Genomic DNA, 1,153,433 nt, shown 5'->3' on the forward strand with positions numbered 1-1,153,433 from the left:
TTCTATCTGATTTGGGGAGGCAAGGTCAGATTTAGATTCCGTTTTCAGTTTCTTATTCCTGAGTACCTGCTGCTTCTTTGTACCCACTCAGAATTGATTATTGGTGGGTTGAGGGAACATTGCAGGGGGAAATTCTAACTCGGGTTTTATCTTTCCTAAATCAAAAAGTGCTCCTATTCTGCTGTGCTGTGTATATGCTCCACGAAAAAGTCAAACCCAGTGCATTGCTTACATTCTCATTGTAAATATCACCCCATTGGCGATTGCTGCCCCATGTTAAAAAGTGTGTGATTTCTTTAGAATTTTAATTAAATAAATAAATATTGCATTTGACCAACCAGCCTGGTTCATGGTCCATTGTGACCCAGGGTATTTGAAAAGGGGGTGTGATGTGTGGTGTATCATCCCAATATTGAATCCGCATAACGAAGGTCGAAAGCACTTCAGTTAGCCGTAAAATACTAGGATGAGACTAAGCTGTGCGTGTCGCCTGATTGAAATCCTTAACAACATTCTTCATCATACCATGTATTTTCTTTAAGGGCATTCTTTTAACTTAACGTGGGGTGTGGGTTATGTGTGGCAACAAGGTTTTCAATAAGACTGCCAAGCTCCTCACTAATCACTACATATTTTCCCCAGATTATCTATGTTAGAATTATACATTATAGGTTTCAGATCCTGTTCAATCACCCTGACCCACTTCACTGTCTTGCAGAGGTCTGTCAGCGCTGCTTTTCTTCCCGGTTCATGCATCTGGGGTGAAGGGGGCGGGGGGCAGGAGTAGATTGCAGATTTTCCTCTTCAGCCCTGTCTCCAAAGGCCAGGATAGAACTCCTTTGTTGGCTGAGACACATGGATGCCTACGAATGGAGAGCGATTTTTTTTGTCTATCTCCGGATGTCATTCTGGAATCAGATGACAGCAGGGGAGGCTGGGGGCCAGCTTAGGACAGGTGTCCATTCGGGGAAAAGCGGTCAGATCAGGAGAAATCTCTACATATCAACTGTCTGGAACTTTTAGCAGGTTCCTTTGCGGTTAAGACTCTTCTGAAGAATCAGGGGAATTGCTGTGTTCTCCTTAGGCAGGACAATATTTTGGCAGTTTGTTACATCAACCATCTGGGAGATACTTGTTGCAAGGCCCTGGTGGACCTGGCGAGGGATTGTTGGCATTATTGACTGGACAGAACCATTCTGTTAAAGGAGAAATACCTTCTGGGGTCCAGCAATGAAGTAGACTGGAATTCCCGGCACGTTCAGGACAGGAGCACACTGGTTATAAGACAGGAGCATTTTTACCAGGTTCTTCTCTCTCTGGGGTCCGGTTCGGATATATCTCTTTGCTTCCAGACTCAATTGCCAGACGCCCTGCTTTTACAGTTGGAGGCCGGATCCCAGCACGTTGGCAACCGACATGTTCCTTCAGAATTGGTCCGACATGTCTTATGCCTTTCCCGCCTTTGCTGTGATAGCGAGGGACCTAGCACAAGTTTGCAGGCAAGGTGCAATGCTGATAATAGTAATGCCCTCTTGGCCCTCTCAGGTGTGGTTCCCAGCCTTTTTAGAGTTAGCAGATGATGTTCCACGACATCTTCCTCTTCACCCTCTCATCATAATGGGCCCAGAGAGTCGACCTCACAATCTGGTCCACAGGGGGCATCTCTCTCTTATGGTCTGGAAGATTTCAGCTCTTCCTGGTGCTTCCGAGGGCTTTCGCAAGACGCTTTGTGTATCATCAAGGACTCATGGGTAGCCTCCACCAAGTCTGGTTACTCAGCAGCATGGGGCCGGTGGGTGAGCTGGTTCATGGCTTAAGACATCTATCCTGTTTATGCGCCTCCTGTAGGAGGTGGTCTATTTCTTAGTCGAGTTATGTAAAGAAGGTAAAGCATACAGAATGATTAATGGATTCAGATCAGTCATCTCTGCTGGGCATTTGTTAGTGAAAGACAAACCTGTTGGGAGACACTTTTTGGTGTGTAAAGCTCTCAAGTCCATTTGCATCAAGGTTCCGCGTAAGGCTAGGTATTCATTCTTGTCAGACATTAATTTAGCACTGAATGTGTTTCAGTCTTGGCCTGGTAATAGCAAACCAACCTTGCAGCAACTCTTCTCCAAGTTAGCCATGTAGTTGTGCCTCATTTCTATTAAAAGGCTTTCGGACATCAGAGCATTGGATGTGGATAATAAAATGTATCCTCCTCAATGGGTAACTTTATTTGTCTCTAGGAGAACAAAATGTAGGATTTCTTCAGTTTCTTACCCTTCCTTTCAGGAGGCTCACAAACTGTGTGTGGTGCAATTCTTACAATGTTTTGAACAAAGGACTGTGGGGCTTAGCGCTCCAGGATACTCTCAGCTGCTCATTTCTTACCGAAAGCCCCATAAACCAGTTTTCCCGGCCACTCTAGCCAAGTGGGTAAAGTGGGTAATGAGGGAGGCGGGTATCGCTGTCTCTTATTTTGGGGCCCATTCCGTAAGGGGTGCCATGGCTTCTAAGGCTGTTTTCCTAGGGGGAAGTCTGGAAAAAATATCAAAAGCAGCTGTTTGGTCTAAACCGGATTATTCAGTCTTTCTAGATTTTTATTTTGACATAAACTTCCTTCTAACAGTTGCCAGTGCTCGTTTAACTAGCACCAGTAGGTGCCCCTTTTCAGTACAGGCAGAACTGCACTGCAACACCCTACCAACCCCTGACCACAGGCAAGAAGCAAACCATCAACAATTTAGGAAACCCCTAAACACCCTAATGTTTCCCCACATCAATCTTGTATTATCCATTAAGGGATCTTTTTAACATGTTGCATTAATGAAGGGCCAGTGTGACCTCTGGGGTGTAAATTGCACTTTGTAAATAAGATTATTTCATTACATGTGTTTGTATTACACAGTTAACAAAAGTCAAATTTTAATACCATTATAAAACAGCATTCCTATTATGATCAACAAAGTAAGTACAAATGTAAAACCCAACGAGTAACATCCAACCTATAAAATGACATCACAAGTTAAAAATGCTTTGGTCACATTTGATATGCGTCCAGAATTTCATCAGATGATAAATACAAGTGTCATTATTTCCATTCTTAAAAAGATTTAAAACAGTATCAATATTGACAATATTGGCTGGTAAGATACCTCTGCAGGTTAAGCGCTCGCTGCTGCGATCTGACTCTAGGTCGCAGGTTCGAATCCCGGCAAGGCCAACTCAGCCTTTCATCCTTCCAAGGTCGATAAACGAGTACCAATTTCGGTTGGTTGATATTGTTTGTAAATATGTGCTCTGTAAAGCGCTTTGGATTAAGGCGCTATATAAATAACACATCATTATCATTATTCAGTCTCAAACCAGCTGTTTCCAGGCCCCTTGATCTTAAATGAATCAAGGCAGGGCATGCTACCAGGATATTTTAGGCTTTCCATTGTTTGCTCACCAAAAAGTCTGCAGAAACTCTCTCCCTTCGGAATCCCATTTCGGGCACCTGTCACTTCCAGAGTGGTGTCAAATAAAATGCAATCTGAACTAAGATGGATATTAAAATCGAGACTGCAGCTTGGGTTCCAAGAAGCAACTGGGAAAGCTAAACTAGACACTATAAGGCCCACCGAAAAGGCATGCTGGGAGAAGGTGGCGGGGAAGAGTACAACTTGTCATTTGAGCTCCCGTACCTTGTTTCGCATTGGATTTTTGAAAACATTAACCATTAATCAAACTTGACACACTTTTGCCAAGGAATGCCAGTGACACAGACACAAACGAAAAAGTCGAATAGACACACAGACACAACACAGACAGATGTGGTTCTCAAATATGGATGCATCGGTTCCATTCATGCGCGACCTTCAGTAAGGTCGCGAAGGTCGGATTGCACGCCAGTCTGAATATGCAAACAAGACGTTCTCTCTCTAGTTTTTTTTCTCTCCTTGTCACTCTTGCACTCTCCCTCTCTCTTTCTTCTTATCTGACTTTCTTTAAATTTTCGCTTATTTTACTACGTATAATTTAAGCACAGAAGACAAATGAAATGATTCTGTCCCGTTCGCCCTTCTTCCACTGCAAGTTGTGTGTACTGGAGGCGGCACTGCAATGCAATATTAGCCGGGCATATCTTCTTTGCAAACGGTGCATGCATTAAAACGCAGACTTCAAATCGAAAGTGGTAAACAAACCAATCCTTTTGCTATCTCCCCTGTTCATACAAACGTACATTGTTTCACCTGAGCATGGGCTGCTTGAATCTCAATTCATCCTGAAAGATCACGTTGCCTGCCAATCATAGGCAGAAAGAGAGGGGGTGGGCAACGAGGAGGGTATTGTGTCCTACCCCGGGTGTGCGCTAGGCGTTTCATCCGCAGGAGGAAGTAATTAGTCAGAAAACAGGCACAGAGCGCTGGAGGACGCGCACACCGGGAGCGTTGCTCGCAAGCGCTCAGCGTTGCCTGCCCAGGGTCACAGCTGGGGCGCCCACCTGCCGGACGGCGCCATGGACGCGGTAAGAGCGAAACAAAATGTCATGTTTGCGTTTCATGCCTGCCTACTTGTGTCAGTGTTGTTTAAATTGTCAGCTGCACGCATTCACCAGGCAATCTCAGTTAGGGGAGGTGTGTCCTTTTGCAGCTGAAGCCGGAAAAAATGTATGCTTTAATGACAAATATATATTTGTTAAGCCCACATGCTGGTTGCAGGACATTTAAAGGAGCCACCGCTATTTGAACTTTAACAAGTGACACAATAATGTATACGAAGTCGACAAGAGTGCCGTACGCTGAAATTGCCGCGCCCCCGCCCAACACTTGCACAACAGGTTTTCTGCTCCGTAATATTCGTTGGAGTGACTTCCTAAAGCCCAGCACTAATTACCCAGTTCCACATTTTCTTTACTGTGGTTTAAGAGTTGTCATTACTGAAGGCAAAGGGAAGACTCGTGGCGTACCTTTTGGCTGTCTACAGCCTGACTGATCACTTTACTCTCTGCCTGATATACTTTTATTGCATAATATATAATGTTGGATGAGGGGCTGGGAATATCATGTTTGTCTCGTCCTTGATGGCGCACTTACCTTTTAAAGGTGGAGATTATTTTGGTTGAAAAGCGGCACGTGCCAATGTTCACGCCTCCCCCGTGGGGGGGGGGGGGGGCACTTTGAGATAGTTCGACCTATTCATTTTGTATGCAACCTGAAGTTTAATTTTTGCCCGCTATAAGCCTACACATCCCATCATGCAAAGCGAAGAGATAGGACGTGCAACAGGTTTAACGAATGACCCAGACCACTTGGCAGCTTGTAACTGATGTATTGCCTAATACTCACCAGCTGGCCTTTGGTTGGAGTCCTCTCCTGGCAATTAATCCTTCTGCAATGTTGTCCATTTGCCAGTAGGGGCATGAATGGTCTGTTTATTGTTTACCCATGGTTTTAACATTTGCACCATACCCTGATTGCCTGTAAGTTATCTTCAATGTTCCAAGCCTTGCACTCCCGTGTCTCATTGCTGCTTCCGAGCCGAGGGATGCACTTGTTGGGGGTCTCAGGATGCCCCCATGCGTGCCCGTGAGCCCCTCCACCCACAGACCTCACGCAGGACACGTCCGTGTGTTTCGGGCTCCCCGGTCGCTCTGTCGCGGCCGGGCACGCCCCGTTTATTTAAGCCGCACGCGGCGACGTGCAACGTCACGCCGCCGCGTGCGCATACCCTCACGGGGCAACGCCACACTCCTCCTTTTTCCGGGAGGAACAACAATAGCACACCCTTCTAGATATTGCACTGCACACAAAACAACAATTGAAAACTCAGAACCCATGCCCCTTTAATGTCAGCCACCCGAGTCCCCTCACTCCGGAACACAATCAATCGGTCCCAGCACATAGTCCCCGAGGTAGGCAGGTTTCCCTCGCCCAGCCCTCTGGGGGTACCTCCCGCCTACCTCCACCGCAGGACTTCCTTTGGTTCCAGTCCCTCGATCTGGCGACCCCGAGAGTTCCCCCGGGGGGTGTCTTCACCCGGGAGGTCCGTCTCATCCGGGTCCGGCGGGAGTTCGGCTCGAGAGTCACCCAGCTTCTTAAAGAAACTCACATTCCGAGTGACGGCCGATTTCCCATCCGAGGCCGTCACCATTGAACCCTTTACTGCAACCACATCCAGTGGCTCCGGTTCATACGGGAGCGAGAGCTTGCCATGAGGATGCCGGTTCCGGATCAGTACTTCGTCACCCGGTTCCAGCCGCTGTGGACGGAGATCCCGTCGGATATTTTCTTGGAGTGTCCTTATCTGTCGCTCCGCATCCACCCGTTGATCGTCTATCACGCCGGGCTCCTTTTCTCGTACCTCCGGCAGGAGGCATCGGGGGCATCGTCGGAATAAGACTTCCGCCGGGGCAACCCCCGTCGAGGCGTGTGGGGTGGTGCGGTATACCCTCAGGAATTGGTATAGTGCCCGCTGGAGGGGCTGGCCCTGCCCTTGGGCTATTCGGAATGTTTTATTCAGTGTTCTCATCAGCCGCTCTGCGTCCCCGTTCGCACGGGGCCACAGCGGGGATACCTTCCTGTGTGTCACTCCGCAGCTCTCCAGGAACTCCGAGAACCGTGCGCTCTGGAATGGGGACCCATTGTCCGAGCATAGGGTTATGGGAAACCCATGGGTGGCAAAGATCTTCTCCACTGCTCCTACCACGTGCTCAAACGCCACTGACTCGACGAACTCTACCTCGGGGTATCGGGAGTATTCATCCACAATGGCCAGGAAGTGGGTGCCCACAGCTGTGGATCCAAAGTCCGCATGTACGATCTCCCACGGCCGGGTCCCTTGTGGCATTACCTCGATCTCAGGTTCCCGCTGGACCGGGGAGGCCGCCTGGCACCACACGCAGGCCGCCACGAAGTCGTCCACCTTCCTTTCTAGCTCTGGAAACCACACCTTCAGCCTCAGTCTCGCCTTCGTCTTGGCGGCTCCTTGGTGTCCCTGGTGTGCCAGATTGATGACCTCATTGACTTTGGAGCCCGGCACCACCAGGCGATTGCCCCGCAGCAGAAGGCCTGACTCCGAGAAGGACAGCTCGTCCTTCACTTTCCAGAGTTGCTCGAGTGTCACTTTGGCCTCTTGAGTGCGCCCCGCCACCAGCTCCAGCACGGATTTCCAGGATCCCGATCGCATTGAACTTCTCAATATGCGGAAGCACTCGTCGTTGGCCGCGGCAGCCTCCAGTTCGGGTAGCGGCATTGCGTTGGGAGTGGCACCCTCTACCACCATTCTGATGTGGTCGTCGGCTTCCTCGGCGCAGGAGTCTCGCACTGATCCTCCACCACCTTCCGGGTGTCGGGACAGGTAGTCAGCCGCATTGTTGGCACCCGGCCGGTAGATCAGGGTGACGCCATATTCCAAGAGGGCAAGCATCCACCTCTCGATTCTGGCCGGCGGCTTCGATGATGATCCGGCCATTATCGGGAGCAGCGGCTTATGGTCCGTCACCACCGTTACAGGTCTTCCCAGCACATACAGTCGAAAGTGCCGACAGCCCCACAGGACGGCCAGGGCTTCGCGTTCTATCTGGGAGTATCTCTGTTCGGTTTCGGAGAGGGCTTTGCTGGCGTAGGCCACAGGTCTGATCCCTCCATCTCGGCCCACTTGAGTGAGCACAGCTCCCAGACCGAACTGGCTCGCGTCCACCACAATTTCAGACTCAAGGGCCGGGTCAAAGAAGGCCACGGTATCATCTGCTGTCAGGGCGCCCTTGAGGTCGTCGAACGCCGACTGCTCCAACGGGCCCCACTGCCAGGCTGTATCCTTCTTTGTCAGGGCCCTGAGTGGCTCCGACCTCGAGGCCAGGTTCCGGATGAAGCGCCCGCAGTATGTCACCATACCCAGGAAGCTTCGCACGTCCGATGCCGACTCAGGCGGTCGCGCCGTCTTGATGTCAGGGACCTTCTTCGGGTCCGGCGATACACCGCCCTCCTTGAATATGAACCCAAAGAACTCAATGGTCGGGCGGAGGAATTCGCACTTGTCCTTGTGGAGGGTGAGCCCCAGCGACTGCAGCCTCTCGAGGGTCTTGGCAAGACGTTTCAGATGGTCCAGCTCAGTCTTGGCGAAGACCAGAATATCGTCACTAATGTTGAGGACGCCCTCCAGATCTGCGAGGGCGCCTCGAATTATGTTTTGAAACACTTCGGCTGCTGATGATACTCCGAAGCTCAGCCGCTTGTATCGATAGAGCCCCCTGTGAGTAGTGAAGGTCGTGATGTAGCGGGACTCTGGGTGGAGGACAACTTGATGGTATCCGGCTCGTAGGTCCAATTTGGAGAAGAACCTGGCCCCCTGCACTTCTGCAATTATGTCATCGATGGTCGGGGTCAAGTGCCGTTCTCTCCTGATGGCCTTGTTGGGCAACCTCATGTCCACACAGATCCGGACAGAGTCCGGCTGTTTCGGTTTCCTCGCCACTACGATGGGGGACACCCATGGTGTCGGGCCCTCCACCTTCTCGATTATGTCCAGGTTCACCAGGTTGTCTAGTTCCTTGTCAACCTGGTCCCTAAGATGAAAAGGGATCCTCGTATGTTTCAGAGCCACCGGCTGCACCGACTCATCAATGTGGAGCCTCACCGGGTCACCATTCATTCTCCCAATCCCCTTAAAGATGGCAGCATACTTGTCCAGCAGGTCGTTTATGTCCTCTAGGTAGACTGAGTATGCGAAACTCACGATGCCAAGAGCCTCCGCTGCCGCACCACTCAACAGGGTGTTGCTGCTCACTGGAGTCACATAGAAGCGGGCCTTGATCATGGACCCGTCATGCTCCACCTTTGCAACGAACGCACCGTCCAGTGGCAAGGGGTCCTGCCCCCCAAATGTAAAAATGCGGGCTCTCGGCGTCGCCAGACTCGGTGGTGGTTTGAGCGCGGCATAATGTCCTCTCGCCATTACATTGACTGATGCCCCAGTGTCGACCAGCACCGGGACAGGCGAGCAGTTCACCTCCACGACGCATCTCGGCTGTCTCCTGCTCCTCCCTTTTAGGACTTCCACGCTGGAGATGAAGAAAATGTTTTCCTCGTCCTCCTCCTCAGCTTCCTCCGCCGGCGCATCCTCTTCCGCCTGCGCCACCTGAGCTACATTGGGCGGGCGATTCTGGCGAGGAGTCCACAGTCGAGGTTGCCCTCTCGGAATCAGTACAGGTAGGGTCGCCCTACACACCCTCGAGAAATGGTCAGGTAACCCGCAGCGTCCACAGATCTTCCCCATTGCCATGCACTCAGATGAGTGGGGGAGGTCATAGCCGCATTTTTGGCATGACTCCACGGGTTTTCCTGCTCTGTCTCTGGGAGCTCCACCGGGGCTTCGCACCCCTCTGCCGCCCCGCCAGATGGTACACACCTCTTCCGGCCGCGCGGCGCGGGATCCGGCTTCCATTTTGTTGGCACGGGCCTCGGCCACCTCATGACACCGCCCCAGCTCCAGAATGCGGGGTAGGGTAAGGCCGGGCTCTCTCAGGACCTGCCGCCTCAGTTTGCCCGATGAACAAGCCTGGATTAGCATGGTCCGCATCATGTCCTCCGCATCCCCCCACGCACACCCTTGGGAGAGGCGGCGCAGGCGACCATAGAACGTGTTGAGAGTCTCATCCTCCTTTTGCCTGGCCGACAGCATGACGAATCTCTCGTAATCCACGTTGGCAAGGGGACTGAAGTGTGCGAGGAGAGCGGCTTTGGCTTGCTCATAGGAGTTGTCCACCGGAGTCAGTGATTCAAATATCTCTTGGACGGCGACTCCGGCTGAATATAACATAGTAGCCACCATACTATCATTGTCCGTCACCTGGGCGGCCCGGAAGTACATGTCCAGGCGTCCGATCCATCTTCTCCACCGGGGGCCCAGGCTGGATGGGGGACCCGCAGTGTCAAATTCTGGAATGGGCTGCAGGGCCGCTTGCGCCCTGGCCTGGGCCATGGCCAGAGGGGGTTGTTGAGCGGCACCTACCGCGGGGGGATTCTGCCGAAATAGATCTGCCAAGCCTTCGTCCTGTGAATCCTCCGAGGTCGTGGCGGCCGCACCCTCCAGGGCGCCGATATCACTCATAGGCCCAAGCACACAGGCACCCTCGTTCCAGTCCTGAGGGCCGCAACTTGGACCTCTCCCCACACTGCCACCACCCTCGTGATGATGAAGGGGTTAAAGAAGCTTTCTCGAGCCAGAGGTTCCAAAAATTGAGCTTGAAAATTGGAGTGGGCTGAGAAGGCCCAGCCACCTCAGTCCGTCTCCCAGCTACTACACGACGTCAGAGACCCAAAATTGGCCAAAACATCAAAACCCAGGCATGGGCCTGCAGGTTAGGCTGCCCGCAGTCAGCATATCCAAAAATTTGGCTCGGATCACCTTCCGACTCCAAACCGGAGCTCCTGGAAGTTCCGCAACCACGTGTGCAAAATGGCCGCCAGCCGCGTGTATGGTCCGCGGCCACGGCGTAAGACGAAACATCCGCGGATGTTCCGACGTATGGAAAAATTATCCCGGATGACTCTCACCGCCGGGCCCGGGCATCCAGAACACTCGTCGCCACTGTTGGGGGTCTCAGGATGCCCCCATGCGTGCCCGTGAGCCCCTCCACCCACAGACCTCACGCAGGACACGTCCGTGTGTTTCGGACTCCCCGGTCGCTCTGTCGCGGCCGGGCACGCCCCGTTTATTTAAGCCGCACGCGGCGACGTGCAACGTCACGCCGCCGCGTGCGCATACCCTCACGGGGCAACGCCACAGCACTTAACTCGTAAATAAGGAGTGGCATGAGCAAAAGTGGACGTGGAGCCGCCGCTGACCTATCAGAACTTGATGTGAGCCGATGATTGCATGTCACCGTGTCAGTACTTTGTCCATTGCTGTTAAGAGCCGCAGGCCAATGTTCAATTCTAGACTACAGTTCCCAGAATGCATGTTTTTGAATGTAATGAAAGCCAGTACCTGGAAAGTGGTATTTCCGGGACATCAGTTTACCGAAGACCTAATGGAGGTCTCGGGTAGTTCACCAATGTGTATGTTATTTCAGTTCGTACCATTGTCAAAGTGTGTCTTTATGCACAGATGTCTTGAGGCCGTTCAGTGCAGTGTCAGGCAGCTTTGAAACATGGCAAAGTACTGGTGAGTATTAGGGACGGGGCAAGATGCCCCAGTATATTTACATTTCTAACCTCGATTTGTGAATACAGCCTCTGTTCATGTACCTTAAAGAAATACTTTTCTGTCAGGGTAATAAAGTAGCAATTCTTGGAAAAATGAATAATGAAAAACGGCGCTTACTTATAAAGTCATGAGTTACGTATGGTAAACGGATATAAGCGATATAGAAAGCAGCACTTTTTTTAAACAGGATTGGCCAAGCCAATGTTGTGAATAGACATTGGGAGGTCTAGTTTGGGCTGTCGTGATTATTCCCAGTTCGGACAGCAGTGCCAGCCTCCATGTTATCAGTTTAAGAGAAAAAAAAGCAAGGCACCCTTATAGATTCCCTAATTTCCAGTTAGCACAACATGGCAACATCGAATGCCCTCCGCTTTCCGGAGGAGAGTCGCATGCATGGTGATAGTGAGCACGGCTGTGCTAGTTGCCTTATTTCCTTATGTAGTTTCCTTCCCTTATGTACTTGCCTATGTGGTCAACACTGAGATTGTTAGGCAGTGCATACACCCCAGCCCCTCCTCCATCAGTTATTAGTGCAGTGCTACGACTGGTGTGCATATTTGCAGTCCCTTACACACACATGAGTATTACCGCGTTGCACATGCTCTCCATTGCAACACCCAGTCGGAGAATCCTCTAATTTCCTGATATTCCATCTTCCTCTCAACACAGTATTCAAAACGCCATCTTGCACCGCCATACAAGGTACTATGCACCCCATTGTGGGATGTTTTACCCATGCATCCAAGCCCTACCTCAAAAAACTGTACAGTACTGGCATTGAAAACATCTTGATGGCCAGAGCTTCCCAGAAAATGCCCAGGGAAGTGCATGAAGAATAGGCTGCCACCCATTTTGCCGATGTTATGGGCACAGAAGGGCACTGCCTAAAACCACCATTGGACTACCCACACAGTAGCCTGAAACCATTGGGAATGGCAATGCTGATTGCCAAAAGCAACCTAGAATTGTGGGGAATTTATTTTCTTAAATCCCAAAAATGGGTGCATTACCAGTACTCACCACTATCAGAAAGCCGGCGTTTTAAAACAACACCAGACTTTTTTCTCTTTTTGTGTAAAACTGAATAAATGAACCCAAAGCAGGCCAAAGAAAGACTTACTGAGAGGTGGATCCAATGTAAAGTTATATTCTGAAGTGACTTGAAGGTTTATAACAAGACTGGCTGAGCTGTGGATTTCAGCAATTTAAGTAAATTTGGACTGAAAGACACTAAAAACCTAAATGTTTAAAAGAAATGAGTGATCTACTTTTGAGTGTCACATAGGTTGCAATTGTTTAAATGTCATAGTTTTAAACTTAGAATCAGAATTCTAGCTGCATATGTAAAAATGGTTAGTTTTATTTGAATGCAGAAAACTGGGTAACTTAAAGTGACATTAGCTGGGGCCTGGCTTAAGGAACTGAATTCTGCCCACCAGCTACCCCCGACAGGAGATGAGACTTGCACTACAGCCGTGTTCCCAGGCCTAGCTGCCTTTTGCTGCTCCCACCAAAAGGGATCTGACACTTCTCTGATTGAATTACCTGGGCTCTGCAGGAAATTGAACAAAGCCCTGTCCTGACTCGGGCAAATGTTTTATTGGTGGGAGTCGTAAATGTGGCTTCCTCCTGGAAGGAAAGGGGAGGAGCACTGCATGTGAGAGCAAGCTGGCTTGGCAGAAACTGGGAGGGGGAGAAACTGGAGACAGAGGCTGAGCTTGAAGAAAGTGGAAAGACTGGTTTCTATACCATGTGACCTGGAAACCACACCCCTGTAGCCAGAATATGGTTTTAGAAAAAGATGAATAACTCATAGTACGGACTTGTCATAATTATTTAAATGATACCATAATTCTTGCGATTTTTCTGCCCACATTTTAAGAGGTTTTTAGAACCGGTGGCATGATCTGGGGGCAAACTAGCAGTTAAGAGGGTATTACTTAAAATGTATGCATGTTAAAAGTCTGATACTTCATCAATTAATGCCTGCATGCCTTGCACACATTTGGGTAAATTTGAGTAAGAATCTGATATTGGTAACCTGACCAAAAAGTGAAATATGTTGCCATTTCTCAATGCAAGCTCTCAGGAAGAGCAGATTTGGACAGGGTATACCTCCTGTGATATGTGATGGGTGCATGTAATTTTAAACAAATGTGTACCTGTGCAAATATGTCTTTTGGATCAAATATAGATTGTGTGTAATTTGACAGGGGTGGGTTCTCTGTACCATAAACAGACCTCATCATGATGACACTTCATTTCATTCCCCCAATCAAGGGGAAGAGGAGGAAGTGGCCAATGACAAGTGGAGAGGGGTAGGGCCTAGGAAGCTAGCCTTTCCACCCATTTTCAAAACACATAAAAGCAGACAGTCAGGACAGATAGAGACATTCAATTCCATTTGCTGCGGAGCATGCTGCCGGACCATACCACATCCAGAGATCCAGACTTCAAATCCATCAATCTCCAGAGAAAGCTGTGCAGAAAGATCCAGAAGCAGTGCTGTACCCAGAGAGAGCAGAGCTGACCCAGACCACTGTTAGCAGAACCAGAGAGCTGACCCAGATCACTGTGAAGTGCCGAGACCAGACCAGAGTCCAGTCTAAAACCTGACCAGATCCGTGGCGAGGCCCATTCTATTTCTAAATATATTGTGAGTACCTAGCAGAACTGTGCAGAACCAATCTCTTAGTTAAAATAATATAATTCAATCTATTTTAATCTAAGTAGAACTGCCTCCTAACTGTCACCTGTCATTTTGTAAAGCTGTCACCTGTCATTTCTAGTTGCTAGCTGTCAATTGTCACTTTGAACTTTAAAATTTCAAATCTGAAAAACGACCTTTACCATATCGCTCATATCTCCGTGACCGTTTGTCTTAGAGACTTGCAGTAACGTTCCTCTGAAAGCTGGGAATCTTGGCTTTTCAAAGAACCTAGAACCGCATTCCTATTCCATACACTATTGCCGCAATCGCGACACGCACTCGTGAATTTTGCCGCGATTTGCAAATTTCTCCACGTGTGAAAACAGCAGTTTCCTTGCTTTCCTTGCTAAAAATTCGTTTGCCTCTTAAGAACCATCCCTGAATCATTGCTAGAGTGAGCCTGGACTAATATTAACTAGATACCACTCACCCTGAACCTCTAGAGGGATATAAAAGCATTTTAGCATATTTTTCACTTCATTGCCAGCACATATAAAAGCATTTTGGGCCTGTGTTTCAAACTTCTGTAGTCTAAGCTTGCTGGGGTGAACTGAATTACATTTGATTGCATTTCTGAGAACTGTGTGCTTTCCTTCCATTTCCTTGCATTGCATAAAGGGGGGGAGGGGATTGCCAGAGAAAAGTGATTACATTGTTTTGTTGAAGTCATATTGAGTATTTCTATACTGCATTTCATTCATTCAACCTTGCATTTCCTTGAACCCTATAAAGCATTCTCTACCACGTTATTCTTCTGTCCCTATTTACCAGTGTTGCTATCTTATCCATCCTATAACCACTCATCATTGATTATAAAGAAGTGTGCTAGTGCCGGACTATCCATTATTGATTACTGCTCAGATTAAGTGTGATATTCAATTATTAATTTATTATAAAGTGTGATATATATATCTATTGTTTAAATTATCAAATAAACCTTTTAACTTGCAAAACAGAACTACTTCTTGGCTCAGTGGGGTCAGGGGGATTCCAAGAGAGGGGTGTTATATAGGGGTAGTCATCCAGAACGCATGAACTGGACATAAAGATATATCAATAAGGGTTTCCATTCAGTATCCCAGACTAGGCATTGACTTAGCTGTAGTGTTGAATTGAATCCTCTTACACCATCAATATAAAGGATGCACGAAGAGACCCAGAGCTGGAAATGGAAAGGTTTCACTCTGGGATCCCCCTCCTCCAATGAGGTTTCAAGAGAGGGGCAGGGGGGGACAGGGACGAGGGACTGCGTGTCAGGCCAGGTCACACAACACAGTATCTCTTCATGGAACCCATGCCTGGCGATTTGCATACATGTAAAGGGCATTTTGGGAACATAAGAATGGCCACAATTTTACATTTGAAACATGTCTGTAGTAGCGAGTCAGTAAGAAACACGTGTGAGGAAGTAATTTAAGTTGGATTCTGCCATTTTATTTTTTATATAAAATGTTTGGTCTTAGTAAAAACAAAGATCAGAGAACCAGTACAATAACGATATAATAGCACACCATCAAAATAAATGAAACGTCAACTAATCCCCCCTCCATCATAGACCTTAAATACGCAAGATAGACTTGAAGAAGAAAGAGGAAATAAAGGAAAACGAAAGGGGAGCAAAAGAAAAGACACAAATAAACTTTGCTAGTTAATATGAATAAAAATGGTAACTTATGTTATCTTCCCGGTTCCTACCGCATTCTTCCATACTACAAATTACTGTAGTTTACTTTCCAGAAAACCCTTCCATATATTATGAAACATTTTGCTGCTGCATAACAACTTTCTCAATATTGCGTGCATAGTACATTTCCTGAAAACACATATACTTAGTTGGAAAGATTGTGATCTCCAATTTGGTAGAATTATCCTTTTTGCGATCATCAAAGCCCTTTATATCCACGTCACCTGATGGTATGATAACACTTCCAGATCAGTGTGCTCACCTAAAATCAGTGTTCAAAAGTCATATTCTTTGTCCACACCTAGTACCTTATTCATCACACTCGTTACATCGTTCCAATATGTTTTGACCTTGTGACAATACCATAACATATGCTCAAGTGTTCCTGTTGACCGACCACAACTCCAGCAGGCATCTGATCCTTGCTTGCACATGCGCTTTGGTGTCCAGAAGACCCTGTTCAGCAACTTAACTTTCTCTGATATTGATGGACATCCGTGGGATATTTCTATAGATTGTCTCCCACCTTTCTACTCTCATTTATTCCTGAAGACGGCCTGACCATGACTTGTTTTGTATTCCATTCCGAGCCACTGCTAAAGAGATTATACATTGCCAAGGCCATATGCTCCTGACTTCCCAAATGGAAGATTGTTTCCAAGAGGTCTGACTTTACTAGTTATTCCACTGGCACTGATGTTCTAAGAGATGTGCAACCTTCAAGACTGCATTTGGTCTCCAGGTCACAAAAGGAGAGACAAGACCTGTCCAGAAATAGGTCACCAACTGTCCTTACTCCCTCCAAGTACATTTGGCCAAAACTAAGTTTTATTCTTTAGCTTGATAGAGGGATTCAGCCATAAGGATGCTGAGCCTATCAAGCATGGATCTTGGTTTGGTGAGCACGCTTTTCCTTCCCAACTTAACAAAAAAGTCTATACATTGCACATATATATCAATTTGGACAGCTTCCCAACAGGATTTGAGGCTTTGCCTCATTAACTGTCAACACTACTCCCTCTACGGCGAAGTTTGATATTTTTTTCCTGAACCAACTTTGATCTTATTGCTTTCTTCCCTCCGCTTTCTTCTTGTCAGTCTCCTTTTAGCATTCTGCAATAATGCACTTTTGTCAATTATATTTCTGTCCATGGTTTTGCTTCCTTTCCCACCTGTTTTTTCTAACTGCCTCTGTACTGGTCCTGGCAGACCCTGACATATGTGGTACAATAAGCAGTCCCTGACATATGTGGTGAAATTGTTTTATCCCATGGTTCGTGCATTTCCGAGCTCCATCTATCCTGAATAAAAGCAGTGGGGTCTTCATTATCTAATTGTTCTGTCATTATTGACCCCAATATCCGATGTATCTCTATATTGTATTCTAGGTGCTCCCACTATGTCTGCTCTACAGTTATTGAATGGCAATCCATCATGCACTGTGTATGGGGCAGTTGTTTTTGGGCACGATGCTTTCTTCTAAATGTCATCAGATCTCTCCCCTAAGATAGATCCTCACTTATAGCTATCGTTATTCCTGATGTCCTTTTCTCTAATTCCATAATACATTTTCCTGCACCGGAATTCAAACTCGGCAGTGTGCATTTTAAATGATCTCTATCCATCTAGGGCCATGGTATATATTGTGGTTGACCCCCTCGTAGTGGGAACTGTGAAAACCTTGATCCTTTGTCATACATACCCACACTTATCTTCCAGGCAGCATTATCATTGCTTGCTTGCTTGTTTACTCTCTGGCATTGCCCTTAGCCTGCTCACATAGGGCGGGGACGCATCCCCTGTACTGTACAATCATACTTGTGGTTCAGCATATGGTATTGGTTCCAGTGTTTTTAGGTCTTCTAGATCTAACCATTATACCCCTTTGTCTATGGTTGATTCTCTTGAAAATCCATATGCACCTTCTTCTCGCGTCTTCTTATTTTGTTTCCTTTCCTTGACAGACCTTATTATGCCCCATCTCGTATGACTATTGTTGTCTCCCGCGTCCTCAAGATCTAACCCACTTATTGATATAGTTCTATGATCGTCTGGTCTGAAGTCATCCAAGCTTCCTCCTGTTCCTCTAAAGGAGACTCCTTGAACACCCTCTTGAGTTCTATACCCTTCCTTATCCCTCATGTGTCTTTATAGTCTCCCCATTCTTGTTCCTATGGTATCTGTATCTTCTCTCCATGTCGGCATATCTAATGGTCCACTCCGCCCTCCTCGGGACGATTGTTACCCTTTCTCCTTATCTGTTCGACTCTTAGCATTTCTATGGGTATCATGCTTCTACAGCATAAATATTCAATATCATCTTTAAATCCCCTTCGTCTATACATTTCTTCCTCCCTTTTCCTTATTTTCCTTAATTCCTCTTCCTCTCGCCTTCGTTGTAACCTATGTGCTTTCAATCTTTTGAGCTTGTATTTCTTCTCGTTTCTCTTCTAGCATCTCCTTCTCCCTTTTTGCCTCTTATTTTCTACGTCCTCCCCTTTGCTTGCATTCCTTGTCCCTTTCTTGTTTGTATAGCCCCTCGTCTTCCTTCTCTTTTGCTTTATTATCTTGCTCTTCCCTTTCCTCTTCTCTGATTCCACCAATACCTTTTATCATCTAGCTTAAGCAATACTAGTCCTACCATCCATTCATTCTGTACTATTGCCGTACCTTCCCAGCAATATCCGTTATTCTTCATTGTTTCTCTGCCTCTTCCTTTATCTGTTCTGTCCTTTTTCTCATCACGCTGTTTACTTTCATTGTGTGTCTGTATATATTTGTGTTCTCTACTTTTACTCTCTTCCTCTGTCTCTTCACTAGTATAGGCAGGGGTTTTGTATTGTGGTTTAACAAACCTTGCTGCTGCCCTTCTCTTTATTTTCTATGTCTTGTTTCTCGGGTGGAAAAAAAGGAGCTGAAGGATTGTATTTCTAAATCATTATCAATCAGTTTGTGCATGCGTACTAGCATCCGATACAAATGCCCCAGCACCTTCTGGTGAATGAATCTCAAATTCAAATCTCACACAATCCTAGTCTCTTTTCAAGTGGCGACTGCAGCAAACTATAACCTTCAGAGTATCGCATTTATCTTTCTCTTTCCCGTCTCTCCAAGTGGTATTTACGTCTCAATGCCTCATAGCTTAATTTAACCTCATTCTTCAAAACTTCACCAATCCTCATTACCCCCTTCAAAATCCTGCTCCTCCAATTCAGAGATCTATTATCAATCTGCAATGCCAGATTATGCCACAATGAAGCCTCATAATTAAACCACCAATCTTGCTCATTATCCTCAAACCAAGCAACCAGCGCCAGCTAAGTAGCATCAATGGAGGGCAATGTATTATATCTAGAAACCTCCTTATTTATAGAATATACAATATCTAAGAAAAAGGGTTTTACAACCTCCCACTTCAATTCCATCCAACTCAGTACGCTACTCCCCTCTTGAACAAAATAAGCTACCTCTTCAACATGAACCCCTAATGGTAATTTTCCAAGTCAGGATAGCCAAATCCACCCTAACACCATGCATCAACACAAATATAGGAACCGTGGGCCTCTTTAAACTACCCCAGAAGAACCACTGAAAGACCATGTTTAATATAAAGTACTTCAGGGAAAAACATACCTTTTTATTACATGTATCTTTGACCACATACATAACTTCGACCACTCTTATCTACTCGCATCTTTCAACATCACGTCAATCAGTCTATCTACATTGTAATCCCTAATCTTGCTCAAGTTGCGTAAAATATAGACACCTAAATATTTCACCTGCTGGTCCGATCGATGATTTACAATCCAACGAGTCAAAACAATCCCATATACATTATGGGAGATGGAGGGAACACTTAAATATTTTCCCAATTTATCTTGTGACAAGATGGTCATCCAGCTTCCTCAAAAACTCTCCTCGACAACACACTACCCTCCCTTGTTTTGGATAAAAGCACAACTACATCATTAGTATACGACAAAACCATATGCTCTTGGCTTCCTACACTTGAATCACGGCTATCCACTTCCTGACAAATGCGTGCTGTAAGCGGTTCTAATTCTAAGTTAGATAAAAGTGGGCAACCCTGCCTGGTACCTCTCATCATGAAGGAAAATCCCAATTCAACCAGAGACTAACCTTTGCTCTTAGATGAAGACAACCTATTGCTCCCAAAAAGAACCTCTCCCCATCTCCCTCATTGTGAGCTCCAAAAAAACAGTTCACCCTGTCAAAAGTTTTTTCCTAGTTCAAAGAAATCACTGCTGCACCGGCAGCAGCCTCTCCACGTAATCCCAAAACATCAATAAGAAGGCTCACATTATCATAATCAAATATTTGCTGCATAAACCCATATTGTGTCCCATGAATAACCTCGCCAATACACACCAAGTTTGTTCATCAAAATCATCGGAAAAAGCTTCAAATCAACATTAAGTAAAGAAATCGGACAATAATGAACACACCGGTTTCAGGATAAGAGGAATGAGTGCCTCTCTCATTCACAGGCATAATTCCCTGCCTTTCAGATTTATTTTTTAAAGTTCACATTTAAAGGTGGTCGGCTGATTCTGTAAAACCATAAAAAAATTCCCCCGCTAAACCATCCAAGCCCCGGAGATCTACCAGCCTGAAGTTGGGGGATAGCACTTATGACTTCCAATTCCGTAATTTTGGCCTCCGAGCCCATTTTACTTTCAGGGGCCAATTTTGGTAAATCAGTCATATTTAAAAGGTTATCCAAGTCCTTCTCAGATGCTCTTGATGCAGCGCCTCATAAAAGGAGGTTTAGGTCTACTTGATCTAAAATATTTGACCTTTTCCAATTTGACTATTTTTTTTTTATTTTTATTTTTTGGTCCCTTTTTTGTCAAAGTGCAGGGGGAGACTCCCTGGTCTCCCTGACCCAAAATTCCCCACCCCTTAACCTATTAATTTACACCTTTCTATATATTTATTTAATTTAATTTGACTGAAAACACAATGAAAACAAAAAAGGCCAAATGTGTTTCGATCAATTATGCTAATACCATATAAGGAGTATAAAACACTTGCAGATATCAGCATTCTTCTTCATCCCCTCCTATTATTCACCACTCCTTTAGTAATGATTCTCTCTGCCATATCTTTTACGTTTATGTGCTAACAGTGTGACACAGTTATCACCCACTCCCAGTACCATTGCTTCTGAAAGAAGAGATCTTTCTCCATCTGAACGTTCACCACAGCGTGCAGAGAATCCAAAACATTTGGGGCCTCATTACGAGTTTGCCGGTAAAACCGTGTTCATTACCGGCATGCCGGAATGAGCGGGTCCGTGCACGTATGAACCCGCCAATAGCGGGTGACTACGAGTGTGCGAACACGCGCGTTCCCCCATGCCGGTAGTGGCAATACCGCCATGCCGGTAAAGGGCCTCCAAGCCCCCTATACCGGCATCGCGGGGCCCGCCCATTGCGCTACCGCCTCACACTAACCCGTAAATACCGGCACGGTAATACCGGCGTGGTATTACCGTGTTCACAAAAAATGGACACGGAAATTACGTCATCGCACAGGAACGGGAAATGGGCCGGCGGCCATCTTTAAAAACACAATCCATTGCAATCCTCCACAACCAACACTCCCCCCGTGTCGTCGTGTGTCAGGAGAGCATCACCATGTCCAAGACCAGCAGGAAATCCACCCAGAGGAAGAGGAAGCAGTGGTTCTCGGACGCTGAGCTCACCATGCAGAGCATGCGGATGTAATACGCTGCACAGACCTCAAGCATGCGGCCCAAACCCGCAAAAAAGAGGACTGGCTCGAGTTAGCGCAGAGGGTGACAGCAGTGGGGTGCGCCCCAAGGAGTGTGCGCGACTGCTGGAAGCGGTGGGACGACCTCCGCCTCCGTGTCCGGAGGACCCTGTCTGAAAATCGGAGAGCCGGACGGGCGACAGGCGGTGGGCCACACTCCCCAGTCCAATTGATGCCGTGGGAGGAGACGGCAAGTCGCTTCATCAACACCGAAAGCATTGAGGGGATCGGAGATCAGGAGGTCGGGGCGGCAATCCCCACAGAGGAAGGTGAGTGTACCATCACAACCACGTATCACGACACATGATGTGGCCCAATTGATGGGGAAGTTAGAGTGGGCAAGGCGATGCATCAACATACCCATAGATCAATCATCGTCACTTCCCGCACCACATGGACGCAGAGTGACGACCCCAATCCCAACAGAGGTGCCACATGACCCAACCATGCCCATGCACCCACCACACAGAGACCAAACTAATGCTACACCACCAGCCATGCATTGATCCCCCACATACCCCCTCAGTACACCCAAAGCAACAAACCAGAAATGAAATGATGGCTGAATGCATGGACACATCCCACCACAATACATCACAGCCGCCAATTTACCACATCACCGATGACCCGCATCTCTTCTATCCCCCAGGCACTGACGATGAAGGTAGACCAGTGGACAGGGGTGCGAGCACATCCAGTGCACAAAAGGGGTCCAGGGACACCCCAACACAACTGTCCAAGGAGAAGTCATCTGCCAAAGCCAGCATGCTACGCAAGGCACCACCCTGCAGGGAACACCTGCACCCACTGACCAACAACCAAAAACCACAACAGTGGTAGCCCTTCCACAAGCCACCAAGTACGTTGTGTCCACAGAGGTGGAAGAGGAATCAGACATGATGCCTGGCACACCCACCCCAAGCCCAATTGCCAGCCCCCAACCTCTAGCAGAGTCTGAGTGCCTCGACAATCCATGCCTGCATGATTCAGACCTCAGTGAATCAAACACTGCGCTGTTCGAGGACAGTGCCCCGGAGGATGGCTCCGCGCAGCCGCCTACCACCACCCTGCAAGGCACGACTCTGCCCTCCTCCACTCTGCCCTCCTCCACTCTGCCCTCCTCCACCCTGCCAGCAACCTGCAGACCTGTGGACGTCACATCATTCGAGACCCGCCTGACAAGGGTCGAGGCCCGGCAGGAGTCCATGCTCCAGATCATGCAGCAGCAGGTAGAAGCAAGCAGAGAGGCCATGAGTGCCATCGTGAGGGCAATAGCAGCCAATACTGCAGCAGTGGAGGCATCTACGCGTGCCTTCCAGGAGTGCATGGGGACACTCACGGAGGCCATCCATGCAGGTAACGCTCCAATGCAGCGGCCACACCTTGACACAGGCAGTCCATTGAGAATTGACACTTCCGCCACAACTACCCCTGCCACCTCGGCCCAATCCAGTCCGGTGCGTCACATGAGGAGGAGCGCACGACGGCCGGCCATGGCACCACCCAACACCAAGATGCAAAAGAAATGAATGCACGGACAATGACATTGTGGCAGGACACATTGTGGAAAGGAGCACTGTCCGATGCACACATGGGGACACTTAGAATCTGTGTGGAGGGAGAGGGATTTCACTGGGGTGTTTGGAGGGTTTGTGGGGTGGGAGGGGGAGTTCACTGGGGTGTTTGGAGGGGAATGTTAATATTATCACGTGGATGTGAATAATACACCCGTTGTTTGCAAGCAATTCAATGGCTGGACATTCTTAATTTTGTGCATGCACATTCAATGTGTGATAGTGTACGGTTGTGAACTGCTAAGTATACAAGTGTGCATGCCCACACGCAGCCAGTGTGTCACTGGAACATTCCTTTCATGGTCCGTGCATTTCAGATGTACACGTGGATTAGTGCTTGGCGTACAGCATGGCCATCCTGTGCATCATGTACTGGCAGGGGGGCTCCTTCGCCTCCGTCTCTATCCCCTTCATGGTCACCCGGCCCATGCATGTCTATGTCAGTTGGCAGTGGTACATTCCTCCGGACGCACATGTTGTGCAGCATGACACAGGCCATGGTGATATTTGCCACCCCCTCAGGCCTATATAGGAGTGCACCACCAGAACTGCATTGGCATCGTAACCGCGCTTTCACAGGCCAAAGGTATGCTCAGGCAGAACACGGGTACGAGTGTGCACACGATTGTACTCCTATCCATGCCAGTTCAGCGGTTACGCATTGGGGTAAGTAGCCACGGCCTGAAGGTATATCCTCCATCACCTGCAGGCAGATTGGAATAGGTGTGTGTCACTCTGACTTGCCAACTTTCAGGGCACTAAGTCATGGCGGCAGCTATTTGCTGCGGGCATGCACATGTCCCTGTACGTATACGCAATAGTCACATAGATGCTATGGATACTGTAATGAGGTGTGGGACACTGGATGTGGTTTGATAGATGATGCAGGGTGTAAACATGCATGCTGAGGCAGATGTGCTGTGTTAGTGCGGCAATGTTTGGCCTCCAATTCATGATGTGTATTCTATGCATGCACACAATTATGCATGCTCACACTGGCCACATTGCCAGGGTTACCATCCTGTTCAGTCCTGCATTGCTTGACATTGCCATGGTGGCCTGGTTGTGGCTCTTACTTGTCATCCATATGCATAGTTTGGCATTTGTGGCCCAGTGATGTGTCGGGTTCGGTTTGGCTAGTTCAGGTCTGGAGTGTTTGGCTCGGCATGCACTCTCCACTCACTGGCTACTGCCACCCAGGTGCACTATTCCCCCCCTTGCCACCCAGGTGCAGTAGCCTCCCCTTCTGCATCTGCACTGATCAGGTCCCCACAGCACAGCCATGGGACAGTTGTGCAACTCACCAGACTGCCAGGCACGTGGTCCAGCATGCGTGAGAGTAGTGGTTGTGAAATGCCATGTAGCTGGTCCACTGTGTGTTGGTAGGTGCCTGGGGCCAGGAAGTGTTGCACAGTAACCACCTTTATTGGTGGGGGGATGGCAGTGCGTATCTCGATGTGGCTGGCAATGTCATTCTGTGTTATGTCCACTATGGTGGTGATGGTGTCACGGTCCAACCGGTCCAGGGTGTGCGTCTGCTCAGGGGTTGGTTTACATGGGCTGGGTCTGGTGCAAGGGATTGGTGGCTGCCTACGTGGCACTGGTGGCTGTGCTGGTGGTGATTGCTGGCCATGTCTCGCCCTCCTTCTCCTCCTGCGTCTCCTCTGTGCTGCCTGTTGTTGCTGCTGTGGTTGTATCACTATGGGCGGGTCCTCCGGCAACATGTTTGATGGTGCTAGTGGTGGCATTTTGGTGTGGGAAGGGGTGTGGTGTTTCATTGTGTGCCTTTTGTGATGGCCAACTCTGCATTGGCTACGCCGGGGGGGGTTGCGGTGTGTGGGTGTGCTCAGTTCATACTGGCACAGCCTCCTTTGACTCCACCTGTGGGGATTGTGTGCACCTGTGGCAGCTGCCTTGTATCTTGGTTGCTGTTTGCGGGTGGTCCGCGATGCCTGTTTTTCCGGCATCATGCAGCCCGTTATTGCCGTGTTCGCGATGCCGATGTTTGCGTGGGTTGTGATTGCCCCCTATTACCGGCATGCCGGTATTTACTACCTGAGGAGGGAGGACTACCGGCATCATTTTTCCCTTACCGGCATAACTCGTAATGAGGCCCTTGGTCTTTCCAACTACCTTTCATTGCATGTTTCTGTTGGGAGTCCCACCAGATCACTTTCTAAACTCCCAATCTCTACCAATCCAACTTTTCTCATATTATGGGTATGACTGATTAGTTTGCTGCTCATTGTGGCTTTAAAACTGTCTCAGACAACCAACAGGTCAGCTGAACTGCGATTCTTGATGAATGCAGAAAGAGCAATGACCAAATCCTGGTCTTTCAAAATACTAGTCTTCATTCTCCAAGAAACACTTGTGTACAGGCGCATTATAAATGCCAGATCATATTGTATCTATCAAAGCCTCTCTTCCCGGCATCCAAATATATTTCCATACTTACCAATGCATGGTCAGAAATCCCTCTTTCCCCAATCTCTGCATTCACAACTTTCTCTACAAGTCTGTCAGACTAAAAACAGATCTTTCCTTGCGAACAAAACATAAACCGGGTAATAAAAAGAATAAGCTTTCTCTGTAGGATTTAATACTCTCCATGTATCAGACAAAACGAAATCCTCTATAACAACAATTCATGTCCCTGCTCACTTTGACATTAGTGTACCTACACATTGCCGAATGATCTAACGTACAATCTGGAACACAATTAAAACGTCCCCCTATAATGACCCTCTCATCCACAAGATTTTGAAGTAAAGGTCACAGACAGTAAAACATTAGCCACATGGAGTACATGGTCTGTATACTGTACCAATAGTGACTAGAACACCAGTCTACAAAACATCAGCCAGCACTATCCTACCCTCCCAATCCCTGTACACATTCTCAACAATTGCATTCACAATGTTGTGAATAAGGATAGATGCATCTCTACTTTTAATTGCATAATTGTTCATAAGATCTTGTGAATATCTCCCAGTCTTCATGCAGATCTGAACCTCATCGATCAGATGAGTTTCCTGAACAAATAACACATCAGCCCTGGCCCTCCAAATCCTAGCCAATACCTTCTTCCTCTGCCAATATAGACCCTTTACATTCCAAGAGACAAAAGAAACAGTTTCACCCACTACCTATGTCTTCAATGTTGCTATCAGACAGCCTATTGGGTATGTGAGAAACTCATGGTGGCAACAAGTAAGACGGACACAAGTGATCAGAGTTCAAGGGTGTTTATTGAACAATGTATGCTGATTGGAAACATGCCTAATCTAAACCTAAATCTATGATGGGAGCAAGCGTCATCCATCATATCAAAAATAAGGCAGTCCTAGTGGCGCCATGTAAAACTAAAAAGGGCCTATACAAACTATTGCCAAACCTCACAACTAATACAAAAATGGTTTGGGATAGTTCTCAAGAAAAGAAACGAGTGTTCTCAAATAATGTCAGGAGGCGGTAGCATGGGTCTTACTTATCCACGTTTTGGACACTCAATAAGATGGGAGCTTGGAGCACAACACATCTCAGGCTTCTCCAGCACAAGACGACCGCTCTAATGGCAGCTCTCAGGACCGTCGATGGCCAAGTCTCATTTTCCCTGAAAATCTCATGCTCTCAAGTACTCGAATAACAAAACAAATAAACAGTCTATTTTCCATGGGCTTTGGGTGACTACTTTCACACAGGGATTCCCCTCTTCTGGGTGCAAATCCCTACAAAGTTCTTTAATGAAATCAATACCACAGATTGCTATGTTCTCTCACTTTGGAGGGCCTCTCAGGTACCAAGTACAGTCCACACAAAAGAGTTCCTTCAACAAAACAATAAAGTTCTGTTTGCAATGTTCGCTGGGAGATGAGCTCCCATATGGTTCCCCCTCTTCTGGGTGTTGACCCATCTCAGTTTAACACAGTTTTCTAACAGTTCTTTGCTTAATGAACTTTGGATGATATCTTCACCCCTGGATCTCACTTGGTCGGGCTCGGATCCCTCTTGGATTCACATTCACTTTACTTTCAAGTGTTACGGGATTCACGTCCTTGCTTTCTCTCAATGCGGGATTCTTTTCCCTTGCTTTCTCTCAATGCGGGATTCACTTCCCTTGCTTTCACATAGTTTTACGATCAGTCTTTCGATTGTACAGGGATTTTAATAGACCTCCTGTATGACCACTTTGATCTCTTTTAGTGACTCTCCTACGGCCTTCTGGTACTCGTAGATTTGCTCTGATTGTGATTGAGCATTCTCTCTTGAATTAGCACCCCCGTGGTGAAGATTTTCCCTCTGCAGCTGGTCTCCCCTTAACACTTCTTACAGTTCTTTATACAGTTCATTAACGTGGTTCAAACCTGCCACTTTGCATTTCTCATTCAACACAGTCCGGTTCTTAAAGATTCTCCGCTCGACTCACTGGCTGTGATGATCCGTTTGGCTTCTGGAGTCAAGGCCGGTACCACAGGCGCGGGTGCTTCCCTCGGTCCTGCTTATCGGCATAAACTTGCCCTGTGTACATGACATCTGCTACGAGACACTTGTGCTATTGTTCTCAGTCTTGGGCTCTCTTCCACGAAGGTTCTGCATGCCTGGTATGAAAAGGGCAAGGTCACTTCTCTCCTCGCCACCCTCTCGATTCCTGCCGCCGTACTCCTGTTGAACTGCAGAGCCTGCATAGCTCTGCCTTCGTGCTGTCTGCTGTGCTCACCTTGCTCATACTGAGCTCTCTTGCTCCCCTTTTATCCCTGTGCGGAAAAGCATGGGCCATCAGGTGTGTGTGATTCAGGGTAATTGCCTGACTTTGCCTGACGGTAGGGTTGGGACATGTTGGGTGAACAGTTTCATTACAATTCTGTTGTAAACCAGTTTCCATGTCTAAAAGGGGAGGGGTTTGAGTAGAGTGCCCTACAGGATAGGAGAATGATTGGGATTGTGAACAGAACATAAAAAAATGGTAGGAATTGGAATAGAATGATTGTGGTATTCAGATGGGGAACTGGGAAGCAGGTATTCTGAGCAAGGTGGTTTTTAATCCTGATGGGGTTCGTGATCATAGGGTATATATTGGATGTGAATGGGTTGTTGGTTTTACCCACGGATAAGGGAGATTCAATGGGTGGAAAAGAAGAGTGGGAATATCTTATAAAAGCCTCAGGGACTTCGTTCCCCACACCATGCTCCCCGTGAAGGTACTACGTCTCACCTGGGGTATTCCTCCGAGCATAACCCCGGGTTCCCCTACCCAGGTGATCCTCCCCCACTGGCCACTCCCAGGAATTGGATCCAACAGCGATTGCCATGTCCTGGTCACCTGAATAAGGGATTCTCAAGGTCTTACTGGGTGAATACCCTCAGGTTTCTCACAGGTAATGCATCTATCCTAGAAAATAAATCTAAGTCAGTACGCCTTTCAATAAGTAAACCCACTCTCACACATAGGAAGCCTTGAGTCACCACACACATACTCCACACAAACAAATGAAGACAACAAAACATGACATAAACAAACAAAGATATGGATACTACTGCCCGCCAAAGAACAGGCAGGTTATTTATTTAAATTCTTTTATTTTATTTATTTAAGCATTTAGCATATACAAATACACACGTTTTGCTTGTTCTATGTGTCCTTTCTCCATTCTCCATAAGACAAGCATAGGGTTCTACTTCTTGTTCGATTTCTTTACTGTTGTAACGCTCACCTGATTCCCGTAGAGGCGCCGGTCTTGACTGGGCGTATACCGTATCTTCAAAGGTGATGTGTAACACACGGCTGGCTCTTTGGGCTGGACCTCTGTGCATTGTATGTCTGACTCGAAGGGTAAGATGTCTGCAGATAGAAAATATGGGATTAAGGAACTGGGTTATTGAATGTCTCTCTCTTCTTCCCTTTCTCTTCTCCTGTAGAACCCCAAAGGTTAACGCTCTCACCTTAGGTAAGTGAACGCCGTGCTCTCCATCTGCCTCGAGGCAGGGTGCTGTAACCAGTTTCTTCACTGGATAAGGGGAGCAGGCCTCTTGACTTCAGAGGACTGCTGTCCGTCGTTTACTGCACGAACGGTAAGTTCGAGTAATTCTAATGTCTTTAAAGTCTTTAGTAATGATGTTTCTTGTTTTGCAGGGTTCCGGCGATGGCAGATGACGGGCTGAAGTGAGTTGAAGATGGAGCCCGTGTGATGAATAGAAGCGCCTGGAAGCACATAAGTAAGCGCTTGTTGCCTGCTTCAAGATGCGCTCTAACTGTCTTTTTATTTTGCAGGTACAAGTTCGGAGCGGCTGCAGGGTGCCGGAATACCCACTGGGTTAGATGTGGAAAGGAGTAATGGCACGTGAGTATTAAAGTTCCCCAATGTCTTTAAACGCACCTTGTTTTGTCTTTCAGATGGGGGATGCAGCGCCGAAGGCCTCCGGAGCGTGCAAAGAGTTGGTAAGCTTTTGTCTTTCAGATGCCGGAATGCAGTGTGAAGACCTCCGGAGCGCACGAAGAGTAGGTAAGCCTTTGTCTTTCAGATGCCGGAATGCAGCGCGAGGCGTTGGTGACAGCCGATGGACCAGGTAAGTGAAGAGCTGTCACTGAAGACCGTAATGCTAACCTGTTCTTTCTTGTCTTTATAGGTGTTGCTGAAGACTGGATTCAGGATGGTAAGCCTTTTTCCTTAGGCCCAGGATCAGATGCAGAAGACACGATGAGCGTTCTGCTGCAGAGGATGCAGAATAACGCAAAGCAAGATTCATCCATCGGGTGTGGTTTAAATAGCCTCCTGTTTAAATAGCCTCGGGTGTGGTTTAAATGTCTCCTTCCACAGCCACGCCTAGGTAAGAAAAGAGTTCCTGCTTTCCAGAAGAGTTCCAGTGTTCTGAATCTAGGGAGTGGCTCCTGCCCCACCCAACAGGAAAAGTAGTTCCAAACAGAAGAGGATCAGAGGCTCAACTGGCAGGCAAGTAAGCAGCATGGTCTGCAGCAGGTAAGTCCACCCAAGCATTATGAGCCTGGCGCTTCCAGTGCTGGGACTGGGCATATTTATGACCCTGGTGCCACTGGCGCCAGGACTGGGTCCAAAAGGTCCCAATTGGGACTGGTTGGAACCTGGGTTATGGATCTGCTTCCAAGGGAGTTGGGAAAACCCTGACCTTTTGGAAGCAGAGATTATGACAACTGTTTAGTCTTTGGTGTGTCCTGTACATGAAATTGCTTGTCTACGGGTGGATGTCATGTCCGTTTTTCCATCATCAGTCGCTGCCGTGAGTTTTTCAGCATCATTTCTAGAAAGATTCCCAAAGCCCTTATTGTTCTTTGGTTAGGATCTTCATATAAGGCTTTCCACCATAGATCAGAATCAAGACCACAAGATGCAGATAGGAATTTCCTCAAAATGTTTGCTCTTTCTGCTGATTTTCCACAAAACATTAGTAGATGTTGTAATGATTCTTCTTGTTGATGGCACAGTCGACAGACATTGTCCTTTGTCAAGCCGTATTTCTTCAAATTTTGCTTTGTTCTCAAGATGTTTAATTTAAAGCGCATTATCAGATCTTTGTTTAGGATTGGCACTTTCTTCAGGAATTTGGGCAAGGTACTGGGATTATTAGTTAATGTTTTTGTTAATGTATGCGCGTGTGAAGCTACACGCATGGCTTCTGATTTCGACCAGTCTTATCGACATAAACAGCGTTGTGGATGAATTCGTAAAGTCTCTAGACTTGAACCCATTTGGATTAGTAGATTGCTACATTTTTTTCTCTAAGCTGTTAACGTCCAGGAAGGTAGCTTTTCATTGCCTTCTCTTAAGATCTCATATTGCGGTGGGCAGTCAATGAGTTCTATTTTTCTGAACGTGGCTAATGTTTTCCGGATGATTTGCACGTGTAAAGAATGTAATCCAAATTTGTGACGTATGACACCTATTGGTACACTGTTCGACAATGTTAAGATTCTTCTCCAAAATCTTCCCTCAAGTTTGCCCCATGTTTTCCATGGGATTCCTAGGCCAGTGTCACCTGCGCATGTAATTGCAGGTACAATTTTCAAGTTGTAGAAGTCCACAAGCGCTTTGATGGAGAACATTCCGTATCGTTTTTTTCAGGATTAGGGCTTGTGCTGTTACTTGATACATCTTTAAGGGATTGTCTCCCCAGTCATTGTTGATGATGGATCCTAGGTATTTTGTGCTTTTGATTATGGAAATTGGTTGTCGAGACACCATTTGAATGTTTTTCTTACTTTTGTTCGAGATTCTTTGATTATAAGAATTTCTGATTTTGCCGCATTTATTTTTTGTTTGTTTTCATTTACCAGTTTTTGTAGTGCGTCTAGCTTGTGTTGTAAGCCAATAGGAGTGGTATCCAGTAAAATGAGGTCATCAGCATAGAGTAGATGGCCTATTGGAATTCCTCCTAAGCATGGCAAGCATGATCTCTGTGGTTCGTCTGTCCTTGATCTCTGGGATGAAAAAGTTCTACAAAATCGAAGCCAGGGGACACCCTTGTTTTAGGCCCCTTGTGGTGTGAATGGCCCTGCTCAATGTCCAGCTTGGTCTAGGCGCACCTGCAGTGTCGTGTCAGTGTGTAGACTAATGATGGCTGCCAAGAGACCTCGTGGACAGCGAGTTTTTCCCATAGCATTTGTCTATCCACTCTGTCAAAAGCCATTGCCATGTCAATACATACTAGGAATAATGTTTTATTTTCCTTTATGGGCTGTATTTTCAGCAGGTTTAGAATGAGCAGGTTTAGCCCAAAATCTACTTTTTCGATGAAACCTGCTTGTCTGGGATCATAGTTTTTGCTAGATGTTATCTATTCCTTCAATCTTTTCAGCAGGATGCCTGCGTATAATTTACCCAGAATGTCCAGCAATGATATTGGGCGATAGTTTTCTGGTAGGGTTCGATCTCCTCTCTTGAACATGGGTATCACCACTGCTCACTTCCATGAAGTTGGAATTTGTTTGTTGAAGTTTATTCTTTTGAAACAAGTGTTGCATAGTTCCGGCGCTTGATTTAATAAGCAGTTTGTTAGTCCATCAGGTCCCGGGGCCCGGTATGTGCTACTTTTTTAAATCGATGCCAGGATTTCATCTTTGTTGAAGTCTATGACCAAGGATTTGTCTTGATCTTTTTGCGTCCACGGAAATTTACTATCGATATTTGGGTTGTAGATGTTTTCGAATTGAGCAGACCATTTGGATTCATGAATTGGATTCAGTTGACTCAAACCTTGTGCCTTTTGTTCTTTGTTAGTCCAGAAAAAGTTTGCGTTTTTGTTTTCCAATGCCCTTAGCATTAGTTCAGAATCCTTTTGGTATAAGGTCGCTCTGTGTGTTTTTACCCATTTAGGATAGGTTGGCTTGAGCTTTTTTTTTTCCAGTTTGCTTTTAGTGGTTCTTGATATGTTTTCCGTTCTTAATGTTCTAATGTCTTTTGCTAGCTGTTTGTTTCTTGTGCGCAATTTAGAGTCAAATTGATGTAATCTTATGACCCTAGATTTATTTGTCTGAGACTTGTTTCTCGAAAAAATGTTAGACAAGTTTCGTATTCCACGTTGATGTTCTCCTCTTCTTGTCATTTTTTAATTTCCATGATTAAATGTGGCACGTTCTTTTTTGTTAATCTCAATTGAATTAGACCTTTGTTTTCATTGATCTTGTGTGGCCACACATTCAATTAGTTTTTGGCTAGAATATTCAGCACAGACTAGGATTAAGGATTTGTGATCACTTTTGGTTGTTTGCAGGATCTTCAGCGATATGATTTTTGCATAAATTGGTTCATCCACAAAAAAGTAATCCAGTGTTGCTTTGGCATTGAAGGATGTCCAAGTGATGGCTCCTTGGCGATGGCCGTCTACATTGCCGTTTGTCATGTGTAGATTTCTTGTTTCCATTTTTTGTAACCATATCTTATAGTTACAAGAAATATTCTGTGTCCTGGAATTTCTTTGGCTGTTTTGTTGTGACAAACCTTTGGTACTCAACATTTTGTGACAATCTATGCTCAAGTCACCACAAATAGAGATTGTTGGGTTGTCGTATTCTGCTCTTAGGTCGTCTATGAAGTTGGTGACAGTGGTTACAAAGTTTGCTCTGGCTTTTGCTTTGGTGTTCCAATATAAGGTGATTATTATTTGTGTGGTGTTTATCTCTGGCAAATCGTACTGTAAGACTGTTATTTGTACGAGGGGTGATGGGTGTATAGTTTTCACCAGGTTTTTGTGTTGTGTTTTTGATAATGATGAGAAGCCCTGCTGATGGTATCTTTGCTGCTCCTTTGACTGCTTTGTTCAAGCAGCAGGGCTAACCATCAAGGATAGGGTTTTCCTGCAGCCAGCATTCTTCAATGCAGATAACATCAGCTGTCACAAGGTAAATATTTACGAACAAATGTTTAAAGCCTCTGGAGTTCCATGATGCTATCCAGAATGCTTTTTGAGTTGTCTGGTATTCGGTCTAATCTTGATTTGCCAATGATGAGGTGTTTGCGAGCCAATTCCAGGACTTTTGCTTCTCGGGTCTCCTTTCCAGGCAGGATGAGCCTTCTTCGCCTGACTGCATCTGAATTGCCTTTTATCATGATCTTAAGTGCGTGCAGGCCCCGCAGTACAGTTGGAGAGAATCTGATTGGTCTGTTATCGGGTTCTTCTTCTATGTTCTTTTGTGCTGCGGGCTCTTCATGCATCGGTCTGTTTTCTTCTGATTGAGCCTTGTGCTTGGTTTCACCAGCCGAGGAAGGAATCTGTTTTTAAATCAATGTCCAAGACACGCAGCTCATCTATAGCTGTTAGGAGCAGGTTTGAGGTGGATTTGGTTGTCAGATGTAAATGGATGTGGTCCATTTCTGCTTCATTTGGGAAGGACACCATTTTTATGTCTTTCAGTTCCACAACACGAAGTTGCGGAATATTGTGCAACAGTCTCATTACTGGTTCATGATGCCCATCTTTGGCCCCTTTATAACCTGTTCTAAGGACAATTTGTAGCTATTGGGTACTTCCTTTTGTGTAGCTTGCGCTGTGTAATTAGGTTTTTTATTTGTGCACGGAAGCAGTGTGGTTGTTGGTACCAAGTTCCGCGTCACTACCTGTTTTGGTTGAAATAGACATTGTTGCTTGGAGTGATCGATCAAAGAATCGAGCACCTTGTGTTGCATGTTTGTGATTTTGTTTTTCGCATCTATCGATTCCCGTTTTTGCTGAAGGGTGGTGAAGCCGCGAGTCTCCCTTTCTGGGCTTGCCGCTACATTAACTTGTTCTTCACTCTTGTCACCTTCTATGTCTGTGAAGCTTTCGACGTCCTATACTGATATTGTGGACGTCCTTTCATGCTCATTGTCTGAAAGATCCTCGTCCCAATGCTCTAGATCTATGACTTTTCGTATGAATTGCCTCTGGTTTTGTGGTTGCTTTGAAGATAAATCTTTGTTTATGTTGTTTGGTGCTTGTTTCAGTTGTTGTTGATTTGATACAGCCACCTGCATCGGTTAAGTTTCGGATAAAGTTTCTTGTACCCGTATTTGTTATTTTTACCTTTGATAGATTTTTGGATTTTTTTTTAGTTGCCCTTCTGCGTTTTTTTTCCTGGCTCCTGTTCTTTTCCGGGCATTCCATTTTGTGCTTCCTGATCAAGTGCTTCCTGATCAAAAATAGAGAAGACATCTTTGTTTTGAAGTCGGTGCTTTGTCCTCTTCTTTATTTATTGACAATGCTCTGACTTCTTTGTCAGGTATTGTCTTTGGCATTGTTTGTCTTGTTTTCAGTGGTTGATTTTGTTGTGTTGAAGTCGCAAGTGGCAATAAGATCATTGTGGCAACCTCTTGTAGATCTTTGATGGCGGGGACATTGTCTCCAGCTGGAATTTCTCTGTCCAGATTATTTACCATAGGGTTTGAATCTTTGTTTGGGCATACATCCAATGTGCGGGTAGTGCATCTAGGTGTTTGAGTTTTCAGCAAGATTACAGTGTCACTGAAGCAACTTAAGAATGATCGCTTGTCATCTCGTGCCTCTTCAATCAGGGTGATAAGAGTCTTGACAATGACATTTTTCGATTCTTTTTCTCTGGCTCTTCTTTCTTTTGCTCTTTCTATGCAAGTCTCAATAAATGCTAGTTTTGTTTGCATTAAGGCTAGTAGTGTAGTTTGATCTCTGTAATTCTCATGCATCGTTTCGTATAACTTGAGGTAGGGAGACAGTGTTATAGTCATCATTGAACAGATTGAGGCTTGTAGATTGGGATTTTGCTCGTTCTGCATCTGGATGATGACCACCATGGAGGTTGTTTGTGTGCGTTTGCCCTCTGTGTAATTTGTGTGATCTGGGAGTGGGTGCGCCTTCTTGTTGGTTTTTTCGGTCGAAGACGTCTTGAGAGGTTTCCAGGTCACTAATTGTAGAGTCATTACTGCATGCCAAATCCTGGTGCCTATCGATCTTTGAGCAATGTAACACTGGGTTTGTTTGACTTAGTTTGGAAAATGCTTTATTTTGAGGATACTCCAGTTCGGCGGGCTGCTTGTCGGTCGATCTTGTTGATTTAGGTTTTTTTCCGGGAGCCATGTTCATTGTAGATTTGCTTAAATCTACTTCGGTTATCACTCGTTTGGTTATTCTTTAATGTGGGGTTGAGGTGATAATTGGCTTGTTACTTTTGGTTAGATAAGCCTCAGGTTCCATGTTTAAGTTTTGTGGCTGTGTATCTCTGCCCTCCAATCTTTGGATGTCCTTGGCGTGCGGTTTTATTTCGCTAAATTGTTGGGGACTTGTGAGATCATGTATATTCCTCCGAAGATTTATCCTGTTCATGACTTCTGCCTTCAGACCTATTTGGCGGGGGACCATGTCTAGATGTGTGGTTTCGTCATGTCGACCAGAGGCTATTAGAAACTCATAATCCAGAATTTCTTGCCAGGCACTATCACTTTCTTGTGTGTTTTTATTTGTAACTTATTTTAGTTAATGTGCTTATTTGATTAGTTGTGGCCTCTTTGACTTTGAAATGCCATCTTATAGATTTTGACTCAGAATTGCAGAGTGAATTTGCTCAGCTTTTTTAAATTTGGGCCGTATGTTTTTCTTTGCATCTCTGCTGGTTTGTTTGACTCTGGGGCCTGAACTGCAACTGGAGTGCTTAACTTCATTTTTTCACTGTTTGAATGGGAAGCCACTTGTTTTTGTTTTAGTTGGTCCTGCTTCTCTGGGGTTTTTGTATTTAAAATGGGTCAACTTGTTTTTGGTTTGGGCTTCTGCAAACTTTATGGAATTTTTAAACAGGATGGTGATTTCACTGGGCTGTACTCTTTCTGTTAATTTGCTTTGTGCATCAACGTACATGGGTGAGTCCCAGCTATTTTCGTTTGTGTCCTGGTATGGTAGTTTGGTTTTCATGTTTGACCTAGGAGCTGTAAAGACTCCTTCCATGAGAGGGGCACAATGAAAATCATGCTCCCTGAGATCCGTATCCTCTTATCGTGTCTCTCTCCACTCTCTCTCACCCTCGCCCTGTCGCGGCGACCTCGCGCAAAGCCCGACCTGCACTGGAACACTGCACACATGCGCGAGTTCCTCGGCGAGCGAGCATTCTGCTGCAATGAGGGTGCCTGAGGCTTGCGGTTGCTCTAAGGGAGCTCCGGAGCCTTCGCAGCCATCAGGTACGTCGTTGTTTGTATCGGGAGGGAGCGAGGGAGACAGGGAAAAGGGAGGCTTGGGGGCAAGTTCACATTATGAAGGGAAAAGTTCAGGTTTGACTTACCTTGTGTCTTATCCTGGTCCAGAGAGATTTCATCTCGAGAATCTGGAACCTTTTTAGTTTTGTCTGTTGACGCAGAGCAAGTATCGACGTTGTCTATATTTGGGGTCGGCACGACCGGCTGCCCATTTGGCACGATATTTGAAGACCAGTTTGCCAGGTCAGAAGGAGAGTCAATTCAAGGCTGATTAAGCCGTCAAGCTCGGCAAATTCGGATTCCTCTGGGTCCATACTTAGTGTTTCATATGACTTTGAGTTCTTGGTGTCAAGTGTCTGACACGCTAAGATATCCCTTCAGCGAACACTCTGCCAACACTCTGTGCATGCTCCGCGTGGGAGTATGGGTTTTATGGGAAAAAGGTAGCAATGGAGAAGGTACTCGGCAGCAACGTAGTGGGAACAGCCGTGCCACACTCCTTGCTGGTCTTCCACACTCTGCCAACACTCTGCGCACGCTCCGCGTGGAAGTGTGGGTTTTATGGGAAAAAGGTAGCAATGGAGAAGGTACTCGACAGAAACATAGTGGGAACAGCCTCTCCACACTCCTCACTGGTCTGCAACACTCTGCCAACACTCTGCAGGTTATACGTTTTAAAACTAACATCAGAAAACTCAATCCTATACATGCCCTCCAGAGCTCTTACCCTTTGTTTTGAGCAACAATAAACAATTCTCCCACCCAACCCCTCCTTCAGTAGAACTACCCTTCCAAATGGAGAAAATCATCCCACCTTAACCAGACTAAATTTAGTCCAAAACCCAAACCACTAACTAAGCAGGCTGGAAGAAAGTCAGTTCTATAACATATATGGCAAAAACATACCATGAACAACCCAAGGTAAACGGAACTCGTCCGTCCATCAATAAAATATACATCACCCTAACCCGCCCATCAATCCCACCTATAAGCCCCCTCAAAAACCCAAAAGATTGTATCGTGCATACAGAGTCATCGCACATCTATAACTAGCTAATGTAAGCGCAACTTAACAACCATTGTAGAACTGGTGGCTTCAGGGATGGCAGATTGAAGGTCTGTGCTCTGTGCCTCCTGAACCTCCCTCTCAAACTATGGCGGACTCTGCCACCTTGGAAGTTTCCCAGCTGAATGAAAGGCAGAAAGGAGAATATAGGGATGATACTGGAACAGAGGGAAGAAAAGCTGTTGCAATTGCTGACGCGGGGGACTGCAGACATTGCTGACATTGAGGCGAAATGCTTTGCTTCAGACAAAAAGGTCCAAGAGCTGTCTGTCTAATAAGGTTGATTCAGTTCCATCTTACATTAATTTAATGAAGGAGAAAGAACAAATGATGTCTAATCAGGTCCGAGACTTGAAAATTCAGAATGAGAAACAAGCTTCTAAATTATCTGAACAAGAAAATGTTTCATGAAGGAATAAGATCTTCATTGCTGGGATCCCTGAAAATGCAGAGCGTGGCAACTCAGTGGAGTTTTTCTTGGAAGAATCTGTCAGAAATGCTGCATCTGGGCTCCAAAAAGAAATGGAGCATACAGACCGTTGAGCCCTAAACCTGCATTGGGTCAGAGACCAAGACATTTTGTAGTTGGGTTTCTTCACTCCCCGGTTAAGGAAAGCTTGTGAATTGGGAGATATTGCTAAGGTGTTGTATTTTGCTGATTTAAGCAAGGATATTCTGGACACAAGACGGGCTTTTAACTTGGCAAAATGTAAGGCCAGTTGTAAATATTTAAAATGCCACATGTTATTATACCCTTTAGTATTCAGGGTGATACTCGATGGGCATGTCTACTCGTTGACAGACGGAGGAGCTGAAACTTTTCAGATTTGGATAGTGAACCGATGTGTAGGCACTTGGTTTGTAGCAGTTTGAGGGCTTAGTGGGAAGTTTAGTCCCTACTCATTCTTGTACCTCCTGAGAATCCAATTTCTCAAACTCTCCTTTTCTTTTCTTACATGCTTCCAGTTATTGCCACAGTGGTTCTTTCCTTCCTAGATTACTGTGCGGCCTTGGTAATGAATGAGCCTTCCTCTCTATTGTCCTGCTCCAATGCAATATGTTTTACTCTGCTGTTCATCTCGTTTGTATTTCTTCCCACACTTCTATCTCTTCATTTGCTCAAGCTATCTGCTGACTTTCTTTTGACTGGCATCTGCTCTTCTATTTCTTATGCAATGTTTTCAAATATATGCTTTTCCTGGCTCCTCCTTGACTTTCTCTATATTCCTGATTGTGCTTTTTGCTCTAATTCAAGTTGCTTTTTATCATTTCCTAAGTCTCACTGTGCGCCATCCCGTTCTCGCCGCTTTTCACTGCTAGCGCCCAAACACTGGTATTGTCTCTCAATTACGCCTTCACCCGCTCTTCCTGTATTTGATGCCTAGCTTACAACGTATCTTCGTTAGCCAAGGATTATAATTTTTTTTTTTCACCGAAATTCTATTGATAGTAACTTTTGACTCACTGGATGGATTTGGCTGAAAGATTCCATAATGTTAATGTTAAAGGATATTTGTACCGCACACAATCACCAACTGAGTGGTCGCCTGGCGCTCTAATGGAAAATGTGTGTAAAATTTGTCAAACGGTTAAACGGTAACTAAAAAAACAAAAATATGCTGTTCTCAGCCTACTAACGTTCATTTTCTCAAAGAGAAAAACCCGTGCTTACTTTGAACATCTGTAGCGACAGAATGGCTGCATGGATTTGAACCGAAGTACGAAATGTGCTGGGAGCAAAGCAGCACAGATATTACTTTTTTAGTTTAAAAAACACCTCCCCTCTCCCCGGTCCAACAAAACCCAGGGTGCGTTGCTGCACGAAGTGCACGCACTTGATTGAGGCTCGCATTCGAATGTAATAATAAAATTTAAAAAAACGCCACAATTGACAGTTTACAATGAAGTTCTGTTGCTTTCAGTACACTCCTGCTTTGTTTACAAAACACACGGCCAAGAAATATCTGAACATAGTGACATTTCCCGCGTGCCAACGAAACCAATCCGAAGCACCAGCTGCTAAACGTTCCTTGTTTAGGTGACTTGTTTTACGGTCACCGCTGGGTGACTTGAAAGACCTGTTTTGACTGTCAGATTCTTATCTTGCATTAATGCTAATTGTTTAATTGGAAATAATGTAGCAGTTTCTCTAAAACGTGACCATATTACAGCGCTACCTCGAGGAAAATTAAAGAAACCACCTCTCTTGTAGTTCTGCTTAATAACACAGACTTTGGCCACAGTTCACCATCTGCCTTTTGCTATATAACAGGTTGAGCATTTTGTATGATTTTCACACTATTTGCTACTTTTGAATTCGAAAATGAGCTGCCTAAGAATGTAGGTTACATTTGTAGTCGTGGTACTTCAATATACACCATCAACTGTGGCATTGTGCTAATGCATACTCTTTAAGTCTCCTTTCAATTGAGCGCTTGAATGCACGAATTACTTTTCCTTTGAGCATGTTTCTTGTATAGCTCAATGCCCAAATGGGCTAGAAGATGCATTGTTTTTCAAAGCCCCAAAACTGAGAAGCAATGTCTTGTAACGTAGTCCAGGTTTTTACTCTTTCGTTGTGTGTTTGAGGAAGATGTTGAGGAGCAGGCAAACACACATATATGCTCCAGGGGAAGGGAGTGCAGCAAATCGGGTGGCTGTAGGAGCAGGCGAAAATACAGTGTACACTGCCTGCTCTTTCCAGCCACCAGAGGACCTCGCCCCGGGTGGCACCATCTTGATTGTGGGTAAACAGGGAGCCTCCCACGAGATCCCCCCCCATATAATGACATTGGCATCCTTTCCCTATGCCCTATGGAGGGTGTAGATGGAATATTTTAATTCATTAGAGGTTCTTCATTTGTCCAATTTCCCCTTTATTCTCCTTGCTGTTGTGTAGGAATCTGTAAACCTCATAGCCTAACTGGCGAAGGGTACCACTTTTACATGTTCAGTTTTAACTTTATTAGTTACAGACAGGGGCATAGGAGACCCATAAAATCTGGGGGGGACAGGGGACACCTTGATACCTTTTTCTTTTTTTTATTTATTTATTGTGTTTTAATCAAAGAACTCGACTTTTCCCAAAATTAAAATAGCAGTACATATTAAATCACATATATCACTGTATAAAACAAGAGAAAAGAAGAAAAGAAAACAGAAGAAAATTAAGAAAAAGAAAAGCAGTTCAGAGTACAAAATCCTTCAATTTGGCCTCTCACTTCAAAAGGCTCAGTTCACATAAAAATGCTACCACTTCCCAGGTCAAAAGGCTTTCTTGGCCTGAGCATAGCTTGTCCCAAAAAGATTGGGTGTCCAACCACCATTCCTGGCTTGTTCTGTGTTCTGGTCTTTCCTACACCCCTTCTCCCCTGCACACACTGGTCACCCTGTGCTGCAAACCATCCCTATCTTTCATCTGTAGTCCGTTTTTGTTCCCATCTCTCCCTTCCCTTATTCCTCTTATTTGTCCTATGCACCCTTTCTACCCTTTTTGCAGTCCCACTGTCTGACGGAACTGGGGAGAGCACGCTAAATCGTTGGTCAGTTGGTCACACAGTTAAGACTGGCTTTGCATGTCTTCTCTTTCTTACTCCAAGAGATTTCCAGCCTGACTTGGGCATAGCTTTCAGTGGTATGGTAGCCTCATGGTGCAGTTAGATTGTTAGGCTACTGGCGATGTCTTCTTGATGGGGAGGGCCTTAATTATGATATAGAACATTGTGTAGAGAAAGTGAGTTGGGAGTGAAAGCCTGTGAAAAACGACCAGTGTGGTGGCAGTGTGAGTGTGATTGTATTGAGAAGAGTGTGTGATTACGCAAGCTGCCACATAAAGTCCTTTTTAAAGGGGGTAGAGATGATGAGAGCCTTGCGGTCAGGATCTCCTGTGGGTCTTGCGCAGAGGTAGCACAAACTCCTAACACCCGGTAAGGTCTTGGCACCTGCACTTTAATTATGAACACGGAACCGTCCACAACCCGCCCAGGAAAGAGGGTTAGGGTTCACTGGATTGCTATTGCTGAAAGAAATGAGGCATAAGAACGCGACGCAGGATAGGAAAGCACCAATATGAAGCGTCAGCAGAATAAGAGTCATCCAAATGGGCTCTGCAAGGAATACCCCTGATTAGGCCTTTTGTGATTCAATGCACCTGCATAGTGGGCTAGAAGCTGAGAAGGGCTGCACTGTTCCAAAAGTAATTGACTTAATGGAAATGTATGAACAACAGAAATGAGATTAAAGTTCACCTGAGTCACCAAGTGACTCACCAAACAGAAGTTGGTGTAGAAGGGTAATACTGACCCTTAGCTGACCACAGAGAGTGAGATAATACCCCACTCATAAGAGAGAAGGCACGGGTGGTTGCTGCTCATACTGGCTAGGTCACGGTCACTGTCTCACCTGTTAGTATTAGCACTGTAGTACTACTAATTGTTGCTGGACATAATGATAATGATGTGGTATTTATATAGCGCCTTAATCCAAAGCGCTTTACAGAGCACATATTTACATACAATATCACCCAACCGAAATTGGTACTCATTTATCGACCTCGGAAGGATGAAAGGCTGAGTTGGCCTTGCCTGGATTCGAACCTGCGACCTGCAGATCACGCTCAGATCGCAGCAGCGGGCGCTTAACCCGCTGAGCTAACTTACCGGCATAAGTGTAACACTCAAACTGCACAGCATTTCCTTTATTTATCACATTGGGCACGTTATCCATGTATATAAGTGGAAATTCCAGGCTGAATGCACCGCTTTATTGATAACTTTTGAGTTACTTAAAAGGTGTCCCAAAAAGAATAACTGTAGTACCATGACATTTGTTGGGACACAAATGTGTGGTTCAAGAATATTTTTTGAAATATATTTGATGTATTAGACACATTGCATGAAGGTAAGTAACTTAAAAGTTATCAACAACGTGGTGCATTCAACCAGAAATTTCTATTTAAGTCCTTAACTTTATGTGATCACTACGCATTTTTTACTGTGCATCACCAAAATGCAATATATATATATATATATATATATATATATATATATATATATATATATATATATACAGTGAAATAGGACTGTGGAAATTCGGCATTTTGGGATGCGCAGTGATGGTGTGATACCCGATATGACACACAGTGTGAGTGCAATGTTATGGTTTAACGTGTGTGCAGCCTATTTTTGTGACCCCAGCTTAAAATGACAATATTTGCTAGTATTTAATTTTGAGTGTGTGGGGGTTAATACTTGTTGGGTGTACATTATTAGGTTGACATTGTTGGATTGGGAAGAAAGATGTTCTTCCCTGGCAGCGGTGTAGGGGGAGGAGGGTTGTGGTGGTGGTGTTGTGAAGAAGCTTGTATGCCCATGTCTCCATGGATAGATGTAACAGTGGTGGCTGAGCATCTGAGGGCAAAGACACTGCCCCCTTGTAAAGAGATATACATTTGGATTCAAACTCACAACGTTCCTAGCAAGAAGTGCAGTAATGCTACAACCAGGGACATGCAGCTAGCAAGATGCAGATGATTGCCAGGCAGTGCAATGCTTGCGGGGTCGTGGAGGGGCAAGTCCTGCACAAAAACATGTTTGTTTTTCTGAACAGTGCCTAAAGGGCAAGACAAAGTTAACATAGGTTTGTTCTTTGAAGGCCGGCAGGGTATAAGAGGTCTGGAATGGCTGCCCCTCAAGTTTTGGGCCTGTGTACCACCTCATATTTGGCAACCTTACGGGCTACTGCTTTTTAAGCAGTCCTACTGCCTACAGATTTTGGTGACAGATCCTACTGCTTTTTACAGTGGGAGGCCATTTATGTGACTCTAAGACAATTAATCTGTCTGTGCGGTGGGTGGATAAGTGATACATTTGAGTGATGGGCTCAGATCAATCCACTGACCTGACAGCTACATGACTCTGCCCTGCACTCTTGCAGGGACAGACCTTCTGTTAACCACCAGTGAAGGCAAGTTGCAGAGCATAGCACCATCACACAGCATCTGCTTATCAGACGGAGGAGGGTATCAGTCTCCATGTTGTTCAGTGTTCCACCTCCACTGCAGTAATAAATATGTACTACCCGGGCTGATGCTACAGAGGAGTGGCAAATGTTGCCTACCAGCTCTGAGTGATTACCTTCTGTGAAGGTGGGTAATTAAATTTAGTGTTAACTGACCATTCACAATTATACATTGTAAACATTTCAACATCTCTCCATGTTGTGCTGTTTGATGGGTTGTGCATTTTAGAATGCTCCAGTGGTGCCAACAATGTATGGTTTGCAATTTCCTGTGATGTCATTGTTATGCTAAGTATTATTTTTGAAACTTGAAAAATCCTACATCTTAGGCTTTTTGGTCACAGAATGTTGGCAAGTATGCCACCTGCTCACGGGGGGCCTGCAAGAATGCATGGGGTGGGCCGACACTGAGGAAGCACTAGCGGCTCCTTCAACTTCAACGCGCAGCTCGTGTTAACTGTATAAATATTATATTAATACTGTTAGCACGCGCAGGGTGTTAAATATGACGGTCGCCCGTTCCTTCCCTCTAATTAAATCCTCCTCCCCAACACCTGATGCTGCCCCAGCCTGCAATGCACCTCCCAGGGTGTCAGACAGGACATGGGTTGTGGAGGGGGGGCACTTCATAGCTGTGCACAATCTTTTGCTTAGACCCACAGCGTGTGAACGAGCAGCGCAGGTTCGTGTGGTGAGAAACCGTGCTGCACACACCCCCCGTCAACCCCCGCTCGGCGCCATCAGCAGTTTATGCAGCTTTAAAGGTGCCAGATAGGAAAGCCGGGGAAGTGTTACAATTTATTGTGTGCAAATTAATTAACAAGTGGGACGAATTAAGGGGCTTGCCGGCTTTTCCTGAATTCTAAACATTGACTAAACAGGCAGAGTTGCATCGCTGTGGCACCCCTGCACGAAAACACACCTGCCTGGGGCCTCTTTGACTTACCTTACTTAGTAGGCTGAGTAAGTGTGAGAGGTCGAGTAGGCGGAGTCGCACTTCTCTCACCTTGGCAGTAGTCGGGAGCATGCGTCACTGTCTGGCTAGTGGCTTCTGAAGCGGAGGCTGCGCACTCGCAGGGTCACGTGCAGTATGCCAGTCTGGGCAAGTGATGCACCATATGCGCAGGCGGCAAGCACAGGGGCGGCGGAGGGGGGACACACATGAGCGAGCTGCGCAGCAGGCAGCAGAAGAATCTGGTTTGTTTACCATTACCAATACCCGGGCTGCGGCGCTGCTGCTGACTGTCTGAACTCAGTAGCGTAACGCAAAATGTGGGGGCCCCTCTGTGAGCCATGCTGAGGGGGGGGGGTCTCCATCGCGACAATAAATCACGGGTTGTGCCACACTCTGGGCCGCCCTAGATTATCACGTTTGCACAATACGCACAAACGTGCTGCTGAAGGGGTATGCCACACACTGTCCTAGGAGAACTATATAAATGTGTTTTAATGCAATATACAGCACACTTTCTGAGAGAAATTGGCTAAAAAGTCAGTGTTTGCAATTGGTTTGTAGGGTAACGCCAAGCCAATACATGGAAGTCACCCGCAGTGCACAGGAACATAAATTCTTTGCTATTAAAAATTCCATGCCACATTGAAAACATGTCCCACTGGCTGCACAATGTAGACCAGCGAAGACACATAATAACATAACAGTAAAGCATGCCAGGCCACATTTAGACAAACCTAGACTGGTTGCACCAAAATGCCAGTCGAAGCAATAACACTCATCAAGAAGATGGCACACATTCAAGCCCGGGTCTCTGTGGCCTCTAACAACACAGCCTAACTATTTAAAATCTGCAAGGAACTGGTCAATCTAGTTGTGGTCTCTCCCCCTCCTGTTCCCTCTCAGGCCCTCTGTATGGCTCTGGCCTCTCAGGCCCTCTGTATGGCTCTGGCCTCTCATGTCTCTGCTAAAACTCAGGACATGCTGACCTCTATGTCCTCTTCCTCTCTCTGCCCCCCTTTGGCCATCTCTACCTCTCCTCCACCTTTCTCCTCTTTCTCTCTGACAACACCTGACAAGGTTTCTAGACCAGTCCGATCTATAAAATTGTCGTCTAAAAAGGTGCTCCCCTGCTCCTCTAGAACCATCAATGACCATATTGACACTCTCGCCGCAGCCATGACCGATTTCTGAAATCACTCTTTCGCCACTGGAACATTCTCCTCTCCCGTTAAGCACTCCCTTTGCACCCACTCCTCCAGAAGCCGTCTGCCAATTCTACCTGCCCGGCAAACTGTTGCCCAATCTTCTTCACCCCTTTCCTGGGTAAACTCTTGGAAAAGCAGGCCATCTCCCAGCTTACTCTCCACACTGATCAGTTGGTTGTCTCCATGACCATTAGTCTGGCTTTAGAGCTGCCGGAGGCACGGAAACTGCTCTGCTAAACACCCATTAAGATCTTCTATCTAAGCTTGATTACAGCATTCCTTCTGTCCTAATCCCCCTGGATCTTTTCTCTACTTTCGACAGTCAACCACGCCATCCTGATCAATGAACTACGTGAGAACCTGGGAATCACGGATCAGGCCCTGGAGTGGCCGACCTCCTTCCTCATGGACTGCCTCTCCAGGTCCAACTTGGTCCCTTTCTATCTGCCACCTCTCTACCTGCGGCGGTCCACAGGGCTCTAGTCTCTCACCCGGGTTTTTCAACCTCTACTTTGCCCCTTGGCCCATCTGATCTCTACCTTCTCCCCTAACTTTCAGTGTTATGCGGTTGACACTCTGCTATCCTTTAGGCTCCTCTCCTCTCTCGCTCATTCCTGACTGTCTATCCGCGATTCAGGATTGGTGTGCCTCCAACGATCTCAGCCTTAATGCCAGTTAGACGGAGAATATTCTCATTGGGACTCCTGCCCCTGCTTTCCCTCTCTCACTCTGGCCGCCCACCTTGGGCCCTCTTCCTTCACCTTTCTTCAAAGCAAAACACCTCTCTTTCTCTCCTCACATCTTCTACGTCGGACGTCGCCAAGAAGTCCCACTACCAGCGGCTCCTCCTGAAAGGGACTCTTCCCTTTCTCACTTAACCCCAGAATTTCACTGTCTCCAGAGCCCTGTTTCGCTCTAAGCTGGATTACTGCAACAACCTCTTTCTCAATCTGCCTTCTTCTACTCTCCGCCCTCTGCAACTAATCCAGAACAAGACTGAGAGACGTATCCTTGGCCTCAAGCTGAGGGATTGTATGTCTACAGCCCTGAAATCTCTCCACTGGCTCACGGTGGCTTCAAGGATCAAGTTTAAGACCCTCTGCATTGTCCACAAGGCTTTCTGGGGCCGGGACCCACACTACATCCAACGCTCTCTTCCAAAATACCTTCCTTTTCAAGCCCTTCCACCAGATACCTCCAACTCTCTAAGGGTTAGACGCTTCTCCAGGTTGAGGGTAGGGGGTAGATCTCTCTCCTTTGCAGGTTCCCTCTGGAATGGCCTCCCTGTCCCTCTCAAACTTGCGCAGACCACCTGAAGTTCCAGAAGCAGCTCAACACTTTCCTCTTCTCCTCTGCTTTCTCTCTCCCTCCCCTGCTGATCTACCTGGCCTAGCTGTCGGCTGTACCGACTGTTTGCTTGGCTACCCTCGGAGTCTCACCTAGTCCATGCTCTTTCTTGATCAGTCACCCTTGCGCTGCCTCCAGGCCTACCACGCTCAACGGGCTGTAACTGTAACCCTAAAGTCCCTTGTTCTCCTTGGACTCCCCAGAGCCGCGCTGCCCTGGCTGCATACCCTCGGAGCATTACTGCCCCGTTTTCCCCTCCCCTCTTCCTTGCTCTCCCCCTCCCATTTCTCATTCTCGCACTTGCACGATCTGAATGACACAAGGCCTAGTAAGATTGTTTGTCTTGTTCTCCCTCTATCTTCCCTCCAGTGTCTTGTCGTGCCTAGAAACACTGGTGTACAGGCCTGTTATAAATGACTTATATCATATCATTTTATCATAGATGTCCAGAAAAATATACAATGCCACAGTAATAAACGGCTAGACTGGAAGCACCAAAATGCCAGTCTAGCCAGGTAATTACACTTAGCAGGTCTGCTTTATCAGAAATGCGCAGTTAAAAAAAAGTTATACCAAACTGAGAAGTGACAAGACTGGCTGCACCAAAATGCCTCTCTAGGCACTAATAGCGCATATCATGCCTGCTTAGCCTGGACATGGACAACCATTATGATTTATCGTACAATCCTGACCCCCCACACATTCCCTCTCTCTCCCACCTACTATTCCCATCCTCCAAAATCAGCTCATTGACCCAGAATTAGCTGGAAAGAGCTTACGTATGAGGCTCCTTGCCTCATAGGTAAGTATTGGGATGAGGAAGAGTGGGACTAGGAGTAATGAAGATTACCGGTAGATAAATCAGGCATTACCTCCATGTACCTCTACCTCATCCCAGTACTTGTGTATGAAGCAGAGTGCCTCATACCAAAGTACTGCCTCATACACAAGTACAGGGATGAGGAAGAATAGGGCTAGGGGTAATGACAATTACCAATAAGTAATCAGGGCATGAAACACAAGTAGTGGCGTAACACCATTGAGTTAAGTGGGCTTCAGCACCCCCCGCCCGCTTGAAATTTTGGGCTATGCTCACTCAACCTAGCTGACCTTCAGAGCAGTTGCCGGACAGAACAGGACACCGATGTTAAACAGCACCTGGGTTTCGCTGTTAACAAGGGCCCAGCAATTACTAACGTAAAGCATTTCACTGTTAGTACCTGCATTCAAATGGCACATTTTTTAGGCAATTGAAATCGTGATGTGGGTTTAGTACTTGCATGAGTGACGGGTAGGGAGGGGACCGGAGACTGCTCAATCTCACAGCAGTCCATAAATGGGCGCTTTCAGACTTAAAGGAGAGAGTTAACTGCGTGTAACATTGAAGCTGCACTAGAATAGTCCCATTAAAATGCGTAAAGAAGTTAGATGCCCCCACACAAATAGGTTTGCGCCTCCCCCATCACCCATCAAGTTAGCGCTTCTCCCAACATTTGAAGGATTAGCCCCCCCCGAAATGTAGGTTTTGTTGCACCCCTGAACACAAGCGCACACAGCCTTCACCATATACACACACACCCACACCCAGCCATCCATACATGTAAGTGTACACCCTTTCAACATACAGTCACACCCAAGCAGCCACCCGTACATTTAAGTGTGCACCCTTTCACCATAGAGGCACATCCACCCAGGCACCCACTAATATATTTAAGTGTGCACCCTTTCACCATACACCCACACAGGCAGCCACCTAAACATTTGTGTGCACCCTTTCACTGTACATGCATACCCAGCCACCCATACATTTGTGTGCACCCTTTCACCATACACTCACATAGGCTAGGCAGCCACCTACACGTTTATGTACACCCTTTCATAATACACTCGGACATGCAAACGTTATGGGGTTGAGGGGAGCCCTATTACTTCAATTAATTAGTGTGGTCGTCAGTGATGTGATTCGCAATGTCATCTGTGTTCTCATACAACATGTTTTTGATATCATTGTGGTCAAAATCTGCGCAACAGGGATGCAAAGTTAAGGTGGCTTTGGGTGAATTTGAGGGGTTTTGTTGCATTAAGTTCTCACATTATTGTCCCTGCAACTGAAGTTTGTTCCTTGAATTTCTATGGTTTTGTTATTCCCTAGATTTTATTAGAACAATTCCAGAATACTAGCATGGCTTCGGCCATTGGCCGTGCCCGCTATCCATTTTAAAATGCTACCAGACCACTAGCTATGGCCTTCAGATTGCATGCTTTGAGAACTCGCAATGTTTTTAGGCAGTGCGCTATGAGCCTAAATTAGTTGTCATGGACCACATACTTTGGTTAAACGGCGTGCTCCAAGCAGTACACCCCATTCTGCTGCAGCGCCCGATTCAGCGCACCCTTTTCGCCATTCCGGTGCGGTTATTTTGGTACGAGGGATGTTTGGACAAAGCTGACATTGCAGCCATGTCTAAACACCCTCATGCTAAATAAGATCACAGGACTGCACTGCAACAAACCTCGCCACCTCCCAGTTGTGTTGCTTTTCTTTTAATTAAATTAAATTATTAAAAAACAAAAAAAAAAATCATACAGCCCTGAATCCTGGTCTCCGAGAGTTCAAGGCCCAGCATTTAACCACTATGCCACAATGGCTTGCTACTTCACAGTGCATAGATTTCATACTTAGCCTATAATTTAATACGTTCAATGATAAAAGGCTAGGTATAGAACTTGTGAGAATCCTAACTAATAACATCATTGTAGCATAATGTTTAAGTGCTGCATCTCGAACTCCTGCAGGACAGGGTTCTCCAATGGCAGTGTTCAGCATTCTTTCAATTTCACTTTTTCTGTTTCATAATGTTGCCCAGAGACGGTGTAGTCCTCTTTTTGAATGTGTGTGCAGTGTAAGGTGGGAATGTGTGGTGTGAGGGTGTGCATGCAATGTGTGTGTGTTTGATGTGAGCGTGTGTGTGTGTACATGGTGTGAAGGTGTGTGTGTGAGGGATTGTATGTGCAGTGTGCATTTGCTCTGTGATGGCGAGTGTTGGTGTGTGCACACATGTGTGCACCCGTGTGTATGTGAACTTCGTGACCTGCTGAGTGTGAGTTGTCGTGTGTGTGTGTGTCCATGTAATTCGGAAGATGACCATTCACTTGATTTTTGTGTGTGCATTTTGTGACTTGTAGTTTTGTTTTATCCATCAAGTGTCCTGTACTATAAGTCCCAAAATGCAAAATTATAAGGAAATCTGAATGATCATCCAATGCAAATTGAGACCTCTCACACCAAAACATGCTTGTGCTGAGAGGTCACTGCACCGCACTGGCTGCGTCAAACAAGTTGCACCCAAATGGAGCCTGCAGTGACACGGTTGCACCATAATGGTGTGCGCCTTACTGGCTGCATCGAAATGCCCTGTCCCGTGCTCCAAGCCACCTGTTTTCTGGCCAGTCTCTTGGTGAATGTTGTGATATATCGCACAACCGCAATTAACCACATTTAAGCAGTACGGAAACGCAAAAAAGACTGGCTGCAAGAATAACATATGCCCAGGTACTTTCTGCACCCGCAAAAATCAAAAGCTGGCCCCATGAATATACGCACATTACTTCTCAGCTTCAAAGTGAGTATGCGTCTGGCCCCCTCAGGACATGTTGCTCTAAGTGGTCTTGTACCTTTGCCTCAATTGTAAGGCACCATGGCCTGGGGGGGCTGGCCTTTTCCAGACTTTAAAGCTAAGCAGGTTTGGTCCTGGTTGCTGCATGGATGGGAGACCCGGGTCACCAGTGATTTTTCACCCTCGATATCACTATAGCTGTGAACAAATCTATTTGTTTATTAGGTATAAAAGATTGTAGGCTTTGAGAACTTCCAATGTTTTTAGTTAATGCCCTGTGTGATAACATTATTTGCCGAGGATCACACACTTTGGTTAAGCAGCGTGCTACAAGCCCCTTGTTTTATGGCCGGTCTCTTGGTGACTGTGTTATACATCGCACAACCCCAACTAACAACATTTAAGCAGCACATAAAAGGGAAACAAATTACCAGCTGCAAAAATAACATATGCCCAGGTACTTTTGCCCCCATAGAGAAAATCAGAAGCTTGCACCCATGAATATATGCACAGTAAGTGAACATATAGCTTAAAGTGAAATATACAAATGTAGTTCAATAGTCCTACTCCTTAGACAAAAGTGTGCAAGACAAAATAGCATTGGACGTAATGAACACCAGAAAAATAACCTGAGAGAAGAAATGTTCCAATAAATATGCTGGCAAAGTATAACAGATGCTCACCTTTTAAACCCAGCTATCTGTCATGAAATATTCCCTGGAAAAAGAAATCACAATACGAAACAAGTGCTTTTGGTCTTGTGAGTAAGTCTCTGCACTGGGAACATGACAACCTGAGTAAAATCCTGGTCGCCAAATAATTGAGCAAGCTTGCCAACCTAAAAATAAAAAAAAGGGTTGCGTCTGCCCTTTGAAAAAAAGTTACGCTGTCCACCCATATGTGTCCTTTACTGGTGCCATGAAAAGCAGCCACAATCAGGGTAAATTAACTGCACCAGTGTCCAGGATTGCAAACTCTCTTGCCACATTGTGTGCAAATACTCATGACTTACATTCCCTCTCATCATTTCCCCTCCCCTCACTCATATCTAGCTTTAAAAAATGCTCTGCTTTATAAAGCTGACTTGAAAAGTACACATACAATAGTGTTACTCAAATATTTAAATCCTTATAGAACTATGGTAGGCAAAAAGTGCACAGTTGTGGCGGCATTCCCTCCATTTTGACTGTGAGACTACAACTACCAGAATGCAATTTAGCAAAAGACAACAAATGGTCTCTTAGTGCAAAGCTTTCAAGGTATGACAGTTGCACGGTGTAAAAAAAAATAATAATGCAGATGTCGTGTGCTGCCAGATATTTAAAACTAAGAAAACATATGGCATTCGGGACTGTGGGATGTCTCCCATCCATGCATTAACCGGGACTGACCCTGCTTAGTTTCAAAATAAGGAAGAATCCAACCCCCTCAGGCAATTTTTGTCTAAGTTGTCTTGTAAGGTGGGCTCGGTTATTAGGCAACATGGACTTAGGGGGCTGACTCATTCCTCGCTGAGAAGCTAAGCAGTGTTCAGCTCCGTTACTGCTGGGATGGAAAACCCAATGTTGCTGTAATAATATCTATTTTTCTTTTTATTATTGTCTGGTAGACTACAACTGGCAGAAACAATTCAGCAAAAGGAGTGCAAAAACTTCAAGGACTGAGAGTAGCACAGTTTAAAAAATAAAATAATTCAGATGGCCATTCGGTTGCTCATCCTTGCAGTAACTGGGACTGACCCCGCTTAGCTTCAAATCAAGTAAAGTGCTCTGCCATTTCTGTAAGTGGTCTTGTAACTTTGGCTCGTTTATCAGGCAACATGGGCTGAGGAGGCTGGCCTCTTCCTCACTTTGAAGCTTAGCAGGCTCGGTCCTGGTTACTGCATGGATGGGAGACCTGGATGGCAATCGTGTCACTGGCCATGGCCAGTGATTTTGCACTCCCAACATCACTGTAGCTGTAAAAATCTTTCAAAAAAGGAACAGAAAACTAACCATGGTTACTGAATTACACATACCCTCGGCAATCAGTAGTTTGGTATAGCCTTGAATATCCACAAAATGACAAAAAATCTTTCCAGACCCTCCCAAGCGTGCCAGGTCCCCCCACTCTCCAGATGGCTTCCTCGCCTCCCCTGCCCTCTCCCCCCAAAAGACACGTTGTTTCTGTGACAGTTTGCTTTGAGATGTCAACTTTTCTAGGTTATAACCGAGGCTACAGAAAAAGTTGTGTTGCAAACTCAGTCCCTAGACACCGTCCAACTCCCAAATTGTACTTTGTGCACTCTAGCCACCCCACACCCCACATATAGCCTGATGGCATTTGCTTGTTTTTTGACCTGCAAATAGCTAATTTTCCCATATCCTCTCGGCTATAGCCGTGGCTATCACTCGCATCGAGAGAAAAACAAGATGGTGGTCTTTTAATTTCCCAAAACCTCCAGTTTTGGGTAAATCCCTGAGCTATCTCTATTTCTGGGAAGGGGGCAACCCCTTCTCTGTCAAATATAAAATAAATGACTGCATTGAATAACCCCAAATGATGCATGGCGTGCGAGTCAATGCTTCTTCCCAAGTTTGTTCAGACCTGGCCCAAATCTGTTCAACGGTTTGGGCTGTGAGCTTTGGCAACAATTGCCCTTGTTTGTCTGTCGGAAAATGAATGGGAAATAGGTTGCACTTTTGGGCAAATGATTTTTAATAACTTTTGCATTTTTTAACAATATCTTTCCAACACTTTGCAGTCTTGGAGGGGGGTAGGCTCGCAGATTTTTAATCACTTTCGAAATTTCATCCAAAATGATTACTTGAATCAAAAGTTATTTAATGATAGAATATCGTGGGGTTCCTATGGGCGTCTGACTTACCTTAACTATAGTGCGGCTATCGCCGCCCTACAATATCTAATCTAATTATCTAATCTTTTTCATCTATCTTACCTATCACATCAGCCCTACATTATTATTATTAAAAAAACTGCATTGACCAAAATAATACTGCTACGAACTTTTAATGAGTGGGCGGATTTGACAGGGTTGGGACATTCATTACACAGTTTAGAAGAGATTAGACAAAGAAAAAAGTGGTTAACCCCTTTACCATTAATTAAATTAAACATGCACACCGCGAAAACCGCTGGACGAATTTGCACAAAATGGGAAAGCAGGGGAGCGCAAAACATTGAAGATATTGATTTAAATCCATCCAGTACCTTCTCAAATATGTCAAGGGCAGGAGGGTTCGTGGGAATCGGATGAGGAAAAAAACGAAAAAAATATGCATGAGGGAAAAAGGGGTTTTAGTTCAGGGTAGGGGTGCAGAGGAGGAAAATAACAGAAAATTGGTATATAACCACTCTAGGAAGGGCTGGAGAGATTATTTTGAGTTAGATCAATTCAGTCAAATAGCAGGAATCTCTCGGGAATATCTTAAACTCTCTTAAAAAAATAAACTAACAACTCGCAAGTGGGGGTTATGGAGGAGAGGGGCTGGAGGGAATTGGAAAGTGGCAGGGAGGTGCAGAGACCTAAAAGGTAGGAGGGGTGCAGATTGGCAGTTAGGTTGGGGGATGACTTTCATTTTCAGTCATGTTCGCCTTGCCCTGATTTATTTTATTTTATTTATTTGCATTTATAAAGCGCGCAGAACTGCCCTGGGGCATCGTGGCGCTGTTACAGCAGACTTAGTCATGAACACAAGCATAGGAATGTGTTTACAGATGTAAACCGAGTTACAGAGTACATTTCACATTGGTAATAAACATTGAGCTTAAAGGTTATGCTATGCTGTGGTTACAATGCAAGCATGAGAGTGCATGTGGTAGACTTTAGCGGAATAGGAGGGTTTTGAGGTTTTTACGGAAGGTATGGTATGATTTTTCGTTCCTTAGTGAGGTAGGTAAGGAGTTCCAGTTTTTAGGTGCGAGGTGTTGGAAGCTGGTTCCTCCCGCCCTGGATCTTTGAAACGTGGGGACATCAATCATGTTGGTGCGGTGAGCTCTGGTGGGTCTGATGGAGGCTTTCGGTGTGATTCTTTCTGCGAGATAGGGTGGGGCATCCAGGGATAGGCATCTATGTGTGATGGTCATGGCTTTGAAGAGTATGCGTTCCTTCACGGGTAGCCAGTGAGCATCTTTCCTTGCTTGCGAGATGTGTTCTCTTTTTGGAATGGACAGTGCTGCCCGGAGCGCATTGTTTTGCGTGATTTGGAGTTTTTTTAGGTTGTGGGCGGAGGTGCCTAGGAACAGGGCATTACAGTAGTCTAGTTTTGTCCCTATAGTGGCTCTGGCGATGGACAGGCAGTTTTTAGCGGAGAGAAAAGGCTTGACAGCATTTATCATCTTGGTGGTAAGTGCCGAGGAAGAGGCTATGGCGTTGACCTGGCGAGACATAGATAGTGAGGCATCTAGGTGAACGCCTAAGGTTTTAACAGTCTTGGAGACTGTGATGGTGGAGTTGTCGATGTTGAAGGATTTGTATTGGGGGGGGAGTTTGTTGAGAATTTCATTGGTCCCTACTATGAGGATTTCGGTTTTGTCCCCGTTTAGGCAGAGGCCGTTGGCCGCCATCCAGGTTTGGATGGCTGTGTAGATTTTGGTTAATGCTGTCGCATCTTCTTCGTAGGTACCAGTTAGAGGGAGTAGTACCTGCGTATCGTCTGCGTAGTTGGTGTACGCTATGTTACGACAGTCGAGGTCATTGAAGAGAGGAAGGGTGAATATATTGTAGAGAGTGGGGGCGGTGCAGGAGCCTTGTGGGACGCCGCAGTGGATGGTGGTAGGGGTTGCCGAGGCAGTGTCTGAGAAGACTTTCATGCGTCTGCCATTTAGGAAAGAGGCCACCCATGCAATGGCTTCCGGGGAGAAGTGTGCTTCATTTTTTAGGTGCATGCCTAGGATATCGTGGTTGACAAGGTCAAAGGCGGCAGATAGATCCAGTAGGAGAAGGAGTGCAGGTTTGCCTTTATCCATAGTGTCTGCAAGCTGTATTTTCAGATCAAGTAGGGCTGACTCTGTTCCGTGACCTGGTCGGAAGCCTGACTGTCTTTTTCCTAGGATATGGTTGGTTTCGAGATAATCCTGGATTTGTGTGTAGGCCATTTTATCCAGAATCTTGAGCAGGAAAGGCACAGTGGTGATGGGCCTGTAGTTGGTAGCTACTTCAGGGTCGAGGGTGGTTTTTTTTAGAAGCGGGCGCACCCAGGCTTCTTTTAGACTGTCAGGGACAGTATTGGCTTTGAAAGAGGCATTAATGAATGATTTAAGGAAAGGTGCGAGTGTTTCAGTGCAGTCTTTGATCAGGCTGGCGGGGCAGGGATCTCCTTTACAATTGGATGGTTTGATCTTGTTCATTATCTCAATAACTTCGTGTTCTGTGACTTCCCTGAATTTGAACGGGGTAGTGGGGGCTTTGGTGGATGTGGTTCCCGAGCTAGGGGTGGGCATGTGGCTCGTGGTGGTGGGAGATTTGAGGTGCAGTGATAGGTTTTTGTGGTGCTCGTTAATTTTTGTTTGTAGGAGTTCAATTTTATTTAACAAGGCAGATTGTATGGAGTTGCACCAGATTTGGTCTTTAACAATGTCTTGTGATTTGGTGGCCGGTGTGGTGAGTTCGTTGAAAATGGCGAAGAGTTCTTTGGATTCGGAGCTTGCATTAGCAATTCTGTCATTATAAGAGACTGATTTAGCTGTGATTATGGCTTTTTTGTATTGGGCAGTGATTTTTTTGTAGGAGGATAGGGTGGCTGGGGAAGGCGATTTCTGCCAGGAGTTTAGTGCTTTTCTTTTCTGTGAGCGGAGTTCTTTGAGTTCAGTGGAGAACCAGGTATTTGAGTGTTTGATGGTTTTGGCTTTTTTGGTCTGCAAGGGGGCAATGGCGTCAATGGCGGTGCTTATGGTGCTCTTGTAGATATCTGCTAATTCTGACGGGTCAGATGACTTGAGGTCTGTGGAGAGGATGTGAAGGTGGGGTGTAATTTTATCTTTCGTGAGATTTTTTACACATCTTGCCAGTGCTGGGGGGATGGGGTTAGGTTTGTTTGTGTTAGATACGGCGGGAATAAAGAAGTGAATGAGGTGGTGATCTGACCAAGGAGTCGGGGTGATGGAGCTAATGTCGACGTGACAATTGTGGTCAGCTATCCAGTCCAGGATACGTCCTTTGTTGTGTGTGGGTGAGGTTATTTTTTGGTCGAAGCCTAGTTCTTTTAAGGCTAGTGCAAGAGATTTAGCTGGCTTGTCCTTTTTGTCGTTATACCCCAGGTTAAGGTCACCTAGAAGGATGCTTTTGGAGGTGAGTTTTAGGTTTTCTGTTAGGCGGTGTACAAGGTTCTCATGGAACTCAGTTAGTGGGCCGGGCGGGCGGTAGACTAGGTTGAAGGTGATGGTGGAGTTAGGGGAGAGGGCAATTTTTATAGCTAGAGAGTCTATGGTGTCACCTAGATTGGAGGTGATTTGTCTGGCCTCGAGGTGATCTTTCAGGATGAATGCTACCCCACCACCTACTGAGGAGAGGCGGTCTTGCCGGATAATGGCGTACCCCTGTGGGATAGTAAGGTTGAGGGCTGGCCCTGCAGCGCTGTGCAGCCAAGTCTCGGTGATGGCTAAGATGTCAAGGTCCAAGCTAATTAGGAGTTCGTGAATTTCAATGGCATGGGCAGGGATGGATCTGGCGTTTATGAGGGCACACTGTAGGTTGTGTGTGTGTTGGGCCGAGGTAGGGGTGGTGTTGAGTGGTGTCGCCGGGATGGGGTGCGGCATGGTGGGTTTAGGTAAGGGTGTTTTGACTGTAAGGGATGGCGTGTTAGGCGTGTTGAGAGTGGTGGGAGGTGCTTGGTGGGTGAGTCTAGGGTATCTAGAACGGAGACCTAGGAGTTGGTTCCTGGTGTGGATGGGTCTAGTGTAGGAAGTTATGCTGGGTGGAGGGTGACGTGCTGTGGGGATACTTTCAGTGAAGAATGATGGTAGGAAGTAGGTAGGAGGAATGTTGGAGGGGAATGCCAGTGGGGCAGCTGGTGAGCTAGTGGATTGTTGAGGCATGGCGAGGGTATCGTTCAACATGGCACAACTAGAATCAGAATGCTATGTGGGCAGCAAAATCAGGGCACAGTATGCGACCATAAGGCACAACACAATAGTGAGGTCACTATGCGACCATAGGGCACAAAATAGGACCATAAGGCACAACACAGTAGTGAGGTCACTATGCGACCATAGGGCACAACACAGTAGTGTGGTCTAGATACGACCATAAGGCACAACACAGTAGTGTGGTCACTATGCGACCGTAAGGCACAACACAGTAGTGTGGTCTAAATACGACCATAAGGCACAACACAGTAGTGAGGTCACTATGCGACCATAGGGCACAACACAGTAGTGTGGTCTAGATACGACCATAAGGCACAACACAGTAGTGTGGTCTAGATACGACCATAAGGCACAACACAGTAGTGTGGTCACTATGCGACCGTAAGGCACAACACAGTAGTGTGGTCTAAATACGACCATAAGGCACAACACAGTAGTGTGGTCTAGATACGACCATAAGGCACAACACAATAGTGTGGTCTAAATACGACCATAAGGCACAACACAGTAGTGTGGTCACTATGCGACCGTAAGGCACAACACAGTAGTGTGGTCTAAATACGACCATAAGGCACAACACAGTAGTGTGGTCTAGATACGACCATAAGGCACAACACAATAGTGTGGTCTAAATACGACCATAAGGCACAACACAGTAGTGTGGTCACTATGCGACCGTAAGGCACAACACAGTAGTGTGGTCTAGATACGACCGTAAGGCACAACACAGTATATGACCAGAGGGTGTGTGACTGGTAGTAGTGACCTTAGACCATCTGGGTAGAGGTGGCTAAAAGTACATGCGTGCAGTAATGTCCCGGTACTTGCAGGTACTTACAGTACGTTCTCCTTATGCGAGAGGGTTCTGGTGGAGGGTGGGGTGTAGGTTGAGCCGAGTTGATGGCCACTCCGCGCTGCCATGCGCGTAACAGGCGCAGAACAGGCCTTTGTATGGCCTTAGGATTGGCCGCCGGCGATTCCGCCTGCCGGCGGTTCTTTCAGATCAAATCGAGGTTCAGCCTCGATATCGTGCCGCGATGCGCCCGGCATGGGCGAGTCAGGCACTTCTTCCGGACAGGGTCAGGCAGGCCCTGCACAGTGGCACGCTCCGTGCCTGGGTCCTGCTGTGGATCCTCTGCTGGGCTGTAGGGCTGGGGGGGCTCCTGCCCTCACCCCTCTGGGTGTATGGGAGAAATGGGGGAACCTGGGCGCAGAACAGGCCTTTGTATGGCCTTAGGATTGGCCGCCGGCGATTCCGCCTGCCGGCGGTTCTTTCAGATCAAATCGAGGTTCAGCCTCGATATCGTGCCGCGATGCGCCCGGCATGGGCGAGTCAGGCACTTCTTCCGGACAGGGTCAGGCAGGCCCTGCACAGTGGCACGCTCCGTGCCTGGGTCCTGCTGTGGATCCTCTGCTGGGCTGTAGGGCTGGGGGGGCTCCTGCCCTCACCCCTCTGGGTGTATGGGAGAAATGGGGGAACCTGGGCGCAGAACAGGCCTTTGTATGGCCTTAGGATTGGCCGCCGGCGATTCCGCCTGCCGGCGGTTCTTTCAGATCAAATCGAGGTTCAGCCTCGATATCGTGCCGCGATGCGCCCGGCATGGGCGAGTCAGGCACTTCTTCCGGACAGGGTCAGGCAGGCCCTGCACAGTGGCACGCTCCGTGCCTGGGTCCTGCTGTGGATCCTCTGCTGGGCTGTAGGGCTGGGGGGGCTCCTGCCCTCACCCCTCTGGGTGTATGGGAGAAATGGGGGAACCTGGGCGCAGAACAGGCCTTTGTATGGCCTTAGGATTGGCCGCCGGCGATTCCGCCTGCCGGCGGTTCTTTCAGATCAAATCGAGGTTCAGCCTCGATATCGTGCCGCGATGCGCCCGGCATGGGCGAGTCAGGCACTTCTTCCGGACAGGGTCAGGCAGGCCCTGCACAGTGGCACGCTCCGTGCCTGGGTCCTGCTGTGGATCCTCTGCTGGGCTGTAGGGCTGGGGGGGCTCCTGCCCTCACCCCTCTGGGTGTATGGGAGAAAAGAAAAAAAAAATAAAAAAAAAAAAAAAAAAAAAAAAAAAATTGATGATTGGCTAAGGCTACTTTACCCTGGCAACAATTACTGTAGCAATCTAAGACAGCACCATAGGGATTGCACTTACATTTCTGTGAAGAATGCTCCGGTAAGGGTATCGTGGTGGAGGGTAAATGTGAGGGCATTGGTCAATGGTCGAAGGCAATGGCCAGTTGCTCATGGTCATTTAGATCGATTATCAGCCCATAGACAGAGGGTTTTGGTATTTAGTGAGGAAGGATGTGGGCCATGTCTGAAGTCCAGGGGCAGTGAGCCACAGTCATGTTGCCCAATTACTACAACATGGACAGTGGCCGCAGTCCAGGTCATGGCTGGAGAGATGTGGTTATTTACTGTTGAGGGAGATATCAGCCACAGTCTTTTATCCTAATGTTTGCAGCATGGCCAGTGGGATCTGGGTCTTTACTGGGGTGGGGCATACTGGCTATGGGCATAGACCTAGCCCCCTGGCTGCTGCCTAAGGTCATGGCCAGTGGGCACTGGAGAACATGTAGCATAAGAAAGCACTTACAATTCGTTGGAAACCGTTAGTTAAAGCAGAGTTTAGAAGATCCAATACATAGTGGTAAAATCATGAATGTGGGAGATTGTGGGCAACAACGAAAATCCTATTCTTCACTCCCCATTACTCAAACCATGAGCCCATACATGAAGTCACAGCACGGATCTATAGTGAGATCAAAAACAACATCATGGGTAACATGCACAAGGTGACTCTGTTAGATTGTAGTCAATATCCACATCGAACAAATGACATTTTTTCTGTTGCAATGAAATTTTATTCTCTTAAATGAAGTTCTTATACTGAAATATATATATATATATATATATGGAGAGTTTAAACATCCGATAATATTGAACTGCTGGTGAAAAACCAACGTTAAAGGAGGAAAACGCTGCCACAACGAAGGCTGGTGGACGCCCACTGCAGGAAGCAGAATAAATCCCTGGTGCTGGCACCCTTGCAGCGATTGGCCCACAGTGGAGACAAGGGCGCAGTCCTACTGTTAGCCTGTTGGGCTGGCGGATGGAAGATGGAGCAAATATATTCATGAATGACAAACGCTGCTGCTTCCCGGTAATAAAGGTGATCACTAATCGTTAGTACCATCAGACGGGGGGGATAGTCTGACTAAGGCGGCTCCTTAAGCTGCCGGGCATTCCCTGCCCAGCTAGTAAGGAAGAAATTAAAAACACATTTCCAATCTATAATTTAATACAATACTTATTTCCCTTGTTATTTAGCCAACGAGGAAAGGGAAAACGGACAAGGGGTTGCAAGGTAGGCCTCTCCCCCTTCTGGTGACATTTGAAAATAATACATTTTCCTGGAAGTTAATGTATTTTATTTATATTGTTTAAGAAGTTTTTTATATGTGACACATGGTATTCCGCAAATGATAATTTATTACAGGATTAATACTTTGGGTTTAAGACTTGCCACATACGTTTTAAATTTGGAAAACGTTTAGCTAACTGGTATGACTGAGAATTTTAGGTATTTCGTACTTTATTAGCATATGAATGGTATGGCTTTTTAATAATTTATGATTACATGCATTGCAATTTTACTGCACATTAATAGTGAAACTGGAAATCTTAGCATAAGCACTTTATAGAGGAACCTATTGTTGAAAGTTTACCAAACACCTTGCACCTTATAGTGGCACTGAGACACCAGGCATAAGCACATTAATAGGTCTTGATGGTGGACTGTTTGTACTATATTTTATATTTTACAGAGATTTTTATATTGGGCATAACTCTTGTATATTGGTTTTAATTGCTGGTTGTCAGCTCTGTGCCTTAATCCAAATAGAGGGACTGGATAACCCTGCATTAGTACCCTACATCGTTAGAGCTTGGCCGCATTGTGGTAGTACTTTAACTAGGCGCGCGGGGGTGGGGGGAGCTCCCACACACTATAATATTAAATAGTCGCCTCATTTCTAGGAAATATGGCCTCAAAATTGAGGTCATATAATTCGAAAAAACAGAAGGATAAGAGGGGTCCAACACAGAGGAACGCCACTCACGAAATGAGCCAAGCCCAGAAGGGAAGTAAAATAACTGATTAAAAAAATATTGGCTTGAATAGGTCTAAAATGGAACAACCTAAAATCTCTAGTTTTCTCCGGAAACGGGATAAAAATAAAGCACATCAAGATGAAATCACCATCCTGCCACGGGTTAATAGCTCAATGATTGACAGTAATTCATTACTGAATTTATGTCAAGATTTCAGGCGTCAATCATTGGTCTTACCGGTGACTTTGAATACCTCACAAAGCGAACAAGATAAAGTTGATATGCCCAATATGAATAATGTAATCGGTATAGATCTCTCAGCAACACCAGACTTGGAGAAATTTGCCCAAACGGAGACGGGAAGAGAGAGGCAGGATAGTTTATGGGAAGACCCTTAAAGTGAAGCAGATAATTCCATTAACTGTGTGGGTAAATTAGATGCCCTCAGCTCTATGGTGGACATACTTTTAGGCATCTGCACCAAGCCATTGATCGAGCAAGAAGGGCTTAAGAACCTGGTGATAGAGGTAGTAGAAAATACAAAAAGAATGGGCACAAATGTAGAAGAAACTGGGAAATATAAACAGTGCAGGATGGGTAGCCGTACCCCTTATATCCCTGTTGAAGACTCGGGAGGGTGAGGGGGATGGAGTGAATTATGCCACATAGCTGAAGAAGAAAGGGGGAGGGGGTTGCTATAGGGATAGAGATTTTTGAGATTACTAACACAGAAATGGAGAGGAATGAAAATATAGAGCAGAGAAAAAGCATCTTGGAAGAACAGCATAACTACGATGGCACAAAAAAACTGACCCGGCGGAAAATAAATAATAAGAAAGGAAACAGAAATAGGGGCGTGGGGTCTAAAGTAAAGAAGGTTAAGATAATTAAAAGGAAAAATTGTGCCCTGGCAGAGACATCCTCAAATGATATTGAATGTGTGAATATAGAAGATCGATTCTAGCTGAATAAAAAGCAAAAAGATATGAAGAAGGACACTATTAATCCCATTAATAAAGAGAAAGTTATAACCAAGTGGCTAATAGGGAATCCTCCTAAGTTTACAGGAGAAATCAGACCCGATCTCGTAGAAGGTGTCGAATTAAGTGACAAAGCACTAGACGAAGAACAAGGCGTGGAATGTGAAAACATGAAGGAAAAGGAAGTTCCCCAAAGAATTGAGGAACCAGAGGTGAGAATTCTAGATATCCTGATTAATAAAGTAGTAGATAGAATGAACCCCATAGAAAGAGAAATATACATAAGAGAAATGGAAAGGCTGGCAATGTACACTAATAGACCTACATGGGACATACATCTGGGAGGGGTAGAGAAAGTAAGGGGAGGCGGGAATTGTAGCCTGGGAAAGAGTATTAAAATAGTTGAAAAAATACACAGGATAATAGTCTTTTCTTAAACAGGAAATGGGTGTTAGAGAGACTACTGCTGAACCCCTCATTGCAGAACATAAAAACGACTGATAATCGAAAGAGTAAGACTGCCAGAAGTGGGTAGCTGGGAAAATTGGGTAATAGTGCAATTCAGGACAGCAGTGATTGTAGATTTTATAAGGGAACATGCCAAGACTATTTTGGGTTAAGGAGTATGACATGGTGCTATGCAACAATATAGAAAATTCAGATCTAAACGTAAGTAGCCCACAAGCTCAAAAAATGCCCTTAAAACAAGGATACAAGAGAGATGACAATTTTGAGAAATGGGTCCCAGGTAGCGATTATCTAGAAGGACACAGAAATGAGAAGGAAGGGGGAAAAGTAGAGGTTCTATCTTGGAATAGTCGATGATTCCACTCCATTTTATATAAAGGGGGAATTGAAATGCTTGAAAAATGCGATCTATTTGCATTACAGGAAACGTGGATAAGTGGCAACCTATTAGTAGATGGCTACAGTATATTGAACAAATGTGCTATGCAGGGGGGAAAAGGGAGACCAGTGGGGGGCTCTGCATAGGAGCAAAAATCCATATTGCACTAAGAGAATATAATAATTGGGTTAGCTCAAATTTTGTAATGAGTGCCATCATAGGAAATCCGGGCCTTCCAGAAGAATTACTGTTAATAAATGTTTATTCATGACCAGGAGGGTCAAACATATTAGCAATAACTGAAATGATTGTTAACACAATGGAAGGTTGGATGCAAGATGGCCCTAATGATTGTAGGTGATCTCAATGCCCACTGTTATCTAGCTAAAGTAGAAATGGAAAAAGGGGAATTAATGGAGAGGGAGTTGGATTTTATGACATCATTGGGGAATAGAATTGGGGGGAAAACAACATAGGACCCCCAAACAGGTTGATGATGGAATTGCCTGGGTAAAATACTTTCAAAATAATGGCATGGAATACTTGGAGCCAGATGAGAAAAGAAAAAGAGAAACTACTTGGTTTAACGGCAGGGTAAGCTACCGTTTAGACAATATGTTTGTGAGTTAGAGGGCTTTTAAAATATGTATCCTGCTTTGAACCGATAGATACTCTGCTGAGCGATCATAAATTATTGAAATGCAAACTAACTAGTAGGCCATATCTTAGCTGGCAGGAGGGAATGACCCGGAATATGCAAAGCTCCCTAGAAGGAAATAGGTTAATGTGGACGGAACGGAATTTAGAAAATTTGATATGTTCAATCGTATGCCCCTTGATGGTCAGGAGATTGCTCTAAATGGTCTAAATGTGATAAGTAACTTGCTGGGCATGATACAGAAAAATAATAGAAATTGGAAAGTGGCACAAAAGGTGGGGAACATACATAACAATGTATTTGATAGCCAGATTAACAACCGGAAAATGGAACTGATGGCTAAGATAAGGAGAGTTAAGAAGATAGTTTACGTGGAGGAAAGTGGGAATACGCAGGAAATATCATCACTTAAGACCAAATATAAAAACTGGTTAAAAGCATATAAACAGAACATCAATAATGCAAATTGGCATATTATATTTGTACTTTGTAGGACTCCTGACTCAAGGAAATGTTGGTATTTGTGCCAGCAATACCTCCTAGAAGAGAGAGGGACCGATACATATGGTGTTGGTCAAGAAATGTGGATAGAATATATTTCTCGACTTTGCTTCACTAAAAATAGTAGCACAATCACTGAAGGCCAGAATTGGAAGAGAAACAGGCCCACTTTTCCATATGAACAACAAGATATTATACAAGTAATTAAGAAAATTAAATCCTCCCGAGCACATGGCCCAGATGGGATTGTAAATATAGTTATTAAACGCAACCCTGACAATTGGGCCTGGTTATTGTTCCACCAATTCTCGTCCATCTGGAAAAGTTGTAAAATTCCGGATAGCTGGCAAAAAGCCATTTTTGTCCCGATACACAAAAAAGGGGACAGAATGTCCCCGGATAACTATTGAATTTTGGCCATGTTAGAGAGTAGCTGTAAAATCTTTTGCTCACTGCTATTAAGAACTATTAACAATTGGAGCAAGGAGAATCAGCTGCTGTCTATGCAACAAACAGGTTTTAGCCAAGGTAATCGTACCCTGGATAATCTGGTACACTAAACTATATTATATTGGATACTTTGGACAAGAAAGGAACTAACCTATATGTGTGTTTTATAGACTACACCAAGGCTTTTGATAGTGTAGATAGGAAAAAATGGTGGGATAAATTAGCCAAGTGGCAAATATGTCCGGTTTCCTAAAAGAAATGTATAGGGAAACTACAGAGTTCATTTGCCTGGATAAAGGAGCTAAATATGGGACTAAAACAGGGTTGTGTTACCTCTCCCGTGCTTTACAATCACTATGTTGCCGACATGTGGGAAAGATTTATGAATCTAAATAATTTCCCTCCAAAAATAGGAGAAAAATTATTAGTTGACTAATGTATGCAGATGACAACTTTTCATTAGACAAGACACCGGTGGGTCTGCAACGAATGTTAAATGTGATGCAACAATATTCAAAAGAAAATGATCTAAGTATTAATGTTGGAAAAACTAAGATTATGGTGTTTGCGGGAAGGTAAAGCAGGCTATCAAAACCCCCATATGTATGGAAAATTGATTTAAAAAAAAAAAAAAAAAACAGTTGGTTGATATTACCCATGATTAGGAATGGCAATTATAAATAAACCCCTATGTGATTTCTATTTTGATATCGTAAAGTTGAGCATCTTCAAAAAATGTAATTTGTTCTGAAGTTACATGAGTAAGAAATGGGGATATTAATTTTTTTTTTTTTTATACATTTTTTTTGTTGGTTTAATTAAACCTTTAAAAAACAGAACAACAAGAAAAAACACAAAATAAACACACAACTTCCCCATCGTTATAAGACCCTTTCATCATGTTTTTTCGGCATCTAATCGTCATTTTACTGATAATTGGAGCAGTGTTATGTTTTTGGGGAGCAGGTGTAGCAGTCTCACTCAGTTGCTGGTCTCTGAATTATTTTCTCTGCATCTAAATGTTCTTTTAGGACTCTAAGGAACACCACCAACGCAATTATCACTGGTCTGTTTGACCCATCAAACAAAGCTTTCCACCACTCTTCTACAGACAAAGTTTGGTGATTGCTGATAATTGGGTCAAAAATTGTTTTTCTGTGTTGAAGGAACACGGGGCAGAACATCATCAAATGTTTCAAAGTTTCCTTGTTGGCACCACAGAACCGACATGTTAAATTCAGATCAGCAAATTGCGACCAGGTGCTTAGGCTTTCCTTAGTGCCATTGCGTTGAGCCGAAAGTGCATGTAAAGAGCTCTTGTGTGTTGATCAGGAAAGCAAGTTAGATAAGCTTGAAGCTGACCATAAGCTCTTGCTTCCCCGGGGACCTCTTTTATCAATTTCGATTTCCGCCTTGGATCGCAGGTATTAATCCAGTCTGCTCTCCACAATTTTTTCTTGGCTAACTCTGGATTGTCAATCAGAGTTTGTAGAGTAATATTGTACTGTCCTAAGACATCAAGACAAAGTGCATTCCATTTGGAAAGAATTGTATACGTTTTTTCCAGATCTGGTTTGTTCAATATTTGGATCTGAGGCACTGGAACCTTTAGCATCGTTTTTCTGAATAGGCTCAACAGATTCCACGATACTCTGGCTTGTATTGAGATGTACCCCAATTCAAATCGTATGCAGACCGTTGGTGTTCGCTTAGGCAAGTGTGGCACTCTTGTCCAGGAAATATTTTCGAGAGAGTTCCACAATGAATCTGAACACCCAAGAGCATTTTCTCCGCCGTAAATAAGGGCCGGGATAGCTTTTTGTTGGAAGAAAGTGATGGTTGGCTTTAATGAAAATTTCCCGTATCTTTTGTTTATCAAAACCGCTTGGCATTTGCTCTTGACACCTCAACCCATGGTGCATCATTCCTGCTCGCATTAATCTTCATACCCAGGTAGGTGGTGTTTTTTACAATCTTGACTGGTTCTTTAGCAAGATACCATTTTAAAATGTTTTCTGTTTCTACTATTGCCTGTCAGTTTTTCCAAGATTAGGATTTTGCATTTTAGTTTGTTTATGTTGAGCCCATTAGCTGTTACATAAGTTTCAAGAATCATGAGCTTCCGCAGGAGACCTATAGGTGTAAGGTCTATTAGAATGAGGTAATCCGCATATACAAGATAGTCAATATGAGAGCCGTGAATTCTAGTGGGAAACGAGTTAGCACCGTTAAAGATGTCATTGATGTCCGATATGAACAAATTAAAAATTATCACTGCCAAGGGGCAGCCTTGTTTGACACCTTTGTAAGTGTTGATTGGTGAGGATAGCGTGCCTTTCCTGTCCAGTCTGATCTTGATAGTAGTGTTGGAATGTAACTCACAAATGGCAGCTAATAGACTAGGATGACAGTTCACGCATTCAGTTTTTTCCACATCAGCTCTCTATTTATGCTATCAAAGGCATATGAAAGATCTATTAAGGCTAAATAGACCTTGGTGTTAGATCTGTGAGCTTCAATTTTCAGCAGGTTGAGGAGTAACAGGTTCACTCCATACCCCACCCCCTTTACGAATCCTGCTTGTCTTGGGTCCACATGGTTCGTTTCCTTGGACCATTTTAATAGTTTTTGTTGGAGGAGGGTAGCATAGATTTTCCCCAGCACGCCAAGCAATGCTATCGGTCTGTACTTTTTGGGATTTCTTCTGTCTCCTTTTTTGAAGATGGGAACAATCACAGCACTCTTCCACGATTTTGGAGTGGCACAGTACTTGATTATTCCATCAAACAGAGTAACACAAAGGTCTGCCCGTTGGTCCGGGTGACGCTTGATGGTATGATTCGTTAGACCATCCGGTCCCGGAGCTCGGGAGGCATTCACACTTTTAATTACTTGAAGGATGTTTTCTCTTTCAAACACTAGATCCCAGTGAGTCAGGGTTGGAGCTTTCCATGCCTCAGTTTCTTCATCTTTGAAAAAAAGGTTGGTATAAATACCGCGCCCATTCTGCTTCCGAAACTGAATTCGACTGTAAGGCGTTTTGTGGGGCTAATTTGTTATTTATCCGGCTCCAAAAATGTTTGTTAGCCATTTTCGACAACATCAGTTCAGAGTAGTTTTTTTTTTTTTTAGCATAATAGCCTTATGCGACTTGAGCCAGTTCTTGTATGTTTGTCTAATTACTCTTTTAAATTCATAGGTATTGACATAGGGTGTGATCACGCCGCAGTGATCTTTTCCGTTGCAATATTTCCAGGTCAAATTTATGCTTTGGAGCAAAATCAACATGCCTTAAAGTGTTTTTGCGTTCCTTAAATTGTGTCAGCAGGTGTTCATATTCCAAGGACCACGATTTCGACGGAAATTCTGATGTAATATGGGTTACATCTTTATCTTGTAGATGTAAGCGTAGATGTAAGCGAAGCCTACACGCACCGATTCTCACCGCATGTGGCCAAGATGCTTGTTCCACGTCGGGTGTAGTAGTTGAATTTTAGCTTCACCATATTGTGGTTAATATGAGTAATTTTAGTGACTTCGAGGTGAGTAGTCCTTGTGTGAATGTTTTCTGACACAAATATATAGTCCAGGATAGAGCTTTGGCCAGGTCTACTCCAAGTGGGTTGAGCTGGGATGTCACCAGCTGTTTTACTGTTTAGCATTGTTAGCCCACGCAGGTCCATTTCAAGGCACCATTGATTTATTATCTGCACTTGTTGGATGTTGTTTTTCATTTTTGCCACTGGATTGATCCTTCTGTGTAATGCAGTCGATGTTCAAATCACTGCATATAATTAGATCTGTAGGATTTTCTTTTTCAATTAAGTTATCAATCACAGCTGAAACCTGGTCAATAAAGGCCACCTGTCCAGTTGCTGAGTGATCCAATATAGATTGATGATAAAAAGCCAGGGTGCTTGAGGCTTTTCTGTTTGGGATGAGCTAACGGCGGATACTTGGATGAATGGTAATATATTCACTGATCTCTCGATCCTGAAGCCAGATGCTTTCTTAGTCACCAGCAGGAGGCCGGCCATAGGTCTTCCCTTTGCTTGCTTAATGGTTGGGGTCATCGCTATCTCAAATCCTTCAATAATCAGGGTTTCGGTTAACCAAGTTTCCTGTAAGTAGAGTATGTCAGGGTCTTCTGCCCAGGCAGTCGAAAATAGATGCAAGAAGCCCCTTATGTTCCAGGATCCCATTGTGCATCATCTGGGGCCCACATGGGCCTGGCATTACTTTACCTGTTTCATGCTTAATGCCCCTGCAACCCAGGACCAATCGTTAGCCTTGGTTTCAAAGTTGGTGACTAACTCGTCTGATTCTGAGGTTGCTCTTTCTGCCCCTTGAATTGTTATCCTTATGAGTTCCTTCATCTGTAAGTTCGCTGATGGGTCAGAGTTTATAGAGTTTGAACTCAATGCGGCCGACGGGATCAACGCAGCGACTCAGTCTTTTGTCGCAGGAAGTTTTAGTCTTTCGGTTTCACAATCAGGCACACTGATTGTGGCATTTCGTGAGGGTCTAGACGGAGAGCAATCAGCCACTTTAGAGATATCAAACCCCAGTGACATCAGCACCGGGCCAGCTTCAAGCAATGTATCCACAATAGCTTTGAATTGGACGTGCAGTATCATGGCATAATTTTTACTTTCATAAAAAAAATCTACCAATTTCAAATCCTCGGATTCAATAGCTCTGAGGGTAGGAACAAGATGACATAACCACAAAACGTTGTGGCGATTTAAGATTAACTCTTCTGAGGACTCAATGCATTCCAATAACACTTGATGGAAGGATTGTGTTTTTTGGATGGACGAATAAACCTTTTTGCCATTAGATGTTTGGGGATGAATTCTCCTGGTTTCAGGCACATTGACTTTGTTATTTAAGGTGGCACGTGTAATTTCAGCCAATTTGGGTGTGTCATTTTGAGCATTACATAACGAACGCCCAGTCACTTGTGACATTTTGTTAGTGAAAGCTCTAGGTTGTTTGTCTTTTACACGTGTGGATTCACCTTTTAAAAGGGACTAAGCGGCCAACTTCTTTCTTTTCTCATCAAGTGTCATGAAGGTTGTAGATGGTTGAGGACATTCTTCTTGCAATACAGATGGTTGTTGGATCACTTGGCACACTCTTGTCACTTTATTAGGCGGAAGCAAACTTTTTCTTTCTCTCAGATCAACCTTATGAGTCATGACCGGGACCGATGACTCACTTTTTCCGTCTTGTTGTGGTCAATGGTTGTGACAGTTGAGGGGGGCGTACAACTATATTATGGGAAGGTAAACCTTTATCCTCGCTTATGCCCTCTCGATTCGATGTATCGTGTATGTCATTACCGACAACCTGCGGGAGTACTACAGACTCCATTGAATCAGCAATGTCATCATCTTCATATGTTGACATATTTAACAGGTCCGCAGAGACATCACTGGTACACGAGATGACAACCGTTCATTGTTCACTGAATTTACATCTTTCGAGGTCTCTTTTGTTTCACCTCTTTTTTATTTACAACAGTTTTATTTAGTGTCACGCTGACTATTTTAATGTTACGTAGAAATTTCCATGAGTCAATTCCTCGTTTCATTTTCTTTAGAGGTTTATTTTTAGATTTTTTTTTTAGACTTGCACCCCTCAATTGAGACTGTGTTGATTGAGGACCTTGAGTGTCTGCAGGTTTTTTAAATATGTCAAACAGTCCAGGTGATTTGTCATTAGCATCAATCTTTACGGGTGAGTTAGATGCATTCAGTCTGAGGATTTAGGCGTGTATTGGATGTTGACGCCATTTGAGGGTCTTGCAAGGCCAAGTTCCCTGCTGCCTGACTCTCTTTTAGGATTGCAGTAAACGGGGAGGGCGGCAGGTTATCATCCGGGTGTAGAATATGGGCTTTTGATGACACAGGAGCTCTCACTTCTTTCTCCGCAACTGCGATCACAGAGGCGTCTTCCGATTGTTTCGACGCAACTGGCAGTAACTTACTTTGGGTAAGGGTTACCTCATCTACAATCAAGGACTCAGGCCTGACAGTATCTCTTTTGGGCACATCTTTCAAAGAGGACGTCCCTGGCTTCTACAGATCTATAATCGGCATGGCAGATGACATGGTTCTCTTGGCAGGATTGGCTTGATCAGTAAGTGGAGGAGATTGGCATCCAGCACATCCGAGTTTCGCACATGATAGGTTCACCACTTTTTTTTTTTCTTTTTTTTTGGAAGAGGTTCAGTGCTTCTTTCTCTACCTCAGCTAACAATTTTTTGTCTAGGTTGGCATTTTTGGTGTACTCGGCCAATATGTCCAAAACCCAGTCAGTCTTCTTATGCATCCCACGCAGTGCCTCCTTATGGGCACTATGTGCATTTTTAAAAGCCAGGAATTTGCTGTTCATGGATGAGACTAGGCTTGAGAGATCTTTAAGATGTTCGTACATTTTTGTAAATGGCACCATTGATATCGCCATTGAAGACATTATGGTTGCTTGTGACGCTTTCATATATTGGGCATTTCTGGTTACATCATCATTCAATGCCTCATGTAGAGGGCGTCGCCTCTGATGGTATAACGGCCGTCTGATTTTTGGAAACAGCCGTTCCATTATAGAGGAATCGGAGGATGATAGCTCTGATGACGAGGCTGCAGTCGCATTTCTGCCTCACGTCATTCCCTCACTTGCAGGGTTTGCTTGAATTTTTGGCGTTGGATTCGCCATTTTACTTTTCTTTCTCTGTGAGCATCTGATATTAGGGGAAACGCTCAAATCAACTCTCCTGCGTTTGAGGAAAATCGTTGCGTCAGCGACTTTAGGTTGATGTAACTTTTCCACTTTAGGGTTTATGTTAGCAGGATGTTCAGTGAAAGACTCTAGCACAGCAGCAGCAGTTTTATTTGGGTCAGTGTGAGTTCTTTCTTTATTTAGCCGCGTGAGATCAAACAAAACTTTATTCACAACATCCAGTGAATTTCTTCTATTTCCGTGACAATGGGACACTTTGGGGTCTATTGTTCTTAATAGAGGCTCAATGTAAGAGCAGCTTGTTGATTCAGTCACCTTTGTTTCCAAGTACGAGGGGCAAAACATATTGTCCACATCCTCAATAACGTGGACGCATTCCAAGCTGGTCATTGGAGAGGATGCAAGATTTTTGAAGGTGCTGAAAAAACGAGTATGGGGGGGACCCCATATTCTTGCAACTGCTTCCACTTAGACAAACGTTTGGACCACTCGGCATGAGCGTGAGACCTCTTTCCTCCACCCCGTCCACGAGGTCGGGTGACACTCAAACCGTCACTGTTAGCTTTTGTGGGAATACATACATTCATTCAGCGAGTGCAACACTAACTCGGGCAAAGGAACAACATCGCGGGTAGAGAGTACAAACGAGGTGGGGCGACTCACTGAATCGACAACTGCAGATCCTAACGGCGGAACCGCACACCCATTCGCACGAGTGCTTCCATCGGTTGCGTGTGGGAGCGTCTTGTTTGCAGTGTCAAAAATTATCGGCGCGGGTCACTTCCCGCAAGTTATTATCTATCGCTGTACTCATAGAAACATTGTTCCCCCCATGTGACAAACACACCGTACCATCACTTACTTGAGGCAGATGCAGTAGCAGGCGGTTGGGCGATGGTGAAAGACGCTCTGAATGAATTTCCTGGAACCTGGAAGATGCAGCTTCCAGCTTTTGTTGAGCGTGCGTTTTTGAAAACGACACCGGTTTCGTGGTGTCGCGCATGGCTCAGCTGATCCGTACCGAAAGCAATCCAGGTGAAGGAACGGGCCAGGAGCAGCAGAGCGTAGAAGGTACACAGGGGAGGCAAGGGGGGGAAGGAGGGCGGGGATCCAAAAAGAGTGAGTCTGAGGAGGAGAGCACACCAGTCCAGGACTAAACAGACTTCCTCGGACTCCTCAGACTCTGCCAGACTCTGCACCCACTCTGCGGGGGAAGCAGTTCTTGTAGCAAAACACGCCCAGCAGAATAAACAGAGAGAGTTAGTAGCAGAGCAGCAAGGAGAACAGACTCCACTCCTTTCACTCCTCAGACTCTGCCAGACTCCGCTGCCGGGGATACTCTGTGGAAGGTCTTCTAGAAATCTATAAAACCTGTATTATACAAGGCGCTTTATACATTGGAATCGGTGGGGGAAAGAAGTATGCAGAATCTTGGAAAGATAGAAGGGATAATGTGGAAAACAGCATTATGCTTGCCTACATCAACGACAATTGAAGAGAACAGATGCGGATTGGGCATTACCTCGCTGGAAACATTAAGGAATATAAATTGTTGTAAACTGTATGTTACATGGTGGTACAGAACAACAAAGAGGTAACCGGAGAAGATAAAACTAAGAAAGAAAAGGGGAACACATTCATTCAAGGTCTTAAATCCACTACCCATAGGTTCCTCAGCGCTGTTAATGTGAAACTGCCCGTAGTGGCTAACGATATCTGGCCGATGTATAAAGAGCTTAAAAAGAAAGCCCTCATTTGGGATGCTAGCGAAACTACTTTAAGTAAAAAGCAAAGGTATAAGATGTATTCAATACAGGGGTTAAAACCCTCTCTTCCTCAAAAGGATTTAATAAAGTTTAGAAATAGAGTTTGCAAGATTCATAATCATGCTACGGTTTAATATACTACCCTGCCACGAATATGTTGATGCATGGTTAGATATACCGAAAGAGGAAAGATTTTGATTGTGTAGGCATTGTCGTATAGAGGCAGAAACCTTGAGACATTTGTTGACAGAATGCCAAGAGTTACAAGAGTGCTATTATAAAGGCTATAAGGACCTGGCATGCAATATAAATATGATTGGAACGGACCAATTTTGGTCATATATATACATGGCAGACCCATTGGTATACATGGGGGCAGCATTTTATATTTGGAAAAGAGTTGTGGTTAAAATGCCTGAAGTGCTACAAGGGCCGCAATTCGGATAGATGATGACGATGATTTTATGTGATAATTTTACCAAAGAGATAATGTAAATGATTTGTAATTTGTTTTAATAGAAAGGAAATTGTAGGTAATGTGATTTGATAATTAATGTATACATGAATAACAATAGTGATGAATTAATGTAATTGTTTTAAAAAGATTTTGTCTCTGTGAATAAGGTTTTAACTAACCAATTTGCACTTTAATTAAATGTTAAAAAATAATAATATCACAAACATTGGAATAAGACTAACCATGATGAGTGGTCAAGGTCTGCATACAAACTATTTCCATAGTTGCTTAAAAAAAGCTGTATTTATCTTTATCTGGGAACTTCGTTCCAGCCTCATGTAGAGCTCTCAATTTTCCTCTGGTCTGGTCATCCAGTCTGTTTTTATTTTTCCATTTGGATTCAGTACCTTGCAATGTTTCCAAATTTCAAATGAGGGGCGACAAGTCTCAGACATCAACACAAAAACAGGACAGGTGGTCTCCTCGTGCATGCCTACTAGAAACATGAGAACTCTGCTCATTAAAATGTATTGATAATTGGTATCTAGCGTGTAGTAGATAATATCTGCCTTACATCATTAGTACAAATGATAGATAATTTTCGAGTACAATAGATTTGCAACCTGAGAGATCGCAGTATCGGTGGTAGGCTCTCAAAGAGTTAATTTTCCTGCATGGTAGGTCACCCAGCGCGTTTGTTCTTATCGGAGCAATGAGCGACTCGGCTGCTTCCCTGAGTTCACATGATGATGAAGCAGGGTTGGCCTTTGCTCTGTCAGCACCCGGGGCGAAATAAATTTGGCGCCCCTCCTGGAACCTTTTCCTGTCCCAAAAAAACACTTCATGGCGGCATTACAAATCGTGTTTTTACCTCCCTGTGCTGCAAGTTACAGAACACAAAGGCAACCCACTGCATAATGTGCACAAGAAGCCGTTCCTAAAACGGGAACAACAATGCAAAACTATTTCCTTTTAGCAGCGAGTTTGGTGAGAGAACACTTATGTAATGATCCAGAACTTCTGTTGTGCAGAGTATTTTCCAATTTTTGAGGATAGAAGCTCTCGGGGGAAAACGCACCAAATTGGAATAACTGGGCCTTGGAGTTCCTGTAAGAGTAGTGTTGTATATGTTACTTACGTTTTTACAGACGTTTCCTTTCATTATCCCAACTGCAAGTAGTAATTTCTCCCAGTATTTCCTATTTGAAATGCACACATGTCGAAGACCAACTGCTTTGAAATGGGAATTTTCTGTTCTGGCCTTTGTTCATATGTCCTAACTGAGTTTGCTAACCAGTCGACCCAGCACTGCCTCCGGCCCTACCGCGCACTTAGGGACTGTAACCCTACAGTTCCCTGTCTCCTTGCACTTGGAGAGATGTGCTTCCCTGGCTACACTTTTTCAGAGCAATGCTGCCCTGATTGCACTTCTCCTCTCCCTGGCACTTCCCTTTTTTCCATCCTTCCTGCACTTTGCGTTACCCACTTGCAAGATCAGAATGGCACAATGCCTAGTAAAATCGATTGTTTTGTCCTCTCTCTTTATTCCCTCCCTTGTTTTGCAGCGCCTAGAAGCACTTGTGTACAGGCGCGTTGTAATGGACTTATCATATACCATGCCTGCTATGCTTCCATGCAGGCTCACACTGGCCTTTAGGGTCATGCCCGAAGTGCAGGCCGAAAACCCTTGTGTGGACCAGCTTTTTCTGGTCAAAGTGGATGAGGTTTTTGGGCAAAAGGAGCCTATTTGATTAGTTACTTCACTCAGCAGCTGGTAGTTTTGACGAATGTCGCTGCAGAACTATTCTTTTAAATGCACAATTTGCAGCACATTTAACAAAAAGACTGCTCCTTGCTTACAACTCAAACAGCCTGTCACAAAAGGAGCAAATTGCTTTTTATGACGATAGCCCATTTATTTAGTGATGCCTATGCCAATTCATGTCCTGGTTGAAATGCCTGGGGTTGGAAGCCCGTGGCTGCAATGTTCGAGGGTAAAAAGACAAAGTTATTTTCCCGAAAACTTTCAGTCTTTTCTCCCCTGAACATTGCAGCCACAGACTTCCACACCCAACCCCCCCTTACTTAACCTGTGGCGGCACACTTTGCTGTGTGCCGCCGACGCGATGTGTCCCTGCAATGCCTGTTCTCTTTCACTTCTGCGATCGGGGACCAGTGCCGCAGGGTTCTTTCCTTTTTTTTTTGTTTTAACTTTGTACGGGATCGGCTGCGGGGTCACCCCCGCAACCATTTTCACTGTATAGTGAACAAGGGTGCAGGGGAGACCCCTGAATCCCTTACAACCCAATGGGGGATTTAGTCAAACTTTTCAGTCGTTTGGACTTTTTGAGCAGCCGTAATACGGCCAAATCTCCCATTCATGCTTTTTTTTTACAGGCTTATTGGAAGTTTCCTTTCAAACACCTGGTATAGTCATTTGTAAGATACATTGTCAGATGTCTAGGTTATGCTAGGTGCAGGCAGAAATTTGCAGTAATCCCACTTTATGGTACTTATTTTCGTCTTATAGTGAACACACATAAGGTGTAGCCCAAAATGTCGAGTGCAGACATCCGATATTTATTTTATTTACATAGCACCCAGACAGTAAGGTGAGGATAGGAAGATGAGACAACATTAGGTTGCAAGAAGCTGTTCATTAGGTTCTTGCTACATTAAGATCAATTCCATGTTGATTGTGGACTGAGATGCATGCAGGTTCTTGATAAGTTCATATTGTTTTTGGAGCCCCCTCTATTGGGTTGAATTTGTCGATAGATGATGTATGGTTGGTTGACATGTCCGTGTTTGCCTTGTTCTGGAGTTAGTTTAATAGCCAGGATTTTAGTTAAGTGAGTTTGTCTTCACTGAAGCCGTTGGGGCAGAGACTTGCAGAGAATAGTTGCCAGGCAGGAGCGGGCAGAGCCTCCATGTCTTTTATTTTTTATTTTTACGGTAGACGTCATTACTGAGGTATGCTAACTGGATGTGTTTTGTGGATGGTAGCCTGTGAATATCCTTTTAATGTATTCCGGGCCACTTCCATATACGGTCCTAAGGGTGATGCAAAATGGTTTGAAGGGAGTCTTTGGTTTGATCAGAAGCCAGTTGAGTGGTTGTAGGGCTGGAGTGAGGTTTTGAGAGCATTCTGGCTGCTGTTATGAGATCTGTGTAAAATACAATAAAGAGTAAGATAACACGTCTTGTTTTACTTACATCCAACCCCCTTTACACAGGAACTCTATAAGGTTTTCCGGCATCACTAGTCCTGAAAAAATGGACCGTCTGCTATGATTGATTAAAAAATGTGTATAACAAATTTTTATTCAAATAATTCGAACTGAATTTAAACATAAAACACTACCCTCACCTAACACAGTGTACTAAACACTAAAAAACAGTTACTAAAACATGAAATACAAAGTTCACTTATTTGCATGACACAAAAGATATCACATAACATAACACAAAAAAATCTCAATGTGTCTCTAAAACAACAACCATCCCAACATGTTTCTGTTCTTCACTGCCCAGTACGGGCGAACATTCTTCAGGGGAAATTTTTTTAAAAAAAGCATCCACTAATCTCTTCAACACCGTGCTGAAAGGGTAGATTCAAACTTCTATACAGGCAAAGGGAGGAAAGAACCTCCGAGCCTGTAAGAGTAAAAGGAAAAACTAATGAGTTCCAAAAAGAGGGAAAGGAAGTACTACAAAATGTAGAAAAAGAACATGGCATAGAGGTTATGCCACACTCACACGGGTCCCAACAGGGCACCCACAAATTTACCTTTAAATGGTGAAACTTCAAAGCGCGTCACAGGATGACAAATTCGCTGGTTTCTCGCCAAATGAGAGACCACTACTTCACAAAAGCGTCATAGTCCGCTAAAGTATCGCCACACCTAAATGAGACAGAACCAATACACAGAGACCACATGCTCTGTTATATCCAGAAAGGGGCTTCAAAATGCAATTACACATGAAAACAGGGCTCCAAATATCATAAAATAAATTACCTTCACAGATGTAGGGATCAAGACTGTAACAAGCAAAGCAGCAATCAACGTGTTTGCAAAGGAGAAATCCACACAGTCAAGCCGTAAAGTATCAATCTGGAAAACAATGGATGCATGGCAATGAACACCATATGTCTGGCATCACCCTTCAACATGTACCGATGGGAGTGCTTTTATTTCACCCTCGTGATTAAGACTAAGTGCCCGTACAATATATAGAATGCAGAAAAAACTTCCATGCTGTCCATCCTACACAACGTGGGAAACCCATGGCAAAAGATAACCAAACTACCCCACGCGTACAGGAAGGGAATGTACCGGCAGTGGGAAAATTATCACACACAGACCCACAATGCTAATGACTCACCTGTACACTCAGAGGGATTAAATCACTCTAATGGCAGCTTCCAAACGCACACAGCCAACACTGAATTCAGTGAAACCAAAAACTGCTGCACACTAACAGTACGTCTATGGTCGTGCGGCAACACAAAGAAAGGACTACACTACTCAGTGTAGGAAGGAAAGTCCATCAAAAGGAAGGGCCATGTTGGAACGGACCCGGCAACATAGAAAAAGGACTACACTACTCAGTGTTGGAAAAAAAAGTCCATCAAAGGGAAGGGCCATATTGGAACGGACCTGAAGCCTACTGGTGTAGAACAGATTAGTGGACACCACGAGCACTAAACAGGTGTTTTTTAAAACAATGATATGCTGGCACCAACACAATATGGTATATGCATCTCACACTGTCAAAAATCATACTTGGCTGACCAAATGCCAATCAATGCTTTCGTTGAGACCTAGCACATTACTCTGTAATTTAAAAATAATTTTTTGCTCTACATTCAATAATTTTCGATCCGTTTCAATTTTGGTATGTCCATGGTATGTCCATGCACCTTTTTCAAAATCAGCCATGTGAAATCATTAAAACCATGTTTCTTTTCAATAAAGTGTTTGACAAGGGGAGCAGTAATCACCTGGTTTTTGAGTCAGCTGCGATGTTCCACCATTCGAACTTTACATTGCCTATTCGTTTTTCCCACATAATGTAGGCCACACGGGCAAGTGATTAAATATACAACATTGGCTGTGTTACATCGCAGCTGTCTCAAAAGCCAGGTGATTACTGCTCCCCTTGTCAAACACTTTATTGAAAAGAAACATGGTTTTAATGATTTCACATGGCTGATTTTGAAAAAGGTGCATGGACATACCAAAATTGAAACGGATCGAAAATTATTGAATGTAGAGCAAAAAATTATTTTTAAATTACAGAGTAATGTGCTAGGTCTCAACGAAAGCATTGATTGGCATTTGGTCAGCCAAGTATGATTTTTGACATTGTGAGATGCATATACCATATTGTGTTGGTGCCAGCATATCATTGTTTTAAAAAACACCTGTTTAGTGCTCGTGGTGTCCACTAATCTGTTCTACACCAGTAGGCTTCAGGTCCGTTCCAATATGGCCCTTCCCTTTGATGGACTTTTTTTTCCAACACTGAGTAGTGTAGTCCTTTTTCTATGTTGCCGGGTCCGTTCCAACATTGCCCTTCCTTTTGATGGACTTTCCTTCCTACACGGAGTAGTGTAGTCCTTTCTTTGTGTTGCCGCACGACCATAGACGTACTGTTAGTGTGCAGCAGTTTTTGGTTTCACTGAATTCAGTGTTGGCTGTGTGCGTTTGGAAGCTGCCATTAGAGTGATTTAATCCCTCTGAGTGTACAGGTGAGTCATTAGCATTGTGGGTCTGTGTGTGATAATTTTCCCACTGCCGGTACATTCCCTTCCTGTACGCGTGGGGTAGTTTGGTTATCTTTTGCCATGGGTTTCCCACGTTGTGTAGGATGGACAGCATGGAAGTTTTTTCTGCATTCTATATATTGTACGGGCACTTAGTCTTAATCACGAGGGTGAAATAAAAGCACTCCCATCGGTACATGTTGAAGGGTGATGCCAGACATATGGTGTTCATTGCCATGCATCCATTGTTTTCCAGATTGATACTTTACGGCTTGACTGTGTGGATTTCTCCTTTGCAAACACGTTGATTGCTGCTTTGCTTGTTACAGTCTTGATCCCTACATCTGTGAAGGTAATTTATTTTATGATATTTGGAGCCCTGTTTTCATGTGTAATTGCATTTTGAAGCCCCTTTCTGGATATAACAGAGCATGTGGTCTCTGTGTATTGGTTCTGTCTCATTTAGGTGTGGCGATACTTTAGCGGACTATGACGCTTTTGTGAAGTAGTGGTCTCTCATTTGGCGAGAAACCAGCGAATTTGTCATCCTGTGACGCGCTTTGAAGTTTCACCATTTAAAGGTAAATTTGTGGGTGCCCTGTTGGGACCCGTGTGAGTGTGGCATAACCTCTATGCCATGTTCTTTTTCTACATTTTGTAGTACTTCCTTTCCCTCTTTTTGGAACTCATTAGTTTTTCCTTTTACTCTTACAGGCTCGGAGGTTCTTTCCTTCCTTTGCCTGTATAGAAGTTTGAATCTACCCTTTCAGCACGGTGTTGAAGAGATTAGTGGATGCTTTTTTTAAAAAAAATTTCCCCTGAAGAATGTTCGCCCGAACTGGGCAGTGAAGAACAGAAACATGTTGGGATGGTTGTTGTTTTAGAGACACATTGAGATTTTTTTGTGTTATGTTATGTGATATCTTTTGTGTCATGCAAATAAGTGAACTTTGTATTTCATGTTTTAGTAACTGTTTTTTAGTGTTTAGTACACTGTGTTAGGTGAGGGTAGTGTTTTATGTTTAAATTCAGTTCGAATTATTTGAATAAAAATTTGTTATACACATTTTTTAATCAATCATAGCAGACGGTCCATTTTTTCAGGACTAGTGATGCCGGAAAACCTTATAGAGTTCCTGTGTAAAGGGGGTTGGATGTAAGTAAAACAAGACGTGTTATCTTACTCTTTATTGTATTATACATATTGATATCCCTGTCAGTAGAGTAGGATGTTATTATAGGGACTGTTTATACCTATTTGAACATACTACATGAGATCTGTGTAATCCTTCAAATAGATACACAGGGAACCTTTCAGTAGAGCCCGAAAATGTGAGAATAAGTGTGATGCCTGTCATGATTCTCTGTGGGATTGTTTCGTAGTGCATGATCCATTGGATAGTTTTGGGAATGGAAGAAACCCCTTTTTTTATGAACGCCTTATGCTGTGGTTCTAGTATAAGATAGCCGTCATGATTCCATGATTTTAGACAGGTGTGAGCAGTGGGTGGGTGCCTATCACCTTTGGCCAAGGGATAAATAGGTGTCATGTTGCTGACCATAAGCTCTCTTTTGGTATTTGAATGCTTCTTCAATGTGCTAGCATTATAAGAAATCGAATGTCAAGCCATGTGTTTTTTTTTCCTGTTTGTTGTTGTTTTCTCGCTTGCTCCTGTTTCAAAGCGGATGATTCTTTTATATTATAAATAGTTTACATTGCATGTGTTTTATGTATTCCCAATTGCCTATTCCCGGGGTCTTTCTTGACCTTGCTCTCGCCACATAAATGACAAGCTATCGATAACAAAGATAGTGTTAGCTCATCTCTATAAAAGCTTCTTTAAATCGCATACGTTCTTGTGGAGGCCAACTTCTCCAAAGTGGAGTGCATCACACATTATCCTTTTTGCAACCTATGGTGCAATGCCATTCAATGTTCCATGTTCTTCCTGACTTCTCTTCTCTGGCCTCTGCAAATAAGCTGGCGGGTCAATCCTTGACGCTTCATAAACTGGCGGCCTTTTACATCACCTGGAACCCATAATTATTTCACTTCCGTATATTCTTTTCGACTTCATTGACTACCTTGCAGAAGTATGAATGGTGTCAGAAATAGGGCCTCGTGTTGGTATTTTGAAAATCCTCGTATCCCAATGAAGATCTGAAACTTAGCGTGAAATGTTTGTTGGTGGTCCACAGTTTTGTCTTTTTGTTTAGGTTTACCAGTTGCATTTTGCAAATTCAGATTTACTTTTCCATGGCTTTGTATAGTCCATCTAATGTGTTATCTTTCGGTAATGTGCCCATTACTCTTGTGGATGACTTGTATGTACTATTTTTAGTTTATTAAAACTAGATTTAGTTAAATATTTGTATACATTTAGTTAAATGCATTTCCTTGATGGAGCATATGATTTCTGTGCATTGTGCACTTGTGGATGATCAGTGCTCCTGACTTTTTATTTTAAATTTTTATAACTGTAATCTTCCACAATGCACCAATCATTAGGGCATGTTAGGGACTATTCTTCGTGTGCATTATTTTCTGTATGGTCTATTGTGATCTAAACGTTTGCTAGTTACCAAATTACCATACATATTTTCCTGATGATGATGTATTGTTAGTTATTAAACTGTGTGTAAGTTGGTAGATTTCCAGGACTCTGACACAATTCCAGAAAATGACAGTGCGTTTTCCTTTTTCTTCTAGCAGGAAATGCCAGACTTCAGGTCATGCCGGGCAATGTTTCAGCAAATGTCGAAGACCTCAAATGCACCACCCCAAAATTCCACTTATCTGGCAAATTTAAAAGGGCATCGTTTTTCTGTGGCTGCAGAGCTTGGTCAGCAGTGTTTAAGAAACGAAAAGGCAATGCCAAATGCAAATTCCTTCATAGGCAAACCTGTATTAATACAAAAGCCCTTTGCACTACCCCGTGTTCAGGTCAATAGTGTGGTGCCAGAGAAGAAAATTGAAGAAGCAAACCTCAACCCTGTGCATCAGTCAATAACGAAAGATCTTCCGCTGGTGGATTCAGAGCCACAACACTGGAGGAATGCAATGGCGGAGCATCAAGAAAAGGAAAGTTGCAATCTAGAGAATGGTAATGACTTCAGGCGAACACTGCTTATTTGGGAGAAAGCTTCAAATGACACTATAAAAAGGAAAACCGATCCCCAGCCTCCGTGTGTTGGTGACTCTCCTACAGCGATTGAGAAGAATCCGAAATCAGACACCCCTGTATATCCCAATGGTATGCCTTTTATTGTATTCACCAATGCATTGTCAAAGTGGAGAAGAAAAGGTTAATACATGTTAAGTGTAAAGGTCTAAAAGATACTTCATCACCATCAATACATACATTCTTTTATTAATGGAAAATGGGCTACTGGCATTCAGTGTTCAATACTAATTTACTAATCTGACTGACAAGTGAGTGATGGATGCTGACATGCTGTACAGGATGCAAGACAAAGCCCAGTGAGCTGAATGCATGAATGAAGCAGACCTGTTTTTTGTAAGCAGATACATTTGCCTAGGGTTTTTATGCTTTTTTGGAGAGAATCGCCTCCTCCCTTTACATTTAGATTAATGCCCCTTTTAATGTGCACCTTGACCGTGGGATGGTGATTAAGTGAAAACATGATCACTGATTTGGGACTGGGTTGTATTATAAGTCTGAGAAGGTATTATCCTGCCTTAAATATAATCAATAGTAGCTGCAAAATAGGCCAGCAGTGACCAACCATATATATATATATATATATATATTGGACAGTAGCAAACAACAAAATAGTGACCATGTGGACAGGTTGGTAAATGTCGACTAAGTGGCAGTTAAAGATTGAGTGGGGGAATGGATGTTAGTTGGGGGGGGGGGCAACGTTGGAAAAGAGCTAATTAGCAGGGGTGTGAAGGATGTTCTGCATGCAACCTGTCTTCGCCTGGTTGCATGCAGAACCCACTACTGATAATAAAGGGAGGTCTTGACGCACGTTCTCCCATGTCAGACAGGGACCCATCTATAGCTACAATGTGCTGCTGGGTACAAGGTTAGAAGCCTGTAAAGTGATTGGGGATCCATATGAACCTGGGGCTCAGTTATGGAACCCGTTATTTTTCATGAACAAACCTTTATTGTCGCAACAACTCTGTGATGCCATTTGATCCCTCTTTTCAATGTATCTCTCAAAATACACGCTTTAGGTACATTTTATTGTATGTTACAGGGCCAAGAAAAAGGCCTGGTCAGGGGAGGGAGGGAGCACGAATCCCGACACCTCAGCAATGTCTGCTAATAGACTCCCTCCTAGCCCTTCTTCACCTTCATTTCTAGCAGTGGGGATGACAGTGCTGCAATGACACACTGAGGGACGCAGGAAAGCCAGGCTGTGCTAGATGTCCCTGCAAAAGAGTAGCTCACAGAGCTTCAAAACTGAGAGATGGGGAGGTGGATTTAGCAGCGGAAGGACCGCGATCACGCAACACAGTGAAGTGCCTGTGCTCCGGGAACCACCAATAAGCCACCAAGGACTTATATTAATGAAAGGTCTCCATGGAGGCCATCCATGGAGGCCATGGTAGTAACTGCAGTAGCCCACCAGGTAGATGGAGGTGCGGGGGAGTGGTACGGGGGCTTGGCCTGCAAAAAGGCAGCAGGACTACATGAAGGGGCATGGCTCACAAATCCTTTTAATACTTCTCCTGTCCCACCCCTTCACTCAAGTAAGCTATTGGATAAGGTACGCCGAAAATCCTTGGAGGCTGTGGGGGTATTTAAGTCTGTGAGTGGTTTGGTGTGAGTTAGGTGGGTCAGGACAGGAGGTGGAGGAGGATGTCTGACCAGAAGAGGAGAGTGTAACAGGAGTGTTGAACATATTGGTGAGGGGGGTGTCTGTGGAATGTTTGGGTATGAGAGTAAGGAGTGTGTGAAATATTGGAGGAGACAGTATTAATAGTTGGAACTGGTGGTATTAGCAGGAAGTGGTAGTTGGTAGTTGTGGACGATGGGGAGGGGTTGCGACATTATTGGAAGTGATGATAGTGGGAAAGAGAGTTAGTGAAAGTAGCAAGTAGTAGAAGTAGGAACAGCAGAGAGGTAGTTGCCATAGCATGGAAGTAGTGGTAACAGTAGAGTGGGAGTAGAAGGTATAGTAGTAGGTAGGAAGAAGGAATGAGGTAGTAGCAGAGGTATTGGTAGTAGTGGTGGTTGGAGATTGAGGAATACGGTGGGTTTTGAACTTTAAGTGTTGAGCTAGGAAGGCAGAATTTGAGATCAGAGGGGCAGTTGTACCATGGGAGGAGAACAACTTGGGGCCTAGAGTAGGGAAGCGTCCAGTGAGACTGTGTGTGCAAGAACAGGTGAAACTGGGCAAACATAAGCACCATCCCATAATGCCCATAGAGTACCAAGCAGCATAGATTATGGACAGCTAGAAGATCCCTAGGAATACAGGTAGCCATCGTTTTAGGGAAAGCATAATTCATCCCAGTCAGAAAACCACAGGTACATCAATCAATAGTACCAACACCCGTTAAGGACGACTTGGTTATGTAGGGAAGGCACGGTATCACAAGTATGACACTGTCACAATGGATACAATTTGTAATACCTCTATTGAAAATGTTGGGGTTGAAGAAACTCCTATTTTGCCCTATTGATAAGATGGAAGTAGTCTCGACCATCAAACGATAAACAAAACAGTACTAGTGGAGTCTGTCAAACCAAAATGGCCTATGCTAACAAAACCTAATGCTTGCCCTATCTCTTGTACAAAAATGTTAAAAAATGGAAATGTATTCAAAGGAAAAATCAGTGTTCAAAAGAATAAAAGTAATTGAACTAGCTCTCCTCCTCATGTTAAACCTCACAGAGTAAGGCTGTCCCTGTAGGCAGGATGACACACTCTGGCTCGGCCTCTAACACTCTAAACCATTCCTAACCGTGGATTCAGACCTGCCTGGCCTTCCACCTTAAAGTCTCTTTCTTGACTTTCAAAATTGTATTCCACCGTAATGTTCACAACTGTACCCCTCGGCTGGGCTCAGACCTTACAGCACACAGTTCATGTAGGTCACCCTCTGTTGGGCTTAGACCTCTCACGGCACAATTAAACACAAACTTGCCGGGGAGTTCCCTTCCCCAAGCTTATTGTGCTTTGGATCACCCTCAATCAGGCTTGGACCCCTTTTGGATGTCAGACTTTAGAATGTGTGTGGCTCTCTTTACAGACAGCTGCAGGACCACTTTGATTCAAAGTTCACATTTACTCTTGTTTAATTTACTTTTCCTGTTTGTTCGCTTTAAAACTTTAAACAAATGTTCCTTTCACAGAGACTTTCAAATGGGCTACTTCCTTTTGCTGGACCACTTGTTACTTCATATCGCGGATCTCACAGCTGCCTTTTACTTCACAGTATTTTCACAGGTTTGCCTTTCTTCATGTCTCATCCACACGCGTGCGGAATTCACTTGTGATGTAATGTTTCTACTTCATTTGGTTTAACACACCAGTCTCTCAGGTTGCTTGCCTACTCACCGATTGGGTGTGCTTCTTTCTTGTTTTGCTATTTCCAATTCACGAGTCAAGGTTAGTACCTCAAGGTTAGTACCACAGGTGTGGCCTAACCTCCCCAACTCTGCTGTTAGCCAGGAGGGTTGCTGGCGTCCTTCAAATGCAATGCAATCTTATCTTGTGGGATCTGGCCTTCTCCAGGTGTCTCTTGCGGTTTATCGGAAGCAATACCCTCCAATAGGGAACCCTTCAGGCTTTCAGCCAGCTGCTCTCGTCCCATGGTCTGTTGCTGTGCTCCACTAGGTGTGCCTTTGTCCCAGAAATTCTGCTCGAACTTGTGTTCCACCTTGCTCAGATTGTGTTTTTTTAGGTGTGCCGTTTATTCATGTGAGGAGAGCGAACTGGTATCTGGTGTATGCACTTAGTGTAAAGTGCCTGACTTTGCCTGACCCAATTAACGGGACATGTCCAGTATGATGTGAGAGAGTTTGTCTGGTTACTCTCAGTACCCTCTTCCTCGACCCAGTGTTTGTGTAAAAAGGGGGGGTTGGGACATACTTCAGAAAATCCTACAAAATATGATGGGTAGATGAATACCCATAGATGAATGTCCTGGCCTCCTGGATGACTAGCGGGTGAGACACCCTTTGTTTTGTCACAGTTAGGAAGGAGAGTAACAGCCAGGTTAGGTGAGAAAGGGTGGCCCTAGCACCAATTTCTCAAGAACCCAATCAGGCCTGAGAACTACCTAAGAACCCTAGGCCCAAAGTGTTAAAGTCCCAAATAAACACTCTTGGAAATAACCACGCTGACTAGCATAGTGAACTACCAGAGTCCGCGTGGTTATTTGTGCGGGCCACCCCTTCACGTGCACCAACTGAAAATATCATGCTGAGATAGAACAAAGGATTAGCTTTTGCAGGCCCATTTTAGTTTCAGATCAGACAAAGTATCATAAATACATGGCCCTCGAAACCACAAGCAAGTTGCATTGGATCATTGGAGCACATCAGTAGTGAGGTTTGCAGCAGTTTTCCCATTGTCTGAGCAGGACTTGTCGGGGTAATTTCCCAGAGGTTGGCAGGGCTGTCCGCAGACCTCCACGGTTAGGGAGGCCCCAACTCCTCCTGCATCCCAAAGGAGTATGAGATACACACAAGAGCAAAAAGAGTTACTGCTGTTTATTGCACAAAACAGACAGGGACAAGTTCTCGGATCACAGGAAGCCAGGAAACGTCTCAACCGTGGTGGGCTTGCAGGCCCTTTTTCTAGCTGTATGACATGGCTACGTGAATCAAACTAGCCTAGCCCCAAAACCTAACGCTATCTCGGGTTGGCTCCCCGTGGTAGGGTCAGTATCGGCCCACATATAAGAAAATGTTATTGGTAGAGAAAGGGTCAGTTGGTACGCTTGGGTCGTCCCTAATAGTTGCTAGATGAAAGTTGTTACAAGGGGAAAATTAGTGATTGGCTAAACTATAGTAGCGTCAGTGGTTAGCCCCTCATATTCTGATTGGTTCACCCGTGAGCCCCCATGCCTGGGACCATCATGCTTCCCAGCTCGTGGTGTACCTGGTGCTGCCAACAATATATGACTATGTGTTAGTAGCGCACAATGGACAGGTCTGACTATGGGCTATTGGGTCTCCCTTTCCCATCGCTGTCGATGTCCAAGTTGTCACTTCATTGTTGCAGTCTGTGTCCCAGACGCAAGACCCCGAAGCTTCTCTGGTCTTTGGGGCTTGGCATCGTATCAGGTCGGCATGGTCACGTGTGGTGAGACCGTGGCTGGAGCAGAATTACAAGTATTTGATTTGTATTTCGGCTATGAGGAGCATTTAGCAGTGGAAGGTGTAACCTTGGCCCAGGGAGCACAGCGTGTAGATTGTAACTTTGTGGCCTTGGCAGCAGGCTCTCGTCAGGGTTTGTTCTGCATGATCAGCGTCTTGCAGCCTCGTCTGAGATGCTCCGGCCTGGGGACGCTGGTTTGCGGCCTACCTTGGCCTAGCTCATGTGTGGCGGTGTACAGTCCATAATACGGGGGTCGGGGGTCGACAAGGGTTTTTATGCATTAGTCCATATATATGGCTACATCTTCATGGCTATAGTAGCGATGAAGCGTCTGCAAGCATGTACACAAGCTCTTCTGGCGTCTTGCGTTTCTGCGGTGCTGTAGTTGGCCTATGTGAAAAATAACAACAATGCATATGTGAGTGGTCCTCTACGTCATAGTACTGAGTATGTTCTTCGTGTGGGTTGGTGTGTGTGTGTGATCCATGTGCTTGGTGGCACGTGTGTTCTTGTCCGCTGGCTATGTCGTCATGGCATCTCCAACGATGGTGATGGTGATGATGATGGTGGATGATGTCGAATCTGGTTGGTCCATATGTTCGGTGTCAGCTCCACCAGGTCCCAGCCAAAGGTTGGGATGACGCGCAGCCTGGCTGGATGTGCGGGGCGTAGCCAAGGTGGATCTTGACATCCGGGGCGGCAGTAGGCTGGTCCAACTACTCACACGGCGGGTGCTTAGGGCGTGACATCATAAGCCATGGTCTGGACGAGAATCGGGGTAAGGGATCGTCCCATTTTCTCTCTTCAGTCCCCCCTCTGGTCGACTTGTCAACCACAAAACTATCCACTCTTATCTCCTCGTACTCGCCATACCTTTGTTATTCCTACCAAGTGTTCGTACCGGTCCACATGGTCTTCAAATGACCAGTATATATACACACAACCACCACCGGGCTTGCAGTAAACCCATTTTCCAACATACATTTTTGGGTTCCTTGGATTCTCAACTTTAATGGATGGTAGGTACAAATATGGCTCTACTATCTGCTGGTGTAATCGTTCACGTTCCTTGATGATGACGTCTGTTTGTTTATCGTCTTCAGCTGGCATGAGGACGTGCATGGTGATCATCTCCTCAGCAGTACACTTTGATCTTGCCTTCCATAGTTTGATTCCCATCAGAAAAGCCATTCCCAAATCATGCATTCTGCCACAACCTTGAGGCCATCTGAGAGCCAAGATGGCATCCAGGACCAGATGTATGAGAACCAACTACCGTCCTTCTCCACTCCGTTTGCTTCTTCTTCTATCTTGGCATGCATCTTGGCCAGCTGTGATACCGCTTCAGATAATGTACTGTTGTCCTCGTCGTTTGCAGGGTGGAACGCGCAGCATGAACTTCCAATCTTTGGGCAAACACCTCCTTCCATAGCTGTCAAGAGGTCCAGCACGTTCACGTTTTGTAGGGACACCATTCTGATTGCTCTTAAATCTTCCTTTATCGCGTTGAATCCGGTAACTGTAGTATTAATCGTCATCATTTACTCCCATCTTGTTATCAGTAGCCATTTTGCATTTGCATATCCCTGTACACCTGGATGTATGATGGAGGAAAAGAACATTGCTGCTCTGCTAAATAGTCTGTGTGCTGGTGGAATGTCACTCAGTGCTGTTTCTGACTTTCCCCACAGGTAATTTCCTGTCAGTGGTTCACCCTGTCTTTTTACTCTGGATAAACGTGCAGTGTTGCTCTGTGTCTTGCTTTCTATCACCTTCAGGGATCTCTTCTTCCCTTTGTCCATCTTAGAGAAGTTGTCCATGTTGATGTGCTTTTACGTTACTACTAGTGATGGCACGTTGATGTGTACTATAATGCACACTCCATTCCACAACGGTGGCAAGCTGTTGTATGCCTTGGCTCCACAGGCCCAATAGTGGTCCATCAATACTGCTGTTCATGCACGCCCCTCAGGAAGCTTGATTGTTCTTTTGCATCCTTCATTTGTTCCAACATCAATTTCTCCATCATACTGTTAACATAGTGTGGGTGCTGTAAAGGGAATTATTGTTATGGGTTCTTCTTCTTTATCTAACCATGTTACCAATGCTGCACTCTTTGTCCATTCCTTGTAGCATTTGTTGTTTTCTTCTTGCACTGTTACTACTGATGATTGTGTCAACGTCAAGGGTTTACTTCCCACAACTCCATCCACCCATCCGTTCTTCGTGTATACTTTGCCATATATTAATATTAGTGGCCTTTCCCAGCACCCTGGTTCAACCCCCAATCTCTTGCGCTCCACTGGCATGGCAGGTATCTCAGTGTAACCTCTTTTGTTTCTCCTTTGTCGGGTCCATATGTTATGTACTGAAGTCCTTCTGTCAGCTGCCAGGAATTGTCAAACATTGGTAGTGTTTTAATGAAGTTGTATTCATAGGGGTATGTCGACCTTGATTTCCATCTTAGTGTTGCTCTCGTCCCCCGAAATCATCCTCGTGTTTGAAATAACGCTAAATATAATAGGCATTCTGCAGTTGGTGCAGGTACTTCAGTTGCCACAAATGTTCTTGAGGCGCTCATGGCGTATGGGATCAACGAGCACATAGCAGTTGTCCTTTGTCGTGTCCTTACCAATATTAGACATGTGCTTGTGCCACATGTTGTTGGAGACGTGTGCTGATTCAGTGAGATGTGTCCACCCCATGTATATCAATAGACACTACGTTTATCCCTCTTTGTTTGACTCTCTGCTCGGGTACCACCTGACACCGTGCTCCTTGCAGCCATAGTAGGGGAAATGTTAGTAGTGGGAGATGCCGCCACATAAAAAGCATAGTAGGCCTGCCAGACAGCGGCAGTAATCAGACCAGTGGTGAAAAATATCCCTATCCTCTTTATTACAGTTGCTATTACCACTGGCATTTTTATTTTTACCTTTGCTGCGGTCCTGCAGCTACTTTAGATGATATGGGTGCCCGCCTGAAAATCTCTCAAAATGTGCGTTATTACTGTTAGTACTTTTTATTCAAGCCCTGCGTTTCAAGTGGTCATTCAATGCCCAGGCGAAAAGCTCTTTCCACGCTTTCCTTACCGTCCTATCTCTTAAGGCCGGTAGTGCTGTGTGGAGGTGTGGAAACGATCATACAATTAGCAGGAGAAATGCGTTATAATAGATGCCTATCCTCTGTGGTCTTAAATATTTTGGCCTTTTGATAATATATACAAATTGGTGTGACAGAGATTCTGGTATTTCGTCTATGGGCAGCATTTGCCCCTGGGCAATCGTCTATATTCTTTGTTATCCACTAACATATACAATAACAATGCATGTGCGAGACAAAAGAGAAGAGAGCATGCACGTGTTTACACAGTGTGGTGTATATTGCAGATTCCTTTTACAATGTTCTTCATTAACTGGTGGCTGGGGAGTGTTAATTTTAGCTAAGCTTATTTATTTTGTCTGGGATCTCGTGATCATGGGGTGGCCTATGGGTGGTTGATTGTGTGTTTTGGGGTATTTGGCTATTGCACGGTGTCGTTGTTGTCATTGCTGAAGCATTGGCCCCTTCTCTGAGGTGAGGGCAGGTCTGTGCTTTGTAGGGCTTGATGTCGTGAATGTGTGTCCACACGTCTTTATCCTGCAACTTAACCACTCTAGGGGCTACCTTTTCTACTGTATGGAGCCCTGTGAATCTAGGGGCGTTCCACTTCCTGTGATAGTTCTTTAGGAGAACTTCATCTCCTCCTTTCACTGTCCACTGTGTAGTCTGTTCCTCGTTGGTCGCTTCTCCCTGTTTTTTGTTCTTCGACCGTCCTGTGTCCGTTGGATCAGTTGAGAGATAAAAGCGGCACTAGTAACCAAGGAAGTGACCTACTAGTTTATTTCAACACCAAAAACAATACTCGCAGTGTCACAATCGGTCATTTCCCTTGATGGTGGTGTGAGTGGGAGGTGCATCTGACATCTGGTCACCACCTCATGGGGTGTGAGGTGGTGGTCCGACCCTGGTCTGTTCCTCAACTCAAACGAGGCCAAGTGGAGGCAGTACAGCCAACTCGTTTTGGTTGCTTGCTGGATCTTTGCTATCTCTTCTTTTAGGAGACCGTTGAGGCGTTCACAGAACTTATGTTTAATTCCCAGAAGGGCAGTTACGTGCTGAAACAATTAATTGGCAAAATGAGGGCCATTGTCTGACCTCAGCACTTTGCATACTCCCCACCTCGGGAACACCTCCCTTACCAAAAATTGTCCGTTCTGAATGCATCTGCATGAGAGCATGGACTTGCCTCGATCCACCTTGAGAATGGGCACACTACTACAATCCTGTATCTGTAACCTTGACATAAGTTGATCATGTCAACGTAGTCAATGTGTAGGTGCAGGAAGGGTCCTTCAGGCCAGGGTATTGTACCTTTGATAACTTGCAGCTTGTGACCGGCTGTGTATTGTTGACATGTGAGGCAGTTGCTAATGAAATTTGTAACGTGCAAGTTTAGTTGGGGGCAGAACCATGATCTTGCTGCAATTACTTCTTTCCCTGTATGCGTGGGATGGTGTAGTTTGGTCAGAGCTGTTTGTAGTAGGGTAAGGGGCATCACAACCTTCCCTGTATTGCTCTGGCTCCATAGTGCATCTGTGGGGGACATGGTGCATCCTCTTTTGACCCACAGTTCTTTTGCTGCCATGGGTGCTGTTGCTTGCAGCTCCATAAACTGTGTCTCTGGGATGTGTGTGTACCCATCCTTCATTCATTAACATCTATCTTGCCCCCCCTTTATCCTTTTGTCTTTCTGGGAGGGTCCATGTGTCGCCAAAATATGCAGCATATTTTGCCTGTGCATCCGCTGTTTCGTTACCTCTTGATATGGGATTGTCACCATTAGTGTGTGCCTGGCATTTTACGAGTGCTACTTCTTCTGGGTAATTAAAAACCTTTATTAGTTCACCCAGTATTAGAGAATGTTGTACATGAGTACCATGTGATCTTCTGAATCCTCTAATTTGCCATTTTATTAATACTGAGTGTACTGTTGACATAACGTATGCACTGTCACAGTATATTGTTACTCGTTTCCCATTGCTCTCTTCGAAGGCCACAATAAGAGCTACTAGTTCTGCTGCTTGTGCTGAATAGTGCTGGGGTAATTTGACACATTTTACTGGAATGTAAGTCTAGTCTTCCCTCAATCGCACTACTGCTGCTCCTGTCCTTATCCTCATTCCATCACCTTCATCAAATGTTGATGACCCATCGATGTACATGATCTCTCCCACCCCCCCTCCTCGAGGGCATTTTCTTCCACTTTTCTGGTACCTGAGTAAATTTCAATCGCATGTGTACAGTCATGTGCATACTCTCCGTTTTCCACTTCCTCCGCTATAAACCGTGCTGGATTGACATTACTAAACCTTGCTGTTTTCATCTCGGGTCTGGATAGTATTATGTCGTACCCTGTTGCTCTTTAAGTGGTCAGTGGTGATTTTGGCTTGTTTAATATTGCAAAGAGTGCGTGTTCCACGTACAGTGTAGTGGCACACCCCATGGTGACTGATAAGGATTTCTCTACTGCAAAAGCTGCTGCAGCTAGGCTTTGTTCACATGGGACATGTCCCATCATTTCAGGATCCAAATGGCCACTGTAAAAAGGCCACAGGTTTGTGCCCCATGCTTGTTTTTCGTGTCAGTACTGCTTTCATTACTGCACTGTCACAATGTGAGAAGATGTAAAATTCCTCTTCGTAGTTGGGGTTAGCTAGTACTGGTGCAGTTGAAATGGTGTGTTTTAGTTCAGTGAATGCATCTGTCATTTCTCTTTTCCATCCCAACTTCCTTGTCCCCCTCTGTGCTTCTCTGAGAGCTTCTAGCAATGGTCCTATGTATGAGCTCTAATCGAAGACCCATGCTCTGCAGTAGTTGCATAGGCCAAGAAATTGCTGCAATTCTCTTACTGTCTGCGGTTGTGGTGCGTTCTTTATTGCTTGTGCCCTCTGTGATGCAATGCTCCTCCCTTTTTGGGAAATGATCTTCCCAATGTAAAGTACTTGTTCTTGACAATACTGCAGTTTCCCTTTGTCCACTTTGTATCATTTCTCAGCAAGCACTGTGAGCATCTTTACAGACTCCCTCCTGCACTTCTCCTCTGTGGTCCTACAGATAATGATATCATCTACATACTGTAGTACCATGCTTTCCATCTCTGTTTCCTAGGTCCATTTGTATCACCATGTTAAAGATGGATGGTGACTCTCAGTACCCCTGGGGTAGTCTAGTGTGTCTCCACTTTGTGTTGCGGTATGTGAAGCTTGTTAAATCTTGTGAATCAGGGTGTAGTGGTATTGAGAAAAATGCATTTTTGAGGTTGATCACAGTGAATCGTGACACCACTGCTGGTATTCCGCACAGTATGGTGGCTGGGTTAGCTGCTATCGGGTACTCTGCCTCCACAATATGATTAAGAGGCCTCAAATCTTGTATGAAATGGCAAGACCCTCCCTTTGACTTGCGCACAGGATACACCGCAGTATTGCACGGTGACTCTGATGGTACCAATATTCTTCTATCTATCAGGGCAGTTATTGTCTCGTAGATCTCCTCAGCTTCTTTAGATAGTGGGTACTGTTTCACCCTGGGCAGCATTGCACCTTTCTTTACCTTTATTTGTACTCTTCCAATGCCTTTTATCCAACCCATCTTCATAGGGACTAGTAGTCCATAGTGAGGCAGGTACAGCTGCTAAGTCTTCCTCGTAGAATGGTACTTGAGTAGTGGTGGGTGCTTCTAGTGCCATTGCCATGTTCTGTGCTATTCCTTATGTGTCACTCTCAACCAAATGTCGACGCTCATCTGGAACACCATCTCCTGCTCCATCTGAGAACAGCTCCTCATCTGACACCTGCGTCAGCCTGCATCCTTCTGCCAGTGCTATTACTGTTCTCCATGTTTCCCTCCCCCATCCTGGGTGTGAACTGCAATGCAATCTGCCGTCGCCACAATACTCCCGATGTTAACTAATATTATTGCCCCTTCCTCCTCACTGGTGGGCATTTCTGGCCTGAAAAGGTATGCTGCTGGTCTCCTCCATACCTTTCCCTCAATTCCTGGTAGCCATGCTATTGCCATGTCTGTCTCATATTGGAAAAGATCTCCGTCCACTGGTTCTGCCCTTGCCACTGTTTTACCACAGTAAGCCTGGAGTATGTGTCGTGCGGTGAGCATGTGTATGCCTGGTGTGGAGCACACTATTCCCTTGTCAGTGAAGGATATAGTCATGTTCAGTCTGCTCATAATGTCTCTCCCAAGTATATGAATACAACAATGGTAGAGATAGATTGTGATCTCCAACAGATAAGGAGATGTTATCAGTAAAAGGAAACCGCCCTCGAGCCCCAGAGAGCGTGTGCATGGCCTCGCCTGAGAAGTTGAACTTCCCTTCCCTAAAACGGGACCTAGAGGCCCCTGTGTCAACTAAGAAATAAAATGTTTTGTCACCTATCGCCACCTTTATGCGTGGTTCCTCTGCAGGTTTAGGTGTTAATGGGATTGGACACAACAAGGACGTCTATGGGCTGTCCTATTGGGGGTATAATGATTGTCCGTTCCCTGTGTATGGGTTGTGACCCAATATCGTCACCTTTCCCAATTGCGTCTGCTGTATTGGTGTGTCTGTGGGTGTTTGTTTACTGTCCTGTATTTGTGTGAGCTGTTGTCTGGACATGTTGTTGTGCCATTGCCATTTGCTGTTGTGCTTGTTGCTGTGCTGGTTGGTACTGCACTTGTGGTGCATGGGGCATCATGTATGTTTGCTGTTGCAGCTTAGGTAGCACTTGTTGTGCTTGTGTTTCTGTCACCTGTTGTGGCTGTTGTTGTTGATAGTATTGTTGTCCCCTATTGTAACCCTGTTGCCCTTGCTCTCCCCATCCTGCTTGTGCCAGCCTTGCTCTGCATGTGCGTGATACGTGTCCTAGTAGCCCACATGTCAAACAAGTTGGTGGCTCTCGTGCTTGCCATGGGTATCCTCCAGTGCTGTCTAAGTATCCCTGATGTCCATATTGGTGGTACCCTCTGAACCCTCCCCCTTGCTGTGGTGCTGCTGGTCCAAATCACTTCCCTCTTGCTTGCCCACCCCTCCCTCTGTAGTTGTTTGTATAGCCATTTCCCACTTGCGCATACCCACCCACCATCGGGGGAGCATATGTTTTGGGTCGTGTATGGAGGAGGTGGTGGCATTTGCTGCGTTATTATTTGTGCTTGCTGTGGTGGTGCTGCTTGTTGTTGTTGTATTGTGTCTGGTGTTAGGGTAACCTGGCGGGGCTTGTTATTAGCGCACCTTCCATGGCATATTTTGATAGTTTCCTTTGGACCAAGTTTGCCTCCTCTGCCTTTCGGTCATCCTCTTTCTGTTTCATCTTTTCTTGCCATAGCCTACAATGATGGACTATTGTCAGCTGTATTGCTGGCCATCCTTTTGCTTCCATTCCTACCAGTTTCTTCAACTGCCTTTGTACTGGTTCTGAGAGTCCCTGCATCAGTATGTGGTAAAATATTGCTAGTGTTTTGTCCCACGGTTCCCACGTTTCCAGGCGCCACTTCTCCTGATTTTCCTGGATGTAATCAACAGGATCTTCATTCTCACGCATTTTGCGTGACGTTATTGCTCCTATGTCTGAAGTGTCTGGATACTGCACCCTCAGTGCCTGCCACAGTGTGTGTCTACAATTTGCAAATGATGCCCCATCATGTGACCTGTCACTGATTGTCACCCCTGGGAATCCCACCCTCTTTCAAATGTCATCTGCTGCGTCACCCAGTATGGAAATTAACAACCCCTTGACATCGCCCACTCCTAGCTTTTGTCCTGCAGTTTGCTTTTCCATTTCATATATCCATTTCCCCGCCCCTCTGCTCAAGGATGGTAATCTACATTTAATATTTTCTTTGTCTGCATGGTTCCAAGGAACATATTGTGGCCTTGCCCCCCCCCCTCTCTAGTAATGGCATTTGTGTGTATTCTCTTATCTCCCCTGGCGTGCGTCTGTGTGGTAATGTGTGTGTGCACTCGCTCTCCTCTTCCATGTCAGAAGATTCTTCAAGAAAGTCAGTAAGGTGTTGTGTGAATTGAGTATCTTTGATGCCCTTATGTCATTTTTGCTGGCCCACCTGATCCTTGTTGTGTGGTGTTGCTGGTCCTTCCATTCTGCATCCTGGGAGGTCTCTAAGCCTATTAACATAGGGTGTGGGTTGTGCTGGTGGTGTCAGTGGTTGTTGTGTTCCTTTTCTTTGTTGTCTATTGTCCTCCCTTCCTGTCCTTCCTTCCTTCTTGTTTCTTACACTCCCAGGATGACCCGCAGTCTGTGCGTGTTATGTATAATTTACTCGGCCCCTCCCAACTACCATCACTCCGTCCCCCGCATGATCCCTCTTCCTCCTCACTGCAAAACCCGTCTGAGAATATCAGTTTTGTGTTTAGGCTTTTTCCCCCCACTGTTACTGTTTCTAAGTCTATGTCTGTGTACTCACCTGTCTTCTCCGCATCTACCTGGATGTGTTTAATCGTTACCTCCTTAGTATCACACGCATGTGTCGTAGCCCCATGTGCCTGGCTAGTTCCTCTTAGCCCTGTATTACTTTGTTTGTTACCTTCATCCTCTAACTCCGTTCTTGCCCTGCAAAGTTTGCTCATTATTGCGTCACTTAACTTTTCTAATACCTTTGTGTCTCTAGCCTTGTCGTTCCATATCCCATCCTCCTTTGCCAATATACTCTCTCTTAGTCTCCCTTCCTCGTATTTCTGTGCGCTTTCTGCTATAATCTTCATCTTCCATAGCGTCATCTCCCTGACGTTCTCTTCTCGTTCGTCTTCTTTCCTCCTGATCTCCCGCTGCTCCATGCGTGCTACTCTTTCTGCAATCCCCCTTATGTGGTCCTCCTCCCGTTTCCTTCTTTCTTCCTGTTGCTGATTCAGTCCTGTCCGATCCTCTTTACCTTCCTTCCTCTTCACCTTTCTCTCCCGTTCTTCCTGCTCGAGCTGTCCAATCAACACGCTCCACGCTTCCCTCAGCTCTGCTAATTTCGCCTCGAGCACTGCCTCTTCTTCCTGTGTCATTCTTCCCCCGCCCCTTCCCTTGTACTTACCTCGCACCCTCTGTGTGTATGTGTTGTCTCTTCCTTACCCACACTCTTTACCGCTTCTTCCTCTTCTCCTGTTAACAAACCTCGACGTTTCAGTAACACCTGCGCTGCTCTCCATTCGTCTGGTCCTATACTTGCCAAGTCTGTGTCTTTTTTATGCTGCCAGAGCTTAACTGTGCCGATTTTGTATCTGCTGCACTCCCCGTACCCACCCTCTTTTGGTAGTTGTCTGCTGGCGCTTATCGCGGTGGGCTGTATGTAGGGTTCAAGTATCCTTCAGCGACTGTTAACTGTGATCGTGTCGCTTCTCTCAATTCTCTTATTGGATAAAGCCCTTATGTTTCTTTCTTTCCCGCTTTAGTAATGGGTATGTCTCCCTCACGTTCCTTGTTTATCTCTGCAACTGGGTATGACCCCTCTGCCTCTTCCACACTCTCTTCAGCGCTGGGGGGAGCTTGGGGTGGGCTGCTCCTGGCCTCCTCGCTCACTTTCTCCTCCTTTACTCCCTGCATGTTGAACATTCTTGGTACAAATCCTTGAAACATCTTCCAAAGAACGGAAACCTCTATGTGGCTCACTAACTTTTTCCCCTTATATATGTTATGTAAATATGCTAACAATGAATGTTGGGTGGACATGTCAAAGCTGCCGTTGAGGGGCAATGGTATCCTAATTCTGTTATCTGTCCCTTGCGTCCATTCACGTACTTTACTATTCTATCTCTGTGCAGTGTTAGTGTTGCGCAGATATGCTGGAGTGGTGCGGTTAATGTGCTGGCTCTGTATCCCCCCTTGCCCCATAATGCCTAAACATTTTGAAATGTTCACTTTTTCAATATCACCGTTACCTGGACCCGTATGTTGAGGACTTTCTGCGGCAAGGAAAAGCAAAGTTTTTATTACAGTACTTTCGTGCTGGGCGTCACTGCCCTCTTTGTCTTTACAACACTGTCACCTTCCTTTATACTCCTTCTTTCGTAGCTAGGGCCCCCTTTCGCCCATGGCGCACGAAGTCCCCTGCAGCTTTGTGCCCACCATGGCTTTCTTTTGAGCCACCCCGCCTTTCCTGCACGGCCGCTACTTGGCGCACCTGCAACATACTTCTAACTCCTCCTCCTTCACCTCTAACTTCACCGCCTGCGTAGTATATGCCCTTCTCTTCCCCCTCCCACTGGTCGCACCACCTCTGAGTGCGACTCCTTTGATCGATGACATGCTTGCGTTCTCCGTGCCCAGCCACCTCTCTCCCTTCACCCCTCCTTTACCGCGTGTCTCTGCCCCGATCACGCTTGAAAGACTGTGGTGTCCTATGCAGCTCTATGGGTGATGTCACCAACTACTACAATGGGTTACCGGTACGTACAAATATTAACGGAAAAGGAAATAAGCGCTGTTTTCGCCGATGTTATTCCCCACAATCCCCACAGCTGTCTTCCCACCACGCCTGGAGTGGAGTACTCATTATTCACCTTGTTATTAAAATTGGACTGCGCACACTGCGTCGCCTCGCGTGTGATACGCTCCTTCAGTAGGGGATCTTAACCAGCCAGCTATCTTCCGCACTGAGAAACAATCTAGCTACCTCATTGGGGAATACGTCATCTATTCACTGAGCTAAAACACTAGGGATCCTCATCTACTCATTGATCTACAACGCCAACTCGTAGGAATGCCACACCCCCCTCATATAGGTGTCCGCGATCTAGACCAATCACTGCAATTCACCAGTCACACATGGGTGCTTGAAGCCCCACCCAGCCTGCTCTGTAACACTAATGGGGGCGGCCCTCGTGCTGATCCCCGCTACACCTTACACATCAACCACTGCTCAGTGACAAAAATCTTTTCTTAACACACTGTGTGGGATGTACTGACCCACTAGCTCTGCCCTGCGACATCACTGTGTGCTGGTGGCACCAGAACCAGCAAAATGGCAGTAAAAAGCCCTATGCGCGCTAAACCTATGAAAATTAGCATAGTGAAACCAGAAAGATGGCTGCCAATCTACATTGCCTGTGTCAGTGGTGGAACAGGAGACCACACTGCTGAAATGTGTAATTGGGCTGCCCACAGAGTGCAAATGTAAACTTCATGAAAGGCAGTGCTTTATTGCAAGGAGACCCAAAGGTGCTCTGAAATCCTTTTTTTCCTTGGTTGCTGAAATTACAAAATAATGGTTCAAAGCATCAGAACATATCCAACATCCTTGCTGGGTGTTACCCATCACTTCAATTAAAGAATCCACATAAGCACACAATGTCCGGAAAAGCAGAATCCATCAGAAGAATATCCACATTGAAAGGAGTGCTTGTCTGTAAAAATTTGTCAGAATATGGGTGCAGTACCACCGGCCACCTGTATGAAAGCTGTCATTTAATTGCATTGGAAGCTTAAACTTGTGCAGTTAAAATCAAATGTTGCAGTTAAGTGATTTTCCATCCAAAGCAGTATAGGTTGGAACTATTTAATCTCTATGTTTTAAAAACTGGGATGAGAGTTCCGTTTGCCTGTTTTGAAAATGCAAGTTTATTTTTATCACAGAAAAATTTAAACAAAGTGGATTTTTAAAGTCAGCCTGATGCCAGCCAAAGAACTTTAAAGCAAATTCCACAGTTGCCCAAACAAAAGGCATCTCTCCTGCTTCTCATCAAAGCCCAGGAACTCCCATCCAGGTGTTACTGAAGAGGGGAGGGGATTTTGCTCTGCTGCTCCTAGGAGAGATAAAGGACTCCCTTTGCTGAAAAGAATATGCAGATGCACGTGTCAACAGAAACCCCTGCTAGAGGAAAGAGGGGGGGATTGCTCTTGACCCACCAAAACTTTGGGGGCGGGACAGACAGTGTTGTATATTCTTAAAGCACAGAAAACTATACTTTTGAAAAGGACTGACACAGAACTGTGCGAAATTGTACAAATTGTAAATGTACAGTATTGTTAATGTGAAATGTTTGGTCACGTTTTAAAAGTACCCTGAACTCTGTGCTATGTTCAGGGACATGACTACAGAATTTGTGGTTTTGCAGCAATTGTGGTGATGCCAGAAACATGAAACTTCACATGATTATGCCCAGATATCATGTGCACATATGTGTAAAAGTGGGGATAAATCCGACCTTGGGTACCAGACCAAAAGTGCAAAAAATTGCCAAAATCAAACCCAAGCTCACACCGTGATGGGTCTTGGATGAGTACTTGCTTCACCAAATCTGTGATATCAATATGCCATTAATAGCAAGGGTGTAAAATTGTAAATATGTCTTGTATGAAAAATAGATTTCCTGTGCAGAAACAAAGGGGAGGTTTTTCCCTGGACCATAAAACACAGCGTCATGATGACACCCTGTTTTCTTCTCAAATCAGGAGAGAGGTGTCATGATGCCTACCCCTGGGGACCCAGACCAAGTCCAGCAACCCCGGAAGCAGGCATCAAGTTACCCCAAGCAAGCCCAACAATCCCTGCTAGGGGCTATTTGGGTGCAATCCTGGCACCTATGGCGCCGAGCTCATATGGAGAGTCAGTCCTGGCACCATAGGCGCCAGGCTCATAGATTAAAACTTACCTGATGCAGACCATGCTGCAAGAGCTCCAAGCCAAAAGAGGCTTGGAAGGGACTATTTTACCTAGGGACAATTTTTTACTCGGGTGGAGCTGGGGAGGAATACTTACCTGGGACTACTTTGGAGGCTATTTAAACCACGCCCAAAGAGCAGCACACGCTTCGCGTTATTCTGCATTCAGCAGCGTAACGCTCACCGTGCCTGCAAGTCTGCATCCAGTCTTCTGCCACGCCCGCCTCGAGTTTGGAGCTCCTAGAAAAAGGGAGAAAGAAGGAGAAAAGGTTAGAACAAGAGCAATACCTTTGATCCTTACCTAAATTCCCGATTCATCGCGCCTTCGAGCTGGAAGAAAGAAGTTATTTTATGCGCGTCGCCTCGCCTGCTGCAGCGCCGCGCTGAACTCACCGGCCTTCACAGCATTTTCACATTTTACCGCATCCTCCTGCATGTTCCCGCCGCAATCTGGCACCTAAGGAGAAGACCAGAACAGCAAGGTGAGCCAAGGGAATACACAGAGGAATATCCCCCATAGACTTACCTTATTTTACCACTGGGGGTACTATTCTTCTTCACGGGTCGGCGCAGCTTCCACTGCATCCTAGCCGAACTCCGGCCCATAAGGGGAAACAAAAGGGCAGCAAGGTGAAACAAGGGACTAACAAGGGGAACCCTCCTCACCACAAAAGACTTAACTGATTTTACCGCCTGAGGCATTATTCCCCGCGACTTCATACTTTCTCTCAGTGCCCGAATAAGGGAGAAAGCAACAGGTTACATATGGACATTACTTTATCGAACTGTGTTGGATAATACAAATCCTTACCAGAACATTACCGGTTGCCACGAGGAACTCTTCAGTAAGGTCAAGCTGCAACCTGCAAGGAATCGGACAAGAGTGAAAGTCAGGCATTTGAACTCTTAGGAACTACATACTTACGGCGTCTTGCCGGGAATATTGGAGTCCATATTGTCCTGGAACTCACCAATTCCTTCGAGCCAGTGAAGCAACTGGTTATCTACGCGCCCCTGCGCTCAATGCAGGATGGAGAGCTCATCTTTTCAAATCATCAGGTGAGACTATAAGAGGGGACATCCAAGGTGATCAGTGGGGAGAACAACGGGGTGGGGGGGATTTACGCTCAACTCCACGGGTGGTTAATTCCCTTTCTCCACTTGCAGAAGAATATTCCTACGGGCCAAGCAAACGAAGCTAGGTGGGCCAGTCCAGTCTGTCATCTCGGCCCTACGCGTCACTTTGGTGGAGATCGCAGCAGTCCAGTCCAGATCAACGCCTCTGTGGGAGCCAGGTGAGCATAACGAGAGGAAAGACCCTAACCAGTAGAATACCTAGGGGGTGTGCCTAGTATCATTCAGCATACCCACCTCTTTAGGAAACACATAAATAGAGATAGCTTAGGACCTAGAGAAGCACACACATTCACCCACCATCCGATTGCTGGCAGAGCACTTTGCAAGAGAAATCCATATTCCAGACTCCAGACCTTTGAAAGCAGAAAAGCCCACTTCCAAAGCTGAACCATTCTCAGCTTGGCCTTTTAACAATCCAGAAACCAGATTTTACCCAGACCTCTAAGGGGAACCAGAAAGAACAGCTGGTCTGTGCTGCTTTCTTGATCAAAATTATTGCCAGTATCCAAAGATCCAACCCAGTAGAGCTGTGCTGTGACCAGATAGCTGCGAACCAGAACCTGTGAGATCCAGTCCAATTCCGCTGTGCAGTGTCCAGAGTACCTTGCTGATTGCAGAACCAGAGCGCCTTGAGTCCAGTCCGGTGTGCTAGCATAATTCCAGTCCAGAAAGATCCCTGACCAGATCTCTGATGGGTCCATTCCAAACATTGGTAGTGAGTATCCATAGCATAGGAGTGTCCCTAGCATATGTATTATCCATAAGTCATCTTATCCAAACCTATTCCCTTATTTCCCGGACTGCATTGTGAAAATCTTTTGTCTTACCTGAACTCTTTCTCTTACCCTATAGTCCTTTTGTAATAGTAGTGTTAAAATCATCTTTGCGCTAATATATTTTCTCAAGAAAGGCGAGCATCTTGGCAGGCTAAATCAACCAGTGATATCCTGGGCTGGTGGCTGCGCTGTTGTGTAGTTTGCAGCTTCATAGTATACCCCTAGTGTAAAGAAATCTTGTTTGTCATTTTAAAAAGCGCATCTTTCTTTTGCAAATTTCGTCACCGTGTATGCTAGAAACGCAATTTAAGTGTCTACTTGAAGCTAACATCCTCAGCTTTCCACTAAACCCAAAACCGCATCCCAAAAGTTTGACGCAAATTTTTCGTTTGGCTCAAATCTCACGTGTGAAATAGCTGTTCATTGCATCCAACCTCAAAATTAAGTTTTCAAACTGCTAGTTACTCAATAATCATTGGTAGTGTCTGGCTGATACCATACAAAGCGTCTCCCACTAGTATTGAAACAATTTTAGTGAATTAAATCCATTTTCAGTGTTTTTACCATTCCATTCAAAGCCAACTTTAAAACCATTTTTTACAAGTTTGCAATCATCCCTGTTTTTCTCTGTGTTTGCTGGGGGGAAATTGGGATTGATACTCCTTTTGTTAAATTCTGTATTCCTGAAACCTGTTTTCTCCCCTTCCATCTCTTTATATTGCATATTGGGGAGATTGAGTAGTGTGGAGGGGGAAAGAGTATTCACATTGCATTTTGATTTAACCCACACCAAAAGTATTATTCTATGCTGCATTATTTTTCCTATCATTACTCCGTGTGATTAAAGAGATTTATTGTGACATCACCCAATTGGTGATCATTGTATAACCATTCAAGTAGTGTGAAATACCCAAAATAAATACTTTGCAAAACAGTCTGCTTCCTGGTTCAGTGTGACCGGGGGTGGGGGGTTCAAAGAGAGGGGCATGATATAAAGGTACATCATTAAGAAATAAAAGAACTTATAGACATAAATAAATAATTAAGGGTTTCAATTGTGCATCCCATGCTAGGCATTGACTTAGGTGAAGTGCCGGGTTGAAATCACTTACAAAATTGGGGGCTTGTGTGCTGAGATTTCTGAATTAGATATACCACTGGTGACAGTCTAATACAGTGTGCTAACTGACGGGGTATATAAAACCTGTTGGGCTACCACGCTACACTGTGAAAAGTACCCCTCAATAGGAACGCTTTAAGGAACTTAGTCTGTTTTGCAAAAATAAAATAAACTCCTGTAAGGCAGAAAGGAAATTAATATTTCTGGAATGGCGACCTTGGTAGAAATCAATATGGCTAAAGAACACCTACTGGACAAACTCTTTGTCAGGGGTGAATGGACAGACAGGATCAGAATGTGTGGTTGCAGGGAATTAAAGAGCCGACCACTGCAACAGGATTAGACAATGGCAAGATCAGGGTCCATTACATGTGGCCCTGAGTGAACTGTATATGGCCCCCAAGGTAAAGAAAGAGCAAAGCAGGATTACCAAAATAGCGGCATATCTGTACCTCCATATTGGAGCAATACAGGACAAATATGCCGAGGGCCAAGATCTGGCAGACAAGCAACTACAAGCATTAGAAAAGGCCCAAACTGATCTGGACTCTGTAGAGCAAAGGCTGCAGAAGAGCCAAGAGACAGAAAATGAAATTAGGCAGTACCTAACCAAAATAAAAAGACATGGGTATCCTGCAGCAGGAGAAGGTGGAACAGGATACCAAAATGCTGGCCTTGCAGAAGGAGTACCAAGAAAGTTTGGAGACTCTACTGCAGAGCCAGAAAAAGCTGGAACAGCAAATACATTCTAACAGGGCATGCACAGAGCAGGTAGTCACCCTGACAAACCACCTACACCAATAAAAAGAAGAGAATAATAAACTAATTCTCAAAGACCTGGACACCCAGGCAGAATTTGATGAAGTGTGCCAGAAAGCTGGTACGCTCCAAAGACAGAGGGGCAACCTGGCTGCACAGAGACATACTCTTGCTCAGGAAAGGGACACCTTAGGCTAGGAAGTCTGTTATTTAAAAGAGAGATAGAAGAAAATCACCTGGCCCTTCAGGGACTGGGTGACCTCCAAAAAGATCATGAAAAATTGTTAGAGCACACCTGGAGGGTGGAAGATGCTCTAGCAAGGAAGGAGCAGGCCAGTATGGACAGGACTCGGGACGTAACCCTCCTGCAGCGAAAACTGGCCCAGTACTCCAAAATGACACAGGAAGCACAGAGAGACAATGAGGCTCTCTGTGAGAAAAATGACAGATTCCACAGACGGGTAGCTATGCAAGAGCAGTTAATAGAAACTAGCAAGGCCTTGATAAAGGAACAGAAAGCTCAGGTTCTTGCATGGCAACAGGGAGCAGGGGCTGAGAGAGCTGAGGTTCGCTGGGAAAGGGAAACACCTGAGCATAACCTCAGGAACCCTAGTACCAGAGGCCTTCATCTCTTCCAATCCCTGAACTCTGCCACCCCCAGGTCCACTGGCGCACATGAGCCAAGTGCCACGGTGATGGCAGACTTCAATCCAATGAGGAATATGGGGCTCGCAGATCATCACCTCCCAGGAATGGATGGGTGGGCATCTGGGTATGGGTACCCAAGTACGGTAAAATTTAGTGGGAGCTCCATGAGTGTAGGCCCACTAAGGGCATCCTGAAAACCTCTGCCCAGCTAGGACAGTGGGGGGGGTACTCATCAAATCCTGGGAGTAAGGAGGAATCGGAAGACTCCTCTGAGCGCCCCAGGACACAGGAAACTAGGCCACCACATTCTGCCAGCCATTACCAGGCTCGCAGAATCCAGGAGAGCCTAGAAGATCAGACGGGCACCTCTGGTAGCAGTTCCTCTGATTCAGCGAAGGAGTGGACCAGGGTCACCCAAACCAAAAAAGAAAGCAAGGTCAGAAGGGTCTTGCTCAAGGATCCCCTAAAGCAAATCAAAGCAATAAGGAGCGTCATCACGCCCTATCATAAGAAAGCAAAGTATTCAGTTTGGGAGCACCTAGAGCTCATTCAACAGATGATGGAAACTTTCCATTTGAAGGACAGCCAGAGCTGTATTCAATATGTGAAATGGACCACCTCTCCATAGTACTCCAGCTTCTTTGCGGGGTTGGAGGACCAGAATCATTCTAGATGGTCCACCTATAGGGCGGCCATCTTGAAACATTTTTCTTTGCACAGGAATCCTCAGGAGGCTCGCAAGACAGCCTACACCTTGCAATGTGGGGTAGATCAGCCCCACAAGAATTTGTTCAAGAATTAAAGCATGTCTTTGCACAGACCACCAGAAGGGTGCGCACTGACAGCAAAGAGTTTGTGAATACTTTCTTCCACGCTCTACCCAAGTACATCATGACCCAGCTAGTGAGAGACTTTCACCAGAAAAGATCACTAGACCGGGTCATCGAACAAGCCACCCGCATTTGAGGTACAAAGGCCAGTGGAAAACAAAAAAAAAGCCCCAAAACAACCAACACCCTTGCTGCTGCTAAGGTGGCAGAGGTGAAGGTTGGCCCCATTTTAGATTTAGAGATGGGGGCCTAAAAACTTGCCTGCACAGAATCAGAACAATCCTAAGCCCAGAAGGCCCTCGGGCCAATCACAAACGGGGATCCAGGGAGGCAATCCCACAAATGGGACCCCTAATGCCCCTGACTACATTAGCCCCCGTTACAAGGGGAACAGACCCATCCTGGGTTATGTGTGGACTCCTCCAGCCCAAGGGGGTAGGGGGGTCCAACCAAACCGCAACTAACCCAGGGAACTTCCCTCCTCACTTCCCCCAGGAGGGCAGTAATCCCCCAAATACTTGACAGAATTTCTTCCCAAGGTACCCGCAAAACTTTCAATCCAAAACTATCCATCCTTCTCTCCCCACTTTACTAAGCCCAGACAACACAATCTGGGAGAGGGGAGGCCAAGGGTGGAGCGGTACCCACATTTTCCAAACCCAGGATATTTTGGGAGAAGGGATAGCTACCCTTCCTGGGATCAGCCCAGGGGAGAAATGATAACCCCGTATCAGCCTGAGCGGGTGTCGCAACTAGAGTGCCAGGTCCAAAACATGGCACAGGATCTGGGTCGCATGCTGAGGGCTCAACAGAACCCTCAGATGAGCATGGCGGGGCAGAATGCCTCTAACCCAGGACCTGGTTGAAGTGGGAGAATGGTATAACACCCTCCCCCCAATCTCATCCAGACCATGACCTAGGGGATCACGGCCCAGCCACCCCCCACGAGAGGAGTTCATCTACTTACCAGACGACAAAGTACCCTGTTTCAAAAACCTACACATACGAGGAATATGCACACCAGCGTGCCATACTCAAACCGACGCCTGCAACATGGATCAGCTCGACTAGAACAGCCATGAGTATTCACATCGTTCGAGATGCCATGATGTCATAGCCAACAGACAAGAACACACATGCCACCATGCACACTGGTCACTCACACACCAACCCACATGAAGAACATACTCCGTGTTATGACGTAGCGGAATGTCACACCCACGGACAAGCATAGTTGTTATTTTTCACATAGGACTTCTACAGCACCGCAGAAACGCAAGACGCCTGAAGAGCTAGTGTATATGCTTGCTGATGCTTCCTCGCTACCTATCCCTATGAAGACGCTACCATGTATATCTAATTTTGCCTATGATGCTTCGTCACCCTGCGATTCCCATAATATGGATTATGTACTGCCATCTGCGAAGTAGGCCCAAGTAGGCCCCAAGCAAGAGTCCCCTGACCAGAGCCTCGCAAACGAAAACCCTCTCAGAACAAAATACAAGAGGTGACCATGCAGAACGAGCCCCAGCGTGAGCCCACGGTCAAGGCCACGATGTTGCAATGGGGGAACTCCGCCCAAAGAAAAATGGGTCCCAAAGGATCCAAATCCAGACTGGGTAGATGTGGGGACTGAGTTAGCACAGCCCATCATCCGACCCCAGAATCCTCAGCATGAAAATCCCCTGGTTCAAACCCATCCGGGTGACTGCCTCCAAAAAGGGGGGGGGGCAGCCCAGAACCAGGGGAACCGAAAACTTCTCCCATATCGAGCTGTCACCTTTTCTTTTCAGATTCCCAAGACTCCAAACAGAATTCTGCCCAAATCGCCTCTCTCTGTGTCCAAAGCCAAGAAACTAACCCACCAGTTGTCCAAAAAATGTACATTATCTGTGCCCCCTTGAGGAGAAGGAGGGAAGATTCTATGCCCCCGGTCCAGATACAGGGGCAGTGTACAATTTTGGCGTTGTAGACACTGGATCCCAAGCTACCCTTCTGTCAAAAAGGGCCTTTGATAAACTGAATTCGGGAAGGGGGGAGAAATACCAAATTTCTCTCACCCGTCTTCCTGGACAACTTGAGAACTTCGACGGGAAGGAAATTCCCTTCGAGGGGACTGCGGATTTGGATATTAAAATTGGGCAACACAAGATGAAGCACCCGGTCATAGTTGTAACTCCAGAGGGCACCACTTGTTTACTAGGGAATGGCATCCTGCGAAGGTTGTCTCCCCTAATAGATTGTGTAAACAAGGTCCTCTGGACCCAGACTAGCCGACCAATAAAATTAAAACAGAGTGTCAACCATGTTAGTTTAAACGGCACATGCCACATGGTTGAACAAAAATCTGACCAAGTAGAATTTCACTTCCAGAACAATCCGATCCCAGATGTGACCGTAATAGCAGTAGGACAACAAACTGGTGATGGGGGGTGGGGGGGCGGTCCTCTCTATTTCTGAAAATCAACCTTCCTTCCAGCCTAAGGTGGCATTCCACACTGGAAGGAAACACACTGACATTCTTTACAAATTCACAATCTGAAAATCCCACTCCTATAGTCCAGAAAGATGAGAAATCAGCTCAAAGCCTGGCTGATATTCAGAAAATTGGAGGGAAGTTGTTCATCCCTATTCAGTTAAATGAAGGGAAGGACTCTGTTCTCGCTCGAGTGTGTGTGAACAATGGTAAGATCTTCATCCGCGAAGCCATGTTCTGCAAACTCACAAAAGATCCAGCCATTCCCACATTTAAACTGGTAGATAAATGGGAAATGGACCTGGAAACGTCCAATTCCAAACATCTCCTGCCAAGCAGGTGTCTGCTCAATTTCCATAGGCAACAAGAGCATAGTCCATAATTGTTGGGTTTTGCGAGACGTCACTGCCGCCTTTTACTTAGGCAGTGACATTCTAAATCACTTTGCCATTAGTTTGGACCTAATGAACTTCAAAGCTTGGTCCCGATTAGCGGATAAACCCATGGGCTTTGATGACCCAGAGAAACCATTTAGGTCCGCTCAACTGCTGATGCAGTTGAAATTCAGATTGGAGAGGAAGTCACCATCCCAGAAAGGACCTGACCATTCTCACTGGAAGTGAAAGAGAGGACAGAAAATGAAAAACCCTGACGCCTATATTAATTTTAATGCTCATTTCCAACAGCAAGGGTTGGGGGTAAACCCAACACCACTAGTCAATTTAGAACATGATACCATTCCAATAGAGATGGATAACAGCGAACTAAAGAGTATCACTCTAGCCGCAGGCACCATTATTGGAAAGGCGGTTGAGGACGATTCAACAATTGTGAGAAGGCACTCCTGGCAACGGTGTGGGCATTGAAGAATCACCGCCCGTTTATCCAGGAGGAACACATCATAGTGGAGACTCTACACCAGCCTCTGCAATATCTCCAAAGTGACAGAATCTGGGCCGGAAATGTGAGTAATTTCCGAATTACTTCCTGGATTCTGTCAATGCAAGGCTTTCCTGTGGAGGTCAGATATGGCCAAAACAAGAAGAGTCCCCTCGCGGAAGGTCTGGCTGACTTGCATGATTGTGCCAGAGAAAACTGTCTCGAGGACGAAAGTCTTAAAATCAAGGACAACATGGAGGCCTACTTTAATTCCCCACAGAAAGTCTTGGAAGAAGGCCAGTGTGAGGGAATGCCCACTGTCTATGTGTATGGATGCTCCTACCATGTTGACAACAACGGGGGAAAAGAATGTGTGGCGGCATAGGGAATACATGGGTGAACGTCGCCCAGAACCCTCTGATGGGTACAAGATTGGTCCCAGAAGTAGTCAAGTGGCAGAGTTGATGGCTGTGCATCAATCCATCCTCACTGCTGTCCAACACCAACTCCACGAACTGGTCATAATCACAGATTTGGATTATGCACGGAACGGATTCGTGGAGAACCTGGTTAACTGGAAAACCAGAGGCATGTTGTGTGTTAATAACAAACCATTGAACATGGAAAATGTATCAAAAATATTGATGATCTGGTCACCTCGAATGGGATGACAATCTACTTGAAAAAGATCAAGCGTCATTTGAAAGTAGAGGGACCAGACAAAACTGGAAATAACCTAGCTGATCAGCTGGCCAAAACCTGAGCCATCCAAGGGGATCTACTTGGGATGGAGCCCCTGCCAGGTCACTGCTATCACTAGGTCCCAGACAAATGCTCACAATGAACTCTCAACTGTACAATGGAGTAAGGAGACCCCAGATACTAATTTGTTTACGGCTCAAAAAGGGGATCCAATAATTGGTACATTTTATCGACAAATTGAGGACCCTGAGAACTTTCCCCTGACGGATAATGATTACATAGGGAAAGAGGACCTCAGAGTGTTGATGAAATGTCCAAAAATGTTCCGAATCCAAGACAGTTTGTTGGTGAGGAGATCCCTAGCTGGCCATGATCAGTGGGTGGTCCTACCTCATTCCGAAGCCTGATGCTAAGTCACGCCCATGATGTGGCCACAGCCAGTCATACGGGGTTTCATACAACACTTGAAATCTTAAGAAAGGTTGCATACTGGCCACACATGGGGCAGGACCTCGACCAATACTTGAAGGGGTGTCTTGTGTGTGCACAATTTCAGCCAACATCCCTCACACACTATGCGCCTCTCCAAAAGAGGGGGATAAGACTGCCCTGATCAGATTTACAAGTCGATTTTATTGGGCCCGTGATTCGCTCCTCTAGGGGGAACAAGTACATGTTGACCGTGACATGCTTGTTTACTAAGTGGGTGGAATGTCTCCCGGCCCCAAATTGCAAAGCAGAAACAGCAGTTGCCCTGACGATCAACCACATCTTCTCGCGTTTTGGACTACTCCAAAGGATTGAGTCAGACCGAGGTAGCCACTTCACTAGCAAAGTGATGACAAAGATGTGGGAGATACTTGGGGTCAAAAGGAAATTACACATTGCTTACCGGCAAGCCTCTAGTGGTGCAGTAGAGAGATACAAGAAGACAATTGTGTGAGCATATTAAAAAAGTTTGTGGCAGATTCTGGGCCAAGTTGGGATATTCGATTACCTCTTGTCCTGATGGCCATCAGATCTGCAACAAAAATGTCACTGTTTGAGCTGATGACTGGACGCAGGATGGTGTTTCCCCAGCATCTGCTCTACAGAACCCAAGAGCAGACATTGATCAATGCCTCCACAACTCATGAGTATGTTGAAAATCTGAGAAAACACCTTCAACATGCTTTTGCCTATGCTCCGCGAAATCTAGAAAGATCTGCAGACAGCATGAAGACCCACTATGACCTAAAGACTACTAGAAAAGAATACCATGTAGGAGACCGGGTCTACTTATACAATTTCCAAAGGAATCAGGCCAAACAGCGCACATTTTTGCCTAGCTGGCGGGGCCCCTTTGAAATTGTAGACAAAATATCACCAGTCGCCTACAAAATCCATATCCCCAAAGGCAGTTTGGCAGAGGGGGAAAATAAGTGGGTCCATATCAACCAACTGAAGTGTTGCCATCCTAGGCACACTCTGCAGCAACTAGAGGATTATTCTGGAACCCCACTGGGGGCACTCGAACTCCCTAGAATTCCAACTATAAAAAACTATTCCATCTGTATAATCAATAACTTGCAAATAGAAAAATTGTTCTTATGTCAAAATTTATGTATCTGCCCCACTACATAAATAGTGGTGAGGAAATGTTTACAAATATGCTTTTGCTTTGTCATCCTAGAATTGTAAACCATGGAGACTAAAACCAAGGAGGACCATCCAGGGACCGGAAGGAAAGATCCAAGGAGCCCGGGGTATCTCTCCATACTCTCATCAGGAATCGGCGAGGAGAACCGGTCGATCCACCACTGATGGGAGAAGCAGAGGAATTTTGCCATTTGGACCAGAAAGAAGAAACTGATCATCCCAATCTTGTGCCTTCTCCTTGATGGGTGGTCAAAAGACGCATCACGAGGGGGGCTTGTGGGATGTACTGACCCACTAGCTCTGCCCTGCGACATCACTGTGTGCTGGTGGCACCAGAACCAGCAAAATAGCTGCAAAAAGCCCTATGCGCGCTAAACCTACGAAAATTGCGTAGTGAAACCAGAAAGATGGCTGTCAATCTACATTGCCTGTGTCAGTGGTGGAACAGGAGACCACACTGCTGAAACCTGTAATTGGGCTGCCCACAGAGTCAAATGGAAACTTCATGAAAGGCAGTGCTTTATTGCAGGGAAACCTAAATGTGCTCAGAAATCCTTTTTTTCCTTGGTTGCTGAAATTACAAAATAATGGTTCAAAGCATCAGAAAATATCTAACATCCTTGCTGGGTGTAACCCTGACTTGAATTAAAGAATCCACATAAGCACACAATGACAGGAAAGCAGAATCCATCAGAAGAATATTCACATTGAAAGGTGTGCTTGTATGTAAAAATCTGTCAGAATATGTGCGCAGTACCACCGGCCGCCTGTATGAAACCTGTCATTTAATTGCATTGGAAGCTTAAACTTGTGCAGTTAAAATCAAATGGTTGGAGTTAAGTGATTTGCCATTCAAATCAATATAGGTTGCAACTATTTAATCTCTATGTTTTAAAGACTGGGATGAGAGTTTCGTTTGCCTGTTTTGAAAATGTAAGTTTATTTTCATCACAGAAAAATTTAAACAAAGTGGATTTTTAAAATCAGCCTGATGCCAGCCAAAGAACTTCAAAGCAAATTCCACAGTTGCCCAAAAAAAAGGCATCTCTCCTGCTTCTCATCAAAGCCCAGGAACTCCCATCTAGGTGTTAATGAAGAGGGGAGGGAATTTTGCTCTGCTGCTTACTGGGAGAGACAAAGGACTCCCTTGGCTGCAAAGAATATGCAGATGCAAGTGTCAACAGAAACCCCTGCTAGAGGAAAGAGGCAGGGATTGCTCTTGACCCACCAAAACTTTGGGGGTGGGACAGACAGTGTTGTATATTCTGAAAGCACATAAAAGTATATTTTTGAAGAGGACTGACACAGAACTGTGCGAAATTGTAAAAATTGTAAATTTACAGTATTGTTACTGTGACATTTTTGGTCATGTTTTAAAAGTACTCTGAACTCTGTGCTATGTTCAGAGACATGACTACAGAATTTGTGGTTTTGTAGCAATTGTGGTGATGCCAGAAACATGAAACTTCACATGATTGTGCTCAGATATCATGCGCACATGTGTGTAAAAGTGGGGATAAATCCGACCTTGGGAACCAGACCAAAAGTGCAAAAAAATGCCAAATCTAGACCCAAGCTCTCACCGTAATGGGGCTTGGATGAATACTTGCTCCACCAAATCTGTGATCTCAATATGCCATTACAAGCAAGTGTGTAAAATTGTAAATATGTCTTGTATGAAAAATAGATTTCCTGTGCAGAAACAAAGGGGAGGTTTTTCCCTAGACCATAAAACACAGCGTCATGATGACACCCTGTTTTCTTCTCAAATCAGGGGAGAGGAAAGACCCTAACCAATGGAATACCTAGGTGTGAGCCTAGTATCATTCAGCCTACACACCCCTTTAGGAAACACATAAATAGAGATAGCTTAGGACCTAAAGAAATGCACACATTCACCCACCATCCGATTGCTGGCGGAGCACTTTGCAAGAGAAATCCATATTCCAGACTCCAGACTCTAGAACTTTGAAAGCAGAAAGGGTCACTTTCAAAGCTGAACCATTCACAGCTTGGCCTTTTAAAAATCCAGAAACCAGATTTTACCCCAGACCTCTAAGGGGAACCAAAAAGAACAGCCTGGCTGTGCTGTGCTGCTTCTTTCTTGCTCAAATGATTGCCAGTATCCAAACATCCAGCCCAGTAGAGCTGTGCTGTGACCAGATAGCTGCGAACCAGAACCCGTGAGATCCAGTCCAATCCCGCTGTGCAGTGTCCAGAGTGCCTTGCTGATTGCAGAACCAGAGCGCCTTGAGTCCAGTCCAGTGTGCTAGCAGAATTCCAGTCCAGAAAGATCCCTGACTAGATCTCTGACGGGTCCATTCCAAACGTTGGTATGAGTATATCCATAGCATAGGAGTGTCCCTAGCATATGTATTATCCATAAGTCATCCTATCCAAACCCATTCTCTTATTTCCCGGACTGCATTGTGAAAATCTTTTCTTACCTGAACTCTTTCTCTTACCCTATAGTCCTTTTTAATAGTAGTGCTAAAATCATCTTTGCGCTAATATATTTTCTAAAGAAAGGTAAGTGTCTCGGCAGGCCAAATCAACCAGTGATATCCTGGGCTGGTGGCTGCGATGTTGTGTAGTTTGTGGCTTCATATTCTACCCTAGTATAAAGAAATCTTGTTTGTCATTTTAAAAAGCACATCTTTCTTTTGCAAATTTTGACTCTTTCTGATAAAAATGACCTCCATAAAAACCTTCATAACTTCGTCACCGTGTATGCTAGACACGGAATTCAAGTGTCTACTTGAAGCTAACATCCCCAGCTTTCCAATAAACCCAACTTCGCATCCTACCTCCTTATATTTATTCCGCAAATGTGCTTACTGCGTGTGGAAAAGTTTGCAGCAAATTTTTCATTTGGCTCAAATCTATCACGTGTGAAATAGCTGTTCATTGCATTCGACCTGAAAATTAAGTTTTCAAACTGCTAGTTACGCAATAATCATTGCTAGTGTCTGTGTGATACCATACAAAGCGGCTCCCACTAGTATTGAAACAATTTTAGTGAGTTAAATCAATTTTCAGTATTTTTACCATTCTATTCAAAGCCAACTTTAAAACCATTTTTGACAAGTTTGCACTCATCCCTGTTTTTTCTCTGTGTTTGCTGGGGGGGAAATTGGGACTGATACTCCTTTGTTGAATTCTGTATTCCTGAAACCTGTTTTCTCCCCTTCCATCTCTTTATATTGCATATTGGGGGGACTGAGTAGTGTGCAGGGGGAAAGAGTAATTGCATTGCAGTTTGATTGAACCCACACCAAAAGTTTTATTCTATGCTACATCATTTTTCCTATCATTACTCTGTGTGATTAAGAGATTTATGTGACATCACCCCATTGGTGATCATTGTATAACCATTCAAGTAGTGCGATATATATATTGTGAAATATTTTTAACTTTGCAAAACAGCCGGCTTCCTGGTTCAGTGTGACCGGGGGGATTCAAAGAGAGGGGTGTGATATAAGGGTACATCATTCATAAATAAAAGAACTTATAGACATAAATGAATAATTAAGGGTTTCAATTGTGCATCCCATGCAAGGCATTGACTTAGGTGAAGTGCCGGGTTGGAATCACTTACAACTGTGAAAGCCACCCTCCATCCTAGTTACAATGCCACCCGCACAACATTACACTGCTGGTTGTGTGTGCCATACTCACATCGGGCTCTCGGCTGCTGGTGCCGCTCGACTGCAGGCATCCCTCCCAATCAGGTCGCCGCCTCTCCTCGTCTGGACCACGTCTGGACATTCACCAACTGACGGGCGGGATACTTCTGAAGTCGGTTCCCAACGGCCAATCTCCAGATTGCGCTGTCCGGTCATCTCTCAGTTCCGCGATGGTCCTGCTGTCCTCCAAAGGGGTCAACGGCAGAGTGGGCCGCGTTGCCAGGCAAGTGGCCTCGCTCTGGTCTATCTCACTATCTCAGCAGTGCCTCCAACTTGTCGGTGTAATTTCCTGGGGTCGGCAGGGCCGTCAGTGTACCTGCGGGGTTGGGGAGGCCCCAACTCCTCCTGCGTCCCAAAGGAGTATGAGACACACACAAGAGCAAAAAGTTACTGCTGTTTATTGCAAAAAAACAGACAGGGACAAGTTCTCGGATCACAGGAACCCAGGAAACCTCACAACCGTGGTGGGCTCGCAGGCCCTTTTTCCAGCTGTATGGCGCGGCTACTTTTGTCACCTGGGAAAACTAGCCCCAAAACCTAACGCTATCTCGGGTTGGCTCCCCGAGTGGTAGGGTCAGTATAGGCCCATATATAAGAAAATGTTATTGGTAGGGAAAGGGTCAGGTGTTATGCTTGGGTTATCCCTAATAGTTGCTACATGAAAGTTGTTACAAGGGGAAAATTAGTGATTGGCTAAACTACGTAGCGTCAGTGGTTAACCCCTCGTATTCAGATTGGTTCACCCGCGAGCCCCCAAGCCTGGGACCATCGCCGTTCCCAGCTCGCGGTGTACCTGGTGCTGGCAACAATGTAGGACTGTGTCAGTAGCGGACAATGGATAGGTATGACTATGGGCTATTGGGTGTAATTTTTCCATCGCTGTCGGTGTCCAAGTTGTCACTTCATTGTTGCAGTCTGTGTCCCAGACGTGAGACCCCAGAGCTTCTCTGGTCCTTGGGGCTTGGTATCGTATCAGGTCGGCCTAGTCACGTGTGGTGAGACCGTGGCTGGAGCAGAATTACAAGTATTTCATTTGTATTTCGGCTCAGAGGAGCATTTAGCAGTAGCAGGTGTAACCTTGGTGCGGGAGTGCGGCGTGTAGATTGTAACTTTGTTGCCTTGGCAGCGGGCTCTCGTCAGGGTTCGTTCTGCATGATCAGCATCTTGCAGCCTCGCCTGAGCTGCTCTGGCCTGAGGACTCTGGTTTGCGGCCTACCTTGGCCTAGCTCATGCGTGGCGGTACACAGTCCATAATACGGGGATCGCATGGGCGACATGGGGTCTTATGCATTAGTCCATAAATAGGGCTACCTCTTCATAGCTTTAGTAGCGAGGAAGCGTCTGCAAGCATGTACACAAGCTCTTCTGGCGTCTTGCGTTTCTGCAGTGCTGCAGTTGGCGTATGTGAAAAATAACAATGATGCATATGTGCGTGTGAGTGATCCTCTACGTCCTAGTACTGAGTATGTTCTTCGTGTGGGTTGGTGTGTGTGTGATCCATGTGCTTGGTGGAACATGTGTTCTTGTCTGCTGGCTATGTCGTCATGGCATCTCTAACGATGGTGATGTTGGTGGATGATGTCTAATCGAGTTGGTCCATATGGTCGGTGTCGGCTCCACCTGAGGTCCCAGCCCGAGGTTGGAATGACGCGCAGCCTGCGTGGGGGTGTGGGGCGTGGCCAAGGTGGACCTTGATGTCCGGGGCGGCAGTAGGCTGGTCGAACTCCTCACGCGACGGGTGCCTAGGTCGTGACGTCATAGGCCTTGGTCTGGACGAGAATCGGGGGAAGGGATCGTCCCATTTTCCCACTTCAGACTTCTGGGTACCAACAAGCACCATCCGAAAACCTATGTAACTAAACCTGTACCAAGCCATCCAGCAGCGACCAGAACATGCCCAGTTCTTTGGGAAACTAAGGTACAGCTAACTTGCATTAGGAATCCTACCTCTAGTCCTAGGGAGTGTAAATATGAAATAAAATCCCTAATGTCCCTGCCAAAGACTGCACAATCTCCAGTAATCCTCAAACTGCAAACTCTTTGAAAAATACATAAACCAACAGTTACTTGAAGGATGTTGTAGGAGTCTGCATGGAGATGAGATTCTGTTAAGGTTCAAGAAGTGAGAGGATCATAACCAAATCATTTCTGCTATCTGAGACATGCTTAGAAGCAACACAGACTCGGACGCTCCCCCATCACAATAAGCATCTCAGTTGCCTTTAACACAATCAACCACAAACCGCTGATAAATGAGCATAAACCGGGGGTAGAGAATACAACATTAAGCAGGATGACCTCACTTCTTTCAAACAGAAAAAAAACACTTGCCTCCATTCAAATGAATCCCATGGGACATTGCATGTGGCATGCCACAGAAGCCCATCATCTATATTTCCTCCCTAAAATCCCAATTGCTACTTAGAAGAAGACCTAATCAAGAAGCAAAGTATTAACTGCTGCAACTAAATATGTGCCAAAAAAATTGTGTATGAAATCATACCAGCTAAACCAAACCACAAAAGGATGTGGCCATAAGTTTAATTCTGATGGACTCAAGATGACAAAGACCAGGCTATATCACCACCTTCACACAACCAAAAATAATATGCCCAAAATAAACCCTATCACTTGGCTGGAAGATGTTATTGTATGTTCTCTTCCTCAAATCCTATCACTGGACAGTACTTTTTCCACCAAAGATATTTCTAGATTGTTATACTTAACCTACCTTTCCTGCAAAGAACATTTATAAAACACACATGATTATCCAAATAGAAGTATGCCCGCAGCCTCTACATGGTGTAAGGAAGGCATGGTATCAAACAGTAAGACAGACACAAGTGATCACAGTTCAATGGTGTTTATTGAACTTTCAAATGGTTGGTAAAATGCCTAATCCTAAATCTGAATATGAGAGCAAGTTACGACCATCAAATAATAATAACCAGTCCTAGTAGACACTTGTGAAAATAAAAGTGCCTATATTAATAAACCTATTGCCAATCCTTAATTCCAAATAGTGATATGTCACAATATTTGAGCTGTTGGCTCCCATTCCCCATGATTTCTGCATGGGACAAGGCGACACACTCGAGCTTAGTGCACACTCTGGCTTTTCTGGCATGAGGATGCAGTTCAAAACCTCAGCATCAGGGCCTTCTGTGTCAAAGTCTCCATGCCATTCAAAGTCTCTGATGTCAGAGGGCCTGATGCAACAAACAAACAGTAAAGTTACTTTCTTCTTAGGATTTCATTTGGGCAATTTCTTGGGTGATTTACTATTCACTCCGGGTCCCCTTCTGCTGGGCTCCGACCCACTTAACGCAATGTTCTTAATTGATCTCTTGCGTGTCGGACAATTTTTTTTCTCATTTTCCAATCTTTACATTTCTATTTCAAAATCAAAGACTTTCGATTGTTGGCAGGATTTTGCTTGACCCACAAAATCTTTCTCTTTACAATTCTTTACTTTCACTTCCGCCACCTTCGGCTGGATACCTTAACAGAGACATTCCATGGAGCATGCATGCAGTGTCGGGCCACTCTGTTAACAATATCATATCCTTTCAAAGTTCAAACATTCATCAGCTGTTCAACTTTACATCTTTGATCACACACGTTTTAACAATGTTCGTTCCAGTGCTTGGTGTACAATGTTGCTGCTTGCAACCTTGGCTTCAACACAGACCGGTTTTGTATCAGTCTTCCAAACTCACCGGCTGTTTTGATTTCTCTATCACTACTTTGTTCCTGGAGCCAATGATGGTACCACGACAGCTGCTGCTTCTCCCCAACTCAATTAGTCATGTATTAGGAGTGCGGGTACCTCCTACATACAATGCAGGATTCTTCCGACTTATCTCCAGGTCTCAAGTTGTCCAATCTTCGGGTCTCTTGATCATAACAGTTTATTTCCAGAAATGTAAAGGGAATGTCCCTCCTTGCAAGCCCCTCGTAGTTCGCCGTCTTTCGCCCCTCATTCAGCTGTTGTCTCGAAACTGCTGTTTCCTCGTGTGCTTTGCCTTGCTCAGAGTGTGCTTTTGTGCTATGCCTTTTATCCATGTGGGGAAGCTCAATAGCAGTCAGATGTGTCGGTCAATAATTGCTTGACCTCGCCTGACCAATGTCTTGGGAATCGTCAAGCATACTCGGGTGTTGGTTTTTTTTCTCCCAGAGCGGGCTGTCTGTGTGAATGTATTTGTGTAGGGAAAGTGGGGTGGGGGGCATAGAGTTCCTACGTATCCTAACTGGTAGGATGGGGTAAAGGTGTTACAGGGAAGGGGACACCACGTATTGCTATCCGGTGTCCCATTCCCACTCCCTGAACACCCCCAACCCAGGTGATCCTCCCGCACTGGTCCACCCCCAGGAACTGGATCCAAAAGTGATGGCCGTGTCCTGGCAACCTGGATGACAGATACCTGGGGACTAGTGTATGCAACACCTTCTGGTTTCTCACAATGGACTTCTAAGACTTCCACGTCCACCATCTCCAGAAAGAAACACATGATGCATCAAAACTTCTACTCAGACTAAATAAATGAGAATAAAGCCCATCAGCCCTTCACATTCAGCCCTGGCTATTTTTCCATTGTGATCAGACTGTACAAGGTGTAGGGAGAAGTGTAGTATTACTTTCCTGTGAACCAGATTTATTTTGGGGGGGGTCATGGTAAGATATTGGATGGTGAAATCTGAGCCGCACACACTGCACCATGTATAATCTTTATGCCACTGTGAACAGCAGTTTCACTTTACCTGCTGTGTGACAAATGTTTTAGCCCACAGATTTTCATCCCTCCCCATTCACAATGCTCGTTGTAAATGATGGGAGTTGTGAAAGATATTTATATTCTGTACTCTTAGTGGTGAGGGAGTGTTGGGTCTCTTATGCCTTGTGATCATTTTTTCCACAGGTTTACTCATGTACCTCTGATGTCATGTGATTTGATATTTAACTCTTTCAATTTTGCATTTATCAACCAAACTGCCTGCGCCCTTGTATATTGAAGAGCTCGCCATCAACACATGTTCCCTTAGAGCGTTTCAGCCCTCACCCAACCCGAGCAAAATCCATAGGCTTTATTTTGGATTCTTCCAAAACCATATTGTGAAAAGGGCTCAACTGGCTCAACTAGATCTCTCTACTCTTTAGGATCACACACCTGTAGAGGCTGTAGATCTGTTGGCTTCACCAATAAATCGTTGATGGAAACAAATTGATTGGACACGAATTATATGGACTAATCTAGATTGCACGCTATTGAAAAATGTGCTGAGTCACAGCTCAGATTTGCAACAGATCTGTATAGCTCATAACACCGCCTCTTTATAATCAAGATTTCAGCTATCTTTTGTGCACACCCCCACGCATATATTGCACTGTGATAATTATTTGTATTTTTTACCTGGTAAATTCTTGCTAACAATGTTTTGGTCTGTACAGTGCTCCTTTTACCCTGGCAAGGTTTGCACTATTAAACATATATTCTTGGGAGACCGCTAGTGGGCACTGGCCAAGATTGCCATTTAAACGCTAACTTTGCATCGCCCTGCCTAACATTGAGTGCAGTTCTGAAAGGCACCCCTGGAATGACGTGTCCGAAATGGTGGACCAGACCCCCGTGGAGTGCGGCTGCTCCAGGGACCAGAGAACTTTGGTGCACCACGGACCCCCGAAATCCTAAAGTGACATGCATTCAAACAGGATCCAAGTAGTTATAGAGCAGTGGCTTAAGAACCAGGACCCTGGATTGCGCTCTGCGAGAGGCAGATGGTGGGAATACTGGCAGTGAATCGGTGTCACTTGCTTAGCCGGCACCATCTGAGGCACAAGCATTGAGAAATGGCCCAAGTTGATCGTGCAGTGGAGGGCGCAGCAGCGCCATCAAATTGATGGTTCCCTGGACCAGGGCCGTGAATAGTAGCTGCCGGAGACAGAGCCCTGCGATGATGTTAAGAGTCCTGTAGAGACAGGCACTCTCAAGCGGCTCGCTTAGGATCCTTACATGCAAGTCCTTACTTGGTGGTAGAGGGATGACATCGGAATAGCCCGACACGCTGAGGTGGGAGCCATGCTACAGGCTGCAGGGCTGGGTTTTATGGGTGTAAGCCCAGTGCAAATATCTGGATGTACCCACGAGGCCAAAGGCTGGAGGTAAAGACCACAGCCCTCTGGTGTTTGTGAATCCTAAGCTGGTGACAAGGTGTGGCTGCTGAAGAAGGGGCATTGGATGATGATTGTAGGAGGCTGGTGGACACATGATTTTGGACTGGGTCCAAAATACCTTCAGCTATCCCTCCGCAAATACCTCCCCTCACCAGCTCTTTGCTCCTCTACCTCCAACTCACTCAGGGTCAGTCGTTTTTCTAAGAAACGAGCTGAGGGTAGATCTGTCTTCGGCTGGGGCCTCCCTCTGGAACAGCCTCCCTGCCACTCTAAAACTTGAGGAGAACCATCTCCGGTTCCGGAAGCACCTCAAGACCATCCTCTTTTCTTCTGCCTTCGCTCCCCCTCTCCCCTGCTGATCTGTTCTCTCTTGGCACCGTGCACCTGGCCACCCTCTGTCTTTTGGGCCCAGGTACCTGCTCATCCTGTCACACTCCTGCAGTGCCTCCGGGCCAGCCTTTGCACTGGGGTCTGTATCTGTACCCATACAGCCCCCCATTTTTCTTCCTGCACTTAACGGACCTACCTGTCTGCTGCCTTAAACCTAGCACTTGCAAATTGCTGGCTGCATTAGCACTATTTGTTGCCTTTATTATTTAATTATAGGTATTTATCTCTTTCTCCTCTGCTTCGCACCTTCCACCTCTCCCCCCTTCCATGCACTTTTCCTCTCCCCCCTCTTCCATGCACTTGCGCGTTCTCAATGTCACTGGGCCTAGTAAGATTGCTGTTTTGTTCTCCCCTGTTCCCCTCCCTTGTCGCGCTCTGAAACACTTGTGTATGAGCGCGATAGAAATAAAATATCAATCAATAGATTTACTGGAGGCAAGGGACGCATAGAGGGCCGGACAGGGAACCAGGCTTTACAGCATTAAAAATGTGAGAGCAGTAGGGCACTGGGCACAACCGCTGAACACCCCCTCCAGCTCCCCCCCTATGCAAGTGGAGTTAAATGCACACAATTAGGTAGTAAAGAAATGAAGGCACTAAGGTGGGGGGGAATAATTGGCAGGAATGGACAATAACTAGCTCCGTGTAGAGTTGCTGGAAATAATGAAAGACTGCAAGTCCTGGAATTGAAGGAGGCTGAGGTACAGATGAAAATGAACGCCCCCTGTGAGTAACCCGCCAGGTGGATATTCCATTCCATTAAAAAGTAGTCTGGATGTCTAGGAGATGGGACAGAGTAGCCTTAAGCCTTGCATATTTGCCACACCTTTTGCCTTAAAAGATGGTATCATGATATTGTAAGGCAAAGATTTCAAAATGTCGTCAATATGTCACTTAATAGCACAGCAACACTATGGGACCCAAGCCGTTTTGATGCAGCAGACACAATCTCTATGATGGCAATTGCGCAATAGCAGAAATGGCCCAAAACGGATGTGTTTCAGTACTTCCATCTGTTACACCACAATAAAGGTGATCTATTGGGCATGTCTTCCTAGAGTCAACCACTACCTCACCTGAGCACCAGCCATCTACAAACACCAGAACAGGACCAGCTGCCAACCCTGGTAGCAAGCCTACATCAGCACCTCCATACCACTGCAGCTGCCATGGCACAGATGACTGGTGGCTCTTCTTAGGGTGATGGTAGCCAGGCCTTAACTGCCCCCACCCCTGAAGCAGCCTCACAGCATCCTTTCACGTCATCAGCAATGTTATGGGGTTCCCAAGTTCTGCAGGACACCCTTGCAGGTGGATACAAAGACACAAGTATGTCCGTGTGTTAGAGGTAAGTCCCCTATATTGTTAAGTATATCTCTTTACAGGCAGTTGTGCCATTGGCAATCCCGGCACCACCACCCAGGCTAATGCTCGCTCTTCTGCTCTCAATCTCTTATTGACACAGGTGGAACACTGTTGCTCAAGTCACCACCAACATTTCACCTATGACCGATTGATTACCTCATGCTGCAGTCTGGTGCTCACTACAATGACCTATCAAGTTGCATTAATTTCCCCTGTTAGGGAAAAGCTCATGTCCTTCTTCACACATGGACTCATTCAGCGGCTTTTCAGACTCCAAATCCGGGTAGTGTGATTGCAAGTGCCTCTGTTGATATTATTCAATGGGCAATAAAGGTGAGGCAACCACTGTGGTCAGTGGCCCCCCTGCTTAATCCTGTCAAATGGTGTCCAGGAAAGTTCTGGAGGGACTGTCTTTGGGTTGTCAATACTGTGAGATATTGTTTGTCTTCAGTGTGGTGTGATTCTATGCCTGGGCACCAGCATCTTTAGAAGTTCCATGTAAACTATGAATGCCATTGGAGAAAGAATGCCAGAAAGAACAGAAAGTGGGAGGGAGCTGTGCAAGTCTATTTGTTTGCTACCCATCTATATTTATAAACGTGAAAATGTGTGGGTTTGTAGCTGCGTTTGTGGCTTAGAAAAGCGTTTTTCCTTATACATTTCCACACCGTTTCACAAACATGCACCAAATTTTGCATAGTTACCCATTGGGACCCTCCAGACATTGCTGGCTGCATGACAATTGGACACACCATCCCTTTCCCTGGATTTCAGCAGAACTCTAAATTTGTTTGTGGTTTGGTGAAGTGTTGTTCCATATACAATTCCACACCGTTTCACCAATCTGCACCAAACTTTGCATAGTTACCTGTTAGGACCCTGCGGATATTAGTGGCTATGTAACATTTGAATACCTCACCCCTCTCCCCGGAATTCAGCACCTTCACACATGAGACGGTCTCCTGAAATCAGTGAAACATCAATGTGGTCATAGAAGGACCGGTCTCGACACAAGGAACAATACTTGAGGTCCCTGTGGGGCCTCGAAAAACCACGTATCAAGCCCTTAGGATGCACATTTTCCAAGATTTGCACCCCAATTAACTGCACCATTCCAGGGTGAAGGGACAGGTGGGGAGAGACCACTGAAGGTCCAAGTATGCAGCAGCACGCCAACTCTTGCCTTCCCCCAACGCCTGCTCTGGGGTATGTCAGCCAGCCACATGCCCCCATTCTCACTGCAGTTTACTTCAGGGTGCAAAGTACATCAAGAAAAAAGCAAATCGGAACAGCAACCTACAGGATAATTGATTTTCAACAATTGATGAGTGTTTTCATGTCAGTCTACAGAACCCGTTGAGGGACGTTCTGCTTGTTTAAAATGAAACATACCAAACGGACCAGTTAAGTATCAAGTCAGAGAAAAGTGTTGTGAGCAATTTGTTTGCCAGTATGAACGGCTATTTTAATCTAGGAGGGTAAATGAGCAGAAGCAGCAAGTGTCGCATACTTTGAAGCTCTGCCCATGTTGATGTGGCAGCATGGACTGAGTCAAATTGACCAGACAAGAAGCTGCCCTAGCCCTCAATGTCACCCAGTAAACATGTATTAGCATCTGCTGTTTTTTCGTTTTTTGGGTATTTTGGGATTTGACCAGGTTCAGGCTGGCAGGATAAAAGCAGAGAGAGGGAGGATTTGAGAGGAACGATGCTCGTAGGTGAGGATAACCCAATATCTAGCTCGCAGGTAGGAGATGGTCCAATGGAAAGAGTTGGCAAGGGTTTTCCATGGGTGACATGGGAGTGTGGTTTTGGGGGGGAGTCAACGCTGGTGGATCTATTGTTGGTTTGGTTAAGATATTGAATTTCTTTCGATGGCTGGAGGTTTAAGGGGATGGGGCAGAGTTTGGCTTTGTTGGATTCGTTTTTTCTTTTCATTTTGTAGACATATAGTTTTTGATGTGCAGCTGGATTTGAGGGATAACTGGTTTTCCAGGGTGGTGTTGGAGTTCCAAGAATTTTCTCATTTCTTGTGGTGTTGTAAAGGTCGTAGGTACGGATACACCAAGATAATTTTATATCCCATGTATTTAATAAGCAGCTGACGATAAAGTTGATGCTTTCAGGCTGTTCAGAAATACTGAGAGTAATGGAAACACGAAAGTTTTAGTGCCTTTTTTGTGTGTCCCATCTGTAATTGTACATCCATTTCGAGGAACGTGTGCAGAGAAGACTTTTCGCATGCCATCACATCATGGCAAGATTTTACTTTTTATTAGTTGTTTACAATTATTTTTGTCATGCGGTTTCATGCAAGGTATTTTCTGAAGTATGCTTCTACCATGGTTACATGTTGACAGCCGGTAACACATTGTGTAAGACATCAGTTGAGCTAAAAATGTGTAACTACAAAATGGCTTTCCAGAAGAAGTTCACATGTAATATGTTTGTCATTTTATAGAAAACGAAGGCATATTTGAAGCCAAACAGAAGGTTTTCCCATGCATTAAGCCGCTTCCGCCCATTGATCTCCTGGGCGCTCCGCCAAAGAAACCCAAGAGACCGCCATTGGTGGATCTGAGCTCCTTTCTCGCATCTTCCGCTCTGGTGGACGAGGAACCATGTGGGAGAGGTAGGTGTAGAGGTACACATTGTACACTTTTCTATCCCGTTTCAATGAGCCATTCCCGTTCCTTTCTTTGAATAGAAAGGGTATTCTTCAGTAGAACAAAGGCTGAAATTCAAAAGAGTACACTATAGTTTAATTGTTTCTCACTTTCGTGTTTATATCGGATGTGTGGGATCACTTTATAGATGACTCTGAACTGTAATCTCGGGTTTTGCAGAATATTTCCAAATAGTCATCTCTTATGAATTAATTGGTTGCAATGTTTTCTCGTGAATCGATGCTATTTGTTGAAGACATCAAGAAAAGGCAAATTGTACGGGTTAAGTAAAATCAGAGCTTTTATGGCTGTTCAACCCTTTCCCCCTAAAAACATGCTGTTTCAAAAGTAACCACTTGTCCAATCACTTTTCAAAAGGCACTTGGGTTATCTACATTCAAGATGCGTTTGGGTCTGTGTGGAGAATTAAGTTGTAATGATACAGAATTCAAATGCTTCTGCTACTAACCACTATATTTCCTTTTTTTATACTTCTACATTGCATTTTAAAAGGTTTTTTGTTGAATTGCTGATATGTTCTCTCTTCGTTTTTTCCATGCCTTTCTAGAAGGCGTTTTAACTCTTTCCGCTTTAAGATTTCCTGCATCAACTTGTTGAGGGGCTCTGGTATCAATCAGCTGCCGCATGATGCAGAAAGAAGCGTTTGTTATAGTGTTGGTCATTGCCTAGAAGTTAGTCCAACTGTCAAAAATGCCAACATTACTGTTAGGGAGAATTCTCCAGAATGGCTTATTTCCCTTATGGCTAATTTCCCTTAACTACTGAGTCCCTCAGCAGCTTTGCTGGATTTCTAGGAATACTTTTTTTCACCTGGTAAGAGTGTGAGCCTTTTGTCGCACTCTTACATGTGTTTTGCTGTGTGTGGTTAACATGTGTTGTGTTCATAAACTGTGGAGCTTCACCTACTCCAGAGGCATCATCCTTTTACTGTGCGTTACACAGCACCCTCAGTGCAGTGACACAGAGTTGTCTTTTTCAGACTTCCCACTTTAAACTCCATATTCTGGGACTGACTACGGTCTCTCAGAACATGTAAAGTTGCTATTGACTTTATTAGTATTTTTAAATCTGCAGACCCAGTACAAACTACCTTACATAGAGTACTGGAAAGGGTTAATAGTTATCCCTTTTTGTCTGTCTCTCATGGAACATTATTTCGTTCCCCTTTCTGTACACTTTGGTTGGTGGCAGTGGTATCTACCATATTTTTCCTACTGCGGTCTATGTAAATAGCATTGGTACTGTTTTAGGCTATCTTAGTAGCTTCAAACTTAAATCCGCTGGACCCCATTTACTTTTATTTGGTTCTGGGTGGGTTTATTCACCAATTCTTTTTGTAAAGATCTTTCTCGTGTTTTACTCTGTGTGCCAAACCAGGTTTGGTTCCTTTGTTTACAGTCCTTTGGCGGGCATCTGCACAGAAGCCATCCTTGGGCACCTGAGAGTCTGGGGGGACAGAATGTGAGGGAGGGGTTTTAGGCCCCCTGCACAGGGTTCCCTTGGAAACCCAAGTCACACTCTCGTTTGATTGGCTAGGTGACTGTCCTGCCAGGACACCCACCCTGCTGTGTGAGTGACAGCAGGCTGTGTGAATGGGGGAAAACTGCACAAAATGCTGGTCTCTGGGACTAGGAAGGCAGAGTCGCCACTGGATCGAGAGAACCGAAGAGAAGCTGAAAGAAGAGGACCACGACTGAACCTCCCGGTGAAGCCCTGCTGCGGGTCAGAATCTACAAACTTCGACGACAGAGAAGATCTGCAAGGAATCTTCTTCCCTTGAGCTGGTGGGACCAACCAGTTCACTAAACACCAAGCAAGGCCTCCCTCCCCTAGTCGAATTTGCTGTGCATCGCTGCAGTGAACCGGATAGCCAGGAGGCTCGGACCCTGTTTGGGTTTTAAGGAGCACACCTTTTATTCATTGCTTTGCTCTGCTACTGGTTTCTTCCCTGGGCAGTGCAGGACCCTCCAGTCTTTCTACCTTGTGTCTGTCCGACAGTCGTTTCAGGAACCGTGAGCCTGCAGGACCTGCCAGGTACTTCGGTCTCAGCTACAGCTTTCTTTTCCATTTAAGGTACTGTTCTAACCCGGTTGTTCGTTACGTCTGACCGCGGTGAAATTGTTTGAAATCTTTCACCAATCGAGGGCTTGTGCTTTTCTACTCTTTAAATAACTTTACTTCTGACCAACTTCGTTTTGAACACTTGGCAAAGACTTAGCCGCAAACTACTCTGAACTGTGTGAGCCTCTGCAAAGACTCTGTACCATTTACATTGGCCCAGGCCTATTGATTTGAATTTCATGGTAGCATGCCTTTTCTAGATTGCCCTGCCTACTTACTCATTGGTGCTGCTTAATTTTGTATAACCTTGTCTTTCCCTCCCTTTTAAATTGCTAGAGGGCCATTTTGCTCACACTTCATTCTGAGCTTAACTTGTCCAGAATTCATCGGGTGTTTTGTAATATATTGAGTGTGATTTTTTCTGCTGCTTTACTTGGTGAATTGTTTTACAACTGATGTGTAAAGAAATGATATTCTTTTACTCCGAAACCATGAGTCAGTGTTTGTTTGAACCATAGTAATTGCTGTCCTTTTTGTAACTGTTAATACTGCTCACTTTACTCTTGAGATAAGTCTGCTGCTCAGTCATCGCTACCACTTTACTGTGTAGTACAGGCTTGTACCAAAGGTGAATTTGTACTTACACTTGTAGTCTTAATTGTGTGTGGTGTTCCCAAATGGTACTGCATATGATTCTGCCTAACAATTACCCATTCCATTTGGGAGACTCGAGTCCTTTTCTTTCTACTTTGCATTCTGCACGTCAAGACAAGGATTAGCTCAAATGTCTTTCAAATGAAATTGATATTGCTGGCATGTATGAACTCAGTTCAGGAGGAAATGTTTTGTTTGTTGCTGATGAGTACATTCGTTTTCTAGGTTTATGCTGCTTTACAAGATGTTTGAAACATATAATGAGCGGCACAATCCAAAACAGCCCTTCTCTGATGTAGTGTGAACCTTTCACTGGCTCCTGGTTAGACCCCTCTCTGCTTTCTGTCCTGTGTCAGAAACCTGAGGGTGTTCTCACTTGTAGACCCCGGGGATCCTTTGTTCATGAGGCATGGGGAGGGCCATCGCACTTGTACCCTGTCCCTGCGGGCAGACGAGCGATTGAGGATCACCTGGGCAGGGGATCTTTGTGGACTGGGGAAGGAACACCCTTGGGCGAGCCATGGTATCGCCCCCTCCCCTTTCGGACACACCGCTACCGACATCCCATTAGCTTTTTTGGGATACAGCCACCAAGTCCTCTCCTTCCCTGGAAATGTCCCGTAAATAAACTGAAGCAAAAACAAAACCGTCCCTCAATCTCAATACAGACCTAATTCAGAGGGGACACTACATCCCCCATAATGTTGCATACCCATCTAACTACCCTAGGTTTCCCCTGTAGTACACCATCGTACACGGGCAACCTACAATCCAACGCACTGCCTCTTTAAGACTAAGCTTCCTTCAGAGGAACGATAGGCCTTTTACAAAGATAAGTTAATTAAAGGTCATGCAATCTTACCGCTAATTCCACACCTGCAGTCTGTTGACCTGATGCAGGTGTATAAAGGGAGGAGGCTCAAACTCCGAGGAGGTGGTGATCAAGGCACAGCACAGGTACAGGGAGGCTGCATGGCTGAGACCAGCAGGGTATCCCTGAGTGCTGACACTCTGACAGTGAGGAAAAGGCGAGACACAGAGGGGAGCCGTGGTGCATAGAGGAGGACCAAGACCCCAGTGAAGCCCAGGACTGACTGGTGGAGATGCTGGCGTGTTGTGGAGCAGGATATCCCTGCTACGTCTGCAAGGCAGGGAAAGGTGGAGGTAAAGTTTGGAGGCCTCCGACCTCCCCCCCCCACCCTCATTTGTAAACTGCATTCATATTCCCGTAATGAGGCAGCCACCAGGGAGTCTTTCAGGGACAGGAGGAGGCCCTTACCCTTCTGGGAAGCCGCTCTGAGATCTGTAGAGCAGAACGGACATCTCTCGACTCTGTCCGGTAAGCAGGAAATCTGGAAAGCCAGCTGGAGTGTAACCGCGAGGGAGAGAAGCATTATTAAATGAGACTTTGTATCTGTCAAGTGGCACGGCTCAAGCTAATGGAGTGTTGAACTGTCTGAGAATCCAAGATATATAAATTAACAACGAAAGACTAAGAGCGATAGCTGAAGTGGTCACGTGCCAAGGGAAATATTGGCACGATTTCGAAAGTCTTCAAGTGTCTCTTTGTATTGTTTAAAAGTAACCCCATCTGGCACCAAGAAATACAGAATCAATGTGGTTGAACACAAATGAAGAAACAAAGTAAATATATATTTGCCAAGCACAGTGAAAAGTAACTGTGAAAGTGTAAGCGGCTGAAGTTCTGTGAACCCAATGAAAAGCATCATGGAATTTGCAGTCCATTAAATCACTCGAGGAGAAAAGACAGTGAGGGACTTGGCGTGCAACAGATTGTGTAAGGTTGAAGAAAAGTAGCAAGCAAACAATTGCTTGTCTGACTGCAGGCGCTTGTAAAATTGAGGACCTGTGGAATACAGGAACCAAGGTGCACTTTGTTTATTGAGAAGGAAGGCAATTTTGAAACTATTACATTCTTACGACTTGTGCAAGAAGAATTGTTGTTGAAATTGTGAGACGAGGCTGTGGTCTTTGAAATGAAACCCCATAGAGAAAGAAGAGGAACTCGATCCGACTGAGCGAAGTCTGGTTATAAAAAAAAGGGGTGACCCAGACTTGCGTAGGAAGAACCCATGGGGCCTCATTGAACTGTTAACCGTGAACTATGAACTGAGAAACGTAAGAGAAACATTCAACAGCCAAAGTGTGGCCTGCTCAAAGAATTGTCACTCACATGTCCTTGTCAGAGACCCGAAAACCCTGTGCGTAAAACGTGGGGAAGGGAAATATCTTGGAGAGTACAAGAAGCCTTTCTGACATATGATTTAGCATCACTAATTTTCCTTTTACACATCCTTTTACACTGTGTATACTTGTGTGCAAGGTTAGATTGTGTTAGAATAGGCCATTACAATTTAGTTTGGACTGACTAGGACTGTTTTCTTTGTTTTTGATGTTTGAGATTACTTCCAATTTAGCTATAGGGCCAGACAAATGATTTTCCAACCCCCTGAAACTATGAATAAAGGTGTTGAAACGTATACACTTGTGTTGCTGTCTTACTCATGGTACCATGTCTGTCTTACATATGGTGTCAGGAGTAGGATGCAGCTCAACTGATAAAAGTTGGGACTCCCGGCAGTTTACAGACCAGTATCCCTTAAGACACAATACCTTACAAAAGGATCAGGATGGAAGCCAAGCAAGTGCAGCCTTGTTAAGGGTAGTTCCAACTCCCTCTACCTTGAAGTAAGACCATCTACTCCGACCCCTTTTTCCATCTATAAAATGGGAATTACCTTTCATCCTCTAACTCTTCAAGCAATTCGTCCTGAAAGGAAAGTGGTGGAGGGTAACATATATCATCTTCAATGTCCCCAACAATATTTCTTACCAGGGCGAGATAAGAACTTAATCTCTCTGGATTTATAGATATACTTTCCTGCCGACTCAGCTATCTATGTAGTGTCCCCCAGGAAAAAGGAATAAAAAATTCTACCCCTCCTTTCCCGTGGGGATTATCTGAGACTTGGTCTGCTTAATTTCTCTTTCACTCCTATAGGGTTAAACAGGAGCGAGATCATGGGAAACCATGTGCTTTAAGTATGTGGGAACCCCTTTCTAAGAGTACCATTGACCACATAGATATCCTTGATTAGTCCCAGCTTGACCATCCACTCATATCTTTCAAAGACCCAGAGCCCTTATGGCCGGAGTTGGAAATCCATATAAAAACCTGTGATCCTGAGCCTAAATAACAGCAACCCTTTTCGTTACAAATGTCGCTCAGGACCTCACCAAAAAGGGAAGTTGAATATGTGGGTGGTGAACCCATCCCAAACATTGGAGAGGTTAACAAGGAGGAGAGTGTGGAAAACCCAGAAGAGGAGAGACCATGGGAATCCATTGAGGACAACACCATCCCGAAAAGCCACCTGAACAATAGAAGAGGATCTGTCTGTAATATCTGCAGCTTCCTTGGACGAATCAGAATCCTCCCAAATAGAGCAGTGTTATTTCTTTGGAGAATGGGACCATAACATAGAATTCTGTCCCAGAAATTGGAAGAAAGAACAAATGGAGGAAGAGGTGGAATCTCTGTTTGACTATACCATATCAGAACCATCATCTCCCACTAATAGAGGACTAAAATCCTTAAGGGAAGGGTAAACAACCTCTGTTCATTCCCTAGTGAAGCAAAACAAAAAACAACCACGACTTCTCTGAGAATGTTCTTATACCCATTCTCAGACAGCAACATCGTCTTTGCCAATCCAAGAGAAGCAAACTCTTCCAGCTGTAGACCCTCAGTGTTACTCTTGTAGACAAATTGGCCACCCCACCAGGTATTGCCCTTTGAATAAAATACAGGGAGAACCCGGTAATCATGAATCCTTTCAAAGGTTAAACCCAGAGAAACCTTTAGCTAATGCTTGGGCGAAAGCCAGGGTTTTATGGGAAGGGTATGTGAGAAACCTGTGGGTGTTCTCACTTGTAGATCCCGGGGCTACTTTGTTCAGGTGGCCAAGGGAGGGCTATCCCAACCTGTGCTTGGATCCAAACCCTGGGGGTGGACGAGTGAGGGAAAATCTGGGCAGGGGATTCTTGGGGAAGGAACTCACTCGGAGGAGAAATGGCATCCCCCTTTTCCCACACACTCCTACCCGACATCCTCTCAACTTTTTGGGGATACTGTCACTGAAGTCATCATCACCCAGCACTTTCCTGTAGAGAAACGAAAGGGGAAACATCATGGGAAAACAAAACCGTCCCTCAATCTCAATGCAAACATAATTCAGAGGGGGCACTAAATCTCCCATAATGCTCCTTTCCCATCTAACTACCCTAGGTTTCCTCTGCAGCAAACCATCATACACGGAGAACCTACAATCCAGCCTGTTTACCTGATGCAGGTGTATAAAGGGAGGAGGCTGGTGAGCAAGGCACAGCACAGTTACAGCGAGGCTGCATGGCAGAGACCAGCAGGAGATCCCCAAGTGCTGACACTGTGAGGAAAAAGCGAGACACAGAGGGGAGGCATGGTGCACAGAGCAGGACTGACTGGTGGAGCTGCTGGTGTGGTGTGGAGCACGAGCTCCCTGCTAATCCTGCAAGGGAGGGAAAGGAGGAGGTAAAGTTTGGAGGCCTCTGACCACCCCACACCCCCAAGTTTCAAAGTGTGCTTGTTTTTCCGTAACAAGGAAGCTACCAGGGAGTCTCTCAGGGACAGGATGTGGCCCTTACCCTGCTGGGAAGCTGCACCGAGACCCATAGAACAGAACAGACATCTCTCGACTCTGGCTGGTAAGTGGGAAAGCTGGAAAGCTAGCTGGAGTGTAACCACGAGGGAGAGAATCATTGTTAAATGAGACTTTGTGTCTATGTCAAGTGGAACGGCACAAGGGAACTCAGTGTTGAACTGTCTGAGAATCCAAGATATATAATGAACAACGAAAGACTAAGAGTGATAGTTGAAGTGGTCACATGCCAGGGGAAATATTTGCGCGGTTTTGAAGTCTTCGAGAGTATCTTGGTATTGTATAAAAGTAACCGCATATGGCAACAAGAAATACAGAATACATTTGGTTGAACTCAATGAAGAAAGAAAAGTAAATATATATTTGCCGAGCACAGTAAGTAACTGTGAAAGTGAATTAAGCTCGGGAACTCAATGAAAAGCATCATGGAACTGGCAGTCCAATAAATCACCCAAAAAGAAAAGACAGTATGAGACCTGTCATGCAACAGATTGTGTAAAGTAGAATGTGAACAATCGCGCATCTGACTGCAGGTGCTTGTAAAATTGAGGACCTGAGGAATACAGGAACCAAGATGCACTTTGTTTATTGCGAAGGAAGGCAATTGTGAAACTAGTACATTCTTACGACTAGAGAAAGAAGAATTGTTTTTGAAACTGTGAGAAGAGACTGTAGAAATGGAACCCCACATATATGAGGAGGAACTTGAGTCCGACTGAGGGACTGAGAGAAGTCTGGTTATAAAGAAAAGGAGTGACCCAGAATCTGGTTTTTAGAACCCAAGTGGCCACATTGAACTGTCAACTATAAACTGGCTGTTGAATGTGTCTCTTACGTTTCTCACAGTTCGTGGTTCTCAGTTCACAAAGTGTGGCTTGCTCAAAGAATTGTCACTCACTAGTTCTTGTCAGAGACCATAAAATTCTGTGTGTAAAACGTGGGTAAGTGAAATATCTTAAGCATCACTAATTTTCCTTTTACACCTCCCTTTACACTTTTTGCATACTAAGAGTGCAAGGTTAGGTTTTGTTGGCATAGACCATTTATTATTTCACTCAGATTGACTAGGACTGTTTTCTTTTTATTTGATGGTCGAGATTACTCCCATTTTAGCTATAGGGCCAGACAGGAGTTTTTTTCCAACCCCCTGAAACTACTAGTAAAGGTGATGAAAGGTATACTTGCGTTTTTGTCTGACTCTTTGTACCAGGTCTCTGACTCTGGTTGATGTCCTCCCCTTTTTCTGTACAACTTCTTTTGCTCTATCTTCTTCACCCTTTTGGTGCTCTGAGGACCATGGTGCTTTTACAAATATTAAAAAATGATATAATAATTGGGCCATTTTGTAACTAAATCAGTACTTTCATGAAAACCATGTTGGAATGCAATATGTTATTGTTTACTTGTGTACAACACTGGAAATGTACTGGGGAACCCTCTCCTCCTTGCAGGGGTGGGGGCTGTGGGGTCTAGATGGTGGGTGGGCGTTTGTGGCTCCAGACCAGGTCACGCAACACTATATCTCTTCATATAACCAATACTTACAATTTGCATAAAAATAAAGAGCAAGCATAAGCATGCCCAAACCTGCATTACAGTGATTCCGAGCAAATGATGGAAGTTGGATTGATCACAATACTCACCCTAACCAAAATTTGCAGGAAATATATAAAAGTTTGGACAGCTGCAACAAGTATGTGAGGGTTTGCCTGTTTCTGTATTCAGTCTCCCGTGCAGTCTTCTGAAAGCAGTCTGCTTGTTGAAATTAGGGTTGCTCTGCTCCTCCATGCAAGAACTCTGCTTCAGATCATATTTTGCTGGGATTGTCCTGCGCTAGCCCCTGGGCCTGGGTACAGATCTTCTCTAAAGCTGAGTTATCGCACGCACAAGAAACTCGCTCTTCAATGAGCAGACCGATTTCAGAAGACTCTGCAGCGTTGAAAGCGGACCTCTTTTAGACTAGTTCTGAAAGCAGTCTGCTTGTTGAAGTGTGGGTTGCTCGTCCATGTAACAACTCGATTGTTGAACATATCTGGGATTGTCCTTTGCTAGCCCCTCAGTCTGGGGAGATGTGAGCGGTCCAGCAAGACAAGCTGCTCTGTATTGTTCCTGCCCATCTCCTGTTGTGCTTGTATTGTATTGTACTTGGCTTTTATATAGCGCCGTTTACCATTATGATGGTCTCAATGCGGATGTGGTGGGGACACCCTTGGGATGGAAGTCCAGAATGTTTGAGGTCTCGGAGTAAGATTACAATGCTTGTGTGTATTTGGCCAAATGAGGCTTAGCAAGGCTGCCAAGGCTCCGGTAGATGCAGGCTATGGCTACCTTACCCAACTTGGCTAGATGCAAGATATGGCTGACTAACAAATGGAACAAAAGCAAGATGAGGCTACCCTACTCGATTAGGCTAGATACAAAACATGGCTTCCTTACACAATTGGGCTAAATGCAACATATGGCTGACAAACACAGATGGGCTAAATGCAAGATGAGTCTTCCTTACGCAATTAGGCTAAATTTGAGATAAAGCTGACTAACATAAATGGTCTTTCTTAGTAGGTAGTAAGAGTGGTGTGGTTTTATTGGAGTACAGTAATGGCTGTACTCCCTATGCAGACCACACTTACCTTATCAGTCACTGTTGGTTGACAGTGGCAGGCTTCCCAGGCCAACACTGGCAAACACGGAGTGGAGCTACTTTGCCAGGAGCTTCTCTTTGCCCTGTGGCCCTTACCCGCCCGGGCAGAGGCTGACCTTTGTGGTAATCTTAAATAGTCCTTAAGTCCCAATCAACGGTCTTGCAGGCAGGGATGTGGGAGGGGAGGGCAGGAAGGGAAATCGGGAAGCATGCTGGGAAGGGGGTGAACAGGGCAGATCGCTGCGGGAGCACCACAATTAAACTAAATGTAAAAGCCTAAGGCTGGATGGGGACGTGGGCAGCTGATGCAACCTCACCCCACACCCAGTGTGGCAAAAGTGGCAAGGGGCCATGTGCGTGTCACTTATGTGATAAGGTTTCTATTTAATGTGATTTTATCTTGTGCGATGACTTGGAGCTATGTCATGTAAAGATCTATTGAATTTAATGTTATAAACACAACCCCTTGTAGGGACTGTTTATTAAAATTAATTTAATCTGTGATGTCATCAATGACATTTGTGATGCCATCTTACATGTCCTAGGTGTTTGTCTTAGCAGTGCACGGTGGTGGCGCAAATTATGGATGCTTAGCTTATCATAACTGGAGAATTTATGGGGGTTTTCGGTTTTACTTGCAACCATAACTTCCCTTTAAAAGGTTTTCATTGAAAATATATATATATATGTTTGCTTCAGGTACAGACGGGCACAGAAAACATGTAAGCTTTAATGCTGTGATGTTTTTCAAATGCTTCATTTAATCTGGGAAGTGGAGACATTCCACGAAAGTCCGCAAATATGCAAAATAAAGGACTGGTATACACACACAAACTTGATAGACTCTTGTGTTTATTTGGTTCCATCTTAAATCCGCTTGGTATACTCTTCTGCCAGGACTTTCCTGATCTGTGTACTATGCACCCTTGCAGACTTATATGTCCTGTTCTGAATTCCACTTGTGTACTATCCTGCCAGGGTTTCTCCTATAGGTGTAATATACCTGGTATAATCTTCTGCCAGGACTTCCCTTCTATGCACTGCACACTCTTGTAGACTTGACAGTTTCTTCTGTATATTCCATTATGCTGCTTTAAGAACATTTCACTTGCTTGTTCTTTCTTATTTGCTTTATTTGCATTTATTTGGGTTTTGCATGCTTGCCGATACGCTCTGGGGTCCCAGCTTCCCTTGGGTGGACCCACCAGCTTGGCTGGCGTAAGGCGGGTATCCTGCTGCAAGCTAGTGGCGGCCTTCCGGCATTCTGCTTTCTCTCGCCACTTCTACTTCCCAGCTTCATGTCCTCTCGTGGCTCCTGTGTCTCTGTTCTGTCTCTCTCCAGGCTTCAGTTAGCTGGAGGCTGCCTTGTTAGTACCAGCGAATGCCCAGAAGCTCTCCATCTGCTTCTGGCATTCTCACCGCATACATTCACCTGCAGTTTGCTTTTTTTGGTAGAAAGCCACTTCACTCCATGGGCACCACTACAGCCCCAGGTCAGCACAGAGAGGTAGCATTCTCCAGACATCGTACACATCAGCTGTTGTACCAGTTTACATTTCCCAGCTTCAGGTAGGTGTCCGTAACAATGCACAGCCTGCTCTCCTGGCCTCCATTGATCGTTACTCGGCTCATCTTCCTCGTTACAGTATTTTCAATCTTGGGGAGAAAAAAGCCTTTGTGATTACTTGGATGTGAAATTTGGTACGGTGTTCTTAGCAATCTTGAAGAGCAAGTCAATCCTTGATGTCTTGTGTGCAGAATCCGGTAAGATATTTTCAGTGCCTTTCTTGGGTCGGTGAGGGGAGGGATGAACATGTGACATTAGGGCATGGGAAATGGCAGGAGTATCCTCAAAACAAGAAAGGAGGATACAATGTCTCATTGGTTGTCTGGAAGGCATCAGGAAGTAGACCCAGACAACAGAGTAAAGTTTGGGCTACAAAACCTTTAATAATGGTACTTCTGTACACATTTGTAGCTTATTAACATAGCTTTTATTACAAGTTACAGGAAGCTATTATGTGGGGAACCAAAGGGTCCCATCACCCAGGCTCAACTGACTGTCATGGAATTGACACATATACAAACATTCCACAAGCTGTCATAGTGTTCCATGCCAGCTAACAGATATGCATCAAGTACATTACAACACATCTCCTCCCTTTCCGATGATCAACCAAATATGAGATTTCCAACACACTCCTGTGCATCAAGTACATTACAACAAAACCTTTATTAAAATCATGTTGAGGTGGGGAATAAGGCCTACGTTACCCTATTCTAAGGTGACATTTTCCTACCCAAGGATGGTCTGTGTCAGGAAGTCCAAAGTAAATATCTGTCTGTGTACAAAACCTATACTTGCCTGACATCTTTTCTTTCAAATTGTGTAGGGATGTCAGTGTTCAAACAAAAGTTCAGAGCTTCTTCCAACTCTTGTTCGGAAAGGGCTCTCTTTTCCCTAGGATACCAGATAGGTTAATATCAATCAAAAGGGGTTCCATTCCCCAAGCTTTCAAGTCTCTCACTGTTTTCGCAATAACACAATTCCTTGAGATTCTTCCCAGCTTTCAGGGACTTGGCTTTTTCATCAAAATCATAAAGTACAACTCTTAATGTTCACAATGCACAGGCTTTTCTGTATCTTCAACCATAAGCTTAGAAATGTTTGAATTGGCTTCTTTTAAGTGGGATGCATTCGGGTCTAGGCACAGTTTTCAGACCACACAGTCCCCAAATTACAGGTCAGTCAACCGAGACACCTGATTGACTTCTCTGCCACAGTTGCACCACCACTGCTTCCGCTCAACAGTGGTATCAGACTTATATGCTGGTAGTCTTCACCATTACTTGTTGAAGTATCACAACCTTTTCATAGTTTGCCACAACTTGTACAATTCCTCTTTTCCTTATGGCTTTAGCCAATGCTTGCTTTTCCTTAACTTGAACACTTCACAGTTCATCATTCATTAGGAATGCTTGCTTTCTTCAGTTTATCTGATTCACAGTTCCTTTGTACGAGGGAACGTTTCCCTCTGCTTTCCATGCATGTGGCATTCACTTAGTACAGTATCACTTTCCTTTTATTCGGTATTCAAAATGCTTTTCATTCATGTTCAAAACATTATAATGGCAAATTCCCAGTTCACTCTCCTGTTGGGAATTTGCACCCTTGTTTGTGGCTTTCTCCTTCACTTCCAACTTTAATGCTTTTCTGGCCCTCCAGCAGCCCTTTGGTATTCTTAAATCGCTCTTTTCTCAAGGTTCATCAACCTTCACAACATTGTATGCATACAGCATCTGTGTTTTACCTTTCCGAAGTGGCAATTGCCTCTGCCTCCGCTCCCTCATTTGCGAGTGTTCCGACCTTCCTTCAGCACATGGCTCACACCACAACATCCCAGAGTCACTCACCCTCACTTGGCTCACCGGGTACGCTGTTTTCATGTGCCTTTTGCCACGCTGGTCGGTTCCTCGTGGCTGCTGCTCCCAGCTCGGCAGGCCCCTCTTCTAAGTCTCTGACACATCGGGCTGTTGGAGAGTGAGTCCTCTCGAATCCTGGAGGTTAGCAGCCTGACCCTGCCACCGGAGACCTTAGGACAATGCCAGCCACAGTCTGTTCCGCTGCAAAAACTCTGTAGCTTCACAGTGCCTCTGACACACGATCTCCCTTCTTCTTGAACCATCCTCTGTCTGCAAGCATTCCACATGAGTTACCACTCTCTCTCCCATTGTCTCCATTAGCCTCACCTGAGAGGCCCTCCTATACCACCCCTTTGGTCTTAGGTGCAGGTTATTCATGTTTATTAGATAACAGTCTTGGTACTCGGCATCCCTCTTCCTCGCCCCAGTATCAGAGTGGTGTTTCTGTGTGTTCACTCAGGAACAGACATTAATTCTTTTTTAGTTTGGTCTGTTCCTTGTCTCCGTGCTATAACAGTGTATATTGGGAGATAGTTTTCTAACACAATAGGGAAGGGATTGTAAATACTGCATAAAAGCCTGCGGGACATCTGATTCCTGATGAAAGGGAAATGGGGGGATACAATGTATCACTCAAGGGTGCCTCAACCCCACTCACCAAGTCGTCTCCTCCCAGGTGATCCACCCTCGTATATCCACCCACAGGGTCAGTATCCAAAAGCGATGGCCTTTCCCAGGTCACCTGGGGGGAGAATACTTTGGGGAAAGAAGTGAGGACGCCCTCAGATTCCTCACATATCACCTCCCCCCTCATGTGATCCTCACTTATATAACCGCCCCTAGGGTCAGGATCAGGTAGGGGCTGCCTTTCCCTGCCCACATTGGGAGAGGTCACCACCGGGAGAGAAGTGATGACACCATCGGATTCATCACAACATTCACAGTCCAGTATGTAGCAACCAGCAGTGACTGGTGCCAATGAGAGCAGAAGGTGTGGTTATCCTGACGCCGTTCTCGAACTAGCATGGTTCGAGAGCATGTCAGGAGTTAAGAGTTTACCATGACGGGGAGCGCACCTACCTGGGGGCTCTCTTAATAAATAGAAATATACTTCAATATAAAGGTCTCTTTATTTGGGCACATGCCAAAACAGATGCCCTTAGTCTGCTGGGATTTAAGGAAAAGTAAATAATGACACTGGCGTTAGTGTAGAGGGGTGACATTGTGGTGGGGTAGCAAAAAAAGTTCTTCTCTTACTTTTCTACAACAGAAAATCCACTGATCATTCCCCTTCATTTGATAATATTCCTTGCCCCCATTATTTGTATTTTCTGTATATTCAGATGTGTGAAATCTCATTGTGAACTCACAAAGGTGATACACTTCGTCAGTCTTATCTTTGCAGTTTCGTGTCATGGTAAGGCCTTATCTGAAAATGTAATAAGTTGTACTGACTTGCTAGTGTACACTTCAATATAAAAGATTATATTCAATTTCACATTAAACATATGCAATAGAATTAGACACTTGTTTAACAAATGTTCCCTAATTACATTACGTAAAACACTTTAGAAATGGGTTTTGTTTTTTTATTGTTACAGATGCCGCAGATCATTGCCCTTCTACAGAAATGTAAGTATTACAAAACATTTGCATAATCTTTAACCTATTACAATACTGTTCTTTGCTCTACTGGACAATGAAGCGTAAACCTGCTGGGTCTTTTGCTTGGTGTGCACACATGCTTATTGTAATGCAAAGAGCTAGAATTATAGTACTTTAATATTGATGTACACTAGTGTCCAGGCTCAAATGTCAGCCCTTCATTGGTGGTCTTCTGTTGGGATTTGATGTGGCTGGTGGATACTTGTCAGAGTTCTTAAGTTTTTTTTAGGCTAAGAGTTAAATGCTTAATGAGTCAATTAGGTGTGCCCAAACATCTATCAGAGAGGCGAGTGTTATCGGACAGTCGCCATCCAAGAGAAGTGTCTTAATGGAGGATTGTTATTTTTGAAAGATCTAAAAACGTGGAGTGAATTCTTCTTCCCAAATCTAAACGCATGGGCCTCAGGAGATGGAAACAGAAGATTCAAGTCTCTGTGAATTTCACCTTTTATGTTTAATGGTTTGTGATTACGGAGTGTGAGGTATGGACCTTAACCCGATAAGAAGATAGGTAGATATTCAGTGTTTTAACATGTCCTTACTTCCTATGTGTTAATGATACTTTCGTTAAAATACCTTTACCTTTGTGCAACCTTTATCCCATTAATTGTATTTGGCTGTTCGAGTGAAGCCAGAACCAAGTGATCATTGATTGGAAACCATGGAAGAGAAACTGGCCAAGTTTGATAATCCATGTTCAGAGGAAGGTGGCTGGTGTTTGCCTGTTCTGCGCACTAGAGTGGTGACTTCTAAGCAATTCGGGATTGGCTGGCAGTGGCCGCGGCAGCTAGTAAATGGGTCTTCACCCTTTGGCTCAAGACATTTTGGACTAGAAGTACCATCAGCCATAGTAAGCAGTTCATAACTGTTGCAATTTTCTGAAGCTGCATAAAAGAAAGCCAGTTGGTAGAGAAATAAAATATGAATGGACGAGCAAGACTGAGGTCACAATGATTTTGCTCAGGATTTAATGCACTGAGAGTTGTTGGCTCTCTTTTGACCTGTGAGTTTACCACTTCTTTGTACTCTACATACACACACCCTTTAAAGTACCCATTTGCTGATGCCGCCCGGAGCAGAGCTTTTTTATTCTTATACTGTCTGAGTTTCTGCTTTGTCTATTTTATTCAAGTTTTTGGATTACATTCATATGCTGCTCAGACTATTTTTAGTTTTGGCTCATACTGATGGCATTAGCACCTGTAATTGGAAAAAATGAATGGTGTTTGTCAAGGCAAATATATATGGCAGGTGCATCATCAATAGAGCACATTTGTTGTGTAACTTCTTTTTACATTCATGCACTTTAGATTAATAATACCTGACCAAAAACAGCACTTGGATGGTAGTGGGTTAATTGCAGCCATCAGGCTGCTCATCCTTTAATATGCATGTCATCAACAAAGGTGCTCAAAGTCACACTTGGTTAAAAGTGATGCAGAAACTATCACACAGACCTCAAATGACTTAGTGTGGCTCCATCAGTTACATTACATGTGTCTGCTATTTCATAGTAATCTGTTTACAATGTTATTCAAGTGTATTGATGTGTAGGGTTAAAAGTCCAGGTCACCCGTTTTAATTAAAAATATTGTGTGTGTCAGAATAAATGCATGTTAGGGATTTTAGACCTGTAAATGACAAGCAATTGAAAAGGCAATGTGATATAGGTTGTCGAGTGCTAATGATGGAAGGTGATTTTTATTTTTGGATTTAGAAAATGTAATTGCTCTAATACGCATAGATTGAAGACAGCACTTTATCTTACACAGAAGCACTTAACTTTTTATATTGAATCTGAGGGGATTTTGGCTTCACTGGTGGCTATTCAAAATGCACATGCGCTGACATTTGCTTGTTCTGCTAGTTGGCATTTACATTTTACTAAAATAATGATATCATTAACAAATATGAGCTGCAAACCTGTTTGGAAGTTGCAAAGCGCTCTCCGGACAACTTTTAAGGAGTGTATGGAGTTCTCCTTCTCCTCCTTCTCCTCCTCCTCCCCCCCCCACTGAAGTAGAATGGGAGCGTTAAGAGTTTGAAGCCTACAAAAAGGTGAACCTTTGTCCAATTGGATGAGCCCTGTGGTGTGTTGACCTCTTGAGGGGTAAGAGATGATGGGCCCAGAGGATGCCTGACGAAATCTGATTCCCAGCGGGCAGATAAAGCACAGAGCAGTGTGACCTAACTGACTGGGGAGATTACCGGGAGGCTATGAGGTCAAAGACCACCAGAATCATTTCTCTGTCAAGTCCATAGAATGTGGGAAACTAGGAATGGAACCATTGGATGGGATGGAATTGATTACAAATCTGAAATGCTCATTGCTTCCTCACTAGACCCAAACACAAATTACATCTGATTCAATGCTGAATAAATAGTGTTTTCCTGCACGTTGCATGCTGTGTCTTATAAACTATAACCAATTGGTAGCGATTAGAATGTTGTAGCATGTTTTTATCCTGCTTTCTGTGCATATTCAAAGCCAAATGAAGATTCATCTAAAGACCAGCATTTCTGTGCAAGGCACGCTGTCCCTTACAACCAAAGACAAGTACATCGACGCCTGTGTGTTTTCACAGCAACAGTCACTAACTGGGGACTGTGGGTCAGTGGCCAACATTACAGAGAATGTATAAATCAAGACATGTGAAAGCCTATCCATTTAAAAAGTGATAATAGATGAAAGACAGGTTACCTAAACAACTTCCGTTGACATAAGGAATATTGCAATTTTAAATGAACATAGAGATTTTGCCAATGACATTGTGTTGAATTGAGAGGGCCCTAAATTAGATGCACCCATATTATCCACAGTAATTGGGGGCATAGTGTTTGTCCTTTCTGATAATCATAATCTTCGGTCATTACAGAGCACAGATAAATCAATATTCTGTATGTTCTACTTTTGATAGTACTTCTTCCCTTAACTCAAGCCAGAATATTTTGATGTAACCTACTATTGCTTGTATTTAATTTGCATGCATATGTTAGAAACCAAAAACACCACATTGCACATGGGAACACATAGATAATGAGAAATATCTAGCAAATCTGCAAATCATTTTAAGGTGTGACATTTCTCTGATACTATTATTGTTGGTGATATTGGAGAAAACAAAGAATTGTCAAGAATGCTGTTTAATCTATACAGTGATTGACAGGAGTCTGGCCAAGAGACTACAGGGCAAAAGCTATATCTCACAGTATGAACTGTAGATTAGGGTAGATTCATGTTGGATATTTTGTGTAGATTTGGGGTCTGGTGGTATTTTCTTACCGCCAAAAAAATGATGACTACTCCTTGCATTTAGATTGGCTTTGCCCTTATTTCCTTTGTGACCATACCTTATTACATTATATGGGATAATTTAGTAGTATACACTATTGTTGTTAATTTAGTGGTGAACATGATTTTTCTGTTTTATTTATGGCCCCAACATACACAACTTTCCTTATTCTTATAATGTTCTTGTGATCTATAGAGAGCCTTGGACCTATATACAGAGACACCACAATTTCACACATAGAGTATTATCAATAACCTGTGGTGTCATCACTGACTTTTGTACATCAGTGAACCATGCTTCCATAGGCCTCATTACTGGTTCATGGACCCCCAGTAATCTATATTTTGTATTATATTCCACACAAACACCATGCACTGGGTGAACACACGCATACAACTATTTATCACTGCTAAGTCTATCTATTCCATCCGCATGGGAAACATGACACATGTATTACCAAAAAAAAAAAATCTTCCCCATTTCATAAGGTATTATTTTAAATGCACCAAGAAATGGCCAAAACAAAAACACTCTACACGATCTGCATATATATCATTTGTATTATAAAAGTTCAATTTCAAAGAAGACATCTTACCATTTGTACATTTGTATTACCGCATTGTCTGTAACAAAAAGAAGAGAAAAAAATACAGTGACAGAACAACACACATTGCAACATTACAACATGGCAATTAAACACAGGGGATTCCCTTTTGCTACTCTGCCTGCCTGATATTTTTAGGTCATTCGTACAACAGCACACAGTAACCTCAATTCACTTTGAATATTTACCAATTATCTGTAGTTCTCTACCCCACGCGACCTCCCTTTGCTCGCCTCCGAAGAATGGGCCCAGGGTTGTCTTTGTAATCTTGAAGACTTGAAATGCACAGCGAGAACAAGGAATTCTCAAGCTGGCGCTAAGTGAGACTGGGCATGCCTGTCTCAGAGGCCAGTCTCAGATCCTCTGTCTCGGCAGCTCAGCAAAAGTGATCTGAACTTTTTTGTCAGACATTCCCCAGCAGAACTCTGCTGTTTACGCAGCATATCTGCAGATATACTTCCCTCCAATCATATTAGCAGAAAGTGTATTCGGTTGACACCCCTGTGTCACAAACAATGGGAGCTTCATACTATAATAACTGTTTCTGTTTGATTTCCTGCTGCCTTCCTGTCCTTCGCATTCATCACAGCCAGAGAAAATCGGAGAGAAAATACACGTTTAAAAGCGAATTTCAAAACATGCACTTCCACCTCATTTTCACATAGAGATTACATTATAATGTTAATGAGTTAGCACTAGTGATGAGTATTTGTTAATTAAGTCAGTCAATTAGATAGATAAATAATGTAGCCCCCTGTGTATGAGGCATTTCAAGGAAGATAAAAGAAAAATGTAAAAAAAAGGTTTATGCACATTTACTCTCTATAATGGGATTTTTGGCTGCAATATGAATTCCATACCTTGCATGCCTCCAGCCATAAATTCATCTGCTCTGTTGGCAACATAAATTGACTATGTGTGTGTGCCACATTATTGCTGGCAATAGAATGCTAGCACATTCAGTGAAGCGCTATACTTCAAAGCGCTATACTTCAAAGCACTATACTTCAAAGCACTATAAATTATACTACATTCCTAAGGCCAAGGTAGCATATAACAGAAACGGGGTACATACTAAAGTGATCTGAGTTGAGACAGGTATTCACAGGAACTGCAGGAGCTGGCTGTAAGTAGAGACGGAGAGAAAGCAAACACGAGCAACTATACTGGGCAACACAGATTGATCACAATAAAGGTTGTACTGGAATATGGTAAGGGGTCTCCATGGATTGTTGGTGGAAAAGTAGAGCATATTTATGCTGAAACCAACTGAAGTAGAGTGGGATCAGTACAAGCAGATTACAGATGCATCAGCATCATGAGTTAGGTGTGCCACGGTACTTAGAGTAAGGGTAAAACTGGAGACAATTTACTGAGGCAGGCAAGACTCCAATGGACTAGGTGAAGGTAACAGAAGTCTTTCCCTTATCTGATCTGAATACGACCAACCCAAGGGTCACACTGTACATGGATACAGACTAGAGGCACAACAGTGGATCAAGATGTAATACAGGCGGACAGTAGTATTGAAAGAAGTAGCCCAGTACAGGACAGGAGCGAGTAACAAAGTACAAGGCAGAGGCTGGAATATCAGAATACTCCACGCAAAGGGGCTCAGGAAACCGATTACTTAAGAACAGGTACTAGAGCTATGGACTGAAGTCTGGAATTATTGCAGGCAAAGAACAAACAGGAAACCTCAAGAGACTGGGATTGCAGAGAGAAAGCAAGAAACGCTAGGCAGAAGCCTGGCAAGTCTGTGAAGCAGAAATGCTTACAGAAAACAAGGTTTTTACAGAAAGGCAGAAACGATATCTGCAAAAGAACGGAATGTCTTTAACAGCAAAACAGGACAAGGTTTCAGAAGTCAAAAACTGGAAATCGGGGAAGAAATTCAAAAACAGGCAGACGTTGAAAAGCCCAAATAGGATATTCAGAAAAGGTTCAAAAGCACAGACTTGCTTCTGTTCAAAGTGAGCTTATAAAGGCCTTCAAAGTCAACAGCCCAACAGGGTGGAGCTGATTGCAGTCTCGAACAGCTGTGTTCGATTAAGCCAGCCCCTGTTTTAGTAGCCTGCAGAAGTGGGTTGTAATCAGTCTCTTTAGCTCTCAGCAGCCTAGCCTGCAGCGGCTTGGAGCAGGTGAATTCAATCAGGGCCACTACAGCTCTTTGTAGCTTGCTGCAAACAAATGTGCTCAGTATATGCCTCCTCCAGCCCTCTGCCTCTTGGACAGCATACATGTACCAGAATGCATCTGCTGGTTTAACCCCAAACCCGGAATGGAGCATAAAATTAGATTGGCCCAAAACTGCAACAGTAAAACAAGTAAATTAATGCAGAAGCATGTTTTAACAGTGTAATGAGGTCATAAACCGAGTCTCTGAATGCATGCAGGTAGGTAGAGTCCTGACAGTGATCAATATTGTTCATGAGTATTCATGAGTAGCGGAAATGTAACATCTATTATCTGATAAGTGACATGTAGATGTAGATGTATTTAATTGTGTATGAGTGTGTGTCTTCAAAGTTAGTGAGAATTTGCAGTAATGTTGATTTTCTTCTGTATACAAGCTGCTTATGCTTGCAAAAACATACTGTTTTGACTTCCCCAGAATAAAGTTATTGGACCAAATTTGACTTTCCTTGAAACAGAGTAGAATATAATATCAACTATGCCTGCTTCTTGTCCCAGAATTTCGGGGTGGAATTCTATAGTTGGGCGTGTTTAGTCTGAGGGTGTACCTTAACGAACAGTAAACTTACATCCACAATAATACTCATGGGTTTGCATTGGAATTGACTCCATCTTACACTTTCTGAGCATTCTTGCAGGAAAGAAGCAATCCACTATAAAGCTGTGCCCTTTTTACCCATGTAGTGCTTCATTCTTGATAGTTTAATGGCATGATCTACTGTGTTAATGGCAGCTGTAAGGTTCTACAATGCAGAATCTAGATTGCTTGACGTGGAATGAGGCATTCTATGGCAAGACAGGAGGCTCCTATTATGCATCACAATCTTTACTCTGAAACCACAACAGCAAAGAAAAAACTTTTACAAACACAAAAACGTTTGAAAACGGACCTAGATAGAGTTCAGTGTTAATGCAAGGGGGACTCCCCAATCCATCATGGAGGACAGGCCATGCCCTGCAGGAGACCAATGAGCAGGGACCCTCCTTTATATAAGTCACTTACTCCAATCCCAGCTCCTCTTTCTTTGCTGCTGACACCCCAGCTAAGTCACTCCTTTTAGTTGTGTCTTGCATGTTAGTCAGTGGTAGGCTTTAATAGTACATTAAGGCCTTAAATTGTATACATTGTATAAATATAAATGTAAAATATATGTTGGGTTACCTTTATTATATAAGGGACGTTTTACTGCTTTGGTGACGGTTTCTGGGAGGCCGCATGAGGCCGTTGCTTTTATTATTGTGTAGTTTTTGCTAGAATGTTAGAGCTTGCGCTTGTGAACCTCTGGGTATTAACAGCGTTCTAGGTAACCATTCATGTCATTAGGAATGATTTAAAACCCATTGTGCGCTGGTCTAACGGAAGATTCTTTTTCAGAGCAGCGCGCGCGAGCCTCTTTGCTTAAGTGGATTATTCATTCCTTTGGCTGACTCGCAGAGTGCATTTCGTTCAGTCAGAACAAAGTTGTCCTGTCAGAAGGCAGTAATTGGCCTTTTCAGGTTTTGTCATAAAGTGCCCACTGGGCGTCGTGGACAAGGGTTCTTCACAGGTTGTGTGTCTGTTCCTTCCTTTTAGGCAAATTGTTCTGTTAGGGAAAGTAATTGAGCTATTTGGTCTATCAGTCCTGCACGCGTGATGGCCCCTCTGCAGCATGTGCAGCTGACAGTGATTACAGCATGCCAGTGCAGGTTGATTTATTTCAGGGCACCTTTGGCCTCACACCCGCCCTCCAACTGTGCCATTTGCCAGGCATGGCTGCTTAGCCCCTCTCTGTAATTGCGGGATTGTGTCTCCTAGGAAGGGGGGGGAGGCTGGGGACGTTTTATCACCACCAGTCTAATTGAAGCTTCTGCTTCAGTCCTGGCGCACGTGGGGTGGAACGTGTTGGATTATTGGTCCCGGTGTGTGGTTATGTTTTAGTGAACCATTTTGGGACAGAGTTGTAGTCAAATTTGTACTCAGTATATGTTTATAGTCTAAAGATATGGACATGTGTCCAGGAGAGCGTTAGTTCAAATCCCTACAATGTTTCCACTGTTTCTTTCCAGTGTCCGTGGTGTTTATATACACTTGTGTTGAAATGTAGCAAAAGCTTCTGCTTCCATCCAGAAGCAGGATAGCTCATTGATAGAGCTGCGTGTTTTCCATGCAGCGGGAACTGGGTTTGTTTCCTGCCTTGGTCCTGTACATATATATATATATATATATTTTAATTGTTATTTATCTAATGACATTTTACAACCTGTATTTCGCCGACCCGCCCGCTCAAGAGCCTGATGCGCTGCCACACTGCAGGTTTATTTAGCGCTGTATATGGCATTGATGATTGCCTTCACTGTAGTGTGCCATAACCTGGTCGGTTGCAGGCTTTGCCTGTGTTCTGGTGCGAGGTTGCCCCTTGCATACTGCTGGTAACCACTCCCTGTTAGGGTGAGCAGTTTGAGGTGCACTTGCACAGTGTTTCCTCTCAAACAATATTTTAAGCTATTTGTGCAGCACATCATTAGCGTTTCCTGTTTGCAGTAGCCCGGATGGCTCAGCAAGCATCAGCTTTTATAGAAAGGCCCAGGATTTGGGCCCCATTAGGGCGTAACCCCACTTCCTAGGCAAGGATTACTTTGTAATTTTTATAAGTGTTTGGAAGGTCGTTCACAGACATTAGGGGGGCCCTACCTTCCTTTATAGCCATCACTTAGGTGCTATCCTTAGACTTTGAGTAATCCTGTCGGCCCCAAACATTAGTTAGTTACAGGACAACTCGGTCCTTTGGCTTCCTTTGGCAGTTCAGTCCTCTTTTTTCTTATACAATTAATTGGAGATATATAATCTACTCTGTGAAGAGGGAAATAACCCCTGATATCCCTATTGACGTGCAGGAGCTGCACAGCTTGAGGTGCAGAGGGGTTTGCCTGCTCGGCAACACCAATGCCACTCCTTTAAGGGTGGTGTGATTTCTCTTGCTATTGTCTCAATATTGTATTAATACAATCTTGTATTTTGGCAAGGACAAGGTTTGCTTAAAGGTAACTGTTCTGTCTTGTTAGCAAGACAATATTGAGCTCTCAGGTTTTGACCCTGTTGCAGTGTTAGGAAACACTTGCTGGTATCAGAAGGAAAGGTTACCAAGCACTAACATTCTGGAGCACGCCTCCATGTTTTTCCTCCCAAGGCTTTGTCTGCTCCCGCTAATACATCTAGCGGGGTATACAATTTCTCCTCTGCTCGAGGAATACAAGCCCAGTTTAGCACTCAAGGGGGAGTTGTTTCTCGTATTTTATTTTCGTTCTTTTTACCCTTTGGCACAGCGTGTAGAGTGCCTAATTTGACATCTGTGCAAAGCCTGCTGACGCAGGTTTTGAATCTTGGAAGGGTCAAGATAAATGTTTCATCCTTCCCAGGTCGATAAATGAACACCACACTCTGTGGATAGTAATGTTTAGCATCGCTCAGATGCCTGAGGGTTTGGAGCACTATATAAGTGCTATTTTATTATGTGTTTGTGCTTCTATTTTCCTTTTCCCTGATCTCTGCAGAGGCCAGACAGCCTTGCATGCATATAGAGGGCCAAGCCTCAATGTTTATGGGACAGTGGTCCCAGTATTCCTTTGCAGCCTTTCCATTACTGGGCATGATAATTATCCCAAGGCCATTGCTGCCCACCCCGTGTGTTTTTCCTTTAAACAGGAGTTCTTGCTCTTCACCGCTGCATAGCTTGCACTGGCCATTTGCCTCCCATATATATTTGTTTTTCCTCTTCACCATTTTTCCTGGTATTTCACTGTTAAGTGGACCCGCTACGCGTTCACTTCAGTCATAAGGAGTCCGGATGCTATACTTGTCTCCTTGTTTTGGTTACGTTTCGGGTTCCAGTCCAGATGAGTTAGTGTGATCCCTTCTACGGTGTTGGGAGGGGGTTTTAAGTGCGAGAATATAAAATGTAAGAGGATCAACTTCTGTTTTTCCTTTTCCGTCGATAGGTGAAGGGGCTGTATTCCTCCTATAGGAAGGAACAATATCCCTCAGTGGGATAGATGGGTATGGGAGTGGTGCTCATCCAAGTTATTACGACCTCTCTATCACAGGGTGTTCAGCGACTCAGCATTAGACATCCCTGTAGGTATCTGTCAGTATGATTGCTCAAAGGCTGAAGGTCACTTAGTTGGTGACTGGGTTCACCTTGCCGTCTGCATTGCAGATAGGATTTTGGTTCCCTCTAGAGATTATTCTGCAATAAAGTGCCAGCACGGAGTGATGGGGTGTTTAGATAGACCAGATTTACTAAGACAAAGGTTAGTCCTCCTTCGTAAAGCAGTTTCATATATAAACTGTTTTGTGATCAGTTTTTTCCTTGCACCCTAGTGTCTTTCTCAAGTCTATGGATTTTAGTGGGTCCTCCTTCGTTTGGTTTATGTTCCCCTGGGGGGATTTACAACCATGGGGGAGGGGGTAGGTCCTAGCACCTGGCGCTTCTAGCAGGGAGCTCAGACATCGATATGATGCGAACGATTGGATGTAAGATGAGTCTCTCTTTGCCAAGTTTGTCTCTTAAGCAGGTTTATGTAAGTATCTCCCTATGGCCATGATAGTGGAGTCCTTTTCAAGGGTTCAGGAGGTCTGGGGGTCTTTGGCCGATTTAACTCTTCCTGTTGTTCAAGGATTTTTCGGGAATATCCTTTTGTCATCAGTGTCCCCTGGTTAGACTCTTCTTAGTCAGGAGGTTATTTAGCAGCTATCTGCTGGGTTTCAGGTGTGGCCCTCTCTTCCATCTCGCTTCTGCCTCCAGAAGATATACTTTTCTTGGTTTGGGAAAGTTTACTGGTATACAGGGACAATTGTGTAGGTAAGGACAGGACTTGGGGTAGAACTTTCTGGGTGCACAAAGCCTTCAAGTATATTGCATGTTAGCTTCACTTAGGCTAGGTTGTCCTATCAAATGTTATTAAAATTATCCTTTTGACTCGCTGTGGCTTTCTATGGAAATTGGCCCTTCCACCTCCATTCCCGAGGCTAGTCATGTGATATGTCCTGTTTTTAATATAGTGCTTTTTTTCATCAACGCATGGGATGGAATCTACAAAGCTTTCACCCTCTAGGGGGTACTTTCTTTATCTCCAGGAGAACTAAGTGTTTCACTTCTTACGTTTATTATCTAGGTTACCATAAAATGGTATGACTTTTAAGTGTTTTAAATGTTTCATGTTGGCAACAGAGGAGCTTATTACTCCTATGCTTTCCTACCTATTTCTATAGAAAGACTTTTGCATAGTGTCCTCCCCTCTCCACCCCCTCTTTTTTAACCAGTTGGTTTTGGTGGCCTGTGAGGAACGCTGGAATTGGCACATCTCCCTAGTTCTTTGCAGTTAAGGCTTCTATGCCTTTCAGGACAGTTATTGGGGCAGCTTAGCTTGTGGGAGTACTTTTTGCAATCAGTGGATTGGTCAAAATAGAAACATTTAAAACACTTCTTCTCCTATTATTATGGTATTGTCACTATGGTATTGATCATGTTGTAATTAATGTGATGCAAGGGCTTCGAAATTGCATAATAGGAGCCTCCTGTCTTGCCATAGAATGACAAATCCCCCTCACTAGCGTGAGAAGGGGGTTTAGATTCTATTAAAGACAAGGAGGCGAGTATTATCCCTTGCCCCCAAACACACTTGATATGATATCATAGGACATTTATAGCGTGCTTATACACAAGTGTTTCAAGAAGGAACATTCTTTGGTTTGTTGTTCTTCCTATCCACCCACCCTTCTTTGTTTGTTGTTCTTGCAGCTTCGGGCTCAGAGGTTATGTTCAGGAACGTTGGTCACAGTTACAAGATGTGAATACTTTTGGCTTTGGGCAGAGGGGTTCTGTTCAGGATCGTGGGTCCGTGTTACAAGATGTAGAGAGTGCGTGATACAGGAGCTTCGCTGGATTTTGTCTTCTTAATTTCTCATCTGGTCTGTGCGGTGGACGTCTGGTTCAAGACAGCTTCAGAAAGAGGAGTTGGGATTGGAGTAAGGGACTTATATAGAGGAGGGTCCCTGCTCATTGGTCTCCTGCAGGGCATGACCTGTCCTCCATGATGGATTGGGGAGTCCCCCTTGCATTAACATTGAACTCTATTTAGTTCTGTTTTCAAACTTTTCTGTGTTTGTAAAGGTTTTCTCTTTGCTGCGGTTGTTTCAGAGTAAAGATTGTGATGTATAATACTCACCTCCTTGTCTTTAATAGAGTCTAAACCCCCTTCTCACGCTAGTGATGGTGATTAGTCATTGTATTACACTATTTGTTTAGCTGTTCTGTAGGTGCCTTTTGTATTAGTTTAGCCTCCAGCTGGAGGATGTGCCGATCAGACAGGAGCTGCCTGGATTAGACGTCTGTGTCTTGTTTCTTTAGGAGATGCAAGATGATGGCCGAAGTGAGGTGCATTGCTAGATTCTCTGTAGTTAGGGAAGTGCGATGTACAGCCAGATATGGGGAGGCTAGAAGGCCACGAGAGATTGTCAAATGTTGGAGCATGGCGGCTCATCGTGGCTTTTTGAAGGTCTTATTTTATTGTTGAATGTCACCTTATTATATCAGTAAAGTGTGGAAGCTGCATTTAAGATCTATTTATGGTTGCCCGGCTTCTGCGTTCAGTTAGCTATATGTTTACAGTTTTCTGTCACTTACAGGTGTGCTCTGAAAAAAAAGATACTGTCATATTGTTCACCTTAGATTCAATTGGGAATAACATGATGCATGTTCGCAGCTGCTTCCTTTCTTTGTCAGATTTCCTTTACTGGTTGAAACCTGAGAATACAGATTCTTTTGTCAGTGATGTATAACGATTTCTAATCCTTCTAATTTCTGCGTGTCTCGGTGGCCAAATTTCAGTCTAACCATCTATTCTTTGGCTCAGATGCCATTTTGCGGATGATGGTTAGTCGAGGGGATAGGATGGGAGGCACGCTTGTGGATATTGATCTTCTAGTGACGTTGTTGTAGGCTGCTTTCATAACTTGTGCCTCTTGTGTGGCATTACATTCTGTAGAGTGTCTAGAACACAAACCTGTGACAGTAGCCTGCCCTATTAAGCTCCAGTCTGATGTAATTTAACAATGTGGTCATTGTATGCATGCATTACAACATTAATGGGAATGTTAATTATCGTTAATAAAAATGACTGGGGCTGTGGTCAGCTGATTGGGTGTTGTAAAACCCAGTGCAGAGGGCTGGGTCACTGAAAATGAAAGCCATGCGATTATCTTTTCTCGTGGGAGCAAGTTGTTTGATTCCTGCCTGTTCTATTGTGTACTTGCTGGTGCAATCCTTATGTAGTCTAGCATTTCTCATCAGACACTTGTCCATTTGCCTATTTCCTGTGAAATATCTTTTCCTCCTCACGTTGATCCGGTATTTTATTCGCCCTTTCAGTGAGAGTCGACCCATTAATATGCAAATGCTCAACAAACGAATAATTCACTTCACTCACAGCTTGTTGTGTGGATAGCTTAGATGCAGGCCAACAGGAAATCAGACCCCTGGGTAATTGGATACCAATCCCACAGCTTCCTCCCGCAGGCTGAAAATGCCACTGAAATGTAACCGAATATTCCACCATTGTTCACCAAATACACATTTCCCTTTTACATTCCATGAGATGCAAAACGGTCTGTTCCTTCCTTGTGTTCCCTCATAATCCACATGTTAACTATGTATAAATGGTGCCCGTCACTCGCACTCTGTAGGTAATAATGTCTATAGGGCAGCTCCACTCTACATCCTATTGCAAAGGTACTCTAAATCAGCAGCTGTCTCGCACTCATTTTAAATGCTATTGACATGAAAGGTTCAAATCTATATTGGATGCGCTGTGGATCTGCGACTGAAGATGACAGCATGATTTGTAAGGCCAGTGGTTTGGATAAAACATTCTTGCAAGTGGTGTCCAACCCCCATGCAAACGAGAAATAGCACCGGCTAATAACTAGGAGAGTCTTAGCGATGTGCTGTGTTTGGTGACACGAGAGTGTCTTGAACAAACAGCAGCACTCCGAAAATCTAGAGGACATGTGGGCCAGGGGGCACAAGGATATACCACCCAGAGACGCAGCTATTGCATGGGCTGGTGAGCAATGTAAGTGGACCCTGTCATTATGCTGAGTCACTCTCCTAGAAGGCGCGGGGGCTATGGTGAAGACGCAAGGCTATGGTGAAGACGCAGGGCTATGGTGAATCAAAATGGTAATAGAGACTGGTTAAAGAGAATAGCATTTCTGCTCCAATGCACTGCTGCACGGAAGTCGCAGGGGCCGGCCTACAGTACCTAATTTCAGATTCAGATATGCAAGTTGGATTGGCCGACCATTCTCAGTCCAGGCTGCGAAGCTCTGGAAATCTATACCAGCTTCCCTCTGCCTTAGTTTGTACTATCTTGAGGTTGGTTGGTTTAAAGACCTTTTTGTTCCTGCACTAATACCTATTACATCCTTTTAATTTCTTTGGGACCTGGTGAGGTATTTGACTGCCTGTCTAATGCTTTGATGCCCACTTTAAGAAGATAATTTGCACTCTGGCAGTCGTTCTACCATGGTGTACAATGCTGGAGGCACACCTTACATGGATTATGCATTGGCCTACGACACAGCGGTTCTGCATTGATGAGCTGTTCCTACTGTCCGGAGGATGGAGGGAGTAGGCTGCTTAGTGTGGGAGCCCTAAGCAGGAGCAACGGACATTGGTACACTGCTCTGATCCCAGCCCAGCTTGACTGCTGGAGATATTAATTTGCCATATTGAACACCACAAGGAAACACAGGGTACCTGAAGCAGGAGTTACTCCAGCAATCCTTAAGGCCCATCCTCTCCCTCAGTGGGCAGAAAAGGTGACATTTAAAGCCGTTTTGGTGTGCCCCCCATTTTTTCATCTCTTCCTCATGGCCCATCGAACCTAGAAAATTGAGGCTTAAGATGGAGCCCCTTGGTGAATGCTCATGCGGAGTCTCAGAAATGCATAATATCTGCTGAGATGATAGCTGGCTGGGTAGCATAAGTAGACAGGAATCTGGACTGAAGTTGCTCTTCCACTGGGATATAAGGTGGCTGTAACACATCAGTGATCTAAGAGCCAGCACCAGGACAAAAAGCATCCTTTATACAAAGGGCATTTCTGAGTTTACAGTGACAGCCCATACCTCACCCGGGTATTATATGGGAAGAAGCAATAAGCAAAAATGGAACATTAACTGACAGACCAGGTATGAGAAAAGAGGGGTTCAGACCCTTCCAGGCAGCAATGAAGGCTCTACAATCAGTGGCCGCAGATGTTGCAATTATTGAGCATGAGTGTAAGGGAGGTCTTGGTGGGCATATTTGGTAGACTAAACAAAGTGGAGACAAGGTTTTGACCATCAAGGAGAACATTAATGCTCCTGTGGATGGCCTGCCTAAACTGGTACAGAATATATGGAACCATAAATGATCCGCTAGATGAGTATGAATTGGAAGCAATTGGCGATGCACATGCAGCCTTCAGTTTCATCTTGAACGTAAAATGGAAGTAGACACCAAATCCTCAGGCCGATGCCTGCTGAGGGGAAGGCACCCATACAGATGGTTGGGTGCCTCTGCTGTATGGTGTGGGAAAAGGTCCTCCATTTGTCAGTAGGAAAGATGCATATTTTGTAGGAAAAACATGAATTGTGATTTTGTCAACCCTTCACTCCAGTAGCTATGGATATAAGGAAGAGATTTCAAGAGATGTAGCAGAGTGCATATGGGTTTGACATAGTTTTATCATGGTTTGGATCAACATTTTAAAAAGTTTCAGGTCGAGATCACCTGACAGTTCACAACAAAATCTGCAAGATAACGACAGTCGGGAAGGTGGGGCAGGAGGGAATCCTCCTGTTGTTAAGAACATGCATTTGGAACCAGCGCGTAGGTCACACTTTCCTCACTGTGGTCTTAGAATCCCTTGGCCAGGTGAGACAAGAACCAACCTTGTTTAGATAAGATAGGAATGGGAGGCTTAGATGACTGTCGGGTATTTGTTTCTCTGTTGTTCGTTCAGTCCATTTCACTATGAGGATTCTTCCCCTGTGCCCATATACCTCCGGGACATGTGTTGCGTGCTTATGAATAAAAATAAAAAATGTATCAGAACTTTGACTCCACACTTAATAGCAACTTTATGTACCTTTCGACCACGCTTTTTATGTGCAGTGGCCATGAATTTCATCAGAGGGGTCCTCCGCGTGTTAGCTGTTTGTTGACCAAATGAATCCCCCGAGTGCGGTAATAATGATTAATTTTCCCTGAGATCTTTGACCTCCTTTTCATAAACAGTCATTTTCTGTAAGTTATTCCCTTGAACATTATTGGTGCTAGCAACCTGGTCAAGAGGACAGCAATCTTGCCATTCCACAGGTGTAGCCCTTTTTCAGGAATTGCACCTGTCTGAGAATCATCATGTTAAAATGGGAAATGCAAGGAAGTTCCAAATATTTTATAGTTCACCTACAGCTAAAAAGGAAGACCTTTTGATATTTTATGAAAGTATTCCTTGACAATGATACACACCAACAGTGATTCCCAAGGAGGATGGGTGATGATAATCTGCACTTTTGGTACACAGGAAATAACACTAGCCTCAGCATACGATCCTAATCGAGCCAAAATGATATTTCCTTTTGTCATCTTTCAAGAGCATAAGGGGCATTAGAGGTCATGTGGGGGTGGGGGGCCGTGAGGGACTAGAACAATGTGATTGACCAGACTCTGGAAAGGTAAAGTACTGTCTCACCCAAGGATCCAGTGTTCAGTCTTGCCATCAAGGACCTCTTAAATTAACATTACATTGTCGATGTATGGAGTCTGCTGAACCCTACCTCGAGAAATTATACTTTGTTGCTTATCTGGGGACCAACAATTCTTAAAAATTGACTTCATCTTGATAAATAAATTACTTTCTTGGAGTGTAATTTCCAGTAAGAGACTTATGGCTGGTATTTCCTTCCATGCTCTCGTGGGTTTGACCTGTGCATTTGTGGACAAATTGGAAGCGGCATCTGATTAGAAATATCACACATCGGGGGCGTGGCTTGCGCGCAAAGCAAATGGCCGCCTGAAGGGAGAGCTCCGGCTCGGCCAGAAAATCCTTTGAATAAATATCCTTCCTGAACCGTTCTACACACGAAGAAGTTGAAGTTTCCAGTGGCGAGAGATCTCCTGCAGACACCCTCCAAAAATTGGACAAAATCGCAGCTGTTCGGCCGAGAAATCCTGAATCGAAAGAAGCACCGGCTGGGAAGAGGCGGCGTCGCCGGCCGACGGCTCCGCGGCAGAACCACTAGAGGCCGCAGGAGGGACAGGCCGCAGTGGGGGAGGGGCACGGCGGAGAGGGAAGAGAGGCGTGGAACCTCCTGGAAGAACCAACGACGGCCCGGTTTTGCTGATCGGTGCTCAAGGGAGGAGGGGGGCACGACTGGGGGCACGCCGTTGGAGTGCTGGTGAGCACAGCGGCACGAGACCCGGACCTTCTGCCTAGCGGCCTCTTCCGGAGTCGTGAGGAGCGCGGCCGATAATACCGCCGTTCCGGCGACGTAAGTGAGTACGGGCCCCCATCGCCTCCCTCATCCTCTACAGGCACATTACGTGGCTCAAAATACACGGAAGTAGCCACGCGTCGCAGAAAACAACTCGTAGTGCAACTGGCCTCCAGGGGAGGACATAACCCACTTTAGGGTCGCTCACCATCCTATATGGGCCGCACTGAAAGGAAGGGGGCAGGAGGCAAAAAGGTGGGCCCAATGGACTCCTTCGCTAATTCTCAAGCATGCGGGGTGTCTGGTGGGTCGCAGCACCGCCCGGACAGGCAGGAAGAGGACCCCTTGGAACGCCTGGCGACGATGGTCCAGAACGGGTTCATGGCCGTCAATGTCAAGCTGGATGACATAGTGGCAACGATCGGATCCTTGAAGGCCAGAGTAGAGAAGGAGAGTGCGCGAATAACGGATACAGAAAACAGAATCAGTGCAAGCGAAGATACGATATCCCAACATGGCCGAGATATAGCCCTACTCCAATCTGAACTGCGGAGAACCCAGAGTAAGTGCGACGATTTGGAATCCAGATCCCGCAGGAACAACATACGAATCGTCGGAGTAGCGGAGACCTTCGGCAAAGGGGACATGGAGCGGCAGGTGGAACACCTTTTGAAAACTATCCTTGGTTCTGACTCTCTCTCGGAACATTTTCTGGTCGAAAGGGCCCACCGCATCCTGGCGCCACCGCCGAAGCCCGGAGCACCACCGCGTACCATTATAGCACGCATCCTCAACTATCGAGATAGAGACGCAATCCTCCGGCTCTCCAGGGAGAAAGGCACGTTGCACTTCGAGCATGACAGGATCCACATTTACCCTGACTTCTCCGCTGGAGTGCAGGCTCAACGCAGATCCTATGAGCCGGTAAAAAGACAACTCCGGATGCGGAATGTGCCCTATGCCCTGATTTTTCCCGCGAAGATCAGAATTCAACATGGAGGTAGGGCCCATTTCTTCGAAAACCCCAAAGAAGCCAAGGCATACGTGGAGGCCTCTATCCCTCTCCCTCCCAGGGACAGAACACACGATAAAAACGCCGGAAACCAGCCAGGGGCAGAGGGACTGGATGCGGCAGACTGAAAGGCCTGCACTGTCGTACTATGCCGCCGGGAAACATGTCTCAACACAAAGAATGGCCTGGACATAAACTTAAGGTAGGACCGGGCCGTGAGCCCCCGACAGGGTGGTCGGACAGCGACGGCAGCTACCCTCAGGAAAGTTCCAAGGTTATTTCAGGGGTATGCCCATCGGGGAAGTCCCGAATGTTATTGGGCAACATCGTCAAGTTGGGGTGGATGATGTGGGGAGGGATCCAACAGGGTGGGATAAAACCATTTATGTTGGGATATACGGGACTCATGTAAGGAGCTTGGGGAGTTGGGGGAGCTCAGTTGGGAGGGTGTTTCAAGTTAAAAGTGGTGGACACAACGCTACACAGGACATCCGTTCTGGGACGATCGGAATGAATATGATGAGTCTAACACACAGAGATGGCATGTAACGGAGTAAAAGATAAGAGATTGAAGTTGAGGCTACTTACTTGGAACGTTAGGGGCCTGAACAATCTAGCTAAATCAAGAAAGTTGGGAGCCTATATTACTAGACACTGCCCACAAGTGATCATGCTGCAAGAAACTCATGCACTTCGCAAAGTTAACACGGCCTTCTTGAAGAACTGGGGTCATAACCGATACTATACGGAATACTCCACACAGGCGAGAGGGGTCCTAACCCTCATACATCCCTCGGTTGGGTTTCGATGTGGGAAAAGTAAAGTGGACATGTTGGGTCGTTTTGTCATAGTATGGGGGAGTATAGCGGGAAGGGAGGTGGTGCTGGTGAACACGTATGGGCCAAATCTGGACGATCCCGACTTCTATGTAACTGTGGCACTTGAAATAGGATGCACGGGTAATGAACACATTTTGTGGGGGGGAGACTTCAACACCATCCTTGACACCACGCTGGATCGCTCCAGCACAAAACGCCGGACACCCTCCAGAGCGGCAGAGATGCTGTCGCAGATCTTGTCACAAATGGCACTGGTTGACTCCTGGAGAACACTGCATCCATGTAGGAGACAATACACATTTTATTCGTCGGTACATGATTCAGAGTCCAGGATAGATTATTGGCTGGTTTCTCTAAGCCTCATACACCAGTTAGACAGCTGCGAAATACTTCCCCGTACTTTTTCAGACCACTCCCCTGTTATGATGACAATCACGCTAGAAAACATAACACCCCCCGCCAGAAGATGGAGGATGCCACCAAATATCCTCAGCGACCCAGAGGTAGTGGAGTCTTTACATATAGAGGTGGGGCATTTCCTCGACACCAACAGGGGTTCAGTGAATAGCTGCCACACTCTATGGGAGGCCTTTAAGGCTTGGGTGAGAGGTATACTGCTTTCTAAGTCCTCGGGTATGTTGAAGGCGGTTCGGATAGAGCTCGAGGAAGTGGAGAAACGCCTGACGAACCTGGAGGCTAGATACACTAAAAAACACGATAGAGAAACCCTTTCGGACATCAATCGTAACCTGCTAGAATTCAACAAACTGGCTAACAGAGAATTATTGTACATGTCAACCCCCAGCAGAGCACGCAGATATGGTGAGGGCAACAGAGCGGGACGCACTCTAGCCAACTTGTTGAAAGCTGAGAGGCAACACACACCGATTTCCAGCATACTGTTGGAGGACGGTTCAGTAGTCACCAGTGAGGAGGGGATAAATAGGGAATTCACCCGGTTCTACTCTAATCTATATTCTAATCACGACTCGAAAACGCCCGAGGAGGTGGAGGCATACCTCCGTGGCATCACCTTCCCGTCGCTACCCTCCGAATACAAGCTGGCAATGGACCAACCCTTGACCACTGAGGAAATCGCCGATGCGATAAAATCTTTGGCCAACGGGAAGGCGCCGGGCTCGGACGGGCTTGGTGCAGAATTCTACAAGGAGCTTAGTGAGGAACTAACCCCGGTGTTGCCGTCGGTGTGGGAGGAGGCTGTGGAGGTGGGTACTCTCCCGCCATCAATGAGAGAAGCCATAATCACAGTATTGCTGAAACCCAGGCGACCATCCAGTGAGATGTCCTCTTACCGCCCCCTTTCTTTACTTAATTGTGATGCAAAAATTTTTGCTAAAATCCTGGCCACTAGACTTCTCCCACACATGCCCACGTTGATACACCCTGATCAGTGCGGCTTCATCCCTACCAGATCGACGGCCCTCAACCTTAGGAGGCTGTTCGGTATAATGGCCCAGATAAAACCGGAGGCCCAGGCAGTGGCAGTCTCACTAGACGCTGAAAAGGCGTTTGACACGGTGTCATGGCTTTACCTGTTCAAGGTGCTAAATAAATTTGGTATAGGTCCCTACTTTCTAAGATGTGTTGGGCTGTTATACTCGGACCCGGGCGCCAGAGTGCTAACCAACCGCGTGCTGTCTGACTGGTTTAAGCTGGGCAGGGGCACGCGACAGGGATGTCCATTTTCCCCTATATTGTTCGCCCTCACGATGGAACCGGTTGCAGCAGCAATCAGGGAGCATCAGGGGCAGAGGGGCATAAAAATGGCAGGTCTGACTCAATCCATATCCTTATATGCAGACGACACACTGTTATATATTAGAGAACCAGATGTACATTTAGGCCCTGCGATAGAGACAATACATGAGTTTGCCGAGTACTCGGGCTACAGAACCAACAGGTCTAAATCCGAGATATTCCCCTTAACCCCCGCCACGAGATGCCCAACCAACACATATGGTTTGCAATGGTCCCCCGCCAAGCTGAGATATCTGGGAATAGTGGTGTCCACTGGAGCAGCCTCTCTTTATGCTGACAACCATGATCAGCTATTAGACAACATATCTACTAAACTTAAGTTGTGGACACGGCTCCCCATTTCTCTCGTTGGTCGAGTGGCCATACTAAAAATGGTAATACTCCCGAAATTGCTATACATATTCACCAACATTCCGCTGTGGCCGGGGGCACAGTTTTTTGCAACCCTCCGATCACTGGCGGTGGAATTTGTCTGGGGAGGGAACACGGCCAGGATGAAATGGGAAAAGATGGTGGAACCTTATGACAAGGGGGGAATAGCTGCCCCGGATTTCGAATTATATTACCTTGTAGCACAGGCCCAATTTATCAAATACTGGTACGACGACCTGGACACCTCCCCACATGTTGTTATCGAAAAGCACGCCGCTCTCCCTACCAATATAAGGTCCATAATCTTTAATAAGAAACATAAGGATGACTGCCCATTCCACCCGGTTAGCGTTACAGTACACGCGTGGTCTAGACTCTTCGGCAGGCTTGGAATAGTAGCCCCTTACTGCCCGGAAGCACCCTTCTGGAACTTTCCCGGTATAGCACCGTCCTACGATCCGGGTATCCGCACAAACTGGGACCCAGATGGTGAGTTTAAACTCCGGGACATATACCCTAATGGCAAGTTCATAACTTTAGAGGAATTTAAAGTAGGGATGGGAAGAGATCCGCTGAAAATATTGCAATACCATCGCATGCGACTATCTTTTAAAGCTAGATGGCCTCTGTTCCCGGAGGAACCACCCACCCATCCATGCCTGGATGTGTTGACTGCCCAAGGGGGAGTTAGTGTCTCGGGGCTATATGCAGTTATGCAGGCAAACACACCCACAACAAACAGGATCAGACTGACATGGGAATCTGACCTGGGGATCACGATCCCGAACGAGAAATGGGAGAAATATTGTGCTCTGACAAAAGGAGTCTCCATCAACGCGGGTCTCCGCCAAATCCAATTTAAGGTGTTAAATAAGTTACATTATACCCCTCAGAAGGTAGCGAAATTTATACGAGATGGATCGAGCAGGTGCCTGAAATGTGGAGACGAACAGGCCGACTCATTCCACATGTATTGGAGGTGCCCACTCATATACAAGTTCTGGGGTGAAGTGGCATCCATCCTAGAAGATATTACACAGATTCCAGCGGACCTAGCTCCTCAGAAATATATATTTGGTGACATTGGTAAGATCTCAGTAGTGGCCCGGCGATTATTCAACGTTGCGTGCGCAGTGGCCAAAAAATGTATATTGCAACAATGGAAAAGCACGAACGCCCCGAGTGCAAACCACTTCCTTAAAGAGCTGGCCTATGTCAACGAATGTGAAGAACATTACATAATGTCCTTGCCAGGTACATGCAAACCCAAGGACATATGGGGCCCATTCAGGGTATACTTGTGTGAATTGGGGTCGGCTGGAAACAGCCCCGGGGGAACTGTTACTGTGCCATGTGTGTAAAATCGTTCCACTGTAACCAAGTTCCGATATTGGAGAAACGTAATGTGAAATGCTATGGTATGTTATGTTGTGTAGTAAGTGTACCACCACGATTGTTAAATAAAGTTTAAAAAAAAAAAAAGAAATATCACACATCTACATTTAAAAATCAGACTGACCCAAGTACATTTATAAACCAATAAGGTGTATAGGAGTACTTTGATTTGATTTGAATGGGGGAGTTTAGGTGGTTCCTAGTAGAGTGTGGGGTGCACTCTGCATTAGAGGAATGCAGCTGTTTGCAAACAAACAAATGGGAGAGCACACTTGTTTGATTGGTTCACTAAGAAGGGGGCTTGTTGCTCCTGAATTCCTAGGTAATGTTGATAGAAGTATATACTGTTATGTGAACATGAAAACGAAGAATAGAGAACCATAAAACAGTCAGTGTTTAAGATAAAAAAGAGGGATGCAGGACCCTTCTTGGGTTCTTTTGTAATGTAGATGTAATTGATTGTTCACATCACATCGTATACTTAATTTCTCTTGGGTTTAGGAAAAAATTAGGTTAATGGTAATTTCCCTAAGTATACATACAGAATAAATTCACAATAGGTCAGTTACATAGCCAAGGAAAGGTATTTTGCCTCAGTTACAACTAAGAACAGCAACGTTTTGACCTACATGCGTTTCACATATGTCCAACCATATTTGTTATCTCCATGTGTGAGCTTTGCTTCTTGGGGGTCAGTACATGCATTACATTGTTGTCTCCAGGAGATCCTGTTGGGAAGGTTTACATATGTTGTGTATGAAAATCCTTCACAACTTCAACCTCTCACTGGAAGAACAACCATTAAAATGAGAGGCATGATAGGCACATGCTCTTTCATGGTTTGTTTTCCATGTTCAAGATGGGACTGCATCACTTGCAAAGCAGTCACAGAAAGCACCACTCTACTCCACCACAAGAACCCACATAATATAATAACTAGGCTGGGAACAAAAGTCTGCAAGAGGGGAACAGGAAACTGGCCTTTTCCAGCTATGCACCCCATCTCTGGAACAAATTACCAATGCAGATAAGACTGGCACCCTCACTTAAGAATGGACCTGTAGACCAAACTAGTCTAAGGACATCCCACCAATCACTGAACACTAGATCCAACACCTTCTCCTCCTCTGGATTTTCCTCCTCTGGTGTCCTGCAACCCCCTATGCCCAGTACAGCTCCTCTGCTACCTGAAAAAATCCAGCTAAAATTCCAGGGACTGTCCCTTCTCCCAAGGCAGATTCACTCACTTTAGTACTAGAGTAGAGCTCAGTAAGTGTAACGCCACCTAGGGGACAGGGCAGACTGGATCCCCCCGAGTGGACAAGGAGTCCCGGGAAAGGGAGTTTATTCATCCTACCTCATATGCAAAGTCCCACTTGTTTGTTGACTATATGGGCATTACAGAGGATAATGATGTGTATGACCCTTTGGAAAAGGCTGATAAGGTTTGTGACCTTTTAAGGATACCATCATTACGTGAATCGCAGAAACAAACAATTGTCCAATCTCATCGTAGTTTGAAATATAAAGTGCCAGTAATACCGGCACTCAGCGAGAAGAAAAATGAGAAGGAAATCCTGCGTTGTGAACAGCAAAAGGGGAGTCCCTCCCAGAATGTGGAGACAGGAAGCAGCCACACGCTGCTGAGAGGCACAGTAGAGACGCTCAGGAGTCAGTGGAATGCTGCACTCTCCAATGTTGTGCTGAGCCAGTGAGACTCGACAGCAACCGAAGAAGAGGGATGACTGCATCAAGAAACAGAATCAAAACATTGCTGCCAAGATGACCTCTTGTCCGTCTGACCATTCAACTTACCCCTGTACCATACCTGTAACCACTGATTGTGTCTCCTATGTGCAGTGCTCTGCTGCTTCCCAGCTAGGTTTGAGTTTTGAATCCCACACTTACATACTTTCAGATACTGAGAAAACCTTATAAAGACCTTGGGCAAAGATCAATGCCTAGCAAAGGGCCATGGATGCTGTAAATCCAATAATGGCATTATAGGACTGACCACTCTGCCCCTACCCAAATACCTGTTATTTCGCTGTCTGCAAGTTGCCCTTTATCTTCTAGCACCTGCCCACCACCCTTCGGGCCAGGGGACGGTGTGCTCTTTTTCGTGGGATACTTTGAGGAATCCATGATCTACCTTTATTATTTTTTACATTTGCAGAGCGAATAAGCATGAGGGTATCTGGGTGCTGTTATGAGAACAGTTGCACGCACAGGGTTGGAGATGTAGATGGGTTCGGTGGTTAGGCAAAGAGCCAGGTGTTTAAGGCCTTTTGGAATGGCCAGTATGCTGCTTTGGCACTTGGGGCTGGAGGGAAGGCGTTCCATTGGTTAGCAGCCACAAATGGGAAGCTGGATCCTCCTCTCTAGCCCTTTTGACCTTTGGTACGGCAAGGCGATGCACATGGATTGTTCTTACCGGTCTGTTGGAATGGCAATAGAGTTGTGCTCTCTTTTGCGAATTTTGAGTGCTGAGCGAAGGGCATTGTTCTGGATTACTTGCATTTTGTGGATGTTCTGTTTGGTGGTTCCGGCGAAGAGGGTGTTGCAAAAATGACGTCTTGCCCGATGATTTCCCAGGCAATGGTTAGGCAGCTTGTAGGTGTGAGGAATTGTCTAGCCGCATTGATGAGTTTGCCTGTGTAGGTGGCTGCTCCTCAATTCATTTTGACCAAAAATCTTGGGTGTGGGTAGTAAATAATTTCAAAGTTGTTGGGAATTGCGAGAAGGACGATGTAAAGGCAAGAGTACTACACGGCTGAACAGAGGCAGGGGTAGAGCAAGAAGAAATCCAATCCTGTGCATTTGTTAATATTCTCCAGAAAGACGGCACCTGGGACTCTCTATTTAAACTCTCTTTAGAATGTAATAGTTTCATTTGCATATGTGCTTTGGATGTAAGCTCAAGGTCGCAGAATTTAATCTGGAAAAAACAATTATGCAGTTGATCATTCTGAACTGTGTAATATGCGTATATTTAAAGTAAATGAGATTTTATTACAGATATGAAGGAGTCACTCCAGATCTGTTGGGGCTTTCTTGTTTTGTTTTGCTGCTCGCCTTATTTCCCCCTTGTAAGCAGTCTTCCAGCCTCTTTCCTTTTGCAATTGGACAGCAGATGTAAGTGCATCTAGATTAGAGGAAGAAAAAAGACCCTTCCTGTTTGGTCCTGTTTGGGCCATGGGCCAGTTACTGTGCTCCTCTCACTGCAACCCATTCCCATCATCTCCAGGTATGAGACATGCCCAAAGCCACCTCGGACAACTACCGTGATAACATTGAGTATGTACTGTACACCACTGCAACACATGCCCACTATTCATGCCTGGCCTGTTATCATAGTTAATGCCCACTCAGTGATCACACATTCCACCTACATTGTAGAGCACATATCCAAAAAATAACGTGAATCCCTTTTCATTACCAAAGCTGTTTTACACCCTCATCCACCTACATGTTTGCCATTCTATTACCCCATGGTTTCAGTATCGAACTTGCTCAACACATAGGAAATCTGGAGTTGGGGTGGCAGTCATCGATACGATCGGCTGTTCATTCCAATACCTACACACAAATCCATCAAATACCTCTCATGCAGGTTCCCCCATCTCAAGCATTGTCTCTAGTACATTACACCTTATTTACAAGCCACCTCAGGGGAATATTGACTTAGATGACCTTTCCAAACGCCTCTCCTCTGCATCAATCTTCTATTCTAATAACATCCTCCTCGGAGACTTCCATGTCCCAGCCCTGGGGCGCCACAAGACAAATACGTATGTGAATCTCTGTTCTTCCTTATCAACGTCATTAACCTGAAATGGACCATACTCTCATCTACATATGACAAAGACCACACTCTTGACCTAGACATCATCTGCCCCACTCGTGCTCAAACCCTTTTCCCACAGCCCAACTGGCAACACCACATTCCATCTTCTAATATCATACACACAGCTGCCCCACAGAAGCCAGGCTAAACACCAAGTGATTGAGAACCACTCCTTAAAGAATGTCCTGCTAAACACACTATGGGCAAACCGCTCAAAGTTCCAGACTACAAGGAATGCCTCAGTCCTGAGTATTACTCTTTCCTCATATCTCTGTGCAGTTGACAGACACATGATCCCAGAAACCAAGTCGGATTCCTATACCTCCACCATTGAGGTAGCCTCTAACTGGAAAAAAAGCTTTATTTGAAGCAATTGAACTCTGTGCCAAGCCCACCCTTGTTCCCGAGGTGGAGTCTTCACAAGAGAAATGCAACAGAATCGATACTTTCATCATTGAAAACATGTATGAGATCAGAGCCCTTCCACCCCCTGACCCGCAAGGAAACAAAATCAACCAACATTCTCTTAAGGATCTCTGACACACTTGCTTCCCTTAAACCAACCATTTACACAGATTACTTCCTCCAGGCCTCCATTTTAAAACCACTCACCAGCCCAGTTCACTCCTCAGTATTGTGATTGGCTCCCTGAGAGAATGTGCATTCACAGACATGTTGATGAAAGGTCTCATATGGACCCCCCCCCCCCCTTTTCTGGGAAAAAAATAAATAATAATAAAAAAAAAATCGTCCAAGCCAACTACAGACGTTTAATGAGCCTCATATTTATCAAGGAACGTATCATGAAAGTATTTGACTTATTCACTAGCCACAATTGACCATCTTGGCCTGCTCACTTATTACCAGTTTTGCTCCTGGCCAGATTCAGCACTGAAACTGCAACCACCCAGTGGTGGGCAATGTGCTGTGAATCAGTGATTTATGGGGCTCATGCCCACTAGCCATGTTAGATCTCTTGGCTGCCTTCAACACTGTTGACAAACTAAAACTGCCTCCATCGTGGCAGGGTGAGCGTCTCCAAAACCATCCTAAAATGGTTTGCATTCTACCGATCCAGTGGACACCAGGCCATACAAATGGGCTCATTCAGATCCCATCATATGTGGGGTCCCCCAGATTTCAATCTTCTCCCTAATCATATTCAATGTATACATGGAACCCGTAGCCGTCGATCAGTACGCTGATGACATTCAATTTCCTTAAGGTTCGTGGCCATCAGGATATCTCTCACTTTGTAAAATGCCATCCTACCATCCAAACTTCTACCTCAGTGTGAAACCCACCAAGACTAAATTAGTCCTCACCCCCCTCTGATCTCCCAAACAACAACTTGTGCAACAATGGCTGGAAAAAATGCACCTGGAAGGATTTGCTCTACAGCTGCCAAACTCTTCCAAATCCATGGGCTTCGTTGTTTACAGTAGCCATTCCTTCCAAAAGCATGTAGTAAAAAAGGAGCAAACTGCATTAATACCTATCTACATGCTCCTAAAATCAAACCCTTCATCTCTCTGCATGACCTCTGCACAGTGGTCCAGGTAATTGTGATCTGGCACATAGGGTAAATTCCCACTTTGCCCCCTCATGGCATGGCAGCTTACCATACCACAGCCCTCCTCGTTACCGGCCGCTGAAAATTCAAAATCTCTTGCACTGCACAAGCTTCACTAGCTCCGCCTCCTCACCAAGATTATATTCAAAACTGCATGCATCACCTACAAAGCAGTCTCACATAGAACACGATCATGTCCGATTGCTCCATTCCACAACTATGGAGGCACCAGTGCCTCAAGTGGCAAATCTATCAAAAGGTTGGAGTCACAACTAGCACCTAAATAGAACACTCACAAGCACTCCTTCACCTGCTACGCACAGAGCTTCTGAACTCAGTCAGGACAGAGACACAATGCACCATCCTCCAGTTCCGCAAAACACTAAAAATATGGCTCTTTCAGCAATACCTGCCAGATAAATGGCAACCTCCCATTGTTAAGCATACTGCTGTTCTTATCTAGGTTTGCGCTATAAGCAATTAAAAAAATGATGATACAAATTGGGTCACACCAGGTACATCTGGCTCTGCGTAACATCCTTTGGAAGTTAGCAAAATTGACATTTATAATAGAAAAGAAGTTGCAAATGAGAACATTGTTTAGCATTTAGGCCAGCACAACCTCTTTGCTATTAGAATGACCTTTCCCAGGGTTGATATATGATGTGGCATTTATAACGCACCTGTACACAAGTGTTTCTAGGCGCTGGTTATTTTTCATGCCAGGTGACATTAATTTTGCTTTGTATTTAAAAGAAGCTGCCACCTGCAAGTCATTAGTCATACAAACTGACAACGTGTCTCTCTTAAATATTCAGTGGCCAAGAAAGGCCCTGTGTGCCCCTTTTCAGATAACTTTTGTAAAATATAATCTTCATCTTGAAAGTGAATTTGACCTATTTTAATTTTTGAATACTCCTGAAATGTCAATAAAAGTTTTTAGATTTACGTTTATGGGGGCCTTCAATACTACTGGGGAGTGAAGGGAAAGTCCAGTAGCTATTCACACTCTTATGGCTTTCGGTACTACTGGAATGAGTAGGTGAAGTCCCGTAGTTACTCTCACTCTCCTTATTAATTCACCAACTAGGGTATAGCAACTTGTTACAGCCGCCCTTCTCCCCAGATCTCCCACTTTTCCTGTTAGCTTCCTGGGTTAAGGATTTTGTCACTGGGCCCTTGATGCCTCACTTCTTCTTAGGAGGATGACTTCTGTACTTCTACTCAGTTTGATTTCCAGTACAACTTGACATACTTCCTGTACTGTGGTTTCAGCTTCAAGTGTATTTCCCTCTCGCCTCTCCTCTAGGTTACCATATGTCAGGTAAACATCCTCCTTTGGTTTACTTCTCTTTCCGGTATTGCTCAGAATACCGGTAGGCAGATGGAATTGGCACAGAAAGGTGTTTCCTCTCTCACCATCCTCTGGCCGCCAACTCTTTCAAGCAAGTCCCTCCCACTCCAGAGCCTCTTCATGGGCTTTATGAATTACAATTGTTCTTTTATAATGTGCTTAATATCTGAGATCAGTTTCTAAGTGTGAGACTGGGATTTGAACCTGCCTTGCTACGCATTGTCTTGCTTCCAAGACAAACTTCTTGCCCCTGAGCTAACCTTCCGTCCCTTTCCCTTTCTCGACACAGGCGTGCCTCAGACACCTGTTCCTCTGTACTGCTGGATGTGGGGAGGTTAACGTCTGTCTCCCTCTGACCTGTTTGAAACTCCCAGGTCTCTCTCCATCTTGGCTTCGCTCCCCCCACTTTTATGAGGCCACACTGAGACTACCTCAAGTTCCCACAATGGTCCTTCATATGTGTTTGTGTTAGGCTCATCCTAACTCCAATGGGTTTCCTCGTCTGTCATGCAGTTTTTCACTATTTCTTACTCTTAGGTGTTTGCTTGTCTCAGTACCAAATAGACATTTATCTTCAGCCAAGGTTGTGCCGTACTGAATGTCGGAGGATTCTGATGTTATAGGTCTTTCTTTATCAGTCTATTGAATGAAATGAAATGGGAGTTCCTTCTCAGAGCGAGAGTCCTTATCCCCAAGGGGGGAGTGTCTCTTTGTGAGTTCCCGCTTTCTGCCACCCTAGGGTGAATGTTGCATAGTGGGCTCACCACCCGACTCTTCCAAGAAATGACACCTCCTTGGAGAGAAGTAACCAAATCCCACATTTCAACACAATAGTCGAGTTTTTTTTTTTTTTTTTAATGGCTAGGATCATTAAAATAGCAGGACTATGATCACCCTGAATGCTTCTCATGGTTGTAATTGACTGATTTACCCACTATCCCCAAAGTCCACTTAGGAAATGTTTAGCCATAACCAATTTTACAGCCCTATCAAAATGTTCTTTCTGTGCTACCAGATATAGTGTGGCGAATAATGAAAAGCAAAACATGCCGGCTAAGTCTATGCCTTTATTATTCATGTGGTCATAGAAGACCTGTCTTTTTGGTAATCCACATGTCCCATTTTGTGTCTGTCAAGTCTTTCAACTTAATGCCCTCCATATTTCTATCTAACACTATAATTATTATTGGGTTTTCTTATTAGCTTGATGCATTGCAATGTATCCAGACCTATTAAGGTGTCTCCAAATCTAATACTCCTTTATATCTGAAATACACTCCTACCAGTCATCAATCTTTAAGTGATCATTTTAGTAGCAATGCAAATGAATTTACCTGGTATACTGAATGGTACACACGTCATATTGACCCCCTCTCTGTGAGGACCGTCTAGATCAAGTTTCACTTGGGTGTTTTAAAAGTGCTCTCCTTTACAGCCCATTGCCATGTCTGTGCTAGCCACAAATATTTATATTGTAGGAGCACTGAGGTGAATGTTGCCCACGTTCATCTGCCCGCCTTAAAAACAAGCAAGTGGAACGTGGCTTTACATATGCAGAGGGCCCACAGCTTTTAATCTTCACTTAAGGCCCTTGGTACATATGCAGATTAACCATCCAATATGTCCTCTTTGCTGGAGCAAATGTTTGGGTAGAGTATGGCAAATTAAAAACCAAGAATGTTAGCAGTAGTATCTTCTTGGGTTTGTCGTTGAATCAGTTCATATGTTTTGTTATTTAATTGTCATTTTGATAATCGTTGTATTCAATGTTTTGATTTAATATTGTGGGTTTCTGTGTTGTCATAGCAAGGTATCTTAAAACAGCAATTCTCTGATATTTAATTGATCCATAAATCATGCAGCATATGTTTGATTAATGTCAGGATGTTTTAAATTAGAAATACTTCCTGTTTTAATGAAAGGGCAAAGTCCCTACTGGGCTTGCTGAGGTTACATTTACATAAGAAAGTTCTGTATGATGATATGAAGAAGCTTTTCAATGGATCAGCATGTTAATATGCGAATATTTACTTTATTTCTGTATTTATTCTAATTGTTATTGATGGTCTTCCCAAAGGAAATGAATGCACGTCTGCAAGTTAGTTTAATGTTGTCCACACCAGGTAATGGATCATATTTAACCCTTCCGTATTTCAACGATAAAATCTAGTATTGAATTTTTGATTACTATTTGCAGTGTTTTTTTTGTTTATAGGATTTATTATAGAATTAAGCAAGTGCCCAGATGCCTTTTGGGCTTGGCACGCTATACAAGCAACAGTATACATAACAGAAAATAGAGCAACAATCTCAATGACATTGTAGAAATCAACAATCCCAATAACATTGTAGAACAGCAATAATTAACAAAGAAGGTAAGTCCATTGAGATTGGTATCCATGGGAAAGAAAAGAGGGAAAAAAACTAATTTCATGAAGTGAAGCAGTAAATGTAACACACATTGGAATTGAATTACATATATACTGTTACTAATAAAATAAATATAACTGGATTAAGGTTTCACACATTTAAATAGTTAACAAAAGGTTTCATTTCTTATGTTTAAGGAGAAGCAAGGGTGAATTGGCATTACATTTCTCAATTCTATGAATATCACATATATTATTCCACCATCCTTTGATAGAAATGTTTGTAAAATCCTTCCAATTTGATGTGATTAAGCAAATAGCAAGAAGTATGAATAGGTCAAAAATGATCAAGAATGGGTCAATTTTCCCATCATTCATTGCTAAACTTCCCAATAAAATATTAGTTAAACTCAACGGAATGAATATTCTAAATACGTTTAACGAACTTCCAAACATGGTTCCAAAAGATTTTTACAAGCGTACATTAAACGGGTGACTAAAGGATCCAGTAGCCGATTTACAGGACCAACAAAGGTAATTAGATTACTTAGATATAAAGAGTTTTGTGGGCATAGTAAAAGCTCTATGGGTGAAGAAAAATTGTTAGGTTTGCAGTGACAGATACATACTTAATTTTAGTCCAAATGTTAGACCACACTTCATCATGATATGATATGGTATTTGTAACGCGCCTATACACAAGTGTTTCACACAATACCACAATCTTCTTCCCATTGTAATTCAGAGGTCCACTTATTGTCAGGAGTTCTTTCTCCTCTAAAGATTGTATAGAGGCAGGAGGCTTTAACAGTTTGCAGAGTTTCCATTAGATGTCTGGTGGGAACAGCAGCCAATACACCTGCTTCTAGCATCAATACAAGCATTAATTAGACTGGAATATTGATTGAGAGGGCAGTTAGGAAATGAGAATTTGATTCTAAATTCATCTACTGAGAATGTGCCACCTATTTGATCAGTAAATTTAAGACCTCTACTAAGCCATGTTTTCCTTAGAATGGGTCTATTATTTATTGTTATATTTTGGTTGCACCAAATAAGAGAACACTTTTGGGGGAGTATTAGTTTGGCGAAATAAAAAAAACCTTTAAATATGAACCAGGGAGACATATTGTTTTAGAAAACTCCAATTTGGAACCATTGAAGGGGTATACAACATCTCTAATACCAAAGGGAGAAATAAGCAAGTTTTCAACCACCTGCAATGCAGGGGGATTTATTGTCTGATCCGGGAGAAAGTAATCTGTGGCTAATTTAAGAACAAAAGCTTTGTGGTAATTCCTAATGTTTGGGAATCCAACCCATCCTATGTTGCATGTGTGTTTAATCGTATTGCTGGCAATCCCTTTCCTTTTGTTAGGACCCCAAAGGAAATTAATGAGTATCCTGTTAATAGCTTTATAAAAAGAGACTGGAAGCGGAATATGGAGCATTTTAAGTAGTATTAAATGGCAGGTGAGCGCATCATCTTGATGACCTACATTGCGTATAAAGGGGACCAGGTTGTAATTGATGCATTCAATTTTGATTGCATCTTTTGTAAATGTATCTTGACTGTTTGGTTAACTGAGGGGGCAATTGAAATACCATAATAGGTAATGGAAATAGGATTCCCACTAAAACCAAATTGAGTGAAATCATCTTTTAAACAGTAGATATTAAGTGGGAGCATTTCTGACTTCTCTTTTTTCAATTTATATCCTGAGAAGTACAAGAATGTCAATTGTGTCCAACAAATGAGGAAGGGATGTATTTGGGTTTTCAAGGAAAATGTGTATATCAGCATAACCTGCCAGCTTGACACAGCTAATTCCTGTAATATCTTTATTCTTGCAAATTAATTCTAAAAGGGGTTCGAGTGCAAGGACAAAAAGCATAGGTGAGAGTGGGAAAGACTTGTCTTGTTCCTCTATGAAGGGAAAGATGAGGGGAGAATTGGCCATTTTAAAAGATGAATGTTTTAGGTTCAGACCAATTGAATATAGTTTTCTCCAATTCCATGCCATTTTAGAGCCCAAAAAAGGAAGTGCCATTCCACTTGGTCAAATGCTTTTTCATCATCAAGTGCAATTTCCATATAAGAGTTTGTTGGATGAGGTTTTTTATTAATACAGTGGATGAGGTTCATAAGAAGTCTAGTGCTGGCTGAGATGTGTGTTGCTTTAACCCCTTAAGTGCCAAGAGCGAGGTATTTCGTCCTTGGGATTACCTCCCTGTTGCCAAGGACGAGATACCTTGTCCTTTCAGGCACTCTGTTTTGTGGGATCCCTGCAAAGCAGGGATCGCACAAAACTGTAATCCAACCCCTGGGTTATGTGAGGGGAGGTCCCTCCTCACTGCCCGGGGGCTGGATTACCTTCAGTTTCACTGTGGCTGCCGCGGTGAAAATAGAAGGCGAGTGTCCACCTTGCTCTGCCTCGATCTCCGGCTGTATTTCAAGCCGGAAATCTAGGCTGGTGTCGTCGTTGGAAAGGGGAGATTCTCCCCTTTCCAACAACACCTTGTGGGACAGCATTGCAGGTCACGGATTGGGCGCAGAGCCCTCCATCCGTGGTCAGCAATACACTTGACCACCAGGGATTTGATTTCAAAGCGGGGGGTGGAGGGGATGCTTACTAGGTAAGCGCCCCCTCCCGAGGCCCCAAAGCATGGGGCCACAGATTTGGAGACCCCTGGGGGCAGATGGGTGATCATCTGCCCCCAGGGGAGGGGAAAAAATAAAAAAATAAAATGCACGCATCAAATGGGGTGGGGTATGGGGGTGGGGGATGACTAGCCAACACAGATTATTTTGGGAAAGGAAAGGTTGGTGGCTCTCTCCCTCCCACCTCAAGTGGAAAGGGTGGTACCCCTTGTAGCCCTCTCTGGGGGCACATTTCTGCCCCCAGGGAGGGGTACATGAGGTGCCCCTCATCCAATTGGGTGGGTGAGGGCCACCAGGAAAGTATGGGCAACCCCCGCCCCCCAGGATGGGGCCTGCAGTTTAGGGCTCCCCTGGGGTAGATGGGTAGCCATCTGCCCCCATCTGCTCCTAGAGAATGGGGCCAAGGGAAAAAAAGGAAAACTGCATGGATGGTTTTGGTGGGAGTGCCCCCCCCCAATAGACCACCAGGGAATTGTTTTTATGGAAAGCGGGTGTTCCTTCCCACCCCACCCAAAATGGACTGGGGGCCATGTTATGCAGCCCTCCTTGGGGCAGTTATCTGCTCCTAGGAAGGGGCATTTGACCCCAGGGAGGCCTGCATGAGATGCCCCCCTCTTATGCACCCCAGGGAGGGCTGATTGAGATGGCCCCCCTTCCATTTGGTGTGGGAGAGGGCCACCCCCCTTTACATTGGGAAATTCCCCAGAGGTTTAGGGTGCCCCTCAGCCCCCCCTAAAGTGTAGTGTGCCATTTTCAATGTTTGTCTTTGTTTACCAAACTTCACTTGGCGCAGATGGGCACATTAGTGTGCCAATCTGTCCCCAGGGGGCCCAAACCTTACTGCCCCACCCACTGCTGGGGGTCCTGTCCCATGTTTTCTGGTGGCCCTCTCCCCCCCACCCCAAATGGAGGGGGGGCACATCACGTAGCTGTTCGTAGGAGCCCCAGGGAGGCCTGCATGAGGTGCCCCCTCCATCCGTTTGGGGCAGGGAGGTGAGAGGGCCACTACAAAATGTCAGACAGGCCCCCCAATGGGTGGGGCAGTAGGTTTTGGGCACCCTGGGGGCAGATTGGCACACTAATGTGCCCATCTGCGCCAAGTGAAGTTTGGTAAACAAAGACAAACATTGAACTCCTGTTCTGTTATGTCAACGGCCCTGTCCATACCAATGTTATCCATTCTGATGGCCTGTGAACATTTGTTTCTCTTTGTCTCGATTATGTGTTTTATTTACCATCGAAGTGGTAAATACTTGATGATTTTGCCATTGCTGTTAATCTACTTTTATTTTGTCTCTGGTTATTCCCATTGTTTTAAACATTGACAATGTTTCCACAGGTCTCCCAATGTTGTGATGCCCAGGTGGTTGAGTGAATGCTTTATCCAAGACTAGATCTTATCAAATGATCAATATGTGTCAACTAAAGCGAGTTCTCAATTTTGCTGCACGGTTTTGTGAAGACCGGATTTGAAACTCAGTCTGACTCTTTTAAAATTCAAGGTCTTTTCTGTGCGCACTGAGGGCACAGTGTAGGCATTGTAATTATTTGGCAGCTGATCAATCCTTTAATGCTGTTTCCACATTCTTTATTCCCTGGCCCTAAGCCCTGGAGATGATGGCGCTCCAGATTTCACAAGTGCTCAGCACAAGTATGACATGACACCTACCCAACGGATTTGAAAGGTTAGTTAAGGAGAAGGCAGCTGGCACCCATTAACGATGGCCAATGATCACGACAATCCCCATTCTTGTCCCATGCTCTTTAATGGATTATAAGTGTGGTAGTAAAATAATATCCCAATGATCTGTTGTGCAATGTGAATTTGGCCTGGGGTTTAATCTATAATTGGAGGAAATGAAACATTAATTTAGATTTATTCAAGATTGTGATATTGGCACTGTGTATCCTTATTGTTTTTTTAATTTGTGTTTATCTTTCTGATCTTGGGGTCAATTTGGAAATAGTGTGGCATATGTTTCGCTGCGATATGATTACATTTTTAGTTTATCCTCCTAGATATTTCCTTACCACCACTTGAGGTGGCCATAATAAGGAAGACATGGTGGCTGAAGTAAAAGGTGGCGATTGCAGTTTTCCTAACCCGACCTTTGAAACATTAATGTGGATGTTCGCTTGTTGGTGTCTTCATTGAGGAGGGAATTCATGCTGTGGTGGTTCTAAGTTAAAAGAGGTGCAGTGCTAACACGTGGCAAGCTTCTACAGCGTTCCTCTTGTAGGCAGGGCAGAGAAAGTAAGGCAGGGATGGAGACGGCCAAAGAGAGCTTCAGATAAGCAGCCACTGATCTACCTTTACGTCCAAGATTGACCGAAGCCAAATTATCTGTGTGCAGTTGGGGAGTGTGGCCACTATCCAAGTTTCACCCATTGTTGCCACATTGTCCCTTGAATGAGCACTGGTAACTACTGGGTTAAGTTGGCACTAAGAAACTAGGTACAATTGAAATGCTCTGCATGTTTCGTCTAGGAAAATGTTGGCTCAGAAGTTATTAGCTTGCACATGTTCAAGGCTCAATCTCATTACCTCATCCATGTGCACTTTACCAAGTTACTGCTGATACATGTGCAGTGTACCATTCTCTACTGCACATATTTCTGCATAATTTACACATGTGTGGAGGGTGAATCTCAATCATTCATGTGTAGTTTCCAGTATCCTAGCAATGAGTTCATGTATATGCAATATTCTAGATGCATACGTGACCAACACTTGCTAAATATTTTAAATGTACCTCAAGCACACTCACTAATCCATGATTCCCCACCCCACCTCCTGAAGGTAGACCACAGTATCCCCGAAAGACATTGAGCAAGAACAAAATTCCTGATTTCCCACACCTGACACTGGCTCATCAATTTACGTTTTACTCAAATGTGTCCATCCAATTGGGCAGCCAGGTGAAGATCTATTAGGCAAAGAGCTCAACCTATTAGTTTGTTTTCCTGGATTTCTCTCTCTCTGCTTGCACCTGCCCATGATGGCTGCCATTCTATGTGCTCAACTGTTAAATTACACAACAGTAAAACATTGCAACCTAGTATAACCTCCATGTTTACCACTATATTTTGCTTTTTGAGTCACGTGCCTCCATTTTGATCTGTCATTTCATCTTGACCTGTGTACCTGCACTACAACAGGAGTAATTGTAATATTTACCCACATTCTTGTTTCTGGGGTGCATCATGCATGTGCACAAACTCCTACTCACTGTCCTCTCCCTACCTTTCTCATAGGGATTCCACAATCCTGACCCTTGTACTTCATTTTCATTTCCCCCTTTTTATCCTATCCTGGTACTGGCCAGCAACAACAACAGCAGCAACAACTCTGGCCAAGTCTCTCTGTCCAACTTAACTTTCCTCTTCTTATCTTACACTCACTGTCTCTCCCAGTCTCCACCTCCTTCCCTACTACGCGCAATCTTGGGTTTTATAATTCCCAATATATTTGGAATATGACCGACTTTCTTATTGATCATTTCAATTCGCACAACCCAGAACTTGCCCTCATGGCCATAATTGAAACATTAATCTAGCCCTATGACACAGCCATGCTTGCTCCCTTCCACACACACTACCACCTTTTCTTCCTGGCTGAACCAGTATGGAACAACGGTTGTTCGAAGGATACACCAGGTTTACCATTTTGGTTTTTATGGATATTTCCCTTCTTCAAAAGGTACAGTGTGCTAAAGTGTGGCTGCAGACTCTCGAGTGGGCACCTTCTAAAGAACAGGTCATTTAGCTGTGTTCGTTCTCGCAGAGGGGCACCAATGGACTCGATTTGATCATTTATACCAAATCCCTTTTTGATCGTCGAGATGCCCTTGACACATCCTACACGAATTATGCTGATTACACCCAAATCCTACTACCCTCTCCGGTTCCTATCACCTTGACGCCACAACCATCAACTCAGTTTATGACACTGTCCAATACTGGATAGGAACCCATCAGTTATGCCTCAAAGAGGACAAAACAGACTTCTCATTATAGGCCCGCACTCCACCCTCCACAGCATTGACCCAGCTTACAAAGCTCTTGGCATTGAAGGCAACTGGATCCAAACATCTTCTGCAGCCAAAACCCTCGGCATCTACACAGACGCCACCCTTGACCTCTCTCGCTATTTCTTCCTCCACTGCCTACACCACAAAACTATTGAACGCCAGCAAGCCATTCCTCACCACAACCAACCGACTCACAATAACCAGAGCCCTCACCTGAACCAAACTGGATTACTGTAATGCTCTCTTTGTAGGAACCTCTGAATGCAACTTGGGCAAGCTGCAAACGATCCAAAGCAATGCCCTCCGAGCAACCCTAGGTTTGTCCAAACACGACCACGTCACAAAGTCCAGGAAAGACGGCCACTGGCTCCCGATCCGTGAAAGGATTAAATTCAAGACCCTCTCCATCGTACACGGTCCAGCATGAACACTGCCCCGGCCTACCCAATACAACTGGTGGAGAAATACACCCCCCCTCGCTGTCTAAGATCCATTAACAGCCATCTCCTCAGAGTGCCCACCTTCACCAGAAAGACCGCAGGTGGATGGAGCTTTCCTGTCATGGCCGCCAAGCTCCGGAACAATCTCTCCATCACTCTGAGAAAGGAACCCTCCTACTGGACCTTCAGAAAAAAACAAAGCGTGGCTTTGCTCCTAAAAGATCCCCAAGACTCAAACCAAGACTTTTAAGACACTGTGACACCCCTCATTACCCATCGTGTTTTCTAGTTTGTTTCTTGCATTTGCTGTATTCTGTCTTTTTCTTTTGTCTCGCAATGTAACTAGCATCTATATACCCATGGGTTCAGTGCACTGCAACAAATACAAAAATAAACAAATACATCCATTAATAGAAAATCACAGAAGGGAGTAGTTCTTCTGGACCAAGATGATCCAGTATCTCTTTAGTATAGTTGCAACTCTAGGGGATAGAGGTAGGCATTTTGACACACATCTGAACTTTTTCATTTATGTGGATATTCTGATAGCTTCCTTAGTTCTTTAGTGGAGGCAGAGAAACGCCTCTTAGAGTTGAGGAGAGATAAGATTCTTCATTACTTTTCAACAAAATAAGTCTGTGTCAACAATCATGCCACCTGTATGTCAGTCTCCTACTTGTACTCCTGACAGTGCCTGGTGGCATTCTGAAAATAGTGGCAATGAGGAGCAGAGCTCTGTCGCAACCTGTGCCACAATACCCCTGCCATTGATCGGAAGATTGGGCAGTCACACCCTCTGGAAGTTGGGCTTTCAGAACTATGAGACATGTAATGGTCTCCCTGATAGCCCTTGGGAGGATTGTAGATAGACATGTGGATGGGAGGAGAAGCAAGAAACTAGTTGATCTTCACTGTGGACACATGGTAAGCAGTGACTGAAATTGGCAAAGGAAGTGATCACTCCAGGCGAGTCATCTTCTGAGCCCTGGTGCCAGTACATTCCTGCCACAGTCCTGCTTATGTTAGAAAGTAAAGTCTGTGAGTTGACTGCCCCAGCCTCACCAACACAGCATTTGGCAAACAGTCATTGCCCTATGCCCTGCTGAACTGTTGCTGCTGACAAACCGAACAAGCCCATTTATCCTTCAAGCGTGGCTCAGCCTCTTTAAAGCAGCTGCTCTCTGTCCATTCCCAGAATGTTAGAAATGTGGGGGTTTTCTTTGACTCGCCATTATTAATGGACCTCCTTGTTTGTCTGACTTCTAGCACCTGCTTGTTTGAGCCCCTTACACTTAAATCTTTAGGTTTTTTAAATTTTCCTTCAGAAAGTACCACTGGTCAATGCTTTTATTTACAGTCAACCATACTTCTGTAAAGCCATCTATATTGGATTAACAAAAATTCCAGTACCAGCTCGAATGCTAGTTCCTCTAAAGCGCAAGGAACATATCTGACTTGCTCTTGGATCACTGCATTGGTTGCCAGCCTTTAAGACCATTGGATTGAAGGCACTCAATCTAGTTCATACATTGTATCAAAGCAAAGCAACACATTTCCTGCAGGAGTGGTTCACAAGATCTATTCAGAAAAGTGTATTTTTTTTGTGTGCAACTGGCGACATGCTGATTCTGCCAAAGAGCTACATGCATAGGCTGGTGCGGCCAATCCTTCTCGCTACTAGCTGCTAAACTTTGGACTCATTTACCTGTATGAATCCACCTTATCTAAAACCACTTAGATTTTTTTTAGATGATATTAAAATATTCTTATTCCCACTGCAATCAGTTTGGCGTGTGTATCTTGCTCGGCTTTCTACAGTGCCTCTATGCCTTTTTCATTGGAACTGCAGAGAACAAACTGTTCCAGAATAGGGAGAAAAACATTTATAGTAAAAGGGCCAACCAAATTGTAAACCATGCAGACACTCCAAACAAATGAACAATGCATGAACACCAAGGGACCTCGAAACCTTGCTAAATGCAAAGCATCATCATGCTTCGGTTTTAGCATTGAGGGCATCAGACTAACTGTAAATAGTACAAGTCAAACGGTACAAAACCGTGTATGCTACAAGGACATGACCTGGGACATTCACAAACGTTGCTAGGAAATGTGAACAGCAGAAGGAGTCACTCCAGCTACCTTGCGAGAAGCATGGGACCATCACTGCATTACAGGGTACCGCTTGCAAGACTGTGAAGAAGCAAAGGAAATCACTCCACAATATATCCGCTATACTACACATGTAAAACTTGACGACCCTTGCACCTTTGCTACCAGTACCAGTTGAACCAACCATTTAAACATAAAGGAGGAACAGTGCTACACTGCAGAGGGATATTGGTTTGCTGATGTTTTACAATCTCCAAAACACTGATTATGAAGGGGAACGTTCAATAATTCTAGTATGTAGACTTCTAAACCAGCTCCATAAAAGCTAAAAACACGCTTTGGAAACAGAACCAATATAGTTATTGAAAGGTACTTTTTCTGACACAAAAAAATCAAGGGAAATGCATGGACAAATGTTACTGCACAGAGGCCTCATGTTGGCTTATGATTTCCTGGAAACTACGGTAGAGCATTTACGCAACCAACTGATGATGTAGACATCAGAACATGGAATCCATAAGAAGCTATGGGCAATTAAATCAAAGAGCATCTGGGAACTGTGGTGGGCCAGGAGGAAGATGGTGTTGACATTTCCACCGCTTATTTTTTTAAATATAAGAATAATGCCTAGCTTTTCCTAATGCTATGAGTGTATTCCCTGCCTATATAAATATCTAAGGTGATAGTCAGTAGCCAGAATATCTCCAAATACGAATGGTCTGCTGTACAACTAGTACTACCGGACCCTACCACTAGTCTAACCAACTAAATGAACCCTGGATAATGACACTCTTCTTCTGACTGACTCTGCTCAGAGTTTCTTCTTCACTCTAAAGATCTTTTAATAGGTTTGTTTTTAGATAGTCGCTCATCACCTTCAGTACTGGTTCTTGTAACTCCTTCCGTAGGTTTTTGGGGTTACTCTCTTTTCTCTGGACAATGTTCAATTGATCCCTTTTTGCCCTCTGTCTTATCCTTGGTTCCAGAATGCTATGCCTTTTGGATTCCTCTGACATATATTTTCTTAGCTGGGATAGGGTTTCTTGGTGATTGGTTTTGATCTCCTAAGGTGGGTTTGTATTTCTGATACTCTCCACTTCTTGCTTTTCTTGCAAATTGTCCCCTCGCCTTATTGCTCTTATAGATTTATTGGTGATTCTCTTTCTCACAATATTACAATTTCAATGTATTGGTTTTCTATTCTAAATCTCATCAGTTTCACTGGGACAGGTTTTTACCCATTAATTCTTGGTTGGCAGGGAAACTTCCCCGGGACCAGCGCTTGCTAGGGTTCTCCTCTTTGGCTCTGGTTCATTCTCTTTAACTCCCGCCGGCGTCCTGCTCTTGGTCTTCTCTTCTCTGTGATCAGGTGGGACTGCAGGTAACGGATGCCTCGCTGTTCCGTCAGCGTTGTGGTTTTGGTGCCATTGAACAGGTGCACTGCTCACCACAAAGCTGTCGTGGTCATGCCACCACCAGTACTTGGTTTCGTGTCTCCCTTGCTCTCCAGTGCCTGTGAATGGTCGGCCTCCTGCGTTTCACTCTTGCGTTCAGATCACTTCTCAAGGTAGTGTGTTCTCCAGCTTTCCTTGGCTCCACCTCTCTCAACTGTCACGCTGTTAGGGGGCTTCCCCTGCTTACACTCCCTCTCTGCCTTGCCTCTCATCTGCCTGTCTTTTGCTTCCAGTATACTTGGCTGAGTTAAATGGAGGATTCCCCTTAAAGAGACAGATTCTTTGTTTGTGGTGACATATTGTGGCTTTGTTTCTAGATTTCGTACTCTTCTTTATTTCCGATAGTCCCATATATGCTATTAAGCTAAATGGCTTGCAGTTCCTCACAGGAATGGGAGTTCTCATCCCAAAGGGGGAGTCTCTCCTGGTGAGGTTCCACTTGCTTCGACCCCTAGGGAGGGTGTGAGCCTCACGGGGTGTGGTGGGCTTCCCCTTAAGGGGAAGGGACACAGTCCCTGGATTTGTCACAGAACATAACCATGTTCAATGAAATGAATGTTGCATGCATGACTGAAGACCGTATGGATGGACGTTGCATTCCTTCCAGAAGGGCTCCAGAAAAAGCAAAAAGAAATGCGGTACCCCAGGACCAGCTTTAACCTGAGATGCATTCATGTTGGTAGAGACACATCAATGAGCGGGAGAGAAGAGCTAAGGATTAACAGATAGTTTTGAAAAAGTGACCATCATGCATTCCCCCTACAAGTGCTATTTAAAATGACCAACCCAATTCAAAGGACTGGCCATCCAGGAATATAGATCAATGATAAATGTTCACTTAGTGAGAGAAATCGGTTACTTAAATGAAAACCTAATACTTTACCCAATAGACAAGATCCTATTAAATTTTTATTAAAAGATAAATGATTAAGTCCAAAGACTTTTTATGGTTGACTCAATCGGCTGACCATCCCTCATTTATGAAATAACATATTATGTTATATGCATCTTATCTGTACATAGTTATGTATATAATTGAAATGTTACCATCATTCTGAGAGGGAACAGCAAGAGCAGAAAGAATGTACTAGAATTGTTTGTTGGCATGAGGTCAGTTGGAAGGTGGTAGAGGAGAAGCGTCCCCAGCTGGGGTCCTCGCCACACATGCACCTATAGAGATGCTAGTGCAACGTCCCAGCTGTGGAAGGAGGTTCAGATTGTATATATTCTATCAGCATACATAGCTGGTCATTTAATATCATCATTTTTGCCATTTGGTGTACCATTGTTGCACACATGCTATTTGGAGTTGGTTTAAACACACTTTAGAGAGCAGCACACAGTGAAAGGAGGAGCAGCAACAATATTGCTCATTATATTTCGAGTTTAAGGCCAATATATTTTAAGGACTGTATAGGTAGCATTTGTGATTTTTTTTTTTGTATCCAGGAGAACTCAGAATATGTTATTTTGTTGATTGGTGAAAGATTGGTGAAAGGGTGGCTTAAGGGGTCAGGCAGCGAAGTGGGATGGATGCTGATTTGTTATGAATATAAGGGTTGTTTGCTTGCCACCTTAGCAAGAGTACTGACATTTTGAATTATGTGCAGTTAGAGGTTGCAGCTTCAGCCAGTTAAAGTATTAGGCCACATCCTGGAGCTTCTGTTTTGTTGATTTAATTAGAGGCTGTTCATGTTTCCCCCAGCCTGCTTTCAGGCAGCCACGGTCCCTACAGGAAGGGGGAAGCACTGCACAGATAGACGTTGATGGTACATGGCCGAGCAGTCCACAGGAGCTGTGAATGTAATGCATCAGGTTAGGTTGTTCCCGAGGATTAGATTAGGTGAGCGGCTGCGAAGAACAAATCTTATTGAGAACAAGGCTTGGGGTGCAGGCATTGGCAAGGCAGGGAAATAGGTTGGGGGTTATACTGCACACATTGCGAAGAGGCAAGAGCTTTGGAACTGCAGCAAAAACACTGAATAGAGCAAATAAATCATAGTATTTAATCCCCAAAAGCAGTGTCTCGGCTATGTTTTTCTTTTTTTTATAAAGCCACCTGGTTACCAAGATAGAGAAGGAATATTGTGAGGTAAGAAAGCAACACGTTTCAAGACAGGAGTCGCAAGAGGTGTTGCCAAAGTGTGCAGCTGCATGGTCAAAGAAACTGTTCGGGGTTGCCAATAGGTCTGGTCTCATGAGAAACAAGTTGCTTTGACCAATAAGCGTCACGTTATGTGTATAGGTCCTTTTCTCTAGTATGCTTCACAGGTCCACCCTCACTACAGTAGAAGGTTGCAAAACAAAGACTGGCTAGTGGTCAAAACAGCATCTTGTCCTTCCACCTATTCTCTGGGTGCACTGCAGGGTTCCCATTTTTCATGCACAGCCCAGTTTACCCTGCTTTTATCGGGTGTCACTGGTGGGGCCGTCTTCCAAGACGGTGTGCTCTGCTGTGGAAAGGCACTGCTCTCTCCACCCTCTTCAATGTGTCCTGACTGCTCATGTTACTCCATTGTTTCAATGCACCACCCTCCTTAATGCAGGCAGTGCTGTACACCCTTTCAGCATCCTGGTTGTTGAGGGCCTCAGACCAGCTTGTAGCCAATATTATGGAGGCTGCCAGACTCGAGTTGGTTGAGAATATTTCTTTTGGTTAATATCATGGATAGGTGCGAACGGTAGGCCCAACAAATTATCGATAAACAATCCAAGGAGACAATAAAGAGTGCACTGTTTTGCAAGAAAAGTTTTATTACATGCAAATATGGTGGTGGCATTAGTCAGCGCCTTAGAACTGTAAACTGAAGAACTCACTCGACACACACACGTTAGTTATATCTTTTAAAGACAAAAATCACAAAAACTACATTTGGCAACATGTAATACAGATGAATCCCACATTTCCTATTGGCTACCCCCTATACAAAAGTCCAAACATGATGTATATTTTACTATGCCATTGGTCAATTAAATATCTGTGATGACATGGGTGCAACTCCCACTTTTTCAGGCCGATTCATGTAATTCCTCACAAAAGTGTCGCACGTGGCTGGCGCACAGCGTGCCCGTGCGAATGTCTGCGCCAGCCGCGTGCGATGAAATCAATTTCCGCGCACAGCGTATTCATGGATTCTCGCCTCCAAAAGCAGACGTGGCGCAGAGTGGCGCAGCGACCCTGCAGCAGCGCCAGTTACGCCCCCAAGAACGCCCTCGCGCAAGGAAAAGCCATCAAGATCGCAAAACCATCGCAAAGGGCTGCGCCAAACCTGTACCAGTTTACCGGACTGCCAAACAGCAAATGCAAAGCGGGTTTTGGGAACACGCGTGCGCGAGAAGTCTCACACGCGATCTGGCCTGGGGGAGCGTGTGCGTGTATTTCAGAGGTGCGCGAGAAGTTCCACAAGCGATTGGCCTGTACGCGTGTATTCCAGAGGTGCGCGAGAAGTTCCACACGCGATTGGCCTGGGCGCACGTGTGCGTGTATTTCAGAGGTGCGCGAGAAGTTCCACACGCGATTGGCCTGGGTGCGTGTATTCCAAAGGTGCGCAAGAAGTTTCACATGCGATTGGCCTGTGCGCGTGTATTTCAGAGGTGCACGAGAAGTTCCACACGCGATTGGCCTGGGCGCGTGTATTTCAGAGGTGTGCGAGAAGTTCCACACGCGATTGGCCTGGGCGCGTGTATTTCAGAGGTGTGCGAGAAGTTCCACACGCGATTTCAGCAGGGTACGTGTATTTCAGGGGTGCGCGAGAATTTTCACATGCAATTTCAGCAGGGTACGTGTATTTCAGGGGTGCGCGAGAATTTTCACACGCGATTTCAGCAGGGTACGTGTATTTCAGGGATGCGCGAGAATTTTCACACGCGATTTCAGCAGGGTACGTGTATTTCAGGGGTGCCGGGGAGTCCTACATGTGATTTGGCAGTGTGGGTCCTCCCAGGTGTCCCCTGTACACCCTCCACGGCCCCTGCAGGCAGCCCACACCACAGGGGACTACCCTGCATCCCTGGTCATGTCCCGCAGGCAGCCCACCCAACATGGGCATGCCCCCCAGCAAAGGCACATGTCTCCTTGCACTACTGATCACCAACTCATGTCCCCTTGCACCCCCACCCCCAGCATTGCGGGGCACCTGCCAGCAGGCCCCCACTCATGTCCCACTCATGTCCCCCTGCACCCCCACCCCCCAGCATTGCGGGGCACCTGCCAGCAGGCCCCCACTCATGTCCCACTCATGTCCCCCTGCACACCCACCCCCCAGCATTGCGGGGCACCTGCCAGCAGGCCCCCACTCATGTCCCACTCATGTCCCCCTGAACCCCCACCCCCCAGCATTGCGGGGCACCTGCCAGCAGGCCCCCACACATGTCCCCCAGCCAACATGTCATCATAATCTAGATCCCTGGCCCTTATGGTCAGCCTCCAAATGCAAAACACCCACTCGAGTATTGCATCCACCGACTGAGAAATGGCAATGACATGATAGAACCCCAATAGCAAGTTTGGAAATGAACACATGGCCCTCACATACACCCAATGGGTGTCAGTGAATCTCAAAACACATATCATGAAATGCATGATACCAATGAGATGATACTACACATTGAAGTTTGATGAAAAAAATGTATTAAAAACAGCATAAATGGAATTAAAAATAAACAAATGACAATGGGAACCAAAAGCAGCATGTCCGTAAAATAATGAAAAACGACAAATCATAATCCAAAGGAAAGGTGTCCAAAGTCACAGTTCAAGAAAGTAAATCCAAGGTAAAAACAAAACCGAAAACCATTGCTCCATGGGTAAATCCAAAAAAAAATAAAAAAATCCAACAGTCAACTATATACAGATAAACAAACCAGGGTCCATGATCCCAACTGAAGAAATGAAACCTACATAAAAATACTACCTAATAAAATAAAACTATATACAAAAATGTGGCCCATTTGTCCAAAAGGTCCAAAATAAATAAAAAAGCAAAGGAAACCTAACACTAACTACATAACTATTTACAAGGGCAGCGGGCTAGTCCGACGGCTCACTGGTTGTTGTCATCCCCACCGAGGTGGCTGCATTGGTCGGGGCAGGTCCACAGGGGGCCCTGGTGGCATCTGGGCCGGAAGACGGCATGGAGTACGACTGGCGCATAGCCTCCACAGAGGAGGAGAGGGTCGCCAGAGTGCCCGACACATGTACGAGACCCCCGACCATGACCGCTCCCAACTGAGCCACGTTGGCACGGTGCTCTTCATGATGACGTGCGAGCTCCCACCCCGGGAAGCATGCACCTCATCACGAATGACAGCCATGCGCAACGCGACACCAATCAGGACCTTCTCCATATGGCCAGGAGTCCCCTCGTCCGCAGGTGGAGGGGAGTCAGATGACATGGACATCCCCCCTACCTGCGGACGGGCCTGGGATGGGGCATCCCTGCTGGTGCATGGTGGTGCAGTCACAGTGTCAGGGACAGTGACATGCACAGGCACCTCCACGGCGACCTGTGCTGCCTCCTGCCCCTGGACTGCACCACTTGCACCAGCAAGGATGCCCCCACCAGGCCCCATGTGCGGCTCAGTAGCGGCCTCCTCCTCTGTGGAAACCACCAACCTGGATGGCTCCACACCGTCTTCCGCCATTGCAAGCCCCTGTGGGAGCTCACCCACCCCTTCCGCTGCAGCCGTGGGGGCATCCCTGCCGCTTAGCTCCACAGCGCCGTCTCCGCCCTCTTCTTCACTTTGCGCTGTGTAGAGGGAGACTTAGAACACAAGCATCAGGGTACTGTACAATGGTCCCCTAGACAGGAAGCAATAGCAGATGAGTGGCACTGTCAAAGATCACTTCCATCATGTCCCGCCACAACACATGGGTCAGTGCAGGCAAAACACATGCAGTAACAGGCATGGCGCATGCTATGGACATAAGCAAACATGTCCAAGGGACTCTTGAAGCATACAATGTTGTTTTTAGACTCACATGCATCATGGGTCATGCCTATCACATGCACACACTTCAACGTACTTTCATCCATCTGGACTCGTACACCCCAGACACAGTGGATGCAAGGATAACTAGGCTGCATCAGTGAATCTGAACATTGTCACAGACATGTGTCATGCATCCATGGCATCCACAAGTCACAGACACGCAGGTCAGAAACACAGACATGGACACCATACATGTACATGGCATCTGCACCCATCCCTCACCCACACCCATGTCCAGGAACAGAGACTGGCATGCTCTCATGTGTCCATTCCGCATAGGGCTCCCCATGTTACATTTAAACACATACACCAACCGTGTGCTTCACACATTACTGGTCTCACATGCATGACCACGATGTCCCTGCACACACACACGCGTACATGGCCTATGACACACATACAGGCAAGTATCAGACAACCAGCACGCTGCAACATGCCCTGTCTCACACAGCAATGCTTGGCCACTTACCGCTCGACTCCAGACGGGTCTGCCTCTCAAGGATCTGGGCATGGAGCGCTGGGCGTACGCGTTCCAGGACCCTCAGCTGGATGGTACTCATGCTGCCCCGGCCCCCCTCCATGAGGCGCCGGGCCTTTATGAGGGTCCTGGACCTGAAGTCCTCTCAGCGCTTCTTGACTTGCTTGATGTTGTGGGTTGCCACCCCCTCCGCGTTGATGGCAACCACAAAGTCGTCCCAGATCCTGTCCCGTCCTTCCGTGTCGGCGCGTGGTGATCCGAAGAGGGCATCATAATGCCCCAGGACAAGCTCCACCAGGACACCAACTTCCTTCTGACTGAAGCTGGTGGCCCTCTGCCCCTCTGGCTGGGGGTCGCCAGTGGTCTCGGATGGTGTTTGCCCCGACATGGCGACCCCCGAGGCAGGTGTGGGTGGGCAACTGGGTCCTGGGGCTTGGCTGTGGAGCAATGGTATCCCAGTCGGGAGTGTTCTGTTCCAGCAGGGGTGGACACAGCAACTGGACCCCTGCAGATGGCTGATGTGCAGGCACCAAATGGCAGGGCACGGTGGCAGCAGGCAGGCAGGCAGCAGCAGATGGCTCGTGGGAGGCTGCTCGGGGCTCTGGGGGGCAGTAATTCGGCCTTTTGGGTAGGAGTGTGGTCTTCCGTGTGCTTACGCGTGGACAGCTTGATACGGAGTGATTTGGCACGTGAAAATTCTGCACGGCAGCATGTGAATCGAGGAAAGGCCCTTAGCGTGTAAGCGCGTCAGCACGCATACGCGATTCCATTGGACCAAAGGCCCTTAGCGCGTATGCGTGTCTGTGACGTATCGCGCACGTGCGTTGCTTTTCGTGGGGTGCGGTGCATGTGTTTTGCAGGCGTTGGGGTTCACACGCTATTACTTCACAGCCGGTGGGTGTTGGCTACGCGTTCTTCAAGGCAGACGGTGAGTGGTACCCTGCTCCCCCAGGCCCGATCGCGTGTAAAAATACCCGCGAGCCCCTGAAATACACGTACCGCGCTCCCCCAGGCCCGATCGCGTGTAAAAACACCCACAAGCCCCTGAAATACACGTACCCCGCTCCCCCAGGCCCGATCGCGTGTAAAAACACCCGCGAGCTCCTGAAATACACACGCCCAGGCCAATCGCGTGTGGAACTTCTCGCGCACCTCTGAAATACACACGCCCAGGCCAATCGCGTGTGGAACTTCTCGCGCACCTCTGAAATACACGCGCCCAGGCTAATCGCGTGTGGAACTTCTCGCGCACCCCTGAAATACACGCGCCCAGGCCAATCGCGTGTGGAACTTCTCGTGCACCCCTGAAATACACGCGCCCAGGCCAATCGCATGTGGAACTTCTCGCGCACCCCTGAAATACACGCACCCAGGCCAATCGCGTGTGAGGAACTTCTCGCGCACCTCTGGAATACACGCACACGCTCCCCCAGGCCCGATCGCGTGTAAAACTTCTTGCGCACCTCTGGAATACACGCACACGCTCCCCCAGGCCCGATCGCGTGTGAAACTTCTTGCGCACCTCTGAGATACACGCACACGCTCCCCCAGGCCCGATCGCGTGTCGGCCTTCTCGTGCATGTAGAACTTTGGTGCACATTTTTTTCCTGTGCAGGGACGCTACCGCCTGCTTTCGTGTGGCGGACATGTATGGGCATGTGCGCGTCTTTGGCCGTGCGCTGTTTTTCCCTATTCGATTCCATGAATACGTGTTGTAGGCGAGTGTGTGGGCGTTCTGCGCACTTGCCTCCTGTATTTCCCCCGTGACGCCCACATTTTCAGGTGTTGTACCCCATTCTGCGTGTGACGCCCCGTGTTACGCCTAGTTTTGTTATGTGCGCCGTGCTATGTGCGAATTCGCTGTGGCCTTATCGCACGGCTTTCGATGACCTGTGCGCCAGCGTGCGCCGCGCACTTTTTCAGCGCACATCCCACATTTTGCGCATGCACAGACTTCCATGAATTGATGTGCAATGTTTTCTGTGCGATAATCGCACTTGCACTGCGATTTTCGCTATTTCACTGCGAATCGCACGTTTTCGCACGCGTGCGCCGTTTTTTCCGCGCACATTAATTCCATGAATCGGCCTGTCAGTCTATCCTCCACAATAATGCTTCAAAATGTGTATGGTAAACTAAAGGCCAAAACACTGTGGTATTGAGATCAAAGAATTGGTCGCGCAGACTGCCAAGGACACTTTACTCGCACTTCGCTGGTGAACAGAATTTCCTACCTCCTTCGTTCCCCCACCATTTCCTGATTTCCCCAGGCACACTGGCCACAAAAAAAGTTATCAGTGCCGAATACACTTAAACCGACATTAGATGCTCTGCAAAGACTACCTCCTGAAACCTTGTTTTGAATTACTTAGTTTTCTTGTTTGTCATTACGAAACATAGCACAACTTTTAGGAGCACAATCCCTGAGTTAGAGAAATGTTTCAGAAAGAATTGAAAATAAAACTACTTCACGTGGCCTGGGTACTGCAGCATGTTTTTGTAATGTTATGTTTTATACTTTTTAAATGTACTTTGAAGGTCATTTTCGTGTCTAGTTTAGAGAAGGTAACTCTTCCGCTTTTATCGTGGTAATGATATGTCAAGTCTGTGTATCTTAACGTTAATAAACTGTAGTCGTTATCTCTCCGATATCCCACTCCCTGGCCGATGAAGACTTTGTACTTTGTATATGTACTCAAACACACGCACACACATACACACAGTTCTAAACAGCTGCATGGTTCACATTGGTGAAACGACAGGAGATTTCAGGAACAGCAAAAGCTCAATTTGTACAGACTTGCTCGAATCCTCCTAAACTGCGAAGTAATTTGTCATTCTTTACACAAGTTATGGCCGTATGAAATAGCATGCCTCAAATTGCTCAGTCACATGATGTTGTGTGTTGGTCTAGTTGTTTGTTGCGTGAGCGTCATGACTCTGTCATGACGCTCCTTTAATAAAAGGGGCTCTGCTGGCACGCGGATGGCAGAGCAGCAGAGCCCCAGGAAGCGGCAACTTGGGTCTGTGTTTTTTTTATCTGAGCTGCGCCTTGCCACGTGACCGTGGCCTATGCCGGAGGCCTTGGCCTGGGTGCCCCCTTGCAGAGGCTAGTCTAAGCTGGGTGCCCCCAGCTGGAGTCTCCGGGTCCAGTGATCCGGACGGGACACGGTGCTCCCTGTCCGCTATCCGCTGCGTGACGGCAACGGCATGGTGCCTTGTCGGGTGCCCCGACACACTTTACTCTGATCTCCAGAGCTTTACAACTATAGACATGTTTTTAGAACGTGGATATGGGAAGCCCGTTTCCAGATTGGATACATACCTAGCCCCACTAAAATGAAACGTCATTACAAATAAAGATGCAACCGGACTGAATTTCCTTAGTAGTGTTAAATCCGTCTGGGATATTTATGTGTTGGAATAAATTAATTTGGAAAAAACGTTTCTTGTTTGGGAGACACCTAAAATCTCTCTGAAAAATCTAATCATGTTCACGAAATTGAAACTTAGAAAAAGAGGATGTTTTTGCATCATGGCTTCTCTGATGACCAAACCCTGGTCCCGGCTTCATGAAAGATTGAATCCTGCTAGGAAGGTCATGGCCTAGTTTAGTGGTGTGTGAGGCAGGACTCCTCATAGGCTGGGCTCCTGTGGGAATTAATCTGCCTAATCCAGCCCTGTATGGTTTTTTTGTTCTGGGCTGCAGTTACCTTGTCCTGTTAATAGAAGGCAGCTTGTGAAATTTAGATCGCAACGAGGGTGTAGTGTCTGTTTCTTAGATTACATTTCCTTTTCTCCTTTTGCTGTTATGGCGCCCTTTTCATAAACTCGGCACCAATCCTGTGTTTAAAATATGTTTGGTTATTGAATTTCTAAAATCTCAGTGATGTGGTTTCACCAAAACGTCCGAGGTAATGGAAGTGACGTCACACACTGGGATATCATCACAGGAAGGGACACCACATGGCCGTTCACCTAACCGCATCACCGGTACAGCTGTGTCATGAGGTTTGACCCTGAAGGGCTAATGGGAAGTGACATCACTAATGTAAATAAAACAAGGTAAGCACAACATTATTAATAGTTACTAAAGCAGTCGGAAGGTTCTTTTACTGCTATCGTGGCCACTGAATGGCCTGAATTTCAGGTGCAGTCGTTAAGCAAGGACAAGTCTCACAAGCATGCCCTCCTGCTGGCATTATATGCCAAGTGCACTCCCAAAGGCTCCTGTTATAGCGACCATATGCCAGTAAATGCCTTATATGGATAGCACGACCCAGATGTCGGGGTCTGCCATCACATGTGAAATGCAGCACGAATGCCTGGGAGTAGCATCGTTAACATGGACTATATCAAGAACCTGGCAAAGGCATCACATGTGGGGAGCAGTTTCAAATGGCAAATGTGCTGCCATCCTAATGGAAAGTGCTGCCTCAGAGGCCCAGGTAATATGGTCCTAAGCCACATCATATCCCATATGTCTGGTGTAGTCCCTGAATGCAACGCACAGTGTTGCATGGTCGACAATCCCATTGTATGTGAAGTGCAGCCACACAACTCAAATATTGCCAGTTAATTCCGTATATAGCTGGAAGTCCTCAAATGAGTATGTCTCCCATGGTCAGTTGCTGCTTCTGTTTGTCAAGTGCAGAATCATACACCCCAGTAACACCACCTTTATGGTAGCTAATTAGCTAATGATTGAAATGACTGCTACAGTCATCCAAGGCTGAGGATATATGTTTATTGTTGGAAAAGAAAACCTGTCTTCATACTTTTGTTCCTGTTTTCTTCTCCATTTGTTTACCACTAAATGCAAGAGTAGATCTCTGCAACCCTGCTCACTAATCCTGTCCAAAGCCCCTGTCCTGTCCTTCCGAACTCCAAACCACCATCTGCATTTTGATGGTAACATTCAAGCTAAATGCATTTGAATAGTTCTGTTCGAACAATAGAGTGTGGTATGTCAAACCAAGGAGACATGAAGACATGTTTGCAACTGAGTATTTTTATTAAAGCAACGAAAGCCTCTTCTGTCCACGTTTCTACAATGAGTTCCCTAATCTTCAAAGAAAGTAACAAACCGGCGCTCATCAGGATGTCTTAAAAATTCTGTCCTCTGTCCAAACTTATGCTACCCTAACATTGGCCCTACCACTATTAAAACAAAGATAACAACTTTACTTCCCTCTTATATTGGCTAATCGTGGTTGGTTTTCTAACCACCACAGGAAGAGCTCTTGGTGTTTTGTCAGGCGCCCAGGCCTGCTGTAATTCAAATGTCTTTTAGTCTCCCTTTAGTATCTTTTCCTCCTGGTTTTTGGCCTGAGTCCTAACCCAAATGTTCTGAGCCTTTCTCCCAGAAAATCAGCCTGGCCAGGCCGTTCCAACAGTTCAAACTCTATCCAAAATCTCTGGATGTGTGCTCTTTTTCAGATGCAGCAGGCTGTAGGGGTAGAGTTCGTCTGTATTCACATAATTGAAAATGTCTTTCACCCCAGGGTGATCTCGTGTGTCCCAGTGCGTTTTGTCATTTCCCTTCACCCTTGCTTGGGTTGTGGGATTTCTTAACCCCGCTTCTTGTGTCGTAGCCCAGCATGAGCTATTTGGCTCTTCATCCCTTTTTTGTTGATGGGGTAGCGGGATTCTCAGCCCGACATTTGCTATGTGGATTTTCAGCCCTGCTACGGTTGTCTGTTTTCTCACACCTTTGTAGGGTATCTGAATTCTCAGCCTGGTGTGGGTTATGCTGCGACCTCATCACTCTCCACCCACGCGTTAATCTGCGCTGCATTACTGCTCTTCAGTGGCAGTGCTCAATGGGGGTGGCCTCTGAATTTCAATGCTTTGCTGTCAGGTCCCCGGTGTCTGTTCCTCCTGTCTTGTACTGAGAGGATTTAAGCGTCTGTTAAGTCGCTGCATGCTGCTTCTGGTGTAGCTTCAGTTTGCTTCATCGCTTCAAGCTCCTCATGTTCCCAGACATCATGATAGTGGCAGTGTTCTTCGGGCTTCCCTGTTCCTCCACCCACCACGTTGTCTGCGTGTCTCTGCCTCCACGCTTCTCAGACAATCTCATCTCTGCGTGGCTATGCAAGGTTTCCTCTTGTCCTCTGGTCAGTTCTCTTCTCTTTTGTCTGGTCCGTTTTTATGTTCCTCGATGGAACACGGTGATATAACCCATTTGTTCCACTCTGAAGGGCAGCAGCAAACACAGGACATAAACCATCCACTTTAAAAGGGGTAATGTGCATTACTTCCCTGCTCAATTACCATATAACTACCAGACATGTGGGACTCTGTGTTAAAGGGAGGCCGCGTAAAGCCCTTGTTTGGGGATTCCTTGCCCCCCATGGAGGGTCACCTGCCCTTGAGATCCTGCTTGCCCGGCCCTTAGGTGGTGGAAAGTGTAGCAGGCTCATCTCCCTTGTCCCAGAGGTGTTGGCTCCCCCGTAAACAGAAGGGAAACATTCCCTGGATTTGTCTCTAGACCCATGCCAACACGGCTAAGTGTCAGGACTGAGGTTGTCCTAATACTTACACCATTCTTACCCTCAGAACAAAAGAGTTGCGATGGCAAAAAGTGCAATGCGTCTTTGAGAGTCTTATTTATTTCTCTTCTTGATGGAGTCCCTGTCACTTATGACTTGGGAGTCATAGTGCCAAGGGTACCAAAGAGAATACCACATGGTCACCACTATTATGAGGTCATGAGTCATCCTATCCTGTTATGGACGTTTGCACTTTGAGCATTCATATATTCTGTATGGTTACTATCTTTCTGATATTAAACAAATGGGTGGTTTTGTAATGCACTCGTTAGATAACATTGTTGAAATACTTCAGCAAGGAGCACTTTGATAAGCCCAGGTCCTTGATCTTTGTTGTATTGTCTGATGTACTTGTTCTGATTATCAGCCTTAGAAGGAAGAAGGGCTGAGTGAGCCAAGCCGGAATTCAAACATGTCATGTAGTCTAAACACAGCTGCTTGAGGGGACGCACTTAGCTTGCTGCGCCATCATGATGCGACATACTTCTGTTGATGAGTAAATAGATTCTTGGCAGCTTGTATTGGTTTAACATTCTAAAAGTCAAAACAGTCGCCAGAATAGATGGATCCTGCAGAAGGACAAGGCACAACCCCAATTATAAGAACTTCACTATACATGCCTTGAGAGTTGCATGCACACGTTAGTTATTAGGATGCACTTAAGGTTCTGCTATCTCTAATAAACTCTAAACAATAATTGGCCACAATTTATAGTCTTCAGAGGGAGTTTGCATTACCTCTGGACTTAACTCTAATACAACCAATCTGAACATCATCAGTAAGATGAATGCCAGTTTCTGAAGGACATTTAAAGACGATGGTGCCAGTTTTCCATCTCCAGTAAAAGAAGAAAATGATGGCATATGTCATCTGTGTTTTGTAGAGGAAAATAAGAGAAATGAGGAATGCCTACATTGAAGGTAAAGCGGTGATGGAATAATGCATTGTATAATTAATGTGGTCTGATTTTATTAAATTAATACTGAAATGTTGCACCTGGGTGGTGCAGGTAGGTACCTGCTCACCTGGGAGATAGCAGATCACATAAGGTTCAGATTTCACTACACACCAGGAACATTCCTTTGAACTGCCTAGCTGAACATGTAGTCCATGAGTGATCAACTATAAATATAAAATAATGCTTTCTACAGTCAACTCATGGAACAATGTACTGAAAGCTGAAGGACAGATACCAGTTTCTAAGGAATTTGGAATATATCGACAACCAGAAAAGAAAACCCAGCTCCAGTTTCTACACTACCAGGAACATATTAAACTTGTAAACAGCCCTTAATACCATTCATCTGTAATTTTATGAACAAATGCTATGTTTCATATTTCAACATCAGGTTGACCCGCAAAACCAGAAATATCAAATTGATGCATTTTAATAAATGCAAGTAGAAGTCTATTGCAGTGACACTGTGTGTACATTATATGTGAGACTCTAAAATTAAGGTGCATTGCTGTTTAAATCTGCATGGCAAGATATGATATTCTGATATAGTTTGGGCAATGCTGGATTTCATTTCTCAGCTCTCCAGTGAGTCTGAGAAAAGCATACTTTTTAATGTAGTAGTGCATACATAGTTAAATGGGGTAGTGTTGAAATTCCAGGGATTAGCTCGCCCAGCATGAGCAAACAGACCTATGTAATTAAAAGTCATCAAAGAAACCCATTGTAAGTTCCATATTTAAGTTCCTATGTTCAAGGCCCCGTGTTAATAAGATGCATCCCACGCACACGGACACATCTCAAGGGACACATTTTTAAGGAAACATACATTTGAATTCTGAAAAGATACAAATCTAACTGACCACATGGTTGGATCCCTGTTTTCCAAACTCCCCACCTTCAAAGAAAGATTACTGCATATACAATTGGAACTTTAAAGTAGGCATTCCAATACAGTTGTCCAGATAGAGCCATGAGTCTTTCCAAACAAAGGAGGCATGACTCAAACCATATTAGTCAGTAGCTTAAAGGCTTGACCAGACAAAAGGCTTAATAATTCAAGGACATTAAATGTAAATGTGCAACATGCCTTAGAAATGCAATAAAAACTAATTTTCCTTTTAAATCTACAACCATTTGACCTAGAATCAAAAATAAAGGGTTGCTGTTGGATTTTGGAACTTCACCTCTATAAAAGGAGTGTCGACTCAACATTTCTAGGATAATCCTTAATGGGATCAGTATGATTAGCCCAGTAACCATTCTCACTCTTGCTCCACACTCTTTCCTCACTAGGACGAGTATGAGTGGCACAGTAATAAATCTCACTCTTCTTCCACACTCGTTCTTCACTGGGGCGAGTAGGAGTATCCCATTCATTATGTATTACCCCCTTCCCGGGCCTCCTGCTCTCCCCATTACCTTTCTAACGTCATCAGGCCTGCAGATCGGTCTGGGCTCTCTTCTCATGATACAGGTTGCTGTATTCCCTTGCACTTTCTTCTCCTTTGGCACATGCCATGGTGGCCTTCGGTAGTTGTTCTTGGCCTCCTTCAGGCACTTCCTCGTATCCATTGTAACGCCACCACTTCTTATTCGGTTCCTCTTCAAACCTTGCACCAGTTCTCCTATTTCTTAGCCTGGGTCTTCTGGAGTGCAAGTAGGGCACTTGCATATGCCAGCTTCCTTCCAGCTTTGGATCAGTGTGTTCATGTTTCCTTCTGCTCCGATCCGACAGCAAATTTGGAACTCCCGGGTTCCTCTCATGTCTCCTCCTATCAGTTTAATGATGATGCGCTGGGTCTTCCCTGGCATAGCATTAAAGTCCTTATTTTGTGTATTACTTCCCCTCTGTACTAATCAAGTGGTTTTCTTAGTCTTTGTATCACATAGGTAATTCTTTTCAGATTCTGTCAAGTCTTCAATATGATGATAGCAGATATCCACTTGCCCTTTGTGTTTTCTTCCAGTAGGCCTTATTAACAGTGTTTTGTAGGTGGATTGGGTAGGGAGTACCTCAGCGGAAAGGGAGTGTGTGTCCCCAAGGAGGGAGTCTCTCTCGATGAGGTCCCACTTGCCGCTAACCCTAGGGAGGGTGTTACATAGTGGGATTCCCTCCTTAGCCTCACTGGGAAAGGCTTCCCCCTGCGGAGAAGTGACTGAATCCTGCGATTCATCACACTATCCTTGCTACTGATAGGTAAGAAAGAAAAATGTTTCAATTTGCCTGCTGAAGAGTTTTGATACACTGGCTGAAAAGCAGCAATGGTGTCCTAGAATTAAGTGTGCTGCTTAAAGGTGGCATTGTGTTAAGGATTAGAAATGTTAGAAATATATAATCATTTGCTATATGGTATGAGTGTGTGTGTGTGTGTGTGCATGATGTACTGGTGAGAATCTGTAAACCTGTTACAAAGGTATCAATATGTTCCTATCCCAGCATACAATTAGATGACCAACTTTCAAGTGATTGTAGTTGAAAAAAACATTTTGATTCCTAATACAGCCTGTTTTTTTTAGGAATTGTGTGTGGGGTTGCATTGAAGGCGGAGGCATTACATTGGTTTCTGTGACTCTGTGTTCTCTGTATTTGATGCTAGAAAAGGTGCAACAGTTTTAACAACATTTGAATCTTTGCACCATTGGAATTCTAACACATTTCTGAATAACATAGCCAATCATTTTTAAAGTAAGGTTAACCTTTTACTGCGACCTCCGTGTACCCACAACTTACTGTATGACTTTCTTTGAGGGAAACTGCACTTTAAATTTCAGGACACTTTACATATGTTGAGATTTATAATGGACAGTATTTTTAATTGTAATTTAGATTTTCATTGAAATATTTACCACAATGGCAGAAGTGAAGAAGACCCTGCTAAGCACTGTATTTGTTGAGATGCATTATTTCAGTAGACAACTGGTTGATAACTGTGCACTGAATGATAAGACTCCAGCTGGTATTGCATCATGAATGTGAATTTTACATACATCTCATTAAAAAATGTATTTATTGATCTTGCAGCAGTGAATCATATGAAGAGCCAGAAACCTATGAAGATGTTATAAGTATGAGAGAAGATGTTGTCTCGACTGATGCAAGCCAAGACACAGAACATTACCACAGTGAGTCTACACTAGCTACTGGGATATACAGACTATTCCCCTAAATAATGTTCGAGAGCTTTTTCACCTAAAAATGTTCATTGAAAGATGTTTTCATCGAAAAAATCTTTCACTGAATTTATTTAGGTGAAAAATACATGTATATTTGTTTGGGTGGGTTAAAGGGTTTAATTAATTTGGGAATGTTTGGGGTGTTTTTAAGGGCAGAAAACGGGTTTGGAGGGGAAACCCGATAAAAAAAAAATGATAATACATAAATCAGTACAGAGGTTTTCAGTGAATCAGTTTCGGTATCTACAGTAGGTAAAAAAGATTTAGGTAAAAAGATTTCGATGAAAATTCCTTTTAGGTGAAATATATTTTGGTGTAAAGACATGTAACCGCTACTGGTTACAAGGATATTCATCTTCTTGTAGTGGACATTTTACTAGTTCTAGCGCATTAGTAAACATTTTCATACATTAGCTTAATAAAACTGATTGACTGTAAAAGAGTACAAAAATGCACATATACTTGTTCGATGTTTCACTTTCTGCAGGTATTGTATTAACCAAATAATTATAAATGCATTCACTTTTGTAATATGTTGCACTTTCCAAACATTGATAACACATTGTGCAACAGTGACATTTATTCCATACTCCTGCATAGTTGTAGAACATTATAATATTAAATAGTGTATAATGAATAATCCAAGACTTATTTCTGACTCGAGGACGCTGACCAAACTGTATCCCCTATTCAGGGTTCGGCAAAGTTGCCGGTGGTCATGAATCTTGCCCAAGCTCTCTCCTCCATAGAAGTCGCACAAAGATATCACCTAGTTGCAGCCACTGAATGTAATCCCCTGCCTCCAACCAACTCTGTGATATTATAATGCCTAGAGATCACTGGCAACACATGTCACTTGTGTGTAGGTTTTGCCTGTATGTCATGCGAGGTTGCTTCTGAGGGGTGCTCGCCTCCCTAATAGTCAGAAAACAGTGCAACTCTTAGTTACAGCCACATCATCTCTTGTCTGCCTCCCTCCTTCTAGTCCTTATGCAACTCAAAGTAAGTCTTCTACCATCTACCAACACTATCTGAGCGTGTAAGGAAGGCGTGGTATCGAAGCAAGACAAGCACAAGTGATGACCGTTCAACAGTGTTTATTAAACTGTACAAATGGGTGAGATAAATGCCTAATCAAAACCTAAATCTAAGATGGAAGCAAGCTACGACCATCAAATAGTAATAATACAGTCCTGGTGGAGTGTAGTCAAATAAGAAGTGCCTATAATAATACATCTATTGCCAATCCTTACTTCTAAATACAAAAGTGTGCGGGACAATGGTATATGCACAAAGAAAAGTGTTAAAGAAATAATATGAAAATAAACTATTGCCAATCCTTACCGCTATGCTACAAAATAGTGTGGCATAATGTTCACAAAGCAAGAAAGAAGTCTTCTCAAATGATGGGATGTTATGACTGGGTCTACCTTCCCCACATTTGAAGCACGGGACAAGGCGGGACTCTCGAGCACAGCACACTTCTGGGCTTCTCAGGCCTGAGTTTACAGTTCCTTTTTACAATATCAGGACCTTCTGTGCCCAAGTCTCTTATATTCAAAGCCCCTTGCTTCAGAGGTTTTGATGTGTCGCAAACACCAAACAAACGTTCCTTCTATTATTCTTCATGTTCGGTCTTCACGTATGGTATAGACTAGCACTATGGGTCCTGGAACAGGAACCAAAGCAATTGCAGCAATGCCACTGTAGAATGTGGACTACTGGAACCAAGCCTTTTAGCAGTATCTCGTTCTTTGTTATAATGGGCTCTTAAGTGATTTCCTTAGTGGTCAAGACCGATTTAAGATGTGTCGAGTCATGTTGATCCAGGTGGTGAGCTGACATTGAGGTGGGCTTTGTGCTCTTCAAGTTAAAGTTCGATGTGGTGTGGTTCGAAGGGTCTAACAGGTTTGTTGCTGCTGGGTCGATTTGTTGGCTTCCAGCAGTTTGAGTCAACGTTCTAGTCGTGCCAAGATTTGGTGTGTTTGATGCAGTGATCAGAGAGGCTCTTACAGCAATGAGCTGGTATTCATGCCAAGGCAGTGATGAGTGCATTTGCCGCAAGGCAACGTCAAACTGATTTGAAGATGCAAGTGAGCAGTATGAAGATGCCAAGAGTGCCAAAAATCAATACCCTTGTTCTATTGGCTTGAAGGGCATAAAATGCAGTTAACATCAGTGCAAGCAGGATTTCAGCTGCTCCTGAACCTTCTGGTTCCTGGGAGTCCAAATCCATGCACTGAAGGACAAAGGAGGTCCTTTTGTTCAACACTCACACTTCATGGAGCTTGTCTGGCACCTACAGGCAATCTTTCACATCCAATGAGGAGCCTTGTTCCAGTGTGGTGTTAGAAAGGCAGGACATGGTCCAAATGAAAGCCACATGCACTGTTCCTTGATTATGGTTAGGGGACAGCATTTTCATCTGTCTTGGATGCCTTCTATCTTGACTTCACTTTTGAGGTCCAATTAATTATTCTGGTCTTACTGAAAAATATTTGGAGATCCAATGGGAATGAAATTGTCACTAGAGATTGGGCAGAAGCAATCCTGTTGAAAGGGGCCCAATCCACATTGCTGCAGCAATGTACCCTTGCCTTCTTGCATCATAACATGACTGCCTTATTCCATTGGAAATGGAGGGGATATAAAGTAACAAAGACCCACAGAAAAGCAAAATGGTGGAGCCCATCTCAGATCCACTTTTCCCTCTGGTTATTCTAAGTCTGCCCCTTCCTAAGCCTGAACACCTAAACGGCCATTGGGTGTGCAAAACCCTGTTATGAAGCTGGCCTGTCTTATGTGAATGTTCCTTTGAAGCAGAGATCTCCTGGAGAGGGCACCTGTGGCCTGATGGGAGGTATTGCCCTCCCTCCCAGGAAATCATAGATAGACAGCACTCACTTGCTGAAGTAGAGACAGGCATATCGGGTCTGTCTTATTCTTCAATGTTAATCTGCCACCAGACTGATAAGGCAACAATTATTATATTCTGAAGTTACATAAAATATAATGTAAGCTTTGTCTGCAGTTACATTTGGTACCATCAACTGTTAGTTCCACATGAGGTATTCCAAGGATTGTCCTGCGATCAGACTCTGTAGACCTGAAAGCACTGAAGGCTTGCTCAGAGTTGACAATGGTAGAGGCAGCTTAGGGCTTATATGGTTGCTCACATAAGTGCTTTTGAGCAGATGGACTCAGAACCCAACAAGTTCTTTAATGGATCATCATTGCCAGTGCAAAATATATCAAAATGTTAAGCATCCACTATCCGAGTTGCTAAGAATCTATATAGCCTATCTATCTATCCTAGACCCAATTGCATTAGGATTCCCAACTTTGTGAGAAGTATATCGCACATGCTCCAAGTCACAAGCCTATTACTGTCATCAGTAGCCTTCACGGAAGATGACTATGGTGGTGTGGGCAGCAGAAGGAATGTACTGCCTGATGAAGATGAAGACCATGTGTTTGGTCTCTCTAGGGGTGCTTTTGAGCACAGTTGGTGTGGCATTTTATTCTTGCCTCTACTCTTGACTCAGTCTAACAACTGCTGCATCAGTACATTTTCACACATTTTAACTATCTTGTCTTGCAGGGTTGCAGAAATCCTTTCCACTGTATGTGCCTTTTAAAGTGGCCACTTAAATCTTGACACTTAGTGAGGAAATGACATCAGCATTACCTTTTTATTTGAGGGTATGCATGGAACACTTTCTGCACCAGCCTCTAAAACCATTTTTCCAGAAAATAGTGTGCTCTTTTGTTTGATATGATATGGCTGTGTTCTGGTAGAATAGCGACAGCGCCTCAATGGAGTAATGCAGTGTGTTGTCTGGCTACCTGAAAAACTGCATCATGGAACAGAAATCATACAGGGGGTTTATGGTCTTAGAGTAAAGAATGCTTCAACTATTGCTAGTCTGATACACTTGCAAAAATCAATTATTGTATTATTTCGCTTACCTTGTCCTATTTGTCCCAATTTGAGCTCCGTCAGTGGCCTTTTGCTGTTTCAAGTTGTGCTTTGGCAGCTCATAGAGCACCAGCAGTTGGCAGACCTCGTTTCTTGGGCCACAATCCTGACTGAAGTGTGAGCTGATCTTCTGGGCCATAGAAGCAATAATGTTCCTCACAGGCTGGATATTCCTAATCCATTGTGATGCTAGAAGGCAAAGAGCATGTGCAATGCAATGGCATGCGTGGGCTTGCCAATTCATAGGGTGGCATGAATGGTGGACCCATTTTCAGCAGCAACAAAGCACAATTTGTTACCTGTACCATGACCCCCTCCATATTTTCCCGTTCAACTATAGCCTCAACCTGCATATTCATGCATACCCGATCCCCTAAAAAAAGGACATTTCTGTGCAACTCTTTTAGACACTGGCACAAAAAGTAATGTTGACTGGGAATTTCTCAACAGTAATTGGCTTTACTCAAGAATAGACATAAACCTGGTTGTTAACAACAGAATGTGTCAATATCCATGCATCACATTGCCAGTGAGCAAACAGAGTGTTGTAAGCTGTGAATTGTGTGTCAACATTCAGAGGCCTTGTCACACTAACCTGTTGGAACAGCAGCAATATTGACTGACATAATGGTCTGTGATTGGTATGGGGATTTGATGCTGATGGGAGAGGTGCAGACGCTGGCTTTTTCATTTATTACAGCCCTGTGTGTGTTGCTGCTTCATTGGCGACTGAAATTCTTTTGCATCAGAAACTGAACCCAGCCTCCGCTGGCACACAGTTCTCCTTCAGTAATTGCAGGTGCTGAGCGGTTGTTGATCTTTACCATGGTTTAGAAGATGTTGCAGTGGAGTTAGACCTGCCATACTCTTTCCCATCAGCACAGATGTGATTTGAAGACACTGTACTTATTTGGACGAGTAGACATGACTTTCCCTCCTATCTCTAACTATGGCATTGCCATCATTCTCAACCTTCTCCTCTTCTTAGTAAATTCAGGAATCGTGTGTTGCAGCCAGGACTCAGATGGTTCATAATCAGTAACTAGCTCATGATTCTCGTGCTCAAACTTTGGATGTCATGGGTGGTGCTGGTTGCTTTCAATATTCTGCTCCTCTGCTCTGTTGTTTCTCCTGGCCCATCAGTATATTCAATGGGAACCTCTCCACACACACACCCTTCAATTTCAGTACATGAGCATGTACTGCACTTTATTTTGCACTGGGTGCTGCCTAATGCTACTCTGATGTCTTCAGTTTATCACTCACAATTATTACATCCCCAGTACACACCTTGTGTGCTGTGGCTGATATAAAAAACATATTGTTTTCAGGCCTTAGACGTGTTCCTGTTACCACTCAAGATGGTTATTTGTCTTCCAACTTCTAAGTAGAAATGTAGAATGCATATATGTAACACAATGTAGTTATTTGGATTCAGACAATTGTTTTTGTATGCAAACGGGTATTGTCACTAGTCCATCACAAAATGTTTATGCCTCCCTATCATTCTGGGATTTCTTCCGGAATCTGGTCACTGACAGGAAATGTCATGTACTTCTATGGGCATGCAAGGTGGTCAGAGATTCTCTCCTCCAATAAAATCAGTTTAAAAAAGGTGGCATATTTCAATTACCACTCCCTCAATGGAATCATTTCTTTGTTTTCCATGTTTTTAAATAAATTGTTGTTGTTTTCTACCTTGCCACCAAAAATGACTATTTTTTTGATCAGCTGTAGCAGCCTCCTGCATCTACCATAAAGACTGATTGCTAAATCGAAAAACGTATTGCCCCATTATATAATTTTATGCCAACTTTCCCAGAAGGTGTTTTACGGTATATGAATGTTCGGGAAAATGGAGTTCTAAAGAAACAGACCATTTTCTGTTTAATTGTGAATCATCTAGTCCATCAAGTGCCCATAATGACTGTAATGCAATTTCATTCTTCCAATTCATCCTTTCCACCATTGTGCCACTGCAGTGGCTATGGGGCAAAGAATTACAGCAATTTTCCAAATCTGTAGTTTTTGGTAGATGCTGGAAAAAAAACTTTTGCCTTTTTAAAAAAAAAATGATTGTGCTTTTAGTTTAATCAAATCATATAGGGAGCACATGCTCTCAACCTTGTATGTATCTTTAATAGATCAGGCATTTTTTTAACATTCCTAAGCTTACACAGGTTGAGCACCAATCCTACCAACACAAAGTGGTTTTATAAGCAACTGGATTTTGAATCGCCATCTTATAATCAAAATCCGTTGATTCCAGCTGAGAAGTAAAGTTGTTAATATAACAATTTTCATCCCCCTCTGTTGATTTGATTGTTTCACACGGGGGATATTCACATTTCTTACATAGGAAGATTTGTTTCCCAAGGACTTTCATATTTAGAGAAACCAACCCTAATATTAATCCAATCTCAGTACAAGCAGGCAGGGATAAAACAGCTTTCCAAAATATGTCTTCGGGAAAGTATAATCATAAGAGAACAGTGTATGATGAATCTCCAAACCATACATGATGGCTGGAACAAATGTGGCCTCTTCTTTGACTGCCAGCAAAGTAAATTTACCATATCTGTTAAAAGGTTTCATTTGGGAGGCCAACTATTTGCCTTAATGTTATCTTTGAATTTCTATTTTTAGATACATTTGAGTTGTGGACTAGCCATCTGTTTCTCTCCCAGATTTGTAGAGTGGGACTGTATTTGTGGAGGAGTTGGGGGCGGTGAGTTTGGGGTGTCCACTTGATGAGAAACACTAATATTACATACTAATCAAAACATATCTTACAACTACCTGATTATATCCCAAACTGACTGCCTTCCTTTGTGTCTCGATTTGCACATTTTCTACATGTACCTTCACTAGGGACATGTTTGACTTTCAAATAATATAAACCCAAAATATACATCAGCATATCCTTTATCTTGAACTCGTATGTACCTTCCCATACCCGGCACAATGGATCTCTGAGTCAGGCTCCCAGGTTTTCTGACACCTTAACGCTTGTCAAGATTTAGATTATCCAAATTTGATTAATAGCTGGGCGATCTATTTATCTTCTATTCATTCAGTCAATTGTTTATTCAGTCAATTGTTTATTCAGAACTTTTTATTCTCCGTAAAAAATCCCAGATAGAAATACAGTAACGATTTAATAAAATAGAAGGGTGAGTTCATTTAAATATCCATATCATCCATATCATCATTATAAATGCAATGCATTGTGCAATTGTTCAAATTAAACTCATGTAAGCTAATAACGATTAAAGTGCTTGTAGCTGGTATTCCACGTATTTTTTTCAAGCCTCCGATCCTTCCTGGTTGACGTACGCAGGATAGCACACCCATGCTACTAAAGGGGTTTCCGCTTTCAACAGAAAGCAAAGGGCTTGCCGATATTGAGTAAGATAATTAGACTCTTAGAAACAGAACTAAAGTTTTTGATCTTAGTTCACTATGCTGGGCAAAAGAAAAGAAAGTGCATCAAATCTTCCTTCACAGCATTATATAACATACATTCACAGGATCGCCATGATATGGAGGTGTTTTTGGAATTTGGAAAACTGATGTTAAGTGTGCAACCTATGTTCACCCCACCAAGATCCCAAGTCCATAGACGTGCCAAGAGAATAATGCCTTGGTATGATAAATGACTGCAAATCGGCAAAAAGGACACTGATGCAGAACTTGAAGACCTCAATGGTACTTGATAGGGATCATTTGAGAGACATAAGAGAGATATAAGAGATATATAAGACGTGCTTACTGGAACCTAACAAAGATTAAAACAAAGATTAAAAAGAGAAAGTTCATAATTGACAAGCTGTAGGCAGTAAGAAAGGGTGATTCGGCCCCTTTTTGGAAGCATGTCACTGATGGAACTAAAAGTTGACATGACCCTTCATGCCTGCATTACTTCTGCTATGCGGTCTGAATACTTCTGGGGCCTGTATTAAATCCATGGGGAACAGGAGAGAGCAGTGTTAATGACTGCCCCAATGCTAAATTGGAACAAACTGGCAAGGGGTCCGATCCTTATATTTACCTTGAGGGAGGAAGAGGAAGCTATCAGGTCACATGTGGGTGATAAAGCAGTTATCAACCTTTTCAATATAGCAAGCATGTGGTATGGGTCCCCATTCTACTGTGCGTTTTCAATGCTTCTGTTTCCTTGAATAAAATCCTAGCATCTTTGAACAAGACCGAGATTGTCCCTATTTTTAAAAAGGGTGATTCGGGAATACCAGCGAACAAACCACCCATCTCACTCCGAGATGCCGTAGGGACGATATTTGCGAAGGCCGTTTCAAACGCCTCCATATTTGGGTGGATATTTAAAGCCCACTGAGCTACCTTCAAGTAGACTTTCAATCTGGTAAGAGTACCCTGGACCAGGGGTTTCGGCTGCACTTAATCATACAGAAACACTTGCCCCAAGCTGTTTGCAATCTTTGTCGACTAACAGCCCTCGACAGTGTCCTGAGGGGCCCATTATCCAAGACTCTATAGGTCAAAAGCATACGAGGTAACTTCTTAGATGCAATCATGCTCCTTTATTCCAATAACGAGGCTGTCATTCGCTGGAGTATGGGGGGAGGTTACACAGCCGTTTGAAGTGGCCAGGAGAGTCGAACTGGGCTGCATAGTGGCTCCATTGCTATTTTGTATTTACGTTGATACCACTCTGGACTGCTCCTGAACCCCCCTGATCCCCTTTGGCTGGTGAGTGACAAAATCACAGCCCTCTTCTTTGCGGGCAATGAGGTGCTTTTATCTACCACTCCAGCTAACATGAAACTGCTGTGTTTTGTTAGGAAATGCAATGAGTTGGGCTTGGAAATGAATTGCCATACGACTAAGCCTGTGTTCTTTAGCCCCAGAAAGTCTAACCGCAAAGCATTGCAGCTAACCATAGGAGACACCGGTTTAGAACACGCACCTTGGTACGACTACCTTGGCATACTTGTTGCTGGTGATCTAGGCTGGGCTCACTAGCTACATGAGGCCAAGAAAATACTGGAAAAGAAATAGTGGAGTACTGGAAAATTGTATCACAAACATCGAGGGGTGCAATTAAACCAGCATTAGAAATGTACCAGTTACAGGCAAATGCATCAGCCATGTATGGTTTGGATATTTGGGGTCATGCTAATACTTGCCCATTATCCATAGAGGAAAATAAGTTCCTAAAGTGAATACTCTTATTATCTCAGAGCACACAAAGTGCAGCTACATGCATGGAATGAGATCTAAGGCCAATAGGCGATGAGGCAAGTGTGAGGCCTATGCATCTCTGGATATGAATCTGGGGAAATCCTGGTTTGATTAAATATCGTGAAGCACTTGCCTATGTGTTGTCAATGGGAGGAGGATCTAACATTCCATGGTTTTTACAGGTTAAGAAATGGTTGGAAGCACTGGGGATGCCCTTCGACTGGGAAGATCCATCGCTCATTGCAAGGGAGCGAACATTAAAAGCTAAAATGGCGTTCCACCACCTATAGGAGCAGAGTGTGTTCTGGTTCACGGCTCCGAATACATGAATCTCCAAGTTTTGCTTTGAACTACCTTGATATAATTACACCGGTTTACGCGCGAGTCTTATATATTACATTCTGCATCGGCTGCTTACATCTGCTGGGGGAAACCCACAGGCACTAGTTGTCCCTCATGCGGAGCCGAGGTCATACATCTCCTCCACTTTTGGAGAGTTCAAACCTTTTTTCCCTGCACAGTATCACCACGACCCAAGAGGTTATGAACCTTTGCAAATGAACCTCAAATTTGGCCTAAGTTTATTAGGTTTCCAAGTATGTTCATCAGGCGTAGCTCAAGAGGAAAATGACCATGGAAAATGTAGTATAATTATTGTTCTGGGCTGTTGTATTTCACTTTGTAATTCATGACTGATTTCCTAGTGCTCTCTATGGCAAGTGGTTCATTTAAATACGTGACTGTCCTGGATTTTTAACCCAATGTTCTTTTTTTAAACTACGCTCTACTGCTGTTTATTGTATTGCTGTTGATTCGTGGTGTGTTTGTAGCTATTGACTTGTATAGAATAAAGGTAATACAGCAACACATGCCATACATTTGTTTAACTCTGGATTAGAACATGTAGTGGCAAGGACAGATCCCAGGGGTAAACAATGAAACCATACTCTTGTGATCTGCATTCTCTGTGCTGCGTGATCGGTCCATTTACCTTCGGTTAATCTGTCTTTTTGTTTCCTTTGAAGCTCATTGAATCGTTCAGACTTGTCCTGTCAATTAGAATGTTTTCTCTTTACATGCTGCTGCATTGCTGTACCATTGTGCATGAGGGTTGTGTGGTTGAGTAAATACCGACCGTGATCTCAAAAACTCTGGAGGGCGGGGCGGGAGTGAGGGGGGAACCAGGAGAATATAGAGTTGCTAAACAGTAATTTACCCATGATTTGAGTAGTGTGTTTACTTGTTCCTTTTTTTGGGTCATCACTTTTTTATAGAGCATTGGTAGAGTGTAAGAGTATCAGCCTCATTACGAGTTAGGCGGTCAAATTGCCAGTAACTGAGTTACTGCCAATTTTACCACGATGCCAAATTATGAGTTTTGGTTTTGAGTGGAGGATTTACCTCCAGCAAACCCTGGAGGTAAATCTTCACACTGAATGCCCAAAGATCGGTAGACTTGGTGGAAGTACCGCTGCAGTAATTCCACAGCAGTAATTCCACCGCGACTGCCACTAATCAGGCGGTAACAGTAATTCCTCAGTGCTTTATTTGGGAGGATTTATCTTCAATTTTATGCCTAACTCGTAATGAGGCCCAATGTCCGGTACAAGTAATTCAACTGAGTTAGAAGTAGATCAGTTCACCATGTTCACTTCCTGTTTGAGCATAACAACTACAAACGTTATTAACAGTAGAATTCTCCACACGTGAAACGCTGACAAAATCTGCATTCTTCATTCAGGTATTCCTGATCTTTTGCACTGTGCTCTGCAGTCACTGATGGTCCAGGAGTGCATCCCTTATCTCTCTTTGCATCCACCCTCTGGGATTTTGTCATCCTCATAGGGATTTATAAATTGTAAACCAAGTGAAATTGGTAACAAAGTTCTGTTTCTATGAAACTTGGGTAATGGGACCTTTGCTTCAGTTGGAAATGTTTAAATGTTCAAAGATTGAATAAATGTGAAATGAATGTGCCTTAGTCATTTGTTTGTTTTGTTTACTTACAGATGACTATGTAGCCTTAATACCGGAGAAAGAAGTGGAACCTGTAAATTGCAAGACTGTGCAGAATGAGGTGACAGAAGACATCTATTATGATGTGGAGGGCATGACTGGAGGCATGTGAGTAACAAGAAGCCTCCCTGCCTATTTGTGGTGACACTAAACTGCAGTGTAAATGCACGTTTGTGTGGGTGTGCGGATACCTTTATAATGTTCTACGCTTATTTCACAGAAACCAAATGGAGTCCTCAACATTTACTTCAGACAGCTGTAAGTATAATATCCGCTTAAGCGTAAACCATTTTAATGGTATTAACTGAACTCAAATGAAAGTTGAGAAATGGGTAGGATGACTTTAAATGGCTATGCGAGTCCACCATCATTGAGTGCTATCTATTTAACAAAGAACATGTTTGAAAATGTTTATCATAGTGATATTTTTAAACTGTTTGCTAGTTACTCTGTTTTCCATAGTTATAATTTGCACCGTAGAAACTTGGTCCAACATCGTAACCATTTATTGGTGTCAATGCCCACCACATTTTGTAAAAACAAACAATAAAGGAAATTGGTAAAATGAATGGTTTGGGTTGCATAGGTCTGAATATATGTAACTGCCATGTCCTCATGTGTATACATCCCCCTTTGTTCAAGTAGATTTCACAACTCCTGCAATGACATTCTGCCCCCACCGCCCTTTAGCAGCCTCTAACACTCTTGTGTGCACTCCTCCAACCGGCCCCCCAACCCTCTCAAACAACTAGTAAATTGGATTGTTTTACAACCCCAAATCTCTCAAGTTTCCCGTGGCCACGTGTGAGTAGGCCAAACAGTCCTTTTGTTCCCTTTTAGGTTCTAGAACTTACAACTTGTAGTTTTGTCATTTCATTTTAAATTTAGTGTAACAAAACCATAATTCCATTAAAGAATGGAGAAACTTTAGAAACACAATATAATGGCATTTCAATATGCATTCAACAACCATTACAGAGCATCTCTAGGTGCACAATGCATTTTAAAATATTTTGTCTTATTTCATTTACCATATGCCAATTGTTTTTTTCGCCTATCCATTGTAGCTTCAACTGTACTTTGAATTCATTTAAACGTGTGCTTGTGCCTAGGTAGAAATAGTGAATTCGTTTTTTTTTGGAGGGTGGGAAAGGAGGGGTTGCGGGCAGGGATTCCCGAGTGGGTAGAGGTGTGAAATATAGGTGGATGGGCCGTACAAATCACATGCATTTTGTAAATGCAGGAAAAGGCTAAAACACTTAGAAAATCTGCATGTATTAGGCATAGAGGAATTCCAAAGCACTGATAGCCCCATTTGTATACAGAGGAGAAACCCAAATAGTAGGTGAGGAAGAAAGACAAAGCACTGAGCCCCATCTTCAGTTTGTAGGCACAGGAGAAGGGCAAAGTACTGATAACTTCATGTGCATTTAATTGGGCATAAGAGGTAAATAGCACCAAGAGCCAAAATGCTTTTTGAGATGGAGAATGCTAAAGCACCGAGTACCCCACAGAGATGTATCAAGTCATGAATTAAATGAATTACATTAACATGCCTGAATCTGCTTAATGGCCCAAGCCAGGCCGCTGACAAGGGAAGGCTCAAGGAGAGGGGGGGAGAAATGTATCAATTTTTCAAGTTGTGCAACAGCATCTGTTTGATTTGGCTAAGCCCAAAAACTGTGCGCGTCTCTGCACCGGCCATGCTGGTCAGTCAGTAGCAACAGATTTCTTCTGCAAAGAACAGGTGTATCTGTCTCAAAAGAATCTGGTGCCTCAAGAAGACATGTAATTGCACGTGTAGCACCTTTGAAAATGCATCAGGTGCCAGAGTATGGAGTTCAAGCTGATGAAGTTCAGCTGCGACCAACTGAAGCACGGGAGAGAGGCGATACATCTGCTCAGCAACAGAGAGAACAATCCCTGGTTGAGAAAGAAGAGATTCCTGAAAATACTATGACTCGGTTTTACTTGGAATCAGGTGATCATGAAGAACATGAGAAATATTATACTTTATCTACTGGTTCAAGAGAGAACACGAGGGGGCAGCCATTACCAATCCCCCTGCAGTTTTCATTGGCAGACACTATATATAGGAGGCAAGGTTCCGATGCTACAAGTGTGGCAATCTGCAGTCTTTTCCAAAAACGTCTGAAAAACACATTCTCGTGCAACTTTGCAGTCAATCGCATCAACAGAACCTGCACTTTGGTCAACATTACAGTGGCACCTAAGATGTACACTGAGCAGACCCCAAGTGAGAGCCTGTCACCACCCTTTAAGCCAAGAGTGTGCAGGTTTTTTACCTTGGAAAATCATCATGCTGATCTTGACATCTGTCATATGTTCAAGAAAAGTGTCTTGCAAGGGAGACAGAGTTGTTTGTACATCTCTTCCCTGTGGGCAAACAAAAGATAGCATCAACTACATGCCGGTCAAAAAGAAATGGTGACCGGGTTGATATCACCCTCAACTACAGGCAATAGACACATTTGCATTAGCATCCCAAACATCCGCACTGATAAACCTTCTGAATGATCAGATTTTCACAAGCCCTGTTGGAACATCATGTACGACTGCAGATCTGAATGCATGCAACAGCTCAGCATTGCTGTGGCTTTTGTTGGTTCACAAAACATCATACATTATCTGAAAATGTGCCTATTTAATCAAAATCTTGGGTTAATGTTGGCAATAGATGTACTGCCCTATTCCTTTATAGAAAATCATAGGGTTCAGATAGCTCCTTGGCATTGCTGATTCCTGTTGGGAAATGTTGAGTCAGAAGGATTTTGCAGAAGCTTCAGTACAATTGCACTACAATTATGTTGTGGGAGCAGTTGGAAATAGGCATGGTCACTTGTAGGTAAGAAAGTCCACCTAGCAATGGACATGTGGACCAGTGTTCAAGGCATGTATTTCATCACAATCAGTGGATGCTGAGTCACTTCCCCATACCGCTCCGCTGCAGAGCTCAGTACGCCGAACCTCCAAATGTCATTCATAAGCACACTACTATGCGTATTGAATTGTTTGACAGGTTGTCCAGCAGGAATTGAGCCCTCAGAGGTGAAGGATGTTGTGGCACATTGGCTCACTACACCAGTTTTTGAAGTTACATTTGTGGCAGTTGACAATGAATCAAATGTTGTAGCTACCACAAATCTTGGACCCCCCCCCCCCATCCACACATGGTGGGTCGCCCTGTCCTCACATGGTGAGTCGCCCCGTCCCTCGCATGGTGGGTCTCCTTTTCTCACATGTTGGGTCCCGACCACCTCAACTTAGGTCCCAACCTTTACATGTTAGACCCCCCTCCTCTTTGGTGCCCCCATACTTGCATCCTCAAATCCCTTTTTTCACATGCTCCTGCCCCCCCCCACCCTTATTCACATTCTCATTATATTTGTGCTTATATAGTGCTCAACGGCAAAGCTATGAACAACAAATAAAAAAAATGGTACACATTATGGTAAGAGAATGTTATACAATGATACATTTATTAAGTACAGAGAAAGCTAGTGCCCAGCTAAGTATGAAAAGAGGAATATGAAGTAAGAGATTGAATGGGCAGAGGAAGAGTATTCCAGAGTTTAGGAGCCAAGATGGAAATGGAGGAGCAGCAGGACTGAGCACAGAGAGAACAAAAAGCGAATAATACCAGGATCATTGTGATAAGGAGGTGCTAAGTCATCCATAGAGAAATTTCAAAACGATTGAGGGGTGCAAGCAGGCCAGGAAAGAGGAGCAGGCAGGCCGAGAAAGAGGGAAGAATAATTCTGGAAACGGACCTTTATTGCCCTAAAGATTAAACAGGGTCCGGTTTTGTGCATATTGAAAAGTTGCAAATGGCAGGTGCTAGCAGTAGCTAGAAGGTATTAGAAGGCGAAGGAAGGGTGAAAATGAATGCAGAGGTTAGGTTCAGAAGTGGAGCGAGAGAGGTAAGTTGGTGGAATAGGATAGCCGGAGTAGGAATGGGGGGATTTGAGAAGAAGGAAATACAATTTCCATCTTTGAGTTGAGATGGTGGAAATGTGAAGACATCCAGGACTGGATGGAAGAAATACAGATCCTTTGGAAACCCCGAATTGTAGAGGAAAGGAAGAGGATGAATCACCAGCCCATGAAAAACAATAGGTGGTGTTGGCTGGGTAGGAACCAAGCCACTTGTGAACATTACCAGAAATACCAAGTAATAGTAGCCTACATGAGAACATATTGCAGCCAACAGTGTCCAATGTCACGGATAGGTCGAATAAGATGTGAAGGGAAGAATGCTTGGCATATTGAGCAGATAGACAGTCAGTTATACAGAGGTTTCCGTAGAATGGAAAGGATGGAACTCAGATTTCAGAGGATGGAGTAGAGTGTAGCTTTACAAAGTATGGGAAGTTGGAAAAGACAGTTTTGTCAAGAATTATGGATTTGTAAGGTGGTGGCAACAGTTAAGACAGACGCAGTGATCACAGTTCAAGGGTGTTTATTAAACTGTAAATGCGGGGTGGAAAAATGCCTAACCTAAGTCTAAGATGGGAGCAAGCTTCGATCATCAAATGAAAAATAAGGCAGTCCTTTTGGCGTCTTGTCAAAGTAAAAGTCCTATACTAAAAAGAAAAATGAAATATATTGCCAAATCCTTACAACTAATTACTAAGTGGACTTGGCTTGGCAGTTGCATCCTAAAGTTGGCTGATGGAGATCTGTTCTGTTCTGATTTGACCTGATTGTATTTGATGTACATGTCTTTTGGTTTTGAAATAAAATGTGTTTTTGCATGGCGTTGTAAAGCTAAGGTTAAAGTCTTTTTAACCAATTGCTTAGTAAAAAAATAAAAACAAATTAAAGAAAGAGTTTGGGGCAGGGTTTTCAATAAAGAAAAGTGTTCACAAATAATAAGTCAGTATGTGATTGCCAAGGGTCTCCCTTCCCCACGTTTTGAGCACGGGACACATTGAAGCTTTGCAATCATATGTCAGTCAAAAACTTTCAACGGTACCGTGGATTTTACAAGACTCCTGTATGACCACTTTGACCTGGTTTTGCCTTTTCCCAAGGCCTTCTGGTTACTGTAGTTGCTAAAATCGGGTAATGGACCAGTGTTTCCTGTGTGAGCACCCATGTGGTGCCGGACTCCTCTGTTGTTGGTTTTCTCCTTCTTTCATCAAGATTATCTTTAAGCTTTCAAAGTTCAAATTAGCCATTGGCTATTTTTCATTCAACACAGTTCGGTTTCTTATAGACACTCTGCTCAACTCACTAGCTGTGACGAACCACTTGGTTTTCTTTCTCCTTGCAGTCAAGGTTGGTACCACAGAGACAAAAGTCTCTCCCCAGCTTGGCATTCAGCGGAGAAGGGTCTTGTGTACCTTGACTTTTGCTGCAACACAAGCTGTTTATTGTTCAGACTTATGATTCCTTCTGCAGAGGTTTCATGGCCCTTGGTCGGAAAGGGCAAGGTTGCTTCTCTCCTTATCACCCTCTCGGTCTGCGCCATCTTTCGCCTCCTCTTGAACTGCCGTGCTGAGTTAGCTCTCACGTCGTGCGGTCTGCCTTGCCGGTCTTGTGCTCTTGTGCACCACCTTTTATCCCTGTGGGGAAGGGAAAGAGCCGTCAGGTGTGCGTGAGTCCTGTTAATTGCCTGACTTAGCCTGATCCTTATGTCGGGACATGTTAGATGAACAGCTCTAGAGTTAGTCGGCTGTCTTCCACGGGGTAAGAAAGTGTTTGTGTTAAAAAGGGGGGTTTTGTTATGAAAAATGATATTCTTCATCCGGGGGGCGGGGTTGTTAACTCATAAGGGTGAGATTGGTAATGTTTCTGATGTAAACGGGAATGACTGGGTGTATTATCTTGAAATAAGGGAGATTGTGGGAATGATAGTGTTTTATCTGAGCAGGTTTGGAGCTTGGTAAATAATCAGAGGAAAGGAAAAAAGAATGACTGTGAGTATTTGGGTACGACATAGGGAAACGGGGATTCTGGGAGAGATTGTTTCTAGGTGTAGCCAAGTTTGAGATCCTAGGGGATTGGTTGTATATGGTGGTTTGATAGTGTCTGGGTAAGAAAGATTCAACTAGGGGAAGGGAGGCAGATGTAGTAGAGCCTTCTACAAAGGTCTTGGGGATCTCGTCATCCTCTCTCTCTTCCCGGTATAATACTGCATCTCACCTGGGGCATTTTCCTGAACATACTCCCAGGCTCCCCTACCCAGGTGATCCTCCCTTGCTAGACCACCCCCAGGGTTGGGATTTGAGAGCACCAGCCCTACCCTGGCCACCTTAATAAGGGAATCCTGAGGTCTACTTGGAAGAATACCCTCAGGTTTCTCACAAAGGTAGGCGTGAGCTAGGAATGCATTTGTCTTCATTGGTTTTCCCAGTAAACAACAACTTGTCCAACAATGGCTCAATGATATGCTCCTAGAAGGCTTTCGCTCACAAATCTCGGACTCTGCAAAATCATTTGGCTTCACCTTTGACAACAGTTTGTCCTTCAAGAAACAAGAGGGTAAAAACAGTCTGGCTCAGAATTTTCACTCAGTGCAAAATCAAACCCTTCATCTGGCCACAGGACATCCAGACCGTAATGCAGGCCATTGTGGTCTTGCAAATCAACAGTGGAAATGCACTCATGATGAGGCTCTCAGCTGTTTGTTTGTTTGTTTATTCACTTATTACGCGCACCAGACTCATAGGTAATAGGGCGCGACAGTATGAGAATGGAAGGCTTACATAGTATACAGATATATACAAATATGATATAGAGGCGTATGCAGTTAGACCATTATGCAATTTGTGAATATAGCAGCTTATATAGTAACAACAATATACAATGTACAAATATACAAATTACAGATTGTTACTCGAACACTTAAACTCGCAGGTAGAATTGATTACACATGAGTTTCAAGTAGAAGCATGAAGTTAAGTAGGGATAATGGGTAAGAGGGAATAAGTAACTCCACACAGCCTGAAGAGGTAGGAGGCTATGGGTCAGACGAAATGATGTATTTTATAACCTTTTTTTTAAAGAGTAGGTAAGCTTGGTCAGCTCGCAAGTCTTGTGGCAGTAAATTCTCTTTACAGGGAAGCTATTACCACCAATAGTGGTAAGCCTATATCTAGGTATAGCCAGGCAGTTAATATTGCCAGCTCTAGATGGTCTGGGAGAGATTCTTCTCTGAAATGTGTCTGTAAGGTAGCTAGGGGCAGCGTTATTGAGAGCTTTGAGTCACCGACAACGTTGTTAGCTGTATTTTATTGCCCTTAGACAGCCATTTATGTTGGCTGCTAAAAGAGGCGGTATGAGTTCTTTTGTTTATGCCTAGGGCTGCTCTTAAGGCATTATTTTGTAATATCTGGAGCTTCCGGATGGTAGCTTTATTGGCACTACTATATAGGGCATTACAATAATCAATTCTAGAGAGTATTAAGGCTCTGGCCAGGATCAAACAACTATCATCAGAGAGGAATGGTTTGTCTGCTCTTAGCAACTTGCAAGATTAGGCCATGGATGAGGTCAGAGATTTTATCTGTTTATCAAAAGACAGTGTGGAGTCCAAGTAGAAACCAAGAGTTTTTACCTCCTTGGAGACTTTAATGGTATTCCCGTTATTAAATGAGGAAAACTCCTGTCCTAGTTTTTTAATGTTGGCCTGTGATCCCAAAATTAACAACTCAGCCTTATCGTCATTCAAACATAGGCCATGAGTGGCCATCCATGCTTGGATGATAAGATATACCTTGTTCACCTACTCCGTGTGCTTACTATGTGTAATGGGTGGAAGCCAGATTGTCTATTACTTAGGAGTTTATGCAATTCAAGGTGTTTTTTAATTTGATTGTAGGCGGCTTTGTCCAAAATATTGGATAAAGCCGCCTACAATCTGCTTGCATGGCTCCCCTAAAAGCCGTCCACCACACTGCAGCACATCTTATTGTGGGTGCTTTGAAATTTGACCCAATCAGCCCTGTCCTTCAAAAGCTACATTGGCTTTTTCTCCAGGCCAGTCCAGGATGCGGTTCAAGTATGCATGTAGCATCTAAAAAGTAGTCATGAGTGGCACACCAGCGTACCTGGCAGCTAAGCTCCACATATCTGGTGGCACATGATCCTCGTAAATCAAATCGACCAACTGGCTTCAAACGCAACTCGTCGGCAAAGAGAAGACCTGCAAACAATCCTTTACTTGTCATGCATCCACTCTCTGAAACTCGATCCCAGTGCAAGCTTGAAATACCCCCACATATCTCCAATTTCACAAATCTCTCAAAACATGGCTTTTTTAACAAAACCTGACCAAGGAATAACCCCAATGGACACACATATCGATGGACAGACCATGTTATGTGGTCCGGCGAGGCCACTCGAGCCGGACCCATCATTAATGGGTGGGTCACTCAGCAGAAATACTGGGACAGGAGGTTTACCTTGTCTGATAGTGCTCACACAATCTCACCACGGCCTGAAAGTTACCCAGGCCCTCACAGCATACGTCGCCATCGTTGCTCATCAGGTGCTCCTGTGTACTGTTGTGTATTTTCCTGACCGGGATCCTTTGGCCAGGTAAACCTCTTAAAAAGGGAGCCCAGCAAGGGCAGTGCCCTGTTGTAGGGCAATGCAGGGCAGGCCCTCTGCCTGCTACGTAGCACTAGGGCAGCACTGCAAAAGATCACACAGCAGGTAGTAGTTAGTTGGTATCGACTGACGAGCAGTAAATCTCTCATCCCCTTTATTGAAGGAGTCACATGGTCACAAGCATGTGACTTTAGCACAAGCACTGGGAGGGGCTCACATTATCACAAGGGTGGCACACCATGCTGCTCCCTTTTTTCATAATGGACAGAGAAATGACAAAGCATCATGGACTTCAAGTGACTTAACATTCACAAGCAGTAATGCTTGGGATCATGGGTGCAAACAATAACCATGCACATTGAAACTCAGGTTTTTATATACATAAAACATATATTGCGCATTGGTATACATTGAGGGTGACAGTCAGGGTTGGTGGCTCAGTGGTAATTCCACCACATTTGAAACCGCCCTTTATTAAACTCAGTATGTGTATATTCCAACAGACAATAACGTGCCCAGACCTGGGTCCACTTTAAGACTGACAATAGTTGCAGGATCACAGCTTCAGACCAACACCAATACTGGGGCCACTTTGAGCATTTAATAACATGCATGCCCCTCGGCATCAAATGTACATCGTCACTGATCCCACTCTAAGCATTTGGGGCAGTGCAGGACAACAGTTTCATCTTGCACACATCACTGTCTATGGAGCTGAGAGATCACACACTTCAAAACGTTGAACTACATCATTGTCAGCTACTGGCATCATTTAAAGCATGCTGACAATCTGCAGGAGTTTTCATACTTCTTACTGAGGCCATGTTAAGCATGTCCAGAGTCTGCAGGCTCACAGCATTTAGATGGATGGTTGTGCCACTCAGGCTCTGCTCCACCTTTGAAAAAGGGTGCTCTGGCACTACAGGCTGAGACCCCAGACACGGCTACACAGTCCGGCACGTCAAGGAAGCCTAGCTTTAATGATCCCGAACTTGATGCACTTGTGACCTATGTGTCGGCACATAGCTGCAAAATGCTGGTGACTGCAGGGTGCAAGACCACACCTGGTCAACGTAGGGCACACTGGCAGACCATTGCGGACCGCATAAGTGCCCTTGGATTTGTGAGGCGCACAGCTGATGATTGCTACAAGCGGTGGAATGACCTGAAACGCAGAGCAAAGAACAAGCTGGCCTCAAATCATGCCGCTACTCTGGTGACTGGCGGTGGGTCTCCACCAGAGGACAATGAACTCAATGAACATGAGTCTGTTGCTGGGACCTTCGTCACAGAGGAACAGATCCAGGGCATGGGAGAGCTACCTGATTAGGAGGCATTGTCCGGTGAGTGCCCATGCATGTGTGTGTAATCCATGTGTATGTTGTTTGGGTGACGGGTTCTGATTGAGTGCCAGGTGAGGGTGTTTACTCCCGAGTGTTATGGGTCACCCATGTGCTTCCTCCAATACTTTCATGTGCCTTTGATTTGGGTATGACAGTATCCCTTCTGCCCACAGTAGCCAATTAGCCCCATATTAATGCTGTTGCACTTGAACTATCATCTTGCAACAACATTATTCTGATTTTTTTTCTGTGTTCATTCAGGCTGATTGTTTAGATTATCCCATTTTTCATATGCTTTTTTCATCCCTAATGCCACATATGTGACGTGCTTCTGTCATTGTTTACACCCTACATTGCGCCACTTTAGTTACCTGGTTATGTGAATGTTTAAACCATTCAGGGCGAGGGAGTATTGGCCTGCTGAAATGTATTTTTAGGGCCAATACTTATTTTTAGGGCCTGTTTGCATGTTAGTTGTTTCCTGTCATGTTGAAGTGAGCAACCATTGATGTGTACATCTGCCTACAATCACTGTCTAATTCTACACTGGTGTGCCGAGTCAATTTTTAGCATTTTTCAGGGATGCAGGAGACCAGTTCAACTTGCATTGATATCTGTTCAGGAGAGCCTTATGCCACAGTTCAGGGGCCGGTAAAGGTGTACTGCGGGGCTATATCAGCATGGTCCATTCATGGTGGGCAGCACAGTCTTGGTGGCAGGGTGTCGGGCTACTTGCTCTTCCTGGAGCAGCACCCGTCACTCCCCCCCTCTCCCACTTTTTGCAGGGGTTTTGGCATGACGCTGCCAGCCTTCGGGGGCACACAGTCACTCGTGTGAGCTGCAGCCCTCTTTCCTTTCCATATTTCCCTTTTTCTTGGCAATCACCGTCCACGTCCCCGGGTGCATGGATAGCACCAGCAAGGTAGGTGCATGCAGACATGGAGGCGAGACACATGGGGCTTCCGTCTATCTCACAGAAAGGTCTTGTGTTATCAGGCAGTGTAAAAGTGCGTGATCCGTTACCTTCATGGATCGGCTCCTTGTAGTTATGCAGTGTGGCGGAGCTGCGGGCGACGTGAAGCACTGCACGGTTACTCAGTGTTAGTGGCCTGACAGTGGGAGATTAGTTACTATACTGATTGCCTCACTTCTGAGCGCTGGATGAGAAGACCAGTCACTCTAGAAGTCTATAAGGTTGTACGCAGTGCACGTGTAGTGGCATGGGCGCGAATGCCCTTCTTGCTTACTTTTATTTTCTTGTAGCTTTGAAACTCGGAGCACTTTGATATTCACTGCCGGTTCTGCCCAGGGAGCAGCAGGGAACAGGTGGGCATATACTTTTATCCATGCCCCAACGTGGGGCCCCCGGGCACTTTACTGCTGTTGGGCCTGGGATCTGGAGTGGCAGGGAGCTCTTTGTGTTTCATTCAGCTCCGCCACAGAGCCTTTTATTCACCTTCTGCTTTACAATTTTGAGGAGCTCTGATCACGGAGCTAGGCACTTTCTCCCAGTGGCACGAGTAACTGGATATCCGATGCCAGATGCCACAGGCCGACCCTCACCGCAGCCGCACGAGCACCCTCTTCACAGAGGGCCACCGCCAGGAAGGGTCCATGGGCAGGCTCCAGGCATCCACTCTTTCCTGGGTCCATGGGCAGGCTCCAGGTATCCACTCTTTCCTTTCCTTGCGGCAGTGGATGCTGCCTCCTCCTCTTCCCCCCGCGGGCGGCTGATTGCACTGCGGGGACCATTGGGGCTGATTGTTCTGCGGTGCAGCAGCAATGGTTGCACCGCCACTGCTCTCTATTCCTCTTCAGACAACATAGCGCAGCAGACAGCCTGGCGGCCTCACCACATCACAAGGATCTTCCCACTCATTGCCATTGTTATGAGGTGTAGCGAGGTACCTCGAGCCGGACCGTTCAGGGCTGGGTGGGCAATCAGCATAAACCATAGCATGGTCTGGCGAGGCCACTCGAGCTGGCCATTAGTGGGGGGTCCGGCAAGGCCATTCAAGCCAAACCCATCAGTGCTGGGGGAGTCGCCCAACAGATATACCGGACCAGGGGGTTCACCCACTCTGATAGGGCTCACACAAGCCCACCATGGCCCGGGGGTACCCAGGCCCTCACGGCATATGTTGCCCATCAGGGGCACTGCTGTACTGCTGTGTATTTGCCTGATGGGGATCCTTTACCCTGGGAAGCCTCTGAGACAGTGGGGACCAGCATAGGCACTTGTTACGCTCACCTGGTTCCCACGGGGGCGTCGACCGGAACTGGGCCGCTGTTATTTCCACCAGCGTGACGTGTAGCGCCAAGATGACTCACTGGACTGGCCCGCTCAGCCTAGTTTGTCTGGCTCGCAAGAATATTCTTCTGCAAAGGAGAAGAGAAATTAACCACCCGTGGAATTGAGTGTCAACCGACCTTCCCCACTCCCGTTGTTTTCCCACTGATCACTCTTGATGTCCCCTCCTTAGTCTCACCTGATGGTTTGGAAGGATGAGCTCTCCATCCTGCGTCGACTGCAGGGGCGCGTTGATGACCAGTTACTACACTGGCGTAGAGGAATTGCTGAGTTCCAGTATTGACTCTAAAGTCCAATTGTTCATAAGAGTTCAAAGGTCTGCTCTTCACTCTGTCCGATTCCTTGCAGGTTGCCGATTAATCCACACGAAGATTTCCAAATGGCACTCGGTAAGATTCAGGTAAGTCTATTGTATTTTTCCCCTTAGGTGCTGGGATACGGCGATGAAGCAGAGTTGACTGTGCCGACCCGAGATGAGGTGAGACCCCCGTGGTAATTCAGGTAAGTTTTGTGGGGGGTAACTGGTATTGTCCTTGCTTTCTCCCCTTAGGGGCCGGGGTACGGCGATGAAGCAGAGTTGACTGCGCCGACCCGAAATGAGGTGAGTACCTCCCGTGGTAAATCGGGTAAGTCCTTGGGGGTAGCTTATATGGCCTTAGAGAGTCCCCTTGCTCACCTTGCTCTATTTGTCTCCTTAGGTGTTGGAGGGCGGCCGCGAGATGGAGAGAGCGTGATGGAATGCTGAAGTACCGCCAAGCAGGTGAGTTCAGCGCAGCGCCGTAGGAATGCGAAGCGATGCTTCAAAGACTTCTGTCTTTCAGTTCCGTGGCAAAATGGATCAGGATTCAGGTAAGGATTAAAGTTAAAACTCCTGTTCTAACCTTTTATCCTTTTTGTCTTCTTGTTTCAGGAGTGGCGTGGCTGAAGACTGGAGCTGCAGAAAACACGGTGAGCGTTACGCTGCAGCAAGCAGAATAACGCGAAGCACGTGTGGCTGTCCGGGCGTGGTTTAAATAGCCTTGGAAGAAGATCCAGGTAAGTATTCCACAGCCCCACCCAAGTAACAAAATAGTCCCTTCAGTAAAATAGTCCCTCCTAAGCCTCATTTAGCTTGAGTCTTCATGCAGCATGGTCTGCCTCAGGTGAGTATGCAGCATGGTCTGCTTTAGGTAAGTTATCAATAATGAGCCTGGCGCCCATGGCGCCAGGACTGACTGTCTTTTTGAGCCTGGCGCCATAGGCGCCAGGACTGTACCCAAACAGCCCCTAACTGGGGCTTTTGGGCATGCTCCAAGTGGCATGATGCCTGCTTCCGGGGCTGCTGGGCCTGGTCTGGTCTTCCGGGGGCAGGCATCATGACAGCACTGCCCTGTCGAAGGGCCCCGTGGGGCAGGCCTACTGCTCAGTGCCAGCGTAGTGTTGCCAAAGACCACACAGCAGGCAGGAGTCAGTTGGAATCGACTGACGAGCGTGAAATCGCCTGTCCCTTTTATTGAAGGGGGTCACATGGTCACAAGCATGTGACATTAGCACAAGCCCTGGGAGGGGCACACAATATCACAAGGGGTGGCGCACCACATGCCCTAACTCCCCGTACTGCACTACTGTAAAAATATGCAAGCCCAAATACTGGCTACCCACACGCTGTATAGATATCCGCTGCTCTCAAGCTGTTCCATGCTTTAAACAAAATCAAAGTAAAATAAGATGAAAGTTGGCAGAGATAGAGTGGGTTCAAGTGATATATCTTTCAGACTAGCAATGACTACAGCATGCTTGAAATAAGTAGGCAATGCAGTTGAGGATAGAATTGATGAATAAGGAGGTAAGATGAGGAATAAAGATGAGAAAAATGTAGGAACAAGAAGAGATTGCTCAGCATCAGTAGAAGCTGTAGGATTGACATGAGGAATGAATGTGGATGCATCACTGTCAGTAAGAAGAGAAAAAGGGACGGAGAATGAGAAGCAGAGGGGGGAAACAGCAGGTTCTACTTTGGCAGTGAGATAAAAAAGTTGTCAAGAGTAAGGGATGGAGATGAGGAGCGAAGAAGTGGAGGAGTAGAAGGGTTTTACGTTTGCAAAGTCTGAGGATGGATTGAAAGACTTGTACGAGTTTTAGAGCAATAGTGTTGCTTAGCAGATCAGGGGTTGTCAGAGTATGGAGATGAGAGATGCTAGCTCAAGGGAAGTGTTGAATTTTCTTCAGCGACACTCAACACGTTGGAGCATGGATTTAAGAAAACAAATGGAGGTGGTTATCCATGGTTGAGAAGGCTTATGGAGGGGGGAAAACGGTGAGGGAGGCAAAGGTCATCAATAGTGGTCTGGATACCAGAGTAAAGGGTATTAGCTGCGTTTTCAACCAAACAAATTGCGAATTGGGTAATGGGAGGAAGAAAGTCACCAAGTGAGGTGGCAAATGTGAATGGGCTGAAGTTTCCAAGATCCTGGTTAGGAAAGATCAGAGGATAGAGATGCAGTGTTATGGATTGCGGAAGAGAAAGAGAAGAGTGATGGGGGGAGGTGATAGGATAGTGGGATGGAAGAATAGGAGGAATCAAAGATGGCAGAACCAGGATGATTGGAAGGATGAATGAGCAGTTGGAACAAATAAGATGCAATAATAGGCAAAAAGGGGTAAGAGTTATAAACAGTAGCAAGATGGAGGTTGACATCACAAAGTATGGCAGTTGGTGCAGTAGATGGCAGGGGCAGGAGAGGAGACCATCAAAGTCCTCCGAAAAATATATAATCGGTACATGGGCTGAGTACATTTGAGAAGTGTGGTGTCATTTAAAGAATTAAACAATGATATTGATTTGAGGAAAAGTATGGCAGATCAAAGCAGATGGCAGACGGTAGCCAGGAAGAGTGTGAAAGAATCCCGATGCCACCACCACGAACAATAGAGCAGGTAGTGTGTTTCAATTTAAAAAACGGAGGCAGACCAAGCAGAGGCAGTATTAGATGGATAAAGCCAGGTCCGAGGGAGACAGAAAAACTGTAGATTTAATCAAAAGACCAGATTCAGAACAGGATGTGTTTTATTTCATATACAAAATGCATTCCAGAGGGCAATGGAGATGGTACGGTAAAGATGGGAGCGATAGATGGATAACGCAGATTGGAGAAGCTGTGACTGCCAGTTGAGAGAGCTGAGGGAGGAGGCAGGGAAGAAAAATGCACAGGTATAAGGCTAGGCATGTTAGATGGAGGAGGTGGCGAGGCAAGTAACAAAAAAACATAATGGTAAAGTATGGGGTGAATAGTAGGAGTAAGCAAAGGCCTAATGTCCCTCCCTACCTTCTGGCATTCCGGCATGGGAAAATGCGCAGGGAGTACACAGATGAAGTTGATTTTGAATATTTCTAACGCGCACCAAGCAGAATGAACTGCAGTCAGGCACAGATGTTTACTAAGATTTGTGTCGATGTAGCGGCTATTGTATGGGTCTCTTAGATTTACTTAAATAGAAAGGTTTTTAATGCCTTTCTGAAGCTTTCCAGTGATGAGCATAAGCGGATGGTAAATGGTACATGGTTCCATACCTTTGGACCAAAGACCGAAAACCACCTATCCCCCTTTGAGACCTGTTTAGGCCGGGGTATGGCCATTAGCATTTTATCTCCCGATCTGAGATCTATGGATGGCTCAGGATGGTGGATCCTAGCACTCAGATATTTTGGTGCATGATCGTAATAGCACTTGTGCATAAAACAAGCCATCTTGGACTTTACCCGATCTTCCACCATCAGCCAGTGGAGAGATCTGCGTGAGGCCGAAACATGATTTCTTTTTCCCAGATGGGCTATCGGCCTAACTGCTGCATTCTGTGCCCTTTGAAGTCTCATCATCTTTTTAGTGGGGATCCGGGTCAATAGGCTATTACAGTAGTCGAGATGGGAGTTAGTTAACACCCCCACGACCACTTAACGGTTTTCCGCTTCCACAAAAGGGAGCACATTCCTGAGCATGCGTAGCGAATAGTATACAGCCTTCACCTTGGCGCCTACCTGGGCTTCGCTCCCTAGGTTTTCCTGCCACGTACATCCCAGATTATTTACTTTCTTTGAGAACTGGATATCTTCTCCTAAGATCTGTGGAGTTATCTCTTGTTTTTCGGCCCTCAGTTTACTCCCTGCACTAAATAAAATAACCTCTGTTTTGGCTGCATTAAGCTGCAGCTGATTGCATGCCATCCATTTTTTAATTTCCTGCATGCACTGATCAATTTTTCCAAAGGCCTCCTCTATATTCTCTGTTTCCACATAAATCTGGGTGTCATCAGCGTAAGAATTAAATCTCAATCCATCAATCCATACCTCTGTAAAATATCAAATAGTGGCCGGATGTATAGATTGAAAATCAATGGTGACAATGCTGATCCCTGTGGAACGCCACATTTTAGCCATACTAGTTCTGACAGAACCCTACCAGTGTTACCCACTGGGTCCTATCCTTCAGAAAGGAGCTAAACCATTTTACCCCTTCTTCTGAGGCTCTTCCCACCGTCCCAATACGTTGGAGAATGATTTTATGGTCGATCATATCGAACACCGCAGATACATTGATGTCAGAGACATTGCTGCAGAGAGTTTGCCGGTAGTAGAAAAGCCATGGAGGGCACAGGGATAGATGCCCCAGACCACTGCAGAAAGCTGCCCACAGCAGTGACTTAGATAGGGCTTCTCCCGGAAGGAGTTCTTATGGCTTCTGGTTCAATAAGAAAGGGATGCTGATACTGGAGGTGGACGGGACTCGCCACTCCAAACTGGAAACCACAGAAGGAATTATCACGCTGGATGGATCATGTTACAGCACAGGGGAAGAAGCAGGCACCAAAGTTGCAGTGAGTTCAGGCAGTCCCTCTGAGTGAATCCGGCCAAGGGATGAGGAGCTGTGCTCCTGCTGTCCTTCGATCTGCAGACAGCAGTGACTTGGCTGAGACTTTGCCAGTGATATGCCCCAGAAGCAATTTTTCCGGTTCACCACAGCAGTAGGAGGGACAAAGAGTGGAGTTGGGCATGACTCCCCATACTGAATCCATCTAGATAGGGCATGGCCACAAAACAGGGGTGGGGACAGCTACCACAGGTGAGGTGAGCTCAGGCAGTCCCTCAGAGTGAAACCATCCTTGGGATGATGGCTTGGCAGCACTCTGGTCTTCTTCACACTGCATACAGCAGGGACTTGGCCATCAATATTGCATCGGAAGCAGTTCGTAAGGCTTCTGGTTTACCACGGCAGGGGTGTGGGGGGGCACTGATGCTGGAGGTGAGTGGGACTCACCACACCAAACTGGACTGGAATAAAAAATCCCTGTTGAATGGTCACAACACGTGGGGGAGCATCAGGCATCACAGGTGAGGCAAATTCAGTCAGTCCCTCAGAGGGAAACCAGCCACAGGACACTCATTCTCCCCTTCTCATTTATTCACGTACTGCCCCCCCCCCCACCATAATCACATGCTTGGTGCCTCCCATATTGACATGCATGCTGGCCCTCGCCCCCGTCATTCACATGCTTGGTGCCTCCCACTATTCACATGCTCAGTGCCCCTCCCATATTAATATGCCCAATCAGCATGCTAACATGCTTGGTGCCCACCCATATTGACACCCCCCATATAGACATGCATGCTGCTCGCCCCCCACCCCCTTTATCACATGCTTATTCACATGCTTGGTGCCTCCACATATTCACATGCTTGGTGATCCCCCTCCCTCATTACTAACATGTTTTGTTGGTCCCCTTCTTATTCATATTCTTGTTCACCCCGCCCCCATGCTCGATTCCCCTTTGCTCACCTGCTCAATTCCCCCTTTGTAGCAGGTATGTCACCCAACCTCCTTCGCTCACATGTTGGTTTTCTCCACCCCTCCTAATGGCGTTATCTCAATCTCTGTTTGCCCCTGCACAGACACTCTCTTCCCTTGGTGTCCGACTCCCTCAACCTCTGACACAGAGCAGAGATCCGCTCCTCCTTACCTCTGGCTATCCGTCTATAGAGAGGGACATGTTGCCTAATGTGAGTAATGTGCCTACTATGTCAATGTGCAAAACAATGGTCAAAGATTTACGAAATGGTAAGGGTTCTAGGAAAACACAAACAGTTGTAAATTGTAGTGATGATGACTGAGCAGCACTCTTCTTGGGTTCACAGCAGTGACGCTGGTGATTTTTCTTTTTTTTAATTGGTGGGGTATAAATATTTGCCCAAATATGCAAGAGCAGCGAGGGAGCCCAAAGCATCTAAAGGGGGACCCTCTGAGAAATGTTTTGCAATAATGGGTTAAAATGGTGTATTGCACATTAGACATTCTGAGAAAATGTGGGTACAAATCAAGACAGTTGGTAGTCTGTTATGTAGGGTAACTCCTGAAAAAATCCAATAGATGAACAGCACAAACAAGGAGTAGCTGCACTTCCCAGTGCATTTTCATGTCTTTCCCCCACAATAATGTTTGTATTAAAAAAACATTTTCACTTTCATTCCCATACATTTCCATGCTGGCTGCAACAATCCATGCAAGTATCCCCATATAAGAACATACTCGTGTTTGTTTTGTGGATAATGCCAATAATGATGCTATAACAAAACACGTCCTTGCTGGCTCTGCCAATAGATGGCAGAATCCCTGAGTAAGAATATACTAATGCTGGCTTTGCCATTCCATAAGAGAGCTTGTACACATTGGCTGCAGTAATGTGGGAAAGTCTAGGCACACTTTCTCATAGGTGCCCTGGAGAACATACCATGCCACAGTATAAAATGGTTAGACTAGCTGCACTAAAATGCCAGTCTAGCCACAGAATACATATCATACTTGCTGCATCACAGATGTCCAGTTAGAAATGTCCTACCACAGTAAGAAATGCCTAGTCTGGCTGCACCAAAATGCCACTCTTAACACATATCATGCTTTTTTAAATCAAAGATCCCCAGTAAAAAAAATGCCATGCCATTATAAGTAAAGGCCAGACTGGCTGTACCAAAATGGCAGTCTAGCCAAGTAATATCACTACAAATCGGCACATCCTTTCCTTTCCACTCCACCTGCTGCCGAAATCAGTGCCCCAGACTAACAAACACAAGTGCACACAGATGTATTCACTTGCTCCTTCACATATAACATCCACTTACTCATTCCTACACACACACATATGCACTTGCTCTTTCACAAGCCCAACCATACACTTGCTCATTACACATGCATGCATGCAAACATGCTCTCATAAGACTTTAAGTTAAATCTTCCCTTCTGCCCTGATCCAGTTGCTCCTTACGGCTGGTGCCTCTCTGAAAGGCTGCCTGGCTACAACATCAAAAACAAGATGCTAAGAGCCTTCCTGGTTCCTGCAAATGCATGAGTGCCCCTAAAGCACCGCCTCATGACATCTGAATGTGCTGTGAGGAGCATGATTTTCCCCTCACACATTCAAATGTGCAGGTTCCCAGGCTACATCCCCGTTGGGCCATGCAAGGCTGTGGAGATGAGAAGAACCCCAGCCTTGCATGGTCCATTGGACATGCATGCTGGGGAAAACTGTCAAGGGGATGTCGCATTTCCCTTTGTCAGTTTAAGCCGAGGCTCTGCCATAATGGGCGAGGGTACTAACGGATCAGCACCCCCTGACCCATTATGGATTAGCTGAACGTGCATGCATACCGATTCATTACACCAAAATCCATGCACCCATACAGTCCTCATATGCATGCATTCGAACAATGACACGGATTTAAAAACGAAAATGAATGTTTACTCCTATGCATTCCCCAGTCACACACTCGCACAATCAGAAGCATTAATGTACTCGCCAGCATTCACTTGCACATTCCCCATGTATACACTCATTCAATCAGCCGCATTTATTCATTCGCATATTCACCAGCATTCATTACTTCCATGTACCTCTTCCTCGTGCCAGTACTCGTGTTTGAGGTCGATGACTGTGATGAGGAAGAGTATGACTAGGCGGAATGATGATTACGCGTAAGTAATCCACTCATTCACCAGCATATTCCCGGTTCATACACTGACAATCCGCAGCATTAATTCACTCATTCATCAATCAACTGCATTCCTGCACGTGAACATTCAAACACATTACATCGTCTCTTAACACGTATCCTGCTTTTAACAAATACAATTAAATGCTTACTTGTGTCACTACTCACATGCTCCAGCACAGATGCTCAGGAAGGCCCTCCCTACAAACCTTTCAGGCAGAAAGAGGTGTCCGTCAAACACCTCCCCAGAGAGCAACGGTGATGGCACAAACTTCATGCCCAAGGCCCTTCCAATGCACAGGAAGGTACTGGAGTTTCCCATAGGCGTTTTGAGAGTGCAAAACCCCAGAAGGCATGGTCAATGGGCCATGCCCGACTAGGGAAGCAAAATGACCCAGCTTTGTGTGGCTCGTTGACTATGCATAGCTGAGTTACTGCACCCAAGGGGAAACGTTGTTTCTCCACAGCTACACGGTGTAGCCGAGGGAGCACTCTGGTATTAACTGGGCTCTGGCTTGGCTCCTCCATAAAGGGGGCAGGTTGGCAGCACCCTATTGTCCCTTAGAGAGGAGCCGCCGGGTTCTTACACACTGTTCTCTTCAAACAGATAAAAAGGAAAGTGTACTTTTTCAAACAATAAGAGGAAAAAGTATAAAATGGGAAGATTAACAAGTGAGCAAAAAAGGGGGGGGGATAACGCAGGGATCAAGAAGCATGCAAAAACAGCCCTAACAACTAATGCATTCCTCTAAAACACTTATAAACTCGGGGGTGGGGGGAAACATCACAATTCCTCCAAAAACCACCAATGGGTGTGACCCTGTCCTGTTGACTCTTGGACAAATAAAACCCACGAAGGAAAGAGAAAATAAGCTGGCCTTTTGAAAGGCCATCACACATGTTGTCGAACGTCCCATGGCCCCGGATTAGGAGGTCGAATTCTCCTCCAGTCTGCAGCATTGCAACTGGACTGTGGGCCAGGGAGAGACTCAACATAAAGGTCCTCTCGAATCCCGTGGGGCGTTCGTTGCATACTCTAGACATTAAATGCACACATTTTAGGTCTTTAGTGAAATGTCTTTGTTGGACATAGAACTTCCATCTATATTTTGATTACCATCTCTGTTCATAATTCTTAAACACGTCATGGCACCCTTTTTAAATCTCCCAGCACCTTTTGCATTATAAAGCAATTGCAGGTCACGATAATGCCACATTATTCTGCCATCTAGTTTGGAGCAGTTTTTCCTTTAATACCGACTTGTCCCTGACAATGTTTGTAATAACTGGAGTTTCCCTCTGCAGTATACTTTGCGGTATTTCACAGAATTTCCTTAGCAGCGATCCATCATGCCATCTTCAATTTGAGTCCGTTTCTTTTGCAGCTTTCTCTTCGAATATGTTGTCCTTGCTCGGTTTCTTCTGTACTTACAATTCGAAAGGATTGCCACGGATATACGAGCCATCAGCTTGTGATTGATGGTTAGAGACAAGCCACGTCTAGCCTCATTAATTAAACGCATCTTTACTACACATTAAAGGCAGTTTGATTGAAAACCCATGCCTGTTTTGGAAGTGAAGCATACTATGTATTTTCTTCACCATGGCCCATTAGTTAATTTCTTTGTCAACTGACCTAAATGTTTATTATTCACTTTTTATGTTCTGATTGTTGCCCATTCTAATTTGAAAGGTCAACCAAAACAACCATCCACAAATTGATTTTTAAAAAAAATATATGAATTAGCACTTTTCTGCATTACCCATGTTGCGGCTGCATTACCCGTGTTGCGGCTGCATTACCCGTGTTGCGGCTGCATTACCCGTGTTGCTGTAAATGTCTCGGTTCTGAAAGTTGAGGGAATAAAACAAAAGGGACGCAACCCTAGATGAGCAACAATGAGAAGAGGAAGGGATGGGACTAGTACCTGTAGAAAACAACCGTTTCCATTGGACTGATTAAGAGGAGCTCCATCTTTAGGGGTCAAGTCCTAACAAAATAAAAAGGGGGGGTCTCATTAACATACCAATTGAGTGGGGCGTCACGAGAAATTAGCATATCAAGGTGTCCTCAAAAAAGTGGGGGGACTCAGTCCACCCGCATGTAGCCTCGACTTGAGCCCAGTCCATCTTCACTTTCAGTTTATAGAATCGCAGCGGAGTGCCGTGAGAAAAGCCTCTTTAGCGTGCTGTTAGGGAGAATTCTCAGAAATGTGCTAAATTCCCTCTACCTTAGAGACCCCCAGCCACTTTGCTGGATTTTGAGGACTTCATTCTTTTAACCTGGAGATAGTGAGACCCTTTTTTCCCCACTCTCTCATATATTTTAATGTGATTTTGAACTCTGTTTTTCTTCTGGTTATGGAGTCTGACAATCTCCATAGGCGTCCTCTTTTGCATTGTTTCACACAGCACCTTCAGTGCAGTGGCACAGGGAAGTCTTATCTGGGATAAACTACTGTTTCCCAGAGCAGTAAAGTGAAATTGGCTTTACTTACAATTGTAACTTTCTAGACCCAGCGCACACTATCTTACAATAGAGTGCTGGAGGGGTTACTTGGAATCCCCTTTGTCTAGCTTCTCATTTAAACGTTTCTATGTTACCCTTTCCTCAATGAATGACTGGTGGCAGTGGTTTACTTTTACTACCATTGTGTATTTTTACCCCGGGCTGCATTTGCAGCCACAGTAAAGCAAACATGGTTGCCATTTTTGTCAAAATTGCTCCGGTCATCTTTTTTCACCATTTCTTTGTGGAAAGGTCCTTCTTGAGATTTACTCTGCACACCAAACCAGGTTTGGTTCCTTTGTTCTTTTTGCCTTTGGTGCAATTTACAAGTGAAGCCTGCCTCCGGCTCCAGGGTGTCTGGCGTGGGCAGGAAGCGTGGGAGGTGTCCGAAACTCCCTGCGTTTAGTCTCCTAGGAGACAGGAATGCACTCTACGGTGCTGGGTGACAGACAGCTAGGCTGGAATGAATGGGAGAAACCTGCATAAAAGGCACAACTTTTTGGCTTGGAAGGCAGGGTCGACCACTGGACGAAGGAATCTTCAAGAACTTCAAGAGGATGCCTGCGTCAACTCCTGGATCATTGGTTTGCTCGGTGAAGCCCTGCTGTTGTGCTGAAATTCCAAATTTGTATCAACAGAGAAGCCCCTCCAAGGAATACTTATCCCTTTGAGTTGGTGTTACCAATGAACTCCAAAGTAAGCCACCTGGACAGCCTCTCGGAGCTGGTTGAATTTCCCCTGCCGTCGCTGCTGGAACCAAATAGCCATCGAGAGGAACACATGTTTGTGTGCGCTGCTTTTAAGCTGTCCAAGAGTTCTAGGAAGATCATCCGGACTCCCAGGAAGCAGGACTGACTGAGCCCAAGCGCCCTCAACAGAGTGCGGGACCCCAGATGCAAGGAAAGCCCATCTTGACAGCCAGGAACCGCTGTGTTGCTATTTGTGGTAGATGCGAGGAGCTCAAACACCAAGTGCTACTTGTTTAAAGTTATCCGGTTTTGAGCGGTGACCGTCCTATTGTAGTGCAGGAGTCCCCAGAAGTCCTCCCTCTTGTCCCCATGACTAAGTCCCAGGAACACCAAGATCTGCACAGCTGCACAGGCACAGAAGTCATCTGCTGCAATTTTCTTACATCTTGTTGTGCCACCTTGTTTGTCCTCTTTGGAGACTTCTCTTGTTTACCTCTATAGAGTTGCTAACAGCTTCTTTACCTCACTAGCCTAATCAGCTTGTGGCCCTACTTTGAATTTCTTCTTATTCTACAAAGACTTCTGAAACATTGTACAAGACTTTTACTTACCTGCAAGAAGTGCTTCAGTTCACCTTGACTTTTGCTAACTTAACATTGGTTGGCCTGGCTCCCTGAATGACTCTTCTCTCCTCTGCTTCGGTGTTGTCTTCCTTCCAGGAAGGGGTTAACTAACTTTGCAATGGAGGTTACCAAAAGTACTTACCTGCTTCAGAATATTTGTGTGATCTCTTGTGTTGTTCTACATAACTGTTTTCCTTTCACATATTCCTACATCTGATTCTAAATGCAACAGTGATATATAATTATTCCCAGCACCCTAACTATTGAAGTCACCTGAGGGTGTAGGTAGTGACTGTGGGCCATCCCAAATGGGTATATGCTGATTTAGAAATCTGAAGAGTGTGTATTTCTGAAGTGTATTTGAGTGTTACTGTTATATTGCCCCTTCTGACTATTAAATTAATTAATTATTGTTTAATTAAGAAACCTTGTGTGTAAGAGTTTATTTGAATACTTGTCACTGTGAATCTCTCTGTAACTCCCCTACAGCTCACATTGACCCCTCTTGAGATACGCCTGGCTGCTCAACACGCTACCAACCTGGTAGTACAGACTTCTACCAAAGGTTGGGTTCCAATTGCCAGGAGGTCAGGGTTGTCATAGTGCACCTAAAGGGTACTGCATACAATCTTGCCTAACACATGCTTTCTATCATGCCCCTCCCCAGCACTGACTAATCTGCACCGCACAATCTTGAAAGTGTGTTTGAACCACTCGTTACACTTTTGACAAGTTTGGAACAGAAGGGGGGCAGGCAAAGTCATGGTATAAGGGGAGCCAAAAGTACACTTGTGACAAAAGATAATAGGAGTTGGCAGGATTCCACCAGCTCACAGATAAAACTGAGGGCATGAAGCTATTGCATCAGGGGCATGGCTAAGTGCCTTACCCTGAGAGGCCTACCTCTACTGGCACTCCCTGCGGGGTATACCACTCTGCTGGCACTATAAATGTGTGGCCATGCCCTGTGGTTAGTGTGCCCAGGGCATGGCCTTTGTTCATGGCCCAGGGACTTCACGGGCCGGTGGCCACACACAAACTGTGAATATGACATCCTGTGCCATATCGGAGGCCATGCCTCATATCCAATACTGCTGCAGGCTCTAGCCACAATGCACGGCCACATATCTGGTGCTTTACTGTTCACAGAGCTCGTTGATACTGCAAGCACTATCTGCAGGACTCCCACTACCTCCACTAAGAGCACATGGATTGTGGCTATTCCATGTCAGTAGCTGCCAGCCCTAGCTGGATCACAGAGCCTGTACCCATTCTATATGCAAACAAGTAAAATTCTACTGTTGTGCCATATAAAAACAGCATATACATACTTTAGGGCTATTGTTTTTCTTTCCTTTAGTAATACTGCTAAACTAAATTAAAAAAATATGTGAAATTCCCTCTAAATGAACAAGAATATTTGAGAGTTTGTATTGAACACGCTTCGGCTAAAGACATTTGGTGCATCAGAATTATCATCATCAAAGCATAAAAATATGGAATGAAGACGAAAAGCAGAAATCATAAACTGATTCAGCAAATCGATAGTTGCAATAATCATTTGATCACTTGCATTGCTTACAATTTTTTCCAAACTGAGGACCCGTGCTATGATGTCACCAATGAGAGGTGGACCCACAGTTGAAATGTTCTCAATATCTGGCATGTTTATTAGAGTAAAAAGGTTGGGGAAAAAGGCCTATCTTGCCCTATCCAAAGGAGAATGTTCCTTTCTGTGAAAACAAAACTAAGATAAGTTGACTGTGTGTCCAAATGCATCTATCCCTTACAATAACATATCAAAGAAAAAGGTACAATACAGTTTCTGTCATCACTTCAATAAAGTTATGGAATATATATATATATGTTTGCTGTGTGTCTTTTGCCTACTATTTTTAACCATCTATTAAACTCGTTTTTCTGGCACTTGGATTCGAGTTTGCTACTTTGTTTACTGGGACCTGCAGACCTCATGCTTGGAGTGCGGTTTTTTCCTTCCTCCATGTCTTAATGATATATATATATAATTTATTTTATAGTTTCAGCAAGACGACCCTTGTTTTCCAGGTTTAGGTTCCCTTGTTTCACCAAAGTTCTTTTAAGGATAATGAAAATGTCCTTTCCCTGGTTATTTTCCTTAAGGTGACAACGGCAAATGTTCTTTTTACAATAACGGGTGAAATATATTTCAATTTTAGCAAAGCCTTGATATAACATAGTTCTTTTCCCATGGATTTTAGATTTCATGGTGTACTTCTTTGCCAGCAATTCCTTCAACTGAAATGTCCCATTTCAAATAAGATTCAATTGAACAAAACCTCTTGTCTGCCCTTTGGTTCACATAAATCCCCTGGTATACTCCCCTGCCATGTATGTTTTCGCAAAGAAGGTTAAATAATAAACTTAGGTTATCCAGGTTTACTCCTGCCAGAAATATCCACCTTTTGACTCCCTCAGATCCCCGATGTACTCTCCTGCCAGTATCTTTCTCAAAAAGGTTCCAATACCTGATACTCTTATCAGGCCTGTTCTCAACATTCACATTTCTGTTAAAGGTTCTCAACATTGTATTTCTACAGAAGAACAAACGTGTTGACTTCAGTAAGCACTTGAATGACTTTCCTCAAGACTGATTTCTCAAATATGAGGGTTTGCTCAAGCTCCCTCTGTCAACTCCTTTTACAATGTTTCTAGGCAATGCTTGTGCCAGTTTTTCCCCAACTGACATGTCATGTTGGGAGAATTGTACAACTTCTGCCTTTGTTTCTCTTACAATGTCGTTTAGCTATTGGCAATGCTGGTGCCAGGTTTCCCCCAACTGACATCTCATGTCAGGAGAATTGCACAATATGTGCCCAATTGTTCTCTCTTTACAATAGGGTTTGGTTTATGGTGATGGTGGTTCCATTCTTTCATGTCAGGAAAAAACCATATCTACCCTCTTGGTCATTCTTTAATTCTATTTGGTCGATATTCAAAACTTCTACATTCTTGTCCACGCACCTTTCTGAATGCCCCAGGGTCACCATTACCATATGGCCAACTCACTGGTTCCTCCTGGCATCCCCAACTCGTGATTTGTGGTATTGGCAGAGTTCTGTTCTTGGTAAGACGTCCAAAACTTGTCCAACACCCTCAGGCCCCTTTAGGTTCTCTGCTCATTTTGTGGTCCCTCGCTAGTACGGGTACTGCTTTCCTTCGAGGCACCACTGTTGACAACCTGTCTGCAGTTGCCAACACCTCTGCGGTCCTTCTCTTGTGCCCGATTACCTCTGTTGGGTCTCCCGCCACACCAGTACATTGGGGTGACAGAAGGCAGTGCAGGAGCACCTAGCCTCTGTAGTCTGGTGCACTCCCACACATCTGCCTTTCTCAGCAGCTCTGCTTCTTGCTGCAGGGACTCTGCAGCCCAACCTGGCTTCTCCTTCACTTTTTTCAGCTCATTCCCATTTCTCTTCCTCTTCCCTGCAGGTGTTTCTAACAGTTACATTTCCCATGCTCTGGATTAAAGGGACAACCACTAGACCGGACATTACTATTGGCCATGTTGTTGATCCTCATTAACTCTTAATTCCTCTTCTTGGTCCAAGTACTTGGAACCTTCTGGGAATTGAAGTCACAATGATTACCCCAGTATTTCAAGTTTTGTTGTTGCACACTTTTATCTATATAACAGGCATCATCACTAGCAGATGTTAAATACGTTTTTGAGGGATTACATATCTGTGAAGACTTAAAGAAGTGGATTTCAATATTTCATAGCTACAATGGCAGCAGGTGATCAAACTCTGGAATAATAGTTTCTTCTTCACTGTTATGAGAACAGTATCCTGTTTGCCCTGTCAGAGTCTCCTCCCATGTGATCCACCACCAGAATACCACCCCCAGGGTCAGGATTAGGTAGCCGCTGCCTTCCCCTTGCCACATGGGAGGAGACTTTGGGCTGGGATCCAGTGATGACTCTTCAGGGATCATCACAGATGCTGCTAAGACAAAGGTAATTGAAAGAAAAATACACAGCATGTGAATCAAATTAACTGTATGCAATAGGGACATTGAATACATTTCAGAAATTGAAGTTACATTTGCCTAATGGCTAATGTCACGTGTTAGATGAGATGATCCTGGTCTCCACTGAGTTGGGCCAACTATGTAGCATCAACTAAGATTGTCAGGCATTTGCCAGGTTATTACACATGCTCTGAATATAGGGAAGATTGTTTTTACATCCCACAAAAATGAAGTTTCTATTACTAGAGAAACACCATTTGTCAGTCTGTAACCTATGAAGTACTTTTAAGTCATGTAGTCTTATGAGGCTTTGCCCCACCTTTTGATGCAGCCAGGCTAGAACTTTGTTTTGTAGAGCTTCTCTTGGTTCATTCCTTACTGCCTTGTCCACATTGGTGATAAATATGTTCCTCTTATCCTGTATTAGGCCTCTTAATGTACTGTTTACAATCAATGGCATTTGTTCTTTCCTTAAGTGGTGATGCTTTGGAGAAGATAGTCTGTGCTTCAGACAAGCAGTTCTGCCTGGACTTGAATGGGTCTGTGCAGGCCCATAAGATTGGCCGGCCCAAATTGGTGGTACTACTGATGAGGAAGATTCATTTGGTTGTGCTCTTACGCTGCCATTTATCTCCCATTTTGAAAGTATTGTGTCCTCCAACGTATTCCATATCTTTGACATGTAATGTCCACAGCTGTGCACTTTGGAAACTTTTTCAGCAGAGGGCGTCTTGCGTCGATGACGTCGGGTTGATGTCCCCCGAAGGCCTTTGTCGAGGGCGACGTCACTGGATGTCATAAATAGGATACAAAGCGCCAATAGCCTCAGTTCCGTTTTTTCTGCGAACGTATTAGCTTTGTGAAACTCGGCACGCCTTGTGTGTTTCATCGTTGAGATGTCTTTTTCTTCGACCCCTCCGACTCTGCGGTCTGGCTTCAAGACCTGCCCAGATTGCAAGTCGAAAATGTCGATCACCGTCCTGCATTTGTTTGTGGTACTTCGGCGAGAGTCACGACACCGACGACTGTTAAATGCCAGTCGCTGACTTCCAAGGCCTTGCAGGATTAGAAGGAGAAGCTCCAGGTAGGTAGGGGTTCTAAGCCCAGTAAGTCCTGTAAATCTGAGTCGGAATACAAAGGGGTGTCCACCGATGACTCGAGGGGTGACTCTCTGTCAGGTGGAGGCCCGGGGTTCTCGGTCCCGGAGTGGTTCCTGCCATTCTTCTTCCTCGTCACAGCATTTGCACAAGCGCCGTCACCGGTCGCCTTCCCCGTCGTCCTCGGAGGATGGAGCCATGAGGAAAGTGGCATGCCCGATGAAGTCCTCGATTCCGGAGGAATGGACTGCCTTTAAGGAGCAAATGTTGGCGATATTTCAATCGCAGGGCATGGGTCTGGTTGCGCCTTCTAATGAAGCCGGCCAGGATCAGTCTCGTACCGTGGCTCGCACGTTTTTAGGCTCAGATCCGCATCGCGACTCGCATCGGGACCCTTTGAGGTCCCTCCCATTCAGACAAGGCTTTAGATATCCGCAAGAGATGTGCTTCTAGGTCTCGGTCCTCGTCACCAGCGAGACAGCTGCAACCTTCTAAGGGCTCGAAGCCCGCATCAACTCGGTCGCCGCTGTGTCCGTCCGACTCGGACGTCGATGCTTTGCCATTGTGCAGCCCACGGGGCCATCGGCACCATTGTCGACGTCGCCGCCTTCGGCGCTCACAACGCCGAGGTTGTTGATGCTCTCTGGGTGGAAGCCTTGGGCGCCCTCGAGGCCTTCAGGGGTTTTTGGCCTAAATTTGCCGTTGAAGTACCCCGATGGGGTGGATCCTCCTAGGAAGGCTACTGTGAAGTCTGGGAAGCCAGTGTTGGACTCCAGGCCCTCTTCTGTCCCCAGGCCAGGGTTTCAACTCCCTCTGGATGACATTCATGAAGAGGAAGAAAGGTCTGATTTTGAGGACCATGGTGAACTTGATGTGACTCCAATTTTTTCTGGAGACAGTCAATTGGAGGAGTTGAGGCAAACCTTTCATGCCAGTGGGTTGGACACTTCTCCAGAAGTGGAATTTGGTAGGCCTGAGCCTGGGGCTCATGCTGAGTCCTCATACAGAAGGCTCATGGCTAGGGTCTGAGTATCTGGCCTGGTCCAGTCCTCCTGAACACTTTGTGCAGGATGATCTAACAGACATCTTAGATCGAGGTCCGTCCTCTGACCCAGTGTTACCATTTAATCTCCCCTTACAGAAAAGGATGGCAGCTGCTTGGCAGTCCCACGGAATCTCTTCCGGCTGTTAGTAAATCTTTGACAAAAAAGTACTGCCCTTCAGTTAGCGACCCCCAGCTATTTGTCCACTCCTTACCCCACTCTCGAGAGTTTGGAGGTGCAGGCGGCTATGGCCACCTTGAGGCAGACTGCGTACCCTACCATCGCTCCTGATAGGGACGACAAGCTCTTTGACGGTTGGGCTCGGAAGGTATTTTCTGTGGGGAGCATGACATTGAAATCGGCCAACCTTAGCAAGGTTCTCACACACTCTGTAGAACGGTTTCTTTAGTGGTTGTGCATATTCCCAAGGGGGAAGAAAGGGACAGCTTCCTTGCTCTCGTGCAAGAAAATTATGCCGTGTGCAAATCCCTTCAGTTGGGTTTGGATATGGCCGACCGTGTTAGCCGGTCCATGGCTGAAAGCACCGTTATACGCAGATTTGCGTGGTTCCGGAAGTCGGGTTCTGCTCCGGATATGCAAGCCTGTCTTCTGAACATGCCCTTTGATGGTGCACATTTGTTCGGCAACAATGCTGACGAGAGCCTTGAGAGGTTGCAGACCTCGAAAGCTGCAGCAAAATCTTTAAGCGCAGCTGTGCGTCAACTTCTGGCATTTAGTCCGAGGGGGGCAGCAGTGGAGGGGAGGTTCTTTTCGTTACTACTCCTCCTTTGGTAGAACGAGAGGGGCTGCCAGTCAAAGGGGCCAGTGAAAAATAACCTGTCGGGGAAATAGAGGTGCCAAAGCCGCTCAGGCAGCTGCCTATTTGCCTTCAGGCACTGCCGCAGCCGCTTCCAAACAGTCATGAGGCCATGTCCCATGGTTCGCCAATTGGGGCAGACTGTCTCAGAGTCTCGAAGAGTGGTGAGCCATTACTTCAGATGCGTGAGCTCTGGATACAATAGCCCATGGCTACTGCCTTCCCTTCCTACAGCGGCCTAACGACAGTCCACCTGGGAAACTCTTTTTGAAGCTTCCAGATCCGCTCCTTGAGCAGGAAATCTTAACCCTGTTGGAGCAAGGCGCTATAGAACTGGTGCTTGTAGCAGAGAGGAACAAGGGATGGTATTTAGCACTTTCAGTTTCAGGTCCTGCCGTTTGGATTGTCCTGCCATTTGGATGTCTTCACAAAGCTAATGGTGGTGGTGGCAGCAAATCTCAGGTGAGGGGGGGGGAGGATTCACGTCTACCCCTACCTGGACAACTGGCTGATCAGTACGCACTCTCCTGAGCAAGCCTTGGATCACCCGGTTCATACCTGCTGTGTCCTCCAGAGGCTGGGCTTCTCCCTAAATTTCAAGAAGTCGCATCTGACACCTTCCCAACAGCTCCAGTACATCAGGGCTCTGTTAGACATGTCCTTGGGGAAGTGCTCGCCTCCCAAGGTGAGGGCTCATCACATTGAGCAGATGGTGGACAAGTTTCAACATGCCCAGAGACTCCCGGCTTTCGAATTCTTAAGGTTGCTGGGCCTCATGGCATCCTGCATTTTTCAGGGGCTAGAGACCAGGCTGAGGATGAGATCCCTGCAATGGGTCATCAAGATGCAGTGGTCGCAGTTCTCAGGAAAAATGTCAGATTCCGTTCAGATTCCACTCTCGGACTCCCAGGATCTTCTGTGGTGTGCCAACGAAGGGAACCTGATGAAGGGGTAGCCGTTTTGGCAACCATGGCCAGAGGTGACTGTAGTGACGGATGCTTCCCTCACAGGATGGGGTGCTCATGCCAACTACTTGACCGCCAGCGGTCGTTGGTCTCCATTGGAATCCAAACTCCACATCAACTTGTTAGAGCTGAGGGCCATCAGGCTAGCCCTGAAGGCTTTTCTGCCGTCTGTGGGGGGAAGAGTGTCCTGATCATGACAAACAGCACAGTGGCCATGCATTACCTCAACAAAAAAGTGGGGGTAGGGTCACTTGCGTTGTGCAGAGAGGCAATGAAGCTCTGGTTCTGGGCCATCTAGCAGGGAATTTCGATCTCAGCAGTTCATCTGTCCAGAGACCAATGCGGCGGCGGATGCTCTGTGCAAGCAGAGCATGGTCTCTCTTGAGTGGGAGTTGGCTCAGGAAGTCCTTCAGGAGATCTTCGCCCTTTGAGGAACCCCGCAAGTTGATATCTTTGCCACCAGTGTCAACCGGAAGTGCAAGAGATTAAGCTATAGGGAATTTCCTCAGAGAGGAGCCTTAGGAGACACGTTCGTAGTGGATTGGTAATTCCCGCTGCTGTACGAGTTTCCTCCAGTCCCTGTCATTCCTCAAGTGTTGCGGAGGTTACGGAGGTTCGGTTCCCACATGATCCTCATTGCTATGGATTGGGCCAGGAGAGTGTGGTACCCGGACCTTCTAGAAATGTCCATCTGCTCTCCACGCCGTCTTCCCTACTGAGAGGATCTACTCTCTCACATGCGCGTGGGAGGAGGGGGGTCAAGTTCTCCATCCAGAGGTCAAGACTCACAACCTTCACGCTTGGTATCTGAAAGGTTGAGGTTTAAGGATTGGGACCTCCCGGATGACATGATGGAGGTGTTGCTTTTGGCCAGGCGGCCTGCCACAAAATCCCTGTGCCATTGGCATAAGTTCTGCGACTAGTGCAGAGGTCACAATGTTGATCCTTTTCAATGCTCCATTCCTATGGTTTTGTCTTTCTTGCTTTCTTTGGCCCACAGGAGCCTTCAAGTGGGTACCATTAAGGGATACCTGGCAGTGCTGTCTATCTTTAAGCGCTTGTCTTAAGAATGTTATTACTTTAAGATTCCTTTGATTTCTCAATTTCTTAAAGGACTGACTAATATGTTCCCGCCGTCCTCTTTCCTGATGCCGGTTTGGGATTTAACTTTGGTTTTGAAATTTCTCATGGGTGCTCAGTTTGAACCTTTGCACTCTTGTACTTTGAGATTATTATCCTTCAAGATGGTGTTCTTGGTTGTGGTTACTTCTGCTTGCCGAGTGAGTGAATTGCAGGCCCTTTCCTCTAAGAAACCCTTTACTGTGTTCCACAAGGACAGGGTTGTACTCAGAGTATGTCCTTCTTTTCTATCGAAGGTATTCATTTGCGTCAGAAGGTGGTTGTCCCATCTTTCTATCCTCCTCCTCATCCTGGTAAGGAAGAGGAGCAACTACATCGGTTAGATCCTAGGAAAGTTCTGAGCTTTTACATTTCTAGGATGTCCAGGTTCAAAGTGGACGATCAGCTCTTTGTAGGATATGCTGGACACTAATTGGGCCAGGCTGTTACCAAACAGACCTTGTCCAGGTGGATTATCCTCCCCAATAAGGAGAGTTACCGATTGGCGGGTGAAGACCCTCCTGAAGGGTTGTGAGCTCATTCGCTAGGGGTGTGGCTACTTCCAGCACCCTCCAGTGGGGTGTTCCTGTTAGGAATATGTGTGATGCCGCTACATGGGCTTCGCTTCACACCTTTGTTAAGCATTACTCCCTGGATACAATCCATGGTCAGGATATGGCCTTTGGTAAGGCGGTTCTTTATTCTGCCATCTGATTGGTTACTCTATATTCTTTTCCTTCTTCCATTTACTGGTACTGCTTTGGGAGTCTGTCAAAGATGTGGAATATGTTGGCGGACGCAAACCGAGGGCAGCCCTCGGTCGCCCAGGACCTTCTGTGGTGGGCCGTCGAAGGCAATCTGATGAAGGGGGCCCCATTTTGGCTGCCCTGACCGGAGGTGACGATCGTGACGGACGCATCCCTCACGGGATGGGGAGCTCATGCCAACGAGTTGACAGTCAGCCGTCGTTGGTCTCCGTCGGAGTCCAGACTCCATATCAATCTGTTGGAGCTGAGGGCCGTCAGGCTAGTCCAGAAGGCTTTTCTGCCGACTGTGCGAGGAAAGAGTGTCCTGATTCTAACAGACAACACAGTGGCCATGCACTACCTCAACAAAAAGGGAGGGGGCAGGCTCACTTCCTCTGTGCAGGGAAGTGATGCAGCTCGAGTTCTGGGCCATCCAGCAGGAAGTTTCGATCTCGGCTGTTCATCTGGCCGGAGACAACGAGACGGCCGACGCTCTGAGCAGGCAGAGCACGATCTCTCACGAGTGGGAGCTGGCTCAGGAGATTCTCCTGGAGATCTTCGCCCTTTGGGGGACCCCTCAAGTGGATCTCTTCCCCTCCAGTGTCAACCGGAAGTGCGAAAGGTTCTGCTCGCTGGAATTTCCTCCAAAAGGAGCCTTAGGAGACACGTTCGTGGTGGAGTGGTCATTCCCACTGCTGTACGCGTTTCCTCCAGTCCCCGTCATCCCGCAAGTACTGCAGAGGTTACGGAGGTTTGGTTCCCGGATGATCCTCATTGCTCTGGCGAGGGTCCGGAGGACATGGTACCCGGACCTTCTGGACTTGTCCATCTGCCCTCCACGTCGTCTTCTCTACCGAGACAATCTGCTCTCACGGGAGGTGGGTCAGGTTCTCCATCCAGAGGTCCGATCCCTCAACCTTCACGCTTGGCTTCTGAAAGGTTGAGGTATAAGGATTGGGACCTCCCTGAAGGCGTGTTGGAGGTGTTGCTCTCGGCCAGACGGCAACTAAGTCTCTGTACCGTTGGCGTAAATTCTGCGACTGGTGCAGAGTTAAGAATGTGGATCCTTTTGAATTTGACATTCCCATGGTTCTGTCTTTTTTGCTTTCTTTGGCCCACAGGGGCTTGCAAGTGGGGACCATTAAAGGTTACCTGGCAGCGCTGTCCATATTTAAGCGCTCGTCTGAAGAATGTTCCTATTTTAAGATTCCTTTAATTTCTCAGTTTTTGAAAGGGCTCACTAATGTGTTTCCTCCGTCACCTTTTCTGGTGCCAGGTTGGGATTTGAATCTTGTTAAGTTTCTTATGGGTGCTCCGTTTGAGCCTTTGCATTCTTGCCCTTTGAGACTGTTAACTCTGAAAACTGTGTTTTTGGTTGCGGTTACTTCCGCTCGCAGAGTGAGTGAGTTACTGGCACTTTCAGTTAAGCCACCCTTCACTGTGTTTCATAAGGACAGGGTTGTCCTTAGAGTTCATCCTTCCTTTCTTCCGAAGGTGGTTTCGGAATTTCATTTGGGCCAGAAGGTTGCTCTTCCGGCATTCTATCCTCCTCCACATCCTGGTAAGGAAGAGGAGAGGCTCCATAGGCTTGATCATAGGAGAGCGTTGAGCTTTTATATTTCACGCATGTCCCGGGTCAGAGTGGACGATCAACTCTTCATTGGTTACGCTGGAAAGCGTTTGGGACAAGCTGTGACGAAACAGACTTTCTCGTTGGATTATTTTGGCTATCTCGGCGGGAAAGGACCCACCGACTGGCTTGCGGGCCCATTCTACCAGGGGTATGGTTGCATCTACTGCCCTGCAGAGGGGTAGTTCCTATTCGTAACATCTGTGATGCAGCCACCTGGGCTTCTGTACATACCTTTGTACGTCACTACTCCCTCGATTCCATCCGAGGACAGGATCTGGCCTTTGGCAAGGCAGTCCTTTATTCCGCAATTTGATTGGGCATGCTAAATTTGTATTCTAAATTATTTCCCCACCTCCTTGCTTTGGTACTGCTTTGGGAGTCTGTCAAAGATATGGAATACGTCGGAGGACCCAATCCCCTCGAAGAACAAGTTACTCTCAAGTTACCTGGTAACGTTCTTTCGATGGCAGGGTCCGACGACATATTCCATATCGCTCCCTCCCTACCTTCCCCGCTGCAGAATTTCTTATGCGATTGCAGCTTACGTTTCCGCAAGCCCTTGTGTGTCTGACTGGGAGCAGACTGGTGTCACACGTTCTGGGGGAAAAAACTACAACTGAGGCTACCGGCGTCGTGTGTCCTACTTATCACATCGGGTGACGTCATTGACGCAGGACGCAGATGCCGAAGATTTTCCGAAGCAGCACAGCTGTGGTGATTACTGTCAAAGATATGGAATACGTTGTCGGACCCTCCCATCGAAAGAACGTTACCAGGTAAGAGAGTAACTTGTTTGTCTAACTGACCCTAGCACTATTCTAACAAACTAAGGTCAGGAGAATGCTTCCCTTCTCGTCTCTTCGGGCAATGGTTCTACTTCTGCTTCAGAGTTCTTGCTAATCATATATTCTTAAATAGTCTCTTGTCATGTTCTGTATGAGCTCTTGTAATTATTTTACCAGGTCTTTGCGCTTTTTCCATCTCTTTAGGGTTTGTTCTCCAGGAACCCCTATTTGCACGATGCTTTATCCTTTGATTCAGACTAGCAGGTCTAGGTTTCTATAACATACACTTTCTTATGAGTGATATAATGTCTTGGCAATTAATGTCTCCCTTTACTTGCTAGGGTTTGTTTCGTACATCTTTTCTCATGTGTCTCTGGATATTATGCCATGGACTTCTATTTCTGATATGTCCCATTCTTTGAATCTCTTGCATCAAATGAGATATGAAGGTGGTGCCCTGATTCATGAGGATCTCCTTTGGAAATCCTACTCTCTATAATAAAGGTAATGGATGCTTTAAAATGTGCTCTGTGGTGTTACACAGGGAAAGGCTTCTGGACATCATGTGGCATAACCCATGATCACTAAGCTAAAGTGATTTCCCAATTTAGAAGTTTCTAGTGGTCCTACTATAGCCATCGATATTCAATAAAACAGTATCTCAATGATTGGTAATGGTTGTAATGGGGTGGTCTGGACTGTAGCGGTCGCTGTTTCTGACATGTCGGCAACCGTTTTTTACATTGGCAAAAAATACCAGCCAATAGACCCTCTGGGTGATCAAGCTCTGGTGCCCTGATGGGTGGCGGTTAGATGGAAGTGTGCCAATTCAAATACACGTTCACCTACCGCTTCTAGGAACTACTAGTCTAGTTGTATCACCCCAGTACAGTAATGCTTTAAGAAAAAGTCACCTGGCTTTACCCAGCTTCTTCAGTAGTCACTCTATTAAAGGCCTCATTAAGGACTGGGTTTTTTCTCTTCAAGAAAGCTAGATCAGATAATGGGGCAGCCTAGAAAATATCACAACGTGCCTGTAATATTATTTCCAGGCTTTTATGTGGATATTGCAAGCTGCCTTGTATTATAGAGATTTTCATTCTACCCTCATCGGAATGTTTCCCATCATGAATGAAAACAACTTTTAAGAAAGATTGTGTAGTTATTCATATAAAGTATCACAGACAAAAAGGATATCCCTAGATTGTGGTAAAAGTATCATGACAACATGACTAATGGAATGACTAGGTTGCTTTATTTACTTTCACTTTGTTGACAAACCTCTGGTGGGAGTGGATCTCATCCAAGTGCAATGGTCTTTCTTGCCAAACCAGTAAGCAAAGGTATGTACATGAAAAACAATGCTGCTGAAGCTTTAATCGTTGTTTTGATGGCATTAATCGATAATCATATTTCCCTTTTACTTCTTGTATCTTCTTTAAAATGCCACAAAAAATATGTTTTCCCTTTTACCTAATTCTCAATATATGGGGGTAGAAGACTAGACTCCATTTGGTTTTATGAAGAGGATTTACTTTTTCATCAAGAGCACTAACAAACATGTAAAGGATATTTTCCTTGGTGGTTCCACATTACTTTAAAACTTAGGTCCAAGAACCACCTACCAGAGTTTGAGAGGCAATCATGTCCTAGATACAACAGCTTGAAGAGGAACATGGTAAACCGAGAAACGAATAATGGTTGACCTTTGATAAGGAAAGGATGACCACACAGGATTTCAAGATTGTCCATCTAAAATGTTACTAGAATAGGATTTTGATTGTACAACATTTACATTTCATTTTTAGTTTCAGAAAATTCTGGCGACGTTTACGATGACATCCACAACTTTAACAATGAGGATAATCGCTCAACTAAGTCGGAGTGAGTAGCTTGCCTAACTGGAGTCCTAATGTTACATTGCTTTACATATGCTGCCATTCATTTCACCTTGCTTACATATACAATGAAAATGTTTGCAAAGCCTGCATTGGTTTTCCTTTGTGCCAGTCACTGGCAGGATATGTGTGGAATGGCAAAAAAAGGCTGAAGGGGCTCTTTAACAAGATTAACCAACATTCAATCCCAACTATTATCCACCAAACCGGTGCACAAAAGACAAATGGGTAGCCATGATGTTATGTTTAGGTAGCTTGGTAAATCCCAAGACTTCATTCTGCAGGGGAGACCGAGGGCAGAGCCGGCCTTAGGAGGGGGCGAGCCGGGCGGCCGCCCGGGGGCCCCACGCCCCCAGGGAGCCTTTTCATAAGAAAAGGCGCAATTAGCCCCCCACCACGCGAGCTCGGGGGAGTCTTTCAAGGGCTCCCCCGAGCTGGCGTGGTGGCAGGCGCCTCATTGTCATTGCATGAACCCGCGGCGGCGGGCTCATTCAATGACAATGGGGTGCTAACGCGCCCTATTTAACCTCCTCGCCAGAGCGAGGAGGATAAAAAAAAGAAAATGTTGCCCATCCTGGCTCTGCCCCCTTTTACCCCAACCCCTGTTAACGAAGGGTGCGCGGTGTCCGCGGGGAGGAGAGCGGGTGTGCCATTTCGCCCAGGGTGCTGCTGCCCTTAAGGCCGGCCCTGACCGAGGGATACTGGAAACAGGCAAAGTGCAAAAATGTTGCGATAAAGAAGTAGAGCTCTAGATAAAGGGTCTCATTACGAGTTGGGTGGTGATGAAGGCTGCAATTTTGCTGGACGGAATTACCATTACTGCTGTGGTACCAATGGAATTAATGCTGCATTATAAAGTGACGGGAGCTTGCAATCGCCATCGGCGGTAACAGTAATTGTGTCTGGCAGAATTACCACCAAAAAGCAACACGAGACAGTGATTCTGCCAATAGTCGGTGGAATTACTGTTGCCGCCATAAATCGGCAGAATTAAGGAATGTTAAAATCCTCTGGCGGTGTTTGCATGGACACAATCCGTCATGACGAGAACGAGAAGTTTAGCAGCAGCTATCTTGAAAAACTCAATCCACTCAGTCACCATTAAGGGATTTGCATCCAAACACACAAGACACCCCAAACATTTCTTCAGACAAAGGGAAGGTCCCAGAAATGCACCAGAGAAAACCCACATTCTCAGAGCAGGAGCTCACTGTTCTGGCAGAGGAGGTGGTGGCCCATGTAGAGGCGCTGTATGGGTACCACAACCACAAGATGTCCTACCAGCACAAGAATGCCATATAGAGGGAAATGAGGGACATGGTGGCAGCCATGGGTAATGTTCCACGGGACTACGGGGTCATACGGAAGCGCTGAAATGTCTTAAAGCCAGGGTGCGGATGCTTGTCTCAAACAGCAGTAGGGACACAGTGGCCATAGGTGGAGGAACTGTGAGCCCCCCTGCAGCTCATACCGTGAGAAGATGGGGCTGGCCCTCATGCAGGACATACCCAGCAAGCATGGTGCAGTAAGCATCATGGACAGTTACCCTTTAACAAGGTATATTCCCACCACCCCGTTCTGGCACATTCAGCACCAATATAAGATCACATCTGCCCAATAGCTGCAACACACTTAACATATGGCACAAATGCAACAGCTGCAATACCTTGTACAACCGTGAAGCACAGGAAACCACAGTCGCGACAAGGCACATATTTCCAACAGTGGAGAATCACACCTTGTCATGAAGCCACTTATCCATCATACTGCCTGTCACATGACGAAGTCCACCATGAAGCAGTATCTCACTGTGACCCCATTGTACATTATGTACACTGTATGAGAGCACACCCTACAAGCTTCCACTTTATAGGTTTTGCAATGTCCTTCTCTGCACCTTCCACCCCCCAGATATTAAGGCGTATTGGCACCGTTCCAACATGTATTGGAAAAAGTCTTATGCAAAGGTAGAGTAAACCCTCTGGTCTAATTCTTTTTAACAGTCTTTATAAACGTCAGGGAAACTGATTATACGCTTCCCTTCAGACCTTTTCCGAAATTCTGTTCTGATGTGTAACGGTTCTTAGATGGTATTCAAATACATAGGGTGACCTACAGGTCCGCTTCCATCTGCCCTTGATATGCCTTGCTAAGGTACTTCTTCCTTTTCTTAACAGCTGGTGTATGTCTGAATACAGTTTTGATAGCCCTATGGGCTCTTCCCTGCGGATCCTCACTCTCAGCTCTTGTGTATGTTTTTCTCTGGGATTCGGTTTTATATCAGTTCCTTTTGATATGGGGGGTATGAGTTCTCTTTCTCTGTTTTTCCCCCCTGCTCAGGACGACTTAGACCCAGCTCTTTTTCTGTCTCCCTCTCTTTTTCTCTTGGATTCTGGTTTCTATCAAATCCCTTTGGGCATAAGGGTTATTCGTTCACTTTCCTCTGGTTTTCTAACCTGCTTGCAGCAACGTCATATGCCCCTCTGTGATATATCTTTCTGGCTCTCCCCTTTGAAGTATCTTACTTGTTTGGTTTTCCATGGATCACCGTAGGCAAGAAGGATATGGGTTCCCTTCTATATGACAGAGACTGGCATTTTCAGCGGGCCTCACAGGCATCTTCATGATTACATTTTGATGAACTCTCCCCTGGCTCACTGTGAAGTCCAACCACCATTTTCCCTATTTGGTTCATACACTCCGTACCTGTCGTTCCATCGTCTTCTCTTTAGGTAGGAAGGGCGGTCACTACTTGGGCAGAGGTGGTCTCCTTCTCCGGGTGGTCTCCTTCTCTGGACTCCCAGTCCCTGCATCCACCAGTGGGGTCCTGGTCCCTGGCATGCTGGTCTTCTACCCTGCTAGCAGTAAGATGGCACTCTGATAGAGAGCCGGGTGCGTTGCTCTTGGGCTCAGCAGCATTGTGCAGTCTCTGCGCCCAGCACATAATGGCTGTGGTCCTGCCTCCAGGCAGCATTGGCTCCACACTGCAGCATCTGCTCTGCACGTCCTTCAAGCTGATTGACTTCATGTCAGCGCTCATTCTCGTCTAGGTATGGAATGCTTCTTTATTGTTAACTAGTGCAACAGCCCGTTTAGTCGGGCCAAAGTGAGTGACAGAAGACAGTTTCAGAGTGTTGTTGGAGACATTTTAGAGGCCTGATATCCTGAAAATAATTGTATTTACCGACATCCCTCTGTATGGGCAAAACAAGCAATTAATTTTGTTGGAAAACTAGTGCATAAAGACATCTGTTTTTTTAATGTATATATTTTCCCTATTTCTGCAGCTAATTGTACGTTATCACTGTTGTAGTACATATTTTGTTTGCCTGGAAGATGATGTCAAAGTCTTATTATTTATTGTATGCGAAAGGAGAAGTGCCAAAAAGGGTGGAGGGGGTGGAGAAGTGTAGGTAATCAAAGTGCAGCTCTTAAGCACAGGGAGAGGGAACTGTAGGGTTACAGATACAGACCACAAGTGCTGGGGGAGCCTCAGTGCGAAGTGCAACAGGACAAGCCGGAACCTGGACCCAAGTTCAGAGGGTGGTCAGGTGACCAGTGTGTGGACCAGACAGGTCATCGCCATGGGAGAGGAAGAGAGAAGGCAAAAGCAAAGAGGAAGGGCTTGAGTTGCTTGTAGAACAGGAGGTGGTTCTGCTAAAGTTTGAGAGAGGCGGGGAGGCTGTTCCAGAGGGAGGCCTCAGCTGAAGAAAGAGATCTTTCACCAACCCTCTGATTGGAAAAGCGACTGACCCTCCGAGAGTTGGAGGTGGATGAGGGGAGAGCTCGAGAAGGGAGATGTTTAGGAAGAGAGTGAACCTGAGGAACAGTCCTTTAAGACGAGGTAACAGTGTCTGATATGGATGGGGATGCAGATCTTACTCATACATCAATAATCCGACCGACCAGGAAGTTGGCAAAATCAAGGCTGTTTCAATAACAAGTCTTTAAAACAGGGAGTACAACGGACATCAAAGGATGCCGCACAGCTCGCTCAATGAGTTCTCGAAAACATGTCATAAAAACATTCTTTTATAATAAAAATGTGTTAAAAGTGACATCATGCTATGTGAGAAATAAGAAAACCTACTAGGGGTTGTGTTTGGTCTATGGGGAACATCTACATATACTTTCTACGGGATACAGGGACGTTATTGGGTCTCAAATATCAGGTGGACAACTAAGCCCACCCCAAGTGCAAGTCATCTTCTGTGTCGGACTAATACACAACATACTATTGGCTGCTCAAACTATAGGGCTCCTTAATATGTGGCCCGCTATAATTGGTTGGCACGCCTGTATCCTTCTGGAATACTCCACTCGCTAGCAGCATGCAAGCTGGTACCCCAGGTGCTGGGGGGTTGGCCTTGTCATGCCTTCCCACCCAATTAGCCCTACATCCATCATCACTTCTGCAATCTCCCATTCAATTAGTTTTTTGAACTCAGCCTTGCAGAGACTCACTATGTCTGAGAATAAAAGGGAGGGTGGCATGGCCTTATATTCTGGTCTCGCCCCAAAGTCTATTTTCATCTGACCATGTGACTGGAGACCACGTTTTTGAGCTCCATCATTGTTTTAATAAAACTTGGCACACACAGTGGTTTTCATTACATCTCAAACAGGAGCCCAGCTTGCTTCTCACATTATTGTATCTACTCAAGTACATGGCAAGGCACTCTGCATCCCGACTCTTGACACTGGGCCAGGCAAGCTATCTCAAATCTTCTTTTGCCGTCAGTCATTCTTACTCTGCTGCGCCACACTTCCAGCCCTTTCATTCTCGGGGTCCAAATTAATAAGGTCTATATTCTTTCTTCATTGGCATCTCTTCTGGGCCTGTCACTTCTGCTTTATGTGACGTCACCAGTCTTCTCTTTCATTCATGTTCACACTTCCTCTGGAATTTCCTTCAGAAGACTGTCATTTCTTGTAAAAAACAAACAAGTGCACTGATTAAAGATATGTTGTCATCCCAAATAAATCTTAACCATAAGAATTTCTTTGAGTAGTCGGATGTAAAGCTGTCCAATTCTTTGTAAAAGGAAATAGTTTGAATCCTGGGAAGTGCCCCGACAAGCATCTGCCAACGTCTGCCTTTAAGGGCATTTTTTCAGGTTCTTCAATCCGCCATCGACGGCAACGCTTAAAGACATCCGAGACGCCTCGACCAGTGCTTTAGAACTGAGAACAAGATTCCTGATCCCGGGCTGCATTGCAGGCCAGCCCACACATTCAGCTTGGCTCACAGAACCTTCTTGCCACCCAGCTTCGCTCGCCGAACCGTCTTGCCCCCGATACTCGCAGCTGGCTCCTGCCACAGACTCAGTCACAGAAGCCTGTAAAGTGCCCTGAAGCCTACTCGAACCGGTCGAGCCCCAAGAACACCTGCAGCACAAGGTACATTGTGGTTCTACCCCCTGGATATTTCCAGGAGGCCCCTAGAGACCTATCAAAACCCATTGTTCCCTTTGTGCTGAAGCCAAGTAACATTGATCCGTTGCGATTTACCATACCGACTGCATCCCTTTTCCTTTTTTAAACTGTTCTCTGCATACCCTTCCAGGGTGGGTTGTATTTCGTAGTGTTGTTAGACTGTCTTTTGTGATATAAATAAAGTAGATCTTGTTGATACAACCTTAAATGGACAGTCCCTTTTATCATTGGGTAATTGTATTTCCGCTGTGTTGCAACTAAAGAACGATCTACGAGCTTTCGGATATAAGCTTGCCGTTCCATCAACATGACCAAAATTGGAAAAGGTTTCTGATCGGATCGCTTCTGGTGTATTAGAGGTGTGGGGATGATAGATGGTTTAGAAACCGATTCACCCCTACACCACTGTTGCCCCAGAAATTGATTTGTCAGTCATGCTTGGCAGCCAATCTCCTAAATTGCACCAATTTGAACATAATTGGTTTCATTAAATTGGGTAATAAGTATTATCGGAATCCATTAATAACGTGCATATGACTTGTGTACACAGAAACGAGAAATGACCAGACTTGCTTAACACTCATTTTGCGGAATTGAAACTCCCATGTCTACCTAGTCAAACGTGCAAAGTGTTAGGAAAGGAATTTGAAAAACAGTCTTACATAAACGATACTATTATCCGAAAGTGCTTTTCAAAAGTGACCGTTTCAAAACTATTAGGTGTTTTACAATCTATGAATTACACATTCAAATGTATTTATAATTGAATGCCCTTGTTGTTCAATTAATATTTTAATTTCGGCCATTATCCGGACAGAGGCTTCATGTCACCCCATAATGTGAAAATCAATCACATTCATGGGAGGATAGCTCAGGGGCAACGTGCTCACCTTGGAAGCAAAACAACACGGAGCAACACGGGTTCGATCCCCGGGTCCACACTTAGAAACCTTGTTTGTATTAAGCGCCGTATAAATAACCTAGCATATCATAGACATTTACATGGTGATGTTGTGAATGCACATTATGATCCTTTCTTCTTTGAAACAGGATGAATTAACATACCTTCCAACACCTTTTGGACAGTTTAGTTGGATCAATGGCAGGGAAGGGATTTTCGTTCACCCAAACAAAACGTTATTTTAAAAAGTGATGAAGCATTTATATAAGGTTGCATCTGATCCAAAGTTCCTGAATTTAACTGAATGGTATTGGCTAATGAAAGATGGACTATCAATCCTCCTCATGCATGCACAGGCTCTGCTCACAGATCATACAGAGCTAGCAAACATACACATTATACAAGCACGCACAGTTTCACAAATCATATACCCACTTACCTTGATGTACCATTGGTCTCCTCCTAATGGAGGCATGCTGTTTCATGCTGCTCTAGGCATGTACCCACGTGGGCAGGCCTAGAGTAGCTCCCTTGCCCATGGTAGGAGTGGTCTTGAACAATGTCCTCTTTTGCTCTCACCTCCCAACGTTTGCATAGGCTGCGCGTGAGTTCAGACTTCTGAAACCACCCCAAGCCTGAGTGAGTGGGAGGATAGGGGAGGGGTCAAGACCCCTCCCAACGTCCAGGAGTGGGGAAGGTGGCGTGATGCATGACCCTTGTCATACAGTGGGACAAAAGGAGGGGGGTAACGCCCCCTCCGCCCCTAATGGGCCAACAAACGCGGGCCATGTGCCAATTACAGCAAACAGGTACAAGGTGAAAAAGAGTTACTCCTTCACATGCGCGCTTTTTAAACAGAGCACTTTGGAATTCCTCCAAAAGCACTATCACACTTTTCTCTTACCTTAAAAATGACAATTTGTTGTACATATTTCACAATGTAACCAGTCTCCTATCTCGTTCACAACAATGAGATGGCTGGAGTCTACACAAACGTTCACTTGTTTAGGTACTCTTTGCAGTAGCGCATCTTGGCAAATGCTTTTACTCTCCCCAACCCCCCAACGTTGTTTAGAATGTTATCCACGTTTATTTTATTATATCGCTTATTGCGCGAAAACGGCTCAAGAGCAGCGTGCATTAATGTTGGAGACGGATGGAATTCTATTGGTCTGACCAGTATTGTTGAAAAAGACAGGTTTTTAGTGTTTTGTGGAACTGGAGGATTGAGTTCCAGATGATCTGGGCATGGCAGGAGGAGGACTGCTTGCGAGTCTACTCTTTGCAGGCTAGCTTTGACTCCTACCTTTTGATGGTGCGAGAGCCTCCAGAGGTGAGGGGTTGTGCCGCTAGTTATGTTGGTGTTCCGTTTCAGACTGCTTTGTAGGCGAAACATGAACGTTGTTTTTTCTCTTTTGCCATTTAACAAACCCTTAAGGCTGAAGCAAAGATGCAAGCTAGCAGTGCACGTCAAAATGTAATGAAGTGAAAGCATAAGGTTTAGCGGTTTACAGAAGGTCACAGTATTCTTACAACTCTCCACATACTCGGCTTATGACAGTGCACCTGTGATGGGCACTCCTGCCCCTTGCAAGCCAGATAGGCCACACCCTACACGTTCACTTCCTGCACTCACACCCAAATGCACCAGCTTGAAAATACTAATTTAATTGGTAAGATATCAATGCATTGTCCTTGTAAAATAGTATGTTTTTAAATATCTGATCTGTGCTGTCAGATTATGTATGTTTTTGTACGAATGTATCCAAACCAGGGTTGCCCTTTATCCAAGACTGTTTGTCAAGATTGAGTTTTTGGGTACAATCTCTTATAATAATCGTTTTCCCAACACAAAAGAAACTTCTTCACCTTTCAATAAGACCACAGCAGTTCTCCCACCAACACCCCTAACTGCACCCAACATACCCTCAACCTCGATGCAGGCATTTTACATTACTGTCCAGTTACTGTAGAGGTGTGAATATGCTCGTTTCCGGAAGTCTGCAGGCTTTTAAATGGCCCACATACGATGTGCACACATGTCTGGAGAGATGATTACATGTTAATGCAACAAAAGCAGGCTACTATCGAGTGATTAAACTACACGCTCCAGGATGTGGCCATAACAGTACACTAGGTAATGCCAACACAATATAACATTTGTGATCTTTGCTATAGAGCACTACTTGAATCAAAGTGAAGTACGTCTTGCCACGAGCTGATTTGCCTTTCACAGTACCATCGCCTTTGCCGAATGTCATGCTAGCATGAATCAAACATCCATCCCTCATAAATGTTCTTGAACTTGGTAATTACTAGTTTATTGTCACTCAATGGTGTCCTTGAGTGCTTGAGAAGGAGTTTTAAGGCCAGTGTTATTCTGCATCCCATCACCATTTCACCTGTCTGCACGTATTCATTTTGCGTTCTTCAGCGGCTTTCATTGGCTAGTAATAATCCAGTTGTGTGTCCCTTTTTAATGGCAATGAATACAGAAGACACTTTATGAAATGCGCCATGTGTTAATTTATTGCTGTTGTTTAAGCAGCGCTTGCTACTAGTAAGTGAGGGGCGGGCCATAAGGCTTGGGACAATATATAAAAAGGATCCAAGATGGCGGCCGCTATTCCTTAAATGGATCGCAGCCCCGAGCGGATTTTAGCTCCAGGTCTTTTGAGGAACGAGAGATTAACCCAAGACAGACAAATGTGAAAACTTATTTCATTCTCTTGCCTGAGGCAGTGTTTAATATTCCAGGCATACGTCTGGTTTTGAAAAAGGCCCCAAGGCCAAAACACGTGTTAACCAATGGGCTTAAACAACCGCAATAAATGAACACGTGGCGCATGTCATAAAGTGTCTTCTGTAGTCCTAGCCTTTTTTGGAGTATGGGGAACACTTCTCTGATTCTAGGGTCGCAGTCCCGGGAGGATAGCTCAGCGGCAGCGTGCGCGACTTGGAAGCAAGACGACATGAAGCAACAACAGGTTCAATCCCCGGGTCCGCGCTTAGAAACCTCTGGGTGTTTAAGCGCGTTATAAATACGTAACGAAGACAAAAAAAACACCACAATTACACAACTAAGAAAAACAAACAATTCCTGTAACAGCGCCTCGATACCTGTGGGCTGTGTGAGCGCTTTATAGATGTTAAATGTTAAATAAATAAATTAAAAAGTGTGACACAGCTCAAGGAAAAAGTTAATTCAGTGCACTACCCCATAACCTTATTATACAACCTTTTTAATGACATCTGGCGTGTGATATGAAAATGAATAGCAATCATGTCTTGGCATTGTGCAATGAATGTGTGTGCGTTGAATAAGTTTTCTGTACATGGAGTGAATTCCTAGTTGCATGAGCAGTGGAGATAATTCAAAACTGTAATTTCCCTGGCCCCATCTGATATTCTAGTACATAGGTGTATGAAATGAGTGAATTGCCGTAACTGGCCTCATAAAGTTGACTTTAACAGTATTGTACAGATGCTTTGCATATGTTGCAGGTGCACAGGAGACGCCTCTGCTTCAGTAGTGTTAAGCACCGTAAAGGGATCGCAGCCACGAGCAAAGAGTTGAAGACAGAGTAAACTTTAAGTCCATGACCATCGTGAACAGGTGCCTCTTTGGCGACGCCCCCTGTTATTTTAAAAAACAATTTATAAGATACACTCCCCTGTGACAGCTACGCTCAGTGGACAAATCGCTGCTTAATGTGACAAGATACAATCGTAAGGCATGAATGGGCAGATCCTTTTCAGTACGCGCTGCTAGGAAATAGTCTGTCTGGACGCCTAAGGCTTGTCCCCATGTATGTCTAGTATTGTTGCATGTTTTCAGCGCCCTGATGCCTGTGGGCTACCGGTGCCATACAAGCACACACATAACATAACATAACCCAGGCTCAGTGCTGATGAGACACGAGTGGAAAGAGATAGCGGGCTTGGATGGAAGCACACATGCTGCCACGTGGCCACAGACTGCTTTATAAAAAGGACACCAGAGGCACCTGATATGACTGAATAGATGGAAGATAGCAAGTGTCTGAGGTGGTCTCACTAGGCTGGTATTATGCAAGTCTGTGCAGAATGGACGAGCATACTCGTCCTTGGCACCTAAGGGGTTGGCAAACGAGTACATGTGTGTATCCATGATAATGTGAAATACTTAGAATGTGGTACTTAGAATCTGAAACTAGTAGGTTCATACACAGTCTTGTAAGGGGGATTGCACACTATTTGTTTACGTAGACTCATTGGATTATATATCCACAAATACAGCCAACTGGGTCTCTAAAACTGTCTATGTATTTGGTTTTAACAATGTGTTTTTTTTTTATCGAGGACAATCTATAGAATCTCCCCAGTGTTATATTTTCATATCCCCAGGTACAATTAGACCCAACAGAGTGAACTACTAATACAATGGAAACACTATTTTATGTTCTGTTCTGTTCTGGTCGCAGTTATAGAAAATAACGATCCATTCATGTGCTTCTTTATCTACAAATATCACCCCAAACATTAATTGGATCAAATGCATCTCACAAGGGCTCAGAGAAATGTTCGCATTTAATAGCAATTCATTTGGTTTTCACCAAAAGCTTATCCATGCGTTTGGCACTTTCAGTTTGGAAATCATACTGCAGTCTATCCGTATGCATCTCAAAATCGGATCAAATATTATTTGGGAACGACTTCTATCTTTCTAAAAGAGGGGATAGCAAAGCTATAAATCTGCATATGCTTAGAGAACCCCCGCTGGAGAAGCAAGGCATAACAGGCTTCAATTCAAAATGGGGCGAAAAGCTATACAGGGGTCTAGGTAATCAATGGGGTGTGAATAGATTTTCAGAGCGATCCCATTTATTTCCCCTCTAGATATTGTGCTCATCCTTAAGTCATTCTGGTTTACAAATCTTTCCCTGGTGTTTGAGCTACTTGGAAAGGAAGTGCCACAGTAAGGTTTATATGCCAAGTGAGGTGCGGCAGAATATGTCCCTTGAAAAGTTACTTCAGTTTCTGTTATCAGTTTCAGGCAAGTGCCAGGTCAGGGATTCCTGCATAGTGAGATAAAGCTCTAGAGGCCTAGACACTTGGGCATATTCTGCCACTCTTCCCCCAGAGAGTGCCAATGGAGGAGTCCATCAGTGAATCAAGTCTTCAGCCAGTGTGACCCAAATCCCATTTCGCGAGGAGTGAGTGAGTGAGTGAGTGTTGGCCTGTGAGCTGGCAAGTGACTCAGTCCCTCTCAGGGAGATGAGAGAGGGAAGAAGCAAATGCTACAGCCACTGTGATGATTCAGGGAGCTAGCCCTAAACACCAGGAAGGGTGGATAGCTGTAAGCATTTGTTCCCAGTGAGAATCCGTATGGGTTGTGATCACTCCATCTCTGATGGGAATAATGAGTTTCAAATTTAGTATTTTGCAAAATCACATAATGGCAGGAATTGCCTCATTGGAATAAAATAAAAGTTCACGATGCTGGTCTAAAATGTACGATCATGTGTTCTCTTAACAGTGCTACTAAAATGGGGAGTCTGAGATGTTGTGAGGATATATTTTCTGGCCTCTAGATGAGTGCAGGCTCAGATCATTGACCTTTGGTTTTGCTCATGCAATCTACATAATACTTAGTAAAATCGGCCATTCATTAACTTTAATTTTGAAAATCTGATAGTAAGTGTATCTTGAGTGTTGAATTTATTTATTAATGTATTAATTTAGTCATGTGGTAACATACAGCGATTGCAAGCTTATTTTACATTCTTATCTTACATTATTTACATTGATTACACATAGTAGTCAGTTATACTTTGATGTATTCAGTACAAGAGTAACTAGCAGATGTGAAAGTGGTGAGTCAGGCGGTGTCAAGATGTCTTGCCATGTATGCACCCTGTGCTAGGTGACAGTTAATTGTTCGAGCTAATTGTTTCATAAACCCTGATCAGTGGAAGTGACACCTAGATCTGGACTGGATGATTGCCTTATTTTTCAATTATGTGAGGGGCTTCGACGGCAACTTTGATTTGACATATTGTTTATTAATGCACAGTAAACCATTCCTTTTTGTTTCTCTTTTAAGTAAGGACTCCAAATTGAAAGGCCTCGGAAGAATCTTTAAAAAGAACAAGGAAAAAGTGATGCAGAAAAATATCAAATCAAAGGAAAATGGAATGTAGGTGATTTTGGTTCTATTTTTCTTATGGCCGTATTTACCACACCGTGACAACAGTTCCTGGTGCTGCCCAAATCATTCCCCTTTCTTTCTGAATACTCAGCACTTGTGTATGGTGTGTGCCACTCCATTCTATCATATTCCAAAGGGGGGGGGAGATGCCGACATGACACTTGTGCATGATTATCCATCTTGTTACTACAGTCACAGCCTTTATGCCCTGCACAGTGTGTTTGCATCTCCAGCGGTTTTATAACTGAAAGAACACTGTGCACACACAGTTTGAACGTTTGGGGACAGATTTACAAAAGCTTTTTTTCAATGGGAAAACCCAGTTGAAATCCGCTTTGTAAATCACGCCGTTAATCTACCATATAATTGAGCCATGTTCCTGTTTGCATTGTCCTAAGAAGCTGGTTTCTATTCACACAGAGGAATTTGGTTATACTTACAGCAATTGATTTCTTTGGAGAATGTTGCACGTTGAAAATTAAGGGCCATCACTTGATTTTGCATTGTTTACAATATATCTGCTCAGTTTAACAACAGGGGTCAGATTCCAGAAACTTTGTACCTGTACAATTGCAAAATTGCACGGTATTAGCTTAAAGTTTGCCCTATTTCTAAATACACTACGGTATATTAGAAAACCATTGCACTCTGACAAGTGCACTATGACATGTCAAGCACCATGGCAAAACATACCCTAGTACTAATACCTTTCCACATTAACACTAGGACAAACGTTGTCCTGGTGCAAAAGTGCAGAGAAAATATATCTTTTTTGCACTAGAGCAATTTTGGCCCTTGCCAAACTACACTTGTAATAGTGCAATGGTTTTGTAATATGTCCACTGTTTTTGGAAAACGGGGCAAACTTTTCCCTAGTGCTCCTACAGTGCAACCTTGCACTGGTTCAAAGTTACTCGAATCTGGCCTCTGATGAACATATTACTTTATAATCCTGTAATTTAAATAATAGAAGTGGGAGGAGGGGCTTTTCCTGGCGGAATTACATCGATTTTAGTCAGACCAAAATCAAGTTAACACAAGACATCAATCTGACAATTACTAAATAGGTATCACATCAGTAGAATCATGAATTGCTAATTTACTAATGTTGAGTTGAATTCCTTTTCATATCAACATTTCATTAAGTTGAATTGTATGACGTTTTTTAATTGCATCACAAAGGCAGTAATTTTTACATAATACGGTGACACAAAAATCTATCACACTTGTATAACTAGAAGGTGATCTGTTCTGCTTTCCTTTTTCTGTATTTCTGGTCGTTTATTTTGCTATTACGCCATGATGAAAACATTTCTGATTTTTTTGTCCAGATATGATTTAAAGTTATATAGGTATTGAGAACATCTGTTTACAAAAAAAAGCTAGCGCACCTCTTAACCACCTTATTCCTTGAGTAGTCAAAAGAAAACGAACCATGTGTGCCTACACTATTTGAAAAGTGGGCAATTTAACAAAACATGTGATAGTGTTTCTTTTGCCATTGTTCAAGACGTTGTGGGACCAATTAACAGTAAAGTCTGTAAGAGTAAAACAAAATGTAGTTTTCATTTCATATGGTGTAACCTCTAACAGATGGTTTAATCCTAATTAAATATATTTCAGGATTGAAAGATATTCGTTAATGAAGTACATTTGTGGACTGTTTTGGATCAACATGATCATAATCGGATAATGCCCAGTTAGAATTTGGGCCGTAAATTCTGTTGAATGACGAAGTAACTGCAGGGAATTCAATAGCTCAACAGTGTTTTTACATGGCTATCAGTTCTCCAGCTAAATCCCCCCCACCCCCCAGGTGGTTAAATAATCTCCAACATTGCTTCCCTTGATGCTAGCCACTCCTCAACCTTGCCCAGACTTAACTAGTACATGACCAGCTTGAAAAGGACCTCATAACTAGGAGGCTGTAGACCAAGTTCTAAATGTAGGGGAACCATAGAAGTGCTTTGGGTCAGGAGTAATAGACCCCCAAGAATAGATTTTCTATCACCCTGATGGAGGTGGTGGACCCAAGCCCACCAATCCATTACCATGGCTGAACCGGCATCGGTCTTATGAACATCCATCACTTCTAGCATGCCCTGCCCACCAAGTTGTCACTGACACATGAGATCAGGTAGCACCTACTCATGGTTTCAAAACAAGGTTACCCTTAGCTCCTGGGCAAACATGTAGTCAAAGTAAGGTGTCTGTCTTAGATGCACCCTTTTAGGACGATCCTACATTTGGACTGCTTGTGGTGATGACAAGCCATTACTACATTCATGAAAGTATTGGCAATTAATCCCTCTCCGCTTACAAAATATTCTAAAGCCTGCAGTTGTATCCAGAATCCTATCAGTGTTTTGCAAACACTGCTGGATTGTCTCTGGGAGGATACATGTGTATCGCCATCTAGTCCAGATACTTCGACAGCCAGATCATTTATATAAAACCGGAATAAAAGTGGTGCTCAAATGCATCATTGACCAATGCCTATGTTGGTGGCAATGGGTTAGAGGTTTCACAATGCTATCACCATCTTACCACTGCCTCATCACTATATAACATCAGGATGGGTAAGAAAACAAATGAAATTCCCTTTCTAGATTGCACAACATGGGCTGTCATCACCATCAAAAGTTATCCTTAAATCTATACAAGCAATATATAACGCTGCCTTTAATATTGGTAAACGTTTGGGGGAAATAATCATGTGCAGGCTAAATGCTTGTTTTACAGTACCTGCTGCTCTTCTAAAACCTGCTAGGCAGTCCAATAATCACGTTCAGAGATCGTAGTCTCCAAATGATCCTTTGGTGCATTTCCATGAACTTTAACTATACCATGCATCAGGGAAGTCGGTCTTTAATTACTGGTCTCTAATGTATTAGATTTCCTGCGTATCGGAACATTGCCAAGTGGCTGGAATATATCTATTCTTATTTATAGGATTAAATAATATGGTTGGAATGGGCACTGAAAATGTTCGTTCAACTCTAGGTAGCTTGCCAACTCCCAGTGCTCAGTAATGTTTTATAATTGCAATGTCACTCAGTAACAACAACAAAACTCAATTTGTTTTTGCCCCTTGCCAACAATCATCGAAAGCAAGTTGCTTGTGTAGATATTACTGACATGTGTATCCCAGGTGTGCTCTGTAAATAACACATATCTAACTCTAGGCTAGTATCTGAATCGTGGGGGAAAAACTGTATCACTAAAATATATGTTGGTCATTAAAAGACACATTTCGTAGTAAATCCCATTTCTTTGATCCTACTGCTTTTTTTTTCTTCTCATGGAGAGCTGAATGGTGTGCACGGATATCATTTTATTTCTTATCGTCCCTCCCTTAAGCGATTTTATTTCAAGGATAAGATCACTCTTCACTTTACAGCACTCCTTAAACCAGGACTGTCTAGTGGCAGGTGAGTTTTGTTGTTTGTTTTTTTGAGAGCTTCACTGGTCTCGTTAGATGATGTGCTATATATATATATATATATATATAGCACATCATCTTAGAATAGAAGTGGTATTTTTGGATATCAAAGTCAAGATCAAAGATGGAGTGATCACTACGGAAACATACCGAAAACCAACTAGTACTAATTCATTACTCCATGCAGATAGCGCACACCCGAGATGCCTTAAAAACAGCATACCACATGGTGAATTTCTACGTATGAAAAGAAATTGTAGCGAGAGTGAAACATTTGAAGAAAATGCAATCAGAACAGCGGCTAACTTTGTAGCAAGAGGCTATAAGAAGTCAACAATCAATAGCGCATTTAATCAGTGTGCTAAACTAACCAGAGGGGCTATCCTAAGAAAAAACAAAGAAAAAAGCCAATTGAAACTACAGGATACAAAAACTGACAATATAAGATTTATTACAACTTACAACAATGGGGCCAGAGAAATCCAAAAAATTATAGGTAAACATTGGTCAATACTAAAGAAAGATTTGGATATTAAAGAGCACATCCAGCCAAATGCAAGTGTAACATTCAGGAAGGCAAATCATTACAAACAGAACTGTCGCCAAGTCTTTATATTACTCCTGTTCAATCTACAACTCAGTGGCTAGCAAGCAACCAAAATGGGTTTTACAAATGCACTAAATGCAAAGCTTGCAAATATGGGATTTCTCTCAAACACTATATACACCCGCGGACAAAGAGAAAGATTATGATAACTAAACACATTACCTGTTCTACGTCTTACGTAGTGTATGCAATTACATGCGACTGTAACCTCTGGTACATCGGAAGCACAAAGTTGGAAGTGAAACTACGTGTATTGCAACACCTTCGGGCCATCAAAAATAAAGATCCGCTTTATCCTCTCGCAAAACATTTTGAAGAAAAGCACAATGGTGATATATCATCTTTAAAATATTTTGGAATAGATAAAATATCCCCACACCCAAGAGGGGGCAATCGGGAAAGAAAATTGCGACAAACAGAATGTAAATACATTGTGGATTACCATACTAAAAACCCGGGAGGTCACAACAAAGATGAAGAACTTTACACCTTTGTGGGGGAATAGAACTTCCTCGGAATGATCTATGTTTGAGTTAATACTTTTCTACACAGTGCCAATATGTATTCATAATACCCTTTCTTGGACATAAGATTTGGTTTTAAACAAGTATCAATGTTTGTATATACTGTTGTAAAACAAATGGTTTTAACAATTTTCTAAGAAGCTTCCTTAAATATATTGTGATATGTGTGTTAAATTACAGATCTCCATTTTTAACATTTACTAGTCCACGTTTTAAACATCTATGCATTTCAATTAATGTAGATCCTGGAAACATGATGAACAAAATACAATCAATGAAAGAGTACACCATTATAGGATATTATACCTAAGGGTGAATAGTCATATAATGGGACTGATCCAACAGTAAGGATATCAATTTTAAAGTGCTAAGAGGTAATTTAATTAAAGTATGAAATTTTGTCATTACTGTCCATCATAAGAAATGATAATCACGTATCAATTGTATGCCATATAAAATGCAAGCACTATGCACTTTATTGAGGCGATCATGGAAAATAATATTTACTATCATTAATTTTTCCTTTTTTGTATAAAAACAGTGACATGACAGTTCATCTAACTTAAGACCATATTAATTTTTGCACTATATATCCATATATTAATGATGGAGAGCAAATAATAATGGCGTCAAATATATACAAAACTATAAAATTGCTTTTAATTTCTAGCATCGTGCACTTTAAGCACAATGCACTTTAAGGCCATAATACATCATGTACCTTTTAGCTATGACAACTGTGTAGAGTATGTGCAAAAATATTATAATATTGCTCCAAACCTCTATTACTGTGCACTTTAGGCACCATGCACTTTAAGGTTATGATCAAATAGTATACACTTTACGATTTCCTAATAGAGCAATTTTATTTCGAGAACTATGCACTTAAAGCACAGTGCACTTTAAGGTCTTATGCACTCTATGATCATGACATTAATGTGTAAGTATATGCAAAATTATATCATGGCTCTTATTCCCTGGCACTATGCATTTCCAGCACCATGCACTTTAAAGTTAAAGTCAAGTTAATTTAAAACAACTCAATCATGTGATTTGGAATTCAATTATAAACTACAGCCATGTACAGCTTATGTATCTAAAAGAAAAGACATTTTTTTTCGAATGAAATGTAAAAACAACTGAAATGATGTCAACACAAGATGCATGACAAAACTGCCAACATACATTACAAAGAAACATTTCCAACATGGCACCCTTGTTAACTAGGTCCAATGCTATGCATTTCTTCACATGAAAGTGAAGAGGGACTATAACATCAGAAAAATGTTAAAAGGAGATACCTGTTTTCTATGTTTACAATCCGACGAAGCCCGGAAGGGTGAAACGCGTAATTGTTTGTTCTATCCTGAAACTGCTTGTCCACCGTGTTTCTCAAGGCAAAATAAAGGACGTATGATGGAGATCCTTCTTTGCATCTGGTGCATTTTTATTTGGGAGAAGAGTGCCGCCTAAAAAGCTGTGAACAGCTTTTCTTTTTTGTTTTCTTTCCCTTCGATATAAACGCGGCCGGCCGCGCACAGAGGCTGGCACCCATGCTCGACATGCTATCTAGCATTTAATTCCAAAAGGCAGAGCGCGACGCCTGCAAGTCGGCAGAAACTTTTTCTCATATATATATATATATATATATATATATATATATATATATATATATATATATATAACATGTTGAATGAACTGCCAGACATTACTTTTCGTAAGAGTTTGGTCATTAAAGACTTAGTGGTCCAAAGCTATATGGCTTCTGAAGAGGCATCCACAAGCAGTAATTGGCTTTCAGGTGGACAAAAAGGCTTATATAAGTGCTGTAAATGCAAAGCATGTAAATATGCGTCCAACTGCAAGAGTTACATTCATCCAATTCTGCTGACACAAATACAGATCACAAATAGAATTACCTGCGAGTCAGAATTTGTGGTATATGGCCTGAAGTGCCCATGCCTAAAATGGTATGTGGGCCGCACCAAGTGCAAATTAAAAATACGTATTTTGCAACACATTAGAGCAATCGTCAATAAGGACCATGCATATCCCATGGCAAAACATTTTACGGAGTTTCACAATGGTGATCCTAGTACTCTGAGGTTTTTTGGTGGCCATAAAATTGCCAGCGGCCCGAGAGGAGGCGATAATGAAAAACTTCTACGACAGGAGGAGACCAGATATATCGTAGATTTTGAGAGCAAAAACCCGACGGGCCATAACGTGGATGAGGAGCTGTACACCTTCTTGGGAACTTGATTCTAATTAGCTCCCTATACTGTGACCCATTGAGTTTAGTACGAACATCTGCTTTCTATGCAGTCTGGTCCCAGCTAGCCATTAAACTGGTTCGCTGTTCTGTTTTTGCTTTCCATGGATTAGAGAAATTCACTGTCTGTGCCTTGAACTTTTATGCTGACCATTTCTCTTTCCTCAATTTGTTTCTCCTTTTCTTGCCTTTATTCCCGTAATGGTTTTCTGTGGGTTGATTCTTATTTTAACCTTATCATTCTTTTCCCAGATGACACCCATTTACACAGTCTACAATTGAATATTTGAATCAAAATATACTTCAATGTTATTTATTACATAAGCCAATATCTATCAATCATGGTGACCCGATTGTGGCCATACAAGGCCTTTCAAGCTCTAGTCTACTAAGGGTAATGCTGTGCTATGTAGAAACATGGTTTTAGTAAAGCACTTGCACTTTAGTTGATGACTATAATATAATTTTGGCCATCGCATTATGCTGCTACAATGTTTGCACTATGCACTAGCACTTTATTATACAATTGTTTCTCCATATAGGATAATAGAATGTCACACCATTGCCCTATACCATTACATCATTTTTTGGTTTAATGGTCTTTTTTAATTTTATCCATGTTTATACCATTATACGCAGCGTCACTATGGCGTCAATAGTATAACTACTGCCTGAATTGACCATGTTGGCCGCATGGAAGTTTCAAATCATAAACATTTTTATGAAATTGTAACTAAACCTATATTGCATATAAGTTAGAGATTCTCTTGTGAAAAGTAATAGAGGTTGGCATGAATGCTATCCATGAAGGTAGTATGATACATTTGCATCTTGCACTTTCCAAGATGGCTGAATGTAAATAATCGCATCTTTGTAAGTCACCTTTTCTGTGTTCATTGATGTGTCATGGGTTAAAAGAACTCCCAAAACAGGGCAGAGTTACTGTGAACAAGCAAAAGGTGTGTGGCGAAAACGTGTTAGCTAGCCTCCCTGCCACTGGGAAGCCGTTTTTTACTGCAAAGATTACTGAATTAAAATTTGAACTTTTTAAAAAAAAAAGCAAATTATTGCTGTGCAGTCGTTCGCTGTTGTTTTTCCCTGATTGGATCTTTGGGCAAGCAATTGTTGCAGGAGATTTCTGGATTTCGTTTTTTGATGGGAGTGCTGCTTCTAAAGAGAAGGACCATGCGGTCCGTGTGTGCTTTCATTTTTATATATATATATATATATATATATATATATATATATATATATATATATCCACCATTTGTTTTACTTAACAATTTGAACGCAGTTGTACAGTTATCCATTTTGTAATTTTATTGACCACAAACTGGACCATGATCTCTGTCCAAACGTGTGGGTACACCACTTTTTCTGCGGAATAATGGCTTTATCTGACCTGGCATGAACTATGGCATTCACCAGACACTATCTTTATCCTCACATAGCCCATTCATCATAGGGAAGGTTCAAGTTCATGTCTCATCTCTAACCATAAATACCTCTTTGTGGCATGACTCCAGTGCCTTTTCAGTTGTAAATGCATGGTAATTGTTCTACGTTATCCAATTGCATGGCACTCCTAAACCCTTGGTTGGCCTGATCTACAAAATAACAAAAGTTATGCAATTGTTACCAAGTAAATATAGTTTCAAGATAAGTGTATCATATGAACCTGTAAACACCTGGACCAGATCTGAATGTATGCCAATGCCTTACGAAATGGCTAGTCCCTCAATTGGACATCCACTTCAGGAGTCCAAAGTTTAAAAAACCTGTGTTTTCTTCTGGGGAATTTGCCCCTGGTATGCTCAAGGAATATATTTGGTCGACAAATGTGAGAAACCTGAGGGTATTCTCACTCCTACTCCCCTTGTATCCTCTACGCAGGTGACTGCAGAAAGGCCATCCCAAGCGAGGGATGATCACCTGCGTGGAGGGTCCTTAAGGATTGGGAGTGGGATGCCCCTAAGTGAGATATGGTATCCCTTTTCCTAGTAAATCACCCCAACCCTTCCCCAACCTTTATAGGCTGCTAGAAGCCAATTCCACTCATGATCCCACACACAACACCTGAACGTACTGGGAGGAAAAAGAGGCAACTGAGAGTAATGAATATTACCCTTCTTTACCACTTAGGTAATGAGGCGAGGAAGCTGCATCTCAAACACTGGGACGGTCAGGAATGTCTGCCTAACTATGGTCTGGCAGGTTTAATTAAACTGACAAACCTGCAGCCTGTTAGAGGGCTGCAGGTGCATAAAATGAGCAACTAACGAGGAGAAGGAAAGCCTGCCAGTAGAACCAGTGAGGGGGGGCCATGAAGGAGAAGCAGAGAGACCAGCAGGGGACCCACTCTTCAAAGGACAGCTGAGGTGGAACTAAATGCCAAAACAGGACATCGGCAGACCCAAGCCTCAAAGAACGCTGTTCGTGACCGCAAAGAAACAGCACGGTGAGCAGGGCTCACATTGGCGGTGTGCCCCACCCCAGAAGCAAGAGCAAACCTGCAGCCAAAGCTGTTGGGAGCAGGCCGCTGGTGAGTTTCAGAGGGAAACGTGAACACTGGTAAGCTCTGTGACAATCTGCAGGCAACAGGAGCAGACTACCGGTGAGTGTCAAAGGGACACGCAAGAACCGGGAAGCTCCAAACAGGACGTCAGGAAAGTGCCCGTCGACCTATTGCATGTTGAACTATATTAAAATCTTATTACAAGAAACCAAGGTATACTGAATCCCGAACTACATGAAACCTTAACCTTGTAAGAAACCAAGGTATGCTAAATACCAAACTTGACATTACGAGGAAATGCAGATCTACTGATTACCATACTTTTTGAGACTTCAACTTTTGGAACACTGCATTACAGGGAGACTTTCCATTGAATTAACCAAGCACATTGAATTGAATTGTGAACTCTAAAACATCTTTACCTTGAGACAATGCAAGTGTGCCTTCAAACTTGAATTTGATTAAGAAATACAAGAATGCTTTTGAATTCTGAATTGAAACTCTAATCATAGTAAAGCCATGTTTCACAGAGAATTACATTTAACCTTACAATTGACTAAAGAAAGCAAGAACAACAAACTTTAATGAATGAATGCAGTGTGGGAAGTCAACTACAATATCAAGCGTGTGTGATGCATGGTGGCATGGCCACAAGATAATTCAGAAAAAGCCAAAGGATATAAGATTGCACCCTAAAAGCCTGGAGACCAACACAGCAGAGTCAAGTAAGGGTGACTTGGTGCACAGGAACAAGTGCCAAGGATCTTGTATGTTGGGCTGAGCAGTCCAGGGACCCTAAATGGTGAAGGCTAAGACCGCCCTGAATGAGAGTCCAGGGATCCTGGTTGCATGACATGCGATGGGTGGAACTTGTGGTCCAACAACTTCGCCTAGACCAGAGAATCCCGATTGGTGAGTGCAAAACATATCACAAAACAAGCTCAACAAAACCACTGCAACATTTTTTTAAACTATACTTGTTGTCTTGGTAGCAAAATAATGAGACCCTTTTGTTCTGGATTGTACTACTTGAAACTTGTGGAAGGGTCTTGAACTATACTGCCTTGGGGAAGGGAAGCTGAGAGAAAGCTGTGAATTGGAGGAAGCTCAGAACATTGCGTTAAGCACTGTTTCTTTTCATCCCTACACATTGATTTAATATAGTTGTGAGGGCAATGATAGGTTTTGGACACAAACAGACGTTAAAGTTGAACTCTTTGACAAAGACTTTCCTTAATTTTATTCTGGTAGGGAAAAACCACATTGGCATAGAGCAAGTTAGGCCTTCAACTATCCTGACATTTCAGTTAAATAAACCTCTTTTGTTTATACTTGTTTATACTTGTAGTCTGTTGTCTGTGTTGCACTTCATGATGCCTTCACACAACCCAATAATCTGCCAATCGATATCTCCTATTTCATCGGGCAATCCTGCCACATCCCAAGACTTAATGCTAAATTATGAATATCCCCTTTCTTTACACAATCTCGTAGGGCAGTAAAACCGGTGTTGGAAATACCGGCTGTTGTTTTGTCCAGTTGGGACCTGCGTTAACTCCAGCTGTTTTCTGGAGGTAAATCAGTGAACCCCCATGGGAAAATGTCATTTCCTGGTCTGGGAAAGTGCCGGTCATGGAACTACATGCGCTTTTCCTGGACCAGCAAACTTATAACAACCCCCTTATGACTCGCATGAACCCTCACCATTGTCTATACTGGATATAGCTGATGGTTGTTGTAGTCCAATTTATCTGGAGAGCCAAAGGTTGCCCGATCGATAAGGGTTGGTGAGCACCCAAGGAGGCAATTTGGGTCAGACTTGTCTTATCTGCCTAGGCAGGGGCTATTTTCCAACCTAGGATGAGTGCCTACAAATTTAAATGTTCATTATGTTGTCTCAAGGGCTAAATGTTTGTCCGCTCATTAACTTCAAGGTTTTACCAAGTGGGCTGTTTACAATGGTTACTTGTATGATGTCAAAAGGCCTCTGCATTGGATTTGGCTGTCTGCTCCTGCTCTTTGTTATCCCGAACAGAGATGCAGCATTTGAATGCCGTATGCACTTCACTGTGTTATTGATGAATTTCTCATCAGATTCAGTGACACCCCTCTGTAATTTGAGTACCCTGATAATACCTTTTGATGATGGAATGTTCTGCAGTTTATGATTGACATGAGAAAGTGTGGGAAGTTTACCATATCTTAAAGGCTGGGCCGTCCGTAGCCCATTCTCATTTTCTACATTTTCATGCCACCCCTAATTGGATAATCTTGACACATGTGTACTGTTTGCAGCCAGAATTGGACAAAATATAGCTTCAGAATTGTAAATCCTTTGTCAATAATATAAGATGATTTTATTTATGGCTGGCTTGGTAGCTTAAAATTAGGCATGCCAACACTAGTTGGCTCGCTGTTTATATATGTTGTAATTTTATTCTGTTCAGTAGGGGTGAGAAAATCTACCTGATTTAACCCTTAAGTCCAATTCCTCCTGCAAAAAGATACTTAAAATGTTTGAACCACCCACTACCTTAACTATGTTCTCATTTGCCCTACTATTTTCTTTACGTTTACCCCATTGTTTGTTTACAGATCCTTTTAATACATTATGACCTCTTTTGTTTCTAACGCATAATTGTACACAAATACGATGTGCCAATTTAACGGAATGCCTTTATCTCTATTGTCAATAACTGAGAGCAAGTTACTGAGTTACTATTGCTGTAACTGAAAGGAAGCACTCTCTGTATCCATTGGATCTTATATTGGCTGATAATTAAATCTATTTGTAAGTTGGATCTATAAGAAAGACATGGTATCAAACAGTGAAGACATACACAAGTGATCACAGTTCAAGGGTATTTATTGAACATCAAATGGGTTGATTGAACACCTATCTAAACTAAATCTAAGGATGGGAGCAAGCTATGACCATCACTTAATAACGCAGTCCTAGTCCAGTCTCTGTCAAATAAAAGGGCCAATACTAATAAACCTATTGCCACTCCTTAGTTCTAAATACAAAAGTATGTGGGACAGTGGCATATGCAAAAAGAAAAGTGTTAAAGAAATATGTCGAGACGGTTGAGCTTTGCTTAAACCATCAGAAGACCACTTTGATTCAGTTCACACGATTGTTTTCACCAATCTTCTACTTTCATATCTCTTGGCACAACACCTTAGAGGCCTTCGATTGAGCACATTCACGGGTGCCGGACCACTCTGTCAACGGTATTGTGCCTTGCCTTCTTAAGTTAAAACATTCATCAGCAGTTTAATTTACTCGCATCTTTCATCACACGTGTTCAACAATGTTTCTTCCAGCTCTCGTTATACAATGTTGCCACTTGCAACTTTGACTTCAACACAGATTGGTTTTGCATCAGTCTCCCCAACTCACCGGCTATGTTGATCTCTGTGGCGCTTCTTTGAATTGTAGCCAAGCTACAAAACCATTATATTAAAAAAAGACAGTCACAAGGGACAATACCACAGCAGTTGCTGCTGGTGCTGCCCGCCATCGTTAGTTACTCGGGAGGGCCCTCGGTATCTTTGACACACAATGCAGGATTCTTCACTCCGGTTTCCTGGCTTTATGCTTTCTGTCTTGAAGGTTTCTCGAAAGTAACAGCGTCGTGCCGATTAGGTTTAGGGTATTTTTCCTTTTACGAACCCTCCGGTGTTTTCTGTTTTTCTCGACTCGTTCAGCTGCCGACTCAAAACAGCTGTTCCTTTGTGTGCTTTGCCTCGCTCAGAGTGTGCTCTAATGCTCTGCCTTTTATACATGTGGGGAAGTTTAATGGAAGTCACGTGTGAGTGATTGTCAGTAATTGCCTGACTTTGACTGACCATAGTAGCGGTACATGTCGGGTACACTGCTCAGGTGTCTGTCTGTTTTCTTCCTGAGCAAGCTGTCTGTGGGAAAAAGCTGGAGAAGGGAAAGGGGGCGGGGGATAAGGTTCCCACGTATCAGACCTGGTAGGATGGGGGTAAAGGTGTTACAGGGAAGAGAGGGATACCGCATCTCGCCATCCTGTGTCCCACTCTGCGAAAATCCCTCACCCAGGTGATCCTCCTGCACTGGTCCACCCCAGGAACTGGATCCAAAAGCGATGGCCGTGTCCTGGCCACCTGGATGAGAGATCCGCGGGAACTAGCGGATGAGACACCTTCTGGTTTCTCACAGATGCCCAATTAGAAAAATAGTTTAATTAGGGCAAGTCTGGGCAGTCTGGGAAGGGGTTACAACATCCCTTGGTGTACCTCAATGCATAACATGAAAATGTCCTATAAACCCCCAACCACGTTTGCATGGTATTTTGTGATAGTCAAATAATCCTTATAGCAATCAGGGGGGGGGTCCCCCAGAGCATGAAGTGGTGCCATGTCTTCTAGTCTCCGGATTGCTGGTGCAACCAATGTTTGATTTAGTTTGAACAGTTGTGCTTAACACACGTTTGGGGCATTGTTGGCCTAGTCTGTTGGTAAACAGGTGGAGAACCTGTATAAATACCTCAATTTCATTGCTGAGATTTGTGGCCTCTTTTATTGTACCCATAAAAGTATTCTCAATGTGGTGTTGCAGTGTTTATTTTATATTGGCTTCCTTCTACTCATTTTGGCATGTAACAGTGTGCTCAAAGTGTGAGTCATCTCAGATAACTGTCATTGCATTTGTTGTCCCTGCTAAATTTGAAAGTACAAGCAAAGTCAGGTTCCTTAATCAAAATCACAAACAATGCCTGCCAAAGGGAACACCCAAGTAGCTTGTAAGGATCCTTGGTCTGACTGACTCCTCACATCTAGGAAGAAATAAGACCCCAGGACAACACAAAATAAAATGAACCATGAATTTTGAAAAGCAAACTATATTAATCGCGTTACTCTAAACATCGGAAGCATGTACTATATGGAGATGTAACAACACACTGAGAAGATGGTGAGACTCAACAAAGACAATGTTATCCGTAATATTATAGCATTTGGAACCCCATCAAGCCCAAACAAAACATAGACTCGGCGCCTTATTCCCCATAGTTTGCTTTATAAAAGCCTTTGGGGAAATTCCTGAAGATGCTAAAAGATTACAATGATCATGTAATTACAATTTACTGCTTGAACAAAACAAGACAAAGGGTCAAAGGATGCCCAAGGAGCCCAAAAGAGTCTGCAACTTGGCATGCAGGCTTACGCCACCACAGAATTTCAAGTGGCAAGAGGGCCAGTCAAAGCAGCTTAGGGACAGCGATAGTCCTTCCTTCTGGAAGAATGGCAACATGGACTGGACAGCCCTCATAAGGATGCTTATGCTGAAGAAGAATTTCAAGTAGCATTTGGTTCAGAGCAAGTCACAGTCAGAGTCCTTCCATTTTGAGAGCTAACATCATTATAGCCTTGTGACTAATCAGATTTTGCCTTACAGGAGTACAAGGATGAGAGTAGGGGTTAAATGGCCCACTCAGCCCTAAAACATCTACAAGCCAAAACACAATGGGCCTCATTACAAGGCTGGTGGTAGCCCTGCTGTAGTACAGGCATGGCTGCCGCTGGTATTCATTATTTTCCGGCACCCGCGAATGGGCAATTACCGGGACATGCCGAGTTTGGCGGACCCGGTAAATTCCCATTCGCAGGTGCCAGTAATAAGGGACTCCCAATCCACATTCGGCCCCATAGGGCTGTATGGGAATGGGGAAGGTGGTAGCACCGGTAGGTACCGGTGCTACAGTCCTGTACTGCTCGCGTGTGCCGGTACGGCCACCAGGTCAGGCCTGGTGGCTGCAAAGGCACCCGTGAGCAGAACTCGTACCGGCACCGTTGTTGTCTTACCACAATACTTGTAATGAGGCCCAATGTAATCATAAAGGTAAAACGGGGACAATCAAGAGAGATACCACATTTTGCCTTTTATGAACGTCAGCTGAGGGAAGGGTATACTCTAGAGAGGCAAGAATGTGAACCAGTAGTGACCCAAACACAGTATCCGTCCAAAGTAACGGAATTTCCAATCAAGGTTCTATAAAAATATAAACACTGTAACAAAACCCACCATCTGCAAGTAGAACAAAAGAGATTACTATACACAAACCCAGCCCCAAAGGGAAGAACAGAGAAGATGCCACTTACTGGAGAAAGTAGCACTCTGAACATAGTTTCTGTGGTGGTAGGTAAGGTACTACCATAAAAAAGATACTGGGTTTGAAAATCAGAGCGATTGTGACCTAACCATTCTCTAGGGCCCAAGTGGACCATAGAGGCAGTTCAGTGTCACAGAACCTTTATTCAATTTTTGGTGGGTTGACCCATCAGACCCGGGCTTAGAATGTTGCAAGCTAACCAGACTAAGTCGGGCATGTATTATCGTGGGAGCCTTGGCAGCAAGCGGGCATCGAGTAGCATCAAATGTGGGTGCTTTGTGTGACCGAACCGTGGCGGTTCAATGAAACCGGTTAGGTAGTCCGAAGAATGCATAAATTGGTCAGGGCAAGGTGGGGTATGGGCGCTGTGAGAGGTTGTCAGTGACACTTCAGCAGTTTGAGTCTGCAGGTGACAATCGTGGAAGTGGGGATTAAGGGTGCACTGATGTGCAGTCAATGAGGTGGCAGTTCTCAGGCTAGCTGCACCGAGCCTTGGATGTAACCCCTGGTTATAGTCTGCAAGTGACCCTCCAGAGATTCAGTTCAGTTTTCTGCATTGAGCCGACACTTCAGGCCGAACAAGTGATGTGCTTTGCTAGGACACTCTTCAATGTTGAGCTGATTTAGGTGCAGTGCAATAGTTTGGCTGGTTGGTGGGACACAGACACCAGGTTCAGCAACATCCCTATTTAGGGTGCAGGGAACACAGTGACCTATTCGGTACAATAGAAAGGGGAGGTTTGGCTGGTCTTGCCCTCCAGTTGTGAGACCTTTAAAAAGGACCTGAGGACAGGATACTCCAGTCCATGGTCCTCTCTTCTGGCACAGAAGGTCAGTTGCAAAATGGTATTTCCTGCTCCAAAGCACTGGTTTCTCCCGATGTTTCCTGGGAGTGTTTAGGAGACAGATCTTCCTTCTCTCTTGGACGGCTTCTTCATCTCAAATGGAGGGCTTTGGACAGTGTAACTGTCCCAAAGGATGTCCATGTGAGAATGTTCAGAACATATCTTGGGCCTTAAAGAATACTTGAATAATTGAGGGAATTCTGTTGAAAGGGTGCGGGACTCCTTCCTTTAAAGGCAAAAGTCCTCACGTGATTGGTCTGCAGGTAGCCTGCTTTAGGGGACCAATCCCTGCTCCTGGCTGGAGAGGACTTTTGAACTGTTGATCTTGCACCCAGAGCACCTTGCTACAGAGGACTTGGAGGAGATTGGAAAGGGAGACAGCGAGAAAGAAGATGGTGGAAGTCTTATTCCAGTTTCCAGAGCACTCCTGACGATCCTTTGACTATGCAGCACCCTGTTGTAAGACTACTCCTCCTGAATGGTTGTGATCCTTTGATTGGGCTTCCGACAGCTGCCTGCTGTATGGCTCTCTCTGTGGGAGGGAGTTGCCGACCCTCACATAGACAATCAAGAGACTGGGTCCTCCGGTTTTCTGTCCTGTCCTGCCATGTGGCAGTATCGGTCACTCTGACCAGAATACACATTCCCCTCAACAGCAGAACTGACTCACAGGAGCTGACACATGTTTTATCAATAGGGATGTAATATCAATAGGGATGTGGCTCCTGCTGCCCCTGTGCTGCAGTGACTTTGTTGTCTCTGCAGCGGTCTAGTGGGCTTCTTGTGATCTTTGAACCTGCTCAATGCCACAAGCAGTGTCTGTGTGCTATGGATCAGGCTACTGAGACAGCAGGACACACGTGCACTTTCTTTTCGCATTTCAAGTTGTGACAAAGGGGGACCTGGTTAACAGATTATCCCTTTGGTGAAGGAATCATCTGCATCATTTTAGTTACTAAAAATAAAAAAGCCAGGGCTTTGCACTTTTGCCAGGTGGCAATTCCTCACAGTCCTTGGCAGCCATATCAGACTGCACCCATTTCAATATTATCCCTCACTCTCAACTATTCTAATGTAACTCAAAGGCCTCACCTACTAGCAGATAGCCAAGCTGTCAGCAGCATCATTCCCCTTCAATCAAGGCATATTATGAATGCCAACCCTGTGTGGCTTGAATAACCCAATCCCTCCACAATCTCCTAACCTTGAATAAAGTTGTAGAATGTTTTGCTATGTCTGAATGTGTAAAAACCCAAGCTATTCTGGTACATGTTTAATCTACACTAGTGAATATTCTTTCTAGTGTGGTGTAATCCCAGAATCTTCCTTTATAAAATAAATTAAATATCTCCTTTGCAAACAATCTTTTTGTATTAATGCACCAACATTAAACGGACATGTATTGCAGCAATTCAATTTTCCAGTTCATGGCCAGAAAAGTGGATTACTTAACCAAATTAAACTTTAATTCAACTTTTGCAATTTACTGAAAAGGCTATTATGACCACCTAAAATGAATCCTATTCAAATTTAAAAATACTGTCAGTCAGCGGCTCAGCCCACTAAATAGTCATGCATTTCTTTTTACAATGCATTGAATTAAAATAATAATCCATGCAACCAGCATATGTATGTGCTTTGGTCTATGATTTATCAAAAAACAACCAAGGTATGAAGAGAAGTCTGTATGATCCTGTCTGAACATTAATAAACATGACATGTTAACCAGAAACTTACTTGAGGTATTTCCCCACCTTACTGCCAAAAAAAGCAATTTTAGCTGAATTACTGCCAGTGGTAATTCTGCTGAAATCCCCATGGAGTCCTATGGACATCATAAATGGGGATTAACACTCCATATCACAACATGTAAACCAGTAGTAATTCCGCCAGATCAAGTAGTGATAACAGTAAATCCTTGTGGTGAAATGTTGATTAATTTACCACCAAACAAGGCACTTTGAATCACCTTCTGGGTAAGGGACACATAGCGGAAGAAGAACTTTGGTGGACTTGTGTGATCGGAGGAGCTAGACCCTCATGGGGGCGATAGCCGCGGTAAATTACTTGGATCAGATTTTTGCCGGCTTTGCTGCGTGGTAACTTGAGGACTCTACTTGTGGTCAAGTAATGTAACTACGGATTTACCTGGACACTATTGAAAAGGATTTTTCTACAAACTTATTTTTTTTTTCTTTTAGACACTTGTAAAAATTGCTTTGTGATTTATAATCTCGTAAATTAAAAAAAAATATATTTTTCCTCCAACTCTACCAGGTAATGACCCTTCTGAACATTTTTAGATTGTGACAAGGTGAGATTCTTCATGCGCTTCGGATTAAATTTACTAGAAACAAAAGGCATGCTCAGAACTTGTCCAAACTGAGCAGAAGGTCTGTGTGGGCTAGGAACCAAGTTCACACCCTACTTGTAAAATGTGTCGGTACCCCATAGAAATTGGAAGTCAATTTATCAACCACAGAAGAATTAAAGCCTAAATTGAACTTGCTTGTATTTATGACCTGCTAAGCACACATACTTACAGGCTTTAATAGGCCTTTTAGGGTGTGCGTCGGAGTGTCTGAAGACCTGGCACATCTGGCTAGAGCAGGAAATTAAGAAAAAATAGTACATCCTGTAGAGAAGTTCATAAAGTATTATGGACCATGCTCTTTCTATGACTTCGAGACTCCTAAAGCCAGAATAAAGTTCAATGAATGTGAGAATTATATGTAGATGGAACAAACATGCATGAAGTGGGCCCTCTGTGTATCTGATCAAGTCTGCTGTCAATCCGTCTAGTATGTTGTGTAATCCACAAGATGGTATCATCTGTTGAGATGACATAAATTGTGCATTTATATGTTCATATTAATATTAATAAATGCCCACACAATGGGTAGAGCTAGTAACGCATGTTTGAAAGTATTAGTTTGAGACCTGGTATTTGCCTAGGCAGAAATTCCTACTTGGGCATCCTATATAGCCGGACTGACACGCACAAGGTGAGATCAGGCTTGGACAGACCTCTTTTTGTCAGTGTGCCATTCTGATGAGTTACTTCACTCTGCAGCTACAATTGTTTACCAATGTCACGAAGCGGAAATAATTTTAAAATGCAGAATTTTACATTTTACCAAACAATTCAGATTGTAAACTACTCAGTCCACTTCAAGAGGCATTTATTTATCATGTAATTGGTATTTTTATTCAGGGATGGCCATACCCAGAAATGAGAATGTTTAAAGGTTAGAAATGTGGGAAGTGACACTGAAGTTAAATAGTTTAACAATGGGATAAGAAGGCTAGAATAGAAGTGGTAGCACGGAAGGTGATAGGATAGGGTTATGTGTGGTTAAACAGGTGTGTTTTGAGCCTCTTTCTCAAAGTAGAGGAGTATGGGTGGAGTCTGGATGGGAAAAGGTAGGGTGCTTCAGGCTCTAGGTGGCCACTGGGTAAATGTTTTCAAACTAAGATGCACACAAAAACAGAGTGGATTTGTAGCTTGGCTTTTACAGTTGGTACTTGTAGGCATTTAACATCAGCCTTGAATTTGTTAGGTTTCAGGAGATGTAAATTGCATAATTTACAAACTGTGAAACGTATACACCACTTTGCGCTAGTTTGCATATATAAACATTCACTGGCATCAAAGTGTGTGTGTTTACATGCACATTTTGTATAGAAGATCATAGATTCTGAGCATTCATAGATCAGGGATACACCCCTGCAAGCGGTGTAGCCCTGATCTTCCCTGAGTGGATTTCTGCCTCTATCATCCCCACTCAAACATACTCCTCTTTGGAATGCCTGGTTTGCAGGCTCTCTCTCTCTCTCTCTCTCTCTCCTAGCCACTCTCTTGCTGTTGCTACTCTCTACCGGCCCACTGGTCGAATCACCTCTTTTCTCTGAGTGGGCTGACCTCTCCTGCTCCCTCCTGGCCTCAACCAGTCAACTCCTCCTCCTTGGTGACCTCAGCATTAATCTCGATTCTCCCTGCTCCTCATCTGTGCTCTTTCGTGACCTCTGCGATTCACTCTACCTCTCTGTCCTCCCCTCTGTCCTTACTCACTCTGCTGGTCACACACTTGATGTCTTGATATATTCTGGCCTCCCCCTCTCTACTACCCTCACCAATACTCGCTCCTGGAGTGATCACTGCCTCCTCTCCTCCCCTCAAGCCAAGCCAACCCCAAGATTGCCAGCCACCTTCTCAGACATCCGGCCCAAGAAGCGTGTGTCAGTCGAGGCTTTCGCTGCCACCTTCTCGTCCCCCCTCCTCCACCCTGGGCTAATTCACACCCTGACACAGCCCTGTCTCTGCTCTACTCCTCCATTTCTGCTACTCTTGATGTTCTTGCCCCTGTCATGAGGATCCGCTTGAAGTCCAAAGCGAACTGCAATTTCTCGTATGACTCTGGCCTAGCTACACTGAAACGTAAGTGCAGGTCAGCGAGAGGAAATGGAGGGCCTCTTGCTTATCCTCTGAAATACAGGCCTGTCGCCTGCTCCAACGGCAATAACAACTCTGTCCACTCCAAGAAGAGAGTCCACATTCATCTAACTCAGCCAAACTCTTTATAATCTGTAAGGATCTGGCCAACCCTGCTGCAGTCTCCACCCCTTCTCTTGCCTCCCAGACACTTTACAATGCCCTTGCCTCTCACTTTCTCTAAAACCCAGGACATCCTGTACACCCTCCTCTCAGATCCTCCTCCTCACCCCTCGCCTTCTCTGCTTGATGCTCCTTCAGCTACCCCCTCCCTCTTTCTCCTCCTTTCCTCTTTTCTTCCCTGATGATGTTGCTAGACAAGTCCAATCTAGGAGAGCCTCATCAAAACAGGTCCATCCCTGCTCCTCGAAAACCATTAAGGACCACATCGATACCCTCGCCCTGGCCCTGCCGATTTCTGCAACCTCTCCTTTGCCTCTGGTTCTTTCCCCTCCCTCTGTAGCACTCCCTTGTGCATCCTCTCCTCAAGAAACCCACTGCTGATCTTCTTGTCCTGCTAACTATCGCCAAATATCCATTACTCCCTTTTTGGGTAAGCTCCTGGAAAAGCTGGCCATCCCATCTCTCAGCTTAACCTTCATTCTGACTCTGTTGGCTCTGGAAGATCTGCCACATGTTCTCCTTCCCTCATCTCTGATTGCCTAATCACCATTCAAAATTGGTGTGCCGCACACAATCTTTGTCTAAATGCCAACAAGACTGCAATCCTCCTCATTGGTCCACCTTCAGCATCCTTTCCTCTCACTCTCTGGCCAGCCTCCCTTGGCCCTCCTCCTACCCCTACCTGTGAGGCTAAGAACCTCAGGGTCATCTTTGACTCCACATGTTCCTTCTCTGCACAAAAAGTCAAACCTCTTACTGCATCTCTTTAGAGGTACTCTGCCTATCCTCTCCCTCCTTCCTCCAGAAGCTCACTGTCTGTCAAGCTCTGGTTCTCTCTAGGGTGGACTACTGTAAGGGCCTCTTTCTAAGTCTACCTGCATCCATTCTTGCCCCTTACAACTAATCCAGAACAGTACTGTAAGACTTGTCTTTGGCCTCAAACCCTGAGTTCGTATCTCTCTAGCTCTGAAATCCCTTCATTGGCTCCCAGTGGATGTAAGGATTACATTTAAAACCCTCTGGATTGTCTGGGGCCTGGGTTCAAAATACTATAAACTATCTGTCCGTAAATACCTCCCCTCTCAGGGCCAGTCGTTTCTCAAAGAAATGAGCTGGGGGTAGATCTCTGACTTTGGCTGGGGCCTCCCATTGAACAGCCTCCCTGCCAACTTGAAACTTGAGGGGAAACCATCTCTGGTTCTGGAAGCAGCTCAAGACCTTTCACTTCGCTTCTACCTTTGCCCCTCTTCTCCCCTGCTGATTGCTTTCTCCCTCGGTATCTTGCACCTGGCCACCCTCTGTTCTTCAGGCACAGGTACCTGCTCACCTTGCCTCCCTCCTGCACTGCCTGTGGGCCACCCCTTTCACTGGGGTCTGCATCTGTACCCTATTTTCGTCTGGCTGCACTACTACTGTTTATTGCCTTTATTTATTTTACTTATTATTTATTCTGTTATCTCCTCTGTTCTGCACTTTCCACTTATTCCCCCTTCCATGCACTTTCACCCCTTTCCCTTTCTGATGCACTTGCATGCTCTTAATGTCACTGGGCCTAGTAAGATTGTTATTTTTGTTCTCCCCTGTTACCCACCCTTTGCCTCGTCGTGCTGTGAAACACTTGTGTATGAGTGTGATATAAATAAAATATATCATATCATCTATAATGTACATATGCTAAATGTAAGTTTTTCATAGAAGCTGTACATTGATTCTGAGCATGTCGTCGTAGCTGTGTCAGTGTGTTGTAATAGTGTGTCTCTTAGGAGTGCATGTTTTATGATCATGTCTTATCACAGCATATGTGTAACCGTTTGTGTCATAGTAGCATGAAGACAATGGCCCATCGCCCTCTGGTGGCAGCTGTGGATCAGGCATGCAGATACTGGAGACTGGAGACAGGAGGCCGAGAAAGGAACCTTGACTGATTTTCAAGACATCAGTTTTATTCAGGCATCAGAAAATAACAGCACTGGGCTCTTAACATTAGCCTCTTTTATACATTTTGCAGTTGGTACAGTTTTTAATTTCATGATGCAGTTCACTCTCATTGGGTTAGAAAATCATAGACCAGCCCTTTCCCCTTCCAGGGTTGGTTGACAGAACTGTAACTCACCAGGTCCCTATGTCATAACTACGCATGCAACTAATTAAATTTGTGTGAGATATTCTTGACCTTTAAAATTAATCCTTTGATGGGTCAAGAAAGAACATTTCTGCAGTCAACCTCAAGGTACTTTTGGCAGGCAGCACCATATCTCCCTGTCACATGAGTCCAAGTATGGGCATCAGCTGTGTGCACTGCCTGTGAACCCAACAACTGTTGCTAGTTGACCAGCTGTCTGTACTAATTACTACCTTTCCTTGAATCGCAACATGGCTTTCTCCCGGCTCATCAATGTAAAAATTACTGCCAAGAAGTCCAGTATGCAGAATGCCACCATTTTCTATGCCCTGCAACCATCTTAGAGTTTGCCTGACTTCGTTCCAACCAAAATGGTCGACCAAATTACAAAATGACTGACCAAACTATTTTTGATCATAACTTGGTTCCTATTCAATTTCAAGCCTAGAATGTTGGGATCCATAATAAATATATTCTACCCATCATGCCCTGCGCTGTGCAAGGCATACTGATCCAAAAAATTTCCCCCTACAATGTGCTTGTTTGACATTTTAAGTATTATAATTCTGACTATCGCAATACTGGAGTTATTGATCATCCCAACAAGTTATCTGCATTCAGTTTGAGGGGGTGTAGTCTACCTTCTGTACAAGCATGTATAGCAGCATGTGGTATAAATGTTAGTAAGAATGTGTGGTGTGTTGCTGAAGAGTGTGTTTTGTAGGAGCCCCAGGGTAAGACCATGTGTAGTAAGAGTTCTCCTCATAGGAGTGGTGTGTTGTAGAAGCATGTGTTGAAGGAGCGTGTGTAGTGTTGTTGTTGTACATATACAAAATGTTATCCCCCAGTACATGTATAGTTTTTGAATAAAATGTACCTTCATTTTGCTTTTGTCGAAGTGCATGTCATCGGAACATGCCTGTGCCATAGGTGAATGTGTGTCTTAGGTGAGCATGTTGGAGTGTGTTACTAGTGTACAGTACATATACATTTTCAATCAATACAAGAGGTGTAATACGTTTACAGCTTGTAGTTGTATGCAATTTGCATCTTATGAAAACTGAGATTAACGCCAGCCTTCACTTTCATGTGAGTTTCCAGGAGATGGAAATTGCGTAATGTACAAACTGTGATGCTCATAAGCCTCTTTAAGTTCGTATGAACAATAAACATTCAGTGCATTTTATGAAAATTATCAAATTTAGTCCGGATTTTGTGAGTGTTCAAATGTAAATTGTGTAATATGGGAATGATGACCCTTGCACCTCTTTGTATAGTTTTTGTGAAAGATGCACAGTCATTCTATGCATGTCACCTATAGATGCATCTTAAATTGTTAATGTCTAAAAATTGGCCAAGTCGATTTTCACATTTTATTCAGTGTACCAATTCCTGGTCAAATCTAGGTGCATGCCGAAAATTTGGAAAAGAAACATGTTAAAAGCTGTTTGAAACACAATACATGTAACAGTTTATTCAAATATTAAGTGTGACAAATCTAGCAGCTTCATCACTGAATCCCTGGAGGGAAGCTTCTCTACCATTGTCATGTAAAGGCAGAAGATACATGACTATGACCCTTAGGTGGCTATCTGCGAGAAAACCACGTAGAGGACAAACTCCAGGGAGATGCAAGAAAACGGAATCTAATAATCCTTCAGCTGTGACTCTTAATGACACCCATATGCCTTTTCAACATTCCTCTATGGCGTATTGTGATGTAGATAGAAAATACCTGAGTCTTCATGGCCAAGAACATGTTTTACCCCTTTACCTGTGTATAGTACTGAGAAGAGGTAGAGTGATGGAGTAAGATGATCAGAAGTGGTAAGCAAACGCCACGTTCTAGTCTTTGGAAAATGCTAACCAATGTGGGGATGTTTAAAATGGACACAGCTAAATAGAACGTAAGAGAGAGACATAGACTGATGCTGAATCCAACCTGTTTGGATGCTGGTTGGGACACCGGAGGCGGGCAGACTGCAGGACGCATCATGGAGGCTGATGAGAACGGCGTGCAGAGAAATGGAGCTGAGAGAAGTTCACTGCATTACTGCCATGGGAAGCTGTCGCTGCTAAAAGCAGATTAGGCAAAGGGGGAACCAAGTGATTAACGGGAGAAACTCCCAGAAAGCAGACCAATGGCAAAGACTGTGAGATGCGAGGAACACCGAAGCCGGCAGTGAAGACCAGTAAGTTCATTGAGAGTGAATGGGACACCGTGGCAATTCAGAGAAAATGTTGTGTACCATTGACAGCACAAGCATGCTTAATTAAAGGGACTGGAATAGTTCATACGAAAACATATTGTTAGGAAAGGGTCAGTGACAAAGTAATTAATAAGTATTATTCATTGGTTGCAAGAGAGAGTAAATAGAGAACGGAAAAGCTCTTGTAGGATAGTGAACCAGGCAAATGCGGAGTCTGGGACTCACACCCATGAGAGGATATAAAAGTCCCTGGCAGGAAAGTAAACCAGGCACTATGCAAGTCTGGGACCTGCACCCAAGTCTGATACTCTGGCAGGAGAGTAAACCAGAGGTAGGAAGAGTAGGGAGCAAATGCCCGGATAAAAGTCCCATCCTGAAATTGTGGATTAGTCCTAACAAATACAAAAAGGGAAGAATCAATCCCCTTTATGGATAAGTAACAAAGTTGCAAATACCCTGGCAGGAGAGTACACCAGGGGTAGAAAAAGCATTGAGAAAGCCAAGGGGTCAAGAATCCTCCTTGAAATTTTGAAACTGTGACTGTCGGTACAAGAATTGAAGAACCATGCCTCTTTAAAAGAATAATTGAGACCCAGATAATGGGAGAAGTAATAAAGCTGCAGGTACCCTGGCAGGAGAGTACACCTGGGATAGAAAAGGATTCAGAATGCTTAAGGATCAAAACCCCTCTTTGTGGAACTGTGACAATCAATGGAGAAGCGAAGCACAAAACCGTTTTAAGGATAACGAAGATCCAAAGAGTGAGAGATTGAAACGTTCAAGAGAACTGTGAGCTTAAGCGGCACACAAGGGAGGAGTTGTCCCCCTTGTATTTGTATTTGTATTTGTATTTATTTGTAGTGCGCACCTTGCCCAAAGGCTTGCGGGCGCATGTTTGTGAAAGTTACAAGTTGCAGCAGAAATAAAACAATATACAGTTACAGGTTAGAGTTACATCAACGTCAAGGTTACAAGTTAACAGCATAAAGGTAAGAAACTAATATACAGTTACAGGTTAAATTTACATAAAAGCAATATACTTGAAACTGTGAAGTAAAACATTGTATGAAAGGAGAAACGCAGGGGAAGAGTCACCCCCCTGTGAGGCAGTGGAACGTTGTCTTTTTTGGAATTACCGGATAGACGTGGAAGACCAGAAGAAACAAAGGGGGAGGGAAGACCCCTTTTCCTGGTGGAACTTGATTCCTTTTCTTTTCTGCACCTTAGGACTTTGTTTCGTAACTTTGAAAGAACAGTATGTGTGTATAGGTTACGAAAATCCCCCAGTTGCACATTACAGTGGGTTTAGCATGTAAGGGTCAGTTTAGGGTATTTGGACAGAGGACACTTTTTGATTGAACATCCAGACACAGATGGTCCTTGGTTTTGTTGAGTCTGGGAAACCGCTTGTAGAGTTAGGGTGAGGTAGGATTCTCCCCAAACCCTTTCTTTATTTCATTTTAATAAGTCTCTGACCAAATACATAATGCTGCTGTGTTCGACTCTTACTCTTGATCCCTTAAAGAAGCCATCCATGAGAACTTCACACATTTTGCATTCAGAGAACTTCACACATTTTACGTTCAGAGGCAGCCACCACAGAATTATACTGTATAATATGTTCAGATGTTTTCGTGTAAGGGTTGAAAAGTAATTAAGACTCCATAGACAATTTGTTTTAACCTTAATTAATCCATGTGCTAGTGCAATGGAATAATATAGATTTGTTCAATACTGCTCTGACTGATGCTACATTTTCACCAACATGTAGAAAGCGATTTCCTGTACCAAAAATATAACTATTAAAGTAGGTGCAGTCCGTGAGAACAAGTCATGAGAAACGCAGATAATAAAATGAGAACTGTCAAAGGCTGTATTGATAACCATGAAAGATTAATTGTGTGCCCTCTCCATCATGACACATGATTGCATAAGCACCTTCAGAGAACTTTCTGCTCTGTGTCCACATGCCTCAATGGATGTGTGCTTCGGTTTGTTCCATGAGAACAATCTTTGTTACCTTGTCCCGATGTGACTGGCTATTAAATGGCTGTGGTGAACAGGGTGGATTGCAGTGTTGAAGATATGTATTTCATACTCTATGTAAAAGACATTTAGAGTATATTGCTATGAGGCGGAGATTGGTTGTAACAATGATTGATCAAAGTGTAGGGGTTGTTTTTTAGGTAGCTCGTAAGGGACATTGAATGTTATCAGCAGATTTTGGCAAAGTGTACTAATTGGAACCCAAGTATTCCTAACCATGTCCCTCACAGCACTGTGAGACACTTTGTGTGCTAATGAGTTCACATTTGTATTCCTTTTTATTTATTTGTGTTTTAAACACTCTCTGTAGTTGTTTTAGTCTGTGATTTAATGTATTTTGCATTTGCAATGGCTTTCTTCTACAATATGTACAGACATTTGCAGTAATAACCGTATAGAACTGTGTGATTATATGTAAGGTTTGTTATAAACAATATCGTATTACATGAAAAAATATGAATTATCTTGCCTCGTCCATTTTTGTTTGGGGGGAGGGGACATTTATTCAAGGCCCGGTAGTGGTTTTAGGCTACATAAATAGAACACCAATTGAACATCAGTGTGTTGTCTTGGCTTTCATCATGTCGAAAAATACTCTTCTACAGATGAGATGTTTGGGGGGAAACCCACATTGCCTTTAAAATATGAAACTGTATGATCACAAGCTATTCTCTAAATGTATAATCAGTATTAGATCTACTTGATTTTCAGAAATTAGTCTACCTTTTACTGATTAAATAATCTGAAAAACGTGTTTAGTTTCAAATCGAAACCTAGTGTTTGTCACATGCTCCATATATACGATTATTCTTTCCCTGCAAGATCCTTAATAGGTTTGATAACCATTGCAATATTTTTTTTTTGATTAAGCATTCTATTAAAGCAGTTCTTTTAAAAAATGTTTTTGATCTTAAATATATACTCATGTTTTTTCCCCAATACCAGCTGGAAAGCAACGTCAGTAACTAATTTAAGTAAGTAAAGCCATTTACTATGAATCAGATGCAATTGTTGATACAACTGAATGGAGTTTATTATAAAAGCAAGGAATTTGTCATTCTTTGGTAATCGATTTTACTCAGAAACATCAGTGGGAAAAATCAATTTCTTTGAAAATATGTTTTTAATTGTGCTGATTGAGTGTATTGCATGTTCTGAGTATCATGTTTGTGTATTTGTCCTCCATTTCTTGCTTTGTTGAAAGTATATATGATAGCAACATTATAATTGCAGCTACATAACACTTTACACAAAAACAAAATTCCTCGGTAACATTTCAACTCATCTATAAAACATCAATAAATATAGCAAGGAACCGATTTGGCCATAACAGAACATGTGTGACCAATTTAAGAGGTTTAAAGGATGTTCTGCTGCAAAAGAAAAACTATATTGAGTTTGGCAGTGATAATCAGGATTTCAGGATTATTACCTAGAAATTATCAATTTTGACCTAGATTTTGACTACAAACCTGTTCTTTACTTGCAACTGGTACAAACCACCCAAACTTCAAAAATGTCTCCCAACTGTGAGAAATGAAAACCCCAATTTTACACATTTCCATAATCAACACACTCTGTACACTATGCTTGGAATGAGCACAACTACACACTCAGAATGCAAGTAAGATCATTATGGTTGATAGCCATGGGATGACTACACATATTCAAACCCCACCCCTGACGCACACATAGGCACACTCTGTGCACTGTCAATCCCTCTTTAACATGCACACACACACACACACACGCATACATACTCACACACATGTGCATGGTGCTTGATGGATGCATAGGGTCAAAGCAAATGTTTGAAATTGAAGAATGCACATAGACCAATTCTGTATGCTCAGAATGGTAGTAATCATGAACAAAACGATTGAAATGGGCATACATACAACCAACACAGTTTAAAAGAATATCTTTGCATCCCCAACCCCCACACACACCACAAACACCCTGTATTAATCTACCTGACTGGGTGTACGTTTACGAATTATGCCAATGCATAAATAATACACAATGCACTTGGAATATGAATAACCACAATATTTGCAATCTGCACCTTGCACACCATGCATAGATGAGACCAAAAATGTCCATAATCTGTATGCTTGGAACATACATAAGCATCAGGAATAAGCTCCAAATGAGTACAGTATGATGTGACAAATTATATCAATAACCTCTTCACTCCTGTGCACACTGATTAAGCAGGTAATAGTATGCACTATGGTAAGGAGAGTTATTGGAGCTGTGGTGCTACAAAAAGAGCATGCCTCGGATGTGCTGGTGGTGGGAGTTTTGGATACTGTGAAGGCATCATGAAGCAAGACCCAGGCAACCGATTCAAGGTTTCAAATCAAATGGTTTATTCAATCAGATGTCAGGATGGCGGAAGGCCTAACTTTCCCTATGCTAATGTGGGATTTCCCTACCTGAATGAAACTAAAAAATGTATGAGTCAGGGATTTCAACCTAAAAGTCTGTCTGTGTCCAAAAACTATCCTTGCCCTCACAATTAAAGCTAAACAATGTGTAGGGATGTCAATAATCAAATAGATGCTGGTCAAACAATGTTCTGAGCTTCTTCCAGCTCTCTTCCTTTTTGGCTCATCTTCCCCAAGTTCAAAACCGATCCACAAGTTCTTGATATTCCCTTACCCAAGTTCAAGGCAATACTGTTCCACACTCTCCTCGGTGTTACCTTCCCCAAGTTCAAGCAAAGCAGTTCAAAAGAAAAGGGTCTTGAGGCTCCATTCTCAAGATATCATTTGCAGTTCATCAACTCTCAGGGTTCCCTTCACCTAAGACTTCAACGTGACAACTTGTACTAGTTTCAGTCTCTCAATATTAAACACAATTCCGGGTCAACTTGGCCCTCCTTCTAAATTGCATCAATATTCCTCTTTCTTAGATTGTTTCACATTGTGTTTGGCTTTCACAATGTTGGGGCTCCCTGGTCTAGGCGCAGTTGTCGAACCACACGTTCCACCCATCACAGGTCACACACCCAGGAAGCCTAGGCTCTTCAGCCCACACAGGTTCTTCTGTATTTGCCCCTGTGTACAGATCTGCATTCACTTAGCCTGTCCTTGTTAGCCTTTTGGCTTTATGTGCTGGTTTACAGTCTTCATTCATCTCCTGGTTAGCCTCTTGGCTTTGCCCTCACGTGTCACACATCTCATGCCAGTCTTGAGCCTTGCTGCACTGTATCCGTTCATAAAGTTCACTCTATGGCAGTCTTTTATTACCGCCTTTTTGTCATGCTCTTTCAGAAGTGTGCTCTTATGTCATAGATTATTTTAATAAGGGCACTCTACCTTTTCACTTTCATCAGCTAATAGCTTTGACCATGGAGTTTTCATTCAGTTCGGTATTCAATTTGCGTAGTGTAGCTTTGCTTCAAGTTTTCATTCAGTTCGGTATTCAAAAGGCTTCATACAGTGCTTTGTTACTTATGCATTGCCCCTAGGAGTTGCCCAGGTTTCGAGTGTCCCCTACACTCACCGGTCCTCGGCGTTCCTCCCTGGCAGCCTTGCTGCTTCTGTTCTGCTTCGCCTGCTGACAGGTGGTAACTGCGAGCCGCGCTCGCACTCTAGGTGCTTCTCTAGGTGCTTCTGTAATGCTGGCAGCTTCTCTTCTCTTCCACTGACGTGGACGGTGTCCTTTCTTCTTTCTTTCATTTCCGATGCTCCAATTGCTCCCTTCCGACCACGGAGGCTCCCACATCTGTGCAAGCCTAACAGCACAACTCACTCTGGGCTCCACAGTCCTCTGGGACTTCTTCCGGCGTCCTGGCTTCCTATCAGGTCCCACCATGGACAGGGGGAGTAGGAGTCATGCATTCATGGCCACAATCCATAAATGTGCAAGTATTTGTGACAGCAGTCCAGAATGTAGACATTGCAAAGTTCACATGCACCATGAATGCACAGCTCCTAGTAAAACTGGTACCTTTTGGGAGTGGTTACTATGCCTATATCATAACGGTAAATCAAATGAGTACACCTATTGGGGCATTTCAAGCACCTTATTGCATCCACTGTGATGTGGTTATGGCCTATATTGTGCTCAAGTGAGCCACAACTCTGCACTGGGTTAGTCCCTGAACTTTAATGTAGATACAGCCATGTCTTGTAGCCATGTAATTTGATCACTTTACCTGAGCAGAGCATTCACCCATGAACTTCTTGACAGTCAATGTGCCCAGTAGGCTTGTTGTGCAGCTGTGCCTATTATGTTTTTTAATAACTTGATACCAGAGACCGGTTTCTAAGCGTGAGACTTACGTTGCTATGTATTGTCTTGCTTCCAAGACAAACGCTGTGCCCCTGAGTTATCCTCCCGGTCACTTTGCCTGTGCATTAGTCTTAAGAAATGCTCCAGACATCTCCTAACCAATCCTTTCGTTTACTGGACATAACCTCAGGAGCACATAAGCCCATTTAAGCACATTTGCCAATTTTCTGTGGGCACTGGTTCACCAAAATGCCCCATTACGGGGGGCATGGTGCCCAATATTCTCTGAGCTGCTCAGGCACAGTACACACCAACTTTCCATCTCTCATTGATGATGGCCAGTAGGACAGGTTAGAAAGTCTGATCAAAATACATTTTGTAAGCATATATTGCCTCCCAAGAGGATACTTGCAGAGAGGGCTCATATTGGGGCAAAAAGTGCATCCCAGGTGTGTGGCTATTTTAAATTTCGATTCTCAAATCCACATATCAGACCAGGTCCACAGGCCTGCCATAAACAGAACTTTTTTTCATATATGCAAACAGTCCTCGTTCTGACCAGTCACTCACCCTCCCATAGGGTGATTTTGAAAGTTTCAAAACCTTGAGTTGAATTCCCGCAAGAAGAAAGCTGCACAATTTTCACCCATGAATAACCTACAGCTATTTTCAGTGGCAATGTTCCCTGGGTAAATCAAGTCCACCCAATAATGCCCCTAATCATAGCTTGTGGTCATGCTAAATTGCTTCTTTGCAGACAATCATTCCTCTGATCCACCACCCACCCTCCGCTATGGTGCAGTTTAAATTTTCACAAGGTTTAGTTGAACTCCCCTTCGAAGAAACACTTTTTTAAAAATGCTTTTTTTAGGTGGCAGTCAAAACGGCGCAAAACTTTACAAAAGCAGAGAAAGTTCCTTCCAGTCTTGGCACTGCTTTAATGGTGAGGTCCCAAAATTCCTCATACATTTCCTCTGGGAAATTCCTGCTGTTAACTACAGTGGATACTACTGAATTAATTGTCACTAAACCCTCATGAATAGCGATCTTCTGGGCCCACACATGACCCTGATCAAAACAGAGTTCTGTCAAGCTCATGGAGATATTCACAGATCACAATGGGGCTGTTATGGGTTACAGTGGACTCTTTAAGGACTGTGGACTTAAAAGTAAATCTGAATGGTTGGGGCAATCTGGAATTCTTCAAAAAGACTGGGATTGTTGTCTGTTGATATCGCAGTGGGACTGCAGAACTCATGGAGATAGAGGACAATCATGTAGCCCTGTGGAATATGCCCCACGAATGCACTGAATGCAACCAAATTTGAAGCAATTGTCGATGCTTTGGTGCAGCATTGGCAGTAGTTTTTTTTACTCCCTTTTTTAGGATTCTTTTTACTTGACCTTTAGTTAAAAAACTAAAAATATATGAAACTTGTCATTAAAACAAATTGTCAACTTTCCACCTATCTTCCCCCTTCCATCCCATCCTTAACCCCACAATAGTTCTTTTCAGAAGCGCAATAAAAGGGGGTGAGGAAGGTTTAACATTACACACAATGACAACAGGCTAACCTACCAGTAATAGCCTATTACCCAATTTAAATGCCCAAATGAAACAAAGGTTCCTTAATGCAAGTAGCATAGCAGTACCGTTACCGGCAGTCTCTGCACGCCACCACAGATTATATTACCATTAAGACCCATGTACTATCTTTCACAGGTGCTTTAATTGAATAATCTTACGGTGCACCTCGGTGCCATGTCCTACTTCCTGAAATCCATTTTCTCTGTTTATTGACCGTAATGCCATTAACAGGGAAACAGAAGCTACGGCACGACACAGTGGCACGCTACAAGGTATTTATTTTTATATTAAACTCCATTTGCATCCACGTAGGAAACTCCACAGTTCTAAGAGGTGTGGGGGAGGGTAGAGGGGAAAGATGAGCAGGAGAAGGGGTTGGTGGCCAGTAGCACTCAGGCTACTTGTAATGCAGGCTAATACCAGAGAATGCAGAACGCGTTCTGAGCATCCTGATTGGCTAGTGCCCCCTTCCAGGGACCTAATGAAAAAAAATAGAAAATCTTACTTGAGCTTATGGTGCAACACTGCCCAATCCGCTTGTATTCTCTTCAATATAAATATGAACATGACAAAGTTAACACACCATCCCCTTCTAATATACAATCTGAATCAAGATCACAGTTCTCGAACCAATACTCCTACATCTTTTATTTTAGGAAAATAGACTTGTATAAAAAAAAATCTCAATCTTAATTGTTACATCTAATAATTCACTTTTACGTAGAAGTTCACCTCTACTAGTGAGCCACATCCGTTAAGCATTTTCTGTAGAGTTGAGCCGTGAGGCCCATGGCAATATGAGAAGCAGAGAAAGCCAGAGTGAGATGCCAGACACCCAGAAACCGAGTCAGTGGCTGAGCTGCAGACAGGATGGAACTTGGAGTACCGTCCAACATGGTGGGATGACCACTGAAGTAGCGTGGTGGGCCTTTGGCTCATCTAACAACGCTGACACACGTAGAAGCACAGGACCTGAAACCTTCTGTCATCAAACATTTAAAGAGCATGGCAAGCCACAGAGATGCTGAATGGGGCGTTTGTGAAGCCTATAGTGCAGAGAAGACCATCCACAACAGCAGACGTATGCGAGCGACAAACCCCCGAGACGCCACGCCAGGCCACACCGAATGAAGGTAGCTGGGAGGAATGGAGAAGGGGTAGGCGACCGGGGAATATACCATAAGTAAAGGAACTTGTGAAAACTACGATATTGATTTATGGACATTGGAAAACGCATAAATATATATTTCTCGAGAAACCAAAGAAAGTGATTGGTGATATTAAGCATGAGGCTTTTAGAAAGCCAGAAAGAGTTCCTATGAAGAATGGAAGAAGTTACCAAAGTTAAATGTTGAAGAGTGGTGGCATCCCTTAATGAAACACTTTGAAAAGTAGTGTGTGTCGAGATTAAATGTTGCTCCCAGTGCATGGAGAAAGCGGCTAGTAGAGAGACCCCAGGAGTGGTGGTGTCTCACCCATGATAAGGGCATAGCAATCCCCAGAAGGGGCGAGTGGAAAGAGAGTGAAATACTCAGTCAGAGGAAGGACTTTTAGACACTATCTTAAGACCATTAATGAAAGTGCTGAGAATACTGAGAAGCAGTTCACCATCTGAAAGACAAAACCTATGGGTAGCTGGCAGGAGCTAAAGGAACTCATAAATCAGACACTGAGAATGCAAGAGACCATCCTAATTAACTTGTTTCTAGAGGATGATATTTTCACAACTGATATATACTAAAGCCTCAAGACAGATGGCCGAAGGGAAGCAGCCAGGAGGCAGACTTTCTTTTGGCAAACTTTAGTTAATAATATTAGTGACAGGGTCAAGTAGATAAGGTTTTGGTCAGAAAGACATTTTTGATTTGGACTTTTTAATGACAGACGAGCACCCTTAGTTTGTTTAGGTAGATAACATCCGTGTAGCAATTGGGTGAGATAGGCCTTTTCTTTATTATTTTGAAGGAACATTACAGAAATGTCCAATCTGTGTCCTATTTCTTCTTCCACCAACCACAGTGTGTGTGCATGTATGTATACATTCAAGGAAAAAACGTAAATTGCATGAACTTGCAACAGATGCAATGAAACCCAATGAAATTCAGCCAAAGCTACCTTAACATTGCTCCCCTTGTTGCGCAGCCTATGACCACAATGACTCACTTTGAAGTTAAGCACAGTCTCTCTTGATTACTGCATGGATGGGAGACCTGGATGGATATTGTGTCACTGATTTTTCATCTCTGATGTTACTATTGCTGTAAAAATATCTTTAAAAACCAAAACAAACAAAAGTCTAAATATGGTTACAGAACTACACATACACCCAGCTATTGTTAGTCCTTTATAGAATTGAATATAGCCATACATATCAGAAAAATGGGCAGAAGAAAATGCATTCCTGCCCCCCAAGCCCTCACGAAGTGCCACCCTCATCTGTGCCAGCTCCCCCCACTCCCTAGATGGCCGCCTCCCCTCTCCCTTTCCCCCCACAACACAGACTGTTTCTGTGACTCAGTTTGCTTTGAGATGTCAGCTATTCGGGGCTATAGCCATATCTACAGAACACTTTGTGTTGCAAATTCAGTCCCCAAACCACCTCCAACTCTTACATTTCACTTGGTGCCCTCATGCATATGGATAGTAAACTGTCCTTCCTCATAGGATTCAGGAATTCCCCCTTGTGTATGAGGGTTTGTCCAGTCCAAATTAATCACTGACAAAGGTAGCCGGCACACATTCTCTGCTACAGAAGGGGTTGGTTCATTCTAAAAATACTTTTGTCACTGGGGTGATTTTCAGTTTGCTTTCAATTCATTGTAAACATGGCTTTGGCTATATTTTCAGAGACCGCATTTCACAATATCTTATGATCCTCTTAAATCTTAGGTTCAGCCCTACCTCTTACTAAAACTCACACTGCCTCGCATTCACCCTCGTCTTTGCACATTACTACAGTGCTTTATAATACCCCGGCATGCACTAACATAACCTTCTCCGTTCCCCACTTTGTTCCTAGAATAGATTTTTCATCAGCTAACTTGCTTAAGTTATTTAATTGTGTACTTGATTGAACTGATGTGTAAAGTCATTGCTCAGCCATCCCTTAAATACCTTCCCCGGTTCCTGTTTATTTGTTCTTTGTGAAAATTCATTGCTACTCCCAATATATTCTCTTAGAAGCAGATGATCCAGAGGCGGACAGTGACGCTGTATATAACGACGTTGAAAATGGAATAGCGCAACACATTGTAAAGTAAGACATAATTAACCAAAGTTAAAAAATGATACATTTTTTACTTTAATCTGGGTGATCTTTCTGATTTTTCTTATCCACATGCCTAATGTACTATAGGTATTCATCCATTGGCCATTTTTTATCTGCTAATATTGTAAAAGTAGCTTTTAACATTATATGTTGGAGCACGTTTTCCTATTTCTAAGGATTGTAGTAGAGAGGCTTCCAAGCCACCACCGTGTCAGGCTATTGCAAGGGTTACTGACCTGCTACAGCGTTCAAAGCCTGATATGGCATTCGGAATGCTTAATAATGCGGAAGCGCTACTATCTTAAGGTTAGCTGAGGGACCAAAGGTCAAAGCCCTATCTGGCTACCACCCTGTTTCTTCTAATGGTTCTCTAACCTAAAGCTTTCTTGGTGGAAATGTAATTTCTCTCTTCTCCCTGCTCTTACTGTTCCTGCTGTTTTGTTCTCAATTCTACACTCACTTACCCCTCCTCAGTAGCTTGTCACTCGTTCCCCCTCCTCTCTATCACTTTCTGGTCCTCCAATGTACACACACTCTTTTCCTCGCACCCCTCTTCTCTCCTCACTCTTCCCCCTACTACAATCACTTCCACACACTTACTCTCTTTCAGCTTAAATCATACAAATGGACCCATTCTCACAACCCATACCTTACCTGCATCAACTCTCCAGCAATCCCCCGTTCTTTCTCCTGGTTTGTCAGTCAGATGATTGCGTTTCTGCCCTATTGCGAGTCATCTCCTTGTAGCGTTGTGCAGGTCCTGTTGTGTGTGGAGTCACTCTATCTCCATTCATTTCACACATTTTTTCCACTGGGAATTCTGGTACTTGAGATCCTGAAATACAAACGAGAGAACGCTGGCCAGAAAATGTACTGCGAGGCATACAAGCATTTTCATTCACGTGACATGAGGGGGTTTTAGGGAATGGGATCCAACCACCCCACCCCACTGAACCCCCAGGCTCCGGTACTGGGCTGTCTTTGGCTCTCGCCATTGTATGCAGCACGCCCCATGTTGGGGATCCTCCCTGACACGTTCCATTTCTTCACCCAGTCACAAACGGTTAAGTTCCTTTCAGTGGTCTTGCTATGCTCATATCACTTATTTAACTTATTTGTGGAGATGTGCCGGCGGAGGAGGTGCAGGATCCTATGTATGCATTGCTCAAGATGCATACCCTATTGTTTTTTTAGTGGGGAAATTGCCTGTTTTTAGCAAGTAAGTGGCTATTCTGCTTATTTGTGCGTCTGCTTTCCCCAAGACCTGGATAATTAAATCTTTGACTGATGCAGCAGTATACATCAAAACAGTAGCTGCCTTCTCAACTCCTTAGGCTCACTTGCATTCAACTGGTTCAGAAGTTGTTTCGACACAGCTATGATCAACGGCTGACTTTTGCTGTTTTTATAAATCACTGTTGTCTTTCCATAGTCTGCTTGTGTTGAAATTACTGTTCTGCAGGAACACAGGAATGAGTAGTGACCGAATCACTGACTCGGCCTCACACTCTTTCTAAACCCACAGTGATCCTCATCATGAAGGTAAACCAGGCACAACACAATAGAATTCCTCCTTCACATATTAATTTAGTGCAAGCCGAAGGTAGGCTATACTTAGGAACGGAATGTGAGGTGGCAACAGGAATAATGCAAACATCACCAATGCAATGGATCCAACATAAAATAATGGCCAAATAAAGATTTTCAATTTAAGGACCCTTAAATAAACTGAAAATGCATTCAACTAATGAAAATCACGCTCTGATGTCAAGGAGCACCGGGAGTATAGACTACTGAAGAGCAAACTGGGCAACTGGGTGAACATGGGGCTTCAGGACAGGCAAAGTTCAGCAGCAGAGTCATTCAAAAGTATATGTCTTGTCAAAATTTAGAAAGTGGGATCTTCTCTGTCTCTAGGAGCCTCAAAGATGGGCTTGGAGATAGGAATTACTAACATGTTTTTTCTTGGCATAATCACCAACTACTTTTAAAAGTGTTCCTAAGGCCTTGATGGGATCAAGTCTGTCTTCTTTGCACTTGTACTAGGTCGAGTCAGCATAAAGGCATTTCAAATCATTGAATATGGGTAGATTACAGGGGTCGATCAGTTGAGTTGGCTCAAAGAGTTCAAACTGTGTGGGACCTTCTCTGCAGCAATGATCTGCTCAATTGGGAAAGTGTTCAGACAAGCGCAGAGTCGTGTTGGTGTGCCTAATCAGTGGAGTGAGCCCAGAGGCCCTATGGCAAGTTGTGATCCTTCAGTGGTGATCAGCGCAAAGGTGCTGGAGCACAGGCAGGTGATAGGTCCAGTGAATGGCTCAACAACATATGAGAAATCGGCGAGTGTCAAAAGCAGCTCCTAGGAGCCTGAGAGGCATCTTAAGTGGTGGAGCTGCTTTGAAAACAGATCAAAGTTGGGAATCGGGATCTAAAGCTACTCCCTGACTTACTGGTTCTGGAGAAACCCAATCTAGGATCCCCATGAGATAGGTGAAGCCTTTCTTCCTGCAAATGCGAGCCAGGAGGGTTGTAGAGTACACTGCAGGGTTCTGCAAATGAGCAATGATCAGCTTACCATAGTCTGAGTTTCATTGGGCCCGGTCCAGCCAACTAGTCACTCCAAATCTACCCTTTGAATGGGTAGAGAGCAGAGCTTGCCTTTACAGTGCTGTCTTCTGTTTTCCCCTCTACTGCCGAGTACTTTTAAATAGTGTATTCCAACTATGACTCAATAATCCCTCCTCTCACTTTTTTATAGGGAAAATGCTACCGCTGATTGGTCCAAAACAAGCATGTTGTCAGGTATCCAATTAAGGGTGCTGCAACAATATGTGTTGCTATCTCATGTCATAACTAGTTTTCTGTCTGCAGCAAGTAGGAAAGGCAACAAAGTGTGAGAAGCCCCATCAAGAATCAAGATGTGAAACCAACCATGAGTGAACTGTACCTCTGTCGCAGGCTACGCTAGCTCCACCCCTCTTTAACTCGAGTCTCTGGCTATCAGCACCCTGGCACCCTGGTGTCAGTACCTATTGTATCTTGGCAGGCTTGACTTTGAAGCTGGTCCTCAGCCCATCCCCTGTCCTGGGAAAGAGATGACCCTGTAAGAAAGGCATGGTATCTACAGTAAGATGGACACAAGTGACGACAGTTCATGGGTGTTTATTGAACTTCAGCAAGGGTATGATAATCCTAAATCTACAGATGGGAGCAAGCTACGACCATCTACTAATAATGCAGTCCTAGTGGTGTCTTGTCAACTTGTCATAATAAAAGGGACTATGCAAAAAAAGACAATTGCCAATCCTTACCTCTAAATACAAATAGTATGGGGGTAAGGTTTATGAAAAAAAAGAAGCATTTCCCAAAAATATGTCACGATGTTCAGGCCTTTGGCCTCCCTTTCCCACGGTTTCAGCGCGAGACAAGGCGGTTCACTCAAATGTAGCATAATCCCGGACTTTGACGGCACGAGGATACAGTTCAATCACTAGCATTGGGGCCTTCTGTGCCCAACTCCCTTTATTTATCAAAGTCTCTTGATTAAGAGGACCTGATATAACAAAAAAACATAGTTATTTTCCTCTTACAAGTACTCAATTCAGATGATTCACTCTTCACCCTGGATCCCCCTCAGCCGGGCTCAGATGCCTTTAATACAACAATCATTACTTTGGATCCCCCTCTTACCGGCTCAGTTCCCCTTTTACAATGGCCATAGAATATTCTTTCTCGGGTGACTCACGGTTCACCTCGGATCCCCCTCAGCCAGGCTCAGATCCTTCTTCTTACACAATTAGCCTCCCTCAGCCAGGTTCAGACTAATTTCAGTTACTATTAACTATAGAAAGCTGTTCAATGTACACAGGGTTTAGCTTGACCCATTGCGGGCCCACTTTGATTACACTATTTCTTTTGACATTTTCCACCTCTCAGTTGGATACCTGACGGAGACCTTTGAATGAGCACCCACAAATGGCACCATACCACTTTGTTTACGGTATCTGTCTTGGCTTCAAAAGTTCAGTTGCTTTTCTGCTGTTTACTATTCGCGTTGCTCATCACACACATTTCACACACTGTTCTCTTCAGATGTTCCCCCGACTCACCGGCTGTGCTGACTTTACTGCTGCTGCTTTGTTGGAGAAGCCAAGGACAGTACCTCGGTGGCAAACGCTCTTCCCCACCTTGGCTATGTACGCAGGAGAGCCCCGGGTACTTCTGACACACAATGCAGGTTTCTTTAGCTTTAATTCCAGGTTTTATGTTTCTTATACTCGAAGGCTCATGAAAGTAATGCCAAATTAAAAGAATTCCAAAGGCAGTAAAACTCACTGTTTATCTAAGATGTTTACCACAGTATAATTTTGGTTCCTTCAAAACACCCCTGGCCATGTATGGGTAAGAGATGAAGGGTTTGAACTGATCTGCAATTCATCACTATTGATTTACCGAGAACTGTAATGTAGAACGTGATATGCTAGGTTTACATGATTTTTGTAAATCCACTTTTCATTCACTAATGAAGTATTTCCCTTTTTTCTCAATTAGAAAAGGAAATGAAAAACAACCAAAAAAAAGACTGCCAATGTTTTTGTTCAACAAAGAAGGAAAAGAAAAAAGGAAAAGCTCGGTTTGGGTTGAAAGGTAACGTTAAAACGATATGGTTTTTATATTTGAGTTATCACTCCAAATTATCCGCAAACGACTACAGTGTGCTTTCAAGAGGTCCAGAGTGAGGGAAATAAAAGTGGTATTACCCCCCACTTTCCTGAGTGGACGTGAAGGCAGAGGGGGCTCTCTGGGGTTTATTTTCTTTGCTTCTGCCTAAAAGTATCAGATACATTGCTAGAGGCAATTAGCTCAAGCAGCCTCTGAAATGCATAGACACCGTTCTGCTGCACTAACCATCAGCAGTCGTCACATTTTCAGCAAAAATGGTACATATAAGTTCACGTATGGTCCTGCCATCAATTTACTTTGTTTATATATCCAAACTGTGTGCAGGTTAAAATCCCTATACAGTAAACTACATGTTACACCTTTCCTGTGTGGTGAGTGCTGATGGCCCTAATGTGTAATGATGGCTGACAATAGAGGTGTTGCTGCTTTCTTGAGTAAAGCAAAACGTATTTAGAAGGAACAAACATGTTCGAAACCCGAATTACATACTGAAAAACATGCAAATAGACCAAGGGCAAAGGTTGGTGGTGGATCCAATTTTTATAGATATATACAAGTTTATAGTTCTGTGAAGAGGCACAGAAATACTACAACTTAGTTAAAGTGTGATGTCAGTAGCAACATCCCCATCCTTGCACAGGACACTGCCCTGCCCCTCTCCCCAGTATGTTAGGGTCACGGATGTTCTTGACTATGCAACCTAGCACACCTCAATCTGTAATGTAGTGATTAAAAATAGTTTAATCCCTACATCTGTCCAAATTAAGAGGAGTTAAATGGGAGAAGTGAAAGAAAGCGGCAGGTGGCCAGAGAATTCAGAAAATCTCCATGAAGCTTAAAAAATGAAGTGTTGCGCTGGTATAGGTTGTCTTGAGACATTCAATAGGGTTCGAGAGATGTCAATATATCATTTATAATTGTATTAATGTTCTTTTATAATATGCTTAATACCGAGTGGTTTCTAAGCACAGCATCGGGATTCAGACCTGTGTTGCAATGCTTTGTCTTGCTTCCAAGACCAACACATTGCCCTTGAGCTATCCTTCCCCCTTCCAGACACAATGCTGCACCTTAGAAATAGGAAGAGCTTGCACCCTCATCCTCACTATTTCTGGAGGAGGTTGGTGGTGAGAGCCACGTCACTTGCGGGCTTAGTTTAGAAATAGGAAGAGCTTGCACCCTCATCCTCACTATTTCTGGAGGAGGTTGGTGGTGACAGCCACATCACTTGCGGGCTTAGTTTAGAAATAGGAAGAGCTTGCACCCTCATCCTCACTATTTCTGGAGGAGGTTGGTGGTGACAGCCACATCACTTGCGGGCTTAGTTTAGGTAGGGAAGTCCCTTGTCTGTAAGCTGACTGTATACCTTGCTGATCTTGCTCCTCACTGTGGCTGGTGCAGCACAGCACCTCTTCTCCACCTTCTTCCTCGTATCCATCCTCTTCCACCTCACAGTTCCAACACCTGCTATGCACCCTCCATTTGCAATGCTTCTCCCAAAAATGGCATGCCTCTAAAGGTCCTGTGATAACAGAGGTGATTACCCCTAAGACCCTGGCCTGGGACCCCTCTTATGTGGCCCGGGAAGGGCAGATGGTTCCTAATCCTGCGGGAATTGTTCTGCGAGAGGATCACATGTGAGGGGACTTGGGGCAGGAGAATTGGGTGAACCCTCTAACCAACTTCCCTAACGATCCCACAGTGTTAATGGAGTATTGTAAAATTGAGGCCTTTCATATAAAAAGGAACCAGAACATTAGGGACTTCAAGTTCCATAATGTTCTCAGGTCTGGGATGAGGAAGAGGGACTCAGAGGTACAGAACTGCAGTGTGCAGTCTAGTGGTTCTAATAGCCCACACATGAGTGGGATTTCTGAATATTTAATGCCCCTTCAGGTGCAGGCCATTGGAAGAATTAGTCAGCAGCAGTGTGAGCAGCAGAAGCAGTGAAACGGACAGCAGAGCCGCAGCAGTGATTGCAGCGGGTAGTGATTCTGAGAGACTCTTGGAAATTGGAAACCTGAGGAGCAGAGGTTGCAGAGTGGGAAGTGGTGCTGCAACTGGCTGTCCTGTGAGAGAGAGACTTACCCCTTATCCTGTGCCCTATTCCAGAGGCTGGCAAGCACTGGAGTACGCAATGCACAATAGACTCCCATCCTGAAAGCCGTAGGCCAATGGAGTGTGGCCAGAGCTGTCAGAGGCTCAAGACCTGACCAGAGAAGTTGCAGCAGGTCAAGTGGACATGCAAATAGAGAGTGGTTAGTTGGCCTTCATTAGGTTAGCCCAGGGCGCTCTGCAGTAGAGCATTGGCCACTTGCAAGCATTTTGAATACCAAACTAATGAAGAAAGCAAGGGAGAAATGTTCCAACTATTGCCAAACTAAAGAAATGGTAATATTGTACCAAGATAGTAACCATCATTGTCAAAATAAAGAGGGGGCAAATTGGCCGAAACAGCTTTTCCTAAGCCAAAGAAAGGCAATTAAATCAAACGGGGGAAATAGTTTTTCTAAAAAGAGAAATTGGAATAAACATCTTTACCAGCCGTCACCTGGTGTGAATGTAGAAACTCCAAAGTGGCAGGAGAGAAGCCCTCCATGTAGAAAGTATGAAGGGGGAGAGGGAACATAACCTGTGCTGCATGTGTCAAACAAATCCGTGGAGCCAACAACAGCAATGTGTATTGTATCCTAATGGAAACGTTTGTGAATCTTAATTTTCATGAACATCAAAGACTACTGGATAGCCAGGCTTCCTGCTCCTGCTCTGCCCATTCCGCTCTAATGAATAGTTTGGACAGAAGGTGCTGCCTAGCCATGTTAATCTCGACAATGCTCATTATGAAAAGTGTTCTTCCTTTATTTAATTATTTATGCAAGGACAGATCTGTACCCTGCTCTGCAGGGGATTGTAAATGGAACCGTAACCGTGGACAATTCATGGGTAGACTTGCATAGATTAAGGACAACCAACATTAGACATTTTTAAGTGCAGTTAGGAGGTGCATGGCCAACTGTGTTAGGGCTGTGACCATGATGGATGGAGTGCTAGTGTGGAGGCAGAGAAAGTGAGTGACGGGCAGGTTAGAGGTGCATCAGTGGAGTGGTTTGCCGAAATCATTGCGAGATCTAACAGTGCTGTCTGACGTCACAATGCATGTGAAAACCCTGCTGTTAGAGGGTCCCTGACTTTTCTTAGCTGGACCTTTCACTTGCTACTGCATGCAACCGTGTATGTGCTATTATTTATGTTAGATTGACTGGTTCTTCCGTCTGAAACGAATTTTAATTATAACTTTTTTGGATTGAAATATATTAGCTGTTAGTTAATACTTGAGTATGCTTTGGGGATATTTGTATCGCCTTGACGTTACTTTTGTGGTGTTTGCATTTTGCAAATAAACATGCCCGTATACACTGAGTAATGAAATTGTCAAAATGGTACTATTCATGTTAACATGCTAACATTTAGCGCTGTCAGACTATTGAAGTGTAATCTGTGTGCAGGTCAGTGACAGGTTGTATGTGGGAACAAGCCTTAAAGTGCAAGCTCTGACGTTAGCTCTTCTTTTTGTCTTTGTTTATGTTTCGTTGGACTCAGTGAGGGTAAGTTTTTAAAGCTATTTGATATACTTCCCGAGTATCAGCCTCCTTGTTATCAGGCAGTATTGGACAGTGTGATCATTTTCTTCCCAATAGAGTGCACGTATGCAGATGATCAAACTCAGGAACCCAGGTACTCCAATGTGCAATAATCTAATCCTAAAGAAATCATAATGGGCACATCGGGCACATATCTACATTTTACATAGATAAATTGGCTTGATTGCAATAGACCTAACTGCATGCTGCTTGCAAGATGATGCGGGTATTATTTGCGATTCATGTTTTTTGTTCAATGTTAGTATGCATCGTTGTGTTACACGAGGTAATAGTCCACATTTTCGAGCAGATGCCAGTCCGGTAAGTGCATTTGTCTGTTTAATCCTACACCTTGTGTTCTTTTTTAATTATTTAATTCTCATCAGAGTGTTTGCTCTAAAACGCAAAGGGCCTGATTCAAAGAGCATTTTCCTATTGGATTGTGCCATTATGAACTGCTTCTGTTAATCAGGCCCAAAGAGTAAAACAGAAAACATGCATTTTTACTCTCACAAATATGTTGCCTGCACATGCTGTGCTGTGGGCGGCCTGGTGTAATAAAACTGTCTAAACCAGGTCTGCCTTCAGCCACTTGATGTACAAGCACTATGCGTGCCCTTCACTGAAGTCCTGTTAAAAACAAGAATTGGCAATGCCAAGAGTGTTGGCTTGTGTATACGTATTAGGCATTTGCTAACACTGCTGTTAGATGTCCAGGTACTTGCACCATTTTGCACTGGCAACCATCAGCGGCCAATTGATACCACTATGGCTGTCCCTGGCAAGTGCCTTTCCATGCCTGCACAAAAGCCCAAAAGGTTGGCATTGCCAATGCTTGTTTGTTTCTTGTCGTTGCTTAACCAAAAAAAAGTGTTGGCCTTTATCGCAAAAGGAAGACATTTTGGCTTTGCCAATGCGTGATGACTTAGCGGCCAAAACACAGATGAGACATGAAGCGGATTACATACATTGTGAGTATGCGTTCCCCCTGAAAATCAAACCACATGTAATGTGATGCTTGCCTCTGGATATTTAAGAAGTCTCCCTCAATTCACATATATATCAAAATTATTTGAACCTGTATTTGCTCAGACTCTTGAGCTGATAACTCTCTTTGAATCGGGTTATTACAATCTTTTTAGCTGGCCTACAGTCCAAGCAGGCAGAATGTTTTCTCAATAAAATTCGGCAGCCTCACTTCTCTATCGCAGGTCATGATTGAATGAAGACATGTTTATCCAAAAAAGGGCATCATTTTGCAAAGCTCGTTTTTATTTTTTTCATTTTTTTGTAACTCCATCCACTTAAATACAAATGAAGGGGAGGAATGTAAAAATGCAAGCACAGCCCACGCGAACACGATGTAAATTAGTTAACTGATTTGATTGGCCGCAGGAACATTTAGTGGTGTTTGTTATCAATAGGTGAGCTCCGAGAAACAGATGGAAGTAGAATGCAGCGGCAGCTTGCAAAGCTTCTTTTATGTGCATGACTTTAACATGGTATCATCACTGCAGAGATTGCATTTTTGTCTCGTAGTACTAGCTACATGTAGCTCACGGTCGTCCCACAGAGTGTTGCTACCTAAGCACTTGAGAAGTACCTCAGCACGATTTTGCACAATCCACAATGCTTCAGAAGCCTAAACTTGAATTTTTGGTAACAGCCATTGTGGGCATCTGTAGCAATGCCCTCTTTTTACAAACAAAGCAGATCCTTTACTTTTTTGATAGGCAGTGGTTCGTCTTTGCTGAGCGGACCAATACATCTACGTCCTCTTTGTTCTATGGTTCTCTGCACGCTCCAAGCCTCTGTGCATAGCACCAATAGAAATGCTGAGTGTCCTATAGGAAAGGTGCTCATCTTACATGGAGTGATGGCTACAGACCGACTATCCATGGTCAAATGAATGCAAAACTCCCCCTTCGTCCCCTGAGAAATCGGATGGAGCTGAAAGTGCAACCTCCTCGTTGGTCTTGTTGAATGGTCATTGTCCTTGTAAGGACCCATGCACTTTCTTGAACAGGAGCATGTTCCCCAGAGTGATATGTGACAGGGGGTGTGGCACATGAGTTGGATGCATTTTCAATTGACCATATTTACTTCTTGTCTTTACAGTGCACACTAGTGCAGCTCCAGGAGTGAAAACATGAGCAGGATAGATCTCCCATTACACACAAACATTTTCGTGCTGCTATCTTGGTCCAAACATGTTTCAATGTGCGTCACCAGCTCCCGCCCGACCTCCTCTGCTCCCTCCCAGAACCAAAAGCCAAGTGTGACACACCCGCAAGCTTCCCTTTGGGATTCCATTTGCTCAAGATCCTCCTCCCAGGTATCATCTGATGGCACATGCCTTGTCCAATTGCTTCAAGAGATGAACAATGACTGGCGTGTAACCCACCACCTCTCCGAATCTCTGCTGCTTCCTCAAATCAGTTGAGTGTGACTCTCCAGTAAGTCACCCTGAGCGATTTGTAGCTCATCCTGTACTCCTGCTAGTTGTGACCCAACAGCACATGTCTCGTCCACGCAGTTTGAGACTGAACACAAGTAGTTTCACCACCTTCCCAAATCTCTGGTGATGGCATTTGAGTTGGTCACCCACTCCTGCCTAATGTGAGCTCCAGCCATGTACACCAATGTTGACAAACGGACAAACACTTCAAAATTATTGTCTGAGGTTTCCATTGGGAACCACCCACAATTCAGATGATTCTGCTTCATTTATAATGTATGCCACAGATTCTCATCCTGTGTGTAGCCTTAGATCTCATCCCGACCCCCTGAGTAAGCTGGCTAGTCCCACACCCTTCTTGTCGTCCTTATGCCAGCAACAACACCATGCATGTGGGAGCGCCCATGCCTCAACGCACACCTCCTGTCACAGGTTACCCCCTTTCTCACCTGTTTTCGTTGCCTGATGACTTCTTCAGTCGGAGTCTTCTTTCGTATGGTTCGGTTCTTAGCCCGCTCGGCCGTCCTCGGCTTCCAGTGTTCGTTCAGCTTCGATGTCCGGGATCAAGGGGAAACTCCAGGAGACTCAAGAAAGGGATAAGAAGCACGCAGAGGCGGTGCAAGGATTCCGGGAAGGCTGGATAAGAAGGAGGAAAGGTAGATTGGAAGAAGGGTTTCCTGGAACCAGGAAACGACAGAATAGTACAAGGAAGAGGACGTAGCACACGTCCAGTCACAGCTAGCAACAGCGGAGAGACGCGCGGGGCCGCAGGGTGTGGTCTCTTTATAGAGCACGCTGTGTCGAACGTGAAGATTGGTGAGCGGCGTTCTGGGCTTGCCGCCATGTTGGTAGTATTATGGAGTGTAGACCCCGACGTGTCAGGGACCAAGAGGCCCAGAATGGGCGAGTTCGATGACACTTCCCCTGCGATACAGCCGCACACACTCCTGTATGCCTCTGACAAGCATATGGCCGACTATGTGCTGCCACTTTGCAGCCACTCTCCCAGCATCTGCACTCCCACCCTCCCTTGCGGCCTGCTAGTGCCACTCCACATGGCCTACTACCCGCTAACATGCTCAGGATGGACACCAGCAAAACAAACCGCACAGTCACTAGTTTCCTCCCTGCGCTTAGCAAGCCCCGGACCCCCTGTGATGCCACCCACCTGCCCCCACAATGTAACACTTCCAAACCAACAATACAATAAAGGTATTGAATGTTGGCACCCCCAGCCCGACCTACCATACTCTTCCAACTAACCCACATTGCAGCCTGCTCACAGGGCCACTAGCCCCTCCCCCTCCTCTTGTGCAAGAACCACCAGTAGATCCCAATCAGCCCAGGCACAGCGCTACTACGCCACCGGCCCCCAAAGCATCGATCTGGGCACCCACGTTACCTGCACACTTGCAGGAACAACCAGTTACAAACCTACCACACCCTATCCGCAGACAGACACCTGCTGCATCCTCACAAGCTTGCAAGGCCAACTACATGCCTCCCACACAAAGCTACCCAATCAGCCTGTCTCACATGAAAACTTGCCCTCCTACCAGGTCAGAGCACACACAGACCGCCTCACCCCCGCTAGTTGTCCTAAACCCATGTTTGGACACAAGTAACTCCAATCTAGCATACCGCACCAGCTCGGCAAATGCACCCCCACCAGGATGCCGACCACACCCACCCACCACTCCCTCCAAATATGCCCCCACCACACCAAACTACTGTTCGGCCCCCTCCAATGCGCCCTTCTAAACACCAGATCCCTAGCAAACCAATGCCCATGAGATCTTTGGCCTCATCACAATGGGCAAACTTGATCTCCTCGCCCTAACAGAAACCTGGTTAACGCCTGCATCCGGACCACTTTTATCAATAGCTATCCCAGCTGGCTACACCATGTTACGCTGCAATGGATTGTCCAAAAGAGGCGGAGGTGTTGCCCTCTTCTGTAAGGACTCACTCCCCCTACATGTTATCAACTCCTCCCCTCCTCCAAACAGCGAGCTACTCTGTCAAACTTAAATGCTCCAACAATGCCACAACTACTATCCACCTAATCTACCGGCCTCCAGCCCCGACCCACACCTTTGAGGATGGCCTCACCCAGCTAATCTCGACTAACCTCAAACCAACCACACAACTCCTTCTCCTTGGTGACCTCAACCTAGGCTTCAGTGATCCCACTGACCCCGAAGCCACTGCCCTATCCAAATCTTTGGATGGCCTGGGCTGCACCGAGCACATCACCCAACCTACACACTCCCACAGCCGCATCCTAGACTGGCTTGTTGACCACAACAGCAATATCTCCATTCTGTCCAACCTTCCATGCCCCTGGTCTTAAGAACACACCATTTCCTTTTCTATACCCACTCCTGCCACCCCTTCTAAGCCTACAGTCTGCTTGGCCTCCAGCATGGGCCGCTGCTCACGCAACATCACCAGCGATTGCAGGACTCACATTCCCAGGAGGCACAGAGGAGGCAGTGCTCAGAGCACCATCCTGAAGAACAATTTAAGCAAAGTAAAGTATTGTAACATCATCCCGTCACGCTGATCGTACGTGACTTACTGCTTGTGTACTGCTTGTTTTCACATTGCTAAATAGAAGCTCAGCCTCCTAAAGACTGAAGCAACTATTTCCCTTGACTCTTTCACTTGATTAGACAGACGGGAAGCAGACAGGACTACAAGTCCCAGAGCGCTCTCGCGCACACTTATAGAAACGTCAGGCGCTTCAGCGCCGGCGCTTCTGCAACGAAGCCGGTCTACGCCGGTCCCGGCGGACGCTTCATAAACAACCGCAACCTCGCCCTCACTCAGGACTCACATTCCCAGGAGGCACAGAGGAGGCAGTGCTCAGAGCACCATCCTGAAGAACAATTTAAGCAAAGTAAAGTATTGTAACATCATCCCGTCACGCTGATCTTACGTGACTTACTGCTTGTGTACTGCTTGTTTTCACATTGCTAAGTAGAAGCTCAGCCTCCTAAAGACTGAAGCAACTATTTCCCTTGACTCTTTCACTTGATTAGACAGACGGGAAGCAGACAGGACTACAAGTCCCAGAGCGCTCTCGCGCACACTTATAGAAACGTCAGGCGCTTCAGCGCCGGCGCTTCTGCAACGAAGCCGGTCTACGCCGGTCCACGGCGTCCGACGGCTCACGGCCCGAAACGCTGAAACTCCAGAACAAGAGTGACACAGCAAATTAAATAAGGTATGGGCTATTTAAACCTAACCGAGCTACTGTCCCGAAACGAAAGGTTACAGCAACTAGGAATTGTACAAAATTACCTCAGACATAGATATGAGACAACATCCACTAATGCCACATTGACAAGTAGTACTCCACCTAAAGCCGCCATTAACACCAAACCCGACCCAAAATCAGAAGACGACAAAGTCCATCTCAAAATTGCATTACTCAATACCAGGTCCTTGCCTAAACATGCACAAGAAATTCATGACTACATTACGGATGAAAATTTAGACATCCTTTGCCTTACAGAAACCTGGCTACAAGAGCCTGTTGGACCCACGATAGACATAGCAGTTCCTGCAAACTATAACATCTACACAAAAAATAGAGATACAGGAAAGGGTGGAGGTGTGGCGATCATCGCAAAAAACTCACTCAAACTCTTTGCCTCTCCTATTCAGTGTTCAGGTTGTGAGGTTATCCACGTCAAACTCACACCCACCCCTAATAACTGCATCAACCTAATCACTATCTATAGACCCCCATCTTTAGTATCTGACTTCAACGATGAAATCATGACCCTATTAAATAGCACTAAATCAACCAACACAGAGACTATTATGCTAGGTGATATAAACAGATGGAGGGGGAACTTACAGGACCAGTTAGCCATCACTCTAGAAGAGGACCTAGAAAACAGCAATTTCTCTATCATCAATAATGAGCCTACCGCAAACACAGGGAATCAACTTGATTGGATTGTCACTAACAATCCTAAAGCAACTATGCTCGGTACTTACCCCTGTATATGGTCAGACCATTTTAAAATCGAAATCTCTCTACCATTGAAATTCAATAAGGGAAAACCAGCTAACCTACCTAAACCAGTCATGACCAGAAACTTGAAAAAGATCACGAGTAGTATGCTCTCTGAGGAAATGCAGAAAATCATGAGCTCCACCAAGGACAATGACCATAGTAAACATATAATTCAAATCTATAACCAAGGCATGCTCAAACTGTTAGACACCCACGCCCCCCTGAAAGACAAAAAGTTAGGCCGAACCCAAATCACCAAAAATGGTTCACCGCAGAAGCCACTAAGCTTAAAAAGGACAAAAGAATTCTCGAAAGGAAATGGCTAAAAGATCCCTCCGAAACTAACAGAAACAACTGGAAGATAGCAGACCAACTATATAAATCAAAACTAGTGGATTTGAAGAAAAACCACTATAACGACAGCATAAGCACCGCAGCAAATTCCACTGGAAAACTCTTCCAAATTCTTAAATCCATTGACAAGCCCACAACACTCACACCACCGTTCCAACCAACGGAAACAGATTGTGAGAACGTCCAAACCGCCTTCCAAAATAAAATAACCAAAGCCAGAGAAGCCATCATCAACTGCCTGACCACAAATATTCCAGTCAAGACTCCCCCCATAGAACATAACATCGAGATAGAAGTTCCTAAATTTCATTTTCGATCCATCACAGTCGACACAATGAAGAAAACGCTATCCACCATGAGGTGTACCTCGTGTTCAGAAAACGTTCTTCCCCCTAAGTTCATTCTTGAAAATCCCGATATCTTTAGTCCCTTTCTTACTAGAATGGTAAATGCCTCATTCAGAGACCATACTGTCCCAAACACCATCAAAACAGTTACGGTCACTCCCTTACCAAAAAAACCAGACCTTAACCAACAGGACCCTGCCAACCTCAGGCCCATCACAAATTGTAATTTTCTGCTGAAAATTATGGATAAAATAGCCACTGACCAACTTCAAAACTACATTGATGAAAACAACCTACTTCATCCACAACAATCTGGGTTTAGATCTAGCCACAGCACTGAGTCAGCACTATTGGATCTCCAAACTGAAATGCTTTCCATCCTGGACAGAGGCAAGGCGGGGCTGCTGATACTATTGGACCTTTCGGCGGCATTTGACCTGCTAGATCATGCCAAACTCCGCGAGGCCCTTGACAAATCAGGCAATTGCTCAACGGGAGCCATTGAATGGATCGCCTCTTTCCTACAAAACAGACAATCTAAGATTGTCTGGGGAGACAAAGCATCTAGCGCTAAGCCAGTCGACTGCGGAGTCCCTCAGGGAGCCAGTTTCTCCCCATTACTTTTTAACCTATATATGCGATGCCTCTGCACCATGTTATCCCAGATGGGCATATTCTTCACCAACTTCGCCGACGATACCCAACTGGTATTCGAACTCAGTGGAAACCACCAAATAGACAATGACAGACTTATCATCCTCTACAACACCATCGAACACTGGATGAAAGAAAACTGGATGTGTCTAAACGGCTCTAAGACCGAGCTCATGATCTTCGGATCCACACAAGCCAGAAAGAAATTGAGCCCTGCCTTTAACTCATTCACCATCAAAAACATCCAGATCCCAGTATCAGCAAAAGTAAAGACACTAGGCGTGTATCTTCAAGCCTCTCTTGGAGCTGAAGCACACACAAGCTACCTCAAAAAAAATTGCCAGTACCATCAAATTCTCCTTAAAAAGATCAGGCCACTACTAGACCAAAAGAATAGCACCATCATTGCTAGGGCCACTATACTATCTAGATTAGACTACGGAAACTCCCTACTCTTAGGAGCTAATAGCAAGTGCCTGAAAAGATGCCAAATCATTCAAAACAACGCCATTAGAACGATCACCGGAACAACATGGAGAGAACACATCTCTGGAGAAAGGAAAGCCCTCCACTGGCTGGCTATGGAGGAGAGAATCTCTTTCAAGTCTCTCACCATGGTACATCGTTGTCTCTACGGCACAGCCCCGGCTTACCTCAAGAAACATTTCAAATGGTATAAACCATCCCGGAGCCTCAGATCATCAAACACAGGCAAACTACAAACTATTACCACAAAAAAACAACAGGGCCTTGGTAAGGCTTTCCCGACTATAGCCATCGGGAAATGGAACGACCTACCCACCCTACTTAAACTCGAACCAAACTACCTCACCTTCAGAAAAAAACTGAAAACTTTTCTTTTTAAGTAGAACCCAGAAACACCTAGCACCACTTTAAGTTAATTCAGACCTCTGCCGTCTAGTCCCGTCATCACTACTTGTTGTCTTTGTCTATTTGTTAGCGCTCTGATGCCTGCGGGCTTTAGCGCTATATAAACAAATAAATAAAAATAAAAATAAAATTATCCCTCTCCTATCCCTGCCCATTCCTCCTAAATCATATACATCCTCCCTAGTGGACCATTACAACACTTTGCTACTCTCATCCATCCACAAATTAGCCCCGCTAAATGCTAAGAAAACAAAAGAGCAGCTGAAGCTGTCTGGTGCAAAGAGCCTAACACTGCCAACACAACACTGCTCTCCAACTCCTTGCAATACAAACAATCGATCCTAGTGCTAAAGCGACCATCCACAGCTAAAGAATATCTAAAGCTGCCTCCAACTTTCATAAAATTTAAAACGAACCAAAACCCTTACCAGGAACCCCCCCCTCCCTTAGCTCTACCCCTATCCCTCTATTTCACTTCCAACCCATCAGCACTACCACCTTCGCACACATCATCAAGGGCCTGAAATGATCATGCTGCAAGGGTGATGCCTGCTCTCCAGCACTAGTTAAGTAATTCGCTGAACCACTCCTCCCCCTCATCTGCGCCATCATCTACACCTCCTTTGCCTCCTGCACTGTCCCTGCCTCACTCAAAGAATGCTGGATTGCCCGTTGAAAAAAAAAAAATTACCCTCGACCCCGCAATCCTAACCAACTATCTCCCCATCACAACAGTCCCATCCAACTGAAAATCATGGAAACAGTTGCCTACCTGCAAATCCAGGCATTCCTAGAACTCCACCATATTCTAGGTTCCCGACAATCTGGCTTCTGCCCAAAACATGGGACCAAAACAGCACTCTGAGACCTAAAGAATCTACTTGATGCTGCCAATGATCAGGGCTCACTTTCACTCCTCCTACTGCTCGATCTATCAGCGCCCGTTAGCCTGGTCGACCTTGGAATCCTATGCCAAGTACTTTACGCTTCAACAAATTCTCCTGAAAGCCTCCAGCTGGATCTCCCCCTTCCTGGCTGACAGAACGTCAAGGGTCTTCACTAGAGAGGCTGGTGCCACTCCCACACCTACCTCTTGTGATGTACCACAAGGCTCCTGCATCTCACCAACTCTTTACAACATATACACCAAACTGCTCTTCGACCACCTGGACTCCCCTGACATTTCCTACACCAATTACTCCAACAACACCTAAATCCTCATCCAACTCACTGGACACCACCCCACCGACTCTCTCTGTATAAATGCTATCTGCGAAACCGTTCAGACCTGGATGGCTGCCAACAGCCTCTGCCTTAATGAAGATAAAACTGAACCTCTCATTGTTGGCCCCTGAACCCACCTTGCCAAACTCCACGAGTCCTACAAAACCTTCACCATTGATGGCCACCAGATTCTGGTTGCCTCCTCCATCAAGACTCTAGGCATATACTTGGACTCCTCCCTCTCCATGACCCGACAAGGCAACCATATTGCCTCTACCTCAGGCCATATTGCCAAACTCATGAATGCCAGCAAACCCTTCCTCACCACCAAGACCCGGCTTGAAATAGCCTGTGCCCTAATAGGATCCAAGCTTCACTTTTGCAACTCCCTACTTTGCGGCACATCAGAAAGTAACCTTCACAAACGTCAGACAATTCAAAACAATGCCCTCTGGGTGGCATTGGACCTAGACAGACATGATTCCATCTCAGAGGCCAGAAAGGCTGGTCACTGCCTCCTGGTAAAGGACAGAGTTCAGTTCAAGACACTCCATCATCTATTGTTGCATCTCCAGCGACACTCCTCAATGCTTAACTGAACAAATCATTAAACACTCCTCAACCAGACCAGTAAGATAAGCCTACAAACACGGTCTTGCCACGCCACGATTCAACAGGTAAAGATCCAGTGGTGCTAGTTTCCTTCTGGAATGATCTCCCCCTCCACCTGCTAGATGAACCATCATACAGTACCTTCAGGAAATGCTTCAAAACCCACCTCTTCAACTAACTTTTCTCCTGTCTTGCTCCCCCTCCCTCATTCATCCTGTGTAACTAACGCCTAGATGCCTTTGGGCTTTGTGCGCACTTACAAATGTACAAAATAAATAAATTCTGCTCAGTTGCAGAAACTTTCCTCCAGACCTATAAGGAATGTAATGTTTTTTATAATTGAATACAATGAACTTAGTCAAACATATCACACCTCTTTCAGACTTTAAAGTGATTTCCCATACCCAAACCTCCCAAAATATATTGAAAGCCATGTTTTTTCTTAGTTGGCTGTAACCCTTTGCAATCTTTTTGGAACTGTCCACTTAACACACCTTTTACATTTAAACTTCAGGTATATAACGTCTTCTAAGAACTAATGCATTATTTCTCACAAACCATGTCTTCAAATCTGATGAGAAATACCCTTTAGCGAGACACAGTTTGATAGGTTGCACATTCGGTGTGCGCATGCCTCTTTATAAACATACCATGACCAATCACGATTTAAAGGTTTTTCTATTTTGTGTTTAGGGGGTTACTGAAAAACAAGGCTAAGAAAATGGCGAAGGAAGAGAAGCTATTTAGAGAAAAATTTGAGGTATGTCTTTTTTAAATGGTTAAGAAGTCCAACTCTTGCATATCAATTCACATTTTAAGTTTCATTCATGTGGTTCTATATCTATTCTCTGTTGAACTCCAGGCGGATTGTTATTCAAAGATGTAATGCAGTTGTAGGTTTCCTCTTAGTCTGTCATGGAAAAATGACTGCCGTCTATTCTGGTGTATTGGTGAACAATGTATTAGTAACAAGCAAGCAACATGACAACAAGCCAGCAACAGTATACAAGTTCGACAAAAGTGAGAGACCCTCCCCCATTCCTCCATGCACCATTCTTATACCCAAAGGAACATATGCATTTCAGTGGATAAGGGAGGTCCAGTAAGGGAAAGGAATCATACTGAAACAATGTTACAAGCAGGGAACAAAGTCCCTCTCTACAAGTCATTGGTACCAGCTGCATTCTCATATGTTCAGACTGTGTTTTTCAGGAGGACAGCATTAAGTGATTCATTAGTGGAGTTAAATATTCTCCTCAGAGGTTCACATATGGTCTGTGGCAGGTGAGCATGAGTTCCGTCAGCTAAAGCTACTTTTCCCAAGAAGGCAGGAGCCTAAAACACACTTGTATATGCCAAAAATGAAGCACGTTAGAAGCGAGAGATGTGAAGGAGAGCACAGCTACACACTAGGCGAAGAGCATTCATTGCATGGACATGCACAGTAAAGCCCAAGTTATTTAAATGGCAGTTTGCAGTGCCTACTTATTATGATGCAGCAGAATGCTAGTGGAGTACATCTACTTTTCAATTCCAGACTTTTCCTCACAATTCCCTCCTACAAGACCTTCACCCCTGACTCATTAATTGCATCTTTAGGTGAACAAACATCACATCCAGGCATGCCATAATATATTAATTCTTCAGTAGCATGACAGTAAAGTACTTGGTCTGGGCAGTCTGAAAGACGAGCAGGTGGCACATGCTCGATAAAGGAGACGCTTACAAACCATCATCAGACAGGACAGACTTAGGATGATGACTAGTGCTATTATGATTATAATTGTTCTTTTATGACACGCTTAATACCAGAGATTGGTTTCTAAGAGCGGGATCAGGATTCATACATGTTGCGCTACGTTATGTTGCTTCCAACCGTTGCCCCCTCACCTGATAGCAACATTTCCCCAATAGACGCACCCAGAGTTCCACAATCCAAGACCCAAATGTCCAGGAAGCCTCCAGACTAGTGTAACGGAGGGTTACAGTGTTGCGAATGTGGGTGATAGTCAGTAATATTACTTGTGTGACTGGGTATGAAAGTACAGCACTCACTTTTCCTGATTTCGCAGTTGCCTCCTTGTGAGGCTAGGGTGATGTCTAAAGCTGGCCAACCCATTCCTGCCACAGTGCCTACTAGCAGACACTAAACCCTCTCCTAACATACCAGAGTGCCCAAACAATCCTTACCTCAACTCACCGGACCTTTGGATTCAACAATTTACCATAAAACCTACGCCAAACCAACCCTACTCACTGAAAACAAGAAATGAAAGGTTAGGCTCTAAACTCGCACTTTCCGAGCCTTTATCTAAAAACCAAACCTCTTTGACCATGCCACACCACTCCACCACAATCATAAACACCCCCTAATAATTCCACAACCCTAATCAAGGGTGCATTGATCAATGCTAGATCTCTGCCAGCTCACGCCCTTGACATCTCCGATACTATAACATCACTCAACCTGGACTTCCTAGTAGTCGCCGAAACGTGTCGTCATGCTGCTTCTGGGTGCTCTTTCACTCACCAGCCCAGACAAGTACTCCATCATCACACTTGATAGAGATTCTAATACAATACAAGAGTTACAAATTCTACCCCATCACCAGCTATGGGATGAGGTCAGGCAGTCCATGAAGCCAGACCAATTACGGGTATGGGTCTCTCAGGACCCTCAGCGAACAGAAGCCAATGTACTTCCTTACTACCAGAAACGCTTGTATTTGCTGGACTCTGTTATGCTACTCAAGATTCTTCATACTTACCATGTTACACATACAGTAGGCCACCCGGGAATCACAAAGACTATGGCAAAGATCCAACAGTACTGGTGGGCCACTTGGCGAAAAGATGTTCTACAATATGTTAAAACCTGTGACCTCTGTGCAAGAAATAAAGCACCAAAGACCAAACCGCAAGGTTTCCTCCGCCTGTTACAAATCCCACCTGTCCCGTGCCATACAATATCCTTAGAATTTATCAAAGAATTTCCTCCCTGTAACGGATATAACACCATTCTCGTGGTTGTCGATCTCTTGACCATGATGGTGCTTTTCATTGCCTTAAAGGGATTACTAAATGCAGGAGCCGTGGCACAAGTATTCTTGGTGAATATCGTCTGATTACATGGTTTCCCGTTCCGTAGTCATATCCGACTGACAAAGTCAATTTGTTACCAGGTTTTGGAAGAGCTGCAGTAACAAGGCCCAAATTGAAATCCAGCTGTCCACCATTCACCATCCACAGACCAACTGCCAAACCGAAAGAACCAATCAAACCCTTGAACAGTACATGCGCTGTATGTTTGGACAAGCGGACAGCTAGGTCGATCTTCTTTGGGCGCAGAAAATGCATATAACAATAGCATCCATAGCTCTACTGGTTTTTCAAACTTTTTTTTTCCTGCATGGGAGGGACCCATTTACCATTGCTTTAGATCCATCTGCACCATTAGAAATGCCTGCTATGACTTCTGTACACACCAGTATTAAAGAGACCCTAGAAAAGGCTACCAAGACACTGCAGGGCACCAAAGCAGCTCACAAACGCTTTGCAGACAAACAAAGAGCTGATGCACCCACTTACCACATAGGGGATAAGGTCTGGTTAGCGACAAAATACATCCAACTGAAAGGCCAAGAACGTTCCATCCAAAATATATTGGTCCAAACCTTAGTTACTTCCATCATCAATCCCGTAGCAGTTAAGTTAGGATTGCCTTCTTCCTTACGAATAAATCTAGATTTACATGTCTCATTGTTGAAACCTGTTCAGCTAGGGACTCGGAACTCTATAACTAAGCCCCCTCCAGTGCAAATACAGGGAGAGGAAAACAAGTATGAGGTTCGAGACATTCTAGATTCCAAAATCTTTAGAAAGAAGCTTCATTACCTTGTTGACTGGAAGGGTTACAGTGTGCTAGACAGAACCTGGGAACCAGCAGATAACATACATGTATCTAGCCTATTAGCTCACTATCACCGCAATCACCTGGCTTGGCCAGGGCGATGGGTGGCTTTCCTTGGGGCAGGGGTGGCTTTGAATGGGAACCCTGTAAATCCCTGGGCACACCTTCACATAGTAACGTGGGTAGGACTGGACATTGAAGTTTGCCGGGTGGCGTAAACATGCATTGAAGAATATTGGCAGTCTTAACCTGCACCAACATGGGTGCCAAGTTAGAACTTGGGGCAGAACTCAAGATGGCCCCCAGTAGACCGGTATTTGAGATCCCTGGTGGTCTAGTGTTACAGGGTACAACCTGAGGCTATGAAACTATGTCTCAGGCCGGTGGTCAGTGATAATCTCGAAAATAAAAATCTCTAATTTTTTTGACCGAAAAAAAAATCTCGACAGTTATAATATCGAATTTTTTTCTATAATCTCGAATCTATAATCTCACTGCAACTTTTTTACTATCATATTTCAGGTAAGTACAACACAAGTAATGAAACAAATAACACAATCTGTACTTAACTGTTTAGGTTTTATTTTTTAATAATTTTTCTTTCTGTTATATGTTTTAACAACTTGTTTTATTTATATATATATATATATATATCTATTTAACTTCAATAATCTTTTCCGTATTTCTTTTCTTTAACTTGTAATATATGTACATTCCACTAGATGGTGGTATTGCATCAAGAATAACTAGTCATATACATTTAATCTTTGTGTTTGTTTACATATGCAAATGCACGTTACGTTTGCCTACGTATGCGTAAGCGCCATTTCTAAAGTTCATCCTTTTGCTCGTGGATTTTATGGATTTTTCTTGTTTTTTTTCGATGGATTGCTATTTTTTCCAATGGATTTACCTGGGCTTGACAGATTTGTATTGCCTCTTCCTTTGGATCATGGAGCATCGTCTATTTTTTCGGTTTGTGTTTTTTTTTGGAGTCGCACTTTGTTTCCTGCCTGCTTACGGATTTTACTTGAGTTTTTTTTTTTTGCGTATGGTCTTTTCCTGGATGTGCACTTTATTTCCTTCGTGGATTTGGATTTTTCTTGGTTTTTTTGGGCATATTTTACTTGGAATGATTTTACAAACATCGTTTCTAGGACTTTCTCATCTTGGATTGTGTATTTTTTCTTTTTTGCTTATTTGGGTTTTTTTCGGATGCTTTCTTGGGTTTTTTCCATGGATTTCTGTTCCAGATTCCGTATTTTCAACCACCTGGATGCCGTTTTTGGATCTATTTTGGCCATGTCACACTGGATTGGATATGTTCCTGAACCGCAAGTGTTTTTTTAAAATTTTAAGTTAAATGCTACCGAGTCTAAAAAGGTTTCCTTATTTTGTGGGTCAAAAATGTGTATTAAATGTACCAGTTTTCCCTCGTAGTCCCTGTATTTTTTTCTTGTTTGTGCTTGGTTAGCCAAAGAAACTGTTTGTGCTATTATAAATAGCTGGTGGTGTTCTTCATTCTGTAAGTCCTTTACAGAGTATGAGGGGTGAGAGGATGGGTGGGGGGGTGAGGGCCATTGGCCGCGGGGTGCCGGGTGAGGGGGTGGTGGGGGGTTGGGGAGGGGAACCCCCTCATAATAAATGATACTCTTGTTTTTTCTTTATTTACACTTATTCATATTCGTAATAATTTTTTTTTTCGATATTTACATTTTCGAGATATTGACCCTTTTTATTCTATGTATACGTTTTCGATATTTTCATTTTCGATATTTTTTTTCGAGATTTTTGTAGTTCGATATTTTTTTTTCGATATTTTGACTATAAACCTCTCGGGCCACATCCTTCTGCTACCCGTGTGAGCAGTGTAAGGCTTACCGCTGCGCTTTAACATGTGCGGAGGACTTCAGCATCTCGCCCGCTTCCTGGAACCTTGCTTACCTGGCATCAAGCTTGTGTGAACTCCTGCGGCTTCTCTGTGCTCCATATCAGTTCCGACTGCAATACTTACCAGAACACTTCATCGATCAGGCTCACAGCTGCTCGCCAACCTGAAACTAGAAAGACACACAGTAAGCGCTCCATAAATCCAACAAAGCCCACTTGAACCTTCACTTGTGAACTCGCTTACCTGCGCATGTTGCCAGTCAGCCATGACTCTTCAGCAGCTGATACTCCGAAGATCCCAGCGCAGTGGCTCCCATCTGGCACAGGATTTTGTGCACCTGCAGAGACAAAAGGAGACAGCCTATTTCATGCTCCACACCACCGACAATCAAAGACCTGAGAACAATATTGACCAGAGATAAGAACAGTGCAAACTTCCTCTGCTCCGTGTTGCAAACTGCTGGAACTCGAGAAGGAAACACACACTATATGAACACTAACCTTCTCCACTTCCAGAGCATCACGTGCACTGCAGCTGGCCTGAGCCACTACTTCCAGTGAAGAAACTGGATTGGATGCCTACCTGGTACCTTCAGCCTCCACCTGCTTCAGCTCCACTCATAACGGTGAGCCAATTTGCTTGTTGCGCCAGGCAGAAATCCTTGGGGGGCATAGAAAGGAGGTGGTCTGAAAAACAGGGGAACACAGAGTAAACTCCCTTTACGTGTTTATCCATAGGTCCTTTTCCAGGCTGTTCTATAATCCTTACTAGTGACTCCAAAACCTACTAGGCCACTACCAACTGCACTAATCACTAGGCTATAGCTCTTACATACAGTCCATTGGCTGAGGGAAACGCTTCTGACAGTCCAGACCATGTGCTCCTGCAGGGCACCAGAGGTAAGCGTTGCACTGTCCTCTCGACCGTCATACTGAGGATGATGTGGACACTCTGCTTTCTAGTGTCCAAACTTTGGAGCAATTACACTATTCACTGTACGTGTTTGTGTACTACCTCTAGCGGTTTGGCTTGGTTCATGTAGTTGGGATGCTCCTCTCCCAATTCCCCGTCCTCGCCCTCCTAATCTAGGGAGAAACACTCCCCTTCCATGGAAAGTTTGTAAACTCTGTATCTGCAATGCTGTTTAAGGCTTCAGTAGTTTATTTCTGTCTTTCAATCTTTTTATGGAAGTGCTGTCGAGCTAGTAAAAGCTCGATCAAAGCCTTCCCATCCCATTAGCAGTGTCTTCGTTCCCTCAGATACTGTGGGATGTATTAACCCACTCATCCGAGCCCTGCAACAGTACTGTGCATTGCTGGCAGCAGAAACATCAGAATGGCCACTGGAAAGCATGCTGCTCACTCAAAACCAGCCAAAAATGCGCAGTAAAAATCTGAAAGATAGGCTGCCATCCACTTTTTCCTATATTAGTGAGCACAGGAGACCACTGCCAAAAAACACCATTGGGCTACACACATAGTAGCCTGAAACCACTTGGAAATAGAAATACTGATTGCCAAAAGCAACCCAGAACTGTTTGGGAATTTGTTTTTTTGATTGTCAAAATGTGCTAAAATCATGGCTCACAAATCACCAAAAAGATCCAACCTTCTTGTTTGGTGTTCCACATTATGCTACTGCAAGAATCCACATCAATACAATGTCAGCAAGAATCACATGCTATCAAGTAAAATCCCATTTTTGAAAGATATTGATGTAAAGACAGCTGTCAAAAATGGGTGTAGTACTGTTGCTCACCTCTACCAGAAAGCCGGCGTTTTAAAACAATTATTTGTAAAAACTGAACCCAAACTATGCCAAAGAAGAGAATTCTATCAAAATGCCAGATAGTGCCACACAGTGATTTCGTTGTTGAAAAAGACTTGATTTAAAGATATGTTGCTTATTGTGATTTTATAAATGTATTTTGTTTACAAGGAACTAAGTTGCAATTGACTAGAAGGCAATCTGATTTAATTAAAAGTTCAAGAGGCCTTCTGTCCATGGGAACCCTTCACACTTGGGCCTTCCCACCAACAGGAGAGGATGTTGCATGGACATGTTAATTAAAAGGGAGGAGATTCCTCTACTGGCAGGAGGAAAGAGACAATAGATTCTTTCAACTGAATGGAATATGCTGATTTGGGTGTAACTGGTCAAACGACTACTCTGGGAGAGACGGGCCATGTGACATCTGACTCGCCTAGCTCTGTGGGGGCGGACCAGACTGAGATGTGAATTCAATTGAGAGCAAATGTATGTTTTATAAAATTGCTTATAACAAATTTTACCGAGCTGACAAAAATATGAAACTTTGGGATTCTTAAAATGACAAATTCACTCACGGTACAAGACTAAGCTGGACGCCATACGATGTTCTGAGGCCAAACCTCGGGATTTATTAATATTGTAGATACAGTGTTTATGCTAGAAACATAAAAAAATTACAGTAATATGCTCAGAGAGGGTCTGTATGTCTGTGTAAAATTGGGTGCAGAACCAATCTTGGCAAACACACCAAAATCGCGAATAAGTTGTCATTTCTGAACCCAAGCATGTAGGAACACGGGGCTTGAACAGTGACCTGCCTTAATTCATCTGTGAGGTGTATATGTATTCTCAACAACTTGTGTATCTGGGAAACATGTTTTTTATGAAAAATTGATTTTCTAAGTAAAAGCAAAGGGAGTTTCTTCACTAGATTGTAAAACACAGCATCACTCTGACTCATTCTGACACGATAATCCTTTCTCCAGTCAGGTCACAGGGAATCCTCTAACCTATCAAATCCTTAGGGGGTTGGGCATGTAGAATCTGCCTTCCCACCCACTTTGAAAACACATAGAAAGAGACTGCTTAGGACAGGCAAGGACACACTCATTTTTCCACTTCAACTGATTCCTGTGCAGCACCCTGCCGGAAAACTCCAGATCCAGATAATATCCAGACAGAGACTCCAGATAGATCCAGAGACCAGACTCTAGAACCAAGCTCTAGAACCTGAAAGAGAGGCCTAATCCACAAGCTGAATCCTTCTCAGCAGGCCTCAGAACTTTTGCAACCTTATTCTAACCCCTAAACTTCTCAAAATCCAACAGCCTGGCTGAGCTGTTTTGCTATTCTAGCCAAGAACCCTGTGCTAGAACCCAGACCCAGAGAGCGCAGTGCTGTATCCAGAACCGTCAGACCCAGACCAGAGGCCGTGCTGTGAGCAGAACCAGTGCCTGAGACCTTCCGGTGGCGAGTGAAGTCCAAACCTGACCCGATCCGTGACGAGGCGCATCCCATTCCAAAGCTAGGAGTGAGCATCTAGTCTAGAACTGTCCTTAACCAATCTCTTAGTTTAAAGTAAGCCTCTTCCATCCATTTCAACCTGTCCAGAACTGCATGTTAGAAACGTGTGTCCATCCTGTTGATTCCAAATCTGTAACGCGCATCTGTCATTTCTGAAATCTTGACTTCATTTCTGAACATCTATCTTCACAAAAACATCCGTATCTTTTGAACCACATGTTCTAGAAGCGAAATTTAACTGTCATTTTAATGCTAAGATCATTCCAATTCCTTATAGTTTTCCATAATCGCGATTTACGCACGCGGAAAAAGTGCAGCGAATTGCAATTTAGCTCAATTTCACCACATGTTAAAAATCGCTGCTTCTTGCTTTCAACTGCTTAGATTCGTTTTCAACCTGGTAATCACTCTTGAATCATTGCTAGTGTTGACCTGAACTAATCCAAAGTAACTCTCACTTATCCTGAATATCCCTTAGTGAATTAAAAGCATTTTAGTATATTTTCCCATCCTTTGCAATTACATTCAAAAGCATTTTGCTTTAAAATCATACCTGTTTCTCTAAGCTTGCTGGGGGGACTGGGATTGAACTGCATTCTTAACTGCATTCCTGAAACCTGTGTGCCATCATTTCCATCTCTACATATTGCATAGGGGAGTGAGTAGTCACGGGAAAAAGTGACCATATTATCTTTTGATTGAAATCATATCAAAGTTTATTTCTGTGTTGCATTCTTTCCCATTATTGCATTTCCTTGAATCAGATAAGTATTTTCTGCTACAGTATCTTCTATATTCATACTCCTAAGTGATTAAAGAGAGTGTCAATTTTGTAATATTACCATTGTTGATTACCGTCCATATTCATAAGTGTGCTATTCAAATTTTATTTTATTCATAAAAGTGTGATATATTGTTTAATTCTTCAAATAAATCTTTTAATTTGCAAAACAAATCTACTTCTTGGCTCAGAGAGGTCAGGGGGATTCAAAGAGAGGGGCGTTATACAAGGGTTCATCATCCAGATTTAAGAACTTTGACATAAAAATATATAAATAAGGGCTTCCATTGGGCATCCCATCCTAAGCATTGACTTAGTTGGATTGCTGGATTGAAATCACTTACAATACCTTAGATTGCAAACCCACAACAAACTGAACCACCACAGCTTAAGGCACTATGTCTGTGTCAATGATCCCAGAGTATTGTTCAACACGTGGTTTCAGACTCTCAAGATGTTCCACAGGATTTTACCCTTGGCTTGATTACATGCATTTATTTGATTCCAAGGGTACATTTCAGTGATGGTATTTACCAGCCTATCGGTAAAGGTTTTCAGGTCCCTGTAGATGGCAGGTTCTTCCCTGGCCAGTTGGCACGCACTTTCAGCAGGGTAAAGATATCTGTGGGCAGCACTGCTCGCAAAAATGGATTAAAATCAACAGACGTGGGGTAATAAGTCTATTATAACCTGAAGCTCCACTAGGACCCTAAGGAAAGTAGTGTGAGTACAATGTATACAAATATGACCATATACAAGGAAAGTACAGCCATAAAAAAACAGATCAGAAAGTGCTGATAAGTCTATTGATTATCTTTATGTACAAAAAGGATTGCTGTCTTTCAAGCTTGTGTCTTCCCCTATGTATATGTTTCATATGATGTGACTGGACTCTAAGGGAACTACTGTAAGAACCTACTTGAAGGATACGTCTACAAATAAAATAATTTTTTTAGTTTGACTGTTACTGAAGAAAACCATGTGGCCTAGATATGTCAGCAAAAGAAAAAAGTGAGCCAGACATGTGATGTCATCAGTGATGTCATCAATGACATTTGTGATGTCATCTTTGATGTCCTGGATGTTAGTCTTAGCAGTGCACGGTGGTGGCGTGAGTTATGGTTGCTTAGATTACCATAACTGGCGAATTTCAAGGGTTTTTCGGTTTTACGTGGAACCATAACGTCCCTTTGACAAAGTTTTTTCACTGAATTTCATAGGTTTTTAGTAGCGCACCTTAACCAGAACGTCCCTTTAACAAAGTTTTTTCATTGAATTTCGTAAGTTTTTAGTAGTGCAACTTAACAATAATGACTTTCACTTTATATACATATCATATGGAACTGACTGAATCTCTTCTACTGTACTTGATGTCCGCGAACTCATTTAATGTTCGTGGACATGTTCGAAGAACAGTACCACTACCTAAAAAACTCTGGGGGGTATGTTTGATTGTTATATCATAACATAGGAACATTTAACAAATTAAAAAAAAACACACAAACACATTATATGTACTATTACATAAGAAATGTAACCCATATATACAAAACACTAACCATTCATTTAAATGCACTATGTTCTAAAATGGAATATACCACAAGAAAATAAATTGGCTTCCAACATAATTACCTCACAAACACAACAGAACTGAGAACAAGAGCAGACCCACTGAGTACATAGGACATATCGTACCTGAAATAGTAAGTGTACTTAATTGTATTCATATATTTATAAACTTTCTGTATTAGATAAAAAAATATATTATCTTTTTTTTTCTCTCACAGAAATGTCTAGTACTCTGGAATGGCTAGAGGAACATTTCCCACATGAAGAAATGTCACAAGATAGTGAAACTAATGGTAAACACTTTATAATATAAACCATTTAATTATTATTATTTTGTATACATTTAACATACATTTTTTTTTGTACAGAGCATACCAAAATAGAAAATACTTCAGAAAAACCTGTTATGGATAACACTTTTCACAGTATAGAAGAAAAAATGGATTTATTGTTGACTCATTTTACTAATTTGAAACCTTTTGTGGAAGATCATTTTAAACCAAAAACCTCGTACCATTGTCCCTCCTCACCATATCCCAGTCAATTATCCCCAAACCCTCTCCATAACCCAAAACGTTTTGATGAGACTTCCATCCCTTCTTCACCTGATAACAATCATGATGAAACCCCTAATTCTCCTGTTTTTGTTACTGTTTCTGCATCCCCTTCTCTGTCATAAATTATTAATATGTGTTGAATAAAGTTTAATTTTTATATTGTGTTGTAAATAGTTTCTTTTTTTTAAAAAAAAAACAATGTAGGTGTCCGCGGACAGTGCAGGTGTTCTGAAATGTTCGTAAATAAACGAAAATGGAGGTGTCCTGAAGAACACTACACCTGTTCGTACTGTTCGCTAGGAAGATGAATCTGTTCTAAGAACACACGCGGTGTCCTGAATTGTTCGTACATAAACGAAATTGAACGTGTCCTGAAGAACAGTATATCTGTCCTTACTGTTCGCTAGCAAATTAAAACTGTTCTAAGAACACACGCGGTGTCCTGAATTGTTCGTACATAAACGAAATTTAACGTGTCCTGAAGAACAGTATATCTGTCCTTACTGTTCGCTAGAAAATTGAAACTGTTCTAAGAACACACGCAGTGTCCTGAAATGTTTGTTTCACGTGTGACGCAATTTTAATTAGTTCAGGACCCGAACAGTGTCCATAGAACATCAACGCGCATGCGCTAGCCAATCTCCATGCATTTGGTGTCCTGCGGACATGCGCTTCCTTCGCGGTCTTGTTCGCGAACGGATCATATGACCACGCCCACGCTGATCGCGTGTTCTGAATGAGGACGCTGTTTGGGTCCCCGAACAAATTAAAAGTAAATTTTCAATTAATCCATAATATTTTTCAATAAAATCTCACCATGGCATAAGTCCCACATAGTAATCCTGAGTTTCTACATAACTTTTGAAACTTTTTTTTGTGTTCGATCTGTCCGTGGACAGCGCGCATGTCCACGAACCGCGCACAAGCAACCCTATAAAAGACCACGCCCTAGAGCTTATTCTCATTGTGTTTCTGACTATTCTTCAGAGCACAGCTATTTCTCCAGCAACTTGCTGATTACACCATCGAGATGGCATCCCTGGCTGCAGAACTGCCACCTGGTGCTGCACCTCCTTCAGCACCACCCCCACCCCCTCCACCACCACCACCTCCCCAAGGGCCTGAAGAGGGGAACAGGAGTGAGGATGCAGAGGAGGAAGAAGAGGATGATGAGAATGAGGTAGAGGAAAACCCTACTACCCGCACTAGGCGTGAGTCTTGGGTGTGGCGGTTATTTACCATTCATGGTAATGTTCCTAAGGCTCGTGCGAACCGTGTTACCTGCAATGAGTGCAAAATGATACTCAGTCGTGGGAAGCACGGTAAGTACAGCTTTGGGACCACTACTATGAAGCGACACCTGAGGTCATTTCACTCTGGGGCTATTCGCAGGGTTGTACCTTGCGAAGAACGTAGCAGGTTGATTTCCTCTACTTCATCCTCTGTTTCTGATCCTGTCACCACATGGACCACCTCTGTGGGACAGCGTCTTCCTCAAGCTGCCTCACAGGCCATACAGAATGCTGATGACCCTTACCTTTTGAGGGTCACAGTTGTATGTATGTACTGTGACACAGTACTCTGCAGGGGGGAGCAACTTCGTAGTGCTTTTGAGACTAACATCTCGGAGCACGAGAAGATCTGCTCACTACCCAAATAAAACCCACTCTACATCTTCCTCTCTCAGCTCGCCCTTTCTTATCCCTGTGGTTGGTGTCCCCCCGTTACCTTCCTTTTCCCTCCTCTCCTAGTGTGTCATGTATAAAAAACCAAAAGAAATAAAAAATATCAAAAATCAAAAAAAAAGGCTCTTTTCAGAGCCGCCTTTCACAGTTAAAAAATAGAAGTGAAAATAAATGAAGCAGGGCCCTTCGTATTTTTTAGAAGTCTGCGGACAGTTCGCGAACATTTAAAAAATTGGGTTGCTACGCCATCACAAACATTGCATTTTTCTCTGGGAAGAAGTGGTGACTCTGAAAAGAGCCTTTGGGTGGTGTTTGTAAGTCAAAAATTATAAATGCTTAACACCTACTTCAAAATGGTTGTTGTAATTCCAACAAAGGTCGCAATGCATTTTGTACATTTCTCAGAAAAATCTGATTGCCAGCATAAGTAAGATGGACTCCATCTCTGCGAAAAATGTATGCACTACGAAACATAATATTTTTATTGTGAAAAGAGGACATGCCAAAATCTCTTAGAAAGGCACAAACAGCCTTATTAACATTGCGCCTTGCTTTTTCCATTTGTGGACCAAATGAAGAAGAACGAAGCCACATTTGTCTCTGTGCAATCTGTGAAAATATCACTTGAGAATTCGGAAACATGTCCATAACCTTCCCAAGTCCATCTTTCATGGCAAATTGCAAAAAAAATTCCAGTGACATGTCTAAACTGTTCCCTCCACAATGAATTACAATTAGGTCTGGATGTTGCTCTGTCTCCAAAGTAGCACAGAGAGGTAGCAAGTCCAACCACTTCATTCCACGTACTCCATGCCAGTATACTTCCACATGTGGGAATCCAAGATCTACAGCTACTCCACAGCTTTCTGCATGCACCTTCAACCAATGTATCCACGAATCTCCCAAAATCCAAACAATCTGTTTTCTGAAACACACAGCCATAGCTATCTTTTGTTCTCTCAGCAAAAACAGTATCTGAGAAACTCTCTCCTGGCACAACACACCCACTAAACTTTCCTGACCAATCACTTTCAGTGCTTATTCTCATTTGCATGACTTCTGAACCCAAAATCCCCGGATGTAACTCCCGATGTCCGCAAACTACTGCCATGTCCGCGGACATATCGTAACATGAACAGCCCTTCTACCATTTCCACTTCACTCTCTCTGCCATTCCCTGATTGGATGTAGCTACACATGACCATGAACCAATCACATTCAAGACCTCTAGGTCTAACTGCATCATCATAGATCAGCACTGCAAATGTACTGTGAATATCTCTGAGTACAAGTGTCATATCATTGGCAAGCACCATCTACCAGAAATACTGTACAAGTCTCCAAGATTTCTACTTGCAGCTCCATGCATATCCATATGCATGAACACAAACTTCAGGTATGCATATTTTCTGTACAGTAGATGAACACATTTTCAAACAGACTTTTAGCTTGTGTAATCTGTAAAATGAATTTACTGTATTTTTTCAATATCCTAAAATCAACTATCACTTATAAACCTTTATACTATTTACTTTCTTTATACACACACACTCAATTCATGTTAAACCAACATTTTTTAAATGAAATATATAGACTACATATATTCAAACAAAATTGCATGCAAGCACAACCTATGTTTAAATCTTTAAAAAAATACTTATACAATTTCATATTTTTTTGTTTTTATTTATTTATTTACTTAATTACTTTAATTTAGACATGACTTTGAGGCGCTATTACCTAGAACAGCTTACTTACAGAAATAGTGGTATTCACTGGTATATTATAAATTTCACAAGACATAGTAAAGATTTTTTTTGCTACAGTTAGTCATTCAATACAATTTGTTCATTAAGAACACATCATATGTACTGAACTGATGCAATGTATCTTATGTAAATAAATTAGTTTAATGGTTTTAAAGAAGGCACTGAGGATTTCAATGAAAAAAATCAATATCTAAATTAAAAACAGCGCTATATACAAAGTTACTAATTTGAAGCTTTTACAATTGCAGTGAAAACCAGTCTACTGAAAAGAAGCAGCCGAATTCGAAGAACAAAGAACTAAGAAGTTACCTGTTAATTTAAGAAAAAAAGGAAGTAGAATATCACCATAATATTTGTATTATTAATCAAACATACTATAACATTAATACAAGCTATTTTGGTGCCTAAGAATAGAGATTGTGTACCATTTTGTCCAAAAATCTCCATGTCTTAAACAGCGATTTACAGCCAGAATGGCCCACAAATTCCTATTTTTGGACACACAAATTACCCAACTGAACCGCTACAATTTTCATATTATAGAACAAACAACTGTTTTAATTGTAAACATTAGATTTACTATTTGTACTTTTCCACACCACTAGCTTACTTTTTTTTGTCATCTGAAACCCAGTTTAGTAACGCATACATTCAAGAATACCAATCCCTACTAGTTGTAGTTCCCAATGCACAATCACACACCATTACATACATCTTTATCATCTTACTCAAACACTCATGTACACATACATTCCAGAACACCCCAACCAATATCTTTATTTTTTTCAACAGACCCTAAAGAATGCCTACCAAAAGTCAAGTCTGTAGAAAGCAACGCAAAAGTAGAGCAAATGAAAATAAGTGTCCAACATAAGCATCCATCTCTGGCAGAATTTGTAAAAAAAAGTTGAAACAAACCAGCTAATACAGTCATTTAGTGAAACACAAGAAGTTTCAAGTACAAAAACTTTAACTCCTCTATCAAAATGTATAATAAACCAAAAAACAATTAACAGAAAATCAGCTATCACTACAGATAAAACTACTTCTTCAAATTTTAATATAGTGCAAAGTAAGCATACCAAGAAAAGTATTTTAGCCAAAATGTACAGTCAACAAGTCCTTCAAAATCTTATAAAAACAGGAGAGAAATCAGGTTCAATGCTTAAAACCTATCGTAGGAAATTAATCTTAGAAGCGTTGATGGACAGTGCAATTCTTCTGAAAAGAAAGTTATTTATTTTACTGTTAAACAAAATGAAACCACTAACAAAACTAATAACTAAATTACAAAAAAGACTTCTCAATAAGCGAAATGTCAACAGAAAGAACTTCTTAAGTATCTGCGGAGGTGAATGGAATCACACTACGAGCACAGAACCATATTTTAACGAAGAAGCGTACAAACAAAAGCAAACAAAAGCAAACAAATACAATTGCCATACATAGCATTGGTCGAGGTTATGAAAAAGTGAATAATACCATAATGGAACAAGAAGTACTCCTTACAAAAATATGCCCTGAAAACTTAGAATTACCCCTTCATTCAACTGAATCACAACGTCTAGTGTACAAATGGCCATGCATGGCAATGTGTAACATTCCCAAACAATGTTTCAAATCTTTACGCCAATTCCTGAATAAATATGTAAAAAGCAAAGACAAAATCAAAATTAAATTACTGCAAAATATGGATACCTGTCCAGTGCGCAAGTACACAGGACTACAAGGACATTCATTGGCCTGCATTACAGGACCTACTTGTAAAACCACTTTCCATGATGTCAAAAGGATATCAAAACATCATTCAACTATAAGAAATCTAGTATATAAACTGTACTATGCTGATAGTCCTGCTTTAGCACTAGCAAAGTTAAATAACACCCTTCTACATGGTACAGAAAAAGACCTACTTGAAGAAATTCACTATATCCAGAAAAAATATTTTGGAAGTGAAATCCATTTACAGAATGAAATAGCTTTAAACCAATTAAGCAACAATTCTACACATGGCAACTTTTTGCACATACAAAAAAGAAATACTAAAATTTAAAAGTACATCAGCTGAAGTACCAAACCGTGTATGTGTATGTTGCCGTAGAACCTTTTATAAAAGTAACACAAAAACTGTAGACCTATCATACAAAATAGAAGACAATGAAGATTCTAAATGGTTTGAATTAGCTCTCTACCTTGTAGCAGAAAACAAATACGAAATAACTGAGCCCTTAATACTTTGCAGTTACTGCACTACAAAACTTGACAACAACCAAACTCCTTCACGTGCTATCACAAATAATTTGGAATTATACCCAGTACCAAAACCCCTACAACAACTTAATTTATATGAGAGCATCATAATTCAAACAGTACACCCATTTCAAGCAATAATACGCCTTCAACCAAAAACAGCAAAATTACCTCCCTCTGAATTGGTAAAAGGCATTTGTGGAAAAGTAGTTTATTTACCATTAGATCTAAAAGAAAATGTGCATAATCTAGGAGTGCAACATCCAATGCAGCAATCTTTAATCATCTTAGTAAATGGAGCACCTACAAAAGACAAACAAATATGGCAACAGCTGGTAGATTTATATAAAGTTAGACAAGCCTTCCAATATCTTAAAGAGAATAATGAATATTACAAAGAAATTAATATTGAAGAAAACTTGAAAGATACAACTGAAATAATTCAAGAAACACAAGAAGCTGGTCAATTTGAGCTACTAGATCCTGCTACAATATCAAATGCTTTAGACCATTATACAATTCATCCTTTGCACTGTAATGACACCGTAGAAGATGTACTGGAAACTTACAAAATGCGTCAAACAAATAGATCGCAAATCGGCATATGGGAAAAAAGTATAGAAGCACGTGCTTTTCCTCTACTCTTTCCTACTGGCAAAGGAGGAAGGTATGATGATAGACCTATTCAAATATCAGCTTCAGAATACCGCTCATTACGGATGTATTCTGAAGATCCCAGATGTAGACAAAATGTGGAATACATATTCCACCTACTCTTTGAAAGTGAACTAGCAACTTTGTTACCTAGTTGCACACATATTAAAATCAGGATCACACTTTCAAAATATGACAGCTACACAATTATTAGAAAAAGTGCAACAAAAGGATGAGGTTTTACAATCAAATATTACAAATCTATTAGCAAATATGCCTGGTACTAAAGAGTACTGGTTTCGACGTCATGGAGATGTACGTTGTATGATCAGAAACCTTGGTCCACCCACTTGGTTTGTTACATTAAGTTGCGCAGAATATGCATGGGAAGATTTACATGATTTCCTACGCATATCAAATAAAAACAAAACAAACATAGATATACTAACACCTCGAGAACTTTGTTCTTTGGATCCTGTTGGTGTTTCAAGATATTTTCACCATCGCTTCATTGCTATGCTACATTTTATTTCTAATAAAACTGTTCCTCCCCTTGGAGAAGTGCAACACTTCTTTTGGAGAAATGAATACCAAGCCAGAGGAGCACCACATATCCACATGCTTTTATAGATTAAAGATGCTCCTAAATTTGGTCAAGACCGTGATGCCACTGTTTTACAGTTTATTGAAAAATATGTCACTTGTGAAATTCCATCAGAAGCCACAAATAGTGATCTTCATGCACAAATTTTACAGTGTCAAAGACACAAATGTGGAAAATATTGTCGTCGCAAATACAAAAACAAAGGGAAATACTACACCAAATGCCGATTTGGTTTCCCTAGACCAGTTACAAATGCAGGTCAAGTGAACAACATCATGTCTTCAGTTAGACATAGTGTTAAAGGTAAGTCACCTAAAATTACATATTACATAAAAAGAAAAGAAGAAGAAAAATATATCCATGATTATAATGCAATCATTGCCCACTTATGGAATGCAAACATAGATGTACAGTACATTGCAGACCATTCTACTGCAGTTGCACAATATGTCGCAGCATACTTAACTAAAGCAGAAAAGACAGAGCTCCAAGACCGACCTGTCATCAGATAAAACAGTATCTCCGAAAATATACAGCTTGGGCATAAAAATGCACACCCATAGAGAATGTGGTACATATGAAGCAGCTGATCGTTTAACTGGTACTGCATTGTATGGTAAATCTGAAACTATAGTATGGCTAAGTCTTGGTCCAGCTAAATCTAGAAAAAGAGTTCTAAAATCATATGAAGATATCGAAACAATAGCCAAACATGATCCCAACAGCCAAGACATTTTAAAAAGCAATTTATTGGACATATACTACCCATACAGAAGTAATACTTTGGAAAACATGTGTCTATACCACATAGCCCAAAACTACACATACGAAAATAATATGAAACCTGATGAAAAAAAAGGTAAATATAGAGTAACAAACTGTGAAGGCAGCTTAGTTAAACTCACTAAACCAAATTTAATTAATCATATCAAATTGTCATTAAAGACTCCTCAACATAAAGAAGTATATTACATTTCCCTGCTACAACTCTTCAAACCATGGAGAAAAGAAGAACAATTACTAGATAACTATGACTCATATGAGGATGCTTTCAAAGCAAATGAAAGCACTATAACTGATAAACTTTACACTGTACAAAACAATGTTGCACAATGAACAGCAACACAAAGAAGAACTCCAGGCCCAACTAGATAAGGACACTCCTGACAGTAGTCAACCTTCTGTAACAGGAAGCCAAGAACCACTGGGAGAACCACTAATAATAAATGAGGCAGAATTAGCTATGATAGAAGTAGAAAACACCATGTGTCAGTATGAAGATAAGGAAGACTTAACTATACTACAATCAAAACTAAACAATGAGCAAAGTAGCATTTTTCAAGAAGTAACAAAGCAAATTGCACATGGTGTAAAATATGAAAATAAAGAATGTTCCTGCCATAATTATAAACCTATACTACTGTACGTCAGTGGTGAAGCTGGTTCTGGCAAAACATTCCTAATCAAAATCATTAGTAAGTTCCTTCAACAATTGACAAACAACAAACTGTCAGCTGTTGTCACTGCCCCCACAGGTTTAGCTGCCTAAAACATAGGTGGTGTTACATTACATCGATTACTACTATTACCAGTAGAACACCAGAACAAATTAGACTATTACAAACTTTCTGCAGAAGCTGCAATGGAATTACGCAGAGTTTTGAAACAAATGAAAATGCTACTAATAGATGAAGTGAGCATGGTCCCCAACCTGATGTTAGCTTTGATTCACCTCAGATTACAAGAAGTACTCAAAACAGACTATGAAGAACTCTTTGCAGGAAAACACATTATTGTTTTTGGAGATCTGCTTCAATTAACACCAGTAAAAGGTGAGCCTATTTTTAAAACATTAGGACACAAACTCTGCCGTAAAACTGTTGGCAGCATTGGAAATGTCAACCTTTGGCAACATTTCCAATACAGTGAATTAACAGAAAACATGCGGCAATCTGCAGATCTCACTTATGCCAACATTTTAAAAAGTATCAGAGTTGGTATACTTTCTAAAGAAGCAGAAGCAATATTGAAAACCCGGCACATTAATGCACTTTATGGCGATAATGCATGTGCTACAGATGTTATGGAACAATTAGCCCACAAAAATGTCAATTGTATGGCCTTAATGCCAACTCTTGCAAGCTGTTTCAAATTCAATGAAATCATGCTAAGTAAAGAAATGCAACCAATCATGGAAATTAGCGCCACAGACAAACTAGATGTACATGGTATGACACTACCCATGTGTGACCAAGCCACAACAAGACTAAATAGTTTAGAAAAATCAATCTCAAACACAGCAGGCTTAGAAAATATATTAAAATTATCTTTAAATTGCAGAGTAATGCTTAAACGTAACCTTGACGTGGACCAAGGACTAGTTAATGGAGCACTGGGTACAGTTGTTGGCTTTCAAACATACCCACGCGACAACAAAATTCAGTTTGTCAATATACTCTTTGACAAACTTTCAGAAGTAAAAAGGATAGGACGCTCAACAGCTAGATTCCTTCTCTTCAAAGATATGTATGTACGCAGAGAACAATTTTCTCTAACTCTTGCATACGCAGTCACAATTCATAAATCACAAGGTCTTACCCTAGACAAAGCAATGATAGATATTGGTAACACCGTCTTTAAAGAAGGCATGAGCTATGTAGCACTATCACGCTTACGTACACTTGACGGTCTATTTCTAATCAACTTTGATGCAAGTAAAATAAACGCTGATATTCCTTGCATTTTAGAATACTATAGACTTTGCTCACTATACACCCCCCAACTAAACACATATTCTGTTCCACAAAAAGTAAAACGTTATAAAAGAAAAATAAATCAAACAGAAATGCAACAGGATGTCACTGCAAATCCTCCAAAGAGAGTACAAGAAACTAATACTTCATCAAGTACCACCAGCAAAAAAGAATCAATTAGGGAAAGTAAACCAAGTACTTCTTTAAAGAAGGAAGACAAACTCCAAAAAAAGCAGTTAGATACAGAACTACCTGGACCATTTAAATTCTCAAATATAGTTGGTGTAAGTTGCTACGCAAATGTAGCAATGAATATTCTATTTCAATTACCACCAATTGTTGACAACATTTACTTGCACAGTACAGACCCATTGTGTTTGCAAATGTTAGTACTTCACAAAAATGCAGCAAACAATCCTGACAACACGTCTAGTGTGTTTGGAATAAGACAACAATTGGACTACTGTGCTGGAATGGTGAAATTCACTATAAATTCACAGGAAGATCCACAAGAATTTCTAATGTACTTACTACAAGTACTGGAAAACAAAAACATACCTATAAATGAAATCTTTCAGATTTCATACATGTGGAAACATACATGCACTCTCTGCAACAATGTGACACAAGAAGAAATCCCCAATGAACGCTTTATATATATATCAATACCAAATTGTGAATCCATTCCATTTCAGCGACTTGTACAAAATGCAAGCCATGGTAGATTATGCTCTACCTGCAATTCAGATAATCGATCCACGTTAGTAATACAAACACATAGTAAATACATAATACTAATGCTTCTACGTTACAATGCAGATGGTACCAAAAACAACTGCAAGCTGACTGGATTCACACGTGGTCAAATATCACTTGGTAAGGAAACCTTCACAACAATAGGTATAATCTACCACGCATGAGCCACAACCAATTCAGGGCACTACACTGCATATATAAAAAAAAAATGTGGATGGTTTGAATGTAATGATAGTACCATTACTCTAAAGCAGAGATTACCAGGAAATCTTACAAATGCTTTTTTGATGTTCTTAAATCCAGAATTTGATAACTAAACTGTATTTAAACCCAAAGTAAACTTGTGTTAAAAAAATATAAACTGTTAGAATACTCCAAAAGCTATCTAATTACTCAAAGATTCTACAACAACTAATCGGATAAATGAATACCACTAAATTAGACCAAAAAATAGTTAGAATACGCCAATTGGTATCTAACTGCTCCAAAATTGTATAATATCAAAACAAATAAATAATATGTTACTGCTCCAAAAAAATACAACAAGCCAAAGTATAAAGCATTAGCCAGAAACAAGTGAACACTGAAAACAAACAAATAAACTGTAGCATAACAGAAAAAGTTTTTTTTTAATCCAACATGGATTTTTTTTTTCTCCCACAGACCCAATGATTTTAGCAACAAATGCAGAAACTGAGCAAATTGCACAGTACTCTGATTTGTAATCTACTAAATATGAGGGTCCAAAAAAAAAAAAGTATATTGATTATACAATGTAATAAGTCATTACAAAATACTAATACTAACATGCTATTTTCTTTTATCACAGAAATGAACAAGAAAAACATGGACTCCCGTTATTAGACCATACAGTAAGTATACAATAATGAGAACCATATCACATCCATAGTATCTAATACCTTTGTTCCTTATACATTTGTTTTTCACCCAAAGTTATAAGCAAATATAAATGTGATATGCTGCGGTGGTTGTTGCCAGGGCTATGCACCCAAGACTCTATGTCCTGGCAACAACCACTGCAGCATATCACATCCATAGAGTCAAACATTTCAACTATGGTCTATGGAAACGTTTAATATCTGCGGACATTATCAGTGTTCTTAGAACACTTTCAACTTGCCAGCGAACAATACGGACAGCGTTTTCAGGACACCCCCTACGAACATTTCAGAACAACGCGATAGTTCTTAGAACACTTTCAACTTGATAACGAACAATACGGACAGTGTCCTCAGGACACCCCCATTTTGTTTATTTGCGAACATTTCAGGACACTGCAAGTGTTTTTAGAACACATTCAACTTGCCAGAGAACAATACGGACTACGCCTTCAGGACACCCCCTACGAACATTCCAGGACACCGCAAGTGTTCTTAGAAACGTCTTCAGAACACCCCCATTTTGTGTATTTGCGAACATTTCAGGACACCGCAAGTGTTCTTAGAACCCATTCAACTTGTCAGCCACAACCCCCATTCATATTTGTGAACATTTCAGGACACAGCGAGTGTTCGACAACGTCTTCAGAACACCCTATTTTGTGTATTTGCGAACAATTCAGGACGCCGCGAGTGTTCTTGGAACATATTCAACTTGACAGAGAACAATACGGACAGCGTCCTCAGGACACCCCCATTTTGTTTATTTGCGAGCATTTCAGGACACTGCGAGTGTTCTTAGAACAGTTTCAGTTTGCTTGCGAACAAAACGGACACATATTGAGTCCTCAGGACACCCCCCATTCAGTTTATTTAGAACATCTCAGAGCACCCGTAATGTCCGCAGACAAATCGAACACAAAAAGAACATCTAACACATAAAAAACACAACTTTCATCCTATCTCATACACTCCCACCCTCCCCAAACACTCCTACACACCAACACACTCTACTAAATACAAATTTTGAACAAAGTTTCACCGCGCTGTCCGCGGACGACCGCGAATCCAAGATGGCGGGCGCTACTGAAAATCTGACGCGCTTCACGCTCCACGCCGTCCAATCAGCGAACACGTTGCATGTCCGCGAACATCGTGCAAGCCGATTGGCCAATCAGGACACTGTCCGCGGAGCGAACAGGGAAGTGTGTCCACAGACCAAACACAGATATCACTAATTTATTTTTACCTACTTTTTGGTCATTTTAAAAAAAACTACTGGACGGAGTTTCACCAAATTTGCAAAAGCACGCTTTCGTGACCAAGCCGCTGCTCCTGGTCCAAATTTGGTGAAAATCCGTCCAGCGGTTTCGGCTGTAGACGCGAGCAATAGTTTTTGGTGAGGATCTGTCCAGGGAGAGCAAAGTTATAAGCCACCCAAAAAGTGCTCTTCCTATGGAAACAGCAACTTAACCATAACTACATGGCCACTACTGTGGCCATGTAATATATATATATATATAATGCTATTTGAGGAAGTATGTGCCCAGCCCTATGGGAACACAGAGTGTCGGATTATCACAATTGACAATTGAAATTACACATACCCGAATGAGAAACAAAATAGTAAGGGCAGTACTTGGAAAAGGAAGAAAAAGAACAACATAAAAAGTGCACGAGAAATGAGTTCAGTTAACTAAAAAAATACAGCAGACAGAGGAACAAGATTACGTGATGTTGTGAGAGTTAACAGAAGCAGGGGGACACAACTGAACAAGCTTCCCTCTGGGTCAGGGATGTGATGTGTTTGGGGATTCAAATTAACCACTTGGGATATGACCAGTGCTTGAATGATAGATCTAAAGATGTCCGGAAGAAGCAATGGCTTGACTTTACACAAGAAGGAGAGCTGATGCCAAGCTGTCTGAGTTTTCTTAGAAATGTGTATCTTGAAGGAGAGGTGTTTGTGGATGTGGAACCCAAGGGACATGGCGCAGGAGATGAGCTTGGGTGTGAAGCTCTCAGAGTTCACGATTAATAGACAGGTCTGTCTGTCTGGATGTTCGGTGTTGTTGGTGAGGAGTAGAACTTCGGTCTTGGAGGGGTTGAGCTTCAAGTATGCACTGGACATCCAACACTGGATCAGTGAGAGGTAGGTTTTGAGCATATGGATGTCCTTGATGGAGTTGTGAGGTATAGCTGTGTGTCGTTGGCGCATTGGTGGATGTGGATGTCGTCTATGGCTATGAGTTCTCCCAGACACTCCATTTATAGAACATCATTGGGGAGAGGATGGAACCCTGCAGGACTCCACAGGTGATCGGTAGCATTGCCAATCTAGTGGTGTTCTTCTGAACAAACTGCTTCTGGTTGGCAAGGTAGGACTTGAATCAGCGTAGGACAAGGTTGCTGATCCCCCATGCGCCGATGTAGGATGTTCGTAAGTAGCTGGTGGTCTACTGTGTCGAAAGTGGCTGAGAGATTGACTATAACACCTAGAGACAGAATGCCGTGGACAGTGATTTAGGACATCATTGTCAAGTTGTAGTGTATCAATCTCTGTACAGTGCCTGGAGCGGAAGTCGGATTATCATCCTTGGAGGACTTTTTTCTCCTCCATATGGGACTGTAACCAAAAATATATATTTGGTAAAAGGGAGATTGTTTATTTGTCTGAAATTGCTTAAAAGAATGTGGTCAAGACGGCATGTTTAATAGATGACTGATCAGACCATATTGTAAAGAACTAGGGAAAATTCAATCCGAGAGTGAAGAATTAGAACTGTTTAAAGTTGTTCAGCAAAAACATAACAAAACTCATTAACAAATGTGGCCAGGCAAATGTATGGGGATTATCTGAGTCTGAAAAAGAACATCCATAAATTCCACTTAGATCAGTAGTTTCCAGAAAAACAAATAAGGTTTGGAACATGTTTTAAAAGAAAACTGCACAGGAATGAAGGAATAGTGTTGGTGCAGTATTTCACTAGAACAGAGTATGGTTTTATGTAATGCTGACTTGATGTAGTTTGTATAAAAAGCCAACTTGCCTTCCTATGCAGCTTAACAGTCTTCATTCAGTTCAGCTAACAGTTCTTCAAGTTTCCTTGTTGGCCGTTTATAAAGAAATTCAAGTCTTGGGAGTATTTGACCTGGTCAGTCTCCTGACCTTGACACGAGGGAATGGAAAACAAAACTCAGCCTCAGGTGGGAGGCCAACCAGAAAGGTGTCAAGAGCCAGTCCTACTTCAAGGGGGGACCGTGGCGGTTGGTCAGGCCACATTTTGATCCTCACCCCATATGCCAGTTTGTTTATGTGCACTTCTAAATTGCATCGCCCCATGTGTCTGAACTCAAATGCTGGCAAAGTTTTCTTTTTTTGACCTAGAGAAACCAGAGAGTCTTCCGAAGAACACTCATGAGCCAAAGTCAGCAGCTCACCATGCAAGAACCTTGGAATGCTCTGGCAGCAACAGAGAGCTATCTGAAGGGGAGACTGAGACCAGGTGTTCCCAGAAGCAGGTCTATGCAAGCAGCAGCACAGGAGGGGAAGTGACAGTGGCAGGGGCCAGAGCTCCTAAGCAGCATTCATGGGAATCGTACATTGCATGCCAGCATCAGTCTGCCTGCTTTGGAGACCAGGGAGGGTCCCCTAGATCACTTGGACCTGCAATAAAAACACCAACCACTATTTGGATGTACCGTGGTGTTGGCCAGGCCAGACCCTCCTAACATGAACTGGGACACTGTACTAACACCATTGTTGGTATGACCAACCAGAGAATAGGGAAGGAAAGGGATGTCAAGATGTTGTGGGTTGTTCGGCTGAGGTCAGAGGAGAAGGAGGTGTTAGCCAAGAGAATGGCGGAGAAGGACAGTGGAGCAGATTATGGAGTCAATTTTTGGAGCTGGGGAAACATTTGTTACTAAATGAGGGGTACTGCATTGCGAGTTAGCATGAAAAAGTGGCAAGTGTTCTTAGGTGAAAGAGTGTAGGGATGAATGTGAAGTGATTGTGTTAGCAAAAAGAGGGTATATACATAGGAGGTATGGTGTATTTGTAGAGGGAGTAGTAGTATGGAGTAGGGAATAGTAGTAATGTTAAGAAAGGAATACGATCAAAGGGTGAAGACAGGACTTGAAAGCAATGAGCAGCATCAGAGGAACAGAGGCGGAAGGCATAAGGGATGGGGTGGGTTGAGTTAGTGGAAGGAGAGTAGTAAGAATGGAACATAAGGAAATGGTGGAGAAAGAGTACATGGACGTGATAGAAAGGAGAGTGAATTGGGCTGCATGTCTGGAAGGCAGAACCCAATATCCCTGTTTAGGTAACTACCCCTTGGATAGTGCAGAGAAATCTCAAGCTTAAATGCATATCTGATTCCACAGATAGACGAGTTGGTGGAGACATTGGGAAAAGCAGGATTTATTTCAACACTAGTCCTAACAAACTAACGATGGATGAAGAACCCAAACCCAAGACCGCCTTTTCCACTGACAACGATATATTTCAGTTCTGTCTTGCTGTTTAGTCTCCATGGATCCCCAGCAACATTCCAGAAACTGATAAACTGAGTTTTGACTCTCTGCTGCTCCTTTGCAGTGCATAGTTCCACCGGGAAAGAGCTTCTAAACCTCCTTAAGACTGTCAAGAGCTTCGGAAAGCCCATCTAACTGCAAAACAAGTGAAGTGTTGTCATGCCCAGTCAGTTTCAAGTACCTTTGGATCCAAATTGGAATCTGACAGGTCCTGTCTCAGTAGCTGTGAAAGCAGTCCAAAAACTCCTAGACCAATCAAAAAGGATATTAGCACTTTTCTTGGTCTGATTGGCTACAATCGAATTTTCATACTGAATGTCCCAGAGAAGAGTGCACCCTTGTCTAACTAATTGAAGAAAATCTCATCATGGTGAATATCACTGCCCAAGATGCCTTCAACCATCTCGAGGAAGTCCAGAGCAAAAGCCTGATATTGACCCGGCCAAGCTTCTCGAAAGAGTTTATTCTCCAAACCAATGATGCCACTATTGGCAGCAAGGTTTCACTATCGCAAATACAGAAGTGCAGAGGGAAAACCCAATATTTACTTTGGAAGAAAACTATTTCCCAGAGAAAATGACTATTTCATAGTGGAATTTGTTGGCTTAGCCATCAAAGGGGCTACGATATATATCACAGGCTGGCAATTTAAGTTACTGATAAATCATTCCCCCTTAGATTGTATCCAAAGCATTAAGGACACAACTACTGGTATCTTTAGAAGGTTCATGCCTAAACATTTTTAAAGTGGACATCGACCTGGGGACTGGCCAAAGATGATCCTCACCCATCTAGTGGACAAGGGAGGACACAGAATAAAGGGTGCAGGTGAGTCCCTTGGATTTGTCATACAGGGATGGGAACCCCCTCTTATCCTGGGGTGGGAAGCCTTCCAGGGAGGAATACAGAGCCAATCCTATCGCAGAGGAGGAAGGTGCCGTATCCCCTTCCCTCCCCATGTGCTAGTTTGTGTGGTACCAAATTGTATCACTCCATGACGATGATCCCAAAAGCCATCCAGGTTTTCTTTTTCCATCCTAGAGAAACAAGAGTCTGGAGTAGAACACTCTTGAAACGGAGAGCCAGCTGCACCCCACACAATAACTTTCAAAGGCTCTGTCGGTGAGAGAGAAAATGGAAGGAGATCCTCTCCACATGAGTGGTGTACAAGCATTGTGAAAGGAAGGGAAGCAGCAGAGGCAGGAGCCAGCAATCCTGTAGGTCAGTCACTGCAGCCGCACACTGGACTCCAGCCTCAGTCCACCCGCTAAGGACACCAGGGAACTGCAATCAAAAATTGGATTTACCTTAGGGGCGTCTAGGACAAACTCCACTCACACGAACTGGGACTCTGTACAAATGCCATTGTTGGTCCATGACAGCACTGTGCGGGGAAAAGGTGTGGGGCTTAAGGCACTATATGTCGACTCTGTTCTATACAATACCTCATGGCAGGGAAGAAGATGGGGTCTGATTTACACAGGACAGCATACCAACCTGAGGAGAGGAAGGGGAGTAGGAGACCCCAGGAAGCTGTGGGGTATTTGGGTGAGGTCTGAGGAGGAGGTGGTGGACAATAGACCAGTAGTAGGAAGGTTGATGAAGCAGATTGGGGAGGTGATTTTTGGAGCAGGTGATGCATTGGTTAGAGAGTGCAAATGTTACTGGAGGGAATGGCAAGTGCTTGTGGGAGTTAAAGGAGGGTGTTTGCCTAAAGGTGGGGTGGAATGGTTGTAGTAATAGCACAGAGGAGGAAGTGGTAGTATGGAGAGGGAGTAGCAGTGCAGAGGAGGCAGTAGTAGTATTGTGAAAGAAGTAATAAGATCAAGGATTGTGGCAGAACTTGCGGGAGTGATTGGAAGGACAGAGGATGAAGATGCAAGGGATAGACAAGGAGGGTGAAGTTGGTGACAAGAGAGTAGTAAGAAAGGAACACCAGAAACTGAGAGGGAGAGGATATTGCATGATCAAAAGGAAACTGAATCAGGCAGATGCAGCAACACTCCAATATCCCGGTTAGAAAACTAACCCTTCAATAGTGTAGCATCAGTCTAGAAAGTAACTGAGGGGAGTTTAGAATGATAAGGCATTCTGACTTTAGGTCACTGCGTCTAGTAGAAGTCTGAACCTAGACAGTAGGTGTTAATATTCAGTATAGTCTAACCTGTTGGGGTAGGAGGACACCTGGGCTAGGGAGTATAGGTGCATTCTAGGTGAGGGGGGCAACCCTAGAGCCCTGGGAACACCAATACAAACCCTTTAACTGTCTCTGATATTGTGTATTCTTTGAGCTATCTATGAGGGTGTACCAATGATTGAATGGATTTATTCTTAGTTGTGAATATGAAACTGGTGCTGTGCTTGCATCACAGATTCCATATTTGAGTTGTAGAGTTGAAACATACTGTTAACTTCTTGGTATGTCCAGATAAAGAGGGTTGAAGAGTGTATGCATTTAACCACAATTGGTACAGAAGCGGTGGAAGATAGCTTTTTCGTTGTATTATCTTCATTGTCTGACCAATTTGGTGTAGTATAAGAAATAGGTTATAGGGGACAAGAAAATGTCCAGTCCAGCATCAACGTTTGATTGCAACTTGTAGGTGACAACTAGGGTAAAAGACAGTTTGCAGTGCTTGTGTTGTATTCTGTGAGAATGTTTCCATGTTCCTGTAATCAATGTGAATCTATTGGCAGTAATAAAGACAAACATCCACAAAACACAGCTCCTTTGCAAAACTGGAAAACTGACAAGTAACAAATCACTTTACAATTTGTAAGGTAACAAAGCCTTCTACATTTTGAAACTCATAAAATTAAGCAATTAGGCTGGATTCCAAGTGCATTACCAAGTGGTAATAGCCAAATGCCCAAGTTAAAGGTCTAAGTGAAGCAAGGATGTTTGACGAGGGTCAATAGACAGTATGCACCTGGTTTTGGCCACAGAAGGCACACATTATGGCTGTTGGAACATTAAATCCAATGACTGTGGAATTTTCAATTTAAAACTAGGAGATGGAAAGCAGAAACACTGCAATATTGGGACAATGAATTGTTGCCATCCTTTATTGCTTTACATTGTCTGCATTGGAACTGCCAATGTTCCAATGTTCTAATTAAGCTTTAAAAGACCCCACACGAGGACTCTACCCAGCATTAGTACCCGACACGCGCTACTCACCTGGAATACAACGTGTGGATTGGCTCTTTTTTGAGGCATACCACACGGTATTCCCATGTACGTTAGTGCGTGTCGGGTACTCTGTTCCCGGCGAGGGGTGTGGCAGCCCCTCAGCCAATGAGGAGGCTCGAAGCAGGGAAATCCCCGCTCCGAGCCTCCCCATGGCTGGAGGCTGCCTTCGTCCCCCGCCGGGGACTCGGGTATGTTTTTTTTCCTTTACACCCCCCCGCAAACTATCCTCTCCCCACCCTCCCAAACCCACTTACTTTCTTTTTTCTCCTTTTCTTGGGAGCAAACGCGCTGGAAACACTTCTGTTCCCAGCGCGTCTGCTTCCGATGGCCACCATGGAAAGGGAAAACGGACTAAGTTTTCCCTTTCCCGGCAGCCATTTTTTTTCAACTTTTTTTTCTGTTTCGAAACGTAGACATTTCGAAACAGAAACAAATGCAATTAGTACCCCGGTCTAACAGGCCGCGGTACTAATGGTTATAAGACCCTCGGCGGCGGGCCAATACCGCCCAAGGTAATGACCCCAGGGCTTTACGTCTTCGTTGTAACTATGGCCCCAGGGGCATTACCTGGGGCGGTATTGGCCCGCCGCCTCGAGGTCTTATTGCCACATTATGGGCCCTAAAACTGAATTAAAGGCCAGAGCACAGGGAGGGAATTTACTGTTTACATGCCCATAGCACACAGTAAGCCCAGAGTGCAGCCTCTATACATTTGTTCTAACCCGCATTACTCTTTTAGCTGAAAGGGTCAAAGGGCACAAATGGTGGATGCAAGTAATGCCTTTAAAGGCTGATTTAACTGTCAGATGAACTATCTACTTCCCGGGGGTAATGCCCACTCCATCATTGGCGAAAACCTTAACATGGATAGCTAGGGGCCAGTTGAATTTTAAATCTTCCTGTGCCGTTATGCAGAGTTGGCTGTGGGTACTTTTATGACCTGTATCTTTGGACTATATTGACAATTCTAGTGAATCATTCATTCGCAGAGAAATATCCATGATCTAATGCCCACCAACATGACCATCTCGCCTCAGATCAGGGACCGGAAGCAGCCTGTTTTTTTAATTTGTGTTTTGTATTTCATTGATATCGAGAGATGAAGATGAATGTCTAAAGGTAGGGAATGCCAGTGTTTTGGTGCTAGAAGAGAAAATTAGCAAAAAATGAGAGGGATCTCGTGTAGCTTTGGGCACAAAGATAACGTGAAAATACTGATATCGGAAGGAACATAAAGGTATATAGAAAGTGGTGCCAGCCCATAAAACAGAATAAGTACGGTTAGAGAAATTAGATAGAAACAAATGAAGTACATCCCTGAAGAAATCTAGTGAGATCAAGGAGGAAAGTCTACAGTGGGGTGGTTGGAGTGTTGGGAAATAAGAATAGGTGAGAGCTTGCTAAAGCAAACAGCTAGAAGAGAATAAGAGACATGAAGCAGGGCTGTTTTGCTCCAATGAGCAGGAGGGATGCCAGATTAAATGCAGGGCAGTAGTGGGATAGAATTGAGGAAAAATGAAACTTCAGAGTGGATGACTCTCTCAAAGTTTAGAAAGAAAATGGATAAGCGAATTGAGGTGAGTGTTAGAAGGAGAAAATGGGTCAAGAAAAGGTTATTTTCCAGAATAGGACTAATAGCATGTTAAAAAGAATAAACAAAAGAAGTGGCCATAGATATATTAAGAAAAGCAAGTAAGATAAGACATATGAGGATGCATTGTTGGAATTAAAGGGGTTAAGCAGAGAAGCCATATGATGAACATTTCATCTGAATATTTTAAATAATAAATCAAGGAATTAAAGATGGCCCCTAACTTTAAATGTTGTGGATGTCACCCAAAATATATCAGATGAATGCAGACTGGTTGTCTACAGAAACGAAAAACAACCTGTCTGCGGTGTAATCCTACTAATTTTTTCATTCCAATTCCCTTAAACATCCATACATTGAACAAATATTTAGGACAATTTTAGCAAATAAGCACATACTTTTACTTTGTGTACGATACATTCAAATTGCTTACAGTTAGCCAACTAAAAATTTCTAAACGTTGATTCACCCACACTAATCACACCTTGAAATCAAAAGGGTGAAGCAATTCTCAGAATAAAGTTGAAAACAAAAATGTTTCCTTAGTTGACAAGTATTGGCATCGGAGCAAAGCATGGCCCGAACACATGATTCTCCGATTCTAGGACTGTTTTGCGTCTAACATTTTGGACACTATCAGTGATACAATATTGGATTCCTAGTTTGGGTATAGATAAAATGTAACTTTTATGAGGGTTGAATTAGTTAGTTATTTTAAAAGCTTAGATTCAGGAATTTATTTTCTTTTTGGAAACAGGGACCATAGCGTGTAAGTTTCTAGCTACTCTCCAGGCGTCGAGTTCACCCTCTCCATTCCCCAGTTGCAATGGTGTTGCTAGGTCTGATAACAACCAGGGGCTACGCTGATGTCGGAACTGTCGGGACTGGGTGCTAACTATCCTTTTGGTTGTAACTCCTGCAATTCTATCCGGGGCTACAACCAAAAGATCACAGGCTATAACCCCCTTACACTCCCCAGTTGCATATCTTCATTTAAGAAAGAGATTTCATTTATGTTATTGTCTTTCGTGGTACTGATTGGTTTACTGTTTTTCTGATTTGTTAGTCCAAGCGCCCTGAGACATTTGGATGTGTGCCATCTTCTACAAAAATTAAAATAACTAAATTGACTGTCAGACACCAATCAAAGGACTTTGTATTCCATATATTTATATTTAATATGTATAAAGGTTTCATGTATCGCAAACACCTGTGCTAGACTACACCTTTCATAAACATAGTTTGTAAATAGGATTCCCCAAAACTGTTTTAATTGCTACCTGGGATTGAATTAATTCTTAGGACATTTCTTTAAATAATCTAGGGTCCTTGTACTCACTTTTATATGTTGCTCAAAGGCACAGGAGAGGTAGGGACATCCACCTGCTTTGCGCAGCACTGTCAGTTAGGTTCTTCCTTGCAGTCTTGGTTTCTTCTCAAAATATCGCTCAGTTAATCTGGTTCTGTCCTGGGAAGGGCCCTGCAGTCAGTCCCATCTAGAAAATGAATGTATATGGAGGGATTTTGCATTTACTATTTTCATTTGGATCCTAATTGTATTGTCTCTGTTGGATAGGCTCTCTTTCCTGCTTACTCATAATACTCTATCCTTCCTAAGAATTTTAGCTTAAATAACCACTGGACTCCAGAGCTGCAGCATCATTTGACATGGCAATTCACATTTGACAGAGCCTGTTATAGGTTCTCTTCACTTACTCACCCCCGCCCCCACCTACCAGCGATCTTTTACTTGCTTTCAGTAGCCAATAGAACTCAATTTGAATAATTTCTGGAACGCTCATACTTGTCCCATTCAATCAAGAATTATTACTGGATTGCTCGTACTTGTCCCAGTCAAGATAAATTATCGAGAATACTTAAGGAGAATGAGAGACGTTACTGGAATGCTCATTCTCATCCCAGCCAAGATGTATTTTTGAGAGTGAACAAAAGAGAAGAGAATCATTATTTGAATCTGCAAATTCGTCCCAGTCAAGATGGAGTGGAGATTGAGTGAAGAGAAAGGAACTGCATTGTTCCATGGGGGGAAACGGATGAGCACAACTAGGATGAAACGAGAAGAGAAGAGAAAGGAAAGAAAGAACAAGAGTGAAAGATTGTTCAGATTTTGAAAACCCAGGAACTGTATGATTGATACAAGTAGTTATTAAGAACCACCTACGAATACTTTATTGAAGTGAACTTGTTGACAAACTAGTTCACAGATAAAGGGAATCATTCTCTTGTGCCTTAGTTGTTCTTATAGTGGTAGGGTCAGGATAGGTTAGTTTTGACTTTGGACCGCACTTGGTTTGGGACTCTCACTGATGACTGATGAGCACCTTAGTTAGCTTTGTTAGTTAGGAGGAACATCCATATCCTAAGGAAAGCCTTTTTGTGGTGTTCTTCTGACCCGCTGCACAGAGAAGAATATGTTAGTTATGAGTTGACCTTCGCTCAGTAATGAAACATGAAATTGGACTTAAGTTGAACTGGAATATTATATTTTACTCCAGTTCCCTTTGTTTTAATAATAATTATATATTCAGATTTGCAAATAGTTTCTCAATCTGGAATAATTTTATTATGTCACTACAGTTATGTCCTGATGGAGTGATACAGCACTACCCCATTGGCCAAATTCCGGCCAATACGAGCCAGTATGAATCGGGAATTTCAAATGGCCTGGAAATTGGGCAACCAGTGGAACTGCATCACCCCCACCGCCTGTGTGCAGCGCCCTTCCCCAAGGCCACATCCAACTGACTTGGCAAGGGCATGAAATATCACCCACCCTCTGCCCCCACTCCTTACCTTGTTGGTAAGGAGTGGGGGCAGAGGCTGGGTGATAAGTGACCTTGGTAAGGTCTCACAGAGCCGCTCTCCTCCTGACCTGGCTGTACATCAGACGCAACTCGGGCATATGAAATCACCCACAGTACGTTGACAGGGCCTGTTGTCCATACTAAAATCTGTGTGGGTTAGTTGCAATGAGTTGGCTGCAAGTAGCCAGTAGCCTTGCAGATTGTCCAATGAGAATGACAAATAGACATCCCTAGAATTATAATGGTTAACTTCCTCTTCATCAAAATAGCTATTGGGTAGGTGATTGGGAAAACTCAACCAGGGAGAAGAGGTTAAAGAAAAGTCACCAGTTTTTCCTCAAGACTTAGGAACAACACTTATTTGCAAAAACTGTACCACCACACACCTAGAAAGCAGTACAATACACCTAGTTCATGTATTTGAACTCCCAAAAACATCCCATTCCATGCAGACTTAATTTAGCCAACATTTCAAATATCACTGACATGTTTTCTGGCACCATCCATAATGCACCCCTTTGGAGAGCCATCACAAACCAGTCCACACATTCAAAAGGTCTTCTGTCCATACTTACGTTACATACTTGCATACTGTATGTTGTCCTTCCCCCTCTGATGTTGCAGCCCTTTGTGGCAAAAACACTTTTATAGAAACCTCCAAATGTGATTGAGCATCGATTTAATGAGTTTTTTTTTGCCTGACACTGGATATCCACCTTCAACTATTATTGTGGGTCCTCCACTACCTTTTGTTTAGACAGTACATATTTCTCTTAATTTTGCTCACTGTGCATATGTCATCTTTCCATTGCAAATCTGACACTGGATCCTTTCGAATTACGTCCCTCAAACTTGCAGGGAAGAGAGGTTGGCTAATGGTGGCCCCTTGTAAGTACAGGCCCCTCCAGGTTCAGCAAAGCCACACCCACTCGCTTTACTTTTGGGCTCTGGAATGCCCATACCAGCCTCCTCTAAATGTGATGGTCTTGTTAACCCCATGTAAGATGGCCTCTATTCAACAACCGTTTCATGGATACCTGGGGTTGTGCCAGCCACCACTAGTATCCTTATTTTTGCTCTCTGCTAGGCGACCATCACTAATTGGGGTCTCTGGAATGCCACAGGCTCATGCAGCCAAGCGCATATACACTTCTAGGCATGATTCCCCGTCTAACCTTCCTTTTAATGAAAGGGTACCAAAGCTCTTTGAAGACAAACCTGGCAATCATGAGTGCACCTGGTCATTTGGGGGGGAATGCCCGACATCGCTGTGAGTACCTGTGTTTTGTTTACAATGTGCTGTACATAACTGGGCCTCCAATAGCAATTCCGGTCAAATGATTGCTCTACCTAGTAAAATAACTGTATCTCGCAAATTGTGTATGATATGACAGTTCTGTCTTGCAAATTATGTTTGTGTGTGCATCTGAAACCCAACTGGGATGGCAAAGAGCAATGTACCTGACAAACAACATAAGTGCCCGGGCACTTGGAGTATGTACAGAAACATGCAAAACCTGGCAATGATGTCACCACCTGGGCAAATGACTGCAGTGCCTACAACCTAATCTGAATCCTGTCCCATGATGTGAGTTCCAGAAAATATGATGGGATAACTGTCACGTGGTGTCTCAAGCATACATACGAAGCCAACACCTTCCAAATGGTGTGAATAACTGATCATAAAATGGATAATGTTGGTAACACAACAGCCACTACACAAAAGCCAACATTATTGGCTTTATCATTACTGTTAAGTGAAGAATTGAGCTACAATGGATTTCTGATGGCAAGTTTTGTTTGTATGAAACAATTTATATACACAATACAGCTTCATTCGTTTGTTCTTTTCTGGTGTGTTGTCTAACACACTGATTTGTGGGCTCAGACTAAGATTACCAGAATGTTTACATGGACAGTAGGTTGGGATATTAAATCACGTGATGCTCTCTTCTGTTCTCAGTACACGAAAGAGATTGAAGTCCTCAACACTGCGATGGTAGATCCGTCTGCTAATATTGGGAAACAAGGGAAGCAAGACTTGCCAATCAGACCTGGTGAAGAGTTGGACATTATTGACATAACAGATGGAAACATAATTATCTGTCGGAATTCTGGGGGCAAATGTAAGTGTGAGAGTTAATCTTATTCAGTATAACGTGTTCATTAAGGAGCAGGAAATTCAAAACAGAAACTGCATGTGTGGGCAAATTTACTGACACTATTTTAATGTTTTTCTTTTACTTTTCTTAGATGGTTATGTGTTAGTCGACCATTTGATCTTCAGGTGAGTGGAGTACTTTAAGTGTTGCAAGGTTGTGCTTTTTTAACACAATTTGCATTGACACATTTAATGATGGTGTCATTTTGAACAAAAATAATTTGTGTACATGTATGTGTGACAGAATGTCATCTTGCTTTTTTGATTTTTAATATATAATGATGCAGGGATTATGTTTCTGAAAGGGGGGTCTGCTAATCAGACCCCCATTTCACAATGCTCCACGCCAACATTATAATGCACAGGAGCCATGGTGTAAACCTGCTACTGACAGGGCAGAACCAGCTCTGCTGTGACCCAGAGGAGGTTCCAAGGTTGTCTGTGCATCTGACAGCTGCTGGGGCACTGTGTCACTGCAGTAAGAGGTACTAATACAACTTCTGCATTCTGATCAAAATCCTAATATTTGTCTACCTTCATCTGTCTGGTCTAAGTACAACTCCAAATATAAATCATGCCTGATAGTGACATGGTAACTGACATTAGCACACCCCATCAATTTGATACCACACCAGTGTCAACACTGTGAGCAGGGCTTAAACTGAGATGCATTATTTTTTAGGTTTAATTTAATCTCAGCAGTTTTTTTATACAATACCCAGGATTCTGGTTGTCTTGATTCTCCAGTAGAAGAGGACATGCCTTCCCCCAGGGAATATACACTTTCCCCTGGTGATGTTTGGGGAGTAGTGCTTCAAGGGCATCACATGCATAGCACAGCCAGCCAGCTACTAGTGTGCTCATCTCTGGAATGCCTTTGAAGCCTGTAAGCATAGGAAGGAGGAGTTAGACTAGCCATAGAGTGAAGGATGGCTTGGAGAAAGGCTCCACCATTGTAATTTATATTAGAGTTCTCTTCCTTTTTTCCTGCTCCACCCCTGTCCCCTGATTTTCATTTCTTGCAAGCAAGACCCTCTTAATTTGATGTCACAAGGCAAAGGGCACTTGGTATACCAACATGAAATGGGGCCCTAAAATCGGGTTTGCTTTGGATCAATTCCATGTTGTATTTGACCTATAAAAGGAGAGAGGAAATTCCTCATTCTTTGATATGATATGGCATTTATAACGCACCTATACACAAGTTTTACAAGGCATGACGAGGCAAGGGAGGGGGAACAGAGGGAAGACTGACAACAATCTTACTAGGCCAGGTGGCATTGTGATCGCGCAAGTGCAGGGAGGGGGGAAAAGGATAAGTGCAGGGGGAAAGGGGGAGTGGGCAGTGCAGTACATAAGAGAACAGTAAAAGAAATTAAAAAAATAAATAAAATGTGCAGAAAGCTAGTGACAAGTGCAAGGGTAAGTGCAGACATCAGTCAAGTGCTGGTAGGGGGCTGTAGGGATAAAGAGACCAAAAGAGCAAGGGTTGCCAGGGGGGCAGTACAGGTGTGCAACTGACGGGGAGGGGACCTGGGCCCGAGATCAGAGGGTAGCCAGGTAACCAGTGCAGTTTTAGTTTCAGCCAGGAGATCAGCAGGGGAGAGGGGGAGAAAAAGCAGAAGCAAAGAGGAAGGTTTTGAGGTGCTTCCGGAACCGGAGATGGTTCTCTGCAAGTTTCAGAGAGGCAGGGAGGCTGTTCAAGAGGGAGGCCCCAGCAGAAGAGAGAGATCTACAACCAACTCATTGCTTGGAGAAGTGACTGACCCTGAGGGAGTTGGAGGCGGATGAGCGAAGAGCTCGAGAAGAAAGATATTTAGGAAGAGAGAGTTGAAGGTATTGAGGCCCCAGGCCCCAGAAGGCCTTGTGGACAATGCAGATGGTTTTGAACTTAATCCTCGCTGCCACTGGGAGCCAGTGCAGAGATTTCAGTCCTGGAGGGATACGATCCCTGGGCTTGAGGCCAAGGACAATTCTGTTTTGGATGAGTTGCAGAGGGCGGAGAGTAGAGGCAGGCAGATTTAGAAAGAGGCTGTTGCAGCAGTCCAGCCTAGAGAGAACCAGAGCTTTGATTCATTCCTGTACTATTTTATTCATTTACATTTATAGAGCGCACTGGCAGCACAGATGCATTGAAGCACGGTTACAGGAAATTGTCTGTTATACAGTACATACATTGCTTCAGGTTACAATCAGTGTAGCAGATTGTTGTAGCTCTGTCGTGAGTGAAGTCCCTTGCCAAAGTCCTCTGTCAGGGAGGTGAAGACAGAAGGCGCCCAAGGCAGAGCAAAGATCTACTCCTTAGCCATTCCCAGGACACATTGGGGATGAACTACTGTTGGACTGAGGGCTAGCTGTGGCTGCACTGGAACCAGCATCCTGTTACCCAATGATGAAATACTTGTAGCTTTCAGCCAGGTTGCCTGTAGTGGGAGTGCATCAGAAGGACCTAACTTGAGCTGAATACCTGTGCCTATATTGGGGCTAACGGCAACCTGAAAGTGCAGCCGGAATCCTGTTTCATCACCTGCAGCTGTCTTCGAGCTGCTTCTGCATGCTCAATGTACCTTTGAGCAAACACAGAACCCAGGGTTCTGCTTCATTTATTTATTTAGAATTTATAAAGCGCAACTAAGCCCCATAGGGCGTCTAGGCTCTGAGCGAGGGGAGGGGCAGGCGCACGGTACAATGTGCCAAATGCTCTAGCGGAGAGGGAGAAAAAGATTGAACTAATATGCCTTCAGGGCTCTCCTGAAGGTAAATTAGTCAACCAGCATTCTTTAGCCAAGCGGGAGGGTGTTGCAAAGGCTGGGCGCCAGCACTGAGAAGGTACGACCACCCAAACGTTTCTGGCCAAATTTGGGGATCCTGAGAAGCGGATTAGTCCGATTGTAAATTTCTCGTTGGACAATATCTTTGCAATTTATTTTTCAAAAAGTGAGGGCCCACATTGGGGACGGCTCGCTGGACAACACACAAGATCTTAAACTCAATACGAGCCACCACCGGACTCCAGTGCAGACGATATAGCAAGGCCAGAGAAGGGGTCAACCGAGGCACCCTAAGTGCTTTAGGTACTCCATGAACCTTGAGCTGTTTATCAATAGCATTGTGCACCAGTGAAGATCACTGTCATCTTCACTTGGGCACAGCCTCACAACTATGAAAGAGTCCACCTTGCTGCATGCAAGCATTGCAGTTGATTCAACAGAACCTCAAATCAACCCGAAACCACAGTGTCAAGCCACTGGAAGCCTTTGCCTTACCTGATGACTCGAATCAGCAGAATCGTTGTTTCAGCCTGACTCTACCAGTGATTCAACCAGTTTGAACCCATTGACATACATCGCCTTGTTTCACCCACAGTCTTTTCTCAACACATACTGCTTGTCACGTCTCAACACTGACTTGATCACAGAAAACTGCATAGAAGCCAGGCTGAACACTGGTGGGTGCCCAAGACAAAGAAATTAAGCACTTTAAAAAGGCCTATCCCCATAGTCCCTTTTGGGACCATAGTGACAAAAGTCCACCTTATGTGCCCTTTTCTTACAAGACATTTTCTGGAACACATACACTGTGGCAATTGAGTAACAGAACGCCCCTACACACTTACCCAAATTAAGTCAATATTTTCTTAGACACTTGATTGGACATTCTTTTGTTTTGGAGTATTTGTATTATTGGTGTTTGGGTTGCTAAAGTTATCACCTCAACCCATTTATGAAGATGTAGTCTGCCTCAGCCTGCGCTGCCACATTAGCTGAAATAGGCATAACTTTTGGGAAGCGAATTTTGTGTTTTTTTTAATTATTATTATTTTTTTTTTTAACTGTGATTGGGATCAATTCAGTTTAGTATTAGTGTGTAACTGAGTAGGCAGTTTAGCCATGACTCTTCCCAGTACTACTGCACAGTAACAGTCATTTTGTCACGGTATGTATGTATGCATGTGTGTCTCAAATTCGAGGCTGTGCTGTGCAACACCTTCCACCACGGCCTAGCAAAATAAACAAAGTAACAGGAAGTAAATTGGGCCTTATGAATGCAGACAGACTTCCTTTAGGATGTTCTTGGGTTCTGATTGGCTGCATGAGCTCAAACTGACTATCGACCATCTCTGAGGGCTAACCTGAAAGCTCACTGTGTGTTAGTCAGGAATATTTCCGTGCCAAAATCCCATCCCATTCTTCACTAAACGATTAGTCTGCTACTGTAGGTCAATTTTTTAGGAGTTCTTCTATGCCTTATATATTCAAATCATTTGGATATAGGGACAATATTTTTGTTTTCTTTAAGGAAAACATTGGCTTTATGTGCAAAAACAAAAGGAGATGTCATCAGCCCTGAAAGGTGGTGCCTTTTAGTTATTGTTGTTTTAAAAGTGGAGTGGCAGAGTCATGTTGCTAAAGAAACCGTGTGCCACATTTTTTGGTTTCATTTTCTTATGTGCCAGCCATTATTTCCCTTAACGAAGTTGTTTTCCCTCAATTCCTCTATCTGTTCAACGTTAATCATTCATAGTGACACTGCCCACTGGGCATGGTCAGCTTCTATGCCAGTGGTTACTTTGCCCAGGGCATGTCCTACAGCTTGTCCTGGGATCTCCAAGTACTTGCATTGGGGACTGGCCAGAACCTGGTCACTGGTGACTTCCCTGGAGCATAACCAAAGTGCCTACCCTGGGCCCCCAAGTCAGAAGTAGTGGGCATTGGCCATTGTCCTTCTATCATGACCATCAGTTAGTTTATCTGGAGCATGGTCGTTGGTCATGTGCTGAGCCATTCATTCATTCTATTGTGAAATGGTTGGTTGTCACTTTGGCCACACCCCGCGAGCCCCAAAGTGTAGGTGGCACTTTGCCCAGAGCATGGCTTTCCTTCATGTCTAGCCCCAGATAGTGGTAGTGGGCAATGACCATGTCCTGCAGCCAGTGGTCATTTCCTACAAGACATGGGCCTTTCTCAACCACTCGGTCCCCAATCCTAGCTGTAGTTGCACTAGCAATAGCCTGCTGCCATGGCCAGTGACCCTGGTACTTGGGGCATTCCCTGCTACCATGTCTAGAATCCCAAGGCAACATTTACTGGGCACTGGCCACAGTCTTCAGCTAGTCTATTTACCTGGAGCATGGCAAGTGGCCATGCCTGGACCCCCTGAATCTGTAGCAATCACACACATTTTCCCCAGCCCCCCGCATCACGTACAAATACACACAAATGCAGACACTCCTTCTCCCAGCCCCCGCCCCACAACAACCACTGCCTTTCAGACACACGGGCACACTAAAAAAACACTTATCTGAAGGCCCTCGAGGGACAACGGATCGATGCCATCGACGCAGGACGCCCTCTGCTGAAAATTTTCTGAAGCAGCACAGCTGTGGACATTACTTGTTATAGATGTGGAATACGTCGGAGGAACATCCCATCGAAAGAACGTTACCAGGTATGGTAAGCAACTTGTTCTTTTGTCTTACAAATGGAATGAAATCAATATTTCTGAGCATGTACGGTATGCCAGGCTCTATTCTTCCAAAGGAAGCAATGCTCTGATGCCCTTTGCTGTTAGATTACTCACAAGATGAGGTTTTCTTGCTAATAAAGACATAACTAGTTGAGCACAGTGTTAATATGGCACTCTCTGCATTGTTTTCCCCTGTGAGTGAGGGAGAAAGTGTGACAATATAGTTTTATATAGTGTGTACCATAGTTAACCTGCCTTTTGGTGTTGTGTGCTATATTATAGGATGACTACGCATCTGAATCTTAAAGGCATTCCAAGTGCAACATTTGACTTCTCCCTAAATAATATGGGGGTAGCTCTGTTTTGTGGTAAGAGTCACTTCAATTGTCTGACAGGGTCGCAATCAGAATTTGATTCAGAAGCAACTTTCACAGCCTATTGCTTTGCGAAAAAGAAATTCCACCGTACTCTATGCTGGAAGTTGCACCACTAACTGCAGATTTAAAAGATTTTAAAAAAGAGTGAATACAGAATCAATGTATTGCAGGGGAATGTAACAAGCAGCTCTCCAGATATATTTGGCTGACTTCCTTTTCCTGATAATGCACCTTAAGTTGGGATTCAGGCTTCTGTTGTCTTTCCAGTCTCTGCAGCGGTTAGGAAGCATGTCTCACTTCCTCGTGCTTTGGTCCGGTTTCCACAGATCCTCTTTGTGTGTTGCTTCCTGGGCTGCTTTCTCGCTCTGTGTAGCTGCCTGAACCTCTGCATCACCGCCGTTACTTCTCTCTGCCCTGAGCTGGAGAACTATATCTTTCTCTTCCCAGCATGGTTTTAAACCATGTGGGGGCAAAAACTATACTAGTGGTTCTCATTGGGAGTAATCATCATTCTGCGTCTCAGTTGTTTTCCTATTGTTCCTTATACTACATTGGGGAAACAGGTTGGATCTTGTTGGGAGTAATCATCACCATTCCCAGCTTCTTCCTCATCTTAGCTGTTGATAAATTATTCTTTAGATGATATTAGGGTACACTTGAAGCAGACTTGCCAGGTGGTTGAGAGAGAGGGTTACAATACGTCATTAAGACATGAGGAAAGGAGGGATCATCCCTAAAAGGGAATGGAGGCGTATGTGACTTTCTCCAATAATGTTGTATCCCCCTGAGGGTTGCCTCCCCCCCACATGTGGCCCACCCTCATATAGCCGTCCCCAAGGACAGAATCAGGTAATGACTGCCGTCCTCTGGCCACATGGGGAGAGGCCACCTCGGGGAAAGGAGTGATGACATTATCAGATTCATCCCAACATTGACAGAAAACCTGAAGTTTAAGAAGCCAACTGTGTGAAACACCCATAAGGAGAAGCTAGTAAATCTCATATCCTTAGTTAAGTTTAGTTAGTTGGAAGGTCAGTTAGTTCAGCTTTTGGACAGCGGATATTCTTTCTTTTTGGGCATTCACAGATAGCTAACAGGCATCATAGTTATTCATATAGGCAGGGCTCCCCCATAGCAATAGGGACAGTTGGGCCTTCATACTATTATTTAATAAATATATCTTATTAACGGCAACAGAGTCTGTAACCTTCTTCTGGTCCACCACACTACACAAATGTCATTTTTCTATGCACATTTTCTAATACCAATACACGCTTTTGACATTGGAGAAAAAACGTTTTCTTCTGCTATGTACCAACAAAATAATTTTGGATACATGATAATCAAAGAGCGTTTTAATATACTGACTGATAAGTGCAATGTTCGTCATTGAACTGAGAATGGAATGCTGCTTAGAGGTGGCCTTGTGTTACTTAGGATTAAAAATGTTAGAAATCATATGGTGTGATTGCGCGTGCCTGCCATGTCGTAGCGAGACTGTCAAAGGCAGGTCATTCTAATGTTGTAAACAAATCTTATACGTTTCTATTTGATTGTAGTCACTTCCCCTGCATCATGTGTGTAGGAGACACCCAGGCACGTCTGCATCATTCTTAAAATCAAGACGAGTGCCTTGCCAGAAGTACATGGAATCTGAGCAGCGTTTGCAGCACTCTGTTCCTTTGTGGCAGGCTAGATTCTGAAGGATTTTGACTGTTTAGATTCTTTTTTTACATTTTGGAGCTCTGGCCTATAAGGCAACGGCCCAGCCAGTCTTGGGGTGGGAGGCAATTACCCCTTTGCCCCCCCTTGCCAGTCCGCCCCTTGCCGTATCTAGGATATCTGATGTGCGGCTGAAGGAATCACCTACATGTGAGCACAAACAGTGGCATATTGCTACACCTGATACTTGTAGAAGGTATTGGGTTATCAATATTTGTTTGAAAGATGCAAGCACCATATCGCATTTCAAGGAGTAAACATTAGCCAATTGGTTAATCATTTGTGAGGACCTTGTTGGAAAGTCCAGTCTTGGGTGGTGTGGGGATATAGGGCATACAGTAGCATGTGGCCTATTCTTTAAGGAGATTTAGCTAGGGGGGACCACATAAGAGGAAAAACCTACCAGATAAATGGCCCTATAGAAAGTACATTTGCAATCAAATGGGAATGTGCTCCATCAGAAAAAAAGAAACCGATATTTGTGCTCCATCAGAAAAAAAGAAACAGATATTATTAGTGCATTCTTTTATAGCGCATCTCACCCATAGGCCTCAGTGTGCTCACAAAGACAGACAACAAATAACAAAAAGAGGTGCAGTGTCATATAGGGGATGAAAAAAAAAACAAGGTATGAGGAATAGAAGACAACAGAATAGGCTATCACTCTAATCCTTAGAATGTTTCAAAAAAAGGTAGCAGGTGCTTCATTCCAGAAAGAACATGGCATGATAACCTGTTCTGAGATGAGTTTGCAACACACGCTTTTTGCTCACTGTACCTTTCAATCCTTAGAATGTCCTTGGGTGTGTCCTTCATTATTGCTTTTATTATTATGATATTTATTGAGTGCGCAGACCTTGCTTCGAGAAGCAACTGAGTGCTTTACAGAGGTATACAACAATACAGGTAAATAACGGAGCCCATTACAGAACTATACAACAGTACAGACACATAACGGAGTAACAACAGAACAGATATAGAGCAGTTCTGGAATACAGAGGGGCACAGAGGAGAGATACAGCTATACCGGGTTTGCTTTAAGGAGAGGGGAGGACCGCGTCTAGCGAGTCAGGTGGTGCAAGCTGGATGTGATGTGATGGCCTAGGTGCTGAGGCAGAGATTCCTTGAAGAGGTGGGTCTTAAGTTCTTTTCAGAATTGATGGGGGGTGAGTCTAAGTCAGTTGGGATAATGACCCTTGCCCAACTTATGGCCCGAGACGAATTGGTGGTTGCTCATTATCCTGCGTAACAGACTTCTCCCGCAGTCTATAAGTCTATAGTAATTGATGTTATAAAAACAAATTGACATTTACTCTTTTGTTAAAGGGCAGCAGAGACTTTTTACTAAACATGGTGTGAAGTAGAGATGTAAAACAATGTACATTCTTAAAGTTGAAGTCTTATTTTGTTTTTCCAGAAATTAGCATGCCTTTTTCTGAAGACCAGCGACCGACATAGCGGCATGACAGGGGAGCGGAAAACGGAAGTTCGTCACACTCTGCAACGTTGATAAACAACTCTGGATATAAATGCAGATTGCTGTCGTGAAATGAAATTACTCATTGAAGGGACATTTTAGCATTGTGAATTCTGTCAAAATTGCCAAAATGAACTATCAAGCTTGCAGTGCAATTCTCTACACTCAACCTAAGCTGTAGTTGGTGTACAGGCAGCAGCTGTGCATGGCTAACCGCAGTGTACCGGAAGTTGCCTGCTGTGCACCGTGTGGCATGAATAATGCATAACTCCCCTCCACCAGACTGTTCTAGCGCACCTATGCCTGAGAGGAGCACCCTCCGCGTTCATCTGATCCAACCAATTGGATGTTGGTGGGTCCACAGAACTGTGCGCCATAGGGCGACAACTCAAATTCACTTATAAGAAGAGGGTTCATGCAGCGTAGGCAGATCCCATGCGGCAGTGCGCCAACTTGCCGCTAATCAGAAAGGCGAGGCTGCTTTTAGAAACATTTCCAAATACATATTAAACTAGGTAATGCACTTACTCAGAATAAACATTGGCACTTTCCAGTATGCCCAAACAAACGTTGTAAATCAACATGGAATGTATTGTGCAAGTGTCGTATTTGCGTAGCGCTAGCCTCCTCATTACAAACATTATTGTCTGCACGTGATGTCATGGAGGAAGGGCCACATTGGCTCGTGGGCTTATGATGGCTCATGATTTACTATCGCTGAAATTACTTTCTCTTGTTCAACCTTTGTGAGACGTTTCAACTATTGTCCTCTAGCAAAATGCTGTCTACGACCCAAACAAGAACTCATCCACTAAGTATGGCTTGGAGACACTGACTATTCAAATCTGTCATCAAGCCACTGCTGAAACATTGTTCATTGTTGATGAAAAGACAAGTTGATGTTTCCGGAACTCTATTTTTAAACTGCTACCATGGACATGACACAGCGACACAGTAGGATTTCCAGGTGATAATAGTCTCGTTGCCTTTGTCACAGCAATGCTGCAGGTAATATCTAAGGTTGAAGGCAGTCTTCCCATTTTTCTAACATAAAGTGAGTTCCAGGTGAAACTATGCAACTGGGAGGATGAGTGTGCAATTTGAAGTGCGTGTGCGCTCTTGCAATATATCAGATTAAATAGGCAAAGCATTTCATGTAAAGCATTTTCTCTTCCTGGTCACATGATCAAAGCACGCTCTGAAACATGCTGATGAACATGATAGCTAGCCACGAGTTCTTCAAGTTGTTCTATTTTGCAAACACAATGTCACGCATGCATATTTATGGCAAAGTCAGACCAAGGACCTTTGCAATGAAATTCTAAATAACAATCACTTTCTTAGTTTGACAAAACTCCCTGCACAGTGGGCTACCGGGTTTCATTACTGGCTGAGCTTATTTCTCCATAATGTATATACAAATGTTACCCATTTCATTTTAGAAATGACGGTGTTTTGTGAAAACATTCTGTTTTCCTGTCCACCTTTCTGTGGATTAAAGTTTCGCTTCTCTCCTTGTACTGCATCAGCACTGGGCTAAGGCATCCTTACACTGGGATTAAGTAAGGCAGATGACACATTGCATCATTTATTTGTTAATACAATGTCGTGTTCTATCTGTTGGGGACTCCATGTGTCTTTCTGGTTGAAAGTTTGAACACACATACACGTCTCTTGGGTATTCCTCACTTTTGCCGAAGGGCAATTTGCCAATTTATTTATTTGTGCGTTTGTTTTTCGCTGATTTTATTTTTAATTTTAAAATTCGGCAAAAAAGCTAATAGTCCATTGTACCAAACTCTGTGATAAACTATTAAGTTCAAAATAGCAATGTGGAGGTTTGTCTATGATGCCCGTGTGAATATTTGGCGTTGGCAGCATTGCACAAAGCTAAGACAGAGGCTGGTGCCAAAGTGGCTGCACCAAGCAACACTGTGGTGTAAGTAGCAACTTCATTCAACTCCTCCCAAACAAGAACTCGTCTCAGGATGTGAAATTATGCAGAATCTTCTTAGGTCCTTCATTTCATACATCCACTGAAATAAAATGGCTGCTGTTTTCTTAGCCTTTGTAAATGTGTATTTGTAGTATTGTCTGAAGTTAGAAGTCGCCATTTTCATACTACGTGGCATTATTTAAAGCAGATACAAAACCTTTGAGGCTCAAAGAAATATTTTTGTTCGGCAATTCTACATACGAACTGTTTGTTTGTAGTTTAAGCACCAAATACATGTTGTTTGACAAAGAAAGATCCTCTTCGTTGGGAAGCTTCTTGGGCAAAGCAGAAGTGTATTGTCTATGCTGCAAATTGTAAAGAATAAAATGCCATTTCAAGTTGGAAAAAATCAACTAAGTTGACATTTTGTAGTTGTCGGGAAAATACAAATTGCATGACAGTGGCAATAACACGTTTATACATTGAGTATGCCATGTTGATGTCTAGAATTTGCCATTGAGGTGACACTAATACAGTCAACATGATCTATACATTTGAATAAAATCTGACAAAAAGAATATTGACTGCAAAACATTTCTTCGAAAATGTTGTGGCTTCATTAATACTAAAAACATTCTACACACGTGTGTTAAATTGTTCAAAGTTAATCAAAATATTTGTCAAATTAATGTTGTACATTTTAGACTGTACAAGAGAGATGAATCCATACATTTAGATTGGTGTGTGAATTCTGTCCATGTTCTATGTACGGGTGAATTGTTGACATTTTTCGATTCTCATTACAATATCCCTCAATGATCCGACGATTGTTTGAACAATACTTACTTTGCGTGATGATGCAGCGTTTTCTTAAATGCAACTGGTCTCATTTTTTGTTATTATATATTATTTAAAATGTATTCTAAGCAATTGAAATAGTGGACATTCAATTAACATATACATGTCACTATATATATTATAGTATAAATGAACTGCACAATATTTTCATATCTAATCTTTCAACAATCGATCATGTACAAGCATAATGAATAGTCTTTGTTTGACTAAAACACATTTCAAGAGAATGTTGGAGGGCTATCAATTGGCACTTTATATTTGTGATGTTGGATAGTAAATAATTTGTTTAAAAAAAATATACATTTTGGTTTGGCTTGAGTTTACTACAGTGATGTAAAAATGTCAGCATTTTCTGTAAGCAATATTATTTGAAGAATTTTAGAAAGTCAACTATATTTCACAAATGCAAATAAAATATGCATTATTAATATAGAATTATTCATTGTTTGCTTTCTGAAAGGGATATAATGTTTTTGTAATTAGACCTTATTCCCTGCAAAGGGGGGATTGGGAGGATGACCCGATGGTGCAAGAAATCAGATTTCTCGTGTGCCATTAAGAAAGGCTGTGAGCTCAATGTCCAAATGTACTCTTACGCCCCGTCCCCTTTCCTCCATACTGTATGGGGGTCCCTCGCTAGGGATGGGAGACGAAACCTTTTTCACCAGAAAAAACATTCTTCTGCCTTAAATTTCGAGGTGCACGGCCCTAGGCGCATGCACACACCTGACTCCGCCCACCAACGCCACTCCTCAGTCCCCTTTTCTGCATCGACGGGAACGGGCCGACATCACCAGCGCTCCTGGGTTTGGCTTTGTCCATGTAATTCCATGCGCTCTTCCCCGGATACTTTCATCTATCTTTTAGTCTTCTTTTCGTCAATTAGGTACTTGGTCCTCCGACGCCACGTTCCTTCCCGGCGCATGTCGATTCATCAGGCTTCAGCAGGTGTCCAGCCTGCGACGGGCTCTTCGTATGTCCGAACCCCACGCCCTTTGCTGCCTTGGCCCCAACCACAGCTTGGAGTGTTGTACTGCGTGAGACGCACTGACTCCATGTACACTGAACTGAAGGACAGGCTAGGTCGGTGGAGGGAGCTCTTCCAAAAATCGCCTCGGAGGACTTAAAGGACTTTGTCAAACATTGCACAAGGCCCAAGGCAAGACCTCTATTTACTATCACACCCCGCAAGGGTGACTCCTTCCCAAGGAAGCGCCCAAGCGTGAGGAACCTCTTACGTTCTCATACCAGCAAACATACCAAGGCTAGTCCAGCTACCGGCTTCACACCAAGGGGTCTCTGAATCCCTTGGGGTTCAGTGCTGAGGGACCACAGGGTTATTTTACCGGGGTTACACCCTAGGGGCAAATCCCTAGTACTGGCAATATGTGTGAGGGGGTGCCTATACGCAGCACTACCGGCAGTTCTGCTGATGGCAATACGCCTTGGTGCAGGGTAGGCCTCATGCTCCAACACCAAGTGTCTTGGATGAGGCTGGGCTGGGCCCAGTGAGCAAGGCACCATGACTCAGGCATGTGGCACGCAGCTCAACAAGATGGCCACCGTGCCAGACAAAATTGCCGATCGTCCAATGCCCCTCTTAGGAACGGAGCGGGCGGAACGGAGCGGGCGGAGGAACAAGTCACAAGGTGAACAAGTCACAAGGTGGGACGGGTGTCAACCAGGTACGTGGCCTACAACCTGTCCATAAGCAGCACAGGGCATGTGTCCATTGCACCCCAAGCAGAGTGTGACCCGGCCACAGAAGCCGTCAGCCACTCCGTCAATATCTCCGGCCACCTTTTCAGCCTCCGAAGACAGGTTCGTCGAACGGGTCCTATCGCTGATGAGGACCCCTCAAATGGGGGCCATCCTTCGGGGTGCTATCAGGGACATGCTCCCCCCAGTCACTCCACCAGACCCCATAGTCATTCCTCATATGGCTCCATCGCCTCAGGCTCCAGTGCAGCCCCCGCTGCCCATACCGGCTCCTTCGATTCTGGTTCCCCTACCTCCCACAGTTCAGCCGGTTCAACACGAGCCTCCATAGCAGCCATTGGCTCTAGTTTCCACACCATAGCCCACGGCACCCAGTACTCCAGCTCTGGACCTACCGGACACTCGTATGAACACCGATGAGGAGGAGGACCCTGAAACGCCATCCTCCGCCAGGGCCTTCCATGAACGCCTTGCAGGTTTGGCCGAAATATTTGGGCCTTCCACAGCCCGAGGTCGAACAGCCCGAAGAGGGGGGTCTTGGCAGAAGTCCTCACCCTAAGTCCCCCTACGGGGATCCCGATGCAGAAAGACATTGTAGCCCTGGCCAAGAAGGGGTTGCTCAAGCCACACTCTGCCCAACCTGTCAATCGGCGCCTCAACGCAAAGTACAGGCAGATGGAGGGGGATACACTCTTGCTTTCAGCCCATCCACAGCCGCACTCCTCGATGATCGCTGCAGCGTCACTCTATTCTAAGCCTGGCAAGGAGGAGAAGATCTTGGAGGCATACGGGAAAAAGCTGTACTCCAACGCCTCCTTGCACATACGTCAATCCAGCGCGGATGCCATGCTGGCAGCCATTAACCAAAGGCTTTGGCGGGAAATAGCGGATTTCCTCCTGGAACTTCCGGCACAGAACCAAGTATGCTTCAAAGCAGGCCTAGGAGAAGCCAGGCTGGTTGCACAGGACATCGTGGAGTCCACTATGGCCCACATTGATACCTCTTGTTGGGCCATCTGTATCCCCACGGACATGTGGAGGACGGCCTAGCCTCGGGCTACCAAGTTTAACCCTGATGTCCAGGAACACATATTGAACTTTCCATTTGAGGGTTGTGACCTCTTCCACTCAACCACGGATAAGGAATTGGATAAAAAGAACAGCTCGCAAACTGCAAAGTCTTTATTCTTACTAAGGCCACGCCCAAGGCGTACACCCAGTCACATCAACGCTCCGACAAGGAGCTGGCGTTTGGCGAGTTCCGGGGCTTCCAAGAACGGAGGTCCAGACAACCTGACCGTTTTCAGCATCGGCACCAGTGATAACGCCGAAAGGAGGGGAAAGTGCTTTTTCCAATCCCCCTCCTCTGCAACAGCCTCAGAGGGAAAGAAGGCATGACACGTCCCTTCGGGTTCATGTGTCTCCGGTGGGGGGCAGGCTTGCATTTCACGAGCAATTTTTGCACCAGAATTTTTCAGACCCCTGGATCCTATCCGTAGTCTCCACGGGGTACCACCTACCAGTCCCCTTTTCCTCGCCCCTGCCCTCCTAACTTCTCCCACAGATTGGGACAGCAACTCTGTTGGTGGAGATCCGTTCGCTCGTCGTGAGCCAGGTAGTGGAAGAACTTGCAGCCTCCCAGACAGGATTGGGCTTTTATTCCAGGATTTTCACCTCCCTAAACTCTGCAAATATTCAAGATGGTTAGGCCAACACTCATTGCAGAGACAATGGACAAGGGAGACTGGATGTGCTCCCTGGATCTGAAGGACGCGTATCTATACATCTCAATTTGGCAGCCGCATCATTCCAATACAAGGTGCTACCCTTTGGCCTCAACTCTGCCCTTGGGTATTTTCAAGGTTAGTGAATGCAGTGGCAGCACTCCTCAGGGCCCAGGGCCACCACATCTACCCGTACCTGGCAGACTGGCTCGTCAGGGCCACATCTCAAGAGGCAGCTCTCCATACCTCCTCTGCACTTATGGACACACTCCATGACTTGGGGTTTACCATCAACCTCAAGAAGTCCCATCTGCAGCCTACGCAGAACCTGACCTTCCTGGGCCTCATCTGGGACATGAGCTCTGAGAGAGTCTTAACTTTGGTGGACAAAATCTTGGCCATCAAGACAGCACTGCTCACTTCCTCTCCAGGGCAGTGACCTCCGCTTGGTGGTACCAACACTTGTTGGGTATAATGGCAGTGGTCCTACTGGCCGTACCCCACACAAGACTCAGAATGAGGAGATTACAGCTGCACTTCAGTCTCATGGAATCAAGAGAAGGGCTCCCAAGCTAAACCAGACAACATCCCTCCTTTTCTCCACTCGGACCTCACGTGATGGTCTGCGGACTGCAACCTGCGGTGGGGCAAGCCCTTCAGGCAGCCGACCCCTCAGGTCACCATTACTACAGACTCCTCCCTAGAAGACTGGGGTGCCACTCTGGGCAGCCACAGTGCCCATGGAGTCTGGACTTGCCAGAAGCAGGAGTTCCACATCAATTGGCTGGAGCTGAAGGCCATCTCCACTGTGCAACCTAGTGATCAGCATGTGGGAATGGGCATTGGAAAACAACATCTACCTCATGGCCGTCCACCTCCCGGGGGAGTCCAAGTTGGAGGTGGACAAGCTCAGCAGACTGGGAGCGGACAATTACGAGTGGCAATTGAAGACCTGGTGCTGAAGGAGATCTTCCTCAGGCGGGGGCACCCACAAGTGGATCTGCTTGCCTCGTGAGACAACAGTAAATGCCAGCTGTTCGACTCGTGGCAAGGTCAAGGCCCTGGCCCTCTGGGCAACGCATTTCAGATACAGTGGAATGGCATGATGGCTTTCACCTTCCCGCCCACACCCCTGGTCCACAGGGTGCTCTGGAAGATAAAGGAGTCTCGTCACCTCAGCATCATTCTGATAGCTCCATGGTGTCTGGCGAGACCGTGGTATTCCAAACTGCTCAACCTATTGGACAGGCCACCCATTCACCTACCGCTAGGATCAGATCATCTACTGGCACAACAGGGGGGCAGAGTAGTCCACCCCGTCCCGCACAAGCTAGCCCTCGCAGCGTGGTTCCTGAGCAGGTCACTCTGAAACACTTGGTGTGTCAAAGGCTAACCGGGAAATCATTCAGGGAGCCAGAAGCAAGGCTTCTAGGAGCCAATACAGGAGCAAATGGTCTAGGTTCTGCCATTGGGCCGACGCTAACGAGATCGTCCCCCTTAAGTGTAATCTGAACGATGTGCTCTCCTTTTTGGCACATCTTGCCCACTCGGGCAGACAGGTACACATGCCACACCTATTTAGCAGCCATAGGGGCTTACAGGAATTTCGGATGAGGGTGTATTCTCCTCTAACCCAGTGGCAAAGCGACATTTGGCGGGCCTCCACAGACTCTACCCACCTATAAAGAAACCACACTTCGTGTGGGACCTTAATGTAGTATTGGGTGCCTTGGCGCACAAATCATTCAAGCCAATAGTGTCTGCAGACATCGGGCTGGTCACCATTAAAACGGCTCTGCTGGTGGGCCTCACCTCGGCTCGCAGAGTCAGCAAGATATAGGCTCTGGTCGCATCAGAACCCTACACGACCTTTCAGAAGGACAAGGTGGTCCTGCGAATGCACCTTGCGTTTCTGCCTAAGGTAGCCTCCTCTTTTAACCTTAACGAGGAGATGGCCTTACCCACTTTCTTCGCCGACCCCAAGGATGAGCCTCAGAGGTTCTTGCACTGCCTGGATGTCAGACACGCTCTGAAATACTATATGGACAGGACCAAGGACTTATGCAAGTTGAACGGTCTGTTTTTCAACTTCGGTGGATCAAGGCCCGGTTATCAGGCTTCCAAGACCTCAATAGTAAGGTGGATGGTCGTGGCCATCAAGGAGGCCTATGAGGGGCAGCACAGGCCATTGCCAGCGCACTCGCATGCACACGTGGTTGGAGCTAAGGCCATAGGGGTTGTGTTCCAGTGGCACGTTCTGTGGCAGGTCATCAGCAGGACGGTCACCTGGGTCATCCCTTCGGCTTTCTGTGAACACTACTTTTTGACGCCGCCTCTAGATCAGACGCGGCTTTCGGGCAGGCGGTTCTAAGGAATCTGTTTGCATAAGGAGGTTCTCCTCTCCACCCTCGGGCTACATTCAGTTGTAATTGCCAATTCAGTATGGAGGATAGGCGGCGGGACATAAGAATAATTGTTACTCTCTGTAGTGACTAACGTACTCTTAGTCCATAGTCCCCTTTCCTCCATGCGTCCCTCCATCCTCCCCCCTAATTATATTGGTGTCATTAGGCAATGCTAAAAATTGTCGCTGCGTCAATGGGGACTGAGGAGTGGTGGAGGTGGGCTGAGCCAGGGGACGCACCCCCACGCACCTCTAAATTTAAAGGGAAAGAAGGAAAAAGGTTCCGTCTCCCGTCCCTAGCGAGGGATGCCCATACAATGCAGGAAAGGGGACTATGGACTAAGAGTAGGTTAGTCACTACGGTGAGCAACTATTAATTTCTGCACTGCGCATGTGTTTCAGCTTTCAGCACTTTGGGAAGGGATCAAAAAACTAATTGAGCAGTCTAAACTATGGAAAAGGTACAACACATAGCATCAGTTCTCTATGACACCATGGTTGCATGGGAATTTGTCAGGTGGGAGGGACACCTCGCTGTGGTGGGAGGTGCATACTATGGTAAATGGTGCGTTTGGCAGACAAGCAAAACACAGGGTCAGGTGAGTCATGCATGCCAAGAGTAGCAGAGGCAGGCTGCAGACTGGCCGGGGTCATGAGCCATCGGGATATAAGAATCCAAGCAGTAGGCAGCCAGCTCAAAGGACAAAGTGCGCAGGGTATCGGGATGAAGAAGGGGCTGCTTTATATAAGAGATGGCGGTGGAGAAAATGCTGCCACATCAGCTTGAAATGGTTGGAATTAAAGGGTCCAGTGGGACACAGGCAGGGGGACCGAGGACAGGATTTGGCTACAAGAACCTTCTGCTTGTTCAGCTACGCAGAACAGAGACTCATGAACTTGGAGAGAATCCTCCATCCTGATTGACTGAGCCAAATGGAACATTCTGAAAAGGGTATGAATATTCAGTAGCTGCGTAGTCCATTGGCTATTTCTATGATTCAAGTGGAAAGATTTATTTTTGTACCATATCATATGAAATAATGAAGCGTTGTTAAATAATGTTATTATTCTACTATATTGCATATAAAGTAGCAAAACAAACTGCCCCCTGCCATCTGATATACATTTTAATCATACCTCCTGTTTCTCAAAGTGTCTGCCCTGCCACTCCACTGAACAAATGGAATGTAACATTGATGCACTGGCACACACTGGTGTCATGGATGGCCTGCCACATATTGTGAGTATATATTCAGGAACCGACTTTAGTTGCAGGGATGTTAAGGTGAGAACTTACATCAAACCATTGAAATTCTACAAAAGCCACCTTATATTCATGCCCCCTGATATGCAGTCTATGACCACAATGATGACATCACTGTTGACATTACTAATGACCTCATCTATGAGCTACACAAAAGTCAATGTATTCAAAAGATGATTTTTCCTTTGTACAGTATGTTTTATTTCAATTTTAACATGTTAATCACTTGCAGAAGACACAAAAAAATACATCTATGTAAATGCGTTCAAGCAAATGTTGAATTTCAAAACATCATTTATTTTCTATACATATATACATTTAGGGTAATCACTATTTTTCAATACCCATGTATTGAAATCTTAAAATGCATCCTAATACATAGTTTTTCCTTGTTTAAAGCACTTCTCATATCATTTAGAAAATGAGTACACATTATCTTGCAATAAAACAATGAGTACTTACATTTGTTTATTTTAAAGCATAGTAAATATTTGGGGTTCTACATGTGTCGCTTTGTTCTTTGTTTATTTCTATACTTTTTTTGTAAATGTATATACAGATCATATTAAAGTGAACGTCTTACATGTATTTAGCACAAACAGGATCATTAAAAGAAGTCTAAATATGGGAAAATACGTATAGTGAACTTATGTCTCATGCCATTACTTAACTAATCATTAATGACATTTATTTATTGTACATTTGTAAGGTGCTTATACATCAAAATAATGTTTCAAAGCGCCCACAGGGCAAAGTGGAGGGAACATGAGATCAAAGGCAAAGAATAAGAGATGATAAGGAAAAAGGGTGGTCATACTAGGCCTTGTGAGCATTCAGAAAGGGGAAGTCGGTAGGTGCTAGGAGTTCCACAGAGGGAAGTGCAAGGAATAGGTTGTGTGCGGCAGTAAGTGCCTGTCAGATACTGCAAGGTGAAGAGTGATCACGTGCCATTAGTAAGTGCAGGCCGAGGGCCACAAGGCAGTGGGTGCCGAAAAGCAAGCGCTGGGGTGGTGCAGAGGCTGAAGGCGATTAGGCGGGAGGCCGGGACACACAAGATCAGAGGACACCAATCTTAGCGGCCGTGTGGTATTGGCAAGGGAATGAGAGAAGGGAAGGATGAGGTGAAGAGGAGAGTATTGAAGAGCTTCCAGGATGTAAGGTCTGACTCAAGACTGAAGGGAGGGGATGGCTGTTACAGAGGAGGGAGCAAGCCGAGGAAAGAGATCTGCTGCCAGCTCTCTGCTTAGAAAAGCACCTGACAGGCAGCGAGTTGGTGCCGGAGGAGTGTAAGGGTCTGGAAGGAAGGTATTTGGTGAGGGCAAGTTGTAGATAGTGGTCCTCGGCCCCAGACAGCCTTATTGATGATGTAGAGGGATTTCAATTTGATCCTTGCAGAAACTGGGTCCCTGGGCTTGAGGCCAAGGATAAGTCTTGCAGCACTATTCTGGACAGGTTGGAGGGGGCTGAGAGTGAAAGAGGGTAGATTACGGAGAAGACTGTTGCACTAGTTCAGCTTGGAGAGTTACCAGAGTTCTAGAGATGTTGAGCTTCTGGGGAAAAGTGAGGAAAAGGATACCTCTGAGGAAGTGAGTTGAAAATGGACCTTCTTGGCAAGGTCCAAGATGTTGGGGAGGAAAGAGAAAGAGGAGTTGACTAGGTCTCTCTGGTGTCTGGCTTCAGATGCAGGAGAAAGGAGAGACCCTACAGAAGGTGGCCAAAGAGAACGTAGGAAGGAGGGGTTGGGAGTCCCAATAGGAAGGATCTCAGTTTTGCTGACATTGAGGCAGATATAATTGTAGAAAAGCAGTCGGGAATAGTAGAGGGAGAGAGGTGAGTATCAGAGGGAAGTTTGAAGAAGTGTTGGTTGTCGTCTGCATAACACTGGAAGTGAGGGGAAAAGGGGGAGATAAGGTGTGCAAGCAGAGCGAGACAGACGTTGAAGAGCCAGGGAAAGAGGTTAGAGCCATGGGGAACGCCACAAGTGGAGATAGAGATAGGAGAGGAGTAAGAGCCCAGGATGACCAGGGAGGGGAAGGTCAGTGAGGAAGGAAGTCAGACAGCCAGTCCAGTACCTGCTCCGAGATACCAAGGGTATTGTGGAGCCGGTTAATGAGGATGAAATGGTTGACCATTTAAAATATAAATGCAGAGGATAGATCAAGCCGAATGAGCAGAGCGGGGGAGTTTGTGTCAAAAGTTGCTAGCAGTTCTTCACAGATGTTCAGAAGAGCAGTTTTTTGTTCCTGGATGCTCTGACTCCAGATTGATGGTTGTGCAGGCAACCAACAAGCTCAGTTTGCTGGGCCAGTTGGGGGTAGACCAGCTTTTCAAGGGGTTTCCCAAGGAAGGGAGTGATAGAGATGGGGTGCTAGTTAGCCAGGCACGAGGGGTAGGTGAACGTCTTTTTCAGTAGGGGCGCACAAGGGAGTGCTTGAGGGGAGAGGGAAAATACCCAGAAGCAAAGTGATTGCAGAAATAAGCAAGTGTATGGGTAAGGGTGCTGATTTCCTTTAGTTCTGGAGAAACCGGGGGAGACCTATTTGGAAGAAGCCTCCATAGAGCGGACCAACCTTGGTGACCTCATCTGGTGTGAGAGAAAGGCTGAGGGAGGTTGGGAGGCCAGCTAGGGGGAGGAAGAAAGAGTGCTTAGGATGTCCTGAGATTTTGAAGCAAAGTAGGTGGCCAGGGAAGCAGCTACGTGGAGACTGCTGAAGGCTTGGGTAGTTTCTATTCACTTTTTATTGTGATATGGTACAACAAAGCTTACACAAATTACGAAAATTAAAAGCAATTGGTATCAACAAAACCTTACACAAGTATAAAAACAGAACAATTCATAACTTTAAAAGTGATACAATGCTTAAATTGTGACATATTTTCCCCCACTTCAAACTAGACCAAAACAAGTTTATCGAAATATCACCGTCCGTACATACCGATTGCCAAATTGCTAGGTGTGTGGCAATCCTTCCAGTGTTTAGGCTGATTCAGTTGCACTCTAGAGAAGGGACTAAAGTGCATATATATATATGGCACAAGCTCTGTTGCACAGAAAACATTGCAAGTGCAAAGGTAAACATTCTCTCGTATGTGGGAATTGAGCATAGTCGGAGTAAGTGGAAAAGGTATGAATACACATGATAGTCACCACCCAGTTGAACACAAAGAGTTTACGCATAACCAGCCCAGGATGATGAAGTAGCTCTTCTTCGGACATGCAGATCTCCTTTAGAAGATGCTGCATCTTGCCTTTGAAACAGTTAATCGAATTAATGGATGCATCCCTCATAATAATATTCAGATCACTGTACAGTAAGTTCTCTGGAGGGTATAGAATTTTAGAATAAGTCGACAACTCTCTCCAAAAGAAGTGTGCCTTCAAAAAAATTAAGCAGAGCTCATGCCGCATGATGGAATTAGGGATCGAGAGTGAGAAGCCCAACCCTTCTTTCCACATTTTCCCATGAATTACATTAAAGTAGCTGCACCAGGTCAAGTCTCTCAGAGCCCAATACCTGGTCTTTGTTTTGGGGCAGCTCGAGAAAATAACCTTCTGACTTTGCTCCATTAAGTGATAGATTATTAATGGATGAGTACTGAAGGAACACATCCAACTTGTGTTGTAGACATGTGTGTAATTTTAGGGTGGGGCAGAGGTGTTTGGCCCCCCAACTTTCATGGCACACCATTTTGTCCCCATTAATTTGGCTTGGGCACCTTTTCTTCAGATGTCATGTCCTCACCAACATTTTCAGCAAAGTTACTCCACTGGTTGTAGACCCAGAGCCGGTCTGTTGAAAAGTATGAAAGCAAAAGCAAGCCACTCTAGTCTTAAATTACCTAGCTTGCTGATGACCATGCATTCCAAAAAGAGGTTAAAGAGAATCGGTGCAAGTGTACAACCCTGTTTTAAGCCCACATATGAGTTGATCGTACTAGAAAGGGAACCTTCTCATGTTGAACAAATCTTCAACAAAGTGTTTGTGTGCAAAAGAGCAAGGAGCTGAACCAACTTGGGAGGGATGTTCAGATGTAATAGTTTAGACCATAAGACTGATCAAATAACACAATTGAATGCACTCATGTCCAAAGAAGCCATGTAAACCGATCCTGCTGAATTTTATTTAACTTTGTGCAATAGATGGGCAAGTAGGGTAGCATTTAGAGACGTTCCCATGTTTTCCTAAACCCTACTTGAAATCTATACCAGACATAAGACTGGTAAATAGTGAAATGCAGGTCTCTTAAAAGCAGCATAGTGAAAATATTGCTTGTCGCATTAATTAGTGCTATGCATCCATACATTTGGGATTGGAGGGGTCGCCTTTATTAAAAATTGTAATTTGAACAATTTAGCCCATGTAGATGGAATTACATGGGTCCTAAAACTGTGGTCAAAAAGTCGATTTAATACGGATGACCATAGTGAGGGAGAATATTTCAATACACAAGAGGAATACTGTCTCGACCAGTGGCCTGGGATGGCTTTAATTGGTCATTTGCCCAAACAATGTCCCCCTCCGCCCAGGGACACCTGCCTAGAATTGCAGGGCCTAATGCGGGGTATTCAAGCCATGAAAGGGCTCCGAGAGTAAGTATTTCTGCTCGTACAAATCCACCCATACTTGTTCTGAAATGAGCCCAGTCAACCCCAGAGTTTGATTTACACTGGCCCATAATTTGCCTTCCCTACCATGGCAAAGCCTGTGCAACATAAGCTGGTTGTCCTTTATGTACGCATCCATCCTTAAAGATTGAACCAAATTGGCAAACCTTTTTCCTGGCATGTGTGTACTCTAAATGTTCCAATCCCTGCTTCTGCAATAAAGCAATATTCTTGCATGAAATTCTGGAGTCATAAGTGGGCGCTGGCAATTTAAAATTCTGAAGGTGCTTGTGATGCACAATTGTTTAGAGGCAAAACATAATCATTTTGTAGGATTCTTCCGCCCGTTTCCTAGGGGACCACTGGCCGTTTTCGTACAGACTTGGTTATTGATGCATGTCCATCATAAGTTGGGTAAACCTGACCAGCATTCTATTGTGAGCCCTCCCATGTCCAATGTCAGACAAGAGAAGGCGGGTCTCAACTCATATACATGGAGGGGAAAGTCCAAGGAAAGGTCCAGTAGTAAATGTTCGCCCAAGCTAGGATCATAACGAGATAGGGGACCACTTTTCCCCCTCACATTCAAGGAAATGTAAAAATAATCAACCCTATAGACTTCCTTACCCCTATGCCACGTATAGGCCAAAGAGTGCCTAGAATCAAACCCTTCCAAGTAATTAATTTCCCATTCCCAGAGAAATATATGGAGATGCATTTGAAAGATTCCATACCAACCCTTTGTAGAATTGGAATTAAAATCACCCCCCACAAAATGGAGTTGTAATTGCCCCTGGCGAACCAATTCTCGAAGAGAGCTGATATGCTGAAATGGATGGATTCCAGCATGAACCTTGCAGAATTCCAATACATGTTCACCAATAAAAGTATGCCTCGAACATGAAGTAAGCTTGATCGCCAATAGCCACTCTGACAGACGTAGTACTTCACACGTCACGCTTAAGTTGGAGTCCACCGCCACCGCAATGCCTCCCCTTTGTCGACCCATGTTGGCTCTGGTTGCAGGGCTAGTGAAGGTGCGGTATCCTTCCAAATCAAAATGTGCAGTTGACATTGTCCCTTGAAACATGAACATTTTAAAACCACTGACCGACATCAGATTTTCCAAAAATGTGTATGAATTGACCATGCCACACACATTGCTGGATACGATATTAACATTAGTAAGGCTAGGAATTACCCATACCCTGTCTAATCACTTTGAAGATTTTTAGGGCAGACCCAAACCAAGACCAATCTTGCCTAACTTGTAAAAGATTGGCAACCAAAACAACAGAGTCAGGAAGGGAGATAATGGTTTTAGATGGAAAAGCAAGAGCCCCCCTATTGCTTAATGTCCCAAAAGGCCTTGGCCTCATCCAATGATTTTAAAGTGTTCAATTCATAGCCCATTGTCAAAAGATTGGGCCACTGCTCCCCTACCATATTGTACACTATCTCTGAATGGAACTAGCACGCCATATATTGGTTGTTTACAAGAGGTAGAGTGATCCAGTCAATGTCCGATTAGATCATTCTAAGAAAGGGAATCTTTTGGACAAATGTCCAACACCCTGGACATATTAAGGAATATTACACCCTTGACTTGACCATCGGACACCCCCCCCAGGATCTACAAGGTGTACCGCTCAGAGATATATGATGACCCGCGCCGGATCATTTGATCATGGGGGACCCACCTCTGCACCAAGCTGGCCACAACTCTTCATGGTATCAATGAACCTATTCTCCAATGCGACCTGTTTGAGTCGGAGTAACAGCCGAAAAACAGCTGTTCCCTTATCCAGAGTTAACAATGTTGTCTGTGTGTTCCAACTGGGATCCATCATGGGAGGGCTATTTTTGCTTATGAGCCATCCAAAAGAGGTTATTATTGTTTCTTTAATGTGGGGGCATCAACTGGTCATTACATAAGGCCGCAGCGGCAGTCATCAAGGAGCTGGTAAAAAAGGTTTCATTGGCGATTCTCTGGCTCTACTATCAAGTATTTAGGACTTGGATCAGTGCCCCTGTCACACCTGGAGCCAGTGCTGCGAACTGTGTTAGTCAGCCGGACCTCACATAGTAGTGGGCTAGTTAGTGTTCACTCCACTAACTCCCTGAACATGTGGTTGCCGAACTGGCCTGGATTCACAATTAATTGCCTCTTTTGTTCTAGACTGGGGATCTTTCCAGCATCTAACAACTCAGCTGAACTAAAATCTGCAAGGAGCTGGCCAAACCTGCTACAGTCTCTACCTCTCTTGTTCCCTACCAGGTCCTCTGCACGTCCTTTGTCTCTCATTTAACTACTAAAACTCAGGACATCCTGTCTACCCTACCCTCCTCTGCAACTCCTGACCCATCTGAGGCTGCCTCTCCTTCTCCTTTCTCCTCCTTTCCCCTGTTCACCCCTGACCATGTTTCTAGACAAGTCTGATCTATGACAGTCTTGTCAAAGCAGGTTGTCCACTGCTCATCCAGAACCATCAAGGACCACATCGACACCCTTGCTCCAGCCTTGGCTGATTTCTACAGTCACTCCATTGCCACTGGAACTTTCACCTCACCCGTAAGCATTCTCTTGTTCACCCCATTTTAAAGAAGCCCTTGGCCGATCCTTCCTCTCCGGGCTATCGCCCAATCTCAATCACTCCTTTTCTGGGCAAACTCTTGGAAAAGCTGCCCATCACCCAGCTTAATCTACATACTAAATCTATTGGTTGACTCCATGACCGCCAGTCAGGCTTCAGAGCTGCCAGAAGCACAAACTCCTTTCCTGAACACCTGTGAAGACTTGCTCTCCAACCTTGACTCTAATCTCCTTTCTGTCCTCTTTCTCCTCGATCTATCCTCTGCTTTTGACATGGTCAACCATGCCATACTCCTCAATCACCTCCGTGACAACCTTGGTATTACTGATCAGGCCCTGGCCTGGTTTACTTCCTTTCTTACTGATCGATCCTCTCAGCTCCAACTGGGGTCTTTCCTCTCTTTTCTCTCTCTAGTTGTGGTGTTCCCCAGGGGTCTAACATCTCTCCCTGCCTCTTCAACCACTACCTGGCACCTCTTGTCCAACTCATGGGTACTTTCTGCTTTTCAATGTTTTGTGGAAGACTCTCAGCTCTCTTTCAGGCTTCCCTCAGCAACCTCTGCTTCTTGTCTGATATCAGACTGTCTGGCCACAATTCAGGAATGGTGTGCAGCCAATGATCTCTGCCTTAATGCCAGTTATTCTGAGATCCTCCTCTTTAGGACATACGCTCCATCCTTTCATCTCTCTCCCTGGCCGCCCACTGTGGGCCCTCTTCCTGCTCCTTCCTGTCAGGCTACAAATCTTCGTGTCATCTTGGACTCCACCCTCTCCTCACATCTCGGACGTCTCTAAGAAGTCAAACTATCAGCTGCACCTCCTCAGGGGTATTCTTCCTCTTATCAGTTTCCCCCCAGAAGCTCACTGTCTCCAGAGCTCTGGTCCTCTATAGGCTGGACTATTGCAGCACTCTTTCTAAATCTTCCTGCCTCTACTCTTTGACCTTTACAACTTATCCAGAGCAAGACTGCAAGACTTGTCCTTGGATTCAAGTCCAGGGATCATATCGCTTCAGGTCTGACATGTCTTCACTGGCTCCCTGTGGCTGAAAGGATCAACTTCAAGACCCTCTGCATCATCCACATGGCTTTCTGGGGCCTGGGACTGCTCTACCTCCAACTTTCTCTTCCAAAACATCTTCTTTATCGACTTCTACGCTCATCCACCTCCACCTCTCTGAGGGTCCAATGCTTCTCAAAGTAGAGAATTGGGGGCAGATCTATCTCCTTGGCTGGGGACTCCCTCTTGAACAGCCTCCCTACCTCTCAAATTTGAGCAGAACCATCTCTGGCTCTGGAAGCAACTCAAGACTTTTCTTTTCCCTTCCGCTTTCTCTTACTCTCCCCTGCTGATGCACCTGCCTGCTCTGCGCACTGGTCACTTGGTCACCTTCCGAACTCAAGCCCAGGTGCCTACATATACAGTTGCCCTTGCAATGCCTCTGGGTTCCCCAGCACTTAAGGGTCTGTACCTGCAACCCTACAGTCCTTTCTCTTGGCACTTATGAGCCACCCGATTGCTGCACTTGTGAGTTAACTGCACTTCCCTTTCTCCTCCCCCCTGGCACTTCTCCTCTTCCGTCTTCCCCGCACTTGCACAATCTAATGACACAAGGTCTAGTAAGATCGTTATTTTGTCCTCCCTTTGTTTCCCCCTCCTTGTCTAGTTACGCCTAGGAATACTTGCATATGTTATAAATGCCACATCATATGATCTCATATATCATGTTATCTGATGTAGTCAAGTGTAGCCTGTGGAGGCAAGTGTTTGATTTGTACATACGGGACTATTTGCAACCAAGATGGGATTACTAAAGTCACAGAATGATACATCAGACCTGGCACCCCGTGTGAGTGCGCCACTGGGGGGTGAGAGGAGAGCCTAACTAAGTTCTCTGCCCATCTGCCATAGTCAAGTCCATAAGAGCTCTAGCTTTTCCCTTCTCTGTTAGAGGAACCAAGTCCTCGTGTATGGCTAACATCTCCAGGTCCATAAGATCCCAAAGCAGGCCTTGACTTGTTGACAGCACAATATGAAACAAATCATCATAGTTCTCCCCGACCCAAAGGGCAGGGCCTGATCAGGAGATCGAACCCAAAGGGCACAAAACCTATGACTGGGAGAGTGATCCCCTCACCGGTGTCAAGGGGCCAGCAGGTGCAGACAAAGGCTCTGTGTTTGAATTCTTGGGACAGAGTTGTCGATTCCAATTAGCCGTATCAGTAGAACTGTTGTGGCTCCCATAGTTTGTATTTGTGTTGGATAGTTGGAGGTTTTTCAGGGAATGGGGAAAAGAATGCTGTGGTGTTGATGCATGGAATCTCACAACTTTCCTTGAGAGCATAATAGGAGGAGCTGACTTACTCGCCTGCTGGGAGTTGGCCTCCCCAAAACACTCCACGGCAGACTGTGTCAAGAGGGGGAAGGTTCTTTGTGGGTAGATTGTGAGTGATCCAGGGTTCCATTACATTAGACGCCAGCAGCCTGGTGTCTCTCACCCCTTGGAATGCATCCCCATCGGCCCCACCGCCCAAAAGATTGTTGGGTCCCGGACCCCCTCTTCCATTTCCACTGCTGCTCCTCAAATCATATATAGAGGACAGCATTTAAAAGCTAGGTTAATAGCAGGAAGAAGGATATAGTCTCCAAAAGAATGTGGTGTAACAATCCCTTACTGAACACCAGAAGGCGGCATCCACAGCACAGTTTGGTAGGACTTTGCCTTAGGCAATAGTTGTAGTATTAGGACGTGTAGGTCGGGGCAGACACCATAGCACACTAACATAAAGGATAATGCACAAGCAGTCCTCCATGGATGATTTAATAAAGTAGGCAACAGTATGCCAATACTTTTGTGTGGTAATCAGTGAACATATCGGCTTTAAAAGTAGAATTATCTGAGAACGCTTCCAGTAGGACACAGATGAGCAGCTACAATAGCATTGCAGGTGGTTTTACAGAGTAAGTACAGCATCTTACTGAATCAAACCTTTCCACAGGAACCCAGAGGATGAAATGGTGTGTGGGCAGGAAGAGCCCTGGTTCTGCAAGGCAGCAGTTCCAGAAGGCAAATTCTGCAGTGGACAACATGAGTCCCGGCAAACCCCTACCAAACACTGCCAAACACTTGTCATCACTTTGCTCCGCTTCTTGGGATACAAGCCTTTTGTAAGCAGGTTGGGAGTGCTGGGAAATGCAGTTAAAGGTACAAGTACAGGGACCAAGTGTACCATCACTGCCAAAAACTTTCCACCACTTGCAGAGTTCAGCTGTGGTGTTAGATGTTCCAGAGACAGGGACCTGGATGTGGGCCCTCTTCTTATAATGAAGGGAGAAACAGTATTTCCTATCAAAGCCAGTTTGTCAGAGGATGAGCCAGTGGTTTGCCACTTCAGTTCAGCAGCTCTCCATTTGCGCTTCCTGTCTACTAGATCAGAATCGTACCAAGTGCTATGCTTGGTGGCATGTTTCAGGCGGATCCTTGTGACCTGGAGTTGTTGGAGATGGAGAGATGCAGGTTGCTAAGAGCAGAGTCAGAGGTAGAGTCTGGAGTGGGAGGAGGGGGTGGGATGAAGGTGGTTTCAAAGGCAGCAACTGACAGTTGTTTCATTGGATGGATAACTGTGAACGAGGTTGGCAGGACTGGAGGAGGTGAGGTCAGGGGGTTGATAGGGCCCAAGTGGGAGGAGGGAGTGGAGCGAGTGGAGAGAGAGATGGATAAAGGTGTCTAGAGTGTGTCTGGCTGAGTGGGTAGGACCAGAGGGGGAGAATGGAGAGTGTGAGAGAGGTCATATAAGAGTGTCCGCTCTGCATGAGGAGTCAAGGTGGATGTTGAAGCCACCCAGTAAAAGGAATTTGGAGGAAGATGTCTGCAGAGAGGAGGAGAAATTGGCCCATTCGGGAAGATCAGGGCAACCCCACGGCCAGGACTCTTAGACCGAGGCTTGGAGATGATCTTGTAGCCATCCGGGAGAAGGGAGTCAAAAGCAGTTACTGAGCTAGCATTGAATCACGTCTCATTGAGCGCGAGGATATCGAGGTCAATCGGCCTCATTACACGGACGGTGGTAACCATGGAGCTATTAGCACCATGGTTGCCGCCGGTATTTTACTGAGTCCGCCTTGGTGAATGGGGGAATTATCGCCCCATTACAAGGTCTGGCCACACGTTAAGGACGGGACCCGCTGAGGGACCTCGTAGTATGGTGCTAAGGGATTACCGGCACCGGTCCCCTTACCGGTGCCGGTAATCCCTTAGCGCCATCCGTGTCATGAGGCCCAATGTCTTCAAGGAGGAGGCAGATGTCAGCAGAGTGTTTGGTAGCAGAGCGAGCATTAATCGTGGCTAGATGAAGTGGTTCCCTGCTTTGTAAAGTTTTCCGAGGAGTGTGGGGTGTGGTTCACCAGTCAGAGGAGGGAGAGGGTGGAAGAGGGAAAGAGGAGGAAGGAGTAGCAGGTGCAGGAAGGAAGTTGATGAGGGACGGCAGGCACCGATCGAGGAGGAGGACCACTCTGAGCCATGATCGTATCATTGCAATATACCTTAATGAAATACCTGGAAGATGAGAACTCTGAAGCGATCTTCCCATCTAGTGCCACCATTATTGGGTGATGACAGGACAGGGGAGAGAGTAGAGATAAGAGATGGGTCCAGAGATATGGAGAGGGGACAGAGAAGATATCCGTGACAAAATGTCTGGAGGTTGCACTGACATAGGTGTCTGCAATGGGTAATGAAATGAAATGATATTTTATTTATATTGCGCTCGTACACAAGTGTTTCAGAGCACGACCACGCAAAAAGGGTGGCCGTGCAAGGACCAAGGGAGAAAAAACTGAAAAACATCGATCTTACTAGGCCCAGTGACATTTTAAGAAAGCGCAAGTGCATGGGAAAGGAAAATGGGGGGGAAAGTGCATGGAAAGGGAGGGGGAGTGGAAAGTGCGAGGCAGAGGAGAGAAAATATAAATAAATATTAAATAGAATAAATAATAAATAAGGGCAATAAACCATGGTAGTGCAGCCAGCAAGTGGCAGAAGAAACGTGGGAGGGTGACTGTATGGGTACAGATACAGAACCCTAGTGCAGATGGTGGCCTGGAGGCAGTGCAGGAGGGTGGCAGGGTGAGCAGGTACCTGGGCCCGAAAGAACAGAGGGTGGCCAGGTGCACAATGCCAAGAGAAAAAACAGATCAACAGGGGAGAAGGAAGGCAAAGGCAAAGGGGAAGGTCTTGAGAAGTTTCTGGAAATGAAGATGTTTTTCCTCAAGTTTCAAGGTGGCCGGGAGGATGTTCCAAAGGGAGGCACCAGCTGAAGACAGAGATCTACCCCCAGCTTGTTTTTTTGCAAAACGACTAACCCTGAGGAAGTTAGAAGTAGATTCACCATCCCTCCATTTGGGGGAGTGGAGAGGTGCACCCCCCTTCACATTATAAAATTCATCAGCGGTTTAGGGTGCCCCTCAGCCCCCCCTAAAGTGCAGTCTGCCATTTTCAATTGTTTTCTTTGTTTACAAAACTTGCCTTGGCACAGATGGGCACATTGGTGTGCCAATCTGCCCCCAGGGTGCCCAAACCTTACTGCCCCACCCACTGGGGGGGCCTGTCCCACATTTTTTGGTGGCCCTCTCTCCCCCATCCCAAATGGAGTGGGGTGTACCTCACGCAGCCGTTCATCGGAGGTCCAGGGAGGCCTGCATGTGGAGCCCCCCCATTTGGAGTGGGGGGAGATGGCCACCACAAAATGTCCGACAGGCCCCCCAACGGGTGGGGCAGTAGGTTTTGGGCACCCTGGGGGCAGAGTGGCCCACTGTTGTTTCCATCTGTGCCAAGGGGAGTTGGGTAAACAAAGGAAAAAAGTGAAAATGGTAGACAGCATTTTTTGGGGGGATGTGGGGCCCCCCAAACCGCTGGGGAATTTTGTAATGGGAAGGAGTGGTGCCCCCCCACCCACAATGCAGTGGGGGTCATGTCATGCAGCCCTCCCTGGGGGCAGAAATCTGCTCCTAGGAAGGGACACCTGACCCATAAGGAGGAGGGCATGACAGCCCCCCTTATCTGCACCCAGGGAGGGCTACATGAGATGCCCCGCCCCTACATTTGGGTTGGGGGTGGAGAGGTGCACCCCCATTTCATGGGGTGTGGGGGGCACCTCATGCAGCCCTCCTTGGGGGCAGATATCTGCCCGTAGGAAGGGGCAAATGTGTTTTCACTGGGGGGGGTGAGGTCCAGTAGACCACCAGGGATGGCTTGCAAGGGGGATATGCTTGGAAAGTATGAGTGTAGATTTTTTTTTTGCTGGGGTGACCGCAGGTAACACATGTTTTTTTGTTTTGTTTACAGCTTTTTCTACGTGAGCAGCTGCAACATTATGTGAGTCTATGGTTAGGGCCCACTGTCAGTGGGGTGGGTGAGACGGGCTGGATTGTTGGTGGTGTGGGTGGGAATGGGCCATCTGGGCAGTTGTTTTGGTGGGCTGGGACACAATTGCAGGGGAAGGCCACACATTGCCCCCCAAGCCAGCAGAACATTGGTGTTTCCCTGGGAGTGGATGCCTCCCATGTGGGTTGTCCGTCTGCAAGCCCAGGCTGCAGCGCTGGGTGTGCTACGTTACAGGTGTCGCCTATGGGGAGGAATGGTGATGTCCAAGGCCGGGAACATCACTTCCAACCATCCTGGAGTTGCGGCTGAGCTGCATTACAGCTTTTCCCTTCGGGGAGGTATTGGCACACTGCCGGGACTCCCTGGTGGGGAGAAACTGTAACGCAGGCCAGCCAGAGCTCCAGCAAAGTTGGCGGTAGTATCCCTGGCCTTGGGCACCCTTCTCCCATGTGGGTCTTTGGCGGGACTTGTGGGTAATACATTCTGGGGAGATTTGCACAAGTCAGACATCTTTGGATTCCCACAGGTGTCTTCTTTTCAGAAATGCATGGTGTTCCCTGTTTTCCTTGGTGGCTTGGACACCCTAGGCCCATATCTGTATGGTATGTGCTTCTGAAAAAATCCTGTAATTCAGCTGACGGAAAAGACGTGGTTAGCCGTGTTTTATGCTTTCCCTTTACACCCAGGTAGATGCACCCACACATGTGAGGTACCATTTTCATCGGGGCACAAGTGGGTACGTGGGAAGGTAGGCCATGTGGTGTTGGCGGTGTGTTTCGGTGGGTGAGCCGAGTGAAATGTGCAGAAATCTTTCCCCACATTTCGGACTTTGCCAGGGTTTCTGGGTAATACTTTCTGGGCTGATTTGCGCAAGTCAGACCTCTGCGGATTCCAATGGGTGTCTTCTTTTTGGAAATGAATGGGGTTCCCTGTTTTCCTTGGTGGCTTGGACACCCTAGGCCCATATCCGTATGGTACACTCCAATGGAGTGTACCTTTGATAATGTATGGCATTTGAAATCTTTTTGGGCGTATGAATATATGAAGCAAAACCGCTCTACTTTACATAAATGGAGTTGAGGAAACTACTGTCTCCGTCTCTCGCTTCATACACATGCGACACGGAGTGAGTTTGGATTATCAAAGAACAGAGGGCGCTTGGGTCCACGTGTTTGTACCGACTAATGGGTTCCTCCATTTTTTGGTCCCTATCTGTATGTTGTGACCTTCTGAATCGTGAAATTCAAATGTCGAAAAAGACTTGGGGTTAGCCGTGTTTTAGGCTTTCCCCGGTGCCAGGTAGGTGCACCCACACATGTGAGGTTCCGTTTTCATCAAGACATCTGTGGGAACGAGGGAAGGTAGGCCATGTGTTGTTGGCGGCGTGTTTCAGTGGTTGAGCCGAGTGAAATGTGTGGAAATTGGGGTTTTTTTTGCCACATTTCTGACTTTGCCAGGGTTTCTATGTAATCAATTCTGGGCCGATTTGCGCAAGTCAGACCTCTGAGGATTCCCACGGGTGTCCTCTTTTCGGAAATGCATGGGGTTCCCTGTTTTCGTTGGTGACTTGGTCACCCTAGGTCCATATCTGTATGGCGTACCCTTCTGAGAAAATCGTGACATTCAGCTTTCGGAAAAGACTTGGGGTTAGCCGTGTTTTAGGCTTTTCTCTTGGCGCCCAGGTAGGGGCAGCCACACATGTGAGGTACCATTTTCATTGAGACACGTGTGGGAGCGCGGGAAGCTATGACATTTGTTGTGTTTTTGTGGTTTTCATAAAGTTTCAACCCATTTGCTGGTGCCCTTTGTCACACAACCCTTTCATTTCCCATATGTGCCGTACATTTAGTCACTGCTTTAGGCACCATACACCTTTGTAAGCTGCACAAGTCACCTACCTTTGAAAAAGTCTGCCTGTGCGCTTTCAAAAAATGTATGCTTGCCGTTCCTCACCACATTGGCTTCCCTGATTTACACATGCTAAGTACGTCTGTTCAGGCCGTAAGCATAAAACTCCTGTGTACCATGGCTCAGTGTTTGGCTTGTGGTATTGCTTGTTTTGTGAAACACTACAAACAATGTGTGAATTCCTAACTGCAAGAGTCGGGGGGAATGTAGCAGAGCATTGCTGTACTAAGCCAACCATGTCTACCACATACCTATTCTTTTGGTCATTTTCCCACTTTTTCCCCAAACTATGGAATTTTCCACAACCTAGTTGTTGCCTGAAATGCGCAAATCACCTCTTCCTAAACTTGGAATTTTGTCTACTTTTCAGAAAGGTATGCCTTTATGTCCTCCAATTCAGCCTTTTTCTTCCATTCTGTCCATGCATGTCCAATTGGCAAAAATTGCCAAAATTGCCTACCTCTCACAAAACGGTTGATAACCACATAAAAATATTTTATTTTCATTTCCACTCAACCTGTTCTTGAAATCCAGAAAATTGGGGAATTCAGCACAGCAAACCATTTATTCCTAGCTCTTACAAGGAAAAAACCACAGGCTTCTTTGTGCACCAATTTATTGGCATTTTTTGCATAAACCCAACATTTTCCCCCTTTTTGGTTATTTTCTCTCACCCCCCTACAGCAACCTAGGATTCCTGGGTGGTGTTACGACCGCCTATATTGTGGGGGGGGAAAAAGGGGCCAAATTTGGCCAAGATATCTCATGTAACAAAAAGGCATTGAACGGCGACATACCTAAATCAACAAAAAAGGCCTTGGTAGTGGAGGGGAAAACCCATGGAACTTAAAGGGTTAAGTAAAAGCCCAATGTAGTTTCATCAATTTCAGTTTGCCATTATTTCCTAGGATCCAAATAAATCTCCATGGATTGTTTCCTTTTTCAGATTGCATTTCACACTGACAAAACAGGATGATAGTGACACTAGGCACACAGCCATTTTGAAGATACACCTCCACTGCACCATCTGATTTAGTCACAGTATGGCATTAATTTACATATCGCTGTTTTGTGGTTTTACATTCTTAGGCCTTAATGGTCTTTTTGTAAGAGGACACAGAACTCCATTTACCCCATCAATGACGGGCGACAACCTTTTCAGGCAATCTGTTCCCATCAAGAATGGAATTTCACTGATGTGATCAAAACTTCTTGTCTCCTCCTGTGTTTTCTTATCTTTATGTCAACCTCAGTGACACGTTCGACAGGTACCTCCTCACCATTGAAATTATGTACTGGGCCTTCATTTTGTCTCACTTTGATGTGATTTTATGGGGATCTCCCTTCATTGATACTGTTTACCAACTCTTTGGACATGATCATGGCCTATGCACCTGTGTCAATCATTGCAAACGCATTGCACTTCTCTTCCACAGTAATGGGAGCATAATACATGTTCTCAACGTCTTAAAATACACACAAAGTGTGAATTTCTGCTGTTTTCAGAACTCACTTTTCTAAGGCCCTTCTCACTTTTTGCCAAGCACACAGTGAAACATTTTCCCCTCCTTTTTGGCCATCTCATTTTGGGAATCTTTGTCTATCTCTTCATGTTCAGAAGTCATCTGGAGTGTAGCCACTGTTCGCCCCTCTGTTCGGGGACCGTCAATGTTCACACTGCATTTCTTTGACTGAACATGCTCATAAACATCACATGGTGACTTGTCATTTTCAGACTCTGAGCACCTATTTGCATCTGGCACAGTATCAGTCTTTTTAGTCTCTTGAAAGATGTGTGTCTCAAAGTACTCCTCGAGTGCCTGGCCTCTACCACCCTTTTTAGAACTCGTTTTTTCTGTCTGCATTTTATAGGTATTTTGGAAGACAAGGGAGGATGTTTTAACAACTAATCCTACTTCATCATCAGGTGTTTTATCATGGCATGTGATGTCTTTTTTTTTAATCTGTCTCTCTGCTCTTTTGGGAATGCTCTTTTATTTTCTCCTTTCTCTTTTTCATTTGTACACACTTCAATAGTCTGATTCAACGCTCAATTAAACCAAACTTCCTTTTTATGTGCGGTTGCATCATCTGCCTCATTCTCTTTTGTGGTCAAATTTATGTTGAAATCAGCGAGCAATTCAGGACCGTTAAACAAAACTGGTTCATGGGATTCTGTACTTTTATCATTGCAGGGGTTAGTGTTTAGTCACTTGTTGTCAGAACGCATATGATCACTCCTTTGACATTCTGCACCTTCACTTTGTGGCTGCATTTTGAACTGCACAGAGTTTTCCTATTTGCTCAAACAACATTTTATCTTTGGCCTCAATACATTGAAATCTGTCCATCTCACTGGAATCTTATCTTTGCGGCCTAGGACGAAACTGATTACTTTCACCCGGTTGAATCTGTTCTGGTATCTCTCAGGAGATTGATTTCTAATTGAGTGGTTTCTGAACTCTTGATTCATGGGAGGTGGGGAGCGTGGTGTGACCTTTATTTGGTTGTGATCCCCTGGTGGTGGTGATTGATTATAGTGGCACGGGGCATAGTTCATGTTTTGTCTTTCATTTTGTGGGAATTGTCCCCTATGATTTCCATTTTCAATGAACCAATCCACACATCGTGGTCTCTCCTGACTGCCATATACCATAGTATTGGGGTCAAATCTGCTCTGTGCCCCCAATGTTGGGTATGGACCATTGTTTCTTTGATCTTTATTTTGTCTTTGATTGTTATTTATACCTGATATATCGGGCCGGTATCCCAACCTAGGTCTGTCTCCCATGTACCTATGACTAATGTAACTCTCTCTATTGCTCGGATCATGTGACTAAACATCAGTGTTTGGGATGCAACCTCTGCGGTGTGCCTCACTGATCAGATGTCATATTTTTTCCTGACCTGAGTTTGGGCTGATTCAAGTGGCATTTTTACAGATCTTATCTCCATTACCGTTGGTGAGGAGTCTTTAGATTTAGATTTTGTCTCTTTAATTCTATCTCTCCGCTCTGACAGTATATGACTTCATATAGTTTTGCCCCTTGTTCTACAATCCATTCTAGTGACTTCTTGCAATCAAACTCACAAATTAATTTTGAGATGATGTCTTTTTGTAAGCCGTAAAAGGAGGAAATCTTAAACTCAGTCGAATTCAGACAAAAAAATACATCAAAGTGAGAGAATGCTCTTTTTAATTCTTGGAGAAACTGGCGAGGTGACACGTTTGGCTTCACTGTCATGGTATATGCAGCATTTTTCACATCCTGCAATGACTGATATGGAGAAAAATTATGTCTAACCTCTTTTTCAAATTCTGCCCATGACTTACTTACTTGTTCATTCAAGCCCCTGTTAATGCTCGCAGTAGCAGCATTAAGAGTTAAATGAAAATACTGTCTATATTGTTCCCTGTGTATTTGTAGGGCTTTAAATATATCATGCAATGTTTCCAAGTGGTCCTCTATACAACACTTGCCTTCCTTTTTGAATGGCTTTAATCAAGGCCTTGATCGATTTCATTATTTTGATAGGGCTACTTGGCACTATATTTGGAGTTGCATTGTTCTGTTGTTCATTCCTTTTCTCAGGTGTACGGAACTGGTGGTAACCACCAGTGGGTGAGTCAACCCCCCAAATGTTTTACAACCAGGTCCAGCCACCGGTATAGCCACTGGAACATTATTCCTCGTGTAGGAATGGGGCTAACCTCAATCTCATTGAATGTGGTACCTTGTTGCTTTTCCTGAGATTTGAAGTTACATATTTGCCTTTCCAAATCGTTTCACATTTTATGGAGCCAATCTGCCTCCTGACACAGATAAGTATTTTCATCACCCATTTTATTAATCACATCCTGCATTTCACTTATTTGCATTTGGCATTGATTAAATTCCCTGTCCCTTTTGTCCTTTTCCTGGAACATTTTAGCTATCTCTTGTTCAATAGCTTGGAGTTCGCTCTTTTTCTCCATATTGTCCTTTTTGAGTGTGTTCATCTCCAAAATGACATCGTCTTTATCCTGTCTAATGTCGCTTACCAAACCCTTTCAAGTGTTTTAACTCTTGATCACAGTCTTAAAATTGTGTCCTTCGCTGAGACAGTTTTGTTTCTAATTAATTGCATTTAGATTGCATTTCTTTGTGGCATAATTCTAATTCCGAATTCAGATTTTCCTTTTGCTCATTCGCCTCATCTAAAGTGATCTGTAATCTGTTAATTGTCTCAGCATCATTTTCCTGCATTTTCAGATTTAAAAGGAACCAAGTTTTGGTACAGAGCCTTATTAAGTAGTCTTTTTTTCGGCATTTTTATTTGCAGCTCTAAACAATCTCAAAAGGCATACCTGAATTATACTGCCTTCCTCAAAAATATTCTTTACTGATTCTTTCTGCACTTCTCTACAAATGTGGTCACGCCACAGTAAGGCATTGTTTGATGACTACACCCCATGCGCATATAACTTTGCCTCTGGATATTTTACCAGTACAAGAAATGTGGCTTCAATTTGAGACATAATGATGCAGTGTGCAGCGCTACACTAATCTGACAGAATGAGTTCCCTTTAAATTCACAAATGGTTGTGTGGAACACAGTTGCTACGCCCGCTTTACAGTCTGTTCCCGACCAACGCACCAAATTATGTAAAGGGTTTTTGTCTTGAGCTATTACCTCCCTTGGCAGTATTTTAGTATCGTGGTATACTGGTGTTAAATTGGCACTATATTACCATGGTGGTAAATTAGTGGTGAGCACATTCATAACACTGCCCTATATTATAAAACAAACCTTCCCTTTTTTATTACTACACCCTATTCTAGAGTTGACTGTAGGCATACACCCAGGCTTACCACTTTTATAAGGAACCAAGTATCGCTATAAATGTTGTATAGATTGTGCACAGATTGTGCATAAATTGTGCTAATGACTTATCTACGACATTAGCTTATGCCCTTGAAGGGCCCTGTTCAGCCCCAGCATGCATGGCTGAACATACTCAAACAACACACCAGCTTTCAAGCTTGCCTATATTTTTTTCCTTTTGTTTCTTACTTTACCACCATAGTGCAAGCACTAAGGTGCCTCCTAATTACCTTCCCCACCTAAAGAATGGTCATCAGACACAAGAAGAGGAAAAAGAATGGTGACACCAACTTTGCTTTTGTTACTGCAATTATTAGTTGTGACCCAGCCACTTATAAAAAGGAAACAAAACATTACATTTCATGATAACACAGTTGTGGGCTCTTACCAAAGCATCGACACCGCCACGGTTATCTAAAAGGCAAAATATAAACGTGCATTGCAGAATATTTTCTTTTTGTTAGTTAGCGAAATAAAACAATGATTCCGTTGAAAGTAATGGCCTATTCAAGGGGATTGGGTCCTCCGACGTATTCCATATCTATGACGGGTAATATCCACAGCTGTGCTGCCTCGGAAAATCTTTGGCGTCTGCGTCCTGCGTCGATGACGTTGATGCACCGTCCCCGAGGACCTCCTCTGACGGCCGATGCCACCCGATGTGATAAGTAGGACACACGACGCCCATAGCCTCAGTTCCGTTTTTTCCGCGAACGTGTTCGCTTCGTGAATCTCAGTACGCCTCGACTCGTTGGAGTTTGCTGTTTTCATTTCTTGGTTCATTGAACCTGTTCGGTTTGTTGTGAAGACGTGTTCGTGGCGATGTCTTTCTCATCTTCAACCCCGCGTCCGGGCTTCAAGAACTGCAGGGACTGTGGGTCCAAGATGTCGGTCACGGACTCACACAACGCCTGCCTCTGGTGCCTCGGGGAGGCCCACGATACGGACGACTGTGTCGACTGCCAGTCGCTCACGGCAAAGGCCTTGCGGGAACGCAAGAAGAAGCTGTCGGTAGGCCGTGTGTCTAAGCTCCGCAAGTCGAGGTCTGCAGGGCTTTCGACGGATGACTCGAGGGGTGATTCTCCGCGTCATCGTCAGAAGTCCAGTGGGTCGCCTTCCAGGAGTCGTCTCGCCACTCCTCCGCCTCTTCGAGGCATTACCGTCGGCGGGTCGCTTATCCCTCCATGTGAGCGACAACGGAGGAATGGGCTTCCTTCCGGAAGCAGATGCTAGTGATTCTTGAATCGCAGGGCACCGGTCCGTCCGTGCCTCCGAATGGGGTTGGTCGGCACCGGTCGAGAGACACCGCCCGTACGCCTTCAGGCTCGGGTGGTCGGCACGGCTCGAGGGAGAGCTCCCGCTCGGACAAGGTAGCCGTTCTCGCCATGCCCATTCCAGGTCCCGGTCCTCGACGCGCTCGAGACCGCGTGATCCTGTGCCGTCTTCAAAGAAGACGTCGATGCCTGTGGCGCCGAGGTCGTCGTTGATTTCTCTCGAGGCTCCGCCTCCGAGGGGGTCGTCGATGCCGTCGGCACCTAGGTCGAGAGACACGCTCGGAGCTCCAGCTTCGAGGCCTGTGTCGACGCCGCCGATGCTGGCGGCGCTGCAGCTGATGCCGATTCGCTCAACGCCTTTTCTGTCGACGCCGGCGCCGACTCGTTCGGCGCCCTCAACGCCTTTCGAGGCGGTGGTGTCGGTGGGGCCCCGTGGCATGGGGTTTGCCACTAGAAAGGCTATGGCTAAGGTCAGGCACTGCTTTGGTCCACAGAGGTCTTTCTCTCCCCGCCTGGAGTACATTTCAGAGGGTGATGAAGGCTCTGATGGGGGCTTGGTTCCGGTTACGTTTCCAGATGACCTTATCTCAGGCCATAGCCAGTTTGATGATCTGCGGCAGTTGCTGCATGATGCCAGTGGACTGGACACCTCTCCGGAGGTGGAGTTTTGTAGGCCGGAGCCTGGTACTCATGCCGATTCTTCATATCGGCGCCTTCTGTCTCGGGTCACCGAGTACTTGGGTTGGTCAGCTCCTCCAGGGGAGTTCGTTCAGGATGATCACGGACATCCTTGATCTCGGTTCCCCCACTGACCCGGTTTTACCTTTTCATATGGCTCTGCAGAGAAGGGTGGCGGCGGCTTGGACTGCTCCAGAGAGTCTCCCGGCAGTGGGCAAGTCTTTGTCGCGAAAATACCGTCCAGCCAGTAGCGACCCCTGCTACTTGTCTAGGCACCCCACTCCGGAAAGTTTGGTGGTGCAGGCGGCTACGGCCCCGGCAAAGCAGGCGTCGAATCCTGCCATCCCTCCGGATAGGGACGACAAACGTTTTGACAGCTGGGCGAACAAAGTGTTTTCTTCAGCGGGTACGGCACTTCAGGCGGCCAACTCCATATCTGCCTTGTCTCGTTTCACACACACTCTGTGGAACTGTGTTGCATTAGCGGCTGAACATATTCCCGAAGGGGACGAACGGGATGGTTTCCTTGCTATGGTTCAGGATGGCAAGGATGCTATGTGTGAGGCCGTTCAGTCGGGTTTGGACTTGGCGGATTGTGTCAGCCGGTCCATTGCGGCGAGCACCGTAATGTGCAGGTTTGCATGGTTGCGGAAGTCTGTTTTCGCTCCTGATGTGCAGTCCAGGCTCCTCAACATGCCCTTTGACGGTGAACACCTTTTTGGCAGCAAGGCTGACGAGAGCCTTGAGGTTGCAGACCTCCAAAGCTGCAGCAAAGTCGTTGGGCGCTTCAGTTCGCCAACCTCTGCCTTTTCGTCCTAGGGGACTGCAATGGAGGGGAGGTTCCTTTCGCTATTACTTGTCCTTCAGTAAAGCGAGGGGAGCTAGCAGTCAAAGAGGCCATCGTAAGAGTGCCAGAGGGGGAAACAAAGGTACTCGAGGTGCCAAGGCCGCTCGGGCAGTTGCCTCTTTACCCTCAGGCAACGCTGCAGCTGCTACCACTCAGTCATGAGGCCAGGTCCCATGGTTCGCCGGTTGGGGGAAGTCTGGCGCAGCATCTTGTAGAGTGGCAAGCCATTACTTCGGATGTGTGGGTTTTGGAGATCATAACCCACGACTACTGTCTTCCTTTTCGGCAGAGGCCTCACGACAATCCACCAGGGAACCTCTCTTTGAAGTGTCCGGATCCGCTCCTTGCGCAGGAAATTCAAGCCCTGCTGGAGAAAGGCGCCATAGAACTGGTGCCTGTAGCGGAGAGGAACAAGGGATGGTATTCCCCTTATTTTTTGATTTCAAAGAAAGACGGCGGATTGAGACCCATCATGGACTTGCGCGGTTTGAACAAACTCCTCAGGAAAGACAAGTTCAAGATGTTGACTCTTTTTCAAGTCCTCCAGGCCCTTCAACTTCAGGACCGGTTGGTGTCTCTCGACCTCAAGGATGCTTACTTCCATGTGCCGATCCATCCCACGCACAAGAAGTACCTGAGGTTCGCGGTTGGCGACTCGCACTTTCAGTTTCGGGTCCTGCCGTTCGGATTGACCTCCGCCCCGAGGGTTTTCACCAAGCTCATGGTGGTGGTGGCAGCGGATCTCAGGAAAGGGGGGATTCACGTCTACCCCTACCTGGACGATTGGTTGATCAGGGGGAGCTCTCCCGAGCAAGTCCTGGATCATCTGTCCGTCACCTGCCACTCCCTTCACAGGCTGGGCTTCTCCCTCAATTTAAAGAAGTCCCATTTGACACCAACGCAGCGGCTCCAGTACATCGGAGCAGTGCACCACACGTCCCTGGGGCAGTGTTTTCCTCCTCAGGTGAGGGCTCTTCACATTCAGCAGATGGTGCACAAGTTTCAGTTTGCCCAGAATCTCCCAGCGTCCGAGTTCTTGAGACTGCTCGGCCTCATGGCATCCTGCATTCTTCTGGTGCCAGAGGCTCGTCTGCGGATGAGATCTTTGCAGTGGGCACTCAAGCTCCAGTGGTCTCAGTCCTCCGGCAGGCTGTCAGACCCTGTTCAGGTGCTGCCCTCGGTGGCCCGGGACCTTCTGTGGTGGGCCGTCAAGGGCAATCTGATGAAGGTGGCCCCATTTTGGCTGCCATGGCCGGAGGTATCCCTCACGGGATGGAGAGCTCATGCCAACGAGTTGACAGTCAGCAGTCGTTGGTCTCCGTCGGAGTCCAGACTCCATATCAATCTGTTGGAGCTGAGGGCCATCAGGCTAGCCCTGAAGGCTTTTCTGCCGACTGTGCGCAGAAAGAGTGTCCTGATTCTAACGGACAACACTGTGGCCATGCACTACCTCAACAAAAGGGGGGGGCAGGGTCACTTCCGCTGTGCAGGGAGGCGATGCAGCTCGAATTCTGGTCCATCCAGCAGGAAGTTTCGATCTCGGCTGTTCATCTGGCCGGAGACGACAATGAGACGGCGGACGCTCTGAGCAGGCACAGCTCGATCTCTCACGAGTGGGAGCTGGCTCAGGAGATTCTCCTGGAGATCTTCACCCTTTGGGGGACCCATCAAGTGGATCTTTTCGCCTCCAGTGTCAACCGGAAGTGCGAAAGGTTTTGCTTGAGGTAATTTCCTCCAAAAGGAGCCTTAGGAGACGCGTTCGTGGTGGAGTGGTCATTCCCACTGCTGTACGCGTTTCCTCCAGTTCCCGTCATCCCACAAGTGCTGCGGAGGTTACAGAGGTTCGGTTCCCAGATGATCCTCATTGCTCCGGCGTGGGCCCGGAGGACGTGGTACCCAGACCTTCTAGACTTGTCCATCTGCCCTCCACGTCGTCTACCCTACCGAGACGATCTGCTCTCACGGGAGGGGGGTCAGGTTCTCCATCCCGTGGCCAGATCCCTCAATCTTCACGCTTGGCTTCTGAAAGGTTGAGGTATAAGGATTGGGACCTCCCTGAAGACGTGATGGAATACGTCGGAGGACCCAATCCCCTCGAAGAACAAGTTCCTTTCTTACCTGGTAACGTTCTTTCGATGGGATGGTCCGACGACGTATTCCATATCGCTCCCTCCCTGCCTTCCCTGCTGATCATAACCCACGACTACTGTCTTCCTTTTCGGCAGAGGCCTCACGACAATCCACCAGGGAACCTCTCTTTGAAGTGTCCGGATCCGCTCCTTGCGCAGGAAATTCAAGCCCTGCTGGAGAAAGGCGCCATAGAACTGGTGCCTGTAGCGGAGAGGAACAAGGGATGGTATTCCCCTTATTTTTTGATTTCAAAGAAAGACGGCGGATTGAGACCCATCATGGACTTGCGCGGTTTGAACAAACTCCTCAGGAAGGACAAGTTCAAGATGGTGACTCTTTCTCAAGTCCTCCAGGCCCTTCAACTTCAGGACTGGTTTTTGTCTCTCGACCTCAAGGATGCTTACTTCCATGTGCCGATCCATCCCAAGCACAAGAAGTACCTGAGGTTCGCGGTTGGCGACTCGCACTTTCAGTTTCGGGTCCTGCCGTTCGGATTGACCTCCGCTCCGAGGGTTTTCACCAAGCTCATGGTGGTGGTGGCAGCGCATCTCCGGAAAGGGGGGATTCACGTCTACCCCTACCTGGACGATTGGTTGATCAGGGGGAGCTCTCCCGAGCAAGTCCTGGATCATCTGTCCGTCACCTGCCACTCCCTTCACAGGGTGGGCTTCTCCCTCAATTTAAAGAAGTCCCATTTGACACCAACGCAGCGGCTCCAGTACATCGGAGCAGTGCACCACACGTCCCTGGGGCAGTGTTTTCCTCCTCAGGTGAGGGCTCTTCACATTCAGCAGATGGTGCACAAGTTTCAGTTTGCCCAGAATCTCCCAGCGTCCGAGTTCTTGAGACTGCTCGGCCTCATGGCATCCTGCATTCTTCTGGTGCCAGAGGCTCGTCTGCGGATGAGATCTTTGCAGTGGGCACTCAAGCTCCAGTGGTCTCAGTCCTCCGGCAGGCTGTCAGACCCTGTTCAGGTGCTGCCCTCGGTGGCCCGGGACCTTCTGTGGTGGGCCGTCAAGGGCAATCTGATGAAGGGGGCCCCATTTTGGCTGCCATGGCCGGAGGTATCCTTTACGGGATGGGGAGCTCATGCCAACGAGTTGACAGTCAGCGGTTGTTGGTCTCCGTCGGAGTCCAGACTCCATATCAATCTGTTGGAGCTGAGGGCCATCAGGCTAGCCCTGAAGGCTTTTCTGCCGACTGTGCGCAGAAAGAGTGTCCTGATTCTAACGGACAACACGGTGGCCATGCACTACCTCAACAAAAGGGGGGGCAGGGTCACTTCCGCTGTGCAGGGAGGCGATGCAGCTCGAATTCTGGTCCATCCAGCAGGAAGTTTCGATCTCGGCTGTTCATCTGGCCGGAGACGACAATGAGACGGCGGACGCTCTGAGCAGGCACAGCTCGATCTCTCACGAGTGGGAGCTGGCTCAGAAAATTCTCCTGGAGATCTTCGCCCTTTGGGGGACCCCTCAAGTGGATCTTTTCGCCTCCAGTGTCAACCGGACGTGCGAAAGGTTTTGCTTGCGGTAATTTCCTCCAAAAGGAGCCTTAGGGGACGCGTTCGTGGTGGAGTGGTCATTCCTACTGCTGTACGTGTTTCCTCCAGTCCCCGTCATCCCACAAGCGCTGCGGAGGTTACAGAGGTTCAGTTCCCAGATGATCCTCATTGCTCCGGCGTGGGCCCGGAGGACGTGGTACCCGGACCTTCTAGACTTGTCCATCTGCCCTCCACGTCGTCTACCCTACCGGGACGATCTGCTCTCACGGGAGAGGGGTCAGGTTCTCCATCCCGAGGTCCGATCCCTCAATCTTCACGCTTGGCTTCTGAAAGCTTGAGGTATAAGGATTGGGACCTCCTTGAAGACGTGATGGAGGTGTTGCTCTCGGCCAGGCGGCCGGCAACTAAGTCTCTGTGCCGTTGGAGAAAGTTCTGCGACTGGTGCAGAGTTCAGAATGTGGATCCTTTTGAATGTGACATTCCCATGGTTCTGTCTTTTTTGCTTTCTTTGGCCCACAGGGCTGTCCATATTATACGCTCGTCTGAAGTGTGTTCCTATTTTAAGATTCCTTTAATTTCGCCGTTTTTGAAAGGGCTCACTAATGTGTTCCCTCTGTCACCTTTTCTGCTGCCAGGTTGGGATTTGAACCTTGTTCTTATGTTTCTTATGGGTGCTCCGTTTGAGCCTTTAAATTCTTGCCCTTTGAGGCTGTTAACTATGAAAACTGTGTTTTTGGTTGCGGTTACTTCCGCTCGCAGAGTGAGTGAGTTACAGGCACTTTCAGTTAAGCCATCCTTCACTGTGTTTCATAAGGACAGGGTTGTCCTTAGAGTTCATCCTTCTTTTCTTCCGAAGGTGGTTTCGGAATTTCATTTGAGCCAGAAGGTTGTTCTTCCGGCGTTCTAGCCTCCTCCACCATCCTGGTAAGGAAGAGGAGAGGCTCCATAGGCTTGATCCTAGGAGAGCGTTGAGCTTTTATATTTTGCGCATGTCCCGGGTCAGAGTGGACAATCAACTTTTCATTGGTTACGCTGGAAAGCTTTTGGGACAGCTGTGACGAAACAGACTTTGTCTCCTTGGATTATTTTAGCTATCTCCAAGTGTAACCGCTTGGCGGGTAAGGACCCTCCGGCTGGCTTGCGGGCCCATTCTACCAGGGGAGTGGCTGCGTCTACTGCCCTGCAGAGGGGAGTTCCTATTCGTCACATCTGTGATGCAGCCACCTGGGCTTCAGTACATACTTTTGTACGTCACTACTCCCTCGATTCCATCAGAGGGCAAGATCTGGCCTTTGGCAAGGCAGTTCTCTATTCCGCATGCTAAATTGGTATTCTAAATTCTTTCCCACCTCCTTGCTTGGTACTGCTTTGGGAGTCTGTCATAGATATGGAATACGTCGGAGGACCCAATCCCCTCGAAGAACAAGTTCCTTTCTTACCTGGTAACGTTCTTTCGATGGGATGGTCCGACGACGTATTCCATATCGCTCCCTCCCTGCCTTCCCCGCTGCAGAATTTCTTTTGCGATTGCAGCTTGCGTTCCACAAGGCCTTGTGTGTCTGACTGGCAGAAAACTGGTGGCACACGTTCTGGGAAAAAACTATAACTGAGGCTATGGGCGTTGTGCGTCCTACTTATCACATCGGGTGACGTCGGCCGTCAGAGGAGGTCCTCGGAGACGGCGCATCAACGTCATCGACGCAGGACGCAGACGCCAAAGATTTTCCGAAGCAGCACAGCTGTGGACATTACATGTCATAGATATGGAATACGTCGTCGGACCATCCCATCGAAAGAACGTTACTAGGTAAGAAAGTAACTTGTTCTTCTTGTCTAAACAGAGATGATTTACTTTCATTCAACGCTTTCCTCAATTTCAGTCACTTACATGGGAGTTTGAAGTGTCTGTGTCTTATCTGCATGGCCCCTTTGTCACATCTGCCTGTCTGCAATGAAATATTCCAAGCCCTGCACGGTCACTGGCACTCTAAAAGATGGCCTTGGACTCCTAGCAGAATGCAATGCCAGGGATGAAGCCTCTGAATCCTCTCGGCAGCCGGCAGCAAGCAGAAGAACCAACGCCCTTCAGTTTACCCCTATTTATCTATCCTGCCTGTCACTCAAAGTTAAAACTGCCCTGTTTCTGACGTATTTTAGCAACTTCTAGACTCCTGATCCTACTGTCCAATCACTTACGGGAGTTTGTATGCATCTCTTCTTCCTTCCTGCACAGACAAAGGGACCTCCGAATGAAAAAAGACAGTCCATTCATTTATTTTACAGTGCATATTTCAACAAAACAAAAAGCAGAATTTTCCATCCGAGTTCACTGACATTACATTGCAATGTTAATCAGGAGATCTAATTAGTTACTGGGGTGTCATTTAATAAGGGTAATTAGTTAATCTGGGTTGTTTTCACCAATTCAACCTTACACGGATGGCAATTCCCATAACTTTATATGTGCACCATGCACTTTGAATCTGCTGTCTTTTTGTAAACATTCTGCTTTGCCATTGAAGGCCTAATTCACTGTGGCATTCCACCTGCTTTAGATAATTTACTGTCTCTTTTCTGCATGTACACTAACCCCACTGAAAGTGTTGTCCTGTAATCCCACCTGCACCTATTTACCTGGCTGCTTTTATTGAGGTCACTGCCTTAGTGGCTGCTTTTATTGAAATCACTGTCATAGGCTCCTACAGACCACTGCAATAAACTATTAGTGGGACGTCCATAGACAATTATCAAGAAGTTTCAAGTTGTCCATAACTAAGCTGCCTGATGTATCCTCTAAGAGAGGATGAGGGCACATCTCACTGGCACCAGTATTTCAGTGCTGGCTTCTGATGGAACAACGACTGACCTTAAATCTTCTTTGCCTCATCCACAAACTACTATACAGCTCCACAGCATAATATTTAAAGAAGTTATTTAAACCTTACACCACAACAAGGAATTTTCGATTCTCAGAAAATCAAGTATTTACTTCCAAAAGTCACTAGTCCATCATTCCCCAAACCTATGGAACAACTCCATTTAAAGTTCAACACGAAAAGTGTATTGTGAGGGATTCCGAAAATAATTTAAATCCGACCTTCTCCTCCAAGCATTTAAGCAGATGTCTGCTTAATACCAAGTAACTGATCTTTTACTTGAGGAGCCATGAGGCATGGATCAAAAACCTCACACCCAACCTGATGATGGCTCTTCCATGGGCCTGGCTCACACACAATTAGGTATATCATGTGTATTTATAAAGTTAATTGTTTTCCTATTGTGTATTCTTTGTATACATTTTTTTTTAATATTATCATTTGTACCAGCCTTGAAAAAGACCATGTTGGCTGTTGGTTGTCTGCTATTTCGAATATTAACCAGGAAAAGAATAAACTTTGTTTGTAATAAACATACAATTGAGGACATTAATGATATCAACCTGCAACTGGTCCCAACAGAATGGAAGTATGGAGCGTATAAAATGCCAAAGGTTTCCCTAAATCTTGGATGCAAGATAGAAATATATTCACAAACGTTGTTTTTTATTTAAATGTATGTGCGATTGTGTCAATGCAAACTTCGTTATTTGGGGCCTGATTCACAGACACGTTTTATAATGGCGCAAACCCATTGAATCAGGCCCTTAGGCGCTTACTTCTCTGTGACGTTGTACAGCACCACACCTTTGCACTTGCAGCATACTCCACCATATTACCATTCTCAGGCGCAGTAGTACTAGCGCGAGGGCCCACCATTTTCGGTTTCTTGTATCTGTATATTTTACTTAATGAGATGCATGAGAACGTTGAAGGCCAACTGTCTGCATCATGTGAATTCCCATATTGCCTTGTGCTTACCTTCCTCCCCTCGCTACCCCTATTCCGATGCGTACCAAACACCAATGCAATTTCCATCCATCCTTGTCCTACTTCAAATTATGTTTGAGGCATGCTTTAAATGGGTTAATTTGCTATACACTACAAATACTCTTCAGATTTGAGATAAAAATACATTTCAGAATTGTTACAAAGTGCCATATAACTTGGATGTCCATACTGAACCGTTAAGTCCAGTAGGTGATTAGTAGGCCACACAATCATGGAATGTCTATTCACCATCAGGTGCCTTTATAAAGCAATGTGGATCATCATTAATATCAGTTCTGTCTACATTATTTGAGATGCATTATCAAGAGTAGGCAGGCTGTGCATGACCATCTTGCAAACACCAATCTACATTATATTTATTCCTAGCTGAATATGTTGAGCTTTTTGGCTGGGTTTTGAATTTGTAAGCTCTTATTATCCATGTTCAGGAACCTGCTGTCAGCTCCTTTCTAACTGTGAGAAGAATTTCACAATGCAGTTACTTCACTTGTATTGCCTTCCCTTGTGCGGTGTGTGAAGCAGTGTGTCTGGTGTCACTGGTGGAAGGCTCTCTCCAGCTTTATTCAACGTTTCTGCTACTGGCTACAATTTCTAAAATCACAACTTTAACTTACACTGGCGAGTGAATCCAGCAACTGTTGTCCTGTTTCTCTTTCCATTGACTGGGTGGTGGACTTTCACAGGAAGCCCAATATAATCACAACACCGGCGCGGTGTGTGAAGCAGTGTGTCTGGTGTCCGGTGTTCGCTGCCTGCGTCGCTACTGCCAGCTAGGTCACTGTTTGAAGTAAGATTGCTGGATATTGTTTTACATAATCCTCGCGTAATTTGAACTTGGAGGACTGAACACTAGTAAGCTAATTCTATTTTGATTGACATCGAGGGAGGTACCTCCCGCCTGCTGCTTTCCTTATAAAAATGTGTGTGCCGCTGCCTTCCATATTACTGGAAGTTTATGGTTGTGACGTTTGGGCTCGGTTGTATTTATGGCCTTTCCTTTACCTCACAAGAATATGCTGAAGAACACTACTCTTTATTTATTTTTCCATTTATAACAGCACACCAAACCCTCAGGCTTCAGGGCGCTAGTTACAGTGAGTGCACAGTGACACTCTTCAAAGTGCAAGACCACGCATACATTTCACAACTTACAGGTGGTTCTTGAATGCAAAGGTGCAGAGTCTGGCAAAGGCACACCTCATGGTAAGGGGGGGGGCTACACCAGGTATACTGATATGCAAAGTATTGTGGACGGAGGATAGTACAGGGACAACGTGCTGGTCTTGGAAGCACGACCACTCAGAGCAACAGAGGTTTGAATCCTGGATCTGCGATTAGAAACTGAACTCGGGTACGGTATTGGGCGCGTTATAAAAAAAAATTATATTGATATTTTATTTGTATCACGCTCATACACAAGTGTTTCAGAGCACGACCAGGCAAGGGAGGGGAACAACAGAACAAAAACAACAATCTTACTAGGCCCAGTGACATTGAGAATGTGCAAGTGCATGGGAGAGGGAGAGGGGCAAGTGAAAGGGTGGAGAGATTTGGAAAGTGCTGAGCAAAAATAAGAATAAGTAAATAAAACATGAATAAATATATAAATAACAAAAAGCAACAAATGGTGGTAGTGCAGCCAGCAAGTGGCAAGTGCTAGGAATAAGGCAACAGACAGGGTGTGTCTGAATAAGTACATAAAATAAAAGTGGGTACTGTAGGATTACTGATACAGACCCCAGTGCAAGGGTTTACCCGGAGGCAGTATGGGTGGGTGGCCGAGTGAGCAGGTACCTGGGCCCTAAAGACAGAGGGAGACCAGGTGCACAATGCCGAGGCAGAGTAGATCAAAAGGGGAGAGGAGGAGAGAAGGCAGAAGCAAAGAGGAAGGTCTTGAGGTGCTTCTGAAACCGAAGATGGTTCTCCTCAAGTTTCAGAGTGGCAGGGAGGCCCCAGCCGTAGACCGAGATCTACCCGCAGCACTTTTCTTTGAAAAACTGACCCTGAGGGAGTTAGAGGTGGAGGAGCAAAGGGCTCAGGAGGGAAGGTATTTATAGAGGGACAGCTGAAGTATTTTGGACCCAGGCCCCCCAGAAAGTCTTGTGGCCAATGCAAAGGGTCTTGAATTTAATCCTTGCATCCACTGGGAGCCAGTGAAGAGATTTCAGTACTGGGGGAGCTACGATCCCTGGGCTTGAGCCAAGGACAAGTCTTGCAGTCCTGTTGTGGTCAAGTTGCAAAGGGCAGAGAGTAGAAGCAGGTATATTTAGAAAGAGGCTGTTGCAATAGTCCAACCTTGAGAGAGCAAGGGCTCGAGAGACACTGAGCTTCTGAGGGAAGGAGAGGAAAGGCTGATTACCTCTGAGGGGGTGCAGTAGGAAGTTTCACATTTTTGCGACAACAGAGATCTGGGCAGAGAAGGAAAGCATGGAGTCAAAGAGAGGCCGGCCAGAGAGTGATGGGAACGGAGGGTGAAGGTGTGCCGATGAGGAGGATCTCTGTCTTGCTGGCATTCAGACAGAGATTGTTAGCGGTACACCAATCCTGAATGGTGGGTAGGCAGTCGGAGATGAGAGAAGGAGAAGAGTCGGCTGAGGGAATCATGAAAATGAGTTGTTGTCAGCATAGCACTGGAAATCTGCACAGAAAATGGCAATGCAGTGGGCGAGAGTTGCCAGGTATTGCATAAGGTGCCAGGGTGAGAGGTTGGACCCCTGGGGAACAATGCAGGTAGAGAGGGAGATAGATGAAAGGAAGGATCCAAGTTGGACCTGGAAGGGTCGATCAGAGAGGAATGAGGTCAGCCAGGCCAGAGCCTGATCAGTGATGCCCAGGTTGTCATGGAGACAGCAAAGCAGGATGGTTTGGTTGAACTTGTCAAAGGCAGACGAGAGATTGAGTAGGATGAGGACAGAGGAAATGTTGGGGAGAAAATCTTCACAGATGTTCAGGAGAGCAGTTTCTGTGCTTCTGACGGCTCTAAAACCAGACTGATGGTCCTGGGGACAGCCAACAGAATCTGAGTGAAGGTTAAGCTGAGATATAGCCAGCTTTTCCAGGAGTCTGGGCAGAAAAGGAGTAATGGAAATTGGGCAATAGTTAGCCGGGCAAGAAGGATCAGCTGTGAGTTTCTTGAGAAGAGGATGCACAAGAGGGTGCTTTATAGGGGAGGGGAAGGCTCCTGAGCCAAAGGAGAGGTTGCAGATTAAATTAAAAGACACAATCAGTTGGGTTGCAGATAAGCGAGTTACATATTCAGCACTAGACTGCAGGTAAGGGCAAATATGTTAGGATACATATTCAGCACTACACTGCAGGTGAGGTCAGGTAGGATGCAAACATGTTAGGGTACATGCACAGCACTAGACTGCATGGCAAGTCAGGCAGGTTACAAATAGGTAACATTACAAGTTAGGCAGGTTAGGATATAAGTCCAATTGTATCCCCCCCCCCCCACATTCAACAATCCCTCCCTGCCCATTTTGGGAGTTTGTATTGACAAATTATAGTGATACCATCACCGCCTTGGAGCTGATGCTTTGATTTGACTTATGGAATCATCTAAATCATGATGGTTCACCCATCTCGAATCTCGTCGTTCCCATGCTGGACTTCCTTAAGCATCAGGTAATCATGGTGACCATGAGTCATGTTGTGCCCATCTACGACTTGAATCCTGGCTTGTACTTGCTGATCTCTTGCAACAATGTGTTCAGTACTGACCTCTGCAACTTGATGTGCTCTCACCAATTGCTTATGTGCTCTATAACAATGTATTCTGCCAGCTTTGCTTATTCCTCTCTTTCACCACACCCACTGCTTCTCAGTCTTCTCTTCCTCTCCCTGTCGTTTCCCTCTCTCCTCTCCCCTCATTATATTATATGCACTTACCCTATCAGAATTGTCATCAGACCTAGAATGATAATTGCTCGTTTGTTCCTTCCCCCACTCACCTTTTGTCAATCAAGTATGATGGAGGTGTACATATATTCTGAATTCCAAACTTAGATAGAAATTCCTCTGTATCTTTAGAATCAAACTGTGGTCCTGTGTCTGTTCTAAAGCTTTTTGTCACAAATTCCCTGCAAAAGACTGATTCCAAAAACAGTGTCATCTCCCTTGTCGATATGAGTCACTGCCATTCAGAAAAGGTATCCAATAACACAATTAAATACACATTATAAATAAACACTGCAAACAAATTCACCCAAGCAGTCTACCGCAAATTCCTCCCATGCCACATAAGGTGCTTGGCTAACCTTCATTGGGGGAGTGTGCATGATTAGAACCTTTTCACTATTTTAGCCTTTCACACAATTTTTCATTTCCTCTGCGGTGCGGTGGGGACACAGACGGCCCCCATGCAAATGGGGCCACCGAGATGAGTTTACAGTGGCAATGGGGAATGGCAGTGAGAATGGTTGAGCCCCCACATGTGCAGAGGGACATCAAAGAACATTGGAGCATGGGCTGCATGGTAAGTGTGTGTGGCCCCACGTGGTGGACATAGCCCCCAGAAGAAAGGAAGAGGCCAGGCCCCATACATCAGGGGACAGGCCCCCAATCCTCCATGAAGGACAGACCTATGACATATTATGTGTTTATATGTTGTATCTCATTGCAAATATTAAGTAGGGGATTTTAGTGGGAATGTTAAGCAGGGTGAATGTTATATAGGTAGTATGTGTATGATATATATTTTAGGGCAGAGCACACGGCCCTCTAGTTAAGGTGAGTCGAAAAAATGAATTGCTAATAACATTTGACTCTTGCAACGGATGTGGTCGAAACTGTGAAGACAACTAGGTATGCCCGAACTCCCTTAGAGTGCCAATTGTGGGAATGATTTGTTAAAAAATACAAAAGTACTTTTCGCATAGACAATACCACAGAAGGGATTTGGACCAGGTTCAAAACAACTTGGGCACAAAGCATTGAATGAGTGCCCTTTCCTGGTTTGTGGTTATTCGTCCAGTATTTTTTAAATATTTGATGGAAAAGACAGTGTCCTACTAGTCCAAAATAGATAGCTAAATCTCAGGTAAATGGCCAAGAAATTGGGTGCTCATAAATGAAGCAGTGGCCATCTTATGTTTTTTCTTGATGGAAGAGATATTGGTGGCTGTAGCCGAGGGTATCGGAAATGAAATTCAGAAAAAACCATTTGCATGTCAATAGGCTAAAGGGTGGGGGGGGTGGCAAGAGGACACCAAGTGAAATTTGGAAGTTGGAGGGGATATTGGGACTGAGTTTGCAACACAAAGTTTTTCTGTAGCCTAGACTATCAGAAAAAATCAAACTGCAACACAGAAATCTGTAGTCCTGTATCCGCAGATATATAAAAAAAAAAATCTTTTTATATTGATGTTGGGGGTGAAAAATCACAGGCCATCGCCAGTGGCATGTTAGGCATCTGGGACTCCCATCTTGTTTATCTTCAAAGCGAGGAAGGGCCGGTCGCCTCACCCAATGTTGCCTAATAAATTAGCACAAGTTACAAGACCACTAAGAGCAACATTGCCTGAGGTAGGCGCCTAGCCCCTTCCTCGCTTTAAAGCTAAGCAGGGCCGGTCCCAGTTGATGCAAGGATGGGGTTCCCGAATGGGTATCATGTGAACCCTCTGTCACTGTTGCTGTCCAGGGAACAACAGATTGCTGAGTTTAAAAACTGAGCACCATTTATAATTTTTTGTAATTTTTTTTTTATACAGTTTATTACAAACTTTGATTACAGTTGAATGTTTTTTGTTATTTCATTCCCAGTGAACGTTGTCACAGTTATATCTTCTCCACCCATCAAGTTCATCACTTAGTGTACGGGATAATGCAAGGGAGACACAACAGAATGTTTAAAACTAGAGAAAGAACAAGCCTCTGGGCGAAAGAGGATGCACGCATGAAGACATGCAGCCTGTGCAATGTACATGATTGATTGATTGATTCTTTATTTATATTGCGCCTATACACAATGTGTTTCAAAGCGCTTGAGGAAAGGCTTAAACACCTCACGTTATCATGTACAGTGCTTTGTACTGACAAACTAATCATCTAGGAAGATTCATGATAGCAAGACCAAGCTTAAATGCGGATGACTGGGGGCAAGTTTTTTTTCAACAAAATGGATCGAAAATTAACAATATCTCTGACGTTCTTTGTGGAAGCAATTATTGTCCGACTTTCAAAAGTTAACAACAGAACACAATGATGACACTTGAAGAAAAGCAATAACAAACTTTATGTGGATGTCCTGTAATTTCATCATATGTGGAGCACATCTTGATATGTAACTTGATTTGACTGTCTTTGGAATTTTCTAAACATGTGTTCACTCTGATTAATTGTATTTTAAAGGTTTGTAACAAAGCAATAAAATATTTTTTTTAAAAAGGGGACCCCTAGCTAAGTTAGATCTCTTGTTTGGGGTCAGGGGCATGGCCTGCGTCCTGCAATAAGTTATTCATTTCTTCCAAGAAGTAGATCAAGGCAAATGTCAGTTTGTTGTTCGAGACTTCGAAAATAGCTGCCCACCTTTCATCTCCACTCCAGGTGGATCTTTCTCCAATCTCTGATCCCAAAAGGGTCATCCGGAGGGCTCAGAGGTCAGGGCAGAATAGCACCAAGTGCTTTAGATTTTCATCTGAATTTTTGCAGAGTCTTTTGTTTCAAATTGGTTTAGCCTAAATCTCAAGAAGACATCTCGGAAACGACTACTCGCAAATGTTATCAGGTATTTAGCTGGATTGTTGTATGCCTTTGCTTCTGGAGGTGCCAGCTGCATATATCTGTGAAAACGTCTTTGTTGTATTGTTTCCCGCCAGTCCCATTGCCAAAGTTTTTTCTTTACCTCATTCAGATTGGCCCACAACATTTCTTTTGTTGTGTTTAAGATCTCCAGTGTTTCCACGCAGCTCTTTTCGCACATGCCTTGTATCGATTGATTTCCCTTGTCATGGCCTGTTTTCAATATCTAAAACCAAGGCAAGTTATCCATGCCAGACGCTTTCCTATATAAGGAGAGCGTGTTCCACATGATTTTTGATGTTATCGACGTCAGGTTGAGCTCAAACCTAATACATGCCATCTGAGTTCCATTAGGTAAGTGTAAGATCTTTTTTCCATAACAGGTATTCACAGGACTTCCACACCCTTTATGGACATCCAAGAGCAGCCTCTGCCCCGCGAATTAAAGCAGCCACCACTTTAGACTTATCGAAGTCCATAACTGGCTTTAGACTGAATTTCCCATACTTCTAGTTTATCATTGCTCCTTTGGAGGTTAGTTGTTTGCATTTAGATTTGATGGCCTTTGCCAAAGGTTCGTCATTGATGTTTGAGTTTATCACTGCACCTAGGTATCTTGTCTGGCTCACACACTTCAGATCATCTTGGCCAATTTTCCAGTGGAATTTCACTTCTGATACTCTCTTTTGCCCACACATAGTCTTTAGTTCACGGATCTCTGTCTTTGCAGTGTTTATTTCAAGACCATTTTTATTGATGTAATTTTGCAAAGCTGTCAGTTTCCGTTGAAGACCTATCGGCCTTAAATCCAAGAGAACAATATCACTGCGTATAGCATCCAATCAATCATGTTTCCATGAATTTTTAGAGAAAAAGAGTGGGTCTCACTCAGAGTTCTTCCGACATATGATATAAAGAAGTTAAACAATACCGCATCCAATGGGCAGGCTTGTTTTATACCACGTTCTGTTGTTATTGATTTTGATGTTGGTGTTAGAATAGAATTCTCTTATTTCTTGAATAAGGCCCTGCGGTCAGTTATGATCCCTCAGCTTCTTCCACAGCATATTTCGATTTACTGTGTCGAAAGCATGGGCTAGATCGACAAATGCTAAGTAGATGTTTTCTTTTTCTTAATTGCCTCCATTTTATGTATGTTAAGCATCAATAAATTCAGGCCACACCCAACCCCTTTTATGAAGCCTGTTTGTCTGAGATGCTGTTAGTTAGATTTGGAGCGGGGTAGCAAAGATCTTGCTGACGGCGTCCAGTAGCGCGATCGGTCTACAGTTCCTGGGTTCCAATCGTATCTCTTTTTTAAAAATGTGAACTATTACAGCGCTTTTCCAGGATGTCCGTCTTCTTTGTTATCCAATTGCGATGTTAAACAATGATTCGCAAAACTCAGCCCCTTCTTCTTGGTTCTGTTTCAGCATGCTGTTTGTCAAGCCATCAAGGCCAGGGGCCCTCGAGGAGTTCATTCTTTTAATGTTCTCCATTATGTCTTCTCTGTTAATAATGAGGTTCCATGGAGTTTCGTCGTCTATATGTTCTTGTTCACTGTCAACCTGTTTTTTAAATAGGTCTAGTGTTGGATCCATTGTACTTCACTGACAGGCTATCATGGGCCAAAACACTCTTGATGTTTTCTTTAACATGCTTTGATGCATAGTCTCTGCATCTTTTTGATGCATAATCGCTCTTTGAGATTTTATCCAGTTGTTATATTTCCTTCTCAATTTATTTTTCTCATCTATCTGGTTTGCCAAATTCGGAGACTTCAATACACAAATATTTTGTTGCAGTTCACGTTTCATACGTGCAATTTCTGGATCAAAGCTATGTTGAGGTCTAAAGTGTGCTTTCCCATTGTTGGCCCACGTTTCTTTGTATTGTTCCAACAAGGGTATGTAATCCATATCATGATTTTCTTCAACACTTCTTGTGGTATTCAATATTTTTTTACCGTTCAGCCTCAGTCGATTTTGACCTGGTTCGATTTCAATCCCTGGTGTGATTTCAATCCCTGGTGCGGACAAGTCTTTAGTGTTTGGACATCTTATATTTTTCAGCCCAATGCTTACTAAGCTGTGATCGCTCTGTGTCATTCCAATGACTTTTAAGTGCGTTGTGTTATCTGCAAGCCAGCTTGAAACAAAGAAGTAATCTATCACAGACTTTTGGTTGTCACGATTCCATGTGGGTTTTCGAGAATGTCCCCAGGAGTGTTCCCGTTCAAAATTCTTATTTCCCCATGTTCATCTCGCCTTACAGATGGGCCAAGATCGTCTCCAGGTGTGCTTGATGACGCCCTTGTTTCTGGCTGTTGTTGGCTTTTTTCTAAAAGTCATGTTTACAAGTTATAGGTTCCAGTCACCACATACTATGATGTTTGCTCTCTCTACAGTTGACATTATTTCATCAATGATCTCGCAAAGCACATCAATAAAGGCCCACGTCCCAGTCTCTTTGTGCTGCCAGTAGATGTTAATTATGTGCAGCCTTTCTCTTTCCCTCTCGGTACACGGCAGGGGCTACAGTTGATATTTGGATGTAAGGAGATTTGTTGCAGGTGTCCACAATTCGATATCCACACTTTTTCTTTACTAAGGTAATCATCCCAGACATTGGTCGGGCCTTAGTTTGTTTGATGGCTGGGTTCATCGCTATTTCATAGTCAGAAGCGATAGGTGTTGTTGACAGCCACGTTTCCTGTAAACACAGGATATCAATGTCCACTAGAGCCTTTGATGGATCTTGAAAGAGGTGGTGACCCCTGGTATTCCATGAGCCAATTTGTATGACATCCTCTAAGACGTTCCTTGAACATTAACTAGTTTTGTTCGTGTTCAATACTCCAGCCAGCCAGCTCCAATTTTCTGGAACCTGCTTGTTTCCAGAATTTGATGTTTCATTTTTTTTTTTTTTGGAAGTCTCCTTGTTGTCTAGAGGGTTTGTAATTTTTATTTGCCTTTTCTGTTTAGCTATGGGATCGTCGTCCTTGGATATTGCCTCCACATGCCAAGTTCTGCCATTAGGTTAGGCTAGGTTAGTTCTCCAAGTGTGTTGTCTTATCTTTTTGGGGTATGTTACGTGACATACTGTCTACAACAGGTTTTCCAGTTGGGTTTCTTCTTACCAGTTTGGATGTAGTCGCCTCCTCTGATTTTTCAGATACAATTTCAGCTACTTTAAAGCCAAGCCGATTCAGGACGGCTTCTCCATCTAGAATTAAGTCCTTAATTGCTCCTGAATGAATGTGCAATAGGACTCGATCTGTTTGTGCTTCATTTACAAATTCAATAGTTTTTTATATCTTTTGATGCTACTGACCTCAATTGTGTTGTGTGTCGAAACAGGCCAATTACATTATTCCTGTTTAGAATTAGGCCATCATCTGAGAGATAATTTCTCTCTAGCATGAGGCAGTAGTTAGAATTGATCTTGTTTCTTCGATCCTTGCCTTGTTCATTTTGCTGATTAGATGCTCACGAATCAGGCCTCCAGGTGGTATCCAATACATGCTGAGTGACCCTTGTGTTGTTGGGCTGTCTTTGTAGTAGATTTTTTATGACTCCTTCAGAATCCAAGTCAGATCCCCTATCAGTCGGGACCTCTGATGCCTCGACTGTGTACAATTTTTCTCCTTTCTTCCAGAGCCCTCCAGATTTATCGCCTTGCTATTTGTTGGTTTTGTGTTTTTAGGATTTGGGGAAGCCTCCATTTCAAACACTCTTGTCGGGTGTGTTATTGGTTTTGCCACATGATTTTGCTTAGGACTCGCCATCAGTTTATCCTGATTGGTTCGAGTTGGATCGTCGAGAAGTTCATTCCGATCTTCCATCATTTTGTCTACTCTACTTTGATCCTCGTCACTTAGTTCATAAGTGGATAGGTTCATCAGATCGTCCATTGTCGCATCCTCGCATCCTCGTTATGTTGATTCAAACTCATACCTTTCTCATTTAGAGTTTGATCAATTTTGGGTTTCTCGTTTCTGTTCAGAGGGTTTGCACCACTTGGGTTCCCAGCTATGTGCACGGTAAGATTCAAGGATTTTAAGTTCCTTAAAAATGTCCGCGATCTACTGCATTTGATCATTTCAGGCATGTTAGATTTTTTTTGTTTTCTTTTTACATTTACTTTGTTTGGGTTGTGATTCCTTCAACTGCCCAGAGGTGGAACGATATTGTTTCTCAAATATTGGGTACGAGTCAGAACTCTTTTTTTACAGGGACATTAGCTTCCAGGATTTCAGGCGACATGCTTAAATGTGCTGAAGGTGACGGCTGTTCCTCTGTGTACTCCGTCCCGTTTTCGTTATTGATGATGGTGCTTGCTTAACAGGCAGCACCCTGGCGATCTACATCAGTTGCAGTTGCTGCTTTTCCCATTGATAATCCCGGTACTATCAAGCAATCTCTGTCTGATGTGGTTCTTTCCTTTTGGGGCAGCGATACAGAGCTTTCATGAATTTCATGTGAGGCAGTCGTCGTCCAGTCTGTTTGCCTTTGAAGTGGGGGTGTCTCTGCCACATTTCAATGATTGATGGCTGTGTTCTCACTCTCCTCGACCAGGCGGTGGTGCTATGGGAGTTCTATTACAGTACAACACAGGCATACGTGTTCTCTCCCTGCAGCACGTGAACTCCCATTTTATCTAGTTCTGGAATTTTGGCTCGATTGATGTTATCCTGATGTGTTTTTTTTTTAATTAGCAGGGCTTCTCTCGCCACCTCACCTAGTAGTTTTTTTATCTGCGTTGCATCGCAGTTGTTCCTTTAATAGAGCACTTGATCATTCCAGTGATTGCATGTCTTTATGTGATTGGAACTTCATTTCTCTCATTTCCAATTCCATATTAGCCATCTTTGCATTCAGTAAGGCTATTAACGTGTTTTGGTCTCTGTAATTATTGTTAAATTGTTTGTACACTTTGGCAAAGGGAGCAGTTGCTATAGTTATAGATGATGATATTTTAGGCATCATCTCAGAGGCTCTTATTTGATTAATAGACCCATTTGATGTCAGCGGCTTCCCATAAATGTATCTTCTTACTTTTGGAATGGCACTTTCGGCAATTGAAGAATCTGAGGAGTTGTCTTCAGACGAGGAAGCTCTTTCTATTTTGCTATTTTGTTTAGTTGTGTTGGCATGCAAATTTGTGTTTACCTCGTTGTCCTGTTCTTTATAATATTCTTGGTTTAGTCTTTTCTGAGAACTCATTATGTCTCTTTGAGAGCTTGAGTGTAGACATCTCCGTTTATTTGAGCCTCTCTGGAACCCTTCTTGAGCTCTTGGGGTCTGATCCTGATTTTCAAAGTCTTGCATGATCTTTAGGTGTATAGGAGCATTATTCGCGATGTTAATGCCACTTGGCGCCAAGACCTAACTCTCCACGCTCCCTCCGTGATGGATTTGTTTAATTGAGTGACACCAGATCTCGCACGCAGGAGTTGATCAGTGACAGCCAGTGAGCTCTGTCTGTTTTTTGGGGTACACAACTCTTCTCCAATGAGGAATGAGTCTAGTTCGGCTGCAGGGGGTTTATGGCCGTTAATTGTGGCAGGTCCACTAATTACAGCAACCCCATTCTGGGTTAATGATTGACCTTCTAGCAGAAAGACGTCGTCTTTACTCCACATTAACTCAACTGCATTATCGATTTCCTCCATGTAGTCTCCAACCACCACTCTAGCTACCACTTTGTCGCAATCACTGTCCTTACTGCTTCCAAGGGACATGTTAGTGCAATCGGTGGTTGTTGATCCATGGTCACTTGGGGCACCTTTTGTTTCAATCTGGACGACGTCCTTGTGTTTGCTGTGTTGTTGATCTAATCTCTGTTGTTCCGTTTATGGCAGTTCCATTCTCGCTTTGTTGGAAGCCAAGATGATGTGTTACTAAAATGCAGAGGGTCGGCATGACTCTTAGATTTCTTGAGTTTCTTACATTCAGTAGCACCATTTCCCAGACAAGCTGTGGACTCTCACCGTTCTCAGACGCAGCGTCCGAGTCTAGTTCCACCCGGAACCGGATAATAGGTCACTGTGTGCTTTGTTCCGAAATGCCTCAACAATCTAGTTTCCCCTTTTGCTCGCCTGCAATAGAGTGTCGACCCGGCCCCTCCATCAGGCCAGTGCATGTGGCAATGTTAAAGCTTTTATTTAGAGCCATGGCAATGGCGGCAAGGGTGGTTTGTGGGTCGAGTGTTTCGGTGCTAGTGGGTATGATCATATTTTGGAGTTGTGTTACTGATCCATGAACATGTTCATTGCCAACATCCTGATACGATTTCCCTTTGGGTTTAGTTAAACGGCCGAACACATATCCATGCAGCACTTCACCCCCACCGTAGATGTCATTCCGAAGTTCAGTTGCGGAAATGCATCACCTATACTGAAGGCGATTCTGCAGATGCGAGGAGAACGCAGGGATCACAATCGTTTTTTTTCTGCGAGCTCTAGCATGGACACGGCTGCGCAGGATGCTCCCAATATAGTCAGTGGGGAATTCCGGGACATGCTAACAGGGTGAAGGTTCTATGGGTTTTACCTAATTAACACTTCACACCACGAACACCACAAACACTCGGCGCACTCCGCAATGCTCCACATCTGGGTGCACTGTTTTCAATAGTTAGTTCTGCCTCCTGGCAATGAAAGTGGAAAAAAGACACACAGCTGCAGCTCCTCAAGCAGGTCACCGGTCACCACAAACACTCTGCGACGCTCTGTGTCTGGGTGAACTATTTTCACCAGTTAGTTCTGCCTCCTGCCAATGAAAGTGGAAAAACGACACGTAGCTGCAGCTCCTCGAGCAGGTCACCGGTGACCACAAACACTCACTGCACTCTGCCAGCATATTTATTGGAACATTCCCTCTCTCAGGTTGTTTTCTCCCGAAGGCTGGGGAGTGGATCAATAAAGAATGGGAGGCAACACTGCTCACGGCACCCACCCAGGCACAGCATGAGTTTGCCAGACACCTCCTGACCCCAATTTTACTACATAGTGATAGTGACTCCCTGTAGACCTGATATGGGGACACCAGTAATATATTGAACTCTGTTTGCAACGTGCTCTCATAGGTGAGAACTTTGCATTAAGCAGACATCATTCGACAAAGTGACCAGTTGAGACCAAGGAATTCTCGGGATCCTAAATCCTGCCACACCCTCTAAGAGTGCCTACTCAAACCAAGCATATGTTTACTGTTACATGGTTTCCACACAAGCAGCAATTGTTAAGTTTCTGTAAGCATCTCAACACCTTGCTGTACTATGCTTGCAACTTACTCCTGTCTCATCTTCTCCAGTAAAATGTACCTCCTCTTCATCCAGCCTCTCTCTTGACCCCAGCCACACTAGTAAGATACACTGTACTTTTCTTAATATTTTTCTTCTACCAAAGATGTTAATATGCATCAAGAAAACACTTTTATATGACGCCCAAAATGTCCATATTGCTTAATTGTTTTGCTTTGTGCCAGGCGTGCCCTAATTCTCCTGCTGTCCATCCAGTTTTAGCCCTTGAACTTGTCCCAGGCAACCAGTGGAGCGCCAATGAGAACGTACACAGCTGTGGGTACACATTTGCTTTTGAATAGGTGAGTCTGGGTGTTGTGGAAACCCGTTTCTAACACAACACCTATCTCCATGTTCTTCCTTATATATTTGACCGGTTACTTATTCACACGTGTATGTTGTCGCCCTCTACTAACAAGACAATGGTTTCTTTTTGCTGAACTGAACCAGGTTTTTCATTTCTGAATGCTCTGATGTCCCTTATTTGTATTGGTGCTGGAGCCACTGATTGATGTCCTGCTTCACCAACCAAGATGATAAAGAGCTGCACACTAATTTATATAACGAACCACCCCTTTTCAGAAGACATTATTTCTTAATGTAATACTCGTAAGTCTGCAATATCCTTATAAAACCTATACATAATGTATGTATTAGTCTAGTTGTGAAATTACTAACCCGTAATAAGGCAATGACATCACAATACACTTTAATACCTTATTAGCACCCTGGGTGGGTGAGCCAACTAATCTGGTTGCTCAAAACGCGGGCTGAAACCGCTACTCTCAGCCCACGTTCCGAACAGCCTACTGACTGCTTCCTCTGCCCGCAACGCCATCTCTGCCGCTGTGCTTCTGCTGTCGCTCTGCCGTGGACTGGGAAGAGGAGCTCTGTATGGAGCCCTGCCTTTGGTTTCAATGGCGGAGTTCTTTAGACAGAATTTTCATTAATTGAACTGGATGTTGCACGTGTCCTTTTCAAATAATACTTTTTATATTTAGTACCCTGGCTACCGCTTGGGTCTTTATCTCGGACCCCGGGCCGATGAGACCTGATTTGGCCCACTGGATCGGGTCTTAAAGCCACATTAGAGTTGAGCTGTGATGTCACAATCCAGTTGTCTGTACCAAGTCAGAATTCCAGCCTTTGTTCTGAACTGCCATTGAAAATAAACATAAACGGTTTGAAACGGAGTCATTTGTTGTAGTATGTTTATTTAGTGCACTGTTTGGAATTTAGCAGAGTTTTCGACTATCTGCATTTTTTTAAACAACAAAAAACGCTCTTAAATCCATTGTACTAAACCTGCTTACAATATTTATTTTCAGAACCTTGCAAAATACATTTTGGAGTGGGGTTATTTCACCCATAACTGATTATACATTCATTCTATATATGAACAATTGGGTGATATCTTGCATCATCTTGAGTCTGAGACTAAGTATTGATGGGGATGATTGTGTGACTATATATTAGACTTTCGTGTTCCCCTACTTGCTCCCATTGGAAACCCCATAAAGGAAAAAGGTATTTGGAAATAATTTACACTAACTAAACTACATTTCACTTATTGCAGAGTCCACAGATGCAATATGCTTCACCACGATAAGTAAAATGAATGAGCCATGCTCAGATACGACTGCCCACCCACATAATGCACGGCTTGAAAGTTTAGTGCAATCTCTGCCCAGAGTGCCACAGCACTTCGAGGACAACGCACTGACAGTCGACCCCTTTCTTAGTGCCACTAAACATAACGTTACATGTCTCCTCTAGCTGTGGTAGGTGCATATTCTTGGAGTCCAATCTGGAGTAAATTAATTAGTTTCCAGAGGTTTCAGAGTAATCCTACCAGAGTAGTATAGAGTTTGTGAAGGATTTCCAAGCCTACCTATGATATGATATGGCATTTATAACGCGCCTATACACAAGTGTTTCAAGGCACGACGAGGCAAGGGAGAGGGAACAGGGGAAGACAGGCGATCTTCCCCTACTGAACATTTATCCTGATGTTTTACTGCCTAGTCTTGGAGTATGTTTGGTATCACATATATGTGTTTTTTTAAAAGGTGTTAATGCTATCTTGCTGTTTCTTTAAAGATGTCAGTGCACCGCCTGCCCAGATCAACAATTCACTTGATGGAGTCTGTTTTGGAGCATATACATTTGTGTTTATATGCGCGCCCCCGCACCTTGTACTTTTCCTTCGTGCTTCCTTTTAATCCCTCACATTCTGTTGATCCAATTCAGAGCTCTTCAAATTTCAGGTAACCTGTGTTGTGTTCCTACAGTTATCAGCGTTCACCATGCTGCTAGCTTTTAAACTAGGCAACTGCTGCTCCCGGAAGGGTTGGGAAGAGGTGAAATTCCCATAGGAGTCCACCAACTGCCCGATGGGGTCTCTGTATTCACAGCATCGCAGAAATGCCAATAGGTTTGCCAACACGGTCCAGTTATCACTCTGGCAGCAGCCTTAGGGGAGTTGAGTTTTCTGAGCAGAGGACCTACACATTGTAGGTCCTTCAAACATGGATTTTGTCCGCGACCCCTGCACTTTGTACCTTTCCTTTCACCTTCCTCAATGCCACCCACCTTTCCCTATTAAAGAATTGGTTGTTCTGGGAGGATGGTCCTTCCAAAAACGTGTTACTTATAAATTAATTACCATATCCAATTTTGAAAGGGGAACATACGTCAGTGTCAGTGGTGGGGATAGGAGGTAGGAAACCAGGTGGTTGGGGGGGTGTACCAAGAAAAGTAAATAGATGGGAAGATAGTGTAAGCTGTAAAATTGAAGTGAAAGTAGGTCAAACCCTGATCTGAAGACCTAATTAGATATGCCATGACCAGAGATTTGGCAAACATGTTTTGAAGATCAGCACAGTGTATGTTACATTTTACACATTTGTCGTTTGCCCTCAATGTCAACCAAAAGAGCTGCACCAGCATTTCATACAGATAGATATAAGGTATTGAAATGCTGATTATGGCAATGAGCCGGCAACAATGCATGTGTCGTATACTTTATGAAACCGGTGAAATCCTCCAACAGTAATTCATGACCGATTTCTTCAGACCATCTGTTCTACTTAGACTCTAGATCATTAGGCATTAAATAAATGAGTTTCGTTTGTGTTCTCACCATTATCCCTTTCATTAATGTTGATTCACAGGGATCGATACGAAACATACCAATGCCTTCCACGTGACTTTACACAGCATGCAGCTCTGCTAACCTTCGTGTCTTCATTTACATGCCATTGGCATGTGTCCTGATTGCTTGACACGCCCTCAGTCTCTGAACTATTTTACCTTCTGCTACTTCTTGTGTACAACATTGGACGCTAGTATTTTTTGCTACCTTGCAATTTCCTCCCAGATGTTCACTTTTTCTACTAATCAGTGTGGCACAGGGAGCTCCTTTCATTATTATTATTTTAAATCTTCATTTTAAACTTGAAGATTGCATTAAATTGACATAAGTATTTAAAATATTATTTCACACGAAATATTTTCATGCCTCAACCTCTGCATAGTCAGCAAGCCAAACGTAGTTCTCTAATCTATGCCTCAATGTGCATTGAGACAACATAATTCATTGAGTAAACCACACATATTTCAATTCATCAATAGTTCCATCTGATAATTCTTGTTTTTTTTACGGATATATCAAGAACATTTCACTATTCAGCTTTAAGGAGCACCATTTCTCTAGGATGTACATTTGTCTTAGCTACATCTTAACACAATAGTTTTTTTTTTATGAAGAAAACAATCCCTGTCTTACTGTTGGAGCAGAATGCGTGTAGAGGTTGTCAAGATTGTTGTTCCAATTTGTTAACCTCTCATTTCCCTGATAAAAAAATTATCTGACGTGCCAAATTTCACAGCTGCAGGCTCTTAGTCTTGTAACCTTTGTAATTGTGTACATTTACATTCCATAACAATGTTGGTAATTGGTTATTTGAATGTTTTTCAACGATTAACTTCACTGAATGCTGACAACTGACATTGCTGTATGTAGTTCATGCAGGACCATTTCCACGATGGGCTATTCTGAACGTTTCTGTATCTAAGCAATGTTAACTGTCTGGATAACAGCATCATGAGATGGCATTAATCCACTTTTTGTTATTACAGAAGACTCAACATACAGAATTCACTCTGCATCTGAAGGTTTGGATTTTTAGTTGATGCTTAAAAGTGGGAATCATTGGCAAAACATTTCATAGCCAAGTCCATGAATATTAGTGAACTGGACCAGGTCAAGTGACCAACGCTGATTTTTATTTTTGTAAATTTGATGCATCACAAAATAACAGTGAGGGACAAATGGTATAAAGGCATGAAAGAACAGTGTTTCATCCACACCATTTTGATTTGTTTGAAAAGTGTTGGGCACCCTCATAAACTATTTTCACTTGAGCTTTAAACTATGATAATTTAGATTTTGGAAGAAAATAGTGCAATATATGTGTCTACTGTGCATCTGAATGTTTGGATCTTTAGTTGATGCTTAAAAGTGGGAATCATTGGCAAAACATTTCATAGCCAAGTCCATGAATATTAGTGAACTGGACCAGGTCAAGTGACCAACGCTGATTTTTATTTTTGTAAATTTGATGCATCACAAAATAACAGTGAGGGACAAATGGTATAAAGGCATGAAAGAACAGTGTTTCATCCAAACCATTTTGATTTGTTTGCTCGCACAGAGCAACAACCATAGGGATACATCCACTACATGTGATTTCCCTCTTCATAAGGAGCACCCACATGGATCTCCACCTGCATCAGTACGTTGATGCTGACAGAGACGCAGTGATCCCCAACTTCTTTTTTTTTTTAGTGTTAGTTCAAATGAGGAGGCAGACAAAAGGTTGGCATTTTTAACCAATACTTTATTGAAATAATAAGGAAAGGCATATCTATCTATCCCTATACAACGGGGGCAGGGGTGGGGTTTCCTTCCTAACAGAAATCTAACTATGGTGCTCGTCATCAGTGATTTTGTCCAAATCAAAATAGTCAATTCTCCGTCCAAAAACTAACTACGATGACCCTACCACTAAAGATACTTCTGTCTCAATGTCCTGTGTTTCACTATGTCAGGATCTTTCTCCTTTCCGCACTGGGTTTTGGTTGGTGTCTCTATCTCTTTCCAGTCTTGACTAGATTTGAGCCTTTCTGTTGCTTCTGACTGTTCCTTCTGATAATCACAATCCTTTTGTTCTTTTGGCACCTGCAACCAGGGTCCCTTCCTCCAGGGCTCTTTATTTTACACTCTTTCCTGCTACTGGGATGAGTGCCACCAGTCAGGTAGTCCTCTTGGCTGACTTTAGTTACTTTGCTACTTCTGGGACGAGGGAGATGCCTACCATAGTCTTGACTTGCTTTAATGTTTTCCCAAATTACTGAGAAGAGGGAGATTACTCCAGTTGTAGTATTCTTGAATTGCGTCACAGCCTTCTCCATGCCCTGTTCCCTTCCTGGGTCTCCCGCTGCTCCCATTACCTTTGTTTGATGGGTCAGCATCACCAGTTCTGCCTGGGGTCGTAGACTACTTTGGGCTGGTAAACGCTCTGTATTTCTGCCTTTGGGTTTATGTGCTTCTCTGTGGCTCTGTGGAGCCTTCTGCTCGGCGGTCTGTGTTGTTTGCGTACCGCATGGCCCACCTTCTCGAGGTCACGCTGCCACCTGGACCTTCCTGACCTTCATGTGAGTTGGCCCATTGCCGGCCTATGGACTGCTTTTCCTTCTGCTTTGCCACATCCTCCCGACTGAAGACCAGCCTGCTCCCACAGGTATCCCTTTGCCAGGTTTGTATTTCCCAGGCTACACCGGCTTGGCATTGGCTGCCACTATCTATAAGTACCCCCTTAATTTGTATACAATCTTTCTGGGCCCTCCCCAGAGGAGGATCATTGTCCTCCTTCAGTCCCCATGAAGTATACTTCATTACTCCATGGTTCCAACTCTTCCTATTTATGTATGTTTCTAACAGAGCAGTGATCAGTATTACTACTTCGCTCCTCTTTTTTGCAGTATAATTGTATTCCAACCTGTTGGCACTCTTCATGTTTCATTCACTCTTCCTCTTCTCAGTGAATGTGTGTTTTAATTGAGTAATGGAAGAGGTGTTACAATAGCAAACAGCGGTTTGTTCAGGTTGATGTACTGTGTAATTATCCCCAAGAGGGGAGTCTCTCCCTGTGAGGTTCCACTTACCGCACCCCCTATGGGGAATATTATGTAGCAGGCTCACCTCCGTAGGCTTGCTGGGAAGGGCTCCCTTCTGGGGAGATGGGGAGAAGTGGTGAGATACCATTGACACAGGATCCAAAGTACTGGAGGCTGTTCTGTGTTTTCATGATGGCTACAATCGCTGATCTCTGCTCTTTGTGTATGAGCGCACAGCAGTGATTGATTCAGATTCCCTGCATTATCCAGCATTAGACCAGCAGTTAGGAATTAGACCAGTGTTTCCATGCCTACCACAGCATCATGCCGGTTGTTAATGTTTGAAAAGTGTTGCGCACCCTCATAAACTATTTTCACTTGAGCTTTAAACTATGATAATTTCGATTTTGGAAGAAAATAGTGAAATGTATGTGTCTACTGTGCATTCAATTAAAAGAACCCATTGAAGTAAATATACTGTGCATAAATATATTTAGTTGTAATTCTGTTTCTAAATCCTATAGTGGAGTCATTTCCCTGGTGCCTCAACAAAAGGTTGAATACTAATAGTGTTAGACTGCACTTTCTGGGGTGGGCTTGGGCATTAGCCCACAAGGTGAGGTCCTAGGGCTGTAGCTGCCTAAGCCCACACCAGAAGTTACGGCTTAATACTATTGCTAGCAGGCTCATTTTTCTGGGTGCAAAAAGTCTTTATTTTGGGGTATTATGTTTCCGTTGATTTAATGGGCACACTCGTTGAAGGAAAGATCAGCCCAAGGCAACATGGCCATCTTGGTGATATGAGAGGGGCTCAGGATGGATTCCCTTTTCGATTACTATTGTGGACATGTTGCGGGAGCCTAAGGAGGGGAGGAGTTGGGAGTGTGTTGGAGGTGTGCACATAGTTAGGGGAATTGACAGGTGGCGGAGGAACTCCGGCATGAAGTGGGAAATATCAGCTATGCTGGAACAAGGGTTTATACTGGGGATTCAGCCTTGGGTGCTAATGGCTATCAACCTCTTGCTGCATACCAAATGGAAATTCAAAGCATCCTGAGATTTTAGATATGGCAGTAACTCTGATGTGCCGATGGCAAGAGAAGAGTGAGACAGTTACTAAAGCTAACTACTTAGTGAATAGAATAGTTGCTCATGAGAGTTACCCCTGATAGCTTCTTTCTGAATTGGCCCTTAAGAATGTAGATGGGATATTTTCATGGAAGAGACCAGAGATGTTTCTAGGGGATTTCACAACTCCCTATATGTGAATTTGAAAGTCCCTTCACATTTTTTCTAGTCCACTTGAAGCTTTATAAAGCCAGCACTGCTGAACATGGTTGTGTGCATGCAACAGCCCACAGTTGAATGTAACTATTTGTTGCAAACCTTGGAATTGGTGTCCTATTGCTCAGTATTACTGACTTCTGGTATTGTAAAATAACTATCAACACTGGTAAGAAAATAGTATAACTGTGAAAAATTATATATATATATATATATATATATATATATATGACAAACGTAAAAAAGAATGATTCTCTATTTTTACTTTCCATATTAAATAAATCTATGCATATATTTAAAATACCTCAAATAAATACATACTATTTTTCCTTTTCACACAATAAATTATTATAATGGCAATTTTAACATTGGCAAATATAAGGTCTTTGGGTGCTAGCACTGTACACAATGTGCAGACTAGAATTTGTGGAAACGGCAAGCTGCTGCTCCTTAGCGGGCTAATGTGGTGATTAAACTGGCACACATTTCAAAGAAATCCATGGTATGGCTGCCGGGGCGTGGCGTAGTCGTGATGATGCTGCCTGTAAAGGACCCGGTGAAGGAACAGCTGAGAGGGTGGCATTCAGCACTAGTGGAATCAATGCTCAGTCGCGGTCTGTGCAAGCCGACTGCTGAGCAGGAGCGTTGTGGTGTCGATGAACCAGATTTCTGCTCAGAGACTTCATCTTAAAATCACAAAGAAAGACTGGTTAGAATAAAAACGTGTATGGAAGGATTATTCTACATCACTATCCCTGTACATGAAACAATTAATAAAGTATGGTATTCTCAAATATTTGACTTTATTCCTCATGATAAGTGGGCATGCACTAGGCTTTACATCTTTCCAACTTAACTGTTCTTAAATGCTATCATGAATAACATGGTTTTGTGGCTTCCCACTCAAGATTGCCGTTGCTATGAAGTCCTTTCACTTTCCCCAAGAACATCATTAGTTGACAGTGTTTAAAACCAATGTTAGGGCTAGTTTCTCTATAACAAGCATAAACGTATAAAGCACAGATGATGCAACGTTCTTATCTTTGCTTGTTTGAGAAATGCACTGGTCATTTTATTCTCAAAGGTGACCTGTGCGTTGTAGGGGGCTGAAAGCAACACAAGATCACTACATCTCATCAGTACTGTAAAAATACAATCTCATTCAGATAATGTATTCATGTAAATGATTCTGGGTTTTATTTTTATTTTTTAATATGTACATTTCACAGATGGCACCTCCATTGTGTACACGTCTGTGCCCTTGCAGTTTTCATTATTTGTACTGAAAACTGCAAAAACAAGTGTTACATCTGGCCGCTACATGTTAACACTTCTTTTTTTGCTCTTCATAATGCTTCATGTAAGGATAATACTAAAGGCAAATGAAGACTGCCTGAATTCAAAGTGAGGGCTTTAGGAATAGTGCCTTTCCTTGCTTCACTTATGTAATGTGTCTTCCTTTGTTACGAACAGGGTGCACTTGTGGGATGCAACCTGTGCACCTAAGAGGCAGCAGTTGACACAATAGTGAAGATATTACTGCAAACTAGACCATCCTAGAAACCATACAGTCCATTAAAAGAATTTCACCCAAAGACTGGGTTTTCACCAATGTAAAGTCAAAACAGAAGATGCAAAAAGCCCTGGTTTAAAATGGTCTATAAAAGTACAAAGTGTGTGCAAAATATTCCGATGAAAACAGTACATTTCATTTTTCAACAGCAAATGTAAACTTGATTTATTTCCTCAAAAAAAAAAAAAAAAAATATATATATATATATACATTATATATATATATATATATATATTCAGTAAAATACCCAGATGTCCTGGGTGTAAGGCTTAGCAGTGCACGGTGGTGGCGCGAGTTATGGTTGCTTAGTTTACCATAACTGGTGAATTTCAGGGGTTTTTCAGTTTTACTTGGAACCCTAACGTCCCTTTAACAAAGTTTTTTTTACTGAATTTCATAGGTTTTTAGTAGCGCAAGTTAACCATAAACTCCCTTTAACAAACTTTTTTCATTAGCACGCAGACAATATACAAAGATGGAGTGTAAAAAGCAATTTCTCAGGGATGGCTTTACACAGAATGTTGCAAAGTAAGAAATTATGCTCGTTCACAGTGAAGGTCAGCTGCTTCCATTTTTTGCTCGCGGGCCGGAGTGGCCCACGACTCACACTATAAGGTTCTATTGTTTTTTGACCTTGACAGACAGGGATCGTGCAAAAAGACTTCTTCTGAAGGAGGGGTGTAAAAACGTAAGAGACGTTAAGGATGAAATTTCTGAAACTAAACCGCTTTTATATATTATATCACTATGAGAAAGATCGTTGGCACAGACGGAGTCGTATTTAGGGACTGCATTACGCGTAGACAATGGAAAATGCCAATATAATGTAAGTAACCCTTTAGATTATTTTATACTGGAATATAATAACAATAGCGTGGCATTAAAGCCCGGTTAAGTTGTACTTGTTCGTTCAATGTGGCATCTGTTTTATACCGCGCATTATCATCGCCAAAGTGGTCCCCTGGCGCTCAGACGGCTCTGAAAAAGGCAGAGGAGAGAGGGTGGGTTAGTGGGAATAAGTTAACATACTCCATTGCACTATCCTCGCTAGCAAATAGTTTCACGCCCTAATAAATAAAATGAATATTTTTAATGAAGATCGGCTTGTGAGACTAATTTATGTTTTTAAAACAGGTACATCCTTCCCTACTGTCAATGCCACAATTTTCAGACCCCGGCCGACAGATTTTTTAACTGCCAGGTGCAGCTACTTCTAAACAACTTCATGACCCTCACCATTTTATGGGACAATCGCCAAGGACCAATATGCCCTTACGCGGTACTAGCGGCTAGAAGTAACATACCAACCATTATGGTGGTCTAATGCCTCGTTGTTGGAACAGCCTTCCGATTATCAGTGCAACCATAGTGCTTCTTTTATCATAAACCAACACCCTGTGTACCGCAAAGGAACAGCGCGTGATTCAAGATGAACTTTTGTGGATCGACAGCAAAGACAAATGCAAATCGCTGAATATTCTCTAAACATTTGGTGTCAAATAAAAGTACTTTACGAAATGTACAATCTTGCTGTTTGCTTTTAAATCACAGTTTCACATTCCGAATTGTGGCGCGCTGTGTTGTGAGATGATCTGTGTTGTTTTCCGGGTTCTGTGTAAAGTCGCGTAGGACTGGAGACGACTGGGCGCGTTTGGCTACGCACCCTGTAACGTCACGGAGAGAGACAGGGAATATGAATGCTTTGATAATGTCAGGTTTAGGGGCGGGAGATATGATTTAGTGTCGCAAAAGAAGGTCAGCCAGGTCGATGGGGCAAGTGATAGGATTATCACATAATGTCGGCGCGCAGCAGCCTGATTTATCGTTTGTTTAGTGGACAAAAAGTCGGGTAAGGCCCATAGGAAATTGTAATGTCAACGGACATAAGGAGGGTTCTTAGAACACTTTCAACCTGACAATGAACAATAAGAACAGCGTTCTCAGAACACCCCCATTTTGTTTAATTGCAAACATTACCTCCACGTCCACTCTTCCTCGTCCCAGTACTTACTTCATGAGACCCCTGCCTCCGACACAGGACCTTCTTATATTTCTTGAAATTCCTATAACTCCTCCCCCACATCCACATCACTCAGTTTCATATTACCAAGCCGGAGCATGAGACCTTCCCCGCAGGGAGGGTGAGGAGGGACATTGGTACTGCGACGAGGAAGAGTAGGACTAGGAGTAATGAAGATTACCGGTAAGTAATCAGAGCATTTCAGGACACCGCGAGTGTTCTTAGAACACATTCAACTTTCCAGAGTACAAAACAGACAGCGTCCTCGGGACACCCCCATTTTGTTTATGTACGAACATTTAAGGACACCGCGAGGGTTCAAAGCTCAATTTTAGCTTGCTTGCGAACAAAACGGACACATACTCCGTCCTCAGAACACCCCACCATTTAGTTTATATAGAACATTTCAAAACAGCCGTGTTGTCCGCAGACAAATCGAACACAACAAAAGTGTCTAGCACATAAAAAAAACAGAACATCGAACCTATCTCATACTCCCCCACCCTCCCCAAACACTCTTACACACCAACACACTCCACTAAATACAATTTTTAATCCAAATTTCACTGCGCTGTCCGCGGTCGTCAGCGAATGCAAGATGGCGGGCGCCACAGAAAATCTGACGCGCTTCACGCACCACGCCATCCAATCAGCGAACATGTTGCATGTCCGTGGACATTACGCAAGCCGCTCGGCCAATCGGGGCACTGTCCACAGAGCGAACCGGGAAGTCCGTCCGCGGAGCGAACGGAGATATCACTAATTTTTTTGCCTTACATTTTGGTCATTTTAAAAAAAATACTGGACGGATTTACACCAAATTTGCAAAAGCACGCTTTTGGGACCAAGCCCCCTCTCCTGTCGCAAATTTGGTGTAAATCTGTCCAGCGGTTTGTTCTGTAGGCGTGCAAAAAGTTTTTTCCCATTATGTCTATGGGAAAAAACAAAAGTTTTGGGACGCCCCCCTATAACTTTGCCCTCCCTGGACCAAACCTTTCCAAACTTTGCAAAAATTCAGAGTGGGCCATATACCTTTTTTGCAAAGTTTGGTGAGGATTCATCCAGAGGGAGCGAAGTTATAAGCCACCCAAAAAATGCTCTTCCTATGGAAACACCAACTTAACCATAACTACATGGACGCTAGCGTGTCCACGTAATATATATGTATTCAGTAAAAAAAACTTTGTTAAAGGGACGTTATGGTTAAGTTGCACTACTAAAAACCTATGAAATTCAGTAAACAAAACTTCTTTAAGGGACAGTATGGTTCCAAGTAAAAACGAAAACCCCCTGAATTTCGCCAGTTATGGTAAGCTAAGCAACCATAACTCGCGCCACCACCGTACACTGCTAAGACTAACACCCAGGACTTCAAAGATGACATCACAAATGTCATTGATGACATCACATGTCGGGATCCCCCTTTTTTCCTTTACTGACATATCTAGGCCACATGGTTTTCTTTAGTAACAGTCATGAACAAAAAATTGAAAAGGTACTATATTTGTAGACTTATCCTTCAAGTATGTTCTTACAGTAATTCCCTTAGGGTCCGGTCACATCATATGAAACATATACATAGGGGAATACACAGGCTTGAAAGACCTTTCTGTGCATGAAGATAATCAGTAGGGTTATCAGCACTTTCTGATAGTTCTGTTTTTTATTACTGTACTTTCCCTGTATATGCTCATATTTGTATACATTGTACTCGCACTACTTTCTTTAGGGTCCAGTCACATCATGTGATACATATACATAGGGTAATTAGCAGCTTTGAAACAGAGCAATCATTTCTCTGCATAAAGATAATCAGTTAGGTTGTGAACACTTTTTGCTACTACTGCTGCTTTTTTGCTTACTTCACTTTACCTGTATAGACTAATATTTGTATGTGTTGTTGTCTCTTTGTGTTTTTTCTGTATTAATGCAATTATGGAGTAAGTGGGTTTTATTAGCTACTTATTACATGTTTCACAGTACACAAAACTCTAATAAGAAAGCAGTTATCATTTCAGTATTCAACATGGCAAAATTATGAATATTGCACCTCCATCATGTATCCTGCACACAATGCCTATGTTTCTACATGAGTAGCTTAGTATACTGGATTGAACTTCATAATAGAATGCTATTTACATCAATGCATTGCTTAATGCACTAATTAGCTTATGATGTATATTCCAATGATCCTTGACACTTTTTTGTCAACATTCTTATAAGAATCCCTCGTACAGACTTTTCATGAAAAGCAAATGCAAATGTGATGGCATCATTGATGTCATCAATGACATTTGTGGCGTCATCTTTAATGTCCTGGGTGTTAGTCTTAGCAGTGCACGGTGGTGGCACGAGTTATGGTTGTTTAGCTTACCATAACTTGCGAATTTCAGGGTTTTTCGGTTTAACTTGGAACCATACCGTCCCTTTAACAACATTTTTTTTACTGAATTTCATAGGTTTTTATTAGCGTAACTTAACCATAACTTCCCTTTATCAAATATTATTTTACTGAATACACATATACATAGTGTGAATTTGATAGATGTTTACTAGGATTCCCTTACTTTATATACATACTGAACCCCTAACTAGTGATTTTGATGTCCGCGGACTGTGCGAATATACGCGGACGGACGCGAACAACATCAACACTACCCAAAAACTCAGGGGGTATCTTAAATTGTTATATCATGCCATATGAACACTGCACACGTTCAAAAAGCAGTGCACAAACACATTATATGTAATAATAAATAAGAAGTGGAACCTATATATCTAACACATCAACCATCCATGTAAATACCATATGTACTAAAATGGAATATACCAAAACAAGAAAGATATGCTTCCAACATAATTACCTCACAGAAACTGCACAACTAGGAGCAACAGCAGATCTACAACATTAAGAACACAACTTACCAGAAGCTAGTAAGTAAACTTCATTTTTCTTATATATTTCTAAAATGTATGTATTAGATTTTTTTTTTACACAGAAATGTCCAGTACTTTAGAATGGCTTGAGGAGAATTTCCCACGTGAGTAAATGTCTGAAGATAGTAATACTAATGGTAGACATATAACCAAATTAATTAGCATTACTTTATGTGCACTTAACATATATATATATTTTTTTTTTTGACAGACCATACAAACATTGAAATTAGTACACCAAAAGATACATTGGAAAAGACTCTCCAGCGCATGGAAGAAAAAACGGACATGCTCATGGCAAATTTGAACCTTTTGAGCATTTTTGTGGAGGACCACATAGAAGAAAAAATTAAATATCTTTGTCCCACATGTACCTGTCCTCCTGCTCCATATCCCAGTCAACTATCCCCAAACCAACCCCACCAAGAAAAACGTTTTGATGAGACTTCCATCCCTTCATCTCCTCCTATCCATCCTCTCGAAACCCCCAATTCCCCTGTGTTTGTGTCAGTTTCTGGTTCCCCTTCTCTTTCATAAATTGTACATCTATATATAATAATAAAAAAATATTATGTATGTTTTAATTCAGTCCTTGTGTCTTATTTTTTTTTAAAAGACAGTTGCGGTGTCCGCGGACAGCGCGCGGTGTCCGGGATGTCTGTAATTAACCAACTGTTCTGTTCGCAGGTAAGATGAAACTGTTTTAAGAACACACACAGTGTCTGGAATGTCCACAATTAATCAAAATGAGGGTGTCCTGAGGACACTATACCTGTCCATAATGTTTGCAGGTAAGATGACACTGTTCTAAAAACACACCCGGTGTCTAGAATGTCCGCAATTAAACAAAATGGAAAATGGGTCTGTCCTGAGGACACTATGCCTGTCTGTACTGTCCACAGGCAAGTTGAAAGTATTCTAAGAACATGCGCGTTGTCCGGGGTGTCTGTAATTAAACAAAATGGGGGTGTCCTAGGGACACTATGCCTGTCCGTACTGTACGCAAGCAAAATGGAACTATCCTTGGAACACGCGCGGTGTCCGGGTTGTCTTCAATTAACCAAAATGGAGGTGTCCTAAGGACACTATTCCTGTCCGTACTGCATGTAGAATATCTACGCACATGCACACCACACCCATAAGTCCTACCAACATCGCGAGTGTCCGTAACTGTTCGTCTCACATGTGTCGCACTTTTAATTAGTTTGAGGACCCGAACACTGTCCGTAGAACATCCACGCGCATGCAGCTGTTCCTGTACATTTGGCGCACTGCGGACACCCGTTGCTTTCGCGGACGTGTTCGTGACGTCATCATGTGACCGCACCCACGCTGAGTGTGTGTCCTGAAATGCGGACCCAGTCCGGGTCCCCGAACATTTGAAAAGTACCTTTTCAGGCAATCCACAGTATTTTATAGTAAAAAATCACCATCGCACATGTCCCAGACAATGACGCTGACTTTCTACATACTTTTTAGAACTTTTTGAGCCTTTTTTGGGTATTCGATCTGTCTGAGGACAGCACAGGTGTCCGCGAAGCGCGTACCAGCACCCCTATAAAAGGCCACACCCCAGAGCTGATCCTCATTGTGCTTCTGGCTATCTCCCAGAGCATTATCTACTTTGCCTTGCAATCTTACAGATTTTGCTGCCTTGGCTGACACCTGATGGCATCCATGGCTGCTGTTCTTCCAACTGGTGCTACATCTGGATCAGCACCACCCCCAAACCCTCCACCACCTCCCCAAGGGCCTGAAGAGGGGAACAGGCGTGAGGATGAGGATGAAGACGATGATGAGGATGAGGTAGTGGAAGTCCCTACTACCAGCTCTCGCCGCGAGTCTTGGGTGTGGCGGTTATTTACCATTCATGGTGACATACTCAAAGCACGTGCGAACAAGGTCACCTGTAACCAGTGCAATATGGTGCTGAGTCATGGGAGGCCTGGTTGGTACAGCTTTGGTACGACATCTATGAAGCGACACCTAAGGTTGTTCCACGGTGGGGCCGTTCGCAAGGTTGTACCTTTTGATCAACGTAGTAGGTTGAGTTCCTCTACTACATCCTCCGTTTCCGCTCCTCTCACCACAAGAGACACTCCTGTGGGAGAGCGCATCCCTCCAGCTGCCTCACAGGCCCTTCACGATGCTGATGACCCTTATCTTTCGAGGGTCACAGTTTTGTGTATGTACTGTGACGCAGTACTCTGCAGGGGGGGAGAGACTTCGAAGTGCTTTTGAGAATGCGGTCTTGGAGCATGAGAAGACCTGCCCACTACCGAATTAAGGCCCACCCTACATCTTCCTCTCTCCACCTGCCCTTTCTTATCCCCATGGTTGGTGTCCCTTCCTTACCCTCCTTCCCCTCCTTTCCTAGTGTGTTGTGTGTAAAAAAACAAAAAAATAAATAAAACAACAAAAAGAAAAAAAAGGCTCTTTTCAGAGCCGACTTCCACAGTCTAAAAATAGAAGTGGCAAATAAATGGAGCAGGACCCTGTGCATTTTTTAGAAATCCACAGACTGACCGCGGATTTCTAAAATTTTAGGGTGCTGCCCTATCAAAACCATTGCACTTTTCTCTAGGAGGATGTGGTGGCTCTGAAAAGAGCCTTTTAGTGGTATTTTTTTGTGTTTGAAAAACTTGAAATAGTCAACACCTACTGCAAAATGGATGGCTGTTATTCCAAAAAAGGTTGCTATGCATTTTGTACATTTCTCAGAAAAATATGATTACCAGCATAAGTAAAATGCACTCCATCTCTGCAAAAAGAGGACATGCCAACATCTCTTAGAAAGGCACAAATAGCCTTATTGACATTGCGCCTTCTTTCTCCATTTGTGGACCAAATTAAGAAGAACGCAGCCACATTTGTCTCTGCGCAATACGAGAAAAAATTACTTGGGAATTTGGAAAAATGTCCATGACCTTCGCAAGTCCTTCTTTCATTGCAAATTGCAAAGAAATTCCAGACACATGTCCTAAACTGTTCCCTCCACAATTAATTATAATTATGTCTGGATGATGCCTTGTCTCCAAAGTAGCACAGAGAGTTACCAAATCCAGCCACTTCATTCCACGCACTCCGTACTAGTGCACTTCCACATGTGGGAATCCAAGATCTACAGCTCCTCCACAGCGTTCTGCATGCACCTTCAACCAATGGATCCATGAGTCTCCCAAAATCCAGATAATCTTTTTTCTGAAACACACAGCCATAGCTATCTGTTCTTCTCTCAAGAAAAAGACGTTCTGACAAACTCTCTCCTTACACAACACACCCAGTATACTTTACTGACCAATCCCTTGCTCTGCTCGTTCTCATTTGCATGCCTCTCCACCCCAAAATCCCTGTATGTAATATGCGATGTCAGCGGACATCCGCAGACATATCGTAACATGGACAGCCCTTCTAACATTTCCACTTCGCTCCCTGTGCCATTCCCTGATTAGATACAGCTAAGCAGTCACACAACCATCCACCAATCACATCCAAGACCTCTACATCTAACTCCATCATCATAGTTCAGCACTTCAAATGTACTGTTAATCACTCTGAGTACAAGTGTCATATCATTGGAAAGCACCTACTACAAGAACTACTGTACAAGTCTCCAAGATTTCTACTTGCATCTGCATGCAGATCCACGTGCATGAATACAAACTACAGGTATGCATATTTTCTGCACAGTACATATACAACACTTATGAATGCATATAAACAGAGTAACTGCCATTTAACCTGTATAACCTATAAAATGAACTTACTGTCATTTTTCCCATCTGCTACAATCAACTGTCACTTCCAAACCTATCTGCTATCTATTTTTTTTTTTTACACACACAGCTATCTAAAAAATTATATTAAAAGATGGGAGAAAAAACTGTATCATTGTAGAAAAACACTTAGTAGTGTATTATAAAATTACACACAACCAGGATAAGGTCATGCATCTTTATACACTCAGACAAATCACATCCTTCTGCTTTATTACACACACCTTCACAAATGCATACATTCCAATGCTTTTCTATACAGTTTCTGCCATTTACCTTATAAAAATTGTAAAATAAGTATATCATTATCTCCTAACATTTAATAACACAGCCTTAAGAAACCAAGTGAGTTTCATACACTTACTATTATACTCATTTGCAAAACATGTTGAACTAACATATTTAAACTAAAATATAAAGGCTGCACATACTCAAAGGAAAGTGCATGCACACACTATGTTCAGATATCAAACAAGAATGCTACTACAAAAACATAAAAATCAACATCTAAATTAACATCAGTGCTATAAACACACAAAATTACTAACTTCTTTATTTTACAATTGCAGTGAAGACCACTCTCCTGAAAAGCAGCAGCATCTGAACTACAAACAACATCTCCGAATAAACCTGCTCATTCCACAAAAAAAGAGTAAGTACAATACTACCTTAATATTCTTACTGTTACTCAAACACACTGTGTGGTTCATTCATATAATTTGTGCACCGAAAAAGCAGGGATTTCTGAACCATTCTGCCCACAAATCCCCATTTATTAAACAGGGATTAGCAGACGGAATGGTACACAAATACCCATTTTTTGGAACACAAATAACATAACTCAACCCCTAGAATGTTAGTATTACAAAACAAAGAACTGTTTTAATTTTATACCATTACATTTACTATTAGTTCTTCTTCTCACCACTAGCTCACTTTCTACTGTCATCTGAACCACAGTATAGTAACACACAAATAGAGGAATAGCCTTCCCAACTAATTGTAACTGCCCAATGCACAATCACACACCATCACATACATCTTTACTATCATACTCACACTCATGCACACATACATTGCAGAACAGCCCAACCCATACTTTCATTTTTTTCAACAGACCCCAAAGAATGCCTTCCAAAAAGCAAGTCCGTAGAAAGCAACGCAGAAATAGAGCAAACGAAAATAAGTGTGCAAAATAAGTATCCTTCTCTAGCAGAGTTTGTACAAAAAGTTCAAACAAAACAGCTAATACAGTCATTTAGCGAAACAAAACAAGCTTCCAGTACAAAAACTTTGCCTCCTCTATCAAAATGTAAAATGAAACAGAAAACGATTAACAAGAATTCAGCTACCACTACTGCTAAAACTGCTCCTATAAATCTTGATATAGTGGCAAGTAACCATACCAAAAAAAGTATTTTAGCAAAAATGTTCCGCCACAGAGTCCTTCAGAATCTAATAAAAACAGGAGACAAATCATGCACAACCCTTAAAACATACAGTAGAAAATAAATCTTAGAAGCTTTGATAAACAGTGCAATCCTTCTCAAAAGAAAGTTATTTATTTTAGTGTTAAACAGAATTAAACCACTAACAAAACTATTTACTAAATTATAAAAAAACTTCTCAATAAACGGAATGTCAACAAAAATATCTTCTTAAATATCTGTGGAGGTGAATGGAGTCACACCACAAGCACAGAACCATATTTTAATGAAGAAGCATACAAACAAAAGCAAACAAACACAATTGCCATACATAGCAGTGGACAAGGTTATGAAAAACTTAATACCATAATGGAACAAGGAATACTGCTTACAAAAACGTCCCCAGAAAACTCAGTTACCTCTCCATTCGACTGAACCAGAACGTCCAGTATACAAATGGCCATGCACGTCAATGTGTAACATTCCCAAAAAATCTTTCAAATCTTTACGCCAGTTCCTCAATCAGCATGTGGAAGACAAAATCAAAATGAAACTGCTGCAAAATATGGATACCTGTCCAGTGCACAAATACACAGGACTACAAGGACATTCATTAGCCTGCATTTCAGGACCTATTTGCAAAAGCACCTTCCATCATATCAAAATGATATCAACACATCATCCAACTACAAGATATCTAGTCTATAAACTGTACTATGCTAAATGTCCTGCTTTAGCACTAGCCCATTTAAATAACAATCTTCTACATGGTACAGCCAAAGACCTACTCGAAGAAATCGACCATATACAGAAAAAATATTTTGGAAGTGAAAGCCACTTACAAAATGCAATAGCTTTACAACAGACTAGCAACAATTCTACACATGGCAACCTTCTACTACACACATACAAAAAATAAATACTAAAATGTAAAAGTACATCCGCTGAAGTACCAAACCATGTGTGTGTGTGTTGCCGCAGAACTTTTTATAAGAGTAACACAAAAACTGTAGACGTAACATACAAAATAGAAGACAATGAAGATTACAAATTGTTTGAATTAGCTCTCTACCTTATAGCATAAAACAAATACGAAATAACTGACCCCTTAATACTTTGCAGTAACTTGGAATTATTCCCACTACCAAAACCCCTACAAGAACTCAATTTATATGAGAGCATCATAATTCAAACAGTGCACCCATTTCAAGCAATAATACGCCTTCAACCAAAAACAGCAAAATTACCTCCCTCTGAATTGGTGAAAGGCATTTGTGGCAAAGTAGTTTATTTACCATTAGATCTGAAAGAAAATGTGCATATTCTGGGAGCGCAACGTCCAATAGAGCAATCTTTAATTGTCTTAGTAAATGGTGTACCTACAAAAGACAAAACAATTTGACAACAACTCGTAGACTCACATAAAGTTAGCCAAGCCTTGCAATATCTAATGAATACTACAAAGAAATAAATATTGAGGACAACTTAAGGGAAACAACTGAAACAATTCGAGTCACCAGAAACTGATCAATTTAAACTTCTAGATCCTGCGACAGTTTCCAATATTTTAGACCATTATACAATTCATCCATTACACTCTAATGACACCATAGATGATGCACTAGAAACGTACCAAATGAGACAAATGAAAGGATCACCAATCGGCATATGGGAAAAAAGTATAGAAGCATGTTCTTTTCTTCTACTCTTTCCTACTGGCAAAGGAGGAAGGTACGATGATAGACCCCTCAGATAACAGCATCAGAATACTGCTCGTTATGAATGTATTCTGAAGAGCCCAGATTTAGACAAAATGTGCAATACATATTCCACCTACTCCTTGAAAGTGAACTAGCAACTCTATGTTAAGGAGTTGCACACACATTGAAATCAGGAACCCACTTTCAAAATATGTCAGCTATGCAATTACTACAAAAAGTGCAAGAAAAAGATGAGGTTTTACAATCAAGCATTACAAATCTGTTAGCAAACATGCATGGTACGAAAGAGAACTGATTCTGACGCACAGAGATTTATGTTGTATGACAAGAAAACTTGGCCCACCCACTTGGTTTCTTACATTAAGTTGTGCAAAATATGCATGGGAAGATTTACATGATTTCCTACGCATATCAAATAAAAACAAAACAAACATAGATATACTAACACCTGGAGAACTTTGCTCTCTAGATCCTGTTAATGTTTCAAGATATTTCCTTCATCGTTTCATTGCTATGCTAAACTTTATTTGTAATACAACTGTTCCTCCCCTCAGAGAAGTGCAACACTTCTTTTGGAGAAAAGACTACCAAGCCAGAGGCGCACCACATATCCACATGCTTTTATGGATTAAAGATGCTCCTAAATTTGGTCAAGACAGTGATGCTACTGTTTTACAGTTTAACGAAAAATATGTCACGTGTGAAATTCCATTGGCAGCAAAAAATAGTGATCTTCATGCATAAATTATACAATTTCAAAGACACATGTGGCAAATATTGTCGTTGCAAATACAGAAGCAAAGGGAAATACTACACCAAATGCCGCTTTGGTTTCCCTAGACCAGTTACAGAAACAGAAGAAGTGAACCACTTCATGTCTTCAGTTAGACATAGTGTTAAAGGTAAATCACCTAAGAACACATATTACATAAAAAGAACAGAAGAAGCTAAATATATTGATGATTACAATGCAATCATTGCCCTCTTATGGAATGCAAACATAGATGTGCAGTACATTGCAGACAATTCCACTGCAGTTGCACAATATGTTACAGCCTACTTAACAAAAGCAGAAAAAACAGAGCTTCAAGACCTCTGGAATGACCTATCATCGGACAAAACACTATCTCAGAAATTGTACAGCTTATGCATAAAAATGCTCTCTCATAGAGAATGTGGCTCCTATGAAGCTGCAGATCGTTTAACCGGTACTGCTTTGTATGGAAAATCTGAAAATATAGTATGGCTAAGTCTTGGTCCTGCTAGATCTAGAAAAACAGTTCTCAAATCATACGAAGACATAGAAACAATAGCCAAAAATGAACACAACAGCCAAGACATATTGAAAAACAATTTACTAGACACATACTACCCAAACAGGAGTACCACTTTGGAAACCATGTGTCTATACCACATAGCCCAATACTTCACATACAAAAATAATATTAAACCTGATGCAAAAAAGGTAAATATAGAGTGACAGATTGTGAAGGCAGCTTAGTGAAACTTACCAAACGAAGCTTAATTAATAATATCAATTTGTCATTAAAAACTCCTCAACATAAAGAACTGTATTACATGTCCCTGCTACAACTTTTTAAACCATGGAGAAAAGAAGAAGATTCACTAGATACCTATGACTCCTATGAAGACGCTTTCAAAGCAAATGAAAGCACTATCACCGATGTAAACTTTACACAGTACAAAACAATGTTGCACAATGAACAGCAATACGAAGAACTACTCCAGGCCCAACTAGATAAGGACACTCCCGACAGTATTCAACCTTCTGTAACAGGAAGCCAAGAACCACTGGGACAGCCAATAATAGCAAATGAGGCAGAATTAGCTATGACAGAAGTAGAGCACACCATGTGTCACTACGAAGAAGATACAGAAGACTTAACTGTACTACAATCAAAACTGAACAAAGAGCAGCGTAGCATTTTCAAGAAATAACAAAAGAAATTGCACATGGTGTACAACATGAAAATAAAGAATGTACCTGCCAAAATTACAAACATATACTACTAGATGTCAGTGGTGAAGCTGGTTCAGGCAAAACATTCTTAATCAAAATCATCAGCAAGTTCCTTCAACAATTGACAAACAACAAACTGTCAGCTGTTGTAACTGCCCCCACAGGTTTAGCTGCCTACAACATAGGTGGTGTCACTTTACACTGATTACTACTCCTTCCAGTAGAACACCAAAACAAATTAGAATATTACAAACTTTCTACAGGAGCTGCAGTGTAACTACGCAGAGTGTTAAAACAAATGAAAATGCGATTAATAGATGATGTGAGAATGGTCTCCAGCCTAATGTTGGCTTTAATTCACCTCAGATTGCAAGAAGTAATTAAAACAAACTACGAAGAACTCTTTGGAGGAAAACACATTGTTCTTTTCGGAGATCTTCTATTGACACCAGTGAAAGGTGAGCCTATTTTTAAAACCTTAGGATACAAACTGTGCCATAAAACTGTTGGCAGCAAAGGAAATGTCAACATTTGGCAACATTTCCAATACCGAGAATTAACCGAAAACATGCGCCAATCTGCAGACCTCACTTACGCCAACATTTTAAAAAGTATTAGAGTTGGTGTACTATCTCAAGAAGGACAAGCACTATTAAAATCCAGGCACATCCATGCACTTTATGGCCATAACTCATGTGCTACTGATGTCATGGAACAATTAGCACACAAAAATGTCAATTGTATGTCCTTAATGCCAACTCTTGCAAGCTGTTCCAAATTTAATGAAACAAAGTTGAAAAAAGTAATGCAACCAATTATTGAAATTTGCTCCACAGACAAACTGGACATACATGTTTTGACACTACCCATGTGTCAATAAGCCACAACAAGACTTAAATGCCTTTAGAAAATTCTATCTCCAACACAGCTGGTTTGGAGAAAATATTAAAATTATCCTTAAACTGTAGAGTAATGCTTAAACATAACCTTGACGTGGAGCAAGGACTAGTTAATGGAGCACTTGGTACAGTTGTTGGCTTTCAAACATACCCACGTGACAACAACATTCAGTTTGTCAATATTCTCTTTGACAAACTTTCAGAAGTAAAAAGGATAGGGCTGTCAACAGCCCGATTCCTTCTCTTCAAAGACATGTATGTACGCAGAGAACAATTTTCTCTAACTCTAGCATACGCAGTCACCATTCACAAATCTCAAGGTCTTACCCTAGACAAAGCATTGATAGATATTGGGAACACAGTCTTTAAAGAAGGCATGAGCTACGTAGCACTATCACTCTTACATACGCTTGATGGTCTATTGCTAATCAACTTTGATGCAAGTAAACTAAACGCTGATATTCCTTGCATTTTAGAATACAATGGATTACGTTCACTATACACCCCCATCTAAAAACGTATCCTGTTCCACAAAAAAGAAAACGTTGTAAAAGAAAACTAATTCAAACAGAAATGCAATAGGATCTCACTGCAAATCCTCCAAAGAGAGTAAAAGAAGCTAATACTTCATCAATTAGCACAACCAAAGAAGAACCTATCACTCAAAGTAACTCGGGTACTTCTTCAAAGAAGCAACACACACTCCGAAAAAATGACTTGGACACAGAACTATCTGGTCCATTCAAATTTTCAAATATAACTGGTGTATGTTGCTACGCAAATGTAGCAATGAATATTCTATTTCAATTGCCAATAATTGTTGACAACATTTACTTACACAGTACAGACCAATTGTGTTTGCAAATGTTAGTCCTTCATAGAAACGCAACAAACAATCCTGTCAACACATATAGTTTTCATGGAATAAGACAAGAATTGGACTACTGTGCTGGAATGGTGAAATTCACTATAAACTCACAAGAAGATCCACAAGAATTTCTAATGTACTTACTACAAGTACTGAAAAAAAAACATACCTATAAATGAAATCTTCCAGATTTCATACATGTGGAAACATACATGCACTCTCTGCAACAATATGGCACAGGAACAATTCCCTAATGAGCGCTTCGTATATATATCCATACCTAATTGTGAATCCGTTCCATTTCAGCAACTTGTACAAATTGCAAACCATGGTAGATTATGTACTACCTGCAATTCAGATAATCGCTCCACCTTACTAATACAAACACATAGTAAACATTGCAGATGGTACCAAAAACAACTGCAAGCTGACTTGATTCACACATGGTCAAGTATCACTTGGTAAGAAAACCTACACAACAATAGGTATAATCTACCACGCAGGAGCCACAACCAATGCAGGTCACTACACTGCATATATAAAAAAGAAATGTGGATGGTACAAATGTAATTATAGTACCATTACTCTAAAGCAGAGATTACCAGCAAATCTTACAAACGCGTATTTAATCTTCTTAAAACCAAAATTTAATAACTAATCTGTAGTTAAACATTAACAAAACTTCAATTAAAAAACTATAAACAGTTAGAATACGCCAACAGGTATCTAACTGCTGCAAGATTTTGCATCATCCAAACAGATAAATCAATACCACTGAAAAATAACAAGAAATAAACAGAATACACCAACAGGTATCTAAGTGCCCCAAGAATCTGCAACAACCCAACAGATAGATTAGCAACTTGAGAATATAAATAAAAAACTATAACCAGTTACAATTCAACAACAAGTATCTAACAATCTGCAGCAAGCTAACAGATAGAACATTAGCTAGAAACAACAAGTAAACACTGATAACACAGAAATAAATTTACTGTACCAGAACAAAAAAAGGTTTCTTTTTTTCCCCCACAGACCCAATGATTTTAGCAACAAACACAGAAACTGAGCAAATGCACAGTACACTGGTTTGCAATCTACTAAATATGAGGGTCGAAATGAATCAGAAATGTCTATTATTCAATGTTATAAGTGTTTATAAACTACCAACACTAACAAGATCTTTTCTTTTATCACATAAATTGACAAAGAATATATGTACTCCAGTTACCAAACCAAACAGTAAGTATATTATAATAAATACAACTCATAAATACTGCTCCATAACACAACCATTGAAGCAAACATGTACCGTACACCACAATACAAAATGTTTACTTCCATGGATATGTTATACTGCATTGCTTATTACCAAACTCTAAAATCTTAATGACATGACGTAGCCAAAATTTCACATACAAACTATACAAATCAACAGTACATAAACTGTAGATTTGTAAATATTCCATGGATATTCCACTCTATGGGTGTGATCTATGGGTGTGATATGATGCGGTGGTTGTGGCCAGGGCCTAGAGTCTTGGGTGCATGGCCTATGGCCTTCGGCCATGCACCCAAGGCTCTAGGCCCTGGCCACAACCCACCACAGAATATCACACCCATAGATCACCCTCATAGAATCAAACATTTTAACTATGCCATATGGGTATTTTTTATGTCCGCGGACACAATGCGTTTTCTTAGAACAGTTTCAACTTGCCTGCGGACAGCACGGACAGGTATCGTGTCCTTGGGACACCCCCATTTTTGTTTAATTATTGACATACCGGACACCGCGCATTTTCTTAGAACAGTGTCAACTTGCCTGCGGACAGCACGGACAGGTATCATGTCCTTGGGACACCCCCATTTTGACTGATTACGGACATCACGGACACCGTGTGTGTTCTTAGAACAGTTTCATCTTGCCTGCGGACAGTACGGACAGGTATAGTGTCCTTAGGACACCCCCATTTTTGAATGATTACGGACATCCCGGACAGCGCGGCTGTCCGCGGACACAACAAACACAGCGGGGGTGCCTGCCACCTAAATAAATACAACATTTGACCCATCTCTTACTCCCGCACCCTCCCCAAACACTCTTACACACCAACACACTTGCTAAATTTGTATTTCTCCCCCCCTTTGTCACTGCGCTGTCCGCAGATCCAAGATGGCGGGCGCATCAGAACAATCACTCACTTCAAGCTCTTCGTCATCCAATTGTTGAACACGCTGCATGTCCACGGACATGACGCTCGTCGATTAGCCAATCGGTGTCCTGTCCGCCGAGCGAACAGGGAAGTGTGTCCACGGAGCGGACATGGATATCACTAATTTTTTTGACATACATTTTGGTCGTTTTTTTTTTTAAAAACGGATGGACGGATTTACACCAAATTAACAAAAGCATGCTTTCGGGACCAAGCCGCTCCTGCCGCACATTTGGTGGAAATCCGTCCAGTGGTTTGGGCTGTAGGCGTGAGAAAAGTCTTTTCCCATTATGTCTATGGGAAAAAAATAAATTTTGGGGCCCCCTTTATAACTTTGCCCCACCTGGACCAAACCTCACCAAACTTTGCAAATAGATTCAGAGTGGGCCATATACATTCTCAAAGTTTGGTGAGGATTCGTCCAGGGGGGAACGAAGTTATAAGCTGCCCAAAAAGTGTTCTTCCTATGGAAACAGCAACTTAACCATAACTACACAGCCACTAATGTGGCTGTGTAATATATATATATATATATATATATATATATATATATTTATTCAGAACGATATCAATGACATCGTTATAAATGTGATGAGCAGACAAGGATTTATGAGTGATATTTTAAAATATGGAATGGTACTGCATAATTGTATGAACATGGCTTTGGCAACATCTGTGTTCTGTGTCATTATTGAACTAAACAAAAATCAAAACATCAATTCTGCCCAGTAAACAGATTTCAATGGGGTTGCGTTTTCCCCTCTGAATGAAAATATTTAGTGCAGGGTTGCGTACTTGCGCCCTGCCTTTTTAGCTTCTACATCTCAGATTTGTTGGTTTAAATTTCCTCATAAAATTGGAAAACCTATAATCGACTGGCTTGCTTTTGCTGATGACATTATGTTATTTGACTATACTCTGTAGTACTTGGGCCCCAGGTAAGTCACTGCCCAATCAGAAACCAGTCTGGAACCAGATATGTAGAAAAGGAAAATTTAACTTTTTGTTGCAGAAACAGCTTAGAAGTTAGAATTGGAGAGTCGGGTAGACACATCCCTCTAATCGGGGTTCCCATACTGCAGTCCCCAAACGACACTTATGGAACCCAGAGGTCCCACATTCCATACCATACCTCACAGCTCATACACACATGTATCTTCATGTAAAAGTCCAAGTCACTACACGCACCTATTGGAAGCCCCATCTTCTTTGGAAACCTATTCACTAGAGAATGCACTTAAACATGAGGAAAACCAAAGAGCTGTGCTTCTCAAGCTCTAGAAAACTGAATAGGTTTAATTGGACTTTCTCTGGTAATCAAATAGAATTAACTAACCAACTGACTTTTACATTTTTTTAGACTTCCAAATCTATAATAGGAGTAGGTTTTGGAGCCTTTTCCTTTTTTGAGGAAAATGATTCTGCTCTTTGTGCCACAAATGAGAAGAATAAAATGTAGATTATTTTCATTTGCCCTTGCTTCCCATAATCACATGTGACAACATTAGTTATTCCATGTATAACCGATGGATTAGAACTTTGGGATCTTTCAGATTGAATTGATCTACTTAGGTTAAAAGCCATATTATGGAGGAAAGTTATTTTTCTACCTGTGTTCCAAACTCGACCATAGTGCATGAATTGGACCTTAACTTCTTAAAATCAAGAGTGCAATGTAACATGTTGTTTTTATTTTTCAAGATTTTACATCCTGTCAATAACACACTTTTCGTAAATCTTAAAAGATGTCGGATGGAAGGTAATTCAAATTGGCTTAATGTGCACTCTACAAAATGTAATGCACTTTTAGATCTGAATATTGGTTATGTTAATCATACTCATTGTTTCAAATATGTAAAACAAAAACTCTGAACTGGATTGGATTCATTCTGAAGAGGAATTGAGGTACTATACAAAATTGGGAGTACTACTGAGTTAGTTACATTTCCAAGCTCATACCTCAGGGGAACATTTCTTGGATTTCGATTCAACGCTCTAATGAATGGCAAAATCATAAATATATGAGCAGATTCCAACAACTCAGTTTTAAATTGTAGATTTTGCAGAATGTATCCGGATGACTCATGTAAACATGTGTTAATTGATTGCACAGGTACACTTATTTGTACCTACTTTTATTAATTCATAAGAATCTGTTTTCATCTGATTTGTTTTGGTATAGATTGACAGAATGTTATCTGTGGTTATTGTTTAAGCTTAGATCTGTCTATGTAGGTTTTCTTGATTTTACTTTTTTATGCCTTCTTATATTGTGAAAGGTTTTTTGTTAATCTAGAACACATAAATACATTTAAAAAAAGAAAAGATGAATTTCCAAGTGTCAATCTAATACATTAGGCCCACATGAAACATAATGACCATCTCGACTAGGTTCCTCCCATAGGAGCCTAGATTAAGAAATATTTGAAAACACATCCATGAACATTCCCAAACATTGAAATTCCTGGTGTGATCAGTGATAACCACCTGGCCTCTCTTTCTGAGGCCTAACTTCAAACAGACTCTATTGCCATTAATGTGTCATTGATACTGACAAGGCAATGAAGCTGACAAGGTAGAGCCTATTGGAAACTCCAGACAAAGGACTGCTGGTTAAGGAAGATGGGAGCTATAGTGCAAAACATCTGGAGATCTGAAGGTTGCAGACCCGTTCTATTGGACAATGGGGGCAATGCAATCAATGTTGGATCTACAATTACAAGCTCACCTAGGGCCAGATTACAGATACTTTGCACTGGTGCAAGTGCAACGTTGCATGGTATTGGCACTAGGGCAAAGTTTGCCCTATGTCTTAACACACTGGGACAGATTAAAAAAGCATTGTAAAGTGACAAGTGCAATTGGGCATGTTACAAGCACAAGCGCAAAGATTGCCCTAATGCCAAAAATATACATTTTCACAGCATTTTTGCACCAAGGAAAAATGTACCCTGGTGCTAATATTGAATGGTATTAGCACTAGGGCAAACTTTGCCCTGGTGAAACAATTCAGGGTTCGAAATTGGCAGGATCTGGGAGCCATTTAGCTTCTGGTTATAGACAAGGGGAGTCTGGGTAGCTTGAAACCAACAGCTACCAGGAGCTACTTTCGACTCCTGGTGCAAGTGGTGCCATACAAACCTATCTATGTGATTTTGACTATGTATGTTTGGAAATGTATATAAAGGATGATAAAGAACACACTTATGGGACATTTAGAGTATATATCGGATAACATGAAATGGACAAAAGGTTAGTTTGCATCTTGTGAAAAGTTAGATTTGCTGTGCACGCAGTACTAGCACTTGGTTCCCCAGAGGTAGCTCCTGCCTCACTCGTTATTCTGGATACCGAGGAGCTGCTTTTTGCTCCTAGTCAACAAATTCCAGTTTTGATCCCTGCAATGCATCAAAAAGTTATCTTTTTTTGCAATAGGACCATCTTTGCCCTTGTGGTTATGCCATGCCAAACTGCACTTGTCATGGTGCAATGGTTTTCTAGTATGCCCCAGTGTTTTTATAACTAGGACAAACTTTGCCCTAGTGCTAATACTATGCAACTTTGCGCTTGCACCACTGCAACGCTTCTGTAATCTGGCCCCTGGAGTGTCGTAATGACCAAATGGAATCAACACTATTACTGTAAATTGTTTAATCAATGTTATTGCCCGGGTTGTGTTATGCCTGTAAGCAGAATGCCGGATTACACTGTGTTGTTCTCTAATGCTTTAACCACAATGTTGTCAATGCACAGCTGACCACTTAGCACTAAGAGCAGGGTTATGTGTGTAGTGATAAGAATAGGTGTGTCCCTTGCATGCCCAGGATAGCCTGCAATGGATATTCAGCCACCACACTCCAATAAAAGCAGGGCTTTCTAATCTGAAACAGTTTAGTGACGGCACAAACGGTTCGTGCATTATGTGTGCCCCGTGGCTGTTTTCTATTAACATTAAAATAGCATTTTGGCTTCCAGAGGACTCGATTTCATGAGACGTGGATGCTGCGGTAAGACGTAGGACGAGTTTACTAAAGTTAAGTTATGTTTTTTCCACAGTGGTGAACATAACAAGCTCACTAGTCGAGTACCACGTTAGTGACTATGACTATTTGGTCCTTTATATATTGAGACACTTCCATTTAATTCGAAGGGATTGTCGTACAACTGATTGTTTCCCAAAGAGAATTTGGTTTAAAATCAGAATACTTTGAAGCTTATTTCAGAACATGACCGTATGCTAAGTTTGAGCAGTAGAGTTGATTTACGCACTTGTAGCCAACGACGTCCTTAATAAATTGGAGAATGATCAATCCCAAGTGATGCTTCATGTACTCATGAGGTAATTATTTGAGTTGACACATCTTGTTGACCTTTCGACTTGTAGTCCATACATCCCATCAAGCCACAGAATGTCTAGCTGTGCTACTTAATCAACACTGATCAGCACTTGGGTCTCCATAGGAAGATGCTGTGCAATTTAATGATTAAAGTGTGATGTGAGGTACTACATGCTCTTGATGAACTATGTGTTGCACCTATGCAGCATTTTCGAAATAGCATAAGGGTATTATAAGACACAGGCGCATAGGAGGTTGATGACCAATAAGGACATGTGAGCAATTTGTTACCAAAGCAGGTTCTCTTTATGTATGTGTAGCAGGTATGCGCTTTAATATGTACAACATGGATGTATTTATGTCTAATGTACTGTATGAATTTAACATTTTGATTGTGTACTAGGTGTTATGTATAAATTGTATGTCTGGTTTTATAAAACCCCATTTAGATCACTCTACTTTGTATTTCCTGAAGATGGGGTTAACTGTATGAACTACATATATGTGCACCTTATCGTTGTCCAAGCATTAAGCAGTATATGGATGAAATCCTGTTGAGAAATTAAGGGCCCCACTGTAGGTTTTCTATTTAGTAATTTAGGAACTACATATTAGTCTGGTATATATTAAGAAGGTTAATTAGATAGGAGTTGGTCAGCCTAGCTAAGAGTGTCTTAATATCTTTTTTTTTGCATTGTATGTATCTGTCGGCGAAGAGTTTGTCAGTGTATTTTATTGTTTACCCCTACTCTTCATGATGATTCATGAAACTCTGCTGTATGTTCATTTAAAAAAATGCCTTGGCGAGGTAAGAAAACATGGACATGCACCCTGCACCAATAACGCTCTCTCTCACATAAGAACCCATGCACGCCCACAAGCAGAGAACACTCATGTTGGCTTTTCTCATAATACCAGTAATAATGCTATGAGCACTGTAAGAAAACAAGGGCACTCTGCCTGCACAAATGAAGCTCGCCCATATAAAGATGCTTGTCATCCTCCCCTTGTGGTGCTCTGACATAACATGCAAACGGAAGCAGGGAGAGCTTCCTGGATCCTGCACGTGCATACTGCAGCTGACGCCATCACCATTTCACTACCCTAGGTATAGCAGCACTTCTTGCATTGCCAGTGGGCCATGAAAGGCTGGGGAAGCAAAATTACTTTCCAGATTGGATCATTTGAAGGGGAGCATTTCTAGATTCATAAAACCAAAAATGCATCCCCTAATAGTGAGACTGCAGACCAGTACCAAATGTAGCCAAATGGATATGAGTTTGCAGATTGTACCAAGTAAACAAAAATATATAGGATTGTTTTTTGTTATTTTTTTTAAAAAAGAAACCACTAGATAGATTTGTGACATATTTTAAAAATCATACTGTTGTTAACCGATGCCAGCTCCTTTCAAATTTGTAGTGCAAATTCATCCAGTGATTTATTAATTTATTTTTATTTAATTGTTTTTTTATAACTCGCTTAATACCGGAGTTCGGTTTCTAAGCGTGGATCTGGGATTCAAACCTCTGTCTGCGTGGTCTTACTTCCAAGACCAGCACATTGCACCTGAACTGTAGATTTGTCTGTTCTGAAGGAATGGGAAAGCGTTCACTTTTGACCCCTCTATAAATTCATCCTGATTGACAAAATTGCTAACACTTTCCAAAAGTATTGTCTATTAGTTTTGTGTAGCTTGGTGATATCATAGCAGATTTAAAAAATGCTTACAGGAAATCCTACTTAAACTGAACTACAGTGACGCTACAATATTCGTTTTTGTTAATGAGATTTCACCAACTATTGCATGCACCTGATCTGACCAATACAAAATGATTGTGCCAAATTTGACTAAGTTATATCAACAATGTAATACCTACAAAGTTTGCTTATTTTTTTTTTTTTGGTATTAAGTTTTCCAAATACATTCATTAGCCAACAATAAATCAAAATTGGAGAGCCATAAAAATATGTTAACATCACCCAGCACACAAACGTCTACAACCAGCATTCCCAACATGGAACAAATGCGCAGTAAGGTTAAAGGGAGAAATTAAATTAAGTATATACCATCCAACAAAAACAATCCTCTCCAACCAGCACATCCAACATGAAACAACGGTGCAGTAAGGTAGGAATGGACTAAAGCAATTCAAGGCTAAATTGTGCAACTCCTCCATATCAACTACTATATATATATATTTTTTTTTTTCTTCAATGAAAAGACTTTGTTAAAGGGCCGTTATGGTTAAGTTGCACTAATAAAAACCTATGAAATTCAGTAAAAAATGTTGTTGAAAGGACGTTATCGTTACAAATAAAAATCGAAAACCCCCAGAAATTCACCAGTTATGGTAAGCTAAGCAACCATAACTCGCACCACCACCGTGCACTGCTAAGACTAACACCCAGGACATCAAAGATCACATTTATATGCCTTTACAATATTTTGAGACCTCCCCTCTAATTTTGCCCCCTCTTGACAGATTCCCACAAAACTTTGCAAAGCCATTCAAGATTAGTTCTAGAATACAATTGCAAAATTACATGCAGTTTCATTGGATTGTGCACAAGTTATAAGCCATCCAAAAACTGCTTTTCACCAACACTGTAATGCAGAAATAGGCACAGATGTCCTAGGACATCTGAAGTGTCCACGTACACCACAGCACTGCCCCAGGACATCTGGAGTGTTCGCGGACTTTCGGGGGATGAAACAACCCATTTTTTGGCTTCTTATGGCCATATCCAATCCAATCCTCATCACCCCACATCCCCAGAGATTGTTTGTTGAGTTTGCCAAGTGAAATGCTGCTTTTTAAAAAATGTTTTCACTGCGCTGCCTGCGGATCCCAAAAAAAGTCAGCAAATCCAAGATGGCAGGCGCTTCTGGGAACCGACGCATTACACATTTTCTCACTAGCCAATTGGTGGCCTCGTCCCGATGTCCGCGGACCACGCAAAAGTCAGCACATTTTCTGGCCAATTGGAGGCCAGTCCGCGGACAGCACAGCCAATCGGAGGCCAGTCAGTGGACCGAACAGGGAAGTGAGTCCGCGGAGCAAACATAGATATCATTAATTGTTTTGCTTCACATTTTGGTCATTTAAAAAAAAACTACTGTACGGATTTTCACCAAATTAACAAAAGCACGCTTTTGGGACAAAGCCTCCGCTCCTGCTGAAAATATGTCCAGCGGTTTGGGCTGTAGGCGCAAGCAAAGTTTTTTCCTATTATGTCTGTGGGAAAAAAAGAAATGTTGGGATCCCCCTATAACTTTGCCCCCCCTGGACCAAATCTCACCAAACTTTGCAAAAACAGTTCAGAGTGGGCCAAATACTTTTTTTTTGCAAAGTTTGGTGAGCATTCGTCCAGGGGGAGCCAAGTTATAAACCGCCCAAAAAGTGCTCTTCCTATTGAAACAGCAATTTAACCATAACTATATGGACGCAACCTCGGCCATGTAATATATATATTCACTGAAAAAACGTTGTTAAAGGGATGTTATGGTTAAGTTGCACTAGCAAAATAGCCATGAAATTCAGTGAAAAACCTTTTTTAAAGGGACATTACGGTTACAAGTAAAACTGAAAAACCCTTGACATTCGCCAGTTATGGTATGCTAAGCAAACATAACTCGCGCCACTTGCGTGCACTGCTAAGACTAACACCCAGGAAATCTAAAATGACAACGTTTTTTCAGTGAATTTCAAAGGTTTTTACTAGTGCCCCTTTAATCTGCTACAAGTTCCCTATATTATAAGCCTTCCCAAATTGTTAGATATGAAGTCCACGGACATCGCTGTAGTCTACTTACATCGGACAGCATTTACAATGCTCAGAATCATAGGGGAGACCAAAAAAGATGTTCCCAGCAACGAACAAACTAATTTGCAACTAATGTTTACAACTTGCAAATATACCTTTGGGTACAAACACTTAAATTAACAAATATATATATCTTTGTATTTAACACATTACAATGGAATGCACCAATCACAAACCATAACTGAATACTTCATATAATCTCCTCACTACAACTCTGCATACATTGAGAAACATCAGGTGCTTATTGGACAACACATTCTCACTAAATAGTAAGTGCATTTTATTTATTTCACTATTATTAGCTTTCATTATATAAGCATGTGTTATAAAACAGAAGCCCTTTTTTTCACAGAAATGGCCAGCACACTTGAATAGTTAGAGGAGAACTTCCCAAAAAGAAGAAATGAGCGACGGTAACATCTGTAATGGTATACAATAGATATGTTAATGTAAACAAATAATGTATTTTGTACACACCATACTAACATAATAATTTCTATTTCTCTTACTGTACATAGTTTTCATGAAGAAACCGCACCCCTGTTGAATTACACCAAAATCCCAGGATCACAAATAGAATCCCTATTCCCAACTGTAAATAATCAAATCATAAACTTTTCCAACAAATTAGATGAACTTAGTGATGATTTGAAAGAACTTGTACAGTATGTGAAAAATCATGTAATGGAAAATGTTCCATATCACTGTCCTTCGTGCACTTGTCCCTAGCAAATTCTGTAGATTTAAATGAAAGACACTTGGATGAAACCACACTATCTTCCTCCCCGCATAATTATTGTACAAACGTTCCTGATTCGTCCAGTTATGGTTCCCATTCCGGTACCCCACCCCTTTCTTGAATAAATATACGTTATGTACTATACATGTTTTGTTCATTTTTTTTTTTTTAAATAAAAGCTCAATTATGAATCCGCTGACACTTCGGCTGTCTGGGATGTCCGCACTCAAAATGGAGGTGCCCCTAGACAAGCGTGATGTCTGGCCATGTCTACGGACACCCAGAGCATGCGCCTCGCAATTCCCGCCTTCAGGGTGTCCGCGTATGGCAATCAGGGCCACGGACGTCAGTGGATGTCATCATGTGAATGCACCCGTGCAACGTGACAGCAGTGTCCCCGAATGGGGTTTTTGCTGCAAACAGTTTAAAAGTGCTTTTCCAGCCAATCTAGGGTGTTTCAAGCAGAAACCTCACCCTTGCACAGCTACCCAGACCCAGTCTACATTGATCTGGCTGGCAACTTTTTACAAGTTTTCAAGGCCTATTTTTGACTTGATCGTCCACGGATAGTACACCTGTCCACGGAAGGTTTCTCAGAAGGAATCCACCCATTATTGTTCCTCATTCTCAATCTGGCTATCCAGGGGGAGCATCTTGCAGCACCTGCTTTGCAGAACTTTCTTTGTGGACAGTGGACAGCCCATGTTACAGCACTGATGGCTGATCTAGGCCTCCTTCAGGGGGTTAATGTTCGTACTCATAAATGTGGTAACATATTAGATCTCATGTTTACCCCTCCTTCCTACGCTGACATTGCCACTCCTATTCTTATAATATGGTCGGATCACCTTATGGTGCCCTTCTGCATTCCTCTTAAAGTCCCTTCTCCTGCTGTTGCGAAGCCTGCAATTCGTAAACGCAATTGGATTGATGTGTCCAAGCTTGAGCTCATTAGCTCTCTACAAAAAACACACTGCAGGACTGTAGCAAGCTGCTCCTTGACCACATTGGAAGCTGCCTTCACAACTACTGCGGACGTATTGGCCCCATATAAACTGTGCAAACAACGTAGTTGTCCTTCAGATCCTTGGTTCTCACAGGAACTTAGGGAAAGCAAACTTCGCTGCAGGCTGAAAGAAAGTGATGTCTTTGCTACTCTTCTAATCTTAAAACCATCTTTCGGAGCACTCTCGCTGCATATCACATAGAAGTGGCGAATGCAAAAAGTGTCTATTTTGGTCATACGTGGAAAGGGCTATTAATAAACCTAAAGCCCTGTTTGATATAGTTCAATCACTCTCTATGCCAAAGATAGGACAAGATGCAGTCCAGCCCTCTCAGGAGCTATGTGACTCCCTCTCTACTTTTCTTCTGACAACGATTGGCACTTTTCGGGACAATATAAAAACCAAGGCGATGACGGCTATAGCCGACATAGCCCCTGTTAAACCCCCCGCCCCCCAGTTGGAGGGTCGCGGTCTACATTCTCCCTTTTCTCCAATTCGGATGTTTTGTCAGCCATTCAGAAATTGAAATCCGCATCTCCTGCAGATGCTATACCCCTGGCTCTCTTACAGGAGGCATCTGCTGATTTAATTAATCACATTACCTGAGCAGTTAACACTTCATTTGCTACGGGAGTGATCCCATGCTCACTCAAGCATTCCCCTGCTTAAGAAGACCTTGGATCCTGAAGTGCTGGTCAACTATCGTCCTATTTCTCTTCTGCCATTCCTAATGAAAGTCTTGGAAGCACTAGTATCCACCCTCTTATCTATGTTTTTGGAATCCTCCCAGTATCTCGACCCATTTCAACCTAATTTTCGGTCTGGTAGAGGCACTGAATCTGTTTTGAATTCAGTGATGGACGACCTGATGTGCCTTGTAGATCAAGGCTGTGTCGGAGCAGTCTTGCTATTAGATATGTCAGCTGCTTTTGACACTGTCAACCATTCTCTCCTTATCTCCCGGCTCTCTGAGGCCGGCCTCTCTGGCCAAGTCCTTGACTGGTTGATAGCTTTTCTGGCAGACTGTTCTCAATCAGTCTCTCTCCCTTCTTTTCGCTCAGCCCGTCCCCCCCTTTTCTGTTGAGTCCCTCAGGAATCAGCACTGTCCCCTATCTTATTTAACATTTACATAAAACATCTCCTGCTCCTTATTGAGTCGCATGGGTTACGTTTTTATTCCTACGCTGATGATACCCAGATTTTGGCCCATTTGGACCTGACTAAATCTGAAACGGCTAGCCGGCTAAGAAAATGTCTTGAAGAACTGGGAACATGGATGACATTGAACTGGTTAAAGTTAAATGGTAGTAAAACCAAGGTCCTGGTTGTAGGTACTCCAACTCCTCAACTATTTTGGATGGGTGACTTCTGGCCAAATTCTCTGGGCCCCCTCCCCATGCCAGTTCTGTCAGTCAGGAACCTCGGGTGAGGATTTCTGCCACACTGACCATGGATGAACAGGTCAATGTGGTCTGCAAAACCAGTCATTTCAAACTTAGTGTTCTCCGGAAGGTCCTCCCTTTCATTCCTACAGCCAATCAAGCTCTGGTGGTTGCTGCCGTGGTCCTCAGCCCGGTAACCTACCTGCCCGCCTACAGTTGTTTCAGAACGCTTCTGCAAGATATATCATCCACCCCCCTTTAGGAGTCCACATGACTCCTTTACTGAGGCAACTGAATTGGCTCCCTGTCGCTCACTGGATTATGTTCAAGTCTATGTGCATAGTGTACTGAGCCTTTTATGGCATTGGAGCAGAATTCCTGCATGCTAAGTTCGTCGGCTACATGCCAACTCGCTCTCTTCGATCTCAAGCCACTCTGCGGGTGGCAGTGCCCCGTTTTAGGCTAGCTCGAAAAAAAGGACAATGTTCTTTTTCTTCTTGCAGCAGCCAAAGCATGGAACGACCTTCCCCTTTCCCTGCGGGAGATTACCAACCATTTTGCCTTCTGTCGGAAACTGAAGACCTTGCTTTTCTAGTAACAGTAACTCGGAAATACTCCTCATCTCTCCAGCGCCATGATGCCTTCGGGCAAACGTTTGCTAAATAAATACAGCTAACATAACATAACATCATGGCATCTGCTATGGCCACTTCTGCTCCCCAACCAACCCCCGCCAAAACCACCACCATCTGGAGGGCCTGGACAAGGGAACAGGCGCAATGATGTAGAGGAGGATGAGGATGAAGAGGAAGACAAAGATGAGGTAGTGGTAGTGCCTATCTCCAGAACCCTGAGGGGAGTCCTGGGTGTAGTGGTTATTTATGAAAGTTGGTGGGTTCCCGAAGGTGAAGGCAGTATGTGGAAACATTATTTTGGAATTGGTGAACATTTCCTTCAGCTTTCCAAATCTCTCCTTCACAAAATGTCCATGAACTTCATGTCTTGCACTTCCAATTCAGGGAATCCAAGATTTTTGCCTATTCCACAAATCTCAGCATACACCGTCGACCAATGTACCCACGAGTCCCCCAAAATCCAAATACCCAGCCTGCTGAAAGACATTGTCCTGAGCATTTTAAATCATCTCACAACTCCTACCAACAAAACTCATGATACCCTCTCTTCCTGTACACCACACCTAAGAAACCTGGTTGGCTGACCCCCTGATGTCCAGGGACACCACGACAGTCCTCTGCCTCCACAGTCCTCGTTCCATTCCAGGTAGCCTTGAAAGACCTAGATGTGGCTCATGCTGTCCGCGGACTACATGCAGCGTCTGCGGGCAAATAATCTTAATGAACGAGGTGGAGAAGTGTATACTTAATTTAAACATTTTATTGTGCAATGGTGGCTCTTAAAAGGGCCTTTTTTCAGTTCTGATTTTTATTTTGCTTTTCGGGTTTTTATTTACTAAAACTACTCACAAATGTTTTCATATGCACTGTGCATCTTTTTCACATAAACTTTCTCAGTGCATTTTGAATATTTACAAGAAACATTTGATTCCCACTATCAGCAAAAATCACTCCATCACTCCAAAACAATTTTGCACCCTCCACCTTGAAGTTTTCATTTTCAAAAGATGCCCGGCCCACACCATTCAAAAAAGCATACACCTTTATTTACAAGGTGCACAATGTTCTAGTTGTGCACAAAACTTTTTCAGTCATCTCCACACTGCCCTTGGATGTATTTCTGAAAAAATAACCTTTGCACATGGAAATAGTTCCATTAAGCCTTGGAACATCGCTTTTAATGCAACCTGCAAATATAGCGGAGTAACGTACTCCAAACGATTTCCTCCACAATGAACAACGATAATATGTGGTCATTGAAAGGGAGCCACAGTCTTGCAAAATTATAGTAAACTCACTCAGTTTATCCCAGACACTGTATACCAGCAAACCTGTACTCCCTCCAAACCAATAGTACCAGCGATGCCACACAACTCGGTGTACCTTTTCAAATTATTCACCCAATAATCTCCCACCATCCACACAGTGAGCTTTTTTTTTTTAGCACTAGCCACATCCATCTTCCCTACACACAACAATCAAAACACCCTCTCTTCCTGTAAACCACACCAGAACACCTCATTGGCTAATACCCACAGTCCCCTTTACATGCCAGGCATCCTTGAAAGACCTAGATGTGGCATGTGCGGTGGGGGGAATTGAACACAATTTAAGTTATTTAATCTTTAGTGCTAGCACTGAAAAGAAACTTTTTTTGGGGGTAGTTTGTTAACAAACACCTGTATTCGTTTTATTTTTTGCTTTCTTGTACAGTAGTACTGTACATCTTCTTTTGCAGTTTCCTTACAGGAACTTCTTCAATGCATTCATAGGAATGCAAAGGAACACTTCATTTCAGAAATCTGTGAAGTGACTTCCATCTTCACAAAATAATTCACACCATCAGAAAACATATTATCATTCTCAAAAGATGAAATTCCTGCAGCATATAAAAAAGCAGATACAGCTTTATTGAAACGTTTCCCTGATTCTTCAGTTTGTGGACTGAAATGTTTGTTGGACATCACATGATAAACCTGAGATTTATTTCATAAAACATAATCTGACCAGCAGATAATGGTTGCATACAGCCTTTAAAGAAATCCTTCGGGGCAACTTGCAAAGACACTGGAGTCACAAACCACAAATTGTCCCTGCCACAAGGCACAATCACAATGTCTGGACATTTAAAGTGAGCCATACTCTCACAGAATGAAAGCATGCTTACCGTGTTTAATCCACAAACTGCATGCCGGAAAACGTCCACTTCTGCCAATCCAATATTTCAGAGGATGTGATGATTTACAGCATAAACCTTCAATGAGCGAATTGAAGAGTCGCCCAGAATCCACACAGTCTGCCTTCTCAAATACATAGCCATTGTCACTGTTCGCACAACTCCTGCAAGCAAAATTCCTACTACCATGCCAGGCACACTCAAAAGACCCGGATGTGGCATGTGCTGGATCCCGTAAAACAAGGACAGCCATTCTATCCTTTCCACTTTCATGTTCTCAACACGCCCTCATTGGCTGCTTTCAAACAGTCACACATCCATCCACCAATCCCATCCAAAAGCTCTACAGCTAACCTTGTCATCTCACTTTAACTCTTCGGATGTACACTTGAACTTTGAGAGTACATATCTCCTGTTAATGAAAGACATCTGCATTCAAAACTACAGTGAATGGTGAATGGTGCCGGTGCATCCAATGTGTTGTGCTCGCGGGTGCCGGTCTGCCTGCCAGGTCAGACCTGGCGGCTTGAAAGATATCCACAAGCACAAGTCGTAGTTTGACGGTCCGATAGTAATGGTGCTGGTAGCTTACCGGCGCCGTTACTACCGGACCGGCAAACTCATAATGAGGCCCAGCGTGTACCAGTTTAATGTATTGACAGTACATGTATACTTCCCAATATGACCCATTTCAGTTTTCAGCTGCTAATGCAGCCATACTTTTTTCTCTACATTCTGTGACTTGTACTCCAACTCTCATAATGGGAAAAGTGGAACTAAAATTCCCAGAATGCAAACAAAAAATCTAGGACTACAGAAACACTTACAGATTAGAATGCATCATGTTGGCAAGTATGCATATACTTCTAACATATCACACTTCCACACACCAACTGCCATTTAAAAGTGAACTACAAATCTTAACCATCAACTGTTCTTCAAAACGTAACAAAGCTTCTATAAATGCACATACTAATTCCTTAACTTTCATGAAAATGCTCCTAAAAGCAACAGTGCTTACTTAAAGTACTTTGCCATAACCACATATCCCCACTAACTTTCTTGTACAATTACAGGAAAGAAGCACATCACTGAACTCAACAACGAAAAATGAATACTGTTTGCATACAACAAAGTAAGTACATTAATGTACCATGAATACGTATGTAATTACAGCAGCACAGTCCTACTATATATTACCCCAGACCACTCTTTTCAAACCAACAATTCTTTCACTCTAGCCCATTGTCAGGCCCCGGTGGTTGCAGCTCTGGTTCTAAGCATTACTGTAACTCACTTTATCTTGCACAGCCTGATTTGGCGCTTACAGTTACTCCAGAATGCTGCAGCCAGATCCATTCTGCACCGCCCTTTCCGAGCCCACATGACCCCCCCTGTTGAGGCAATTGCATTGGCTCCCGGTTGCCTATCAGATCATTTTTAAGTCCATATGCTTGTAAATCAAGCCTTCTATGGCATGGGAGCGGAATATCTGCAAGCCGAATTTGCCCACTACGTGCCCACCCGCTGCCTCCGATCCCAATCGGCTCTATGTTTTGCATTCCCCGGGTTCAGGTTTGCTTGAAAGTGGGGGGGGCTGCCTTTTTGGTGGTAGCTGCAAAGGCAAGGAATATTCTTCCTCTTGCTCCATGAGGCACCACATACCACTTTGCTTTTCGACAGCAGCTGAAAACAATGCTATATTTAAAATAGTGACCTCACAAAAATAAAACTCCTCACGCCTCTAGCGGCAAGATGCCCCCGGGTGTATGTGTGCTTTAATAAATTCAGTTAACATAACATTATATTCCACCATTCACACACTTACTATTCGCATCTACACACCACCATTGCAACGCCCACTCTGTTCCTCAAAACAGTATAATCTCCCTACAGATTCCATCACACCACCACTGCCTTACTCACTAACCCAACACCATCACACCTCTGTAGACATTTAATCTCCCAACCTTCCCAACCACACCTAATATACCACCTCACAATCAAACAGCACTCTATTAAATTTCTGCAATCACACCCACACACCCATGCATATACATTGCGCAACTTTCCAACTCAAATGTTCTCTTTTCCCAACAGATACAACAACAATGCCTACTAAACAGCTACTCCATAGAAAAGAAATAAAAACTAGAGCAAATAAGACTAAAACTATACCATATAGTCATCCACCTCTAAAAGAATTTATAGAAAACATTAAAACAAAAGAGCCAGTAACCTCACTAAACAAAACTAAACCAGCTACAGTTAAAGAAGGTAAGGCTCCTCATGCAAAAATAAAAATGTAAAAATGATGTACAAAGAAAAACAGACCTACAAACAAACCTAACCCTCGATCTACCAGTGTTACCGTAGTCATCACCAAGCAATCCAAAAAAAGTTAAAGAAAATGTTCCACCATAGAGTTCTTTATAATCTTATAAAAACATCTGAAAAGTCATGATCTAACCTTAAAAACTATTGCAAGAGACTAATCCTGCAAGCACTAATCAACAGCGCTTTTCTACTAAAGAGAAAATGGTTTATATTGATTTTAAACAGAATGAAACCAGTAACTAAACTAATCAATACATTACAAAAAGTACTTCTAAACATGTGCAGTGCCAAGATAAAGACCTTTTCAAACTTCTGTGATGGTTAATGGATGCACACAACCATACTTCAATGAAGAAGGTTATAAACAAGAGCAACAAAAAACAAAACAAAAACAAATGCCATAGAGAATAATGGTTGAGGGTATGAAATGGTGGAAGACACCATGATGGCAAAAGAAACTCTTATAGAAAAAAGTCCCCAGCAAACTTTGAACTTAATGCTCCTTTCACCCAAACCAACTCAATCACTATGTGGAACTAAAAGAGAAAAGTTAAATTAAAACTTTACAAACCATAGACTCCTGTCAGGTGTGCAGCTACACTGGACTGCAAGGACATTAATTAGCCTGCATTTTAAGAACTATCTGCAAAAGCACTTTCCATCGCATCAAAATGTAAGCAACACACGATGCAAAAAGTCCTGCTCTAGAACTGCAAAATTTAAATAACATTCTCCTACATGGAACAGCCAAATAACTTCTTCAAGAATAGAGCACATCCAATGTACATACTTTGGAATTGAAGGTGACTTAGAAAATTCTGCACCTTCAGCAAACATTACCAAAAACCTCATAAACACCAATGTCCTAATAAAGACATTAAAAAAAGAAATAGCTCTTCAAAACCCATCTGCTGAAATACCAGACCAAATATGTGGCTGTTGTAACAGATCGTTTTATAAAAAGAGTACAGAAATAGTAGATCTAGCCTACAAAATAGAAGACAATGAAGAATCCCAATGGTTCCAATTAACTTTATATCTTACAGCAGAAGTTAGATACAAACTAACTAACCCCTCAAGAGTGTGCACATACTGCAACACAAAGCTTGACAATAACCAAATGCCTATCACTAACAACTTAGAAATATTCCCACCTCCGAAAGGTCTCCAACAGCTTAACTTGTACGGGAGCTTTATAATACAAACAGTGCACCCATTTCAAGCTATAATATGCCTTCAACCAAAATCAGCCAAATTACCTCCATCCCAGTTAAAGAAGGGCATCTGTGGCCAAGTAGTATATTTACCATTAGATCTAAAAGAAAATGTACTAACTCGGAGTACAACAGCCAATAGATCAATCTTTGATTGTACTAGTTAATGGTGTGCCAACAAAAGACACAACAATTTAGCAACAACTGTTTGACCTAAACAAAGTTAGACATGCCCTACAATATCTAAAAGAAAACAAAGAATACTACAAAGATATTAACATAAAGGAAAACATAAGAGAAACTACCCAAATAATTCAAGACTCAGCAGCAACTTGCCAATTACAACATGTAGATCCTGTTGCTGCAGCCAATATTTTAGACCAGTATTAATAACCTATCAAATGCATCAAGCCACAGGATCCCCAATGAGCATATGGGAAAAAGTGTATACGCATGTTCTTTCCTCTACTCTTTCCTACTGGAAAAGGAGGAAGATATGATGAAAGGTCGGCACAAATTAGTGCATCAGAATATCACTCTTCACAAATGTATTCTGAAGAGCCCAGATTCAGACAAAATGTCAAATACATGTTCCACCTCCTCTTCGAAAGTGAACTAGCAACTCTGTTATGGAGTTGCACAAACATTAAAAACAGGCTCTAACCTTTTAAACATTTCCGCTACACAACTGCTTAAAAAAATAAGACAAAGATTTAGTGTTCCAGTCAAGTTTCACAATTCTATTGGCAAACATGTGTGGTACAAAATAATACAGGTTCCTTGTCACGCTGATTTACGTTGTATGGTAAGGAACCTATGCCAACCCACTTGGTTTTTACATTAAGTTGTGCAAAGTACACATGGGATGACTTGCACAACTTCTTATGCACCGCAAACCAAAACAAAGACGGAATAGGATAAAACACCAGGAGACACTCACCAAGTCTCATCTGTGCCTGCTCCCCCCCACTCACCTGCCCAGCTCACCCTCATTCCCCCATAACAGTGGTTGTTTCTGTAATACACTTTCATTCCTGATGTCAGTTATCCCGTCAAATAAGCATGGCTACCAGGAAAATGTTTGTGCTTTGTGTTCTAAACTTTGTCCGTAGCCCCCCTTCAACTGCAAAATTTCATATGGTGTCCTCTTGCCTCCCTCACCACCCCTAGCCTGATGGTATTTCGTTGTTTTTTGACATGCAAATAGAATTTTCGGCATTTTTGTTTTTGTGTAGTGGCGAGTAAACCTGCTGTTATCTTTCTCATCAAACAACAAAGAAATGGCGGCTGTTCAGTCTTTAAAAGTGTGTCTGTCTGAATGCAATAACCCCAGACTTTACCCTGGAAATGGAATCAATGATTTGTGCACAAGTTGTTTTGTACCCAGTCTAATTCCGTCCAGCAGTTTTGGCTGTATGCTCGAGCAAAAGTTTACCTTTTTTTGTCTATGTGAGAAACTGGGTTTTATTGTTTTCTTAATTCTTTATCTTTTAATGGATCATTCTCAAAATGTCCAGTCCAGGGGGGCCTATCAATGCAATTTTGTCTGCGGAATTTCACCTAACACTGTTGTACGAGTAAAGTTATTATATATTATTTTTTTTTAATGTCCTATGATATGATATGATATGATAAGGCATTTGTAACGCGCCTATACACAAGTGTTTCAAGGCGCGACAAGGCGGGGGGGGAACAAGGGGAGACAGACAACGATCTTACTAGGCCAGGTGTCATTCAGATCGCGCAAGTGCAAGGGTAGAGGGGACGGGACAAGTGCATGGGGGAAGGGAGAGGGGAAAGTGCAGTACAGGGTTATAAGCATACAGCATACAGGATAAATAACAAGGGCCAGCTGGTGGCAAGTGCGAGGTAAGTGCAGACAAGTGCTGGGAAGGGGGGCTGTATGGATACAGACACAGTCCCGTAGTGCAGGGGTTGCCGTGGAGGCAGTGCAGGGGAGAGTGGCTGGGCCGAGAACGGTGAATGGCCCAGTTGCAGATTCAGTGCAGTTTCAGTAGTATTAGCAGGGGAGAGGGGGAGAGAAAGCGGAGGCAAAGAGGAAGGTTTTGAGGTGCTTCCGGAACCGGAGGTGGTTCTCAGTTTCAGGGAGGTAGGAAGGCTGTTCCAGAGGGAGGCCCCTGCAGTGGAAAGAGATCTGCCCCCAACTCGTTGTTTGGAGAAGCGGCTGACCCTGAGGGAGTTGGAGGCGGATGAGCGAAGAGCTCGAGAAGGAAGATATTTAGGAAGAGAGAGTTGAAGGTATTTTGGCCCAAGGCCCCAGACGGCCTTGTGGACAATGCAGAGGGTTTTGAACTTGATCCTCGCAGTCACTGGGAGCCAGTGTAGTGATTTCAGTCCTGGAGAGATACGGTCCCTGGGCTTGAGGCCAAGGACAAGTCTTGCAGTCCTGTTATGGATGAGTTGCAAAGGGCGGAGAGTAGAGGCGGGCAGATTAAGATAGAGGCTGTTACAGTAGTCCAGCTTAGAGAGAACCAGGGCTCTAGAGACAGTGAGCTTCTGGGGGAAGGAGAGGAAAGGAAGGATACCTCTGAGGAGGTGTAGCTGGTAGTGTGACTTCTTAGATACGTCGGATATGTGAGGAGAGAAGGAGAGTGTGGAGTCGAAGATGACCCCAAGGTTTTTTGCCTTGCAGGTAGGAGTAGGAAGAGGGCCCAGAGAGGCCGGCCAGAGAGCAGCAGGGAAGGAGGGAGTGGGAGTGCCGATGAGTAGAATCTCAGTCTTACTGGCATTAAGGCAGAGGTCGTTGGCGGCACACCATTCCTGGATAGCAGAAAGACAGTCAGAGATGAGGGAAGGAGAAGAGGAGGCCGAGGGTAGCCTGAAAATGAGTTGGGTATCATCCGCATAGCACTGAAAGTAGGGGCAGAGAGCGGCGATGTGGTGGGCGAGAAGTGCCAGATACTGGTTGAACAGCCAGGGAGAGAGGTTAGATCCCTGGGGGACACCACAGGTAGAGAAGAAGATGTCAGAGAGGAAAGACCCCAGTTGGACATGGGAGGGTCGATTTGAGAGGAAAGAGATCAGCCACGTCAGAGCCTGACCAGTGATACCGAGGTTATCACGGAGACGGTTGAGCAGGATGGTATGGTTGACAGTATCAAAGGCAGAAGAGAGATCAAGCAAAATGAGAACACATGGAATGTTAGAGTCAAGGTTCGAGAGCAGGTCCTCACGGATGTTCAGGAGAGCAGTTTCCGTGCTTCTGGCAGCTCTGAAGCCAGACTGATGGTCATGAAGACTACCAACACATTCAGCATGGAGATTAAGCTGGTAGATGGCCAGTTTCTCCAGGAGCTTGCCCAGGAAGGGAGTGATAGAGATTGGGCGATAGTTAGCTGGGCAGGAAGGGTCGGAAGAGGGTTTCTTAAGAAGGGGGTGCACAAGGGAGTGCTTGAGAGGGGATGGGAAGACTCCAGAGGCGAAGGAGTGATTGCAGAAGTCAGCAAGGGCAGGAGCCAAGGAGTCAATGTGGTCCTTGATAGTTTTGGAGGAACAGGGGTGGACCAATTTTGATGAGACTTTCATAGACCGGACTTGTCTTGAAACCTCGTCAGCAGAAAAGAGGGGAAAGGAAGAGAAGGAGAGAGGAGGGGTGGCTGCAGAAGAGCCAGAGGAAGGGCAGGGAATAGAGGGGGGGGGTTATAGGAGGAGAGTGAGGACAGGATGTCCTGAGTTTTTGAAATGAAGTGAGAGGCCAGTGCCGTGCAGAGGGCCTGGGAGGGGACAGGAGAGGTGGAGACTGCAGCAGGGTTGGCCAGCTCCTTGCAGATTTTAAAGAGTTCCGCCGAATTGTTAGATGCCGCAGAGATGCGGGCTTGGATAAGGGCTCTCTTCTTGGTGAGAACGGAGAGCCGGTATTGCCTTTGGAGCAGGCGACAGGCCAGTTTGTCAGAGGATGAACATGAAGCACGCCATTTCCTCTCTGCCACCCTGCACTTGCGCTTAAGGGTGATGAGATCCGAGTCATACCAGGAGTTACATTTGGCTTTGGGCTTCAGGCGGATTCTCATGACAGGGGCAAGGATATCAAGAGTATCAGATATAGCGGAGTGGAGAGTGGAGAGGGCTGTGTCAGGGTGGGAGTCAGCCGAAGTGGGAGGAGGGGGCAAGAAGGTGGCAGCGAAAGCCTCAACTGACACGCGCTTCATGGGTTGGATGACCGAGAAGGAAGGTGGCAGTGATGGGGGTGGCTTTGCCTGTGGGGTAGGGAGGGTGAGGTGGGAGGAGAGGAGAAAGTGATCACTCCAGGAGAGAGGAGTGGAGAGAGGGACAGAGAGGGGAAGGTCAGAGGAGATCAGGGCATCAAGAGTGTGCCCTGCAGAATGAGTCGGCCCAGACGGGAGAATAGAGAGTGAGAGAGAGTCGCAGAGGTTGCGAAAGAGTCCAGAGGGGGGACAGGAGGCATCCAGGTGGATGTTGAAGTCTCCAAGAAAGAGGAGTTGAGTGGTTGAGGACAGGAGTGAGGAGGAGAGGTCCGCCCACTCGGAGAGGAAGGAGGAAATTTGACCAGGTGGCCGATAGATAGTAGCCACGGTAAGGGAATGGCTAGGAGAGAGAGAGAGTCGGCAGACAAGACATTCAAAAGAGGAGTAGGTCTGCATGGGAGTAACAGTGGCAGGAATCCACTCAGGGAAGATAAGGGCCACACCTCCCCCCGCACGGTTGGGCCTGGGCACAGAGAGGATCTTGTAACCGTTGGGTAGGAGTGTGTCAAAGCTGGTGACAGAGCTGGCCGTGAACCATGTCTCAGTGAGACTGAGTACGTCAAGGTCAAGTTCCTCAAGAAGGCGGCAGATATCAGAGGAATGTTTGACGGCAGAGCGAGAGTTAAGAGTGGCAATGTGGAGAAGTTTGCCATCTTTGAAGGACTTCCGGGGAGGGGTACAGATCAGAGGTACGCCCTGCGGAGGTGAAGAAGGGGCATGAGAGGGGGTGGGGAGGGAGGGAAGAGGCAAGTTAGTCGAGGACAGAGGAGGGGGCACAGCAGGAGAGGAGAGGAAGTTGATGAGGCGTGGGAAGCGTCTATCGAAGAGGTGAAGGTTGGCCTGAGGGCCTTGGACCAAGACGGTCCCATTAGCATAGACATTAATGATGGCCTTAGAGGAGTGGAAGGAAGCCAAGAGGACATCCCAACGGGTGCCACCATTAATGGGGGAAGAGGAGAAAGGAGAGAGCACAGAGACCATATGAAGGGTTCATAGGTCAGGAGAAGGCACGAAAAAGAGGATGTCAGTGAGAGTTTCCTTGGAGGAGGCACTAGTGTAGGTGTCAGCGATAGGGAGGCCTGGGTTGGAGACCAGGATGTCCTTTTTAAACTTTTTCCTACCAGATTTAGTGAGGAGAGAAGGATAGTCAATGGAGAAGCAGTTAGAAAAGATTGGTGAGATAGAGAGCACCATAGAATAGGAGGGAGTGGGTGGGGGAAGACAGGACAAGCGTAAGTGGATAGGAAGAGAGCGGCAGGCGTTTGTTTACCACAAATTCAGAACACAGTAAGGGGTATCAGGTCCACAGTGGAGAGGCCACCTAAGTTTGAAAATCCTGCAGAGGGAGAAAAACCCTAGTTTACCACAAATTCGGAACACGGTGAACACAGTAAGGGGTATCAGGTACACAGTGGAGAGGCCACCTAAGTTTGAAAATCCTGCAGAGGGAGAAAAACCCTAGTTTACCACAAATTCGGAACACGGTGAACACAGTAAGGGGTATCAGGTACACAGTGGAGAGGCCACCTAAGTTTGAAAATCCTGCAGAGGGGGAAAAACCCTAGTTTACCACAAATTTGGAACACAGTGAACACAGTAAGGGGTATCAGGTACACAGTGGAGAGGCCACCTAAGATTGAAAATCCTGCAGAGGGAGAAAAAACCCTAGTTTACCACAAATTCGGAACACGGTGAACACAGTAAGGGGTATCAGGTACACAGTGGAGAGGCCACCTAAGTTTGAAAATCCTGCAGGGGGAGAAAAACCCTAGTTTACCACAAATTCGGAACACGGTGAACACAGTAAGGGGTATCAGGTACACAGTGGAGGGGCCACCTAAGTTTGAAAATCCTGCAGAGGGAGAAAAACCCTAGTTTACCACAAATTCGGAACACGGTGAACACAGTAAGGGGTATCAGGTACACAGTGGAGAGGCCACCTAAGTTTGAAAATCCTGCAGAGGGAGAAAAAACCCTAGTTTACCACAAATTCGGAACACGGTGAACACAGTAAGGGGTATCAGGTACACAGTGGAGAGGCCACCTAAGTTTGAAAATCCTGCAGAGGGAGAAAAAACCCTAGTTTACCACAAATTCGGAACACGGTGAACACAGTAAGGGGTATCAGGTACACAGTGGAGAGGCCACCTAAGTTTGAAAATCCTGCAGGGGGAGAAAAACCCTAGTGTATCTTAATACTCGATGTGATAAATCTGATGATATCACTCCTTTTCCAGAGGTTGCCTATCCTCATGTGGCAAGGGGACGGCAGCTGCTACCTGATTAGGACCATGGGAGTGGCTATGCGAGGGAATATCGTATGGGGAGAGGCAACCCTATGGTGGGGGAGTCAGACATTGTCAGATGAGACATGATGTCCCCTCTATTCCTTATGCCTTTATGACATATTGCTATGTGAAAACAGAAAACAATACTGACTATTGCTTATATGTACCCAACCCAATCTACACAAATGGGATGAAGAAGAGGGACAGAATGTTGAAGATCTGCAAAGCCTGAAAACCAACAACATGCTCCAGTTGCTGGAAGGAGGGGCGCTGTGGCAGGATCTTTGAATCTTCAACAGCTGATGCAGACAAGAGGGGGTACCTTACAGGAGCAGGTGACTCCCGTTAGAAGCTGAGAAGACTCAAAGAAGGCTGGGCTGCAGAAAAAAACGGATTGACGGAGGGAAGCAAGCACAGGGCTACAGATGCTTGGAGTGCTCTGGGAAATGAAGAACAGGAGATCTTCCAGGGTGAAGTATGAGAAAGTGAATGTCTGTCAGAGGATGCCAGAGACCAAACGGGAGAGCAAGCAGAAGTGAGACGCACCCCCGCAGCACGGGAAAGCAGAAGCAGTAAAAAGGCAGCACAAGGTCTGCCACACAGACTACCTCAAATTGTTGAGCCCAATGGGAAGTGATTGGATGCCAGGATGCTTCATGGTGAATGTCATGCATCCCTGGAAAGCCTGACATTGTGCGGGTCTGGGGCCCACACCCAAATTGAGGATGAGTCTGTTAAGTGGCTTCACTTCAACACTACAGCCAAGTCAATGCCTAGTCTGGGAGGCTGAGGGAAACCCTTATTGATATATTTTTAGGTCCAGTTCATGTACTCTGAATGACAACCCTTGTATAACACCCCTCTCTTAGAATCCCCCTGTCCCCACTGAGCCAAAGAAGTAGGTCTGTTTTGCAAATTTAAAAGGTTTATTTGAGAAATATAAAAATATATATCTATCACACTTTTATAATAAATTAATATTGGATATCACACTTAAAATATGACAGTGATCAACAATGGATAATGTTATACTGGTAAACTGATTTGGTTAGTTAGAAGTAGTATAGAGGATGAGGTAGCTGAAATGCTTTATGGTTTCAAGGAAATGCAAGGTGGAATAAATGCAGTACAGAAAATAAACTGATATGGTTTCACAAGAGATAATATGTTCACTTTTCCCCTGGTGGCAATTCCCCCCCCCCCCCATATGCAATGCAAGGAGATGGAAGTAACACACACAGTCTTCAGGAATACAATCAAATACAATACGGAATTCAGTTCCCCCCCCCCCAGTAAGCTTAGACAACAGGTATGCTTTTTAAAACACGGGCAAGAGTGCTTTGTAATGTGGTGGCAAGGAAGTGAAAAATGCTAAAATTGCTTTTAATTCCCTATAGGAGGTTCAGGGTGAGTGGTAGACACTTTAAATCAGTTCAGGTCAGCCCTAACAATGGTTCAGGGATGGTTATTAGGTTGCAAACAAATTTTAGCAGTTCAGGCAAAAGCGGCTATAATTTTACAGATGACGAAATCAGGCCAAATCGCAGTAAATTTTGCGAGTGCGTAAATCGCGATTGCGGTAAAAGTATAAGGAGTAGATTCTAAGCTTTCAGAAGAAAGTTAAATCTCGTTCCTAGGATAAACGGTTCCAGGACGATTTAATAAAGGTAGATTTTCGGATTTAAAGTAAAACTCAAAATGACAGTTGACAGTTTGCAGCTTTAGAATGACAGATGACAGGATTTCTAGGAGGCAGTTCTACTTAGGTTAGAATAGTTTGTATTAGATTATTTTAACTAAGAGATTGGTTTTGCACAGTGAGTACTCACACTATATTTTTGAAATAAGCCGTCAAGCTCTGGTCAGATTGGACGGGACTTCCGGCGGGTGGTTCTGAAGTCCCGGCTATCTGGGTCAGCTCTGCTCTCTGAGTCTGTCAAGCACCGGTTCTGGTCTCTCTGGATCTCTGGTCTCTCTGGATCTCTGCTCTCTCTGGATCTCTGGTCTCTGGAGGTTGATGGATTTGAAGTCTGGAGTCTCCCAGCAAAGCGTCCCGCAAGAAAGTGGAAAGTGAATGTCCCTACTTGGGCTTCAATGTTCCTTTTTATGTGTTTTGAAAATGGGTGTGTGCCTGGGCCTAGCTAAGCCTGCCCCTCTCTACTTGTCATTGGCCCAATTCTCCCCTCTCCCATGATTGGGGGAAGGAAATGGATTGTCATCACGATGAGGTCTGTTTATGGGTCAGAGGATCCTCCCCTGGTCAATTTGCCCACAAATCTATATTTGATTCAAATACATATTTCCCAGATACACAATTTGTTGAAATTACATATAAACATTATATATTCCTTATGGTCCATGCTTGTCCGCCTCTGATCTTCCTGGGGGCCTGCATTCAAAAATGACAACATTTTGCTCTTTTTGACTGGTTTACCAATATCGGACATTTACCAAAAATTACACACATGTGCACAAGGAGTATGGACATTAATTGATGAAGTGTCATATTTTTAACATGCAGACATTTGGAGTAAGACCCTATTTTCCGTTAGCAACCCCCCAGAATAAACCACATGGTCCTAACACCTCTTAAAACGTGCACAGAAAAATCACAAGAATAATGATATTACTTATATAATTCTGACAAGTCCGTACTATGAATTATCCATCTTTTTTAAAATTATGCTCTGGCCCAGCTGGGTGTGGTTTAGGTTCCAAACCACATGGGGGAAGCTTCTGTATGTCTCCGCCACCAGCTCAGGTGGCTCCCAGAGGCACTTCTCCTCCCACTTCTCCCAAGAGTCTCCTCCCACTTCTCCCAAGAGTCCCACTTCCAGTGCTATGCAGACGATACCCAGCTCATCTTCAGGCTACCCTCAGCCTCCTCCTCTCCTTCCCTCATCTCCGACTGTCTGTCTGCTATCCATGAATGGTGCGCCGCCAATGACCTCTGCCTCAACGCCAGTAAGACTGAGATTCTACTCATCGGCACACCCACTCCCTCCTTCCCTGCAGCTCTCTGGCCGGCCTCCCTTGGCCCCCTTCCTGCCCCTACCTGCAAGGCTAAAAACCTCGGGGTCATCTTCGACTCCACACTCTCCTTCTCTCCTCATATATCTGACGTCTCTAAGAAGTCACACTACCAGCTGCACCTCCTCAGAGGTATTCTTCCCTTCCTCTCCTTCCCCCAGAAGCTCACTGTCTCTCGAGCCCTGGTTCTCTCAAGGCTGGACTACTGTAACAGCCTCTATCTTAATCTGCCTGCCTCCACTCTCCGCCCTCTGCAACTTATCCAGAACAGAACTGCGAGACTTGTCCTTGGCCTCAAGCCCAGGGACCGTATCTCTCCAGGACTGAAATCTCTTCACTGGCTCCCAGTGGCCGCGAGGATCAAGTTCAAAACCCTCTGCATTGTCCACAAGGCCTTCTGGGGCCTGGGACCAAAATACCTCCAACTCTCTCTTCCTAAATATCTTCCTTCACGAGCCCTTCGCTCATCCGTCTCCAACTCCCTCATGGTCAGCCGTTTCTCGAAGCAACGAGCTGGGGGTAGATCTCTCTCCGCAGCAGGGGCCTCCCTCTGGAACAGCCTTCCTGCCTCCCTGAAACTTGAGGAGAACCATCTCCGGTTCCGGAAGCACCTCAAAACCTTCCTCTTCGCTTCTGCCTTCTCTCTCCCTCTCCCCTGCTAATCCTGCTTAACTCCCCACTGAACTCAGCTCAAACCTGCATCTGGGCCACTCTCAGCAACCTCGGTCCAGGGCCCAGCCACTCTCCACCTGCACTGCCTCCCCGGCTCCCCCTGCACTGTGGGACTGTCACTGTATCCCTACAGCCCCTTTCCCAGCACTTGCTCTGCACTTACCTCGCACTTGCCACCAGCTGGCCCTTTCTATTTATTATTTATTATTATTTTATTTATTTTTTTTTTTTTACGCTACTTACCTTGTACTGCACTTCCCCCCCACCTCCTCCCCCCTGCACTTCCTCCTTTTCCCCTTACCTCTGCACTTGCGCGATCTGAATGACACCTGGCCTAGTAGGATCGTTTGTCTGTTTTCCCCTTGTTTCCCTCCCTCCCTGCCTCGTCGCGCCTTGAAACACTTGTGTATAGGCGCGTTACAAATACCATATCATATCATATCATATCATATCATAAGAGGAAGCTATTTTACGATCCCCCCAATATAACATTTGCCTGAGCCCAGGACAGTGCTTTGTTTAACCTCCTGCAGGTGCCCCTCCCCTAATATAATCAGAGAGGTGTCATCTCCTTTTGGTGGGGGCAGCAGGATGCAGCTAGGCCTGGGAAGAGTGGCTGAGCAGGTTTCTCCTGTCGGGGGTAGTTGTTAGGCAGAATTCAGCTAAATGTCACTTTAGTTCCCAGTTTCAATCAAACTTACAATTTTTACATATAAATTAAATAATTACTTCCTTCAAGTCATTTCAGAATATAGTTTTACATTGTAGCCACCTCTTAGCAAGTCTTTCCTTGGCCTGGTTTGGGTTCCTCTGTTCAGTTTTACACAAAAGTCTGGTGGTTTTAAAATGCCGGCTTTCTGATAGTGGTGAGTACCGGTATTGCATCCATTTTTGGGATCTGTCTTGAATTACTGCATTTCAATAGAGTGGTCTTTTGCTTGATAGTATAGGACCCTTGCTTAACATTGTTTTGATGGCATCCTTACAGTAGAGTGGTGATGTGGAACCCCCCACAAGAAGGTTGTATCTTTGGAGTGGTCTTGTGCCAACTGCACAGTTCTCCTGGATTCTGGCGTGAATGTGAGCGGCGATAGCTCATCCCCACATCTACCCAGTCTATTGATTCGGCATGGGTCAAAACCCTTGAGCTACAAAGTGCCTGATTATTCTTTTGAACTTTTGGTTTTGCTGGAAAGAAACCTGGGGAAGAGAGTCACTAACAGGAACTGTGAACACCATCCAAGTGTAAGCCGTTCTGGTGCAGTTGTATCTTTTGTTGACCTTGAACATTTATGCACTTTTGGAACCAAAGACATTGCCCTTAGCACCTTATAGTTATTTTTTGAATGAGGGGACTAGAATAGGATTTCTGACACAGGACATTGTTTCTTTGAAAATCATGACACAGGCCAGGACCTTAGTTTTTGGGTGAGGTAGGGAAATACCTCCTAGATTAGGGACAATGAGGCATTTTTCAACCTCTTTATTATTTAAAAAATGTTTATGCCAACCAACATGAGTCCTCTGTGTTCGTCTCTTATTCCTGGTTGCTAACAACAACCATAGTGCTGCAACAATATATAGTACATTTCTACATCATACTCTACAATGACACTTCCCATCATTGAGAGTATGATAGTCTCTCCCATAAATTGATTTAAAAAATAAAATAATAAGTAGCATCTTCTCAGAACTGTTGATGATTCCCAGATTTGTTCTAGAAGTCGCTCATGCCATTTTTTTCCCAATAACTTTACATCAAAATGCATATTTACCGATTAATAATGATCACTTACATAAGTATGTTGAGTACTCAAGCTTTTAAAAACCTTAAACTAAGTCGATGTAAGAAAATAATAACCCACAGTTGATTGATTATATTTTTGCAAATCTAGTATAAGCACCAGTTATACCTCCCAAAAGCCCTCAATTTAACATGATTAAGCCCCAATTTAACAAAATTATATCGAAAAATGTCCCTTTGATTCAAAGCTACCTTGCAACATAATTGCACCAAGAATGCAATTTGTAGCTTAACCAAAGCTAACTTCATGTTCACTGTATTGATTGGGAACTGTGTATTAAATTCCCACCCCCAATGCTATCAACCCCTTAAGCTTCTGCAAAAGCCACTCTTAAGAGGAACTTCAATATCATATGTAGAAAACCAGGAGGATCAGATACGTTTACTATTTGAAACTCTTCATGCATTTTAGAGATCCTTATACAGTTAATACATCAAAATGGTCTGATTTCACAATAATCTGTTTTGAATAGATGTTATTTTATCTAGCTGACTTTTTGGTCTCCATCTTGTCCCTTTTCAGCTGATCTCATTTAAAGAGATGTGTGCAACCAGGTTTCCTGCAACATCATAATATAATGCATACAAATATTTAAAATGTCCCTTTTTAGTGAAAAGTTTAACACTTCTTGAACTTCAAGAAAGACATAGCACATTGCCCAAGTTAACCATAAGGACGTTGTTGAACATTTGATTGCAGGAAACTAAACAACCAACTCTAATTATCATATGTTCTACATTTGCTCTGTTAATCCTTGTGTACCTGGTGATTATCCTAGTTTAGTAAGCAATATATTCATAGGCTTTTTATTTTCAAGTTGGACATATTTCTGTTTGTGATTTTACCTTATGTGAATTGAACATTATATCCCATTTCTTGAAAATGTTCCACATAATTCATCACTAAATTGGTTACCGCTTAACCATAACATTGAACATTCACTTAATTAACAAAAATATACTCTGCACATTTTATAAATTCTTTAGTATTCACTATTTGCCACAATGGAATCGTAAACAGTAATTTCTGTATTTTTGACATATTCGTAGGGGATGTATCAGATGTAAACACTTCTTCAAACAAAAGCATTGCAGCTATTATTTTATCCTGCTCACAATGCAGAAAATTGCTTTATCCTCCTTAGTGATTTCTATCTTGCTTCTTTTTTCTGCAGAGTTTTAAATATTGCTCTATTTTTTTCTGGTCTTAGTCTTTATTTGCCCTAACCATTAATCATTTTCCAAACCAAAGTCTGATATATTTTAAGAAGGAAACTTCTCCTTACGATCTTGTTTACTTAAATCAGTTCCAGTTCTCTTCATTTTTGTCAATCTTTTGGCTATTATTCTGTACATCAACCTTCTATACTACATTAGGGGCCTTGTGTTTGTCACTTTTTCGTTCACAGGTAACCAGGTAACTCTTTTGGTTAGTTCATTATCTAAGGTTCCCCATTATGGACCTTTTGATGTTGCGCCTTTCTCTTTGTTTAGCACAGGTTGCTTCATCAAAAGTATGCAAATGCAATATCTGCTTATATTGTCTCGTGCTTAATGGATGATCTAAAGAATACAGGACATTTTGGATAGACAAAGGACCACATCTTTGTTTTAAGTCAGAGGCTTATATGTCCCGGCCGGCCCTTTGGAGCTTTTATAACCCATCTCTCGTAAATTTCACCAATCTATTTTTGCGATTATTAACAAATAAAGGTTGACGCAGATATTCTGATTTCTGGGTTTAACTGCCAAGATACTACGGCCCCAAGATGTCTATGATCCCTTGATCCTCTGTCCTTAACATCAAAATGTGTACACTTCTCGAATGACAAAGGAGATAGGCAGATATAATCTATGGTAGACATGATGCTCCCGCATCTCCACGTAACTGCGGGAGCAAGATCCCCTTTTATGGAACCATTGATCATCTTAATGTTCCATTCAGAGAAGAAAGATAACCACCTTCTACCCATTGCAGTAACTTGTTCAGTTTTAGACGCATCTTGCCTTGCTGTGATGGTAATGCATTGCAAATTGAGGTCTCCTGCTGCTAAAACCTGGATCCTGGGTGATCCAGATTAACTATAGTCAGAAGGTCAGCCAGTGACTCCAAAAAGGTTGTGAGTTTGTACAGGCAGGGTTCCAATTGACATTTATGGTGATCTGTTTTATTTAAACCCTCATCGGATCTTACGGTCAGCTTTGCTGTGAGAATTCCCTCCTGTCGGCAAGAAATGGATTCGGCCTCAATTATTAACACAATCTTACAGGCTATTATTATACCTCCTGATGGTCTACCCCTCCCCAGGGCAAAGGCTTGCTGGTGTAGAATTTTAAACCCTTCTAATTGGAGAGGATTCACTAACCAGGTTTTCTGGAAGAAGACCAAGTCATTTTTCCCAAAAATCACTTCCTTCATCACTGATGTTTTGAAGGAACTGGAGCCCTGCGTGTTCCAGCTCACAAATTTCAGCTCTTCCCAACTAAAGAGACTCCTGACCCACGCCTAACCCCTGGAAGACCTTGGTTAGGATCTCAAGAAGCAATGACCCGACCTACTTTTGTGGTTCGCCCTGAGCTGCCAAACAACCATTATGTGTCTCCACTTCTGGATTTCCTATAATGTTGGGGCCCCTATTTGTATTAGCATCCCCTCCCAGATCATGAGTACTGTTTCTTTCTATCAAATCTGGTTGTGGCAGTTCAGTGAAAACCTCCAGACAATGTAAATGCAAATACCTTGTAGCTGTCAAAATTGCCTTGGCCCCCACTTTAGATTTCAGTCCAACCTCTGCCATCAAATCAGTTTAAAGTTTGAGATGGGCTTTTTACACTTTAACCAGAGTCTTGGAGCAGCATACTGAGCAATTTCATAGATGTATGATGTAGGTTCTTATTAGACTATTTGTATGATGTAGGTTCTTATTAGACTATTTGCCATCCTTCTGCTTGCCTGGGACAGTGTCAAATAAGTTTCCGGATTTATTGGACTTAGGTCCTGGTTGACTTTCCTGAGACTGGTCATTCACTGATTTTTTTTAAAAAAAAATGTTAGAACTCTCTGATATATACATCTCTCGGTCTTGATTTCCTCATCAAAAAAATTGGGCCATTTTCAACACTTGAGATTGCTGTATTTTGGACGGCTCTCCCCTTTTGCCTACTGGATTCTGTTATCCCCTTGGGGCCAATTTAGTTGGATTCCTTGTATGGTTCCCTTCAAAATTATCGTTTTTAGACTGTGCTTTCCCACTGTCCGCTAGTGGCCTAGATTTAGAAACGCTATTCTCGATGGCTCCCGTCTTGTTTTCCAAAATCTTCTGTCTGTATACCAATCGTCGTCTTGACCACTTTCAAATCTGTGGTTTTTTGGGACTAACATTTATTTATTTCTTGTTTTTGTTTTGTTTTGTGCTTTACCACTTCAATGCAACTCTCCTGACTTTCACACTTGGATTGTTTGGACTCGGATGTATTCATGTCCATGTTGTTTGGATCATTTAAACCATTTGTAAATCTGTTTGCTCCTGTGTTCTTTATTCTTTTTGTTTTCTTATTCTTCTATTTCTTCTCCTCCCAGTCTACAGGAGGTAGGGATTCCAGATTTCTCTTTTTTCCAAGTGCTTTCCATTTTGTTTTCTTCTTGTCTAGGGATGGAGAGTGAGTCAGTAGGGAGATCGATAGGTTTGCTTAAATCACTCTCCACCACCTGTGCCAATCTACAAACTTCCTCCAAAACTGATTCCGAAAGGGAGGTGTCATCGAATAGGTGATCAACCCCTTCATCCACGGGTACAGGTTCTCCTCCCGCAGCAAACTTCTTTTTTCCCAGAAGTATTATTCAATGATTTGATAATCAAGCTCTGTGTTTCCTTTCCCCCTATACTTCATTCTTTGAGTCTCCTTAATCCCAAATATCTCTGAGGTTTGTTTAGCAACCTCTTCTGACAGATTTGTTAGTGATTGTGCTATGGTCATGTGTAAAGTGCTTCTTATACCCAACATAGAGGAGTCAAATTGTTCAACTTCTTTAGAGATTTCTAAAAGCAACCCTCAATGAGTCTGGACTTCTCCTTTCAACATTTCAAAGATGTTAACTAGTGAGTTCAGCACAAAATGTAAAGCTGCAAGTGAACTTCATTTGAGCTTGTGTACCTATTGGTCCTCTGAGGGGTGATTTGATTTGTTAAGTCATCCATGGTTTGGCTTAGCGTTGTTGGATATAATAGGTTGTTCACTGGGTTGCAATACCAACAAGGAGGTTTGGTTTCCATGTATTGGTATAGGGGATACATTGAGGCCCTGGGCAAAATCACATCGCAAGATGGCAGTATCTAAAGTCCTTTCCATATCAACTGATTTTTTTGCTAGGGTCTGTTCTTCCGGTGAACCCACATTTAAATCTCCCATACTCTTATACCTCTGCTTCGAGAAACATTCCTTAGGTTTGTTCTTTGTTTGTTGCCGTGAGAGTAAATTCATTTCCCAACATCAGTGGATGGTCTGAGTTCATTTTTTTCTTGAATCACCCAGAGCTAAGCAGCTGTCTTTGAATATTATTCGTAATATAGACCTGTGCGCACACAGTTACTTCTTGCCCCGCTGGTGTGCCTTGCTGACTTTGTGTATCCACCATTACTGAGAGAGTATGAGCTTATGCAACAAACGATCCATTCCGCTCTGGTGCTCTCGGATCGTCTACTAGAGCGCCACTGCGCAGATAGTATTTTGCTGGCATACTCTGTTTGGTCAATTAGCTATTTTTGTTCTGCTATTCACTTTTACAAATTTGGGTTACAGCAGAGTTTTGGATCACCTTGTATAGATCTATGTCAGTGATTGATTTCCGATGGATCTTCAACAAAGGTGAAAAATGCTATCTGTTGTTGCTTCTGTTTCCTTTAAGCGCTTTGTTGACTTAATTAACGGGAAACTGCGCTTACCCTTTCCTATCAAATGTTTAGACAGTTTCTGTGTATTAAGTTCATATAGAGCGTGGGTTTCCAGTTACAAGGCAGGCTTGTAACACACTCACCTTGCAAATCACCAGCTGTTGTAAACCAAAGGAGTGCTAGTGGTGTCTCCGGTGAGTGTTTCTTCCTTTATCCCAAAACACTCGCTCAGCTGTTTGTTCCAATTGAGATGTAAGCGGGACGGGAGCACTGGGACACGTTATGCTCCTTCGCCAATGACTGCCAAAGACTCTGCGCTGCTCTGCATTCAGTCAGGTTCTTAAAACACAAAGCCCTGCCTCCTTCGTGAAGCAGGATTAAAGACTCTTCCCTCCTTTGATCTGAACGGGAATGGAAACAATGTCAATGCAATGCAAACAAAGACTCCAAAAGACTCCACTGACTCCACGGCGGTCCAAAGTCAGGGTCTTTAAACACAAAGCCCCACCTGCTCCGTGAAGTGGGACGAAAGACTCTCCCTCCGTCGTTCTGAATGGGAATGGAAACAATGTCAATGCAATGCAAACGAAGACGCAAAAAGACTCAGCTGGCTCTGCTTTTATTGCCAGACTCCTCCTTATCCTGTTGGCTGCTGATTGGTAGAAATCCCTGCACACAGGATTGGCCCACAGGCTGTTTCCACTCACGCCCTCCAGTGTTTAGTCTCTCTTTCTGTAGGTCAGTTGGGCTTCTATTACTTCAATTGTAAATTCACTTTATTTGCTTTTTGTATTATTGTTTTATCATGGGCGCCTTTTAAATATTATTTGTCTGATCATAGGTGCTCAGGTTTTTATTTAATTAATTTAAGTATGCCATGATTTGATTTCTCTATGGGGATTTGAACCGGGATCCGCTCATAGGCACTATGGTGTTTCAAATGTCCGGCATTTGACCTGGCTCTGTCAAAGGGAAATAGTAGGGCCTCTGATTTTCTACAGTGTTTGTCCCTTGTCCTCTCTCATAGACGTTCCCTCTCTCATAGACTTCCTTCCCTCAGAGCAGAGGACGCAGCAATGCTGGCTTCCGGTGTTGCAGCACTGCCATGCTAAGGGGTCCTGGGTAAGTCTCTTGTGGGGATTTGCTACATCACACTTTGCTAGCTAATTGAACAATTGTTTAGAAGCCCCAGACAATGTTTTGGGATGGTGGGGTCAATGGTTTTGGATTTGTACGTATTACCACAGATTCTATTGTTGGGTTAGGGAGTCCGGGTTATGCGCTAGTTCATGGTGCTAGATTGGCTGTAGTCCTATGAATTGTTTAATATACCTTTTAACATAAAAAATAAATCCCTGCAGTTTACAAATCAGTGTATATATCCTGAATAGCTTGCACTAGCTTTAAGAGAGGATTGGTGTCTGTCTCCATTAATCAGTAATTGGCCTGACAAATGGTCACATTTCATGTGCCCATCAAAGGTTGCTTTAAGATTTGTCCCTATACCAACCCAGCAGTCTGCCAAATTTGCACTGACAGTGGATATCTAAGTTCACCCTATGATGAACACTATGGTAAAAGTAGGAACAAAATCAGGAGTCCAGCCAGCTTGAAGCCATTTTAAATAGGAAAGTGTTTTGGTGATCTTTCCCTAATGAGACGAGCATCGAAAACATGCATAACTAATGCACCTAACTAGTTTACATTGTGTGGTCTCCAGCAATTTGTTGCTTTCAGGGCACTGGTAGAATGGGAAATCAAGCAGGAATTTACTGAAAAAACTCCCACTTGAAAGACGAAAAATAAATTGATCCGATTGTGAAAACTCAAAATATAAGTATAGGAAAGTCAGTCAGGAATGTTGATCACAGTGTCTTATAGAAGGTTACAGGTTAAGGAATTCCTGTACTTTGTAAAGTCGCGTCTGATTGGCTTATCTACATTTTTATCAGGCCACTCCCCAAGCCGGGAGGCGTAGCCGGCCCGAGCACTAAGGCCCGCAATAAGGCTCACTCCCCTGTCCCAGCCTGTGTTCCATCAGGCACCGAGGGAGCAGGAGCCCCCAACACTGCTGGAGCAGTGCATCGCTGGCTGGGTGAGAAGCAGGAGCTTCCCCCCAAGGGCTCACCGTCATTCTCTGTGAACTCGCGCATCTTTATTTAAAAATGCCACTTTAATGTGCTTTGTACAAACATTCAGCAAGTCTTCCACTCTTGCCCTCAACGCTCGCCATCCAGCGTATATCTGATGCCTTTGTCTGAGCTCTACTCTGCGTTTACATGTCGCCGCCATTCCAAGATGGACGTCCATCACTACGCTACATCAACAGCTGATCTACTTCCTAAACAGGCACCATCTGCCTGCCGTCTCGTCTGATTGGCTTATCTACATTTTTATCAGGCCAATCCCCAAGCCAGGAGGCGCAGCTGGCCCGAGCACCAAGGCCCGCACTAAGGCTCACTCCCCTGTCCCAGCCTGTGTTCCATCAGGCACCAAGGGAGCAGGAGCCCCCAAGACTGCTGGAGCAGTGCATCGCTGGCTGGGTGAGAAGCAGGAGCTTCTCCCCCCATGCAGAGGTAAGCCTGAGGGCTCACCGTCATTCTCTGTGAACTCGCACATCTTTATTTCAAAACGCCACTTTAATGTGCTTTGTACAAACATTCAGCAAGTCTTCCACTCTTGCCCTCAACGCTCGCCATCCAGCGTATTTCTGATGCCTTTGTCTGAGCTCTACTCTGCGTTTACACGCCGCCGCCGCCATTCCAAGATGGCCATTCATCACTGCGCTACATCAACAGCTGATCTACTTCCTAAACAGGCACTATCTGTCTGCCGTCTCGTCTGATTGGCTTATCTACGTTTTTATCAGGCCGCTCCCCAAGCCAGGAGGGGTAGCCGGCCCGAGCACCAAGGCCCACACTAAGGCTCACTCCCCTGTCCCAGCCTGTCTTCCATCAGGCACCGAGGGAGCAGGAGCCCCCAACACTGCTAAAGCAGTGCATCGCTGGCTGGGTGAGAAGCAGGAGCTTCTCCCCCCATGCAGAGGAAAGCCGAGGGCTCACCGTCATTCTCTGTGAACTTGCGCATCTTTATTTCAAAACGCCACTTTTATGTGCTTTGTACAAACATTCAGCAAGTCTTCCACTCTTGCCCTCAACGCTCGCCATCCAGCGTATATCTGATGCCTTTGTCTGAGCTCTACTCTGCGTTAACACGCTGCCGCCATTCCAAGATGCCCGTTCCATCTACCTGCCGTCTCATCTGATTGGCTTATCTATGTTTTTATCAGGCCAATCCCCAAGCCGGGAGGCGTAGCCGGCCCGAGCACCAAGGCCCGCACTAAGGCTCACTCCCCTGTCCCAGCCTGTCTTTGCCTTTCCGGCCATCGGCCAGAAACCCTGCCTCCCATCTGGCAGTCGAGGATCCGTCAATGAACCCATAAACAGGTACAATACCGCCTGCAGTAATGAAACTTTATCCTCCAGTAATAACACTGACTTAGCCTGTGTGCTGCGACTAACGCACCTCTGACTCACTATCTCTGTCACTCTACGCATTTTACTCATATGATCAAACCTGATACCTCGTTGCCCTCTAATACAGCGCTTGCCTTACTGGGTTACCACGATGAACAGCATTTGGTTGAAAGTGTATTCTATAACATGGACATGATTATGGTTACGTTCCCATGTCATCCACCTCCTTACTGTTTATTTGACTGTATTGCACTACAGTTTACACTGCCATTGGTGAATGAACCACTGAATGATTACCTGAATATCACTTTTCTTAGGTGTACTACTGATGTCTGTTCTCCGAATTTTTACGCTAGCTAGCATATTTCGAATCTAGGCGAAGCGTTCGCCTTGGAACTGATTCAAGCGCTTCATTGATGCTGCAATTTTGCATTTAAGTATATCTAGCATATTCCCACCTCTTCTATCACTGTTCCCCACTGGCTGTCTACTAGGGTTGTGTACCATAACTACCGTTTTTCAACTAATGTATAGAACGTTCAGCATTGCATGCATTGTCTGTAATATGTTTTCTTACGATCTCTAGGGACCATTGGTAAAACAGACCATTAGCACACTGGATGCATGTCTGGTACACAGGCATGTCTTTATCTAGGGACCTGCACCACCTATTTACTGTACATTCCCAGTGCACCTTCTGAGTGCCTGTCCTCTGTATTGCGTTGCCCCAATCCCTGTGCCACCACAGTTTATTACTTACCTGCTCCCCTGGCTAGTACAAGGCACCCGCATCTAATGTGCCCCTAGTTCACCTGCTTGTCTAGACTCAGTCATTGCTAAGTACCTGCATGAGTACCAAGACATTGCCTAAGTGTGCACTCCTGTTCACACTGTATGCGAACTTCCGCATACTAATTAACTTAGCCTATTACACTTGTCCATGTGCCCTTCTAGACCAAGCCTTGCATGGCAGGCTGCAACCCACCTTAGCGGCTATAATCTCGAATTTAGAGGGGACTCTATATAGTCTAGCCCTCCTGCCACATTTGAACCTAGTTGGAGCTCTGTGCATCCTAACCTCATGGCCATATCTCAAATTTAGATGGTGTTCCATGCATTTCTGCCTCACTGCATTATTTGAACTTAGATGGTGTTCTGTGCATATCAGCCTCATTGCCATATTTCGAATCTAGATGGTGTTCTATGGCCCATGTCCATAATATGAATGCTCACTGGTCTAACTGGCGTCACTAAGCCTTTTCCCTAGCCTACGAATATTCTCACCACTATTTAGTATGCTTCCATCTACTACTAGTTTGTTTGCCTGCGTCCTCATCATCCTAAACAGTGTAATTCAGCTTAAGATGGCTCTACATTTACCCAATATGCCTTCTCCAACCATGCTTATCAACCAGACACCACACTTAGACATAAACAACTCTCAGTTAATATCCACTAGTCTCCCTCGTACTACCATAGATAGGAACCTAGGACTCAGAGCTAGACTAGCTAAAATTTATGAGCCTCTCGCCTGTTCACTGCCCACTTTACAGAAGACCAAACGGCAGCCCCCTTGACCTAGCTCTTCCACTAAAACCTCAAATCCACCCCAGAACCCGACCTTCAGACCCCCTCACATGCTCCCCAGTCAGGGGATCCCTGAATCAATACAGGACAAACGTCACTTAACTACCACTAAAAATTCAGCCAGCCCTAAAATTAAGGGAGCCTTGATCAATGCCAGATCATAAGTAGCTCACGCCATAGAAATCGCAGATCTGATCCTTAAAGAAGATCTTGATTTCCTCGCTATCACAGAGACTTGGCTATACCCTGCAGCAGGCCCCATGCTCATGCTAGCAGTCCCAGATAACTATTCCATCCTGAGGCAAGATCACCCCAACTCTAGAGGAGGGGGTGTTGCCTTTATACACAAATGTAGTCTATCCATGAGACCAGCAACCTCCACCAATGTCCTCTCCTGTGAAACACTATCAGTCAAAGTCCCACTTACTAATACCCAAAGCCTCAATATCCACTTGATTTACCTCCCGCCAGGACCCATTGGTACCTTCGATGAAGACCTCAACGCCATTCTATCCAGCAATCTCCAAAGCTCCTCCCAAGTTCTTACCTTGGGGGACTTTAACATGGGCTACACATACCCGGCAGACCAAACACCCAGCACTATTGTTAACACTCTTGCGGAATTAGGATTTGTGCAAAGAAGTATTGCACCCACTCATTTGAAAGGCAGAATACTAGATTGGGTGGCCGACCACAACTGCCTAGCTAACATCACAAATATCTCACCACTAGTCTGGACTGATCACCACCTGGTATCGTTCTTGTTGTCCACTGACAGACCCCCACCTCCGCACAACACCACGCCCCTCCTACTCTCACCAGAAACAAGAAGAACATCACACCAGAAAAACTCATCCCGAATCTACTCCCCACACTTAACACACTCCCCGACAATTTGGATCCAGAGATCCTGGTTGATGAATACAACAAGGTCATGGCCTCCCCGTTGGACCTCATTGCCCCACTTAAACTCAGACCTAGTAAACCGAAAACACACCTTGACAAATGGTACACTCCATTCCTCAAAAACTTAAGGCAGCAAAAAAGAAATTGCAAGGCCACTTGGAAAAAATCCCCCTCAGCTGTAAACAAACTCAAACTCTCCAAACTAACGCCATTTTATAAAAAAGAAATCTATCTGGCGAAACGAACCTCCTTTGACTCTCGCATATCCCAAGCTAAATCTAATATGAAAGAACTCTTCTCTATACTTAAAGAAGTAGAAACCCCCATACTACCCCCTGATACTTGCATCAAAGATAAAAATTGGTGCTCTGAAATTCAAAACGCCTTGGCAAATAAGATTGTGACCCTTCAAAGCAAAATTTCAAGCAAAAAATATGCCCTAAAAGAAACTCTCCCTTCAAAAATTCAGGTTAAGCGTACAACCACAGATCCCACAGATCCCACCAGCTTCAAGTTCTCCAAAGTCAACATTCTTGATGTAGAAAAAATTATCCTGTCTTTGAAACCATCTAACTGCTAGGGAGATCTGTGCCCAGCACAGCTCATCAAAGATGCTGCCCGCGACCTCTCAGGCTTTATCACTAAACTGATCAATGCATCTTTCAACACTGGCTCCATCCCCTCTAATGTAAAACAATCCTGGGTACTTCACTACTAAAAAAACCTATGCTGGACCCAGCCATACCCACAAATTACCGACCCATAGCGACTGTTCCCTTCTTACTAAAAATCCTCGACAAGGTCGCCCATGTACAAATACAGAAGCACCTGGAAGAACACCACCTGTTAGGATCCAGACAATCAGGGTTCCGTCCTCAACACGGGACTGAAACTGCACTTATTGACCTAAAACCTCAGATTGATACACTCAGGGACAAAGGACAAGTTGCCCTGCTCCTCCTCCTTGATTTATCGGCAGCTTTCAATTTGGTCGACCACTCTGTTCTATGCTCACACCTCCATACAGCAGCACACTTCTCCCCAGAGGCCATTGCATGGATCACCTCAATCCTCAACGGAAGAACTATGGAGGGTCTTCTCTCCTACTGCTGCAGCAGACCCTATTCCCATCACTTGTGGTGTCCCACAGGGCTCCTGCGTCTCCCCCACATTGTACAACATATTTACCAAGCCCCTCTTTGATGATTTGGATCATCTCAGTATCACCTACACTAACTACGCAGATCCTCCTTCCGCTTTCTGGAGAATATGGAGAGGATTTGGCCTTGCTAAATAGGGTGTACACCCTCATTCAGGCATGGATGGCCACTCATGGACTATGCCTGAATGATGAGAAAACAGAGCTTCTCATCCTGGGCACCAAGTTCAGCTTAAAGAAACTTAGCCCTGCCTACAATTCCTTCATGATAGATGGGAACAATATCAAAGTTGGACGGGAGGTCCAAACATTGGGTCTCTATTTAGATTCTAACCTTTCCTTTAAAAGACAACTGAGTTCCCTGGCCTCCTCAACTGCATACACGTGCAAATGAATCCGCTCAGCCAAGCCATTTCTGTCAGACACCAGCTGCCTCACACTCGCTAGAGCCCTTATACTTTCCCGCCTTGACTATTGTAATGCCCTTTATCTGGGAACCTTCAAGGCTACCACCAGCAAGCTACAAACTCTCCAGAATAACGCCCTGAGAGCAGCCCTAGGCATTCCTAGAAGAGAGCACATTTCAGGACTCAGCCAACAGAACAACTGGCTCTCTACTAGAGACAAAATTATCTTAAAAAAGGCATCACTTACCCACAAATCTCAAAATAACGCCACCCCGATCTATTTGATCAACAGATTCCATAGGCAAGCCTCCTCAAGACCCCTCAGAACTGCATATAAAGACTGCCTCTCTGTCCCAAATTTCTAACTTGCCACTATAGGAGGGAACAGTTTCCCGGTAAAAGCTGCCAAATTGTGGAACTCCTTGTCTCCTAACCTTAGAGTAGACATGCCTTAGAGTAGACATGCCTTACCTGAACTTCCGATCCAAGGTAGTTTCATGGCTGAAAACGAGGGACCACCAAGATAGCTAAGTGCCGTGGCTATCACTTCATACTATCCACACACTATGCAACCTCATGTGCCCACTTTGTACTCTTGTTTATATTGCATATATTGCCTGTTTACTCACTATGCTTTTGTATATACTTCCAGTGCCATCATGTATATTGTATATTTTGCAACTAAGCTTTGCATATTCGTGTAAATGCTGCGCATTGATACCCCCGGGTATATCGGCGCATTATAAATAATAAAACAAACAAACAAACAAGTGGAGAATGCTAAATATGTGCTACTTTCCCTTACCTTTTGAGAACCCCAGCAACTTTGCTGGAGTTCTAGGATTTGATTTTCTTACCTCAGTGAGTGACAGCCAGTCTAGAATGAATGGGGGAAAGCTGTTTAAAACCAGGTCTCTGGGACTTGTAGAGCAGAGTCGACCACTGGAACGAAAGCACCAAAGACGAGCTGAAGGAAGAGGACTGCTGCAACTCCTGGACGACCAGTGAAGCCTTGCTGCAGGTCCGAATTGCCTGAAACACCATCGACAGAGAAGCTCTTCAGGGTTAACTTCTTCCCTTGAGTTTGGTGGGAAAAACCAACTTGCAAGCCACCTGGACACCATCCCCATCTGGTCGAATTTTCATAAGAGTGCTGTTGAAAACCGGATAGCCAGAGGGAAGGAAACCAGCTCATGGACTTTAAGGCACTCACACCTTAAAACCGACGTCTTGCTACAGCTTTTGGACGTATCCCTGGGCAGTGCAGGAACTCCCAACATCCTCCTCCTTGTCCCCACGACTGAAGCAGAGGAACAGCGAGATCTGCTCGAACTGCCAGGATCCCTTTTATTAAGTATTTGAAGTGCCATTTTGCTCCCACTTCAGGGGAGCTAAACTCATTTGTTTACCTACCGGTTGTGTAATTGTGGTTTATTAGTGTGTGATATTGAGCTGCTTATGCTAGTGTAATTTTAGTGTAATGTTTTCTAACTGACTTTATAAATTTATATTCTTTTACCAAGAAACCTTGAATAGTGTATATTTGAATCACTATTTGTTGGTCCTTTGTGTAATTTGTTCTACAGCTAACTTAAACTCTTGGGATCAGTCTGGCTGCTCAGCCATCGCTACCACTTTACTGTGTAGTACAGGCTTGTACCAAAGGTGCAATTGTGCTTGCACTTGTAGTTCAAATTGCCTGTGGTGTTCCCCAAGGGTACCGCAGGTGATTCTGCCTAACAGTGCATATTAAGGGACGCTTCCTAACTTAGCACTTTGCAGGGCAATTAATAATGTAATTGCAACATGTATGATCCAGCCTCAGGTTAAAATAGTCCGAATGGAGGATCCCTGGTTAACAGAAGGCATTCTCTGAGCTGACAGAGTCATACATTTGTAGAGATCCAGGAGACGGCAGATAATGGGTTGATATGCTCCTTGACGTCATGCCGACCCTGTCGGTAATGGCCCGCCACCCAAGTTAAGGGCCTGAGCGAAGAGGCGTTACCGATAGGGGCGGCCCGCTGTCGAGGGGCATATCGCAGATAGCACCAATGTAGTTTCCTAGTTAATGTGTTTGCTGATTACATTAAGGGCATGAGATGCGCAGCATACTAAACCACATCCCTAAATATGAACGTGCTGAATTGACGTTTTGAATGTGCCCCTTCAAAATTCATACCTCAAACTTGTAAATGTTCTGAAAGAGTGCACTGTAAGGTTAATTTGGTATACTTCAACTGAAGACATATTTCACAGTTGTAGGTCTGGCTGTATCAGAGTTTTTATATCTTATTAAAGAACTTACCAAAACATGGACAGTTATATGTCTGCTAAAATTTCAATTGTGTTATGAGTCAAAGGGCCTGATTCACCAAGCGTTTTTCCATGGGATTGCGACATTATAAAATGCTTCTGTGAAGCAGGTCCAATGTGTTTTGATGGGGTGTGGGCGCGCGAGACACATGGGTTTGAAGATTCCCTGTTCTTTGGTTATCTGTGACTTGTGAGATGACTTGTGGGTGCACTCTGAAAGGATACTGGGGCATGTCTATAAGGAGACCCTGTAATCCGGTTACAAAATCGCAATATTTTGTTTAGTAGCTATAGAATTTTGGTGGCCAAGCAGTATGACGGATTCTCAAATATGATATACATGTATGATATGCGTGCATGCTATTTTGGCAATGGACTTCTGGACCAACCCATGGTTTTGTGTATGCATGAATAAGATGAATTTGTCATGGTGGCAGGCGGCCTTCTTTACTGTGTCGTGATGTTTTGGTTCGAGCTTGCATGATGATGTTGACCTATATTGTGGTGCTGATGTGCATGCAGCACTATGGTCAATTCTCTATTTCAAGAAATGTACATGGATGTATAGGCCTGAACAAGTGCATGCATTCTACCTAAAAACCTCACTGTTGCTGTCTAACAGTGTCCCTGTGAAACACAGAAAACAGTAAGTATTGCAGTTCGATTGAGGAGTGCTGCATGTGTACGTTGAGATGTACTGCACTGGTATATAAAAAAAGCAAACATAACTTCTGCTACTCTCCATGACTTCGGAAATGGAACCAGTGTCTCTGATGAGTCATTGTGAGCTGATCATCTTGCGTAACATTCATTAGTTTGTTAAGACAAGACGAGGGTGTGTATGTGTATGGAAATGTGCAGTTGTATGGTGCGTTCTTTGTTGTGTGTATTGAAGATGACTGTATGCGTTGCTCAGTTTAGCTCTGAATAACGTGTCTTGAGTAAACATGATGGAATCGTATGTCTGGCATGTGGAGATGTGCTGTTATACTTTTTTTCCATCTGTGTTGCTAGCTGCAGATGACGGTTTGTGTTTCCCAGTTTAGTCCTGAGTTGCCTTCATCCTGCCCACCTTAATGGGCATGAATTCCATGTTGCCTTTGATGTTTGATGTATCTACATGCTCTGAGCTAAACACGTATTTTCATTTGGTCCTCTGTACCTCCGGTGCATGTTTAGGCTTTACAAACTTAATTGTTTTTTCATCCATACAAAGTGAATATCGCAAGTTTGACTGTGATTTTTAATATATTTTGGGAAGCAGTACTTCAGCCACGTTAGAGGTGCCCGGCGTATCTAAAAAGTCGGAGCGGACAATTTTGAGGTATCATGGGCTAAGAAGTTTTAAAAAATTGCAGTATTGCTGCTGTAAATATACACTCATGCAGCTTTTGCCCCATAATCCTTCTGCTGCTGCTGTAAGTAAACACTCATGATGACTTTGTCCAATAAGACCAAAGCTACAATTGTCAGTACCTACTTGTGATGACATTGCAAAAAGTGCAGGACCTGCTACTGATGGAATTGCCCAATAATCCCAGTACAGCTACTTTAAATACCCACTCATAATAATGGTGCCTCTAATGACGGTTGTGTCCTACAAGGCCAGTACTGCTACTGTAATTACACACCAATAATTCTAGTGCTGCAACTATAAGGACACACATAAGTGGTGGCTTTTCCCATTAATCGCAGTAGTGCTAGTTTACGTAAACACTCACGATGGCATTGCCCAATAATCTCAATACTGCCACTGAAAGCACAAACTCATCATGAATTTACTGAACACTGCCAGTGCAGTGAAGCTAATCGTCACATACTCACACTCCGTCATATATACACACACATTCACTCACACACTGTGCCCAAGGAGGACAGTACATCTAATTTAAGTATTGCCTTCATGATTGCTGGGTCCAATAATTCAAGTACTGCTACTGTATTAATACACTTGTGGTGGCATTTTCCCAATAATAGCTGTACCAGTATGTCACTGATCTCCAAAGTCGATTGCCATCTGAGTCCACACACTCACGCACGCTTCACCACAGGCTGACAGATACACCTACTTGCCTAAACACATACACGCGCATATGTTTACAAGCACACAAATACACACACAGCCTGTCACATGCATTATTATCCACATCGTTTTGTTTGTAATTTATCTATGCTCAGTCGACTGCCTCAGCATATTTAACCATTTGATGTTCTCCTTCCAGTTGGCCTACACCTGCACCCAGGAATCTAAGAAGAATGGGAGGTGTAATGCCACCTAATCACGTGACCTGATTCCTGCCACTCGGCATTGAGCAGCAGGATTCCAATGCCCCTCACATGCCATCAGTCCATGGATCCGCAGTACCCCCAGCTAGAATGTCCATAGGGACATACAAGGACAGGGAACCAAAACCCCCAGGCATGCATGCCCATTGGGTATGCATAGCTTGGGTGCTGTAAGGCACAAGGGAATCTGGGTTCCTTCACAATACTGGAGGACTTCCTAAGCTTTTCATTTGACCTGCTGCTTTGGCTGATTGGCGCCTTCATAATAGGTGGCGGACAACACCCGGTCACCCATTATGACCCAGGCCCGCCACTAGGCTGTAAAACCTCTTAAATTGAAGTGAATACTTGGCATACATAGGGTAAATTTGCTAATGTAGCTCAGGTGCCTTAATTCTGATAGGACATTTTTTATAACTATGCTTGTTATTAGGTATTTTTGTAAACGCCTAACAGTGTTTATGGATAAGTACACAAATTATTAATATTATCATCAAGAAATCCACAAGTTACTCACAGTAGAATTCATTTCAATGCCTATCACCATACTTTTAATTGCAGTTTGTAAAAGCATCTTTTTTAGAGAAACACTGGCCAATATTCTTCTGATTAGTGATTGTAGTGTATAGATGTACACGTGGCATGTATAGCCAAAGCCAAATATCATTTTCTGGACTGCGTATATGTAGGACCCAAACATTATTACATACAAGTTTGTGAATATTTGCATGGTAAATTGCAAGTGTTTTGTCTATTTTAACACCTCCACACAAACTGTGCACAATGCTGCCATTGTTAGTACTAACTCAAATAAACGGTTAACTGATGGTGTGAACTAACTTGCACATTGGCTAGTGTTAAATATCTGATCTGCACGCACCACACAGGCTACCTAATGTTCTTTACCTGGAGGGTAGCCCCAGCATGAGGGCATATGTAGAAGCTGAATCTAAGCAACTTCCTAGTCGGAAACAACCTAGTTTCATCGATATCAACTCTTCGATATCAGATTAATAGGGCACACAACAATTTAATTTTTCAAAACTCTGGAAAAGTATGTCACACTCCGGTTATCTGGCACAAGGAGAGTGAAGGATACAGCAGAGGTGTAATACAGAAGGAACGTTCACGCTTAATTACTGGTAAGACTTGCTTCAGCCCACTGGCACGGATACTCCCTCTAGCTCTGCCCCTCACTCCATCCAGTCACTTTTCTTCTCCCCATTTCAGAACCCTCACTCAAACACATACATATTCCACCATGGCAACAACACTATGCAGAAGCACACTATATACCCTGTCTCTTCTCCAAACACAACACAACAAAAAACAAAAGGGGTTGTGGGGGGGAGGGGATGGAAAGAAAAACAATTTCACACATCTTCCTCACAAAGACCCACAGCAAAGACCTTAAACCTCTCTGGTCTTCTCACATGCCTGAAGGAATTTCTTCCAGACAGCTCATGAGCACAATCCTTGGCTCCTGCTGAATCTCAGAGAATCTCATGGTCACCACCATTAGTTCTCACCTTAACAATCCTATTCAAGGCCAACATTCATCATAACAGAATTATGAAAAATGTTTTAACCATGCCAGGTGCTGACCACTTGCCTCAGTTATACAGGAAGCTTGGCCCTCACAAAAAACCCCTTCTTTCACCCTACACTCTTTAACGGCTTTCCTCCCATCATGCCAGGCTTTATTTGCAATCTGCCTCTCCCTGACACATGTTCTGGCTTGTTCCACACCTTCCACGTCCACCTTGCTCTCTTCATCCACAGGACACACAATCTGCAATTGGGGTTTCTACCCCTGCTCAATTCAAATGGGGACATACCTGTCGACCCATGCAGAGCGAAGCGATGGGCGTCAATCCTACTCACCACAACTTTTTCCCAGTCCTCTCAATTGCTCCACACCCACCTTATACAGTCCTTTATCACCTTGTTAAACCTTTCGACAAACCCATTGGCTTGGGGGATGATACATTGCTGTGAACTCATGTGCAATTCCATTCTCGGATAGGTACTCGCACCTCTCTTTTGACCTAAACTGAACTCCATTGTCTGTTACAATTTCACATGGATACCCCTCTCCCTTGAACATTTGTTTCATGAAGTCAACCACATCCCTTGTAAAAATGCTCTGAGTGATTTTCACCTCCACCCATTGTGGCAAAATATCAACCAGAATAATTCAGTACGTATGCACTCTTTTACTGGTCATTGTTCCCACAATGTCCATGCCAACATTTTCTAATGGCATCTGTGGCACAGGCACAAAAGTCATTGGTATTTCTCTCAGCACAAGACTTTTCTCGCTCAGAAGACATGGCACACAATTCCTCACTACTCTTCCTACATTCAAGTCAAATCCTGGCCACCAGTATATTCCGTGCACACAGCTTGTTTAGTATTTGTAAAGCCCTGATTGCCTTCATGGGCAAATCCTCCAATCCTTTTCCTGAATTGGCAGGGAGGTATGATACTCTGTCCCCTCATCAAATACTCTCCATTCACATATAACTCATCCCTCCCAATCCACAACCTCACGTTCCAACAACACTTTTCCTCATGAACATCCCTTTCTCCCTCAATTCACTTCTTACCCTCATGAGTACAATATCCAAGATCATGCTGTCCACCCATTCTTCTTTTAAAAAAATTTTTTGTTTGATACTCAGCAGGCATTACTCCTCTTTCTCTTCAACTTCACACATGACCAAATGGGAAGATCCATCGGCAGGAATATTCCTCATGCCAGGCATGTCTTCTATGTCAAAATAATATTCCTTTAGTGCCATCGCCCATCTTCTTATCCTCAACAAAACACTGTCCAAACCTTTCTTTTGCAAAGTCTCCTTGTGTGGCTTGTGATCCGTTTGTATGGTGAAACACGAGCCCCAATAGAATGGCTAATAACTTTCTGTATGGTTTAATAGTTAAGTTATGCCCCTTTGAGCAGGCGAGACGCCAAGGCTATAACATGTTCCTCATTCCCTTCAATCTGAGCGAAGACAGCTCCCAGTACAGGGTTACTGGTGTCTGTGGAAATGATGGTCCTCGTGCCCACTTTAAAGTTCTGAAGGCATGGTGTGTGCTCTAAGGCTGATTTAATGTTGTTGAATTCCTATGCACATTCCAAACATGTGCAGTTCGACTCTTTATTTAGTAGCCTCATATTCACTGTTTCGTCTGTGAAATTTGGTATGAATTTCGAATAATGCTTGGCCATGTAGAGAAAGGGACGCAGTCTTTCTTTGTCTCATGGCTCCTTCACACTTCTGATGTTGTCCCTTAACCTCTCCATAACATTGATTCCTTTTTCAGATAGTGTGTGTCCTAAGTACTCAATCTCCTTTTGTTTAAATGTGCACTTATCCTTACTTACTGTTAGACCTTTTCTTAAAAGCATACCCATCATACTATTCATTCTACAGTCATGTGTTTTATTGAGCAGGACCAAAAACAGATCCCTTCTTCATCCTTGAAGGTTTCATACATAACCCTCTGAAAAACATACACCATAGGCCATGGACTCCAGCCCAAATAGCATTCTCACAAACTGGAATAGACCTTCTGGTGATATGAAGGTTGTCAGTTGCTTTGCCTCTTGATAACAATTTATTTGGTGATATGCCAATGTGAGATCAAGTGATGAAAACACACGTGCATCCCCTAAAGTGGAAAAGATTTTTGTTATATTGGGCGAGGGGATGATGATCCGGAATGACACATATATTAAGAGCAGGACGGTCTACACAGATCCTAAGCTTGCCATTTGTCTTTCCCACTATAACGAGAGCATACACTCACTCCCATGATGCTTTCCTATCAATTATGCCATTCTTTTCCAATTTGTGTAGTTTCTCCTTCATTTGAACCCTGATGAACATAGGAGAAGATCTCACCTTACGCACATCTGGTTTCGAGACTCTCACCAGGCATTTTTTGTGTACAAAGCCGTTTGAGCAGCCAAAGTTTTCATTGAAAAATTGTGACTGAATCCCATCACCATCTCAGCGGTGTACGTATTCTTCATCGGTAGGATCCAATCTAATCTTTAATCTGTTTTGCTGTAGCCAGCAAGGGAACTGACCCTTTCTCTGTAGCTGCACTTTGCCTGTGGCTCTCCTACCTTTGAACTGGATATTTCCCTTCAACCAGCCCAAGACACTGATGTTAGCACCAGCATAAGGACATTGTTTTATATCAAAGTCCATAAGCATCCTATTTGTAAATGTCTTATCAAAAATTTTCGCCGGAATGAGGGTGTACTTCGCACCTGTTTCACTCAACATTTCAACTTGACTTTTATGTATTGTCAATAAGTCCCGTGGGCCTTCCAATTCCTCATCTTCTTCACCATCCACCAGCAACACCGCCTCTTCTGAGCGATCATACCATTCATCTGTCATGTTTATGGTGGGAAACATTTCACGAAGTGCCCCGTTCTTTAGCATTTGGTGCATTTGACTTCTATGGCTGGGCAAGAGGGACTGTTAGCAAGATGACCAACAGCATCACACCTTTGACATCTCTTCTAAAAGGTAGCTTTGGACAGTTGTTATTTAGAATTAGCATTTGCTGCGTTCGGTTTCCTGACCACTTTGCTATTGGAAACTGCTGCCACTGTTTCACTCTTTCCTTCATTCTGCTTGCATTGTTTTTTTTTTTCGAGTCTTCACACATTGATTAGTGTGCTCCACTTCCTTATCTATCCGCAATACTTCTTCCAGGGGTGGATCACCTTTCTCCCATAAACGTTCTCGAATCTTGCTGTCCCAGCATTGAAACATAAATTGAGCCCTAAATTGGTCCTCTGTGTGTTACCCAAAGTTACAAGTTTTCACTGAACCTGTCACTGCAGTGATAAACGTGTTTACTGACTCTTCTTCCTTATGTGTCTTTTTCCCAAATGTGTACCTTTCCAAAATGATGCTAAGTTTGGTCTCATACTGTTTGTCTAATTTGGTAATATATTTTTTGTATTCATTGAGGTTGACTGTCTTTTCGTTCAGTAGTTCAGGTAAGTCATAGAATTTCTCCTGCCCCGACATGCCCAGGCACTGATGAGTAATGGTTTCTTTCTTTCTGCACAGAAAATGGCACAACAAACAGCAGCTGCATAGTGTTTGAAAGATTTCTTCATTCACTTCCAGGGTACTGGAGGATCCCCTGTGCTAGGGAGAAAAGTGAGTGGCGGGGCTATGTTTTGCATCATTGTTTCACAATGGTCTCCTAAAGAAATTCTGAGGATTATGTAGTCAGTGTCAAAATGCCTGAAAATGTCATCCTCTTTCTTTCCACTTGAGCTGAGGACCTGCTTAGTAATGATACAGGAGGAATATGCTAGCAAATCTGCACCCTTAAAGTTCTCTGCAGACATATGTATTCATTTTCTTTCTCCCCTTTTCTCTCTTTTTTTAAGGCACTTGTCAATCTGGATAAAACAAAGGCAATGGTATGTAATCTAAGCATGAGCTCAAGAATTAAAAAACTTTAAATGGTCAATACAAATGAACAAATAGAGTGCACAACAATATACATACCTGGGTGTTATATTTTCTGGTGTTAAGAATGCAGCCCAAATGACCAATTTAAATATAAAACTTGACATGACAATTTCTCAGGGCAAAATTATTCAGGTAAAGTTTGGAAAATTTTCGAATTATCCGGTTTTGACATACTTCCGGCAAAAGGTGACTCCTATCCTGTTGTATGGAGCAGAAACATTGTTGATTATGCCTGAATCGGTGTGGTGGAAATTTAAATCAAAATTCTGGAAAAAAATGTGTGTTCTCCCTAATTGCGTACCTATTGCTCTAATTCGCAATGAGCAAGGGCTAATATCCGTGTATGCACGATACTTGTGGCATTTAATATAGCTATGTAGGAAGTGTCTTCTAGCAAAAAAGTAGAATATGCTCATAGGTACCCTTGCTCAACATATTCTTCTTTCAGAAGATAGGTTTGCTTGCAATTGGCGACAAGCAGCTATAAATGCCGTAGCCTACGCTGATGTGACAATTGAAATTCTGATGCATAACCCGATGCATGTTAAAGCAAAGCTTATCCAATGGGATTGGGCTAGAAACTGAGACAGTTGTCTTCTATATAAAGACTTTGATGGCACGGTTTTTACCCGCAAGAAATATAGCATTCCTGAACCCTACTTGATAAAATGTCCATCTCAACAACACAGATTGGAGTTTCTGAGGTTGAGATTTAATTTATGGCCAACACAGGAGACACTGTTGAGATGCAAAACTATTTCACCACACGATCAATTCTGCCAATTCTGCAAAATTAAACGCAAACAGAGACACTACATGATCTATTAGTAGAGTGCACAGCCTTGTGTAATGAACACATTCTGTTTTTAAAACCAGCTGTTAAAGAGTACACAGAATTAAATCCTGAGGATTTGTGGAGAATGATTATTTGTGGGCTATCTGTTCGCCTGAGAATAGGGGCACTACGCTTTTTAAAGAATTTGAAAGAATTAATTACTTTTGACAACTAAATAATTGATTATTCAAGAAGTGTATTGCATTATGATAACCATGAAATTATGCTTTTTCTCCTCTCTGTTTTTTGTGCAATTGAATGTAAAAGAAATGTTTTACTTTTTGTCCTATTTTATTCTGTTTTGTTTTATGATTAACGATTGTAAAGTTGATTTATTTCAACTAAAACAATAAAGGTAAAAAATATATATATACTTGTCATTCAACACTAAAGCTTTCAGGCAGCACAAATGGGTGTAGGAGCCCAATACACATGATTTCCTGATTATTTACGGTTGCTGGGCAATGACCAGTGGTTTCAGGCCCGTGGGCGCTCGTCGCTCAATTGAAGGACACAGCGGAGGCGGTATGCAGAAGGAAGCAGTACACTTATTTACAGATAAGACTTCCTTCAGCTCACCAGAATGGACACTCCATCTCTCCGTCTTTCACTCCATCCAGTCGCTCTTCTTCTCCATTCCAGAACCATCACTCAAACACATGCACATTGGACCATGGGAACAACACTACCTTCAAGCACACTACAGAGAGGCTTTAGATTTGTGGACAAGCAGACCCTCTTGGTATGTACATTATCACCAGGACCCTCCAAGCGTAAGATTCCATGACTCCAAGGAAGATGTTGCCATCTTAGTTGATATATTGATGAATTGATACTCACCAGACACTGCCAAACAGCCACTTTAAATGTGCATTGAGGCAAGTGCAATCTTTACATAGAGATATAGTTAGATGGCAGAACAATGCATGTTCACAAGCAGTGAGGCCTTAGAAGTCATGCTCTTAACTTGACTTCAGGCTGCATGAAACCAGCAACAGGTGAGTGGTGCTGATCTGCCCATATGTACACTTACCATCAATGCTTTTGAAGTCCAAGAGGTAGCTGCGATGATCAACCTGATACAGCTGCAAGCTCATTTTCACATAATTTCCTGTCACTGGATTCTTTCGACGTACTCTTAGATGATATGCATTGACGGCCTGGAAAAAGAAACTGCCTTTCAGAAATAATATGTACATTTCCTTCCTCTTTTCCCAAGATATGGAAGAACGAATGAGACATGTTGCCCAAGATTACAATAGAGACAATGATCCAGAACACTCAAATAAGACCTATTGGAGTACCAGTGAATTGTTTGTAAATGTAGGCACACGTACATAAACAATGAGTGATGCAAGAAACGAAAATACCAAACTCCTGTAATATGCCAAATTTCGAAACTTTGTGAATTATTTAGAGATGCTACAACGACTACAGATTTGACCCTGAATTTTCCAAATTCTCATGTCTTCAGTTTCTTCCGTTTGCACTATGGATTGCGTAACAGTTTGTAGACCTACACCCTGTCCAGTAAACTTTGGGAGAATCTGAAATGAATTACAGTGTTTACAAGTGGCAGAATTTCATACATAGCCCCTAGATGTAATTGTAAATGCCGCTAAGGGTCCCCAGATGACTAGTGAACAATCACACAATTTTCTTAGATCTGCATCTTTCTGAAGAGTAACACAATGAAATCTAGCATAGAAACAAAATGGAGTCGTAACTGATGGGCACCGATGGGATGGCTAATCATTTTACAATTTTGGTTCAACAAACCAAGAGTGAAAAGCAGCCACTAAGAACTGTCTCATAATAAATGCACAGAACACCAATTGTTGATTCAAATTGTACAAAAATCCAAATGCAGAGATTGTGGTGGCTGGGTTTTAGAGGAGCCTTTGGAGTGTTTGGAGAACTTGTTTTATTTTGCACTAACAGATTTTATTGCTTCATCGTAAAGGGACTGTGCAGATTTTGTAGCAATATCAATGGCCTATGGAAAAAGTCATACTTGCGGGCCGGGCAACTCTGCCAGCGGGGCTCGGGACAAGGGTAGGAGGAAAAGCCATAGGATAGAAGAGAGGACCTAAAGTGGAGGGGGGAATATTTGGAAGTGAGAGTAGGATTGATGTGTGAGTAGGTTGGTGAAGATGGGACGGGTTGCCTGATGGCACAAGAACATCAAAGGGGCAAGACAACCCATCCCGGTCGGCACAAGGATGCAAAACTAGGGACTGATGGAGTGAGTACTAAGTTGGAGCTGTAGTGAGTCCAACAAGTTCCAGATGTAAGGAAGGCCAATGTTAACAAACACCAAAACAGAAGGGCAATCCAAAAGATGTCCAGAGTCTACAAATCCAGGGGAATCCAACAACTAGAGAGCAAGAGTTCCGAACAGTTCAACAAATCTAGGGGTAAATCCAAAGCAGTCTGTTATCAAACAGCCAAAGTCTCAAAATCCACAAACCAAGAATAAACAGGAAACACAGAAAGCCACACACTGGAAACAGCTGGGATGCATGGAAAACGTGTTGGTGGTTCCTTAAGTAGTGTAGTTCTCCATATCTGGGCTGCAGTGCCTATGGGTCACGTAAGACTTGATGGACCTCATGACAGCCGTGTCCCTATGTTGGGGAAGCGGCTGCCGCTGGTGTTGGTGAGTCACCATGGCAACAACCAAACATGGAGGCACAATATTCTCCATCGTCCTAGCAAAAATCAGGAACTCCATCTGCAATGTAATCGGGCCAACAGAAGTCCACATAACATTTAGAAAACAGTTAAAACCGATTGTTACTACAATATCATAGAAAAAACTCATAACTAGGCAATAGATTAGAACATTAGAGCAAACAACCACAAAATCACATTTTTCAGATGACCTGCCACTGACTCAATAATCCATACACCAGAAATAAATGAGCAACAAAGAACCATCCCACAAATAGTTAAATCGCATCAACCACAATCACTTTCGGGCTAGCATGACATGCAGTTATAGGCCATCTTACATCACCAGTACATGACTTGGGAATTGCACTGGAACTAATGAACAATAAGAACAAATCTACAGACAAAATCAAATGGCAATCCCTCAAAAAGGATGCAAACTAGCATATCACATAAGTATGAGTATGAAGAACTTAAAACTGAATAAAAAGCAAAAACAATTATAGCACATAGCTTAAAGCATCACCACTGGATGGCCTGACACCCTCCTAACAAAGGTTTTACCAGAATGAACACAATGAACAAACACTCTTATCACTTTGGTACAGCCTGCCATATGGGCGCAGCTAACCCAGAATCACTGCCATAGGAATAACTGACACCCCTCCCAACATGAAAATCTCACAAGGAAGAACACAACAATAAACTAACAGCTTTGAATAAACCTGCAGGAAAACTCAAATGAAACTTACCCAAACACCATTAATCCAGCATACCATACAAGCAAAACCCATAAAATGAAACTAATCAACTGTTTGAAACATGACCCATAACCAAAAAAGAGGTAAGAAACCTTCACTAAAAACATTTCCATAGCCAAGATCAATATGAAAGATTCTATCATGTCAGAACAAACTCCAACATCCACTAGCAAAGAACATAACCCACTGCAATTTCATGTTTCATCCACACTCCCTCTGAAATGGTTAAATAAAACCCTGCCCCACAGCTAATCAGTCACAAATCTACACCCCTCTCGAAACAACTTGTATACCTTGCATACCTATCCACTGGCCAAAATACACTGAATTACACAGATACTTGTGGTCCTCCATCGGGAAACAAAATCCTGTCCATGTACAACTAACTGTTCCACTAGAAGACACACTCCCGTTCATCCTGATTATGTACATTACTGATAGATGTTTATAAGCATGCTGTGTTTTGTGGACTGCATGTGTGATATTATGTTTTTGGGATTCATACCATGGACCTCTGCAATTTGCATGGTCCCTAGGCACGTGCATGGATCAGAATAAGAAAAAGGGGGTTAGTGGGTGGTTACGGGAGAAGAATGAAAAGACCAGGTATTGTGTTTAATTGTCGTCCATGGTATTAAGCGCGTTATAAATAACCTATCATATCATGGCTGGAGAATCTCTCAGTTTGTGTATAAAGCCTGGAGACTGCTCAAGTATTGTTCCGGCAAGAAGAGGTACACGGTCGGTAAGTGACGGGGTGCACATGACCTGTTGTTGGTGTCACGTGACATACAGGGCACTTCCATTTTCCACAGCACTCAGCCTATAACTGTAGCAGCGAGTTTCACTCTGTGCCTTTCACCTGTTTCCAGCATCTTTTTCGCTGCTTCGTTTACTGAACTCCTGGATAATTTACCTGCTGCCTGTTTCCTGGTTTTTCTCTATTGGATTACCCTTTGGCTTTTTCAAACTCGATAATGACTGCTGTGTTGCTGACCTTGCTTTCCTCCTGGTTTTCTACATTGGGATATCCTTCGGTTGAGGTGTTTTGTTCTACTTTGATATTGGAACAGTACTTTTCCTGAGGTTTCTACACCTGTACCTATGCAAATTAGGCAGATACATGGTCCTCTAACCTCTTTGGAAAAAGAATGATGGCGAACCAATAATGCATGCATTTATTGTGGCCAGGTACGTGAAAGAATTTCTAAAATACCCCAAAAGACTTTGGGTTTTCGAAAGGTCATCCTCAATGAGAGGGGAATGGATTAGCTTGTCCACAACAGCCCTCCTGATAACACTTGCAGGGATTTGTCTACTCACTTCCTTCTTTAGGCCACTCTTGCTATTCCTGGTTCTCCTGGTGCTGATGTCAGTTATATTAGACTGCGGGGCTACAGGCAACTAGATTGATAACACCTTAGCAAACTCCTTGTTCATCCCACACATGGACAAAAAGGTACCAAAGACAGTTAGAGCAGTAGATGGTACCGCATTGATCTCCGGCCCTATCATACAGCATACGTGCACACTTCTGTTAAGCCTGATGCCCGACCATTCGGAACTGCTGTCATTGGATCTTATCGCATCTCCACAATTCGGTATTATCCCCTGGTTGACCAAACATAATCCTGGGATCGACTGGGAACAACATTCATTGACGTTTTTGTCCCTTCACTGCCTGGAAAATTGTCTCCAAGAAAAAATGACAATGAACACTACTACTCAGGCTCATGTGTCCATGAGTCATTTTGTAGACGCAATAACAACCGCACTCCCAATAGAGTACCAATCGTTTGCAGACGTATTCGATAAAAAGGAGGCTGAGACATTGCCACCCCATTGGCCCTATGACTGCCTGATTGATTTCGTACCCGATGCAGTCATACCAAATGGACTTGTATATTGCTTAACTTGGACAGAAGATTTGGTCTTGAAAGAATATCTAGACAAGGCAGTAGATATCGGTCACCTTCGTCATTCTCATTCTCCCGCAGCCAGTCCTATATTTTTTGTACCCAAATGAGAGTGAGACTTAAGGCCATGTGTAGAAAAATCATAGAAAAATCAACGACATCACAATAAAAAACAGGTACTCTCTTCCATTGATTAATCTTACTTGACCAGCTGGACCACACTGTACTCTTTACCAAATTGGACCTTAGGGGGGCCTACAATTTGGTACAAATGCAGCAGAGGGACAAGTGGAAGACCACGGTTTTCACCATGTATGGTCTACACTAGTGTCTTGTAATGCCATTTGAGCTATGTAATGCCCCTGGCATGTTTCAACATTTCATGAATGATATCTTCCCTGGCATATAGCCGCTGCTTAGGGTACAATTTAACGAACAACTCTTTTGTATCTACATGGAAGGTAGTCATGAAAGATAAGCTTTCACCTTTGTTAGCACATATGAAGTGGATTTTTGGGCAATTCTGCAGATGTTTCCATACTTCCTTTTCTGACATATTACTTGGGAAAGATCGAGCCAGTTTGACTGTGTGAGCTGGACTTGGCAACTGTAAACTTGGGCCTATATCTCGACTCTTTACAGGGCCTCATTTTGAAGAACGTTTTGTGACTTTCTCGCTCTACTCCAAATTCTATCATGCACCACAAATTGAATTTAACTTCTCTACAGACGCGGTATCACTGTTACGCTCACCTGGATCCACAGGGATGCCCGTATGCCCTGGTTGCCGGATTCCCCCCAGATGTGCTCAATTCGGGATGATGTCTTCCATGGCAGGTGGGCCTGAAAACACAGGAGGACTGGATTTAGGCACAGATTTTGTTTCCTCCCACCTTGGACTCGACCTGATGGCCCCTCCTCACCTTGTTATGATGCCTGGTGTGCTCTCCGTCCTGCTTTCTGCACAGGGGCGCGTAGTTTTCTGCGGCTTGAAGCGACCGAGTTAACTTCACTGGTGTCTTTAAGGAGGTAAGTTTGATTATAGCAGTCTCTGAAGGCCTTTGCTTTTCTTTCGTGCTATTAATGTCTTTCCCTGATTGTTTCCTCCTTAGGTGTGCGGAGGTTCGCTGGGTGCGCTGCTTAGGTCAGGCTCCTGTCGGGAATTATGGACGCGGAGCGTACGAAGAAAGGTAGGTTCAGCACAAAGTGCTGCGCGCTAATGTCTTTTTGGGCTAACCTGTTTTCTGTATTCCTTTTCAGGTCGCAATGGTCTTTCTGGGCGTGCAGTGATTTCCGGAGTGGAACCGGCCAAGATATGCCCAGCCAGGTGAGGAGGCTATGGTTACTGCTGTGATTGCCGTGAGTAACCTGTTTAACGTTGTCCCTTTTTCTCTCTCCCCTCCAGGTGCTTCGTTCCGGTGCGTGCGTGATGTCCTGAAGATGCTGCCAACAGGATGGAAGACCGCGAGCAGCCGGGATCGAAGGACGGAAAGCTGCAGGTAAACTGGGACTGCTAATGATGTTCTTTTGTCTCCTCTGCAGGTCCGCTGCTGGCTGCAGAATAACGCGAAGCACGTTCTTTAGTTGGGTGTGGTTTATATAGCCTACCCCTGTAAAGTAGTCCAGGTAAAGTAATCCGGGCTGCCACACCCTAAAACACTGCACCACACAGTCTGGTTCTTAGGGACTAGACTGTGTGGGTGTCTCCATGTTGGTTGCAGGCTTCCACACAAAAAGTAGTCCCTTCAAGTCCCATTCCAAATATGAGCCTGGTGCCAAAGGCGCCAGGACTGACTCCAGGAGAGTCCCTGGTGATAATGTAAGGCCCTTGGGGCCCAAAATGAACCCAGAGTCCTAACCCTACCAGGCATGTGACCATGCCAGAGGGGTTCTGGGTGACGGGTCGTGACAGCACTCCCCCCAAGGCCCCTCCTAAGGTGACTCTTCTGCCTGTTCCAGGCTTCCTGGAAAGTTTAGATGAAACGTTCTAATTAAACGTGGTGCATGAATGTTCTCACTAGGTTCCCAAGATCTGTCTTGAGGGCCATAACCCTTCCAATAGACTAGATAGTATAGTTTGGATCTGGTATATTTGGAATCTAGGATTTCTTTCACTTCGTATTCGGGTTCTCCATCAATCATGATGGGTTCAGGTGGTGGTTTAACTCGTGTACCGGGTTGTACTGGTTTTAGCAGTGAGACGTGGAACACTGGATGAATTCACATGTTAGCTGGCAATGTTAGTTTAACGGCTGCCGGGTTGATGATTGCTTGAGCAGGATAAGGCCCCAAATAGCGAGTGCAAAAAGTCTGGGTTCCCTTTAGTGGTATGTATTTTGTTGCTAGCCAAACTTTGTCTCCTATCTGATAGTCAGGAGCCTTTTTCCGATGTTGGTCTGCAAACCTTTTTTGCTTACTTTTGGCTTGGATTAACTGCTCTGTTGCCTTTTTAAAGGCCTCAGTGATGTTTGCATGAAGAGTCTTTACAGCTGGCATTTCGAGGCTGGGAGGGCTGTCAAGTTCGGAAATATGCGGATGTCTGCCGTAGAGGGTGAAAAAAGGTGTTTGTCCAGTACTGGAATGTACAGAATTGTTATAAGCATATTCGGCTATCCATAATAGATCTCTCCAGGTTCCCTCGACTTGATGCAGCATGCATCGTAGGTATTGTTCGAGAATTTGTTTGGTCCTCTCTGTTTGACCATCCGTTTGGGGGTGATGGCTGGTGGATAGTCGTATGTCGATGTGAGCCATAGCGCACCACTTTTTCCAGATGTTTGATACAAATTGGCTCCCTCGATCAGAGACCAGGACTGAAGGGAATCCATGCAGCTTGATAATATTTTCCAAAAACACTTTTGCTAGCTGGGTTGTATCTGGAAGGCCTTTAAAAGGGATAAAGTGTGCCATTTTAGAAAAAAGGCCCACTACAACTAACATGGTATTGAAACCTTGGCTGGGAGGTAAATCAGTAATGAAGTCGAGAGAGAGTGTTTGCCATGGTGCCGGAGGTATTTCTAATGGTTGCAGGAGGCCAGCTGGTCTTTGCTTCAATGACTTCTTTTGTGCACACACTCCACATAATTGAATGTTTTGGATGACGTATCGAAGCCATGTGGGCCAGCAATAATTGCCTTTTACTTTGGCTAGAGTTTTGCTAATTCCAGAATGACCCTCCATCAAAGAGTTGTGATAGTCTGAAATGATTTGTTGTTGTAGCTCGGTTTTAGGCACGTACAGGCGTTCGTCAAAATATGGCAGTTGATTTTTGACAGTGTATTGTTTTCCTTTGGTATGCCATTCCAGTAACTCGCTTGGGGTTATTTCCCATTGGATCACATTCCTAAGTTCAGTTTGTGTTAAAGCTGTCGTGAGGCCTAAAGGCTTGTCCTCAGGTATAATGGCCACTGGATCTGGAGTTGCATATTCTCTTTCATTGATGCCCATTTCTTACACCTGGTCAATAAGTGATTACGTAGTCATACTCGTCGTAGAAAAGGGACCTTCGTAATTGGCGCAAGGATTGCGCCTTTGCTGTTTTTAAATATTGCAAGTTCCTATGGTCTGTAATTACAGTGACTGTATGCCTGGCACAAAAGAGATAATGCCACCATGCCTTGAAGGCGGATTTTATAGCAAGCAGTTCCTTATCGATGATGGCATAATTGAGTTTAGGAGGTGTGAATTTTCGCGACCAGAAAGCCACGGGATGCAATTGGCCAGTATCAGGGTCTTTTTGAGAAAGAACCGCCCCATCGCCATACTGTGGAAGCATCTGTTTCCACGATGTAAGGAAGATCTGGACGAGGGTGTCGTAAGATCAGGCTGAGGTGAACCTTTCCTTTAGTTTTTGGAAGGCCTTTTGGGCATCTTCTGACCATATGAATTTTTTATTGTTTTTTCGTAGAAGTAACGTGATTGGATGCACAATCTGAGAAAAGTCTGGGATGAATCGATGGTAGAAATTTTTCAAAACCCAGCATACTCTGGATCACTTTTACTGAGGTCGGGGAGGGCCATTTTAGAATGGCATCCACCTTGTCTGCATCCATTCGAATGGCGTTCAGAGTAAGCACGAAACCAAGAAATTCAACTTCGGTTACATGGAAAAAAATGTTTTCAAGTTTTACGTATAGTCGATGTTGGAGCAGTTTGGCAAGGACAGCGCGGACATGCTTGACATGGTCTTGTTCTGAGGTTGAATACAGTAGGATGTCCTCTTTGTAGACTAGAGCGCAAACATCGATCAGCTCCCTTAGGACGTTGTTCATAAAATATTGGAACTCCACCAGGGCATTGCAAAGCCCGAAAGGCATTACCTGGTACTCAAACAACCCATAATTAGTATGAAAGGCCGTTTTCCATTCATCTCCTTTTTTAACTCGGACCAGGTGGTACGCTCCTCTGAGGTCTAACTTCGTATAAATCTGGGCATCTTTAACTTGATCTAGCATCTCGGGAATAAGGGGCAGTGGGTAACGGTTTTTCACGGTGATCTGGTTCAGGGCACGATAGTCAATACAGATTCTCAAGTCCCCTTCCTTTTTTGGTACGAAGAACAGGGGACTGGCTGCCAGTGATTTGGGTGGGCGAAGGAACCCATTTGCCTGGTTCTGGTCCAGATGGAACTTTAGATGCTGCTTTTCTGATTCTGCTGCAGGGGACCTGTGCACCAGGTATGAGGTCAATCTGACACTCATAGGACCTGTACGGAGGTAGTGTATTAACTTGTTCCTTCAGGAACACATCCTGGAAATCTTGATATTCTTCAGGGAGAGTACTGGTTGCGCCAAGTGTAGATATGCTGACTCTAGGACTCATAGAAAACCTTGAAACTGGACTTGTTTTCTTGGAAATAACAGGTGGAGGCGCAATCATGAGGAAAAGTCAGTTTTCCTGCACGCCAATCTATCCGAGGGTTATGTGCAACTAACCATGGCATCCCTAGTATTAGCTGAAACTGAGGTGCCTTGATGAGATCGAAGGAAATCGATTCCCGGTGTCTATCCTGGCACAGCAGGGTTATTCCTGCCGTACATTGGGTTACTGGTCCGGAAGCAATTTCAGTCCCATCTACTGTGGTCACCTTTTCTGTGTTCGGCTTAAAACTTAAGGAAAGCCTGATCCGTGCGGCCAGATGTTGATCAATCTAATTCCCAACTGCTCCGCTGTCTATGTAAGCTTCAACGGAATGCATCCTTGAAGGTTGTTGCTGATTCATTAGGATCACTGGTATTGCAAAATGTGAGGTCGGTGGCTCATTCTTCTCACTCGACAAACTGACCTCTACTTTTGGCGAGCTAGGCAGTTTTCCGACTCCTTACTCTCATCCTTTTCTGTAGCTCCCACAATTCGCTTGGGGGGTTTTATTGGACAGTCTTTTAAGAAGTGCCCTGATTGTCCGCAGTACAAACATAACTGCTGTTGTCTTCTCTTGTCGTCTCATTCTGCTTTTGTTAACGGTGGTCGTATGCCTCCCATTTGCATTGCCTCTGTGGTATTCTCTGACGTGCGTGGAGTAGCAACCTTGGTTTGTAGATACACGGCCTGTGTGCCAGATTTGGACCGATCCGCTTTCTATCTTGTAGTCAATAATCTAATTGCACCACCAGGTTGATAAATTCACTACAGTCTCTAGGTGGGTCAATTACCTGAGCCAAGATGTCCTTTAATTCCCCTCGAAGGCCTCAGTGAAACAATGATGTTCTCTAGTCTTCAGACCACCTGGTTTCGGCCACTAACCTATTGAAGGTTGCTATGTATGTTAGTAAGTCCTGATTCCCCTGCCGGAGTAATAAGAGTTTGTTGTCTACAGCTTGTTCATGGGTGTGTCGTGCAAAGAGCTTTTCCATTTCCCTTTGGAAGCCCCCAAAGTCACGTAGCAATGGATCATCATAGCTCACAAGCGGCACTGACCAATCTGCTGAACTACTGCTTAGATATGACAAAATAAATGCTACTCGTGCCTGATCGTTAGGGAATGCAGCCGGTCTGCAGAGGAAATGAAGGCGACATTGATTCATGAATGCTGCATACTTTCTTGGATCGCCTGAAAACCTTTCTGCCGGTGCTAACGGTATTGTTCTGGTAAATTGATTTGCATTGGAGCGGTAGACGACATGGTTGCCTGTGCCGGCGAAGTTGTCCAGGGTAATGGAGCTAGCCCAGCCTTTGATTGCAGTAGTTGCCTGCTGAGTTCTTCAGTGCGATCCTTGGTGACGACAAGATCCCTTCGCAGGGTATTAGTCTCTTGCCTAGCCGAATGCACTTCGGCGCATATTTGTCCTAATAACTGGGCCAGTTGGTCCATTTCTGAAGTCTCCATGGCGCCCAGGTGGATTTTGTTATGAGGCTTCCCATTCTGTTACGCTCACCTGGTCTCCACGGGGACGCCCGTATGCCCTGGTTGCCGGATTCCCCCCGGATGTGCTCAATTCAGGATGATGTCTTCTATGGCAGGTGGGCCTGAAAACACAGGAGGACTGGACTTAGGCACAGATTTCGTTTCCTCCCTCCAGCCCCTTGGACTTGACCTGATGGCCCCCTCCTCACCTTGATATGATGTCTGGCATGCTCTCCGTCATGCTTTCCCCGCAGGGGTGCGTAGTTTTCTGCGGCTTGAAGCGGCTTGAAGCGACCGAGTTCACTTCATTGGTGCCAACCCATTCAAGTGTCTTTAAGGAGGTAAGTTCGATTATAGCAGTCTCTGAAGGCTTTTGCTATTAATGTCTTTCCCTGATTGTTTCCCCATTAGGTGTGCGGAGGTTCGCTGGGTGCACTGCTTGGGTCAGGCTCCCGCTGGGATTTATGGACGCGGAGCGTATGAAGAAAGGTAGGTTCAGCGCGAAGTGCGGCGTGCTAATGTCTTTTTGGGCTAACCTGCATCCTTTATTCCTTATCAGGTCGCAATGGTCTTTCTGGGCGTGCAGTGATTTCCGGAGCGGAACCGGCCAAGCCCTGACAGGAACAGCAGAGGTAGAGGACCAGGGAGCAGCGAGGGAAATGGACATGCACTCCAAACCCGGTGAGCTCACCAAGCTATTGTGGCACTGGAGCGCTAGGTAACTGCTTGCGTGCACAGAACAGGTGCTTCAACACCAGAAAGCAAACGCGTAGAAAGAAAAACATGAAAAAAGGCAATTTTTAATACCGAACTGACTGAAAGTAGAGAAACCATTATTTTGCAAAATAAACTGACTGTGACTTTAAGCATGCACGTTTATTTAAAAACCAGTAACAAGATGGGGCAGTAAATCCAGAACGAAATGCAAACTACCATTACCCAAGCCAAAGCAAAGTTACATCAAGGCAATTTAAAACTAACAAGCATTTCCAAAGTCAGGAGGGGGGAAATGAGAGTCCTACAGTGTGTAAAGCGTATTATCCATGTTTGAAGAAGTGCTTAAAATAGGCTGGTGCAAATCCACATTGCCAGAGCCAAGAAAGAATCAGAATAAGACCATACAATTGTGAGTATTTGGCTAATGCAGAAGTGGGGAACACCAGTGGCAAGAAGGCTACCCTTCTGGTAAAAGATTTTCAGAAGAAGTGGATCATAACATGCAGAGGTTGTTTAAATCTCAAAAGTGTAATACAGAGTACCACTGTGAATCTTGTCTTCCCTGAAGAATTGCATACAACCTTGTGCTGTGAAGCAAGAGAAATTGTGAAAGTGGTGTAAGCTGATCATAACCACAGAGTCACTTATTTGAAATATTCTGAACTGGCAGGGGTGTACACCAGGTCAGAGGTTGTGATAATAATTTATTCTGTTCAGGCAGGGGAGTATACCCAAACAGAGAACTTTAAAGTAGTAAGCCTGACATGGGAGTAAACCAAGTATAATTGAAGAAGTAGGCCTGACATGGAAGTAAATCCGGTACAAGCTGATGAAGTGCTGTGAAGTGGTGCTAACAAATCATCCTGACAAACTTTCATTGTGAAAACAATTGATTGTTAAAGGACTAGGAGTAGAACTTTTGATATATTTTGGTGAATTAGTGTGAACAAATCATCCTGATAAAAATTCATTGCTGAAACTGCTGCAGAACTGTTTAACATCTTTAGAACAAATACATTGTCGCAGAACAATCCTGACAAAGACAATTTATGCTACTTCTGATGAACTAAGGAAGTGTTCTGGGTTTATGTGAAGAAGGTTGTTTGAGTCCTTACTATTACAAGTGGAAGAGAAAGAACATGTGTTGAACAATTCTGAAGTGTTGGAACTTTTGTTAAGTGGAATCACAAAGAACTGTGTTGGAACTTTGTTACAAGACATAATTTCTTTATTCTTTTTCAACTGCTCAACAGAGTCCTGCTTGAATTTAAGGAAGGGGCATTCACCGAGATTAGAAGGAGATAAAGTTTTCATATTTAATTTAACTGGTATATTTGTTGCTTTTGAACTGCTATATATTACTTTGTTGAGTTATTCTATGTTTCAGTGTGAGGGACAGAAACCTTTCGTTAGAGTGTTTCCTTTAGTTTATTTTAGGCAGGGAATTCCTCATCAGGGTAGGGATAGTGAGGCGTGTATCCAAATTTTGGAGTTAATAAAAATGGCATCTTGTGAAAAACCTCCACAAAGTTGTCTGCCCTACATATCTGACCCTGACACCTACCTATAATAAGGAGGTTACTAAGCTACCTTTAACCATGTATTCGGGACCAACATATCGAGAAAATAGCAAAGTCTTCAATTCTCACCTGAAAGCTAATCCTGATGAACGCTGCACATGTTGATGGATATTGCAAGAAGCTGTATTTGTCCCTACGGCAGGGAACCATTCTTCACAAACAATATGTTCTAAATATCATTCTATTTCCTTCTGATATTTTGTATTTTTCTATGAAATAACAAGGTTGCCCCCAATATTATGCTTTATAGGTAAGGCAGAATATCTTAAAACAAAATATGAGCCTCTCAGAGTATCCAGTGAAGAACTCTCAAGTCTGGATTTACTGGATCAATCCTCCTATTTCTGATGATGAGTTTGGCAGTCATATGAAGTACCATTTTCAAGGGAACCACTGTTGTGTTTGAGACACCCAGAGAGAGGGTGATTCACATATCAATACAGACCAGCACTTGACTCAATTTATTTAGTATCTGTAATTGTGAGGTGTGTGAAGAGCTGGCCAGGCAAGAATGGTAGATCAAAAGCATGTGCCCGTGAGGCCCCAATATGGAGAGGAGATGTAGACGTACCCTACCAGCGAGCTGATATTAACTAAGAAAGGACCCCCAATTATGAACCGGAAGACCCCACCCAAACTAATTGTGAAAGAATTACTGGAGGACCTCAGAGAAAACTGAGAGACAGTCCAAAAGCAGGAGGAAGATTAAAATGGGAAACCTCAGCAATTGGCGGCTGAAGTTATGGAAAGGATGAAGCTGGAGCAGCTAGTTAGCCGCAAAGTTAACCAGGAGAAGAGGGCTAAACTTGAGAAGCCAGATCAGGATGACCAGGAAGAATAAACATTTAAACCCAGTGTAAAGACACCACGAGACGGGAAGGAAGTGAGTGATTTAGGACAGAAATTTCAACAAATACCATCAGACGAGGAGAGTATGTTGTGCAGAAAAAGAACTATTGACAAACCACAAGAAGTGGATACCAGTGCAAAGCAAAGATAAGGCCCAGATTCGTAAAGGAAAGACAAACGTCCCGAGAGCACAAAGAAGAGGGGCAAGAGAAAGAGAAAAATGGAATAGAAACCCTAAGAGAGACCACAATAGGAGAAAATTGAGGCTGTAATTTTAACTCGTGAAGCAAAAGAGGAGGAGGAACTCAAAAATGATGGCTTTTAGTAGGATGAGGGGCTCAAAAGAGGAGGTACTAGAAATAGAAGGGTCAGGGCACCCAATCCCCTAACTAAAGAGGAGGGTTAAAGATATTGAGGAATAATGGGGAAGGCAAGCCATGCAGTAAGTACAATTATAAAAAGAGGCAAGAGAATGGACATAAGCAACAAGGTGGAAAAGAGAAAGCACAAACAGGAGACGTATCATTTGAAGTGGAAGAAGAGAGCCCATGAGAGCGCAAGCCAAAGAGGAAGCCTGGACGGAAATGCAGAAGAATACACCAGAACGAGGAAAACAAGGTGCACCCTGGAAAGAGTGACTGCCATTACGAGTGAACAAAGAGATGACCCCAGAGAGGGGCAAATGGGAGAATACCCCAAAGAGAGGAACAAAGGAGGAGGAGCCAGAAAAGAGGTAACAATAGAAAACCCAGTGAGAGGGGAGATAAAAGCCAAAGCCAGGGAAGGGCCAAGGAAAAGGGGCTCCCAAGAGACAGAACATGAGGCGATCCCTGGGAAGAGGCAAGAACAAAAGAGAATATCTCAGAGGAGGAGAAGAGTGAATTCTAGGGAGGAGAGGAACACTGGAGAATTTTAAAGAAGTTAGAATCCTGAGCAAACAAGAAAACATTTACTAAAGAGAATCCTGAATCTGTAAAGCAAAAAGATTCAAAGAATAAAAGTCTGGCTCTTACGAAATTCTCTGATAACACACAGCAGTCCAGGTTGAAGAAAGACTAAAATCAACAAAAGTTTACAAATGGCAATCCTGACAAATTCAAATATTACTTGGCAAAAAAATGGGTACTATTTCCCGGCTGTTTGCAATGGTTCATGGTAAAGGGTTTCAATATTTTACTAATTTTCTCTGCAGTGTAGAAAGTCAGTGAAGAAGCCACAGGCAGAAGCAACAATATCTTCTGCAAACAGGGAATGAAATAAAGCTACACCTAATCCGCAGTGCTCTCAATATGAATATGTGGGTTCTTAGGACTTGGGCTGACACGGGAAGACCTGTGCAATGAGGCAAAGAGGATATACACAGGGCAAGGCCCAGGATGCTCTTGGGTCTATCTTTTGCTTGTATGGCAGGTGCCATTATTACAAGGTCAAAAAGCTCGTCCTATTTGAACGAAAGGGTACTGTTTTACATACGGATAATAGCCTGTATACATGAATTCAAGGACACACATACTGATCTTGTTCATCAGTCAACATCAATAACTTGTGGGTTTCAAACCTTCCAGTCAAAATCCAGTTGCTTCATGGCCCGATACACTTCAGCCATAATGTCGTATGGCTTGCTCTGGCTGCGGATTCCCAGGTGCCACTTGGATTTTTTCACAGACAGTGGTTTTGGCTTTGTGGTGTTCAATGCATCCAGGGGACACCTGGATTTGGGGTTGTCCGCCAGCAATGGGGGCATACGTTCTGGGTGTGGCTTCACTCCGGGGGGGATTTGCATAGTGCTGTCATCCATGAAGGAGCTTGTGGGAGGACTTGATGCAAGGTAAAACTCGCTTGCTTGGTTCATGATCCTGCGATTGTCAATGATAAGATGGTATGCCACTGCAAGCTGGTCGTGAGGATCACCACTATACAGACTGTTCAAAACCTCGGACTCCGCACATTCAAATTTCTCGCACAGCTCCTTCACGGCCTCGTCATCAATGACATTGGCATCGTACGAGGGGTCTTCAGGGAACAAGTAACTTGGCAGGTCTTGTTTGAACCACTCATGCTCTCTGTTGGGGCAGAAAGGTAGTTTAAAATAGATTTGATTGTTAAGCGGTCAGTACGTCATAAAAGTGAAGGTGTGCAAAAAAAGGTACTTACAAATGTGCATTTTTTAAAAATTAAAATGTTGCCTCTTTATACGATGCAATTAGATGAAACTTAGCAACACATTTTGATAGAGAAAACATATACACCAAATACATTAATGACAAAATTAAAACAAGCAAAATGAATCAGATTCTTTCCAGAATTATATGTTAATAGGAGCGTTTATAAAGTGTGCTTAATCGATCAGAAGTATTCTTATTTCAGCACGTAACATCATCTTTACTCATCACAAATTCTCTAAGCGTTTCAAGCACTAGCTCAGGGGCATTGGAGAATCGTGCTGAAGAGGCATTATTTTAATGGAAGTGATAGAAACAAAGGGTCTCCAGAAGATACACTCTAACGTTGGATTTCAAGAGAAGGGTGTCTTGATAGTCAATCACCTATACCCCTAGTTGTTTGGTATTTCTGCGTAAGCCAAAGCTTGAATTTGACTCTCACTACACAGGGCTGGTGTGGCCAGGCATTCTTCTGGAGGCTTAGCTGGAACCTGGGATACAGCATTTTCACCATCTTTCTATCGGTTTTATTATGCTAACCTATTGGCACTCATTACAAGTTTGCCGGTCCAGAAAAACGGTGCTGGTAAGTTTACGGCACCATTGTTTCCAAACTGGCAAACTACGAGTCTGAGGCTACGTGCCATACCGCCTGCCAGGTCTGACCTGTCAGGCGGTACGGCACCCGCTTGCAGACTCTCACGGAAGGACTGGCACCGTTATTAACGGTGCCAGTGCTTCTGTGATCCCCCATTCCCATGGTACTGAAATGGGAATGGGGATTAATATTTACTGCCGCCTGACTTACCGAACCGGCGGGGCTGTAATGCTTCAGTGATTCCATCAAGTCAGGCGGCGGTACATCATTACGGGTCTGGCGGCTACCTGCCAGTTTTACCGACACGGTTTCCGCCAGATTCGTAATGAGCGCTATTTACTTCTTTTCCAGAGTGTGTACATTTGTAAAACAACACGTATCTTCAGCTTTGACAGGAAGTTCCAATGTGAATGAGTTGGGTTCTCAGATCTTGAGTCAAACCAAAAGGTTGTTTTATTCGCAATTGCCGATCTCTTGAGATATGCGTTTTATAGAATGATCAGTAAGAGGGCGCATTCAGTGAAATGTATAGGACTTGAGACTCGCAACTGCAAAAACAGCCTGTTTTCTAACATGGATTTGAATGTCGATAGCATCTGTTGTGAGAGCAGGATGGGCATCAAATGGAAGGTCCTCTATATATAGCAGTACATTATCATTATAATTATGCCAAAACATGTGTTTTGTTATGTAGTGCATCAACTATAGTTAAGTAGTGCTGGGAAAGTTCTTCACCAGTCAGTGATAATTTAGCTGTATGGAGCCAAGAAAACTGCTACAAAACTCACATTGCCTCACGGAGAAGAAGTGGAGCTAAGTGGCGAGCAGGGGTCGTCATTGCCGTCAGGGGAGTCTATATTGGAGACTGGCTTTACAGCTTTTCTTAAGCCACGGCAGTGACATAGTCCGCCTCCAGCTGATCCTAATGCTGATATTCCCACAGTTCTGGCCGATACTGCTATGCCGCATGACCTGCCAAATGCCAATAACTCACAAGTGGATCCTATTGACTACAATTCACTGCTGAACTTGTGTTTATATCTGACAGGTAGTCCACAAGCGAGTAATGTAGCTGCTGGTATGGCCTCAATGTCTTCACGCAAATATATCGAAGTCCACTGATTTGACTCAAATTACTGAACAAATTGCTTCCTCTCCGATGCATAATGATACTTTTTCATCATCCGATTCTTCTGACCCAGAGTCTTTGGCAATTTTGAAAGCATTATTTTCCTTATGCAACAACATGTTCAAGGAACAGCAAACAATTAAACATGGGTTTATGAGTTTGCTTGACATGTTGCTTTCCACGCATGTCCCGAACCCCGAATCTAATGCTTTGGAGACTAATTTCCAATTGTCGGGGATTATGATTCCTGACACTGGAACCATACCTGAGGTGACGTTTCCTGGAACCAATGAACGTGTTGATGTAGATCACTATGTTCAGAGTAAAGAGTTCCCTGCCACTAAACAAGGTCGTATTGTTAAATACAATCTAAGGAAGCAAAGGAAAAGGAAGAATCAAGTGACTAATGACACTCAATCGACTCATGTGAACTGAAAGAGGGTTTGAGCGTGTTCCTACAATGCAACAAGATACTGGCCAAAAGGTGATAACTACAAGGTTGCAGCCCCAAACTACAACTCTAAATACTTGGCTTAATTGTAGAATGGAGGCACAAACCTCAACACATTTGGCCTCAGTTTGTGAGCCATTTAAGAATGTCACGTGGGACAGAGACAACAGAATGACAGAAACAGCCAATAAAACCACCTATTTATTGTATCATTGAAAACACTTTGTTAAATGCCATGGACAGCTATCACTAATGACATCACATATCTGGGGTGGTTGTTTTTGTTCAGTGACAGTATTAATTTTAAGCTGAGGTCTTCATGTGATTATACTACATTGAAATCATGATGCACATACTATAAAGGTAATGTGCACGTAGAGCTTGACCTTACATAGAAAAAGAAGCCGGTCCCATGCAGATAATACATTTCTCAAGAATGTGATATGCTTTGACTTAGCATTGTACTACCTAAACATACCATTGTAAGAATACTTTTGTTCTATGCTTCATACTGCATTCATTGTTTCTCTTGATGAAATATTTGATTGCTGTTTTCACAAAAAATCTTCACTACAAGGTTTATTTTTTAATAAGCACATTTATTTGACATGGAGTAGTTTATTACAAGGCTACTGATCACCTTTGATGTGGTATAAATGAGACTGTAAGCAGTACCCCATATAACAGCGTTCCCTTTGCATTGTTACGCCGTGGTAATTTCCAGCACTGCCACCTACCTTCTCTGTCATTTGACCCATGAAGCGTGTGTTAGTGGATGTGTCACTGACTCACACTCTCACACAGCCCTCTCTAACCTGCATCTTTCTATCTCCAACACTCTGGACATCCTTGCACCTGTCATGAGAATCTGTCTGAAGCCTACCTCCAAGTGAAACTGTTGGTATGACTCCGACCTTGCGCCCTGAACTGCAAGTGCAGGGTGCCTGAGAGGAAGTGGAGGGCTTCAGGCGCATTCTCTGACAAACTGGCCTGGCGCTTACTCCAAAGTCAATACAGACTCTCTTTCCTGTCCAAGAAAAGAGTCCACATCCAAGCCTGTGTCTCTGCAAGGAGCTGGCCAATCCTACTGCAGTCTCTACCTCGCCTGTTCCCTCCCAAGCCCTCTCACTCTGGCTCTTCAATGTCTACTTGGCCTCTTTGGCCCACCTGATCTCTACTTTCTTATCTAACTTTCAGTGTTATGCGGATGACACTCAGATCTCTTTCAGGCTCCCCTGAGCCTCCTCTTCTCTCTTGCTCATTACTGCATTACTGACAGTCTATCCGTGATTCAGGGATGATGTGACTCCAATGATCTCTGCCTTAATGCCATTAAGACAAAGATGCGTCTCATTGGGACCCCTGCTCCCACATTCCCTCTCTCACTCTGGTCATCCTTTGCCTTCCTGTGAGGCAAAAAACATTGGTTTCCTCTCCCTTTCTCTCCTCACATCATAGATCTTGCCAAGCAGGCCTACTACCATCTGCAACTCCGCAGACATATTCTTCCTTTTCTCACTTTCCCCCAGAAGCTCACTGTCTCCAGAACCGTGGCTCTGTCTAGGCTGGCCTACTGCAACAGCCTCTTTCTAAATCTGCCTTCCTCTACTCTCCGCCCACTGCAACTAATCCAGAACAGGACTGCAAGACTTTTCCTTGGCCTCAAGCCCAGGGACTGTATCCCTCCAGCCTGAAATCTCTCCACTGGCTCCCAGTTGCTGCAAGGATCAAGTTCAAGACTCTCTGCATTGTCCATAAGGCTTTCTGGGGCCGGGGCCCACATTACATCCAACTCTCTCTTCCTAAATACCTTCCTTCTCGTGACCTTCGCTCAACTACCTCCAACTCTCTGATGGTCATACACTTCTCCAGGCAGTGAGTGGTGGGTAGATAGCTCTCCTCTTCAGGTGCTTCCTTCTGGCAAACTTGAGCTGGACCACCTGAAGTTCCCGAAGCAGCTCAAGGCCTTCCTTTTCTCCTCTGCTTTCTATCTCTCCCTCCCCTGCTGACCTACCTGTCTGCTACACGGACTGGTTGCTTGGATACCCTCAAAGTCTCACTGGGTACCAGGGTCCCCATGATCAGACTCCCCTACACTGCCCAGGGGCCTACAGCGCATTTAGGGGCTGTAGCTGCAACCTCTACAGTACCCTGCCTCCTTGGAGTTACCCAAAGCCGCGCTGCCCTGGTTGCATTTACTCAGAGCTATGCTGCCCTGATTGCACTTCCCCTTCCCTCTTCTTGGCACTTACCCCTCTCCTTTCCCCCTGCACTTGTCGCTGTCACACTTGCACGATCTGAAGGACACAAAGCCTAGTAAGATCATTTGTATTGTCCACCCTCTGTCCCCCCTCCCTTGTCTTGTCGCACATAGAAAAACTTGTGTACAGGTGAGCTATAAATTACATATATCACATCATATGTGATGTCATCAATGTAATTTGTGATGTCATGTTTGATGTCCTGGGTGTTTGTGTTAGCAGTGCATTGCGGTGGCGAGTGTTATGGTGGCAAATGTCTTGTTTTATTTATTTTACGTGTAACCATAATGTCCCTTTAATAAAGTTTTTTTCCTGAATTTGATAGGTTTTCATTAGTGCAACTTAAATATAACATCCTTTTAACAAAGGTTTTTTTTACCGAATTTGGTAGTTTTTTTAGTGCAAGTCTTTTCACTGAATGTCATACGTTTTTATTAATGCATTTTAACTATGTCCCTTAAAACATTTTCTGTGAATTTCATAGGTTTTACATTATTGTACATATGTTATACATTCCTCTTTTAACATATATGAAAACTATAAACCTCCTTTAACAAACATATTTTTTTGCAACGCATACTGATGTGTGTCATTAGCAGTGCATGATGGTTGAATTGCCTAGGGCATGAGGCTCATTCATGACCCCAGTCCCCACCCCAGTCCCCACCAAACCACCACCGTTATCCACTGCACCTACCCTCCATAGTAGTTCAGTGTCAATGGCCAGTGCTCATGGCTTGCATCCAAAGCCAGTCTCCACAGTCCATGGGCATGGTCTTCGGCCATACTGCATGCCCTAAATCAGACCACATCAGTAACCCAGTAGAACCCACTTCAAGGCACTTAAAATAGCCCACAGAAAGACGGGAAGGCACCAGGCTACCTAAAATCTAAAGTACGTCTGTATGTTCCAAGCCGCGCCCCAAGATGCACGGATCAAAACAGGATCGCAGTGATGCCACACAAACGTAGGTCTGGACTGGGAAAATCTTTCCCAGTCATTACAGCAGGCATCTGGAACAACCTACCAGTCCACATAAGGAAAGAACCTAACTGCTTACGCTTTCGTAAGATAGTGAAAACGCATCTCTTTAATTGACCCCGCCATCCCTGACCCACTAATCCTTGATTTCATTAGGAACTGTCTCGTCACATTTCTGTTTGTCTTCGTGTCCATGTATCTGCGTCCCAAAATTCGTGAGTTACCAGCGCATTACAAATAAATAAATAAAATAAAAATAAAAAAATAAATGAGAGTAGGGATTTGTCCTTGCCGAAGGACAGGCCCACTGTCCAGGTGCCACATTTATATCACTATTTTGTGAACTTACATTTTGACACTTAAGAAAAAATAAAATACAAGACAGATTTGCATAAGCATGCTTTCAGGTCCATGCTGATGCCCCTCACGTAGGTTTGTTGTAATCCAGTCCACCATTTCCGGATGTAGCTGCAAGACAAATTTTCTTTTCTTATTGATCCTAGGGCTTTGGCCATGCTGCATGCCCCAATAAGCAAATCAGAGTACACATTTGTCCATGCTCAGGGCAGGCCCAATGCCCAGATACCAAAGGTTTATCAGTGCTTTTTGTACTTACATTTTGACACTATGGAAAAAATAAAACACAGGACAGCTTTGCCAAACCATGCTTTGAGGTCCTTGCTGATGCTCCTCGTGCAGGTTTGCTGCAATCCTGTCCAACGCTTCGGGCTGTAACCACAAGCAGAATTCTTTTTCTCATTCAAACCTATCCATATTTCAAAAAAAGTTACCAAATAGCCAGACCCTGGTGGCCATGCCCACTTTAACCCCATTGCCAGTCTCTTGTGGTCATGGCCAGTAGCCAAATTGTCAGGGTCATGGACAAAGGCCAAAGGCCATGACCTGGACACTCTGCCCACTGGCCATCCCCACGAGCTATGTCTTAGTCACCAAAAGTATATCACTATTTTTGTACCTACATTCTAACACTTTTCAAAAAATAAACACAGACACTTTTGAGAAACCATGCTTTCAGGTGCTTGCCAATGCTCCTTGCACGAGTTTTCTGCAAATCCATCCATGTTTTATTGTTTGAAAAGTGTCAAAATGTACATATAAACAATAGTCATATAACTTAGCCCACACTTGACAAAATCCTTTCAAAATGTGCACACACATTTAAGGTTGGGTCTATAATATTTTTGCAGACTTTAGTGCAAATTTGTCAAAGTGCAACAAAGTTATAACCCATCTAACAATGTTGATACCCCCCTATAATTTTGCCCCCTCCTGACAAAATCCCACCAAACTTTGCAGAAACAATCAAATCCGGTCTATTAACATTTGTGTATATTCGTCACACTTGAGTCTGGTCCCCCGTCAACAATAAACTAGTTAAAGTACTCACAATATTGATGAACTTATTCATCAAATGGCACAACATTTATAAGCCTTTCAAATATTCTGTGATCCCGTCCTCCAATTTTTCCCCCTCTTGGCACAGCAGCACCAGACCCCGCAGAACTATTCGAGGTCATGTCTAAAATGATATTGCAAAATTTCATGAAGTTTCATTGAGTGGCGCCAATGTTATTAGCCATCCAAAACAAATTTTCATCGACCCTATTATGCAGAAATATGCATGATGTCCTTGAACTATTGTCAAGTTCGCGAAAATCCCAGCAATGTCCTTGAACACCTGAAAAAACAACCGATTTTGGGCTTTTTATGGCCATATTACATCCCATACTCATCACCCTTCACCTCTGCAGAGATTGTTTAATTAATTTGACTAGTGTAATGTTGTGTTTTGTAATATGTTTTTAGCATGACGTTCGCGGACTACTGGCGTAGTCCGCAAATCCAACATGGCGTCCGTTTCAAAGGTTTTGATGCACCTCACTTTTTTGGTTGACCAATCAGTGCATAGCTCTCTGATTTGTCAAGAGTCATCCACAGATTCCGAATCAGGAAACGAGTCCACGGACCGGACGCAGATATCACACGTTTTGTTTAACTAACTTTTTGGGCATTTAAAAAAAAAACTACTGGATGGATGTACACCAAATTTGCAAAAGCACACTTTCAGTACCCAGCTGCTGCTCCTTGTGCAAGTTTGGTGCAAATCCGGCCAGGCTGTAGGCGTGGGCAAAATGTCTTTTCCATTATGTCCATGAGGATTGCAAAGGTTTTGTCCCCCCCCCCCCTGACAAAACCGTATCAAACTTTTTCAGAGGCGGCCATATACATTTTTTTGCAAATTTTGGTATGGACCGTCAAACGGCAGCAAAGTTAAAAGCCACCCATAAAGTGCTCTTCCTTTGGGTTGAGCATCTTAACCATAACTACACAGGCACTAGCACAGGATGTGTAATACTAGGCAAGGCTTTCCAATCAATACTCCCTTTAGTTACATTAAGAAAATACAAAATTCTAAAGTGCATCGGTTTGTCATGTTTCTTCGTTTTGAGCGATTACCAACTATGCTGAGATTGGGAGCAGGGATTCATGTTCCAGACGAAGAACGACTTTGTCATTTATGTAAGTCGGGAGTGGAAACGCCTCATCATTTATTAACTGATTCTTATGTTTTAACTGATGTTCAAGAACGAGGATATAAGAATCAATTTAGTAGCCTGAGAAATGTGCACACAGATCCTAGTTGGACATATATATACTCTGGATAAAATGTGATTATGAATTTTACTATGCTTTATATATGACAAAAGAATATTACATGCAATGGAGAGATCTTATGATTGGGCAAATTGCATTGCAATGTGACATTTCTTTATTGATTTTCTACGTTAACGGGAGTGCACATTTTGAAATCATTGAGACCAACGGCTATATTACATTGTTGAATGAAATATTTTAATAACTTTTAAACCCTGATGGAGAACACATTTTTATAAATGTTAAGAAATTGTAATATGTTTGTATTCTTTTTAATGTGTCATCTTTATAATGCTTTTACTAAAGTTTTCGGCTTCAGTGGCAAAAGGTTATATACTTCTTTGGAGGTTGGCAAAGCACAGAACAAGAACTCATAGAATTCTTCAACTACTTGAACAACTGTATTGAAAGGCTTACCTTCACAATGGACATAGGAGGAACGACCATACACTTCCTGGATATTAATGTGACACTGAATTAGATGGGCATCCAGACAAAAATCTACAGGAAACCTACTGATGTTAACAACACTCTGCACTTCCAGAACTTTCACCGTAAACATCCTAAAGACAACTTACCTTTTAGCCAGCTATTAGACACAAGAGAATCACTTCGGATGCTGCGAATCTACAAAAAGATTTTGACTCTATGCGTTTGAGATTTACAGAATGTGGATTTCCGGAGGATATCCTCACTAAAGCAATTAATAGAATGGAACCACTAAGACGGGAAACGCTACTTAAAGGAAATCAAAATAAAGGCGGCTCCAAACTTATACACTCTCTAAAGTATTGCAGCCAAAGTTTCCAAATCAAAAGTATTATCCACAAACATTGGGATCTCATTAAGGAGGATCCCAATCTCAACAGGCTATTCCCAGAGCCTCCTATGCTAGCTTATAAAAGAGGAAAACACTTCTGTGACATACTGGTACGAGCAGAAAGACCCAAAACATTGGGCAAACAATCCTTGCTAAACCTAAGTGTGGGACCTTTGCATGCCTGAATTGTCAGCATTGAACAAGTATAATCAAAGGTGATTACATCAGGCATCCCAACATGTGTAAGAAAATCCCCCCCAAAGACTTTTCTACCTGTCATAGCAAAAATGTAATATATGCATTACGGTGCCCATGTGGTAAGTACTACGTGGGCCAGACAACCAGAAAGGCTAAAGAAAGATGGACGGAGCACGAGTCGAGCATAAAAATAGCAAACATTACATCCCCTGCATATAGGCATTTTAAGGAAAACTGGCACACTATTGCCCAGTTGAGATGCATTATATTGGAGGTTTTACACCCCTTGCCTAGAGGAGGGGACTTAGCTAAAAGACTGTCCCAACGGGAATTGTATTGGATCCATAAGTTGGATGCGATGACACCGCAAGCCATTAACAATGATTACTATTTGGGACCCTTCCTCTGAATTTGTTCTATTAACATGGTTACATCTAATACCCTTTAACATGACACCTGTTCTACATGTAAGAATGTGGATTCCTTCCTTTTTTGAGACAGTCCATCACAGAGGCATACTATAGCGTATACCAATAGAGGATACTTGGTTAACAAGAGTGTGAACTCACTTTGAGACAGCCGACATCTAACAGGCAACCATTTGTATGTTGGTTTGGGCATATTTTTGTATGAGTTTAGATAATCAAACTATGATGGTCTTTCTAAATCCATGTCATAAATGAGGATTATTAGTTGTGACCCTTCCTCTGAAGTTTTTCAATTAACATGGTGACATATGACACCTGTTCTATAGGTAACAATGTGAACTCTCTTGTGAGACAGTGCAACACAGAGTTATACCACTAGAGGACACCGGGTTAACAAGAGTGTTAACCCGCTTTGAGACAGCCAACAACGAACAGTCAAATATTTGTATATAGGTTTGGGCTCTTTGTGTATGAATTATGATATTCAAGCCATGATGGTCTACCAAAGCACAAAGGTTTTTACAGATTGTGATCTCATGGTGACAGGGTTGCCCTCGCATACACATATACACAAATAACATAGTTGTTCTAGAACATCGAAGTGATATGTACCTGTCACTTAATGAAGGTGACATGAGGTTTTACTATTTCATATAAAATCAGGGTGGCCAGAAAACCTACTACTTAAGTAAGTGAAAAGTCATTCAGAGGTTTTTGTGCACATGGCAGTAAGGCTTTATCCTACAGATGTATAATTTATAATCTCTACTTACCAACGTAGAACACTACAAGAGAGTGTACCAGTCTAGAGACAGCTACGCTCATACTGTCTTGTTACAAACACGGACATATACAGCCTCTAAACATGGTTGTTACTCATGATTGTTACCAATTTAGCTAAATTGCACCCACAGTCCTCAATAACAGACATAGCCATTTACAACTATTCTCAGACATCTAGGTGCTTATGCTTGTAAGGATCATTCCATCCACAAGAATACACCATATGACTTGGCTCGCACATTATTGAGCCACCTATCCTTCCACTTCTTTTCACTCTGGCACTTAGAGGCTTCGCTCTACCTTATGAACATGGCATTGACACAGTCTTTTACCACAGCTTTAGTGCCTCTGGGCACTTGTTAAAGATTTTTTATACATAATAAAAAAACAGCTTTGTTGACATGTTACGTCACATGCGTAACTGCGTAGTGACGTCACAATCATATGCCGTTTTTCATAGCAGACTTCCTGAACAATTAAAAGAATGAAGGCGGCGCTGACATTCCATTTGGAACCTGACCGCCCAGTGTCTGACAGCGTGCTTACACCCCTGGATCTTCACTAATCAGCATTTGACATTAAGCTCAAAGTTACCTTGTTCCCTGCCGCTTACACCACCTGGATTTACCCCTAGTTGACAGTACAGTTACTTTTTTCTAATTATTTTTAGATTCGTCAGTTATATGGTTCGCTTGAACAGTCCATCTATCTTTGAGTGGGCGCACAAACATAATACAAACATGTTTCCACAGTTCACATTTGAAACTCCTTATTGAGCCGTATCCTATTGCCTTTTATTAGCTTTTTAATGTCTAAATCCTTAGGCTACAGGATAATTAGCCTTATCCTCTCTTGTTAGGACATTTTCCTGGAATCGAGTGACACATCAGGTGGGGTGCATTTCTAATGCATCAAGACAGATAGCGTCTATTCTTTAGCTGTTAGATCCCCAGGTAAGCCCCCTACTGTGAAACCATTATAAGCCTTTTCGGCCAATTCATTCATATATGATGGTAATCTGGGAACCCCTTTCTTCCATTTATATAGAAAACTAACCTCTCTACTTTGAGACTGATGAGACTGAAGACTCGTTCTTTTTTAGCACAGATCAGATGTGATCCAGAAGAATTGTATTAGCTAGATCTAATACCGTTAAGACCCTCCTTAAGTCGATTAGGTCATTGTTATCAACCTTCTGGCATAATCCTTATGTTCTCACAGTGCATGTACTTGGGCACGCACCTATACTTAATATACATTTGTACAGCAGCCGTAGCAGGCAGACCATCGGTTTTCAATACGTGTTACAGGATACAATTTGTGGCTTGATTCTCGTGTGGAGTTTTCTTTTTGAGTTTGTAGAAATTACTATAGGAATTTGCATACCTTACTTGCAATGTTTTACTTTATTACCAACATAGACAAATGTGATCATAACTGAATATTCTATGTTCACCCACCTTGACTGTAGGCTACTTCCATCAATCGCTTGTTTGTTATTCATGAGTTTCCAATTTTTGTAAAAAGAATTAGTATTCTCAAAACAATGCTTCTTCTCCGATTGTGAATTAACAGTATTTATTCTCTGATTTATATTGCAGTTTCAAAGGTATAAACCGATATTATTTCTGTTCCTTTTTTTGTAGTGATCTTTTGTTAAGAAGCCCCTGATGAAGAGTATTTACCTCGAAACGCGTTGGGCAATTTGTTCATTAAATCTTAAGAAACAATGGACTACTGAATGTGAATGTATTGTATTCCTAAATAACATGCTGAACTTCTCTTACAAATTGACATTACTTCAACAAACTTAATAGTGGCAAACTGCGTCTCCTTTATAGGAAGCCCTTGCTACTTATTCCTAACAATTTGCCTATCAAGGTTTTAGGATACTGTGCAGGGGACGTGAGTTCCTCCCGACACCCACTTTAACTTGTTCATTGTTGGATTGACAACCTAGATGCCAAGGTTGTGTTTCTTCTCCCCACCACCTGAAATTCATTAAAATACTAACCATTAACATAAAAAATAACTTTAGTTTCTTCTCAAACTACCAGTTTTCTAACTGTATAACCAGTTGGTGTGCATTCTGTCAATTTGGTGTGGTCGTAAAAGGTTATATTTAACCAATAAACCATGATATTAAAAGAAACCTGATTAACAGTACAACAAATGTTACTCCCTCTGCGTGTGGCATTCTCGACAGAGCTGCAGTATAGTGTCAACTGTATTTCTTCTGGAATGGTGCCCTATATAAAGTATGTGCATTAAAACATTTGTACACATGCTGAGTGCAAATGATTTTGTGAGAAGAGGAAGGATACTGAACTTACAGTGGGTATATTCAAAACCAATTCCCACACAATGTACCCTTTACTGCATTATTATAACCAGCATCTCTGTGAGCCAACTGTTAGACATGTATTCTTTACCCCTCTATCCTGGTTATGCCTAAAGGAACAGTAACTGCACAATTCTACATACTCCATGGTGCAGGGGTAGTAGCAAGGCACACTGTTTGATAATGTAATGTCATGCCTTAGGATTTCATCTGCAAGCTTAAAGATAGCAAGCATATTACTACATTCATTTAGTAGCAAGCACAATGCGGTCATTTGGCAGATGCAGTAAAATGAACGTGATACCTGAATTCATATGTTGTAGGTTTCTACATACATGATGCATATCCATGCATTAGCTTGCTGTATAGTATAGCAAACTATAGTATAGCGCACACTGTGTATAGGGTCAAGGAAGGGTTCATATATCATTGTCACCAGAGCATTGGTAATATAGTAGGACAGACACTCAAAAATGTAAAGAAAACAACCATGGCAGTAGGGTGATCCTCTCTACCAGTGCTAGACTTTTAAAGCATTCCATACATTTAAACTTTGTGCCACAAAACAGGAAATGCAGTAATGACACACATTTAAAACACTCTGTCCCAAACTCAAAGCTAACACACAAATTGCAGCATGTTGTTGTTAGTGTGGAAATGCTTGCAATGCTGTGATTTACCAGCTATAGTAAATGTTCTCGACAACCTAAAAAGATAGGTTTTTAGGTATTGTCACAAAGAGACTCACAGAACACATGAGACTCAAGGATCAGTTAAAAGTATTGCATTCTCTGAAAGGGGAAAGGGTAATTTAATGGCTTCTAGGATAAATGGCAACTCAACTGGGAGTCATGTCTACAGCAACAGTGTCAGGATGGAGGAGTACATGTTATTTATGCACAGGGTTTAATTTAATATAAGAGGTCCTAGTGTCCCTGCTCCCATGCCCACAACCCCATCTTAAAAATCAAGGGCTCAGGATACCTGCCCCGAAAATGACTTTGTTTGCTCACAATCTCAACTGTATGTGTGTAAACCTTATATTTGCATTTGTATTTATCTTATTTATAAAGCTCTTTTGCCAAAGTGCTTTACAAAGAATAGTTACATTGGTACAATAAAAATGACAATGGTGGCACAATCAAGATAAACGTTCTGAGACTAAACAGGAGAAAGAGATAGAAGGTGTTGCGTTTTCGATTGAGAACTGAAGATATGATAGGTAGAAGAGGCCCAAATAGATAATGGAAGAGCTTTCCAATGTTTAGGTGCAGGGAGAGAAAAAGCACGAAATCGAGAAGTGGCTCAAGGCCATTTGGGAACAGGGAGCAGAAAAAGGGATTGCGAATGAAGAGAACAAGGAAAGGAGCAAAAAGAGACAGGAGAACAAAGATAAGAAGGCAAAAGACCATAACGAGCTTTATAAAACAAAGAAAATTAGAAATAAGATGGAGATAAAAAAAACATGGAAGCATAATGAAGAGAAGGAGTAGCAGTAGAGTGAAAGGGCAGCTAAGAAAGAAGACGGATAGCAGAATTGAAAACAGAACATACAGTAGTAAAATGAGAATTAGGAAGACCTAATAAAAGAACAGAGAAATAGTTAAGATGAGAGAATAGATCAAACGTTTTGTAGCCTGAAACGAAAGAAAAGGGTGAACGTGTCAAAGATTATAGACATCAGAACAAGCAGTATTAGAAATATGCAGAGGAAAGAGAAAGTTCAAAGATGACACCAAGATTTTGAACAGAGGAAGAAAAGGAAAGAAGGGATGAGGAAAAAGAAAAACAGAGGGAGGAGAGGAAGGGGGAAGAAGGAACAAAAAGAACCTCTGTTTTACAGGGATTAAGATGAAGAATTAGAGAAACCATGCATGACTTAACGACAAGCAAACAATGAGAAACATTGTTATGAAAGGAACATGAAAGTGCAGAGAAAGAAGATCGCCAGCATAGAAATGACAGGAAAGATTAAATGATGAGATACAATCAGACAAAGGATTGGTGTATAAAGAGAAGAGAATTGGAGCTAAGACTGAACCTTGTGGTACACCATAACGAAGTGGATAGGAAGAGGAGAACTGACCAGCCAAAGAAATAGAACATGTGCGGTCAGAGAAATAAGAATTAAACCACCTGAGCACATACCAAGATAAACTAAGAGTTGACAGAAGAAAAATAAAACGTAAAATAGTATGATCAACAGTGTAAAAAGTAGCAGAAAGATCAATATGAATAGAAGATTGCTTATTATACCTGGCAGAAAGTAGTGCATTTAAGACATATAGTAGAGCTGATTCAGAAGAGTTGGCAGGGCGAAAACCAGATTGCAAAGGAGGAAGAAGAGAATGAAGATGAAGAAAGGAAGAGACTTGAGTATGTACAACTTTCTCAAGAAGTTTAGAAAGAATAGGAATCAGATGGAAATTTGAAGGAAGATAATCGTCCAATGAAGGCTTTTTAAGAATAGAAATAATAACAGCATGTTTAAAAGAAGAACGAAATGCCATATTCAAGTGAACAATTGATAAGAGCAGTAAGAAGATGAATCAAAAGAGTATAGTTAGAAGGAATCAAAGCATAGGGAATAGGATCCAACGGGGATGCTGTAGGGTGTGCCATAGTTAGGAATAGAAAACTGTCAAAGAGCGGAGAAAAAGAAGAGCATGAAGGAGAAATGACAGACGGGGGAGAGGGAATAGAAGAGGGAGAACAAAAAGAAGGAAAAGATGAACAGTGAGACGTAACTTTAGGAGTGAAGAAATCAGCAGAATCACTAGCCGACAGAGAAGAGGAAAGAGAAAGGTCAGGGTGACGAGGAGAAGAATAGAACTTAGTAATTGAAAAAGACGTTGAGGATGATGAGTCAGAGAAGAACAAAAGTGTTTGTTTGCAGCTAAATGAGATGAATCATAAGGCATATGTAGAGAAGAGAAGCTGAGTAAGTCTTCAGGAGCACAACATTTCTTCAAGCGGTGTTCAGCTGAGTGAAGAGAATGAAGTACAGAAGAAAGCCATGGTTGTGGGTTTTTTTTAGAGGGAAAAAATGGTCTAGAAGGGTAATAATTATGAAGTGTAGAGTGTAGAAGTGAGTAGAAGCAGAATCAGCAGACAGAGAAAAGAATAGACTAAAAGGGGGAAGTATAGAAGACAAAGTGGAGGAAAAGATAGTAGAATTATAGGAATGAAAATCACAACGTGAAAGACATATAAAAGGGAAAGAATAAGAGTGAGAATCCAGAAGGAGAGGACGTAATGAACGTCGAAAATGATCAGATAGATAAGTAGATAAGTTGGCTGAGTGACCACAGTAGTGTCGGGGGGGGGGGAAAGAAGTACAAATTAAGTCAAGAGTCTATTTGTTAAAGCAAGTGCATGTGTTAACAGGGAAGCTGCAAAAATGCATGCCCTACTTCCCCTGCGTGGTGAACATGCCGTCCCATCGAAGTGCCTCCTTTCAAGCGGCCCAGTAACCACTAAAAGTTTGCCCGCTGGGGACAAGCATTTTTGCAACTTCCCTATTAACGCACATATTTGCGGGAACAAATAGAACTTGACCACTGGGCCCTGAGAAGGGAGTTGCTATAAACAAAAGCCAAGAATTGGTTGTGGGTGAAGTACTTTATTAAAGAAATTAAGGCTCCCCGCTGGCTGCAAATACAATATGAAAAAGCCATGTCCCCAAGTGGAACACCTAATAAAATGTTGCTTTGGATTAGAGGTGCACTCTATCTTTGTAGGGCCGAAACACGTAGTGTCGACACCTGTATATTGGTGTCATATGTTTGATGTCTTTTCTTTCTCATTTGTCAACCTTTGTGGGACTTTGATTCCAAGTGGGGAATTTAGGCTTCCACATTTGTTATTTTGTATTTGTTGCAGCATGGGGTGGTTAAGCATGATCAGAAATACTGGAGATTGTACGTGTTCATTGTGTGACCATGTTGAGATTGAGTTGGATATTAATTATAATAGCCAGATACGTCCAGATACGTCCAAAAAATATCCTTTGGAAACTGTTGTGTCTGAGATAGCACTTAAATGCACTTACACTTTATGATGTTTTGATGTACGATTTTCTTTCACTTTATTGCAATTTGCAGAGACCCTTCTTTTTTTTAAATTTGTTTTTGGTAATAAAAATTAATTTACACCTTTTAAAAAAAATGTTTTTATCACTTAACATCTCTAAACACTTTTCATAACCAAGTTAAAATAATAATTATATAAAACAAAATACAAACAAACAGAGTTATACAGCACACTACAATTTACACCTCGCAACCTAACATAAACAGATATTACAATATTCACACAATTGATCACTATGCAATTTAAAAAACAACATTTCAGACAAGATTTCAAATTCAATTTCATGTCAATTTCTAATGCCACTTTACTAAATTCGTCAGTTGGACTGTCACATCATCTCGGAAGAGACACCCGGTTCGAATGCATTGTCGGATGTAACTAAATCTCACTGGGTGGCATAGGCAAATCAAAGAACTGAGAATGGTAAAAATAATACCAGGGCTCAACCATGATAGACAGAGATTACTTCAACTTCATGGTTACATTCACCCTGATGCCGACCACACTAAATGCGGTTACATGTCTTCATGCACACCTACTTCACATATAAGTTCTTTCGCAGGGTATAAGGTATCATTTAAAATCAAGAGATCATCCTCTATCATGTTCACAAGCCTCACAGTTTCCAACAATATTGGGGTACACTGGCCCCACATACAGCGCAGCCAAATCATATTGCGCTCAAGATGAGACTTCGACACATAAAAGGATCCCAAACAAAGGAGCCTCTGTTGCTCATAGTGGTCACAATACATGAACAGATGTTCGAGCGTTTCAGACTCCTCAATGTTTGAACAAAACCTACAGTGCTCCCAGCTTCCCGTCTCTTTGTACCCTGACCAATGCCTAATGCGAGATCCCATGTGGATAAGATCCAACCGGAATCTCATATAGATCCTCCTGGCATTCTTATCTGGAAAACACAGTATATAGGGCAAGCATGGGGAAAGGGCATGTCTAAATTTGGCGTATGTGCAAAACGATGTATAGCCTGCAATTAGGTCTGAGTTACGGGCCCATGCATTCCTACAGAACCTTGTTTTAGCTTTCCCCGGAGATACAATGAGGTCCTGCTGCGACATATTCAAGATACTCAGAAGTTCAGACATGCGTTTCTTAAATTTCACAATAGATTCTGGACGTTCCTCTTGAAGCATTAACCTAAAATCCTCATAGAGAGAATTCGGTGGTGGCAAGAGCATTTTGCTGTATGTATTAACCATGCACCAATCCTATTTGTCCGCCAAAGGATATAAGCCAAATTCATGTAACAAAATGGCATTAGGCAGATACCTGGGGAGACCCAAAACCCTTTTCCAGATTTGACCCTGCATTATATTCAATGTAGAACCCAAATTCAACAGACAGGCATCCAGACTGTAGAGTAAGATGGACTCTACTTTCATAGTGTAGAAGTGAAGCAGGGGCATAAGCGAGTACCTACAATACCTGGAGAAAATGATTCTCATCTGGGCACACAGATGGTTCAGCTTGGTGGACAATATAATTCGCCACTTTCCGAGAGACATGCCGTTTGATATATGGTAACCCAAGTAAGTAATCTCTTCCATAATGACTATAGGTTTGAGATTTACAACATACTTGAACCTCAACTGTTTCTTCTTCTTTGTGAAGGCTATAATATGAGATTTAGCCGAATTGATGGTCAAATTATTGAGCACACAGTAATCCTGAAAGATGTTTAATTTATTTTGTATCCCAAAGGGTACCTTATCAAACAGAATGACATCATCGGCAAATGCCAACCATTTCAAGCACAATTTGCCCAAAGTGACCGGAAAGACATTTTTTCCCTCCCATCAGCCAGGTATAGGTTGAAGAGTACCGCGGCCAAATTGCAACCCTGCTTCACTCCAATTTCTGTCGGGATACTGTCGGGTAGCAGGCCCTCAGAATGAATACGCACCCTATAAAATGTGTTTTGATGGAGTGCTGCAATTATTGCTACCAGCTTAGATGGAATACCATAGGATAACATATTCCGCCAAAGGCGGTTGCCCAAGACGCTGTCAAATGCAGCCGATAGGTCTAATGATGCCATATATGTTGTTCCATTAGCCTGATTACAAGATGCTTACAATACATGGGCGAGAATCAATGCATTGAGCTGCGTGCCAATATCCCTACGAAAGCCCACCTGTGCTTTGGAAAGGATTCCAGCAGTGGTAACATACGTCTTCAATTCACACAGGACTAAACGTGCAAAGATTTTAGCTGTCGTTTCTATTAGGGCAATTGGCCTGAAATTTACCGGGTCGTTAAGAACACCCTTTTTGTGGACAGGAATTACTATTGCCATAAGTCAAGAAGTGGGTATTTTGCCCGTTCGATATATAAACTGGTATCGAGGCAGTAGATATCTGGCCCAGAAATGGGGATCATCCTTGAATACACAAGGCGGCAGTCCGACGGGACCTGCCACTTTAGAGAACTTCAATTGTGCGATTGCCCAAATTATGTCACTAGTTTCCCAAGGGCACGCATTCGCAATCTTTAAATACAAGTTCTCCGACTCCATCCTTCTATGTGCTGCCGGCACGGCATATTTTTGTATGAAAAAATGCTGCCATTCAAGACCAGAGATAGTCGCGATCATACGCTTGTCCACCTTGCCTGTGGGATTTCTTAGTATAGACCACAGTTCCCTGGTGTTTCTCTTGCATAGATGTTCAAGCATCTGTTGATTTGCAAGGGTGTGAGCAGCATGACGCAGCAATTTCAATTTTGATTTTTAGCATGCCATAATGGAGTTTTGTTGTATTTTGTAGGATGATGAGCTAATAGGAAGGCGTCTTGCCATCCGTAGCTCGCGGTTTTTGTGAGTTTTTAGTTTAGCGACCTCTGTCAGGTATTTGTGTGCAGCTTTTGGTGAATTGGTTCCAAGGCAATCCTTAGATAGACTCACTAGGTGCATGTGAATCATCGTCAAATTCAGTTCATTCATTTTCTCCACATTATCAACAGTTAGATGGTCGTCCTTTGACACCAATAGGTCCCTATTTACAAGGAATACCATTTTCCGACAAATGCTGGGGTGCCATCTGACAGACAAAGCATGCCTGCCACTTTCCACCAATACCGCCGACACTGAAGTTTCATACGGGTCTAACCCAATATATAGACTCGTAAGAAGCATTTGTCTCTCAAACCCACATTCAAAATCGAGATCGGGTCGAGCAGTCCTGAACATGCCCCTGATGCGAGCACATAATCAATTAGAGATGAGGAGTTTCTGCGCTGCCAGGAGGCTTTGGTACTGTGGGTCGCAAATGAAATCGGATAAATACCTCATGATTCAAAAATCCCAACCCACAGTTTACCTCTGCTAAGGGCCTGTAGGGCATATACATGGAAATGATGGACCAGAGGATTGGTGCCCTCTATCCCCAAACAAGAATTCAAGTCTCCACCAATTAAAATGTCATTCTTGGGAAAAAGCAATGAAACCTTCTTTAATGTTTGATTTAGTTCCAATAGTACTGAATCCAAGGGGACAGCACTAGGATTCCAGTAAATGGACAAAAGAAGGCGTGCATGTAACTTACTACCGGTGGTAATCATTTCCACCAGTATGCATGTGTCTGACTTGTCCACTAGTTTTGAGGACACCTTCAGACTGTTTTTAATAATAATAGCAATGCCACCACATGGACGTCCAGACTGGTGTCGTTGTGCGGGAGTGCTAAATGCAGTATAGCCATCTAACACAATATCATGCAGCGCCATCGTTTCCTGTGGCAATAAAATATCGGGTCTAAGGTGAAACTCGACCCATTCATGCCATGCCTTGAGATTTCTCACGCCGCAGCAGTTCCAAGATGCAATGGCGATCCGCGACAGTTATAAATTCGAGGATTCCAATTTCATAGAGGCTGCCACTTTAATCAGGGGCTCCAACCATGACAGACCACTTAGCGCCTGTGTCAGTGAGGCCAATTGATGTGTAAGTTCCTTGGCATGGGACTCATATGGGGCTGATGGCAGGCCTCTAGCCAGGTCTTTAGGTGCCGGCAAAATGAAGTCTAAAAATGCCCATGCGCTCTCCATATCTGGAAATAAGCAGGGGGAGAGCCCCAGTAGCTCAAAGTCATCTGTAAAGTCCAAAATCAATTTAGTTATTATCTGTGATTGAACTCTACATAGCACTCTATGGTTGTTGTGGGGTGCTAGTTTTACCCAATCCGGGTCCTTAGAAGGTAGGTTTCTTAAAGAGGGGATCTGGAAAAGGGAATTCATCAAAAAGGACCTGTTAATCCGTGCCAGGCCGTTTATATCCGGATTGCTTACCCATCCAAGTATTTGTTTCATGTCCTTTGGGGTCTCCACAAAGGACAACACATCTTGGGCGGGTTCCACAAAGGGAGCCCTCCCCGCTGTTTCATCATTGCATGGTGCATTGTTCGCCTGGATCGAAGAAGCAAGCCATTCCAAGACCCTTACTTCATTCCCCTCATGTGCAGCCTTAGCCGCAGTACTGGCTTCTTGTATGAACAGATCATTGTGGTAACCCTCACGGTTAGACACATCATGCAGAGAAGCAGTGCTCTTATTTAGAGCGATTGCACAATCCGCTTCTTCCTGCGGCCGGACAGCCTTTTTTTTGTTTTCAATTGTTGGAAAAAAGCTATGGAGCTGAGATTGAGATTTGGCAGTAGGAGCCCTAGGGGCATTTAAAGATGACACCTGCACATTGCCACTTTTCAGTGCCTTAATCTGAAGATATTTTTTGCTTTCCTCATTGAAGTCTAGGAGATCTAATGGTAGATCATCCAAATTCACGCCAGATTTGCCGCTTACAGTGGGCGTGGTTTCCTTAGGAGGATGCAAATGATTTTCCAACGTACCTTTTTTTGCCACTTTCTTCTGGCTAGATTTAGGCGTTTTTGGCCTCTTAAGAAGGACTTCTTTGCCTTGCGAGAGATAAAGTGCCTTCCCTCTTGCTCTATACTGCACACGTCTGGCTCACCTGCCAAAGTAGGCACTGGAGGCTCTAAGATGGTTTGGGCATCAATAATGTCCGTCAATGCAGAGGGACTGTCCAGCATTTTACCAACCCTGCTAGCGGACTCCGTTCCTCCACAGAGCCCTGTGGATACTGGAGGCTGTGATTTAGTGACCATATTAAAGATAATTGTTCTACCTGGAGCAACCGATCATGATGGAGTTTGGTTACTTCCAAGAGTAACCACAATCTTTGTGGTAGGTATGAATGGGATGGCCTATTTTCCGTTTGGGCTCCTTGGGACCGTGAGGCAGAAGCAAGAGAAACTGGTGCGGCAACAACAGCAAAATTAGCCATAATTTTTTCAAATTGTGAAAAATAGAATGCTTTTGATTGCTCCTCCGCGAATATGAAACCTTCCAATTTGGTGATTCTTTCATGAAGGTTAAAGAGCCCTGCATTTCCCTTATGGAGCAATGGGTTACTTTGTGGCCTTTATCAAGGAGGTTAAGTATTCGCGAAATGACTGGGAAATTAAAGGGTTCATTCGGAAAGGTGTCAGAAGGAGAGTTCTCAGGCATCGATGAAGCCCTTACATTCCCTTTAGGTGCGACTAGGCTAGCATCATCGTTCCCTAAAGAAAAGGCCTCCAGATCATTGGTCAAAAGAGCCCCATTTGTGAATGCAAAACTTACATGGGGATTTACGTGACCCCGAGGCATTCCCCCTCCCATTCCCATAGAAGAGGTACCTGGAAGATCCCTTCCAGGTTCACTAAGATCCTTCAAACTAGATTCATTGGGAAGGTGGAAATGTACTTGTTTGCGAAAGGGAAAGGACCTAGAGGCACGCGAAGAAGGGCCAAGAGAGAGCCTCACACGTTTACCTAATTCACTCATGATTGTTGGGGCAAGCATGGATGCATCAGATACAAGGGCGAAACCTTCCTGTGCATGCATTAAAATACAGTTGTTGTCATGTACATGGGACATTTGGCAATCCACCTGTCCAGCATTCTCATTAGCATCTTGGACTGTAAACGTGGGTTGGAGCTGGCCCAGAGTCCCCACCTTTGCCAAGGCGTCTGTGCCAGATACTAACCTCACCACAGGGGTAGAATCGAGTACTCCTTTTTGATCTGGAGGCACCGATACCTCCGCTGCCGAAGTTGACATTGATAGCAATGATTTTTTGTTAGAAGGCAGCAGGGGTAAAGTGCTATTAGATAGTTTATTCCCTGAGTTCTTACCAGGGACCTTGGGAAGGTTGCCTGATTTATTGCTGCTTCTCAGAGCGCGGCTCATGATCTACTTCTAGACTACAAGTGATGACGGATGAAGTTTTCATACACTAAAGAGTAAATTCCCACCCACCCAAGTTCAGCTAGCGCGGGGGTCAATGTAGATCAAGAGCTAAATGCCCTCCAGTTTTCTTTTTACACCTTAAACAAGATAAGTAGTCCAACACTTGTAGAACACTCTATCAGACACACATAAAGCTCCTTCTCAGATCAAGGTATAATTCGGTGAGTAGAGTTCAGTGTTTGGGTACACAAATTCCAAAATCAACGGGGCAAAATGGGTCGCAGTGACCACCTAAGGTTCATGTACAAATCAAGGGCGCCATTGTTCAAACCCCACAAACTGCCAAGAGGAGTCCTCCCCTGTCTGGTTCAAAGGCCTAAGGCCCACAGTCACCTGGCAAAAGAGAACACTCAATGACTCCAAATGATATAACGTGTAGCAAATTCACACGCTCCCAAGTGCACTTTTCCTACGTGCCGAGGGTTCAATGGCACAAGGCCCGCAGTCACCCTTTGGCTGGAAAAGAAAACACGCACTAGAGGTTACTATTCTAACCACGCCTTTCCATTGCGTGTGCTTAGAATAAACCTTGAGGCGAAGTGCAAAAAGGGTGCAAAGGCCTTATGCCCGCAGTCACCCTTTGCAGCGGGCCTCCAACTAGCAATTACTCCAAAACACCGGGGTTCAAAGGATCAACACCCACAGTCACCCTCTATGTGTGTGGAAGTCATACACTTTTAAGATAACCACACATTTCCCTTACATGAGCTCAGGGGAGACCTTAAAACAAGGTACCAAAAAGGGTTCAAAGGCCTAGTGCCCACTGTCACCCTTTGCGCGGAGCCTCCAAAATAACATTCAGTCCATACACAGGGGTTCAAAGGAACAACGCCCACAGTCACCCTCTGTGTGAATGGAAGACGAGCACTTTCAGAATAATATTACAAGCACATAGTGTCAAAATCCCAGCTTCAGGGAAACCATGGGGGCGTAATTTATGGTCACTGTGTGCTGGACAAGCAAGAGCGGGACACCCGCTACTCAGCTTCCCCCAACGCCGGACATCAATAGGACACAATGCAAGTCTATCTCAAACGCCCTCCAGGCTATGAGAGCTTTCAGTTCCGGAGTTCCTGAGGGTGTTGATACCTTTCTCAGGCAAGCTACATAAGGCACAAATCACCAAAACACACTTTTAAATGCAAGTTAACTTTGCCGATTGAAAAATAGCAATTGAGCCTACAAATAATATCTCCTTTAGGCCATTAGACAGATCACCAGTCCATAAAAGGCTCTGTCGCACGAAGCACGGAAAGTTCAGTTGACAAAAGTCTTTGAAGTGCCACTTATCGCAGCGACAGACCAGTATGAGTCTGCCAGAGTGCCAGCGTATCAAAGTGAAATTTGCAAATTGAAGATTTTAAATGTCTTACCAGTGTTCCCGGAGGGGCTTCAGAGCACCACTCCACCACCAAACACAAAACACACTGCTGGCACACCACTCCGCTCATGCGCGGTGTGTTTGTAGAACACCGGGCCGGATTGGTGAAAATAGTAGAAGAACTATGTGGTATGGTGGTCCAAAGTACAATAGATCCAGTAATAGCACGGAAGACAGGAAGCAAGGTCCTTTCCCACAGGCAACACAAAACACACTGCTTGCACACCGCACTGCACTCCGTGTATGTGCGGTTCGTTTGTAGAACGCCGGGCCGGATTGGTGAAAATAGTAGAAGGACTATGTGGTATGGTGGTCCAAAGTTCAATAGATCCAGTAATAGCACGGAAGACAGGAAGCAAGGTCCTTTCCCACAGGCAACACAAAACACACTGCTGGCACACCGCACTGCGCTCTGTGCATGCGCGGTTCGTCTGTAGAACGCCGGGCCGGATTGGTGAAAATAGTACAAGGACTACGTGGTATGGTGGTCCAAAGTTCAATAGATCCAGTAATAGCACGGAAGACAGAAAGCAAGGTCCTTTCCCACAGGCAACACAAAACACACTGCTGACCCTTCATCTAAAAAGTATTGTCTATTAATGTAGTGTTGAATATGGATGTATATAAACTGTAATACAATGTTGAAATATGTTTCTCATACACTTAATATGTTGTAAGATATTTGTAGAACAAAACAATTAAGTTGGTTACAAGTAGCAGAGTTTGTGACTAGATGTATGAACTAGCACAAAATAAATTGAACAGGCTCTGGTGTACATTTTAGTAGTAGGAGGGCCGGACAACCTTGCTGATCAGTCTTAATCAGTCTCTCTCCCTCCTTTTTGCTTGAATTCTATGCCACTGTTTTGTGGAGTCCCTCAGGGAGCCACTCTGTCGCCGATCCTGTTTAACATTTATATTCAGCCTCTCCTTCTTATTCTGTCACATGGCTTTCACTTTTAATCCTATGCTGACGACACACCAATCCTGCTTCGCTTGGATCTTTCTTGCCCTGAAACTGCGTCCTGGTTTAGGAGCTACTTTGAAGATCTTGGCACCTGGATGGCTAACAACTCGCTAAAACTTAATGGCAGAAAGACTGAGGTTCTTGTGGTAGTTATGACCAGTTCACTTTCCTTCTGGACTCCCGACTTCTGGCCTGTCTCTTTTGGCCCGTTTCCTCTTCCATCCCCTCTAGTGAAAAATGTCATGGTGATGCTCTAGTCCTCCCTTTCAATGGCAGAGCAGGTGAGTGTCGTCTGCAAATCTGGCCATTTCAAGCTGTGCACCCTGCGGAAGCTTCTCCCCTATATTCCCTGTCAGTTCCATGCTCTTCTGGTAGCAGCACTTGTTCTTAGCATGGACGACTACTGCAACTCACTATGTTATAGCCAACCATGCTACTTGATAAATCGTATCCAGTTGCTCCAGAATGCGGTGGCCAGAGCAATCCTGCACCCCCGCACATATGTCACCGCTTCTGAGACAGCTGCACTGGCTTCCGATTGAGAAGCAGATAATGTTAAAATCAATGTGCCTGGTGCATCATGCCTTCTACAAGTGGGGAGCTGAGTACCTTCAGGAAAAATGTGTCCAGTATGTTCCTGTTCGCCCCCTCCGCTCTCAGGCTGCCCTTCTGCTATCAGTTCCTCGGTTTCGACTGTCACAAACTGGTGGTTGTGTTTTTTCTGTGGTAGCTGCTAGGGCTTGGAATCAGTTTCCCTGGGCTCTCTGAGCTACTACCGACCACTTGTCCTTTTGGCGGTCTTTGAATACCCTCCTCTTCTAGGTGTCTATTTTGCTCAATCACTTCTTATCTCCACTGCTTAGCGCCAAGATGCCCATGGGCGTATGTGCACTGTACAAATATACATAACATAACCTACTCTATGCTCTTGTTGTATTAATAATTTCCTTGTGTTGAACAGTAGGTGTCTTTTTCGATACATACATGTCAGGTGTGACCCAGATGCTGTGTTCAGTAATTTCCACCCCTGATTTGAGGTTTGTTCTCCACTCTGAAGCCTACTACATGGTCTTTTAAGGCTTTCTGGCACCTGGCATCTGGGCCCTGGATTTCTGGCTCCTATTTGAAGATACCAATCTTTCTCTTTAACTCTGGTGAACTTTTTTGCCCTGGTCTCTTGCACATACACAGCAAGTCCAAGGGATCCAGTCCACCTTAGCCCCAAAACTTTTTCAAGGCTAGCCACCCCTGGAGGTGTACACCTTAACACAGAATGTTATATTACTCTGTCAGGTAAAGGAAAGGTTCCCCCCTCGTCAAGGGAAAGAATCCTAATATCTGTTATAATTAATGTACAATGAACACATAAACACTTAAACATGTGGGTTTCAATTGTAATGCATGTACATTAAACATAGTGTAACTAACCCTATCAGGTGCGACACTGTGAAGCAATGGAAAGCTTCCCTAGAAACCATTGTACCCCCAGTTCTCCGTAATAAAAAACAGATAAGGGAAGATCGAAGACTCCAGGGAAACCCTGTTGACTGGTCCTGTGGTGTTGTGGCATGTGATTCGATTTCTTAGCTCAAGAGAGTGAGTTTTGATTATAGAGAGCTACATTATTTTCCAATGGACTGTTCTTGTCTTTCTAAGGTTTGATGCAGCGAAGGTGGCTAGGGAAAGGGCGACTGTTGTCGCTCTGTTATTTAGAGATGAGGAATATTCATTAGTTGCACGGTGCATAATTAGATTAATTTGTTAGAGCGCTTATCATACTGGAACGTTCCAGTGAAGTCTTCACTGTTTGAATTCATGCACAAAGAGAGCAGGCTCTCTTTAAATGTTCCAGGATGTAATCGCTGCAAAAAAGATAACGGGGCAAATGCAATGAAGGTAATGATAGAACAAGGTTAGTAGATCATTCGTACTCAAATCTTCTCTTTTGAATGTCCCCCCTTGACACCTTAGGGTCTCACCTACTCTCTCTCTCACCCTCGCCACTATCTACAGACGCCCTAAGCCCTATCTCCCTCTTCCTCTCTGAATGGGCTGACCTTGCCTCATCCCTTTCAACCTCTTCTTCCAAACTTCTCCTCCATGGTGACTTCAACATCCACCTCGACTCTCTTGATTCATCCACCTCTCAGTTCTGTGTCCTCTGTGACTCCTTCTTTCTCACTATTCTTCCTTCCGGCCCAGCTCACTCTGTCAGCCACACTCTTGATGCCTTCATCTCTGGTGACATCCCTATCTCTAATCCGGTCACCACCCCCTCTCCTGGTCTGACCACTCTCCCCTTTACTCCCACCTGGGGCCCCTTGGCTCTCCATCCAAGCCAACCCATGCACTGCCAGCCTCCTTCACCGTCATTCGACCGGCGAAGTGAGTGTCAGTTGCTGCTTTTGCCTCAACCTTCATCCCCCTCTCATCCCTGCTCTTCACTCTCCCTCTGACCTTGCTATCCTGCACTTTGCCATCTCTAACACCCTTGACATCTTTGCCCCTACCATGAGGATCCACCTAAAACCTGCCACAAAGAACAACAGCTGGTACGATTCCGATCTAGCATCTCTGAAAAGCAAGTGCAGAGTTGTTGACCGGAAGTTGCAGACCTTGGACTTATCCTCTTACAAACTTGCCTGCTGCTTGTTCCAAAGGCAATATTGCTTCTCTATCCACTCCAAGAAGCGTGCCCACATCTAAGCCTGCAAGGAACTTTCCAATCCACTTGCAGTCTTCACTTCTCTCCTTCCTTCCCAGGCCCTCTGCACTGCCTTGGCATCCCACTTCACATCCAAAACTCAGGACATCCTGTCCTCACTCTCCTCCATCTCCTCTCCCATGCCTGCCTCCTTTGGCCCGCTCCTCCCAACCCCTTCTCTCCCCTCTCCCTCCTTCCCATATCACTGGATGATGTGTCTAAAGTGGTCTTCTCTAAGTAGCTTCTGCTCCTCCAGAACCATTAAGGATACCATCTCCAGTGCCTCTTACTTGGTGGATCCGCACACCCCCCTTGAGAGTTGCCTCTACTAGCACTTAGACTGAGGTTCTCCTGCTTGGCTCCGCTTAACACTTTCCTTCTGGGCCCTCCTCCAGCACTCCTTTGCTCCATCTTCCATCCACATCCCCTGCACTTTTCCTCAAAGCACATGCATGACCGAAGGCCACAAGGCCTAGTAGGGTCACAACCATATATCACTGTTTTTGCCATTGTTATTATTTCCCCTGTTCCCTTCCCATATAGCCTTGTGGCACTTTGAAACACAATTCTGTTGTATTAAGCGCCTTAAAAATGCTCAATAAAATAAAAATAAAAATAGAATCAGAGGACAAAATGAACTTACGGAGCATCTAGAAATCAGAGTAGTGATGCGCCATAGTCCAGGCTGCAGCTGCATATATCTCATACGGGCATATATCTCATACGGGCACCCGTATGGGAAGGAAACAGGAAGGAGACAGCATTGATACTAGAAACCCACATGGCACAACATGTGCCATCTTGGTAGAAGAAAGGGAAGCTGCATAAATGATTCTTCATCTGTTCCAAATGGAGTGCTGTTTAACCTGTGATGTGACAATATCGGCTTCACTACACCGAAATTTTGACTACGGTAATTGAAGTCTTTGCATTTAAAGAAAACTCTGATTACACATTGTACAAAGGAAGTGCGTAGACTACAACTGTTACCAATTCATCCCCCAAATCCAAAAATTGTGTTTACAGAAATATTGGACACATAATGAACGGTGCTGTTCTCAAAACTGAATGTGTCAAGCCGACAACTTTCAGAATGCAGAGGCTCTGTCACAGAGAGCAGCCTCATCATCTCAATATTCGCCAGACAGTTAACATCCTGTTGAAAAAAAATTGTATTATTTTGCCTGCTAGCTCAATATCACTGCACTTCAGGGATTACAAGCTTACAAAAGGAGTTAGTCTGTAAAACACATGGCGGAAAACACTTCTATTCAGCCAGCCTCTCAAAGTGTCACAGGAGTGAATCTCAAATCCATGATGGTGGCTGTGTCAGATGTAGGCTTGGTCCAACTATTGAGCCAAAAGCAGCCTCAGGTGACTTCCAGGAAATAGCCGATCACATCCCTCTCTCAATTCCTGCTCACAGGCGAAGACCATTAGTGGAAAGCCTCCACAGCGGGGAGAGGAGAACCCAATATAAAGACAGCTAATTTCTGGGGGAAGGCTTCAGAAGTAAGAGGCATGTGTTTGGAGAAGAGAAGGCTGCAGAGGTGGCATTGGAGATGAAGAAGTGGTGGTGAGTTGAATGGGACAAGGAGGTTGCAGTAACATCTAGAGGGGAGGGTAAACAAAAGAAGGTGACAGAAGTAAAGGATAATAGGAAGGAGGTGCTAACATCTGGAGGGGAGAGTGACCAGAAGGTAATGCTGGTAGTAACAAATAATAAGTAGGAAGTTGTACAATCTGGAGGATGAATGTAAACAAAAGGTCATGTGGTAGTAAAGGTGAATAAGAAAGAGATGGCAACATCAGGAGGGAAGCATGAAAAGGAAGAAGGGGTGGTAGTGAAGGTGACCAAGGCAAAGGTGGTGGGAGCAGGAGTGTAGAGTACACCGAAGGTGGTGGTGATAGCAAAATAAGTTGTAAAGCTAGGAAGCAATAGTTGACAGAAGTCAGCAGTGAGTGTAAAGGGGGTGATCAAATCATAATGCTGAGCCACAATGAAGAAATTGAAGGAGCAGGAGGAAGCAATGGAAGGGAAAATACAACTAGAGATGATGTGAGGTCATGCAGAACTCAGACACAGGAGAGGGAGACCACCTGCACAGAAACACAGTAAGGAGGTATTGAACATGGGAGCTCAGAAGGATTAGGAGGTAGACCTCGGGGGCCAGGAGGAGGTGTGGGAATCAGGGCCTGTGATTGATACAAAAGCAGTGACAGATGAGGAAACGATTGGAACGGAGGAGGTTGGAAGGTAGCACGGAAGGTTACGGACTGAAGGAGAGTGTTAGGAAGCCCAGCACCTAGTCAAGCAGAGTAAAAAGATCCCAGTGTACTAAGTCAGACCTAGGGAGGACTGGATCATTAGAAAAGAAATCAGATTGGTCCAAGGAAATTATTGTCTGGTCAGGGAGGTGAAGTGGAAGATATCCAGGGTATACTCAGCCCATCCAAATGTCCCCTCTCTAGATTTCCCTGCCATCTACCACCACTGACCCTTCTGCCCACAAGATCTGTGCATGAGTTAGTCGAGGGGTGGAGGACCACAGAGACCCTGCATCTAGATTAGGCAAAATGAGGAGGTTTTGGACTATGTAAATGTTCAACATTTGAGGAGGGAAGTGGAGACAACCTCCAGCAAACTCTAAAGACTCGAGCATTGGCTCCAAAGGCCTACAGGACTGACTACCATGAGAGATAATTTATTGGAATAGGCCCTTCTCATTGCTGTTATTGATTCTGCAGGAAATTCCCATTTCTGACTTTACAGTTGTCAGTACATAGTCTCAAAATAGATATAATGAACTTACAATACTTGGTCTTGCTGCCTACAGCAAGACCAAGTACCAGCATGACACTACCAACACACCAACTCTCTTGAATGCCGCCCAAACTCCTAAACCAATGGACAGCTTCTGTTTTCCCATTAGTATCAATTATAACTCATTGCGATGATCTGATATCTTAGAATCAGGCAGTATTCAAGGAAGCCTTGTGGATCTGCTCTACATCTCCCTATTCCTACTCAACCTACCTGCATTTTGTCATCAGTAAAGTTAGACTGTTGTGTTTACGTTAACGGTTCTCACCTTTCTGTTTGCTAATGCTGGGTTTGTCTAATTTGCTGTTCTCCATCCATGTACCTTTGGAGCACTAGGGATCTTTCAACTGATTAACACAGAAAATTCCAAGTCAATGGCTGGCATACATTCATAACTTCCCTCTTCAGGCTAAGTTTTATATATTTCTGCTACCCCAGATTACATTTTCTGAACGGCGTACTTTCCTTGCTATCTACATGACACATACTATATTGGGTCTCTAAATATGAGCTAGCCTGATGGGGTGACTGTGGAGGGTACATGGGGAGAAGTGAGACGTTAAACTGGGTGGGCTTTGGGGGAATGCCCATATGCAGCGGAGAAGGGTCCATCAGCTGTGCCCTGCAACGCCTGTCAGTTCCCCCACATAGGTACAACCATGAGTAAGACAAACCTGACATCACAGTCACACAGTTAGCACTCGGCAAACATTAATCAGAGAGAAGGAAAACAGAATGTGCAAGTGCTCCATACAAAGAGTGTGTGCGTTGTGAGAGAGGTAGAATTAGACCCAGCTCAGCTCCTGTTGTGGTTTACACGCAAGGAAGTGCAGAGAGATGCACTAGCCAGTCCCAACATGGCAGATTTGCATATTAAAGCTGCAGTCCACCCTCCACTTTGTCCATTACTGCAAGCACAGACAACTGCCGAGTCTCAATGGTTTTCCAAACGGGCCCAATGTAAAATCATATTGAATAAATATATGTATCTGATAGCCATTCGCCAAAGCCCAGCCCTGGGGGTTTAAGGGAATAAAAGGGATGACCGGAAAAAGACTAGTGTGGATGTTTGTTTAAATAGAGGAGCAACGTTTGAATCATATTGGCATTGTGTGAAAGCACTCTGAGAGCTACAGTTGATCAATAATGGAATGAGCAGGGCAAAAGGGTGAACAGCAGGTGTGGAATGTGGAGAAAATCAATGGTTGAAGGAGGGGAGCTTTAGAGGAGAACAGCAGCTGGAAGTACAGCAACAGTGGATAGAAGTGGCTTGTGGCTGCAGGGCGCCACTGTGAGGAAGCCTAGAAGCTGAGAGAAGCATCTAAGACAATCAAGTCTATTCAGAAAAGGCCAAAGGACGTAGGCCGTAGGTCATGCACTCAAGAGCCTAGGCCTTAAGGACACCCATGGCAGTAATGCATTTTTGACTGTGCATTAGTTAGAGCGTGGTGACATGTAAGGAATGGTTGTGGAGCATATTTCAGCCGTCATAGGCCAGTGTTGCAAACAGAATGTGGGTAGGTTGGCAGTGGCACAATACTTTGTAAATGGAAGTGAGTACGCCCATAGTATGTTATTGAAAGTGCACAGTGGTGCAGGAGAGAGTGTTTTGTTTGTACATTATGGTATCTGTTGCAATTTGTTGCTGCATAGTTTCATGGTGGTGAGCTGTGATTGGAGATGCTGCAGTGAAAAGTTCAGCAGTGTTGGCACAGGGTGCAGTGTTTGCATACTGTCAGTATGGTAAAGGGTATGGTTGAAGGGCAGCTTATATGTGCTTGTATAGTGTGCTGTGTGCACAATGCTTGCAGTATAGGCAATGTTGTAAACATTTTGTGGTTAACGCACAAAAATCTGCCCTTTATACCACCTTGCCCAAATGACTTGGCAGTGTGAGGATTAGCCAATCAGGTAGTGTGGGTGTGGTTAACAGAAAGGGAAGGTGAAACTGTTGTACATTATACTCTGCGTACTGAGGGTGGCTGACATTGTGAAATGGATTGTGTTGAATGTAGGTTATCCCTTTGTCATGGATCTGCGCAACTATGCCCTGCAAAGACACTTTGACTGCAATTTTGGTTTGGAAGGAGTGGACGCATTGTGGAATACTATGTATGAGTGCAATTTTGCCGATATGCATGCACTTTGCAAAGACCTTGCCACTTTTGCAGCAGTAGATGTTATCGTCATCCACTACGGAGGCATGCATATGGGTTACCTGGCTTGCTTAGATTTGTTCCGTAGACTGAGGAGATTGCTGGATGTCGTGAGGACGCTTTTTCCCACTACCAAGGTGCTTTTCTCATCCAAAATACCACAAAGAGTATGGGCCACTGCGCATGGATGTTGGTCCGAGCCAGACGCAGGAAGGTGTCTCATCAAGAGAAGCATGTACACTTTCTTGTCCGCACATGGAATGTTCTTATGCAACAATTACCTCATTAGTTGTGGAAATGCTGAGTTTTTCCAAGAAAATGGCATTTTGTTCTCACCCATTGGCAATGCAGTTTTGTTTGCCCGTCTACAGGATGCAGTGAAGAGTTTACGGTACTAATGTGAGCACAAGAAAACACAAAAGCAAATAAAAACCGAAAAAGGTGTTTCCATAGAAGCATCTAAAAAACAAAAAGGCTTTTTTAAGAGCCACCTCTTACCACAAACTCCACCTCCCAGGGTTGCAAGTTATTCCGCCATGCCCGCACACAGCACAAAAGCCACATCCAGGGATTTTGCGGGTTGCGGCCATGGAAATGGGACTGGGGGATTGTCCAATTAGATGCTTAGGGTGTGCGGCAATAGGAAGAGGGACTCCTGCTTCACTCGGGCCCGGCCCTCGACATACATGGGGACCTGCACGTGCCACATTCAGTGCTTCTCACCATGTTGGCCTATGGAAATGGGATTGTAGCGATTGGCCTATCCTATCAGGTGGTTCTCAGGGTGTGCATCAGTGGAAAGCGTGCCAATAGGAAAAAGGACTTCTCTTGCTTTACTGGGGTGCAGCCCTCGTGGTACTTAGAGAAAGGCATGTGCGTCATTCTGCGCCTCTGTGCTCATGGTGTACGTCAAAGGAAAGGGCAGCAATTATGTGTTCCATTACTTTGTGTAGTGCGGCTGGCAAACATGGCAGGACGCACAGTTGTCCTTGTGGGTGATGCATTTGTAGAAGATGTGGTTGTGTATGCCATCCAAGTAGGCTTTTTTGGCAATTTCGGTTTGGAGGGAGTGTAGGCTTTGTGGCGCAGTGTAGAAGTGTGCTGTTTCGGTGGAGTGTTTGTAGAATGTCAACATATGGCCACTTCTGGACATGTACATGTTGTGGTTTTGCAATTTGGAGCCTTCTTTTTGGGTTCCAGGCCTTGTCCCCTTCCGTACCGTCAACTGAAAAAGATGATGAAAGCAGTGCAGCACATTTTTCCCACTGCCAAGGTGATTTTCTCATGTATACCCCCTAGAAAAGTGTGGAACTATTCCATTGATTTCTGTTGCCAGACAGAGGTCGGAAGGGGTTTCATCAACAGAAGCATGTGTGACTTCTTGAGTGCTGCTGGGATGTTCTCCTGTGAGAATTACAACATTTGTTCTCGCTATACACACCTTTTCAAAGGAAATGGAATGTCTTTGTCGACCAGTGGCAATTACATGTTCTTTCAAATTCTACAGGCTGCAGTGAAGACCCTATTGTAAAAATGTGAGCTGACGTTCAAAACACAAACTTACTTATAAAAACTGCAAAAAAGGTGTTTGTATGGAAGCACCTTTATAAAAATAAAAAACAAGGTCATTTTAAGAGCCCCCACAACTAACAGCGTCCCCTACCCTGATTGAAAGTTATTCCCCCACTCCTGCTATCGCCCAGCATGAAAAGTCAGCAAATATCACGATATTTGCAGGGTGGCACATGTTAGATACGCCCCTTTTGCAGATGACGCCCATAGAAATGGGCCTATTGCACCAACAGGATTGGTCAATATGTTTTCTGGGTGTGGTGTGTACACACAGAGTGTGGTACATGGTGTATTTTTTACAGGCAGGCAGAGGTTGCGGTTATGGCCGTGTGTTTCACGAGCCACAGCGTGTATGTTTTAGGGGACTTCAAAATACAGTAGCTGAAAGTGAATGAAAACACTGTGCAGTGGCTGCTCATTTTGGAATCTATCATGTGGATGTGTAGAGCTATGGAGTACCTACAATGAAGTAACTGATTTTTGTATGTCTGCTTGACACTTTGGTGACACGCAATCATGCAGATATTATTGTTGTTGATTGTGGAGGGAAAATTACATGTTACACGAGTTTCGGTGCCCTTTGTGATAAAGGAGGCACTTGCCCGGGTCATGCATTTGTTTCTGAACTCTTGCATAACTTTCTATAGTATTATGCAGACATCGATGTGGCTGTGTCATTTTCTATTTGGTTCCCAAAATATGTGAAAATGGCGTACTTCACACAAGGGATTATGAGGTTTCACAGCCTAAACACTTTTCCCCATCTTACTATGCATGCCATCCCGATTTCTGCACACCCCATCCAAATTGCCTTGGTGCCCTTCTTGAAAGTAGTTAAATATATAACATGGGAAGATGTTCAAGATTACACTTCTATTGGGCATGGTGTAGATAATGACTACGTGTCCACGTGAGTTGGTTCATGTACTGCAAGGAAGTCTGTAATACAATGGTGTGTACAGCAATGCATTGCTGAATGAACTACTCATCTCATGATAGTTCTTCAATGATCTTTGATAGTTTTCTGCCAACATTACAATAACAATCCTTGTGGAGGCTTTCAATGTAAACTAAATGCACATGTGATGTCATCACTGATGTCATCAATGAGATTTGTGATGACATCTTTGATGTCATGGGTGTTAGTCCTTGCAGTGCACACTGATGGCCTGAGTTATGGTTGCTTAGCTTACCATAACTGGCGAATTTCGGGGGGGTTCAGTTTTACCTGTAACCATAACGTCCCTGTAACAATGTTTTTTCTATTGAATTTCATAGGGTTTTGCTAGTGCAACTTAACCATAACGTCCCTTTAACAATGCTTTTGTTATATATATGCATACCTGGCTGTTGTCCAGTTTGGTGATGTATGGCCAAGGTATGACACTTCACCATCTAGAATAGGTGATATATTTCTATTTAAAACTGTCTATATTAAGTACACATGCCAAAAGTCCACCGCTTCTCTCTCTCCTAATGCTCATTGGAGTCATCCTTTCTTAGACTCTGCATAGCAACGCAGTATTTGCCCCAATGTCCAATCCGTTCCTCCTTTCTCATGTCTTTCCCATTACACCAACTTTAAAATCCAGAGTGGGAAGCTTCCTGGTCATTTTTTATTTTTATTTCATACTATTGTTGTTGGTTGCGACACTCATGTCCCAAATGAGCCCCCAATCTTTTATTGAGGTTTTGTTTACAACAATACCTCAGGCGACTCATTTCACTTCACAGTCTCCATGCAAACAACCTAAATTCCTCCCGATTACAATGTGCCTCATTATAAGATTGCTGGTCCGGGATCTACGGTACCAGTAAGCATGCCTGTAGTTCACAGCTACCGCCAGCCTCGTAATGAGGCCCAATGTAGAATGTCAAAAAGGACATGATCAGGATTAGGTCAGAACATCTCCAAGTGAGTTATTTCTTTATAGTTGAGTAGACTATCATTCCCGGTGAGAATACTATATGCTCTTAATACAGCATGTACTGGTGAGTAATGTGAATACCTCCTTTCATTAACACACAGAAAGCTTCCAGAATCCAATCAGGTATTATATAATGGTACATACCAGTGAACCAAGAAAAACTGTTGGCTGCATGACTCTTGCTACTACCCGCTGTGTTCTTCCCTTCCACCCACGCTCTGGGCTTCAATATTCCACCCCATAAGTCCTAGTGCTTTGCTCAATTGGCATACCATCCTTTCTGATGCATACCTTTTCTTCATCCTTCTCTGTGTCTTAACTAGCCAACGTAATGGTAGTCTGCTATTTGCATGCATCCCATCATTATTGCTGTTTTTGTTGGCCACTTGAACTTACCTTATGTCTTTGATGGTTGCTCGTTTGAGTGGATCTACCTGCAGCATATGCATAAGAAGAGTGGCAACTGAACGGTTCAAGTACTCCGGAATGTAAAATACACCTCCACGGATTTTCTTAAATAGGGTAGGAACGTGTTCATCATCAAATGGGAGTGTTCCACAGAGAAGCGCATACAGTATTACCCCACAGCTCCAGATATCAACTTCCGGTCCTGCATACAATCTAGATAAAGTGAAATGGGATGCATGTTGAGATAATATCTGTAAAAGGCGGTTCAATTTCATCGCTAATTACCAGCATAACGTAATTGATTTTGGCAAACGCATATATAAAAAATAATTGGGCCACAATATAATTGATTTGGAAGCACTACAAATAAACCATAACTATACATGTGTACAAATACATTTTGCTTCAAGAATGTCACTGTCTTAGCGTTTATAGGTATTAAGGCAGCTGAATGCCTAACATCAGCACCCTGACTGACATGGGAATACCTGAGTAACTCGATAAAAACCAAGCACAAGATACATCAGTGTAACTAAAAGGCTCCTTGAAGTTCCCGATTCCATCCAGCTGCAGTTCTGTGACGATTTCGCTATGACAATGGTGGAAGGGTGTGTCTCTTTAAAGTGAACATGTTTGGCCCCATCTATGATGTCATATAAGGCACATCTACCGATTATAAAATCGTTGCAGAGCATGTCATTTGGGATATGTTCAAAGCGTACTGTAGCAGCTGGGGTGCAGGTACAGTTTTTGTTGCAAAAGGTAGAAGAGGGTCTATTTGAAGAATCGGAAAAAGAGGATGCAAGGTAACATGATTATAGATTTAGAGTAGAAATGTGGAATGTTAAATAAATAAGGTACCAAAATAAAGGTACCAACTCCCATAGGCAGGTAACCGGTTTTTGTTTTGCTTTACGTGCATCTAGTTAGGTGCATGTCCTTGCAGTTCTGCAACAAGTTATTCACTTGTATGGGGTTGGGGAGGTTGTAGGATCTTTCAGTTCTCGGAACTTGAATAGTTTGTGACACAATGCTAAATACTTCCCTTATATAGTAGCAAGCTTCATTGATACGCTTGTAGTTATTGGCTCTTGTAACCCTGTTGTCTGGTATGAATGGAGTGCTTTTTTCATCCGTTTTGGACCAGAACCATTGACATTGCAATGTCCTGCCTGCACTTTCAAGTTCAGCAGTTTCTTTATCCTTGCTAGATATGGTTGGTGACACCACTATTTTTTATTTATAGGGGTAATGCTGTTGAGAATATTAGTTCAATTGCTGTGGGCTGCTTTTGGAAAATCTACTCATTTGGCACACACAGAAACATGGTGTGGGTCAGATGGATGGTGTTGAGCAAGATTGTAAAGTGTTTAATTGTGTTGAGGGACTGTGGGTTGTAACTCATAAAAACAATCTGAGCTACAGTCCATTGGGTGTGAACATTTTATCAAGACCTTAACTGATGGATGGGTGTTTTATCCCCGTAACCAGTTCCAAACACCATCTTCCTTGTCTTCTTTTGTTCGGATATTAGTCGGTTTTAATTTCTCCTAGTCATACAATAGTATCTCAGATAAACTGTTACTAACATTTTGAGAGCTAAAACTTGTAGATGAAGTGGATAATGAAGGGCACTGGAATTGATTATGCAAAGCTGGTAATGCATTTTAATGATAGATACACAATGTGCTGGATCTCTCTGGACTATGACCACTCCAGAATTCTTTGATTGTGTGAATTATATGATGGCTCAGTAAGAGAATATAATGAAACATGGAGATGAAGTTGAGAACCAAACACGTTCCCTTGTATCATTTGTATATAAATAACAGTAATAATAAGATACTAAAATTATTAAGAAATTAAAACTATTGGTCTCTACATGAGTTGGGCGTTAGCCTTTTAATTTGGTGGTAATGGTGTTACAGCTGCATTTCAGGGTCTGCCCAAACACGAGTCTGGCGTGTAAACAAGCCGGGAATGATTCCCATTACTGGCGCAATTACCACCAGTGATATTCTCATGTGGTAATTGCACCATAAAATTCCCCATTGGGTCTAATCGACCCAATGGGGAATGGAGAGTAACGGTTAGCGCCCAACCCGAGATCCGGCGGTAATACTGCCAGATGGGTGGGTGCAATGCAAATAGAGTCGTGTGGTATCGCAGTCGGGATACCGCCCAACTCATGATAAGGCCCATATATGTTGTAGAATGGTTGGCAAGCAACTGCCTATGTTGGTCACGGCTCAAACCCAAGACCTTTGAACAAATATGCTAACTGGTTATTACTCTAAAAATGATTGTATTCATATATGCACATTGTGCTTGAACAGTCGACACATTTTCAACCTATTACAGGCCTTCTTCAGGGATATTTCTTAATATTCTCACACCACATTGTCCTATCAGCAAACTATTTTATTTATCATGAGATTCACTCAAACCTTGCTTCAATCGTTTTCATCATGTTGATACATATTTAACCATATTCTTCCAATGTGGTCTCAAAAACAGTCTGCTTTAGTCTTCTTTCTTCCAAATTCCATATTTTTTCATATGTACTCCTTTTAAGTCACTTTCTTGAATGTTATGAGATTCATTAATCTGAAGAGCCATTCAGATACGGCCATACAATCCCAAGTTATTAAGTTAAGGAATCATCATCCTGTTTCAATGAATATCACATAAATATCAGATAACTAAAGCCAGAGAAAAGCAGTGAAAAGGGGAAAATAACTAAATACCTTATATAAGATGAGTAAGATGTGTGAGAGAGAACAAAGTGTGGGCCAGAGCTTGAGAGGACTAAACAATTGAACTATTTCTCAAGAGAAGTAGCCCAAGTGAAGGGAATATCTAATTATCCAGAAGGAAATACCCACCAGAACAGTAATACTTTAACAAGATACAGCAACAACAAGAGATATGAATCCTGTGAGAAGATCTCAAAGGAGATTCCCAAAGAGAAGCAGCCGAGAGATAATAGACCTGTCTAGTTTGTGATTTCGACTGTGTCCACACAAGGTCATAAATGTACTTCTAGTGGTCCAGAGGCAACTTAAAATGAAAACTGGAAGTGTGAACATGCATGAAGTGTTATGGGGTATAGCTGGAAGCAGCCATTGCTTTCCTGACTCCATACTTATTGTAAGCTTATGTCTTGTATTCATACCCTATAGGTATTGTCAGATATTCACGGGGCCTGCAAGTGGCCTCATGTCATGGATGACACCTCCAGCAGCTTCTGGATTTTCACTTTGCAGCCTGGGACACGTAGTTTAATTTTTGTTTTCATTATAAGTATGGACCTACAGGTCCCAACAATCAAAAAGATCAAAGAACACATATGGAAATTGCCAGTGAAAGCTGTAAAGCCTATAATCATACTTTTGAATTTATTTGTAAATTCCTGTGTCTATCTGGTGCTAGAAACTGGTATTTGCTTTGCACCATGAAGAGAAGCACGGCTAGATAAATGTGGTGTATTTTTTATTAGTCAGCCACAACTATTTCGCCAGCATTATAGCAACGCATGTTCTGTATTCTGTCAATTTCAGAAAACATGGCAGCCTTTTGTGTTGCAAGATTTCTGATAATGAGCCTTTTTATTTAGCATAGGGAACTTAATATTAACCGTTTGTCACATATCTGTCTCAAGAGACTGGAGCACACCTAGCTGATCACGTAGCTTAACGTCTAAGTCAGAAATGGAAACGTTATGCATGAAGGGCCAACAGAAAGAGCAACACTGGCCCATAGTATATTGCAGGAATATTGTTTTCTATCTGAAATAATGACATGAGAAAATGTGCAATGCAATCATTAATTCGTGGAGATCGCCTTTAACATGTTACAAAGTTTGAAATTTCAACAACTTATGTTATGTATTTTCCTTGAAAATGCTACAACATGGGCTCATGCATTTGAAACTCTTTACACCCCATTAGCAATTAAAATGTATTCATTGTCGTTATCCCTGCAGAACTGATGTTGGCTTCCATAGAAAGTATGCATGCACACTCGCACCATCGCAAATAAAATTGCTGTGTATTCTTTATCATTGAGCTGCCACTGCATATACATTCCTTTAGAGACCTAGAGAGCTCTGCTTAGATGATGTGGTGCCCCAGCATCTTTAGTTAAGAGGGAATAGAAAGAAGCTTATGAAGAGATCTTCAGAGGGACCAGCAGGAGAATGCCTTTCAAGCCACGGTCACTGCCTTTAGGTGTTGTGTATGAGAAAATGAAAATGAGGTTGATTGTGCTTCAGGGATAGATCACTGATTTAAAGTAATGCTTAAGCTTTTTGTAATTAAAGAATCTACTTGCACATCAAAGAAAGCAGCGTTGGTCTGAAATGAGTTTTCTTGTACAGTGACTTACCTGCCAGAAATAACTTCTGGGGCTGCATAGTTAGGTGAACCACAGCTGGTTCGAAGAAATTCCCCATCTGACATCATATTTGATAGACCTACAAATGAGACAAGAGAATAGTTATCAAATGATGTTGGTAAATTATCCTCAAGAAAAGACTGATCTTTTATTTATTTGTTTTTGGATTTGTAGAGCGCACTGCAGCCCACAGGTATCGAGGCGCTATGAGGAAACGTAAGAGGGCTTGATTCAGGGTTACACGAATGCGGCCCAAAACAGAATATTACTTAGTACAGATTGTTTCGTTGCATGATACATTGGATAGGCGTTACTTAGATGCAGTCACTTAGATATATAATAAATAAATAAAGCCCTTTCAAACAAAGAGCCTTGTTTTGATGGCTTTCCAGAATGCTGCATGAGAGTCAATCATCCTAATCTGGGACGGGAGGGTGTTCCAGAAGGTAGCGGCCATAGTTGGGAATCTGGTGCCACCTGTACGCACTCCGCGTGTGAGAGGAACAGTGATTTGATTGGAATAGGCCACTCTAGAAGGTCTGGCCTGCTTCTCCCCCAACAGACTCCTAGTGTTTAGTCCCTCGGCTTCACTGTCGATTGTGACCACTCCTTCAAAGCGCACACTGCAAAGCAGACATATAAACAGTATCGTACAAGCTCTCACTCCTGCACAAAATCAAAACCATCATGCCCTGCGCAGACTTAATATCTGTCAGTGTCAAGGCCCTGGAGCTCTCCCACCTGGATGGTGGCAACTTCTTCCTGGCAGGTGTCCCAACCACAACTATAGCCTTTCTGAAAGCAGTGCTGCATCCACATAGTGCCTCATCACCACAATGAAGCAACGTGACTAATCTCCCAAGCTCTCCATTAGTTATACTGGCTTCCCCTCCAAGCTCACATCCCAATCAAGACAGACAACCTGCATCGCCAGCAAACCTCCAACGTCCAAGACATCCTCATATTTAGCAGAGAAAATCACCATCTCAGGAGGAAAGTGCAAATATAGGAGCCAGGATATCGCCAGGCAGGAATCCACAAAGTGCAAGGAATAGAAGACCATAAAACAAGCATTTTCCAGCTATGCGCCCACACTAGGGAAAAGCCTTCCTGCTAACACCAGGCTGGCTTCCTCCCCCCTATGCTAGCTAGGCTTACCCTATACAAATCAGATATATGCATACATAAATGTCTTGAAGTTCTTACATATTTATATGTTTATTTTAATATATTTTTGAAGATAGAGCAACCATGGGCCTCATTACGAGTCCGGCGGTAACCGAGGCGGTAAAACCGCCAGACTCGTATTACCATTCCACCTCCATGACTCCCGGAATTACCAGGGCATTACAGCCCTGGTGTCCCGGGAATTCCAGAGCCGGAAGGCGGTAAATCCCCATTCCCATTGAGTCCCACAGGACTCAATGGGAATGGGGAAGTGGAAACACCGGCACCATCTTATGATGGTGCCGGTGTTTCCACGTCCGCCTGCAGGCGGGCGGTGTTAAACCCACCAGGTCAGACCAGGCGGGAACATCACCTCCCGCCTGCAGGACTTGGGATCGGGCGGTCCGGAATTAACAGTGGCGGCGGGTTTACTGCCACTGTTCATTCCGGACCGCCCGACCTGTAATGAGGCCCCATATCTCACACTTTAAGCAAGGATATTTTTTTGACGCATTACCTAAATCATTGATTCTCAGGATTGGCCATCATGCAGGTTGTTTCTGCTACATGGAAATAAGTCATTTTTTTAAATGTTACTTGTGGAATTGTTTTACTTATGCTTGATTATATATCCTGATTATCATTAAATGATAAGCTATCCATACAGCCTGAATGGAATCATGCACATGGTTCTGGTTTTACAGTTTGCAAGGGACCCTGCAATCCGTGATGAGCTGTATGTATGGGCAGGGGCATCATTTCACCAAAATGCCAGGGGTAGCGGAAGTGACATCACACAACCCTTGACCCTTGATGACATCACAGGAAGCAATGTCATTTGACCCCACCCTGAAGTGATATCGCGGGAAGCGATGGAACATGACCTTTCAAACATTGACAAAAGAGGAAGTGGCATCACATAGCATTGTGCACTACGAAAAATATGGTTAGGATATCACTATAATGTGATGTACATCCCATACAAGAATGGATCGCCATATGTATCGTTACAATCAGTGTGTATAGGCCCATATTACCAAATTACTGTGAATGCAAGTAGACGTCCATGACCAAATGATAATGATGTGTTATTATATAGCACTTGCGCTTAAGCGCTTTATATAGAAAAAATATTCACCCAATATCACCCAACCTGTGTTTGTACTAATTTATTGACCTCAGAAGAATGAAAGGCTGAATTGACGCGTTTAAGAACAGACTAAATCAGTGACTCACCCCCTGAAGTGTGCCTGAAATAAAACTTTAATGAGTCTAGCAATTATTGTATAGAATTCCAGAAAGGCACATTATTTGGTATTCCTATTCTTTCTGAATCAGGGCTAGTGCTGAAAGTGTTAGACTTGTGGCACTCAGGTTCTTATGTTTCTTCTTTTTTTTTAAGGGGCCTGAACAAGAAAGTCAGCCACTCCAGAACCAAAAAGCCACCTGCTGGCCGCAGCGCAGGAGCTTGCAAAAAAACGTTTTTTTTTTGGTTTCTATTTTAGAAGTCACAAGGGAGACCACAGAGGTCGCAGTTGCGACCTCTGGCGACCCCTAAATGACGTCCCTGTGTATGGGGTTGGAGCACAGGACAGTCTGTTATTTGTAGGGGGACTGTACTGCCTGCCCCTGAGCAGGGACACATCCACCCACTATGTTTTTTTCTTTTTTCAACGCAAAGCCCATTGGGCTCTTCAAAAGCCACACAGCGCAAATGATAAGAGGCCGGCGGGGCATAGGAAGGTCAGGCCCACTGCCTCTCATTATGGCGCTACAAGCGTAGGAGGCGCTGACTTACAGGAGAGGTACCCTATGGCCTCCTGTCAGCCAGCGCTCTTTGCGTGAGGTGAACCTTGCGGTCATGTTGTGGTGTTGGCTTGCTTGAGGAGAGAGCAGGAGGTAAACGAAATGTAATCGTGTTATGTGCTTGTGCAAATGTGTCTGCGTGTAAATGTTTGATTTTATATATGTGTGCATTCAATGAGTTATCCGAGTACTGTATGAATGTGCAAGTGAATGAGAGAGAGCTTATGTTGAGGGAGAGAGGGCCTTGACATAATTTGGGGGATTCTATGGCAGCATGGCATACTTATACTGGACATCAAGGGCCTGATTCATGGAATATTTGCCCAGTTCAAAGTGAATTTGCACTGCTGAAAAGTGACTTTGCACTGCCGTCACATACCCTGATTCATGGAACTATGCAGCGTGTATTTTTGCAGGGAAAGACATTTTGTACTGCAAAAATGACTATGCGCTGACTTTGCCCGGACTTTCCACTGCAAAAATACACTTTGCACGATTCCATGAATCAGGGTTTGTGTCGGCAGTGCAAAGTCACTTTTCAGCAGTGCAAATTCACTTTGAACTGGGCAAATATTCCATGAATCAGGCCCAATGGGTACAGTAAACATGGTGAGTGCCATTAGGTAGCTATACTGGCATACCTTGGTGCAACCATCCCAGATGCACATGCTTACTGTGCCATGGTATGTATGTAGTGGGCAGCAAGGGTAATGCAAACATGATGAGTGCTATTATGTACCTAGACTGGCATACTTGGATGCAGCCCATCTAGTTATACTTTGTTACTGTTGATGCGGAAGGGCAGAGTACTCCTACACAACCAGGAACTGGGGAACTAATACATTTAACATAAGAGAGTTTGCTCCTGTTGGATAAAGACTTATGAAATAAATGAAACAATCATTTCAAAATACATGTCAAGATATGAACTATTGGTCATAGTTCATGAAATCAGAGCTTCAACGTTATTACATTTAATGAAAAAGAATATATGAGGAAATACAAAAAATACATTAAAACTAGTAAGTGTGCAAGACATTGAAAATCCAAACAAAAAAAGGGCAAAATGGACATATAGCCCTGAAATTTGACAGAATAATGTTCAAGACTAATGGACATTGTTCTCATACAATGCAGATAGACAAACAGTTTTTGAAGAGAGTAAAAACTAAATTATTTTAAAGGACTGCAGTGCAGGTATACACAGTCAATCTGATCTCGACAGCGGTCATCAGAAGAAGCATAAATCTGTGTGCGAAGAGAAATGATTCCATGGGGATCTGTTGGTATCGCAATAAATTAGCAAATGTGTGCAAAATTCATCAGCGACAGTACACATCTGTGAACTCTATTGGGATCACGGTCGAATTAATCGTAGGAAACACGCATCAACACTGTTGGAATCGGGGTCGATGTCTATGACGTTTCAGCACTTGCCATTTGGGCACCTTCCTCAGGACCAGAATTCAGCCATAAGGAACCTGTGTATGCAAAGTAGAGGATTGGACGGAGTCAGAAACATGTTTTAGAAACATTGTGGAAGACGAAACTGAACAACTACTAATTTGTTCAAAAAGGTTTGGGGGCTCACCAAAAAGTAGCGCCATTCAAAAAATTGTTGGCAGATGTGTTGCATCAAACAACTGTGCACATATGTCTTTTGTCACTTTGCTTTCTGTAAAGAAATACATTTAATGAAGTGAATGATAGTGGGTCTAAAATAGGTCACAACCATAAAGTAGATCTGAGGGTCAATAATATAGTTTGCATACTTCTGTGTGCTATTGAAGTGTATTTGACTGCCCTCTGGCAATTCTTGCACTTGGGTCTGTATGTGAAAACCTACAGTCCCTATACCTCACTTATCGGACACTTGTTGTCTGCACTTAATCCTTGCACTGCCACCTGCTGGCTGCACTACTTGTCTGTGATCCTGTGCTCTGTACTTGCCCTTCCTCCCCTTCCCCTGGCACCTTTCACCTCCCCTTTCCCCTGCACTTGCGTGATCTCATTGTCACTAGGCCTAGTAAGATCGTTGTCTTTGTCCTCCCTCTGTGTCCCCTCCCTTGCCTCATCGCACATTGAAACACTTGTGTATAGGTGCATTATAAATGTCATACCATATCATATCTCAAGCAGCGTGTAAAGGAACAAATCATGAGAGGACAGCCCAGGCACGGGTTAGTGAGGGCCTGTCCACTCATCTCACGAACAGAGATGTCTTACCTTAAAGTTTGCAGAATTGAAAGACCCCTGGTGACAGCAAGTTGAAGACAGTGCCTTGATGATGTCATAGTGCTGCCGGCAGCATGATGATGTCATCACGTGCCGCTGGTAACGTGATGGTCATGGCACTACCAGAGGCACCGTGAGGATGGTAACTAGGACTGTGGGGCAGGATGTGGTCCGGAATGTGACTGAGCAAAGCGCAGGTCTTGTTCATAATAAGTGTATGAGGGATTGTGCCAGTGCCACTGCAAACGAGCATACTCTGAAGATGAAATCCCAATAAGGATCCTACTTACATGATATACCGAACGATCTGAATTGTGGAAAAATGTATTGCTTTTTCCGCTTTTATTCATCCGGGAAATGAAAGCCTTAAAGCAAATGGTTAACACAATCCAATCGAAACTGAGTGTGCCTTCTGATATGGCCACCCACTCCATTCAGTCTGCTAATTTCCCTTCTTGTTCACTCATGCTACATAGTCTCCTGTTCTGTCTTTATACTGTACTTTTCAATCGCTGTTTATACTACATTAGACCACCACATACAACTAAACTGGTGTTTGTATCATTCAACGTCAGAGTGCCAGTTTATGAATTAGCGGTTGAGTGGGCTCACCAAAATTGAAACCTTTGTGACCAGCGGAGTTGTCTTAACAGTTTCTCATAAAGCAGATACAATTCTGGGACGGTATATAGGGCCTCAAGCACATTGAAATCTCAGGACCAAGAAGCAGTAGGAAGCTAGCCTGAATCACTTACAAAACAGGCTCCTTGCATACTGGCTTCCTAAGTGCCAACCTGGATACTGGTAGTAGAAATGTGTGGCCGCCATCCACCAAGGTCGAGCCGAGGGACCTCTGATAGGGCCATCTTGCCATGGCAGGTAAGACAATAACAGAAGATTTAATGAAGTGGGGACTTGGGGCGAATGCAGGTGCAGAGCTGTGGCATGAGTCAAGGAAAAATCCACAGACACCGCGTGCTGTTTGCCCGTCTTCTGACAGTCTGCTGTTCTAACCCCTTCAGGAGCGAGATCCCACCCACACACCCTATGTTGATGAGGGCAGGGCCATTTCCTTTCATCTTCTGCTGGAACTATAGGTGCTCTACCCACATGCATTCTTCACTGGCCCTGGCTGATATAAAAAGCATAGGGTCTGCTAATGAGCTAATTTGCGACCCCCACTCAACGAGCATCAGGTAAATGCCTATATGGCCTTGTGCATGCACCATACCTGCTAACTAGATTTTCCATATTGATAGCACTGCTGTTTCAGTTCTGTGCACTGGTCACAAAGCCAACTGGTGGTTATTTAAACAATCTGTGTTTATCTAGATGTGCCTGAAATGATTAAAACCACTTCTTGTTCTATTACTTTTCTCAGCAGAGGCATACAGCAATTGGGTAATAGTTGGTTTGCGGTCTTAGATTGACATTTTTGAGAGAGGTTTTATAGTAACTTGTTTAAGAGATGTGAGCATGATTTCCGATTTAAAGATGAAGGAAAAAAATGAACGAGGAGAAGGAAGTGCAAAGACACATAGAATCCAAGCTGGGATAAGGCAATGGGCATGGTAGCTAGGCAAAGTTTTAGGAACAGAGCAGGGATGGGTTTTATGCAGGGTGATAAGTCTGGAAACTGCCCAAAACACACATTCTTATGGTTGCTAGAATCGGGAACAGTATGGTCCGTTCATTTGGGCGATTATCAGGTCTGGCAATGTTCTGGTTTTTACCCTTGTCAATTCTATTTTGGCGCTAACTGTTTCTGCAATGATGTTTTATGTTTATTAGGGAAGGCCAGGCTGCAATTGGGGACTTTAAAAGGTAATTAACAGTCTTGGATAACTTCTTGCAGCTGTCATCCTCGATTCTTCAGTAAGGAATGTGGCTTTGCCTACATGAATGAACGTATGAACAATTTTCCGTTGGTTCTTGTGAATTTTTCAATGCAAGTCTGAAGGGTTTTCATTCATTTGGCACATCATTGTATGTGTTTGTCTTTGAGAATGGTTAATTAATTCTGCTCAAAGAGTCCTTATGAGATTAGGCTTTGAAGAGTTACAAGGGAACAAGTTGTTTAGGTTATTCCTAGCAGTAGATTGATATTTTTAAACACTTCTTAACAGTTAAGCAATGAAGGAAGAGACAGAAAAGCACACGTCAAAGTGGTGCAATAGTGGTAGCCAGGAATTGAGATGTGTCCCTTTCGAGGACTCCAGGGGATTCTTTAGTTCTCATAAGAGATAGAGATTATAGAAGTGTGTGACCTGATTTGTGTTGGTAATGGAGGGGGTTAGGTTCTTGTAAGCATTCCATAAGCATTCCATCAGCATGTGATGTTTGACATATGCAATCATGACATAGCTGAGACGCTGAGCTTGGCACCCACATCAGCTACTATTAAAGTTATTTGCTTCTCATTTTGCAGCGGTTGCTTTTGTCAACAATATGCAAATGAATAAAATAAATAAATACTATTAAGTGTCCAGAGGGCAACATATGAGCTTGTTGAAGATCGCAGTGGGCCCCCTCACTGGCATGGCTCACTGTTCTTCAGTACGGGACAGCTGACCAGACTGCCCCTGCCAGAAGCCTAATTAGTCAAAGGCAGAGGAATTAAAGCAAGCCACCAACAACCAAAAGAAACAGGTGTAGAGCATCAATGGGGTTGCCGATTCTAGGCTTGCGACCTGAGCTGAAACATAGGTCAAAGAACCTGGTCAAGTTAGTCGAAGCCTCGGTAGATCAAGATGTTTGTGGCACTTTCTAATGGTAAGCGCGGAAATATGATTCAACCTGGCCATGATCATGTGAGGCAAACTCTGGGCATATGAAGTTGTTGTTGGCATATGATAGTGGTACGTGTGTATATACACATGGAACAGGGTTGTGTAGCTATAACCTTTGAGTGAGTGAGGGAACACCTGTGAAAATGTAACTTGTACATGATATCAGTGCATCCAGTACTGATCCTGGGAATCCAATTGTCAACCTGACTGCCTGGGATATACGCTAATCTTGTAAAGTTGATCACTGCTCATGTGACGCAAACCTGAACCTACATATCAACTGCTGGCGTATTGTGGCAGGAAAAAGGCATAGATGACTGGAAACGTGTATCTTGTGCTTATCCTGAACATATAAAGCTGTGTTGAAGTTCACCCCTTCGTGCAGAAATATCTTGTATACTAAAATTCAAAGCTGGTATGTGGGAACAGAGCATCCACATAAAATTAGAACCTGGAGGTTATGTAATAATCGTTTTTCCTAATCAAAAACCTGGTATTTGGGAGAAAACAGTAAGTATATTTTTAGAAATTGACATGCAGTGTTAAATGCCTTTACTTTACTGGAAATGAAAAGTTTGACTTTGGTGTCAAAACACGTGTGTTTACAGAAAATTAAAAAGCTGATGTTTCGGGACATAAACAGAGCATTTTCAAAATCCTGTAAGCTAATATTTGAGTGACAAGTCATTCTGAGTTTGGTTCACTCGGTTCCTATATTATGACATCCTTTCCCTGGGGCCAGTGGACACTTTTCATATGCAACACTAGGTTCATGCATTTTGAGGAACTATTTCATTATCTATAGTGAGATATTGCATGTCCATATTGTTAATGGTTACAGATTTACTTTCCCAGGCTCCAGCGCCTTTACCCAGTGAAGCACAGTGTGCTGGCAGAATTTACAGCATCTCAGAAAGCTGAGCAATCGCTCTGCTCTCTGGACCTAACCTGAAGCACATCACTGCTATTTAAGACCATGTGATTCTGAGATCTGTGCCGCTAATAATGTTCACAGCCTTTTTCTTCCAAGGAGATTCTTAGAGATAAGAAGGGACAGTATGAGAAAATTTCCCCCGGTGGGAGTTGGAAGTGGGAGAGACAGTTTATACAAAAAATAGTAGAAAGGGATGCTGTGTCAAATTGCATACCAAAGGTATGTGAACTTCTTGTAAAGTATGTAGGAAGGGATCCCGTGCCAAAGAGCAAACCAAAGGTATGTGCAGGTCTTGTAAACAAATGTAGGATCCAATTAACATAGAAGTTACTCGGAATTACACCAGAAGACGGTGCTTCCATGGATAATGATATTAAAATCATTATAACAACATTAATAATAACTCAACACTTGCCTCGGCACACACTGGAGATGTGCACTTTCCTCCCAATGCGACTCTCGGCTGCATAGAATTACCATACCTTGCACTTCTTCTGTGGCTCACCCTTGAGCATGGACCCCACAGCACCTACCCCACTGCCTCTTCCTTCCTGCACTTGCACGTTCTGAATACCCGCAAAGCAGAGTAGGCCGTCCCTTCCCCTCTGTACTTTTTCTATTTGTTTTGTATTTTTTATTTTTTAAATGTTATAGTTTAATTTTAAACTTTTCATTTGTCTCCATTTTGCAGAGGTTTCCTTTTAGTTTGTGGCATGTTTATCTAGTTTTAGTATTTCTTGTAGAAATTGGCATATCGTAAGGATAAGTTTGTTTGATTTGCCATTGAGCATCGCTGTCCATCTTTCTTCTGCCTCCATTGTCTGTTCTGCGATTTTGTAGTAAGCACTGAATCTGGTTCTTTGTTCAGAGAGGTTGTCACATTCCATGAGGAGATGGTATAATGTTTCTGATTTCTGTGTGTCTGAACAGAATCGGCAGAAGTGCTCTGTTGCAGGGATTTGTTTTGTTTTTGCTAGGTAAAATCGGGTTGGTATGATGTTCATCCGAATTTTCAGGTATGTTGCTCGAATTTTATTGTCGGGGAAGATGGTCAAATAGGCTGGAAGTTCATTGATTGATCATACGTCTGTTTTGCAATGTGTGTTCATACTGTATTTTGTTTTTTCTTTGTTAGTTTTTATCCAATAATTTCTCATCAGCTTTAGTTTTGCGTGTTGAGGACGCAACATAAGCATTTTGTGGGAGATAACTTCGATTATCATCAGTCGTTCAAGATTGTCTTTCCATTTGTTAAGTGCTGCGTTGTTCATTGCTCTTGGGTGAGATCTTAGAATTTGAATTGCCGGTGTTTTTTTGTCCGTTAGCAGCTTGCAGTATAGCTCGAGGTGTTTCCACAGGATGATTGAGCTGATTGATTGCACTGCTACTTCGTGTCTGATTCTGGGCATAGGAAAGGAGGGCGGCAGTTTCAAGATTTTGCGCCAGAAGCAAGCTTCGATTTTTGTCCAGTCATAAGCGGTGGCGTTCATCATTGCTTCTGTTCCATATACTATTATTGGAATCACTTTTTGTTTGTAGTATGTTGTTACGAGTTTGAGTGAATATTTTCCGTATTTTCGCTGGATCACACATCCTTGCCTCGCCAGTGAGTGGATCTTTTCTTCCAGTTTTGTTGTGCATTCTTTTTCAGATTTAGATTGGTTTATGTAGATCCCCAAATATTTGAATGTGGATACTTTGTCTAGCTGATGGTCATTTAGGTATATTTTTAGTTATTTGTCTTTTTTCTTTGATAATCTGCACAGTTGCATGATTTTCGTCTTCTTTATGTTGCTTGAGAGTTCATTGAGCTTCGTGTATTGGTATAGTTGTGAGAGGCTATTTTGGAGGCCTGAGGATGTCTTGTCCAGCAGGATGGTGTCGTCTGCGTACGTCATAATTTTTACTGGTATTGAGTTGATCTTTGGTGGATTCAGGGCGTCCGGCTGGAGGTGGGTCTCGATGTCTGCTGTGAGGAGGTTATATAGCGTTGCTGCTAGGGGACAGCCTTGTTTTAGTCCGTTGTTGGTGGATATTTTCGGTGTTGTTTTGCCTTTCCTTGTGAGTCTTATTGTTATTGAGGTGTTTGAGTAGAGTTGTTTGATTGGCCCCAAGATGTTGTTTGGACATTTCCATGTTTCGAGTTTGTTCCATAGTTTTTGTCTGGAGATACCGTTGAAGGCCATGTGCAGATCCAAAATGGCTGCGTATATTGTTGTTTTGTTGTGAATTGCTTCGTGCTTAATCAAGTTCAGCAGAAGTAGATTTATGTTTGTACCCACGTTTGGGGTGAAGCCAGTTTGTCTGGTTGCGAAGCGATGTGTCTCGGTTGCCCATTGGTTGAGTTGTTTCAATAGGATGGATGCAAACAGTTTCCCCAGAGGATCTAGTAGTGCAATTGGGCGAAAGTTTGTTGGGTCGTCTCTTGGGCCTTCATTGTGGATGGGCACCATAGTTGCGGTTTTCCATAACAAAGGTATCTGGTTGAGGTTGTTTATGAGTGTCATGATGTTACTCTTGAGATTTGCCCATGAGTGTGGGTCTTTCTTGATCATTGCATTTGAAGTCCCGTCGGGGCCTGGGGCACGGGATATGTTCAGTTTTTGTATCATGTCCAGTATGTCTTCGTGGTCGCAGAGTACCGTCCACTTTGTCATCTGTATCTGTGGTTCTTTTTCGGTTTCTGGATGGCGAGCTTTGTATATGTTCGTGTAGTGTTGGATCCATCGTTGTTCAGTCACATTTCCAGTGAGTTTATGTTGATTAGCTGAGTTGTTGTTCAGTAAGTTCCATAGATCTCTGAGATTGTGTGTTTTGTAGGTTTCTATGATGGCCTCTGCGTCTGCTTGTAGTAAAGTCAAACGGTGGGTTTTGATCCAGTTGTTGTAATTTTGTTTTGCCGCTTTGATTTTTGTGAATGAATCTTTGTCTTTCGTTTTCTTTAATCGTCGCACAGTGTTTCTCAGCATCCTTTTCCTCTCGGTTAGCTCATTGTTATAGGAGTGAAGGTGTGTCTTTGTTAGTTGTTGCATTGTCTGCTTGTAGTAGGGTATAAGTAGCCATTGATAGTTTAACTTCTGGGCATCGGGCAGAGTTGTTTGAAGAAATTGTTTTGTGAGCGTGGTTGTTGCTTGTTGAGTTATGCACAGTTTTCTGCTGGCTGTGCAGACTTCCAGTGGGATAATTCGGTGAGACGGAGGTTGTCGCAGCATGTTTTGTCAATGTATGACAAGCTGTTGTGGTCGCTCTTTGATGTTTTGATTATGGTAGCTGTTTCTACTGTGTTGCTTCATTCTTTTGAAATGTAGATGTAGTCTATGATAGCGGACGATTTTCCTCGAGACCAAGTTGGTAGTATCTTGTTTTTCTCATCCGTTGGGTAATCGATGAGTGAGGGATTGCGAATGCTGATTTCTTTGGTTCATCTTTTGGCATGTGTTGTTAGTTCTTCATTTGGAATGGGTTGTCCATCTGTGCGCCATAGGTGAAGGTTTAGATCCCTGCATAGTATGAATTCAATTGTTTTGTACTTAATGTAGAGTTTGTCCATTGTTAGGAAGACACCATCCAGGAAAGTTTTGTTGTTTATTGCCGCCGGGTTCCAATAGAGATTCATGATCGAAATTATTCTTTCTTGTTTGTGGATTGTAATGTCAGGATGTGGGCTTCCTTTTATTTTTATGACAGTGTTTTGTGTCCACGAGTTGATATTTGTAGTTTGGAGTATAGACCATGCCGGGTCAGTCTTGATTAGCGTCAGTAGGCCTGATGATGGTCTTCCTTTGGGTCTTGTTGGTTCTGGGTTGAGGAGCGCCAAGAAGCCGTCGCAGCATGTAGTTTTAGACAGCAGGTATACGGCTCGGGTGTTTGTTTTCTCTCATAGCGGGCTGTCCGTGTGAAAGTGTTCGTGTTGTGAAAGGGGGAAAGGGTAGTATTTATTTTGTATTTAATTGTACTGCTATCCCATGCTATCCCATGTTCCCTACCTGCTGCCCTGTGGGCGCTTTGAAACTTAATTTATTTCCCGCATAAGCGCCTAACAAGCAAACAACAAATACATAAATGCGTGATTAATATAACGCTTCATGGCGTATTCCTCTGGGTCTAAGTGCTGTAATAATGAATGTCCCTATTATTACCTACTCCTGGTACTTAAAGTATTGACCGAAGTGATGGGGGAAGATGCAGGGCTGAGTTGCTCAGACGAATGGCATCGTCCTGTTCTGATGGTGAGAATTGCACTTGAGCTTTCCTCCCAGCTTCATAAATGCATAATAATTCACAAAGAAGTTTCTAGGACTAGCTGTGCTTTCCTCCAAGTAAGTTAGAGCTACTCGGAGAGTTACTCACACTTTTTTTTAGCCAACTTCTTTGTAAAGTTGTGCTATAAAATTCCCCATGTTGTTGCGGTTTTTAAATGTGAGATGAGCAGAGCTATGTGAGGAATCCCAGTGAAACGCACTCAAGCATGGTTGTTATCACTTGGAGGAGCCTGGGGGATTTCAACATTTCACATGTATGCCTACAGAATTGCTTTCAAACTTATCAATTTTAAATCAATTTCTTGGGAATGTTTCGCCGTAAAATTACCTACTTAGCCTCAAATCTTAAAAACATGCTACAGGAGAAAGACATGCAACCCTCGGGAGGCGACATGGCCTGCTCATTTGGAATGTGGGTCCAATATTTACCGAACCAATTTAACATTTCAGCACCAAAAGGTATGTAGACTCTGTGAGCTTTTTTTCTTCTATTTCGTTTCCCTTTAGGAATTCGCAGAAGCAATTGAGATACATGTTAGCACACTGTTAAATCTAAGGCACGGAGTATGTCTAAGCCTATTTCTATATGGTCTGATCAATCAACTGTGAAACGAAATACCTCGGGCTCTCATGTACATCGTCATTTTGATAAGTTAGTGGTAGCTCTTACCATATCGTTAACGCATTGAGAAGCACAAGGCTGCCAGCACGAAAGCACCCTGATATTTATGACATGTGTTTAGTGGGGGCCTAAATCCATCCCTCTGGTGTTTACAATTCTTCATTTCGGGAGAAGCCTCCACCTCTATTTCCAGAATCAAGCATTGGAAATGCCAGTAGTTTTGGTGTTTGAAATTGTCTATAACATGTTAGGAAATAAATAATTTAATCCGTGGGCTCAATGTACCCAGTAATTCTATAGACTCCTGCAAGCTAGTATTGCATAAATATAACATCAGCAAATAGTCCTAGTAAACAGACGTCTGTTCACAGTGGTGGGTGTACCTGAGCCAAAAAGCAAGCCGAGGCGGTTGGATGAGGCAACCTAGGAGTAAACTGGGGTGGATGCAGTGAATTGCAGAGAGATGGCATTGTAATTTAATGTAATGAGATGTGTCATTTGCATAGTGCCTTTCACCATTTGTATAGTCACAACATGCTGTAGGTTGAATTCCCCCAGGGTTTGAAAGTCTAAGTTAGGGCTAATTCAAGGGGGTTCTACCATGTGTGTGTGCATTATAGCCAATAGGAGAATATAAAGGTTGGGCAAGTCCCGGAAAACCACTCATGTCCAGATGGGTGGAGAGAAGTAATTTTGGGCGGTAGTCTGCGGGGGTGAGAAATCAGAAGGTGTCTCACTCACTAGTCCCCAGGGATCTGTCATCCAGATGTCCAGGACACAGCCATTGCTTTTGGATCCAGTGCCTGGAGGTAGACCAGTATGGGAGGATCACCTGGGTGAGGGGTCTTCGGGGAGTGGGAGTGGGACACCGGATGGTGAGCCATGGTATCCCCTTCCTGTAACACCTTTACTCCATCCTATCCTGTAGGATATTTAAGAACGCTCCCCCCCCCACTTTCACAACACAAACACTTTTACACGGACAGCCCGCTACATTGATCAGGCGAGGTCAGGCAATTACTGACCATCACACACACCTGACTTCCATTAAGCTTCCCCACACGGATAAAAGGTGGAGTACGAGAGCACACTCTGAGCGAGGCAACAGCAGTTTGGAGACGAAGAAAGATGGCAAAATAGAAGGGGATATCAAGAAGGGAAGTTCCATTGACCTGTTCGACAAGGAACCGTTACTTTCCAGGAACTTTGACAATAGAAAGAGTAAGACCAGGACACCATGCAGAAGAATCCTGCATTGTGTGTCGGAGATACCTGGTCCAACCTGCCTCCATAATCAAGGCGGGGAAACGCAGCATCCTCCGTGGTACCGTCCTTAGCTCCAGGAACATAGCAGCATCAGTGAAATCAACACAGCCGATGAGTTGGGGAGACCAATACAAGACTGGTCTGTGTTGTAAGAGGATTCAATTCAACACTACAGCTAAGTCAATGCCTAGTCTGGGATACTGAATGGAAACCCTTATTGATATATCTTTATGTCCAGTTCATGCGTTCTGGATGACAACCCCTATATAACACCCCTCTCTTTGAATAACCCTGACCCCACTGAGCCAAGAAGTAGTTCTGTTTTGCAAGTTAAAAGGTTTATTTGATAATTTAAACAATAGATATATATATCACACTTTATAATAATTTAATAATTGAATATCACACTTAATCTGAGCAGTAATCAATAATGGATAGTCTGTCACTAGCACACTTCTTTATAATCAATGATGAGTGGTTATAGGATGGATAAGATAGCAACAATACTTTATGGTTTCAAATGGATGCAAGGTGGAATGAAAATGCAGTACAGAAAATACGCGAAAATATGCGTTCAACAAAACAATGTAATCACTTTTCTCTGGCAATCCCCTCCCCCCTTTATGCAATGCAAGGAAATGGAAGGAAAGCACACAGTTCTCAGAAATGCAATCAAATGTAATTCAGTTCACCCCAGCAAGCTTACACTACAGAAGTTGGAAACACAGGCCCAAAATGCTTTTATATGTGCTGGCAATGAAGTGAAAAATATGCTACAATGCTTTTAATTCCCTCTAGAGGTTCAGGGTGAGTGAAATATACTTGGGATGAGTTCAGGCTCACTTTAGCAAGGATCTAGGAGTAACTAGCAGGTTAAACGAATTTTTGGCAAATGAAAGCAAGAAAACTGCTGTTTTCACACGTGAAGAAATTTTGCAAATCGCGGCAAATTCGCGAGTGCGTTTTTCGCGATTGCGGCAAAAGTATCGGGGGTAGGAATGCGGTTCTAGGTTCGTAGAAAAGCCACGATTCCCAAGTTACTGCAAGTCTCTAAGACAAACGGTCACGGAGATATGAGCGATATGGTAAAGGTCGTTTTTCAGATTTGAAATGTTAAAGTTCAAAAAGACAAGTGACAGCTAGCAACTAGAAAATGACAGGTGACAGCTTTACTCAAGTTAAAATAGCTTGCATTAGATTATTTTAAATAAGAGATTGGGTTCTGCACAGTTTGCTGGGTACTCACAATATATTTTTGAAATAAATGGGCCTCGCCACGGATCTGGTCAGGTTTTAGACTGGACTCTGGTCTGGTCTCTGCGCTTCACAGTGATCTGGGTCAGCGCTGCTCTCTCTCTAGCCTCTCTGGATTCTGGAGATTGATGGATTTGAAGTCTGGATCTCTGGATGTGGTATGGTCCGGCAGAGCGCGTTGCAGCAAATGGAATTGAATGTCCCTATCTGTCCTGACTGTCTGCTTTTATGTGTTTTGAAAATGGGTGTGTGTGCAGCATCACTAGGCTCTACCCCTCTCCACTTGTCATTGGCCATTTCATCCTCTTCCACTTGATTGGGGGAATGAAATGAAGTGTCATCATGATGAGGTCTGTTTATGATACAGAGAACCCACCCCTGTCAACTTACACACAATCTATATTTTGACCCAAAAGACATATTTGCACAGGTACACATTTGTTTAAAATTACATGCACCCATCACATATCACAGGAGGTATACCCTGTCCAAATCTGCTCTTCTTGGGAGCTTGCATTCAGAAATGGCGACATTTGCACTTTTTAACTGGTTTCGCAATATCGGACATTAACCCAAATTTACACACATGTGCGCAAGGAGTATGGACATTAATTGATGAAGTGTCAGATTTTTAACATGCATACATTTTAAGTAATACCCTCTTAACTGCTAGCTTGCCCCCAGATCATGCCACCGGTTCTAAAAACCTCTTAAAATGTGGGCAGAAAAATCACAAGAATTACGGTATCATTTAAATAATTTTCACAAGTCCGCTCTATGAGTTATTCATCTTTTTCTAAAACCATATTCTGGCTACAGGGGTGTGGTTTCCCCCCAGCACAAGGTTGAATTTCTGGTTTTTCCAGTTCTGCCAAGCCAGCTTGCTCTCACAGGCAGTGCTCCTCCCCTTTACTTCCAGGAGGAAGCCACTTTTTACGGCCCCCATAATAAAACATTTGCCTGAGTCAGGACAGGGCTTTGTTCAATTTCCTGCAGAGCCCAGGTAATTCAATCAGGGAAGTGTCATATCCCTTTTGGTGGGAGCAGCAAAAGGCAGATAGGCCTGGGAACACAGCTGTTGTGCAAGTCTCAACTCCTGTCGGGGGTAGCTGGTGGGCAGAATTCAGTTCCTTAAGCCAGGCCCCAGCTAATGTCACTTTTGTTCCCCAGTTTAAGTCAAGACAATTTTTTACATATGCAGCTAGGATGCTGATTCTAAGTTTAAAACTATGACATTTAAACAATTGCAACCTATGTGACACTCAAAAGGAGGTCACTCATTTCTTTTAAACATTTAGATTTTTAGTGTCTTTCAGACCAAATTTACTTAAACTGCTGAAATCCACAGCTCAGCCAGTCTTGTTATAAACCTTCAAGTCACTTCAGAATATAACTTTAGATTGTATCCACCTCTCAGTAAGTCTTTCTTTGGCTTGCCTTGGGTTCATTTATTCAGTTTTAAACAAAATCTGGTGGTTTTAAAACGCCGGCTTTCTGATAGTGGTGAGTACTGGTACTGCACCCCTTTTTGGGATTTAAGAAAATGAATTGCTTTTGGCAGTCAGCATTGCCATTCCCAATGGTTTCAGACTACTGTGCGGGTAGTCCAATGGTGGTTTTAGGCAGTGCCCTTCTGTGCCCATAACATCGGCAAAATGGGTGGCAGCCTATTCTTCATGCACTTCCCTGGGCATTTTCTGGGAAGCTCTGGCCATCATGATGTTTTCAATGCCAGTACTGCACAGTTTTTGAGGTAGGGCTTGGATGCATGGGTAAAAACATCCCACAGTGTTGAAGCAAAGGTTGGAAGCAGCAACATTGTATGGCGAGCACTGGAACGAACATTGATAAAACCTGTGTGATAAGAGATGCAAGTAAACTTGAACTGCTGATGAGTGATTGAACTTTCAAAACAAGATACAAGATACAAGATACAATACCTTGTCCGTCACTGTGTGGGTGATCAATCGAAAGGTCTCTGTAATGTATCCAGCTAAGAAGTGGCAAAAGTGAAAGTGAGAAAAGGTTAAATCAAGAAGAGAACGAGTAATTGTAAATCAAAGTGGTCCTGCAACGGGTGGAGCAAAATACTGCGAATAGTCGAAGTCTTCGATTTTGATGAATAAGGAACGTTTGGAAAAGTAGATCAAGTTTGGTCCGATCCAGCAGAGGGAGAACAATTGAAGATTTTGTGTTAAAGTGAGTCTGAGCCCAGTGGAGGGGCACCCGGGGTGAATAGTAAATCACCCGAGAAGGTTTTGTGTTAACGTGGGTCTGAGCCCAGCGGAGGGGTCCCAAGGCGTACAGTAAATCACCTGAGAATTTGTACATGTGAAATTCTAAGAAGAACAGAACGTTAATGTTTGTTGTGTTGCATCAGGCCCTCTGAAGTAAGAGACTTTCAATGGCAAAGAGACTTTGGTACAGAAGTCCCTGATGTTCAGATTTTGAACTACATCCTCGTGCTAGAGAAGCAAGAGAGTGTGCTTAGCTCGAGTGTGCCTCCTTGTCCCGTGCTGAAAACGTGGGGAGGGCAAGCCAACGGCTTGAATATCCTGGCATATCATTTATTGAACACTTTCCTTTTATATAACATTGTTTCCCACATTACTTGTATTGATAATTAAGGATTGGCAATAGGTTTATTCGTATAGGCCCTTTTATTTTGACAGACTCGTCTAGGACTGCATTGTTATTATTTGATGGTCGTACTTTAGATATAGGATTAGATAGGCATTTTTCAAACCCAATCGAAGTTCAATAAACACCCTTGAACTGTGATCACTTGTGTCTGTCTTACTATTTGATGCAATGCCTTCCTTACAGGGGTATGCACGAGGATTGCCGTTATGTGTGTAGGTACAGTTCAAATTTTTGTTGTGAAAGATAGCTCCATTGTTATGGCTGAGGCATTGTGTAAAGTGTCTTAGTGTAGTGTATGATGGCAGATGTATGTGGGTCTGTGGCTGTCTCATCGATGAGATACAATAAGTTTTGAGTATGATAGGTTGAATTCATTGGCTACATGAAAAGAACACCTCACTCAGGTAGGTGATGGAAATGTAGTTTATGCATCAGAAAATGGACTCTGTGGCTGCACCGTCACCAAGCCCCACCATCTGCATAAGAACGTGGAACCCTGACTAAAGAACAACACGCCAGGGTTCCATTACAACACTTCTCACACCCTTAATGACCACAATAGAACAATGGAAAGGGCAGGGAAAATATGAGGAAAACAGGGACGAAAGGGACAGTCAAAATAAAGGCATGAGAAAATAAGCCACTAACTCAGCAGAACAACACATGGCTGTAAAGTATAAAGACCAAAATGAATGGCAAACTGATGTCACAATGGGTGATGGCAGGAACCACCAGGATCCGGATAAAGTATACACATTCCATAAGAACAACAAACCCTTTGAACTCAATGAAAAGTAAAACACTAATAAAACATTAAACAAGAATGAAACTGATCCACTGACACCCTTCCAGACATAATCGCTCTATTTAACTGGAGGCAACCTGATCCTTGGTGCATGACTACAGTCATCAGGAATTGGCCCCGCCACCGATATCCAATCCTGGGCCACCGATTCTGACACACTGCAATGCTGTACCGCAGGTTCTGCCTCTGCCACAACACCTCCCATGCCCTTCACACCACCCAAAACCACTCCCTTACTGCACACTACCTCACGCACATCACCTCTTTCCATTAAACCTACATTGACACCTCAATGTCAATTGACATTGAGTCAATGTGGCTAACTCAAGGTAAGCCACATTGAGTTACCATGTGGCTTACCTTGTGTCCAGCCACATGGTAACTCAATTGATGCAAAAAAGAGGACCCAGATGCGTGAAGCGTCCACCATTCTGCACCATAATCTTTCTCTTGCTCCACAGCGAGACATCATTTGAACCAGATACCCTACCCCCACCTTCACCACTACATGTGGAGACATATACATGTCCCCCCGAGGGGGCGTGGCTAACCGCCATGTAGGAGAGACGTGCTTGGTGCAGCTCTGTGTGATACGTTTAACGATCCGCCGCTAACTACTGCTTTCTTCCGACTACATACACCTGAAAATCGCACATATCCTGTGCGAAAGCTTGGACTGCCCGCTGCTGAAGTCTGGAAACCCTGCGTCCCTCCGTTGGCCTGCTGCGACGGGAGAAAAGAACGTTACGCGGACTCCGAAAATGGCGGCCATCGTGAGTCCCGGCCCTGCGCTGTAAGCAGAGCACTGCTGCTGATCCTGCGGGTGCCCGCTGTGGCCCTTGGCTCCGGACATCTTCCGCAGGGGCTCGCGCCCACCTAGTGGTGCCCCGGAGGAGGCAACCTGCTTCTACGGGGCCCGGAACTGCACACCTGAGCTCCGGGCCATTGGAGGAGGGGGAGTCGGAGCGGCCTCGGACACCGGACGCCCCACCCGGGGCACGGTTTCAGTCAAAGTCCTCAACTACAAGTACAGAGAAACCATCCCGGCCTTCTCCAGAATGGGGGGCTCTATACAGAGGGACTCTGCGAGGATCGCCATATATCCCGACTACACCCTACAGGTTCAAAGGAGCAGGGCTCAGTTCAACCACACCAAAGCCAGACTCAAAAACGCAGGCCTGCGTTATTTACTCCTCTACCCGGCCAGACTGAAAGTCCTACGCAACAACAAGGCACACTTATTCGATACCCCCGCGGAGGCCTGCGAATGGATGGACAGGGAACATATCCTGGACATCGAACTGAAGCAACGCAGGCTCTAGCCACCTACATCGTTAGACCCTTCCTCACTTCTCTTGGGCAGCACCTACTAGACTCACAGCAACACACCAGCGAAGGCGGCGACACCGACGGCATCGGAGCAGCGCCGGACACGACGTACCTCTCAATAACATCCCCGGAGGTAGTTCCTCCCCTACCCCCAGACTAGTTTGGATGAGTTCACCTGCCCGTAGGGCACCAGGAGACCTAGTTCTCATGGAGCAGAAATGGGAAAGTCAGAGCAAGGAAAACCTTGCTAGACGTGTTGTTTTTAAAGTTAAGTTAGACGTTACTATTCACAGGGGTCGGAACCCCAAGTTGGGATCTCGGTTAAAGTTTTCTACACACCAGACCAGGACCACGTGCAGCGGAATCGCCACCAGACCGACCAAGCCCGCCAGAGACCTTGACCTCAGGCTGCCCACAGCCCCACGACCACATTTAGACTATGGCTGACAAGATCAGAGTCATGTCCTGGAACGTCAGGGGACTAAATAGTTACATCAAACAGCGCCATATTCACTCCTACATGAAACGCCACAGAGTTGGAATCGCCCTGCTTCAGGAGACCCACCTAAGTGCCCCCAAACTAGCAGCGCTGGCCAAAGTCTGGAGGGGAACCTTCATTCCACATACTCAAGAGGAGTCTTGATATGGATTGCACCTTTTGTCCCCATCTCGCTGACCTACACCAAAATGGATAACGAAGGCAGAATGGCCCTGGTACAGGGCACCATAGAAGCGTGCGATATATGCTTGATCTGCACCTATGCCCCAAATCATGACGCAACCGTCTTCTTCCGCTCGTTGTACACCCGGCTGTCCCCGAGTGACGAATGCATATCAATATGGGGAGGCGACCATAACTGCACCTTGGATCCTCGCATGGACAGATCGGACAGTTAGCATGTCAACCCCTCCCCACCCGCCAGAATACTGAACGCCCTCATGCAACAATACGCCCTGAAAGACCTGTGGAGAGCACAACACCCCGAGTCCAGAGGCTACTCCTTTAACTCTCCTCCACACAAGGTTCACACCAGAATAGACTGTTTATTCGTTAGCGAAGAGCACGCTGCCAGATTTGAGGACACGCAGTACCTTGCCAGAGTGCTGTCGGACCACTCTCCCCTGATGACCTCGTGGGCGGTTACAGCTCCTAGACCCCCCATCCCGACATGGAAGCTCAGAAGCGAAGCATTACTAGACAAAGCTTTTAATGAACAAATCAGGGATGTCGCCACACACTACTGGCAAACCAACATTGATAGTGTCCAACACATAATTACAGTATAGGAGGCCTATAAAGTGGTAACAAGGGGGGAAATGATAGCCGCCGCTGGTGGGGTCCAAAAACTCATCACGTCCCATCTAGCGCATACTGAAGCCGAACTGCAAGCCCTCGAAGCAACACCATCCCTTGACCCAGCCCACACGCACAAACTGATTGAATTCAAACAAACGTGCCTGACACACTGGGAGACACTGGGGAAACTGGCTATATAAGCGAGAAACTCCCAGGAACCCCATCTGCTCAATCCGAAACAAAGACGGCCTGACCTCCCACACGCAAGCAGGGATTAATGCAGCATTCAAAGAATATTACCAAACCCTCTATTCCGACCCCGCACCGCCCCTAGACTCTGCAATTGAAGATGTCTTGGACATCATCAGGCTCCCACGCCTAGTCGATCATCTGGCAGATCCCCTTGAAAGCCCCGTCACCCCAGACGAGGTCATGTCTATTATTAGATCTCTACCCTCTGGGAAAACGCCGGGACCAGACGGACTCCCCGGCGAGTTTTATAAAGCCTACGATTACATACTCGCCCCTCTATTGTCCAAAGTATATAATGAGGCGTACGAGAAAGGCCACCTCCCTGACTCCATGGCCGAGGCCATCATCATCCCTTTACTTAAACCCAAAAAAGACAGCACTGACTGCGGCTCGTACCGGCCCTTGTCTATGCTAAACGTAGACAATAAAATCCTCACAGCACTATTGGCTAGAAGGCTTCAAGCAGCTATCCCACATCTCATTCACCAAGATCAAACGGGTTACGTGCAGGGTCGTTCCATCACAGAGAACCTACGCAAACTGCACCAGGTTATACACAGCACAAACAGCGAATCTGGTAAATATGCAGTAGCGTCCCTCAACGCTTCTAAGGTCTTTGACTCGGTCCGATGGAAATGGCTCTACGCCGCCCTATCCAAGATGGGGATCGGACCAGCCTTCTTGAAATGGGTCAAACCCATCTACACCAATCCCACTGCCAGAGTGCGTACCAATAACACCTTCTCAGAAAAATGGAGCCTGACTAGAGGCACCCGGCAGGGATGCCCCTTATCCCCTTTGCTCTACATTTTAGCGTTCGAACCAGTGGCGGCATATCTCAGGCAGGAGTACGGAGACAGGGGTATAACGATAAATGGGGTGAACCATCTAGTCTCCATGTACGTGGGCGACATGCTCCTCTACTTAAAAGATCCCGAACACATTCTCCCCTACATTCTTGAAACCCTAGATGGGTTCCATAGATGCACCGGGATCCAGATCAATCACGGCAAGTCTTGTGTATTTCCCCTGGCTGCCCTCAGCATGACCAAGAAAGAACACTCCCCCTCTTGCTCTCAAATGGGAACCCACCACATTCAAATACCTGGGTGTTATGATTCACCGCGACCCCGTAGCTAAACACGCGCTAAACACAGGAAAGGCAAAGGAGGGCCTGGCTAGATCAATTGACTTCTGGTGCAAGCTACCCCTCTCGGTGGCTGGCAGGGCGGGTCTCCTTAAAATGGTGGCACTCCCGCGCCTCCTACACTTCTTTACCAATGTCCCATACAACATCGCACAACAATTCTTCAGAGACCTGAATAAACTTTGGTGGAAACTTCTATGGCACGAAGGAAGGCACAGAGTCACCCTAGACATAACGCAGAGACCGTATGACAAATGAGGCCTAAAAACCCCTAACTTTGAGCTCTACTACATAGCAGCCCAGCTCAAGCACGTGATCCAGTGGATGGCTGATGACACCTCAACGGACACTCGCTTGTTACAGCCCACAGACGCGTCCTGGTTGCTCAGGGACTTACTCTGGATTAAACCGGAGCCGAAAATACAAAATGCATATCTAATCCGCCTGGGCACCCAGATCTGGAATCGAGCCTGTAAAATGGCCAAATTGACTGACCCCTACACCACGCAAATCCCAATAGCCGCAATTATGTCTACCAGACCAGAGGACCAAAAGGTGATCCGGAACATATGGGAACCCTCTGGTATCGCCACCCTGGGAGACCGGGTGGATGACCAGGGTATCCACACATTCTCTGAGCTGCACGAGATGACAGGGATCCCGCTGGGTCAGTTCCTTCTACACGGGGCGGTGTTGGAATAGCTCAAGAAGCGATGGCCAGATATAGAGACCCTCTACACCGGGCACAAGGTCATCGAAAACTTGCTGAGCGCCGCAGAGGGGGGACACGAAACTTCGAGGCTCTGTGACCGCCATGTAGGAGAGACGTGCTTGGTGCAGCTCCGTGTGATACGTTTAACGATCCGCCGCTAACTACTGCTTTCTTCCGACTACATACACCTGAAAATCGCACATATCCTGTGCGAAAGCCTGGACTGCCCGCTGCTGAAGTCTGGAAACCCTGCGTCCCTCCGTTGGCCTGCTGCGACGGGAGAAAAGAATGTTACGCGGACTCCGAAAATGGCAGCCATCGTGAGTCCCGGCCCTGCGCTGTAAGCAGAGCGCTGCTGCTGATCCTACGGGTGCCCGCCGTGGCCCTTGGCTCCGGACATCTGCCGCAGGGGCTCACGCCCAACCAGTGGTGCCCCGGAGGAGGCGACCTGCTTCTACGGGGCCCGGAACTGCACACCCGAGCTCCGGGCCATTGGAGGAGGGGGAGTCGGAACGGCCTCGGACACCGGACGCCCCACCCGGGGCGCGGTTTCAGGCGCACCTGGGGGGAAGCAGACAGAAGCGGCTGCTGTGGCCTTGTGTTCATCGCTTCCCCGCGCACCACTGAGGCCACTTGACGGAGGAAGACATCGCTGCTTCCTCCGTCAAGATCCACATACCCGGAGGCCTCGCCAGCACACAAACTCCCCCGCGGCTGGTGGATTCCGCGGAGCAATGTAGGAAAGCGGTAAGGAGTCGGAGGGAGGGGGCGCCTGGTGCAACCTTTGCCACACTCCCATTGAGACCCGGAGCAGGGCCCCGGAGCCGAACAGTACCCAGCCGCAATCAGCGCACCTTGCCAGGCAGCTGAGGCACCCACACTCCGCTGAGATTATCCGGTGGGCCGATGCACCATACCCCAACAGATCCCTGAGCGAAGCCAGAGGACAATCTGTGCACTGCAGGCGCCTGCGACCAATCCTCCCCACGCCACACCTGGGGGACACCTCCCACGGCTTGCACACATCCGCGGCCGCACTTCGGCTCCATCCACTCAGTGGACCACCCATACACCTTGAGGAGCCGCGAAACCTGGAGACAAACCCCCATGAGCGCGGAGGTTTCGCCCCACACTAACCCCTGTGGAGCCTACCCTGACGACACACACAGGATCGCCCATTCTGAGCACTCCTCGCACCCTTCTGAACGCTCCCCAGCCTGGCCTCTAAGTGTGCGAGCAGCACGACCGCAGAGCACCGGCACAACCAGAGGATACGGACCGCACAGCGCCTGCCGGGGACTAGGGGGCCCAGCCCGGCCACAGGGATATGACCACCAAGGGTGCCCGAAGCAAACACCTTCAAACCACCATGGAGTCCTTCGCGGCCGCAGGTGCAACTGGGCCTGATGCAGTTCCCGCCTCCGGAGAGGCGCCAAGCGCCGAGACACCTGAGCCGGCCAACTCCCAGCTACTGGAGGCTATTATGAGACTTCAGAAGACCATGGAGAATAAAATAGACGCGGTAGCCATCGACATGAACTTAATGCGGCAGGATGTGCGCTCCATTGCCAGCAGAACAGACGCCCTGGAGACCCAAGTTCGGGACAACACCGAAACCAAAACACAGCTTTTAAAGGAAGTGGATATTTTGGCACAAAAGGTGAAGAACCTGGAGGTGAGGGCTGATGAGGCCGAAGGACGGGCCCGCAGAAATAACATTAGAATCATTGGCCTGCCCGAGCGCATCGAGGGCAACGACCCTACTAACTACATCGAAGACCTCCTCATACACGAAATCGGAGCCGGAAAATTGTCACAGGGATTCACCATAAAAAGAGCCCATCGCTCCCTAGCCAGGCGACCCCCTCCGGGGAACCCATCCAGACCTATAATAGCCAAAGTCCTCAACTACAAGTACAGAGAAACCATCCTGGCCTTCTCCAGAATGGGGGGCTCTATACAGAGGGACTCTGCGAGGATCGCCATATATCCCGACTACACCCTACAGGTTCAAAGGAGCAGGGCTCAGTTCAACCACACCAAAGCCAGACTCAAAAACGCAGGCCTGCGTTATTTACTCCTCTACCCGGCCAGACTGAAAGTCCTACGCAACAACAAGACACACTTATTCGATACCCCCGCGGAGGCCTGCGAATGGATGGACAGGGAACAGATCCCGGACATCGAACTGAAGCAACGCAGGCTCTAGCCACCTACAGCGTTAGACCCTTCCTCACTTCTCTTGGGCAGCACGTACTAGACTCACAGCAACACACCAGCGAAGGCGGCGACACCGACGGCATCGGAGCAGCGCCGGACACGACGTACCTCTCAATAACATCCCCGGAGGTAGTTCCTCCCCTACCCCCAGACTAGTTTGGGTGAGTTCACCTGCCCGTAGGGCACCAGGAGACCTAGGTCTCATGGAGCAGAAATGGGAAAGTCAGAGCAAGGAAAACCTTGCTAGACGTGTTGTGTTTAAAGTTAAGTTAGACGTTACTATTCACAGGGGTCGGAACTCCAAGTTGGGATCTCGGTTAAAGTTTTCTACACACCAGACCAGGACCACGTGCAGCGGAATCGCCACCAGACCGACCAAGCCCGCCAGAGACCTTGACCTCAGGCTGCCCACAGCCCCACGACCACATTTAGACTATGGTTGACAAGATCAGAGTCATGTCCTGGAACGTCAGGGGACTGAATAGTTACATCAAACAGCGCCGTATTCACTCCTACATGAAATGCCACAGAGTTGGAATCGCCCTGCTTCAGGAGACCCACCTAAGTGCCCCCAAACTAGCAGCGCTGGCCAAAGTCTGGAGGGGAACCTTCATTCCACATACTCCAGAGGAGTCTTGATATGGATTGCCCCTTTTGTCCCCATCTCGCTGACCTACACCAAAATGGATAACGAAGGCAGAATGGCCCTGGTACAGGGCACCATAGAAATGTGCGATATATGCTTGATCTGCACCTACGCCCCAAATCATGACGCAACCGTCTTCTTCCGCTCGTTGTACACCCGGCTGTCCCCGAGTGACGAATGCATAACAATATGGGGAGGCGACCATAACTGCACCTTGGATCCTCGCATGGACAGATCGGACAGTTAGCATGTCAACCCCTCCCCACCTGCCAGAATACTGAACGCCCTCATGCAACAATACGCCCTGAAAGACCTGTGGAGAGCACAACACCCCGAGTCCAGAGGCACCTCAGACACCGGACGCCCCACCCGGGCGCGGATTCAGGCGCACCTGGGGGGAAGCAGACAGAAGCGGCTGCTGTGGCCTTGTGTTCATCGCTTCCCCGCGCACCACTGAGGCCACTTGACGGAGGAAGACATCGCTGCTTCCTCCGTCAAGATCCACATACCCGGAGGCCTCGCCAGCACACAAACTCCCCCGCGGCTGGTGGATTCTGCGGAGCAATGTAGGAAAGCGGTAAGGAGTCGGAGGGAGGGGGCGCCTGGTGCAACCTTTGCCACACTCCCATTGAGACCCGGAGCAGGGCCCCGGAGCCGAACAGTAACCAGCCGCAATCAGCGCACCTTGCCAGGCAGCTGAGGCACCCACACTCCGCTGAGATTATCCGGTGGGCCGATGCACCATACCCCAACAGATCCCTTAGCGAAGCCAGAGGACAATCTGTGCACTGCAGGCTCCTGCGACCAATCCTCCCCACGCCACACCTGGGGGACACCTCCCACGGCTTGCACACATCTGCGGCCGCACTTCGGCTCCATCCACTCAGTGGACCACCCATACGCCTTGAGGAGCCGCGAGACCTGGAGACAAACCCCCATGAGCGCGGAGGTTTTGCCCCACACTAACCCCTGTGGAGCCTACCCTGACGACACACACAGGATCGCCCATTCTGAGCACTCCTCGCACCCTTCTGAACGCTCCCCAGCCTGCCCTCAAAGTGTGCGAGCAGCACGACCGCAGAGCACCGGCACAACCAGAGGCTACGGACCGCACAGCGCCTGCCGGGGACTAGGGGGCCCAGCCCGGCCACAGGGATATGACCACCAAGGGTGCCCGAAGCAAACACCTTCAAACTACCATGGAGTCCTTCGCGGCCGCAGGTGCAACTGGGCCCGATGCAGTTCCCGCCTCCGGAGAGGCGCCAAGCGCCGAGACACCTGAGCCGGCCAACTCCCAGCTACTGGAGGCTATTATGAGACTTCAGAAGACCATGGAGAATAAAATAGACGCGGTAGCCATCGACATGAACTTAATGCGGCAGGATGTGCGCTCCATTGCCAGCAGAACAGACGCCCTGGAGACCCAAGTTCGGGACAACACCGAAACCAAAACACAGCTTTTAAAGGAAGTGGATATTTTGGCACAAAAGGTGAAGAACCTGGAGGTGAGGGCTGATGAGGCCGAAGGACGGGCCCGCAGAAATAACATTAGAATCATTGGCCTGCCCGAGCGCATCGAGGGCAACGACCCTACTAACTACATCGAAGACCTCCTCATACACGAAATCGGAGCCGGAAAATTGTCACAGGGCTTCACCATAAAAGAGCCCATCGCTCCCTAGCCAGGCGACCCCCTCCGGGGAACCCATCCAGACCTATAATAGCCAAAGTCCTCAACTACAAGTACAGAGAAACCATCCTGGCCTTCTCCAGAATGGGGGGCTCTATACAGAGGGACTCTGCGAGGATCGCCATATATCCCGACTACACCCTACAGGTTCAAAGGAGCAGGGCTCAGTTCAACCACACCAAAGTCAGACTCAAAAACGCAGGCCTGCGTTATTTACTCCTCTACCCGGCCAGACTGAAAGTCCTACGCAACAACAAGACACACTTATTCGATACCCCCACGGAGGCCTGCGAATGGATGGACAGGGAACAGATCCCGGACATCGAACTGAAGCAACGCAGGCTCTAGCCACCTACAGCGTTAGACCCTTCCTCACTTCTCTTGGGCAGCACCTACTAGACTCACAGCAACACACCAGCGAAGGCGGCGACACCGACGGCATCGGAGCAGCGCCGGACACGACGTACCTCTCAATAACATCCCCGGAGGTAGTTCCTCCCCTACCCCCAGACTAGTTTGGGTGAGTTCACCTGCCCGTAGGGCACCAGGAGACCTAGGTCTCATGGAGCAGAAATGGGAAAGTCAAAGCAAGGAAAACCTTGCTAGACGTGTTGTGTTTAAAGTTAAGTTAGACGTTACTATTCACAGGGGTCTGAACTCCAAGTTGGGATCTCGGTTAAAGTTTTCTACACACCAGACCAGGACCACGTGCAGCGGAATCGCCACCAGACCGACCAAGCCCGCCAGAGACCTTGACCTCAGGCTGCCCACAGCCCCACGACCACATTTAGACTATGGCTGACAAGATCAGAGTCATGTCCTGGAACGTCAGGGGACTGAATAGTTACATCAAACAGCGCCGTATTCACTCCTACATGAAATGCCACAGAGTTGGAATCGCCCTGCTTCAGGAGACCCACCTAAGTGCCCCCAAACTAGCAGCGCTGGCCAAAGTCTGGAGGGGAACCTTCATTCCACATACTCCAGAGGAGTCTTGATATGGATTGCCCCTTTTGTCCCCATCTCGCTGACCTACACCAAAATGGATAACGAAGGCAGAATGGCCCTGGTACAGGGCACCATAGAAGTGTGGGATATATGCTTGATCTGCACCTCCGCCCCAAATCATGACGCAACCATCTTCTTCCGCTCGTTGTACACCCGGCTGTCCCCGAGTGACGAATGCATAACAATATGGGGAGGCGACCATAACTGCACCTTGGATCCTCGCATGGACAGATCGGACAGTTAGCATGTCAACCCCTCCCCACCTGCCAGAATACTGATCGCCCTCATGCAACAATACGCCCTGAAAGACCTGTGGAGAGCACAACACCCCGAGTCCAGAGGCTACTCCTTTTACTCTCCTCCACACAAGGTTCACACCAGAATAGAGTGTTTATTCGTTAGTGAAGAGCACGCTGCCAGATTTGAGGACACGCAGTACCTTGCCAGAGTGCTGTCGGACCACTCTCCCCTGATGACCTCGTGGGCGGTTACAGCTCCTAGACCCCCCATCCCGACATGGAAGCTCAGAAGCGAAGCATTACTAGACAAAGCTTTTAATGAACAAATCAGGGATGGCGCCACACACTACTGGCAAACCAACATTGATAGTGTCCAACACATAAGTACAGTATGGGAGGCCTATAAAGTGGTAACAAGGGGGGAAATGATAGCCGCCGCTGGTGGGGTCCAAAAACTCATCACGTCCCAACTAGCGCATACTGAAGCCGAACTGCAAGCCCTCGAAGCAACACCATCCCTTGACCCAGCCCACACGCACAAACTGATTGAACTCAAACAAACGTGCCTGACACACTGGGAGACACTGGGGAAACTGGCTATATAAGCGAGAAACTCCCAGGAGCCCCATCTGCTCAATCTGAAACAAAGACGGCCTGACCTCCCACACGCAAGCAGGGATTAATGCAGCGTTCAAAGAATATTACCAAACCCTCTTGTCCGACCCCGCACCGCCCCCAGACTCTGCAATTGAAGATGTCTTGGACATCATCAGGCTCCCACGCCTAGACGATCATCTGGCAGATCCCCTTGAAAGCCCCGTCACCCCAGACGAGGTCACGTCTACTATTAAATCTCTACCCTCTGGGAAAACGCCGGGACCAGACGGACTCCCCGGCGAGTTTTATAAAGCCTACGAGGACATACTCGCCCCTCTATTGTCCAAAGTATATAATGAGGCGTACGAGAAAGGCCACCACCCTGACTCCATGGCCGAGGCCATCATCATCCCTTTACTTAAACCCAACAAAGACAGCACTGACTGCGGCTCGTACCGGCCCTTGTCTATGCTAAACGTAGACAATAAAATCCTCACAGCACTATTGGCTAGAAGGCTTCAAGCAGCTATCCCACATCTCATTCACCAAGATCAAACGGGTTACGTGCAGGGCCGTTCCATCACAGAGAACCTACGCAAACTGCACCATGTTATACACAGCACAAACAGCGAACCTGGTAAATACGCAGTAGCGTCCCTCGACGCTTCTAAGGCCTTTGACTCGGTCTACGAAATGGCTCTACGCCGCCCTATCCAAGATGGGGATCGGACCGGCCTTCTTGAAATGGGTCAAACTCATCTACACCAATCCCACCGCCAGAGTACGTACCAATAACACCTTCTCAGAAAAATGGAGCCTGACTAGAGGCACCAGGCAGGGATGCCCCTTATCCCCTTTACTCTACATTTTAGCGATCGAACCAGTGGCGGCATATCTCAGGCAGGAGTACGGAGATAGGGGTATAACGATAAATGGGGTGAACCATCCAGTCTCCATGTACGTGGACGACATGCTCCTCTACTTAAAAGATCCGAACACATTCTCCCCTACATTCTTGAAACCCTAGATGGGTTCCATAGAGGCACCGGGATCCAGATCAATCACGGCAAGTCTTGTCTATTTCCCCTGGCTGCCCTCAGCATGACCAAGAAAGAACACCTCCCCCCTCTTGCTCTCAAATGGGAACCCACCACATTCAAATACCTGGGCGTTATGATTCACCGCCACCCCGTAGCTGAACACGCGCTAAACACAGGAAAGGCAAAGGAGGGCCTGGCTAAATCAATTGACTTCTGGTGCAAGCTACCCCTCTCGGTGGCTGGCAGGGCGGGTCTCCTTAAAATGGTGGCACTCCCGCGCCTCCTACACTTCTTTACCAATGTCCCGTACAACATCCCACAACAATTCTTCAGAGACCTGAATAAACTTTGTAGGAAACTTCTATGGCACGAAGGAAGGCACAGAGTCACCCTAGACATAACGCAGAGACCGTATGACAAAGGAGGCCTAAAAACCCCTAACTTCGAGCTCCACTACATAGCAGCCCAGCTCAAGCACGTGATCCAGTGGATGGCTGATGACACCTCAACGGACACTCGCTTGTTACAGCCCACAGACGCGTCCTGGTTGCTCAGGGACTTACTCTGGATTAAACCAGAGCCGAAAATACAAAATGCATATCTAATCCGCCTGGGCACCCAGATCTGGAATCGAGCCTGTAAAATGGCCAAATTGACTGATCCCTACACCACGCAAATCCCAATAGCCGCAATTATGTCTACCAGACCAGAGGAGCAAAAGGTTATCCGGAACATATGGGAACCCTCTGGTATCGCCACCCTGGGAGACCTGGTGGATGACCAGGGTATCCACACATTCTCTGAGCTGCACGAGATGACAGGGATCCCGCTGGGTCCGTTCCTTCTACACGGGGCAGTGTTGGAAAAGCTCAAGAAGCGATGGCCAGATATAGAGACCCTCTACACCTGGCACGAGGTCATCGAAAACTTGCTGAGCGCCGCAGAGGGGGGACACGAAACTTCGAGGCTCTGTGAGATCCTACTCGATAGCACTACACAAAACAAACTCAAGTGTAAAGGTAAATGGGAATCTGAACTAAACATGCAGTTCGGAGATACGGAATGGGAGGCCATAACACATTACCATAAAAAAGTATCCAGGAATGCCCGATTTCAGCTTATTCAATTCTACATTATCCACAGAGCCTACCTTACCCCAGACGTCATCTCGAAATTCAATGGAAACCCTCTGCCGCAATGACCCACATGTTCTGGGGCTGCCTGGCTATACAGACCTTCTGGTCCCAAGTTCAAGCTAAGGTAGCAGAAGCGGATATAACACTGGACGTGCAGTCCCCTAGGGCTTGCATTCTGGGCTCATACCCGAGAGGCAAAAAGAACAAGCCCCTTAACAGACTCAAGGATTTAATGTACATCCTGGCTAAAAGACGTATCGCCATGGCCTGGAAATGCCCCAGAGCCCCTAGCATCACAGCATGGTGGGAAGACCTCCGTAGATGGTCTGTGGCCGAAACCGGGGCCTGGGAGCTGGTGCAGCGACAACAAAAAATAGGCGACTCTGAGGACCTTCTACAGTGGATAGCCCTCACAGTGGCTCTGTTCCGCACCAAAGAAGACAGCTCCTCCGGCGAGGACCTGGACAGCCCAGGCTCACCCTAGCGCAAACAGTCGACAGCACAACGTCCTGGTCTTGGTTTAATTTGGGGGGGAGGGATGGGGGGAGTTATTATTGACACAAAACTGATTATTAAACTGATGATACTGGTTGTACTGTATTGAAAATCAATAAATATATTTAAATAATAAGGTGGGTTTACTGCCAAAAAAGAAAAAAAAAACATGCCCCCCCTTAGACACAAATCTAGGGTTCTTCACACGCACACAATCACCAACCTTCATATCCGTCGTCTGCCTGTTCGCTTGTGATCTCGCCCACTCCTGGCGAGCACGTACTCTCTCCAACACCTCAGACATGTTCACCTCTGTGAGAACTCCACCTCCAAGGGCAGCCGTCCTCAATTTAGAACCTGCTTTCCTACCACTCATGAACTCAAATTGCGAATGATCAGTAAGGGCTGATGGCATGTGCCTATATGCCATCAACACCACAGACACTACACCAACTAAACCCATTGGCCACATGCAATTGAATAAACCCTTTCACAAATCTATTCATTCTCTCAACCAAACCATCTGCAGAGGGATAGTTTAGAGCAGTCCTGTGGTGCCTGATGCCAAGATTCCTCAAAAACACCTGCATGTGATGCGAGATAAACTGATCACTGTTATCTGTGATGATGCTTACAGGTACACCCTCTCTGTCAAACACCCTGCTTAGAATCTCAATGATCTTCTCCATTGTCACCGTCTCCAATGCAGCAACCCCTACCCACTGAGACGTATAATCCACCAAGTCCACCACAAACATCAATTTACCGCTGAGACCATCCATGGGACCTATGATGTCTAAAGCCAACTTTGACCACAACTCACCCAGAACATCTACTAGATACACCAGTTGCAGGTGCAGAGCTTTGCTTTTATCACTCGTGCACATGCTATACGCTCCTTTCCAGCAACCTCCAACTCTTCATCCATCCCTGGCCACCAGTACGACTCATGCAAACGCCTCTTGGTCAAAGACCTGCCCAAATGCCCCTCATGCGCCAACTCAACAAGCCTCATTCTCAAACTGACATGGGCACTAGCCTATCACATCTCATGACACCCCATTGACCTTCTGCTAACTCACGCAAAACATGCATGTAGGCCATCCCTTCTTCCTTGACAATGATGGTCTCCCAGCCACCCTGTAAGCCAGCCTTAATCCATGACAATTCTGAATCCTTTGCACACTTTCTTTCCAACTCACTTTTATCAACATTGGGAAGCACACTGGCACCTGGTTACCCACATCACACTCCACAGCCTCTCCCAGTGCAACAACAGGCAACCAGGACAAACAGTCCACATCCACATTCCTAGAACCCAGAATATATTACACCATGAAGTTAAATTCCTGCAAGTCCACCATCCATATTGCTATTCTTGGGGATACAGACCCTACCCCTTTATTAGTAAACACATATGTGAGGGGCTTGTGGTCTGTTTTAATGACATATGGAATGCCCCACAAAAATGTCCTTAGATGGCCAGGGCTCTGCGAGGACCTCCCTCTCAATTACGGCATAGTGCTTCTTGGCATCTCTGAGAGATCTAGAAGAAAATGTGATAGGCCTGAACCTTCTGTCTTGCCATTGCTCTAAGACTGCAGCCAGCCCAACATCACTCACATCAGCGGTGAGTACAGTTCTATTTTTTGGATGACACACTCAAAAATGGGGCATTCTCAACATCCTCCTTCAACTGGATAAACTTCACTTGGCTTTGCTGTTCCATTCAAATTTAGCATTTTTCTTCAATAAAGCATGCATGAACATCGTCTTTGCAGCATAAGATGGAATAAACTTGACATAGCACTAAGTCATTCCCAGAAATGTTCTGAGCTACTCCTTAGTCCCCAGGGATGGTGCCTCCTTCATCACCCTAACCAAATCCTCCCTGGGCTTTATGCATTTCCTTAACAAAGTGTACCGCACAGAAGGAACACTGGGAACACACGCCTGACATTTTGCCAATTTCATTGCCAAACTGCTTCCTGCAAAAACTGCATGACATGCTGCACCGTCTCATCGTGCTCATGCCGATTCCTACCCCAGACCAAAATATCGTCTTGGAAGTAACTCACTCCAGGCATCTCCCAAACCAATGCCTGCATCAACTGCTGAAAAACCACAGACACCATCTCAAATGGCATGCAACAAAACCTGTACACCCCGAATGGAGTAACAAACGACGTGAGGGTTCAAGACTCCTGGGGCAGGTTTATCTGATGATACGCTGATAGGAGTTCAAAAGTGGAAAACTATGCTGCTTGCCAAATGGTCGCTAAAAGGACATACATTTTCGTCAGAGGGTGCCAATCCACCCAGATACTCGTGTTGAGATCCCTAAGATCGAGGCACATCCTCAGACCACCATCCTGTTTCTCCTCCAAAACCACAGGCGACAACCACTCTGAAGATTTTATGTCTTCTATTATACCAGCCTCCTTCAGTTTGAGCAGTTTCCCTTTCAACCCTTCTCTGGCCAACACTGGGACACTTCTGACATTTTGAGCCTTGGGTGAAAATCCTTCTATCATACCCAACTTCTCCGTAAACACTTAAGTATTCTGCTGGCATACCGGCACCCAGTTGGTCCTCCACACACAATACAGGCACACTCCTTCCCGGGTGTATTTGTATATCCAACGCTGCCTGCTCATCCCATCCTAAAACACTCAACACAACTTCACTTCAGTGCTGCAGAATTTGAATTCAACCCGGGCCCACTCTTTCCCAACACCTTCATAGGTACCTAGCCATACACACTGGGATTGATATCTGACCATTGAGTGCAGACACCCCCTTCCCATTGCTTTCTTTATACTCTTCCAAAGAGATCATAGTATAAGGTGAACCTGAATCCACCAACATTTCAATTGGCACACCATTTACATTCAGCATGTCCCACAGCCCTTTCTTGGCTGCCCCCTCAACATGTAGAAGAACCCCTTCCCCATTGCACCATGCATATGTGTCACAATATTGTCAGCACCTCCTTCCGCCTCACTCATTGACAGTTTGCCTTCCCTGCATATTGCCCCCTTCACCATTCAACCTGCACATTCTAGCATAATGCCCCTTAGTATTACAGTGCCTACAGTCCACTCCCAAGGCAGGGCATTCCTTGGCCCCGGTGTGATTGCTCGCCCACCCACACTTCCTGCACCCTTGTCTTGCACCACCTCCCAAAAACAATTTGCCATATTTGTTTGTGTGACGGTCTGATCTTTCGGTCCTTCCGTTAATGTCACCACCACCCTTCTTGGAAGTTAATATGGCCTGTACTGACTCTCCTTATGCAGACCTGTCTGCTTTCTCTGTGACTACTTGCACACTAACGCGGGACTCATCTATGGCTCTCACAATCGCTATAACTTTATCCAAAGGGGGATCCCTTTGGATAAAGTTCCACAACCTCTTGCTAACCTTAGCATTAAATGTTTTCATCATAATTTGGTTTCTAATGTACTCCTCCAGTATGCCCGTAAACTTGCAAGTGCCTATGAGAGTACATAAAGCCATAACATAAGCCTCAATGGACTCCTCAACACCTTGTGCCCTGGAAAAGAAGTGATATTGTTCCAGTACTACATTGAGTCTTTTCCCAAAGCGCACCTCCAACTGTTTGAGGGCAGTTTCATATAAACTCAACACTGTTTCTCCTTCGCCCCAGCCAGGAATGCACACCTCTTCACCTGGCAGATGTCTAATGACCTTAACCCCTCAGGGTCGTATCAAACAAATTAAAAGTGCTGCCTCCTTCTCATCGTCACTGTACTTTGCTCCTCCAGCTGCTCTCAAGTAGACCTTAAAAGCATCCACCCAGAGGTCCGACAGAACTGGGGTTCACCAGGAGACACTGAAAGCAATGGTGGGGTTCTGGCATTATTGTGCTGCATGACGACAGAGTGCAAGCACATGGTTCATAGTACTTTATGACCTGTATGACAGGATTGCTCCTTCCCCTCTGTGCACACTATTGCACCCCACCAAAGCAGGATTCTGTCACTTGAAAGCAGAAATGTCCACCTGAAACGAAATGTCTTTCTTTATGCTGCAGTACTGGAACGAAGAAGATGACATCATCCTACACACAATCTCACTGGCTTTATCAAAGCTGTTGCCAGGCAACCAAAATGGCTGCCAAGTCGCTCGACATCAGAGGGTCCTTTCCTCTGACAATAAGCCAGCACAGTAATAGTACAGCCATTGCCATGCGCCCACCTCCACTAACCTACAAGGTAGACAGCTTGTGCACCAGGGAAACCACCCTGGTCCTTGGGGCTCTCCATGCGGGATGGGAAGCTGGCAATAAACTGCAGTAGACTACTGCAGCATGCCGCCGTTCACCAGCTGCCTGGCGTTGCACACCAGACAGTTTCGGCCCGAGATGTCTCCACCGGCAATCCACTATTGGCTGGCGACACACATGTGGGTTTGGGGAGTCCATTGCAAGGAGCTCGTCACCAGGGAAGTGATCACTTCATTCAGGTAAGTGGATGGAAATGTAGTTTATTCATCAGCAAACAAACTCTGTGGCTGCACTGCCACTGAGCCCCACCAACTGCATAAGAATGTGTAACCTCAGTCAAAGAACAACACTCCAGGGTTCCATTACAATACTACAGTCTAACAAAGGTCTAAATTATCTATTTTTGCCCTAATCTAGGATTACTTAGATTTAATTTAATGGCTACATGTTACATGCATCCATATGTAACACAGTGGCTACCCACAACAGGCACCTTGATTGACAACAAAGGTTACCTTCTGCATACAACTATATATGAAACATTGGCTGCATTCTACAATTCACTGCGACTCAATACATTAGCTACATTCTGCCTTTCGGTAGATTCAGTACATTAACTGCATTCTGCCTTTAGCTAGATTCAGTACAATGCCTGTTTAATTTAATGGCTACATGTTACATGCATCCATATGTAACACAGTGGCTACCCACAACAAGCACCTTGATTGACTACAAAGGTTACCTTCTGCATACAACTATATATGAAACATTGGCTGCATTCTACAATTCACTACGACTCAATACATTAACTACATTCTGCCTTTCGGTAGATTCAGTACATTAGCTGCATTCTGCCTTTAGCTAGATTCAGTACAATGCCTGCATTCTGCATTCAGCTAGATTTAATGTAATGGCTACATTCCACATTTGCCTAGAGTCTAAGAAAAAGCTACATTCTATAGCCACCTAGGTTCAATGTACTGGCTGAATTCAAAGCAGGCTACCTATTACCATTCACCTAGATGGCTTATATGGCTATCCTTAGACATTCCCAGAGATTTAATGTAGCAGTTGGGTAGATACTAAGACGAGGTTGTCTCATATCTGGAAGTTGCAAGCAGCTGGACTCTTGACCTGCTTAGGGCTCCCACCTGTGAACAGGTCAAACTGGGTATGGGTGAATCCTCATGGATCTGCCCATGCCTCTGGCCCGCAGAACTGTGTTTTGGTCACATGATAGGAGTCACGTAGCAATTCAGGACCATGGTGAGTAGGCATAGTGTCGCGTCCACCAGACCTTGTGTGGGCGTGACAGTCGAAAGGATTGTCTGGTTACCGGGGGGGCATGTTTTGAGGGCCTTCCTGAATGAGACATAGTCCTCTAAGAGGCAGATGTTGAGTGGTAGGGAGTTCCAGAGTATTGGAGCTTGAACGGAGAAAGAGGAAACTCTTATGCTGGTGAGATTGACAGGCGGATCATACAGAGGAGTGCAGAATCAGATCTGAGGTTTCTGTTGGGTTGGTATTGTTTGAGTTTGTTCTAAAGGAATTCAGGGCCTTGCTTGCGGAGGGCACGGTGGGTGATGAGCATGGCTTTGACAGTGGCCCATCGACTGATAGACAGCCAGTGGAGCCCTATGAGGGCCGGAGAGATGTGTTCTTTTGTGGAGAGGGCAAGGAGAAGTCTGGCTCTGTAGTTTTGGATACACTGGAGCTTGTTGAGCTAAAAAGCAGGGGCACCTAGATAGATAGAGAGAGTTGGCGTAGTCTAGGCGGGAGTGGATGATATGGGAAGATTTGTCCAAGAATGCAGAGGTGAAATTGGCATAATTTGGAGACCGCGTTGATCTGGCGAGAGAGTGTAAGATCTGAGATCAATGTGTATCCTAGGTTCTTTAAAGAGTTGAATGTTGTGTGGTGGGGGACCTAGGGAGGGCGGCCAAGGTGTGGGTCGACCAAGGTGTGGGTTGGGGGAGGAGTGTTGTCTTGCCGTAAATCAGGATTTCCATTTGACCTGGATTGAAAAATAGGTGGTTGGTTGACATTCAGTGATTGATTTCAGTGAGGCAGGAGGTGAGGTCTGGGTGGGGAGAGGCAGGGGATTTGGGAATCTGAAGATGATCTGTGTGTCGTTGGCATGGTTGTTTGTTTTATCCGTACTTATATAGCGCACAACAGCCTGAGGACATTGTGGCACTTGTTACAGTACAAAGCTTAGTTACTTAGTTACATGGTCATTAGCAATATATATACAAGTTGCAATATAGTTACATAGTCATTAGCAGTATATATACAGGTTACAATATAGTTATATTACATTTGTTTTATATTACAATATACATGGCAGAAGTGGAGGAGGCAGTCCTCCACTTGCTAGTTGAGGAGAGTGGCCTTGAGGTTGTTGCAGAAGACAGAGATGGAAGTTTCAGCTCTAAGGGTTGCAGGGAGTGAGTGAGTTCCAGAGTTGTAGAAGGTAAGTTATGAGACTGGATGATGGCGAGGAAGGGGCTTATATGAAGGTTGAAGAAGAGAGGGCAGAGAGTGGACACTTGTGGGACTCTGTAGCAGACAGGGTGGGAGGGAGAAGGGAGGGATGATGATGATTTGTGAGCAGTTGGTGAGGAAAGAGGAGATCCATCTAGGAGCAGAGTCCCTGATGCCTAGCGAGTGGATTTTGTCTGTGAGGGTGATGTGCTCTATTGTGTCAAATGCTTCTAAGAGGTCAAGGAGGATGAGTGCAGCACAGCCTTCTGAGTCTGCTGTTCTTTTCATGTCATCCCAAATAGAGACAAGGGAAGATTTGATTCCGTGGAGGGGTTTGAAACTAGACTGTGAAGGACTGAGTAGGCCTTTGGATTCTGTGAAGAACCAGAGCTAGGAATATGCCATGCGATCTAGGCATTTGGCAATAAAGTGGTGGATTGAGATTGGGTGGTAATTTGAAGAGTGGAGGGCACCGAGGAAGGGTTCATAGAGTAAGGGTTTTCTGTGAGAGGTTTTGAAAGCTGCTCGGAAGATCGTGAGTTGTTAATTATTGATCTAGTGACGGTGTCTGCACAGGTTGATGAGAGAATGTGCTTGAGGAAGTGAGGCAAGTGGCGGTCTTCAGGGAATCCTATGGGCGGCTACTGGTGAGTAGCATCAGGAAATCTGGATGGGAAATGGGGGAGAAGGAGCAGACGAGGCGGCGTGCGTGTGGGTGGTGGGGGGAACTAGGTGAGAGGGGATTTGGAGATTGTTGCTATTTTAGTGTTGAAGGTGTGATTTTTTCAATGGCAAAGTTGCAAAAATTATGTAGTGGTTAGAGCAGTGGGGAGTCTTGAATTCTGCAATGATCTTATGGAGTTCCGTGCTGGCATTGCCTGTGTTGGAGATTCGGTTTCCATAGGAGGATCTTTTGGCTCTCCTAATTTCTGCCTATAGGCCTGATGTGTCTGGTCAGGGTGGCTTTTATCTGTGGGTAATGGTTGGCAAATTTCATTCCAGGCAGTGGTTAAGTGTTTTGAGGGATTTGAGGAGGGGAGTGAACCACTTTGTTAAAGGACCTGGTCTGCGGGAGGATGATCTGGTTGGGGTGAGGTGGGTCAGGGCGGGCGCAAGGAGATGGGATCAAGTCAGTTAAACTGAATATTTGTAATGGGTGTGCCCTGAAGAGTTGGTGGGGTCCAATATCAGTTGGGTCATGTTGAGGGCTTCCAAGTTGTCAATAAGTGGATGGGTCATGGGGTTGGAAGGGACCTCAAACCAGATGTTAATGTCTCCTAGTAGGGTAAGCTAGAGGTGAGCAATGAGGAATGCTGCTAGAGAATCATAAAGGGAGTCTGCAAAGCTTCTGTTGTAGACAGAGGTCTGTAGAGGAGAATAAAGCTGTGGGTGAGGGAAAGAGAGAGTTGGAATTTAACTAGCAGACATTCTGAGTCAGTGTCGTAGGTTGCTTCTCGGAGTGTAAGACTGCGAGGTGTAGTTTGTAGAGGATGGCTACTCCCTCTGCACTGCTGGATCTGTTGTGCATGATCAGGGAGTATCCAGAGGGGAAGGCCTCATGCACAATGATTTGGAAGTTGGCAGAGAACCTGCTTTTTGTGATGAAGAGGATGTCTGGGCTTTCGGAGGTGGTAAAGTCCAGTATGTATGCAAGAGAGAGGGTGAGGTGATTGGGCAAGGGATGCACTTGGATGGTGTGAGGGAGGGTGAATAAAGGAGGTAGAGAGTGTGGGCTGGTCAGACATGCATCTAAGAGGGGTTTCGGAGGGGAGGGCAGGTTAAGAAGGGGTGTACAGGGTAGAGGTGGAAGGGAGATCGAGGAGGATTGTGGTGGACATGGGTGAGTTTGGGTGGGTGGGGTTAGCTGTGTGTGGATTAGCAAGGGTGGGTAAGATGAGCTCGAGTGGGTGGATAGGGTGCGTATACGTGAGCTGTGAGTTAAGGTGCAGTACCCTTTGGGAACACCACACACAATTAGGAATACAAGTGACAGTACCAATTCACCTTTGGTACAAGCCTTTACTACACAGAAAAGTGGTAGCGATGGCCGAACAGCCAGACTTATCGCAAGAGTAAAGTGAGCAGTATCAATAGTTACACAAAGGTCAGCAATTACTATGATTCAAACAAACACTGACTCAAGGTTTCTGAGTAAAAGAATACTCATTTATTTACACATCAGTTATAAAACATTTCACTATTATCAAGCAGTTGGAAAATCACAATCTTAATACACTACACTACACCCAATATGCTCTGGACAAGTTAGGCTCAAAATGAAGTGTGAGCAAAATGGCACTGCAGTAATTTAAAAGGGTGGGAAAGACAAAGTTAGACAGAAGTTGACCAGCACCAACAAGAAAGTAAGCAGGGCAATCTAGAAAAAGGAACTTAAGTGAGGAAATCAAATCAAGGGACCTGGCCCAAAGTCAATGGACCAAAGTCTTTGCAGAGGATCACACCGTTCAGGGTAGTTTGCGGTTAAGCATTTGCCAAGAGTACGAAACGAACAACCGCGTTAGCACAGTACCTTCAGAGCAGAAGAATGCTGTAGCTGAGGCAGACATTCCTGGCAGGTCCTGCAGGCTCACGGTTCCTGAAGCAACTGTCGGACTGATAAGAAGGAAGAAGACTGGAGGGTCCTGCACTGCCCAGGGAAGAAACTAGCAGCGGAGCAAGCAACAAATAAAAGGTGTGCTCCTTAAAACCCAAGCAGGGTCCGATCCTACTGGCTATCCAGTTGACTGTAGCTGTGCATAGCAAATTCGACCAGAGGAGGGAGCCCTGGCTTAGATTTTGGCAAACTGGTTGTTCCCACCAGCTCAAGGGGAGAAGATTCCTTGCAGATCTTCTCTGTCGTCTGTCCTAAAACCCCTCCCTCACATCCTGCCTACCCAGACTTTCAGGTGCCAAAGGAGGGCTTCGGTGAACAAAGGGACCAAACCTGGTTTGGTGCGCAGAGTAAAACACGAGAAAGACCTCTCCAAAAAGAAATGGTGAATAAACCCAGCCGGAAACACAATAAAAACATATATGGTCCAGCGGGTTTAAGTTCAAGGCTACTAAGATAGCCTAAAACATTATCAAGGCTATATAAAATAACTGCGGCACGAAAAATAGGGTAGATACCACTGCCACTAGCCAAGTCTTACTTAAAAGGGAATGAAACAATGTTACATGAGAGACAGTCAAAAAGGGATAACTATTAACCCTTTCCAGTACTATATGTAGGTTGTATTGGGTCTGTGGTTTTAAAAAGACTAATAAAGTCAATGGCAACTTTACATGTTCTCGGAGACAGTAGTCAGTCCCAGAAAATGGACTCTGAGGTGGGAAGTCTAAAAAGACAACCTTGTATTACTGCACTGAAGGTGCTGTGTAACACACAGTAAAAAGATGATGTCTATGGAGTAGGTGAGGCTCCACAGTATATGAAACAAAAATGTTAAACACACACAGTAAAACACATGTAAGAGTGGGAAAAAGGCTCACACTCTTACCAGGTGAAAAAAATAAATCCTAGAAATCCAGCAAAGCTGCTGAGGGACTCAGTAGGTAAGGGAAATTAGCCATTTTGGTGAATTCCCCCTAACAACAACCATTTCTGAAGTTTCCTGGGCCATTTGCTTGCCCATTGATCTTCCTCGTTTCTTCAACCTTGGGATTACCTCAGTGAACTGCCTTCTATAGCTACTATCTGTGTGGAGGATCAATGTCATTTGCTCAATGGTAATGAGTTTGACAGATGGTCAAAGCCATTTTTGACCCCTAAAAACCCTTCTCCACATATACTAGGACTGGTATTATTTGATCATCAGTACTAGCATATTTGGGTAGTGTGTTGGTTAGTGGGTCATATCACCTAGAGTGACTAAGTGGACCAGCTGTCAAAATCATTACTGTCAATGAAGGGACTGGATACTCTGTGTGGGTATAACATAAACTATAGAGAATTGCATCCTCATTCCGCCCAGTTTAGAAACATATGGACTCTGTAGGGAATTGCACCTCTTTCCACCGGAGTTGGAAACATCTGAGCTCTATAGGGAATTACACCCATGTTCCACCTCGGATAGAAACATCTAAACTCTGTAGGCAATTGCACCCTGCTCTGTCCCGTTTAGAAACATCAGGACTGTAGGGAATTTTGCCCTCATTCCATCTGGGTTAGAACTGTTTCTCCTCCTGCTTTTAGTCCTATCCTCCTATATCTCGATCTCAGATTCTTAGGGAGGAAATGTTAGGTTCCTGCATATCCTCCAGTGTGCCATGTAGTTATCCTGGATTCAACTGGGAGGCTGGGTTATCTTGAATGCCTCACTGCACCTCTTTTTCTCTCTTTCCAGACCTGCTGATGGTATCCCAGACTGCTTCATTTTGCCTTTTTACCCAATCAATCAGCCCCAAGTTATTATCTTTCCTGGAGGCTGGTGTATTAGGTAAAAACGTAGTCCTTTATAGGAGCCCCTGGTCAGGGGTGTTCATTCGTGCTGGTTACCCAATAGGCTGTTCCAATCACCAGTCCTGATAGTTGGATGATTTAATCGGGCGATGTCTAGTTCATGGAAATTGCCACCCACCCTACATCAAGCATACCATTTTAGTTTATTTAAGTTCTTTTAATGAACCTGGAACAGTATCAATTCTCTACAGCCTTCCTCCCCTTTCAGGAAAAGTAAAACACAGGGTTGAAAAGAAGGTTGATTTATTAAAAAGAAATAATAAAACAATTTAAAATGTAAACAAATAATACATCTTCTCCGTGCTCTATGAAACCCAATGTCAATGATTAGTACAATAATGGATTATGAATTGTCACTTCAGTTGTCAAAGCTGCATTTAATTTGAATATAGACTTCTTAAAAGCACACATGTCACCATATGTACATTTGGTTTACCGTCCACACCCATTCACCATGCATTGAAAGGTGAATGAGAGTCCAAAACAAAGCTTTCATATTATTGAAATCACAATTAAATGAGAACATACCTGCCTAAATCTCTCGACTTGTCATTTATTAAAAATAAATACCTCCTCTTTTCTCTCAATAGATATGTCTATTTCAAACACACCTTTAGAAAAGTCAGTTTTAAGACATGTTACTTGCCATTCCTGTATGTAAATTGCTTGCAAAAAGAATGTCTATTTATTGTCAATGGTGTTTCTGTTATATTGATGTGCATCAATTGCACATCTGTCATTTTTCAATGGGCAATTTAAAGCGAGGAAAGTGGGTAGCAGTTAAAAACACTTTCCCTTTCTCCTTGAGTGTTTCAGAGCCAATAACAGGTCTCTGCTCAATGATATAATGAGGGAATGACTTTAATATATTATTTTCCAAGCATGTAGAAAGTGAGATACCATTAGGATGCCAGATTGTACATGGCCACATTGCAAGTGACTCAGAGATCTGCCAATATTCACACAATTAGGGTCTATTTCATCATATCAAAATGTTTGAGTTGCGCTTGCTCTTATGAAATATTTACTAATTTCCCCAGATGTATAGTCAATTGATATATACCCCCTTGGTGCTTTTACAAATAAAAGGGTATTGGATATAATCTCTTCCCCTTTAGAGTATAACTCCCCTCCAAATTATATTTCCTCTTGGCATTATAGTTACATAGGATTTCTTTTCTTTGTCTCAGAGATAGCTGTGCACCCTTGTAAGGAATAGTTCAATTTCCTCCATCTAGTAACAGATGGGCATCAGTCAGCAACATGGGTTAGCTTCCTTCCACAGCCGGGTTTCTCTTCTTCTGAAAGTGGTCTGCCAGCAATCCAAAATGTATCCAAAGGAAAGCAGCCTGTTCTATTCTCCTTTCTGTTGTCAATTCTTCTTTCTATCCCTTTATTCCAGTCAGTCTGTTTGTCAGTCAGTCTGTCCCTTAAAATCTGGTGTTTGGGCTTGTATTGTTTGAGGACCACTTCCTTTAGATGTTTGTATCACTTGTCTTTTTTAATTGGTCAGTCTGTGATTGGACAGTGTTAAAAAAGTGACATCACACTAAACCATTCCACTGTACTCATTGGGTATATTAATGTGGAGTGCAGTCCAATGGGAGTAACATTCTAATCAAGTTACCCTCCAACTTCATGTGATGTCATCTTGGAGATTTTACATTAAACAATTGTGATTTTGTAAAACATTATGTTCAACGCATGATTACATTACTCATTAGTTTGCTTACTCGGGTGAATCAAATGATGCTAGTCTCATCTCGGCATGACATCTGATATGCTTGTGACAGATGTTTGCTTTTTATTCTCTGATACTGTCACACAAATATTGTATTCCCATCTCAAAATATCGGCCTATCCAGCACAGGCACTACGATGCATGAATCATTGGAATGAGGCATGAGGCTTGTCTGTACACAAATATCTACATATTGTGAGATTGGCATTATGGAAGGAGACACAGACAACAGATTCAATATATAACAAAACGCTTTTATTAACAAAAATGTCAGGATGGAGTAAGGTTTTACTTGCCCTATGCTAAGGTGGGAGTTCCCTACCTAAAGAAACTAAGTCTTTGTTAATATGTCCAACTGAAAACTTTGTCTATGTCACAAATAAAACAAAACAATGTGTTGGGATTTCAACCACAAACTAAACAATGTTCCAAAAGTAAAGATCTGAGTTATTTCTAGCTCAAGCTTATTCTTCAGCTTCTCTTTGCCCAAATGTCAATACGTTTATCACAATGTGCAGTTTACTTTCTTTTGGAATTGAAGCAATAAAGTTCCACACTTTTAAAAAGGTTAAATGCCCTTTGCCAATTTCAATACAATTTCAGGGCAACATATCTCGGAGTTCCCTTCCCCAAGTTCAATATAACAAGTTGACACCAAAAGAAGTATCTTGGACCTTTTGGTTTTGTAGTTGCACAGTTCTTAATGACTTAGGGTTCCCTTCCCCAAATCTGGTATTCACCAATGTTTAGTTCCTTTTTTCCACAATAGCAAACTTCCTTGTTAATATATAGGGGTTCTCTGATCTTGGTACAGTGACAGAACGGTCCACCCACTACAGATGACACAACCAGGAACTTCCAGGTCTCCTTCACATATCAGTGGTTTCTCAACCTTGACTTTAACTTTGCACTCTGGATCTTTCATTCACCTAAACTTTTGATTGGCTTTCAGTTCTTTGTGCAATAGTGTAACATGTTTGTTCTTTCCTTTCACTTTAGTTCATCAGATGCAGGTTTTGCTAATTAAATTCAGTTAAATATTCAACATATGACTTTTAGCTTATTTCCTCTCATTCAGTGTTCAAAGAATGCATCTTCTCTTAGTTCTTGTAATTTGGTATTCCAAAAATGCTGCTTTACTTGTTTCACTCAATTTGATATTTAATAAACCCCACTTTGCTTGTTTTATTCAGTTCAGTTTCGGTATTCAGTAAAAGCAACTGTGCTTCTTTCATTTGGTTAGGGATTCAATTAAGGCAACTTTGCTTGATTCCATTCACTTTGGAATTCAATAGATGTAACTTTGTTGCTTGTATTCATTCCGGTATTCAGTTAAGACTACTTCGCTTCCTTACTTGGACCGCTACTACATGCAAAGTCTTTTGGAGTGCCACAGTATCTTTAAGTGTCCCAGGACTGCAGCTCCTCGTAATAGCTTCTCTCCCTTCGTGGGAAAGCCTTGTCAACAGGCACTTCAATTAGCCCACTCTGGCTCCCTTGCGGAGCTTTGCCTTCACTCTTCGGCAGTGCCTGCTACCTGCTTTTCCTCACGCGGGATCCAAGTCCTGCACCGTCACTCCAGCAGGACTACCAGGATCTCGGTCAGCATTCCAGCATCTTGGCCACTCTCACTCCTGCACAGCTGCTTCTGTTTCTTTCTCTTTCCCAGCTTCTCTCCAGTCGGCATTCCACCTCTTATACACCTGTGGTCCGGTAATGAGCTGCATGTGTTTTTCAATAAAGGCTGCCTGGCTCTCATTACAAGGACGTTACTGACGTTTCATCATTTTCTTCATCCTAGTACCAAAGCTATGAGAGTATCTGTTGTCTATTCCTCTCAATTGACTCTCCTCGTCTCAGCACTTGAGGGCGGAAAATATGTACTTTTCATAAACCTCAGTTGTTTCTTCCTCTTAGCAACACTGTTATGTATCCCAAAATGGGAATTACGAGGAAAGGTCTTATAATTATTTAAATAGGTCAGGGTAGGGTTAGGTTGGTTGTTACCATGAAAAGGGGAATCTGCTTTTGCCTAGGCTATCTCATCTACAATCTTATTCCCCCTTTGTCTAACATGTCTAGGATGAGAATACCTCCTGCCCTCCTCCGAAACAACAGAACATGGTGAACCAAACCCCATAAACACTTCTGGGATAGGGATTTCCCTCTGCAAGGAGGATGTGGAATACGGTGTCTTACCTAAGGGTATCCCATCTCCAATCCCCAAGCTCCATCTATCCAGGTTATCCTCCCTCGCTTATTTTACCCCAGGGGCAGGATCCAAAAAGGATGGCCCCCTTCATAAACGATCCAGAAGGAGTAGATGTGGGAACACCCCTAGTTTTCTCACAATTCATACAATTTGTATAATTAAAAGAATACTACAACAATTTCATGACACATTCAATGGATACTTTTTGTTTAATTGTTCAGAGTGAAAAAAAAGTTGCTGGGACATTCCTATCAAAAGATATTCAGGAAATTATGATCTCATATGTAATATTTAAAGGGGCACTTATGTTCCTGGCCATGTAATGGGTTAAAACAAAATATTAAATAGCATTCCCACTCCCTTAAATAGCAGCAGGCCATATGGTGTCAGTCCTTTGAGGCAGACAACTGGGCCATTTATGACTCCTGTGAATCCTGGTTGTCATGGCACTATTGGCAGAAGGTTCTTTAAAATTAGGCTGCCGAGGGCCACATGTTGGCACAGTTTTAAGTGATTATTGTGGGAAATTACTATCTGGAAAGGGTGTAGAAGCCCTGGCTTTTTTGATTTGTATTAATTTACAGAAATTATGCAGGGAATTCCATCTCTGAAAGGGTAATTTGCTAATCAGATTCCGGGTAATCAGAGTCTCCTTTCATAAGCTTCATGCCCTGATTCATCAGTAGCCTGATCTGCAGCACCGGCTCTCCAGTTTCACAGAGCAGATTCAGAGGGCATCCGGGCCCCATTTGACAGTTCTAGTGACCGTCAATACAGGTTCTGGGGGATTAATGGTGAACCATGGTGGAGGTACGTAGGGTTGCATTTGGTAGACAATGGGAACACTGGAAGCATGAGGAGCTGGGATAGGCACAGGACAGCAGGGGAGCTAACATGGGTGATTTAGGCAGTGGTGATCTTACAAGGCAGTGAGGGCTAGGTAGGATGGGTGGGAATAGGTAGGGGTTGGCTAAATTAGATGGTTGGAAGTAATCATGAGAGAGCTTCATAGTGTGGGTAGGGATAGATGGGTTGATAGGGGGATGGGAGTAGGCAGTGTGGAGGCTGGAGAAGGTGGGTGTTGACAGGCAAGGGTTAATTGAGAGGGGCATGGATTGTAAGGAGTGGCACGGAACATCTAATGCAGGCAGGGGTGAGCTTTGGTGGGAGAGGATATGCAGGGATGAGCTAAGAGTGGGTAATGAGAGATCAACTAGTATGGGTGGGGGTAGGTGGCAGTAGGCAGAGGTGTGCATGGGTGGGTGTAGGTAGTGCTGAGCTAATGTGACAGGCAGGGGTGAGGTAGGGTATATGCAGGAAAGCAAGGGGGTTAGGGTTTCTTTATAGGTAGACAGGGATGAGCTAGAGTGGGGGAAGGAAAGGATGAACTAGGATGGAGGTGTGCAGAGGTAGGAGTGAGTGAAGGTGGGGGTTGGAGAATGATAAGCTGCCATGGTAAAGCGTGGGTTAAGTCAGGAGTGAGCCTGATACGGTGTGTCAGGGTTGGTATGGGTAACCTCTGAGGTTGGTTCTCCAATTTCATGGTGAAAATGTCCCCAAAATCCACCTTTACCGAACAGTGCTTCGTCGTGGAATAACAAATGCTCTGGGTCAACCAAGAGGTTGAGGGTAGGCAGTATGAGCCCTTTGCTATAGGAAGGAAGATTTGTGTTGGGCGAACCTACATGGGGTTGGTATTTGTGAGCCTTGATGGCATAGGCAAGAGGGAGCCTTGGCGAGCAGAGGTGCACCTGGTTAGAGAGGCCTGTGCCCAAGGTGTGTGAGCATGGATAGTAATTAAGGATGAGAATGGAGGTAGGTAGGGGTGAGCTATAATGGATGGCTTGGTGTAGACAGTTCTAAGCCATTAGGGGAAAGAAGGGGGTTCTAGGGTGTTGGGACTTTGTGATATAAATCATTTGTATCTCATATGAGAAGGAGCTTTAAATGGGAATTGTAATGAATTTAAACCTGCCCGCGGTGTTTAAACTTTCCTTTGTCACAGATGGCATCAAGAACTGACCAACTCTCGAAGACAGCACAAGGGTTTTTATTGAAATACTTGGGAAGGGTCTCCATAAGGGTAGTCCAACTCTCCCTCATCTCTCCTGAGTGGATTCCTCCCTAACCCAGGCACCCTTAAGCCCCAGGAAATGTACTAGAGGTTGGTAACCCCCACTGCATAATATATGAGTGGCTGGTCATGATGGTCTAAGTGACGTCTGTTAGCATCCATTCTGCTCTCGAGGGTAGGGAAGCAGCATATGAAGATTCCATGTCATTCTAGAATTCCCCCCATATAAGCCAACCTAGCCTAGACGCTATTAATTAAGCAATGTCCTATGCACTTAAAACAAGATGTATTTAGAATAGCATTATAGTGCCTTCAAAAGCAGGAAACACTGAAAGCGCTAGACGCCTGAATTAACCTGTATTGCTTGTACTTTGCAAAGCAACCTTGCACTGAGGTATGCATTTTTATGGTTCATTTACATTTAAGAATGACTGAGGTATGCATACAAATTTAGTTCTTGGTAGAATTCTATCGCTTGTAGATTGAACCAGCGTAGAGCACCAGCAACCTTGTTTTAATTCCTCATAAAAAGATGGAATAGCAGTCCTCTGTGTATGCACTGTGCAAAGGGCCTTGTAGTTTGTACAAACAAGCATTTGGCTGTGCTGTGATAGCAGGATGACTGCACTAATGGGCAAGGGCACAGAGCTGGAGTCTGAAAAAAGCAAAGTAGTTGCTTTGGAGAACCCTTCCACAGAAACGTTATACTGGACACATAAATGTGGCCTTAGACATGCCAGGCACTTTTTTCTGCAGATTGATAACCAGACACAGACAGACAATGCAAGGTTTTTCTGTGGAACAGATTTGTCTCTGAGCATTGACAATTGTACAACCCAGCCTAAAGCTGAAGGGGCGTACCAATTAGATTGGTGACAGACATCACATCTAAGGGCAGGACTTTAATGTCCCTGCTCCACAGATCTGCATTAGCTGTATTAGACCCCATAAATAATGTATATGAAATGCCATTCAAACCTGGATGGGAGGTGGCTATTTGGATGGCTGAGTAGGTCCATGCTGTTAGAGGGTCCTGTCACTGCTGACCAGCTACAGCCACAGGGGATGTCCTGTTGAATTTGGCAAGCAGGCATCGTATACGTGATATGCTAGGAGTATCTTGCTTTAAATGTGTGCTCTTGATAGTTTCTACATTTTTTAGCTGATAGGTGATCACTTCATTTACCATTTAACGTGCTTTCATTATGCATTTGATTTTGCGTTTCTGCAATATTAGAATAGACAATTCGTTAATGTAACTTTGTGCTTTCATTAGTGAATTTCATTCTTGCAAAGAACTGTTATGATATATGCTTTTGTTTAGTTTGATCTTGAATTTCTCGCTTTGGCAGGTTGCCTTTTGACTTAGTTGGTGTTGAATCCATGTTTTGTTTTTAAGGATAATTGTGAGAATTGTGATTTGCACAGAGGAGTTTGGTGGTTTGAAATGTGGTTTCTTGCAACCTCTGCACACATATATGGTTTGATTTGTTGATGATTCATTAAAGAGAGAACTGTGGACTATTTTTTCAAAATAAAAATGTATTGTTTTATAAAGCAATGGTCGATTTTGACTCACTGTTCTTCACAATCCCTTTCAAATATGAATGTGAGGTAACACTTTATTTAGTAAGGTGCAAGGGTTGTGTCATTTGTGCTTATCTGAAAGGGTTGAAACCTTTGAGCAGTGCGCAAAGTGGTGTTGTACTCAGACGTGATGAGACATTTCGTGAATCTGAGCCAACAACCATGTGCAAATGTGTCGCAAAAAGGATTGCTAGACTTTTCCTGTCGGCTAAGCTGCAGGTTGAGCAGGTGCTTCCTTCACTTTAAAGGCCAGCATTCTTGAGTCTAACCCGGGGTTCCAAGGAACATGCAACATAAGAGCCAACACACTTTCTGACTCTCACCTTCTGGGAACGGTCTATGTAAATACTAAACTGGCGCTCACAATAAAGTTTTACAACAAGAGGTGCCTTCCAAACACCTAGGTCTCCCTTGGTTCTTTCCTTGCATGCTCTTGTTCGGTTCACCCTGATGTTCTACCCTTACTCTCCCTTCCACCTACACTGCTTCCTTCTCATCCTCCCACCCTCCTTTGTCTCTTCCTCTGTAGCTATTTCCCTCTTTCTTTCCAATGTTCTCTCGCTTCCTCCTACTCTCCTCCATCTCTCTAATAGTCTGCTATCTCCACACTATTACTCTCCTGACTACCACTCTTCACACTACCAATCCCCCTCCTCATTAATACTCCCCCCACTACGAATCTCCCCTCTACACACTACTACTCTCCACGCTCTACAGCTCCCTACAGCCCCCTAGAAGCACTCGACACCTGATGTATGCACTTACCTTTGGACCTGCCACCAGCTGGCTGCACTTCTTATTATTGTTCTTCTTTATTTTATTTATTTACTGTCTATCCTAAGTACTGCCCTCCCACCTGCACTTTTCCTCTTCCCCCCTCCCCTGCACTTGCGCGATCTCAATGCCACCTGAACTAGTAGGGTCGTTGTCTCTTTCTTCCCTCTGTTCCCCTCCCTTGCCTCGTCGTGCCTTGAAACACTTGTGTATAGGTGCGTTATGAAATGCCATATCATATCCTATCACTTCACCCACACCTCCTCTCCCCGGTCACCCTCCTTTCACTCTCCCAGTCACCTTCCCATTCATGTTTATTCATCTCCTGCTCTCCCTCCGTTAGCTTCACTCACTTACCTTCCACGCACATTCACATGCAAGTACTGCATTCTCCCACCAACTGATACCTCACCCTACACACACTTTCAGTAATCTTTATGCAGCCCCCGCTGCACTGTCCTTCCTCTGTGTGGTCTTTTGGTCCTCCTTCTCCTCTCTTGACTTCACCTGAACAAACCACACCTTCCCTTTTCCTGTGCTACTTTTTATCCTCTGCCTTTACCCTCCATTGCTTCAATCCCTCATCTAGTTGCCAGGCCCACCGCTGGCTTTATTTTCCTCAGTAGCCGGGTTACAGGTAAGAAAACACATATAATGGGTTATATGATCCACCCCCTTTTGTGTGTGGGTCAGCCAACATTTAGTAATGGTGGGCCATGCAGACTACGGTCAATGTTCAAGTTCGTATCAGGACTAAATGGCAAGTCTGATATGCTGGGTTGATATAGGGATCACTCCACAGTCTAAGTGAAGGTACGGCCAATGTCATAGTTCATATCACATGAAACATCTGAAGTGAAACCATACTGATGACTGCGGGCTCCAGTGCATTACAAATGAATAAATAAATAAATATTGCATTTAAGGCCATTGCTGTGTTGCTTACCTGACTGCATTACATAACTCTTACTGTTATGATGTGTGTTATGATGTGTGTGCTGGCAAATCCCATATAAAATATGTAAAGGAATTGTGCAGCAAAAAATATCTTCGTTGGAGCATGAAAACAAATGTATCAGCATATAAGTACTGACAGGCAGGTACCTGTGAAAGATTGTCAGGGCTGAAGAAGAGGAGGGGATATGTAAGGAATTCTGAAAATATAATTGACTCTGCCCTATGCCTTCTGGCCAGGCTGCCTCTACAAACAACGATTTTCTAAATGTTTTTCACTCCCCGGCAGTTGCAGGTGGCTATTACCTGCTCTTGGGGTCATGTCTTCCCATGAAAGAAATGTGACACTGAATGACTTCTATTTATTTATTTTTACATTTGTAAAGCGCACTGCAGCCCGGAGGCATAGAGGCGCTCAAAGCGGTACGTAGGAAGGCTTGATTAAGGGTTACAAAAAAAAGCCGCCCCAGAAGAGTTCTTTGAATATACATACAGTGTTACAGATACATAGGTCCTAGGTAGCGGACTAAAAACAGGCACATTATTTGAAGAGGTTAGTCTTGATGGCCTTGCGAAAGGCAGTGTGAGAGTCAAGTAGTCTGATGTGCGGTGGAAGTGAGTTCCAGAGGGTGGCTGCCATGGTGGGGAAACTATTGTCACCAGCACGCACTCTGTGGGTTTTTGGCACAGTTATCAAGTTGGAGTAGGCCACTCTGGAGGGCCTGGAGGCAACGGGTTTAGAAAGTCTCTGGACGAGATATTTAGGGGCCTGATCGTGAAGACATTTGTGCATGAGGGCAAGGGTTTTGAACAAGGTTCGTTCCTTGACCGGTAGCCAGTGGACCTGACGCCTGAGGTCTGAGATGTGGTCCCTGCGTGAAAGTCCAATGGCGGCCCTTAGGGCATTATTTTGAACTAGTTGAAGTTTAGCAAGGTTTTTTCCTGACGTCCCTATTAGAAGAGCATTGCAATAGTCCAATCTTGAGCCAATGATTGCCCTGGCGATAGTAAGGCAGTTCTGTTGGGAGAGGTACAGTCTGATTGCGTTGAGGAGTTTGGAGTAGTAGGCTGAGGAGGATGCAATGGCATTGACCTGCCTGTTCATGTTCAAGTTCGGGTCCAGGTAGACGCCCAAGGTCTTGACCGTTTGGGAGACAGGGATTGGAATGTTATCTATGGTGAAGGAGTTGTATTGCTTGTCCAGCTTGCCCAAGGTGGACAGGCAGCCAATCAACAGAAGCTCAGTTTTCTCGCTGTTGAGACATAATCAGTTTTCTGCCATCCAGGATTGGATCGTAGAGTAGATGGAATTGAGCGTGTTCAAGTCGGACAGGTAATCCCCGGAGAGGGGGATAAGCACCTGAGTGTCATCAGCATAGTTCGTGTATGAGATGCCCGCGGCGTCAAGGATCTTGAACAACAGCCTCGTGAAGAGGTTGTAGAGGGTTGGGGCGATGCATGAACCCTGTGGGACGCAACATTGGATGATGCTCGGGTCAGCGCAAGAAGAGTCGGAGAAGACCTTCATTGCTCTGTCCTGCAGGAAGAAAGTTATCCAGTTGGAGGCAGTGGGGGAGAAGTTGGCTGCAGTGGAGAGATGGTGCCAGAGGGTCTTGTGATCCACCAGATCGAAGGCAGCTGATAGGTCCAGAAGGAGGAGTAGAGCAGGTTTGCCTGCATCTCTGAGGTCGTCCATCTGGTTCTTGAGGTCAAGAAGGTCAAGAAGTGCTGTTTCGGTGCCATGATTTGGCCTGAATCCTGACTGCCGAAGACCAAGAAGATGGTTTTCTTCACAGAATTTTTGTACTTGCAGGTAAGCTACTTTGTCCAAGATTTTTAGTAAAAATGGGACAGTGGTAATGGGCCTATAATTCCCTGGGACCGAAGGGTCACTAGCCTATTGGCATGGCTAGTGAATTAATGTGCACTTTTAAACGCCTTGAAGCCTGCATGAAGCTATATTTTCAAATGTAATCTCATTATAATATAGTCTATGTAATCTGCAGCCCTTTAAATATTTTGTTGCTGACAATATATCATGTGGACTCTATATCTTGTTCACCTATCTGTGCCATCACAAGGGAATGTTTGCGTTTAGTATGATATGATATGGCATTTATAACGTGCCTATACACAAGTGTTTCAAGGCGCAACAAGGCAAGGGAGGGGGAACAGAGGGAAGACAGGAACTATGATCCTACTAGTCCAGGTGACATTGAGATTGCGCAAGTGCAGGGGGATTGGGGGAAGTGTAATACATAGGATAAATAAATGATGTCAATAAATAAAAGTGCAGCCAGCTGGTGGCAGGTGCAAGGGTAAGTGCAGACATCAGGTGTCAAGTGCTAGTACAGACCTGAAATGCTAGATGAACACCTGCAAGCCTAGAACACTGCACACCATTTGTGTGGGAGCTTGTCGGAATGATGCAAATGCATCTCAAATGGCAGCAAATACCATCTGTTTCAAGATCACCACAATATCATGGAGATAAAAACAGCAGTAGACAAGGAAGATTGTAGTACAATTAAATAAGTCAATGGGTAAACAGCCACAGCAATACAAATGCCTGGTTATTGCATCACTTAGCCGCAGGTGTAATTTGGCAATTAAGTGTGATATATCAACACAAATTATCATTCATATTATTTATTGACCCCCATTTTCATAACAATACACTGTACTAAAACAGCCCCTCGATTTTGCACTATCTACACCTATCTACAGCCCAATTAGACAAGAGAATAGTATAGATTCTTCTAAGAATCAAGACAAGTGATTATCTGCTAGATACCACTCTGTTAAATGCTGCCAATCAGTGGATACGATCAATAAAACAATAATCATGTGGATAATGGTAGAAGTATTTGGCCACCTCTCTGTCAACAAACCTTTTGATTCTGGCTCAGAATTTCAATATACTAAACAATTTGCCAGTCTTACCATGTTCTGTCTAAAGTGACCAGCAGTCATTTTGAAAGGATGACCAGTACTCTTTGGAGGTTGTGTATGACAGTGATCAGTCTTTGATGAAGGAGAGTGAGCAGTTGTGAGGTGGAATGTATAGTGGGAGAGGAGGAGGGAGCGATCAAGAATGAGGGCACTTGGTGGGTCAGCATTGCATGAAAGAGAGTGAACATTGTATGAGGGGGAATGCAGTGTGTGAGGAGTGTGCAGTGTGTATAAGTAGGAGTACAGTGTGTGAGATAGGGTGAGAAGTGCATTAGGGGCAGTAAGTAGTGTGATATGGAATCACCCCTTGCATCCTGGCAGTGGTCTCCTCCCATCTGCCCAGGGAAAGGCAGTTGCTACCTGATCCTAACCCTGGGGGTGTTATCATAAGTAGGGACCATATGGAAGGAGACATATATCGGGGGGGAGGCGTGACTCCAGTAATAGAGACACATGATTCTCCCAGTCTCCCTAAAATCCAAATGGTTTGAACACTGATGGCTTATTGTAAGGTTGAGCCAACTGTTGTAGACAATGTCCACATAACTTCTCCTGACTCTAGCAATTACTATTCCAGCAAGCATTCAAACCCATATTGCTCAGAGAAGTCTAGAAGATGTATAGACTTCAAGTCCCATAACGACTTGGGTACTGAGACGAAGAAGAAGAAGGGTGAGTTAATGTGGAACAAATGTGACCTTGAACGTGAAGTGCAGTCTAGCTGGCATATAGTCTGCAGGCCAAAACTGAATGTTGCTTGCAGCTGGGGCAAGAAGAAGGCAAGGAGAGAGCCTTCAGAGTATGTGGTGTGGGAATGGAGTCCGGGACAGAGGCACACCAGAGGAGAGGAACCACGGAGTGACTGGTAAACGTTCACCGGCAGCAGAGTGGCAGCAGACTGAACCGGAGTGGAGAGAATCATGTACAGAAAAGGTGCATGAAGCACAGCAGTGGCAGGGGAGATGAGATCCTGAAAAGCTGTGCAGGTTCCATCTGTGAAGGAAGTGAATGCCGGCATAGGAACCAGAGAAGCCTCTGCTCAGACGGGAAAGCCAGCCCCGCAAAACCCACTCTGGCAGCAGAAGCACGCCATACCAGTGAGTCGGCCTGTAAAGGAGGGGGGCCCTGGGACATGCAAGATTGATCACAAATATTTAAAGGACAGTTTTGTGTACCAACCAAAAGTCATTAAAAGGCAAACATGGTGCCATACTCCTAATATGGGATGTCAGTTGGGGGAAGCCTGGAACCAGCATGGTCATAAGCCAGTAGACATTGTGAAAGGATGGCAAACATGATGCAATCCTCCTGACATGGGATGTTGGTTGGAGGGTGCCTCCTGACATGTAATGTTGGTTGGGGGGTGCCTGGAACCAGCACTGCCATAAGTCAAGAGACACTGCCATAAGTCAAGTAGACATAGTCTGCGCACTACCAGCTACCTGAGGAGAGGGCAGGAGCCCCTCCTCCTCCTCGCATCAGAAGTCGGAGCGGGGATCGAGGCACGCGGACGCACGGCCTCCAGTCCATCTCATCCCTTCACACGATTCCTTCGCCCTGGTAAGGCCCTTGCCCTTATCCACCTTGGCCTACGCAAAGCACCTTTGCTGCACTCTCCACAGAGCGGGGGAGCGCATAAATTGCCCGCCTGACCATCTTTGCCTGACCCTGCGATGCCGGGCGCGACGCGGCACCATAACGAGGCTGGCGCCTCGTTGCTAAGCTACTGCTGTATTTAGCAGTGGCCATATCCGCCGGCAGGCGGAAACGCCGGCGGCCGCCTACGAAGGCCCGTACTAAGGCCCCTGTTTGCCCCCAGTGAGCCCAGTCTGCGCACTACCAGCTACCTGAGGAGAGGGCAGGAGCCCCTCCTCCTCCTCGCATCAGAAGTCGGAGTGGGGATCGAGGCACGCGGACGCACGGCCTCCAGTCCATCTCATCCCTTCACACGATTCCTTCGCCCTGGTAAGGCCCTTGCCCTTATCCACCTTGGCCTACGCAAAGCACCTTTGCTGCACTCTCCACAGAGCGGGGGAGCGCATAAATTGCCCGCCTGACCATCTTTGCCTGACCCTGCGATGCCGGGCGCGACGCGGCACCATAACGAGGCTGGCGCCTCGTTGCTAAGCTACTGCTGTATTTAGCAGTGGCCATATCCGCCGGCAGGCGGAAACGCCGGCGGCCGCCTACGAAGGCCCGTACTAAGGCCCCGGTTTGCCCCCAGTGAGCCCAGTCTGGAGCATCAAGGAGCAGAAGAAGCCCCCTGCGCCTACTATTGCCACCTCTACCCTCCTACCCATGAGCTCGGCAATGCAACATATCCCTAGTAAGACTTTGCATAAGGTTGTGCCTTATGGTCGCCTACAGACCACATTGATTAGTGTGTTGTGCCTTATGGTCGCCTACAGACCACATTGATTAGTGTGTTGTGCCTTATGGTCGCCTACAGACCACATTGATTAGTGTGTTGTGCCTTATGGTCGCCTACAGACCACATTGATTAGTGTGTTGTGCCTTATGGTCGCCTACAGACCACATTGATTAGTGTGTTGTGCCTTATGGTCGCCTACAGACCACATTGATTAGTGTGTTGTGCCTTATGGTCGCCTACAGACCACATTGATTAGTGTGTTGTGCCTTATGGTCGCCTACAGACCACATTGATTAGTGTGTTGTGCCTTATGGTCGCCTACAGACCACATTGATTAGTGTGTTGTGCCTCTGGTCACTAACTAACCACACCTGCTACCCTGTGTACTAGCAACACCCACATCATGTATTGGTGCTTATCAACCCTCCTCCACTTACTGTATACATACAGCAGATATTGGACTAGCCAACCCAACCCTCATCCAAACCAAGACTCCTACACTAGCTCATTTATGGGAACTAGCACCCCTTCCTTGTGGCTCAGCACCATGACACCTGCGAATCCGTACCTGGATGATCCAGCACTTTGGATACGCCACTTCACTACTAGACCAACACCTAACCAACCTTGTACAACTGCTATGAGAAACACCAGATTGAACTCAAGAACCAGCCCACCCTCCTCTCCTGTCTCTCGCCAGCCCTTCAGGTATACCTGCCATGATATCATCAACACCTACCCCTGCACAATTCTCAGTAGAAACTTGAGGCTTGGTTCTCGCTTGCGCCTCGTATCACAGTACCCACTCGCTGCAACAATTAATACAGCCACTGGCACTAGCTACCACGATTCGCGCCCCACCACACCTCTAGCCTACAATCCCTCTAACGACAGCATACAGGCTCACCACGCTACCTCAGTTGCTACTACCCAACCTAGCCTACCTTGTGCCTTATCAATCAGGAACCACAAATTAGCATCTAGATGCACACATTGGTCTTACCACACTACCAGCCCTGCATCAGGCAACACTTGCAGTTCCAGCCCTCACAAACCACAACACCTTTTTACTCCTACCTCGAATACTCAACAAGACAACGTTACCACGGTCCCTAAGCTCAAAGGTGCTCTTATAAACGCACGTTCTATCCAAGCTCACGCCCTTGATATTGCTGATCTCATTGTCTCAGACAACCTGGACCTACTTGCAGTCACGGAAACTTGGCTGCACGCAGCCTCTGGACCCTCTCTGACACTCGCTATCCCTGACAACTACACCATAATCAGGTGCGACAGAGATACCAACCAAACTAAGGGCGGCGGCTTAGCCGTCATATTCAAGAATACGCTTAACATCAGAATTGCGGACAGCCTTCAGTTACACTCAGCTGAATCGCTTTCTCTCAAACTATCTATCTCGCCCAATCACACAGCCACTGTTCACCTAATTTACAGGCCTCCTGGACCCACATCTACCTTCGTTGAAGATATCTCCTCTATTCTAGCATCCAGTGCGAAGCCTAGTTCCCAAATCATCATCCTGGGTGACTTCAACCTGGGTTACTTGGACAAGAATGACACCAAAGCCTCAGATCTTGCAAATGTCCTGACTGATTTCGGCTTCACACAACATGTCACAGAGCCCACCCACATCAAAGGTCGTACTCTTGACTGGATTGCCGACATGAACTGTGCCCTTAATGATATTACTGTTTCCCCCTGCGCTTGGTCTGACCACCATCTTATTTCGTTCTCTATTAACACTAGCCCTCCTGAGGACACACAAAACCTCGCACCGCCCACGCGCACACGGAATAAAAAAGACATCACTGTTGAGAAACTCTTACCACTCATCCTCCCATTATTGCACGCAGCTTCAGAGTCCTGCACTGACCCCACAGCATTAGTAGACACTTATAATCGTGTTATGCTAAAAGCCCTTAATACTATCGCCCCTATCAAACTGCGTAAACAAAAACCACGGACCCACTTGAACTCTTGGTTCACTCCGCAACTACGTGACCTACGCAAAGAAAAAAGAAAAGCAGAGGCCTCATGGAAAAGTATCCCCTCCCTGGCCAACAAAAATAATCTTACGCTAGCCACCCTGGCCTATAAAGAAGCCATCCTTGCTGCCAAAAAGGAAGCTTATAACAAAAGAATCACCCAAGCCCGCTCTAACACTAAGGAACTGTTTAAGATACTTAAGGAACTGGAGTCCCCTATCGCTCCTCTCAATAAGTGTACCCCTGACACTGATTGGTGTACAAACATCCAAAATGCTTTACTAGACAAAATCACCACTCTCCAAACTAAAATCAAAGCAAAAAAAAACTACCTCTCAAGTTCAACGAGCACCACCCTGAATTATAAAATACAAGCACTCAATCACAACTTCAAACCATTCAGCTTCTCTCCCCTCTCCATCAAGGAAGTAGAAATCATTATATCTAAACTAAAACCTTCCAATTGCCAAGGTGATGCATGCCCCGCTGTCATCATTAAGGAAGCCGCACCCAAGCTCGCCCCATTTATTACCTCCTTCATAAATGCCTCCTTTGAATCAAGCACCGTACCTGACAACCTTAAGGATGCCTGGGTCATACCATTAATTAAAAAAGCCAATCTTGACCCCAGCAACCCTTCAAACTACAGGCCCATCACCACTGTGCCTTTCCTGCTTAAAATCCTTGACCGCGCAGCCTATCTCCAAATCCAGGAGTATCTCGAACGCAACAATCTACTAGGGCTGAGACAATCTGGTTTCCGTCCCAGGCATGGCACTGAGACAGCTTTACTGGACCTGAAAACCCAAATCGAGGACCTGAAAGACAAGGGCAAATTGGCACTCCTGCTCCTCCTTGATCTCTCAGCTGCCTTCGACCTGGTTGACCACCAAATTCTCTGTCATCATCTCAAAATCGCCGCCCACTTCTCGGAAGCAGCCACTTCTTGGATCAGTTCATTCCTTGCCAACAGAACCATGAGGGTCTTCTCTCCACTAGCAGCGGCTGACCCCTCCCACGTCCCCTGTGGAGTCCCACAAGGATCCTGTGTATCTCCCACCCTTTACAATGTGTTTACTAAACCACTCTTTGATATCCTTGATTATCTGGGTGTCTCCTACACTAATTATGCGGATGACACCCAGATACTCATCCCTATCACTGGTGATTTTGTAACCGATTCAAAATCTCTTAATACGGTCTACTCCGTCATCCAGGCCTGGATGGCCAATCATGGGCTCTGCCTTAACGACGAAAAAACAGAGTTAATCATCCTGGGCTCCCAAACTAAACTCGCGAAACTTGACGCCAACTACAATTCCTTCACTATTGACGGGATTGACATCAAAGTGGCCAATGTCACCAAAACTCTAGGAATCTACCTTGATTCTACCCTGTCCCTCACACGACAAACCAATGCAGTTGTCTCTGCATCGTCCTACACCTGCAAATTGATTACAGCCTGCAGGCCATTCCTGACTCCAGACAATTGTCTGACCCTCGCGAGAACCCTCATCTTATCCAAAATAGACTATTGCAATGCCCTATACCTTGGGACGAGCCAAAGAAATCTGGACAAACTACAGGTCACACAAAACAACGCCATTAGGGCAGCATTCAACATACCTAGACGGAATCATAAAGCCACTATCAGACGCAACATCCAGTGGTCACCTATCTTGCACCGCATATCACTCAAATCACTTGTGCTCACACACAAGGCACAGAACAATGCAGCTCCAGCCTACTTAATATCACGTTTCTCGCATCACACAGCCACCAGACCCTTGAGAGCTGCCCAGGCGCACACTTTGGACATCCCCAGCTTCAAATTACGCTCGGCAGGAGGGTCAAGTTTTCCGGTCCTTGCTGCCAAGCTCTGGAACTCACTCCCCAATGCACTAAGGAACATTCCGCTTTGCCACGTATTCAAAACCAAAGCTAAACTTTGGTTACGGGAACAAGACATCCTGTAAATTTGTAACTGCTCACAGCGCGTACCCTTCTACTGTAACCTTGGGTACTGCTACTTTGTTGTTATTATCTATGTCATTTTCACCCGTTATGTCATACTGTATCATTGTCATTTTCACCGTTCATGTTATACTGTATCACTACCTATGTAACTGTTAACCTCTTCTCCTGGAACCTGTAACTTCTCCTCTGCAACTTGTAACTGCCTACTAAACATGCGCCCGCAAGCCTCCGGGCAAGGTGCGCAATACAAATAAATAAATACAAATACAAATTGTGAGAGAGAGACAGAAGTTGTTCTGTTCTCCTGATCTGAACTGTCAGTTGGGGGAATCTGAAATAAGCATTGCGAAGAGCCAAGAGAACTTGAAAGAAATGTTGACAGACAGAGCTTGAACAACCCCTCATATATGAGATATCTGCATGGGGAGGTTGGTGCACGTAACCAATGTAGTCATCACGTGGTATTATTGAAGAAACGTGGTTGCATGATAATTAAAGTGGAAGGAAGTTTGCAGTTACAGAAATATTCCTGGCAGGAGAGTAAACCAGGATATCAAGAAGTTTTCTTTGTGCAGCTAAAGAGGTATTCCTGGCAGGAGAGTAAACCGGGATATCAAGAGGTTTTCTTTGTGCAGCTAAAGAGGCATTCCTGGCAGGAGAGTAAACCAGGATATCAAAGTATTGAGTTGAAAGCTGTAGTAAAAGATATTTTGGTTTTTCCATTCTGAAATCAGTGGTCTAATGGAAGAGGCATTTGGGTGTTGCAATTCTGAAAGCAGTGTTCAACCAAAAGAGACCTTTGGTTTCACCATCCTGAGAATGGGGTTCTATGAAACAGACCTTTGGTTTTGCCATCCTGAGAAAGGTGTTCTATGGAAGAGACATTTGGTTGTGCCATTTTAAGCAAAATGTTTGGAGAAGGAGAAATAGGTTATTGCTATCCTGACAACAATAACGTATGGACAAGACATTCTTGCTTTGCCAAGCCAAGGAAGACATCTTCGTATACATGTGAAAGAAATGTTTTTCTCATTTGGATAAAACATTGTTGGAACTACATATATCCAAGAGACATCCTGCATTGGTTCAGGGGACGGGAGCCAACTCCTGAAAATAAGGATTGCCTTGTCAAAATCATTCATTTGAACTTTCACACACTTTATTTGACAAATTGGAACCAGAGACATTTGCCCTGCAAATGTATTGTACATGTTAGTGTGAGGGTCAGCCATAGTTTGGAAACAAGCCCAGCTTGAGTAGGGAGTTTCTCATTAGGATAGGAACAGATAGGCCTTTATCCCATCCCTTTTGATTGAATCAATATTGTCAAAAGTTGAGAACCCTACATCTGTGTGTACTTCTCTCATTTCTGACCCCTCACAGTAGATTGTGATGAATAGTGGTCAGCAATATTGTGAGAGCATTGAAGAATGTGTGAGTAAGTACTCTAATAGTGTGAAGAGGGTCAAGCAGTGTGAGGTGTAGTGAACACACCGTGAGATGGAGAGCACAGAATGTAAGGGAGTTTTTAGCATGTGAGTCATAGTAAGCAGTGGGTGAATAAGATTGACTATCAGTAGTATAATGCAATCAAAAATATTGAGGGTGTGTGAGCACAATGTAAGGAGAGTGGGTAGTTCCGTGGCAAAGAAAGGCATTCCCAATATGTACTTTTCACTGCCCTACATTGACTGTAATGTTATTTTTTGGGAACCCACTTATCAGGAAATATAATGTCCTTCCCTTTCTATGTGGCCACCTTTGAAAATGATGTATTTAAGTCAGTACTTGACTCTGAAGCAGCCACAGGCCTCTTTTACTGGCTCATGTTTTCTGTCAGTCAAGTACATCAAGTAGGCCAAGTAGAGGTAGGCCAAATCTCATAGTGGCTATAGAGATTGCAAACATGGTAGGATATATGTTGCTTGGGTGTGCTGGACATTGGGGATGAGTCTGTTTCAAGCACACTTTTGAATCATATGTCTTAAAGTCAGTTCTTCACTCCCAAGCAGCCACAGGCACCCCTTACCTGGGTCCCATGCTAGATCCTGTCAGACAAGTACAGGAAGAGCTAGGCCAAATCTCATAGAGGCTAGAGATTGCCAACAACATATTATGAAAGGCTCTATGTGGCTTGGGTGTGCTGGAAGTTGGACTTAAGGTTGGATGTGTCCATTTACAACATGCTGTCTCAGCCTGGTCTCAGACCCAACCAGGTGTATATTTGCAAGGAACTAGCATGGATTGTGCCCTCAACACATTTTAGTAGCTGCAGAACAGTATTGATGGTGGCTGTGATAGTGAGTATGAAACAGCCCACTCCTATTACCACCATAGGTGCCCATGGTATACTGTAACTAGTGCACCTCATCCTGGGAACATTGCTGAGTCAGCTGATACTTACCTCAAGCAATAGTCAGACAGTATTGTGCAACAGACCCATTGCCAGCAATGGGTTAATTCATGTACATGGTGTATGGATTGTATGTAAATTCTTGTCATTCACCCTGACATGGTATCAGTATATAAATGCTACTATGCTTGGTCTAGGTTAGATATGAAAATGGAAATTTGCAGGCTGCTGAAGTACAACTGAAAAAGCTGCTTAAAGTGACAGTTTCTCATTTGTTTTGCAAATAGCAACATGAAAGGGGCTCATTCTGAGTTTGCAGATGAATTACAAATGCTGTTGAAGTGTAGGGGACTTACACCACCCATGATAACTCCTCCAAATCCCTCATGGTGTCTGGTGGCCTCCAGAAATGGAGATTAATACTGCCATTAATGTAAGGAAGGCATGGTATCAAAGTAAGACAGACACAAGTGATCACAGTTCAAGGGTGTTTATTGAACTTTTTATGTGAAAAACACCTATCTAACCCTAAATCTATGATGGGAGCAAGCTACAACCATCAAATAATAATGATAATATACAATCCTAGTGGAGTCTAGTCAAAGAGAAAAGGGTCTATACTAAATAAAACGATTGCCACTCCTGGGCTCCTCTGGCACGAGGTCCCAGTTCCTTTCACTAACATCAGGACCTTTCTTTGCCCAAGTCTCTTTAGTGCAAAGTCTATTGACTTTAGAAAACCTGATGTCTCATAAACAATAAAGAAAAGTTCCTTTCTCACTATTCACATTGGGCAGTTTGTTCTTCACCCAGGATTACCCTCGGCCGGGCTCCGATCCTTTTTCTACAATTAGTCCCCATCTTCCAGGCTCGGACCAATTTCAGTTTACAACAATCTTCTTGGGTGTACTTCACCCTAGTTCGTAGTCATCCCTCAGTCGGGTTCAAATGTGTCATGACAATCTTCTCGGGTGCTGTTTCCCCAGGATCCCCCTCTTCCGTGCTCAGACCCTTCTCTACAATTAGTCTCCCTCAGCTGGGCTCAGATCAATTTCACTTTACAACAATCGAAGACTTTGGAGTGTGCATGGGATTCCACGTAACCTGCTGCAGGACCACTTTGATTTCACAGTTGACAAAATTCCTCCCTGCTTAGGAGGGGGTGCCAAACAGAGACCTTCGAATCAGCACCCACGTGGCGCCAGACCGCTCTGTATCTGGTACCTATTTCAGTTTCACAAAAAGTAAATTGTATGCCACTTCACTTCATACAATGTTGCCGCTTGTTACCTTGAGTATAACACAGACTGGTTTGCTATCATTTTCTCACAACTGACCAGTTGTGCTGAACTTGTTGGCTTGTCTCTGCCGTTGGAGTCAAGATGGTACCAGGGTGGCAATCGCTTCGCCCCACCCCGGCTATCAGTGCGGGAGGGCCATGTGTACCGTTGACACATGCTACACCATTCGTCAGCTGCAATTCCCGGTCTTATGTTTCTTTTCCTTGAGGCTTCTTGAAAGTCACGGTTCTGGGTTGAAAAGGACAAGGGTAAGTCCCTCATTGTCATCCTCTCAGATCGTGCTGCCTTTCTCCCTGGTTTAAATTGCCAAATCAGAATACCTGCTTCCTCATGCATTTGGCCTTGCTCAGAGTGTGCTCTTGTGCTCCGCCTTTTATCCGTGTGGGTAAGTGTGATGGAATTCAGGTGTGTGTAATTATCAGTAATTGCCTGACTCTGCCTGACCCTTGTATTGGGACATGCCAGGTTTACGGCTCTGCTGTTAGTCTGTTGTTGCTCACGATTAACTGCCCGTGAGAAAGTGTTTGTGTTGAAAGGTGGGGGGTGATTTTCTAGGTATCCTACCTGGTAGGATGGGGAAAGGGTGTTATAAGGAAGGGGATACCGCGTCTCACCCTTCAGTGTCCCACTTCCACTCCCCGAAGACCCCACATCCAGGTGATCCTCCCGCAATGGTCCACCCCCAGGAACTGGTTCCAATAGTGATGGCCATGTTCTGGCCACCTGGATGACAGATCCCTGGGGACTAGTGGGTGAGACACCTTCATGTTTCTCACATTGCCCATACGCAATCTAAAAGTAATTCTTCCAGACCAATTGGCAGTAACAGTGAATGAGTGTGGCTATATTTCTAGCAGTAAGTCCGCCAAGCTCATAATGAGGCACCATATCTGCATTGTGGGAGGTTGTGCGCAGTCAGCAGGATTAGATAAGGTTTTGACTTCCCGGCAGTTCCAGAATGGATTCTTAATATTGCAACAGAAAAATTGAAAAGCTCATACAAATATTCTTCAGCTTCACAAGCACAGGCTGAGGTATCTAATTATCTACTGGGAAAAGCTGTTTGTCTGTTTAGGTGAGATTATTTGTAAATACAGTCTAAAGGGAAAAATCTCATGGTCTTTTTAAAAGATGGCTTATGGATTTATGGTTCAGTTCCTTATCAAATATAAAGACATGCAGGTTCTTCAATATAATTGTATAAATAACAATGTCCTAGGAAAGGTATGTTAAGAGGCCTAATTGTGTTAATGCGTAATCATAGAAAATAGATGGGTAGCTGAATTTCTACCAATCCAACTGTTCATATTTTGTTAAATTTTAAATGTAACCATTACACCTGTTAAAAATATTAAATAGTTTTTAACTTTCTGCTGCAAAGGTAGCCTGACTTATGCCCTATACAATAAAATGAACCAGGTTCGTACAATCCAAGTGTTTCATGACAAGCCTGAAGCTAAAGATAAAATAAAATGCATATGTTTATTTAAACTATGTTGAGCTCTTCTAGAATATATATTTTTCATATACATTTGAATGCGTTCTAATTTATACATGGATATGATATATTCAGTGTAAATACTTTAGTCAAAGAGACGTTAAGGTGAAAATTTAGCAAAACCCGTGAAATTCGACAGATAATTATGGCAAAGCCACCTTCACTACTGTCAAGGATGACATCATGAGCATGGTACGTACCAAAGACTAATTAGCGCAGGGTACCAACCCAACACCTCTCTGATACACAGACAAGTACTGGATCAGCTCCCAGCACCATGGGATGCCTTTTCCCCAATGTTCGGGAAGGCCACTGCAGATGTTGAGGTTCCCGGTGTCCAAACCACGGGTCCAGTAGAGCTGGTCCAGATGGTTGCTGGGGCTGAAGCACCAGCAGAAGCAACTGCTAGGTAGACCAGAATGGGACAAGGGTTAAGGTGTGGAAGACAGTATGGGATCCGAGGGAGGCAGCAACAGCCCAAGACCCAAGGAAGGAGGGGGGAAGACCAAATCCAAGAACAGGGAACCAACAGGGAGCTACACCTACCCGGACACAGCAGGGCAAGGAAGGAACAAGAGGTAAGGAACCAAGGAGCCAAGGTAGGCAAGAACAAACAGAGCACACGGCAAGGCTAAGAGCAAAACCAGAGAGCTGAGGGAGCGAAGCACGATTCAGCAAGAGCTGCAACTGGCAGCATCAGCTGTTGCCGGATATAGCCCTTTATACGAAAACGAGGCCGCAAACACAAGCGATCATTGTCACGGGGACCACACATGCGTAAAGCAGAGAGAAACAGGGACCTCAAATGCGCAGACCCGGGTGAAGCAGGAACTCCCCGAAAGCCTGGTGCAGTGTGCATAGGTAACCGGGAAAGGTGCCGACAGGGATAGAGCCTCCAGGAAGGGGCAACCAAAGCCCAGTGAACCCGGCACCGCCCACGGGTGAGTGGCATGACAACTACTCACCCCTGTTGTGCAGTAAATGACCACAATGATGACATCAGAGATTATATCACTGATGACATTGCTAAATGCATCATATATGACATCACTCATTACATCACTCATGCCATCAGACATAACATCAGATATGACTTGATTGATAAAAGCACTGATTACATTAATCACATTTTCATCTTTTAAGCTACTTTCTTTTGTAGAAAAAAATAAATGATATATATATATTACATGGCCTGAGGTAGCGGCCATGTAGTTATGGTTAAGTTGCTAAACCCATAGGAAGAGCACTTTTTGGGCGGCTTATAACTTCGCTCCGCCTGGATGAATCCTCACCAAACTTTGCAAAAAAAGTATATGGCCCACTCTGAATTTGCAAAGTTTGGTGAGGTTTGGTCCAGGGGGGGCAAAGTTATAGGGGGGGTCCCACAATTTCTTTTTTCCCATAGACATAATGGGAAAAAACTTTGCTCACGCCTACAGCCCAAACCGCTGGACGGATTTTCACCAAATTTGCAGCAGAAGCAGCAGCTTGGTCCCAAAATCGTGCTGTTGATAATTTGGTGTAAATCCATCCAGTAGTTATTTTTTAAACAACCAAAACATAAGGCAAAACATCAGTGATATCTATGTCTGCTCTGCGGACACACTTCCCTGTTTGCTCCGCGGACAGGACACCGATTGGCTAATTGACTTGCGTCATGTCCGCGGACACACCACGTGTTCGGTGATTGGTTGGCGTGAAGCGTGAGGTGCGTCAGATTTTTGAAAACGCCCACCATCTTGGATTCGCGGACATCAGCCGGTGTCCGGGGACATCGCGGTAAAAACATATTAAAAAACAACAACATTGCATTTGTCAAACTTATCAAATCATCTCTGGGGTGGTGAGGGGTGATGAGGATGGGATGGAATATGGCTGCAAGAAGCAAAAAAATTGGTGTTTTCACTGCAAAAGTCTGCAAACAGTTTGGATGTTCGCGAGCCGTCCTGTAAAGTTCGCGGACACCTCTGCATTACTGGTTTGGTGAAAAGCAGTTCTTTGATGGCTTATAACTTTGGCTCCACTTAATGGAACTGAATGTAAATTTGCAATTATATTCCTGACCTGATCCCGGATGAGTTTGAAAAGTTTGGTGGGATTCTGTCAAGAGGGGGCAAAATTTAAGGGGGGCCCCAAAATAATGTAAATGCTTATAAATGAGGTGCCATTTGACAAATACACACTTAACTTGGCAAACTGATTGTACAAATAGATATAAATGTTTTTTAGAAGTCTGGTGGGATTTTGTCAAGAGGGAGCAAAATTAGAGGGGTGTCTCGAAATATTGTAAAGGCTTATAAATGAGGTGCCATTTGATGAATCTACACTTAATTTGGCAAACTGGTAATAAATCTAGATATAAATGTTTTTGCAAAGTTCGGTGGGATTTTGTTGAGGGGGGTCCCAAAATATTGTAAAGGCTTATAAATGTGGTGCCATTAGACAAATCTACACAAAGGTTTGCAAAACGATTATAGATCTAGATATAAATGTTTTCGTAAATTCTGAATGGATTTTGTCAAATGGGGGCTAGGTTATATGACGATTGTATGGGCATCATTTGATACTTTTGAAAAAATAAAACATGGGTGGATTTCCAGCAAACTTGTGTAAGGAGCATTGAGAAGAACCTGAACGCATGGTTTTGCAAATGTGCCCGTGTTTTATTTTTTGACACGTGTCATAATGTAGGTACTAGAAATAGTGATATACCTTTGGTGACTGAGGTGTAGCCTGTGGCCATGGGCAGTGGCCAGATTGTCCGGGTCATGGAATAAGGTCATGATCCTGACAATCTGGCTACTGGCCATGACCATGAGGGACAAAACATGGGTTTAAAGTGGCCATGTCCACCTGGGACTGGCTTTATGGTAAAGTTATTCGAAATTGGGATAGATTTGAAAAGGAAGAAAAATGTGCTCGTGGTAATAAGGTCATAGGGTTCTCTTTTCACCTTCTACATGCTTGCATGGAAAGAGAAGAGGGGCCCTGTATGGAACCCCGCCTTCCCTTTCCATGGTGGCCATCTTGGAAAAGGATTTTCCTTCCTACACCGGGAAGCCTTAGGCGTCCCAGTGTAGGGAGAACAATCCTTTTTTTTAGCACCCTGGGTTCCCGCTTTGGGAACCTAGTGTTCTAATGGCCTTCATCCCTCATTACAGGGGCTGCAATGGGGGGATAATGGTCCAGAGACCTCGTTATCCACCCTTGCTTCGCTTGGGCTTATAACTTGGGCTGCCAGGCCGGTGTCCACCGTTCCATCCCTGGAACGGAGGATAAACGCCACAATATTGCCATTAGCATAACACAAAATGCAAATGGAAATGTTGGAAAATCTTATTGAGTCTATGTACTTTACTGAGAAATATAAAGTAGATGGTGTCTATAAGTTTTTTTTTAGTTCTATTTTTTAACTGTGAAAGGTGGTTCCTAAAGGAACATTTCTTTTATTGTTTTTGGATTCATTTTATTTTTTGGGCAGGTGAGCTTAGAACGAAACGCGGGGAGGGAAATGACGGAAGAGGCACCAAACACTAATATGGAGGGTCAGGTGGACAGGGGAAAATGATGCGTGTGTGTTATGGCATTAGCTGATTCCATTTTAAGATAAATAGCAGTTTTGCTAAAAGTATGTACTGTGTACTAGATTGTTAATGGATGAGTAGGAATAGGTGTTGGAGCTGTGCAAGGGAAATTTTGAAGTTGAAAGTTCCTAGATCAGTAGAAAATGCAGTTCCGAACTGTCCGCGAAGCACGGATCGAATCGTGAATTGCGGATGGGTTCTCGGAGATGTCATCATGCCGCGCGCCAGTATATGTTCATGTGGCACTGTCCGGAAGGTCCGCAATGAAGTTAGATGTTCGTAGACATTATGGTTAAGTTGCACTAATAAAAACCTATGAAATTCAATGAAAAAACTTTGTTAAGGGGACGTTATGGTTAAGTTATACTGTTAAGAACCTATGAAATTCAATGAAAACACTTTGTTAAAGTGACGTTATGGTTACAAGTAAAACCGAAAAACCCCTGAAATTCGCCAGTTATGGTAAACTAAGCAACCATAACTCACGCCACCACTGAGCACTGCTAAGAATAACACCCTTGACATCAAAGATGACATCACAGATATGATTGATGACATCATTGATGACATCACATGTCTAGCCCCTTCTTTTTTTGTTCGCTGACATATCTAGGACAGGTGAGTATATTCACTGACTGTCAAAATCTTAAAATTCAAAAGGTATTACATTTGTAGACCTTGCTATTCTCACATGTTCTTACAGTACTTTCCTTAGAATTCAATCGCATATTATGATGCACATACATAGGGGAAGAAGCAGGCCTGGAACACAGCAATCATTTCTATGCGTAAAGATAATCATGTTGGTTATACACAGTGGCTCATGATACTGCCTCTTGTTTACTTACTTTACTCTCCCTGTATAAGCCCCATATTTGTATACATTGTGGTCTCTTAATGTACAAGCATGTAGTAAGTGATGCATTATTACCTACTTAGTATATGTTTCACAGTATGCAAAAGCGTGATACAGAAGCATTCACCGTTTTACTATCCAACATGGGAAAATTAGAAATATTACATCTCTGTGGTGTATGCTGCAGCCAATGCCTACGTTTCTGTATGAGTAGGTTCCTGTTCTAAAAACAACACTGCAATGGAATGTTATTTGAAGCAATACATTGCATAATCAAATATGTAGTTCATCACACATCTCCAGATGACCCCTAGCACTTTTTTGCCAACATTACATTCACAACCCCTTGTAGGGCCTTCCTATGAAAATTAAATGCACATGTGATGTCATCAGTGATGCCATGGGTGTTATTCTTAGCAGTGCACGTAAGTGGCGCGAGTTATGATTGCTTAGCTTACCATAACTGGCAAATTTAAGGGTTTTTTCGTTTTTACTTAACCATAACGTCCCTTTAACAAAGTTTTTTCACAGAATTTGAAAGGTTTTTAGTAGCGCTACTTAACCATAACGTCCCTTTAACAAAGTTTTTTCATTGAATATATGAAAAACCGGTCGGAGGAGAACACCAGTGGCTTAGAAGGTTGTGCAGGGAACTGGAGTGCGCCCCTTTCCTCGTTTTGCCATATTTCCAGGATTTTGAAGGGTGGAATCTTTAAGACCTGACAGGGTGCTGCACCAGGGTGATACATGCCCGGCTTTGGAGTGCCTCACTGCAGGCTACCCCCCACCTTTCTCCATTGTGGGATTGGGCGTGAGCTTTTTCCTTGCTAACCTGATGACTACATCTACCAGAAGCCCTTGCAGCAGAAATCATCATTGATTATCATCACCTGCACTTGCTGTGAGCTGCAAGTTAAGACAGCCTCCCTGATGACGTGTATTAGCACAGAAACCGGTCGGAGGAGAACACCAGTGGCTTAGAAGGTTGTGCAGGGAACTGGAGTGCACCCCTTTCCTCGTTTTGCCATACATATATATATATATATATATATATATATATATATATATATATATATATATATATATATATATATATATATATATATAAAAAAAACACATGTAAATTGAGGGTTGTAACACTACAAAAAAAACCCTACAAAACATGCCAAAAGTATTCCCAGCACTCAAGACCAAAACACCTTCTTACAAAATGCTTCGTTTTTATTCTTTATAAAAACAAACAACCAACTGTGCAAATGTGCAAAAAAGGGTAGGTATAAGTCAGAAACCTCCCCATGGCAAGCAGGTTAAACAGCACTCACCCTCCAGGGTGGAAAAGTCGCCACGCGTTCCGCCTGGATCTACCAAGCTTCCTCAGGCTGATCAAACTCCACATCCGTGTAAACACATCCCATTTAAAACTTAAGGAAAGCAACTCGAGCGGGCAGCTCCTCCCCCCTCTCTCATTATCTCCGATCATGTGATCGCTTAATGCCGCATTGAAAAGTGTATAAAGCGGGCCGCCATGATGGAATGACTACATAGTCATTGTGTTCACTATGAACACAGCGCACTGGCCATAAACTAAATGCCATTTTGAAATGCGAATAAATTGGCAAAGAGCTCCTCGCTCCACGTTGCATCTCCTTATTTAAAAACATAAATTTCTTATACATATACTTGTGTTTAGTTGCGCTAGTGCGCCTTTCTATAACATGGGTAAACCTTATCTACATTGACAAGAGTTCACCCACTACGTCCCTGGGTTTGTAGTGTGTTTTTCTAAAAGCCAAGTACGGCACAGCACCAAATTCATTAAACACCAAAGCACTCCTTTGTGGATATAGGACTTAGTGCCCTCTAGTGGATGAAAGCTGTATTTGTGTTGATTTTATCTTATATATAAAGCTTTCACATGCTTTGGAATAATTTCCACTGTGATTGCATATGTCTATAAAATGCATATCCATTTGGATGCTCAATCTTATTTACATAAAAACATGTATTTACCACTGCAGTTATATTTACTGGACGTGACTCGTAAATGTTAAAAGGAACAATATTCAATTAATGATCTTATACAGCAAGCCACAGTATATATAGAGAAACTATTCAAAGTGCAAGTGCTTAAAGTCTTCAATTTTCAACATCATATTGGGCAATAAATTGCTAATATAGTCAACCCTAAATTGTGATGTAATGCTCCTCACCTGTAGCTTAATGCTACACATTAGAATACATAAATCCCTTTTACCAGCAGGGAGTATGCCAAGGTTACAACCCGGGGTTCTATATTTGCATGCACTTCCAACGATAATCATCCAATCTACTGGAGAAATACAAACATCTCTGAATCAATATTGAGTCCATTAGGTCTTAACGTATCAAATTTGCAAATTAGAGATGCCTCTAATTGTCTGAGTTTCAGTTCTCGATTTCCCAATCTCTTGTGTTGTGGTACATGGGCAAGACCAACAAATGACATTTACTCCACATTACCACCATGTTTCTCCTTATATATTACATGGCCACGGTAATGGCCATGTAGTTATGGTTAAGTTGCTGTTTCCATAGGAAGAACACTTTTTGGGCGGCTTATAACTTCGCTCTCCCTGGACGGATCCTCACCAAACCTTGGATAAAAAGTAGTTGGGTCACTCTGAATTGTTTTGCAAAGTTTGGTGAGGATTCGTCCAGGGGGGGAAAAGTTATAGGGGGAGTCCCAAAACTTTTTTTTTCCCATTGACTGAATGGGAAAAAACTTTGCGCACGGCTACAGCCCGAACCGCTGGACGGATTTACACCAAATTTGCGGCAGGAGTGGCGGCCTGGTCCCAAAAGCGTGCTTTTGTAAATTTGGTGTAAATCTGTCCAGTAGTTTTTTGTAAAAATGACCAAAATGTAAGGCAAAAAAATTAGTGATATCTGTGTTCGCTTCGCGGACGGACTTCCCTGTTCGCTCCGCGGACAGCACCCCGATTGGCCCACGGCCTTGCGTCATGTCCGCAGACATGCGACATGTTCGCTGATTGGATGGCGAGGGGCATGGAGCGCGTCAGATTTTCTGTGGCGCCCGCCATCTTGTATTCGCAGTCGACCGCGTACAGCGCAGTGAAACGTGGATAAAAAATTGTATTTAGTGCCGTGTGTTGGTGTGTAAGAGTGTTTGGGGAGGGTGGGGGAGTATGAGATAGGTTCAATGTTTTTTTTTTATGTGCTAGACGTTTTTGTTGCGTTCGATTTGTCTGAGGAGAACACGGCTGTTCTGACATTTTGTAAATAAACTAAATGGTGGGGTGTTTAGAGGACGGAGTATGTGTCATTTTTGTTCGCAAGGAAGGTAAAAATGAGCTATGAACACTCACGGTGTACTTAATTATTCGTAAACACACAAACTGGGGGTGTCCTCAGGACGCTGTCCGTATTGTAATCTGTCTAGTTGAATGTGTTCTAAGAACACTCGCAGTGTCCCGAAATGGTTGCAATTACACAAAATGGGGGTGTTCTGAGAACGTTGTTTGTATTGTTCGTTGTCAGGGTGAAAGTGTTTTAAGACCACTCCTTTTGTCCGCTAATAGTACAATTTTCTAGGGGCGTCAACCGACTTTTTGTCCACTAAAGAAACGATAAATCCGGCTGGTGTGCGCCGACATTATGTGATAATCCTATGACTGGCGCTATTGACCTGGCTGACTTGCTTTTGCGACACTAAATCATATCTCCCGACCCTAAGCCTGATATTATCAAAGCATTCATATTCCCCGCCTCTCTCTGTGACGTTACAGGGTGTGTAATCAAACGCGCCCAGTCGTCTCCAGTCCTACGCGACTTTACACAGAACCCGGAAGACAACACACATGGGGCCACATTACGACCCAGGCGGTAAGGGGTTTACGGCAGCGTAAACAGCGCCGACCCTTACCGCCTGATTCCGAGGTCCCTTAGCGCCATGGAGGATTTAACACCTGCTTTTAGCAGGTGTTAAAATCCATGGCGCTAAGGGACCTTGTTGTTAATTACGCCACCGTAATTTACGGTGGCGTAATTAACGCCTTCCCCACTCCCATTATGCCCTATGGGGCAAAAATGGGAATGGGGAAGGGTAAATGGGGATTGGGGACTTACCCCCCCACCAACCTCGGAATGGGGCGGTAAGTCCGCCAACCACCATGGCGTAAACGTAGTTTACGCCATGGTGGTAAAGGTACGACCCAGGCGGTAACTTACCGCCTGGGTCGTAATGAGGCCCATTATGTCACAACACAGCGCGCCACAATTCGGAATATGAAACTGTGATTTAAAAGCAAACAGCAAGATTGTAAATGTTGTAAAGTACATTTATTTGACATCAAATGTTTAGAGAATATTCAGCAATTTGCATTTGTCTTTGTTGTCGATCTGCAAAAGTTCATGTTGAGGCACGCGATGTTCCTTTGCGGTACAGAGGGTGTTTGATCAGCTTACAACTCAGTGCGCCACAATTCGGAATATGAAACTGTGGTTTAAAAGTAAACAGCAGGATTGTACATTTGGTAAAGTTCATTTATTTCTCATGAAATGTTTAGTTAATAGTGAATATTCAGCGATTTGCTATTGTCTCTGGAACCACGCGTTGTTCTTTGCGGTAGATAGGCTATTGGTTTATGATAAAAGCAGTAAATGGTCGCTCTGATAATCGGAAGGTTGCTCCAACAACGAGCCATTAGACCACCCTATTGGTTGGTATGTTTTTTGTAGCCGCTAGTACTGCGTAAGGGCATATTGGTCCTTGGCGATTGTCCCATAAAATGGTGAGGGTCATGAAGTTGCATATTTGGACCTGCACCTGGCAGTTGAAGACCCCATCCGCTGGAGTCTGTAAATCGTGACATAGGCAAAATGGAGCCACATACCTGTTTTAAAAAACTTAAATTAGTCTCACCAGCCGATCTTCATTAAAAATCATCATTTTATTTATTAGGGCGTGAAACTATTTGCTATCGAAGATAGTGCAACAGAGTATGTTAATAATAAAATAATAATATTTTCCCATTCATATAGCGCTAAGAACCGTGAGGTATCTAAGCGGTGCTTATTATTAACCACAGTGTGTGGTGCTCATTTATCGACCACGGAATGATGAAAGGCTGAGTTTGGCCTTGCCGGGATTCAAACTTGCGTTAGCAAGCTGTGCACGGATGTCAAAGCGAGCGCTGTACTCGCTGTGCCACTTGACAGGCTACAGTGAAGTGGCACAGCGAGTAGAGCGCTTGACCGCCTATAGACCGGTTAAATTATTTCTATTAACCCACCCTGTGTCGTCTGCCTTTTTCAGAGCCCTCTAAACGACAGGGGATCAATTCGGCGGTGATAGTGCGCGGTACAAAACATTATGCCACTTTCAACGAACAAGTTCAACTTGAGCGGTCTTTAATGCTACGCTATTGTAATTATATTTGGTATAAAATAATCTAAAGGGTTACTTACAGTACAATTGCAATTTCCATTTTCTACGAGTGGTGCAGTCCCAAAATACAACTCCACGTGTGCCAACGATCTTTCGCATAGTGATATAATATATAAAAGTGGTTTCGTTTCAGAAATTTCATCTTTATCTTCTCTTACGTTTTAGCAACACTCCTTCAAGAGAAGTCTTTCATCACAATCTCTGTCTGTCAAGGTCAAAACACAATACAACCTTATAGTCCGCTTCATGAGCCTCTCCGGGGCCCGAGAAAAAAATTGAAGCAGCTGACCTTCACTGTGAACGAGCATAAATTCTTACTTTGCAACATTCTGTGTAAAGCCATCTGTAGAAGTTGTGGAAGCAGCTGACCTTCACTGTGAACGAGCATAAATTCTTACTTTGCAACATTCTGTGTAAAGCCATCTGTAGAAGTTGGTTTTTGCACGCCATGTTTGTATATTGTTTGCGTGATATTAAAAAAAGTTTGTTTAAAGGACGTTATGGTTCTAAGTACAGCCGAAAGACCCCTGAAAATCGCAAGTTATGGTAAGCTTTGAAAAATAACTGGCGCCACCACCGTGCACTGCTAAGGCTAACACCCAGGACATCAAAGATGACATCGCAAATGTAATTGATGAAATCACTGATGACATCACGTGTGTATGTACTTTTCATGGAATTTGTGTACTAGGGATTTTTATTATAATGTTGCGAAAAAAGTGTCAAGGATATTGCAATAAATATCATACCGTTATTAGTGCTTTGAACGATGCATTGATATAAATAGCATTGTATTATGGGATTCTATCTAGTATACTGAGCTACTAATGGAGAAACATAGCATTGTGTGCAGAGTACAAGATGAAAGTATAATATTTGTAATGTTAATATGTTGAATAATGAAATAATAATTGTCCTGAAATGTTCGAAAATTCACAAAATGGGGTTGTTCTGAGGACGTTATTCGTATTGTGTGATTGCTTTGCTGTATGCAATGAGGGAATGGCACAGAGAGTAAAGTGGACGCCGTCCGCGGACTCCGCGGCTGTTCGTGGACAGGACGTGCTACATCCGGGTTGTTCCAGGAAATCCAACATGGAAAGAAGACTGTACGGATCAGCCAATCAGATGTCGAGGTTGTGGATTTGTGTTGAAAGAGACTGTGTGTGGTGAAGATGGCAGAAGTGGAGAAAGTCAGGGTGTTGGTGCTCGGAGATATGTTTGTGCATGGTTTACAGCAGTATGCTGAATGCAGGCATGTTGCAAAGAACTTTGATGTGAAAGGAGTGGAGGTGGTGTGGAGCAGTCTGCCTGATTGCAATGTACAGGGAATTGTACAAGTTTGTGAGGATATGGCCTCGATGAACAGTCTGCATGTGGTAGTTTTGCACTATGGTGCTTTCCAATTTGGGCAACGTCAGTGCCCCTACTTTATAGGCTGATTTGGAACGCTTGGTTCAAGCAGTAATGAAGATCCTTCCAAATGCAAAAGTAATTTTTTCTGGATTACTACCTAGGGTTATATGGGACAATAGTTCAGTTTTTTGTCCTCGGCAAAATATTGCTAGGTGTGTCATCAACCGAGGCATGTGTGCCTTCATGCTTAGAGCTGGTATGTTCTTCTGTAACAATGAGAATATTGATGCCAGTAATGCTGTTCATTTTAAAGAAGATGGCATTTCTTAATCTTTTACGGGAAATGCCTTTCTATTTTGGAATGTAAGGGTTGCTTTGGAGAAGGTTATGTGAAGATTTTAGGAGTAAAGTAAGAAAAAAAAACAAGAAACAAAATACAAAATAACAGATGTCTGTCAAGCATCTGTAAAAAAAAAAAAACGGCTCTTTTCAGAGCCAACTTCAAAGGGGAAATGGGGCACACTATTTAAATTTACATTCACCACGCTCAGATTTTCGATGTGTCCGCGGACATGGCGGTAGTCCGCGGACATGAAAATCACTACAAGGGTGTTAGTATGTTCTATGTTACATGTATATGAAGTCAGGGATATTATGGTTAAGTTGTGCTACTAAAAACCTATGAAATTCAGTAAAAAACGTTGTTAAAGGGACGTTATGATTAAGTTGCGCTACTAAAAACCTATGAAATTCAGTGAAAAAACTTTGTTAAAAGGACGTTATGGCTCAAAGTAAAACCGAAAAACCCCTGAAATTCGGCAGTTATGGTAACATAAGCAACCATAACTCGTGCCACCGTGCACTGCTAACACTAACACCCAGGACATCAAAGATGACATCACAAATGTCATTGATGACATCACTGATGACATCACATGGCTGGCTCTCCGTTTTTATCCTTTACTGACATATCGAAGCCACATAGTTTTCTTCAGTAACAGTCAGGAAGTAAAAATTGAAAAGGTACTATATTTGTAGACTTAGGGTCCAGTCACATCATATGAAACATATACATAGCGGAAGATACAGGCTTGAAAGAGAGCAATCCTTTCTGTGCATGAAGATAATCATTATGGTTATCAGCACTTTCTCATAGTTTTATTTTTATTACTCTACCTTCCCTCTATATGCTCATATTTGTATACATTATACTCACTCTCCATAGAGTGAATGGGAACAAAATTTTGCTCGCGCCTACAGCCCAAACCGCTGGACGGATTTCCAACAAATTTGGACCAGGAGCAGCGGCTGGGTCCCGAAAGCGTGCTTTTGCAAATTTGGTGAAAATCCATCCAGTAGTTTTTTTTCAAATGACCAAAAAGTAGGTAACAAAAAATTAGTGATATCTGTGTTCGGTTCGCGGACACACTTCACTGTTCGCTCCGCGGACAGTGTCCTGATTGGCCAATCGTCTTGCGTGATGTTCGCGGACATGCAACGTGTTCGCTGATTGGACGGCGTGAAGCGCGTCAGATTTTTCGGTAGCGCCCGCCATCTTGGATTCGCGGACGTCCCCGGACAGCGCGGTGAAACTTTGTTCAAAATGTGTATTTTGTAGAGTGTGTTGGTGTGTAGGAGTTTTTGGGGAGGGTGGGAGTGTATGAGATAGGATGAAAGTTGTGTTTTTTATGTGTTAGAAGTTCTTTTTGTGTTCGATTTGTTTGCGGCCATCACAGGTGTTCTGAAATGATCTAAATAAACTGACTAGGGGGTGTTCTAAGGAGTCAATATGTGTCCGTTTTGTTCACAAGCAAAGTGAAACTGTTCTAAGAACACTCGCGGTGTCCGGGGAGTGTTCGTAGGGGGTGTCCTGAGGACGCTGTCCATATTGTTCTCTGTCGAGTTGAATGTGTTCTAAGAACACACGCGGTGTCCTGAAATGTTCGCAAATAAACAAAATGGGGGTGTTCTGAAGATGTTTTTGAGAACACTCCCGGTGTCCTGAAATGTTTGTAAGGGGTGTCCTGAGGACGCTGTCCGTATTGTTCTCTGTCAAGTTGAATGTGTTCTAAGAACACCCGCGGTGTCCTGAAATGTTCGCAAATAAACAAAATGGGGGTGTTCTGAAGACGCTTCTAAGAACACTTGCGGTGTCCGGGGAGTGTTCGTAGGGGGTGTCCTGAGGACGCTGTCCGTATTGTTTTCTGTCAAGTTGAATGTGCCCTAAGAACACTCGCGGATTCCTGAAATGTTCGCAAATAAACAAAATGGGGTGTTCTGAAGACGCTTCTAAGAACACTCGCCGTGTCCGGGGAGTGTTCGTAGGGGGTGTCCTGAGGACGCTGTCCGTATTGTTCTTTGTCAAGTTGAATGTGTCCTAAGAACACTCGCGGTGTCCTGAAATGTTTGCAAATAAACAAGATGGTGGTGTTCTGAAGAAGCTTCTAAGAACACTCCCGGTGTCCTGGAATGTTCGTAGGGGGTGTCCTTAGGACGCTGTCCGTATTGTTCGTTGTTAAGTTGAAAGTGTTCTAAGAACTATCGCATTGTTCTGAAATGTTCGTAGGGGGTGTCCTGAAAACGGTGTCCGTATTGTTCGCTGGCAAGTTCAAAGTGTTCTAAGAACACTCAGATTGTTCGCGGATATTAAAGGTTTCCCATAGATCACAGTTGAAATGTTTGACTCTATGGATGTGATATGCTGCGGTGGTTGCCAGGGCATAGAGTCTTGGGTGCATTCATATTTGCTTATAACTTTGGGTGAAAAATAAATGTATAAGGAACAAAGGTATTAGATACTATGGATGTGATATGCTGCTATGGTTGTCCTTATTATTGTATACTTACTGTTTGGTCTAGTAATGGGAGTCCATGTTTTTCTTCTTCATTTCTGTGATAAAAGAAAATAGCATGTTAGTATTAGTATTTTGTAATGACTTATTACATTGTATAAGCAATATACTTTTATTTTTTTTCGACCCTCATATTTAGTAGAGTACAAATCAGAGTACTGAGCAATTTGCTCAGTTTCTGTATTTGTTGCTAAAATCATTGGGTCTGTGGGAGAAAAAAAATCCATGCTGGATTAAAAAAAAAACCTTTTTCTGTTATGCTACAGTTTATTTGTTTGTTTGTTTTCAGTGTTCACTTGTTGTTTCTGGCTAATGCTTTATACTTTGCTTTGTTGTATTTTTTTTTGGAGCAGTAACAGATTCTTCATTCGTTTTGATATTATAAAACTTTGGAGCAGTTAGATACCAATTGGCGTATTCTAACTGTGTATTTTTTGGCCTAATTTAGTGGTATTCATTTATCTGATTAGTTGTTGTAGAATATTTGAGCTGTTAGATAGCTTTTGGAGTATTCTAACAGTTTATATTATTTTAACACAAATTTATAATTTTGGGACATTTAGATACCAATTGGCGTATTCTAACTGTGTATTTTTTGGTCTAATTTAGTTTTTATTCATTTATCTGATTAGTTGTTGTAGAATCTTTGAGCAGTTAGATAGCTTTTGGAGTATTCAAACAGTTTATATTTTTTTAACACAAATTTATTTAAAGGTTTAAATACAGTTTATTTATCAAATTTTGGTTTTAAGAACATCAAATAAGCATTTGTAAGATTTGCTGGTAATCTCTGCTTTAGAGTAATGGTACTATCATTACATTCAAACCATCCACATTTCTTTTTTATATATGCAGTGTAGTGCCCTGAATTGGTTGTGGCTCCTGCGTGGTAGATTATACCTATTGTTGTGAAGGTTTTCTTACCAAGTGATATTTGACCATGTGTGAATCCAGTCAGCTTGCAGTTGTTTTTGGTAATATTTGCATTGTAACGTAGAAGCATTAGTATTACGTATTTACTATGTGTTTGTATTACTAACGTGGAGCGATTATCTGAATTGCAGGTAGAGCATAATGTACCATGGATTGCATTTTGTACAAGTTGCTGAAATGGAATGGATTCACAATTTGGTATTGATATATATATATATATATGAAGCATTCATTGGGGATTTCTTCTTGTGTCACATTGTTGCAGAGAGTGCATGTATGTTTCCACATGTATGAAATCTGAAAGATATCATTTATAGGTATGTTTCTGTTTTCCAGTACTTGTAGTAAGTACATTAGAAATTCTTGTGGATCTTCCTATGAGTTTATAATGAATTTCACCATTCCAGCACAGTAGTCCAATTGTCGTCTTATTCCAAAAACACTATATGTGTTGTCAGGATTGTTTGCTGCATTTCTGTGAAGTACTAACATTTGCAAACACAATGGGTCTGTACTGTGTAAGTAAATGTTGTCAACAATTGGTGGTAATTGAAATAGAATATTCATTGCTACATTTGCATAGCAACTTACACCAACTATATTTGAGAATTTAAATGGTCCAGGTAGTTCTGTATCTAACTGCTTTTTTTGGAGTTTGTCTTCCTTCTTTAAAGAAGTACCTGGTTTACTTTCTCTAATTGATTCTTTTTTGTTTGTGGTACTTGATGAAGAATTAGTTTCTTTTACTCTCTTTGGAGGATTTGCAGTGACGTCCTGTTGCATTTCTGTTTGATTTAGTTTTCTTTTACAACGTTTTAGTTTTTGTGGAACAGAATATGTGTTTAGATGGGGAGTGTATAGTGAGCGAAGTCTATTATATTCTAAAATGCAAGGAATATCAGCGTTTACTTTACTTGCATCAAAGTTGATTAGAAATAGACCGTCAAGTGTATGTAAGAGTGATAGTGCTACGTAGCTCATGCCTTCTTTAAAGACTGTGTTACCAATATCTATCATTGCTTTGTCTAGGGTAAGACCTTGTGATTTATGAATCGTGACTGCGTATGAAAGAGTTAGAGAAAATTGTTCTCTGCGTACATACATATCTTTGAAGAGAAGGAATCTAGCTGTTGAGCGTCCTATCCGTTTTACTTCTGAAAGTTTGTCAAAGAGTATATTGACAAACTGAATTTTGTTGTCACGTGGGTATGTTTGAAAGCCAACAACTGTACCCAGTGCTCCATTAACTAGTCCTTGGTCCACGTCAAGGTTACGTTTAAGCATTACTCTGCAATTTAAGGATAATTTTAACATCTTTTCTAAGCCTGCTGTGTTTGAGATTGATTTTTCTAAATTATTTAGTCTTGTTGTGGCTTGGTCACACATGGGTAGTGTCATACCATGTACATCTAGTTTGTCTGTGGCGCTAATTTCCTTTATTGGTTGCATTTCTTTACTTAACATTATTTCATTGAATTTGAGACAGCTTGCAAGAGTTGGCATTAAGGCCATACAATTGACATTTTTGTGGGCTAATTGTTCCATAACATCTGTAGCACCTGCATTATCGCCATAAAGTGCATTAATGTGCCGGGTTTTCAATGTTGCTTCTGCTTCTTTAGAAAGTATACCAACTCTCAAACTTTTTAAAATGTTGGCATAAGTGAGATCTGCAGATTGGCGCATGTTTTCTGTTAATTCTCTGTATTGGAAATGTTGCCAAAGGTTGACATTTCCAATGCTGCCAACAGTTTTACGGCAGAGTTTGTGCCCTAATGTTTTAAAAATAGGTTCACCTTTTACTGATGTTAATTGAAGCAGATCTCCAAAAACAATAATGTGTTTTCCTGCAAAGAGCTCTTCATAGTCTGTTTTGAGTACTTCTTGTAATCTGAGGTGAATCAAAGCTAACATCAGGTTGGAGACCATGCTCACTTCATCTATTAGTAGCATTTTCATTTGTTTCAATACTCTGCGTAATTCCATTGCAGCTTCTGCAGAAAGTTTGTAATAGTCTAATTTGTTCTGGTGTTCTACTGGTAATAGTAGTAATCGGTGTAATGTAACACCACCTATGTTGTAGACAGCTAAACCTGTGGGGACAGTGACAACAGCTGACAGTTTGTTGTTTGTCGATTGTTGAAGGAACTTACTAATGATTTTTATTAGGAATGTTTTGCCAGAACCAGCTTCACCACTGACATACAGTAGTATAGGTTTATAATTATGGCAGGAACATTCTTTATTTTCATGTTTTACACCATGTGCAATTTGTTTTGTTACTTCTTGAAAAATGCAACTTTGCTCATTGTTTAGTTTTGATTGTAGTATAGTTAAGTCTTCCTTATCTTCATACTGACACATGGTGTTTTCTACTTCTATCAAAGCTAATTCTGCCTCATTTGTTATTAGTGGTTCTCCCAGTGGTTCTTGGCTTCCTGTTATAGAAGGTTGACTACTGTCAGGATTATCCTTATCTAGTTGGGCTTGGAGTTCTTCTTCATGTTGCTGTTCATTGTGCAACATTGTTTTGTACTGTGTAAAGTTTACATCGGTTATAGTGCTTTCATTTGCTTTGAAAGCATCCTCATATGAGTCATATTTATCTAGTAATTGTTCTTCTTTTCTCCATGGTTTGAAGAGTTGTAGCAGGGACATGTAATATACTTCTTTATGTTGATGAGTCTTCAATGACATTTGATATGATTAATTAAATTTGGTTTAGTGAGTTTAACTAAGCTACCTTCACAGTCTGTCACTCTATATTTACCTTTTTTTCATCAGGTTTCATATTATTTTTGTATGTGTAGTTTTGGGCTATTTGGTATAGACACATGTTTTCCAAAGTATTACTTCTGTTTGGGTAGTATGTGTCCAATAAATTGTTTTTTAAAATTTCTTGGCTGTTGGGATCATGCTTGGCTATGGTTTTTATATCATATGATTTTAGAACTCTTTTTCTAGATTTAGCTGGACCAAGACTTAGCCATACTATATTTTCAGATTTACCATACAATGAAGTACCAGTTAAACGATCAGCTGCTTCATAAGATCCACACTCTCTATGGGTGAGCATTTTTATGCCCAAGCTGTATAATTTCTGAGATACTGTTTTATCTGATGACAGGTCTTTCCAGAGGTCTTGGAGCTCTGTCTTTTCTGCTTTAGTTAAGTATGCTGTGGCATATCGTGCAACTGCAGTAGAATTGTATGCAATGTACTGCACATCTATGTTTGCATTCCATAAGTGGGCAATGATTACATTATAATCATTGATATATTTTTCTTCTTCTTTTCCTTTTATGTAATATGTATTTTTAGGTGACTTACCTTTAACACTATGTCTAACTGAAGACATGAGGTTGTTTACTTGACCTGTATTTGTAACTGGTCTAGGGAAACCAAATCAGCATTTGGTGTAGTATTTGCCTTTGTTTTTGTATTTGCGACGACAATATTTTCCACATTTGTGTCTTTGAAATTGTAAAATTTGTGCACGAAGATCACTATTTGTGGCTTCTGATGGAATTTCACAAGTGACATATTTTTCAATAAACTGTAAAACAGTGGCATCACTGTCTTGACCAAATTTAGGAGCATCTTTAATCCATAAAAGCATGTGGATATGTGGTGCTCCTCTTGCTTGGTATTCTTTTCTCCAAAAGAAGTGTTGCACTTCTCCAAGGGGAGGAACAGTTTTATTACAAATAAAATGTAGCATAGCAATGAAGCGATGGTGAAAATATCTTGAAACATTAACAGGATCCAAAGAACAAAGTTCTCCAGGTGTTAGAATATCTATGTTTGTTTTGTTTTTATTTGATATGCGTAGGAAATCATGTAAATCTTCCCATGCATATTCTGCACAACTTAATGTAACAAACCAAGTGGGTGGGCCAAGGTTTCTGATCATACAACGTACATCTCCATGACGTTGAAACCAGTACTCTTTAGTACCACGCATATTTGCTAATAGATTTGTGATATTTGATTGTAAAACCTCATCCTTTTGTTGCACTTTCTCTAATAATTGTGTAGCTGTCCTATTTTGAAAGTGTGATCCTGATTTTAATATGTTTGCAACTCCGTAACATAAAGTTGCTAGTTCACTTTCAAAGAGTAGGTGGAATATGTATTCCACATTTTGTCTAAATCTGGGATCTTCAGAATACATCCGTAATGAGCGGTATTCTGAAGCTGATATTTGAATAGGTCTATCATCATACCTTCCTCCTTTGCCAGTAGGAAAGAGTAGAGGAAAAGAACGTGCTTCTATACTTTTTTCCCATATACTGATTGGCGATCCTTTTGTTTGACGCATTTGGTAAGTTTCTAGTACATCTTGTACGGTGTCATTACAGTGCAAAGGATGAATTGTATAATGGTCTAAAGTATTTGATATTGTAGCAGGATCTAGTAGCTCAAATTGACCAGCTTCTTGTGTTTCTTGAAGTATTTCAGTTGTATCTTTCAAGTTTTCTTCAATATTAATTTCTTTGTAATATTCATTATTCTCTTTAAGATATTGGAAGGCTTGTCTAACTTTATATAAATCTACCAGCTGTTGCCATATTTTTTTGTCTTTTGTAGGTACTCCATTTACTAATATAATTAAAGATTGCTGCATTGGACGTTGCACTCCTAGAGTATGCACATTTTCTTTTTAGATTTAATGGTTAATAACCTACTTTTCCACGAATGCCTTTTACCAATTCAGATGGAGGTAATTTTGCTGTTTTTGGTTGAAGGCGTATTATTGCTTGAAATGGGTGTACTGTTTGAATTATGATGCTCTCATATAAATTAAGTTGTTGTAGAGGTTTTGGTACTGGGTATAATTCCAAATTATTTGTGATAGAACGTGAAGGAGTTTGGTCGTTGTCAAGTTTTGTAGTGCAATAACTGCAAAGTATTAAGGGCTCAGTTATTTCATATTTGTTTTCTGCTAGAAGGTAGAGAGCTAATTCAAACCATTTAGAATCTTCATTGTCTTCTATTTTGTATGATAGGTCCACAGTTTTTGTGTTACTTTTATAAAAAATTCTACGGCAACATACACATACATGGTTTGGTACTTCAGCTGATGTACTTTTAAATTTTAGTATTTCTTTTTTGTATGTGTTTAGCAAAAGGTTGCCATGTGTAGAATTGTTGCTTAATTGGTTTAAAGCTATTTCATTCTGTAAATGGCTTTCACTTCCAAAATATTTTTTCTGGATATAGTGAATTTCTTCAAGTAGGTCTTTTGCTGTACCATGTAGAAGGATGTTATTTAACTTTGCTAGTGCTAAAGCAGGACTTTTAGCATAGTACAGTTTATAGACTAGATTTCTTATAGTTGAATGATGTGTTGATATCCTTTTGATATCATGGAAAGTGGTTTTACAAGTAGGTCCTGTAATGCAGGCCAATGAATGTCCTTGTAGTCCTGTGTACTTGCGCACTGGACAGGTATCTATATTTTGCAGTAATTTAATTTTGATTTTGTCTTTGCTTTTTACATATTTATTGAGGAATTGGTGTAAAGATTTGAAACATTGTTTTGGAATGTTACACATTGACGTGCATGGCCATTTGTACACTAGACGTTCTGATTCAGTTGAATGGAGGGGTAATTCTAAGTTTTCAGGGCATATTTTTGTAAGGAGTATTTCTTGTTCCATTATGGTATTATTCACTTTTTCATAACCTCGACCACTGCTATTTATGGCAATTGTATTAGTTTGCTTTTGTTTGTACGCTTCTTCATTAAAATATGGTTCTCTGCTCGTAGTGTGATTCCATTCACCTCCGCAGATACTTAAGAAGTTCTTTCTGTTGACATTTCGCTTATTGAGAAGTCTTTTTTGTAATTTAGTTATTAGTTTTGTTAGTGGTTTCATTTTGTTTAACAGTAAAATAAATACATTTCTTTTGAGAAGAATTGCACTGTCCATCAATGCTTCTAAGATTAATTTCCTATGATAGGTTTTAAGCTTTGAACCTGATTTCTCTTCTGTTTTTATAAGATTTTGAAGGACTTTGTGACGGTATATTTTGGCTAAAATACTTTTCTTGGTATGCTTACTTTGCACTATATTAAAATTTGAAGAAGTAGTTTTATCTGTACTGATAGCTGATTTTCTGTTAATTGTTTTTTGGTTTGTTTTACATTTTGATAGAGGAAGCGAAGTTGTTGTACTTGAAACTTCTTGTGTTTCACTAAATGATTGTATTAGCTGTTTTGTTTCAACTTTTTTTACAAATTCTGCTAGAGATGGATGCTTATGTTGGACACCTTTATTTTCATTTGCTCTACTTTTGCGTTGCTTTCTACGGAGTTGTCTTTTGGTAGGCATTCTTTAGGGTCTGTTGAAAAAAATAAAGAAGATATGGGTTGGGGTGTTCTGGAATGTATGTGTGCTGTGTGCATGAGTGTTTGAGTAAGATGATAAAGATGTATGTAATGGTGTGTGATTATGCATTGGGAACTAAAACTAGTAGGGATAGGTATTCTTGAATGTATGTGTTACTAAACTGGGGTTCAGATGACAAAAAAAAGTAAGCTAGTGGTGTGGAAAAGTACAAATAGTAAATCTAATGTATACAATTAAAACAGTTGTTTGCTCTATAATATGAACATTGTAGTGGTTCAGTTGGCTAATTTGTGTGTCCAGAAATAGAAATTTGTGTGCCATTCTGGCTGTAAATCGCTGTTTAAGACATGGACATTTTTGGACAAAATGGTACAAAATCTCTATTTTAAGAAACCAAAATAGCTCGTATTAATGTTATAGTATATTTGATTAATAAGACAAATATTATGGTGATATTTTACTTACTTTTTTTTAAAATTAACAGGTAACTTCTTAGTTTTTCTTTCTTTTTCGAATTCGGCTGCTTCTTTTCAGGAAACTGGTCTTCACTGCAATTGTAAAAGCTTCAAATTAGTAACTTTGTTTGTATATAGCACTGTTTTTAATTTAGATATTGATTTTTTTAATTGAAATCCTCAGTGCCATCTGTAAAACCATTAAACTAATTTATTTACATAAGATACATTGCATCAGTTCAGTACATATGATATGTTCTTAATGAACAAATTGTATTGAATGACTAACTGTAGCCTCAATGTCATGTCTAATTTAAAGTAATTAAGTAAATAAATAAATAAAAACAAAAAATATGAAATTGTATAAGTATTTTTATAAAGGTTTAAACATAGATTGTGTTTGCATGCAATTTTGTTTGAATATATGTAGTCTATATATTTCATTTAAAAAATGTTAGTTTAACATGATTTGAGTGTGTGTGTATAAAGAAAGTAAAAAGTATAAAGGTTTATAAGTGATAGTTGATTTTAGGAAATTGAAAAAAGTACAGTAAATTCATTTTACAGATTTTACAAGGTAAAAGTCTGTTTGAAAATGTGTTCATCTACCATAGCTCTCAACTCACACGCTTTTGGCGGGTGTCACACGCCTTGTAAAGGGCAGACTCACCCGCCAAGCCTCCTGCACGCCCATTCATTCCAATGGCCGTCTCACCCGCCAAAAACAAAATCGGGTGATTTCACCCGCCTGTAAAACAAAAATGGTTGAGAGCTATGTCATCTACTATACAGAAAATATGCATACCTGAAGTTTGTGTTCATGCATATGGATATGCATGGAGCTGCAAGTAGAAATCTTGAAGACTTGTACAGTATGTCTGGTAGATGCTGCTTGCCAATGATATGACACTTGTACTCAGAGAGATTCAGAGTACATTTGCAGTGCTGATCTATGATGATGCAGTTAGATGTAGATGTCTTGAATGTGATTGGTGCATGGTCATGTGATTTTTGAGGTACATCCAATGAGGGAAGGGCAGAGAGAGTGTAGTGGAAATGGTAGAAGGGCTGTTCATGTTACGATATGTCCGCGGACATGGCGGTAGTTCGCGGACATCGGGAGTTACAACCGGGGATTTTTGGGTTCAGAAGTCATGCAAATGAGAATAAGCACTGAAAGGGATTGGTCAGGAAAGTTTGGTGGGTGTGTTGTGCCAGGAGAGATTTTCTCAGATACTCTTTTTGCTGAGAGAACAAAAGATAGCTATGGCTGTGTGTTTCAGAAAACAGATTGTTTGGATTTTAGGAGATTCGTGGATACATTGGTTGAAGGTGCATGCAGAAAGCTGTGGAGTAGCTGTAGATCTTGGATTCCCACATGTGGAAGTACACTGGCATGGAGTACGTGGAATGAAGTGGTTGGACTTGCTACCTCTCTGCTACCTTGGAGACAGAGCAAAATCCAGACATAATTGTAATTCATTGTGGAGGGAACAGTTTAGGACATGTGACTGGAATGTTTTTGCAATTTGCTATGAAAGAAGGACTGAGGAAGGTTTTGGACATGTTTCCTTATTCTCAAGTGATATTTTCACGGATTGCGCAGAGACAAATGTGGCTTTGTTCTTCTTCATTTGGTCCACAAATGGAAAAAGCAAGGCGCAATGTTAATAAGGCTGTTTGTGGATTTCTAAGAGATTTTGGCATGTCTTCTTTCCACAATGAAAATATTATGTTTTGTAGTACATACATTTTTCGCAGAGATGGAGTCCATCTTACTTATGCTGGCAATCAGATTTTTCTGAGAAATGTACAAAATGCATTGCAACCTTTTTTGGAATTACAACAACGATTTTGAAGTAGATGTTAAGCATTTACAATTTTCAACTTACAAACACCACCCAAAGGCTCTTTTCAGAGCCACCACTTCTTTCCAGAGAAAATTACAATGTTTGTGATGGAGTAGCAACCCAATTTTTTTAATGTTCGCGAACTGTCCGCGGACTTCTAAAAAATACAAAGAGCCATGCTTCATTTATTTTCACTTCTATTTTTTAACTGGGAAAGGCGGCTCTGAAAAGAGCCTTATTTTTTTTGATTTTTGTAATTTTGTATTTTTTTTGGTTTTTCAGACATGACACACTAGGAGAGGAGGTTAAAGGGGAGTAAAGGGGGGGACACCAAACACAGGGATAAGAAAGGGCGAGCTGAGAGAGGAAGATGTAGAGTGGGTTTTATTTGGGTAGTGAGCAGGTCTTCTCGTGCTCTGAGATGATAGTCTCAAAAGCACTCCGAAGTCGCTCCCCCCTGCAGAGTACTGTGTCACAGTACATACATACAACTGTGACCCTCGAAAGGTAAGGTCATCAGCATTCTGTATGGCCTGTGAGGCAGCTTGAGAAAGACGCTGTCCCACAGAGGTGGTCCTTGTGGTGACAGGATCAGAAACAGAGGATGAAGTAGTGGAAATCAACCTGCTACGTTCTTCGCAAGGTACAACCCTGCGAATAGCCCCAGAGTGAAATGACCTCAGGTGTCGCTTCATAGTAGTGGTCCCAAAGCTGTAGTTACTGTGCTTCCCGCGACTGAGTATCATTTTGCACTCATTGCAGGTAACATGGTTCGCACGAGCCTTAGGACCATTCCCATGAATGGTAAATAACTGCCACACCCAAGACTCACGCCTAGTGCGGGTAGTAGGGATTTCCTCTACCTCATTCTCATCATCCTCTTCTTCCTCCTCCGCATCCTCAGTCCTGTTCCCCTCTTCAGGCCCTTGGGGAGGTGGTGGTGGTGGAGGGGGTGGTGGTGGTGCTGAAGCAGGTGCAGCACCAAGTTGCAGTTCAGCAGCCAAGGATGCCATCTCGATGATGGTGTAGTCTGCAGGTGGCAGCAAAAATCACTGTGTTCTGAAGAATAACCAGAAACACAATGGGAATAGGCTCTTGGGCATGGTCTTTTATAGGGGTGCTTGTGCGCGGTCCGCGGACATGCGCACTGTGCGCGGACAGATCGAACACAAAAAAAGCATCGGAAAGTTTCAAAAGGTATATAGAAACTCAAGATTGCTATGTGGGACTTGTGGCATGGTGAGATTTTATTGAAAAATATTATGGATTAACTGAAAATGTACTTTTAAATTGTTCGGGGACACGAATAGTGTCCACATTTCAGGACACACGATGAGCGTGGGCGCGGTCATATGGTCTGTTTGCGAACTAGTCTGCGAAGGAAGCGCCTGTCCGCAGGACACCAAGTGCACGGAGATTGGTTAGTGCATGCGCATTGATGTCCTACGGACACTGTTCGGGTTCTGAAGTAATTAAAAGTGCGTCACACGTGAAACGAACATTTCAGGACACCGCGTGTGTTCTTAGAACAGTTTAAACTTGGTAGCGAACAGAAAGGACAGATATAGTGTTCTTCAGGACACGTGTAATTTAGTTTATGTACGAACATTTCAGGACACCAATTGTGTTCTTAGAACAGTTTCAATTGGGTAGCGAACACTACGCACAGGTATAGTGTTCTTCAGGACACCTCCATTTTCGTTTACGTACGAACATTTCAGGACAACGCGTGTGTTCTTAGAACAGTTTCAACTTGCTAGCGAACAGTACGAACAGGTGTGGTGTTCTTCAGGACACCTCCATTTTCTTTTATGTACGAACATTTCAGAACACTCGCACTGTCCGCGGACACTTTTATTGTTTTTTAAAAAAAAACGGAAACTATTCACTATACAATATAAAAATTAAACTTTATTTAACATATATTAATAATTTATGACAGAGAAGGTGAGGCAGAAACAGAAACAAAAACAGGAGAATTTGGGGTTTCAACATGATTGGTATTAGGTGAAGAAGGGATGGAAATCTCATCAAAACATGTTGGATTATGGAGAGGGTTTGGGGATAATTGACTGGGATATGGTGAGGAGGGGCAAGTACATGTGGGGCAATGGTATGACGTTTTTGTTTTAAAATGATCTTCAACAAAAGTTTTCAAATTATTAAAATTGGTCAACAGTAAATCAATTTTTTCTTTTATGTTGTCAAGCGTGTTTTCCATAACAGCTTCTTCAGAGGTAGTTTCTATTTTGTTATGCTCTGTACAATAAAAATATATATATGTTCAATGTATACAAAATAATAATATTTAAATGGTTTATATTATAAAGTGTTTACCATTAGTTTCACTATCTTGTGACATTTCTTCATGTGGGAAATTGTCCTCTAGCCATTCCAGAGTACTAGACATTTCTGTGAGAAAAAAAAAGATGATATATTTTTTAATCTAATACAGAAAGTTTATAAATATATGAGTAAAATGAAGTACACTTACTATTTCTGGTAAGATAAGTCCTATGTATTCAGTGGGTCTGGTCTTGTTGTCAGTTCTGTTGTGTCTGTGAGGTAATTATGTTGGAAGCCAATTTATGTTCTTGTGGTATATTCCATTTCAGAACATATTGTATTTAAATGAATGGTTAGTGTGTTACATATATGGGTTACATTTCTTATGTATTACTATATATAATGTGTTTGTGTGCTGCTTTTTGAATTTGTTAAATGTTCCTATATTATGATATAACAATCAAACATACCCCACCACCCCCCCACAGTTTTTAGGCAGTGGTACTGTTCTCCGAACATGTCTGCGAACATTAAATAAGTTTGCGGACATCACGTTCATAAGAAGAGATCTAGTCAGTTCCATATGACATGTATATAAAGTCAAAGTCATTATTGTTAAGTTTTGCTACTAAAAAACTGTGAAATTCAGTGAAAAAACTTTGTTAAAGGGACGTTATGGTTAAGTTGCGCTATTAAAAACCTATGAAATTCGGTGAAAAAAACTTTGTTAAAGGGACGTTATGGTTAAGTTGCGCTACTAAAAACCTATGAAATTCAGTGAAAAAACTTTGTTAAAGGGACGTTATGGTTACAAGTAGAACCGAAAAACCCTAAAAAATTCGCCAGTTATGGTAAGCTAAGCAACCATAACTCGCGCCACCACCGTGCACTGCTAAGACTAACACCCAGGACATCAAAGATGACATCACAAATGTCATTGATGACATCACTGATGACATCACATGTGTATGTACTTCTCATGAAATATGTGTAGAAGGGATTCTTATTATGTTGCGAAAAAAGTGTCAAGAATCATTGCAAGAAATATACCCTAATAAGTGCATTGAACGATGCATTGATATAAATAGCATCCTATTATGGGGTTCTATCTAGTATACTAAGCTACTCATACAGAAACATAACATTGTGTGCAGCGTACATGATGAAGGTATGATATTCGTAATGTTAATATGTTGAATAATGAAATGATAATTGTTTTCTTAATAGATTTTTGTGTACTGTGAAATATGTAATAAGTAGCTAATAAAACCCATGTATTACATAATTGCATTACTATAGACAAAACACAAAGACACAAGAACACATACCAATATTGGTATATACAGGGAAAGTGAAGTTAGCAAAAAAGCACAAGTAGTAGCAGAAACAATTAATAACTTAACTGATTAGATTCATGCAAATAAATGATTGCTCTGTTTCAAAGCTGCTATTTACCCTATGTATATGTATCACTTGATGTGATTGGACCCTAAGGAAAGTAGTGTGAGTACAATGTATACAAATATGACCATATACAGGGAAAGTACAGCCATAAAAAAAAACAACAGAACTATCAGAAAGTGCTCATTAGTCTAGTGATTATCTTTATGCACAAAAAGCATTGCTGTCTTTCAAGCTTGTGTTTTCCCATATGTATATGTTTCATATGATGTGACTGTACTCTAAGGGAATTACTGTAAGAACCTACTAGAAGGATATGTCTACAAATAAAATCAAATTCTTAGTTTCTGACTGTTACTGAAGAAAACCATGTGGCCTAGATATGTCAGCAAAAGAAAAAATAGTGAGCCAGACATGTGATGTCATCAGTGATGTCATCAATGGCATTTGTGATGTCATCTTTGATGTCCTGGGTGTTAGTCTTAGCAGTGCACGGTGGTGGCGCGAGTTATGGTTGCTTAGCTTACCATAACAGGTGAATTTCAAGGGTTTTTCGGTTTTACTTGGAACCATAACGTCCCTTTAACAACGTTTTTTCACTGAATTTCATAGGTTTTTAGTAGCGCAACTTAACCATAACGTCCCTTTAACAAAGTTTTTTTCACTGAATATATATATAAATATATATATATATGTTCAAAGTACATTTTAATCTGCTGTCATTTCTTTACATTTAGTGTATGGTCCACAATGTGAAGTACATACAAAAATGAGCAACTAAAAATAGTATGTAACAATGAATTTCCTTTGTCAGGCTATGTGTTACAGTGGAATGAAAAGTCATAATTAATTTAGAAAAGAAATAATTGAAAGTAATATAAATCTAATTACATGTCTGAAAGTAGATCTTCAATTTCTAAGCTTCATTTCTTTTGTATATCAATGTAATTATGTAGTATTCATATTTTTTTAGAATACCCATACTTTCTTATAATATATCACAATACAGAAGCGCATCTACTGTTTTATAATAAGCAAAATAGAACATTTAAAAATGTATACTTAATTTATGTTTCTACAAAAAATGTAGCAGGCGCCCCTTTCCAGAAACAACATGGCATGATGACCTGTTCTGTGTTTTTTTCCTACTTTTAGAAGATGCAGCCATCACTATCAGCTCTCTGTACCTTTCACAAAGGAGTAAAATACATTTGCATCGCAGTCTTTGTCCCGCCCACAAGGGCAGTCCAGCACCGAAATGCCTGCGAAACCTCCTTTGAACAAGAGTACCAACAGAAACGCCAGACACATGTTTCAGCATTGTTGGGCCTCATCGGTGAGGTGGAGCTGTGCCTCTCTGAGCGCAGTGAGCAACGGATCCACGTCTGGGTTCCCCCAGGTAACTTAAGGTGGACAAAAACCACAGAACAGGGTATCATGCCATGTACTTTCTAGAGAGGGGCCCCTGCTACCTTTTTTGTATATGTATGTTTCTATCTATTCCTATTATCATTTTTCTACTACTGTATATACATATTATCTTACAAATATCTAAAGTACATTCGCCACAATCAGGTACATTCAATGCAGTGGAGTATTTTAATTACCCACTAGTAAACAAAATGAAAGGTATTTCTAAAATATTACATATTACAATGCTCCACGATTACTCATACATGTGCTCTTGTCTATTGTTCTGCCATGTTGTTATTGTTAAGTATATTGACATAACATATGTACCAAGAGAGTGACCAAAAATATTTTAACATGAGTGATCGCATGTCTGAAGTCATCAGTGATGCCATATATCATTTAATTAGTGATGTCACCAGTCATGTCATCAGTGGTGTAATCTCTGATGTCATCATTGTGGTCATACGCTGCACAACAGTGGGTGAGTAGTGTGGCTTTGCCTGAATTGTCTGCCGAATTCCAAGGATTTTGTAGCATTACATTTTCACCTTGATGTCTCTTTAATTAAGGCTTTTTCAATGAATTTGAAAGGTTGTTTGCATTGTATTGTTCATCTTAACTGCTTTCAAAATAAAACGTTTTTTTCTCAGTGAATTTCAAAGGTTTTGGTGCAATGTATTTTCCACATTACATCTGATCACCTTAACTCTATCTTAACTAAAGTTTTTTTCACATAATTTCAAGGGTTCTGTTATACTATAGTTACTTTGGGGCCCACTAGACATGGGCATTCGGCCATGGCCACTGCACATGTGGCACCAATATGTTTCTTTGGACCCACTAGCCATGGCCTTTGGCTTTGGCCACTGTCCATGTTGCACCTATAGCTTTCTTTGATGCCATCTTTTATGTCCTGGGTGTTAGTCTTAGCAGTGAATGGTGGTTGCACTAATTATGGTTGATTAGCTTCCCATAACCAGCACATTTCTGTGGATTCTTCCCATAACCAGCACATCACTGTGGATTTTCGGTTTTCCTTGTAACCATAGCATCCCTTCAACAACGTTTTCTCACTGAATTTCATAGGTTTTTGTTAGTGCAACTTAACCATAACGTCCCTTTAACAAAGTTCTTTCACTGAATTATTTATATAGACATTTGTGTTATTTTTGCTTCACTGGGTTACACAAATCCCAAAAGAAATAAAACGCTGAACGTGAAAGGTATGAAATTCCCTCTATTTCTAATACAATTATTTATTAAAGATGTCAGCCTATAAGGTCATGAATGTGTGCCCTTTTACGGGGAGGAAAGCCATAAACATCTGAGCTAAACACACCTATTGTGTGGTTTCTAATGTTTGTTGAGGGAGATTTAACTAATAGTTGCAGGGTGAGGTAACTAATGTTATTTTAGTTTGAAGAGGCTTTTTGACAAATAGGCTCATGGAATACCAGCAAACAATTGAAAGGGGGGAAATCTCCAGATGATGTAAGGGCTAACCAGTGCTCCAGATAAGATTTTGAAAAGCAAATAATGTACTTCCTATTTTTTAAAAGTGGGAATAACATGATTTTTATAAGTGAGTAAAAATATGGTTCAACTGGGACACGGAAATGTTTTTGTAATAATTATTTCTTTTCACCTAGTTATTCATACACATTAAACAATACTTGTTTACTTCTTCTGATCATTAATAATGGCACATTCTTCCTGTGGTACTACGTTGCACTGCTGGTTCAAACATATCCATGGAGCACACAGTCATATGTGTCTGTTTCCTATTTTTGTTGGCAGTATTTTTACTCCCTATTTTTATTTTTCAGGTGTATGTGCCTATTTTTAGGGAGTAAAGGTGCCTGGTACAACCCTTATCTGTAGAGCTCGGGCTAACCCAAGGGAAACTAGAGGTCAGACAAGGAGAGACAACAGATAGGATAAAAGATTAAAAAAGGAATAGAAGGTAAAGTAAGGCTTTCAGATGCAACATCCATTTAAGAGTACCCATTATCCATATTGGAATAGAAAAGATGATATTTCTGCAACAAGAAACTGAACTAAAACTATAGGGTGTGTGGACTTTCAGTTCCAGGTTCCCAGCTAACATCAAGACTCTATGGAATTCCTTCTAGAGAATACCCCTTGGCCTATTCTTAACTACAACCTTTCCACACATAAGTAAAACTGATAATTCCCTGTGCAATTAACTCCTATTTATCTTTATCATTTATCTAATCTGCATTGATAGTTGACTTTTTTCGATAAAAAGAATAATGTAATTCTCCAGACTATTTCCAAAACAAGGGTGCACATGCATATGAGATCTCTGTATGCAGCTGATTTCTCTGACAGACAGTGGAAGTACAAGACCTTGGGCCTCATTAAATGTTTAATAGTTTGGCAAAAAAAGTGTCAGTAATTCCGTTACCACCATTTTTGTGGTGGTAATGGAATTACTGCTGTATTTACTGCACCGCTCAAACTTGAAGTGCTTGATTTATCTCCAGCAGAATCCTTAAGGGGAAAAATCGGCATATTCACCTTGGCAGAATTACCGTTCACAGTAAATCCACCAAAACTCTGATTGAGCCCTTCGAGTTAATTGTTCTCTTTCTTTCATTAAGGCAGTTCAAGTTTCTTAACTTTGATTCCAAGCCTGTCTCACTTTTACTGCGACAAGTTTCTCCTAGTATTCTAATTCTATTGATCTCCCTCTCAGTTACGTGTATTATTCTCCTACTTTCATTAAGGCAGTTCAGGTTTCTTAAATTTGTTTGCAGGCTTTTCTCACTTGTACTGGGATGAGTTTCTGGAAGCCTATAATGAGTCACCCCATACGACTCTAGCTCTTTATCAAGTTTTCTCAGTATATCGACTGGGAAGCCATGCCACTTGGTCTGGCTTCCCTGGGGTGGTGTTGGTGTCAAGCAGCCTGCCCACCATGATGATCTTGTCATCATGCCACCACAGAATCTCTGACTCCAGTTGTCTCTGCTTTCCATCTCTTCCGCACACTGAGCTTCCAGCATTTGTTTTGCTGTTCCAAAGCAACTTTGAATTTCGCAGGTTCTGCGTTCCCCTTTGTCTCCACTGCTTGCTGGTGTTATGCTGTCGACCTTCCCTGCTTCATTATGTTTCCTCTCTCCTCTCGTTTGATGAGAACTCCTTCTTTAACCTACATGTCATAGTGGATTGGTGATTTCCTTTTAAAGAGGCAACTTCTCTTTCTTCCCGATGATGGCACAGTTTAACTTTCTCTTCAGTCAAGTCTCTGTACTTAGTGTTTGATATGTTAGATAGTCCCATGTATGCCATCAATTGACTTGGCTTAGGGAGTTCCTCAGAAGAACAGGAGTCATTGTCCCCTTAGGGTGAGTCTCTCCGGGTGAGGTCCCACTTGCCACAACCACTAGGGAGGGTGTTGCGGAGCAGGTTCACCTTCCTATCCTGATAGGTGGGGGCTCCCCCTATGGGAGAAGGGACACATTCCCTCAATTCATAACAGTGGCCTTTCAAAGGATTGGGAACGAAGGCATCAATTAAGACATCAATATATTGTTGAGAGGGAGCCTGCCAGCCAACCAGATTATTCAGAATGAGGGATAGGTAGACCCACTGTGAAATTTTATATGAAACACACAGTTAATTTCAAACCATGCGCATAGGAATAACTGCTGAGGGAGCCATTACAAGACACTACCTTTCAATCACATCTGATTGCCTACCTTACCCCTTTATGTTTGTCTCACAGGACTTTGCTGGTTCAATTGTAATTTTGTATACACTGACCTTCAGCCCGTAAAGTCTACATATTTATGGTCTTTCTTTGTGTCCAGGTTCCTGATTTATGCACTATATTTCCCCTTCACACTGACTGTTTGCCTCATCCAGCCAAAGAATTTATATTTTAAAGGAACCCTACTCGGTAATTGCTTCTGCCTTTTTAAACAATTTGCTCTTTATGTCATTTTTGTTCAAAATGACATCCATCTTCTCCATACATAAATGCAATGAAAAAAGGAGAAGTGAGAAAATGGGAAACAAAAGGGTCATGCCTATGTACAAATAGCATTACTGATCACTGAACTGGCCAATGTAGCACCTAACTATCTTTCGAAAGTGAGGTGAGTGACTAAATGTAACATTTTACTTTCCTCCATGTGCAATAATTAAAAAAGAGTAGCCTGAGTAGCCTTCTGTGCAAGTAGAGCTCCCGGACACAAATGGGTGGTTATAATCTGCTTTCATCTTCCTTGGACATGGATCAATTTGCAAATGTTATTGAAACCCAGTAATTCGTTTATCATGTACTTGTTGGCTTGTGCTAAGTTAGACGGTGGCTACTTGCCTTATTCAAAGTGTTAACAATTGTAATACAACACCCCGTTTACATTCTCTGATTGGGATTCCCGCAAACCAAAAAGGTTCTGCATTGTTTGAACCATTGATACATAAGGGAGTGTCTATCCTGTCAGGATATACATCAGTACTCCTTTATATGATTAGTGATGTTCAGTCTACATTGACTGAAACCAATTTCTACTACACTTGTGTCCCATGACCTGATTTAACCTTTACCCACCCATAGGCTATAGATTCAGTGGCTCTTAGCCCTGACTTGAGTATCATCATTCTCCGCTGTCGCCCACCTGTGTCCATTCCATGATTAGAAAACATCGCTGCATCCCTCTTTTACTACTCTCTTTTGTTATCAGATTTCTGGCTCTCGTGATGTCCAAGTTGCCCGGAATCTTTTTGACAGATGCTTATGGTGCATGCTGGAAATTCCAGCCCTCAACAACCCTTTTCCTGTGTGGCAAATATAATATGACATGGCCTGAGCTAGATGTCAGCTTTCTGTGCTATTTTTCACTGGCAAACAAACTCCATTTGTCATGTCCTTTCTTTACTTCCTCTTCAGTGACTATATATTGTAATTATACATTTTAGAAATTAAATGACATACATCTTGACACCCCATTATAAATCAGAGCAAATGTATTATTTAGGGTGATAAAGAAAGACCCCGGGAGGGTAACACAACACTGTGCCAAGTATAAACTATTGAATCATAGAACTAAAATAGTTGAAAATGACACATGGAAGGCCAAACTGGAAACATTGGTCTTACAGAACGCCCATAACATGTATGTTGTAGGTGTGCATCTTTGCGAAGTGGAATATGCATTGCAACCTTTCAAAGCCCCTCCCAATGAAGTGTAACTGCCCCAGTGTTTAATGTATCCTGGGTGTATCAAGACACAGCTCCCTTTGTTGTACTTTGTTTTCTGTTGGTTTGTTTGTTTTATAATAGTTTTTAATTTTTTTTATTTCCTTTTAAAGGATTTTTTAATCCTTTTTGTTTCAATGTTTTTTTTTTCTTTTGATTTTCTTTTTGTCTATTTTCTGGAGATGGAGACACAACTACCGAGGAACCCTCGGACGATGAAGTGATCAACCTCATCACTGTCCCTGAACACCTAGAAGACATCAAGTGGGTAAAACAGCCAGCTCCATGCAAAAGTTACTACTGCAGGAATTGCACACCTTTCCTTTGCTAGCAGTGCTTCAAGGTCCCTAAAGGCACTCCAGTGTTGGACTTTGAGAAGGGACAGTGTAAATTTAGTGGCAGGCTGTACAGGAGAGGATTCACTAAATTTCCTGTGAAGAGCCTGGGCACTGCAGCCTTTGTTAACCACCTGATTCATTACCACTGGTGGCAAGTGGACAAATGTTTCAGGAGCAGAATCCGGCAACAGGCAATTTGCCTTGGTCGCAATGCCCTGCTACCCACCACTGGACATGCAATACGACAGGTGGCAGAGGAAGCAGAACCACCTCCACCAACTGCATCATCTTCAGGATATCTCCCATTGACTTCGTTTGGTATCAATGATGAGGTGTATCCTCTGCTAACCCTCCGGACTGACCCTGTTTAGCATCAAAGCAAGGAAGGGGTCTGCCTACTCAGGCCATGCTGCTCTAAGTCGTCTTGTAACTTCTGCTCATTTGTTAGGTAACATGGCCTATGGGTGGTAGCTGCTACCTTTCTTTGAAGCTAAGCAGGGTCAGTCCCGGTTACTGCATGGATGAGAGTACCAGATGCCTACTGTGTCGCATTGGCCAGTGAATTTTCACCCCTGACCTAAATGTAGCTGTAAAAATATCTTTTTTGTTTACTTTTTTCTATAGCTGTGTGTACAGAACGACAGATACCCTCAGCTACCTGTACTCATTGTATATATGGCCTACAGATGGCTGTGGCTATGTGTAGTTTTATAGCCATGAATATCGGTAAAATGGCTGGAAAAGAAATGCTTTCTTGCCCCTGCAGGCCCGTACCAAGTGCCCCCTCATCTGTGCCAGCACACCCTCTCCCCAGATGGCCTCGTCATCCCCTGCCCTCTCCCATTCCCCCCTCAACACATGCTGTTTCTGTGACACAATGTGCTTTGAGATGTCGGCTATTCACGGATATAGCTGAGGTTACAGAAAAACTTTGTGTTGCCTCAGCTATATCCTCGGCTATCTCTTGCATCGAGTAAACGAGCAAAACAAACAATGGTGGTAGTTTTCCCAATTAACCCATGATTTAGCTATCTATTTTGGAGAAGGCGGCACACCCTTCTCTGTCAAATATTTTAAAAAACTACTGTATGGAATAACCCCAAAGCAATAAGGAAATATAGGTTTTCTCTTACATAATTATTTAATAAAAGTATTTAGCCCCAAACATGCCACCTTTGTGTCTGAGTCCTTCTTTTGAACTCTTACAATACAAAGAACACACTTGGTGAAATGTCTGCAAGATTAGTTGCTTTGTATAAATTCATTAATCTTTTAATACTGGAGACCAGTCTATAAGTGCGGGCCAGGATTTGAACCTGTGTTGCTCTGTGTTGTCTTGCTTCCACAACAAACATGATTCCCCTGAGCTGTCCTCCCATCCTCTAGACAGAGTCTTTTAGTATTGACAGATGTTCCATTCTGATTGGAGGTTGTTTTGTAATGGGTGGAAAATGAAGGTGAAAAAGCTAGGCTTAAGCTTACTTTTATTTGTTGAAAACTTTTCAGCATACACATCCAAACACATCCAAACATATCCTCCACATTCCAATATGCATAACAAAGCATAGCAATAGAATAACACAGTAGTGGGGTGATCCTTCGGGGGAGGAGCATGAATCAGAATTTACAATTCTGCTGTGCTTTCCTCCTCTATCTTGTAAGTGCACTTTATTTAATTCCTACAAGGGATTGTCATGCAGGTCTCAAACAAATGGATTCCTACGGAATCCGCCTCCACTTTGCATCTAATATAAGCAGGCAGATTTCATAGGAATCTCTCACTAAGGGCAGCCTGAAAAGTGAAATTTGCATGCAGCATTTACAGCAGGAGAGTAAATGTGAAGAGTAAAAGTGATTTTGGCTGGATTTACTCATCACTTTTTTACTTCGCATAGCAAAAGTTTGCAATTGCATTCAGAGGACCCAGCAGTAAGGGCTAACGTAGGTGTTCCCCTTTGTGTTTTTGATTTTGTGATTTGCCCAGGTTGCCCGATGTAGGTACACATTCTAAAGCTCTGGGTGTTTCCAGGTAAGTCTCTGCACACTGTGCCTCTTTTCTGTGGTAACCTATTTTTTTCCTCATTTTTTCATAGGACAATGGTTGGGCTTGCTGAAAAAGTGTAACTGGATCCCATTTTCCAATTATTTCCAGGGTCTCTGTTGGTTCCCAGTCCACCCCTGCATACTACATGGGAGACATATTTTAGATTTGACTTTTATAAATGAATGCTTGGGATAAAAATACATGGGATACATTAGAGACCCACCCCACCATGACCAACAAGGGCGCCTCTAAGTCATTGCTGTCCACCCCAGTAGAGTGAAGATGCTTGGAGCATCCAACTTACTGCTAATTTAGGGTAAGTGTCCATGGGTGTCATAATGAGTTCTCAAATTCATTTTGGTAACCAACTGGCATGACACTAAAACACACGTACATGTATTTACAGGGTCCTCGAAGATGCCCTGACGAAGGCGACTCTATTTACAACCTTGATCGCCAAAACATGACAGATCAGGGGTCCCGAAAAGAATTCAGGAATCCCCCCAGACCACCTTGATGCTCCAAAGACATTGGCAGACCCTATTCTAGAAAAATTAATTCTAGAAACCAAAGGACATTATATGTCTGACATCCGTAGGGATGCAAATGAAAAATAAAAAATAAGCAATTAATTGAAAAACACATATGGAATGGTACAATTGGACTGTATATTATATTTCCCTATGATTTACTCCACTTTTTGATTGAAATACGTAAGTATGTTCAAGAGTTGATATGAACATTAGCATAAAACCCAATGTGCTTATACATTTGGATATATGAGTTCAATGGATTCACAGAGAAACAAGGCAATACGTTTCTTTGTGTTTTATTGTACCACAGATTAGGTGGTTTCTCTGTTCTCTTCTATTTTTTCTTTATTTCATTTTTGCACTAATCTTGCCATCAAGTAATACTTGTCAAGGCTAAGGCCAATCACAGCTTGTGGGCTTTTCGATCTATCATTATGTAACACTACTCAACTATCCAAGGTACTATCACTGGGTAAAACTTTTTATTAAATATGTTAATTTGATATTGTTGGTTGATATATATGTCCTTTGCTGATCATGAAAATAAATAAAGTTTTCATTTTTATGGATTGTTCAAACTAGTTATTGTTCGTGCTGTATTTGTGTTTTAGGTAGTCATGCCAGGCACGATGAGCAGGATATCAGGTGTAGATACCCAACCTTATGGAATTAAAATGATGAAAACGTAATCTTTGTATGTCCAATGGTAGAATTTGCTTTTTTTGTACAATTGCCCTACCCCAGGCACCACTGGAAGAAGGTGTTAACTCTGTTCAGTTAACTACTCTATCATACTTGTTGCTTAGCGTTACATTAAATTGTTAAATTGCTGACACATTTATTGGTGTTATTAACACCCTCTACCCATCTTCTCCATCCCGGGGAGGATGGGTGACACCGAGGTTGACATTGCTTAACACTATATATTTTGACTGACAGTCACTGATTAGAGACTCAAGGATGGCAGAGAATGCAACCCTGAGCTACACAGAATTACAAATCTTAGAAGGGATAAGAGGCCCTCTATTGGTCAACCCCACTGGTGGTAACCCTACAATATTCCAGAACCAACATGAGTGATGAACTCCTGAAACTAAAAAAGAAGGTTTTTCAGACAGAGACACATGGGTAATCATTACGAGGTTGCCACCAATCCCGTAACACCCTACCACTGCCTGATATCCCAGTGCAACCGGGATATCACGAGCGGCGGCAGTAAGGTTTAGTCCCCATTTCCATGGAGTCCCATAGGACACTAACAGTGCCAGTGGTTTAGTGGGAGACATGCTGCTAGGGGCCTGATTTCTAAGCAGGTCAGGCCTGCTGGGGGACCCGTGCCCCTACCGGCATTCTTGTAGTAGGCCGTCTGGAAAGGGTGCCACTACGCTGAAACCCGCACCCTTATTTCAGGACCACCATACTTGGAATGAGGCCCATGGACTTTTTTTATGCGACTATCAATATCAATCCGACAGGATTAATAACTAGGAACGAGCCATGCCTGTTTCTGGGAGGCAAAGAATATACCACAAATTTCAGCTGTATAGCTACTAAATGCAGTAGGGACCTTATGGTCTTAACAATCACTACAGCAAAAAGACTGATCACAGGGATCCAAAGAGAATTAAATTTGAGGAAGAATAATTCCTCTAAAATACAGTTTTGAGCAACACACATGAACGATTGAGAGATATTAACAAGCTCTTTGAAGATTTCGAATCAGCAACCATAACAAAGAAGACAACAAAATTGATACAAGGTATTAAAGAATTCAAACTGGAACAAATATATCCCAATACAGCAGACAATTATTTGGAAACCCTGAACAGACAGGGGCCCTCATCTAAACAAGCAAGACCCTTCGGTAGATGAAGGTGGATGATCTTCTCAGACTCAAGCAGCGACTCCCAACCGAAGATAACACTAGATACAATCAACAACCAAACTTCAGGAACCACCCACTCCTTTTTTTAGGCATAGGAGGATCCGGAGGAGACAGCTGGGGGCCAAGTCTAGGGACACAACGTACGGTACAGGGAGGAGACAAATGAGGCAGAGGAGATGGCCATTCCAGTAACCGATGATCCTCAAACTATGCCCATTTTCAACCTGGCAGAAATCAAACTCTCTCATGCACAGGTGTCCATACTGCCTGAAGGCCTCTCATCCGTGCCTTCCAAACATACGGACTGGTTTGACACAGAGATGCAGATTCGTAGATTTCTAAAGACTGTATTTCTACATACTTTTTTCAAGGAACAACCGGAGCATTTGAGAGAGATAGATTCAGGACCCACCGTTTACATTTAGCCCAATGGATAATAAGGTCCTGACGGACATTCTTACCTTTGAAAAATGTATCCTGAATGACCTAAGTAACTCAAACACATAAAGGCAACTCTCCAACACAATATATCTAAAGAGGAGAGGGAATTCTTGAAAACATTAGCAGGTGACACCAACCTAGTAATTAAACCGCTGATAAAGGGAGAGGCGCAGTAATAATGACTGCTTACAGGAACTTAAATATTGTTCTATGGGACAATTTCACAGGAAAAGAAATCGAGTGTCAGTAGACTGTGTCTGCCATTTTTGGTTGACATTCTATTTATTGTATATACCTTTTCACCTCCATGGTATTTTCACCGAATCATGCATGCTTCCATGGTATAGAATGCCACATCTCGCTCTCAACATTCTCCTCCTTCTAATCCCACATTTGTAAATTACACTTCTTTACAGTACACTTTAACTTTTTAACTGTACTTTTTCCACTGATCTACTTTCAAATAAAACATTTCCCAAACAAAACGACAGTTGCATTCCAAATCGAGTGGGCTGTGTTCGTTTTATCAGAAACACTGCTCATCAAAACATTTTTGAAGAGGACACTTGGGATGGCAAGTTCTGATGGGCTGCTACTGGCAGGCCACATTCCCGGGATGCTTCGCGGGTCACATACCGAAATCGGCTATCTTGGCATTCATGTGCGCGTCCAGTAGCACATTCTCCGGTTTCAGGTCTCTGTGCACGACCATGTGCCGGTGGCAGTAATCCACTGCGGACAGGATCTGCTGGAAGAGGCGGCAGGCCTCGGGCTCCTCAACCTGCAACAGATAAGAAGAGCAGCTGCTGGGGGAACGACTCAAATTGCGCTCGCTGAAATCTTAGCGGTTTAAGCACATTTTGTCAACATGAGCAACAATTTACAACCAGCCGCAAAAGAACAGTAAATGCAAACGGCACGATTGCTGTATTTGTGCCTTTTCAGTTTTCAGGGCATTGTGGTGTGCTTGCTAATTAATTAAATGTTGCCTTGTAGTCTTAAAGCATCAAACAGCGTTCGGTTCATATTCGTGGATGTTGAATTGAAACAATGGTTTGGAGGTAGGAGGGGGCAGTTAGTTTTATTAGGAAGACTTTTAAGGGGGGTATCTAAGAAAGCTCACACAGCAGGTCTTAAATCCTAGTCATCAGAAAAACAAGTTTTGGCAAAGCCAATAGTTTTGGCACTCAGTGCTGTTCTTTGCATTTTGCATTTATCGGCACCAGGGTACAAAGAGAAGGGTGGAAAGTTTCAAAGGAAGATGTGATAAGAGCAAGGGTGGAAACCATTGATGGAGGGTGCCATTGATTATGAGTAAGGGGAAATATGAGCAAGAAAAGGTGAGTGAGTGTGTGAGGGTAAGAAATAAAGTGAGAAGAAGTATGCAAGGGGTAAAGATAGGGGATGGAGAGGGTGGGTGGAGGTAAAGAGTGTGGGGGTCGGTTGGTGGGGCAGAGAAAGTGGGGTTTGTGTGGGTGTGGTGGGATTGGGGGTGGGTAGAGAGAGTGGATCTAGAGAGGGTAGGGTGGGGTGGGTGGCTGGGACACAATAGAGTGTGGTAGAGTGATTGGGAGTGAGTGGGTGGGAGAGGTTAGAGAGAGTGGGGTGAGGTGGTTGAAAGGGGTAGAAAGAGTGGGAGAAATGTATGAGGGTGTGGGTAGAGGGTGTGTTTGGGTACAGATAGCTGTGGTCCAATCTACATTACGGACCACAGCTATCTGGGCGTAGGGAGAGTGGGGGTATGGTGGGTTGGTGGGTTTATGGTAGAGGGAGTGTGGGTTGAGTGGGTGGTGGGAGATAGATTAGTATATAGTGGGTATTGGTGGTAAACAAAGGGGGGAAGGTGGGTGGCAGTAGAGAGAGAGAGTGGTATTAGAGAGAGTGGGGTAGGGTGGGTGGTTGGGGGAAGAGAGAGTGGGTATGATAGAGATATTGAGGGGTGGGTGTGGGTAGAGAGAGTGTTGGTGTAGGGAGAGTGGGGTTTGAGTGGGGGGAGAGAGTAGGGGTAAACTGGGTGGGGCTATGGTAGAGAGATTGGATGGGGTGGGTGGTTGGAGGAAGAGAGAGTGGGGGTAGGGTGGGTGAATGGGTGAGGGTTTGGCTGGGGGTGGGTGGTTGGGGTAGAGAGAGGGTGTGGGGGGTAGTGAATGTGGGGGTGGGGAAAGGAAGGTAGTGTGGGGTGGGTGTCAGTAGATATAGTGGAGGTGGGGTAGGTGAGTTTATGGGGGTATAGAGAGTAAGGGTGAGGTGGGTGGTGGTAGATGATTAGGGCAGAAATCATGAAGAGCAAAGCAGCTTCGGGAGGAGTTGTTAAGAGTAGCACAAAATAGCCAAAACAAGACCCAACAGCGCATGTAATTGGTGTGGGGTGGGGGGGTTGACTGTAGAGAGATAGAGGTATCGAAAGAAAGGGAGGGTGGGGTGGTTGAAGGCAGAGAGAAAAGGGTGGTGTATGTGGCGATAGAGAGGTTGGGTGGTAGAGGGTAGAGAGAGTGGGTGTGGGCAGTTGGGAGGGGTAGAGAGAGTAGGGGTGTGGTGGATAGGCAGGGGTGTTGGTAGAGAGTGTGGGTGGGGTTAGAGATAGCTGTGGTACGGTGGGTGGGGAGAGCGGAAGTGGGAGAATGGTGGGTGGGTGAGGGTAGAGAGAGAGGGGTTAGGGTAGGTGGGGGCACAGAGAAGGGGTGGTGTGGATGGGGTAGAGAAAGGGGATTGGATGGGCTAGATATAGGGCAGGCAGGTAGGTAGGTGAGGTAGAGATAGTGGTGTAGAGTGGTGGCTGGGGTAGAGAGAGTGGGGGTTTGGTTGGTGGATGAGATTAGTGGTTGGCTGGGTGGAAAGTAGAGAGAGAGTGGCTATGTATAGAGAGTGGGGGTAGGATGGATTGGTGGGGTAGCGAGAGTGGTTGGAGGTATGGATAGTGGGTACAGCGGGTGGCCACAGAGTGGGTGTATTGAGAGATTGGAGGTGGGTGGGTTGGGGTAGAGAATGTGGGTGGTGGTAATGAGTGCGGGGCGTGGGGTAGGTAAGTGGGTGAGAGTAGGGAAAAAGTGTGGGGTTGTTATTAGTAATTGGTTGGGGGCAGAACACATGAAGAACAAAGCAGTCTTGGAAGAACTTTACGAAGATAGCCCAAAATATCCCAAACAAAACCCAACCAGCACATTTAATTGAGTGAGGTGGGTGGGAGTAGATCGAGTAGGAGCGGGGTGTGGCAGAGAGATTGTGGGGTTGGGGGTAGAGAAAGCGGGTGTTGGCATTGTGGTGAGAGAGAGTGGGCATAGAAAGACAACCTCTGGAGGACTACAAAAACATCTGCTGTCGAAAGTAGCCAAAAATAGCCCGATTTGTATGCAAAAAGCACAAAACAGCCTACAAATCACTGTGACCGGGAAATGGAAACCCTGGCATCCGATTGATTCCTACACAGCTGCTGATTGGAGCAAATAGTGTTAGGGAACTCCTGGTTCAGTAGTATGACAGAGGAGTTTTGAAAGAGAACATTTAGTGAGTTGGCATGTTCATGCCATGGCATTGAAGGTTGGTATGCCAACCAGATAAACTCAGAACAGAACCCCCCTTTCCTGTTCTCCCTTCTGTAACAATGGTTCTGGCATTTTTGTGGCACAAACGCTACCAAAATTCCCCAAAAACCAAATGCAATCTGGGTTATTTATTGATGGTGATATATGAAAATGCAGGAATGGGTAAAGCAAACTTGAATGCATTATATTTTCTCGATGCCCCCTTTAAAACAAATATCAGAATTATCAGCAAAGCTCTGTGACATTCCTCTGTGTATTAAAATATACCATAAAGGGCCGGATATAATTAGACAAGAATAATTGAAGATCCATATCATTAACCCCATGGACCAGAAAAGAATCTGTGTTACCCATTTTATTTTGCAGCAGGAAGTTCCACAGCCTCATTGCCAATGCTGAGAAGGCCCTTTGAGAAAGTTCCGTCTCTGAAAAGCGAGATCATTAGTACCAGAATGCGTCTGCAGCTGTGAATAAGAGAGGCCTATGGACTTTAATTCCAATACCAGAGAATTGTACTGTTCACCCTCAGCCCACCCAATCCTGGGCCTTGCAAGTACGGCAAAGCAGCCGAACAGGATCCGAAATAGAAATGGGAGCAGGTGTACAATAGCATGATTGGGAGTGACATTTTACGTTAAAGATCTTGCGTGCCTAGCCTTGCTCAATGAGTGGCGTATTGTGCCCCCGCTAGAGTTTCCATGTACGATCTGCAAAAGAAAGGCGTACTTTAGGGGGCAAGGGAATAGGGTGTGGTTGAGGTCACATTTTGAAGCTATTTCTTTGCGGTCATTGTGATGTATTTTATGTGTTACCAATAAGCTTGCAGGCGTATTATCAAAACTATTCAGAAATAAACATGCTTTGGGAGTATATGATCCTAAATTCAGGAACGCAGAAAACAGCAGAAGAGTTAAAGGATCTGATTTTTTGTAGAATTGTAATTGGTAATTTATAACGCTGCTTAATACCCAAAGGTGCCGGACCAGGGATCGAACCTGTGTTGCTCTGTGCCATCTTGCTTCCAAGACGAGCACGTTGCCCACTGAGCTATCCCACCGAGAAGCAAAATCATATTACCGTTGTACATTAGATCAAAGACAAAAGAGCAATTGACAGTGAAACACTTAAGGTCCAGAAGGTGCTATGGTGGGAGAACTGGTAAGGGAAAGTTTGGAGAGAAACAGGGAAGCACTATGCTAGAGTACTTGGAAGAGGGGAGCACACTCCAGTTTTCATACAAGTACATTTGATAGAGTGAAGATCAATATTCGATGAATGTGAAGTGCCAAGTCCCCAGGGAGAATGAAGTCTGATACCATACATTGCTGGTGTTATTGCGGGAAACACAACTTCTTTGTTTGGTCCTCATTACGAGGTGGGCGGTAAGGGGTTAATGGCGCCGGTAATGGTGCCGGCGCCATTAACCCCTTACCGCTCTATTACGAGGTCTCCTCACAGGATCCGCAAAGGGCCCCTGGTAAAACCGGGCGCCCTTAGCGGGTCCTGCAAGGAGACCAGGGAGCTAACAACTGGACCATTATTAATGGGCCCGTTGTTAGCTCCCTCCCCTTTCCCATTGAGTCCTATGGGGGCTTGAAAGGGAATGGACATGTTCCGGGTCCTTGTTCCTCGAATGAGGAATTACCAGGTCCTCCAAGGTTGGAATGGCCCGGTAAACCCTCATTTGAGGAACACGGACCCGGACCCGAGTTTGGAGGCAGCCATGCCGCAAATAGCGGCATGGCTGCCTCCAAACTCGTAATGAGGCCCAAATTTGTTTTCAAAGTTTTTCAATTTTTTCTTAATTGTGTTAAATCTGATGTAAAGATTGAATAATTCTGTTTGAAGAATTGAAATGTAAATTTTGTAAAGGTTTATATTTTTTAACCATAAACAAATTTTAAAAGAAGTTCTTTGTTATTTGTAAATGTAATTTAATGTGTTACGTTAGAGTTGTGAGACACTGCCTGTTTCTTGCACAGAATTGTGGAGTGGGACTGTATAATAGGGGGCATTAGATCAGAGGTGCCAGGTTAATGTAGAATCCATTGATCAACCAAAATATCTTGCAACAATCCGTTTTCGAATAACTTGTCTTAATGAATACAATATTGTATACTGAAGTATTCCTTTAAAATATATACAGCTGAAAAGTGAAATTGATTTAAACATAAACAGTTGAGTTACACTTACCCGTCCATTTTTGCAGATGTAGTCAAATAATTCACCACCAGGCACATATTCCATTACCATGAAAAAATCAGTGGGCGTGCTGATTACCTGATATCTAAAATACAAATGCACAACTATTAAAAAGAGAGCAAATAAAAAATGATCAGCAAACAAGTTGTATAGATATAAATTAATATCAGAGGAGGGTTCTTCCTAAACTGAACATGTGCTCTACACACAGAAGACTATAGCGCCCCATTACGAGTTTGGTGGTAAATCAGAAGTAAGTCTGCCAAATTATTGCCAAACTCGTTTACCATTACTGCCACTTGATCCCATTGGTTTACCACAAGATTACAAGTGTTTGTATGGTAGTGTTAATCCACATTTCAGGAGTTCATAGGACTCCACAGGGAGTATGATTGGTAATTCTGATGCAGTAATTCTTCCGATATGTGCATTAAACTGGAAGATTTACATGCAGCATGAATGTTGGAGAAATACTTCCACTTCAAGGTCTAACCTGTTGTTAGGCAGAATCACCTGCAGTACCCTTGGGGAACACTCAGGCAATTAGGACTACAAGTGTAAGCACAATTTCACCTTTGGTACAAGCCTTTACTACACAGTAAAGTGGTAGTGATGGCTGAGCGGCCTGACTTATCTCAAGAGTTTAAGTGAGCTGTAGAGCAAGTTACACAAAGGACTAACCAATACAGTGATTCAAGTAAACACTTACACAAGGTTTCTTGGTAAAAGAATATACATGTATTTACTCAGTCAGTTAGGAAACATTACACAAGCATAAGCAGTAACTGAAGAAAGCTGTAGCTGAAGCAGTTGTTCCTGGCAGTTCAACAGATCTCGCTGTTCTTGAGCTTCAGTCATGGGGACAAGAAGGAGGACGTCGAGAGGTTCCTGCTCTGCCCAGGGAAGAGGCCAAAGGCTGTAGCAAGACGTTGGTTTAATGTGTGAGTGCCTTAAAGTCCACAAGCTGGTTTCCTTCCCTCTGGCTATCCGATTTTCAACAGCACTCTGATGAAAATTCGACCAGATGGGGACGGTGTCCAGGCGGCTTGCGAGTTGGTTGCTCCCACCAAACTCAAGGGAAGAAGTTAACCTTGAAGGGCTTCTCTGACCTCAGAGTTTCAGGCAATTCGGACCTGCAGCACGGCTTCACCAGTCATCCAGGAGTTGCAGCAGTCCTCTTCCATCCTCTCCTCTTCGGTTCTTTCATTCCAGTGGTTGACTCTGCTTCCCAGGTCCCAGAGACCTGCTTTTAAACAGTTTCCCCCATTCATTCCAGCCTAGCTGTCACTCACAAAGCAGGGTGGCTGTCCTTGCCGGACAGTCAGCCAGCCAATCACACCAGAGTGCATTCAGGTCTCCTAGGAGACTAAGCACAGGGAGGTTCGGGAACTTCCCTCACATCCTGTCCACCCCAGACATCCTGGCACGAGAGGAGGGCTTCAGCGCTGAAGCCCGCCAAAGGCCAACCAACAAAGGGACCAAATCTGGTTTGGCGCACAGAGACAAACACAAGAAGGACCTTTCCTAAAAGAAATGGCGAGAAAAGATGACCAGAGTCTGTTTTTACAGATAGGTCTTGGGCGCCATATTGAAAAACATGGCGGACCTGATTTTTAGCTACCGTTGTTAGCAGTCTGGAAAAATCACGGTAGTTGATCTAAACGACTGCCACCAGCCAATTAAAGTAGGAAAGGGTAAAATGTTAATGTTACATGAGTGTGTTGACTCAGGGGGAGCTAAGCAACCCCTCCAGCACACTATAGGAAGATAGTGTGTGCTGGGTCAGTAAATTTAAAGAGACTAGTAAAGTCAATTTAACTTTACAGGCTCTGGGAGACCATAGTCAGTCCCAGAGAAGGTTTTTAAACCTTGGGATGTCTGAAAGACAACCCTGTGCCACTGCACTAAAGGTGCTGTGTGACACACAGAAAAAGATGATGCCTTGGAGTTGTTTTAAAACTCCATAACCAAAGAACACAAAAGTAAAACACACACCAAAATACATGAAAGAGTGGGAAAAAGGCTCACACTCTTTCCAGGTAAAAAAATAAAATCCCAGAAATCCAGCAAAGTTGCTGGGGGTCTCAAAAGGTAAGGGAAATTAGCACATATGGAGAATTCCCCCTAACACCTGTAGTTTGGCGGTTTGACAAATTGACTTCTGACCTGCAGTAATACAAGGAGAAAAGGGAAATAAAAATCCCAATGTTCAAAGGAAATGTTCTTGAGTTGCAGAAAGGGATTAACGTAACCTAGACACACTTTAGGGCCTAAAATGGACCAGGGGATTAGATATCCATCAATACCTTTGCAGTTTCTTGGCAGTTTTGACAACGGCAAACCAGGCTTCTTGGTGCTGTTCGGCGGTTTGAGATGTGTCAGTCATGTTGGTCTAAAGGAAAGCAGATGGTGAAGCAGGTTCATACTGAAGAGAACTGATGCGGATGGTCATAAGCTTCAGTTTGATAGTCTATATCTGATGACAGACAGGATGATGCAGTGATGAGCAGGCGAGTCAGTTCAATGTGGGGGCTCAAAGAATGCAGTTTGGAAAGAACAACCAGGGTCAATGTCATGGTGCATGCTCCCAAACCCCTGAAACTGGTGAGCCCATCCCTGACTCTGGCTACGTTTGGGACTTATCAGGCCCCAGCTAGGCTCACCTGGACTCAGTCCTGGCGCTGCTGGCGCCAGGCTCATGGTAGGTGTTAACTACATGGTCTATATACTCGCCTCTGAGAGGCTGAGCCATTCAATGCAGGGTGTGGCTTGGGATTACTTTACCTGAGAGGCAGGATACGGTTAAGGGGACTATTTGCCTGGAACTACTTGCAAGGCTATTTAAACCGCACCCTGCAAACTGAACACGCTTCGCGTTATTCTGCACTCCTGCAGCGTAACGCTCACCGTGTCAGTTCAGCTCTTGCTTCCCTTCTGCCATGCCCGTCCAGAGTCTTCTATCCATCGGCACCTGTGAAAAGAGAAGGACAGGAGTTATTAAAGCATTGAAGGCCTTTCCTGCAGAACATTGTAGCCTCGCCTTCTGCTTACCCACAGACCGCCGCATCTGCAGAAGAGCAGAACAGAAGGTACCCTCTCGGGTAGCTACTCACCTGGGGTCGGCCTCCTTGTTACGCTCACCTGGACCCCACAGGGGTGTCGATCGGACCCGGACAGCTGCGGTCTCCGTCAACGTGATGCGTAGTGCAGAGATGACTGTCTGGACTGGCCCGCCTAGTCTTGTCTGCTGGACTCGAAGAAGTATTTTCCTTATGTTTGTAAAAGATGAGCTCTCCATCCTGCGTGTCTTGCAGTGGCACATAGATACCAGTTACTTCACTGGTTTGAAGGCGTTGGGAGAGTTCCGGTAAGCATTGACTCTGAAGTCCCAGGCACGATTGGTAAGTATCAAGTTCAAAGAGTTCAATGTACCCGATGTTCACTCTTGTCCCCTTCCTTCCTTAAGTTGCAACTGAGTTTGTGAGAAGAAGGTCTCGTAGCTGCTGCTGGCGTTCAGGTAAGAGTCTGTGTTACCCAACGCTGTCCGGTAACTATTGCATGCGTTAACGTGTTGTTTTTCTCCCTCTTTACAGATGCTGCATATGAAGATATGGAGAATAATACCGCCGGTGGTAAATCAGGTAAGTCTATGGTGGTAAGAGGTATCTGTTGATTCCCTTGGCTCACCTTGTTATTCTTGTGCCCCTAGGTGCCGGAGTACGGCGAAGAAATGATGGAGACAGTGCCGGATCGAAAGATGCTGTGAGAACTGGTGAGTATGGCGCCGTGCTGGAGCTGGCGAAGCGACGCGTGCAGGACTGATGTACTTTCCAGGTCGGGAGATGAAATGGATCCGGAATCAGGTGAGGAATTTGAAATAAGTTTGTTTTCTAACCTTGTCCTTTTCTTCCTCTTTATTCTAGGAGCTCCGGATTCGAGGCGGGCGTGGCAGAAGACTGGATGCTGGCTGCAGGCACGCGGGCATGGCAGAAGACTGGATGCTGGCTGCGTCAGAACAACCAATTCAGCCTTCTTCTCTAATGGACCTAGAGCCTGGAATGCTCTCCCGCTGGAGTTAAGATCCATGGATTCCTTAGAATTCTTTGAAAAAAGATTAAAGACCCATCTCTTCCATTAAACAACCGATATGCCAGTGATATTATCTCGTTCAGCCCTACATTATGAATATGTTTCCTGTTTTTGTTATCTGTGTTCTGTAGTGCCCTCACGCCTTTGGGTTCATGGTCGCGCTATACAAATGTATTAAAGTAAAGTAAAGTAAATGGAGGCACAGTGAGAGTCACGCTGCTGGATGCAGAATAACACGAAGCATGTGCTGCTGTTCGGGCGTGGTTTAAATAGCCTCCAAAGTAGTCCCAGGAAAGAAGTTCCCCAGGACCACACCTGAGTAAAAAATAGTCCCTGCAGTAAAATAGTCCCATCCAGGCCTCACGTTGGCTTGGATTTATTTGCAGCATGGTCTGCATGAGGTAAGTAATGCCTATGAGCCTGGCGCCTATGGCGCCAGGACTGATTTTTATTATGAGCTTGGTGCCTACGGCGCCAGAACTGAACCCAGACAGCCCCTAGCTGGGGCTGCTGGGGTTTTTGTAAATGTCTGGATGCCTGCTCCCGGCGCTAATGGGCTTGATCCGGATGCCCGGGGGTAGATATCATGACACTCCTCCAGGAACTCCATCGAGCAGTTCTTCATCATTCTGCTTGGTGCCGCAACTCGACACCGCCAAGTAACTCCGTCGGGCGGTTTTTCCATCTTCTTCCTGGAATTGCGCCGCACCTGCCGAACAGAAAAGACAAAGCAGGTTAGTCGTACACAGCAAAGGAAAGCTAAATAAAGCAACCAATTAGCGCGACCCGCACAGCGCTATACTCAACGGCAGGAATCCTGCTCATCTTTGTCAGGAGAGTCAACCCATCATCCGAAAGCCGTTTAACGCCGCACCTGAAAGACAAGAACGAACATTAGTTATGTTGAGCAGAAAGACTTAAGGCAGCTATTCCAAGGAGTTATTGGGATAGAGACTTACCTGCTTCTTCAGCGACCTCCATCGGATCAGTGAAGTAACTTGATCTTGGAAAGACTGTATGTCCGCGCCCCTGCCAGAGTGTGGAGGATGGAGAGCTCACCCATAAAAAAACCAAGGTGAGCCAGAGGAAGAGAAGGAAATCGGAAGGAGGTGAAAACCAAAACCGGCTCCATTACGTTGCCTAATATCTTGTTTCGACTTGCAGGCAAATGTCTCTTGAAGCGAGAACGAAGGGAAGACGCGGGCTAGCACCCTCATTTAAGCAGCACAACACCAGTGCAGACATCATCCTTCGGACATGAGCATGCCCCCGTGGAGACCAGGTGAGCGTGACAGTCGATTCCATTGGTGACTAATTCAGTGATGTAGCAGCTGGAGGTTCAAACAAATGTTCTATCAGTACAGATGCCATAATACATCTTTGTTCGAGCCGAGGCGATGACCTGCTTTCAGATGGTGCTTTGTGGCTGTGAATTGGTTTGAATGTGCAGGACAGCGGTTCTATGTTCAGCCAGTACCAAATGCAGCTTTGCTGAGTCCTGATGGTTCGTTCTGGGTCAACCCCATTCTAATCTCAGCTTGGTGTGTTTCAGCAGTGAAGCAGCAGGGATCCTGCCTGTCTTGGCTCTCAGGAGCTGTGTACTCTGTGGGGAAGGAGGGTTTTACCTGCACTCACAAAGGTAAATAGAGAGACAATACATAGGGCTACGGTCTTGCTTGCAACAGCATGGTCAGTCTGTCTGGGCAGAATAGACATAACCCTTCTACAACTGAACTGGGCTCATAGGGCTGACATATGTGTGATATGAAATTGGTTTGTTTGTAATAATTATAAAAAAATACCATCCACCATACGTTCACTCAGGTATAGCTTATATTTAAAGATGTATCTGCCACCAGGACAGTAAACCCATGATTAGGGGGTTTTGGTACAGGCATGCATATCTTAAATGAAGCCCCTCTGCTGTATTGACTTTAGCTGTCACTACAGCTGTCGGGAGGGCACCTGTGACCTCTGAACTTGCTCTGTGCCACTGGAGAGCAGGCACTGCAGATCAGGATACTGAAACAGCAGGGCACAGGTGTGCACTATGCTTTTCGCAAACAAGCTTATGAAAGGGAAATCTAATTAGCAGATTTCCCTTCCTGAAGTTGAATTGTCTGCTCCATTTTAAAAAAATATGGCTCATGTACATTTACCTGACAGCAATTCCTCACACACCACGCCAACCAATAATTGTGAGATCCACTCTTCTAAGGGTATGGCTCATCACTGTGCATAGCTATAAGCCACCTCAGAGGTCTGTTGTCTGTTAAGATGGTAAAATAGACCCAAATATGTAAGATGTCACCTTACAAATGTGGTAGCCCAGTTGCGCTCTCGAGTGTCTACTAAGATACACACATGGTTGCACTACCCCCTCATACGTTAGCTGTGCTAGCACTGCACCATTTTGAATACACAAGCATGTGTCTGTTTTATGAATTCCTGCCCATAATTCGGGAGCTTACAAACCAGGACCTGGCACAAACCATCCTTCAAGCTCTGGAATGAGGTTTGGCAGGTGGAGATCCAAGTGACCTTCTTTGGTATCTTCTTAGATGTCACATCATTGAAGGGAAGGGTAATTGCCCCAAACCCCTTGATGAAAGCCAGTAGTAACCGGTCTGTCCGGATAATGGGGATGTTCCAATGCACCACTGCCTGGACATGGGCCTCGAGAGGCCATTTCTTACTGCCACTCACTTGGTCTCACAGGTAAGTAACATTACCCTGCGTTATCTGGCACTTGGATGCCTTGATAATCAAGCCACCCATTTTCATGGATTGAAGCACCTGTTTCAGGTGGGATAGATGGTCCTCCCAGGTATGGCTGAAGACAGCAATGTCAACACTGATGTCCTCTAACCCCTATAGCACATGATTCACCATCCTCTTAAAAGATAGCTGAGGCATTCTCTAATCCATGGGGTATCACCGTAAATACATAGTGTCCATCTGGTGTGGAGACTGCTGAGATCTCCTTTGCTTTGTCAATTAAACCAACCTGTCAGTACCCTACCATGAGGTCAAACGTACTAATAAACTTGGCGGTGCATAATCTGTCAATCAGGTCATCTGCCGTTATATATTGGGTGAGCATCTGCCTCAGTGACATAATTGAGCCCCCAGTGGTACACACAAAATCTGGCTTTCGTTTTTCCACTACTGGAATGTATAGGGACCATTATCACTGGGCTAGCCCACAGGCTGTGGGATGGCAGAATCACTCCTAAATCCATCATCTTGGAGATCTCTTCCTTGATGCTGTCCTTTACCTTATCAGACATCTGGAAAATTCTGCTCTTCACTGGCTTACTGTCTCCACTCTCAATATCATGGATACACCAATAAATGTTACCTGATATCAGTCTGAACAGACAAGTGTAATGGTCCATTAACCACTGGCAGCCCAGCCTATGCTGTTCAGTCAGGTCTGAGGGGATTGGGACTCCTTTCAGAGACCCATCTGTGGACTCTGCATAATATAAGTCTGGGAGGGGTTTATTTATTATTAGCCGCTGGCAGCCCAGCCTATGCTGTTTGGTCAGGTTTGTGGGGATCGGCACTCCTTTCAGAGACCCATCTGTGGACTCTGCATAATATAAGTCTGGGAGGGGTTTATTTATTTATTGGGTATTAATAATACGCCTATACAGCAAAAGGTGTTTCAAGGTGGTTCTGTCTCCTTCTCCATCTCATCCTCAGTGACAAGAGTCATCACCAAATCATCCCGTCTATAGTGAAGCTTATTTCGTTTGACATGAAAGACCCTCTGCATCTGCCTTGGATTGTTTGTATCAATGAGGTAGTTAATCTCAATGAATTTTTCAAGTGCCAAAATGTGGCCCACTTAACATGAACAGTGTTGGGCTTGACACGTTCCATTATCCAGATCCTAGAGTGTATTCTGTCACTGTGGCCTCTGGTCATGGCAGTGCTTCTTGAGCTCCTGGCTGGCCTTCAGATTTTGAACACTATATTCTCTTTATTTGGCCATTTTTGATCTGGTGCCAAGCACATAATCCACAATGTCATGGGAAGGAGTTCTGGGATTGCCCTCCCATCGTTCCCACACCAAGCTTAGTGGACCCTGACAGGATGGCCAAAGAGAAACTCAAAGAGACTGACCCCTACATTGCTCTGTGACATCTCCCAGTAGGCAAACAGAAGGCATGTCAATAGAATATCACCTTTACTCCACAGGCACTATTCCAAGCCACCTATCATGCCTTTCATAGTCTTGCTGAACGCTCAAGCCCTTTGCTTTGTGGGAGAAAGGCAGTGGAAAGCTTGTAAGTAATCCCACACTGATTCAACATAGTCTTGATATATGTCGATATGTAGTTGGACCCCCTGCCACAAATGACCTCTTTACAGAATTCTACATGAGAAATTATCTCTATCTATCAAAGCTTTCACCACCAGTGGGGGTTTGATGCTTCTCAGGGGTACAGCCTCTGGATACTGCATGGCATGGCTTACCACAACAAAGATGTACCAGTTTCCAGAATAGGTCTGAGGGTCCAAATCCACAATGTCCATGTCTATTCTCCTGAAAGGCATTTGTTGCCCCACCAGACTAACAGGATGCTTGGCAACTCTGACAGGACCTCACACACAACTTTATTTTTACACTCATTTGGAGGCCAGTCCTGGCCACTCCTAAGTGACCTGCTAAAGGAATGTCATGAGCCAAGTCTAGTAGGAATCTCCTGTGACAATGAGGCACCACAAACCTGTGGTTGGCCCCCGCAAGAAGATTATTGATCTCACTATACAGGAGACCATTCTTCCTGTACACCTTCAACGCCCCAGGGGCTTCCCCCTGACCTATTTCTCTGCCTGCTCACGCAGATCTTCCAGAGTTGGACAGTCGTGTTGTGCCTAGCAAAAGTCAGCCTGGATGGAGCCTCCAGCTAAGGGCAGGTCACTTAGCTCTGGCAGACCCTTGAGGTCTGAGACTACCACTTCCTCCACCCCAGGTTATGTTTCTACTCCTATAGGCACCCATGGGCTCAATGAATCAGGTATCACCAAAGTGGGCATGTCAGTGGCCACTAGCTTCTCTCCAATAGGACTAAGCCCTCTACAGACCCTGAATCTAGACTGGGTAGACTCAGTGGTCCAGTCTTTTGGCATCTTCAGCTGGTAGTGCCCCAGGACCCATGGCAACGATGGTCGCTAACAGTGCTGCTTCATTGGCCTTAAGTCTTATGATTGCATCAATTATTTTGGAATTGGGCTTATCATTCCATAACAGATAGTCCACTGGAATCGTGTCCTTGACAGCGACGCAAAGCTGAGACATTTCACCCCTGCAGCTAAAGTCTACAATCACTAGTTGGCATCTGGTGAGGCCATCAAAACCCTAAATAATTTGAATGGAACAGGAAGATCTTTTTCTTATAAATGGCCCTCTCCTCAGGAGCCAACTGAATAATTATATCAGTACAAGCCATAGGTAGACAGCTCATAAGAGCTGCACCACACAACTCTTGTTCCACATCTTGCATGCGGCAGGCGACATCCAGTCCTTCAAACTAGTCAATGATGATTTTCTCCATCACATAAGGAGGGATTACGTCTTTGGGGATGTGTTGCCTAAGCTTTCCTTGGGTGACACCACTAGAGGTACTATCTCCCGCACTGGAAGTCTTCTTATTGCTCTCTAGTTCCATTTTGCACAGTGGCACAAAGTATTTCTTTTTCTTTCATCCCTTTAATTGTATTCCTCTAAAGCCACTTTCCTTCACTCTAGAAGGAACTTCCTTTTCTCAAGGTCTGGTTCAGGGTGGCTGTCCTGCAACTTAAAAGATGTATGGAACCTTTTAGAAGAATATGATCTGACTGAGGCCTTGGACTGTTGGGAACTGAAAATAACAGAATATACACAAAGTATCCATTGAGTAACCAGAGGGAGCAGATCTCTTGTTCATTAAACTTCTGGTTAATCCCTATACTACATTTAATTTCTCTATTGTGTGAAGACCCCTATTAATCTCCCCCAATTTTGAGTCTCAACTCATGTCCAGTCTTTTAGCACTACTTAATCCCTCCTCTAATATTTTGGTTCTGGGTGGTTTCAATTATTGGTTTGCTGATAATCTAGATCATGCGTCTATTTACCTGAACCAAGCCCTCACTGACATGTTTTTCTACCAACATGTCACTATACCAACACATATTGGGGGTCATATCTTAGACTTGGTATGTGCACATGTAATACCTATTCATTTTTTTATGGTTTTGCGTGTACTTGGTCTGACCATAAAATTGTTACATTTTCAATTGCTACTCCAGATCACAAACCTAATGTACATGCTACCAAAGTCATGATAATTAAACAGAATCTCTGCGAGGCTACTAAAGCTTGTCTCTGTCCACTTTTATGTACCTCATCGGAGGGGCTAGCTGCCCTGAGTTCTGCACAGCCAATTGCTGATCATTACAATCAAGTCCTAACCTCTGCTATGGACAGCACAGCCCTGTTAAGAGAGCAAACCATTTGTAAAACAATCAATCAACAACCATGGTTTTTGCTTGCGCAACATAATCTAAAATCTGAGAAGAATAAATGTTACAAAGTATAGCAGAAAACTTTGTCTGTAGAAGATAAGACATTATATTGTGAAACAACCAGCCGGTACAAGGAAGCTTTAGTCAAAGCTAAAAGAGATTGATGTGTGCATCAATTCCTCACATTTGGATTCCAAGGAACTGTTTAAGATTCTCAGTTTGAATCCCCTGATGTTAAAATTCAGAACCCAGTAGTTAAGGATAGGGATTGGTGTATATTCATTCAGAAAGCGCTAAACAATAAAATAAACTCTCTGCAATTAGATATTGCTAAAAAAAACAATCTTCAGTTTCTCCTCTTTCTACATGCAGTGTTAAAGCTGAGTTTGATATTCCATCTTTTGAATTCTATGTTGTGAAGGAACAGTAAATTACTGATATTAACGCTGCACTTAAGCCCACATTTTGTAAAGGAGATACATGCTCAGATATAATTGTTAAGGGAGATGCTGCATCCCTCATTCCTTCTATTCCTAGTTGTATCAATGTTTCTTTTGATATTGCCTCTGTACCTGTTTCTATTAAAATAGGTTGGATTACTCCTTTAAAAATCCCTCTCTTCATTCATGCCTAGTGACCAACTACAGGCTGATAAACATGTCTTTTTTTCTGAGGATCATTGACAAAATAGCATACGCACAAATGCAACCATACCTAGAGAAAAATAATGTACTTGGTAGCAGGCAATCTGGATTTAGTGGTGTCCATGGCACAAAAAACACACCACACCCTCTTAGATCTTAAATCCAGCATACTTCAGATCATAGACGAGGGTGGCCTGGCTTTTCTTTTGCTTCTAGATCTGTCTGTAGCCTTTGTAGCCTTTGTAGACTTTAACATACAGCACATTTTGTGGAAACTGCTGTGTGGAGGACTAATCATTCTTATTCGGTCAGTCTGCTAGAGTCTTCAGTGATTCGATGATAGACATCCTTGTTGACTTAGTGTGCCGAGTCCTTGAGGGCTCTTGCCTATAACCCAATTTATACAATCTCTTCACTAAACTCCTTTTTGATATTTTGGACAATCTTGGTGCCTTTTATACCAACTACATAAATGACAAGCAAGTCCTATTATGTCTAATTGGGGACTATAGGCAGGACTCTGCCAAGTTAAATAAAATCTATGATACCAACCATAAGCTTAATGACTCTAAAACGGAACTACTAATTGTGGCGACTCAACAGAGATTGAGTAAGCTCCCACAAGAATTTAAGGAATTTAAGATTGCAGGTTGGACCATGTTAGTGTCAGACAAGGTTAACACTCTGGGAGTTTACCTTGATGACACCCTCTCTATGAAGGCCCAGACCAACTGCATAGTTTCTTCCACTTCCTATTTCCTAAAGCTGTCATGCCACATACAACCCTACCTATCTAAGGAAAATTGTGCAGTGCTGTCTTGTGCTATTATGTGCTCCAAGATTGGCTATTGCGGTAGCCTTCTGCATGGCTTAATACTGCTACTATTCCAAGTGATGTGCTGTCTCATGCTGACCTGCTCAACTTAGCACTGGTGGATGCTTTACTCCCGCTAGGTTTTGACTCGATGAGTGCTACTCCCACAGTTGTGCATGTTGTCAATTGTCCTCCCTGTTATGCCTTCTCATGAATGCTCGATCCCTAGTTGCACATTCACAGGACTGTTATAACGTGCTGGATGATGTCTGCCGTGACCTACTCTTCGCAAGAGAGACTTGGCTCCGGGAGCACTCCAGCCCATCGGTCACCCAACTGCTACCACTGAATTATAGCATTATTCGCTGCAACCATACCTCCACCTATCCTGGTGTAGGTGTGGCCATAATCTTTAATGAGCTAATTGGAGTTAGTGAATTCTTTTTTGAACACAGCCTTAAGATGGAAGTGGTACTGGTTCATATCCCAGTGTCTGTTTCTGTTACGCTGGCGGTTTTACTGCTATACTGTCCACTACGGGATGACCGAGAGTTTTGTGATGAGTTCCCTGCCTTGGTAGCTGAACTACAACTTAAACATTATAACTTGACTATTGTTGATGATTTCAATCTTGCTGCCAACAAAACAGATGACCCTCTGCCCTCTCAATTCTTAGGTGCCATGCTGGCCTTAGGCCTCTGCCAGCATGTCAATGAACCCACACATCAGCTAGGAAATATCCTTGACCGTGTGTTTTCCACTGATCCATCTCTGTTAATCATTGCTGTATTTCCTGTTATTTGGTCTGACCACTATGGTATTCCAGTTTCCCTTTCTTTCTTCCTCCACTGTCGTACTGTGAAAAAAGTGGAATCTCTGGAACACAAGTGGCAATCGGTTTCTATGTTGGAGTTGGGTACTCACATTAGTAAGATCTGCAGTGACCCTGTGGGTTGTAATTTGCCCACTCTAATGAAATCATTCAGCAAGGCTGCTGATTGTCTCGCCCCTCTGAAGAACTGTAAATAAAAAAATCACCTTTCTGGACCTTGGTTTACTGAGGAATTGCAACTACTCAAGGGTAAGCAGAGACAAGCAGAAAGAAAATGGTGTTTAGAATATAGGCCAGCTGACAAAGTTCTACTTCGTCTAGCTACAGTCTCCTTGCTAAGCAAACCTTCTTCCGCCTTAGAATCAAGGGTACAATTAATCAGCATAAACAGCTGTTTTATGTTGTCCATTCTATGACCTCTTCTGCTACCACCCAGTCCTCTACTGCCTCATCCCAATCCCTCTGTGACTCCTTGACCGACTTCTTTGTGGGAAAATCGCCACCATTCGCAGTGTAAGTGACTCCAATCAAGCAATCTCACTAAGTCAGTGCCTTGTCTGGGATGCCCAAGGGAAGCCCTTATTTATATATTTTTATGGCAAGTTATAATCTGGATTATGAACCCTTGTATAACACCCCTCTCTTAGAATCCCCCTGACCACACTGAGCCAAGAAGTAGATTTGTTTTGCAAATTTAAAAGGTTTATTTGAAAAATTAAACAATATATATATCACACTTTTATAATAAATTAATAATTGATATCACACTTATGAATATAATGTTGATCAACAATGGGTAATCTGACACTAGCACGCCTCTTTACAATCAATGAGGAGTTGGTATAGGATGGATAAGGCAGCGAAAATACTTTTATGGTTTCAAGGGAAAAGCAATGAGGAATGAAATGCAGTACAGAAATAACTTGATATGATTTTAGCAAAAGATAATATAATCACTTTTTCTCTGGCAATTCACCCCCCCCCCCCTATGCAATGTAAGAAATGGAAGGAGGAGCACACAGTTCTCAGGAATGCAATCAAATACAATACGAAATTCAATTCCCCCCCAGCAAGCTTAGAGGAAAACAGGTAGAAGTTTGAAACACAGGCGAATTACTTTAATGTGGTTTGCAAGGAAGTGAAAAGGTGCTAGAATTGCTTTTAATTCCCTCTAGAGGTTCAGGGTAGGTGATGGCTACTTTATGTTAGTTTAGGCTCTCTTTAGCAATGCTCTATGAGTAACTAGCAGGTTAAATGATTTTTTTGCAAAGGAAAGCAAGGAGCTGCTGACTTTTTTACTGGAGAAGAAATCAGGCCAAATCGCAAATTGCGGTAAAATTCGCGAGTGCGTGAATCGTGATTACGGCAAAAGTATAAGGAGTAGCAAGCCTAGAATCTTAGCTTTTAAATGAAAGTTAAACCACGTTCCTAGGACAAACAGTTCCAGAGATACGGACGATTTAGTAAAGGTAGTTTTTCGGATTTAAAGTAAAACTCAAAATGACAGGTGACAGTTTCCAGCTTTAGAATGACAGATGACAGCTCGAGCTTTAGAATGACAGATGACAGGATTACTAGGAGGCAGTTCTACTTAGGTTAAAATAGTTTGCATTAGATTATTTAAACTAAGGGATTGGGTTTCACACATTTCTGGCAGTACCCACACTATATTTTTAGAAGGACTGGACCTCGTCACGGATCGGGTCAACTGGACTGGACTTCGGGCGGTTCTGCTCAAAGCGTCTGGGTCAGCTCTGCTCTGCTGTCCTGGGTCTGCTAGGCACCGGTTCTCTGGATCGGGCTCTGCCTTCTCTGGACACAGCACGGCTCCTGGTACTGGATGTTTCTGTCACAGGGTTCTAGGCCAGAATCAAACAGCTCAGCCCGGCTATTTGAAGAGTTCAGTTGCAAAAGATGTTGAGGCCTGCTGACAAATACTTTTGCTTGCAGTGGGCCTTCTTGGTTCAAAGTTCTGTAGTCTCTGTTTAGCTTGGACGTCTAAGTGTTGGATCTCTGGATGTGAAGTCGTCGGTCAGCGCGCTCTGCAGCAAATGGAATTGAATCCCTCTCTGTCCTGCACTGTGTGCTTTTATGTGTTTAGAAAGTGGGTGGAGGGGCTAGCTTCACTAAGCCTGCCCCTCTCTTGATTTGATAGGTCAATAGATTCTTTGGTCCCTGATTTGGGAAGGGATAATGTGTCAGAGTGATGTCATTTTTATGACCTACAGAAATGGCACTCCCCTGGTCAATGTGCACACAAATCTATTTCTGATCCAAATACATATTTCTCAGGTACACAAGGGGTTGACATTACATGTACATATTACACATTGCTTCAGGTAGTCTCTGTTCCGACTCTGGCGTTTCTAGGAGCTTGCATTCAAAAATGGCAACTTATTTTCGATTTTAGTGGGTTTTGCAACATTGGTTTTTCATCAAAAATTATACAAAGGTACACCCCCCCCTTCTCCAAATATCCCAGTAAATTTCCAGGTCTCTAGCTTAAATACAGTGTCTACAATATTCATAATTAGCGGGGTTTTGCCCCAGAACATGGTACAAATTGGAGTTTGGACTCAAATCCTGAGGGCATTTTTCATACTAAGAATCTCAAAGTTGTACATTCCTGTCATTTGGTTACAACATTGGTGGAGACTTCCTCTTTAATCTGAATTTCAACTGCATAAGGTAGCAATTGAGCTGACCTAAATGCTTTTTCTGAATCATCAAAGCCCATGGGATTATCCAATAATCGGGACCAAGCTTTGAAGTTTATTAGGCCCAAACTAATGGCAAAGCGATTGAGAATGTCACTGCCTAAGTAAAAGGCAGCAGTGACGTCTCGCACAACCCAACAATTATGGACTATGCTCTTATTGCCAATGGAGATTTTGATCATACACCTGCTTGGCAGGAGATGTTTGGAATTGGGTGTTTCCAGATCCATTTCCCATGTGTCTATCAGTTTGAATGTGGGAATGGCTGGATCTTTTGGGATTTGGCGGAACATGGCTTCGCTGATGAAGCTCTTACCGTTGTTCACACACACTCGAGCGAGAACAGAGTCCTTCCCCTCATTTAACTGAACAGGGATGAACAACTGCTCTCCAATTTGCTGAATATCAGCCAGGCTCTGAGCTGATTTCACATCTTTCTGAACTATTGAGGTGGGAATGTCTGGTTGTGGATTGGTAAAGAATTTCAGAGTATTTCCTTCCAGTGTGGAATACCACCTTACACTGGAAGGAAGGTTGATTTTCAGAAATAGAGAGGACCCCCATCACCAGTCTGTTGTCCTACTGCTATTACTGTCACGTCCGGAATCTGGTTGTTCTGGAAGTGAAATTCTACTTGGTCAGATGTTTGTTCAACCATGTGGCAGGTGCCATTTACACTAACATGGTTGACACTCGTTTTAATTTTATTGGTCGGCTAGTCTGGGTCCAGAGGACCTTGTTTACACAATCTTTTAGGGGTGACAACCTTCTCAGGAGGTTGTTTCCTAGTAAACAAGGGGTGCCCTCTGGAGTCACTACTATGACCGGGTGTTTCATCCTGTGTCGCCCAATTTTGATGCCCAAATCTGCAGACCACTCGACAGGAATTTTCTTCCCGTCAAAGTTCTGCAGTTGTCCAGGAAGAGAGGTGAGAGGAATACGATAATTCTCTCCCCTTCCTAAATTCAGTTCATCAAAGGCCCTTCTGGACAGAAGGGTAGCTTGAGATCCAGTGTCCACCAGCACTGAAATTGTACCCTGCCCCTGTACTTGTACCAGAGCATAATATCTTCCCTCCTTCTCCTCAAGGGGGTACAGATAATGCACATTTTTGGACAACTGGTGGGCTAATTTTTTAGTTTTGGACATTGTGCGAGAAGAGATTTGGGCAAAATTTTATAGAGAGTCTCGGGAATCTGAAAGAAAAAGTTGGCAACTGGAGATCAGAGCCATTGTGGGTTCCCCTGGTTCTAGTTCTGGGCCACCCCCCCCCCCTTTTTGGAGGCAGTCACCAGGATGGGTTTGAACCAGGGGATTTTCTTGCTGTTGGTTCTGAAATGAGATGGTGGGCGGCGGTAGCTCAGTCTCCACATCTCCCCAGTCGGGATGTGAATCCCTTGGGACCCATTTTTCTTTGGGAGGAGATCCCCCATCTCTGAAGGAGAAGATCCTTTTCTCGGGATCCTCTGAGGATCCCTCTCCCTCAAATTGGAAGACCTGTACCTCCTCCACAAAGTGGGTCTGTTTGGGTCCTTTGTTTCTCCTACCCCCCCCTCTGCTCCGTGGGTGGCAGACTTTCAGGGGCAAGAGATTTTGTTTCCGGTTCCTGGTTTTCCAGGGGCTGTTTACAATTTGGGAAGGAAGCTTCCTCCAAGGCTTTACACCCCCCTTCCCCTTGTGCCTCCTCCCTGGGAACCGGTGGGTTATCGGGGTGCTGCCCCCGTTATTGTTCTGGAGCACCAGGTCCAGAGTTTGGGGCATTCTGCGGTGGCATGCTCATCTGAGCATTCTGTTGAGCCCTCAGTATGTGACCCAGATCCCGTGCCATATTTTGGACCTGACGCTCAAGTTGTGAAACCCGCTCAGGCTGATATGGGGCTCTATTTTCTCCCCTGGGCTGATCCCGGGAAGGGTAGCTATCCCTTCTCTGGTAATACACCGGATTGGGAAGATTCGGGTACCCCTCCACCCTTGGCCTCCCCTCTCCCGGATTAGGTTGTCTGAGCTCAGGGAATTGGGGAAAGAAGGATGGATGATTTTGGGGCTGGAAATTGGGTGGATGCCTGGGGGAAAAGTTCTGCCCAGGATTTGGTGAATTTCTGCCCTCCTGGGTGACGTTAGGAGGGAAGTTCTCTGGGTCAGGTGCTTGGCTGGATCCCCCCCCTTGGGCTGGAGGAGCCCACACATAACCCAGGATGGGTCAGTTTCCCTTGTAGTGGGGATTTACATAATCAGGGGAGCGAGGGGCCCCTTTTGTGGGACTACCTCCTCGACTCCCTGTCTGTGACTGGCCCGAGGGCCTTCTGGGCTGTGAATTATTTGGTGCAGGCAGGTTTTTAGGCCCCCCCATCTCCAAATCTAAAAAGGGGGCAACCTTTACCTCTGCCACCTTAGCAGCAGCAGGGGTGCTGTTGGTTTTGGGATTTTTCTCCGCATTACTTTTATTTTCTATGGGCTTCTGCACCTCATAGATCCAGGTAGCCTGTTCAATGACCCAGTCTAGTGACCTCTTCTCGTGAAAATCTCTCACTAGCTGGGTCATGATGTATTTGGGCAAGGCATGGAAAAAAGTATTGACAAATTCTCTGCTGTCCGTGCGCACCCTTCTGGTGGTCTGCGCAAAGGCATGCTTCAATTCTTGTACGAATTCTTGTGGGGCCTGATCCTCCCCACATTGCAAATTGTAGGCTGCCTTGCAAGCCTCTTGAGGATTTCTATGAACAGAAAAATGTTTCAAGATGGACGCCCTATATGCGGACCATCTTGAATGGTTTTGGTCCTCCAGCCCTGCAAAGAAACTCGAGTATTCTGGGGAGAATGTCCATTTGACGTACTGGATGCAGCTACTGCTGTCCTTCAAATGGAAAGTCTCCATCATTTGCTCATAGAGCTCCAAGCGTTCCCAAACAGAATACTTGGCGTTCTTATGATAAGGCGTGATGACACTCCTTATTGCCTTTATTTGTTTCAATGGGTCCTTAAGCAAGGCCCTTTTTGCCTTATTGGCCTTTTTGGTTTGGGTCACCCTGGTCCATTCATCCTCTAACTCTGAAGCACTGCACCCAGAGGTGCCCGTCTGATCTTCCAGGTTTTCCCGGATTCTGCGAGCCTGGGAATGGCTGGCAGAATGTGGGGACTTGGTCTCCTGTGTCCTGTAATGCTCAGAGGAGTCTTCAGATCCCTCCTTGCTGCCAGGATTTGATGGGTACCCCCCCGCCACTGACCTAACTGGGCAGAGGTTTTCAGGATGCCCTTAATGGGCATACTCTCCTGGGGTTCCCCACTAAATTGCACTGTGCTTGGGTACCCATACCCGGATGCCCGCCCCTCCATTCCTGGGTGGTACTGGCCTATGAGCCCCATACTTTTGGCTGGATAGTAATCTGCCATTCCTGTGGCCCTGTGCTCATGCGTGCCAGGGGACATAGGTGTAGCAGAGTCCAGGGACTGGGAGAGATGAAGGCCTCTGGTACCAGGGCTCCTGAGGTTATGCTCAGGCATTTCCATTTCCCAGCGAACCTCATCTCTGTCAGCCCCTGCTCCCTGTTGCAATGCAAGAGCCTGTGCTTTCAGTTCCTCAGTTAAGGCCTTACTAGACTCTATCAGTCTCTCCTGCATGGCTACCTGTTGCTGGAGCCTATCATTGTGCTGACAGAGAGCCTCATTTTCTCTCTGTGCCTCCTGATTGGTCCTGGAGTATTGGGCCAGTCTCTGCTGCAGGAGGGTTACCTCCTGAGTCCCATCCCTACTGTCCTGCTCCTTTCTTGCCAGAGCCTCCTCCACCCTTCCTGGTGTGCTCTAGCAAGTTGTGATGCTCTTTTTGGAGGTCACCCAGCCCCTGGAGGGCCAGGTGATTTTCTTCAGTTTTTCTTTTTAAATGGCAGACTTCCTGGCCTTAGGTGTCCCTTTCTGACTAAGAGTCTGCATTTGTGCCACCAGGTCGTCCCTTTGCCTTTGAAGGGCACCAGCTTTCTGGCGCTCCTGATCAAACTCTGCCTGGGTATCCAGGTCTTTCAGGATCAGTTTATTGCTCTCTGCCTTTTCCCTATCTAGGTGGCTTTTCAGGGTGACTACCTGCTCAGCACATGCCCTATTGAAATCTAATTGTTGCTCCAGCTTTTTCTGGCTCTGCAGTAGGGAGTCCAAACTGTCTTGGTGCTCCTTCTGCAAGGCCAGAATTCTGGTATCCTGGTCAGCCTTTTCCTGTTGCAGGATATCCATATCCTCCTTTATTTTAATGATGTACTGTCTACTATCATTTTCCGACTCCTGGCTCCTCTGCAGCCTCTGCTCAGAAGAGTCCAGGTCAGATTGGGCCTTTTCTAACGCCATCTGTTGCCTATTTGCCAGATCTTGGCCTTCAGCACATTTGTCCTGCATGGCTCCCATATATAGATACAAATATGCCGCTATCCTGGCAATCTTATTGTGTTCTTCTTTGGCCTTAGAAGCCATATATAGTTCACTCAGGGCCACATGTATGGGACCCTGATCTCTCTACATATCTGACCCAGTTGTAGTGACCTGTTGTGTGACGCCTGCAACCATACATTTTGGTCCTGCTCAGACCATTCACCTCTCGCAAACAGTTTATGTAAGAGGTGCTCCCTAGCTATCTTCATATCTACCAAGGTCGTCATTATGGAATTTGAGTTCCTTCCTGACTTACCAAAGTTTGTATTTTATTTTGCAAAACAGACCTTCTCCTTAGAGCGTTCCTTTGAGGAGTGCTTTACAGCGTACCACAGCGTGGTGATCCGACCGGATGTATGTATCCCGTCAGTTAGCACACTGTATTAAGCTGCACAAGTGCTAAATCTAACCCAGAACATCCTGGCTACGAGATCCCACTCTGTAAGTGACTCCGATCAAGCAATCCCACTAAGTCAGTGCCTTGTCTGGGATGCCCAAGGGAAGCCCTTATTTATATATTTTATGGCAAATTATAATCTGGATGATGAACCCTTGTATAACACTCCTCTCTTAGAATCCCCCTTGACCCCACTGAGCCAAGAAGTAGGCTTGTTTTGCAAATTTAAAAGGTTTATTTGAAAAATTAAACAATATATATATCACACTTTTATAATAAATTAATAATTGATATCACACTTATGAATATAATGTTGATCAACAATGGGTAATCTGACACTAGCACGCCTCTTTACAATCAATGAGGAGTTGGTATAGGATGGATAAGGCAGCGAAAATACTTTTATGGTTTCAAGGGAAAAGCAATGAGGAATGAAATGCATTACAGAAATAACTTGATATGATTTTAGCAAAAGATAATACAATCACTTTTTCTCTGGCAATTCACCCCCCCCCCATGCAATGTAAGAAATGGAAGGAGGAGCACACAGTTCTCAGGAATGCAATCAAATACAATACGAAATTCAGTTCCCCTCCAGCAAGCTTAGAGGAAAACAGGTAGAAGTTTGAAACACAGGCAAATTACTTTAATGTGGTTTGCAAGGAAGTGAAAAGGTGCTAAAATTGCTTTTAATTCCCTCTAGAGGTTCAGGGTAGGTGATGGCTACTTTATATTAGTTCAGGTTCACTTTAGCAATGCTATGAGTAACTAGCAGGTTAAACAAATTTTAGCAAAGGAAAGCAAGGAGCTGCTGACTTTTTTACTGGAGAAGAAATCAGGCCAAATCGCAAATCGCGGTAAAATTTGCAAGTGTGTGAATCGTGATTACGGCAATAGTATAAGGAGTAGCAGGTCGGTTGTAGGTTTGTTGGAAAGCCTAGAATCTTAGCTTTTAGATGAAAGTTAAACTACGTTCCTAGGACAAACGGTTGCAGAGAGAGATACGGACGATTTAGTAAAGGTAGTTTTTCGGATTTAAAGTAAAACTCAAAATGACAGGTGAGAGTTTGCAGCTTTAAAATGACAGATGACAGCTCGAGCTTTAGAATGACAGATGACAGGATTACTAGGAGGCAGTTCTACTTAGGTTAAAATAGTTTGCATTAGATTATTTTAACTAAGGGATTGGGTTTCGCACAGTTCTGACAGTACTCACACTATATTTTTAGAAGGACTAGGCCTCGTCACGGATTGGGTCAACTGGACTGGACTTTGGGCGGTTCTGCTCAGGTAGTCTCTGTTCCGACTCTGGTGTTTCTAGGAGCTTGCATTCAAAAATGGCAACTTATTTTCGATTTTAGTGGGTTTTGCAACATTGGTTTTTCATCAAATATTATACAAAGGTACACCCCCCTTCTCCAAATATCCCAGTAAATTTCCAGGTCTCTAGCTTAAATACAGTGTCTACAATATTCATAATTAGCAGGGTTTTGCCCCAGAACATGGTACAAATTGGAGTTTGGACTCAAATCGTGAGGGCATTTTTCATACTAAGAATCTCAAAGTTGTACATTCCTGTCATTTGGGTACAATAAGTTATAATGTTTCTATAAAATATATATTTGTTGCAATTCAACTCCCCAAAGTGTTTGGGTCTGCCTCCAGAAGTCTGGGTGGGTCAGTGATCACATGTCTCTCTTTGCTGGTAGAGGGCTGTTGACAGGAAACACTCAAAATTAACATACCCCATTCAAGGGAAAGAGTCTTTTGTGTGGGCTCCAGCAGGCTGCCTGGAAGTCTCTCCTCAATCACTCAACAGGGTCATGTGATATCCTGCCTCCTGGTGTGAATCTCTGAGGTGAGAGGTTTCCCAGCCTCTTGAAGCTGTTAATGAAATCAGCCTGCCTCCTGGGAACAGCAGGTGGCTAAGATGTTCAATTAACCAACAGGCTTTGAAGTCCCTACCCCTCTTGCAACTCCTAAATACAGTTTCCCTGTAAGAGTTTAGACCGCTAGCACCGGTTTGTGGATAAAGCTGGTACTGCACCCATTTTTGGGATCTGTCTTGAAGTACTGCATTTCAATAGAGTGGTCTTTCGCTTGATAGAATAGGACCCTTGCTTAACATTGTTTTGATGGCATCCTTACAGTAGAGTGGTGATGTGGAACCCCCCACAAGAAGGTTGTATCTTTGGAGTGGTCTTGTGCCAACTGCGCAGTTCTCCTGAACTCTGGTATGGAATGATGGGCGGCGACAGCTCATCCCCACATCTACCCAGTCTATTGATTCCACATGGGTCAAAACCCTTGACAGCAGTGATAAAGCGAACTCCACTGCCTTGTCAGGTTTTCGGCCTTCGCCTGGCACAGTTTGTAATTTAAATATAGGGCGGTCCACCTTTCCTCTCTTTACTGTTCAGAATGTTCTTGAAGCCATTAATAAATTGAAATCTGCCTCGCCTTTGGACCCCATCCCTTTGGCTGCACTAAAAACATCTCCACTCAGATTGCCCCCAGGATTACATCCGCAGTTAACAATTTATTTGCTGCAGGAATTAGGAGCATGCCCTTGTGATCCAACTCCTAAAGAAACCCCAGTTGGATCCCTCTGTCCCATCTAATGTTTGCCCAATTTCACTTCTGCCATTTCTCATGAAATTGATGGAATCTCTGATCACTCCCCTGCTTAGTTCCTTTGTTGAGTACTCCAATATCTTTAATCTGTTCCAGTCCGGCTTTCGCCCTGGTAGGGGTATGGAATCCATACTTGTATCAGTAGTGGATGACCTGACACATCTTCTTGACTAGGGTGGAGTAGAAGCCCTGATTCTATTAGATCTGTTGGCCGCCTTTGATAATGTTGACCACCCCACCCTGTTCACTCGTCTGTCCTGCGCTGGACTCTCTGGATAGGTACTTGTGTGGTTCTCCTCCTTTTTCCGAGGGTCGGTCTCAGTCTATCTTTCTATCTCCTTACTATTCTAATGTTATGTCTTTAGTCTGAAAAGTCCCTCAAGGCTCCACTCTATCTCCCATTTTTTAAAATATTTATATTCAGCTACTTGTCAGCCTCCTCCTCTCTCGCGGCTTCATGTGCTACTCCTACAACGATGATATGCAAATTATTTTGCGGCTTGATCTCGCCTCTTCTGAGACAGCTGCACGGCTGCAGGACTGCCTTGACGCCACAGGGGGTTGAATGGCCGACAACTGGCTGAAGCTTAATGCTGAGAAAACAGAGGTGCTGGTTGTACGCCTTTTTGATCCTTCCATCTATTGGATCCCTGATTTCTGGTATTCCACTCTTGGGCCTTGCCCTTCTCCAGTTTCTGTGGTGAAGGATTTATGTGTTAAAATCTCTGCTTCTCCGTCTATGAAGGACCGGAGCTCCACTGTCTGTCAATCTGGTCACCTAAAGTTGTGGACTCTCCGCAAGGTCCTTCCTTTTATCCCCTCCTCTTTTCCTGCCCCAGTGGTCTCTTCTCTGGTTCTCATAAGTATTGACTACTGTAACTCCCTCTTCCTTGCACAGTCAGCCTATCTGCTTCACCGTCTTCAGCTGTTATAAAACATGGCAGCTACTGTCATTATTCACCCTCCTTTTGACTCATATTCCCCACTCCTCCACCAACTACATTGGTTCCCGGTGGAGAAACGTGTCCTATTCAAGTTTTTATGTATTGTGCACAGAGCATTTTATAAAATCGTAGCTGAATATATTTAGGCCAAATTTTCTTCCTATTTTCCTGCTAGGGTATTGTGCTCCCAATCTCCTCTGACAATTGAGATTCCATCTGTAAAACGCTCTTGTGTAGGGGGCTAAGCCTTCTCTGTGGCTGCGGCAAAAGCTTGGAACTCCCCTGTGCTCTGCGAGCTGTGACGCTTCATCTATCCTTTCGCCGTCTACTAAAGACCCATCTGTTTTCGGTTTGCTCCATCTGTCACGCTGTTCTAGTCTGGCCCTGATGGTTCTAGCACCAAGATGCCTCGGGTGTATGCTGCTGTGTTTTAGAAATGCACTTAACATAAGATAACATAACATGGTACTGCCCAGAGCAACATCAGCAAGCTCCAAATAGTACAAAATGGTATTAGAGTTGTCAATCAATTGAAATATAGTTACTGAAGCACAGCGTGTATTACATTGGCTTCCGGTAAACCACCTTTAGAGTTGCAACTATTGATCATAAATGTCTGTATGGGCTTATACCAGCATACTTGAAGTCTAGACTATCCTTTGAACATTGCATGTGGTCATTACGGTTGAATCACACATGCCTATTTGATACTGCAAGAGTTAATCTTGAAAAAGTGGGCAGATTGGCATTTGAGTCAAGTGCCCCGAGATTGTGGAATGATCTTCCTCCCAAACTGTTTGCCTCCACAACGTGTCAAAGACTTTAGACTGTACAAGGGGTTTGGTTTGACCCTTGTATGACCAGCTTAACACATCACGACGGCCACTTGGTACTTGTTGTTTCTCCTGGTACAGAAGAGGGTGGCACCAGCCAGAGACCTTTGAATGAGCGCCGACATAGCGTCGGACCACTCTATCTCTGGTGCCAATTTCTCTCACAAAAGTTCACAAGGGTTCCCTGTACTGGGCTAGGACTCCTCCCAAAAAGTTCACATGGGTTCCCTCTACTGGGCTCGGACTTCTCTCACAAAGTTCACAGAGGTCTCCCTCTACCAGGCTCGAACGCTTCTCACAAAGTTCACAATCTTCAAAAGTATGTTTTTGGACTCCCAGTCCCGGAATGCACTTGTGATACTTTTGCCCAAACTTTGCAGCTCCCCAAAATGTCATTCCATGTTTTGGGAGCTTTAGGAGCCACAAGGGGGATGTTTCAATGAGTTCAGGGTCTTACCTCCTGCCCCTCATGTACCTGAGATCACCTGTCTGGCCCCAGGGGAGGAGTTACACAATAGGTACCACCAGGCAAACCCAGCTGCCCCTGGTCTTGCCTTCTGGAAGTACAGCTCCCTCCTCCACACTGCAGTTTCCTCTCAAATAGCAGGCCCAGTGTTTGGGTGGTTTTCTCCACTTCCCCGGCTTCTGCAGCTCACTAGGGCTTTCTCCTTCTCTCCAGCACCATCCAACATCCTTGACTCGCTCAAAGTCTTCTTTCCTGCTGCGACTTTTATGCTGCCTGGGAGAGACAAGTGGAGTGAGGTGCAAGTAATTAAAGAGGGAGGCCTGAGTTAATGGGACAGTCTGCTGTTGAAAGGGGAGAGTCTTTTTTCTGTGTGTGTGGTTCCCTGTTGGTAATCTCATCCTCCCAACCTCACTCCTCCTCATCTCAGTGACTTTAGAAAAGGACACAGGGGAAGAATTATGGGGATTGTTGTTTTCACTAGAAAGTTTACTTAAATCCAGAAAAATACGGTTGGGAAAGGGGGGGTAGTCTTATTGGCGCTCACAGTGAGTTGTCCGTGAGAAAGTGTCTGTGTCAGGAAAGGGGCAGGGTAAGTTCATAAATATCCTACCTGGTAGGATGGGGAAAAGATGATATAGGGACCGGGGTACTGCGTCTCAACCTTCGGTGCCCACTTCCACACCCCAAGGACCACTCAGCCAGATGATCCTCCTGCATTGGTCCACCCCCAGGAACTGGATCCAATAGTGATGCCATGTCCTGGCCACCTGGACAACAGATCCTGGGGACTAACGGGTGAGACATCTTTAGGTTTCTCACACCACCATACCCTGAACTCAGGTATGGCTAATATTTACAGTTTTATGTGGCACCAGGACAGTATCATCATAGTTATGTAGTTTTGGGAACAGGGGTGCATACCTTAAATACAGCCTCTTTGCTGCAGAACTTGGTTGTCACTGCAGCTGGCCATAGGGCACCTGTGACCACTGAACCTACTCTGTGCCACTGGAGAGCAGGCACTGCAGATCAGGATACTGATGCAGCTGGGCAAAGGTGCACCTTATCCTTTTGGCATGGAGCCTGTGAAAGGGAAATGTGACCAGCATTGGCAATTCCTCACATGTCGTGCTGTCAAAATGGCAGTAATTCTGTTACTGCAAAAAAAAGGTGACAGTAACGGAATGATCAACTTTTTTTTTTTTACAGCACCACCAATCTTATAATGAGGCTCTATGTGAAGTACATTGGATCCCATGTTAGAAGTAATTGTGACACAAACTGCTGGGCATTTACGCAGTTCAACATCTGAACCACTGCTTCAACCTGTGCTATCCAATTACTCCCACATCCTCATCATATTGTCAGATAGACTAATTCAGAAACAGTTCTGCTGCTGGCAACATTTCCTAAATACTGCTGATGGTGATGGTAAAATAACACCCATTAAACAAGGGAAAACATCATAGCAGTACAACTTACAAAACTGAGTTATTGCTTGAGGTTCAAATGTTGCCTGTGGTTATTGCATTAACCAACAGACTTCAAACGGAATGCACAGACAAGACGTGGCTGAGACATGCATGGTCATTGTGCTCTAATGTGCCAGAGGAACCCTTATGAGTAAGAGAGGCAGAGTCATGTGATCTAGTACTAGTCAACAGCACACCCATGAAAATGCTACGGAACCCTGTATCACCATGCAGCATGTCTCACTAGGTTATTATATCAGCCACGCTGCCTGAAAAACTGTGAGACCTTAAAAGAATGACCATTACACTAATGTGATATGGCATGAAGCCTATTTATGTAGTTGGATATAAATGTGTCACTCTGCCATACAAAACACAAGCAGTACTGTGCAAAGTATGAACGGCAAAGAAGGGTTTAACTATAATGGATTGGGACTACCAAATGAAAATTAAACCAAATTACATGCTGGATTGGAATGCCAGATACAAACAGTAGTGGAGGGATGTGTGAACACACCATGAAGCATATTAGCTGTTACTGGAATTTGATAATATGTGTTTGAATCCAATTTAAGGCAAATGATTAAATCAATCAAGCATAGCATAACATCAAAGCAGGGTGCTCACGCCCCCCTCTGACCTGTTATACTCCCAGAAGTCAGTGCACCCATGCGCGCACCGTGAAGTACTTTAAGTACTGTTTACTGGCACGGCGGGCTGATCTTCATTGAGCTGGAAGCTTGGACCCTGTTTCCTGTTAATCCTGTATTGCTGAGCCCTTATCACGGTGTATGCGAACGCCCGTCTGGAAGATGTCTTTCTAAGCAACACCGATCTTGCCTGGCTCACCGAAAGGAAAGAAGGTGACTGTTACGAGCACGTTGTGCCCGTTGTGCACGTTGTGCACTTTATTACATAGGACTTTGTTACTACAATTTATCAAACTTTGTCTTTGAATTACTTTAAGGCCTCGTTTCCTGTGATCCCGCCCCCCTGGTGCCCACGCCCCCCTATGACCTGTTATACTCCCAGAAGTCAGCCACCCGTGTGCGCATCGTGAAGTACTTTAAGTGCTGTTTACTGTTCACTTAGCTGTGAAGCTACCCGGTTGTTCAATTATACTGGTGCAGGGGGCCAGCTCTCACTTCTTTAAAGCAGGTAAGAATAAGCCATTTAGACGCAGTGGGTGGGTCTTTGGAATTCTTCAATAATCTAAAACCCCCTACAGCCCATCTAAGGCGAGTTTTCAACAATCCTCTCTTATTTCCTTCCATCTAGCGCTTTTGATGGAGTCCATCCTTAGGAATGGCAAAATGCGGAAGGATTGTTCTTCTAAATCACAACCCACACTTGAATCCCCCAAAAAATGTAATAAAATAAAAAAGAATAGCCCTTCTCTCTCTCTCAATGGGAAACCCTCTTTTCTATCTATGTCTACTCATACAGAGGAAATTATACCTACCATTGAGAAGAGCTTTGCTCCTGAAACACAAGATCTTAAACCAGTCATAAAAGAAATATGCTCTCTAAAAAAAGCGAATGAGGACATTACAAATGACCCATTTGCGGCAGATGATATCTTACGTAGGGAGCAAAAAATTATTGAAGATATACATGGATTTTTTTTTTCCTGTAGCAGACATCTCCATGCTCGCCCCCGTAATCATGGCAGATCTTGACAAAAGAGTACGATTATCTCTTGGTCCCTCAACTCCCGCCTCTACATATGGGATGTGCAGAGAACATGTACACTTTCATAAGCTCAGTACAAAGGAGCCGATGAGACCCCGAATTGATCATGAGCAAAAAGAGCACCAATTTGCACAAAAACTTCAATTTCCTTCCAGTAGCTCGCCTACTGCGAAATACTCACCTGAATCAAAGCAGAAGGCAGAAGCTAATTCCTGCCCAAATTAACTTGAATGCATCTGTCCCAATATTTAATTTTTCAAATCTTCCGGAATTACCTCTTTCCCAAGAAAATCGTGAAGAAGGACTCATTGACCATAACATCAAAGATGTACCTATATTTACAAGAATTCTAAATCTGTTGGATCGAGGCCACGAATATTATCATCTCCTATTACAGGAGATAAAAAAGGATTTGACCACGAATAACTCACAATTAGCAAAAATTAAGGTTATATTTTGGCGCAGGAAGCTTGTCACAAATATCACCTGGATTGTCATGTAAGAGCAGCCATAATTGTAAAAAATGATCTCTTAAATACCACTCCCCAGGTTGATGAAAAACATGTGGGTTCCCAAACAATGGATGATCCCCTACTGCTAAAGGGAATGCCCCTGACGTTTGCTCAAATAATTCAGCGTAAAGAAGAAACAACGATGGATAATAAAAGCAATCCTTTGCGTGAGACAATTGACTATCTGGAGGTCACAAAAACGCAACATGACAGACTTTTACAGGTCGAACAAATTTCTGTGCAGATTAACTCAAAAGAAAAAATTTTGGAGATGCTTGCGACCGCAGAAGCAGCTGTTCCCATCGTGAATACGACTGTGGACATGCCAGACAGTCCTTCGATACTTATCAACCTAATTGAAAAAGACAAATGTCATGAAACACAAAAAGATGAATTGAACCCAAAAGAGAACTTCTACTTCATATCAAGAAGGGTGAAAAAGAACCATCTGAAAGCCATAAAAAGAAGGCATCAAAGTAAAGTGGGCCCTTCACGATTGGAGAAAGCAGCAAAAGAGACTTCCTCTGAAACCATTAATGCCACCATGCTTCAAGTAAACACTGGTTAAGGCTCTCAAAATGCGAGCCCCCTGAACAAATCTTGAATTTGAGTGAGCTGAACAAAGATAGCAAAAAAGCCTTACAGTTTAGCTCAGTAATCGATCAGGAAAAAAATACTAAACATACAGCAAATTTAAAAACAGATTTTAACTCGCCGACTCCTGTTTCGGTTATTGTTAATAAAAAAAGTAAAATCTTTAATGCAAGTAGATTCAACGGTAAATATTCCTCTGATGATTCAACCACATCTAACCTCTTTCTTTACGGACATCACATTGAAAAAACTGATGGTCTCTTGAGAAATGAAAAAAGCAAAGAAAAAGAAGGAATTATGGGGACCTCGTCAGCTCTGCAGGGTTCTGAGGAGAAATGCTAGATCCAAAGGCATCGGCTGAAACGGTTTAAAAGATTGCCCCTCTTCTGAAACCATGCTCCAACTGTGCCGGCACCGGGACGGACCGCCACATTAAGCAGAAACAGCTTCCAGAACATTGATCTAATCTGACTGTACCATCACAGATCTTGTTGTTGCCTCCTACAACAACCTCTGAGGAGGTCATGGGACTTCAATCGAATTCACAATTTTCAAATAGTGCTAAAGAAGAGCATGATCAACAAAATTTACCACACAAACCCTCTGTGAGTTTGACAGAACCGAAAAAGGAGGATATTAAGGATGAAAAGGAGCCAGATCTGTACTCTGTGGATGCCTCCCAGAAATCCCCCCTTAATTTTCGCTCTATTCCAAATGAAATGAAAAACATCATTGGATGGAAGAGCGATGTTAATATTAACAGAGTTGTTTGCATTAATCGCTCCTTCTTAATGAATGCTCTCTTTAAGATTCCATCGCTCAGAAGTCTTGTAACAAATGACATTGAGTGGATTAGGCTTCCTAATGAGAATAACAACCGTATGCTGTCCAAAATGTTTTCCCCAATAATTGCAAAATTGATATGGGAACACCAGAGTGATCTAGTGATACTTGGGCTTCAGATGCTTGTCTTCCCGCAGACCAAGGACCAATAATCCTTCCAGAATGCCTGGGAGGAGAGTAGGAGTGAGGAAACCAGACAATACCGGCAACATAGCAAAGTTGCAAGTTGGGCTGCTTAACACTCGGTCATTAAACAAATATGCCCATGATGTTCATGACCTCATTAAAGAGAAGGACCTAGATTTATTATGTGTAACGGAAACCTGGCTGAAAGATCCCATCGGTCCAGTGTGCAAAAATGCGGTACCAGAGGGGTATATCATATATAATAAAAACAGAGAAAAGGGTATAGGTGGAGGAATTGCCATCATAGCCAGAGATACCTTGAAGCTAAATAAGGCTGAATTTGTATGCTCGGGCTGTGAGGCAATCCAACTAAAACTTACATATTCACCTAATGATAGTCTTAATATCATCACTCTCTATAGACCACCCTCCTTAATCTCTGATTTTGAAAACGAAGTCACCTCTCAAGCAACTAAGCTTATCTAGACCAACACCTCTACATTGTTGGTAGGAGATATGAATAGATGGAGAGGGAATACCGAGGATAAAGAAGCAATACTGTTGGAGAAGTCTATGAAGAATCTGGGTTTCCCGGTATTAAATAAAGAACCAATGACTCCCCAGGGGAAGCAGTTAGATTGGATCTTTACCAACAACTTGAAGTGTTACAATGTTGTTACTGAACCATATATATGGTCGGATCATCATTTGGACACCTTTGAAATAGAACTGAACACACCATCCGCACAAACAAAAAATCCCCACATTAAAGTATGGAGCAGAAATTTTAAAAATATAGGCCCTAAAACCATGCCTACAGAAGGTTGCAGAGTCCTTTCTTGAAGAGGAGGACTGTGAGAGCATGCTTAAGAAATATAATATACATATGCAAACTTTGGTGGAAGAATATGCCCCACTGAAACAGAAACTGGTGAGGGAAAACAACAACCACGGCATATGGTATAGTGGAGATCTTAATAAACTTAAACAGGAGAAACGAGCCAAAGAAAGGATATGGAGGCAGACCCCCAACCAAATAAATAAAGAAAATTGGAAAAGGGTTGATCACAGCTATAGGAAGGGGATCAAGGTGGCTAAATAAAATTACTATAATAAAGAAATTGAGGCAGCATCTAACACAAATAGTAACATTTTTGACATCCTTAAGGGAATGGAAAAACCCAGGATGTTAACACCGCCTCAAACACCTCCCAGTGAAGACTGTGATAAGGTGCAAGAAGCGTTTGCAAACAAGATTCAAAAGGCCAGAAACAACATCATCACAGCCAGAATTGAAGGTGGCAGACCTGTTACCCATGTTGCAACCACAAATGTGAAAGTAAGAAGGAGTTTTAAGTTCTTACCCATATCGGAGATCGATTTATGTAAGGTCCTAGCCAAGATGAAACCGACATTGTGTGCAGAGTATACTCTGCCCACCAAAATCATTTTGGAGCATGAAGAACTCTTCTCACAAGTTTTGACGAAGATAGTTAATGCATCTTTCAATGAAGGTGTGGTGCCTAAGGACATCAAGGAGGTAACTATTACCCCACTAGTCAAAAAAGCAGGGTTGGACCCCAAAGATCCCTGGAACTTACAGCCCATCTCTAATTCGAACTTGAAGGTGTTAGATACATTTGCCACAAACCAACTGCAAAAACATGTGGAGGACATGAAGTTGCTGCATAATCAACAATCAGGTTTACAGGCCTCCCATAGCACCGAATCTGCTATGTTGGACCTTCAGTCGTATATGTTGGGCCTGAGAGATAAAGGTAATGCAGGCATTCTCATGCTGCTCGACTTAAGTGCAGCCTTTGACTTGGTGGATCACCAGGTCCTTCAGGAGGCACTGGCTAATATTGCAGGTTGTTCTCCCAAGGCGTTGGCTTGGTTGCCATCCTTTCTCAAAGACCGAAGTGCCAGAGTACACTGGGATGACAATTTCTTTAAGGCCGCTCCCGATATTTACGGAGTCACACAGGGAGCTAGCCTGTCACCTCACTTCTTTTGTTTAATTTATATCTAAGAAGCCTCTGCGAACTCCTGGAACACATCAGCGTATTCTTTACGAATTACGCCGATGATACGCAGCTCATTTTTGAACTTACGGGTGATTATACCACTGACAGTGCGAACATTTCAGAGGTTTATCACATCATAGACCACTGGATGCAACATCATTGGATGTGTTTAAATAATACTAAAACGGAACTGCTGATCTTCGGCACGCGACAGGCTAGGTGCAAGTGGGGGAACGAATATAAGTCCTTTACCATTAAAGACGCCATCATCCCGGTGATGCCGCATGTTAAAACTCTCGAGATGATGGTGGAAGCCTCGGTGGGCTCGGAGGTACAGGTAAGCTACCAGCAGAAAAATAACACCTACTATCTATGTCTTCTGAGAGCAATAAGACCCTTCATTAATGAAGTCAATGCTGCAACAATTGCCAGAGCTATCATACTATCGCGGCTTGACTATGGCGCGGCTTGACTATGGCAACGCTCTTTTGCTAGGAGCCACAAAAAGTGATATAAAAAACAGAGAACATGTGTCAACAGGGAGAAGAGCACTACATTGGTTAAGAGTGGAGGATAGAGTCAAGTTCAAGGCCATGACAATAATCCATAGATGCCTTTATGGAGAGGCCCCCAGCTATTTCAAAAACATTTCTCCTTCTACTCACCTGGAAGATGTCCAAGATCAGCCGACAGGGGCACTTTGAATATTCCCGGGGCCAAGTCTGCTTTTAGGCAAGGTAAATCCTTCCCGGTGAAAGCAGTAGACCTCTGGAACAAGCTGCCGATGGCATTATGGCTAGTAGCAAACTACCAGAGTTTCAGGAAACTGCTTAAAACCTTGTTGTTTTAATGAGTTTTAATAAGCTATAGAGTCCCTTTTTCTAGGATTTCAATTCAACATAATGAGGAGAAAGACGTGTCTTTGATTTCCTTGGTTCCCGCACCCTGATGCCTGCGGGCTTACATACCATAACATTAAAGATGCAATGGACTTTTTAGAATTTCAACCTCCCCCTGTGATAACTGTTATCAATAATAGCGAAAATGCAACTGGCCACAGCAATCCCCCTAAAAACATGTTGGAACAACTATCAGCACTCACAAACACGCTAAATGGTCTCAAATGGCTTGAACTGCTAATCAAAACAGCTGCTAACACAACTTTCCCTCATGCACCATCATAAATTCATGATCTCAAAGTTGCTTCGTGGAATTGCTGTGGCTTCTCGAATCTAACAAAATGGAGGCAAACAACAAATTTAGAGTCCCTTCCTCACATTTTGCTGGTTCAGGAAACTATGGCTGTAGCTAATATCAAACTCAATAGTTTTGTTTCTTATGTACACCCTGCGACCAAAGGTTTAGAAGGTAGACCAGCAGGAGGGTTGGCTATTCTGATCGATAGCAAACTGAATTTCACGATCAACAATGTATACGAATCTGACCTTTTATTATTGGTGGATATAACATTTGACGCATTATATAGTGGACATTTATTTATAATTTCTCTGAATTGGAATCCTTGTCAATATCCAATTGAAAGAGCTTGCGAAATATTAAATGATGCCCTCAGTGAGGCATACGTTAATTCATCCTTTGCTGAAATCATTATTGGAGGGGATTTTAATGCATCTTTTTGGACTAACAATAGTAGTCTGTCCCATAGTTCATTATATTCTCAGACTGCAATACAAAAGGGAAATGTATGGAGCAAATTTCTCAAATGTTGGGATGTTCATCTATTACCCCCTGCATGCAATCACATCAATTTTACATGGAAACGTGGGAGTTGCACTCATGGTTTGATCACATGTTTTCTTCCAAGTGTCTATCAGGTATGCTTTCAAAAGTAAGCACCATTGAGACTTACTTGGGTGATCACTTAATGATTGCAATTTCGATTGTACACTATTTGAAATCTCACCTTCCTGAATTCCACCTAGCGCTAATTTAGAGTGACAGACCTAGAATGTCGATTAACCGGGCTCCTTCTACATGTAGAAAATGTACTGCCCTTGTAAATAGAGATTTCTAGAAGAGCAATGGGAAAAAGTGCCATGACAATGATGTAATTCTAAAATGGAATTTACAGATGATTGCCTCACATCTTCTAAAAATGTCCCAGATGTGTGGCGCTCACAATACAATCAAAAATGAGGAAGTACAATATTCTCAAGAAGTTGCCTCGCTCAAAAGGAAGAAAAACGTTGACCTTCGAGAGGCGCGTAAATCCAGGTTGAGTAACATCAATTCTGAGTATATAACGATAAAAAAAAAAACATATTTAACTATAAATGCACTCTAAGGCAGATTTGTGCCTTGAATAAAGTAAAGCAAAATCAAAAAATAGTTTATTTATTATGTAATTGCAAGACAAAAGACATTTGGAGAACTATTAGATCAATAGACAAAGTAGAAATTTGTGAATTTGACTTGGGAATTGACAGCTCAACTTGGACTTCTTTCTTTCTTTCTAAATTTGCTCTTCCAGAAGAATTTAGATCGTATGAACATCCCCCTGAGTGTCAACTAATTCCGAACTGTTGTCCTTGGGGATATACAGACATACTCCAAACAATTATAAATTGAAGGGATCCAAATGTGCAGGACCAGACGGTCTCCCTCCATGTTTGATCAAAGATGATTCGATGTTTTGGCCCGTAATATTTAACACCATGTTCCAAGAAATCTTTCGTTCAAAAATGATTCAGAATTCTTGGCTTACGTCAATTATTATTCCACTACACGAACAAGGGTCTATTTCCGATCCTAACAACTACAGACCTGTTGCCATTATTGACGTAACAGCAAAAATCTTTGCATCTCTCATCTTGCAAGAGCTGGAAATATTCTCCCGTAACAATGATTGTCTTTGCCCTGCACAAGTAGGGTTTAGAAAAGGTATTGGCACCTCCTTAATGCCTGCACTCTTGCCCACATTATCTCTTATGCTAACTGTCCTGCCAATAGTCCCATCTTTGTCGCATCCCTCGATCTAAAGGCAGCCTTTGACTGTGTTATAAGAGGCAAACTTTGGCAAAAAAATGCATAAAGCCAACTTTCCCCAGTATCTGATCACCTTAATAGAAATGCTTCACTTCAATACGAACTTTAAAGTACAAATTAATTGTGCAGGATCACTTACTGAGGCCATTCCAAGTTGGACTGGTGTAAAACAAGGCTGCAATCTTGCAGCCATTCTTTTCAACCTCTACGTAGCTGACATAGATGAGATATGGAACCCTGACAAATATTTTGCAGTTCGCATAGGGTCGTATACCCTGGCTTCGTTAGCTTATGCGGATGATATCCTGCTGTTCGACCGTACTCAAGCAGGACTTCAAATGAAGTTGGAAAGCTTTTTACAGTATTGCAATACCAATAATTTAACTGTAAATCCTCAGAAATCCAACCTCATCGTATTTTGCAATAAGAAAAAAGTACAGCATTTGGTGTGGACAATCGAAGCTTCTTCTATAGCAGTTTCCATAAACCTACCTTATTTAGGACTAATTTTGACGAACAATATTTCATATAAAAGAATGAAAGAACTTCTAATGGTAAAACTGCTCCCTCTAAAGAGCCAAATGAAAATCTTGCTCTACAAAATCTGCACATTTTTGTTAATCCCTTCATTGGAATTTTACTTGAAAAAAGTCGAGACGATCATGCTGTATGGAGTGGAACTATTTTTATACGATCTGGGTCCACTATTAGATCAACTTAAAGGTTCTATTTGGAAATATACTCTGGGATTACCAGCATCAATGCCAAATTCAATTCTTAGGCATGAATTAGGCCTTAATTCGCTATTGGCTAGATATAATTGGCGCTTACTTTCCAATTTTGCCAAAATGATGTTTCCTCCCAAAAATTCTTTGTACATCAGGTTAAATCATATGTTAGTTAGCAACAACCCTCCGTCCATAGTTAAATCAAAGGGCGTATGCTATCTCTGTTGGAAAAAATCAATATGTCTGTTGAAGATCTAGATCTGTTTCAAGCAAAGGTCAAGAAAAAAATGTTTGAATTCGATTGGGCGGATGGTTGTTTGCAGATACAGAGATATCCCTCATTTGCAGAATATTCCAAATTCTGCCATAAGCAATCTCCACGCCTTACGTATATAACATTGTGTCCTTGTTCACAAGTATGTAGAACATACATGCTGTTTCGACTAGATTTGCTCCATACAAGGGGCAGAATTAAATATTGGCATAAAGACAAACCAGAAAGATGTATGGAGATATGTAAATTCTGCAAATTAACTCAGGAATCGTTAAAACATCTTTTCACTTTTTGTATATACTTTGAAAATGATCTCTGTAAAATAATGAACTCATTTTTGCAAGCAAATTCTGTCCAAGCCAGAAATTGGATTTGGTTAAAATGTATGTGGGGAGCCACTAATGCTTCCATACTTAAGACAACAAGGTTTGTAAATGTTATTGCAAAGGAACTTAATAGAGTCAGCTAGTAAGTATAAACATGTTTTTCATTTGAGGTTGAGCAACCGTTTGTTGTTGATGCTCTTGCTGTAATCTTGTTGAAAATCCATAATAGGATTCGGGTAGTCTGCTGTATGTTTTTTGTGTTTTTATCTGTGTTCTGTTTTTCTGTTTTAATTGTATTTTTTATTTAAATATTTGTAAAGGTCTTTGTAATAAAAACAAATAAAGTTTAAAAAGAAATGGAACTGACACCCTCCAATTGTGATGATTATTCATTCCAGGCAAATAAGAGGGACAGTGCCCCTCTACACCATACCCTAAGGGATGCAAATGAAAGAATTAAACATACAGCTCCTACTATATCTGCGTTAAACTCAGTCTTAGGTTCATTTATAGAGCTCTATGATAAGCCAGAGCACACACAGTAGTTCTCAATGAGATAAATCGTAAACTGTAGCTATTGGAAAATATTATGGAGCCGGTGACGAGCACTGTCTACTAAGTCTGATAAGCATCTAACAAAAATGGTAATGAGGTGGGATGCCCTAGTTGAACAGATGTGACCACTAAGAATAATGCCAGTAAGGTGGCCCTTTGTCCAGTTATAGAAACATCTCCACACACTAATAATGAAAGCTATTTTCCAAAAAGCAAGAAAAGAACTCTAAAGTAAAAAATAATCACATAAAAGGAATTCCCCCAAATTCCTCTGCTTCTTGCACATTACACCGGCAGCAGCATAAAACTGCTCTAAGAAATTTGATTCCGATTCAGGACAGATTCATGCACTTTCTCGATGAAGTCCATTGCTGGAAGTAGTGCTATTCTTAAGAACATTTTTACCAGTTTTAGCAGTGATCACGGGGCTCGGATTAGTAGTCCATTGAATGAGAATGGAAGGCTTAAAGAAAATTGATTAAAATCATGGGTGAGATGCAGATGGCGTCACCTAAAGTAGCCAACACAATATTGAAATCTAAAGCAATGACTCAATGTGAAGGGAAGCATTTTGTAAGCACAACTACCGGTTCCTGCAAATTTTGATAATAAGGATACAAATGCGCAATACCCCATGAAAGGGCAAGAGGAATTTGGATCTGGAATGCAAAATCTTTCCATGATTTGGTGGCCAGCTCCTACCAAGCAAAAAGTAGATTTTGCATTGCCCTCTTGCTCTGGCTTGGTACTTAAATCCAAGAGTGATGTGAGTGTACAGTTTGGGGGAGATTGTAGTGCTTGGACAGAAATATAAATATTGTAATGGAAAGTGACTCTTGATGTAGGGCTGATGGTTGCGTGGTCCGGACTCAAACTAGCAGTAATTGCCAGATTTCAAGCCCTCCACTACCCTGTATGAGGGAAAGCTGTCTATCTGCGATTAATAGATGTGGTTATGGTCCTCCTCAATTTGAAGAGTTCTATAGTAGAAATGGGCATACTCTGGCTTCACTGGTAACTGGGGGCCGTGGGTCAGAGATTACTGCTAATATTAAGACAGTAATTCAGAGCTTTACACCATTCCTTATTCTGGAGTTCATGTTAGGGCATATGAATAATAAAGTGTTACTAATTTGCTTGGATGTTCGGGCCCTTTTTAATGAAATTCCATGACTCAGACTGATCTTGATGAAAGACATTGGGCATCATTCCAAGTGTGGTGGTCCGGAAACAAGAACCGCTACACTACGAGTCTGCCTGCAGGGGCTGTTGCGCTTATCCGGGTCAGACCTACCGGACGCAACAGCCCCTGCAGGCAGACCTTTTACAGACGCACCAGCACTGTTAGCAATGGGTGCTTCCAGCTCCCCACTCCCGTGGAGTCCTCTAAGAACACCACAGGTATGGGGACCGAATCTGTCATCTGACTTTCCGCGCCACCATGACTTGTAATGTCCTGGTGGCACCGGGAAGTCAGACGGCAGATTCAGTGTTTCCGTAGCAGCATCAACCAGCTGGTGGCACCACAGGTTACCGCCGTCCTCGGAAAGAGGCCCATAGAGTTTGGGGATTTCTTTGATGAGGAAATAACTGATTTTATGGCTATAAAGGTCCCATCACAGGCTGTGTATACCGTGCTACTGGAAGAAACAGAGTCTCTGAGAACTATAGGGTATTATCTGAGGCCCATCAAAGTGAACTTAGGTTGTCCTTACCCCAGTAAAAAAGAAAACTCTGCTGTGAATAATGGATCTGCCGGCCATTTTACATTGGAAGATGACTTAAAAATATCATGTTTCTTAGGGAAGTATAAAAGGAAGGTCTGCTTTTCTGATCTGCAGAGACAGGACTCTAGAATGATGTAAGACTGTTTCTGGCTAGCAGCCACACTGTCCACAAATATTGAATTGAAAGTGGGTAGCAGACACTTTATTTGATGGCGTGCACGTCAGTGCCAGTGATAATAAGAGTAATTTACTGACTTTTTTGGGAATGAGAGAGGTTTTTATAAATTGATACAAGTCTGTAGGTTGACCTCCTGAATTAGCACCCATTCTCTCATGTTTTTGCAGGAAACATGTGCTACAAATCAGCTTGATTGGGACGGGTATCAGATTTTCCAACCGCCTGCCTCCGAGCTCAATGGTGGTAGGCCCTCTGGGGGCCTGATTATAGCGGTTGATGATAGACTGGGGCAGCAGGGTAAATATATATCAAAGGATGTAAGAAGTATCCTGGCTGTCAATATTGATCCGATTGATGGGACATCAAGTTGTCACCGCCTCTTAATTAATGTATACTGACATGCCACTCATTCTGTTATAAAAGATGTCTGCGCTATAATTGAACGTATTTTGGAGAATTTTAGGATTGATGCTCCTGAGAGGGAGGTTATTTTAGCAGGGAATTTGAATTCTGTGTGCATATTGCCAGAGAAATGTGGGGATTATGTTCAGAAATGGGGATCAGAGTATAAAGCAAGAGAATGGTAGATACTGGTACAATTTTTGCATTGATTGGTGTCTTTGGATGATAAATGGTCATATGGTGAGAAATATGCCTAGCAGGCCAACCTGGCACAGAAATCAGCAAATCTATCGGACTGACTATGTTTACTATTCTGAATACCTCTTTCATAAGTGTGAACAATTCACAATAATGTCAGAAGAAAAAGATGAGAAAGGACATTAGAGCTATTCAGGAGAACTCGGTAGCCTTGGATGTGAGTGTTAAATCCATGAGGAGGTCCAAACAGAAGTACAATAACTGGATAAAGGCCCATCAATACTTATTGCTGCATCGTCAGGGAGAACTTATGTTGGAAGCAATTTTAAGGAATGACACTAAATGTTTCAGGGCCTTGGTCCAATGTAAGGGTAGGGACAGTTTAGAGTCTCTTACCAATTCTGTTGCTGAAGATCAATTGATAATTCATTTCACAGAATTATATAAATTGCCAGAGATGTGGGCTCTAATTCTTTCTATACTTTGTTTAAAAAATGTTTTATATACCAAAATAACCCAAGCAACATGGAGGACTTCGATCATAGTCCTAATTTTTAAGAAGCGGGATTGTACATGCCCAGCTAGCTATCGCCCCATTTCCCACCTGGACGCCGATAGCAAGATTTGTTTGGTGCTACTTTTGAAGGATATTGAAGCATGGATACTAAGGACGAATCGTCTGTCAAGATACCAAATGGGCCTCGAGCAGGGAATGGGCACAGAGGTTAATGGGTTTGTGATTAATGTACTAATTGAGGTGTATGTAGCATGTGTATACCTGACTCAGGCCTTTGACATGGTTGACAGGTCTCGACTCTAAAATAAGTTAAAAAAGTGAAATTCTCTGGAGCCTCTTCTGACAATCCTTATAAACTTGCAGTCTGACACTAGACTTGAAGATATGAAATAGTCAATCTCCAAAGCAATCCCTACTGCTCTGGATTTAAGGTGTGGGTGTGTATATATACATTTGAGAGTAAACCCACAGAAGTCGAACATGATGTGCTTTGGCGGATCTAGAATAAGCCCCCCCCAGGCCCCTAAGTACACATGGTCACTGGTAGAGTGTGCCTTTATGATTGTCCAGGACATTAAATAACTGTGTTGTACTTTGTTGCAGCCTTTTCACATACTACCCGGTGAGACAAACTAATGGAGAGGGGGTCCCAATTTGAATCATAGATTTTTTTTATTGCATGTAAATATTGCAGCTTTTTGTTGATTCCGCTGTTAAAATGTTATACATTTAAAGTCCTTCCTGCAATTTTAGATGGCCTCGAGGCTAACTAATTTTTTGAAGAATTCAACTATGAAAAATTGGAAGATAGATTTTGGTGCAAAGATTTGAATTTGTCCAATAGTTTCCCAATTGTATTAATCAGCTATGAGAAACACTGACATCAATGTATTCAGTTGGAGAGCTGTTTCCCTATATAGAAAAATCATTATGGGCTTTGGAAAAACTTGATATCAAGTCCTCTGATCACAAATGGAGATGTGTAATCTGAGATGTCTCACTAAATTTAAATGTAAGTGTTGTGTTCTGGACTCTACGGTCAGAACCTCAAACGTGGGGAGGGTTCCACGAGGGAGGTTCTGGGAGGAACGTATGAGAAGAGAGCTGGGAAGTTAAAGGAAGGTGCTGTGACCGTGCTGGCATGCTAATGATGATTTTTCTGAACTTTAAAAAGGACTTGTGAACTTACTTCAGTAAGTGTATTAATATGTTATCAAAAATAAATGCAAGTGAGGAATTCCTTATTCTAAACCCTGAAGAAGTGAAAAAGAAAATTACTGGGTCCAAACTTGTGATAAAAGGGGGACCTATAAGCGGTCTTTGGCTATTCGGCTAGGAAATAAACATCCTGGCATTGTGCAGTCGTTAATTGCTCAATGCCCCGACATGCGTCTATTCAGCGTTTTTAACTTATTACATACTTGTGAGATATTGTATGTTAGGGCTCTCAGTGCAGACAACAATTGTAGATTCTGCCACTTGGCCATAGAGACACTAAAACACATTTGTATCCATTGTTCTGTAGTGCAGCCACTGAGAGAACAGTTGTTTTCAAAGTGTGTACATGATGTTATTCACCTAAATGAACTTTCTTATTGGCACAGGATCCTCAGTGGTCTCCTGGCATCTCTTTTAAATGCTACCATTTCCTTTTTAAAATCCTTGAAATTGATTGACGATTTTTAACAGGGATTGATTTATTTTTTTATTTTTGGATTTTAACTTATTGTTTTCCGTGTGGAAATGTTTTGGGATGATTGTATATTGCTTTTCATTGTTGTGTATTCTTTGTATAAGGTTTTTATAAAGCATTACAATAAATAAAATGTGATTGCAGTGTTTGTGATGCCACAAATCCATTCATGCAAAGAAGTGGCAGTGGTAATGCGTGTGATGTGAAATATACTGTATGTGCAGACAATCTGTGATATCACAATGGCTGGTGGATCAACAGCAACCTCTGAAGCATCCTCCTATATAACACTCTAAGGTTCTTAATTTTGTAGTCTACAATGATAACGTTGTGCGCCCGCGGTTATTTGTGCTTGGGAACTACTACTTCCATGATTCTTCGTTCACTTCTGTAGTCCAGGGAATTTCGTATGCAGCACACCCAGACTCAATTCTATGGAGGAACATGCACAGCCTTCCAAGAACAACTTGTGGTTTACAAGCAGACATTTGTTGGTTTGTGTGGGGGTACTACAGGGCATTCATGTCACTCAATTTGGAGGCATTCCCCTACGGCTTTGTATTGTTTGCTTCACGAATTCTGTCCCATGGTATTTATGTTAGCCAGATGCAACAATTTGCACAGCTTCTCATTTGTCCTAGTCGATGCTTACACTTATCCATGTTAACCGAGAAATGCTCCTTTTCTCAACTAAACCAGTGACCACATATGGTATACTTCATAGAGTGCCCCATTGATAATCAAATAACTATGATAAACATCTCTTTCATTTATGGGGTCCACTGATCAGCTGGCTCTTATGTGGAGTGGCAAGACTTGTCACTTCAGTGATCTGCAAATGTGGTGTTGTATCCAATTATCATTACCACATGTGACACCATATGCTTTGATATTCGAAATGTGGTTTGTTGCAACATATCCCACATGCTATATTTTATTTATTTATTTTATTTATAGCGTGTGTCATGCCCTGACCGAAAGGGATCACAGCGGTTGTACAGTACGCAGCAGGATAAAAGACATTGGGCAATCAGAAGGTACAAGGGGGAAGGGAAGGTGGAGCAGGTAATGGAGACATTATTCATATTTATTAAAGAGCCAGGTTTTGACTAGTTTCTTAAAGATGGCGCAGGAGGTTTTATCACTGATATGAGGTGGAAGAGAGTTTCGCAAGTATGGGGCCAGTGACCACAAAGCTGACACCTCCAGAGCTGGATTTTTAAAATCTTGGAATCACAAGCAATGTATTTTGAGAGGAGCGGAGAATACATGCATGGTGTTTCAGCGAGAAGCTCTTGTTCAAGTAGATGGGGGTACATTGCAGTTGCAGCGATGCACCACTGAAAGAGTTTGAAACTTGATGCAAGCTTTAATGTGTAGCCATTTGGATTCATGTCTGTGGGCCATGATGTGATCGGAACGGTGCAGTCCCAAGGCTGCACAAAGGGTTTTATTTTGGAGGAGTTGCAGGTTAGATAGGTTTGTTGAAGAAGTGCCCATAAGAAGGATATTGCAGCAGTCAAGCTTGCTGATGATAAGAGCTCTTGTTAGTGTAAGACACTTGAGTGTGGATAGGAATTGTCTGCTCAAGTAAATGTGCTTAGCAGTGTACATAGTGGATAAGGCAAAACATTGATGTGTTTAGGCATGTTGAGTTCAGTATCCACATATACCCCCAGTGTTTTAACTTGTTTGCAAATAGGAATGGAGGTGCCATCAATAGAGATAGCAAAGATGGACAAGGAGGGCTTATTGAGGTGAAAAGTGAAGCCTACAATGACAAGTTCAGTCTTATCATGGTTCAGACAAAGATTGTGGGTGGCCATCCAGTTTTGGATGGTGGCATATATCTTGATGATGATTTCCTCAGCATGGTTGCCAGTGATGGGGTGAGTAGTTGAGTGTCATGGGCAAAGTTGGTGTATGTGATGTCAAGAGAGTCAAGGATGTCAAAGAGTGGCTTGGTATAGGTGTTCTAGAGGGTTGGGGACAAGCAATAGCCTTGGGGGACACCCAGAGGGGCTGGTAATGGGTATGCAGCTGAGTTTTCAATGCAAAATCTTGAAGTACGATCTCCAAGGAAAGATTTCACCCAGGCAATGGCTTCCATGGAAAAAAAGGAAATGAGATCCCAAGTGTTGGCAGAGCATATCCTGGTCAAGTCAAAAGCTGCAGAAAGGTCAATGAGGAGGAGTATGACAAGATTGCCTGCATTTCGGATGCTGTCCAACTGTATTTTAAGGTCCAGTAGGGCAATTGTACTGCTGTGATTGGAACGGAACTCTGATTGTCTTGAGCCAAGAAGATAATTGGCTTCGTTGAAGTGTTGGACTTGGGAATAGGTGAAACAGTCAAAAATTTTGAACAGAAATTGTACTGTGGTGATGGGGCGGTAGATTGTGGGTATGGCAGGATCAAGTGAAGGTTTTTTAAGGGGAGGGGTGATCCAGGCGGATATGTTGCATTTGGGCACACTGCTAGTCTTGAAGGAGGAATTCACAAAGTCAGTAATGATTGGAGATATAGTAGGTGCACACATTTTCACAATCTGCAGTAAACAAGAGTCAACATTGCAGTTACATGCTTTTAGGGATAAAATAGACTTCAGTATGTGCTCTTCAGAGACTTGGGAGAAGAAGAAAGGTGTAATATCAGTGGGGAGAGGAGCGTTGGAGGGGTTGGTGGTGGCAGGGCCAGGCACTTTGGTGGCAAGTTGTTTTTGTAGGTTGATTTTGTTGGCAAGGGCGTCCTGAATGGTCGTACACCAATCTGTGTGCTTCTGAACATTTGTGTTGGAGCTGGCCTGGTTCCCTAGTTCTTGCAGGATTGAGAAAAGTTCTTTTGAGTCAGAGCTAGCGTTAGCAATCCCACAATTGTAGAAATTGGCCTTAAGGGAATAGACCGCTTTTTCGTAGGTCTTGGTAGCTGAGACTAGGTTGGTGTGGTTGTTTTGTGAGGGATTTATTCGGTCAAGGTGTTTACAGGATCTCATGACTCTGCAAATTGAGACAAGCCCATCTGAGAAATAGGGGTTTGTGGGTTTGCGTGGTTTGGGAATTTATGATTTGAGTGGCACATGTTGATCGATCAAAAGGTGGAGACTCTGGCGGTAATGGTGAGCAAATGCTCCTGCAGTGTTATTAACAATTTGTGTTGATGAGAGCATGAAGAAGAGGGTGGAAATGAGAAGCTCATGAGTGAGTTTTTAAGTGTTATGGACCAGGATCAGGCTGGATGCTGGAACAGTAGAAGTAGGGGGAGTGGGATGTAGCATAGCAATTTCAATGAGAAAGTGGTCGGACGAGGTCACAGGCAAGATGGTGGAGATTTTGAGGGAGACGTTGTTGGCAATAATAAGATTGATATTTCAAGAATGTAGACTACAAGTAATGGTACAAAGAATGTATTGTTTTGTGGTTTCTTCAGCAAAGAGCACATCTGTATTCTCGCAAATACATTGGTGCTGATTCACAAAGACTAACTGCTCCATTACTCCTGGAGACAAACTATGCGATTCAAATAAATGTTCACTGGTACATAATCCTCTAAAGAGAAGTGTAAATCAGAATGTATTCAAAGTTACTATATGTAATGTCTTTATGAATGAAATAGTATCTCTCCAGGAGTTGCTCGGGGTGCCTCCCAGCGACATCCTTTTGAATTAGTCCCATTTTATGATGTAAAAAATTTACATTGGTGGTAAGGTTAGTGCAACGTTCACCCGAATGAGTTCATCTTGGGACCTAAGTTCCTCTTTATCTTAGGGTTTTAGTCCAAATTTCATCCAAACACATGGCGTACACAGGTGTGTGAAATATGACTTCATTGAGAATACGAGAGATGAAACATCTGTTTTTTTTATTGCTTTTCAAAAAAATTTGAATATTCTTTTTTAAATATTTTTAATGATTTCTTCAAAGAGATTAACACAATGGGGTTATGGTCAAAATGGGATAATGGTAATAATAAGAACCAAAAAACTGTGGGATTTTTCCCCACAACATCAGTTGAGGCGATATGCATTGGGTTAGTATTTATTACTATGCAGACCCATTTGAAAATACACTGTAGCTTACCTTACCTCAAATTGCTTGAGCAAAGTAATAATGACGATTCTCCATATTTTGAGTATTATCAAATATTATGTTCAGAAGGTCCCACAGTGATGAGAGAATGGCTTGAAAATATTGAAAAATGTCATCAGGATATTGGATTTGGTGCAAATGACGCAGTTAACATCGGGATGGATATCAAATAAATAAAACGCAAAGCTGAGCAATGGAATCGAATAAAAACATTACATACTAATCTAGCAAAACCACATAATCTAAATATACTACTCAAGGTTACACCAATAGAATACCATTTAAATATATTTATAAAGTTAGAAACTCAAAGGGGCAGCGTTTTATAATGAAACTACGTTTCTAACAGTTGCCTACTTTTGAATGCAGAGGGGTCTGGATGAAGATCCCAGATGCGGAAATACTTGATCATATTTTTAATACTAGCATTAACTCCACCCGTCATTTACTTACTTTGTGTTTGAAACTTGAGAATATATACACTAAAGGCTACCATGAGTTTGTGACAGACCTTAGAAATATTCAGAAAGACCAAGTTTGGTGACCAGTATATTACGGAGAAACCTTGAAACTGAATTATGCTGTAATGTATTTTATTTTTTTTAAATTATATTGTATGTTTTTATTTGATAAGTTAATGGTATTTTACCAATAAACCTAAATAAAAAAAATAAAAGAAATAATGTGCATCTTGCCACCACAAGTAGCTAATCATTTCACATGTTTCTCCAACTAACAAAGGGCTTTAGGAGTGCTGTGCAGTGCCGAGAGATCGATAACATGCAATCTAGAGGAGAGGGAATGCTGCTCACCTAGCCACTTTAAAAGCAGTAAGATTGGCCTTAGTCCTAGAAGGTCGGCATGATTGAATCTCACTCGAACAATCCACTCAGCAAATCTAATGAGGTACTCATGCACGTTTATCGGTGAGATCATGTTCTCATTTGATGCAGGTACTCACACAAGGATGCTTGTGAGTTCTTAGGTGGAATGTGAGCTTGTATGCATATAAAGGAACATGCAATCTCATTTTTGCTTAGTTGGTTGTGTTTGACAGCAGGATGGCGTGGGGAGCACGGGGTTCTGGAGGGAGATTAGGGGGTCATTTATTTTCATGCCACGGAACAGGATTGTGTGTTCTGTGTTTAGTTGTGTGTGTGTATGAAATATTTTTATTTGCATTGGTTTGAAAAGCTATTTAGCTTTGTGAAAACAGTTTGATCTTGTATACAAGTTTGTTTTAGGAAGACACATTTCTTTTTTTGCAAGGGAAACTTTTTGCTGCATGATTTTGTTTTAAATTGAGGAAAATGGCAGGGTGGGGGACTGAAGATGCTCCGCTGTTGGCCTTCTAACTCGAATTTGAAATTTTGAGGCACAATACGATATCATATTTGATATGGTGTGGGAAATAAGAAATCAACCACCTCCAAAAGATATGACTCATATTAGGGTTAATGATGAAGGGGCTTATGCTGGCAATGGTGTTGATGATGGGGGTGGGGCCTGTCATGGTGGGATTGGGAATGATGTTGATAATGATGATACGTGGTAGGAGCAGGGGGAGCAGAGGAAGAAGGAAGAAGAACATCCAGGTATGAGGTTGGCGGAGGAGTATCATACAGTAGTGACAGAGGAATAACAGAGGGAGATGCATGCAGGAGATGTGGTGGGGAAACAGTGGGAGGAGCAGTATCCAGGAGAGATGGTCGATGGAGAGCATGGAGGTGGGAGAGCGGTGACTAGGTCAGAACAGGCAATAGTGCAGTTGACAGGGGGAGGAGCCACTCGGGTTAATAAGAGTGAAAGGAAGGCCCATGACACTCTTGCGAAACATGTATGGCAGGAATAACACTCGCTTTTTGTTGGCATCTTCGATGTCCTGGGTTTATTTTAATGTGCCAGTGGGCTTTTGCCAGCGGAGGCTGAAACTGTCATGAGCACCCTGCTTGTCCAGTTTCAAAGCGCTGTATTAGACCGAACCCCGTGTTGCATGGTGTTGTCTTGTTCTCAAGGAAAGCACATTTTCCCTGAGCTCTCCTCTGGCCTCCGAGCAAATTGTGTATGCTTGACGCCTTACCTGCAGAAGCGCATTAGAAATCGAGTGTGGGTCCCTTGATCTGTGGGACCACACACAAATATTTCTGTGCACCCCATTCCCTGTATGAGTGTCTAAGCGACTGTGTACCCCATTCCTATGGTAGTGCGTACAAATGTGTATTTGTGTGTGTGTGTGTGTGTATGTGTGTGTGTGTCCTTCCTCGGGTCGCGAGGGTATTGCTTGTATGTGCACCTCCATTCCTGCAGCAGTGTACCAAAATGTGTGTGCGTGCCACCTTCCCTTTGGCAGTGCATTCAAAATGGTGTGTGCACCCTTGTGTGATTGCAGCAAAATGTGTTGTGCACCACTTCCTTCAGGGAGTGAGTTATAAATTGGGTGTACCCTGTTTCCTGCGGGAACGTGGCTACATATATTTGTATTGTCCATCAAAGTGTGCTCAGACTTTTTCACTTTGTACTTTGAGGATTGTTTTGTAGCACCAGGAAGCACGGCATCCATTTAGAAAATTGCAGTGCACAAAGAAGGTCTTTCAAAAGCACCGACCACATATGCTTAAATGTCCATTGTATTCTTCAGTTTTCCAACTTAATTGTGTTCAATAATAATTAACTCATTATCGGAAGAGCCTTACTGGAAGACAATAAAAGTCTTACTAAGCGCAATACTATTGGTGCTAATGACGAGTGATCTTTGACCCGGTTATTTAGTGTAATAGCCGTACATAAAGATCAAGCGGATTTGATGAAAGGACTCGGAGCAGCGTTTTATGGTTAACAAACATTTTTCAGAAATTGAATCTCATACAATCGCAGTTTCACAAACCACCGGTAGCACTGAGGCATAACACAAGTATGACCATCATTGGCAAAACCAACAGTTTTGGCTTGTGTGAGGGCTTGGGAGTGGCATTTTCCAGGAACTGCTATACATGTACTACCTTGACATACAATAGCATCAGCTGGCAATGATTACAATACCTGTGAATATTATTCAGTACCTGGTAAATGGCAAATGCTTATCTACTGCCTATACAAGAGCCAACACAATTGAGTTTGTCAATGCTAGCAGGAATGCAGTGTAAGGGACAGATGCAAGGGCACAAACTAATTATAAATCAACTGGCCAAAGGCACACTTTGTAAAGACGGATTTAATAAATCACCTTCTGGCTAATAGGCATGTCCAAAAAACTTAAATGTGTCTAAACCAAATTATCATAATTACATTTAAGATGGAAAAGGCCAATCATTACTTACAGTTTAATAATGTGTGGATGTCGAAAGAGTTTAAGGTTCTGAATTTCTTTTTTGATTTTCCCAACAACATCTAGATTACGGATTTTCTGGCGGTTTAATATTTTCACTGCCACTTTATGTCCTGTTAATTGATGTTCACCAACTGTTGAAGAAATAATAACTTGTTACAAAAAACAGTCATTATAACAATTGCTTATCGAAATGTTACACAATTATTCATCATCAACCAAATTGACAAATTTCTTTTGCAGTCATTTTGAAAGTTATCTATTGGTCACATATTCACAGCTGCAAAATGGGGTGAATGCCAGTAAGCTAATTAGAGCATTACCATGGCACCACTGATTTCAACATTTCCTCATGCTCTGTGCCCATCACTTCAATATCCTTCAAAAAATACTACTTAATTTGCAATTATTGGTAGTTGTACGGATTACCTTCGATAATTAAACATGTAATGAACGTTTTTATGGCGCTGCAATCAGATGCATTGATAGTATTATGATTATAGTTTGCACTGCTAAAATAGGCACTGAAAGGTCTGAAGAATACAAACACGGGTGATAACTCACACATGCTTCAAACCCAATGTCAGATACCATTCTTCATTCCTTACAACTGAAAAGTCAACAGATAAAACGGAAATAGTTGTCAGGTGTAAATGGAGAATTAAGTATTGGTTCTAGGATCGCAACCATGTTTGCTGTGCGCTAAAATAAAAAAAGCTAACACATATGTGAAATATGCTGCAGTAAAGCCTGACAATCCAGTGCTGTAGAGGCCTTCATCACATGTCTTTGCCAACGCAACAGTTCTTACCAAATGCTTGGTATGCCCATCTAGTAATTTTATCAACAACAGTTTCGATTTATGATCAAATCAAAAGGGTTACAATTGACAATGTATTTGTGACTAGGATTGTGTATACACACGTGTTTGCTCTTATGGCTTGATAAGATTTGGCTTGGTGAGATGAAGTTTCAAGAATAATATTAGTGTACTACATATAGCCAAGATCAAGACTGTATAAGTTCAAACCGTGAAGCATAATTTGTACAAAGTACCCGATGTACATGCTGTAACTGGGGTGGAAGAGGAGGTATGTGTGTGTATATATGTGTGTTGTCCTTAAAAATTCCACGTGTGACTAGTCCTTTCTCTTTTGTTTCTACCCCAATCACTCCCCCTTGTCACCTACAACTTGGTCAATATAGGGTACATTTGTCTGGCTGGTGGGTGCAGAGGTTTGTGGGGCATTCCTTGCAGACATCAGTTGGTACTTGACAGTGACTGACTTGAACGGGATGTATGTTCTGTCGGTTTTATAACAAAAATGTTTGGTTTTCAAGACTTTCTTTGCAGTGTGTACCTGTTTGCTGTAATGTTTTTATTGTCAGTTATCATTTGTTAGGATGTTGACTTTATTGCTATTCTTTACTGAAGCTATGCATTGGACTGTGGTATTTGAGGTTGCATTTTGAAATATGACAACCGACACATACTGGCTTATCCAATGCTGGTTTCCTGTGTCCATTGCACATTCCAAAGAAGTTTTGCATGTATTAGCCCCAGATGCTGTACATATTTCACCGGTTGAGGTTGCAAAGAGGGTTGACACATGATGAGACGGATCACATGGATAAGAAAAAGGGTAAAATCAAGTGCACACTTTGGGATCAAGATTATAACAACAGTGCAAATAGATGCCGGCATGAGAACTACTTTGAACAGTTGTCAGTCCATTGCTCTCTACTAGGGTAAAGAGCCAAGTAAAAATGATATTCCCCCAAGTATGCATTGTTTGGACTATGATAGCAGATACGAAACAGGTGTGCTTGCATGGACACAATCATGGCATTATGTTGTGCCGTGATGTGCTAGCTTGCTTTACACAGCATGTTGCACATAAAGTTACCATGTTAAGATACGGTAACACTGTGAATGATCGATGCAATATATTCCATTGAAGTTCTGGAGCTGGCAATGGCACTCATTATATCCCTGAGGGAGATATCTTCCTCCATGGAATCTGACTCAGATATTTGCAGCCGCTCCGGGGAGCGAGTCGATGGTGTGGTAGCGTACTGCTCAATTCTGCTCTGCGTAGAGGTTTTCTTGGGTTTACCTTTCCCCATTTCCGGGTATCTGGTCTGGTGTCGGTAGGGGTTCGTCCCAGGCAAGGCGGGAGAGGACAGCGACGGGGTGAAAGGGCTGATGGTGCTGCTAGGCCGGGGGTGCTTTCGCCGAGTCCTGGTGCCATGTGGATGGAGTTCCCAAGTGCCTGCGCCAGTTGTGGTGTTGATGTTCCAGTGTCACTTTATGACCGGAGTGACTACCGGTCACCAGGACCTTCCCAGGACTGCCCTGGATACGGACATGTACGTACGTGTGCTCAGGCAGTAATGGTCATCTCACACTATTCAGCAATACTTTGCAGTACACCCTCGTTGAAGGTGCTTGCCTTGTTCAGCTGGAGGAGGTAACAGCAATTCGGGGCAGCAGTTATTTTCCCAGCGCAGGGGTCACCCACTCATTGGGTCCTCTTGTCTTGTGTCTAGCAAACGTCTGAGTCCAGTTTAAGCAGAGCGCTAGTCCGTACACCCATACAGTTCAGGAGGTGATTGATGACCAGCGGGTGCCTACTGGGTTTGTGATAGTTCCGATCATGCAATTCTGTTTGCTCTATTGAGGCTACCCAGCTCGTTCCGCACAGAGGTGGAGCGCAATTCCGCTTTGGTCGCATGCCCCTGTAGTGGAATATCACTGCAGGCAAAGTTCTCAGTGTTTTTAGTCGTGTGATCAATTCAGGCGCATACAATAGGTACACAGATGTCCTCCACAACCAGGGCAAGGTTTCTACAACTGTTCCGGGGTGTATTCACTGCAGTCTGCAACAGACAGTGTTGGGGCAGCTCTGTACAGTTGAATTTCGCTCTGTTGCCCACCGCACCTTTACTTAGTGATGTTGTGTGCCTCATCCAGTCTGTTTATATGAGGGACCAGAGTGCACGCCCTGCGCTTGCACCTGTTGTCTTGTGGCTCCCTTCTCTGGGTGGGGCAGGGTCGGGATGGTGGTGATTCACGTGCACTCCCGTTATTTCTTGCTCCTGGTACAGGGCTAGTGTTTTTTTCCGCTCTTGATCCCCTGCCGCCAGTTGCTCAGTTGCTTGTTTGCCCCTGTACTCGATTCCTCCAGGCCTGCCCCGTAGATCTAGGGGGACATCAGGGATCCGGCAGGGCCACCCCAGTGAGCAGGTAGGGGTTGGCGGGGGGGCAGACAGTGTCTTCAATCTCGAACCTCCGCCCGCTGCCACCCCCCTCTCCTTACCGCCTAGTTGTCTTCTGGAGTGGAGGAGCAGGTGTTAATGGCTGCAGGACGTGGAGGACATTGCAGGTGCTCTACACAGTGCGGAGCGCCCGCGCTGTTGCAGGCAATTTAGCAGACTGTGTCGGCTCCGTTCCTGCATCACTGCAGTGCCTGGTGAGCAGGCCTCGGCGTGTCCCAATGTGTGAAGGACACCGATGGGGGTGAGTTAGTCATGGTCGAACGTGTCTCCGCAGTCACAGAAGCCGGCTCAGCGCCGCACCGCCCCGCGGCTCCCCGCGGGAAACACCCCGGCTCTCCTCAGCCTCCGGGAGCAGCCAGGGCACAGCAGGTTGTGCGATGCCACCTCAGGGGGAAGGAGCGCTGGCTCCGCAGTACGTGCGCAAGCTCGCACAGGGGGTGGGGGTCGGCAGGCGCTCTGTGCCCTCGCCGGTCCCACACGTCCATAGGCACCAGCAGGATCGGTGTCTCGCTGCTGCAGGCGATCCCCAAACACCCGGGCAAAGCTTGTTTCCTCCTCCTCACAGCTTGCCCCCCACTGCCACGTCTCGTTTCTTCTGTCCTCCGCCTACAGCGGTCCCGCTGCGGCCATCTTGGGTGCGTTGCGCGGCACAGAGACGCGGCTACAAAACTTCGATTTCTTCAGGATCGTACTTCATTTCTGCTCCGCTTTCGCTGGAATCGATGCAGCATATATTCACACAGCTGTAGGAAGAGTTTGGACCGTCTACAGTGTTTAGATGTGCAGGATGGATGCAGGATCTGGCTGGCGACACGCCCCGAGAAAAGCACATTGTAAACTAGTGATATCTTTAATGGAGCTTAACCCTATACACTATAAGAATGGGGAACACACCTGATTTACAATTGTTAGGTGAATATATATATATATATATACATATATATATATATATATATCAGTGAAAAAAACTTTGTTAAAGGGACGTTATGGTTAACAGTCTTCACAATATAGAAGAAAAAATGGATGTATTGTTGGATAATTTTAATAATTTAAAAACTTTTGTAGAAAATCATTTCAAACCAAAAACCTTGTACCATTGCCCCATATGTATTTGTGCCTCCTCACCATATCCCAGTCAATTATCCCCAAACCCTCTCCATAATCCAAAATGTTTTGATGAGACTTCCATCCCTTCTTCACCTAATACCAATCATGTTGAAACCCCAAATTCTCCTGTTTTTGTTTCTGTTTCTGCCTCACCTTCTCTGTCATAAATTATGAATATATGTTAAATAAAGTTTAATTTTTATATTGTATTGTTAATAGTTTCCGTTTTTTATTTTTTAAAAAACAATAAAAGTGTCCGCGGACAGTGCGAGTGTTCTGAAATGTTCGTACATAAACGAAAATGGAGGTGTCCTGAAGAACACCACACCTGTTCGTACTGTTCGCTAGCAAGTTGAAACTGTTCTAAGAACACACGTGGTGTCCTGAAATGTTCATAAAGAAACAAAAATTAAAGTGTTCTAAAGAACACTATATCTGTCTGTAATGTTCGCTATCAACTTAAAACTGTCCTAAGAACACAATTGGTGTCCTGAAATGTTCGTAAATAAACGAAAATGATGTGTCCTAAAGAACACTATACCTGTCCGGGACTGTTCGCTAGCAAGTTCAAACTGTTCGAAGAATGCTATTGGTGTCCTGAAATGTTCGTACGTAAATGAAAATGGAGGTGTCCTGAAGAACACTATACCTGTTCGTAGTGTTCGCTACCCAATTGAAACTGTTCTAAGAACACAATTGGTGTCCTGAAATGTTCGTACATAAACGAAATTACACGTGTCCTGAAGAACACTATATCTGTCCTTACTGTTCGCTACCAAGTTTAAACTGTTCTAAGAACACACGCGGTGTCCTGAAATGTTCGTTTCACGTGTGACGCACTTTTAATTACTTCAGAACCCGAACAGTGTCTGTAGGACATCAATGCGCATGCGCTAACCAATCTCTGTGCACTTGGTGTCCTGCGGACAGGCGCTTCCTTCGCGGACTAGTTTGCGCTCATCGTGTGTCATGAAATGCGGACACTGTTCGTGTCCCCGAACAATTTAAAAGTACATTTTCAGTTAATCCATAATATTTTTCAATAAAATCTCACCATGGCACAAGTCCCACATAGCAATCTTGAGTTTCTATATACCTTTTGAAACTTTCCGATACTTTTTTTGTGTTTGATCTGTCCGCGGACAGGGCGCATGTCCGCGAACCGCGCACAAGCACCCCTATAAAAGACCACGCCCAAGAGCTTATTCCCATTGTGTTTCTGGCTATTCTTCAGAACACAGTGATTTTTGCTGCCACCTGCAGACTACACCATCATCGAGATGGCATCCTTGGCTGCTGAACTGCCACTTGGTGCTGCACTTGCTTCAGCACCACCCCTAGCCCCTCCACCACCACCACCTCCCCAAGGGCCTGAAGAGGGGAACAGGAGTGAGGATGCGGAGGAGGAAGAAGAGGATGATGAGAATGAGGTAGAGGAAAACCCTACTACCCGGACTAGGCGTGAGTCTTGGGTGTGGCGGTTATTTACAATTCATGGCAATGTTCCTAAGGCTTGTGCGAACCGTGTTACCTGCAATGAGTGCAAAATGATACACAGTCGCGGGAAGCACGGTAAGTACAGCTTTGGGACCACTACTATGAAGCGACACCTGAGGTCATTTCACTCTGGGGCTATTCGCAGGGTTGTACCTTGCGAAGAACGTAGCAGGTTGATTTCATCCTCTGTTTCTGATCCTGTCACTACAAGGACCACCTCTGTGGGACAGCGTCTTCCTCAAGCTGCCTCACAGGCCATACAGAATGCTGATGACCCTTACCTTTCGAGAGTCACAGTTGTATGTATGTACTGTGATACAGTACTCTGCAGGGGGGAGCGACTTCGGAGTGCTTTTGAGACTATTGTCTCAGAGCACGAGAAGACCTGCTCACTACCCAAATAAAACCCACTCTACTTCTTCCTCTCTCAGCTCGCCCTTTCTTATCCCTGTGGTTGGTATCCCCCCCTTTACCCTCCTTTACCCTCCTCTCCTAGTGTGTCGTGTCTGAAAAACCAAAAAAAAATACAAAATTACAAAAATCAAAAAAAAATAAGGCTCTTTTCAGAGCCGCCTTTCCCAGTTAAAAAATAGAAGTGAAAATAAATGCAGCAGGGCTCTTTGTATTTTTTAGAAGTCCGCAGACAGTTCGCGAACATTAAAAAAATTGGGTTGCTACTCCATCACAAACATTGTAATTTTCTCTGGAAAAAAAGTGGTGGCTCTGAAAAGAGCCCTTGGGTGGTGTTTGTAAGTCAAAAATTGTAAATGCTTAACATCTACTTCAAAATCGTTGTTGTAATTTCAAAAAAGGTTGCAATGCATTTTGTACATTTCTCAGAAAAATCTGATTGCCAGCATAAGAAAGATGGACTCCATCTCTGCGAAAAATGTATGTACTACAAAACATAATATTTTCATTGTGAAAAATCATTGTGCCAAAATCTCTTAGAAAGGCACAAACAGCCTTATTAACATTGCGCCTTGCTTTTTCCATTTGTGGACCAAATGAAAAAGAACGAAGCCACATTTGTCTCTGCGCAATCCGTGAAAATATCACTTGAGAATTACTTCAGGTATGCATATTTTCTGTATAGTAGATGAACACATTTTCAAACAGACTTTTACCTTGTAAAATCTGCAAAATGAATTTACTGTACTTTTTTCAATTTCCTAAAATCAACTATCACTTATAAATCTTTATACTTTTTACTTTCTTTATGCACACACACTCAAATCATGTTAAACTAACATTTTTTAAATGAAATATATAGACTACATATATTCAAACAAAATTGCATGCAAACACAATCTATGTTTAAACCTTTATAAAAATACTTATACAATTTCATATTTTTTGTTTTTATTTATTTATTTACTTAATTACTTTAAATTAGACATGACATTGAGGCGCTATTACCTAGAACAGTTTACTTACAGAAATAGTGGTATTCACTAATATATTATAAATTTCACAAGACAGAGTAAAGATATTTATTTTTTGCTACAGTTAGTCATTCAATACAATTTGTTCATTAAGAACATATCATATGTACTGTACTGATGCAATGTATCTTATGTAAATAAATTAGTTTAATGGTTTTAAAGAAGGCACTGAGGATTTCAATTAAAAAAATCAATTTCTAAATTAAAAACAGTGCTATATACAAACAAAGTTACTAATTTGAAGCTTTTACAATTGCAGTGAAGACCAGTTTCCTGAAAAGAAGCAGCCGAATTCGAAGAAGAAAGAAAAACTAAGAAGTGACCTGTTAATTTAAAAAATAAGTAAGTAAAATATCACCATAATATTTGTATTATTAATCAAATATACTATAACGTTAATACGAGCTATTTCGGTTTCTAAAAATAGAGATTTTGTACCATTTTGTCCAAAAATGTCCATGTCTTAAACAGCAATTTACCGCCAGAATGGCCCACAAATTTCTATTTTTGGACACACAAATTACCCAACTGAACCACTACAATGTTCATATTATAGAACAAACAACTGTTTTAATTGTATACATTAGATTTACTATTTGTACTTTTCCACACCACTAGCTTACTTTTTCATTGTCATCTGAACCCCAGTTTAGTAACACATAAATTCAAGAATACCTATCCCTACTAGTTTTAGTTCCCAATGCACAATCACACACCATTACATACATCGTTAACATTTTACTCAAACACTCATGCACACAGCACACATACATTCCAGAACACCCCAACCTATATCTTCTTTATTTTTTTCAACAGACCCTAAAGAATGCCTACCAAAAGTCAAGTCCGTAGAAAGCAATGCAAAAGTAGAGCAAATGAAAATAAAGGTGTCCAACATAAGCATCCATCTCTAGCAGAATTTGTAAAAAAAGTTGAAACAAAACAGCTAATACAATCATTTAGTGAAACACAAGAAGTTTCAAGTACAACAACTTCGCTTCCTCTATCACAATGTAAAACAAACCAAAAAACAATTAACAGAAAATCAGCTATCAGTACAGATAAAACTACTTCTTCAAATTTTAATAAAGTGCAAAGTAAGCATACCAAGAAAGGTATTTTAGCCAAAATGTACCGTCACAAAGTCCTTCAAAATCTTATAAAAACAGGAGAGAAATCAGGTTCAAAGCTTAAAACCTATCCTAGGAAATTAATCTTAGAAGCATTGATGGACAGTGCAATTCTTCTCAAAAGAAATGTATTTATTTTACTGTTAAACAAAATGAAACCACTAACAAAACTAATAACTAAATTACAAAAAAGACTTCTCAATAAGCGAAATATCAACAGAAAGAACTTCTTAAGTATCAGCGGAGGTGAATGGAATCACACTACAAGCACAGAACCATATTTTAATGAAGAAGCGTACAAACAAAAGCAAATGAATACAATTGCCATACATAGCAGTGGTCGAGGTTATGAAAAAGTGAATAATACCATAATGGAACAAGAAGTACTTCTTACAAAAATATCCCCTGAAAACTTAGAATTACCCCTCCATTCAACTGAATCAGAACGTCTAGTGTACAAATGGCCATGCACGTCAATGTGTAACATTCCCAAACAATGTTTCAAATCTTTATGCCAATTCTTCAATAAATATGTAAAAAGCAAAGACAAAATCAAAATTAAATTACTGCAAAATATAGCTAGTGCGCAAGTACACAGGACTACAAGGACATTCATTGGCCTGCATTACAGGACCTACTTGTAAAACCACTTTCCATGATATCAAAAGGATATCAACACATCATTCAACTATAAGAAATCTAGTCTATAAACTGTACTATGCTAAAAGTCCTGCTTTAGCACTAGCAAAGTTAAATAACATCCTTCTACATGGTACAGCAAAAGACCTACTTGAAGAAATTCACTATATCCAGAAAAAATATTTTGGAAGTGAAAGCCATTTACAGAATGAAATAGCTTTAACCAATTAAGCAACAATTCTACACATGGCAACCTTTTGCTAAACACATACAAAAAAGAAATACTAAAATTTAAAAGTACATCAGCTGAAGTACCAAACCATGTATGTGTATGTTGCCGTAGAATTTTTTATAAAAGTATCACAAAAACTGTGGACCTATCATACAAAATAGAAGACAATGAAGATTCTAAATGGTTTGAATTAGCTCTCTACCTTGTAGCAGAAAACAAATATGAAATAACTGAGCCCTTAATACTTTGCAGTTATTGCACTACAAAACTTGACAACAACCAAACTCCTTCACGTTCTATCACAAATAATTTGGAATTATACCCAGTACCAAAACCTCTACAACAACTTAATTTATATGAGAGCATCATAATTCAAACAGTACACCCATTTCAAGCAATAATACGCCTTCAACCAAAAACAGCAAAATTACCTCCCTCTGAATTGGTAAAAGGCATTCGTGGAAAAGTAGTTTATTTACCATTAAATCTAAAAGAAAATGGGCATAATCTAGGAGTGCAACGTCCAATGCACCAATCTTTAATTAGTAAATGGAGTACCTACAAAAGACAAAAAAATATGGCAACAGCTGGTAGATTTATATAAAGTTAGACAAGCCTTCCAATATCTTAAAGAGAATAATGAATATTACAAAGAAATTAATATTGAAGAAAACTTGAAAGATACAACTGAAATAATTCAAGAAACACAAGAAGCTGGTCAATTTGAGCTACTAGATTCTGCTACAATATCAAATACTTTAGACCATTATACAATTCATCCTTTGCACTGTAATGACACCGTACAAGATGTACTGGAAACTTACCAAATGCGTCAAACAAAAGGATCGCCAATCAGTATATGGGAAAAAAGTATAGAAGCACGTGCTTTTCCTCTACTCTTTCCTACTGGCAAAGGAGGAAGGTATGATGATAGACCTATTCAAATATCAGCTTCAGAATACCGCTCATTACGGATGTATTCTGAAGATCCCAGATTTAGACAAAATGTGGAATACATATTGAACCTACCCTTTGAAAGTGAACTAGCAACTTTATGTTACGGAGTTGCACACATATTAAAATCAGGATCACACTTTCAAAATATGACAGCTACACAATTATTAGAGAAAGTGCAACAAAAGGATGAGGTTTTACAATCAAATATTACAAATCTATTAGCAAATATGCGTGGTACTAAAGAGTACTGGTTTCGACGTCATGGAGATGTACGTTGTATGATCAGAAACCTTGGCCCACCCACTTGGTTTGTTACATTAAGTTGTGCAGAATATGCATGGGAAGATTTACATGATATCCTACGCATAACAAATAAAAACAAAACAAACATAGATATTCTAACACCTGGAGAACTTTGTTCTTTGGATCCTGTTAATGTTTCAAGATATTTTCACCATCGCTTCATTGCTATGCTACATTTTATTTGTAATAAAACTGTTGCTCCCCTTGGAGAAGTACAACACTTCTTTTGGAGAAAAGAATACCAAGCCAGAGGAGCACCACATATCCAAATGCTTTTATGGATTAAAGATGCTCCTAAATTTGGTCAAGACAGTGATGCCACTGTTTTACAGTTTATTGAATAATATGTCACTTGTGAAATTCCATCAGAAGCCACAAATAGTGATCTTCATGCACAAATTTTACAATTTCAAAGACACAAATGTGGAAAATATTGTCCTCGCAAATACAAAAACAAAGGCAAATACTTCACCAAATGCCGATTTGGGTTCCCTAGACCAGTTACAAATACAGGTCAAGTAAACAACCTCATGTCTTCAGTTAGACATAGTGTTAAAGGTAAGTCACCTAAAAATACATATTACATAAAAAGAAAAGAAGAAGAAGAAAAATATATCAATGATTTTAATGCAATCATTGCCCACTTATGGAATGCAAACATAGACGTGCAGTACATTGCAGACAATTCTACTGCAGTTGCACGATATGTCACAGCATACTTAACTAAAGCAGAAAAGACAGAGCTCCAATACCTCTGGAATGACCTGCCATCAGATAAAACAGTATCTCAGAAATGATACAGCTTAGGCATAAAAATGCTCACCCATAGAGAATGTGGATCTTATGAAGCAGCTGATCGTTTAACTGGTACTTCATTGTATGGTAAATCTGAAAATATAGTATGGCTAAGTCTTGGTCCAGCTAAATCTAGAAAAAGAGTTCTAAAATCATATGAAGATATAGAAACAATAGCCAAGACATTTTAAAAAACAATTTATTGGACACATACTACCCAAACAGAAGTAATACTTTGGAAAACATGTGTCTATACCAAATAGCCCAAAACTACACATACAAAAATAATATGAAACCTGATGAAAAAAAAGGTAAATATAGAGTGACAGACTGTGAAGGCAGCTTAGTTAAACTCACTAAACCAAATTTAATTAATCATATCAAATTGTCATTGAAGACTCCTCAACATAAAGAAGTATATTACATGTCCCTGCTACAACTCTTCAAACCATGGAGAAAAGAAGAACAATTACTAGATAACTATGACTCATATGAGGATGCTTTCAAAGCAAATGAAAGCACTATAACTGATGTAAACTTTACACAGTACAAAACAATGTTGCAAGTAGAAAACACCATGTGTCAGTATGAAGATAAGGAAGACTTAACTATACTACAATCAAAACTAAACAATGAGCAAAGTAGCATTTTTCAAGAAGTAACAAAACAAATTGCACATGGTGTAAAACATGAAAATAAAGAGTGTTCCTGCCATAATTATAAACCTATACTACTGTACGTCATTGGTGAAGCTGGTTCTGGCAAAACATTCCTAATCAAAATCATTAGTAAGTTCCTTCAACAATTGACAAACAACAAACTGTCAGCTGTTGTCACTGCCCCCACAGGTTTAGCTGTCTACAACATAGGTGGTGTTACATTACACCGATTACTACTATTACCAGTAGAACACCAGAACAAATTAGACTATTACAAACTTTCTGCAGAAGTTGCAATGGAATTACGCAGAGTATTGAAACAAATGAAAATGCTACTAATAGATGAAGTGAGCATGGTCTCCAACCTGATGTTAGCTTTGATTCACTTCAGATTACAAGAAGTACTCAAAACAGACTATGAAGAGCTCTTTGCAGGAAAACACATTATTGTTTTTGGAGATCTGCTTCAATTAACACCAGTAAAAGGTGAACCTATTTTTAAAACATTAGGGCACAAACTCTGCCGTAAAACTGTTGGCAGCATTGGAAGTGTCAACCTTTGGCAACATTTCCAATAGAGAGAATTAACAGAAAACATGTGCCAATCTGCAGATCTAACTTATGCCAACATTTTAAAAAGTTTGAGAGTTGGTATACTTTCTAAAGAAGCAGAAGCAACATTGAAAACCCGGCACATTAATGCACTTTATGGCGATAATGTATGTGCTACAGATGTTATGGAACAATTAGCCCACAAAAATGTCAATTGTATGGCCTTAATGCCAACTCTTGCAAGCTGTCTCAAATTCAATGAAATAATGTTAAGTAAAGAAATGCAACGAATAATGGAAATTAGCGCCACAGACAAACTAGATATACATGGTATGACACTACCCATGTGTGACCAAGCCACAAGAAGACTAAATAATTTAGAAAAATCAATCTCAAACACAACAGGCTTAGAAAAGATGTTAAAATGATCCTTAAATTGCAGAGTAATGCTTAAACGTAACCTTGACGTGGACCAAGGACTAGTTAATGGAGCACTGGGTACAGTTGTTGGCTTTCAAACATACCCACGTGACAACAAAATTCAGTTTGTCAATATACTCTTTGACAAACTTTCAGAAGTAAAACGGATAGGACGCTCAACAGCTAGATTCCTTCTCTTCAAAGATATGTATGTACGCAGAGAACAATTTTCTCTAACTCTTGCATACGCAGTCACGATTCATAAATCACAAGGTCTTACCATAGACAAAGCAATGATAGATATTGGTAACACAGTCTTTAAAGAAGGCATGAGCTACGTAGCACTATCACGCTTACGTACACTTGACGGTCTATTTCTAATCAACTTTGATGCAAGTAAAGTAAACGCTGATATTCCTTGCATTTTAGAATATTATAGACTTCGCTCACTATACACTCCCCATCTAAACACATAGTCTGTTCCACAAAAACTAAAACGGTGTAAAAGAAAACTAAATCAAACAGAAATGCAACAGGACGTCACTGCAAATCCTCCAAAGAGAGTAAAAGAAACTAATACTTCATCAAGTACCACAAACAAAAAAGAATCAATTAGAGAAAGTAAACCAGGTACTTCTTTAAAGAAGGAAGACAAACTCCAAAAAAAGCAGTTAGATACAGAACTACCTGGACCATTTAAATTCTCAAATATAGTTGGTGTAAGTTGCTATGCAAATGTAGCAGTGAATATTCTATTTCAATTACCACCAATTGTTGACAACATTTACTTACACTTTAGAGACCCATTGTGTATGCAAATGTTAGTACTTCATAGAAACGCAAAAAACAATCCTGATAACACATATAGTGTTTATGGAATAAGACAAGAATTGGACTACTGTGCTGGAATGGTGAAATTCACTATAAACTCACAGGAAGATCCACAAGAATTTTTAATGTACTTACTACAAGTACTGGAAAACAAAAACATACCTATAAAGGAAATCTTCCAGATTTCATACATGTGGAAACATACATGCACTCTGTGCAACAATGTGACACAAGAAGAAATTCCCAATGAACGCTTCATATATATATATCAATACCAAATTGTTAATCCATTCCATTTCAGCAACTTGTACAAAATGCAAACCATGGTAGATTATGCTCTACCTGCAATTCAGATAATCGCTCCACGTTAGTAATACAAACACATAGTAAATACGTAATACTAATGCTTCTACGTTACAATGCAGATGGTACCAAAAACAACTGCAAGCTGACTGGATTCACACATAGTCAAATATCACTTGGTAAGAAAACCTTCACAACAATAGGTATAATCTACCACGCAGGAGCCACAACCAATTCAGGGCACTACACGGCATATATAAAAAAGAAATGTGGATGGTTTGAATGTAATGATAGTACCATTACTCTAAAGCAGAGATTACCAGCAAATCTTACAAACGCATATTTGATGTTCTTAAAACCAAAATTTGATAAATAAACTGTATTTAAACCTTTAAGTAAATTTGTGTTAAAAAAATATAAACTGTTAGAATACTCCAAAAGCTATCTAACTGCTCAAAGATTCTACAACAACTAATCAGATAAATGAATACCACTAAATTAGACCACAAAATACACAGCTAGAATACGCCAATTGGTATCTAACTGTCCCAAAATTATAAATTTGTGTTAAAATAATATAAACTGTTAGAATACTCCAAAAGCTATCTAACAGCTCAAAGATTCTACAACTAATCAGATAAATGAATACCACTAAATTAGGCCAAAAAATACACAGTTAGAATACGCCAATTGGTATCTAACTGTCCCAAAATTTAACAATATCCAAATAGATAAATCAAAACCACTAAAATATATTAAAAAAATAGACAGTTAGAATATGCCAATTGGTATCTAACTGCTCCAAAATTTTATAATATCAAAACAATTGAAGAATCTGTTACTGCTCCAAAAAAAATACAACAAAGCAAAGTATAAAGCATTAGCCAGAAACAACAAGTGAACACTGAAAACAAACAAACAAATAAACTGTAGCATAACAGAAAAGGTTTTTTTTTTTAATCTAACATGGATTTTTTTTTCTCCCACAGACCCAATGATTTTAGCAACAAATACAGAAACTGAGCAAATTGCACAGTACTCTGATTTGTACTCTACTAAATATGAGGGTCGAAAAAAAATAAAAGTATATTGCTTATACAATGTAATAAGTCATTACTAAATACTAATACTAACATGCTATTTTCTTTTATCACAGAAATGAAGAAGAAAAACATGGACTCCCATTTCTAGACCAAACAGTAAGTATACAATAATAAGGACAACCATAGCAGCATATCACATCCATAGTATCTAATACCTTTGTTCCTTATACATTTGGTTTTCACCCAAAGTTATAAGCAAATATGAATGTGATATGCTGCGGTGGTTGTTGCCAGGGCACACAGTCTTGGGTGCATGGCCAAATGGCCATGCACCCAAGACTCTATGCCCTGGCAACAACCACCGCAGCATATCACATCCATAGAGTCAAACATTTCAACTATGATCTATGGGAAACTTTTAATGTCCGCGAACAATGTGAGTGTTCTCAGAACACTTTGAACTTGCCAGCGAACAATACGGACACCGTTTTCAGGACACCCCCTACGAACATTTCAGAACAACGCGATAGTTCTTAGAACACTTTCAACTTAACAACGAACAATACGGACAGCGTCTTAAGGACACCCCCTACGAACATTCCAGGACACCGGGAGTGTTCTTAGAAACGTCTTCAGAACACCACCATCTTGTTTATTTGCGAACATTTCAGGGCACCGCGAGTGTTCTTAGGACACATTCAACTTGACAGAGAACAATACGGACAGCGTCCTCAGGACACCCCCTACGAACATTCCAGGACACCGGGAGTGTTCTTAGAAGCGTCTTCAGAACACCACCATCTTGTTTATTTGCGAACATTTCAGGACAACGCGAGTGTTCTTAGGACACATTCAACTTGACAGAGAACAATACGGACAGCGTCCTGAGGACACCCCCTACGAACATTCCAGGACACCGGGAGTGTTCTTAGAAGCGTCTTCATAACACCACCATCTTGTTTATTTGCGAACATTTCAGGACACCGCGAGTGTTCTTAGGACACATTCAACTTGACAGAGAACAATATGGACAGCGTCCTCAGGACACCCCCTACAAACACTGCCCGGACACCGCAAGTGTTTTTAGAAGCGTCTTCAGAACACCCCCATTTTGTTTATTTGCGAACATTTCAGGACACTGCAAGTGTTCTTAGGACACATTCAACTTGACAGAGAACAATACGGACAGCGTCCTCAGGACACCCCCTACGAACACTCCCCGGACACCGCGAGTGTTCTTAGAAGCGTCTTCAGAACACCCCCATTTTGTTTATTTGCGAACATTTCAGGACACCGCGGGTGTTCTTAGAACACATTCAACTTGACAGAGAACTATACGGACAGCGTCCTCAGGACACCCCCTACGAACACTCCCCGGACACAGCGAGTGTTCTTAGAACAGTTTCACTTTGCTTGCGAACAAAACGGACACATATTGAGTCCTTAGAACACCCCCCAGTCAGTTTATTTAGAACATTTCAGAACACCCGTGATGTCCGCAAACAAATCGAACACAAAAAGAACGTCTAACACATAAAAAACACAACTTTCATCCTATCTCATACACTCCCACCCTCCCCAAACACTCCTACACACCAACACACTCTACTAAATACACATTTTGAACAAAGTTTCACCCCGCTGTCGGCGGACGTCCGTGAATCCAAGATGGCGGGCGCTACCGAAAAATCTGACGCGCTTCACGCTCCACGCCATCCAATCAGCGAACACGTTGCATGTCCGCGAACATCACGCAAGACTATTGGCCAATCAGGACACTGTCCGCGGAGCGAACAGGGAAGTGTGTCCGCGAACCGAACACAGATATCAGTCATTTTTTTTACCTACTTTTTGGTCATTTTAAAAAAAAACTACTGGACGGATTTTCAACAAATTTGCAAAAGCACGCTTTCGGGACCAAGCCGCTGCTCCTGGTCCAAATTTGGTGGAAATCCGTCCAGCGGTTTGGGCTGTAGGCGCGAGCAAAAATTTATTCCCATTCAGTCTATGGGAAAAAAAAAAACGTTTTGGGACCCCCCCTATAACTTTGCCCCCCTGGACGAATCCTCACCAAACTTTGCAAGAAAATTCAGAGTGACCCAAATACTTTTTTTTGCAAAGTTTGGTGAGGATCCGTCCAGGGAATGCGAAGTTATAAGCCACCCAAAAAGTGCTCTTCCTATGGAAACAGCAATTTAACCATAATCCCCATCTAAACACATATTCTTTTCTACAAAAACTAAAACGTTGTAAAAGAAAACTAAATCAAACAGAAATGCAACAGGACGTCACTGCAAATCCTCCAAAGAGAGTAAAAGAAACTAATACTTCATCAAGTACCACAAACAAAAAAGAATCAATTAGAGACAGTAAACCAGGTACTTCTTTAAAGAAGGAAGACAAACTCCAAAAAAAGCAGTTAGATACAGAACTACCTGGACCATTTACATTCTCAAATATAGTTGGTGTAAGATGCTATGCAAATGTAGCAATGAATATTCTATTTCAATTACCACCAATTGTTGACAACATTTACTTACACTTTAGAGACCCATTGTGTATGCAAATGTTAGTACTTCAAAGAAACGCAAAAAACAATCCTGACAACACACATAGGGGCCGATTCATGGAACAAACGTGCGCCGAAAATCTACGCGCAAGTAGGCGCAAGCAGGCGCAAGCAGGCGCAAGCGGAAAAAAACAGGCGCACGCGCACGCGCGCGATTCATGGAAGTCCCTGCGCGTGTTCACCGCGCGATGTGCGCCAAACCCGTGCATGGCGCACAAGTCACTGCAACATCGCGAAAGGCGTGCGCGACGGTGCGCGACGCGCACAGTGAAAGCGCACAACCTCAGCGCACACAGCAGAAAGTGGGCGGGACATGGGGCGTAACGCGCGGAATGGGGAACAACACGCGAAAATAAGGGCGTAACTGGGGATGCACTGCACGGAAGCAGAGGTAACGCCCACACGCACACGAACCACACGTATTCATGGAATGGAATAGGGCAAACCCACGCACAGCCAAAGCCGCGCACAAGCTGAAACACGTCCGCCACACGAAGGCAGGCGGTAGAGTCCCAGCGCATCAAAAAAGTGGCGCCGCGGGAAGTAAAATACGCGATTGAGCGGGGTACGTGTATTCCGGGGGTGCGCGGGAAGTTACACACGCGAATGAGCGGGCTACGTGTATTCCGGGGGTGCGCGGGAAGTGACACACGCGATTGAGCGGGGTACGTGTATTTCGGGGGTGTGCGGGAAGTTCCACACGCGATTTGGCCGGGTACGTGGATATCAGGGGTGCGCGGGAAGTTCCACACGCGATTTGGCCGGGTACGTGGATTTCGGGGGTGCGCGGGAAGTTCCACACGCGATTTGGCCGGGTACGTGTATTTCGGGGGTGCGCGGGAAGTTCCACACGCGATTTGGCCGGGTACGTGGATATCAGGGTGCGCGGGAAGTTCCACACGCGATTTGGCCGTGTACGTGGATTTCAGGGGTGCGCGGGAAGTTCCACACGCGATTGAGCGGGGTACGTGTATTTCGGGGGTGCGCGGGAAGTTCCACACGCGTTTTGGCCGGGTACGTGGATTTCAGGGGTGCGCGGGAAGTTCCACACGCGATTGAGCGGGGTACGTGTATTTCGGGGGTGCGCGGGAAGTGACACACGCGATTTGGCCGGGTACGTGGATTTCAGGGGTGCGCGGGAAGTTCCACACGCGATTGAGCGGGGTACGTGTATTTCGGGGGTGTGCGGGAAGTTCCACACGCGATTTGGCCGGGTACGTGGATATCAGGGGTGCGCGGGAAGTTCCACACGCGATTTGGCCGGGTACGTGGATTTCGGGGGTGCGCGGGAAGTTCCACACGCGATTTGGCCGGGTACGTGTATTTCGGGGGTGCGCGGGAAGTTCCACACGCGATTTGGCCGGGTACGTGGATATCAGGGTGCGCGGGAAGTTCCACACGCGATTGAGCGGGGTACGTGTATTTCGGGGGTGCGCGGGAAGTTCCACACGCGATTTGGCCGGGTACGTGGATTTCAGGGGTGCGCGGGAAGTTCCACACGCGATTGAGCGGGGTACGTGTATTTCGGGGGTGCGCGGGAAGTGACACACGCGATTTGGCCGGGTACGTGGATTTCAGGGGTGCGCGGGAAGTTCCACACGCGATTGAGCGGGGTACGTGTATTTCGGGGGTGCGCGGGAAGTTCCACACGCGATTTGGCCGGGTACGTGGATTTCAGGGGTGCGCGGGAAGTTCCACACGCGATTGAGCGGGGTACGTGTATTTCGGGGGTGCGCGGGAAGTGACACACGCGATTTGGCCGGGTACGTGGATTTCAGGGGTGCGCGGGAAGTTCCACACGCGATTGAGCGGGGTACGTGGATTTCAGGGGTGCGCGGGAAGTTCCACACGCGATTGAGCGGGGTACGTGTATTTCGGGGGTGCGCGGGAAGTGACACACGCGATTTGGCCGGGTACGTGGATTTCAGGGGTGCGCGGGAAGTTCCACACGCGATTGAGCGGGGTACGTGTATTTCGGGGGTGCGCGGGAAGTTCCACACGCGATTCGGCCTGGTACGTGGATATCAGGGGTGCGCGGGAAGTTCCACACGCGATTTGGCCGGGTACGTGGATATCAGGGGTGCGCGGGAAGTTCCACACGCGATTTGGCCGGGTACGTGGATTTCAGGGGTGCGCGGGAAGTTCCACACGCGATTGAGCGGGGTACGTGTATTTCGGGGGTGCGCGGGAAGTTCCACACGCGATTTGGCCGGGTACGTGGATATCAGGGGTGCGCGGGAAGTTCCACACGCGATTGAGCGGGGTACGTGTATTTCGGGGGTGCGCGGGAAGTTCCACACGCGATTTGGCCGGGTACGTGGATATCAGGGTGCGCGGGAAGTTCCACACGCGATTTGGCCGGGTACGTGGATTTCAGGGGTGCGCGGGAAGTTCCACACGCGATTGAGCGGGGTACGTGTATTTCGGGGGTGCGCGGGAAGTGACACACGCGATTTGGCCGGGTACGTGGATTTCAGGGGTGCGCGGGAAGTTCCACACGCGATTGAGCGGGGTACGTGTATTTCGGGGGTGCGCGGGAAGTTCCACACGCGATTCGGCCTGGTACGTGGATATCAGGGGTGCGCGGGAAGTTCCACACGCGATTTGGCCGGGTACGTGGATTTCAGGGGTGCGCGGGAAGTTCCACACGCGATTTGGCCGGGTACGTGGATTTCAGGGGTGCGCGGGAAGTTCCACACGCGATTGAGCGGGGTACGTGTATTTCGGGGGTGCGCGGGAAGTGACACACGCGATTTGGCCGGGTACGTGGATATCAGGGGTGCGCGGGAAGTTCCACACGCGATTGAGCGGGGTACGTGTATTTCGGGGGTGCGCGGGGAGCAGCACACCCTCTACAGTGTACCCTCTACACCCTCCACGGCCCCTGCAGGTGGCTCACACCACAGGGGCCTACCCAGCACATGTCCTGCAGGCACCCCATCCACCATGGCCATGCCCACCAGCCAACCCACATATCAACTAGCACTACTGCCCACCAACGCATGTCCCCCTGCACCCCCAGCCACCAGGGGCAGCCTCCAGCAGGCCCCCACCCATGTCTCCCCCCACCCCCCAGCAGTGCAGGGGCAGCCTCAAACAGGCCCCCACTCATGTCCCCCTGCACCCCCACCCCCTAGCATCCAGGGGCACCCTCCACCAGGCCCCCACTCATGTCTCCCACCCCCCAGCACTGTGGGGCACCTGCCAGCAGGCCCCCACCCATGTCTCCCACCACCCCCACCCCCCCAGCATCCAGGGGCACCCTCCACCAGGCCCCCACTCATGTCTCCCCCCACCCCCACCCCCCAGCAGTGCAGGGGCAGCCTCAAACAGGCCCCCACTCATGTCTCCCACCACCCCCACCCCCCCAGCATCCAGGGGCACCCTCCACCAGGCCCCCACACATGTCTCCCAGCACACCCACCCCCCCAGCATCCAGGGGCACCCTCCACCAGGCCCCCACACATGTCTCCCAGCACACCCACCCCCCAGCATCCAGGGGCACCCTCCACCAGGCCCCCACACATGTCTCCCACCACCCCCACCCCCCCAGCATCCAGGGGCACCCTCCACCAGGCCCCCACTCATGTCTCCCACCACCCCCACCCCCCCAGCATCCAGGGGCACCCTCCACCAGGCCCCCACACATGTCTCCCAGCACCCCCACCCCCTAGCATCCAGGGGCACCCTCCACCAGGCCCCCACTCATGTCTCCCACCACCCCCACCCCCCAGCCACCAGGGGCACCCTCCACCAGGCCCCCACTCATGTCTCCCCCCACCCCCACCCCCCAGCAGTGCAGGGGCAGCCTCAAACAGGCCCCCACTCATGTCCCCCTGCACCCCCACCCCCTAGCATCCAGGGGCACCCTCCACCAGGCCCCCACTCATGTCTCCCACCCCCCAGCACTGTGGGGCACCTGCCAGCAGGCCCCCACCCATGTCTCCCACCACCCCCACCCCCCCATCATCCAGGGGCACCCTCCACCTGGCACCCACTCATGTCTCCCATCACCCCCACTCCCCAGCAGTGCAGGGCACCCTCCACCAGGCCCCCACTCATGTCTCCCACCACCCCCACCCCCCAGCCACCAGGGGCACCCTCCACCAGGCCCCCACTCATGTCTCCCCCCACCCCCACCCCCCAGCAGTGCAGGGGCAGCCTCAAACAGGCCCCCACTCATGTCCCCCTGCACCCCCACCCCCTAGCATCCAGGGGCACCCTCCACCAGGCCCCCACTCATGTCTCCCACCCCCCAGCACTGTGGGGCACCTGCCAGCAGGCCCCCACCCATGTCCAACTCATGTTCCCCACCCAACATGTCATCACAGTCCAGATCCCTGGTCTCTATGGTCAGCCCCCAAATGCAAAACACCCACCCGAGTATTGCATCCACCCACTCATATTCTGCAATTACATCACAGAACACCAATTGCAAGTTCCAAAACAAACACATGTCCCTCACATACACCCAATGGGTGTCAGTGAATCTCAAAACACATAACATGAAATGCATGAAAACAATGAGACACCACACATTGAAGTGCAACAAATAAATAATGTATTAAAGGAAAGATGAATAGAAACAAAAATGAAGAAACTGAAATGTGAATGGAAAAAAATGAAAAGAAGCATGTCCGTCCAAAAAAAAGAAAAAATCAAAGAATATAGAAATCCAAAGTAATGTACTACAAAGTCAATGTCCACCAAACAAAATCCAATGTGAAAAAAAAACATAAGCCATTGATCCATGGATAATTCAAAAAAAAAAATATGTCCAAGTCCACAACTATGTACAAAGCAAGAAGCCAGGGTCCATCATCCCAACAAAATAAAGGAAACCTAACTAACTACACTAACTAATAAAAAAAACTATATACAAAAATGTGGCCAATGTCCAAAAGGTCCAAATGAAATAAAAACAAAAATGAAACTTAACACTACCTACATAACTATGTACAAGGGCAGCGGGCTAGTTCCACGGCTCACTTCTGGATGTGCCGGGCCAGGGCATCATCGAACTCCTCCTCTATGTCCCGGAGGCGGTCCACCTCCATGGCCCCGAGGGTCCGCAGGGCCGTCGACGTGTCCACCTCCAAAGCCCTGCGGATTGCCTCGAGGCACTCGACCCGCCTCAGGGCCCTCTGCATGGAGTTCTCCGCCCTGACCATTGAGAGCCGTGCCTCTTCCGCCCGCTGCCGCTCCGCATCTATGGCGTGGCCCAACCGCTGCCACACGGAAGACACTTTTTGTCCTGGGTCCTCCTGCCCTCCGGCCGATGCCTGCCCCTCCGATGTCGAAGGCCCCGAGCCTTCATGGCTCCCACCATGGAGCTGCTGCTGCTGTGCCTCTGCCCCTGCACTGCCTCCTGCTGCCTGCACATCCTCCGCCGGCTGGGGTGCAGTCGTTGACGTGGCCACCCCTGCTGGACGTCCGACTCCCGACTGTGGCAGGGATGCCTCCTCCACCAGCCTGGCCGCACCGTCAGAGGCAGCTCCACAGGGCACCCAGGTGACTGATGGGTGGGAAGATGGCACAGAGGACGACTGGCGCGTAGGGGGTCCAGCTGAGGAGGGGGTCGTGGCAAGCCCCATCAGACGGAGGAATCCGGCCTGGGTGACCTGTCCCAGCAGGCTGACGTGGTCAACGAGCCATTCGAGATGACCTGCAGTCTCTTCATGAAAAGACTGCAGGTCGCCTCGCATGGCCCGTTGACGCAACGCCACTCCAGCCAGGACAGGCTCAACCCGGGCCTGGATAGCCACGTCCGCAGGCAGGGGAAGGCCAGTTGACGTCAGCTCATCCCCTGCCTGAAAACTGGTCTGGACATGGGCATCCCTGCTGGTGCAAGATGATGCAGGGACAGGATCAGAGACAGGATTGCACACAGGCACCTCCGCGGCGGCCTGTGCTGCCTCCTGTCCCTGGTCCTGCACTGCACCACTAGCACCAGTGGGATCCCCACCCCCAGACCCCGTCTCCGGTGCTTGCACGGCCTCCTCCTCCACCAAACCCCCCACCAACCTGGATGACTCTGTGCCATCTTCCCCCGTTGGGCCCTGTGGGGTCCCAGCTGCCCCTTCTGCTGCCGAGGAGTCCAACTGCAACCTCCGCCTCTTGGACCTCCCCCCGGCAGCTGCGGCCTGGGACGCGGCACCGGACTCCTCACTCCCCGACGAGATGACAACCTGGGAGGGGAGCCGGGCCTTGCGTCTCCGGCTGGCGGTCGGATCCCCGCCGCTGTGCTCCACAGCACCTTCTCCGCCCTCTTCATCAGTTGACGCTGCAGACAGGGAGAAACAAAACACAGGCATCAGGGCACTGTACAATGTACACATACACACATGACAGTTGTACATGAGTGGCATTGGCAAACCTCTGACATGTCATCACAATCCCCAACACACATGTCATTACAACTTGCACACACGAGCCATACCACAGCCATGTTGCAACTGCCAACACCATCCATACACATACAACAGCATCAGCAGGCAAAGGTGAGCCAGACATCACATGCAACACAGGAAGTGCACCACACATGTACACACACCACCACACTTGCATGCATGTGTACACCTCTGCTAAGTGTCGCAGTGTTCAGACGGGCATCCATGTCACATCTGCCAATCAGGCTTCCACATACCGCTGTCACATGCATCCATGTTGCATCACTGTTGCACCCTTGTCAAATACACACACATGCACATGTACACAGCGCTGATACAATCAGCTGAAAACAACATACATGCGTGACATCACGGACATGTCTACTCACATACACATTCATACAGACTTGTGTGCCCACACAACTGCATTTGGCATGCAAGCCCACACACACAGGCACCATCCATGTCTCACACATTACAGCCCTCGCATGTGTCAGCCCCACGGCCCTGTACACCCGCACCCATATTCGACCCCATACAAACAGATGTGCAACCTGCACACTACTGAACAATCACCACACGCACTGCTCACAATCAGGATGCATGTACACTCACCGCTCGACTCCAGACGGGTCTGCCTCTCAAGGACCTGGACGTGGAGCGCTGGGGATATGTGTTCCAGGACCCTCATCTGTTCTTCCGACAAGTGGCCCCGGCGCCCCTTGGCATCCGCTGCCTTCAAGAGGCGCCGGGCCTTGGTCAGGGTCCTGGACCTGAAGTCCTCCCAGCGCTTCTTGACATGTTGGAAGTCGCGGACTGCCACCCCCTCCGCGTTGATGGCAGTCACGATGTCAGTCCAGATCCGAGTCCGTCCTTCCTTGTCGGCGCGGCAACTTCCGAAGAGGGCATCATACTGGCCCAGGACTTGCTCCACCAGGACACCAACTTCGGTGGCACTGAAGCTGGTGCCCCTCTGCCTCTCTGGCCGGGGGTTGTCAGTGGTCACAGATGGAGTTGGCCCCGACATGACAACCCCAGAGGCAGGAGTGGGTGGGCAACTGGGTCCTGGGGCTGGGCTGTGGAGCGATGGAATCCCAGTCGGGAGTCTTTGGTTCCAGCAGGGGTGGTCACACCAACAGCACCCCTGGCTGATGTGCAGGCAGCAAATGGCAGGGCACGTGGGCAGCAGGCAGTCAGGCAGCAGCAGATGGCAGGTGGGAGCGTGCTCGGGGCTCTGGGGGGCAGTAGTTCGGCCTTCTGGGCAGGAGCGTGGTCTTCCGTGTGCTTACGCGTGGCCAGCTTGATACGGAGTGATTAGGCACGTGAAAATTCTGCACGTCAGCGTGTAATTCGAGGAAAGGCCCTTAGCGCGTAAGCGCGTCTGCACGCATACGCATTTTCATTGGACCAAAGGCCCTCAGCGCGTGAGCGCGTCTGTGACGTGACGTGCGAGGGAGTATCCCTCATTGCACGTGATGACAGTACACACGTGGATCCCAACCAATCGCGTGTGAAAGTTCACGGGACCCCGAAACACACGTACCCCGGCCAATCGCGTGTGGAACTTCCCGCGCACCCCGAAACACACGTACCCCGGCCAATCGCGTGTACGCCCGCTCCCCTCCGATCACACGCGATGACACCAGAATACGGGAAACCAACGATTCCGCCCACACGGAGGCGTCCCGCGCACAGCATAAAAGTGCGCGCAAACAACAAACGCGTAAATACAGCGACGATGAATGCCCCATTTGTTGCTGCAGTGATTGTGGGACACCGCAGGAGGAGGAGAATAGCCAGGCCACGCATTTTTGCACCACGGACAGGCCTTTTTGGGATGCCTGACGACCAGGTCTACGGCAGGTATAGGTTTCCACCCCATATCATCCTAGACCTGGTCAGGGAGTGGGAAGATGACCTCACATCCCCCACCCTTTGCTCCCAAGCATTGAGCCCCTTGGAGAAGCTGCTCAATGTCTTGCATTTCTTGGCCACTGGGTCGTTTCAGCGGACCACTGCCATAGTGGGGGGGGTCTCACAGGCCACGCAGTCACGCTGCCTACACCAGGTACTGGCAATCATGACAGCGCGCCCCTCAGTCCGCAGGCACATATACATGCCCAGAACACCCGCAGAAAGGCAGGCCGTTGTCCTGGATTTTTTCAGGGTGGCACACTTCCCCAAAGTGCTCGGTGCCATAGATTGCACCCATGTGGCCCTACGTCCACCTAGGGCCACTGAGCACATATACCGAAACCGCAAGCACTGGCATTCCATCAATGTACAGGTGGTATGCGATGCAAAGGGAATCATCACCTCTGTGTATGCAAACTACCCTGGCTCCACCCATGACAGTTTCATATACAGAATGTCCGCCCTGAGCCGGGCCCTGGAAGCTGGGCAGCATGGCGACACATGGCTCCTAGGTGAGTACAAATGCCCTTGCACATGCATGCAAGTCACACACAGACAAATATACCAACCCCAATAATCTGAACAATTATCACCTCCCCAGGGGACAGTGCCTACCCTCTGAGCAACCACATGATGACGCCAATCCGGAACCCCACCACACCACCCCAGGTAAGATACAACGCTGCCCATATTGCAACCAGGGGCATAGTGGAGCGCACATTCGGAGTGCTCAAGTCACGTTTCCGCTCCCTTGACCGCTCTGGTGGGCAACTACTCTATGCACCAGCAGTTGTGTGCAGGATCATTGTGGCAGCATGTGTCCTGCACAATGTTGCAACACGGCAGGGCGTCCCGGTGGACATGGTGGTGCCCCCACATCCCCAACCACAGGCACAGGCGCTGGCCATGGGAGGGGACAGGGCACGTGGCGAGGTAGCCCGGACCCAGCTTGTGGCCACATTTTTCACCTAAACTCCCACCCCTGCGGAGTGCACACAGGCCTGGCACATACCAGGTGACAATCGATGATGACAAAGTGACAGTCAACTGTCACAACCCTACCACCCTGAGATAGTTGCCATGGAAGTGCCACATCGTCTGCATCCCTAGCTACTTAAACACAAGCTATCCTGTGCAACCAAAATGCACACATATGACATGTGACATGACATGAGCCATACACAAGTATTACAAGGCACAATGAGGCAGGGGGGGGGGGGAACAAGGGAACACAGAGAATGGTACTACTAGGCCAGGTGTCATTGTGATTGTGCAAGTGCAGGGGTAGGGGGAAGGGAAAAGTGCAAGGGTGGGGGGGAGTCCAGTACAGGGGAAGTAGGCCAAACAATTATACATAGGTCGCCTGGTGGCAACTGCTAAGGTAAGTGCAGACGAGTGCTGGGAAGGGAGGGCTGTAGGGATAGAGAGACAGTACTGCAGTGCAGGGGTTGCCAGGGTGGCAGTGCAAGTGGACAGTGGCTGGCCCAGGGACCGAGGTTGGTGAGAGTGGCCCAGTTGCAGCTCATGTGCAGTTCCAGTGAATAATTCTGCAAGGGAGAGGCAGAGAGTAAGCAGAAGCAAAGAGGAAGGTCTTGAGGTGCTTCCTGAACTGGAGATGGTTCCCCTCAAGTTCAAGTCAGGAAGTCTGTTTGAGGGGGAGGGCCCTGCTGCGGAGAGAAACCTACCCCCAGCTAGTTGCTCTGAGAAGCGGATGACCTGGACATGCAAGGTGTGCATCACACACACCTGCAAAACAGGCCATGGCCATCACTGTCATGACAGTCAAACCCTCCCAAACATCAACATGACATGGCAAGCAATACCCATACACCCACCCAGTAACGATAAGGTACACATTTCCATGTCCTAAATGTACAGTGGCATCGGACAATGATGCCTGACCCGGAATCCGATGAAATGACAGACCAACAAAATGTCCCACCAAAAATTAGTCGATTCCAAATGCATTACAACAGTCGTAGACGTAACATCACAATGAATGCCTGGCTATATGCACATGATGCATTGCAAAATGAACACCGCAGCTCATGTGTGCAATGTCCTACTCCTGCATCACACTGCTCAGCGCACAGCACAGTGAACAGCCATTGTGTGTGATGCACACCCTGAGCATCACATCTAAGTGACAGACTACATCAAACATCAAATTAGGCATGTACTCGAACCATAATCGGTCACAGAACATGTGCTGGCGGGACACAGTGGCCACCAGAAGGCAAACAGTGTACACGTGGATATGCAAGGGTGGGAGTACATGGAGTGCATCCGAGTGCAAGTGTGTGGTTCTGCAAGGACATGCACTCCACATATGCATGTGCACTCAAGTGACCATCAGTGTTCCCTACACATCACATGTGAACATCCACCATGTGTACACCCCAGCATGTCAAACCACTACTATCCCCTCGCACCTGAAAGGAAAACACAACACATGAACAGGCATTGATCAGCAGAACACAACATGTACATAGGACAACAACATTACAATGTCAGAGTTCCCATCACACTGCAGGGCAACGCAACTATCAACAACAACCCCCCCCCTCGCAAATGACCATGACCCACTGAACAACTGCACCTGGGTCATGGAGCCTCCAACCCTCATTCCCACCTGGCCACAGGATCACCTTTACCCTTCGTGTCCATCTCCCACCTTGTGTGTAAAGAGATGCCTGAACCCTCAGAATCCACACTCATTTCCAAATTCACATAATCCAAGGCATGAAAAGGAACCCAAACACCCTCCAGTAGATGACTTGACATAGCAGTACGTCTCAAAGGCCAAGTACTACCACAATGATGCAACAACCAAGGTAGCACAGCAAAACAATGTCACGACTGGATGTGAGACATGTGTGGTACATGACATAGGATGATGCACCATGAATGGATGTGTACTGTCACAGATCCCCTGTACAGGCGCTGGAGTCTCATGAAACAACCACCCACACCATGTCCCGGGTGCCTGCAAGGTCAAACTCACACAGGCCCCTGAGATCCTGGTGGGGAAAGAGGTTCAGGGATATGCAGTCTGGACAGGTGTAGACACACTGGATGACTGGAATGCGTGGCAGGTGAGGGGAGCAGGAATGACACATGAAACCAGGGAATGCACGAAAATGTACAACCTGCATGAACACATGCACAATACAAACAAACTTGGACATCATTGTCATGGCCTTCTGTAGTCCAGGCTCAGGAGTGGTACGAACCAACCACCCCCTCTAGGGTTTTGGCGCCTGCAAGTTCGGGGCTTACACAGGCATCCGCAACCCCAGTGGGGAAAGAGGGTCAGGGAACATTGCTTGGATAGGCATGGGAAGCAGGAACACCGGGTAGAGGGTACAGGTTTCGAAATTGCATAGGATCAAGGGTGATTAGGGTAAAAAACATACCAAATAGGACCACACATACATCCATGCATCAGTACACTCCCCAGCAAGCCTATGCAGGGCAGTTTGTAAGAAAATACAACAAGACACTTAGCTCTGGTTTTGAGTGCTGGCCTCCTGCCTGCGCACTCTCAGGTCCAGTTACAGGAGCACTGCAATGCTGCAAAGAGAGACACAGTCAGCAACCAGTACATGCCAATTGCACAAAAACACAACACAAAACATGCCCCATAACAACATACACCTCTACAAACAGAAAATCTGTGCTCCATGCTTCGTACCCATATATAATATCAACCCTGTGACGGGTCATTCACAGTCAATGCAGTAAGTCAGCCGCTGGTGGGTGCGTGGCAAATGGAACACCAATGTGTCACAATGCACACAACATGCAATGTTCCCTGGGTAAGCAGACAGACCCATATGGCAAGCCATGACTACAGATCAAGTTGCGTACCACCATGACCAAAAGAAAGTTGCCAGTGCATTTATCATGAAGTACGTGGAATAGACATGCACTGCACCCGAGTATGTCCCTTGCTGTATGTCCCTGTGAGCTGCCCCTTTCCATGTCTTGGAAGGCTACATGGTTGATACAAGTGCCTCAATGAACCCTGGTGTACTGCAGGGTATGTGCCACTGCCCCCGCATGTGTCCCAGACAACCCTACTATCAACAGCCATCAGTCCACAAACACATCTGAGCTGCATTCTGTGCTTCAACACCAATATTTGTCTAAGCTCACCCTCAGTGCTGTGACTAAGCCTGCACGTGCAACTCGCCTGGTGCAAGCTTTGCTGTCTCGTGGCCCCCCTGTGATGCTCACCTTGCCTGGAGTTGCTTGGAACATGTCAGCAGTTCTAGGATGTGGGTCTGCAATCACTGTGGCTCTGCTTGTGCACACATGTGCATGTGGGCACCAACAAACGGGTCAGGAATTAGGTCGTCCAATGGGCCATGTCTGCTGGCAAAGGTGCTCTGATGCCTCATCCCCCTGCAGAAAGTGCATGAAACACATGATTAATGCATCAAAGTGATCTGTGTGTGTCTCATCAGGCATCTCATTACTTGACCATGTCAGAGAGTCACATCACAAATCACACCATCAGTCCGTCTTTCACCTCCAAAGTGTGGAACACTAACTACAGCATGATTTGCAACAAGCACGTGTACAGGAAAGATATGAAACATAATACACAATGCATAGCAATCAATGTCCACATTAATCATGACACGCCCCATCTAGCAAAAGCTGAACAGTGGACAATTACACCTAAATCATCCCCACTAGGGGTGTCAACACAAGTCAAAAAGCACCAGACATGCCACAGATATGACAGTCCAAAGCCCTTGTGTAAAATTCTGTTACACCGAACCATCCTTGCGAGCCCATGGATAAGGGAGGCAGGAGTGGCATATGTGAGTCAAGGAACCCAAGCAGCAAACACATACACAAGACAACCATGAAGGGCCCAGCTGGAACAGACAGTGGATGCCTTCAAAAACCACAAGGCACCGCACTGTCACATGTAAGCACAATAGACTACAAATTTTAAACTAACTCAACTATTAACTAATTACACTAACTAAGGAAAACCTACATTACCTATTTAAACTAACTATCAAACAGAAACTTAACTAACTAAACTAAATGAAAAATCAAAAATGGCCACATACGACCCGGGGGGGAGGGGAGGCACCCAGGAGGGGGGAGGTACAGGGTGCTGCTCAACATCCACATGCGATGATGCTGAGCCAAAAAAAAATACCTCCATGGGCTCAACGCCTTCACAGCACGACCTATGTGGGAGATAGATGGTCGTCCGAGTCTGGCTCATCCTGGAAAGGAGGACATGGCACAGTAGCCTGGCCACGCCTAGCCGCAGCTTGCCCCTCGTCGGCAGCAAGTCTGCCGGACAGGTGAGCCTGGTTCTGTGTGGCGATGTTACATAGGTCTGCATGCAGGACCTCACGTGATACACGTGCTTCCTCTTGCAAGGTAGCACGTGTAACACGGAGTTCCTCCTGCAAGGCCTGGCTGGACAACCGCTGCACCTCCCGGCAAGCCTGTAGCTCAGCCGAGATGGTGCGCTCAAGCTGTGCAAACCTCTCCTCTGCCCGCTGCCTCTGGGACATCATAAGGACACCCAGAGTGGATCTGAGGGAGGCATACTCCTCCCTCAGGGCATCCATGTGCGCCTCTGCGTGAGCAGCAATTGCTTGACGCAGAGACGACATTTCAGCCTGGCGTGCCCTGTCTGAGGCCGCCATGCCCAGCCTGAGCGAGCGGGCCGTGGACCGTGCCGCCTGCTGCTGGAGTAGCACCTGCCGAGCAGGGGGGAGCACAGATCGGGCCACACGCTCCATGCTGTCAGCGATGTTCTCCATTGCTGCCCCCTGACGTTCTGAATTGGCAGTCATGTCTTGCTCCCACTCAGTATACAGCGGTTGCGCGCGGCGACCGCGTTGCCGGGCTTGACCCCTGCGGGACCCAAGGACCGGGGGTCCTCGCTGTGTTGGCACCGCCTGCGGCTGCACGACTACATGCCCCCGTCGACGTGATGTCCCAGGCACATCAGTGACTGGTGTGGAGGGTGACCCTGCGTCCCGATCCACCACGGGCGGAGGAACCAAGACTGTCTGATCCCTCAGTGCAGGGGTCGCAGACAGAGGAGTGTCCACATCAGAATCACTCACCCCTGACACATGGACTTGATGGTCATCCAACTCAACATGGACGTCAGAGTCGTCATCAAGGCTGGACTCATAGACAGCCAGAGACAGGATGGACTGCAGCACTTGGGGGTTTTCGTGGCCTACCACCCCACGACCCCCACTAGTGCCGGGTTGATGTGGTCTTACCAACCCTGTGTCTGGCATGACAACACCATCCTCTGCATCCATTGCGTCATCACCTGAAAAATAGAGAGGAAAGGGTCAGTACACATGTCAGAAGCACACAACACACACACACACACCGACAGCAAAGGCATCTGGCAGACATGTGACACACAACATATGACCATGCATGCATGCTGGGTCTACTTAGAATAGCTTCTGTGATCAGACCTGTTGAAAGGTGGCAGTTTGCATGGAAGTGGGTCTATGCAGTGCAGAAAATGTGTACGCCACTCACTACCTACATGTACAAGCACTCCATGGTGTGTGCCAGGAAATGTGAAGGCAGTGCAATGTCAAAATCAGACATCACGTGCATTGTGTATTCAATGTGTACCATGTCTAGAAGGCAAGCACCCCTCCACCCCAGTACCAAAGCAGGGATGCCTAGCATGGTATCAAAAGGCTGAGCATACACCTGTGTATTGACAAGCAGTGTTGACTGGCATCAATAGCTTAATGTGATTTCAATTACAACACTGCAAATGATGCTGGGACAGTGGGCAGGACACATGATGGAAGATCCGGAGGCCGGCCACGTGTGTAGAAGACACGACAGGAGTTGGACAGAGTCATTGGCCATTGAACAGGCTGAGGCCTGTGAGCCACACAGATTGTCAGAGCCTAAACATGTGTGCAACGCAGGACTGAGCCACAGTTGACATGGGGAGGCCGATAATATGGCAGGCAATGTATGTAACCAAGGACTCATATTACAGTGATCATCCAGTCAAGGACACATAGGGGCATGTGTGCAATGCACATGGAGCATTAATGGGCACTCATGTCCCTGCGGGACATCTGAGCCATGCACAGTACAAGTGGGATGCCCTGCATCGAGTACTAAGGCTGTACCACACGGCATATGTCTGGCAGTTTCTAAGCTGGAAGTTAGCATCTACACAGGACACATGAACATGAAACTACACATTGGCAAGAATGTAGCAGACCAGTGCAAAGGTGGAACTGGGGTGCAGAGTGGCGGTGGAGGGGCAAGGGGGCATGGCCACATGGAGTCCCGCATGCAGGCAGAGGAGACATGCATGACGGTGGCATTGCATTACTTACACATCAGAACCATGTACAGGTCACATGTAGCAGCAATCATGCACAACACATCCCACATGTGAAACACACACGTCCTCAACAACTACGCATCAACACTCACTGGACTGGGCATCAAAGTCCAGCATCTCTCCCACACCTTCGACCAATTCTGGTGGTATGAACTCCGCAACGAGAGCCTCATGCGGAGTGAGTTCTTCCTCCTCTGGTGCAGGCCCACCGCCAGTCACCAGAGTCAAGTTGTAATTTGAGGCACGCTTGGCCTTAGTGCTGCGCTTGATGTCATTCCAGCGCTTTTTGCACTCCTGCGCCGTGCGCACCTCATGGCCGAATGAACTGACATGTTCCGCCACATGCTTCCAGTGGGTGTCACGTTGGGCAGCCGTAGTCTGACTATTGGCACCCACTAGCATGTCACGGCTGTGTCCCCGCACGTAGTCCACGAGGAAGTCCAGTTCCTGCTTACAGAAAGGCTTCTTCCTCGACGTGCAGGAGGTCGTGGCTGTGTGTGGGGTCCCAGCCTGTGCTGCAGATGCAACCTTCCTCCTCTTGGACTGTGGCGCAGACCCTGGCTGGCTAATGCCGCCCTGACCAGTATGGCCAGTGGGTTGGGTGGATTGAGCCGAGGGAGTGGCAGGTGGAGGGATGACCAAAGGCCTGACTTGTGTCAGTGGCAGCTGGGTGCCCACTAATGGACCCTGCCCAGCAACATCAGCTGTGGCAGGGTCATTGACCGCAACGGTCCTGGTTGGCAGACTCACAACCGGGGTGCTGTTGGGTGCATCTGCCCCTGCACTTGCCAACACCCGGCTGTTCGGGGCAGCAGATGACATGACTGCCCCAGGGACACGTGTCTTGGTCTGAGCAGCCCGGCCTGCCCCAATGGTTTCCCCCCTGGCCTGTTGGAGATCTACCAAGGGCTCTTCAAGTGCCAACGCAGCCTGCGCTGGCAGACCCTGAGCCTGGGTGGCGGTGTCCACAACTGCACCTGCAGCTACCGCTACCCTTGGGCCCGTGGCAGTCGATGTAACGGACTGCCGGGTCATACGGGTGCCAGTGCCAGATGCAGGAGCTGCATCCCCCTGAACCACAGGGGGTGGTGGCATGGCTGCACCGACACATGGCACAACATTGTGCTCAAGTGGCGCACCCCTGCCTCTTCCCCCTCTGTGGCTGCCCTGGACACCCTGGAGTCCCCCTACTCCCTGGTCACCACGGCCACGTCCCCGACCACGCCCGCCACGAGGAGGACGCCCAGCTGAGGCGCCCCTCACCTTTGGTAGCCTCCCTACCATGGCACAGATGTTATAGTGCTGGCACAGATGGAGTGGTGCCAATGGGAGGTGTACAGCACAATTGACCTGGGCAATTGGGGTGAAGGGGGTGGGAAGCAAGATGTTAACAGCCCCCCTGCACCTGCAAGGCTGTATGTGACCCCGGTGATGTGTTGACGGGTCACGCAACGCTCAGGCACCCCAAAACTGCAGTAAAACCGTGCACGCAACCCTGCAGCCTACGTGCGTGGATTCAACCTCCCGCAGTACGCGGTGGCACCCAGTAACACGTATAACGCGTACGCGTGGGACACGCAGGCTACGATGACATCGAAAATGGGTGCGATACACAGGGGCACCCGCAGTGGGAAAAGGAGCGTTTGCGACTCACCGTCTGACTAGCGCGATGCAGAAAAACACGCGTAGCCAATACCCCCGCCAAAAGAAGAGATACGTCCTTGAGAGCTGTGAAGTAGATGGCGCGCGAAACAACTGGAAGCAGCAACACACGTCGGTCTCCACGATAGGCACGTACAGCGAACTGCTGGGCCCGCTCACCTTTAACCCGTGCTGAGGGAAAACGCACGCGCGCGTCAAGTCACATGCGGACGTGCACTTTTTCACGTTTGATTACGCGCATTACACGCGGACGTGCAGTTTTTCACGCGCGCACGCTTATGCATGGGCCCTTTCCTCCTATTACACGCGGACGTGCAGTTTTTCACGCGCGCTTACGCGCATTACACGCAGCGTGCAGATTTTTCACGTGCCTACTCACTCCGTATGAAGCTGGCCACGCGAAAACGCACGGAAGACCACGCTCCTGCCCAGAAGGACACTTCACTGGCCCCCAGTGCCCCAAGCAGCCTCCCACATGCCATCTGCTGCTGCCTGCCTGCCTGCCTGCTGCCACCGTGCCCTGCCATTTGGTGCCTGCACATCAGCCATCTGCAGGGGTCCAGTTGCTGTGTCCACCCCTGCTGGTACAGAAGAGTCCCGACTCAAATGACATCGCTCCACAGCCCAGCCCCAGGACCCAGTTGGTCACCCACTCCTGCCCCTGGGGTTGCCATGTGGAGCACAACCACATCTGACACCAGTTGCAACCCCCGGCCAGAGGGGCAGAGGGGCAGAGGGGCACCAGCTTCACTGCCACCGAAGTTGGTGTCCTGGTGGAGCAAGTCCTGGGGCAGTATGATGCCCTCTTCGGATCGTCCCGCGCCAAGAGGGAAGGACGGGAGAGGACGCGGAGGGGGTGGCAACCCGCACCATCCAGAAGGTCAAGAAGCGCTGGGAGGACTTGAGGTCAAGGACCCTCATGAAGGCCCGGCGCCTTGTGGAGGGGGGCCGGGGCCGCATGAGTTCCATCCAGTTGAGGGTCCTGGAACGCATACACCCAGCGCTCCACGCCCAGGTCCTTGAGAGGGAGACCCGTCTGGAGTTGAGCGGTAAGTGGCCAAGCATTGCTGTGTGAGACAGGGCATGTTGCAGTGTGCTGGTTGTCTGATACCTGCCTGTATGTGTGACATAGGCCATGTACGCATGTATGTGTGCAGGGACATCATGGTAATGCATGTGCGACCTGTAATGTGTGAACCGCATGGTTGTTGCATGTGTTTGAATGTGACATGGGGAGCCCTGTGCAGATTGCACACATGACAGCATGGAAGTCTCTGTTCCTGGACATGGGTGGGGGCCTGGTGGAGGCTGCCCCTGGTGGCTGGGGGGGGGGGTGCTGGGAGACATGGGTGGGGGCCTGGTGGAGGCTGCCCCTGGTGGCTGGGGGGTGGTGGTGCTGGGAGACATGGGTGGGGGCCTGGTGGAGGATGCCCCTGGTGGCTGGGGGGGGGTGGTGCTGGGAGACATGGGTGGGGGCCTGGTGGAGGGTGCCCCTGGTGGCTGGGGGGTGGGGGTGCTGGGAGACATGGGTGGGGGCCTGGTGGAGGATGCCCCTGGTGGCTGGGGGGTGGGGGTGCTGGGAGACATGGGTGGGGGCCTGGTGGAGGCTGCCCCTGGTGGCTGGGGGGTGGGGGTGCTGGGAGACATGGGTGGGGGCCTGGTGGAGGCTGCCCCTGGTGGCTGGGGGGGTGGGGGTGCTGGGAGACATGAGTCGGACATGGGTGGGGGCCTGGTGGAGGCTGCCCCTGGTGGCTGGGGGGTGGGTGTGCTGGGAGACATGGGGGGGGGCCTGGTGGAGGCTGCCCCTGGTGGCTGGGGGGTGGGGGTGCTGGGAGACATGGGTGGGTGCCAGGTGGAGGGTGCCCCTGGTGGCTGGGGGGGTGGGGGTGCTGGGAGACATGAGTCGGACATGGGTGGGGGCCTGGTGGAGGCTGCCCCTGGTGGCTGGGGGGGGGTGGTGCTGGGAGACATGGGTGGGGGCCTGGTGGAGGCTGCCCCTGGTGGCTGGGGGGTGGGGGTGCTGGGAGACATGAGTCGGACATGGGTGGGGGCCTGGTGGAGGCTGCCCCTGGTGGCTGGGGGGTGGGTGTGCTGGGAGACATGGGTGGGGGCCTGGTGGAGGGTGCCCCTGGTGGCTGGGGGGGTGGGGGTGGTGGGAGACATGAGTCGGACATGGGTGGGGGCCTGGTGGAGGCTGCCCCTGGTGGCTGGGGGGTGGGTGTGCTGGGAGACATGGGTGGGGGCCTGGTGGAGGGTGCCCCTGGATGCTAGGGGGTGGGGGTGCAGGGGGACATGGGTGGGGGCCTGGTGGAGGCTGCCCCTGGTGGCTGGGGGGTGGGGGTGCTGGGAGACATGGGTGGGGGCCTGGTGGAGGCTGCCCCTGGTGGCTGGGGGGTGGGGGTGCTGGGAGACATGGGTGGGTGCCAGGTGGAGGGTGCCCCTGGATGCTAGGGGGTGGGGGTGCAGGGGGACATATGTGTGGGGGCCTGGTGGAGGCTGCCCCTGGTGGCTGGGGGGTGGGGGTGGTGGGAGACATGTGTGGGGGCCTGGTGGAGGCTGCCCCTGGTGGCTGGGGGGTGGTGGTGCTGGGAGACATGGGTGGGGGCCTGGTGGAGGATGCCCCTGGTGGCTGGGGGGTGGTGGTGCTGGGAGACATGGGTGGGGGCCTGGTGGAGGCTGCCCCTGGTGGCTGGGGGGTGGTGGTGCTGGGAGACATGGGTGGGGGCCTGGTGGAGGCTGCCCCTGGTGGCTGGGGGGTGGGGGTGCTGGGAGACATGGGTGGGGGCCTGGTGGAGGCTGCCCCTGGTGGCTGGGGGGGTGGGGGTGCTGGGAGACATGAGTGGGGGCCTGCTGGGGGGTGGGGGTGCAAGGGGACATGTGGCTTGGCTGGGGGGCATGCCCATGGTGGATGGGCTGCCTGCGGGACATGACCAGGGGTGCAGGGTAGTCCCCTGTGGTGTGGGCTGCCTGCAGAGGTCGTGGAGGGGGTAGAGGGGAGACCTGGGAGGACCCACACTGGCAATTCACCTCTTCAACTTCCCGCACACCTACGTAATACACTGCCCCACTCGCACAGGCCCAATCGCGTGTAGAATTTCTCGCGCACCCCTGAAATCCACGTACCCAGGCCAATCGCGTGTAGATTTTCTCGCGCACCCCTGTAATACACGTACCCAGGCTAATCGCGTGTAGAATTTCTCGCGCACCCCTGAAATCCACGTACCCAGGCCAATCGCGTGTAGATTTTCTCGCGCACCCCTGAAATCCACGTACCCAGGCCAATCGCGTGTAGAATTTCTCGCGCACCCCTGAAATCCACGTACCCAGGCCAATCGCGTGTAGAATTTCTCGCGCACCCCTGAAATCCACGTACCCAGGCCAATCGCGTGTAGATTTTCTCGCGCACCCCTGAAATCCACGTACCCAGGCCAATCGCGTGTAGAATTTCTCGCGCACCCCTGAAATCCACGTAGCCAGGCCAATCGCGTGTAGAATTTCTCGCGCACCCCTGAAATCCACGTACCCAGGCCAATCGCGTGTAGAATTTCTCGCGCACCCCTGAAATCCACGTACCCAGGCCAATCGCGTGTAGATTTTCTCGCGCACCCCTGTAATACACGTACCCAGGCTAATCGCGTGTAGAATTTCTCGCGCACCCCTGAAATCCACGTACCCAGGCCAATCGCGTGTAGATTTTCTCGCGCACCCCTGAAATCCACGTACCCAGGCCAATCGCGTGTAGAATTTCTCGCGCACCCCTGTAATACACGTACCCAGGCCAATCGCGTGTAGATTTTCTCGCGCACCCCTGAAATCCACGTACCCAGGCCAATCGCGTGTAGATTTTCTCGCGCACCCCTGTAATACACGTACCCAGGCTAATCGCGTGTAGAATTTCTCGCGCACCCCTGAAATCCACGTACCCAGGCCAATCGCGTGTAGATTTTCTCGCGCACCCCTGTAATACACGTACCCAGGCCTATCGCGTGTGGGGACTCCCGCACACCCCTGAAATACACGCTCCCCGCACTGCGTTTGCTGCTGCCCTTTGCGCTGGATTGGGGATTTTGATGGCTTTTTCCTGCGCAAGGGGCGTTCTTGGGGGCGTAACTGACGCTGCTGCAGGGTCGCTGCGCCACTCTGCGCCACGGCTGGTTGTGGATGTTGGAATCCATGAATACGCTGTGCGCCTGAATGTGTTTCGGCGCACGCGGCTGGCGCAGCCTACCGCACGCGCACACTGTGCGCCAGCCGCGTGCGCCACTTGTGCGCCGAATTCTATGAATTGGCCCCATAGTGTTTATGGCATAAGACAAGAATTGGACTACTGTGCTGGAATGGTGAAATTCACTATAAACTCACAGGAAGATCCACAAGAATGTTTAATGTACTTACTACAAGTACTGGAAAACAAAAACATACCTATAAAGGAAATCTTCCAGATTTCATACATGTGGAAACATACATGCACTCTGTGCAACAATGTGACACAAGAAGAAATTCCCAATGAACGCTTCATATATTTATCAATACCAAATTGTGAACTTTACGCCGTACAAAACAATGTTGCACAATGAACAGCAACACGAAGAAGAACTTCAGGCTCAACTAGATAAGGACTCTTCCGACAGTAGTCAACCTTCTGTAACAGGAAGTCAAGAACCACTAGGACGGCCACTAATAGCAAATGAGGCAGAATTAGCTATGACAGAAGTGGAAAACAACATGTGTCACTATCAGGAAGATATAGAAGACTTAACTGTACAACAAGCAAAACTTAACAAAGATCAGCGCACCATTTTTGAAGACGTAACTAAATGAATTGCACATGGTGTACAACATGAAAATAAAGAATGTACCTGCCAACATTACAAACCTAACTGCTGTACCTCAGTGGTGAAGCTGGGTCAGGAAAAACATTCTTAATCAAAATCATCAGCAATTTCCTTCAACGTTTGACAAACAACAAACTGTTAGCTGTTTTAACTGCCCCCACAGGTTTTCCTAGAACATAGGTGGTCTCACTGTACACCGATTACTACTCCTTCCAGTAGAACACCAAAACAAATTAGACTATTACAAACTTTCTGCAGAAGCTGCAATGCAACTACACAGAGTATTAAAACAAATGAAAATGCTACTAATAGATGAAGTGAGCATGGTCTCCAACCTAATGTTGGCTTTGATTCACCTCAGATTGCAAGAAGTACTTAAAACAAACTATGAATAACTCTTTGCAGGGAAACACATTATCATTTTTGGAGATCTTCTACAATTGACACCAGTGAAAGGTGAACCTATTTTTAAAACCTTTGGACGCAAACTTTGCCGTAAAACTGTTGGCAGCATAGGAAATGTCAAACTTTGGCAACATTTCCAATACAGAGAATAAACAGAAAACATACGGCAATCTGCAGATCTCACTTATGCCAACATCTTCTGCCAATAATCTTAAAAAGTATTAGAGTTGGTGTACTATCTCAAGAAGCACAAGCAATATTGAAAAAACGGCACATTCATGCACTTCATGGCGATAATGCATGTACTACTGATGTTATGGAACAATTAGTGCACAAAAATGTCAATTGTATGGCCTAATGCCAACTCTTGCAAGCTGTTTCAAATTCAATGAAACTATATTAAATAAAGAAATGCAACCAATAATGGAAATTTGCACCACAGACAAACTTGACGTACATGGTATGACACTACCCATGTGTGAGCAAGCCACAACAAGACTAAGGCCCTCATTACAACCTTGGCGGAGGACCATGGTGCTATTAGCACCATGGTCCATGCCGTTAAGGTTGCAATTCCGCCATGGTGGATTTCGGAATTACCGCCCCATTCCAAGGTGAGTGGGGCGGTAATTCCCCATTCACCAATGGCCTCTTCCCCATTCCCATTTTTGCCCCATAGGGCATAATGGGAATGGGGAAAGGCGATAATTACGGCACCGTAAATTACGGTGCCGTAATTATCGCCAAGGTCCCTTTGCGGCAAAAAGCAGCCGTTAAAAGCCATCCCGCAAAGGGAACCTTGTAATCAGGCGCCGTAAACCCCTTAACGCCTGAGTCGGAATGAGGGCCTAAATAGTTTAGAAAATTCAACTTCCAACCCAGCTGGGTTGGAAAAAATATTAATATTATCCTTAAATTGTAGAGTAATGCTTAATCGTAATCTTCACGTGGAGCAATGGCTAGTTAATGGGTCACTGCGTACAGTTGTTGACAGTTGTTGACTTTCGATCATACCCACATGACAACAACATTCAGTTTGTCAATATTCGCTTTGACAAACTTTCAGAAGTGAAAAGGATAGGGCGCTCAACTGCTTGATTCCTTCTCTTCAAAGGCATGTATGTACGTAGAGACAATTTTCTCTAACTCTTGCATATGCAGTCACCATTCATAAATCCCAAGGTCTTACGCTAGACAAAGCATTAATAAATATAGGAAACACAGTCTTTAAAGAAGGCATGAGCTACGTAGCACTATCACGCTTACGTACACTTGACGGTCTATTTCTAATCAACTTTGATGCAAGTAAATTGAACGCTGATATTCCTTGCATTTTAGAATACAATAGACTGCGTTCACTGTACACCCCCATCTGAAACAATATCCTTTTCCAGAAAAAGTAAAACATGGTAAAAGAAAACTAATTCAAAAAGAAATGCAACTCTCATGCTGGACTTCCTTTGCATCTTGTACTCATGGTGACCCTGAATCATGCTGTTCCCATCTTCATCTTGTATCCAGACTTGCAACATTATGTGTTACTACTGACTTCTGCTATTGTATTCGCTCTCCCCTCTTGCTTCTCCACTCTTTTTGACCGCTTACTCTCTGTTCTGTCCTCCCCTCCCCTCTCCCTTTTTCTATCTCCTCCCCTCCTCCCCTTACTTTCTTCTACGCACTTACTCTACCAGAATGTCCCTGGACCTAGTATGATAGCAACTTCGTCTGTCGCTCCCCCATCCCCTTACTGTTCCCCCCTCCCTCCATCACTATATGAAAAGTTGTCAGTCCTAATACGATAGTCGCCTGTCTGTTTCAATTTCCTTCACAATCTCCCACTCCCTCCCTTATCTATGTTTTAGCACTTGCACTATCTGAAATGTCATCAGGCCGAGTACGATAGTTAATTTCACATCCTTACTGTTCATGGCCTGTAAGAATGTTGTTGTATTTTCCCTTGTTCCCTCCGTTGCTGTGAAGCGCTTTGAAACACATTGTGTATAGGCGCTATATAAATAAACTATCATATCATATCATATCATAACAGAATCTGACAGCAAATCCTTCAAAGAAAGCAAAAGAAGCTAAAGCTTCATCAATTACCATAAGCAAAGAAGAACCTATTAGGGAAAGTAAACCAGGTACTTCTTCAAAGAAGGAACAGAAACTCAGAAAAAAGCACTCAGATACTGAACTAGCTGGTTCATTCAAATTTTCAAATGAAACTTGTGTAAGTTGCTATGCAAATGTAGCAATGAATATTCTATTTCAACTGCCACCAATTATTAACAATATACTTACACAGTACAGACCAATTGTGTTTGCAAATGTTAGTACTTCATAGAAATGCAACAAACAATCCTGACAACGGTGTGCAGTCATAATGTCGACATCAATAATGTCGACAGTCAAAATGTCGACAAATTAATGTCGAAAAACAATAATGTCGACAAACAAAAATGTCGACATTATTCGATATTTTTTCGAAATTTAACTTAGTGCATGCATAAATAAATAAATAAATATATATATGATGTGGTGAGTATGAGGGGTGTGGGGGGGTGGCAGGGGGGTGTTGGGTGAAGGGGGGGTTGGGGGGGGTTGGGGGGGGACCCCCCCATAGCAAATACAATTTTTATTTATTTAATTATTGAATAAATAAATAAATAAATAAATAAATAATTGGTATGTGTTGAGTATGAGGGGTGAAAGGGTGGTTGGGGGGTGTGGCAGGGGGGTGTTGGGTGAGGGGGGGGTTGGGGGGGGACCCCCCCCATAGTAAATGATCCTTTTTTAGTTTATTTATTTATTTAATAAATAAATAAATAAATAAATGGTATGTGTTGAGTGTGAGGGGTGAAAGGGTGGTTGGGGGTGTGGGGGGGGGGGCGGCAGGGGGGTGTTGGGTGAGGTGTTGATAGTTTTAAGGGTTTATAGTCATAATGTCAAAAAAAAAATGTCGACATTTTTTTTTCGAAAAAATGACTTTTTACATTATAAGTATAGGATGTCGACATTATTATTTTCGACATTTTTTTTTCGACATTTTTGTCTGTCGACATTTTTTTTTCGACATTATGACTATAAACCCCTGACAACACGTACAGTGTTCACGGAATAAGACAAGAATTGGGCTACTGTGCTGGAATGGTGAGATTCACTATAAACTCACAAGAAGATCCACAAGAATGTATAAAGTACTTACTACACATACTGGAAAACAAAATCATACCTATAAATGAAATCTTCCAGATTTCATACATGTGGAAACATACATGCACTCTCTGTATCAATGTGGTACAGGAACAAATTCCAAATGAGCGATTTGTGTATGTATCCATTCCTAATTGTGAATCAATTCCATTTCAGCAAATTGTACAGAATGCAAACCATGGCAGATTATGTGCTATGTGCATTTCAGACAATCACTCCACCTTACTGATACAAACACATAGTAACTACATAATAATTATGCTTCTATGTTATAATGCAGATGGTACCAAAAACAACTGCAAGCTGACTGGATTCACACATGGTCAAGTGTCACTTGGAAAGAAAACCTTTAAAACAATAGGTATAATCTACTACGCAGGAGCTACAACCAATGCAGGTCACTACACTGCATACATTAAAAAGAAATGTGGATGGTTGGAATGTAATGATAGCACCATTACTGTAAAGCAGAGATTGACAGCTAATCTTACAAATGGGTATTTAATCTTCTTAGAGCCAAAATTTAATAACTAATGTGTACTTCAACATTACCAACAAATTAAGTAAAAGACTACAAACAGTTAGAATATGCCAACAGGTATCTAACTGCCCAAGAGTGTATAACAATGACACAGATAAATGAATACCACACATCCATAACAACAAATGCACAGTTAGAATACGCCAACAGGTATCTAACTGTTGTTAAAAATCTGCAACAAGGCAACAAACATAACATTAATCAGAAAGAACAAGGAAACAGTCAAAGAAAACAAAGAAACAGTTTGTAGCATAGCAAATAAAGGTTTTTTTTTTAATCTGACAAGGATTTTTTTTTCCCAGACCCAAGGATTTGAAAAACAAACACAGAAACTGAGCAAAATGCACAGTACACTGGTTTGTAAACTAAATATGAGGGTCATAAAAAAAGCTAAATTGTCTATTATACAATGTAATAAGTCTTCATAAAATGCAAACACTAACATGCTTTTTTCTTTTATGACAGAAATTAAAAAAGGATAGTTCCACCAAGTACTAAATTCATGTAAGACATATATGGATTCTGAACAAAGTAAACAGTAAATATAATTACAGTCATTTCATACATATTTGAATCTACACATCTGATCTATGGTAGGAATATGGTGCAGTGGCTGCAGGCTGGGCCTAGCATCTTCGATGTATATCCTACCACCTACACCCTACGGCCAAGCAACCAAGACTATAGGTCCTACCCACAACCATCGCTGCATATCAAAAGCATGGTGCTTGTAATTTGACTACTTATAAGTTTACTCTTGGGTGCATGGTCTGCAGCCATGCACCGAAGACGCTAGGTCGTGCACACAACCACCGCAGCACACCACACCCATGTTCACTTATAACCTCACTGCTTATGACTTTAGACTCTGGGTCCCTGCACCCAAGACTCTGGGTCCCGGCCAGAACCACCACAGCATATTGCACCCATTGTGGCTTGTAATTTCACTACGTATTAAGTTGGTTTTGGGAGCATGGCCTTCGGCCATTCACCCAAAACACTACGCCCTCCCCACAACCACCTGAATGTTGTTTCATAGCACGAGTGTACCTATATCTGTGATATGCTGCAGTAGTTGTGGCCACAGGCTACAGACTTGGGTGTAAGGCCATAGATTTTTCAATGTATGGATATGCAGTATATAAAATCCATAGTGGCTTACAACTGCAGCGCTTATAATTTTGTTCTTGGGTGCATGGCCTTCTGCCATGCACCAAAGACTCTACGTCCTGGCCACAACCACCACAACATGTCACACCCATTGTGGCTTGTAACTACAATACGTATAAATATGCTGTTGGGTGCATGGCCTTTGGCCATGCACCCATGACTGCAGGCCCTCCCCACAGCCACCTGAGTTATGTTCAATACTATGGGTGTATCTATAGCTGTGATATGCTGCAGTGGTTGTGGCCTGGGCCTAAAGTCTTAGGTGTATGTCCATACATATTTCAATGTATGGGTGTGAAGTGGCTTATAACTCCATTGCTTATAACTTGGTCTTGAGTGCATGGCATTGGCCATGCAGCCAAGACTCTACACACTCCCCACAACCATCTGATCGATAATGAATACTACAGGTGTACCCATTGCTGTGACATGCTGCAGTGGTTGTGGCCAGGGCCTAGAGTCTTGGAAGTATAGCCTACGGCCATGCACCCAAAACTCTAGGCCCTGGCCACAACCACCAAAGCATATTTCACCCATGGTTGCTTATGAATCAGTAGCACACCCATAGCATGAAACATTGTAACTGTAGCATGTACTCAAGACTCTAGGCCCTGCCCACACCTACCAGATACATCATTGATTGTATGGGTGTGCTGTATGAATGTGATATGTTGCAGTGGCTGTGGGTAGTGTGTACATGCTTGGGTGTATGGCATACAGCCTGCGGGCATGCACAAAAAAATGTCTATGGGCCTCATTACACGGAAGGCAGTAAAACATGGTGCTATTAGCGCCATGGTTGCCGCCAGTACCATACCGGTACCACCATGGAGAAAAGGGGAATTACCACCCCATTCCAAGGTTGGCGGGGCGGTAACTCCCCCTTTCTCCATGGCCCTTCCCCATTCCCATTTTTGCCCCATAGGGCATAATGGGAATGGGGAAGGAGCTAATTACGGTACCGCAAATTGCGGTACCGTAATTAGCACCAAGATCCCTTTGCGGGACCCAACTTTAACGGCTGGTCTACACCAGGCGTTAAGGTCGGGTCCCGCAAAGGGACCTCATAGTAAGGCGGTAAGGGTTAACGGTCACCGGTACCTTTACCTGTGACTGTTAACCCTTACCGCCTTCCGTGTAATGAGGCCCTATGTCTTAGCCACAACCACTGCACTATATAAAACCCATGTTGGCTTATAAGGCAATAGGTTATAACTTTGTTGTTGGGTGCATGGCCTTCAGCCATGCACCCACGAGTGCAGGGCCTCCCCACAACCACCTGAATGATGTGCGATACTACGGGTGTGTCTATAGGTGTGGTATGCTGCAGTGGATGTGGCCAGAGTATGGACTCTTAGCTGTATGTCCATAGATACTGCAATGTATGGGTGTGCAGTAGCTTATAACTCTAGGGCTTACAACTTTGTTCTTGGGTGCATTGCCAAGCAACCATAACTCGCGCCACCACCGTGCACTGCTAAGACTAACACCCAGGACATCAAAGATGACATCACAAATGTCATTGATGACATCACTACTGACATCACATGTCTGGCTCCCTTTTTTTTTGTTCACTGACAAATCTAGGCCAGGTGGCTTTCTTCATTGTCAGTCAGGAATTAAAAAAGTAAAAAGTACTATATTTGAAGACCTTACACTTCTCATATGACACAAACAGCCTTGTTGACATTGCACCTTGCTTTCTCCATTTGTGGACCAAATGAAGAAGAACACAGCCACATTTGTCTCTGCGCAATACAAGAAAAAATTACTCGGGACTTTGGAAACATGTCCATGACTTTCCCAAGTCCTTCTTTCATTTCAAATTACAAAGAGATTCCAGAGACATGTCCTAAACTGTTCCCTCCACAATGAATAATAATAATGTCTGGATGACACTGTGTCACCAAAGTAGCACAAAGAGGTACCAATCCATCCACTTTATTCAACGCACTCCATCCCAGTGCACATCCACGTGAGGGAATCCAAGAAGTGCAGTCACTCCACAGCGATCTGCATGCACCTCCAACCAATTTATCCACCAGTCTCCCAAAATCCAGACAATCTGCTTTCTGAAACACACAGCGATAGCTATCTCCTCTCAGGAAAAAGACTTTCTGACAAACTCTCTGCTCACACATCACACCCAGTAAACCCTATTGACCAATCCCTTGCTCTGCACAGTCTCATTTGCATGCCTCTCAGCCGCAAATTCCCCGTATGTAATACGCGCTGTCCATGGAAAACCGTGGTGTGCGTGGACAAATCGAAAAATCTGAGAGTGCGGAATGAACATTTAAATAGTGTGCCCCATTTCCCCTTTGAGGTTGACTCTGAAAAGAGCCTTTTTTTTTTTTTTTTTGCAGATGCTTCAGAAACACCTTTTATTTTGAATTTTGTTGGTTTTTATTATTTTCCTCCAGAAATCTTCACATTATTTCTCCAAAGCAACCCTTATGTTCCAAAACAGCATGCAATTTCCCATAAAAGGAAAAGACATGCCATCTTCTTTAAAGTAATCCTCATTATCAGAGTCAATGTTCTCATTGGCTCCAGTCATAAAAGCAACATGCCTCGGTTGATTAAGCACCTACCAACATTTTTTTTTGAGGACAAAACACAGAAGTATTGTCCCATTGTGCCCTAGGTAGCAAAGCAGAAGAAATAACCTTCGCATTTCGAAGCACTTTCATAACTGCCTGAACCAAGTTTTGCAGATCTTGCAACAAAGTAGGGGCACTGACATGGCCCAAATGCAAAGCACCACAGTGCAGAACAGCCACATGTGGACTATAATACGTAGCCATATCTTGACAAACTTCTAGCATTGCCTGCAAATTAAAACCAGGCACAGTGCACCACACCACTTCCACTCCTTTTGTGTCACAATGCTTAGCCACATTCCTTATTTAGCATACAGCTCCAAATCATTAACAAACATATCTCCAAGCACCACCACCCTGACTTTCTCCACCTCCATCATCTTCACTACAGACAGCCTCTCTCAATACGAAGCAGAACTTCAACACCTGATTGGCTAATCCCCAAAATACACTCCCATTTCATGCTCAGCAGCCCCGGATGTGGCATGCCTTGTCTGCGAACAGCCATGCTGTCTGCGGGGTGCGTAAGTAGCACTAGGTCAGCCCTTCTACCCTTTCCACTTCACTCTCTGCACCATTCCCTCATTGGCTACTGTTAAGCAGTCACACGACCATCCACCAATCACATGCAAGACCTCTACATCAAACTCCATCATCACAATTCAGCACTTTACATGTACTGTTGATCACTCCAAGTACAACTGTGCTATGACTACAAAGCATCTACAGCAACTACTAGTAAACTCTTCAACATTTCTACTTGCAGATTCATGCACATCTACATGCATGAACACAAAGTACAGATATGAATATTTTTGAACCTGTACATCATACATGGCAACATTCCGACCCACCTGGGAGGGACATTTCCTCCGAAAAATCTGGAGACTACATCTGTGTCATAAGAATGCATAGGGCAAAGATATATTTTCGACGGGAGAATGTGAAAAATAACAATATTTTTCACTGAAAAATCAAGAGTCTCCCGCCGAAATCAGGAGGATTGGCATGTATGGTACATGTACATCTCTTGTATAAATGCATATAAACAGAGTAACTGTCACCTACCCTGTGTAACCTGTAAAACAAGCTTACTTTCATTTCTTCCATCTACTCTTATCTTGTCTGCTCTCCAAATTTTTATTTACCCATAGTATTAACTGCAATGTGCAAACTGTTATTTTCTTCATTCATACTATCATTTCTGTAACCACTGCAACGTATTTAACCACATTTCAACCATGATAGCATTATAGTGCATAAGATGTACATACAATTTCCTTTCTTTACATTCTCCATATTTCACATACATTCTATCATTTCAACTTCCTTTACAAATGACTATATTAGTAATCAGACAGAACACACATAGCTATCCTACAAAGTGTCATTTCATGTTAAAGGATCGGGGAAATTACAGTATAATTATGGAAAAGGGCTTTCTAGTGTGTAATAAAATTACATGCAGCCACGATGAGTACATGCATCTTTATTTATGCACACAGATAGCCAATATCATTTAAAAGGCTCCCAGCTAAAACAACACCACTGCCTCTACAACTGTTCTTCCAATCTACACAGCTCTCTCATTCCAGCTGGTTGTCCATTCCATTCTAGATTTCACAACAGCACTCAACTATGCACAGGTGCAGTCATATCTATCACATCATCTACAACTATTTACAGTCTTATAAAGCAAGACAAACAACATCTCCCCCCTTCCCTCCAGTCTGCAACACAAGCACCAGGTCCTTCCTTGCAACCCTTACTCTATTTCAGTCTCTCCCATCTCCAAGCACCACAGAATCACACAGTTCTTTAGTAATCACCTACTGAGTAATAAGCTGCTGACCCCATCAAATCCTTCTGATTTATTTGCCACGCCTTCACAGATACAACATTGCATACTTTTCCATACAGTTCCTGCCATTTACCCTGTAAAAATAGCAAACAAAGCTCACGATTATTTCTTCTATCTCCTAACATTCAATAACACCACCTTATGAAGCCAGGTGTGCTCTGTGCACTTACTATTGTACTCATTTCTAAAGCACATTCATCTTAAAGATTGTAAATAAAATATACAGAATACACTTAGGCAAAGAAAAGTGCATGTACATGCTATGCACAGTTATCAGAAAGCACTACTACTGCAAAAACAAAGAAATCCATGTCTACATTAACAGCGTCTGAAGTACGAACGAGAACTCAGAAAAACCTACTCTTTCCATCCTAAAAAGTAAGTGATTCCCCTCATCAATCCACTCATCATCACACTATCCTATAAACACTATTACATTACTACCAATCAGTACTCACATTTTTTAAACATTTCCCCTAAGCAGCTTACATACCACAATCAAAATGTTTGGTAGCATTGTAGAGTTATGCTGCGGTGGTTGTGGCCAGGGCCTAGCGTCTTGGGTGCATGGCCTACGGCCTTCAACCATGCACCCAAGACTCTAGGCCCTGGCCACAACTACTGCAGCATAACACACCCTTAGAAACAAACACCTACCAAATGACCACAACCCAAAAACATAATACATCCACCTCAAAACTGTGCACTTCCATTAACATTCTAAAAAATAATTACAGCCAACGTACAAACTCTTCAATACATACCCTCTTTACCCAATGCTCTTCTAACGACCCATAACCAACATCATACTACACTAAAATAGCCAGTAGTGCGCCCAGTGTTCAGTATGTCTGCGGACAACCGCGGTGACCGCGGACACTGCAAACACATCACAGCCTTCTCCCACCTAAACACCTAAACAAATACAGCATTTGACCCATCTCTTACTCCCCCACCCTCTCCAAGCACTCATACACACCAACACACTCCTCAAAATTAGATTTATGCTCACTTCCAGCACATGTCCGCGCATCCAATATGATGGGCGCATCGAAACAATTTGATGCACATCACGCCTCATCCCAGTCAATCAGAGAGCAAGCTGTGTGTCCACGGACATGACGTGAGCCGATTATCCAATAAGTGTCCCTCCAGCAGTTTGAGCTGTAGGCGCAACAGACATTTTTTCTCCATTCAGTCTATGAGAAAAAAGAAAAATAAATTGGGACCTCCCTATAACTTTGCCCCCTCAAGACCAAACCTCACCAAATTTCAGAGTGGGCCATATACTTATTTTGCAAAGTTTGGTGAGGATTCCTCCAGCAGGACCGAAGTTATAAGCCGCCCAAAAAGTGTTTTACCTATGGGTTTAGCAACTTAACCATAGCTACATGGCCGCTACCGCAGGCCACGTAATATATGTATATATGTAGTTATGGTTAAGTTGCTCATCTCATAAGAAGTTTTTTGGGCGACTTATAACTTTGCTCGACCTGGACAAATCCTTACCAAACTTTGCAAAAATAGTTTGTTGAGTTTTTGTGAACGGGCGGAGAGGAGGGTTTCAAAGTTATAGTGGGGTCCCACATTTTTGTTTCCCCATAGAATGAATGGAGAAAAACTTTGCTCATGGCTACAGCTCAAACCACTGGACGGATTTTCACCAAATTTGCGGCAGGAGCGGCGGTTTGGTCCCGAATGCATGCTTTCGTAAATTTGGTGAAAATCCATCCAGTAATTATTTTGAAAACAGGAAAAATGTAGATAAACAAAAATTAGTGGACCCATTTCCCTGTTCGCTCCGCGGACCGGACTCTGATTGGTCCAGAAGGCTTCGTCAAGTCTGCGGACATCCAACACGCCCACTAATTGGCTGGAGGGAAGCATGATGTGCGTCATATTTTCCGAAACACCTGCCATGTTGTATCCGTGGATATTTGTGGATTGCACGGTGGCGAACAGGGCTGGAACAATAAAATAAAGAAACCTTTAACCCAACATGATACCTTGTCTTTCTCATGATTCTGACTTCCCACACTATACATTACAGCTGCATAGATGTAAATACATTTTCGAATGATACATGCCAGGTGAAAGGGATGATGAGTTACTGGACTACTGGTTTTCCATGCAGTTTATATGGCAAGCACTGATTATTTGAATGGCTATGGATATTCAAAGCTGTCCTTTACTAATGTGTGCCATTGCACTTATTTTCAGAATTTATGGTGCTTTAATGTGCAAACATCGGAAAAGCCCCTGTGGGGCTCATGTACACCAAATGATGTCCACCAAAATAAATGATCAACATTCACCAATGATTGCACACTCATGGCAAGTGGATTCATAGTGGTCATATCTCTTGCCAAGATTGTTTATTTTGCATGATAGGCAGTTCAGCCACAGCAGCATAGTGGGGGTTTCAGCAAACAGTGTTTCAATGGATTATAATAACTCATGTTCTTCTGTTTTCACCAATTGTGCACTCACTGGCAAATCTTGAACTACTTTTCTCCCTCTGCTGTCATCCGTATTGGTCAGTCCCCCCTCTATTATAGCAATGCTCTCTATCTTAGGCTCCTAGCCTGTCAGTCACCTCCACTGCCATTGGCTCACCCATAATACAACCAAGTTCTGTTATGCCATCCCTCTGCTTCTTTATCTACATTGGTTCAGAATCTGCTTTAGAATACTGTTCAAATCTCTCTGTCTTGCTCAGTAGTATAACCAAGTGTTTCACCAAGCGCTATCCCCTCCATTCTCAAATGTTTTTTCAGGACCTTCAATTCTGCATCCCCCATTTCTATATTTCCATTGGTACCATGACAGTGAACCCTCCTTCTCTATCTTAGCTCTGCGAGAAGGAACCCACCTGCCTCTTCAATTTCATTCTCTGATTAACCATGACACTTTATGCAGCCATCTTAAGGCTTCTGTCTTTGCCTCTGGCTACCCTTTACCATTTCTCCACTCTTTAACCTCCATATGCTGGTGATTTGACTCGAGCATTAATTAATATATTTGTGCATGAATGATTTACAAATGTAACATACCAAAACATGACAAAATAAAACATTTGTATCTAATTGGTGTAGTCATTAACAATAGTGACGACCACCCCAAATATTTGAATCCCTACAATACATGTTGGTATCCTTCATCTGCGTCAACATCCGTTATGGGCATGTGAACAATTTTCCTGGATCTGCCATCTAGAGAAGTGATTCAGCCATGCCAACATTATTATGTTGCTCTCTCACAGAGGAAAGGGGACTCAACCATGCAGGAAAATGTTTAGGCACATTCACACATGGCCGAGGGCTTCACTGGTGTACACCAACATGTTTATTTCCCACTCTGAGAGGACAGTGGAGGGCATGCAAACGTTTACACATGCCTCTAATTTCAATATGCAATCCCCCTAGAGATAGGGGTGAACATTACTATTTTTTTCTGAAGTTTCCAGATGAGAGAGATGTATGTCTACACCAACAATGTTTTGCTATATCCCCAGAGGGAAGAGGTGTTCATTGCCACATACCAGCAATGTGTTGCATCAATTCCAAAGAACCCATACACGGCCACATACCAGCAATCCTTACCTGCACTCCAATGCATAGCATACCAAAATTGTGTAAATCTCTCAGAAGGAACAGGTCCAACTGGAGAGATGATGCCTGAAGCATCGCATTTCAAATCTGACCTCGGAATCTTCTTGTTTTGAACCTGTTGTAAAGCTCATTATCACATCTCAGTAAGGTGTACTAGGCACACTATTGCTACAGGAAAGTGTCACAAGCAGACTCACCCATTTGCCACCTAACCACACACTAAGGATCACATGAAGTACCCCTGAGGGTTAAGAAATGTGCATAGTCAATTCCATTTCTGGCTTTGTCTCCTTCACCCCTGCAGTAGCAAAGTTGTGGAGTTGTAGTGGGTCATATGGTTCTCTGATGTGAGCTGATTGGGTGGTTGAAGAACCAGAACTGCTGCTGGCTCTCAATGAGTTGCAAATGTAATCAGGTATTTGAAGATGCCAGAGGCAGAAACAATGGAATGGTATTGGATTCTTGAGTCAGTCAGTTGTTGCATTCCCGGCACCCCACATGCTGGTGGTGTAGTCTTTTTTACTTTGCTTCGTTCCAAGTGGAATTGGAGCACTTTGCATTTTTTAAGGCAAGGTGGTGATTTTGTTGGGTCTGAGGAATGTTCTAGATTGTACCTATTGTTCTTGAACAGTTTCTGGTCTTCTCCTAACCAGTTATTATATTTTTGTGTTGTTAGGGTTGGAATTGCTGGTCTTGACAGTTGACAACTTGTTGAAAGTAGATTTCTTTTCTAGGAAGCTCAGGATGTCAGTTGGGCACTCTTGAATGGGAGATCTGAAAATCAGGTGTACTTGGGTGAATACACCTAGGCAAAGCTTATTCGAATGTGTGCTTCTTATGAAAGGAGCCTGTAGGGAAGTGGGAGGCATGTCTTTGTGATGCAGTTAATTTCTGATTATACAAATGATGCCAATATGGTCAAGGGATTTAGGGTGGAAGCTGTTATCAAAGAGCTTGCGGAGAAATGTGGGCTATTACCACTAGAGTATGTGGGTCTCTCTACCAGTTGGATGAAGCTCAGATTGGCCAGGTCCACTGTGATATCCTCCCTTAATATGTTGGAAGGATAGTCAGCACACATGTTTAAGTTGCTGAACATATGAGCTTTGTTTGGAGATAGTGAGAATAAAGAGGCCAAGTCAAGGATGTCAGGGAACAATGGTGTATGTTATTTTTTGCAGGGGAGAGGGAGTGGCCAAGCAAGATATGGTGGAGATGATTTGGTGCTTATATTATAAGGTGAGGACTGTAGTAGGTGACCCCAATGAAGGGTTAATAATTACTATTTGAAGAGATAGAACTTGGTGATGCCATAGATCAGAAAGTGAGATTAGTAAGAGCAAAGGTAACAGAAGGGATTCTGGAAGGTGGAGCATACAGCAGTTTTGAGTATGTGGAGGTGATGAGAAAGGGGTGTTGAATGGCCTAGAAATGAACTGAGCATAAATGTAAGGATAATATTGTTGATGAATCATATAACAGCCTCTTGGTCAACCTTGTTCTTTGTCCGTGCTTATAAAATAATGCAATACAACAGCATAGATGCAGTGATTACTGTGAACGCCTAGAAAGATGAATACGAGGAGCAGGCAACTATGAGAGAACCGTGCATCTCTACAGTTAAATTAGCCAACTCTGTTGACTGACATTCATAAAGCACTTGGAAGCTAATACTGTCAAAAAGGTTTTAAACCCCCGCAGGCACTTAAGAGACATTGGGACTCATTAGGACCCTGGCGCTAAGTGTTTAACGGTGCCGTAAAAGGCTGCGGCGCCGTTAAACACTTAGGGCCTTACTACGAGGTCCCTTTGCGGGACCTGACCTGAACGGCTGGTCTAGACCAGCCGTTAAAGTAGGGACCTGCAAAGGGACCTTGGTGCTAAGTACAGTACTGCAATTTGCGGTACCGTACTTAGCGCCTTCCCCATTCCCATAGAGCGAAAATGGGAATGGGGAAGGGCCATGGTTCAATGGGGAATTACCGCCCCGCCAACCTTGGAATGGGGTGGTAATTCCCCATTGAACCATGGCGGACCCGTTACAACACCGGCACCAACCATGGTGCTGATAGGGCAATGGTTTAGCGCCAGTGTTGTAATAATGAGGGCCATTGTGATGTCATACAGATATGATTTTCAGAAAAAAAGACATATATTTGGAGGCATGTTTCCTGTACATCATTAACGGAGGAAAAAACAGAATAATTGATGTACAAAGAAAGTAGGAATTATGCATTAAAAAGATAACACTAAAGGATCTGAACTTGAGATAATCTCTTCTGTTTCCTGTAAACAATAGAAACAGCTCGTATTACCTCTGCCAATGTTTGCAAGCAAGACACCAAAGGAGGCCTGCAAAGGCAGGTGTTAAGCATTACTGCTAGGCTTTTAATCAAGATGTGCCACCAAAGCACCCATCTGTCCTTTAGTGTTGTGCAAGATTAATTCTATTGTATCTGACTATTAAAGTGTGCCAAGAATCAGAAAGAAAAGGTAAGAAGCTATCATGCAGACATTTCATATTTGGAAGAATGCAATGAACATGCAATGAACATGTTTTTCATCTAAATAAAGGCGACACACATTAGCAAACATTTCAACACGATGTCCTACTTTATTAAGACACATGTAAACGACATTCACTTCCGATATGACCTAAAGCTACTTATTTGTTTCCTGTTATGGTTGGTAAACGGACCAATCAAATAACAGGTACTAGTATTTATAAGACCTACAGCACTCGTTCACAAAGAAGCCATTCCTTCAAGACTCAAGGTAGAGTATGCAGCATAAGCCGTACAAGTCTACGGTATATCACTCTGACCCATTCTTTAAAAGTAGATATTGAGCACCAAGGTACCTGGATGAGGTTACAATGAGGTTCACGGATTGTGGAAGGGAAAGCGAACTGCATAGCATCTGATGTAAGGAATAAAACTTTACTAGCTGTTGTGGTGTGTGGCCCATTTAAGTGTAGGCCTATTGCCCCTTTATGAAAATAAACGGGGCTCTGCTGGCACGTGAGAGGCAGTGCAGCAGAGCCCAAGGAAGTGGCAACCCATGTCTGTGTCCGTTTTTTGCCATGTGATCATGGCCTGGTGTAGCAGCCCTGGCCTGGGTGCACCCAGAGCCGAGGCTGCTGTATGCTGGGTGCCCCCCAGCCAAGGCGATACGTCCGGTGATCCGGACGCAGCAGGGTGTCCCCTGTCGTTGGTGTACTGCATGCCCACAGTAATTTGGTAAGCCGGGTGATCCCGGCATATGGTGTGGCCCGCCCTGGTGACTGGTGGTGGGCCGCTAACACCAGTGATGAGGTGGTCTGGGCCCCACGCACTTCACTGTGCGGGCTGCCAGAAGCCTCTTTTGTGTTGCAGCGGTGTATGCATGTGAGGAGGAGGAGGTAGCGGCGAAACGTTGGAGTCGCGTGGTGGGGGCGCGTGGCCCAGAAGAAGCCCAGGCCTGCAGCGACAGAGAGGTGGTGGCGTGGTGACCCAGCTGGAGGCTCCAGACAAGTCGGAATAGGCACTGCATACGATCGAGAGCCCTGAGGGGCCAACAGAAGAAAAAAAACAGCTCAGACCCTGGAGCGGCATCGGCCGCGTGTTTGGGAGCAGCGGTCACTGCACAGAGAAAAGGGCGGGATGGGACCTGCGTCAGTGACACTGCAGTCTGTGGAGGACTGCTGGTGTCTCCCTGTGGGTTGCAGGGATGAGCAGCGGGTCCTCGCATGCCCGCACCCGGACGAAGACCAATACCGCATGGCAGAGTGGTGGGCGTGGCCCACGAAAAACAGCCTGCTGCAGTGAAGAAGATGAAAAAAATGACTCTTCTTTTGATTTCACGGTCTGATCAAACAAAGGTGAGGCCCACGGCAGCCCTGACAAGACAGGGCGGGGCCATCTGATACCCGAGCCTGAAGCAGTGAATTTAAAAAAAGTGAGCATTGAGCCTGCGGAAGCCCAGCCGAATGTTGTCGGCATCACAAGAATCAAAGGAGCAGTACCAGGCCCCATTTCGCTGGCCCACTGTTTATCAGTTGAGGCTGTGGGGGCGGGGCAGGCACCCCCAGCACTAAAAGGCTGTTGCACAGGGCGCTCGGGGGGCTAGAAAATTCGGTGTGCCCCTCTGAACCAAAAGAGGGAGCAGACAGACCTCTCCAGTAGCCATAGCGCTTGCCAGGCAGCATTTCCCGCATACCTGTGTACCCCATCGGACCTAAGGGCCCGGCCATCAAGGACACCAGAACAGCCCTGAGGGCCCATCAATCAACGCTTGCAGTAGCTCCTCTGCCATCACCAAGGAACATGGAAGGGTAGAGGCTCCATAAGGAGTGCTTGTGCGTCCTTGGTGGACCCTCAACCCGCTGAATCAGGCCGGGTGCCTATCCGCAGTGTGCATGGAGTTCACCACGTCAAGAAACCATCATGGGTGATGACGACAATGAAGGGGCATTTCGCCAGAATGTGCAGCTTGTGCCTTTGTTTCCATTTGATGTGGCGGGGCTCAAGCCAGTCTAGGAACCCGGTGGACAACATGGGTGGAAAACCTAGAACTGTAGTTTGAGGCGGTGGAGGTCAAGGACAGAGCTATAAACCCAATGCTTCTGTACTCAGCCAGCCCAGCTGTCTAGAGGCTGTTTAAGACCCTGCGGTCCATAAATCCGTCATATGGCGCAGCCATTGCAGCCCTGAAAGAGTACTTCATGCCCATGGTCAACTGGGATTATGAACGGTTCAGGATGAGATGCGCAAGGCAAGAGAAAGGGGAGAGCCTAGATGCATTTCATTGCAAGCTTTGTGGAATCACGCTATCCTGCGCCCTGGATAAGTTCGAGGATGATGACATCAGGGCTCAGATGATCTACGGCTGTCACTCGGCGAAGTTGCGAAAACAAGTCCTCATGGAGCCAGGGCCGGGCCTTGCCCTAATCCTGGAACTGGGCCGCACTGCACCCAGAAGTTGGCAGAGGTGCGTGCATCAGCTATGGACATCTCCAGGCAACAACTCAGGCGGGAAGGAGGAAAGTTGGAAGTGTCGGCCGTTAGAAGATGGCAAGGAAGTAGGCCAATGGGAAGAGGGGATTGGTCACGGAGAGAACCAGGTGCCACAATATGCCATCAGTGTGGATGGGACCTCCAGCACGCGCAGGAGTGCCGGGCTAAAGGACACATGTGTGGGCGGTGCAGAAAAAAGGATCATTTTGCACGGGTGTGCCCAGCCCCAATGCCGGCCTGCATAGTTGGGCCATCAGCAGGAAGCGTGTCAAAGGAGGCCGCAGGGAGGAAGCCCCCCAGGGTGGGTGGTCCAGGTGGCAGAAGAGCAAAGGAAGGGACTGTATGACTATACCGAGGAGGATGATGAGGAGAATATGTTCTTCTTGTCCTGCAGCAGCGCAAGCGGGCAGTTTGATCCAGGCATTTTCTGATCCCCAACGTCACCCACCGGGGTCCCCGTGGGTGCGCGGACTGGCAGGCACCGTAGTTTGCAGTGATTGAACAGTTCATCGGAGTGGTGTGCGGACTGGAATGCACCACTGTTTGCAGTGATTTGGTAGTTGACGGGTAGTGCGTGGACTGGATCACACCACAGTAGTAGACCCTGTATAGGCTTGTTGTTTTATGTGTGTTGTGTTTTTATTTGTTATAATAAAGGAGGGATGTGGAGTGTGGCCCATTTAACTTTAGGCCCGTTGCCCCTTTAAGAAAAAGTGTAATGACAAAGTCATGACGCCCCTCAATAAAAAAGGCTCTGCTGGCAAGTGAGAGGCAGTGCAGCAGAGCCCCAGGAAGTGGCAACTCGTGTCTGGGTCAGTTCTTTACCGTGTGATCACGGCCTGGTGTAGCAGCGAGGCTGCTGTATGCTGGGTGCCCCCAGCCAAGGTAATGTGTCCTGTGATCCGGATGCAGCAGGTTGTCCCCTGCCGTTGGTGTACCGCATGCCCACGGTATTTTGGTAAGCTGGGTGATCCCGGCATATGGTGCGGCCTGCACTGGTGACTGATGGAAGGCTGCTAACAGCTGTGAGCTCTAGTCAGACCATCCTTATAGAGATTTGTGCTGCAAAATTTTAGAAATCTGGCTGATATGCCACTCACAAGGAGAAATTAGAAGCATCCAGGTGGATATTGAGGTCTCTGAGGAGGAGAAGTTGAGAGGTAGGGGCAAGGAGAGAAGAGGAGAGGTCACCCCATTCTGAGAGAAAGAGGGCAACCTGGCCAGGTGGGCTGTAGATGGTGGCCACAGTCAGAGAGAGGCCAGGAGAGATAGAGAGCCTGCATACCAGGCTTTCAAAGGTGGAGTAGGCCTGAGTAGGAATTACAGAAGCAGTGACCCCATCCGGAAAGATCAGAGCTACTCCACCTGCGGGTCAGTTGGTTCTGGGCTCGGGGAGGATCTTGTAGCCATCAACAATGTGACAGAGGTGGCCATGAACCATATCTCTGTGAGAGCAAGGACATCCAGGTCAAGTGCTTCGAGGAGTTGGCAGATGTCAGCGGAGTGTTTGACAGAAGAGTTGGGGTTTAGAATATTGATGTGGAGCAGATTGCCACATTTGAAAGACTTCCAGGGCGGGGTACAAGCATGAGGTACACCCAGAAGAGGTGGTAGAGGGGCCCAATAGTAAAGTAGATGGGATCCCTGTTGCTGGTGGATGTGAAATAAAAGCTATTGAGACATGACCCCTCCTATTCACCATATGTCATGATTCCCCTTAAGTATACTAAAGAACAGCGTTCCTCACAGTTTGCCTGCACCAAATGCGATAGAAGTTATCGTTCATTTGCTGAGTAAAATGACCATGAAATTACTGTAAAATTATCATAAAAATGACCATGGAGATTGCTGACAACTATAGTTATTTATATATGCAGTGAAAAAACATTGTTAATGGAACATTATGGTTAAGTTGCGCTACTAAAAACCGATGAAATTCAGTGAAAAAACTTTGTTGAAGGGACGTTGTTTTCGGTAAAACCGAAAACCGTCTGAAATTAGCCAGTTATGGTAAGCTAAGCAACCATAACTCGTGCCACCACCATGCACTGCTAAGACTAACACCCAGGACATCAAAGATGAAATCACCAATGTCATTAATGACATCACTGATGACATCACATGTCTGGCTCCCTCTTTTTTCCTTTACTGACATATCTAGGCCACATGGTTTTCTTCAGCAACAGTCAGGAACTAAAAATTCAAAAGGTACTATATTTGTAGACTTATCTTTCAAATATGTTCTTACAGTAATTCCCTTAGGGTCCAGTCACATCATATGAAACATATACAAATAGAACCAGGCTTTTTCTCCCCTATTTAGGATTATCAAACTTGGGTGTCTTTTCCCTGTGTTGCTCAATATGCACTGTATCAGTATTTTAAAAAAATGGCATTGTGAAAAACCAGGCCTTTTCGCCCCTATTTAGGATTCTCAAACTTGGGTGTCTTTTCCCTGTGTGCTTAATATGCACTGTATCAGTATTTAAAAATTGCATTGTGAAAAACCAGGCCTTTTCTCCCCTATTTAGGATTCTCAAACGTGGGTGTCTTTTCCCCATATTGCTTAATATGCATTGTATTGGTATTTAAAAAAGATTGCATTGTGAAAAACCAGGCCTTTTCGCCCCTATTTACGATTCTCAAACTTGGGTGTCTTTTCCCTGTGTTGCTCAATATGCACTGTATCAGTATTTAAAAATTGCATTGTGAAAAACCAGGCCTTTTCTCCCCTATTTAGGATTCTCAACCTTAGGTGTGCCCTCCTACCTGTCTCAAACCGGTGCATTTTGAAAGCTCTATCATGAGTGTTGTCTTCTGTCCTATTGCGCAACTTGCTTGCCTCTCGCTGTCTTGTCTGCCTAGTCCAGTGACCTTTGCTAGTGTCTTCCCCTCTCCCTTCCACCCCCCTCCTCTCCCACCTACTCTGTGGTGCTCTTTGTCTCTCCTATTTTTTCTAACTGCGTCTCTATTGACTCTCTTGCTCTCCTCACTAAATCGGGTAGGAAGAAGTTTAAAAAGGACATCCTGGTCTCCAACCCAGGCCTCCCTATTGCCGATACTTACACCAGTGCCTCCTCCAAGGAAACTCTCACCGACATCCTGTTTGTCGCACCTTCGCCAGACCTATGGACCCTTGATATGGTTTGTGTGCTCTCCCCTTTCTCCTCTTCTCCAATTAATGGTGGCACCCGCTGGGATCCCCTCCTGGCATCCTTCCATTCCTCCAAAGTCATCATTAATGTCTACTCCAACGGGACCGTCTTGGTCCAAGGTCCTCAGTCCAACCTTCACCTCTTTGATAGATGCTTCCCACGCCTCATCAACTTCCTTTCTTCTACTGCTGTCCCCTCTCCCCTTTCCTTGACCACCTCGCCTCCCCCTTCTGCCTCCACCTTGGCTTCCCTGCCTTCCCCTTCCCTCGCTGCCCCCTCTTGGGCCCCTTCTATACCTCCAAAGGGCGTACCTCTGATCTGTACCCCTCCCCAGAAGTCCTTCAAGGATGGCAACCTTCTACACATTGCCACTCTAAACTCTCGCTCTGCTATCAAACACTCCTCTGATATCAGCCGCCTTCTGGAAGAACTTGACCTTGATGTCCTCGGTCTCACCGAGACATGGTCACTGCCAGCTCTGTCACAAGCTTTGATACGCTCCTACCTGACGGCTACAAGATCCTCTCCACTCCCAGGGCCAACCGCTCTGGTGAGGGTGTAGCCCTGATCTTCCCCAAGTGGATTCCTGCCTCTGTCACTCCTACGCAGGCCTACTCCTCTTTTGAATGCCTGGTCTGCAGGCTGTCTCTCTCCCCTACCCATTCACTTACTGTGGCTACTATCTATCGGCCACCTGATCAGATTTCATCTTTCCTCTCTGAGTGGACAGGCCTCTCCTCCTCACTCCTGTCCTCAACTACTCAACTCCTCCTTCTTGGAGACTTCAACACCCATCTGGATGCCTCCTGTCCTCCCTATGGACTCTTTTGTGACCTCTGTGACTCTCTCTCACTCACTATTCTCCCCTCTGGCCCAACTCATTCTGCAGGGCACATTCTTAATGTTCTGCTCTCCTCAGACTTTCCCCTCTCTGTCCCTCTCACCACTTCTCTCTCCTGGGGTGATCACTTTCTCATCTCCTCCCACCTTACCCTCCTGACCCCTCAGGCCAAGCCACTTCCATCACTGCCACCCACCTTCTCGGTCATCTGACCCATGAAACGCATGTCAGCTGAGGCTTTAGCCACCACCTTCTCACCCCCGACCCCTTTGGCTGACTCTCATCCTGACACAGTCCTCTCCACGCTCCACTCTGCTATATCTGATACTCTTGATATCCTTGCCCCTGTCATGAGAATCCTCCAGAAGCCCAAAGCCAAGTGCAACTCCTGGTATGACTCTGACCTCGTCATCCTAAAACGCAAGTGTAGGGTGGCCAACAGGAAATAGCGTGCTTCATGTACATCCTCTGACAATCTGGCCTGCTGCCTGCTGCAAAGGCAATACCGGCTCTCTGTTCTAACCAAGAAGAGAGCGCATATCCAGGCCAGCGTCTCTGCGGCATCTAACAACTTGTCCAAACTCTTTAAAATCTGCAAGGAACTGGCCAATCCTGCAACAGTCTCTACCTCTCCTGTCCCCTCCCAGGCTCTCTGTATGGCACTGGCTTCTCACTTCATCTCTAAAACTCAGGACATCCTGTCCTCTCTCTCCTCCTATCCCCTCCTTCCCCCCACTCCCTGCTCTTCCTCTGGCTTCTGTGCAGCCTCCTCTCCTCCCTCCTTCTCTGCCGTTCCCCTTTTCTCCGCAGATGTGGATTCTAGACAAGTCTGATCTATGAAAGTCCTGTCAAAACAGGTTCACCCCTGTTCCTCCAAAACTATCAAGTACCACATCGACTCCCTGGCTCCTGCCCTGGCTGATTTCTGCAATCACTCCTTCACCACTGGAGTATTCCCATTCCCCCTAAAGCAATCCCTTGTGTACCCCCTTCTTAAGAAACCCACTGCTGACCCCTTTATCCCAGCCAACTATCACGCACTCTCCATCACTCCTTTCCTGGGCAAGCTCCTGGAGAAACTGGCCATCTCCCAGCTTAATCTCCACACTGAATCTGTTGGTTGTCTTCATGACGATCAGTCTGGCTTCAGAGCTGCCAGAAGCACGGAAACTGCTCTCCTGAACATCCGTGAAGACCTGCTCTCCAACCTTGACTCTAACACCGCTTGTGTCCTCATCCTGCTTGATCTCTCTTCTGCCTTTGACACTGTCAACCATGCCATCCTGCTCAACCGTCTCCGTGATAACCTGGGTATCACTGGTCAGGCTCTGGCATGGCTGACTTCTTTCCTCTCCGACTGACCCTCCCAGGTCCAACTTGGGTCCTTCCTCTCCGCTATCTTTTTCTCTACATGTGGTGTCCCCTAGGGGTCTAACCTCTCTCCCTGGCTGTTCAATCAATACCTGGCACTCCTGGCCCTCCGCATCGCTGCTCTCTGCCCCAACTTTCAGTGCTGTGCGATGACACCCAGCTCATCTTCAGGCTACCCTCGGCCTCCTCCTCTACTTCCCTCATCTCCGACAATCTGTCTGCTATCCAGGAGTGGTGTGCCGCCAATGACCTCTGCCTTAATGCCAGTATGACTGAGATTCTCCTCATCAGCACACCCGCTCCCTCCTTTCCTGTAGCTCTCTGGCTGGCCGGTCTCTCTTGGCCCTCTTCCTGTTCCCACCTGCAAGGCTAAAAACCTTGGGGTCATCTGTGGCTCTACCCTATCCTTCTCTCCTCACATCTCTGACGTCTCTAAGAAGTCACACTACCAGCTGCACCTCCTCAGAGGTATTCTTCCTTTCATCTCCTCCCCCCAGAAGCTCGCGGTGTCCAGTGCTGGTTCTCTCTAGCCTCTTTTCTAAATCTGCCCGCTTCTATGCTCCGCCCTCTGCAACATATCCAGAACAGGACTGCAAGACTTGTCCTTGACCTCAAGCCCAGGGATCTTATCTCTCCAGGACTGAAATCTCCCAGTGGCTGCAAGGATTGAGTTCAAAACCCTCTGCATCATCCATAAGGCCTTCTGGGGCCTGGGGCCTCAATACCTTCAACTCTCTCTCCCTAAATACCACCCTTCTCAAGCTCTTCGCTCATCCGCCTCAAACTCCCTCAAGGTCAGTCGCTTCTCGAAGCAACGAGTTGGTAGTAGATGTCTTTTATTCGGCTGGGGCCTCCCTCTGGAACAGCCTCCCTGCCTCCCTGAAACTTGAGGAGAATCATCTTCGGTTTTGGAAGCACCTCAAAACCTTTCTCTTTGTTTCTGTTTTTTCTATTCCTCTCCCTTTCTGACTTCCTGGCTGCTGACACTGAAATTGCACTGGTTACCTGGTCACCCTCTGGTCTCTGGCCCAGGTCCCCTCCCCCGCCCGTCGCACTCCTGCACTGCCTTCCTGGCAACCCCCGCACTTGGGGACTGTTTTCTGTATCCTTACAGTCCCACTACCAGCACTTGACACCTGATGTCTTCACTTACCCTTACACTTGCCACCTGCTGGCCGTACATTTACTTATTATTTATTTTTGTTTTTTGTTTTTTTTCTTATCCCATGTACTGCACTGTCCTCTCCCCCTTCCGCCCACGCTTCTCCCCCTTCCCATGTACTTGCGCGATCTGAATGACACCTGGCCTAGTAGGATCGTTGTATGTCCCTCTGTTCTTCCTCCCTTGCCTCTTCGCACCTTGAAACACTTGTGTAGAGGCGCGTTGTAAATGCCATATCATATCATATCATACATAGGGGAAGACACAGGCTTGAAAGACAGCAATCCCTTCTGTGCATGAAGATAATCAGTAAGGTTATGAACATTTTCATGATCGTTCTGCTGTTTTATTATTACTGTACTTTCCCTGTATATGCTCATATTGTATACATTGTACTCACACTACTTTCCTTAGGGTCCAGTCATATCATGTGATACATATACATATACATAGGGGAAGTAGCAACTTTGAAACAGAGCAATCATTTCTGTGCATGAAGATAATCAGTTAGGTTATGAACACTTTCTGGTAGTATTGCTGCTTTTTTGCTTACTTCATTGACCCTGTATATGCTCATATTTGTATGGCTTGTTGTCTGTGTTGTGTCTGTAATAATGCAATTATGTAGTAAGTGGGTTTTATTAGCTACTTATTACATGTTTCACAGTACGCAAAACTCTAATAAGAAAGCGTTTACTATTTCACTATTCAACATGGCAAGATTATGAATATTGCACCTCCATCATGTATGCTGCACAGAATGCCTATGTTTCTACATGAGTAGCTTAGTATACTGGAAAGAACTTCATAATAGAATGCTAATGATATCAATGTATTGCTTAATCCACTATGTAACTAAGCTTCGCATATTCTTGTAAATGCTGCACCTTGATACCCCTGGGTATATCTGCGCATTATAAATAATACAACAAACAAACAAACAAAAAACCGTAGCTCATGATATTTATTCCAATGATCCTTGACCCTTTTTTGTCAACATTATAATAAGAATCACTTGTACAGACTTTTCATGAAAAGTAAATGCACATGTGATGTCATGAGTGATGTCATCAATGACATTTGTGATGTCATCTTTGATGTTGTGGGTGTTAGTCTTAGCAGAGCACGCTGGTGGCGCGAGTTATGGTTGCTTAGCTTACCATAACTGGCGAATTTCAGAGATTTTTCGGTTTCACTTGTAACCATAACTTCCCTTTAACAAAGTATTTTCACTGAATTTCATAGGTTTTTAGTAGCGCAACTTAACCATAACGTCCCATTAACAACGTTTTTCACTGAATTTCATAGGTTTTTAGGAGCGCAACTTAACCATAACATCCTCTTAAAAAAGATGTTTTCACTGAATATAGATATAGATAGCATGAATTTGATAGGTTTTTAGTGGGATTCCCTTAGTTGATATACATGTAACATAGCACATACTGAACCCCCTGTCCCACGCTAGTGATTCTGATGTCCGCGGACCGTGCGCATGTCTGTGGATGGACTCGGTCAACATCAACACTATCCAGAAACTCAGGGGGTATCTTACATTGTTGTATCATGCAATGAAAACACTGAACATGTTTAAAGAGCAGCATATACATAAATTACATTCAAAAATAAATAAGAAGTGCAAACTGTATATGTAAGACACCAACAGTCCAATTACATAGCATATGGAACATAATGGAACATACCAAAAAATAAATAACATATGCCTCCAGCAGAATTACCTCACAGAAACTGCACAACAAAAATCAATAGCACACCTACGAAGCAGTAGCAGCAAAACTAAAAAACAAACTGGTAAGTACACTACATTAATTCCTATATTTAAAACCTTCTGTATTAGGGTAAACTGAAAAATATATATATTTATTTTTTACACAGAAATGTCTAGTACTTTGGAATGGCTAGAAGAAAATGTTCCGCGGGACAAAATCAGTGAAAACAGTGATACTAGTGGTAGACACTACACTTCTCTAAATAAACCAATTATTAACCATTATTTTATGTGTACTTAACATATATATTTTCTTAAATAGAACATACAGACAATAAGAATAATATTGAAACAGACCCTGTTGGAAAATCATCTGCAGCGTTTAGAGCAAAAAATTGATCAACTAATAACCTATTTTATAATTTTGAAAAACTTTGTAGAAGACCATATAAAGGAAAAAAATTAATATCACTGTCCCACATGTACCTGTACCCCTTCTCAATGTCCCAGCCAACCATCCACAAAAAATCCCCATCTAGGAGAACGTTATGATGAGAATTCACTCCCTTCCTCCCCTACCATGCCACATGTACAAACCCTTAATTCCCCTGTATTTGTATCCATTTCTGCTTCCCCCTCGCTTTCAAAATTTTTTATTTGTATACAATAAGAAAATATTATGTGTGCTGTTACTATATTCTTCTGTGTCTTGTTTTATTTAAAAAGGCAGTTAGGGGGTCTGCGGACAGCGCGGGTGTCTGGGATGTCCACAATTAAGAAAAATGGGGGTGCCCTAAGGACACTGTACTTGTTCGCACTGTCTGTAATCAACATGGAGGTGTCCATAGGACACATAAGATGTCTGCCTGTCTGCAATTAACCAATATGGGGGTGTCCTAAGGACACTATGCCTGTTCGCAGTGTCCGCAATCAAAATGGAGGTGTCCGCAGGACACTAAGGGGCCGATTCATGGAACAAACGTGCGCCGAAAATCTACGCGCAAGCAGGCGCAAGCAGGCGCAAGCGGAAAAAAAGAGGCGCACGCGCACGCGTGCGATTCATGGAAGTCCCTTCGCGTGTCTTCCTCGGGATGTGCGCCAAACCCGTGAATGGCGCACACGTCACTGCAACATCGTGAAAGGCGTGCGCGACGTGCACAGTGAAAGCGCACAACCGCAGCGCACACACCAGAAAGTGGGCGGGACATGGGGCGTAACGCGCGGAATGGGGAACAACACGCGAAAATAAGGGCGTAACTGGGGATGTACTGCAGGGAAGCAGACGGAACGCCCACACGCACTCGAACCACACGTATTCATGGAATCGAATAGGGCAAAGCCACGCACAGCCAAAGACACGCACAAGCTGAAACACGGCCGCCACACGAAGGCAGGCGGTAGAGTCCCAGCGCATCAAAAAAGTGGCGCGCGGGAAGTTAAATACGCGATTGAGCGGGTACGTGGATTTCAGGGGTGCGCGAGAAATTCTACACGTGATTGGCCTGGGTACGTGTATTACAGGGGTGCGCGAGAAAATCTACACGCGATTGGGCTGGGTACGTGGATTTCAGGGGTGCGCGAGAAAATCTACACACGATTGGCCTGGGTACGTGTATTACAGGGGTGCGCGAGAAAATCTACACGCGATGGGCCTGGGTACGTGGATTTCAGGGGTGCGCGGGAAGTTCCACACGCGATTGAGCGAGGTACGTGTATTCCGGGGGTGCGCGGGAAGTTACACACGGGATTGAGCGGGGTACGTGTATTTCGGGGGTGCGCGGGAAGTCAAATATGCGATTGAGCGAGGTACGTGTATTCCGGGGGTGCGCGGGAAGTTCCACACGCGATTCGGCCGGGTACGTGGATTTCAGGGGTGCACGGGAAGTTCCACACGCGATTTGGCCGGGTACGTGGATTTCAGGGGTGCGCGGGAAGTTCCACACGCGATTGAGCGAGGTACGTGTATTCCGGGGGTGCGCGGGAAGTTACACACGGGATTGAGCGGGGTACGTGTATTTCGGGGGTGCGCGGGAAGTCAAATATGCGATTGAGCGAGGTACGTGTATTCCGGGGGTGCGCGGGAAGTTACACACGCGAATGAGCGGGTACGTGTATTTCGGGGGTGCGCAGGAAGTTCCACACGGGTACGTGGATTTCAGGGGTGCGCGGGAAGTTCCACACGCAATTTGGCCGGTACGTGGATTTCAGGGGTGCGCGGGAAGTTCCACACGCAATATGGCCGGGTACGTGGATTTCAGGGGTGCGCGGGAAGTTCCACACGCGATTGAGTGGGGTACGTGTATTCCGGGGGTGCGCGGGAAGTTCCACACGCGATTGAGCGGGGTATGTGTATTACAGGGGTGCGCGGGGAGCAGCACACGTGAATTGCACGTGTGGGTCCTCCCAGGTGTACCCTCTACACCCTCCACGGCCCCTGCAGGTGGCTCACACCACAGGGGCCTACCCAGCACATGTCCTGCAGGCACCCCATCCACCATGCCCATGCCCACCAGCCAACCCACATATCAACTAGCACTACTGCCCACCAACGCATGTCCCCCTGCACCCCCAGCCACCAGGGGCACCCTCCACCAGGCCCCCACCCATGTCTCCCACCACCCCCACCCACCAGCCACCAGGGGCAGCCTCCACCAGGCCCCCACCCATGTCTCCCAGCACCCCCACCCCCCAGCCACCAGGGGCAGCCTCCACCAGGCCCCCACCCATGTCCGACTCATGTCTCCCACCACCCCCACCCCCCAGCCACCAGGGGCAGCCTCCACCAGGCCCCCACCCATGTCTCCCACCACCCCCACCCCCCAGCCACCAGGGGCAGCCTCCAGCAGGCCCCCACCCATGTCTCCCAGCACCCCCACCCCCCAGCCACCAGGGGCACCCTCCACCAGGCCCCCACCCATGTCTCCCACCACCCCCACCCCCCAGCAGTGCAGGGGCAGCCTCCACCAGGCCCCCACCCATGTCTCCCACCACCCCCACCCCCCAGCCACCAGGGGCAGCCTCCACCAGGCCCCCACCCATGTCTCCCACCACCCCCACCCACCAGCCACCAGGGGCAGCCTCCACCAGGCCCCCACCCATGTCCGACTCATGTCTCCCACCACCCCCACCCCCCAGCCACCAGGGGCAGCCTCCACCAGGCCCCCACCCATGTCTCCCACCACCCCCACCCCCCAGCCACCAGGGGCAGCCTCCACCAGGCCCCCACCCATGTCTCCCAGCACCCCCACCCCCCAGCCACCAGGGGCAGCCTCCACCAGGCCCCCACCCATGTCTCCCAGCACCCCCACCCCCCAGCCACCAGGGGCACCCTCCACCAGGCCCCCACCCATGTCTCCCACCACCCCCACCCCCCAGCAGTGCAGGGGCAGCCTCCACCAGGCCCCCACCCATGTCTCCCACCACCCCCACCCCCCAGCCACCAGGGGCAGCCTCCACCAGGCCCCCACCCATGTCTCCCACCACCCCCACCCCCCAGCCACCAGGGGCAGCCTCCACCAGGCCCCCACCCATGTCTCCCAGCACCCCCACCCCCCAGCCACCAGGGGCAGCCTCCACCAGGCCCCCACCCATGTCTCCCAGCACCCCCACCCCCCAGCCACCAGGGGCAGCCTCCACCAGGCCCCCACCCATGTCTCCCAGCACCCCCACCCCCCAGCCACCAGGGGCAGCCTCCACCAGGCCCCCACCCATGTCTCCCACCACCCCCACCCACCAGCCACCAGGGGCAGCCTCCACCAGGCCCCCACCCATGTCCGACTCATGTCTCCCACCACCCCCACCCCCCAGCCACCAGGGGCAGCCTCCACCAGGCCCCCACCCATGTCTCCCAGCACCCCCACCCCCCAGCCACCAGGGGCAGCCTCCACCAGGCCCCCACCCATGTCTCCCAGCACCCCCACCCCCCAGGGGCACCCTCCAGCAGGCCCCCACCCATGTCTCCCAGCACCCCCACCCCCCAGCCACCAGGGGCAGCCTCCAGCAGGCCCCCACCCATGTCTCCCAGCACCCCCACCCCCCCGCCACCAGGGGCAGCCTCCAGCAGGCCCCCACCCATGTCTCCCAGCACCCCCACCCCCCAGCCACCAGGGGCAGCCTCCACCAGGCCCCCACCCATGTCTCCCAGCACCCCCACCCCCCAGCCACCAGGGGCAGCCTCCACCAGGCCCCCACCCATGTCTCCCACCACCCCCACCCACCAGCCACCAGGGGCAGCCTCCAGCAGGCCCCCACCCATGTCCGACTCATGTCTCCCACCACCCCCACCCCCCAGCCACCAGGGGCAGCCTCCACCAGGCCCCCACCCATGTCTCCCACCACCCCCACCCCCCAGCCACCAGGGGCAGCCTCCACCAGGCCCCCACCCATGTCTCCCACCACCCCCACCCCCCAGCCACCAGGGGCAGCCTCCACCAGGCCCCCACCCATGTCTCCCACCACCCCCACCCCCCAGCCACCAGGGGCAGCCTCCACCAGGCCCCCACCCATGTCTCCCACCACCCCCACCCACCAGCCACCAGGGGCAGCCTCCACCAGGCCCCCACCCATGTCCGACTCATGTCTCCCACCACCCCCACACGCCAGCAGTGCAGGGGCAGCCTCCAGCAGGCCCCCACCCATGTCTCCCAGCACCCCCACCCCCCAGCAGTGCAGGGGCAGCCTGCACCAGGCCCCCACCCATGTCTCCCACCACCCCCACCCACCAGCCACCAGGGGCAGCCTCCACCAGGCCCCCACCCATGTCCGACTCATGTCTCCCACCACCCCCACCCACCAGCCACCAGGGGCACCCTCCACCAGGCCCCCACCCATGTCCAACTCATGTTCCCCACCACCCCCACCCCCCAGCACTGTGGGGCACCTGCCAGCAGGCCCCCACCCATGTCCAACTCATGTCTCCCACCCCCCAGCACTGTGGGGCACCTGCCAGCAGGCCCCCACCCATGTCCAACTCATGTCTCCCACCACCCCCACCCCCCAGCACTGTGGGGCACCTGCCAGCAGGCCCCCACCCATGTCCAACTCATGTCTCCCACCCCCCAGCACTGTGGGGCACCTGCCAGCAGGCCCCCACCCATGTCCAACTCATGTCTCCCACCCCCCAGCACTGTGGGGCACCTGCCAGCAGGCCCCCACCCATGTCCAACTCATTTTCCCCACCCAACATGTCATCACAGTCCAGATCCCTGGTCTCTATGGTCAGCCCCCAAATGCAAAACACCCACCCGAGTTTTGCATCCACCCACTCATATTTTGCAATTACATCACAGAACACCAATTGCAAGTTCCAAAACAAACACATGTCCCTCACATACAACCAATGGGTGTCAGTGATTCTCAAAACACATAACATGAAATGCATGAAAACAATGAGATACCACACATTGAAGTTCAACAAAAAAATAATGTATTAAAGGAAAGATGAATAGAAACAAAAATGAAGAAACAGAAATGTGAATGGAAAAAAATGAAAAGAAGCATGTCCGTTCAAAACTTAAAAAAATAAAGAATATAGAAATCCAAAGTAATGTAGTATAAAGTCAATGTCCACCAAACAAAATCCAATGTGAAATAAAAATAATAAGCCATTGATCCATGGAGAATGTTAAAAAAGAAAGTATGTACAAGTCCACCACTATGTACAATGCAAGAAGCCAGGGTCCATTATCCCAACAAAATAAAGGAAACCTAACTAACTACACTAACTAATAAAAAAAACTATATACAAAAATGTGGCCAATGTCCAAAAGGTCCAAATGAAATAAAAACAAAAATGAAACTTAACACTATCTACATAACTATGTACAAGGGCAGCGGGCTAGTTCCACGGCTCACTTCTGGATGTGCCGGGCCAGGGCATCATCGAACTCCTCCTCAATGTCCCGGAGGCGGTCCTCCTCCATGGCCCCGAGGGTCCGCAGGGCCGTCGACGTGTCCACCTCCAAACCCCTGCGGATTGCCTCGAGGCACTCGACCCGCCTCAGGGCCCTCTGCATGGAGTTCTCCGCCCTGACCATAGAGAGCCGTGCCTCTTCCGCCCGCTGCCGCTCCGCATCTATGGCGTGGCCCAACCGCTGCCACACGGAAGACACTTTTAGTCCTGGGTCCTCCTGCCCTCCGGCCGATGCCTGCCCCTCCGATGTCGAAGGCCCCGAGCCTTCATGGCTCCCACCATGGTGCTGCTGCTGCTGTGCCTCTGCCCCTGCACTGCCTCCTGCTGCCTGCACATCCTCCGCCGGCTGGGGTGCAGTCGTTGACGTGGCCACCCCTGCTGGACGTCCGACTCCCGACTGTGGCAGGGATGCCTCCTCCACCAGCCTGGCCGCACCGTCAGAGGCAGCTCCACAGGGCACCCAGGTGACTGATGGGTGGGAAGATGGCACAGAGTACGACTGGCGCGTAGGGGGTCCAGCTGAGGAGGGGGTCGTGGCAAGCCCCATCAGACGGAGGAATCCGGCCTGGGTGACCTGTCCCAGCAGGCTGACGTGGTCAACGAGCCATTCGAGATGACGTGCAGTCTCTTCATGAAAAGACTGCAGGTCACCTCGCATGGCCCGTTGACGCAACGCCACACCAGCCAGGACAGGCTCAACCCGGGCCTGGATAGCCACGTCCGCAGGCAGAGGAAGGCCAGTTGACGTCAGCTCATCCCCTGCCTGAAAACTGGTCTGGACATAGGCATCCCTGCTGGTGCAAGATGATGCAGGGACAGGATCAGGGACAGGATTGCACACAGGCACCTCCGCGGCGGCCTGTGCTGCCTCCTGTCCCTGGTCCTGCACTGCACCACTAGCACCAGTGGGATCCCCACCCCCAGACCCCGTCTCCGGTGCTTGCACGGCCTCCTCCTCCACCAAACCCCCCACCAACCTGGATGACTCTGTGCCATCTTCCCCCGTTGGGCCCTGTGGGGTCCCAGCTGCCCCTTCTGCTGCCGAGGAGTTCAACTGCAACCTCCGCCTCTTGGACCTCCCCCCGGCAGCTGCGGCCTGGGACGCGGCACCCGACTCCTCACTCCCCGACGAGATGACAACATGGGAGGGGAGCCGGGCCTTGCGTCTCCGGCTGGCGGTGGGATCCCCGCCGCTGTGCTCCACAGCACCTTCTCCGCCCTCTTCATCAGTTGACGCTGCAGACAGGGAGAAACAAAACACACGCATCAGGGCACTGTACAATGGACACATACACACATGACAGTTGCACATGAGTGGCATTGGCAAACCTCAGACATGTCATCACGATCACCAACACACATGTCATTACAACTCGCACACACGAGCCATACCACAGCCATTTCGCAACTGCCAACACCATCCATACACATACAACAGCATGAGCAGACAAAGGTGAGCCAGACATCACATGCAACACATGAAGTGCACCACACATGTACACACACCACCACACTTGCATGCATGTGTACACATCTGCCAAGTGTCGCAGTGTTCAGACGGGCATCCATGTCACATCTGCCCATCAGGCTTCCACTTAAAGCTGTCACATGCATCCATGTTGCATCACTGTTGCACCCTTGTCAAATACACACACATGCACATGTACACAGCGCTGATACATGCAGCTGAAAACAACATACATGCGTGACATCACGGACATGTCTACTCACATACACATTCATACAAACTTGTGTGCCCACACAACTGCATATGGCATGCAAGCCCACACACACAGGCACCATCCATGTCTCACACATTACAGCCCTCGCATGTGTCAGCCCCACGGCCCTGTACACCTGCACCCATACTCGACCCCATACAAACAGATGTGCAACCTGCACACTACTGAACAATCACCACACGCACTGCTCACAATCAGGATGCATGTACACTCACCGCTCGACTCCAGACGGGTCTGCCTCTCAAGGACCTGGACGTGGAGCACTGGGGATATGCGTTCCAGGACCCTCATCTGTTCTTCCGACAAGTGGCCCCGGCGCCCCTTGGCATCCGCTGCCTTCAAGAGGCGCCGGGCCTTGTTCAGGGTCCTGGACCTGAAGTCCTCCCAGCGCTTCTTGACATGTTGGAAGTCGCGGACTGCCACCCCCTCCGCGTTGATGGCAGTCACGATGTCAGTCCAGATCCGAGTCCGTCCTTCCTTGTCGGCGCGGGAACTTCCGAAGAGGGCATCATACTGCCCCAGGACTTGCTCCACCAGGACACCAACTTCGGTGGCACTGAAGCTGGTGCCCCTCTGCCTCTCTGGCCGGGGGTTGTCAGTGGTCACAGATGGAGTTTGCCCCGACATGACAACCCCAGAGGCAGGAGTGGGTGGGCAACTGGGTCCTGGGGCTGGGCTGTGGAGCGATGGAATCCCAGTCGGGAGTCTTTGGTTCCAGCAGGGGTGGTCACACCAACAGCACCCCTGGCTGATGTGCAGGCAGCAAATGGCAGGGCACGTGGGCAGCAGGCAGTCAGGCAGCAGCAGATGGCAGGTGGGAGCGTGCTCGGGGCTCTGGGGGGCAGTAGTTCGGCCTTCTGGGCAGGAGCGTGGTCTTCCGTGTGCTTACACGTGGCCAGCTTGATACGGAGTGATTTGGCACGTGAAAATTCTGCACGTCAGCGTGTAATTCGAGGAAAGGCCCTTAGCGCGTAAGTGCGTCTGCACGCATACGCATTTTCATTGGACCAAAGGCCCTCAGCGCATGAGCGCGTCTGTGACGTGACGTGCGAGGGAGTATCCCTCATTGCACGTGATGACAGTACACACGTGGATTCCAACCAATCGCGTGTGAAAGTTCACGGGACCCCGGAACACACGTACCCAGGCCAATCGCGTGTGGAAGTACCCGCGCACCCCGAAACACACGTACCCAGGCCAATGGCGTGTGGAACTACCCGCGCACCCCGAAACACACGTACCCAGGCCAATCGCGTGTGGAACTACCCGCGCACCCCGAAACACACGTACCCAGGCCAATGGCGTGTGGAACTACCCGCGCACCCCGAAACACACGTACCCAGGCCAATCGCGTGTGGAACTACCCGCGCACCCCGAAACACACGTACCCAGGCCAATGGCGTGTGGAACTACCCGCGCACCCCGAAACACACGTACCCAGGCCAGGCCCCTCTGATCACACGCGATGACACCCGAATACGGGAAACCAACGAGTCCGCCCACACGGAGGCGTCCCGCGCCCGCGCACAGCATAAAAGTGCGCGCAAACAACAAACGCGTATATACAGCGACGATGAATGCCCCATTTGTTGCTGCACTGATTGTGGGACACCGCAGGAGGAGGAGAATAGCCAGGGCACGCATTTTTGCACCACGGACAAGCCTTTTTGGGATGCCTGACGACCAGGTCTACGGCAGGTATAGGTTTCCACCCCATATCATCCTAGACCTGGTCAGGGAGTGGGAAGATGACCTCACATCCCCCACCCTTTGCTCCCAAGCAATGAGCCCCTTGGAGAAGCTGCTCAATGTCTTGCATTTTTTGGCCACTGGGTCGTTTCAGCGGACCACTGCCATAGTGGGGGGGGGGTCTCACAGGCCACGCAGTCACGCTGCCTACACCAGGTACTGGCAATCATGACAGCGCGCCCCTCAGTCCGCAGGCACATATACATGCCCAGAACACCCGCAGAAAGGCAGGCCGTTGTCCTGGATTTTTTCAGGGTGGCACACTTCCCCAAAGTGCTCGGTGCCATAGATTGCACCCATGTGGCCCTACGTCCACCTAGGGCCACTGAGCACATCTACCGAAACCGCAAGCACTGGCATTCCATCAATGTACAGGTGGTATGCGATGCAAAGGGAATCATCACCTCTGTCTATGCAAACTACCCTGGCTCCACCCATGACAGTTTCATATACAGAATGTCCGCCCTGAGCCGGGCCCTGGAAGCTGGGCAGCATGGCGACACATGGCTCCTAGGTGAGTACAAATGCCCTTGCACATGCATGCAAGTCACACACAGACAAATATACCAACCCTAATAATCTCAACAATTATCACCTCCCCAGGGGACAGTGCCTACCCTCTGAGCAACCACATGATGACGCCAATCCGGAACCCCACCACACCACCCCAGGTAAGATACAACGCTGCCCTTATTGCAACCAGGGCCATAGTGGAGCGCACATTCGGAGTGCTCAAGTCACGTTTCCGCTCCCTTGACCGCTCTGGTGGGCAACTACTCTATGCACCACCAGTTGTGTGCAGGATTATTGTGGCAGCATGTGTCCTGCACAATGTTGCAACACGGCAGGGTGTCCCGGTGGACATGGTGGTGCCCCCACATCCCCAACCACAGGCACAGGCGCTGCCCATGGGAGGGGACAGGGCACGTGGCGAGGTAGCCCGGACCCAGCTTGTGGCCACATTTTTCACCTAAACTCCCACCCCTGCGGAGTGCACACAGGCCTGGCACATACCAGGTGACAATCGATGATGACAAAGTGACAGTCAACTGTCACAACCCTACCACCCTGAGATAGTTGCCATGGAAGTGCCACATCGTCTGCATCCCTAGCTACTTAAACACAAGCTATCCTGTGCAACCAAAATGCACACATATGACATGTGACATGACATGAGCCATACACAAGTATTCAAAGGCACAATGAGGCAGTGGGGGGGGAACAAGGGAACACAGAGAACGGTACTACTAGGCCAGGTGTCATTGAGATTGTGCAAGTGCAGGGGTAGGGGGAAGGGAAAAGTGCAAGGGGAAGGGTGGGGGGGAGTCCAGTACAGGGGAAGTAGGCCAAAAAAATAATACATAGGTCGCCTGGTGGCAACTGCAAAGGTAAGTGCAGACAAGTGCTGTGAAGGGAGGGCTGTAGGGACAGAGAGACAGTCCCGCAGTGCAGGGGTTGCCAGGGTGGCAGTGCAAGTGGACAGTGGCTGGCCCAGGGACCGAGGTTGGTGAGAGTGTCCCAGTTGCAGCTCCTGTGCAGTTCCAGTGAAGAATTCTGCAAGGGAGAGGCAGAGAGTAAGCAGAAGCAAAGAGGAAGGTCTTGAGGTGCTTCCAGAACTGAAGATGGTTCCCCTCAAGTTCAAGTCAGGCAGGAAGTCTGTTCGAGGGGGAGGGCCCTGCTGCGGAGAGAAACCTACCCCCAGCTAGTTGCTCTGAGAAGCGGATGACCTGGACATGCAAGGTGTGCATCACACACACCTGCAAAACAGGCCATGGCCATCACTGTCATGTCAGTCAAACCCTCCCAAACATCAACATGACATGGCAAGCAATACCCATACACCGACCCAGTAACGATAAGGTACACATTGCCATGTCCTAAATGTACAGTGGCATCGGACAATGATGCCTGACCCGGAATCCGATGAAATGACAGACCAACAAAAAGTCCCACCCAAAATACGTCGATTCCAAATGCATTACAACAGTCGTAGACGTAACATCACAATGAATGCCTGTCAATATGCACATTATGCATTGCAAAATCAACACTGCAGCTCATGTGTGCAGTGTCCTACTCCTGCATCACACTGCTCAGCGCACAGCACAGTGAACAGCCATTGCGTGTGATGCACACCCTGAGCATCACATCTAAGTGACAGACTACATCAAACATCAAATTAGGCATGTACTGGAACCATAACCGGTCACAGAACATGTGCTGCCGGGACACAGTGGGCACCAGAAGGCAAACAGTGTACACGTGGATATGCAAGGGGGGGGAGTACATGGAGTGCATCCGAGTGCAAGTGTGTGGTTCTGCAAGGACATGCACTCCACATATGCATGTGCACTCAAGTAACCATCAGTGTTCCCTACACATCACATGTGAACATCCACCATGTGCACACCCCAGCATGTCAAACCACTACTATCCCCTCGCACCTGAAAGGAAAACACAACACATGAACAGGCATTGATCAGCAGAACACAACATGTACATAGGACAACAACATTACAATGTCAGAGTTCCCATCACACTGCAGGGCAACGCAACTATCAACAACAACCCCCCCCCCTCGCAAATGACCATGCCCACTGAACAACTGCACCTGGGTCATGGAGCCTCCAACCCTCATTCCCACCTGGCCACAGGATCACCTTTACCCTTCGTGTCCATCTCCCACCATGTGTGTAAAGAGATGGCTGAACCCTCAGAATCCACACTCATTTCCTAAATCACATAATCCAAGGCATGAAAAGGAACCCAAACACCCTCCAGTAGATGACTTGACGTATCAGTACGTCTCAAAGGCCAAGTACTACCACAATGATGCAACAACCAAGGTAGCACAGCAAAACAATGTCACGACAGGATGTGAGACATGTGTGGTACATGACATAGGATGATGCACCATGAATGGATGTGTACTGTCACGGGTCCCCTGTACAGGCGCCGGAGTCTCATGAAACAACCACCCACACCATGTCCCGGGGGCCTGCAAGGTCAAACTCACACAGGCCCCTGAGATTCTGGTGGGGAATGAGGTTCAGGGATATGCAGTCGGGACAGGTGCAGACACACTGGATGACTGGAATGCGTGGCAGGTGAGGGGAGTAGGAATGAAACATGAAACCAGGGAATGCACGAAAATGTACAACCTGCATGAACACATGCACAATCCAAACAAACTTGGACATCATTGTCATGGCCTTCTGAAGTCCAGGCTCAGGAGTGGTACGAACCAACCACCCCCTCTAGGGTTTTGGCGCCTGCAAGTTCGGGGCTTACACAGGCATCCGCAACCCCAGTGGGGAAAGAGGGTCAGGGAACATTGCTTGGATAGGCATGGGAAGCAGGAACACCGGGTAGAGGGTACAGGTTTTAAAATTGCATAGGATCACGGGTGATTAGGGTAAAAAACATACCAAATAGGACCACACATACATCCATGCATCAGTACACTCCCCAGCAAGCCTATGCAGGGCAGTGTGTAAGAAAATACAACAAGACACTTAGCTCTGGTTTTGAGTGCTGGCCTCCTGCCTGCGCACTCTCAGGTCCGGTTACAGGAGCACTGCAATGCTGCAAAGAGAGACACAGTCAGCAACCTGTACGTGCCAATTACACAAAAACACAACACAAAACATGCCCCATAACAACATACAACTCTACAAACAGACAATCTGTGCTCCATGCTTCGTACCCATATATAACATCACCCCTGTGACGGGTCATTCACAGTCAATGCAGTAAGTCAGCCGCTGGTGGGTGCTTGGCAAATGGAACACCAATGTGTCACAATTCACACAACATGCAAGGTTCCCTGGGTAAGCAGACAGACCCATATGGCAAGCCATGTCTACAGAGCAAGTTGCGTACCACCATGACCAAAACAAAGTTGCCAGTGCATTTATCATGAAGTAGGTGGAATAGACATGCACTGCACCCAAGTATGTCCCTTGCTGTATGTCCCTGTGAGCTGCCCCTTTCCATGTCTTGGAAGGCTACATGGTTGATACAAGTGCCTCAATGAACCTTGGTGTACCGCAGGCTATGTGCCACTGCCCCCGCATGTGTCCCAGACAACCCTACTATCAACAGCCATCAGTCCACAAACACATCTGAGCTGCATTGTGTGCTTCAACACCAATATTTGTCTAAGCTCACCGTCAGTGCTGTGACTAAGCCTGCACGTGCAACTCGCCTGGTGCAAGCTTTGCTGTCTCGTGGCCCCCCTGTGATGCTCACCTTGCCTGGAGTTCCTTGGAACATGTCAGCAGTTCTAGGATGTGGGTCTGCAATCACTGTGGCTCTGCTTGTGCACACATGTGCATGTGGGCACCAACAAACGGGTCAGGAATTACGTCGTCCAATGGGCCATGTCTGCTGGCAAAGGTGCTCTGGTGCCTCATCCCCCTGCAGAAAGTGCATGAAACACATGATTAATGCATCAAAGTGATCTGTGTGTGTCTCATCAGGCATCTCATTACTTGACCATGTCAGAGAGTCACATCACAAATCACACCATCAGTCCGTCTTTCACCTCCAAAGTGTGGAACACTATCTACAGCATGATTTGCAACAAGCACGTGTACAGGAAAGATATGAAACATAATACACAATGCATAGCAATCAATGTCCACATTAATCATGACACGCCCCATCTAGCAAAAGCTGAACAGTGGACAATTACACCTAAATCATCCCCACTAGGGGTGTCAACACCAGTCAAAAAGCACCAGACATGCCACAGATATGACAGTCCAAAGCCCTTGTGTAAAATTCTGTTACACCGAACCATCCTTGCGAGCCCATGGATAAGGGAGGCAGGAGTGGCATATGTGAGTCAAGGAACCCAAGCAGCAAACACATACACAAGACAACCATGAAGGGCCCAGCTGGAACAGACAGTGGATGCCTTCAAAAACCACAAGGCACCGCACTGTCACATGTAAGCACAATAGACTACAAATTTTAAACTAACTCAACTATTAACTAATTACACTAACTATGGAAAACCTACATTACCTATTTAAACTAACTATCAAACAGAAACTTAACTAACTAAACTAAAAGAAAAATCAAAAATGGCCACTTACGACCCGGGGGGGAGGGGAGGCACCCAGGAGGGGGGAGGTACAGGGTGCTGCTCAACATCCACATGCGATGATGCTGAGCCAAAAAAAAATACCTCCATGGGCTCAACGCCTTCACAGCACGACCTATGTGGGAGATAGATGGTCGTCCGAGTCTGGCTCATCCTGGTAAGGAGGACGTGGCACAGTAGCCTGGCCACGCCTAGCCGCAGCTTGCCCCTCGTCGGCAGCAAGTCTGCCGGACAGGTGAGCCTGGTTCTGTGTGGCGATGTTACATAGGTCTGCATGCAGGACCTCACGTGATACACGTGCTTCCTCTTGCAAGGTAGCACGTGTAACACGGAGTTCCTCCTGCAAGGCCTGGCTGGACAACCGCTGCACCTCCCGACAAGCCTGTAGCTCAGCCGAGATGGTGCGCTCAAGCTGTGCAAACCTCTCCTCTGCCCGCTGCCTCTGGGACATCATAAGGACACCCAGAGTGGATCTGAGGGAGGCATACTCCTCCCTCAGGGCATCCATGTGCGCCTCTGCGTGAGCAGCAATTGCTTGACGCAGAGACGACATTTCAGCCTGGCGTGCCCTGTCTGAGGCCGCCATGCCCAGCCTGAGTGAGCGGGCCGTGGACTGTGCCGCCTGCTGCTGGAGAAGCACCTGCCTAGCAGGGGGGAGCACAGATCGGGCCACACGCTCCATGCTGTCAGCGATGTTCTCCATTGCTGCCCCCTGCCGTTCTGAATTGGCAGTCATGTCTTGCTCCCACTCAGTATACAGCGGTTGCGCGCGGCGACCGCGTTGCCGGGCTTGACCCCTGCGGGACCCAAGGACCGGGGGTCCTCGCTGTGTTGGCACCGCCTGCGGCTACACGACTACATGCCCCCGTCGACGTGATGTCCCAGGCACATCAGTGACTGGTGTGGAGGGTGACCCTGCGTCCCGATCCACCACGGGCGGAGGAACCAAGACTGTCTGATCCCTCAGTGCAGGGGTCGCAGACAGAGGAGTGTCCACATCAGAATCACTCACCCCTGACACATGGACTTGATGCTCATCCAACTCAACATGGACGTCAGAGTCGTCATCAAGGCTGGACTCATAGGCAGCCAGAGACAGGATGGACTGCAGCACTTGGGGGTTTTCGTGGCCTACCACCCCACGACCCCCACTAGTGCCGGGTTGATGTGGTCTTACCAACCCTGTGTCTGGCATGACAACACCATCCTCTGCATCCATTGCGTCATCACCTGAAAAATAGAGAGGAAAAGATCAGTACACATGTCAGAAGCACACAACACACACACACACACACCGACAGCAAAGGCATCCGGCAGACATGTGACACACAACATATGACCTTGCATGCATGCTGGGTCTACTTAGAATAGCTTCTGTGATCAGACCTGTCGAAAGGTGGCAGTTTGCATGGAAGTGGGTCTATGCAGTGCAGAAAATGTGTACGCCACTCACTACCTACATGTACAAGCACTCCATGGTGTGTGCCAGGAAATGTGAAGGCAGTGCAATGTCAAAATCAGACATCACGTGCATTGTGTATTCAATGTGTACCATGTCTAGAAGGCAAGCACCCCTCCACCCCAGTACCAAAGCAGGGATGCCTAGCATGGTATCAAAAGGCTGACCATACACCTGTGTATTGACAAGCAGTGTTGACTGGCATCAACAGCTTAATGTGATTGAAATTACAACACTGCAAATGATGCTGGGACAGTGGGCAGGACACATGATGGAAGATCCGGAGGCCGGCCACGTGTGAAGAAGACACAACAAGAGTTGGACAGAGTCATTGGCCATTGAACAGGCTGAGGCCTGTGAGCCACACAGATTGTCAGAGCCTAAACATGTGTGCAACGCAGGACTGAGCCACAGTTGACATGGGGAGGCCGATAATATGGCAGGCAATGTATGTAACCAAGGACTCATATTACAGTGATCATCCAGTCAAGGACACATAGGGGCATGCGTGCAATGCACATGGAGCATGAATGGGCACTCATGTCCCTGCGGGACATCTGACCCATGCACAGTACAAGTGGGATGCCCTGCATCGAGTACTAAGGCTGTACCACACGGCATATGTCTGGCACTTTCTAAGCTGGAAGTTAGCATCTACACAGGACACATGAACATGAAACTACACATTGGCAAGAATGTAGCAGACCAGTGCAAAGGTGGAACTGGGGTGCAGAGTGGCGGAGGAGGGGCAAGGGAGCATGGCCACATGGAGTCCCGCATGCAGGCAGAGGAGACATGCATGACGGTGGGATTGCATTACTTACACATCAGAACCATGTACACGTCACATGTAGCAGCAATCATGCACAACACATCCCAAAAGTGAAACACACACGTCCTCAACAACTACGCATCAACACTCACTGGACTGGGCATCAAAGTCCAGCATCTCTCCCACACCTTCGACCAATTCTGGTGGTATGAACTCCGCAACGAGAGCCTCATGCGGAGTGAGTTCTTCCTCCTCTGGTGCAGGCCCACCGCCAGTCACCAGAGTCAAGTTGTAATTTGAGGAACGCTTGGCCTTAGTGCTGCGCTTGATGTCATTCCAGCGCTTTTTGCACTCCTGCGCCGTGCGCACCTCATGGCCGAATGAACTGACATGTTCCGCCACATGCTTCCAGTGGGTGTCACGTTGGGCAGCCGTAGCCTGACTATTGGCACCCACTAGCATGTCACGGCTGTGTCCCCGCACGTAGTCCACGAGGAAGTCCAGTTCCTGCTTACAGAAAGGCTTCTTCCTCGACGTGCAGGAGGTCGTGGCTGTGTGTGGGGTCCCAGCCTGTGCTGCAGATGCAACCTTCCTCCTCTTGGACTGTGGCGCAGACCCTGGCTGGCTAATGCCGCCCCGACCAGTATGGCCAGTGGGTTGGGTGGATTGAGCCGAGGGAGTGGCAGGTGGAGGGATGACCAAAGGCCTGACTTGTGTCAGTGGCAGCTGGGTGCCCACTAATGGACCCTGCGCAGCAACATCAGCTGTGGCAGGGTCATTGACCGCAACGGTCCTGGTTGGCAGACTCACAACCGGGGGGCTTTTGGGTGCATCTGCCCCTGCACTTGCCAACACCCGGCTGTTCGGGGCAGCAGATGACATGACTGCCCCAGGGACACGTGTCTTGGTCTGAGCAGCCCGGCCTGCCCCAATGGTTTCCCCCCTGGCCTGTTGGAGATCTACCAAGGGCTCTTCAAGTGCCAACGCAGCCTGCGCTGGCAGACCCTGAGCCTGGTTGGCGGTGTCCACAGCTGCACCTGCAGCTACCGCTACCCTTGGGCCCGTGGCAGTCGATGAAACGGACTGCCGGGTCATACGGGTGCCAGTGCCAGATGCAGGAGCTGCATCCCCCTGAACCACAGGGGGTGGTGGCATGGCTGCACCAACACATGGCACAACATTGTGCTCAAGTGGCGCACCCCTGCCTCTTCCCCCTCTGTGGCTGCCCTGGACACCCTGGAGTCCCCCTACTCCCTGGTCACCACGGCCACGTCCCCGACCACGCCCGCCACGAGGAGGACGCCCAGCTGAGGCGCCCCTCACCTTTGGTAGCCTCCCTACCATGGCACAGATGTAATAGTGCTGGCACAGATGGAGTGGTGCCAATGGGAGGTGTACAGCACAATTGACCTGGGCAATTGGGGTGAAGGGGGTGGGAAGCAAGATGTTAACAGCCCCTGCACCTGCAAGGCTGTATGTGACCCCGGTGATGTGTTGACGGGTCACGCAACGCTCAGGCACCCCAAAACTGCAGTAAAACCGTGCACGCAACCCTGCAGCCTACGTGCGTGGATTAAACCTCCCGCAGTACGCGGTGGCACCCAGTAACACGTATAACGCGTACGCGTGGGACACGCAGGCTACGATGACATCGAAAATGGGTGCGATACACAGGGGCACCCGCAGTGGGAAAAGGAGCGTTTGCGACTCACCGTCTGACTAGCGCGATGCAGAAAAACACGCGTAGCCAATACCCCCGCCAAAAGAAGAGATACGTCCTTGAGAGCTGTGAAGTAGATGGCGCGCGAAACAACTGGAAGCAGCAACACACGTCGGTCTCCACGAAAGGCACGTACAGCGAACTGCTGGGCCCGCTCACCTTTAACCCGTGCTGAGGGAAACGCACGCGCGCGTCACGTCACATGCGGACGTGCACTTTTTCACGTTTGATTACGCGCATTACACGCGGACGTGCAGTTTTTCACGCGCGCACGCTTATGCATGGGCCCTTTCCTCCTATTACACGCGGACGTGCAGTTTTTCACGCGCGCTTACGCGCATTACACGCAGCGTGCAGATTTTTCACGTGCCTAATCACTCCGTATGAAGCTGGCCACGCGAAAACACACGGAAGACCACGCTCCTGCCCAGAAGGCCAATTCACTGGCCCCCAGTGCCCCAAGCAGCCTCCCACATGCCATCTGCTGCTGCCTGCCTGCCTGCCTGCCTGCCTGCCTGCCTGCCTGCCTGCTGCCACCGTGCCCTGCCATTTGGTGCCTGCACATCAGCCATCTGCAGGGGTCCAGTTGCTGTGTCCACCCCTGCTGGTACAGAAAAGTCCCGACTCAAATGACATCGCTCCACAGCCCAGCCCCAGGACCCAGTTGGTCACCCACTCCTGCCCCTGGGGTTGCCATGTCGAGCACATCCACATCTGACACCAGTGGCAACCCCCGGCCAGAGGGGCAGAGGGGCACCAGCTTCACTGCCACCGAAGTTGGTGTCCTGGTGGAGCATGTCCTGGGGCAGTATGATGCCCTCTTCGGATCGTCCCGCGCCAACAGGGAAGGACGGGAGAGGACGCGGAGGGGGTGGCAACCCGCACCATCCAGAAGGTCAAGAAGCGCTGGGAGGACTTGAGGTCCAGGACCCTCATGAAGGCCCGGCGCCTTGTGGAGGTGGGCCGGGGCCGCATGAGTTCCATCCAGTTGAGGGTCCTGGAACGCGCACACCCAGCGCTCCACAGCCAGGTCCTTGAGAGGGAGACCCGTCTGGAGTTGAGCGGTAAGTGGCCAAGCATTGCTGTGTGAGACAGGGCATGTTGCAGTGTGCTGGTTGTCTGATACTTGCCTGCATGTGTGACATAGGCCATGTACGCATATATGTGTGCAGGGACATCATGGTAATGCATGTGCGACCTGTAATGTGTGAACCGCATGGTTGTTGCATGTGTTTGAATGTGACATGGGGAGCCCTGTGCAGATTGCACACATGACAGCATGGAAGTCTCTGTTCCTGGACATGGGTGGGGGCCTGGTGGAGGGTGCCCCTGGTGGCTGGGGGGTGGGGGTGCTGGGAGACATGGGTGGGGGCCTGGTGGAGGGTGCCCCTGGTGGCTGGGGGGTGGGGGTGGTGGGAGACATGGGTGGGGGCCTGGTGGAGGCTGCCCCTGGTGGCTGGGGGGTGGGGGTGCTGGGAGACATGGGTGGGGGCCTGGTGGAGGCTGCCCCTGGTGGCTGGGGGGGTGGGGGTGCTGGGAGACATGGGTGGGGGCCTGGTGGAGGGTGCCCCTGGTGGCTGGGGGGTGGGGGTGCTGGGAGACATGGGTGGGGGCCTGCTGGAGGCTGCCCCTGGTGGCTGGGGGGTGGGGGTGCTGGGAGACATGGGTGGGGGCCTGGTGGAGGCTGCCCCTGGTGGCTGGGGGGGTGGGGGTGCTGGGAGACATGAGTCGGACATGGGTGGGGGCCTGGTGGAGGGTGCCCCTGGTGGCTGGGGGGGTGGGGGTGCTGGGAGACATGGGTGGGGGCCTGGTGGAGGCTGCCCCTGGTGGCTGGGGGGGTGGGGGTGCTGGGAGACATGAGTCGGACATGGGTGGGGGCCTGGTGGAGGGTGCCCCTGGTGGCTGGGGGGTGGGGGTGCTGGGAGACATGGGTGGGGGCCTGCTGGAGGCTGCCCCTGGTGGCTGGGGGGTGGGGGTGCTGGGAGACATGGGTGGGGGCCTGGTGGAGGCTGCCCCTGGTGGCTGGGGGGGGTGGGGGTGCTGGGAGACATGAGTCGGACATGGGTGGGGGCCTGGTGGAGGCTGCCCCTGGTGGCTGGTGGGTGGGGGTGCTGGGAGACATGGTTGGGGGCCTGGTGGAGGCTGCCCCTGGTGGCTGGGGGGTGGGGGTGGTGGGAGACATGGGTGGGGGCCTGGTGGAGGCTGCCCCTGGTGGCTGGGGGGTGGGGGTGGTGGGAGACATGGGTGGGGGCCTGGTGGAGGCTGCCCCTGGTGGCTGGGGGGTGAGGGTGGTGGGAGACATGGGTGGGGGCCTGGTGGAGGCTGCCCCTGGTGGCTGGCGGGTGGGGGTGGTGGGAGACATGAGTCGGACATGGGTGGGGGCCTGGTGGAGGCTGCCCCTGGTGGCTGGGGGGTGGGGGTGCTGGGAGACATGGGTGGGGGCCTGGTGGAGGCTGCCCCTGGTGGCTGGTGGGTGGGGGTGGTGGGAGACATGGGTGGGGGCCTGGTGGAGGGTGCCCCTGGTGGCTGGGGGGTGGGGGTGCTGGGAGACATGGGTGGGGGCCTGCTGGCAGGTGCCCCACAGTGCTGGGGGGTGGGGGTGCAAGGGGACATGTGGCTTGGCTGGGGGGCATGGCCATGGTGGATGGGCTGCCTGTGGGACATGACATGGGGTGCAGGGTAGTCCCCTGTGGTGTGGGATGCCTGCAGAGGTCGTGGAGGGGGTAGAGGGGAGACCTGGGAGGACCCACACTGCCAATTCACGTCTTGAACTTCCCGCACACCCACCACCCGCGCACCCCTGAAATCCACGTACCCAGGCCAATCGCGTGTAGACTTTCTCGCGCACCCCTGAAATCCACGTACCCAGGCCAATCGCGTGTAGACTTTCTCGCGCACCCCTGAAATCCACGTACCCAGGCCAATCGCGTGTAGACTTTCTCGCGCACCCCTGAAATCCACGTACCCAGGCCAATCGCGTGTAGACTTTCTCGCGCACCCCTGAAATCCACGTACCCAGGCCAATCGCGTGTAGTCTTTCTCGCGCACCCCTGAAATCCACGTACCCAGGCCAATCGTGTGTAGACTTTCTCGCGCACCCCTGAAATCCACGTACCCAGGCCAATCGCGTGTAGTTTTTCTCGCGCACCCCTGAAATCCACTTACCCAGGCCAATCGCGTGTAGACTTTCTCGCGCACCCCTGAAATCCACGTACCCAGGCCAATCGCGTGTAGACTTTCTCGCGCACCCCTGAAATCCACGTACCCAGGCCAATCGCGTGTAGTCTTTCTCGCGCACCCCTGAAATCCACGTACCCAGGCCAATCGTGTGTAGACTTTCTCGCGCACCCCTGAAATCCACGTAACCAGGCCAATCGCGTGTAGTTTTTCTCGCGCACCCCTGAAATCCACGTACCCAGGCCAATCGCGTGTAGACTTTCTCGCGCACCCCTGAAATCCACGTACCCAATCGCGTGTAGACTTTCTCGCGCACCCCTGAAATCCACGTACCCAGGCCAATCGCGTGTGGTCTTTCTCGCGCACCCCTGAAATCCACGTACCCAGGCCAATCGTGTGTAGACTTTCTCGCGCACCCCTGAAATCCACGTACCCAGGCCAATCGCGTGTAGTCTTTCTCGCGCACCCCTGAAATCCACGTACCCAGGCCAATCGCGTGTAGACTTTCTCGCGCACCCCTGAAATACACGTACCCAGCCCAGCCGCGTATGGAAACACCCGCACACCCCTGGAATACACGCTCCCAGCTCTGCGTTTGCTGCTGCCCTTTGCGCTGGGTTGGGGATTTTGATGGCTTTTCCCTGCGCGAGAGGCGTTCTTGGAGGCGTAACTGGCGCTGCTGCAGGGTCGCTGCGCAACTGTGCGCCACGGCTGGTTTTGGTGGCTGGAATCCATGAATACGCTGTGCGCGGAAATGGATTTTAGCGCACGCGGATGGCGCAGGGATTCGCACGCGCACACTGTGCGCCAGCCGCGTGCGCCACTTGTGCGCTGAATTCTATGAATCGGCCCCTTAATCCGCCCGCATGTCCGCAACTATTCAAAATAAACTGTCCTAAGAACATCCCCCTTGGTCACATTGTCCGCAACCGAATGAATATGTCCGTAGAACACATAGCCCGTCCGCCTGTCCGCAAAGTTGTGACACACATTTAATTTGTTCGGGGACCTAAACACTGTCCGTAGAATAACCGCATGCATGCGTATCACACCCTTGGGTCCTACAACATTACGCCTGTCCGTAACTGTCCGCCGCATGTGTGTCACACTTTTAAATTAGTTCGGGGACATGAACGCCGACCGTAGAACACCTGCACGCATGAGTACACCCGACCCTGCGCATTTGGTGTCCTACGGACACCCGTCCCATTCACAAACGTGTCTGTGATGTCATCATGTGACTGCACCCACGCTAAAGGTGGGTCCTTGTTAACGAACACAGTCCGGGCCCCCGGACACCAAAAAAGTGCTTTTTTCAGCAATCCAAGGAATTTTCCTGAGCATTGCTGGACATTGATTCTTGGTGGACCTGCTTTTGCTACTGCATTAATTCCTTTTGGAAAATTCCTGACAGCTGTCCTTAAGGCACCCATGGCTGCTGCTGGTGCTACTCTGTCTCAGCACCACCCCTAACCCCTCCACTAGCAGCACCTCCCCAACGGCTTGCAGAGGGGAGCAGGCGTGAGGATGCAGAGGAGGATGAAGAGGATGACGAGGATGAGGTAGTGGAAGTCCCTACTGCTAGCATTCACCGTGAATCTTGGGTGCGGAGGTTGTTTTCCACTCTTGATGGAATATCGAAAGCTTGTGCAAACAAGGTGTGCTGCACTCAGTGCCAGTTGGTGCTGAGTCGTGGCAAATCGATTTTGTACAGTTACGGTACTACCTCAAAGAAGCGACACCTTAGGTCGTTCCACAGTAGGGCAGTTCTTAAGTTTGTACCTTGCGATAAACGTAGTAGGTTGAGTTCCCCTGCAGCATCCTCCATTTCCGCTCCTGCCACCACAAGAGGCACTCATGTGGGGCAGCGCATACCTCCAGCTGCCTCGCAGGCAATACGTGATGCTGTTAACCCTTACCTTTCGAGGGTCACAGTATTGTGTATGTACTGCAAGCAGTACTCTGCAGGGGGGAGACCCTTCAAAGTGCTTTCGAGGCTGCGGGTCGGGGGCATGAGAAGGACTGCCCACTACCTGATTATGGCCCACCCTACATCTTCCTCTCTCCACCTGCCCTTTCTTATCTCCCTGGTTGGTGCCATTTCCTTACCCTCCATTCCCTTCCCTTCCTTTCCTTATGTGTCATGTCTGAAAAACCAAAAAAATACAAAAAAACAAAAAACAAAATAAAGGCTCTTTTCAGAGTTGCCTTTCACAGTTCAAAATTAGAAGTGCCAATGAAATGCCACAGGGCCTTGTGTATTTTTAAAAGTCTGCGGACAGTCCGTGGACTTCTAACATTTTTGGGATGCTGCCCTTTCAAAACCATTGCACTTTTCTCCGGGAGGAAGTGGTGGAAGTGAAAAGAGCCTTTTTGTGGTGTTTTTTTGTGTTTCAAAAACTTCAAATGGTCAACACCTACTGGAAAAAGGACTGCTATAATTCCAAAAAGGGTTGCAATGCATTTTGTATATTTCGCAGAAAAATCGGATTACCACCAGTAAGATGTACTCCATCTCTGTGAAAAATGTGTGTACTACAAAACATAATATTTTCATTTTGAAAAGAGAACATGTCAACATCTCTCAAAAGGCACAAACAGCTTTGTTAACATTGCGCCTCGCTTTCTCCTTTTGTGGACCAAATGAAGAAGAACACAGCCACATTTGTCTCTGCACAATACAAGAAAAAATGACTCGGGAGTTTGGAAACATATCCATGACTTTCCCAAGACCTTCTTTCATTGCAAATTGCAAAGAGATTCCAGAGACATGTCCTAAACTGTTCCCTTCACAATGAATAATAATAATGTCTGGATGATGCTGTGTCACCAAAGTAGCACAAATAGGTACCAAATACAGCCACTTCATTTCACGCACTCATGCCAGTGCACTTCCACATGAGGGAATTCAAGATGTGGAGACACTCCACAGCGAACTGCATGCACCTCCAACCAATTTATCCACGAGTCTCCCAAAATCCAGACAATCTGCCTTCTGAAAGACACAGCCATAGATATCTGCTATCCTCTTAGGAAAAAGACTTTCTGACAAAGTCTCTCCTTACACATCACACCCAGTAAACCTTATTGACCAAACCCTTGCCCTGCTAAGTCTCATTTGCATGCCTCTCCGCCTCAAAATCTCTGTATGTAATACGTGCTGTCCGCAGACAACCACAGTGTCCGCGGACAAATCGTAAAATCTGAGAGTGGGTAATGAAAATGTAAATAGTGTTCCCCACTTCCCCTTTGAGGTTGGCTCTGAAAAGAGCACTTTTTTTGTTTTTTTTGGAAACTGCTTATAAAAAACTGCTTTCATTTTGTAATTTTTTTTCATGTATTTTCTTCCTGATGTCTTCACTTATCCTCTGTAAAGCACTCAACATGGATAAATAAATTCCATCTGATTTAAAATAGTCACCATTGACATTTTCAATATTGTCATTGTTACAAGACAACATTCCACTTCTCAACAAAAAATCAGACATCCCTCTGTTCACCAAACACCTTGCACCATTTTGCTGGGGACAGAAAACATTGGCATTGTCCCATAGTGCCCTAGGCAGTATTTGAGAAAAAAATCACTTTCCCATTTGGAACAACTTGGCACACTGCCTGAACCAAGTTTGCAAGATTACTCAACGAAGTAGGAGCACTAGTGTATCCCAAATGTGCACCTCCCCAATGCAGTACCACTACATGGGCACTCTTCCATATGCAGTACGTTTTACAAGCTCCAAGCACTGCCTGCATATTGCAACCATGCACAGTTGACCTGTAAATCTCCACTACTACAAAACCAAAAGTGGCAGCCTTATGTTTAATGATAACATACCTCTCTAAACCATCTACAAACTTATCTCCAACGCCAACACCCTGACTCTCTCCACCTCTGCCATCTTCACTACACACAACCTCTCTGAATACAAAGCAGAATCTCAACACCAGTTTGGATAATCCCCAAAATACACTTCCATTTCATACTCAGAAGCCCCGGATGAGGCACGCCCTGTCCGTGAACACCTGCGGTGTCCATGGAGCGCTTAACACTGGGCAGCCCTTCTACCCTTTCCACTTCACTCTCTGCACCATTCCCTCATTGGCTACTGTTAAGCAGTCACACAACCATCCACCAATCACATCCAAGAACTCTACATCTAACTCCATCATCACAGTTCAGCACTTTAGATGCACTGTTCATCACTCTGAGTACAATGGTGCTGTGATTGCAAAGCACCTACAGCAACAACTACTATAAAACTCTTCAAGATTTCTGCTTGCAGATTCATGCACATCCACATGCATGAACACAAACTACAGGTATGAATATTTTCTGCACAGTACATGTACAGCTCTTGAATAAATGCATATAAACAGGGTAACTGCCATTTACCATGTATAACCTGTAAAAAGCTTACTGTTATTTCTCCCATCTGCTATGATCGAGTGTCACTTGCAAAGCTATCTGCTCTCCACATTTTTATTTACCCATATTACTAACTGTAAAGTGCAAACGGTTATTCTCTTCATTTATTCTGTCATTTGTGTAACCACTGCCACCTATTTATCCACATTTCAACCATAATAGCATTTAATGGATTATAGTGCATAGGATGTACATACCATTTCTTTTATATATTTAACATACAATCTATCATTTGTACTTCCTTTAGGAATGATTATAATAGTAATCAGACACAACACACACAGCTGTATAACAAAGTGTCATTTCATGTTAAAAGATGGAAGAAATAAGAGCATAATTGTGGGAGAAGACTTTGTAGTGTGTTATAAAGTGACACACAGCCAGGATGAGTACATGCATCTTTATACATGCACACAGATAGCCAATACCATTTGAAAGGCTCCGAGCTGAAACAACACCACTGCCTCTACAACTGTTTTTCCAATCTAGACCGCTTTCTTATTTCAGATGGTTGCCCATTCCGTTCTAGAATTTACAACAGCATTCAACTATACCCAAGTGCAGTCATGTCTATCACATCATGTACAACTATGTACAAATAGTGTAGTAAACCAACACATACAAAATCTCCCCCCTTCCTTTCAGTGTGCAAAGCAAGCACCAAACCCTTCATTGCAACCCTTACTTTATTTCAGACTCTCCCATCTCCAAGCACCACAGGATCACCCAGTAGTTTATTAATCACCTGCAGTCTGGTAAACTTGCTTTGTCCCTTTGCCACCTCTCCAGGTTTTCTTATTTGAACCTTCTCCCCTACAACTATCCTGGAGAGTAATAAACTGATGAACCCATCAAATCCTTCTGTTTTATTTCCCACACATTCACAAATGCATACATTGCATCCTTTTCCCCATAGTTTTTGCCATTTACCCTGCATAAATAGCAAGAAAAGCATACAGTTATTTCTCCTATCTCCTAACATCCAAAAACACTGCCTTAAAATCCAAGTATGCTATGTGTGCTTACTATTGTAATAATTTCTAAGGCAAGTTCAACTGACAGATTCTAAGTAAAATATACAAAATGCACATAGACAAAAGAAACTGCATCTACATGCTATGCACAGTTATCAGAAAGCACCACTATTGCAAAAAACAAACAAATTCATGTCTACATTAACAACAGTGCTATTAACACAAATATTTACTAACTTCTTTCACAATTGCAGTGAAGACCACTCTCCTGAAAACCAGCAGCATCTGAAGTACGAACCAGAACTCAGAGGAAACGTACTCTTTCCATTAAAAAGTGCAATACTGCCATAATGTTCTAACTGTTACTCAAACACTGTAGTATTGTAGTATTGTAGAACAAACAATTGTATTAGCCCTGCAGCATTAGATTCAGTATTACTGCTTTCCCCTCAGCAGCTGCATACTTGGTACTGTCACCTGAACAGCAGTATAGTAACACACAAATACGAGAATAGCCTTCCCAACCTGAAGTAATAGCCCATTGCAAAATCACACACCTCTACATACATTATTACCATCATCTCAGACAATCATGCACAAAGCACACATACACACTTTCTTGTTTTCTCCAACAGACCCCAAAGAATGCCTACCAAAAAGCAACTCCATAGAAAGCAACACAGAAGTAGACAAAATCAAAATAAAAGTGTCCAAAATAAGCATCCACCTCTAGCAGAGTGTGTACAAAAAGTTCAAACAAAACAGCTAATACAGTCAGTAACCGAAACAAAACGAGGTTCCAGTAAAGAAACGTTGCCTCCTCTTTCAAAATGTAAAACGAAACAGAAAGTGATTAACAAGAATGCAGCTACCACTAGTGCTAACACTGCACCTATAAATCTCGATGTAGCCACAAGTAAGCATGCCAAAAAAAAATCTTTTACAAACTATGTTCCGCCACAGAGTCCTTCAGAACCTTATAAAAACAGGAGAGAAATCACGCACAACCCTTAAAGGATAGTTCCGGGACTTTTTTTTTATTGTCCCTACGGGTCGGCCATGTGTTTGTAAGCATAAATCGGTAGATCGTAGGAAACTTTCCTATGGACCTTACCCGACTTTTCGCCCATTATCGCACTCGAAATCAGCCTCCAATTTGTGATAATCCTATCATTTCGCCCCATCGACCTGGCTCACCTGCCTTTGCGGCACTAAATCAAATCCCCCGCCCCTGAGCCTGACATCAGCAGACGCGTACTGCCCATTTCAAGCACGTCTCGTGTCAACAATCGCTGCGCCTCAGCTATTGACGTGTTGCCATGGAAATGGCAGGACGCCACTTTCCCCAATAAGTATAAACAGACCGTTTCACAACATACAGCAGCAGATTTTCGATTCCATTCCTCTCTCTGTGTTACTTTGAGTATTCTGTGACTCGTTTCAGTGCTCTGGTCAGCTACCTTCGCCGCTTGTAGCCCGTGTGAACACCTGTACCATCTCTGTAAATTATTTTACTATCTTTACCGCACAATGGCCACAATAATGCCGTATATGTACGAGCCCGAGTACACCGAGGAGGAACTACTGGAAAGGCAAGCACGCGAAAACGATGGGGATTCGGACGGCAGTTGGGAGGACCAGTCAACGGATGAAGAGCCTGGACCATGTCGCATGGACGGCGTCTCCACCTGGTGCACGTGCAATCGGTGCGAGCTAATGCCAACTGAGGAGGAGAACTGCTGCTGCCGTGAAAATTCCGGGTGCTTGGCCTACATTTCGGAAAGCGGGCAAAGTCTGCAGGAAGGCGAGCAAAGTCCGCAATGCATCACCGAGCTGCCAGAGTTCAGGGAAGCCTGCCTCTCACGGACAGTGTTGAGGATGATGATGGTGCTTATGCACGAACTTCGTGGCACTGTTCGTCCGCGTAATCCGAGTAACGAGTAAGTATACTCTGTTTGTGATGTCAGTGATGCCACCACTATTTCATGGTCGTCTCCCACATATAAAATTACATTTACATATCATTCGAACGCATGTAAATTGGTTCCATATAGTGCATTTTCTAGATATAATTTTTTTCTAAGAAAAATGACATGTGTTACCTGAATCGACATTGATAAGAAAGTTTGGTCAGTTTAATACAGTTTGCATCTTTTTTTTTCACAGGTGGTACAGGCTGGTGGCCTATCGTTGCTTCACTTGGTGGCTTCACGGGAGGCTCGGACACCGCGTTTGGAGAGTAATACCTGCCTGTGCGGTACTTGCCATTAGACAACATTTCCCCAGTGACAGTGGACAATACCGCGGATTTTCCCTCGATGTGCTGCAACCTCAACTTTACAATGTGTAATGTTTATTATTTATGTTTAACTAAAATCTAAAATAAAGCCCAACATATATTTTAACAATGGTTGTTTTGATTTTTTAAATGAATCTAGTGTATATTCTCCTGGGAGGGTGAGGTATTTATAAACTCACCCCCCTGCCTTCCATGTAGTAGATCCTGCAGCCATCCTCTTACATTCAGTTAGATGGCCTCTCCTTGGTGAGGCCCTGCGGCAAACGGGTCTTGTCTGCACGACCACCGCCCCGATCCACCCCCCCCGCCCTATCAAAGGCAGTTCGCACCAGGGTACTTGCGCTGCTGGCAAGTGGAGCTGTCAGGGAGCGATAAAGGCCAAGAGGTGCCAAAGACCATGTACACTTCAAAGTGGTCTATAGAGCATGGGTTGTTGTTCCCATGTCTACCTCCAGACCCCGTGTCTCCTGCCAAGCATCCCCCCTCACGCTGGACGCCCCCCTGCAATCCACATAAGTGTGTCTCCATTCACGAGTCTTCCTGTGTCTTGTCTGCACGACCACCGCCCCGATCCACCCCCCCCCGCCCTATCAAAGGCAGTTCGCACCAGGGTACTTGCGCTGCTGGCAAGTGGAGCTGTCAGGGAGCGATAAAGGCCAAGAGGTGCCAAAGACCATGTACACTTCAAAGTGGTCTATAGAGCATGGGTTGTTGTTCCCATGTCTACCTCCAGACCCCGTGTCTCCTGCCAAGCATCCCCCCTCACGCTGGACGCCCCCCTGCAATCCACATAAGTGTGTCTCCATTCACGAGTCTTCCTGTGTCTTGTCTGCACGACCACCGCCCGATCCACCCCCCCCCGCCCTTTCAAAGGCAGTTCGCACCAGGGTACTTGCGCTGCTGGCAAGTGGAGCTGTCAGGGAGCGATAAAGGCTAAGAGGTGCCAAAGACCATGTACACTTCAAAGTGGTCTATAGAGCATGGGTTGTTGTTCCCATGTCTACCTCCAGACCCCGTGTCTCCTGCCAAGCATCCCCCCTCACGCTGGACGCCCCCCTGCAATCCGCATAATGCCACGACATATACACGTCATTCATTCACAAACACACCCCTGTTTCGAATTCTTTATAACCCACTTCATATTTCTAATGAGAACTTCTTTGCGCTTTGCTAGTCAACCCGTGAAGGTGCTGGTTATCTGCTCTTCGTCTCTGTGAACTTCCGTGACCACTTTGAGCAAACTCGTCAGTTTGCAACCTGTGAACTGCTCCCTGTTCTACGACAAGAAACTACTCTGATCCCTGCATCTAACTGTTTGTTCGTCAAGGTAAGTCCATGTACCATAATCATTTTGCGTCCAATTTTTTAATTTATATCTATTTGCTAGTAATCATCAAATTGCATCCATGTTTTCTTTTCGTTCACGACAGTACATGCAAGGAACTAGTCACATGTTCTGAGTTTAGTCAAATTACTTTTTCTATTTTTTGAAAGTTATTGAAATACTTATCCGCATGTGAATAACGTGTATAGTTCCAAGAACCAAAACGGACCTTGCATTGAACCTTTTATGTGTCATTTAATGTTTTAACACATTGGTATTCATAGAGAATTGTTGATCTTTACTTTTCAGAACTTTCCATAATGCCTGCCTGTTCCATTGGCGGTTGCCCTTCGAAGACCCATAACAAATCTGAAGGTACTATAATGCATGTTTTCCCTAAGACAATAGATCAGATAAGAGAATGGGTCCGATATTGCGGATATCCAGCCTCTGAGCTAGAAAGTAGAGTCCTAGAAGTCTTTGCGGACAAGAGGGGTGATCGATACCGCATCTGCAGCAGGCACTTTAGCCCAGACATGTACTCCACATCATTGCTAATAAAGAAGAAAACACCGCGAGCGAGGCGAAAATTGCTCTCAACCGCTATTCCCACTCTATTCGTCCACATCCCTCCACTGGTGAGTCAAGTTTACGTATTTGTCTCTCGGCCTTGCGGTAGTGTGTAGCATTAGCTAACAATAATTTCCCCATTTATGTATCCACTCAATATGAAGGCGGAAGATTCTCCATCCGTGTCGTTATTGCAGTCATCAGCCACTTCAAGCGCCTATCGGGTAATCTTACTTAGCTATTCTGACACTGACTTGTTTTAGGCATGTAAATCAATAGTTTGAATTGATCGTGTAATTATTTTACCTAATGGTACACCACAGTACTCGTCCTCTAGTCTTTGTTTTCAGTTATAATTATTGTTATCCAAAATAATGCAAGTACTGTCTTTCAGGGAGATGCTGAGGAGTCCAACGCATTGACGACAACCGTAGATGTCACTCAGATGCTCGAGGTACGTTTCCGGACAGTTCCATCGATGGAGATCATCAGATCTTGCATTCTTGTAGCATGATTGTTACACACAATGTTTCTTTCGTTTTTAGCCATTGGTATGTCCTTCTGTCGTCGCCCTCCTATGTGTCTTCTTTTTTCAATATTGTGTTCATTACTAATGAAAGTCCTATGTTTCAGGGAGTCGATGGAGCATTAGTCCAAGAAGAAGGGGGAGCATGCAGTTACGGGTCGGCGCAACAGCTTGCAGAAGTGTGCACTGCAGTTACAGCGTCCCTTGATGTTCTTATGCATTTCGAGGTATGGATACTGACAGATCAATCATGCGAGATCAAATGACGTGATTACATCCGCTATACTTCCTTCTTTATTAACGCAAGTACTATGTTTCAGGGAGCTGACGGAGCTTCTTCAACAAGAACATCACCCCTAGTAGTTGATGCAGATCTCTGGGTGGTGACACTTCCAACGATGGAGCAAATCGAATCATATTTAGATATCCATTATTTATTTTAGACAACTGATCATTTGTGCAGGTCTATTTAGATGAGCCGTTGACGCCTGCAGAAAGTTTATGTTCTTTTAAACAAAATAGAAAACCATACTAATGCAATTACTGTGTTTCAGGGAGTTGCTGAAGCGTCATCTTCAATAATATCATCAATGGAAGTCTATGCGGAGCCCGAGGTATGGATCTTGACAGTTCAATCTAACTAGATCAACAATGCGTGAACTATTGTCGTTTGAATGTTCTACACAATGCGTTCATTCGTGTTTTGCTATTGAGATGTACGTATGGGTATTGGTCCCCAAGTACATTTTGTGTTTTCAATATTATTATACATACTAATGAAAGTTCTATGTTTCAGGGAGTCGATGGAGCCTCAGTGAGTGATGGATGTGCTTATCATGAAAATATAGTCGTTGCAGCGCGAGAGGAAGTGGAGACATGCACACACGAGTCGGAGCAACAGCGTCCAGATGTTGAAGTTCGAGGCAAGAAAGTTTCAAAGAAAAGAAAGCAAAAGAAGGTTAGTGTCCTGTTCACTATATTATGTTGTCTTTCACTGTCAATAGTTCAATACTGTAAGTTGTGTTTAAACTGAACATCCCTTTTCTAATCTGTCCTCTAGTTGCGAGTGGGTGTAAGAACTAGATCTACACAGACAGTGAAGCGAACGAGAGATGTTGCTTGTCAAACCTTTTGGCAGGGACTTGAGACTGGAGATGCAGCGTGCCAATGGGAAGAATATGAAGTGATTGACAACGGAGCTATACCACCACCAGCCATTGATAGTGAATGTCCTCCTGGTAGTTTGGATGCAGTCGGAGATCAATTCACAGAATCCACACCCGCAAAAAATAAGAGCGCGCGAAAGTTGAAGACATTGTTTTTTTCTCCCATCTCCGGACAAGGAACAGATGTTGCAATGGAAGAGAATGAAGTGGACGACAATGAAACACCATCAATATCACTCAGCATAGCGGAAGACGATATCAGAGATTGTACCTTTCATGCGAGTGACATGTCCTCAACGTTACAGGCCGAACCAGCTGGGATGCAGAGTGACAGTATAAGGAAAGAGGCCAAATTCATTGTATTCGATAGCTGTTTGATGGATATTATTATGATGATGAAATGTGGGCATTGGGTTGGTGGGGAAGTATGTGGGGAGCCATTGATTAATGTGACTCGTGCAATTCGAGGCACTAACCTTAAAATACATGCCACCTGTACACAATATCATCCGTTCGCATGGTCTGCACAACCCATGCTGGGGCAACTGCCAGCAGGCAATCTACTTTGTGCAGCGGCCGCACTTTTTAGTGGTTCAAGTTTTAAAAAGTTACAGTATTTCTTTCAGTTTGTGGGAATCCATTTCATTGCGAAAAGTCAGTTCTACAAATACCAAACCGATTATCTATTTCCAGCCATCAGCGAAGCTTGGAGAATGGAAAAAATGTCAATGGAAAGTACATTCGCGGGCAAACGCTTCAGGCTAGCCGGTGATGGACAGTGCGACAGCCCAGGATTTTCAGCCAAGTACTGCACCTACCACTTTCAGGACATGGAAAGTAAGAAAATTGTGAGTTCGGTGGTCGTGCAGGTGTCACAAAGTACATCCTCAGTGGCCATGGAGAAAGTTGGCTTTGTAGCATCATTGCAAGAACTACAATCGCGGGGAATGGTGATCGACCTGATAGCCACGGACAGACACGTTTCAATTGCCAAGACAATGAGAGAAGAGTACAAAAATATAAATCACCAATTTGACGTATGGCATCTTGCAAAAACAATCAATAAAAAATTGTCGGCTGCAGGAAAAAAAAAAGATATGCAAGGTATTTCACAGTGGTCCAAGTCAATCAGCAACCATCTTTGGTGGAGCTCAAAAACATGTGAAGGGTCGTTGGAAATTCTACTGGAAAAATGGCGGTCAGTAATGTTGCACTGTAGCAACGTACATCGATGGTCGACAAATGAGCATTTCCACAAATGTGAACATGGCCATTTGTCCACAGAGGAGGCACGGAAGAAGAAGTGGTTGATTCCTTCATCACCCACTCACAAGGCCATTGAAAAGATTGTATTTGATAAAACTATAACAAGAGATTTGAGGGGACTCACGGAATTCTGCCACACAGGAGATTTGGAGGTGTTCCACAATATGTGCCTAAAGTACAGGCCCAAAAGATTGCATTTTGGCATGGAAGGCATGATAAATCGGACTCTTCTAGCGGTCTTGGCACATAACCATAATGTTGGCCGTCAACAAAGTAGGACGACCGGAACTTTAGGGACGCTTCGCTACAATAAGGCCTTCACTAAAAGAAGTAAACAATGGGTGATCAAACCAGTGTTTGAGGATATGCAATATGAGTTTATTGAGAGACTTATCGTAGATGTCCTCGATAGGCACATACATGGAGTGGTGAACGAACCTATGCAGGGGACAACTGCATTGCCACCCAACATTGCTTCTGTTCCATGTCCATCTAAAGCAGAGCTCATTGAGAAATACACATCACGGTTTAAATGATTGTAATTTGATTGTCTGTTCTCTCGAGTCTCCTCATGTTGCAGGCCCATTGCAATTAAACCAAACAGTAATATAAATCATTTTTACAAAAATTATAGAATGTTTCCGTATTACAAACACATGGCCGACCCATAGGGACAATAAAAAAAAAGGCACGCAGACAAGATGCCCTTACACTAACTGCAGCTAACTAGAAATGTGTGCTCGCTCAAAGTGAAGGTCAGCTGCTTTGATGTTTTGCTCGGGTGGCGGAACGGCCCACGACCCAATATAAGGTTCTATTGTGATTTGACCTTGACAGGCCGGGACCATCCTGAAAGACTAAGAAAAGATAATGAATAAAATTTCTGAAACGAAACGATGAGCCACGTTCATTAGAAGAAGTAACGTCGGCAAAGAAGGAGTGGTGTTTCGGGTCTGCCCTACACAGAGACACAATGGAAAATGCAAATATAATGTAAGTAACTTTTGATGAGTTTATACCGCAATTTCATTACTATACAGTGGCTTTAAAGACGGGTTCAGTTGTACTTGTTCGTTCTATGTGGCATATTGTTTTCTACCGCGCACTATCTTGAGGAGAAACATCTGCTTTTACTGAAGCACCTCAAAACCTTCCTCTTTGCTTCTGCTTTCTCTCTCCCTCTCGTCCTGCTACAACTGGTCCACTGTCTGCGACCTCGGTCCTGGGCCCTTCCACTCTCCACCTGCACTGCCTCCCTGTCAACCCCTGCACTGGGGGACTGTCTCAGTATCCTACAGCCCCCCCTTCCCAGCACTTGTTCTGCACTTACCTTGCACTTGCCACCAGCTGGCCCTATTTATTTATTATTTTATGCTACTTACCTTGTACTCTACCCCCCCCCCTCCCTCGCCACGCCTTTAAACACTTGTGTACACCCAGTAGCGCTGTCCTCGCTATGATTTTAATAAGGATCTGATGGTGAGACTAATTTCATTTTTTATGTTTTTAGGTACATCATTCACTACTGTCTGTGTCACGAGTACCAGACACCGGCGGACGGCTTCTACAGCCGCCAGTTGCTTCTCCGCGTGAACAACGTTACCACCCTGACCATTTTATGGGACGATCGCCAAGTACAAGTATGCCCTTACGCGGTACTAACGGTTAGATGCAACATACCTACCGTTGTGGTGGCCTAGTGCCTCGTTGTTGGAACAGCCATGCGATTATCAGTGCGACCGAAGAGCTTATTTTTATCGTAAACCAACACCCTGTGTACTGCACACGAACATCGCTTCCCTCAAGACGAACTAATTTGGATCGAGAGCAAAGAAAAATGCAAATCGCTGAATATTCTCTAAACATTTGATGTCCAATAAACGTACTTTGCCAAATGTACAATCTTGCCGTTTGCTTTTAAACCACGGTTTCACATTCCGAATTGTGGCGCTGTATTGTGAGATGCTCTAAGACCCTGTGTACAGCAAAGGACCATCGCGTTCCTCAATACGAACTTTTTGGAACATGAGCAAATAAAAATGCAAATCGCTGAATATTCTCTAAACGTTTGATGTCAAATAAATGTACTTTACCACATTTACAATCTTGCGGTTTGATTTCAAAGTACAGTTTCATATTCCGAATTGTGGTGCGCTGTATTGTGAGCTGATCTGTGTTGATTTCCGGGGTGTGTGTGGAGTCGCGTAGAAGACGCCTGGGCGCGTTTGCCTACGCAGCTCAGTCACGTCACGGATAGAGGCGGGGAATATGAATGTTTTGATAAAGTCTGTTTCAGGGGCGGGGGATTTGATTTAGTGCCGCAAAGGCAGGTGAGCCAGGTCGATGCGGCGGAATGATAGGATTATCACAAAATGGAGGCTGATTTCGAGTGCGATAATGGGCGAAAAGTCGGGTAAGGTCCATAGGAAAGTTTCCTACGATCTACCGATTTATGCTTACAAACACATGGCCGACCCGTAGGGACAATAAAAAAAAAGTCCCGGAACTATCCTTTAAGACCTACAGCAGAAAATGAATCCTAGAAGCTCTCATAGAATGAAACCACTAACAAAACTAAGTACTAAACTACAAAAAAGACTTCTCAATAAATGTAATACCCATGTCATGAAAAAAACTGCATACAACCACAAAAAGTCAAACAGTAAGTATATAATGATTGGACTTATAAACACCACAGCATAACACACCCATTCAAGCAAACACCTGACCATAGACCACAATCCAAAATGTTTGCTTCCATGGGTATTTTATGCTGCAGTGCTTGTTGCAAACACTACAATCTTGACTGCATGGCCTGCCCAAAACTCTACATACAGCCTCAACAAAGGAAACAGTAAGTATATAATAATTAGACTCACAAACACCGCAACATAACACAGCCATGCAAACGAACACCTCACCAATAAATACAACCCAAAATGCCTACAGTCTTCAATACCAACCTTCTGAACACAATCCAACAAACAAACACACATCATCTCACTATCCTATAAACAATATTACACTACTGCCAATCAGTACTCACATTTTTGAAAACATATCCCCTAAGCAGCCCACATACCACAGTCAAAATGTTTGTTAGCATTGGTGTGTTATGCTGCGGTGGTTGTGTGTTCAGGGCCTAGAGTCTTGCATGCAAGACTCTAGGCCCTGGGCACAACCACTGCAGCATAATACACCCATAGAAACAAACACCTACCGAATGACCACAACCCAAAAACATAACACATCCACCTCAAAATCTATCCACTCAAATGATATTCTAAAATAAGGATTACAGCCAACGCACAAGCACTTCAATACATACCCTCTTCACCAAATGCTCTACTGACCCAAAACCAACATCATTTTAAAAGTAAAATAGCCAGTAGTGCGCCCAGTGTTTAGTATGTCCACAGACAACCGCGGTGACCGCGGACACTGCGAACACATCACGGCCTTCTCCCACCTAAACAAATACATCATTTGACCCATCTCTTACTCCCTCACCCTCTCCAAGCACTCCTACACACCAACACACTCCCCAAAATTGGATTTATGCTCACTTCCACGCCACGCTGCGCTGTCCGCAGATCCAATATGGCAGGCGCATGGAAAGAATGTGACGCACCTCACGCTTCACCCCAACCAATCAGCGAACACATCACATGTCCGCGGACATGGCGCAAGCCAATTATCCAATCGGTGTGCTGTCCGCGGATCGAACAGCGAAGTGTGTCCGCGGAGCGGACATAGATATCACAAAAAATGTTTTAGATCTACTTTTTGGTTGTTTAAAAAAAAACGACTGGATGGATTTTCACCAAATTTACAAAAGCACGCTTTCAGGACTAAGCCGCCACTCCTGCCACACATTTGGTGAAAATTCATCCAGCGGTTTAGGCTGTAGGTGTGAGCAAAAAAAATTCTCCATTCAGTCTATGGGGAAAAAATACATTTTGGGACCCCCTTATAACTTTGCCCCGCCTTGACCAAACCTCACCAAACTTTGCAAAAAAATTCAGAGTGGGCCATATACTTTTCTTGCAAAGTTTGATGAGGATTCGTCCAGGGGAACAAAGTTATAAGCCGCCCAAAAAGTGTTCTTCCTATAGGTTTAGCAACTTAACCATAACTACATGGCTGCTACCGCAGGCCATGTAATATGAATGCTGACATACAAGGGTGTCTTGAATAAACTATAATTCCTCTCATGTTCCCTCATTCAGGTTATTGGTTACAGCCGACCGAGTGATTTGAAGTAATTTTGATGAGCTAAGTATAAAGTATTTGAAAGTTGAAAGTCATTCCAAAAATTTGGGTTGGATTTTCTGATTTAATGAGAAACCTGGGGGTATGCTCAATCTTGTTCCTCTTGGATACTATGCATAAACGGCCAGGGGAAGGCCATTGCTATTGAATCCCGACCCTGGGGGTCGGGAAGTGATCGAGTATCACATGTGTGGAGGATCCTTGGGAAGGAGGAGTAGGGTGCCCTTACGTGAGACATTGTATCCCCCTTTCCCTAGTGACAACCAGCCCAAGCCCTTCGCATCCTTAATGGGCTATTATACGCCAGCTTCCCTCATTTCTCACCATTGACACTTGAAAGTATTGGGACGGAGAAGAGGCAACTCAAATTAATGAGGACTATGCTCTTTTACCACGCCAGTACTAGGAAGAGGAAGATGTCTGCTAAGAGTAGTGAAGGTCAGGCATGTCAATCATTCACACCTGCAGCCTGTAAATGGCTGCAGGTATTTAAATGGAGCCCAACCCAGTGGCAGGGGGAATCAATGGGAGAAGGACCAGCAGGCCGGTGCATGCAGCGGAGGACCATTCAGCATGGCGTGGGAGTACAGTCTCCCTGGAGCGGACCAGGAATGGTGAAGGGAGCAGTGCTGGAAGTTTGCCCCATTCATTCTATTTAAAGGGTTTGTTCCCCTGTGGTGAAGGACCACCCCAGGAGTGCCTGAGGGACATATGCTGGAGCCCCGGTACTAAAGGAAGAAGGCTGTATTATCCACGCTTCAGCCCAAACATCCTAAGCGACCAGTGAGTTCCCTGGGCTTAAGAAACCGGGTGCGCTTGTGTGAACTTAAGCATTTTTTAAAATACATTGGGCCTGATTCATGGAATTGTTTTATAATGTTTATAATGACGCAATCCCATATGAAACGTTCCATGAGTCAGGCCCATTATATCGGAGTAGTCGTGTGAGGCAGAAAGCACGTTTTCGATGGTCTCGGAACAGTGAACAGTTAAATTAAAGTAGAATGAAAAAATGTTCTTGTTAAGGGAAATACTAAGAAAGGGGAATACTTTGTATCAGAGTGGATGCGTTTGACAAGGAGCACGTCCCCGAAACCATACAATTAAAGCAAAACAAGCAGTTATATTTGTCTACCATTGAACAAAAGGGAAAGTCTTGCATTGGAGTGGTTGCGTATGATGAGAAGCACGTTTTTGAAGGTCTATGCAGATTGAATTATATATTTAAAGTGAAATGAACATTTATTGAACTCTATATGAAGGGAAAACAAACCTTAAACCAGAGGTATAATTATTGAACTCCAAATTGAATTTGTTGGCAAGCAGAAATCAAAGCTTTGAAACCAAAATGTGGCAAGAACAAGCATACAGAAGACACTGCAGCCTGATACCCAGAGCCAATATCAACGCATGGTAAAGCTACAAAATCATTTAAACAATTTCATCCTGTGGGAAAATTACAAAATCATTTGAACTGTGCATTTGAAAACAACATTAACCAAACTGTGAAAGATAAAGACATTTTGTGTTTCTTTTGGAATTGTGTTTTGGAACTTGGCATAGGGAACCCTGAGTCCTGATTACAAGAAGCCTGAGTCCTGATTAGAAGCCTTTCATCTCAAGGTCATTTTTGTATGATCTGGAACTTGGGGAAGGAAATCCCGAGTCCTAACTTGTGGGAAGGAAAGCCCAGAGAACTGAAGAAACTTCTTTCCATTCTAACTCTAATTAAGGGGATTTTGAGACTTTACTTTTTTGAACTTTTTTATACTTGGGGAAGGGAGCTAAATGGAAGCTGCAAGCTGGAAGAAGTTTAGGGCTTTGTTTTTGAACACTGTTTTTGTTGTTGATTGCTGACATCCCTACACGTTGTATAGTTAATGTTTTGAGGGCAAGCATAGGTTTCGGACACAGACAGATTCTTCCTAAGTTCAGCTCTTTGAGTTAGACGTTCGTTATTTTCATTTAGGTAGGGAAATACCACCTTAGCATATAAGTTAGGCCTTTTTCCATCCTGACATTTAAGTTAATAAAAACTGGTCATTTGAATTTGGAATCTGTTCTCTGAGTCCTTTTTCATGATGCCTTTCCCTATCTCCAAATTGAGCAGATGACAGGGAGGAATACAATTGGTGGTTACTCTCCCCCGATGCTCAGCATCCGCTTTTAGATGAGAGGTTTTTCTACAACCCCATGCATTGACTCGTACATTTGCTCAACCTAAGTCTGTTTTCTAAAAGAATCCCTTTTTTGAAAAATCATAAGGGTCAGTTTCTCTAGTCTATCTCCTCACACTAGATGGGCATCGGACCACCGCTGCCCAGGTATACAGTCCCCCCAGAAGGGAAAGATAGTATCTTTTTGAGGAAATTGCGATTAAACAGTCAAAAGAAAAGTTTTTAACATATATATTCTCTGTGTATTATATGGATTCATTGTAGTTCAACCTTGTGATACTGTGAAAATGCCAAAGACACTGTGCCCTTGTGTTCACTCGGGAGTAAAGAAAAACAAAGTCTTCATCAATAAGAAAAGGTCATCAACAATTGGAGTTAAAGTAAATCTTTACAGAGCAGCAGTGATACTTTTGGAAATGTATTCCCTGACCTCATCACATAAGGAGGAAGGAAGACAACATTGAGTGATGGAGGAAATTATTACAGCATGGTCTTTTGATCTTGGGAAAACATAATCTGGTATCTTGTGTTAAATGAGAAGAACTAGAAAGCACTCCACCAATAGGTAATGATTCAAAGCAGTGCAGCCTTGTGATCATGGGAAATCAGTATATTCTGATCATGTTTCTTCCATTATTCACAATGGCAAGCAACGCCATACAGGGGAGATTCTGCCTATGTGGAATTTCTCCTCCCCCACCATTCTGAATGACCATCCTGACAATAAGGTCAGGCTTTTTAAATGCCCACTATGTCCTGCGAGTTATTGTCTGAAGGTGAAAGGATGCAGTCACTTAATCTGCACTTGATCTTTCTGCAGTCTGAAATGTAACAAGAACCCCTAGCTGTACCTGCAAACTTTCTGGCCACTCGTAAAACCAGATACTGATCTTGAAAGTAACCAATCACTAGTGCTAGACTTACAACTTGGGATTCATATTGTCAGCATCCTTATTTTGTTATTCACAGATATCAATAAGCACATCTTAGAACCCAATACTATTCTTGCTTTTTTCCAAAAAATGTTTCTTCCACAATAATCCCAAAGACCCACCATGGGCAGTATGTCCCCATCGAAGGCTTGAAAAATGCTGCAAGCCCTCCATAAAGCCAGCTGTGCACACATCTATAAAGGTTTTTGGTAGACCCTTACATGACAGTGTCAAACAGACCCTAAATTAATGAATATTCCTGTCATAATAGATGTATTGGGAATTGGTGTGTATGTTTGGTGATGTCATGTAGGAGGCTGAGGTGTGAGGACTCGAGAAGGAGATTGAGTAGCAGAGAGAGCGGGTGAAGAGGGATGTCGGTGGAACTCCTTTGACATAGACAATACTTTATTATAGATACAAACATTTATAATTACTCACCCGAGTCTGCCTCCATTAATACAGTATGCCTTGATTAAGAAGCCATTAGCAACTTGAATGTTGCATCCTACTACTGTGATTTAAGAGGAAAAAGGACAATTCATAACTGACTTCTGTGACACCACAGCAAGGGTGTACAGCATGTTCTCTGCATGACATATATTTTTTTCTTTTTGTGTTACAATTGGGTGTGGGGAAAGAGGGTTTGTTTATTTGTACGTTGGATTTGGTCCACACATGCCTCCCCTCTACATCTCCTGAAATGCATGGCCATGTGGGCAGTGTAGGGAATAGGGAAGGGAGCCAGTGCCACAACAACCAACATAATATTACATCTGGTAAGCTTTCCTCTAAGGGATATGTTTCCTCTCTGAGGTTCCACGACAATTAGAGCGTCCATCTTGTTGTCCATCAGATGCCACTCATTACCCCTTAATGCAATATATCCCTGTAGTTGATAATGACACATCTATAATGTTATATATCTTTAAATCAAGACTTCCACTAAGAATGATTATTAATCTATTAAAAATGTGTTTGTATTAGATTAAGTATGTCTATGTGAGACATTCATTTGTCTGCAGGGGTGGCAACAAACCTCTAGCAGATACAGTTATCTGCTTTTGCAAGAGGACTGGAATGTTGAAAGCCTCTACTGCAGCAGATCTGTTCTACATATTCCTGCACTAGTGTTGGGATGCATGTTCAAATTACAACCCCTCCCAAACGATTTAGATTGCGGAAAATATATTAACACATGGGGAACATGTAGAGGGTGGTGTAAGTGGGAAAGGGGGGAACCTTATGGGTGGAGGTGACCGTGGGAGAAATACGTATTATGGAAATGTATATAGGGTAAACTAATCATCTGCTTTGCAATAGTGTCATGTAGAATACATTGCATGCGCAGGACATTTGTAAGATGAACTAACATTGTATTTGAGAGTAGGCCTGAATCCTCACATGCCGTGTTGGAAACAAAGAACAACAAGGCCTCGTCTCTTGCCTGTTTGTCACATTCCAACTCCCAGACACCGTAGGGAACATACACATACAAATAAATGTATCTAGCTATAACGTTGCATAATTAGGTAGGAATGCAAAGGGAGAAGGGCTGCGGCCCAGTGTGAAGGCCATATTTGTGGAAGCCAGGGCAGAGGTCTTGAGCTGCCAAAACACGAGCTGAGATTTAGGACACCAGCCTCTTAAATCAATCATGAATTGGATGGATTAGTGGGACACCCGGCCTACCTCTTGGGAGGAGTAACTGATACAGGGGGGAGCAGAGAACACCAAGGTCTGTGATTTGTATCAGGGAGAGCAAAGGGTGTAGCCACTGCTTATAAGACCACAGCGGGGAGGCATGATGGGGTGCCTGCATGTCTGGGGTGAGAAAAGAGTTGCCTTGTTTGCAAGGACCAGGCTGGCCTCAAAGTTATCTGCCGAGTTCAAGTTGACAACCAGATGCATATCATGTGATGAGGTTCCAAGACAGGATGGTGCATTTAAAGTCTAACCAATCACTTTACAGTACCTCGAGGTGAAAAGGTCATAGCCCATGTGTGAAGAAGATGGAAGAGAAGATGATACGTCCAATTGGAAAGGGGTCTATATGGGAATATTAGCATGTAACTAGGTGGTAGCCAATGAGGGAGGGGAATGAACACTGTATGTAGAATATGTCATGAATGACAATTTCCACGCCTATAATGTTATGTTCGCTTTAATGATGGCAGAGAGCTCTGCAGCAGTGTACTTAAAACACCTTGTCGACAATTTTCTTTTTGTATACAAAATAAAACTCTTGTTCTTCTCGAAAAAGGGTGCACCAAGCCTTTTTCCCTAGCTAGTTGATTTTTCTATGTCTGGATTTTGTGAATTTACCCTACACTACCCTTGCTGGTGCTCTCAAAACTAGAATCTTTCCAGGGACAACTCATGTAATTCCTTAGGATTCACCAGTATTTCTCCAGTGTTGTACACAGGAGAGATACACGTTTCTTCTCAGAAACACATTATTTTGGGTGACCTACTCACCTAATCTTTTTTGTATTTATTTGGAGATCTGATACCTGGTCAAGTTAATGAGATTATTCCAGGAAGTTATGATCTCCATCCATTTGACAGGATTTGTTTCTGGCATTTGTGTTTCTTTTTTCCATTGATCCTTACATTACTAGTGTTAGAGATATCATTTAGACAGATGGAAAGCGAGTGAAGGATTTGTGTTTTCGTTACAAAGGGCTTAAACAAAAAAAGAAAGCAGCCTTATATCTTATTACTATTTCGCTCCTATGGTTTAATAGCAAGAGTAGTCTTCCAGTAAGCACGTGTTTTGAGAATGTAATCTGATCAGGGTCCACTAAAGAAATAATTGTTATTCATGTGTAGAAAAACGGCACATTAGGCTTTGCACTCTAGACATACTACCGCACTGCCCAAAATGCCACCCGTAAAGAACGATAGCTACACACAAATACTCACTCGAAACGACCTGGAATCATGACCAGCACAGTGTGGGCCTACACATTCCATGCAACACAGGGAACAACAGGCTCATAACAATGGAAATGGCAATGGCAGACATGCTCCATAAAAGTACAAAGAACATTATATGCCATATTAACCAACAATAAATGTCAGAGGTTTCGTCGTGACTGAAGAGATATGGCAGGATTTTCAGGTATGTTTGCAGGAGCCATGATAGATATGCACTTGCTGACATTCTGTGCCTATGACACTGCTGAAAGCAGCTCCATCATTAAGCTAAAATTGCCCATTTCACAAAACAATTACTAACATTGTGAGATCCTCTAGCATCCTTCAAAGAGCATTTCAACTTGGAGAATTCAAATGACTACAAAGACTTCCGGACAAATTTAAAACGTACATTCAGAGGCTGGCAGCCATTTTATTTGATTGTCGGCAAATATTTCATTGTTTACATATAAATGTTAACCACCATACATTTTAGGTGACTCGGAAATTACTGAATCAAACTTTTGTGGTTATTCGGCCAAAGTGGTTGGAGTAGGATGCCTCATTGCGGCAGAAAATGCCATATTCTGCAAGATACTAAAACAGGCTTGTCTCTTGTTCACGGGTGATTTGAATAATCAATCTTACTGGAGCGCAGCTGATGATTCTAGAGTAGGAGGGTGTCTGGCAGAAGTCCCTCAATCTGAGGGATAAATGAGGTAGTAACTATGGCTTCCATAAAGTACAAAGCTAAGAATGTTCCAGGTCGTGATTTTGTAACTGTAGTTGTATGTAATAATCAAATCAAGATTAGGGTACCGGTGCTAATAAGACAGTAGCATTGACTGTTATGATCCCAAATTGTTTGAGAGAAGCTATCGCCATACCTATATTGAACCAGCATAGACAAAGCCAATAGGACTGGCTTTCTAAACTTTAACATATGATTTTGTTGTGATATTTCCTCTACCACCCTAACCGTGTTTCAATGTATCTTGCTCCAGACAGCCAGATTTCATGTATAGACTCTTGACCACCTATAATATGGATTACATGCTACGGCTCTCTTCATGTAAATCATGTTTATATTTTCATTCAGGATGACATTTGAGTTTTATGGATAGACGTGTGAGAAGAAACATAGGGCCTCATTATTTATTTTATTTTTTATTGTTTTAGCTGAAACTAGTCAACTTTACAATTTTCCTTTTTATAATCATATAAATATAATGAAACATACAAGAACATTTTAAAAACAGCCACATCAATACAAAACTTTACAGCATACAAATGTGTTTCTCAGTTGTACAATGTGTAGCAGTTTTTATTAACACTTATCTTAAAAATGAAGCAATTGTTTATGAAAAAGAAAGTTAAAAGAAAAATGTAATAAAAGAAAGAAAATAAAAAAAATAAAAAAAATAAAAATAAATAAATAAATTAAAGCTTACGAGACATCACAGTGAAGTTGCCAGTTCACTTAATTTCATTCCATTAACTTCCTTATGAATATTTAACACTGGTATGCTTCTAACAAATCGAACAGTGCCAATTCTTAAAGGTAAGGACAACCCAGAGATGATCATCATCCACCGGGTATCTGCAGTTAAGTCAACATATTCTTTTAGTGGCGGTTTTAAATAGAGTAATCTTTCTGTAGATAGGGCTTTACAATCCACCAGTATATGTCTCAATGACTCTACTTGTCTTTCATTTTTGCATAATCGACAAAAGTTTTCTTGCAGTAAAATAAGTTTGCGTTTTGCGTGGACTTCTTGTGTTGGCCATAAATTTAATCTTACTGTCAGGAAGTCTGCTCTGTGGCGCATAGATGGAGATTTGATCATATATGGTTCAGGAAAACTGTATTTCGTATGCATAAAGACGCTTCCATCGAAGTCCTGGTACTTCAGGCAAGTTGATCTATTTCTTGCCCAGTCCCATTGAAATAATTTAGTTTTAACACGTATGGGATTTTGTAGCAGAACTTCGATTGATGCATCTGCATAGGCCAAAGCATTTATCGCTTCCTGATGCCACTTTTCCGCAAAAACATCTTTAGATTGCAAAAGATAACGAGCTTAGGACCCTAATAACATATCTGAATTGTGTGCCTCCGTAAAATGCATGTTATTTGCCAAAGATATCGAGCGTATAGCGATATTAAACCCAACTCATTACGAAGTACAATCTGGGAGGCCTAAGATGCGTCTCCAAAATTTGGCTTCATATTTTGCCCATGTCAATTCAGGTATAACTGGTAAACTTTCTGATCCATACAATAGGATAGGTGTAATTTTTTGTTTAAAGAAAGTCAGGGTCGGGATAATAGAGAATTTTCCAAATTTTGTCTGGATTATCAATGATTGAGAAGTCATTCTAGTTAGCTTTAACTTCCAGTTTGACATTTGTGCTGTATTCGTAGTGCCAGAAATAACAACACCCAAATATGTATATTCTTGACCTCGTTCTAGTTGCATTTTTTGAATGGACCACTTGTAGTTGTCTACACTTATTTTGCCAGATTGGATTACATACCATTACTTTAGTTCTTTCTAAGTTAATTGTTAGTACGTTTCTATCAGCATAATCTGAGAGTGCGTCAAGTAGTTTTTGTAGCCCTACTGGAGTCTTTGATATCAAAACTCGATCGTCTGCATAGAGGAGTGCAGGAGTTTTCTTATGATCTAGTTTGGGGGCATCAGATTGTATCTCGCTAAAGATGTTGCACATATCTGCAATAAAGTAGCTAAACAGTGTTGCAGCTAAAATGCAACCCTGACGTAAACCTCAATAAGATTTTATTACTGATGATAGAGTGCCTTTCAGATTTAATCTCACTTGAATGCTGGTGTGTGTATGTAAGGCTGGAATGAGTGTAATTATGTGAGTCGGGCATTTGTCTCGAGCTAATTTTCTTAACAGCAGTTTGCGTGAGACTGAGTCAAACACTGCTTGTAAATCAACAAATACCATGTATAATGCTTTATTACTGGCCTGATGGTGTTTAATGATTGATGTCAGAGTTCGTGAGTTGACTGAAGTTCCCAGTCCGGCGATAAATCCGGTTTGGCAAGGATCACGTAATGAGTATTTATTAATCCACTCATTAAGATCTCGTAGTATAAACCGAGCGAATATCTTGACATATACATCTAAAAGGGCGATCAGACTCAATGGGAATGGGGAGGATGGATGCACCGGCACCGTTAATAATGGTGGCGGTGAATCCATCAAGGTGTGCGATCTGACCCGGTAACAACAGTGCCGGTAGCTTAACAGCACCATTGTTAATGGACCGGCAAACTTATAATGAGGACATGCTGCATGTATTTTTCAGAAATAATGCTTAACATATTCATTCTTCTTTGGAAAATGGTATCCAGTACAATACACTGACAAGAAACCTTGCATGCTGCTTCATCTAAAGCAGTGCAACCCACAGCCATACCCCTCAACAATTGTGATTGCCTAGAAGCTTTAGTCATGGACTGTGGCATCGACCCAGTGTAAAATGGACATCATATAGGTGGCAATTTTAAAGCTATGAGCAAAATCTAACACATAACAGCATATATTTTCTACCCATATGGCAGAGCTCTGCGGCCTGCGCCTTTTCAGATATTGTGGCCTACGGCTCCCATGATTCCTCATTAGTGCAAATGGTGTCTAGGGTTTATGGTCGTTGTTGTCCGGAGCATATGGAGAGCCAAATGTTAGAGACTGCTACCCTATCAGAATATCAAAAACATCAATTCAAACTAATTCTAGTCCACCTGAAAAACATCTATTATTGAATTGAAAATCGGTGTTATGAATTAACCTTTCCTCTGTATTTCCTCTCCTCTGTATTCTACAAAATATAAGCTTAACATGGTGGTAATTTAAACTCAAAGTAAGTCTCTCAGAGATGTTCCACAATCACAGAGGTTTTCATCCTAGAAGTAGCATAAAAAGCATGGGTTACTTGTCTCAGAAACACAGAGTTTACAGTGGCCCCTTTATTTTCTCAGATGTCCATTCTTCTTCCTGGGGTGGACCGAGCAATTGAAGCTCTGTGACTGTCCTCTAATGATCTATTCGGACATTGAAATAAACTGCAGATACTGGTGGTGTTGAGGTTTGGACACAGAAGCTGCGGGAACACATGTTCTTGTTTATCTGCATTCATCCATACCACTGCAATTTCGAACCACTGGTGCTTTTGTGTCCCAGGTACAAATATAAAGATATTTCAGGACACCACAGTTTCGCTGAAGCAAAACACATCTAGGTGCTTGAACCTTTCATAGCAAAAGACCTATGTTAAATAGTTAAAGATTGTTTCTTTTGATAAAGAGATTCCACTCCAATTATAATTGAGTTCTGAAACGTATGGCGAGTCAGTATCTTCTGCATAAACACATTTTTGGCCTTACGGTGTGTTTGTCTGGGGTCGAGAACATTTGAATTCAATGACTCCTAAAATCGTGGGTGAAAAAACAGTCAGCATTGAGGTATGGAGAAGCAGCAATTAATTGAGACAAGTCTGCTCTTCGTACGGTTCTTCACATGGTATTCTGAGCCAAGTAGGAAGTATATCCTTCATCTGTCTTTAAAAAAAAAAACGTGTTAGCTAATATCGGTCTGTTTTTCTCTATCCTTTGCTTCTGAATGAGTCTAAATAATGCTGAACAATAGAGCATGTTGTGTAATGCCTAGAAATCCACTTTAACACTTTCAATGAATTAGGCTTATCTTCGAGTAGGCAGCATTTCTCTGATTAGACCTGGGAAACAGCACAGGCTTCAAGACAAAAGGGCTGTTGAGGTGCTTGCCTTAAAATAAGTTTATAACCATTCTACTGAAGGATTAAACAGTGAGATGCTTGTTTTGTTTTCGTTTTGATTTTCAGGGTGGGTCTTCAAATGCGGCAGACTGATGGCCGACCTCTCCTGCATAACCGATATGATTCTAATTGCACTTTAGTCACTTAGGTAAAGGTCGCAGAGGACTGAGGGATAATGCTTGCATTATATTGATTTTGTAACAATTATACTTAATAGGGTGTGCTTAGTTGATTTTCAGGGCTTGCCCTCTCTAGCTTAAAGAGCGTAAGAGACATGGGCATATAGGGGATGTGTGCAGCAGGCAATCGAGTGATGCCAAACAGACAACCCCAACATCTGGACAAGTCATGGGCCCAGGGGCATTGACTCGGGCAACAATGTGTTATTCGCTATCTAATATTTTCATTTTCTAGAACTCAGACTTCGAAAGTAATGATGGTCCTTCCAGATTTCAATACCCTTCACTTGCCTGGAAAGAACCCACATTTTTGCTGCATTATTCTGTATGTGAAATGTATTGTTTTTAGGAATCACAGGGCCTTATAACGAGTAACCGAGGTGGTTACCGCCGGACTCGTATTACCATTCCGCCTCCGTGACTCCCGGAAATACCAGGGCATTACGACCCTGGTGTCCCGGAAATTCCGGAGGTCTAATTTGGTTAATCCCCATTCCCATTGAGTCCCATAGGTAATTGAGGTGTTGCATATTTATTTATTTATTTTTTATTTTTTTTAAACATTTTATTGAGTTATAAAAGCAACCAAACAATACAAATCAAACAAACAGTGCATGTTCCAACAGTTTCATTACACTTTCTTAACTTCTAACCACTACTTCCCCTATCCCACCCCCCTCTATGAGTCTATTGCATTAAACCTTCAGTTTCCGCATCCTGTGGTTCAGTCTCTTCTTCTACAGGCTCCGCCGGGTCATCTAATGACCAAAATAGTTCGGCTATCAGTGATTTCCAAGCCATCAGGGACTCAGTCTCTTCCTCCCCCCCTGTGCTACTCGCTTCTTGCCATGCCATGGTTTCGGCTTCCACCCATTTGTGCAAATCTCTCCACCACACCTCTACCTTTGGCACATGGCATGTCTTCCATCCCATGGCAATCCTCCTCTTTGCAAGCACATAAGCCAGATCCCTCAGCTTACTCACGTGCCTGAGCTTCTGTGGTCTAGGGAACCCCCACAGCAGACAGGCCCACACTGTATCCACTACAATCTTGACCCCTTTTTCTTCCAGTTTCCCTTTCACTCCCCTCCAGAAACGTTCTATGATCGGGCATGACCAGAACATATGCACCATGCCCGCATTCTCCTCATCACACTTGGGGCACGCTTGCCGTCCTGCATTTTCAAACCTCGATATCCTCCAAGGCGTCATATATGCCCTATGCGTTATGTACAGCTGAATCTGTTTCAGCCTCGCGTTTCTAAACACCTTCTTATGATACACCTGCACCTGTTCCCACATCCCGGCCCCCATCGGGGCTCCAACCTCTGTTTCCCAGTCTAGTCTCAACTGCGTGACCTCCTTCCCCACTTTAGACATCAGCATTTCATACAATCTGGAAATCTCATGACCCCCCTCAGCTATGTCATATATCATGTCTATGGTGGCATCTGATTCTTCCTCCAAGACAGTTTCAGGCCATGTTCTCTTAATCCTCTGTACCATTCTATGATACGTAATATACTGGCCCTCGTGCAACCCAGTTTCTTCCCGCAGCCCCTCAAAAGTAATACTAGAGCCCTCCCGCCAAATATCACCCATTGTTGCCACCCCAGCCGGTTCCCAGTGGTTCCTGAGTATCATTCGTAGCTGCGCATCTGCCCCCGTCAATGCAACCAGTGTTATCTGCGGTGAGTATGGGGACGGGTTCTCCATCATTTGACATGCCCTGCGCCACACCTTCCACCGCAGTAGCATCATTTTGGGGCACCACACCATTTCCGCCCTGGGTACCCACATCATCTCTTTCAAATAAAAAGGTGCACAATCACGCCCAAACAGCCAAAATTCCGAGGTCTCTTCGTCAGAGAGCCATTTGGCAACATACTGTAACTGGCTTGCCACATAGTACGCCTCATAGTTGGGCAGCTTTATCCCTCCTTTGTCATGGAAGTTCTGTAGCTTCCATAACGCCACTCTATTTCGCGTGCCATGCCACAAAAAGTCCCTACACATGCTATTCAATTTGGTGAAGAACTTCTTAGGAATCAGGTACGGTATGTTCCCGAAGTAGTGTAGGAGCCTTGGCAGGACCACCATCTTTAGCATTGCTCCTCACCCCATCATCGCCAAGGATAGCTTTGCCCAAAATTGCATGCACTTCTCAATTTTTTTAGTGGCTACTTCTGTATTGCACCTATGCTCTTCCTCCACGGTGTGGCATATATCTATCCCCAGGTACCGAAATGTGCTAACCGCCCATGGCACTTGCAATACAGGTAGCCGCTCCGCTGGAATCCCCATGTACCCACCTAATGGGAACATGCTGGACTTCTGGGGGTTCACTGCTATACTGGACAGCACAGCGTATCTCTCCAGCACTTGTAGGATGTACTGGAGGTTTTCTTCTGGGAATCGCAAGTATAGCAGCATGTCATCTGCATATAGGGAGATCAGATGCTGCTCCCCTTTCACCTTGATGCCTATGGTGTTATATTGCTGCCTCAGATATATTGCTAGAGGTTCCAGGGCCAGTATGTAGAGCATTTGAGACCACGGGTATCCCTGTCTAGTACCCCTGCTGAGCTGCCACCTTTCCGATATCACAGATCCTGTCCTAACTCTAGCCAGCGGTTCGCTATATAAAATTTCCTCCCACCTTACATATCCAGGCCCTAACCCGTAGTACTTCAGGGCCACAAGCAGCCATGGCTCTTTAACAGAGTCAAAGGCCTTGATTGCATCCGAAGGCACAATTGCCATTTCCTCATCTCTTTCTCTGCCAAACTCAATGATTCTCTGGAGTCGCCTATGATTATTGGTAATGTTTCTATGAGGGACATAGCCCATTTGATCCGGGTGTATTAATTTGCCAATAACCTTCTTCAGTCTATTCGCTAAGACAGCAGTTAATATCTTGCTGTCTTGATTCAGCATTGACAAGGGTCTATAGGAACCACAGCTGTGCCCAGATTTGTTAGGTTTGGGTAGCGGTATTATGACGGCCTCTCTCAGTGACTTCGGTAAGCGTCCCGTCTCGAACGCTTCGTTTAACATCTCTAACAGTGGGGGGAGGACCTCTTCCATGTATACTTTGTAAAACTCACTTGGGAGTCCATCTGTAACTGGGGAATTACTAGTAGGCAGCTGCCTCATCACCTCCCCTAATTCTTCCAAGGTGATCGGGGTATCTAGTTCCTCTCTCTCCTCCTCGCTTATCTTGCGCAACCCCATGTCCTCAAGCGTTTCTTCCATCATAGCACGACTACTTTCCCCATCATCTCCGTATAATACCTTATAATAATCCACCAACGCTTGATTAACTCCCTCCTGGGGGTCCTCTACGCTACCCTCTTCTCTTTCTATAGTCCTGATTGTGACTCTGGGGGTCTCACTCTTATATGACCACGCCAAAAGTCTCCCCGGTTTATCACCTCCCGCATGCTGTCTCGCTACGTATTTTTTATAATTAAGGTTACACAATCTCTCCCAATATTCTGCACATTTTTGCTGTAGCCTAAGTGTTAATTCTAGCTTCTCTGCTGTATCGTCTCCGCCCCTTAAGGCCTCTTCTAATTTTTCTTCCATCTCCTGCAGTTCGGCTAAAACCCCACCTTGTAGTCTTGGATTTCGCTATGGCTACCCCCCTCATGACAACTTTAATGGCCTCCCATAGTGTTCCCGCGGAATCCACGCTCCCAGTATTTGTTTCAAAATAATTTACAATCTCCTCCCTCAAGTCCTCCCTAAAAAAAGGGTCTTGCAACGCTTCCGCTTGTAGGCGCCATGTCAGGATCCTCGCTCTCGGGGGGCAGTATTGCCATGCGAGAATCAGGGGCGAGTGGTCCGAAAGGACCCTGGCCTTGTACTCTATTTGTAAGATCTCCGCTATCATTTCGGGTGATGTGAAGACATAATCCAGCCTCGTTGATAACTGCTGTGGGGCAGAATAATGTGAATATTGCCTTTCCTGGGGGTGCCTCACTCTCCATGCATCCTCCAAACCAAAGTCATCCAGCAATGTCTGTAACGCCCTGGCTGCAGGGGCCGGTCTATCCATCTTCCCATCCGATCTCTCCACCCTCGGGTTCAATACGCAGTTGAAGTCCCCTCCCCAGATCATTGCGCTTCCTACGCATGCGCTCAAATTCGCACTCAATGTTCTAATGTACGCCGCTGTGTTCTGGTTAGGGGCATACGTGTTAACAATGCTTATCTCCCTGTTCTCCACCAGTCCCCTCAGCATAACCATCCTCCCGTCTGTCTCAGCCACCACTTGCAATCACTGAAAAGGGACATGTGGTGCCACCCAAATAAGCACTCCTCTTGCATAAGCAGAGTACGATGAGCCCACCAACACTCCTTTCCACTTCCCAGCGATCGTGTCCATCCTCTCTCGTGTAAGGTGGGTTTCCTGCAGCAATATCTATTTTCTGCCTGCGCAGGTACAACATAACTTTGTTCCTTTTTAAGTAGATGTTGAGCCACTGCACGTTCCATGTAAGTATCTTAAGGTCCCCCATGGCCTGTACCAGTTCCGTTCCTCCTCCCCCAGGTGCAGTCTGACTTTGAATTCCAATCCAATCTGTATAGGCTCGCATCCCATTCTAAATTCCCTTTAACCAAAAACACACCAAACTTCCCGTTCCCCCTCCCTCCCGCCTCCCGTCCCTTCCCCAACATCACACCCCACAACTGTTGCCCAGCTCCATCCCTGGATCTCAGGCTCCCCCGCATCTAGCTCTTTCTGGCTCTCGCCTGTACTCGAAGCTCCGCAGGGTGAGGCCGCCCTAGTGGCCAACCTACTACTACAACTATAATTCGGGGGGTAGGGTGCTTTCGCCCTGCCGCTCCTATATCACTTCGGGTTAGCTACACATTGCTATACAATTTGCATATATGTACAAGCTACTATATTCCAGTCCTTCAAGTCCGTTACAATCAGCGGTATTTTATCAAAATATCAGCCTCCTACAGCCGCGCCCATTGTTCTTAATCTTCATCTAGGCACACCTGGGGTGCTCACTCAATGCCTTAACAGTATGCATACCGTATCCCAGTCACATATTGTGTCCCTCTTGGGTCTCTTCCATGTCGCGTTCCGGGCAGCCCTGCAGATTCAGCCATGTCGTTGCTTCTTCCGGAGTGTCAAAAAAATACATTTTGCTCTTGTGCACCACCTTCAATTTCGCAGGGTACAGATGCATTTCTTTTATCCCAGCGGCGCGCAGCCTTCTTTTGATTGCCACATAGCTGTACCGTTGCCTCTGGACCAACATAGTGTAGTCCGGATACGCCATGATGGTGCTCGAGGCCCTTTCGATTGTTCCACCTTTTCAGAAGTACTCCAGTATTTTCTTGCAGTCTTTGTAGTTCAATATTTTGGCAATTATCGCACAGGAAAGGGTCCCTGGTATCAGCTTCATCATAAGGGCTCTATGTGCACGCTCCACTGTGAATCCCTGCAAGAGTTTGCCAGCCCCAATTCCTTGTAGGAGTAGGTTCTCGACGTAGTCTGTCGGGTCCTGCCCCTCCTCACCCTCCGGCAAGCCCACCACGCGAATATTGTTCCTCCACGCTCTCCCTTCTGCTTCCTCTGCTCGAGACTCCAAGTTAGCTACCTGTTGTTTGAGTACATGGATCTCCTTTGCGTTGTTAGTGCTGGTGTCCGTGTTGGTTTTCACCGCACCTTTCAGGCTGCTTGTTTGTTCCGCCAGCCCCCTGACATCTTGCCTCAGCAGGGAGACTTCTATGCCCACTGCGTCTATTTTAGCCTCGAGGGAAGTGCGCAGGTCTGACATCGCAACCCCCCAAGAGTCTTTCAGCTCTGTGATGGCCTCTAAAATCTGATGGTTTTCAGCCACTGTGGTGCCCTCCGCTGGTGCCATCGAGCCTTTGGGTGCGATGGCCGCAGGAGAATGTTGCGTTTTGGCAAAAATATCCATTGTGGATTGCTTATTCTTGTTCTTGCTCACGGCCACTCACGCTGACATTCTGTGGCCTCCGTTGGGCCTCGCTGTCTCGATTCAGCATCCGTGTGCCTCCCCAACTGTCTTTCCCACCCTTATCAGCTATTGTAGCACTCTTCAAGCAGTCTCACCTTCCGCCACCACTCACAGCGGCTTTCTGCTCATCGATGCCGAGCGAGCGCTTCATATGTCTATCGTGGCGCGGCCTATCTGTTCACACCCCCGCTGCCCCCGGGCTCTTGCCTTCCGGGTCAGCACGCAAGCCAACGTGACACAAGGCTTACCGCCGCAGGGGTTTCACTCCGTCTCCACTTCGCCATCATCATTCTTTCCCCGCGGCTGCTGTCTCTATTCTGCCGCTCCGGGTGCTTCAGTTTAGTTTCCTTTGTTGTCGGCCATCTTGTGTGACAATGGACCAAGCAGCCGCCGTCGTTTGCTGAGCAATTCCTCCAGAATTCCACACACGATTCACTCAGTCTTTATACAGTGAGCAGAACACACGTTCCCATGCATGTATGGTCAATCCTTGAACCAGTAGCGCATTTTTGTAGGTAGTTTTCACGGATCATATGTCCGATCCTCCGGAGCTGCTCAGGAAGCACATCCTACTCCATGGCTGCCCAAGCCACGCCCCCAATTTGCATATTTAAGTAACTTTGGGTCTCACCCTAAGTTACTAGGGGAATCCTGACGTGGACCCCTTGCTCACTATTCTTAGAGAGGCACAGATCCACCCTACTGATGAGGTCCAACCAGAACGAAACACATGTCTGGGGTTTCTGTTGGTACTATTTTTCAGAGGAGAATTGCCTAGCATTTCGGTGCTGGACTGCCCCAGGGCAGGACAAAGACTGATATGTTTGGGATATTTCTTCTCTGTGAAAGATAGTGAGCTAAAACCTCTAGGTAAGTCTCTCGTAATCAGGACTAATGTCTGGCGGAGGGACTCGCAGGACCCCACTTGTTAATTTATAACTCACAATTAGGCCATTAGTGCTTTCTCAATTAGATCATGTCAGCTTTTCTTCTCCCATTGTGTTAAGTTGGACAGATCATTCTGCCAAGAATTATAAGAATTACCTCCTTTGTCCGGCCACTCTTTTCTAAAGTCATACTCTAAACAGCGTAAGTGGACTAAGCTAAATACTTGCACTTGGCTGGATTCTCTTGGTAATTGTTACTCTGAGTCTTCAAGCCCTCTAATATTCAGTCTAGCCAGAGGTGTTGCTAGGGGGGGCCAAGGGGGCTATAGCCTCTGGTCTTTTGGTTGTAGCGCCGGACAGAATCTCAGGAGCTACAACCAAAAGGCTAGCTAGCGCCCAATCCCGACAGTTCCGACATCAGCTTAGCCCAGGGTCTTTTCCAGACCTAGCCACACCCCTGAGTCTAGCTATTGATTATTTGTGAGGTCGACTAAACACTGTACAGCTTACCCCATTTTAGATAATGGTTTATTGTCCACACATTTGTACTTCTTCAAATAGATCCAAGGAGAGCAATCAGTTCAACCCTGAGCTTCATCAGCTGAAAAAAGAAAAAAGAAAACGGGAAAAGATACAAAGATCTAGGATCCACAAGATAAAATGAAAGTGTGGCAGTTTACTAGAGGATATTAGGAACAGCTTCTTTTGGCAATGAAAATGTTCTTTCATGATCACTTTAACAGGTAATTCCTAGTAGGATATTTCTCACATAATTCAGGAGTTTAGAGCTTCTCTGACAATTTACAATGCAGTGATCCATTAAAAGTAGCTTTGCAAAGATATTACTACTCTCTCTCTCTCTGCAGATAAATAGATAAATAGCCTCATTGTAGTCTAGTCCTGTCAAGTCTTTGGACACTGTTTCTTTGCAAATGAATGACTTTGTTCCTCTTAGCCTTGATATGTGTCAGGAATTAGTGGAAGTAAGGAAGCTCTCCGGTTCCCCTACTGACTCTTTACTTCCTGCTGTGTTTAAATCTCTAGTTCTCCATCAGGGGACTTTTCTAGTTCTTTCTGAGGATCTCAATTATTCCAATCATGGCTTTAGGTCGGCAAGTGGGACAGAGGTAGTGGTTCTGCATGTTGGATGTCCTAAGAGTCTGGCTTTACCGGGCAACATTGAAGCAATGGTTGGTTTGGATATGTCAGCCACACTGTGTACCGTAGTCCATCAAACCCCCCTACAGAGACTATAATGGGTGGCCTGTGGAGGTTCTCTTCCCAGAGGGTTTGTGTCATTTACTAGTTACAGAGTTTTTTTGTCACCTTTTGAGGTGTCCCACAGGGCTCTCCTTTGTCTCCTATTTCTTTAAGAATGTACATCCACCCACTAACGTTGCAAATTAAGGGGTCGATTCATGGAAATAATGTGCGCCGAAAATTCCTGCGCAGAGGTGCCAAAACGTGCGAATCGCAGTAAAAGTGCGAAAATTGCAGGGAAACCAGCGCACACCGATTCATGGAAGTATGTGCGTGAGAAAAACATTGGATGTGCGCTAAAAATGTGCGCCGCGCACGCCGGCGCACAGGTCATCCAACAGCGCGTGCCACGGCCACTGCGAAATCGCACATAGCGCGGCGCACATCACAAAAGTAGGCGGAACACGGGGCGTAACACTCGGAATGGGGAACAACGCGTGAAAATATGGGCGTCACGGGGGAAGTACAGGAGGCAAGTGCGCGGAATGCCCACACGCTCGCCTACAACCCGTATTCATGGAATCGAATAGGGCAAACCAGCGCACGGTCAAAGACACGCACAGGGCCAAACAAGTACGCCACAAGAAAGCAGGCGGTAGCGCCCCTGTGACTGAAAAAAATGTGCGCCAAAATGTGCGCTAAAAAAAAGCACCCATATACAGCCATGATGAATGGGCCATACAGTGGCCCTCTAGGACAAATGAGGTGCAAAGGGGCACCGACAAACACGGACACCCGCTGTGTGAAAAATGGCGTGTGCGCGTGTTCCTGGGTACGCGGGAAGTTCCACATGCGATTGGCCTGGGTACGTGTACTTCGGGGTGCGCGGGAATTTCCACACGCGATTAGCCTGGGTACATGTACTACGGGGTGCGCGGGAAGATCCACACGCGATTGGCCTGGGTAGGTGTACTTCGGGGTGCGCGGGAAGTTCCACACGCGATTGGCCTGGGTACGTGTACTTCGGGGTGCGCGGGAAGTTCCACACGCGTTTGGCCTGGGTATGTGTATTCCAAGGTGCGCGGGAAGTTCCACACGTGATTGGCCTGGGTACGTGTATTCCGAGGTGCGCGGGAAGATTCACATGCGATTTCAGCAGGGTACGTGTATTTCGGTGGTGCCGGGGAATGCTACACGTGATTTGGCCATGTGGGTCCTCCCAGGTGTTCCCTCTACACCCTCCACGGCCCCTGCAGGCAGCCCACACCACAGGGTACTAACCTGCACCCCTGCTCATGTCCCACAGGCAACCCATCCACCATGGCCATGCCCACCAGCCAACCCAAATGTCACCTTGCACTACTGATCACCAACACATGTCTCCCATCACCCCCACCCCCCAGCCACCAGGGGCAGCCTCCACCAGGCCCCCACTCATGTCCCCTATCACCCCCACCCCCCAGCAGTGCAGGGGCAGCCTCCACCAGGCCCCCACTCATGTCTACCACCACCCCCACCCCTCAGCCACCAGGGGCAGCCTCCACCAGGCCCCCACTCATGTCTCCCATCGCCCCCACCCCCCAGCCACCAGGGGCAGCCTCCACCAGGCCCCCACTCATGTCTCCCATCACCCCCACCCCCCAGCCACCAGGGGCAGTCTCCACCAGGCCCCCACTCATGTCTCCCATCACCCCCACCCCCCAGCAGTGCAGGGGCAGCCTCCACCAGGCTCCCACACATGTCCCCCTGCACCCCCACCCCCCAGCCACCAGGGGCAGCCTCCACCAGGCCCCCACTCATGTCTCCCATCACCCCCACTCCCCAGCAATGCAGGGGCAGCCTCCACCAGGCCCCCACTCATGTCTACCACCACCCCCATCCCCCAGCCACCAGGGGCAGCCTCCACCAGGCCCCCACCCATGTCTACCACCACCCTCACCCCCCAGCAGTGCAGTGGCAGCCTCCACCAGGCCCCCACTCATGTCCCCTATCACCCCCACCCCCCAGTCACCAGGGGAAGCCTCCACCAGGCCCCCACTCATGTCAACTATCACCCCCACCCCCCAGCCACCAGGGGCAGCCTCCGTCAGGCCCCCACTCATGTCCAACTCATGTCTCCCTGCACCCCCACCCCCCAGCCACCAGGGGCAGCCTCCACCAGGCCCCCACTCACGTCTACCACCACCCCCACCCCCCAGCCACCAGGGGCAGCCTCCACCAGGCCCCCGCCCATGTCTACCACCACTCCCACCCCCCAGCAGTGCAGGGGCAGCCTCCACCAGGCCCCCACTCATGTCTACCACCGCCCCCACCCCCCAGCAGTGCAGGGGCAGCCTCCACCAGGCCCCCACTCATGTCCCCTATCACCTCCACCCCCCAGCAGTGCAGGGGCAGCCTCCACCAGGCCCCCACTCATGTCTACCACCACCCACACCCCTCAACCACCAGGGGCAGCCTCCACCAGGCCCCCACCCATGTCTACCACCACCCCCACCCCCCAGCAGTGCAGGGGCAGCCTCCACCAGGCCCCCACTCATGTCTCCCATCACCCCCACCCCCCAGCAGCGCAGGGGCAGCCTCCACCAGGCTCCCACACATGTCCCCCTGCACCCCCACCCCCAGCCACCAGGGGCAGCCTCCACCAGGCCCCCACTCATGTCTCCCATCACCCCCACCCCCCAGCCACCAGGGGCTGCCTCCACCAGGCCCCCACTCATGTCTCCCATCACCCCCACCCCCCGGCAGTGCAGGGACAGCCTCCACCAGGCCCCCACTCATGTCCCCTATCACCCCCACCCCCCAGCAGTGCAGGGGCAGCCTCCACCAGGCCCCCACTCATGTCTACCACCACCCCCACCCCCCAGCAGTGCAGGGGCAGCCTCCACCAGGCCCCCACTCATGTCTCCCATCACCCCCACCCCCCAGCAGCGCAGGGGCAGCCTCCACCAGGCTCCCACACATGTCCCCCTGCACCCCCACCCCCCAGCCACCAGGGGCAGCCTCCACCAGGCCCCCACTCATGTCTCCCATCACCCCCACCCCCAGCCACCAGGGGCCGCCTCCACCAGGCCCCCACTCATGTCTCCCATCACCCCCACCCCCCGGCAGTGCAGGGGCAGCCTCCACCAGGCCCCCACTCATGTCCCCTATCACCCCCACCCCCCAGCAGTGCAGGGGCAGCCTCCACCAGGCCCCCACTCATGTCTACCACCACCCCCACCCCCAGCCACCAGGGGCAGCCTCCACCAGGCACCCACCCATGTCTACCACCACCCCCACCCCCCAGCAGTGCAGGGGCAGCCTCCACCAGGCCCCCACTCATGTCTCCCATCACCCCCACCCCCCAGCAGTGCAGGGGCAGCCTCCACCAGGCTCCCACACATGTCCCCCTGCACCCCCACCCCCCAGCCACCAGGGGCAGCCTCCACCAGGCCCCCACTCATGTCTCCCATCACCCCCACCCCCCAGCCACCAGGGGCAGCCTCCACCAGGCCCCCACTCATGTCTCCCATCACCCCCACCCCCCAGCAGTGCAGGGGCAGCCTCCACCAGGCCCCCACTCATGTCTCCCTGCACCCCCACCCCCCAGCAGTGCAGGGGCAGCCGGAGGTTCCACACGCGATTGGCCTGGGTACGTGTACTTCGGGGTGCGCGTGAACTTCCACACGCGATTGGCCTGGGTATGTGTACTACGGGGTGCGCGGGAAGTTCCACACGCGATTGGCCTGGGTACGTGTACTACGGGGTGCGCGGGAGGTTCCACACGCGATTGGCCTGGGTACGTGTACTTCGGGGTGCACGTGAACTTCCACACGCGATTGGCCTGGGTATGTGTACTACGGGGTGCGCAGGAAGTTCCACACGCGATTGGCCTGGGTACGTGTACTACGGGGTGCGCGGGAGGTTCCACACGCGACTGGGCCTGTGAGAGTGGGGTACATGTATTCCAGGGGTGGGCGGGAATATTTACCCGCGACTGGGCCTGGGAGAGCGTGCTACGTGTATTCCTGGGGTGGGCGGGAAGATTCACACGTTCGCCTACGATGTGCCAAAAAATAAATGGTCCAATCCTGAAACACATACGCCAGCATGAAGCAGGCGTACGTCGACCCACGCAGCATAAAAGTGCGTGCAAACAACAAACAAGCTCATACGCCAGGATGAATATACCGTTCCTAGCAGCAGTGGCCGTGGGTTACCAAAGGAGGAGGGGGAGGATAGTGAGGGCCCGAATTTTCACTCCCAGAACCAGCCTTTTTGGGATGCCTGATGACCAGGCTTCCACCACACATAATACTGAACCTGGTCAGTGAGTGGGAGGATGACCTCACATCACCCACCCTGTGCTCCCAAGCACTCAGCCCCTGGAGAAGGTCCTCAATGTACTGCACTTCTTGGCCACAGGATCATTTCAGCGGACAAGTGCCATAGTGGGTGGGGTGTCACAGGCCACGCAGTCACGCTGCCTACACCAGGTCTTGAACATCATTACTGCACGCCCATCAGTCCGTAGGCACATATACCTGCCCAGGACACCTGCAGAAAGGCAGGCTGCCATCCTCGATTTCTACGGTGTGGCACAATTCCCAAAAGTGCTAGGTGCCATTGACTGCACCCATGTGGCACTACGTCCCCCCAGGGCATCTGAGCACATCTATAGGAACCGCAAGCACTGGCATTCCATCAATGTGCAGGTAGTATGTAATGCTAAGGGAATCATCACCTCAGTATATGCCAACTATCCAGGGTCCACCCACGACAGCTTCATTTACCGAATGTCTACCCTAAGCCGGGACCTAGAAGCTGGGCGGCATGGCGATACATGGCTGCTTGGTGAGTATGAATGCCACTGCACATGCATGCATGTCAGATGCAGAGTTATGTCACTACCCCACTAATGATACCCATCACCTCCTCACCAGGGGACAGTGCCTACCCTCTGAGCACCCACATGATGACGCCAATTCGGAACCCCATCACGCCTCCAGAGGTAAGATACAACACAGCCCATATTGCAACCCGGGGCATAGTGGAGCACACATTCGGAGTGCTCAAGTCATGCTTTCGCTCCCTTGACCGTTCTGGCGGGCAGCTGTTATATGCGCCCCCAGTAGTGTGCAGGATCATAGTGGCAGGATGTGTCCTGCACAATGTCGCAACACGCCGGGGCGTGGCTAGGGACATGGTGGTCCCCCACATCCCCAACCACATGCACGCCCGCTGCGCATGGGAGGGGAGAGGGCACGGGGTGAGGCAGCCCGTATGCAGCTTGTGGCTAATTACTTCACATAGAAATCACACCCCAGTGGAGTGCACACAGGCCTGGCACATACCATCTGATAAGCAATGATGACTCGACCTGACAATTAAGACGAACAAAGGGACAGTCAACTGTCAGAACCATAGCAGCCCGAGCTTGTTCATGTGGAAGTGTCACAATGTGTGCATCCCTACCTACACAAACACCACCAATGCAGTGTCATCAAAAGAAACTTCCATGCTGCAGAAATGAATACCCACTCGTAAAAAAAAATACTACATGAAAACAGTGCCATGTCACCCCAACCCCTCCCCGGCACGGCCACACAACACATCATGGCATGTCATGCAATGTGAGAGGAAAGAAATTAATCCCCACAACATGCCCCAAGTGTCACCAGCTACAGTGTCCCTAATGGAAACATGTCCACACATGAAATGCTCACAGTAATGCAGGACCTACAACCCACATTACAAAATACTTACCAAGAATACCAATCACTTACACAACCTCCCACCTACCTTAAACATGACATTACAGACTTAAAAATTTGCTAGCCTCACTACCTGATGATGACAGCCCTCCGAACACTTCCAAGTATACAGTGTTAGCGCCATGCAAGAGTGTAGGTGCACTGCTTACAACATGGACTCCAGTTGCAAGGTGGACCGCATTGTGAAGACATGAGGAATGGACCTGCAAATTAGGAGGATGAGATGGATGCAGAGGCACATATCAATACACCATGCAGTGTACAATACAACAACAATATGCACTATGAATGTATACACAGTATTGACTACAGACTGCCCACACAGCTCATGGGAGTCCAATATCACCATGTACGTCAATGTCACTTGGGCACACCCTTTGCAAGCCCATGGAAACGGGAAGCAGGAGGGGTGTGTGTGACAAAAACCCAAGCATCTGAACCAAATCCATGACAAGCCTGCATGTGCCCAGCCACAATGCAGCGTATGCCCACGGGAGCCACACAAGGCAACACACTGTCACAACAAAAAAAAGAAAAATGGCTTAATGGGCCCGTGGGGAGGTGGGGGGGAGGCCACCCAGGGGGCCGAGGACAGGGTGCACACCAAAACCCACCTGTGTGGATCTTGGGGAAAAAAAAACACCTCCATGGGCTCATGGCCTACACGGCTACCCTATTGTGGGAGTATCACTGCTGTCGCTCTCCTCACCCTCTACAGCTGCATCAGGAGGTGGTGGCACTATGGGAGGCAGCCCACGCAAAGCCCTAGTCTGTTCCTCCATGGCTGCAAGCATGCGGGTGTGGTAGGTCTCGTTCTGGAGGATAAGTGTGCGGAGGTCCCCATGCAACAACTCACGGGATGCCCGGACCTCCGCCCTAGTTGCCTGCATCTCAGCTAAGAGCGTACGGGTGAGACGCTCCAGCTTCTGTTCTGTCCTTCTGTTTGTTGAAGCCTCAAGCTCAACAAGAGTCGTCCTGAGGTGAAGGAGTTCCACCCTCAGGGCTTCCCTGTGGTCCTGGGACTCTATGGAGATGGCTTCCTGCAGAGTCGCCAGTGCCGCCCGCCTGTCCCTGTCGGACGCCGACATGTCCTCCCTGTGTGACTGGCAGATGGAGTCGGTTGCCTGCTGTAGTCGCTCCATCAGCCTTTCGGGGGGGACAATGGAAGTGGCCACCCTATCCATGGCCTGAGCCATCATCTTTGATGATGCTGCCTGTTGGGTTGCCATACCGTATATGGATTGCTCCCATGCGGTATTGCCAGGTGGCTGACGGCCACCACGTCGGCGGGCACCACACCTGTCTGGGGCAAGGCGAACTGCGCCTTGCTGTGCCGGCACTGCCTGAGGCTGCAGGACTGCATTCCCCCTCTGATCTGCTGGCCCAGGAACAGGATCAGATGTCGCGGAGTGTGACCCTGCATCCGTAACCACCAAAGGCGTACCTGCCAACACTGACATCTCCATTGAGGGTTCTAACCCTGGTGCAGGTGGGTCGGACAGAACAGAATCCCTCCCCGGAAAACTCACCTGCGACGGCACATAAGTCTCATCATCCGAATCGACACCTGAATACAGCTCGGGGGAGGTGCAGCCAGAGACACCCCTTGAAAGCACGACCAGCAGCAGTTGTGGGTTCTCATCCACCACCACACTACGTCCCTCACTGGTGGTCGGTCGGCCCTCAGACCCCTCCTGGGTCTGCACCGTCTCCACAATCCCAGCAGTATCAAGTGTGTCATCCCCTGCAAAGACATAAAAGAAAACAAATGGAAACAGGCATTAGCACTATGGCACACAATTAGGGCTGAGAGGCTACAGAAACAGTACTTGATTGACACATGTCCCACATGACTAAAACCCTCCCATGCATGCACCGTCACTGCGTGTGATGGGGAGGCAGATAGCACACATTGATGACACCAAGATGGAAGATGAACACATTTGCTGCATGCTGCCTAGCAGTGGCATCACACATTGGCCAGTGATTGGCAGGTCAAATACACATGCCATCACACAGATGGCATGTACCCTAGCCATGAAGTGAAGAGGGAGAGGAGGTCACCAATTGTTCATTCAGTCCAGTTTGCTCATATAATTAATTTTTTCATTGAAATGGTTCAAATGTTTAACCTGCAGCTGCCAGTCCAAAATGGTCCTATAGCACAGGGACATGTCTAAACTAATCATGTCCAGGAAACTAAGCCTGTCCACTGTACCATAGCCATGTCATACATGTGACAATAGGACTGAGAAATCCCGAGTAAAAGTGGTGGTATGCAAACAATCTGCCTGAATAAACAGAGGTAAATAAGCAACAATGTTGTGGCAAGATGACACTCCAAGGGCAACTGTCGTGGTGTTGGGCTGGATGTCTAATGTTGGCAGAAGGGATGCTGCTATACCCAAATGCTGGTGCCAAGAATGTATAGGAAGAGGCACATGGGTGACCCAAACCACTCAGGCACACACACCCTCACCTGGCACCCAAACAGAAGCCCTCCCACACACACCATGCACATGGATGACACACACATGCATGTGCACTCACCGGACAATGCCTCGTAATCTGCCAGTTCTCCCACGCCTTGGATCTGTTCCTCCGTGACGTAGGTCCCAGCAACCTGCTCATGTGGAGTGAGTTCTATGTCGTCTGCTGGAGACCCACCCCCAGTCAGTAGAGTTGCGGCATGACTTGAGGCCAGCTTATTCTTTGCCCTGCGCTTCAGGTCATTCCAGCGCTTGTAGCATTCATTAGCTGTGCGCCTCACGATTCCAAGGGCACTTATGATGTCCGCAATGGTCTGCCAGTGTGCCTGACGTTGTGCAGGTGTGGTCTTGGATCCTGCAACAATCACCATTTCGCGGTCATGTGCGGACACATACTCTACAAGTGCATTCAGTTTGGCCTCATTGAAGCTGGGCTTCCTTGACGGGCCGGACTGTGTAGCCGTTTCTGGGGCATCAGCCTCTACTGGACGAGCACTCTTCCTCTTCCGCTTGGAAGGTGGTGGGGATCCTGAGTGTCCTACGCCGCTCTGGACACTAGGGGCAGGAGCGTGGGATTGCACACTCAGCATGGGAGTTGGTGCAGGCATTAGCTCAAGTGTGATGGTGTCAGGGGGAATGTCAGCATGATGGACTTGGACCGACACTGTCCTGGCTGGGTGTGTGAGAGGTGGGGTGGAAGGAGCCGCAGCTGCCCCTGCAGCCTCCACAGCCTGCATACGTGGGGCAGCAGATGACCTAGCTGCCCCTGATCCACGTGGCCTGATGACACCAACGTTCACCGGCGCACGTGGCCTAGACCTGCTGACCTGGAAGTCAGCCATGGAGTCACCCTGTGCCAGGTCTGGTTCAACAGTGGGCTGGTCCAACAAGGGCTGAGCATGGATGGTGTCAGCCACGTTAACCTCAACCAGGGGGGGGGGCATGGGTGTCCCCGACTGCTCCTCCACACATGGGGGGCTAGGGGCACCCTGCAAGTCATGGCCACGTCCCCTACTGGATCCACCACGGCCACCACTTGGGGCTCGGCCACCTTTGCCACCCTTACGGCTTGGTCGCCTCCCAGCCATGGCACTGATGTTATTGTGCGTATGGGAGTCGATATGAACTATTGTCCTGGGCAATTGAGGGTCAAAGGGGTTGGGTACCAGATGGTAATCGTACCCTAGTGCTCTAGCAAGGCTGTATGTCACCCCTGGGGAAAGATGACGGGTCACGCAACGGACAGGCACCCCAAAATAGGGAAGTAAGGTGCACGCAACCCCTCCTAGACCACGTGCGTGGAAAAATAAACCTGCACTACGCTGTGGCACCCAGAAACACAAGAATGAACTATGCGTGTCACACGCAGCCTAGAATTACCTCTGAAGGGGTACGCGAAACACGGAGCAAGCACAGATGTTAAATACGTGCGCGACTCACCGTCTGCCAGGAACAAAAGCGTGAAAAATATGCGCGTGTGCGCGTTGGTAACACCCCCGCCAAAAGAAGAATTGTACGCTCTCTGAGGAGACAGGACAACAGTAGAAGGGAACGCTGTTTGAGGAAACAGGCCCAGGAAAAAGAGGAAAAGAGAAAAAGCTGTCAGAGGTAACAGGGAGTACGAACTGGAAACGCTGTGAAGTAAATCGCGTGATTTCACCCACTAGCTCTCCACAAAAAGCATGTACAAGGAAATGGCGTTCTACACGTACCTTTTATACACACGTCACAGATGCGCATACGCGATGAGGCCATTTCCACCAATTGCGCGCTTTGACACTCGGACGTGTATCTCTTCATTTTTACACGCGCCATTCTCTACGGCCATGTGCGTGACGTCACAGCTGCGCATGGTGGCCTTTGGGCCAATGAAATCGCATATGCAAGCACACGTGGTAAAACTGCATGTCCGAGTGTCATCGCGTGTAATAGGAGGGAATTGAGCGTACACACGATTGGCCTGGGTACGTGTATTTCTGGGGTGTGCAGGAAGTTTCACATGCGATTGGTGGAAATCCACGTGTGCTCTGTCATCCCGTGTAATGAGGGAAACACCCGCGCGCGTCACGTCACAGACGCGCTTACGCGCTAAGGGCCTTTAGTCCAATGAAATCGCATATGCGTGCTGACGTGCATACGCGCTAAGGGCCTTTCCTCGATTTACACGCAGGCGTGCAGGATTTTCACGTGCCAAATCACTCCATATCGAGCTGGCCACGCGTAAGCACACGGAAGACCACGCTCCTGCCCAGAAGGCCGAATTACTGCCCCCCAGAGCCCTGAGCACGCTCCCACCTGCCATCTGCTGCTGCCTGACTGCCTGCTGCCCACGTGCCCTGCCATTTGCTGCCTGCACATCAGCCAGGGGTGCTGTTGCCGTGACCACCCCTGCTGGAACTGAAGAATCCCGACTGGCATTCCATCGCTCCACAGCCCAGCCCCAGGACCCAGTTGCCCACCCACTCCTGCCTCTTGGGTTGTCATGTCGGGCACTGCAACATCTGGCACCACTGACAACCCCCGGCCAGAGAGGCAGAGGGGCACCAGCTTCAGTGCCAGGGAAGTTGGTGTCCTGGTGGAGCAAGTCCTGGGGCAGTATGATACCCTCTACGGAAGTGTGCGCGCCGACAAGGAAGGACGGACTTGGATCTGGACGGACATCGTGACTGTCATCAACGCGGAGGGGGTGGCAGTCCGCGACTTCCAACATGTCAAGAAGCGCTGGGAGGACTTCAGGTCCAGGACCCTGAACAAGGACCGGCGCCTCTTGAAGGCAGCGGATGCTAAGGGGCGCCGGGGCCACTTGTCGTAAGATCAGATGAGGGTCCTGGAACGCATTTTCCCAGCGCTCCACGTCCAGGTCCTTGAGAGGCAGACCCGTCTGGAGTCGAGCGGTAAGTATACATGCATCATGATTGTAAGCTGTGCGTGTGGTGATGTGCCAGTAGTGTGCCGGTTGCACATCTGTTTGTATGGGGCCGAGTATGGGTGCGGGTGTACAGGACCGTGAGGCTAACACATGCGAGGGCTGTCATGTGTGAGACATGGATGGTGCTTGTGTGTGTAGGCTTGCATGCCAAATGCAGTTGTGTGGGCACACATGTTTGGATGAATGTGTATGTAAGTGGGCATGTTCGTGATGTCACGCATGTATGTTATTTTCAGCTGCATGTATCAGCACTGTGTACATGTGCATGTGTGTGTATTTGACAAGGGTGCAACAGTGAGGCAACATGGCTGCATGTGACAGCGGGATGTGGAAGCCTGATTGGCAGATGTGACATGGATGCCCATCAGAACACTGCGACAGTTGGCTGAGGTGTACACATGCATGCAAGTGTGGTGGTGTGCATGCATGTGTAGTGCACTCCCTGTGTTGCATGTGATGTCTTGCTCACCTTTGCATGCTCATTGCTTTTGTATGTGTATGGATGGTGCTGGCAGTTGCGATGTGGCTGTGGTATGGCTCATGTGTGCAAGTTGAAATGACATGTGTGTTGCCGATTGTGATGCCATGTCTGAGGTTTGCCAATGCCACTCATGTGCAACTGTCATGTGTGTATGTGTCCATTGTACAGTGCCCTGATGCCTGTGTTTTATTTCTCCCTGTCTGCAGCGTCAGCTGATGAAGAGGGCGGAGAAGGTGCTGTGGAGCACAGCGGCGGGGATCGCACCGCCAGCCGGAGACGCAAGGCCCGGCTCCCCTCCCAGGTTGTGATCTCGTCGGGGAGTGAGGAGTCCGGTGCCGCGTCCCAGGCCACAGCTGCCGGGGGGAGGTCCAAGCGGCGGAGGTCGGAGTTGGACTCCTCGGCAGCAGAAGGGGCAGCTGGGACCCCACAGGGCCCAACGGGGGAAGATGGCACGGAGTCATCCAGGTTGGTGGGGGGTTTGGTGGAGGAGGAGGCCGTGCAAGCAACAGAGATGGGGTCTGGAGGTGGGGATTCCACTGGTGCTAGTGGTGCAGTGCAGGACCAGGGACAGGAGGCAGCACAGGTCGCCGCGGAGGTGCCTGTGTGCAATCCTGTCCCTGATCCTGTCACTGCATCATCTTGCACCAGCATGGATGCCTACATCCAGACCCGTTTTCAGGCAGGGGATGAGCTAACGACAACTGGCCTTCCTCTGCCTGCGGACGTGGCTATCCGGGTCCGGGTTGAGCCTGTCCTGACTGGTGTGGCGTTGCATCAACGGGCCATGCGAGGTGACCTGCAGTCTTTTCATGAGGAGACTGCACGTCATCCCGAATGGCTCGTTGACCGCGTCGGCCTACTGGGACAGGTCACCCAGGCCGGATTCCTCCGTTTGATGGGGCTTGCTCAGACCCCCTCCTCAACTGAACCCCCTATGCGCCAGTCGTCCTCCGTGCCATCTTCCCACCCATCAGTCACCTGGGTGCCCTGTGGAGCTGCCTCTGACGGTGCGGCCAGGCTGGTGGAGGAGGCATCCCTGCCACAGTCGGGAGTCGGATGTCCAGCAGGGGTGGCCACAACAACGACTGCACCCCAGCCAGCGGAGGATGTGCAGGCAGCAGGAGGCAGTGCACGGGCAGAGGCGCAGCAGCAGCAACGTGGTGGGAGCCATGATGGCTCGGGGCCTTGCACATCGGAGGGGCAGGCATCGGCCGGAGGGCAGGAGGACCCAGGACGGGAAGTGTCTTCCGTGTGGCAGCGGTTGGGCCACGCCATAGATGCGGAGCGGCAGCGGGCGGAAGAGGCACGGCTCACGATGGTCAGGGCGGAGAACTCCATGCAGAGGGCCCTGAGGCGTGCAGAGTGCCTCGAGGCAATCCGCAGGGAGTTTGGGCGGAACATGTGGACGGCCCTGCGGACCCTCGGGCCATGGAGGAGGAGCGCCTCCTGGACATTGAGCAGGAGTTCGATGATGCCCTGGCCCGGAACATCCCGAAGTGAGCCGTCGGACTAGCCCGCTGCCCTTGTAAATAGTTATATAGTTAGTGTTAGGTTTCCTTTGGTTTAGCTTTTTTTTGGACCTTTTGGACAATGGGCCACATTTTTGTATATAGTTATTTTTTTTAGGTAGTGTTATTAGATAGGTTTCATTTCTTTGGTTGGGATCATGGACCCTGGACAGTTTATCTGTACATAGTTGACTTTTGGATTTTCAATTTTTATTATGATTTCGCCATGGAGCAATGGTTTTCGATTTTAATTTTCCATTGGATTTACTTTTGTGGACTGTGACTTTGGACACCTTTCCTTTGCATTATGATTTGTGGTTCAGCATTATTTCACGGACATGCTGTTGTTTTTTTTGTAAATTTGTATTATTGTTTGTTTATTTTTGATTCAATTTATGTTGCTTTTAATACATATTTTTTCGTCAAAGTTCAATGTGTAGTATCATCTCATTGGTTTCATGCATATCATGATATGGGTTTTGACATTCACTGACACCCATTGGGTGTATGTGAGGGACATGTGTTCATTTCCAAACTTGCAATTGGGCTTCTGTCATGTTTTTGCCATTTCTAAGTGGGTGGATGCAATACTCGGGTGGGTGTTTGCCATTTGGAGGCTGACCATAAGGGCCAGGGATCTACATTGTGGTGAAATGTTGGCTGGGAGACATGAGTGGGGGCCTGGTGGAGGCTGTCCCTGACTGCTAGGTGGGGGGGGTGCAGGGAGACATGAGTGGGGGCCTGATGGAGGCTGCCCCTGGTGGCTGGGGGTGGGGGTGATAGGGGACATGAGTGGGGGCCTGGTGGAGGCTGCCCCTGCACTGCTGGGGGGTGGGGGTAGTGGTAGATATGGGTGGGGGCCTGGTGGAGGCTGTCCCTGCACTGCTGGGGGGTGGGGGTGGTGGTAGACATGAGTGGGGGCCTTATGGAGGCTGCCCCTGGTGGCTGGGGGTGGGGGTGCAGGGAGACATGAGTTGGACATGAGTGGGGGCCTGGTGGAGGCTGCCCCTGCACTGCTGGGGGGTGGGTGATGGGAGACATGAGTGGGGGCCTGGCGGAGGCTGCCCCTGCACTGCTGGGGGGTGGTAGACATGGGTGGGGGCCTAGTGGAGGCTGCCCCTGGTGGCTGGGGGGTAGGGGTGGTGGTAGACATGAATGGGGGCCTGGTGGAGGCTGCCCCTGGTGGCTGGGGGGTGGGGGTGCAGGGGGACATGTGTGGGAGCCTGGTGGAGGCTGCCCCTGCACTGCTGGGGGGTGGGGGTGATGGGAGACATGAGTGGGGGCCTGGTGGAGGCTGCCCCTGCACTGCTGGGGGTGGGGGTGGTGGTAGACATGGGTGGGGGCCTGGTGGAGGCTGCCCCTGCACTGCTGGGGGGTGGGGGTGGTGGTAGACATGAGTGGGAGCCTGGTGGAGGCTGCCCCTGGTGGCTGGGGGGTGGGGGTGCAGGGAGACATGAGTTGGACATGAGTGGGGGACTGGTGGAGGCTGCCCCTGCACTGCTGGGGGGTGGGGGTGATGGGAGACATGAGTGGGGGCCTGGTGGAGGCTGCCCCTGCATTGCTGGGGGGTGGGGGTGATGGGAGACATCAGTGGGGGCCTGGTGGAGTCTGCCCCTGCACTGCTGGGGGGTGGGGGTGATGGTAGACATGGGTGGGGCCTGGTGGAGGCTGCCCCTGGTGGCTGGGGTTGGGGGTCAGGGGGACATGTGTGGGAGCCTGGTGGAGGCTGCCCCTGCACTGCTGGGGGGGGGGTGATGGGAGACATGAGTGGGGGCCTGGTGGAGGCTGCCCCTGGTGGCTGGGGGGTGGGGGTGCAGGGAGACATGAGTTGGACATGAGTGGGGGCCTGGTGGAGGCTGCCCCTGCACTGCTGGGGGGTGGGGGTGATGGGAGACATGAGTTGGACATGAGTGGGGGCCTGGTGGAGGCTGCCCCTGCACTGCTGGGGGGTGGGGGTAATGGGAGACATGAGTGGGGGCCTGGTGGAGGCTGCCCCTGCACTGCTGGGGGGTGGGGGTGGTGGTAGACATGGGTGGGGCCTGGTGGAGGCTGCCCCTGCACTGCTGGGGCGTGGGGGTGGTGGTAGACATGAGTGGGGGCCTGGTGGAGGCTGCCCCTGGTGGCTGGGGGGTGGGGGTGCAGGGAGACATGAGTTGGACATGAGTGGGGGCCTGGTGGAGGCTGCCCCTGCACTGCTGGGGGGTGGCGGTGTTGGGAGACATGAGTGGGGGCCTGGTGGAGGCTGCCCCTGCACTGCTGGGGGTGGGGGTGGTGGTAGACATGGGTGGGGGCCTGGTGGAGGCTGCCCCTGCACTGCTGGGGGGAGGAGGTGCAGGGAGACATGAGTGGGGGCCTGGTGGAGGCTGCCCCTGGTGGCTGGGGGGTGGGGGTGATAGGGGACATGAGTAGGGGCCTGGTGGAGGCTGTCCCTGCACTGCTGGGGGGTGGGGGTGATGGGAGACATGAGTGGGGGCCTGGTGGAGGCTGCCCCTGCACTGCTGGGGGGTGGGGGTGGTGGTAGACATGGGTGGGGGCCAAGTGGAGGCTGCCACTGGTGGCTGAGGGGTGGGGGTGGTGGTAGACATGAGTGGGGGCCTGGTGGAGGCTGCCCCTGGTGGCTGGGGGGTGGGGGTGCAGCGGGACATGTGTGGGAGCCTGGTGGAGGCTGCCCCTGCACTGCTGGGGGGTGGGGGTGATGGGAGACATGAGTGGGGGCCTTGTGGAGGCTGCCCCTGCACTGCTGGGGGGTGGGGGTGGTGGTAGACATGGTTGGGGGCCTGGTGGAGGCTGCCCCTGCACTGCCGGGGGGTGGGGGTGGTGGTAGACATGAGTGGGGGCCTGGTGGAGGCTGCCCCTGGTGGCTGGGGGGTGGGGGTGCAGGGAGACATGAGTTGGACATGAGTGGGGGCCTGGTGGAGTCTGCCCCTGCACTGCTGGGGCGTGGGGGTGATGGGAGACATAAGTGGGGGCCTGGTGGAGGCTGCCCCTGCACTGCTGGGGTGGGGGTGATGGGAGACATGAGTGGAGGCCTGGTGGAGACTGCCCCTGAACTGCTGGGGGGTGGTGGTGATGGTAGACATGGGTGGGGGCCTGGTGGAGGCTGCCCCTGGTGGCTGGGGGGTGGGGGTACAGGGGGACATGTGTGGGAGCCTGGTGGAGGCTGCCCCTGCACTGCTGGGGGGTGGGGGTGATGGGAGACAAGAGTGGGGGCCTGGTGGAGGCTGCCCCTGGTGGCTGGGGGGTGGGGGTGCAGGGAGACATGAGTTGGACATGAGTGGGGGCCTGGTGGAGGCTGCCCCTGCACTGCTGGGTGGTGGGGGTGATGGGAGACATGAGTGGGGGCCTGGTGGAGGCTGCCCCTGGTGGCTGTGGGGTGGGGGAGGTGGTAGACATGGGTGGGGGCCTGGTGGAGGCTGCCCCTGCACTGCTGGGGGGTGGGGGTGGTGGTAGACATGAGTGGGGCCTGGTGGAGGCTGCCCCTGGTGGCTGGGGGGTGGGGGTGCAGGGAGACATGAGTTGGACATGAGTGGGGGCCTGGTGGAGGCTGCCCCTGCACTGCTGGGGGGTGGGGGTGATAGGGGACATGAGTGGGGGCCTGGTGGAGGCTGCCCCTGAACTGCTGGGGGGTGGGGGTGATGGGAGACATGAGTGGGGGCCTCGTGGAGGCTGCCCCTGCACTGCTGGGGGGTGGGAGTGGTGGTAGACAAGGGTGGGGGCCTGGTGGAGGCTGCCCCTGGTGGCTGGGGGTGGAGGGGAACATGCGTTGGTGGGCAGTAGTGCAAGGTGACATATGGGTTGGCTGGGGGGCATGGCCATGGTGGAAGGGGTGCCTGCAGGACATGTGCAGGGTAGGCCCCTGTGGTGTGGGCCACCTGCAGGGGCCGTGGAGGGTGTAGAGGGAACACCTGGGAGGACCCACACGTGCAATTCATGTGTGGTGCTCCCCGCGGACCCCTGTAATACACGTACCCTGATGGAATCGTGTGTGATACTTCCCGCGCACCCCTGACATACACGTACCCTGCTGCTTTTGCGTGTGATAATTCCTGTGCACCCCTGGAATACACGTACCCTGCTGTTTTTGCGTGTGATACTTCCCACGCACCCCTGGAATACACGTACCCTGATGGAATCGTGTGTGATACTTCCCGCGCACCCCTGAGATACACGTACCCTGCTGCTTTTGCGTGTGATACTTCCCGCACACCCCTGAAATACACGTACCCTGCTGTTTTTGCGTGTGATACTTCCCGCGCACGCCTGGAATACACGTACCCTGATGGAATTGCGTGTGATACTTCCCGCGCACCCCTGAGATACACGTACCCTGCTGCTTTTGCGTGTGATACTTCCTGCACACCCCTGAAATACATGTACCCTGCTGATTTTGCGTGTGATACTTCCCGCGCACCCCTGAAATACACGTACCCTGCTGCTTTTGCGTGTGTTACTTCCCACGCACCCCTGATGCACACGTACACAGGACAATTGCGTGTGGAACTTCCCGCGAACCACTGAAATACACGTTCCCCGCTTGGCGTTTGCTGTTTGCCAGCCCTGTGAACTGGTCCAGGGTTAGCCTAGCCCTTTGCGATTATTTGGGGATTTTGGAGGCTTTTCCTTGCGCGTGGGCGTTCTTGGGGGCGTAACTGGCGCTGCTGCAGGGTCGCTGCGCCACCCTGCGCCACGGCTGGTTTTGGATGCGAAAATCCATGAACACGCTGTGCGCGGAAATCGATTTTAGCGCACACGGCTGGCGCAGACATTCACACGGGCAATCTGTGCGCCAGCCGCGTGCGCCACTTTTGTGCAAATTTCTATGAATTACCCTCTAAATCTTTTGGGGTGACCACATATATTAATTCTCAGTTAATTATTAATATGAGTTATGATGCTTTGAGTGGTTCTATCCACTGTATATGGCAATTGTTTTCTAGATGTGATGAACAGTTTGAAACTGTATCTTTCCCAAATGTAAATTCAAATGGTCAGCTATCAATCTGAGGATTGGTCTATTACTTTTGGAGACCTTCCACATCCACTATCTCAGGTTAAAATCCTTGGCATCCTGCTGGACACAAATCAGCTTGGTTTTGAGGAGGGGTTTTTCACCAATTATGGTCTGAGTATATTGCCTTTCTTAGACTTGTATTGCCAGGCACAGGTCATCATAGGCTTGGTAATCTCCCTGGTGGATTATACCAGACGGGCATACCTTGAACTGGCTTTTTTGCAAATAAACCAACTTCGGCTTCTTCAGTATGCAGCAGTCCAGTTTCACCTTCAACCAGAAAAGATCAGAGCATGTCTAATGTTGGGATGCACGCACAGCGTCCCGACCAGGCAAAAATAATTAGGCAGAGAAAATCCTATTAGTATGAGCCACAGTGTGAGCAGGATGAGGTTTGTGCAGCGGAAGGTACACGTATCACTTGTAGTTAGTTTTGTCACCAAATAGATACATCAAATAGCAACACAGAATGAGCAACACATGTATTAATGTTGGAGCTGCTGGGGTTATAGAATCTGCAATGTCTTATAGGCCCTGTATTTAGAAATAGTACACAAGGTTATGTTTTGAGAGAAGTGCGGGAAGAGAGTTGAAGGCGGTGGAGAGAGAAGATGGAGTCAGAAAGGTATTGTGGTAAATGCGAGGTCAGCGGGTCAACATGGCAAGAGTGCTGTCATATTGGATTCCAATGCCTAGCACATAATGAACAGAATGAAGGCCCTGATGTGGAGCTGCAGATCTGTTCACCTCAGTCCCACATTGCGTCATGACGTAGCGCGTACCTATGTCTAGCGACTATGAGTCCAGCATTGGGCAGATGTTTACATCGTGACGCAGGTGATTTTAAATATATGTACAGATGCGTATAAGAAGTGCAACACAGACATTACTATAGTTGCCCAAACCTTATTCTTGGTGGTCTAATAACATAATCGTGTTGCCTCATTGTTTAGTTATATAATCATCAGGATTAAAAACAATTCAGTATACTACATGCAGTATTGCTACACTCAGCCCTATTTAACCGTGCATTTGGCTGTATCTTTAAACATTTCATGGCCTATGGACGTGGCTCATTTGCACAGAAGCTGTACATTATTATGTCACGTTGTGCCACTCCAAACTTTCATTCAGCCATATAATATGGCTTTTGGTTTGAAAGATGAGTTTCTGCTCCAAATTCAAATTTTTATGATCAGTATCCTCCTTATTCTTACCTTTCACCTTTTTTAGAATTACTCATTCCAAATCACTGTGCAGATGGCCCATTTGCATATAGGGCCTAACAAGTGGCGCTTGCCCAATTTAATTTTTAATGCAACTTCTGTGTTACATTTTCTATTTGTCTTGCTGATGAAATGGCGACTGCACGAACATGTGATGAGATAAATGAAATTTTCTGAATTACAATTGGTAAGCTAATTAATGTTCCATTCACGTGTTAAACCAATATCCACAGTTAATGTTTTTGTGGAGAAAGCACACATGACACAACTGCCACAGGGGAAATGGATCACAACACAGGGTAACCCCCATAGTGTATTTTGTGTGGGTCCTGCTTCTTTTCTTGTGGTGATGTCATTCCTCACAATCATGTTCCTAATGTTCGTACTCTTTTTGAATGCTACAATGGGAACGGCAATGTTTCAGAGAAGCATTTCTTCCAATTCTTATTGATTATACCATTAATATTATAATACAAGTCGCATGACAAATACTAGCGCATCATCTTTTTTCTCTCTGTGTTCCAATAATGCCTCTCTATTATTGTTGTATGCTCATTTGGCCGAGTTCTTCACAAGCTTGGTCGGGTAACATTGCGCTCCTAACTTGTTTATCAGCTTGTTAGCCTGGACTTCATAGGATTCTCTTATGGCGCTGATGCGTTTGATCTGCAAAAGTTGGCAGAAAGGGAGGTTGCCTAACATGTTAGCAGTGGGCAGGATAGATAGGGATGTGCCCTTAGAAGGACAAATTCATGAGAGCATGGCACAAGATTTTGTGATGTCAACAGGACAGGCAAAGATTTAGAGCAGTACTGCCCTCACCCAAGGAGAGGTCATCCCATTTGAATTACAAGTAGACACATAACCAAAGCAAATAAATCCCTGATATTCAGCTTCAAGAGTTGTGCCCTGGTCACGTCATTACTGAGACCTGGGGTCTGAAGGAGATAAGGGGGAGCCATGTTTGGAACGGACCGTGATTTGGGATAGGGGGAGCATAGGTGACGCCAGCAAATTTAGTCCAAGGTCAGGAGTGCAGCTTGTGTGCACCACAAAGTCTTGTATATAAAGAAGGCCCATTGTCTTAGCTGTTAGGGGCAGACCTGGGGTGGCACGCAAAAAGCATGCAGCGAAACCTAAAGTGAAGAAGCTGGTATGTGCCCTGCACTATGGGCCACGTGTTATGGATGTGTGTAATGTTCAGGTAGGATGGGGAAGGGTGCTGCCATACAGGAGACTGCTTTGTCCTCCCTGTAGGCTGCAGGCACTGCAAGTACATCGGGACTACACTACCCAGCATGCCTTGCGCACAGACAACCAATCAGGGATCGGACCGGGCGTGGTACGCCCCAACGCGCATGCGCGAAAACATCAGCACGGGGCTTGTGCTCGAGATCGCCGAGGAGAAGGACGTGAGACACCGAGCTCGGCAGGAAAACTCGTGCGAGGGGCCCCGCCCCGCCTGATTGAGATTCCGGCCCCTCGCCATTACTCAGATAAGTTTGGGACGCATACCCAGGGGATCGAAGGCGCGCAACACCCAGTCCTGAGAAAGCCCGTAGAGGGATTTTTGGGAAGCGCAGGGGGCTTAGTCTCCCAGTCCATATTGCTCGCCCCTGCGCCGGCATACAAGATAAGTACTAGTCCTGGGGATCGCGAGCAAGTTATTGACAAGTTTTGGGATGAACAAAAAGTGTTTAGCAGCGTGTCATGCAGATATGAGGAACGCAACATTGGCATTGTAAAACAGAGAATACCCGCGCCGCAAGCCACGCGCGGCGAAGATCGCGCTGGCATTTATACTGACGACTTGTTTTGCTAGAAGACAAGTACGGCGAACGGCATAGTCCGTGGGGAGCCGCGTCATTAAGCCTAGGAAGAAAGTATGAATGCGGCATGGGGTGAATGACCGTGTGTATGTGTGACCAAGAATAACACATATTCTTTCTTTGTAGCGGAAGACGTGACCAGCCTGCACCGCCTCAGAGACGCAGCACAGACTGACAGCTTATCAAGGATTGTGCAGTTGGACCGGACAATGGACCCAAGCTAAGTGTTGCATGCTAGACTAACTGTGACAGTGGTTGCCCCACTGCCAATTGAACTGCCCAAAGGGCTTAATTGTTTGTTAATGTGATTCATAATTCAGAAAGCGCAGTGTTTGGCCCAGCCTGTAGGCAACGCAGGAATTACCATTTGGTGTGTTATGAAGATGACGATGAAGGTGTGCAGCAGTTGAGCCTCACCCAATCTCCCCCTACCTACCCATAACCTCGCCCTATTGCTTTTCCCGGTTTTCCTACAAGCCCTATCCAATCAACGAGACCCTAACCCTCTTTCCCTGCCCTGGTCGCGAAGACCTGCGTAAGCTTCGTCTTGCAGGTATCAAGACCAGTGTGGGGGTAGTTGGTACATCCACTCCTGCGCCAGGTACCGGTGTGCAACCCTGACAGGAGCACAAGCCCACGAATAATTACGGCGCCTGAGTGGGTTTGATACCCTTCCCCCATTTCTCGCAATATGGAGGAGATTGCTAAAGTCCTGCAGGATCTGCAAAACGAATTGGCAGCATCTCGACAGGAATACGCTACCTTATCGGTTCAAGTCCGAAGTCTGGCAGCGCAGACCTCTCCCTTACCTGGTTCGGCCCCGGTCCCCGTCCAAGTGCAAGTGTCACCAGAACCCACAATTCCTCTGGCACCCCCAGAGCTTTATGCTGGGGACCCTCAGAAGTTTACTACTTTTATCACTCAGTGTCGCCTCCAGTTTCTTACTAAACCCACGGCCTTCCGGTCCACCCAGTCTAGGACGGCCTTCGTCATTTCTTATCTTACGGGGGATGCCGCTGCATAGGCCAATCCATTGGTGCATAAGGACGACCCACTACTCTATGACTGGGATAGGTTTCTCGGTGAGTTTGAGAAGGTATTCAATCGACGGGCAGCCACCCTGTATAAGGATAGAGAGCTTTTGACGCTCAGGCAGGGAAATAAGGAACTGGTGACATACGTTACACACTTCAACCGCTTGGTAGCGGAAGCTGAGTGGCCTGCCGACAAGCGGATATCTCTATTCTATCAAGGTCTGCGGGACGATCTGAATGATCTAATTGCCCAAGGTGATCCACAGCCGGTGGAATGCTCCGACATGATCGATCTTGCCTTACGGTTGGTTCATCGCCAGGCTGAGAGACGGGGTGATAAAAGAAAAGGTGAACCTCGCCCGATGGTCCGGTTAGACCAGTCTCGTGGACCTCGTGGGCTGGTAGAAAGGTCGAGTGGGGACGCACCCATGCAAATAGGTTCCGTCCGAGGACCCTTATCTAAGGAAGAGAAGGAGCGACGGAGGAAAGAAGGTGTTTGCCTTTATTGTGGTTTAGCCGGGCATTTCGTGCGGGAGTGCCCCACGAAGCCTAAGAGTCAGGGAAACGCCTCCGCTCGGCGGTAGTGAGGGTTACCCGACCGAGCTTTCCGGAGATTAGGGCCCCAGTCACGGACAATCCCAATTATGCTCCCCATATTAAGATATCGGGTCAATTGAGCTATTCAGGACACCAGAGGTTGGTATCCATGCTGGTGGATTCAGGAGCAAGGGGAAATTTTATTGATACCAAGTGTGTTGTAGCATTAGGGATCTCCGTTCACCCGAAAGTAACACCAGAGCCAGTTCAGGCGGTTGATGGCACCCCTCTCAGTTCAGGTCCTATTACTCATTGTACCCAAAAATTGACCCTACAATGTGGGGAATCACATTGGGAAGAGATCATCTTTGACGTGATTGCCGCCCCACAGTTCGGGATTATTCTTGGACTACCCTGGTTACGAAAACATGATCCAGATATTCAGTGGGTTACTGGTCGGGTCGCATTGAACTCCACTTATTGCCAAACACATTGTAGACCAAAACCCCTCATAGCTTCGTGCACCATTGGTACCGTAGAGGACCAGCCGGCCAAGACATGTTTTACAGATCTACCCAAAGAATACTCCGACTTTGCGGATGTGTTCAATAAAAAGGCTGCAGAGACTCTGCCTCCGCATAGATCATTCGACTGCAGAATAGATCTCGAACCGGGAGCTGTTCTCCCATGCAGTCATATCTATGTGCTGACAGAGGCAGAAAATGAACACCTTCGCGAGTATATAGCTACAAACTTGCAGAGTGGTTTTATTCGCCATTCCAACTCGCCGGTCTCTTCCCCCTTATTCTTCGTTCCCAAGAAGTCCGGGGAGCTCCGGGCCTGTATCGATTACCGCGGGGTAAACCGGATTACCATCAAAAACCGTTACCCCCTTCCTCTCATACCCATTCTGTTAGACCAGGTACGAGATGCGGTCATCTACACTAAGTTGGACCTTAGAGGCGCTTACCATCTAGTGCGGGTGCGTGAGGGGGACGAAAGGAAAACCGCCTTCCGTACAAAATTCGGATTGTATGAATACCAGGTTATGCCATTCGGCCTCTGTAATGCACCCGCAGCCTTCCAACACTTTTTGGATGAAGTCCTCCGAGAGTATCTGGACATCTGTGTAGTTTTGGGGTATTTCCTGACACCCACCGGGGTACAAATGGACCAGAAAAAGGTGCAAGCGATACTAAGTTGGCCATCCCCTACTAACGTGAAGGAGGTACAATCCTTCCTGGGATTTGCCAACTTCTATCGGCGCTTTGTAAAAAACTTTTCGGAATTAGTGACACCAATCACCAAATTACTACGTAAAGGATGTACCTTTGTGTGGGATCAAGCCGCTGAACAAGGTTTCCAACTACTTAAGAGCGCTTTTACTGATGCACCTGTCCTGAGGCACCCTGACCTAGCCCAACCATTTATAGTGGAGACCGACGCCTCCAGCTATGCACTAGGGGCCATATTGTCTCAAAGGAATCCAGAATCAGGCCTACTCCATCCAGTGGCCTATTATTCGCGAAAACTGCTACCAGCTGAGGCAAACTACACCATTGCGGACCGTGAATTACTTGCCATCAAAGCCGCCTTTGATGAGTGGCGGCATTATCTGATGGGGGCTCGGCACACAGTGACTGTAATAACAGATCACCGGAACTTGCAATTTATCCGGACTGCTAAGATCTTGAGCCTGCGGCAATTGCGTTGGGCCCTGTTCTTCGCGGAATTTGATTTTTTAATCACATATAGGCCGGGCACTAATAACCGAAAGGCCGACATTTTGTCACGGTATCCTGATCCTGTCAGTAAGACAGAAAGTGTTCCACAGACCATAGTTCCACTGGCACGCATTGTTGGTGCTACGACTGGACTTGCTGACTAGATTCAGCAAGAATTATCCATACAGGATTTGCACAAGTGGTGTGCAGAAGACCCGCAACATCAGTTAGTTGCTGGGCTCCCGTATCACGGCCAGCAACTCTTCTTACCTACTACCAAACTCCAGAAAAAAGCCATGTCTTGGTGCCACGATTCACCTCTAGCGGGCCACCCAGGTAGGACAAAGACCCAAGAACTGGTATCACGGTATTTCTGGTGGCCTACTTGGCGGCGAGACGTACAACAGTATGTGAGTGACTGCGATACGTGTGCACGTAATAAATCCGACCACAGTAAACCAGCAGGGTTGTTGTGCCCATTACCAACACCTTCTGCACCCTGGCGCTCCATCACTATGGATCTCATAGTAGATCTACCTGCAGTCCAGGGGTTTACCTCCATATTGGTGGTTGTTGATACGTTTTCCAAAATGGCACACTTTATCCCTTGTATGGGAGTACCAACCGCAGGTCGAGTCGCAGAGCTATTTCTTCAGCATATATTACGCCTCCATGGACTGCCCTCCCACGTAATAACGGATAGGGGACCACAATTCACCTCCCGCTTCTGGCGTGAATTCTGCAAAATCATAGGAATGGATGTAGGCTTGACATCGGGCTATCATCCGGAAACAGATGGCCAAACAGAGAGAGTCAATCAGGGGCTAGAACAGTACCTGCGCTGTTTTATTGCCAGTCGGGAAGCAACTTGGTTGCAACATGTGTGGTTGGCGGAGCTAGCCTATAACAACGCAAACCATACTTCCACAAAGCAATCCCCCTTTTACTGCCTTTATGGCTACCATCCCAGGGTACTCCCTGTTGCGTTGGCAGATTCTGAGCCGACCCTTCCAACCATAACAGGACGGAGGAAGTGCATGGAACAAGTGTGGAAAGAGTCGCAGGATAATCTTGTACAATCCAAGACCACCTACAAGAAATATGCCGACAAACATCGTCGAGCCTGCCCTCATTATCAAGTAGGAGACATGGTTTGGCTCTCCACTCGAAATATAACTTTGCATGGACCACGTAAATTACAACCATGATATCTGGGCCCATTCCCTATAGAACGAATCATCAATCCAGTAGCCGTGCGTTTGAAATTGCCCCCTCAAATGAGAATACATCCAACATTCCATACCTCATTATTGAAGCCATCCCCCGATACCATCAAGACCCAGAAACCACCACCCATCTTAGTACAAGGAGAACCCGAATATGAGGTCCAAGCAATCCTAAACTCTAAACAGGATAGGGCAGGACGGGTTTTGTATCTGGTAGATTGGGTCCGGTATGGGCCTGAAGAGCGCTCCTGGGAGCCACCCACTCATATACATGCCCCAAGACTGCTGCGCACTTTCCATTGCAACTTCCCAGATAAACCCCGGCCTCCACCGGCCTTCCGTGGGGGGGAGTGATGTCAGGGGCAGACCTGGGGTGGCACGCAAAAAGCATGCATCGAAACCTAAAGTGAAGAAGCTGGTATGTGCCCTGCACTATGGGCCACGTGTTATGGATGTGTGCAATGTTCAGGTAGGATGGGGAAGGGTGCTGCCATACAGGAGACTGCTTTGTCCTCCCTGTAGGCTGCAGGCACTGCAAGTACATCGGGACTACACTACCCAGCATGCCTTGCGCACAGACAACCAATCAGGGATCGGACCGGGTGTGGTACGCCCCAACGCGCATGCGCGAAAACATCAGCACGCGGGTTGTGCTCGAGATCGCCGAGGAGAAGGACGTGAGACACCGAGCTCCGCAGGAAAACTCGTGCGAGGGGCCCCGCCCCGCCTGATTGAGATTCCGGCCCCTCGCCATTACTCAGATAAGTTTGGGACGCATACCCAGAGGATCGAAGCCGCGCAACACCCAGTCCTGAGAAAGCCCGTAGAGGGAGTTTTGGGAAGCGCAGGGGGCATAGTCTCCCAGTCCATATCGCTCGCCCCTGCGCCGGCATACGAGATAAGTACTAGTCCTGGGGATCGCAAGCAAGTTATTGACATAAATTTTGGGATGAACAAAAAGTGTTTAGCAGCGTGTCATGCAGATATGAGGAACGCAACATTGGCATTGTAAAACAGAGAATACCCGCGCCGAAAGCCACGCGCGGCAAAGATCGCGCTGGCATTTATACTGACGACTTGTTTTGCTAGAAGACAAGTACGGGGAACGGCATAGTCCGTGGGGAGCCGCGTTATTAAGCCTGGGAAGAAAGTATGAATGCGGCATGGAGTGAATGACCGTGTGTATGTGTGACCAAGAATAACACATGGTCTTTCTTTGTAGCGGAAGACGTGACCAGCCTGCACCGCCTCAGAGACGCAGCACAGACTGACAGCTTATCAAGGACCGTGCAGTTGGACCGGACAATGGACCCAAGCTAAGTGTTGCATGCTAGACTAACTGTGACAGTGGTTGCCCCATTGCCAATTGAACTGCCCAAAGGGCTTAATTGTTTGTTAATGTGATTCATAATTCAGAAAGCACAGTGTTTGGCCCAGCCTGTAGGCACCGCAGGAATTACCATTTGGTGTGTTATGAAGATGACGATGAAGGTGTGCAGCAGTTGAGCCTCACCCAATCTCCCCCTACCTACCCATAACCTCGCCCTATTCCTTTTCCCGGTTTTCCTACAACCCCAACCTATCCAATCAACGAGACCCTAACCCTCTTTCCCTGCCCTGGTCGCGAAGACCTGCGTAAGCTTCGTCTTGCAGGTATCAAGACCAGTGGGGGGGTAGTTGGTACATCCACTCTTGCGCCAGGTACCGGTGTGCAACCCTGACTTTAGCAAAGCAGTATTAGCATCACCAGTCTTATTTTGAACATGCCTGGGTCGGAGGGGTGCACATCACGTGACGGTTAAGATCTAATAGTGCATCGATATACCTGTTAGCCAACGATGTGCCATGATTCAATATTGACAATATAGTGGGACATGTGCATAGGGGAATGGTCTTAGATAAGGTGGGGCAACTCGGTCAACAGCCTATAGGGGGTATTAGCATGTGATATAGGTGTTAGCAAATGAGGGTGGTGGAATGAAGTTGTAACCTATGTACGATACTGTGCGGTTTTCCGCTATATCACCCGTAATTTCTTGGGGGGTGACGCGATACATGGCATTTTGATTCTATGGGAACGCCTGAGACCTTTGCATATACTAAACCTTGTTTTCCCTTGCAAAGCGGTGCAGTGCTTCTTTGGCCTTCTTTGATTATTTTTATCGTATGGGTTTTGGGTCATGCCTCTCTACACTACCCTGGTTTGCAATTGTTACATTGGCTCCCATGGCAGAACCAATTAAATTCATGCCTCTTTGGGCCTAATCACGAGTTGGATGGTATCCTACCGCCTGGGCTAATAGCGTTACCACCACCCGGTCCGGGGCTCTTAGCGCTGAATCAAGAGTTGGCCGGTAATGGGTATTCCCCATTTCCCATTGGGTCCATTGGACCATTGGACCCAATGGGGCATTTTCAGTGCAAGTAGCGTGCCCTAATAGCGCTGCGCTAATTGCACCCGAAAATGGGAGTTAAGTTGGCAAATTTACCACCAGCTTAAGGCTGGGGCTAAATGCTGCCAGAATCGTGCTTGGGCGGACCCTTAAATGCAGCGGTAATAGCGTTACCACTGCATTTAAGAGCTACCACCCAACTCGTGAAGAGGCCATTTGTCTGGTACACAAAGAGCCTAACTACAGGTTTGATGGTAATGGTAAAACATCCTGTATTTTTGAATAATAGATGTTATTCTATTTATTCTACCATCGTAATAGGATTTTTCACAACTGACTAAAATTATCTCTATGAATGTGGCAGATTAATACAATGTCCTGTTTATCCAGACTGCGATTAAAAGCTCTATTAAAAAAACCTAACACTTTTTTTTAATCCATGTTGATCCTGATTCTGTTTAGGATACCTGGACTGAAACAAATCAAATTGAATACTTGCTTGTTAGTTTTAATGTTGTTATTCAGAGGATGATGGTTTCACATGTGGTGTTATGTAGGGTTGTGTGGGCTGACAAACGTTTATAAATGTTTGCAATTAAATATGTATCATGATTATTATTGTACATTTTATGTATATATTGACTAATGTGCGTCCTTGATATTTGTAGGTTTGAAATAATTTACTTTGTATTGTGTATAACTATTTCCCAAACTTCATCTTACTCTACACATTGTTGAATATCTAGCAAAGTACCCCCTAGGGTCTGTATGCTCTGCTGTTACATAGATGTTGAACCCTCGGAGATGCTACAAATTTGTATCATGGGTCACCCTTGATATGTTGGTTTCTGCTACTATCAGAAATGGCATCATACGCCCCAGTATCTTTAATCCGAATTACTGATTCATTGGTGTGGCGGGGCATGTGCATCATGTATCCACGAAAGTGCCAGACAACACATGGCTGACCAAATACACCATAACTCCAAAGAAAGCAAACCTATCTGATGACTCTAGGGGAATTAGGGGAATTCGATGATATGATATGATATGGCATCTGTAACGCGCCTATACACAGTGTTTCAAGGTGCGACGAGGCAAGGGAGGAGGGAGCAGAGGGGACCTACTAGGCCAGGTGTCATTCCGATCACACAAGTGCATGGGAAGGGGGAAGGGACAGTGCAGTACATGGGATAATAGAATAAATAAACAATAAGTAAAAGTACGGCCAGCAGGTGGCAAGTGCAGATAGCAGGTGTCAAGTGCTGGTAGTGGGACTGTAGGGTTACAGAAAACAGTTCCCAAGTGTGGGGATTTCCAGGAAGGCAGTGCAGGTGTGTGTGACTGGTGTGGGAGGGCCCGAAATCAGAGGGTGGCCAGGTAACCAGTGCAGTTTCAGTTTCAGCCAGGAGGTCCGCAGGGAAGAGGAGGTGAAAAAGCAGAAGAAAAAGAGAAAGGTTTTGAGGTGCTTCCAGAACCGGAGATGATTCTCAAGTTTCAGGGAGGCAGGGAGGCTGTTCCAGAGGGAGGGCCCAGCCGAATACAGAGGTCTACCACCAACTTGTTGCTTGGAAAAGCGACTGACACTGATGGAGTTGGAGGCGGATGAGCGAAGAGCTCGAGAAGGAAGATATTTAGGAAGAGAGAGTTGAAGGTATTGAAGATCCAGGCCCCAGAAGGCCTTGTGGACAATGCAGAGGGTTTTGAACTTAATCCTTGCGGCCAATGGGAGCCATTGCAGAGATTTCAGTCCTGGAGAGATACGATCTCTGGGCTTGAGGCCAAGGAGAAGTCTCGCAGTCCTGTTCTGGATGAGTTGCAGAGGGCGGAGAGTAGAAGCAGGCATATATAGAAAGAGGCTGTTGCAATAGCCCAGCCTAGAGAGAACCAGAGCTCAGTGAGCTTCTGGGGAAGGAGAGGAAAGGAAGAATACCTCTGAGGAGGTGCAACTCATAGTGTGAATTCTTAGAGACGCCCGAGATGTGAGGAGAGAAGGAGAGTGTGGAGTCGAAGATGACCCCAAGGTGTTTAGCCTCAGAGGTGGGAGCAGGAAGAGGGCCGAGAGAGGCCGGCCAGAGAGTGACAGGAAAGGAGGTAGCAGGTGTGTCGATGAGGAGAATCTTGGTCTTACTAGTATTAAGGCAGAGATCATTGGAGGCACACCACTCCTGGATAGCACACAAACAGTCACAGATAAGAGAGGGAGAAGAGGTGGCTGAGGGTAGCCTGAAATTGATCTGAGTGTCATCCGCATAGCTCTGGAAGTTGGGGCAGAGCACGGCAATGCAGGGGGCAAGAAGTGCCAGGTATTGGTTGAACAGTCAGGGAGGGAGGTTAGACCCCTAGGGAATACCACAGGTAGAGATAGAGATAGAGAAGAAGAAGGACCCAAGTTGAACCTGGTAGGGTCGGTCAGAAAGGAAAGAAGTCAGCCATGCCAGGGCCTGACCGGTGATCCCCAGGTTATCACGGAGACGGTTGAGCAGGATGTCATGGTTGACCATGTCAAAGGCAGAGGAGAGAACAAGTAAGAAGAGTACACGTGGGGTGTTGGAATCAAGGTTGGAGAGCAGGTCTTCACGGATGTTCTAGAGGGCAGTTTCCGTGCTTCTGGCAGCTCTGAAGCCAGACTGATGATCATGGAGACAACCAACAGATTCAGTGTGAAGTTTGAGCTGGGAGATGCCAGCTTTTCCAAGAGTTTGCCCGGGAAAGGAGTGATGGCGATTGGGCAATAGTTAGCCGGGAAGGACGGGTCAGCAGAGGGGTTCTTAAGAAGAGGGTGCACAAGGGAGTGCTTTAGGCGGGAAGGGAAGACTCCAGTGGCAAAGGAGTGGTTGCAGAAGTCGACCAGGGTAGGATCCAGGTAGTTGATGTGGTTCTTGATGGTTTTGGAGGAACAGAGGTAAACCTGTTTTGACGAGACTTTCGTAGATCAGACTTGTCTAGAAACCTCGTCTGGGGAGAAAAGGGGAAAGGCAGAGAAGGAGGGAGGAGAGGTTTGCCGCAGAAGGGCCACAGAAAGATCAGGGAGTAGAGGGAGGAGGGGAAAGGAAGAGAGGAAGAGAGAGAGGACAGGATGTCCTGATTTTTAGTGATGAAGTGAGAAGCCAGGGCCGTGCAGAGGGCCTGGGAGGGGACAGGAGAGGTAGAGACTGTAGTGGGATTAGCCAGCTCCTTACCGATTTTAAAAAATTCGGCCGGGTTGTTAGATGCTGCGGTGATGTGGGTTTGGATGTGGGCTCTCTTCTTGGTGCGGAGAGAGAGCCGGTATTGCCTTTGGAGCAAGTGGCAGGCCAGTTTGTCAGAGGATGTACATGAAGCACGTCATTTCCTCTCGGCCACCTTGCACTTGAGTTTAATTGTGATGAGGTCTGAGTCATACCAGGAGTTGCACTTAGCTTTGGGCTTCAGGCAGATCCTTCTGACAGGGGCAAGAATATCAAGAGTATCAGATATAGCAGAGTGGAGCATGGAAAGGGCTGTGTCAGGGTGAGAGTCAGCCAAAGGTGGAGGGTGGGGGTTAGAAAGTGGCGGCAACAGCCTCAACTGACATGCACTTCATGGGTCGGATGACCGAGAAGGTGGGTTGCAGTGATGTAGTTGGCTTGGCCTGAGGGGTAGAGAGGTTGAGTTGGAAGGAAAGGAGAAAGTGATCACTCCAGGAAAGAGGAGTGGTGGGAGGGAAAGAAAGGGGAAGGTCTGAGGATATCAGAACATCCAGAGTGTGCCCTGCAGAGTGAGGCGGGCCAAAGAGGAGAATAGAGTGAGAGAGTGTTGCAAAGGTCGCAAAAGAGTCCAGAGGTAGGACAGGAGTCATCCAGGTTGAATGTTGAAGTCTCCAAGAAGGAGGAGTTGAGTGGTCGAGACCAGGAGTGAAGAGGAGAGGTCCTCCCACTCAGAGAGGAAGGAGGAAATCTGACCAGGTGGCTGATAGATAGTAGCTACAGTAAGGGAATGGCTAGGAGAGAGAGAGAGAGCCTGCAGACGAGGCATTCAAAAGAGGAGTAGGCCTGCCTAGGAATGACAGAGGCAGGAATTCACTCGTGGAAGATCAGGGCTACACCCCCTCTGGAAATGTTAGACCAGGGCACGGAGAGGATCTTGTAGCCGTCAGGGAGGAGCGTGTCAAAGCTTGTGACAGAGCTGGCTGTGAACCATATCTCAGTGAGACCGACGACATCAAGGTCACGTTCCTCCAGAAGGCGGCAGATGTCGGAAGAGTGTTTGACAGCTGAGCAAGAGTTAAGAGTGGCAATATGGAGAAGGTTGCCGCCCTTGAAAGACTTCCGGGGAGGGGTAGAAATCAGAGGTACACCCTGCGGAGGTGTAGTAGAAGCCCTAGGGGGGCAGAAAGCGAAGGAGGAGAGGGCAACGTAGCCAAGGAGGAGGCAGCAGGGGGAGGCGAGGAAGCCATGGAGGGGGAAGAGGGGACAGCAGGAGAAGAAAAGAAATTGATGAGGCATCGGAAGCGTATATCGAAGAGGAGAAGGTTTGCCTGAGGGCCTTGGAGCAAGACAGTACCATTCACATAAACATTAATGATGACCTTAGAGGAGTGGAAAGAGGCCTGGAGGGCCTGCTGCCGGGTACCACCATTAATGGGAGAGGAGGAGAAAGGAGAGAGCACAGTGACCATATGTGGGTGGTGAGGGAACGACAAAGAGGATGTCAGTGAAAGTTTGCCTGGAGGAGACACTGGTATAGGTGTCAGCGATAGGGAGGCCTGGGTTGGAGACCAGGATGTCCTTTTTAAACTTCTTTCTACCAGAATTAGTGAGGAGAGCAGGATAGTCGATAGAGAAGCAGTTGGAGAAAATAGGAGAGACAGAGAGCACCATAGAGTAGGTAGGGAGAGGGCGAAGATGAAGGGAGAGGGAAGGGGAGAACACCAGGAAAGGACACAGGGCAGGATGCAAGCAGACGGGACAGAGAGAGGTGAGAAAGTTGAACAACAAGATGACAGACGCTCAGATTTAAAAGACCATCACAGTGCTATTTTAAAAAAACAGGAGAAAAACACACCGAAGTTTGAGAGTCCTGAATAGAGCGGAAAAAGGCCTAGGTTTCACAATGCAATTTTAAAGACTTTTACAATGCAATTTTAAAAACAGGAGAAAACACACCTAAGTTTGAGACATAAATCTCACTAACCACCTATTTTAGGCCATGATATCATGATATGGCACCTTTAATGCAACAAAAACGCTTTTCCGTGGGAGGAGTTATAGTATGTCTCAGGTGGTCCAGCATCCCTGGTCTACTAACTGTATTAGGATAATTCCCTTCCAAGGACGAAGCATAATTGAGCAATCATGTGTTCTCAGTTCCAGAGATGTGTCACAGCCAACCCAAAAGGGATGCATACCGATCAGCCTCTAGATTGAATTGTGGAAATTAATGTTGTACAATTCCTAGCATGTCACTGAGTACTGGCCTTTTTTTCTACAACAGGGTCCCAAAACAGCCTGGCAGATGATGCCTGCCACAGGACCTTCACAAGCTAAGGGTAAGACTGAAGCTAAGCAAACAACTGCCAGAAAAACGCTGTCCTCCACCCATGCTAACCAAAGTCTGCAAACCCACAAAAAACATGAACCAACAAAACTGCAGCCACTGTGTCCCAATTCCAAACTACCACGCCACTGCCAGTCAGGCCACAGGCACTCATAAATCCTACCTGAGTGCCTGTGTCATTGCAAGCACACTTGTGGGTGCTTCCCTGGAGAGTGGCTTGCCCCGTTCCCAGTCCTGAGTAGTTTGTATCTGCTTCTTTGTGTTCCTGGGTTGATGGGAAGCCGGTGCAGTCTCGGCCCAATGTAGACACAAATATTGACACAGAGGATGAAGACTGCGCAGCTGATGGAGATGATTGAAGTGGTATGTGCTCCCTAGGTGACACACCAACCCATGTCCACCCCCAGATCATATGTTGCAAGATACCCTGACAGCCATATGGGAAAGGCTCACGAGGATGGAGCAGCGTCAGCAAAGAATTTAGAACTTACACACCTCCAACTTTAACATGTGCAAGTAAAGTGGAACGTCTTGCAGTGTGCATCTCACTGGGTGGCAAGGGAATTTGGCCTCTAGTACAGACACCTCATAGAAGCCACTGCTTCAAATACCATGGTTGGACAGGGAGTGCGAAATTAGTTGAGGCCATCTCTTACACTGCAGCACGTCTGCGGACCTGATTTCATTAGCTCTGTATATGCTAACTTCACGACACAGGTCTCAAATCACTACCATGTGTGCACCAAATACTTCATCTGGACTGGGAAAGTGCAGCAAAATGAGAACCAACTGTCTGTGTACATTGATTTGTGTTTCAAGGAAGTGGGAGGGCATGGTTCTTGGAGAGTAAAGGTTGAGGAAAGGAATGGGTGTTGTGGAGTGAGGGTGGAAGGAGGGCATTATTGTTGAGGAGTGAGGGTGGAGGGTGGGCATGAGTGTCACAAATTGAATGAATGGAGTTTGAATAACAAGTAAAGATATGGTAGCTGTTTGATTCGTGTCATAGATTTTACTACAGTGAATTGTCTTTTTACATTCGCCAGTTGTATATTATTGTTCAGAAAAATTGTCTAGCAGTTTCTGATGCTGCAAGTGGCCATCCCTTCCTTCTGCATAAGTATCCTGTACTGACCTGCCAGCCAACGTCTCTTCATCGTCCTCCTATGAGTCACGTCCTCCTCAGCAGGCAGTGGAACATTTCTCCTGATGCGCATATTATGGAGCATCACACACTATCTTCCCAATCTTCTCTGGACTGTACATAAGGGATCCTGCAGTCTGGTGGAGGTACTGGAGCCTTCTTTTCAGGAGTCCAAAGGTGTGCTCTATGCATACACTGGTCCTTCTGTGTGCCGTGTTGTAGGCAACCCCCTGTGGTGTCCCATGTTTCAACATTGTGGTCATGAGCCATGGAAGTTGTGGGTAGCCAGAGTCACCTGCAAATGGAATGCCACTGGGTCACTTGCATATAGGTATTGGTCATACTCGTCTGTCCTGACTAAGTGGTGATGGCGTTCTTCTTCCATGAAGTAGTTTGGGTACAATTGGGTGCCATTGGAGTGTTTTTCCCTTTCATTTGACAATGCCCAAATGTTGCTGTCATCCTGCTGGGCAGCATTTGTGTGAACTTTCATATTCTGCAACACCAATTCCTGCATGTCCCACTGGGTACTTGGCATACTGCAGCTTCTACTGGCTTTTTCTTGGTTATTGTGGTGTATTTGATCTGTGCCTATGGCAGTGTGTTGGATTGGTGTATTGTATGTCTCCAGACAGTTGTGTACTACTAGGAGTGGTGGGGAGCTTTCCTTTCAGCTTCCATGGGTGATCACTTGGGCCTTTAATCAAATCTGAGTGGTGGGAGAGGTGGCGATCTTGCAATTGAATGCAATTTTGGTAATGACGTCCTATGAATTGGAGGACATGTGGTCCTTCAACCCAACTGCTTCACTGTGGAGGGAGCATTGCATGGGGTGTTGGTGAGGCGTTGTGGATCATGCCGTAGGAATTTTCTTGCTACATGTGCATGGTGTATTTTTGGCAACCCCTCCCCAATCCACTTCCACATTTACCTTTGTGAATACATACCCTGAATCCAAGTGCGCTGTCCTCTGTTGGTGTCCTTGTGCACAGGCAGGGTGCTGCTCCATAGTACCATTACGTCATGGCTTGAACCAGGAATACCGGCACAGCAGTGGGTCACAGTCAGCTCTGTGTCAAATGTACTTTGTACATTCATGGCTTGGTACTGTTTCTCATTGTGAAACACATACTGTGGTGCCTGCTGTGCCACCAGTGCCAGATGTGTGCAATCCAAAATTGCTATTATATTGGGGAAGTGAGCGATGGCGTATAATCTGGCATTTGTGGCATTCACTTCTGCAGGGGTGCCGAGTAGAGAGGTGTGTTGGTGTATGATGCATATGTTTCAGTAGTGCACATGCACTTGACACAGCATTGTTGGCTGTGAGGTCTAGCTCACTTTTCCCGCATGGCAACTTTATTGATTTTATTTCACCGCAAACAGGTAAATGGTAAATTGGGGTAAGGTATATAATGAGAAGGTGAGGGGTGGAATGTGGGATTTTTGGGGGTCCCTCCCCCCACTGTGTGGTAAAAGATTGATGAAACAAAATTCAGCAAAGTTGCAATTAGGGAAAAAAGATGCGGCAGTCCTTCATAGAACCGGCTGTGACATGGTGTGCAGCATGCGCAAGGTGTGGTGATATGTGCCTGTGGCACAAAAGTGCAGGGCTGATAGCGTCACCAGTAGTGGTATGACTGTCTGTATATTGATTGCATTCTCAATGTCAGGCTGGATAAGTGTGAGATGATATACTATGGTCTGCCGATTTAGGTGATAAAGTGTAACCAACTATCCATATGTCAGTGCTTTGTCCGATGTTCTGACTCTGGTAATGCGTCCCTTCCTTGCCACATGTCTCCTCTGCCTAGACGCTGGTGAGTTCTTTTGACACTGCTGCTGTGTGAGTAGCAGTACCTGTATTTGATAGTTAGCAACTGCCAGGAGGCTGCCTGGTGCTTGGAAGTTTGTAAGGGGAAGGTGTTTACCTTATATGCCCTGTTAGAGGCAATTCGGTACACCTATGGGTGCATTTACTTTGGACCTGTTTGGTGGTGGTAACTGTGCCCATTTTATTGTTTGACTACTTCCAGTTTTTGGCCGTCTTCCGGTGATATTTCAGGTGCAATTAATGCTCAATGTTTTTGGTTGGAATTAACACCGGTTTTGGGTACTAATTCCTTCAGTGGTTATTCCACCTGATTGAGTTATCACTGGAATAATTACCACCAGTTTCTGTATCCTGTAATTTAGTGGTGCAGTAAAAGTGATGGTGACTCTGTTACTGCCACTTTTTACCACTACTACCGAACTAGCAATGAGGCTGAATACCTGTGAAAATGTCCACCATCTCTAAGGTGCCAAAGGCAGGTTATAATAGGCAATGTGATGCTCCTGCTATATTGAATCCGTATTTTAAGTGGCCTATGCTACTTCCCATCACAAGCAAAACACGTGAGGTGAACATCATCAAGTACTTAGCTGCAAATGTTGGTTTACTAAAGTAGCACTTTTAACTGGGTAGCCAAGATTCAGTGGGGAAAATTAAAAATAAAAAACTCTCAAATCTTCTTTCAGATAAATCTTGACATCTTTGAAAGTAAGAACACGACCCTTGCATTATACCATCATGTGCTTTGCGTATCTGCTTGCTTGGTTTACACAGCACCTATTGTGCAGAACAGGCAGGTGCAGGCACAAAAACAGGATGAAAGTGCATGTTATTCACGTTTTGATTGTTTGCAAACACCTTTTTCAGCACATCAGAGATGTGCGCCGGCTGGGGAAATGCACCGGCAAAAGACCTGTTATCAGAATGGGGGCCTCGGTATGCAGAGCTCTCTTCAGGAGTATGACATGATGCTATGGTTGTAAGAGGGATCACGTGAAGCAAGTGGCCTTAAAAACATGAGTAAACAAGAGCACATACAATCATGGCGACAACACGAGAAGAGTTTATTTTACAGAAGATATGAACATCTAATTGTATCCAAATATTACAACTGGGGGGTATTGAAATACAATCGTAAAATGCCAGTTCTATGCAATTCTGCATATGACATAACCACAACCACCAAGTGCAATGTGAAAGATGTGTTGCATTGCACGTCTGGTCATTACTGGCTTTGCGGGATGGGCAAGAGAAGGTCCTGAAGGAGGGCATCGTGATGGGTAATTAGTCGGTTCATGGGGTAGGCATATGCTCCAAGGCATCCATTTTGAATTTGGTCTCAAAGATATTACAAATCTGCATTCCTATTGCCTGCCAGAAGGGGTAGATTTTTTCACAAACAGATAATATATACAATAAATCCCCTGTATATTTAGAGTAATACATCCCCCGTATTACTAGAGCAGTGCCGTCAGGATTTACCTAGAAAATACCTAATCTTCTTTTCCTGTTTTTAATTATATTTGTGTGTGGGTTGTAAGTCTATCTTCTATTAATATATATATTCAAGGACAAATCTTTAGTTAAGGTGAGAAAACTTAACGCAACAAAACCCTGGAAATTCAGCGCATTGGGAAACTCAGGACACAGCGTGTTCCCATTGATCTCCCTCATAATGCCATATCCCCCACAATGCCATTTTGTATGGCATTGTAAATTCCTTCTCTTATAATATATAGGTGCTCTAGGGCTTTGCAATGGAACCGTGCCGAGTTAAGTATGGCATGAGTTTCCCAATGCATTGGTGATGTTTCCTTATATTTCAAGGGTTTTGTTATACCACTGTTTTTTTTTTCATGCCCACTATATATTTTTCAGCACCACTGTCCATGACGTTTGGACATGGACATGGCCTTTGGCCGTGCCCTTTGTATATTTAAAATCACTAGCTGGCCACTAACCATGTCCTTTGGCCATGGTCAGCAGCCGTGCCCACTGTGTTTTTTAAAACACCCCCTGCTCACTAGCCATGGCCTTTGGCCGTGCCCACTTTACATTTTACAACACTACCAGGCCTTGGTCCGTGTAAAACACTACCAAACCGCTGACCATGGCAGTCATTTCTCTGTCCCCAACGTCATTGTAGCTGTAAAAAAAATATATATATTTTCTATTGCCACTGTTACATTGTAATGAACTACAGATACCCTTGGTTATATCCTTAGTTATTTGTAAGCATCATAGCCATGGCTATCGGGAAAAACAGCAGAAATAAATGCTTCCCTGCCCTCCCAGTTCCTCACCAAGTGCCCCTCTCATGTATCACTGTTCCTCCCACTCCTCTGATGGCCTCCTCACTGCCCCTGCCCTCCTCCATTCCCCCTAACACTCGCCGTTTCTGTAACGCAGTTTAAGTTGAAATGTTGGGTAGCTACGGATATATCCGAGGTTATCCCACAGGGTATGTGAAAAATGTTTGAGCCTCGTGCTGCAAACTTGGTGCCGAGGCCCCCCTTCCAACTCTTACATTTCCCTTGGTGTCCTCTCCTCTCCCACACCTCTAGCCTGTGATAGCATTTGATGCTTTTTGACCTGCAATTTACTTGTTCCTGCATTTTATCTTTCTGATACCCACGACTATAGCCTGGGGCAAAACCGCGGCTACATCTTCCATTGAGAAAAACAACAATGGCGGTTGTTTCATTTATAAGCACCCTAAACCACCGGATACTCAATGTATCCGAGCAGATATAGCTGTATATTTAAAACTATTTTAAAAAGAACTGGGTGCTATAACCCCAAACCACAAAAGTATTGTGAGCCAACGCTTCGTGCAGTCGAGCTAAAATTTTTGTTTTCTTAATAACATTTGTATCTTTCAAAAATATGTGTCCCAAACTTTCCAGTCTTGGGGTACCTGGGTGTACAAAATTGTCCGCAGAATTTCGGCTACATACGTCACAAGAGTCAAAGGTTATTAGCGATTTGTTTTTTCAGTTTCCTATGTAACTCTGGCTCACCTTAACTATATATATATGGTGATGAATGCAAGAGAAGAATACCCTATATGAAGGAGAATCTAGAAAGATATGAGGGTGAAATATGTCTCAAGAAACAAATTAAATTTAAATGATATAACATAGACTATGAGTCTGGACGTATCTATACATTCACCAAGAAATGTGATCAACCCATTAAAGATGAAGAGGCTAATTCATAGAATCCAGCGCACAAGTAGCGCACGCGGCTGGCGCACAGCGTGCGCCTGCGATAGTCTGCGCCAGGCACGTGCGCTAAAACAGATTTCCGCGCACAGCGTATTCATGGATTTCAAGCTCCCAAACCAGCCGTGGTGCAGAGAATCGCAGCGAGCCTGCAGCAGCGCCAGTAACGCCCCCAAGAACGCCCTCGCGCAAGGAAAAGCCATCAAAATCGCTAAATCATCGCTAAGGGCTGCGCTAACCCTGGACCACTTCACAGGGCAGGCAAACAAGGAAAGAAAAGCGGGCAATCTTCAAATCAGGAGTACGCGGGAAGTACTACACGCGACTAGGCAGGGAACGTGAATTACAGGGGTACGCGGGAATCATCACACGCGAACAGCCAGGGTGCGTGTATTACAGGGGTAGCGGGAAGTTCAACACGCGATTGGCCAGGGTACGTGTATTACAGGGGTACGCGTGAAGTAGAACACGCGATAGGCCAGGGAACGTGTATTACAGGGGTACGCGGGAATTATCACACGCGAACAGCCAGGGTGCGTGTATTACAGGGGTAGCGGGAAGTTCAACACGCGATTGGCCAGGGAACGTGTATTACAGGGGGACGCGTGAAGTAGAACACGCGATAGGCCAGGGAACGTGTATCACAGGGGTACGCGGGAATTATCACACGCAAACAGCCAGGGTGCGTGTATTACAGGGGTAGCGGGAAGTTCAACACGCGATTGGCCAGGGAACGTGTATTACAGGGGGACGCGTGAAGTAGAACACGCGATAGGCCAGGGAACGTGTATCACAGGGGTACGCGGGAATTATCACACGCGAACAGCCAGGGTGCGTGTATTACAGGGGTAGCGGGAAGTTCAACACGCGATTGGCCAGGGTACGTGTATCACAGGGGTGCGTGGGAATTATCACATGCGAATAGGCTGGGTGGGCCCTCACAGGTGTACCCTGTACACCCTCCACGGCCCCTGCAGGCAGCCTACAAAACAGTGGACTACCCTGCACACCTGCTCATGTCCCCCTGCACCCCCATCCACCAGGGGCACCCTCCACCAGGCCCCCACCCATGTCTCCCACCACCCCCACCCCCCAGCAGTGCAGGGGCACCTGCCATCAGGCCCCCATCCATGTCTCCCACCACCCCCACCCCCCATCCACCAGGGGCACCCTCCACCAGGCCCCCACCCATGTCTCCCACCACCCCCACCCACCAGCACTGTGGGGCACGTGGCCAGCAGGCAGTCAGGCAGCAGCCGATGGCAGGTGGGAGCGTGCTCAGGGCTCTGGGGGACATAAATTTGGCCTCCTGGCCAGGAGCCTGGTCTTTCGTGTTTGAACGCGTGGACAGCCTGATAGGGAGTGATTTTGCACGTGAAAACCCCACACTCAGCGAATCGCGCGAAAACCCGTCACCAGCATATGTGCGTCAATAGTTACCTGCACGTGCAGTGTCAAAGCGTGTGATTGGTGAAAATGGATCTACACGCAGGAGTGACAAAGCGTGTGATTGGTGAAAAGTGAGCTACACGCAGGAGTGTCAAAGCGTGTGATTGGTGAAAAAGGATCCACACGCAGGAGTGACAAAGCGTGTGATTGGTGAACATGGGCCAAGCACGTACACGCCGTAAGTGACGCTGTACGTGTGGGCCTGTATAAAAGGTAGTGTTGAACACCATTTCCTTGTACGTGCTTTTCGTGGAGAGCGAGTGGGTGAATTCTGTACTTCTTGTCGTTTCACACGCGATTTACTTCACGGCGTTTCCAGTTCGTACTCCCTGTTACCTCTGACAGCTTTTTCTCTTTTTCCTCTTGTACTGGTTTACCTGGGCCTGTTCCCTCAAACAGTGTCCCCTTCTACTGTTGTCCTGTCTCCTCAGACAGCGTACACATCTTCTTTTGGCGGGGGTGTTGCCAACCAAAAGCGCTAATTTTTCACGCTCTTTTACCTGGCAGACGGTGAGTCACGCACGTATCTAACATCTGTGCTTGCCCCGTGTGTAGCCTACCCCTTCAGAGGTCAATCTAGGCTGCGTGTGACACGCATACGTTCATTGTGTTACTGGATGCCACAGCGTAGGGCAGGGTTTTCCATCAGCACACGTGGTCTAGGAGGGGTATTGTGCACGTTCCTTAACTTTTTTGGGGTGCCTGTGCGTTGCGTGACCCGTCATCTTTCCCCAGGGGTGTCATATAGCCTTGCCACTGCACTAGGGTATGAATACCATCTGGTACCCAACCCCTTTGACACCCAATTGCCCAGGACAATTGTGCACACCGACTCCCATACGCACAATACCATCAGTGCCATGGTTGGGAGGCGTGCAAGCCGTAAGGGTGGCAAAGGTGGCCGAGCCACACGTGGTGGCCGTGGAGGATCCACTAGGGGACGTGGTTGTGACTTGCAGGGTGCCCCTGTCCCCCCCAGTCTGGAGGACCAGTCAGGGACACCCATGCCCCCCCCCCCCCCCCAGTTGAGAGTCATGTGGCTGATACCAACCCTGATCAGCCCTTGTCGGACCAGGCCATTGTGGCACCAGACCTGTCCGAGGGTGATCCCATCGCTGACATCCAGGTCAGCAGGTCCACTGCACGTGCACCGGTGCACATTGGTGTCATCAGGGCACGCGCATCTATGCCAGATAGGTCATCTGCTGGCCCCCGTAGCCAGGGTGTGGCTCCATCCACCCCACTTCTCATACACCCTGCCAAGACTGTGTCGGTCCTAGTTCATGCACCTCAGATCAGGCCTGACCCCATCCCACTACCCCCAATGCCTGCACCTACTCCCATGCTGAGTGGGCAATCCCACACACCCAGTACTGAGTCCACCACGGCTCCTGCCCCTAGTGTCCACAGCGGCGTAGGACACTCTGGATCCCCACCCCCTTCCAAGCGCAAGAGGAAGAGTGCACGTCCGGCACAGGCTGATGCCCCAGGCACGGCTGCACAGTCCGGCCCATCAAGGAAGCCAAGCTTCACAGACGCCGAACTGAATGCACTTGTTCAGTATGTGTCAGATCATGATAGGGAAATGGTCATCGTTGCAGGGTCCAAGACCACACATGCCAGACGCCAGGCACACTGGCAGACCATTGCTGACAGAATAAGTGCCCTTGGAGTAGTGAGGCGCACAGCTAGTGATTGCCAGAAGCGCTGGAATGACCTTAAGCGCAGGGCAAAGGATAAGCTGGCCTCAAGTCATGCCGCAACCTTGGTGACTGGAGGTGGGTCCCCAGCACAGGATATAGAACTCACACCACACGAGTCTGTAGCTGGATCCTACGTCACCGAGGGACAACTCCAAGGTGTGGGAGACCTCCCTGATTACGAGGCATCATCCGGTGAGTGCACATGCATGTGTGTATTATCCATGTGCATGGTGTGTGTGTGAAGCATTCATGTTGGGTGCCTGTCAAGGGGGGGTGTGGCAGAGTTGATAGTGGCACCCATGTGCCTCATCCAGTATGTTCAGTGCAACACCATCTGGCCACAGCACTATCCCTACTGGCAACAGTGCACATATGGGCCAACACCATGGAAGTTGCCCTTGAATTGTCATTTTGTCACTACATTGTTGCTCATACTCCCCTGTCTATTCATCTGATGTCTCCCATACCATTCCTATCCTTTCCCCCAGCCATTAAAGTTTCATCTTCACATGCCTGACATGCAATGATACCACATGCTAATGCGTCCTCTGTATATAAATGCCAACCAACATGCTGTCATACTGTGGATGTTGCCTTGACATCCACCTCCTACCTGTGGGCTTTGGTACCGTCTGGTTTCGAGCCCCATTCCCTCACACTCCATGCTGCTCTTCATGGTCTATCTTCCATGACTCCTACAGTTCAGACCATCGTGCCCTACTCACGACACCTGCTTGACAAAAGTCAAATGAGGGCACCCTGCCCTCCAATGCGACCCACCCTATTGCTGACCAGTGCATCTGAGCCTACTCTAAGCTAACTCTCACTGACATCTGCTCATACATGCCTTTGCCTGTCCCATAGACCCTTCACATGGTCCCTGTCCTCTCTCCTTGCTCCTCTTCCACCATCATTGGTGGGACCCGTTGGGGTGTACTCCTGGCCTCCTTCCAATCCTCAGAGGCCACTATTGATGTGCATGGTAATGGGAGCGTCTCAGTCCAAGGCCCTTAGGCCAACCTCAATCTCCTTGAGAAATGCTACCCACATCTCATCAACTTCCTTACCTCTCCTGCTGTCCCCCCTCCTCTCTCCTCATCAATCCTGCACTGCCTCCCTGCACCCTCCCATGAACCTTCTCCGCCTCCCACTCCAACTCCTACACATGCTGCACCTCTGATCTCTAGCACTCCCCGTAAGTCCTACAAGGCTGTCAACCTCCTCCACAATTACACTCCTTTCACTGCGGCTGCATCAGGCATTCCTCCGATATCTGTCACTTACATGAGGTTATGCACCTTGACATCCTTGGTCTCATGGAAACATGTCTGACGGCCAGCTCTGTCTGCATCCTTGACCCTCTCCTTGGCCCGCCACTACTGTGCAGGGGGGGTGTGCCCTTGGCTTCCCTGAGGGTATTCCTGCCACTGTCACTCCTACTTAGACCTACTCCACTCTGGAATGGCTTGTGTGAGGTCTCTCTCCACCACACCTTGACATTCTCAAACAGTGCGTACTGTGTCTGGGAAAACTGGTCAAATGTACTACTTCCTTTCTGAGTGTCCTCACCTCTCCTCCTCACTCATGTCCCCAGACACAGAAATCCTCATCCTTGGTGCTGTACGCATCCACCTGCATGCTTGTTGACGCCCCCACGTGACCTTTCTGTGACCTCAGCAACTCCCTCTCACCCTCTAGACTCCCGTCTGTCCCTACTCATTCTGCAGGGCACACTCTTGATGCTCTGATCTCATCTGACTTTCCCCTCTCCGTCCATCTCTGCACTCCTCTCTCCTGGAGTGATCACATTCTCCTCTCCTCCCAGCTCACCCTCACCACCCCACAGGCAAAGCCACCCTCACCACTGTCACACACCTTCTTGGTATTCCGACCCATGAAGTGTGTGTCAGTCGAGCCTCATGCAGCCAAAATCTCCCCCCCATCCAGCTCCCCCTTAGGCTCACTCCCATCCTGACAGGGCCCACTCCATGCTCCACTCCATGTCAGGTACACTGGATGTCTTTGCCACGGTCATGACCACCTGTCTGAAGCCCCATGCCAATGCAGAGTCCTGGCATGACTCGGATCTTGTGAACCCAAACCACAGGTGCCGGGTGGCAGAGAGGGAATGTCCTGCATCATGGCCATCCTCTGGCAAACTGGCCTGCCACATGCTCCAAAGGCAATAGCGCCTCACCCTTTTCACCAAGATGAGATCCCCAATCCAAGGGCACATATCTGCGGCATGTGACAACTCTGCAGGACACATAGAAATCTGAAAGGACCTTGCCGAGCCAGAAGCAGTGTGTACCTCCCCTGTCCCCTCCGAGCCCACAGCACTGCATGATTGTCTCTGTACCCCTATAGGCCACCCCCCCAGCACTTGTCTGCGCCTAACACCATCTGCCCTTGACGTCAAGTCCTACTTACCTTGTACAGCACTTCCAGCCGCCACTTCCCCTTGCACTTCATTGTGCCACCCACCCCTGCACTTGCGTGACATGAATGACACCAGCACCAGTAGGATTGTTGACTGGCATCCCCTTCTGCCCCACCACCCCTCAGTGCTCCGCTGTACCTTCATACATTACTTGACCGGTGCTTCACGAATGCAATATGAATCCTTTACAGGTGATGGGGAGGTGGAATCACATTGTTTACTGCATTTTGTTGATGTAGACAAGGCACTGTGCATCGTTGCCAATTAGGACTAGCAGATCCATGTACAACATGTATACTTATGGATGTGACGATGCAATGTCAGGACCAGAGTGGTTGAAATCCAAAAAAGTAGCCCTCCTCTCCCTCTTCACTTGGTGGCTATGTCACATGCCATGTGTGTGATGGCATGTGCCTTTGACATGGCAATCACCGGCCAATGTGTGATGGCAGTGCTAGGCAGCAAGGTGAGCAGGCGTTGCTCTCCAATCTGTGCATTGTATGCCCTGAGCCTCCCCTACAGACCCAGTGATGGTGAATGCATAGGAGGTCTCCCAGTCATGTTGGACATGTGTCGTAGAACTACTGCCTCTGTTGTTCATCAGCCCTTGGTGCATGCCATGGTGCTAATGCCTGTTTCCATTTTTCTCTTTCATGTCTTTGCAGGGGACAAAGCACTTGTTGATGCTGGGGATGTGGTGGTGGAGCCGTCCCAGGAGGGCAACCCGGGCCGACCTACCACAAGTGAGGGACGTGGTGTGTTTGTGGGTGAAAACCCACAAGTGCTGCAGGCCGTGCTGTCGAGGGGTGTCTCTGGGGGTTCCTCCCCCGAGCAGTATTCAGGTGTAGACTCGGAGGATGACACCTATGTGCAGTCGCAGGTGAGTGTTCTTGGGAGAGAATCTCCTCTGTCCGACCCACCTGCAGCCGGGCCATTGCCCTCAATGGGGATGTCAGTGTCGGCAGATCAGCCTCCGGTGGTTACGGATGCAGGGCCACACCACCCAATCTCTGATCCTGTTCCTGGGGCTGCAGATCAGAGAGGGAATGCAGTCCTGCAGCCTGAGGCCTTGCCGGCACAGCAAGGCGCAGTCCGCCTTGCCCCAGGCAGGTGTGGTGCCCGTCAACGTGGTGGCCGTATGCCACCTGGCAATACCGTTTGGGAGCAATCCATCTACGGTATGGCCACCCAACAGGCAGCATCATCCGAGATGATTGCACAGGCCATGGATAGGGTGGCCACTTCCATTGTCCCCCCAGAAAGGCTGATGGAGCGACTGGAGCAGGCTACAGAGTCCATCTGCCAGGCACACAGGGAGGATATGTTGGCGTCCAACATGGACAGGCGGGCGGCACTGGCGACTCTGCGGGAATCACTTTCCATGGAGTCCCAGCGCCACAGGGAAGGCCTGAGGGAAGAACTCCGTCACCTCAGGTCGACCCTGTTAGAGCTTGAGGCTTCATCCCATAGAAGGACAGAGGAGCAGCTGGAGCGTCTGACACGGACGCTCTCGGCCGAGATGCAGGCAACTCGTGCGGAGGTCAGGTCATCCCGGGAGTTACTGCATGGGGACCTCCGCATGATTATAACCCAGAACCAGAACTACCAGACCCGCCTGCTTGCAGCCATGGAGGAGCAAACTCGTGCTTTGCGTGGGCTGCCTCCCATTGTCACACCATCTTCTGAGGCAGCTCCCCCACCTCCAGAGTCAGCTGCAGGGTCTGGCCAGAGCCATAGCGACTCATCTCCCACAACAGAGTAGCCGTGTGGGCCACGAGCCTATGGGGTGTTTTCCTTTCCCATGATCCACACAGGTGGATTGTGGCGTGCATCCTGTCCTCGGACCTCATAGGTGCCCCCCACCCCCCCGCCGGCCCTTTCATGGCCATTTTTTCTCATTTTTAATTTTATTTTGCAAGAGTGTTGCCTTGTGTGGGTACCTGGGCATACACTGTATTGTGGCTGGGCACATGCAGGCTTGTCCTGAGTTTGGTTTCGATGCTTGGGTAGCAGACATCCACACCCCTCCTGCTTCCGTTTCCATGGGCTTGCAAAGGGTGTGCCCAAGTGACAGCAAATTACACGGTGACATTGGACTCCCATGAGCTGTTGGCCAGTCCATAGTCAATACTGTGTAGACATTCATAGTGTTCATTGTTGTTGCACCTAACTATGCATGATGGTTTGATATGTGCCTCTACTTACATATGTTGCTCATGTTTTGCAGGTATTTCACACAGATCTTCACAAGGGCATACTCTCTGGAGTCAGACTACATGTCGGTAGATGTGCACTGACACTTTTGCATGGCGCCATCACTGTACATCTGGACGGTGAGGACATACCAGCAGAATCAGGTAATGAGACTACCATTGATTACATGCAATGTGTCTTGTTTGGGTGGGCTTCAGGGTGGGTTGGTGTGTAATTTGATTGAAAATACTCTTACACAGGTGTGTAGTAGTGGCTCCAGGGCGGTTAGCTGCTCAAGTGCGGCTATGTTCCATTTGGGGCACTGCTATTTGTGACACTGGTGTCATGTTGTGATGGCCAGTTTGTTTGCTGTCACATACCATGACATGGTGTCCTCAGTGGCGGGACTGTGAAGGGAATGGTTGACATGGCAATGTTGTCATGTAGTGAATCGCCTGTGGCAATGCATATTAGATTGATGGAGTTGTGTCTTTGCGTTGTGATGCATTGCTGGTGTATGTGTAGCTAGGGGTGCACACATATTGACACTTCCATGTTAACAATCTCAGGCTGATGTGTATCTGACTGTTTATTGTCAAGTAATTTTCAGACATTGTCAGGTAGTGTCATCATTGATTGTCAGATGGTATGTGCCAGAGCAGTGTGCACTAGCCAGCACTGTGATTCCTAGGTGAAGAAGTTGGCCACCAGTTGCGTACGGGCTGCCTCCCCCCGTGCCCTTTCCCCTCCCATGCGCAGCGGGCGTGCATGTGGTTGTGGATGTGGGGGCACCACCATGTCCACGGGCAGGCCCCGGCGTGTTGCAACGTTGTGCAGGACACATGCTGCCACTATGATCCTGCACACTATTCGGGGAGCATATAACAGCTGCCGGCCAGAACGGTCAAGGGAGCGGAAGCGTGACTTCAGCACTCCGAATGTGCGCTCCACTATGCCCCGTGTTGCAATGTGGGCTGTGTTGTACCTTACCTGGGGTGGCGTGGTGGGGTTCCGGATTGGGGTCATCATGTGGGGGCTGATAGGGTAGGCACTGTCCCCTGCGGAGGTGGTGATGGGTATCATTAGTGGTGTTGTGTCATGACCCAGTATCTGACATGCATGCATGTGCAGTGGCATTCATGCTCACCAAGCAGCCATGTATCTCCATGCTGGCCAGCCTCTAGGTCCCGGCATAGGGTAGACATTCTGTAGATGAAGCTGTCGTGGGTGCACCCTGGATAGTTGGCATATACTGATGTGATTATTCCCTTGGCATTGCATACAACTTGCACGTTGATGGAATGCCAGTGCTTGCGGTTTCTATAGATGTGCTCTGTTGCCCTGGGTGGACGTAGAGCCACATGTGTGCAGTCAATTGCACCAAGCACTTTGGGGAATTGAGCCACACCATAGAATTCCTGGATGCACGTCCGCCTTTCTGCATGAGTCCTGGGGAGATATATGTGCCTGCGGACTGATGGCCGTGCAGTGATGATGTTCAAGACCTGGTGTAGGCAGCGTGACTGCGTGGCCTGTGACACACCACCCACTATGGCACTTGTCCGCTGAAAGGATCCAGTGGCCAAGAAGTGCAGTACATTCAGGACCTTCTGCAGGGGGCTGAGTGCTTGGGAGCACAGGGTGGGTGATGTGAGGTCATCCTCCCACTCACTGACCAGGTCCAGTATGATGTGTGCTGGAAACCTGTACCTCCCATACACCTGGTCATCAGGCATCCCGAATAGGCTGGTTCTGGGTGTGAATATTCTGGCCCTGACTCTCCTCCTCCTCCTCCTTTGGTAGCCCACTGCCACTGCTGCTAGGAACGGTATGTTCATCCTGGCATCTGGCTTGTTTATTGAAAAGTGCGCAAATTAATGCCTTGCGCGTGTTGTAGGCGAGCGTGTGAGCCTCGCACCCCTGGAATCGAGTTCCCACTCCAATCGCATGTGGAAATTCCCACGCAGCAGGCATACAGGTGCGCTGACGTACTTGCTTGTGTAAGTGGCCGCGCGCCCCTGAAATACACGTACTTAGGCCAATGGCGTGTACGCGCATTTTTGGCCAATTACACGCGATGAAATACACGCACATAGGCCAATGGCGTGTACGCGCACTTTTGGCCAATTACACGCGATGAAATACACGCACATAGGCCAATGGCGTGTACGCGCATTTTTGGCCAATTACACGCGATGAAATACACGCACATAGGCCAATGGCGTGTACGCGCACTTTTGGCCAATTACACGCGATGACACTCTGACGTGCAGTATTTCCACGTGTGCTCCGTTTTCACGTGCTGAGTGGGGAACGCCCGTGCGGATCACGTCAGACGCGCTTACGCGATGAGGGACTCTGGTCCAATAGAATCGCGTATGCGTGCTGACGCACTTACGCGCTAAGGGCCTTTCCTCGGATTTCACGCTGACGTGCAGGAATTTCACGTGCCAATTCACTCCGTATCAAGCTGGCCACCCGAAAACACACGGAACACCACGCTCCTGCCCCGAAGGCCGAGTTACTGCCCCCCCAGTGCCCTGAGCAGCCTCCCACGTGCTATCTGCTGCTGCCTGCCTGCCTGCCTGCCTGCTGCCACCGTGCCCTGCCATTTGGTGCCTGCACATCAGCCATCTGCAGGGGTCCACTTGCTGTGTCCACCCCTGCTGGAACTGAAGACTCCCAACTGGGATTACATCGCTCCACAGCCCAGCCCCAGGACCCAGTTGCCCACCCACACCTGCCTCTGGGGTTGCCATGTCGGGCACTTCTACATCTGGCACCAGTGGCAACCCCAGGCCAGAGGGGCAGAGGGGCACCAGCTTCACTGCCACCGAAGTTGGTGTCCTGGTGGAGCATGTCCTGGGGCAGTATGATGCCCTCTTTGGATCGTCCCTCGCCAGCAAGGAAGGACGGGAGAGGATCTGGGCCGACTGTGTGGTTGCCATCAACGCGGAGGGGGTGGCAACCCGCAACGTCTTGAAGATCAAGAAGCGCTGGGAGGACTTGAGGTCCAGGACCCTTGTGAAGGCCCGGCGCCTCGTGGAGGGGGGCCGGGGCCACATGAGTTCCATCCAGAAGAGGGTCCTGGAACGCGTACGCCCAGCGCTCCACGCCCAGATCCTTGAGAGGGAGACCCGTCTGGAGTTGAGCGGTAAGTGTCCAAGCATCACTGTGTGAGACAGGGCATGTTGCGGTGTGCTGGTTCTATGATACTTGCCTGTATGTGTTTCATGGGCCATGTATGCATGTATGTGTGCTGGGACATCATGGTAATGCATGTGCGACCAGTGATGTGTGACCCACATGGTTGTTGCATGTGTTGAAATGCGGCATGGGGAGCACTATGCAGATTTGGGACATGAGAGCATGCCAGTCTCTGTACCTGGACATGGATGGGGGTGAAGGATGGGTGCTGATGCCAGGTACATATATGGTAGCCATGTCTGTGTGCCTGACCTGCATGTCTGTGACTTGTGCATGCCATGGATGCATGACTCATGTGTGTGACAATGCACAGATTCAGTGACGCACCCAACTTACCCTTGTTTTGCCTGTGTTCGGTGTGATTGGGGCCAGATGGATGTGACTGAGGTGAAGTGTGTGCATGTGATATGCATGAGCCATGATGCATGTGAGTTACATATCATTGAATGTTTCAAGAGTCAATTGGACATGCATGGAAATGTGCATGGCATGCACCATGCCTGTTACTGTGTGTGTTTTGCCTGGACTGACCCATGTGTTGTGGAGGGACATGATGGAAGTGTACTTTGACAGGGGTGCTCATCTGCTATTGCTTCCTGTCTAGGGGACCATTGTACAGTAGCCTGATGCTTGTGTCCTTTGTCTCCCTCTACGCAGCGGCTAGTGAAGAAGAGGGCGGAGACGGCGCTGTGGAGCAAGGCGGCGGGGATGCCCCCACGGCTGCAGCGGAAGGGGTGGGTGAGCCCCCACAGGGGCCTGCTACGGCGGGAGACGGTGAGGAGCCATCCATGTTGGTGGTTTGCACAGAGGAGGAGGAGGCCGACACTGGTGCACACATGGGGCCTGGTGGGAGCATCCCTGCTGGTGCAAGTGGTGCAGTCCAGGGCCAGGGGCAGGAGGCAGCACAGGTCACCGTGGAGGTGCCTGTGCATGTCGCTGTCCCTGACCCTGTGAGTGCACCACCATGCACCAGCAGGGATGCCCCATCCCAGGCCCGTCCGCAGGTAGAGGGGATGTCCATGTCAACTGACTCCCCTCCACCTGCGGCCGTGGGAACCCCTGGCCGCGTGGAGCAGGTCCTGATTGGGGTCGCGATGCGCACGGCTGTGATTCGTGATGCCGTGCGTGCTTCCCGGGAGGAGCACGCACGTCATCACGAAGTGCACCGTGCCGACGTGGCCCAATTGGGATCGGCCATGTTCGGGGGGTTCCTGCATGTGTTGGCCAATCTGACGGCCCTCTCCTCCTCTGTGCAGGCTATCCACCGGTCGTTCTCCTTGCCGTCTTCCGGCCCAGATGCCACCATGGCCCCCTGTGGACCTGCCCCGACCAATGCAGCGAGCTCGGTGGGGATCCCATCCCTGCCGCAGTTGGGAGTCGGAGGTCCAGCAGGGGTGGACGACACAGCAAGTGGACCCCAGCAGATGGAAGATGTGCCGGCATCATCGGGCAGGGCACGTGCACGACGGCGTCGGTGGTTACCATCAGCCTGGATGCCGTCGTGCTGGCAGAGGCAGTGGCGTCGGAGGCAGCAGCGGGCTCGACGTGGGAGGCATCATGGCTCAGGGCCATCAAGATCGGAGGGGCAGGCATCGGCCAGAGGGCAGGGCAACCCTGGCATGGCAGTGTGTTCCGTGTGGGAGGAGTTTGGCCAGCGGATAGGTGCGGAGCGGCAGCGGGCGGAAGAGGAGCGGCTCGCCATGGCCAGGGCGGAGATCTCCATGCATCAGGCATTGAGGCGGGCTGAGTGCCTCGAGGAGGCTCGCAGGGAATTTGGTGAGCACATGGGGTTGTCCCTGCGAGACCTCGGGGCCAGGACTGAGTCCCGCCTCCAGGACATTGACATGGAGTTCGAGGATGCCCTGGCCAGCATCACCAAGTGAGCCGCAGGACTAGCCCGCTGCCTTTGTATATAGTTTTTTAGTTAGTTAGTGCTAGGTTTCCTTTATTTCTTTTTATTATTTTGGACCGCTTGGACAATGGCCACTTCTTTGTACATATTTTTTTAATTAGTTAGTATTAGGTTTCATTAGTGGTGTTGGGCTCATGGACCCTTGAACAATCCTGTATATATTGTTATTTTTTGGGAGGTACATTTTTTTTCTTTCATATTGTTTACACCATGTCGTAATGGTTTTTCTTTCATTTCATACTACATGTGTTTACTTTGGACAAATTCTATTGATTTTTCTATCCTTTGTTTTTTGGTTTCTCATTTTTGTTCCCGGACATGGACCTTTTATTTGCTTTGCCAGATAGTTGTATTAGTTTACTTGATATTTTTTGTAATACATTTTTATATTATCTTACACTTGTGTCATTTTTTCTTTGGTTTCTTACATGTCATGATATTGGTTTTGACATTCACTTGCACCCGTTGTGTATGTGTGTGTGGCGGACATGTGTTCTTTTGCATACTTGCCTTTGGGGTTGTGTCATGTGATTGCATTCACTATGTGGGTGCATGCAATCCTTGCCTGGGTGTTTGTGCTGGGTATGCTGGCCATTACTGCCATTATTGTGTATCGTCAGGACCAGGGGCCAGGGGGACATGGGTGGGGGCCTGGTGGAGGGTGTCCCTGGTGGATGGGGGGTGGGGGGTGGTGGGAGACATGGGTTGGACATGGGTGGGGGCCTGCTGGCAGGTTACCCACAGTGCTGGGGGTGGGGGTGGTGGGAGACATGGGTGGGGGCCTGGTGGAGGGTGTCCCTGGTGGATGGGGGGTGGGGGGTGGTGGGAGACATGGGTGGGGGCCTGGTGGTGGGTGTCCCTGGTGGATGGGGGGTGGGGGTGGTGGGAGACATGGGTTGGACATGGGTGGGGGCCTGCTGGCAGGTTCCCCACAGTGCTGGGGGTGGGGGTGGTGGGAGACATGGGTGGGGGCCTGGTGGAGGGTGTCCCTGGTGGATGGGGGGTGGGGGTGGTGGGAGACATGAGCAGGTGTGCAGGGTAGTTCCCTGTGGTGTGTGCTGCCTGCAGGGGCCGTGGAGGGTGTACAGGTAATGCCTGGGAGCACACAGCCATTTCGCGTGTGCAACTTCACGCGCACCCCTGGAATCCACGTACCCTGCCATATCGCGTGTGGAACTTCCCGCGCACCCCTGAAATCCACGTAGCCGGCCTTTTCGCGTGTGGAACTTCCCGCGCACCCCTGCAATCCACGTACCCTGCCATATCGCGTGTGGAACTTCCCGCGCACCCCTGGAATCCACGTAGCCGGACATATCGCGTGTGCAACTTCCTGCGCACCCCTGAAATCCACGTAGCCGGCCATATCGCGTGTGGAACTTCCCGCGCACCCCTGAAATCCACGTAGCCGGCCATATCGCGTGTGGAACTTCCCGCGCACCCCTGGAATCCACGTACCCTGCCATATCGCGTGTGGAACTTCCCGCGCACCCCTGGAATCCACGTACCCTGCCATATCGCGTGTGGAACTTCCCGCGCACCCCTGGAATCCACGTAGCCGGCCTTTTCGCGTGTGGAACTTCCCGCGCACCCCTGCAATCCACGTACCCTGCCATATCGCCTGTGGAACTTCCCGCGCACCCCTACAATCCACGTACCCTGCCATATCGCGTGTGGAACTTCCCGCGCACCCCTGGAATCCACGTAGCCGGACATATCGCGTGTGCAACTTCCCGCGCACCCCTGGAATCCACGTAGCCGGCCATATCGCGTGTGGAACTTCCCGCGCACCCCTGAAATCCACGTAGCCGGCCTTTTCGCGTGTGGAACTTCCCGCGCACCCCTGCAATCCACGTACCCTGCCATATCGTGTGTGGAACTTCCCGCGCACCCCTGGAATCCACGTAGCCGGACATATCGCGTGTGCAACTTCCCGCGCACCCCTGAAATCCACGTAGCCGGCCATTTCGCGTGTGGAACTTCCCGCGCACCCCTGAAATCCATGTAGCTGGCCTTTTCGCGTGTGGAACTTCCCGCGCACCCCTGCAATCCACGTACCCTGCCATATCGCGTGTGGAACTTCACGCGCACCCCTGGAATCCACGTAGCCGGACATATCGCGTGTGCTACTTCCCTCGCACCCCTGTAATCCACGTACCCTGCCATATCGCGTGTGGAACTTCCCGCGCACCCCTGTAATCCACGTAGCCGGCCATATCGCGTGTGGAACTTCCCGCGCACCCCTGTAATCCACGTAGCCGGCCATATCGCGTGTGCAACTTCCCGCGCACCCCTGAAATCCACGTAGCCGGCCTTTTCGCGTGTGCTACTTCCCTCGCACCCCTGTAATCCACGTACCCTGCCATATCGCGTGTGGAAGTTCCCGCGCACCCCTGTAATCCACGTAGCCGGCCATATCGCGTGTGGAACTTCCCGCGCACCCCTGAAATCCACGTACCCGGCCATATCGCGTGTGCAACTTACCGCGCACCCCGGTATGCACGCACACGTTTATTTTTTCTCTCTGCGCGTGTGTGTGTTTGTGGGTACCCCTTTGTACGTCTTTTGTCCTGGAGGGCCACAGTATTGGACATTGATCATGTCTGTATATAGGTGCTATTTGTTGGCGCACCTTTTAGCGCACATTTCTTGCAGGCGCAGAGACGCTACCGCCTGCTTTCTTGTGGCGGTCGTGTTTGTGCCTGTTTGTGCCTGTGCGCTGCTTTGAGCGTGCGCTTTTTTGCCCTATTCTATTCCATGAATACGTGTTGTATGCGAGCGTGTGGGCGTTCCGCGCACTTGCCTCCTAAACTTTCCCCGTGCCGCCCATATTCTTCCCCATTCCGAGTGTTGTGCCCCATTTTATTCCCCATTCCGAGTGTCCCGCCCTGTGTCCCGCCTACTTTAGAGCTGTGCGCTGTGCTCGGAGTGATGGCGCAGTGGCCGTGGCGCACGACGTTGGTTGACCTGTGCGCCGGCCTGCGCCGCGCGTTTTTTCCACGCACGTCCTCTGCTTTTCTTGCGCAGGGACTTCCATGAATCGACGTGCGCTGGTTTCCCTGCGCTTTGCGCTGATTTTCGGCGCAGCGCACGTATTGGCCCCTCTGCGCCGGGATTTTCGGCGCACATTTATTCCATGAATCGGCCTGTATGTGTTAAAAACAACTCACAATAAACCTATAGCTGTATCAGATACTTCAAGTTTGGAAATAGATTCTTCAGATCAAGAAGCAATAACAAATACCAGGATGAATTTTTTAGACAAATTCAGACTGTTGCATTTAGAGAGCAAACTGGCCAGAAGAGGAAAGCAACTAAATTCAGGTTGAGGACAGACAAGACAAGATGTACAAGGAGAGGTCACAGATCAAGGAACAAATGCAGTCAACTTTCGAACCACATGCTCTGGAAGAGGACAACGATGGAGAGGGAGGGGTCGGCCGAGCACGAGAATTTAATGATCTATAACATCTCAGACAGAATCCTCACTATAGATGAGGAGTCTGTTTAGGATTAGGCCTCTCCTTCTGTCCGGTGAGTACTTTTAATTATATTGATACACATATTAACATGTTCAAGTTCATACATAAGTTAAAACCCACCAAGTTTTATAACACCAAAGTCACCACTAAAGCACCTGATGATAATAGAGAGACTACAGAGTTTCACCCTCTCCGTGTGAACAATGTGCCATCCCTTTTTTTTTTTTTAGAAGCTTCGGAGAATTATATGGATCTGGGGAACAAACTCACAGGTGCAGAAATATCCTCAAACTTGTATATTCCAACTGATCTTACTACAAATGTAGACCTACAAGTGAAATCTAAATGTTGTCTAGTTTTGGCACTTAGTGCTATTAATGTGTTTGAGTAATTGGTTCTTACAGACCTAAAGAAATTATATGGACAATTGCTCTCCAAATCCAAACTGAGTCGTTCTCAATCCATGGCCCTCAAAAGTCTACAAAGTGATACAAATATAGTAATCAGACCTGATGATAAGGGGGGAGGATTGTTGTTTGGCAAACATCCTCGCACCTGAAGGAAGCATTGAAACAACTAGGACACAATAAGTGCTATGAGGTGATTACTCCCGAGATACAGTTACAGGCTCAGGAAATGTATAAGTGTAAACTACCTCAGTGGTTGGAACAGGGGCTCATAGATGATGATGAGCTTTTGTTCTTGAGATGTGATCATCCTGTGACAGCAATTTTGTATTTACTTCAAAAAATACATAAAAGCCTTACTGATCCACTGGGGCGTCCTATTGTTTCTTCCATGGGCTCCCTGTTGGAATCAGCTTCCAAATACCTTGACCAGCTATTAAATCCATATATTTTGGATCTTAATTCCTATTTAGGTGGCACTGCTTATATATTGAAGAAATTGGAAGGGATTTATTGGGAGTCGCATTATAGTCTTGTTTCTTTGGATGTGGTTTCTCTCTACACCCGCATTAATTACCAAGCAGGTATCCGAGCATGTTAATTTTTTCGAAAGCAAAGATCTGTGAGTTTTGAACAACAAAATGAAAAGTATATAGAAAAAAAAGAGGCACTGCCATGGGCTCATGTGTGGCCCCAACCTATGCTAACTTGTATTTAGGTTGGTGGGAAGAATGTATCGCTTGGTCATCGTAACAAGATACATATTTGGGCAATGTTGTTTTATGGTTTTAGGTATATTGATGACCTGTTTTTAATTTGGGGAGGAGCTCCTGTCAAATTGTTAGAATATGTCTCCATTTTAAACTGTAATAATTTGAATTTACAATTGACCATGACCATGAACTTACAAAAACTAGAATTTTTAGATGTCTGTTTTGAAATAATAGATGGAAACCTAGCGGGCAGACTATACAGGAAACCTGCCAATGTTAATAGTATCTTGCATGGTAAACGTTTTCATCCCCAATCTCTTATTAAGAGTATACCATTAAGAGAGTTCATTAGAGCTAAGCAAATTGTTTGTGGGAAACTGACTTTTTTCATGAAGTACGACAGATGAGTACCAGTTTCAATAAAAGGGTTACTCGAAACAAGTGATTACTCAAGATTTTGACAAAGTACATGAACCTAGCCGGCTGGACTTGCTTAAGGGTTTCAAATTTCTGAAAAAAGACAATGATGAACATATCAGATTTAGCACCTAATATAGTACACAGACAGCTAATGTAGAGAAGATATTACAGAACCATTGGGCTGCATTACAGTGTGATTGAGATATTGCCAAGGTGGTTGGGTCTCTTCCCCTAGTAACCTTTTCAAAAGCAAGGAATATAAAAAATGTGGTGGCACTAAGCATGATAAATACCTCTGCACTGAATATGCCAAATTGGCTGATACAATATCACAGAGAGAATGGTTTCTATAGTTGTGGCAAATGTAAATAATGCTAATTAATGATCTGTACCTCTAAACTGGAAAAGAATCAGAGTTAAATGGAAAATCAAGCATGAAATTATGTGTCTGACCACATTTCTTCTGTATCTTAAATGTTGTCCATGTAAATTGGAATACATTGGTTCTACTATTTGCAGTCTGAAAGGCAGGATACTCCAGCATTATCATGCAATTAAGAGTCAGGACGAGGCCTATACTATAACCAAGCACTTTTTTGAAAAACACGATGGAGATCCTGGCAAGATGAAATTTTTAGGTTTAGCTCACATACCGGAGCATATTCAAAAAGGAAATTATGAGTTAAAATTACATCAACTTGAATCTAGATTGATTATTCTTTGTGATACACTACAGCCCCATGGTCATACTGTGGAGAAAGAACTACATGTTGTTTTATTATGATATATATGTTCTTTTTATGATTGGTTTACTACAGTTTTTCTGATTTTGGATTTTAATTATCTGATGAATGAATATTGGTTAGGTTGTCCATAACAAAGAGTTCTTTCTCATGTATGTATCTACTGTGTTTGAGATCCTGTAATTAGATTCACCATTGCATAATATTGATCTAGCATGGATTGTATTATTGATCTATTTTGTGTTTTGATCTGTACTTGTTGCTAAAAAATGTGTTTTAATTTACGGTGTTGGTTTTATAGAGGCACTAGCACTGTACCAACTGTGTGGCTTCTGAGTTCTATTAGCTCTTGCTGCCTACATTTATTAACTTTATTACATTTTTTAATACTAGCTGCTATTATTGCTGTTTACATACTTGTGTTTACTATAAGAGCATTGGAGATGCACTAGCACATTATTAAACTATGGGGCAGCCGAGTTTATGCTTACCTACAACAATGCATTTTATATGGTTCTATCTATCTATCTAGATTTTTCTATAGCGCCACTAACCCGCAGGCCTCAGGGCGCTCACAAAGAGTCACATGAAGAGACAATGGGCCTCATTACACGGATGGCGGAGAACCATGGCGCTATTAGCGCCATGGTTCATGCCGGTAACATACCGGCACCGCCTTGGTGGAAAGGGGAATTACCGCCCCATTCCAAGGTTGGCGGGGCGGTAATTCCCCCTTCCACCATTGCCCTTCCCCATTCCCATTTTTGCCCCATAGGGCTCAATGGGAATGGGGAAGGCGCTAATTACGGTACCGCAAATTGCGGTACCGTAATTAGCTCCCTGGGTCCCTTTGCGGGTTGGTTTTTAACGCCTGCAAAAAGCAGGTGTTAAATCCCCCAACCCGCAAAGGGACCTCATAGTAAGGCAGTAAGGATTTACCGGTATCTGTATTTTACCGGTACCGGTAAATCCTTACCGCCATCCGTGTAATGAGGCCCAATGATCTAGGCCTAAGAAAAGAGTTCAAGAAACACCCCAGAACAAGCCATATACTATAAAATGAAAGAAAGAGTTATGAAAGAGGCTTGTTTAGGGAGTAGATGAGGGAAAGTCAATCAGCCGTGTCCGGCATCAAACAAAAGGGTTTTCAAGTGTTTCTTAAAGAGGGCCATTGAGTCACTGGGCCTCATTACGACCCAGGCACTAAGTGTTTAACGGCGTCGTAAAAGGCTGCGGCGCCGTTAAACACTTAGCGCCTAATTATGAGGTCCCTTTGCAGGACCCGACCTTAATGGCTGGTTTTTCCAACCGTTAAAGTAGGGACCCGCAAAGGGACTTTGGTGCTAATAACGGTACTGCAATTTGCGGTACCGTTATTAGCGCCCTCCCCATTCCCATTGAACCCTATGGGGCAAAAATGGGAATGGGGAAGGGCCATGGCGGCATGGGGAATTACCGCCCCACCAACCTCGGAATGGGGTGGTAATTCCCCATTCCACCATGGCGGACACCGGCATGGACCATGGTGCTAATAGCACCATGGTCCTCCGCCTGGGTCGTAATGAGGCCCACTGTCTAAAAGGTGTTTCGGGAGGGCATTCCATAAGGAAGGAGCCCAAAAATGTAAATGGGCACCACCAATTTTCTTGAGGGTAGAGCGTGGTTGTATCAGACAGATTGTGTCATTGTAGCGCAAAGTACGTCTGATTGATTTCTTCCTAATACTGGTAATCAGGTAGGATGGGGCTTCATCATAAAGGCACTTAAACACTGTGACTAGGCCCTTGTGAATTATTCTGTGTTGAGTAGGCAGACAGTCTAGCCTCCTTCTGGCTTCCGTGACATGTCCTTTACGTTTAAGACCACACACAGCACATATAGCTCCATTCTGGATTACTTGCAGATTTTTTATATTACTCTGTGAAGTGCATATTAAAACGCGGTTGTAGTAATCTAACTTGCAATTTATGATGGCGGCTGCTATCATAGTAAGGTGATATCAGATATCAGATGCTAGTCTTGCATTTTGCACATTTGTTTTGCTGAGAATAAGCTGCTATACATCAATTTCTTTGCACTTTAGATCGCTTATAAAATTGCCTCTTCATATTGTACTTGTACATGTGTGCAATCTTTTGATATTTTTGCAGTTGTTTTTCTTTGTTATCAGGGTTTCCACAGTTCTTCTGTTTTTGGTATGATTGATCCCATAGGAGATAATCTGAAACAAAATTGATTTGTTGACCCAGACAAATGTGAATAGTGAAATTAGGACTTTGCTGCTGTCATTTGTCATTTTGTTCTCAGAAAACTTTACTGGGCTTTTTCTATGGTTTGCCTTGTATTTTATGAGACAAAGTGGGTCATTGCGAGTGAGACGGTAAGGGGTTAACGGCGCTGGTAAACGTGCCGGAGCCGTCAACCCCTTACCGCCTCATTACGAGTCTGCTCGCGGGAACCCGCTAAGGACGCCTGGTTTTAATAGGCGCCCTTAGCGGGTCCTGCTAGCAGACCAGGGTGCTAACAACGGGCCCGTTATTAACGGGCCCGTAGTTAGCACCCTCCCCATTCCCATTGAGCCCTATGGGGGCTCGAATGGGAATGGGGATGGGTTCCTTGAATGAGGAATTACCGGGTCCTCCAAGGTCAGAATGGCCCGGTAATTCCTCATTCAAGGAACCCGGACCCGGTACACGGTAAGGGGGTAGACATGCCGCTAATAGCGGCATGGTTACCTCCTGCCTTGTAATGAACCCCAAAAACTAGATTTTAGATTTGTTGCATATTTTGCATATTAAACCGTTATGTCGTTTAGAATGTTAGTGATAGTCACTGTACATGAAGTTGACTGAGGTACATTTTCCAATGAACAGCTGGTTTGCATCATGATAATGGCCCTCATTACGACCCTGGCGGAGGACCATGGTGCAATTTGCACCATGGTCCATGGCGCAAAGCTGCCAACTCCGCCATGGGGGTTGGCGGACTTACCGCCCCATTCCGACCTTGGCGGGGCGGTAAGTCCCCAATCCCCATTTACCCTTCCCCATTCCCATTTTTGCCCCATAGGGTATAATGGGAGTGGGGAAGGCGTTTATTACGCCACCGTAAATTACGGTGGCGTAATTAACAACAAGTCCCGTAGCGCCATGGATTTTTCCGCCTGCAAAAAGCAGGCGTAAAAATCACCATGGCGCTACGGGAACTCGTAGTCAGGCGGAAAGGTACGCCATGCTTTACGCCGGCGTGAACCCCTTTCCGCCAGGGTCGTAATGAGGCCCAATATGTACTGTGTATTTTGAACACCAGGTTATAATGGCACTCATGTGTGTGGTAGCAACCAGTGTAATGTGCCAGTCCTATCTCAATGTTGGATATAATCTAACATGCACTTTGACATCACAAGGTGAAAAATGTAACGCTTGCTAATCACAATGTAACAGCAGCCTAACGAAACCCCAGCAGGGGTGGAATGCGTGGTGGTTTTTGCTCATTAGTTTTGTTTCTTTGCCATGGTTTTGTGTTTCAAGAATGTAGAGAATCCTTTCAACCCAGCAATCTTTTAAGATCAGTAAAGTGCATTGATTTATTTCCCTTGTGGACTTGTGAGGATGTCTTGCGTCATCCGGAAGGAACTGGTGATTATATATATATATAAAAACTTAGTTAAAGGGATATTATGGTTACAAGTAAAATCAAAAACCCCCAGAAATTCGCCAGTTTTGATAAGGTAAGCAACCATAATTCGCGCAACCACCGTGCACTGCTAAGACTAACACACGGGACATTGAAGATAACATCACAATTTTCAAGTCCTTACAAGGGGTTCTGTTTATGTTGTTGGTAACAACGTATTAGGGGTGACTGGGAGTTCCACATCTCGAGCACATCCACATCTGGCTCTGGGCAATGCAAGAAAATATCAGTCTAGAAACCGGGAACATTTCCTTCAATTTGCCAAATGTCTCCTTCATTGCAAACTACAGTGAAATTCCAATGCCATACCCTAAACTGTTCCCTCCACAATGAACAATGATAATGTCCGGATGTTGCATTGTGACCAAACTTACACAAAATGGGAGCAAGTCCATCCACTTCATGACGCGCACACCATACCATTACACATGAACATCATGAAATCCAAGATTTTCAGCAACTCCACAGTGCTCTGCATACATCTTCAGCCAATGGATCCAAGTGTTCCCCAAATCCACACACTCTGCCTCCTGAAAGACATAGCCATAGCCATAGCCATAGCCATAGCCATAACCATAGCCATAGCCATCTGCACTCCTCTCAGCAAACAGACCTTCTGCCAGACTCTCTCCTTGAATACCACACCAAGGAACACACCCAGGATACCTGATTGTTTAATCCCCTAGGCTACACCGTCCCATTTCCATGCCTGGCATCCTCAAAAGACCAGGATGTGGCACGTGCCGTCCGTGCACTACTGTGGTGTCTGCGGACAGATCGTCCAATTGAAGGGTATGGGGAGAGAAATTAAAAGCAATATAAGGTATTTACTCTTTAGTAGTGGCTCTGAAAATAACCTTTTTGTCTGTTTTGAATTTTTGGTGGGCTTTTCAAATTGGTTCCTACAACTACTCACCTGCACTCTACATTATTTTCATTTTGAATGTTGTCAAGAACAATTGCATTACCACAATCAGTAAAAATCATGCCATCACTGAACACAGTATGTCCACCATTCGGCAGACTGTTCTCATTTGGGAAGGATGTCATCTCAGCACCATTCAAAAGGGAACATGCCCTTTGTTCACAAGGCACCTTCCTGCATCTTGTTGACAAAACACATTGGTGCATCTCCATAGTGCCCTAGGAGGTATGTGTGAAAAGATTATCTTCCCACATGGAAATAGTTCCATTAGTGCTTTCGGCATATGTTTCAATGCAATCTGAAAAGATATTGCACTGATGTAGCCCAAACTATGTCCTCCACAATGGACCTCAATGATATCTGAACATTGAAAATGAGACATGTGTTTGCAATGTGAAAATAAAGTCTCCCTGTTTTGGCCAGGTACACCATACCATGAAACCTCCACTCCCTCCAAACCAATGTTAGCAGAAATGCCACACATTTCTGTTTACCTTTTCAGATTCACCATCCAGGAATCTCCCACCATCCACACAGTAAGCCTTCTCATCTCAACAACCACAGCAATCTTCTCTACACACAGCAATGAAAAGAACTGCTACCCTCTCTTCCTATAAACCACAACCAGAAGACCTCATTGGCTAATCACCAGAGACCCCTTTCCATGCCAGGAATCCTTATAAGATCCAGATGTGGCACACCCTGTCTGCGGATTAATGCGCATGTACATGGAATGAAAAATGGCAAAATGCAATGCGTTTACAAATACTTATTTCAGCACCATTTCAAGTGAAACAAATAAATGCATGCATACATTTAAATTAAATAAATAAAAGAAAATAGAAACAATTTCTCCAACAGTTTGAAATAACACTCAGTGTGTGCAATGTTATTAACTTTCACACACATGCATACTTGCTAACATTCCCCTTTCTAATCTGTACGTGCTTATTGGCTCCTCGATTTTTCTCTGCATTCTGGGACTTGTAGTGCACCTTTTCTAATGCAAATATTGCAACCTCAACTCCCACAATACAAACAAAAGAACCATCATTTAATATGCAACTACACATTAGAATGCATCTCATTAGAAAGTATGCATGTACTGAAACCATAATAAACCTTCACACAAGTTCCACTTAAAATTGTACTACAAATATTTTCCATCTCCATTTCTTTTTTTAATAAAAAAAAAGTTACGTACAGTGCTGTTATAAATCCACAAAACCATTTTTGAACTTTCATGTACAGCCTCCCAAAAAGGACAGCTTTTTAAAAGCTCAGCATTTTCATTTTGCATTGTACAAAAATGTCACACTTTCTTTCTGCGGCCCGTTAGGCATACTTATCACGGGACCACCAGTCCTATGCGACTCCACAGGAATAGGGACTAACATTTTCCGTCACCTGACTTTCCAGGCCAACAGGACTTGTAATGTCCTGGTGGCACCGGGGAGCGATGTGGTGAAAAAAATTATTAGGATTCTTATGGCAACCCGTCTGCCGCTGCAGCAGGGTTACCACCATACTCGTAATGAGGCCCAATATTAACTCTTCTTCCAAACAACTCCTTCTACATCCATAAATAATGTCTTCTTGGACTAAAATGACTTCATCATAACAATACATACCCACTAATTTTCTTCTTTTGCAATTGCTGTGAACAACAACCTCCTGGAAGACAACAACCTGAAGATAATGAATCTTCACATCCTACAAAGTAAGTGCAGTAGTGTAGTAGTATTCTTTCTGTTACTTGTACAGTAGTGTTTAGCCGCATAGTAGCCTACAGAATTCCTTTCAAATCAACATTTATTTCACCTTTATTCATTACACCTCAACATGTACACTCTTTGTATTCTCATCTTAACCCCATTATGATAACACCCACTATTATCCTGAAAACATTGTAATGTTCTTACTTATTCATTGACACTACCACTCTCTTATGCACTAGCCTAAGCCCTTCACACATCTACACACACAGCTACTCTTACAACCTTCCCAAAAACAACTAGCAGCCCATTTCACAATCACACAGCCCTCTATATATGTCTGCCATCATATTCACAGCCAACATTAGCATGCACCAGACCCAGACAGAATTGTGATTGTTAGCAATGCCACACTTAGTTAGAGCTATGCACATTAGCCTGCATCACAACTAGATAGGATTGTGATTGTTAGCAATGCCACACTTAGAATTGTGAACATTAGCCTGCATCACATCTAGATAGGATTGTGATTGTTAGCAATACCACACCCAATTAGAAATGTGAACATGTTGACAGGATTGAATCACATCTGCATCTGCATCTCATCTAGACAGGATTGTGATTGTTTGCAATGCCACACCTAAGTAGAACTATGAATATTAGCCTGCGTCGCATCTAGATATGAATGTGAATGTTAGCAATGTCACACTTTGTTAGAATTGGGAACATTAGCATGCGCCTGATCCAGACAGGATTATAAATGTTAGCAATGCCATACCTAATTAGAATTGTGAACATTGGCCTGCGCCGGACCCGGATGGAATTGGGAATGTTAGCAATGCCACACTTAGAACTGTGAACATTAGCCTGTGTCACATCTAAATAAGATTGTGAATGTTAGCAATGCCACACCTAATTAGAATGTGTGAGCATTAGGCTGCGCCAGACCCAGACAGGATTGTGACTGTTAGCAACTGCCACACCTAATTCGAACTGTGAACATTAGCCTACATTCCATCTACATAGGTCTGTGATTGTTACCAATGCCACTTCCAATTAGAACTGTGAACATTAGCCAACGTTGCATCTATATAGGATTGTGAATGTTAGCAATGCCACATCTAAGTAGACTGTGAACATTAGCCAACGTTGCATCTATATAGGATTGTGAATGTTAGCAATGCCACATCTAAGTAGACTGTGAACATTAGCCAATGTTGCATCTATATAAGTTTGTGAATGTTAGCAATGCCACATTTGGTTAGAATTGGGAACATTAGCATGCACCAGACAGGAATGTGAATGTTAGCAATACCGCACCTAAGTAGAACTGTGAACTTTAGCCAACTTTGCATCTTTATAAGTGTGTGAATGTTAGCAATGCCACACTGGTTAGAATTGGGAACATTAGCATGCACCAGACAGGAATGTGAATGTTAGCAATACCGCACCTAAGTAGAACTGTGAACTTTAGCCAACGTTGCATCTTTATAAGTTTGTGAATGTTAGCAATGCCACACTTGGTTAGTATTTTTAACATTAGTATTCAACAGACAGGAATGTGAATGTTAGCAATGCCACACTGAGTTAGAATTGTGAACATTAGCCTGGGACAGACCCAGACAGGATTGTGACTGTTAGCAACTGCCACACCTAATTCGAACTGTGAACATTAGCCTGCATTGCATTTACATAGGACTGTGATTGTTACCAGTGCCACATCCAATTAGAACTGTGAATATTAGCCAACGTTGCATCTATATAGGATTGTGAATGTTAGCAATGCCACACCTAAGTAGAACTGTGAACATTAGCCAACGTTGCATCTATATAGGATTGTGAATGTTAGCACGGCCACACTTGGTTAGAACTGGGAACATTAGCATGCACCAGACCCAGACATGATTGTGAATGTTAGCAATGCCACACTTGGTTAGAATTGGGAACATTAGCATTCGCCAGACAGGAATGTGAATGTTAGAAATGCCACACTGAGTTAGAATTGTGAACATTAGCCTGCACCAGACCTGGACAGGATGGTTAATGTTAGCAATGTCACACCTAAGTAGAACTGTGAACCTTAGCCTTTGTCGCATCTAGATACAATTGTGAATGTTAGCAATGCCACACCTAAGTAGAACTGTGAACATTAGTCTGCGTCACATGTAGATATGATTGTAAATGTTAGCAATGCCACACTTGGTTAGAATTGGGAACATTAGCATGCGCCCGACCCAGACTTGATTATGAATGTTAGCAGTGCCACACTTAGAATTGTGAACAGTAGCCTGTGCCAGACCCTGACAGGATGCTTAATGTTAGAAATGCCACACCTAAGTAGAACTGTGAACATTAGCCTGCGTCGCATCTAGATATGACTGTGAACATGAGCAATGCCACACTTGGTTAGAATTGGGAACATTAGCATGCGCCCGACCATGACAGGATTATGAATGTTAGCAATGCCATACCTAATTAGAACTGTGAACATTGGCCTGCGCCTGACCCGGACAGAATTGGGAATGTTAGCAATGCCACACTTGGATAGAACTGTGAACATTAGCCTGCATCGCATCTAGATAAGATTGTGAATGTTAGTAATGCCACACTTAGTTAGAATTGGAAACATTGGCCTGCGCCAGTCCCGGACAGGATTGTTAATGTTAGCAACTGCCACACCTAATTACAATTGTGAACATTAGCCTGCGTCACATCTACTTAGGATTTTGATTGGTAGCAATGCCACACATAGTTAGAACTGTGAACATCAGCCTACGTCGCATCTGGACAGGATTGTGAATGATAGCAATGCTGCACTTAGTTAAAACTGTGAACATTAGCCTGCGTCGCAACTGGATAGGATTGTGAATGTTAACATTGTCACACCTAATTCGAATTGTGAACCCCAGCCTGCACCAGACCTGACAGGATTGAGTTTGTTGGCATCGCCATACTTGGTTAGAATTGTGAACATTGGCCTGCAACAGACCCAGACAGGATTGTAAATGTTAGCAATGCCACACTTAACTACACTCCCATCCCTTAACATTATGCTTACTCTCTACTCTACACCATCACACAATTAGAATGCAGCTATACCCCTGATAAATTCGGCCTAGCTGTTCACATACGAACATCACCCCATGAAACACCTCATCACACTAATAAAATGCAGCTATCCCATGAAATTCTGGCCTTCTGCTCACATAAGCGTCCTACAGGCCTCACGCAGCCAGAACCCAGCCTAGGTGTCCACCCACCAGACTGCACACATTCAACTGATATCTTCAACACCACACCTAAACGCTAGGATGCAGCTACCATCTGGCAATTAAATCAGCTGTACACATAACTGGTGCACCCACGCACCCTAAGACACCTCTCTCTCTCTACTGACCTGGACTGCGGTCCCCAAGGGCATTCAACCTACTAGTGCTTTGAGATCATACCAATGATATATAGAGCACTATATAAATGCAAAATAACATAACATAACATAACTACTGTGCAGGAATGGTCAAATTCACCATACACACACACGAAGATCTACAAGAATTTCTAATGGACTTACTGCAAGTACTGGAAACCAAAAACATACCTATAAATGAGATCATCCAGATTTCATACACGTGGAAACATACATGCAGTCTCTGCAATCATGCTGCACAAGAGCACATCCATAATGAACGATTTGTGTATGTATATATACCAAATTGTGAATCCATTCCATTTCATCAGCTGGTGCAAAATGCAAATCATGCCATATTATGCACTTTTTGCAATTCAGACAATCGTTCCATCTTGCACATAAACTCACATTTGCAATATGTAATACTAATGCTTCTAAGGTACAATGCAAATGGTACCAAAAACAACTGCAAGCTTACTAACTACGCACACGGGCAAGTATCTCTTGGCAAGAAAACATTCACAGCTGTAGGCATAATCTACCACACTGGTGCCAAAACTACTGTAGGTCACTATACTGCATTCATTAAACGTGATATTGTTGGTTTGAATGCAAAGACACTTCCATTACTCTAAAACAGAGATTACCAGCATATCTAACAAATGCCTGCATAATATTCCTTAAACCTAAATTTAGTCACTGATCTTTGAAACTATCAACAGTAAGTGCACTTTAAACATTCCCTTAAGTACTGCACAATGCAAACAAATGTACTGTGAAAGGTACACTCATGTAAATGTATTAATTTTTTAAATGCTGTATACATTTTTTCCCAATGACCCAATGATTAAGCAATCAGGAAAAACTGTGCAGAACACAGAGTATTGTTGATTCAAACATAGTACTTAGAATGTACTGATTATGAGGGTCTAAAACGTCCATGAATATGTGAGATTGTATGCAATGTTACATTGCAAACTATCCTACCTAACATATTATACCGTGTTTTTTTCACAGAAAAGAAGCAAAGATGTCTTCTTCATTACCATGTACAAGAACCTCAACCTGTACACCCAATGGTACAGCAATCATAAGTACTATGTTCACTTCAATTGTATTGTGTCACCATGTTACAAATACGATATAGTGCCAACACACTATCTATAATTACTGTACACATATTTTTATAATGATTGTTTCCAATGGCTGGATTCAATTTCTGTAGACATATTATTGTAATGGTTGTGGCCAGTGGCCAGATTCTTGAGTGCATGGCCATATTATGCTGTGGTGGTTGTGGCTGGTGGATAGATTCTTGGATATTCTTGCGTGCATGGGCTGTGGCCATGCACCCAAGAATCTAGCCACTGGCCACAACCACCGCAGCATAATATGACCTAGCATCCAAGAATGTTGCCGCTGGCCACAACCACCACACCACAACTTGAACCTCCCAATTCAAATGATGTGGAAATGGACTGCCAACCCTATTTTTCACCTCTGAAAATATTACCATATCATCTAGATTCCACTCCCCTACCCAGACCAATCCCTCTTGCAGTCACAAAATAACCCCAAATGTGTGTCTGAAACTGTCCACCCAAGCACTCTTTCAATCACCAACAAATCCATGCCGTCCGCCCAAGCCCTCTTTAAGTCAGCAAAAAAAAAACAAATATGTGTCTCAAGCTGTCCCCCCAAGCCCTCTTTCAGTCACCAAGTAACCCAAACTGTCCACCCAAACCCTCATTCAGTCATCCAAATGACCCAAAATGTGTGTCTCAAGCTGTCCGGCCAAGACTCTGCTCGTGGTCTACTTTGGTGTCCGCAGACTACCGTGATGTCCGCGGACTACCACGCCACCCGTACGCTCTTCTTCCACCTAAACAAAGAGCCCCATATCATCTTTTTTTCCAGTCCGCCACCCTTACCAGTCCCTCTTTCCAACACCAAATGACTCAAAATTTGTTTTCCAGACTTTTTCCCCACCCCACTGTCTGCGGTATGATATGATATGATATTTTATTTGTATAGCGCTCATACACAAGTGTTTCAGTGCAGCTGGCTGTCCGCAGATCCAACATGGCGGGCGTTTTGGAAAATATGATGCACCTCACGCTTTTCACCATCCAATCAGCAGGTGCGCCTGATGTCTGCAGACATCTCGTTAAACCCTGGACCAATTGGAGGCTGGTCCGCGGGGCGAACAGAGAAGTGAGTCAGTGGACCAAACCCAGATATCACTTATGTTTTTAACCTACTTTTGGGCCATTTCAAAATAATCTACAGGACGGATGTACAGAAAATTTACAAAAGCACACTTTTGGGACCAAGCCGCCATGCTTGGCAAATTTGGTGAAAACCTGTCTAGCGGTTTCGGCTGTAGACGTGAGCACAATTTTTTCAACTTTGCCCTCGTTGACCAAACCTCACCAAACGATGGGACCATATACTTTTTTATGCAAAATTTGGTGAGGATTCGTCCAGGGGGGGCAAAGTTATAAGCCGCCCAAAAAGTACTCTCCCTATGGGTTGAGCAATTTAACTATAACTACAGGGCAATAGATCACACAGCCTGCAGTAGTGGGTGTGTAGTTGTGGTTAAATTGCCCAACCCATAGAAAGAGCACTTTTGGGCAGCTTATAACTTTTCCCTCCACCCCCGGACGAATCTTCAACAAACGTTGTGAATGAGGTATATGGCCCCTTCAGATAGATTTTGTGAAGTGTGATGAGGTTTCATCCAAAGTTATCAAGGGGTCCCAAAATGTGTGGTTTTTCCCATACATGCAATGAGAAATAAATGTGCTTATCCTACAGCCCAAACCGCAGGACAGATTTTCACCAAATTTGCACCAGGAATTGCGGCTTGGTCCCGAAAGCAGGCTTTTGTAAATTTGGTGTAAATCCTTCCAGTAGTTATTTTAAAAATGAACAAAAAGTAGGCAAAACAATTAGTGATATCTGCATTTGGTGCGCAGACTCACTTCCCTGTTCGGTCTGTAGATTGGCCTCTGATTGGCACAGGGTGCGGCATGAGGTCCAGGGACATCAGACGGACCTACTGATTGGATGATGAAAAGTGTGAGGTGCGTCAGATTTGTGGAAATGCCCACCATGTTGGATTTGCGGACAGCCGCCGGTGTCCTCGAAAACCGCAGTGAAACATGTTAAAAAACACAACATTGCAATTGTCAAACAATTAAACAATCTCTGGGGAGGTGAGGTGTGATGAGGATGGGATGGGATATGGCCTTTAAAAGCCCAATAACTGATGTTTTTTCAACTCCGACGTCCGCAAACAGTCCGGATGTCCGGGGCAGTCCTGTAATGTTTGCAAACATCTGAGATGTTCGGGGACATCTATGGCTATTCCTGCATTACAGGGTTGGTGAGAAGCAGTTTTTGGATGGCTTAAAATGTAGGCGCCACTCAATGAAACAAAGATGTGATGGCTGGAAGGTTTAGACTTAATCTTAACCACTGGCAATGCTCTGGGCAACCCTCCAGACCACCGTTCTTCGCCTGCCAAGCCATAACAGAAGGGAAAGACCATATGCAAATCAGGCTTGGCCACACCCCAAAAGGGGCAGTCCAGCCCGAACTGCTAGGCAGGCGAAGAACGATGGTCTGGAGGGTTGCCCTGAGCAATGCCAGAGGTCAAGATTTATTCTAAACCTTCCAGCCATCAACTCTTTTGTTTTGCTATTGTCACCCCGAGTGGGAAGGGTATGCCCAGACGTGGGTCCCTTGCCTGCTGGGCCTAGAGACCCAAGCTACTCCTCACTGATGACACCCAACAAGGCTGAAACATGTCTGGGGATGCTTGTGGTCTCGTGCAAAAGGGATGTGACCTAGCAGTTCGGGCTGGACTACCCCTTTGGGGGTGGGACCAAGCCTGATTTGCATATGGTTTTTCCCCTTTTGTAATGGCTTGGCAGGCGAAGAACGATGGTCTGGAGGGTTGCCCAGAGCAATGCCAGAGGTCAAGATTTATTCTAAACCTTCCAGCCATCAACTCTTTTGTTTTGCCACTCAATGAAACTGCATGAAAATTTGGAATTTTCATCTTAGACCTGGGCCTGAATGGTTCTGCAAAATGTGGCACTGTTTTGTCAAGGGGGAACAAAATTAGAGGGGGGGGTACACAAATATTTTAAAGGCTTATAAATGTGGTGCCATTTGACAGATGTGCACAAAAGTTTGCAAAAAGATTTTAGACCTAGATATGAATGTTTTTTCATAGTTTGGTGGGATTTTGCCAAGAGGGGCAAAATTAAAGAAGGGGTCTCACCATTTTTAGATGGCTTATAACTTTGTGTCTGTTTGACTAATGTGGACAAAAGATTATAGAAAGATTATAGACTCAACCTTCAATGTCTGTGCAAAGTGTAAATGGATTTTGTCAAGTGAGGGCTAAGTTATATGACTAATTTATGTACATACATTTTGACACTTTTCAAAAAATAAAACACCTGGGGAAACAAATCTGCTTGTGGGTACAAGTTGAAGTGCTGGATGGGATTGCAGCAAATATGCATGAGGAGGCTGAGCAAGAACTAGAAAGCATGGTTTTGCAAATATGTCCTGTGTTTTATTTATTTTTTAAGTGTGAAAATGTAAGTACACAACACAATGATATAACATTGGTGTCTGGGCAATGTGCCTGGTCATCAGCAAGGAGAAATGTGCACTGTAATTTGCTTATTAGGGCATGCAGCTTGGCTGAAGCGGTAGGTTTGAATGGGAAATATATTCTGCTTGTGGTTGCAGCCTGAAGTGGTGGACTAGATTACAACAAACCTGCGCGACGAGCATTAGCAAGGATCTGAAAGCATGTTTTTAGAAATATGTCTTGTGTTTTATTTTTCCAAAGTGTAAGAATGTAAGTAGAAAAACTAGTGATATACATTTGGTGTCTGGGTAGTGGGATGGCCCTCGGCAAGCGCAAATGTGTCCATGTTCTATTTTTGGAAAAGTGTCATATTGTAGGTACAGAAAATAGTAATATACGTTTGGTGACTGGGGTATAGCCTGTGGTCGTGGACAGTGGCCAGATTATCCGGGTCATGGGCAGGACACAGACAATCTGGCTATTGTCCATGACCACGAGGGACTGACAATAGGGTTAAAGTGGGCATGGCCACCAGGGACCGGCTATGTGGTAACGTTTTTCAAAATCGGGATAGGTTTGAATGGGAAAAAAAAAACGATGCTTGCGGCTACAGCCCGAAGTGCTGGACAGCATTGCAGCAAACATTTGTGAGGTGCATCAGCTCAGACCTGAAAGCATGGTTTTGCAAATCTGTCCTGTGTTTTCTTTTCTAAAGTATCACAATGCAAGGACAAAAAATAGTGGATGAACAGTGGGCCTGGCTCTTGACAAGGACAAATGCCTACTCTGATTTACTTATTGGGGCATGGGGCATGGCCGAAACGATAGGTTTAAATGTGAAAAATAATTCATCTTGCGGCTGCAGCCCGAAGTGTGGGACGGGATGGAGGCAAACTTGTGCGGGGGGCATCAGCAAGGACCTAAAATAATGCTTTTGCAAATTTGAAAGTGTCAAAAATAGTGATATAGCTTTGCTGGCTGGGCAGTGGGCCTGGCCCACACCAAGGACAAATATCTACTCTGATTTGCCTATTGGGGAATGCGGCATGGCCGAAGCCCATGCCCCAAGGATTGACGTGACTGGCCATGGCTGCAAGTCATGAGCACTGGCCATTGATCCCATTATGAGGGTTGGTCCCATTATGAGGGTATAGGGGACACTGAACTAGGATGCAGAGTTGGTGCAGTGGATAACGGGGGTGGTTTGGTCGGGCTGTGGTCATGTTACAGCCTCATGCCCTAAGCAAGTCAACCATGACTTGCATCTCCAGCATGCGCTGCTGATAATGACAGACACCAGGATGCATTGCAAAGAAAATGCTTGATGGAGGTTTACAGTTATTTCATATATGTTAAAAGAGCAATTAATAATAACTTAAATACAGTGATGTAACATCATGAAACATTTTCACTCATAAAAACCTATAGAATTCACAGAAACAACTTTGTTAAAGGAACATTATGGTTAGGTTGCACTGATAACCTATGAAATGCATTAAAAAAGGTTATTAAAGGGACGTTATGATTACAAGTAAAAGCGTAAAATCCCAGAAAAGTTGTGGTAAGCTAAGCAACCATAGCTCGCGCCTCCACCGTGCACTGCTAAGACTAACACCCAAGACATCAAAGATGACATCACAAATGTCATTGATCACATGACATATGCCCACATCAACAGCCTCACCCAATAAGAGCACGACTTACATAGATGCGGCTACGGGTTCTGAAGATGTGAATACAAATAATGTTGCCTGATTGGCCTATATTGTAGCTGCGAATATTTATCAGCACACCATGTCAAAGCACTTCATTTAAGTTATTGCTTTTAGTCCTTGACAGTATACAGGTGATCTCTTATGCTTATACCTTATTTGCCCATCCTTTTTTACCCACTTTGTTCGAAAACCTCCATCCTTTGTCTTGTTATTTGTTGTCTTTGTCAATTCTGTGAGCAGTCAGGAATGAAACTCGGCTCAAGGTCTTCATAGATTTGGTCAAAGATGTTTATGAAAATAAAAGGTGGTTGGGAAATGCTTCTCTGTCCAGGCCGTATAACAATAATATTTGTTATTTCATAACACATTTAATACCAGCGAGTAGTTTCTAAGTGTGGAATCATGATTCGAGCATGTGTTCCGCTGCGTTATCTTGCTTCCAAGACAAACGTGTTGCCCCTGAGCTATCCTTCTTTACCTAAAACCAAGACTAAGGTGAGGCAGGTCTTTTTTTAATTTTGTAACATGCCTTGGCCACTTTAGAGGCAAAAGCTGTTTGCACATTAACACAGTATTGACTTGATGCTGTAAATGGAAGTGCTTGGGATCTAGAGGTTTCCAAGGATTTAAGAATTTCAAACAGCTTCCTTGGACTATTAGAGGAGCCTTTGATCTGTTTATTGAAGAAGCTATTTTTATAACGTTTTTCAGGATATTGCCAAGCAGATCTGTTGGCTTCTCGTGGATTTTTTAACCACTGCCTTTCAAGTTTTCTTTTGGCCTTCCGTACGATGGTGAATTTTGAAGAGAACCATGTTTGTCGGGCCAACATTATCCCGGACTAATTTCATTTTACGGGAGCAATTCCATCTAATAGACTTGTGATTCGACTGTTGTAAACAGTCACAAGGTTTTCAGCCAAGTCAGAGTCGGATGTATTAGTCAAAATAACCGTCAGACACTCTTGAAGGTCAGATGGTTGTATCTTTTTAAAATTATGATTGAAGACTCTTTTTGGTAGGTTACTGATTTTAGGAGGAGGCTACTGTAGTTGAATATGAAACAGGATAGAGCATAATCACGGAAAGGTGACAACCATGTTTACCATTAAATTCCTTGCCACTACCCAATCCAGTACATTGTTTTTACATGTAGTGGGGTTATTGTTGTAATGCGAACAAAGAGCAACCTTGGAGTTCTGAAGTAGAGGCCCAAGGAGAAGCTGCAGTCATATGCACACATGGAGGAAAAGGATAGTCACCAAGGCCGATGTGGAATCTGGTTGACGAGCTGGGTATTGACTCTGTGGCAGATGGACTCCACACTCCTTTTGAGGAGCCACACTCAGCAGAAGCAGGTGCATAGTGGCTCCAGGAAACTGGGAGATGGGTGGCAACACAAAGAAAAGGAAGCAGGACCCCAGGGCATGGGGAGAGCACTGAGAAGCCCCAGATTGTGGAGAGCACTGAGAAGCCACAGACTGAGGAGAACACTGTGAAAACCCAGAGTGGGGAGAATTAAAAAGATTGACACTGGAGTGGGGAAGGAATAGAGAAGCCCTGGAGGGGAGGGGAAGGAAGAAACCAGCCTCAGAGTGGGGAAAGAGACTAGGTTAGATTAGATTACAGAACAGTGGACTTTATTTATGTTTAGACATCCTGATGAGAACACCTTGTATATTTGTTTCTATTTATAATAAGGCTTAGAGTCCCAGGTTTATGGGAGGATTAGAGCTTTTAAAATAGAATAAGAGTTGAAAATCATGCCTTCTTGTTCGTCTCATGATTCTGACCTACCACATCAGCTATCAGCAACAGCTGGGGTAGCTGGAAGAAAACACCACACCGGACAACACAAATGACAGAGACATAGAGTGAGAGACAGAGAAAGAGAGACAGAGAGAGAGAGAGAGAGAGAGAGAGAGAGAGAGAGAGAGAGAGAAAGAGAAAGAGAGAGAGAAAGGAAGAGAGACAACACTAGATCAGTGCCTAAACTGGATGGTAGAGCAACTTTATTTTTAATTGTTTATTACTTGGTGTGAGCGTTTTTATTTGTATGTGTATTTCTGAACATTTGAATAGGGAGTGCTTTTGCATGGATAGCCACCCCATGTGAAAGCGGTGTGCAGAGGTGTCCGACGATTCTGGGAGGTTGTAGAGGGTACAGGAAGACAAGTGCAATACGTTGTTCAGAGGCACAAAGGAATACCAGTGAAGTCCAGTGAAGAACCCGCAGCAGTAATCATGCGCACTGGGGGGGCGGGCTTATTTAGTCATGGGGAAAGAATAGAGGAGTGGGAATAAGGGGTGTGTCATTGAGAGTAGAGCATCAAGCACCAAACCGCAAAGTGCAATCCAATGACAGAGAGCAGCTGGAAGGTGGTGATGCAAGAGGACACATCTGGAGTGAAAGGGTGGAAGGGGAGAATGGGTTATATCAATATAAGATTCCAGAGGAGGACATGGATTTGCTCAGAAACAGTTGGAGCAGCTTTGCCATGGTGCATCCTGCCTGCAAAACGACTGAATGACAATGGCCTGAATACATGAAAAACCCTTGAAAGGCTTGTTTCCACAGTTCTTCACGCTTCTGTGCTTGTTCACAACCTCACATAAATTAGACTGTTACTAGAATCTAGATAAAGCACATTTACTACACCTCTGTTGGCCTGTACCGTTGGTTTTATGTCTCTTGACTGCATTGTATTGAGGTTGTTGCTTTTTGCAATGCGTGCCACATCTAGTAAAGACTTTATTCTCAGCCATAGCTAACAAACGAAGAGCAAGAAATCTTGACTCTCCTATTCCCATACTTTTGGTGCAGTGTGTAAAGCTGCTTCCTTCTCATCCAATGTCGCAGTAATGATAATGATGTGTTATTTACACAGCACTTACTACTAAGCGCTTTACATAGAACTTATTTATATACAATATAAGCCAACCGTAGTTGGTACTCATTTATTGACCTCTGATGGATGAGTTGGCCTTGCTGGGATTCAAACCTGCGACCTGCTGATCAAACACAGATCAAAGCAACATGTGCTCAACCCACTGAGCTATCTTACCGGAAGTAGCTTCCTCAGACTTATTTAGAGATAATCTCCTCTCCTTTTTCAATATTGTTGTAAAACCCTGCATGATCTCCTGGCGGATCTCGATCTCGGCTGCCAACGATAAGCAGCTGTACTTTAAACTGTCCTGTAACACTACCACAGGACAGACACCCTTAAACATTCCTCTATTTGGGTCTCAAACAAAAACTGGATGGTCCTTAAACTCTCCTGTAGCACTACTTCACACACCCGTAAGTGTTCCTCTTACTTGATTCATCATCAAAAACTGGATGCACCTCAGCTGGCTATCTTTAAACTCTGCAGAAATTGAAATCATTATCAAAGGTACACTAGAAACCCTAAAAATGTAAGCTAAGACCACAATTTACCATTGAACCATGTGCCTTCCAATACTATCAAAAATCAAAACGTGTTGACACTATTGTGCACAGGACTGCTCGCATTATTTCTGAAATGTGTATACATATGTCTATAAAGGTGTGCCCTGGCCAATCAGAACAACATGGGGACACATTGCAGGGGCTGTTACTAGTGCCAAATTAGATTACTGCAATACCCTAATAGGTTGCACGCACAAACAAATCCCAGTCTTCAAGCACTACATAACCAAGTGGCCGATACTTTAGCCAAAGCATCAGGTCCGTGGATGCCCACCTCTTGGTAGACCCAACTTTTAATCAATCACAAATGAGCCAGAGCCAGAAAGGCTGCAGTCCAAAGTACATATATCTGGAATGGCCTCCCACATGCCTTAGGATATGGTATTGTATTGTATATTTATATAGCGCCTATACACAGGAAAGTGTTTCAAAGCGCTCAAGGACGGTGGGAACAAGGGGAAAAAACAACAGTCGCTCAGAGCCCTTGAAATTCTGAGACGATAATAGTCTGCACAGGCAGAGTAAGTGTGTAAAACACATTACAAACCAAATGTTCATCCGTTCAAGACAACATTTCTTTTAAATACATCTTAATCCTTAAATTACGTATCTTTCATCCTCTGTTGTCATAAAAGGATTTTTCCTACAACGCTGGGACCTTAGCGCTACAAAAACACTGACAATAAAACATAACATAGTTGTGTGTGTAAAGCTGGGTAGATTGCTCACGGTTTAAGTGCATGCCTAGGACGTGCAAAAAACCTGCATTTCAATAGTTTTAATTCCTCCACTGCGCATGCCTGAGAGTGATACATTCAATGCCATTATGTTGCTAAGTAAATACCTAAGCTAAAATAATGGTGCTTAGAAGTACAAATAATACATGCGGAAATGCCATAAAATGAAACCTAACGTTTATATTTGGTTTTATTTAGCTTCACTAACAAAAGAGCCTGATTATGAGTTTGACAATATTATCTCTGTTAATACCGCCAAACTCATTTACTGTTACCACATCCTGTAAAAATGCGGTAATGAGAAGGGCCAGCATGATTCTGAGCCATGCAGACCCTTCAATTATTGGCCATGTTGGAGTCTAGTAGAATCTCATGGGATTTTCATGTAACTGCACGCGGTAATTACCACATGCAGTAATGCTGCTGTGTGGAGTCGTAATTACCACATGCAGTAATGCCGCTGTGTGGAGGTAGCCACCTCAAATTGTAAGATGGGATGAGTTCCACGTGTGAATCTTACAATTTGATGGAGTGGTAAAACGTCGGTATAAACATATACTGAATGTTTTACCACATCCTCCGAACTTGTAATCCGGCCTAGAGTTTGTGTTCGCTAAAAATATGTTACAATGTGTTTTCATGCTCCCCTTGGGCCTACCATCGAATGCCACCTTGGAAACAACCAATTGTTGCAAAAAAAGCGAGGGGGCAAAGTCCACTTCTAAACCAATAAGCTCAAAACAACTTCCCTATCTAAAGAATGTGGCTCGATAATTCCCCACCATAAAGTTAACGAGAGTCCTTAACTAATTGTAAACAAGGAGCGGTGTTCACAGGGTGAGCAGTTTATTTGAGGTGCCAATATAGGGTCTTAAGTAGCATGTTCAAAATCACAGGCAGATTTTCTGCCGCTGTGGTGTTTTAGTGTTCACTACGAGGATCACTGGGGTGTGTTAAGGCACATTGGTAACGTACCCCCTTAGTTGTGGTGCTAAGTAAACAGCCGTGCATTTAGAGTTGAAATCTTCTTTCACCCAGCATGCAGACATTCAGGGCAGTTTGCATGATGCAGGTGGGGGACTGTCGCGGAGCAGGAGTGCACCCCACGCCTTATTCGTTTTGTTTTAGGGGACTCCCTTTGGAACAGCCTCCATGCCACTCTGAAACTTGAGAACCATCTCCGGTTCCAGAAGTACCCCAAGACCTTTCTCTTTGCTTCTGCCTTTGGCCCCCTTTCTCCCCTGCTTATCTGTTTTTCTCTCGGCACTGTGCACCTGGCCACCCTTTGTCCTCCGGGCACAGGTACCTGCTCACCCTGCCACCCTCCTACACTGCCTCTGGGCCACCCCTTGCACTGAGGTCTGTATCTGTACCCATGCAGTCCCCACCCCCTTTCTTTTCTTTTCTTCAGACATGCCCTGTTAGCTAAACTCAGCACTTGCCACTTGCTGGCTGCACCGCCACCGCTTATTGCCTTATGAGTTATTTATTTATTTATTTTATGTACTCTTATTTATCTGTTTCTCCTCTGCCCCACACTTTTCCACTTCTCTCCCCTTCCTTGCACTTTTCCTCTTTTCCCTTTCCCATGCACTTGCACGTTCTCAATGTCACTGGGTTTAGTAAGACCGTTGTTTTTGTTCCTCCCTTATTCCTCTCCCTGTTCCTCTCCCTTTCCTTGTCGTGCTCTGAAACACTTGTGTATAAGCGCGATATAAATAAAATATCAATTCAATTCAATTATTTTCAGTGTGGAGACAGAAGAGCTCCACGCAGAAGCCGTACACGTTTTGATTGGGAGGCCAACGGTAAATTGGTCTAGCCCCACTGATTCACAATTTGTCACAAACAGCATACCCTTATTGACAGGCAACTTGGCCTGCTCGCAGAGGAATTGGAGGGGCACCAGGGTCGAGGGTCGGTGTGTGGCAGTGGAGCTAGCATTGTGCAAGCAGGCAAATGTCAAAGAAAAAACGTTGTCTTCATTTAAGAGTGTGTGTGTGTGTGCGTGCGTGCGTGCGTGCGTGCGTACATGCGTGCGTGTGTGTGTGTATATATATATATATCTTTGGGGCACTGATTTCCATCAAGCAAAGTGAGTGGCACTCTTCACAGTCGTTTTGGTCAATAAAACATCCGGATCCCAAAATGTCAATTGGTAGAAAAAAGTTTTCTTTATTTGGATCCTAACAACTCAGCAAGCAAAATTTAAAAGTTAAAATTACAGGCCATCAAAATATGGCACTCCCATAGAGCAAACAAGTGCGCATTTTTGGGCGGTAACGCGTTTCTGGCAAATCTCGCTGCTTGTTCACAACTGCAAGCCCCCAACAACCAGAGAGTTTTAAAACATTAGTGCAGAGCATACGGGAAGCACTAGAAATTATTTTAGCCAAAATAGAAAAAGGACTCCCTTTGCCAATGCACATCTTGTCTAGCAAAAGCATGGTGGCCATCTTATAATGTAACAGAGGTAGTACTTTTGACTCTTACATGTGGTTTTTATACACAAGACACATGAACAGTACCCCTTGTGCATCGAATATTTTGTATTGTGCTCGAGTATCCTCTGTTTTGAGGGTTCCGTGCATTTCCAAAACACAATGTCTGACATTTCAAATCTTATGTCATATGAATGCCCGACTTGCAACAAAATTATAAACAGCCACATGGACATTTAAAGATTTTGACACAGAATTCTACCAAACAGGTGCACAGTGCACTAACAGGATTATGGGCCACCCAACCCCAATGTGCGATTGACGCCTAATGGCTTCATTCATCAGCATGGCATTGACCTTCTCAGAAACCTTTGTATTTCGTGAAATGCATATTCCACCAATGGCAATGTTGGTTAGTGGTACAATTATCCCATCTTTGGCTTACAATCGGCAGCACGATTCTTATTGTATGCAGTACATTGGAATCTGTCATGGGTTTTGACCCATGTTGAATCAATAGACTGGGTAGATGTGGGGATGAGCTGTCGCCGCACATTATTCTATCCCAGAACAAACTAAATCAATTGACTGGGTGGATGTGGGGATGAGCTATCTCCGCCCACATTCACGCCAGAATAGGAGAACTGCGCGGTTGGCACGAGACCACTACAAAGATACAACCTTCTTGTGGGGAATTCATTTTCTTAATCCCAAAAATGGTTGCATTACCAGTACTCACCACTATCAGAAAGCCGGCGTTTTAAAACCACCAGACTTTTGTGTAAAACTGAACAAATGAAACAAAACCAGACCAAGGAAAGACTTGCTAAGAGGTGGATACAATGTAAAACTATATTCTGAAATGACTTGAAGGAAGTAATTATTTAATGTATATGTAAAAATTGTAAGTGATTTAAACTGGGAACAAAAAGTGACATTTAGCTGAAACCTGGCTTAATGAAACTGGATTCTGCCTGACAACTACCCGCGACAGGAGTTAAAACCTGCTCAGCCACTCTTCCCCTTGCCAAAAGGAGTTGTCACCTCTCTGATTAGATTAGGGGTGGAGCAGCTGGGGACTACAGGGAGTTGAACAAAGGCCTGTCCTGGACTCAGGCAAATGTTATATTGGGGGCGTCGTAAAAGTGGCTTCCTCTTAGGGGAAACTGGGAGGGGCAGTGCCTCTGCTAGCAGCTGAGCTTAGGGGAAGTGGATAAACCAGTTATTCCACCCTGTGATGTGGGAAGCCACACCCCTTTTTGACCAGAGCATAATTTTAAAAAGATAGATAACTCATAGTGCGGACCTGTCATAATTATATAAGTAATATCATTATTTTTGTGATTTTTCTGTGAACATTTTAAGAGGCGTTAGGACGCTGTGGTGTATTCTGTGGTGTTGCTAGCGGAAAATAGGGTCTCACTCCAAATATATGCATGTTGAAAATCTGACACTTTATTATCTGTAGCCCATATCCCTGGTGCACATTTGTGTAAAATCTGGAAAGGTTTAGAGGTCGTTATCTGGATGAAAAGGAGAGAATTCTGTCATCAGTGTACACGACATCGTACAAAGACAGGGATTGGATGGTTTGGTGCTACAGAAATATGTTAACTGGACCTATAATATTAGAAAAATGGTGCATAGATAAATATGTATTTGGGTCAGAAATAGATTTGTGTGCAATCTAACAAGGGGAGGTTCCTCTGACCATAAAACCTACAGCATCACTCTGACTCACATTTCCTTCCCCCTATCAAGGGAGAGAGGAGGAATTGGCCAATGATAAGTGAGAGGGGCAGGTTTAGTTATGACCAACGCACACACCCACTTTCCAAAACACATAAAAAGAGACTGCTGGGACAGGTAGAAATATTCAATCCCATTTGCTGCGGAGCATGCTGACCGACGACTTCACCTCCAGAGATCCAGACTTCAAATCCATCAATCTCCAAAGACCAGAACTTTACTTCAGAACTTAAAGCAAGGGCCTAAACCCACAAACTGAGAACTCTTCTCAGCAGGCCTCAGCATCCTTAAAATCATTTGCAACTATTCCAAAGCCGGGCGAGCTGTCTGAATTCTTTTGCCAAGAACTCTTGCCAGTACCCAGAAAGCAGTGTTACATCCAGAGCAGTATCCAGAACCAGAGGCCAGAGTTCCAGAGTGACCCAGACCGCTGTGAGCAGAACCAGAGAGCTGACCCAGATCACTGTGGAGTGCCGAGACCAGAACCGGAGTCCAGTCCAAAACCTGACCAGATCCGTGGCGAGGCCTATTTCAAATTTATATTGTGAGTACCTAGCAGAACTGTGCAGAACCAATCTCTTAGTTAAAATAATCTAATCCAAACTATTTTAACCTAAGTAGAACTGCCTCCTAGAAATCGTGTCATCTGTCATTTTTAAAGCTGCACAACTGTCACCTGTTAATTCTGCAGCTGCAGGCTGTCACTTATCATTTTGAGTTTTACTTTAAATCCGAAAAACAACCTTTACAAAATCGTTCATATCTCTAGAACCGTTTGTCCTAGGAACTTGGTTTAACTTTCCTCATTCTTTTGCCGTAATCACGATTCACGCACTCGCGAATTTTGCCGCGATTTGCGATTTGGCCTGATTTCTTTACCTGTAAAAAGATAGCAGCTTTTTGCTTTCCTTTGCTAAAAATGTGTTTGCCTCTTAATAACCATCCCTGAATCATTGCTAAAGTGAGCCTGAGCTCATCCCAAGTATCTCTCACTCACCCTGAACCTCCTAAAGGGAATTAAAAGCATTTTCAGCATTTTTCAGCATATTTCTCACTTCATTGCCACCACATTCAAAGCACTTGGGCCTGTGTTTTAAAACTCATACCTGTTTTCTCTAAGCTTGCTGGGGTTTCGTATTGTTTTTGATTGCATTCCTGAGAACTGTGTGCTCCTCTTTCCATCTCCTTCCATTTCTTACATTGCATAGGGGAGGTCGGTGAATTGCCAGAGAAAAGTGATTATCTTATCTTTTGCTAAAATCATATCAAGTATTTCTGTACTGCATTTTATTCCTCATTGATTTTCCCTTGAAATCATTAAAGTATTTTCGCTGCCTTATCCATCCTACACCAACTCCTCATTGATTATAAAGAAGTGTGCTAGTGTCAGATTACCCAGTGTTGATTAACATTATATTTATAAGGGCGATATCGATTATTAATTATTATAAAAGCGTTGTATCTATATTTTGTTTTATTTCTCAAATAAACCTTTTAAACTTGCAAAACAGAACTACTTCTTGGCTCAGTGGGGTCAGGGGGATTCTAAGAGAGGGGTGTTATATAGGGGTAGTCATCCAGATTCATGAACTGGACATAAAGATATATCAATAAGGGTTTCCATTCAGTATCCCAGACTAGGCATTGACTTAGCTTTAGTGTTGAATTGAATCCTCTTACAAATTGGGGGCTCGTAGCCGGGGATTCTGGATTAGATCTATCTCTTGTGCAGATTAATACAGTGTGCTAACTGACAAGATACATACATCCGGTCGGATCACCACGCTGTGTTACGCTGTAAAGCACTCCTCAAAGGAATGCTCTCAGGAAACGGTCTGTTTTGCAAAAATAAAATACAAACTTCTGTAAGTCAGGAAGGAACTCAAATTCCAGAATGACGACACTGGTAGACATCAAAATAGCCAGAGAGCACTTCTTACATAAGCTATTTGTGAGAGGTGAGTGGACTCATCAGGACCAAACGGTCTGGTTGCAGGCAATCGCGCAACAGGTCACTGAAACAGGGTCAGATATATGGAGAGATCAGGGTCCCCTACATGTGGCCCTGAGCCAACTATATATGGCCCCTAAAGCCAAAGATGAACATAATAAGATTGCCAGGATAGCGGCATATTTGTATCTATATATGGGAGCCATGCAGGACAAATGTGCTGAAGGCCAAGATCTGGCAAATAGACAACAGATGGCGTTAGAGAAGGCCCAATCTGATCTGGACTCTTCTGAGCAGAGGCTGCTCAGGAGCCAGGAGTCAGAAAATGATAGAGACAGTACATCACTAAAATAAAGGAGGATATGGATGCGCTGCAACAGGAAAAGGCTGACCAGGATACCAGATTTCTGGCCTTGCAGAAGGAGTACCAAAAAGGTTTGGACTCCCTACTGCAGAGCCAGAAGAAGCTGGAGCAACAATTAGATTCCAATAGGGCATGTGCCGAGCAGGTAGTCACCCTGCAAAGCCACCTAGATAGGGAGAAGGCAGAGAGCAATAAATCGATTTTGAAAGACCTGGATACCCAGGCAGAGTTTGACCAGGGGCGCCAGAAAGCTGGTGCCTTCCAAAGGCAAAGGGATGACCTGGCGGCACAGATGCAGGCTCTTAGTCAGGAAAGGGATACCTTAGGCCAGGAAGTCTGCCACTTAAAAAGGAAAATGGAAGAAAATCACCTAGCCCTCCAGGGACTGGGTGACCTCCAAAAAGAACACCAGAACTTGTTAGAGCACACCAGGAGGGTGGAGGAGGCTCTGGCAAGAAAGGAGCAGGCCAGTAGGGATGGGACTGAAGAGGTAACCCTCCTGCAGCAGAGACTGGGCCAGTACTCCAGGACCAATGAGGAGGCACAGAGACAAAATGAGGCTCTCTGCCAGCACAATGATAGGCTCCAGCAACAGGTAGCCATGCAGGAGAGACTGATAGAGTCTAGTAAGGCCTTAACTGAAGAACTGAAAGCGCAGGCTCTTGCATTGCAACAGGAAGCAGGGGCGGATAGAGATGAGGTTCGCTGGGAAAGAGAAACTCCTGAGCATAACCTCAGGAGCCCTAGCACCAGAGGCCTTCATCTCTCCCAGGCCCTGCACTCTGCCACCCCCATGTCCCCTCGCGCACATGAGCCCAGGGCCACGGGGATGACAGATTACTATCCAGCTAGAAGTATGGGGCTCATAGGCCAGTACCTCCCAGGAATGGATGGGCGGGCATCCGGGTATGGGCACCCAAGCACAGTGCAATTTAGTGGGGAACCCCAGGAGAGTAGGCCCATTAAGGGCATCCTGAAAACCTCGGCCCAGTTAGGTCAGTGGGGGGGGTACCCATCAAATCCTGGCAGCAAGGAGGGGTCTGAAGACTCCTCTGAGCATTACAGGACACAGGACACCAGGTCACCACATTCTGCCAGCCATTCCCAGGCTTGCAGAATCCGGGAAAACCTGGAAGATCAGACGGGCACCTCTGGGAGCAGTGCTTCAGAGTCAGAGGATGAATGGACCAGGGTTACCCGAACTAAAAAGGCCAATAAGGCAAAAAGGGCCTTGCTTAAGGACCCATTGAAACAAATAAAGGCAATCAGGAGTGTCATCACTCCTTATCATAAGAACGGCAAGTATTCCGTTTGGGAACAGCTGGAGCTCTATGAGCAAATGATGGAGACTTTCCATTTGAAGGACAGCAGTAGCTGCATCCAGTACGTCAAATGGACATTCTCCCCAGAATACTCCAGTTTCTTTGCGGGGCTGGAGGACCAAAATCATTTAAGATGGTCCACCAATAAGGCGGCCATCTTGAAACATTTTTCTGTTCACAGAAATCCTCAAGAGGCTCGCAAGGCAGCCTACAATTTGCAATGTGGGGAGGATCAGGCCCCACAAGAGTTTGTGTAAGAATTAAAGCGTGCTTTTGCGCAGACCACCAGAAGGGTGCGCACGGATAGCAGAGAATTTATCAATACGTTTTTCCATGCCTTACCCAAATACATAATGACCCAACTCGTGAGAGATTTTCATGAGAAAAGATCTTTAGACTGGGTCATTGAACAGGCTACCCGGATCTATGAGGTGCAGAAGCCCATCAAAAATAATAATAATGCGCCGAAAACCCCCAAAACCAACAGCACCCCTGCTGCTGCCAAGGTGGCAGAGGTAAAGGTTGCCCCCGTTTTAGATTTGGAGATGGAGGGGCCTAAAAACCTGCCTGCACCAAATAATTCACAGCCCAGAAGGCCCTCGGGCCAGTCACAGACAGGGAGTCGAGGAGGTAGTCCCACAAATGGGGTCCCCCGCTCCCCTGACTATGTAAGTCCCCGCTACAAGGGAAACCGACCAATCCTGGGTTATGTGTGGACTCCTCCAGCCCAAGGGGGGGGATCCAGCCAAGCACCTAACCCAGGGAACTGCCCTCCCAACTTCCCACAGGAGGGCAGAAATTCTCCAAATCCTGGGCAGAACTTTTTTCCCAGGTATCCACCCAATTTCCAACCCCAAAACCATCCAACCTTCTTTCCCCAATTCCCTGAGCCCAGACAACCTAATCCGGAAGAGGGGAGGCCAAGGGTGGAGGGGTACCCAAATCTTCCCAATCAGGGGTACTACCAGAGAAGGGATAGCTACCCTTCCCGGGATCAGCCCAGGGGAGAAAATAGAGCCCCGTATCAGCCTGAGCGGGTTTCACAACTTGAGCGCCAGGTCCAAAATATGGCACGGGATCTGGGTCACATACTGAGGGCTCAACAGAACTCTCAGATGAGCATGCCACCGCAGAATGCCCCAAACTCTGGACCTGGTGCTCCAGAACAATGACGGGGGCAGCACCCCGATAACCCACCGGTTCCCAGGGAGGAGGCACAAGGGGAAGGGGGGTGTAAAGCCTTGGAGGAAGCTTCCCTCCCAACTTGTAAACAGCCCCTGAAAAACCAGGAACCGGAAACAAAATCTCCTACCCCTGAAAGTCTGCCAACCAAGGAGCAGAGAGGAGGTAGGAGAAACAAAGGACCCAAACAGACCCACTTTGTGGAGGAGGTACAGGTCTTCCAATTTGAGGGAGAGGGATCATCAGAAGATCCTGGGAAAAGGATCTTCTCCTTCAGAGATGGGGGAACTCCTCCCAAGGAAAAATGGGTCCTAAGGTATGCCAATTCAGACTGGGGAGATGTGGAGACTGAGCTACCGCCGCCCATCATCTCATCCCAGAACCGACAATACCGAAATCCCCTGGTTCAAACCCATCCTGGTGACTGCCTCCAAAAAGGGGGGGGGCGGCCCAGAACCGGAACCAAGGGAACCCACAATGGCTCTGATCTCCAGTTGCCAACTTTTTCTTTCAGATTCCCAAGGCTCTCTATATAATTCTGCCCAAATCTCTTCGCTAGCAATGTCCAAAACCAGAGAGTTAGCCCACCAGTTGTCCAAAAATGTGCATTATCTGTGCCCCTTGAGGAGAAGGAGGGAAGATACTATGCCCCGGTACAAGTACAGGGGCAGGGTACAATTTTGGCACTGGTGGACACTGGATCCCAAGCTACCCTTCTGTCCAAAAGGGCCTTTGAGGAACTAAATGCAGGAAGGGGGGAGAATTACCGAATTCCTCTCACCTCTCTTCCTGGACAACTGCAGAACTTTGACGGGAAGGAAATTCCCGTTGAGGGGACTGCAGACTTGGACATTAAAATTGGGCGACACAACGTGAAACACCCGGTCATAGTAGTGACTCCAGAGGGCACCCCTTGTTTACTAGGGAATGACCTCCTGAGAAGGTTGTCACCCCTAATAGATTGCGTAAACAAGGTCCTCTGGACCCAGACTAGCCGACCAATAAAATTAAAACAGAGTGTCAACCATGTTAGTTTAAATGGCACCTGCCACATGGTTGAACAAAAATCTGACCAAGTAGAATTTCACTTTCAGAACAACCAAATTCCAGACGTGACAGTAATAGCAGTAGGACAACAGACTGGTGATGGGGGGTCCTCTCTATTTCTGAAAATCAACCTTCCTTCCAGTTTAAGGTGGTATTCCACACTGGAAGGAAACACCCTGAAATTCTTTACTAATCCACAATCAGAAACTCCCACTCCTATAGTCCAGAAAGATGTGAAATCAGCTCAGAGCCTGGCTGGTATTCAGCAAATTGGAGAGCAGTTGTTCATCCCTGTCCAGTTAAATGATGGGAAGGACTCTGTTCTCGCTCGAGTGTGTGTGAACAACGGTAAGAGCTTCATCAGCGAAGCCATGTTCCGCCAACTCCCAAAAGATCCAGCCATTCCCACATTCAAACTGATAGACAAATGGGAAATGGACCTGGAAGCACCTAATTCCAAACATCTCCTGCCAAGCAGGTGTATGCTCAAAATCTCCATTGGCAACAAGAGCATAGTCCATAATTGTTGGGTCGTGCGAGACTTCACTGCCGCCTTTTACTTAGGCAGTGACATTATCAATCGCTTTGCCATTAGTTTGGACCTAATAAACTTCAAAGCTTGGTCCCGATTAGCGGATAATCCCATGGGCTTTGATGATCCAGAAAAAGCATTTAGGTCAGCTCAATTACTACCTTATGCAGTTGAAATTCAGATCAAAGAGGAAGTCACCATCCCAGAAAGGACCCGACGATTCTCCCTGGAAGTGAAAGTTAAAAGAGGACAAAAATTGCAAAACCCTGATGCTTATATACATCTAAATGCTTCTCTCCAACAGCAAGGGTTGGGGGTAAACCAAACTCCATTAGTCAACATAGAACATGACACCATTCCAATAGAGGTGGATAACAGCGACTTAAAGAGTATTACTCTAGCCGCAGGCACCATTATTGGAATGGCGGTTGATGACCGACATTTCTCCATTGATCTAGGAAATGAACTGTTAGGACCAATCCCCAAGGACTGTTTTGACAGTGACAGTGATGACAAAACAACACCAGACAGGATCTTCACCCGACATGGGGGGAACTTCCTGGTGTACACTTCTTGCCCTTACGGTAAGGAAGATGTGACTTGTGACTTCAGGAGGGATGAGGTCATTTTCCAGGTCCATGAGGGCTGCCTTTCCCACCGGAAGCCTCCAGTCCAAATCAGCACTCTGACCAGGGACTTCTCCACCCAGCTGGAGGAGGCCGCTGAGATAGCCAAACAAGAAGTCTTTCCAGGCTTCAGGCAGATGGTGGAAGAGAGAGTCAACCTAGCTGATGCCTGTGTGACTCTGGAACAGAAGCAAAAGTTGAAACAAGTTTTCTTGGATTTCCAAGATCTCTTTGCGGTAGACTCATATGACTGTGGTCGCACCGACATCCACACCACAACAATTCACACGGACCCTGGAATGACTCCAGTGTTTGTGAAGCAATATCGCTTGCCTCTCGCATCCATGGAGTCCCTTACTGAAATAATTAAGAACCTAGAGTCCCGGGGAATAATCCGTCCAGTCCACAGCACTTTCAATAATCCGGCGCTGGGAATATTGAAGCCAAACAGCCAATGGAGACTCTGCGCCGACCTTAGGGAGCTCAACAAACGGGTCCATACTTCCCGATGGCCTCTGCCCTACATTGACCAAGGGCTGGCCCAGATTCAGGGGTCACAGGTATTCACAGCAATAGACCTGACCGATGGATACTGGACCGTGCCTGTCAGTAGGGAGGACCAATACAAACTGGCTTTTACCTTTGGGGGCCAGCAGTACACATGGACCCGGACTCCCTTCGGATACCTCAACTCCGGCAATGAATTCAACATTTTCCTACATAAGGCCATGCCCGACCTGGGTGCGAGGGGTACCTGGCATATGTAGATGATGTCCTCATCAAAAGTTCATCTGTGGAGGAACACATAGCGGAGATCCGTTATGTTCTGACACAGTTGAGGGCCGCCGGAGCAAAACTTTCCTTTCAGAAAGCACAGTGGTGTAGAACCCGTGTTAATTTCTTGGGGCATGAGATTACTCCTCAGGGTCTCTGTCCCCAAGAAAAGAAAGTGGAAGCACTCCAGAAACTGAAAGACCCCACAACTCTGCGGGAACTAAGGAGCCTCCTTGGACTGACTAATTACAGCAGAAAGTTCATTGAAGGCTACGCAGAGATCACTAGACCCCTGATTCATCTCTTGAAGGGGGGGGTCAAGTGGGAATGGGGTCCAGAACAATCTGAGGCGGTAAGACAACTCAAAAGAAGCCTCTCACAAGCCTTGTCTAGCTTACCCTGTCAGAAACAAGGAGTTCTTCCTGGAGACGGGGTTCTCTAATACATGCTTGACGGCAGTATTATACCAAAAGCATGACAAGGTCAATAAAGTAATCTCCTATGCGAGCAAAACTTTATTCTCTGTGGAGGAAAAATTCAACGATTGTGAGAAGGCACTCCTGGCAACGGTGTGGGCATTGAAGAATTACCGCCTGTTTATCCAGGGGGAAAACATCATAGTGGAGACTCCACACCAGCCTCTGCAATATCTCCAAAGTGACAGAATCCGGGCCGGAAATGTGAGTAATTCCCGAATTACTTCCTGGATTCTGTCAATGCAAGGCTTTCCTGTGGAGGTCAGATATGGCCAAAACAAGAAGAGTCCCCTTGCGCAAGGTCTGGCTGACTTGCATGATTGTGCCAGAGAAAACTGTCTCGAGGACGAAGGTCTAAAAATCAAGGACAACATGGAGGCATACCTTAATTCCCCACACAAAGTCTTTGAAGAAGACAAGTGTGAGGGAATGCCCACTGTCTATGTGGATGGATGCTCTTACCATGTTGACAACGACGGGGAGAAAGAACTGGTGGCTGGCGTAGGGAATGCATGGGTGAAGGAGTTCCCAGAACCCTCCGCTGGATACAAAATTGGTCCCCAAAGTAGTCAGGTGGCAGAATTGATGGCTGTGCATCAGGCCATCCTCACTGCTGTCCAACATCAACTCCACGAACTGGTCATAATCACAGATTCGGATTATGTACGGAACGGGTTCGTGGAGCACCTGGTCAACTGGAAAACCAGAGGCATGTTATGCGCTAATAACAAACCCCTGAAACATGGGAAGTTAATCCAAAACATTGATGATCTGGTCACCTCGAATGGGATGACCATCTACTGGAAGAAGATCAAGGGTCATTCCAAAGTAGAGGGACCAGACAAAACTGGAAATGACTTAGCTGATCAGCTGGCCAAAACCGGGGCCATCCAAGGGGATCTAATCGAAATAGAGTCCCTGTTGGGGGAAATCCAGGTCACCGCTATCACTAGGTCCCAGACAAATGCTCACAATGATCTTTCAACTGCACAATGGAGTAAGGAGACCCCTGATGCTGATTTAATTACAGCTCAGAAGGGGGATCCAATTATTGGTAAGTTTTACCAAAACCTTGAGGACCCTGAGAACTTTCCCCTGACGGATACCGATTACATTGGGAAAGAGGACCTAAGAGTGTTGATGAAATGTCCAAAAATGTTCCGAATCCAAGACGGTTTGTTGGTAAGGAAATCCCAAGCTGGCCATGATCAGTGGGTGGTTCCTACCTCATTCCGAAGCCTGATGTTAAGTCACGCCCATGATGCGGCCACCGCCGGTCATAGGGGGTTTCACACAACACTGGAAATCTTAAGAGAGGTTGCATACTGGCCACACATGGGGCAGGACCTCGACCAATACTTGAAGGGGTGTCTTGTGTGTGCACAATTTCAGCCATCATCCCTCACACACCGTGCGCCTCTCCAAAAGAGGGGGATGACACTGCCATGGTCAGATTTGCAAATCGACTTTGTAGGCCCTGTGATTCGCTCGTCTAGAGGAAACAAGTACATGTTGACCGTTACATGCTTGTTTACCAAGTGGGTGGAATGTCTCCCAGCCCCAAACTGCAAGGCAGAAACAGCAGCTGCCCTGATGATTAACCACATCTTTTCCCGTTTTGGTCTACCTCAAAGGATTGAGTCAGACAGGGGTAGCCACTTCACCAGTGAAGTAATGACAAAGATGTGGGAGATTCTGGGTGTCAAAAGAAAGCTACATATTGCTTACCGGCCAGCTTCTTCTGGAGCAGTGGAGAGATATAACCGAACCATTGTGAGCATCTTAAAAAAGTTTGTGGCAGATTCTGGGCCAAGTTGGGATATCCGATTACCTCTGGTCCTAATGGCCATCAGATCTACTCCTTCATCTGCAACCAAAGTGTCGCCATTTGAGTTGATGACTGGACGCAAGATGGTGCTTCCCCGGCATTTGCTCTACAGAACCCAAGAGCAAACATTGATAAATGCCTCCACAACTCATGAGTATGTGGAGAATTTAAGGAAACACCTTCAGCATGCTTTTGCCTATGCTCAGCGGAATCTAGAAAGATCAGCCGAGAGCATAAAGACCCACTATGATTTAAAAACTACCCGAAAGGATTATAAGGTGGGTGATCGGGTCTATCTATACAATTTCCAAAGGAACCAGGCCAAACAGCGAAAATTCTTGCCTACATGGAAGGGACCGTTTGAAATTATAGTCAAGATCTCCCCTGTTGCCTATAAGATCTGCATCCCCAAAGGCAGTCTGGCGGAAGGGGAAGACAAGTGGGTCCATATTAACCAGCTAAAGTGTTGCCATCCCAGGCACACTTTGCAGCAACTGGAGGAGTCCTCTGCAATACCAGAGGGGACCGCTCCAAATTAATTCAGTTCCAACCCTAAAATATCCCACATATAGTCTCTAAAATATTATACTCTTGTAAGCCACTGTCTTTGAATGATAACTTGTATCTCAAAAGTTAAATGTTAGGTATGTTAAAGTATAAAATGTATATGTCTGCCACACCATTAGTAGTGATGGAAAAATGTCTACGAATAGGTATTGCCGCTTTTCCTTTGTCGTCCTAGGAGAAAGAAACCCTGGAGACTGACCAAGGAGGACGACCGGGGACCGGGAGCAGAGACCCGAGGGGCCCAGGGTACCGCCCAATCCTCCCATCAGGACCAGCTAGGAGAACTGATTGATCGACTGGAGGGAGGAAAAGATGCTGAACTGTGTCACCTACAGGATTGGAAGAAGATAATGGGGACATACCAGCGCAAGGGCTCAAAACCTCCTTTGCACCCGACTTCCCCTCGACTTGAATCAAAGCGCAGTCGGGCGGGGGGATTTGTCATGGGTTTTGACCCATGTTGAATCAATAGACTGGGTAGATGTGGGGATGAGCTGTCGCCGCCCATTTTTCTATCCCAGAACAAACTAAATCAATTGACTTGGTGGATGTGGGGATGAGCTATCGCCGCCCACATTCACGCCAGAATAGGAGAACTGCGCAGTTGGCACGAGACCACTCCAAAGATACAACCTTCTTGTAGGGAATTCATTTTCTTAATCCCCAAAATGGTTGCATTACCAGTACTCACCACTATCAGAAAGCCGGCGTTTTAAAACCACCAGACTTTTGTGAAAAACTGAACAAATGAAACAAAACCAGACCAAGGAAAGACTTGCTAAGAGGTGGATACAATGTAAAACTATATTCTGAAATGACTTGAAGGAAGTAATTATTTAATGTATATGTAAAAATTGTAAGTGATTTAAACTGGGAACAAAAAGTGACATTTAGCTGAAACCTGGCTTAATGAAACTGGATTCTGCCTGACAACTACCCCTGACAGGAGTTAAAACCTGCTCAGCCACTCTTCCCCTTGCCAAAAGGAGTTGTCACCTCTCTGATTAGATTAGGGGTGGAGCAGCTAGGGACTACAGGGAGTTGAACAAAGGCCTGTCCTGGACTCAGGCAAATGTTATATTGGGGGCATCGTAAAAGTGGCTTCCTCTTAGGGGAAACTGGGAGGGGCAGTGCCTCTGCTAGCAGCTGAGCTTGGGGGAAGTGGATAAACCAGTTATTCCACCATGTGATGTGGGAAGCCACACCCCTTTTTGACCAGAGCATAATTTTAAAAAGATAGATAACTCATAGTGCGGACCTGTCAGAATTACATAAGTAATATCATTGTTTTTGTGATTTTTCTGTGAACATTTTAAGAGGCGTTAGGACCCTGTGGTGTATTCTGGGGGGTTGCTAGCGGAAAATAGGGTCTCACTCCAAATGCATGCATGTTAAAAATCTGACACTTTATCATCTGTAACCCATATCCCTGGTGCACATTTGTGTAAAATCTGGAAAGGTTTAGAGGTCGTTATCTGGATGAAAAGGGGAGAATTCTGTCATCAGTGGACACGACATCGTACAAAGACAGGGATCGGATGGTTTGGTGCTACAGAAATATGTTAACTGGACCTATAATATTAGAAAAATGGTGCATAGATAAATATGTATTTGGGTCAGAAATAGATTTGTGTGCAATCTAACAAGGGGAGGTTCCTCTGACCATAAAACCTACAGCATCACTCTGACTCACATTTCCTTCCCCCAATCAAGGGAGAGAGGAGGAATTGGCCAATGATAAGTGAGAGGGGCAGGTTTAGTTATGACCAACGCACACACCCACTTTCCAAAACACATAAAAAGAGACTGCTGGGACAGGTAGAAACATTCAATCCCATTTGCTGCGGAGCATGCTGACCGACGACTTCACATCCAGAGATCCAGACTTCAAATCCATCAATCTCCAAAGACCAGAACTTTACTTCAGAACTTAAAGCAAGGGCCTAAACCCACAAACTGAGAACTCTTCTCAGCAGGCCTCAGCATCCTTAAAATCATTTGCAACTATTCCACAGCCGGGCGAGCTGTCTGAATTCTTTTGCCAAGAACTCTTGCCAGTACCCAGAAAGCAGTGTTACATCCAGAATACACTTGATCCGGACCGGAAAGCAGAGCAGTATCCAGAACCAGAGGCCAGAGATCCAGAGTGACCCAGACCACTGTGAGCAGAACCAGAGAGCTGACCCAGATCACTGTGAAGTGCCGAGACCAGAACCGGAGTCCAGTCCAAAACCTGACCAGATCCGTGACGAGGCCTATTTCAAATTTATATTGTGAGAACCTAGCAGAACTGTGCAGAACCAATCTCTTAGTTAAAATAATCTAATCCAAACTATTTTAACCTAAGTAGAACTGCCTCCTAGAAATCGTGTCATCTGTCATTTTTAAAGCTGCACAACTGTCACCTGTCAATTCTGCAGCTGAAAGCTGTCACCTGTCATTTTGAGTTTTACTTTAAATCCGAAAAACGACCTTTACAAAATCGTTCATATCTCTGGAACCATTTTTCCTTGGTTTAACTTTCCTCTGAAAGCTTAGAATCTCAGCTTTCCAACGAACCTAGAACCGACTTGCTACTCCTTATACTTTTGCCGTAATCACGATTCACGCACTCGCGAATTTTGCCGCGATTTGCGATTTGGCATGATTTCTTTACCTGTAAAAAGATAGCAGCTTTTTGCTTTCCTTTGCTAAACATGTGTTTGCCTCTTAATAACCATCCCTGAATCATTGCTAAAGTGAGCCTGAGCTCATCCCAAGTATCTCTCACTCACCCTGAACCTCCTAAAGGGAATTAAAAGCATTTTCAGCATATTTCTCACTTCATTGCCACCACATTCAAAGCACTTGGGCCTGTGTTTTAAAACTCATACCTGTTTTCTCTAAGCTTGCTGGGGTGGGAATTGAATTTCGTATTGTTTTTGATTGCATTCCTGAGAACTGTGTGTTCCTCTTTCCATCTCCTTCCATTTCTTACATTGCATAGGGGAGGGGGGTGAATTGCCAGAGAAAAAGTGATTATCTTATCTTTTGCTAAAATCATATCAAGTATTTCTGTACTGCATTTTATTCCTCATTGCTTTTCCCTTGAAATCATTAAAGTATTTTCGCTGCCTTATCCATCCTACACCAACTCCTCATTGATTATAAAGAAGTGTGCTAGTGTCAGATTACCCAGTGTTCATTAACATTATATTTATAAGGACGATATCGATTATTAATTATTATAAAAGCGTTGTATCTATATTTTGTTTTATTTCTCAAATAAACCTTTTAAACCTGCAAAACAGAACTACTTCTTGGTTCAGTGGGGTGAGGGGGATTCTAAGAGAGGGGTGTTATATAGGGGTAGTCATCCAGAACCATGAACTGGACATAAAGATATATCAATAAGGGTTTCCATTCAGTATCCCAGACTAGGCATTGACTTAGCTGTAGTGTTGAATTGAATCCTCTTACAAATCCTATAGTGTGTGGGTAGTAAAGCGATGCATACTACAATGGCAGTCACTCTGATAGTGTGGCTGTCTTCGGTGCTCTGAAATTTGTAAGGTGCATAGTGCAAATGGCGACAGGCGCCAAACCTTTTCTAATTTGGCAGTGTGATATTATTCGTAAGTAATGCATTGGAATCCTTATGTGCCAACATATCGATAGATATATATATATATATGCACCCAAGGGGTTTTCTGTGTCTGACAGTGCGCATGTGAATGTATCCGCATGTGTATGTGTATTTGCATGAGTAAGCAAAGCAGTATGGGGAGGAAGGATAGCTTGGGGGCAACCAGTTTGTCTTGGAAACAAGACAATGCAGCGCAACACAGGTCCGAATCCTGTGCTTAGAAACCACTAGCTGGTATTAAGTGTGTTATAAAAGAACAATTGTGTTTGTGTGGAGGTGAGAGCACATTTTGTATGAGTGATGGGTGTGTGGGCTGAAGGACAGATGATTGCTTCAGCAGGGCAAAATGAGGCACCAGCCAGGAATATTGGAATGCATTATAAACATTTCTTCTTACAGTGCCATTCGCACATTATGGGTGAAACCAAGATGGCTGACCCTGTCCTTAAGTGAGAGTGCTAGCATAATATTGGCTCAGCCTTCATGGATTGTGTCTTACACTGTGAATACTGCAGTATGGTCAAAGGGAACATGAGTATGTTCTTACATGGAGATACTGGTCTATATTGTCAAAGCCAGAATAAAAAAAATGTTTGCATACAGTGCCTTTATTGGCATTGTACCAACATGAGTGTTCTTATGTTGCAATACTGGCTTATATTGGTACAGTCAGTCTGGACATGTTGTTTTACAGTGGCAATAATGAATTTCCTGCAAAGTTTTTCTTTAGGTGAGAATAGTGGTGTATATTAGGGCTGTCACCCTGGACATGTTTTCCTACACTGGCATTAGTGTATTATGGGCTAAGCTTTCATGAGTTTGTCCTTATGTTGGAAAACTGGCATACATTGGCAAAACCAGTCTGGCTAGGTTTTCATACACTGGCAGTAGTAGTGTATTATGGACAGAGCCAAAGTAACCTTGTTTATGTTGGGATTCGGGCATATATTGTCTCAGGCACCATGGACATGTTTCTTACAGTGGCATTGATTGCATTGTACAAATTGAGTGTGTTCCTATGTGCCAAATTTAGCATGTATTGGGTGAGCCAGCATGTTCATGGTTTCTTTCAGTGGCATTAGTGCATTATAGGCTACGCCAACATGAGCATATTCTCACATAGGGATACATAACAGGCATATATAGGCACAGCTAGCATGTTCATGTTTCGATACACTGGTATGTGTGCATTTTGGGCAAAACCAACATCAATGTGTTGGTAAATGGGAGCAGTGGCATACATTAGCACAGCCAGCGGGACATGTTTTCTTAGAATTCCATTTCTGGCAAATCCAATGAGTGCTCTTTTTTAAGCATTGCTTACAAATAGTGCTACAACAGCATGAAATTATGGTGGGCCTGATTTACAAAAGTGTTTTCCAATGGGGTCATCCCATTGACAAACGCACATACGTCAGGCCCATTGTTGTGGGAAAAACGGGTATTAATTGTTGGAAAAGGCATAAAGAAAATGTGTTGGAAAAGTGTCCTTTGTACTGTTGGTGGCCTATTGGAATTTTTCATTTGTTACCTAACAAAACTAACTGTAAACTGTATAGAATTTTACATCATTTTTCACAAAAGGTGTGCTGTAAAATACATCATTTTAACGCATTATGTATAAAAAAAATATTCTCGGGGGTTTTGTGCTCCATTGCAATGCTCGAACGTGCTCATTCGTGGAACATATGTATGTCCCTCCAATGATAACGTGCTCTATACTCAGCGTTGTAGTATAAAAAGTAATTTCGTTCAAGTGTTTGCAACCCGAGACCTTACCCATGGGTAAGGAAGCGGTCACTGCCTTCAAAGAGGTCAGGAGTGTTTATAAGAGAAACAAAATGGTTGGTCTGGGGCCAGATTACACCGCAGTCTTTATCCCCATCTCATCCAGGGCTCAGCGTGAGCACAGAGCGCAGAACGGCTGTGTGTTATGTTCAAACTCCACAAGTAGTCGCATTGTTTTGGGTCATCGGACCCCATCGAGTACGTGAAACACAAACAGAAGGCAGGGCACAGCTTCCCTGTTTTACACTAAACGGGAACTGCTGTCGACTATTTGCGGTTTAGTGCAACGTGATTGGATGAACCTTTTTTTGTTTTTGTTTTATGAGTGCCTTTCCAAATCCAAAATGTCGCACTTTTAAGATAAATGAGAAATCGAATGCAGAAATAACTTTTCTAAAATGTGTAAAAAATAACACCGTTAAAAACAAAGTCGGCTAATTGAAGACAAGTACGCAAAGTCCAAATATCGCTCATTTCATCGGGCCCACCTAGCCGAGTAAGCCAAAGGCAGAAGAAAAACGTGAGGCGTTTTGACATCACTCACGAAGACGTAAAAATAGAATATGTTTACGCTGTATGATCAATAAAGCAGTGCAGTGCAGCCCTGGCGAGCGTCCCTCCTTATCTACGCATGCCTGGCACATTCATTCCTGGAGTAATGCATTAACGTATCCCGCAAACAGCAACACTATTGTAACCTTCGAATTAACAGACACGGAAGACCAGAAGCCGCTATATTTGCTATCCCATCGTGAACTTTTGACGCAGCCCCTTTCCCACACGAGGATATAATTATCCATGTGTAACTCAACCCCCGCTTTCCCTGCAGCCATTCTGGGAAAGCTATGTCACCCCGCGCCCGCTGCCTCCGCCTGGCAGCGTTGCCAAGCCACTGCGTCCATTTGGTCAGGACGGTACGGCGGCAACGAGCTAGACGCACCTGTGCGCGCGCACGGTGTGTACAATTCGCGTTGACCAATCATCTCTCGGCTTTCACTGGCGCCATTTACCCTTGTGCACTGGTGACTGAACTGTATCACTATATGCACTTGGAAAATAGTGCACAACTTGAGACTCCAACCAGAGGGCATAGTCACCACACCCAGACAGTAGAAAAGTACAGATGGGTGGTATCTGGTGTAGTTGTTAATTGAGAGTGAGTGCTACTGCATCAATAATATCGTTTGACTTCTAAATATATAAATAAAAGGAAGAGGATAGCACAGGGGCAATGGCTTTGCGCCCCAATCCTACCCACTACCATAGGACTGATGTGACTGTTTCTTTGTTTGTAAATGTCCCTGTATTAAAATGTACCCATAAGGCTGATCATGTCAATCTGATTGTTTTGTACCCATAATGTCTTCTTATAATGTACTAAGTATTCCTTTTGCTACTTCTGTAAGCAGCAAGTCCTGTAACCTACGCCGTGATACCTCCAGGTTTGGGCGTATTAACAAATGCAATAAATAAATAAATAAAATCTGCTTGCCTTGTAAGCAAGACAACATGGGTATTCCCGGTCACTCCGGAATATATGTAAATATGTTTCCGCTGAAGTGACCATAAAATGGAGGTTTCCACCAGCATTTTACACCAATAATATTTATACACCTTGAAATTACTGTGGACTTTTGTGACCCTCCAGATTATCCCTCATTGCATCTTCGAATAGTGATCGAATTTGCATTTGTCTACTAAAAAAGGGCCATTGAGGTGTAACTTCAAATAGGCCAGACGCATAACAGACAACCAACCCTACATTGAAAAGCCCTTTACCACAATAATCGGTATGTAGTGATAAGATCGCGGCAAGAATGTCGCCTGTGCAAAGAATTGTGGCAAAAATGCTGTGGTTTGACCCGTTAAAGGTGTACCCTTTTACACCATTTAAGGGGTGCAGGGGTTGCGGGGGTGTCCGCTGCTCCCCATAAATAGTATAATGGGTCCGAGGGTTGCGGGCGTGTCCCCTGCATCCTTTATGTGGATTGCAGTGGCAAAACCAGAGCCTTTTTGCCGCAATATTTTGTATCCACTGCCATTTTTGCAGCGATTTTAACACATGGAACTCATTAACCAGGGGCTTCATATGGGCTCCAGGAATGTGTATACGTTTGCTTAGAGATTCGCACAGGGCCCACTCTAGTCACAATTTGACACTTCCACTATTCCCCCATCCACATTCATGTTGTGTTACGCCAGAGGACGTATGGCCTCTTTACAAGTTTTGCGGAATTCTGGTGTTTGTACTGCCACACACCACCATAAGGATTAAGTTACCACCACATTCCATGTGGAATAACTTCCAGATTACAAGTGGTGGCATAATGGTCTTAGTCACTATTTATGGTCTCCTTGAGGATTTCGGCGGGATCACTGCCGGCAGTAATTTCACTGATTTTGCAGATTTTTGGCAGTAAAGTGGCAGAATTACCTCCAGCATTTTGCTGAATGTTTTCCCTTCCTCTCACCACCAAAGTAGTAGTACCGCAGTGCAGTGATGCGGCAGGAATGTAATGGTAACAGGGTTTTTTTCTGCACTGCAATACTTATGAGGTCGCTAGTACAGAATAATAGCTCAGGAGTGAAGTGATTACCTCTGATATGGAGCCAGCCAACACTTTGCAAATTGAATAACGGTAGGCCTAAATCCAGTGCTTTAAGTGAAGTGAGAAATCGAGGGTGGACTCACAGGGCTTGGCCTAAGTACCTGACGAGGGGAAGATGGAGGCAATAGGTGGCAGGATTTTTGAAAGCAGTGAATCGGGGAAGCAGCTGCATTGCTAATACTTATTTCTGCACCTGCCTCTGCATTTCTTTCATAACCTGACGCACCCACCACCGCGGAAAGCCCTTTAGCCATATGCCCATGCACATCCCCCTACAGAGATGGCTGTCCTGTATCATAAAAGGGCTGCATGCAGGGGTTAGTGCCTGAGATTAGGAAACAAGCGTAGAGGCTACTTCTGCAAAATAAATGCATGTAATGCACCAGGCTCTTCCACTGACCTCTTACAAAAAGCACTGCCACCCCTTGTCTCGCCTTTGTGAGAGGTCAGTGACAGAGGACAGCGCATTGCTAGCATTAATTTTGCTGCACCAACCCTTCTCTTTGTTTTTTTATTTGACACGTTGACCCCTGAAGGCAGCCCTTTCACCGCACAGCCATTATAATGGCCGCCTCCAGGTGTCCGCACGAGAGGGAAGAGCCCCAGCTCGGGGGTACTTTTTTTACACAGCCCTAGCTTGCCCGGCCAACTTAACGCCAGTCCTTCATCCTTTTGAAGTTGATAAAATGCGTACCACCAAAGTGAATAGAAATAGCACCTACTATTACAAAGCTATAATCTTACATTATATAACCCTGAAAGGGCCCTTCATTTTTTGGGTTTGATCCATTTTGTGCTGTGACACAAGTTTCCCCAAATAGTCACCAGGGCCAATGCCTTCCAGCACAAAGTTCATGTTTAACCAGCATGCCAACTTCAAAGGAGGCTCATTACAAAGTTTTAAGGTGGAGAGTTATGTTACAGCGTTGCCCAGAGCGTTCCCTTTCAAACTGTTCCAGCAGCCCGAGCGCAGACCTTCAGGAGAACTCTGTTGGCAGGATCCCAGCCAACTAAACCCCCTCCAACCTCACACCGCCACAACATGCAGACACCTGCCAGCCCTGCGTCACTGGGAACAAATATGCCCACTCTGGATGTACTTTCTGTTAAAGAGGCTTTTGGTTTAGCATAACCTACTATAATACCAGGTGCATTTGTAAAGTGCACGCCTCTCAGTGTTGAATAACTAATGTTTCAAAGCATTATAATGACAGGGCAAGTACCCCATCGTTAATGACCGTAAATAATGACATTGTTTAAAATTGTCTTGAAACGCACATAGGGGTGTGTGTTTATAAAAATGTAAGTGGATATTATAATGCAAGCATTTGTGGGCTTCAGTAAAACAACATAACTACAACAATTATGTACATTCGGATGCGTCTTTTTAGGACGGTGAAAGGGGCACTTGCACCAGAGCACCCACCTTGGAGGGGGGGTTGGGGCACAGGGCTGTCTGATCTTAAGAATTCACTTCCAATTGTTCAGCAAACTTTAAAGGCACACGTCAGGATATTTCATGGCCTGAGACTGAGGCTCGAAACCCAGTGCCTGTCTATTCTTGATCAATTCAAACTGTATTGCTTTCTGTGTTCACTGTGGTATACATAGTTTCTGTGTTCACTCCGGCACAATGCCTATAACGCTCTGACCTTTCTGTGGGAGTTATATTGATCATGTGAAATAGCCACAGTTGAAATGAATAGTGATACACTGTAAGTGTCACAATAGTTCAGAAGTTAGCACATTGTGTTAAGCACTCATTGCAGAGATCTGTATTCATATGCAAGATTACAAAAGTAAATTCCCATAAAGCTGGCTCTGCCTTTTGTATGTCTGAAGTTGATAAACCTGCATGCGTATGTACTTTGCTTTGTAGCTCAACAGGTGCTATTATCAGCAATGTACCTGCACCAGATAGAGGTTACTACAACCGTGAATGTCTCGAAAGTGGTTCCTTCAGCTGGTTCCATGTAATTTCATTGCAGGATGTTTTTTCGCTGGGTTTTTTACCACAAATGTTTTATCGAAACAACCCATCAAATTCTTTTTTAATTTATTTTTGGGATTCCCCCCAACCCCCCTTTCTCTTTCAGTGTATATCTATTACCAAAAACTCACATCCCATATATATAATTTTGTAACCCCCCCAAAAAGAATTAGATGGGTTTTTTTAATAAAAAAGTTGCAGTAAAAAAACTGCGAAAAAACGTCCCGTGATAAAAGGATGTTGTACCCTTCAGCTGGGGCATTGAGGTGATTAGGTACCATAATTTAAGTCTGTGAAACCAAAGCGCAAAACCTTCGTGATCGTATCCTTGCTTTACCAGCAGACAATACAGTGATCCTGGATAAATCATCTCACCTACATTACTGTGCTGTCTTCTGTGAAAGGTTTTGCCTTCCCACAAGCGTGTGGCATTGTTTAGCCAATTACCAGAACTTTCATTTTTATATTGACCATTTGGGTGGAAGGGGTTCTAGACAGACAAATGCGGAAATCGTTTGCTTTTTTGTACAATTCAGATTTTTTTCCCACAGGTTTACAAATAACACTTTCACAAGCCTGTGTTTTGGACGTATTTAAAGCAAAAAAATACAAAAGAAGAACCCATATCTAATTGTTTAAATAACTTCAGTTAGCATATTAGTACTTATATACTTCCCGTCATGATGGAGCCAAAGAAGCTAGAGTCATTTCCATGTTGCATAACACACATCTGTAACTTTTTTAAAAAAATGATCATGTTTGGTCATGTGATTTCTGTATTTTCCAAATCAGTTCTATACAATGGTATTATTTCAGTTCGTGGTAATAACTGGAAAATAAAGTGTTAAAGTGCAGACATTCCAGAGTGGGCCAATTCCACCTCTACCTCTTTACAAACGTGTGATCCTTGGCATATCATTTTATTATGTACTGCCTCACCTATCAATATTGCCATTCCTAAACCTTTCAAAATTGTCTCCCTTCATAGTGATTTAGTTCTCAGGGTATGATCTTCAAAAAAGCCTCACTTGTGGTTTCCCTGGAGTGTTGCTTCCTACTTAATAATAGTGAGCATTGCTATATTGCACACCACAGCCCTTTCTTTCTTTGCTCTCTAATGGCAACACTACCTGCAAACCGTGTCCCTCTTCTAATCTCAGTCTGGATATGGACACCCTCCTGGTAGTTTATAATCTTCATCCACTATCTATGCTATGGTATGTGCAGCTTTCTCCTTGATTGCAATAGGGTTCTTGTATCCATGCTTTTGCACTTATGTATTCTGCGCGGCAGCTGATCTGAGTTCTCCGTCTATTCTGGATTATGTGCACTTTTTACATATGATCTGTGCCCTGCATTTATACTATGGACAGTCTACCTTCCTTGTGGCTGCTACTGATGAAAGTGTCCAGTACCTATACTAGAACACCAGTCCCCTCATCGTGGGCTGCTAATGTTGCCCTTAAAATGCTAATTGTTTATCATTCTGATTACAGAAAAAATTAAGAGGATAATGGGACTGCAAGGGTGTAACTCTGCTTATTTTGATTGCTGCGAGACAGCATATCAAGCTACGGTTGTGATCATAACAAGGGAAGGGGTGGGGGGGCGTGACCAGATAGTCTAGATCCCTTAATTCCTATGGTTTGGTGGAGGGGGCCCCCAAAGGTGTCTGTGCCACATGCCCCAATAGTGCTTAAAATGGCCCTGCATTATCATGCAAAAGCTGTACTGATATAATGACCCCAAGATCAATATGCACCAGACAATGGGCCTCATTACGACTATGGCGGTAGCCGTGGCAGAGTCATTTTTTATCCGGCACCCGGCAATGGGCAATTACCGGGGCATTCCGGCCCCATCAGACCCGGTAATTACCCATTGCCGGTAATTGTCAGTCCCCATTCCCATTTCAATGGGAATGTGGAGCAGGTTAGCGCCAGCACTGTTAATAACGGTGCCGGGGCTACCGTCAAGTTCTGGGTGGTCGGTAATGCATGTGTACCCAAAATGTTTGAGTGTTGCTAGAGGGGTCTGCAATCCTGTCAGGCTTCAATTATTAAGTGCCGGGCTGTTGCCGACTTTCTAAAACTGCGGCGCGAGTCCTGTCACTGCGCCCGGCTACCGCGCAATAATAACTTTTTAATGAAACTGTGGGGGGCGGGGGAGGGGAGCAATAAGGAGTTGTCAGCAAGGCTTCAAGGACAACTTTCCGTAGCAACGGAAAGCACGTTTGGTCTGTCCTCTGGCACCTGCAAGAGAAAATAAACGGACGATGTTCCTGCCGATCAAGTGACGGCGACTGGCGAACCGTCTGAGTCTAAATAAGGCGGGTGGGGATCGTCTGAACTGTCAAATAGAGTTGGGCCTCTTTTTTAATTCGCTGCGGGGTGCAATGAGAACATCTAGGACTGGAGTTGGGCAAAGGCGCTGCCCCAAAGGCGATATAAGCATCCCATGGCTTCAGTTCATTCTCGTCACCTGCGGGGATCTACGTGCACGCCCACTACGCACTACATGCGTATTCCCCAAGCCAGCTGCGCCACATTTACCTGCGCCCTCCATTTAAAATCACCTTTTGCAGACCACGGCTACTGCGTAATTTGGTTCGCAGCCAGAGACTCTGCAAGCCCCGGCACCCGCCTTTCACCCCCCAGCCATGACAGCTCCCAGCGCCAGACGCAAGCGGAAGGAAATAAAACTCAGCTTTTCACTTTGCCGAAGGTGCCGACTCCCAACGTGTCTCCCAGGAGGTAGTGCCCTATCTTCACCCTGCCGTCGTGCTTCTGCTTCTCAGCCATCTTTGCGTTCCGCTGGTCCTGTTGGCGGTACCCAGAATGCAGCGGGCGGGCAGAGGGAATGCCAGGCTGGTGGTGGCCGATGCTCCGACTGAGGGCTCAGAGAGGCTGTGACAGTGGGTGCTGCACACTCCTTATCAGGGCTGCCTCTGGCTCCACGCCGGTATGTTTTGCAAGTAATCCAGGAACTCCCACCGAAGCAAAACAATAACAGGCACTCCTTGTCGATAGCCTTCTGAAGAGAGTTGGGTTACCACGTTTTTAAAGCTTTTTTAAGGTAGTTTAGGAGTGGCAGAACTTGGTCTTTAAAGCAGCATGAAGGTTATTTTAAACTTGCATATTCAAACGTGAGACCGTGGTGAATGGGCAAGCAACATAGAGGCACTGGCTTAGATGGCTGACAAAACGGTGTGATCTTGAGCAGAATTTCCTTTTGGATTTGGTCCTTTAAATGAAAACAATTGGACTGTGCAGGAACCAGCAAAACAGCAGTGAAACATACTGCATATGAACAAGAAATAAAGGATTATAATGTCAGAGTGTAAGAGGAAAATTCTGTTAAACGTCTGCTAGCTCAGGATTTTTCAGTTCCAGAGAGACACGCTTGTCAAATCTCCCGATTTCATGACACTTGTTTTTTCTTATTTATTTAATGTAATTGTGGGTATTATTGTTATTGCATTTATTTGTATTTGTATTTAATACATTTATAAAGCCCATACCTAACTTCGAGAAGCAATGGAGCGCTTTAGAGAAGTATACAGCTATGCACATACACAACGGAGTGCTTTACAGAGGAATAAAACAGTACATATGCATAACAGAGCGCTTTTTAGTGGTAATGGCATAACAGATATACAGTGGGGGTAGGATACAGAGGGGCACAGAAGAGGGGTACAGCTGTACAGTGTGTCAGGGAGGAGAGGGATGGACAGCGTCTTGCGAGTCAGGTGGGGCGGTGGTGCGAAGTGATTAGAGGAGAGACTCTTTGAAGAGGTGGGTCTTGAGTTCTTTTCTCACATGTTTGTTTTTAAACTGCCCCTTTTCTTTCTTTGCATACTTTTCATCGGTATAGCTCTCTTTACAAATCTCCCTCACCTCACTACCCCTTACACCTAGTGTCAGCAAAAAGGGGGATGTCATGGGAATGTGTCTGAATTCTAGTTCCTTTTCCCTCTCTGGGGTTTTACTGGCAGGATCCTCAGGCCCTGGAAAGAATTCTTCGGTCAGCTCCCCAAAGAGAGGTGTAGAAAGGCTGGTTTTGTAACACATAGAGACACAGGTTTTAGGAAAGACTTGCATCCTCTTGTCCTATTTTTACTATCTATGGATTTTACCCTTCCACTGTTATCTACAAACCTTTTCATTCAGTCATTCTCTTGTACTCACATTTTGTTACTTATTGGTTTCTTTTTTTTCTAGTTCTTCCTTTTCTTTTCTTCAGATTTAATTCTTCAACATTTTCTTCAGCCGTGACGTCAGATGAATCCTCAATCATTCTCAAAGCTGGCCGAGCGTGACATCTTTTCAACTGATTGATATGGACAATTGTTTTCCCAAATTAGATCTCCTTTTAGGATGTGGATCATTTAGGCAATGTGAGAGTTCTTACACATGATCTCAAAATCGTCCTTGCCAAGAAGGTAGGGCCTTCTTCTCATTGGCTTGGTTTTATTGAAAATTATAGAGATAAATTATGTTACCTACCTCATACTCCAGTTTTGTTGTTTTGCGGTCGTACTACGTTTTTCTCCCTTCAGCAGACATTTGCAGATCGTGTGGGCTATAGGAACAAGCATGCTGTAGATGCTTCCTCAGATTCTCAATGTATTCATAAGTAGTTGAGGCACCTGCTTCTGAGTTCCGTAAAGAAGGTGTTGAGATAATACCATTTTTCATGCAGTCATTAACTCAAAAGGAGAATGCAGAAGAACGTGTAGATCTGAGGGCAATCATGACAATCAGCAATCGGGTGTCCCAACTTGTTCCAAAATCAATATACACTTCTTCAAGATACTCGCAACTGTTTTGCTATATTTTTTCACACTCCTGCTCGATGCTGGGTGGTGGACAATGTGGAGTTTTATTTTCAATCCTAAAATTTCCCAATCTTAGCCATTGCCTAAATGTAACATTACTACCTCTATCAGACTCAATCCTTTGAGGAAGACTGAAAAAAGAAATGATTTGGCTGATCATCAAAGGGTCGCTGTCTCTACGGTACAACTTGCGGCAGGAAGGCACCTAATTCACTGTGAAAAGAAGCATGTCACTGTCAACATGCATTTGTTTCCTCTGGAATAAGGGTTACTTGTCCAATGAAGTCTACTTGCAAATCAGACCATGGTAACATAACATTTATTTTTATTTATTATTTTTTACATTTATAAAGCGCTCACACAGCCCGCAGGCATCGAGGCGCTGTTACAGGAATTGTTTGTTTTTCTTAGTTGCGTAATTGTGTTTTTTAAAATGTATTTATTTATTAATTCTTTTGTCTTAGTTACGTATTTATAACGCACTTAAACACCCAGAGGTTTCTAAGCGCGGACCCGGGGATTGAACCTGTGTTGCTTCGTGTCGTCTTGCTTCCAAGATGCACAGGCTGCTGCTGAGCTATCCTCCCAAGACGATAATACCTCTCTTCTGTAGAGGAGCTCTGTGTGAGGGAGAACTTGGTTGGAACTGGGCACACACAACACATCCCTTCAAATATGTATTGAGTTCCTGGCCCATATGTGGCCAGTAACCGACTTCTCACAATATCTCTAGAGTGTTTTGAAATCCCCTATAACCGGTGATAACTGTCATGGGCATCAGACTTCAGAATGAGGTAGGTACCATTCACTGGCCTTGCCCAGATTGGGATTTCCTTACCAACAGTCTATCTTGAATCATGTTTTTCTAATTTCCTGGCATAATGTAGGGATCATCTCGTACCAACTTGACTGAAGACCAGGTAAGAACACATTGGTGCTTGTAGGAGTCCTATATAGAGGAAAAGCAGAAGTTCTATTCATGGCAAACCTCTAATGTGAGTGTCTTTCCCTTTTTTATATTTCAAGTAGCGTTCAGCTTTGAAATAACAACTTTGCAGTAGGCCCCTATACGCATTTGCTGAAATTTGTACATAATGTCTAGCGTCTAGTGATGCATTATTGTTAATAGGGCAGTTTTTACCTAAATGGTACCTCAGATCGAGCCGGGGCATGAATAATACATAAAAGCTGTTTAAGTATGGCATATACGGAGTGTTGAGGGAATATTGTAGCAGCTCTGACTTTCTCTTTCGTAGAGCGTAAAAAAGAGCGAAAAGCTCAAAGCAGCATTCATGCTTTTTAAATACTTGATGGTCGAGTACTAATCTTTGAATGTTATGACTGAATAACAGAGCCAGCGATTTGCGTGGAGTTTGTGCTAGGAGCGCAGTGGTGTTGGTGAAACATTTCATTCATACAGGCATGCATGTGAATTTGTTAGGATTTTGGATTTAATTATTTTATATCTATTTGCTACTGTTTTTTTAACTTGTGTTTTAGAATAAGGGGAATAGCTTGGCTAATTGTAGAGTGTTTTTTTTAATTCACAGTTATCCTCTTTGATACACAAGAAGCACCAGAATAATTGTACTACATAGCCCTGATGAAGGCTGAGCTGAATTGTTCTGGTGTTTCCAGCCAAAATTTAAGTTGGCTACTGTTTGGAATGGACAAATACTAACCCATTAGGTTTTTGCCTAAAAAATGACTGAATGCTTTAAAGGACCGCTATGTGTTTGTCTTCTTTAAAGATATGTATCATGTTATCGACTGAGCATATATGGGTGGCTCCATAATTATATCTGGAGGAGTGCCCTAGCAAAATTGTTTGCATAAAACCACTTAAACATATACTCTTTATTTGAATATTGTGTGGTAATGGTTTCACTATTGGTGTTGGTGGTTTGTGTTAAGTAGAAAAATGGGAGGGAAATCAGGTATAAGCCGAAAAAGCGGGGTGGTTTTAAACCTGACGTAAATGAACTTTCAACAAAAGAGAGGCCACCTCGCTAGTTAGGTTATAGACACATAATTCGCTGGGTATTGGTGGGATACTCACATCTGTGGGGGCAGTGCAAACCTAAAAAACAGAAGTCTTAGGAGAATTCAACCTGACTTCATCAGGAATTCTGTTTCAAAAGCAAATTTTAATATAAATAGTAATCATATAAAAACACATAAAAATTAACATAGAAAACTAGCTAAAGTGACAAGTGCTTCATAGACAGTGCTTAGTATTCATCATCAAGGAGAAAACTGTATCTGTGCACTCTAAATATATGGTTACTGAGGCATCACAATTAGAGACATTGTTCAACAAGGGTTTCTATATGTATATATTGTGAGGTTTAATGTTCAGCGAAGAATGAATGTTACAAGTATTCAAGAACTGTTTACATGTTGACCTGTACACTTGAGGTTAGTAGAGTACCTCATAGTAGAGATACAGTTTTCTCATTGATGATGAATACTAAGCACTGTCTAATGAAGCACTTGTCACTTTAGCTAGTTTTCTATGTTAGTTTTTATGTGTTTTTATATGATTACTATTTATATTAAAATTTGCTTTTGAAACAGAATTACTGATGAAGTCAGGTTGAATTCTCCTAAGACTTCTGTTTTTTAGGTTTGCACTGCCCCCACAGATGTGAGTATCCCACCAATACCCAGTGAATTATGTGTCTATAACCTAACTAGCGAGGTGGCCTCTCTTTTGTTGAAAGTTGGTGGTTTGTGTACCTGGTATTTTTGAAGACAACATTGTCCTTTAAACTTTCATGCCTTTTGGCAATATGAACTGGTGTCATATATGAACTGACTATTGAGATTAAATTGTCAGAATAAATGTATTTTATTTTTCTAATAGGGCAATGACTGTCTGTAGAATCTTTTTGCATTGATTGTGAAGTTTTTGTAAAAAAAAAAATCGGTTTCAAATAATTTAGGGTCCTTTATCATTTTGATTTGCATTTTTGCTGAACTGCTGGATCCTGGTACAGATTGAGCTTTCGGTCGCCCTCCCTCTCATGCTTTTATCTTGAATCTTGAACATTATCTGAAATGTCCTCAAAATGCTGAGGTCATCTTTTCCTGATGATCTGATTCTTTTAGAGGAAAACTGATTGGATCTTCTAAATATTGATACAATTTCCCAATTATGCCATCCTCTTCGTGAGCAGTCATGAAGTCTGCCTCAGGAGCATGTTTACTCAACTGAGCAGCTGATCATTCATTGTCAGTGTACGTTTGTCATCTGGTCATTGCTGTGACCTTGATTTCTCCCAGGAGGTTTCCATATCAAAGAAGCCCCCCTGTAGTGCTCCAGTTTTAGCCAATTGGTCAGACAAATCATTCCTAATTTTGTCAGGACCCTCATTACAAATCTGGTGGTAACCCTGCCAGTGCTACCGGCGGGTTGCCGCCCGACTTGTAATTTTACCAGCACCTGGCTGGCCGGTAACACAGGGGGATTACAACTCTGGCATTCCGTAAAATCAGGGGCGGTAAATTGTAATTCCCCATTCCCACAGAGTCCAACAGGACTCTATGGGAATGGGGATCACAGAAGCACCGGCACCGTTAATAACGGTGCCGGTGCTTCCATGGCGGTCTGCCTACTGTGGCTGCTGAGCCCGGCAGGGTCAGACCTGTCGGGCACAGCGGCTCCGGCAAGCAAACTTGTAGTTTGCCAGTCTGGAAACAACAGTGCCGGTAAGCTTAAAATATATAAAACAATAAAATATATGGAAATTAGTTTGATTACTCCAAATATCACTAAGGGCTTATAATTTACACCAGACAAAATTGAAAAGAGATGACGCTAACACGTTAGAAAGTCAAGGACAGGTACACAGATAATTCTACCAGTTTCAACAAGTTACCAGGGTGTAAATATGACTACTCAGAGGGCCTTATTAGGACTCCGGCGCTAAACCATGGTGCTATTCGCACCATGGTCCATGCCGGAGTCCGCCATGGCGGAATGGGGAATTACCACCCCATTCCAAGGTTGGTGGGGCGGTAGTACCCCATGCCGCCTTGGTCCTTCCCCATTCCCATTTTCGGCCCATAGGGCTCCATGGGAATGGGGAAGGCGCTAAGTACGTTACCGCAAATTACGTTACCGTACTTAGCACCAAGGTCCCTTTGCGGGTCCCAACTTTAACAGCTGGTCTACACCAGCCGTTAAGGTCGGGTCCCGTAAAGGGATCTCGTAGTAAGGCGGTAAGGGTTTACAGGTACCGGTGCCCTTACCGGTACCGGTTAACCCTTACCGCCTACTGTGTAATGAGGCCCTATGTGTTTCTATGGTGTGGGGATTATACTCACAGTCCACTTTTTAGTTTTTGGATTTTTAGACAGTCAACAGCGTCTGGTCACCACATGGTGGCGCACCTGGAAAAAGTCATCTGGGCAAGGTCTGGGCACCAGTTAGCGAACAGCTGGGCAATTCGGGTCACTGGATAGCACAGGGACCGCTGAATGCAGTTAGGGGCAAACAGTTTGTGGGCAGCAAGCCAGTCTGATTTCAGGATGTAAAAGGTACCACAGCTTTCACCCTTCTTTTTTTAAAATCTTTTTTTAAATGTAATTAAGTTTTTCAAGATCATAAACCGGGTGTATTACAAAACATTGGTCAAAAACAGATACAGTGTTTCACTCACACGTGAACTTTTTCACCTCCCAATTGAAAAATACTTTATTCTAAATTTTTTCTAAACCGCACTTGCGCCAACATAATGGGCTTAATGACTGAAACATTCTGGAGAGCCTGATGGGGTCATATTGCCATCTATGTAGCAGTTTGATTGCATGGAGCTTGTATTGGCTAGCTATAGAGACCCGAGGAGCAGCTCTGCACATCATACCCCACATGATTGGATCAATTTCTTCAAAAAGATCTTTCTCCCATCTATTTCTCAAGTGTGGGGTGGAACCTCTGCCTGCTTCAATCAATTCCCCATACATAGAGGATATTAAACCTTTCATTTCCGTTCTGGAATTCAACAATTTCTCAAAGCGGGTAAGGTCTCTATCCACATTATCTTTCCATTCAGCCCTTGTCAAAACCCCTTTGATCTGCAAGAAGTGGAAGAGGGGGAGAGGTCCCAACCCGAGGTTCTCCTTTAACTTTGCAATCGTGACAAAGGACCAATTTTTTCCAAAGCTGGCCTGCCCTCTCCAGACCCACCTCCATACCCGCCTTGCACCAAGGTTGGAATCTATCCAAATTAGGAATGTGTTCCATCACACCAGGAGCCCAAAGATGACTCAGAGGGAAGACCAAGACGTAATTTTCTGCATTTACCTTCCATCTTTCCATATTTCCCAAATGGTACCCAGTATTGGATGATCTTTCAACCTCCGTAATAGTTTGTTTCTCGGGACCCATAGCCACTCAGAGACCATTGCTGGGGAGAGGTAGTGGTTGTCCATTGCAACCCATTGAGGTTCCTACCAGTTTCTTAGGTTGGGGAGTAGGATTCAGAGCTGAGCAGCCACATAATATTTTTTCAGGCCCAGTAGCCCCATCCCTCCCTTATCTTTGGGTAATGTCAAAGTATCATAGGCTACCCTCACTCTTTTGCCTTCCCAGAGGAACTTCAGAATGGCCCTTCTGGTCTTGTCAAAAAGGCCCTCGGCATTCGTATAGGGAGCATTCAGAAGGGATAAAGGAAGCAGGGATGACGTATCATTTTGATCGCATTAAGCCTACCCATCCAGGATATCGTAAGCTTCCTACATTTGATTAGATCTGCATGAAACTTTAGGAGAAGGGGTGGGAAATTGATTTCATAGAGTTTAGTAATGTCTCTCTTGACCTCTATGCCTAAGTATTTAAATGTCTCACTTTCTAGGACGAGGCCCAGGGGGGAGAGTCTACCCATGTCAGCTTGCGTGACCTCATAAGGGGAAGCAATATTGATTTGGCCTCATTAATTTTAAAGCCTGAGAGGGCACCATATGCCTTGATCAGCTGGATTGCCCTGGGTATGGAGGATATAGGATTCAAAATATGCAAGAGCAGATTATCTGCGTATAGTGCAACTTTATATTCTATTGTTCCCAGTCTGAGTCTTTCAACCTGAGGGTCGTCTCTCAGTTTCTGGGCTAGGGGTTCTACAGAGAGGGTGAAGAGTATTGCAGACAGCAGGCATCCCTGTCGTGTCCCTCTACCTAATTCGAACCAACCACCAAATCACCATTAACAACGACTGAAGCTTTAGGTGATGTATAAACCGCTTGAATCGCTCTCCTGAATCTCGGACCTACCCCCACCTTGCAGAGAACTGCCATCAGGAAGCCCCATTCGAGCCTATCAAAAGCCTTCTCCGCGTTGACAGAGAGGAGAATCGGTTCATTCTCCATGGTTTGTGACACATTAATTAAGTGTAGGGTCTTCCTCATGGTGTCGGCTCCTTGCCTGCCCAATATGAATCCAACCTGATCACCATGTATTAGACGTGGGATGTACAAGCGGGCTGCCAAAATTCTGGTATTTATTTTTGCATCAATTTTTAGTCGGAATATGGGACGATACCACCCACATTGCTTAGGATCTCGACCTTCTTTGGGGATCACTGAGACAAGAGCTCGAACAAAAGAGTCCAGTGCTCTTCCAGTTTCTAGGATCTCATTAAAAACCTCTAGCATAAGAGGGAGGAGGGAGGAGAGAAAGAATGTGTACAATCCTGCTTTAAATCCATCTTCCCTGGGGGATTTGCCCAGAGACAGTCTTTTAACAGCATTTCTGACCTCTTCCTCCTTTATCGGACTCTCTAATGCACAACTTTCATCATACATTATTTGCGGGATTTTAACAGAGGATAGGTATTGATCGGACTCAAATTCCCCAAGTTGGGACTCAGATCTATATAGAGTCTCATAGAATGTGGCAAAGGCCTCAGGAATGTCTGTGTTTATTACAATGTGGGAGGTATCTTGGTTTTCTATTTCATGCACTTTCCGCTCGATCTGCTGGGCATGCAATCTGGCAGCCAATAAGGAATCTGCCTTATCCCCCTTCTTATAAAATGTCTGTTTTAGGAGCTGTAGTTTACGGGCTATCAGCGTGTGTTCAAGAAGTCAAAGTTCTTCCCTCTTCCTTTTTGCCTCCAAAATCTTGTCTGCACTCCCGTTTCATCTTTTCTCACTTCTTCAACTAGACGACAAATCACATTTCTGAGTTTGTTTTTGATCAAGTTTCTTTCCCTTTTCTTGCTAGCCCCCTCCTTAATCAGGACTCCTCTCCATGTTGCCTTACCCACTTTCCAGACTATTAGCTTAGAAACTTCCTCAGTGTTGTTGGTTTTAATATATTCCGAGATCTCGGTTTCTATCTCTGTTTTGAAAACCGGATCTCTGCAGAGTGTTTCATTACACCGCCAGCGGCTCCCTTTTTTAGGTAGGCTATCCCCGTCAATGTCGGCTTTGACCATATCGTGATCCAACTGGTGATTGGGACGATATCGGATCTTATTGTGACATTATGCATTTCTTCCGCTAGGTAGACACAATCAATCCTAGTGAGGGTGTTACATGGGGCGGAGTAAAAGGTGTATCCTCGTTCATCTGGGTGGAGCTGCCGCCATGTGTCTCTCAAGCCATAGACATTGAACATATTTGCGACCGCACTGCGTCTTCCTACAATGGGGTCTCTTGTCTCAAATTTGCCTGTTTTTCTATCTAAATTACGGTCTGCCCACGTATTGCAGTCCCCTCCGAGGAGGACGTATCCAATAGCTTCTAGCATCATTATAGGAACCGTGTTGAGGGAGGAATCTATCTTATCCCGTGTTAGGGGCATATATGGTTGCAAATGTAATGCTAGCCTTCCCTACCGTACTGGCAACAAGCAAAGCACATCCTTCAACATCTTTCCATGTCTTGGTTATCGTGAAGCCTAGTTCTTTTCTGATGAGTATCCCCACTCCTTCCCTTCTCAGAGGCCCAGATCCCCAGAATTCTAACCCTGTTCGCACCCCTAGCAGCTTCCGTTCCTCACCCTTGGCGTATTTCGTCTCTTGAAGAAAGAATGTCTAGCTTCCCTCTGCGGAATTCCCAGTGCACCAGTGATTTTGTCAGGGAGTTAAGACCTTTGACATTTAATGTCCCTACCCCGAGGAGACCTCCCACCCCTTGGCCTATATGAACTGCCATTTGTGATCATACTTTGTCGCGAACCCTTCAACAAAAGATTACACCTTAATGCAATATAGATCAACCATGCATGCACCCTTACAAGTTTCAATGAAGATTGTGTTCCAAATGCACACCCCTTCCCCTCCTCTTCCCCTCCCTCTCCTTGTATATCCCCCGTATCTGGTTGGTGGTGTCCGATCGGGATTGGTGGAAATGTTGATCTGACGTCTGATCACCAGTGGGAACCGTTACCTCATGGTCCCTTTTCAAAATAAAACATTCACCATAACATTTGAGCCCCCTTCCCGGTTCTTCGCCCCACATTCCCTCATTCAAAGCAAAAATACTTTAGAAGGATATATGGTGTCCCATGTCACATCTTCGTTTATTATCTGTTGATGGTTCCTCCAGGGAGAAGCATTCATATAGTGTGTGTCACTTTTGTAACTTAGGTTACAGGCTGTTCAGATTGCCCAGGGCTTCTCAGACCAACCATCTTTGCGTCACAGTAATAGATGTGCGGAGTTTCTCTCAACTGATAATTCTCTTCATTTGTCCCATTCAGTTGTGGCATTGCCTCGTCTATATTTCCTCGATCCCTTGACTTTCTTCCTACGTGGGCCTTGAATATCCCAGTGCCTCCCGCTCTGGCTCGCGTCCTCTTGGTCTCCGCCTTCTGGGCATGTTCCTAAAAGTTCAGCGGTGCAATCGTGTATCTCCTTTTCAAATCTCAATCGAATTATCCTGCCCCCATGTTCAAAAGAGAGGGAGAAAGGGTAACCCCACCTGTATCAGATTCCTTAAGCCATTTCATGAGGGGCCCGCAATTTCGTCTCAAGGCCAGTGTCAGTGACGATAAATCCCGGAAGATAGTGATCTGTACTCCTCCAAGGGTGATTGAACCTCCGGAGCCTGGCCTTCTCAAGAATCCTGGCCATATCCTGTTATCTGTGGAACCTGGCAAGGACAGATCTAGGACCTCTCGAGGGACCGCCGGTTCTGTTTTGGGCTCATCAATATCCTCGTCCGCCACCAATATTTTGATAATAAATCCCCCCCGCCCCGAGTCTTCTGATATCCTTGTCGAGGGAGAGTAGGGCAAAGTGGGCTTCATCAGTTAGGAGTCCTTCTTTCATCAGGGAGCAGTACGACACAATCCTCCTGCTGTCTCTTGTTGGAGTGTGGAACGACACCCACAGCTTTCTCTTGCATCTTCCTTTAAGGTGCTGAGAGACACCCGCAGATTTTCTTTGATTTCTCCCTTCCAGGTCGAGGGGAGGTCCTCTTTGGTCTATGAATAGGCGCAACCAGTACAAATCTATTAAATAATAAGGTTACTTCATTTTCACACTAACTGCCTTCCAATAGGATTGACAGCAGTGGGACACGCATGCATTCAATAATATGACAATTGATAGTGAAGAAAAATATTCCCTGTTACATAATTATAATCCATCGTTCCCTTCTGATTCTTCTTTTTCTTATTCTCATGCTTCAGATGTCTCCTCTATTTGATTCTCTCTTGGCTCCTCAATTTTGCTGCAAAGTGTGCCTCACGTGACAACTCTTTAACTGATTAATATGGACCCATTTCTCTTCTGTCAGTTCTCCTTTGGGGATGCAGATTCTGTAGGCGACAGGCAAAATTTTATCTACAATTTCAAAAGGACCATGCCAGCTTCGCAAAATGTTCCCTCTTTTGGTCTGATTCCTTTGAAAATTGTACAAGTAGACCCTGTCCCCTACTTGGTATTCATTTTTGGTTGTTTTTAAATCATATTGGGTCTTCATACCCTCTGCAGATCTTTTCATATTCCACTGAGCATACACAAAAGCATGTTGAATGTGTTTTCTTAGATTCTCAACATACTCATGAGTTGTGGAGGCGTTTATCAGTGTCTGCTCTTGTGTTCTATAGAGCAGATGCTGAGGTAGCACCATCCTTCGTCCAGTCATCCGCTCAAATGGAGACATCGTGGTTGCAGAAGAAGGTGCAGATCTGATGGCCATCAGGACACGCGGTAATCGGATGTAGCAACTTGGACCAGAATCTGCCAGAACTTTTTTAGAATGCTCACAATGGTTTAATTGTACCTCTCAACTCCACCACTAGAGGACAGCAGTATGCAATGGGAAGTTTCCTTTTTACCCCAAGTATCTCCCACATCTTTGTCATCACTTCGCTGGTGACTACCTCGGTCTGACTCAATTCTTTGGGGTAGGCCAAAACACGAGAAGATGTGGTTGATCATCAGGGCAGCTGCTGTTTCTGCCTTGCAATTTGGGGCCGGGAGACATTCCACCCATTTGGTAAACAAGCATGTTATGGTTAACATGTAGTTGTTTCCCCTAGAGGAGCGAATCACAGGCCTGATTAAATCTACTTGTAAATCTGACCAAGGCAATGTCAGCCCCCTCTACTGGGGGGAGCTCGTTGTATGAGTGGAGTTGGCTGAAATTTTGCACACACAAGACTCCCCTTCAAGTATTGGTCGAGGTCCTCATGTGTGTCCAGGATGCAACCTCTCGCAAGATTTCTAGAGTAGGGTGAAACCCCAGATGACCGGCTGTGGCCACGTCATAGGCGTGACTTAGCATCAGTCTTCGGAAAAAGGTAGGGACCATCCACTGGTCACAGCCAGATATGGATCTCCTTACCAACAAAACATCTTTGATTCAGAAATGTTTTAGACATTTCATCAACACTCTGAGGTCCTCTTTCCCAATGTAATTTGTCTCCATCAGGGGAAAGTTCTCAGCGTCCTCAATGTGTTGATAACATTTCCCAATAATTGGATCCTCTTTTTGAGCCGTAATTAAATGAGCATCTGGGGTTCCCTTACTCCACTGGGCAGTTGAGAGTTCATTGTGAGCCTTTGTCTGGGACCTAGTGCCTGCTGTGACCTGGATTTCCCCCAACAGGGACTCGATCTCAAGAAGATCCCCCTGGATGGCTCCGGTTTTGGCCAGCTGATCAGCTGGGTCATTTCCAAATTTGTCTGACCCCTCTATTCTGGAATGACTTTTGATCTTCTTCCAATAGATGGTCATCCCATTAGAGGTGACCAGATCATCAATATTCTGTATTAGCTTGCCATGTTTGAATGGTTTATTAGCACACAGCATGCCTCTGGCTTTCCAATTTACCAGGTGCTCCACGAACCCATTGTGGACATAATCTGAATCGGTGATCATGACCAGTCGTGGTGTTGGTGTTGGATGGCAGTGACGATGGTCTGATGAACTGCCATCAACTCCGCTACCTGACTACTACGGGGACCGATTTTGTACCCAGTAGAGGGTTCCGGGACATCATTCACCCAGGCATTCCCAACGCCGGCCACCAGTTCCTTTTCCCCGTTGTTGTCAACATGGTAGGAGCATCCGTCCACATAAACTGTGGGCATCCCCTGGCACTTGTCTTCTTCATAGACTTTGTGTGTGGAATTCATGTACGACTCCATGTTGTCCTGGGTTTTAAGACTTTTGTCCTCGATACAGTTTTCTCTGCACAATCATGCAAGTCAGCCAGACCATGCGTGAGGGGACTCTTCTTGTTTTGGCCATATCTGACCTCCACAGGAAAGCCTTGCATTGACAGAATCCAGGAAGTAATTCTGGAATTACTCACATTTCCAGCCCAGATTCTGTCACTTTGGAGGTATTGCAATGGCTGGTGTGGAGTCTCCACTATGAAGTGTTCCCCCAGGATAAACGGGCGGTAATTCTTCAATGCCCACACCGTTGCCAGGAGTGCCTTCACACAGTCGTTGAATTTTTCCTCCACAGAGGATAAAGTTTTACTCGCATAGGAGATTACTTTATTGACCTTGTCATGCTTTTGGTATAATACTGCAGTCAAGCATGTATTCGAGAACCCTGTCTCCAAGAAAACTCCTTGTTTCTGACAGGGTAAGCTAGGCAAGGCACTTGTGAGAGGCTTCTTTTGAGTTGTCTTACTGCCTCGGCTTGTTCTGGACCCCACTCCCACTTGACCCCCCCTTCAACAGATGGATCAGGGGTCTTGTGATCTCTGGGTAATCCTCAATGAACTTCCTACTGTAATTAGTGAGTACAAGGATGCTTCTTAGCTCATGCAGAGTTGTGGGGTCTTTTAGTTTTAGGAGTGCTTCCACTTTCTTCTCCTGGGGTTAGAGACCCTCATGAGTTATTTCATGTCCCAAGAAGTTGACACAGGTCCTGCACCACTGTGCCTTTTGGAAAGACAGTTTTGCTCCAGCAACCATCAACTGGGTCAGAACATAATGGATTTCCGCTATGTGTTCCTCCACAATTGTGCTTTTTATCAGGACATCATCCACATAGGCCAGGTTACCCCTTTCACCCAAGTCGGGCATGGCCTTATGCAGAAAGATGTTGAATTTGTTGCCGGAGTTCATGTATCCAAAGGGAGTCTGAGTCCATGTGTACAGCTGCCCCCCGAAGGTAAAGGCCAGCTTGTATTGGTCCTCCCTACTGAAGGGCATGGTCCAGTACCCATTGGTCAGGTCAGTGGCAGCGTATACCTTTGATCCCTGGATCTGGGCCAGCCCCATGTCAATGTAGGGGAGAGGTCATCGGGACATGTGGACCTGTTTATTCAGCTCCCTCAGGTCAGCACAGAGTCTCCACTGGCTGTTCGGTTTTAAAATCCCCTGCACCGGATTATTAAAGGTGTTGTGGACTGGATGAATTATGCCACGGGACTCAAGGTTTTTGATGATTTCCGTCAGGGACTCCATGGATGCGAGAGGCAAACGGTATTGCTTCACAAACACTGGAGTTATTCCAAGTTCGGTGGGAATTGTTATAGTGTGAATTTCGGTGCGACCACAGTCATACAAGTCCACCGCAAAGAGATCTTGAAAATCTAAGCACACTTCTTTCAACGTTTGCTTTTGCTCCGGAGTCTCACAGGCATCAGCTAGATTGACTCGTTATTCAACCATTTGCATGAAGCCTGGAAAGCCATCCGGTTTTGCTATCTCAGCTGCTACCTCCAGCTAGGTCGAGAGGCCCCTGGTTAGAGTATTGACCTGGACGGAGGTTTCAGGTAGGAGACTGTCATTGTGGACCTGGAAGATCATCTCATCCTGCCTGATGTCACAGGTCATCTCTTCCTCACCGTAAGGGCAGGAAGAGTACACCAGGAAATTCCCACCTTGCCGGGTGAAGATCCTGTCTGGTGGTAGCTCATTGTCACTATCATTGTCAAAACAGTCATTGGAGATTGGTCCTATCAGTTCATTGCCTAGATCCATGAAAAAAGTTTGATCATCAACCACCATTCCAATAATGGTGCCTGCGCTCAGAGTGATACTCCTAAGGTCGCTATTATCCATCAATATTGGAATGGTGTTGTGTTCTACATTGACTAATGGTGTTGGGTTATGAGGTGTACATATGCGTCAGGATTCTGCAGTTTCTGTCTAATTCAAGTAGGAATAGTCCGGTCCATCCTGGGATGGTGACCTCCTCTTCAATTTGAACTTCAACTGCATACGGCAGCAATTGGGCTGACCAAAGGGATTTTTCTGAATCATCAGAGCCCATGGGATTGCCCCCATAGTCGGGACCAGGCTTTGTAATTTATCAGGTCCAAATTAATGGCCAAACGATTCAGAATGTCACTGCCAAAATACAATGCAGCAAGGACATCTCGCACGACCCAACAATTGTGTTCTATGCTTTTGTTACCTATAGACATCTTTAGCATACACCTGCTAAACAGGAGATGTTTGGAATTGGGAGTTTCCAGGCCCATTTCCAACATATCGATCAATTTAAATGTGTGAATGGCTGGATCTTTTGGGAGCTGCCTGAACGTGGCTTCGCTGATGAAGCTCTTACCGTTGTTCATGCAAACTCGGGCGAGAACAGACTCCTTCCCCTCATTTAACTAAATAGGGATGAACAACTATTCTCAAATTTTGTGAATATCAGCTAAACTTTGAGCTGATTTCTCATCACTTTTGACTATAGAATTGGGATTTTCAGATTGTGAATCGGTATAGAATTTCAAAGGTTTTCCTTCCAGTGTGGAATGCCACTTGAAACTGGAAGGAAGATTGATTTTCAGGAATGGAGAGGAGTTCTCATCACCAGTTTGTTGTCCTACAGCAATTACTGTCACGTCAGGAATTTGATTGTTCTGGAACTGAAACTCAATATGATCTGGTTTTTGTGCAACCATGTGGCATGTGCCATTTAAACTAACATGGTTGACACTCTGTTTCAATTTTATTGGCCTGTTAGTCTGAGTCCAGAGGACCTTGTTCACACAGTCTATTAGGGGGTACAACCTGCGCAGGATGTCATTCCCTAGTAGACAGTGTGTGCCCTCTGGAGTCACAACTATGACAGGGTGTTTAACCTTATGTTGCCCAACTTTAATTTCCAAATCCGCTCTCCTCTCGACCGGAATTTCCTTCCCGTCGAAGTTTTGGATTTGACCAGGAAGAGTGGTGAGAGGGATCTTGTATCTCTCCCCCCTTCCTGAATTTAGCTGATCAAAGGCCCTTTTTGACAGAAAAGTGGCTTGGGATCTAGTTTCCATCAACACTGCAAATGTACATTGCCCTTGCACTTGGACCCGGGCATAACATCTACCCTCTTTCTCCTCCAATGGGCAAAGGTAATGTGAATTCCGGGCAAGCTGGGTGGTCAATTTCTTTATTTTAGACTTCGACACAGGGATAGTTTGGGCATAATCCTGAGTTGGAGTTTGGGAATCTGAAAGAAAAATTTGACATTCTGATATTTGGGGAGTTTTGGGCTTCCCTTTTTCTGATTCTGGGCTGCCCCCCCCACACTCTTTTGGAGGCAGTCACCAGCATTGACTCAGGAAGTTTGGGAATCCTCTTTTAATGCTTGATCCCTTGGATGCTCATTCTGGGGTTCCAGGATGGGCTGTTCTGAATATGTCCCCACATCCACCCAGTCTCCATTTAGATCTCTTGTGACCCATTTTTCTTTGGGAGGAGTTCCTCCGTCCCTGAAGGAGAAGATTTTTTTCCCCAGAATCATCTAAGGATTCTTCCCCTTCAAACTGGAGGACACTAACTTCCTCCCCAAAATGGGCCTTTTTGCTGTCTTTATTTCTCCTACCTTTATTTCCCTTGGGCTGGGGGAGTTCATACACACCCCAAGATCGGTTGGTTGCCTTTGTATCTGGCCCTTATATAATCAGGAGAATTAGGGTTCCCATTGGTGGGATTGCCTCCCTGACCGCAACCTGTTTGTGATTGGCCTGAAGGCCTTCTTGGTCTCTGATTTAGCTGATTTTGTGTAGGTACATTTTTAGGCTATCCCATCTCTAGTTCTAAAATAGGGGCAACCTTTACCTCCGCTTCCTTAGCAGCAGCAGGGGTATTGGCCGGCTTTGGGGTTTTTGGTCTTATTTTTGTTTTCTGCCGGTTTTTTGACTTCATATATGCAGGTCGCCTGCTCTATGACCGAGTCCAGAGATCTTTTAGCGTGGAAGTCCCTCACCAGCTGGGTCATGATATACTTTGGGAGCGCATGAAAGAAGGTAGTTATAAACTCCCTGCTATCAGTGCACACCCTCCTAGTGATTTGTGCGAAGGCGTGTTTTAGCTGGTGCACAAATTCTTGTGAGGCCTGATCTTCCCCGCAATACAGATTGTAGGCCGCATTGCAAGCCTCTTGGGGGTTTCTGTGGGCAGAAAAGTGTTTCAAGATGGCCATCTTGTGGGTGGACCAACTTCAATGGTTCTGGTCCTCCAGTCCAGCAAAGAAGCTGGAGTACTCAGGAGATAAAGTCGATTTAACATACTCTATGCAGTGCTGGTTGTCTTTCAGGTGGAAAGTGTCAATCATCTGCTCATAGAGTTCCAAGTGTTCTCAGACAGAATATTTTGCGTTTTGTGGTATGGGGTTATGAAACTCCTAATGGCCTTAATCTGCCTAATGAGGTCTTTTGTCATAGCTCTCTTTAGTTTATTTTCCTTCTTAGGCTTAGTCACCAAAGTCTTCTCGCCCTCAGACTCAGAGGTGCTGCTACTTGAGGTCTCCTCCTGATCATCTAGGCGCTCCCTGATTATGTGGGTTTGAGAAGGGACTGCAGAATGGTGGGGCCTGCGGTGCACAGGAGAGTAGTCTTCTGACTCCTCCCTGCTCCCAGGGTTTTCAGAGTATCTCACCCACTGCCCTGATTGGGTGGTGGTCTTCAGAATGCTCTCATGGGGCCTCTTTTCCTGTTTTTCCTGAGCAAATTGAACCAACTGGTAACTTTGGAGGTAGTGCTCCTGCAGATCTGATTCCCGGACTCACTCCTCATAGGAGGTTTCCTTGTCAGAGACATCAACCTTTATATTTTTGTACCTGCATAGGGACACCCTTCTATCAATTTCTGGGGGGCGCTGACCTGTCAGCTCCATCATGCTCGGCCTGTTAAATCCTGATGCCTCATGGTCTCCGGCTCATGTGAATCGGCAGCCATGAAGTCAGCAGTACGCAAAGGATTAAATTGGTGTGAGTCCCATAGTACAGAGGTCATCATACTATGATCAGGGGTTGCCCTGTCCTTCTCTACCTGTTCGGGATCCCTACAGTTTGTGTTAGATCTAGGATACTCCTTTTCCAACCTCGCTAGTTTTTCTTTCTAAGCCCTTATCTCTTGATAATATGCAAATATTTGAGCCTTTTGCTATCAGGGTTTTACTGGCCTCTATGACCCGCTATTGAGCTGCCACTTGCTTGTGGAGCCCATCTTTCTCCTCACAGAGGGCCTTGTTATCTCTTTGTGCTACCTGTATTTTTCAGGAACACTGCTCCAATTTTTGTTGCAGGAGTGTCACCTCCTGAGTTTGAGCATTTTTAGTTTGGGTGTTCTCTTCCAGAGCTCCTTCTACACGTCGGGTGTGCTCCAATAACTTTCCATATTCTGTTTTGAGTTCATTTAGTTTCTGAAGGCCCAACTCACTTTCCTGTAAATCTGTTTTTAAATTGCTTGCTTCTGTCAAGGGTTTTGACCCATGTTGAATCAATAGACTGGGTAGATGTGGAGATGAGCTGTCGCCGCCCATTATTCTATCCCAGAACAAACTAAATCAATAGACTGGGTGGATGTGAGGATGAGCTATCGCCGCCCACATTCATGCCAGAATAGGAGAACTGCGCAGTTGGCACGAGACCACTCCAAAGATACAACCTTCTTGTGGGGGGTTCGACATCACCACTCTACTGTAAGGTTGCCATCAAAACAATGTTAAGCAAGGGTCCTATAATATCAAGCAAAAGACCACTCTATTGAAATGCAGTAATTCAAGACAACTCAAAAATGGATGCAGTACCGACAAATTCCCCAAGGTGGCGCTAGCGGTCTAAACTCTGACAGGGAAACTGTATTTAGGAGTTGCAAGAGGGGCAGGGACTTCAAAGCTTGTTGGTTAATTGGAAACCTTAGCCACCTGCTGTTCCCAGAGGCCAAGAGGCTGGGAAACCTTAACACCTCAGAGAGTCCCACACCAGGAGGCAGGATATCACATGACCCTGTTGATTGATTGAGGAGAGACTTCCAGGCAGCCTGCTGGAGCCCACACAAAAGGCTCTTTCTGTTGAATGGGGTATGGTAATTTTGAGTGTTTCCTGTCAACAGCCCGCTGCCAGCAAGGAGAGACATGTGATCACTGACCCACCCAGACTCCTGGAGGCGGACCCAAACATTTTGGGGAGTTGAATTGCAACAAATATATAGTTTATAGAAACAGTGATAATTTATTGTAACCAAATGACAGGAATGTACAACTTTGAGAGTCTTAGTTTGAAAAATGCCCACACGATTTGAGTCCAAACTCCAATTTGTACCATGTTCTGGGGCAAAACCCCGCTAATTATGATTATTGTAGACAGTGTGTTTAAGCTAGAGACATGGAAAGTTACTGGGATATATGTGGAAGGGAAATGTACCTTTGTATAATTTTTGATGAAAAACCAATGTTGCAAAACCCACTAAAATCGAAAATAAGAAACCATTTTTGAATGCAAGCTCCTAGAAACGCCAGAGTCGGGACAGGGACTATCTTTAGTAATATATGATGTGTGCATGATGTCAAACAACTGTGTACCTGGGAAATATGTATTTGGATCAGGAATAGATTTGTGTGCACATTGACCAGGGGAGTGTCATTTCTGCAGGTCATAAAAATGACATCACTCTGACACACTATCCCTTCCCAAATCAGGGACCAAAGAATCTATTGACCTATCAAATCAAGAGAGGGGCAGGCTTAGGGATGCTAGCCTCTCCACCCACTTTTTAAAACACATAAAAAGAGACTGCTGGGACAGGTAGAGATGCAATTCCATTTTCTGCGGGACGCTCTGCCGGGAGACGCCAGACTTCACATCCATCAATCTCCAAAGACCAGAACTTTACTTCAGAACTTAAAGCAAGGGCCTAAACCCACAAACTGAGAACTCTTCTCAGCAGGCCTCAGCATCCTTAAAATCATTTGCAAACTATTCCACAGCCGGGCGAGCTGTTTGAATTCTTTGCCAAGAACAATTGCCAGAGACCAGACCAGAGATCCAGAGAGACACAGACCGCTGTGAGCAGAACCGGTGCCTGATTGACCCGCCGAGCAGAGAGAACCGAAGTCCAGTCCAGTTAACCAGATCCGTGACGAGGCCCATTCATTTCAAAATTAGGAGTGAGTATCCGCCAGAACTGTGCAGAACCCAATCTCTTAGTTAAAATAATCTAATTCAAGCTATTTTAACCTAATTAGAACAGCCTCCTAGAAATCGTGTCATCTGTCATTTTTAAAGCTGCACAACTGTCACCTGTCAATTCTGCAGCTGCAAGCTGTCACCTGTCATTTTGAGTTTTACTTTAAATCTGAAAATCTACCTTTATTAAATCATCGGTATCTCCGGAACCATTTGTGCTAGGAACGAGATTTTCATCTGAAAGCTTAGAATCTAGGCTTTTTAACGAACCTAGAACCGACTTCCTACTCCCTATACTTTTTCCGTAATCGCGAGACACGCACTCGCGAAATTTACCACGATTTGCGATTTGGCCTGATTTCTTCATCTGTAGAAATCGGCAGCTTTTTGCTTCTCTTTGCTAAAATTCGTTTGCAATCTGCTAATCATTCATAGAGTATTGTTAAAGTGAGCCTGAACTAATATAAAGTATCCATCACCTACCCTGAACCAAATTAAAAGCAATTTTAGCACCTTTTCACTTCCTTGCAAACCACATTAAAGTAATTCGCCTGTGTTTAAAACTCATCCCTGTTTTCCCTAAGCTTGCTGAGAGAACTGGAACTGTGTATTGCATTATAAAGTGTGATTTGTTGGGATTCTTGAAGACTGTGTGCTCTCCTTCCATTTCTTGTATTGCATAGGGGGGGAGTGAATTGTCAAAAGAAAAAGTGATCATATTACCTTTTGCTAAAATCATAACAAGTTATTTCTGTACTGCATTTTATTCCACCTTGCGTTTTCTTGAACCATATAAAGCATTCTTTCCCACCTTATTCTTCTATTCCTATCCTTAAGTTACCTCTTGCTGACTACTGCTCATATTCACAAGTGTAATATCCATTATCAATTTATTTATAGAAGTGTGATATATATATATATATATATATTGTTTAAATTTTCAAATAAACCTTTTAATTTGCAAAACAAACCTACTTCTTGGCTCAGTGGGGTCAGGGGATTTCTAAGTGGGGGGTGTTATACAAGGGTTGTTATCCAGAGTACTGAACTGGATATAAAAATACATCAATAAGGGCTTTCCTCAGCATCCCAGACTAGGCATTGACTTAGCTGTAGTGTTGATTGAATATCGCTTACACTTCCTGACATAGGGCATCTTTCTCCTGATGTAAGGTGCCCCTCTGTACAGCCAGGTCATCCCTTTGTTGCTTGATGGCATTTAGTTTTTGGCGTTCTTGATCAAAGTTTGTCTAGAGGTGAAGCTCTCTATTTATTAATTCATTACTCTACTCTGCCAATTTGTCAACCTGTTTCTGTAAAGCAATTACTTGCTCTGAACAGGCTCTGTTATATTTTATTAGTTGTTTTAATTTCAGTTGACCCTCTTCCAAAGAGTCAACCTTTTCTTGACACTCCATTCTTAAGGCATTTAATTGGGCCTCTTGGTTTACATTATTTTGCTGTTGGAGAGCCAAGTCCTCTTTTAGCTTTTTAAAGTAATTTCCAGATTCTACCTCAGAATCTTGGTTCTTTTGCAATTTTTGTTACGCTAATTTTAGTTCAGTCTGGATTTGAGCTAAACGTTCAGATTGATTTTGTGCAAGAGTTCTATTTTCTTCATGCTTTTCCCACATCACCGCTATATGGAGATACATGTAGGCCGTGATTCTGACAATTTTAATCTGCTCCACTTTAATTTTCAGAGTCATGGATAACTCGCTCAAAGCTTGATGTAATAGGCCACTGTCCTGCCACATGTCCATGTCTATGGTGGTGACCTGTTGCGTCATTTCTTCTAGCCAGACTTTTTCATCTTGTTCTGGCCATTCCCCCTGACAAATAATTTGTGCAGGGGGTGCTCCCTAGGTATATTGATATCTACTCTGGCCATTTTGGAAAGTGTTCTTTCTTTATTAATTTATTTATGCAAGGGTAATCTGTATTCTGTTGCTTTTTGTCTAGATTTTGGGGTTGATTTAGCTTTAATTTTATTCACAGGCCTGTTACTTAGGATTTTTGTTTTGGGGAGGCGCTTCTACAGCGTAACAAAGTGTTCCAACCACCCACAAAGTATCACTACTATGAAGGATAGCCTGCTGTGTTAAGCTGTCATGGGTGAATAAACAAACCCAATCTTGGCTACGAGCCCCCAATTTGTGAAGGATTCTAACCGGGCCTCACACACCGGACCAGGATCTTCGCCCTCAGCCTTAGATGTAACGCGCAATTAGAATGCTTTTTCTTTAATTTCAACAAATTCGAATTGAGGCAATACCCGACCCGTCTCACACTCCCTTTTACAAATACCCCGAGTCACAATAGACCATGGACCAGGCCGGTGGGTGGTAACACAATATTTATTTATTTTCATTTCAAAGAAAATCACACCATGTTTATATTGGGCAGCAATCATCAATCCAATAGGGTGATAATTACAATGAAAACCACTGAAATACACTTGGGTAACCTTCTACAAGAACATATCCAAAGCACAAATGAATAGGAGCACTTTTCAATTTGTATAGGATTAGGATAGATTGCACCAGATTTACGATTTCCCCCTGCAATGTTCCCTCAACCCAAAATTAATCTAATTCTGAGTGGATAGAAAGAAGCTGCAAGTAGTCAGGGATATGTGGCAGCCAACAGAATCAAAATCCAAACGTGCCTCAAAAAAATAAGGATTTTAAACCCTTTGCAATGGCCTAAAATGACTCTTGGATTTTAACAAATAATTAATTATATGTGTAATCAAATAATGAAGCACATATGTTTTATCACAGTCTCAGGGATGTCATGTCACTAGCAACTATAAGTTAAGGTATTACCAAAGGCATACAGTTCACAAGGCAGGTTGAAATTTGTTATGATGTTGCCTGCATAGAGATGCCTCTTAATGTACAGGTGCTAGATGAAATAGAATGTTCAATGCCTCAAGTTCTGGTGAGGTCACAGTGTGTTTATTTACTTGTTTGCGCTGCGATGTTCTAAGTTGTGGCAGTTGGAGATTACTTGTTGGGCAAGGGAGTCTATGCATGTTGCTGGGGGTCTTCTCACCATTTATCTTAATAAAGACTCTTACTTTAAAGTCTCACCTGTGATCTCTACCATCTCTGCAACAAAAGTGAAAACAGAGTGCAGTCAAATCACACATGGAAAAGTTGGATTTATTCTAGTTTGCAGTTTTAAATGTCAAAAATGTTTTTTCAGAAAAATGGGTGAAATACTCTGAAATGGAATGCGGTTTTTGGGCTGGGGGATAGCGGCACATCACAGGGACAGTATAGAAGTGAAAAGATGGCTATGTCTGAAGAATTAAATGAGATTTTCACGGTGGAATGAGGTTCGATTTTAGGAAATAAAGCAGTTAAAATTAAAATCTGTTTGGAAGGAAAGGGAAAGTTTTACTTACATGAGATTTAATGGCTAGAAAAGAGGAACGCCACCCGTGAATATGAAAGTTACACTGCAGTTGTAACCCTTCATGCAGTGTACCCCTTTTCTTTAGGGAAAATTAATTAATTTAATCAAAATATTGCTAAGGACTTACAAGATGGGGGAATGAAAGAATGCCGCAAACACTAGAAAAACAAGGACAGGGGTCACAGAGAAATAGAACAGTTTAGACAAGTTATCAGAGTATGGATAGGATTACTTAGAAAATAGGGCAAAGACAAAGGGGTCAAAATAGGGTATGCTATGTGTTGTTATGGGATGGGGAAATACAATCAGCACTGGAGTTTGGAATTTGGGACAGCCAACCAAATTAATTCTGTACTCAAAAGGTTCTGGTCACCAGATAGTGGGCTCTCCTGGCAAAAGACAGCTGGGCAAAGGTCTGGTCATGGCACATCGATGCCTCAGTTGGAAGGAGCGGTTAAGCAGGGCAAGCAGGCGGCACTGGAGAATCCCAAAGCGGGCTCAGCTTCCTTTCCCCTTTCTCCCTGAAGTTAGTGGGATTTTGTTATGGTGTTTTAGTGCTGAAGGGTGGTTCTGCCTAGATAGGAGGTCTGGGTCAACTATCCCTTTTCTGGCAGTGGTGTCTGGAATCTTGCAGAGTGAAGGTGGCATATCTGGATATGCAGATGCTGGAAAATTCAGAAGAGAGTCTAGAGTTCTGTCAGGCTCCCTTATTTATAAGGTATGGTGACATCATAGGATTATATGGTGGGGCAGGCTTAAGCTAACAACTGGATTGGACAGGGGTGATCATTACCGTCTTCCTGTCAGCTGGTTGGACTTTTAGAGACATGACATCAGCTTTATGATGTGGGTTTACTATGTCCAGAGCCTCCCACAGTTAATTTTGCCCCAACCCAGTTTTGGTATAAGTAGCAAATTCTTACAGTTGTGGGACCTTAACAAATTACACAGGCAGATTGCATATTTTACGCAGAGCATGGCAGTCTAATTCTCACATTTGTAGGACTTTGTTTTGCCCGTCTAATCATTTTTCACAATTTTTTGTGAGAAATATTCGACCTGAAATTCTAAAACTTTAGCGATGTATATAGATTATCATAAGGCATATTTCCATTCATTTTTAACGTTCCATCATAAGTCGTTTCCCCATGATTCACATTCTCCTGGTGTTTGTGTCCCATACATGCTATGGATGGACGTGATATCTTGTTTAGAAGCCATGAAAATCAAATCTAACCTGTACAACCTTTATATTTCTGCGGTGTCCGGTTACACAATTAACAGTCTTAAAAGTTGATTAAACAAATAGTATTTTGAGACAGATGGTTAGCCTTTGTCCTTCAACTGGGACCATTTTTTTTTTCTTCAGCTACCACTAACTGTCAGTTTCAGCCCAGGGTGGCCATGGGGTTTTCCCAGTTTGATTGAATGTTTTTTCGTCGCTTCCCCCACTTCACACATTGGTGTCCCAGATCTATTGTCACAAGCTAAAGCCCATACAAATGTCTGACATGTGTATGACATTTCTTTGCCTTGGTCCGTTCAAAATTTTCAAAGGTAGCAGTTTACAGGTATGTGTCCCAGAATCTAGTGTGGCTTCTTTTGGGGGGAAGGCCTCTCCTGTTTGTTAGCAATCCCCCCAGCAGAAAACCTGTTTGGGCAGATTTCCCCAGTGTAGCCAATGCCATTATTTCTTGATTTTCTTTTATTTAGTTTTGCATCAGAAGCAAGCCTGTTAAATAAAACATCCCATATGTGTTTCCCAGCACAAACCCCTTTACATTGCTAGGCCAGGACAGGGCCTTATCCAACATACACTTTTAAAAAGTACATTTAAACACGTAATGAAGCCTGCTGGCATGTTCCTTTTAAAATGCTGCATCTGAATTTCCCACACTGTTACCAGGATTTTTCCCGACCGCTAACAACGGTAGCTAAAAATCGGGTCAGCCATGTTTTTCAATATGGCGCCCCAGACGTGTCTGTAAAAACAGACTCTGGTCATCTTTTTTCACCATTTATTTTAGGAATAGTCCTTCTTGTGTTTTTCTCTGCGTGCCAATCCAGGTTTGATCCCTTTGTTCATTGGCTTTTGGCGGGCTTCAGTGCTGAAGCCCTCCTCTGGCGCCTGAGTGTCTGGGGTGGGCAGGATGTGAGGGAGGTGCCCGAAACTCCATGTGCCTAGTCTCCTAGGAGACCTGAATGCACTCTGGTGTGATTGACCCACTGGCTGTCCGGCAAGGACAGCCACCGTGCTGTGTGAGTGACAGCCAGGCTGGAATGAATGGGGGAAAACTGTTTAAAAGCAGGTCTCTGGGACTTGGAAAGCAGAGTCGACCACTGAAACGAAAGAATCGAAGATGAGCTGGACTGCTGCAACTCCAGGATGACCAGTAAAGCCCTGCTGCAGGTCCGAATCGCCTGAAACTCCATCGACAGAGAAGCCCTTCAAGGTTAACTCCTTCCCTTGAGTTTGGTGGGAACAACCAACTCGCAAGCTACCTGAACACCGTCCCCATCTGTTCGAATTTTCATCAGATAGCCAGAGGGAAGGAAACCAGATTGTGGACTTTAAGGCACTCACACATTATACTAACGTCTTTCTAAGCTTTTGGCCTCATCCCTGGGCAGTGCAGGAACCTCCCGACATCCTCCTTCTTGTCCCATGACTGAAGCTCAGGAACAGCGAGATCTGCAGGAACTTCCAGGCCTCAGCTACAGCTTTTCTTCATTAACAAGGTACTGTGCAAACACGGTCCAGAAATCTTTTTGGCCATCGCGAATGTTCGTGGAACTTTCCTCAACTTCGAAGGCTTGTCTTTCCCTAAACATTCGTCAAACTTTTCACCTAGCCAAATTCTTCTAAACTCTGTGGCAAAGACTTAACCGTTATCTACCAGAACTGTGCTATCCTTTACAAAGACTCAGAATCATTGACTTTTACCCAGGCATACAAATTGAATTTCTGGTGGTAGTTAACTGAAACCCTTTGCCCTGCCTATAAATGTATTTGGGCTGTCTATTCTTATAACCTTGTCTTTTTACCCCTTTTAATAAATATCTGAAGTGCCATTTTGCTCCTACTTCAGGGGAGCTAAACTTGTTCATTTACTTACCGGTTGTATTTTTGTGGTTTATTAGTGTGTGATATTGAGCTGCTTAAGCTAGTGTAATGTTTTGTAACTGACTGAGTAAATAAATGCATATTCTTTTACCAAGAAATCTTGAGTAAGTGTTTGTTTGAATCACTGTATTAGTTGGTCCTTTGTGTAACTTGTTCTACTGCTCACTTAAACTCTAAGAGATAAGTCTCACTGCTCAGCCATCGCTACCACTTTACTGTGCAGTACAGGCTTGTATCAAAGGTGAAATTGTGCTTGCACTTGTAGTCTTAATTGCATGTTTTGTTCCCAAAGGGTACTGCATGTGATTCTGCCTAACAATTGTGAGATTGATTCAGTGACTGAGCCAATATTGTTAATGATGGGTGTGTACATGATGGAAAATTTGTAAAAGTTTTATGTAATTTTGGGTTGAAATATATAGTTCCTAAGATTGTAAATGAGTTGCATAGATAATCATTTTCATCTTCAGTCAGTAGACTTAAATCCAGCCAGCGAGATGTCATCAAATTTCAATCATGAACTAATGTTGGTAGAGGATTGACACTGAGTTTTTCATAGCAACTTAATTGATTGAGGTGTTCTTCTGCTGCCTTTAGGTAGTCCTCCATTTTTATCAACACTATATTTCCCCCTTTATCTGCCTTTTTAATTGTAATCTCTAGATTTTTGCTGAGTTAGTTTATTTGCATTCTTTCTTTAAATGACCTGTTGTGACAAATATTGAAAGGTTTGCCTGAGAGGTATTTGTTCCTTAATTCTTTTTGGATTGCTTTATGGAACACATCAATTACATTGTTCGGTGCCAAATATGGAGTGAATTTAGGCTTAGGTTTTAGTGCTGTTTCTTTACTTAGGCCAATTTCTATATCAGCTGAGAGTGATTGAATTGTATGTGGATCATCCTGGTCATCTATATTGAGTACATTTACTGTGTCTTCAATATGGGTAACGGATAAATCTGATGGTGTACCAGTGATTGTGGGTCTCTTAGGTGGGGTCACTTCGGAAAATATATTTTCAGCTTCTAATGTCTACAAAACTTGTAGAGATCAGTATTTAGAGTTAAATAGTCTGGAGGTCCAGTTGAGTAGAACATAAGTCCATTATTCAATGCTGTTATGAGGTGCGGTGAGAGAACCAGATCTGTTAGATTAACTATTATGTTTTCTTGTTGAATCTTTGATTTTTGGATCTAGTTTGAATACCTTCACTGCTTGACGCAAGAATGGTTACGATTGCCCCCCTTCTCCTGCCCCTCCTTGGCCTCTTCCTCTCGTGGTAGATGGGTTGGTTAATCCTTGACTCGGTTGATTCCAATTGATTATTGGGTAGTTCTCATGTTTTTGTATTTGATGTATTCTTCTATGAAAGAAGGACTACTGGTTGAAGCGGTTGAGGTGGTGGGAGCTATGGATGACAATTGTTCAGTGTCCATGTCACTTTGAGACTCAGCTTTAGATGAAAAAGGTGCGATTTGGATTGGCAGTATTTGGATTGGTGGTATTTTTTGTGGTCCAAAGACTTTAGTGGTCCCACCGGACCCCCACCCTGCCTCCTCCAGCCTGCCTCTCCATCCACTCTGAAAGTGGAGCAGGAGGTCAAGGTCAGGCAAGGATGAGTGGATCGGCCGGGTGGGCCGGCAGTGAAGCCACCTGCCACAATCGCAGTGGAAGGCCTGTCGTAATGCAGCAGAAGATGGCAGGCGGGCTTCCCAGGCTGAGTTCCTGGAACCCATTTGTTTGAAACCCTGATGGTCTTGGCTGACTTCCAAGTGGGTAAGCTAGACACAACACTGGGCCGTCTCGCTGCATGGGTGGGACGGGCAGTGCTACTTCCCCCCAGCCTCTCCTGAACCAGCAGTTTCGGGCCAAAGTCTAATAAATAAAATCACCTGTGACTCTTGGCGGTGGACCACTTGGCTTGCGCGTCAATGAAGAACACATCTAGCTGTGGGAAGTATTGTGAATTGCAGGACACATTGATCATCAACACTTCGAAGGCACCTTGGGCCCCCGGGTTTCTTCTGGGGCTATGCCGGTCTGATGGTCGCTTAAATGTCAGTCGCCCCAGAGACCCTCCATGGTGCACATCTGGGGCCATAACATGGACCCCATTCTCTTCATCCGCCTAAGGGCAAACCCTGATCGTCACCATAGCAGAATCCCTGATCCTGGTACTGAGGCTTCTTGCCAGCTCAACCTGGCCTCCCCATTTCCCCACCAAAGTCACAGTGGTGGTAATGGCCTAAAAACCTGATATCCCTTGCCCTACCCCAGGATAGCTGGCTGTGCAGCGTGCAGCTGTCTGTGGTATCCCATGACTGCCTGCAGGGGCGGCCCTGAAGCGCAGGCCTCGCAACCGTGTTGTTGGGTGTCCTGACCCACGTTTGGACTATTATGCTGCAACACTTGGTGCTGTGTGCTTAGGAAATCCAAGAGGGCGGAAAAGCCCACATTTGCGCCAGAATCCTGGAGAACTGCACAGTCTTTGCGCACAACAAAATGGTCGCCTGACCCACCACCCACCAGTGTGAGCATGAGGGGCCAGAAGCGCCATGAGCGAAATCAGTGCTAAGGAATATGGTGCTGTTCAAAATCTGTTATTAATGTCAAAAAGGGGTGCAATACTGGTGCTCACCACTACCAGAAAGCTGGTGTTTTAAAACCACCAGACACTGGTGTAAAACTGAACAAATGAACCAAACCAGGCCAAAGAAAGACTTACTAAGAGGTGGATACAATGTAAAACTATATTCTGAAATAACTTGAAGGAAATAATTGTCTAATGTATGTATTGAAAATAGCTGGGGATGTCAGCAGCTTAAGTGAATTTGGGTTTAAAGCCACTAAAATTGAAATGTTTAGAATAAATGAGTGACCTACATTTGAGTGTTACATAGGTTGCAATTGTTTAAATGTCATAGTTTTGAACTTAGAATCAGTGTTCTAGCTGCATGTGTAAAAATTGCAAGTTTGGTTTGAATGTAGAAAACTGGGAACCAAAGTGACATTTAGCTGAAGCCTGGCTTAAAGAGATTGAATTCTGCTTGACAACTACCCCCGACAGGAGTTGAAACTTGATCAGCAGCTGTGTTTCCAGGCCTGGTTGCATTCTGCTGCCCCTGCCAAAAGGAGATGACACCTCTCTGATTGAATTAGGGGATTGGCACCTGGGGACTGCAGGAAACTGAACAAAGCACTGTCTTGGGCTCAGGCAAATGTTATATTGGGGGGGTCGTAAAATAGCTTCCTCTTGGGAGAAGTGGGAGGAGAAGTGCCTCTGTGAGCAAGCTGAGCTTGGGGGAAGTGGACAAACCAGAAATTCCACCATGTGCTTTGGAAAACCACAACCCTTTGGGGCCAGAGCATAATTTTAAAAAGATGGATAATTCATAGTGCAGACTTGTAAAAATTATATAAATAATATCATGATTCTTGTGATTTTTCTGTGCACATTTTAAGAGGTGTCAGGACTCTGTGGTATGTTCTGGGGAGTAGTAGCAGAAAATAAGGTTGTTACTCCAAATGTATGCATGTTAAAAATCTGACACTTTATTATCTGAAACCCATATCCCTTGTGCACATTTGTGTAAAATCTGGAAAAGTTTAGAGGTTGTTATCTGGATGAAAAGGGCAGAATTCTGTCAAAAGTGGACACAGCATCTTACAAAGACAGGGATCGGATGGTTTGGTGCTACAGAAAATATGTTAACTGGACATATAATATTAGGAAAATGGTACATAGATAAATGGGTATTTGGATCAGAAATAGATTTGTGTGCAATTTGACAAGGGGAGGATCCTCTGACCATAAACCTACCTCATCACTCTGACTCACTGTTCCCTTCTCAAATCAGGACAAAAAGACATCCTTGACCTATCAAATCGTGAGTGGGTTGGACAAAGAAAGTTAGCATCCACACCCATTTTCAAAAGACATAAAAAGAGCGACTGGAACCCAGGCAGGGACATTCATTTTCCAACCTTCAACTGAATTCCTGCGCAGCACGCTGACGGAGACTCCAGACTTCAAATCCATCAATCTCCAGAGACCAGAACTTTGAACCCAGACTCCAGAACTTGTAGCAGAAAGGCCTGAATCCACAAGCTGAATCCTTTTTCAGCAGGCCTCAAAATCATTTGCAAACTACTCAACAGCCGGGCGAGCGGTTTGAATTCTTTGCCAAGAACTTTTGCCAGAACCGGTAGCAGACCCAGAAAACAGTGCTGTATCCAGAAATACCAGAGATCCAGAGAGACCAGACCCAGACCAGATTGCTGTGCAGTTCTGAGAGCTGACCCAGATCATTTTGTGCAGAACCAGTACCCAGTGGTGAGAGAACCGCAGCCAATCCTGACCCGATCCGTGACAAAGTCGCATTCCTGTCCAAAATATAGTGTGAGTACTCAGCCAGAACTGTGCAAAACCAATCTCTTAGTTTAAAATAATCTAATTCAAACTATTTTAACCTATTGAGAACTGCATCATAGAAATCGTGTCCCTCCTGTTGATACAAAGCTGCAAAACTGTCATCTGTCATTCTGAGCTTTACTTTTATTTTGAGAATCTACCTTCACAAAATCGTCCGTATCTCTTGGACCGTTTGTGATAGAAGCGAGATTTAACTTTTATCTTAAAGCTTAGATTCAAGCTCTCTTAAAGCTTTCCAAAAAGCTCTGAACCGACTTGCTACTCCTTATAGTTCCTTCGTAATTGCACTCGACACACACAACTAAATTGCAGCGATTTGACATTTTGTTTCATTTCAGCCACGTGTAAAAATATTTGTCTTTTGCTTCCATTACGGAATTCCGTTTTCAACCTAGTAACCAGTCATGAATCATTGATAGGGCTGGCCTGAACTGATTTAAAGTATCTCTCACTCACCCTGAACCTCTAGAGGGAACTAAAATCATTTTTAGCATATTTTTCCATTCTTTGCATACGACCTTTAAAGTACTTTGCATGTGTTTAAAATCATCCCTGTTTCTCTAAGCTTGCTAGGGGGGAACTGAATTCATATTGTACTGGGATTGTATTCCTGAAGACTGTGTGTGTTACTTCCACCTCCTTACATTGCATAGAGGGGGGGGGGGTGAATTGCCAAAAGGGGAAAAGTGATTATATTATGTTTTGCTGAAATCATATCAGGTTTATTCCTGTGTTGCTTCTTTTCAACCTTGCATTTCCTTGTACCATAGAAAGCATTCTCAGCTACCTTATCCTCTATACTTCTCCTAAGTAATTAAACCAGTGTGCTAGTATAACATCATCCATTGTTGATCACTGTCATATGTCTAAGTGTGATATCAAATATTAATTTATTATAAAAGTGTGATATATATCTATTGTTTAATTTTTCAGATAAACCTTTTCAATTTGCAAAACAAACCTACTTCTTGGCTCAGTGGGGTCGGGGGATTCTCAGAGAGGGGCGTGATACAAGGGTTCATCATCGAGATTATAACTTGTCATAAAAATATATAAATAAGGGCTTCCCTTGAGCAATCCCAGACAAGGCACTGACTTAGTGGGAATGCTTGATTGGAGTCATTAACAGTCCATGCAGTCCACCCGGAGGATTCAACTCAGCAGCCAGGCAAAATGCCTGGATCGGTGAATCCCCTTGTTGTACCACTGCTCAGTCACACCTGCCCCCACAGTGTACATTTCCTCCATGGCAGTGCACCACAACTGGGTCCACATTGGCTGGGAAGGCCCGGGGGCAGGTGGCTCTCAGCTCGAACAGAGAGTGTTACAGCCTCCTGGCAGCAGTTCCACTGTGTATGCTGGGATGAGGGAAACTGATCGCCACCGTGCCGTACCCAGCAATCGTCCCGTCCCCTCTCGGTCATTACTGGGGTGGTAAAGTGAGATGGGACCCCCTGCTCCCAGTGTGACGGTTGACTGGGGTGGACTCCCCTCACTGATGTGGCCCAACAAGGCTGAAACACGTGTATGGGGTTGCTGTTGGTACTCTTGTTCAGAGAGGAATTGCCATAGTATTTCGGTTCTGGACTGCCCATGTGGGCGGGACAAAGACTGATATGCAAATGGGTATTTCCCATCTGTGAAAGGTACAGTGAGCAGAAAGCGTGTGGTGCAAACTCTCATCTCAGAACAGTTTATCATGCCATGTTTTTTTCTGGAGAGGAGTGCCTGCTACCTTTTTTGAAATATTTGCAAGGAACTTGGGTTGGTCACCCTGAGTTACCTGGGGGCAACCAGACGTGGACTCCCTGCTCACTGTGCTTAGAGAGGCACAGCTTCACCTCACTGATGAGGCCCAACAAGGTTGAAACACGTGTATGGGGTTGCTGTTGGTACTCTTGTTCAGAGAGGAATTGCCATAGCATTTCGTTGCTGTACTGCCGTGTGGTGCAAACTCTCATCTCAGAACAGTTTATCATGCCATGTTTTTTTCTGGAGAGGAACGCCTGCTACCTTTTTTGAAATCCTTAGTGCAACCTGACTGCATTACGCCGCTGGGCAGGGAGTCCCACAAATGGCACAAGGGGTCTGCAGCAATGTATGTGCCCCACCCAATACACCTTGAAACACAGACCAAGGAGTCTAAAACTTGCACAAGTCAGAGGGCTGAATGAAACCATGTGGTGCAATGATGGTGATGGCCGGTGCACGCTAGCTGAGGTCAGAGCTGTTGTGGTGACTCAGCGAGCGCACCACTGCAGGGGTCTCCTTCCTGCCTGCTCTGCAGTGGGGCACATGGGAACTCCCAACCACCCTGGGTACACCCACGGGGGAGTGGGCTGGGCGGTGAGCACATTTATCCCTTTCTGGTCAGCTAAGCAGACAAGATGGCCCAGTCGGCAGAGGCAGAGTGGCTCCACCCAGTCCATGGGACGGAGAGAAGAGAGGTCGGTCCTTGGTTTACAGGTGGCAGCTTAAGCCCAGGCCCCAGGGTGCAGAGGTGTCAGCTTAAGCCCCAGACCCTGGGCGCTGAGGTGGCAGCTTAAGCCCTGGACCATGGATAGTGGCCTTAAGGCAGGCACGAACTCTGACCATATAGTCTGGTAGTTGGACCAGGTGGCCTGAGTCACGGCTGGCTCAGCTGTTACCTACATTTGTCTGCAGCCAGGCACCATATTCTTAATAGTCAGTGGAAGTGTCTCACTGTGGGACAGAGGTGTGGTGCAGGAGCTGGATGGGTTCCTGCATGCTTGGACCCGTGCCCCAGAGCAGGTGGGGCTCAATGGGCCTCGCCGCAGAGGGAGGGGCCATGTAAGCCCAGTATCTGGAGGACCAGGCGGGACGAAGGGACGGGTAGGAGTCCCAGGGAAGAGCTACTGTGGATCCATGAGGTGGTTGGAGTCCCCAGGCCTCTCTGGAGGGTACTGCTCCAGGGCATCAAAGTGATGCACTTGGGCACCGCTGTATAAGCCATGGCTGTCAGGTTTCCCTGTCCCATGCATGACTCCTAGAGGCAGTCCTGTTTGTATCCTTTCCCACACTGCATATCTATGTGAGCGGACACAGTGATATTATGAGCCATGCAATGGTGGTAAAGATACATGTGTGCATGGGCACTTCTCATGGCCCTGCCTGCAGGTTACACTTGGTTCGCTTTGGCATTGGTATTGTGATGTGTGATGGTTTATTGCAGCCACACATCAATAGGCTGTGGTGACATGTGTGTGTCTCATGAATGTGACTCATCATTATCCTTACACTTGTGTGAAGTATTCATGCTGATTGCATCAGCATATGTGTGTAGCAGTTGCTGATCGGCTGAAGCTGAATTCATGGTACTGTTAATGTTGTGTATGCCACAGATGCATTGTCATTTTTGACTGCTGTCTATGTTCCTTGTACTGTTTTCCACAGTTGCTGCAGCTTGCAAAGATGGCAGAAGCAATGATATGGAGTGGAGTAGCAGGGCCAGGACTTTCAGACCCAGGTGCAGTCCCAGCTATACCAATTTGTCACCTCCTCTTCTGAGAGCGGTGTGGCTGGAGGAGCACCAGTACCATCGGGCAAGGCTGCTGAGGGTAAATTGTGCGGGACACCTCAGCAGCGGTGGGACGGGGTACTGGCATACAGGAGCCAACAAGGACAGAGGCCTCTCAGGAGTCATCTATATTGATGGAGGTGGAGGAGGAGGAGGCCATTGCAGCGCAGCCCACCGGGTCAGGTGGGGGCATTTAGCAGGGTGTTCAGACTGCACCCCTGGCCCGGGGACATGAGGATGTGCAGTTCATTGAAGAGGGGTCAACACAACCTCCTGTCCCTGGACCATTTGCTGCAGCAGTGACCTCCTTTCACGATGCCTCCACCTAGACTGATGCCCCACTTCCAGCTGATGTGGCCATCTGAGATATGGTGCATCCCCGCTGGTGAGTATCATTAAGCCGGTGCCTTCTATTTGTGATACCGTGCATGAATCTCGCAAGAAGCTTGTACGGCATCACTAGTAGATGTGCTGCTTCCTGGCACAGTTAGCAACTGCTCTGCTTGCGGGCAGTCTCTCTGGGCTGGCCTCTGCAATGGCACCCTCCTTCAACTCCTCCTCTGTACCCCAGTCATCCTCTAGTGAGGCTTTCATGCAATTCACCACCATGGCATTGCTAACCGGAGGAGGCACAGTGGACAACAAGGGGCACAGTTGAGGCAGGGGGAAAGTCTGTGGCTAGAGACTCTGGTGTTGGACAGGGTGTGATATGCGAGGCAGCAGTAGGTGGAGAGGTGAAGGGATTAAGCTATCAAGGGATTAAGCTTTCAGGAGGGCCAGGGCCAAGGTGGAGAAGGGAGTTTCCTGCCATCCTGTGGGAGTCTTGTAAGGATGCAGAGGACATGGAAATTCACTTGATGGACACCCTGCAAGCACTCCAGGCAAGAACAGAGGCCCACCTACAGGATGAGTTAAGTGGTGGGTAAATCGGCCCTGGTTGAAGACCTTGACAGCATGTTAACAGATTAGCCCGCTGCATTGTAAATAGTTTTATAGTATTAGATTTAATTTTGGACATATTTATTTTTCTTCATGGACATTTATACACTTCCCCTCGTTTTTGTGTACATAGTTTATTCGAACACATGTTTTCATACTGTTCATACCACACATTTGCAGTGTCTTTGTCCATGTGCTCCTTTACTTTTTTCATGTTCCCCAAGTGGATATGTCCGATAACAGTCATGTCGGTAGGGGTTCTCATGTGTGTGCCATGTTTTTACTGTGATGTTTGCTGGAGGACGTGTGCACATGCTCTGTGTGTGTGATGGATGTTGCATCCATGCTTGATGAACATGGGTTGGCTCTTGTAGATGTGGGAAGGTGCTGTACTTTGGGATTCACAGGCATATTGAATTGTGTGCATGGTGTTGATGTATGTGTGTGAGAGCTGTATGCTGTGGTTGAGTTTGTACTCACTTGGTGAATGTGTTCATGTGTGTTTGGTAAGGTGGTGATGTTGTGTTTTGTTAGTGCTCGACATGGTGGTGTTCTTTCGATTGACTTGGACATGTGCGTGGCAAAGGCTGTTTATCTGATTCATTTCCTTGTGCAGGGGCACTACGTGTTTGGTATTGGTGTGTTAGTGTTGTTTGAGTTACTTTTTAGGTGTGTAGTGGTGTGCATATGAGGATGGTTGTGGTTATGTGTGAGAGCAATCATGATTGTGTTTGGGGTCATTCACCTCGACCTATATGCTACCGAGGGTTGAGTTTGTTTTACCTTGAGATCCTTTCTGGTCCACTGATGCGTAGGTGTTCTTTTGGCACTTGCTTGTCAATGTGGATGTGCCCACACTTCATTGACTGGTATGGGTATTTTGCATTGTGGGTGTTGAGGATGAATGTAGTCTGACTGTGGATGAGTGGGCTACACTCATCACTTGTGCACTCAATGGTGAATTAATGTATCCATCTCAAGTACAGCCACACTCCCGCACAAATCTGCAGTCAGCCGCTACATGCTCTCAAATTGTGCATCACTTCTGCCACTGGAATGCAGCTAAGTGCAATGATGAATTGTTAGTTGTAGCTGGGCACATTATCAATCTCCTTGACTCGCACAATCTGTGGCAGCATTCACATCATCCAACCACAAGCCTGTACTACTTGGGTCGCTACCAGGGACTTAGCCACAATTTCCTACCTACCTTTGTACAAGCTAAAATGCACACATGCATTCTAAATTGCTCAGACCAATCTCTCATTGCTCGGACTTCGGTTTTCCAAGAGCATTCACCTACAGAGCTTTGGGGCCATTGCAATGGCACAAAGCCACAATAAAATTATCACATTGCATTACTATGTCACATGTACATGGAGTAGTCAAAGTGCAGCTGGTGCAACAGTATGCTGTCCTGTTGATGTGCAGATTAGTGATTAGTGTGGTCATCAGGGAGTCATAGGATAAGCTATGGTCATGAATTCAACATCAGTGCGCCCAGTTGTTGATGCTGAAGGAGGATATGTGACAGGAGTACTTCATGGTGGAGGCAGGCCAGAGGAGTTGAGGTAGGTTGTTGCTCCACTTTGGACTGGTAGGGGTGTGGACTAGTGGGGACTGAGTGGGGATTGGGGAAGAGGGTAGTTGGAGGAGGGTGGACTAGCATGGGGCTGTCTGAGGTTGGGTAGTGGCGTAGTTTGAAGATGGCGGACCAGCAGGGTGCTCTCTGGGGTTGGGGTAGAGGTAAGTGGGGTGGTGGAAGGTGGCAGACTTGAAAGGGCTGCAGGGGTCAGGTGGAGGTCAAAAGGGGTGGTGGGAGGAGGATGGACTAGCAGGGGGCTGTCTCGGGATGGGACAGAGGTCAGTGGGGAAGTGGGAGGAGGGCAGAATAGCAGGGGCTGCCTGGGGTTGGGGCAGAGGTCAGTGAGGGTGGTGGGAGGAGTGTGGACTAGCAGGAGGCTGTCTGGGGTTGTGGCAAAGGTCAGTATTGGATATGGGAGGTGGTAGGATGTGCGGGGGCTGCATGGGGTTAGGTTGCAGGTCAGTGGGTGTAGTGGGAGGAGAGCGGACTAGCAGGGAGCTGGATGGGGTCAGGCAGACATCAGTGGGGGTAGTGGGAGGAGGCAGAACATGTGGGGTCCACCTGTGGTTGAGCGCAGAGGTCAATGGGGGTTGGAGCAGGGCAGACTTCAGTGGCCTGTCTGGGGTTGGGGTGGAGGTCAGTGGTGGTAGTGGGTGGAGGGTGGAAAAACTGTCTCGTGTTCGTGCCATGGTCTGTGGGGCTGGTGGGAGATGGCAGGTTTTGAGGGGGTTACCTGGGGGTTGGGTCAGAGGTCAGTGGAGGTAGTGGGATGAGGGCATACTGACAAGAGTCGTCCTGGGTTCATGGTGGGGGTCAGTGAGGTTGGTGGGAGATGGCAAGACATGAGTGTTCTGCCTAGGTTTAAGGGCCGATATCAGTGGGGGTGATGGTAGGAGTGGGGACTAGCGGGGAGTTGTCTGGGGTTGGGCAGAGGTCAGTGGGGGATAGTGGGAAGAGGAAAGACTAGCAGGCGGATGTCTGAGGTTGGGGCAGAGGTACGTGGGTGTAATGGAAAGAGGGGAATACTAGCAGGGGCTGTCTGGCATTGGGACGGAGGTCAGTGAGGGTAGGGAGAGGTGGCAGGACTTGAGGGGTCTGCCTGATGTCGGGGCAGAGGTGAATGGAGTTAGCAATGGGCTGTCTGGAGTTAGGATGGGGTCAATGCAGGTAATGGGAGGTAGCAGGATTTGATGGGTTGCTGGGGTTTAGGGCAGAGACCAGCATGGGCAGTGAGAGGAGGGTGGACTGACGGGGAGCTACCTGGATGTCAGTGGGGGAGGTGGAAAGACGCTGGACTAGCAGGGGGCGGTCTGGGGTTTTGGTTAGAGGTCATTGGGTTAGTGGAAAGAGGGTGGACGAGCAGGGGCTGTCTGGGGTCGGGGTGTAGGTCAATGGGGGTGGTGAGAGGAGGTCAGACTAGCGGGGGGCTCTTTGGGGTTGCTGCGGAGGACAGTATGGGTGGTGGAAGGTGGCAAGACTTGAGGGGGCTTCTTGGGGTTGGGGGTGGAGGTCAGTGGGGGTAGTAGGAGGAAGGCAGACAAGCAGGGAGCTCTATGGGGTTGGGGCTGATGTCTATGGGGATGGGAGATGGCAGGATTTGAGGGGGGCTATCTAGTGTTTGAGACAGAGGTCAGTGAGGGAAGTAGGAGGAGGGAGTACCTACAGGAGGATGTCTGGGTTCAGGGTGTCAGTCAGTGAGGGTAGTGGGAGGTAGCGGGACATGAGTGGGCTGCCTAGGGTTTAGGGCTGATGTTAGTGAGGGTGATGGTCGGAGGGTGGACTAGCAGGGAGCTGTCTGGGATTGGAGCAGAGGTCGGTGGAGGTAGTGGGAAGAGGGCAGACTAGCAGGGGAATGTCTGAGGTTGGGGTGGAGGTATGTGGGTGTAGTGGGAGGAGGCCAGACTAGCAGGGGGCAGTCTGGGGTTGGGGCAGAGGTCAGTGAGGGTGGCAGGAGGTGGCAGGACCTGCAGGGGGCTGTCTGGCATTGGGTCAGATGTCAGTGAGGGTAGGGTGAGGTGGCCGGACCTGAGAGGGCTGCTTGGGGTCAGGGCAGAGGTCAGTGGGGTTAGTGCTAGGAGGGTGGTCTAGCAGTGGGCTGTTTGGGGATGGGACGGAGGTCAGTGGGTGTGGTGGGAGGTAGCAGGATTTGAGGGACTGCTGGGGGTTGGGGCAGAGGTCAGTGTGGGTAGTGGGAGGAGGGTGGATGAGAAGGCGGCTGCCTGGTGACAGGGTGAAGGTCAGTAGGAGTGGTAGGAAGAGGTCAGACTAGCAGGGGGCTGTCTGGGTTCAGGGCAGAGGACGGTAGTGGTGGTGGAAGGTGGAAGGACTAGAGGAGGCTCCCTGGGGTTAGGGGATGGATGTCAGTGGGGGTAGTGGGAGGAGAGTGGACTAGCAGGGGGCTGTCTGGGGTTGGGGTGGAGGTATGTTGGCAAGGTGGGAGATGGCAGGATTTAAGGGGGCTACCTGCGGGTTGGGGCAGAGATCAGTGGGGGTAGTGGGAAGAGGGCATACTGACAGGAGGATGTCTGGGTTCATGGTGGAGGTCAATGTGGGTAGTGGGAGGTGGCAGGACATGAGTGGGTTGCCTAGGGTTAAGGGCCAATGTCAGTGGGGGTGATGGTAGGAGGGTGGACTAGCAGGGAGTTGTCTGGGTGGGTCAGAGGTCAGTGGGGGTAATGGGAAGAGGGCAGACTAGCAGAGGGATGTCTAAGGTTGGGGTGGAGGTATGTGGGTGTAGTGCGAAGAGGTCAGATTAGCAGGGGGTTGTCTGCGGTTGGGGCAGAGGTCAGTGAGTGTGGCAGGAGGTGGCAGGACCTGCAGGCGGCTGTCTGGCATTGTGGCAGAGTTAAGTGGGGGTAGTGGGAGGTGACATGAATTGAGAGGGCTGCCTGGGGTTGGGCCAGAGGTCAGTGGGGTTAGTGGGAGGAGGGTGGTCTAGCAGGGGGTTGTCTGGTGTTGGGGCCGAGGTAAATGTGGGTGGTGGGAGGTAGCAGAATTTGAGGGGTGCTGGGGGTTTGGCCAGAAGTCAGTGTAGGTAGTGCGAGGAGGATAGACTAGCAGGGAGCAGCATGGGGTTGTGGGAGGAAGTCAGTGAGGGTGGTGGGAAGGACTAGCAGCGGGCTCTCTGGGTTTGGGGTAGAGGTTAGTGGGGTAGTGGAAAGAAGGTGGACAAGAATGGGGCAGTCTGGGGTTGGGTGTAGGTCAGTGGGAGTAGTGGGAGCAAGGCAGACTAGAAGGGTGCTGTCTGGGGTTGGTGCGGAGGTCAGTGGGGGTAGTGGGGAGGGGGCAGACTAGCAGGTGGCTGTTTTGGGCCAGGGCAGGGGTCATTCTTGGTGGTGGGAGGTGGCAGGACTTGAGGAGCCTGCATGGTATTGGGTCAGAGGTCAATGGGTGTAGTGGGAGGAGTGAAGACTAGCAGGGAGATGCCTGGGGTCAGGCAGAGGTCAGTGGGGGTGGGAGGAGGAGGCAGAACATAAGGTGGCTGCCGGTGGTTGAGGACAGAGATCAATGGGGGTGTGGGAGAAGGGCAGATTGGCAGGATTGGCAGGGGCCCATCTGGGGTTTGGGGGGAGGTCAGTGGGGGTAGTGGGAGGAGGGCGGACAAGCAGTGAGCTGTCTGGGGTTGGGGCTGAGGTCTGTGGGACTATTGGGAGATGGCAGGAATTGATGGGGCTGCCTGGGGGTTGTGACAGATTTCAGTGGGGGTAGTGGGAGGAGGGAGTACAAACAGGAGGATGTATGGGTTCATGGTGGATGTCAGTGAGAGTAGTGGGAGGTGGCAGGACATGAGTGGGCTGCCTGGGGTTAAGGGCAAATGTCAGTAGGGTTTATGGGAGGAAGGTGGATTAGCAAGGAGTTGTCTGGGGTTGGTTCAGAGGTCTATGGGGGTAGTGGGTAGAGGACAGGGTAGCAGGGGGCTGTCTGGTGTTGGGGCAGAGATCAGCGGGGGTTGCAAGAGGTGGCAGAACTTGAGGGGGCTGCCTGGGGTCTGGGCAGAGGTCAGTGAGGATAGTGGTAGGAGGGTGGTCTAGCAGTGGGCTGTCTGGGGTTGAGACATAGGTCAGTGGGGGTGCTGGGAGGTAACATGATTTGACCGGCTGCTGGGGTTTGGGGCAGAGGTCAGTGTGGGTAGTGTGAGGAGAGAGGACTGGTAGGTAGCAGCATGGGGTTGGGGAAAATGTCTGTGGGTTTCGTGGGAAGAGGCAGACTAGCAGGGGGCTGTCTGGGGTTGGGTCAGAAGTCAGTGGGGTAGTTTAAAGAGGGTGGGTGAGCAGGGGGCTTCCTGGGGTAAGCGTATAGGTCAGTAGGGGTGGTAGGAGGAGGTTGGACTAGCACATGGCTGTCTGGGGTTCGGCAGAGGACAATAGGGGTGGTGGAAGGTGGCAGGACATGAGGGGGCTTACTGTGGTTGGAAACGGAGGTCAGTGTGGGTAGTGGGAGGAGGGTGGACTAGCAGGGGGCTGTCTTGGGTTGGGGCGGAGATCTGTGGGGGTGTTGAGGAGGGTTCCATCATCCTCTCTCTGGGCCTTGGCATCTCTGGGGTCAGGAAAACACTCTGGAGCACATCAGCAGACTGAGGCAGAATTTTCAAAGTCAGCAAGTTTATTTTTCTTCCAAGCAGGACACATCATCATACAGCTTCCAGGACATCTCTGGGACTCTGCTAAAAGTTAGAAAATGTCCTTCCTTATATACCCTTCTTGGTTGGCTGAGTTCCCTGTCTATGATGCAGAACACTCTCATTGGTTCAGGCACTCCAATACAAGCCCCTTCCTCCTCTAGGGTTGGCTGACTGAGCTGCCAATTCACAAAAGCCCCCATGTTGTATCTACACCTGTAACCTATTAAGATTGTGTGTGCTGTACCTGACCTTTAAAATTGGAACGCCAATGACTTCAATCCTGAGACAATTTTAGAATCTGCATCATGGTTTCCTGTCCCAGAGGCCCAAATATGGCCATCAGCTGTATCCTCTCTGCTAATTGAACCAGCTGAATGCATACCCCACTATCTTCCCTTGACTGCTAGCTCGCTCCCACAGCTCATCACTGTCAAGAATAGAGATAAGAAGCCCAGACACCATGTCCTTGACTACTGAACTCTCACTGAACTATAATGAGGTAATTCTTTTTATCCTTTCAGCATTTATCCTTTCACAGGAATTCACTTATTTGTATGCCCAGCATCCATCTTAGAGTGCCTGACCCTGTCTCAAACCCAAAATGGCTGCCCACATTACAAAATGCCTGACCAACCTATGTTTACTTAAAACTTGGTTCCTGCCCCGATTTGAGTCTTGTTTCTTTGATAATGTATCATAATATGTACTACCTGACACATTCTCTACTACACATGATGTTTTGACTCCAAAAATAGATCGTCTTCCAAAGCGCTTTACTAGAAGGCACTACAATTCTGATTTCTGTAACATTTAAAGTCAGTGATCAACCTGATAGTTTATAATCATTCGGTTTGAGGTAGAGGGGTCTATCTCCACTACATTCAGTTTGAGAGGAAGGGGGGTACTCATTCCTTTACACTGCCCCCTCTGTATAGTATTTAGTCATCTACTCAAATACAGTGGTGGTGGGAGATGACAGGTTTTGAGGGGGCTACCTGGGGATTGGGGCAGAGGTCAGTGGGGGTAGTGGGAGGAGGGTGTACTGACAGGAGGCTATCTGGGTTGATTGTGGAGGTCAGTGAGGGTAGTGGCAGGTGGTAGGCCTTGAGTGGGCTGCCTAGGGTTAAGGGTTGATGTCAGTGGGGGTGATGGTAGGAGGGTGAATTAGCAGGGAGTTGTCTAGGGTTGGGGCAGAGGTCAGTGGGGGTATTGGGAAGAGGGGGGACAAGCATGGGGCTGTCTGGGGTTGGGGTGGAGGTACGTGGGTATAGTGGGAAGAGAACAGACTAGCAGGGGTCTGTCTGGCATTGGGGCAGAGGTCAGCAGGTGTGGTGAAAGGTGGCAGGACTTGAGGGGGTTACCTGGGGTTGAGGCAGAGGTCAGTGGGGGTAGTGGGAGAAGGGCAGTCTAGCAGGAGGCTGTCTGGGTTTGGAGCAGCGGTAAGTGGGGTGCTGGGAGGTAGCAGGATTTGAGGGGCTGTGAGGGGTTGGGGCAGAGGTCAGTGTGGGGAGTGGGAGGAGAGTGGACTGGCAGGGAGATGCCTGGTTTTGGGGGCAGATGTCAGTGGGAATGGTGGGAAGAGGGCGGACTAGTAGTGACTTGTCTGGGGTTGGGGCAGAGGTCAGTGTGGTAGTGGAAAGATGATGGATGAGCAGGGGGCTGTCTGGGGCCAGGTGTAGGTCAGTGGGGTGGTGCGAGGAGGTTGGACTAGCAAATGAGCCGCCTGTGGTTGGGCAGAGGTCAGTAGGGGTGTTGGATGGTTACAGGAGTTAAGGGGGCTGTCTGGGGTTGGAGGCAGAGTTCAATGGTGGTGCTGGGAGGTGGCAGGACTTGAGGGGTTTGCTCAGGGTTGGGGCAGAGGTCAGTGTCGGTAGTGGGGGGAAGGTGGACTGCCAGGCAGCTGCTTGGGGTTGGGGGCGGATGTCAGTGGGTGTGGTTGGAGGAGGGCAGACTAGCAGGGGGCTGACTGGGGTTGGGGCAGAGGTCAGTAGGATTGGTGGAAGGTAGCTGGATGGGGTTGGCGACGGAGGTCAGTGGAGGTAGTGGGAGGAGGACGGACTAGCAGGTGGTTGGCTGTGGTTAGGGCGAGTACAGTAAGGGTAGATGGAAGATGGCAAACTAGCAGGGTGCTGTTTGGGGTTGGGCTGGATGTCAGTGACAGTGGTGGGAGGTGGCAGGATTTGAGGGGGCTGACTGGGGTTGGGGCAGAGGTCAGTGGGGTTGGGGCGGAGGTCAGTGGGGCTAGTGAGAAGAGGGGAGACCAGCAGGGGGATGTCTTGGGTTGGGGTGGAGGACAGGGAGGTGGTGTGAGGTGTTAGGACTTGCAGAGGGCTGTCTGGGTTTGGGGCAGAGGTCAGTGGGCATAGTGGGAGGAGGGTGGACTAGCATGAGGCTGTATGGGTTTCGAACAAAGTTCAGTGGGGGTGTTGGGGGGCAGGACTTCAGGGTGCTGCATGGGGTTGGGGCAGAGGTCAGTGTGGGTATTGGGAGAAGGGCGAACTGGCAGGGAGCTATCTGGGGTTGAGGGTGGATGTCTGTGGGTGTTGTGGGAGGAGGGCGGACTAGCAGGGGGCTGTCTGGGGTTGGGGCAGAGGTCAGTGGGGCTAGTGGAAAGAGGGTGAATTGCAGGGGGCTGTCTGAGGATGGGGGAAAGTCAGTGGGGTGGAGGGAGGAGAGCAAACTTGCAGCGGGCAGGCTGGGATTGGGATAGAGGTCAGTAGTGGTGGTGGCAGGTGACAGAACTTGAGTTTGCTGCCTGGGTTTGGGGGCAGAGGTCAGTGCTGGTAGTGGCAGGTGGGAGGGCTAGCAGAGGGCTCTCTATGGTATGGGTGGAGGTCAGTTGGGTAGTGGGAAGAGGGTGGCTAGCTGGGGGCTGTCTGAGGTTGGGGCAGAGGTCAGTGGTGGTGGACTGTCTTTTTTGGGTTGGAACCAAGCCTGATCTGCATATGGTCTTTCCCCTTTTGTAATGGCTTGGCAGGTGATGTACAGTGGTCTCAAAGGAATTCACAGAGCAGTGCCACAGGTTAAGATTAATTCTCAACCTTCCAGCCATCACCATTTAAGTTTTTCTATAGTCACCCTGAGTGGGATGGGTATGCCCAGACTTGGGTCCTGTGCTTCTGGGCATAGAGACCCAAGAAACTCCTCAATGATGAGGCCCATCATGGCGAAAACATGGTTGGGGTGGCTTGTGGTCTCGTTCAGAAGGGATGAGACCAAGCAGTTTGGGTTGGACTGTCCCTTTTGCGCTGGAGCCAAGTCTGATTTGCTTATGGTCTTTCCCCTTTTGCAATGCATTGGCAGGTGAAGAACGAGGATTGCTTAGAGCAATACGAGAGGTTAAGATTAATTCTAAACCTTCCAGCCATCACCTCATTTGTTTTGGGGTTGCAGGATGTGAAAGGACTTGAGGGGGTGCCTGCGGTTGGGGGCAGAGGACAGGTGGTGTGGTGGGAGGTGGGCAGACTAGCAAGGGGCTGCCTGGGGATGGGGCAGAGATCAGTGTGTGTAGTGGGAAGAGGGCAGACTAACAGGGGCTTTCTGGGATTGGTGTGGAGGTCAGTGGGCATTGTGGGAAACAGACAGTCAAGCAGGGGATGTCTGGGTTTGTGCCAGAGGTCAGTGGCAGTGGTGGGAGGTAGCAGACCTTGAGGGGTGATCTGGGTCAGAGGTCAGTGGAAGTAGTGGGAGGTGGGTGGGCTAGCAGTGGGCTGTCTGGGTTTGGAGCAGAGGCCAGTGGGGGAAGTGGGAGGAGGGCGTACTGACAGGAGGCTGTCTGGTTTCACGGTGGAGGTCAGTGAGTGTAGTGGGAGGTGGCAGGACATGAGTGGTCTGCCTGGGGTTAAGGGCCAAGGTCAGTGAGACTGATGGGAGGAGGGTGGTTCAGCAGGGAGCTGTAGAGCAGAGGTATGTGGGTGTAGTGGGAAGGGGGCAGTCTATCAGGGGGCTGTCTGGTATTGGGATGAAGGTTTGTGGGGTGGTTGGATGTGGTGGGATTTGAGCATGCTGCTGGGGGTTGGGGCAGAGGTCAGTGTGGGTAGTGAGAGGAGAGTGGGCTGGCAGGGAGCTGTCTCGGGCTGGGCAGATGTCGGTGGGGGTGGTGGGAAGAGGGTGGACTAGCTGGGACCGATGCATGGTAATCAAATGCACTCTTTTCAGGAGGGATTTAACCCCTTGAATGCCCTGTTCTTCGGATTTGAACCTATATATCTAATGAAACTTAGCCTAATTTTGCCCTGATTTGAGAAAGACACTGTTGTGTTGAAACACGTGTAATCCAAAAGGGCACTGTTTGTTTTCATTTACTACTTTTTTCCGTGTGACTTCAAACACTAAACAAGGATTACTTTTCACCGATCAAGTGTGGCGCAGTTCTTTATTGTGTGCGCCTAATTGCTTTTCACTGTCTGGGGTTGGGGCAGAGGTCAGTGGGGTAGTGGAAAGATGGTAGACGAGCAGGGTGCTACCTGGGGTCAGGGTGTAGGTCAGTGGGTGTGATGGGAGGAGGTTGGACTAGCAAAGCGGCTACCTGTGGTTGTGGCAGAGGTCAGTAGGGTTGGTGGAAGGTGACAGGACTTAAAAAGTGCTGCCTGGGATTTGGGGCGGGGGTCAGTGGGGGTAGTGGGAGGTGGACAGACTATCAGTGGGCTCTCTGGGGTAGGTGGCAGATGTTGGTGGGGGTGGTGGTAGGAGGACAGTGGAGGGCTATCTCGGGCTGGGACAGCTCAGCAGTGGTGCTCGGAGGTGGCAGGACTTGCAGGGGGATGCTGGGGGTTGGAGCAGAGGTCAGTGTCGGTAGTTGGGGCAGGGTGGACTGGCAGGGAGCTTCCTAGGGTTGAGGGAGGAAGTTAGTGGGTGTGGTGGGAGGAGGGAAGACTAGCATGGGGCTGTGTGGGTTTGGGGTAGAGGTTAGTAGGGTTAGTGGGAGTTGGCAAGACTTTGGGGGCTTCCTGGGGTTGGGACGGAGGTCAGTGGGTGTAGTGGGAGGAGGATGGCCTAGGACGGGGCTGTCTGTGGTTAGGGCAAAGGTTAGCTAGGGTAGTGGGAAGAGGGTGAACTAGCAGGGTGCTGTTTAGGGTTGGGCAGATGTCAGTGACAGTGGTGGGAGGTGAGAGGACTTGAGGGGGCTGACTGTGGTTGGGGTAGAAGTCAGTAGGGTTGTGGCGGAGGTCAGTGGGGCTAGTGAGACGAGGGAAACTAACAGGGATGTCTGGGGTTCGGGTGGAGGTCAGCAGGGGTTGTGGGAGGTGGCGGACTTGCAACGGGCTATATGGGTTTGGGGCGAAGATTAGTATGGGTGGTGGGAGGTGGCAGGGCTTGAGGGTGCTGCTTGGGGGTTGAGGCAGAGGTCAGTGTGGGTAACGGGAGGAGGGCAAACTGGCAAGGAGCTACGTGGGATTGAAAGTAGATGTCTGTGGGTGTTGTAGGAGGAGGGCAGACTAGCAGGGGACTGTCTGGGTTCGGGGCAGAGGTCAGTGGGGCTGGTGGAAATAGGGTGGACTAGCAGGGGCCTGCCTGAGGTCAGGCAGAAGTCAGTGGGGGTGGTGGGAGCAGGGCAAATGTTAGGCAGAATCACATGCAATTAATACTACAAGTATAAGCACAATTTCACCTTTGGTACAAGCCTGTACTACACTGTAAAGTGGTAGCGATGGCTGAGCAGCCATACTTATCTCAAGAGTTTAAGTGAGCAGTAGAACAAGTTACACAAAGGACCAACTAATACAGAGATTCAAACAAACACTTACTCAAGGTTTATTGGTAAAATAATATACATTTATTAACTCAGTCAGTTAGAAAACATTACACTAGCTTAAGCAGCTCAATATCACACACTAATAAACCACAAAAATACAACCGGTAAGTAAATTTTAGCTCCCCTGAAGTGGGAGCAAATGGCACTTCAGATACTTCTTGAAGGGGTAAAAAGACAAGGTTATAAGAATAGACAGCCCAAATACATTCATAGGCAGGGCAAAGGGTTTCAGTTAACTACAACCAGCAATTCTTCCCAATAGGCCTGTCAATGGTTCAGTCTTTGCATAGGATAGCACAGTTCTGGTAGATAATGGTTAAGTCTTTGCCACAGAGTTTAGAAGAATTTGGCTAGGTGAAAAGTTTGACAAATGTTTAGGGAAGGACAAGCCTTCGAATTTGAAGAAAGTTCCATAAAATTTTGCGATGGCCGAAAAGATTTCCGGACCGCGTTTGCACAGTACCTTGTTAATGAAGAAGAGCTCTAGCTGAGGCAATTGTTCCTGGAAGTTCGAGCAGATTTTGCTGTTCCTGAGTTTCAGTCGTGGGGACAAGAAGGAGGAAGTCGGGAGGTTCCTGCACTGCCCACGGATGAGGCCAAAATGTTAGCAAGACGTCGGTTTTAAGGTGTGAGTGCCTTAAAGTCCACAAGCCGGTTTCCTTCCCTCTGGCTATCCGGTTTTCAACAGCACTCTGATAAAAATTCAACCAGATGGGGACGGTGTCCAAGAGGCTTGCGAGTTGGTTGTTCCCCCCAAACTCAAGGTTAGAAGTTTACCTTGAAGGGCTTTGCTGTCGATGGAGTTTCAGGAAATTTGGACCTGCAGCAGGGCTTCACCGGTCGTCCAGGAGTTGCAGCAGTCCTCTTCCTTCAGCTCGTCTTCGGTTCTTTCGTTCCAGTGGTCGACTCTGCATTCCAAGTCCCAGAGACCTGCTTTTAAACAGTTTTTCCCCCATTCATTCCAGCCTGGCTGTCACTCACACAGCAGGGTGGCTGTCCTTGCCGGACAGCCAGCGGCCAATCACGCCAGAGTGCATTCAGGTCTCCTAGGAGACTAAGCACAGGGAGATTCAGGCACCTCCCTCACATCCTGTGAACCCCAAACACTCAGGCACCAGAGGAGGGCTTCAGCACTGAATCCCGCCAAAGGCCAATGAACAAAGGGACCAAACCTGGTTTGGCGCACAGAGAAAAACACAAGAAGGACTTTTCCTTAAAGAAATGTTGAAAAAAGATGACCGGAGTCTGTTTTTACAGACAGGTCTGGGGCGCCATATTGCAAAACATGGCTGGCCCGAGTTTTAGCTACCGTTACTAGCGGTCGGGAAAAATCATGGTAGTTTGATCTAAATCACTGCCACTAGGCATTTAAAGTAGCAAAAGGTAACATTTGACTGTTACATGAGTGTTTCGACATAGAGGCAGCTAGGCAGCCCCTCCAGCATTATATAGTAAGATAGTGTGTGCTGGGTCAGTAAATTTAAAGAGACTAGTAAAGTCAATTTAACTTTACATGCTCTGGGAGACAGTACTCAGTCCCAGAGAAGATATTTAAACCTTGGGAAGTCTGAAAGACTTCACTGTGCCACTGCACTGAAGGTGCTGTGTGACGCACCGAAAAATCTGATGCCTATGGAGTTGTGTTAAAACTCCATAACCAAAGAACACAAAAGTAAAACACTCATCCCAGGTAAAAAAATCAAATCATAGAAATCCAGCAAAGTTGCTGGGGGTCTCAAAAGGTAAGGTAAATTAGCACATTTTCAGAATTCTCCCTAACAGCAAACTTGCAGCAGACTTGCTGGTATTGAGGCTGAGGTCAGTAGGGGTGGTAGGAGGTGTCAGACATTGAGATTGCTTCCTGGATTTGGGGGCGGAGGTCTGTGGTGGTCATGGGAAGAGGGTGGGCTAGCTGGGGGTTGTCTGAGGTTGGGGCGGAGGACAGTGGCGGTGATTGGTCTGACCTTTTTGGGTTGGGACCAAGCCTGATTTGCATATGGTCTTTCCCCTTTTGTAATGACTTGGCAGGCAAAGAACGATGGTCTGGAGGGATGCCTAGAGCAATGCCAGAGGTTAAGATTAATTCTAAACCTTCCAGCCATCACCTCTTTTGTTTTGCGGTGGCGGGATGTGACAGTACTTGAGGGGGCTGCCTGGGGTTGGGTGATTAGGTCAAGGGGGTGGTGTCTGGGTTTGTGCCAGAGGTCCGTGGCAGTGGCAGTGGTGAGAGGTGACAGACCTTGAGGAGGTGTCCTGAGATTTGGGCCAGAGGTCAGTGGGGGTGGTGGACAGACAAGCAGGGGCCTGTTTGAGGTTTGGATGGAGGTCAGTGGGGGTAGTGGGAAGAAGGCAGACTAGCAGGGGTTGGGACAGAGTTCAGTGGGGGTGAGGGGAGGAGTCATGACTTGAGGGGAGGCTGCCTGGGGTTGGCCAGGAGGTCAGTTGGTGTTGTGAGAGGAGGGTGTACTGGCAGGTGTCTGAATGGGGTTGGGGGTGGATGTCAGTGGGGCTGGTCAGAGGTGGGCAGACTAGCAAGAGGCTGACTGGGATTGGGGCAGAGGTCAGTGGGAGTAGTGGGAAGAGGGCAGACTTGCAGGGTGCTCTCTGGGGTTGAGGTGGAGGTCAGTGGCCATAGTGGGAAGAGGACAGGCTGTCTGGGTTTGGGGCAGAGGTCTGTGGCAGTAGTGGGAGGTGACAGAACTTGAGGGGGTGGCCTGGGGCTTGGGGGCAGAGGTCAGTGGCGGTGGTGAGAGGTGGGTGGAGGGCAGACTAATAGGGGTCTATCTGGAGTAGGGGTGTAGGTCATTGGGCATGGTGGGAGGAGGCAACTTGATGGGGTTACCTCCAGTAGAGGCGGAAGTCAGTGGGGGTGGTGGGAGGAGGCAGGACTTGAGGGGCCTGTCCAGAGGTCAGGAGGGGTAGTTGGAGGAGGGTAGACTAGCAGGGTGCTGTTTGGGGTTGGGGCGGTGGTCACTGGCGGTATTGTGAGGTGGCAGGACTTGTGGAAGATGCTTGGGGTTGGGTTGGAGGTCAGCGGGGGTTGTGGGAGGAGAGTGAACTGGCAGGTGGCTTCATGGGGTTGGGGCAGAGGTCAGTGGGGTTAGTGGGAGGAGGCAGGACTTATGGCTGCTGCCTGGGGTTGGGCGCGGTGGTCAGTGGGTGTGGTGGGTGGATGGCAGACTAGTAGGGGGCTTTCTGGGTTTGGGGTGGAGGTCAATGGGTGTAGTGGGAGGTGACAGGATTTGAGGGGGCTTCTGAGGTTAGAGCGGAGGTCTGTGGGGTAGTGGGAGGATGGCAGGACTTGAGGTTGCTGCATGGGGTTGGGGGCAGAGGTCATTGGGGGTAGCGGGAGGAGGGCAGATTAGCAGGGGGCTGTCTGGTGTTGGGGCGGAGGTCTGTGAGGGTGCTGGGAGGTGATAGGGTTTGAGGGGTCTGCCTGGGAGTTGGGGCAGAGGTCTGTGGGGGTTGTGGCAGGAGGGTGAACTGGCAGATGGCTTCAAGGGGTTGGGGCAGAGGTCATTGGGGGTAGTGTAAGTAGGTAGGACTTGAGGGGGCTGCCTGGGGTCAGTGTGGTTAGTGGGAGGAGGCAGGACGTATGGGGACTGCATGGGGTAGGGGGTGGTGGTCAGTGGGTGTGGTGGGAGAAGGTCAGACTAGCATGGGGCTGTCTGGGGTTGGGGCAGAGACTTGAGGGGGATGCTTGAAGTTTGGGACAGAGGTCATTGGGGTGGTTGGAGGAGGGTGGACTTGCAGGGGCTCTCTGGTGTTGGGGCAGAGGTCAGTGAGGGTGCTGGGAGGTGGCAGGACTTGAGGGGGCTTCCTGAGTTTGGGGCGGATGTATGTGGGGGTGGTGGGAGGTGAAAGGATTTGAGGGGGCTGCATGGGGGTTTGGGGCAGAGGTCAGTGGGGATAGTGGGAGGATGGTGGATTGACAGGGGGCTTTCTGGTTTCAGGGTGGAGCCAGTGTGGGTACTGGGAGGTGGCAGGACTTGAGTGGGTGGCCTGGGATTTGGGCAGAGGTCAGTGGGGATAGTAGGATGAGTCAGGACTTCAGGGGCCTGCCTGATATTGTAGGTGGATGTCAGTGTGAGTAGTGGGAGGAGAGCGGACTAGCAGGGCGCTTTCTGGGGTGGGGTACAGGTCAGTGGGGGCAGTGGGTATAGGGCGGACTAGCAGGGCACTGTCTGGGTTTGGGGCAGAGGTCAGTGAGGGCAGTGTAAACAGGGTGGACTAGCTGGGGGCTGTCTGGGGTTGAGTGGGAGATCAGTGGAGGTGGTGGGACGTGGCAGGACTTGAGGGTGCTGACTGGGGTTTGGGGTGAATGTCAGTGGGGTTAGTTGGAGGAGCATGACTTGAGGGGGCTGCCTGGGATTGGGGGTGGGGGCTGGTGGGAGTAGTGAGAGAAAGGGGGACTGGCGGGGGGCTGTCTTGGGTCAGGGTAGAGGTCAGTGGGGATAGTGGGAGGTGGCAGGACTTGAGTGTGCTGTCTGGGGTCGTGGCAGAGGTCAGTGGAGGTAGAGGGAGGATATAGGACTGCAGGGGGTTGCCTGTCATTGGGGGTGGAGGTCAGTGGGGGTGGTGGGAGGAGAGAGGACTAGCAAGGGGCTGTCTGGGGTTGGGGCAGTGGTCAGTGGGGGTGCTAAGAGGTGGCAGGACTTGAGGCGACTGCCTGGGGTTGATGGCAGAGATCAGTGGGGGTAGTGGGACAAGGGCAGACTAGCAGGGAACTTGAGTAAGCTGAGGCAGAGGCCAGTGGGGGAACTGGGAGTAGACAGGACTTGAGGTGGCTGCCTGGGGTTAGGGCAGTGGGGTCAGTGGGTGTGCTGGGAGTTGGGTGGACTAGCAGGGGCTGCTTGGAGTTTGGTAAGAGTGGGCAGAAGGCAGAATAGAAGGGGGCTGGCTGGGGTTGGGGCAGAGGTCAGTTTGGGTAGTGGGAGGTGGAAGGACTTCAGGGGGCTGCCTAGGGTTGGCGGCGGAGGTCAGTGGGTGTGGTGGGAGGAGCACAGCCTAGTAGGGGGTGGGGCAGAGGTCATTAGGGGTTGTTGGAGAAGGGTGGGCCAGCACAGGGCTGTCTGGATTTGGGGTGGAGGTCATTGGGGGTAATGAGAGGAGGGCAGACTGGTATGAGCCTGTCTGGTATTGGGGGATGAGGTCAGTGGGTGTAGTGGGAGGAGTTCAGATTGGCTGGGGCAGCCTGGGGTTGGGGTGGATGTCAGGTGGTAACAGGAGGTGGCAGGAATTGAGGGGGCTGCCTAGGGTTTGGGCAGAGGTCTGTGTGGGTAGTGGGAGGAGGTTGGACTAGCAGGGGGCTATCCGGGGTTGGGGTTGAGGTTGAGGTCAGTGCAGGTGGTGGGAGTTGGCAGGACTCGAGAGGGCTGCCTGGGGATAGGACTGAGTTCAAAGGGGGTAGGGCATGAGGGTGAAATTGAGGATGCTGCTCTAAGTTACTGGGGACAGTCAGCTATAGTCCAGAGGTAATAAACCCTGCTTGGAGTGTTACCTTGGTAGAGAACCAAGTTTTCAACTGTTTGCGGAAGGACCAGTAAGATTGCTCAGATCTTAAGGACAGTGGTAGTGTGTTTGTTTTGTTTGTGCATTTATATAGCGCTCCGAACACTCAGGTGTGGTGCTCATTTATGGAACTTGGAAGGATGAAAGGCTGAGTTTGCCCCTGCCGGAATTCGAACCTGCATCAGCAGGCTGTGCACGGATGTCAAAGTGAGCGATCTACTCGCTGTTCTATCTGACCGGCGTATGTTTTGCAATGTTTAGCTGCAATGACCGCGTAGCTGGTTCTACCAGCTCTAGCCAGTTTGAATCATGGTGTGATGAGTTGGTGGGAGTAGGTTGACCGGGTTGGTCTCGAAGACTGGGCTTTGTTTCATTTTTGTGAGAGGTAAAGAGGAGCAATGTAAGAAATGTACCTGTGGGTGATCGCAATAGTTTTGAAAGTGATGCGTTCACGTATTGGGAGCCAGTGAGCATCTCTTCTGGCGGTTGAGATATGCTCTTGCTTAAGGATGTTAAGGATGGCTCAGAGAGCATTTTTTTGATGACTTGTAGTTTCTAGATGTTTCAAGTTGAGGTGCCTGCAAATAAGGCATTACAGTAGTCAACTCTGGACCCAATCACCACTCGAGCGATGGTGTTGATGGATAGGAACTGTCTGCACGCATTGAACAGTTTGGTGGTGTAGGCAGCTGAGGATGCGATAGCATTAACTTGGCGAGATAAGGAGAGAGTTGCATCATGTTGTACTCCCAGTGTTTTCACTACTGGAGAGACTGGGATCTGGATACCGTCAATGGTAAAGGAGCAGTATAGGTTACTTAATTTGTTAAGCATGGCTGGTGAACCCACAAGGAGAAATTCAGTTTTTTTCATTGTTAAGGCAGAGTAGATGTAAAGGCATCCAGGTATGGATGGTATGGTACACTGCACTTAGATTGGCAGAGTCAGGGAGGTAGTCACCGGAGAGGGGGAGAAATATTTGGTTATCTTCTTCACACTTGGTATAGGAGGTCGAATAGTGGTTTAATGAAAATGTTGTAGAGGGTTGGGGAGACACAAATACCTTGGGGGATGCCGCAGGTGATCCACAATGGAGGGGCAGATGCGTTTTCAGCAAAGATGGTTCTGTCCACTAGGAAGGAGGTGATCCAGCTCAAAAACTTCCACCTAGAAATGAGCTGCTGACGTGAGGTTTTGGCAGAGGATCTTGTGGTCAACCAATGTGAAAGCTTCAGACAGGTCTAGTAGTAATCGGAGAGCAGGTTTTCCTGCACCCCAGAGCTCATCAAGCTGTTTTTTTAGATCCAGCAGTGCAATTTTGGTGCCATGACCATGGCGAAAACCTGATTGAGGGGCTCTGAGGATGCAACTAGACTCAAGGTATTGCTAGATTTGGAGGTAAACTGCTCAATCCAGGATCATTATGAGGAAGGGGACTGTGGAGATTGGGCAGTATTTAGTAGAGATAGAGGGATCCAATGAAGGTTTTTTTAGCAGTGGAAGAACCCAGGCTTCCTTAAGGCTTGTGGGAACCAAGCAGGTAGTGAAGGAGGCGTTGATGAAGGTTGTGTTGAATGGAGTCAGGACCTCAGCACAGTCTTTGATGATTTGGGCGGGACAATTGTCTCCTTGGCAGTGAAAGGGTTTCAGGCCTTTCAGGATGAAGATGACATATGCTTCAGTCACAGGGATAAAGTAAAAAGGCGGTAGGTTTTGCCTGGTAATCGATGGAGGGTGGTTGTGGGTAGGTTGTGTGTTGGTGCAAATGGTGGCTTGTTTTAGTTGGATTTGTTTGTGAAGGGTGGAGATTTTGTCTAGGAGAGCATTTGAATGTTGGTGCACCAGGCCTCCTCTTTTGCAGTGTTGGGAGGGGGAATCCAGTTCTCTTAGGATGGTAAAGAGCTCCCATGTGTTGGACTTTGCATTGGAGATTCTGGTGTTATGGGTAGTAGCTTTTGCTTGTAGATGGCCTGTTTGTACTCTTCAATCAGTGTTCATTGTGAAAGTAAGGACTGGTCAAGCTCTATGGTTTTTAATAGACGTAACTCATTACAGGAATGCTTTATCCGCTTTGTGATACGTAGAGAAACTGAACAAATGACTCCTCCGCTGTTGTGTTTTTCATGCATTTTTGCTTTATATAGCCCACGCATACCCACAGTTGACCCATGGAAATCTATCTATCATTACTCTGCTTGGTGAGGCGAGAATCCGTATAGAGTGGGATGGATTGTTCTTTGCAGCACACACCCATTACTATAGGCATAGAGATTAGTCTAACATACATTGACACAACAATAACACATTTCTCAGGCTTTTCAGGTGAGTTGCACAAATCCTTGTATCAACGCAAAGAAGCACCCAAGAATAACAACATGGGAAATGTAATCAGTAATATTGTGATAATGAAGGATTCAAGCAGATTTCGAGGATACCAGGCTTTAAGATTGGAACAAAAGTGTTCATGGACCACAGTGTTCAAGAACCTCTATTGGGCCATGCTGATCAAAGGCATATCTGCAGCTGCCACCCAACTGTGAAGGAATATGTTCACTTGTACATCTGAACACTCCAGCATTTGTAGTGCCCCAGGAAGAAGAGATCTGTAGGGGTGACCACAGTGAAGAAGGGGGATTTGTGCCTTAGCAGACATGGAAAAGGCATTGGATGCAATACCACCACAGCACAGACTGTTCAGATGAACTGAGATGTTCTTTGCATCTATCATTCTGCAGTGCAGACAAACATGAATGCCAAATGGCTCCAGGTTATGCGGTGGGAGCTGATGCAGACAATAAACTCAACTGCCAAGTTGTTCAACTCCATAAAGGAAGAGATGCGAGCAGTTACACTAATGGCCCTCCAGAATGGAGTTTTCTAGATCTCCTCACAGCCATGGAGGGAGGTGTTCACACGAAGATCGGGTCTTCTTGCTGTACATTTGCCCCTGCCAATGATGAAGGCAATGGGACGCTGACAGAGGCCATCACCTAGCTCTCTGAACTGCACATGAACATGGAGGCAGAAACAAAAAGTTTAGTGAGGGACGAATGTTGGATGTCGTATCTATTCTCATGGATAACAACATGGATGGCCAACGGACTGAAAGTATTGGCAGCAGCTTTGAAATTAGTGTTGCTGATATTTTGTGTCATCAGGATAATCATCACGCAGTGTAGAAAGAAAACTAAGAAGACTTTAGGGATAAAAGTGCTCTCAGACGTAGAGACTGAAGAAGATGAAGAAACAAAAACACGAAATGCACTGAAATCACATTTGATGCAGTGTCCTCTGTTCCTGACAGGAACGGTGTTCCTGTACCCACACAAAAGTCGTGATTACTGGAAAAAATGGGTTTGGTGCAACCCTGATGTGGACTGCAGCTATGTGACATGGAGCCTGGATAAACATGCAAAATATTATGAACATCTCGGAAGGATAACAAAGGCTTGGTTCATGGAATTGCAGACAAACCAAGAGAATGGTGTGGCTAGTGTGATTGACAGGTCGACCAGAGGGTGTATTATAGACAGGGGACCAAATCTGACCCTCATGCCCCCCACACAACTCTCAACACAAAGGCAGAGGAACAACAGATGTGCCTCACTTTTAGGCCCATCACGTGAACTTCAATGCATCGCAGATGTGAGAAGAGTTATTCTCTCAGACAACCGTTCAGACCATACACAATTAATGATTTGGAGGATATGGAAATGACATTGATTGATCAACTCGACTAACTACAAAAACGTCATTAATGACATCATCACTGACATCATGATGTAGCCGCACTATACATTAACTACATATTCATCCATTCATGAAGTTACACAATCATGCACTACTTTATTGCATATAGGCACGAAGCACATGCTTATGACCCACGTAGGTAGAGGACAGATAAATGTACATATCTTTATATTCATATATTTTGCTAAAGCTGAAACTGCAAGATGCAAAGAGTTCATATATTAAGGTTGCACATGATTGACTGCTACTTACATGGAGGAGCCATAAGGAATGATATAGAAGTTATAGAGCTCTGAAAAGAGTAGCAAAAGAGAGACAGGCTTCGAGCACATGGAAAAGTTGACATGATCACTGCAGCCAGAGGCAAGCAGAATTGAGACACTCAGCTAAGGACAAGTGGAGACGGAAAGTTCCAGTTACCAATACAAAGAGCCACCTGCAGAAAATCAGGCAAAAATCCTCATAATTACATGCAGGACAGCTTCATTGCGTGGTCTCCACTCATGTGACCCAGTTGAAAAGGACAATGCCCATTCAACCAAGGTAGACGAAGAGGACTGTTCTCATCGAACCAGAGGCGAAAAAGCTACAAGTGTTACCTACGAGCTGTTAGCTGAATGTATTCTCCAAGGCTTAGGTGATCAGAGATGGCAGAATTAGGGAACACTTTACACCTCCATGTTCATTCCTATTGACTTGGAAAGGTACACTCAGTCCGGTAACTCTCTCGGGTGCCAGGGATAGGAGGACACATTCTGCCCAATCCAGATTCACCTTTCACATGGGGATATAATTTGTTGCACGGGCCAATGGTCTCTCTGCTACCCTGCAGCATTGTAGATTGATAATAGTAGAGGTGGTCCTAGGAGGAACTACTAGAAATGGCTATCCAATTGTAGAACTAACCCGTATATCTTCTCTATGTAGCCTACCCAAACCGACCAATGTAAATGTGTGATAGGTTTCTGGGATGGACCCTGAATTTGTGACATCGCACTGGGATGAAATTGGGTGACACACGCTTAGAAGATGAGAGCTCTGGATGATACTTGTTTTTCTGGTGTGATCCCTGTCATTTTGTTTGCTAATAAAAGACAGTAACTTTGCCCCATGGGCCCAAGTGTTCTCGCTTGATAATTGGAGTGACTGCTAGAGAGCCCCTCCCACCTATACAGTCGGCTGTTTATTAGTGCATTGGCCTGAGGTGAGAAGGTCCATCTGCAATGTATCAGAGAGGGACTTGATGAAGATGTGAGACAGGTGAGTAATTTCTTCAACTTTTTTGCATGGCACATGTGGGAGCACACCATATGTTGATGTTGTGGGTGTGGATGTATTCACTGTGTGGGGTATTTTTCAGTAGGTTGGCCTGAGGTGAGCAGATCCAGCTGCAATGGGTCAGGGGGTGACTTGATGAAGATGTGAGCCATGTCAGTAATTTCTTCAACTTGCTGCATGACACTCAGGAGACCACATGGTATGGTGATGTTGTGGACGGAGATGTAGTCACTGTGTGGGAGTGTGGGATGATTTTCAGTGCATTGTCCGGACGTGAGCAGATGCAGCTGCAATGGTGCAGAGGGGGACTAAATGAAGATTTGAGCCAGGTGAACCATTTCTTCAACTTTTTGCACGGCACTAGTGGGAGCACATGGTATGGTGTTGTGGGCGAGGATGTAGTCACTGTGTGGGGTATTTTTCAGTGTCTGTGCCTGAGCTGAGCAGGTGCAGCTGCAATGGTACTGAGGGTTTGTTTCTTGATGAAGATGTGAGTCAGGTGAGTCATTTCTTTGACTTGTTGCATGGCACTCAGGGGAGCACACAGTATGGTGATGATTTGGGTGTGTTGGCCTGAGTTGAGCAGGTCCAGTTGCAATCGTGTGGAGGGGGACTTGATGAAGATGTGAGCCAGGTGAGTCATTTCTTCCACTTGTTGCATGGCACTCAGGGGTGCAGAGTGTATGGTGTAATTGAGTGCAGGGGTGTATTACCTGCTCTAACCTGGTGCTTTCCTTTCTTCTGAGGCAATCTATAAGGGGAGATAGTTGCTGCTGAGCAAGGTCACAGGGCTGTGGAATGCCTAAACATCACACCTCATGCAGTCTGGGTTGGTTTCGGCTCCTCCAGACAAGTACATTACTACATGACTGAGGACACTGGAGAAGGCTGTCAAGGGCAAAACCTGCCACGTGACAAGGACATTCTTGTTAAATGCAACTTGCACTTTTCTCGTTCTGTATTTCTCCTTATGTGGAGATATGGTTTATGAGATGTTTGATTGGCAGAGATTGTAGTAGCCATTTTACTTATATATTAGGGTGAGACATGCCTAGGGTGAGAAAAGCAGTCTTTCCAGGTGTTGGTTCATGGTTATAATAAATGCTGTGCCTTTCTACTTCTGGTTTCCTGTATCTTATTGGGTGTCTGAGCAGGAGGAACTGGTAACAGGATGTTGTGATTGTGTTGTGTGATTTTGTGTCAGCAACAAGGATACTGTTGTTTCCACTTGCGAAAACTGTGTGATGACTGTGTCTGTGGTTTGAGCACTTGATTTGATGGATATGGACGCACACAGTTTGCCTCTCTTCAGATGGACAACATGCCACGAAGATCTAACATACTACGGACATGGCATTTAGCAGTACACCACCTGAGTGGTCAAGGGAGCAGAAGCATGACTAATGGCTATGTTTGCTGCATTGTACCTTACCTCACCTGGTGTGGCAGGATTCCTGAACGGTGTGAACAGGTATTTGGAGAGTGGGTAGCTACTGTCCCCTGCAAAGGTGGAAATGGTTTTTGGTAGCATTGATTGTCATGGCTTTTTTGTCTTTCATGTGACTGCTTGCGTGTGTGTAATACTTGATACTCACCGATGAGCCATGTGTTTCCAAAGTTCTTCGATGCCAGGGCTTGGTATAGCGGAGTATGTCATACATGTAGCTATCATGCATGCTTCCCGGGAAATTGACATTCATGTGCATAATGTGGTCCTTGGCATCAAAGATGACCGGTGCATTAGTGGAGTTCCAATATTTCCTGTTGTGGAAGATGTGCTCGATCTCTCCGGGGGTGAGGGGATTGGAGCGCTACATGCGTGCAGACAATGGCTCCCAGGATCCTTGGAAACTATGTAATGGCATAGATCTCCTGAAACACTCTCTGCCTTACCTGTAGTGTCTGTGGCATATATATGTGCCTATGCACTTGTGCTATTATGCAGTGCAATACCTGGTGAAGACACCAGGATTACATGGGCTGTGATATGCCACCAATAATGGCTGAGGTGCTCTTGAATGATCCTGTTTCCAGGAAACGTATGCTGCTAGCAACTTCTCCAGGGTTGTCAGTGCATGAGAGCAGATGGTGAGTGATGTGAGGTCACTCTCCCACTCCCTTACCAGGTCAAGGATGACATGGGGAGGAAATCTGCATCTTGCATACACCTCCTCGTCTGGAATTCCAAATAATGATGTTCGAAGTGAAAGATTCGGGCCCTCCTCATCATCCTCCTCCTCCTTTTTCCATGATGTATGATCAGAGCCACTAAACTGGGGTCTGACATCAGTGGTAGTCCTATTTTATTATTGTATTGACTGATATTTTCAAAATGTGCATCTCCACAGACAAAAGAATTAAGCCACAACCTCACCTGGAACCGCCCCACCCCACAACAATTGCCCCCCGCAACATCCTTGGTCAGAAGCTTGAAACCTGTGGAATGCCCTGCAACCGAATCAAGCACAATTCACAAAAAGTCCATTATTCCTAAGTTCTGCAGACACCATTGAGCCTGAAGGTCCCCTTGCAGGTATACCAGGACCAATCCCAAGTCCCGCCTAAGTAACTCTTGCTCGCACTGGATCCTGTAAGTGACCCACATTGCAAGGAATTTCCAAACCTTCTGCAAGTAATCAATACTTGATGGAGGCTTACTATGCTTCCAGAGTTGGTCTATCGTGAGCCCGGCAGCAATCAGTAAGACCATGAACGCCTCCTGCTGTTCTATGGACCCAAGGTTCTCCCTCACCTCCCCTAGTAACACCAACCACTCCCTCTGCCCCACATCTAAACCCCTCCAAAAATCTCACCCATCTGCTTAACAACTTCCTGCCAAAAGGGCTGGACCACCGGTCACTTCCACCAGATGTATGCCCACGTTCCCTTACCCATGCACCCCTGCCAACAGATTGATGTAATGTTAGAGAACATTTTGTGTAATACTCAGGAGTATAGTGCCACAGCAACATCACTTTGTACCAGGCCTCTTGTAACTGGATAGATCATGTTAACCTGGGAATGTTTTGCCATGTGCTAGCCCAGTGCTCATCCGATATCTCACGGCCCAGGGTCCCATCCCACATGTCCATATAGGGCCATTTTGGGGTCATCCGTTACCAAACTATATAATGAGGAGACCAAGCTTTTTGCTCCATCGTGGGTGGGTATACATTTCTCAAAGGGAGTCAGCGGCTTAGTAGCCATCTCCTGAATCATTGAGCTAACCACCCAATGACTCACCTGAAAGTATTGGTGCCTGTATTTCTCTATTAACCCAATGAGCTGTTTACATTGCTCGAATTACATTACCTCCATGTTCTCGAACATATCTCCCACTTTCAGGCACCCCATCTTTTTCCACTGCTTAAATGCCCCCACCTCTATACCTGGGGAGAACTTCAGGTTTTCAAATAGTGGTGTGAAGGGAGAAGGGGAGGTTGAAAGGATTCCACGAGCCACCAGTGGGTCCCACATGTCCATTCCTGCCATCATAATCTGGCTAATACGCATGTTACGGTGCCTACACGTCTTATCCACCCACAGAACTCGCTGCAGCACAATTTGTGCGACTGCTCTGTCCATCCAAACCCAGCTCTTTGAGCGTATGGCCCTTAGATAGGTAGCAGATTGTGCATTAGATGGGATGCAGAGTAACTCTTACACCAAATACACCAACTCAGGAAGAAGGCAAATTCTTGTTACTCTGTTTTATTATCAATTGTCTAAAACGGGGAGTTACAACGAACATCAACGGAGTCGCACAGCATAATTCCATCCCGCTCAACTTCCGTACAATTCTGCACAACTCAAAGCATTTCATAAAAAATTACACTTATATTGTAAAAACTCATCATACATGACATCATACAATGTGGCAAACAAGAAAAACCTTTGCAGGATTGTGGTTGGCTTACGGGGAACATCTAAGCATACTTTCTGTACGGGATCGGGTTGTGATTGAGTCTCTACATTCAGGTGGACAACTTATGCCCACCCGTAGTACAAGTCATCTTCAACATTTATTAAGAACACAGGATACCATTGGCTATCAAACTATAGGGCTCTTCGTCATACAGCCCTCTACAATTGATTGGCACGCTCGTCCCCTTCTAGAACATTCAGCTCACTAGCAGCCCGTAATGCACTACCCGAGGTGCCAGGAGGCGTACTAGACCATGTCTCCCCACCTAATTGCCTCAACATCTCTCATCATCCATGCCTTCATCTATGCAGATTGCTTTTGAACTTGGCCTTGCAATGTATCTTTGCCTCTGAGAATATTAGGGAGTGTAAACTTGCTTCTGAAAGTCCTATTTCCATCCTTGGTTGACGTGACAGGAGACTGCATTTTGGCCCATTTTCTAGTATTTCATTGTCTGAAATGAATGAACCTTATGATCACTTAGTCTACTTGTGTTGCTGCATCTGTACAGTTATTAAATGGCTTGCATTTTCTGCAGTGCTCATTGCACATGCAATCTTTGTTCCACATTTGAAAGTTTACTTGATTCTTTACTTCGTCATCAGAGTCTATAAAGACTTCTTCTTCAGCCACTTTTCTCAGTGCATCACGCTCGTCTCTTGTGGCGTCACCAACTTCTCTTTCTCTCATCTTCATATTCCTTCCAAGAGATCATAATCTCTTTGGGGATACATCAGATACGGTTTTCTCAGTGGATTCCTTTTCTCAGACTCTCCTCAGAATGGTCACAGTCAATGGGCTTCATTACGACCCTGGTGGTAGGGGGTTAACGGCACTGGTAGAGCTGCCGACGCCTTTAACCCCCTGCCGCCTCATTACGAGGTCCGCTCGCGGGACCCGCTAAGCATGCCTGGTTTTACCAGACGTCCTTAGCGGGTCCTGCGAGTGGCCCAGCATGCTCACAACGGCTCGTCATTAACAGGCCCGTTGTTAGCATGCTCCCCATTTCCATTGAGCCCTATGGGGGCTCAAATGGGAATGGGGATGTACTGGGTCTGGGTTCCTTGAATGGGGAAATACCAGCCCTCCAAGGTTGGAATGACCCGGTAATTTACCATTCAGGGAACCCGGACCCGAGTTTGGCTACACCAAACCCGTAATGAGGCCCAATGGTGTCAAACATGGCACAACATCTGGCTTCCAGCATATAGGCGCGACAGGGGCGTGACTTCTGCAGGGGCACTTGGTTGCTCGTTTACATCTTTGTCTCATCCCCTGTCAACCATTACCTAATGAACCTCAACGGGGCCACTTCATAGTACTTCCTAAAGTTGGGGACACCCTGTCCCCTCTCCCCCTATCTGCCACCAGAATTCTGTATGCTACCCTTGGGTGCTTGTTCTGCCAGATGAAGGCAGAGATGATTTTATTGAGGCCTCTCAAGAACACTTCGGGAAGGGGTATGGGGAAGGCCTGGAAGTAATATAGCACCCATGGCAGGATCACCATCTTTACCGAGGCTGTTAGACCCATCCAAGTGATATGCAACGGTTTCCAGCTGGCCACGTCCTCCTTCACCTTGCTCAGGAGAGCTGGGTAGATCGCCCCATACAGTTGTTTGATTGTGCTAGTAAATGTGACCCCCAGGTATCTGGTCCCCGACCTTTGCCCAGTGGTTAGGATGTTTGCTCTGTGTTTGTGCTCTGTCTGCTTGGTCCAAGGTCAGGCCCAGGATCTCTGATTTCTGTATGTTTACTTTCAGCCCAAAAACCCTGCCGAATATTGTAAGTTCCATCCACATCTCTTTTAGGGAGGTCTCTGGATCTGTAAGCGTTAACAGGATATCGCCGCGTAGGCCATGATCTTATGTGTTTCACCCCTGCACTCTATCCCCCTCACTCCAGTTGCTGCCCTAATTCTAGCAAGAAAGGGTTCCAAGAAGATAGCATATAGGAGCGGTCACAGAGGACATCCCTGTCTCGTACCCCGAGTAAGAGGAATCTGTCTAGAAGTGTGTCTTTTGATTGCTAGCTGCACCAAGGGCGAGTGGCAGTTGGCCCTTATCACCTGTATAAAGTTCAAACCAAAGCCCATACAGTCTTGAGTTCGAAACAGGAACGTCTATTCTATGCACCGTCGAATGCCATTTCCGAGTCAAGTGCGACCACCACCAATGACATTTGCTTAAGCTCTGTCTTTTCTATAAGGTGTCAGGCCCGCCGGATGTTGTCGCAGGTCTGTCTCCCTGGTAAAAGCCGGACAGGTCAGGGCCTATCAACCTAGGAAGCAGCGGCGCCAGTCTACTCGTCAACACTTTGATAGAGATTTTTGCATCAATGTTTAACAATGCTATGGGTCTATATGGGTCTAAATTATAAGACCCACAGCTAGCTGTATCCTTTCCTGGCTTGGGGAATGCAACCATTTTGGCCTCCTCCATTGACTTCATAACCTCACCCATAGTTCTAAAGGTGTTATATAGACAAGTCCTCCTAGGTACCACTTGTGCACTGAATTTCTTATAGAACATGCTGTGCATCCATCTGAGCCTGGTGCTTTACTATGGGAGAACAATTTGATCACATTTTTACCTCCTCTAGTTGACTATCTCCCTCCAAGGAATACCTCTCAGTGTTGGTGAGCAGGGGCAGGGGAGTCTTCTACAAGAAGGAGTCCTTTTCCTGCCCTTCAGGGAGGTCTGTAGAGTACAAACTCCCATAGAAGGCTGAAAAGGCCTCCCCCATTGCCCACTTTTGGACAACATGTCCCCTGTCTCCACAGCTACTTTCATGACTTTCCAGGTGGCCATTTTCCCTCTTAATTGTTGAGCTAACAGTCGATCAGCCTTGTTTTACCCAACATAGTAGTGTTGCCTTGCCGTCGGCAGCGACTTCTCTGCTGTATGAGTCTGGATCCGGACCAGTTGGCCAAGAGTATGTTGATACTCCCTACACAGTTTCTGCGACTGACTCTGCATCAGGGACTGTCTAATTTCATTAAGTCGGTCCTCCATCTGCCTCTCCAATAGCCCCACTGCTTTTCCCACATAGCTTTTATCACTATGACCTCTCCCCTCACCACTGCCTTGAAAGAGTCTCAAATCGTCACCTGACTGATATCCGGGGAATAACTTTCCACAAAGTGTTGGTCTATTTTTGTCCCGATCTGCTCCATCAGGGCTGGGTCCCCTAGAATGTTGCCGGGAAATCCCCCTCCCCAGATTTGCCTTCCCATCCCTTGGGAGCTTAATGTAAGTTTCAATGCGGCGTGAGCGGATGGTGAAATTGACCCAAGATCCCCATCCACAGCCCTCCCTATCAGCCCTGGAGTCACCCAAATATCGTCAATCTGTGACATTGTAGAGTGAGCATGGCAATAACACGTATATCCTTTTTCGGCCCCATAAGCACCCTCTACGCATCCCAGAGGGCCAGTCTCTCCATCCTGTCCTTCAGGGCCCAAACCGGCCCTGCTATTCCCTTTGCCAACTCCCTGAACTCCTGTCAACCTCAGGGCCCCCCCCTCTCTAGCAGCATTCGGACATCCCTCAGAAATCCTTTTTGGCCATTATTGGTGGCATACATGGAAAATAGCATATACTTTTACTTTTTTATACTTTTATGAGCAAACCTATGGGGGAAGTAAAAGAGTTGTTGCGCATTACCACCCTGAAAACCTCAGTTTACCATCCCCAAATGGATGGTCTTGTGGAACGATTTAATACAACTTTTAAAAACATTCTAAGAAAGTTGGTAGATGAGGATTGGGAGAATTGGGACCAGATGATCCCCTGGGCTCTCTTCGCTGTTAGGAAAACACCTCAAGCCTCCACTGGGTTTTCGTCTTTTGAACTATTATATGGGTGAGACCCCTGCAATGTCTTAGACATGCTTGGGGAAACCTAGGAGGAAAGAGAAGGGGCCCCAATACCACATGGTAACTATTAAAACTCTGGTACAGACACATATGGAAAAAAGCCCAACAACAATAGAAACTTTCTTATAACGAAAAAGTATCTTTAAGGTCCTTCTCTTTGGGCCAGAAGGTTTTAGTACTCTTATCTACATCTGACAATAAGTTGGTTTCTAAATGGCATGGACCTTATACAGTGGTGGGACAGATGGGTCCTTATAACTATAACATATGCCAATCGAATTGTCGCCAAAGGAAACATATCTACATCTTTTCTTGTTTGGTAACAGAAGAGATCGATAACACAACACTGATCCCTCCGGAGCTCACGAATAATCAAAAATAAGACCTTGGTGACCTTATAGATCAATTTCCTGATGGGTTCCGTGCAGAACCAGGAAGAGTAACAGGTACATATCATCACATTTGTACCCCGGAAGGCAAGGTGGTACACTTAACACCCTACTGCCTACCTGTGGCTCATAATGAAATTAAAGAAGTGGATCTAATGTTCAAAGCTAATATCATTGAGCCTTCACCCAGGCCCTGGTCTTTCCCATTGTATAAGTGGCTAAACATGACCAAAGCTGGCAATTTTGTATAGATTTTAGGAAGGTGAATGCCATCTCCGCTTTTGACACATACCCCATGCCACGTATTGATGATCTGAAAGACAAACTGAGTAATGCTGTCTATTTGTCAAGCCTAGATCCTACAGAAGGATATTGACAGGTGCCTTTAAATGGACCTGACAAGGAGAAGACTGCTGTTGCCACTCCCATAAGACTGTTCCATTTCAAAGTCTTGCCCTTTGGCCTACATGCTGCTCCCGCAACTTTCCAGAGATTAATGGATCAAATTTCACAGCTTTACTCAGAATTTTGTGGAGCATACGTTAATGACATCGTAATACACAGTAGGACTTGGGAAGACCACTTATACCTAGTCCTATTTGTACACCTGGTCCTTATGATGCACACATGCCTGATGTAGCCCCCACAACATGAGGTTAGGCTTTGCCTGTCTTGTATACTCACACCTATTTTATCATTATGATGCATGCATGCTTGATGTAGCCCCCGCAACATGAGGCGAGGCTTTGTCAGTCTGTATACTTTACCTATTTAATCCATATGATGTACGCATGCCTGATGTAGCCCCAGCAACATGAGGTTAGGCTTTTCCAGTCTTGCATACTTGCACCTATTTTGTACTCATGATGTATGCATGCTTGATGTAGCCCCCCACAACATGAGGCAAGGCTTTGCCAGTCTGTATACTTCGTCTATTTAATCCTTGTGATGTACGCATGCCTTTATGTAGCCCCTGCAACATGAGGATAGGCTTTGTCAGTTTTGTATATTCGCACCTATTTTGTCCTTATTATATATGCATCCCTGATGTAGCCGCCCACAACATGAGGTGAGGCATGTCAGAATTTGCTTCTACCTATCACTGCCATGCTGTAACGATGTTCTTGTTCCTATGAACTGTAACAAGCACTTACTGTAACTAGCGCATAGATGCCTCAGGGCTTTGTGCACTGAAATAAATGTAAAAATATATATATATTTTTAAAAATACTTCTGTTGATCTATCTGGGCTCTAACAAACATATACTGACCCTCCCTATTCCCCTGCATCCGCATTACCTGTGCATTTAGAGTGTCTTTAAAAGCCACCAGTACCTCACACGTTTGTCCCTTGCACAGGCCTGATATATTCTCGAGAATTGAGGTAGCCCCCACACCCCTATCCCTCTTTCTCATATGTGGCTCCTGCAGTAGTAGAACATCTACTTTCTCCCTCTTTAGTAGCTGCCCAAGCGTTTTCCACTTAACCGGAGAGTTCATCCCATGGACGTGGTAAGTCAAGAGGTTAAACGTTCCCGCATGCGACACCCTCTCCTTTCCCCAGTGAATCGCCATTTGGTTGCACCACCAGCCCTTACCCCTCGGATATGCAGACCCCCACCCTCCTCCCTCCCAACCCCAACAACTCTCCCCTCCCCTACCCGGTCGAATCACTTATCCAAAAGTACCCAGGGTAGCTTCCCCCCAGATGTGACCCAGTTCAAAACCCAGGCTCTCATACAACTCAATGAGGTATCTCTACCACCAACTCTAGAAAGACCCATGCCAAACTCCCCGATCTCACCTCTCCCCAGGCCAACAATTCAACCCACAACATTATCATGTTCAATGTGTCCAAAACTCCCCTCAGTGAATGTGAAGGAACCCCCTCGCCTTCTCCAACTCCCCCCTGCCCCCACCTCTAGCAACTGGCAATTCCATCTTGCATTGGACTGGCCCCTTGTGAGCGATACCCCACTCCCCGCTCATCCCATCAGTCCATTCCTTCTCTCCCTTGGTTCTTCCTTGGGATGAGTTCCCACCCCCAGCCATGTCTGCTCTTGCCCGTTGGTTTCATTAGTGGTTTCTGAGCCGGCTCCTTCCCCACAAGCTGTAGTATACTTTCTCCTTCCTCCACCGTGGTGATTTGATGCAGTTGGCCTTCCCAGATAAACAAAAGACTGAACAGGAAGGTCCACCTATATGTCACCCCCATCTGCAAGAGAAACTTGGTGTCCAACCCCATCGCCCTCCTCTTCTGTAGGGTGGATTGTGCCAGATCCTGGCAGATTGATATTTCCTTCGCATTCACTACCAGATGGTGCAACCCCCTCTCAGCTCTCATGATATCTTCCTTTTGGCCAAATGATGTCATGGCAACCAACACATCTCAGGGGCGCGCCCCGGTTCAGATCTTTTCGGCCCCACTCTGTGTATCTTATCAAGGCCGATCTGCTCATGATAAACATCAGCTAGCAGACCCGCGAAGTACTGTTGCATTGTAACCTTGAGGCCCTTTTCCCTAATGTCTTCTGACAGACCCTTTACCCTTATGTTCGACCTCCTCGACCTGTTTTCCAGATCTTCACACTGGATTTCTAGGTTCCACGAAAGATTGGTAAGGCGGTCCAGTGCTTCATCAGTCTTGCTAGCATTTTCTGCCAAGTCCTGCACCGCCCCTTCTGTGGTATCTATTGTCACCTCCAACTTCCCAATCTCTGCTTTTAATTCCTTCATGGATAACTTGATCTCTTCCTTCAGTGCTCCAAACTGATCCTGGATGGAGGTGGTAAGTCTGTCCTGGAATTCTCTCAAACACTGGACCAGCTCCTCCTTGCCGGATGCCATCGCCCCTGCTTCTCCATTGGGCGCGGGCTCCTCAATAGAGCCTTGCTTCCCTATTTCTCCTGCTCTGGATGCCTGCTGTTGCAAGCACCTTTGGCTTGTATCTTGGGGGCCGATTGCTGCAGTGGTGAGGTGGTCAGCCTCCCTGCGGTTCCCTTTGCCTTCGGGTGTGGCATCAGCCGAGACTCTGCCACAGCGTGCCCACTCAAGATGCTCGACTTGCCTGTGAGGCCGCCTCCTTCTTCTCAGGAACCCGTGACCTGCAGCCGTATTTGCTCTGGTAACCCGGAAGCCCAATTCAAATTGACATTCTCATTGCATCCAGTCAGAAGAAGCCTCCTACACGCTGCCTCGAGGCCCCACTTCCTGTAACCTCTCTCTCTCTGTGCTATTTGACCAGCATGGGGGTAATTTCCTTGAGGCCGGGAGGGTCCATTAAGCCTTCTGGGGCCTCCCCTCAGCACCCAGCTTGCTCCTTTTCAGGTCTTCCAATGCAGACCCCTGTCCCCCTTGCTAATCCACTGTTCAGCAGCCTACCAGCACCGATCTAGTGCCCCATTTCCAGGCAGTTGCAGCTGAAGGGGGAACTCGAGCTCCCACTCCTATCTCCTCTGCTTCACCTCTGTGTGCCAGGTAGCCTCTTGTAGAGGAAGAGTCAAGTACCCCTACTACAACCGACTGCCTCTATTACTGATAGAGTGGGAACCAAAGTATGTGACGTATGCGGAACAGTTTAACCAACAAAGTGCGGAGCGTGGACTCTGTGCAGTATCCTGTGGGGGTACATTTACCAACCCAGCAGAATTCCCCTCCATCACCAAGCTGCAATCCAGCAGTACCAGCAGAATGGCTGCGCAGGCTCCTTTGAGCACCATTGCCTCGGATCAAAACTGCGTTTTGCAGCTACAAAAATGATGGCTGCACTGTCTTTGCCATGCACATATGGGGCGAGATGGAACATGGAATACCCCGAGAAAGGCTGCCAGTATTTTCCTTATGTGTACCAAAGAAAAGAATTGAAAAGCAGCGCTGCTTTGCTGCTAGCTCAAAACTTCCCATTGAAAAAGGACATATTTTACACTTGAAATTACTGCGCCCTGATGCTCTTTACCACCCTTCTCAACAGTACACAGTTGGTTCTAGTGAGACCCAGCTATACCCAGCCATATTCAGATTGTGCTCCAGCAAAAGAAAGCATTTCTCACTGAATGACAGGCTGTGTCAGGTAAGATCAGGGAAATAACAAAGAAACTTCACTTCAAGCTGTACGGAAAATGCTTTACTTCACAACAAAATATCACAACTAAATTCTTTATAAAAAGCCCTCTCTCTCTCCGAGCTCATGTCAGTTTCAAGGGATCTTTATTTGGACAGATGCTTGTGAATTAGAAACATGACTGGGGCTTTGGAATGATTCAGAAAATGAATGTGAGAAGGTTGCATTTGAAAGTGACATCCTAGCAGAATTAGCCCAAGTGTAAGATGTGCTTACGACAAACAAAGAAAATGCAGTTTAAAAGTGAAATGTTGAGTTAAGGCCCTGTCTTTGCATAGAATGTGAGGAGGGGGGTTGTTGGTAAACATACATGGGATGGTTAATTCCAACAGATTTGTTTTCTGGTTCAGAAAGAAAAAAATAATAAATACATAAATAAATAAATGCATTTACTGCGCTGAAGCCACAGAACAGGTTCCTGGCCTGGCTTCAAATGAAATTTGCTTTCTGGGAACAGGATCTGCCTTCTCCCAAGGGGACCAGCATCTGGAAACTATGAATGGACCAAGAGGAAGAATGTAACACGCTCATCAGACTCTGTGGCAGTGCTTCAACCTGATACAAAAGATTCTGGAATACATAGGTGTGAATTTGTTAGTAACACCTCCCCTCAATTTAAACTGGGGAGCCTCAAAGGCAACTCCAGAGCAACATTTGGAAGTATGTCTTCATATGGGATACAAAAGTGAGCCCATCTGGGGTAAAAGACTGTTCTGAATTAATAAACTTTGGACTTTGCTTTCTGCAACCGGACAACACAGTAATGCAAAAGGTTAACCGTTTAAATATGATTTAGGGGGGATTAAAACAAGACGTTGTAGCTTTTCCTAGGATGTAGGGGACGCGTACAGTAGAAAAAGGTAAGCCATAGGAAAAGTATCCATGGTGGAACGTAAAAAATTAAGGCAACCATTCTCTATGATAATATCTACACATGTATAAAGTTATAGAATTGTAGGTGAAATATTTCCCACCAGAAATGGCAAAAGAGTATTAGAAGGACAAAACAATGTCGTACAGACCTGGGAGTTGGGCTGCCATGCTCTGTATGAAATATGTCATGTGTCTATGTGATTGGTAAAAGTGCCACGACTGTAAAAATGTGTGATTTATGTCCTGACTGATTTTGGCAAAAATGACTGTGGGATGGTTCTGTACCTTATTTATTTATTTATTTATTTATTTATTTAATTATTTATTTGTAAAGCGCTGAAAGCCCACAGGCATCAGAGCGCTGACAAGAAGACAGGACAACGAATAGTGATAAACAGGACACAAGTAGTTTGACCGATTTCCTCAAAAAGATTTAGCCTATTCCGCTGAGTTAATTGAAAAGTAATGTTTTTAATTTTTTACGGAATAAAATGTAGTTGGACTCGAGCTTCGGTGAGTTGGGAAGTACGTTCCATTTTTTTATACTTACTTATTTTTTTATACTATAAAGCTTTTCCAAGTCCATGCTGCTTTTTTGTTGTATATGTTTGTAGTTGGCCTGTATTAGAGGATCTGAGCCGCCTAGTTGGGGCATACCAGTTGAAATGTTTCTTAAGGTAGGCTGGCGCATTGCCGTATAGGCAGCGGTGAACCATCGTGAGAGATTTAAACGTGATTCTTTCTTTCATGGCCAACCAGTGGAGGGCCTTCCTTTCACCAGTGATGTGTTCCCTCCAAGTTCTTCCTGTGATGGTCCTGATGGCGTTATTTTGAATCACTTGACATTTCTTCACGCAGTTGCTGTTTGCTCCGAGAAGTAGGGCATTGCCATAATCCAATCTGGATAGTATTGTGGCCCTAGCGATGGTCGTGCTATTCTTTTGGTCTAGTAAAGGTCTGATTTTTTTTAGTAATATCTGATGATATTGACAGTTTTTCTTTAGGTAAGCTGTGTGGGCTTCTGAACCCAATGAAGCTTGAAGGTATACTCCTAAGGTCTTCACTTTTTCAGAGATCGGTATTTGGGTGTTTTTAATGGAAAATGAGGAGTAGAGTGGACTCAATTTCCTTCTGGTCTGTGTGGAACCGAATATCATGAACTCGGTTTTAGAGCCGTTTAGACACATCCAATTTGCTTTCATCCAGCATTCTATGATGTTATATAAAGATGAGAGCATGTCACTGTCCTTGTCGTAATCCCCACTAAGTCTGAGACCAGCTGGGTAGCATCAGCAAAGTTCGTAAAGAATATACCCATTTGGGAGAGCATGGTACAGAGGCAGTGCATGTAAAGGTTAAAAAGAAGTGGGGAGAAACTGGCTCCTTGTGGGACGCCACAGTCTACCGGTTTAGTATTAGATGTTTTTTTTTCCCAGACAATCGTTGATTGCCTGTTTTGAAGGAATGAAGCTATCCATTCGGTTGCCCTGATGAGCAATTACCTGATTTTTCCAGGGCTTCTCGGAGTTTTGTGTGGTCCAGCAAATCAAAAGCTGCCGAGAGGTCCAACAATATCAGTAGGCCTGATTTGCCTTTATCTAATATTGACAGCATTTCTGTCTAAAGATCTAACAGAGCAGATTCTGTACTATGGCTGGATCTAAATCCGGACTGCTGTGGGTGTAGTAAATTATTTTCATCCACATATTTTTGTAGTTGTTCTGTAGCAACCTTATCCAAAATTTTCAACAGAAAATTACAGTTGGTTATAGGTCTAAGGTCGGCTGGGTCTTGCTGGTTAAGATCCGGTTTCTTTGGCAGGGGGGTGACCGTAACAGTTTTGATGATGTTAGGTACTGTTAAGTCCCTGAAAGAAGCGTTAACCATTCTAGTAAAGAAGGGGGCGAAGATAGCTATGTTGTCCAAAATAAATTTTGGGGATAATACATTTTCCGAACATGATATGCATCTCATGCTGGAAAGTGTTTTTTTCATTTCATCAAGAGTGATGGACCTGAATGAAATTTAGGGTTTTCTGATTTGGTCTTATTCTCTAGAAGATTGGTGTCAAATGAAGAATTTGTAGTCTGACAATTTATGATGTTTTCTCTAGCTTTGACAATTTTATTGTGAAATGCAGTTTGGTCTTTCTTGCAGTCCATATCGGTTGGTTGGAATGGTGGGGTAAGAGTGGTAGGTTTGTCCAACGATTTTAAGATCTGGAAGAACTTTCCAGTGGAGTTTGCCGCTGTACTAATGATGTTATTATAGTGATTTTTCTTCAGATCTATAATTTTGGATTTGTAAATGCGGTCTGCATTCTTCCAATTTGCTTTATTAGTTTCTGAGGGTTCTTTAAACCATTTCCTCTCAAGATTCCTTTTGTCCTTCTTGAGTTCAATTGCTTCTGCATTAAACCATTTTTGGTGGTTAGAGTTGGGTCGGACTTTCTTGTTCTTTTGGGGGGCGTGATGGTCTAATAATTTTGTCATGCCTTGATTATATGTTGTTATTAAATATTCATGATTTCCAACCTTTCTTCTAAGAGCATGCTACTCGTGATTTTTTTTAAATTCCTGTCACAAACTGATTTGGGTATATTAGATGGTTTTTCCTTTTTAAAGTTCAGAGTCAGGGAAATTTCAATTTTGAAATGATCTGACCAGATGCATGGATAGGTGCCGAGCATGGTTACTTTAGAACTGTTTGTGACAATCCAGTCCAGCTGGTTCCCTGTAATAGCCGTAGGGCCTTTATTAATGATGGTAAAATCAATATTTTGTAAGTCCTCTTCTAGGGTTAGGGCCTGTTGGTCGTGTTGATTTCCTCTCCATCTGTTTATGTCGCCCAAAATGGTTTCTGTATTGATGGATTTGAGGTTAAAAACACATACCCCATAAACCTGAGACCCCTCCTTCAGTCCTAGCTGCTTCTAAGGAGGAAGCGACATAACATAGTCTGACCTTTCTGATTCTTAGGTGTAGGTCTAGCTTAGTTCTGCCCAACAATAAATCCTGTGATGTCACCTGCCTTATAAAAGGGGGAAGCCTATAGAGACAAGACACACTCTTCTGAATTTTCCAGCTCCTGCATATCCTGACATTCCATGTTCATCCTGCCAGATTCCAGAGCCCACTGCCAGGCTAGAGCATAGCAGACCCTATCCAGACAGGACCACTGATCCAAAAAGAAACCCCACAGAAAATCCCAATAACTCAGGGAGGAAGGGGGAAAAGCTGTGGTACCTTTTTTGAGAGTATTCTGTGACCAGACCGGCTTCTTGCCCCACTACCTTCATGCCAGCTCTCCCCTCATTATCTAGTGACTAGACAGGCCCATATGTTTCCTTCTAGGAGAGCGCCGCCGTAGTGACCAGTAACCAGACATTGTCTTGGTGTCCAGAAACCCGGTTGGCTGTCCCAAATTCCAAACTCAAGTGCTGATGTGAGTATCACCCCATCCCATAGCAACACATAGCATACCCCATCTTGATACCTTGTCTTCGTTCCATTCTCTAAATATTCCCATCAATACCCTGATTACTTGTTTAAAACTGTCAGAATTCTCTGTGCATCCTGTCCTACCGATTTTCTATGTTAACTGCTTTTATTTTTAAAACCGAATTTACTTTCCCCTTGAGAATTTCATCCTGTCATTACGTTAGTCACTCTTTCACTTGCATATTATCCCTAAAATGTACATCTGTCATCCAGCATAAAAACTGCATTCCAATCTGTCATTTCACCTGTTTTTCAAACTGTTTTGACATTTAAACCCGTGAAAGAAAGAAAGTGCAATTTCTATGTGTGTGATTTCCGCTGCACTATGTTGTCACTTCAAAGTTGATTTTTGAACTGTATGCCCTTTGTGGGTACCTTGCCTTGTATTTGCAAGGTCTCTCACATCCCTGATACTGTTAGAACTTATATTTACCTCATTTATTCAAGTGCACATGTAAATTAATTATTTACCAATTCTGAGTGTTATTCGTGCAATTGCAAAGGGTTTTGAATTCGATTTTGCCTCTCATTTCGTGGGGGAAGGTCGGATATTACTTCTGTTTGCTGCCTAGTATACCTGGCTCCTTGCTGTTCCTTTCTATCTTCTCAAAATTCAATTAATAGGGGTTTGAGGGTGCATTTCAGGGGGAAATCTTAACTCAAGTGCTATCTACCTGAATAGTAAAATTGCTCCCATTCAATTGCGCTTTGGATATGTTATAGTAGAAGGTCAATCTAAGTGTGTTTCATCATTTTCCAATATTAAATTCGTATGATTTTCTTTGAATTTAAAATAAATAAATATTGTATTACCACCCACTGGCCTGGTTCATGGTCCATTGTGACATGGGGGATTTTTAAAAGGGGGTATGAGGCGGCATCAGTGCCAGCTCAATCCAAATTCTAGGAAATAAAGAAAAAGTATTTTAATTGTGTGCTATCTCCTTGGCTAAGGGCAAGAGTCCTGGTCTGGTGTGTGATGCCTGACTGGAATCCTTAACAGCCCATATGAGTACCAGTACCTAAGAGAATCTGGGAAGCAAGGTACCCAGGTACCCATTGAGAAAACCGTACCTGCATACAAGACAATATGATTGCCATTGAATGAGATTCCTGAAGAAGCAGAGCAAAAAAACGGCAAAGATGAATGGTAACGTCACACAGAATCGAGCTGACGTCTACAGAAGAAGATGCAGAGACCAGAGAATGCAGATATTCTTTAAGGCATCAAGAAAGCATCAAGGATAAGTGACATCTTGGGATCAAGGTGAAGAAGCTTATGCCACAGAAACAGATGAAGATATTAAGCTAGTTCAAACATGTACAGATGCAACAGAAATGCAAGCAGACAAAGTCATCGTGAGGCTAGCCTTATAGTAAATAGATTGCGGTAAGCACCAATATATATATATATATATCAGAAAAAGATCCCCGTACCGAGGTGCAGGAAGAGTGGATGGCACTCCGGGAAGAGGTTTGGATATGAAAAGTCCTTTCCAAACACAGAGTCAGGAAGTCAGGATGTATGCAGGCACAAAGTAGCTTTAATGATTTAAAATGTCCAGAGAGAGAAAAGGACACGAAAACAACGACGCGTTTCGCGGCAACAAACCGCTTGTTCACGTATATATATATATAGATGCATATGGACGAGTAAAGGATGGATGTTTCCACTACGCATTATGGCAGTGCTGAACATTAGCAAGAAGGTCTCATTTCACTGTGTCGCAGTTAAAAAGCAAATTGAATTACAAATGAATCTCAGCAGAATGAGTTGGGTGAGCCAAAGAAGCCAAGGTCTTATCAAACTAGAATTGCCTGACATTGGATACAAATCGTGTGAAAGAACAGAGACTCCTGTTCAGAAGGTTTGTGTCATGATCACTGCTTCCAAGGAGTCAGGAACAGCCCAACGTCCTTGGAAGCAGGCCCCTAACCGTTATCTTAGGCACCAGCCGGTCCCCACTGGGAACTTTTGGACCTTGTCCTGGCGCCGGTGGCACCAGGCTCATCAAAGCCATCGGTCCCGGCACTGGAAGCGCCGGGCTCATAATATGTATGAAGATGCTTGGGTGGACTTACCTGCAGCAGACCATGCTGCTTACTTACCAGCCACATAGGAATCCTCTGTGAACAGGAACTACTTTCTTACCTGGGTGGGGCAAGCTCCACTCCCTGGATACAACACGGGAACTCTTCTGGAACTGGAACTCTTTTCTTACCTAGGCGGGGCCATGGAGGAAGACGCCTCATCACTCCAAGGCTATTTAAACCACACCCGATTGAACAAACGTGCTTCGCGTTATTCTGCATCTGCAGCAGAACGCTCACCGAGTCTGTTCCAGCCTTTCTTCCTTCCGATCCTGAACCTGCAAGAACAATACTTACCACTCCTGTATCCAGTATTCAGCAGCACCTGCAAAGATAAGAAACAACAGGTTAGCACTGCAACCTTTACACGCAGCGCTTTCCTCACCTGATCCATCGGCAGCGAACATTTCTTCACGCTGCACCTCCGCCTGTGAAGACAAAAGCATTGTTATTACTTACCGGCACTCCGCGAATTCCGGATTTCTTCAACGCTGCAACCCAGCATCTGAATGACAAACGAAGAGACATTAGACAGGTATTTACTCACGTCCATCGCGCTCGCCACAGTAGAACGCCTGCAAATACTCCGGCGTTTTCCAGCATCTCTTCAGCACGAACTCACAGCTGCAAGGGAAAAGAGACAGTTAGAGCGCTTGCATTTACTTACGCATTTCCAAGCGCTTCATTCCAAGGCTCTGGCTCCAACTTCGGCTCTCTTCACACCATCTCCTATCTCAAGAGCCCTGCAAGACAAATAGGAAAAAGCATTATACAGAGTCCTGTTCTATATTAACGTGCCCGCGCACCTAAAGACTAAAAGGACTAAAAAGGTGTCCAGAAACTCACCGCTCGTGCAGTTAACGACGGTAGCGATCCTCTGATGTCAAGAGGCCTATGTTTCACCAGTGAAGGAACTGGCAACGGCACCCTGCACCCGACGCAGATGGAGAGTCCAGCATTCACCTATCTAAGGTGAGCACGTTGACCTGGGGGCTCTACGGAGAAGCTAAGAAGAGAGAGAGAGAGAGAGAGGGACATTCAACAACCCAGATCATTAACCCCCATATTCTTTCACCTGCAGAAATCTCACTCTTCGAGTTCGACACACAGTGCGAAGAGGTTCGGCCCCAGAAGCAAATCGAGTCCTGCACATCACTTTTCGGGTCACAGACACCTTCCTGCCAAGACCAGCGCCTCCGTGGGAATCAGGTGAGCGTTACAGTTTGAGCAAAACTAAAGAAGTCAGAATTAGAAAATAATATTAAATACACGAAAAGGCTTGATTCCATGGTCTCCAGTCACGTGGAAGAAAGAAGTTGGACAATTGAGGTGGTCACACCTACGCACAAGGGCAGGCTGCGTCCACACTCCTTACATTTCTCATATCATAGTACAAACTCAAGGCCAACCTTCAAAGCACTAATTGACACTGGACCATTGAGGTGATGATGGATTGATACATTCATTGGTGGGAAGCTAGTGTTAAGATGAGCTCACCAGCCCCTGGATGTTCAGTCTGCATGCTGCTAGAGGTAGGTGGAAAAGTACTGACCAACTAATTGTAGAGAACTGCATAATTCACAGTTTAAGTGCCATGGGTTTCTGCCCCCATTGCCAAGGTCTTTTTTGGGGATTTCGGTATGTCACCATTCAATGCCTTGTAACTTTTATGTTACATGAGATATCCCGACCAAATTTGGCCCCTATTTTTCCTACATGTAGCCGGTCGTAACACCACTCAAGAATCCTAGGTTGCTGTAGGGGGTGAGAGAAAATAACCAAAAAGGGCAAAGAATTTGTTTTTTTTTCAAAAATGCCAATAAAATGCCGTACAAAGAAGCCTGTGGTTTTTTTCCTTGTAAGAGCTAGGAACAAATGGTTTGCTGTGCTGAATTCCCCCACTTTCCTAGCTTCCAAGAACATGTTGAGTGGAAATTAACATAAATTATTTTGATGTGGTTATCAACCATTTTGTGAGAGCTAGGCGATTTTTGCCAATTGGACATGCGTTGACAGAGTGGAATAAAAGGGTAGGAAAGCTGTATTGGAGGACAGAAGGGAATACATTTCTGAAAAGTAGACGAAATTCCAAGTTTAGGAAGGGGTGATTTGTACAGGTCAGGCAACAACTAGGGAGGGTAAAATTCCATAGTTTGGGGAAGAAGCAGGAAAATGACAGAAAAAAAAGGTATGTGGTGGACATGGTTGGCTTGGTACGGCAATGACTTCTATGAATTTTGAGAAAAACAATGCTCTGCTACATTCCCCCAACTCTTTCAGTTATGAAATCACACATTTGGGTAGTGGTTCACAAAACAAGCAATACACAAGCCAAACACTGAGCCATGGTGCACAGGAGTTTTACGCTTACGGCCTGAACAGACGTACTTAGCATATGTAAATCAGGAAAACCAATGTGGTGAGGAACAGTTAGCATACATTTGAAAGAGCACAGGCAGTCCTTTTCAAGGGTAGGTGACTTGAGCAGGTTACAAAAGTGTATCATGCCAAAAGCAACGACTAAATGTAGGCCACATTTGGGAAATGAAAGGGTTGTGTGACAAAGGCCACCAGCAAATGGGTCGAAGCGTTATGAAAACCATGCAAACACAACAAATGTCATACCTTCCCACAGTTCCACACGTGTCCCGATGAAAACGGTACATCACATGTGTGAGTGCACTTATCTGGGCGCTAAGTGGAACGCTTAAAACACGGCTAACCCCAAGTCTTTTCCGTCAGCTGAATTTCAGGATTTTTTCAGAAGGGCACACCATACAGGTATGGGCCTAGGGTGTGCAAATCACCAAGGAAAACAGTGAACCCCATGCATTTCCGAAAAGAGGACCCCCGTGGGTATCTGCAGAGGTCTGATTTGTGCAGATCGGCCCATGATTTATTACCTAGAAACCCTGGCAAAGTCCGAAATGTGGCTTAAAAAAACAAATTTCCGCACATTTCACTCGGCTCACCCACCGAGACATGCCGACAATAACACATGACCTACCTTCCCATGTTCCCACACATGTCCCGATGAAAATGGTACCTCCCATGTGTGGGTGCGCCTACCAGGATGCCAAGAAAAAAGCCTAAAACAAGGCTAACCCCAAGTCTTTTCCGACAGCTGAATTTTAGGATTTTTTCAGAAGGGCACACCATACAGATATGGGTCTAGGGTGTCCAAGCCACCAAGGAAAACAGGAAACCACATGCATATCCAAAAAGATGACACCCGTAAGAATCGGCAGAGGTCTGACTTGCGCAAATCGGCCCAGAATGTATTACCCAGAATCCCCGGCAAAGTCTGAAATGTGGCGGAAAAAAGAATTTCCACACATTTCCCTCGGCTCACCCACCAAAACACACCGCCAAAAACACATGGGCTACCATCCTGTGTTCACACACGTGTGCCGATGAAAATGGTACCTCAGATGTGTGGGTGCACCTACCTGGGTGCCAAGGGGAAAAGCCTAAAAGACGGGTAACCCCAAGTCTTTTCCAACAGTTGAATTTCAGGATTTTTTATGAAGCGCACCCCATTCAGATATGGGCCTAGGGTGTTCAAGCCACCAAGGAAAACAGGAAACCCCATGCATTTCTGAAAAGAAGACACCCGTGGGACTCCAAAGATGTCTGACTTGCGCAAATCTCCACAGAATGTATTACCCACAAACCCGACCAAAGACCCACATAGGAGAAGGGTGCCCAAGGCCAAGGACATTACCGTTGACTTTGCTGGAGCTCTGGCTGACCTGCGTTACAGCTTCTCCCCACCAGGGAGTCCCGAAAGTGTGCCAATACCTCCCTGAAGGGTAAATCTGTAATGCAGCTCAGCTCCAACGCCAGGACGGTTGGAGGTGATGTCCCCGGCCTTGGACATCCATGTACCATGTGTGGTGTACCGTCCCCTAAGCACACTGGCAGCTCCAGGGAGCCCCGGCAGGATCCCCATTCCTCCCCGGAGGTGTCCTCTGTAATGTAGCACAGCCAGAGGTGCAGCCTGGGCTTGCAGATGGACAAACCACATGGTAGACATCCGCTCCCAGGGTAACACCAATGTTCTGCTGGCATGGGGGGCATTTTGTGACCTGCCACTGCAATTGTGTCCCAGCCCCCAAAAATATCTGCCCAGAGGGCCCATTCCTACCTGCACCAACAACAATCCAGCCCCAATCTCACCCACCCCACTGACAGTGGGCCCTAACCATAGAATAATAAAAAACAGTACTCACATAACGTTGCAGCTGCTCCCGTAAAATAAAATGTAAACGAAACAAAAAACAAGTGTTACCTACGGACACCCCAGCAAAAGCAAATCTACACTCATGCCCCCCCTTGCAAGCCATCCCTGATGGCCTACTGAGCCTTACCCCATCCAATGAAAACACATGTGCCCCTTCCTACGGGCAGAAATCTGCCCCAGGGAGGGCTGCGTGGGTGCCCCCACACTAAATTTGGGCTGGGGGAGAAGCCCACCCCAAAACATCAGACAGGCCCCCCCAATGGATGGGGCAGTAGGGTTTGGGCATCCTGGAGGCAGATTGGCACCCCAATGTGCCCTCATGCAGGCCTCCCTGGGCCTCCTACGAACGGCTGCATAAGGTACACCCCCCTCCATTTGGGGTGGGGGGGAAAGGGCCATCACAAAATGCGGGACACGCCCCCCCCAGTGGGTGGGGCAGTAAGGTTTGGGCACCCTGGGGACAGATTGGCACACCAATGTGCCCATCTGCGCCAAGGGAAGTTTGGTAAACAAAGAAAAAACTGAAAATAGTAGGCTGCATTTTAGGGGGGGCTGAGGGACACCCTAAACCACCAGGGAATTTTGAAAGGTAAATCCCCGGCACTTTGGGGTGCCCCACAGTCCTGTCTAAAATGCTGTCTACTATTTTCACGTTTAGCTTTGTTTACCCAACTCCCGCTGGCGCAGATGGGCACAATAGTGTGCCATTCTGCCCCCAGGGAGCCCTAAACCTACTGTCCCACCCATTGGGGGGCCTGTCTGACATTTTGTGGTGACCCTCTCTCCCATAACCCCAAATGGGTGGGGGGACACCTCATGCTGGCCTCCCTGTGTCTCCTACGAACCACTGCGTGAGGTACACCCCCCCCATTTGGGGTGGGGGGAGAGGGCCACCAGATAATATGGGATAGACCCCCAGTGGGTGGGGCAGTAAGGTTTGGGCACCCTGGGGGCAGATTGGCACACCAATGTGCCCATATGCACCAAAACAAATTTGGTAAACAAAGAAAAACATTGAAAATGGTACACTACACTTTAGGGGGGGCTGAGGAGGACCCTATACTGCCAGGGAATGTTGTAATGTGAAGGGGGGGAGGTCCTCTCCCCCCTCACACCAGATGAAAGGGGGGGCCATCTCAATCAGCCATCCCTGGGGCGGATAAGAGGGGGGCATCTCATGCAGACCTCCCTGGGGTCAGATGCCCCTTTCTAGAAGCAGATAACTGCCCACAGGGAGGGGTGCATACCATGGCCTCCAGTCCATTTTGGATGGGGCACCAGGAATAAGTGTGCAGGCCCCCCTGGGGCAGATGGGTGCCCTACCATTTTCACTTTTTTGCTTTACCCAACTCCCCTTGACACAGATGGGCACAATAGTGTGCCATTCTGCCCCCAGGGTGCACAAAACATACTTCCCCACCAATTGGGGGGCCTCTCTGACATTTTGTGGTGGCCCTCTCCCCCTCACGCCAAATGGGTGGGGGGGCTCCTCATGCAGGCCTCCCTGGGCCTCCTATGAACGGCTGTATGAGGTACACCCACCTCCATTTGGGGTGGGGGGGGAGTGGGCCACCAAAATATGTGGGACAGGCTCCCCCCAGTGGGTGGGGCAGTAAGGTTGGGCACCCTGGGGGTAGATTGGCACCGCAATGTGCCCATCTGCACCAAGGCAAGTTTGGTAAACAAAGAAAAACATTGAAAATGGCAGGCTGCACTTTAGTGGGGTCTGAGGGGCACCCTAAACTGCCAGGGAATTTTGTAATGTTAAGGAGGGTGCACCTCTCCACCCCCCCCAAAATAGAAGGGCGGGTCATCTCATGTAGCCCTCCTTGACGGCAGATAAGGGGGGGGCTGTCATGCACTCCTCCCTGGGGTCAGGTGTCCCTTCCTAGGACAGGATATATGCCCCCAGCGAGGGCTGCACAACATGGCCCCCACTCCATTTTGGGTTGGGGGGCAGAGGGCCACCACCCCTTCCCATTACAAAAATCCCTGGCACTTTGGGGTGCCCCACAGCCCTGTCTAAAATGCTGTCTACTATTTTCACGTTTAGATTTGTTTACCCAACTCCTGCTGGAAAGGGGGGCCATCTCAATCAGCTCTCCCTGGGGCGGATAAGAGGGGGCATCTCATGCAGACCTCCCTGGGTTCAGATGCCCCTTTCTAGGAGCAGATAACTGCCCCCAAGGAGGGATGCATACCATGGCCTCCAGTCTATTTTGGATGGGGCACCAGGAATAAGTGTGCAGGACCCCTGGGGCAGATGGGTGCCCTACCATTTTCACTTTTTTGCTTTGTTTACCCAACACCCCTTGGCACAGATGGGCACAATAGTGTGCCATTCTGCCCTCAAGGTGCCCTAAACCTACTGTCCCACCCATTGGGGGGCCTGTCCGACATTTTGTGGTGGCCCTCTGCCCCCTCACCTGAAAAGGGTGGGGGGGGCACCTCATGCAGGCTTTCCTGGGGGCAGATAAGGGGGGCTGTCATGCACTCCTCCCTGGGGTCAGGTGTCCCTTCCTAGGAGCAGAAATCTGCCCCCAGGGATGGGCTACAAGGGGTGACCCCCTTTCCACTTGGTGTGGGAGGGGAAGGACCACCACCCTTTCATGTGGCAGAAATATCCCTGGTGCCTAGTGGCCCCCCACCCCATCCCCGTTGCATTTTCTTTGTCCCTTCCCTGGGGGCAGATGATCAGCCATCTGACCCCAGGGTATCCATATGTGCCCCCATGTTTTGGGGGTTGGGGGGAGAGGGCTGCTTAATGTAAGCATCCCGCACCTCCCCCGCTTGTAAAACAGATCCCTGGTGTCTAGTGGCATTGCAATCCACAGATCGAGCGCTCTGCGCCCCATCTGTGACCAGCAATGCTGTCACACAAGGTGTCGTTGGAAAGGGGAGAAATGGCTGCCTCAGTGAAATTACTTTCACTTTCACTTCGGCGTGCATTACACATGCTGTTGTGAAATTGAAGGTAATTCAATCCCCTGGCAGTGAGGTGGGACCTCCTCCTCACATAGCCCAGGGGTTGGATTACAGTTTTGAGCAATCCCTGGTTTGCAGAGATCGCTCAAAAGAAAGTGCCAAAAAGGACGAGCTATCTCGTCCTTGGCAGCATGGCGGTAATGTAAAGGATGAGCTATCTCGTCCTTGGCACTTAAGGGGTTAAGGGCAGCCTTTCCTGACACACCGGACATACATTCAATTATGTCACAAACTATGAAAGAAGATGAAGACCTGGCACAATATTTCCTCCAGATTCAGGAAATGTGGAGGGGGCAGACAGAGGAACCATGGGATAAGACTATAGCAATATTCTCTCCTATGTTGCAGAAAGGACTTCCAAAAGAGGTGCAGAAAGATTTGAATAAGGTAGTGGGGATCGAGACTAAGGGATGGACAGAGACTCAGGCAATTATACTACATTGTTGCCAGTGACGGCAAAAGAAAGAGAAGGAAGTGGTGGATAGTGCACAGAAAGCTGAACAGAAGTTAGAACAGGAGAAATTAGCGGAGTTGAGCATAGAAGGAGCAGTGATTTCGGGCCCACTGGTAGGGGAGGTAGAGCCGAGAATGGCACTGGTAGAAATGAGAATGGTACCAGAGTGGACAGAAGGGTATCAAGGTTATCCAGATACCCAAGTTTATCAGGGAGGTTTTATGGGAAGTTATCCACAAGGTTGAGTAGGATTTCAGGGTGTACGAGGATGTTGATGAATGGGGCCAAGATTTGCTGGACCAGGACTGTGTTTGGTACTAGTTCAAAAGAGGTTACTGTGATGAATATAATAACTCATCACTGATTACACGGCGGTGACCTCTTTCAATGTGGCCAGGGGATGGAAGTCGCTACCTGATCCTGGGGGTGGTTATATGAGGGAGGATCACATGAAAGGGGACAAATACTGGGGTAAGGGATGATTCCATCGAAGGAGATGCAGTCTTCTCCCCTTTCCCCTGAAGAAAAAACCAAAAAACCCAAACTGCTAATTGCATATTGTCACTCTAGACAAAGCTTCATGTGTAACTGAAACACTCACTACACACATAAAACAGATTCTGTTTCTGACATTTCTTTATGGGGTGTTTTTGTACAACATCATTTTGGAAGTCCAATTGCATTCATGGACTGCAGCTCCCATATATCCTCAAGTTCTGAGATGAAGAAACGGAGGGAAGAGTTAATGCAAACTAAGCAAAGTCCAAAGACTAACATACAAACTAGTTGTTTTATTCAAATTAAAGTTCACATTCATGTGCTGGCTCATGACTCTGGAGTGGCGTGAAGGAAGGAGAGGTGCAGCAGGCATACCTGAAGGATTGCAGGAGCTTCAGGAAGCACAGCAGAGCTCCTGGAGGTGTGGTCATGGCAGGAGACAGTGTTCTCCGGTCCAGGCCCCTGACAGTGAGTGACTGCATAGCTGCATGGAATACTGAAGAGACATCTGCATTGTGTGAGAATCCAATCCAGGGAGGAAGCTTCACCGCAGAGGCATGCCATACGTTGGAGATACCATAAACTGGTGGTGAGTCGGCCCAGAGCCATTGGGGACCAGGGGGCATAGCAACAAAGAGGCAATGAAGTGAAAGAATCATGTGAGATTGATATTTTGGACAATACTCAAAGGCGATTTAAATACAGGCATGCTTTAATTTTAAATCCATGTTTCAAAGAAAGAAGATTTGAATATTGACAAGAAAAGGTTCAGCAACAAATCCTAAACAAATACATATGCATGAGATGGCCATGTGGGGGAGAGCTGAAACAAGTGTTACCCTAAGTAAACACATTGTACAGAAAAGAAATAATGCTGATGTGATATATTGAAAATAACAAATGAATCCAATAAGCAGCCCTGGTAAACAGAAGGCACTAGGCAGCTGATATTTGGGGAAAGATAACTGTCAGGGATACACCAGGGAATCTGTAATACCCCAAAGGAAGGAGAATTCCTGGCAGGGGAGTATACTGCTAATACATTGAAATTGTGTAAATAACCTTAACATTTGGGTTAGATCCCTGGCAGATAAATATACCAGGTAATCCAACAAAGAGGAAATGTACATAAGAAGTCCTTTCAGCCAAATCTACCAGGTGTTCTGAAAACTCTTGTAGGATTCCTAGCAGAGGAGTATGCCAGGCAATTTACTGGAGTTATAAAGACAAATTTAACAGTGATATGAAATACCTGGCAAGGAAGTATACCAGGGAATCTGGAAAGTGCATGAAAGAAGTTCTGATATGTAAATACACCAGCAAAACATTTAGGTTTACAGAGCAAGAAACCCTGTGAATCCAATATAAAGAAATTGTTGTTCAAGAGAACAACTTTTGTTAGAAAGGCATTGTTGGATGTTGTGCAAATTGTGTGTGAACAGGAACATTCTGAATCTAGTACAGAAGCCAAAAGTAATTGTTGGATAAAGAGACACTCTTATGAAGCAAAGAAACGGTTGTTTAAAAGAGACAATTTGGCCATCCTACTAAAGATCCAGGGGAGAGGAACCATCTTTTGGATCCAAGGGCTTCTCCTTGGAAAACACTTTTTGGATGTTTCTTTATATTTTGAACATGAGCATTTTACACTAAACGTAAGTTAGAGACATTTCCTTTCACCGTTAGTTGTTTGTTTCTAGCGTAGGGGTCAGTTTAGAATGTTTTGTACACAAGGATGGTTTCTATGTTACTAACTACTAACTGATTTTTAGTTTTAGTTTCTTAAGTAGGGAACCTATGTCTTTTAGGATAGAGCTAGAGAGGTGATTTTCAAACCCATGTCTGTTAAATAAAATGATTAATAATGAGAATATTGCAACTTTGAGATAGCCTCTCATTTTTGACCCCTCACCTTACCAACACACTATTCGGGCCAAGCAGCAGAACTGATTCCGTTAATTTATTAGTGACCACAGGCCAGATTACAGAAACTTTGCACCGGTTCAAGTGCAAAGTTTGCACGGTATTAGCACTAGGGCAAAGTTTGACCTATTTTTTTAAAACAATGGGACACCTCAACAGTGCAGTTTAGCATATAAAAAGCACCAGAACAAAAATTGCCCTAGTGCTAAAAAGATGCATTTTCACTAATTCTTTTGCACCATTTTGGTTCTACTAAACTGTCTGAGACCTTTTGCAGGTAATACACCTTCTTTTCCGTTGCAGATTGGTGCAGTGATCTTTTGGTCTCTTGGATTATTTGTATCGTTCATGTTTTGGGTTGCTATTCTCTTTACAGTCCTTTCACATGACACACAGGCATTTACACCACAGGAAAGAAGGATAGCCTCTAGACGCACAACACATCCACATACCCCAGTTCATGCATCTTGCATGTGAGTATGCATGACACTGGACTGTGAACACGAGGGACCATGTGCTGTATTCAGTCATGTCACACAGTTACCCCGCTGTATAAGGCACATCCAATCCAATGAGCACAGCATGCACTGCAGGATGCAAATGAAAATGTGAAAAGAGTGTAATACAATGCCACCAATTAACAGCATTATACTCACATGTTCACAATGCTGCACGCCTAAGATGATAGATACATGATTATGTACATCACTTTCACCTAGACATGGCCTGTGTTAAATTCCCACAGCACCCACTCATCACCATGCACACAAACAAAGACTCTGCTTCCTGACACAGAGCTGAGGGGGGAAAGCAAGGGGGTTAGAGGGCCATCATTTTCCGGCATCCATGCTTTGGGGGCTGTGGGGGGAGGGCTGCTTACTGTAAGCAGTCGCCACCTCCCCCCACTTGTAAAACAGATCCCTGGTGTCTAGTGGCATTGCTACCCACAGATCCAGCGCTCTGCGCCCGATCCGTGAACATCAATGCTGTCAAGGCGTCGTTGGAAAGGGGAGAACCTCCCCTTTCCAACGACACCTGCCTTGATCTCCAGCTTGAAATACAGCTGAAGATCGAGGCAGCGCAAGGTGGAGACTCATCTTGTGATTTCACTGCGGCAGCCCGAAATGGCTGCCACAGTGAAATTACTTTCACTTTCACGTCAGCGTGCATTACGCACAATGACATGAAATTGAAGGTAATCCAACAACCTAGCAGTGAGGGGAGACCTCCCCCTTACATAGCCCGGGGGTTGGATTACAGTTTTCAGCGATTGCTGCTTTGCAGGGATCGCTCAGAACAAAGTGCCAAAAAGGACGAGCTATCTCGTCATTGGCAACCTGGAGGTAATGTCAATGACGAGATACCTCGCCCTTGGCACTTAAGGGGTTAAGGGTCCTATAGTTTGTGTAGCCAATGGAACATTGTGTATTTAGTGACGTTCATAGTGGTCATTTTGAGGGGAGGGCCACCTGATGTTAAGTACCCTATTACTTTCCTTCCCTGTTCTATACTGATATGGAATGTATACTTAGGTATTCACTTAGGGCCTATCAATCCCTCCAATAGGTTTTGTAGTTTGCCACGCAGGATGAAGTTGGGAAGTGACGCAGGTCAACACATCACTGATGACGATTTAGCATGATATAACCTCAGTTTCTACTAAAATAAGTTGAGTAAGAGGATTGAGCGAGTGCTGATGTTCGTTTTACTCCCTGTTTTAGATATTTGAGATTAAAACAAGACTCCCTTTTGTAGTCTTGATTATTGATGTATGAATAAAATCTGCATCCCCATCCAACTCCAGGGTATTGCTATTCATTTTAAAGGGCTGGGCGACCCAGTTTACTCTCACAACTCCGATGCCGAGTTTTATCGAGGGGTAGAGGGGGGTTATAACTGCCCCTCCCCCCAGATTGCCACCACGCCTCGGTGGCCACCTCGCCAGTGGGGTCGCATCTGGAGATGGGGATACACGGTGTGACTGTCGGCTCTCTGCAATACTCTCTGCTGGCTCCTCCTGAGTTCCCCTGCCACCACCGGAGCTGTAATGCGGCAGGCAGCATGCTCAGGTGGACCCGTTCCTGATGGCACTGCTGCACTTGGCCCCTTCACCTCCTTTAGCAAGGCGCATCCTGCCCCTTCTCAGCGTTTCTAGCCCCCTTCATCGCTGTCGGTGCCCGGCACCGCCGTTATACTTTCTCGCATCCAGTGGGGGTCTCTGACTCCATCAGGGAGGGAGACCGTTGCGCGTTTCTGCAAGTGTTATCAGCGTATATGTCAAGGCCCCAAGGGAGAGTGCAGTCTCTACGTCCTCTCCCGTCCGGTGGTCATCTTGATATTTTGAATGGGGTTGCACTGCGTGCTTTTATACTTGAGCTTTCTTTGCGCTTTGTACTTTGTGACATGTATCATGTGGTGGTGAGATCACAAGATGTGCGTTCTCCTTTGGATTCCTAGCAATAAAATACAATTTTACGGCAGTAAAATCCATGAATAGGATTTTCTTTGCGCTTGATAATGGGTGTTTTGTGCTTGCATGGTTCGTCTCTCAAGACGCCCACGTTATTCCTTGTCCTTCTTCATTTTGTGCAAAGAATGGGGAATATGCATGTTCCGGCCCCCATTTAGTTCTTTGTGCTGGGCATTCACACACTTTGCACTGTGTGTCGTGCTAAGCGCTCAGCACAGCGCCAAGTAGGTAAACACCAGTGCAAAGTCCGATCCATGAATCAGCAACGTAAGTTTTGTGCAGCGCAAAGTGTACTTTTTCCCTTCGCGCCATTCAAAACTTTGTGACTCAGGCCCTTGGTGCCTATAGTTCAAGTGTTATTTTCGTGAGGACGTAGAATAGGTTTGGAAGCAGCTTCGTTTCAGCAGAGGTGGCTTTTAGATCAGTTTGGGAAGGGATAATGGAATACAATCATCTTCCGAGTTATTCTGAACCTCTGGTGGTTCTTGTCCAGCGTTAAGTACACGGATACATTGTTTAACAATGTGAGGCTGATGCGGGAAAAACAGGATCCACCACAGAAATGCTTCCAGTAGCTTAGTTGGTTTAGTTGGCCTGTTGCTGGGGATCTAGATTTACTCAATGGGGTATGGAACGTTAAGTTAGATCCAAGGGGAAAATAAGATGAGAATACATTAAATGAAATTTATCTTTGGGTCTCGAATATTTGAGCTGCATAGTTTTGAATCTGTTGACGTTTGAGCAATGTTATTATGAGAGGCACATCATACATGGGACAGTGGTAATCTAGCCTGGTGTGTACTAAGGGTCTATTTTTCCCTTGTGGTTATAGTCTAGTAGAGAGGTAGGATGTACATGGTGGCTTTTTCCTAGAATAGTTTCTACTTGTCACACTAGGGTCAGAGTTATCCTAGTTCAGGGGCCTGCAACCTATGGCTAGCCAGGTGTTTCGGACTACAACTACCATAATCTGTCACCTTTGACTATGTTGCTTGGGACTAATGGGACATTCTGAAGAGCCAAAGGTTGGAGACCCCTGTGCTAGACCCTCCCTTTTTTATAATTGGTGGATTTCCAGGGTGCACTGCTATTTTTTGTTCCTCGGGCACCCCATATCTCTGTTCTGAGACTCTTTAAGCAACGTTCTCTATTCATCATTAAATCTACGATTTCTTCCAAACAAGGATGACAGGTTTTATTGGTTACCCCCATCTTTTGTTGAAGCAAATAACTATTTCGGAATTAGGAACGTAAAATTGAAAGGTTGTTGCACATTTTTCAGTGAGTCATGTGAACATACCAGTGTAAACATTAAACACTATGGCAACTGATCTGAGGCGTGAGGTACCGCGAATCGCACATGGAGAGCGGTTGAGAGGAAATGGCCTATTTGCCCTTGATCGGACTGATCTTAATGGAATTAGGCTGACATGCAATTCCCCTCACTTCCAGTCGCGCAGAATGGCAATGGATGACGTAAAGGGCCAATGTGTGAGTTGATGCAGATGGAGTTTATAGGAAGCTGAGGCCTGTTTGTTCATAAGCTAGTTGATTTGAGATGTCTTCTCCTAAGCCAAGCTTCTGTACCTTTTCAACATTTCACGGGACGGTCACGACATAATTAATGTTCCTGCTATATTTCTGCAGCTTCAAGAGTATCCCTTGAAAAAAGCTGGCTTTAATATTCATGAAAGCTCTTACATTAGACATCAGTGCAGTGTCAGCAATTGTTTTCTTAGTGAGGTGGGTGTTAGGCAACTTTCTGCTGGGGTGAGGGTTCTGATATGCATGAAGCGCCATGCTTTGGGTATATAGATTGCACCCATGAAATCCTATTCTGTGCCAAGAGGGTGGTAGCAATTGTGGAGTCAAGGTGTGCAGGAGTAGAGCTTCTTTGGTGTGTGTGTAGATACGCCCTTTGAGGGTTTCTATGTTCTTGCTGATCTAATGAGCCAGTTCATGTCTACGGTACTGGGTGGGATTGCTGTTACACATAGCCTGAGTGAATGGATACGACGCTAATTGTTAGTTTTGTGATGTATTGGCCAAACATTTTCTTACTTTGTCAACGCACATTAATTCTGCTAAAGCAACATGTGTTTGCTAGACCCACTGCACGTTTGAGAATAACAGTGCTGCCTTTGTGTGCGTACACCCACTGCATACATTATCCATTGCAGCAAAATGAAAAGACCAGTCACTCCAATGAGGGTGGGAGATATGATGGGCAGCAAAGCATTCAGCTCCAGCAAATCCTCTGTTTCAGCAGTTTTCAGTACCATAAAGACAGCATGGCTTTTGCTTAACCCTTGACTTTTAGGTAAAATCGCACATTAAGAGGCTTTGTGTCGTGTGTGTAATATCACGGGCAACGTATCCATTTTTCTGCGCTTTGAAGCACCCAAGGCGTAATTTTACACTTTGTGCTAATTGCATGCAGGCGACCACAATACTGGCCCCCTGAATACCTCCCAACACTCACAAATTAGAATGCAATCACGATGAGTAAATGAAGGCAAAATCACCTTGACTCTTCACTTTTACGCCCCGCAAATAACGCTTTGCAGGTAATGTTTTGCAACGTATCCCTTTGGAATACACCTGCAACACACCAAATGTAAATGCAAAGCATATTAAATAGGACTTCTTTGCATACCTGCCTAACCTCCCGAATTTTTTCAGAGACTCCGGAATTTTAGGAGTTTCTCTGCGTCTCCGGTAAAGACCCTGCAATCTCAGGAATGTTGTTGGTCTTTCCGGGTCCTGTCATATTCTCCACCTGATTGGCTGCCGCCGGTAGCCAATCGGGTGGAGAAGTGTGCAGGACCCCGAAACGGCAGGAAATGTTCGTGCCTGCACCACTATGAAGCCGCTGCTGGCAGGCAGCATTCACTGACTTTTTTTTTCAGTGCGACCGCCGTAATAATGCTGTCATTGGATTGAAAGCAGCATTATTTCAGCTGCGGCGCCGCCTTCATTTTGCTTACTGTATAGTATTGAATGAATGAATGATTTTCAGTGCTATGCCAACCATACCCGCCACACTTTGGCCAAAATTAGAAGCGTTATTTTGGAGATCTATACTAGGCCTCTCAAATTCCACCTCTGTGGCGGTGATAAGACAAGAACCACATACCACATTTGCTACATCCACACTTCTGAGCCTATAAATCCGAGGTTCGTATCCCTCTGAGACAAAGCCCTCGCAAGACAAGGCAATGGTGTTGGACAATGCAGGTGTTTGGCGGCAATGGGTCTGTGTTGTGGACAGTGAGTGTGGAAGACTCATCCTACTATTCTACAGCCACCAGGTAAGGAGTTGTGGGGAGAATTAGCTTGCTTTTATTCCACGTAGCCCTCTAACCTGATGCCCTCTCGCCCCCCCCTGACCTGCACCCCCCCAGGTCTGATCCCTCATGCCTTGCCCATGTCAAATTGGATATTAAATTATGCCTCCTATTGTAAACGATTGTATGTATATTGGCCTACGCCAAGTTGCTTAAAACTGTACGCGAATAACTCTCTACGGTAAGGTCTTGACCTTAGAAATTGATGTAGGCCGCCATCTTGAATCAAACCACCATTTTAGGTTCTCTTGCTGTGTAAAAGTCACCCTGTACATCAAAATGGTGGACGATGCCATTCCGAATAGAATCTAGGCCGTCTTGACTTCCGTACAGCTAATGTATAACTTCTGTTGACCTGCATGTAAATGGATTACCTGTATCAACGGAACTGATCTATGCGCATACTGATGTATATATTAGAAGATTGACCTGGCAGAGAGCCTAGACCAGTAATACATTCATGGAATGGTTAACACGCGAAGGGGTTGGACAACAGGCTGGAGAAATGTATAAAAGCCTGAATGTCCCAATGTACAGTCTCTCACTGAATACATCGAACCCCGTTGAAGTTCGTTGTGCAATACTGAGGGCCGATAGCTATCCGATTTGTCATTGACTTTGTCATTGCTTGACCTTAAAATAAAGTACTTTGTATGTTCCTTTGTAACCAGTGTTTGGTGTGTTTCCTTTGGGTTTCCCGGCCTCATATTATTTTTCTCTTTTCACAGTTGGCGCCCGAATAGGGACCCTCAAGATTGATGCCGGACCATTGAAGGTTGACTCATGCTATCGGACCGGGATCGGACGGTGTGATACTACGGGCCCGAATGAACGAGACGCGACACCTCTACAGCGCTGCACGATCCGATCCTTTACGATAGCCGTGCGATCTGAGATGGCATCTTGACGAGGGTCCACTTTTGAGGCGGGCAGATTTGCCGAAATCACCAAACACAAGGTAAAATTCGTTAGGTAAGTTCTTTGAAAAACCGGACAGTCCTCCTTAGGTTTGATCAGGTGAGTCATGACCCGACTCTTAATTTAACCCTGACAATTTGAATTTGGCACATTGTATCTGCAGACACAATTATTGACCAGCTAACACCAAGTTTTTGAGAAATTCCTGGGAAATTGTCTAGCTGCTTTAGGGCATTATTCCGCAGCGATCGACAATCTTTGGAATTTAGCCACCCGGCACCACAGGAGGGGTCGCCGGCATTTACTATGTATTGTAAACATGGCATTGGAAGTGTAGTATTTAATGATATTTGGCACAGACAAACCAGACATGCGTCTGAACTTCAGTGGCCAATCAATGGTAGTTTTGAGATCCCTCGTATTGAATACTTAGAGTCGGTCTTCTTAAAGAAAAAGGCCAGACCCGCAGCATTTGATGTTCTACAGAATTGGAAAAAAGAAGCGTTGCAGCAGCTTAAGAGTAGGGAAAAACATGAGCGCCGTCATAAAATGAACGCTGAAAAGGGGTTGTTATATGATCAGGACAAACAGTCTGAGTCAGTTAGGAATATGGATAGGGCTTTCTCACTCGGTATTCAGAAAATCTATCTTTCTAAAGACCTTCATGTTTCTGACGAGTTTCTCGACAAATCGTTAAACGAGCGAAGGTCTGGTGCCTCTGCACCACCTCCGTATGATCCTCTTCCTGTTGCTTTGCCTCTTCCTGCTGTTATTCCTGCTCTCCCTGCTCAATCTGTTGTTCCTATTCTTCCGGCTGTTGTTCCTCCGCCTGCTCTACTACCTCTTCCCATTGCACCAGTAATAACACCTCCATTGAATCTACCTGCACCTCCACTCCCGAGTGGTTCTGTACCGACTATGATCGGGGTGCGGGGTCGAAGGTTGTTACTCGTAATAATGTCCCTACAGATAAAAAGCGGGATTTGTTTGCATGGGCTAAGCATTGTATGGAGAGAGATGATCGAGCTAATGTTTTTGCCACACTGTCTAATATGGATAATTTTCCTGAGAAAAATGTTTTTATTGAAGGTTTAGGAATTCATTTATGCATAATGTGGGATAAATTAAATAATGTGGATCTCCCACAAGGGCTGAGGGATCTGAATACTTTAGCCCTATCAAGAGATAATTTGGAGAAACTACATGAGCATGTTGAAAGGTTATTTGAGTATAGGAGAGATTTGGAGAAGTTACGGAATGAGGATGATGAAGAAGAGAGTATGTATGTACAGAAACTATTTCTTCTGTGTCATAAATGGGCATCTGAGGAGGCACAAATTTGTACAAGAGATGCGATTAGATGGAATTCGGATTTATCGATAACTCTGGTTGAGGTATATGACACATACAGTCAATATACGCTAGAAATGCAGAGGAAGGTGATTCAGGTAATGGTAGAGTACCTGCAGGATGAATGTGTGAGGAAAAAGGTTAGTTGTTCCACAGAGTTACTGGGTATTTATAAGAGAGCTTTTTCACTTGACACTTCTTCGACTGCTTTAGCGCTCGACTTAGCTCTGTTGCTTAGTAAGCGTTCGGAGTTGCCTATTGTTAGGGAGAATTCTCTGTTTAGGCTGAATTTCCTAACCTACTGAGTCCCCCAGCAGCCTTGCTGGATTTTAGGGGTTTATTATTTTCTCCTGCCAAGAGTGAGACTCTTTTACCCTCACTCTTGGGCATGATATGAGTGTGTTTCTTTGAATCTAGATGTGTTTAATGGGCTATGGGGTCTTTTACTCCATAGTGCAGTAACACAGGGGTGTCATAGTGACCCCCCAGTCTAGACTCCACACCCTGGGACTGAATACTGTCTCCCAGGGCATGTAAAGTCACCATTGACTTTACTAGTCTTAAATTCTGAACAGAACCAGTGGCAACTATCATATTGTGGACGTACTGGCTGGGGCAATTCAATTGCCCCGGGGTCTGTTAGTCGAGGGGGCACGTCTCCGTCCCATGTGATCGAGTTTTGGCTGGTGGCAGTGGATACTACTTTTTATATTCAACCGCAAATATTTTCCTATGGGATTTCCCATTGTTTTAGGCTACTATCTTTATCTAATTATTTACGGTAGCCTCGAACATACCGCCTGTTTATTTAATTAATATTAATTCTCCGGTTGGTATTTTTTGCCAAAACCTGATTCTAAAATGGCGTTTGTGTTCTCTTCTGTGACTCCAACCCAAGTCGAGCCCTTTGTTCCACTTTTTTTGGCTGGCTTCTCCACAGAAGCCCTCCAAAGTGGTGCCACACTGTCTGGGGTACTTAGGAGGGGTGGAGGGGGATTTAGGCATCCTGGACTGAGTTGCCTAGGCAACTCAGGTCGCACTCCGTCCTGATTGGCCCAAGTGGTGAGCTGGCCCGCTCACCACTTAGCATGTTTGAGTGACAGCTAGGCTGAGTGAATGGGGGTTTTCTGCATAAAAGCAGGGCTTTGGGGACTGGAACTTCAGAAGTCGCCACAGGACCTAAGAATCCGACGAGGGAGAAGCTGAGCCGACCTGCCACGACGCCACCACCGGTGGAGCCCTGCTGGACCGTCTCACCACTTTTCCCAACGACAGAGGAGATCTCCCGCCGGAGAGTCTTCTTCCTTTGGCTGGTGGGGATAATCAGTTTCACTGTCTTTTCGCCTTCCCGATGTACCTCGTGGCCGCCTTGCCTGTGCCAAGCACCCCGGCAACCGGGATACCACATTTTACCACGACCGCAAACAAAGGTACCACCTTTAACCGGAAAACTCTGCGGCTGGTTTCTTCCCTGGTAGTGCAACGACCTTCATCTTTCCTCCAAGTCGAGATCTTCTCTTCCCCTGGACGACGGCGTGACTTGCACCCACTGCCAGGAACAACTACCACGGCTGGAGGATCCTTCCCACTTAAGGTACCGTGTCCCGCCAGGCTTCCCTTGCTACCGACTGTACAGGGTAGATTTAGCCCCCGGCTTTCGAACCTGGGTTAGCCTAGGACACCTTGGCTAAACTTTCCTAAGCCTCTCTAAACTCTTTTTGAACTCTCTGCAAGACTTTCTAAGCCTAGTGTAACTGTGTGTTCTTGGGCGCATTTGTGCTCTGCTCTCTCTAAGAGTGGGCCCAGCCTTTGGACTTTGGCTCACCAGTGACTTTTGCTCTTCTGCCTTGCTAACCATGTTCCTAAATCTTAGAGTGGTGTACCTTTCCATATTCTGTCTTTTTCCCTCCCTTTCTCACAAACTTATTGGAGTGCCATCTAGTTAAGCGCTCACCTCTGTATGAAAATAAGTGGTGTTTTACTGAGACTTGTCTGATAAGGAAAAAGGAGTGCATATATTACAATAGTAACTGTGTTTAGAATATTTTACAACAAGAGTGCTGGAGTGTTTCAAACAGTGTGTTTTTAAATAAATAATTATATACTTTGATACCAAAGCTCTTGTCAGTGTTTGCTTGTATTGGTGTGTCTGAGTGCCTATTGTGTATACTTTGCATACTGCCTAACTCTTCTTGAGAGAAGTCTGACTGTTCAGCCACAGCTACCAGGTAAATCTGGGTGGTACAGACTGCTACCAAGTGGGTTTACTGCTAACACCTGTAGTCCTAAATCTTTTGCAGTGTTCCCTAAGGGAACTGCACAGGTTTCTGCCTAACACCTATATCTCAGTTGCGTATGAGAGAGGTACCTCCGACATTTGTCCCAAAAGTTGAGATTGCCGCTAATGCTGCAGCAGGTATAGCTGCTGTGGACATTCCTGCACATTATGTATCACAGTTTGTTCACGTCCCATTTTCACGACAGTAAGTGAACACTATTAGGCAATCTATTCCCGACATTAGGAAAAATCTGACAGGATTCTATAAAGAGATAGAGTCCGTCTTGCAGTCCTCAGTGTTCACCGTAGGCGATATTGACCTGTTATTCCCTGTACTCCTGCCCATAGATTTGTGGAAGCAGGTTAGAACAATAGATGATGCACCTGGGTTGGGAGATACGTGGGCTTGACGGGGAAAGGCCAGCTGGTGAGAGACCACCTCAGGTGATACTCACTTTGCCTGCCAGAATTATTGCGAAATTAAAAACTATAATTCCCGAAAAAATAATTATTTAGGACAAGCTTACGGCCTGTGTCCAAGGAAAATCTAAGGGTGCCACCAAGATCTTTAATCGGTTCAAACAAGTATTCTCAGACTTTAGTGGACAGGATTTAGGCACACAATCTGGGAAAAGGTCACAGATTATGTCTTCCGAGAGCGCTTGGCAGGCGAAATCCCAATCAGAAGTACTGCACATGGCTCAGTACTACGAGAACCGTGCCAATAATGAAAAAGATAGAGTAGAAAAGAGAAAAGGAGACTTAAAGACTAAAGTATTGTTACAACAAATTGTTAGAGGCCCCAGAGGGGGTAGTTTGCAGATTAGAGGCCATTATGTTCCACAAGGGAACGTGCCCTTGGGTCCTGTGAACATTAACCAGTGTGGCTATTGTCGCCAGGAGGGTCATTGGTGTGCAATGCCCCGTCCTTCGACAGAGGTTGAATAACACATTTGGGAGTATGGGTAGATGACCCAGAGGTCGCCCCGGGGTGGGGGGCCCTGGTAGAGGTCAGTTTTCACAGGATCCTCAGCAACCTTTTTCACAGGACAATCAGGCTTCGAGTGTGGATACTAGAAACATGTTCGATCACCCTTCTGCTGCTTACCTCTCTAAGGAGCTTCCTTCTGATGATATTCTGTTTCGTTAGGATTGCCCGAAGCAGGGTTTGGAACCTAGACCTATTCCTGTTAGTCAGAAAGGTCCCTACGTTGAAATGATAGTGGGAAATAGGAAACATCAGTTCTTGATAGACACTGGAGCACAGAAGTGCTCCATTGATAATTCTCGGGTTCCAAACATTCCACTGTCAGGGCAATCCAATGTCTCCGTAGGGTTTTCTGGCACACCAGTCATTTGTCCGGTTTCTTCGCCGGTACCTATTTCTTTGGATCCCTTTACGGACCACTGTCCATTTCTTTTGACTTCGAATTGTGGAGAGAATTTGTTGGGGTTGAATCTGTTGAAGGAATTAAATGCGGTAATTCATTGTTCATCTGATGGAGTGCGTTTGACGATTTCACCACAGCAGTTTTCTGTTTCACAATTTTTGACTAGACCTTTGCCACCAGAATTCAGTAATGTCCTGGAGTGTTTGTGGGCGGCTGACGACAATGATGTCGGTGTTCTACAGATTGAGCCTGGTAGAATAGTCTTGAAACATGGTATTAAGCTGCCACGTATCCCGCCGTATAAGATCTCGGTTGAAAGTGAGCGAGCTTTAAAGAGCATTGTTTCTGATTTTGTGCATCGTGGGGTAATTGATGAGATTACAGGAAGTTTGTGCAATAGTCCGATCCTACCCGTGTACAAAAAAGGCGATAATGCTACTCCGTTTCGTTTTATAATTGATTTGCATGCCATCAATAGAGTTGTCGCTCCACAATTTCCAATTGTGCCTGATGTGACGACGATATTAACTATGATTCCAGCTACAGCTACTTACTTCAGTGTTGTGGACCTGAAGAATGCTTTCTTCAGTATTCCTATACACAAGGACAGTAGATATTTGTTTGCGTTCACCTTAGGGGGACGCTCGTTCACATTTACTCGTGCACCTCAAGGTTACACCGAGAGTCCTAGCATTTTGTAGTAGGGCCTTGAAAGAACAGCTTGATACTCTTGAATTACCCCCTACTTGTATGCTGCTTCAGTACGTTGACGACTTGCTTTTAGCAGCAGATTCTGAGAGCTCTTGTAAAGAGGGCACTGTATTGTTGCTATCCATCTAGCTAAGCATGGTCACAAAGCTTTGCTTAAAAAGTTTCAATATTGTTGCCAGGAGGTCGCCTATTTAGGCTACCTCCTGTCAAAGGAGGGAAGAAGATTGACACCTGAAAGAATAAAACACATTTCTGGCATGTCTGTCCCAAGTACACAGAAGGAAGTCAGAGCCTTAATAGGTATGACTTCTTACTATAGGTTATGGATCCCGAACTTTTCACTAGTGATAAAACCGATGTTGGCTTTGACAAAGAAGGGCATTTCTTCACCATTGCCATGGAAATCGGAACATCAACAATCATTTGATCTTCTCAAGACTGCATTATGCTCTGCACTGGTTTTGGGTACACCAAATTATAACAAGGCCTTTGTGTTGTTTGTGCATGAATGTGATGGATGTGCTTTGGCTGTATTAACGCAGGAACATGGAGGGAAGAATAGGCCGGGTGGTTACCACTCTTCCGCCCTTGCTCCTGTCGCATGCGCTTTGCCAAGATTTTTGCGAGCTGTTGCTGCTGCTGCTACGTCTGTAAAACAGAGTGAGGGAATGGTCCTAGGCCATGATCTAACCCTGATGGTGCCTCACTCTGTAGATGTTCTATTGAACAAAACTCAAACGCAACACCTCACTTCCGCACGATTGACGAGATATGAATTGATTTTGTTTGCTCCCCCCATACAAATTAGGAGGTGTTGTGTTCTTAATCCGGCTGAACTCCTACCTTTCCCGCAAAATACTGTTTGCGTTGATGATGAGTCACATGACTGCCTGTATACTACTGAATAAGAAACGAAGGGCAGAATTGATCTTAAGGACACTCCTTTGGATAATGCGCAAGGGGAGCTATTTTGTGATGGCTCCTGTTTCAAACTTCCGGATGGTACATCCAGAGCTGCTTATGCAGTCACTACATTAAGCATGGTTGTAGAGACCAAGCGAATTACACATACCTCCACGAAGGCCGCAGAGATTATAGCATTAACCCGAGCTTGTGAGCTTTCCGAAGGGCTAACGGTGAATATATATACTGATAGTCAGTATGCTTTTGGGGTGGCTCACAACTTTGGGAGACTTTGGTCAGAGAGAGGGTTTCTAACTTCACATGGGACCAAGATTCAGCATGGCCCCCTGATAGTAAAATTTCTCTCGGCGCTCGTGCTCCCTAGTCAGTTAGCGATCATGAAATGCGCAGCGCATCGCAAGATCACAGACGATGTAGGAAAAGGGAATGCTTTCGCTGATCAGATAGCCAGACAAACTGCCACAGATCTTCTCACAGAAATGTATGCTCTAAGAGAAACTAGGGATGTCTATGTAATGGACGAGGATATTGGGTCTGTGCGGGATATCCAAGCTGATGCCACAATGGAAGAATCTAAGAAATGGGCTGGAGGCTTGGGGAAATTAGATGATGATGGGTGTTGGGTGGACACAGTTGAAGGGAAATGGTTACTTCCTAATGCCTACATAGTCATGATGGTTACTATGGCACACGGTCCCACACATGTGTGTGCTCAACAGATTACGAAAATGTTAGAGAAAGTCTGGGTAAATGATAAGATTTCGAAAATTGCTCAGCATTAGGTCCAAAATTGCATGATTTGCCTACAGCACAATGTGGGGAAGGGGACGGTAACTCCAAGGGGTAGCTTTGGGCCTCCTTCTGTCCCATTTGAAGTGATTCATTTTGATTTTATTGAGATGGAGCGGTGCAATAGCTTAAAATATGTCCTTGTGGTCATTTGTGCCTTTAGTAAATGGGTTGAGGCTTTCCCTGTCAAAGATGCTACAGCCATGACCACTGCAAAAATTATGCTAAAGGAGTACTTCCCGCGGTTTGGGTTGCCAAGAGTCATTTGGTCGGACAATGGTCACATTTTGGTGCTGCTGTAATTTTACAGATATGTACGGCACTACATATTGACAAGCAATTTCATTCGGCTAGACATCCTCAAAGTGCCGGGTTGGTAGAGAGACATAACGGTATCCTAAAGAACAAACTCGCTAAGACGTGTGCCGGTACCAAACTAAAATCGCCGGACGCCTTACCGATCGTGTTACTAGCCATGCGCACTACCCCTCAATCTAAGACTGGGCTCTCTCCATTTGAGGTGGTGATGGGGAGGCCTGCCAATATTTGGGGTCTTCCGAAACTTAAAGCACTGAGAAGTGTTGAGAATGTATTGCTTTCAGACTACTGTAACCAGTTGACTAAAAATCTGTATTTCATTTATCACCAGGTACGATCAGCTTTACCTGTACGCTACGAGGGCCCAGGTCACAACATCCGGCCTGGAAGCTGGGTCCTGGTGAGAGCATACGAGCAGTCCTCTTGCCTCGCGCCTCGCTGGCCGGGACCATTCCAAGTCTTGTTGGTCACCCAAACGGCAGTGCGGGTGGCTGGAAAGAAGAACTGGATACATGCAACGCATGTCAAGAAAATTCCTCACCCAACGCCGCACGTTACAGAAACAGAAGAAACAGAACCCCTCACTAACACTGCAATCGATGATCCTGAAGCAGCAAATAGCACTGTGAGTGAGTCGGAGAATCTCTCTGAGCCAATGGGGCTTGGGGAACCATCCATTTTGTCTCCACACTCTTTGGAAAAGTCATTTCCGGAAACCATTGCTCCGAATTCTGCAACTTCTGTTGCCTCGGATACGTTGCTTCCCTCAGGGAGTGACGTTACCTTATTTCCGGATCAAACAGTACCGGGAACCACCAGATATAATCTTCAGCGGAGAAAATAAACCTACAGCACGGTTCGACTGTGCATTCCAAAGAAGGAAAGGATCATAAAGGGCTTGCTTTTGCCCAAATTTGAGAAAGAGGGTTCTGTTGGCTAGGGTTGGGGAAGGACTAAGAAGCCGCGCGACCGGGGTGTTGCCAGCAACGAACATTGGGGTTTCCATCCGAAGACTATGATGCCTGCCACCGCTACTGCCCGTATTGGACTTGTAAATAAGGGGGTGACCAACTTGGACAATGAACAATGTACCTGGGCCCGGAAAACGTATTGCTGTGTTTTGATGATAATAATTGGGGTTTTTATAGTAACTGCTTTAGGATTGTGGTACGTCAAGGAGATTTATCCTCTAGAGCCTCTTTTGCCAACTGAAATTGTACCTACTGTGTTTTTACTCCTTTTGTACATTTGCATACTCATATGTCACCTAGGGACTCTCAGCATAGACAGAAGTATCACAATATTACTATGATGTTGATTATGAATTCAACACATGCCATTTTTAACAAAACCAATTGTTGGGTATGCTCGCATTTACTGCAACAGGGGGATAAGGGGCTAGGTTGGTATATTCATCCCTTACCTTTGACGACTGCTTGTTATGCCTCTCTTAGAGCACTGTTCTTTGGCCGATTCAATGATAGCATCTCGGGGAATTTTGATGGAACTAATTTGAATAAGTTTGAAAAATGTGTTCTGACTCCCCTGGGATGCTCGCTTTTCACAAATAGGAGCAAACTCAACGTTGCTTCAATTAGGCCTTCTGATAGACTATCTCGTCCTTTCCAATCTTTGGTTTCCTTGAAAATGGCCCCGATAGGCAATAAGGATGTTGTGCCTCCTTCTTACTCTGTTAACCATAGCCCAGATTCAGTTTCTTTCTGCATACAGAGGAATGGTACCCGGTCAATGGGAGATTTTAAAGGCTGTGCCAACGTTGCAAATTTGACTGGGGAAAACAGACCTTTTCTATGTGGGTGAACCTGTCTATTTTGTTTGCGGTAATGTAGCATTTCCATGGTTGCCCAGGGATTGGCAGGGAACCTGTTATTTAGGGATCCTGTTACCTGGGGTATTCATAGCAAGCACTTTGGAAGTTTCAAAGGCTCGTCCACGGCGGGATGAGAATGGTGATACCCCCGCACAAGTGATGGGAGATATAGCAAAATCAGTTGTGCCATTTTGGGGGCAGATAGCAAATTCCGAAAACATCAGGAGACTAGCGAGAGTACTGGAGAGAACCATCAACCGGACCACAGATATACTCTATAACATGACATTAGAGCAGAAAGCGATAAGATTAGTAGCACTCCGTAACCGGATGGCATTAGATGTCATTCTGGCTGAATGTGGTGGAGTATGTAAATTAGTGGGGTCTGCTTGCTGTGTTTTCGTACCAAACTCCTTCCCAACCATTTTCAAAGCAATTCAGAATCTGCACGTCCTTAGCTCAGAAGTGCATGTTCCCGAGGGGAACTGGAATCTTAGTGCTTGGTTTTGGGATTTCTTGCGATCTTGGGGTTGGAAGGTACTTTCCGTTTTGTTGATCATTTTGGGAGTTCTGCTATTCCTTTGTTGTTGTATCCAATGTCTGCCTAGTATACGTTCGATGCTAGGGGGATGTTGTGCTCAGGCGATAGGTACGATAGGACAAAAAGTATATGCCCCGGATAAATCTTCCAAGGAGTATGTGTTAAAAGAGATCTTAGTGAACGATCTGATGGCCATAGATATCTCTGACAGCGATTCAGGGTGTATGGACGATGACGTATGGAGTTACTTGCAAGGAGATCAGAAGTAGTGTTAGCACTTGGCATAGGCCAAAACGAGTGTTTGTCAAACTGGATATTAAGTTATGCCTCCTATTGTAAACGATTGTATGTATATTGGCCTACGCCAAGTTGCTTAAAACTGTACGCGAATAACTCTCTACGGCAATGTCTTGACCTTAGAAATTGATGTAGGCCGCCACCTTGAATCAAACCACCATTTTAGGTTCTCTTGCTGTGTAAAAGTCACCCTGTACATCAAAATGGTGGACGATGCCATTCCGAATACAATCTATGTCGTCTTGACCTCTATACAGCTAATGTATAACTTGCCTACAGGCCACTTGTTAGGGTCGTGAACTGAGACCTTGTCCTTCTGTTGACCTGCATGTAAATGGATTACCTGTATCAACGGAACTGATCTATGCGCATACTGATGTATATATTAGAAGATTGACCTGGCAGAGACCCTAGACCAGTAATACATTCATGGAATGGTTAACCCGCGAAGGGGTTGGACAACAAGCTGGAGAAATGTATAAAAGCCTGAATGTCCCAATGTACAGTCTCTCACTGAATACATCGAATCCCGTTGAAGTTCGTTGTGTAATACTGAGGGCCGATAGCTATCCGATTTGTCATTGATTTTGTCATTGCTTGACCTTAAAATAAAGTTCTTTGTATGTTCCTTTGTAACCGGTGTTTGGTGTGTTTCCTTTGGGTTTCCCGGCCTCCTATTATTTTTCTCTTTTCACACCCCCAGCCTATTTGCGCTTCTGCTACACCCTCCCCTTGCCCGTGTGTGTTCCCGCGCTCACCTGCATCCCAGGCTGAGTGCCCCCCTGCGCATCCCTCTATTGCGTGGTTCCTCGCTACACTTGATCGCTCCGCTCACTCCCTTCTAGGCTGTGTGCCCTCCCGCGCACCATGTGATAGCACGGTTGCCTCATTTTCCTTGGAATGACGTTGCTTGCTTGCCCTTTGCTTGAATCCCCACCCTGTGCATTCCTCGATCACGTGACTCCCACGCTATCGCTGATTGCAAAAGGCCGCTCCCTCCCTAGGCTGCGTGCGCTCTTGCGCATCCCTCAATCACGAGGTTCGCTTGCTTTCCTCAAACACGTGCGCTCGCTCGCCTCCTTGGCTGCGAGCCCCATTGTGTTCCCTCATTTTCCTTGAATACGCTTGGCTCACTCGCCCCCTTGGCTGCGTGCACTTCCACGCATCATTGATTACGTGGTTCTCTCACTTCCTTGATCGCGGGTGCTTTCCCCCCTAGGGCTGCATGCGTTCCAGTGCATCCCTTGATTGCATGCGCTCTATGGATTCCTTTCATCAAATTCCTTTCTTCTCCTGCTGTCCCTTCTTTCCCTTCTCTGGCTCCTCTGGCTCCTCCATCCTCTGTCACCTCTTCATCTTCCTCTACTGCTTCTCTCGCCACCCGTTGCCTCCCTCATGTTCTCATTCTCACTGAGACGTGGTTCATGGCCAGATCTGTCAGGAGTTTTGACACTCTCCTCTCTGATGGCTACAAGATCCTCTGTGTGCCCAGAACCAACCATCCCAGTGTGGGTGTAGCCTTCATCTTCCCGGAGTGGATCCCTGCCTCTATCATTCCTATGCAGGACTACTCCACCTTTGAATGCCTGGTCTGCAGGTTCTCTCTCTCTCCTGGCCTCTCTCTCACTGTAGCCACTATCTACCGGTCTCCTGGCCAGGAAACCTCCTTTCTCTCTGAGTGGGTGGACCTTGCCTCCTCCCTCCTTGCCTCTACCTCTCAACTTCTCCTTCTCAGTGACCTGAACATCTACCTGGATGCTTCATGTCCTTCTGGACTCTTTTGCAACATCTGTGGCTCTCTCTCTCTCTCTCTTTCTCTCTATTCACCCCTCTGGCCCGACTCACTCTGCAGGGCACATCTCTTCAGACCTCCCCCCTCTACCTCTCTCACCACTCCACTCTCCTGGAGCGATAACTTTCTTCTTTCCTCTCATCTCTCTCTCTCTACCCCTCTTGGCCAAGCCAACTCCAACACTGCCACCCACCTTCTCAATCATCCGACCCATGAAGCGTGTGTCAGTTGAGGCTTTCGCCTTCACTTTCTCTCCTCCTTCTGCACCTTTGGCTGACTCACACCCTGACACAGCTCTTTCTAACCTTCACTGCTCTATCTCTGACAGTGTTGATGTACTTGCCCCTGTCATGAGGATTCACTTGAAGCCCAAATCCAAGTCCAACTGTTGGTATGACTCAGACCTCGTCACCCTTAAACGTAAGTGTAGGGTGGCTGAGAGGAAGTGGAGGGGAACTCGTGCACCCTCTGACAAACTGGTCTGCCTCCTTCTCCTAAGGCAGTACAGATTATCTGTCCTTGCTAAGAAGAGAGCGCACACTCAAGCCTGCGTCTCTGTGGCATCTAAGAGCTAGGCCAAACTCTTCCGAATCTGCAAGGAGCTGGCAAATCCTGCTGCAGTCTCTACTTCTCATCTCCACTCCCATGCACTCTGCATGGCCCTGGCTTCTCATTTCTTCACTAAAACCCAGGACATCCTGTCCACCCTCTCCTCCTTTCCATCCTCCTCCTCTTTTCTCCTCCTTTCCTTTGTTCACCCCTGATGACGTTTCTAGACAAGTCCGATCTATGAAAGTCTCATCAAAACAGGTTCTTCCCTGGTCTTCCAAAACCATCAAGGACCACCGTGACACACTCGCTCCAGCTTTGGCAGATTTTTTCAATCACTCTTTCACCACTAGAACCGTCCTTTCCCCTCTGAAGGGCTCCCTGGTGCACCCTCTTCTTAATAAACCTTGCGCTGATCCCTCTTGTCCGGCCAACTATCCCCCAATTACAATTACTCCTTTTCCTTGGCAAACTCCTGGAAAAGCTGGCCATCTTCCAGCTTAACCGTCACACTGAATCTGTTGGTTGTCTCTATGTCCATCACTCTTCAGAGCGACCAGAAGCACAGAAACTGCTCTCCTGATCATCCGTGAAGACCTGCTCTCAAACCTTGATTCTAACCTTCTTTCTGTCCTCATTCTCCTTGACCTTTCCTCTGCTTTTGATACTGTCAACCATGCCATCCTGCTCAACTGGCTCCATGATAACCTGGGTATCACTGATCAGTCCCTGGCCTGACTGACCTCCTTTCTCACTGATCTACCCTCCAACTGGGGTCCTTCCTCTCCTCTATCTCTCTCTCTCTACCTGTGGTGTTCCCCAGGGGTCTAATATTTCTCCCTGGCTGTTCAACCAATACCTGGTTCCTCTTGCCCATTGCACAGCTGTCCTTGGCTCCAACTTTCAGTGTTATGCAGATGACACTCAGCTCTCCTTCATGCTCCCCTAAGTCACCTCTACTCGTTCTCTCATTCCTGACTGTCTTTCTGCAATTCATGAGTGGTGTGCCACAAATGGTATCTGCCTTAATGCCATTAAGACTGAGATCCTCATCATTGGAACACCTGCTGCCTACTTTCCTCTCACTCTCTGGTTGCCTACCCTGGGATCTCTTCCAGCTCCTACCTCAAGTCACCAGGTGTCCCTGGTGACTGGAGGAGGGCATGTGGAGTCACTGGTCCTCACCGCCTGGGAGGATATATGCAGTACAGTGTTGGACAACGAAGGGATAGAGGGTGCCGGCAGTGCAGAGGCGGGTGCCAGTAGCCAGGAGGCAGGAGGTGAGTCAACACCTCAACACAAGTGCACGCACAAATGACAGACCAGCATAAGATGCCCTAGTGGACAGAAGTTGGTCATGCCAACAGGGTGGAGTGATGGGGTGGCACATCAGCCACCCTTTAACACAGCCATGGGGCAGCGCACCAAGGGCATCCCTGAGCATCACAGCAGCAGGAAGGGGTGGCAAGTGACCCAACCAAATGCCATACACACCACACCCCTACTGGTGCACCCATTGCCAGCAGGATTTACGTGCATGAGTAGCCATGACACCGTGCAGCAGTCAAACCAGCATGTTGTGGGCCCAGTTGGCCTGCCCCATGCTGGCATTGGCAAACAGGCCTCAGGGAAGCACACGTCCCCCACACAGACATGTGCTCAGCCTGCCAATCACTGTGCACCACAATGCAGCCTTGCTGGCCGGACAGCAGTGCCCAAAAGAGCCATGACAGTGCCATGGACTAAGCCACCAATGCCACCCCCACCATGTGAGTGTCACCCAGGGAGGGAGTGTGGGGGCATGAAGGACCACAGGTATGCATGGCAAACGTCAGCTGCCCCAGCATGGACACCTTGCCCTCCCCACACACATGCCCAAGTCCAACTGGCCATGTGTCACACACTCATTGCTACAAGCAACCCCATGATGCTGGGCCCACATGCAATACCCCCTGACCAACCATGCCCATTTGCCCATATGTTTGGGGCCCACTCTGTACCATAGCAAATGTGTCTTGCATGCCAACACACGTGGGGGAACCATACAACATTTCCTATGTCCCCAGAGGCATCAGAGGAGGAGGAGGAGGTTGCAGGCCCATATGGGAGCGGAGTATCCAGGCCCTCAAGGTCTGCCAACAGCACCACCACCCCACAAAGGGCCACTCAGGCTACACTGAGGTGGATGTGCCACCATGACCTCACCCCATTTATTACTAACCTTATCAATGCATCCTTCAAAACTGGAGTAGTGCCTGATGACCTAAAAGACGCTTGGGTCATTCCTCTAATAAAAAAAACGACTCTTGACCCCGCCAACCTGTCTAACTATAGGCCGATAACAACAGTACCTTTTTTACTAAAAATATTGGATAGAGCAGCCTACCTGCAAATACAGGCGTACCTAGAATCCAACAATCTATTGGGACTAAGGCAATCCGGTTTCCGACCTAGACACGGCACAGAAACTGCCTTGATAGACCTCGCCACTCAAATTCAAGTATTAAAAGACAATGGTAAACTTGCACTCCTCTTACTGCTTGATCTGTCAGCAGCTTTTGATTTGGTTAACCACCAAATGCTATGCCACCATCTGAAATCTGCAGCACATTTCTCTGACTCAGCCACATCTTGGATCAGCTCCTTCCTGGTGAACAGAACTATGAGGGTCTTCTCTCCTTCTGACTCTGTTGATCCCTCCCCAGTACTTTGTTGGGTTCCGCCAAGCTCTTGTGTGTCACCCATGCTCTATAATGTCTTCACAAAGCCCTTATTCGATATCCTTTACTATCTGGGTGTCACGTATACTAACTATCCAGACGACACCCAGATACTCATTCCCATCTCCGGTGACTATGCAACTGACAGCAAAACCCTCAACAAAATCTACTCAGTAATACAATCATGGATGGAGCAACACGGTCTTTGTCTAAATGACAAAAAAACTGAGCTGCTTATCCTTGGTACACACGCCAAACTGAAAAAACTAAACACTGCCTTCAAATCATTTACTATAGATGGCAACAACACTAAAACTCTTGGCATTTACCTTGATGCGACCTTATCCTTCTCCAAACAAACCAACGCGGTAGCAACTTCATCTGCATATACTTGTAAACTAATCACTGCCTGCAGGCCCTTCATTTCCATGCCTAATTGCATCACACTTGCTAGAACCTAAGTTCTGTCCAAAATTGATTATTGTAACGCCCTCTATTTAGGTACTAGCCAAGAAAACATCAACAAATTACAAGTAATTCAGAATAATGCCATCAGGGCAGCCCTTAACATCCCCAAGAAGTTGCATATTTCTGAGACCAGACGCAACCTGACTGGCTCCCGGTAGAGCACAGAATATCTCTCAAAACTCTTGCCATAACACACAAAGCTAGGGCCAACCTCGCTCCAGCCTACCTTACTAACCAACTCACTTCACATACATCCTCAAGACCACTTAGAGTGGCTTAAGCAAACACAATGTCCATACCGAGATTCAAACTCCATAACTTGGGTAGTGCTAGCTTCCCTGTACGGGCATCAAAGCTATGGAACACACTCCCTGCCTCACTCAGATCAGAACCTTCCTTCCACTTATTCAAGCGCAACACTAAGCGTTGGCATCAGGACGTGGATACTATGACAGCTTCACTTCTTTGTTCCTAGGCTCTTGTCTGACCGACTGTATTTATTGTAAATTCTGTATTGTATTATTTAACTGTATCCTCCTTTATTTACTGTATGTAACTGTAACATGTATGTCTCTGCAACACGTATGTATCTTCCTTATCTACTGTATGTAACTGTAACGTTCTGCAACTCGTTGTAATTTGATGCGCCCGGATGCCCCTGGGCCTGGCTGCGCTTTACAAATAAAATAAATACAAATACAATTGTAACAACACAACTCAGCAGGGACAAGCTAACACCCACACCACAGGCTGCCAAGAGCAGTGAAAGACCCACTGCACCCACACTCGCAGCTGTAGGCACACAGGGTGACTTAGGAGTCTCAAGGGGACAACAGCCTGTTGTCACCACCTGCCGTAGGTCCACAGACCCCTGAGAGCCCTCCATGCTGCCAGCGTCCAGACTCCCCAGATATCCCTAAACGCCACCAGCATCCAGATTCTCTGGATAGCCCTCCACACCACCAGCATCCACACTCCCCTGATAGCTTTCCATGCCGCCAGTGTCCAGAGGCCCAAGGCAGCCCTGGCAGCTGCTGACGTGCACAGTCACCTGTGCCGGACGTTGACACTCCCTCATATGGCTCCCCTGAAAACAGTCCAGGGCTAGTGCAGACCCCCTCTCCCAAACACAGCAAACTCCAACACATTCATGCTGGTGTGGAGGCTTGAGGACATGGAGCTTAGTCAGTGAAAGATGGAGCCAATTGGCCACAGGCACTCTGAATACCCATAGACCATTAGAGACAAATTTCAAGGGACCATACGCAGGATTGTGCATGCTATCACGCGGTACAGTGCTGAGACAACTGCCAGCATGGGTGCCCTGTCACTGTATGCTCAGAGGGTCAGGGAGATGACCGAAGGCGTCTCTGCACTGGCAGAGGCCTTCCGGCAGAGCACAGAGGTGCAACATCAACAAAACCTGGGGACAGACTATTTTGTCTCTTCCACTTCCACCACACACACACAGAGGGGTCACAGCAGGGCACCCGAGGCATCAGTCACAGCGCCTTCTGCATCCAGAATCACTGAGGGCTGACAAGGGGGAAAGAGGCCATGGATGTGAAGGACTTTGAGACTCTGATTGCCACGAGTGGCCATGCTGGGGAGTTTGTGGTGGTCGAGGGGAGGGGGGATAGTGTGCTGGGGAGTTGATAGGGGAGGCGGGTGGGGGGCTATTGTGCTGGAGAGTTGGAGGGGAGGCGGGAGGGGGATAGTGTGCTGGACAGTTAGTGGGGGGAGGGCGGGTAGTGTGCTGGGGAGTTGGTTGGGGGAGGCGGGAGAGGGGATGGTCGGGGCACTGTTCAACTTCATCAATGCAAGGACATTCCTGATTGTGTCATTGTCGTGTTTATTGATAGCAGCGAGTGTCACACCGTCGTGCATGACTTGTGCCATGTTAAAGTGTTATAAGAGTTTATCTATCAGTTCGTGGTGGGCCAATATTCCATCCCTCTTATCATCTCTGGCAATGCGTGCAGTTGCCTCTGCCACAGCTACTGTATCCTCATCCTCTGGGGGTGGCATGTCCATTATCAGGGGGTAGCGGGACATTCCTCTTCAGGCAGATATTGTGCAGCATGGTACACACAAGCACAATTTTACCCACTTTGTCGGGAGCGTACTTCAGCGCTCCACTGGTACGGTCGAGACAGCGGAAATACGTCATCAGGAGGCCAAAGGTACGCTCAGTTCACACATGGGTCCTGCTGTGATTGTTGTTATAGGCATTATCCTGAAGTGTTTGTGGATCACACACAGGGGTCATCAGCCAGGGCAGCTGTGGTTATCCAGAGTCACCTGCATGGGGAGGCACATTCATTAGTCATGGTCTAAGGTGTGGGGGTGTTCTTACACAATATCAGGGCAATGGACAACTTGTTCATGCAAATGGGCCTTATGTTCATGTCATGTGTTGATTCTATGTCTGTGCATGCTGTGTCACTCGTGTCATGCATTGTTTCTGCTTCACATGCACCCCGTTCCCTTGCAGGATATGTTACATGAGGTATATGTTGGTGATATGTGCAGCTGACATGGTGGCTGTCAAATGGCAGTGTATTTCCACTGTGCATGTGGCATGCTGGGTTTCCTATGTGCCCTCTCTGAGCATCTAGGTCTGCCGGGTAGCCATTGTGGTCTGGCCACACATGTGCACATGGCTATGGTACTGACAGGGTTGTTCTTGTTTCATGCCATGTTGCCATTTGTTACCATTGCTTTGGTAAGTGCATGTTGCATTGTGGTACCTGTAGTCATGTTGGTGTTTATTGTTGCTACTGTATGTTTACATCAGCTTCGCCATGCAGGTAAATCTGACATACGCATGATCCCTGTCCTGTACTTTGACAGTGGTGTGGGAGGTGGTCAAGTACAGAATTCACAATTGCTTGTCATGCCATCCTTTGTGTAGTTATTTGCACACACACCCCACATGCACATGTGCTTCACAGCACATGTGTGCTGGTTTTTCTACTCACCCACTATCCAGGTCCGTTGTCCTCTGTGCCACTCCATGAATCCTGTCTCTGTGCTTTTCTGTAGGACCATGGCATCATGGGTGGAACCAGGGTAGTGGGCACAGCAGTGAATGATGTAAAGGTTAGGGTTGCAGGTCACCTACACATTCAGGGAGTCGTAGTGGTTGCGGTTAAGGTACAGTGCTTTGTGGGCCTGAAGGGCCACCAGTGCAACATGTGTACAGTCCAGACAAGAAATCACATTTGTCATATGGGCAAAAACATAGAACTGTGCCTTCATGACATTGACTTGGCCTGGGGTGGTAGGCAGTGAGATGTGGCGTTGCACTTGCCGCAGGAGGGCTTCAAGCACCTGGCCCAACACTACGCAGATTGTAGGCTGTGCCATTCTGTGCATCATGGCCACTGAGTACTGGAAGGTGTCAGTTCAAAGGAATTGTCGGACAAACACTAGCTTCAGCAGTGGGGGCAAAGCTGTCCAGATGTTGATCCTGCTCCCTATGTCATCCTGTATTGTGGTGAGCAGCTCTGTTATGGTCTCCCTATTGAGGTGGTACAGGGTGACCAACTGGCTGTCGGTGAGGGTTTTGGGTGAGGGCCTATCCCTGGGGATCGGTGCACGCCTTGCCACCCCCATTACCGTCTGTACTCCTTGTGCCCTGTCCTGGTTGTCCTGCCTCTCTACTTGCAGCCACAGCATGAGCAGCTGCCTGTCCCAGCTCACAGTGGCTAGTGGTGGCATGGTGTTGGAAACAGTGTTTGGGTTAGGGGTGTGCCTTATGTAGCACTCTGGGGTGAATTGGGATCCACTGTCGCTTCATTCCAAGCCCCTCTGTTCATGTACCTTCAGCTAAAAACTGGAGGTAACTTCACTGTGTTAGCAGCGGTTGTAGTGCCAGATGTTAGCGCTAATACCACCGAACTTGGATTTGCGATGCGGCTTTGTTTGCACCCTGATTCGAGCTGGCTGTGATAGCGCCGGCTGTAATAGCACCAGCTGTAATGCCACCGGCTGATTTTACAGTTGGCAGTATTTGCGCTGGCTCACGATACGGCAAGCGGTATTGCCAGTGTTAATTCTGTTACCGCCACTATTATGGGTTACCGCCTGACTTGTGATTGGACCCAGAGACAGTTCCCTCACCCCAAAATTGGTAGGATATCTTGGGGAACATTGTAAACTGTGTCTAAAGTAATGTTGAGTGGTGGGGATTCCCTGATTCCAAGAAACCCTTCATTATTTTGTCTTCATCTAATAAAATCCCTAGCCCTTGGGGAATGGTATGAAGTCTGCCATCCTGACATTTTGTATAAAAATATTGTGGTTGAAAAACACAAAAGAAATGGTGCTATAGATGCACATATGATAATTAAATCTTAAGGACTTTGTCTATGTGTATGGGCTATTCTTTCTTTTGCATCAAGCAGTACATGGCCCTCAGCATACATTTGTGGCACTGTGAATCTGTTTTGCACATGCATTAACAGCATTTGTGTTTTCTCAATTGGATTAGAGCCAATGTAAATGCAGCCCAAAGACATGTGCACTTGTGGTGATACAATTGTGCCTGCATAATGTAGGATGTTTTAATTGGGCGACATCTAATTCAGAGGTACTTTGCACCCGCCCCAAATGAGGCGTGACCAATTTTCCTCTATTTAACAAAAGTTATTTTTATGAATGTTTTTTCGTGACAAGAAACACACAAGTTGCACAGAAGGCCTATTTATGAAAAAAATATAAATCATTTTATCCGTTTAGAGATAAACAAGGTATATTTCCATGACAATTTCAAGGCCAATGAAGAGAAATAATCAACACACTATTCACCTCCATTCTCAATGTTTCAGTTATAGAAATAGAAATGTTGTAACACACAAATCACCATAGGTATGATACATTTATTTCACTCTGAACGCGCATGCACCATGGATTGAAAGGGCAAGAGAGCAAGTGTCCAGGTGGAAACTTTCACTTCTGAAAAACAACAAATTAGTTTAAAGTATCCTTTTCTATCCTATTAATTCTACTTCCCCTTTAAGTAAAATACCACCCTTTACTCAATAGACATGTCAGAATTTCAACAACATTTTAAAACCTCAATTGTAATAAACTACAGGACCTTCATGGATGAAAATTGCTTGTACAAACACCAATGTATGTTCAGCATGAATGTGCTCTAGATTCCCTTCAGTGATGTTTCTATTTAATTATCATGTAAAAGTGTATTTCCCTCACTTTCAATGGGCACCTTAAAAGGAAAAACATGTAACAAATAATCATGCTCTCCCTTTTATCTTGAGCAACTTTTAATATTCTGCATGATGGCCTAGCCAGGAAGTTACTTCAATCACTTGATCTGTCTAGCTATCATGTGCTTGTCTGTGATTGTACTTTGAACAGAAGAAGAGTCAATGAATCTCCCTGTACAAACAACATAGGATCTATATAATCAGATCTATAATTACAGAAGCGCCTATGCTTATGAAATATTGACTTATTTCCCAGGAAGTACAGTCAATGTATACACCCCCACCCATCAGTACTTACAACTAACAGGGACCAGGAGTTACTCTAATTAACTTTATAGTATCACTTCCTGCTGGGTTATTTATCCTTTAGATTACACTCACATACACATTTGTTTTGGCATTATCACAGACAGGTGGGTACCCTATTAAGGACTCCTTCAATTCACATCTTCTAGGAGCAGTTGGGCATCAATCAGCAAGATGGGATCAGCATTCCTCCACAGACTGTCTTCTGTATCTCCCTAGGAATAGGGCCTGGGACTTTAACACTTACTACGCCACACTTTCAGAGTGCTGGAGATAATCCAAAATGGGTCCATAAGGAGAGCAATCTATTCCTTCTCCTTCCTGTTGTTATCAATTCTTCTTTACTTCTTTATGTCCTCACCATCAGTCAGTGATTGAGCAAAGGAATTTGTCAGTGTTCATCTTGAGTTGTTGTGTGTTGAATCTTATATAGAACAGTAACCCCACCTTTCTGAGGTGTGTATACTTTCCCCAATCTAATTGGTCCATGAATGAGATTGGACAGTGTTCCAAAGGTGATATCCTAGTAGACATTGGGCTTTTTAACAAAGGGGCTGTCTGATGGCAGTACTTTCTACACCCAGTTTCCCTCCCATTTAAAGTGATGACATCTCAGGGATTTCTTGCATTAACTATTGTAACATTCTGAATTAGGTATTTCTACACATATGACCACTTTACTAATCGGATCAGCAGATTTCTATCTCTATCCGGGCCAAGAGACCCAAGTTATTCCTCACTGATGATGCCCATTGAGGCCGAAACATGTCTGGTGATGTTTGTGGTCTCGTGAAGAAGGGATGTAACCTAGCAGTTTGGGCTGGACTCCCCTTTTGGGCTGGGATCACGCCTGATTAGCATATGGTCTTTCCCCTTCTGTAATGGATTGGCAGGCTTAAGAACAATGTCTGGAGGGTTACCCAGAGCAATATCAGAGGTTAGGATTAATTCCAAAACTTCCAGCTATTATGATAGATTTCTAAACTCTGACCTGGGGAGAAGAAGTTGAGGAGGCCATCCTTGGTTTAGTGAAACTGGGGAAACCTTCTGGACAGGCCAGACCAATCTAGGTAGCTTGGCAGGCGGTCAAGACTAAGTCTCAGGAGGGGTGAGAGTGATTGGAAGCCCACAATGAGCACACACAGTAACAAACCACAAATTACTCTTAGACAAGTGTATATATAACATATCTATACATTTATTGTCGGCTGGAGCAATAGACATAAGTAAACTTTAGTAATGCAACAACAGTTTCCACACACAATACTCTACTATACAGCAGATATACAATAAGTTTCCCAATGCTACAAATGAGGAAAACACAGCCACAGGACAGGACGTGTCAGTTTCCCCATAAAAAGCGAGCAAAATCCCAGGGTCGAACAGCTGAAAGCTGGGCTCTGCTGGTAAAAGTTCCAGATAGGATAGCCAAACAAAAGCAAAAAGTTTGGGGGGGTCCATAAATGGAGGGAAAATTACACCTAAATAAAATCTTTCCTAACACCAGCCATTACCTCCCGAGTGGGACTGGTATGCCCAAACGTGGGCCCCGAGCCTACTGGGCATAGAGACCGCTGGGATGCACGTACAGCGTCCCAGCCAGGCAAAAAAGTTCAGTCTGAGAAGAACCTTTTAGCATGTACCATCGTGGAAGCAGACTGAGGCTCGCGCTGCAAAAGTTGCATGTGTTGCTTTAGGTAGGTTTGACACATTATATACTCACATATAGCAACAAAGAAAGGGTAACACATTTATTAATGTCGAGTTTGCAGAGGTTTTAGATAGGGCAGCATTATAGACCCTGGGCCTCATTACGACCCTGGCGGAAATCGAAAAACGATGGCGGAAATGCAATACCGCCATCGAATAGCGCTCGGTGCGATTATGACCCGTCACCGCAAAGTACGATGCCATTAGCGACACCGTAGTGAACGCCAACGCTAACTGCACCAAGTACGTGCGCGCGCGCCATGCCAAACCGTAATTACCACCATGGCGCAACGGTACGCGAATTCTGACCCTAGCGGACATGCACCTAACGCCATCAAGCACGGCGGAAAGTACCATTCCGCCATGGTGAGAAGTACGGCATCGCGAACCAACCGTAAACGGCCCCACTGAGTGCCTGTACACCGCTCCCTGGCCCCATTGTACAACTCCCCGTAGGTGCAATGAAGTCACACAATGCAACCAGTGAAATGTACTAGTCATCCATGCCTGCCAACGAACAAATGAATCTCAAGAGGGGCCAATGGGAGCTGCAGGGCACAGATGGCACGAATACAGAAGCCATACAAATGGACATGACCTCAGTCTCCCACCAAGAAACGCACGCAAACACAGGCACCTGTGACCAGCAATATTCCGATAATCACATCATTCCACCAATCCAACTGGCTGACCGGCATCTGTTACACAAAAGCTAATCCCCCGCCCCTGAGCATGACATCATCAAAACAGTCATATTGGCAGCCCTTATCCCTGACCTCACTGGGCTTCGTAGGCAAACGCGCCCAGCACAGTACCACGCAACTATACTCCGAAGCTGGAACCCAATGCAGATCTCCTCACAATACATCGCTCCCCAAATAGGAATATGCCACATTACTTGCAAAGAAGAACGCTACACGGTTCATATCAGAATAGAAATTTAATGCACAACAAATTCACCAAGCCCATACAGCCATTAGGCCATGAACTCCAAAACACATTTCACCATTGTGGGCTGCATCCGCAATAAATGACCAGCTACTTCTTGTGTGACGCCCTGTTCCTTCATGGTACACAGGGGCTACATTCTCGTACGAAAAGGCAACATGGAAGCGCCTAGAACCGCAGGGCCGTCCCAATAGGGAGGCACTAGTCCAGCTGAAAGGCCGAAATGTTGCTCCTAGCCACTAGTACTGCGTAAGGGCATGTGGCCCATTGGCGATCGTCCCATAAGATCGTAATGCTGCTCCACTGATTAACACGAAGCAGCAGGTGTCGGGAGTAAAATCCATCTGCAGGAGTGGCATACAGATGGCAGTGGCAAAAGGGGAGGAGATACCTGTCAACCAAATGAAATGAAAAAGAATAGTATGGCCATCAGAACTACATTTGAATTACTCACTTCAATGATCACACCAAATCCACAGCCATATGCATGCTAGCCCACTCCAAAGGATCATCACCACCCAAAAACCACTTGCGAATCATAACTATCTATATCGAGGTGAAAACACCATCACAAACGAGTGTACCTGTGCATGCGTCTGTTAAAACAGAATCCATCAGATGGGATTGGTAACGTGCATAGACACAAGTGTCTGAAGGCGCGTCGAGACAGGGAGGGCTCAACAAGGCCAGATAGACGATGGTCCCACTATGGCAGCCCTGCATCACATAGCGCAGGGGAGGCGGATAGATTCCAAGAAGCCCTGTACATGGCAAACTCTCCATCAAATCATCTGTCCATGCATCCATACATCATTCCCTCATCCCGTAATGAAAACGCCTGTTTCCATACTCACATAACATGTGAAATTTCCATTGAGTCTGTGCGTTATGCAGCCTGCAAAATCCACTGTGCCCCAGCCCGTAATTCCAGTGTTGTGAAGTAACATGTATTTGGGAACGTCCGGCCTCATCGCCCACTTCGCTATTGCGCATCCCAAACTATTCATATCAATCATTGCATCCTCGCCATGGCCCCTGTCCCAAGGACATTGAACAATAGAACGTTATATTTGCAGTCAGACCTGTGGGCATCTCCTCGCCGCTAGCTGAAAACCGAAAGCGCCGCCCTTTGAATTCCTCATTTGCAACATCACGTCGAAAAGGCATCTGTGGCCGCTTGAAATCACAAATTAATCCATCTAGTGCGGCTGTGTGTGAAAATGGCAACTGCCTTCACTCACAAATGGGACGCCCCGCCCGTCGGTGAACCTCGGTACAGTGTTGCATGAGGGTCCACCGTTACTCGAGTACTACGTTCCACTGACCCTTCACAAGTCTGTTCGCGACTGCAAAGATAGTATGTGAAACAATGGGACCATAGCCGAATGAACATATCAACCAATGTTACACTGCCATCGGGTACAAATACATGATTGTAATAGCAAGATGCCATTCGTCGAATTGCAGCGTTGTGTGCGGGACGTGCTCGCCCAAAGGGGAGAGCAGCTTGCACAGGTGGAATGAATCACCACAGGTGGAGGCCATACAGCCTGAAAACACATAAATTGCACACCCAGTCTCCTCCCACAACCACACCCACTCCGAAATGCTACCGGCAGGACTAGCTATGTTGGCCCTGGGGGACCTGATAGCACTGCAAGTACTCCAACTTCAAGAAGAAGACGAACACCAACTACAACCGGCCGCACGGAGGAGACGCAGGAGGAGGAGGAGGGCAAGGCAGGGCCAGCAAGGGCCGCCAGCACAGCCACTACCACCACGCAGGTAGCCCGCAATCCCACGCCTCTGAGCACATCCGTTCAACCTCACTGATGAGCAGATCCACACCCTCTACCGTTTGGACCGGGACACCATAACCGCCATTGTGGACATGACACAGGCTGACCTTGTCAGCATGATAGATAGCCCAACCGCCATCCCACCCCTACTGAAGGTGGTGTCTGTACTCCACTTCCTGGCCACAGGCACCTACCAGCACACAGTCGGACAGTTGCATGGCATATCACAGCCACTGTTCTCACGGACACTATTGCAAGTGCTCGATGCCCTCCTGCAGCACGCAGACGACTACATCTCTCTACCACGCTCGGAGCAGGAAATTACCAACACAAAAGTGGGATTCCATGCACTTGCCGGCATACCGGGTTGCATTGGTGCCATCGACTGCACCCATGTGGAATTGGTCGTCCCACATGCCATGGAGGCCCAGTACCGCAACCGAAAACAATTTCATTCTCTGAGTGTACAAATGGTGTGTGACTCCAACAGGATCATTACACATTGTTGTGCCCGATTTCCTGGATCAACCCATGATTCTATGGTCTTGAGGAACTCTACAATACCACGCTACATGGAGCGACACGCAGGGAACAGATCCTGGCTACTCGGTGAGTCTCATTTCATGCATGATGATGTGGGGTATGTGATGCGGCAATGACCTGGCAGGAAGGGGGGGGTGCGTACGTAGCAATGGCATTCCACATAATTCGTTTATTGTCCACATACAGGTGATGCCGGGTATCCACTGAAGAGATGGCTCCTCACACCAGTCCGGAACCCACGGGACCAGCATGAGGAGGACTACAACCATGCCCACTCACGTACCCGTGTAGTCATAGAACAGGCATTCGGCCTACTGAAGACTCGTTTCCGATGCCTCAGCAGGTCTGGCGGGGCACTCCTGTACCGCCATGTGAAGGTTGCAAAGATGGTGATGGCATGTGTCATGCTACACAACATGTGCGTACGTAGAAATGTGCCCATGCCCCCTGACGCAGAACTGCAAGCACCTGAAGATGGTCATGATGAGGGTGGGGATGTGGCAGCACCTCAAGGAGTCTGCGAGGCACAGGAGGGCCGTGACATTCGTCAGCATCTCATAGATGCATGCTCCTAGCACTCACGCCTGGTGGCTGATACATGGACACGGGACTCGTGGCACTGTGTGTGTCTGGAACATGCACAATATGGACTGTACGCCTATAATGGCCTCGTACACAAAGATCAATGTCCACACATCTCATTGGATGATCGTGCATTGTTTATGGCATATGTGATATCATGTTAAACACCCTATCGACCCGCCACCCAAGTGAGCCCAACACACCCCCTCCACCCTCCTACCTCCCCCCCGAACACCAGTGTCCAAAGATGCTCATTGTCAGTGGGCAGTCGCTATTGCAAGCCCCCTCTGCGGGTATCAGGGGCACCCCTGCCTGTGGAGCGCAGGTTCCTCCCAGATCTACGTTGGGGGCTGCCCTGGACGGAACTTGCAACGGATGATGTCTCTGCCTGCTCACGTCCATGCATGTCCCTAAGGGTTTGTGAGAGCTCAGTGAGCACACGGCGCACTGCGGCAAGTTCGGCACATACGTCTTTGGACGTCGCATGCAGTTCCCCCCTCAGGCTCTCGGTGCTTCTCTCCATTTGTACTCTCAGGCTCTCGGTGCTACTCTCCATTTGTGCCCTTAGTGTCTCTGTACTTCTCTCCATTTCTGCCCTAAGTGTCTCAGTTGATGTTTCTATGTCTGCCTTAGTGCCCCCACATTCATCGGCATGGTCCTTGAGGAGCGTGGCCAGTTGCTGCTGTTGCACGATTAACTGGTCGAGGGACTGTTGCCTCTGCTGGGCCATGGCCATTTGCGGGGGTGTCACAGAGTGGCTGTTCACCTCATGTTGCCTTTCCACAGGGCTTGTGGGGGATGGCCAGTCGTCCTCTTGTGGGTGCCCCTGCGTGGTATCCTCATGGTGTACGGGATGGAACAGACAGGGGGATTGGGACAGGTCATGGATGGATCTGACTTCGACATCCCCGTTTTCTGTGTCGGAGCATGCTGCCATTAATGCAGTGTCACCTATGGTGCTGCTGCCACCAGAAGCAGTGCCTACTGTGGCATCCATTGGGGGGACCTGTGGTGGTGGTGTTGTGGGCATGCTGGCTGCTGGGGTGCCTGTTGGAGTTCCCTCCTCTGTGCTGCCACTTGATTTGTGCTGCTTCCGTGTCTTGATGCGTGCAGCTGAGGTGGAGGGTCTTTGGCCGTTGGTCTTGGCCCTCTTTGCAGGTGTGCTGGTAGGGGTGTCCTGGAGCTCGTCGTTTGGATCGGACCCTGTGGTGGAGTAAAGGAGGGCGAGCGTTATTAAAGGGTCTGTGGGAATTGGAATGGCAATGTATCACATGCATTGGGGTGGTACCTGAGGGTGATTTGGGTCGGGGCCTTGGAGGTGGTTTCATTTGTGTGTGGAGTGAGGGTGCAGTTGTTTGGCAGCCTGCAGTTAGGGTGTGCCTGCTGCACGTGTAGAGGGTGTTTTTAGGATTTTTAATTATTTATGTATTTGATGTGAGTTTTAAAGTGTGCTATCAGGCCTATGTATGTGGACATTCTCCTGGACATGTGTTACTGTTGCACTATGTGGGCACGTGGTACTTTCAAATGATTGGACATTGTGGTTTTGGCATTGTTTTATTTGGGACACCTACCTGATTCTTCGGATGTCTGCACTCCTTTCTCCATCCCTCCGACTCCCTCTATGCTCTCCATTCCAATGGTGGAGGCACAGATTTCTTCCCAGGGGGTCAACTTGATGGGTGATTCCGATCCTCCCCCGGCGGCTGTGGCAATGTTGCGGTTGGCAGAAAGTATGCTACGGACGCGTATCCGCAGGTCGTCCCATCGCTTTCTGCATTGCTGTGGGTTGCGGGGTGCGGTCCCCACCGCACTTACCCGCTGTGCCACCAGGGCCCATATGGCCTTCTTGTTCGCAAGTGCCGTCCTGGTCATTTGCGTGGAGAAGACGGCGGCAGCATTCTCCTGGAGGGTCTCTGTGAGCACGGTGAGTTCCTCACGGGAGAAGTGGACCTGCCGCTTGCGGTCGCACGCTTTCTTCGCTACTTTTCCCATTTTTCTTGGTTTCACTAGGGTGGATGACGGGTTGGGATGTGTCTCAGGGTAGTATTTTTAATGGTTGTGTGGAATTTGTGGTTTTATAGGTGTACAGCGTGATGTTTCCCGTTCTGGGACCATGCTTTTACTTCCGTTTCCGTATATTTACGGTCACCGTACTTTCCGGTTGGCGCTCACTGCGGTGTCCGCTGAGATGGGTGGCGGTATTGCACCTAGGGCGCCGTACGGCGGCGGTGTGGGCCGTTTTGGGGTCATTTCCGCCATCGCGGACTTTGCACTTCCGCCATGGCGTGGTGCTCGTGCCCGATGGGTCGGAATGAGCCGCACTTTGCTCCATCGTGCAATGGCGGAAACGCTATTTACGCTATGGCGGTCCGGTCGGTTGATTTCCGCCAGGGTCGTAATGAGGGCCCCTGTGTTTAGTTGTCATATCCCTAGTTATAGTCTGAAGTGAGGTGTTCGGGAAGAGCTGTAATAGGTCGTAGATGGAGTCAGAAAGGTACTGTGATAGAAGAGAGATCAGTGTATTAACATGACAGATGTGTCACCATATTGGATGTTAAGGCCTAGTATACCATCAACAGAATAAAACGCAAGCCCTGATGAGGAGCAGCAGTACTGTTTGTCTCAGCTCCAAAAACAAATTCCTTTCCCGTTCCCCTGGAAAGAAGCTGAGGTCAAAGGCACCCATGGTACACAGATATGGTATGATAGGTTATTTATAATGCTCTTAATACCCAGAGGTTTCTAAGCGTGGACCCGGGAATCAAACCTGTGTTGCTCTGTGTTGTCTTGGTTCCAAGGCGAACACGTTGCCGCTGAGCTATCCTTCCGAGATAAATGTTAATTCTATCCATCCGCAGGGCTTGAATGTGGTGGGAACAACATGTTTATTGTAGGGAGAGCAGGAAGGGATGTGCCATTTTAAGCACAAATTCATGAGAATAGGGCATAAGGTATTCTGATGCCAATGGCAAGGAGAAGATTTAGAGCACTACTGCCCTCACCCAAGAACTGTCCTCCCATTTGAATTTCAAGAACATGTATAACTGAAAGCAAATATATCCCTGAAATTCAGACTCGAGAGCAGTGCCCCAGTTACATCATTACTGGGCACCTGGGGTGGAAAAATATATGGGGGGAGCTGTGTCTGGAACATTCAGTAATTTGGGATAAGAGGAGCAGAGTTGATGCCAATACATTCAGTACAAGGAGGGGGATGCTACTTGTGTGTGCTGCAGCATCTCATATAATGAGAAAGCCTGTTGTCTTATCAAATCAGAGTTCCCCTTGCCAGTTTACTTTGATTGCGTCTGGATCAGAGGTGTGCACATCAAGTGGCAGTCTCGATTTATTAATGTGTCAATAACTCCAAACCATCAATCCCGTACCTGGATTCAATAGTGATGATGTTGTGGACCACGTGTCTAGGGAATGGGTTTGGATAAGGTGTGGCCAATCGGTCCAGGGACTATAGGGACTATTAGCATATTATATAGGCGGTTGCCAGTGAGGGTGGCGGGATAACATTGTAACCTATTGTGATGAATCCAATTAAGTCATCACGGATTCCCCAGTGGCAACCTCTTCTCATATCATCAGGAAACGGCATCCACTACCTGATTCTGACCCTGGGGGTGGTTGTATGATGGAGGATCACATGGGAGGAGACAACTACTGGGGAGATGTTATGACTCCATTAGAGGAGTCACTGTGTTACCCACTTTCCCAAGAGAAAAAAAACCCTGATGCCCAAGACCTCGATGGTCTTTAGCCAGATAACGAATACCCCCTGTAGAGGAAGTGAAGAAATGCTTTCTTTTCATCATTCTATCCAGGCCCGCACTTTCCACCTAAACACCCATAACTCACATAGAACACGTTTTGCTTTTGTTCTTGATGTGCCTTTATGTAAAGCACAGAACAAATATTTAAGAGTTAAAAGTACAAAGGTAACCTTAATCTCTAATCTTGATGTGCCTTATTGTGAAATATGTGAGAAAAAACTTCGAGGAGTCAAAAACCCAAAGAAAGTTGTGAAATTCCAAACTCCCATACCAAACAGGTACTGAGACAAGGAGGAGGAAAAGGGTGCTTGTCCAAAGTGACAGGAGCTCGAAATACAACATGCAGACTAGTTGTTTTTCCAAACGTCCAATGAGTAGGACATTTGAAAATGGCAACCACATTATGGAGGAGAGAGGTGCAGCGAGCTGTGCCCAAGGAGACTTTGCCATCCACGCTGGGGCTCCTAAGCGCAAGGCACACTAAGAGACAGCCACCAGAATGACTCTAAAATAATCGCTCAAAAGAAGTTTAAGACGTTGGGTGTTATCTTGGACCAACATTTAAATATGAAGGCACATGTCGATAGCCTAGTATCGTCATCTGCTTATTATATTAGGCTTTTGGCACACCTTCGGCCCTTTATATCCCAAGCTAATGTGGAGACTATTGCCAGGGCAATTGTGGGTGCCAAGATCGATTACTGTTGTAGCCTTTTGTATGGCATCAACAAAACAGACTGTAACAGGTTACAGGTTATACAGAATGGGGCAGTGCGAGTGGTAATGGGTATCGCCCGTAGAGAACACGCCTCAGCAGCTAGACGCGCTCTGTACTGACTCTTTGTTGAATCAATGCTCCTGTTTCACCTCCTAGTTATTACTCATAAATGCCGACAGGGCAAGATGCCGGTATATCTCCAGATTCTCTTGAAAGAGAAAACGCATACGAGAACCCTCAGATCGAATAGCTCAGATCAGTTGGCTATCCCTAGGTGTTGGACTAAGAAAGCCTCAAAAGAAGCCTTTCAGAACGCAGCTCCAGAAGCCTGGAATGATCTGCATTTGGAACTTAGGAGTTTAAACTCCACAGAACTTTTTAAGAAGAAACTTAAATCTCATCTGTTTGCTTGAATCTTGCTCAAAGATATTGGATGAACTTGGTGTGGCTGCTTATTTTTTGTTGTCTGCGCGATATAAATATTAAAAGTAAAGTAAAGTAAGAATAAGGAGAGGGAGATGTTGCGTGCAAGCAAGAAGGGCGGTGGAGATGCAGGCAGCAATGCAGGAGCCTGTGGAGGTTCGGTCACTCAACAAGGCAGCAGTCTTCATTCCTGGCTGAGAAAGAGAGTTTGCATATGACTACAGAGACGTGCTGGGTACTGGGGGAGCATCCCAACACTCCAACCTGGAAGGCAGAAGAAGAGGCCATAAGGCAGAAGTGCGAGCAACATCGGAGATGCTCGAAAAGACCAGCGAGTGTGCCCAAAGAAGCATGGGGCCCCTGGCGCGTTCCAACAACTGCGCCAACAAGTGATTGAATGGTACAAGAGTTCTAATGCAGAAAATATATGAAGGCAAAGTTTGTTTGAATGCAGTCAAGCCAAAGTACTAATTCAAAACCAAATAAGAAGAATGTTTGATGCAGAAACACACAAAGGCAACATTTGTTTGAATGCAGCCAAGGCAAAGTATAAAAGGCAATCCCCAATACAGTGGCATGATATGCCAATGGGGGAAAGAGGTTTGTAAGTACATTTTAATGAAATATTACCACAAATAGATATACCAAGCACCATATGGTATATGCTATTGTAGTATATGAAGGAACTGTGAATCACTTAAGAGCTCTGATAGGTGAATACAACAGGCATCTGACATTGAATCTCAGAAATGTGAAATGCATAAGAGCTCTGGCAGGTGAATACCCAAGGCAGCTGAAATTGTGTTAAGGAACCGTGAAATACATCAGAGGTCCTGGCAGGCGGGTATACCAGGCCGTTGAAATGGTACCAGGATTCCGCGCAGGAGAGCACACCAGGTGATCTGAGAATCTTAAAGGGAAGTCCTGGCAAGCGAGTATACCACGCAACTGAAATTAGTATAAAGGGTACTGGCAGGGGAGTACACCAGGTAATCTGCCTAAATGCAAGAACATTTACAGAAAGACTGTTACAGAACGTTTTGCTGGCACAGAACATTTTAGTTGAAAAACAACTTTGTGAGTCTTTTGAACACAATAAGGAATGGTTAGCTAAAGAGACATTTTGCCATCCTGTTTCAGAATCCTAGGGGAAGGGAACAACCTTCTGAATCCAATGGTCTTACCTTTGGAGAATATTTTTGCTGGAGTCATCCTTACACTTTTGATTTTGAACACTTTTTCTAACATCATGTTAAAGACATTTCCTTGCACCTTTTGTAGTTTGTTTATAAGTGTGAGGGCCAGGATAGGTTGTTTTAGTTTATAGGTAGGGAATTCCTTCCTTAGAATATGGCTAGAGAGACATTTTCCCAACTCTTTTTATTTAATAACAACGTATTTACTTAAGAATACAACAACCTTGTGTCCTTCTCTCATTTCTGACCCCTCACACTATGTATTCAGATTTTGAGCTTTAACTCTATATAACCTGAAACCTCTTGGGAAGTGACAAACTCTTTGTCATTTCAGGTCTACGGGGCCATCTGAGATCTTTTCACATGTAATAAACCTTGTTATCTCTTGCAAAGAGATGCAATGACTATTTGGCCTTTTGGAATTTTTTTACCATTCATGTTTTGGGGTGCTATTCTCTTTACAAGAACCAAGTTACTCCTCACTGATTATGCCCAGTGAGGCCGAAACATGTCTGGGGATTCCTGTGTTCTCATGCAGAAGGGATGTGACCTAGCAGTTTCGGGCTGGACTCCCCTTTTATTGTCAACAAAGCCTTATTTGCATATTATCTTTCCCATTCTGTAATGACTTGGCAGGTTGAGGAATGATGGTCAGGAGAATTTCCCAGAGCAATACAAGAGGTTAGGATTAACTCCAAACCTTCCAGCCATCATCTCTTTTGTTTTGCATAAGTCACCCGAGTGGGCCGGGAATGCCCAGAAGTGGTCCCGAGCCTGATGGGCCTGGAGACCCTAGCTTATCGTCACTGATGATGCCCAATGAGGCTGAAACATGTCTGAAGATGCTTTTGGTCTCTTGCAGAAGGGATGTGAACTAAAGGTTTGTGCTGCACTCCCTTTTTGGGGTGGGACCAAGCCTGATTCGCATATGGTCCTTTCCCCTTCTGTAATGGTTTGGCAGGCTGAAGACTGATTGTCTGAAGGGTTGCCCAGAGTGATGTTATAGGTTAAGATTAAATCCAAACGTTCCAGCCATCACCTCTTTTGCTTTGCACAAGTCACCCCGAGTCAGACGGGGATTCCCAGATGTGTGTCTCGAGCCTGCTGGAACTAGAGTCCCAAGCTACTCCTTACTGATGATGCACAATGATGCTGAAACATGTTTTAGGATGTTTGCAGTCTCGTGCAGAAAGGATGTGACCTAGCAGTTTGGGCTGGACTCCTCTTTTGAGGTGGCACCAAGTCTGATTTTCATATGGTCTTTGCCCTTCTGTACATGCTTGGCAGGCTGACGAACGATAGTCTGGAGGGTGGCCCAGAGCTAATCCAGAGGTCAGGATTGCATCATTCAGACTGAGTGGGACGGGCATGACCAGATGTGGGTCCTGAGCCTGCTCAGCCTAGGGTCCCCAGCTACTCTTCACTTATGATGCCCAATGGGGCTAGACCATGTCTGAGGATTTTTGTTGGGTTGTGCATAAGTGATGTGAACTAGCAGTTCTGGCAGGACTCACCCTTTGGGGTAGGTCCACACCTGATTTGCATATGGTGTTTCCCTTACTTTAATGGCTTGACAGGCTGACGAACAATGGTCTGGCGGATTGCCCAGAGCAATGGCAGAGGTTCAGAATAATTCCAAACCTTCCAGCCATCACCATTTCTGTTTTGCATATGTCACCCGGATTCAGACAGGTATGCCCAGATGTGGGTCCCGAGCCTGCTGGGCTAAAGTCCAAAGCTACTCCTCACTATGATGCCCAATGAGGTTGGACCATGTCTGCCGATGTTTGTGGTCTATCACAGAAGGGATGCGTTCTAGCAGTTCGGGCTGGACTTCCTTTTTGAGGTGGGACCAAGCCTGATTTTCATATGGTCTTTTGCCTTCTGTAATGGCTTGGCAGGCTGTTGTAGGATGGTCTGGAGGGTGGGCCAAAGTGATGCCAGAGGATACAATTAATTCCAAAACTTCTAGCCATCACCTCTTTTGTTTTGCATAAGTCACCTCTTGTGAGACCGGTATGCCCAGATGTTGGTCCCAAGCCTGCTTGGCCTACAGTCCTAAGCTACTGCTCACTGATGACACCCAATGAGGCCAGACCATGTCTGGGGATGTTTGTCGTCTCATGCAGAAGGGATGTGACCTAGAAATATTGGCTGGCCTCCCCTTTTGGGTTAGGACTAAGCCTGATATGTATATGGTCTTTCCCCTTCTGTAATGGCTTAGCAGGCTGAAGAAAGATGGTCAGGAAGGTTGCCCAGAGCAATGCCAGAAGTTAGAATTACAACCATCCAGCCATCACCTCTTTTGTTTTGCGAATAAAACAATGCAATTTTCATCAAGGTATCGCAAATGATTACTAAGTTACCTATACTTTCATTTAACTCACTTCTATATTTATATTCAAATAATTTTCCCATCTCAAAGTGTCGACACGGTCAACCATTCTATCCTCATAAAAAGGCTCATTGATACCCATGGCATCTCGGAGCGAACACTGGACTGGCTGGCCTCCTCCCTAAGTTAGCGATCAACCCAAGTCATTTTGGGCACCTTCTTCTCACCTAGTACTTCCTTCCCTACCTGCAGTGTCCCCCAGGGCTCAAACCTCTCCCCTGGCTCTTTAACACCTACCTTGCTCAGCTGGCACTCCTCGTTTTCTCCATCTCCACCAACTTCCAGTGCTGAGCAGATGACACACAACTCATTTTCAAACTTCCTGCTGATCATCTTACATCTTCCATCATCCTGACTACCTTTCTGTCATCCAGTCCTGGTGCACTTCCAACGATCTCTGCCTCAATTGCAGCAAGACTGAGATAATTGCCATTGGGACCCCTGCTCCCTCTTTTTTCCCTTCATTCTGGCCATCCTCCATGGGCTCTCCCCCTGCTCCTTTATCTGAAGCCAGAAACATTGGAGTCATCTTTGACTCCTCTCTCTCCTTTCTCCCTCTCACTCAGGACATTGTCAAGATGTCCCACTTTCAACTCATCCTTTTGAAAGGAATTCTCCCTTTTGTCACTTTCCCCCAGAATGCCAATGTTACCCGAGCCCTGGTTCTCTCTAGGCTTGACTACTGTAATAGCCTTCTCCTGAATCTACCTTCTTCTACTCTACGACCCCGCCAGATAATCCAGAATAGGGCAGCAAGACTTATCCTTGGCCTTAAGCATCTCTCCAGCCCTAAAAACTCTTCACTGGCTCCCAGTGGCTGCACAGATTAAATTAAAATCCCTCTGCAGCATCCACAAGGCTGTCTGGGTCCTGGGACCACGCTATCTGCAACTTTCTCCTACTAAATGCTCTCCCTCTAGACATCTGCAGTCCTCTGGCACCGACTCTCTGTCTGTAAAGTGTTTCGCTAAACAGAGGGCCAGATGCCGATCAATTTCTTCAGCTGGCTCCTTCCTCCTTGTCTTGAGCACGACTTCCTAAAATTCCGGAAGCTCCTCAAGACTTATCTCTTCCTTCCCTTCTTCTGCTAATTCTCGCAGTCACTGTGATTGATGATCAGGGCCCTTAATTATCCTTTTGGTCCTGGCCTCCCACACCCAATCACCTCAGCATCTCCATACCTCGCAGCACTTGCCTCAGCACTCACTGGCCTCCTTCCTGTAGTCTTGCACTATCGGCCCAATGCGGCTCCAGCTTCCAGAGCACTTACCATACAATGCCCTTCATCTGCTGCTGTGGGATATTTAAACCCATGCCAATGCACCCTACTACACCCCTTTGCCAATGGGGGAAAGAAAACTGCCAAAAATGGATGTGCTAACAGCTGTGCGCGCCAAATCTGCGAAACTGAGCATGGTTCATAATTCACAAGAAGGCTATATCACCCTGCCATACAGGCAAAGTTGATGTCAAAACAAGAACTCCCTGCAGGTGAATGCCAGTGGGTGCTGCTACCTGTTACATGAATCAAGGCCACAGAAGTGGAATAAAATCTGAAAATGCCTTTAAAATACAGTTCCATTAATCAATTGCAACCTTCAAAGTTCTATTTCGGCTATAATTCCAGACATTTTCCAAGTGAACTACTGAAATTAAAGTGTCCTGAAACCACAGATCATCCAGTACAGTCAGAGGAATCCAGGCCTCACTGCCTGACAGCTGCAAAGAAAATTAGATGTCAAGCCCAGTTTAAGTGTGTTTTTGTTTCTGGAAGAAATTGCAAAATCCGCCTATTTAAAGCATGTTTGTAAAGGGCTTAATTCTTTGAAATGTCCAAATCCCTTATGAACTGTGATTATTTTTATATGTGTCAAAGAAAATACTTTATTGTGAGTTTTAAAGCAAACCAGTATTGGAGTTAAGTAACTGCTTAATTCTGATTGGACAGTGGCCAGCCTGCGAAAGCTTAACACTTCAGTTTGACAACTCCTTGCAACAGGAAGCCTTAATGGTTCTCGCATATGGAGCACAATAGACTTCATTAGACATTCGTCTTGTGGCTGAGCCAAGAACAAAGGACAGGCGCTGCTTGCTGGGGAGGGGCAGGATGCTCCCCTCTACACCCCACCCTGATCAAAGGGATCTGACAGCTGTTGTTTGTTGAAAGGAGAGAAAAAAAACCTCTGTTCAAAGGAACATTTTAGTTCAAATCTTTATTTGTGATTATGTTTGAAACTCTTTTACTGTGCAACATAAAGGAAGATAAATCTAAAAATTGGTAGATTTTAACCTGATTTTAGGCTTTTGCTTTGAAGACATTGATGAAACCTGTACCACTTAAGGAACCAAAGTTATGCGAAAAAAACATTGTATCAGAACTATTAATGTTGCAAGCCTAAGATTGTATATACATGGTCCACTGAGAAGCGTCCAGAGATGTACCAAATTAGAAATTATTACTCCAAACTGTTATGATTAAAATTGATAAAATTCCATAGAATGAGAAAGGCAGCTCTCAAAGAGATGGTGATTGAATGTGAATATAGATCATCAAATATGAAATGTATATGTCTGAATTTATTAGGGAACATAATTTTAGAAATGTACATTTATTCCATCATAAAGATGACAGCTCTGTTCTGACTGCCAACCAAAACAAGGCAAGTGCCTGTGGCCACTCACAGCCGTGGGGGTGTGTTTTGAAATTCTGCCCACACCATAGACTTGGTGATGTCATTTGATAGTATAAATATTGGAACTTCACAACACATAGGACACTGCTTCCAGAAGACATCCAGATTTCCGTGCAGCGTCTTGTTCCTGACTTCTTCCTCTTGTCCATAACTCTTCACCTTGCAGCTGACTCCAGATTTCTTTTCAGAATCCAGGCCTTAGCATTGCTGAACTCTTTTTAGCTAGCCCCAAATTCAACCATCCCAAAAACCTAAGGGGATTTAATACTGATTCAGCTTGGCTTGCTACCATTAAGGCTTGCCCGCTGAAACTGGCATCCAAAATCCAGTTTGAGGTGCAGTCCTAAATTGACCAGAACCGCCCTGCTGATCCAATCCCTCCAGAAGTGGGCTGCTGCCGGTAGACCTGACCCGATCCGATGACCGGAACTTTGACGGTCCAATTTAATTACAAGGGAGTGTAAGTATTAATAGGAAGAACAGTGACCCATAGTATATTTACATTGTCTTATTCCATCTCAAACCGATCCCATCTTTAACTTCAGAACCATTCTTGCGCTGATTTTCTCTCATCTGTATTACAAAACCATAAGTCATTAGTGATTTTGAGTAACTCAAGTAAATCCCAGAAAGAAATCAAGTATCCACCACGTCAAGGGTTACGCTGGCCATGTAACTGTAAAGATTCATGTTTGGCATTCTCTTTTTCATAGTCATAATATAGTGTAATCAAACCAATCTGTCATTTTAAAACCGCATTTCTGTTCCATTTTCGCGCCTATTTTGCAAAAACGCCTCTCACTAAAACCTCCATAACTTCTTCAAATTTATAGATAGAAACAAAACTCTCACTGACACCTAAGACCCTTAGCTACACCCATAACCAAAAACAGCATCGCGGAACAGTGTATTTGACCCGTTTTTTCCAAATATTGCTTAGTGAAATTTTGACACAAATTTGCAGTTTTTAAAAGTTTACACGTGTCTTTTTCCCATTCAAAGTGTTTCTTCAAATCCCATCCTGATCTAAAGTGTGTACTGTTGTTTAAATTGTAGCTCATGTGTGTTAAGACCTGTTTAGTGTTGCTTTCTTAAGAATTTTTCTCCATTTAAGCATTTTGCACCCTTTTGCGTTATTTCACAAAGCCATTTTCACCTATCATTTTAAAAGTGTCAATTTCCAAAAACGGTTTTCTCTCTTGTTTGGGGAGGAAAGATTGCATTCAGACGCTAGACATTGTCTTTCATTCCTGAATAGCTGCTGATTAATTACCTCTGTGTAGGATTGCTCATTTGTACCTTAAAGAACTTGGCAGGGAGAAATATTAACTTTAACGCTATCTGCTCTCAAACCAAAACTGTTCTTTTTCCTGTGTTTTACCTTCTGCATCTATCATAAGTGAATTCAATTGCTTTACTTATTTTGAATTGTATTGTCACCACTTGGTGATTGCTGCCCCATATCTATATATGTATTAAAATGTATGCGTGATTTGAATTTAGAATAAATAAATAAATCTTTACCTTTACAAACTAGCCTGATTCCTGGTTCAGTGTGACCTGGGGGGTATTTTGAGACGAGTGTGATATGAGTGGAATATCATTCAGAATATTGAACTTATAGACACAAATACATAAGTGTTTCATTGCGCACTACATGGTAGGTGAGACCTGGGTGTGTGCCTGATTGAAATCCTTAACACTGCTCATACACGATCATGGACATTCCTGCACCTACTCCCACTTCCCCTCTTCTCGCTGCACTTGCATGTTCTGTACACTTGCAAGGCATAGTAGGTTCATCCTCATCCTCAACTGTATTTATTGCTTCAATCCCATGTTCCCTCCCTGTTGCCCTGTGGGCGCTTTGAAACAGAATTGACTTACTGTATAAGCACCCAGAAAAGGTACAATAAATAACTAAAATAAATAAAGTGACAGCCTCGTCCCTATGGATGTTAGAATTCACTGACGTATGCCATTGCTGTGGTGAATTGAACAGAAACGCATCTGTTTGAGTTCAAACCTATGGGTGACGCTTAATTGAGGCTGGGTTCTCCCAATTGCCACTTTTTAAAGTTACATATTTCTGTGCCCCTAAATTTTACATTTTCACCAAAAACACATCAGTTTATCCATTTTAATAAGAGTTACAGGACATTGGGCCTCATTACGAGGTTGGAGGTAGCCTTGCCGGTAAAACCAGCAAGGCTACCTCCAAACTCACATCCGGGTCTGGCACCCGCGAATGGGCAATTACCGGGCTATTCTGGCCCAGCCGGACCCGGTAATTGCCCTTTTGCGGGTGCCGGGCCGGGTACATCCCTATTCCCATTGAGCCCCATAGGGCTCAATGGGAATGGAGACGTCTGATGCACGGGCACCGTTTACAACGGTGCCGATGCATCCGACATGCAGCGCTCGCGGGTGCTGCACTGCCCGCCAGGTCAGACCAGGCGGGCTGACAGGCACCCGCGAGCACAGTTCGTAGTATGGCGGTACGGTAGCAACGGTGCCGGTAGCCCTACCATCACTGTTGGTGCCTTACCGCCATACTTTTAATAAGGCCCGTTGTCTTGTACTTGAGATGTTTATCTTAGGCCTTGTCACTATATTTTGATGTGAGAGGCTGCAATTTATATGTTTGCTTTGAACCTGGCGCCTTGCTCTGCATCTTTAGTTTGAATTAGATTTCCCTACAATACGCACTGTTTGTGCATGGGAAAACTGCATTTGCCCTACTGCAAATGTATGGTAATGATTCTCCTGATAAAAAAGAACCTTCAAATCAGAGCCACTGAGAACTTTACCATACTGATGATGATCCATAATGATGATGAAACTTGTATGTGGTTGTCTGCATCTTTGAGATCTGTCTGTCTAGGTTTAATAATGCTTTGTATAAAATTGGACCACCCTACAAGACAAAGACAACTTTTTGGATCAAAAGCATGCTTGTGAGCTAATTTGAATCCCCACAATGCATCAGTTGCTCTGAATTGCTGGTGAACATCGAGGGAGGGCTGCTGGGTTGTGCTCTGGCATGTTTGGCTACACTTAAAGAGATGTTTTGTATACCTGATCCATAGGGGTCGATCTTTAGTTCCTACTGGATCATATGTAATAAAGGGGTTTCTAACCTTTCAATTGAGATTTTAATATTATAATCATGCATCTTTCTGTTTGCTGCCAGGAAATATAGATAATGTTAATGTGCTGTGATTCAGCCCTGAGGCACAATGCAGTGATGCCTTTATGAAGATGTGCCCAATGCCTAATGAAAATGTGCATGAACGGATCCTAGATTTTGTAACTAGAACTCTAGGCATGCAAAAGTTACTAGAGACTACACTGGGACTCTCCCATCTCTAGAATCCCTACTCCTTATTATCCATGGGAATACATGTGAATCAGTCTCCTTGCTCCACTGCTGCACACTTCCTTCCGTTCTGCCTCTCTGTGTTCCCCACTCTCCTCCAGAACCTGTCACTGCACACTGTCCACTGTCCACTGTCAGAGATATAAGTCTACACCAGGATGCCTGTGGATGTCTCCTCACAAGCAACTCACACACCGAGCAATCCCCCCCCCCCCCCGAGACATTTCCATAGGTACATTGAACGGATGCTCTAATGCACTATATTTAGACAAAATAAGCCATTTGCACATGGCAATGAAGAGTCCTGCCAACAAAAATCAAACAACAGAACACCACACCTCTAGAATCAACCTACCTCATACTCATAGCTAATGCATCCCTGCAGGACATGCCCACAGACTCCACAATGGACACACATGGCCCTGTGTTCTCAACAATAGAACACCAACAGACAGACCCACACACACAACTCAGAGGGCTTCTGGTCTGCATGCATCAACACAACAGGAAACGTAATTTGTATTTGTATTGTATTTATTTGTATAGCGCACAAGGTCCGAGGTAATCTTGCATTTACCCACTCTGCACTAACTTAGCCCATCACTCTTCACTTATGAGACCCCCTAAGAGTGCCATGGGATTATGTGTATTCCAGCAGTGGATGATATAAATGGTAGCACCATAACATACCCTAATAAAAGTAACCCTATTAGCCACTTTAATCTCATCACTATTTCTCTGAATCCCGTTTCCATGCATTTTTTAAACGCTTTTTCCTGCAGAAAGGTGGATGCGGGTTGAGAGGACCTATAAAGGGGCAGGGGTTGGAAGCAGCTGCAGCAGGGATCCCCCAAATGTTTGCAGTAAAGAGCAGTACACAAATTAGGGGAAATGAAAATCTGTGAAATTGGATCGAGTGTAAATCTCATACATCCAAAGTATCATAACATAACATACTCTGGAGACAAACAGGAAAGAGTGGAAGGGGAGTTGGAGCAGGCAAACATTGCAGTGGTATGAGCCACTTTAAGTGCGCAGTTTACATTGCTCATCGTAATAGAGGCCACATGTAGGATCCCTTTACAAATTATACAGAGAGAAAGCATTAGAGATAAATACAGATAAGTCCAATATGGGAATCAGAGCTACCAGAGTCCCGGAGGTCAAAATGGCAGTAACAATATCATGTAGTAGGTTGTTTTTCTTTGGGGGAGTTACTGTAATTGTGTACATTTTTCTTAAGAAACACAGCTCACAATATGTATGGGGGCTGATTATTTCCTGTTGCTTTCATTGCATTCCATCTCAGGCAGGCTCATTGAATCAGAATGTCGAGGCGTGCTGATGGTGGGACACATCAACGTAAAGAGCCACTGAACTGGATTGAACCATCTGAAAGTAAGAAAGCAAAGGACAAATCATTCATTAGAAATATATTGAGAAAAAACTACAGGCACATGAAGTTATCAAATAGCACAGGACAACAAAATGGTCATAGATGTATATTTCAACAAAATGAAAGGTGCCCATGCTTTAATCCAAACAACAGAATAGATAATAATAGAATAGATTTTGGACAATGTGTGGTATTTCATAAAGATCAGAAAGGGTGCCAATATATATCCTGCAGAGTGAGAAACCCAGACCCTTTTTCAGTCACACTGATTATTGCAACATGTTTGTGCTGTGTTTATTGCATCTTGCTAGTGTGAGAAACCTGAGGGTTTCCTCACACCTACTCCCCTTGAATCCTCTGCTCAGGTGATCAGGGAAAGGCCATCGCTTTTGAATCCTTACCCTGATGATGGAGATGTGAGGGGGGACCACCTATGTGGAGGGTCCTTGGGGATTGGGGAGAGGATGCACACAGGTGAGACAAGGTATCCCCCTTTCCCTTCTAATAATAAACCTCCCCCTGCCTTCATAGGCTGTTGCCAATCAAGTCCCCTCATTTCCCCACATTCATACCACAATAGTACTGGGATGAGGAAGAGGCGAATAGGAGTGGTATACACTAACATGTCATTTCACCACTCTGGTACTGAGACGAGGAAGAGACGTGCAGACTGTTGTGAGAGTCAGGAATGTCCAGAGAGCTCTGTTAACTATGGTCAGACAATTGAGCTTATGGATGCACACCTGCAACCTGTTAAATGGTTACAGGTGTATAAAAAGTAAAGAGTCCAGCAAGAGAGAGACCAGCAGGAGAAGAGATGGGCCGAGCATTTGGTGGCCAGAAGAGAAAGAAACCCTGTGTAGACGGAGGCTGCTGAGGAGGGTCCTGTCGGGAAACCAGGATGCCGGCAGGTTCTCTGGAGAGACTGTGGCGCCGAGGTCCATGGGGGCCATGAGAAGAGCACAGTGGTGGGAGCCTCCCGGTTCAGGTGCTCGCAGCAGGAGCTGTGAGGCACACAGGAAACCGCATCCGCGGGAAGCGAGCGGAGCTGTCGACAACCCACAGAAAAAAGACCGGAGTGCGAGCACCTGATCCGGGAGCGTATGCAGAGCAGAAGAAGAGGAACACAGCTTCCAGGATTAGCCGCCAGGGACCAGTGAGTGAATAAAAGGAAACACCTGAACCAGGGAATTGCTGGGCAATTGCTGATGAACACGTTGAGATGTGTAAGATGCTGTAAACCCAAATTGAAGGGCGGTGGAGAATAATACGAACAAGATGAACTGTGAGCAAAAAAATGAACATTAAGTATATTGAATATTGAACTGAAAGAAAGGCTTTTGACAAGCATATGAAAGCTTTTGATAAGCATAGGGGAACAGAAGAGAAGTGTGTGTGAAGTACATGTACACAATATTAAAATCAAAGAGTGAACCCTGTGCAAAGCACTGAAAAGCAAGTATTGAGCATTGCTGAAGAGTGTGAAAGAAATGTGGTAAAAGCAAGAGAGCACCATGGAATAAAATGTATGAAAGAATACATTGTAGCAAAGGCAAGAGACTAGCAAAGAGGAAAAACATTGTGGCAACGCGAAAAGGCTGGCAAGGAGAAAGCCAAGTGAATGTGAACCAGAGCACAAGTGGAAGTACAAAATAACCTGTGTGGGCAAGAAAATCTAGGGTCACCGGTTGTGTGACCTGTGATAGGTGGATCATGTGTTCCAACAACTATGCCTAGAACAGGGAAACCCTATCTGTGGAAGCCAAGAAAACATAGAGAGCAAAGCTAAGTGTATGAAAGAGATTGCTGAAGTGAAGAAGAAGAGACAATCTGCATGAGCTGTCCCAAAACCAGAAGGAGTGTAAAGTTGACCTCGAACTGTTTTTGGGATATTAAGAGATTGAAACCAAGTATAAGTCCATTTGAACTTTGTTATTACCTTGTGGAGGGGAACCTCAAGGCTTCTTTTCAGAACTGTGTTGTCTTCTTGGGAAGGGAACCTCGAGACCGCTTTTTAAACTGTGTTGTCTTCTTGGGGAAGGGAACCTGGAGACATTGTGGAACTGTCTTGAACTTGGGCAAAGGGATCAACTGTATTTGGAACACTAGTTCATTTGATGTTGACATCCTTAGACATTGTGTAGCTTTAGTTGTGAGGGCAAGCATAGGTTTTGGACAGCGACAGACTTTTCAGGTGAACTCACTGACTCAGACTGTCCTTACTTTTCTTTAGGTAGGGAAATCCCACCTTCGCATAGGGCAAGTTAGGCCCTTAACCATCCTGACATTGACATTAATAAAGTTATGTTGTTTGGTTTGCACTTTGAATCTGTTGTCTGTGTCTTACTTCATGATGCCTTCACACTAGATGCAGTAAGTGTCATTGTCCGCTTTGCATGCTAGAGGGTATATCATACATGGCCCAAGGCTACACTGTCAACTGCTCCAGTGAGTCTGAATGATGACCAAGGACAGGCTCCAACCCTCAAATGCACCCACTGAATACACCTGTCCATGCAGCTTTGTTGCATTTGCCTTTCCCTTTATTCCCAATTTGCTTCTAAACACAGGATGTATGTGGAAGAAATATGCAGGAAACCATTAAAAGCTTACACCAAAAACATTAAAATTATTATTTTTGTTTGCACCTACCAGCCATGATCTATCATATAGTGCCATTGCAAGCATATGATGGTATTAGTTGGACATTTGGGATTGCCCTTGTCATCTTATAATAGCAACTGCATATGTGAGTTTATATTTATATATTGTGCATATACTAGAGACATGAAGCATTATTGGTACCTTTCAGCTGCGCTTGGCATGTATAGGCATTACATGCACACTTGAGGTTATAGCAAACATATAATAACAATTTTTCTCCAAGTTATCAGCAATTTCAACATATTTTAGGACTAGTATTAATATATAAACAAACTTCAGTCCTAAAATATGTGGAGAAAGTTCTGTATACTGGGACTAAAACATACTGTTTCCCCAACAATGTTTTTTGCTTTGATATAATGACTAGATACACCATAATACCAGCCATTTATGTTGTATCGGTCTTGTGTATTTCTGTCTGAGTGAGGTTGAAGTATAGGACATCAGAGGAAGTGTGCTTTTTTAAATACCAAATAGAGACTTGAGAGTTTTAATGTCCTGTGAGAGCAGCCCCTTTCGACTTAAATCACATCTAGACTAACAATTGCTCTCAAGTCATGATCATTGGGGTTGCACAATGCTGCCTACTTGCATCTATGGCTATTGTTCTTTAGTGACATACATATACCAATACCAATTGTTTGTTGTATTTATTCCAATTATTTTATCTACTTCATTAATACGCCTGTACAAAACATATGCAAATCAAGTTTGATGCCATTACTACAATGTGCATTGCTATGAACTAGGGAATGCCTAATCCAGAGTTCCAGAGATTCGGTTGGAGAGATGGGACCTCGGTGGTGCTTAAAGAAGAAACCTTGTAACCTTAATAAAGAGCTTGTAAAGACATACCTGCTTGTGGGTGGAGTGTTCCCTACAACAATGGCAACGAGTTGGTCTTCTGGAAAGGAAAGAAAAGAAACCCAAGTGAGCTGTGGTGGGGTAACAGCCAACTGGGGACATTTTAAAAACAACACATATGCTGAAGCCTGAGCACAGTAGTTGGGAAAACACGTCAAAACACATCTGAAATGTTTTGCAGTCACTCAAATAATACTATAATGGACAAGGATTTAGGAGAACATTTCAAATACCAGAAAATAACCTGCACCTTTTGTTAAAATGGGAAACTTCTTAACCCAAGGAGCAGTTTCAAGAATGAAAACCGAATTTGCATTTTTTGCTGCTGTGTTTTGGGGGGAAATGTAAAATCAAGGGGAACAGGAAACTGCACATTTTAAAAGGTGAACGTGTGAATCGAACCACATTAAAGGAAGCCAGAACTGAACTCTGACATCAGTGTTCTTCCCATGCCATCGCCTCAAAAATCAGATGTGAAAACAGATACCATGCTACCTCAAATGGATGAACTGGTGGGGAAAGGGCCATAAAGATAACAACTGGACCTGACTTTAAATACAAAGCCAGCATTTATGGGTTGCATCTGCGTATGATGGGTTTAAGATAATGAAGTAATGGGGTTTCAGCATGACCTGGCAGGCAGATCTGTTTTGTCTAATGTGATCTCCTGTGGCCCTCATGAAGGCAGAAAAAGAAAACACCTGCAAAAACAAAGGATTATCTGAAAAATCTACAGACCCAGGAACTATCGAAAGGGAGGCAGTGACAAAAGTCATAAAGACCTGAAGAACCAAATTTCAAAGACCTTATCACTGCCACGCCTCAGAGGTCGTAGATATTAGCCCTGAACTAACAGCTGGTGAACTGAAGACTCCAGATGCTATTTTGTGGACGGACAGAACTGCTGATGCTATTTAATATTTTGCACATTGGGAAAATGCATATTTTATTACAATAGGATTTCCTATTTTACCCATAATTCTTGAACAGAAACACATAGAAAGTACATTTTTCTTTTGCAATTTATTTTATTTTATTTATTTGACATCTATAGAACGATTTAGTCCAAAGTGCTGTGTAGGAAATAAGTTACAGTACAATAAAATGCAGATTGATAAACTTTTAAACATTTTTAAAGGAACGATTTAAGACTGAAGAACATAGTTCTTCAAGGAAGTACGAAATAAGGAATAAGAAGAAATAGAACAATTAGAGAAAGGGAGAGAATGATAGTACAAGGCGGCAAGAAGAGAGAACAAATGGAATTGTGATTGGGCACAGGGAGGACATGGGATGGATAATACAAATTGAGAGTGAGAACGAAGAGAACGAGTAGGCGAATAAATGGATAACGAACCCGACAAATAACTAGGATCAAGTCCATAGAGGGATTTAAACACAATACAAAAATAATTAAATTTGAGGCAAGATTAGGAGAGCCAACCAAGCAACGATAGAGATTGAGAAATAGAATCACGAGGTGATAGCTGATACAGGAGATGAATGGAAGTGTTGAAAACTGACTTAAATGTGGCCAAGCGAGAGAGATGAAGACCAAAGAGAATAGGGGATCAATAAATAAAGCGAGACAAAATAACAGAAGAAATAAGTCTTTTAGTAGCGCCAAAAGTAAAAAAGAACAAGCTTTTTGAATATTTAAAAGATGATAATTACAAGAATGAGAGACAGTAGAAATATGATGAGAAAAGGATGGATCAGTGTCAAGATGTAGATCGAGATTACGAGCAGTGCTCGAAAGAGGAACCAAAGAAGGAAGAAGACAGAAGAGAGGGGCATAGGAATAGTACTGGTAGGGAAGAACAGAACTACAGTTTTAGACAAGTTCAGAACAAGAAAATGATCAGACATCCAAGACTTCATTGCAAGCAGACAGGAAGTTAAATTATGGTGAATAGCAAATGAGAAAAAAGAAAAGGAGAGAAAAGGTTTTGTATCATCAGCACACAAGTGATTCAAAATCCCAAAGGAGGAGATAATCACAGCAAGTGAAGATGTGTATAGAGAAAACAGAAAAGGGCAGAGGAAGAACCTTGGAGAATGTCGTGAAGAAGAGGTACAGTATCAGAGGTAGAACCAGCACAAGAAACAGGCTAAGTGTGATTATAGCGATAAGAGCAAAAGCAGGCAAGGACAGAGTCAGCAAAGCCAAATGAGGAAAGACAAGATAAAAGTATAATATGATCAACAGTGTCAAATGCAGCCGACAGATCCAAAAATATAAGAACAGAAGAATGTTTAGTGCAGCAGGCAGAAAGCAATGAGTCACATAAGGACAAAAGTTTCAGTTGAATGGCAGGGATAAAGGCCAGACTGAAAACAAGGAAGGATTGTTATCTGCAGTTATCTGCAAAAAAAGTAGAAACCTGAGAATAGACTAGTTGTTCAAGTAATTTAGAGGGGTAAGCATGTTCAACTACTCTTTTAGGTGGTAGAAAAACGAAATTTGTGTGAGGTTATGTTCAGAATGCAAATTAGGCTAATTAGCTTTTTTTGTCGCAAACAAATGGGGCAGACTAGTTTGTCATATGTCACAGCATCTGCATGGGATGAGCCTGTCGCTTTGGAAAAATATTTTATACAGAAAAGTATCAATAGTTTTTAAGCCAAAATCTGAAAGTAATTAAACATTGGCCCTATCATGATACAAATTGCATCAATTGATTCGTGCCAGAGAGACGAATCTGGTGAGCAAATTAGTAAAGTCATTCTAAGGGTGGAAATTACAAATGTAGGCTGCAGAAATATTAGGTGTAGAAGTAACTCCATCAGACTGCCTTCTTCATTAACCCCTTGAGTGCCAAGGATGAGTATGTTTGTACATTTTGTCCTTTTTGCATAGACTTGCATAATAGCCTGGCAGTTAAGGGGTTAACATGCCCAATGACTGCCATGGCATATATCTACTGTGATGTCACTTTTGGAACAATGTCAAATTACATATATTGACCAATTAGATTGGGGAAAGCATACACTTCTATATAAGATTCAACACACAATGTGGGGCAGACACTGACAGACTCACTCGCTCATTCACTGACTAATGGAGAGAAAGATGAAATTATAACAACAGGAAGGAGAAGCAATAGATTGTTCTTCTTTTGGACCCATTGATGGATTAAAAGCAGAGACTGTAAGTGAGGCCTACAAGGAGTTAGAGCCCCAGGCCTTCTTCAGTTGAAGAGACAGCAGGCAGGCTATGGAGGAAAGCTGATCTCATTTTGCTGACTGATGCCCACATCTTCCTAGAGGGGGAGAATGTGTCCTAAGAGGGTACCCACCTGTCTGTGATCAAACTAAATGAAATTCATATATGAGTATGAACTAAAGGGGAAACAATCCTGAGTGGAGTGATACTATACATGAAATTGGTGTAAATAGGAGCGGAGCAAGCAGTTGGTAACTGGTAAAAGCGCCATTTCCCCTGAACAGACACAACTTGGGATCTCTTGCTGGTGACACTTGCAAAGTAAGTTGTGTGTAGTAGTAATTGCAGAGTGAGATCCCAAAGAGAGTTTGAAGAGGGAGAGTGTCTCATAATTTAAGCATACCAGCAGAGAGAGGGGTAATGAGTTCTCCAACTTTTCCATGTCCTAATAATTTCAGCAGACAGTTTGTGAGAGGCTGAGCAATAAGCGAACTGCAGGGGAAGAACAATGCCGTACAAACACTGCTAAAAGCATCAGAGCATCTGGTCAGGAAGTGGAAGGGCCCCTGCAGGTTTGTGAGAGAGGCTTAAGAGAGGAGGAGAACATCTAACTATGAATGTAGTTAGAATGGTAACCCCACAAAACATGTGAGGTATGGAGAGACGCCATATGGCCACGATACTGACCTGGAACTTGAGGACAGTGTGAGGCGAGGCAGCGACTGGGAGAAGATGCAGCGTTTTATCATTGTGGAATGTAGTTGAAGCAAGCCAAGTTGCTGGCAGGAGATCTTCGATCCATTAGGAGATGGGAGGCAGATGATGGTGCAACGTCCAGGTCGTGTTGTACTATAGAGGAAATGATCCTAACGAGTGATGACGGTGCCGCACCTAGCATGGCTGTAATACCAAGTCCTCCATGTATTATCTTAAGGACCTAATAAAGAAAATGTGTAACATTTATAAAGAACTTATAAACACATACCTGCTCGGTGGTGAAGTAATCTTTCCAGAAATATGATCCCAATATTGGGTTTTCTATGACTGCGTCTGGCATAAGATTGCAGCACCAACAAAGCTATATCTTGTATTTTGTGACATATCAGGCATATGATGGGATCAATGGGGCATTTTTGGCTGCGCTTGGCATTTGATGTCAGCACCTGTAAGGCTGCAGCTTACATATTTGTATTTGTATTTTGTTTATTTATAACGCGCACCATCAGGCCCGGAGGCATCAGGGCGCTACTTGTGAAGGCGTTACATACAGAGGTTATACATATACATACATTATGTACATGTTACTAAGCAGGGGTTACATGCAGACTTATATAATATACATACAATATATACACGTAGATATATAGAACGTAGATACATAAGTAGATGCTGATTTATCTGGGTACGAGAGTAGCCCGAGGTGGGACACAGGATGCAAAAAATAGAACGTGTGGATCTGGCAGAGGTATGTGGAAGCATATATGAAATGTCTCAGTTCTGGTTGAAAAGCCAGGATTTCGTTTTGGACTTGAAGGAGTTGAAGGAGTCTTCAGATCTGATAGTGATAGGGAGGGTGTTCCAGAGCTTGGAGGCAAGGACAGGGAAATGTGTGCCCCCGGCCTTTTGGAGTTTGAATCTTGGGATCGAAAGACAATGGGTCTGGGCAGTTCTTTGAGGTCAAGTTGATGAGTGGAGTGATATCCGATTACTAAGGTGGGGGGCTTTGTTAGCTAGGCATTTATGTTTGAGGGCAAGAGTTTTCAAGGAGATTCTCTGTTTTACAAGTAACCACCGTAAGTTAGTTCTGGATTCAGTGATGTGGTGGTTGCGTGGGATGTTTAAAGCTGCTCAATGGCGTTATTTTGGGTGATTTGAAGTTTGTTCAGGTTACCTTGACTAGTTCCTAGGTACAGGGCACTGCAATAGTCAATTTTGGACATGATGAGGGTTCTGGCTAGTGTGACGCTGTTAGGAGTGGTCAAGGATGGTCTGCAGGCTGCGATGAGTTTGCAGGTGTATGCAGAAGCTGATCTGACTGCATTTACCTGTCGGGATAAGGTAAGTGTGGCGTCAATGTAGAAGCCTACAGTTTTAGTGTCTTTTAGAACTTTGATGGTATTGCCGTCAATGTTAAAAGACTGGTCGGGCGGTCTAGTTTGCTTAGTCGCTGTGCAGAGCCCAGAATGAGGAGCTACGTCTTGTCATCATTGAGGCATAGTTGGTGTTGGGCCATCCAGGCCTGAATGACCAGGTAGATGTCGTTAAGGGCCTTGGAGTCAGCTAGATAGTCACCCATGATGGGTATGAGTATCTGGGTGTCATCCGCATAATTTGTGTAGGAGACACCCAGATAGTCAAGTGCATCAAAGAGAGGTTTGGTGAAAACGTTATAGAGCGTCGGGGACACACAAGATCCTTGAGGGACGCCGCAGAGGATCGGGGCTGGGTCAGCAGCTGCTGTAGGGGAGAAGACCCTCATGGATCTGTTACTCAGAAATGATTTGATCCATACTGAGTCTGGGGCCGAGAGGTGGGCGGCCGAATGCAGGTGCCTACATAGGATTTGGTGGTTGACCAGATCGAAGGCCTCAGAGAGGTCGAGTAGGAGTAACATAGCTAATTTACCCTTGTCCTTCAGGACCTCGATTTGGGTTTTTAAATCTATCAAGTCCGTTTCGGTCCCATGTCTCGGCCGAAATCCAGACTGCCGTAGACCAAGGAGAATATTTGATTGTAGGTAGTCTTGAATCTGCAAGTATGCTGCACGGTCCAAGATCTTGAGTAGGAACGGGGCAGTGGTTATGGGTCTGAAATTAGTGGGTATACTTGGGTCTAGAGAGGGTTTTCTGAGCAGTGGGATCACCCATGCATCTTTTAGGTTGTCGGGGACAATGTCTGTTTTAAAGGAAGAGTTGATGAAGGCCGTGATGAATGGGGCCAGCTCATGGGCGGATTCCTTGACGATCGGAGCGGGCCAAGGGTCACCTTGGCAATTGGAAGGCTTGATTCTCAGGATGATATTTTCTACCTCAGTAATGGTGAGAGCGGAAAACGCAAAAGGTTTAATGTTAGATGTGTCTAAAGGGAGTGCCCTAGTAGAGGTGAGTGGACGGTTGTCCAGTTTCAGACTGTCTTGTTTTACTTTGATTTTGGATTGGAGCATAGAGATTTTATTTAGTAGCACTGACTGGATGTTGGTGCACCATTTGCTGTTTTTAGTGCAGGTGTCAGGGGGGGTGACTGGAGAATCGAGTTTTTTCAGGATCTTAAAAAGTTCCTTTGTGTTAGAATCGGCTTGCAAGATACGGTTATTAAGGGACTCTTTTTTCGCCGTGATAATGGCATCTTTGTAGATAAGGGTGGCAAGGTAGAATCCGTCTTTATGTTTGTCAGAAGAGTGGCTTTTCCAGCAGTTTTCTGCGCAGCGTTTGGCTTTACGGAGTACTCTTAACTGTGGTGTAAAACAGGAGTTAAGAAGTGCGCGTGGTTTGGAGTTCCTAAATTTGATAGGGGCTTTGACATTTATGGCAGAGAGCATGCTACGTTTGTAGGTGTCTGCGAGGGAAGTGGGGTCAGTGCCGGAGTGTGTGGCTGCGTTGAGGGTTGGGAGTAGCAGGGGGAGAAGTTTCTCCTTGGTTATGTCCGATTTTTTCCTAGTGGGTAAGGCTGGAGCTATCTCATTTGGGATACGTGGTGCTGCAACGATGTTAAAGGTGATGATGTGATGGCCAGGCCATAGGCAAGGGTAGTTGGAGAGGACATTAATATTGCAGTTGGAGCCAGCTAGCCAGTCAAGAGTCCTGCCTTTTGCGTGGGGGGGTTCTTGGACGTGCATGGAGAAGCCGAAGTCAGTTAATATGTTTTCCGTTCAGTTGCAGTGGAGTCATTCGGGTCACCAAGTCCTAGGTTAAGGTCCCCATGAATGATAATTTGTGCGTTAGTTCTGGTGTTGTCGAGGAGGAGAGTAGATAATTCCCCAACAAACGAGGGTGCGGGACCTGGGGGCCTGTAGATAAGGTGGATGGTGGCCGTTTCGTTGGGCTTTAGTGGTAGTTTGACTGAGAGCAGTTCTGCTGACTCAAGTTTAGGATGAGACGATATTCTTAAGCCTAGCAATTTTTTGTGTATGATGGCTACTCCACCACCTCTAGATTGGGTAGTGCTGCGATCACATCGCGTAATGTTATAATCTGGCGGCAAGGCTAGTGACAGTGAAGGACCAGAGGTGGCATGTAGCCACGTTTACGATATAGCGATGAAATCAAAGTCTAAGGTTGTGATGAGGTCTGCGATGTCAAGTGCGTGCGCTGGGAGAGACCTGGCGTTAATCATGGCGCCTTTGATCAGGGGCAGTTTAGCGACTGTGGGTGTAGATGTCAATGTAGTGGTGGGAGCAGGAGAGCACAGTGTTGAGTGCAATGTTTGCATGGTTTTGTTATTACGGGTGTGTAGTATGTGGAATCTAGAACCTAGTCTCTTATTTCTGAGCAGCAGAGAGCAAGGTTGATTAGGGGTGGGTTTCCTGGCAAAGTGATGTAACCAGAGAGCCGGGTCATTTACGTATTGGTTGGTGCGATTGATGGAGTGGTGTTGTTCAGTAGAGGAGATCAACGGGCAGCCCATTGTAGACGTCAAACTGGTCAAAGGCAGACGGTGCTGGCTACAGTGGGTACTAATAACAGATGGATGGATCAGTGGTGGCCGTAAGGGAGGTGGGAGTGTTGTCACAGAGAGTAACTGACTTAAAGAGGCAGTTAGTAGAAAAAAGATGTAAGAGTGGATGAGTGAGACCATAAGGTGCATGGTGGTGGGAAGGGCCTGAGGTGCACTGTAGGAAGCCCTGGTCTTCGTGGGGGGGGGGGCACAGAGGTTTGACACAGAATGTGGTATGATCAGAACGAGCAAGCACAGCGCACAATTAAGACTGGCAAAATAGTCAATGGCAATAGGCCTCGGCAGGCTTGTAATACATATGGTGATTTACCAAGTGTATGATGGCATTATTGGGGCATGTGAGGCTTGATGGCACTGCCTGCACACTCTGGTTACACTTTACTTTAGGGTAACTATGCGAAGCATTTCATGGCATGTTTTGGACATGCAAGGTTGCACTTGGGACATGGCGCTCATAACCAATTTGTTTTGCCAATACTTATTTTGTGTGTCACTCCTATTGAGGTTTTCCTTCTATTGTTAATGGGTTCAAGGGTAATTGCGTGCAGCCTTCCATCCTTTTCCCTGTGCATAGTTCTCTAAGGCGTTTTTCTTTTTGGCTTTATGCTTGTGTCGTCTCAGTGTGTGCATGTGGTCCGGGTCGGACTGGGGAATAAAAATGGTCCCGGGAACCGACGATAAAGTGGCCCACAGTTGCAAATGGCAATTCATTCCTTTTGTGACGATGTTTGAATAGTACCCAAGGGGCAGCGTTTTGATACAATGTGATGCAAATTGTTCATTTTAAAGAACATTTATCCAGCAACATTGGTCAAATTATTAGCTGCAGATTGAATAGCTCATCAAACTGGCCACAAAAAAGTGCCCCACTTTGGCCCAAAAAAACTGGCCCACACAAGCATTTTGCGATTTTGGTTCGGCCATGGGCCTATTGCCCTATAAGCCAGTCAATGCCTGCCTGTGGTGCTGCTAGCCAAGGTGTGCCTACTCTGGGCCAAAGAGGATTACTGCAAATGTGAAAATACACATAAATGTATGATTCACACACAATAATCTCTCGAGTTGCTTTATGTTTTGCACTTCCATTTTAGATGACTGACAGTATTTCGTGCTAAGTTAAAGTACCATCTTCTCAATTCCATTTGAATTCCTTAAACATGCCGAAACACGTTTGCATGCATACTTTAACTTGTTACAATGTACAGAACTCGTGTGACTGGCAGCATTACTGTATTCCCACGGTTTGTCCCCGGAGCGTTTGCAGATGTTGTTGATACATTTAGGGTCTGTACATGACTAAACATTCACTCATTGGTAAATGGTGAAGCTTATTTTTTTTTAGGAACAAAGGCTCAGTCAACACCCATTTCAACTGAATTTGATTTCATAGAAACCACAAACCGAAACTAATTCTCCTTATGTGTTGTTATTATTTTTTATATAATTGGACATGTATGTGTAATTCGGTCAATTCATGTATGGTGTACGACTATTCATGATTGTATAGTAATTATGTCATGAAGGCTTCTGATGCTGAGTTACCAGTTAACATGCATAATTAATTAGTTGGGTATAAAAGGGGCAACGCGTTTGGAAGCAAGACCATCCCGATCCCGCGCTCAGAGTCCACTCTCTGGTAATAAGCGCGTTATAAATCTACAATAACATAAAAATAAATATATCTGTTTGGTGCATGGCACATTTGGGCTTAGTTGACGTATTTAAGTGACTAGCGTAAAATGGACTGACGTAGTCTCTGATAGCGGGAATGTATATTTGCTTCAGAACACACATCTGCAATCCAGTTTACTTTCAATGATTTGAGCCATGTTATTATTAGTTGGATCTTCATGTATGGTTTCATGCCCAACAAATGAAATGACAGAATGTTATTTATGTCATCATTTCACTTAAGTATATGAGGGACAGGATCCCTGCAAAGAACTTAGCGCCTAAAACAACTTTGCGCCTACTTGCGCACAAACGTTTTTTGCCCATTCCGCAAATTCATGGATTTCAAAGTGCAAAGTAACCCGAGGTGCAAAGAAAATCGAATTGCGCGTTGTAAGTCCACCACATGCACCACGCAATCAAAAACCATTGCCAAATAACAACATTTGCGCCTACCTTTGCGTCTACCTTTTCCGCACCATCCATCACCCCGGCAAAACGGCACGCTGTCCACCCGTAACTGAAGGCAGCACCTCATTGAAACTGCACACGGTCCCCTTGTAAGTCAAGGCAGCACCCCCGGGTGAAACTGCGTGCTGTCCTCCTGTAAGGCAGGGCTGCACCCCAGGGAAACTGCATGTGGTCCCGCCGTAAGTCAAGGAAGCACCCCAGAGATACTGCGTGCAGCACCCCCATAAGTCAAAGCTGCACCCTGTCGAAAATGCGTGCGGTCCCCCATAAGTCAAGACAGAACCCCAGCAAAACCGTAGACCGACACCCCTACTTTCAATGCACCCAAACTGTTGGCCTACACCCCTAAGTCATAGAAGCCCACTCAAGTTCGGACACCACCCCCACTGACCTCTGCCCCAAACACTAGGCAGCCCCCTCAACTCCTGACACCCTCTCCACCCCCACTGACCTACGCCCAATCCCCAGGCAGCCCCCTCAAGTCCTGATACCGCCGACCACCCTCCTTCACCTCCGCCCAAAGCCCTAGGCAGCCCCCTGCTACTAAACCCTCCTCCCATCAATGCATTCACCCCCGCCACAACCCCCTGGCAGCCCCCTTCTACTACACGCTCCTCCCCTAAACCCGCCACAACCCCCAGGTATCCTTATGCTACTAAACCCCCCTCCCCTCACCCCACTCACCTCCACCACAAACCCCAGGCAGACCCCTCAAGTCCTGAGAACTCACCTCCTCCACAACCCCCAGGCAGCCCCCTCAAGTCATGACACTCTGACCACCCCCACTCACCTTTGCTACAACCCCAAGGCAGCCCCCTCAAGTCCTGACACTACCCCCACTAACCTCCCCAGCAAGTCCCAGCAGCCCCCTCAAGTCCTGAAACCACCCCCAGTCACCTCTGCCCCAAGCCCCAGGCAGCCCTCTCAAGTCCCAACACCCACCACCACCCCCACTCACCTACGCCCCAAACCCCAGGCAGCCTCCGCAAGTCTTGACACTCCCCACCACCCCCACAGACATTTACCCCAACCCCCAGACTGCCCCATCAAGACCTGACAAACCTCAAACCCCCCTTACCTCTGCCCAAGCCCCAGGCAGCCCCCTCAAGTCCTGACACACCCCGCTTCCCCACTTAACTCTGCCACAGCCCACTGGCAGCCCCCTACCAGTCTGGCCTACTCCCACTATCCCCACTCACCTCCTCCCATCACCACTGTGCCAATCTGCCCCCCGACCAGTACAATGTGGAGCTGCAACTTCCCTCAACTCCTCTGGCCTGCCTCCACCAGGAAGTATACCTGCCTCGTATCCTCCTCCAACACAATCAACTGGGAGCACTGCTGTTGAATCCAGGACTGGAGTATCTTCTATCACTCTCTGGTAGACCACAATCAGTTGCACCTCAATAGGACAGCACAATGTTGCGTCACCTACACTGTGGCCACCCCATGCTCATGTGACATGGAAATGCAATGCAATTGTAATGGCCTCAAAGCACTGCAAGTGTATGCCCTTGGAGAACAGAAGTACAAATAATCACAGATTGGGCCTAATCATAACGCCTGGGTGTATTTCCGCGTGTGCAAAAGTAGGCTGGTAGGTATGGGTGGTACAGTCCCTGCCAGTGACCAAAGCAGAACAGGCCTGTGTATGGGTGATGGAAAGCCTGTCAGAGAGTGTGCGACTCAGGGAGACAGGAAATGTGTGCTGCTAGACTGAAACATCAATCATGGGCCTCAGCTGCATACCAGTGGCATAGGTGATGCATGATATGAGAGCAGGTAGTGGGTGATTGCAGACGTGTGCGGGTGGGTGACAATGATGTGGGAGTGGCATAGCAACTACAATCTACTGCACAAGTGATGTGTCCAGTCACCCATTCACAGTGAGGCCACATCTCACTGCAAACACAATGCCTAATACCCATTAGAGTGAATGAAGTGTGGGCACATACACATTGGCAAGCAAGTGCCAAAGGAACACCTGAACATCAGTGGACCAGAAAGAAAATCAACCTACAATAAACCCCACCTCCAGTAGCGAATATGCAGAGACAAATGAGATGACACCAGATACAACACAACACGTAAACATGTGGAACATATGTCAATACACATGAACAAGTGGGTTTCCATCCCCAGTTATAGACCACAAACACCATCATGATACACTCACACATCACCACAACCATACCTGTATGTACACCATTAAACACGCAACAAAAGCCTTCACTTTAACACCAACACACTGACACCAAACACGCTGTGCCACTGAACATGGAATGGAATCATATAAGCGTCCATTGCCCCCTCAACCTGTCTGATGACCCCACTCCTACATGTGAAGCACATGCACACTCGACCCCCTGCAAACATCAAAGCAACAACATCACACACACAGTGAGGCCCAAATCCACATGACCGACACCGAACACATGCACTGGGAGAAAATGAAAAAAGTAAATTTGCACACAGACAAAGAGACTGAAAGAAACGCGGAGTGAACTGAGTTAAAACCTGTACTAAAATAGAACTGTATACAATAAAATGAAGGGAAGGTCAACGTTGTCCAGGGAAACAAAATAAATAAAAGTCAAAAATTAAACCTAATCCTAATGAACTATATACATCGGCAGCAGGCTTGTCCTCTCCAATTTCTGACAATGCCTCCACCAAGGCTGAGTCACATTCTTTGTTCGCCTCCTTTAGGTGGGCATCCGTTGTTGCCTGGAAGGCTTGCATGGTGGCCACAACCTGCTGCTCTGGAGCCTCTGCCGACCTGCAACTAACCTCCAGGATGGCAGCCTGGCCCCTTGCCTGTTGTCTCAGCACCACCTCCGCCCTGGCTACCATCCCAGCTGCTTCCCTGGCCCACTGCCTCTCTGCCACCAGCTGCCTCTGGTATTGACAGAACATCAACAACAATGCCTGCATGGCCTCTCTTTCTTCCTCCTCCAATCATGCGTGCCAAATTCTGCCTAATAGTGGAAACTCCTGATAAAGTCTACCTCCTCCTTGTGACCACCTGCTGCCACCAGGCAGAGTGCAAGCTACGAAGGTGCGTCCTCCGACCTGATGACTTTTGTCGGGGACATATGGCATCTGCACTGCCCTGAAGTGCCTGTGCATGTGTCTCAGCAGGCACAGTGACCACCTCATCTGCTTTCTCAGAGACTCCCATCTTGGGCAGGGATGGTGGGACTGGTTCACAGGGGGGACATCCTGGAATGGGGCCCAGAAGGCACCTTGGAGAACGACTGGAGCACAAAGGAGGAAGTGGAGGAGGTGGCCAATACACGGTACAGCTCACGGAGCCCACCCGAGAGTAGTGCGGTTGCCAGCATGGCCATGAAGTGGCCCATCTCATTGTGATTATATACAAGCTCTTTGCAAGTAGCCTGTTCATCATCACAAATATATGCAGTCCACCTCGTGACCTCAGACAGCAGGGGTAGCACATGATCCCAGATGGACACATTGTCTGGAATCGGGACACTGGTCTGGGTGGAGGCATCCTGGAAGGTGATCACTGCTGCAGCAGACGGACCAGGTACATGTGGTTGTGCAGGAACCTTCATGGTGGACTGCACATCTTCATGTTCCTGGGCCAGGGGTGCAGTATGAACACCCTCCTCAATGCCCCCACCTGACGCCATGGACTGGCCTGCAATGCCCTCCTACTCCACCTCCACCTCCATCAACCTCAATGACTCCAGGGTCTCTTCCCACCCGGTTGGCCCATGTGTGGCATCACTCTGTTCCACTGCTGCTGAGGAGTCCCCAGCCAATATCATGTGTCAGGCACTGTAACCAAGTTTCAAGTCTACTTGTATTGTTGCGCCCAGCTGCCCAAGGGCTTGGCGCGCATTATCAAATAAACAAACAAACAAACAAAACCTCCTGGGTCTTACCCCCAGCAGCCATACTCGATGTACAGGCGCTCACACAAATGGAGCTCCTGCAGAAAAAGATCAATGCCTACTACAAGACCTTGCTCAAAGCTAACTCGTCTGCGTCTCCGAAGAGGCAGTATCACGGGTGTGTGACTGGACTCTGCGCCTTGGTCTGGAGGTTAGGGTCAATGATGAGTCACAGCCATGACACATTCACCTCCTTTGCCCCCCTGAGTGCCTTCACCATATGTGGTAGGCAGCACTCAGGAATATACTAAGAACCACAGTTCATCCGCATGTAAGAGTAAGACTATGTCTTCCACACATAAGAATAAGATTAGGCCAGCGCAGAATCCTCTACAATTTGCCCTAATAAATGCACAATCACTCCCTGCTCATGCAACTGAAATTCATGAACTGCTCACCAACTTGGACCTAGATGTCCTAGCCATTACCGAAACATGTCTCCATGAAGCCTCAGGACCTGCCGTTTCCCTAGCCCTCCTGCTTGGCTGCACCACCCTCTGTCAAGACAGACCTGCTGCCAAAGGTGGGGGGGTAGCTCTCATAGTCATGCAAACCCTCACAGTAAGACAAACTACATCCCTTCTCAGTGAGAATGTAGACTCCCTTGCAGTAAAACTTGCAATCTCTCCTAACACCACCATTGTGATCCATATCGCATACCGCCCGCCAGGCCCACCAATGGACTTCCATGACAATCTACTCCACCTACTGGCAGATAATCTAAAAAACTCTACTAAATCCATCCTCTTGGGGGTTTCAATGACCACAAGAATAAACAAGCCAAGGCACTGGCCAAAGCTCTCCTGGATCTTGGATGCCATCAAAAAGTCTTGTCCCCTACCCGCTCCAAAGGACGTACACTAGACTGGGTAGTGGACCACAACTGTGAAGTGGACATCAGCTCCAATACCCCGTCTCCATGGACTGACCACCACCTTATTAAATTCTCCATCCCTACTATCAGCTCTATAACCGAAACCTTTCACGCCTGCCCCACCTGCACTAGCTAGATGCTCATGAAACCCCACTAAAGACAGGATCCGTCCATTCTTAGAGGTTCCAACGCTTAAGCCCCTCTTCTCCCAAAACCCCACTGTGTTGGTCGAGCTATACAACACCGTGATCAAGACAGCGGTAGACACCATTGCTCCACTAGAAATCAAGAAAGAAAAGGGAAGAAACATACTAACTCATGGTACTCCACTAAGCTCAAAGAACTATGTGCCAAATGGGAAGTGGCCCCACAGGAATCCACACTAATTGCCTACAAAACCCTTGCTGCACAATATAAAAAAGATATCATTCTAGCTAAATCAACAACGTACAACATATTTGCCATCTTTAAAGAAATGGCCACAGTATTCACAAGCACTAAGTATTTTGTGAAAGATGAATCCTGGTGCACGAGTGTCCAAACAGCCACGATTAATAAAATGGGCACCTGCAGGAAAAGATCAATGCCTACTACAAGACCTTGCCCAAAGCTAACTCATCTACATCTCATATAACCAGTGCAGACACCAAGGATAAAAACCTATTCTCCTTCAGAGAAGTGACAGACTCAGAAGTACTAGCCATCATTCTGCAAATTAAACCCTCCAATTGTAAGGGCAATGTCTGCCTGGCCAATGTTGTTAAAGATTGTGCTGATAGGTTAGTCCCATTTGTGACACAATTAATGAATGCCTTGTTCAACACCAATTCCATCCCTGCTAGCTTAAAAGAGGCGTGGGTCCAACACCTATTAAAACCTTCTCTAAACCCAGAAACACCCAACAACTACAGACCCATCACTACGGTTCCTTTCCTCCTAAAAAGTCTAGACAAAGTTGCCTATGGTGAACTCCAGCAGTTCTTGGAATCGAACAGCATCTTGGGAATGAGGCAATCAGGTTTCCACCCAGGTCATGGAACAGAGTCTGCATTACTTGACCTAAAGATCCAACTGGGGGATATAATGAACAAAAGCAAGCCGGCATTTCTCCTCCTCCTAGATTTATTGGCAGCATTTGATCTAGTGGACCACTTGACCCTTTGTGGACAACTCAAGAATGCAGCACGCTTCTCACCGGAAGCCACTTTATGGATTTCCTCCTTCTTGAAGGGGAGACTTATGAGAGTGTTCTCCGTCCATTCATGCGCTGCACCCATCACCATACACTGTGGTGTCCCTCAAGGCTCTTGCACTGCTCCCACACTCTACAACATCTTTATCCTATCTCTCTTCAATGACTGGGATGAATGCGGCATAGCTTACACAAACTATGAGGACAACACTCAAGTACTACTCCCCCTCAAAGGCACCTTTGAACAGGATGCAGCCACTCTGTCCAACACATACGCAGCAATCCAGGCTTGGATGGTGGCTAATGGACTGTGGCCCAATGGAGATAAAAATATAGATCCTCCTGGTAGGCACCAAAGATACTCTCAACAAGTTTGAATCTCAATACAGGACATTTAACATAGATAACACCCTCATCTCAGCAGCAGTAAAAACCTTAGGGGTCTTCATTGAGTCCTCTCTTTCCTTGACGTGCCAAGTCAGCGCCATCACATCTTCGGCTGCTCTCACCACAAAAATCATCAGTGTGGTCAAACCGTTCCTGTCCACCAAGAACTGCCTCACAATAGCCAGGGCTACAATTGGGGCCAAACTGGACTATTGCAACGTCTTATTTATGGGCACTTCAGCTAAAAACCTTAACAGGTTAAAAGTCACTCAAAACAATGCCATTAGAGCTGCACACAGCATTCCCAATAGGGAACATCTCACACAGGCAAGAAAGGATTAACACTGGCTCCCAATTAAAGAGCGTTTCCTATTAAAAACCATGTCAATCACTCATAACTGCCATTCTCGCACAACCGCCCCCGTACTAGAAAAGATGATATGACCCACTTCCTCCAGACCCATATGAACTCACCACTCCAACCAAATGTTCGTCCCCACCTTCAAAAGAGCTAATGCTGGAGGCACTAGTTTCCAATATCTAGCACGTAAGAATTGGAATGCTCTGCCATTGTCACTCAGAAATAAAACTTCTTACGCTGTCTTCCACAAAGCACTGAAGAACAAGCTCTTCAACTAAGACAAGCACGTTAGTATGTCATCATCACTAACTATCATGAATAGCCCCAGCGGGAATCCCCTTCTCAACCCTAGTACAGTCACTGTTAATTTAATTTCATGTATCTGATATCTGCCTTTGCATGGTTGTTGGTTTCCCTATAACCATGGAACTACAAGGCCTAACACTGTGTTATTGTATATGCTATTGAATTGTCCTGGTTTGTCCTCACACTACTGTCATTGTAAAAGTGCCATGCTTGGGTTCCCCTGTAACTTTGGAACCAATAGGCCAACACCATGTAATTTCCCACTGTTTGTCAGCAGAATCCACTTTGTGTGTTTTCGGGTCTGCAACTAAGTAACAGTGCCACAATGCCTTTCGGCCGCTTTGTGCGCTTTATAAATGTAAATAAATAAATAAACACAGCACATAGATGTCGGATCACAAACACATTGCAGGAAACATGACATGGCACAATAACAACGCCAAAGTGACCCAACTGTAACCTGCTGCATTGCCCTGGGAGTCACGACACAGGGGCAAATGGGTAGGCAGTGAGTCACTTGGTAGGATGGCGAACCATGGAATGCATGGAAGCACAGATGGTCTGTGGTACTGCTGGAAACACATTTATTTATTTATTTATTAGTTGATTTGTTATGAGCTGGGACAACGGGCGAGGGCATAAAAGTGCAGAGACAAGACAAACAACAGATAAATCAGATAGATAATCAGAACAATTTAGTCAACCAAAACGGGGAAAACAGGAGGGAAGCAAAATAAGAGAGTTGAAATAATTCAAATAGCAGAGTCTTTAGCCTGCACCTGAAAATCGAGGTTGCCTCACACACTCTAAGATCTGGTGGGAGGGCTTTCCAGAGCTGAGGTGCGTCCACTGTGAAGCAGCCATTCTGGACATGGTTAAGTTTGGCTGCTGAGTTTCCACCAGGCCAGTGTTGTTGGTGCATAGTGCTTGCTTGGCTGGCTGCCATCTAATCCTTTTGGTCAGATAAGCAGGACTTTTGCCATACAAATAAGCATGCATAACGCATAAGGTTCTGAACTGGCAAACAATGAAAAGATCTTCTTGCTGCAGACACATGATCAGATCTGCGCCAACCAGTCACTGCCCTAACTGCATTATTCTGGACCACCTGCAGCTGTTTAATCTCTGTTTTTCCAATGCCCTGCAGAAGGGTGCTTCAATAGTCTAAACGTGATCCAATAATTGCACGGGCCAGTGTTTCGATGTCTGCTTTATCAAGAAATGGTCTCGCCTACACAAGTAACTTGACGTAGTAGGAGCCACGAGATACCAGGCTACTGACGTGTGCCTTCATAATAAGCTTGGGGTCCAGTATGAAATCCAGTGTTTTTACTTTGGGGAGTGTTGTTAAGAGGCAGACAGAGATTTGAAAAGAGGTATACGCAGTATCCAATTTAAATAGTTTGGAGGCTGTGCCTACAAAAATAATCTCTGTTTTCCCATTGTTAAGTACCAGGCCATTAGTAGTCATCCACTGATGCATCCGATTATACATGTTATTAACGACCTGTCAGTCGAGCTCATGATTGCCAGACAGGGGAAAGAGACACTGAGTGTCATCTGCATAATTTGCATATCCAACCCCTTCCACATCCAGGCAACTGAAAAGAGGGTGAATAAAAATGTTGAAAAGCGTTGGGGATAGGCAAGAGCCCTGGGGCACCCCACACTCCAGGATATATTCTTCTGCCACAAAGTCGTCAGAGAAAACTCTCGCTATCCACTTGGATAGAAAAGAGAGCACCCAACTGGCCACCTCATTATCATTAGAGAAATGGGCAGTGTCTTGCAACCTAGTTCTTAAGATAGTGTGATCAACAAGATGAAATGCCGCGATAAGATCTAGTAGCATACAAAAGTGACACTTTGCCTTTATTAGCATGTTGCAGAATGGAGGTTTCCATGCTATGATTGTTTCTGAAACCAAATTGATTGGGTCAAGAATGGTGTTAGTTCCAGGAATTTTTGTAAGGGTTACCAACTCACCCTTTGAAAGGGTGAGTTGGTAATTGGACAATAGTTGTCTGGGATGTTGGGATCCAGAGAAGGCTTTTTTAAGAGTGGTGAGATCCAAGCTTGTTTAAGTGAGCTTGGAACAATTTAATCCCTGAATGAAAGATTGATACATTTGATTATCAAAGGCTTCAGCCATTCTGCACAAGATTTGACAACTGTGGCTGGGCAGATATCACCCTTGCAGATTGTAGGTTTAATTTTCAGAAATAGATCAAACATGTCAGCTAACAGAATTTCACCAAACCCAAAGGGTGGCAGAGAGGAAAGTGACTTTTCTGTGCTGACTCTTGTGGAGAAGGAGCTAAGTACCCCCACCTCAATCACTTCGCCCATATTGCCTATCTGCTGGAAAACAGAATATGACACATGTGAAAAACCATTTGAAGTACAGATTCCAAGGAGAATCTTGGAAGCAAGGTTCCCATTGAGACAATCATACCCGCAAATGAGACAGTATGATGGCTGTCTGAGTGATAGTCCAGAAGAAAGCAGGACAAATAGAAGAAACAAAGAGAAATAATGACGTCATACAAATGCAAAGCTGACGTATATAGAGAAGAAATGCAGAGACTAGAGGATGTAGATATTCTATAGAGCATTAAGAAAGTATCGAGATGAATAACATCTTGGGATCAAGATGAAGACACATATGCCGTAAAAACAATGAAGATATCAAGTTATTTGACACGTGTAAATATGCAAGGAAACGCAAGCAGATGAAGTATTCTTAAAGGCTAGCTAAATAGTGAATAGATTACGGCATGCACCAACATCTACATATATATTGGAGTCAGTAAAAGATGGATGTCCCCACTACGTACAAAAGCAGTGCTGAGCAAAAGAAGGAAGGTCGATTTTCCCAGTTTCCAAGTGTGGCGCAGTAAAACAAGTGAATCACAGGCGAAAACTCAGTAAGGCGAGGTTGGATGAGACAAGAAGCCAAGGCCTCATAAGACTGGGGTGAGCTGACATTGGATACAAATTGTGTGAAAGAACGAAGCTTCTGTTTAAAAGGCATGAGCGAGAACAAGAAGACGTCAAAGGTCTATTGGAAAATAGCATTTTTGATACACTGATAGCTCAATTGCGTGGTCTTCAGTCACATGGGGAGGGAGTAGAAGTCGGACGAACATGATGGTCACACGTACTCACGAGGGCAGAGTGTGCCACACCCCTGAATTCTTCAGTAGCTAGGAACATTTCCAAGGACGAGTTCAAAGCCCTAATTGATGGCATACTACTGAGGTGATGATGGATGATCATGGTAATAGGTGGGAAGCTATGGTTAAGACTAGCTTATCTGTACCTGGACACTCAGCCTGCGTGCTGCTAGATCTAGGTTTGGAGGGTACTGACGGAAGTTGGAAAGTAACCAATGATAGAGGACCGCATGATCAAGAGTCCTATAGTTGTGTAGCCAATTAGACGTTGTATATTTAGTGATGTTTATAGTGACATATATTATGGAAGGGCTTAGTTGCCGCACCTGATGTTAAAAAGCCTATCACTTTATTCCACTGTCCAAACGAGTATGGATCGTATACCTAGATGATCTGTTTAGACCCTATCATATTCACCCGTATGTTTTAAAGTTTTACCACATAGGATGACTTTAGTGATATCCAGGTGAACGTCATCAATGACGAATATTTACTATAGAGGTGTGATTTTTTAATGAAATGTTTTGAGATCATGATGAGAGACGTCTGCTGATGTTCGTTGTACTCCCTGTTTTAGATAATTTATATTAAAACAGTTATCCTTTTGCCAGCTATCTGAGTTGTTTTGATTATTGAGGTTTGAATACAATTCTGCATCCCCATCTATCTAGGGTATTGCTATCTCCTCTTAAAGGGCTGGAAGGTCCAGTTCACGTGGTAGCAGAGATTTGATGGTTAGATAATCCATCGAGATAAGTAAGCTTTTGAGGTCCCGGCAATATCACACAACCTCTGCCATTCGGCTGAAAGGATGTGATGCTCCCTGTATATAGCGTTTTTTAGAGTAACACAAAGTCATGCAAGCCAGGTTAGACGGGTCCCCTTGTTTTCATGCAGAAACCCCTCCCGGCGTCTATAGGAAACTGAACAGATGAAAAGTTGAAGAGGCATGCTATCTCGAGATTCGGAAGTTGAAAGATTCGAATGGTGAGCAGAAAACTGAGCAAGGTGGCAAAAGAGTGAATGGGAGTGGGTGAAGGAAGTGATAAAAGGGAAAACGAGTAACAGAGGAAGGTAGTGTTAAATGTTGAGTAAAACATTTACTTGAGAGGAGGCCAGCTAAATTCCCCCAATTTAAGGAATATCGTGAGGAGGAACCATGATAGAGAATACGCCTAGTGCCTGTGTTTTAAAGAATGTAACGGAAGGAACAGCACCTAAAATCCCATAGCGGATGACATAGGAGACGGGTTCGATTAAAGATGAACTTAATGAGGGCTGTTCACACTCCGTATGGGGTATTTTTAGGAGCAGAAGTAGTCTTATGTGAAAAGACGAGAGTATATGTGGCCGGCCACGTGTGTTTGGCTGTCTGTTTGTTTTTTGTAATTGTATAAACATTGATGAAATGGTAAAACAAAGTTGATGGAAAAACGAGAGTTGTTAAGGACTAAGCGTATGTTAAATGAACTTGAGTTGATGATATTTTTAGCAGATTGAAGTAAAAAACGAAATTATAAAAGGTTTTTTGAGCTTGCAACAATTGGTGCTTGCTCATATGGTTTGACTGTACTAAAAAGTATTAGCATAATTTGCAAAGAGTAAATGATGAGTATTGAGTGTCAAAGAGTGACGCGTCAAAATGGAGGATATTACTCCGCTTATACATCTTATATGCTTATAGTGCAAAATTGATTAAAGGAACTGCGGACAAAATGTTCATGCCATGGGCACAGGGGGGATCGCTATCGAAGGTAGTCCTGCAGCACATGATGACATATTTACATGCTGCATATACAGGGAAAAAGTTAGACAAACGATTGGCTAGCTTAGAGCTCTGGAAAATGTACCAGGAGGAGAGAGAAGATCCTCCTCCTGTAGATTGGATACTTAATGTATGCACAGAGGGGGGTAAAGAGCCTTCTGCTCCACCCACCTCTCCTGAAATAGACAGCGATAGTAAGAAAGATGAAGGGCTGTACCCATTATGGGAGCTCAAGGCAGAAACAGGATATAGCAACCCAGCATATTGCTTTGCTCAGAATTTCTATCCATTTAAGCATTTTTGCACCCTTTTGCATTGTTTTACCAAGCAATTTTCACCTGGCAGTTTAAAAGTGGCATTTTCCAAAAACGGTTTCTCTCTCGTTTAGGGAGGGAAGATTTCATTTAAACTCTAGACATTGGGCCTCATTACGACCCAGGCGGTAAGTTCCCGCCTGGTCCGTGACTTTACCACCATGGCGTAAACGTAGTTTACGCCATGGTGGTTGGCGGACTTACCGCCCCATTCCGACCTTGGCGGGGCGGTAAGTCCCCAATCCCCATTTACCCTTCCCCATTCCCATTTTTGCTCCATAGGGCATAATGGGAGTGGGGAAGGCGTTAATTACGCCACCGTAAATTACGGTGGCGTAATTAACTCCATGGTCCCTTAGCGCCATGGATTTTAACACCTGCCAAAAGCAGGTGTTAAATCCGCCATGGCGCTAAGGGACCTCGTACTCAGGCCGTAAGGGTCGGCGCTGTTTACGCTACCGTAAACCCCTTACCGCCTGGGTCGTAATGAGGCCCATTGTCTTTCATTCCTGAATACCTGCTGATTACTTACATCTGTGTAGGATTGCTCATTTGTATCTAAACAAAACTTTGCAGGGGGAATATTATCTTCAACCCTATCTGTTCACAAACCAAAACTGTTCTTTTTCCTGTGTTTTCTATTTTCATCATTATAAGTGAATTCAATTGCTTTGCTTATTTTCTGAATTGTATTGTCACCGTTAGGTGATTGCTGTCCCATATATATATATATATATATATTTTTTTTTTTTTCCAAAACAAAAATTCAGCCCTAAGCAGGGCAAAACCTGCGGATTGCACTCCCAAGAGCAGCTGAGTCCAGACAATCCAATCTTCAGCAAATAAAAGGCTTGACGGCAAAATCAGGCAGCACCAAATGTTCTTTATTAATCAAAAATGCATTGCAAAGGGGAACCTGAAAAGCACAACCGACGCGTTTCGCGATCGTCCGACCGCTTGTTCACAATAGTAGGGAAAACACAGACAAAGGACTCCTTAAAACGTAATTCAAACTCTGTGATTGCAATACATAGAGTGTCCCATTCAGCACGTCACTTCCATGTGTAGTAAATCAGGCGGCCATGTTGTAGTGTGCCAGGATTTTGGTATTCCCATATTCACAGTGAAATCAAAAATATTTTGTTGTAAGCTAGACATAAAATCACATCTTGAAATTCAATAATATATAGCCACGGGTGCCCCAAAATTTCATCAAAGAGGGAACTCTAAAAGGGGATGGCATATACCTTGAGGTAGGCAGAATAGTAACTAATGTTAAAAAACAGTCAAAATAGTGACCGTTGAAAAAAGGAACCATGTACCAGTAATGCAAGGATCACTCTATAAATAAAACGTATGCGTGATTTGAATATTAAATAACTAAATAAATATTTACCTTTACAAACTAGCCTGATTCCTGATTCAGTGTGACCTGGGGGGTGTTTTGAGAAGGGTGTGATATGAGTGGTATATCATTCAGAATATTGAACTTATAGACACAAATAAAATAAGGGTTCATTGTGCACTACATGCTAGACGAGACCTGGGTGTGTGCCTGATTGAAATCCTTAACATACCACAGAGGAAAGGTACAGATGTAATTCAGTTCAGCTGTTGAATATTCTTGCAGAAAAAGGATATAAAGTGGACAAGGAGAAGTTACAGTACTGTCAGGAGGACGTGCTGTACATAGGACAGTTAAACTCGCGTGAAGAAAAAAGGTTACTCCGGAGAGGGCTGAGGCTATATTAAAAACATTAAAGTCAGTCACAGTAAAACACATCCAGAGATTTTTAGGACTATGTAATTATGTGAGTTCATGGGTCTTTGACTACAGTTCATACATAAGGCCCTTGTTGCAAGCTCTGAAAAAAGCACAGGTACATCATGAAAAAATTGTTTGGAACGAGGCAATGGAAGACGGGTTTGATGAATTGAAGAAAGCGATTTGTACAGCTCCAGATTTAGGGATTCCTAGTTGTGCAGAGGAATTCTTCCTATTTTCTCACACGAATGGCACTGCTATGACAGCTGTACTTACGCAGAGAACTACATTAGGATATAAGCCCCTTGCATATTACAGTGGCATTTTAGAGCCAGTAATGAGGGGTAACTTCGCGTGTCAACAATCTTTTGGCAGGCTCCGCCTTCACCATTGAGAAGGCTGCCAATATAGTGATGGGATGATCTATGAGGTTATTTGTTGAGCATGCATTGTTTGCCATTCTGGAAAAACCTAAAGGTACACTGACATCTCAAAGGGTTTCTGCCTATGAGGTGGTCATATTGAATCCAGCAATCAAAATAGTCAGATGCAGAATAGTGAATCCTGCCATGTTTGTAGCGGAACCACTGGCAGAGGGTGAACATGTGCATGATTGTTCGAACTATGAAGAGTTCTATGACAAACTCCCAAGAGTGAAGGAAAATGCATTGGCAGCTGGGGAGATTATCTTTATTGACGGTTTCTCTAGAATCGATTAAAATGATGGACACAGATATACAGGTGCCGCCGTCATAAAGCACATGGCCAATGCAGATTTTGAATTAGTGTCAAGTGCATGACTACCGTCTCACTGTTCGGCACAAACTGCAGAATTAGTCGTGCTGATTGTTGTGCTTGAGAAGCATGCAGACCAGGAAGTAACAGTGTACAGCAACTGGGCCTATGTGACGTCAACAGTGCACGCAGGATTGGCACGTTCGAAAAGGATGGGTAACTTCTGAGCACACAGCCCACCAGTGCAGCATGCAGCCTTATTGGACAGGCTTATTAGAGCACTACAACTCCCAGTAGCCATTGCAGTTGTAAAATGCATGGCTCACACTAAACGGGCAGATTTTATTTCACATATGAATCAAAAAGCAGATGAGGAAGCCAAACGCATTGCATGCACAGAAGTAATAATGTCTTTTGATACACCTCATGTGAATGAAAGCATGATGGTGATGATGAGTGTGCCAAATTGTTATAACAGTCTGTCTAGAAGTCAATTGGTGGAACTCCAAGGGGAAGTGTCCCAATGCATTCTTAAACCCCTCTGAGGCATTGTGGCGACAAGAAAGCACTGGTAAACCGGTGATGCCTGTAGCCTTAGTAAGGGTGGCGTTGGAAGAGCTACACTACCCTGCGCACACAACTAGAGAGAGCCTCGCCACTACAATAGCAGAGGATTGGTTTGTTCCAAATATAGTAGAAGACGTTGCATTTTATGTAGTAAATTGTATCTCATGTCAAATGTTTACTGCTGGGTACACATTGCTCACAATTAGAGGAGTCATTCCAAGACCTAATGGTCCCTTTCAGCATTTACACATCGACTATGTCGACATGCTGCAAGTCTGTAATGGATACAGATATATATATGATAGTGGTAGTATGTCCCTTTTCAAGGTGGATTGAAGCTGGACCATGTACACAACCAGACGCCACATGTGCAGCCAAATTTCTAGTACGAGAGTTTTTCCCTTGATCGGGAATATGTGAAGTATTGAGATCAGATAATGGCCGTCATTTTGTCAATGAAGTTTTTGAACAAATCAGCTTGTTGCTTAGTATATCACCGGAAAGCAAGTGGTGTCTGTTAGAGACTCAACGGCCTGCTGAAAGAGAGAATAGCTAAATTGAAATTGACCCTGAAAAAAGGGTGGTTGCATTGTCTACCACTGGCATTGTATGCGTTGAGGAACCAGCCAGGCTCAGACCACCATCTTACCCATCACGAGATAGTGACAAGGAGGGGATGAGGACACCCCTCAAGCCTTCTTCTAGAACTAGAAGTGATGCCCAGCCAACAGCATAATTGTTGGGAAAGGAGTTACGTGACTATTTTACATGACTTCAAGTATCTCTGTCATTTTACCTCAAGCGAAAGGGGTGTTGGGTGACGCAGAACACAGAAGGAGATACTACTGCAACAGGAGCAGACCAATGGTGCCTTCCTAAACTGTTTTCTGGAGATGCGGTTCTAATTTGCAATTTCACTTGAAAGTGCACAAAGCACTTTCAATGGTCCTTTCAGTGTGGAAGATGTCACACTGTCTGCAGTCAAAGTGCAGGGAAGACGAGCTTGGATTTTCCTCAGCGATGTAAAGATCTACACTGGATCCTGCATCACCCTCACCCCCACTCGAAGAGAGCGTCGGGGAAGAACCACAGCATGTGCAGACTAAATAAAGAGTTTATTGGACTGTGGCTTATTTCGGGACACTCTTTTCAGTCACTAAGAGAGTAAAGGGAATAATAATTGTTCTTGAGCCACAGAAACTTGTTGACATTGGACTGAGGCACACTTAAGCCTTGATTGAGAAAAAGAATATGCCAAATTCAGAGGTTTTTTTTCACCATCAGGAAGAGGGAAGAAGTTCCTTATTCCTGTCTTATTGAAAAACATTTCTAGGGTGCCAATGGTGGTGCTTAACGACAGCACTTTCCGATCATTCTTGCAGTTTTGTTGTTCATCTTACTCACTTACCCTGCACTGGTGGGGAAAACTACCAATGTTCACTTGTTCTTGCAAGATCCAAAAAATGTCCCAATTGTGAGAAGGTTGCTCATAGCTCTAATTGAGCAGATCCTTCAGCTTCCTGAGTTCAAAGTGAAGAACACAAATGCCCCTGTCACCGGATAATGCTCATAGACTGGCCAGCACAGTGTTTCTTTATCTGATAGAGGAATGCCCACACCTTGTTGGGAGACAAAATGTCGTCTGAACATTCCTGAGAGATCTGAGAAACGATGCAGCACTCAATGAAATATTGAAAGGCATCATCAATGAAGTGAATGGATATTCCGAGAGAACCTTGAGGTTGGAGTGAAAATTCCAAGGAAAAGAATCAAGAAAGATTTTCCAAGTGAGGAACTTTTCTTTCATGCTGAAAGAAGATCTTCATGTTATCCAGTAGGAAGTCAAGTCGTGGTATTTATTGGGATTTTGAGTACATTATTGTATAGTCATCCTGCTAAACTGATCGAGGAACTTTTTGAGCCGATTTTGCAGATTCCAGAAAAGTGCATGATGTTGCCCTATTAAAAATACTTTTTCCTTCCTTAAACGTAAAATGGGCAGCATCAGTAGCAACTTCATCATGGAAGATCATGACAGACGTCCAGAGTGTATTAAAGGTCTTTGTTTTAAGTGGTCATGTTGATGCACAATTTACACCTGTATTTTGTTCATAGTGATACTACTTTCCCTCACAGTATGCATGTCATATTATGTAGACATATGTAATGTGAACATTCCTGTGTATCCTCCTGTGCAAGGAAAAAAGGATACAGATGTGGCAATTACAAGGCAGCCGAGACCCTATGTGATTGTTCCAACTCTAGAGATGTGCTAAGTGAACCAAGGTTAGTTTCTAGAAGGAAGTCACACATTGAGAATTTGCAACATTTTTATGCCTAAAGATCATGCTGAGAGGATGAAACTCCTAGAACTTTATCCTACTCAGGTAGCACACATAGATGAACCTAGTTAACTGTTGAATAGTACTATGATTGGTCCAGTAAGAAGAACCTATACCGACATACTTCATGACATTATTGCATAGGCTCATAAAAGAAAAATGAGACCTAAGAGAAATGCCAGGGAGGATGATCATGAGCTAAATCATTACCTGGACAGTAGAGCACACTTGGGGAATAATAGTTGGTATCAGCATATAAAAGAAGTGTGAGGAATGCTTTGTATGTGCACTCCTGCATTATAGTATGGAGAAGTCTAAAATATTCATAGCTATTGAAATAGATGTCCAGACAGCACATTGTCTATCATACATAGCACTCTGCAGAACAAGAAGCCAGTTCATGGGTGGAGATGCCTACCTCAAATGGCCAACTGAATGGACATATCCAGATGAAGATGACTATGTACAGGATACAAAGACAAGAAACAGTGCTTATACCAAGAATCACGTGATCAGATATGAAACGCCTGGAGTGAAAGGAGCTGGAATCAGATGGGAAGTAAACAAAAGACTTGAAAGTACCTGAAAGACTGAAGAAAACATCTGATGCTGGAAAAACAGAGGACAGATGCAGATTTGGGGAGCAGTGTTATCACCAGATAGATGGGAAGAAGGAGTGGTTATTTGCCGGGCCTGGATGATACATGGTCGCCCTGAATCAACTGTTTGGAATGTCAAGGTGCGGTGCAAACCGTTATGGCCGAAACCTGCTAAACTATTGACCTGGGTCAAAGACAGAGGAGGACCCTTGCAGATAATACCGAAGTTGTGCTTCAGAAATAATGACACAAGAAATGTTGGAGAGAATGAGAACTGCAGTCGGATCGTTGATGCACCAAAGATGGGTCTTGGGACAGCTGTGATCATGGATCATTATTGGGCTTGCGGATCAAAAGCATATATGAAATTAACTAAAGTCTGGGGAGGAATATGCACACTGGTGAATGTTCATGTTCCAGCGTTGGTGATTTCTAAAAGTGACGTGAATATTGGCAGTTTCCCGAAAAGCAGATGCTCATCTAAGGAAGAAGAGCTCTGTGGAACTGGTTCATCGAATGAAGAGAGAGAATTGCTTTTCTGCCAAACCAAAGGCTTTGACTCCATCCCTTATGAACACAGACTATTTAGCCAAACTTTGTCAGTAGTCACATACATTTTTATGCCAATAATCCAGGTTGGAGCAAATACTAAATAATTACAGATAACCAGATGGGATTTACTGCAGACAATCAAAACAACCATAAGTAGATTCAATGCTATCAGGAAAGAGATGAGAGCCATACGCCTGATGACTCTTCAGAACAGACATGTCCTAGACATGATCACAGCTCTGGATGGAGGTGTATGTGCAAAAATAGGAGAATCATGTTGCACATTCACACCTTATCACGACGAGAATGGCACCTTGACTGTGGCCACAGAAATGCTAATGAAGCTACACGTCCAGATAACAAACGAAGTAGAAGACATTGCTGATGATAGCTGGTATGGAGCACTTATTTCTTGGGTTCCGCAATGGATGGCAGACATGTTCAAGTTCCTTGGAGCCCTGATTGTGTTGGTGTCTGGGATTCTATGTGATCAAGAAAATAATCACACAATGCAAGAAGACAGCAAAGAAAGCTATATTGATGAAGATCATGACTGATGTTGCATCAGGATGGAAGGCCAGAGACTTAACATATGATGAGATCAGAGACTTTGTGAAGACCAGTAGCCATGCTCCTGAGGGAACAAAGTTTCTGTATCCAAAGAACCTTATGGAGTATGTGGGAAAATGGATCTATTGTAATTCAGGTGGACAGTGCATGCTCATGAATTGGAACAAAGATGAGCATGTAAAATCACCTGGATGCCTGAAAGGAGTCATAAATATATGGGTCCCAAAGTAATATTTCTTCAGCCAAGGATGTCTATATTTGAAGAATGATGGGATAGTGGTCGATGAATCGCCCAGATGGGGGAGTGTAGAGAAGGAGCTAAGTACCCCCACCTCAATCATTTCACCCATTTTGCCTATCTGCTGGAAAACAGACTATGACACACGTGCAAAACCATTTGAAGTACAGATACCAAGGAGACTCTTGGAAGAGAGGTTCCCATTGAGACAAACATACCCGCATATTAGACAGTATGATGGCTGTCCGAGTGATAGTCTGGAAGAAAGCAGGACAAATTGAAGAAAGAAAGAGAAATAATGATGTCATACAAATGCAAAGCTGACGTATGTAGAGAAGAGATGCAGAAACTAGAGGATGTAGACACTTCTTTAGGGCATTAAGAAAGTATCGACATGAATGACAACTTGGGATCAAGATGAAGACACCTATGCTGTAAAAAGCAATGAAGATTTCAAGTTATTTCAAACGTGTAAATATGCACGGAAACCCAAGCAGATGAAGTATTCTTAAAGGCTAGCTAAATAGTGAATAGATTGCGGCATGCACCAACATGTACATATATATTGGAGTCAGTAAAAGATGGTTGTTCCCACTATGTACAATAGCAGTGCTGAGCAAAAGAAGGACAATCGCTTTTCCCAGTTTCCAAGTGTGGCGCAGTAAGACAAGTGAATTACAGGCGAAAACTCAGAAAGGCGAGGTTGGATGAGACAAGAAGCCAAGGCCTTATCAGACTGGGGTGAGCTGACATTGGATACAAATCGTGTGAAAGAACGAAGCTTCTGTTCAGAAGGCATGAGCGAGAGGTCTATTGGAAAATAGAATTTTTAATACACTGAAAGCTAATTTTCGTGGTCTTCAGTCACGTGGGGAGGAAAAGTCAGACGAACATGATGGTCACACCTACGCATGAGGGCAGAGTGTGCCTTCACTTCCCTGAATTCTTCAGTAGCAAGCAACATTTTGAAGGATGAGTTCAAAGCCCTAATTGACGGCAAACCATTGAAGTGATGATGGATTATCATGCTAATTGGTGGGAAGCTATGGTTAAGACTAGCTTATCTGCACCTGGACGCTCAGCCGGCGTTCTGCAAGATGTAGGTTGGGAGGATACTGCCGGAGTTTAGAAAGTAACCAATGATAGAGGACCGCATGATCAAAGGTCCTTTAGTTGGGTAGCCAATTAGACGTCATATATTTAGTGACGTTTATAGTGAGATATTTTAGGGAAGGACTTAGTTGCCCCACCTGATGTTAAAAAGCCTATCACTTTATTCCACTGTCCAAACAAGTATGGATTGTATACCTAGATGATCTGTTTAGACCCTATCACATTCACCCGTAGGTTTTTAAGTTTTGCTAGGTAGGATGAAGTTAGTGATACGTAGATTAACATCATCAATGATGAATATTTACTATAAAGGTTTCATTTTTTATGAAATGTTTTGAGATCAGGATGAGAGACGTCTGCTGATGTCCATTGTACTGCCTGTTTTAGATAATTGATATTAAAACAGTTATTCTTTTGCCAACTACCTGAGTTGTTTTGATTATTGATGTTTGAAAAAAAATCTGCATCCTTATCTCTCTCAAGGGTATTGCTATCTCATCTTAAAGGGCTGGAACGTCCAGTTCACTCTGGTGGATGGGTCCTAGGTGGTGCAAGGCATGGAGCGCTGTCCTTCCTTGATCTTAGCAATTTTCGGCCACAGGGAATTTCTTGGGTTCACCAGAGGGTGTCTTTTGTCACTGTAGAGATCACAGGGCAAGAGTCCTGAAGTTCACCAAGTACTCTAAATAGTTCTTTGGAGCATGATTGCACATTGTTAATTTGTTGCTTATAGAATAGTTTCTTTGCATCCTGTATTGCGTCTTTGTAGGATTTGGCTGCTTTCGAATATCTAGCTTTGTCCACCAATGAAGATGTGCATCTCCAACTCTTCAGTGCCAGATTTTTCTTGCTCCTCATATTTTGAATTTCTGGGGTACATCTTTGTTTAGTGGGCTGGTATTTAGCCAGCTTTTGCTTTAGAGGGGCTAAGGAGTTAACTGCCCCTATCATTACAACATCAAACCAGACACTAGTTCAGTTGATGATTCAAAGCTATGAACGGTCTTAATTAAGGGTTCAAAGAATGGACGCATTGATGCAGAGGTACGTTTGCGCAGATTCCGACACATGACTTTTGTTGAGACCACTCTCATTTTTTTCCCAGGTACAGGTGGATCTAATTGAAAGTGCATAGATAAATGATCCGACCAAGGGCATAGCATGGTCTTCACTTTTTCTACTTGCACCCCATGTGTAACTACCCAATCCATAATCCTGCCTGTATTATGTTTGGGCTGCAAGATGTTCTAAGTAAAGCCCAAACTTCGTAACGAGATTTGGAGGGTTGTAACATGTGTGTCAGAGAGTTCATCAAAGCCTAAATTAACATCTCCCTGCATAATGGTCTTCGTGCCAGGCATCAAATTTATGGACAGCCTCTGGCATGTTATTAGGGCAGCAGTAGATTAGAAGTAAATTACAGGTATTGTTGGCATCAATGGCCCACTTGATCTGTAGGCATTCCCAGTCAGAAATTTTCTCAGTGTTCACCTGCCGAACATTGACGGAGGAATGAAAGATGAGAGCAGCGCCTCCTCCCTTTGGTGGCAAGACACTCAGTTGTATACTGGATACTATTAGACAGTCATGATTGGACTACACACAGCATGGCCATGCAAACACCTTTTCGGGCATATGTCTACCCAATGACTTGAAGCAACATGCCTCCCTGACAGCTTTACCTGTAAGCATGCAATACATACATGCTCAAATTGCAGAAGTACACACGTCTATGCTGTTGCACCAAGCACATACATATGGCATGAACACACCTCAACTCTGACTTCACATGCAGTGGGATGCCAGATCACATCACCGTCCCTGAGAGGTCAAGGCACCAACATGACATTCATTGACATCCATACACATGTGTCACTTCCAGATGTTGAGAGTGGATGGCTACACCTGAAAATGTATTACACATGAAGTTGTCATGAATGCATGCCCCTCAAATGGCCACAAAATCATAATCTGGCCTGCTTACTGCCCAAGCACGTGTTACCACAACTGGCATTGCATGTGCATGAGTGGCCCAAGTCCCCAACAAACAACAGTGTACATACCAGCGCATGTCCAATCAACAGATGCCTGACATCATGCATAGCAAGCATTGTAAGGAGCCTGCATGCCACTCTAGATCACTGAAACACACACGCTGCATACAGAAGGGAGTACCTGCAATCATGCATACCCATGCACAACACACATAAACTGTAGAGCAGAGCACCACATGGCTTCTCACCAGCAGCTTTCAGGCGCTGTTTTTACTGACTGATCTGGGCATGGAGCTCCAGGTAGAACCTCTCAAGGACCCGCAAATTGGCAGTTGACAAGTTGTAGCAGCCTGCACCTCCATGGTGACACCTGCCTCGAGGGCCGCTACAGCCTTGGCATGGTTCGGGGTCCTGAGGTCCTCCCATTGCTTCTGCACAGTCTTCACACTACAGACTGCCACCCCCGTGCATTGATGGCAGCTGTGATGTGCAACCAAATCTGTTTATGACCGATCCACTAGGATGCCAACTTCAGTGGAGGTGAAGTTGGTATCCCTCTGCCTCACTGCCATGGGGGCACTGCTCAGTGGTGAGGAGGATGGAGCAGACATGACAACCCTTGAGGCAGGTGTGGGTGGGATATCTGGGTTTTGGAAACCGGCTGTGGAGAAGTGGTGGTGGAACTGAGAGGTGTTAGTCCCAGGACAGCAGATGAGCTGGTCACAGAGCCTTATAGGCCAGCCAAAGGAGCACAGGCAATGGTGAGCAGCAGGTATTTACTCTCGGCAGGCAGCAGCAGATGGTGAGGTGGGAGGCAGTAAAAGGCAGGAGGAGAGTGTCCCATTGATAACAGCAGATATAAGAGTAAAAGGTCTTACCTCATAAATTACGTGCTACGCACTGTACGCAGCACACCTACGCACATACCCGGCAATGATGGAGATATTTAAGAGGTGCGATGCGTATCACTGGTTGTGTGCAAGAAGGTATGAAGAAGGACGATTGAGTGTCGCTGACGCGGATTTCGTAGTGCTATGCAAGCTTTTCACTTCAAGTAATGCGTACCACATTTGTCTTTTTTGGGGGTTTCCTCTACATATATCTGCATTTATTTCTGTCCATTGTGAGGCTTTTGATGTATGGCGTATGCAATTCTTGTGCTTTGGGGTGCCTCTGCCTATCGCGTACTGCTTTTTTCTATTTTTGGTAGCTTTCCAAGGATCGCATATTCAATTTCTGTTGTTGGGTTGCCTATGCCTATCGCTTACCGATGTCTTTTGGGTTTGAGGTGCCTTGGAGCATTGCTGGACCACTCATCTACGTAGACCTTCGGGCAGACAGTTCCCTATCATAGTTTGTTGGTGAGACATATTTGGGAGTGCTTCTCATTCATACATTTTGCCTGAACCATGAGTGGGAAGGCCCGACAAGGGAAAGAGAGAAGACTTAGACATGGTGAGGACACATGTGCCCCAGCCCCAGGAGGACATGGTGTGCCTCAGCCCACAGGTGACCCTGAACCTCTACATGTACATGGTCAGAGGCTGAGAGGTGAACAACCAGCACCAAGGACCACTAGGTCCAAGAGGGGATGCCCTGCAGAGCAGGAAGAGGCTACACCCCAAGATCAGCTTCATATCCTCACAGTTTACATGACAGATCACCATTTTGAAATGTACCCCTCAGCGGGTAGCCCGCATACTCCCACCCAGCAAATGGTGAAGTTGCAGCATGTCACGCACCTCATCAATGATTTTGGTGTGGAGAAGCACACTGCTAAAGAGGACCAGAAGTGGATGAACAAACCTCAAGTGGAGGACCAAGCAGAAGCTGAGTAACAACCTGGCTTCTCCCCAGGCCACTAGAGTGGTGCCAGCAGAGGAGGAGCAGCTGACTCCATTTGGAGAGTCTGCAAGTTTATTAATTATCAGTGAGCAGGTGCAAGGTGTGGGAGGCATGGATGTCTACCTGGACACATCTGGTGAGAGGCATTTGTGTGTATCTTATGTGTAGACAATAATGGTTGCCCTTCCCATATACTCTCTCTCTCTCTCTCTCTCTCTCTCTCTCTCTCTCTCTCCCCCTCCCTCTGTCCATCTGTCTTTCTCTCTCTCTCTCTCGCTCTTTCTTTCTCTCTCTCTCTCTCTCTCTCTCTCTCTCTCTCTCTCTCTCTCTCTCTATCTCTCTATCTCTATCTCTCTCTCTTGGCTCTGCAGCTGCACATTCATCACTTTGGCTCCTCTCTCCCTCTTTCAATCTTTCATCCTTCACATCAGCTCCCACACTTGTACTTCCACTCTCCAGACCTTCACCGCCTTACTTGTTGTCCCTGCATCCAAGGGTGACCCAAAGGCACATGTGACACCTGACGGTGGGTGTGCACAACTTGTATGCCTGCAATCAATGGCCCAGATTGTGCCCACATCCGAGGGCAAACTAACCCAGTGTCCAGAGGGCATAACATGCTGTGGTGGAAATTTGTTTGCTACAGTGCCAGTGATTACTCTGTCAATGAGTTTGGATTTTGTTGGATTTATTGTTGCTCACACTCTTTGATATGGCCTTCTGGTTGTTGACACAGGTGGACCATGGCTGTCAAGTTAGCTTGTGCATATGGGACAAATAAATGCTGTCCTGTTTGTTTATTTTCATGCAATACAGGTCTTTTGAAGCTAAGAATGTTATTTCAGGTGAAATGATGTGGATGCGAGACGGTATTACCCAAATTGACCTTTTACAATTGACCTTTTGGAGAATTGACCTAATTATAGTGGTCATAATTGACCTCTGCACAATTGACCTTTGTATTATTTTAGTTATTTTATATATGTATTGGGTTGGTTTTGGATTATAAATAATATAATGGTATTAGGTGGGTGGTTGCAGGGGGTTTTGGATTGGGTGGGGGAGTTGTGGTGGGTTTCCCCCTGCATATATGTCCTAATTGACCTTCTAAATTAGGTCAATTCTCCCAAGGTCAATTCTCTGGAGGTCAATTGTGAAAAGTTCAATTAGTATACAACCTGCGTGACTGGTGTTTACCGTGTGCAAGTAAGTTCAAGGCACTCAGGGGGGCAGAGGTTGAGGTGTAATTGGTGGCAGGGAGGCTGTCACTATGACATGTGTTTTTTATTGTGTTGGCCTGAGGTGAGCGGGACCGGCTGCATGGGTGCAGGAACGCATGGCGATTGGAGTCTGGTGAGTCATTGCTTGTAGTTTTTGCATGTGTCATTTTTCATGCAGCATCCCATTCACTCAGATTTTCATGGCATGTCTCCCCATGCTGGCAGTCCACTCACTCCTAGTGCTTCTGCTCTGTCTTGGGGTGCAATCCCAAGACAACTCCACACCCAGCACAGCATTGCAGATGAGGGGGCTGCCATGTTTGTCCAACCACAAAAGGGTGGAGGTCATGCATCCGGACATCAGACACATGCCATAGGTCTGGTTTTGCTGTTTGCCCTCATGACGCATAGCGTGCATGGGATACCAGCAGCAATTTAGACACCTGTTCACATCTCAGTGCATCTCATAGCTCCCTTCAGTTCCAAGTGCATTGGTCCCTGTTCACTCCAGTCCCTCTGAGCTTTGCCTTCCCTTCCTCTTGCCTGTTCCCTGCTCCCTTTTGTGTGCCAGTCTCCTTGTCCTCCGTTTCTCTTGTCTGCTTATCTCCTTTCTGCCTGTTGCCTCTGTGCAATTGATGAGAAGGTTGCCTTCCGTCATCTTGGACATTTCATCATCAGCTCCCCCGCCAGTGTTTCCTACACTGTCCCAATGCCACGTTAATCAGGGCATCCAAGGATATCCTGGGTTTCAAGACCTCAGTGATCTCTATTCAAGAGTTCTCTCAGTGTTATTCTGACCATAGCCGGATCTGAAGGATCACAATGACCTATCACTGGAACAAGGGGTAAGTGGAACCTGGTCCTTCACAACATTGCACTCAGGGTGGCAGGCAGTGGAGGTGTTGTGGGTGGGAATGGTGTCACAGTGTGGGATGTTTTTCATTGTGTTGGCCTGAGGTGAGCAGGCCCGGCTGCATTACAAGGTATTTATATAGCGCACTATAGACCCTCAGGCATGAAGGCGTTGACAACAAAAAAAAGAGTGGAGAGAAAAAGACCCCTAATGCCCTAGAAGTATCAGGAATGAATGGATGAAACTAGAAATTATAAGTCAGAAAAGGAAGGTTTTAAGAGCCTTCTTAAATTTAACAAGGCAAACAAGATTACGCAGATAGTCTGGAAGATTGTTCCATAGACTTGGTGCCTTGAATGCAATGGCCCCCTGCATGGGTGTGGGGGAGACATGGTGATGGGAGGAGGGTGAGTCATTGCTTGCAGTTGTTTCATGGCACTCAGGGGGGCACAGGTTGCAGTGTCATTGGGTGCATTGATGTGTTACCTGCTCTGGCCTTGTGTTATTCTTCTCTACTGAGGCATTCTGCAAGGGAAGATGGTTGCTGCTATTCAAGAGAACAGTGCTGTGGGATGCCAGCACGCAACACCCTGCAGTGTAGGCTAGTTTGGATAGCTACGGAGGGGAGAATAGATACATTCCTGGGTAAAGTTGGAGCAGGCTCACAAGTGGAAAGATGTGAGGTGAGATGTGCATCTTTCTCGAAGTTAGCTTGCAATTTTCTCTGTCTGTATGACTATTTAGATTTAGATGCGTATTGTGGGCATAATTGTTGTCAGGGAATGGGGTGGCCACTCCACCTGTATATTGTTGTGAGACATGCATAGGGTGGCCAAGGCAGTCCTCACAAGTGTTAGTTACTGCTTTCATTTTCTGATGTGCATTCCTAATTGTGTTCTTCTGTGTGTTGTTGCGGGTCTGCATGCACAATAGTTGGTGGGGGAGCATGTGAAAGTGGTAGAGGATTTCATTGGTTCTGTTGTGTGCTTTGGTGTGAGCGACATGGATACTGTTGTTTCCATTTGCTATGACTGTGTCAGAGGTTGGTGCAGTTGATTTTATGCATATGGACACACACAGTTTGCCTCTCCGAGAAACACATACTCACGGTGTTGTTATGGACATGAAGGATTGTCCCCAATTCATCATTTAATGGCACCAGGATGTGGCTTCACTGTGTGTGCTACACAGTGGCTGGTATTCATGTGAAGTAGGTTTGCATGAGCTGATTGCATGCAGCATCTCCCTGTGTCCTTTGGTTGTCCAATGGCGTGGGTGGTGCCTGTGGCTGAGGCAATGTCTCTCCTGCATCTTTATTGGTCTGCCACGCCGTGTGACAACCTTGTGCAGGACACAAACTGCCACAATTATTTGTATACTACTGGTGGGGCATATAGCAATACCCCACTCCTAGTGGCTATATGTGCTGCATTGTAGCTTACCTCGGCTGGTGTGACAGGGTTCCTGAATGGCATGAGCAGGAATGTTCAGAGCGGTAGGCACTGTCCTGTGCAAATGTGCAAATGATTGTTATTGCCATTGATTGTCATGGTTTGTTGCTCAGTGTGTCACATGATGGCATACATGTACATGACTTTTGATACTCACCGACGAGCCAGGTGTTGCTAAAGGTTCCCGATGCCAGGCCTGGTAGAGTGGTGACTGGCAGTAAAGGAAGCTGTCATGTGTGCTTCTATGGAATGGGCCATTGACATGCATGATGACTCAGTTTACATCACAGATGACGTGCACATTGCTGGAATGCCAATGGTTTCGGTTGCAGTAACTGTGCTCCGTCAATCGGGGGGCTGTAGCACAACATGCATGCAATCAGTGGCTCTGAGTACACATGGAAAGTGTGCTACAGCATACAAGGTTTGGCACATGCACACTCTCTGCCTTGCCTGCCTACGCATGCACGCATGTGATGTGATCCATCCGCAGAGCTGGTGTAGACACTGGGATTGCGTGGCCTGCGATATGTCACCAACAATGACAGTGGTGCGCTGGAAGGAGCCTGTGGCACTGAAATGTAGGGCTGTCAGCAGCTTCTGCAGGGATGTGAGTGCATGTGAGCAGAAGTGGGTGATGCAAGGTCTTGCTCCCACTCCCTGACCAGGTCTAAAATGACATGGGGGGAACCTGTACCTTGCATCCACCTGGTCATCTGGCAGCCCAAATAGTGTGGTAGAAATCCTGTCCCTCGCCATTCTCATCATCCTCCTCCTATGATGGCCATGTATGATGCCTCCCAGTATACCTGTTTCATCCTGGCTGAGCTATGTTTGAATGATGTGCATTGTGTGCTTCATATGCATTGGTTCCTTTGCACATTGTACTTTGTGTCTCCTATCATGTGCTGGTAAGATCACAAGGTTTGCGTGTGACTTTTCCCAACGTGAAGTTGCGCATTGAAATCCATGTATTCAGTTAGGTTTGTGCTTGACTGGGTGTGCGATTTCTTTGCATGGTGCGTCCCTCAACATGCCCACATTATTCCTCATTTTGTGGGGAGAATGGGGAATATGCATGTTCCACCCCCTATTTGTTTCTTTGCACAGGCATGTCCCACACATTTTGTGGGTGTGTCACGCAAAGCACTTGACTGCATGCAATCCTGTGTAGAGGACCAGGTAGACACTTTCTCACTAGTGTAGGGATGGCATGGTATCACAAGTATGACACTGATACAATTTGTAAAACCTGTTTTGAAAATGATGGGGTTGGAGAAACTCCTGTTTCCCTATAACTTAGATGGGAGTAGTCTCGACCATCAAAGAATAAACAAAACAGTCCTAGTAGAATAAGTCAAAATAAAATGGTCTATGCTAATGAAAACTAATGCCTGGCCTATCTGTTATACAAAAAGTGTAAAAGGGAGAAATGTATGCAAAGGAAAAAATCAGTGTTCAAAACAATAAAGGTGGTTGATCCAGCTCTCCTCCTCACGTTAAGCCTCACAGAGTAAGGCTTTCCTTGTAGGCAGTTACAAATCGTGGATTGAGGCCCACCTGGCCTTCCACGTTAAAGATTCTTTCTTGACTTTCAGAATTGTGCTTCAATGTAAAGTTCATAAAGGTCCCCCTCTGCCGGGCTCAGACCTTACAGCTTACAAATCACACCACAGTTCAACACAAACCTGACGGGGCTCCCTTCCCTAAGCTTATTGTGCTTTGGGTCTCCCTCAGTCAGGGTCAGACCCCTTTCAGATGTCGTAGACTTTCAAATGTGCATGGCTCTCTTTACAGACCACTTGCAGGACCAATTATTCTCCAAGTTCGCGTTCACTCTCATTACATTTCACTTTTGCTGTTTGTTCGCTTTATATCTTCAAAGTATGTACCTTTTCGCAGAGACATTTAAATGGCCTACTTCCTTTCGCCGGACCAATCTGTTACTTAGTATTGTTAATCTCACCGCTGCCTTTTACTTCAAAGTTTATTCACAGGTTTGCCTTTCTTCGCATCTCATCCACACATGTGCAGCCTTGACTTGTGATATAATGTTGCTACTTCATTAGCATTAACACACACCGGTCTCTCAGGTCTCTTTCCAACTCACCGGCTATGTGCACTTCTTCCTTGTTTTGCTATTTCCAATTTACGACTCAAGGTTAGTTTCAAAGGCTTGGCCCAGCGTCCCAACTCTGCCGTTCAACTGGGAGGGTCACTGGTGTCCTTGAAACACAATTCAATCTTCACTTGTGGGATCTGCCCTTCTCCACACATCTCTCGCGGTCAGTCGGAAGCAACAACTTCCAGTCAGGAACCCTTGTGGTTTTTCGGCATGCTGCTCTCATTCCTTGGTCCATTGCTTTGATCCAATAGGTGAGCCTTCATCCCAGAAGTTTTGCTCGTACTCATGTTCTGACTTGCTCAGAGTGTGTCTTTAGGGGCTGCCTTTTATTAATGTGAGGAGAGCTAATTGGTGTCAGGTGCATGCACTTAGTGTAAAGTGCCTGACAGTGCCTGACCCGATTAACGGGACATGTCCAGTATGATGTGAGAGAGTTAGTCTGGTTACTCTCAGTCACCCTTTTCCTCGGCCCAATATTTGTGAAAAAGTGGGGGTGTTGGGACTTTTGGCAATCCTACAAAATAAGATGGGTAGAATACTGCATCTTACCATTGGCTGTCTCACCCCCACTCCCCGAAAACCCCTCACCCAGGTGATCCTCCTGCACTGGTCCATCCCCAGGAACTGAATTCAAAACAGATGGCTATGTCCTGGCCACCTGGAGGACTAGTGAGTGAGACACCCTTTGGTTTCTCACACTAGTTCCTGCCCCCTCACCACCGTCATACTGAGTATAGCAGTACATACGACCCCTGTATCGTTGCTATACTGCATTGAGTGTATGAGAGACGATATGCACTCAGACAGCCATACAGAATGTGCCCTTGCACTGAAAGCATGGAAGGATGCAATGTGGAAGGATGCCACGTGGAAGGATGTCAGAACGCACCTATGGACATCGTGGATGTAAGGTAACTGAATTCTGACGAGGGGGGAGCAATGTCATAAAGAAGATATATGAAGCTATGATGAAACAATATGAAAATACTTTAGAGTAATGATGTAACTGAAGCACCACGAGAAAAATGTACCTAAAGCTAAAGTAATCATTGAAATAGAGAAGATGAAGTAACTTACTGACCACTAACTGTAAATGCACAGTCATGCAAGGTAGAAAGGAAACATATAGAGGCTTGCTATAGAGGAATATATAACATGGAAAGGACGGCCATGTTAGGAAAATGGACGCTGGCTCACGTTGAATTCAACCAAGCTACCTCAGAGACAAACCAAGGCTGCAGAATCAGAAGATGCAGGAGAACAGCTCTGTGTGCAGAGCCGTTGTAGAGTCAAGGTTGGCCCAGACTTAAGGATGCTATTTTGAGAGATAAGCACAGAGCTTAAAGGGATTACATGGATAAGTTCTGAATGTGGGACATTCTTCATGAATGGAAGATGAAAACATCTGTGAGAGCCAAATTTCTGTTAATTAAAAGTGTACAAAAGACATGTGAATAACAGCACCCTGCATAATGAAATCAAATAGCATCATCAAATACTTTATTTTGGCTAGAAGCCATAAAGGTTCATAAAACGTCATATAAAATGTACCTTGGCAGCAGAGTAAATTACTTTTTACAGTATAAAATGCATAAATAATTGTTCAAGTAAAAATACCATCATCTTCACAGCAACTACAGAAACAATAGATAGTTAGAACACATCAATAAACATTTTAAAAAGTACAGTCCTTCCGAATGGAGCATAAAGTATGTTCTATATGAGACATGTTCAAAAATGTTTCCCAACAGTGACAATGTCCTGTTGCAATGCTTTCATCCTTAGCCACCATGCTGCTATGGAAAATTGTATATACCTTTTAATGAACGTTTATGGCTTTTTGCCAAAATAAAGTATTTCATGATCAGAAGTCAAATAGCAGTAAATAGAAGGCTGAAATTGACAAATTTGTGGTCTCTTCGTACGCGACTCACAAGTTGAAAACAAATGCTATTCCCCGAGAGCCTCAAGCTAAGATAGTAATGTGCTCACACTCCCTTGAATGTTCCAGGACAGCAAGCAGGCAACACGGTCAACTGCAAATGGAAGACTTTGGCTTATGGCCTACCGATGAGAGATGATGGACTAATTGGGAAAACGGGGAGTAGTCTGTGGGGATTCAAACACCTAAGTTTCGTTTCAAAGTTGGGATAGTATGCCAACCAATCAGTGGGGTTGAGGGACAACCTGATATGAAATGAAGCATAGACCAATCCACTGTTATTTTGTATGATATAATCAGTACTATATATATTTAGAGGTAGTTCAAGGCGTGCCCTACAGACAAGAGGTAGCCAATATGTTTTATAAGTAGATATATACCCTTAAGCCAATCCCTTCCCTCAATAGGTCTTGTATTTTGCCACATAGAATGATGTCATAGATGATGCACATTGGGGTATAAGATTTCTATGTAATCAAGCTACCATGGCAGTGTGCAAGCATCAGTCCGATGTCTGTGAGTTCTTACTACTTTATTAAATGACAATAAAATAGTGCTTTGCCATATTCCTGTCCGATTATTTGGTTTGAGATCACAGAAGAAATAGAGCAAAGGCTTGGGAATTTATACTGTCAAATAAGGGATAAAGACAGGTATGAAATCCAAGAAAACGTAGAAGGGTCTCTATCAAGGGAAACTGCAGATAGATTAGATGACGTTATGACAGACGAGTATGGAGCGCTGTCTTTTAATAGACTAGATCTCAATGATGCGGAGAAGGGCAGCAGCCATACAAGCTGGGGCATAATGATGTCAGATGAAGAAAGAGAGGAGAATGAGAGGGCGCAAAGAGAGGGTGCATGTGGGTTTTCAAAGGAATCAAGTATAGAGAAAGAGGTAAAATGGTCAGATTTAGAGGACCCTAAAGAAAGGACAACAAAACGAACACCCTATACTGAGTGACTACAAGCATGATTGCGTAGTGCAGGGGATATATCCCTGCCATATGTAAGCAGTTAAGATTGTTACCAGGTAGGCGACACATGGCTGAGGCTTGTTCTGTCTTAAAGATGAGGAGTGTAGGCAAGTATGATTATGGACTGGGATTTTCACAATTCCCATTATTGGAGAAGAGAGGAGGACAACCACAATATATACTGGAGCTGTAATTGATAAAGATTGTTTAAGGTGTAAATTGCAGGGTTTAACCTCTGGTGCTGGAAAATGGATTTAATAACTAGAGAAAATGACATCAGAAATGACGTTAGCTATAGGTGACGTAAAAGGGCTGCTAGCAGCTTTCCTAAGGGAGAGAGGTGAAGACATTTGGAATTGAGCAGGATACGCAGCTGTGACTGCTCAGAACATGACACACAGTTGATCCCCATTTAATAATTGCAGAGCAGATATATGGCCGGCGCTCAGAGTGCAATAACCTGATACATCACACATGGGTGTAATTATGACTAGGACAATGGGGGAGGATGAAGACCCTGTTGCTTACATTCAGAATATTCAGGATAGATGGCAGCAGGAGACTTGTGTACCGTGGGGTAAAACGGTAGCATTATTTTACCACATTTTGTGTCAGGGGCTGCCAGAGCCAGTACAACGGCAATTGAAAAAACAGATGGTAATGGAAGTGAAGCCATGGCCAGAAAAGCTATTGAAAATCATGCATCACTGCCGATTAATGCAGGAGAAGAATAAGAAGAAAGCTAAGAACAGAAAGCAGGAGGAAGCAAAGTTAGTCCAGAAGAATTTTTCCAAAATAGCTATTGAGGGAGTGATATTGAAGAGTAATGAAGGAAGGGTGACAAAGAAGATGCAGCCAGTACAGCAGAATAACACAGGATATCCCACAGACCAGATTGGGTACAATTCTTGGCCAAGAGGAAGAGGGAATGGGCTTAGAGGAATAGGATGAGGTGGATTTCAAAACTCTCAGAGAAGAGGAGGATGTATTGGCAGACAGCCGCATCAATGATGGAATTGTGGACACATAGCTAGGACATGCAGAAGCAGGGGATTCATGCAACAGAATTGGCACACTCCACAAGGGGGGATGAGTTATGCTCCAAAATGTAATACAAAACCACAGGGATATTACACCCAAGATCACATGCAGACTAAGAAATATGTGCCGCAACCCCAAGAAATGCAGCCAGCACTGCTGCAAATGCAATCGCCGCAAGGGCAACCACAACAGGTACCCATGCAAACACATCAGGCACAACCACAGCAAGTACAGACACAGCAGGCTATAGTACCACAATGAAACATATCCCCAGGGGCCAAACAAGTAGCCATACCTAAATTGGGGAGTGTGACTGTGATAGGAGGAAGTGTTTTCACAGTTACAGAGATTAATTTATATCCACAATAGGACAGCCCACAGAGCGACATATGTTCAGTACTATCAGTGATGTCAGACCTCCCAAGAGGAACCAAGGGTCAGCCTAACGATAGGAGGCAACACATTTTTATTTCTAGTAGAGACTGGACCCACTCGTTCTTGTGTCTGTGAAAGAAAATAGCCAATGTCAGGTACCGCGATGAATGCTCAGAGATTCGCTGGTGTGATGAGTTTAGTTCTTTTTACAGATGAATTACCAATCTCTATATGAGAACACAACATGTCAATGCCATTAATATCTTCTAGTCAGACTCCAGTTAAAATATTGGGACATGACCTAATGACAAGGCTTAACATGGTGATATCTTTTACTGACAAAGGAATAGTGTGCTCTGCTCCAACTTCAGACCAATCTCCCTCCTCCCCTTCATCTCAAAGCTGCTCGAGCGAATAGCGGACTCTCAACTCTCAGCTTTCGTCTCCTCTCACTCCCTCCTCCCCACCTCTCAGTCTGGTTTCCGCCCTCAACACTCCACTGATACTGCTCTCACTAATGTACCCAATTCTCTCCTCACTGCTTGCTACGGTAAGCAATCCTCAATTCTCATCCTCCTTGACCTCTCAGCAGCCTTTGACACCGTAGATCACCCCTTACTTCTTCGCACTCTGTCGTCCTTCAGCTTCAAAGGCTCTGTCCTCTCCTGGCTCTCCTCTTACCTCTCCAAACGATCCTTTACTGTCTCCTGGGGCGGCCGCACCTCCTCCAACTTCCCCCTGAACTTTGGCATTCCCCAAGGCTCCGTACTCTGACCTTTCCTTTTCTCTCTCAATACCTCCCTTCTCGCCCCCGTCATCTCTTCTTTTGGCATCTCCCACCACTTCTATGTGGATGATACCCAACTCTTTCTCTCCTTCTCTTCCTTCACCTTTGACCTCCACCACACTCTCTCTTCCTGTTTTACGGCAATAAAAAATTGTATGTCATTTTCTTTCTCTCAATAAGGACAAGACTGAAGTGCTTTTCTTCACTCCTAGCACTCTCTCATCTTCCCCTCCTCCCTTCATCCACTTTCCCCCCTCCAATCTCCGCATCTCGACCCATGCCTGCAACCTTGGCTTCCATACTGACTCTTCTCTCTCCTTCTCCAACCACATCTCGCTAACCTCTCGTGCCTGTTGGCACCACCTCTTCAACATCCGCAAGATCTGCTCCTCCCTCACCTTCCATGCTTCTAAACTCCTAATCTCCTCCCTTATTTTCTCCTGTCTCTTCTACTGCTCCTCTCTTCTATTTGGACTCCCTGTCTCTCATCTGAATCCCCTAAAATCGATCTACCACTCCTCTATCAGCACTCTGTCTTCTTGGCCCTCAAGACTCTATTTCTACCTCACTCTCTGAACTTGGCTGGCTCCCCTTCCTCTCACAATTGAAATTTCAATTCCTCTGCCTTGTCTACAAATCTATCCATGACCTCGCCCCTCCCTCCTCTCATTTTACTCTCCCTCCCGCTCTTCCACTCAGGTGATCTCTACCTTCTCATTGTACCCCCACCCTGTTGTGCCTCCTCACGCTTCCGCTCTTTCCAACTCTTGGCCCCCCTCCACTGGAACTCCCTACCTCTCCCTATCCGCTCCACCCCACCTACCCATCTTTCCGCTCCTCCCTGAAAGCCCTTCTTCTCAACTCCCCCTGACTCTCCTTCCGTACCTCTCTCCCCCTTCATACCCCTGCCCCCACTTCCCTTCCCCTCCCCTCTTTCCCCTCCTCCCAATGACCTCAAATTGGATACTGTAACCACCATAGGGCATAGGAGGTCACCCGGGCCCCCCTTCCCCTCCCTCCTTCTGCGTCCCCCCTCTGAGTAAATTGTTCTAAATACTGTACCACTGGTTTGTTTCATGTTTGTAAATTATGCTTCATTCATTACTGTACCTTTTGTTATTCTGTAAAGCGCTTTGGTGTAAAGTGCTATATAAACTCAATAAACATAAACATGGATACACTATATAAATGTGGGAGAGTTTATATTAGCCTTTACAGGTCAGAAAGCATTACGAGGAGTTCCTTTAGATCCAGAAGTATTTTTGTATGTAGTGACTATCTTATTATCATGATTAGCCAGACTGGTAGGTCAAATATTAAGAATACCTGATGAATTCTTGTTTAGACCAGAGATTCCTGTGGACGCTGAGAAAGGCAGATTATTCCCTCAGAGTTAGAAGCAGCAATGGTCAGAGAAGAAAGGGTGTTGATTCATGGGACATATGATGAAGGATGAGAATGGAGGACAGTGATAGCGCTCAGTGAAGGATATAGGTTGAATGATTTGCCAGATGAAGAACAGTTTAGAGATGACTACTTTGACGATGAACTAGTGTTTTTATAAGTATCACTTATAAGTAATGTAATGATTATAGACTCACAAGATCCAACTTCCTTTTCATATAGAAATACGTGCCTGAAACATACTTGTTTGCCACACAGGTACTGTGAGTACCCTTCGATCTTTAACAGAGTCCTCCAGATGGACCTGTGTAATGTCCAACTCGAAAGCATAATAATACAAGACGTGGATGACATTTTGGTGTGTAGTGAGATCGAAGAAAGATGTAGAGAAGACTCAGTTAAACGCATGACTATACTCTTAGAGAAAGGACGCAAGGTAGATAAAGAGAAATTACAATATTGTCAAGAATTAGTCTTGTACATAAGTCGAGCTCCACAAGGAGAAAAGGATTTTCGGAAAAAGCAGGGGGTTTCTCTAATCCCCAAAGAGGCAATTTGGAGACAGGATAGCACTGGAATGCCAGTCATGCCTCTAGCATTATTGAGAATAGTGCTGGAGCACCTTCACTACCCAGCACATACGATCCGAGAGAGAGTCTTGCTGCTACAATTGCAGAAGATTGGTTCACACCCAATCTATTCGAGCATGTGGCACAGTCCATTGTGAATTGCATCGTGTGCCAGAAATGTACTGCAGGACACACTTTGCGAACAGTAACAGTAGCAATCCCTGGACATAATGGCCCATTTCAGCATCTGCATATACATTATGTAGATATACTGCAGATATGCAATGGCTACAGAAATATGCTGGTCGCAGTATTTTGTATACATGAAGATGAACTTTCATGTTATTGACATTATCTGGTGATGTTGATACTTTCCACCTTACTGGAGTTTCCCTGTATGTGCCTCACATTTGTATACATTGTGGGGCTTCATATGAATTGTTTGTACTAACACAAGTGTGTAGTGAGTCTTCAATTATTAGCTATTTATTCCATAATTAACATTAGTCAAAATTCTGATAGGATTGAGGTTATTATTTTACTGGGCAATATTACCAGATTAAAAATGCTGTACTTCTCTGGCGTATGGTGGAGTCATTGACTATGTGTATGTATGATTACATGTATTTTCGACAACACTCCATTATAATGATTTGTTTGGCTGAGTACATTTTTTAATGCATTAAGTAGTTCATGAGAGATCTGCCGATCAACCCTGACATCTTGTTACCATCATTATAAACACAACCTCTTTTAAGGAATTATCAATAAAATTAATTTCAAATCTGATGTCAGTAATGACATCAATGACATTTGTGATGTCATCTTTTATGTCCTCAGTGTTAGTCTTAGCAGTGCAAAGTGGTGGCGCGAGTTATCGTTGCTTAGCTTGCCACATTTTGCGAATTTCTGGGGGATTTCGGTGACACTGCGACTGTCCGGATTGTCTGCACTCAAAATGGAGGTGGCCCCAGACACGTGCGGTGTCCGGACATGTCCGTTCTCGCATGATGCACTTTTAATTAGGCCGCAGACAGCGCACCTTTTCTATGGACACCCAGGCGCATGCGCACTGCAGCTCCAACCTGATGGGGGTCCGCGGACGGTCATCAGGGTTGCGGACAGACCCGGATGTCATCATGTCACCGCACACGTGCAGCCTGATGGCCTTATCAGGATGAAAAGGAAGATGAAGATGAGGTGGAGTAAGGCTCTATCAACAAGGCCCAGAGTGAGTCCTCTGTGTGGCAATTTTTGGGATATACCAAAGGCTCATGCAGCCAAGGTGAGATGCACTGAGTAGTCGTGGAAAACCTGGGCTTAATTCCTATATGAACATCTCTATGTGGCGCCACACCAAATCTAACCACCTGGGTGCTCTGAGGAAGGAGGTTCCTTTCTCAGGAAAAAATAAGTTGACACTGTCTACCCCATCTTCCTCAACTGCTGCTGTTACCACAAAGGATACTCCTTTGGGGCCAGAGGATCCCAGCGGCTGCCTTGCAGGCCATACAGAACACTATTGACCCTTACCTTTTGAGTGTCACAGTACGTGATGCACCAATCGGTAGAGAGGAGCAGTTTCAGAGTGCTTTCGAGGCTGCGGTCAAGGAGCATGACAAACACTGCCCCTTACCTTAAATGTAAGGCCGGCCCAACATCTTCCTCTGTCCACCTGCCCCTCCGTCTCTGTGATTGGTTCCCCTTCTCTCTATTCCCTCCCCCACTTTACCTTGCCTCTCCTGGAAAGAAACTGAAAAAAGCTCCAAAAAATACAAAACCAAAATAACACAACAACAAAAAGGTTTCTTTAGGAGCCATCTTTTACACTTAAAATTTAGAAGTCCGATAGTCCCCGGACACTTAAGGGGTGGAGTGGGGGCATTAAAATCACTTTAATAGTTTTGTATGCAAAAAACTTAAAAGAACCTTTTTTCTCTTTTTAACTTTCATATTTGTTTTGATTAATTTGTTTTATATACTAAACTAACAAAGATTCTACACAATGTAATTATTACTTTTTACTTTCACAAAAAGTGCTTCATATTTTTGTGTATTTTCCATTTTTATTTAATGATATTTCTAATGAATACTTAAATCCATACTTTATGTGTTCACAAAAACGGCTTAAAATGCATTCTGAACGTTTTCCAGAAAAATCTGATGGTCCACATCAGTTAGATCGACTCCATCTCTCTGAAAAATGTTGAAAATATCAAATGTTATCTTCTCATTAGGAAATTATGTCCTGCCAACATCTCTCAAAAAAGCACACACAGCTTTATTCACATTGCGCCTTAATCTTTATATTTGCAGACTAAATACATTCTAACACATCCACATTTGTCTCTGAGCAATGCGATAAAACATAATTTTCAAATTTGGAAACCTTTCCATCAACTTTACAAATGTATCCTTCATTGCAAACTGCAATAAGATTCCGGTAATGTACCCCAAACTGTTTCCTCCACAATGAAGAACAATGATTTCTGGATGTTTTAAGTGAACAATATTCTTACAAAACGGGAGTAAGTCAGCCCACTTCATTCTCACACTCCATACTATGACACTTCAAATTCATTGAATCCAAGATTTTCAGCCAATCCACAGTGCTCAAGATTGACCTTCAGCCAATGGATCCAAGAGTTCCCCAAAAGCCATATACTCTGCCTCCTCAAAGTCATAGCCATAGCAATCTTCAGTGCTATGACCAAGAAAACTCCTGCCACCCTCTCGTCCTGTGCACCACACCCAGGACATCCATGACTGGCTGTGGTCTCCGCAGTCCCATTTCCATGCCAGGCACCCTTAAAAGACCCTTATGTTGCATGTGCTGTCCACAGACTACTGCAGTGTCTGTGGACTGCGTAGCACAGGGCAGCCCTTCTACCCTTTCCACTTTCATGTTTGTAACACTCCTTCATTGGCTGCTTTCAAACAGTCACACATCCATCCACCAATCACATCCAAAAACTCTATACCTAACCCTGTCATCTCAGTTAAACACTTAAGATGTACACTTGAACTCTCAGAGTAAATATCTTATTTTGTTTAGTATTTTCTGCAACTCTTTTACAAATATATATATAGAGGGTTCCTGCTACTTACACTGTAATAAGCTTCTCAATAAGCATATTCTCTTGTTTAACCACTCCAGCAAAATCCATGCACTGCAGCAGTCCGCACCTGCTCACATCAAGCAGCAAATACTTACAATGATGTGCATTTAAAAAAAAGAAAATGTAGGTCTAATTTGATAAACGTTAAAAAATGTTTATGTCCATTTATAGCAGCACTGTGTGTAACTATTTCTAACGGAAAGAAAAAACATGTAAAACACGTGTAGAACATTTCTAAGTGGCACTAGGTGTGTGCAAGTGCATGCATACCTGATAACATGACCCATTCCAGTCTATAGGTGCTGAACAAGTACTCCTTTTTTCTTTGCATTTTATGACTTGTAATTCCATTTCTCCCATTAGAAAACTCAGGCTACAACTCCCACAATGCAATGAAAAAAAACAGGACTGGAATGGAATATTTGTAAGTGTAACATTTATATTGAATGAAAACTATACATTGCTATGCATTTAAAAATGTTTCTTTTTAACAGCATTTTCATGTGAGTTACAAAATGCATATGTGCATTTATATCAGCACTGTGTGTAACCTTTTCCTAAAAGAAAGAAAAAGTAGATGAAAAACATTTCTACAACATTTTTCAGTGGCACTTGATATGCACATGCATACTTGCTAACATAACCCGTTGCAATCTGTAGATGTGTATCCAGTCCTAGTTCTTTCTGTGCAATCTGGAACTTGTAGTCCAAGTTTTACAATACAAACATAAAATCTAGGACTACATAAGCACCTACAGATTGGAATAGATTATGTTGCCAAATATGCATGTACTGTCAACTTATTAAACTTACACAGAACAAGTGCTACACATCTTTTCCATTTGCTTTTATTTTCTTTTACAAAAGAATTGCACAAAGAGTTCCTATAAATGCACACATGCATTGTTTAACTTTCATGAAAAGGCTCCTAAACATTTGTAAACGCTCAGCATTTTCTATGTTCCATTCCATAAACACGCCACACTTTCCAACCTCACTCATTACATCCCTTACACTGCCACCATTGTCTACCTGCTCACACATATGTGTATACCGCCATAGTATCTATATACAACACTTCACCTTACATATGAAGTTATCTTCTTTTTCAGCCTCTACCTATAAGACACCAACCACACGACCATCTGCCATTGCATTACCACTAGGCCACACTTTCTCTATTCTGTAAAAACACTGCAACACATTACACATACACTGCCCCACAAACACAGCACTTTTTTCATTAAAATCACAAGCACTAAAGTAACCTACACATGCACCTTTTTCTTACACCCATTTCTGCCCTGTTCTTTCTAATCCCCCAAACAACACTACTCATACTCCAATTGTTCTAGTACACAATACATAAAATAACTTTATTAACTCTTTTTCCCAACTCCTACTACCTTCATAAACAACAACCTTGCCTACTAAAAGTAATTGACCATTACCATACATACCTACTAACATTATTTTACAATTACAGGAAAGAAAAAAATTCCCAAAGACAAAAGAACACTCTTCACATCCTACAAAGTAAGTAGATTAATATAGTATTTATCTTACTATTATTGTAACAATGTCGTGGTATTATATATTTGCCTAGAGTATTCTTTTCAAATCAACAACATTTATTTCACTCTTACTCATTACATTGTAACATGCACACTCTTTCTATTCCATCTCAACACCACCGGTATAACACCCAGTGCTTTCCTCAAAACATCACAATGTCTCTACTTATTCATGTGCACCACCACTCTCTTACTCACTAACCAAAACCCATTACACCTGTACACACTCCTACAACCTTTACAACCACAACTATAATCACACAACACGCTATCCATCTCTTCAATCACAACCACACACCCATGCACCTTACCCATATTTATTTTATTGATTTGTATTTGTAGAGCGCACTAGCAGCCCGCAGGCATTGAGGCGCTGTAAGAGAGCTAAAGCAGGCTTACTTGAGGGTTACACTGAAGCAGCCCATGAGAGAACTTGTTCATATTACAGGGTTGCATGATTTTTGAGCGTACAGATATACAACACAAGATACATCAGACAAAGAGGTTCGTTTTGACTGCTTTGTGAAAACGAGAGTCAATGAGCCTGAGGTGTGGTGGGAAGGTATTCCACAGAGTGGGTGCAACTGAAGGAAAGCTAGAGCCGCCTGCACAGGCTTTGCAAGTTCTAGGGACAGATAGCAGGTTAGTGTACTGAGATCTGGATGGTTTGGAGGTAGAGGGTTTGGTGATTCTCTGTGCTAGATAGGGAGGAGCAAGGTCATGGAGACACTTGTGAGTCAGAGTTAGGGCTTTGAAGATGATTCTTTGCTTAACTGGAAGCCAGTGGACCTGTCTCCTGAGTTCTGAGATGTGTTCTTTACGCGAGAGACCCGTGGCAGCTCTGAGCGCGTTGTTTTGAACAATTGGAGTTTGGCCACATTCTTGGCAGAGGTGCCTATGAATAGGGCATTGCAGTAGTCGAGCCTCGATCCAATGATGGCCCTGGCGATGGTTAGGTAATTTTGTTGGGATAGGAAAGGTCGGACTGCATTGATGAGCTTGGAGTGGTAGGCTGACGTGGAGGCTATGGCATTAACCAGCCTGTTCATTGTCACGTCAGGTTCTAAGAAGACACCCAGCGTTTTGATGGAAGGTGAGATGGAAATAGAAATGTTGTCAATGGTGAAGGAGGTGTATTGAGTGCCCAGTTTACTCAGGGTGAAGGGTAAACCCACCAGCAGAAGCTCAGTCTTCTCACTGTTGAGGCATAGCCAGTTTTCTGCCATCCAAGATTGGATTGTTGAGTAAACGGAGTCCAGGGTATTCTGGTCGCTAAGGTAGTCTCCCGATAGGGGGATCAGTACCTAAGTGTCATCTGCATAGTTCGTGTATGAGATGCCCAGAGACTCCAGGATTTGAAACAGGGTCCTCATGAAGAGGTTGTAGAGGGTAGGGGCCGTGCATGAACCTTGCGGAACCCCGCATTTGATAGTACTTGGGTAAGAATAGGAGGAGTCAGAGAAGACTTTCATAACTCTGTCTTTTAGAAATGAGTCTATCCATTTGCAGGCCTTGTCAGAAAAGTTAGCCACAGAGGATGTGTTGCCATAGGGATTTGTGATCAACCAGGTCAAAGGTGGCTGACAGGTCGAGGAGCAGGAGGAGCACTGGTTTGCCGGCATCTCTGAAGGCATCGATTTGGTTTTTTAGGTCAAGGAGAGCCGTTTCGGTCCCATGAAGTGGCCTGAACCCTGATTTTCTTAGTCCAAGGATGTGGTTGTCCTCTAGGAATTTCTAAATTTGCAGATAGGCTGCTTCATCCAGTATTTTCAGTAGAAAGGGTACAGTAGTAATGGGCCTGTACTTGCCTGGGCAGGTAGGGTAAATGGAGGGCTTCTTGAGGAGCGGACAAACCCACGCTTCCGTTAGTCCCAGTGGGACGGAGCCGGTGTAAAAAGAGGCCTTAATGAATGCCATGATGATCGGGGCTAGGGATGGTGCACAGTCCTTGATGACTTGTGCTGGACAGACATCACTTTTGCAGTTGGAGGGTTTGATGGTTTGGAGGAGTGAGATGAACTCTGATTCGGTCATTTCTTTGAAGTTGAATTGAGTGGAGGAATTGGAATGGGTGGTGCGGGCATGGGAGCTTTCAGAACTGGTGATCATTTTGTTTATCTACTTTTGATGGGCAAGGATTTTGGCCTATAGGGTCTCTAGTTTTTTAAGCATGGCAGATTGATTGAAATTTCACCAGTATTCATCCTTCACAATTGATGAAGGTGGGACAGAAGGGGTCTCTAGTTCTCTGAATATGGCAAAGAGTTCGCGGCTTTCAGATTTAGCATTGGCAATCCTGGTATTGTAAGATGTGGCTTTGGCGTTGGTAATGGAGGTCTTGTAGAGCTTAGAAATTGTTTTGAAGGTGGTTTTGGTGACTTCAGTTGGGTTCTTGACCCATGTGGTGAGGGCAGTTCTTTTTTGAGCACGCATCTGTAAGAGGTCTTGGGTGAACCACGCGTTACAGTGCTTGTTTTATTTTTATTTTTTGAGGGAGAGAGGTGCTACCAGGTTGACGGCCTGGGATAAGGTCTTTTTGAGGTCATCGGCAAGTACTTAAGGGTTGTTAGAGAAGGGAGGTAGTAGGGCGGGTACCTTGAGATTTTGAGCTAGGTTGTTGTGGGTCAGGAGTTTCAGACTGCGTGAAAGTGCTACTGGGAGGTGGGTGGCGGGTGGTTGAGGGTTCTTGGAGGTAATAATGTTGAAGGTATTGCAGTGGTGGTCAGACCAGGGTATTGGCGAGATAACCGGGTCGCTGAGTGAGCATTTGTGGTGTGCAACCCAGTCCAGGATGCGGCCTTTTGTGTAGGTAGGGCTAGAGATAGTTTGGGAGAACCCAAGGGTAGCCAGGGTTTTGTTGAGGGCTGAGGCATGTGTGTCTCTGGGGTCATCAAGTCCCAGGTTGAAGTCCCCTAGGAGCAGGATTTTAGAGGATTTTTTGAGGTTATCAGAGAGAGAGAGTGTGTGAGAGCTTCTTTGAAGTCCCTGGAGGGGCCGGAGGTCGATAGATGAGGTGAGTGGCCATGGTGCAATTGTGGGAGAGCTTAAGTTTAAGAAGAAGGTAGTCAGAGTTCTCATCGAGGTCCTTCTGGATAGTTCGAATTGAGAGCGAGTCTCTGGCAATGACGGCTACCCCACCCCCTCTATGTGAGGATCAGTCATGTCTATATATAATGTATCCAGTGGGGATGGCTAGGGCAAGTGCGGGACCAGATGCATCAGTCAACCAAGTTTCACTAAGGAATAGGAGGTCGAGATTGTTGTTGCTGATTAGGTTGTGCAAATCCATGTTCTGCACGGGCAAAGACCTGGAGTTGATGAGGGCACATTTTAGGTGGGCATGGGGTGGTGTGGAGGGGGTAGAGGAGGGGACGTGCTGGGCAGGACTGGTGACTGTTCTGTGGTGTGAGCGAGAGTGAGGCAATGTGTGGGTGAGATTTGGATGAGGTCCCATTTGCAGTGGAGCAAGGCAACATCACGTTAGGTAGCATGGGCACAGTGGCAGTGGAGCTAGGCAACATCACATCAGGTAACATGGGCACAGTGGCAGTGGAGCTAGGCAACAACACATTAGGTAGCATGGGCACAGTGGAGCTAGGAAACATCACGTTAGGTAGCATGGGCACAGTGGCAGTGGAGCTAGGCAACATCACATTAGGTAGGATGGGCAAAGTGGAGCTAGACAACATCACAATAGGTAGCATGGGCACCGTGGCAGTGGGGCTAGGCAACATCACAATAGGTAGCAAGGGTGCCAACTTGGTTGCAGGTATAGTGTTAATGGGGCAGCGTACCAGCACAGAAGTCATCAGAGTTGGTGTAGCGTTTTGAATTTATATGCTGCTTCCTGAGGGGCCCAGGCACTCCTGACAGCTCGCTGTAGGCAGTTGTAGCATTGTTCATTGCATGCTTATTGCTAGTGGGAGGGGCCGCGTGATTACATATTGGTTGCTGCCAGGGACCAGAGAGGATGCGCGTAAGGGAGAGCAAGAGGGGGAGCTTCCTGGGTGAGTGCAGGATTGCAGTATTGAATGCCTGGGTGTTCGTTGAGTAGACTTGGCCTCACACATGCATCCATGTACATTCCATAACTTTCAAACCCAAACTTTCTCTTTTTTTGCAACAGACAGAACACAATGCCCACTAAAAAGCAACTCCATAGAAAACAAAGAAAAAATACAGCAGATACAAAAAAATCAAGCCATATACTCATCCACCTCGAAAACAATTTATAGAAAACATTAAAACAAAAGCCATAGTAACCTCACTCAAGAAAACTAAAACAGCCACGACTAAAAAAGGTGAATTAAAAGTAAAAACAAATATACAAAGAAAAGCAGACCTACTAATGAACCTAACACTATATTTAAAAGTGTTAACATAACCAGTATAAAGCAATACAAAAATGAATGTTACAAACAATTTTCCAACGTAGAGCTCTTCACAATCTTATAAAAACAGGTGAAAACTCACAATCTACCCTTAAAAATTACTGCAGGAGACTAATCCTCGAAGCTCTAATTTGACAGCACATTTCTACTAAACAGAAAATTGTTTATATTAATTTCAAACAGAATAAAACCACTGACTAACTTAATGGAATAAATTACAAAAAGTACTTCTAAGCATTCACAATATCAATATAGATACCTTTCAAACTTCTGTGAAGGCGAATGGATTTACACAAGCAGCACATAACCATATTTCAATGAAGAGTATAAACAAGAACAAGAAAACTGAATTGCCATAGACAGTAATGGCCAAGGGTATGAAATGGTAGGAGACACCATTATGGAAAAATAAACCCTTTCAGAAAAAACTTCCCCAACAAACTCTAAGCCAAATGTTCCTTTCACTCAAACAAATCGTCCAGTGTACAAACGGACATGCAGCTCAATTTGTAACATACAGCAACAATATTTCAAATCTTTACGACAATTCCTCAATCACTATGTCAAACTAAAATACAAAAGTAGAATGAAAACTTTACAAGCCATAGACTCCTGTCCAGTGTGCAGCCACACTGGTCTGCGAGGACATTCATTAGCCTGCATTTCGAGTACTGCTTGCAAAAGCATCTTCCACCACATCAAAATGTTAGCAACACACCATTCCGCTATTCAGAATCCTGTGCTTAAACTATACTATGCAACAAATCCTGCTCTAGAACTGCAAAATGTAATTAACATTCTCCTACATGGAACAGCCAAAGAACTGCTTTAATAAATAGAGCACATCAAAAGTAAGTGCCTTGGACCTGAAACTGACTTATACCATAATTCAGTAACTTCAGAAAAAACATTATTAAAAACCTCACACACGCCAACCTCCAAAGAAACACATATAAAAAAGTAAAAGCTGAGTTTCAAAAAAAATATTAAAAGGGCACAAAACAGTACATATGGGCTACAAATAGAGGACAATGAAGAATCCCAATGGTATCAATTAGCTTTATATCTAACAGCATAAAATAAATACAAAATAACTGACCCCTCAATAATTTGCATGTACTGCAACATGAAGCTTGACAATAACTAAATGCCATCATATGCTCTCACTAATAACTTTCCAAAAGCTCTCCAGGAATGTAACTTGTATGAGAGCATTATAATCCAAACAATACACCAAATTCAACCTATACTACACCTTCAGCCGAAAACAGACAAATTACCCCCATCTGAGTTACTAAAGGGCAGCCATGGCAAAGTAGTATATTTGCCAATAAATCTTAAAGAAAATATAGAAACTCTACAAGTACAACGACGAATAGATGAATCTTTGATTGTGCTGGTTAATGGGGTACCAACAAAAGACAAACAAATTTGGCAACAACTAGGTGACTTGAACAGTGTTATAAAAGCCCTACAATATCTAAAAGAATACAATGAATACTACAAAGATATAAACATAGATGAAAACTTTAAAGAAACCACCCAAATACTTCACAATTCACCTGCAACTGGCCAATTTGAACATGTAGATCTGGTTGCTGCAGCCAACATTTTAGACCAGTATATAATTCACCCATAAAATGCCAAAGACACCATTGAAGATGCCTTAGAAACTTATCAAATGCATCAAGCCAAAGGGTGCCCAATGAGTATATTGGAAAAAAGTGTAAAGCACATTTTTTTCTTTTACTCTTTCCTACAGGAAAATGAGGAAGATATGACAAAAGGTCCACATAAATTAGTGCATCAGAATGTCGCTCAGCCTTTCGAGACATGGGGTACTGTCGTGCTCGAGGTAAAATCGCTCCTGGGTTCAGTTTTCTCTTAACCTACACTACCCCTTTCAATAGGCCTATGTCATAGGGACCTGTAGTCCATGAAGTGCTTGGTACTTTTTCCAAGTCTTCATCAAAAAATGCTGGATGCTGCCGCATTATCGCCATTCACAGTGGGATCTTTCTTTTCTCTATTCTAATCCAATATGTAATGGTCATAAACAACACTACTTCATCATCTGATGGATCATCTCCAAACATGTCATCGTCAGTGACGTCAGTCAATCTGCACCCTTCCCCAATGGCAATCACTGTTCTCCATGGCCTACCCTTATCAACCGTTCCTTCGAGCATTGCCATTTCCCCTCGTACTATGGCTGCATCTAACTCTAGGGGAATGATCTGTCCCCCCTCTTCGTCCATAGGTATCGGTGGTCTAAATAGAAATTCATCTGGTATTCTCATAGTCTTCTCACTAAACCAGGTAGCCATGTTAACAGAATGCTCACACAATAAACGAAAACTTCTGGTTCTATCAGCACACCTCGCAGAGCCATTTGCCCTGGAAATGCCAATATCAATTGGCCCACATTCAGATAGTGTATGAGTGGAGCACACTATACCATTATCAGTAAAAGAAATTGTCATGTTACTTTTTGTCATTAAATATCTTCCCAACATATTAACTGGTGTATGTCGTCAATACAACAATGGAAGAGACATGCTACACTGTCCTGTAGAAATTGGTAAT

The 1,153,433-nt window shown here is 45.1% G+C and overlaps 2 protein-coding genes and 1 pseudogene across 4 annotated transcripts; 2 read left to right on the top strand and 1 right to left on the bottom strand.

Annotated features, from left to right (window-relative positions):
- Positions 1-4,308: 4,308 nt before the first annotated feature.
- FYB2 (FYN binding protein 2) lies at positions 4,309-369,817 on the top strand. Of its 3 annotated transcripts, none has more exons than XM_069642107.1 (16): positions 4,310-4,495; positions 82,889-83,432; positions 127,224-127,394; positions 142,548-142,578; positions 202,462-202,562; positions 213,822-213,936; positions 214,049-214,086; positions 251,919-251,994; positions 264,431-264,523; positions 292,819-292,847; positions 300,884-300,959; positions 305,523-305,618; positions 320,559-320,625; positions 357,349-357,511; positions 357,639-357,672; positions 366,529-369,817. In XM_069642107.1, exons 1-16 carry the CDS (start codon positions 4,487-4,489, stop codon positions 366,533-366,535), a joined length of 1,650 nt encoding a protein of 549 aa, XP_069498208.1. In that variant the 5' UTR covers positions 4,310-4,486; the 3' UTR covers positions 366,536-369,817. The 3 variants fall into 3 exon arrangements, with proteins under 3 accessions (XP_069498210.1, XP_069498208.1, XP_069498209.1); XM_069642108.1 differs by having other exon boundaries at positions 82,892-83,432; XM_069642109.1 differs by lacking the exons at positions 292,819-292,847; positions 300,884-300,959 and having other exon boundaries at positions 4,309-4,495.
- A 52,588-nt stretch (positions 369,818-422,405) lies between these two features.
- PRKAA2 (protein kinase AMP-activated catalytic subunit alpha 2) lies at positions 422,406-953,608 on the bottom strand. Its single transcript, XM_069642111.1, has 9 exons — positions 953,298-953,608; positions 722,734-722,875; positions 673,151-673,244; positions 668,052-668,196; positions 559,562-559,649; positions 555,164-555,388; positions 517,546-518,050; positions 502,182-502,308; positions 422,406-429,361 (listed from the first exon to the last, which is right to left on the bottom strand). Exons 1-9 carry the CDS (start codon positions 953,389-953,391, stop codon positions 429,126-429,128), a joined length of 1,656 nt encoding a protein of 551 aa, XP_069498212.1. The 5' UTR covers positions 953,392-953,608; the 3' UTR covers positions 422,406-429,125.
- A 29,096-nt stretch (positions 953,609-982,704) lies between these two features.
- LOC138565168 (5.8S ribosomal RNA) lies at positions 982,705-982,858 on the top strand (annotated as a pseudogene).
- Positions 982,859-1,153,433: the final 170,575 nt, after the last annotated feature.

The sequence above is a fragment of the Ambystoma mexicanum genome, chromosome 1q, assembly GCF_040938575.1.
Source record: "Ambystoma mexicanum isolate Mex_15411 chromosome 1q, UKY_AmexF1_1, whole genome shotgun sequence".
Lineage (NCBI taxonomy): Eukaryota > Metazoa > Chordata > Amphibia > Caudata > Ambystomatidae > Ambystoma > Ambystoma mexicanum.

Bases quoted from the DNA above. Each gene is read 5' to 3' on its own strand.
- FYB2 (XM_069642107.1), top strand. The intron at 213,937-214,048 runs GTGAGTAACAAG...CTTATTTCACAG, and splicing joins GAGGGCATGACTGGAGGCAT to AAACCAAATGGAGTCCTCAA. The intron at 292,848-300,883 runs GTAAGTAAAGCC...ATATTCTCTTAG, and splicing joins AACGTCAGTAACTAATTTAA to AAGCAGATGATCCAGAGGCG.
- PRKAA2 (XM_069642111.1), bottom strand. From the start codon at position 953,391: ATGGCTGAGAAGCAGAAGCACGACGGCAGGGTGAAGATAGGGCACTAC. The intron at 555,389-559,561 runs GTAAGTCACTGT...CACTTTATCTAG, and splicing joins CCAGAAGTTATTTCTGGCAG to ATTGTATGCAGGACCGGAAG. The intron at 518,051-555,163 runs GTAAGTTCAAGT...CTGCCCCAACAG, and splicing joins GCAACCATCAAAGACATAAG to AGAGCATGAGTGGTTCAAAC.